This window comes from Rhinopithecus roxellana, chromosome 1, assembly GCF_007565055.1.
Source record: "Rhinopithecus roxellana isolate Shanxi Qingling chromosome 1, ASM756505v1, whole genome shotgun sequence".
Classification (NCBI taxonomy): domain Eukaryota; kingdom Metazoa; phylum Chordata; class Mammalia; order Primates; family Cercopithecidae; genus Rhinopithecus; species Rhinopithecus roxellana.
In genome coordinates this window covers 35,094,054-36,247,486 of record NC_044549.1, presented here as the reverse complement: position 1 = coordinate 36,247,486, position 1,153,433 = coordinate 35,094,054, and the positions used below count along the sequence as shown (strand labels likewise).

General features: G+C 37.1%; 3 protein-coding genes, 2 long non-coding RNA genes and 3 pseudogenes across 15 annotated transcripts; 3 read left to right on the top strand and 5 right to left on the bottom strand.

Moving 5' to 3' along the window:
- Positions 1-53,762: 53,762 nt before the first annotated feature.
- Positions 53,763-54,696, bottom strand: LOC104682110 (annotated as a pseudogene).
- A 143,644-nt stretch (positions 54,697-198,340) lies between these two features.
- ZBTB20 (zinc finger and BTB domain containing 20) lies at positions 198,341-1,029,999 on the top strand. 7 transcript variants are annotated; one of them, XM_030941352.1, is made up of 13 exons: positions 245,929-246,043; positions 371,029-371,079; positions 448,531-448,572; positions 449,873-450,019; positions 452,705-452,745; positions 551,504-551,577; positions 654,570-654,617; positions 857,192-857,231; positions 972,246-972,346; positions 980,769-980,932; positions 981,304-981,491; positions 1,009,866-1,011,470; positions 1,022,603-1,029,982. In XM_030941352.1, the coding sequence occupies exons 10-13, from the start codon at positions 980,922-980,924 to the stop codon at positions 1,023,022-1,023,024; spliced, it is 2,226 nt and encodes a 741-aa protein (XP_030797212.1). In that variant the 5' UTR covers positions 245,929-246,043; positions 371,029-371,079; positions 448,531-448,572; positions 449,873-450,019; positions 452,705-452,745; positions 551,504-551,577; positions 654,570-654,617; positions 857,192-857,231; positions 972,246-972,346; positions 980,769-980,921; the 3' UTR covers positions 1,023,025-1,029,982. The 7 variants fall into 7 exon arrangements, with proteins under 7 accessions (XP_030797209.1, XP_030797221.1, XP_030797212.1 ...); XM_030941349.1 differs by lacking the exons at positions 245,929-246,043; positions 448,531-448,572; positions 449,873-450,019 and adding an exon at positions 198,341-198,405; XM_030941361.1 differs by lacking the exons at positions 245,929-246,043; positions 448,531-448,572; positions 449,873-450,019; positions 980,769-980,932 and adding an exon at positions 198,341-198,405.
- Positions 233,387-417,417, bottom strand: LOC104675125 (annotated as a pseudogene).
- On the top strand, positions 426,843-429,253 carry LOC115900469 (serine/threonine-protein kinase ULK3). Its single transcript, XM_030941370.1, has one exon. It carries the CDS (start codon positions 426,873-426,875, stop codon positions 428,289-428,291), a length of 1,419 nt encoding a protein of 472 aa, XP_030797230.1. The 5' UTR covers positions 426,843-426,872; the 3' UTR covers positions 428,292-429,253.
- LOC104675124 lies at positions 476,211-479,762 on the bottom strand. The gene is made up of 3 exons (XR_749729.2): positions 479,599-479,762; positions 478,673-478,885; positions 476,211-476,379 (listed from the first exon to the last, which is right to left on the bottom strand). It is a non-coding gene; the product is annotated as an uncharacterized LOC104675124 (long non-coding RNA).
- LOC104680814 lies at positions 972,374-1,009,933 on the bottom strand. Its single transcript, XR_750510.2, has 9 exons — positions 1,009,789-1,009,933; positions 1,005,542-1,005,670; positions 1,004,497-1,004,555; positions 1,002,224-1,002,384; positions 994,826-995,009; positions 994,482-994,736; positions 985,890-985,932; positions 973,784-973,939; positions 972,374-972,967 (listed from the first exon to the last, which is right to left on the bottom strand). It is a non-coding gene; the product is annotated as an uncharacterized LOC104680814 (long non-coding RNA).
- A 21,983-nt stretch (positions 1,030,000-1,051,982) lies between the features above and the next one.
- On the bottom strand, positions 1,051,983-1,071,027 carry TIGIT (T cell immunoreceptor with Ig and ITIM domains). Of its 5 annotated transcripts, none has more exons than XM_030941338.1 (6): positions 1,070,794-1,071,027; positions 1,067,968-1,068,116; positions 1,066,215-1,066,544; positions 1,062,412-1,062,518; positions 1,054,141-1,054,372; positions 1,051,983-1,052,246 (listed from the first exon to the last, which is right to left on the bottom strand). In XM_030941338.1, the coding sequence occupies exons 2-6, from the start codon at positions 1,068,026-1,068,028 to the stop codon at positions 1,052,161-1,052,163; spliced, it is 816 nt and encodes a 271-aa protein (XP_030797198.1). In that variant the 5' UTR covers positions 1,068,029-1,068,116; positions 1,070,794-1,071,027; the 3' UTR covers positions 1,051,983-1,052,160. The 5 variants fall into 5 exon arrangements, with proteins under 5 accessions (XP_030797198.1, XP_030797202.1, XP_030797194.1 ...); XM_030941342.1 differs by having other exon boundaries at positions 1,070,857-1,071,027; XM_030941334.1 differs by lacking the exon at positions 1,070,794-1,071,027 and having other exon boundaries at positions 1,054,141-1,054,369; positions 1,067,968-1,070,377.
- Positions 1,071,028-1,125,964: 54,937 nt separating this feature from the next.
- LOC104660604 lies at positions 1,125,965-1,127,566 on the top strand (annotated as a pseudogene).
- Positions 1,127,567-1,153,433: the final 25,867 nt, after the last annotated feature.

Genomic DNA, 1,153,433 nt, shown 5'->3' with positions numbered 1-1,153,433 from the left:
GCCAAAAGATGGAAAAACCCCAAATGTCCATCAACTGATGAAAGGGTAAATAAAATGATAGTATGTCCATATGCTGGAATATCATTTAACAATAAAGACATGTTAAATTCCAATACTAATGAACCTTGAACACGTCATGTTGAGTGAAAGAAGCCAGTCACAAGAGACATTTTGGCAATTATAAAAAATGCTGCCATGGACATATATATATGAGTTTTATATGAATATGTTTTTATTTCTCTTGGGTATATACCTGGGAGCAAAATTTCTCAGTCATATGATAACTCTATGTTTAACACTTTGAGGACCATTGAAACTGTTTTCCTAATGTACCATTTTACATTTTCACATGTACAAGGGTTCCCATTTCTCCATATCCAGCAGAATCTCTTCTTCCATCTTATACATCTTCCAGCTTAGTAAAGGGGCATTTCACACAAACATAAAACCCAGGAAATGTTTTCCAAAGGTAAATTTGTGTTGCTGTTGAATTTTCTAGAATGTAAAAGGGAAAGGTAAAGAAGAGTTCATTGAAGGTAAAGAAGAGTTCATTGTAGCTGGTATTTGGGCTGTCTGCATCCTGGTCTCTTGGCTTGGAGAACACCAATCTGAGGTTCTTTCTCAGTTCCAGAAGATAACCAACTAGAAGTGCCTATTTCAATGAATTTCATGCATCTATCAATACATATGGTTTCCTTTTGTATAGAAAAGGACATTAGTTCTGGTTCCCAGGCTAAGTGTGATCACAACAACCAAGTGTAGAGTGCTTCATTCAGGGACTGGCACATAGAAAATGTTCAAAATGTACATAATTATTACAGTCATTAGTATTTTTTACTGATACACAAAATACACCAAAAACTGTTGGTCATTTACAATGCTGGAAGGTTGTTTTTCTTTCGTTATGTAACCAAAAGATGGCCTTCCTATAAGTTTTCTGAAATTCTGAAATTTCAAACAATGATCTATACATTTTCCTACAAAAACAAACCAGCAAAAATCTCCAAAAACTGCGATATTTTTTGTATATTCTAAGGCTGTGTAATCTCTAAAACTTTGACTTGAATTTTTTTAATTTAGATGATACAGCATATTCCATGGAGCCTAGCAATGTGCTAAATACACATTAGGAACTTAGGAATTACTTACTCAATGAAGGAAAAAGGGAATGAATAAAAAAGGAAAGGAAAGGAAAGGAAAAAGGAGGAAGAGATAAAGGAAAGTTAATTAGAATATTTAAAAATGCTCCTTGGATATAGAAGAGTAGGTATTCATTAGAGTATAAGAATATGTAGAAAGCCAGGATCTGCATAAATTAAGTACCTCCAAAGTGTGTTGTGTAATATCATAATATGTAAGGCTTTGTCAATATTTGCCTACTTATGACTAGAGATGATTGTAGCTGAGCTTAAGTAAACTGGTAGATAGATGTCTCAATGACTAGATAGAAACTTGGATTCTAAAAGAATGATGTATTATTGTTTGATCTACCGGGAAAACTTACAGAAGACTGGGCACCAAAATTAAACAGATGAGTCTAAGAAGGTTGTTAATGCCAAATGGATTTAAAAAGACAATGTTCTAAAAATTGCAGCCCCTGATATTTGGTTGAAAAATATTACATTGCCAACTAAATTAAAATTCCCAGAGATTAATCTGAGAGGTTTCAACAGCCATCACCTTCAGTCTTCAGAAAGCACTCACCATTAAGTTTAGGCTGTGTAAAGAGAAAAATATACATAAAGGCACAATGAATAAGGGGTTAAGAGACATAAGAGTAGAAGCTGGTTATCTTAAACACTGAAACTACAAAGCAGATACCATGTGATAATGGGTGTAGCAGAAAAAGCTTTTCCCAAAAATACCAGATGCCCATACCTTTTTAGCCAGTCTTCTCTTCTACCAACTTTCCTTCATCTAGAGTTCAGACTGGAAACAGTTTATCAGCCAATCTGTATTAGGTGTTACATTTACCCCCAAGTGTATTTGCATTCTATTTAGGGCTAGAACCTTCTGGCCGAAATAAATGATGTTCTATTGTCAGTGGCAGTCAGACAAGGAGATATATTTTGGGTAGATGGGGGAAGAAGCATGAAGGAGACAGAGAGGACCTCAATAGTACCTCAGAGCATACACCATAGTTAGTTACCTCCACCATCACTTTCTAAGCAATTCATACACATCTGATTAGGAAGGGAAAAAAGATACATATTAAGCTTGTATTAAAGCTATCAATTCATTGTATTTTGGAGACATGGCCTACTTTTGAAGGACTAAGGAAAATTTAGGAAGAATAGAGTACAGATACATAGTCCAGAAGAATACATGATGTAAATTAGTTTCTGGAGATAGGCATAGAAAACATAGAATTGAGTCCAAATGTGCCACAAAGTTTGTATAATTCATTTTCTCTTCTTCTTTGTTTTATCATCTATAGTGTTAAAACTGTTTTAAAAGGAAAGATCATGTTATTCATGCCTATATAAAATAAAAATTGGCTCAGAATTTTAATGAAGGAATCAATATGAACAACCAGTTGCACAGAGAGCTCAATGTGTTCCACATTGTAGTTAGATAAGGAACGTAGAATTTACCAATGCAAAACTAGTAAAATTGACCTATATCCAGAGTGATAATCCATTTTATTTTACTGGATGCATTTCTGTGAACAGGAATTATTATCAAAGACAAGAGCTAGTTAGGGCACTATTAGGAAAAACTCAAACCATTTTTCCCCTGCTCTCATACCCACAAAATAATAGTCAACACAGAAGACTTCTATGACCCCAAAGTATTAAGGGATTTCTCCCCACCATCAAGGGAGCAATCATCTCTGTAGCAGACACAAACTGGGTGTCCTCCAATTTAATTTTGACACTACCTACCTGGTGATAGTGTCAGATCCCACAGGTTGAGGGCCCAGTCCCCAAGATTATCTCCTCTCCCCGGCTTCAGACACCAGGTGCAAGTCCAGACCTCCAGAACTTCTGACCAACCAGCTTCAAGTAGAGGTTCCCATGACTCCCAGTTGGGTTTGATTAATTTGCTACAGTGGCTCACAGAACTCAAGGAAACACTTACAGTTTATTATAAAAGATTTTACAAAGAGTACAGATGAAGAGATGTATGTGAGTAGGGGCATGGAGCTTTCATGCCCTCCCCAGCCATGCCACTCTACAGGAACCCCCATTTTTGTCAGCTATCTAGAAGCCCTCTAAACTCAGCCCTTTTGGAGTTTTATGGAAGCTGTAGGCATGACTGATTAAACCACTGGCCATTGGTGATCAACTTAACTTTTACCCCCCTCCCCTGAAGGAGGAGTTGCAGAAAGCCGCAACTCTCTAATCCTGCCTTGGTCTTTCTGGGTACCAGCCCCTACCCTGAAGCTGCTAGGGACTGCCAGCCACCAGTGAATCATTAGTATACAAAAAGACATCACTTTGAAGATTCTAAGGATGTTAGAAGTTTTATGTCAGGAAACAGGATTGAAGAAAAATATATATTTCATAATACCATAGGCACCCACCAATTTTTTGTCCTTCACAATTTTTCTTTATAAAATATTGGATGATCTCTTAGTCTCCTTCCAACTCTTATATTCCATTAGTTTCCACAATCAATAAAGGGAAAAGCAGAAAGAAGAAAAAAGGATTAGAGATACAATGAATTGAAAAGTCTGAAAAAAACCTTACACACTGGTAATCTAGTCTTGTCACCAATAACCTTCCTTCTGTCTCACATTCCAGAATTGTGTGCTTATTATTAATAGATACCATACCAGTTTAAACAGAATGAGGGAAAAACATAAATCACAAAAGACTCTAAATTTATTATACCCGTGGATAAATGGCAAAGCCTTCATTGTACATTCACTGGATGCCAATGAAATACCATGATCCTTGGTTGAAGTAAAATTTGTTCTTGGTTAGACTGACAAGGGTAATTAATGCTTCTATAGAAAAACCCTGATCCCAGTTACTTTATGTCATATGAAAGAAAATTCCCCTATCTACTCCTCCCTCATCTGTGGTTAATATTGAGTTATGAATCACACAATGACAGCCCTGCAGAGACAGGCAAGGAGGGGGCTGAGCTAACCCTGGAACACAAAACACACAGCCAGGACTGCAGGAAATAGCACATTTACCCTCCCAGAGCAGAGCTAAGCAGGACTTCCTTCATAGGCTATGGCTCAAGAGAAGGATACTCAGGGCTCTTCTCAGGCTATTAGTTATATTAGTATCTATGCTATTTAGTCAGGTATATGCCCTCTCCTCCATGTATACACAACAACTTTTTTCACTCTCTCATGGGGAAAAGTAATTTAGAAGCAAGCCACACCACTAGCACTATGGCTGAAAAGAACAACCATATGGAGCACATACAGGAGTTATTTAAATTAGCATTTTTAAATTTATTAACATTTATTGAACACTTTTTCTATGTCAGACACATTACATTCATTATCTTACTTAATCCACCCAACAAGGCCATGAGGTAGGCTCTGATATTATTCCATCTTGTAGGTGAAGATGAATTAAGTAATTGGCCTAAATTCCCATAGTTAAAAATAGCGAAGTCAGGACTTGAACCTGGATCTGTTTGATACCAGACTCCACACTCTTAAGCATTGTGCACATAGCCTCAACTCAACAGTCCTCCCAACTGACCCCTAATTATACTCTCAGGCGGTAAAGAGTGGTTCTGCTTCCCTCAGAAAGATGAAAGATAGACTTTTTAATACTTCCCCATGCTGAGCATGACCAGACCCTCTCTCCAGGCTGTGGTAAGTTTAGATCCGAAGGATATATGAGTGCAGGGAGAAAACAAAAGACTTCAAGACTGCATAGAAGAGGTGCTTCTGTACCTCTAGCTCACTGCTACTTTGTTTTTTCCTCAATGAGCCCTCCCTAATGAAGTGAGGGAAGCAGAATTTGCTTATTACCAAAGCTTGCTCTGGGCAGTAGGGTTTCCCTGAACATAATAAGTAAACACGATCTGATCTGAGAGTTCTTTTCAAGACCTCTCAACCCTCATCTATTAGAGTTCCATTAATCCCATTATTAGAATTTCTCTCTATAAAAATTATTTGCTCAATGACAAGCATTACCAGGAAATGAAATTAGATCAGAATTGTGAGAAAGACAAATCTCACTGACATCGTTTACTAATTGGTTAAGTTCCTGACCTCCTTTGAGCCCACTTCCTCACCTGTGAAAGGATAACCCCATGCTCAGGAACAGTTGGTTGATTAAACTTCAAGTTTTCAATGCAAACTCACCCCAAATCACCACCGTTTTATTGTGATTTTATTCACAAAATAATCTTTCTCTTCAATAGACCTTGGAAAAATGGTTGTGCTGGAAACAAAAGGAAAGAAAGGAAAGAAAGGAAGGAAGGAAGGAAGAAAGAAGGAAAGAGGAAGAAAGAAAGAAAGAAGAAAGAAGAAAGAAAGAAAGAAAGAAAGAAAGAAAGAAAGAAAGAAAGAAAGAAAGAAAGAAAGAAAGAAAGAAAGAAGAAAGTAAAGGAAGGAAGGAAGGAAGGAAGGAGGAAAGGAAGGAAGGAGGGAAGGAAGGAAGGAGGGAGGGAAGGAAGGAAGGAAGGAAGGAAGGAAGGAAGGAAGGAAGGAAGGAAGGAGAAAGTAAAGGAAGGAAGGAAGGAGGGAAGGAAGGAAGGAGGGAAGGAAGGAAGGAGGGAGGGAAGGAAGGAGGGAAGGAAGGAAGGAGGGAGGGAAGGAAGGAAGGTAGGAAGGAAGGAAGGAAGGAAGGAAGGAAGGAAGGAAGGCCGGCCAAAAACTAAAATACTAAGCACTAAAAAGAGGGCAAGAAAAGGACCAAAGACACAGTTTCACTAAATCACAAACTCATCTCAAGATGGGAATCCTTTTCTTTAAAATCTACATCACAGGTGGTAAAGACAGAAGTGTGGGAAATGACATTAATACAAAGGATTTGACAATGTGGAAGGACACTAAAGCAATACGTTTATTGCCTGGGCAAAAATCTTTTCTCTGATGGTGCAATATTGCCTTAAGGCTTTATATACATCTTAAATTCAATGGACTTTCAGGAGCACACAGAGCCCTAGGGCAACATTATGTTTAAGTAGTCATTACTGTATCTATAAACTGTACAAAATGGAGATACTGCATTCATATTTTATTTGTTTCTCACTCACAGAAAACAACCCCTGCCCCATCAACCAACTAGAAGAAGAACATGGCTGTGAGTCAACAGGCTAACCACTAGCTCATAAGATTGTTTAAGGCTAAACAAGGACTATAGGAACAGTTATGTACTATTGACCTTTCCACCCCTCCTTGTCACCAACACCACTCCCACACACACATACTCATGTCCAGTATTTTTGGTTTAACTTAACAAAGGAGTAGAAAATATAACCACCCCTCCTTGTCACCAACACCACTCCCACACACACATACTCATGTCCAGTATTTTTGGTTTAACTTAACAAAGGAGTAGAAAATATAACCAAACTATGTGTACAATTGTATACCATTCACTTCTCTGTTAATTAAGGCTGGTGTCTTGCATTGTAGGACCCACAGGGATTCCCCCAAGGCCCAACCTGTCACTAGCTCTTCATCACTTCTCTTCTACTGCTCAGTATCTTTTCTCCCTAATGCCCATATTGGAAATAAATTTAAGAATAATTATAATGGATGAGTCTATTTTGGTTGTGCTTCAAAGTCTATGGAACAAAGCCCATAGAGAAAGAACATTACTAGGATGATCCACATTTAACTGAGAGATCTATGGACTCCCAATTGAGAAAACTAGGCTAAACATCACAATGAATATTTATTTAGAGCTCACAGGTATGTTAATGTGGGCTTTTGTTATTTTCCTCAGCAGTCACACTTCAGACAGACACAAAGGCATCTCTTTTTTTTTTTTTTTCCTTGTGAGGAAAAAGATGCAGGAGTAGAAGTCAAAAAGACAAGAATTCTGCTCCAGAATCTGATACATTCTGTTTGAACCTCCTTTGAGTTCCTTTCTCTGAACAAGGTTTACCCTAATGCTTCAAAGCATTATGGTGAGAATCAAGAGAGATCATATATAGAAAAGTACATTATAACCTAACTATTATGTGAATGTTAAACTATACATAAAGGCATTATATTATAAAATAAATACATTCTGGGACTTTAATGAATCAAGGTTAATATCACTATTGCAATTAATTCCTCCTACCTTATAAAATCTGCAACAGCATTAAGTAACAATAACAGAAGTAAGGACAAAATGAACGTTTAAACAAAGCTTTCACAATCTGTGTGGTCAACTATGCTCACTCACCAACAGTGTCTCACCACTACCCATCAACCTCTCAGTATACATGACTCAAATTCATGCTTCAGCAAAAGCACAACAAATATAATTTTTCAGTATTGTTTATTAACATCAGAAACTAATGTCAAATCCCTCTGTGTCAAACAGCTAAAGTATGATGGCAGAGAGGGTGTTCCAATGACAGGTATAATTAACACAAAATGCCAAAACTTTTTCCAAATTACTTTCTCCTGGCCTGTCAATTTTTGTCCATCTCACAAGTGTGGCATAGTATAAGAGTACTTGGAGAACAGGGAATATCTCCTACCTACATCCAAATTTCCAAGGTGGGAAGGGTAAATATCCTATTATCAGAAACATGTTAAATCTATTGAAAGTAAATAAAACTATATAGGTTGTGTGTAAATGTATTTAAATGGGGATATTTGAATGTAAAATAAAAATAAAATAGATATATTAATTAAAATTTTTAAGAAAGCTAGTGAAAATAGAAAAAAAAAACGTAAAATTTTAGTCTGTTAATTTAACAACTGACAACAATGCTTTAATGACTCCATTTCCACCTCTCTGATATTTCTCATACTGTCTCTATACAATTGTTGATGCTTGCCAACATCTCTTCATTTTGCCTCACATGTGACATAGACTCATCTTAAGGTATCTGGACATTTCACAATAATAACAATTTCTCTGATAACTAGAACCAATATTGGCATGGATCATAAGTTATGTCTACAGTCTGAGAGTCTTCCCTCAGTTGTATTTGATTGATTCAAGGTGGATACCTATTCTTAAATTCTCTCCCAGAAAAAAAAAAATGTATTTTTGAACTGAGAGACACAAATTACTTTAAGCCAAGCATTGGTGCTGTGGAAAAATGTTCTATTAATTGATGTCTCTAGAGTTTCTCCAGAATTTACTCTTCCCAAAGGCTAGTTTTTCAATTTTTCCTGGGAATCTATAAGATAGTCTAGCATATGTCCAATGAGTTCCTTTTTAATTTGTTATTTGTGATTGACCAAGCCACTCGCAATCAAAATAATTTTAAAATGGAAATTCTTACACAAGTTTCTTTTTCCTTTGCTCATTGTAGTAGACAGAATTCTAAAATGACCCCCAAGATTCTACCCCTTAATGTGCACAACCTATATAATTCCTTCCCCTTGAGTGGAGGAAGAACCTGTGAATATAAAGGAATATCACCTCTATGATTAGGTTACTAATCAGTTGACTTCAAATTAATAAAAAAGATTGTTTGGGTGGGCCTAACTCAATTAGGTGAGCTCCTAAAGATGACTAGATCCTTCTTGAAGTTATAAAGATTTGGAGAACCATGTGACGAGGAACTGTGGGCAGCCCCTATAATCTGAGAGTAGTCCCTGGCTAGGAGCCAGCAGGAGTGTGGGGACCTCAGTCCTAAACTATAAGAACAGAGTTCTGCCAACAACCACCTGATCTTGATAGAAGACTCCAGGCTCTAGGAAGGAAAGCAATTCAGTTAACACATTGGTTTATACCTCATGAGACCCTGAAAAAAGACCCAACTAACCTGTGCCTACATTCTTGACTTATGAAAACTATGATAACAACCTTGTGTTGTTTTAAGCCACCCAGTTTGTGGAAGTTTGTTATGCAGAGATGGAAAATTGATAGAGTTATCTAACATTTTGTCTGAGATTACTTATGGCTTTCCCCCCAATCTTTGCAATTATTTGCAAATTGTCATAGCTCTTAGTGGTTATTTCACTGGAAAAAATCTTACTCCCAGCTCCCTACCTTCTTTCCCTTTCTCCCATTTCTCCTATCAACATCTCTGCCCAAACCTGGTTCAACATTCCAGAGAGTTTGGACAAATAGGCAAGGACAGGAGAACCAACCAACTGTAGTTCAGAACCTCGGACAGCAGTTATCACCACACTGCCTAGTGATTGCTCCCTCCACACCTGTGCTCTCCACCATGACTATCTTGACAATGTACCCTTGACCACATGAATTCAATTATTTTGTCTGTCATTCTTCCTGTTTTGGGCTCTATTTCCTGAGTACCTAGAGTCAGTAACCAGTGGAGGAATAAAAATTCTACACAGGTCGATGTTTGCTTCTATCCCGCATTTATATCCCCTTTTTCTAAGAAGTTGTCTATACTATTCCAGACTGCCTAATTCCTCTAACATACAATGTTTTACAGTATTTGTATATGCTTCACACAGCTCATATAGATTACCTAACTCCCCTCTTCCTATCTAATGTTCTTTCTTTCTAAGATGATTATGATTAACTCCTTAAGTGAAGGAATTATATTTTGTACATTAGTACAGCAGTAAGTATGGATCAAAACATTTGCATTGGTTGAAGAGGCCATGCAAAATATCATCAACTTTAGTTTTGGAGAAAAATACTTTAAAAATTGATGAGAATAGATTTTCACCCTCTGGTGCATACTACCCATATAAGAATCCTCTACACCTGAACATGAGCAGAACCTGGGAATACAATAAAAATTAAAACACCAAACTGATTTTATGGCAAATTCATTTATTAAATTTTATCTTAGACCAGGTCTAAAAAGATGAAGCCTAGATTTGAGGAAATAAGGGGATGAAACTCATGGACAGTAACGAGTTCTACGCCCAAGCTTTCTCAAAAATCAAAATGATATGAGAACTATGGAGACAAAGGTTTATATCAGAGACAACAAAGCTACTGAGGACCCTTTCTGTTTCTCAGGGGACAAAGCTCCTGAGGACCCTCCTATATTAGAGTAGTGTGTTGGCCAGCAGTCAGCATAGGGAAAGGAACCAACAGATCACAGTATCCAAAACGAGAGTCTCCAAAGATTTTATCTACTGCCATGTAGGAAGGGCCACATAAGTGCCTAGAAATAACTGATGCTTCCATGTAGGGCAGTAATTATGCTTCTTGGCAAGGAGCATTATACAGACTCATTGCAAGGGTTCTGGGCACCGAAAGTCTTGCTTATGTGATTCCTTTATTTCAGATTGTGCAGCTTTTAAAAAAACGTCTAAACTTGCACTGCAGGAACTACGGATTTTCTATTTCCATCAATTTAGGGGTTTTTGAAGGGCAGTGGTGACCACACTCTACTATACGTTTAAAGAAGTCAATTCTTTTGTGACTGTATAATCTTCTGGGCATTGACCAAAAGAAAATAAATAGAAAATTGTCTTTGAAAGAAAGTGATATATGTAAACATATAATAACAATAAAACATGAGAAAGTGACACAATAAAAATATGAACAAATTGCTTTGGTAGAACAGAGAAAAGGGAACTAACTCTCCCTGGGGAAAGTTTTAAGTTGGAAGATAAATGCCAGAACAAATTGGAAAGTCATGCAAACAGAAGTTAAAACATTTAGATCATTGTACAAATAAAACAAAAACTAAAAATTTCTGAACTGAGGCATTTAATGTGGGGGAAGAACTCAGAGCTCACTAAAAAGACTTTCTGTGCCAAGTAACTCATGAAGAACACTGAGGGTAAAGAGTCATTGGTACTGAGTTTGGAGTCACATGGCATTGCCTCTTTTTCCCCAGATCTTTTTCCATGTTTCATGCTTTATGGGATCAACTTTGAGTGGTGCTTTGTTTACATGTTAGCTTCGGATAGCATTGATCCAAGCAGACACCAACACAGAATTATAGAGGGAGCCACACTGAGTCAGCACTGGGAAATAAGGACTAACAAAGGCACAATGGAAGTCATTATGTGTAGGAAGCATATGGGCATAGGTGTGTGGTGAAATATATCAACATGGCGTATCAATGCCTGGGGACAGTATGGACACAGAGAAGGTGGGTATATGCACAGAGAAGACAGAGGAAAAGGGACCAGTGTGAAAATGAATGGAAGAGAGACAAACTGAAGTGCAGATGCTAAGTTACAGAATACAGAAGGAGAAAGAGCAATAAACAGAATCCAAGAAGTAGATGTTAGCAGAGGCTCAAAAACAGAGAAAGAGGTAAGGATACCAGGCAGAGATTAACAGATTATTCACAATGCCAGCTCAGTAGAGTAGAACTTCACTGTTTGCCTTTGAGTTTCATAAGACTGTCCATTCAGTATATTCTATGGAATGCCATGCCCTAGAAAATTTTTTTCAGGCAAAGAAAAAACTGCTATCCTTCCTTCTACCTCACCTTTCCAATGTGAGGTTTCAGCAATACTCCTCTGTATCTTGAAAGTATATACATAATAAGTAACCTATTATGATCATTCCAATATATTTTAAGAATTTCATTATTTTCTGACAAGGAAATTGAGAATTGTAGAGGAAAATATTTAGCCAATTATTTAAAGGCAACATGCCAACTGGTAAGACAGGCACATTAATTATACTCCCGTGATCAAGCAACAATCCCTATTAAAATAGCCGAGAGCTGGGCAGGCAGTATCCGTGGCTACATTTAGCTAATAGCCCATTTCTACTTTACATTTCCAGCCCAGTCTCTAAAGCCAACAAGAAATGTAACAGTAGCAGCAGCAGGACTCCTGAAAGCTGCCACAGCATACTGCCGTGGTCAAACCTAAGAGTCCTTTCTGGTCTTTGAAGACCTGCCACCAGGGAAGTGGAGACCAAGAAGCATGACTTCTTGCTAACAAGAAGAAACTTACTCCAGTATAAAGAGAGAGGGACAACAGAAAAATAACATTTTCCCCTTCTTATTGCGATTTCTGTAGTCACCTCCTCTCCCAAGCCCTTATTGGGAAAGTTTGTCTGCTTTCTCCAAATACTATAAAGTCATAGTCTTCCAATTATATGAACCTATCTACAAGGGCAGTTTGGCCTCAGATCCTACTTACAGTGAAAGCTAATCAAATAGAAAAGAAAAATACGCCCATTGACATAAAGAAAAAAATGATATTCCTTCATTTGGTCATTAGATTTATGGTAACATATATGCTAATTCTTCCAGATGAGTGGTTTTACTCTGGGTGAGTAAAACAGACCCAAGAGATCTCTGAAAAAAATCACATCCCATTGTGAAACTAAAGCTTACAGCCAAACTAAACCTTAATCTCAAGGAGGTAGGAAGAGAGGCACACATAAGAGAGGAAGCAACAGGAAAAAGAAAGTAGGGTCCATCCTAGGATACTTCCTGGGTACAAGAGGGGGATTCATGGCCTTCCTGCAGAGCTCATCGTCCTCATCCACCTGAGCAGAGGGAGATCTAAGAGCAAGGCTATGTGGCACCACATCCCTGACCAGTAATTTTCTAGACATTGCTGAAGTTCTTGCAATGGTCAAAACCTCACAACTTTACTAGGCAACCCATTTCAATGCTGGACATCTTCAGTTACCAGAAAAGATGATCACAAGACCTGATTCAGGAAGTTCTACCTTCTCTCTATCACTCCGCTAATCTTTCTGCCACAGCAGACCTCACCTGTACTTTATATTCTTTTTCCTTCGGCCCAAGCCCTTTGTATTATTCTTGGTTTCACTTTTTTAAGTGCACTCCTGCCGGACTTTTGCTGTCCTTGACTGTTTTTCCAGGTGCCTGACATTCTTTTTATATTCATTTTTGATGCTCTTCTTGCTGTCTTCAGTGTGGTTCTATTCAAAACTGAGTTTCTGGGTTCTCCCTGTGCAGCCACTTTAGTTTCTAACTAGATCCCTATTTTTCTTCTTTTCTAATTGTGAATACACAATTGCATTTGGAATTACATTTATTTTTCAAATGTTCCAACTTTTTGAGCCACAGAATAGCATTTTATTAGAGTGTTTATTGTGGAAGCAAGGATAACATTATATCACAGTGAAAAGATACACTATGGATCCTGAGGTGCACAGAGGGAGTGGATTGATGGCCAAATGAGTACTACAATAGACATCCCCTTTTAGGTACCCCTTCAGGAGAGTTATTGCATAAAACAGGAGAACAACAGCACCACATGAGAAGCAGATGCTGAGCTGGGCCCACTCACTGGCTAAGTGGTTTGTTTCTGCTGACCAGGCTTTCCAGATGAGTGATTCTAATTATTGCTTCAACAAAATCACAAATCTCAATGAGTCATGGATATCTGGGTGGCTTTAGAGTAGTTAAAATCCCAGATGTCAAATTCACAAATGTTAAAAGCCAACAGCAGGGATCAAAACACAAATGTTTATGGGAGCCAGGCAGGAAATGAGTAATTCAAGATGGATGCAAGACAATAGAGAGTTGTGAAGACTACATTTAATTGGGAAGAGATAATAATCACCAGCAGAGCAAACATTGATATAGCACCTATTTTGTACTAGGCCTGGTTTGAGGAGATTTAGAGATATTTATTTATTTAATCCACAAAAAAAGTATGACACAGTTCCCTTATTATCCTCTAATTTAAAAGTAGAAAAACTGAAACACAATGAATTCAAATTATGAGCACATCCCTCATATAAATGAAGCATCTACTACTCAAGTCCAACTAATTGTTGTCATTAAGATCAGGGATCCAATGTTGTCAAATCTTCTGATTTTACAGAGAAGCTAGGAATTCAAATTTGTGTTTTAAATCTTAGTTTAAGATTATGACTTGTAATCTTTAAATATATTAGCCATACGTAGTCAAACATTTCCTATACTAAGCCCAGGACACTAGTTTGTGTTTCTGGTATACAGTTCACCTTTATAGGGATCTTCCACAAGAATGATATCTTTGCAGTTAACAGTTTCTGCATATCCTTTCTGGAAAACTCAGGAATAACAAGATAAAGGGTTCCTTAGGGATAAAAAAACAAATTAATGGAATTTCTGGCCCATAAGTCCTTTGAGTAGATGCACACACCCTACTGTTGCTATATAAGACCACAGTTTCTGAATTCCAGAATGGCAGAAAAAAACTATGTGTAGAGCAGGTAAAAGTAAATCAGTAGATTAAAAGCATCCTCTACAACTAAGCTTTTCAAATTCCTTTCTGAATCACCTACAACCCAAGTCATTACAACAAACTCTACCTTCTTTCTCTCCTCTGATCAACTCCCAAATAAGTGGTGCTGAAGCTACAGAACTGCATTTGAAGGTACCTACAGTTCCAGTCCACTCAATTACCACACACCAAAAAACTCTCCAACTATCCCAGGATTATAGTTATACTCCAAAAACCCCTTCTGGATATCTCCACATTTCCAGAGAAGTGATTATTCCTCTTAGAAAGAACATACAATGCAAGCACAGAAAAGGTCATAGAGTTCAGATCCTTTGTTTTAAGGTTAAGATAACTAAGGCTTAGTAAGATAAAGCAATTTGTGGAAGGGTTTATTCTACCAAGCAATCTGTGAGCTTCATTCCAGTGTTCTATCAGTTGACTAGTTGGTTTACTATTTTGGACACTTCAAAGAGAATTTTAGTGCACCACAAAGGCAAATAAATGCAAAATCCCGGTAGTTTTTAGTCAATTGACTTAATGCTTTTCCCCAATAGTGATTTCCCCCTTTTTTTTCTCCTGATTAACCACTACAAATTATTCAAAGACAAACCGCTGCTCCTTCCATGAAGCTTTCCAAGACACTCTTTCTTCACATTATGTTCAACTGAGATGTATTTCCCTTGTGCATTCTACACCTACTTTTATCATCTTTTTCATCATACTGTACTACAATGACCCTCTAGCTGTTGGCTCTGGTCCCCTCAACTCCTGCCTTTTAAAGACAATGAATGGACCTTCTTATTGTAACCTAGGGCCCAGCAAGTTACTGACAGATACATAGTGAGCTGTCATAAAAAAAAAAAGTTAGTTTAATGAATAAATGAGTACATCACTCTCTGTCCTATTTGGGAGACATAAGAGACAGCTGATATCTCTAATAAGATGCAGAAAATATGAGACTGAACACTGCCACATAGGAAAGAAAGGTAAAAGTAAATCAATAGATTAAAGAAGGTCACTTCCTAAGTGACCTTCTTCTTGGAGGGTTGTAGAAAGTGACTCTCTGTTCCCAGACAATTTCTTTCTATGATAATGGACTCTTAATGGAAGTACAATTGTTTTACCAAGAACGGCTCATCAAACATCTGCAATGCTCATTATTTTTTATAGATTATCTATTTTGTTTGGAGGTGAACTCTGGTACAAGGGCATAAGAGGAAAGAAAAAAAAAAAAAAGAATTTCCTGGGTTTGACCCTTGTATAGGGTAGGCCCTTGTACTGGGCTTGCTTGCCTGCTAAGAATTAGTTATTCTGACAGGGGGTCAGAATCTTGTAATATGTTTGACCAATAGTGTTTTGAGGCATTTTGTGCACGTTTTATTTTCTTATTTCTCTTTTGTTTTTCTCTGGGTTCTTTAGCAAAGTTTATTTTCTAAAATTCACCTGGTTTCAGCTTTATAAAGGCAAAGAGAATAATTTCCCTAATACTTGTGTCATAAAGAAAGGGAGAGCAGCAGCACCAAAAGAAATAAAAATAAAAGAACCTCAAGGCCTGTATACCTATCCTTTGAAAACCAAGAAAAGACAGGTTAAAGAAGATAGAAATAAGATGTGTCATATACCTCCTCAATATGTTTTGTATTTAGTACTTTCTTTAAGTCTTCATGCTCACAACCTCAATTCAGAACCTTATCTTTTCCAATTTGAGTCATTTCATTATCTCCTCACTGGTCTCCCAGACTCCAAGTCTCACCTGCATTTTCTAATCCATTCACCATGCTTTGGAATGATCTTGCTGAAAAATTATTTTACCGCTGACCAAGTTAAGCTTCAGCAGCGTTGTCTTACTTAAAATATTTAATGTTAAAACAGCAACTCAAACACTATCAAAACAATCTTTGAACATTTGCTATGAGGCCAATATTACCCTGATATCAAAACCAGGCAAATATATCACAAGAAATGAAAGCACAGATCAATATCCCTCATAAATATAGATGCAAACATCACCTGTAACAAAATATTATTAGCAAACTGAGTCCAACAACATGTAAACAGGATTATACACCATAATATGGGTTTACCCCAGAAGAAAGGTTGCTTCCACATATAAAAAGCAATCAATACAGCACATGAATCAAATAATGGACAAAAACCATAAAGGCAAAGAGAATAATTTCCCTAATACTTGTGTCATAAAGAAAGGGAGAGCAGCAGCACCAAAAGAAATAAAAATAAAAGAACTTCAAGGACCTATATAACTATCCTTTGAAAGCCAAGAAAAGACAGGTTAAAGAAGATAGGAATAAGATGTGTCATATACCTCCTCAATATGTTTTGTATTTAGTACTTTCTTTAAGTCTTCATGCTCAATAGAGCATGTCTATTATCTCAATAGACAACGAAAAAGCATGTGTCAAAGTTCAACAACTTTGCATAATAAAAACACTTAAACTAGGAATAGAAGAGAACTTCAACTTGATAAAGGACACCTCTGAAACACTCACAGCTAATATCATATCTGATGGTGAAAGACTGAATGTCTTACTCTAATATAAGGAAGACAGGGTTACACACTCTTGCTACTCCTATTCAACATTGTATTGGAGATTTTAGCAAGGGAAACTAGGCATGAAAAGGAAGAGGCATCCAGATTGGAAAGAAAGAAGTTAAACCATGTTTTTAGATGACATGTTCTTGTATATAGAACATTCTAAGGAATCCATCAAAAACTATGTAAGATAAATATGTAAAAATTAAGTGTATATTCATACACTAGCAATGAGAAATCTGAAAAGAAATAAGAGAATCAGTTTTGAAATGGCATCAAAAAATAAAATACTTGGGAATAAATTTAACAAAAGAAGTACAGGACTTCTACACTGAAAACTACAAAACATTGCGAAAAAAATTAAAGAAAAACTAAATATATGTGTAGATAGCCAATGGATCAAAAGACTCGATATTGTTAAAATGGCAATAAAGTTTCCAAACTGATCCACAGATTCAACATAATACCTATAAAAATTCAGCTGTCTTTTATGCATAAATTGACACATGGGTCCTAAAATTCATATTGAAATGCAAGTAACAATTTTTAAAATGAACAATTAGAGGACTCACACTTCCAATTTCAAAACTTACTATAAAGTTATAATAAACAAGACAATGTGCTATTGAAATAATGTGAGATATATAGATCAATGGAATTGAATTCAGATTTCATATTAGAAAGCCTTTAATTTATGGCCAAATGATTTTCAATAAGGGTGCAAAGATCATTCAATGGCAGAAGAATAGCCTTCAACAAATAGTATTGGAACAACTGAATATCTAATTGTAAAAGAATGAAGTTGAAACCCTACCTCGTTCCATCTACAAAATTAATTCAAAATGAGTGAAAGACCTAAATGTAAAATCTAAAACTACTCTTAGAAGAAAACATAGGAGTAACTCTTTGTGACCTTGGGTTAGGCAATGATTTCATGGATATGACACTTAAAGTACAAGTGGTAAAAGAAAAAACAGATAAATTGGACTTCATCAGAATTTAAATCTTTTCTGTTTCAAAGGACACCCTCAAGAAAGCAAAAGATCAACTGATGAAATGGGAGAAAATATCTGTAAATTCATACATCTGATAAGGGACTTGCATCCAGAATACGTAATTATTCTACAACTCTGGAATTAAAATGACATATAAGCCAGGCATGGTGGCTCACGCCTGTAATCCCAGCACTTTGGGAGGTCAAGGTGGGCAGAACGCGTGAGCTCAGGAATTTAAGACCATCCTGGGCAATATAGCAAAACCGCATTGCTATAAAAAATACAAAATTAACTGGGTATGTGGTGGCTCACACCTGTAGTCCCAGCTACTTGGTAGACTGAGGTGGGAGGATTGTCTGAGCTCAGGGAGGTCAAGGCTGCAGTGAGCCATGATTGCATCACTGCACTCCAGCCACTGCAGCCTGCGTGACAGAGTGAGACTTTGCCTCAAAAAAAAAAAAAAATGACATATAACTCCATTAAAAATTGTGTTATGGACCAAATTGTGTACCCCCCTATTTTATATTCTGAAGCCTGAATGTCTTATGTCATTTTATTTGGAGATATGTAGCATAATTAAATAATTAAGGTTAAATGATCTCATAAGGGTGGAGTCCTAATCCAATATCGTTTCCTTACAGGAAGAGCTTTGAGGTGCATGCACAGAGGCTAAATGAGGGCCCATGGTGACAGGCAGTTATCCATAAGCCAAAGAGAAAGGTCTCAGGAGAAACAAAACCTGCCAATACCTCAATCTTGGACTTCCAGCATCCAGAACAGTGAGAAGATAAATTTCTGTTAGTTAAGCCACCCAGTCTGTGTTTTTTTATGATGTATCTGGCTGACTAACACAAATGAATTTGAATAAACACACAAATGACATACAAATGACCAATAAGTATGTAAAAATCTCAAGATCAATAATCAGGGGAGCACAAATCACAACCACAATAAAATACCACTTCACACTCACTGGGATAGTTGAAATAAAAAATAGACACTAACATGTGTTTCTAAAAATATGGAGAAATTGGAACCCTCATGTATTGCTGGTGGAAACATAAAATAGTGCAGCCTCTTTGAAAACCAGTGTGGCAGTTCCTCAAAAAATTAAACATAAAGTTACCCATACAACCCAGTAATTCCTCTTCTAGCTATATACCCAAAAGAAATATAAATGTAGGCTCACACAAAACTTGTACACAGATGTTCATAACAGAAGAATTCATAATAGTCAAAAAGCCAAACTCAAATATCCAGCAATTGATAAAATTTAAAAGATGTAGTACATCCATAAAATGTAATATTATTCAGCAATAAAAGAAATGAAGTGCTGATACATGCTACAACATGGATGAACCTTGAAAACATTATGTTGAGTAAAAGAAGCTAGCCACAAAATCTCATATATTGTAAAATTCCATTTACATAAAACATAGTGAATATGTTCCATACAGATAGAAGTAGATTGGTGATGGCTAGGGGATGGGGAGGGGGTAAATGATTGGCAACTATTAATGGGTACAGAGTGTTTTGGGGGGACATAATAAAAATATTCTGAAATCACATTGTGGTGACCATTGCATAACTCTGTGAATACAGTAAAAACCACTGAATGAGCACTAAAGATTAATTATCAATAAATCGCAATTTACTTTTAAAAGATGAAGCATCTCCCTTTTGCATGCAGAGTTAAGTCCAGGCTTCTTACTTGGACCTCTTTAATCTAATTACTTATTTTTCCAACCCTGTTCCCCACCACTTCAATATTCTCATCTATTTTCTTTTAATAGAAGGTATTCCTTTTCTTACCTTCCTGGAAGTTCATGCTCGTTCTTTCATACCAAGCTCAGGGGTCAATTCCTGTCGACTTTACCAATCAGCACTTTTGATTATTCTCCAATTTGTGCCCCTGGTGTATATTTCACATAATTCTGAGCACTTAGGTTTTTCCTAAGAACACTAGGAAATATTTCTCATGGTAGTAAAACAAATATTGGCATTAAAAAAAATGTATTCGAAGTCCACCATTTAAAAAATAATGACATGTTTAAAATGAAATGAAATGCCATGGTGTTTGGCATTTATTGATAGTGGGCTACAGATGATCATTTCATGATACAATGGTACCTTACCTCCATAATAAGAACAGGGGGAATGAGCTTTAATGGAGGGAATGGACATAAATTTGTCAGAGACTACTTGATTTTATGAAAACATCATACACTCCATGGAGAAAGGGCATATGCCACTGAGCGGAGAGAATTGTGTATACGCTGAAAGAAGTGTTGGAAAGCTAGGACATAAAAAATTGGCAAATGACATGTATTTTCACAAGATTTGTTCCATCACTCTCTTTTGGTTCCTGCAGATGCTGATGGAACAACTCCTGATCACATGTTGCTCTGCCATAACCTTAAGTTCAAATAAATGGGTATTTCTATGCTTCCATATCATACAAAATTTAATGCACTTCTTTAGTGTTGCATTAAGCTTGCTGCATCTTTCAGGAAAAGGATGTATACTATATACATTTTTGGTATGACAGCTGATAATGTAAAACTCATTGCTTTTGTGTCACTGCATTTTTATATTCATATGTCATTTTTTCCCAATTTTAAGTAAATGATGAGGGATAACATATTAACACATATTTCAACTGACTTAAATGAAAATCTTTCAAGATATAAATAATAAAGTCTTTATGAGTAGTTGGGTATACGGAAAATAAGGTATTGATTAATATAGGAGAAATCAAAATTAAGAATAGTAATAACATTAATTTTTCTTGTTTTTATTTTAAAATAAGAATTTGATAATTGTTTTTTATACCAACTATTAAAAAGAATGGATATAAGGAAACTCAACTACTCCTTCTCTTCAAAAGTCATTTTGGCAGTGGGAATATAACCAAGCCATGACAGGGACATTGTGAATTCTGTATATTAGGCCCAAAGGCAGGTACAATTTATAAGGTCTGATAATGTCAAGGTAAGCACTATGATGATAACACATTTATATTGAACTTGCAAGTTAAGAAGTCATTTTCACATACATTACCTCACTTCATTCTCATAACATCCTCTGGAGTAATGAAGTGAGGTTTTATCCCCACCCTACAGGTGAAAAAGCTAAAACCAGAGAGATTAGATAAATTTTACAAGATTAAAAACTCACTCACAGAACCGGAACTCAAGTTTCCTCACTCTTTCCTTGGAGCTTTTTTTAGTTTTTCTTTTCCATTGTTGAGCTGCAGAACTGTGTAAAATGGAAGGGATGCCAAACTGCTAGAACATTAGGATTGAAAAACAAAACCTAGAGATTACATTTAGGTACAGGGTATAGAGCCCCCATGATTCATTAGGCTCTGTGCTGGGTGCTAGGAAAACCACAAAAATATGCTTTTAGGTTTCCTTATATGACTTAATATGTGTTATGACAGAAGTAAGGAGGCCGTGGACTCGATGACAAGTAACATTAACATATACAGAATATTCAAAGAGTAGTTAAGAAACAAAAGATAAGCCAATTAAATATGCGTAGAAAGACTATTTTTGTGCAAGACAGAGAGAGATAAAGTACCTTACACCTAACCACTTTGTGGAAGGACAGAATTTCCATTCCTGACCTACCACTACAAAAAGAACTATAAACTTTAAACTCTATTGATGTTCTACCTACTAACAACATATGACTTTGTTTTTCATGGTGTACTATTAAACTTGCTTCTTTTAGATTCAAATTCTGCTTTCTTGGACTTTTGAGTTTTATAATATTGCTACATTTCTGTGACATATTAGAAGCTATTATTTATTTAAACTTACCATTTCAAGTTTAAAAGATACTCTCTTAGTCTGCAAGGGTTGTCATAACAAAATACCACAGACAGGATGGCTTAAACAACAGAAATTTATTTTCTTATAGTTCTGGAGGCTAGAAGTCCATGGTCAAGAGGCCAGCAAATTCAGCGTCTGGTGGTGGTGCTTTTCCTGGTTTGAAAAAGCTAGCTAGCTTTTCTCTTTGTCCTCACATGGTCTTTCCTTGGTTCATGCATTGAGGGAGAGAGGGAGGGACAATAGAGTGCATGGGAGAGAACACTCTGGTGTCTCCTCTTTATTTATTCTTTATTACTATTATACTTTAAGTTCTAGGGTACATGTGCATAACATGCAGGTTTGTTACATATGTATACTTGTGCCATGTTGGTGTATTGCACCCATCAACTCGTCAGCACCCATCAACTCGTCATTTACATCAGGTATAACTCCCAATGCAATCCTTCCCCCCTCCCCCCTCCCCATGATAGGCCCCGATGTGTGATGTTCCCCTTCCTGAGTTCAAGTGATCTCATTGTTCAGTTCCCACGTATGAGTGAGAACATGCGGTGTTTGGTTTTCTCTTCTTGTGATCGTTTGCTAAGAATGATGGTTTCCAGCTGCATCCATGTCCCTACAAAGGACACAAACTCATCCTTTTTTATGGCTGCATAGTATTCCATGGTGTATATGTGCCACATTTTCTTAATCCAGTCTGGCACTGATGGACATTTGGGTTGATTCCAAGTCTTTGCTGTTGTGAATAGTGCCGCAATAAACATATGTGTGCATGTGTCTTTATAGCAGCATGATTTATAATCCTTTGGGTATGTACCCAGTAATGGGATGGCTGGGTCATATGGTACATCTTGTTCTAGATCCTTGAGGAAATGCCATACTGTTTTCCATAATGGTTGAACTAGTTTACAATCCCACCAACAGTGTAAAAGTGTTCCTATTTCTCCACATGCTCTCCAGCACCTGTTGTTTCCTGACTTTTTAATGATTGCCATTCTAACTGGTGTGAGATGGTATCTCATTGTGGTTTTGATTTGCATTTCTCTGATGGCCAGTGATGATGAGCATTTTTTCATGTGTCTGTTGGCTGTATGAATGTCTTCTTTTGAGAAATGTTTGTTCATATCCTTTCCCCACTTTTTGATGGGGTTGTTTGTTTTTTTCTTGTAAATTTGTTTGAGTTCTTTGTAGGTTCTGGATATTAGCCCTTTGTCAGATGAGTAGATTGCAAAAATTTTCTCCCATTCTGTAGGTTGCCTGTTCACTCTGATGGTAGTTTCTTTTGCTGTGCAGAAGCTCTTTAGTTTAATTAGATCCCATTTGTCAATTTTGGCTTTTGCTGCCATTGCTTTTGGTGTTTTAGACATGAAGTCCTTGCCCATGCCTATGTCCTGAATGGTACTACCTAGGTTTTTTTCTAGGGTTTTTATGGTATTAGGTCTAACATTTAAGTCTCTAATCCATCTTGAATTAATTTTCATATAAGGAGTAAGGAAAGGATCCAGTTTCAGCTTTCTACTTATGGCTAGCCAATTTTCCCAGCACCATTTATTAAATAGGGAATCCTTTCCCCATTTCCTGTTTTTGTCAGGTTTGTCAAAGATCAGATGGCTGTAGATGTGTGGTATTATTTCTGAGGACTCTGTTCTGTTCCATTGGTCTATAGCTCTGTTTTGGTACCAGTACCATGCTGTTTTGGTTACTGTAGCCTTGTAGTATGGTTTGAAGTCAGGTACCGTGACGCCTCCAGCTTTGTCCTTTTGACTTAGGATTGTCTTGGCAATGCGGGCTCTTTTTTGGTTCCATATGAACTTTAAAGCAGTTTTTTCCAATTCTGTGAAGAAACTCATTGGCAGCTTGATGGGGATGGCATTGAATCTATAAACAACCTTGGGCAGTATGGCCATTTTCACAATATTGATTCTTCCTATCCATGAGCATGGTATGTTCTTCCATTTGTTTGTGTCCTCTTTGATTTCACTGAGCAGTGGTTTGTAGTTCTCCTTGAAGAGGTCCTTTACATCCCTTGTAAGTTGGATTCCTAGGTATTTTATTCTCTTTGAGGCAATTGTGAATGGAAGTTCATTCATGATTTGGCTCTCTGTTTGTCTGTTACTGGTGTATAAGAATGCTTGTGATTTTTGCACATTGATTTTGTATCCTGAGACTTTGCTGAAGTTGCTTATCAGCTTAAGGAGATTTTGGGCTGAGACAATGGGGTTTTCTAAATGTACAATCATGTCATCTGCAAACAGGGACAATTTGACTACTTCTTTTCCTAACTGAATACCCTTGATTTCTTTCTCTTGCCTGATTGCCCTAGCCAGAACTTCCAACACTATGTTGAATAGGAGTGGTGACAGAGGGCATCCCTGTCTTGTGCCAGTTTTCAAAGGGAATTTTTCCAGTTTTTGCCCATTCAGTATGATGCTGGCTGTGGGTTTGTCATAAATAGCTCTTATTATTTTGAGGTACGTTCCATCAATACCGAATTTATTGAGCGTTTTTAGCATGAAGGGCTGTTGAATTTTGTCAAAGGCCTTTTCTGCATCTATTGAGATAATCATGTGGTTCTTGTCTTTGTTTCTGTTTATATGCTGGATTACGTTTATTGATTTGCGAATGTTGAACCAGCCTTGCATCCCAGGGATGAAGCCCACTTGATCATGGGGCTATTGGTCTATTGGTCTATTCAGGGATTCAACTTCTTCCTGGTTTAGTCTTGGGAGAGTGTAAGTGTCCAGGAAATTATCCATTTCCTCTAGATTTTCTAGTTGATTTGCGTAGAGGTGTTTATAGTATTCTCTGATGGTAGTTTGTATTTCTGTGGGGTCGGTGGTGATATCCCCTTTATCATTTTTTATTGCGTTTATTGGATTCTTCTCTCTTTTCTTCTTTATTAGTCTTGCTAGCGGTCTGTCAATTTTGTTGATCTTTTCAAATAACCAACTCCTGGATTCATTGATTTTTTGGAGGGTTTTTTGTGTCTCTATCTCCTTCAGTTCTGCTCTGATCTTAGTTATTTCTTGCCTTCTGCTAGCTTTTGAATGTGTTTGCTCTTGCTTATCTAGTTCTTTTAATTGTGATGTTAGAGTGTCCATTTTAGATCTTTCCAGCTTTCTCTTGTGGGCATTTAGTGCTATAAATTTCCCTCTACGCACTGCTTTAAATGTGTCCCAGAGATTCTGGTATGTTGTATCTTTGCTCTCATTGGTTTCAAAGAACATCTTTATTTCTGCTTTCATTTCGTTATACACCCAGTAGTCATTCAGGAGCAGGTTGTTCAGTTTCCATGTAGTTGAGTGGTTTTGATTGAATTTCTTAGTCCTGAGTTCTAGTTTGATTGCACTGTGGTCTGAGAGACAGTTTGTTATAATTTCTGTTCTTGTACATTTGCTGAGGAGTGCTTTACTTCCAATTATGTGGTCAATTTTGGAATAAGTGTGATGTGGTGCTGAGAAAAATGTATATTCTGTTGATTTGGGATGGAGAGTTCTATAAATGTCTATTAGGTCCGCTTGCTGCAGAGATGAGTTCAATTCCTGGATATCCTTGTTAACTTTCTGTCTCATTGATCTGTCTAATGTTGACAGTGGGGTGTTGAAGTCTCCCATTATTATTGTATGGGAGTCTAAGTCTCTTTGTAAGTCTCTAAGGACTTGCTTTATGAATCTGGGGGCTCCTGTATTGGGTGGATATATATTTAGGATAGTTAGCTCTTCCTGTTGGATTGATCCCTTTACCATTATGTAATGGCCTTCTTTGTCTCTTTTGGTCTTTGATGGTTTAAAGTCTGTTTTATCAGAGACTAGGATTGCAACCCCTGCTTTTTTTTGTTCTCCATTTGCTTGGTAGATCTTCCTCCACCCCTTTATTTTCAGCCTATGTATGTCTCTGCATGTGAGATGGGTCTCCTGAATACAGCAGACTGATGGGTCTTGACTCTTTATCCAGTTTGCCAGTCTGTGTCTTTTAATTGGACCATTTAGTCCATTTACATTTAAGGTTAATATTGTTATGTGTGAACTTGATCCTGCCATTATGATATTAACTGGTTATTTTGCTCTTTAGTTGATGCAGTTTCTTCCTGGCCTCGATGGTCTTTACATTTTGGCATGTTTTTGCAATGGCTGGTACCGGTTGTTCCTTTCCATGTTTAGTGCTTCCTTCAGGGTCTCTTGTAAGGCAGGCCTGGTGGTGAGAAAATCTCTAAGCATTTGCTTATCTGTAAAGGATTTTATTTCTCCTTCACTTATGAAACTTAGTTTGGCTGGATATGAAATTCTGGGTTGAAAATTCTTTTCTTTAAAAATGTTGAATGTTGGCCCCAACTCTCTTCTGGCTTGGAGAGTTTCTGCCGAGAGGTCTGCTGTTAGTCTGATGGGCTTCCCTTTGTGGGTAACCCGACCTTTCTCTCTGGCTGCCCTTAAGATTTTTTCCTTCATTTCAACTTTGGTGAATCTGGCAATTATGTGTCTTGGAGTTGCTCTTCTCGAGGAGTATCTTTGTGGCCTTCTCTGTATTTCCTGAATTTGAATGTTGGCCTGCCCTACTAGGTTGGGGAAGTTCTCCTGGATGATATCCTGAAGAGTGTTTTCCAACTTGGTTCCATTTTCCCCCTCACTTTCAGGCACCCCAGTCAGATGTAGATTTGGTCTTTTTACATAATCCCATACTTCTTGCAGGCTTTGTTCATTTCTTTTTCTTCTTTTTTCTTTTGGTTTCTCTTCTCGCTTCATTTCATTCATTTGATCCTCAATCGCTGATACTCTTTCTTCCAGTTGATCGAGTTGGTTACTGAAGCTTGTGCATTTGTCACGTATTTCTCGTGTCATGGTTTTCATCTCTCTCATTTCGTTTATGACCTTCTCTGCATTAATTAGTCTAGCTGTCAATTCTTCCACTCTTTTTTCAAGATTTTTAGTTTCTTTGCGGTGGGTACGTAATTCCTCCTTTAGCTCTGAGAAGTTTGATGGACTGAAGCCTTCTTCTCTCATCTCGTCAAAGTCCTTCTCCGTCCAGCTTTGATCCATTGCTGGCGATGAGCTGTGCTCCTTTGCAGGCGGAGATGCGCTCTTATTTTTTGAATTTCCAGCTTTTCTCCCCTGCTTTTTCCCCATCTTTGTGGTTTTATCTGTCTCTGGTCTTTGATGATGGTGATGTACTGATGGGGTTTTGGTGTAGGTGTCCTTCCTGTTTGATAGTTTTCCTTCTAACAGTCAGGACCCTCAGCTGTAGGTCTGTTGGAGATTGCTTGAGGTCCACTCCAGACGCTGTTTGCCTGGGTATCAGCAACAGAGGCTGCAGAAGATAGAATATTGCTGAACAGCGAGTGTACCTGTCTGATTCTTGCTTTGGAAGCTTCCTCTCAGGGGTGTACTCCACCCTGTGAGGTGTGGGGTGTCAGTCTGCCCCTAGTGGGAGATGTCTCCCAGTTAGGCTACTCAGGGGTCAGGGACCCACTTGAGCAGGCAGTCTGTCCTTCTCAGATCTCAACCTTCCATGTTGGGAGATCCACTGCTCTCTTCAAAGCTGTCAGACAGCGTCATTTGTGTCTGCAGAGGTGTCTGCTGCTTTTTGTTGTTGTTGTTGTTGTTTAGCTGTGCCCTGTCCCCAGAGGTGGAGTCTACAGAGACAGGCAGGCTTCCTTGAGCTGCTGTGAGCTCCACCCAGTTCGAGCTTCCCAGTGGCTTTGTTTACCTACTTAAGCCTCAGCAATGGCGGGCGCCCCTCCCCTAGCCTCGCTGCTGCCTTGCGGTTAGATGGCAGACTGCTGTGCTAGCAATGAGGGAGGCTCCGTGGGCGTGGGACCCTCCCGGCCAGGTGTGGGATATAATCTCCTGGTGTGCCCGTTTGCTTAAAGCGCAGTATTGGGGTGGGAGTTACCCGATTTTCCAGGTGTTGTGTGTCTCAGTTCCCCGGCTAGGAAAAGGGATTCCCTTCCCCCTTGCGCTTCCCAGGTGAGGCGATGCCTTGCCCTGCTTCAGCTCTCGCTGGTCGGGCTGCAGCAGCTGACCAGCACCGATTGTCCGGCACTCCCTAGTGAGATGACCCCAGTACCTCAGTTGAAAATGCAGAAATCACCAGTCTTCTGTGTCGCTCGCACTGGGAGTTGGAGACTGCAGCTGTTCCTATTCCTGGTGTCTCCTCTTATAAGGATACTAATCCTGTCAGCTCAGGGCCCCACCCTTATAACCTCTTTTAACCTTAATTATTTCCTTAGAGGCCCCATCTCCAAATACAGCCACCCTGGGAGTTATGGCTTCAAGATATGGATTTTGGTGGGACACAAACATTCAGCTCATAACACACATTTCCTCTTAAAATATTAAATCTTGGAGAGAAAGTATATGTACATCTACTTCTGTTCTTCAAATTTTAAAGCCTTTTATCTTATTTCAGATTTATCATCTTTCCAAGGAGAAGTCCCAAGATTTATCATCATCCCAAGTCCTTTTGATCAATTCAGCATCCCTTCTCTAGACTTACTGAGTTTTTTAAAGTCAACTTCATTAAGATACAATTGGCATATAATAAAATGCATCAATTTTAAGTGTCTAGTCATGAATGTCATCAAATACAACAACCACCACAATCAAGAAATAGAACATTTCTATGACCCAGAAAATTCCTTGTGCCCTTTAACGTGAATTACCACACTCATGGTACCAGAGAGCCATTGATCTGCTTTTGTTCACTATGAATGAGATATGCCTACTCTAAGTTATCCCACAAAGGAAATAATACAGTATGTGCTTTGCTACCCAGCCTCTTTCATGCAATGTTTTTGAGATTGACCCACATTGGCGTGTACATCAGTAGCTCCATCCATTTCGTTACTGCATAGTAGTGTTCCATTGTTTGTGTGCATGTGTGTACCATTAACTTATCTATTGACATCTTCATAAATGTTGAATTGTTTCCAGCTTTGTGCCATTACAAATAAGGCTACTCTGTGTATAAATCTGTGTGAATGTTTGTATATAAATCTTTGTGTGGACATATGTTTTCATTCTCTTGGGTAAATATCTAGGAGTAGAATTGCTAAGTTGCATTGTAAGTGTATCCACAAGTTTATAAGAAACTAGCACATTGTTTTTGCAAGTTGGTTGTAGCATTTTATATTCCCACTAACATCAATTTGAGTTCCAGTTGCTACATTCCCCACAGCACTTGTTACTGCCACTCTTAAAATTTTTGGCCATGCTAATGTATATGTAGTAGTTTCAATTTGCGTTTCCTGATGGCAAATGATATTAAACATTTCACATGTTTAAAGATTCACATATCTTCTTCTGTGAAATATCTGTGGAACTCATTCTTAATATATATAATGCACATTTAATTTATGTAAATATTTTCTGCCACTCTGTGGCTTGACTCTTTAATTTTTTATTAAAAGCAGGAATTTTTAATTTTGGTTATGTCCAATTATCACTCTTTTGGTTCATGCTGTCATGCCCTAAGAAGTCTTTGTACACTGTCATGTCATGAAGATTTTCTTTTATATTTTAGTAGTGTTACAGATTTATGTGTTCTAGAAGTTTTATGGGTTTGTCTTTATATTTAGATCCCTGATCAATTTGTATTATTTTTTGTGTATTGTCTGAGGTGAGAATCAATTTTATTTCCAAATGAATATCCAGTTTTTCCAGCACAATTTGTTTAGAAGTGTCCTTTCTTCAAGTGAACTGCTTCACCATCTTTGTGGAAAATCTATTGAGCATATATATGTGGGTCTGTTTCTAGTTTTCTAATCTATATATTCATCTGCACACAATACCACACAGTGTTAATTACTGTTGCTTGATCTTAAGTTTTTTATTGAAATCAAAAAGTGAAAGCCCTGTCACTTTGTCTCTTTTTTTTAAGACTTTTTCCCAGTTTAATTAGGGTTTTTAAAAAATCATGTCTACATGTTGAATTTTTTCAGATTATTTTTCTGTAACTATTATAAACATGTGTTTTTCTAAGTTATTTAGTTTACAGGGTGAATTACATTGATGGATTTTTCAAATGCTAAACAAATTTGCATTCCTGAGATAAACTCTCTCTGGTCATAAAGCATATTATACTTGTATATGTGACATTTTCTGCATCTGCAATCATGAGAAATATTGTCATGTAATTATTTTCTTATAATATGATTATGGTATCAGAAAAGTGTTCTCAATTTTCTGAATTTTTTTTTGGAATTGGCATTATTTCTTTCTTAAATTTTTGGTAGAATGTACCAGCAAATCCATTTGGATTTGTGTTTTCTGTATGGGAAGGTTTTTAACTATAAATTCAATCTATGTAAAAGACATATCTTGATTTAGTTCGTTTATTCTTGAGTGAGTTTTCACAGCTTGTATCTTACATGGAATTTGTCTACTTCATCTAAAATGTAGAATTTTTGGTATAAATTTGTTCATATTATTCCCTTGTTATTGTTTTACTCTCTAAGGAATCCAAGTGATATTCCTTCACTCATTCTCAATACTGGTGATTTTGCTTCAGTCTGACTCAAAGTTAATTAATTTTTTTTTTTTTTCAGATAGAGTCTCACTGTGTCGCCCAGGCTGGAGTGCAGTGGCACAATCTCGGCTCACTGCAAGCTCTGCCTCCCAGGTTCACACCATTCTCCTGCATTAGCCTCCCAAGTAGCTGGGACTACAGGAGCCCACCACCACGCCCGGCTAATTTTTTGTATTTTCAGTAGAGACAGATTTCACTATGTTAGCCAGCACGGTCTCGATCTCCTGACCTCGTGATCTGCCCGCCTCAGCCTCCTAGAGTGCTGGGATTACCGCGCCTGGCCTCAAAGTTTATTAATTTTTAAATAGTTTCAAGGAATAAGCTTTTGGTCTCATTGATTTTCAATTGTCTTCCATTTTATTTATTTCTTTATTGTTTATTATTGTCTTCCTTCTGCTTGCTTTGGGCTTAATTTGTTCTTTTTCTCATATCTAAAGGTGGAGCTTTAGATGACTGATTTAAAACATTTCTTCTGTCTAATACAAATATTTCACACTCTAAGTACCTCAATACATTCTCTTTACTTGCCTTTCACACATATTTTTGTTCAGAGACTGTCTCTCTTTGTCACCCAGGCTGGAATGCAGTGGTGTTATCACTGCTCACTGCAATCTCCAACTCCTGGGCTCAAGCAGTCCTCCACCTCAGCCTCCCAAGCTACTGGTGTACACCACCACTCCTGGCTAACTTTTTTTTTTAGACATAGGGTCTTGCTATGTTGCCCAGATTCTAGATCTCAAGTGATCCTCTTACCTTGGCCTCCCAAAGTTCTGGGATTAGAGGAGTCAGCCACCATGACCCACCCCTTTCACACATTTCTATTTGCTGTTTTAATTTTTATTTCATTAAAATTAGTTTCTAATTCACCTTAAGGTTTATTGTATAACCCACACATCATTTAGAAAATGATTGCTTAATTTCCAAATATTTGAGAATTTTCTAGATACCTTCCTGTTGTCGAATGTTATGGTCCAGAAATATGTCTTGTATAATGTGAAGCCTTTTAAATTGGTTCAGATTTGTTTTACAGCCTCAAATATGATTTATCTTGGCAAATGTTCCAGGTGCACATAAAAACATTGTGATTCTGCTACTGTTATTCCATAAATGTCATTTAGTTCAAATTGGTTGACAGTGTTGTCCTGGTCTTTCACATCCTCATTGATTTTCTGTCTACATGCTCTATCATTGTGAATTTGTACATTTCTTCTTTCAGTTCTATCAGTTTTCCCCTGAAGTATTTTGAAGCATGGTTGTTTATACATACACATTTAGAATTGTTTTTATGAATTAATTACTTTATTATTGTGGAGTGTCCATTTTTATCCCTGGTAACATTTCTTGTTCCAAAGTGCACTTTGTTTTTTATTAATACAGCTACTCCACCCTCTTTTCATTAGGGTTTCCATGGTATATATTTTTTCATCTTTTTACTTTTAACCTAATCATGGCTGTATATTTAAAGCAGATTCTTTGCATACAACCTATAATAGTGTCTTGCTTTTTTATTGGAGTTTTAAAACCATTTTCATTTAATGTACTTATTGATATGTTGCATTTGAATCTATAATCTTTCTGTTTTCCACTTGTTCCATCTACTCTTCCTTTCTTTATTGCTCTTTCATTGCCTTCTTTTGGATCAATTATGTATTCTTTTTATAGGATATTATCTCCTCTATTGACTTATCTTTTGACCAACCTGCAGAAATATGATGGACACCCAACCAAAAGTTGTTTCAGATGTCAAGACTAACAGTGGCACACAGACACCAAAAAGGTAAGAAAAGATTATTATTCATATTTAAGGCTATCTGCAGAGAGCAGGGAAGTTCCCCAGAAAGTCTGAAAGTGGCATTAAAGAGCAGAGAAAGGAGATTAGCTTGGAGTTTTTGTGGTGGTTAGGTGGTGGTGTCGGGATAATGGTTCCTGCACAGTGGGCAGGGCTTGTGTGGTTTGAACTTCGCAAAGTGCCAAAGGAAGGAGCACCTAGAATTTCTTATTAGCTTGCCCAGAAGTGGGCAGAAGAGGAAGATGAGGGAATGAGGCTTAAAATCTGTCAACAAATATTTTAAAATGGAGTTAGATGCTTTATTTCAGCTTAACTTCTCTGTTTACTTTTTATGGTTGCTCTGAGATTTACATGACACATCTTTTATTTATCATAATCTACTTTCAAATACTATGATAACATTTCACGTATAGAGTGAGAAACTTAAAACAATGTAACTCCATTTCCTCTCTTCCAGACTTTATATTATTGCTGTCATTCAATTCATTTCTACATCATAGAAGTCTCAGAATACATTGTTACTATTTTTATTTAGACATTCATCTTTTAAAGTTCTTATAAACTAAGGAACATTTTCTTTTGTTTATTATCAGTTTTACAATTTCCAGGGCTCTTCTATTTTTGTATAGATTCAGCTTTCCATCTGGTATCATACTCTTTCTGTATAAAGAAATTTCTCTAATATTTCTTGGTGCACAGGTCTGCTGACAATAAATTTTCACTTTTTTTTTGTTTTTACTCTAAACATATTTTTATTTAACATTATTTTTTAAACATGTATTCTCTGGGGCCAGGCACAGTGACTAACACCTGTAATCTCAACACTTTGAGAGGCCAAGGTAGGAGAAGCCTGGGCAACATGGCAAGATCCTGCTTCTACAAAAAATTTAAAAATTGGCCAGGCACAGTGGCACACACCTGTAGTCCCAGCTGCTGATGTGGGTGACGTGGGAGGATCGCTGCAGCCCAGTCTGCAGTGAGCTGTGATCATGCCACTGCATTCCAGCCTGGGCAACAGAGTGAAACCTCAACTCAAAAAAAAAAAAAATTTTTTTCCCTCTGGACATAGAATTCTATTGATCAGTTTTTTCCTTTTGGTACTTCTATTATGTCTCTCCATCGTCTTTCGGTTTGCATATTTGTTATGAGAAGTGTGTTGAAATTCTTGTCTTTGTTCCTCTAAATGCACTGTTAGTGGCCTCTCTGCCTGTCTTTAAGATTTCTCTTTATGTTTCATTCTCATTATTTTTACTGTGATGAGTCTAGGTGTAGGGGTGTGTGTGTGCGCATCTGTGTGTGTGTGTGACAGAGAGAGAGAGAGAGAGAGAGAGAGAGAGAGAGAGAGAGAGAGAGAGAGATTTGTTGTTGTTTTATCCTTATTGGTATTCACTGAGCCCCTTCATCTGTAATATATTGCCTTTCATTATTTTGGGAAAATTCTCAGCCATTATTATTTTCTCCTTCTTTACTCTTTCTCTCCTCTCTGTGGAAATCAGATCACATGAACATTAGACCATTTGATATTATCCAATTCTTGGATAATCTATTCTTTCTTTTCACATTTTTTTTCTGTTTATGCTTCACTTCAGATAATTTTAGTTGTCCTATTTTTAAGTTTACCCATTACTTTATCTTCTGTGTCAAGTCTTTTGATAAACTTCTGTAATAAAAAATTTTGGGCCAGGAGCAGTGGCTCACACCTGTAATCCCAGCACCTTGGGAGGCTGAGGCAGGTGGATTGCTTGAGCCCAGGAGTACAAGACCAGCCTGGGCAAAAAAAGTTACTAATTAATCAGGCATGGTGGTACTTGCCTGTAGTCCCAGGTACTCGGGAGGCTGAGGTAGGAGGATCATCTGAGCCTGGGAGGCCAAGGCTGCAATGAGCCATGATCACATCACTGTACTCCAGTGTGGGTGACAGAGAGACCCCTATCTTGAAAACAAAAACAAAAACAACATACTCTATTTTTTTGATGTTTGCTTGTTGACAACTTTTGAGCTTCATACCTTCCTTTTCCTTCTGCCCCACATCTGTGCAGGCTGAGAGGAAAGCTCAAGCGCTCTTTCCTTTGGTGCTGATGGGAGGTTCATGTATAACACACAAGCCACAGCCCAAGGGCAGAAACCATCACGTTGCTCCTGCCACTTATCCAACATAAAATAAACTTATTGTTACAAAGTAAAAACTACCATAAAATAAAATCCATCATGAAAACTTACTCACCATAAATCCTTCTCATTGTGTAAGTAATAAACATTTTATGCTCTCTTTGCATGTGCATGGTATCATCAGTCAGGACATCCAAACGAAATTTTGGATAGGGATCCACGGGCTTCTAATACAATACCTTTTATCTGATTTTTTTTTTTTATTTCGAGCATCTTATTTAACTCCTCTTTGTACTCTGTCTCTCTGCTGAAATTCCCCATCATGCATGTTGCTTACCTTTTCTACTATATGTTTTAATATATTAGTTATAGTTATTTTAAAGTTGCTGTATAATAACAGAAACATCTGAGCCATCTCTGAGTCTGGTTCTGTTGATTGCTTTATGTGTTGACAGTTTTGTTTATTTCATAATTTGAATGGCATCCATCACATGTAGAAGAAAAACAGACTGCGTAAATTAGTATTTAACCTGGAAATGGGCATGTTTCTTTTTTGTCAGGCCTTTAGTCTGGGGTTAATCAGGCACTGGGCTGAATTTTCAATTCTTTCTCATTGTTGGAGACACCTTCAGTAAAACACAGACTTCAAATTCCTCCAACAAAGAGTGATGTTACTTAGTGCTTAATGTGGGATCTAAGGTGCTCAAGGGTTTTTCTCAGTGTTCCTGCTTCATATCAACTTTTGGTAGTCCCAGTTCACCTGAACAACACAGGGGTCTCTTTCAAAGCCCTTGCTTCAACCCCAGAATTAGAAACCTATTGCTCATTACTCAGTATTGGACTTGTATTAAAGGCAGGAATTTTTTTCTCCATTACCAGAGTCCAGACTATGTCTTAGGTAGGCTTTGCTTGCCTGGGACTATGATGTCAAACTTTCTCTGCTATCTTCATGCAAACTCTAATTTGTATCTTTAAGAGTGTTTTCTATTGATCCCCCTGTGATATCAGTGTAGAATCATGTGGCTAGGAACTTTTGTTCCTATGCCTCCTTCACAAGCAGTGTCTACCTGAGTCCAGGGTGAAAGAATTTTCTACCCTCCCCCAGAGCAGGCAGTCTTGTCATGTACACTCCCCACCAGAAACAGTGGATCTTTACCTGGTCCCTTGGAGAAGGGCAGTTTTCTGCTCCTCACCAAGCAGCCTTTGCTTCATAAAAGAGAAAGGTCCAGGCAAATGGGTGGGTTTTATATATAAAGGATCTCTCTCTGCTCACCTGCCTTGCTCCCAGTGTTTTCCATGAGAATCCAGTGCAGGCCCATGGGAAAGAGCTTGTAAACGTGTACAGACTTCTCTTGTATCTGTGGCTTTCAGTTAATCGAAATTATCATTCTAGTCCAGATTTGACCTTTAATTTTTTTTTTATTTCAGCATCTTTTTTCTAAACGATGTGTATGTCCTTTCTTCACTCCCCAATTGTCTGTTTGATTACAGTGTGAAGGCAAGTCTGAAATCAGTTTCTCTGGCATGGCACAGACAGGTGTTTCTTCAATTTGCTATTATTTTTTAAATGTACATAGAGTAATGTGGCATTGATTGATTAATATAGTGAGATGGAACGTCCTTATTAAAAGTCATTCTTTTCTAGACTATACCCAGAACACTTTTGAAATCACTGCCAGATTTAGAAAATCATGAAAATTTCTTCAAGAAACTGTAGTTCATATTTTACTTCTTAAAGCTAGAATTTATTTCAAATTCTTCACAAAATGGAATGATCCAAAAGGGGTTAAACTGTGACTTTCTTACAGTGGGTAAGGAGAAAAAAAAAAACTTCAAAAATCACTAGTAAAGTCTCCCTTTGAAGGATAAAGCATTTTTGACTCTCTGACAATGGCCACCTTCAGAACCATTGCTATGTTTTGAATGTTTTTCCTCTCCAAAACTCAGGTTGAAACTTAATCCTCAACATGGCAATAGTGAGATGTAGGGCCTTTAAGAGATGACGAAGTGGTGTGAGGGCTCTGCCCTCATGAATGGATTAATCAGTTCATGGATTAATGGGTTAATGAATTAATGGGTTACCATAGAGTGGGCTGGTAGCTTTACAAAATGTGGAAGATAGACCTGAGCTAGCATGCTCAATCCTTTCACCATGTGATGCCCTATCCCACTTCAAGACTCTCCAGCGTTCCTCCCAGCAAGAAGGACCTCACCAAATGCAGCCACTCAACCTTGGACTTCTCAGCCTACATAACTATAAGAAATACATTTGTTTTCTTTACAAATTATTAGTTTCAGGTATTTTACTATAAGCAACAGCAAAAGGACTAAGACAACCATAGAGTCATTAAGAACAGCCTCGCTGAGGACGGTTAAATAACCCTGCTATTAAGTGGAAAATTGATATAAAATCACTTAATTTGAAATATTTAGAAAGAAAAGCATTCTGATCCACTGATAAGTAACAGAAAGGGAATTCCAGCACCAGGCAATCCCTGGAATATAACTTTAAGCTGAGTGCTAAGGCTGAAGCCTCAGAGCCTCAAGCATGGGACTCCCTACTCTGAGCATTGGATAAGCATAGCCAGACAGCCTTCATCTGCGCCTCCATTTAGCAGCAAGAACCCACAATAGACATAAATTAACCAGACTCCAGTTCTCTTTCCACAGGAGAATGCTGTGCAAATCCCTCTGTGGGATTGTGTAACTAGATTATAACAGTAAGTCTTGTGATTCTTCAGGAAGTCTTGATTTGCTGCTAATAACAGAAGTAGAGGCTCCAGTGGTTAATTCAAAATATAAAATTATATGGCCATATTTGTGTACCACAACTACAGCACATATCATATTACCCATAGACTTGAGTAGTTTTAATGAGGATGTCATAAGGAAAGAGTTTCTCTAGTGCATTTTTACCTACTTAAAAAAAATCACCTGACCACAGTGATTCATGCCTGTAATCCCAGAACTTTGGGAGACCAAGGCAGGATAATTGCTTAAAACCAAGAGTTTGAGACATGCCTGGGCAGCATGGCAAGTTAATACAAAAAAATTAGCTGGGCATGATGGTGCAGGCCTGTAGTCCCAGCTGTGGGAGGCTGAAGCAGGAGGACCTCTTGAGGTCAAGAGTTCGAGGCTGCAGTGAGCTAGGGTCAGGCCATGGCAATCCAGCCTCAGTGACAGAGTTAGACCTTGCCTCAAAAAAAAAAAAAAAAAAAAAAAAAAAAAAAAAAAAAAAAATCATTCAGTGTACACACAAATTCTATATGATCTTTAGTAGTTCACTACAGAAAGTTATTAAGAGTTAGCTTTCTGAAATATCTAACTTTCTAAAGTAAAAAATATATATAATTACATGCAGTACAATGATGCTTATCATGGTATCCTACTTTTTAATTTCTGTGGTTATTTTAGCAATGGGTCTGTCTGTACTCCCTGCTCATTTTTTTCTTTAAAAATGCTGCTAAAACTTAATGCTCAGATCCCTGTCAACTTTAGTGAGAAAAAGCTACCTAGCGTGGATAGATTTTCTCACATTTCACTTGTGTGTAAATGACTTCATTGAGCATCACAGTTTTTAAAGGATGAATGGAAAAAGGGATTCAATGATGTTTTGTATAATCTTAATTTGGCAAAAGAGTGTTGCAAAAATGGCACAGAACCGTAATACTGTTTTAAAATAAGGCTCTGATCAATAAAATTAGCATCAGTATATTAGATACTCAGAAGAAAAATGTAAATCAGATTTCCAACATTTACCCTGTTTCAACTCTGTGCTTATTATTTTCAAATGTTTGTCTCCTGTCTCAATATCTTCCCTGAGTTTCAAATTTATATGTTCATATGCCTACTTGGTATGAGTACTTAGGTATCTAACAGAGACCCTGAATTTAATGTATCCAAAATGAAACTCTCAGTTTCTACTCCTGCTCACACTAACTCAATTGGTTTCTCCAACAGTCTCCTCCATGGCCCCTACTTGCCCAAGCTAAAAATCTAAGAGTAATCTCTCAACTTCATAGTGGACACAATTTAACATAAAATTATTCTCTGCAGCATGTTTGGCACTCAGTTGCCTCATTTTTTAACCCTAAAAATGTTCAAATCCAATTTGAATTCTTTATTGAAGTGTAACAACAGAGTGAGTCCTCTTCTAATAATGAGGAGATGATTTCCCATTTTCAAGACCACAGTCAGGTTTAAAGGCTCTTGTCCCCCATTAATTCTATTAAACTCCCTTAGCTAAGTCAAGGCATTATTTTAGTAGCACAAACTTGGTGGCTTAAACAATAGAAATATAGCCCAGAAGTCTAAAATAAGTTTTACTGAGCCAAAATCCACATGTCACCAAGGCCACCCTCTCTTCAGATGCTCTAGCGGGAAACCTGTTTCTTGCCTCCTCCAGCTTCTGGGAGTTGCAGGTGTTCTTTGGCCTGTAAATGCTTCACATTTGGAGTGAATGCTTCATTGTAGTCTCTGCCTCTATTGTTACCATTGCTTTCCCCTCATCTGTCTGTGTCAAATCTCCCACTGGATGAAAGTGTTTCTTTATGCCCTTTTATAAGGATACTTGTGATTGCATCTAGTGCCCACTCAGATAATCCAAAACAATCTCTGCATCTCAAAATCCTTACTTTAATCACACCCACAAAATGCCATATAATGTAACACTTATCTGTTCCAGGTATTAGGATGTGGACATCTTCAGCCTACCAAAATCACACAGTATGTATTTCAGACAATGACTTTAAATGTATCACTGATTGGATGAAGAGACATAGGACGTGATTACAAATCCAACTCCAGTCATTTATTTGCACATCTAGAAGTTGAACTGATGCCATCTTCTCCTAAATAGTAAATAAGAATAAAATCCTTACAATTTTTTTCCCAACCTGTCATCACTATCTATTATTACCTACAAGACAGTTACAAATAATTAGTGCCTATATTAATACCTACAAATAATTTATTCTTTCTGGATTATTCCAAAACTTGGATTATTCCAAGACTTGTGAGCTGCTTGTCACTGAAGGCATGCATTTGACAGTTTCACCCAATGAGTTAAAAATCATATTTGTCTTTTCAAAGGAATGTCTCACAGTTGATCTTTTTTGCTGACTTGTACTTCAGATATGGTTTCTTATACCACCTTTCTTTTATGATATTCAGGGAACTATAGTGGTTTATTTTTATTTCTAGTCATTTTGTGACCAGATTTTTCAGATGTCCATATTGAAAGACAACAGTTGAAAAGAGGCTCTTTTTAAGACCTGATCATTAGGTTTAATGTCATGGATTGAGAAAGTTCAGTTTAATGAAAAGATCCCAAAATTTGTAATTATAGAAAGGGGGTTTCTGTTCTGACTCTGTCATTCTCTCAGCTCAAGGCCTTTATCTGCAAAATGGGAGTTGTTATAATAAAACCCACAAAACAAAGTTGTTAATACAATTAAAATAAATAAATATATTTTTGGAACTGTAAAATACCATTCAAGTTATAATTATGGTCATCTGAGATGCTCCTCATAGATTTTTTGAAACAGGGTGTTATTTCAAATGTCTCTGTTTATTAATTTATACTTAATCATTCATTTAACATCTACAGAGTAGCTACTATATATCAGATGCTTTTCTTTGCGCTAGGGTAACACAATAATGAATAAAGCAACTAAGTAATTGCCTTAATGGCACCTATGTTCTAGTACAGACCACTAAGTGCTAAAGTCCTATCTTTAGAGGCTATTGCTAAGAAACTTACCCTTTCAGATGTCTGTTCTATTCTGGTTTATGGGGAAGTCCTACATGCACTCATTTGTTTAATTCACTCAACAAATCATTGTGCATCTACAATGTGTCAGGATTGTTATAAAGGCATTTATCAAAATGACAGTCCCTTAAATGGTTTAAACCAGCAGGTGAAACAATAAACTGGCAATGATACCAGAAAGAGAACAGAAAGAGTCCAGCATTCTATAGGAGCTCCTCAAGACAGCATCCAGCCCAAGGCAGGAAGCCTTGTCTTCTCAGAGTTAATAACATCTAAGCTGAGTCTTAATAACTAACAAGATTTGTGAGGGACAGGTCAGAGAGACATTGGGGCAGATAACTATCAAGATCAGCAGTTAATGTGGGCTTCAGGGCAGTCCCAGGTGAGAACACGGTGGCTTGTGTCTATCAATTGCAGGGCATTCAAATAATATCCGCTACAAATTTTAAAAGGATTCTCTTGCCCATCCTCCCCGATAATAAAGTACAGTTGTCCCCTCAGTATCCACGGGGTTCCAGGATCCCTGCAGATACCAAATCTGTGGATGCTCATCTTATATCAAATATATTTGCATATAATCTATGCACATTTTCCCATATACTTTAAATTATCTCTAGATTGCTTATAATACCTAATACAATGCCTACACATCACTTCATTTGCTTGGATTCAAAGTAGTTCTTCATGCATAGCAAATTCAAATTTTGGTTTTTGGAAATTTGTGGAATTTTAAAAAATATTTTTGATACCCAGTTGGTTGAATCCACAGATGCAGAACCCACATCTACAGAGGGCTGACTGTGCTTAGTGGTCTCTTTTTTACGTTCCATATTATCAGTATTTGATCACTGTTTGTTGGCATGCAAAGGAAACGCCCTCTTTATATTCTAATTGGAGCACTGAATGGGGAGTAAAAAAAAAAATCTCAATTGGCTAGGTTGGAAAGGCCTTTTTGAAACTATCTTTGCTTGGTAAGATCAGGCAAGTTTTTCACAACAGAACTGGCTTTGACATTTGTCTTGATACATGCTTCTAAGTAACTGGCCTATAGTTTCTAATAATTCCCTTGACTAATAGTAGAAACCTAACTAGGGCAGAGCTAAGAATGCTGATGGAGACTAAATAGATTCGGCCATGAGTTTTGGCAGCCATAGGGACTAGGCCTCAAACTGGCTAATTCTGATGCTGTTGGCTGATCAGGTATTTTTTATTTCCAATTTAGCCACTTCATCCTATTACTTGGAAAGCTGCTGACTGGGCTTGTATCCTTGGTGCTATTAATTGAGCTGAATATTTATTTGGGTAAAATATTAATACTACTTTTGTATCTTTGCCCCGAACTTATTTTTGAATACTTTGAAAAAACCATTGGATGATTCTTCAACTTATCATACCTTTCATGTTGCAAAAAGCCAGACATTGTTGTAAAATTGTCTGTACAGTGACTAAATTTCTATATAACCAAAGTTTATTTTGCATTATGTCTGGGTTTTATGTTATATGGTGGTCTTCCAAATTAAATATTTTTTTATGATGGTGTGTGGTTCTATCGCCCTTTCATGAGCAGTTTATGTTGTATTGAGAATTCTCGAGAGTGTGGTGTTGGTAGAAATCTGACAGTTTTATTCCCTTGCTCACAAAGAGGGCATTATCTCCTTTTTTATGGGAACATGGGTGGTGATTACCCACTGGCTTTCTGTCTGAATGTAAAACATGCCTTTATTATGACTTCTGGCTTTTGTGAAGGTGTCATCTTTTGATTCAGATTTGAAGGGCTGGACCAAGGTAGTTAAACTTGACAATGAATTTTTGAAATTACTAACTACATAAAGTATTCAATGATGGAGGTGGTTCTACAACAGGACACTCCCCTTTTCTTCTCTGTGGAGATGACTGTTATCCCTTCATTTGAAGTATTAAAAATGGCCTTGGTTGTTTGGGTGATTCATCATGAAAAGAATTGGTTCTTAGTGTTCCTTCCATTACCTCTCCTCTATCATCCACTGGCTCGACACATCACATTTTACTGATAAAATTTTCTCCATCCAGACTTCCCCTGAAATCACTCTGATTGGGTTTCTTTTTCAACTGAGTGCCTTATTTTCCCAAGGGGATTTAAAATTTTCCTCCTATTGACATAGCGCACCAAGAACTATGGTGCCAGAGCACAGGGCTCTTAGCACAATTTTTTTAAATGCAGAACATATTTGTACTGGGGAGACAGAGAGCTACAAAACCCTATAGGTAGTTCTAGCATTTGGAGGAAACAAATCCTTTGGCAAAAACCATCTGATGAAATGCCAACACTGAAAAGCTGTATTTCCACCAAGTAAAATTTAGCATAGTGCCAGTAATAAGGGCACTGACGCAAGAATCGGCTATGCCATGGTAGAACAAAATGGAACAAGAGCAACATAAGATATGTAGAGGTGGGTTTAAGCTAGAGGACAGTTCTTTTAGCCCTACTAGTTAATGGTTATCACCTGTTCCCCTCTGAGGAGAAACTGGAAATTTATATCAGCTCTTATCATATGTCCTTTAGTTTTTTGTATATGGGTATGTTCGTTTCCATTTGAAGCTGTCATAAATTACCACAAACTGGATTGCTTAAAACAACATAACTTTGTTGTGGAACAGTTCTGGAGATTGAAAGTCCATGGCTTTGTTCCTTCTAGAAACTGTGGGAAGGACTCCCCTTCCTGTTCAATTGTAGCTTCTGGAGGCTGCCCACATTCCCCCAACCTCTGTTTCACTCTCCACATCTTCCTGTCTGATTATGACTCTCCTGGGTCTCTCTTATAAGAATGCTTGGGATTACACTGGGTACACCCAGATAGTGCAGGATAATTTCCCCATCTCAAGGTGCTTAACGTAGTCACATCTGCAAAGTGCCTTTTCCATGTAAGGTAACAAACTCACAGGTTCCAAGGATTCAGATGTAGATATCTTTGAGGGGCTGTTATTCAGCCTAACATGGGGTTAAACTCTCAGCAGTTCTTTTCACCAATTGAGTGTTAGGAATAGTCCACAAATCCTTCATGTCCTCTTTATAGTTTAGTGTGTCTCTACCTGACTCAGACTCATCTGTGGCACCCAGGAGTCAAATCTGAGTAAGCAACATCCTACACAAAATTGTCTAAGGGGGATTTCGTTTTATATATAACCCATGTGTGCTACATAGTACACAATATATTCCTTCATTCAAGTCACTAGTATAAATTTCGAACTGGATAATGTCAAAGATACAGCCATTTCCTAGTAAAATGAAGACTTCCCTCCTTAAATATTGAACAGCAACTGTTAGACTACAAGTTATTAATTCACTTACTAATCTATGAAGTGTTTTACCATTATACTCTAAATAACATCAAAAAATTATCAAACCCTTTGCTGAAATCAAGAGGTGCTAAGGCAATTACTCTTTCCTGAATTACCACCAGTCAATCACTATTTTAAAGTGATATGAAGTCAATATGGCTTCACTAGTTCTTGGTGAATGTATATTGATTGCTAGTAATCATCGCATTCTTTTCCAAAGGTTCACAAGCCTTCTATTTAAAAAATCCAATCTCAAATGCTGATGAGCATTAAAATTGTTTAGTTCACATTTTCTGGCATTACCATCATCTCCCTTAAAGGATTGAAATATCATCTGTAAGTCTTGTGTTTTCCTGCACCTTTCTTAGAAGCCACAAACCTACAATTTCTTCTTATTCTACATAGTTAAAATAATCATTTTTGTCATCCTTTTTTTTCTCTCTCTCTATAGCTTACCTCATTTGCCTCACTTGTGCTTTAATCTTCTTGGTGTTTTTCTCATATTCCTGTCACATTTTTATATTTTTCTTTCATTATATGTCGCTCTTTATATCTTTTGTAAAAGTCTTTTATGAACCTGGACTTAGAATGAAATACCTATGCAACCACATTATTTTCCTTAGATGTCTTTCTTTTGCCCTTCTCATTGAACTATTCAAAATATTTGTACAGTCAGAATTATACTTACAGAACTTTCCACCCTTCATCATCTATTTCCCTTCTAGAGTCTCAGGGAAAGTTTTTAGCAACTGACTGCCAAAGTCTATGGCACAAGAATAAACAAACCAGCATTCTCTTTCTTTATATTAAACATTTACTGTTTCCTTAATAATCAGTTTTTCCTTCTTAGTTAAAATCGAGTCCAGGATGGTATTTGCATATGGGGAAATGTTACAAGAAAGAAGGAAACCAACACATTGATTCCAACTATGTGAAATGAATACATATAAATTAACAGCCATTAGAAGATCATTTGGAGAAAGTAAACAGTTGTATCTTCAATAGCAGTTTGAGGTATCAAGAAATCAGGATTTTAAAACTGCAACTAAGTAACTAAGTAGTCCATATTATATTTATATATGTACACAGAGACAACTTTATCCAATTGAAGTCTACTTCAGTGTCATCAATAGCTCAGCCATATGTAATAGCTGAATCCCTGAGACTCATGTAAAGCAGACTAAGATCAAAGGAAAGGAAAAAGATAATTCATGTGCTATTTTTAGTCTCATCAATATATATCCAGAAATATCAAATATTTTAATTGGGGGTTTCATGAGCTCCTATGTTTCTCAAAATGCAACTAAAACTAATCTGCATCTAGCATTTTTGTTAAACATGCATTTTTCTGGTCCTTACAAAAGCTTATTCCAATTACAAGAACTAAAGCCTGAAGCCTGACACTCTAAAGGAATCCTAAATTTTAAGAACTATAGCAGGTTGGGCATGGTGACTCAGGCCTGTAATCCCAACACTTTGGGAGGCTGAGGCAGGCAGATCACCCAAGGTCAGGAGTTCGAGACCAGCCTGGCCAACATGGTGAAACCCAGTCTCCACTAAAAATACAAAAATTAGCCGGGCATTGTAGTGCGCCCCTATAGACCTAGCTACTCAGGAGACTGAGGCAGGAGAATCACTTGAACCTGGGAGGCGGAGGCTGCAGTGAGCCAAGATAGCGCCATTGCACTCCAGGCTGGGTGAGAAGAGCGAGACTCCATCTCAGAAAAAAAAAAAGAAGAAGAAGAACTATAGCATTCTTATGAAATACTTTAAGAGATCCATGAATCCCCAAATCCTGAATTTATGAGAGTTTTTCTGGGAAAAGCATTCATGGCTGTCATGAGATTCTTCACGGGTTCATGACTCCCAAAAAGCCAATGGAACCAGAAATTTTAAATGGTTCTCCCATGAACGTACTTTCCCACCATTGATGTAGACAATACAGGAAGTTCTGAATGATCCAACATGCTTTGGTTTATTTGGTTAAAAACTAAACCCCTCTTCTTAACTTTTCTTGAATAGCTAGCTAGCTTTTTAACAGCTAGCTTTCAATGTATACTTAGCAAACAATTCTTTTTTAATTTTTGGCTCAAATAAGATTTATTCATGGAATAAACTATCTGAAAGAGCTAATTGCCACACCAATTAATCAAATTCACAACTTTATTTGACATTAGCAGGCCTGGGATTTTCTATAATGTAAGCCCTGGGGTGTTTAATAATGTAAGATGTGAGTCTTTACAGCAGATCTAAAAATGTTTCCTTGATAGGTATCTTCAAATATAAAAGTCACCCAGAAAAATCAGTCATATTCTATACAGAAACTAGGCAGTACCTTTTGTCACTGAGGACATCAGAAGAGTTTTTATCTTAAGAATGGCACTTCTTAGATGGCAGATGTCTTTGGTACAACCATATCTATAGCAAAGGAAACAATCAAGTTCTATTCTAAGCTACATTGAGATTGTGGACTTTAAACTTGATCGTTGTGCGGTAATGGGAGTAACTCTGCAGCTGGGTGAGAGGACATATTTTGCATTTGAAAACCAGAGAACAGATGGTGATAGACTGAAAAAATTGAACCACAATATTTTACAGTTCTTACCATTAAGTGATAGTTTATTTTCCCCCACCCCTTGGATCTTAGTAGTCTAATAATTTGCTTTGACTGACAGAATGTAGCCAATTCTGGAGTCTGGGCCACAGTTTCCAGATTCATCACCTCTTGGAACACTACTGCTGCCATGTAAAAAAGCAGCTAAACTACTGAATGAGAGGTAACATGGAGAGATAGAGAGAGACCGGATCAACGGCCAGCATTAAGGACCAAGACATATAAATAAGGCCATCTTAGACTCTCTATCCATGACTAAGAGGGATCAGGACTACAACTATGTGAATGGTCTCTGGCAAGACCAACAGAAGAATTACTCAGTTGATTGCAGCCAACACAGAAAATCATGAGAAATACTAAATTATTACCACTGTAAGACACTAAATGTTGGAGTGTTTTATTACATAGCAATAAGTAATACATGTTGAAACTTGGCCAGAGATTTTATAGAAGTAGGAATAAAGACATAGAAATCACTAGACTATATTTTGTAGGTAACATCTTATTGTGGTAGACAAGAAGATGTGCTACCTAGACCTCCTTCAAGTAATGACTTGTTTGCCCAGCTATGGAGAATGCAGCTAACACACAGCCTCAACTGTTAGCTCCTTTAGGTTTTATATCTCGGGTGCCAAGAATTGCCTCTCCCAAGATCGTGCCATATTTAGTGACTAAGTGAGGTGAGGATAGAGAGTCCCAGCAATTTCAGTCCAAATGGTGACATGCTTATGTGCAATTCTTGCTCAAGAGCTCTCCACTAGGTTGGTCAAGCCTTCTTAATAAATTAATAGGAATGGTTGTGCTAGGGACAGTTTCCTTGGGGTTGTAGATTACGATGGGAAGCATTAGCCCATGTAAATAAGCTGTCCTAGGCAAACTTCTAGGTTCATTCTGATGAAGATTCCCATCATTATGTTTCCTGAAGACTGTTACTGTCAGTTATGGGGAAGTAATGAGCTATGTCTGTTATCAGTCAGTGACTCTACCATGTTCCTGATGGTCAAGCTAAGTCTGTGCTCACCATTTACCTAGCCTCTTTGGACTTTTTAACTTCTTATAAAAGTACAGGATAGACATTATAACAAATCAGACCCTGTCTTGACACTTCCATTGATTTGTTTTAAAAACTAGATTAGTTCATCTTATTATTATAATGATATTAAACTACATACCCAATGTTTTTCAAATAATGTAATGTTCACAATGACTCATCAAGATGAATATAATATCCCAGGTTAAAAAAAAAAAAAAACAACTGAAGTTTAGTTACTCAAGGTCATGTAGGTAGTAAATGGATGATTTAATCCTAAATCTTGAAGACTCTTAAGCTCATGTTTTTTCTGCGGGTTCACTGTCTCTTATGGAGCTAAGCATTGACTGAAATAGAAGGGAATAAAACACAATTGTTTGAAGGGTCATGGTCTAAATTCCTACCATGCATAATTTTGTTTGACGCAACTAAGTAAGAAAGAGAGTATGCCAGAAATTAAAGGGGAAAAAAGAAATAATCAAAATAATCAACTCCACGGAGGAAGAAGGAAGGAGTGGTGACCACATAAAAGGCTGGATAGAAGCCCAGGAAGTCATAAAATTTGAAGAGAATGAACAAGAGGTTCTCAAAACTCTGACACGTAAGAATTTGCCTCCACCTCCCAAAACTTCAAAGGGGTTAATTTTAAGAGTAAGAATTTTAAAAATAAGAAGTATGATTTTCACACTATTGAGTGAATTTAAAGAACTCATTATCCCATAGAGATAGTACTCGCTAAAAACACAAAGGGTTATAAGAAATTTGTAAATTGTTTCATCAGCACCAGACCCTTAATGGTTTGCTGAGAAAACCAAGAAAATTTGGGGTTGGGGTGGAAAGAATAACCCATGATGCTGAGATCCCAAAGCCCTTCTGTGGTCCTCTGCCAGGCGCAGAGTTCTAGGTGGGCTGACTCTCACCCTACCCTAGTTTAACACTTCTTATATGCATTTGCTTGCTTCTCGGAGAAAGAAGATGCTGCACTGGCAAAATCTGTCTGAAAAAGGCTTTGGATTCAGTTTCCCAAAACTGAACATAATCCACCTTATTTCTCCCTTAAAGACAAAGCTTGTGTCTTTGTCTCGAGGTCACCTGAATGGTGTGGAGTGGGGTAGTGGTATGCCAGGGGCAGCTGAGCCCCTTGTCTCCTAGAGCAGATTCGCTGTAAACCCAGAGGTGCCTCTTACTTGGGCCTAACCCCCAGATTTCTTGAATACAAACCTCATCTCTGTCCCTAAATTGTTCCTGTGGTAAAGGGGGTTAAATTTTTCATTTCACTCTATCATTGGTAGTTCAATACATTTTTACCCTCTCTTCTCTCCTGCCCGTTCCCTCTAGGGCTAAAGGCTTGAAGTTTAAGTCTCTCTTGAAGAAACGGCCATGCTTCATTTAATCCTGCTGCAGCCAGACTGCTGTGGATGTCATGCTTCTGATGAGACATTAAATCAAGGTAAACATTAATCCCCCAGGCTGGAGCATCTATGAAGAGAAGAAAAATGTGTCTTCACCTCACAGGAAACACTGCAGCCAATCTAGGCCCTCTATGTTGCCTCCAGACCTCACACACTTGCAGATAATTACAAAATTCTCCCTCTGGAATATATTATAAGCTGTGTTTAATTTGGTGGAGAAAATATTCTCACAAATCTTGCCTGAATACAAATGCTTCTGAGGAGTAAAAAATAAGAAAACATAAATAAATTTGTGCATCAAAGCAAAGTACTTCTGCTTTCAACAAAGAAGGCCAACATAATCTATATTTCTGCATGACCTAGGTGCAATACATTAAGATGCAGATTATATGAGCAATAATGTAATCCAGTTAAATCACCCCAAAAGAGCAAAGTAATTTGAGAAAAGATCAAGAAGGCGCCAGCTCAATATCTCCATTTCAGACTATCTGCCCCTAAATGTTTTCTTTTTTTTCATTTTTCAGACTTAAATCTAATTCACCTGGAATTTTGATGTTAGGTGGTAAGGATATAATTTCATTTTCTTTTAAACTAATTTTACCAACAAAATTTATTGCGTAATTCTTTTTTTAAGCACATATATAAAACATATATGTTACCTGCATCTAGGCTGTTCTTGTTGATCCCTGCATCAGGACTGCACTGATTTGATTATTGTAGGTTACTTTATGTTTTAATATCTTACAGGACCAGTGTCTTTATTCCTATTAGTTTTTAAAATATTCATGTTATTCTTTCCCCTATATTATTCCAGTTACAAATTCACTTTGTTAAGGTCAAGCAAATAAATCACAATGAGGTTTCCATTGAAATTAAATCAACTTGGGGAGGAATTGACATACCCTTTAGAAATACATCTACACTAGGCAGTCCTTTCTTAAAATGTTTCTCATTCAACGTATATGAAGGACTCCATCTATATGAGTCAAAACTCATTGGTTACCAGGAACAGAAACCCAATTTAAATGATCTTTAAAAGAAGGAAGCGCTGTGTACAAGAATTAACTCCAAATTGATCATGATTCTACATGTGAAATCTAAAACTATAAAGAAAAAAATTTTAATTCTATGTCCTTGAATTTAGCAAAGATTTTTTAGAAAGATAGGACACAAAAACCAAAACCTATAAAATAAGATAAATAGGACTTCAAAATTAAAAACTTCTGCTCTCAAGATCGCGCCACTGTACTCCAGCCAGGGGGATAGAGCGAGACTCTGTCTCAAAAAAAAAAAAAAAAAAAAAAAAAAAACTTCTGCTCTTTGAAAGACACTGCTAAGAAAATGAAAAGACAAGTCACAGACTGAGAGCAAATATTTGCAAAACATAAATTCTATAAAAGACTTGTGTCCAGAATATGTAAAGTATTCTCACAATGTAATAATGGGAAAGAAAACACACAATAAAGAACTAGCAAAAGATTTGATCAGACACATCAGTAAAGATATGTGGATGGCAAATAAGCATATGAAAAGATGTTTAACACCATTTTTCATTGAAACCAAAATAAGATATCATTGCACACCTATTAGAATTATTCATTGTTTAAAAACATGAAACCACCAAATACTGGTGAGAAAGAAGAGCAATGGGAATTACTGCTGGCAAAAATGCAAAATGGTACAGCCACTTTGGGATACAGTTTGGAAGTTTCTTATAACATTAAAAGTATGTTTACTGTATAACCCAGCAATCCTACTCTTAGATATTTACCCAAGGGAAACGGAAATATGACCACACAAAAATCTGTATGCAATTATTTATGGTGGTTTTCTTCATAACTACCAAAATCTGGAAACAATACAAATGCCCATGAATTGGTGAATGCATAAATACACTGTGGTATAGCCACGCAATGAAATATGACTTAGCAATAAAAAGGAACAAAATACTGATACTAGTAACAACACAGATAGATCTCAAATGCATTATGCTAAGTGATAAAAGTGATACACTCCAAAGGGTATATACTTTGTGTTTCCATTTACACAACATTCAGTAAAAGGCAAAATTACAGGAACAGAAAAACAGATCAGTGTTTGCCAGTGGATAGAGCAGGAGAAGGGGACAAATAACAGAGGGCCATGAGGGAACTTTCTGGGATGAGAGAAGTAACCCATGTCTTGATTAAGGTAGTAGTTATGCAACCTTTATGCACTGATCAAAATTCACAGGACTAATCACCTTAACGGAGTAAATTTTACTGCGTGTAAATAGATCTCAAAAAAACCCAAAAAAAAACAAAAACAAAAATCCTACAAGGGGGAGAGGTATATATTGGCTCATCTGTTTGAAAACTTTGGGTATTTTCTGGTTTCAGGCACATCTGAGGCAGAGTACATAAACACATTCTTAGTCACATGTTCTACTCTTGCCCTTTTATTCTTCATATTGGCTTATTCTTTCCAGGTAATGGTGTCCATCATTACTTCCTCCTTGCAATGATCTTTACAGTTCATAAACTCAGAAAAAGATCTTCTCTTTCTTCATGCAACAATAGCAGTTTCCCTCAAAGGGCATTGATAAACCCTGCTTAGATCTCATACCTCCCTCTACACAATCAATATCCGGGCCCTGGAGAAAGAGATACTCTGACTGGCCACCTTGAGTCTTTTGCCCAGGCCGGTGGCAGGAGGGACGGTCACATCGGAATCACTTGGTGCAGTAGAGAAGCAAATTCCAAACGGAAGGAGAGCCAAGCAGACAAAATAACAGATGTCCTGACATCCTCATTCTTGATTACTGCATATCATGGTCTGTCTGCTGCTCTTGTTGCTCAACAATATCCAGCCAGGGCTCTTCCTTCAATCTGTGTTCCAAGGAATCTTTACAGCATGTTTTCCAGATTTCCATCTTGCAATTTTACGCTTTCACTTAAATATAGCAGCTTCTATGGATACTTCTCTTAACCTCCTGTTTTTTCCACAGGAGCCCAACCCAGTGTGTTTGGGTTGAATCAACTCTCCCATGCTGAGAGACTGGAATGCATTTGACTCTTCAGTGGATGATTTCATCTGCCTCTTTGGTGATACTAGTCCTAGGAAGTAACACTGCTGCCCACATTTGCCTGGTTCTTAGTTGACTCCCTCAGTAGGTGCCCTGACACAGCAGCAAGAGGACAGGACAAACAAGTGAGCTAGACTGACTTGAATTATTAATCTCTGCTTACCAGCCTAACCCATGTACAATGCTGCTATAGCTCTCATTGAATTGCAGAGACTGATCACACTGTCTGAAGTTTTTAGTCCCCTCAGGAAGCAAACACTTGTATTTTTTAGATGAATCCTAAGAACCTATCTAGCAAACAGTTTAATTTTACAAATAAAATAACAGAAGCCCTGAAAGCTTTTGGCCCAAGAGCTGAAACTAAAACCTTAGCCTCTTATCTACTTACTGGTGCCCTTGACACTGTTTTCTGATGCTTCTCTTTTTCTCAGATTTCCTTCTGGTTAGTGATTTGTCTATAAATATTTCTACCACTAATGAGTGTAAGTGTTTCTGGAATGCAAGTAAGTCAAGGTCACCATCTATTTGGTAGTAGATTATTGTCAGAGACGATAGAGAGTTTAGTGAGGTTTGGATTCAGAAAGGTTCAAATTTGAGTCCTGGTTTCAAAAGTATTAGCTGGGTGACCTTGGCAACTTACTCAGAATTTCCTCACCTATTAAATGTGGATAATAATAGTATCTCTTTCAGAGGGATATTGTGCAGAATAAATCAGATTTTGAAAACATTTAGCAAAATAGCTAGTAGTCTTTACTCAGCAAAGACAGCTAGTAGTCTTGTCTTAGCTGTTTTACTAGGTTGCCTCTTTGGTCTATGCTTTTGCAGTAGTCAAAAGAAAGGATTTAGGAAAGGAAACCAGAACAGAGAACTTTGCAAACAGAAGAACCAGCAGTATTGAAAGAGGGATTTCATTTAATGCTGCTTAAGAAAATATATATATTTTTTTAATGAAAATACCCCATATCGCTGTAAAGGACTTTAAGAACAAGGAGGCCGGGCGCGGTGGCTCAAGCCTGTAATCCCAGCACTTTGGGAGGCCGAGGCGGGCAGATCACGAGGTCAGGAGATCGAGACCATCTTGGCTAACCTGGTGAAACCCGTTTCTACTAAAAAATACAGAAAAAAAAAAAAAAAAAAAAAAAAAACTAGCCGGGCGAGGTGGCGGGCGCCTGTGGTCCCAGCTACTCGGGAGGCTGAGGCAGGAGAATGGCGTGTACCCGGGAGGCGGAGCTTGCAGTGAGCTGAGATCTGGCCACTGCAGTCCAGCCTGGGCGACAGAGCGAGACTCTGTCTCAAAAAAAAAAAAAAAAAAAAAAAGAACAAGGAAAGGAGGATGGTAGTTTCAGGATAAGAAAAGCAACCTTTGAGATTTTGCAAGCTAATGTTGAAATTTGCATCAGTATCTTGATCTCTTAAAACGCTGTGTGGAAAGGAGGTTGTTAGATTTGGGGCAGCAAAAGGATAGGGTAGAACAGGAAAGACTCATTAAAATGAGACTGTAGTAGAAGGAATAGAAATGTACTTAGATAAGGTAAGAAAAAGGAATTGTGAAAGCATCCTGGGTTCAGGCAGGGAAAGGATCAAGTTTAGGAGATCAGCTGGACAGTTGATATAGTTCAAGACAATACAGGGTCCAGTTGCAATAATGAGTAGTAAGGATCGGGAAATACTTTAGGAATCTGAATCCTACTCTAAGGAGATGCGACAATAAGACATTGGATCATAAATGGGAAATACTGGCAAGGGGCTTATCTTCTAAGAAATGAATTCACCATTGCCACTGAGGCAAGGATTTCACACATTTCCTGTACAGGACTAGGACTGAAGCCAGAGTACTGCAAAGTTCACAGCAGGACTGCGCCGTGAGATTTTAGGCCAGAATGAGGAAACAGCACCCTGTTTGTGAAGGAGGCTCTTCACAGTCTTTACAGGCTTTCACAATCCATATAACTTGAAACATACACAGAAAAAAAGGGAAACATGAGTGCAGAATTTACAGAGATATTTTGGTACATGTGCCCAGAGGCATTTAAAAATACAGCCTTGGTTTTCAAAATCAAGAAAATAAACAGAATACATTAAAGATAAAGATGGTATCATATTGAAAACCTAGCTGATATATTTGTAATTTTTTTTCAAAATTACTCTAAGGCCCCTTAGTTGCAGGTTTCATCAAATAGGAAGTATATTTTCAAGTAACTTCAGTTATTCTATGGAATTTAGAGCTAGAAAGTTCTACAGTCAAATACTGTGGGAATTTAAAATTTGTAAGGATGAAAAAGTCTTCTGAAAGGGATGTCTTGGTTTCTTGATACAGCAGAGCATCCATGTGGCGGGCAGGGAGTGGGGAGTGGGTAGAAGCATGTAGACAATGTTAGGGTGTGGGAACAACTAAAGGAATGTTGAGGGACCAAGTTTAATCAGTAAGGCCCATCAGTAGTTGCAGAAATCATCTAGTGGTTTCCTAACTGTGATTTATACAGATCCCCAAAACTCTGGAGTCCAAGAAAGCTTAGTCAGAAGCCTCTATATTCATTTCAACCAAAGTGACTCTGCATTTCTTCTCTTTTTTTTTTTAAATTTAGCACCATTTATTGAGCAATCTCAGCTGTTGTTGTAGCTGCTCTGTGTCAGCCTGTTCTTAAAACATAAAATGCTCTTTTAATTATCTTATCCAGGACAGAAGGATTTTCTAGGTAGCACACCAACAGAACAAGAGACTCTAATGACACCAGCTTCAAGGATAGTGCCATCCAGAGAGGGAGAGGGTCATGGCACATTCAACCACATCTTCCAGAGGTTTTGAAAAGGAGCCTTTGGGGACCCAGCCTGCCTGGCATTTTGATGCTGTCAATGTGAGCTTTGTATTTCATAACGGTGTTGGGAGATAGGTTAAGCACTCGCCAAAGTGTATCCCGGATTTGGGCTGTGGTTGCTTGGTCACTGGCAGTCTTTTCCATATTGAAATCATGTCCTCTTGAAAGTGAAGAGAGACCACAGCCCCACAGATCTCCTCCCCAACCATGAACTGTTCCCCTAACATGGCCAAATGAGAGTCTCCCAGCAATGGGAGATCAAGCCCTTCGGCAGCCAAATAATCCTTTTGTCACCATTTTTATTTGCATTATCCTCCCACATGGGTTTAATTCCTTCTTTGAAGAGATGGAAGTCGCTGTGGCCTGTCAGATCCTTTGGACACACCATGTGGCTATAAAACCTCCAGAACTGCTCCACAGAGGCAAAGGCGCCAATCTGTTTGATAATTCTGTTCATAACTCTGTGAGCTGGTGGGACAGCCAGAGGTTCTCCTGGAGTACCAGAAAGTGTAGTTGTACTCGAGGGGATGCTCTGCCCGTCCAGGGACAACAGCCTTCCTCTTGTTACTGCTCTTATTCTTGTCCCATTCTGTTTTCTTCTTTCTCAGTATCTTTCTATGTGCTGCTTTCTTCATTCTGATCATGGTCCCCATTGTCATCATCTTTCAAAGCATCAAACTTGTTGTTCATCCTCTTGCCACTACTATCGCCACTGCCTCACTTCTGCTTTTCCTACGGGCTATAAATTGAGATTCCATAGAACATTCTGTTTGAGACAAAGGACTCCAATATTTATGTCAGAAAAACTGAAAAGGATATTGAAATGGACAAAAATAGATTACTTGCCATTCTGTAAAGCACCTCTTTCCACTTATTTCATTCAGAGAAGTCCACACCTTTTATTGCCTTTAAGGTATTTTACAATTCTGTAAGTAATGCAAATGATTCTTGTCCATAGAAAAGCAAATGATTTTTACTTCTGGTAAAATTTTGCCTAATGGATATTGACCAGTTTGCATGTGTTCGTAAACTTACTTCTTATTACCTAGATATGTGTGGTGTTTAAATCATTTTGGGAACTGGTTGTCACATCTTACTGGTTTTCTCATTTATTAATTAGTTAAAAAAAAGCCTTTTCCAAAAGAATGAAACCGCACACTTATCTCTTGCTATATACAAAAATCAAACCAGAATGGTGTAGAGACTTAAATCTAAGACCTCAAACTATTAAACTACTAAAAGTAAGCACTGGGGAAACTCTCTAGGATATTGCAGTGGGCAAAGATTTCTTGAATAATACCCTATGATCACAGGCAACCAATGCAAAAGTGGACAAATGGGATCATATCAAGTTTAAAAAGCTTCTGCACAGCAAATGAAACAATCAAGGTGAAGAGACAACCTACAGAATAGGGGAAATGGAAGTGAAGAGAAAAGTCACAGAATGGGAGAAAATATTTGCAAACTACCCATCTGACAAGGGATTAATAGGCAGAATATATAAGGACCTCAAACAACTCTATAGGAAAAACAACTAATAATCTGATTTAAAGGGGGCAAAAGATTTGAATAGACACTTGTCAAAAGAAGACAAACAAATGGCAAACAGGTACATGAAAAGGTGTTCCATATCAATGTTCATCAGAGAAATGCAAATTAAAACTACAATGAAGTATCATCTCACTCAAGTTAAAATGGTTTTTATCCAAAAGTCAGGCAATGACAAATGCTGGCGAGGATGTGGAGAAAAGTGAACACTTGTACATTGTTGGTGGGAATATAAATTAATACAGCCACTATGGAGAACAGTTTGGAGGTTCTACAGAAAATTAAAAATAAAACTACTATAAGACCCAGCAATCTCACTCCTAGGTATGTACCCAAAAGAAAGAAAATCAGTATATCAAAGAGATATCTGCACTCCCACATTTATTGAAGGACTATTCACAATAGCCAAGATTTAGAAGCAATCTAAGTGTCTATCAACAGATGAATGTCTAAAGAAAACATGGTACATATGCACAATGGAGTACTTTTTAGCCATCAAAAAGAATGAGATCCTGTCATTTGCAACAACATGGATGAAACTGCAGGTCACTATGTTAAGTGAAATAAACCAGGCATAGAAAGACAAACGTTGCATGTTCTCATTTATTTGTGGTAGCTAAAAGTTAAAATAATTGAATTCATGCAGATAACAGGTAGAAAGATGGTTACCAGAGGCTGGGAAGGGTAGTGGGGGTGGGGAGGTAGTGGGGATGCTTAATGGGCACAAAAAAATAGAAAGAGTGAATAAGACCTAGTATTTGCTGGCACAACAGGATGACTACAGTCAAAAATAATTTAATTGTCCATTTAAAAATAATTATAAGTGTATAACTGGATTATTTATAACACAAAAGATAAACACTTGAGGGGATGAATACCCCATTTACCCTGATGTGATTATTATGTATTGCATGCCTGTATCAAAATGTCTTATGTACCCCATAAATACATACAACTATTATGTACCCACAAAAATTAAAAATTAAAGGCTGCCTCACAGCCCTTAGAACCAACCCTGCTGACTTTGTGATCTTGAATATCTATAGCCTTCAGAACTATGAGACAATAAATTTCTGCTGTTTATACCTCCCATTTTGTGGTACTTTGTTACAGCAGCCTTAAGAAACAAATATAATTCTGAGGCAGTTGCAGTTGTCCTCAAGGAGATGGGCCCATGTCTGTGTATCAGGTAAGATGGCTCTCTCTGCTAAGAGCCTAAATATTGAAGAGAATTAGGGGTTACAGGGCCAGCATGGAACCAGTAGCTAGACAGCAATGGTCAATTAGTGTCAATTCAATGGAAAAGGAGAATAATCAGATATTTTTCATGTGTATCCAAAGCACATTAAAATAATAAGAGGGTTGCCAACTGCTTCTAGGGTTCAGAATTATATTTCTGACAGTGGGAGGTCATTCAAGGTGGAATATGAGATAAGCCCTAAAAATCAGGCTCATCCAGCAGCCTCGTTCTCTTTAAGTCTAAAATGCTCTCAATAACGTGAGTTCCTGAAGTTTGAATGGTAATTCTCTGTATACAAGAAAACAAAATTAAAATGCATGGTTTTTTTTAACTGTTCACTCTGAAAATGTGATCAAGTTTAGCTAAGTTTTCATGTGTAATGAATGAAGAGTTACCATGTTTGCTCTCACAGAACCAATGTCCTTTACACACCCATATATAAATCCTCCTCACACACCTTTCAAACAGAGAGAAGAGACAATGGAATTATTGAAATTACAGATTTTTTAAAAAATCAAGCGTGTATAAAAGTCCATGACATACAAAGAGCATACAATGATTTCTAAAGCTAGAAAATATTAAAAATAAGACAGGAAGACTTCAGATTGAAGCAATGAAAAATGTATTCAATCATCAAAAGTATATGTATCAAGAAAGTACAAGAACCCTTTTATACATGTGAATAAAATGAACTGGGAAATGTTCCATCAGATTGTTAGCCAGATTGACTACACTAAACTATTATATTGTTATATGAAAACTTCACACCATCCCTCTGGTCATCCCAGAATCTTGCTTTCCCATAGCAGTTCTCTACTATCAATAAGATGTGGCTACAACTGCCTTACATCAACCATGGTTAGTAGCACTGTGAAGGCAGCCATAAGGAGCATGCTATTCTGCCTTGTAAGTGAATATGAGGTGACTTTCTTGACTGTCCATTGCCATAACTGTGATTGCCAAATCTGTGTCACAATTCCACTATGCGACATTCTTTTTTCCTTAAAAAAAAAAAAAAAAAAAAAAAAAAAAAGACACTCTAATGTTAACATCCTTTATCCATGGCTGAATAAATAATTGAGGTAGATATGTCTTTTGAAGGCAGGGGGTCAAGTTTCTTCTTGGTATCTTTAAACATTCATAGTCCTATCCACATCTTTAAAAAAATAATTAAACATACTTACTTGCCCATTTCTACCTCCTTTATCTTCCCTTATTCTTACTACTCAGTCAATAATGTTGTCAAAAGAGCATGAGACTGGGAATCAAAAACTCTGGATATAAGTCCAAACTCTTAAATGTTCTTGCTATTTGGAAGGCAAGTCTAAGAAAATTCTTTAACATTTTAGCATTCTTGCCTATGAAATGGAATGATTATCATCAACCCTGACTACCATACAAAGTTATTATGATAGGAGATTGCTAGAAAAATGCCTGATTGGACTTCAGTTAGAAAAACAAATGTATGATTGAGACATTAAATGTTTTACAATCCTGCCTGAGAGGAGTCTGTGAACAGGAGATAGGTGAACTGAACCTAATCTAAAAGGATCAGAAGCAGTCCAGGTAAGATTATAATGAGCAGAAAGTGCTGTCAGATTTTGAAATGTTAACATTTATGAGAATAAGATTGTGAGAATAAGATTGTAAGAGTAAGATTATCTGAGGATAGTTTGAGGAGGATGCCATTTGCTCAGAACAAATAAAAGCTTTTGCCTGTGCCCCTGTCCCTTTCTATTTCCCCAAGTCTCTCCTATTGAGCCAAACTCTCTAGCTTTCTCTGATAATTTCGGACAAAATGACCTCACCTTTTCCCAACTGCCCAGAGCACAAACAATCTGTATCATTTATATAGGTCCCTAATTAACAGGTAATCGCATACTGTCTTGATTTCTATGCATTTTTATGTGTTAATATTCAATGGCTTCTTAGTTAAAGGTGATCTATTCAAATCCATAGGGCTAGGGACAGTGTTAGACATGTTAAGTGTTATTTCATCCATCTGCCTTTGCAGCTTATCCTACAATCCTTTCAGATTTACGCTCTTTCCTAAAGGTAGTCTTGTATTTTCTAAGAAAAGTCAATTTTCAGCCAGGCACAGTGGCTCACACCTGTAATCCCAGCACTTTGGGAGGCCAAGGTGGGCAGATCACAAGGTCTGGAGTTCGAGACCAGACTGACCAACATGGTGAAACACCATCTCTACTAAAAATACAAAAATTAGCCAGGCATGGTGGCATGTGCCTGTAATCCCAGCTACTCAGGAGGCTGAGGCAGGAGAATCGCTTGAACCCAGGAGGTGGAGGTTGCAGTGAACTGAGATTGTGCCATTGCACTCCAGCCTTGGCAACAGATTGAGACTCTGTCTCAAAAAAAAAAAAAAAAAAAAAAAAAAAAAAAAAAGTCAATTTTCTAAAATTTTCTTCTGAATGTTACTAAATTATTTTCAAAGGTATGCCTCTCTTTTAAGACTTCAAAGTATTGTCATTTCCTTTGTGCTGAATATTCCTCCAGAGTCACCATGTTGCCTCCCACTCCCTGTACTTAAGCAGTGGCTGAATCCTCTTCTCAAATATACAACTGATTTGGGTTGATGTCTGCAACTGTTTTACTTGGATTTCTATGAACTTCTACTGTGCTAAAATGGCCCATTCCTGGCTTTCTGACACTCTGAATAGATGGAGTTCATATACACTATAGCCAGCACTCTACTCACACTGCCTCTTTTCTCAACCACATTTCATTTGTAGAGACTACACTTACAATTCCCCTCCCACCTCCTCATTACTTCCACCTTCTTTTCTTGTGTTACAAGTTTTTAACCAGGTATAATAAGTGGGAGCTGAACAACGAGAACACATGGATACAGGGAGAGAAACAATACACACTGGGGCCTGTACGGGGTGGGGTGGGGAGGGAGAGCATTAGGAAAAATAGCTCATCCATGCTGGGCTTAATACCTAGGTGATGGGTTGATAGGTGCAGGAAACTACCATGGCACAAGTTTACCTCTAACAAACCTACACATCCTGCACATGTACCCCAGAACTTAAAAATAAAAATTAGAAATAAAGAGAGGAGTCTTCACAACAATGTGAATATATTTGACACTACTAAAATGTACACTTAAAAGTGTTTCAGATGGTAAATTTATGTTACGTGTTTTAAACGACAATTTTTTTAAAAAAATATTTTTCAAAAAGAGACTGGTATTGGTTGGGAAAAAGGAAAGAGAAAAGAGGAGAAGACAGAATGATGGCTACCATAAAAAAGCAACAAATAGGTGTTGAAGGGGTCACCCAATTTTTTATCTGAAACAGAGCTAGCTTTTATGAATCAAGGGAAAGACCATGAGAACTGAAAGTAAAGAAAAGGAAGATCTTCCTGGCCGGGCGCAGTGGCTCATGCCTGTAATCCCAGCACTTTGGGAGGCCAAGGCAGGCAGATCATGAGGTCAGGAGATTGAGACCAACCTGGCTAACACGGTGAAACCCCATCTCTACTAAAAATACAAAAAAATTAGCCAGGCGTGGTAGTGAGTACCTGTGGTCTCAGCTACTCAGGAGGCTGAGGCAGGAGAATGCTGTGAACCCAAGAGGATGAGCTTGCAGTGAGCCGAGATCGCGCCACTGCACTCCAGCCTGGGTGACAGAGCAAGACTCAAAAAAAAAAAAAAAAAAAGAAAAGAAAAGAAAAGAAAAGAAAAGAAAAGGAAGGTGTTCCTAAATACTTGTAGTTGAGGATAACAGAGGTAAATCATTAGTGATGTCTTTCAATCTAGTTCCAAAGACCTGGTGGCTAAAGGAAAGTCCCTCGGATTCCAGCAGTAAATTGATTACCAGTCATCAATGTCAGTGTCACTGTGAATCTTCATCTTTTTCTCACCTTCATAGGTATTTTTGTAGGGAGACATAACAGAACTTTATTAGAAACCACTAACAAGGTGTTGTTTTAGAAGACCATTTAAAGGGAAGCTCATTAAATAAATATATTTAAAGTCAATTTTCCATTTATGTTGAAAAGTTTTTACCTAGAGAGGAGAAAAGAAAAGAAAGGAAGTAGCAGCTTAATGCCAAGTCCCTGAATATTTCAGAAACTGATTAGAAAGGGAGAAGAAGCCATGAAATATCAAGATGGGAAGTGAGAGGTTCCAGGCATTTTCAAACATTTAAAGCACAGCTTAATAACATGGGAAAAGAAGACATTATGAAAAGCCATCCGGTAAGCTGGTTACAAAAAAAATGTTTTTACTTAAGGAAATAACTGTCTTAGTACTGGCCTAATGAGGGATAGATTGTTCATTAGCATATAGCCACCATTCTGGCACAGTTTCTAGCTGTGCAGGAAACACAAAGAAGAGAGAAAGCTGAGCCTATTCTCTGGAATCATCAATTGGGCATAAAGCTTATAGATTCCAGAAAAAAAAATCCCTCATTCCACAAATATTTCCTATATACATAGAACCTGGTCAAGTCCCTTAGATGAACTGAACAAGCAACTGCATTTATGTGGTATGATAACAGAGAATTTCAAAGCTTCATATATTACTCAAAGGTCTTCCCTACCCCAAAGACAGTGCTCCCATTAATGCCAATCTTCCCCATTAGCACTGTGCTTTTCTCACATTAACTAGGTGCTAGCTTCAGAAGCAGGAAGAAGGAATCCAATGTAAAGGTAAATTGCAGTAGGAGGAAACATTTAAATTATATTTATTTTATTTAACTTGGTTTTGTTCTTACTATATGAAACCACCATGCTAGGCACTATGAAATGGGCAAAGAACAGGTACTGTTATAGCCCTCAAGAAAGCTTTATAGTGGAGGGGATAATATCTTAGACCAATAGCCTAAGGTAGAAAACAAAAATAAGGGGCAGTTGAGAGTGAACTAAATATGGGAGAAGCCAATCTCAGAGTTTAGCCAGTGTTCCTATCCCATCACTTTGAACCATTGTTTCAGCAGGGAGGACATTCTCAGAGACTTGTTCTAATCTGCTAACTACAGAAAGGGCTACACAAAGGGGCTGCATTTAAATTCAATTCCAGGGGTTTCACACATCTGAATGAAAGTTCGAGGGTTCTGAGAAGGTCATATCTTGGATAGTTCACACTGGAAAGAGGGAATAGTCCCTGACATAAGAAAATTGCATCAATTTATCCATTTTTCAGGAACACAGATCTGCTTAACACACTTGCCTTTAAGTGCAAAAGAATGTAGCAAAGGTCTTAAAATGATGCCAAGTTATATGAATGGTCTTGGGGACAAATAAACACTACTATCCATTACCTGATAAATTGATTCATTGGGGAGTTTCTGCATGACAACCATTACTTTGAGAACTGGGGCCAGGCGCAGTGGCTCACGCCTGTAATCCCAGCACTTTGGGAGGCTGAGGCGGGCAGATCACGAGGTCAGGAGATCGAGACCATCCTGGCTGACATGGTGAAACCCCTGTCTCTACTAAAAATACAAAAAAATTAGCCAGGCACGGTGGCGGGCGCCTGTAGTCCCAGCTACTTGAGAGGCTGAGGCAGGAGAATGGAGTGAACCCGGGAGGCGGAGCTTGCAGTGAGCAGAGATCGTGCCACTGCACTCCAGCCTGGGTGACAGAGCGAGACGCCGTCTCAAAAAAAAAAAGAAAAAATTTAAAAAAAAAGAGAAAGAGCTGGGTATACATGTAAAATGGTATGCAAGCATTCAATCTAGACGACCAAACTCCAACCATTCCAAAAGACCTTCAAAATGCTTTGTCAGCCATGTGCCTTGTCCTTATAGGGATGCATTAAAGCTAAAACTGTCTACATCTCAATGATTCGGCCCTATTCAGTCATTGACCTTTAGTTTTTTTTGTATTGGCAGTGACATTAAGGATTCTTCAAGATATTCACTTGAGGCTACCTGTGTTATTAGAAACCATCACAGTCAGAAAATTAGAATTCATTAACAGGAAGATAATGTGCTTGCTACTATGATATATGGGACTATATTTATCCTGTACAGTGTAACATATCTGTTTCATCAGTGCAGGAACAGGATGATCTTTCATCTGGATGAAATAGCCTTGAAAGCTTCGTCACCGCAGTGCAGCAAGAAGCTACTAAAATGGTTCTTCCTAGCCTCTTTCTGCTGATTAAAAAAAAAAAAAAAAAAAAAAAAAGACCGCACCACCTCCCAAGGGCTTCAATGCAGTTGCTATGGCAACACTATATCTGAGTCAGAACTATTAACAATCACCATGGCAACAAGTGTCTCACTTGCCATTTCCAGAAACTCATTGCGTTTGGACTAGAATCATCACACCATGAAAAAAGAGGTGGAGTTTTCTTCTCACTTGGAAACAGAAATACTTTCTCGAAATAACTTATCCCAAAAATGTTCTAAATAAAATTAAATTAAAGGACTTCTAAAGGAATCATGCTGTCATAAGTTGATTAATCCTTTTTCCTGAAATATTAAGTTTGATGAAAAAAATGACAAAATGTGAATTGATATGGTAGATTTATTTTTTCCCAATATGATAAAATCTTTGGTACGAATAACATTATCTCCTATTTTATAAATTCCAATAACTGTATGTTTTATTTGTCTTGCCTGGCCCTTTTTTTTCCTCTGCTTAATTTTCCTTCTTTCACTCTGTCAGACACCTTCCTGAATATTTAGCAGAACAGAATTCTTTAGAGATTTGCGAATCACACTTGTCAAGTTAGATGTAACGGAAAGCATCACACATATTTCTGGAATTGTACTAATAATGGGGTGTGTGGTACTCTGTGGGAAGTAGTCATGGTGGAGCTTGAGGGCCCATTTTATTTCCCTTCTTCCTTAAACACAAGATGGTAGAAATGGACAGTGTCCAGATTTTCATCCAGATTGTGACTTCCCCAAAGGACTGTACACTGGAGCAGAATTAAGACACCGCACCACCAGTCTCTAAGACCTACCAGCTCATCTTTGCTCTTGTGTCATCCTCCCTCCCTAGATGTCCCAAAGCACCTCTGCATCCCTTGATTCTAGCGCCCTCATCATACCATGTCTTGTCACACAGTGACCTTTTCTTGAGATTTTTCTCCTGGATCAGAGTTTCTAGGGCCAAGTAAGTTTGCCTAATAGTTTTCAGAATAGGTTCTCACATGCATTGACAATAAAAAGGTGCAAAAAGAAAACAAACCTTCATGGAACAAAAGCCAAGTTAAATCAAAGTGCAGATTTATCTCTTTTTCTTTTCTAAGTATCTTGTTAGTGAAAACCAAGATTCTGTGTTCTTAAATGTCCTTTCTTCTGCCAGAGCTCACCCCTAGCAGCATGAAGGCAGGCTCCAGAACAAGCAAACTTCAGGGCAGAGAACACCACTTCAGCAGTAATGGGAGAAGGGAAATATAGATGACCTTTCATTTCACTGTGAACCTAGGTTATTGGACTCTTCCTGTCCAGTATTTATTTCAAATAGAAGTAGGTGATGGGGAGAAGTGGACACAATTAATGTGTCTCACTGATCCAGTGTAAAAAGAAGTCCTTACGGAAAGGCTCTCCAACTTGCTATTGAGAGATAAAAATGATTCCAATGTCAGGATGATATTATACAGAGATCTGGGGGCTCTCCTGTAGGCCAAGGCAAACAGTCATTCAGAAAAAAAGAAAACATGGGAGGGATCTCATTTTATAAAGAACCCAAGTCTGAGTCTCCCACAGTGCTGCCCTGTCCCTGAACTACCCAAGAAAATGTGAACTACATTTTCTCCAGAAGCTGGAAGTGACATTGAAATGCTCACTTTTATAAAGTTTTCCCTGAAATTCTATAATTTATCTACAGGCTGCTTATTTGTTGACTTTTCAGTAAATGTTTTTCCATGTCTTGAATGAAATCAAACTGATGGATTTCATTTTTCCAGAGGTCCCTCTGGGGAGAAGAAAAACTGGGGGCTTCATGACATGATGTGGATAGTCCAGGTAAAGTGTATACCTACTTAGTAATCAATGTAAAGCACTTCAGCTGAGACCCTCATGCTCTGATGGGCATTTGCCATGGCTATTTGTGTACCAAACTGTAAGTAAATAGCAGCAGCAGTAGGTTTGGATTCAAATCCTAAACCCTCCCTTTACTAGCTGTGAGACAATAAGTAAGTGAATTGATCACACTGTACCACATATTTTCATCTGTGAGATAGCACTAACAATAATACTTAGTTCATAGACTTATTTTGATGATTACATCAACTAGTATATATGAAGCACCTAGAACAGTGCCTGACACTCAGAAAACACTATTATTACATTACTGTTGGATTCAATTTGGCTATATGCTTCTTACCTGCTACTCAGAGAGATATAAAAGATTTTTTGTTTTAATGATTGCGTATTAATTTTATACGTTCATCTCTTCACTCATTCGGCAAACATTTAACTCTGAAAAGCAGAGACAAGGCATAGTCCTTGCCTCATAGCAGTTATAATTTACTAATGTTAAAAGGACTAGCAAGGAAGGGAAAGCATTGCAAATGATATTTCAGTTTGAAAACCAAAAAAGAGATTTTTCCCAAATGGGTTCAGTGACCAGGCATTTATTTTCTAGTGTGATCTGCTCTCCTTCTCTAACACCACTTTTAATAGGTAAATATACCCAGAGGCTTTTGTATTCCATTTGTGAAGCAATAGTATAGATTGTCCCAATACTGCCATTAAAATTGCCTCGTATAAAGTGTGTGTTACTCTTGGCTATAAAAATAAAAGTTCCCTATAGACTGGAACTCAGCAAACATTGTTTGATTAAGTTGGGCTTTTTATTTTATGCTCAGAGGAGGGCAACATGCCCTAGTGAATCAAGCTGTTTTGAAGCTGGATGAGACTTCCCATTCCAACTCTGACTTTAAGAGATATATGTGGAAGGTTCGTTGGTTTCTCCCCATTTGAAAACAAAGGAGAGTAGTTTGTCTCCTATATTTTATTATGATGAAGGTAGTAAAAGGTTTAAATGTTATCATGAACCCTACCTTTTTTATTTTTTGCCTTTATTTTATTTTTTATTTCCAACTTTTATTTTAAGTGCATGTGCAGGGTGTGCAGGTTTGTTACATAGAAAAATGTGTGTTATGATGGTATGCTGCACAGATCATCCCATCACCCAGGTATTAAGCCCAGCATCCATTAGCTATTCTTCCTGATCCTCTCCTTCCTCCCACACCCCTGACAGTTTCCAGTGTGTGTTGCTCCCCTTCTGTGTCCATGTGTTTGCATCATTTAGTTCCCACTTTTAAGTGAGAATATGCTGTGTTTGGTTTGCTGTGTCTGCATTAGTTTGCTAAGGATAATGGCCTCCAGCTCCATGTTCCTGCAAAGAACATGATCTCCTTCCTTTTTATGGCTGCATAATATTCCATGGTGTATTTGTACCACATGTTCTTTATCCAGTCTGTCATTGATGGGCATTTAGGTTGATACCATGTCTTTGCTATTGTGAATAGTGCTGCAATGAACCATACATGTGCATGTGTCTTTATAATAGAATGATTTATATTTCTTTGCATATATACCCAGTAATGGGATTTTTGTGTCAAATGGTATTTCTGTCTCTAGGTCTTTGAGAAATCACCACACTTCCACAATGATTGAACTAATATATACTTCCACTAACAGGGTGAAGGCTTTCCTTTTTCTCCACAACCTTGCCGGCATCTGGAATTTTTTGACATTTTAATAATTGCCGTTCTGACTTGTGTGACATGGTATCTCATACTGGTTTTATTTCTCTAATGTTGAGCTTTTCTCATAAATTTCTTGGCCATATGTATGTCTTCTTTTGAGAAATGTCTGTTCATGTCCTTTGTCCACTTTTTAATGTTTTTTTCTTGTAAATGTATTTAAGTTCCTTATAGATGTTGGATGTTAGACCTTTGTCAGATGCATAGATTGCAAAAACTTTCTCCCATTCTATATGTTGTCTGTTTACTCTGTTGATAGTTTCTTTTGCTGTGCAGAAGCTTTTTAGTTTAATTAGATCCCATTTGTCAACTTTTACTTTTGTTGCAATTGCTTTCAGCATCTCCATCACGAAATCTTTGCCATGCCTATGTCCTGAATGGTACTGCCTGGATTTTCTTCCAGTGTTTTTATAGTTTTAGGTTTTAAATTTAAGTCTTTGATCTACCTTGAGTTAATTTTTGTGTAAGTGTCAGGGAGGGGTCCAGTTTCAGTTTTATGTGCATGGCTAGCCAGTTCTCCCAGCGTCATTTATTAAACAGGAAATCTTTCCCCATTGCTTTTGTCAGGTTTGTTGAAAATCAGATGGTTGTAGGTGTACAGTCTTATTTCTGGGTTCTCTATTCTGAATCCTAATTCTTTCTCATGCTGTCTCAGAATGTTAACCTGGAAAAATACCGGTTTTACTGCTTTCTTATTCCACAGAATAAGAGCAAGCAAATATAATTAATTTAGCTGATTTAGCCACGTGCAAATAGATCTAGTAAATATCAGAGATTAGACTTTTCAGCAAATGGCCCTTCTAAAAGGATTCAGACATGCTGGGCCACAAGAAAGAACAAGTGAACAGAGAGGAGTGCTCCTCTCCTGAGCTCCAGTTCAAACATTTTGTTTTGTTATTTGTATATCACTATCAATTTTTCACAAATTTCCTCCTCACGGCAATTTACAACTTTAGGAAGGAAATTGCTTTGTGATACACTTGACTTCCATTGCTGCTTTCAAGAAAACTAATAGAAAACAGCACACAGATGTTTCTCTTCTCTTTGCCACTCCCCTGCATGCACACACACACACACACACACACACACACACACACACACACACACCCCTATGGCTAAAGTCAGCCCAAGTCTGCTTTGGCAGAGGCCATCCTGGATAAAATCAGCTGGACCACTGGCCTTAAGAAGCAGTGACACCATCTAGGTCTAGCCTGAGCTGTGAAATCAGCTGCTTACTGAAAGTGAAGAGTAATTCTCAAAGAAAACAATTCTATTTTCTCTAAAAAGTCTTCTCATCCATCTTCTTTTTTTTTTTTTTTTTTTTTTTAAGAGGGTGTCTCACTCTGTTGCTGAGGCAAGGGTGCAGTGGTACAATCTTGGCTTACTACAGCCTCAACTTCCTGTGCTCAACTGATCTCCCCACCTCAGCCTCCCAGGTAGCTGGGAGATAGCACTGTGAGCTATCCACAAGCATGTTCCACCATACCAGGAACTTCTTGGTAGAGATGGGTCTTGCTATGTTGCCCAGGCTGGTACCGAACTCCTAGGCTCAAGTGACCCTCTCACCTTGGCCTCCCAAAGTGCTGGATTACAGGCATGAGCCACCACATCCAGCCCTTATCTTCTTTCTCATAGAACTTTCTAGTTAGTCTGGCAATCTCTTCAAAGAAGTTATGTGCTTCTCTAGGCAGAAACAGTACCTTATGTTTGATTCCCTATAGCAGCTAAGACAAAAAATTTGTAAATCCTAGTTAAGAAATATTTTGATATTAGAGTTCTGTAAAGACAAAAATAATTTAAAAACACAATTACTTTTGCACCAGCCTAACTCCCTGGTTGCTGCTTGGATATTGACAAGGAAAACCATTCTCCCTGGGCACAGTAGGTGCAGTTTTCTTTGCAAACTTCCCTGATTATAGATTACATTTTGGGTATACATTAAATCAAGATTCCATTAGTGAGTTTATCTTATGTATTGGACCTTGTTTAGGCCAAAAAGTACAGATGGTTCAACTCCATCCTAATTAATCAAACTGTGAGAAGATGAAGTAGAGAAAGACCTAGAAACTTGGGCAGAAACTATTTTGAGGTCTTAAGATTATCCATATGACTCTCACAGTCTGAATATTATAATTCTATATTCCAATTGACCTTCTTACCACCAAAGATCTACCCCAAACATGGTGGTTTCTCTGACCCTCTGCTCTGGTGATAAGTAGTTATTTGCAGCATTTTAGGTAGAATTTAAAAACTGTATTAATTAAGGTTCTTTGGTTGCTAGCAACAGAAGCAAGCCTACTTAATTTGAGCAAGAATCATATTATTAGGAAGCTATGGGACAATGTACATGATCATAAAGAAGACTGAAGAAACCATCAAAAACCAGGTAGCTGCCAAAGTCTCAGCAGTATCTCCATGGACATCCTCTTCTAGAATGATTGGACTCTGCCTTTTGTTTTGTTTGTTTTCTAGGAGAGTGATTAGCTAAGTTTAGGGCACATGCTCATTGCTTGCCTGTCATGGAGCAGTAAGAAAGATAATCTGACAGAAAGAACCCCAGGGAAGCCCATACTTCCAAAGAGATGAGACAGGTACCTGAATTTGCCAAAACCAAGACTGTACTCAATGCAGGGAGAAGATCCACTCCCTCCTACCCCCAAAATAGCAAAAAGCTTCAAGAAATTTGGAAAACGATATTGAGTGCCTACAAAAAATAAATATTTACTACCACCATCACTCTCCTTTACCTTCTGCTGTAGAGGCATTATTGATTTATTCTCTCCAAGTCTGTTAACCCTTAATTTTAAAAGTGGGGAAATTATGTGTGTCTGCTGTTTAGAATCTTGCTAATAAACTTATCCCATCAGTTAGCCTAATTTTCCCAGGATATTGCACCCATAAAAGTTTCTAAAATAAAATTTCTGCCTATTCTTCTCTGTCTCTGAGCAGCACAGCATGTAATCCAGGTACTCAGTTTAGCAACATTTTGCAACATTGATACTATCCCCACCTGATTTGATGAGAAGATGAATATAAGCAAAATGACATTTGTGGCTTTTCTTATTTTCCCAGCTTAACAAAGGAAGGATTCTGTAAAATTAACATACATTTGGATTGGAATAAGCAGCTAAAGCAACTGGCTGTGAAAGGTTTATAATGTCTGAACTCCCACCAAGCTGCTATCATCTCTCCATATGTCTCCTGGTCATTGGGAGCCAAGTTTGGGATTTATAAAAACTCAGGGCAATGCCTTTTCTGGTCATGGTACCTGTAAGTGAGAAAATGATTAAGATGACCTACTACTTACTAAATCAACATGTTTAGTAGCTGTCATCCAAAAAACATGCCAGAGCCAAGATAGTACTTGTGTTCATACAAGGCCTTAAAAGAAAGATTCTGCATGTCCATGTTCTGCTATTCCTCTCCAATATTTACACATTATACTATGACAACATAATGTATATTTACTCTGATTACTAGGTCATTTTCACTTCCCAGCTATTTGGCTGATAATTGCTATTCACTGTGTTCCTAAATGCTAAATGACGAACACGCTGGTGCTGATGGAAGTTTTATGTGCCATTTTAGCACTGTGCCAGGAAAAGAAGCTGGGCATAGGGTGCCAACTGCAAAGCCTTACATTGTACTGACCAAAGCATAGGCCCTCATTTATCCATTCAACATTTCAGAAGTTGTAGCTGCAGTTATCTATTTAAATCATTGAAATAATAATTTTTGTGATTTATTATACTGTTGGTTAGCCAACAAAGTCCAAAAAGTACCGAATTATCTATGTTTTAATTGCTTCCCTACAATGAATATGGAATTCTGATCATTGCCCACTCCTTCTTCTTGGTTTTAAATTTATAAGCCAAAAATGTGGTTATCATTCATGTTGGTTTTAAATTACTTCAGACATCTGTACCAGCTATAGGAACACACTGCTACCCTTTAGGATATGGCATTTCCTGCCCAGTAAAAACCCTTTGAAAAACTATGCCTCCTAAACTCCAATTTTAGATGCATCCTATCTGCAACTTTCCAGGCCTAAGCAAAAAAAGGAAGAACATAAAAGCTGAGGATATCATGCCTGGCTTTGTTTCCTGAGGTTTGAGGTGAAGATCAGTAAGAGCGCTGGCATTACCTAATGAGTTTCATCCGTTCCGGTTTCAGGAGAATGTAAGTTCAGACATAGGTTTGCAGAGTCATGTGGAATAAAGAAGTCAGAGACTAAGGAGTTGAAGCAGAGATATGAAATCAGGTTATTTGTTAATAAGGCTCTATGCTCACTTGGTTTGCTATAGCCTTCATTTCCATTCAGAGTGTTTTACGGACAAGAGGACCAGCACATAAAGGCAGGCAGGAGAGAGGGGACCACAGCCAGGCTTGGTGTTCTGAAAGTTTGTTCAAGGTAGGCTACAGAATGAAAAATTAGACCCAGAGCTTGTCCCAGGGGTTTATAATTTAAATTAGGCAATCATTGCTGGGAGTTAATTACAGGTGTCCCATCAAAACCTACAGCGAAGTTTGGGAGTTTCTGATTACGGATATAGAGATACCTTGGAAGCAAGGAAAATATAAAATTTTTTAAAGGCACAGGAGAAATGAGAGACAGTAAATAATTGTTTTAAAAGAATGTAACGAATTCAAGAATAAGTATTATGTTACCGATATATTTCGAAAAGTTAAAAAACAAGGAATGCCACTGCTAGTGACAACAACAACAAAAGCTATTGTACAGCACTATTTTTACAACTTCCTCATTTTGCCCATGCTTTCCACTTTCAAGTTAATTCTTTCAACAGGATTGTCTTATTTTAACATACAGATTACAATTACAAGATAGCACCCACCACCATTCACTCTGTTTTGGACTCCAAATATTTCTGGTGAGTTTGAGTTTAACCCTTTGTTCATCTTTCTTGTTACTGGTTTGTCAGTTTAAAACATCATGGAAAGATAACTGGGCTTGAGTAAGAACACAGGATTTCCATTCTTTTCTTACAAACTAACGCGACATTAACCCCCTTGGGCCTTAGCCTCTTCATTTGTAGGATAACATCCACCATAGCTAGTTTAGGATTATTTCAGGAATCAAAATAGATGAATATAAAATATACTTTTGCAAAGCATAGGTTCAATGGGAGTTGATACTTTTTAATATATTTTTCTGATTTTATACAATTTGGACTGGCAGCTGTAAGTCATGGCTAAAAAGCCCAATTCCTCATTTCTGTGTAGCTGTTTGCTTGAGACAACTTCCCTCCACTGAGGTGCCAGCACCTCCCACATTCTTCTCTTGATTTATGATTTCCTAAATCTAGAAAATACATGGGAAATTGCTGAGTATATTCCCAGCATATACTGCTACCAAGATTCTTTCTATCCTCCTGTAAGGATTACATCTTCCAAGATGGAATGTGCCACATTAGTCTATAGACACAAATACCTCCTATTCTGAAGTTTCATTGATTTCTGGATGCTATCTCAGAATGGCTGTGGAAGGACTGCTAAGAAATTGTGACGTCAATCAAAACACCACAAAAAGCAGCATGCTGTCATGGATACAATACCTTCGATGTATGGCAGGCACAGATTCTGGTAATTGATGAGTATTTTTCTTCAGGACTTCTCTTGTCTGGTTCAGCCATCATGCTGTTGGTTGGTTGGTTGGTTGGTTGGTTGGTTTTTTTCAATCTGGCTCCATCTGATAAGTCATAGAGAGTGTTCCCAGACATAAGTATTAGTTTATTAGTCTCAGTGTGTGTTTGTGTCTTCACCCTTTCCTGTGCACTCAGTATTTTATCATCAAATTAGGAGATGTGATATTTTAATTAATAAGCAAAAGTCTTGCATATTGACCCAGAAGTGTATTTTATCCATTGATTTTCATTCTAACATAATTGGATCTGTAATGCCACAGCCTCTTTGTCCATGAACATCCTACATGATACCTGGACAGTATAGCTAAAGACACACTTGGAGTGGTAGATAAAAGAGTAGAGCAAACATGGGATTCTTAGCAACTGCCCAAAAACCCCTAATGCAGCACCCTGTGCTAAACTCCTGGCTTATATTCCAGAATGAGCCAGTCAGAGTGCCCTCTGACTGGAATACCTGGCTCCATTTTTCACATGTATCTTATCTACCAGATTTTCTGGTCTGAAAGAGGAATTTCAGAGTAATAAAAGCAGTGAATGGTGAAAGGCCTAATAATTATGCAGAAGACAGGATGGATGGTGGCAGAGAGCCAGCACAGGATGAGCCCTTGTGAGCACTTCTATCTTTCCCTGAGTAGCGGAAAGAGTTCAATCGCATTCATCAAAGATTAAAGTGCTTTGAGCTGCCCCTCCAGAGCACTTGGAAAGAGTCGTTGCCTTCTTCTCTCTCATCTAGAAACAGATTAAGGTTTTCCATCCATCTATTAATTTTCTACATCTGGTACAGTTTTTACAACTTTCCACCAGAGTTTCCTCTTTAAAAAGCATTGGTCATTCTGAGACAACCATTTATCTTTCTCTGAAGAAGCTTTGGGAGGCTTTAGGGTGAGAAAGAGGAGAGGATAGAGTCCATGTGTGAAAAATGTGAAGATAAGTTTTGTTTTCATAATCCCTATTTCCTGTTCATATATCTGTAGAACTGTTCTGAAAATTAAATAGAATGAGTTGTGGGAGCAAACCTGAGTCATTCAACCCTGAGAGAAAGTGTGAGTCTGGATCAAGTTCAACTCAATTCAACAAGTATTGATTGACAGCCCATGATGTGCTATCACAGGGTTATCAGGCTGAAAAGCAGAAAACCTACAGAGAGGAAACTGATAAAGCCTCTTTTGTCTGTTGTACTTGTTGTTATCTGTTATACCTGAATCTTGACTAACAACTTAACTCATGAATTAGAGGAAGTTTTTGTGAGTTTTACTTTACAGTATCCATTCCCCCTATCCCTTCTAATAGGATACTGCTTTTCCTCAAGAAACATCCCCTCACGTTCCACCCATGACATCCAGATAAATTAGATTCCATCTCCAGTAACAAAGGAAGGTGTGTACCCAGGCTAAGGTGATCGATGTAACATCCTCCTCTCGCTACAGTGAATGGTTCCAGGAAGAGCACATAATGATACTAGAGTTGATCTAAGCTAATCCTGAGAATACATTCCAGAGTCACCAAAAGAGACGCATGCACTCTATGCTAGAGTTTCTGAAAGTATAGATTAAGGGCCTGAAGCTGCTGGCAACCATACTGACACCAAAAGGAAGAGTCTTCCTGAGAAAAGACTTAATGTAGAGACAAGCAAAGTCAAGTACCAAAAGACAAAATTGTAAAGACAGTTTTAGCCCCCAACTTTTCTTTTTGTATTTTTTTTTGGAAGGCAGAAAGAGGCTTTTTAAAATTATTTATTTATTTATTTAATGTTACTTTAAGTTCCAGGATACATATGCAGAACGTGCAGGTTGGTTACATAGGTATGTGTGTGCCATAGTGTTTTGCTGCATCTATTGACACATCCTCTAACTTTCCTCCCCTCACCACCTCACCTCCAACAGGCCCTGGAGTGTGTTATTCCCCTCCCCGTGTCCATGTGTTCTCATTGTTCAACTCCCACTTATGAGTGAGAACATGCAGTATTTGGTTTTCTGTTCCTGTGTTAGTTTGTTGAGAATGATGGCTTACAGCTTCATCCATGTCCCTGCAAAGGACATGATCTCATTCCTTTTTATGACTGTATAGCATTCCACGGTATCTATGTACCACATTTTCTTTATCCAGTCTATCACTGATGGGCATTTGGGTTGGTTCAATTACTTTGCTATTATAAATAGTGTTGCAATAGTCATATGTATGCATGTGTCTTTATAATGGAATGATTTATATTCATTTGGGTATATAGCCAGTAATGGAATTGCTGGGTCAAATGGTATTTCTGGTTCTAGATCCTTGAGGAATTGCCATACTGTCTTCCACAATGGTTGAACTAATTTACATTCCCATCAACAGTGTAAAAGCATTCATATTTCTCCACAGCCTTGCCAGCATCTATTGTTTCTTGACTTTTTAATAATTGCCATTCTGACTGGCATGAGATGGTATCTCATTGTTATTTTGATTTGCATTTCTCTAATGATCAGTAATGTTGAGCTTTTTTTCATATGTTTGTTGGTCACATGTAAGTTTTCTTTTGAGAAGTGTCTGTTCATATCCTTCACCCACTTTTTGATGGGGTTGCTTTTTTCTTGTAAATTTGTTTAAGGTCCTTGTAGATTCTGGATATCAGACCTTTGTCAGGTGGGTAAGATTGCAAAAAGTTTCTCCCATTCTGTAGGTTGCCTGTTCACTCTGATGATAGTTTCTTTTGCTGTGCAGAAGCTCTTTAGTTTAATTAGCTCCCATTTCTCAATTTTGTCTATTGTTACAATTACTTTTGGCATTTTCTTCATGAAGTCTTTGCCCATGACTCTGTCCTGAATGGTATTCTCCAGGTTTTCTCCTAGGTTTTTACGGTTTTAGGTTTCACATTTAAGTTTTTATTCCACCTTGAGTTACTTTTGCATAAGATGTAAGGAAAGGGTCCAGTTTCAGTTTTCTGCATATTGCTAGTCAGTTTTCCCAGCACCATGTGTTAAATAGGAGATCCATTCCCCATTGCTCGTTTTTGTCAGGTTTGTCAAATATCAGATGGTTGTGGATGGTGCTATTATTTCTGAGATCTCTGTTCTGTTCCATTGGTCTATATGTCTGTTTTGGTAACAGTAACATGCTGCTTTTGCTATTGTAGCCTTGTAGTATAGTTTGAAGTCAGGTAGCATGACGCCTCCAGTTTTGTTCTTTTTGCTTAGGAGTGTCTTGGCTATCCAGGGTCTTCTTCGATTCCACATGAGATTTAAAGTAGTTTTTTTCTAATTCCGTGAAGAATATCAGTGGTAACTTGATGGGAATAGCATTGAATCTATAAATTACTTTGGGCAGTATGGCCATTTTCACGATATTGATTCTTCGTACCCATGAGGATGGAATGTTTTCCCATTGGTTTGTGTCCTCTCTTATTTCCTTGAGCAGTGATTTGTAATTCTCCTTGAAAAGGTCCTTCACATCCCTTGTTAGCTGTATTTCTAGGTATTTTATTCTCTTTATAGCAATTGTGAATGGGAGTTCATTCATGATTTGGCTCTCTGCTTGTCTATTGTTGGTGTAAAGGAATGCTTGTGATTTTTGCACATTGACTTTGTATCCTGAGACTTTGCTGAAGTTGCTTATCAGCTTAAGATGTTTTGGGGCTGAGATGATGGAATTCTCTAAATATAAAATCATGTCATCGGCAAACAGAGGCAATTTAATTTCCTCTTTTCCTATTTGAATACCCTTTATTTCTTTCTCAGGCCTGATTGCCTTGGCCAGAACTTCCAATACTATGTTAAACAGGAGTGGTTAAAGGGCATTCTTGTCTTGTACTGGTTTACTAGGGGAATGCTTCTGCCTTTTGCCCATTCAATATGATATTGGCTATGGGTTTGTCATAAATAGCTCCTATTATTTTGAGATATGTTCCATCAATACCTAGTTTATTGAGAGGGTTTGTTTTCTGTTTGTTTGTTTTTTGAGATGGAGTATCATTCTGTGGCCCAGGCTGGAGTACAGTGGCGCAATCTCAGCTCACTGCAGCCTCCACCTCCTGAGTTCAAGCAATTCTCCTGCCTCAGCTCCAGAGTAGCTGAGGTTACAGGCATGCACCACCACGCCTAGATAATTTTTGTATTTTTAGTAGAGAGAGGGTTTCACTACATTTGCCAAGCTGGTGTCAAAATCCTGACCTCAAGTTATCCACCAGTCTCAGCCTCCCAAAGTGCTGTAATTACAGGTGTGAGCCACCACACCTGCCTAATTGAGAGTTTTTAACATGAAGCGATGTTGAATTTTATCAAAGGCCTTTTCTGCATCTGTTGAGATAATCATGTGATTTTTGCCTTTGGTTCTGTTTATGTGATTGATTACATTTATTGATTTGCGTATGTTGAACCAGCCTTGCATCACAGGGATGAAACCAACTCGATCGTGCTGGATAAGATTTTTTGATGTGCTGCTGGTTCGGTTTGCCAGTATTTTATTGAGGATTTTTGCATTGATTTTCATCAGGGATACTGGCCTGAAGATTTCTTTTTTTGTTATGTCTCTGCCCGGTTGTGGTATCAGGATAATGTCAGCTTCATAAAATGAGCTAGGGATGAGACCCTCCTTTTCATTTGTTTGGAACAGTTTCAGAGGAAGGAACTTCTCTTTGTACCTCTGTAGAATCTGGCTGTGCATCCATCTGGTCCTGGACTTTTTTTGGTTGGAATTTATCTATTTCTTCTAGATTTTCTAGTTTATTTGCATAGAGGTATTTACAGTATTCTCTGATAGTAGTTCGTATTTCATTGGGGTCAGTGGTGATATTCCATTTATCATTTTTTATTGCATCTATTTGAATCTTCTCTCTTTTCTTCTTCATTAGTCTAGCTAGTGGTATGTGTATTCTGTTAAGTTTTTCAAAAAACCAGCTCTTGGATTCACTGATTTTTTGGAGGAGTTTTTGTGTCTCTACCTCCTTCAATTCTGCTCTGATCTTAGTTATTTCTTGTCTTCTGCTAGTTTTGGGATTAGTTTGCTCTTGCCTGTCTAGCTCTTTTAATTGTGATGTTAGGTTGTTGATTTGAGATCTTTCTAGCTTTCTGGTGTGGGCATTTAGTGCTATACATTTCCCTCTTAACATTGCTTTAGCTGTGTCCCAGAAATTCTGGTACATTGTGTATTTGTTCTCACTGGTTTCAAAGAACTTCTTGATTTCTGCCTTAATTTATTTACCTCAGCGTCATTCAGGAGCAGGTTGTTCAAGTTTCATGTAATTGTGTGGTTTTGAGTGAGTTTCTTAATCCTGAGTACAAATTTGATTGCACTGTAGTCTAAGAGACTGTTTGTTATGATTTCAGTTTTTTTGCATTTGCTGAGGAGTGTTTTACTTCCAATTATGTGGTCAATTTTAGAATAAATGCCACATGGCACTGAGAAGAATGTATATGCTGTTGATTTGGGGTGGAGAGTTCTGTAGATGTCTATTAGGTCCATTTGATCCAGAGCTGAGTTCAAGTCCTGAATGTCCTTGTTAATTTTCTGTCTCATTGATTTGTCTAATATTGACAGTGGGGTGTTAAAGTCTTCCACTATTATTGTGTGAGAGTTTAAGTCTCCTTGTAGGTCTCTAAGAACTTGTCTTATGAATCTGGGTGCTCCTGTATTGGGTTCATATATATTTAGAATAGTTAATTCTTTTTGTTGCATTGTTGCCTTTACCATTATGTAATGCCCTTCTTCGTCTTTATGATCTCTGTTGGTTTAAAGTCTGTTTTGTCAGAGACTAGGATTGCAACTCCTGCTTTTTTTTTTCTTAGTATTTGCTTGGTAAATATTTTATTTTGAGCCTATGTGTGTCTTTGCAGGTTATATGGGTCTCCTGAATACAGCCCACTGATGGGTCTTGACTGTCCAATTTGACAGCCTGCATATTTTAATTGAGACATTTAGTCCATTTACATTTAAGGTTAGTATTGTTATGTGTGAATTTGATCCTGTCATCATGATGGTAGCTGGTTATTTTGCACACTAGTTGATGCAGTTTCTTCATAGTGTCATTGGTCTTTACATTTTGGTGTATTTTTGCAGTGGCTGGTACTGTTGTTTTTGTTTTGCTTTGTTTATTCGGTTTTCTTTGTTTTTTTGTTTTTGTTTTTTCTATATTTAGTGCTTCTTTCAGGAGTTCTTACAAGGCAGACCTGGTGGTAACAAAATCCCTCAACAATTGCTTCTCTGGAAATAATTTTATTTCTCCTTTGCTAATGAAGCTTAGTTTAGCTGGATATTAAATACTGGGTTGAAAATTCTTTTCTTTAAGAATGCTGAATATTGGCCCCCAATCTCTTCTGGCTTGTAGATTTTCTGCTGAGAGGTCCTCTGTTAGTCTGATGGGCTTTGTAGGTGACCAGGTCTTTCTCTCTGGCTGCCCTTAATATTTTTTTTTCCTTCATTTGGACCTTGCAGAATCTGAAAATTACATGTCTTGGGGTCGATCTTCTTGTGGAGTATCTTAGTGGTGGTCTCTGTATTTCCTGAATTTGCACGTTGGCCTGTCTTGATAGGTTGGAGAAGTCTTCCTGGATAATATACTGAAGTGTGGTTTTCAGCTTGTTTCTATTCTCCCCGACTCCTTCAGTTACTCCAGCCAATCACAGATTCACTCTTTTTATGAAGTCCCATATTTCTTGGAGGCTTTATTCGTTCCTTTTCATTCCTTTGTCTCTAATCTTGTCTGCATGCTTTATTTCAGCAAGGTGATCTTCAAACTCTGACATCCTTTCTCCTGCTTGGTCTATTTGGCTGTTGATAGTTGTGTATACTTCACAAAGTTTTTGTACTATGTTTTTCAGCTTCATCAGTTTATTCATGCTCCTCTCTAAGCTGGTTATTCTAGTTAGCAGCTTCTCTAACCTTTTATCAATGTTCTTAGCTTCTTTGCTGAACATGCTCCTTTAGCTCAGCAGAGTTTTTTATTACCCATCTTCCGAAGACTACTTCTGTCAGTTTGTCCATCTCATCCTCTGTCCAGTTCTGTGCCCTTGCTGGAGAGGCATTGGGATCATTTGGAGGAGAAGAGGCATTCTGGCCTTTTGGGTTTTCCGCATTTTTTCGTTGATTCTTTCTCATCTTTGTGAGTTTGTCTAGTTTCGATCTTTGAGGCTGCTGACCCTTAGATGGAGTTTTTGGGAGAATTTATTTTGTTGTTGATGCTGTTGTTGTTGTTGCTGCTTGTTTGTTTGTTTTTCTTTCAATGGTCAGGTCCCTCTTCTGTAGGGCTGCTGAGGTTTGCTGAGGGTTCACTTCAGGCCTTATTCATCTGTTTCACTCCTGAGCCTGGAGACGTCAGTCAAGGAGGCTGGAGAACGGCAAAGATGGGTGGTGTGCTCCTTCTCGGATCTCTGACCTCGAGGGGCACCAACCTGATGCCAGTATAATCGCTCCTGTATAGCGTGTCTGACAACCCCTGTGGGAGAGTCTCACCAAGTTGGGTGGCACAGGGAATGGGACCTTTTTAAGGAAGTACTTTGTCCCTTGGTGGAGGGGGTGTGCTTCACTGGGGGGAAACCCACTCATCTGGTCTGCCCTGATTCCTCAGAACTGCCAAGAGGAAAGGCTAAGTCTGCTGGTCTGCAGAGACTATGGCCACTCCTCCCCCTAGGGGCTCTGGCCCAGGGAGATCTGCGTCCTGTCCCTGAGCCTCTGGCTGGAGTTGCTGGAGTTCCTGCAGGGAAGTCCCACCCAGGGAGGAAGGATGTGTCAGGGTCAGGCCTGAAGAGGCGCTCTGCCCCCCCTGCAGCAGTCTGCCACAGCCAGTGTGTTGAGCTGTGGAGGACACCTCGTGAGGTACCAAACGGTCCAGCCTCCCTGGCTCCAGCAGGGGAAAAGCGCAGCCTGGAGCTATAGAGATGGATACCGCCCCTCCCCACCAATCCCCCTGCGTGTTAGGCAGTTATGAGTCCCAGTGCTGGCTGCTGCCCCTCCCACAAGGAGCTCAAAGAGCTTAGACAGCAGGCAGCTCCAGCTGTGGTGCTGGTCGCCCCTCCCCCTGGGAGCTCCGCAGACTTAGGCAGATTCTAGCTGAGAGGCTGTTGAGAATCTGCACGGCTTTGGCGGCTTTGGCGTTGGGACCCCAGACCCTGGTGGCATGGGTTTGCGAGTGGGATCTTTCGCTCTGTGGGGTGCACCGCTCCCTGGAAAAAGCACGCCTGCTGGGTAGCACGCCTACCTTGGCTGCGGGGTGGGGACTCCTCTACCCCGTGTGGCTTTCAGGAGGGCCGCCATATCACATTGCTCTTCCTTTCTCTCCATGATCACGTCACCCGCCTAGTCAGTTCTGACGAGAGAACCTGGATACCTTGTTGCAGGTGAAGGATTCAGATGCTAATTATGGTTCTTTTCGATTCCCACTGACCACTGCTGTTTCTAGTTGGCCATCTTGGCCCCACCCCTCCAGACCCAGCTTTTCCTGAAGTCATTTCCCTTGGAATTCCCAGTTGAGCCAGTAAGTTCCCCCATTCTGAAATTGAATTTATTGTCTCTTGCAACTCAAAGATACCTGGAAAAGTTATCCTATTTGGTGAATTATCTCAAAGGATACTAACTTTCCTTTTTAACCTTAACTGACAGAAATTGTAATAATTAAGAAATCACATTTATGACTTTTATATGTGATTTTATGAGCATATAATTTATCTCAATATGCTTTACTATTGGGAAGAAACCCACAAGTAGATAATGTGTGGATTCATTTGTTAATTTAGAGTGAAAGGAACACTATGTGTAAAACTGTTGATAAGAGTTCATGGGGAATAAGAATGAACATTAAGGTATGTTTATTAATTAGCACATTTGCCAATGGTTTTTTTCAACCCCTTTTACCTGACATCTCCTTAGAATACAAACACATGTGAGTACTCACCTCCCCCCAGGTGTATGCAGTAAGGGATTAATCAGATTCCAAAAGAGATCAGTAATTCTATTCATCTGGTCTAAAAGATCCTGGGACACTATCAATCTCCTTTTGTAGTAGCATAAAGCCCACCATCTCAATAAATCTACTGTTCATTACAGAGTGTTTTCTATGTGCCAGCCACCATGCTGAGAGCTTGATATGCCAAACATTTCACTGAAACCTCACAAGACCCTATTATGAATCTTATTTATTACAGGTTAGGCAACTGAGCTTCCTGCAAATTAAGCATTTTGCCAAGGTCAGCTAGAAATAGAGACCTGGATTTTTAATCATGCCCGTATGACTTCAAAATCTGTGATCTTAGCCACTATATTATTTTTCAGTTCATCATTTTCTCACAATCCCATCCCTTGTCCACCATCGTGATTACCAATTGAGCTCAACAGACTTCGGAGCCAACTAACTCAATTCAATTTCCTGAGGTTCTGGCCCTGTTCTTCCCCACACTGCCCTCTTTCCTCACCTCAGTGCCAGGATTCCCCAACTTCCCAGGTCTCCAGGATTCATCTCAGGAAGCAACTACCCAGGGAGATAAAGCCTCAGTGTGGGAAAAGGAAAAGAGAGCATACAAGGAATCCTCAAGTTCTTTTTAACTGATATGTCCTAAAACACATTCTTTAAACCATCTTCCTCTTTAAACCAACTTTTCCTCCAAAACAGGTAGCAAATCTCAAGTTACTGGGACAGCTTCCTCAAATGTGGTATCCAATGAATTGCTAACTTCTTCAGATTCCTCCTGCAAGATTATTCCTTTCTAATTCTACTTACAATATTTATTGTATTACCTTCTCTCCTTATTGTAAGTTCTTCCTACCCTGTTTCTCTGTATCTGATTTCTCACTCTCTGATGCCCCTTGGAGAGTAAGCTAAAAGCTCCTTTTTATCCCATTACTTACCAGCTCAGAAATTTTATCTGCTCCTATTATTTGCTGAGTAGGCTCAAAAATTTTAACATAGCTTATAAGGACTTGCATAAACTGGTCTCTGCCTACATTTCCCTCCCTTTATCCTTCCACTTTCTACATGTGCTATTCTAAAGTATCCTGGTTGCTGGTCCCTGAACTCAGCTTGCTTTCTCAACTTCATGATCCTGTTCACATTGCTTCCTCAGCGTGAGATGTATTTTCACTTGTCTTTGCCCACAGTGATCCTATTTTATTCTTAGAGACCCAGATCACGTTCCATTTGTTCTGAAACCCCAAGGAGAAATTGCTCCTCTTCTTCTGAACACCTGAGGAGCTTACTGACATCACTCTATCCTTGATATGTATCCTATATTGCCTTGCACTGCAGCTATGGGGTGGGTGTTTCATTCCTTTCACCAGGTATTAAATTTTAAAGAGCAGGACTTATAACTTACATATCTTTATGCCCCACACAACACCTGGCCTAGTGCATTGGGTTTAAGTGATACTGACAGATGTACTAACTGAGTAAATGAAATATATAAATAGGTAAAAATGCTATGGTAGTAAGCATCTAAGATGGCCCCAAGGATTCTAGCCTCCTGATATTCATGTTTTTATATAGTCTCCTTCCATACAGAATAACCAATAAAATATTGCAAAAATGATAGAATGTGACTTCCAAGGTGAAGTCATTAAAGATACTGTAGCATTCCAATCTTATGGAGTGGTTCACATGGTGGGAAACTGAGGCCTCCCACCAACAGCCAGCACCAACTTGGTTACCTGAAGGAGCCATCGCAGAAGTGGATCCTTCATTCTCAGGCAAATCTTCAGATGGCTGCAACAACAGATGACATTTTACTACAGTCTTTTGAGAGACCCTGAGCCAGAATCACTCAGCTAGAAGTTGCCAGAGATAATGTATGTCTGTTACTATTTTAAGAATCTAAATTTTAGGGTAATTTGTTACACAGCAGTCAACAACTAATACAGAAGCCCATTGTAATAGCTATAACCATAAGCACTAAAAAGTCCAGAAAACTTCCGTTGGGTTTGAGGGAAAAAAATATAAACAAAAATGAGACATTATAAAGAAATAAAATACTTCAAAAAATTGAATGCCCAAGTTGTGCATTTAAGGTATTCCTGTTGCTAGAAGACTACGAAAGATTGTTTTCAGTCTCCAGGTCTCTGCATGTTTCTGATGTGTGAGTCATAATCTCTAGGTATGTTTGTAATTTTAATGATCAAGCATACAATAAGTATTAATAATTATCATTTCCTTAGCATTCCTATGTGCTAGAAACTGTTCTAAGACCTTTCCAACAACCCTACAATACTGGTACTCCTATTATTCCCATTTTACAGAAAAGGTTACTGAAGCCTACAGCAATTAATTAACTTGCTCAAGGTTTCAGAGGTGGTAGTTGGTGGACTGATTTTGCATGCACACAGCCTGGATTTACAGCCCACACTCTGAATCACTATGCTACATGAAACATCAGGCTTCCTTTAAGAATTGACATTATATCCAACATTTCACTGAAATCATTTAAAGTATCAAAAAATAAAATCATTGTAATAGCTATTTAAAATCAGTGAATATAACTAATTCATAGATCGGCCCCAGCAACACTTACTTGGTTAAAAGATGTTTTTACCTTACTTCTTTTGATAGTTAAAACCGCGAAGTAATGCTGAAAGCTGAGAGGCTGTCTTATTCTGTACACTGTCAAGAGACACTCTTAAAATCTTGAGTATATTTACCTCCAGCCTAGTGGGATTTGAAGCATCTTTTTGACTCAAGTTGGGTGCATCAAACAGTGATGTTTGAATCCAGACTACAATTGTGGATTTTCCAAGTATGATAAAATCCATTTCACTTTTTTTTGAAGTCTAGAAGGAACATGGCAAATAAAAAGAAAAGTATAATTTAAGAGATATTTTCATTCAGACTGTTTTCAAGAGATGCTGTTCAAAATCTTGAGGAAGACATGAAAATACATAAGACCCTGTCCCCAAGAAAGTATACTTCCCTCCCCTTCCCTCCATCCCTACTCTCCTAAGCTAACCAGTTTATGTCTCTTTCCATATTTTCCCTATGTCCACACAAATATTTGCAAACAGAAGTACTATATATATATATACACACACACATACATACACACACACAGAGTGTTTTGTGGTGACTGTCATTATTTGTTTTATAAAAATGAGATCTCAAACACTATATATTACCTTTCAACTGAATATTTATCCTTACTAATATATTTTATAGACATTCCATTAGATCAATAGATAAAAGAGTTAACTCAGTCCTGATAAAAACTGCGGAATGGTACACAACTATACGTTAGTTTATTCTACCATTATTCTATTAATGATCATTCAACTTTTCTGTAGAAACTTTTCCAACTACAAAAAGCACCAGAGTTAAACATACATATGACCTACATTCTACTTTTCTTTCTGCAGGATGAATCTCACTAATAGAGTCATTAGGTCATGGATATGTGTTTTTAAATTGTAATAGAAATTTATAGATTATTTTTTATAGCAAGATTATAATACTTCACATTGTCAAACACCAAAGCAATCCATGAGGATGTCAGCTTCCCTACATCCTTGCTAGGACTAGATCTTCAATTCTGTAGTTTTTGCTACTCTGATGAATAAAAAATTATATCTTCTTGTTTTAATTTTATTTTCCTATTAATATGGCAAAGCATTTTTGTGCATGTTTACAGACCACTTAGATTTTTATCTCCTCATAATTACTTAATAATATCATTGCTCCATTTTTCTTTCTTTTAGGCCTTTTTCTATCAATATATACAATGAAATTGAATTAGCTTTCTGTCGGTCATTTGGGCTGCAAATAATTATGTCCAGTTAATCTTTTGGTTTTTATTTAGCTTATGTTGTCTATCTAATACCAGCCAAACACTTTTATTTTTGTGAGTCAAATGTATCCTTTTTTTTTCACTTATGGTTTCTGAGTTTAATTTCTGAGAGAAGGTCCTGTAAACTCAAGATTATACAATAGTTTTCTAAATATTTCATCATTTTGCTTGGGTCACATTCCTTCTTTTTTCAGTATGATGGAGAGAAATCTTGTTCTACTATATTTTGGAATCCAGCATTGGGGATGAGAAGTTTCATGCTAGTTTTATTTTTCTTTACAAATAAAATAGAGGTGTGTTTGTCTGTTTGTGTGGAGGTGATTGTTTTTTAACTACACTACCTGAAAATGTGAAAAATTTTTTATTTATTTTAGTAATTCAATAATTCCACCAATGTATATCTAGGTTTATATCTATTTTCATTAATCCTACCTGGCCTTCAATGCCTTTTAAATTTATAGACTTTATTTTTAAAATGTATTAATTTTAAAATTTTCAATTCTCCTTCATAAGTTTGTTCTCCTCCTTCCCATTGGTTACATGTTGACCTTCTGGTTGTTCACTCCACGTTTCTGAGCTTTGCATTCATGATTTCTCTCTGTTTTCACTCTCTTGAGAGAGATGTCCTTCATTGGCTCTTCCAAGTCACAAATTCACTTTTAATAAGTAACTATTTTCTTGTTTTGTCAACAATTTTTTAAATATTTTAATTTCATAAAGCATTATTTGTAACCTTGTCACATCTCTTTGAGTTTTATTATCTTTGTTTTCAAAAGCATCTGTGAACTCTTTCATCCACTTTAGTGGAAGTCATCTGTCACAGAGCTTACCTAGGAATCTTTCTGTGAGTGACTTCTAGTGAAGATTATTTTTGTTTTTGTTTTTTCTTGCTTAATGGTTTCATGCCTCTTTAGCAGCCACACAGATCTAGCTGTCCAGGTGTCTTAACCAGGGACAGACCACCAAGTGGGAGCTTGATTTAGATTCGGAGACAAACAAACACCACTCATTACAGAATCATTTAAAAGATGACCTCTTCTGGCTCGTTTTCTTTCCAAAAAGAAGTATATTACAAATAATTTTAAGGTTTAAAGGCAATTTATCATGATTTCAATGCGGTTTGGGGACTCATGAGTTCTAAAATTATATAAATGGTGATAAGAGAGTTACATTTAGTATGTAGCTATTACTCAGGAGAAGGTAGCAAGACTAGCTGAGTCACTATGGCTCATGTACACAATGAATTAATGTCACTAGCTCAGGATATTGCTCAAACTGACCCTTTTCACTTATTAAATACTTCTAACCAAATGAGAAAAAAGTTAAAAGCAACCTGATGACATTTTGAAAAAAAGAAAAGGAATTATCAACTTTTATCTTCACTGTGTGTTTTTAGGGAAGAATTTTATTTCTTTTTTAAAGTGCCCTCTAACCCTGTCTCTACTAAAAATGCAAAAAATTAGCCAGGCATGGAGATGTGCACCTCTAGTCCCAGCTACTTGGGAGGCTGAGGCAGGGGAATTGCTTGAACCTGAGAGGCGGAGGTTGCAGTGAGCTGAGATCACACCACTACACTGCAGCCTGGGTGACAGAGCAAGACTCCATCTCAATAAATAAATAAATAAATAAAGTGCCCTCTAATAGCTAATGATAGATTGGTATTCAAAAGTAAAGGACACAATGAAGAAAAATATCTCAACCTGGAAAAATTTGCCAGTCCCTGCCGTAGAGGAAATCGTAGCCTGGCATTGGTCTGTGTGATCATTCCAGTTCCAATAGACTGTATTGTGCCTTATCTCCCAGTATGCTAAGAAACCAATTATAGTAAATAATATTGCCTTAAGGGATTTTTCAGAGCCCCTGAAAAAAGATCAGTGCAATAACCTAGGACCTTAAAGGTCAATATTTAGTTGTAGGAAGTATACAATGTTCAAAAACATAGTTTTATTTAATATTACTTTTTCAAAACATATTAAACAATTAACATTTTATAACATTTTTTTGTGATCCTTTGGTGAAGAGCAGTTGAAGAATACAGCAAGATAAGCAATAAAATAAAAATACCAAATATTTACTAAAATAATATTTCAAGAAAAACATAACGCTCTTATATCAATCCAAATAGACTCATTTAACCGATAACTTTTAATGTAACTATCAATCAGATGGGTTGGATATTCAGTTCTTCCATTTCCCACACACTGCAAAAAGCTACACATTTCTCTGACTTGCATAAATAATAAATTGTCCTTTGCACAGAGATGAACCTTTATTGTTCGATCCCTCAATCAAAATGGAAAACCATATCCCCAGGCAAGAGCCGCACTTCAGGAGATATGGGATTTAAAACAAAATTAATGTTGCAAAATAAGAAAGACAAGATTGAAATATATATCAGGACAATCATATCTAAATAACTTTAGCAAGGGATCCTGTAAAAAAAAAAAAAAAAAAAAAGCTATTTAAAACATATGTGCAGAATTTCCTCAAAGAACGGGGAAAAGCTTGATCTAGAAAGGGCACTAACCCTAATGGTGAAAGCTCTGGACTCTGTTTCACATCATGCCACTGAAATTGCTGTGAAGATCTGAGCCACACACTGTGTCTGTTGTTGGGTCCTAAATATTTGTCCTTCAAGCCTTCTCAATATTCATCCATAGAATCTATGTCATAATGAGCCCAGAAGCATAAACACTTCAATAGGAGAGTTACCAATAGAGGATATCCAACAGATAGAGCCTATTTCTTAAATTTTCATTATGCCAAGAACAACAGAAGGTTTCTGGAAAGCATGAGGTAACTATTGGCCTATTTAAGAAGCTTCTCGGTTGATGGAAACATGGATAGTCCTTCTCTGCTTGTCTTCTTCATTGCCTGCTTTCCTCTGCAGCTTAAATAGGAAATGGGCTGAAAAAATTGGTAAATCAGAGTACACGCATGGCTTCATTTCCAAGAGTTGGACATTTTGGAAGCAATTAGGAAAGGCTTTCAGGTTTGCTCTTGGACAGGTATTGTTCCAGGATTTTGAAGATATATAAGATACAACTCACATATCCACACCCTCATCCATTTTACTTTGGCATCGAGACAAAGGGCTTATGACATTGCATTTCCTCTAATTCTCAATGGTGTGTGAGGCCAAAGTTGTAATATCAAAGCCCAGGTTTCAGTTGGAAGGTGAAAATGAAGTGAGTGAGCTTTTTAGCCTCTTTGGTTTTAGGCCATTCAATATACTTTGTTGAAGTGAAAAACTTCTCTTAAATTTATAAGACAATGTACATCCAGCCAAATCTGTCTTTGGAGTTTGTGTTCAAAGCTCCAGCAATAACAATATGTTACTTATCCTTGATTTGTCTCCTCTGTGGAAAAGTTTTTGGGGACTTTCTAGGTGAGAATGGCCAGTAAAGATCTGGATGTAGAAAATCTTGGTCTCTTGTCCAAATACTGTCATAATGCTGGTCTTAGTAGCATAAAGGCATAGCCACTTGCTTATCATTTTGATCTGACTCTGCTGCCACAAAAAGTACAAACTACACTGTCAACATCTGAGCAATATAAATCCTCTATGAGTTGTGGGTTGAGTCTACTATTGTCTTTGCAGTGAAACTAGTGGGTATGTATTAAGTAGTTTCTACCTGAATGGAGAATCACTCTGTCTCCGCACCTTTTGCAGAGTGGGTAGACTTCCGGGGGTGATGTTTTTTGACTAAGTCAATGAGGCTTAAAACCTTGAAACCTTAAAAAAAAATTCCAGCATTCAGTTTAGAAAAGGGCCAGGCTCAAGAGGTCAATATTAGTGTCAAAGTCAGAATTCACTCCTCACAAGTTCTGGAGAGCCAATGACCGCTACCAACCTAAGTTGATTCCAATATGACCTTGTAAGATCTAGTTAGAATAAGGATTTTCAGATCCTCAAAGTAATGTGAACTCTTTAAGGTAACCTCCAACCTTTATCTTTTGAGGATGAGTGACTCATGGACAACTTGAGCCAGGAGAATCTTCCGGATTAGTTGTGGGTTCTATGTGCATTACCCATACCCGGCCCTGCCAACTACCACCACCAACTCTGCAGACCATGCCTTATGTCTGGAGCCATGAAATTTTATCTTCTGGGGGTTAATGAAGCCTCTGTAACTTTTGCATCACAGTATATTTTTAACTAAAACTACGGTGGAAAATCCTGCACCTTTTTAAGTTGTACAGAATATATGATAGCCTTCTTATTTATTTATTTATTATTATTGTATTTATTTATTTATTTATTTATTTATTTATTTAGACAGAGTTCCGCTCTGTTACCCAGGCTGGAGTGCAGTGGCGCGATCTCAGCTCATTGCAACCTCCGCTCCCCAGGTTCAAGCGATTCCCCTGCCTCAGCTTCCCAAGTAGCTGGGATTACAGGCGACTGCCACCACGCCTGGCTAATTTTTTCTATTTTTAGTACAGATGGGGTTTCATCAGTTAGCCAGGCTGGTCACAAACTCCTGACCTCAGATGATCCACCCACCTCGATCTCCCAAAGTGCTGGGATTACAGCCGTGAGCCACCATGCCCAACCATATAATAGCCTTCTTGACAACAGTAGGACCCCCTAAGAAAATGGTCACATTAGCTAACAATATTCCCACAATCAACTTAACCTTTTCTAGAAAATCATATAATTGCCAATATCTTTCTCGTACCACTTTCTCCACCTGTAATTTTTTTTTTTTTTTTTTATTTTAGATGCAGTGGATACATGTGCAGTCTTCTTATATGGGTATATTTTGTGATGCTGAAGTTTGGGCTTCTATTGATCCCACCACCCAAATAATGAACATAGTGCCCCATAGGTGCTTTTTAAACCATTGTGTCTTCCCGCTTTTGTAGTCCCCACCATCTGTGATTTCCATCTTTATGCCCATGTGTACCTACTATTTAGCTTCCACTTATACATTAGAGCATGCAGTATTTGGCTTTCTGTTTCTGCATTAATTCACTTAGGATAACAACCTCCAGCTGCACCCATGTTGCTGCAAAGAATCCAATTTCATTATTTTTCATGGCTGCATAATGTTCCTTGGTATACATGTACCATATTTTATTTTCCCAATCCACTGTTGATGGGCATCTAGATTGCTTTTTACATTTGCTTTTCACAATAGTTTTTACATTTGCTTTTTACAATAGCAATAGTCTTTGCTTTATAACCCTCTGTGGTCAACAGAGATACAGCCAACACTGCTTTTAACTATCTTTATCTCTATTCTGCATTTCAAACTCAAGAAGTTTTTAAGAACCCCATATTCTTCTTTTACATCTGATCTGATTTAACATCTATTCTATGGCAGCAGAACTATGTAGGAGTTGTCTTCACTAGATGTGATTATCTGAAGAAAAATAACTATGGCTCCATTAAAAGAAATGTAGGCATGACTCCCAGTCATCCCCAAACAAAATCTCAGAAGAAGAATTTACCAAACAGTTATGAAAATCGTCCCCACATAGCTTCTAAATTATTCCTTTGTATCTCAGGCTGGGTAGTCAGGTTGACCCCCAAAGGGAGAGAGTGGCAGTGTTGTTCTCTCCACTGGTGATAAGGGATGATATTTTCTCTCTATGGGTTAATAAAACAGTGCTAACCACATACTCTCAACCAAAGTAATAATCTGTCTCAAGAAAAATGAGTTCATGCCTCTTCATCCTTTCTACTTCCTTCCTAGAGAGTGCTGTAGCAGCATATCATGTCAAATAAGTCATCTCAAAAGGGACCCATAACAACTTTTGGGCAGGTCCTTCTGGAAGTGAAAGAAGAAAATATGAGGGGACTTTTATAGCAGTCATGACCCAGGGACTATTATGATGGCAACTCTTCAGGAACATATACATATTCCCCTGAAATATTCTAGAGGACTCTAAGAGCCAGTTTGAGAATCACTAGTCTAGTATCTACAGATTATCACTTTCATCAACATCATCATCATCACCATTATCATCAATCAAACATCACCATTAAACATTGTGTGAATCTCAATCTCTCTGTATTAGGAATTGTGATTGGAGACAGAGAGATAGAATAATTCCTTACCAAGTCATTTCAAAGCAAAGAAAATGAAATGAAAATTTGTTCTACATATCTCAACATCTGCCTTCAAAATTTAAGATGCCTTCTAGGAATATGCTAACATCCTTTCCTCTCTCTTATCAACTTACTTATTATCTCATAGCAAGAACTTGGAGTTCTTTATGTCATTCCACATATAATTCTATAGAAGTCACCCCTCTCTTTTCATGTTCTTCCCTCCTATTTCCTCCAACACCATCTGTATTGTACAATCAGTAGCCTATAGATTGATCTGAAACACACCTTTCTGTTTCTGTACTGTTCAAGCTATACCAATAACAACCAATACACATAGATTCCAATATGCTTCACAATCTGTCATACATATGCCATTTTACTAACATGCAGAGTAAATTGAAGCATAAGAGGTACTTTTTAGCACTGAGTACAGGGTAACAAAAATTTTTGTCCTTTTGTTCCTTGTGTTATGGCTGACACAAGACATAGATAAATTAGTACTTCTCAGAGTGACAAGACACGTTGGGGTCATTCTGGAGACAATACAACCATGTCAGTTCACTGTACCTCTTTCATTGCTATTAAACACTAAGCCTTTGGAAGCAGAAGGGTTTTGTTTTGTTTTGTTTACTATTTTGATGTACACTCCTTTCTGATTTAACTGTCCTAGCCTAATCATTCTAATAAGGTGTTCCATTGGACAAGAGACTTATGAAATCAGTAACTTCACTAACACCACAATTGTTATTGTATCCAGTCTTTTACTCATTATCCCTTAAAGTCAATTGATAAATAATCAATTCCATAAAATACATGAGAATCTATATATTAATGCTCATTCTTACAAATGTACAGGCTTTTTGTATTATTCACCCAAGGAGCAATTATTGAGCATTTATCATGCACCCCTTCTCTCGTACCAAGCAATATACTCTGCTAGAATACAGAAATGCTATATTTATTTGGTAATACCAAAGCAGTCTCATCAGACCTATATCAGGCTCTTTTGTTCAGCTCCTTTTCAGTTCAGTTACATCTGACCAGTTCAGTAGATGATACCTGAAGAGAAAATAAAGAACATAAAATTTCTTTGTTTGAATTGTTCTCCTAGTTGGGCTTATGTAACATAAAAAGTAATGATCCTAAATAATGTGTATTTTAATGTACTATGATGTTGAAAGGCTCGATTCTATGCTGAGACACATAGGACTAGAATATAAAGTGTTTCCGGTAGAAAAATGAAGAGAGAGACAGAACATTGTTTTGCTGCTTTTAAATAAGCCACACAAATAGCTCAGTCTAAAGGCTATGTGTGTGTCAGTGTGAGATAATCCTGCCCTCTCCTTTCCTCTCTCCCGCTTCTCCAGGGAAATGAGTCACACCTGCTCACTGCCCTTGATATGATGTTTGATATTCTGAATTCCCATCAGCCCTGCACAGCTAGGATGATGTCAGCACAGTTGACATTGTTAGATCCCCGCTCTGCGTACATCAACTCCCTGTCGCTCAGGCGTCAGCTGAGTGTGGTGAAGGGGAGGAGGCATCATCATCTTAGCAACCAAGCCCACGTATCCAGGATCCAGAAATGGCATCTGGCACTTTGCTTTGGGGATTTCCAGCACTTCCCAGAATTTCAGCCAGATTAGAACACTTGCTCTGAATTAAAAAGAAATTACTCATCCTCTTCCCATCAGGATGTGTGTGCCTTTACAAAATTTTATATCAAAATGTTTGTCACCAAAGTATGCTTTATCGAAGTCCTCATCCCATTTTTCCTCAATTCCTCTGGGATATCCTTTATTGACTTTTTAGAAATAATCTTGCTTCTATTTAAAAACAGAAAAGGTTAAATGAGACCTTTTTGTCATCCTTCTACCTCAAGTCAAAAATATGTGTAATATGAACAATCACATTGTATGGAAAGTAGATAATTATGCTGATAATAATAATCTTCTGAGATGACTCCAGATAAAGTATGGCAGTATTTCTAGGTCGTGTTTTCTTATACCCATTTAACAAAAAATACAATAACAAAATGAACTGAGACAGTTGCAATTCACATAGACATTTAATCATCTATTGATTATCTGGGAAAAAGGAAAGAGGGAGAATTTAGGGAAAAAAAACCTAAAAGGGTATTTTGGAAAGTGTTAGAGTAGAAGAACTGTGGTAGTACCATGCCACCATGCCACAGCTGTCAGAAGCCCCAACAATGCAACAATGAAGACTTAATGTCTACTTTTCCAGAGCCGTTTCTCCAAGTTACTGTGAGTATCTTGGCTGCTTCATATAAATGGTCCCAGTTGTTTTATAGCTGTGTTACTGCTCTACTTACTTATTCCCAGAAATATTTCTGAGAATCCCTGCCTCCATTACACATAGAGTGAAGTGGGAGATTTAGGTATGTGCTGTGGTCAGAATATGTCCTCCAAAATTAATGTGTTGGAAGTTTAATTTCCAATGCAACAGTGTTGGGAAGTTGGCCTTTTGGGAAGTGTTTAGGTGGTGAGGGCTTCTCCATCATGAATAGATCAAAGCCCTTATAAAAGAGACTTCAGAAGGTGTTCAGCTAACTTGCTTTCTTGCCCTTTCGCTTTCTGCCATGGAGGACGCAGCAAGAAGGTCCTCACCAGACACCAAATGTTGGTGCCTTGATGTTGAACTTAATCAGGCTCCAGACTTGTGAGAAAATTATTTTCTGTTCTATATAAATTACCCAGTCTCAGGTATTCTGTTATAACAGCACAAAACACACTAACACAGTAAGTAACCAGACAATGACAGTACAGGGTGATAAGTGCTTCTGTAAGAAATGAACCTAGGGTGCTGAGAGCAGGGAGAACCAGAGCCCAACTCAGCCTGGAGTTCAGACATGAGAAGTTCTCAGGGATGGCTTCCTTGAGTCTTCGTAATTCTTTTCTCAATTATAATGCAAATGCTTTTTATAAATCCTGACACTTTGTCCATCAAACACTACTAAAAATTTTAATAAGCAGCTCTACTCAGTCCAGGCAGTTTATTTCTTTCCTGACATGCCTAAGGTATCCTGAAGATCCACATCCCACAAAATGAGAAACAGATATTTCATTTGGCTTCTTGTAACAGTGAAAATGAGAAGAGTTCAGAGAGCTCTGTCTTTCAATCTCAAGATCGAAATAGGTGAGGGCTGGTGGCTATATACAACACTTTGTGGTTCCCCTTTCCCCAATGAATTACTTTCCATGCTGTACTGTAACTGCTTATTTGCTTGTCCTTGAAGGTGAAGCTTCAAGAAACCAAGCTTTTTGAAAGTATAATTATTTATCTTATTTACCCCACAGTATCTCCCAGCTATCCCCAGTCAGACCTAGATCCTAGAACAGAGTAACCATTCATTAGATTTTTCTGTTGAATAAATATTTTATGCTTTTGCATCTCTTACAGATTTTAATCCTAACTTTGCCCCTATAGTTCAGAGCAGCATTTCCTAGCCTTTTTCATATATTAGCCCATATGGAAAATGAAAGTATTTGTAAGGCACACTTGGGTAAATGGGGGAGACTGCTCCAGGCTGCAAACTGTAAGCCCCAGTCCCTGCCTGATACCCTCAGAGCCCACCTTCCATACCACACTCATACCTTCCACAAAGCATAGGGGATCCATAGAAGGACATATCTGAAAAATCATTCAGTACTCATCACTTAAGAAGCTCTTCTGGTTTAGATACATTAAAAGGTAAGAATGAAACAGGTTAACTTTCTTTCACTTAGCTTTCTGTAACCTAGCTCTCCTTCCCAATATTTTTCAGTGGTTTTACTATTAACTTTCAGTTTTTAAAATATCTTTTTTGGAACGCTTGTGCATTGCTAATGGAAATGTAAAATAGAGTAGCCCATGTGGAAAACAGCATGGCAGTTCCTTAAAATATTAAACATAGAATTATCATGTGATCCAACAATTCCACTACTAGATATACACCCAAAACAAGTAAACATAGAGACTTGAGCAAATATTTGTACACCTATGTTCTTAGCAGTATTATTCACAACAGCCAAAAGGTGGAAGTAACCCAAATGTCTATCGATGAATAAATAGATAAATAAAATGTAGCAAATATGTACAGTGGAATAGTATTCAGCCTTACCAAAAAGAAATTTTGATACATGCTACAATATAAATAAAACTTGAAGAAATTATGCTAAATGAAATAAGCCAGTTACCAAAGGACAAATTTTGTATTATTCTGTTTACATGAGATGGCTAGTTAAATAGTGGTTTCCAGGGACTGGAAGGAATGGGCAATTAGGAAGTTATTGTGTAGTAATATGAGAAGTTTCAGTTCAGGAAGATGTAAGAATTCTGAAGATGGATAGTGGTGATGGCAGCAGAACAATGTGAATATGCTTAATGTCACATCTGCAAGTATAAAAATGGTTAAAATGATAAATTTTATCTTATATGTTCGTTACCACAATAAAAGAAATATATCTTTTAAATGGCATTACTAAAACATTTAAAATGATAATAATTATTACTATATCTATTTGTGGAATGATTAATGGAAAGCTGGGATGCACTGTTATACGGCCAGACATCATGGAAAGACGCTTTGTTTCTCATCTTGCAAAGCAGAGATTTGTCAATAAATGTTTATTTGTCCCACCCCGAACCCCGGCTCATCATTACCACGACCAGTGTCTGTTGTCCAGATGGCTCTCTGACATTTCACACATTATGCAATTCTCAAGTCATTTCAAAATGGATCTCAGCTTGACTTCTTTTTCATAAGCACAGACTTATACACTTTTTTCCATTCTCACTGTTGCCTTAAATTTTTAATAAATTGTGATTGATTAACATTTAAATGCAAATGCAAAAGCCTTGATCGACTTGCACTTACACTGATCAATGCTTCCAAGAAATGCAAAGCTCTAGTCTCTTGAAGACGGAGCATAGTTTTGAACTGACAGATTTTCATACTATGCCTAGCATTAGATTAGCACTTTTCTCATGATGTGTTTACACAGCACAGCACAGAATTTCACATGACTTGATTGGCCTGTTCTTTTGCTCATTTCACGCCCAGCCTTTCCAATGTAAAAATTACACATTGTTTTTTTTTCTCACCCAGTTTCTATGCTTTCTTTCTCACCTTCATCTTAGATGCTTGATTTAGAGCCCCATTTCTCATTCTTTGATAAGAATATCATATTGCTGACAAATTAAAAATGTAGTCTTTTGGGAGTGAACAGAGGCAATTTTACAGTCAAAAAGAATGGTACAGTCAACCCATGAGAAACTGTCAGGAGCATGAGTATCGTAAGCCTAAAAACTATGTTTAGCATTGTAATCTTTCTAAGACAACATACATAATTGTAGCAAGGTAATTTGGAGCTTATACATACTTCAATTCTCTCACCATTGTAGCTTCAACCCCTGTCAAACTGCCTGGCACACAGTAGGCCTTCAATTCCACTCCACAGCACTATCGTCTAAATCAGTAAATGATCAGGTGCTTAGCACCCAGAAATAAGGTGCATAGTAGAAAGGAATGTAAATAAGTAAGAAGCTGATTACAATATTTTCTACTTCACTGAGACCTGGCCCTCAGGTGTTAGGAACAGTCCTAGGAAGAATTAACATCCACATTGAAAAACAGTAATAATGATAAGTGGAAGAGGATAAAGAAAGTTTGAGCTTTGTCCTGGGGTAATGAGAAGCTAGTAAAAGATTTTAAGTAGGAAAGAGATATGATTATATTTGTATGGAAAGATCTGCAGATCGGAGATGAGATCGGACCAGAGAGAGAGAGACATTTTTGAATCTAGCTGTTTTTTTGAGTAAAGTTTTGGAGGATAAAATTTTGGCTATAGAGAATTCCTAAAGGTTCACTGTATTCTGAATTGAATTGTGATCTATCTCTGACCATAAATGACTTTAAACCATAAATGACACCAAACTAGACTTGGCCTGCATCTAATGTATTGAATCAGTTCCTAGAGGGACTCTGCTTTCTAGCTCCTCCTGGGAATTCCTTCCTGTACGTTCCACAGATGCCTCAAACTCAACATGCCCAAAACCCACAGCCTTTTTCTGTCCCCTTTCCCTCCTTGGCCACTGCTATGCATCCTATATTCTTTATTTTTAGTAAATGACATTTCTTCTCTACCATGCCTTAAAAGCTAGGAAATTTTAGTCTCATGGATTTCTCTTTTTCCTTTACCATCTACATGAATGCACCATACCATTTCACCTCCTATATACTTCCTAAAATCCTTCCCTCTTCTCTGACCTCATTGATTATGCCATAGTCCAGGCCCCGTCATCCTTTACTTTGACTATTATAATAGCTGCTGCCAGGCCTCATTCTGTCCAGTCTCTCCACTTGAAATTCCTTGCCATTTACTGTTGCTCCATTGAACTTTCTCCTATGAAAATCTGATCATATCATTGCCCAGTTTAAAGCCCTGCAAAAATTGTAGCAAATTAAAACCAAATTTCTTCATGTGGCTCTTGACCTCCTACCACCATCTCTTCTCACACCCATCTTTGGCATGCAGCCCTAATCACCATCGCTGATTGACAATCTCTTAAGCAAAATGTCCAACACCATTTTCAATGTCATTTTCCCTGTTACTGGGCAAAATTAGCCACTGTCTTGCTCTGTGCTCCAATAGCACTTGGTGTATGTTTGGCTCTAACAATATTGCTTTGGATGGTAATTATTTACACACCTGCTTTTCCTCCAAATCTTGGGTCTTAACTCTGGTTGTATTGGCTTCAGGATGAGTTTTGTGGGTTTCAAAACTCACATTGCATGCAAAATTCTGTGTGCAAGTGTGGGTGTGCACATGCAGGCAGTTTTCATCCACACTCAAAGGGGTCCATGACCCCAAAAAAGTTAAGTGCCGCTACTGCCCTAGACTGTGAACTTTTTAGGGCATAGAACATGTTGTGTTCTTCTTTGTATAGCCAGCTTATTGAAGAGTCTGATCTCAGTAGGCCATAAACATGAAACAGTTTTATTTTTCTCTAATCCTTACTTTGAACTAGATTCTGTCAAATCTGCCTTTCCTGCTCTTTAATGATATCACAGACAGATCTTATAACTTTCTAGCCTCTTTCAGTTATTAAAAAGACCAGTTCACATGTTTGGCTCCTGATTCAAACAAACCAATTCTAAGAAGACACTTTGAAACAATCAGGGCATTTGAACATGGACTAGTATGAAAGAATATCATGAAATTAATGTTAATATTATTTGGTATAATAATGAAACTGTGGTTATATCTTTTTTAAGTGCCAAAGCATTAGAGATGTGTGCTTAAGTATTTTAAGATAAAAACTAGAAAATATTTGAAGTTCAGTTTACAATACTTCAAAAAAACAGTGGGAGCAACAGATTAAGCAAGATTGGCAAAATGTCAATGAGTATTGAAGATGAGGAAACAGTACATGGGTATCCTTAACGAAATTATTTCTATTTTGTGTATATTTGAATTTCTAATAAGCATTTTTTTCTAAACTCAGTTCAGTCAAATTTAAAACTCCACTCTTATTCATATTCAATGGTGTGCTGGTAAATGTTTATCAACCAGCTCTATAGAAAAAAAGGAAAAGAAAGTCCTGATTTGTAGCATTTGCCAATTTCTGTGGCTTTAATACTTCTACAATGGTCAATTTCAAGCTGCCAGTATAATGCCACTGAATGAAGAGTTGGAAGGAGATGAGCAGTAGCATACTATTTTGCAGTATTTCCACCACTTATAGCAACAGTAGATATAAATAATAGCATAAAGTAAAATGTAGTAAAAAATTAAGAAGTGATGAGCTTTGAGTATGTATTGCCTTTGTTTTAATATTATTTATTTAAGTGTATACGAATATAATTTATTTTATTTTATTTTTGTTTTTGTAGAGACAGGGTCTCACTGTGTTGCCCAGGCTGATCTCAAACTCCTGTTCTCAAAGCAGTACTCCTGCCTTAGCCTCCCAAAGTGCTGGGACTGCAGGCATGAGCTTCTGTACCCATCCTATTTTTTAATAAATGACTGTTTAATAACTGACTCACAAGATTCCTGAAAATTTAACCATCTGCTCTCAGGAACCGGTACAAGCCAGATTTAGAACATCTCTGTAGCATCCTTCCCTTTCTCAATGCTGAATGCATAAAACGTTGAGGACCACTGCTCTAATGTTAATTGGCACAGTCCCATTCCTTACTCATTACTGTGAGCATGCCCAGCTCCTCTTAATCAGGCATAACCAGCCAGGAAAAGGGAGAAGCAAATGAATTACCCCCTTTCCTTCTACCCCTCTCCACTCATGCTTCTTTGAATCCTTGCTTCAGGATTGCCCCTGGAATTACACATCAATGTATTTCCTATCATTTTAAACTCTGTTTGCTTCAAAATAGTTATGCACGTAACTCTACAATGTTTCATAAGTGCTTCCATCTCTCTTAAAAGAATCACTTGATTTTTCATGGATTATATTGTAAAGCAAGAGGGTGAGAGGAACTTTTTTATTCCTAATAAATACTGTTAGAGTATTGATGCCTTAAACTACTGGGTGAGCACCCTCTTGGCTTAAGCTTAAGTACAATATATCCATCCATTATGTATAACCATTTAAAAGTTTTAAGTAGTCCAATCCATGGTGTTACTTACACTTATCTTTTCTGTATTCTAAATCATGTGGCTTCAGTTTAATAATGAGAAATATAATATGTATTTTCATATCTCAGTTGAGAACACTAAATTTTTACCACTTTTACATATACTTTACATAGAAGGAACAATCACAACAGAGTAATTCCAGCACAGAATTTTATCATAATCAAAAAAAAAATTGCTTAACAATATATACTGCACTTCCTCTAATCTTTACTCAACCTAAAAGCACAAATTTACATGGATTTTCAAGGTAAAGATCAATTCTGAGACTGCACCCCTAAGCCACTTGACTTATATAACAGATGACTCCTTTCTGTAAATAATAGGTTATACTGCCATAGTCACAGAATAATAATGCTGGAAGGAAATTAGACAGTATATTATCTAGCCTACCTCTTAATGCCCAGAGAATTTGAAAGTTGACACATGCATGCACGTGCACACTCACACACACACACAATCACCCAGCTAGTTAATAACCAAAAAAGTAACTAGGCTGAGCGCAGTGGCTCATGCCTGTAATCCCAGCACTTTGGGAGGCCGAGGTAGCAAATCACTTGAGGTCAGAAGTTTGAGACCAGCTTGGCCATCATGGTGGGTGAAACTTTGTCTCTACTAAAAATACAGAAATTAGCGTGTGGTCCCACACGCCTGTAATCCCAGCTACTTGGGAAGCTGAGCCACGAGAATAACTTGAACTTGGGAGGTGGAGGTTGCAGTGAGCCGAGATCACGCCACTGCGCTCCAGCCTGGTTGACAGAGCACGACTCCATCTCAAAAAAAAAAAAAAGAAAAAGAAAGAAAAAAAAAACCCTAATATTTGTTGTACTAATATAGCACTTAAGTACTAGACCTATTTGTGTAAATCTCATTTAATTTATACTTAATAGAATTATAAATTCTACCAATACTTGTTTTGCAGATGAGGAAATCAAAATTCAGAATGTTTAAGAAATGTGGTCATCCAGCTAGGAAGTCAGAAAGCCTGGATGCAAATAGAATCTGTCTGATCCCAAAGCCTGTGGTCTTGGGCCAAAATCACATACTCTTTCCAATCTGGAACTCTACTCTTCTCCGCTGACCCTAATGATCTTTCCACCACAGCCCAGCCCCATCTCAAAATCCACAGTTAAACTACATTTTAAAATTTATTGGTGCATATCCTCAAGGAGAAAGAAATAAGCCCTGATGCCCATAAAAATATGATGCCAATAAAATCTCAATCTTTTCCGTCTCCTAGGCTCTCTCTCATATACCAGTGTAAAATTGGAGACAAAAAAAAAAAAAGCAACAAGATGTTTTGATTCTGGGGTGTCCTGCCTGTAAATGTTACCACATGACTAAATGTATCTTTATACTTATCTATGCAATATAGGGGTAGGGGAGGAGAAAAATCTTTTCCTCAACTGTCCTATGTTCATGCCTAAGGCCCCTATAACAAAAGATGGATTAATAAAAGCACACAGGCCGGGCACGGTAGCTCACACCTGTAATCCCAGCACTTTGGGAGGCCAAGGAAGGTGGATCACCTGAGGTTGGGAGTTCGAGACCAGCCTGGCCAACATGGCAAAACCCTATCTCTTCTAAAAATACAAAAAATTAGCCAGTGGTGGTGGCACACACTTGTAATCCTAGCTACTCAGATGGCTGAGGCAGCAGAATTGCTTGAAGCCGGGAGGCAGGGGTTGCAGTGAGCCAAGATGACACCCCTGCACAAAGTCACAGTCTGTCTCAATAAAATAAAAATAAAAGCACACAAATTTATTTAATGTAAGTTTTACATGAGAACCTTTGTAAGAAAAAAAGACCCAAAGAAATGGGTAAACCTTTGTTTTCGTTGTGCTAGGTTTGAGGAAGAATGGACAGTTTGGGAGAACTATTATTATTGGACAAAGGGAATATGATCTAATGGTGATAAACTGGGAGAAACTTAACAAAGCCTATTTGTTCAGATTCTTTCCTGTGTCCCTGTGTCTCCGGTTCATTTCCTTCAAATATAGGGAGGGAACTGTTCACATAAGGATTTTTGTTTTGCTTAGGGGAAATTCAGAAAATACTTCCCAGATCAAGACCATCCTGGCTAACACAGCAAACCCCCATCTCTACTAAAAATACCAAAAAAAAAATTAGCCAGGCGTGGTGGTGGGCACCTGTAGTTCCAGCTACTTGGGAAGCTGAGGCAGGAGAATGGCGTGAACCCAGGAGGCGGAGCTTGCAGTGAGCCGAGATCGCGCCACTGCACTCCAGCCTGGGTGACAGAGCGAGACTCCGTCTCAAAAAAAAAAAAAAACAAAAAGAAAAGAAAATACGTCCTATGTTTCATAACCTGCCTCAAAGGAGAAGGGCAGAAAGGAAGACGAGAGTGACTTTCCTGCTTCTGCTGCTTTCTCAACTGCCAAAGTACCATATTTTGGGGTAGCATATCCTGACCCTATCACAGGTTAGGATAATCTGTTAGCATTTCCAGCCACCATGCTTTATCTCTCTGATTCGCTACTGAAGATCCAGCACCTATAACAGTGTCCAGACCATAGTAGGAGCTCAAGAAATACGTTGACTGTGTAGAGCTACTTCAGATGGATGGGATTTCGAACAGGGCAAGCCATGAAATATGATTTGGCAATGTCCCCACCCAAATCTCCTCTTGAATTCTCACATGTTGTGGGAGGTCCCTGTGGGAGGTAATTGAATCATGAGGGCAAGTCTTTGTGTGCTGTTCTCATGATAGTGAATAAGTCTTGCGAGATCTGATGGTTTTAGAAAGAGGAGTTTCCCTGCATGAGTTCTCTTCTCTTGTCTGCTACCATGTGAGATATGCCTTTCACCTTCCTCCATGATTGTGAGGCCTCCCCAGCCACATGGAATTGTAAGGCCATTAAACTTTTTCCTTTTGTAAATTGCCCAGTCTCAGGTGTGTCTTTATCAGCAACGTGAAAGCAGACTTATACAGTAAATATGTACCAGTAGAGTGGGGCACGTCCAAAAAGACACCCGATAATGTGGAAGCGACTTTGGAACTGGGTAACACGCAGAGGTTGGAACAGCTGGAGGGCTCAGAAGAAGACAGGAAAATGTGGGAAAGTTAGGAACTCCCTAGAAACTTGTTGAATGGCTTTGAGTAAAATGCTGATAATGATATGGACAATGAAATCCAGGCTGAGGTGGTCTCAGATGGAGATAAGGAACTTGTTGGGAACTGGAGCAAATGTGACTCTTGTTATGTTTTGGCAAAGAGGCTGTTGGCATTTTGTCCCTGCCCTAGAGATTTGTGGAATTTGAACTTGAGAGAGATGATTTAGGGTATCTGGCAGAAGAAATTTCTAAGCAAAGCATTCAAGAGGTGACTTGGGTGCTGTTAACGGCATTCAGTTTTAAAAGGGAAACAGCATAAAAGTTTGGAAAATTTGCAGCTTGACAATGCAATAGAAAAGAAAATCCCATTTTCTGAGGAGAAATTCAAGCCAGCTGCAGAAATTTGCATAATAAGGAGCCAAATATTAATCACCAAGACAAAGGGAAAAATGTCTCCAGGGCATGTCAGAGACCTTTGTGGCAGCCCCTCCCATCATGAGTCTGGAGATTTAGGAGAAAAAATGGTTTCATGGGCCGGGCCCAGGGTCCCTCTGCTGTGTGAAGTCTAGGGACTTAGTGCCCTGTGTCCCAGCCACTCCAGCCATGACTAAAAGGGGCCAAGGTACAGCTTGGGCTGTTGTTTCAGAGGGTGGAAGCCCCAGGCCTTGGCAGCTACAAAGTGGTGTTGAGCCTGTGGATGCACAGAATTCAAGAATTGAGGTTTGGGAAACTCTGCCAAGATTTCAGAGATGTATAGAAATGCCTGGATGCCCAGGCAGAATTTTGCTGCAGTGGGGGGCCCTTAGGGAGAACCTCTGCTAGGGCAGTGAGGAAGGGAAATGTGGGGTCAGAGCCCCTACACAAAGTCCCTACTGGAGCACCGCCTGGTGGTGCTGTGAGAAGAGCGCCACTGTCCTCCAGACCCCAGAATGGTCGATCTACCAACAGCTTGCACCATGAACCTGGAAAAGCCACAGACATTCAATGCCAGCCCGTGAAGGCAGCCAGGAGGGTCACTATACCCTGCATAGTCACAAGGGCAGAGCTGCCCAAAACTATGGGAACCTACCTCTTGCATCAGTATGACCCGGATGTGAGACATGGAGTCAAAGATCATTTTGGAGCTTTAAGATATGACTGCTGCACTGGATTCTGAACTTGCATGCATCCTGTAGCCCCTTTGTTTTGACCAATTTCTCCCACTTAGAATGGTTGTATTTACCCAACACCTGTACCCGCATTGTATCTAGGAAATAACTAACTTGCTTTTCATTTTACAGTCTCATAAGCAGAAGGAACTTGCCTTGTCTCAGATGAGACTTTAGACTATGGACTTTTGAGTTAATTCTGAAATGAATTAAGACTTTAGGAGACTGTTGGGAAGGCATGATTGGTTTTGAAATGTGAAGACATGAGATTTGGGAGGGGCCAGGGCAGAATGATATAGTTTGACTGTGTCCCTACCCAAATCTCATCTTGAATTCCTATATGTTGTGGGAGGGACCTGGTAGGAGGTAATTGAATCATGGGGGCAAGTCTTTCCTGTGCTGTTCTCATAATCATTAATAAGTCTCATGAGAGCTGATGGTTTTATAAAGAGGAGTTTCCCTACACAAGCTCTCTTCTCTTGTCTGCTGTCATGTGAGATGTGCCTTTCACCTTTTTCCATGATTGTGAGGCCTCCACAGCCACGTGGAACGGTAAGTCCATTAAATCTCTTTGTTTTGTAAGTTGCCCAGTCTCAGGTAGGTTTTTATCAGCAGTGTGAAAACAAAGTAATACATCATCTTAGTGCAAGATCCACAACTCCTCTTTGATTCTCCCTTGTACTGATTTTAAAAATAATAAAAGAAACATTCCTTCACAAAAGAGAGAGTAGACATGCACTAAATGGATGCACTGCATTACAGAAGTGAAGGCTCAGAGTTTCAACTGAAAAACACACCAAAGTAGAAATGGCTTTCCTTCTTACAATTGTTTCTTTTGTGGGAGGACATTTAGGCTGAGACTATTTAAAATATTACTGAAGAATGCAGCTAGGCTTCTATGAGATAGACATACATTCATTGAGAATTCCCCAGAGGCTTCTAAACAAGCATGTACAGCAAGTTTTGTTTTATTTTGTTAGCTGTTTATTTTTGATGGAGGCTTTCAAAATGTGTGCCTTTTCCTCAGTTGTTTAATTAGCATATCTGTGACATCTGAGTAGGACAATTGCTACAGCTGTTTGTTATGGCTGCCTCATCGACACAAAAGATCTGAGACATTGAGCTTAAGAGAGAACCTGTACAGCCTCTAGGAAAATAAATGACCCTGACTGAATGCCAGGTTGTGGGTTGTGGGCAGTTCTGCCACAGAAGATGGTGGTGTGAATCAAAAAAAAATACACCTAGGAAAATACTCTGGTGACTGGGAAATGACTCAAAAAAGGAGAAATTGTTATTGAGGTTTAATAATGGTGTCAAATTAATGCATTTGCCACCATCATTTGTATCATTAAAATAACAAAAAAAATCACAGACTAAAATGAAAACTTGGGCTAATGGTCCAAGGAAAGGGATACTAGGCTCATCTCCAAGTTGGTACATGAAACTGTGCATGGAGCAGCAGGCAGCTGTTCACCTTTACAGGATGGCCATGACGTTGCTAATAAATTGATAATCACAGTGCAATTTGTCTCTTCCTGTTTCAATAGCACCTCACTTATCAGGAGCATGCTATCAGTTAATTTTCACCTAATTGAAATAAGATTGGTGTGCACAGGGGTAAGAAGAGTAGCCAAAGTCAGAGTCACCAAATCCTGTGAGCTAGGGCACTCATTTATCTACCTACCTGTGATGGTTAATACCGAGTGTCAACTTGATCGGATTGAAGGACACAAAGTGTTGATCCTGGGTGTGTCTGTAAGGGTGTTGCCAAAGGGGAGTAACATTTGAGTGAGTGTGCTGGGAAAGGCAGACCCACCCTTAATCTGGTGAGCACCATCTAATCAGCTACCAGCCAATATAAAGCAGACAGAAAAATGTGAAAAGGTGAGACTGGCCTAGCCTCCCAGCCTACATCTTTCTCCCATGCTGCATGCTTCCTGACCTGGAACATTGGACTCCAAGTTCTTCAGTTTTGAGGCTTGGACTGGCTCTCCTTGCTCCTCAAGCTTGCAGACAACCTATCATGGGACCTAGTGATCATGTAAGTTAATACTTAATAAACTCCCATATATATGGATCATTTTGGAGCTTTATCACTTATTTTAGTTCTGAATCACTGAAACTTATAAAGTTCTACATCTTCTACATCTAACTCCCATATATATATGGGAGTTTATTAAATACATATGTATGTCTCCTATTAGTTCTGTCCCTCTAATACACTACCCAGTCAGAGAACCCTGACTAATACATTACCCAATCAGAACTTAATCACTCTCACTTTATGTACACTTCTAACACCTTGTCTTTATGGGTTCCAAGACCACAGCAGACTATAAGCAACATAATTTTATTAGGGAGAGGACCTACTTAAATCAATATACTATACATTGATAGTATAAAAATGAAAAAAGTTATTGTATGGAATACAATTGTTATTGTATGTTATTGTATGAATTCCAATTGTATGGAATGCCTGCAATATGAAAGACAATTAACGGTGGATACAAACACAAGAATCATAGCAGTATAGGATAAATCATGTAGAAGTAAGCAGCCTTGTATTTCCTGATGGCTCTTGAGTGCATCATTGCTTTACAAAATAATCATCAACGTGCATAATGATGACCTTGAGTCATCAAAAACAGGTTAGATGTTTAGCTGTCTCTAATTAAGAGGGCAGCAAAGTGTGCAATCAATTTTAGAAATATTTCCTTATTTCTAAATGCCTAAAATCTTCAATAAATTTTAAGCAAACCATCTGTTATCTAAAATTACTTATTTTAGTTCTGAATCACTGAAACATACAAATTCTCCATCTTATTCTTCAATCTCCCTTACTCTATTTATATAAAGCCATAAGGGTGAGGTCCTCATGATTGGATTACTGCCCTGTAATAACAGACCAGAGATCTTCCTTCCCTCTCCCAGCCCACCATTGGAGGATATAGCAAGAAGGTTGCCATCTGCAATCCATGAAAAGAGCCCTCACTAAAACCCAACCATGCTGACAATCTGATCTTGAACTTCCAAGCCTCCAGAGCCATGTGAAATAATGTACTGTTATTTAAATCACCCAGTATGATATTTTTTAATGGAAGCCTGAGTAGACTAAGACACAGATATTTCCCAGTACCACCCCCAGCAACTATTGTTCACCATTTTCTGTTATTCCCTTAGGAAAGGGTTTCAGGTTTTCACCTTTCTACCCTTAGGACAGCATGAGAAGAAAACCATCTCCCCTGGGAGGAAGAAGGACAGAAGAATGAATGATGAAATTGGTCATTCCATATTTATTTTATTTTCATCAACTCCTTGCTCCAGAAGTATTTTGCTCTGCTATGACATTTTCTCTGCAGACACTATCACTAGCAGCCTGAGCCCCTGCAGTAAAAAGGCTGGTAATAATTATTTCTAAATATCTTAAGAAAGAGGAAAGAACAAAAATCATAGACAGAGATAGACAAATACTAGTGTTGTTGATAATAAGGCAAATTTCCACCAAGGATATCAGTCTTTTCAAATATGATCAGATAATCCTAAAAAGGGTTTTTTACTCCTAGAAGGAAAAACAAGTTAACATTGGCAGAGCACAATGAAAAGAAACCAAAGTTCAACCCAATATGTGACTTAGCTCAGAATTAGGTCATAGAGCACTCAGGGGGAGGCTCTAAGGGTCACAAGGGAATGGCTGTGTCCAAGTCAAAACTGAAAATTAAGGAGTCCTCATTTTGATTGGATCTCATTGGGGCCCAAGATTGTTGAATGCTGGCTCTGAAAAATATCCAAAATATTACCAAAACAATCTGTTGATAAGAAAACTCAACTGTGGTAAAGGAGGATGCTGTCTCTCTTTAGAGACACTGTCTCTTGACAGTTCTAGTAGCTTCTCAGAAGGGAAAGGAAAAAGTTGGGATATCTATTGAGATTTTAGAGTCTGGTTTAAAGTGGATCTTTCAATGTAAGGACTTGGTTACAATTCAGAGAGAGGCTTCATGTGATCATTGGTAACCACAGCAAAACAGGTATTTTGAAGTGAGTAGTTCTGAGGATCTTGGGGTACAAACTGTCTTTAATACTTTCCATTATAGAGTTGACATGTGATATAGTTTGGACGCTTGCTCCCTCCAAATCTCATGTTGAAATTAATCCCCAATGTTGGAGATGGAGGGCCTGGTGGGGAGTGTTTGGGTCATAGGGACAGATCCCTCAGGAATGGCTTGGTGTTGTCCTCACGATAGTGAGTTCTTGCACGATCTAGTTGTTTAAAGGAGTATGGCATTTCCTCTTCTTCCTTCCACTCTTCTGTGACACCTACTCCCCCTTCACCTTCTGCTATGATTGTAAGATTCCTGAGGCCCTCACCAGAAGCAGATGCTTATACAGCCATGCTTGCACAGCCTGCAGAGCTCTGAGTCAATTATTTTCTTTGTAAATTACCCAGTCTCAGGTATTTCTTTACTGCATCACAAAAACAGCCTAATACAATGGGTCTTCCAGAAAGTTTCTTAAATGAACAATAAAGTTATTTGTAACTTTTATCTTCTAGGACAAGAGCATTCTGGAATGGTAATGTTATATTGATGACAACAGTGAAAGTTGTATTAGTTTGTTTTCCCACTGCTATAAAGAACTACCGGAGACTGGGTAATTTAGAAGAAAAGAGGTTTAATTGACTCACAGTTCCCCAGGTGTAACAGGAAGCATGGCTGGGAGGCCTCAGCAAACTTACAATCTCATGGCAGAAGGTGAAGAGTAAACAAACACGTCTTACTGCGGCAGAGCAGGAGAGCGAGAGAGAGCACGAGGGGAGGAAATGACACACTTTAAAACCATCAGATCTTGTGAGAATTCACTCACTATCATGAGAACAGCAAGAGGAAAGTTCACCCCCATGATTCAATTACCTCCTGCCATGCCCCTCCTCTGACTTGTGGGTATTACAGTTCCAGAGGGATTTGGGTGGGGACACAGAATCAAACCATATCAGTAGTAAAATAGGCATAAGCCATATAGATGGTTTTCATTCTCCTTCCATGATGCCCTTGATTGTATTCAGGTATATATAAGTCTATCCTCTTCACCCCCACCTTCCCCAACAATGTGTAAACCCTTTCAGAGCAGAGCTTATATCTGCTCCTGAAATACTGCTTGTTGTCTTTTCTGTCCTACACATTGTCTAGTTTCAAAATCACCATCATCTCTAAGATATATATATCTTCTATAAGTTTCTATTATAATTTTCAACACTTCTATAGATAAAAAGCTGCTAAACCAGGTAATGAGGAACACCAGTTGTGGGTTTTTCTACATGAAAAATTAAGAAAACTAAAATCGTTTTAGAGTTCCAGAGTCTTTTCAATGTAATTCATTCTGAGCATGCATGTTTTGAACTAATTTTAGCATGGATTGATTGTTAAGCCTTTTCAATGGTTTGCAAAACAGTGCTAAAATAAGATAGCTTGGGTATGTAAAAGTGTACTGTACTTTTTCCACAATATTAAGTTTTTTAAGAATCACAATTGTAAAAATTCCATTTCAGTGTGTCTTTGTTTTTATTACACCAGTTTGTCATCAACAAAAAACAGTGAATTTCCTGAGGAGAGAAGAGTTCCTCAGCATTTGAAAGGTCTCAGAAAGAAATGTTTTTAATTATTACTGGTATTATTTCAGATCCTATGTTAGTCACCAATGCCACCATTGATGACCTTCCCCATGAAATTGCTTTTATGTCTTATAAAACACTTTTCTCTTTTAGAAGCCATGTTGCTCTTCTTTTACTCAGTTTCCTTGCATTTTATGTGTCATTTCATTAAATATTATAAGGAAGGGAATTTGAGGTAAATTATAACTTAAAAAAAAGTTTCTTAGAGACATTACTTGAAGCTACAATAAGAAAGCTCTATGAAGACAGAGATGACACAACAGTGGTCATACCTTTTGACTGCTGTATTTACCACACCCAGCATTGTACTGGGCATACTGGGCATTTTTTCAATTATTTCCAAAGTTCGTTTCACCTTCTAGATTCAAAAATGAGACCCCCGGGTGACTGTGCAGATGAGAATGTGAATTCTTCTACTTCACATTATCACTCACTGACCCCTCATTTCCTTAGGTAAATATGTTTGGGTCTCTTTTGTGGGGAGTCTCAGGCACAGTGGTAAGCCAAATGAGAAACTGCTCTCCACAGCTGTCAGGTGATGGATTCTACTGTCTCTGGAAGGCAGCAGAATACTGTTATATGGAAACGTGTAAATCCAAATTGACCAAAACATGCCCCTGGCTCTTAACATTTTCTTTTGTTTTCAGATCATGATCTGCACCTTTATAAGTGTTCAGGGAAAAGACTAAGAAATGCAACCTCAAGAGATACTAGAGACAAGAATGCCTTTTATCCTGCTATTAAAATCTTGAACGGTTTAACTATAGTTAGGCAGATAAATGCCTACAACTGTATTTGCCAAAATGTTGTAGATACTAGTCAATACATGTGTAAAAAGAGTAACTTCTTTACATACATTTGAGAAAGCTGGATTAAACAAAATTAAATAGATTTGTTGACTGCAAGATTTCTAGTCCCTTTACTAAGTTCTGAGATAATACAGTATACAATGCTTTCCCATTTAATATGTAAAACAGAATACTTTTTCACAGAGTATTTATCAGGATGAATATTCAAGGAAAATCCATTGGGAAATTCAGGGCTATAGAATTAATATCAACTAACAAATGATTCCAGCCAGTTTTCATCCATCTCTTCTTATCAAAAGCAGATACAATTTATCTTCTCTTATTGATAATTCCCACCAAATTCATGGGACTAAATCCAAATGTATAAAATGAGCTATATACCTGTCCCTCACCATTTGCTAACCAAGGGAAAAAAAGGATACACCTGTTAGATAGCCCAGGACACACGCTTATCCCTAATATCACCACCTCTGGTAGGGTGGGAAAGGCAGTGGGGTCAGGCCCTCCACATGGACTAAGTGGAAAATAATTGGCTACTACATTGACATAATAATACCTACTTTATATGATTGTCAGGATTAAATAAGATAATGTATTTGAAGTACTTTAGTACAATGCCTGGCTCATAAGGAGTGGGGAAAGTGGTAACTGCTATAATCATAACAACATCAATATCATTACACCCTTTCTGTCTATGTAGGACATAGTCATCTGCAGACCTTCTAATCTAATGTAACAGATTCCCAACTGACCTATTTCAAGAAGCCTCTCTGATAATTCCTCAGATTGCATTGAAAATATCTTTCAGAAATTCTTATCTGAGTACGCCACTCCCCTGCTATTTATAAAACTCTTTATAAAATGAAGTTAAAATGTTGAGCACAGAAAGGATCTCTTTATTATCTAGTAAAAGTCTACCTTTCTAAGTCCATCTTCCACCACTTACCTGGTTTGATGGTCTCTTCACTTTTTAGGTCCACTGCACCTCTTATCCCTGAAGACATCACATACTGTCATCCATGCATCCATTTATTCCTGTCCTCTGCAATGTGCTCTCAAATGTGTTTTCTCAAGCTAGGATATGCTTCCCCAGACTCTAGTGCAGAAAGTCTCTGAGGCCAACTCAATTACTGCCTAGATCCCAGTCAGACTTAATCACATTCAGCTGTCTGCTTCCACACCATTTTTACTGCTCTTACAGCACTTCTCACACAACCGTGTATACAGTTACTTGTGCAAGTGCCTATTTCCATGCATTACTCAGGACTGTCTGTCACAGGTGATAGAAACATTATTTGAACTTGCATGAGGAAAAGTATAGAGATTACATTTAAAAGATCCTGAATGACTCAGGTAATGCATAGAATATATCCAGGTAGCCCTCTTCCACGGTTTATCAAAAGCAGATAAAATTATCATTTTTTAAATAACTAAACTCCAAAAGTTCAGAGAGAAACCCGGATTTCCGGAAAAAAAAATCACAACCAGAGGAAAAAACACCACCAGAATTTCATTTCAAAGACAAACCCACATTGGTTTCTCTCTTTAAGTGGGATTTTCTTTTGTTTCTGAGGCATATCAAGGGTAATCTACATATAGGAAAATATATCCTTTCTCATGTACCAATCTATTAGTTATGTGGCAAACACATATAGTCATGTAACCATCATAAACAAGATAAAAAATTATAAACACATATAGTCATGTAACCATCATAAACAAGATATAAAATAATTCTATCACCCTTCAAAACTCTCCTATGCCCCTTTATAGCAAAATTCTACTTGCAGCTCCAGGCCCTGGCAACCACTAATCTACTTTCTTTCCCCATAGTTTTAACTTTTTCAGAATGTCATATGCAGTCCTACAGTATGCATCCTGTTGAGTCTGACGTCTTTCACTGAGCATAATACATTTGAGATTTATTCACTCTATTCCATGCATCCAGAATTTATTGTTTTTGTCTTACTCTACTAATCAGGATCTCTTGTATAATGTTGAATGGGAGTGATGCAAGTGGACATCATTGCTTTTGTCCCAATCCCAGGAAAACAGTATTCATTATTCATTATTAAGTATGATATTAGCTGTAATGCTTTTCATAAATGACCTTTATCAGGTTGATGAAGTCTCACTGTATTCATAGTTCACTGAGAATTTTTGCTAATGTTGCTATTGTTTTAAACCATGAATGAAAATTGAATTTTGTAAAATGCTTTTTTAAAATCCATTGTGAAAATTATATGATTTTTCTCCATTAGTCTGCTGATTTGATGAATTACACTGATGGATTTTTAAATGTTACAACAGTTTTGCATTTCCAGGATAAACCCCACTTGGTCATAACATATTATCCTTTTTACATATTGTTGGATTCTATTTTCTAATATTTTCTTGATTATTTGAGCATCTGTTCATGAGGGATATTGACTTTTGGTTTTATTTATTTGTTATATTTTTCTCTGGTGTTGTTATCAAGTTAAAATAAGTTAAGTGTTCTCTCTTCTATTTTCTGAAAGAGTTTGTGTAGACTTGCTATTTCTTTTCTAAATGCTTAATAGAAAGGTTTTTAACTATAAATTTTGTTTCTCTAATAGGTACAGGACTGTTAAGGTTACCTATTTATTTTTGTGTTAGCTTCACTAGTTTCTGTCGTTCAAGGAGCTTACCTATATCATCTAAATTATCAAATACATGGGAATATATAGAGTTGTTTGTAATAATCCCTTGTCTTTTTAATGTTTATAGAATTAATAGTAATGTTCCTTCTTTCATTTCTGATATTCATAATTTCGTGTTTTCTTTTTTTGTCCCGTGCTCATTCTGGGAAGAGGTTTATCAATTTTATTGATCTTAAGAAATAATCTATTTTCGGTTTCATTGATTTTCTCTATTTTTCTCTGGTTTTTAATTTTTTCGATTTCTACTTTTATCTTTATTTTTTTTCTTTTCTTTGTTTACTTTGAGACTTAATTTAATCCTCTTTTACTAGATTCTTAACATCTACATCATGGATTTCATATCTTTCTTCTTTCTTAATGTAAGTGTTTAATTCTATAAATTACACATGTAGTACTTCATTAGATGCATCCCATGTTTGATACATTGGGTTCTTGTTTTCATTCAACTTAAAATATTTCTTAAGCTGAGCACAGTGTCACATGCCTGTAGTCCCAGCTACTCAGTAGGCTGAAGTGGGAGGGTCACTTGAGCCTAGGAGTTCAAGACCAGCCTGGACAACCTGAGGAGATGCCATTTCTTTAACAACAACAACAAAAAGTATATCTACTTACACATATATTTTTCTCTCTAATTGCCCTTGTGACTTCCTCTTTAACCTATGGATTATTTAGAGATGTATTGTTTACCTTCCAAAATATGTGTTGATTTTCTACATATCTTTCAGTTATGGATTTTTTTTTTTTTCTTAATTCCATTATGGTTAGAGAATACACTCTGTATGATTTCAAATCTTTTAAATCTCTTTAAATTTTTTATAGCCAAGAATATGATATACCTTTATGAATGTTCCATGTATATTTAAACAGTATATATATTCTTCTATTGTTGGGTGAAGTGTTCTATAATGTCAATTCATTTAAGTTGGTTGATAGTGTTGTTCATGTCTTTTATATCTTTACTAATTTTATATCTCTTTGTTCTCTCAATTATTGAGAGAGTATTGAGTTCTCTGGCTATGATTGTGGATTTATATATTTCTGCTTCTATTTCTATCAATTTTGCTTCATGTAATTTGAAACTCTATTGTTTAGAGTTTATCAGGCATATATACATTTGGAATTGTTATGACTCCTTAGTTATTGAATTCCTTTTTCAGTTTGTAATGTGCATGGGTAGGTTTTGAGTTCCATCGAGGCCTCCTCACTCACAGAGATAATAAGCAATGCCAGATCCTGACTTTCACATTTTGGCTTCTATCAACAGATTGACTGTCTTTCCCAGGGAAATTTAAAAACTGATTCAAACTGACCATTTATGTTTTTACTCAACCCTGGAGCAATATTGTGACAAGGTTTTAGGTTGGTGCAAAAGTAATTGTGGTTTTTGCCAATAGTAAAGTCTATAAGAACACAGCATCAAATGGCACCGTTTGAATGAAGGAAGGAGCAATTCACAGGGGAGGGACACTGGGAAGATAGTACATAGTTTTCCACCATACTCTCTGTTAAATTATAACATGCTGAAATCATGTTTATCCTAAAAACAATCTAGCAAAATATTCAACATAGAAAGTTTGGCTGATTGCTTACAGCCAACTTCTCTCTTTGCCCAATCCTGTTTCTTCTTTCCCTTCTCCAATAGATGTTAACCCTAAGAGTGTTTTATTCTGTGTAATGTGTACTTCCTGCACATTAATTTCCATCTCAGAGTCTGCTTCCCAGTAACCTGACTTGCAACTCAATCCCTTTCAAGAACCTAATAAAAGATATGGCTAGAAAAAATTACCATATAAACATTCAATTTTATATAAATTTAGGACATCCACAACACCCTTTTTCTCACGATGGATCATAAGAGGACAGTTTAGCTATCTCATTTTGTAAATAAAGAAAGTAATTCCCAGCGATACTTGTAATTTGCCTAATGTCACACAATGACTCAATAGAACAACTAAGACTACATTCTATTCTCTAGTCACATACATTTTTCACCATCTTGAGAAGTTTGGGGCATCTGACTATTTCTAAATTTTTAATTATTCAAATTAACCTAATAATTGTGGAAAATATATCATGTTCCAGATATCATGCTTAATGTCCATCCTCGTTATTTCACTAAATTTCAGAGGAAACTTTTGAAGCTGGCACAATACCATTTTGTAAATGGCAAAACTGAGGCTTACAGGTGTAACTTTTCAGAGATAGTATAAGAGCCAAGATTTGGATTCAGTAGTCTTTTTATAGAATTTGTTTTCCTAACAGAATACTGTACACACACAGAAATGTTTTGGGGTATAATACATTTTATTGATTTTGCCACATATTACAGATCTATACAACAGAATCTGAAAACTTGAACTCATTTCAAATGATTGGTTCATTAGTTCAACAAACAACACTTATCAAGTGCTTACTATGTACCAGGAGCTTCAACAATGACCAAAAAAGGCATGGTCTCTGACTGTAAGAAATTTATAGTGGCTGGGCATGGTGGCTCACGCCTGTAATCCCAGCACTTTGGGAGGCTGAGGCGGGCAGATCACGAGGTCAGGAGATGTAGACCATCCTGGCTAACACGGTGAAACCCCATCTCAACTAAAAAATACAAAAAAATTAGCCAGGCATGGTGGCGGGCATCTGTAGTCCCAGCTACCCAGGAGACTGAGGCAGGAGAATGGTGTGAACCAGGGAGGTGAAGCTTGCAGTGAGCCGAGATCGCACCACTGCACTCCAGCCTGGGTGACAGAGTGAGACTCTGCCTCAAAAAAATAAATAAATTTATAGTCTAGCAGGGATACAGACATTAAATTATTATAAGTGTAATTTAGTTTAATTCATGCCAAGTTTCATTTTCGTATCACATTATGATAAAGTATACAGTGTTTTAAAGGCATTTAATAGGGCGACCTAAAATAGAATCAGGAGGTTAGAGAAGACTTTCTTTAGGGAACAGCATTCAGGCTGAGAATTAAAGATGAGTTCAGTGGATTGAGATAGGATAATACATTCAGTAGACAAAATAGAAATAACAGAGATAGGTCTATTTTTTAATGAAGAATAACCACATACCTGGGTTCTTAGTAGTTTTGACGACCCTTGCCTCCATCTATTCTGCTTTGAGTATGTTTTATCTTGTTTGTACTATGTTTTTAACCATGTTTGCTCTCTCTTCTTCAGTTCTGTAATTATTCTCTTTAATGAATAAAAATGAAGTCTTATTAGTAGTAGTTCTCATTTTCTTTCTGGTATAAGCAACCATCTCTGTGGAATAATTTGAGGAAAACACTGAAAGCAGTCTATATAGTACTTCACCATTTAACTCTTCCTTCAGTGTCCTGCCCACCCCAACACACGCAGCTATAAAACACCTCTCACTCGGCCTCTTCATTCATTTAAGTACTTATTACTTTCCATGGTCCTTATTTTGAAAGGCAAATCCTTCTAGGAGTCATTACAAATAAAGCCCCCAAATCAGGCTGAATTATTTAATCACATTTTCTGTTTTCCTTAGGACCCAGAAGAACAGGTGTCAGCAACCTGCCCACATATTTGAAACGCTGTGAATCCCTGACATGCTCAAGTCTCAGAACCCAGTTGCTATGATCTGCACATTTGTGTCCCCCCGAAATTCATAAGTTAAAACCTAACTCCTAAGTTGATGATATTAGGAGGTGGGGCCATTGGGAGGTGATTAGGATATGATGGCAGAGCCCTCAATGAATGGGATTAGTGCCCTTATAAAAGAGGTCCCAGAGTGCTAGCTAGTTCCTTCCACAATTTGAGGACATGTAGAAGGTGCCATCCATGAACCAGCATGGGGACCCTCACCTGAGTCAGCAGATGTCCTGATCTGAACTTCTCAGCCTCAGAGCTGTGAGGAATAAATTTCTGTTGTTTATAAGCCACCCAGTATATGGTATTTTGTTACAGCTGCCAGAGCAGACTGAGATGCCCATTTCCCCCTGTGTGCCTTCTCTCTTTGGTACTTTGCAGTGTCACTCAGAAAGTTGCAGAACAGTGTTCAAACTATTGATAGAGGCATTCTCTGCTCTCCTGGAAGACAGCCAGGCATTCCCATAGTCAGCCAAGTGACCTTCAGATCTGAGAAGGACAGCCACTCTTGGAGTCACTTAACCCCATGCTTACCCCCTAGGCCCACCTAATAAGGGCCATTTGCATGATCCTGTGGTCTAAGTTTAATACATGACCTGAGAAACTAGGAAAAGAAAAGACATTGACAAGAATTAGGGAGAAAAACAATCCTGCTGGGATCTTATGATTTCCATAATCTTTATTTTCTTCAGCTGCAAGATAAGATAATTGGGCAACATAGCCAAAAAGATCTCTTCCAGCTAGGGTGACCAACTTTTTCCAGTTTGCCTAAGATAGTCTCAATTTTAAAATTGAAAGTGTCACATCCTGGAGACCTTCTCAGTCCCTAGCAACCCAGGATAGTTGGTCATCCAATTTTCCTCTCCAGTCCATGATGAAGTCCTAACTCATCATTTGATTGATATACACATATTTAGATTCATTGTTTGGTTTTAAAAGTAATAAGTTTCTACTTCATCATTCTTAATTTCAGCAGAAATGTAAATAATTCTGTCTTATCTCTCACATGGGCTTTAGATTTTATATGTTGCACAAAGTTGGCTAATTCAGGCAAATGAATGCTAAAAGGTAGAAAGTTGACATTTCTTTACTTTGTGAATGTTTTGGCTATGCCCCACTGTGTGTTTTGAGCTAGTGTGTGGCATGGCAGCTGTGTTGTGGCCTCAGAGGACAGTGACATGATGTCATCAGAGGTCTCCTGGAGAGCTGCTCTCCCAGCATCATGTACCTGACAGAGAAAAACACTGCACAAGGCCTAAAACCAAGGGTCACAATATCTGTAAATGCTACACAAATTATCACTTGTTATTTGCTATTCATATTAATGTAATTATTTCTGTGATTGTTCCAAATTATTTCATTTTACAGTTTCTGTTTAGAAAGAAAGCAATGACTTCATCTTTACTACTATTCTGAAATCAGCCATAGTGACTACAATCCCTTGTTTTCTTCACAAAAGGCAGAAATCAGATGACCTTTGCTCTGACCTTTGACTTGATATTTACAAAACCTAATTATAGGGTGGGCCAACTTCCCTTTATCATTCAGAGACATTTGGTAAAGCTGTACTCTCCAATTTTTTTTAAGTCGCTTAGAGGGCAATTGAGGGCTGTATACAGTATGATTAAATCTAGAAAGAAATAATTAATTTGGAATTTTGACCATCAACATTGATTTTCTCAAAACCAATCAAGTATAACATGGAAGCTGTATAAGTCAGCAATTAAAATCAGTGTTTCACTAACAAAATGAAATCAGTTATCTGCTGGTCTGGTGGTTAGAGGTCATAGACATAGAGATACACAGTCTGAGACTTTCAGCATTAAACCTCTCTCAGTTTTCCCCACCACTCCCTCTACTACTGTGTCAGCAAGAAAAGGACTGCAGCAACTGTGTAGTACTTAAACTGTAAAGGTTACTTGGCTAATAAAGAGATGAATGCCCCCAAGATAGAGCACAGTCATACATCCCTGTAGTGCATGTAACTTATTTGCCTTTCGCATAATTGTTATGCTTATAAATGGAAGTTTAAAAAGGATAAAAATTCAGAAGAGAAAAAACGCATTAGGTAGTCAAAACAATGATGCAACCACTCAGCATTGCGCTTTCTCCCCAAGCTTCTCCTGGCAATCTTTTTCTCAGGCTAAGAGTAAAGGTCTGATTCCTTTTGTTCATTTCAGCCACCGCCCTTTAGCAATCTGAGTCTCAGCAAGACTGCCACGCCCAGTCAAGGGACAAAGGCAGAAATAAGGGAAACTCTGGGCACAGAGACAGCCTGACTTCATTTATACCTGGGCAATATGTTGGGCTCAGTGACATGAAGGTGGAAATCAGTTGCTATCTCTATAAACAAACAATTAAAACAGGGGGCTTAAAATATATATCTATGTTCTGAAACGCTGTCTGGTAAAAGTATTCTTTTCCTAGAAAGAAAGAGATGTGGCCAAAGTGGTCTCTTATTTTCAGAAAAAGGGTGAATGCTGCCCCCTTTTGACTGAGCGCAATATATACTGTGTATCCATAAACCTGAAACATAATGCAATGCACAGTGAGAATGAAGATGCTATTTCTGTAATGAGAAATCTTATTAAATATTGGAAAATGGGAAGTATAAAGGGGCTCAAAGTTTATCTAGTAAAAGTCTCAAGGGGCCTTTTCTAGCTTCCTGGAAGATTGGTCATCCTTCATCCAGGCTTCTATATCATTTTAGTTGTGTCTCTTTTGTAGATTCTCAGTTTTGTCTGGAATGATCACATAAGTTTACTGCACTTTTTCTCCCACTAGTGAGACTCCTTGAAAGACTGAGCTACATCTTTTTATTTTGCCTATGTAACTGTCCAGTGCCTACGAAGACTTGTGCATAGTAGGTTCTCATAAATAAATGTTTATTAAATACAAATATCTAGATGAGGTCATCATAGTCTGTAGTTGTGAATAGTTATCTCTTTAACAAGCTAATGAGTCTATCTGGGGTTTAAAGTCGACATTCACACAAATGATGCCATACTTGAACCCAATAACTGCAAACTTTTATGCACACATCCCTGGCTTATTTATAAATTATATGCATCTATTACTGAACTTTTATATAAGTTAAAACATAAAAATTAAACAAGAAGAAAAAAACTTAGTCACACTATGTAAAGACATAACATTGAGTGAAAGCAACTAGGCACAAAAGAGAACATACTGTATGATTCCATTGACGTAACACTCAAAAACAAGCAAAACTAATGCATAGGCATACCTCAGAAATATTGTGGGTTTAATTCCAAACCACCACAATAAATAAAATATTGCAATAAGATGAATATTGCAATAAAGCAATCACATGAATTTTTTTGTTTCCCAGTGCATATAAAAGTTCATATTTACACTGCCGGGCATGGTGGCTCACTCCTGTATTCCCAGAACTTTGGAAGGCAAAGGTGAGAAGATTGCTTGAGCCCAGGAATTCAAGACCAGACTGAGCAATATAACAAAACCCCGTCTCTACAAAAAACACAAAAATTAGCTGGGCATGGTGGTGTGCACCTGTGGTCCTCGCTACTCAAGAGGCTGAGGTAGGAGGATGGCATGAGCCTAGGAGGCAAAGGTTGCTGTGAGCCAAGATCATTCCACCACATTCCAGGGCTGGGTAGCAGAGTGAGACCCCATCTCAAAAAAACAGTTTAGTTTACAATATGCTACAGCCTATTAAGTGTACAATGGAATTACATCTAAAAAACAATCTACATACCTTAACTAAAAAATGCTAGTGATCATCTGAGTTGTAATCTTTTTGCTGGTGGAGGATCTTGTCCTGATGTTAATGACTGCTGACTGATCAGGGTGGTGATTGTTGAGGGTTGGGGTGGCTGTGGTAATTTCCTAAAATAAGACAACAGTGGTGGGAGTATAAATTAGTCCAAACATTGTGGAAGACAGTGTGGTGATTCCTCAAGGATCTAGAAATAGAAACACCATTTGACCCAGTGATCCCATTACTGGGTATATACCCAAAAGATTATAAATCATGCTACTGTAAAGACACATACACAGACAGGTATGTTTATTGCAGCACTATTCACAATAGCAAAGACTTGGAACCAACCCAAATGTCCATCAATGATAGAATGATTAAGAAAATGTGGCACATACACAACATAGAATACTATGCAGCCATAAAAAAGGATGAATTCATGTCCTTTGCAGGGACATGGATGAAGCTGGAAACCATCATTCTCAGCAAACAATCACATGGACAGAAAACCAAGCACCCCATGTTCTCACTCATAGGTGGGAATTGAACAATGAGAACACATGGACACAGGGTGGGGAACATCACACACTGGGGCCTGTCATGGGGTCGGGGGCTGGGGGAAGGACAGCATTAGGAGAAATACCTAATGTAAATGACAAGTTGATGGGTGCAGCAAACCAACATGGCACATGTATACCTGTGTAACAAACCTGCACGTTGTGCACATGTACCCTAGAACTTAAAGTGTAATACAAAAAAAAAAAAAGACAACAATGGCATTTGCCACACTGATTAACTCTTCCTTTCACAAAAGATTTCTCTACAGCATGAGATAAGGTTTCATAGCATTTTACCCACAGTAGAACTTCTTTGAAAATTGGAGTTAATCCTTTAAAACCCTACCACTTCTTGATTAAGTTGATGTAATATTCTAAGTCTTCTATTGTCATTTCAACAGTGTTCACACCATCATCACCAGGAGTATATTTTATCTCAGGAAACCACTTTCTCTATTCATCCATAAGAAGCAATTGCTCATACATTCAAGTTTGATCATGAGATTACAGCAAATCTGGCTGAAATATCTTCAGGTTCTACTTTTAATTCTATTTTTTCTTGCTGTTTCCGCCAAATCTGCAGCTACTTCCTCCACTGAAGTCTTGAACTCCTCAAAGTCATCTATGAGGACAGGAATCAACTTCTTCCAAACTCCGGTTAATGTTGATATTTTGACCTCTTCCCATGAACCATGAAGGTTCTTAATGACATCTAGAATGGTAAATCCTTTCCAGAAGGTTTTCAGTGTAGTTCACCCAGATCCATCAATAGAATCACTATCTGTGGTAGTGATATCCTTAAAACTGTGTTTCTTAGATAATTAAGACTTGAAAGTCAAAATCACTATTTTATCCATGGGCTGCAGAAAGCATGCTGTTTTAGTCAGCATTAAAAGAACATTAATCTCCTTCTACATCTCCATCAGGGCTCTTGGGTCTGAGTTAGGTGTATTGTCAGTGAGCAGTAATATTTTAAAAGAATTTTTTTTTCCTGAACAGTAGGTTTCAATGGTATGCTTAAGATACTCAGTAAACCTTGGTATAAACAGGTGTGCCATCATCCAGGCTTTGTTGTTCCATTTGTAGAGCACAGACATAGTAGATCTGGCATAATTATTAAGAGTCTTAGGATTTTCAGAACAATAAATGAACACTGACTTCAACTTAAAGTTATCAGTTGCATTAGCCTCTAACCAGAGAGTCAGCCTATTCTTTGAAGCTTTGAAGTCAGGCATTAATTTCTCCTCTCTAGTTATGAAATCCTAGATGGCTCATCCACTATAAGTCTGTTTCATCTACACTGAAAGTCTGTTGTTTAGTGTAGCCACCATCATCAACTATCTTAGCTAGATATTCTGGATAACATGCTGTAGCTTCTTTATCAGCATTTTCTGTTTCACCTTGTACTTTTAGGTTATGGGGACAGCTTCTTTCCTTAAACTTCATGAAACAACTCCTACTAGTTTCAAACTTTTTTTCTGCAGCTTCTTCACCTCTCTCAACCTTCAAAGAATTGCATCCAGGGCCTTGCTCTAGATTATGCTTTGGCTTACAGGAATGTTATGGCTGGTTTGATCTTTGATACAGACCACTCAAACTTTCTCCGTATCAGCAATAAGGCTGTTTCACTCCTTTCTTTTTTTTTAAATCCTTTTTGTGTTCACTGGTGTAGCACTTTTAATTCCTTCAAATAATTTTCTTTGCATGCACATCTTTGTTGACTGTTTGGCTCAAGAGACCTACCGTTGGGCCTCTCTCAACTTTCAACATGACTCCCTCATTAAGTCTAATCATCTCTAGCATTTGATTTAAAATCAGAGTTGTACAACTCTTCCTTCCTTTTTTTTATTTTTTTGGTTGGACACTTAGAGGCCATTGTAGACATTGTAGGGTTATTATTGATTTGATTTCAACATTGTTGTGTATCAGGGAATGGGAAGGTTCAAAGAGAGGGAGAAAGACAGGAATGACCTGTTGGTGGAGCAGTCAGAACACACACAATATTTATTAATTAAGCTTGACATCTGATATGGGCATGGTTTGTGGTGCCTCAAAACAATTACAATAGTGTTAGTTTGGTGCAAAAGTAATTGGGGTCTTTGCCATTAAAAGTAATGGTGAAACCGTGATTACTTTTGCTCCAACCTAGTAACATCAAAGATCACTGATCACAGATCACCATAATAGATATAATAATGGAAAAGTTTGAAATACTGCCAGAATTACCAAAGTGTGACATAGAGACACAAAGTGAGCACAGTACATGTTGTTAGGTAAATGGTTCCAACAGACTTGCTCTATGTAGGGTGGCCACAAACCTTCAATTGGCAAAAAACACATTATCTGTGATGTGTGATAAAGTGAAGTGTGATAAAACAAGGTATGCCTGTGTAGAGTTAGGAGTCAGAACAGTGATTAACTTTGAGAATATTGATTAGAAAGAAGAACAAGCATGACTTCTATAATGCTACTAAGGTTTTATTTCTTGATATTGATGTTGGCTGCACAGGTATGTGCAGTTTGTGAAAACTTATTAAGCTATACACTTATGTGCACTTGCCTGTATACGTTATACTTCTCTAAAAATGTGGGCCAGGCGCAGTGGCTCACACCTGTAATCCTAGCACTTAGGGAAGCTGAGGCCTCAGGCAATCACCTGAGGTCAGGAGTCTGAGACCAATCTGAGACCAATCTGAGACCAATCTGGCCAACATCATGAAACCCCACCTCTACTAAAAATAGAAAAATTAGCCAGGCATGGTGATATGAGCCCGTAGTCTCAGCTACTTGAGAGGCTGAGGCACGAGAATTGCTTGAACCCAGGAGGTTGAGGTTCCAGTGAGCCGAGATGGTACCACTGCCCTCCAATCTGGGTGACCGAACAAGGCTCTGTTTCAAAAAAAAAAAAATTACACAATTTTTTTTTTCAGTGTAGGGGACAAAGAACAGGCAACCTAGAAGACTGAACTGCATATTTCCTGGGGTGCATGCTTCCCATTTTAGATACCTCTGTTTTAATTAACAAAGCTAACCAAACTCTTTCAGCTTCTGGTCAGACAGGAAGACACCTTCAATATGTGAAAATGTTCTAGCAGGAATGCCTTACATCAGTTCCCAGTTGCTATAGCAACTACAGGGCACCTATTCTTCTTGAAAAGAAGTATGTTCCTCTTTCTGCCCCCTCAGGTCCCTAATACATCAATGCTTACTTTGGAAAGTGATTTCATGCACGTGAACCTAACTTCTGGGATAAAAGAGAGCACTTTCACAATGATAAAATTAATGTTTGCCTCCCTCAGCCTCAGATTTCTTATCTGTAGAACGGCCTTGTAAAGTCTTGTGAGGAAGATTTGCCACATTAAAATTTGATAAAGACAGGGTCTGACAACTGTTGATCTTTGAGAAATTTCAATTCTTAGAGAAAATGTCCTGCTCTCAGAGTCAGAAGATCCACATTTTAGCCCAGATTCAGCCAGTCACTATGGTGAAAACTTAAGAATGTCACTAAATCTTTTTGCGTCTTCATTACCGCAACTGTAAAATGACCAGGTGGCTTTCAAGTTACAAAGGTATGCACTTAGATGTAAATAAAGACAAAAAGAACAATACAAAACTCTGCCAGCTGGTGAGTAAAGGTTCAATTTATCCCAGCTGCATGATTAGAATTTTATGACTTGCTGGACACTTGCTTCCTTGGCTTTTCACTTTATTCCAACAATTTCCTGTAATAGTATAATTTCCTGTTTTGTTCCTTGCCTTCCTTTTACCTTGCTTTACCACACTGTGTTGTGGGACCATGAAGTTTTTTTTAAAAAAAGGACTCGAAGGAGCCCCTAAGTCCTTTGTAGCCTGTTAGCTCTGCTAACAGGACATATCCTCTGACACACTGAATGAAAATTATGGGAGTAAGAGCAAACAAAAATGGGTTGGCCTGTGTTGAAAGGTGAAGCATGGAGAGGATATTTTAGAAAGAAGGACGCCAGTTATTACATTTGCAGAAGCAAAGTAGAACAATACAAACCAATTGCTATTAAAAAATGAAGTGGAGATGATGCTATTTAAGAAAAATCTGGAATAGTTTAAGCAGAAAAAGGCTAGTCAGAACAGCAGGAGATTAGACCTTAAGTATAAATCTCCCTTTAGAGAATACTTAAGACTTCAAAGCGAGGAGGAACACTATAGAGATAGATGGGCACAACTCCAAAAAATATATTGATGCCTATACTTAAATATTTAGTAATAATGCATATATGAAAAGACTTACATAAAAGGTATTGGAAGATATATAAAGATTCTATGCACTTTTCAAGACTCTGGGATGATTGAATAGAACTAAAGAAACAAAAGACTATGAAATTGTTGATATGCAGCCTTTCATACTTATCCCATTAATATTATTGAGACAAGAGCTGAGATTAGACTACGTTATAGACAGAGTGATGGATGAATATAATTGCAAAGAAGAAATATGAGACAGAGAAGAAAATGGGAAATTAGAGTTAGCTTTCAAAGACAATAAAAGTAACAAAGAGAAGCAGCCCAAGATAAGTGTCCTTGTGGAGAATAGGTAACAAAAACGCAGTTATCTTCATCTGGGGAAGGCTGAAAGGCCAATGCAAATGTTAGAACTGTCCACAGAAAAAATCAGGGGTGGGATGAGCTGGCCTTATTCAGTCTGCGAGTTGTTGTTTTAAGCTTATTTTGGATCATCCACCATATGAATACTACCCAATTCAGGTGCAGAAGTTGCTTTAACAAATGATAAAGATTGTTTTCAGAGAAATTAACTTTGTCATGTAAAGCAAGGATTTTGGGGCTGGTGGGAAAAGCTTATGAACTCCTAAAGCTGTATACTCCACCAAAGTACACATGTGAGACACTGGCAAGGGGTTTCTGAATGTCCTGAATGCAATAGAACTATTAGATGAAATAGTTCCCAGATCCACGCTTCTCAAACTGTATTGCAAATATGAAGCAGCTTGGGGTTTTTTCTTAAATGCAGATTCTGATTCACTACGTCTAAGAGCCCAAGATTCTGCGTTTGTAAGAAGCTCTTAGGTGACACCAATACCCAGGTAATGTCTATATCTGGATGATAACACACTTTTTGTATCAAAGTAAACATGCACATTTTAAAAGGGAAAAGAAACATAAACAGCATGAAATATATACCAAATCATCATTAATTTTAGTTAGAGATTAAATTGTTCATTTAATTAAAAAAAAAATAACTGAATGTAATTCCAGACCTCCAGAATTTCACCATCTACTTGAAGACACATTACATTGTAGCTGTCCACATGACTGAGTACTACAATAGAAGTATGATTATGGTGCTTTGGAGCACAGAGACAGGGTGAGCCAGCAATACAGGGGAAGAAGAAAGAAATAGCACAGAGGCCAGGCAGGTAGTTTAGTATTGCTTAAGTGCAGAATTTATTTAGAAGAGGCAAGAAGATAAGGTTGGAGAGGTAGATAGAGGCCACTAAAGTTCTGGTTCTCTATCCTAGAGCCACTTGAACATTATCTTATCAGCAATGTTAAGCCATTGAAGTGAACAAAGATGACATAATTGGATTTGTGTGCATAAACAGCCATTCTTACCTATGGGGTGTAGGGTATGAGCTATGAGTGTGGTTGGGCCCAGAGATGGGTAAAGTATTTTACTAGTCCCATCAAAAAATAAGAAGGCTTGAAGTAAATCAGTGACCATCAAAATAAAGAGGGAGGTGAGACTAAGGAACATGTGTTTAAGCCAGCTGCTGGAGTACAAACCAAGGGTCCAAATGAAGTACTCCACAAAGAAACCTTCAAATAAAGAAAGGAGATTGTTTCCATGCTTATTCTCCAGAAATCAAGTTAACAGAAGTTCATATATTTTAACTTAAGTCTATAATATAATGATCTGTTTTGAGCAAGAGGGTGATAATAACAGAAAAATACATAAAATGAACTAGAATTTTAACATAAAAGAGCTAGAAATATCACATGCTATCTTGGCATCCGAAATGAAGGGATGGAAAGAAGCCTCCATTTTTTTTCTGCAGTCTAAACCAAAAAAAGCTTTGTCCTAAATATGCAAAGAAGGTGAAAGCCTACTTAAGCACTAACTATGGCACTTGGAGAAATAGTGAAAGCCTGAATTAACCATCAAACAATGAACAATTTGGAGATGGATTTAGAAAAATGTATTACTACATAAAGATGCTGCCCCAGGCTCCATTGATCTGAAAAGATATTTTTTAAAAAGCTTAAGGTCATGGCAGCAAACAAAAACTGTTTTCTGTATCAGGCCCTTATTAATATCATACCATGGAAGAGGCTCTTTTCAATTTCCCCCGAGAGAGGCTCAAAAGTAGCTTCTGAACAACTAACATCATTAAATTTACCATTTGTGGATATGGGCCATGCAGCAGCTTCATGTCCTGGCCTCTCCTGTTACTGGCTGCTTACCTCTCTGTTAATACTATCTCCCTCGGTATTAACTTGCAGTTACATTCATCCCTCCACTGGCATCCCAGCTACTCTCCTAGAAGTCAGCCCTTCTTCCAATCGCTTTTAGACATTGCTGTTCTCCCTGCCATTCCTTTGAGACCCCAGAACAGACCTACTAGCCTCAACTAGGTAAAAGGTGGGCGGATTCCCTGCTTTCTAGCACATGTGGGCCTTTGTATACTCTTCTGACACAGGACTTTGCTCCCACTTGCATAGTCTTCATTTGCTTCCCATCCTGACTCCCACAGAAGATTTGCCTCTACTTTTATCTATGTTTTCCTGCCCTCTGTTACCAGATTCAGTTCTGACTCCTACCTTTGAACCTTACCTGCATAGCAAAATCCCATTCAAAACTCTTCTTATTAGAACTGATAGTGCTACTTTCGATTGAGAAAAGACTCAATACTCAACTGAAATTATTTAAATGTATTGGAAAATATAAATGCTATATATAAGAAATGAGTAACATCAGGCTAAGTTTGCTGGGTATCATACTTCAAATGCAAGCTGTATAAGCCATATGGCTACTAGAAGAAGCCCTAGTCCTAAGTACCTTACTCATTAAGAAGGAGGAACTACTTTATCAAAAGGCAATGATGATGGGACATGGTGGCTCACTCCTGTAATCCTAGCACATTGGGAGGCCAAGGCAAAATGATTGCTTGGTCCCAGGAGTTTGAGACCAACCTGGACAACATAGTGAGACCTTGTCTCTATAAAAAATAAAAAATTACCAGGGCATGATGGTGCATCCATGCCTGTAGTCCCACCTACTTGGGATGTTGAGGGTGGGAAGAGTACTTGAAACCAGGAGGTGGAGACAGCAGTGAGGCGTGATTGCACCACTGCTCTATGGTCTGGGTGACAGAGTGAGACCCTGTCTCATTAAAAAAAAAAAAAAGTAAATGACGTCTTAACTGAAAAGTACGAAGTATATCTTTTCTTTCTGCTTTGGCTTTTGTGATACTAGGCTCTTACAGTTTTATTTCTGTGTGTTAGTTTTCTATTGCTGCCATAACAAATTATCACAAATTTAGAAGGCTAAACACCCAGTTACTATCTCACCATGAGTGGGTCAGAAGTCTGGGAAGAGAATAGCTCAGCTGGATCCTCTGCTAAGCGCCTTACAAGGCAGGAATCAGGGCGTCAGCTTGGCTCTTATCTGGGGTTCTGGGGAAGATTCTGCTTCCAAACCCATTGCAGTGTTGATAGAATTCAGTTCCTTATTTTCCTGTTTCTTTGACATATGATCCTCTTAGTCTCTAAGTCAAGGAGGACAGTTCTAATCTTTCTTAGGCTTCAAATATCTGACTTCTCTTTTACCATCAGGCAGAAAATGAGCTCTGCTTTCCAGAGCTTATATGAGTAGATTAGGTCCACCTAGACAATCCAGAGAAGCTCCCTATTTTAAAATCAGCTGATTAGCAACCTAAATTACATCTTCAAAGACCTTTTGACATATTCATAGGAGTAACCCCAGGAATGAAGACCATGAAGGCCAGCATTTTGCCTAACAGATTCTATATCACTGCAAGTCTTCCTTGGACTCCATTGTTAGCCCATCTCTATCTGTGCTAAGGTTTTCAACCCTGACTGCTTAGTATGATTATCTGGAGAGTAATTAAAAAAATGGATGCCCAGTCCTTGAGATCAACTAAAGCAGAATCTTTTGGGTGGGGCTGCCTCAGTGGTTTTCAAAAACTCTCCAGGTGATCCTAATGGTAGCCTAAACTGAGAACCATTGATCATCACTGTTTTCCTGAATCAGCTTATTAACTGATGGACGTGATTTTAATCATCATCTCTGTAATAATAATTCTCCAGTCTGCATCTCTATCTCTGACCTCTCTTGCTGTATTCCAGACTCAAATTTCCAAAATGCCTACTGATGAGGAAATCAGTCCTTCCATGGTCATTAGATAGATCTTCGTGTCACATGTTCTAAAAATTTAAATCACAGCTAAAAAATGTCTTTAATATTTTACTCTCCTAGGAAACTACTGCAACTCCTTTATATAAACAAAATATTTATTATTTATATGTGACCACTTTTGAATGTTTGACAAAAGTCTTTTCAAAAAGACTTTTGAACTTTGTTCACGCATAACAAAGTCCTTTTCCCCTTCCTTGTTGCGTTCTCACTTGTTTTCCTATTTCTCACCTAAATATGGGTCACTAGGCCTTTCCTGCCTCTGGCCACAAAGCAATTCTCAGAGAAGTTTTAGGATATATTTTTGTATATTAAAAAAAACGGTAAGTGTGATGTTCTAAGGGACCAGGATATGCTAGTCCCCAGGTATGGCTATGAATACCCCATTCCTTCCTTGCTACAATGCCAGCCTTATGAACAATAATAGTTTCATTTTAATCCTGAATATGTGTTTTCCTCCATAACAACCTAGAACAATTCAATATAGATGTCCTGTAATGGCTTCAAATTCGACATATCTGAAACAAATTCACCAACTAATGATGGATTGCTCAATTGTCAATGCAGCCTTAATGACTAAAAGTTTTCGCCAGAGTGTAACCTTGCACAGAGCTCTCAGCTGAGCCAAATGTTATTTGGAAAAACATACATATACACATATATATACACGTACACACATATATATATACATATATAATATACGTGTGTGTGTATATATATGTGTGTGTGTATATATATATGAACTACAAATACGTATATTTGGAAAATACTTACTCTGTAGCCAAAAATAATGAGTCTCCTAGAAGGAAGCCAAGAAAAGGCAAGATAGAATATGGCGCATTGGTCTATGTAGTTCTTTAGTCTACAATTCAATAAAATCATCCCATTTAAAATTAATCTGCTTTTTATTTTTGGCACCACCTGTGGTAGAAAGATAATGTCTATATGATTTCTCATGCACATATCAGACTCTCTTTTTTAGCTTTTGATTATGCTTAAAACATAAACTTCTTATCACAACCACAAGGCTCTGAAAAGATAGGGTCCCTGCCTACCTCTGCAATGGTATTTAGAGCCATTATCACCCTAACTCTCTGTCCTAACTATATGAACCTTCAGTTCCCCAAACACGCTATCTTCTCTCTCCACCTCAGAGCTTTCACCTAGGCTGCTCTTTCTGCCTGTATTCCTTATGCTGCTTTCTCTTTGTCCTGTTAACATATGTATCCCTCAGGTCCTTGCTTAAATAACTATTTTTTCTTCAAAGAGGTTTTCATTGGCTCCCTCTACTCATAAAATCAAGTTAAGAGTATCACATTGCTTTTCAAATAGACTCTATTGTCTTGACCCTCATAGCACTAGTCACAGTTTTAATTATTATAATTATTATTTTATTGTGTTCTATGCACCACTAGATTATAATCAGTAAACTGTCAGGAACCATTTTGTTTTCCTCTGTGTATAGTGCCTTACACAATTTCTAGTATTAGGTACTCTACTTGTTGAATGAATAAATACATGAATGGAAGAACACACTTCTTAAAACATTTTTTGACTATCGAAGGTCATGTAGCTTGATAAGAGTATCATTCTTTTTGTGCTCATGTCTACTTTCTGATAATGCAGGGAGAAAATCTTAGTCATAGTACAGTGTACCTTTTGACCTAAATACCATAAAATGTTATTATCCAATCTATATAAATACAATATTCTAGGGATAGATACTCTTCTGGTCAGTAACCAGATTACATATTTCCATCTTTTCTGTTTTGTAACTAACACTTCTGTAAAGTGTTGGTCATAGTCACCTGATCAGAACTGTGGGAACTATTGTGGAAAAAAATCTATTATACACTAATCTATGATTCCTTTTCCCCATCTCCCACTTGTTCTTATTCCAAAGAGTACACATAACCTTCAAATCTGCTCTTAATTCTTTCAAGAGCAGTGATAGATACTTCCCGATGACAGTGATTTCTTGAAATCCAGTATTAAAATATCATTTCCTCTATGGAGAATATTGTAATCGTTCTATCAAAATTGGAAAAGCGCATTCCCTAGAACCAAGCAACTCCCCTGAGGAATACTGTAATGTCTTAACCAATTATTTTCATTGGTGTTATTAAACTTACCTGTTGCTGATGTCCTAATGCATGTCTCATAAGAATTCTGGAATTGCCTATGTGGGAATTCAATCTGCAGTCTGTTTCTACAAAAAATTAAAATTAAAAATTAAAAATGGCCTAGCCTTATCCTTATCCTTGCCCTCTCTCTTTATCAGTTCGTGTATGCTAATGTTGACAGTAAATGAGTCAGGCTAGGTTCACTGGAGGAGGATTCCATTCCTATCATCTCCAAGAGAGAAAAGTCTTAAGTAGAGGACATAAAGAATTTACTAGATTCAAAGTTTTTTATTAATCCTAAACTGGATATTAATAGTAATCATCCATCTATGAATACCAGAGTTTTTAACTCCAAGAGACAAAACTTGGTTTTATTTCAACTACAGAATTTATAGCCCTTCCATAAATCAGCATTACTATTCTACACATTTGAGAATGGAGATCCAACTCTATTGTGACTGTCCTAGTTGTAGGAAACCAACAGCAAATAACATGGACTCATGAGTCCTCAACAGAGCCATATGTAACTTTTACTTCCATCAATGTCCTGCCTTCTTCCCAGGACACAGAATTATGTAACAAGTTAAACCCCATGACACAGTGGAATTCACAACTATCCTCATTATTTCCTGCTCTCAGACCTCCAGGAATGTGTCCCAATACATGCGGACCCTGTACTCGGACATGTTATGCTGTCAATAGTAGAAAAAAGGAATGGAAGAGTCAGCCAGAACCAGCAAAATTGGGGCTAAGGAAATTAACTTGGCAGTCGGTCTGGTCTTCAAAGAGGAGTATAAATAGTCCAGACTTATGCTGATATTCAGGGGATTCTACCTAAGAAAGCAGAGCACTATAGGAAGAGTCTCTGGATAGTAGCTATACTTCTTACTGGGCACACTTTTGTCTGCAATTAAGTTAGTCCAGTTTGAAAGTGGCCCAAAAGAAAGTTCAGTCCCCAGAGAAAGCAGATTTACAGAAAAAAAGAAAGAGGATTAGAGTATTAGGTCAATGATGAGGAGGTTAAATCAAGGCTATGGTCAGAGCGGGAAGTTTGATTGCACACCAGACAAGAAGCAGAAACCATGCACGTGGACTAGTTACATATGTTGAACATTGCTGGGCAGATTGCCCCTTACTGCAGAAGCAGGTGGCAAAGGGCTTTGCCCAGGACACTAAAATCCAGCGTGGAGGCCACAGACCATTTCCAGACTCTATTCACTTACAAATTTGAACAATTAAAGTACTGACAAGTTTGGTTTCCACTGGTTCAGGGAGTTGCAGAATTTAACCTATAGGAGAAAGGTTGTTGGTGCTGGTGTTTGGACAAGACTGGGAAAAAGCAAGAACTAAGTAACATATATCTGTAAGAAAATGAGGGCTAAGGAACTAGGAGACACTTGAATGGCTTTAGAATAGGAATAATCATAGACACTGTTCCATAGAAAGTGGAATACCTTCTTTCTGTGGCAGAGGTGTGTTGGTGATCTTTTAAATCTCTACTTACTGTTTATTCCTTTGTCCTTGTGAGCACAGTCATATCGTTATTTTTAGTCATAAGATTTCCAAGCCACAATTATCTTATACAAAGCTTTTGTGAATATTTTGTGCCATTTTCTTTCTGGGAGAGCAGGCTTAAGAATGAATAACAATCAATTTATTTGGTTAATCGATATATTGCAAGATATCTACTTTATTTTCTTCCTAAAGCTACAGAAACTATCCATAGCAACTCTCTACAGTAATAGCAACATATCACCTGCTTTGTTGCCTACCTTAGCATCTCTCTACTACTCCCAGATAGGGTCATTTGAAGGCCACTTACATGCTATACTCTTCTGATTGGGAAAAATGAGAAGCTTAGATGACGGCCATTTTACCCAATCTACCTTACTGCTAGCCTTGCTCTAAGTTTATTGGAACAAGCCTTGAACTTCAAAATTAAAGGCAATATCACATATGGGTGATTAGTGGTATAAATGGTTAGTAGTATAAACAGTTAGTAGTAAAAACCTAGGTCTCATCTCCTGTGACCAATCCCCACTTCCTGCCAGAGTCCCAGTGACTGGGTCTGTCTATTTACTGTTGCCTAATTGATTGCACATTCTTCATTCAATCATTTAAGAACTATTAAGTGACATCTATTTTGTGACAGGCATTATTCTAGGTAGGAGGAATACAACAGTAAGTAACAGACAAAAATCTCTGCCCTTAGAACTTTCATTCCAGTTGAAGAGGCAGGCCAGCATAGCTGGAGCAGGGAGTGCCAGGGGGAGAGCAGCACAAGACTGTATATTTCTTTACAAGAAGTAAAGAGGTTTAGTAAAGCAATGATTACATAAGCTCTGCAAACCATGGTAGGGAGTTTGGATTGTATTTTCAGTGGGATAAGAAGCTACTCAACAGCTTTGAGCATAAAAGTAACATGATCTTGTTTACATTTTAAAAGAATTTCTTAGGCTGCCATGTGGAAAAGCTAGAGTGGGAGCGAAAAGCAGAACTAGAAGGCTTTTGTAGTTGTGTAAGGTAGACATGAATATAGTTTAGACTAGGACAAGCAGTTGAGATGGCAAGTGGTTGATTTTTGCTAGATGTTTACAGCAGAACTGATAGAACTTGCTAATGGATTGAACTTAGGGAGGGGAAAATAGAAATCAAGGATGATTCTTAGGTTTTTACCTGAGCAACTGTGTAAAAAGAGTGTCGTTTGCTATAGAAACATCAACTTTGGAAGGTTCAATTTTGGATTTGGGATATGTTAAGTCTGAGATGACTATTAGATATTCAAACAGAAGTATCAAATTGGAAGTTGGATAGAGCCAGGAAGATGAGGAAGAAGATCATGCTGGAGAAAGGCATTTGTGAGTCACCCGTGGATTTGTGTAAGCTTTTAAGGAAATATATTTATCTGCTATGTTCTGAGGAAAGAAGAATTTATTCCCTTGTGATACAACTATAGTATATTTCTTTGCCACCAAAATATACCCTGTATAGGTTATATTATGTTGACTGCAAGCAACAGAAACCATGTCTGAATAACTCAGGCAAAAAAAAGGAAAAAGGAAAAATAACATTTATTAAAAGTAATCTTTCAGTTCTCACACTGAATGAAATAAAAAGTTGAAAACCTCAACTCAGGAAAGGTAGCAACCAAGGCCTCACCAGAGACTTCAGTGGTAAGAGTTTGAGAAACGGATATTAATAACATTCAGTTCCAATGACTTCAAGTCTGCCCAAGACATGATGATGCCCTAAAAAACCAAGTGAAGCATGGACTGTCCCGCATCTGTTAAGCAAAGGAGTAGAAATAAATCCTTGCTGCTCAACGTGTGGTCCTTGGGTGGACCAACAGCTTGTTTGGAATGCAGAATCTCAGATTGTACACTCTGGACCATCAATCAGAATTTTCATTTTAACAAGATCCCCAAGTGATTTATATGCACATTAAAGTTTGAGAAACATGGCCAGGTGCAGTGGCTCACAACCTGTAATCCCAGCACTTTGGGAAACTAAAGCAAAAGGATCAATTGACCCCAGGAATTCAAAACCAGCCTGGGCAACATGGCAAGACCCAGTCTCTATAAAATAATTGAAATATTAGCCAGGCATGGTGGTTTATGCCTGTGGTCCCAGATAGGAGACTGAGGCAGGAGGACTGCTTAAGCCCAGGTGGTGGAGGCTGCAATGAGCCAGATTGTGCCACTGCACTCCAACCCGAGTTACAGAAAGAGCAAGACCCTGTCTCAAAAATAAACAAATATATTGAAAAACAAAGCTTGAGATATTCATAACTAAATGGATTTCCAGCCAAAAAAACACTCTGATTATCTGAATTGAGCAGGTATTTTCATGCCTCAATAAATCAACTACATTATGGAAGGCTGTTCGGATTTCTTTCCATAAACTTTATTTAAATCAGAATTATAAGCAGTTTTTAAATCAAATGATCACAAAATGTTAAATTGTTTACTTAGTGTATACAATTTAGTGATTACTTGCTTATAATAATATACTATGGCAACATATAGATTTCTTGCACCTCTGATGACCTTTTTTTCAAGGAAGTTCAGAGTTGCTTTTGCAGCAAACCTACTCTGGTGACTGACAGATTTATTGTAATTCATTTAGTCACTTAAGATTCATAGATTTGATAGTCTGATTATGTCAAATTGCTCTAAAGTAGTCTTTGATTTATACTACATAGCTGCTTTCATTGATCAGAATTCTACATTTGTAGCGCTCTCTTTTTCATATTCTTTTCCTCACTTTTATGGCCAGGTTCTTGGGAATTCACACTATCTACCCAATACTATAAAATTATAAGTATGAGAGAACATCTATAAATATTATTGTTTGAGGAAAAGGAGTGCCAATTTTTAGTTGATGGAAGTAAACACTGGCAGCTCATTAAAATTTTGGCTCAGAATTGTGGTCCAGAAAACCAATCGGTCTTGAAATGGAATGTAGACCCACCTATGAACTCATAATCCCCCTACATAATTTCCATGATTTCTTAAATAAGCTTGTCTAAAGAATCCTCCTAGAAATATATCCAGTAGATATGCTTTAAGGGAAATCTGTCAAATTCTTAAAGTAGATTAGCTATTATAATTACCCATTAACATCATTTCGTGAAACGTAGCCCTTAAACCTCTTATATTAGAATCACTTTGGAAGCTTATTAAAATATAGATTCTATGCCCATCCCAGCCTACCAAATTCGAGCCTCAGGGGGTGAGGTCCAGGAATCTGCATTTAAAAATAGTTCTTTAGGTAAGTCTTATGCACATTAAAGTTATAGAATCACTGTACTAAACATTACATTTTCAAGTTTAGTTTTCCACTGACATTAGCATCAATTTCCAATGACTGAGCAAAGCATTCACCTTTATTGTTTCACGTTGTATTTACTCAGACTCTCTGAGCTTCACATGGGAATGACATTTTGACAAGTACATGGCTTAATTTTTTTTCTATTTTTCCAAAGGCTTTAAACAAATATTGTTTCTTGACAACTCATTAAGACAATATGTACCAAGGCATAACATTTCCAGAACACCTAAGAAAATTGCCTTGGTCAGGATGGGGAATCAATTTTTACAGAGCATCACAGATCCCTCACATGTGGGGGATGGGGGAAAAGAAAAGGAAAACTATGAAAAGTGATCAATTTAATTTAAGATTTCAAAATAAAAAATACATCTGCTTTAAAGTTTAACAACAGAAAACTTTCCAAAATTGATGCAACTGTATTATTTTTCATAACACTTGCTTATTAACTCCATAATAGAGAGAAGGTGGAAGTTCTTTCATTATCTTACACCCCATATAAAACAATATGGATATCTCTATAGCGGCTCTAGCATACTTACCACATAGTACATGTAGAAAATACATATTATTTGAATGAATAAATGGCATATACAATATGTGCATTGTACACACCTTTTGTAATCTGATTTTTTTTCCTTTATCAATAGACCACAGAACTTTTCTGTAACAATAGATTATAATATTCTATTACATAGATGTACCATCCTTCATTTAACCTATCCTCTGTTGGTGGACGTTTACTTTCAATTTTATACTACAAAGGCAATTCTGAAATAAACAGTTATACAATTATCTGGTTATTTGGGGGAAAATTCCTAAAGAAGAATTGCTGAGTCAAAGCTAATGTATATTTAAAGTTTTGATTCATGTTGTCCTCTTGAAATGTTGTTCAATGCCATTATAATGTTCCAATGACTTCAAGTCTGCCCAAGACATGATGATGCCCTAAAAAACCAAGTGAAGCATGGACTGTCCCTCATCTATTAAGCAAAGGAGTAGAAATAAATCCTTGTACATTTGATGTGGCCTGGGAACTAGCATATCCTGGTCCCTTAGAACATCACACTTACCGTTTTTTTAATATACAAAAATATATCCTAAAACTTCTCTGAGAATTGCTTTGTGGCCACAGGCAGGAAAGGCCTAGTGACCCATATTTAGGTGAGAAATAGGAAAACAAGTGAGAATTATAATGTATAATTCACTATTTTCCCACACATATATTTTTATCAATCTAATAGTCAACAAATGTAACTTCGTTATTTTACTCATCTGTATTTAACTTCTATTAAGATCATGTCTGTTTTTTAATATTTATTACCACACTTACAATTTTTCTATGAATTGCCTTTTATGATTTTAACTCATTTTTCTAATGAAATAAAACAGAAAACTTTATTTTTAAATTTTTTTCAGAGCTGACTTATTTCTTATTTATTTTTTAATTGATAAGTAGAAATTGTATATATTTATGATGTACAACATAGTGTTTTGCTACATAAAACAGGAAACTTTAAATTTTAATTAGTAACTATAACACTACAGCAAAACTTCAATGTTATAACCACAAAATAAGGAAGACATACATAGAGAACTGAAATCAAATAAAAATTGAGAAAGATATATATATAAAATGAGACAGAGATAGTGAAAGATAGTGAGGGAGGCCAGAACAAAGTCACATAAGCAGAGGGATACATCAAAATGGACACAGAAATAGAGAACACAAAGCACATACACATCTACACAGGAAGAGAGAGAGACAGACACAAAGACACACAGGAATATTCATTGATAAAGGCATAGACAGAGATCAAAATAAACAGAGACACCCAAATAAAAATAGATTGAGCACAGTTGAAAAAGCACACATACAAGAAGAACACAGGAAATGACATATAATCAGATGTGTATACACAGTTTTATAGAGTGAGAAAGTCACATTTTTAAAATACAGCCCAAACACGTAAAGAAAAAAATACCAAAGAGAGAGATGCAAGAAAAGATGTGCAGAAAGACTTAGCAACATGGGATAAAAAACTCAGAGAGAAGACACCTTTCATAAATTACAATTCTTAAAATATGGTTTGTAAACATACACATACTAAAGATTTTTAAATTATGTAGCATTGCCACCCCCAGAAGCAAAAGTTAAGGTAATAATTCTTGCTCTTCCTCTGCAGATCAGATAAGCCAAAATCAAGACCCAAATATAATCACAGACCTAAATTTATCTCTTTATTCTGGAAAAAATACTAAAAATTGAGCCCTACTAATAAAATGCTCACTGCTCCCCCGCACTATGCCCCCCCTCCCTGGCCAAAAAAAGCACAAAGTTTGATTTGGCTAGTCAACATACATGCACCAACAATTTATCTATTGTCTTTTTTCATTTAGACATAGTCATGGAATATGAAAAATAACTTTAAATAAGGTGTAAGCCCTATATAGAGAACCACAGGTCTCACTAAAGCTACATCTATCACCAAATACTAATGTCAAAATGATACCAACAACTGTTAATTTCTGAGTTACCATTGAGAAGGAGAAAAAGGAAAAAGTGAGACAACAGCTAAATTAACTTACATTCCCATCAACAGTGTATAAGTGTTTCCTTTTCTCTTCTGTTTCATCAGCATGTGTTGTTTTTTGACTTTTTAACAATAGCCATTCCAACTGGTATGAGATGGTTGGAAAGCAGTCTGGAGATTTTTCAAAGAATTTAAAACAGAGCTATCTTAGACCCAACAATCCTATTACTGGGTATATACACAAAAGAAAGTAAATCATTCTACCAAAAAGATACATGCACTCATCTGTTCATTGCTGTGCTATTCCCAATACCAGAGACAAGGAATCAACCCGACTGCCCATCAATGATAGACTGGATAAAGAAAATATGATGTATATACATCAAAAAGTACCATGCAGCCATAAAAAAAGTATGAAATCATGTCTTCTGTAGCAACATGGATAGAGCTGGAGGCCACATCCTAAGCAAATAAATGCAGGAATAGAAAACCAAATACCACATGTTCTCACTTATAAGTCGGACATAATATGGGAACAGTAGAAGCTGTGTACTACTAGAGGGTGGGCAAGGAGGTTAAAAAACTACCTATCAAGTACTATGCTCACTACCAAGGTGACAGGATATGTACTCCAAACCTCAGCATCAAACAATATTACCATATACCAAATCTGCACATATATCCCCTGTATCTAACATAAAAGCTGAAAATTTTTTGAAAAAGTGAATACTGAAAAAAAGCAGCAAAATAGCAACTGAAAATCAAGCATCTGACAGGATTACAGTAAAGTTAATCTAATTTGTTTCAGTTCAAGTCTCTGAGAAGAAAGTTCAAAAACCTCTGGTTGTTATAACCACCTTATTACTGAGTTTATCTACAGTGTGGAAATTCTATCAAACACTCATCGATCAACTATTATTAATGGCCAAAAACAAGCAAAAAAAAAAGAGGTAACTAGAAAATCATCAATTCAGCCTTACCATACAAGATGCCACCAAAGTATTGCAAGGATGCGTAAATATTTTGAAATATGTTTAAATAATGTGTCCTGACTGCCAATAAAAATTTTTTCCAAGAAAATGTTATTAAAAAATGTTTGAGCTATCCATGAATGTTTTCACAAGCATTCCTACCAGGCAACTACTGAAACCTCAGAAAAAACTCTGGCCGACAGAAGAACTCTTAAGAAAGAAGCACTGAATAGAAGGTGATCTAAGGAAATGTAGACAGGAATATTTGAGCTATTAAGATGGGCCAGGAGTAAATGCATGTTTCATGAAAGCATTTGAAACAAATAATTCTGGCCGAAAAAAAATCAAACACATTTAGACAGTGAGGACGCACCCAACAAAAATGTTTGTTTGTTGATGCTAACATTTTATTTTGTGTGTACTTGCCAGAGCAGGAATTGACCAAAATAAGATAAATACAAACATCTCACAGAAGGAAAAATTATAGTAAATTTGTAAGTGTAAAAAAGATGAGAAAATTTGCTTCCTGAACATAGAGCAAAAATCAGATATTTATTACTTATTTAAAGTAATAACTTTACCAGCATAAGACCAGAAGCACAAAAAGTACTTAAATATCAATTATATTATACATTACTATAGATTTTACATTCATAAAATGCTGTATCATTCCTTCAGTTAACTCACATAACACTTCTCTGAGACAAGCTGATAAGGAAGATTATTATCCCCATTTTACAGATGAAATTATATTTGCTGGATAAGCCTGTTCTTAGTCTCTTACATCATGTTTGCCTCTTGGCATTATAAAATATACTTTTAAAACATGATTTTTGTTATTTTAGAAAAAAAGCTTTATGGCATACAATATTGACAAGTATTAAGAAAATAACTTGTAGGAAAATATGAAAGCTTATTTATTAATGCATTTCTTTAACTACAATTGTTAGAATGCCTGCCGTCCACACTTTATTTCTTTTTTTTTCTTTTGAAATGGAGTCTCATTCTGTCACCAGGCTGGAGTGCAGTGGCATGATCTCAGCTCACTGCAACCTCCACCTCCCAGGTTCAATTCTTCTGCCTCAGCCTCCGAGTAGCTGGGACTACAGGCCTGTGCCACCATGCCCAGCTACTTTTCGTATTTTTAGTAGAGATGGGTTTCACCATATTGGCCAGGATGATTTAGATCTCTTGACCTGTGATCCGCTGCCTTGACCTCCCAAAGTGGTCGGATTACAGGCATGAGCCACTGCTCCCGGCCCATACTTTTATTTTCATCCTATATCATAATCATCATCATAAGCCCTAAAATACATAAAGCCCTATTTATTTTTCCAATTTTCTTTCTTAATTTCTTTATATAAGCCGGACTTAAATCATAAATGTCATATAAGGAAGTTCACACTTGAAAGAATTTTCTCTTATTTGACTTGCCTAAGTTTCCTGATCTCCTTTCACATTTGCTTTTTCTTTTTTCCCTCCCACCCCTCAAATGCTGTCAGTTCATAGGTTCTGGCATCAGTTTGTCCTTCCACACCATTTTGCTAACGCCAGGCACTTACTTGCAGGGCTTCCACTGATCCCACTAAAAGGCCATGGTGGGTTGACAGCAGAAGGAGCATACCTTTATTTCTGGCCCCACTTGTCTCCCAGCTCCAGTCCTAAATTTCCAAGTGTATGATAGACGTCTCCACCTGTTCCTCATTAGTACATCAAGCTCAAAATATCTAGAATAATATTCAGCAACTTTTCACCAATAAACCTAACTTTCTAATTTCCATGATGACAATATTCTTCTTCTAATCACCTCTTTAAAAAAATCTCCCCAACTCCTGTGTCTCTACGTCCAATTGTTAAATCCTATTGATTTTTACCTACTCAATATCTATAAAACTTGTATTAGTCCATTCTTGCACTGCTATAAAGCAGTACCTGAGGCTGGGTAATTTGTAAATAAAAGAAGTTTAATTGGCTCACAGTTCCACAGGTTGTGCAGGAAGCATGATTCTGGCATCTGCTAGGATTCTGGAGAGGCCTCAGGAAACTTACAATCATGGTGGAAGGCAAAAGAGAAGCAGACATGTCTTATGGGACCAGAGCAGGAAGAAGAGAGACAGGTAGAAAGTGCCATACACTTTTAAACAACCATATCTTGTGAGAACTCATTCATTACACAGTACCAAGGGGGTATGAACCCCAAATATCTAAGACAGGTCTCAGTCAATTCAGGAAGTTTATTTTGCCAAATTTAAGGACACATGCCCATACAGCCTCACAAGGTCCTGGTCCTGACAACACGTGCCCAAGGGGGTTGGGGGCACAGCTTAGTTTTATACATTTTATGGGGGACATGAGACATCAATCAATGCATGTAAGATGTACATTGGTTTAGTCCAGAAAGGCAGGACAACTCAAAGCAGGAAGGGTGCTTCCAGGTCATAGGTAGATAAGAGAAAAACCAAATGGTTGCATTCTTCTGAGTTTCTGATTAGCCTTTCCAAAGGAAGCAGTCAGATATACATTTATCTTAGTGAGAAGAGGGATGACTTTGGAAAGAATGGGAGGCAGGTTTGCCCTAAGCAGTTCGATCTTGACTTTTTCCTTTAGCTTAGTGATTTGAGGGTCCCAAGATTTATTTTCCTTTCACATTTTACCCCTTTTATTTTTAAAATCATTTGGAGAAATCATTTTAGAAGAAAACGAGTCTCTGGTCTCAGGTTTCATCTGATCTCTCATGGCTAAGATGGTTTATTTCTACAAGGGTAGGTCCTGCATTATTAGAAAAGCTCATTTTTAGAAGGTTGTGACGTCTCATATCCTTCTATTAGAAAATAGGGGGAGGAAGGGAGAAAAAACAACAACAAAAAAGAACAATCCTAAAAAATCAATATAGGTCATATTACTCTGAAGTCCATATATCAGTAGGCAGTTGTGAAAGTGGCTTATGTATGTAAATAGGTTGCTGTTATTTTCTTCTGAAGTTTAAGTTGTCTACCTTTAGTTCACAGGACTTTAAGAAAAGCACAGCTTAGTTTCTAGTTATTTCAAATTAGGAAAAATAGGAGAAAAAAGCAAAATAAAGAAAAAAATTGAAAACATTATTTTGGAGACTTACCACCAGGAAAAATTTTAGAATTCAGTCCAACTGTAGAAAATAATAAAAATTGAAAAACATTAGGCAAGTCTAAAATCTAATGACAGGTGCACTATACTTTTTGAAACACAATTTTTCTCTCTTCAGGTTCCTATTTTTACTAAAGCAAATCATGGTAGGACTGATTTACTTTTTTTTACACTTGGCCTATTTGTATAAAATACAGCAAGAATGATTATTTTTCACATAGGCTTTTTTATGGAACTTTGTTTCATAGAAGGAATCTCAGATAAGACTTTTTTAAAGTCAAGCTCAGCCATGGCTTTGTACCATCAAATGCCTGTGAGCTGGGTAAATTCCTCTCCTCTTGAGATCCCAAGATAATTTGGGTCTCCTGGACCTATCAGAAAGTGACATTCTTTACTTACCACAGGTCAGGAACCCTACACAGGGACTGTGTAGACAAAGTATGAGACCATTGTTCCCAAGGGGCTTTTATTGGCTCTATTTAAGTCAAGATTGATTCTTTAAAGGAAATCACACCATTCCAGTAAAATCACCAGTTTCTCCAATAGTGTCCTGTTGCAAAATAAAACATTCTTATTGCACTTATGCAAATAACCATATTGCCATAAGTTAAGAATACTCACAAATAGTTTCCACATTCTAGAGAAATCAGGTTGAGAGACAGAAATCCTAATTTGTTCACAGGAGCATACTTTACTCAATCGCGACAAGCTGTAAATAACTCAAAAGCAAAGTTTTCTTGACTCTGGAAAAGAAAACAAAGAATCATCAATGTTTTAAGCTTTTTTAAAATGATTACTTCACTCTTCTGAAGTATTCGGTCTTTACATCTCTCTTTACATCAGTCTGTTATTATATTTGGGTCTTGATTTTGGTTTATCTTGATTTGGAAAATAAATAGGGCTTCAGTCTTCTATTAGTTCAGTCCATGCAGTTAACTCCTGTTCTGCTTGACATTCATGAATATTCCATCTCTCCATGAGAGTCCTGAAAGTTTTCCTACATTCTAATGTCACAGTCTCCAAAGTTATCAGAGCCCTGCATTAAAGAACAACTTTTAGAGCTATAAAAGCTGATTATAAAACCACTTTCTAAAGAGGACCAAAACAAGAAAACAATTGTCCATGGATGACAAAAAGCTTTAGTGCACCCACAGTCAAAGACACAACTGACAAGGAAATTTATTACTTCTGTGGCACACAATAACTTAACATAACAGTTGTAATTATTACTAATAACATACACTAAGTCATATCAGAAATATAGGAGTTTCCCACAACTTTAAAACACATACCAATAACATATTTATATGAATACAGTCTAAGGAAAGCCAAACACTATCATTTCATATTTGACAGTACTTCCTGTAGGATTTTTATATCAAATAAATCATATATGTCATTTTTGGACTTTAGGGAACCTAATATCTTAAAGGAACAATTAGGTCAGAAAAAGACATAATTTATAATGTGATTTTAGAAAGTTTGTCAAATATCAAAGGTTTAAAATGCTTGATATCACAAAATAGGGTCGCAGGTCATTGTAAAATAAGTCATTAACTTAACCAAAGTGATAATTCAAAGATTACAAAAACAAGGTGAAAACTGTTATTCTTTGAGACAGGAGACTTAATTTTCCAAATAATAATCCCAAATAAAAACAGCATGAGGCCAATTAAATTTAGTTTTCAAATTTTTATAAACAATCTATAAAATTTTAATCATCTTGACCATAAGATATAATTTCTATAAGCCTTTTATAACCTTTATAACCTTTATTAAGGAGTGGATTAATGCTTCAAGGAAACTTTGTTAATATGACATAGGGGCCCATATACTGGTCTTGCATCAGTGTGCCTTTGACGTTAATGGTTAATTTATAGAGAAACTGAACTTATTTTATGTTTTAAAATCAGCCCTTACAATATCACCCACCTCTTCCACGATAGTCCCTGATCCTTAGGAGTTTAATATCTTTAATTTCTGGCCTTGTGTCTCACAAACCAGATTAATTTTATTGGCATCTTCTACTGGGTCTGAAGATGACGCTTTAACTACTGTCAGTGTTAAGATTTAGAAGGACTCGGTGTCCTTTTTAGACCCAGGAGTCAAAGCCCTGTAACGTAATGGCACAAGGATTTTAAAAGCACATACAGAAAGTTACGCAGATGTAATAATCTTAATTTTAAGAAGAATTTTTAATCTCAGTTTTTTCTAAGCAAACCAAACTTAGTAATAATGGCATAGGAATTATTTTGATAAAGTGTAAGATCTAATTATTAGGACAGTTACTCAAGGGCAAAATAAAAGACCTTCTGCAGTGCAACTGCTGCTCCCTATGGGGAATATTATGTTGGAAGAAAACATTTCCTTTAGACTTCTAAGATAAAACTTTTTCTTCTTTCTTTCTTTCTTTCTTCTTCTTTTTTTTTTTTTTTTTTTTTTTTTTTTTTTTTTTTTTTTGCATCAGGTCACAACAGTTAGAAACTGAAGGAAAAAAAAAACTTACAGGAACTGGAAATAAGTTAAAAGAGAGAGTTTGATTTCAGGTCTTTTAAAAGAGGAGAGAAAGCTGAAAACAGCAAGATGCAATAGATCTTAAAATTTGCATTAAAAATTATAATGTTTTTTAATTTATTAAGAGTTGAGCAATGCCTTAAGAAAATGTCATAGTTTGAACCAATCCTTTCATGTATAAGTCTGTTTTTTTAATCAAAACTCAATCTCTAGAAAGACCATTATAATTTTCCTCTAATTATAGACAGCTTGGTCACATAAAAGTTTTTTTCTTTTTTAATAAATCCTCTTATTACGACTTACATTGACCATTCATGACATGCTTGGATGTTCTGGTTTGTCCTGAACATCCCTAATTTTTAAAACAACCAGTTATTTTATTCTAGGACAAAATTTACCATATAAGCTTCTTTCGCATATAAAGTTATTTTTCTTTAAGCTTTCTTACCAAAAATATCTTTTTAATTATATTAATGTAACTTTCTTTACACCCCTCTTATTTCCTGGTTTCTTTTTCGTTGTTGTATACATAACCTTTAAAGAGGCTTTGAATTAGACAAAAATTATTCACCTTTTAAAAAGGACACACTTTTTTGGAAAGAATGTTTTCTTACAATTTTTTTTGAAAATACCCAATTGATGAAATATCTGTTACTTAATTTAGACTCTAAATTATGACAAGTTTGTCTACAAATATTTATCCCATTACATTTACCTAATTATTTTAATAGTTTACCTAGATTATTTATGAAACCTGCAATAGTCATCATTTAAAGTTATGAAACTATCACTGCAAAATTATAACTGGGACAATGAAAAAGATCTGACCCAACCTACTCCATCTAGCTTTTAACCCCCAAGCTTTCCTCAATCCTTTCTGGGCATTGGATGAACTAACTTTGGGAGTAACTTAGTTTATAGTTTAGTTTTGAAACAAAGATGATAACAGTCCTTCACTAAACAAACCCCCTTCCTGCCTGGGGACTTGACTGCCTAAAGCTATAGACTAGAAGTTATGGCTATTTCACTAAATAATTCAATATTTAGCTATTTTCATTAAATCAATATCAGCCTCTTATTTATCAAAAATTATACAAGCAGAGGGGCAGTTCCAAGATGGCTGAATAGGAAGAGCTCCAGTCTATAGCTCCCAGTGTGAGCTACACAGAAGATGGGTGATTTCTGCATTTCCAACTGAGGTACTGGGATCATCTTACTGGGACTTGTTGGACAGTGAGTGCAGGACAGGGGGTGCAGCGCACCGAGTGGGAGCCAAAGCAGGGTGAGGCATCGCCTCACCTGGGAAGCACAAGGAGTCAGGGAATTCCCTTTCCTAGCTACGCGAAGCTGTGACAGACAGCACCTGGAAACTTGGGTCACTCCCACCCTAATACTGCGCTTTTCCAATGGTCTTAGCAAACTACACACCAGGAGATTATATCCCACGCCTGGCTTGGAGGGTCCCATGCCCATGGAGCCTCACTCATTGCTAGCACAGCAGTCTGAGATCGAACTGCAAGTCAGCTGAGGCTTGAGTAGGTAAACAAAGTGGCTGGGAAGCTCGAACTGGGGGAAGCCCGCTGCAGCTCAAGGAGACCTGCCTGCCTCTATAGATTCCACCTCTGGGGGCAGGGCATAGCCAAACAAAAGGTAGCAGAAACTTTTGCAGACTTAAATGTCCCTGTATGACAGCTTTGAAGACAGTAGTGGCTCTCCCAGCATGGAGTTTGAGATCTGAGAACGGACAGACTGCATCCTCAAGTGGGTCCCTGACCCCTGAGTAGCCTAACTAGTAGGCACCCTCCAGTAGGGGCAGACTGACACCTCACATGGCCGGGTATCCCTCTGAGACAAAACTTCCAGAGGAATGATCAGGCAGCAACATTTGCTGTTCAGCAATATTCGCTGTTCTGCAGCCTCCGCTGCTGATACCCAGGCAAACAGGGTCTGGAATGGACTTCCAGCAAACGCCAACAGACCTGCAGCTGAGGATCCTGACTGTTAGAAGGAAAACTAACAAACAGAAAGAACATCCACACCAAAACCCCATCTGTATATCACTATCATCAAAGACCAAAGATAGATAAAACCATAAAGATGGGGAAAAAACAGAGCAGAAAAGCTGAAAATTCTAAAAATCAGAGCATCTCTCCCCCTCCAAAGGAACACAGCTCTTCACCAGCAATGGAACAAAGTTAGACAGAGATTGACTTTGACGAGTTGAGAGAAGAAGGCTTCAGACAATCAAACTTCTCCGAGCGAAAGGAGGAAGTTTGAACCCAGCACAAAGAAGCTAAACACCTTGAAAAAAGATTAGACGAATGACTAACTAGAATAACCAGTGTAGAGAAGTCCTTAAATGCCCTGATGGAGCTGCAAACCATGGCACAAGAACTATGTGACAAATGCACAAGCTTCAGTAGCCAATTCGATCAACAGGAAGAAAGGGTATAAGTGATTGAAGATCAAATGAATAAAATGAAGCAAGAAGAGAAGTTTAGAGAAAAAAGTATTAAGAGAAACACACAAAGCCTCCAACAAATATGGAATTATGTGAAAAGACCAAATCTACATCTGATTGGTGTACTGGAAAGTGACAGGGAGAATGGAACCAAGTTGGAAAACACTCTGCAGGATATTATCAAGGAGAACTTCCCCAACCTAGCAAGGCAGGCCAACATTCAAATTCAGGAAATACAGATAATGTCACAAAGATACTCCTGGAGAAGAGCAACTCCAAGACACATAATTGTCAGATTCACCAAAGTTGAAATGAAGGAAAAAATGTTAAGGGCAGCCAGAGAGAAAGGTCGGGTTACCCACAAAGGGAAGCCCATCAGACTAACAGTGGATCTCTCAGCAGAAACTCTACAAGCCAGAAGAGAGTGGGGGCCAATATTCAACATTCTTAAAGACAAGAATTTTCAACCCAGAATTTCATATCCAGTCAAACAAAGCTTCATAAGTGAAGGAGAAATAAAATCCTTTACAGACAAGCAAATGCTTACAGATTTTGTCACCACCAGGTTTTCCCTACAAGAGCTCCTGAAGGAAGCACTAAACATGGAAAGGAAGAACCAGTAGCAGCCACCACAAAAACATGCCAAATTGTAAAGACTATATGCTAGGAAGAAACTGTATCAACTAACGAGCAAAATAACCAGCTAACATCATAATGACAGGATCAAATTCACACATAACAATATTAACTTTAAACGTAAATGGGCCAAATGCTCCAATAAAAAGACACAGACTGGCAAATTGGATAAAGAGTCAAGACCCATCAGTGTATTGTATTCAGGAGACCCATCTCACATGCAGAGACACACATAGGCTGAAAATAAAGGGATGGAGGAAGATCTACTAAGCAAATGGAAAACCAAAAAAAAGGCAAGGGTTGCAATCTTAGTCTCTGATAAAATAGACTTTAAACCAACAAAGATCAAAAGAGACAAAGAAGGCCATTACATAATGGTAAAGTGATCAATTCAACAAGAAGAGCTAACTATCCTAAATACATATGCACCCAATCAGGAGCACCCAGATTCAAAAAGCAAGTCTTTAGAGACCTACAAAGAGACTTAGACTCCCATGCAATAATAATGGGAGACTTTAACACCCCACTGTCAACATTAGACAGATCAATGAGACAGAAAGTTAACAAGGATATCCAGGAATTGAACTCAGTTCTGCACCAAGCAGACCTACTAGATATCTACAGAACTCTTCACGCCAAATCAACAGAATATATACATTTTTTTCAGCACCACATCTCACTTATTCCAAAATTGACCACATAGTTGAAAGTAAAGCACTCCTCAGCAAATGTAAAATAACAGAAATTATAACAAACTGTCTCTCAGACCATAGTGCAATCAAATTAGAACTCAGGATAAAGAAACTCACTCAAAACCACTCAACTACATGGAAACTGAACAACCTGCTCCTGAATGAATTGTGGGTACAAAATGAAAAGAAGGCAAAAATAAAGATGTTCTTTGAAACCAATGAGAACAAAGACACAACATACCAGAATCTTTGGAACACATTTAAAGCAGTGTGTAGAGGGAAATTTATAGCAGTTAATGCCCACAAGAGAAAGCAGGAAAGATCTAAAATTGACACCCTAACATCACAATTAAAAGAACTAGAGAAGCAAGAGCAATCACATTCAAAAGCTAGCAGAAGGCAAGAAATAACTAAGATCAGAGCAGAACTGAAGGAGATAGAGACACAAAAAACCCTTCAAAAAAATCAATGAATCCAGGAGCCAGTTTTTTGAAAAGATCAACCAAATTGATAGACTTCTAGCAAGACTAGTACAGAAGAAAAGAGAGAAGATTCAAATAGATGCAATAAAAAATGATAAAGGGGATATTACCACTGATCTCACAGAAATGCAAACTACCATCAGAGAATACTATAAACACCTCTATGCAAATAAATTAGAAATGGATAATTTACTGGACACATACACCCTCCCAAGACTAAACCAGGAAGAAGTTGAATCCCTGAATAGACCAATAACAGGCTCTGAAATTGAGACAATAATTAATAGCCTACCAACCAAAAAAAGTCCAGGACCAGACAGATTCACAGGTGAATTCTACCAGCGGTACAAAGAGGAGCTGGTGCCATTCCTTCTGAAACTATTCCAATCAACAGAAAAAGAGGGAATCCTCCCTAACTCATTTTATGAGGCCAACATCACCCTGATACCAAAGCCTAGCAGAGACACAGCAAAAAAAGAGAATTTTAGACCAATATCCCTGATGAACATCAATGCAAAAATCCTCAATAAAATACTGGCAAACCGAATCCAGCAGCACATCAAAAAGCTTATCCACCATGATCAAGTGGGCTTCATCCCTGAGATGCAAGGCTGGTTCAACATACTCAAATCAATAAACGTAATCCAGCATAGAAACAGAACCAAAAACAAAAACCACATGATTATCTCAATAGATGCAGAAAAGGCTTTTGACAAAATTCAACAGGTTTCATGCTGAAAACTCTCAATAAATTAGGTAGTGATGGGACATATCTCAAAATAGTAAGAGCTATTTATGACAAACCCACAGCCAATATCATACTGAATGGGCAAAAACTGGAAAAATTCCCTTTGAAAACTGGCACAAGACAGAGATGGCCTCTCTCACCACTCCTATTCAACATAGTGTTGGAAGTTCTGGCCAGGGCAATCAGGCAGGAGAAAGAAATAAAGGGTATTCAATTAGGAAAAGAGGAAGTCAAACTGTCCCTGTTTGCAGATGACATGATTGTATATCTAGAAAATCCAATCATCTCAGCCCAAAATCTCCTTAAGCTGATAAGCAACTTCAGCAAAGTCTCAGGATACAAAATCAATGTGCAAAAATCACAGGCATTCTTATACACCAATAACAGACAAACAGAGAGTCAAATCATCTGTGAACTCCCATTCACAATTGCTTCAAAGAGAATAAAATACCTAGGAATCCAACTTACAAGGGATGTGAAGAACCTCTTCAAGGAGAACTACAAACTGCTGCTCAACAAAATAAAAGAGGACACAAACAAATGGAAGAACATTCCATGCTCATGGATCGGAAGAACCAATATCGTGAAAATGGCCATACTGCCCAAGGTAATTTACAGATTCAATGCCATCCCCATCAAGCTACCAATGACTTTCTTCACAGAATTGGAAAAAACTACCTTAAAGTTCATATGGAACCAAAAAAGAGCCTGCATTGCCAAGTCAATTCTAAACCAAAAGAACAAAGCTGGAGGCATCATGCTACCTGACTTCAAACTATACTACAAGCCTACAGTAACCAAAACAGCATGGTACTGGTACCAAACCAGAGATATAGACCAGTGGAACAGAACAGAGCCCTCAGAAATAATACCACACATCTACAACCATCTGATCTTTGACAAACCTGACAAAAACAAGAAATGGGGAAAGGATTCCCTATTTAATAAATGGTGCTGGGAAAACTGGCTAGCCATAAGTAGAAAGCTGAAACTGGATCCCTTCCTTATACCTTATACAAAAATTAATTCAAGATAGATTAAAGACTTAAATGTTAGACCTAAAACCATAAAAACCCTAGAAGAAAACCTAGGCAATACCATTCAGGACACAGGCATGGGCAAGGAGTTTATGTCTAAAACACCAAAAGCAATGGCAAACAAAGGCAAAATTGACAAATGAGATTTAATTAAACTAAAGAGCTTCTGCACAGCAAAAGAAACTACCATCAGAGTGAAAAGGCAACCTACAGAATAGGAGAAAATTTTTGCAATCTACTCATCTGGCAAAGGGCTAATATCCAGAATCTACAAAGAACTTAAACAAATTTACAAGAAAAAACAAACAACCCCATCAAAAAGTGGGCAAAGGATATGAACAGACACTTCTCAAAAGAAGACATTTATGCAGCCAACAGAAACATGAAAAAATGCTCATCATCACTGGCCATCAGAGAAATGCAAATCAAAACCACAATGAGACACCATCTCACACCAGTTAGAATGGCAGTCATTAAAAAATCAGGAAACAACAGGTGCTGGAGAGGATGTAGAGAAATAACAATACTTTTACACTGTTGGTGGGACTGTAAACTAGTTCAACCATTGTAGAAGACAGTGTGGCATTTCCTCAAGGATCTAGAACTAGAAATACCATTTGACCCAGTCATCCCATTACTGGGTATATACCCAAAGGATTATAAATCATGCTGCTATAAAGACAAATGCACATGTATGTTTATTGCAGCACTATTTACAATAGCAAAGACTTGGAACCAACCCAAATGTCCATCAATGATAGACTGGATTAAGAAAATGTGGTACATACACACCATGGAATACTACGCAGTCATAAAACAGGATGAGTTCATGTCCTTTGTAGGGACATGGATGAAGCTGGAAACCATCATTCTCAGCAAACTACCGCAAGGACAAAACACCAAACACCGCATGTTGTCACTCATAGGTGGGAATTGAACAATGAGAACACTTGGACACAGGAAGGGGAACATCACACACGGGCCTGTTGTGGGGTGTGCGGATGGGGGAGGGATAGCATTAGGAGATATACCTAATGTAAATGAGTTAATGAGTGCAGAACAGCAACATGGCACATGTATACATATGTAACAAACCTGCACGTTGTGCACTTGTACCCTAGAACTTAAAAGTATAATAAAAAAAAAAGCTAAACCAAAAAAAAAAAAATTACACAAGCAAAGATAATTCTATTTGGGGGTGGGTTTATAGTTTTGTATCCTTTATGCCAAATTTTGACATCTATTAAGTATAAAATTGCTTGATCAATAAATGAAAACAAATATGCGTGCTGAAAATTCTTAAGACATTTATACTGTTTTTTACCAATAATTTTAAAGCTAGCTTATTCAACAGCTTACTTAAGTCACATTAACTTGAAAAGCATTGGGGTTCATTATTTAATTTATGAGTAATCATTAAGCCAATTTGGTACCTTGTGGCCAAAGCACAGCAAAATACATGTATGTACACATAAACACACACATACATTTTCTTTTTTTTTTTTTTTTTTTTTGAGACGGAGTTTCGCTCTGTTGCCCAGGCTGGAGTGCAGTGGCCAGATCTCAGTTCACTGCAAGCTCCGCCTCTCGGGTTTACGCCATTCTCCTGCCATTCTCAGCTCAGGCTGAGGCCATTCTCCTGCCTCAGCCTCCCGAGTAGCTGGGACTACAGGCACCTGCCACCTTGCCCGGCTAGTTTTTTTTTGTATTTTTTAGTAGAGACGGGGTTTCACCAGTTTAGCCAGGATGGTCTCTATCTCCTGACCTCGTGATCCACCCGTCTCGGCCTCCCAAAGTGCTGGGATTACAGGCTTGAGCCACCGCGCCCGGCCTACACATACATTTTCATACACTAAAGATCCTATAGCTGTTACTTCAGAACTCTAGCCATGATATATTAATACAAACTTATCGGTCTACAAAAACAGTAATGAAAAGGAATGGTTGGATTCTAACAGTGGATTTTATCTTGGTCAAAATGTAATAGCAGCTTTAAAGCAGGAAGAAAAGAAAATAGAGAAAAAGAGAACTTAAGAACTCTGTAGTTTGAAGGTCGATCTTAGGGCCCCTTTTCTTTCATGTAAATGTGCACAAAGAGCATAATATTTCCATTTTACACAAACTCTAACAAGTAGAGGTGCCATAAAACCAATGGAGCTCCCAAAAGGGGGTCATTCTCCTTGTTTTATCCTCATTTTTAGATTATTAATTGCCCACTTTTCTTTTCCTTTTGGTTCTTAAAAGGAGGAACTGAGCTATGGTCTAGGGTTTTTGTGGTGTGTGCTGATTGTGAGTGGGACTCCATAGTGTGTTACCACTGAGTTGTTGCCACCCTCTTTCATGTCTCAGTTTCATTCTCTGGAGGTCTAGCACCTCCAGGAGTGCTCCAAGCTCAGTGACCAGCTCCCATACGTGTTTCCTGGATGAGCCCGTTTTTAAACAAGTTTGATGGGGATTCTCAAACTTGTTTAAAAGCTTGTTGATGGGGCTGCTGCAAATCACAGGTGGTCAACCCTCTCTACACTTCCACGAGGCCCCTGGTCACCCACGGGTGCCTTTCAGCTGGGTGGAGCAAAATGTTCGTTCTCTTTGAAGCTGAGGAAACTAAATCTCTCATTTACCTATGAACACAGCAGTTCAGTTTCTCACACAAATGCGCACGTATAAGCCAAACTGATATTAATTCTGGGAGAAAAAAGCAATGGAGAAGACCCTTTAGAATGCCTCTCTGAATTAGAAGTAGAATCCTTAAACAACAACTTCCTCGGAGAGAAAGAAAAAAAAAAATCAGCCAAAACCACTTCCTGTAAACCACCTTCAACCACCCCTAACTTTGCAGTTCTTGCCTACCATTACACACATCAAGGTCAAATCTTCTCACAGTACAAGTTAATCTCTGGTAGCCCCAAAGCCAAAGAGGTCAGGTCATGCAATACAGGAGAGCAGAGCTTTAGACCCAAGAAGAAAGTGCTCATGACTCTTGAAACTCCACAGAGAAAACAGAACACCCCAAAAGGGGTGAATGGTGCCTTTGTTCTGAGTTCTCTGAAGAGTTTGAGTCATTAGAAGCGTTCTCTCTAGATTTTTATTGGTACTGAAGATGGCAAAGGGGGAAGGAGGTATGGGGTGGAAGAAAGGTAAACAAAAGGATAATTGTTGTTTTGTTTCTTTTTTTGTTTTTTTTGTTTTCTTTTGTTTTTTAAAATTGCTTTTATTAAACTTTTTATTTTGAGATAATTGTGGATTGAGATTCAGTTATAAGACATAATAGAGATATCCCATGTACCTTTTACCCAGTTTTCCTCCCAAATGTTGCAAAATTACTGTCTATTATGACAGCCAGGGCATTGACAATGATATATAATCAAGATATAGAATACTTCTATCACCACAGGATCCCTTTTGTTGGCCTTTTATGACTATACTCAACTCCCTCCTATTCCTTTTTTTTTTTTTTTTTTTTAATACTTTAAGTTCTTTTTTTTTTTTAGACAGGAAGCAGAGAAACCAAATACGTGGTTTTGGGTTTTTGTTTTTTGTTTTGTCCTCTTTTACAGCTGTGAGGAATTTTAGCCAATTCAGAGAGGCCTTGTTACCCATACTTTGAAATTCTCATTAAGATTTGACCAAGTCAGGTAGGGTTGGTCAAATCTGAAAGGAGAAGGACCAGAACAAACAACAACAACAAACCAACAATATGATTACTGAGCACTCTAATGGGAAGGAGAAATTAAGATCAGCTGGTTGTTCATCTTTAACTCTAGCCAAGACAAAACCCCAATTCACCTACTTATCTAGGAATGGGTCTCATACTGAAGACTGTTCTCTTCCACCCTGGAAACAGGAAAAAACTCAAACTCACCTTCCCTTCTGGAAGCAAACTCAAACTCTAGAAAAGAGTGACCTCCTTTTCATCATCGTGGAAGCAGGAAAAGTTGCCTCCTTTGTTGGAAGCAAGTAAAACTCCCCCTCCCCTGAACCAAGAAAAAGGAGTTTTACAGCAGAATAAACTTTAGATTTGATCTAAATCAAATTTGGAGGGATCAGGGATTTTCTGAAGGCGATGCTTCTAAGCCTCAGCAAATTATTCCATTGGTTTGAGCCATAAAGATAGCTCAAACTGGTACTAAGCAGCAACAGGAGATAAGTCAAAGGTCACGGGAACCTCCACTCAGAATCCCTTTGTGATTGCCAAATGTGAACTCCTAATATCTGAGACAAGTCTCTGTCAATTCAGGAAGTTTATTTTGCCAAAGTTAAGGACACGTGCTCATGATACAGCCTCACAAGGTCCTGACTACATGTGTCCAATGTGGTCCAGGCACAGCTTGGTTTTATACATTTTTTAGGGAGATATTAGACATCAATTTATGTAAGATGTACATTGGTTTGGCACAAAAAGGCAGGACAACTCGAAGAGGCGGTGGCGGCGGCTTCCAGGTCATAGGTAGATAAGACACAAACCAAACTGCTGCATTCTTTTGAGTTTCTGATTAGCCTTTCCAAAGGAAACAATAAGATATACATTTATCTCAGTGAGCAGAGGGATGACTTTAAATAGAATGGGAGGCAGGTTTGCCCTAAGCAGTTCCCATCTTGACTTTTCCCTTTAGCTTAGTGATTTTGAGGTCCCAAGATTTATTTTCCTTTCACAAGGAGATGGTGCTAAACCATTAGAAAATGCCCCCATTATCTAATCATCCCCTATCAGGCCCCACCTCCAACATTGGAGATTATAATTCAACATGAGATTTGGACCGGGACACAACCAAACCATATCATTCCGCCCCCTCCTCCAAATTTCATGTCCTTTTCACATTGCAAAATACAATCATGCCTTCCCAACAGTCCCCCAAAGTTTTAACTCATTCCAGCATTAACTCAAGAGTCCAGAGTCCAAAATCCCATCCGAGACAAGGCTAGTCCCTTCTTTTTTTTTTTTTTTTTTTTTTTTTTTTTTTGAGACGGAGTCTCGCTCTGTCAAGTGGCGCAATCTCAGCTCACTGCAAGCTCCGCCTTCCGGGTTCATGTCATTCTCCTGCCTCAGCCTCCCAGCTAGTCGCTTCTTTCTATGAGCCTGGAAACTCAAAAACAAGTTAGTTACTTCCAAGATACAATGGGGGTATCTGACTGTTACTTTACCCACTGTATTCTTTTTGTTTTCATTTTGTAAATGTTTAACAGACTTTATTTTTTGAGCAGTTTTAGGTTTGCAGCATAATTGAGAAGAAATTACAGAAATTTCCATAAACCCTCTACTCTGCTCACGAGTAGCCTCTCCCATTATAAACATCCCCCACTAAAGCAACACACTTGTTACAATTCATGCTCTTACACTGACATATCATTATCACCCAAAGTCCATAGCTCACATTAGGGTTCATTTTTGTACAATCTGGGTTTAGACAAATGTCTAATGAAATGTTTTCACTATTTTAGTATCATATAAATTAATTTTACTGCCTTTAAATCCTCAGTGCTCTTCTTGTTCATCTCTGTCTCCCCCCAACTTTTGGCATATACTGATCTTTTTACTATATCCATAGTTTTGCCTTTTCCAAAATGTCACATAGTTGGAATCATGCAGTATGTAGTCTTTTTTGATTGGCTTGTTTCACTTGGTAATATGCATTTAAGTTTCCTCTGTGTTTTTTCCAGGCTCAATAGCTCATTTCTTTTTAGCACTGAATAATATTCCATTGTCTGTTCCACAGACAATCAACAAACTGTTCCACAGTTTATCCATTCACCTACTGAGGGACATTTTGGTTGCTTCTAAGTTTTGGCGATTATGAATAAAGCTGCTATAAACATTGGTATGCAGGTTTTTGTGTGGACATTTTTCAACTCCATCGTGTAAACACCAAGGAGTGCAATTGCTGGATTGCATAAAAGTCTATTTAGTTTTGTAAGAAACTGCCAAACTGTCTTTCAAAGTGGCTATAACCTTTTGCATTCCCACCAGCAATGAATGAGAGTTCTTTGTTCCTCCACATTCTCACCAGCATTTGGTGTTGTGTTTTATGTTTTGGCTATTCTAGTTGGTATGTTGTGGTATCTCATTGTTTTATTTTGTATTTCCCTAATGATGTGGAGGATCTTTTCATGTTTATTTATCATCTGTATTTCCCTGATGACACATGATACACAGCATCTTTTCATATGTTTATTTGCCATCTGTATATCTATAAGTGAGAACACACAGTATTAGGTTTTCTGTTTCTGCATTATTTTGCTTAGGATAATAACCTTCAGCTCCATCCATGTTGCTGAAAGGACATGATTTCATTCTTTTTTATGGCTATGTAGTATTCCATGGTGTCTATGTATCACATTTCCTTTATCAAATCTACTGTTGATGGGCATCTTCATTGATTATGTTGTTTGTTTTCTTGTTGGTTTTAAGTGTTCTTTGTACGTCTTGGATAATACTCATTTATCAGATATATCTTTCACAATATTTCCTCCCAGTGTTTTTTTTTCTCTTGACAATGTCTTTCACAGAGTAGAAATTTTTACTTTTAATGAAGTTCAACTTACTAATTCTTTCTTTTATGAATCGTGCCTTTGGTGTTTATCTAAAAAGTGATTGCAAAGCCCAAGGTAATCTAGGTATTCATCAATGTTAACTTTTAGGAGTCTAAGAGTTTTGCATTTTAGTTAGTTCTTTGAGCCATTTTGAGTTAACTTTTGCAAAGGATGTAAAGTTTGCATCTAGATTCTTTTTTATATATATGTAGATGTCCAATTGCTCTAGCACCATTTGTTGAAGAGACTGTCCTTGCTCCATTGTATTGCTTTTCCTCTTTAATCAGAGATGAGCAGTCTGTATTTACGTGGGTCTATCCCTGAGCTTCCTATTCTATTCTATTGATCTATTTGTCTGTTCTTTTGCCAATACCACACTGTCTTGACTAGTATAGCTTTATAATAATGCTTGAAGTTGGGTAGTGTCAGTCCTTGACCTTTGTTCTTCAGTATTGTGTTGGCAATTCTGGGCCTTTTGCCTTTCCTTATAAACAAGGACCTTATCCACAAAATTACTTGATGGGATTTTGATCGGGTATATTAGTCAAGGTTCTCTAGAGGGACAGAGCTAATAGGACAGATGTATTTATAAAGGGGAGTTTCTTAAGGAGTATTGACTCACATGATCACAAGGTGACGTCCTACAATAGGCCATCTGCAAGCTGAGGAGCAAGGGAACCAGTCTGAGTCCCAAAGCTGAAGAACTTGGATTCTGATGTTCAAGGGCAGGATGCATGCAGCACAGGAGAAAGATGTAGGCTGGGAGACTAAGCCAGTCTAGTACTTTAACATTCTTCTCCCTGCTTTTACTCTGGCCATGCTGGCAGCTGATTAAATTGTGCTTGCCCAGATTGAGGGTGGGTCTGCCTTTCCCAGTCCACTGACCAAATATGAACCTCTTTTGTCAACACTCTCACAGACACACCCAGGAACAATACTTTGTATCCTTCAGTCCAATCAAGTTGACACTTAATATTAACTATCACATTGGGGTTGCCTTGAATCTATAGATCAAGTCAGGAAGAATTAATGTTGGAACAAACTTGTGGCCTCCTATCCATGAAATAAAATCTCTCTCCACTTATTTAGTTCCTTAATTTCTTTCATCAGATTTATATAGTTTTCCTCATATAGATCTTGTACATTTTTTATATTTATGCCTAAGTGTTTCATTTTTCAGGGTGCAAATATAATGGCACTGTGTTTTAAATTTCAAATTCTACTTGTTCCTTGCTGGCATATAGGAAAATGACTGACTTTTTAATACTAATTTTGTATCCTGCAACCTTGCTTTAATTGCTGTTAGTTCCAGGGGTTTTACCAATACTTTCAAATTTTCTACATAGATATCATATCATCAGTGAACAAAAACAGTTTTTTATTTATTTCCCAACCTATATAACTTCTTTTTATTTTTAAACTTTTTTAGTGAGGACTTCCAGTATGGTGTTGAAAAGCAATTGCAAGAAGGAAGATTTTTGCTTTATTTATAATCTTAATGGGAAAGCTTTGAGTTTCTCACCATTGAGTATAACATTAACTGTAGAGTTTTTTGTAGACATTCTTTCTCAAGTTGAAGAAGTTTCCCTCTACATCTAGTTTGCTGAGGTTTTTAATCATAAATGGGTATTGGAATTTGTCAAATGCTTTTCTGCATCTATTGATGTGATCATGTTATTTTTCTTCTTTAGCCTGTTGGTGTGATGTATTACATTAATTGATTTTCAAATGGTGAATTAGCCTCACATATCTAGGATAAATCCCACTTGGATGTGGTATATAATAATTTTTATATATTGTTGGGTTTAATTGGTTAAATTTTGTTGATGATTTTGGCATCTATGTTCATGAGAGAAATTGGTTTATTGGTTGTTGTTGTTGTTGTTTTCCTTATAGTGTCTTTGCCTGGTTTTGGTAGTGTGTGTAAAGCTGGCCTTATGCAATGAGTTACCAAGTATTCCCTCTCATTCTGTCTTCTGAAAGAGATTGTAAAGAACTGGTAACAGGCTGGGCGCGATGGCTCAAGCCTGTAATCCCAGCACTTTGGGAGGCCGAGACGGGCGGATCACGTGGTCAGGAGATCGACACCATCCTGGCTAACACGGTGAAACCCCGTCTCTACTAAAAAATACAAAAAAAGAAGGGGGCGGAGCAAGATGGCCGAATAGGAACAACTCCAGTCTCCAACTCCCAGCGCGAGCGACACAGAAGACCGGTGATTTCTGCATTTTCAACTGAGGTACTGGGGTCATCTCACTAGGGAGTGCCGGACAATCGGTGCTGGTCAGCTGCTGCAGCCTGACCAGCGAGAGCTGAAGCAGGGCGAGGCATCGCCTCACCTGGAAGCGCAAGGGGGAAGGGGATCCGTTTTCCTAGCCAGGGGAACTGAGACACACAACACCTGGAAAATCGGGTAACTCCCACCCCAATACTGCGCTGTAAGCATACAGGCATTCCAGGAGAATATATCCCACACCTGGCCGGGAGGGTCCCACGCCCACGAAGCCTCCCTCACTGCTAACACAGCAGTCTGCCGCGATCTATCCGCAAGGCAGCAGCGAGGCTGGGGGAGGGGCGCCCGCCATTGCTGAGGCTTAAGTAGGTAAACAAAGCCGCTGGGAAGCTCGAACTGGGTGGAGCTCACAGCAGCTCAAGGAAGCCTGCCTGTCTCTGTAGTCTCCACCTCTGGGGACAGCGCACAGCTGAAGACCAACAGGGGAAGTAGCGGGAGCCGGTGCAGACGCGAACGACTCTGTCTGACAGCTTTGGGGAGAGCCGCGGATCTCCCAACGCGGAGGTTGAGATCTGAGAACGGACAGACTGCCTGCTCAGGTGTGTCCCTGACCCCTGAGTAGCCTAGCTGGGAGAAATCCCCCACTAGGGGCAGTCTGACACCCCACACCTCACAGGGTGGAGTACACCCCTGAGAGGACACTTCCAAAGGAAGAATCAGACAGGTACACTCGCTGTTCAGCAATATTCTATCTTCGGCAACCTCTGCTGCTGATACCCAGGCAAACAGGGTCTGGAGTGGACCTCAAGCAATCTCCAACAGACCAACAGAGTCCTTCTGACTGTCAGAAGGAAAACTATCAAACAGGAAGGACACCTATACCAAAACCCCATCAGTTCGTCACCACCATCAAAGACCAGAGACAGATAAAACCACAAAGATGGGGAAGAAGCAGGGCAGAAAAGCTGGAAATTCAAAAAATAAGAGCGCATCTCCCCCTGCAAAGGAGCGCAGCCCATCACCAGCAACGGATCAAAGCTGGTCAGAGAATGACTTGGACGAGAGGAGAGAAGAAGGCTTCAGTCCATCAAACTTATCAGAGCTAAAGGAGGAATTACGTACCCAGCGCAAAGAAACTAAAAATCTTGAAAAAAGAGTGGAAGAATTGACAGCTAGACTCATTAATGCAGAGAAGATCATAAACGAAATGACAGAGATGAAAACCATGACACGAGAAATACGTGACAAATGCACAAGCTTCAGTAACCGACTCGATCAACTGGAAGAAAGAGTATCAGCGATTGAAGATCAAATGAATGAAATGAAGCGAGAAGAGAAACCAAAAGAAAAAAGAAGAAAAAGAAATGAGCAAAGCCTGCAAGAAGTATGGGATTACGTAAAAAGACCAAATCTACGTCTGATTGGGGTGCCTGAAAGTGAGGGGGAAAATGGAACCAAGTTGGAAAACACTCTTCAGGATATCATCCAGGAGAACTTCCCCAACCTAGTAGGGCAGGCCAACATTCAAATTCAGGAAATACAGAGAACGCCACAAAGATACTCCTCCAGAAGAGCAACTCCAAGACACATAATTGCCAGATTCACCAAAGTTGAAATGAAGGAAAAAATCTTAAGGGCAGCCAGAGAGAAAGGTCGGGTCACCCACAAAGGGAAGCCCATCAGACTAACAGCAGATCTCTCGGCAGAAACTCTACAAGCCAGAAGAGAGTGGGGGCCAATATTCAACGTTCTTAAAGAAAAGAATTTTCAACCCAGAATTTCATATCCAGCCAAACTAAGTTTCATCAGTGAAGGAGAAATAAAATCCTTTACAGATAAGCAAATGCTTAGAGATTTTGTCACCACCAGGCCTGCCTTACAAGAGACCCTGAAGGAAGCCCTAAACATGGAAAGGAACAACCGGTACCAGCCATCGCAAAAACTTGGCAAAATGTAAAGACCATCGAGGCTAGGAAGAAACTGCATCAACTAACGAGCAAAATAACCAGTTAATATCATAATGGCAGGATCAAGTTCACACATAACAATATTAACCTTAAATGTTAATGGACTAAATGCTCCAATTAAAAGACACAGACTGGCAAACTGGATAAAGAGTCAAGACCCATCAGTCTGCTGTATTCAGGAGACCCATCTCACATGCAGAGACATACATAGGCTCAAAATAAAGGGATGGAGGAAGATCTACCAAGCAAATGGAGAACAAAAAAAAGCAGGGGTTGCAATCCTAGTCTCTGATAAAACAGACTTTAAACCATCAAAGATCAAAAGAGACAAAGAAGGCCATTACATAATGGTAAAGGGATCAATTCAACAGGAAGAGCTAACTCTCCTAAATATATATGCACCCAATACAGGAGCACCCAGATTCATAAAGCAAGTCCTTAGAGACTTACAAAGAGACTTAGACTCCCATACAATAATAATGGGAGACTTCAACACTCCGCTGTCAACATTAGACAGATCAACGAGACAGAAAGTTAACAAGGATATCCAGGAATTGAACTCATCTCTGCACCAAGCGGACCTAATAGACATCTATAGAACTCTCCACCCCAAATCAACAGAATATACATTCTTCTCAGCACCACATCGCACTTATTCCAAAATTGACCACATAATTGGAAGTAAAGTACTCCTCAGCAAATGTAAAAGAACAGAAATTATAACAAACTGTCTCTCAGACCACAGTGCAATCAAACTAGAACTCAGGACTAAGAAACTCAATCAAAACCGCTCAACTACATGGAAACTGAACAACCTGCTCCTGAATGACTACTGGGTACATAACGAAATGAAAGCGGAAATAAAGATGTTCTTTGAAACCAATGAGAACAAAGATACAACATACCAGAATCTCTGGGACACATTTAAAGCAGTGTGTAGAGGGAAATTTATAGCACTAAATGCCCACAAGAGAAAGCAGGAAAGATCTAAAATTGACACTCTAACATCACAATTAAAAGAACTAGAGAGGCAAGAGCAATCACATTCAAAAGCTAGCAGAAGGCAAGAAATAACTAAGATCAGAGCAGAACTGAAGGAGATAGAGACACAAAAAACCCTCCAAAAAATCAATGAATCCAGGAGTTGGTTTTTTGAAAAGATCAACAAAATTGACAGACCGCTAGCAAGGCTAATAAAGAAAAAAAGAGAGAGGAATCAAATAGATGCAATAAAAAATGATAAAGGGGATATCACCACTGACCCCACAGAAATACAAACTACCATCAGAGAATACTATAAACGCCTCTACGCAAATCAACTAGAAAATCTAGAAGAAATGGATAATTTCCTGGACACTTACACTCTCCCAAGGCTAAACCAGGAAGAAGTTGAATCCCTGAATAGACCAATAGCAGGCTCTGAAATTGAGGCAACAATTAATAGCCTACCCACCAAAAAAAGTCCAGGACCAGATGGATTCACAGCTGAATTCTACCAGAGGTACAAGGAGGAGCTGGTACCATTCCTTCTGAAACTATTCCAATCAATAGAAAAAGAGGGAATCCTCCCTAACTCATTTTATGAGGCCAACATCATCCTGATACCAAAGCCTGGCAGAGACACAACAAAAAAAGAGAATTTTAGACCAATATCCCTGATGAACATTGATGCAAAAATCCTCAATAAAATACTGGCAAACCGGATTCAGCAGCACATCAAAAAGCTTATCCACCATGATCAAGTGGGCTTCATCCCTGGGATGCAAGGCTGGTTCAACATTCGCAAATCAATAAACGTAATCCAGCATATAAACAGAACCAAAGACAAGAACCACATGATTGTCTCAATAGATGCAGAAAAGGCTTTTGACAAAATTCAACAGCCCTTCATGCTAAAAACGCTCAATAAATTCGGTATTGATGGAACGTACCTCAAAATAATAAGAGCTATTTATGACAAACCCACAGCTAATATCATACTGAATGGGCAAAAACTGGAAAAATTCCCTTTGAAAACTGGCACAAGACAGGGATGCCCTCTCTCACCACTCCTATTCAACATAGTGTTGGAAGTTCTGGCTAGGGCAATCAGGCAAGAGAAAGAAATCAAGGGTATCCAGTTAGGAAAAGAAGAAGTCAAATTGTCCCTGTTTGCAGATGACATGATTGTATATTTAGAAAACCCCATCGTCTCAGCCCAAAATCTCCTTAAGCTGATAAGCAACTTCAGCAAAGTCTCAGGATACAAAATTAATGTGCAAAAATCACAAGCATTCTTATACACCAGCAACAGACAAGCAGAGAGCCAAATCAGGAATGAACTTCCATTCACAATTGCTTCAAAGAGAATAAAATACCTAGGAATCCAGCTTACAAGGGATGTAAAGGACCTCTTCAAGGAGAACTACAAACCACTGCTCAGTGAAATCAAAGAGGACACAAACAAATGGAAGAACATACCATGCTCATGGATAGGAAGAATCAATATCGTGAAAATGGCCATACTCCCCAAGGTTATTTATAGATTCAATGCCATCCCCATCAAGCTACCAATGACTTTCTTCACAGAATTGGAAAAAACTGCTTTAAAGTTCATATGGAACCAAAAAAGAGCCCGCATTGCCAAGACAATCCTAAGTCAAAAGGACAAAGCTGGAGGCGTCACGCTACCTGACTTCAAACTATACTACAAGGCTACAGTAACCAAAACAGCATGGTACTGGTACCAAAACAGAGATATAGACCAATGGAACAGAACAGAGTCCTCAGAAATAATACCGCACATCTACAGCCATCTGATCTTTGACAAACCTGAGAGAAACAAGAAATGGGGAAAGGATTCCCTATTTAATAAATGGTGCTGGGAAAATTGGCTAGCCATAAGTAGAAAGCTGAAACTGGATCCTTTCCTTACCCCTTATACGAAGATTAATTCAAGATGGATTAGAGACTTAAATGTTAGACCTAATACCATAAAAACCCTAGAAGAAAATCTAGGTAGTACCATTCAGGACATAGGCATGGGCAAGGACTTCATGTCTAAAACACCAAAAGCAACGGCAGCAAAAGCCAAAATTGACAAATGGGATCTAATTAAACTAAAGAGCTTTTGCACAGCAAAAGAAACTACCATCAGAGTGAACAGGCAACCTACAGAATGGGAGAAAATTTTTGCAACCTACTCATCTGACAAAGGGCTAATATCCAGAATCTACAAAGAACTCAAACAAATATACGAGAAAAAAACAAACAACCCCATCAAAAAGTGGGGAAAGGATATGAACAGACATTTCTCAAAAGAAGATATTCATACAGCCAACAGACACATGAAAAAATGCTCATCATCACTGGCCATCAGAGAAATGCAAATCAAAACCACAATGAGATACCATCTCACACCAGTTAGAATGGCAATCATTAAGAAGTCAGGAAACAACAGGTGTTGGAGAGGATGTGGAGAAATAGGAACACTTTTACACTGTTGGTGGGATTGTAAACTAGTTCAACCATTATGGAAAACAGTATGGCAATTCCTCAAGGATCTAGAACTAGATGTACCATATGACCCAGCCATCCCACTACTGGGTATATACCCAAAGGATTATAAATTAGTCTACTACAAAGACACATGTACACGTATGTTTATTGCGGCACTATTCACAATAGCAAAGACTTGGAATCAACCCAAATGTCCATCTGTGACAGACTGGATTAAGAAAATGTGGCACATATACACCATGGAATACTATGCAGCCATAAAAAAGGATGAGTTTGCGTCCTTTGTAGGGACATGGATGCCATCATTCTTAGCAAACTATCACAAGAAGAGAAAACCAAACACCGCATGTTCTCACTCATAGGTGGGAACTGAACAATGAGATCACTTGGACTCGGGAAGGGGAACATCACACACTGGGGTCTATCATGGGGAGGGGGGAGGGGGGAGGAGGGAGGGATTGCATTGGGGAGTTATACATGATATAAATGATGAATTGATGGGTGCTGACGAGTTGATGGGTGCAGCACACCAACATGGCATAAGTTTACATATGTAACAAACCTGCACGTTATGCACATGTACCCTAGAACTTAAAGTATAATAATAAAAAAAAAAAAAAAAAAAAAAAAAAAAAAAAAAAAACTGAGGTAAGCAGAAAAAAAAAAAAAAAAAAAAAAAAAAAAAAAATACAAAAAAAACTAGCCAGGCGAGGTGGTGGGCGCCTGTAGTCCCAGCTACTCCGGAGGCTGAGGCAGGAGAATGGCGTAAACCCGAGAGGCGGAGCTTGCAGTGAGCTGAGATCTGGCCACTGCACTCCACCTGGGCGACAGAGCCAGACTCCGTCTCAAAAAAAAAAAAAAAAAAAAAAAAAATCCTTAAAAAAAAAAAGAACTGGTAACAGTGGCTGGCAAGATGGTCAAATAGGAAGAGCTCTGGTTTGCAGTTCCCAGTAAGATCAATGCAGAGGTGGGTGATTTCTGCATTTCCAACTGAGGTACCCAGCTCATCTCATTGGGACTGGTTAGACAGTGGGTATAGCCCATGGAGGGTGAGCTGAAGCAGGGTGGGGTACTATATTACCCAGGAAACTCAAGGGGTCAGGCAACTCCCTCCCCTAGCCAAGGGAAGTTGTGAGGGACTGTGCCGTGAATGGTGCATTCTGGCCCAGAAACTATGCTATTCCCATGGTCTTCACAACCTGTAGACCAGGAGATTCCCTCAGGTGCCTATACCACCAGGGCCCTGGGTTTCAAGCACAAAACTGGGCACCCATTTGGGCAGACACTGAGCTAGCTGCAGGAGTTTTTGTTTTTTTTTTTCATATCCCAGTGACACCTGGAATGCCAGCAAGACAGAACTATTTACTCCCCTGCAAAGGGGGCTGAAGCCAGGGAGCTAAGTGGTCTAGCTCAGTGGATCCCAACCCCACAGAGCCCAGTAAGCTAAGATCCACTGGCTTGAAATTCTCGCTGCCAGTACACATTCTGTAGTCAACCTGGGATGCTGGAGCTTGGTGGGGAGAGCGGCATCTGCCATTACTGAGGCTTGAGTAGGTAGTTTTCCCCTCACAGTGTAAACAAAGCCACAGGGAAGTTCGAACTGGGTGGAGCACACCACAGCTCAGCACAACTGCTGTAGCCAGACTGCCTCTCTAGAGTCCTCCTCTCCGGGCAGGGCATCTCTGAAAGAAAGGCAGCAGCCCCACTCAGGGGATTATAGATACAACTCCCATCTCCCTCAGACAGAGCACCTGGGGGTAGGGGTGGCTGTGGGGGCAGATTCAGCAGACTTGAACGTTCCTGTCTCCTGGCTCTGAAGAGAGCAGTGGATCTCCCAGCACAGTGCTCTAGCTCTGCTAAGGGACAGACTGCCTCCTCAAGTGGGTCCCTGACCCCGTGCCTCCTGACTGGGAGACACCTCCCAGCAGGGGTTGACAGACAACTCATACAGGAGAGCTCCGGCTTTTATCTGGCAAGTGCTCCTCTGGGATCAAGCTTCCAGAGGAAGGAACAGGCAGCAATCTTTGCTATTCTGCAGCCTCCACTGGTGATACCCAGGCAAACAGGGTCTGGAGTGGACCTCCAGCAAACTCCAGCAGACCTGTAGCAGAGGGGCCTCACTATTAGAAGAAAAACTAACAAACAGAAAGGAATAGCATCAACATCAATAAAAAGGATGTTCACACCAAAACGCCATTCAAAGGTCACCAGCATCAAGGACCAAAGGTAGATAAATCCACGAAGATGAGGAAAAACCAGCGCAAAAAGGCTGAACATTCCAAAAACCAGAACGCCTCTTCTCCTCCAAAGGATCACAACTCCTTGCCAGCAAGGGAACAAAACTTGATGGAGAATGAATTTGATGAACTGACAGAAGTAGGCTTCAGAAGGTGGGTAATAACAAACTCCTCTGAACTAAAGGAGCATGTTCTAACCCAATGCAAGGAAACTAAGAACCCTGAAAAAAGGTTAGAGGAATTGCTAACTAGAAGATCCAGTTTAGAGAAAAGCATAAATGACCCGATGGAGTTGAAAAACACAGCACGAGAACTTCATGAAGCAAACACAAGTATCAATAGCCGAATTGATCGAGTGGAAGAGAGGATATCAGAGATTGAAGATCAACTTAATGAAATGAAGCATGAAGACAAGATTAGAGAACAAAGAATGAAAACGGAATGAACAAAGCCTCCAAGTAATAGGGGACTATGTGAAAAGACCAAACCTATGTTTGATTGGTGTACCTGAAAGTGATAGAGACAATGTAACCAAGTTGGAAAACACTCCTCAGCATATTAGCCAGAAGAACTTCCCCAACCTAGAAAGACAGGCTAATATTCAAATTCAGGAAATACAGAGAACACCACAAAGATACTCCTTGAGAAGAGCAACCCCAAGACACATAATCATCAGATTCACCAAGGATGAAATGAAGAGAAAAAATGTTAAGGGCAGCCAGAGAGAAAGGTTTGGTTACCCACAAAGGGAAGCCCATCAGACTAATAGCAGATATCTCTGCAGAAACCCTACAAGCCAGAAAAGAGTGGGGGCCAATATTCAACATTTTTAAAGAAAAGAATTTTCAACCCAGAATTTCATATCCAGCCAAACTAAGTTTCATAAGCAAAGGAGAAATAAAATCCTTTACTGACAAGCAAATGCTGAGAGATTTGGTCACCATCAGATCTGCCTTACAAGAGCTCCTGAAAGAAGCACTAAATATGGAAAGGAACAACTGGTACCAGCCACTGCAAAAACATGCCAAATTGTAAAGACCATCAACACTACGAAGAAACTGCCTCAACTAATGGGAAAAATAACCAGCTAATTTGATAATGACAGTATCAAATTCACATGTAAGAATATTAACCTTAAATGTAAACAGGCTAATGCCCCAATTAAAATACACAGAGTGGAAAATTGGATAAAGAGTCAAGAACCATCCTGCCGTACTCAGGAGACCCATCTCACATGCAAAGACACACAGAGGCTCAAAATAAAGAGATGGAGGAATATTCACCAAGCAAATGGAAAGAAAAAAAAAAAAAAGCAGGGGTTGCAATCCTAGTCTGATAAAATACACTTTAAACCAACAAAGATCAAAAAAGACAATGAAGGGCATTACATAATGGTAAAGGGATCAATTCAATAAGAAGAGCCTACTACTCTAAATATATATGCACCCAATACAGGAGTACATAGATTCATAAAGCAAGTTCTTAGAGACCTACGAAGAGATTTAGGCTCCCACACAATAATAGTGGCAGACTTTAACACCACACCATCAATATTAAACAAATCAATGAGACAGAAAATTAACAAGGATATTCAGGACTTGAACTCAGCTCTGCACCAACTGGACTTAATAGACATCTACAGTACTCCCCACCCCAAATCAACAGAATATACATTATTCTCAGCACCACATCGCACTTACTCTAAATTTGACCACATAAATGGAAGTAAAACACTCCGCAGCAAATGCAAAAGAACAGAATTCATAACAGTCTCTCAGACCACAGTGCAATCAAATTAGAATTCAGTATTAAGAAACTCACTCAAAACCACACAACTACATGGAAACTAAACAACTTGTTCCTGAGTGACTACTGGGAAAATAATGAAATTAAGGCAGAAATAAATAAGTTATTTGAAACCAATGAGAAAAAAGTCACAATGTACAGAATCTCTGGGACACAGCTAAAGCAGTGTTTAGATGGAAATTTATAGCACTAAATGCCCACAGGACAAAGCAGGAAAGATCTAAAATCGACACCCTAAATCACAATTAAAAGAACTAGAGAAGCAAGAGAAAACAAATTCAAAAGCTAGCGGAAGACAAGAAATAACTAACATCAGAGCAAAACTGAAGGAGATAAAGACATGAAAAACCTTTCAAAAAAATCAGTGAATCCAGGAGCTGGTTTTTTGAGAAGATTAACCAAATACATAGACCACTAGCCAGACTAATAAAGAAGAAAAGAGAGAAGAATCAAATAGACACAATAAAAATGATAAAGGGGATATCACCACTGATCCCACAGAAATACAAACTACCATCAGAGAATACTATAAACACCTCTATGCAAATAAACTAGAAAATCTAGAAGAAATGGATAAATTCCTGGACACATCCACCCTCCTAAGACTAAACCAGGAACAAGTCAAATCCCTGAATAACCCAATAACAAGTTCTGAAATTGAGGCAGTAATTAATAGCCTAGCAACCAAAAAAAGTCCAAGACCAGAGGGATTCACACCAAATTCTGCCAGAGGTACAAACAGGAGCTGGTCCTATTCCCTATGAAACTATTCCAAACAATAGAAAAAGAAGGACTCCCTAACTCATTTTGTATGAGGCCAGCATCAAATACCAAAACCTGGCAGAGACGCGTATGAAAAACCAAAAATTTCAGGCCAATATCCCCAATGAACATTGATGCAAATATCCTCACTAAAATACTGACAAACTGAATCCAGCAGCACATCAAAAAGCTTATCAACTATGATCAAGTCGGCTTCATTCCTGGATTGCAAGGTTGGTTCAACATATGCAAATCAATAAATGTAATCCATCACATAAACAGAACCAATGAGAAAAAACACATGATTATCTCAACAGATGCAGAAAGGCCTTCAATAAAATTCAACACCCCTTCATGCTAAAAGCTCTCAGTAAACTAGGTAATGATGGAACGTATCTCAAAATAATAAGAGCTATTATATCATACTGAATGGGCAAAAGCTGGAAGCATTCCCTTTGAAAACCGGCACAAGACAAGGATGCCCTCTCTCACCACTCCTATTCAACATAGTATTGGAAGTTCAGGTCAGGGCAATCAGCAAGAGAAAGAAATAAAGGGTATTCAAATATAAAAAGAGGAAGTTAAATTGTCTCTGTTTGCTGATAACATGATTTTCTATTTAGAAAACCCCATCATCTCAGCCCAAAAACGTCTTCAGCAAACTCTCAGGATACAAAATCAATGAGCAAAAATCACAAGCATTCCTATACACCAATAATAGTCAATCAGAGAGCCAAATTATGAGTGAACTCCCATTCACAATTGCTACAAAGAGAATAAAATACCTAGGAATACAACTTACAAGGGATGTTAAGGACCTCTTCAACAAGAACTGCAAATCACTGCTCAAGGAAATAAGAGATTTCCTTGAAACGTAAAAACATTCCATCCCATGGATAGAAAGACTCAGTATTGTGAAAATGGCCATACTGTCCAAAGTAATTTATAGATTCAATGCTATCTGCATCAAGCTACCATTGACCTTCTTTACAGAATTAGAAAAAACTATTTTAAATTTCAGATGGAACCAAAAAAGAACGCACATAGCCAAGATAATCCTAAGCAAAAAGAACAAAACTGGAGGCATCATGCTACCTGACTTCAAACTATACTACAAGGCTACAGTAACCAAAACATCATGGTACTGGTACCAAAACAGATACATAGGCCAAAGGAACAGAACAGAGGCCCCAGAAATAATGCCACACATTTACAACCATCTGATCTTTGACAAACCTGACAAAAACAAGCAATGGGAAAAGGATTCCCTATTTAATAAATGGTGTTGGGAAAACTGGCTAGCCATATGCAGAAAACTGAAACTGGACCCCTTTCTTACAACTTACACAAAAATTAACTCAAGATGCATTAGAGATTTATATGTAAGACCTAAAATCATAAAAACCCTAGAAGAAAACCTAGGCAATACCATTCAGGACACAGGCATGGGCAAAGACTTCATGACTAAAACACCAAAAGCAATAGCAACAAAAGCCAAAATTGACAAGTGGGATTTAATTAAACTAAAGAGCTTCTGCACAGCAAAAGAAACTATCATCAGAGTGAAAAGGCAACCTACAGAATGGGAGAAAATTTTTGCAATCTAGCCTATCTGACTAATATCTAGAATCTACAAGGAACTTAAACAAATTTACAAGAAAAAAACAACCCCATCAAAAAGTGACTGAAAGATATGAACAGACACTTCTCAAAAGAAGACATTTATGTGGCCAACACACATATGAAAAAAAGCTCATCATCACTGGTCATCAGAGAAATGCAAATCAAAACCCCAATGATATACCATCTCACGCCAGTTAGAATGGCAATCATTAAAAAGTCAGGAAACAACAGATGCTGGAGAAGATGTGGAGAAATAGGCATGCTTTCACACTGTTGGTGGGAGTGTAAATTAGTTCAACCGTTGTGGAAGACAGTGTGGCGATTCCTCAAGGATCTAGAACCAGAAATACCATTTGACCCAGCCATCCCATTACAGGGTATATACCCAAAAGATTATAAATCATTCTACTATAAAGACACATGCACATGTATGTTTACTGTATGTTTACTGCAGCACTGTTCACAATAGTAAAGACTTGGAACCAACCCAAATGCCCATCAATGATAAACCAGATAAAGAAAATGTGGCGCATATACACCATGGAATACTATGCAGCCATAAAAAAGGATGGGTTGATGTCCTTTTCAGAGACATGGATGAAGCTGGAAACCATAATTCTCAGCAAACTAACACAGGAACAGAAAACCAAACACCGTATGTTCTCACTCATAAGTGGGAGTTGAACAATGAGAACACATGGACATGGGGAGGGGAATATCACACACTGGGGCCTGTTGGGGGGGGGGGTGGGGACTAGGGGAGGGATAGCATTAGGAGAAACACTGAATGTAGATGATGTGTTGATGGATGCAGCAAACCACCATGGCACGTGTATACCCATGTAACAAAACTGCACGTTCTGCATGTGTATTCCAGAACTTAAAGTATAATACAAAAAGAAAAAAAAAAAGAACTTGTATCCTTTTTCCTAAATGTTTGGTAGAATTAATCAGTGAACCCTCTGGGCGTGATACTTTCCATTTTGGGAGGTAATTAATTATTGATTTGATTTTTTTTAAACCAGATATAGGCTTATGCAGATTATCTATTTCTTCTTGCCTGAGTTTTGGCTAACTATCTCTCAAGGAATTGGTCCATTTCATCTATATCATCAAATTTGTGGGCATAGATCTATTCATAGTGTTCCTTTAATATCTTTTTAATCTCCACGGGATCTGTCACGATGTTTCTTCTTTCATTTCTAATATTAGTAGTTCGTGCCTTTTTTTTTTTTTTTTTTTTTTTTTTCAGTTAGCCTGGCTAGAGGTTTGTTGATTTTGCTTTTGTTTTCATTGATTTTCTCTATTATTTCCTGTTTTCAATTTCATTGATTTCTGGTGTAATTTTTATTTCTCTTCTGCTCACTTTAATTTGCTCTTCTTTTTCTAATTTCCTAAAGTAGAAGCTTAAATGTTTTAGACTTTTCCTCTTTTCTTACATATGCATTCAATGCTATAAATTTCCCTGTAAGCACTGCTTTTACAGTATCTGTGAATTTTAATAAGTTGTTTTCATTTTATTTTCTTTAAAATAGTTTTAATACCTCTTGAGATTTCCTCTTGACCAATTTGTTATTAAGAAGTGTGTTGTTTAATTTCCAAGTATTAATGGGTTTTCCAGCTATCTTTCTGTTATTGGCTTCTAGTTTAATTCTATCATGGTCTGGGAGTAGACACTGTATGATTTCTATTTTGAATTTGTTATAGTGTGTCTCATAGCCCAGAATGTGATCTTTAGTGAATGTTCCAGGTTAGTTTGGGAAGAATTAATATTCTGTTGCTGGATGAAGTAGTCTATAGATGTCCATTATATTCAGCTGATTGATGGTATTGTCGAGTTCACCTATATCCTTCCTGATTTTATGTTTTCTAAGTCAGTCAATTTCTGACAAAGCAGAGTTGAAATATCCAATTATAACAGTGAATTAATCTTTTCTCCTCGGAATTGTATCAGTTTTTACGCATGTGTTTTGATTTTGTGTTGTTAGATGCAGATGCATTAAAGATTGTTATGTCTTCTTTGGAGAATTGACCCCTTAATCATTATGTAATGACCCTTTTCATACCTGATAACTCTCCTTGCTCTAAAGTTTCCTCTGTCTGAAATTAATATAGCTACTCTCACTATGTTTTGACTAGTTTTACCATGGCATATCTTTCTCCATTCATTGACATTTAAATCATATGTGTTTTTATATTTAAAGTGAGTTTCCTAGAGACTACATATATTGGGTCTTGTTTTTTCAGCCACTCTATCTTTGTATTTTAATTGGTATATTTAGGCCATTAACATTGAAAGCAATTGTGAATACAGCTAGATTAATATCTACTATATTTGCTACTGTTTTCATTTCATTGAACTTGTCCTTTGTTCTGATTTTGCTCTTCCAGTCTTTTTCTGCTTTTTGTGGTTTTAATTAAGCATTTTCTAGATTTCAATTTTCTCTTATTTCTTAACCTCTCAGCTATATTTCTTTAAAGAAATTCTGGGGGTTGCCCCAGAGTTTACAATCTACATTTACAACTAATCTAAGTCCATTTTTCATCACACTATATAATTTCACGCATAGTGTGGGTACCTTGTAATAAAATAATCCTAATTCTTCCCTTTCATCCCTTGTATTATTGCTTGTATCATTCATTTCACTTATACGTAAGCATACATAATTACATAACTGAATACATTGTTGATATTCTTATTTTGAACAAACTGTTATATTTAAGATCAATAAAGAAAAAATAAAAGCTTTCATTTTACTTTCTGTTATTCTGTTTCTTTTCTGGGGGATGAGGAGCTGTGGGGATGAAGTCTCACTCTATCACCTAGGCTGGAGTGCAATGGCATGATCTTGGCTCACTGCAACTTCCATCTTCACCTCCCGGGGTTCAAGAGATTCTCCTGTCTCAGCCTCCTGAGTAGCTGGGACTACAGGAGTGTGCCACCAGGTCGGGTTCATTTTTTGTATTTTTAGTAGAGAGAGGATTTCTCCATGCTGCCCAGGCTGGTCTTGAACTCCTGGACTCAAACAATCCACCCACCTTAGCCTCCCAGAGTGCTAGGATTACAGGTGTGAGTCACCACAACCGGCCAAATGTACCATAATGATGTAAAATATTAATAATAAAGAAAAGTGGGCCAGGAGCAGTGGCTCACACCTGTAATCCCAGCACTTTGGGAGGCTGAGGGCGGGTGAATCACCTGAGGTCAGGAGAGTGAGACCAGACTGGTCAACGTGGTGAAACCTTGCCTCTACTAAAAATACAAAACAATTAGCTAGGCATGGTGGTGCATGCCTGTAATCCCAGCTACTTGGGAGGCTGAGGCAGGAGAATGACTTGAACCCGGGAGATGGAGGTTGCAGTGAGCCAAGATTGCACCACTGCACACCAACCTAGGAGACAGAGCAAGACCCTGTATCAAAAACAAACAACAAACAACAACAACAACAACAAAACATTATGGTGCATTTGTCACAATTAATGAACCAATACTAATATATTATCATTGATTGATGTCAATACTTTATTCAGATTTCCTTAGTTTCTACCTAATGTCTTTTTTTCTGTTCCAAGATCACATCCAGGATACCACATTATATTCAGTAGTCACGTCTCCTTAGGCTCCTCTTGGTTGTGGTAGTTTTTCAAACCATCCTTGGTTTTGATGACCTTAGCAGTTTTGAAGATTACTGTTCAGGTATTTTGCACAATTTTTCTTGATTGAGATTTGCCTATTTTTTTTAAACAATTAGACTGGGCTAATATTTTTTGGAAGGAAGACCACAGAAGAAATGTGGTATTATCATCACATCACATCACATCAAGGCTACGTACTATCAAATATGGTTTATCACTATTGATGTTAACCTCAATCACCTGGCTTAAGGTCATATTTGTCAGGTTTCTCCACTGTCAAGTTACATTTTTGGTCTCTTTTTCCAACACTCTAGTTTTTGCAAGAGTTTTTCCTTACATTTTTAACTGATTATTTTCTATATAAGTGAAGCTTATTGATTTTAGTATTTACATATTATTTAAAGTAACACTAAATTATAAAGAGTAGACAGTCATCAAAACATTTGCCAATTACAAAATATCAATGAGAAATTAGAGTACTACTATTAATAATGCACAAGAAAATATATTTTTCCAATCTCATCTTAAAAAAAATACTTTCTTTGCTATTCAGAGCAAATGCCAGGTTACGAGACACACAGAAAGCCACCTTGATTAAAATGTGATTCATTTAGAAGTGCTGATGTATGGTAAGCAATATCCTGTTCAGCTCCATACCTATTATCGTGGATTATTTTTCACTCTTTGCTAAATATTTTAGTTACTCTCTGTATTTGTTGTATATTACTGCACAAAAAATTACCCCTACAGTTTAGTGGTTTACACATCAAGCATGAATTATCTCACAGTTTCTGTGGATCAGGAATGTGGACATGGCTTAACTGGGTCCTCAGCTTCAGGATCTCTCACAAGGCCACAGTCACGGTGTCAGCCAGGGCTATCATCATTTCATGCTTCAACTGAGGAAGAATCTGCTTCCAAGCTCACTTTGTTTGTTTGCAGGCTTCCGTTCCTTGTGGGCTATTGAACTCAATAGGAGAGCCTCAGTCCCTTGCTGGGAATTGGCTGGGAACTGGCTGGGGTTCACCTTCAGTTCCTAGCCATATGAGTTTCTCCAAAATTGTAGCTTGCTTCATCAATGTGAGCAACCCAAAAAGGCAAGATGGAATGAGAGAATGCCCGCAAGAAAGAGAAAGCTAGCAAGACTGAAGTAGTAGTCTTTCCTAACTTAATTATAGAAATGACGGTCCATCAGTTTTACTGAATTCTATCTATTCTGGAAGAGAGTGATTAAGTCCACACCATACTCAAGGGAAAGGGATGACACCGAGGTGTGACACTGGAAACTATGTCATAAACTGCCTACCACTTTATCCCTATGATGTTCCTTCCTATGGAAGGATTCTATATCTCTTTCTATTGAAGAAAGGAATGACTATGTGACTTGCTTTAAGCTCATGAACTCTGGACAAAAATGACACATTTTATAATGTTTTAAAGTTTTCAAATGCCCCTATTATAAAAATTACCTCAGAGAGGCTGAGACTTCTGGAATGGTGGAGTGAAGAGATTGGCAAATCTCCCCAAAAAGCAAAAATAAAATCGGACACTTGAAAAAAACTCCCAACTATCAAAATCAACCAAAGGCTTACAAATAACTCAAAAACTTATATTTAAGACAACTACTGAACCTTGGGTAAGAATGGTGTTATTTAATGGCATTTTAGCCCACACCACCTTAGGACAGGATGGACCAGGAAAACCATCATCTTTACTGCCAAAGTGGACTGACTTCTTTGGAGTAGAGTCAGAAGTCCCCATGTCCAGGACATTGTCAAAAACAACAGTGATCTTGGTGACAAATAACTGGGGAGGGATGATATCACAGCTAGCCTTAGGGTGTGATTAAGCTTAGAGCAAGCAACAGATTAGCAGATTATCCAGAAATTTAATGGGAAAAAATGAAGAATGAGACAGCTTTCCTTATACTAAACACAAAAATTAACTCAAAATGGATCATAAACCCAAACATAAGAATGAAAACTATAAAACTTCTAGGGAAATATGTAATAGAAAATCTTCACGGCCCTAGAATTTCTTGGGTTGGGCAAAGATTTCTTAGATATAACATCAAAGGCATAATGCATAAAATAAAAAAATGATAAATTGGATTTCACAAAAATTAAAAAATTCTTGTCCCTCAAAAGACACTTAAGAAAAATGAAAAGACAAGCCACAGACTGGGAGAAGATATCTGCCAATCATAGACTTAATAAAAATGTTATCCAGAATATATAAAGAACTCTTATAATTAAATAAGAAGATAACATACAAAAGAGGCAAATAATTTGAATAGACATTTCACCAAAGACATGGCTGATAAGTACATGAAAAGAGGCTCAATCACATTAAGTCATTTGAATTAGAAAATGCAAATTAAAACTGTAATGAGAAACCACTTCCTACCTATTAAAATGGCTATAAAAAAAAGACAAATAAAAATTAGTGTTGGTGAAGATATGGAAAAACTGTAACCCACATATGTTGCTGGTAGGAATATAAAATGACTTGTCACTTTGTAAATGTTTAACAGTTTCTTAAAAAGTCATAAAAACTACTGACATGCTACAGCACAGATGAACCTCAAAAACATGCTAAGTGAAAGAAGTCAGACATAAAAGATTACATATATGTTTTCATTCATATGGAATATCTATACAATTTTTAGACAAAAAGCAGATTAATTATTTTCTAGGGCTGGGTGTAGCAATGAAGATTCACTGCAAATGGACTCAGGAGATGTTTTGGGGGTGATAGACATGTTCTAAAAGTGGACTGTGGTGGTCAGTTGCACAATTCTGTAAATTTACTAACAAACATTGAATTGTACACTAAGAATGGCTAAATGTATGGAAATTATACTTCAATAAAACTGTTATTAAAAAGGAAAACACCTATGTATAGTTTGCCACATCTCTCTCTCTGTGTCAGGACGATCAGTTATGTTTCAGATAGGAGGTGTTTCAACAGCCTGGGTCCCAGAATGAACACACATAAGGAGGACAGTGCAGGAAACTCATGATGGATGTGAACAAGAAAATAACATTTGTCGTTGTAAGTCACTGAGATTGAGATTTGGGAATCATTTTTTACTCTAGCATGACATAGTTTATCCTGACTGCTAGACTTATCTTTCTGAGAAATAAAATGTATCATTACATATTGATGTTAAATTCTTCAATGGAGAACTCTATTTAAGAAGTAAAATTATTATAAGTGCATTTTCTATAATTTTATAACATAACTTTATGGTTCCTTGAGTTAAAATATAAACTTTCTGTTACATCTTTTTAGGTTTCATGCAACTCTGAGTCATATGACAAAATTATTTACATATATTTGCATAGCACTTTACCAAGAGTTGGGAATATATTAATGAATAATATAGACATGGCCCCTACCTTCACAAAGCTTATAGTTAAAAAAAAAAAAAGAAAATGTTTATTATCTGTTTGCTTTATATAATCTATTTTAAAACAACTATATATTTATTTTCATGTTCCATGATAGTTTTTAAAATAAAGGAAGTAGATGATTGTTCTTTCAATTTAAACTTCTGTGACTATCACTTCTCATTTGCCAGATAATTTTTACAATGCATATTTTAATTTGTATTCATTTTTTATTTCTACCAGCAGATGGAACCCTTTAGATTTATTTTGTCTCCAACAGCACTATATAAACTTTTGTGATTTATTCTAATTTTTAAGAATTCTTTTTTCTTTGATTTAATATTTATTTCTACAACACAAATTAATGATAATAGGCAAAGATAGTCATTCTACATTCCAAAAAAGCACCTCCACATTAATAAAATTTGTATCAGCATATTCAATTAAAGAATATTCAATTAAATATTCACCTATTCACCCTATCTCACTCCCCTAAATCCCCACATTCACACATACACACAAAAAATTGCAAGTCATATGGCCTCAGGGAAAACACTGCATTCTTTCAGGTGTTATGGTACTTTGCAGAAACATTTGTATGCATCTCTGCAAAGGTGTAGAGCAAACGACCTATTCTAGGAGCAAAATCACACCAGAATGTGGCACTCCAAAGAATGGTCAAAAAGCAGCTCTCCAGCTTTGTGGTAGCTTCTCCCTTTGCACACAGCACCACTTGAGTTAAACCATGGTTGCTGGTTTCAGGCAAAACAGCACAGGAAAAAAGATGACTTCTATAAGAAGCCACAGGCTGGACATGGTGGCTCATGCCTGTAATCCCAGCACTTTGGGAGGCCGAGGTGGGCAGATCACTCAAGATCAGGAGTTCGAGACTAGGCTGGTCAACATGGAGAAACCCTGTCTCTACTCAAAATACAAGAAAAAATTAGTCCGGCATGGTGGTGCATGCCTGTAGTCCCAGCTACTAGGGAGGCTGACGCAGAAGAATAGCTTGAACCTGGGAGGTGGAGGTTGCAGTGAGCAGAGATTGCGCCACTCTACTCCAGCCTGGGTGACAGAGTGAGACTCTGTCTCAAAAAAAAAAAAAAAAAAAAAAAGGAAGCCACAGATAAGCTTCTGTGGCTATTTCACTTAATACCTCCTTAGGGAATCCTCTCCCTTAAGACCTAGTCTAAGCTCTAAATGCTAAAAGAGACTATCTGTTTCTCAGGGTTCTTAGGGCTCATATCAGACACTGAAGAGTAATTCCACACTATTAGGTATTAGCTAATGTTTGTTGAAGAGACCTGCTTAGCCTGGATGAGGATGGGCATGCAAATGAAACCTGGAGTTGGAATGGTCACATGGTATGTCTAAAGAGATTGGCCTGAGGCTTTTTCAGAATTCTCCCTTATGTCAGTTCCAGCATTATGTAGGAGGTAGTAGGTTAACGCTAACACACATGATATGGTTAGTCTTTGTGTCCCCACACAAATCTCATCTTGAATTGTAATCCTCATAATCCCCATGTGTCAAGAGAAGAATCAGGTGGGAGGTGATTGGATCATGGGACAGTTTCCTCCATGCTGTTCTTGTGATAGTGAGTGAATTCTTATGAGATCTTATGGTTTCATAAAGCAGTTTTCCCTGCTGTTGCCGGCTCTCTCTTTCTTGCCACCACATGAAGAAAGTCTTTGCTTCCTCTTCACTTCAACCATGATTGTAAGTTTCCTTGATTGTTACCATGATTGTAAGCCTCATCAGCCATGCAGAACTGTGAGTCAATTAAACCTCTTTTCTTTATAAACTACTCAGTCTTGGGTAGTACCTTTATAGCAGTGTGAAAATGAACTAATACAATGCCTAAGTAAAGCATGCAAATGAAGAGTTCAACTAAACTTGGCAAGTCTCCTGAGAGTGCATGGTGCAAGAATAACACAAATAAATACAATATCTGAGATTGGCACTGGAATAAGTTTATGGAGAAAACTTGAAAGAATATAATTGTCAGGAAAAATAGAAACTCAGAAGTGTTTTGTGTGGATAGACAACTAAAGATCAGATGAGACAAAAGCTGTCTCTGAAGATGCCAGGGCTGACACATGACAACCTATGCCAAATTCCTCCTCCATCCCTATTCCCCATTTCTTGGCATTTTACAAGTCTCATGGTCACTGGATCTGCACTGGGAAAACACAGCTGTAACTCCAAAATGATTGAGTTTCCAACACTCAGCAGAATGGTGTCTCATAATCAAAATTAAGTTCAGTTGAGAAACATGATAATAGTTATATTTCTTGCAAGCTGCCTGTGTTGACTGACACTCAAGCCCAAATTCCCATAACTTTCTGATACCCCACTATTAGGTATGACACCAATCACTACAACCTCCAGCCCCCATGAAAAATATATTCAGAATTGATGGGAAAATTTGAGGTTAAAAACATGTCTACACAGTATTAATGTTTCCAAATAGTTGTTCTATTGATGGAAATAATTTTGCATCATGTGTTTTAGTTGGTAGTAAAAGGAAGCCCAAATAGTTGATCCATAAGCTCTCTATGGTCACATCCTCATCAGATTGACCAAATTTATAGGCAGAATAGCAGCAGACCCAAGTTTCTGTATTTATATTTCTTACTTGAACTTCATGATGAAAAACATAAAACTGTTCTGAGTTATTTTAACATTAAACACATTCATCCTTGGAATTGGAAAATGCTAATGCTTTCCTACGCCCATATGCTGAATAAAATTGAAAGTAAACAGAGCTAGCATATTTTGGGAATTGCTACTATAGTCATCAAAGCAATTAAAAACTCATTTCAAGGTGGTTATTATAGTAGTATTTGTTGTTATTTATATGTCTCAAGTAGGGGCACTTCTGTAGTAGTATATTATACCACATATATTACTAATGTAAAAACCAAGAAAACTTATCCATTTCATAAATATCAGGATTAGTCCTTAAGGCCTAAAATTTTCAGCTCCAACATCTTAAGGATGAAGTCTTTCCTGTACTATCACAAGTTTAGTATTTTGAAATAAAATTGCATTTATGGTCATAAAAGTATAATAGATTAAGAATAATGATGTTTGATTATTTGACTCATACCTACATGAATTTCCATTCCATTTATTTGATTAGATTGCCATAACCTTCTCATAAATTAAAAGTCTTTGAAAGAATTAATAGTACAATTTGTCCCAGACTATAACATTGCTTACTGTCTGATATATTTGTTTACCAATGTACAAAGAGGAAAAAATAAGCTCTGTTGTAAGAATCTTATTTCCATTATGCTAAATATCATCTTAAAATTCTTAATAGAATAAGACTTTGCTATAAAGTTTCTCAGTAGGTTAATGTTTTCCCACACTTACATAATTGTTTTTATATGAGAATTTGTCTCTTCAACCACGGGGTAAACACATGAAGGACAGAGAAAAAATGTTGTACACTATTGTTTATACCTCTAGGTATCATACACTTTTGTAGGTCTGAACTATACTTTATGCCTGGGAAAATCTTATTCTATAGCTCAAGGAGCTTTATGCGTACTCCTCTCTTTTCCTTGCTAACATGTGATCCATAGAGTGCCAACAGAAAGTGCTATTTACATAAAATTGAGCCAAAATTATTGAAGAGCTTGTGATAGGCAAATCACAAAAGTGGCTGACATCCTTACAAATGCCCTAAGCATCTTCATGGTGACCATTCATTTCCTGTGAAAGAATGAAAGTCTCTGTATAGTCTAAACCTACTCCAGAAAATAACAGCTACACTGACATTTCCAACCAACCTCATAAGGCCAAGATTCTTCCCCAAAAGGAGTCCTGATCTTGGATCCTGGGTTTTGACTTGGGTCACACCTCATACTCTGTGTGTATTTCCTGATTCTGTGAAATAGATATGTTGTCCTACATTTTCCACAGCTTTTCATGAATGCTGCCTGATATTATGGAAACACATTAGAAGGTCTCAGCTACCAATAAATAGACTTGCCCTTCTAATAGATGCCTGGGCTTCTTTCCTTGTGGTTTTAACCCCTGGTTTTCTATTTGATTGGATTTATCAGCTAAACTCAGAGTCTAGAGCAACAGGGATTGAATTTTTTTGCATATGTACTTACATAAAAATATACCATCTCCTTCATCAGAGGTTTTGGTCTGATGAGCCTTGTGGGTTGTTTACAGTCTGTCTTGCGCTTTGAGGGAATCACCTGTTTGCTGGAGTGAAGTCTGTGGCAGCTTGAGGGCTTGTTATGGCCACATCCCCATTCTGGCTAAAGCTAACAAATCTACAGACTCATTCTGAGCAAATCTGCCTATGTCAGTTAACTCTTGCTATGTGACAAAGGACCCCTAAATCTCGGTATTTATTGAGCTCATACATCAGTTGGTTCACTAGAGGTTAGCTGATCTAGAGTGGGCCCAGAGGGGTGATCCAGCTGAAACACTTATGTATACCCTACATGTCTCTCATTCTTTTCCTGGCCCAGAAAGCTGGTACAGGCGTGTTTTTCCCTTGGCAATGGCAGAAATGCACAAAGATAAGGAGAAACATACAAGTCCTCTTCACTGAGACTCTATACTGGCATGTTACCACTTCTGTGTCATTCTTTTGGCCAAAATAAGTCACATGACCAAGCACAAAACTTAATCAAATAATGAGAAAATATATTCTGCCTCTTCAGCAGGAAGAATGCAAAGTCCCATGGCAAATGGCACAGATACAGAATGAGTAAATAACTCCATTAATGCAAATTACCACACTGCCACAGCTTTTCCTTGCTGTGAACCACAGGATTACACTCCTTCATACCACTGACTGAGTCAGGAATCAGTATCTGATCCAAGAGCAACCTTCTACTGTGGCTATCAACTTATGAGGTAGCCCAATACAAGAGTTCTGTCCAATAAGAGAACTTGGTTTCCACCTAGGTGCTTAGAATAACCAAATCATGGAAGTGCAAAGCTGTTGGTGAATATGGCTTCTACCAGCAGACAGAGAAGCAAAGGATATTAATATGTACCTTTCCTGCAGTGGTAAGAAACTGTACTTCTTAACTCTTCTCTTTGCTAGGGAGCTTCCTGTCTAATTTCTGTGAGGAAGGAAGTGGCCAAAAGTCAGTTTACGTTAATCTCTACCCTGAGACATATCTTTGCGTAAAGACCCACTCAGTGGTGAGAAAAAACTGCTCCTGGCCTCACCTCCAGAAAAAGAAAATTAGTTCTACTCAGATTAATTAAATGCTATGAGTGTTTTTGGGCTCCCAATCAAATTTTTAAAAGTTATATTAAAAAATGGGTAAAGATAAGGCCTGCTTGTAGTTATTATCCAGGCCAATACTTTTTTATTAGATTCTCTCCTCCCTACTCTTTTAAATTAGATTATTGTTGATCATTCAGGACATGGTGCCAATCCCTCCTTGGTGTGAAGTCTCATTAGGTTATCAATTCCACATCAAATATTTTCTTCTTTGATCTCCCAGAGAATTTACTAGCTATATGCTTACTGAAATTTCTGTGTTGGTTATGGGGCCCCTGCCACACACTAACACACAGCACTGTGGAAGGGGCATCCCAAGGGAGTTGTGATCAGAGATCACATTCCACTATCCCCAACTCTGAGAAACACCCCTGGCCACAGATAAGGAAGTCAAGAATGGTCACCTGACACAACACTGGCTAATCCACCCATTAGGCAATGGCTGGGTGAGAAAGCTCAGCCTAAATGAGATTTGAATAATTAGCTATGTCAAACAGATTTAGCCTCAGAAATTTGAACTTGAACTCTAGAACGGGAGTAGGGGGTAGAAGACAGAGAGAAAAATAACCTCAGAGAGTAGCCACAGTATGTCAATGGTAGACCACTGGTGCAGGGATCCTTCAAGCTCCCTTGAATCCAGAACAAGCCTCCAGCTCCTATCTTCCTATTCATGTGTGGCAAGAACTTTTACCCTGGAGCTCCATGATATCCCATCTCTCTTATCACTAAATGAATTCTAATAAAAAGGTCCAGTAAGTCCATTACTGAAAATTAAAATAACTAACAAAACAACCATTGATTACATGCTCTATTGTATCTTTTGTTGCATGTTGTATGCCTGTCTTCCTATTTAGTGAGACTATTTGCTCCTTATCAGTAGAAATATATATCTTCTCCAGGAAGCTAACACAGACATCTAACGCATTGAGATCCTCAGGAAGAACATAAATTGGATTGACAGCAGTCCCAAAATTCTCTCTAAAATCAGTTTTAAAATTATACCAAAATGTATTTGTTATGTGCTATTTTCAAAAATTACAGTTGAATTCTTTCTTTCAGGTGTGGGATGACCTACATAATGGCTTCCCCGACAGCAGAAAGAACAGAATAATTTAACTAACTTATTATTTTCCCCAGCATTTGACTTACCTCCACTAGAGCAGAGTCTAGGCCAGTAACTTCCTTAGACCACTTCTATGTCTGCTGGCAAAACGTTTCATCCCTCAGTTCTTTGCACAAATAAAAATCATACCTGGAGGTGAAATGAACAACAACAACAAAAAAACCTACAAAGAGTCACTGTGAGAAATGAGGGTGAACTAGAAAATATCAGGCAAGCATACTGTCAGCTGTATGAACTCCCCTCCACTAGCCACACCCACTCTGGGAAGCTGAAGCAGAAGAGGTGGGATATTATCTCTCAGCCTTCATCTGCACACTGCATTCTGCCAGCACGCTAGAAGCTTGTTATAGGTAAGTATACAGAGTAACTCTACAAGGCTTAAATTTTTCTCAAGTCTGTGCTATTTTGACATTTCAAGCTATAAATCTTTAATAGAAAAGATAAATCAAAGGCAGGTTACCTTGGAAGTATTTTATTTAGCAATATCCTTAAATTCCATCTTACAACTTTGATCCTTCTCTGGAAGTCTATACTTGAATCTGAAACATTTACAATCTTTTAAAAATTCAACTTTAACTTAAAAAATATTCAATACAGAAACAAGAAAGGCAACAATATGTTTTACAAATGTATTCAGGATCAAAATACTTGCTATTTTTTTCTAATTAAAAAATTTTGCCTAAATATCCTTCCTAATCTCAGAGACTCTCCTGCGTGTCTTTCTTATTAGATTGAAGTCCATATATCAGTCATCACTGCATTTCTGTCCTTTGAAAGCCATGCTAAATCTTACATCTTATGAAACAATTGAGAGAAACTGTTTTTTACCAATTTCTTTCAAAACATGATTTATTCTATTGTACCTTTCATTTCTGGAAAAACAGATATTGTTTCATTCTCTGTAAGAAACGCCTTTTCTAGAAACATCCAATTTTCCCTTCCATTAGAAAATATTATCTAATCATTTCATATTCTAAATAAAAGTTCAACTGTTACTGTTCAAGAATTCTGAAATGTAATTTTTCTAGTCTCTGTGTCCATGGCAGTAGACAAGATTTTTCACCAAGGATATAAAATAGGGCAAGTGGAGATGTGGTCTACAAGCATATTGTCACACACAAATATTGTTTGGCTTGCTCCCAAAACTATTCTCTGCCTATGGAGACTCACTCACTCTGCTTTTAGTTCAATTGGACCTAGATGAGCTTGAGGCTTGAATCAACCAGTGGGAACTTCCCCAATGGGAAGCGCATCCAGGACTTTTGCTGAAACAATAGAGAAATATGCATTCTATCTTTCTGGGATCATAAGTAATACATTATCCAGTATCCATCTCACTTGTCACTCATTATATGGCAGCCATTTGACTTAGTAGAACAGACACAACTCTCAAGTCCAGAGGTGGCTTATCCTGTTTAGTATAAGCCAATCTGTCAAGAAAGCTCTTATCCCTCTTTCCCTAGATATTGAGTCCAGGATGGGCAATGACCTAAACTGGTCCCCACAAAATGAAATACAGGACTTCTGTGAATAACTGAGGGGAAAGATTTGTTTCTTGCTCTGATTGATGCGGTATGCATCTGTGATGACTAGAAGCATTACAGCTACAGCTGACACATAAAGAAAAGCTAAGAGAATCCCAGAGAGTTACATCAAACCACATCCAAAGCTTCACTACATCTGGATACTTAGCAGTTATGTGAACCAATACATTTATTATTTAAAGCAGTTTGTGCTGAAGATCATGTAATGTATGCCTAAAGTTTTCATTAACATCTTTGCCATTACGTGGCGAGCGCTCACCTGAGAATAAAGTCGAAGTGAAGAAAAGCAGCACGGGGAAAGAAAGCAGGATAGATTGATTGCTGGTGACATCACTTGAGGTCCCTTCTTCATTGTTAATTAATGCAGCATCCTTTCTTATTTAAATTAATCTGAGTTGGGTTTCTTCTACTTGCAAATGTGGAGTACCGACTAATTCAATAGTGTTTCTGGTTTGCACAATTTAGTGTCTCTGAAATGATTATCTGATTATTTTTTCAGTAAAAGGGACCACCATGGGAACTTGATTTGAAAATAAAACAAAGAAATAAATATAATGGTCTTTCAGAACTAAATTAAGTATAATATAGCCACTGGTCAGAAAAACTGAATTTAAGTTGTTTTTCAGTCCAAATCACCAATTCACTATTTTAAATGATAGTATTGACTAAAAAATACAGAAAAAGTTTGGAAATGGCTTAAATAAATTCTATCACCCTTAATACCTGGTTAATGCCTATACTATATGCTCCCATAGGATGATTATTATTTGTACTACATTGCAGGCTTCAAAGGAGGTCTTAGGCTTCCTCTTTCACCAAAACCATGAAATGAAGAAAGATTATGTAGATAAAGGCTAAAAGCATTGCTGGGTTCCAATGTTAAGGGCTAAAACTTCCAATATGGCAAAGGGGTTTGACATCCCTGTGGCTTCATTTTTTACCTTATAGTAATTGTTTTAAGAAATCTCCTCTCTTTGGATACTTTCTTCATGGGAGGATCCTGCTTTAGGCTTTCTGCTTCTTCTTGAACACTTTGCCACTTAGAAATTTCTTCTGCCAGATACCCTAAATCATCTCTGTCAAGTTCAAATTTCCACAGATCTCCAGGGCGGGGCAAAAGACTACCAGTCTCTTTGCTAAAGCATAGCAAGAGTCACCTTCCTCCAGTTCCCAACAAGTTCCTCATCTCCATCAGAGACCACCTCAGCCTGGACTTTATTGTCTGTATCACTATCAGCATTTTGGTCAAAGCTATTTAACAAGTCTCCAGGAAATTCCAAACTTTCCCACATCTTCCTGTCTTCTGAACCCTCTACGTCTCTAGGAAGTTCCAAACTTTCCCACATTTTCCTGTCTTCTGAGCCCTGCAAACTCTTCCAACCTCTGCCTGTTATGCAGTTTCAAAGTCACTTCCACATTTTTGGGTATCTTTATAGCAGCACCCCATTACCTCGGTACAAATTTACTGTATTCATTCATTCTCATGCTGCTAATAAAGACATACCTGTGACTGGGTAATTTATAAAGGAAAGAGGTTAACACACAGTTCCATGTGGCTGGCGAGGGCTGAGGAAACTCAGAATCATGGCAGAAGGCACCTCTTCACAGGGCAGCAGGAGAGTGAAGTGCCAAGCAAAGGGGGAAGAGCCCCTTATAAAACCAACAGATCTCATGAGAACTCACTATCACAAGAACAGCATGGGGGTAACCGGCCCAATGATTCAATTACCTTCCACTGGATCCCTCCCATGACATAAGGGGTTTACGGGAACTAAAATTCAAGGTGAGATTTAGGAGGCGACACAGACAAACCATATCACCTGTCTTACACTACTGATGGGGGACACTAAAATGTTTCAGGACTGAAAAGAAGTAGAACAGGCAGGAAGGGCTCTGATTATTTATATACTCCTGAATCTGTTTTTTGTAAGGAACCACTCCTTTGCTTTCCCCTCAGATCAAAATCATCCCAATTTTCTAAAAATATAACTGTCAGAAGCTTTTGAACCAGAGCAGCTCCATCTTGAATCGGGGCTGGGTACAATGAGGCTGAGACGTGCTGGGCTGCATTCCCAGCAGGTTAGGCATTCTTAGTCACAGGATGAGATAGGAGGCCGGCACATGATACAGGTCGCAAAGACCACATTGATGAAACAGGATGCAGTAAAGAAGCCAGCCAAAACCCACCAAATCCAAGATGATAATGAAAGTGATCTCCGGTCATCCTCACTGATCATTATGTTAATTATAATGTATTAGCATGCTAAAAGACACTCTGGCCAGCACCATGACACTTTACAAATGTCATGGTAATGTCTGAAAGATATGATATATATTCTAACCCTCAGTTCCAGGAAATCCCTGCCCCTTTCCTGGGAAACTCATAAATAATCCACCCCTTGTTTAGCATATAATAAAGAAATAACCATAAAAATAGCCACCAGTAGCCCCTGGGGATGTTCTATGAAGCAGCCCTTCTTTTATTCCTTTTTTTTCTTAATACACTTCCTTTCACTTATGTGAACTCAAATGAATCCTTTCTTGCATAAAATCCAATAACCCTCTCTTGGGTCTGGATCATGACACCTTTCTGGTAAAATAACCAGTACAAGTGCTTGCTTCTTACATGCTTTCTTACTTACATACTTATTACTTCTTACATACTTTCAATAATATTAGTTTTTCAATAAAATTCTTGGACATTTTTAAAGCTCTGGGCTCCAAAACCAGTCTTCCGCCTTATAATTAATCAGTACTGGCCATAATAACAAATGTGTATGGATCCAGTGAATATTTTTCATTCAAAATGACAGCACTGCAGCCTGACAATTTTGAATATTATTTGCAAAGTGTATAACCTATGAAGGCTTGGAGGAAATAGCAAAATTAGAAGGCAAGGAAAATATTTTTCATGGTGAACTTGTTTTAAAACTGGAAGGAAATCTTTTTTCAATTTTGGGGGGTTTATGATCTCTCTAAATATGCCAATAAAACCAAGTTAAACATAATATACTTGTATATTCTTAAACAAACAAATTTATTGTATAGCTGCAAAAGGTGTCATAAATAGGCATCATGTATATTTTCTCAAAATGTCCAATCCTCAAACTTAAAAGTTTATTATTATTTTCCTTTGTAGCTTCAGTATTTCCCAAAGATTTTTATGATGATAGTTATTTAAATTGGGATCTCAGAAAGGCAACCTGTTTTGAAACTTTCAGTGTCCTTGGCATTTAGAATATCATTCACTCAGGTGCATTTCACAAACCTGGAAACATTGAAATTCTAAGATGTTGAAAAAATATTGGAGTTACGAAAAGAGATTTTAAACAGATCTTCTCTGGAGGTTTAATACAGAGCAGATTAATTTTCTGCACACATCATCTTGGGTATACAATTTGCAAAAAGAAACTAGTCTCTTAAATTTCCTTTATGCTTTCCCCTACCAGGTGGTGATGTTTAGTATCTCTTTACCTAGAGGCATGATCTGCTTTTGACATGGCTTACAAAGTTAGTGACCTCTGTCATAATGTAAATCCACAAGCTTAAAAACAAAACGAGTTAGCAAAGATCTTTTTGCTCCTTTCTGCCAATTACAAATAAACAAAAATAAATAAATCAATAAAATAACTCTTTGTTAGAGAAACGGCTTACTGCAGGGAGACAAAGAAGGACCTTGATGGAGTTCATTGCTTTTCCTCTAACCCTAGCTTCCTGGCTGAAATTTTTGATCAGAATTTTCCATTCATGTGCTAGAAATACGTAATAAATCTTTGATAAATGGAGCTCTTTTCACACTGAAACTTGTAGCATGACTTTGAAAAATTGTGGCCTGTTTTCTTAAAAATATATAGTAATGTACAAATACTATTTGCCATCCCTGCTTCATCCACACCAACCCTCAAAGACATAAACATTAAGAAAGAGTCCAGAAATCCTTCAGTTACAGAAATTCAGTAGTTCAGTTTTTGGGTTATAGAATTGCAGTATAAGAAAGATATACCCAAGGAGAGTTGTTAAGACATAGGGACTTGTGTCTAGAAAATTAAGTCCAATTTAAAAAATGATGGCCCAATATTCCTTGTGCTTTTTGAGAGTATAATAATAATAATAAGAGTGGTAAGAGGCCTTCTGTGGTAGGCTGAATAATTGCCCTCTCCCTCAAAAGATGTCAACATTTGAATCCCTGGAACCTGTGAAACTGTTACATGGTAAAAGGGACTGTGCAGATGTGAATAAGGATCCTGAAATGGGGGAAATATCCTGGATTATCCAGGTAGGCCTAGTCTAATCACAAGGATCTTCATAATACGGAAGCAGGAGGGTTAGAGTCAAAGAAATGGATGAACTAACACACCAGACAGTTAAGCACTTTTCCTGGGTAAGCTGAATTTTTCAACTACTTTTTTTTCTCTGGGAGTATCTGTTGAGTCTGTGCAGGGACTGAGGGTAAGGCTTACCACAAACAGAGGGACTCCAATAGCATAAAAGGAACAAATGAAACTTTGATGCTTGTGTGATCTGGAACAAAGGCTCAAATTTGTAAGTGACAAGAGTAGAAAGACCACTCAGCTGAACCTAGCCCAAACTACTAACTTAGATAATCAAGAACATATAAAATGGCTGCTGTTTTGGAGTGGTTTGGAGTGCAGCAATAGATAAGGTATAAAATTTGAAAATTCCCCAAATGTAAGAAGAGGATTTAGATGCACGTAGCTAAAACATTAAAAGCCAAACAACATAAAATTGTTGCAAATACAATTATATAAACAAATACAAAAATAAAATAATCTGCTCACAAGGAAATAAAAATAGTACTGTGATAGACACCAATTATGGCCACTTTTTAAAAAGTGTTTTAAAACTAAAATAATACTATGTAAATTTTATATAAATAAATTTGACAATCTAGAAAAAAAGGACTACTTTTCTAAGAAAAATTAAATGATTAAAAGAACTCAGAAAGAGACTGAAAATTACAGTGCCCAAAAACTATAGAATTGAGAAGACATATCCTAAAAAAAAAAAAAAAAAAGCCCACTGACCAAGATGGTTTTACAGATGAGCTTTATCATCTTGAGAGCATTGTACAAGACAATATTCTCCTGACTAATTCTATGAGGCTAGCCTAATACAAATCCAAAACCTGGATGAAGATTGCACAGGTCTATCCCACTTAGGAATCTCAATCTCATTTATAAAGTCAGCAAATTCCAAAATAAAAATATTAGTAAATTAAACACATACACATTAAAATAGTAATAAAATTAAAGAGTTTTATCAAGGAATGGAAGGATGGTTCATCATTAAATCTATCATTATAATTCAGTTTATTAACAGAATAAATAATAATTATGTTTATTTTATATATTTATAAAAAGTATTTGGTAAAATTTAATATTTATTGGTAATTTTTTAAATACAATGCAAGCTGTGAATATATAGAAACTTTTAATCAAATTTTCAGCAAAAAAACTACTTAAAGATGTGATATCAAAAATTCAGAAACAAGACAAAGATGTATACTCCCGTAAGTACTAGTCAATACTTTGCTGGCAGTTCTGGCCAACTGTATTAGTCTGTTTCCACGCTGCTGATAAAGACACACCCAAGACTGTGCAATTTACAAAAGAAAAAGGTTTAATGAGACTTACAGTTCTACATGGCTGGGGAGGCCTCACAATCATGGTGGAAGGCAAGGAGGAGTAAGTAACATCTTACATGGATGGCAGCAGGCAAAAAGAGAGCTTGTGCAGAGAAACTCCCGTTTTTGAAACCATCAGATCTCGTGAGACCCATTCACTATCATGAGAATAGCATGGAAAAGACCCGCCCCATTGATTCAATCATCTCCCACCAGGTTCCTCCCATAACACGCGGGCACTATGGGAGTTACTAGATGAGATTCGAGTGGGGACAGACAGCTAAACCATGTCACCAACAAAATGGAAAGGAAACAACAGGTAACAAACACTGAAAAGAGAGAAAAAAACTATCACTATTAGGAGAGGATACGGATGTCAACATAACAAAACCAAGAGAATCAACTAATAAATGGTAAGTAATAAAAGTTCATAAAGATGTATGGATAAAAAGTTGTTATGTAAAAATAAGTAGTTTTCTCATACAGGAGCAATAAGAGAAAATGTAATGGAAAAAATTTCCTTTTTACAACTGTGTAAAAAAACGGTAAAAAATTTATAATGATTTTGAAACACTGTGCATCCATGTAAATAAACTGTAAAATTATTTTTAGACATCAACTAAGACTTACAAATGTCAAATTCCAAGTAATAAAAACCCAGTTTAAACAATCTTAACCAATTGAAAGAAATGTCATAGGCTTGTGGTAATAGGAATGACAGGAGTTACAGCTGGTCTTTAGGCACAACTGAGTCTAGGGACTCAAGAAAGTAAATAGGCCTTTGTTATACTGGACATTGGTTTTATTTATCCTGTGCTCCTTTCATGGACTGCTCCTCCCCAAATCCACTTAGGTAATTCCAGTAGAACTTCCAATTACAGTTCCCACCTTATATTTACAGAGTGAACACATAATCTAGTTCCTAAAGTACCTAAAATTGATTTGTGTGTGCTGTATAAAGTAGAGATCCAAGTTCTTTGTTCTTCCATTTTCCCAATACCACGTATTGAATAGTCTTTTTTCTCCCAGTAATCTGTGTTGCCAATCTGTAACATAATCAAACTGACATTTATGCATGAGCTGATTTCTGGGTTCTATTCTGTTTCCATGTTCAGTTCATCTAATCAGCATACCTCACCATTAATAAATTTCATCTTTTCTTTTTCCTTTTCTCCTATTCTCCTTTCTATAACAACCCATTCTTCAGTCAATTCCATTATATTCTCATTATGTGAGTGAGGGTTTGGTTGAAACTAATCTTGGTTCTGATGTGACTTTCCCATGTAAATCAATGGCTTGGTGTAGAAGAGAAAACTGAATGGAAATGAAAATGTAGGTGTACAAAAAACCAGGAAAGCATAAGCCCCTGCAAATCCAGTGAAATAAGGGCCTCAGATTTCTACCATATTGTGGATTTTGAGGTCAAAGGCAAATTTTATATACGTTTCCAGGTGCAAAATAACTTGTTTCACATCTGTATTACACAAGGATTTATAGAAACCTCTTTTAAGTTGCTTTGGATGTAAAATGTCTAATCTTAATTATTTGCACATTTTTCTGACAAATTTTGATGTTTAAATTTTCTTTCATTATGAAAAAAAGACTTTTTCCTTTAATATTGTTTTATTGGCTGTTATCTGCTTAGGTTATTAATGAGCTCATGTATAGAAAAGTAGCACCTGTTTTTAGGCAAATGGCAAAAAATATGAAGTGACATGTATTTCATATGTGGTTGTGTGTGTGTATGGATGGAAAATTCTCTAACAGATACAGAAAAAAGCATCTCAAAAGTTACTGCTTCCCTGATTTTGTACTTCCATTCCTCAAAGTGTACTATTTATTCTACTATTCTTTCCATTTGGCTAGTGTGGGTGTGTATATATATATGTGTATATATATAATTCTTGCCCTTATTAAAATCTAAGTCCCTGGGCAGCAAGATCTGATTTGATTAACTTTTGAATTCAGTATAGTGATAAGTTCAGTGTGTTACAAATATTTTCAACTTCTTAAGCGTTAGGCATTCTCTGCTATGTATTCCCGTGTTGTATACGCCATATGTGTACACAGCATAATTCATTCCTTTATTTCTCTCTTCCAAGACACAGTGAAGTCTTTGGAGAAAAATGCCAATTCTTATGCTTAGTTTCTAAGTTCCTAGCATCTTAAATGTCCAATAATTATAGTTAGTATGAATATACACACTTAGTACTTGTTGAATGAGTAAATAGTATAGTGGAAAGAGGCAGACAGACTTGAGTTTAAAAACAAGCTCTGCTACTTGTGACACTGGATAAAGTATTCGAAGTCTGTGTCATTAGTAACATAAATAGATTATATTTGTTACTAGTTTGGCCTCTTTTGAAGCCTTGGGAACTGTAAACTATTTATAATCTGTGAAGGCAATAGACTAATAGACTAAAAGAAGTATAAAAGTCCGTTAAAAGTCTTCTCTAAGGAGTCACTTGTATTTTCATTTTCTATCAATCTTGCCTTCAACATCTCCCTTCCTTTCTGTGTGTTTTTTTTGTTTTGTTTTTTTGAGACAGAGTTTCGCTCTGTCGCCAGGCTGGAGGCAGTGGCACAATCTCGGCTCACTGCAACCTCCAGCTCCCGGGTTCAAAAGATCCTCCTGCTTCAGCCTACCGAGTAGCTGGGACTACAGGTGCGCATCATCACACCCAGCTATTTTTTGGTATTATCTTCCCTTCCTCTCTTACCATATCTTGCTTGTTTTATTCTTTTTCTCAATTCTGCTATTTGCTAACAAAGAAAACATCTCTCTTGACGCTTGACATAATTATGGAATTCTTGGTACATCTTTTGGGGTGTTTGTATCTGTGTGATCAAGGTACGTAGACGTGTAATGTAAATATGAAAATTGAGGGATTTCTTAGAGACAGAAAGATTATAATTCCAGTTTCTCCCCAAATCCTCCCCAGGGATTTTCTAAAAGTTCTATTGATAAACACACTTGCACAAACATATGCTAGGCACACACACAAACTATAAACATTAGTGAAAAACAATATGGCGTGTATCACAAGAACAGGACACAACCACCACCTTAAATAGGGGCAGTAATCCCTAGGGCTTCACCTTATCATTATTATTGGAATTAGAATATTTTGCACTGCTTTCCTAGCGTGCCCTATCATAATCTTAACTCTCACGCCAATATGTTGAATAATATCTTTAAAAATTTGTTGAAAACAACGAGTTTTAAGAATGACTTGGAAGGAGTGGCCACTGCTCCTTGGAGAAGTTACAGGAGTAACTGTTTGAACACCAGTGTTAAATTTTATTGATTTTTCTCATCTGCTGCTGATTGTTCTGTATGGAACACTTATTGTTCTTACTAAATCACTTTCCTTTTCCTTTTCTTTTTCTTTCTTTTTTTTTTTTTTTTGAGACAGAGTCTTGCTCTGTCACCAGGCTGGAGTGCAGTGGCGTGATCTCGGCTCACAACAACCTTTGCCTCGAGTCCAAGCTATTTTTCCTGCCTCAGTCTTCCTAGTAGCCAGGATTACAGATGTGCACCACCACACCCGGCTAATTTTTGTATTTTTTATTAGAGACGGGGTTTCACCAGGTTGGCCACGCTAGTCTCAAACTACTGACCTCAAGTGATCCGCCCATCTCGGCCTCCTAAAGTGTTGGGATTACAGGTGTGAGCCGCCGCGCCCGGTCAATATCACTTTTTAGATATGATTTATATATGTTTAAAAGCGTTTTGGTTTCCAAACTCACTAGCAATTCCCAGACTTCAAATTTGTCAACAAACACAATAATTTTCTGGATTCTCAGAGCCTCATACATATAATCCTCATAAGATAGTTTTAATAGTATTAATGAAGTCAAGGCCCTTAAATTTATTTTTTTCACCAGGGCCAATTTATTTTGCTTAGTTTCTGTCAAAGACCTCTAACCAGGCATCTTATGTGAAAGCATGCTGTACGTTCCAAAGCAGCCTAGGTTAAAATCCAGAGGACTTACGTCTATTGGAAACCATACATCAAATCCATGTCTCAGAAACAATGTCATTTTCAAATCCCAAGTATAGTATATTCTTTGCATGCACGGTACTTTTGATTTTGTGAGAAATTATTGCTATATCAGCTCCCTAAAAAAGTGCAACTTACTTTGGCAGTATTTTTTTTTCTTTGTATAGTGAAAAGCGATTTCCCCAACCCTCCCATCTTGGCCCTTGTAAGAAATCCTTTTTAGGAATCTATCCTGGGCTTCCTGCTGGACTTCAGCCTCATTTTTTTCTCCAATGCTTGAGTACTGGACCAATATTTGGTAAGAATTTGGCTCTGGGGAGTGGTATGTTGAGTGACAAACGGCTAAGGACGAAGGTTTTATTGAAGCATTTGAATCACACTTAATTTTCCGTGTTACTTTATTTGTTCCTTCTACTACCCAGGATACTGAATTCTGTGGGCTCTGGTTGGGTCATTGGTACTTCAGGCGTTCAGAAGTAAGAAACATAATCTGCTTTTTCCGGCAGGATAATAAATCTCATTTATATTGAGGGAGGCTTAGTCCAAACTGTTTTACATAGTATTTTTCTAAATCTTCAGCATGAACAAATTCTTCCCTGAGCCCTAGCACTGTTCAGGCGGCCCCTGGGGACCCGGTCTGGTAACCTGCGCCCCATTCCGCGGGAATCAGGCGTGACCCGGTGCGGCCTTGCGCGCCGCCGCCAGCCAGACCCTCCCTCCGGCTTTCCCACCCACCGCCCGAGATCCAGCCTCCATCCCGCTGCCACAGCCGTCCACGACAGCGACACCCCCTCTCCGCTCCTGCGGCTCCCCCCGCGCGGCTCGCCGCGCCAGACAGCGGGTAACCGCCGCCTCCGCTGGGGCATCCCGGCTCCATAGGCCCGGCGCGCTCCAGACACCTGCCTCTCACTGGCCACCGCCGCTGCCCCTCACCCCGCAGCCCTCTCGGCAATTGGCCCCAGGCCGCCGCTCGTCATCCTCAGCCTTCTCCTAGAGTACCGCCTCCATCGCCGGGTCATTTAAGTTTATCACAAATAAATAAATAAAGGAGGAAATAGAAATGCGTAGAAAGTAAAAGCAGTAGGGGGGTAGGGGGGCGGGGGCGTGGAGGAAAAAGGAGGGAGGAGCGGAGGAGTAAGCAACCGAACATGATTGCGCCTGTGTCGACCAATCACGGCTCACTCCAGTCCGGTCTGACGGGCTCCCTGAACCAATAGCCTTCCACCTCCCGGATCATTGAACAACGAGAAACGATTGACCTCCTTAGAGTGGGTGAAGGTGCGGCGGGGGGAGGGGGCGTGGGGGTGGGCGAAGTGAAAGGACCGTCGACCAATCGCCTGTTAATACTGCTCTGAGCGAAGTTTTTGCGTCCCAATGGATGTTTGCGATAGCGGATTAGACGTCTTTTAGCCCAATCGAAGGTGACAGAGATGAGGGAAGAGGAAGAAAGGGGCGGGGACGGGGGCGGAGGGAAGAAGGAAGAGTGTATTTTGTTTATGGGCGGCAACCTCACGAGGGGCGTCCCATTCTCATTGGCTCACTGAAGCCAAGAGTGGCGTGAGAGCAATCCTATAGCGGGGAGCGATAGAGGGTTCGCGGAGTGAGGCGTCCAATGTATGCCTTCTGCTGAAGAAGTAGGGGCGGGGGAAGTTTAGGAGTTGAGGAAAGAAGATTAAAGAGCGCGAGGAGGTAACGCCAAAAACTCTAATTTGTTGTGGGGCGGGCGGGAGGGAGGGAGGAGTGTGTGCGTGCCGAGGGGGATGAGGCGTCTGCGAGGCGCCTGGAGTGGGGGGCGGCGGGACTGAGAAGGAGGGGAGCGGGGTGGGGTTGGGGGAGCGAGTTACAGAGCGGCCAGCCAGCGGGCCCTGAGCTGGCTGAGAGCGCGCGCCCTCGCGCCCCGCCCCGCCCGCGCCCCCCCCCCCCCCCCCCCCCCCCGGCGCCCCTCCTAGAGCCCGGCGGCTGCCTCGCCCGACCCGGCGGGGAGGCGGGAGGGAGGAGCGGGAGGGTCGGCGGGTGGCGGGGCGGGCGGGACGTCCCGCAGCTGGAAACGTGTCTTCTGCCTTCTTCTCTCTACTCCCTGCGCCTGGAGCCGCTGCTTCCAAGAAGAGGAGCTGAGGGGGACTAGCCGGGGCTCAGGAGCTGCTAGAGGCGCCCGCTTGTCTTCTGCCCCCTCCCTCCTCGCCCTCCCCTGCTTGCCGTGGCTCTCGCGGTCTCTGGAGCGTTTTCAGAGAACTGGGGGGCAGGAGGTGTCCTGGCCCCACAGCCGCTGGATGCCTCTCCAGACGCCGGAGCTCCCGGCCCCCGCCTGCTTCGCTTCTACGACTAGAGAGGAGGGGGCTTGGAAAGGGAAGACACACCTTTCCTTCTTTCTCTTTTCCTTTGGGCCACTTTGGAAACATTAAAACATGTTAACACTTTCTGATACCTGAGATAAAAATGGTTGGAAGGTTCTTGAAAGTTTAAAACGAATGCCGTCTCTCGTACATTGTTTAATGCATTCCTGTCTGTGTGGCTTTTGGGTCCTCCCCCTACCCCCCGCCCCCAGCTGTTATCCTTTTTAAGGATGCTGAAGAGGCATGAGGCATGGATTTTCTAAAAGTTCTATTGATAAACACACTTGCACAAACATATGCTAAGCACACAAAGTATAAACATTAGCGAAAAACACAATATGGCGTACAGCTACGCTACCTAGCGCGGTAATCCTCTGATCTCTCACTCCGAACCGGGTTGAATGAGGTCAGTAGCAGGATGACAGCTCTCCAATAAAAATCTGAATGAATCAGGAAGTAGTTTGGAAGCTTGCGGGTGTAGTACTGTCCTTAGAATCAGCATTGGCCAAACCTAAGTTGAACATGTTACCTTTCTAGACATGTGAAAATCTTCTCCACTGTTTTTTCTATTAAAAATACCAAAATGGTGCTAAAGTCAAGTTTTCTCACTGCGTGGCCGTGTATAAATTTCAGCAAAAAAAAAATAGAGGCCGTTCACCCAGTGTTTTCAAGTGAACGCGATTCTGATGTTACTGTTGTAACTTGTTGCCATTGAAAGTTTTAAAACACAATCACCATTTTATAAATAAATTATATAGCTAGAGACACCAAATTTAAGTGATAACCCGTCGTCCTTAATTTTATAATGGTTTGTTTTCATTTCTGTTCCTGCTCCCAATCCCAAGTACCCTTTGCATCTTGTGGGAATATTTATATAGATCCCCCGCCACCCCCAGTTACATACAGTCAGCCCTTCCTGTCCCTGGGTTCTACATCTGTGGATTTAACCAACTGCAGAGCAAAAATATTTTGGGTGTGGGGGAATAGATGGAGTAGAATATATATAGACGTTTTTTCTTGCCACAATTCCATAAACAATACAGTATAACAACGATTTATTAATACATAACATTTACTTGTGTTAGGTATTATAAGTAACCTAGAGATGATTTAAAGTATATGGGAGAATGTGCTTAGGTTAAATGCAAATACTACAGGATTTTATGTAAGGGATTTGAGCATCTGTGGATTTTGGTTTCCTAGAGAGGTCCCAGAACCAATCTCCCATGGATACTGAGGGTCAGCTGTAAGTTTGCCTAGTCAAGATGTGGCTACTTTCTGCGTTTTTGCTTTAAAATAAAGAATCTGTATTTTTCTAGTGAAAGAAAAAAAATTTACATTGATTTTCCTGCCTTTGTTCTTTGTGATTCTTAGAATATAAACAAAGTTGTTGCACACATAGTGCATGGTGATATCCCTGTGCCATCATTCCGATAGTCTCCTAGGAAAGCTTTTGGAATTGCCCTTGAAGAATTGCTGATGTAGCTGTTCAGTACTCAAGGCTTAATTTTCAACATTGGGGTTGTGATTTTTATGGAGCTCAATTTTGGAGGGCCTTAGGTTTGGGGACACATGGTGTTGAAGTAAACAAGTGAGAAGAAGAAAAGTGAGATTTCTAGAACTGTATTAGCTGCTCAGTGAATTGGGCAATTGGATATTTTTGGTTTTATGATTTCAGATTTTATAGACCAGTGAAATACAGGTCTTGTGCGTATGAAGATCAGGTGACAAGTTTGCTGGCTACCAGCCGCCACAGCAATATGTCCTTTCATGGTGAGGTCCTAATTTTAACAAGCTAAAGAAAGTATCAGATTAAAAATTGTCAAATTTTATCCATTTCCAGGAAGAAGTCTTTATGCTTACCCAGCTAGGCCCGTGTTTTAAGATTACTACAAAACCAAGAAAATGCACATATAGGTCGTGTACATTGACTAGCTACTAAAATAAAGTATGAGATTAAATGGAATACTAGAGGAAAGAGAAACTTTCATGTGTGGGTTATAATTGGGGAAGGGGGTGTTTAGAACTACCAGTTGATATCATGGCAGTTTCTTATAAAGTTACATCAGAAAGTTTTTGAGACCTGCAAATATCTAATTCCTCTTGTTGTCCTGTTAATAAGAATTTGACTACTTGGTATAGGAAGAAAACCTAAGGAAAAAATATTTTAAGTGCATTATTTTTGTTTCATTAGTGAAAGTCTTCAAAAGACTTTTCAGACAAATTGGACTTTCTAGTAAAAAGGCTAGTCTGAATAATTAGGTAAATTGGACTTTCTAGAAAAAAAGGCAAGTCTGAATAATTCGGTCATTTTGGAAGGGCAATAAAAGCTACAACTAAGTTCCTGCAATCTATAATTTCTAAAATAATTACATATTATTCTGAATAACTTCAGAGAGTTAGTGGCAAGCAGAGACTTCTTTAAAACATTTGGAATACAGAAGTAGAGATTGATGTGCTTTGCTTTAGTCTCTGAAATAATCATATTTTTCTGAAATGGATGGTTAAATTTATCATATTGTTCTACACACTTGGAGTATAATAATGAACAAGAGGGAAAATTGCCTGCCCTTGTGGAGCTTATGTTCTAATGTCACATATACTTTGTGCATTTTAGATTGTTAGGGGAGGAGATTTTTGAATGAAACTTAAAACCTAGCTGCTTTCTTGTTTTAGGAACTGCAATTTGAGAGAGCTTAACAGAAGTTTGAGAGGGAGGAAGGTGTTTACCAGTTGGCAGTGATAGGAAAGGAAGATTAGTTTATTTCTTATTTGTACTTTTTGTTACTGTCATGAAACTTTCTCCATATATTTCAGTTGGTAATTTTAACAGATAGGGATTTTTTTTTTCATGATTTCAATAATGTCTTTGAAATAAATAAAATGTTGCTTTATATTAAAAAAATCTTGTGTCTTGAAATTTACTGTAAAATTTCTACATAGTATTACCTTGTTAGCAAAGTGTGGTAAAACAAAAGCTAGAATATCTTGTTAATTTTTGGTTAGGATTTATTTTTAGGAAGATATCTGAAAAATCTTTTTCAGTTCTGGATTTCTTTTTAGTTTTTTGAGATGGTAATCTCCTTTTATTGCCCAGGCTGTACTTTAACTCCTGGGCTCAAGTGATCCGCTCTCCTGCCTCAGCCTCCCAGTAGCTGGGACTACAGGTGCATGCCAGCATGCCTAGTTTCAGTTGTGATTTTATCAAGAGAAGGTGAAAATTTGTTGTAATTAGTTTATAGGCGACATTAAAGAAAAGAAGAGAGACCTGCAAAAAATGCTTTGTTATTTAAACCATTTTTTCAAAAGCATTTGATTGGCACTTTTCTGCTTTAATAGACTTATTTGCAATGCAAGAGGAACGTTACAGAAGATTTTAGCAATACTTTAATCATTTAGTCTGTAGGTGTAAAAATCCTGGGTTTCTAACAGAAGGAAAGTTGGTACCTGGTTAAATGAGTATATGATTTAATGCTGAGTTTGTGACTTCAAGTAGTGGGTGTCTCACCTTTCCAAAACCTAGTTCATAGTTCTCAAATAACAGTTCTTCTTTTTAATTTTTTTTCCCCTCTGTCATGGTGAGTCTTACTTTGTTAGCCAAATACAAGTTTACTTCTTAAGTGGAATAACTTTTTTTTTAATACAATTCTCCCTCCCCCAGTCCTCCCATCCTCTGCTGAGGGTTTATCGTGCTATACCTACATTAGATCTCTATCTATGCTAATGTGGAACATAATCAGGCTCTTCCAGAAAGGGTACGTATTAATGCACTTTAGAGCAGTTTGTGATTGCCTCTGGCTATTTGTATACAGACTTACCAGCATCTGAAAGCTATAAATAGGGAGATTTAGGAGGAAACAGACTTTATAACTAATGGAATACATTGTTTCAGTTGAATTTTGTTGTTGTTGTTGTTGTTGGAGTCTTGCTTTGTCACCAGGCTGGAGTGCAGTGGCACAATCTTGGCTCACTGCAGCCTCCGCCTCCCACATTCAAGCAATTCTCCTGCCTCAGCCTCCTGAGTAGCTGGGACTACAAGCACGTGCAGCCACACCGTGCTAATTTTTTTTGTATTTTTAGTAGAGATGGGATTTCACCATGTTGGCCAGGATGGTCTTGATTTCCTGACCTCGTGATCTGTCCGCTTTGGCCTTCCAAAGAGCTGGGATTATAGGCGTGAGCCCCGGCGCCCGACCTCAGTTGAATTTTTTTAGAGAGCAAAATGGAAGAATGGCGAATAGAATGTTAAAAAGTAAGACTGTTTCCTGTTTTCTGGTAAGGATGGTTGATCAATGTGTGTTTGCATGTGTGTGTGAGTATATATTTATAAATGAGCAGTTTTTGAATAAAGATATATCAATACTGGATAAATAATTTCAGTCCTGCCTTGCGGTCCTTGACATGGAGTGTATTCAGGGTTCCCTGGTGATTTTGTTTAAGGCACTTTGTTACTAAAACTTTACTGTGGATAGCATAGAAACACAAGCTAATTAAATTTCTATAAATTTTGTAATATTTTTGGGATGAAATGTTATTTTGGAAGTATTTTTTTTAAGCATGATTACCAGCCAACCTGTAAAATGAATGAAATCTGAAGTGCAGAGTTCATAGAACCTTAATCCACCTAAGATAGTTGAGTTTCAAGAAGGTATTCATAACGGCAGAAGGTGAAATCTTGACATCTGTCAAATTTTTATAGTAATAAAGTAAGCATGACTAAGTTTATTAATATTCATATTTGTAAGGTAAGTCTAAGCAAGTGTACAGTGCATTTTAAGTCAAAATTTGGGGTGTTATTGGCTAGACACAGTCATTTCTTTGCCAGCGATACTAGGCTGTGTGAAGGCTAACCATCTGTCAAGTGATAGAGACAAAGAAAGGTTTTAATATACTAGTCTAAAATTTCCACAAACTTGTTTTGAATTGTATTGTCATTTTCTTTTGGCCTTCATACTCTGTGTTGAATATGCACTGGGTTAGTCACCCTACTTTGTTTATGAACAAACTATTCAAGGTCCAGATAAGGTTATTGTCACAGCTGGTGTGATCTAGAGGCAAGATAAAATATGTTTTGATTTTGCTTTCATATAATGAAAAACTCACAGTGGGCCACCCACTAGTAGTTACACAAATGGTTTCAAGTGTACTTGTTTTCACCCACCCATTCTAAATTTTGGGTGTCTTAATTATTTTGCTTTATATATTCAAGCCTTGTATTTCAAACCCATTCCTGAGCTGTTTGGGGGAAGAAAAAGTAGCAACAGGAATCCAGATTGCCTGTTTTAGGTACAATATGGTATGATGTGAAATTGAAACAGCAGATTGGTGAGAAACTTTAGTTTCAAACAAATATAAACTAGTTTGTTTAGTGAAGTCATACACAAAACAGTAGTCTCTATTGACAGGGCAATGTTTTTTTCAGTGAATCCCATATCATGAGGTCAATTTTGTTCTTTGGGCCAACAGTCTATTTTCAAGGTGTCATATAAGAAAAAGAAGCGCTAAATACTGCTGATTGTAATGATATACTTACATATGGCAGCCCAAGAAATTATTTATAGCAGTGCTAATTATATCAATAAAAATAGCAGTATTAATACTGTGTCAAAATCCATTCTTGACAGTATGAGGTAAACAACTATAGTCAAACAAAGCAGCCAGCCTGTCTTTACTGTCAGCTCGTGGATATGCACTTTAAGATAAATATACACACAGTTTAGAGAGTTGAGTGTACCAATTTAATCTCTTTTCAATTACTTTTGGCTTTTAAAAAGATGTTCTAATTCAACATAAAAAGATTCTGATTTTTAGTTTTGAAACTCTTGGTACCTATTTTCTTACTGTCACCAGTAAGTTTGTAGAAATTTATTTGTATTTCACTGCTTTATAAATTATCCAAAATTCATTTTAGTGTGCCCTCATTTTGGAACACAGATTATCATTGCAAAAGGAAACTATTAATAGAACAATCTCTAGCAATATACAAAACAAAACAAAACAGAAGACCCCTAACACTACCACACACACATACACACTCTCTCTCACTCACACACATTTTCAATAAATCTCAGGCTTTCTTTAGACATAAGAAAATGTTTGAAATACAAGGCTTGAATATATAAAGCCTTTTCCATGGTTTTGATTTAAGATAAAGCATAAATTTTGTTTGTAATTTTCATTACTTCTAACCAGTTTTTACAATTTTACGGTATTTTAAATGTGTTGTCTTAGGAATATAAAATTAAGTAAGTAGAAGTAATTACATCCAAAGATTTTTAACTTGGGGACAATATCTACCTTTTCAATCTCTCATATATTAAATTTAACTCTTACTTTATTATGCATTGTCAAAAATCTCAGATGTGGAGTTAGTAGAGGTTGTTCTAGGTCTACTGCTGCCGGTAATTGGTTATATGATCTATGGCATGTTGCATAATCTATGTGGATCTCCACTTTAGCATCTTAAGAGTTTTCATTTTTAGGGTCATTTTCAGTTCTAATAATCTGACTTTGTTTCCTTCAACGATTGAATTGTTATTTTAGCTTCTGGTAATGTTACTGAAACTGATGCTTAGGACACCTAGAAAGAGTATATGTAAAATACCTGACTTTGCTTTCTGCTTTTAGTCCTTCATAAAAGTTTAATTTTAATGATACTTGCTTTCTAACATAGCACACTAGTAAGGTATAGATATATGATACTAAGTACTTACAATCTTTCATAGTGGGTAAGTATAATAAATCTATTAGTTTACATAAATACTTTGCCAACTCATCTTAACTCAGAAAGGTATATTGGTAATAGAATTTGTAAACTTGACTCTGCATTTCATGCAGCATAAAGTTGTTAAATTGAGGATGCAGGTAACAACAGAATGAATCAACTCACATTTTCTATTTCTATAAAATCTATAGATAGATAGATACATTTATTCAAAGATAAAAGATAAATTTGGTCTTGTGATTCTCTTCTCTAAGCAAAAAATAGGTATACGTTGAGTAATCAGGAACCACTCATGCAGATCTTATAAAATTGGTAATTTTTAACTACTGCATTTAGTTTTTGATCCTATATTATATCCGTGCACAGATAGATTTACATAGGAAGGAAGATAAGATAGGCAAAGAAATTTGACTATTTTGATGTTTCATAGCGGAAATAATCTGTTAGAAAATACTTTGCAAATATTGTCCTGTTATCTATGGAAAGAAAGAACTATATACAATTTATGTGTGCCTACTTGATCTTTAATAACCTCAAAGTTCTAATTTTAAATTTCACTCTCAGTTTCTGTTTAATTGACTCATCCTTTTTGCTAGTATAAATGGTAGTGAGAGGCTTAAAGCTATCTAACATTACCTATTCACAGATGGAAACAACAGTTTGCAGGAAGCTATGCTGTCCTGTATCCTCTCATTTCCTCATATCTACCCACAGCTCCAGATGTTCTTGGTACTGATCATATAATATTTTCTAAATCACCTCCTAGCCAAAATACACTCTCTAATTTGTTAGATAATGCTATTTTAGCTTACTAAACATCTAGCCAATCAGGAGAAATTGTAAGAAGAATTTTAGATAAATTGTTGGACACAAAAGGTGGAATGAATGCTTCAGTGCATGCAAATAATAGAAAAGATATTCTAAATGTGCTTAAGGGAAGCTGGTTTTAGTGTTAACTGAAACCCAGTATACGTATTGAAGAATCACTGTAACTCTTCTAGAGCCATCAGTACCAAAAAGACTAGCAAAATTATTAGTGGGAAGCACAGTGAAAATTAAATGCATTCTATCCTTGTATTAAACAGTAATACTAATTATACCACCAACACCAATAGTAGCCAACATTTATTGAGATCTTACTTTGTTGCAGTCATTGGTTATATCTGCATTTTTTCAGTTAATTCCACAATCCCATGAAACATGTACCTTTATTATCCCAATTTTAAAGCTATGCGAAGGCCCAGAAAGGGTAAGTTGTTCAAAGTCACACAGCTAAGTATAAAACACATGGGAAATTAAATTCAAGTACAGCTCTGGAGAACCTAAGCTCTTAATCACCACCGCATCAGACTTCTATTCTGGGACCATTTTAACTCAGTGCCTGCCCAGATTAATAATGGCAATTTTATTTCAGAAAGGCATAGATTTGGAGAAGGTTCTAGAGAAGGGTACAAGGTGAAAGAGTTGTAAGTAGGAACAATGGTTGCTATGATAGAGTCTTTTTAAAATATAACTCTTCAATCTAGAATTAAAAATGATGATAGAGAATTTGTCTAAAGGTTGTACAGTGAATGAACTTTAACTGCTGCCTGATTTAGTTCTGTTTGCAACAGTGGAGCTGGGTACCATGTTAAAGCAGGCCTTGGAAATCATGGGTAGGAGCAGGACAAAGGAAGCATTACTGGAAATTCTGGTCAGGTAGAGGTCAAAAAGGAAAACTAAATTAAACCCAAGTGAATAACCGAGAACCAGGTATCATACAGAAATAGGGGTGAGAGAGACCAGAAACAATATATTCAAAGGGTAGCAGATCCTATGACTTTGGAAGGCTTTTGTGTTTGTTCTTTGTGCCCTGAACATTTGTTTCAGAAACCAATAGCTGGCTTAAATATGGGTCACTGAGAGTTTGGAATACAAAGACTGCTATGCTTTAGGCACAAAAACATGATCATCAGTCCTAACCTAGAATTAGGCAGTAAGTTTATTTAAGTGCATGACAAAGATATGTAATTTAGCACAGTCTATGTGGTAAGCCATTTATTGAATGCCTACTGTGTGCCACCCAATTTGGAAATCACTGTTCTAGGAGCATTTATAATCTACATTGTTGTTTGCTGTCCAATTTTCAAAAACAAGAAAACATCTGTTAACTTTCTTGAGGATGTGATGGATATGAGGGGTAAAATATTATATAACCTTAATTTTGTTTTATTTATTATGGAATTTAGCCTTTGTCTCCTTCTTCCCATATTCATGGAATTTTAAAACAGCCTCTACTATGCTTTGAATGGAATACAGTCTAGACTTTTATTATGTACTTTAACTTTTCCTTGATTTGTCACTGTACTGAAAGAAAGATTTAATTTTATCTGATAGTATAAATGCATTTCTATCAGAGTAGTAGTCTCAAATCAGTTCAGGTAAAATCAATGTACATGACTTTGGATTATATTTAGTATAGTCAGCATACATGAATTAAAAGGAATTATAGTAACCTTTAAAGTAAATTTTTATTTCAAATAGTTTAAATGACCTCCAACCAAGTACGTGTGTCATGTATACATACATACTCATATAACCTTTGTATACAAGGTATTAAAAACTTAAAAAGTTTTCAAAAAATAATGTTCATTGTTAAGCTGTATTACATATATGAGCTGTATCATCTGAATGCAGTCAAAGAATAGTGAAATTGCTATCCATCCCTTATGTGTCTTTACTGTTCTTCATGAGAATATCTGATATTTTCTTTATTCTCTTATTTCTAGTACATTAAGAAGTATAGTATAATGATTATTTTATATAATTCAAATGGATACATCACTGAAAAATGTATTTTAAAGTTAGAAAAATTATCAACATACAGTTTGTGCATGGCACCTTTCTCCTGAAGTTCATCATCAGTGGTATTCTATTGTTCTTGTAATTTTGATAGCCTGTGGTACCCAGTGTTCTTAACAGCTATGTTGTTTGTATCTCACTGTCCTTTTTACATCTGACCCTCAGAGAAATACCTTTGAACACTCATGCTTTTAATAATCTTTATTGTTTTAGAAAGGGGTTGAGAACAACGCAATACTATGTTAAAGGGGTATGCTATGAAAAGCAGTATGGGAAAAATGAACAAAATTCTAGGCTCTTCTGATTCAAATATTCTACATTACAGTCTCAACATTTGTTGTTAAGTGAATTACCAAAGTGTATAAGGGCCAAAAATAAATGGTGGTTTCTGTCCTTTGGGGTATGCATAACTCTGTTTCTGTCTTATGTGTGTAATGATGAGTTTTATTATGCAAAAATGGGCACATCTGGTGTAAAGTGAATTTGATTCAGTGTGATGTTTTATATGCAGTTTAACTTATAACTTAAATTCTTTGATCTTTATCACTTAGGAAAGGTAACATTTAGAATTCTAGTACACTTAACTGCAGTTCCTTAATGACAGGTACTATGCTTTATTTATCTTTATAGCCTTAGTGCTTAGCCTAATATCTGGCACACAGGAGGGATTCAATAAATTTTTGATCAGGCTTTTTTGTACTTATCCTAGGAAAATTATTTTTTCCTTACTAGGCTATCCATTTACTTATTGGAGTTCAAATTTAGCATTGTTAAAATTGTTATTATTACCTATTATAGACTTTCCCTGTACTTTTCCAAGACCCAAGGTGTTTGTACATGCTCACAGTTTTCTATCCTTTTAGGTACTTAATGAAATTCTATCATGGCAGAAGTTCCAATAAAATTACATTTACCGTGATTCAGAAAAGAAATATGTCAGGTATCTCCCATCAGTGGTAAAGCAAATCTGCTACAATCAATTCAGGATATTGTGTTGAATAGAGTACACAGAATTATATTATCTGCTGATTTAAGGATGAAACCCATATTTCATATCCTATATGATTCCTATCTGGATAGGGGGACAAATAAAGCACAGTATGCTTTGTAATTCATAGATTGCAATTGAGATTTTGAACTTTTTATATGAGCTTTCTAATTCTTAAGGAATGTTCATAAAATTTCACACAATTAAAAAAGTTTTAATTATTTTACCTAATATTCTGAGTTATTTAGAAGTCTCATCCAGTTAAACCCTGTAATATTAGTGATAATATAATATAATTACTTAGCTCTTCTAGAAAGCAAAAAAGGTAATTGGGTTGTGAACAATACAGAGGGTAACATCATATAAACCATATGTGGGACACATATAATTCCTGCATAAATAACTGACATACTTTTTCGTATTTATAAAACTTGTTAGACATTGGGAAACTTGATGGGCTAAAGTCATAATTTGTCTTTCTAACTGAAACTACAGCAAATTGATTTGAAGTTGTTTTCAAAACAAAAGATAATTAAGTCCTGGAATAATTAAAACTGGGATTGCATTAAAGCTTACTTAAAGTGATTAATAGCTGGAGTGTATTTCAGGATCTCTATCTAAGAGCATGCAGAAGAACATATTGTCATTTTATATATTCAGGAATATGCTTTCTGAGGAAACTATTGATTCTTAGGAATAAGTATAATGCAGTCCAGACATACCTCACACCCACATACCCCACTCCACTCCAGGCTTTTTTAAAAATTAAAGACTTTGAAAACGAAGTAGCTATATATGGTTATCTTCTTCCAATTCCAAGCTGCCTGCCTTTCTGAAGCAAATGGCTGCTGTGACCTATAAACAACTGTCCTGACACCTTGGACAGAGAAATACTGCTTTGAAACTTTTCTGCCTTCAGTTGGGCAAGCAACTGGAGAATGGTACTGGAGTCCATGGGTAAATATGAGAAAGCAACAGATATTGGGAGGAAGAACTTGGACTTTAGAAGTTTGTGAACTCCTGTAAGAGAAGATCAGTATTTACCCATTTTAAGTACCAAAGTGTCTCCAACTAGCTAAAAAGCTAAAGTAGCTGAATGTCCTGGTGGAGTCCTCTCTGTCTTTTGAGGCGAAAAAGAAATAGAGATAGGACAGCAGAGCTCTTCTTTCTCCATGTGCCTTTGCAGGGAACTGACAGGCTGTTTACCTTTGCTTGTCACCACCTGTGATATTTCTGCTATTTAGGATAATCTGGCAACCAAATCTGAGCTCCAGTGAGTTAGCGAAAAATAGCAATTCATTTAAGAAGAGCCATAGCAAGTGAGAGAGAAAGATCAGAGTACAAACTCCAGATAACTAGGACTACTGGCAACAGCATGAAAACTGAATTTGAAAACAAAAATTGGGAGCACTTAAGGAAATTCGAAGAACAGAAAATAATTTTGGATATTAAATATATCTCATTTGAACAACTCAGGATTTGTGGGAGAGCATAGTCACTGTTGAAACACGAGTTAGTGAATGAAAAGACCAAATGCAAGAAATGTATCCAAGCATATAAAAAAACCCATGGTGAAATATTGAATAAAAAAGATGAGATTTGGAGGATAAATCTAGACATCAAAACGTGAATGATAGGAATTACAGTGGGAAAAATTAGTATAGATAACTAAGAGGTAAAATTTTGTTTATTTATTTATTTTTGAGACGGAGTCTCGCTCTGTCACCCAGGCTGGAGTGCAGTGGCATGATCTCAGCTCACTGCAACCTCGGCCTTCCAGCTTCAAGCTGTTCTTCTACTTCAGCCTCCCGAGTAGCTGAGACTACAGGTGCGTGCCACCATGCTTGGCTTTTTGTATTTTCAGTGGAGATGGGTTTCACCGTGTTAGCCAGGATGGTCTCAATATCCTGACCTTGTGAACCGCCCGCCTTGGCCTCCTGAAGTAAAAATTTTTACAAACTAGCAAAATTTACCAGATATTAAGAAAGATTGGAGTCTGTGGATTAAAGGGTTTACTGATTTATTGTCTTGATTGAAAGAAAAGACACATTTAAGTATATCCTAATAAAAGTTCTGAAATCTAAAAATTGAGACAAAAGTAGAAAAAACGAATTCCTATAAAGGGGAAAATATCAAAGTATCATAACGACTTCACATTTACATATCTGTAACACTGGAAGTTACAAGATAGTGGAATGATATTTGTAGACTGCTAAAAGAAAATGACTGTAGTTCAAGAATCTGCATGCCCAGAAAGTTATTTGCAAGCCAAGGTGAGAAAGAAATACATTTAAGAATATGCAATAATTCATTGTATATAGTGATTATATCCCCTCTGAGAAAATGCCAGTCTGGATTATAAGCAAACAACAAATGAACTAGAACAAAGACTTTAAGATGAGGAAGATGAAGAGGAAAGAAAATGGTAGGAATAATGAGCATTTATATACAATTGTGTGTGTATGTATTAATTTTATCTAACAGAGATAAGTGGCTACCAATATGAAATACATTAGGTAATTTGAGGCTCTTGAAATAAAAGGATATTTCTTTAGGAAATTTTAAAATGTACTAAGCTGTCTCTTTGGAACATGGGAGATAGAGAAGGTGGGCAGCTGGAAAGTAAAAGAGGAGGAAAATGGGTGGTGGGAGATGAGAGGAAAGGAGGAAGAGGAGGGAGGGAAGTGAATATATTCTAAAGATCTCGTTTATTTAAGAAAAGGGGAGAGGGAATAGAATCTCTTGGTGGTGGAGGGGAAGTGTCTTTTACATATATTAATCTGTTTATTAGAGTACAGAAAGGGAAGATAATCTTTAATGCAATGAAATAGCACGTAGAACTTACATGTTAACAAGGAAACAATAGACTGCATAGCCACTTGATGAAACAAAATAGAGAAGGGAATGAGGAAACAATAATATAAAATAAGAATATAAAGTAACTGAAAAATATACCGTTAAGCACATCAATTACTACATTGAGTGTATATGGACTAAATTCTCCCATTGAAAGACAGTTAATATCAGACTACACTAAAAAACATAAGCCAGCTAAATTATATTACTAGAAAAATAAGACCAAGTTATGAAGAAGAGTTATTTGTAAAATGAGGGGCATGAAGATATCAGGCAAATGCAAACAAGAAAAATAGCAAAATATGAATGACAACATTTATTAAATAAGATAGAATTTAAGGTTAAAAGTATTAGAAAGAAGGGATACTGTAATAAAAGGCACAGTTTATAAATAAAATAACCACATAAAATCTGTATATGGCAGGTTTATTTATAGTAATTACATAGATACAAATTATTGGAAAGGTCTAGACAGTTCTGTTACACACAAACAATGAATAAGATAAATGGAGTAATTCATAAACTTGATTTGATATACATGTAGAATCTGACATTCTTTAAATATTTTGAACATCTCTGCGCTTGGCTGCTAAGAAAACTGAGTTTTAGAGAGCAGAGATTTTGCAGGCACTTTCTATGACTATAAACTAACATATATCACATTTTAACAGTTTTTCTAAAAGGTTAAAAAAACTACATAGAAATTGAAACATTCCTAGATATCTTTTGAATAAAGAGGAAATCACCTAGAAAGCAATGAAAAGGAAAACATTTTCTGTAAAAGCCAGTGAAAACTAGCTAAAATAGTTGTCAGAGGAAAACTGATAGCCTTAAAGGCCTTTGTTATTAAGGAAGATAGAAAATGAAGATAACCTAATGTTAAGAAGTTAGTATGAAGAATAATACAAGATAGAAGATGAGGGGATTGTTAGAAAGTTGGAAGTAATGAAATAGAAAAACCATATAGTAAAACCCAAAAGAACCCAAAGAACCCAAAAAGGCAGGTTCTTTTCCAAAGAACCCAAAAAGGCTGGTTCTTTGGAAAGATCAATGTGATACATAAACTCCTTGTGAAGATGATAAAGCAAAAAAGAAAATGAGCCTATCAATTCCACTCTGAGGTATATACTCAATATACTCGTATACTCAAGAGAACTGATAGCATATGTTCACATAAAATTTATACTCAAATATTCATGGCAGCATTATTCATAGTAGCCAAAAAGCAGAAGCAACTCACATCCATTAACTGCTGAATGAATAAAAATTATTCATCTATGATGTATCTATACAATATAATATTAGCCATAAAAAATAATGAAGTACTGATACATACTGTAACATGGATGAACCTTGAAAACATGCTGAGTGAAAGATGATGCACTCAAAAGGCTACATATTGTGTGATTTCATTTATATGAAGTGTCCAGAGTAGGCATATAGGTGGAACCAGAAAGGAGATTAGTGGTTGCCAGGGGCTGGGAGAAGGAAAAATGGGGAATGACTGCTTAATGGATATAGGGTTTCCTTTTGGAGTGATGAGAATGTTCTGGAGGTAGTTGGTGATATTTATACAACCTTGTGAATGCCACTGAATTATATACTTTAATACAATTAAAATGGTGAGTTTATGTTATATGAATTTTAATTCAATAATAAAACTTTAGGAAAAAGAATGACAAAAATAGATAATTGGAAATGAAAAAGAAAAAACTGGAGGATGAAAAGAGTGTTAAAATAAATAAGAATGTAGCTATGTGACAAATTTAAAACCCATGAGAAATAAAAGGTCTTTTAGTCAAATACAAATTATAAAAATTGACCTAAGAAGATGTAGAAAGCAGATACTACTTTGCGTAGAAAAGATTAGAAATTTGACCAAATGTTGTCACTTAAACATAAGGAATACATAATTTTGATGTAAATTAAATCATTCTAGGCCATGGAAAAATATTAAAATATTCCATAATTTTATTTAATATCTAATTGTTAAAGATTATATAGTAAAAAATGTATAATTTCACTTATGAAATAAATTTATAAATACTAAGGAAAATATTAGCAAATATTAACAGTGAATCAAAATAACAACTCACTAGGAGCTATTTTAAAATATATTTTTAAGTAGGAATGTAAGCATGATTCAATAATAGGAAATATACCAATTTAATTTATTACATCATCAAAAGAGAAAAACCATGTTTATCTCAATAAATAGCAAAAAGTATTCTCAATTTTGAGTTTTTTTTTTTTTTTTTTTGTCTTTTATTTTGAGACAGGGTCTCACTTTGTTGCCCAGGCTGGAGTGCAGTGACACGATCAGAGATCACTGCAGCCTTGACCTCCTGGGTTCAAGTGATCCTGCCACCTCAGCCTCCAATCAAAGTGCTAGGATTACAGGCATGAGTCACTGCACATGGCCAAATCTGTTAAATCCTAAAAATATTTTAATTAACAACAGAAACTAGACGAGGAACCATCACAATTATTTAACATTATTTTAGAGGCTTTATCATATACAGTAGGTAAATGATATAACATTAACATTTGTAGAGAAGACTGTGAAGTGTCTCTTGCTGATGATATATGATCTAAACGTTTTAGAAACTTGAATTTTAAAATCTAGAAAAATGAGTAAGAAAAATTGATAAGGTAGTTGGATAAAAGATAAGATGAAAACAACTCTACTCTGGAGGAATTTGGGCATCTCTGAGAGTTTTTTCCCAATGGGAAAATATTATTCCACTTTCCATAGAAACACAAATTACAAAATGCCTATTAATAAGTTTTTCAAGAAAGGTACAGGAACTGTATGAAAGCAAAGATATTAAAATGCATAAAACAGGATCTGATTCAGAGAACAACAAACTGGTTTAGGATGGGAAAACAATAACAAAAATATTCTTTCAACGTTAATAAATTATATAATGCAATTCCAATTAGAATCTCGGGGGATTTATTTTTCTTTTTTGAAGTCAACAGTGTTATTTTAAAACCACTTGGAAGATTAAATGATAACGAGTAAATATGAAAAAGCAATGAGGAGGGACTTGCGGTACACATACCAGAACATATTACAAAGTCAGCTAATTAAAACAACATGGTGATGGCCTAGTCATACATAATAGATCAGTGGAAATGATTGGCAAATTCTGAAAAAGATGACAACTTAGTTGGAAAATGATGGATTTTTAAAATTAATGGGACTGGCATAACTGATGATCTCCGTGTGAAAAAATGAAAGTATATTCCCATTTTCTACCTTAACAGTGAGGTTTTGCCTCTTAGCATTTAAAAGTTGTGTTAGTCTTATGGGTTTAACATTTATTGCTAGTTGTAATATGGGGAAAAGCAACTTATTTGTTACTGGTGGAAATGTGATATATTCTACCTGTTATAAAATTCAGTCTTGTAAGGCTAACAAAAACCTATTAAAATTATAATTTGCATATAGTTTGCAAATACTTTAACCTGGCAGTCTCATTTTGGGGAATATATTCCATAGAAATATAGGTAGCAATATTTTAAGAACATGTGTATTTTTTGGTTTCCAGGTTGTTGTAGCTTTATTGTAGTGGTAAAACTGCAGAAAACAGTAATCCCATTAACAAGGTAATGCTAGTAAATAATGGAAACCCAACCATGGGATATTATGCTGTCATTAAATGATGTGAATTAAAGCTATCTCAGATCTTCTGGAAGAATTTTCAGGAGTTTTTTGTGAGTGAGAAGAGCAAGGTATAGAAAAGTGTCTATAATATTCAACCTTTAAAAAATAATGACAAAAATCCTTGACTATGTATAGGTAATACCTGCATATGTATACATCTACCCTTATAGTAGGGTTATTTTTAAAGGAAGACTATAGCAGGATGCATACTAAGTTATAAAAATGGATAACTGAGAGGAGCAGAGAGCCAAAAAACAAAGGAAAAGAAAAATTGTGCAAAAAACATGTTCAAAACCCCACTTACGTATTTTATTAAAATTAGGTATATTTGAATATATATACATAAAGAAATTAAAATAATTGGCCGGGCATGGTGGCTCACTCCTGTAATCCCAGCACTTTGGGAGGCCGAGGCAGGCGGATCACCTGAGATCGGGAGTTCAAGACCAGCCTGACCAACATGGAGAAACACCGTCTCTACTAAAAATTCAAAATAAGCCATTCATGGTGGTGCATGCCTGTAATCCCAGCTACTTGGGAGGCTGAGGCAGTAGAATCGCTTGAACCTGGGAAGCAGAGGTTGTGGTGAGCCGAGATGGTGCCATTACACTCCAGCCTGGGCAACAAGAGTGAAACTGTCTCAAAAAACAAACAAAAAAAGAAATTAAAATAATTTAAAATATTATGGCTACTTCTGGTAGTGATTAGTTCATATTTCTGAATCTTGGCACCCAAGGAGGTTTTTTTCCTTTATATTTGCATTTTATTTAAGTTAATTTTGGACCATGTGTTACGAGTTTTCTACGTGTTCTCTTAAATCTTTAGATACTCTTCTAGCATTTCAGGCCAAATAAACATGTATAAATGATTTGTAGTTTGTGATTAAATCAGACTCTATTGGTCATGCCCATATCAGAGCTGACGTGCAGTTGATATCCCTTGGTAAAACTTAGAGGGTATGTTTCACTTTGTTCAGTGTTCAGTTTCTTTAGTTGGTACCTTTTGTGTCAGTTGTTCAATAATTTTAATATTACCCCTGTTGATGTCACAAATAAGTTAATAATGCCAATTATGCATGAATTGAGTCCTTACATATATACGTTGATTGATAAATATTTGCTGATTTGACCTAATAGATTACAGGTACAATAATGATTTCAACAATGTAACAGAATGCAGAAATGAAAGAATATAAAGATATCAGATGAAAAAAAACCCTAGAAGTCAGCATAGAATTTGATTGTAGGCAAATCACTTGGCTTTTGTATCTCAGTATCTTTATCTTTAAAATAGGGACATTTTCCTCAGTTACACAATCTTTGTGAGAGTCAAGTAAAATAATAAATGTTGAAGTGCTTTAAAAAGCATGATGCGTTGTGGATACAATGATGATAATGAAAATCTGAAGGCATTTTTTACACTTAGTGGACATTTATATATATATTTGAAGCTGCATGTGTGATATTAAGCCTTTTGATATGTCAGCAATAGAACATATTACTGATGAAGCTATATAAACCTCAGACAGATAAAATGGTGGAATGCATGGAAGGTGTGAATACATTTAATTGTTTAAAGTCTAAGATAGGTCTCTAAAATTTCTTCGATTATTTTTCTGGTCATTGAGGGGAGATTTTATTCAGGTACACCTCCTGATGATGTCTTATTCTAGTATAGAGATAGGAATATTTAGTGGGAAGTCTGGACCTTTGTCACATCTGGACATAGTGATAGTGCTGCATTATGTTTTGACTTATTGAATGGCCACAGACAGCTAAATACAGCTTTGTAATCTGTTATATTTCATTGGAAATTATCTCCTTGTAATTTATAGCTGTAGTTAAAAGTGACTCTAGCATAAATGTTTTGAAATAGTAAAATCTTTATCATCTGTTAGTTACCAGACACCTAATTTGCCACTGGCCCATTTTTTGGTTGTGAGAGTGTTAGGAAATACCTGCATTAGTTGGTTGATAACACCACTAGAAAAGGCTAAAAACTTAGACGTTCTTTTATAATAAGAAATGTAAGTGTCATCTTAATACACTGGAGTCTGTACTGTACTGTACTATTAAAGATACCTAGAAAATTGGATGAATGTGTCTAAGTCTAAATATATGATACCGGACTCTTTTTCCAAAGTATGTCTCCATTTTGAAATTTTCTTTCCCTAATCATTTGACTTTTACTTTTTTCATAAATATTCTTAAAAAATACGTTTAGTTTAATCTTCTTCAGTTTCTCTCTTCTTCCAGTAATGGACATGATGTTGTAAGAAAGCTGAAAGATAGATCTTTTTTTTTTTTTTTTTTTTTTGAGACGAAGTTTCTCTCTGTCCCCCAGGCTGGCATGCAGTGCTGTGATCTCGGCTCACTGCAAGCTCTGCCTCCTGGGTCCATGCCATTCTCCTGCCTCAGTCTCCCAAGTAGGTGGGACTACAGGCACCTGCCACCACGCTGGGCTAATTTTTTTATTTTTAATAGAGATGGGGTTTCACCGTGTTAGCCAGGATGGTCTCAATCTCCTGACCTCGTGATCGGCCTGCCTGGGCCTCCCAAAGTGCTGGGATTACAGGCCTGAGCCACCGCGCCCTGCCAAAGGTAAATCTTAAAAGGGACAACAATCTTTGCCCTTTCCTTTCTTTCCTTCCTCTCTCTCTGTTTTTGAGACAGACTCTTGCACTGTCACCCACGCTGGAGTGCAGTGGCGTGATCTTCATTCACCGCAACCTCCGCCTCCTGGGTTCAAGCATGTGCCACCATGCCCAACTAATTTTTATGTTTTTAGTAGAGACGAGCTTTCACCATGTTGACTAGGCTGATCTCAAACTCCTGACCTCAGAACATACACCTGCTTCAGCCTCCCAAAGTACTGGGATTATAGGCGCGAGTCACCACATGCAGCAATCTTTGCTTTTCATTTCTGTAAATAGACTTTAGGCAAGGCTAGTAGAAACAACTACCTGAATTGATTCTCTTTGATATTATGTCTTTCACGTAATGAAACCATTGTAATAAATCAAACCCATTTTCACCTTCTACTTGTGTATTGATTATCTTTATTAAATGTGAAATTAATAGCAATTGAGATAGATATATTTTTAAATATATTTCTTCACTGTTTCTCAATAGCACTAATGTTAACTCGAGTAGTAGGACCTATTAATATATGTTGTGTGCATTCTTTGATTCATATGTCATTGCCAGTTGTTTCTTAATTTGTTTTTTTCTCTCTGTTCAAGAAAATTTCTAACCACCAGTGATCACTGTCCCAATTGCTAGTTGCAGTTTTGTAAGAACATCAAGGAAATGGGAAATTAAAGTGATCTGTTTATTTTAATCCTCAAGAAACCAAACTCATCTTCTCTTAATTCTTATTATTTCAGTTTCTTATAATTTAGGAAAGAAGTGTCTTTCATTTCAACATAAACTCTGAATTCTAGTGTCTTCTATCAAGACCTGCTTCTCTTTGGAATAGACAGAAATCAAATAATTATTTCTTAGCATTGTAATAAACATTCCAAAATATGATACCTATTATCTTATTCAGTGGTCAGTTCAGTTTATTTGATTTCTCTTTCAAGTCTCTGAATTTCTTGAATCACTGATGCTCACTTTTAAAACAATGGAGGTGGTTTTGCTTTTTTCTGTTCCTTTTTAAAATTTATTTATTTTTATTTTATTATTTTTTGAGACAGAGTTTTGCTTTATTGCCCAGGCTGGAGTACAGTGGCGTGATCTCAGCTTACTGCAATCCCTGCCTTCCAGGTTCAAGTGATTTTTGTGCCTCAGCCTCCCCAGTAGCTGAGATTATAGGCATGTGCCATCATGCCTGGCTACTTTGTGTATTTTTAGTAGAGACATGGTTTCCTCATGTTGGCCAGGATGTTCTCGAGCTCTTAACCTCAAGTGATCTGCCTGCCTCAGCCTCCCAAAGTGCTGATATTACAAATGTGAGCTACCACACCTGGGCTGTTCCTTTTTTAAAAGACTAAGATTTGAGATGACCAAATAAAAATGCTTACTTGTTTAAACTTTTGCATTAACAAGGCTTGACGTTTATTGCTGCCTTGAATAGTCTCAATCTTTGTATCTTCCCCAGCACCTCATATTTGGAAATGACTAGATAGATAACATAGATTCCTTTGGACTGGCAGCATTCATATCACCTACAAACTCAAAATGCAGAATCTCAAACTCCCTTGTATTCATTTTAACAAAACTCCAAGTCATTCATATGTACAGAAAGTGTGAGAAGGTTTACTAAATCATTTATCATTTAAAAGAATTGGACTTTAAGCACACAGAATTGGTGAATCATAACATAGTTCATAGTCATTTTTCCATGCATTCTCTTTTTTTCATTCATTCATTCATTCATTATTTTAAATCAAAAGAAATACTTATGAGTCCAAGACCTAACCAAAGTATTAGAACATCAAAACCCACATTTCCTACTTACACCTATATTCCCTCGACCAGAGGTAACCACTATCCTGAAATTTGTGCTTATTGTTCCATTTTTTTCATAAATAATATATATAGCTTTACTACTTATAAACTACTTTTAATATTACACCTGTAGATGTCACAAATAATACCAATTATTAACTTATTAGCTGTAGCTCAATAACTCATTAATAATCTGCTGTATTTATCTCCTGGAGATACAGAGTTCCTTTTCACTTCTATTTAATATTTGTGTCTATACCACAGTATAATTTATCCTTTCTTCTACTAACGGACATTTGAGTTGTTTCCCTTTTATTGCGGCTGTGAATGGTGCTAGAATAAACATTCTTGCACATATTTCTTGGTGACATTTGGAAGACATTCTTTTAGGTATGTTCTGAGATTGGAATTGCTATGCTATAAGATGTATAAATGGTCTACTTTGCAAGAAATTGTCAAACTGTTTTCCTAAAATGATATTAGCCATTTACACTCCCACCAGCATTGTATAAAATATCCCTGTTGATCCATACTCTCTTTAACATGTGATATTGTCAGACTTCTTAATTTTTGCCACCTGAGTAAATAAATATCTTACAGTAGTCTTGATGGGAACTTTCTTGTTTCTCAAGAAACAAAGCTGTGAAGATGTATATGTGTCTTTTCCTTCTGTGAAATGTTGGTTCTTTTACCTATTTTTCTTCTTTTTTAAAATTTGTATGATTCTTTTTCTGTTGTTTGCGTGAGTTCTTTATATTATAGATACTAATTCTATCTCTTCTCACTTGTAGCTTGTCTTTTCACTTCTTTTAGGGCATTCTTTTTGTGTGTATGTGTGTATTATTTTAAAAAATGATTAGCTTTATTTTCTACATGTCAAAATTGAACTTATTTTTAATTGGCAAAAATTATGTACATTAACGTATAACATTATTTTAGAATACATATACATTATGAAATGGCTGAATCAAGTTTATTAACATGCATTACCTTACATTTTTGTGATGAAAACACTTAAAATCTATTCTCTTAGCAATTTTCAAGCAAACATTACATTGTTATTAATGACAGTCACCATACTGTACATCTCTTGAACTTATTTATTCTGTATAAGTGAAATTTTATATCCTTAAACCAACATCTCTCCCATCTCCCCACCCACCATCTCCTGGTAGTCACCATTCTCTCTGCCTCTATGAGTTTCATTGTTTTAGCTCCCACGAGTGAGAACATGCTGTCTTTGTCTTTCTGTGCCTGGATTATTTCACTTGGTATGGTGTTTTTCAGGTTCATCGATGTCACAATGACAGAATTTTCTTCTTTTTAAGGAAGAATAGTATTCCGTTGTGTGTGTGTATCACATTTTCTTTCTTTTTTTTTTTATTTGAGGCAGGATCTTGCTCTGTTGCCTAGGCTGCAGTGCAGTGACACAATCATGGTTCACTGCAGTCTTGACCTCCTGGGCTCAGGGGATCATCCTGTCTCAACCTCCCGAGTAGCTGGGACTACAGGCACATGCTGCCATGCTCAGTTAATTTTTTAAATTTTTCTGGAGAGGTGGGGTCTTACTCTGTTGCCCAGACTGGTCTCAGACTTTGACCTCAAACAATCCTTCTGCCTTGGTCTTCCAAAGTACTAGGATTAGAGGCATGAGCCAGCATGCCTGTCCTGTATATCACATTTTCCTTTTTTTTTTTTTTTTAAATAACTTTTAAGTTCAGGGGTACATGTGCAAGTTTGTTTATAGGTAAACTCGTGTCACAGGGTTTGTTGTGCAGATTATTTTGTCATCTTTAGGGTATGCTAATAAACATAAAAATCTTAATTTTTATGTGCTCATACAGATTTTCTTTTATGGTTCATGATTTTTAATTTTTTTAAATAAATCGTTCACTTGAGTTGATTTTTATATATTAGAGATAAAAGTTTAAATTATTTTCTAAAGAGAAACACGATTTTCCAGTTATGTTTACTGTATGTTCTTGTGTTTCCTCAGTGATTTGCCATGCCAGCTCTTGTCTAACGGGGGTCTGTATCTGCACGGGCCTGTTTATAGGCTCTGTTTTCTGTCTCTTGGTTGATTGGACTAGCTCTATACCGGTCACACATTTTACTAAGTAGTAGAGCTTTACAGTAAGTCCTTATCTATGGTTGGGCAAGTATCTTATAATTTATTTCTTGAGTTTTATCTTTTTATTAAAGGCCAGTCACCCCTCCCCAAACTAAATTTTAATTTAGAAAGTAAATGCTTCTATTTTTATATATACAACCTAGTTATCAATGCATATATGTATTTGAAAAAATGTCTTTAGGTTTCTTTAAAGCATTTCTTACAGTAACTGCTTTGTTTGGCTTACATTTGTTGGTGATGTCAACCTATGGTATAAAAAGGATAAAAGCCCCAACAAAATGTAATGGCAGCCTTATAATATTCAAACTAATTCAATTGGAATACTACAAGTTCAGTGTATTTAAGACTCTAAGTTGATATCATAATTTCTTAATTTAACAAAATATAAAACATATACTATTCACTTACATTACATTTTAGCAGCTTTGTATAAATCTAAATTACTCAATGGAATAATATCCATTCAGGTATTATTAATACCATTTTTAGTTCTTTAATATTGCTACATGCCAGACAACATTTAAGTGCTTAACGTATTTTAACTCATTTGTTACTTTCAACACCATGAGGTAGTTAACATTATTATCCTCATTTTATCGATGAGGAAACAAAGGCCAAGAGTGGTTAGGTGGCTTGGTAGCTTGTTTATGTGGGGTTTATTGGGGTAGTGCTAAGGAATGCTGCCTTGTGAAATCTTTAGTGAGTTATCCTTAAACAGAACTAACTTTTTGATAGCTTAGAAACCCCAGCCTTTCCTCAGTCCTGTACTACTGCCATGTATTTTTATTCAGGAGAATGAAGTCAAAATTAGCATCAAAGTCAGTCTTGGAATAAAGAATATAAAGTACGTAACCATTGAGAAATACGTACAAGTGCCTTGGAAATGATAGATTGGATGTGTGTTTACTGGTTTTGAGCAATAAGTTGATTGTATATGTGACATATGTCAGGTCTTAGGTCATATTTAGCTTTGGCTGAAGGAACTTCCCTCAGTCATTGCCATTTTCTCTTCTCAGGTGTCCAGAGCTTATAAAGTGGTATATTTGTCAGAGAATTGACAAGTATTCTACTCAGTGTTTCTAGTAAAGAAACACTTTTTGACAGTTTAATCTGCCTCCATTCTTAATTCTTTTGTGTTTCTAGAATGCTTACTTCTTTTGTTTTCTATTCTCTGTGTCTATTTTGATTTCTAAAATAAATTATATGATCAGATAGGTAAATAATTGTTTTAGTAATAATTCATACATTAGAACATCTTCAACTATTAATGTGCTATTCTAGATATTGTTAAATTATGTGAAGGGAAAATATTATAGGGAAAGAAGTTTTCTGGGATGGAATGAAAATAGGTGCCCACAAAAATATTAAGAGATAATGGCAAAGTGCTAATGTTTAATGAGAGCCCTAATAGTTCTCATCTTTGCTAACAAAATATCTTGGGGGAATGTAAATTTGAGAAAATAGAAAAATCTTCACTGACCTCAAGTGGATGCCATAGAAAGAAGTGTATTGTAGCATGGCACGCAGAACTAGCCTATGACAGATGATTTGGAAAAAAGAGCAATAATTAGAACTTTATGAAAAATCATGCATGTTTTTCACAGTGATTGGAGTTTCCAGGCAGTTTACTGGGTTCTGACCTTTTGATTAATACGTATTTGCCTCAAGAATGGGTGTTTGACCCTGAAAATTAGTCTGTAGACAAGGCAGAACTTGGAGGAGTGAGCAGTAGTTGGTAAATGATCTGGCTATGTCAATGTAGGCTTGTGGAAAGGTGATTGTCAGTAGGGGATGAAGATCTGTGGACACTGAGTTACTTAAAATGGGTAATCTGTAATGCATAGAAATGTATTCATCAGAATGTATAGTCATTTTAGGAATGTATGGTCAGAAAGATGAAGAATAGAATTAATATGTAGAAAATCTTCATAGACAAATGTTCAGTGGAAAGGCAGAGCTTAGACTTTCTGGAGAAGCAGGACAAATAAAGGCACTGAGGGACTGTGACACATTTTGACTGAATTAAAATTCATGGAGAAGCAAGGATCTCCTCAGAGATATAGGATTGTATGGAGACATAATTTGACTTGATTTATATGAAATGTAGGAAGTAATATTTTTGATTGAGGAACGTTTTTACATTTAAGGGAGAATGGGAAGCAGGAGACAGCTATATGCTAACATTTTGCTAAGGAAGATAGAGAAGAGAATTCGACGGTCGCTGTCCATTGGTCTTGCAATCAAAAGTCAATAGGGAGGAACCAAATATGAAAAAAAATCTTGATATCTAGATTCATGCTTTAAAACCTCAGTTAGGCCTCACTAGTTATTTCAGTTTTAACTCCTCTTCCCCCATTAGAAATTCATCTCTCATCTTTACTTGCCAAGTTTTGCCTTTTGTTTCATGACAAAAATTGAGACGGTTCAGCATAACATTATCCACATTTTCTTTTCGATCAAGATAGTTTTGATATGCTTGTATTTGCCATATTGCCCTCTTCTAATAGTCTCTGGCTAAAGTGTTTAGTCTGGAAACTGCAGTATGATTCTAAATGCTCAGAAGAATCCTTCAAGGTCTAGAAATATGTAATTTTATTAATATTACTTAAAAAAGACCACTGAACTTGACCAAAGTCACTTTAAATTTTAATTTCAAATTTCCAAATTTAAAAATGGAGAGATCTTTCTCAAGCACATAAAAATACAGACTTCTTGGGAAATAAAAATGAACTTTGAGCTTTAAGAATAAACTAAGAGTTGGTTATGTTGAAATTTTATAAATAGCACAGACTTTTCTTCCTATAGGTGCTTATTGGAATATGGTAAGTTAGTGATTATATGAATTTAAACATGATGTGATCATTATGTTCTTGAAGATAAGCCCATCTCTATAAACTATAGTATCAATAAAGCTTTACAACATTCTCTGCCATTCTTCTTTGTGTCAAACTTAAATTATTGGAAAATAATTTGTTAAAATTGCCTCCTCCATAGACAGTAGTTCCATTTATTTTGAAGTAATGCATCTAGACCGTCTCACTAATAGACTTCAGCTTCACTGTTCTTGACTTCTTGACTCTTGTCTTTTTTTTTCTTTTTGCTTCATAATCTGGAATCTTTTTTGCTAGAGTCTCAATGAATAACAGATTGAAAATTTTCCTTTCATTCTTTATTTTTCCTTCTTCATCTTAAATCAGTTCAGCTACTCCAGAAAAAAAATAGGATGAAAGTGGCAATAAGTAAAATATGAAAGGCCAAATGTGAGTTATTGAAATTGAATGATGGGTACAAGATAATTCATTGATTACGTACTCTTTTTGTATGTTTGAAAGTTTCCACAATAAAAAAGATTTTAAATGCACCCAGAAAATAAAGTAAAATACATCAGCCCAATGAACAGATGAATTTGTTGCCCATTTATAATCAGATTTGAATTCAGGAAATATTAGGCACAGTTTATAAAACTGACCTTAGCTCAACAGGTTATAATTTTGTTATTTAGTGTGGTCAGTCCAGGCATTAAAGCACTTTGAATTACTACCTTAATGACAAAAGTTCAGGCCTGAAACTACCAAATAAGGAAGTCTGTCATCATTCCTCTTGATTCTTGAAATTTAATTCCTTTTCAAATCCCATCTCTTTCTTTTTTTCCTGGTTAAAGTCATTTAGAAATTGTGGCTATTTTTTTGCCATACCATCTGTAATACTTGGGTCTAAATCAAAGACTTTACATTTTATCACTTTTTTTCTTATCTTTTTCTTCAGTGTACTTAATTTACTGCCTTGAGTCAAACATGTTCTATGGTGCCAATCTATTATAGTGGAAAGAGCGCTGGATTTAGAGTCGTGAGTTTCTAGTTCCAGCTTTCCCATGAACTAGTTTGGTGACTTTGGACAATTATTTCACTCTTTAAAACCTTCTAACCTGAAATTCTCTTCAATTTCTCATTTAGTGATTTTTAACCATTTGGTATCATTTTTAGAAATTTTTCTTTCCTAGATTAAGGCACATTGACATTCTGTAATTTGCCCCCATCTGGCTTACATTCATCCTGATGTTTTCATCCCCTTCAAGTGTTTACTTTGTGTTTTATTCCCAAAATAACTCCTATTGACTCAAAAAATTTTTTTATGTTGATTTTTAACTTAAATTGCTTGTGCTCAGAGTTAGTGTGATGTTAATTCTTTGATATTGTTGAGACTTTATACAAGATCTACTACATGATAAATTTTTTAATAGACTTTTTTTTTTTTTTAGAGCAATTGTAGGTTCACAGCAAATTTGAGTATAAGATACAGAGATTTTTAAAATACGTCTTACCCCCCACATACATAGCCTCCACTGTTAGTAACATTTTCTAGCATAGTGGTACATTTGTTACAATTGATGAACTACGTTGATACATCATTGTCACCCAGAGTCATAGTTTATGTTAGGATTCACTTTTGGTGTTATACATTTTATGAGTTTGAATAAATGCATAATAATATGTACCTGCCATTATAAGAATCATACAGAGTAATTTCTCTGCCTTAAAAATTATCTGTCCACTACCTGTTCATCCCTCTCTTCCCCAGCCCCTGGCAACCACTGATTTTTTTTAACTGTCTCCATAGTTTTTGCCTTTTCCAGAATATCATATAGTTGTAATCATGCAGTGTGTAGCCTTTGAGATTGGCTTCTTTCATTTAGTAATATGCATTAAAGTCTCCTGCATCTATTGACTTTTATTAGCTGTCATATAAGTAATTCACAGTATTACACTCTTACTTGTGTGCTTTCTTTTTCTCTCTGTTTTGGAACAATGGTGTTGGATAGGGTAAAAGCAAGGAATCGGAATCGTGAAATTGAGTATTTGAGAATTACTTTATTCAATGTAGAACTTTCAAATAAATTGGCATTTAGATAAAATAGAAATAAACACAAACTAAAATTTATTGAATGTTTTCTATGTGCCAGGCATTGAGCTTCCCATACACCTAACATCTAAGTGTTTGTACTGTAGAATTAGTGTGCTGGATTTAAATCATGGTTCTGGTGTGTGAGTTGTGGCACCTTGGATCTCACATTTCTCATCTATAAGATATGTTATACAGGGTTTTGCGAATATTAAATGAAATAATATATGTAAAATATTTAGCACAGTGTCTGAATATGGTAAAATGCCTGATAAATTTTAGCAACTTTTATTACCAGTACTTGAATTATCTTATTTAATCATCACCGAAACTCTGTAATATAGTTCCTTTTATTTCCCTCATTTTAATGATGAGTACAAAAGGGTTAATAATGTTAAGGAATTCATGTAAAAGTAAAGCCAAGATTTCAACTTAAGCAGTCTGAATCCAGAACCCACATACCTTTAACTTTTATGCTCTGTTTCCTTCTAATTAGTAAGAAACATATTCAAGAGAAGGTAAAGGCTCAATAAATGATTTTTAAAGTGTGGTCTTAAGAGGTGGCCCTAGGATAATCTAAGTGATTAACCAACTATTCTCTCAGAATTGGTTAGGTTAAGTGGGGATCTTGTTTTGATGGACCACCTGAAATTTTAGACATTATCTATTTTTTCAACATCGTTTTCAAATAAATAAATTGTATTGAGGAAATTTAATGTGTTACTAAAGAATAGAAAACATACTAAATTTTACTTGAGGGTCATTCCCCTTCTCAAATAATCATTATAGCTATTAAAAGTTTTCGTGTAAGCATATATTCTTTAATTTGTTTCATAAGCTATTTTGTAGGAAAGTGTTACAAAAACATTTTTACCCAGTAAAGTTTTAGGTCCTAGAACCACTAGTAATATTTATGTGAATATGTCCTTATTTGGACCTAGCCAAATAGTTTAATAATATTTATTATCATTAGATATCATTTTCTTAATTTAAACTGTTAGTTCTGGGGAGAACTTTTTTTTTTAAATTGGGGAGCAGGCTTCATGGAATGCTGAGTGCACTGAATGGCCTAGGTTAAAGTCTGATTACAGAGTGACAGTGAGGATTTAATTCAACAGTTTATGTGAAGAAATTTTATAACTTATGTGATAGAGAAGTATCAGTTATTGATGTGGATCATTAGTAGTTAGAAGAGATCTATAATACAAACCAGGCACAGAGGCACACACCTGTTGTTCCAGCCACTCTGCAGAGGCTGAGGTGGGAGGATTGCTTGAGCACAGGAGTTTAAGTCTGCAGTAAGTTATTACCACACAACTGCACTCCAGCATGGGCAACAGAGTGAGACTCCATCTCTAAAAAATAAAAATAAAAAAAGAACAGATCTACAGTACAACAAACTTTGAGAATTTTATGGTTTGGGAAGAAAGGTAAAAATTGGATTATTATGTAATGAATGTTTCCTAAGGGTTAAACACTTTATTATGTTCTCATTTAATAATTTTGCCTTCTCTTTGCTATGAGGAAACTGAAATTCTGGAAAAATAGTAACTTGTTTAAGGTCACAAGTAGTGAATATGGAAGCTTCTTTCAAATCCAGGCTTTTACTTTAAGGCCCACATTCTTTCTACCGAAGCACTCTGCTTCCCATACACCTAGAGATAGAGTGTATGGCCCATGAGTAATTAAGAGTAAGATGAAAAGCTAATCTTTCAGTTTCTTATTGAGACACAGTGATAACCTTGTATTTATTATTCCTCCTTTTACTATATTTAAACATTTCACAATAATTTATTTATCTTTTTAAAAAAGAAGAGCAGTATGAATTTGACAGGAAAACTTGTGAGATATCAGATGGATTACATAACTAAATATTGTATATCACAAGCTAGGTTTTCTCTACCTCCTGTTTCTTAACTGAAAAAAAAAGAGTTGTGGAGGACATTAATGGTTTGTAATACACAAAGGAATAAAATAATTTATTAAAAATAAAAATTCCTAATTGTGAAGCAGATGACATTTTTTATATTTCTGTTGATTTTTTAAATAATACCTACACAAACTTGATTTCAGATTTATTGATGAGAATTCCCTGCTTTATACACAAAATATTCCTGTAGAAACCAACATTTAGATAATCTGATAAGGTCTGGGAAAAGGTGAGTTCTTTGTAATTGGAGTAATCAAAGTGGTATACGTTACACAGGGGTATTAGGGAAAAAGATAAGAGAAACCAATTTGTGTTAAACTTTTTTCTAAGTCAGCTTTTCATACTCTAGTTTTGTTGTTCAAAGTACATTCATTTTTATAGAATATTAGGTATGCCAATGCTTAGATATAAATATGAAAACACATTTCAAAACCCAAACAAATTATTTTTGGATTATCCATACCTTATGTCCCATCTGTTAGTACAAATAATCAAAGAGTATTGTATTTTCAAAAGCTCTGGAGGGTGTTACCCTTTCTGCAACGGTATAATAGAATTTGGCAAAAACAATAGCATGTTTTGCAATGGTTGTGCAGTTAATGGAACATCCTGTCAATGCTGGATTTGCTGTAATTTTTACGGATAATAAACAGCAAGCTATGGTGTCACCCTATGTATATTCACTTAACAATATTTGGATGACTACAGCATGATTAGAAGCCTTGAGGTTTTGTGCAAGAGATAGGCATGTAACAACCAACTTTATTCGCCCTAATCAATATTGCTTATTTTGAACAGTTAATCTCTTTCTCTCGCTCTCTCTTTCTCTCTCTTTCCTGGGGAAGAAAACTAATATTTATCAAATGCTCATTGTGTATAGACACTGTACTCAAGAATTAATAAATTTCATGTGCTTTGACTAGAGCCTTGTACTTTGTATGTTCACAAAAAATGTTATCTCTTATTATCAATCTAATGTAATTATCAAACAGTTCTGTGATATAGTTATTCTTATTCTCATTTTATAGATGAGCTATATGAGATTCATGGATAAGTAACCTGCCTTAGGTATACATAGCCAATAAATATTTTTAAAATCTGAGTCCAAAGCCCATACTGTAGAATAGTGGCCTCAAAAATAAAGTCCGTCCATTCCAAGAAATATGCAAGATGATACATTAGGGTTTGAGAAGCAATAAAAATTGTTATTTGTGTTTTTTATTTAAAAAAATCTAAGAAGTTAAAGTTTACCAGTAGTTAATATGCCCAGATAGAGCTGGGCAATATCAGAGCATTATTTACATGCATTGCAGCTTAAACGGAACATCCTGATGGGAGAGAGTGGAGTTCATTAAAGAGTGGGAGCTACTAAATTTTATCTGTGCCTTGTTATGTGGAGTCACAGATTAGTGACAGATTAGATTAACTAAAACTAACTCTAACAAAACAGACAACTGACTGAAAAAAAGCATAGAAAAGATAATACTAATAATCCAAGCCCATTTGAACAAGAGCATCCCTAAAACATATTATGAACACTCGGTAAACTACATTATGAGGTAAGAACAATGATGATTTAGCAATATTTGAAAATTGATCAACCAAAAATAATCAAGAAGTCTATTTGAAATGTGGATTTATATTCACTGCCATTGAAAAAGAATGTCACCCTCAGTGTATGGTGTGTGATGGTGGAAGACCATTTCATTGGTAAGGCATTAAAATCTATCTAGATCATGAATCAAGCAGTGTTTAATGTCACATGAGTCTCAGTATAGACTTTACAAAATCATTAAATCAGTATTTAGAAGACTTTTGGGGATTAAAAAAACTTAATATTAAAATACAAACATATTTACCATTGGAAACACTGTTCTTCAAGAGCAATAATGGCTGCAATAATGTATGAAAAATAATATAGCAACAAACAATATCACATTTGTCAGCAAATACTGCTAGAATATATATAGAAAACTGCTGAAGATTTGCAAAAGCAAGTATTTGAACGAATTATGCAGTGTGGAATGTTTACTGTATAGTTAAATGAAAGTACCAATATTTCTAATATTTCATCCAATGATATTTGCTAGGCTCAACTGAAATAATTCGAAGAACTATGTTGTTATAAATCACTAAAATAATCACTGGAGAAGATTGTGACTAAACAGCAAAATACTCTCCTACAGTAAAACAGTGTGTTCTTGAAAATCTATGTTATCTATAGTTACATAGTTTTAGAACATTGGAGTGGTTGGTTGGAATGGAATAGAAAAAGGCTTGCTGAGTCAGGTTACAGAACTACTTCTACACATGAAATCCCTTCAGTCTTTTATAGACAAGCTATTTTAGCAAATAAATTGGGTCAGAAGTACACACAAGTGCTGTAGGACATCATTGATATGGTCACTTTGTTTTCATTTTTTAATTTAAAGCTTTAAAATGTAGTAAAAAATAACATTACCAAATGTGAAAGAATCCTAAAATTTTAGTGGAACCTTTATGATACTTTGTAATAAGATGGAGAATGGTCCATGAATATCATTTGCACCACTTGAGGTTCACTGGTTATCCAGAGGTAGAGTATTGAAGAGTAATAAGAAATTTATGGCAGTTGTGCATTTTTCTTTTACAGAATGACAAGGGTTCTAATTTTGCTCACCTTTTCTGTTATGACAGGTGACTGTCAATACTATGCTCTCTAACATATATTTTTGAAAAGTAACATATTCGATCTGTCTTTTTAAAGTAGAGTACTAATAATGACTGGGAAGGTAACTGCTTTTTGAAGGACCTGTGGTTATGGAGAAAACATTTCATATTGAATGTTTGTAATTCTTTTCATTACAATGTGATTTTCTTGCCAAAACCAATGTAATTGTAAAACTAGTTTCTATATACATTGAAAATTGTACAAAAATGTATTGGCATATTTTTAAAACTTGGAACATAATGTTATAACTTATTTTAAGATCTTTCAAATGCAATCTTTAAATTGATTTTAAAATACTTTTGTTAAAAAATAAAATGCTACACCTCTTAGTTTATAGGAATGACTTACTACATCTGTGAAGATGGAAATTTACTAGTCAAACCTCAACAAAGTATTTTACATAACTGGTCGTTAGTTTTAAAAATTGATTATTGTGATGTAGTAAGCAAAGCCATTGATACTCTTCTTCCATTTGGATGTACTATTTTGTGAGGTTTTCTCCCTTAACTTACCACCACCCCTCCTCTGCACCCATGACAACCATTATATCTAAGTAACCTGAAAATAGTACTGTATTTTCAAATGACTGTTTTACAAAGTGTAAAACCAAGCCAAGACATAGAGAATGACACATATTTACTCAAATTTTTTGTTTTAATGTTTTTCAGTAAGAACATCAAGAGCAGTTTGCTCTTCAGTAAGAGCAAAATGTTTTTAAATTGTTTATAAATAGAGCCCCAAATTTAGAATGTTTACTTCTTGTTTACCTCAGTCTTTTAAAATGTCTATTGCTGCATATTCTGTAATGTATGTATTGTAGTAATGTATGTATATTATAAATAATTATGCATATATTGGAGTATGGGCTTATATTAATCAATGCCCAGACAAACAGAAATGACTCAGAACAGAGGAACTTCAATCCAGGGAATTGATTACAAAAGTGTTGGAAAGTCTGGTGGAGCAAACAGAAGGTGGCAATATTATTTAGTAACAAATTCCTTCAGAAAGCAAGGGATGGTTTTGTTATCCAGAGCTTACAAGTATTACGCTGCCGCTGCTGCTGCTTCCACATTTTGCTGTGGTTGTTGGAATCACCAATCTCACTGCATTGTAGGAAGCCAGGTGTCCACACTCCTATGGACACTTCAAAAATCCAGGATAATATGTAGTTTCTTGAATTCTGTTGGGCTTGTCACAGCTGCTAGAGCTTCCAGTCACTTGTGGTGGCTGTTGTTCTGCACTTGCATAACCAGTGTTGCAATCAGCAGTCCAGAGCCCAGATCCCGAGTTCTGTGCTGCAGAGCCTGTTGGAGCACCATTGCTGAGGTTTTCAGTGCCAAAAGCAGGAGAGGGGAAGAAGTCTGTCTTTGCCTTTGATCTTATACCAATGCTTTGTATTCTGGCAAAGCCATCTGAGAATTGTAGTTTTTAACTTCTACTATAGAAAGAGTGCCTGGAAGGGGAATTTACCCAGCATTTATATGCAAACTATTTTAGTGAATAAATTGAAGTCAATAGACACATAACTGCTGTAGGATGTTATTGTTGTTGTTTTTTAAAATTAAACCTTTTAAACATAGCAGAAAATATTTGCAAACTATTCATCTGACAGAGGACTAATAACCAGAATATATAAGGAACTCAAACAACTCAACAGTGAAAACAATTCATTACATTGAAAAGTGGGCAAAGGAAATGAATAGACATTTCTCAAAAGAAGACATACAAATGGCCAATAGGTATAGGAAAAATGCTCAACATCACTAATCATCAGAGAAATGCAAATCAAAACCCACAATGAGATAACATCTTACACCGGTCAGAATGGCTACTATTAAAAAGACAAAATAACAGATGCTGGAAAGGATGCAGAGAAAAGGGAACTCTTACACACTGTTGATGGGAATGTATATTAGTACAGCCACTATGAAAAACAATATGGACATTTCTCAAAAAATGAAAAACAGATCATCTTGCAATCTCTCTATTGAGTATCCCCCTCAAAAAGAAATCAGTATATCAAAGGAACACCTGCATTCCCATGTTTATTGCAGCACTATCCATAGTAGCAAAGATATGAAATTAAACCTACGTGTCCATCAATGGATGAATGGATAAAGAAAATGTGGCATATATACACACAATGAAATACTATTTGGCCATAAGATAGAAGGAAATGCCATTTGCAGCAACGTGAATAGAGCTGGAGGTCAGTCATTATGTTAAGTGAAATAAGCCAAGCACAGAAATACAAATATCTCATGTTCTCACTCGTGGGAGCTAAAATGTTGATCTCATGGAGGCAGAAAGTAATGATAGATAATAGAGGCTGGGAGGATTGAGTGGGTTGGGGATGAAGAAAGATTGGTTAATGGGTACAAATGTTCAGTTAGACAAACGAAGTTCTAATGTTCAATAGCGGAGTAGGGTGACTGTTGTTAATAAGAATATTCTGGCCGGGTGCAGTGGCTCACGCCTGTAATCCCAGCACTTTGGGAGGCTGAAGCGGGTGGATCACGAGGTCAGGAAATCGAGACCGTCCTGGCTAACACGGTGAAACCCCGTCTCTACTAAAAAAATACAAAAAAATTAGCCAGGCGTGGTGGCGGGCTCCTGTAGTCCCAGCTACTCGGGAGGCTGAGGCAGGAGAATGGCGTGGACCGGGAGGCGGAGCTTGCAGTGAGCCAAGATCGCACCACTGCACTCCAGACTCCAGCCTGGGCGACAGAGCAAGACTGCGTCTCAAAAAAAAAAAAAAAAAAAAAAATTCTATATTGCAAAATAGCTAGAAGAGTGTACTCAAAAACAAAAAAAAAAAGCCACATAGAAATTATAAATACTCAGGGTGATGGACAACCTAAGTACCCTGACGTTGTCATTACACATTTTATGCATGTAACAAAATATCACATATACCCCATAAATTTGTATAAATACTATATGTCAATTAAAAAATAAAAGGTAAATCTAAACACAAAAAAAGTAATAGAAAATACACACCCAAATATGGAAGAGCCTTAAAATTTTAGTAATAATCTAAAATTTAGATAGGAATGGAGTTGAGAACAGACAGTGATCTGTGTAGATTTTTAAATATTTTTTACTGATGGAGCGTATACTTTTTAATTATTGGAGAATCAATTTCTTGAGAGTACGGGAAGGAACTTAGTGGTAAAACTACATATAACTTTTCTTGATTTGCTTTAAGAGATGGATTTTGATTTGACACCTAAAGCTAGGGTTGATATTCAGGGAATACACACTGTATTTAAAGCCAGCATCTGTTTTGATTAGTCATTGTAACATTTCTTCTGTGCCCATTCCTTATGAGCTATAAATATTTTGACTGCTACTCACCACTACCTAAAACTTCTCTAATTTATTATTTATTTCTGTATACTTATTAAGGTAACTTAAAATAATGGTAATAGTAAAAATGTAGTGCCTGGAAAAGTTCAGAATTTAATTATCTAATTATTTTATGTTATTAAATATTCTGTAATATCTACCACGCCCACCTAACTTTTTTCTATTTTTAGTAGAGATGGGGTTTCACCATGTTGGCCAGGCTGGTCGTGAACTCTTGACCTCAGGTGATCTGCCCGTCTCGGCCTCCCAAAGTGCTGGGATTACAGGCGTGAGCTACCGTGCCCTGCCTAATGTTTCCAACTCTTTTTTTTTTTTTTTTTTGAGATGGAGTCTTGCTCTGTGGCCCAGGCTGGAGTGCAGTGGCCGGATCTCAGCTCACTGCAAGCTCCGCCTCCCGGGTTTATGCCATTCTCCTGCCTCAGCCCTCCGAGTAGCTGGGACTATAGACCCCCACAACCACACCTGGCTAGTTTTTTGTATTTTTAGTAGAGACGGGGTTTCAGCGTGTTAGCCAGGATGGTCTCGATCTCCTGACCTCGTGATCCGCCCATCTCAGCCTCCCAAAGTGCTGGGATTACAGGCTTGAGCCACCGCGCCCGGCCTGTTTCCAACTCTTTAATCAAACTGGTTCATGGTATGTTTTCTTTCGTTGCTTTTGAAATTTATTTTTTAATATACTAGTCTTTTCCATTATCCTTTCTTTAAATTTTACTTTGAGATACCTAATATACTTTTCCTCAAACAAATATAAAATTTAAGTTTTGAAATTATCTAGGGAACATATATCCTTTCAAATCTGTTCCCCATCATTAGTCTTCTTTTTCTACCTAATATTACCAGTGTATTATTCTAGATAATTTTCAGAGTAATTTTATAAATTCCCTCCTTCTATTCCTCACACATTCCATTTGGATAGATGTTAGGCCCGACCTTTGCTGCTTATTAGGTATATGTCTTTGGGCCTCTTTTTGTTTATGTATAATCTGAAAATGAGATTTCTTACAATGCTGTTGGGGGATTAAATGAGAAAGTGTATGTTGGGCTGAGTTTCTGACACATGTAGTAGAGATAACTTTTAAGAAAGCATTCTTATTAATAGTAGCAATTTTTGTATATTGGAAAGATATGAAGACTATTGAGTTTTTGAGTATAGCCTCACCAGGCCAAACAGTAGGGATCTCACCAACCTGCTTGACAAACGTTTATGGCAATTAAGATGCATCTTTTATATCTTTTATTTTTCCTATAGAAAATGAAAGTGACTTTTATTTTTCCTATAGAATGCACTCTGTAGTTTCTCTTTCTTTTCCTTTTGTATTAAATATAAACTGTACATATAAGTAAATTACGTAGATGTGGAAACTTTCAAGATAGTTGCTGGCGTTGTTGTAGATTGTTTAGTAGAGAGGATTGAGCAGTCAGCAGGAAGAGTTCATATGGTATATGTGTCTAATACGTTTTTCTGGAGCCAGGGAGTTATTACCAATAACATTTTTATGTTTTGTAATCCATTGATTTAGCATTTATTGATTGTGTCACAAAAGTACCCTCTTCTAAATTTCTAAAGATATTCATATCATTTAAGATCAGCTTATAGGAGTAGTAACAACAGCTATAATAGCATAATAATCTTACTCAGATATTAAACTCCATGCCACTTTTCCCCATGGTCATATTTCTCCTTTATAATTGTGGAAAAGGGTGAATGACTCATATCCGCATATCGATATGAGTCATTCTATATTAAAGATACTTTTGATTTTCTACTCTTTGCTATTTACTATTCACTGGCCACTGTTCACTCTACCACTGGTCACTCCGAGGAACTGTGGGAATATTTTCTGGCTTATTAGGAAACTGCCGTGATTATAAAGGCTACAGTATATGGGTGAATGTGAGGCAATAACTTCATTTTTTCATTCTTTGATTGTTCATTCTACTACTATATAAGACTGTAGAATATATATTTTCTTTTCCTGAAAGTTTGGAGAGAAGGAGAGTATTTGCATCACAAAACATAAGCTTCACAGAATTTATTATTAGGCATTACTTAAAATAAATCTGTCCATGTTTACATTGGGAATTCCCATTACTCCTCTTCTTCCTCCCTCTCATCTCTGTGCTCCCCTCACTTCAAATTATTACTCATTTTTTATGTAGTACAGTTTAACCCCACAAGAATTATTCATGCCTCACTCTCTGACTCCAGCAGCTTATCAAGATGTTTTCCTCAAAGAGGACAATTCCATTCCTATGAAGTACTCTGAAGCCAACTTCAGGTTTTTACGAACAGTTATGTTATAGATGTGAAGAAATAATAGATAAATGAAATGTGAAGGGAAGCTGAATTTTCTTCTCAGAAATAATGTTTATTGAAATTCTGCTAGTTGTATGGGAATATCTTTTTTTTTTTTTTTAAGTTCCAGGATACATGTGCAGAACCTCTACATTTGTTACGTAGGTATATGTGTGCCATTGTGGTTTGCTGCATCTATCAACCCATCATCTACGTTTTAAGCCCCACATGCATTAGCTATTTGTCCTGATGCTCTCCCTCCTCTTGCCCCCCCACCCTCCTACAGGCCCTGGTGTGTGTTGCTCCCCTCCCTGTGTCCATGTGTTCTCATTGTTCAGCTCCCACGTGTGAGTGAGAACGTGCGGTGTTTTCTATTCCTGTGTTAGTTTGCTGAGGATGATGTCTTCCAGATTCATCCATGTCCCTGCAAAGCACATGATCTCATTCCTTTTAATGGCTGCATAGTATTCCATGATGTATATGTATGACATTTTCTTTATCCAGTCTATTATTGGTGGGCATTTTGGTTGGTTCCATGTCTTTGCTATTGTAAATAGTGCTGCAGTAAACATACGTGTGCATGTATCTTTATAGTAGAATGATTTATATTCCTTTGGGTATATACCCAGTAATGGGATTGTGGGGTCAGAGGGCATTTCTGGTTCTAGATCCTTGAGGAATCACCACACTGTTTTCCAAAATGGTTGAACTAATTTACATTCCCGCCAACAGTGTAAAAGCATTCCTATTTCTCCACAGCCTCGCCAGCATCTGTTGTTTCTTGACTTTTTAATAATCCCCATTCTGAGTGGTGTGAGATATGACTACCTTTTTTATCAAACTTTTTTTTTTTTTTTTGACACAGTCTGACTCTGTCACCCAGGTTGGAGTGCAGTGGTGCAACTATAGCTCACTGCTGCTTTGACCTCCTGGGCTCAAGAAATCCTCTCACCTCAGCCTCCCAAGTAGCTAGGACTACAGGTGCATGCCATCACACACGGCTGATTTTTTTATAGACATGCGATCTCAGTATATTGTCCAGGCTGGTCTCTAACTCCTAGATTCAAGTGACCCTTCTATCTTGGCCTCCCAAAGTGCTGAGATTACAGGCGTGAGCCACTGCAACCAGCCTTATCAAACTTTTTATTGTGAAATTCTTTCAAACATACAGCAAAGTTGAAGATTACTTTTTCTATTTTTGTCACAAGATCTTAAGATAAGGATATGTTTAATATGTGACTTAATACATTTTTCAAAGCGCTCTTTACTTGTTTATATCATCCTTATATCTCAGATTTATTGGTTTTCAATTAACCAAGGTTTATAAACGCTATGTACTATTGTTTGTTTAGTCATTCATTCATTCAAGAAAACTTTTTTGAGCTTCAGTTATATTACAGGTGTACTGCCAGATGCTAGACCAACAAAGCTTAATAAGTAGGGCCTCTGTTCTGGGGGGCAGAGGGGAAGAAGGTGGCGATGGTGGGGAGGGAGTCTCTTAGTCTAGTAGGGAGGAGAGGCATATAAAATCCTCCAGCCATAATAACTGTACTTCCAGTTACATAGTTTACATGTAATACTTTATTTTAGTTTTAAATTTAAACATTTGTTGATTAGAATTTAAATTAGATATACATCTCTTCCCATTTAAGGATGGTACTCCTGGCCTACTGTTGTCCTTGGGCCCGATGGGATACAATTTTAAAACAGATGACCAAGGTTAAGTATTATTGCCTAATGGGCCGGGTGCGGTGACTCATGCCTGTAATCCCAGCAATTTGGGAGGCCGAGGCGGGCAGATCACTAGGTCAGGAGATCCAGACCATCCTGGCTAACACGGTGAAACCCCGTTTCTACTAAAAATACAAAAAATTAGCTGGGCGTGGTAACGGGCGCCTGTAGTCCCAGCTACTTGGGAGGCTGAGGCAGGAGAATGGCGTGAACCTGGGAGGCGGAGCTTGCAGTGAGCCGAGATCGCGCCACTGCAGTCCAACCTGGGCCATAGAGTGAGACTTGGTCTAAAAAAAAAGAAGAAGAAAAAAAAGAACTATTGTCTAATTACGCCACATACAATTAACTTTATGGTGGTGTCCTCAATGGCAAAGTCATTTACTTAGTGTAGCACTTACTCATTTTGACCCACTAATCCCAGACTTTTCCTCTCTGGGTGTGGTGGCTCACGCCTGTAATCCCAGCGCTTTGGGAGGCTGAGGCGAGTGGATCACGAGGTCAGGAGTTTGAGACCAGCCTGACCAACATGGTGAAATCCCGTCTCTACTAAAAACACAAAAATTAGCCGGGCATGATGGCGTGCGCCTGTAATTCCAGCTAGTCAGGAGACTGAGGCAGAAGAATCGCTTGAACTGGGGAGGCAAAGATTGCAGTGAGCCGAGATTGCACCACTGCACTCTTGCCTGGGCGACAGAGCGAGACTTTGTCTCAAAAAATAAACATACAAACGAAACCCATAGAATACACCAATCCTTTACAATTGAATTCTTGCTTTTTTCATTCCTTTCTCAGCCTATAGAAAATAGGACACGTTTTATTGTGTTTATTATTTAGTTCTTTAAACAATTATTTGCATTACTATTAGATATTTGAATCTTGAACTATGCAACCTTTAAGAATGCATGATAGAGTATGTATTTTAGATGGAGTTGCTGTACCATTAAACCAAATGTATTGAGAGCTATGGATATTGAACAGCAAATTTTCACTATTCTGTGTTAGTAAGCCAGATGGAATAAGAAATCATCAGGACTTATTGGATTTGACTCACAACCACAGAATCTTATGGCTGGATGGGGCCTTAACTATCTTAAGGTATTGGGTAAAACAGTATGGTATAGGGATTAAGCACATAAACTCTAAGCTAGACAGGCTGGGTTCAAATCCTATTATTATTATTATGCTATGTGATCTCAGCGAGTCACTTAATCTCTCTTTTTCTTCGTCTTGAAAATGAGACTAAAAATAATTCCTACATCATAGGGTAATTGTTAGGCTTTAAAGAGTTAAGAAATAAAAAGTACTTAGAACAGTTCCTGGCACATAGTAAGCACTTAAGCACTGGCTATAATAACTATTATTATGATACGCTGTTCAATTCCATCCTGTTAAATTTATTATTTTTAGCATAGGAAGAAACTGAAACTCAGGATGGTTGCATGACGTGCCCAGGTATGCAAGCTATTTGTGGCAATGCTGGGACCAGAACCAATTTTCTTTTGATTTATTGTTTAATAGACTTTATTTTTTTAGAGTAATTTTAGTTTCATAGTAAAATTGATGGGGAGATACAGAGATTTCTCATATACCCGCTGCCTTCACACATGCACAGCCTCCCCTGTCATCAATATCCCCCACCAGAGTCGTATATTTGTTACATATGATAAGCCATCTTCGACATATTAATACTCCAGGCCCATAGTTTACATTAAGGTTCACTCTTGGGGTGTTGTGCCTTTTGTGGGTTTGAAAATAATGACGTGTATCTGTCACTATTGTATTATACAAAGTAGTTTCACTGCCTTGAAAATCCTGTGTTCTTCTGTTCATCCCTCTCTGTACCCTAAACTCTTGCAAACAGTGAGTTTTTGCTGTCTCCGTGGTTTTGCCTTTTCAGAATGTCATATAGTTGAAATCATACAGTGTATAGATACATACAGTGTATAGAAGGCAATCTTTTCAGATTGACTTCTTTCACTTAGTAATATGTATTTAAGTTTCCTACATGTCTTTTCATGGCTTGATATCTCATTTCTTTTTAGCACTAAATAATATTTCACTGCCTGGATGTACCATAATTTATCCAATCATCTACTAATGGGTATATTAATTTCTTCCAAGTATTGGCAATTATGAATAAAGTTACTATAAACATCTGTGTGTAGGTTTTTGTGTGGGCATAAGTTTTCAATTCCTTTGCATAAATACCAACCAGTGCAATTGCTGGATTGTATATGTGTTTAGTTTTGTAAGAAATTGCCAAACTGTCTTCCAAAGTGACTGGACCATTTTTCATTCCTACCAATAATGATGAGAGTTCCTGTTGCTCCACATCCTCCTCATCATTTGATGTTGTCATTGCTGTGAGTTTGGGCCATTCTATTACGTGTATAGTGGGATGTCGCTGTTATTTTTAATGTGCATTTCCCCAATGACATATAATATGGAGCCTCTTTCATATATTTATTTGCCATCTGTATATCTTCTTTGGTGAGGTGACTGTTAAAGTCTTTGACCAATTTTTAATCAGGTTATAATATTTTCTTATTGTTGAGTTTTAAGAATTCTTTGCATGTTTTAGATAACAGTCCTTTATGAGATACATCTTTTGCAAATATTTTCTTCCAGTCTGTGGCTTGTCTTTTCATTACCTTTACAGTATCTTTTGCAGAGCACAACTTTTAAATTTTAATGAAATCCAGCTTATCAATTATTGCTTTCATGGATTGTGTCTTTGGTGTTGTATCTAAAATAGTCATTGTGAAACTCAGAGTTATCCAGATTTTTTCCTATTTAGGAGTCTTAGAGTTTTGCATTTTACATTTAGGTTTATGATCCATCCATTTTGAGTTAATTTTTGTGAAGAGTGTTAAGTCTGTGTCTAGATTTATTTATTTTTCATGTAGATATCCATTCGTTCCATCACCACTTGTTGGAAATACTGTCTTTGCTCCGTTGTATTGCCTTTCCTTTTAAGTCAAAGATCAGTTGACTATACATATGTGGGCCTTCTTCTGGGCTATTTTGTTCCATTGATCTGCTGTGTCTATTCTTTTGCCAGTACCATGCATTCTTGATTACTGTAGCTTTACAGTAAGTCCTGAAGTTTGGTAGTTTCATTTGTCCAACTTTGCTCTTCTCTTTCAATATTATGTTGGTTATTTTGAGTCTTTTGCCTCTCCATATAAATTTTAGAATCAGTGAGTTCTTATCCACAAAATAATTTTCTGGAATTTTGATTGGGATTGAATTGAATCTAGTTAGGATAGAACCAGTTTTTAACTTTCACTTTAGGATCTTTCTACAGAACCAAATTGCCCCATGACATATCAACAAATGAAGCAATTTAATTTAATAACTTTATAACTTCTATAGTATGGTAGTCAATTACAATGATTTCTTCAGTTCTTATTGTCTCCAGTCCCAACTAGGGAAAGTATATCTTGAATTCCAGTAAGTACTAACAATGTACCACTTGTTGTGCTTTGAATCTAGTAAAATGTACAGACATGGGAAAAGTTTTGAGGTGTTGTACATTTTTCTTCTTCCTCTTCCTCTTCTTCTTCTTCTTTCTTTCTTTCTTTCTTTCTTTTTTTTTTTTTTTTGAGACAGAGTCTTGCTCTGTTGCCCAGACTGGAGTACAGTGGCGTGATCTTGGCTCACTGCAGCCTCCACCTCCTGGATTCAGGCTATTCTCCTGCCTCAGTCTCCCGAGTACCTGGGACTAGAGGCACGCGCTACCACCCCCAGCTAATTTTTGTATTTTTAGTAGAGACAGGGTTTCACCATGTTGGCCAGTCTGGTCTCGAACTCCTAACCTTGTGATCTGCCTGCCTTGGCCTCCCAAAGTGCTGGGATTACAGGTGTGAGCCACTGTGCCCAGTCTCATTTTTCACTAAGGGAAAAGATTTGTTTTCCTTTTAAATTTAGCTCTCAGGTTGTTTTTTAGAAAAGAGCCTTCATGGTCCTTTATATTCCTTTTGATTCCTGCTGGTAGAAATCAAATACTGTCTTCTTCTTTAATGAGAACAAAATGAAACAAAATAAAATACCTAGAACCTTATTTTAAAAATTCAGAAAATACAAATATCTAATTCAAATCCATCTGTCAAACTCTGAGGTTTATGTGTTTTTTAATTGACATTTTTCTTAATACGTTTTAATAAATCTTCGGAGAAACAATAGGGCAATAGTAGAAAAGCAGAGCTGCCAGGCCAAATAGTGAGGAGGAGATACATGCTGGTACCTTGGGCACACTAAATATATTTTGGAAAAGTTTCTCTACAGACAAGTGCCCTGAAGTCGGGGACTGTTAAATCATTTTTAGGGTGTGTCTGTCTCCGCTTAATCATCCACCCTTGGGAGGGTAATATACTACTGCAGCACTAGAGAGGTTGAATTGGTAGATTACAATGAGGCTAGAGTGGTCTGGACTCTTAGTTTCTTACTAGAAATTTTTCCAGGATAGTTTGTATAATGTATTGCATTCTAATGTCTGTGCTGTAGGTTATCCACCCTGAAAATAGCTAAAGCAATATTGATCTGTATTCTAAACATGACCCAAAATTTATTTGACATTCTTAAAGATTTTTGTGAATAAGGTGAAGATACAGTTGATCTATAAGTTATGTATTGAAAGAATTATTTGATTTTTAATTGAAAACTGATTATTTTTTAAACAAAGGAATTGAAGCTTTTGTTTCAAGGTAGTTTTGTTTATGCAGAGAGACATATTCTAATTTTTGAAGCTTGTTAATACACAAAACCACATACAAAGGATGATTTTTACAATTAATATACTTAGGATTATTGTTACCGAAATGCAGGGTTTGAATAAGTCAAATGCACTTATATTTTTTATTTGTGTGTAAATATTCTTTAGAAAATTTTACCTCTATTATAATGTTGTTAAGTCCCATCTAAATCACACATAGCCAAACTGTATAGAAATATATTAAGGGAGATGGGTGTCTAGATAGATATAGTGCTAGAAGGAGATATGACTCATCAAGTAGAGTCTAGTTTTTAAAAATTGGGGGACGAGAAGAGTGGCTTAAAACTAGTTCTGTTTTCTGATGTTTGTAATTCTATAGCTGCAAATATATCACTTACAGGAGAAAGGGCACCTGGGAATGGGGAAAGTGGGTGGGAAGCATGTGATGGGGTGAGGAGTATAATAACAGCATAATTTTGGAACTAGAATATAAGAAAAATCTGGTTAGAAGTATCAGACAAAGAAAAACTGTTTTTTTTTTTTTTAATCTTTTAAGGCAAGTTTATTTAGGAGCATCGATTATTTTTATTTTTCCCTCCTAATAAAAGATTAAGGGTAACTGCTGTAGTTTCAGTCCTATATTCTATGAAATCTTGTCCTGATTGTGATGGTAGCTTCTTATGGGATTTATTTCTGTCGTTGTACCACTATGTACTATACACATTGCACCTGTTCACACAGAGTACATTGCATTGTGATGTTTGTACAGCTAGATGCTTCAAATGAGAAGCCAATCTCCCTTCTTCTAGGGTCCTAGCCTATTAGTTACTTAATTAAGCTTAATTCTGTTTTGGTCTGTAATTTTGTAAGTCTGCAATTTTGTATATGGTTTTGATTTATTAACTGAGCCATGATTTCTTCTTTGCAGTTATCAGTTTCGTCTGAGATTAGTTTTCCTATTGTATGAAGTCTGTTTCTTACAGAGCCTCCTTTAAGACTGCTCTGACTTTAAAATCATTACTAGGCTTTTGTCAGAGCTGATTTGTTCACATTCTTCTCACATTAAAAAATAAATTTAAAAGATTGCATAAATAAACTGTGCATTTCACTATTTCTTGCTTATATGCAAAAAATGTATTTATGATAATTACATGTACTGCTAGAACTGAAACAATACATTCCTCATAATGGAGCATAAATAAAGAAGGTGGAGCCAGCTGCTCTTAAACTGTTTATTTGCAAGCAATAATGATATAGAGAATATACCTTTTTCACTCTGTTAGTCTGGCAATACTGAACCTGTTGCTGCATTAGACGAGTTGCCTTTTGCTGGATAGGGGAAGGAGAGCTGTCTGCTGTCTGGTAGGAGGGCTTTGTCTGTGCCTTTCTCTCTGTTTCTTTCTGTTTTTCTTTCTCTCTCTCTCTCTCCTCTTCTCTCTCTCTTACTCGCTTGCTCTGTCTCTGTCTCTCTCTCCCTCTCTTCCCCCCTCCCTCCTCTCTCTTGCTCTCTCTCTCTCTTCCCGTCTCTGTGGTTTGTAAGGTAGGTTGCAGTGTGTGTATATACACAACATCAAGAGCAGGAAAATGGACTCATTAGGGAGGCAGGCAGTCATTACCACTCACACTGTACTTCCAGGGAGACACCGATTATAAGAAGAGAAACTCAGCGCTGGGGAAGAAGGTAGGGCAGACAACTTTCTTAAAAAAAAAAAAAAAAATCCTGCTTCCTCAATGCCCCCTCTGTCATCTCCTTTAGCCCCCAATGCCTTTATTCTTTCCTCCTTGAATTTTAATTTGCAGATTTAAGTTTGACAGAGCTAGTGCTAGCTTAAAATTTAGAACATCTGTAGGAGGCCTACCTTTTACTAATTTTCTTCCTACTTACTTAGGGGTGTGCCCTTGTGATTCAGTTTTGTTACTTTAAAAATAATTACAAACAAATCTATTTTTCTCACTAAAGTACCAAATAAATCAGAATCTTTCACTCTTTTAAAACAGACCCTTCCGTATGTTTGTCTCTTTGCTTTTCTTGTCTGTTTATGCAGTTCCATCTGTCTGTCTATATATCATGTTGTCCTTATTTATTGCTAACTCGGTTTTGTTAGTTATTTGCCAATGAGTTTTAGCTGCATTGCCAGTGTGGGTATTACTAAAGTGAGACTCTTGTTCTTTGTTTTATGTTGAAGTTTAAAGTCCATATTTACAGTTTAAATCCTTGAAGCAGGTTGAATACTTTTTGCCAGCATGTTTATTTAATGCCATTGGACATAAGGTGAGGGGTAGTTGCTGAGGGTGGGTAAGAATTGAGTAATTATTTTTGTCATCACACACATAGAAACATTGCATCTGGGGGATGTATTTTTAAACAAATAAGGTATTCTGTTTTCTAACTTTTATTTTGCAGATGGGCTTTTACATTTATAGGAATATCACTTTGGTTAGTAAGAATGCGAACTTTCCTAACAACCAGTTTTTATCCTAGGACAGTTTCCTTTTAGTATGTTACTGTTTATTTATGCTTGGGGAGGGTGGAGTGAGGGGCTGGCCATCTTTTTACAAAGTGGAAGCTATGAAGTATATCAGGCCATCTTGCACAACAACTGTAAGTATTCATTTAACATTTTGGGGAGCATAAATAATATATTTTTTATTTCAAATACAGTTTTGTGGTGCTTTCTTTTCCTTTATTTCTTTTTTTCCTTTTATAGTGGGAAAAGTTACATTTCAAACTAGTAGACATTGTTGAAGAGTTTTCCCAGAATAGTGTTCTTCAAAATTGAAAGGATTATTTTAATAAGATCCATTTGAAATGGACTTCTTATTGGAATTTTATTTCAGATTTGTCAAAGTAAAACTGCTATTCATTTGATAAAATTTGAGCCACATAGACACGCAAATGTTTCGGCATATACAGAGCAATGTTAGAAAATGGATGCTGATCTGTAGAGATCTTTGATAATAACAATCATCTTTTTGTAATAAATTATTTATTTAATAGAAGTGGCAGACTTTTTCCCCCCTTAATTCCATTAGGCCTCTCTGACAACACAAAGAAGTCCATAAAGCAATATTCTTAACCCACCTGGGACGCTAGAGCAGATTCCCAAACACATTCTCAAGGTTCAAACCTAGTAAAATGTTTATTAAAAATCCACTATTTCAGGAAGGTGATGAACTTTTGTGCTGAAAGACTTTTTTACCTCTTCTTTTAAAAAATTTATTCTGAGACTTTCATTTTGCTTATCTTGCCTGAACTGTTTTTTTAAACTGGATAGGCTGGCTTTGGCCAAGAGTAGTACAAATACTAAGTACGCTCAATCAGGTCTCGTCAGATTTTTTTTCCCTAAGGTCTAAGGGGAACTTTAGGGGAGTCTTTTATGTTAATATGGTACACAATAATTTTGTTTATCAAATACAATTTTATATATACTTCATGCCATTTCCAACTGTGACCCAAAAATTTGTTTCAAAACTAATACTGTATGTTAAAACTGTGCATGTCTCATGCACCTGTCATTTTCTATGTTAGCTTTGTAAGGACCATATAAAATTCTACTGTTTTTATCAATAGAAATCTTTTATCTATGTCTTGATCAGTCATTCTCTTTTTCTCTACACACATATATGTGGCGATATCTGTGCATACGTGTACATGTATGACATGAAGGCATACATGTATGGATAAATACATCACAGCTTCTTTTCAGATACAATATTTTTAAAAATTTCACTTTATGTATATGTTAACCACAAGCAAACAAAAAATGGAGAGAGTTTCAAGAGAAAATGAAAATTTCCTTTAACCTTCTAGCAAGAATAAAAGCAAGTAATAATGTAGTCATTTTTATGTTTGGTTTAATTTTTAGAATGTGTCTATATTTTCTTTTGCATTATAATTCTTAACCTTCAGTAGATCTAAAATATTTTTAGTATGAAAAATAATCTTGGCCTTTTCTGGAAGGGACTGTCACAATCTAAATACAGAAGGACATTATAAAATGTACATAAATAAACTTAAAACCACTGTACTCTGCTGTATAGGGATTTGGAAAGCTGAAAGGCTTGCGTCACAGGAGCGCTACAGAGTGCCAGAAAAATTCATTAATCAGCCTTACTGGTTAGAGTGGGCTCTTCCTATCAGCACATGATATCTGCCTATTTAGATCCCCAAAATCTTGGCCAGGTCACAGTGTGTTTCATTTTAATGTTGGAGCAGACAGTTATCTAACACACCCACATGAGGAAGTGCTCTAAAGAAGTTATTTCATGCTTTGCCATGCCCTGTAGCTAAAACAATTTGGTACTGAGTGACGTGTGTGTGCTTTTTAACTCCTATCTGATGAAAATCAGCTTTGACTCTTTGAAAAGGACCAAACAGTAGATTAAAAAAAAAAAAAAAAAAAAAAGGGCACTTTGGGAGGCCGAGGTGGGCAGATCACGAAGTCAGGAGATCGAGACTATCCTGGCCGACATGGTGAAAACCCATCTCTAGTAAAACATGGTGAAACCCCATCTTTAGTAAAGAAAATACAAAAATTACCTGGGCGTGGTAGCACACCCCTGTAGTCCTAGCTACTTGGGAGGCTGAGGCAGGAGAATCCCTTGAACCTGGGAGGTGGAGTGAGCCAAGATCGTGCCACTGTACTCCAGCCTGGTGACAGAGCAAGACTCTGTCTCAGAAAAAGAAAAAAAAAAAAAAAAAGGAATACCAGACCATATAATTCAAATGCTAAGCATTGCCAGTTTAAACTTTTTCTTTTTTTTTTTAACTTAAATCACTATGATTATTTTTACTGTAAATGCTATATAGTGATTTATTGAATTTTACTCATTAGGGTTTCAAAAATTGCAGATATTTTTTATTCTGCACATTTTTATCTCCAGAAGCCTATATTCATCAAAAGGATAGCAGCTGCATACTTTCCCCATGAAATGTTAACAAATAAATGGCATTCCTGTTTATTTATCTATTTTTGAATTTTAATGATTAGTCCTTGTGCTAATTAACAAATTCTTGTATTCATAAAATCTGGCACTACATAAATATCTAATTGTGTGATTATCTACACATGTTCTGGCTTTCTATAAATATAGAAATTATCACTGGATGTGTTCATGGACTTGCCCACCTCTTAGTAGTGGCCGGTCATGCCGCCACATAGGAAGCCAAATTTGGGCCCTGAGCAAACGTGTTACCCCAACATCTGGCAAGATATGTTGAAGCAGCAGCACCTGGCTAATATTGCTAACTAGTGATCTTTTCTGGCAAAAGAATAACTGGTGTTGATATTCTTTGAATGCTGCTAGCTCCCGGGTTCTTCAGCTTCAAGGGTGGCCTCTAAAGTCTAAATGTTGAAAATGGACGTTAAACCTGGCTTATCTTGGAGATCACTTTATAAATATATTTTAACAGACTACATTTTTCGTGGGAAACATGTTTTACTGTACAACATAAGTAAAATAGTATCCTCATCCCTTACTTTCTTAACCAGTGAAGATCTAAGTTACCATGAGAAGTCACAAAGCACTGAAAAGAAACTCTAAATATTTTCATTTGCATGGCTATGTAACTATTTCAGGGACATTATAAAAATCAAGTATTACCTATATAGAAACAGTTTACCCTCCATCAAGGACAATAAACACTAGCAATTGGACAAGTGTGTACCTGCTAGAGTTATTATTAAATTAGAAACCAAACCTTTAAAATAGTTTTTTTTTTTCATACTGTGTAAGCCATTTTTGTTATTTTATACAATTACTATGGATTATTTACAATGCTAATACAGTCAGCATTTACATTTGATACTTTACACCAAGCTTTCAAGTCATATATCGGTGTGTAGGTATTTTACAAAACTTGAAACTTGTAATTCTCTTGAAAAACACATTTCATATATTTCCATTGCTTAAATAAATTCTAGCGTTTTGCATAATCGCCAGGAACTACAGCCAATGTCAAATAAACTAGCAAGATCAATTTTATTCTTTACCAAAAGCCTGAAGGCAATACACATATCCTAGATATTTTTGAGAATGCCTGAATTCATATGTTTTTCTATTACGTAGATATTATACATTAATCATCAAATAATGTTGATGACAATTATGTTTAATATATCAAAATATCCTTGAGCTCCCTTAGTTCTCATTCAGCATAGGGAAGCTGATGAGGCTATGGGAAGAAATATGCTATCTATAATTACTATCATGTATGTAGTAACCACTACAGCCTATGTTAGAAACAGTATTCAAGGGCTTATAAGAAAAAGGGCTTTTTTTTTTTTTTTTTTTCGCCACTCTAGCTGTTCAACTGTAATAATGAATAAGTGGCATGCTATTTCTGTACTAAACTGTGGAAAAATTATGCTTGACTTTGGCTTCATAACGTCTCTCATACTCCAGGATCAAGCCTTTTGGTAATTCTATAGTTCATTTGAAAGTAATCAGCTTGAGGACACGGAGCTTGCCTTTCTGGAATCTTTTGACACTCAGTTGAAACTCTAGCCCTGGTGTTTTGTAGTTCAGTTAACCAGTGCAACCTTTGTAATTGTCTTAACTTGGGGAAAGCTGGCTACTGATTTTCAAGTAAGAATACTGAGACAAGGAATAAGAACTATGAGTTCATTGATTCATCTAGTTTCCAGAGGGAAGAAGAACATATTGTTATTAATTCTGAATATTCAGTCTTACCTTTGAAACTCTGATAGAAAATGTGGTAATTATAGCATAATATGTTTGCCTTCTTGATATTGGAAGTAATTTTGGCACTGAATACTTCTGTGTCTTGAGATATGATGAATTTAATGTTCATATTATGCATTTAAAAGTTCAATCTATTTGAAAGTTTTTATATTACATTACTAATGTAAGGATTTACATTCAATAAATATAAAATTATGGTACTGAGGTTGGAATTTTGGGATATCAAAAAGATGCCCAATTGGTTGTAACTAAAAATGTAGAAATGGCAATAATTATGAATCTTATACATAGTAGTACTATTTTGTTATGGGGAAAATTCTTAATTTAAACTTTTTAAAATCAAACATTTAAAATTATTTAAATTTTAATTTTCTCTAATTTTTAGAAGGCTTTACTTTTTTGTTTTTTACTGAATTAGCTTAGATATTTGCCATTTTTACCTTTTCAAAAATTTTCTGTGAATTACTATTGTAAATAAATTGTGATTTGTTATTGTCATTCCTTTTATAGTATGAGCTTCTTTCCTATAAATGGAACGTAATTGAGAGAAAATTAATGTTGTCAGTTTGTTCAGGTAGCAACTTAAAACTTTGTAAAAAAAGAAGAAAAAAAAGCTATTACTAGCAGAAAACTAGAAATGTTCCAGGCTATGTAATTTTTCTGGTTGATATATATATATGTGTATGTGAAAACTATGTGGCTGTCATTTTAAATAAACAAAAATACCTTATTTAGGAACATTTAAACAGTGAAAAAATGTTCCTTTCTTTTATTATTTAAATAGACTAGGCAAATATGTTTTAAGGGTGACTTTATAAAATTTTTGTTTCTTTTTCTTCTTAAATACTTAAAATTAAAATTCTTCTTGGCCCAATAAATATACTCTGGTTCTGAACATATTTACTAATTTCTCCATCTTCTTGGTGACTTTTACCTATTAGCTTTAGGTAAGGCAAAAATAACTTACTTTTTATATTAGTCCTTACTTTCTCTAGTTCTCCAGATCAACAATGATCTTTATCCCCTCACCTCATTTCTAGAAGGGAGACGACTAAAGATGATTAGGAAACAAGTAGAGATAAGTTGAGATAATGTAAAGGGATAAAGCTGAGGGTACAGGGGTAAAGCTGAGGGTAGCTGAGGGGTTGGTGCTTTTGAAGCTTCTAAACTTAGAAGTATAATGAAATAAAAATACTTTTTCCCTAACTCCCGTTAAAAGGCATTTGACTTATCTGTACAGCATTGGTTTTTGCATCTCTCTAAAACATATCTATCTAAATTCCCTCTGCTCTCCAAGGCAGATTCCAGTGGTACCACCAAAGAAGATCATAGAAGAGAAAGTCAAAACATCTCACATTTCTAGCACATCCACTGCCAAGTTTCCTTCATACCTTTTGCCCTTTAATTCTTGGGTTCGGAGTTGTGAGAAGATTTTTATAGTTGGTGGACAGATTTCATTTGTTCTGATAAGAAGCTTTACCAACAAAGCATTTCCAAAACATGCCCCCAAACTGCATCACATGCTGAATTAAAATAGATGAAGTGATTAGCTGAATAAATGTACATGTGTTTCCTTTTTAAAAACAAAATAAAGTCAAACAATTTATATGAAACAAAACAAAAAACAACTCTTCTAGGAGTCTGAATGGATTCAGGTTTTGTTTCACGTAATGGCTTTCTGAAACCATTTTTTGTATAGTAATTTTGACCAGCACATTCCACCTATTCCCTACCCCACTTGCTTTTTTGCTTTCTAAATGTTGAATGAATATAATTCCTTAATATAAAAATAACAGTGTTCTTATAACACATTCAAAATATACCTATGGATATGAAGATGTGATAGGGCCTATACACAATAGTTTCACTCATATCACCTTAGCCTGAAAATACATGAATAAAAAACATTTTAAGAAATTATTTTCCTGGTATGTTGAAAGAAACTTTATGGTGTGGTATAAAAAGCATTTCCTGGGAATCAGGAGGTATTACTCAATACCAAAAAGGATTTAAAGTGGTTAAATCTGAAGGTCTGGTTTTTTGTTCTGACTTTGTGACTTTGAGTAAATCACCATCTCTCTGTCCCTCAGTTTCCTTCTTGTAAAATGAGGGGAAAAGCTTTTTAAAATATTTTTTCATCTTAAAGACCATGTGATTTTAAGTAGTTATATATGTAGATAATCTTGCTTGCATTTTCTGTCTAAAAGTCACAAATAAATGGAGAAAAGTTAGAGTGGGTAATAAGGGAAGAATAACAGACATTTATGTGGCTTGAGAGAGCACAGGCACTTTAATTTTGTGATGATTTTTCTTAGCTTAAACTACATGTCATAATGTATTATTGAATGTGTTTAATGATTGAATGAATGCCGTAAACCAAAAATTGTCGTTTGTCAGACAAGCGGACTTAATTGCCTATGGGTGATTTGGTAAAAGGGCTGTTTTTGATGGAATGAAGTGCAATATGATTACTATGGCTCCATTCCTCTCCACTGGCCACTAGATGGAGAGGCGATCCGCGTCCACTGCCTTGCCAATAACAAGCAGCTCGCTTCTGACTTACTAATGGCAAAGCTGCACTCTATGCCTTTGGACATTTCTATGAATACACACATGACATTTTGGGGAAGTCATCAGAGAATATGTCCTATTTCTATATAGGCATGATACGATATTCATGAAACGCAAAATACTCTCTTTAGGCCAGTGTTAATGTTAGTAGACCCAGAAGGCGACCAGTATTACAACTCGTGTTAGTTGTCACAATAGGGTCTATTTTGCCTCTTACAAATTTGTCCATTTAGAAAGGGCCCTGAAATGAATGTCAGCACGACAGTGCCACCTTGTGTCCCTGTTGCTGTGCAAGTAACTGATGCATGAGTCAGTGAAAAAAAAAAAAAAAAAGAACAGGACATTTGCAAAAAATTGGCAAATTGTTTCAGACCCTGATTTCGTAGTAGCTGTACCAAAATTCTATAATATGTTTTAGTTTTCCAAAATTGTTATTACTCAAGGAAAAGTTAGGATGTGTGCACTTTACTACTTTTCTCCTACCAGGGTATATAAAAAATTCTTTAACAATTCTAGGCATAAACAGGGATGTATTTAATTTAGAATTGGAAATGGAGAAGACAGGGATTGTCAGAGATACTCACTTAAGCTCAGTCATTTCAGACACTGAGGTGCTCCTTCTTTCACATTCCCACAGCAACGTTTATATGCATAACTTGGCAATATCAGCTCTCACATTGTATTGCCATTGTTTGTAAGCACATCTTCCAACTAAACCTTGAGCTTCTTGAGGATAGCGTCTGTGTCTTATTCATCCTCCAGAACCTTCTATTGGCATTCAGCACAGAGCTATACAGATATTTGAGGTCTAAACAAATGATTATGTCTAGCTGGTTTATAACATTCTCATGTATATATGTGTGTGTTTTATATGTATATATATTATATATATATATATATATATATATATATATATATATATATATATAAACACATTTGTTTGTTGTAAATAAATTTGGAGCCTTTTTACTTTGGAAAAACAGCTTCTGATACCACTTCCTGCCTAAACATCCCTTTATAAATTACCTTCTTCCTTTTGTATTAAAATGACCATTTTCTCTTTTTGATGATGAAAACAAGGCATTGCCTATTCACAAGTGTGTATTGTAATTGACTTTGATGTAAAGATAATTTAAATTCTAGCTTTACAACAAATTTGCTGTTATTTGGGGTAGCATACAGTTTTTTTTTTAGGTCTACTTCCTATGTGTAAAATGAGTGGACTGGACTAGTTGATTTGACAGGATTTTTGTAGGGACTGGGCAAATGTCAGTATTATTCTAGCTGTATATTTAGTTGTACTTTTTAAAGTACCATCATAGCTGAGAAGGAAATTGCTAGCCTTTGAAAGTACTATTTGATATTTCATGTTTTAGAAGAGGAAACTGAGGCAAAGGTACTTATAGGGGATTGAATTGCAAGTAGGCAGGGTAAATAGTATTATAATGGAAGAGTATTCCAATTTTTTATTTGTTTTTCACTTTTTTGTTCATTTGTTTTTGGTTAATTGAGCTCCACTCTCCTTCTATTCTTTAACTATATAATAAATAAAGTACAATGAACTTATATAGTAAGATGAACCCACAGGTTGGTAGCGGACTGTGGCCTACTTGCAGTTTAGAGACTCTCATGCTATTTTGAGTTTGATTCACAACACTTAAAAATGAATCCTAAGTTTTAAATTTCACACAGTTTTGCATGAAATTTACATCTAGAGGTTTCAGTCCACATATCACCAGAAATACCAGCAAACTTAGGATTGGGAAAGTTGCATAAACTTTTTAAGAGTTTTCTTATTGATGGAAATGTGATAATATATATTACCTTTCCTATCTACCTCACAAGGTTATTGTAAGGATTAAGTTAATATATATAAAGTTTCTTTATAAATAGTAAAGTAGTATACAAATATTATGTATTGGCATTACTGCTCTAATTAAAGAAGGAATGGATAATAAAAAACGAAGTCAAAGGAAAACACACACATTTAAGAAACACTGAAACGCGTGGCATTTCCTAGGTGAAATACTTTTCTCTGCTGGTAGACCCTCTGTAGATGACTTAAAATGTTATCTCTATTTCCCGTTTTGATTTTGAAACCTGTAATAATAATGATAATACTTACCCTAAAACTAATATTTTCTTTAGATAAAATTTTTACCCATCATTCATAAATTTTGACAGTAATGTTCATTTAAAAATAGAGGGAAAATGTTTAAATAACCAAATATGAAACAAATCCTTTTCAATATTGTTTTACTATATTCTAGTCCAGTGGTTCTCAAACTTTAGTTTACACAAGATATTCTTCAGATTTTTGTTAAAATTCAAATTTCTGAGCTCCATTATTAATGGGTATGGAATGGAACTCAGGTGTCCTGAGTTGTAGCTGGCCCACATACTTCAGAAAACTCGACTTTAGTTGATTATTGTATGTCGTAATCAGCCAAGGGCTTTTAAGATACACAGATTCCTAGGTTCTACTCCCACATATCTAAAATTGGAGTCTCTAGACTGGTATTTGGGCAACTACATTTTGCAAAAACTACCCCAAAGATCCTAATAATATTGCAAGGTTTGAGAATCATTACTCTTGTTTCTAGGGTATATTGTTAAAATATATTTACTGTCACACCTGAATTTATCCTCATCTCTCACATCATGCCTTAACTAAATATAATCTTACTTTATGTAGGAGGCCAGAGTTGATACTGCTATATAAGAATAAAGTTTAGGCTTGAAAACCAATTAGAACTCTTGTCCTATAATGCCAAAATGAAGGAAGTGAGATATTACTAAGCACCTTTCACACAAACTGTTTAATTTAATCTTTGCATACAACAACTTTGTTGCATACACTGCTTTTCTGCCTATTTTTTAGATGAAAAAACTGAAGCTTACAGAAAAAATTGCCAAATTCACACAGCTGCTAAGAGTCAAAGCCAAGATTTAGTCTCTGTTCTTTCTATTACATCCTATTATATTTTTTCCTCATTCAGTAAATCTTTACCAGGTTCCCATTGTGTTAAATGATAATGTCTAACTTTGGGCACCACATTAGCCCCTGACATGCTATCAAAATTGTTGCTTAGACCATGTAAATTGAGTTTTGAAAAAATTTTTCTATTGAAGAATGGTTTTTAGCTGGATGTAGAATTCATGTGTTCTCAATGGTCAGAAGGGTCTAAATTGTAGTGATAATCATAGTTAATGAATTGTTAACTATGGGATCTCTTTTAACCACCATGCCTTTGCTATGAGGTATTTCTTAACCCTATTTAAAGATGAGGAAAGAAAGATTTAGAACGGTTAAGTGGTTTACCCAAGATTGCAGACCTAGTAAGTGGCAGAGCTGGGATTGAATTCTGGTTCACTCTAATTTTCACAGCAAAGTTAACCAGTATTATATAAAATTTCTGACTCTGCTTTGCAGTTACTCTTCAGAATCAGGCTGTTCCTCCATTTGTTGAGCCACTAAATGCTAATTAAACTTTGTGGGATTTAAGTTTGTTTCCTTTGTAGGGAACAAACCATTTTGCCACACTTAATCAATCCAGTAATTTCTTAAATCTTGTAAAGTTTGGAATTAATAATGCATAATACTCTAGGGAAATCAGTTGAAGTGAATAATCTTTTGTTTATGTTTTTATTTGAGAGTTACAACCCTTGGATGGGACAGATTATTTGAAGGAAAATTCCAGTTTTACCTATTATGACACACTGTGAAACACAACAATTTCGTGGCGTATCCATTGTTATTGGTCTTGAAATATTTGGTTTGCATTTTAATTTCAATGAAAGTGTTAACAGCATCAATGCCTCAGTGCTTCATAAAATCTAAAAACTGACTCCTGAACATTCCTGATGTTCTTGTCTGAAAAAAATGCCTCATAGTATAAAAAGACAGCACGTGTATGCCATATAGTATACAAACTTGTACAGTTTCTCACTTATCCTGTATGAATAGCTAAAAATGTAATTTTTATATATTTTCATACATTTAATAATATGCAAATCATTAACATGCAATAAAATGCTGTAAGGGCAGTCACAATTTAAAGGAGCACTGAAATATATCCTTCAGGTGTGAAAATAGTGATTTTATAAATTTAGATATGTGTACACTTTTGGGATATTCTTAACAACTCTCTATGTATTAAAAGATTCATTTTTAAAAAAAGAAGACCCACAAAATCACCAACTGGGGATATAGTCTTGTCTTTAGCAGACTTTCAAGTTTATTGGAAATTTGGGGTTATATTTCAATTTTCTTCTCTAAGAGTAGTCTTTTCTCAAATGGCATTCTTTCAGAATACTATCAGAGAAGAGAGAAGAATGGAAACCCAAAGTGAAGAACTTTACCTATACTCCTTTTTCAGATGTAGAAATTAAAACATGATTTTGCAGAAAGTCCCATTTAGCAGCAGAGCATGAATTGGAAAATTTGGTCAGTGATTTATTTAGGCTCCACAGGGAAAATCCTGTAGGGCATTTTTTGAATATCCTAAATTTATTTTGATTTGAGACCAGCTTACAGGGCATGTCTATCTTAAAACAGTCCTCCATTTTCCTGAGAAAAATTCCAGTGGAGCTAGTTGTGGGAGGTAGTATCCCAACAATGAACCTTTTGGGGCCAAATAAGCGCTTTAACACAACTTACTCCATCCCTTTCCTTAAACCAAAGTCTGCCTTGCCCACTGGGCATGTTTAACTTTGACTGCTAATTTTATTTCCCTGCAGAGGCAAAGGAGACAGGAAAAAGGAGGGAAAATAACTGATGCCATGTGGGTGAGGTTTTGGCCAGGAAATAATTTTTAAAAGATCCTAGCCAGTATAGGGATGCAGGAAGCAGTTGGTGCTTTAAGCTGCATTACGCTTGCATCACAGATTAAGAAGTAGAAGCCAGTTGAAGTTAAATAACTTGCCTATGGTTACACAGCAGTTTTCAGTGTTGGGCTTGTTACTGGGAACTAGGTTATTCATTGTTCCAGTGAGGAAATTGGACAATCCAGCTTTTTTTGTTGATAAATATGCTCCCCTAATATCCCTACTCACCTCTTCTTTCCTCCTCTTCTTTGGCTACTGTCTTTTAACATCTAAAAAAGTATTCTGCTGATAATCTCAGGTGTAGAGGCTAGTTGTTAAATATATTTAAACTATTAAAACCATTTAGAATTAGTTGAGCTAAGCTGTAAGGACAGTGTGCATCATGTTAAGCCTTTTTTCTCTATTTTATTTGGATCATGTAAGTAATGAAGATAGAACTGGAAAAAGGAAATGTCATTGAATAAGTAATTCTGAGCTCATGGCAGAGCTCTAAACGTGAAAAATGTGATGGACACCTATGTAAAGATAGGCCATTTTTATTTTTGCCTCCTAATTATGGTTATCTGAGGTATTTGAAATGAACATAAGCTAAATTTTAATACCTTTTCCTCCTAAATTGATATCATTAGATGGATTTAGGTTGGAAAGGAGGACCATGGTAGAAATATGAATCAGAATTTTAGACTTCCATAAAGTTTATAACTGTCCCAGTTAGCCTCTGTGCTTGAACACCAGGGGAAAGTTGCTATTTGGCCCTAGTATCACTCTGTCTAAGTTGTGAATATGTTTTGGACCAACTTCTCACTGATATGATAAATAGTTGACTTAAAAATTACTGAAAACTTTTTAATGTGGTATCTGTTGAATATTACCATTTACCCCTTAGTGTCCTTAGTCAGGTTCTAGACACCAAACAAGTTTTACTAGAATGTGAGTTTTACTTGGTTACCAGCAGCTAACTAAATATGCAACAGAACTTAGAAGTGATGCCATCACATGAGACATAGTAAAAACACAGACCAGTGCTCTAACAGATCCTCTAAATTTTGATTTGGAAATATATGAATTATTCAGAGATCTAAAACCCCAATGAAAATCAGGTAGAGATCCTTCGTATAGACATACCCATAGCCTGTATTCCATTCTAAGAATTGCAGTTTGAACCAATAGAAGCCAGAAGCAGCTACACACATTTGATTTAAAACTGTGTCCTGTGTACTTGCAAATAGCAGCTAGTTTCCTTTCAGGGTTGGCTGACAACGGTGGTGTTTTTTTTTTTTATGTATTATTAAAAGTCAATGGCAGCAGCACATGCAGGCTAATTGTTAGAATATAAACCTTTGTTGGAGGTGGAACATAGGGTTCTAGTAATACTCTTAAATTCACACCAATTGACACAAAATAAATATGGTTCTCTAAGAAATATAGAAGGCTTAAACTAGAAATGACTGAAAAATACCATTTTCACAAGCACTTAGCTATCTCCATCTACAAAAAGTACTTATTGCTTTATCTATATCTTCATAAGCCTTTAAGGTGTAAGATGAATGACAGCAACAAAATGACAGTGACCTAAAAGTGTAAAATTGTAGTTAGTTTAGGTAAACCTGGGGACAAATATAATCCAGGATATTTATTAATGAGATAAAAGGGGAAAGAAATGCTGTAGTTTCATCATACTGTAAATAAAATGCTTAATTAAAATGCCCTACCAAAGTAAACAACTTATTTCTAAGAAATTACTGCTGAAGAAATTAAGACTAAAAAAAAGAGAAAGAAATACAAAGCCCGTTTTTGTACATTTTTCTTATATTTAGGTGCTTTTAAAAATTGTTTTTATGAACTCCTAAATTTGAGAGCAAGGGAGATGGGATTACATTAATTGCCATTTAAATACTCACCTTCATGTTTGTAGGCATCTTTCTGAACCAGAACAAAAAGACCATAAAAAAATTTCTAGTGTGGAAATCATATTTCATGTGGTGAAATAAAAACTCAAGATATTTCCTGATATAATAAGCTGAGAGTGACTACCAAAGAAACAAAAGTTTCTTATCACTCGGCCTGAGGCAAATGTGGCATATTAAGCTTAAAATGAATTCTGTTTTCCTGAATGCACACAACTCTTATTAATATCTTGGAAATTATGCCCAAATAAGGTTTTCTGGATACATCTGAAAAAGCATCAATTGGGGTATAGGGACTATTTTACGTCTGTGGACATTTTAGTGTTTAACTAGCCACGAATTAGTTTTTGCTCTTTACCTCTTTCTTAGGTTTAACTTTAGATGAAATGACTTGTTTTTATCTTAAAAGAGGCCTTTCCTTTAGTGAGAGTTAGGTTTCCTGGTGGCCTGAAAGAGTTAATGCAGTTTCCAAGAGTGTCCAACTTACTTCCAGGGAGTAGTGTGTGCATGTGAGAGAGTCTGGCTCCAGGATATTTGTTCACATCCCAAAACCAATTTGGCACAACTTAAAATGTCTGCTAGGCAGAGGATTCAGTGTTGTTAGGCCACGCAATTAGTGCTTTATTTCATGAGCACCAAATTCACCCAATAGTGTTTTGATTTAAGGAAGAGCTTGAAATTCACAATAACGGGTTTCATTTATCAGAGCCATATGGGACTCAACATCTTTGGATATATTTGTAAGGCTTTCACAAAGAAGACTTTTTAGACATCTCAGATTTCACCGATTGGAGGACAATCTGGATGAGTATCTTTTTTGGAAATGACGAACTATCGTTTTCACATGTAGTATTCCTTGAGAAGCTCAAAACAACAACAACAACAACAACAACAACAACAGCAACAAAACAAAACAGGAAAGAGTTAAGTAAGTCTCAGCTTATTAGCTTTTACTGGAAAATAAAGACCATGATTCTTAGATCTGGTTCAAAATGCCAAGTGAATCTTTTATGTTGAAATTTGGCCACCTAATCTTTGCAGTTTGTGATGGGGCATTTATGAAAGAGAAGGTGGGTTCTGAGTCTCAACGTATTTGTGCACTTTTTGCTAGTTCTATCCTGGCCATATGTCAGTGGATTGTTGGGACGCTTTCTGCAGCATAGCTGACTGATTAACATGATGATACTTTTTATATTTACTCAAGATTGTTTCTTTGTTCACTCCTGATTTTCCATAATTTTCTGATCATTAGGGATCTATTTTAATGCAATGCATTCTTGAAAATGTTAATATAAATTGATCTTTTAAAAAAACAAGTCCCATATTTTTTCCACTGATCTGTTAATTTAGATATTAAAAATGGATTGACCTTCATTTGGCAATTGTTGTTAATACTTTAATTTTTGATTCCAAGATTTTGTTTAGTGGGCTATAAATGGCCTATAAACAAATATTTCAGTGTTTACTAATTAAAAATCAATATTTTTTAAAGCATAGAGTGCTATTGTATTATGATACAGGTAACCACTAATTCTATTAGGTTTTCAACTTTTTATTTTCTTAGTTCTCCAGGCCTTTTTTTTTCTTTTTTTGTTTTAGGGCACTCTTCATGCAGTATGCTAAGCCTGGTTAAGTCAGAATGTTTACAAGTAGTAAATATTATTACTGTGACGGTTGCTACTTACCTATACAAAGTCTATGTAAACATCATAAGGATGATAACTTTAATATGTAAATTGTTATGGTAAACTGGAAATTACTTGAAATAACTCTTGCTCATCTTTAAATACCATTTTATTGCATCTAGCATTATTTTACTATCCTTTATTAAAATTTTTAACACTTTATTAGCTAATAGTCCTTATATTACCAAGTTTTAGTTTTCACAGACAATATCCACTAAACTTTGTTCAGTTATGAGCACGTTGAATAATACAAAATTAAAACAAAATGCAATATATTCTTGGTTACCATTTGCATTTTATATTAATACCAATGTCAAATATTTTAATACTGTTTCAAAAATATTTAGAAACCCTCTCTCTACTCCCTACCATTTCTTCTCCAATATATATCCTACTCTACAGAGAGAGCACTTAGGCTTTTGTTATGTATCCCATCTCTATGATGCATACCTATACTGCTATGGGTCATTGACCTCTGTCCTATAGGCCAGTGAGCCTGCTGGACAATAGGTAGAAAATTGGAATTATAGCATAAGCTATAATTATAGCTTAACTGCATAAATCAACTTAACATGAATTGTGCTGGATGGCTGAATATATCATATTCTTTCTATATTTATTTTGTAGTCAAATGTTCTAAAATAATGTAATAAGTATAACACTCTTAGGTTTAAGTTTTATTATTCGCTTTTGTTTACAAACATAGGTATCGTAATCCATTGAGGTTAAGTGTTTTCCTCACTGAAAATTTCATTATGGAATACAGACTTTTTTGGTATTTTCTTTGTGAAACAGTATAGTTTGATGGCAACAAAGAAATTAAAGATGGCAGAAAGGCTATATAGATACAGTGGTATCTAATAGGACTTTGGATTTGTATACTCTAGGCTGTGAGGAGAAGATAGGCACATGGATTGAAAAAGAAAATGTGAATGTGATGATCAATGGTTATTCTTTAATAATATTCCTAATGAAGGACATAATGATGAGGCAAAGAAGGACACAAATTGATGGAGTATATGTATGAATGATAAAATAGTTGTATGCTGAGAGAAGGAGATTGTGAAGCAAAGAGGTAAGAATTATATGTAGCTTTGTGGCTTATAACTGCCTAGGTTTTTGCATTTACTTTGAGTTTCCATTGTAGGTATTAATGGCTCCTGTATATAGTGTTCTTAGTATAAGTAGAATCCAGAAAGCATTTGGTTTGAGCAGGAATATTTATTTGCTTGTGAGGGTAGACCTGTTTGACTTTGAAATGTAGTGTGCTATTACCTTATGGTCAGAGTAAAGTTTATATTGTTTTTATTCAAATTACAATATGAGTATATTTAAGAGGAGCAGGTATGTGTGTGTTTGTGCATGTGTGTGCATGTACACATGTAAAGAAGGACATTTTCATTTCTGTGTATTTCTCCTGTGTTTTCTGCTGTTAGCTTGCCAGTTTTTCTTTGTCTCTATCATTTTATCACTGAACTCATCTGTGTAGAAAATAGAATGCTTGGTTTCATCGTTTTAAATTATTTTCTGTTTTTGTTATTTTGTCCTCCCAACTTGTTTTCACCTTAAGAATTCAGGCTCAAGTACAAGGCATTTTAGTTTTCACATTCAAGAGGTGTTTCTGCTTTCTTTCCCGTCCGTTTGTCCATATGTTTACTGGTTTCTGATAGGCTGTGCAGTGAGACAGCAGTTTACTATCTGTGTGTGTGTGAAATTAGCTAATTGGTGTTAGCAGAAATATTTTCACATGTTTTATAAGCAAAGTGCAGCAAGGTATATAAATGTAGATATGATCCAGACCCGCGCACACTCACGACTGTCACTGCTCATGCATAGGCGCTCAGAAGTAATTAATGTTAATAAGATTTTAATGTGCTTGTGAGATCATAATGAGGAGAAATGAATGCTCTGATTAGGAAAAGGTAACTGTGTGTGTGTGTTTTGGCTTAGAACAAGATTTCAATTTTTATAAACCGCAATTTTAGAACTTGTTTGTGATTGCATCAATTGGTTTTTATTTTCAAATTAGAGGTCTGTTTAGCCATTTGAATGATTAACCAAATAAATGGGTGAAACCCTGATCATAAGGAATAGTACAGGGTTTTCATTTGCAAGGCAATGTTAGTATACAGCAAGGCTGTGATGTCTTTTGCCAATGTGCCATTTTAATGTTGCTTTTTAAAAGAAGCTTTTCCAGAAGCCACTTGTGAATATAGTACTTATTTTTATAAATGTAAATGCTATCTATATGTTCCAGAGACACCGATCAGACACCGTAACTATTGTGTCTGAGATACATTCCTGCCAGTCAGTGATGGTGTATTCCGTGTCTAAAGAATCTGTATCATGCTTCTCAAAGTGTTTATTTGGAAATAATGTAGCACTACCAATATTTTTATTCCTAAATATAATCTTTACAAATTTTAGAAACTTGATATATTTTATGGTGAAGTCAAACATTTCAAGGTAAGTAAAGATTTGTCTGATAATAGACTTGAAGGCAATGCAGTCAACAGCTATATTATAGACTGGCTTAAATCCAGCTGGACACCAGGGGTCCTTCTCCACAACAAATTTTCTGAAAATATTGTTTATAGAGCTTTGACATACATTTGTATTATTATTATTATTTTTTAATTATAGGATAAATCTAAGTATCTATTAAGGGCCCTTGCCCTCTAGCACATATAAATTGCTTATGCATTTTTTAATATAAATTATGGATTGAGATATTCAAGGATTGTAATCCCTCTTAAAACATAAGCATCATCATACTGAAATGCAAGGAAAAGTCTTAGATATGAATTGGATGTAGGATAATGTAGTTTATTTCCAATCAAACCCTACAGATGTGTGTTTTAGGCTCTTTCAGGTTTTGGTGATATTACTATGATCTTTCTGCTGGGGTTTAAAAATGATGATGAAGGAAGAGAAACTGTTAAAGTTTGTTCTACTCAACAATTTTGAGATTTATGTGATTCCCAGGGGTGTTTTAGATATTACTTTACATAGAATCGAGAGAATGATGTTTATTTGATAAAAAGGTATTTGCCTTTAATATGCGGTTATTTAGTTGACTTTCTTGGATATTATCACATTGAAGCATAATTAGAAACAGTTTTCCCAATCTCAGTTTGTAAGGGAATTCATCAATGTTTCTTCTAGTACTTGCATGATATACTGTAGTAAGGTTTTCTATACAATCAGACATATTTCTATATTCTTCTATTCTGTGCCATTGACCTGTCTATGCGTGTGAAAATTATCACATTATTTTAATTATAGAAGCTTTATAACGTGTTTTTATATCTGAAATGTTAGCTTCCCTCCCTGCTCCTACCATTACTCTTTTTCAGTGTTTTCTGGCTTTTCTTGCTTATTTGTTATTCCAAGTGAACTTTATAATCAACTAGCAGATCTTGAGGAAAAAGAAAATCCCTGATGACATTTTTATTGAAATTTTAAGGAATTTATGAATTAACATCACAACAATTAATGTTCTTCTGAGGGTGAATCTTTTTATCCAAGAATGTGTTTTTTATTTCCATTTGCTCGGTAACTGTTGTGTCTTGCTGAAATGTTTTAATTTTTGTTTTGGCTTTAGGTTTAAACATTTATTATTAAGTCTACCTTTTGGTATTGTATTCACTTATTTAGGTACTTGCTTACTTTCTTACAGCCTTACTATACTAAACAGGCTCTTTTCTTCTGTATTTTCTAACTGGCATTTGTTTCTGTGTAGGAAGGCTGTTGATTTTTGTATGTTAACTTTATAGTCTCCTACTCTGCAAAATTTTCTTATTGTTTGTGGTAGCCCGAGGTGGATTTGAGTTCCTGTTCTAGTACAATGCTTGATCTTTGTAAGACCCTGGATAGCTTATTCTGAGTGTCTCAGTCAGTTTGGGCTGCTGTAACCTCACAGTTCTGGAGGCTGGAAGTCCAAGATCAGAGTGCCAGCACGGTTGAGTTCTGGTGAAGACCCTCTTCTGGGCTGCAGACTGCTAACTCTTCATTGTGGTTCTGGTAGAAAGACAGCAAGCTAGCAAAGAGCACTAATCCCGTAAACCTCATGACTTTGTCTAATCCCAGTTACCTCTCAAAAGCCCCATCTGCTAGTGGCATTACATTGGGAGTATGGTTTCAACATATACATTTGGGCACAAACATTCAGTTTGTAACACTGAGCTGTTTTCCTTATCTGTAAAATGCAGATAAGAAAGCCAAACTAGAATGATGGAGAATAAATAAGATCATATAGTAAACAACTAATATTTTCCCCAGCACATAGTAGGCACTCTATTACTAGTAGTATCCATTAATAATGTAATGTCATGTCATATCATGTCATGTGATATGTCACTTCAGCATTTTTTAAAGTATGGATAATATGCAATTGAATAATTGAAGGTTTAGCATATCAGAGTTTTTACGAAGAATGGAGTAAATTAAATTAATGAACAAAACTTAAACTTCTTGATAAACATTTGTGATTTAAGACTCTACAGGCAGGGCACGGTGGCTCACACTTGTAAACCCAGCACTTTAGGAGGCCAAGGTGGGTAGATCACTTGAGGTCAGGAGTTCAAGACCAGCCTGGATTGGCCAACTTGGTGAAACCCCATCTCTACCAATAAAACAAAAATTAGTGGGGCATGCTGGCAGGCAACTATAATTCCAGCTACTCAGGAGGCTGAGGCAGGAGAATCGCTTGAACCCAGGAGGAAGAGGATGCAGTGAGCTGAGATTGCACCACTGCACTCCAGCCGGGGTGACAGAGGGAGACTCCATCTCAAAAAAGAAAAAATAATAATAATAAATAAATAAAAAATAAAAAAGACTTGAGGGACTGAAGATTAATTCTGAGATTATGGTATTTTGTAGCTATGTGCACATTTTTCCATTACTTCTGTTTTAATTATGATTATTGCATGTAATACTACTCATTAGCCCTGGAGAGTAAGTGGAAACTTCTCGAACACCTAGAGGATTATTCAAGGCAATTCATACAGTGCATTGATTCTAGCACTTGTTATCATGCCCTACCTCAAGAATCTGACAACTTTACCATATTTTCTTAGTGAACAGTGTACTAACTTGTGAATAAGTTTATGTGGAATAAATATTAATCATATGTGAACTCATGACAGTATCAGTATAAACAGAATAATAGTGATTGTCAGCCCTTTATATGACTTTTTTTATAAAGTTAGTGAAAGCACTAATTGAAAAAAATGTAGTTCATGTATTATAGCCGTCCAATGACTTTTAAGCTTCTACTCTAATTTAATAAAACGGTTATTCACGTTGCAAATACATTCTTTTAATTCACTTGCTACAATCTATTGTTAAAGAAAAGGAATATCAAAATTTCAGGGTTCAACTTATTTTTACCTCATGGTTGTTGTGAGGACTAGGTGAGATGATGAACTTAAAAGACCTAGTAAGGTGCCTAGCTATTGGTAGGTGTTTGAGAAAATGTTAGTTGTTTTTATTTCTATTATCTTGTTATTAGCATTCCTGGTTTCTTCATTCCCAACTACCTCAACCCCCATATCATCTACCCTGCTCTCTATCTCAGTCTTCATATATATATGTATATATACACACACACAGACACACACATTGTTACTGATAATGTCCTATATGTAGACTAAAATGTATGAAATATGTGTCTTAATAGTCATTAAAAATAGGTATAAAATAATTGTCTATGATTTTCCAATATTGAAATTAGCTAAGAGTGAAGATCCTATCAGTGAAACATGTGAAAACTTTAGTTACTTGTGGATAAAATTTCTGAGCAGTTGTGAGGATGAAAAACAATTTCTCATAAAGAATTTTCGGCACATTTTATATATAGTTTATGGTTTACCAGAGTTCTGGCTTAGCACTCAGTGTGATTATTCCTCCATAGCTTCATATTGCTCTTTTCTTCATTCATTCATATCAAAAACAGCATAGAATAGCTATTAGCAATAACACATTGTTCTAGATAGTATGAGATATACACATAACAAGATTAGTTATATGAATTGTCTCTATATTTAATAAGTCTATTAGGTGATTCAGGTAGGGAAACAACGAGATTATGTGCATGGACTTTGGAACCAGATTTTCTGTTTTGAATTCCTGCTCTGAAACTCACTAGTTATTTCACTTTAGGCAAGTTATTTAGCCTGGGTTTCAGTTTCCTTATCTACAAATTGAAGCTAAAAGTAGTACCTATTGGGTTGTCCTGAGGATTAAATGATTTGCTACAAGTGCAGCATTTAGAGAAATGTCGTGGTAAGCTGTTTTCAAGATACTAATTTTAGTTTCTTTTGATAAATACCTAAAAGTAAGAATTCTGAATTGTGTAACAGTTCTATTTTTAATTTTTTGAGGAAACTTCAGACTATCTTCCATAGTGGCTTCACCATTTTGCATTCCTACCAACAGTGTACAAGGATTCAAATTTCTCTACATCCTCGCCAATATTTGCCTTTTGTTTTATTAACAACAGCCCTGACAGGTGTGAGACAATGCCTCATTGTGGTTGTAATTTGAATTACTCTGATGATGATAAGTGATGTGAAATATTTTTAAATATATATCTTGGCCATTTGTATGTCTACTTTGAAGAAATCTTTATTCAAGTCTCTCTTAGTCTGGGCTGCTCTAAGAAAATACTGGGTAATTTATGAACATCAGAGATTTATTACTCATGGTTCTGGAGGCTGGAAAGTCCAAGGTCAAGGCACTGGCAGTTTCTGTATCTTGTGAGGGCCTATTCTTCATAGAGGGTGCCTTCTTTGCCCACACATTGTGGAAGGGCAAACAGCTCATCATCCCTTTTTAAAATTACTAGTCCCATTCATGAGTGATCTGCCTTCATGCTTTAATCACCTCCTAAAAGCCCTACTTCTTAATACTACCACATTGCAATTAAGTTTCCACATATGAATTTGGTGGAGGGGTAATATTCAGACCTTAGCAAATTCCTTAGCCCATTATTAAATGTTGGATTATTAGTTTTTTTTTTCTTTTTGCTCTTAAATTATAGGAGTTCTTTATGTATTTTGGATATTAACCCCTATCAGACATATCAGGAGTTTTCCTCCCCGCCTGCCGCACCCCGGGCTGCAGACCAATAATGGTCCTTGGCCTGTTAGGAACTGGACTGCCCAGCAGGAGGTGAGTGTCCGGCCAGTGAGTATTACCGCCTGAGCTCTGCATCCTGTCAGATTAGCAGTGGCATTAGATTCTCATGGGAGTGTGAACCCTATTGCGAACTGTGCACGCAAGGGATTTAGATTGTGCACTTCTTATGAGACTCTAACTAAAGCTTGAGGATCTGAGATGGAACAGTTTCATCCCAAAACCACCCTCCTGTCCTTGGAAAAATTGTCTTCCACAAAACCAGTTCCTGGTGCCAAAAAGCTTGGGAATCACTGAGGTATATGGTTTGTAGATATTTTCTCCTATTCCATAGGTTGCCTTTTCACTATGCTGTTTGCTGTGCAAATTGTTTTTAGTTTGATGTATAGTCTTAACTGTTTATTTTTATTTTTGTTGCCTGTACTTTTGATGTTGCAGCCATGAAATCATTACTATGATGAATGTTATGAAACTTTTCTTGTATGTTTTATTCTAAAAGATTTAGAATTTCAGGTTTTATATTTAAGTCTTTAATCGATGTTGAGTTCATTTTTGTGTATGTTGTAAGATAAAGATCCAGTTTTATTATTTTGCTATTTTTCCTAGCACCATTTGTTGACGAGACTATCCTTTTCCCATTGTGTATTCTTGGCACCCTTGTAAAAAATTTGTTGACCATTTATGTGTAGATTTATTTCTTGGCTCTATATTTTGTTTCATTGGTATATATATCTATCTTTATGCCAGCATCATATTGTTTTGATTATTTTGTTTTGTAATATATTTTGAAGCAATAAAATGTGATGCCTCAATCTTTGTTTTTTTCCTCAAGATCAATTTGGCTATTCATCGTATTTGTGGTTCCATGTGAATTACAGAAATGTAGAATTGACTTTATAGATCACTTTGGGTATGGACATTTTAACAATATTAAAGTCTTCCAATCCGTGAACACAGGATATCTTCTATCTTGAATTTCTTTCATCAATGTTTTGTAGTTTTCAGTATATAATCTTTAATATCTTTAATTGTCTTCCTAAGTATTTTATACTTCTTGGTGCTATTTTAGATGGGAATATTTTTCTAATTTTTTTTCAGATGGTTCCTTGTTGCTATATAGAAATGCAGCTGATTTTGTATGTTGATTTTGTGTCCTGCAATTCTACTGAATTCATTTATTAGTTCTATCAGTTTTTTAATGGAGTCTTTAGGATTTTTTATGCATAAAATCATAGACTCTACCAACTAGACAGTTTTACTTTTTCCTTTACAATTTGAATGCCTTTTGTTTCTTTTTCTTGGCTTATTGCCCTGGGTAAGACTTCCAGTACTATGTAGAATAGAAGTGGCAAGAGTGAACATCCTTGCCGTGTTGCTGATCTTAGAGGAATAGCTTTCAGTTTTTTTTCCATTGAAAACTGGTATGTAGCCTTTTCATATATGTCCTTATCATGTTGATGTACTTCACTTCTATTGATACTTTGCTGTTTATCCAGAGGAATTGAAATCAGGATCTGAAAAAGATTAGCAATGACCAAGATGTGGAAACAACCTAAATGTTCTTCTATGGATGAATGGATAAGGAAAATGGTATATACACACAGTGGAATATTATTCAGTCTTTAAAAAAGAGGAAATACTGCAATGAGACAACATGACTAAAACTTGAGGACACTGTACTAATTGAAATGAGCCAGTCATAGAAAGACAGATACTACATGATTCCACTTACATGAAGTATCTAAAATAATTAAATTCATAGAATCAAGGAATAGAATGGTGGTGGTTGCCAAGGGCTGAAGGAAAGGGAAAATGGGAAGTTGCTAATTAATGGACATAAAGTTTCGGTTAAGCAAGATGAATAAGTTCTAGAGATCTGCTGTACAGCATTGTACCTGTAGTCAACAATACTGCACACTTAAAAATATTGTACTCTTACAATTTGCTAAGAGGGTAGATCTCATTTTAAGTGTTCTTACCAACGTAAAATAATGTAGTAAGGCTTCAATAAATGTTAGTTCACATTAAAATTATTATTAAATATAGCAGGAAAGTTAATGTTATATAACAGTAAACACAAAGTAATACGGTATTTAGAGGATGGTAATATTTTTATTGTGACTGGGGACAGTTGGGATTGGGGAAATTCACTGAATGAATTAGTGTTTAAATTTTGAAGTATGATTTCTATAGTGTAAAAGAAAAAATAGAAAGGTAGAGGTGAGTAAAAATTAAAACTTCTGGGGACTTTGCAGTTAGAAAGATTCCTATCAGAGGCCCAGCTCCATTCCCAGCTATTAGTGTGGCCCTGGATAAAGCAGTCTCTGTTAGGATTCTACCTCCCTGAGTCATGGTCTGATAACTTTCTCAAGATAGTATGCGACAGCAATAACGGGAATAACCTCGTTAATTTCCTTTTCTCAGCAATTGCTGTGCTGTGCGTGTTGTACAGTGTCTGCAAGCAAATATTTTATATATTTTGTTTAGATTTTTAGCTGTTTAAGGCAGGAGGTGTATGCTGTTTCTATTACTTCATCATTTTCAGAAGCAGAAAACCAACATATTTCTATTTTACCTTTCTCCTCAATAAGTTGGAACTTACCATCTAATTCTAGTAGCACAGTGTAGTTACTTACCTTTTTTTGTACTCACTAAAGGGCATTACAAGTTTTAGTTTACTTATCTGCTTCCCTACTAAACTGGCTTCTTTGAGAATAGGTACTGTGTTGAGCTCATCTTTGTCACCATTACCAACCCACTATCAAGTTTGGAGTGTGGAACCTATCAGGCAGTTAATGAATACCTTTTACATTTATTTAATTACTGTTAATTGTAGTTCTGTGCCACACTGTGAAAGACTGAATGCTATGCTTAGTGATACATTTTATTCTGTAAACAATTTAAGGTTTTTGAGGAGGTGAGGGAAATTCCTTGAGCCTTTCTTTTTAATGGAAGGTAATTCTTGAAGCATAAATATGGATGAAAGAGGTAAGAGGTTGGAAATAATTAGATTATTTAGGATTCTAGGCTATAATAGTGGAAACAAAGAGTTGACAGGAGCTAGTGATTGCTTGGATGGGCATTGCTGAAAGGAAAGGTGAGAAAAATGACTTAGATTTTCACTGATTATGGACCAATTCTTTTAGAATGAAATAGTAAGGTTTTCTTTTTTTTTGTCTTTAGAACTTAAATGGAAGATTAGCATAAAATTTTGGGAGCAAAGTTTCATAATACAAAGAAGTAATTAATGATAGGGATTTATGTAAATTCTTGGTTTATTTACTAGTATTGTTTGAATTTAAAATATTATATAATTCTTAGGGAAAGGTTTATTATTAGTTAAATTTTATTGTATAGGGTTAATTTTAAATTATATTATAAATATTATCTCTTTATGTACACTTTTTTCTCATTATCATCTCTTATCTTTGTTTATACTTATAGATATTTTTTATTTCCCTGTGCTTTCTTTAGTCTTTAGAATTCATTGGTAATGGACTTAGGGCTAAAAGTTAATTTTGTGCCATTGAATGGTACAGCACCTGTAGCATGACCTAGAGTGAGAGTCATTTTTTCTCAAATATATTTTAACATTGCTTTTGTTGTGTTGGTTTTCATTGAAATTATTTTCTCTCTTTGAGAGAGGTTGCAAGAGCTTCTGAGCAAGTGGATGGTAGGAATGGGGAATCAGAAATATCAGAACAATTAGGGAAACCCTCCAATGCCAAAGATTTATCTATAAAACATTGTATTTTAGTAGCCATTTGAGAAGTTAAAACACTTTTAACAAGAACTTGTTTACAGTAGTTTGAAGGAGATTAATTAGAACGAACAAATTGGGCCGGGCGCGGTGGCTCAAGCCTGTAATCCCAGCACTTTGGGAGGCTGAGACGGGCGGATCACGAGGTCAGGAGATCGAGACCATCCTGGCTAACACGCTGAAACCCCGTCTCTACTAAAAAATACAAAAAAGTAGCAGGGCGAGGTGGCGGGCGCCTGTAGTCCCAGCTACTCAGGAGGCTGAGGCAGGAGAATGGCGTAAACCCGGGAGGCAGAGCTTGCAGTGAGCTGAGAACTGGCCACTGCACTCCAGCCTGGGCGACAGAGCGAGACTCCGTCTCAAAAAAAAAAAAAAAGAACGAACAAATTGAATGCATGGAAAAGAAATATTTCTCCCAATTAGTTATTTTCACTTTGACATAATCTTTTGAGGAAGCGATGCTTTTCTTAAACTGTGTTTTAACCTGAAATAAATGACAGAATGTTTGAACCAATAATAGTATCTTGACAGGATAGGGGAATATTTTGGATATTGTGTTCCAGTTCTCATTTCAGTTTCTTACATGAACTATTTGTTACTCCTGTTATAGAAAATGACACTGATAATGACTGACATTTATTGAATCACCCTTTGTGCTTATAACTAAACTGTGAGGTAAATATTATCTTATTATTCTTCACAACAGTCTCATAAGACAGATATTATTTTCATTTGACCAATGAGGAATCTAAGGCTAAATGAGATTAAATAACGTCCAGAAAGTCACGCATCTGGTTATGCAGAGTTCATATGAGTCAGTGATATAATTGGTAGAAATGATTGCTAAGTCTATTGTGTGTACCATTAAGGGCAATGCAAGGAGCCTCTCACATTTATCCTGTAAACAGAAGAAGGTGAGCTTTTTGGAACAGTAGTGGAGAAGGGCCAGGGAGGGAGAGCCAGTGTTCTTTTTAGACTGCTATGAATGAGTGAACTTAATCAGAAAAGGCCGATTCCCCAGTGCAACATTGTCTTTCAAAACTTTAGGTGCTGCTTTTGACACTCTTTAAACATGGATATCCAAGGTAGCTTAAGAGCTGGATTATGCCTTGCTGTGACCAATTGAGGGGCCAAGAGCAATGACAGCTGTAGGGCAGGTTCTTATGACTCTTAATTCTATTTGGAGCACTTCCTGTGGGCAAACTCTTACCTGGCACAGCTATTTGGGATCCTTAGAGCCCATGAGACCTGATGCCATGCAATGAGTATTCCCTTAGTTTCATCACTGAGACCTCAAAGTCTGTGGTCTTAACCAGCATGCTACTTTGTATAACAAGCATATTTATTATTCATTGTATCTACATCAATTACAGAAAAGTCCAACACATATTCTTCCATGCAGTTTTAAACTCTGGAGTGATATTGAGCTCCAACCCAGAGGAAAAAATAATCAATTATATAATATGATCTCTTATTATAAATGGGAAATCCTCAAAAATGTATAACCAATTAGGAATTATTGAAGTTTCTTTTACTCACAAGAATGTTTAAATGTGGGTGAATTGCAGAGATAAAAAAAATAAATAAACCCTGACTTTCTCAAGTTCTGCCATAAAGAAGTCTAGTTTATTGCCTTAGTTTCAAAAGAATAGTTTTCTAAGTATTTCAAAATGTCCGGCTGGCTGCCCCTACCATTCTCTTTGGAAGCTTCTTTGTCATCCTCGTGGCACATCCCTCTGGCATGCATGACCAGCTGCAAGCTAAACCCTGTAGAATAAGAATTCTTTCATCCCTTTGTGTGATGTGTTTCATTTTCAGAGTTTGGATGATCCTCTTCGGCGGCAGCAGCAGGCATTGTTAGTTTCAATAGGCGGCCTGGATGCACAAGAACAGTCATCATAGAGAGACAGGCTCTCAGGGTCCGTCCCTTCATGTCATGGTGCTGTGTTAGATCACTTTCCTCTGCTGGATTAATGACCAGAGAAAAAGGGAAACAAACTGTACCCAAAGGAATCCAATTAAAGCACTTGAACTTCACTGACGTCTATCCTATTGTTTTCCTAACTTCCTAACCTATGGTTAATTATACTGACCAGTGGAAAGAAACAGCATAAACATGGGAATTATCTTAAATTCCCTATTTTGTTTAGTTTGTAAAGGCATCAAAATTTTCCTGTGCAGGATGGAATACTTACTTGGTATGGCTGAAATTTTTTTGACTAATTTTTCTATTTCTTCTCTACTATCCTCACCAAAGGATATCCTCACTGCCAGGACTTACTGTACGATACTCCTTGGCTTCTGGAATTTTATCTCTGCTCACAGTCTACATTACAGTATTAGTTCATTCTGGGCACTTTAGCTTCCTTGAATCTCCAGTTGATCTCATACTCGTGCCTATGATATTCTTTTCCTGGTTAATCAAGAATTCTCTATTTCTGCTCTGTCATCCATGCCACTGTAAGTAGGAAAGTAATTTAGGCTTTTGAAGCACAGCCTTGTCATTTGTGAAATGACCTCCCTTGACTCTGAAATTCTCTGTCAAAAATATAAGTTAGGATTTCCAGTAATAACAATTTATATGTATAAGATGATAGATAGTTTGCAGAGTGTCTTTATATATTTTATTTTATATAATTCTGACTATAGTTTTGTGAGAAGGAGAGAACCATTATTATTTTCTCTTTTTTTTTTTTTTTAGTAAAGGATATAGCTCAGAGAGGTGAAGTGATTTACCCCATCAAATAAGTAGTAACTGCCTGAACCTGAACTTTAAATTCAGAGTTTTCCCCACCAAGAGGTGATGGTTTTCTCTAGTAGGGAGAAAATTTCTTTCATAAAACCTTAATTTCTTTATTAATTTAAAATTTGTTTTTCTTTTTGTATGTGAGTGTATGTATTTATGCTTTGGGTAGGAGTCTTATGCTGAATTGAGTTTGGGGTGGAATTTTGTGCTCTTAGTTTTTGTCAGTGAAGAAGTCTCCTACAATTTCTAATTAAAGAAAGATAAGAAGGAATGTATTACTTTTCTAGTGTAGAATTTTGGTATCATTGTGAACCTCTTTGCTAAATTTGTTTGTATTTTTCCATTGTAAATCCATTCTTCCAGAAAGCTAATATACCTATTAAATAGTATTATTTATAATTAGGAAATGATAGGTATACAGTAGGCTTCCTTTTAGGTTATTCCTGCTTCTGGCCAACAGAATACTCTGAAAAAATGGTATGTTTCTGTTCATCTGTTTACCTGCTGCTCTGCTTATCTAGCGTCATTTGTGTTTGGTTTTCAAATTTGTTTATGCCAAATAAATGTGCAATTGTAATTTAATTATGCAAACTGATGAAATATGAGTTCAAAAATATGAAGAGTTGTTGATTTTATAAAATTTAAGTTGGTGCTTTGGAAAGACTTTTTAAAGGTGAGTTACTAAAACAAATTGCAGTTTAAATAGGTGTGGGCTAGACAACTGTGAAAGATTGCCTGAGGTAGGGGTGAAAAAATGTAAAAAGCCTGGAAGGATCCCTCGTTCAGTTTGCTTTCCAAGTACCTTTAAGCTGTCACTGAGTTTAAGTAATCCAAAACAGGAAATCATAGGTGATACATCGTGGTGTAGTTTAAGCAAGAAGAAAAACGTGAAACTTTACATAGCAGATCAAGAGGCAGTGACAGCCATTGGCCCTACATCAAAAGGTTGGTAAATAATTTCATGTTTTAACTTTAAATAAGTTAAATATGTTAAAATCAATTAAACCAGTTTCTTTCCGTATCTCAATGTCCTTTTGTGTAAAATGAAGATGAAAATAACTTTACCCAACAAGAATTTGTGTGTGTGTGTGTGTGTGTGTGTGTGTGTGTATGAGGATTAAATGAGATGTATAGTACCTAGAGCAATGCTTGGTACAAGTAACATACTAAAAAAAATTAGCCGTCATCATTATCAATGACAATCTGAGATCACCTGTTGTAGGGTTTATGTATACTTATATTACAAATATAATATTATGGATCAGTGCTGCCAGCTATTGGAATATTTTAGCAGCAATACACACTAGTTCTGTTTAGGTTAGCAGAGAAGTTCTGTCCATTTTCTACCTCCACCCTCCCCTTTTTTCTCAGGATTTATGAGAAGAGCAAGTTTGATGGTAACTATGTATGTCAGTACATTCTGAGACCTGAGATCATATGTGTAACATAAGTAAAAGCACTATGTGTAGTCTCAGCTGAATCCTATCAGAAAGCTTGGGATATGGAGAGTTCACGGCATATTGGTGGAGGTGTGTGGAATGCTTACGCAGTACTCACCCACACTGAACCTAGATCTAGCCAGTGTGTTTCTGACTTAAATGAACACTCAGCTGCACACAGTTCTCTCCCAATTGAAAACAGAGGAAACAAAGGAAAAAGAAACAAAAGTCTTGAAAAAAAAAAGACTGTTAGCTAAGCTGCAATAGTTGGATGGTAGTAGAACACTGATTCTAATAGTTGGCATCGTACTGTACGCCTTCCATTCCTAAATGCTTCTGCTAACTGCTAGGTTGTAAGTTTTCATTAATGAATCCACATTTAGAAACTGCTTTTATTTGGAGGAGAATTAAACTTTTACCTGCTTTCTTTCTGAATGCTAGCACATACATTTTTGTATAATTTCATATCCTGTTTTCCTCCCAAAACATGTGCTCTTCATAAAAAAGAGACTCACACTTCAGAGTAGGAGACAGCATCAATACTGCTGAAAGTTTCCTCTTGGTTTGAATGTTATAATGGCTGATTCGGTGCTGGTGGCATAAGAATGAATGCACTATCAAACTATCAACTTTTTTTTTCAAACATGCAATGCAATGCTCTCTACAGTGATTTACATGACATTTCTCTAATTTTTAAAAAAATAAAGCCAGTAGGCAGCAAAGTGGAAGTTGAAACATTTTCCCAAGTTGAAAAAAATTTAAATGGTATAATCTAAAGTTAAGTGTTCATTTGCTTTCTTAAATATTACAAGTATCACTATTGGTCACTTTCTGGGCCTGTAATGGAATTTAGGTCTATTTGTTCTTCAGATTATAGTCTATCTTTACCCATCATGAAGCTGTTAGATAAAAGAAATACAGTCGTTCTACATCATGCCTTATCATGGCATTGGAATCCTCATAGTTCATTCCTATCTATAACTATTGTTGAAGTTTTTCTCTACTCTTTCTTGTGCTTTTATTACAGTCATTACGTATTTTATCAATTTCAACTGTCCTCAGCCTTTTGCCCTCAGATGTGTATTCTTCATATATTTTCTTTATTTTGCTGTGTGTCATCATATTGTTAACATGTATCCTTCTTTTTGACCTATACTGTTTATCCTCAGTTTGTTGAATTAAATTTCACCCATTTTGTTTCCTTAGATACACCATTTCCATATAGTTACTTTACATGAAGACAACAGTAAAACATAAAAAGTAGGCAGCAGCCTAGAAAATCACAGCCTTTACATACTATACTATGTGTACTATTTATATAATGGGTTAGGTATTCAGGCTTCTATCCAGTAGGGATCTACACATCATACACTTCTGTTAAACCTGATATTTTTAAGGAGGTAAGATTTGAGAGGATTTCCTTCTTTATATGACATACCTGTCAGTCAACATGATATTCAGAACCCATTGTTAAGTACCTTTCTAGGCAGGGAAAAGAACCAGTTTCAGTTTGGATATGTTTGAAGTACTCTGTTCTTGACTCATATTCCTGTATTGACCCAGCTCCTTGATATTTTACATTTTAAGTTGTGGATTAATGCATATCTGTAACTGGTCCAGGATGTATTGCTAACTTGAGGTGACGGGTTAATCCACCACCATTGTTTTGCTGCAACGATAAAATTGCAGCAGGCAAGCAGGTTAGCTTTAGTGCATATTAATGGTGAGCATATCATGGTACATGAAGTTGGTACGATAGAAGAAGTGTACAATTCAAGTGCATGTGCATGTGCAATATTTCTGTTCTAGTTTGCTTAGAAGGCAGTTTGAATATCATTATAGTGGTATAAAAGGCAGTAACTTGATCAAAGTTCTAGGTGAGAAAGTTTTTATTTCTCTGTATCAGAGGGATGTGCTGTGGAGGACAATCTGAAGATAAGAATACCAACAATAGAATCATCTTTTTTTTGTTTTTACTGATTTTTCAAATAGCATATGTCTTTCTGTTATGTTGAAAATTTTCACTATGTTATCCATTGAATGATTTAACATATACCCAAATAAAGATTAGATTGATGTTCCATATGAAGATCTGCTGAAAAATGTGTGTATATATATAAATTTTTTAATAGGTACTCATGACATTTGACTAAATCAATCAACTAATAAGTATCATTGAATTATTGGCCTCATCAAGTAGTAGACAAGCAATTGCTTCCTGGGTTTGTGGGTGTGATATTATTTATAATTTTATTTAATCATTTACTAATTCACTGTGCACCTATTATGCTGGGGATAGTATTTGGCATAGTAGGGAATGTAAAGATGATTAAGACAGTCATGTCTACTAAAAATGTGTAGTCTAGTGGTATAGTATAGTAAATTTCTTAGATTTGACCCTTACTATAATATGTTAATTCCTTAATTATTTCACATGATAAAATTCTAATTATTATCATTATGATCACATATTTAATTTACATCTTCAGTGTTCTGAATACTGAATTTAATGTACTACCAATATATTAAACAGACTATAATCCCTGAAAGATAAAGATAAAATATTATAAATATAAATATAAAATATTATGGTAAAAGCACTTTCATAATTTTAAATGGTTTTAACTGGTTTTTAATCTTTTCACTCTCTTTTGTTGGATTCCTTTATTTGGGAGAAGACAGGGGAAGGGACCGTTGGCATGTTGGCATTTGGTGTTGAAAATCCAGTGTGAATATAAACCCTATTGCAGGAAGTCAGGGACCCCAAACAGAGGGACCAGCTGAAGCTGCGGCAGAAGAACGTAAATTGTGAAGATTTCATGGACATTTATTAGTTCCCCAAATTAATACTTTTATAATTTCTTATGCCTGTCTTTACTGCTGTCTCTGAATATAAATTGTGAAGATTTCATGGACACTAATCACTTCCCCAATCAATACCCTTGTGATTTCCTATGCTTGTCTTTACTTTAATCTCTTAATCCCATCATCTTCATAAGCTGAGGAGGATGTATGTCGCCTCAGGACTCTGTGATGATTGCATTAACTGCACAAATTGTAGAGCACGTGTGTTTGAACAATATGCAATCTGGGCATCTTGAAAAAAGAACAGGATAACAGCAATGTTCAGGGAACAAGAGAGAGAAGACTTCTGGCTGCTGGTGAGCTAGACGGAACAGAGCCGTATTTCTCTTCTTTCAAATGCAAATAGGAGAAATATCGCTGAATTCTTTTTCTCAGTAAGGAACATCCCTGAGAAAGAGAATGCACCCTAAGGGTAGGTCTATAGACGGCCCCCTGAGGGTGACAGCCTTTTACGGTTGAAGCTGAAGGGATGAAATAAGCCCCGGTCTCCTGTAGTGCTCCCATGCTTATTAGGATGAGGAAATTCTCGCCTAGTAAATTTTGGTCAGACAGGTTGTCTGCTTTCAAACCCTGTTTCCTGGTAAGATGTTATCAATGACAATGCGTGCCCAAAACTTCGTTAGCAATTTTAATTTCGCCCTGTCCTGTGGTCCTGTGATCTTGCCCTGCGTCCACTTGCTTTGTGATATTTTATTACCTTGTGAAGTGTGTGATCTCTGTGTTGGTACCAGAAACTGAGGCAATTGCAGGAGTCGCTGATGGCCTCACGAATCTTAACCCTGTCACTTGGGTTAAGACCATCGGAAGTGCTATTATTGTAAATTTCGTATTAATCCTTATGTGCCTGTTCTGTCTGTTGTTAGTCTGCATGTATACCCAGAAGTTCCAAAGAGACAGCGACCATCGAGAATGAGCCATGATGACGATGGTGGTTTTGTCAAAAAGAAAACCAGGAAATGTGGGGAAAAGAAAGAGAGATCAGACTGTTACTGTGTCTATGTAGAAACAAGTAGACATAAGATACTCCATTTTGTTCTGTACTAAGAAAAATTCTTCTGCCTTGAGACACTGTTAATCTCTAACCCCACCCCCAACCCTGTCCTTACAAGAGACATGTGCTGTAGTGACTCAAGGTTTGATGGATTTGGGGCTGTGCAGGAAGTGCTTTGTTAAACAAGTGCCTGAAGGCAGTATGCTTGTTAAAAATCATCACCATTCTCTTAATCTCAAGTACCCAGGGACACATACACTGTGGAAGGTTGCAGGGACCTCTGCCTGGGAAAGCTAGGTGTTGTCCAAGGTTTCTCCCTGTGTGATAGTCTGAAATATGGCCTTGTGGGAAGGGAAAGACCTTATTGTCCCCCAGCCTGACACCCATGAAGGGTCTGTGCTGAGGAATTAGTAAAAGAGGAAAGAAGGCCTCTTGGCAGTTGAGATAGAGAAAGGCATCTGTCTCCTGCCCATCCCTGGGCAATAGAACGTCTTGGTGTAAAACCCGATTGTATGTTCTATTTACTGAGATAGGAGCAAACTGCTGGAGGTGGGACGTGCTAGTAGCAATGCTGCTCTTTATGCACTGAAAATGTTTATGGAAGTATTTGCATATGTACATCAAGGCACAGCACTTTTCCTTAAACTTACTCATGTCACAGAGATCTTTATTCATATGTCTTTCTGCTGACCTTCTCCCTACTGTAACCCTATTATCCTGCCGCTTCCCCTTTTTCTAAAAGATGGTAAAGATAATTATCAATAAATACTGAGAGAACTCAGAGACCGGTGCCGGCATGGGTCCTCTGTATGCTGAGCCCACATTGGGTGCCAGATGAAGGGGTGACCTGCCCCTCCACACCTGTGGGCGTTTCTCATCAGGTGGAATGAGAGACTTGAGAAAAGAAGGAGACACAGAGACAAAGTATAGAGAAAGGAAAGTGGGCCCAGGGCACTGGTGCTCAGCATACAGGGTTTTACACCAAGACGTTCTATTGCCCAGGGATGGGCAGGAGACAGATGCCTTTCTCTATCTCAACTGCCAAGAGGCCTTCTTTCCTCTTTTACTAATTCCTCAGCACAGACCCTTCACGAGTGTCGGGCTTGGGGACAATCAGGTCTTTCTCTTCCCACGAGGCCATATTTCAGACTGTCACATGGGTAGAAACCTTGGACAAGGACAACACCTAGCTTTCCTAGGCAGAGGTCCCTGCGACCTTCCACAGTGTATGTGTCCCCGGGTACTTGAGATTAAGAGAATGGTGATGACTTTTAACAAGCATACTGCCTTCAGGCACTTGTTTAACAAAGCACATCCTGCACAGCCCCAAATCCGTCAAACCTTGAGTCACCACAGCACATGTCTCTTGCAAGGACAGGGTTGGGGGTAGGGTTAGAGATTAACAGTGTCTCGAGGCAGAATAATTTTTCTTAATACAGAACAAAATGGAGTATCTTATGTCTACTTGTTTCTACATAGACACAGTAACAGTCTGATCTCTCTTTCTTTTCCCCACAAAACCCAAGAGGAGACTTTGGATTTTCTGATTTCTAGTTCCATAACATGCAAGGTGAAGAGCCACAGGAGACGAAGGTGGAGGGATAAGTAGGTGCCTATCATGAAGTGCCTTATATATGCCATACTAAGAAGCCAGAAATGAAGTGGGATCCTCTGAAGGGTTTTAAGTGAGGAAATGACTTCTTAATTCTATTGAGAAAAAGCACTTCAGCAATTGAGTCTGGAAGAAGGGGTATAAAGAAAGCAGACCAGAGCCTGTGAGACTGTTAGAAGACAATTAATGGAAATCAGGGTGAAGTATAGTGAGGGCATGAACTGAAACAGCGACTGTGAAGCTATGAGGAACGTAAGAGGAATAGATTCAAGAGATTTTTAGGAAGTAGAATTGGTAAGATTTGGGTACTCTATCGGTGGAGGGTGGAAGTTGGGTGCTGTTAAAGAAAAAGAGAAGTTTAGGATGACTCTCAAGATATTTTTCTTGATTACCTGGGTGGTGCCATTTGCAGAAAAAAAAGGACTATTTTAGGAGTAGGAGTTTGGTGGCCAGCAAGAGGTCAGGAAGGAAGTGAGGGTAGAAACTTAGGAAAGATATAAAAGATTCATTTGAATTTCAAACACAAATTTATCTTGCTTTGAGAAAACATGATGTGATTCTGTAACCTGAAAGAGTAAAAGTTAGAATAAGTGTGTTATGCTGAAGCTGAATAAGGGGAATGAGTTTCATGGTAGAGTATTGATTAGGGAATTTCTGCTAATAGAAAATAGGATGTCCAGAGTCAAATATTTATTTTTGGAGACATTGTTTCCCAGATTTTCTTTAATGACAGCTTTCCTCCATTTCATATCCAAAAGCTAGACTGGCTTATTCAAATGTGTTAACCTTAGAATGTGTCTGGGAGTCTTTGGTGAGTCACTACTTTAAAGGGCTATCTATTTGAGGAGGCACTATGGTAATGAAAGCAAGTCAAATACCAAATGTATGGATTGCTATTTAAATAACCTTGCACAAACCACTTAACCTCTTTGGGTTTCCATTTTCCCACTTTTAAAATAAGAGGGTTGAATCAGATGATCTCTGATAACCTTTTTATAGTAAGAGCCCTATGATTTTATGACCCTGTGAATAGCATGATTATAGCTGTAGGATTAACATCTTCAGGAAATTTAACAGCAGACTTCCAGTTAAACTTGGTGATTGAACACATGTTTTTCCTTGTTCCTTCCTAGTAAGGGAGTAAAAATTTGAGCAAAAGACTAAAAAATATATAAATCCACAGGCATAAGGAAGAGGAAGCAACATATTAAAGAGACCCAACTTTTGCAAGATGTAAAGGAGGAATTGGCAGAACTGGGAAAGCTGAATACATGTGACTGGAGAGTGTTGTGTCAATGAGAAACAAGACAGTTCATACTCCAGAGCCTGTTTAAGAATTAGAGGCAGTATGTCCTGTGGAAAACAGTAGCTGAAGTAAAAATAAAGTATAATTAATATACTCGGAGAGATAGCAGAAGATACTGCTTCTATGAAACATGACAAGATTGTATAAAAAGAAGAAATAACTAGAGAATAAGCACTCTTATAATAACTGAAATAATAGCTTTTATATGATTGAAATTTTCCTGAAAATAGAGCAAAAAAAGTCAAATAAATGGAAAATAGGATAGTAAAGATAAAATCAGACAAATGATTCAACAAATCTGATTAATGGGAAATTCAGAAGGCAGGCGAGAGCAAAGAAAATGATAGGGAGGAAACTGTTATAAAAGTATATGGTAAAATTTTTCAGCTCTAAAGGACATGAGGTTCCAGTTTGGAAGGGTCTTCTGAGTGCCCATAAAAATGTGAAAGCAAATCCATGCCAAGATACATAATTGGAAAATTTCAGAATAGCAGTAATCAATAGATGATAATAGAAAGTTCCAGGGAGAAAATATAGGCCCCATACATTGGACTCAAGAACCAGAATGGTATTTGATTTCTTAATGACAACATTCAAAGCTAGAAGATGTGGTTTTAAAATTCTGAGAGAAGGCTGGGCACGGTGGCTCACGCCTGTATTCCCAACACTTTGGGAGGCTGAGGCAGGTGGATTACCTGAGGTCAGGAGCTCGAGACCAGCCTGACCAACATGGTGAAACCCCATCTCTAAAAAATTTAAAATTAGCTGGGTGTGGTGGCACATGCCTGTAATCCTAGCTACTTGGGAGGCTGAGGCGGGAGAATCACTTGAACCTGGGAGGTGGAGGTTGCAGTGAGCCAAGATTTTGCCCTTGCACTCCAGCCTGGGAAACGAGAGCGAAACTCTGTCTCATTAAAAATTAAATAAATAAATAAATAAATAATTATGAGAGAAAATTACTCTTAACTTCGAATTCCTCACCCAAACTACCAATTAGGTATAAGGGTAGAAAAAACATTTTTATTTTTAGACGCATTGCTCTCCAAATATACCCCCCACATTTGCTTTCTCGGGAATTGTTTCAAGGATATGCTACATCCAAATGAGGAAAAACTGAGGAGGAAAGACCAAGATAGAGGGTTCAGGAAACATGTGATTAAAATGAGATGAGAAACGTGAAGGGAAGTTCCTGGATAACTTCGGTGCATTGATCTTAAAAATAAGCAGTCTTTCTTTACTTGAGCTAGATGATGGAGAGCTCCAGAAAGGGATGTCTTCAGGGGAAAGAATTAGAATGGGATTCTTCCATGTGTAAGAGTGTGAAATATTATATTTGTAGAGGTTTTACATTTCTGTTGCAAACATTGGGAATGGGGGGGGCAAAATGACAATATTAACTCTAGGAAGGAAATATTGTTACTACTCAAGGTACCAAATGTATTCAAAAATACTACTTCACTGATTACTGGGAGGATGAAAGAAAGGGAAATGAGGTAGTGTCAAAGAACTAAGTCTTCTGCCATGATAGGAAGTTAATATGTCTGAAATTTATAAATAAACATAACAGTATAAGCATATTATTTAGAAATGAGGCAAACACTAAAATGAGTTTTGGCAGAGGGTCAAAGTTTTGGATATGGGATGCTATATTTTGTATAAACTTTGTGGTCCTATTTAACTGGTAAACTATGTGTGTGTGTGTGTGTGTGTGTGTGTGTGTGTGTGTGTGTGTGTGTGTGTTGCTTTGACAATAATGAGAAACGATAACTAAAAATTCTAACAGATTTCTAAATGCTATGAGCTGAATGTTTGTGTCACCTCAAAATTCATATATTTAAAACCTAATCTTTAATGTGATGGCATTTATACATGGGACCTTTGGTAGATAATTAGGCCATGAAGGTGAGGCCGTCAAGATGGGAATAGTGCCCTTATAGAAGCTTGCTTCCATTCTGTCTCTTGGCCCTCCATCATGTGAGGACACAGTGAGAAGACTACTATATGCAAACCAGGACAAGGGCATTCAACAGAACCTGGTCATGCTGGCATTCTAATCTCAGACTCCTCAGCCTTCAGAACTGTGAGAAATACATTTTTGTTGTTAAACTCTGTTGTTTAACCAAGTGTGTGATAATTTGTTATTATTGCAGCTTGAACTAAGATACCAAGTATTTTGGACTTTGATTTTTCAGGTAGTAGATTAACTCATGATGAACTGTATATATTTTCATTATTTGCAGGAATTAGAGTTATACCTTGACATTATATTTGAAGGGGTTTTCGTATGCCGTTTGAATGGTAAAAGCAATGATGAAGAATCTAAAAGTTGTTGCTACAATTCTGAGACCTTAAATATATGTTACAAAATTTAAAAAGGCATTAACTATTGATGGCTAAGGAGAAATAGAAAATGACAGATAAACTTTCATTTGGTTTGGTATAATCATAAGACAAATTAAACATAGTTGCTTTGTTAAACAAAGAATAGTTTCCCTTCATTCTAAGTAGTTTTTAAATACTTAATATATTTCTCCCCTCAAAAACTTTGCATGGCTAGTGCATCTATGCTCACAGAATGTTTTAACTGTTTGCTGACTCATTAGCTATTCATCTGTAGCTAATATGAGGCACTTTTGTTGTGGTTTACAAAAATATGGAGGTTATGTGATTTGGTGCATGCATTTCAGAATTTAGATTGTCTTTTAATAATCAAAAACATGCTTTGCCAAAAATCTAGTATAAGTGTGCTCAAAATATCAAGTGACTTTTGAATTTTTAAAATAAAAACATTCCAACAATAAAAACCCAACAGCAAACAAACAAAAAACCCTAGAACTTGTCTTGTAAACAAAAGTGTTTAGCAGACATCCTTAAACCTCCTTGAGAGAAATTTTAGAACATAAGAGAGGCAGAGGCAGAGACCAAGATAGAAAGGGGGGAAATTTCTCCTTGAATTTTTCTTTGAACCAAGGACATTTGGTTTTGGGAGGAAAAGAAGGAGAGAAGAAATGAAGAAAGAAAGAACATGATTTGTCTCAAAGATTTATTTTGTAATTGATTGTAGCTTATAAAGGTTTTCATTGATAGTGTATGGGAGAGAGAATTGTAAGTTTCAGTGCCGACACTTTGAAGAGTTGCCCTGTTATTGCAGCTGCTTGGGCAGCCTTGCTCAAACATCAATGGTGCATTGTGGCAGTTTGCTCTGCTTCCCTGTTTCTGATGGACGTTCTCCAGGCAGTGAAGGGCAAAGGGGCTGGCAATGCTGGTAACTGGCATAATAGGAGTTGTTGGATCAGTTTTGAGTGTATGTGTGTGAACTGAACATTTAATGACAAATTCTGTGTTATGGTTAGTCTAAGCTGAGTATCAGAATGTACTTTATGTTCAATTAATGTAGACTGGAATATATTTTTATATTGTCATTTTATAGCATAGAGTGTATAATGTGTAGGGTGCATAATTTGTAGTGGTTGGTAAAAAGGACCAATGCTTGCAGCCTGAACAAAAAAAAATTCAAGATGCACTCAGATATAATCACACTGAAATATTTCCTTCATAAAATAAATAATTGACTTTTACTGTTCATAATATTGTATTTTTTTAAGGATACCCATATTAAATAGTATCAGCTGTTTGTGAAAATCTGTTCTGATTTTTTTTTTTACCCTCTTTTGTGTGTGTACAAGAACACTCTAATTTACTCTTTTAGAATCATAAACTTTTAGAAGAGATTTGAAAAGTCACCCCAGACTGAATAGATAGAGGCATTACTTAGGAGAATATGACATAATGTTCAGAGATGACACAGAGAAGGCAGAGATGATGAGCAAATATTTTGCCTATATTTTTCTTTGCCAAGAAGAATAATCTTCAAATTAGAAGAAATGAATGGAAATCAATAAATTGATTAATAGGAGACTATTTTGGCAAATTTACAATCAAAGTCCATAGTTTGGTAACTTTTCTTCAAGAATGATATTGACCATAATTTTTTTAAAAACTTGCATATTTATATAATGTGTGTTTTTCAAAGCATCACAATGTATGTATTCACTGAATCCTTATCGGAATCCTGAAAAGTAAACAGGGATGACTATTTGCGTTTTACAGGTGAGGAAACCAAAAGGAAGCAACTAGCAAGTTTTAAGCAGTAGGCAGTAGGTCATACATTTTCACTTATTCTCATTTAGTAATCACCATATCCCAAGAAAATATTGTGTCAACTGAAAGTAAATATTTTTTTTTTTCAAGCCACACTGCTGTCTGTCAGAGCAACTGGAATCCAAACCTATGGACTTTTGCTCCAAAGTCTATACTTTTTTTTAGCTGAACATAACTTCCAGAAATGATCACATTTGGATAATTGGAAGATATAAAATAATAGACACAAGCAAATATATAAAATATTAAAGATAAAATAAAGATGAATTCTCTAACCTATAGAGTTAACTTTATCTCCTGCAAAATTCTGAAATATTGAATAGATTATTTGTGAGCATGTAGAAACCAAAGTGTTATTTTACCAAGAACAAGTCATGTCATACTAATCTCATTTCTCCTTTTCTGATAAAGTTAACTAGGTTGTTAGCTAAGAAAATTTTGCAAACATATATATCTTGGTGTAAACAAGGAATTTGACAAAATGATGGCAGTTGATTTAGGGAGATTCATAAGTTATTTGAAAAACTTCACCCATATAGTCTTGTTTAATTTTCTTTTCTGAGGCAAGTATTTGTGAATAGCCTACTACATACGAAGCAATTTACTATCCACTGTGGGATACCTTTTTTGAAAAAGAGAGAGTAAAACATGGAAGCTCCTTTCAAGAACTTAATTGCTTAGTATAGAAGCTAAGAAGAAAAATATAAATCACATAAATGCCCTGTGATGAATATCTTAAGAAAGAATCCTCTCAGCATGGATCTGGGGAAAGCCTTCCTGTAGAGGTGGCATTTTAACTGAAATTGAATTATGGATAGGGTTTGCATATAAAGAAATAGGGGGAAAGTTTGTAAGTGATAACATTAGCTCACATTCATTGACTATATATTGTTTCCTTTATTCTTCATAACAATCATTTTGAGGTAGATTCTATATTATTATTTCTACATAGACATAGTAATATGAAGTCAAAGATGCTTTAAGTATAACTTGCTTTATAAACTAGTTGGATCAGGATTTGAACTTAAGACAGTTTACCCTAGATCTCATTCTCTTAAAAATAGAATCAAGAAAATGGCTGTTAAAAAGGTTGTTTGAGTAACGATACAAAATTCAACATGGCTAGAATATAGGTATGCCCAAAAGAAGATAGTAAGTGACCTTGTTTGATCTTGTTGTCTTAAATAGTATTTTATATATCAGTGGTTTGGGTGAGAAAATAAGAAAATGCTATACAATTTTCAGGTTGTTCAAAGATAAAGCACTGAATAAATATAATTCCTGTATTTTATTTCAAAATATTAACAACATAACTAGATACCATATAAAAGACATGGTTGTCTTTTATATATATATAAAATATGTATATTATATGGCATATATTTATATACCATATAAATATGATATATATTTATATTTATACCATATAAAAGACATAAACCCTGAAATTTGTATGACATAATAGGGAGAGGTATACACTTAAAAATAATGTCTTCTGTTGCATAGAAAAAATTTTAGCTTGGATATACTTTCCTGATCATAATGTACAGAAGGGAAACCTAAACAGAGCACAGTGATCACACTGAGATTAGGATATAGAAATTTAAATTCAGGGAGATGAGGCAGTAGAATTTGCAGGTAGAATACTGGAGGAAGGGAGATATATAGACAAGGAGCTTCAGAAATCTGCAAAAGGATTGCCTTGAGCCTACTGAATGCTGAATATTAAACTGTGCATACTTTGGGTAAACCTCCAGAAGGCCGGCAAAGAACAACCAGAAAGCTGAAGACGTGAACCGCTCCTAGAGCTTTCGGGGATTGGAAGTGTTTGAGTTTTTTTCAGCCAAAGCAGAGAGACTTTGTTAATAGCCAGGGAAAAGAGATCCCAAAAAGGATAATTCTTTTTCAGTAGGGCCTAACAAGCCTGCCCTAATAGAACTTAAGAATAAGACTCAAAAGAACCAAACTGATCTACAAGCTATTAACCAGCCTGCCAGAAAAATGTCTAATAGTCTAATACTTTGTAAAGGAATTTAACAAAATTCAGCAGTCCAACAACAAAAAGTTTATGATGAATGACATCAAAATAAAATGTACGTTAAATGATAAAGCTGAAAAATGTGATACGTAACTGGGAAAAAAATTACCAATGAAAAAACATTCAAAAATGACAGAGATGATGGAATTAGAAGAAAAATATTTTGTAACAGCTATTATAAATATCAAGGATTTAAAGGAAAACTTGACTATGATGAAGAGAAAAATGAGTGACATAAAAGGGAACTAAATGGAACTTTTAGAGATGAAAAATATATTTGGAATGAAAAAGTTTATTACATTGGTGTAACAGGATATTAGATACTACAGAAAAAGGATTAGTGAATGTGAAGACATAGCAATAGAAACTATCCAATCTGAAGCACACACACAATCTGAGAAAAAAGATTGAAACAGACACACAAATATAACCTCAGAGATTTATGGGACACTGTGAAGCAGTTTAACACGTATGTTAGTCCTAAAAAGGAGGTGGGGAAGGAAGGCAGAAAAATTACTTGGACAATGAAAGGCTTTAATATATATATATATATATATATATATATATATATATATATATATATATTTGTGCATATAGTATATATATTATATGTAGTATATAATATATAGTGTGTATATATAGTAAATAAATAAAAATATATATAGTAAATAAATAAATATGTGTGTGTGTATATATATGAAGTCTTGCTCTGTTGCCCAGGCTGGAGTGCAGTGGCGCATCTTGGCTCACTGCAACCTCTGCCACCTGAGTTCAAGCAATTCTCCTGCCTCAGCCTCCTGAGTACTTGGGACTACAGGCAAACCCCACCTTGCCTGGCTAATTTTTGTATTTTTTTTTTTTTTTTTTTTTTTTTTTTGAGACGGAGTCTCGCTCTGTCGCCCAGGCTGGAGTGCAGTGGCCGGATCTCAGCTCACTGCAAGCTCCGCCTCCTGGGTTTACGCCATTCTCCTGCCTCAGCCTCCCAAGTAGCTGGGACTACAGGCGCCCACCACCTCGCCCAGCTAGTTTTTTGTATTTTTAATAGAGACAGGGTTTTGCCATGTTGGCCAGGCTGATGTCAAACTCCTGACCTCAAGTGATCTGCCTGCCTCAGCTTCCCAAAGTGCTGAGATTAGAGGCATGACCCACCATGCCTGGCCACTGAAAATATTTCAGATTCAACTAAAACTATATTTACAAAGATCTAGAGATTTCAACTGAAAGTAAGAGGAGAAAAATGAAGGAAATTGCATCAAGACACATGATACTAAAATTGTTGAAAACAATTGATAACAAGAAAATCCCAAAAAGAGACAGGAAATGGAGGCATTGCATACAGGAGGAAGACACAAATATTAAATACTTCTTGTTAGAAACAATACAAACTAGAAGACTTAGAATTTCATTGGTATGGTTTGGTTATGTCCCCACCCAAATCTCATCATGAATTGTAGTTCCCATAATCCCCGTGTTGTGGGAGGGACCCATAGGAGGTAATGTAATCATGGGAGTGGTTTCCTCATGCTGTTCTCATGATAATGAGTGATCTCTGATGGTTTATAAGGGGCTTTCCCCCTTTTTGCTCAGCACTTCTTGCTGCTGCCATGTGAAGAAGGATGTGTTTGCCTCCTCTTCCGTCATCATTGTAAGTTTCCTGAGGCCACCCCAGTTGTGTTGAACTGTGAGTCAATTAAACTTCTTGCCTTTATAAATTACCCAGTCTTGCGTATATCTTTATTAGCAGTGTGAGAATGGACTAATATAGACATTTTAAAAATGCTGAAAGATAAAAAGTCAACCTAGAATTCTATAAAATAAAGATTTTTGGGGACATAAGAGTTGAAAGAGAAATCATCACCCACAGACAAGCACTACAAGATGTGTTAATGGAAGTTCTTCAGGAAGAAGAAAAATGAAACCAAATAAGATGGAAATTTATAATAACACAAAGAGGAGTACCAGAAATGGTAAATACATGAGTAAATATAACATACTTTTTTCTTTTAAAATTTTATTTAAAAGATAACTCTTTGCAGCAAAATAATTAACAATGTATTGTGGGTTATATAGTAGATGTTTGACATAAATTACATAAATAATTGGAGCAGGGAAATAGAAATGTGTTGTTGAAATGATCTGATATTATATATGAAGTGGTATATTATTATTTCAAGGTAGCCTTGATAAGTTAAAGTTACATATTGTAAACCTTACAATAGTCATTACAAAATAAAGAGATATAACAGTAAGGTCAAAATAGAGATAAAATGGAACATTGGATACTCAACTAATTCAAAAAAAGGCAGACCAAGAGAAAAAAAAAAAAAAAAAAAACAAAGAACACATGAGACAGAAAAGAAATAGGAAGTTAAAGTTAATGGATTTAAACTTACTCATATCAATAAATGCAATGACAAAAATTGCAGTCAGTAATTGCAACGACAGTTGCAATAGCAGCTCATCCACCAGGGGTGCTGGAGAAGACAGAAGGATGATGAAATGGTGTTGACTGTTTTGACTCTATAATAATTTTGAAAAATATGTTTAAGTAATTAGAATATGTAGATTATTTTTATTCTAAACAGAGCATTTATACAAGCACATATATTCTGGAATAGATAAGCTCAAAGTATGCTGCAACAGAATGACTCCAACTCCTTGAGGCTCTCATTAGACACAAACCTGTTATTGTTAAGTAGCTATGTCTCAATCCAAATTTTCTGGCTAAGTAAAAGAGAATAAATTCTTTCTTATTCTACTTCTTTGCTCCTCCTTTTCTCATATTAAGCCCAAGCACCCTATAATGAAATATGGATAACCACTTACGTAAATGGTATAGCAAAATTGAGATGGTAAGATTTGGCTACTAAAGATCTAGGTAGCTTTATGATTTATTATTTTCTGGATGTAAACAGAAGATCTTCCTGATGCTATCCACATACCCTCAGGCAACCATTAGTATAGTTCGGTATTTTAAAAATGACTTTTGAAGAGAAGATACTTTTTAAAATGCAAAAATGGCAACATATAATAAATATTATTCTATAAGCTAACTTTTTAAAATGCGAAAATATGAAAGATGCTTGTTTTTCAGGTATTTATGTGTATCAGTGCCCATGACTCTTTGCAAATCATGCGTGACTTGTATGATTATTTCTTTAGGATAAAATCATTGTCAGGTTGCAGGGGCATGAGTGAGCACATATAGGGTTATGATACATATTGCCAGAATACTCTTCAGAAATTCTTTACCTCTCACAGGATTGTGTTAGTTTCTCTACCCTTTCATTGATACTAAACATTTTCAGTCTAAGCCAAGGTAAAAAGTGATACCCATGACCTTTTCATTTTGTATTTCCTGTATTTTTTGAGTATCTCTTTATACGTTTACTAGTCATTTGAACTACTGTGAAATTTCTATTCACTTACTCGCATGTTTTTTATTCTGCTGTAAAAATGTTTTACATACTCCCATACATGCTTATATGTATCTCATTATTTTGTAAGACTGTATTTTAAAGATATTCCCTTTTTGACATATATAAAATATTTTCACCCTTTGGCATTTTACTTCTAACTTTTATATGGAATTATTGACTCTAAAGATGTTTTCAATTTTTATGTAGTCATATCTCTCAACTTTTTGAGGGTTTCTTTACCTTGGATTATGCTAAGGAACATTTTTCTACCCCAAAGCTATGAAAATATTCTTAGTGTTTTCTTATAATACATTTATTGTATTGTTTTCTATAATTAATTTCAATGCTCTGTATTTATTTTAGTGTATAAATTTCACTTGCTTAGCTAATGAAGTAAACATGAGCCAGCAAAATATTATGAAACGTAGTAAACTTCTGTGATTGATAATGATAAAGTTATAATATTAATAGCAAAATAAAAAATGACATTCATTGAGCTTTTATTGTCTTCTAGGGACAGTGTTTTTTAAATTCTTTATCTTTACAACAATGCGATATGTTAGATATTCGTATCTCTATTATCTCATTGTAACGGTGAAGAAACAGATTGAGTAGCTAGCCCTGATTTTTCATACTGGGTGTTTGCTATCTATTGTCATCTAACAAATTACCAGATACTTAGCAGCTTAAAACAACAAACATTAATCTCACTATTTCTGTAGGTCAGGAATTTGGGGGCTGCTTTACTGGGTGTTCTAACTCAGAGCCTCTTATAGGTTGCAGTGAAGATATTGGCCAGGTCAGTGGTCGTCTAACAAATAGAGAAATTTGTTTCCAAAATGGCCTAATCCTCTGGTTCTCGGTAGGAAGTCTCAGTTTCTGACCACAAAGTCCTCTCTGTAAGGCTGCTTGAATGTCCTTATGACATGACAGTTGGTTTCTCCCAAGGCTAGTGGTCAGTGAGAGAGAGAGGTTACCAGGAGGGAGCAAAATATTGTAAGTTAGGGGGAGCAAAAATTTGTAAGTTAAAATTACTCTGTGGCTATATATATTAGTGATAGGAGAAAGAAGTCCAACAAACTGGGACCTGCATTGTGTACATGGCTTTGTCTCAAGGAGCTCCTGGAATGTTTGTCTGCTGTCAGGAGAACATGGACTCCTATAAAAGTTTTGATTTCTGTAAGAACTCAGACCTGAGATTGAAGACCTTCTACATGAATTAGCAGGAGAATTGAGGCAAGTCCTAACCCTTCTTATAATTAATTTCTGCATTTTCCTGATGCCTGTAAGTCACTCTAAGAGTAAAATACTGAGTGTGAAAAGCATAAAGAGCTAAGAAAAATCAAAATTATTGTGTTACTTTTATGAATACGTGTAGGGATATTAATAATCCCACTATGGACCAACCTGGGAGCCATTCCTAGTTTTTTATTTGTTTTATGATTTATAATAATCAGAGTGTCAAATCAGTTGATTTTGTATTATCTAAGTAATTGTTGCTTGCACGATAATGGTTAACCTTAAATATTCCTCCTGTTTGGCAAATTATTAATTATGCATTATTAATTTTCACTGAACTATGTAGTCTTAGCCTAGAGAGACTCAAAATAGAACATGCTGTAGTGTTCTAATGGAATACTTGACTGGGAAAATATTTGAGTTGGGGTTCTAATGCTGCTACTGAGTAAGTGCAAAAATGTGAGATAATTCATACCATCTATCTAAACCTAAGTTCTTCATTTTTAATATTAAGACGTTAGTTGAGAAGCTTACAAACTTGCTATGATTCAAATTGTTGAACTTAAATTAAAAAAGTTTAAAGAATAATTAAACTGGATGACTATTGGTTATTTCAGTGCTTTCCTGGAAATACAAATGAAAAAGAACAACTGGCCGGGCGCGGTGGCTCAAGCCTGTAATCCCAGCACTTTGGGAGGCCAAGATGGGCGGATCACGAGGTCAGGAGAGCAAGACCATCCTGGCTAACACGGTGAAACCCCGTCTCTACTAAAAAATACAAAAAAATTAGCCGGGCGTGGTGGCGGGCGCCTGTAGTCCCAGCTACTCGGGAGGCTGAGGCAGGAGAATGGCGTGAACCCAGGAGGTGGAGCTTGCAGTGAGCTGAGATCCACCCACTGCACTCCAGCCTGGGCGACAGAGCGAGACTCCGTCTCAAAAATAAAAAATAAAAAAGAAAGAAAAAGAACAACCTATGTTGAAAGTTGACATGGTGGCTTTTATTGCTCCCTATAAACAGATCATTTGATATTTTTATCATAATAAGTATTTTTTCACAGCTATTTCTCTATAGTTTGTTTCTTCATAAGTTGAGTCATAGGCTTTCTGTCTTGGGTGTGTGAAAAGCATTGTGTATTTCAATGCCTCACATGTTAAAATTTGGAATATTTAATTTTACAAAGCAGATATTGATTAATGGGAGATAATCGGCTACGATTATGCCTACAGAGTAAAGAACTAATTTAAACAATTTAACATGAAAGCCCAATTTAATTGAAATTGCAATCATTAGTAGTTTATGGGACAGTTTTTTGCAATGTAGTGATTAACCAACCACAAACTAAACCCAATAAAAATCTTTGCAACGTGTCCTAATACCAATACATTCTGTTGTTTTCATCATTTCTTCCTCTTTATTTTTCTGGATATTATCATCTTCATCTCTTAGAAGTTTCATTCAGAATTTAAGTATCAGACTGGTTTATAGGGCATTCAAATAATATAAGCAGAGAATAAATTATTTGCAGGTTTCAATATGGAAATTCTTAAATTATAGAATGTATGTGTATTCTAATGAAAGAATGAAATACAGTAGAATCTCTTCAATAAATATAAGTTAATATACACATATTTAATTTACACAAATTTAACTATGTGCATTCATTTAAAAAAGAAATTTATATCAAATTATTGAGCAAGTACTCTCACTGTTCCACTTAAATAAGCTTTTGCTGATTAGTGAACTCACCGCTCTGAGAGAGATTGGAGTTATGGTTGGCTTCCATCCCTGTTTACTTCTCAGGATGTGGGCATCTTGCCATTCTGAATGGTTCTAATATTTGATGACACCAAAAAATACATACCTTTGACCTAAAACCAATTCAGTTACTTTATATGGTTTTGAACTGAAATAAAAGCAAAACAAACAAACAAACAAGAAACAGTTCCAACGATGAAGGAAAAGAAAAGCTCTGTTGGATTTATAGGGAGAAGATTTATAGTCTCCAATGTGTTATATCTTTTAAAGGGATAGATCAAATATTTTAAAGTCACTATTTCTCGTTTGGATTTCACAGGAAAACAACATAGGCTTTGTTTTGTACTTCTTTATCTGTGGTTAACAATATTTAGTTCAGGGTGAATTGCTATTCTTGAAAGGGGAGCTAAAATGGCTAAACCACAGCAGAGAGAATTATAGGCAGTGATGTCAGCATTCAGATTAGCCTTTACTGGGGGTTTTAGTGAAGAGTACAAAAAACTGAAGAGTACAAAAAACTGAATGACCATAGAGATTGATTAGCTTAAAGATTTTTGAAATTAATAAAAAATTCAATTAAAGAAAATTATTAATAAAAACAATTCAAACATCAAAATGTTTACAGTGCTCATTTTACAGTGATGGGATTCTGAATAATTTTATTTTCTGAAATTTCTAGCTTTTTGCATTTTCTGAGTTTCCTATAATAGCTTTTATGGTTTATAGTGAAAATTAGATATACCTCAAACATGATAACAAAACTCTCAGTAATTTAAATTTATGATTTCTTAAATTAGCTCACTTTTGTGTGTGTGTGTGTGTGTGTGTGTTTGTAGGATAATCAGTGATAGGAATGAAAACTTGACAAGCTTCTTCCTGAACGAGGTATTTGTCTTCTAGTTAAACTTTGCAGGAAGGTGATGAATTTCCATTTATTATTACAGCATAATTATAATCTCATCTCTTTAACTCCATATTTCTTTATTTTATTTTTATTTTTATTTTTTGAGATGGAGTCTCGCTCTGCCGCCCAGGCTGGAGTGCAGTGGCCAGATCTCAGCTCACTGCAAGCTCCGCCTCCCGGGTTCACGCCATTCTCCTGCCTCAGCCAGCCTCCGGAGTAGCTGGGACTACAGGCGCCCGCCACCTCGCCCTGCTACTTTTTGTATTTTTTTAGTAGAGACGGGGTTTCACTGTATTAGCCAGGATGGTCTCGATCTCCTGACCTCGTGATCCGCCCGCCTCGGCCTCCCAAAGTGCTGGGATTACAGGCTTGAGCCACCGCGCCCGGCCCATATTTCTTTAGTAGACAAGATAGTACTGTGGTCTAGTCACTTTTTGTTTTGTTTTGTTTTTTTGTTTTTTTGTTTTTTTTGAGAAAGAGTCTCGCTCTGTCATCTAGGCTGTAGTGCGCTGGCCCAATTTCGGCTCACTGCAACCTCCGACTCCCTGGTTCTAGCGATTCTCCTGCCTCAGCCTCCCGAGTAGCTGGGATTACAGGCATGTGCCACCATGCCCAGCTAATTTTTGTATTTTTATTAGAGATAGGGTTTCACCATGTTGGCCAGGATTGTCTGGACGGACCTCGTGATCTGCCCACCTCGGCCTCCCAAAGTGCTGGGATTACAGGCGTGAGCCACCCTGCCTAACCATACTTTTATCTTTAGAAAGTTTTACATATCATTAAATTGTGGCTAAAGTCTCATCAATTAGGATTTCACTGGTATCGTTGGCTCTGTGTCCCCACCCAAATCTCATGTTGTATTGTAATCCCTAATGTTGGGGGAGGGAGTTGGTGGGAGGTGATAAGATCGTGGGTGCAAATTTCCCCCTTGCTGTTTTCATGATAGTGAGTGAGTTCTCACCGAGATCTGGTTGGTTAAAAGTGTGTGCACTTCCCTCTTCACTTTCTCTCTCCTGCTCCTCCATGGTAAGCCATGCTTGCTCCCCCTTCACCTTCTGCCATGATTGTAAGTTTTCTGAGGCCTCCCAGCCATGCTTCCTGTACAGCCTGTGGAACTGTTAAGTCAGTTAATCCTCTTTTCTTCATAAATTACCCAATTGGAGGTAGGTCTTCATAGCAGTGTGAAACTAGATGAGGACAGAAAATATAATTCTAAATGTATGATAATTCTTTGGAGAAAGAACTTGCTGAAATTTATCTTACAAAAGACAGGTTTGTCAAACACAAAGATATTATGGCCAGCATTTCTAGAATGATTTCTCGCCAATTTAGGAGAGCAAATTATTTTGAAGGTATGACAGTAACAACATTAATTCCTGTCCCAACAATTTACTAATCAACAGCTCTTACTACCTATGAATATCTATGTATTCATTTAAAAAAGAACCTCTTAATATTAATCCTGGCCCCTATTAGCTTTAATTTGTTGGTCTGTAAACTCCTACCCATCTGTCATATCAGGTTAAGCATCACTTTCTCAGTGAAATCTTCTCAAGTATGTCCATTTTTTTTCCCTCAGATGCTATCATGGAATCTCATTTTTCTCTCCAAAATCTATTTATAATTATATAATAATTTTATGATTATTGATTAATGTCTGTTTCCCACAAGGCATTAGTAATATGAAAACAGAATTGTGTCTGCTTTTTACTTCTCATTGTCACCATAGGAACTAACATACTACCCCAAATATTATAGGATCTTAATAGTCATTTAATTATTATCTAAATGTCTGAATGAATTATTGAATGAATGTACCTAGCAAAAATATTTAGCCAAGATACCTTAAGCTTTAAGTTTTAGTATTGGGGTAAAATTTCTGTTAAATCATTAATAATTTAAATAACAGCATTTTGGAATTTCTGAGTATTGGAATTGAAGCTTATACCTGAAATTGAAGACTGTGCTCAAAAATGATAGATCATTATTTTAAAAACAAAAATTTATAATTTTGTCTTCTTATGATTTTGGATTGACTTTGTTTTTCTATTGTTTCTAATAGAGTTGTAGAGTAGCTTTCATCTTATTACCATCCTTTTATTGTTACCCTTTTCTGTAGGGAAAACTACACAGTGATATTTTAACCATATGTCCATATCAGTGGACATATTGATCATAGCCTTTAATCAGAACTGTCATATGCACATAAAAGTTTTGGTAAAAAGTTCCCTATATTTACATGCCAGTTAGCCTGTATGCGTGAGATGGTGTGTGACTGCATATTTATGGTAGGGATTATAGAAAGTGAAATAAAAGTTAAGAAATGATTGAGAGATTCAGAGGACCCATAGGAATGCATATATTCTTAAAGTATCATAATTTATAAAATATATTAAAATTGTTTTTATATAAACAAACATAAAAGTGATAATATAATTCTAGTTTTGATTTCTAAGATGAAGAGAGCTTAATTCATTCACTTAGTCATATATTTATCAAATGTCATACATGCCCCCAAATAATGTAAATCTAAGTTAATGAATTTCATATTTTATCATAAAAAACCCTTTTGAAGGGAACTTTAGATATGAGAGACAAATATTTACTTATAATTTCATAAAATATGCATAATTTTAACTAGTCATATAAAATATTTTAATTTACTAATATTAATTTTCAATCCTAACTTTATGAAAGTTTTATTCATATTCTTCACATACATTTATAAAATTAGTACCTTTTCAGTGTTTTCTGAACCACATCATTTTTGGTTTTACCTAAGTTATTTTAGTTATAACATGTTTGAAATTCATCTTTGATACTGTCACTTAAAATTTCATCAGAAGACACAAATACCATTTCCATAGGTCTATGGGAATTTTTTCAACACTTGTTCCTTAAGCATATATTTATGATCTCTACTATGTAACGATATAATCTTTTGGCTATTTTCTATGATGTTTGCGAGGCATATTTAAATCAGCATCTAACATTTGCAATTGTGAAAAAAGATTCCAGAAATAAAAACTAAACTTATATTACATTTTATTCTGCCTCTATTTTTAACTATTCTAGCCGATTGACCTGTAAAGCCGTGACAAACCAATACCAATTGAGGTCATTTCTTGCTAATAAATCTTTCCTAAATACTGCTTTGTTGTTTATAAGAAAGTAATTGAGGCCGGGCGCGGTGGCTCAAGCCTGTAATCCCAGCACTTTGGGAGGCCGAGACGGGCGGATCAGGAGGTCAGGAGATTGAGACCATCCTGGCTAACATGGTGAAACCCCATCTCTACTAAAAATACAAAAAACTAGCCGGGCGAGGTGGCGGGCGCCTGTAGTCCCAGCTACTCGGGAGGCTAAGGCAGGAGAATGGCGTGAACTCGGGAGGCAGAGCTTGCAGTGAGCCGAGATTGCGCCACTGCACTCCAGTCTGGGCGACAGAGCGAGACTCCGCCTAAAAAAAAAAAAAGGAAAGTAATTGAAAGTGTGGCCCATAATATGAGAGTCTTTCTTCTGAGAAATAACATTGACTAAATAGTTTGCCTTATACCGGTTGAGCATCCATAATCTGAAAATCTGAAATAACCTACTCCAAAACCCAAAACTTTTTGAGCACTGCCATGATTCCAGAAGTAGAAAATTTCACACTTAACTTCACTTGAGAGGTGCACAAAATCATTATAAAATATTGTACAAAATTACCTTCAGGCTACATATATAAGGTATATGTGAAACATAAATTTTGTGTTTAGACTTGGGTTCTATTGTAAGAATATTTCATTATGTGTATGCAAATATTCTAAAATCTGAAAACATCTGAAATATGAAACACTTTGGATAAGGAATACCCAACTTGTATTCTGAAATATATTTAGTCAATACTTGTTATTTGTCTAGATGCTAGAAATACAAAAGTAACCACCAGATACTCCTTTTCTTTGAGAATATATGGTATAGTGGGAGAGACAGGCAGGGCATTGGACATTTTCAATATCCTATAATAATTGCTGTTGAGTGATAATTTCTCTCTATATATACCAGAGAGGTATAGAGTCACAAGAAGGGCCACTTAACCCAAGTCTGGGAAGACTTCTTACAGGACATGATGGCTAACAGAGCACTGAAAAGCTGAGTAGGAATTAGCCAGAATTACAAGTACTAAGTGTCTTATAAGAAGAGAAACAGCTTATTCATAAGCTTAGCATTTAAAAAAAAGTATATGACAGGTTCACGGGTTTGCATATAGTTCACATAGTTCAGTATGAATGGAGTAAGTTTGGAGGTTCAAGTATGTGTACCTGTGAAAGGTGAGGTTGTAGAAGTAAGCTAATACGTGCATGGATTGCTATAAATCCTTTTTTACATAGAAGCCTTTAATACTGTTTATATATCATCCAAAAATTACTGTTTTAAGACAAGTGCTAAATAAATGCTCAATTTAAATATAAATAACAGTTTAAAAATAGTCACATCTTTATAAACAAAGGGCAAATTGTTGGTTTCACTTCCTATTTGTGTGAGAAAAGACTCATGGATGACCTTTCACAATAGTCCTTAATACATAAACTTTGTGAGAGTAGCGACTGTGAATTTGATTCATTTTGTGAAGCTTATGGTTGCTTTGAAATGTACATAGTAATAATCACCTCAACATTTGTTTTAATTTAGTCAAGATTATTTATCTTACCTGAAATGACAGACATTTCTGTTGGGATATTATTATGATTATCATTATGATTTATCAGTATAAATCATATAAACCCAAGGCCCTGACTTTGACATCGGCTTTAAACTACATTAGATAGGCAGACCTTGAAATGGTCTCAAAATGAGTTGTTGCATAGGCTTGTGTGGGAACTTTTCTATCTGAGTCAAACCAGGTCAGGAATATAAAGCTAACTGAATTGAGATAGAAATAGTAGATTTGTGTGTATGTGAAGATGTGATCCAATTAAGAAAATATTTAGGATTTAATTTAGAAAATTTTGTTAGCTTTTTTTTTTTTTTTTTTTTTTTTTTTTTTTTTGAGACGGAGTCTCGCTCTGTCGCCCAGGCTGGAGTGCAGTGGCGCGATCTCGGCTCAGGCTCACTACAGGCTCCGCCTCCCGGGTTCACGCCATTCTCCTCCCTTAGCCTCCCGAGTAGCTGGGACTACAGGTGCCCACCGTCATGCCCGGCTGATTTTTTGTGTGTTTTTAGTAGAGACAGGGTTTCACCGTCTTAGCCAGGATGGTCTGGATCTCCTGACCTCGTGTTCTGCCTGCCTCAGCCTCCCAAAGTGGTGGGATTACAGACGTGAGCCACCGCGCCCGGCCAGAAAATTTTCTTGGCTCTTAGTAATTATTAGTTTTGTTTATTACAAAATCATGAAAATAGCATCTCTGAGACTGAGGAATTGTCACAATTCCAGGTCATTGTGTGGAATGCAGGCCTTGTAAACAATTTCATGATGCATAAAGTTAACTTTAGTATAGTGAAAGCTGTTCACCACCAAATTAGATCCTGAAACTGATTTGCTTGTGTTTATGTCAACCAACAGTCATTTAACAGGATACAGTATATAATATGTCTGGGTTAATATGTTTTACATAAATTGCAGATTGTTTACATTTATTAAATTTTGCATTTTTCATTGTTACTTTTCTATTTCCAGTTCACAAAAATGTATAGGTAGTTTAAAGTAGATTCATTAAAATAAAAAATATGAAAATTCTAACAATAATTTACAATAATGATTATAAGTATAAATAGTGAATAGTTTTCTGGAGCAATAAAATGTACATTCAATAAGTGCTGGGAAAAGTGAACATGCAGGTGTAAGGATTTCGTACAATCGGCTTAAGAAGCACAAATAGAAAGCCCAGTGACAAATACCAGCAGTCCTTTTTCTTCCTGGTTCCTCGGGTTCCAAGTATGTTGTCTTTTCTCAAACATTGTCAAATAATCAAAGGAAGCTATTGAAACTTTTTGTTTTTGCCATTTTACTGTTTTCTGATACAAAATAGATGACTTTTATTACTAAAGGTGAAAAGGTCAAAACTACAAAGACTTCATTCAGAACTGTACTCATAGCAAAAACAGTTACAAGTAATGTGCAGGATTGCTTCAAAACTGGTAAATCAGCCTCAAAGATGATGACAAATATGTTCAGAGGGAAAGCAGAGGAAATATAAAATTCCTTTATCATACCAAATTGTTGGATTTTGCATTATATCAACATATTACTGTATTGTGGAAAAACAGATACTATCTAACGTATGTGGTAGCAGATAATTAAATTTTAAGTTGGAAGGTCTAAATAAGCTCTTGGCATTTGTTCTGTGAATATGTGAAGAAATGCTTGATGACATTTGTTTTCCTTATCACTGAAAACCCATACTCTATAATAGATATTTGTGTGTGTTTGTTTTTAATAATTATTTCCTGAGCTGTGATGTTGATTGAGAACGTGTCATTGTGACAGTATGAAGAACCAGACTTGCCCATAGGAAAGAGGGGGGGGTTTCTACATGAATGGAAATGTTGTTTTTAAAAGTTATTTCATAACCTACATTTTGCAACTATGAATGAAAAAATATTTCTTCATAATACTTGTTAATCCTATAAAAACTATTCCTATAGCTTCAAGTAGTTTTATTAAGTCATACATATCAATCCTTAAGTAGCCTTGACCTATTAATTTAAGATCAACAAGATTTTTAGTTGAGGACAAGATAGCAGAATTTCTTTAGAATATAAATTTTGGTACCTATGGCTCAATGATCACTGAGAACATGACTCTTACCCAACATTTGATGTGTTTACTCATTTGGGGGGGAAATAATTGATGCCACATTATTAAGCCCATTTAAAAATAATTTCCAGGTGCAAAACATGAAGAAATACTTTTTTTTCTAACAACTTTATAGGACTGAGTGCTGTCAAAAGATGGACTAAGAATCAATTTTTCTCCATCTTCCAAGTTAAAACCTTCAACGTTTTAGGTTTGTGTGTAATAGAATTTTTGACTTATCATCTGTTACATATTGAAAGTAGTCTTCAGTGAGAAACCTTTTCGTAACCTCTGGGTTGATGCTTATTGCAAATTATCTAGAACTACCTGACAGAGCCATCTCGAATTCAGTATTAATGTCAGTGACCTCGAAGTATGTCATGATTTTCTGATTCAGTAAAAAAGAGATTTTAAAATTATTTTTCTGTATAAAAATTTCACCTGATCTATGGCTCACACAATTTATCACTGAGCCAGTTAGAGGTACCTTGATGAAAGATTGTAAACAATGGCATTCTTCCAACTAAAACTGGTGGTCCACATGCTTGTTGAACCCTCATCAAGTGATCTAGCAGGTGCCAACAGTTTGAGAACAGTCTTATAATCTTAAAATATGAGGAGAAAAAAGAAGTAGAGAAAAAGATTTGGATCAGAATTAGAATTTAGGGAAAGAATATGTCAGTAGTATAATGAAAGAAATAATCTATTCTGAAAATATTTACTTTTTGAAAGGGAGGGCTAAATAATTTATTTATATTCTCTTTCTCTTATTTGGTTTTTCCTTTCCTATTATAAAACTCTTGCATGTTAGTGATGTTCTGAAGAACTTTATAACACCATGAATGTGACTGGATTGATTGCATTTTACTGTTTGCCATTTTGTTTTCTTTAAGGAGTCTTAAGGTTAATGCAGACAATAACAATATCTGTAAACAAACTTCTAATAAATTCATTGAAGAAAGGTGGAGTGTCTTCATAGTTTTAAATATATATGACTTTTTATTTGCTTAATTAAAATGAAATCAGCTATGTAATCTTACTTATAAAAATGATGTATGCTTATTGTAGGAAATTCGGCCACTACAGGAAAATTATATAGACAAAAAATTACCTGTTTTTTAATGTTTCATATATATGTAAAAATACGTATTTGTGTTTACATGCATATATAAATAGGAACATATACTACATGTTTTGTAGTTTATTGGCATTAGATATAGAGAAATTGAATAAGAATGTTCAGTGTGACTAACTTAATGAATGGGATTCACGAGTTATTACAGGAAATTGTATGTTGGGTCCCACAGAGGCTTTTGTGGTCCTGCGTATGGGCATGAAGATACTTCATTAAGGTTAACATCTATCACAGGAATGCTAAGTATGATTTGCTGCTGTATATCCTATGTCTCATGGGTATAGCACATTGCTGGCTGCGATTGACGTTTAAAGAGTGTTCTTCCTTTTCCTTATTCATAGGCATACCATTTCCTTTCTGTAACACCTACCGGTTTTACCAGTGCAGAGCAGCAGGAGCTCTAATGGCAATACCACTTACAAATGAGTGCATACTGTGAGCCAGTCATTGTTCTGGATTCTTAAGCATTATTTCATTTAATTCTCACAGTATCCACATAATGTAGTTATTCTGCCCATTTTGGGGATGCGGAAAATGAAGTTCAGATTGAAAGTAGCTTGTGTTCTTGAGAACTTTGTTAAACAGTCTTAGCAAAATACTATCTCAGGTATGTTTTAAACTGGGCACTGCCAAATATGATTTAATTGGAGTAAGGCAGGTCTTTGGCATTGGTATGTTTTAAAAGGTTCCCAAGCGATTCTTACAGTAGCTGCCATTGGAAATCACTGATACAGATAATAACCAATTTCATTTTTTGCAAAAGTTTAATAAGTAGTCATTAAAGTTTACAAACAACATCATCTGGTTTAGCTGTCTTTTATTTCTTTACCGTCACTTATTTTGCCTTTCAAACTAGCCAGGTAATAAGACCGAGTCACATTAAGCTTTGCCTTCTCATTGGAGGTCTGAAGCTTGGAAAACAGTATGCCTGATACTTATAAATAAAATGAATGTATCTATAAATCAAAATCAGCTGTCTGAATTTAGTGTTTTTTTTTTTTTTTTTTTTTTTTTTTCTTCTCACTGCAAAGTAAAAGAGGGTGAACCTACACTGGTTGGCTGGCAGTAAGAATACCAACATTTAGTCTTATGTGATTTGAAACTTCTTGAAGAGTGTGTTAGGCCATTCTTGTATTGCCATAAAGAAATACCTGAAACAGGTTAATTTATAAAGAAAAGAGGCTTAATTGGCTCATAGTTCTACAGGCTGTACAGGAAGCATGGTGCTGGCATCTGCTTGGTTTCTGGGGAGGCCTAAGGAATCTTACAGTAATGGCAGAAGGCAAAGGAGAAGCAGGTACTTCACAGGCAAAAGCAGGAGCAAGGAGGTGAGGAGGTGCCATATGCATTCAAGCAACCAGATCTCATGTGAACTCAGAGTGAGAGCTCAGTTATTACCAAGGAGATGGTGCCAAGCCATTCATGAGGTGTCTACCCCCATGATCCAAATACCTCCCGCCAGGCCCTCCTCCGACACTGGAGACCACATTTCAACATGAGATTTGGAGGGGACACATATTAAAACCATAATAGACAATAAATTCTGAAAATAAGGGCTTATGAATGCAAGGAATAGTGGGGGAATATTAGTGACAAAGAAAATGTGGAGTAAAACTTTGTATCTCAAAATTCTACTCCTATATGTTAGATGCTCTCTTTTTTTCTGGTTTCAACTACTTTCATTTATTTTATTATTTTATTTCTTCTGAGACCAGAGTCTTGCTCTGTTGCCCAGGCTGGAGTGTAGTGGTGCAATCTCAGCTCACTGCAACCTCCGCCTCTGGGTTCAGGTGAGTCTCTTGCCTCAGCCTCCCGAGTAGCTGGGATTACAGGCGGCTGCCACCACACCTGGCTAATTTTTTTTTTTTTTTTTTTTTTTTTAATTTTTAGTAGAGACGGGTTTTCACCATGTTGGCCAGGCTGGTTTCAAACTCCTGACCTCAAATGAGCAGTCTACCTCGGCCTCCCAAAGTGCTGGGATTACAGGTGTGAGCCACCATGCCTGGCCTTCAACTGCTTTTTAAACAAACGATTAAAAGAAGTTGTAAACTCTTAGACTATGTTTTCAATGTTAAAACATGAAATAGGCTCATTAATTCTGATATAGAAAATTTATAATTCAATATTTAAAGCATTGTCAACATGACTTTATGGGTAGAAGCAATATTTTCAGAGCTAAGGTTAGGAAAAGGACATGCATTTCTAGAAAGCTGCAACCAAAAGCTGGAAAGGCCAGAAATTATAGAGATAGAAGTTAATGAAAATTTTTACTAATGACATCTTCAGTTAATTATTTTCTCCCTTTGTATTAATAAGGCCCCAAATCTTAGATTTAATTTAGGATATCAATACTTATGATCAAAGATAATAGTCCTCTTTCTCTTTGTGTACTTTTGTATTTGGTTTAAAAAATGGAGTATGATCGTAACGCATGGAAAAGATGTAGCTTATTGGTGAAGATCTCATGGACAATTTTCAAATTTGGAAGAAGTAAGTTTATATTTCTCTTTCTTGATTTAATTGGGTCTTACCTAACAAATTAACTTTCACTGTAAAATAAAATTTTAGTTTTTAATCCAAAAAGGGAAACCTGAATGCATTTTGTATGAGTGTGGGTATATATGCTGAATTTGACCAGTTTGTAAATCAGTAAGTGGGTAATTCAAGGTCAAATGAAAACTATTCAGTTGGGGAAAAGGGTGGGGTAAGAGAATTTAATTGTTTTGGAATGTACTCAATAAAAATATTTCTTTTTTTAACTCTAGGAAAATATACTGGATACTTTGTTTCTAAACTCATTGTTGCACAAATAAATAAAGATGTTTTAAAATGAGCTCTATTCTTTTTCAAGACCTAAATGGAAGTTTCCTCTGCGTTTGAGCAGACTTCAGCTACTAATTTGCAGATGAACTGATCTGTTGGAAAGATTTTACATATGGACCTTAACTTGTTTTACCTTTTATAAAAAAGTGAACATAATGTTTTAAAACTGGCATTTTTCTTCACTGACGGCATAGAGTATATTGTGATAGGGTTTTAAGTAGTTGGAACACTAAATTGAGCTTTGAAAGAGAATGCTCCTCTCAGCTCCTCTTTTTTCAATTCCTCTGTACATCTCAAATTCCTGTATTGCTTTGCTTATGACTTTTGCTTTCTTTCTTGTTTCATAATGCTAAAATGGCATGATCTCAGTCTGGTTTAGTTTGTCTTGGTGGAGAGTATCAACAACAACAAGAAAAACGAGGACAGCTGTTAAGGGATTGGATTCTTAGCTGGGGATGGAGTGGCAAGAGAGGAAGGCAGAAATAAAAGTTACCCCCTACCTCTTAGAATAAACTCTTTAAAAAAGGAAAACCTTATTCTCATAATTCAAGCAGACTCATTGTAGCCGCTTTCCCTCAGGAAATAGACAGAGGGAGACCTTCCACACTACTAAATAAACAATTCTACTGTTGAGTATTCAAACTTTTGTGTCTAATTTTAAAGGCGCCATAACATGGGGCAAACAGAACTGGCTTCTCCATAAGGAATTTATAGTTATTTGGAATGTTTTACATCCTAAGTTACAAACTATTTTTGTGTTTCTTACTAATCATCTTAACATATTATCAACCAAACATTAAATATATAGAGAGCTTCTCCAATGTAAATTCCTTGGTATAACTAAATATTGGTCATAATTTTCTTTGACATGCAAATTCTTCCAAAATAATTATCAGAAACCATGGGCTTAATGAATATACAATCCAATTTATAGCATTTGCATTCTCTTCCTCTCTGTTTATCACAGAATGGCATTAGAATCATTTGGTTCTATCATTTCCTTGTCTTAATCTTGTCCTGGTTCTCAATTGTTTTTCAGTTGTGAAACATGACAAAGTGAACCAAAGACTGGATTTGTAATCCAAAAACTAGAGTTTTGGTTTTGGTACTATTATTTATTAACTGTACCATATAAATTGGGAAAATAATTTACATGAGCCCCAGTTTCATTCCTTGTAAAATGTGAATTGTAATGTTTGTCCATATTGTAATGGTGGTAATTGAAGAAGAGGAGAGATGGTGAATATAAAATTACTTTATGAATTTTAGGTGTTTTACATATATATGTATTATTATTATTTAAAAACAAATGGCAACTTCTGAAAGAGAAATTTAAGATTCCATTGAACTCAAGGTTGTATTTTTAATTTTCTCCAAATATTTTTATAATCCTCAACTGCCTTTTCCATCATGCACCAACATGGGCTTTACCTCTTTTAAAAAATGCATGTTCCCCTTACAGTAGTCTTATTACTTCATGCCAATCAGTCTAAATAGTGCATATTCATTTAATGGGATTTTTGAATAAAGGAATTATTTAAGTCAAAAATACAGGCTCAGAAATAGTAACTGATGTTATGAAGAATTGGGCACTCTATGTCGCCATCTAGTGCCCATTAATTTACCCTTGGCTGGTGCCAGTAACTTGAGGATTCCACTCTCCCTGAAATGTTTCAAGGCAAAAACTAGTATTTATAGAAATGAGTTTCTCACACATGATGCACATATGTTGTCTAAAATGCAAATGTGACCATGTCACCTTTCTACTTGAAAACATTTCTTTGTGCGCAAGGTTAAACCCAAACACCTTAGCATGGCTTATATTGACCCCAGATATTTAGTCATGATCTACTTTGTCAATCTTCTTTTCATTCTTTCCATACTGTATGCCTCACATTTCAGCTTTACCAAATTTCTTGCCTTTTTCACTAACCACACCATGTACTTTCATGCCTCTGAGTACATAATGCTTCTTCTGCCTGAAATATCATTCCATTCCCTTACGGTCTAGTGAAATCCTGTTAATCTTTTAAAGCCCAGCTCAAATATCACCTCCTCAGTGAAGTCTTCCTTGATTCTCCTGGGAAAGTTAAATGCCATTCCAGTGTGCTCCCACAGCACAGGCTTCTAGAATAAGATCTTACACTTTGGAAATGATTATTTTTGGGTGTCTGCTTACCCTGACATATTATAAGCATAGGCTTTGTCTTATTCTCTCTTTTTGTATGCCACTTTGCAGTCTTTGGCACATACCAGGCTCTGAATAAATATTTGTTGAATGAATGACAGTGAATCGATCAGTCAGTGAGTCATTCAGAATTATATAAAGCCATACCACTTGAAATAAAAAAATGTACATAACTTTATTATTTTTAATTGATAAATGAAATTGTATATATTTATGGTGAGCAAAGTGATGTTTTAACATGTATATACACTCAGTGTGAAATAATCAAGCTAATTAACATCTGTCATCTCACATACTTATCATTTGTGTGTGTGTGTGTATGTGTGTTTATGGTGATAACATTTAAAATCTACTCTCAGCAGTTTTCAGGTGTGTAGTGCATTATTTATTACCAACTATATGTTATCATGCTGTAAAATAGATCGCCATAATTTATGTCTCCTGTCTAACAAATTTTGTACCCTTTGACCAACATGTCCCCATTCTCCACACCCCCCAAGCCCCAACCTTTGGTTACCACTATTCAAAAAATAACTTTTGAAAAGCAATGTCCAGTGCATAAACTTCTTAAATTGGGAAAATGAAAAACTTTTTAATACTTTGCTAATAAAAATCAGACAATTGTAGGTTGATAACTGCAGATTCCAGGCCACATTGGAAAAACATCCACCACTCAACATTATTAAGTATTTTAATTCTGAGCTTTGAGAAGACTGATAGAATCATATTGTAAAACTGCTTTTAAGGGTAATCTAGGCCAACTCCCCACTTTTGGCATAAACACCTCCAGTCTCTTTATGTTGACTAATATTTCAAGCAACACATCATCTGCGAGCAATTCTGATGTTGAGAGGTTCTTACTTACTTTGAGTTGAAACCTGTATCTAGTATTCTCAACCCATCATTTTATTAAGCGTATATCCCTTGGGAACACACAGAGTAGTCTCATTTAAGTTTTCAAACATTTGAAATGTTTTCTATCCCCATTGTTTTCCTAATCGCACAGTCAACATGTAATACCCTTGATTCTTCCTGCCATTCCAAATATGTTATGATGCTGGTCTTTCACCCTTCCTTTTCCCCCTTCGTAGAATATTATTGTGCTTCTGGGTCATCTGTATCACAGTATTGATCATGCCATCTGACCATTGCTGATGAGAGTGGGAATGTCGTCTCCCTCATTCTAGATACTGTTATTCTGTCAGGTCAGTTTAACATTTAATTGGATTTTTTCAGTACCCATACCACATGGTTGACTCATATCTGACCTTACTGGAGATGCTATCTCCTCTTATCCAAGGATACAGTAACAGGTCATTGAGATATTATCTAGTTATGATGTCAGAGAAGAAGGCAATAATCTCCAGTAAAGGGAGAGAGTGTAAAAAATAATAATAAAAGGGTAAAAAATTGCATAACTTAGATGTAATACAATGGCTAAAAGGTGGTGAAAATATTTTAAAATGTTAAATCTTTAGACGCTACCACTTTGATATTGCAGATGTGTGAAGCAAATGTTGATAGTAGTATAGTTTTTAGAATTAAAATTTTAATTTTAACATTTCCTTTGAATATAATGATGTTAATAGTTTACCAGCAACAGATTTTTAAAAGTTGATGATTTCTATAATGTTGGATGCATTGTTTATATTTAGGAACAAACTTGTTTAGGGAAAATTTAGCTTTGGTTTTACAATAAAAATTCAAGGAAAAATATTTTCAGGAAACTTCACTGGGATGAGTTTAGTCCATTCAACAAATATTCTATGTTATTTTTATTGCTTATTTTTTGAGTATTTACTGCATAAGTGTATGAAGTATGTTTATCAATGTACTGATTGTATTTACACCTATTTATTTATGATATTTACGCTTTCTAGTTAGATTGTAAATCTGTATGGCCAAGTCAGCTTTCACTGTGTTTTGTATGTGCTTGTAGAGAGTTCTGTGACATTATTACATATAAAAAGGGACAAGCTTTGTTATTGGAAATTGTTAATTGGGTTTATGAGTATCTTCAAAATGAAGGGTGTGTAGTACTTGCTTTGTTCCTAATAAATGCATTTTGGATTAACCAGTATGTACTGGTTAACCCACCTTAGAGCTAACATAGATTTTCCCTGTAGGTTTTGACCCTGTGACATTTATCATCATGAATAGGCTTGAGATTGGAAGTTTAACCCGGAAAAGCTGTTATTTATTTTTAATTTTAATTTTATTTTAATTAATTAATTAATTAATTAATTTGGAGAAGGAGTCTCACTCTGTCACCCAGGCTAGAGGGCAGTGGTGCAACGGCTCACTGCAAGCTCCGCCTCCCAGGTTCACGCTATTCTGCTGCCTCAGCCTCCGGAGTAGCTGGGACTACAGGCGCCTGCCACCACACCCAGCTAATTTTTTGTATTTTTAGTAGAGACGGGGTTTCACCGTGTTAGCCAGGATGGTCTCGATCCTCTGACCTCGTGATCCACCTGTCTTAGTCTACCAATGTTATTTCTTTAAAAACCTGTGACTATAACTTTGTAATGTGTGACAGTGTAGGAGGTGGCATCACCCGTGTGAAACTTCATTGTTTGAATAGTAAGGATAATGGAGTTAATTATTTAATCATGTTTTAGACCTCATTTGTGGTATTTGGAAATTAAAATATTATTCTGTGTACTAAAACCTCAAACAATAAATGTTTTCTAGCATATTTATTTATTTAAAAATAACACTCAAGGCAAGATTTAAAGGAATAGCAATTTATAGGTACAGTTATGTGTTTCCTGATTTTTGTGCTCATCTTCACCTGTCAATTACTGCTTAAACCACATTCCTCCCCCTAGATTAATTCTTAGAATGTATTTATACTTCTCCTTATAGACTACTAACTTGTTTACAGCTCCAGTTGTGCTTTGGAACATTTTAGCTTCAGATATTCTTGCAAGAGGATTTTTATTTTAAATTACCAACTCTGTCCCAGTTTTGAAAGTCCAAATTATCTAGTTAAAAATTCCTTACTTGGGGCCGACCATGGTGGCTCACGCCTGTAATCCCAGCACTTTGGGAGGTCGAGGCTGGTGGATCATTTGAGGTCAGGAGTTCGAGACCAGCCTGGCTAACACGGTGAAACCCTGCCTCTACTAAAAACGAATGCAAAAAGATCAGCTGGGCATGGTGGCGCATGCCTGTAATCCTAGCTGCTCAGTAGTCTGAGACAGGAGAATCGCTTGAACCTGGGAGACGGAGGTTGCACTAAGCCGAGATTGTGCCACTGCACTCCGACTTGGGTGACGGAGTGAGACTCCGTTTCCACCTCCTCCCTCCGCCCGCCCCCCACCAAAAAATATTTCTTTACTTTGGATTCAGATAGATATGGGTTTAACACCTTACTGTGCTTGTTACTTTGGTCAGTTTTCTTAATCTCAGGATCTTTGTTTCTGAAATAGGTGGGCCTTATCAGATTGTTAAGCAAAATGATTATGACATTTAATGAGGAATGCTCAAGATTATCCTCATTATTAGTAAAAGCTCAATAAACAGTAATGATCATAAATATATTATTATTTAATCAGATTTCTCTGTTGTCCATTTGAATCAGCAAATCATTCTCCTGAACCTTAAAGACTGTAGCTCCAGTTTCACTGTAAGCGTCCTCTGTGAAGAAACTAAATTATATTTTAGAATGCTTTCTGCTAATGCTAGGAGGAACGTTCTTGGTTTACTTTGTGGGCATTCATCGTAAGTTCTATATAGGTTAGAGTCCCTACAGATATATATTTTTTTCAGTCTCAGGGCCAAATTAGGAAAAAACAGTTAATGATGTCTGTTCAAGCCCAGTGATTACCATGAAAAGTTCCCTATACATGTATTTTTTGGGTGGGGCAGGTCACATTTAAAAAAATCACAAAGTGGCCGGGTGCGGTGGCACACAGCTGTAATCCCAGCACTTTGGGAGGCTGAGGCGGGCAGATCACAAGATCGAGAGATCGAGACCATCCTGGCCAACATGGTGAAATGCCGTCTCTACTAAAAATACAAAAACTAGCTGGGCGTGGTGGCACCCGCCTGTAGTCCCAGCTACTCGGGAGGCTGAGGCAAGATAATCGCTGGAACCTTGGAGGCGGAAGTTGCAGTGAGCCGAGATCGCACAACTGCACTCCAGCCTGGAGACAGAGCAAGACGGTAGTCCCAGCTAGTCGGGAGGCTGAGGCAGGAGAGTCACTTGAACCCGGGAAGCGGAAGTTACAGTGGGCCGAGATCGCGACACTACACTTCAGCCTGGCGACAGAGCGAGACTCCTTCTCGAAAAAAGAAAAAAAGAAAAACAAATCAAAAAGCTTTTCTCCCATTTTTTCAACTTTTTTATTGTAGTAAAATACACATAACAAAATTCACCACCTTATTCAATTTTAACTGTACCGTTTGGTGACATTAAGTACTTTCATATTATTGTGAAATCAATACCACCAAGTATCTCCAGAATTATTTCATCTTGCAAACTTAAAGCCTGTACACATAAAAGAATAACTCCTCATTTTTCCTCCCCACCAGCATCCTGGCAACCACCTTTGTGCTTTCGGTCTCTATGATTTTAATTTCCCTAAGTACCTCATATAAGCTGGATCATACAGTATTTGTCTTTTTGTGTTTGGCTTTATTTCATTTAGCATAATGTCCTCAAAGTTGATTCATGTTGTAGCATATGTCACAATTTCCTTACTTTTTAAGACTGAATAATATTCCATTGTGTATATATATCACAATTTGTGTATCCATTTTTCCATCCAATAGACACTTGGATTGCTTCTACATTTTAGTAGTTGTGAATATGGGTGTTGTGAATATGGCTGCTGTGAACATATGAACAAATATCTCTTCACGACCCTGCTGTCAATTCTTTTGAATACATACCCAGAGGTGGAATTGCTCTGTCATATGGTAGTTCTATTTTTAATTTTTTGAGAAACTGCCATGCTGTTTTTCACATTTCTATCAAAGGCATAAAATAGTTCCAACTTCTCCACATCCTCACTAAAACTTGCGTATGTGTGTGTTTGATAGAAGCAATTCTAATTGGTGTGAGATTCCATTTCATTGTAGCTTTGATTTACATTTCCCAAATGATTAGTCATGTTGAACATCTTTTCATGTGCTTGTTTGCCATTTGTATATCTTTCTTGGAAATATGTCTGTTCAAGTTCTTTGCACAGTTTTGATTCAAGTTTTTGTTTTTGTTGTTGTTGTGTTTTTAGGAGTTCTCTGTATATTTTGGAATATTAACCCCTTATTCAATATGAAACTTGCAAATATGTTCCCTCATTCAGTGGTTTGCATTTTTACTCTGTTGATGGTGACTTTCGATGTGCATTTAACTTTTAATTTTTATGAAGCCCAATTTGTGTTTTTCGTTGTCATTGCCTATGACCTGTTGTCATACTCAAATAAAAAACGTAATTTTACTTATTTCTTTCTGATTTAGGTGCCTTTCATTTCTTTTTTTCCTATTGACTGCTCTGACTGGGACTTTTCAGTACTATGTGGAATAGTACTTGCCTTGTTGCTGATCTCAGAGGAAGAGCTTTCAGTATTTTACCCTTGAGTATTATTTTAGCTGTGGGGTTTTAATATATGGATTTTATTATGTTGAGGTTGTTTATTTTTATTCCTAGTTTTTGAGGATTTTTATTATAAAAGGATGTCGGATTTTGTCAAGTAGTTTTTCTGCATTAATCAAGATTATTGTTTTTTCCCTTTATTTTGTTAATGTGGTATATTATGTTGATGGGTTTACATCTGTTAAAAATCCTTGCATTTCAACAACAAATCCTACTTGGTCATAGGGTAAAATCCTTTTAATATGCTACTGAATTTGGTTTGCTACATTTTGTTAAGGATTTTCAATTCTTGTCAGTGCTCATAGAGGTATTGGTCTGTTGTTTTTATTTATTGTGTTTTTGTCTGGTTTTGGCATTAGGGTAATACAGGCCTCATAGAATCAACCAGGGAGTGTTTCCTTCTCTGACTCTTTTGGAAAAGTTTGAGAGGGATTCTTTTTTATAACTGAATAGCATTTCATTATGTATATATGCCACATCTTCTTTATCTATTCATCTGTTGGTGGACACTTCCAAATCTTAGCTATTGTAAACAGTGCTGCAACAAACATAAGAGTGCAGATATCTCTTTGATATACTGATTTCCTTTCTTTCTGCTGGTGTGTACATACCCAGCAGTGGGATTGCTGGATCATGTGGTAGCTCAATTTTTAGTTTTTTTGAGGAACCTCTAGTTGATTTTAGCCCTTTTATAAATAATTGGTAGAACTCACCAGTGAAGCCGTCAGGTCCAGGACTTTTCTTTATTGGGAGATTTTTGAATATTGATTCAATCTCCTTACAAGTTATAGATCTATTCAGATTTTCTATTTCTTTGTGGTTTAGTTATAGTAGGTTTTGTTTTTCTAGGAATTTCTACATTTCAACTAGGTTTTCCAATTTCTTGGCCTAGCAATTGCTCATAGTGCTCTTTTATAATCATTTTTATTTCTGTAGAATAGTAGTAGTGTTTCCGCTCTCATTTCTGATTTTTGTAATTTGAGTCTTCTCTTTTTTTGTTAGTATATATATACAAAGGTTTGTCAATCTTGTTAATATTTTTGAAGAACCAACTTTTGGTTTTATTGGTTTTATCTTATTTTTCTATTCTGTATTTTTCATCTGCTCTAATATGTATTTCTTTCCTCCTCCTAGCTGTGGGTTTAATTTCTTTTTTTTTTCTAGTTCCTTAGGTTGTAAAGTTAGGTTGCTGATTTGAGATCTTGTTTGTTTTTTAGTGTAAGCATTTATAATTATAAACTTTCCCCTTAGCACTCCTTTTGCTGTGTTTCCTAAGTTTTGATATGGGATAACACTTTTTCATTCATCTCTAGATGTTTTCTAATTTCTCTTGTGATTTCTTTTTTGATCCTTTGTTTAAGAGTATGTTGCCTAACTATTTTCCTTTTGTTACTGATTTCTAACTTTATCCCTTTGTGGTCAGAAAGGATACTTTGTATGATGTTTGTCTATTTAAATATATGGAGACTTAATTTGTGGCCTAACATGTGGTCTATCCTGGACACTGGTAATTGCCTTGTGTACACTTGAGAAGATTGTGTATTCTGTTGTTGTTGGGTGGAGTGTTCCCAGTATGTCTGTTTTATTGTTATTGTTCCTTGTATTACTAAGTAACAAATTAGTTTTACAGTTTTCTGTACCTTGCAACCCCCTATTTCTGTTCCCAGAAAATATCTATAATATTTTATTCGATTTGTTCTTGTAGTGACTGTGTAATGTAACTTTTCCTGTCTTTTCTCCTTCCTTGGGTCTCCTGCAGTGACACACTTCTCTTTCCTCATTACTCAGGTTTAAAAACATAGGTTTCTTAAAAGATCAATAAAGTGGTTACTTCATTATATATACTCATATCACTCCCTAATACAATATAATTTATTGTGTGCTTACTGTCAAAGCCATTTTATAGAGAAAGCTCAATCTGGATCATATTAAATGAAATACATGCTGTTATATTGCCTTTCATTTCATGCCAAAAATTCTAGAAAAAATTATATTTTTAAAGGATTAGGACCACCAGATAAATCTAAGAAGTCATGGTTCTTACCACTGGCTAATTTAGCTCATTTAAACAATTTGAATTTTCCCACCTCCCTTGAAAGCCCAAAGGAAGACAATTTTGTCATGATAATATGACACTAACTTATCTTTTGATAAGGGTATTAAGAGCAAGCAGTCTGATGTACTCAGGGTTGGATAGCATGCCCCAATTTTTGTTGACTAGTGACCTCTAAAACTTATTACATTTGAGCCCACTTAATATCAAGTCACCTAATGGAAGCACATTTTTTCCACCAAATCATTTTGTACTAATTCAGTACAATTTTACCCATTTAATATCAATTGACACTAAACGATTTCCTGTGCAATGTCAATTGAAAATCACTGATTTCCTTCTAATACAGCACTTAGTGTCAATTTCTGTGTGTAGCAAAAGCATTTTTTCAATTAACTACACCATATAATTTTTTGTTTTTAGTTGTTTGCATGGACTGTCGGATAATAGTTTTGTGAAACAAAGACATAAGAAGGAGAAAAGGATGACTTTCCTTTTTGGCATTGAATAATTTAAATCTCATGATTTTATTTTCAGTCTATAGGAGATCAAATAGTTCCTTGCAAAACTTTGAATTATATCAAGCAATGTGTTGGTAAATCAACATTAGCAGTAAATAGAATTCTGTATTTTGGCACGTTGTATATACTAGGCTATATATAGAAAATGTTTTGACTAATAAAAAACATCATAAGTTCCTTCTTTCATGATTTAGTTCAAGAAGATGTACTGTTGAATAATGATTAATGATAATTATTCTTTCCTTTGTTAGAGGGATGAGCTCACTTAAATATCCTTATGCACTCTTACTAGAAAAGTGGTTTAACATTACCTCCACTAATTCATGAAAACTGGGAAAGCTGTGTGGACTAGCACAGCTAGGAGAAGCACAGCTGAAGCTATTCTTTTGATTAGATATCAGGTTTACTCAGCAAATGCAAATATTTTCTTAATATATACATCTCTTCATCATTCTGGATGATGATGGGCAATGAGGAAATTGGAATAGACCCTGATTTTCTTAGAAAATTATGAAGGGGTGTATGTAAATAAAAACAGAAAATTACTTAAAGTTATATAGAAATTTTGTGCATATTGAATTTTTATTAAAGTACTAGGGTACTTAGCCAAACACTTTGTAGGATATCTGCCTAGATAAGGCATGACCTCTTCACATAACAGAGATCAACATCTAATGAGAGAAAAGACTCATAAATGAGAAATCATTTAAAAACAATAAACTTTAAGTGATAAATTGTGGGACACAGTTTGTATATGGTACATGTGTTTAGATTTTTAGGAATATCAATATATACCTAGAATACTCTAGGATGACTCATTGAGCTGTACCCTGAAGGAAGCTTGTGGTGTAAGGAGGACAGAATGATCTCTCATTACGTTATGTCTTTTTTTTCTTTCAGACTTCTTACACAGTTTGATGCCTCTTGTGTTGTTTGTCTCCCTATTGACGTTAGCTTCATTTTGGAATTATCTTAATTAGAAGATATTTTAGCAATAATTCAAACTAATATTTTCGAATATGTACTGATTGACAGATATAATACTAGGAAATGAGCAAGCAGAAAGAGGTAAAATATTACCCTTTCTCTTGAGGAACTTTAATCATAGGGGTGGAGTAATACATGTAAACAGATAATATTAAATAGTATTAATTTGATGGTGTGCAACAATATACTATGGGCAAACAAAGGAAGGGCACATATTCCAGCCGGATAATTCAAAGAAGACTTCTTGTTGTCTAAAGGGATGTCGGAAATGATCCTTGAAAGATGAACAGGAGATGTATAGACAGGGAGGGAAGGAGAATCTCTTCAGTCAAAGGGGACTATATGTATAAAAGCATGGAAATTATAAACATGGTGTATGTGGGAAGTCATTATACCCAAATGTATGTGTATTTTACAAAGTTCCTATAATAATGTATGTACTCTTTTATAACAGTTTCTCTGTTTAACACTATATACTAGTTGTTTTTCCCAGGTCCTTAATTATTTTTCATAGGACATTGTTTTCAGCTAGTGTATGATACTCTGTCATATGTTGCAAATAGTTTTTTCTAAATTTATTGTTTGCCTTTTTGTTTCGTTTGTTTTTGCTACACAGACCTTTTATTTTTATGTGTTCAAATATTCTATTTTTAAAAAATATATTACATTTTTTATGGCTTCTGCCTTTGCTTTTATGCTTAGGAAGACCTTCTCCAACCCAAGATAAGATTAAAAATTCTTCTATATTTGCTTCTAGTTCTTTTATGGTTTTATTGTTTACATATAACTTTTCAAACCATCTGGAATTTTATTTTGATATACAGTGTGAGATAGGCTCTAAATTTACTCTGTTCTAAATATTTAACCAGTTGTCTCAGCACCATCAATTGAAAAAAATCTATGTTTTTCCCACTGATTTAAAATGCATTATTTATCATATGCTAAATACTTAATTTACAAATGGGCTTGTTTCTTGCCTTTCTATTTGATTTCCAGCCTATTTTTTCTCTTCAGTTCTATCAGTTTCTATATGGTTTACTGGGACTATGCTATTTATTGTGGTTTTTACAATATGGTTTAAACCTGCTAATGAAAGTTTCTTTTTAGTATTTTTCATTTTAAAAGGTTAGTCGCTATTCTTAACGAATTTTTTATAAGAGCTTTAGAATTATTTAATCAAGGCCTCTCTACCACTGCCCTCCCCACTTCAATTTTATTGGACTTCTGAGAATGGTTGCATCAAATTTATGAACTGTTTTGGGGAAAATTGACATAGAGGTTTCTCATCTGTAAGATGTCTTAATATATTCAAGATATTTTTAACATTATTTAGAAAAACAGTTTTTCCATATAAGTCTGACATTTTTCTTGTAGTGTTACTTTCCATGTAGTTTTTATTTTTTATCATTGGTAATAAGAGATTGTTCTTTCTATTGCATTTTTAAATGGCTGTTTTTGGTGTGTGTGTGTGTGTATAGTAAATAAGCAGCTTACTGATTTATAAGTTCTAATTATGTCTTAATTTTTTTTATTTGACTCCTTTCTCATATTTATAGTTCATGTTAAGTGGTATTGCTGGAGCTTCCAAATTATAATAATAAGGGCTAGCAAGAGTTTGTTTTTCTCTTGGCTTCAGTGGGAATACCACTAATGTTTTCCACCATTAGATGTAGTGTCAACCATTTTATAGGTAGATATTCTTCATTATATTAAAGAGTTTCATCATAGTTTATTAAGAGTTTTAAAGTTAAGAATTGTGATTGATTTTTATTACATGCATTTTCAGCACTATCAAAATTACTGTTTTTTTATCATACTTATATTTATTACCTAATTTATCATATGATATATTAGTAGATATTCTATTTCAACTTTCTTGGTCATCACAAATTATTTTTGATATATTGTTATATGTTAACTTGCTGAGTTTTATATCCTTATAAGCAAAATTATCTATATTAATACTAATAGGAATACAATGTGAGCCATATATGCAATTTAAAATTTTCTTGTGACTACATTTTTAAAAAGTAAAAAGAAACAGATGAAATTAGTTTTAATAATGTATTTTATTTAAAATGATAGAGCCAAGATATTACCATTTTAATATGTAATATGAAAAATGGTAATGAGTTATTTTAGAGGTTTTTTTTTAGTGAATTCTAAAAATCTGATGCTTTACACTTGCATCCGATCCTAATTCAATAGAGTCAAATAACAGTGTTCAGTAGCCTCCTTTGCTGTACTGTGAAGTCACATTTTTAGGCTTTTGCTAGCCTCAGAAAATGAATTTGGAAATATTTTGTTTTTGTTACTATGCTATGGGTTTATTTTGATCCTTGGAAACTTAATGAAATTCAATTTTCTGTTAAAACTGGTGTTTAAGGAGATACTGGTCAAATGATATGACATTTCAATTAGATAGGTGGAATAAGTTTAAGAGATCTATTGTACAACATGATGACTATAGTTAATAACATATGTATTCTTGAAAAATGATGAGTGGATGTTTACTCAAAAATAACTATGCGAGGTAATACATGTGTTAATTAGCTAAATTTAGTTGTTCTACAAGGTATATATACTTAAAAACATCATGGTATACCTGGAAAACACACAGAATTTTATCTATCCATTTTTGAAAAAGGAAATTAAATAGAATTTTCTCTTGAACCACCTGTTTCTGGAACTTTTCTGTAATTAGTTTTTAAATTTATTGACCTGTTAAAATTTTCCATTTATAGAGTCAATTTTGAAAATTTATATTCTCTTAGAAGGTTATGTCCTGAGATTTTCAATTTTATTAGTATATGTCTGTAATAGTATTTCAACATATTTTAATTCTTTTTGAATATTTGTACTACATTTCTTATTCTTTATTTTGTGTATTTGTGCATTGTCTTCCATATTACTTGATTAACAAAATTGGGTAATTACTTACAGAATATTTTGTGAAATAAGAATACTTTACTTTTATTAATGCAGAATCCAAAGGACTGCATTATACACCATAGGATATAGTCAAGAAACCTTTGGACATGGGAGTTTCAAGCTCAAAGGAGAATTCATACCTGAAGAGAAATTTGGAAGCTATCAATACATTGGTAGTTGATAAGGTCATGAAAAGAGATTGCCAAAGGAAAATGTGTTGAATAGGAAGAGACAGAATATCCATAAGAGTGCCTGATTCAGTAGCACTGATTTCTTTTCTTTACTTGCCTTGTCAGTAACACAGTATTTTTAGTATAAATTTAAATGGACAAATTTCCCTTAATATAAGAATAAATACGGGCCGGGCGCGGTGGCTCAAGCCTGTAATCCCAGCACTTTGGGAGGCCGAGACGGGCGGATCACGAGGTCAGGAGATCGAGACCATCCTGGCTAACACGGTGAAACCTCGTCTCTACTAAAAAATACAAAAACTAGCTGGGCGAGGTGGCGGGCGCCTGTAGTCCCAGCTACTCGGGAGGCTGAGGCAGGAGAATGGCGGGAACCAGGGAGGCGGAGCTTGCAGTGAGCTGAGATCCGGCCACTGCACTCCAGCCGGGGGGACAGAGCCAGACTCCGTCTCAAAAAAAAAAAAAAAAAAATATATATATATATATAAATATATAAATATATATATATGTATAAGAATAAATACTTTAAGCTTGTGTCAGAAAGATAAAAGCTAATTACCTTCATGTAATAGGAAAATTGAGAAATATTTATGCAAATGCTTCACATATGTATAAAGCCTGGAAGCAGGAAAGTGGAGTTTATTCTTTTTTAAACCCTTCATTTTACAGGGGAGGAATCCCAGGTCCACAGATATCAATTTTTTTCCTGAAGACATTATATTAAATAAAGCTTTCCTCAATTTGTATAATTTTTATTTTGTGATCCTATGAATCATTTTTTTCTTGATATATGTAAATATTTCTTATATTTTATTACTTTTATTGTGGGGATCATGCTTTTCCAACTAGAAAACCATTCCTTGCTATTTCAGGTATCTGAAGTGAATCTTCATAATAATATCAAAGAATATACTCGAAGGAATATAAGTCATTCTGTTATAAAGACACATGCATGTGTATGTTCATGGCAGCACTATTCACAATAGCAAAGACATGGATTCAACCTAAATGCCCATCAATGATAGACTGGTTAAAGAAAATGTGGTACATATACACCATGGAGTACTATGCAGCCATAAAAAGAATGCGATCATGTTCTTCTCAGGGACATGGATGGATAGGGCTGTAAGCCGTTATCCTTAGCGAACTAACAGAGGAACAAAAAACCAAATACCACATGTTCTCACTTATAAGTGGGAGTTAAATGATGAGAACACATGGACACATAGAAGGGAACAATACACACTGGGGCCTATCAGAGGATGGAATGTGGAAAGAGGGAGAGGATCAGGAAAAATAACTAATGGATACTTTACTTAATACCCGGTTGATGAAATAATCTGTACAACAAGCCCCCATACACAAATTTACCTTTGTAACCAACATGTACTTGTAACCCTGAACTTAAAATGAAAGTTAAAAAAAGAATAAGGCAAATGTTATAATTTTAAATTGATATATAATTTCTATTTTAGTAACAGTAGTTACCAGTGGTAACTACTACTACTAACAATAATTAAATTCAATTGTATTTTCTTAGTGAATGTGTAGCTGCTATGTTGTTTAAATAATAATAGTGTTAGGGCATCTAAAGGGAAGTTTTATGTGGTACAGTTAACCCCTCTCTGTTGTGATTGAAGTGTATGAGGAAAGTCTTACTTTTCTAATGGCCTACTGTACAGTTCTTGAAATTCCCATCACTAGCAACCAGTTCTTTTCAAATGGAGTGACTTGTTAAAATGCAAGAGGGATGTGAGGTATATGCTTTACTCTTTTAATATCCAGTGTGAGTTAATTTGTGAGATTATTTTCCCAAAGCACCTATCCAAAAGGGGTGCCTTAAGGGAAAATGAGATCCAATAACAGGTAAGTTTTAATGAGGAGGATAAAAAGGTGGGTTGCAAGTATGGGGAAAATCCAAGGAATAAAGTAGAGGTCTCTGAGTACCAGATGTATGATCAGGATAGTAGCCTGTTCTTAGTCCCATTATGGGCCTTATCAATTTATATTGCAGTTATGTTTTTCCCTCTACACCTAGGTTGTAAGCTCTTCCATGTCAAAGAATGACTAATTCATCTATCAATAGCACTTACCATAGTTCCTGGAAAATAGTTAGGATTCAGTAAATATTTATTGGATAAATAAAGGAAAAAATTGAATCTAGGAGTTAGGGGTTATTACAAGGAAGAAAAAGGGAGGGTCTAAAGAAAACACTGTCGGTCCTATTTTTGGCCTTGACCAACTTTGCTTTCTGCCAACAGTAGTCCTCTCATTTAGTCTTGCAAGAAGAGGTAAACTACAAAAACTTTCCATATGTTATACATTAGACCATGTAGTTTAGTTATGAAATGAGATATAGACATCAAATATAAATATCCAGTTTCAAAAATTATACAGTAAAACACATTTAACTTCGAAGTACTAGGCATTTAATATTTGACACAAATAGAGATAAAGAGATACAAGTTGGAATCATTAAAATCTTAATTGAATTTTTATGATTAAACTAGTTATGCTTGGAAGTACTGGTTAATAATATTCTGATTGTAAAGAACATTTTCTTTATTTTAGCATCATTTTTTCCCTCTGAGTACACCAGTAGTGTAATGTAAGAATCAAAAAGCAGAGAAAGAAAAGGGAGAAAAGTGGGGGAGGGAGAATACAAAATTTGGACAGATTACAAAGAAATTAAGTGAAAGGAAGGAAAAAAGTACAAAGAGTAAGGATTTGTTGAAAACTCCATAGTGTAAGAGTTTACTCAAGTTTGGATTTGTCTAAGAGAAGTACAGTGTATTTTCAATTCCTTATGACAATCAAGATGGGAAGATGACTATGAGAGGGATAGCAGAGATAAGGAATGTAGAAGAAAAGAAGGTGATGCAGAACTGAAAAAGACACAGACATGAGAGCTGAGAAAAAACACATGGGGCACAGGCATAGAAAGACAGAATGAAAAACAAAACAAAAAAGAGAGTTTATGGGATTCAACAGAATTGAATCTAGGCATGTCGTGTAGTGCCGGCACAGTTGAAACAAGCACAGTTTTACTGTGTAAGCTATGAATAGAAAGTAAACTGTCCAAATTTTTTTTTTTTTAAATAGAAACCCTATTCTACGTTGAACAACTTACTTCCTCTTCCTAGTTTTTTCTTCCATTTCAACCTGTTAAGGTTTCAATCTCTGTCCTTCTAGGTACAATTTAACTGTCATGCTCCAGGTAAAATGAATTTTTCCCTCTCTGTATTTATATAGTGCTTTCTAACTCCAAGAGAACACTTAAATCTGTCTCGCAGTAGTCATTGAAGGTTATCTCCTTACCTCACTATTTGTTCATGAGTCAGGGCTGGTCTCATTGTTTCTTCATCTCCATCTCCATAGATTCAAATCTTTTGAACAAATGTTTCTTAACTTTTTCTTCAAAATTGTTAATAAAGTGTCTTAAAAAGGCCAAAATGTTGCTGGTATTCAGAATAATTCTTCAAAATGAAGGGATTCCTAAAATTATTATGCTACGGAGTAAATTAAATATTTATCTTACCTGGAATAGCCACTTTCAAAATGTCTCCAAGTTTTTTTAAAATTTATTTTTAACTAAGAAGAGCATTCTCAGTGGAAATGTATAAAATATTTTAACATAATATTTAGTTTGACAAATATACAAATATTTCCATTGTTAGACTCCACATATTTTAAGTAATGATGACTTATTTTGAGTGTGGAAGAGAGTAGATTGTTTGAATTGTAAAAGTAGAATTTCTTGGTAGCAGAAGAAAAAGGATCCTTTTTACAGAACTCAGTTTATATAGCATAACACATGCAAATATGTTCATTTGAGAAAATATTCATGTTTGAAGAGTGACTCAAGTTTGCATTCATTATATAAAAATTTTTAAATAAAACTTTTACAATGTAGGACATCATTGAAAAGAACAGCTTCATTACACATAAATATTTAACAATATTTCTAATGTTGCATATGTGTAGTTTTTTTTACAAACGTTCTTAACTTCATGTGTGTATGTGTACACACAGATACTATATATATGTATCTATGGAAATATACATACTACCCCCATCTTTACAGTAAGCTTGTTATAGAAAGACAATGCGTTTTCAGTAAGTAAGCTTGATTTTGTTTTTGCTGCTGAACTTCATATGTTTAAGCCTGATTTCAGTGAAAAATCAAGTTGACTAAATCCAAAATTCAAACATAAAGTTCTTTGTATTCATGCAAGCTATTATCCAGGAAAAGAACAATTAAGACTTTTACTTAGAAAACACTCTAAATTAAAAATGGCATTCCAAAAATATGAGGAAAGACTCAAGTGGTACATAAAATTAGACTAGATGAAACTTGTCCATTAATGTAAAGTAAAAATAAAAGAAGTAACTAAAGGATAAAAAACCTATGGTCCATGGCTGTATCCTGCCTTTTGCTCCATCTAACAGCCTGTAAAAATTTAAATTAACTCACAGATCCAGCCAGTAGGACATTCGATCTTACAAAGTTATACCATAGCAATAATGTTCTGCCTCATAGTGGTATTAAAAGAAAGTTTCATTTAATAGAAGGGAAGTCTTTCATTTATAATAAAGCTCTTCAATGTAAAGTCAATCCAACAAAAATATTTCAATAAATGTTTAAAAGACTTACAATGTAAGCATAAATGAAGGAGAATAGGTATTATATGTGTGTGTGTATAGAGAGAGTATATGTACAATATGTTTATTTAAAGTAGAGATGAATAAACATGAAGAAGCAAACTGGATTTACATATGAGGCAGGGGAGAGAATATAATGAGTACAGTACAATAAAGTCTCTAGATTTTGTCTTTTGTCATCCTCGAAAAAGACAATTAAATATTTTAAAAAGGAAAAGAAAGAAAATGTTTCTTCCTTGAACTGCTTTTAAGATTCCTTTACTCAAAGTTAAAAACTGTAGCTGCCATAACTAGTTGGGTCATTAGTTTATCTAAACCTGTCTAGACCTGACTGTAGTGTTTCCCGTTATATGCCTCTGAATTAATTATCCTTTGCAAAGATCTGAAACCTTTGTCACTGAAGCTACTTTCATGGGATTTAACAAAACATTTTGAATTGTTGTGAAAATACTGAGGCTAAACTGTTGGTTGGCTGCTATTGGTATTATTTTTGGTAATCTATAGGTATAGCATAACCATGCTCACACATATATCAATTTAAACATATAATTTGTCTTTTTTGAATAAGCAATAAAACACTAAAGCCTGTATTGCATAAGAGTCTGGGTACTTCTGGTAGCTCAAGACATTTGGGTGTCAGCTTTTTGCTTGAAAATACATTTGAGGAAGTGCAACTAATCCTAGGCAGAGTTGTACTGCCCAGGAATGTCTTGTCCTTCCAGTCTTAGAGGAAAGAGCAAATACTTCATTTCCAATCATGCTGTCTGCTTCTTGCATACACAGTTCAAAAATCCTTTTCTGTTAGCTGGACTGTTCTGCATTTATCTTCTGAATTTTTGTTGTTCTTATTTTTGTGGAAGCATTTTATTTCTTCTCTAATTATTTCTAACTCTTCTCTGCATGTGTCTTACCTAGTTTGCTCAGTTTTTCCTTTTACTACCTCTTCGGAGTTCTCTGTCCAACCAAGATTTTCTTTGCCGTTTTATGTAACCATGTTGACTCTTACTTTGGTTTTGGATATGTGTACCTTAGGAAGAGACTGCACTTTATTGTCATTAATGTTCCTCAGACATCTTCCACCTGCATTCAGTATATATCCAGACTTTATTTCACATTCTTTCAAATTCTCTTTCCACCCTTAGTCCATTAATTTTGTAATATAACTTTTATATGAAACAAATGTTCCTAGGTACAGCAAAGACTAAAAGAACAAATAAAGTACTCAGATGTCTGCTAATTTTTCATGAGTCTAATGTTAACATTGAGACCATTTCAGTATGTATTAAGTCTAAAACGTCCTTTTTAATTGTATATACATAATATTTGCTGCTTGAAGCACTAAAACATAGGACATGCACTAAATTCTTCAGGGAGTCCTGTATTACATAATTTTGTTCACTAAATCCCAGGTAATTATAAACCTCATTTTGTTTAAAATACCATGATTTCACTTGATATAATTCATTCAATGCGATTTTCTTTTTACCCCAAAACAACCCCTGAATATGATCATAAATTATTTGTCAATGAATTATGTAGGTTCATAATTAATCCGTCTAAAATTTTTTCTCTGTCAAGATGAAGGGTAAATTTAAACTGCTATATAAATAGAGAGGGGTAACAACAACATCAGGAAAAATTAGATTTTTCTTTTCTTGTGGCAGCACTTACAAAATATTTAGTCAGGGTAGGTAAAGTATAACTGAGCAAATTGCTGAATTTCAAACTATAATTTGATGTCGGGTACAAAGGACAAAAAAGCACAAAATCTGGAGGGGAGAAAAGTTAACACTGTGTTAAAATTGTCAAGCAGCTTCTAAAGTAGATCAACTGCCTTCATAATATTCTCAGAACAAAATGTTCTCCAAGAGAAGATCTGATATGAAGAGCCAAAAAAATGGAAAACATTCACTAGCAATTTACTGCAGTCACCCATAAACTATTACAAGAACATTATGTATTAGGGTTCAAGCCAGCTAGCTATTAAAGCAGACTGCCCTGGTATCTTTTCATTTTACTTTAATGCTACCGAAGCATTAATAACTCTTCAAGGAATTGGACTTATGTTGAAATTATCGTATCATATAATCAATTTTTCAAAGGTTCCAAGTCTTTTAAGGTGAGCTTTGCTTCTTTGTTTCTTGTTGATCAGTGTTGTTCCACTTTCACAAGTGCGATCATCATTTTTTGTTTGTCTAGTCCAATTCTTACTTTCATCTTGGAGACATATCAATCTAAATGGTGCTAATTGCCATAGTTAATGAATGCCAAGACATCTCGCACCCTTGGCCCCATTGCCATTTTATGTGTCTCTGCTCATGTGGAGATCAAAGAACAAAAGATGGAAAGAATCATATTTAAAAAATTAAGTAGATGTCACACATACACCTTTTTTGGTTTGTTGTTTTTGCAACTTTGATTGGGAGAGTAAATAATCCTGCTGAAATTACTTTCCTTTATAGTCTGTGTTTAATTTTATCTTGTTAACAAATTTTCTAACTAAACCTTTTTTTTTAAATTTATTTAAAGGATAGCAATGATACTATGGCAGAGCATTAACCCAATGATCTAACTCTTTAAACACACTAATCACTGTTCTTCCTTGGTGGCATAAATTCCAGGCAACCAAGACATCTTTCAGTCTTCTTTACTAATGGAAAATATTAGCACATATAAACTTTGTACAAAATTAGAAGTCCTGGTAACTTCATACATACAAATCAGCAGTGATTCAATGTGTGATTGAAACTTTAAGAGATTAAAGAAACAACAACAAAAATCCTTAGGCATAAACAGGATTAAATTTGGAAGAAGTCATTGAAATATAAATTTCAAGGAACTGGATATTTCTTGCCAGCACAGAAATAACCACAATTTAGTAACATTATCTGAAGCAAATATTCATATATTTGTGTGATTATTTAGTATGTGCATGTGTGTTGTATATATGTATGTGTGTTTGTATTTCTACCTCAATTAGACTGTAAGATCCATGATCCATCCTTCATTTCATTACCATTGTATCTCCAATTCCAGCACAATGTCTGAAACATAACATTTACTCAACACATATTTGATAAAGAAATTATAGCAGTGATACAAATGAAATTGTACATATTTGACTTTTTAAAATCCTTAATATGAAAGAAATTGTGAGAAAGCCTTAATGATAGCATACTTCCTCAATAGGTAGTTCAATTCACATCTCTCTGTGACAGCACTTTTTTTCTTGACCTATCTAAATAAAAATTGCCATCTTTAAACTATTAATTTATACTATAAATTTTTCTTAAAAAGATTTACCAATGATAGTTTAATGGAAATAATGCTAAATCTATAAATTACTTTGGGCAGTATGGTCATTTTCATGATATTAATTCTTTCTATCCATGAGCATGGAATGTTTTTCCTTTTGTGTCCTTTCTAGTTTCCACAAGGAGTGGTTTGTAGTTCTCCTTGAAAAGGTCCTTCACTTCCCTTGTCAGCTATATTCCTAGGTATCTCATTCTTTTTGTAGCAGTTGTGAATGGGAGTTCATTTGTGATTTTACTTTCTGCTTTCCTGTTGTTGGTGTATAGGAATGCTAGTGACTTTTGCACAATTGCTTATGTATCCTGAGACTGCCGAAGTTGCTTATCAGCTTAAGAAGGTTTTGGACTGAGATGATGGGCTTTTCTAGACATGGGATCTTGTTATCTGCAAACAAAGATAATTTAACTTCCTCTCTCCCTATTTGAATACGTTTATTTCTTTCTTTTGCTCAATTACCCTGGCCAGAACTTCCAACACTATATTGAGTAGGAGTGGTGAGAGATGGCATCTTTGTCTTGTGCCGGTTTTGAAGGAGAATGCTTCCAGCTTTTGTCCATTCTGTATGATATTGGCTGTGGGTATGTCATATATGGCTCTTACTATTTTGAGGTATGTTCCTTCAATACCTAGTTTATTGAGAGTTTTCAACGTGAAGGGATGTTGAATTTTAAAATTCATATGAAACTCAAAAAGAGCCCAAATAGCCAAGACAATCCTAAGCAAAAAGAACAAAGCTGCAGGCATCATACTACTGAACTTCAAACTACATTACAAGGCTACAGTAACCAAAACAGCATGGTACTGGTAAAAACAGGCACATAGGCCCATGGAACAGAATAGAGAACTCAGAAATGAGACTACAAGCCTACAACCATCTGATCTTCAACAAACCTGACAAAAACAAGCAATGGGGAAAGGATTCCCTCTAATAAATGGTACTGGGAGAACTGGCTACCCATATGCAGAAAATTGAAACTGAACCCCTTCCTGACACCTTATACAAAAATTAACCCAAGGTGGATTAAGGACTTAAATGTAAAATCCCAAACTATAAAAACCATAGAAGAAAATCTAGCCAATACCAGTCAGGACGTAGGCATGGAGAAGGATTTCATGACAAAAATGCTAAAAAGACTTGCAACAAAAGCAAAATGACAAATGGGATCTAATTAAACTGAAGCGCTTCTGCTTAGCAAAAGAAACTATCATCAGAGTGAACAGCCTACAGAATGAGAGAAAATTTTTCCTTTCTACCCATCTGACAAAAGTCTAATATCCAGAGTCGACAAGGAACTTAAACAAATTTGCAAGAAAAACCAAACAACCCCATTAAAAAGTGGGCAAAGCACATGAACAGACAGTTCTCAAAGGAAGACATTTATGCAGCCAACAAACATGAAAAAAACCTCAACATCAGTGATCATTAGAGAAATGCAAATCAGAACTACAATGGGATACTATCTCATGCCAGTCAGAATGGCAATTATTAAACAGTTCAGAAACAACAGATGCTGGTGAGGTTGCAGAGAAAAAGGAATGCTTTTGCACTGTTGGTGGGAGTGTAAATTAGTTCAACCATTGTGGAAGACAGTGGGGCAATTCTTCAGAGATCTAGAGGCAGAAATACCATTTGACCCAGCAATCCCATTACTGGGTATATACTCAAAGGAATATAAATCATTTTATTACAAAGATACATGAACATGTATGCCCATTGCAGCAGTATTCACAGTAGCAGAGACATGGAATCAACCCAAATGCCCATCAGTGATAAACTGGATAAAGAAAATGTGGTAAATATACATCATGGAATACTATGCAGCCATAAAAAGGAATGAGATCATGTCCTTTTCAGGGACATGGATGGAGCTGGAAGCTATTATCCTCAGCAAGCTAATAGAGGAACAGAGAACCAAACATCACATGTTCTTACTTATAAGTGGGAGCTGAACAATGAGAACACATGGACACATGGGGAGGGGGAACAACACATACTGGGGCCTCTCAGGGGTTTAGGTTGGGGGAAGTGAGAGCATCAGGAAGAATAGTTAATGGATGCTGGATTTAATACCTAGGTGGTGAGTTGATCTGTGCAGCAAACCACCATGGCACACATTTACCCATGTAACAAAGCTGCACATGCTGCAAATGTACCCTGGAAATTTTAAAAGTTGAAAAAAATATTTATCAGTCCAAAATAACTTTATTTACCTATCTTATTACTATAAATAAAGAAACAATATGTTTCTTTATTTGTGCACAGAACATATCTTATTGTATATCATATTGCTCATCTTAATTAGCTGATCTAGAATATGTTTTTTTGTATAACTATTATGTAATCAGTCGCATTCCAGTCAATGTTACATTAAAATAATAAGCAATGATTTCTACTTGCATAGCATGTAGGGCATCTGAGACCCATCACACAGCAGGCAAGACATCACAACTGTTGCTAAACTTCTCCTCACTCCTTCCATGATTTATTACCTCATAACAGAACTACAAATGTGATGTCATTAAGACAGCCAATAAGGTTTTCAACGAAATAGCTTTTCTTAGGCTTCTATAAAGTGACACCCACTTTATAAGTTTATGGGTGAGGCAATGCAATGAAAAGCTTGTTTTGTTGTCTTTTGTATTGTCTTGCAGTACTCCTTGACATGTTGCTTAAGCTAGTGTTTTAATAAGAAAAGTACTCAAATGAAAAACAAGCAATAAGGAAACAAAAAACAAAAAAGACACTGAGAATCACAGATGCTTTGATAAACAGACACTTTGAAATTTAGAGCAACCCTTCTACGTTAACTAGTATACCCTAAGATCCATAAGAACACTTTTTGATTCATTGCTACATCTCCTAGCAGACTAAGAGCCTAGGAGATCGTATAATTCACAGAAAAAATATTTATGTATGAATATTTATTTATTATTTTTATTTTTAATATTTGTGGGTACTTAGTAGGTATATATATATTAATGGGGTACATGAGGTATTTTGATAGAGGCATACAATGAGTAATAATCACATAAGAGTAAAGGGAGTATCCACCACCTCAAGCATTTATCCTTTGTATTACAAACAATCCAATTGTACACTTTTAGTTTTTTTAAATTTATAATTAAATTATTTTTGACTATAGCCATCCCATTGTGCTAGCAAATACTAGGTATTATTCAATCTTTCTAGCTATTTTTAACCCATTAACCATCCCCACTTTTCCCACTACCCCAAACAACTATTTGTCCCAACCTCTGGTAGCCATCCTTCTACTCTTTATCTCTATGGTTCAATTATTTTAATTTTTAGCTCCCACAAATAAGTTTAAGCATGTGAAGTTTGTCTTTCTGTGCCTAGCTTATTTCACTTAACCTAATAATCTCCAGTTTGTCGATGTTGTTTTAAATGACAGGATCTCATTCTGTTTTGTGGCTGAATAGTACTCCATTCTGTTTAAATACCACATTTTCTTTAGCCATCTGTTGATGCTATTGTAAATATCACTGCAATAAACATGGGAGTGCAGATATATCTTGAGTATACTGATTTCCTTTCTTTTTAGTGTGTGTGTGTGTATATACATCTATACATGCACACATATATATGTGTGTGTATATATATATACATATATACCCCTATATATATATAGGGATTGCTGGATCTTATGGTAGATGTTTTTAGTTTTTTAAGGAACTTCCAAACTCTTCTCCATAGCGGTTGTACTAATATACATTTCCACCAACAGTGTACAAGGGTTCCCTTTTCTCCATGTCCTCACCAGCATTTGTTACTGTCTTTTGGATCAAAGCCATTTGATTCAAAATATGTCTTTGTTGTGCCCTTTTCTGATTTGAATATTAGGGTAATACTGTCAAACATAGAATGAGTTTGAATGTATTTCCTCCTCCTCTGTTTTTCAGAGTATTTGAGTAGGACTGGTGTTCTTTAAAGGTTTGGTAAAATTCAGCAGTGAAGCCATCAGGTAGTGGGCTTTTATTTGCTAAGAGACTTCCTATTATGGTTTTGATCTCATTACTTGTTATTGGTCTGCTCAGATTTCGCATATGTTCCTGGTTCAATTTTCGTAGCTTGCATGCGTCTAGCAATTTATCCATTTCTTCCAGATTTTTCTATTTCTTTCTATATAACCATTTATAGTAGCCACTAATGATCCTTTAAATTCTGCAGTGTCAGTTGTGATGTCTCCTTTTACATCTCTGATTTTACTTATTTGGATCTAAAAGTTTGTCAATTTTGTTTACCTTTTTTTAAAAAACAATTTTTCGTTTAGCGATCTTTTGTATTATTTTCTTCATTTTATACTCATTTATCTCTAATCTTTATTACTTATTTTCTTCTACTAATTTTGTGTTTGAATTGCTCTTGCTTTTGATGTTCTTTAATATGCATCACTGGGTTGTTTATTTGAAGTTTTTCTATTTTTTCATGTAAGCGCTTAAAGCTGTAAACTTCCCTCTTAGTACTGCTTTTGCTGTATCCCATAGATTTTGGTGTGTTGTGTTTTTACTATCATTTGTTTCAAGAAATCTTTAAATTTCCTTCTTAATTTACTCATTTACCACTTGTCATTCTGGAACATATTGTTTAATTTCCATGTGTTTGTGTAGTTTCCAAAGTTCCTCTTGGTATTAATTTCTGGCTTTATTCCACTGTGGTCAGAAAAGGTGCTTTATAATATTTCAGTTTTTTGAATGTCTTAAGACTTGTTTTGTGACCCAACATATGGTCTGTCCTTGAGTATGAACTATGTGCTGAGGAAAAGAATGTTTATTCTGCAGCTGTTGGGTGAAATGCTCTGTAAATATCTATTAGATCCATTTGGTCTATAGCACAGATTAAATCTGATGTTTCTTTATTGATTTTCTGACTGGAAGATCTGTCCAGTGCTGAAAGTGGGGTGTAAAGTCTCCAACTATTATAGTATTGGGGTCTATATCTCTCTTTAGCTATAAAAATTTTTACTTTATAAATCTGGATACTCCAGTGTTGGTACCTATATTACAGTTGTTATATCCTTGTGCTCAATCAACCCCTTTATCATTATTTTGTGACCTTCTTTGTTTCTTCTTATAGTTTTCATCTTGGAATCTATTTTGCCTAGTCTAAGTATAGCAACTCCTGCTCTTTTTTAGTTTCCATTGGCATGAAATATCTTTTCCCATTCTTTTATTTTCAGTCTGTGTGTGTCTTTATAGGTATTGTGTGTTCTTATAGGCAACAGATCATTGGATCTTTTTTGTTTGTTCATTCATCCACTTTGTGTCTTTTGATTGGAGAGTTTAATTCATTTACCTTCAATGTATTATTGATAAGTAAGAACTTACTGCTGCCGTTTTGTTTTTTGTTTCCTGGTTATTTTGTGGTCTTTTCTTCCTTCTTTCCTTTCTTCTTCTTTTCTTTTAGTGAAGATGATTTTCTCTGGTGATATGATTAATTTCTTGCTTTTTACATTTTGTGTATTCATTGTATTTTTTTAAATGTTAAGTTACCACAAAGCTTGCAACTACTATCTTGTAACTCATTATTTTAAGGTGACAACAACTTAACACTGTTTGCATGAACAAACAAACAAACAGGCAAAAAGAAAACTAAGAAAAACTCTACACATTAACCTTGTCCACTGGCTTTTAAACTTTTTATTGTTTGTACTTATATGTTACTGTACTATGTCTCAAAAAGTTGTATTTATTTTTTTTTTCGTTCATTTACTCTTTGTACTTAAGAGACAGCAGTTTATACACTACAGTTACGGTATTATTATGTTCTGTGTTGTTCTGTGTATTTACTATTACTAGTGAGTTTTGTACTGTCAGATGATTTTTTTTATTGCTTATTAACATCCTTTTTTTATTTGATTGAAGTACTCTCTTTAACATTTCTTGTAGAACAGGTCTGGTGTTGATGAAATTCCTCAGCTTTTGTTTGTCTGATAAAGTCTTCGTTTCTCCTTCATGTTTGAAGGATATTTTCACCAGATGTACTATTCTAGGGAAAAATATTTTTTCCTTCAGTACTTTAAATATTACCTGCCACTCTCTCCTGGCCTATAAGGTTTCCAATGAAAAGTCTGCTGCCAGATGTGTTGGAGCTCTATTGTATGTTATTTGTTACACTTCTTTTGATGCTTTTAAGATCCTTTTTTATCCTTGATCTTTGGGAGTTTGATTATTAAATGTTCTGAGGTAGTCTTCTTTGGGTTAAATCTGCTTGCCGTTCTATAACCTTCTTGTATTTGGAATATTGATATATTTCTCTAGGGTTGGGAAATTCTCTGTTATTATTCCTTTGGATAAACTTTCTACCCCTGTCTCTTTCTCTACCTCCTCTTTAAGGCCAATAATCCTGTTTGAGGCTATTTTTAGATCCTGTAGGTGTGCTTCATTGGTTTTTATTCTTTTTTCTTTTGTCTCATCTGATTGTATATTCTCAAATAGCCTTTCTTCAAATTCAGTGATTCTTTCTTCTGCTTGATCCATTCTGCTGTTAAAGTACTCTGAGACATTCTTTAGTATGCCAATTGTATGTTACAGCTCCAGAATTTCTGCTTACCTCTTTTTAATTACTTTAATCTCTTTGTTAAATGTATCTGATAAAATTCTGAATTCCTTCTCTGTGTTATCTTGAAATTAATTGAGTTTCCTCAACACAGATATTTTGAATTATCTGTCTGAAAGTTCACATATCTTTGCTTCTCCAGCATTGGTCCCTGGTGCCTTATTTAGTTCATTTGGGGATGTCATGTCATTTTCCTGGATGGTGTTGATGCTTACAGATGTTTGTCCAGGCATTGAAGAGTTATGTGTTTATTGTAGTCTTCACCTTCTGGGTTTATTTGTAGCCGCCCTTCTTGGAAAGATGTTACAGATATTTGAAAAGACCCGAGTGTTGTGGTCTAAGCAATATCTACTTTAGGGGCATCCCATGCCTAATAACACTGTGGTTCTTGCTGATTTATAGAGGTATCAGCTTTATGGTCTTGGCTAAGATCTGGGAGAATTCTCTTGATTACCAGGCAGAGACTCTTGTTCTCTTTCCTTATTTTCTCTGAAGCATGCAGAGTCCTTCTTTCTCTGCTGTAAGCTATGCAAAGCTCAGAGTGACCCAAGCTCTCTTGTGGCCATCACCACTAAGACTGTGTTGGGTCAGACCTGAAGCCGCACAGCAGTGGGTTTCACCTAAGGCCTGATGTAACCACTCCCTGGCTACTGCCTTTATTTGCTCAATGCCTGAGATTCTACAGTCAGTAAGTGGAAAAGCCAGCCAGGCCTGTGTACTTCTCTTCAGGACAGCAAGGACCCCCAGGTTCCACATGGACCCAGAAGTACCATCCAGGAATCAGGGGTTAGAGTCAAAAACCTTAGACATCTATTTTGCATTCTATTGTATTGTGAACTGAGCGAGGGTTCAAACCACAAGACACTGCTCTTTCCACTCTTCCCTCCTGATTCCCCTCTGGCTAGTGCTGCTTTAAATGTTCCCTCCATGGGTGAGTATCAGCTGAATTTGGTCTGGTTTTCCATTCTACCCTAACAGTACAGCACTGAGTTCACTGCCTCACAATTGCTGTGTTCTCCCTCCTTCAGTGCCCAGAGACGTTCTCGGCACCACACCACTACTGCCATGGCTGGGGAAGACTGGTGTTGGTGATTCAGGACTATTATTTCTATATCTACAGTGCTGCTTTCAGTGATATGAAGTTAAAACCACGTACTATGAGTGGTCACTTGAGGTTTGTTTCTCTTGAAGGTGTTTTTTTTTGTGTAGATAGTTGTTAATTTGGTGGCCTTGCAGAGGGGATGATTGATGGAACTTAAAATTCTGCCATCTTGCTCCTATCCTAGCGTTGGTTTAAATATTTTTTCCGTGGGTTGGGATCAGCTGAGTTCAGCCTGATTTTGCTTTCTCCTATGGCAGTGCAGCACTGAGTTCAATACTATCTTTCACAATCCCTGTGCACTCCCTCTGCCAAATACAGATTCCCTCTTCACACAGTCACTACCAGGGGTTAGGGAGGAGTGGTGTTGGTGATTCAAGACTGTCTTTCCTACCTTCTTGCAGTTTTTCTTTCAGTGATATGAAGTTAAAACCAGGTACTGTGCCTACTCACCTGATGACTGGTTCTCATGAAGTGCTTTTCTGTGTTTAGATAATTGTGAAATTGGTGTCCTTAGAGGGTGGATGATTGGTGTAGCCTTCTATTCTGCCTTCTTACTCTGCCCCTCTCTCAGTAAATACTTTTGACAGAATTTTTCTCATGCATCCCCCAAAACTTGCCAACAATAATTAGCAAAAGGAAGGAACACAGCTTTCTTCCATAACTTTGAAAAGTGGCAACCAGAGAAAGAGAGAGACAACTAATATAACTTAATTTTTAACATTGTTTCCCACCAGAAAGTTTTTTTTTTATTTATTCGATAAAATCCTAAAAAAAAAAAAAGCAACTTTAATCCCAATTTAGAGAAACATTACTGAGAAGTGTGACAACTTTAGTATGGGAGTAGCAGTATTTTTACAGAGTACTAGAAAACCTTCCATACTCCCTTACCAGAGAAAGGTAAAGGTCAATGCTCATTGTTTTGTTCTTTGCTTAGTGGCAGAAAAGTAGGAAAGGAAAGACAAAACTTTGATAATTAACCAAAACTAATTACCTTTTTGAATAAGTAGGCAATTAGTAAAATGTAAAACAAAAGAAAAAATAAATACTACTGTCTTAGTTTATTTTGTGTTGCCATAACAGAATACCAAAGACTGGGTAATGTATAAAGAAAAATTTATTGCTCACAGTTCTCGAGGCTGTGAAGTCCTATAAAAGGGTGTTGGGCATCTGGTGAGGGACTTTTTTCTGTATCCCAACGTGGTAGAAGGCATCACATGTTGAAAGAGCTCATCAAATGGGGAGCAAGAAAGAGCCAAACTTTCATTTATAACAAAGCTACTGCTGTGATAAGAACATTAATCCATTCAAGAGGGTGGAGCCCTCATGACCTAATCATCTCTCAAAGGTCCCACCTTTCAACACTGTTGCATTGGAGATTGAGTTTCCAACACATGAACTTTGAGGGATACATTCAAATCATAGCAAATACCCAGTCCTCTCAGGAAGAGGAAGCTGGTGTAGAGGCACATGCACATGTACATATGTAACCTCTACTTGCCAACTCTGGACTACTATTGTGATAGAACGTAATTATTTTACCGGATTTATTCTCACTGCCTGAAAGGGGATGCAAAAGCATTGTTGGGAGAATAGGTATGTAAGAGAACGTAAGCACCTGGGCTTATTGGCTCTGTTAAAGCAAAATTTTAGTCCTGGAATAAAAGCTCAGAGGATAAGTCAATCTGAATTCAGATTGTGGCGGGGGGCGGGGGGGGAGTGGCAAAGAGTTTTTACTCACACAATTTTTAACCATATAGATTAAGGGCTATATAGTGATTGTACATTTCAAATGAGATGACATAACTGTAAAAATAATACAGAACAAAAATATATACCATTAAAAAAAGTCTGAAGAATATATTCCAGAAGAAAACCTTATCCAAGAAACAGAAGAAAATTCAAGAACAAGAAATATAAATAACCCAATAGAAAATGTTCAAAGGATATAAAAACATAATTCATAAAAATATGTGTCCAATAACATATAAAAATATTCAATCTTATATACACACCTACTAAGTTTCTTTGTCAGATTGACAAGGTTTTACAAATTAGATAATATTCATGGTTTGTGAGCATACAAGAAATATACAGGATTGGTGGGAGCATAAATAGTATAAGTTATTTAGACAGCAGCTGAGAAACAACTCTCACTTTTTAAAATGTAGGGTACATTCTGCTAGCAGAAATTTATATTACAGATATACTCTGTTTAAATCTTGCTTTCTATGTTTGTATGACCTGATTTATCTCCTACCAAGGAAAATGTTTGCCATTACATAGATCAGGGACAGGGAGGAGTCAGTTACTTCTAATACCAAGGAAATACAAAAATTACAGAAGTGGATCTAGATTTTAGTCCACACTTTTTCATTAACTTACTTTTATATTGGACATTTATCTTTCCTGTCTAGGACTATTTTTTTAATATGTAAAATTATGTTTAGAATTTTTAGATTGTTGAATGATCCTTCTACCTCTCAAACATTGTTCATGGTTACTTACAAAAAGATGTTCTTTATGTTTTAGCTGCTTATTATCAGGAGCATTTTTGTGGTTATTTTTCTAATACCAGTTGAATATTGATGATACATCTCATCTAATAGAAACATATTTTCTCCTAGCCCTGCCTTTAACCCTCAGCATACAGATTACAGGGCAACTGTAGGGAGACAAAGGAATGGGCTTGAACTCAAGGTTCTTCCAAACACCCTTGGTGGATGACAGTACCATTAACAGAGATGAGAAGAACAGAAAAATATCACTTTGGAGTGAAGATTGAAAAACTGCAGTTTGATATGTCGTAAGTTGAAGTATCTATGGGACATTCAGCTAAAGATACTCCATAGTCAGCAGTATGTATCCAACTGGAGAGATATAGAAGAGCTGTGATAAGGGCAGGAGCTACAGACCTGAGAGTCATCAAAATAAAGATGATGTTTGAAGTTGAAGATGTGAATATAATAACTCAAGGAAGAGGATGATATGAGAGCAAGAGACTGTTGGGAAGCAGAAGAAGAACCCGTATATAGGGTCAGGATCAGGAAGAAGCAGAAGAGCCTGCAAAGGAAGAGAGAAGGGCAGGAGAAAAGCCTAAAAGTATGAAGCCAGTGAGAGGACAGTGTTTTCGAAAGAAAGGAGTTGTCAAGAATGTCAAAACATCTGAGATATAAAGTAAGGTCAAGTCAAAATGTATTCAATTGGATTTGACAGTCTTGTGATTTGTGATCATGGTGGGAATAATTAAATTATATTTTAATGGCAGAAGTCAGTTTTCAGTGGACTGTAAACAGGATGAGAGGTAAAGAAGTAAAAACTCTCTTCAAAGATTTGACTAGAAATAAGAGAAGAAAGTGGTAACAGAGCAAATCTTCAAAAAAGGATTTTCTTTCTTTTTTATCGTATGCTTATTTTTGTGTATATTTGATCGGAGATGATCCTGCATGTTTATATGCTAAGAAGAAAGGGCTTATAATGAAAAAGTTGAGCCTATAGGTGAGAAAAAGGGATAAGTAATAGAACACAGAGCAATTGTTAAATAAGTATTCATTGAACAGCTCATTATGAGTTAGTAAAGTCCTGAAGAATGAGTTTGATGACATTTAAAAAACACACAGAACACATTGTTTAAAATATTCTCTAATTTCCTTTTTTCCTCTTTCTCTTTCTTTTTTTATTTCAGAAAATGGTATTTCCTCCTTATTCAAAAGGAGTAGACATAATTGGTAAATTAAGTGATAAAATATATAGAAGACAAGAATTTCTAGAAGTTGAAGTCATAAAGGATATTTCACTTGATTTTATCAATACTTACATATTTTTTAGAAGCCTCAAGAAAAAGTAAACGAATCTCAGAATTTTACTTAAAACATACTGACTATAATGTAATTACAGTGTCTTAATGAAAGAACGGACTTGGCACAATGAGAAGTAGGAAGAAATATAGATAAAAGTATTTTGCAGAAAAATAACAAATACTCCTATTCTGATCATTAAGTTTACTAACAATCTGAAAGACTAAACCCAAAAAGGATTTTCTGGTATTGCTACATTAAATCAGAAAAGAAGCTACCTCGAGTTTTTTTTTTTTTTTTTTTTTAATAAAAAGAAACAACAAAATCGGGTTAAACTAAAAAGATTTCAAATGAATATCAAAGGGAACAAATAGTGAAAAGTCAGTGGACAGTAGAAACTTGGAATGTCTTAGTACCAAAACTCTAAACATAAATATTAGGCTATTAAAATACACTAAGAATTAGATGTGTTGCCTGAAACGGTACTTAGTTCTTCCAGCCTCGTATGTCTCAGTGGCCACTTGGTGCTGTAGAAGAGGCTCAGGTGCCAGGGGCACGATAGGGGTAGGTGGGCTCTGAGGTGTCCTTCAGCTCCATTATGCTATGGTTATATGATGCTTTGAGATACTTTACTAAAACATAAAGGCACGGTATATTTTTGCCAGGGAGGAAGATAATGTTCTGACCAAGAAATAATATTCAGGGGAAAAAAAGAAGTGCCATCATTTCACATATTTCAAGCTTTACTAAGGACAAATGGATATATATATATCTCCAAGTGAGTAAACTTTATGAGTATATTTAATTAATATGAGCACATTTTAGAGTGGAGAAAGCAAAGACTTCATTCATCCAGCAAATATTTATTCAGTACCTGAAGTGCTAGGAACTATATGAGGGTAGTAAATAAAACAGAATATTCTTGTCCTCATAGAGATATCAGTATACTATGGGGAGGAAGTGGAGGAATAGATGATAAACAAACAAACAAGCAAACTAGTTCGTTGCAAATAAAGAAGTCATTTTTCTCTGACAGAAACTAACAAAGGTCTGGGCATGAAGCAGAGGGTGACCGTTTTAAGAGGTGGTGTTTCTGTTGAGACTGAAATGATAAGAAGGATCAAGTGATGCAGAAATCCAGGGCAAGGAATAGTATGTTTGAAGCCTCCATAGAAGAAAAGCATTTTATAGTAGATCAGAAAGCAGTAACAAAAAAGAAAAAAGAAAATGAAAATTTGGCAATGTCTAGGAACAAAAGGGACATTAATGTGGGTAGAATGCTGTGAGCTGAAAAGATAGTAGATTGAAATGAAGTTAAAGAGAAATGGAGAGACAGACCTTATAGAATTTTGCCCTAAATGAAATGGGAAGCCAGGGAATTATGACACAGTCCCATAATAAACCTGCTTCTGTTGCAGAATGGATTGGAATTATCAGGGCAGTTGGTGAGGAATCCAGTTAGAAGATGAATACAGTGGTCCAGTGGTCCAGGATGGAAATTACAGTGACCTCACCCAAGAAGGCAGCAGTGGAGGTAGAGAGAAGTTGATAGATTTGTCAGTTAAGTCCTGAATCACCTTGGTTGTTACCCGGTCTCTCTCTCTGTTTCTTAATTTTGTCTTCTGTAAACTGGGGTTAATTATATTAATACAAAGAGATGTTCAGAACGTGATTTGAGACAAGACATGAGTACCTGACATAAGGTAGGATGCAGTAAATCTCAGTTCTTTACAAATAACTTATTTAAAAATAAGTCCATTCCAAGTTCAAAATAGTAATAGTAACTAAACATCTAGTCAGATATAAACTGTTTGGTTTTCAAACGTGTGTATGATTTCCTAGATAAAGGAAAACATTTAAATGTTTTCATGATATATTTGGGGTTATGAAAAATTTATACAAATAAATACAAATACAGATACAATAAATACAAATACATATAAAATGTATACAGGTAAATGCAATGACCGATTAATTAAAACAAAAAATATAAAGCCAAGAGGTGGAAATTTTTATTTAAATTAGGTTCAGCCACATTCTATTAAACCTTTTCTAAATGTATTAATTTAAAAGTGAAGAATTGAAAACAAATTTTCAGGGTAAAAATCCCTCTCCTTTGAAATGGGGTTGTTGGCTTGAGTACAATGACTGCCCACTTTCCCTCTGTCTCTGCTTCTCCTTCATAAACAGGCCCACACACACACATACACACACTCATACACACACATAACTTTTAGAAACTCTGTTTAACATTTGGAAAGAAATGGCTGACATGCAGAAGGGGGATAAGTAAATAAGTTGCATGAACTGTGTATAAATGAACATACTTAAAATTCTTTAAACAGAAATTTCAGTACCATAGAGATCCTTGAAATGAAGACAGATAAATCTGACTAATTATAGCCAAATATCTCTTGCTAAAAATTTAGAGAAACTTTCTGTGAAATGATTTGTAAATAAAAATCTTAATCCAAAATTATATTATAAATATGTCTTCCTCAGTTAAAGAAATATTATGCCCTTTAAAATAGAGCAAAAGAAAAACTGGCCGAGTGTTCTGTGTGAGTAGAATACACTGAATATTCATCTGTGAACAAGAAAGGGAACTGTGGAAAAATGAAAAGACCCTCTTGTTTTTTGTCTTTCCTTTATACATGTATAAAACTGAACAAAGAAAAGAGACACAAACCCTAGTGTGTTTTCTACGGAAGAAAAACTTGTTTCTGAGAGTTGTCCAGATTTTCTAAGTCCCCAAATAGCTATCCTCTAAGGAAAAAAAAATATTTTGTTTTAAAGGCAAAGACTCTTGGTTACAGAATACTTCCATATAATGTAATCTTCAGTCTTGCATATAGAGATTATAGGCAACGCATCTTTTTGGTCATTTTAAACAATAGCAGTGCAGATTTTATAGGCACGTTTCTGTGCTCTTTGAGGACAAAATGTGCATATTTTCAAGGCAGGAGACCTTGAAAGTTGGGGGATAGTTTTGGGCAGTAGCACAGAGTTAATTTCTTTGCAGACCAACTAGAGATTGAAACCATGAGCAGATCTAGTGAAATCCCAAGTTCTCATGACAATATAGGCCCAAATTCTGCAGAGATCTCAAGTGCTAGAATAAGTTGTTTGAAAAGTTTCGGAGCTCCCTGCCTTCATCCTGACAGTAGCATTAATTTTAAAATGACTATATTCCTAGATAAAAACACACATTTTAAAAATTTTATAAATAACCTTAATCCTTTTGTTCTGACAATATAATAATGAAGACATAATATTGATAAATACAAGTTAATGTTTTTTTGGAGCTTTTTAAAATCCATATTGATTTCCAAAACATTTGTTTCTACTGTTGAAAAGAGAAATTCAAACCACCTGATTGTTCACATTAAGTAAAATTCAGCTACATATTTATCTCTGATTTCACTAGACAGGTAGTATTGAAAAAAATGAAACATGCCTGTCACCTGACACTTGAAAACATAATATTTGTGAAACTTGGTGTTTTTGTTGTTGTTTTGTTTTGTTTTTTAGTAGGGGCGTGCTCACTGTGTTTCCTAGGCTCACCTTAAACTTTTGAGCTCAAGCAATTTTCCCATCTCAGCCTCCCAAGTTGCTGGGATTACAGGCTCCTATCACCACACTCAGCTTCTTAAACTTAGTTGTTTTATGCTTCCTGTTTTTAATGTTAGAAATAAATGGATTTAACTAAAACAGTAGCCTTTATTTATTGTAGCAGTTTTAGGTTTAAAAAAAAGAAAAAAGAAAAAAAAAAACCTGGGGAGAAAGTAGAGTTCCTATATGCCCATTCACCCTTCTCCTCCCTGCTTTTCCTTATTATTAACTATGGTGGTACATTTGCTACAACTAATGAACCAATATTGATACATTATTATAACTATAGTACGTTAGGGTTCACTGGGTGTACATTTAATGGATTTTGACAAATGCATGATGTTATGTGCCCACCATCGTAGTATCATACAAATTACTTTCACTGCCATCCAAATCCTCTGTACTCTACCTCTTTATCCCTCCCCATTTCCAAATCCTGGCATCTTGTTTACTGTATCTATAGTTTTGCCTTTTCCAGAATGTTGTATAGTTGGAATCATACACAATATAGCTGTTTGGACTGGTTTATTTCATTTAACAGTATGCACTTACGGTTTCCCTGTATAGTTTCATGATTAATAGCTCACTTCTCTTTAGCGCTGGATAATCTTCCATTGTATGGATGTACAAGTTTGTTTATGCATTCACCTACTTAAAGACATCTTCGTTGCCTCCAAATTTTTTGCAATTGTAAATTGGGCTGCTATAAACATTTATGTGAAGGATTTTGTGAAACATAATTTTCAACAAAATACGTACGATTACTAGATCATATGGTAAGTGTATGTTTAATTTTGTAAGAAACTGCCAAATAGCATTTTGCATTCCCGCCAGCAATGAGTGAGAGTTTGTATTCTCTACATCCTTGACAGCATTTGTTGTTGCCAGTGTTTTGAGTTTTAGCCATTCTAATAGGTGTTTAGTGGTATCTCATTGTTTTAATTTGCACTTCTCTAATGGCATGTTATGTTGATCTGTTTCTATGCAGGTTTTTCATCTGCATTTCTTTGGTGAAATGTCTGTTCAGATCTTTTGCTCACATTTTATTCAAGTTGTTTTTATTCTTGAGTTTTAAGACTTTTTGGTGTATTTTGGATAATTGTCAATAATCAGAAATGTGTTTAGCAAATGTTCTCTTCTATTCTGTGATTTGTCTTTCACAAATATGGAAGTTTTAATTTTAACAAAGTCTAACATCAATTATTTCTTTCATAAATCTGGTTTGTGGTGTTATATCTAAGAACTTATTGCCAAACCCAAGATCAACTAGATGTTCTCCTATTTTCTTCTGAAAGTTTTACAGTTTTGCATTGTACATTTAGGTCTATGATTTATTTTGAGTTAATTTTTGTGAATTTAATGTCAATGTCTAGATTTTTTTTCATGTGGATGTTCAGTTATTAGACTGTTTGTGGAAAAGACTTTTGCTCCATTGTATTGCCTTTACTTCTTTGTCAAAGAACAGTTGACTGTACTTATGTGGGTCTATTTCCAGCCTCTCTCTTCTGTTCCATTGATCTAGTTATGTGTTTGCAAATACCACACTACCTTGACTCATGTAGCTATATAGTAAGTCTTGGGGTTGGGTAGTGTCAGCATTCTGACTCTTTCTTCAATTCTGTGTTTTCTATTCTAGATTTTTGCTTCTCCATATAAACTTAAGAATCTGTTTGTGAATATCCACAAAATAGCTTCGTGGGATTTTGATTGGGATTATGAATTTAAAAATTAAATTGGGAAGAAGTAATATTTTGATAGTATTGAGTGTTACTATCCATGAACATGGAATATCTCTCAATTTATTTAGTTCTTTTTTGATATCTTTGATCAGAGTTTTGTAGTTTTCTTCATATAGATCTTATACATATTTTGTTAGATTTTATATGAAGAATTTATTTAATTTTTTGGTCTTAGTGTAGGTGTTATGCTTTCAATTTTAAATTTCAATATTTAATTGGTAATATATTGAAACACAAATTTTGTATACCTTTACTGCCTGACTCCCAATTTCTGTTTAAAAAAATCCCTAAACTTGTGTATGTATATTAAATTGCTCTTTGCTTCCATATGGTTCCCAATTCTTCTTTTTAATATGTGATTTTTAAAAAGCTCCCCATTATCAATTTATAATACTGCTATTGGTCAACAGCTCATATTTTTATTTGAAGTTTATTCTGGAATGTTTATTATATTTGGTGTGGTGTGTTTCCAACCATCTTATAAGTCCAATTCATGTATTCCATTGGATATAAAAGAGTAGTCTGACTTTTTTGTCTTGTAAGAGTAGAGTGCTAGAATATATCTTTTGATGCTTTTTTTTTCCTGTTTTTAAAGTGCTTATTTTAACAAACCTGGAAAACACTGAAGAATATAATAAAATTGTTCAGAAGCCTAGAATACAGGTAATAGTTTGTAATATAGGCTCCTTTTTTTTAACTTTTGAGAGATTTCCTTTTTTGATTTGTGGGAAATTCATCAGGTTTAGAATATGCCACAGCAGATACAATTTTTTTTCCTTCTAATGATCAAGAATTTAGTACATATCAGATGAAAGATTTTGCTAGTTCACCTAAATGTAGACATAAGTATGTCCTTGCTAGTAGTATTAATGGTATTCTGTTATTGCAAGAAGTTGATAGTGTTTTCCTGTGCCAGAGCTTTTGGGACTGAAGTCATAGGACTTGTTATATATTCTCAGAATTCTCTGCTGACCTAGTAGTGGGGACCGTATTTTTTTAAAAAAATATATAATGAGGTTTTTTGTTTGTTTGCTTTTGGAGAACAATTTATTCAGGGATATAGCATTTGGAACCTGGAAAATTACTTTTGGCAGCATGAGGCTGAGTAACACTGAGTTAAATGATTATGAGTCGCACATAAGTTAAAGTAGCTGAAGTGTTAAGTTCTCTTTGGTCTTGTCCACAACATCAATACTGAGAGGTCCTGATAGGCCAATGTTTCTTTTGAATATACCCAACCTATGGAGAGAAAAATCTGTTAAGTGTTTCTAGGGTTTGGGAAATGTGAAAGGATATTGGTAAGTCATGGTGAACTGGTCTCAAAGTATTACTGGAAAAGAAAACAGGCCACAAAACTAACAGGAAAATGTTACTTTAAATCCTTTATTTTAAAATCATAATATTTCCCTTAAAGTTTATGTTTTAGGACTTCTAGCGGTGGGGTGGGAGAATACAAAATATTTAATCTGATAAAAGAAATATTCTGCTAATTTACAAATAATTTGAAAATGAATTAGTTAATATTTAAAATATTAAATAATGTGCCATAATCAACATTTAAAATCATCTACATTCAGATTTTTTATCCTAAAGTTATCAGTAATATAATATGCCTTAGAAGAAAAACCAGAAGAATTTGCCTCTTATAAGCACTTTAGAGCAACTATTTGATAACTGTGCCTTCAAAGTTAAATATTAGATGGTATTGCCAGATGGATCTCATATGGTAAATAGCACTCTATAAGATGGCATTTTATTTTGCTATTTTTTTAAAAAATGAAAGTCCAACACAAAATAGTCTAGGTCATTAAATGAATTCAGAATTATGCCTTAAACAAATACAAGATTGCAACATAAATTAACAAAGGCCAATGAATTCAAAGTTGATGCTGACTTTTTCCATTTTATTTAAATTATGCAATAGCTTCCGTTATCATTGAGAATTGTTTTATTATTTTTATTGTTGTTGCTAACATATCTTTTGACCAAAATATCTCCGAATATTTGACTGCATATTGCAGAGGCAGTTAAAAAACAATGATAGCTGAAATGCTTGGAGAGGTGGTAGTATAAACAAAACTTAAATGTAGCTTAGAACTCTTTTTTCTTTATGGGAAAGAGAACACTTCATTCAACTATATTTTTCCTGACATAACAAATATATAGCACTGTTTTCAAGCTAGTTACCACAGTTCTTGGGCCAAGAAAGTAGAGATGTTTCATTCTAGAAAAAATACTGGGATCGAATATAAATATTTGAGGAAATTCCTTCTAAGAATAAAGAACTTTTTGATGGAAAAACAGTAAGTAAAAAAAAATGTAGAAAAAAATTTCTTTCTTTAAGAAAGAAAAGCTGATAAGTTTGCATTAAGTTTTATATAGCACAAATTATGTGTAATGATTACATGATATTTGAAGTTTTTACATGTACCCTCAATTTGTGCAAGTTCCTTCCTTCCTCTCTGCCATCCTTCTGTCCTTCCATTCTTTCTGTTTTCCCCTGAAATTTTCCCTCCCCCTTTCATTTCCCTCCCCCTTCCTTTCCTTTCATTTTCCTCCTCCTTTCCTTTCCTTTCATTTTCCTCCTCCTTTCCTTTCCTTTCCTTCTGCCTTTCATTTCCTTCTCCCTTTCCCTCTCCCTTTCCCTTTCCCTCTCCCATTTCCCTTTCTCTTTCACTTCCCTTTCCTTTCCCTCCTCCTTTGATTTTCCTCTTCCTTTCCTTTCCCTGCTCCTCTCCTCTCTTTTCCCCTCCTTTTCCCTTCCCCTCCCCTCCTTTCCCATCCATCCTTTTCTCTCCCCCTCCTCATTCTTTTCTCTTGACTTTGATGATACCATATTCTGATTGATCTTACCCATTTTTATGGCTTCCATTACTATATATGGATTGATAACAGCCCCATCTTTATCTTCAACAAGATTCTCTTCCTGAACCTCAGACTCCAATACCAGTTACCTTCTAGACATCTTCATTTGAATAACCCGTAAGTAATTTAACATATAAAGAAACAAACTTAGCACATCCAAGCCACTTCCCTCATGATTCACATCTCTGTGAATGATATCACCACCAACCCAGATACCCAAGTCAGATAAGCTCAACTTGATCCCTTCCTGACTACTATATTCAGTTAACTACCAGATTCTTTTGAATCTACATCTTTGAAATTATCCAGTCTTCTGCATATCTAGAGTCACTATTCTATTCTGCATCATCATGCTTTACCTTAGTTATTGAAATAATATTCTAATGCCTCTTCTTTCTTCAGTTATGCACCCCTGTTTTTATTTGAGATAAAGGGAAACATGAAACAGTCTGCCATGTGACTTTATCACTTAATACTCTTCGGTAGTTTCCCATTACTCTTATGATTAAGTCTGGTTATTTTCAGAGGTTTCAGAAGGTCAGGCATATAAAGAGGTCACAAATTCTTTTATGATGGCACAACAGCTCTGTTGATTTTGTTGGTGGTTATATGAATATATGTGATACAAAGACATACAAAAAATGAGTGCATGCACAAACTGATGAAATACAAATAAAATTTGTTGTTTATTTTATTGTGCTAAGTCAACTTCCTCATTTTCATAATGTATATGGTTATGTAAGATGGTGCCAATGTGGAAAGCTGGGTAATGGGTAAATTTGACCTGTCTATACTAATTTGCAACTTCATGTGTGTATATAATCAATTCAAAATAAAAAGATGTTAATTTGCTTGACTGTAGTAATCATTTCACTATTTATAGTTATATCAAAACATGCTGAACACCTTAAATATATCCTAGAAAAATAAATGGTTTTAAGAATAAAATCTATCAGTTTCTAGCTGGCTAATGTTGAACAAATTATTTGCCCTTTCTACCTTTGCTCCTTCTTTTTCCCAGAAGATTACATCATCATCTAGCCAAAAAAAAGTAGACACCTTCATCTAAATACATGCTTAACATCCCAAGATAAAATCCGTAAATATCCTGGGTCAGCTGAGAGGGACTAGCTAGTGGTTTCCTCTTTTCATGAAGTTTTGTAAAAAGAAATTAACGTACCACTTAAAAAGACTAATCTGTCTATGTTCTGAACCCTAATTCTACTTTTTTAGAAATTTTGTACTACTGATTAATTTTATCTTTTCTATGTCTTCATGCTTTGTCTCTTTGTAAACTCCATGTTATCAGCATTAAAACTTGTTCAAGCTCTTCACTATTTTTTTAAAAAAAGAAAAGAAAAAGAAAACTCTTTCCTAACATTTCAATCTGCCTTGAAAAATTACTTCAATTCTTTGGAAACCATTGTTTTTATTGTTTGCTTTTTGACTTTTCATGTATTATTTGGATTATACTAATCATGTTACTGAATCTAATGGACACTTAAAAATTTGTTTTACACATACCATAAAATTTCACCCATTTCAAGAATAGAGTTTAGCATATTCACAATGTGTACAAACATTACCACTATCTAATTCCAGTACATTTTAATCACCCCAAAGATTCTACCCTGTGGATCTAGCAATCATTCCTGGAGATCCATGCTCTTGTCTTCCAGTGATTTGTAACTACCTGATTATCTCTCTACCTAATACTCTACCAAAAACATGGTGATACTGGAGATTTCTCTCTTTGTCTTCTGTTTTCCAAGTTAACCCTCCCTAGTTGCCTTTCCAAGTTAACCCTCCCTAGTTGCCTCAACTGCCCCTACTGTTTAAGATTTCTCACCATTCTTGAGGAATCGCCACACTGTCTTCCACAACGGTTGAACTAATTTACACTCCCACCAACAGGGTAAAAGCATTCCTATTTCTCCACATCCTCTCCAGCATCTGTTGTTTCCTGACTTTTTAATAATCTCCATTCTAACTGGTGTGAGATGGCATCTTACTGTGGTTTTGATTTGCATTTCTCTAATGACCAGTGATGATGAGCTTCTTTTTTTGCATGTTTGTTGGCTGCATAAATGTCTTCTTTTGAGAAGTGTCTGTTCATATCCTTCACCCACTTTTTGATAGGGTTGTTTGTTTTTAACTTGTATCTAGAACTAGAAATACCACTTGATCTAGGAATCCCATTACTGGGTATATACCCAAAGGATTATAAATCATTCTACTATAAAGATACATGTCCATGTATGTTTATTGTGGCACTGTTCACAATAGCAAAGACTTGGAACCAACCCAAATAAATGCCCATCAATGATAGACTGGATAAAGAAAATGTGGCACATACACACCATGGAATACTATGCAGCCATAAAAAGGGATGAGTTCATGTCCTTTGCAGGGACATGGATGAAGCTGGAAACCACCATTCTCAGCAAACTAACACAAGAACAGAAAACCAGACACCACATGTTCTCACTCATAAGTGGGATTTAAACAATGAGAACACATGGACACAGGGAGGGGGATATCACACACTGGGGCCTGTTGGGGGCTGGGAGGCCAGGGGAGGGATAGCATCAGGAGAAATACCTCATGTAGATGACAGGTTGATGGGTGCAGCAAACCACCATGGCACGTGTATACCTATGTAACAAACCTGCACATTCTGCACATGTGCCCCAGAACTTAAAGCATAATAATTTAAAAAAAGAAAAGAAAAAAAAGATTTCTCACCACTCTACATGTTTTTCTCTTTAGGCTTTTTGATGAGACAGTGTCCTCATAATATAAGACACATGCCATGATCTGGCCAGTTCAGAGTAAGGTGGGATAATTGCTATTTTCTTTAATTTATTATTATAACTCATGTTATTATCATGGAACTTCTTTGATCCTTGATTGATACATGGAACTTCTGACATTTGCTGACATTCCCTCTATAGTTTCCTGCTTCTAATGAATAATATTAATTTTATTTTTAAAAATTGGGGTTGGGAGAAGGTAAAAGGGAGATGGATGTGAGAAACTGGGATACATGACTAACACCAACTTAATGTGCATCTGGCATAATCATCAGTTAATTCAATTTAGTTTCATTTTTGACTTGGTTAGTATCCTACAAAATAAATAATTAATACTAAATTTGAGAATAAGTATATTTCTTGCAATTAACCAGAGATTTCTGGGGTTTTTGATAGCACTAAATGAATACATGTTATGTTCTATAATACTGTGGTATTATTTTCAATAACTGAAATGAGAAAATAAGTGTATTTTGAAGAAGTGAATAGAAAGCACTTGTATCTGATTTCTGCTGAGATGTTTTCAAAGTTACTAAATAAAAGCAGCATTTGTGACTTAGGGTGAAGCTTAGGAAATAGGGGTCTTTATATGATTTTTTTTCTTTAAATGTTAAGACTACTCTCAATGGATAGTTTAATGATTCTAAATGGAAACTAGAAAAGCAGGTTTAACAGTAACCAGATGTCCTGGGATTTAGAATGGCATGCTAAAAGTAGCAGCCTATATGAAGCTTTTGAAAACTCACGATGCTTGTCATTTCTTATTTTCTTTTATGAACTATTTCAAAAATATAATAAGGAACAAAACTAATGTAATAAATACCAAATATCCATCACCCATATTTTAAAAAAATTAGCATTTGCCATATTTGCTTGAATTTTGTTTTTATAGAAATTAATCACTGCAGAAATAGTTGAAGTTCCCTCGTGTTTACAGTTCCACCTTTTGTCCCTAGAGGTAACCACTCTTCTGAAGTTAATGCATATGCTTTTAGTTCATATTTTTACTATTTTTATATTTTCAGTTCATGCATGCACATGTGCATACACTTATCAATGAACATTCGGTGCAGTTTTGTGTACTTAAAAATTTACATAAATCATTTCTCACCATAATGCCATAGTTTGCAATCTCTATTCCAAGGCACTCCTGTAGGGCCACAGTGAACTCACAGGTGGGCCATGAACTATTTAAAATTTTTAAGAGAAACGTAGCAATATTCAACATCTGTCAGACACCAGGTCAGACACTAGGTCAGACACCAGGTCAGACACTAGCTTGAATAGTTCAGTTTTAGCATGGGATTTCAGTAAATTCATCCTGATGGTGTCATGTCTTTGTGAAGCTTGGTTTTTGGTGGTTGCTGTCATAGAAAGCAGGTACTGCATGAAAATCAGTATAGAACAGGAAATAAGTGTTGCAGTGTCCAATCAGATTTCAAGGTTTGAAAAGTTGTGCAGTGCCTGATAGGCACACATATCCCAATAATAATAAACTTAAAGATGGCTATATAAGAATGAAGTAAAAATAATTTTTAAAAATTTATGTTTATTATTTCTATAGGGCTGTATTGCTGGGACAAAAATACTTATTGAGTTGTTTAGACCTAATGACTAAATTAATGGATCTGTTACATACTTTTAAGCTGTTTGTTGTGAAAATATTTCTAAGACACTAAGTACTCTGAAAAAAAAGTAAGAAGACAATGAAGTTTGGATATTTATTTTTCTTTCTGTAATAGTTTATAAAAGGCTGCAATTATCCATTCCTTAAAGGCTTGGCAGGATTCAACTGTTAAACCATGTGAGATGTAACTTGTCAGGAGATTATTTTTTCTCTCAATTATTGATCATAAATGTATTCAGGTTTTCTATTTCTAATTACATAGTCTTCTTATGTTACACTTTTCTAGGAAACTGCCTATTTCATTTGAGTTTGTAAACTCAAACTTATAAATTGATTGCCATTTAGTTGTTTAGTTGTTTAGTATATTATCAGGTTATTTTAAATCTTTTCTGTATTTTTCGAGATACGTTCTCTTCATTCCTAAAGTTTCTAATTAGTGTCTCTATTTCTTTCTTAAATATTTAATGATTAATATTTTTTGATCAGCATAAGTTTTACTATGGGTTGAATACTAAATAGGATTTGGCCTAATGTATTACACCTCTTCTTAAAGAACAAAATTTTGGTTTTGTTGATTCTCTCTATTGTACATTTATTTCATGTTATTAATTTTTGTTCTAATCATTATTGTCTTTCCTTTTACATGGATTTATTCTGCTATTATTTTTTAACTTGCTAAATTAGATCCTTAACTAATTAATTTTACATATTTTAAAAATCTAATATATGCATTTAAAGCCATAAATTTTCCACTAAGAACCACTTTAGCTGCATCCCACAGGTTTTGATATGTAGTCCCTTTATTGTGTTCATTTTAAATAATTAATATTTCAATTATGATTTCTTCTTTGACTCATGGAATATTTATGAATTTTTTTTAGTTTCTAAATATATAGGGCTTTTTAATCTATCTTTTTGTCTTAATTTCTTATTTTATTCCATTGCAGTCAGATACCTTATTTTGTGATACCAATTCTTTGGTATTTGTTTAACACCTCTTTTTAGATCATAATGGCTGAATTTTATAAATATTACACATTAGTTGGAAAGAATGTACAATGTTCGATGGGGGAAATTTTTATACATCAGTTAATTCCAAATGATGTAGTTTAAACCTTCTGTCTTTTCTAATTTTATTCTTTCCTGTTGATGTATCTTCTGCTTCATGACTCATTCCTTTACTTTGTTCAGGGTTCTGCTCAAATATCACCTTCTTAGAGTGTTTCCATAAATATTTTTTCTACATATCTGTTTCTCCATCTCTTCATCTATTTTCTTTTGTACTACTTTTCTCTTGTGGCATTTATTGGTACTGAACATTATATTTTATATTTCTGTATTCATTGTCTTCCTCGTGAGAATATAAACTTGCTGAGAACAGGAATTATGTTTTATTCACTAATGTATCTTTAGGGTCTAAAATAGTATCTGCCTAAAAACGCATTTAATAGATAGATGTTGAATTGAACAAAAGAGTATCAGTTTTTGATCCTATGGTTAGCTCATTCTCAGCTGAAGAAGGTTGTTTTCTCTGTGAGTTCTATGGGTCCTTCCAAAGTAATTTAGTATTTCCTTCTATTGTGTAACCCAAGATGTGTGCCTATAGTGGTCTATGGAAAACCTCATTGGTTTTGTGTTAATTTTTGGCTTTCAGTTTTCTCTCCCAATTAGTGCAGTGCTGATTACTAAGGCATCCATGGCACGTGTCTGGGTTTCATTTTCTATGTGTCTTTTTATTTATTTATTTATTTATATATTTATTTATTTATTACCCAGATCCCTAAGAAGACTTCTAGCTTTATTACTTTGTCTCTAGGCTAGTCTATAGACTTTTCTAGTGTAAATCTTACAGATGCAGGAGGGGACATCCATTAATAAGTGTGAGTCTCAGTTTCTGTTCCACTCCTCTCATTGGCTTCAGGCTTTGTCTGTTTCCCCACACTGCAGACAAATATATGGATATATGTGGCTGCGGTGCTCTAGGGGGACACCAAGAGTTCAGCCCCACCTCCTGCTCTAGCTTTGAGTTCTTTCTTTTTGTCTGACACCCAGAGATTTCCCTTTATAGCTTTCATTCTAACTTGTTTCACTTCTTAATTAGCAAAATCATACTGAATATCTCTTTATATGAAAAGAAAGAGAGATACAACTATGTCAGCCGAATCTGCCTGTTTTGACTTTTAATAGGTTTTTTAGGATATTTATGCTAATCTTTATGATTGCTTGTAGCCTAATAAGTGTTCTACAGTAATGCATAGTATGTATATGATTAATGTATTTAGCCCTTGATTTAGATCATGTTGCCCTAATTTTTCAGTGGCTGACATATTTACTCCTGTACTGTCACATCAATAATCATATCTGATTGGTAAAATTAAATCTCCTTTAAGTTAGCAGTTAGCATCATACAGTGAGTATTTGTGTGTGTGTGAGAGAGAGAGTGTGTGTATGTCTAGTGGAGGGAGTAAAAAAGAAAGAGAGAAGTTGAGAAGTTTAGGTGAAGAGAGAGATTATTACAAAAAAAAAGATAGTTTGGGAGAGAAAGAGAGATAAGAAGACCACAGGGAGTAGGTGAGATGGCATTGATAAGACAGTTTGTACCTAGACAAGACTTATCTTTGGCAAGGTTGGTTTAATTCTTTTCAGTGATGCAGATTAATTAGCAGAGGCAGATATATTATTTCAATTCCAATCTTCCCTCCTCTTCAACATATTGTACCTGACTTCTTTTACATGTAGCTAAACAGGTAATTTTGCTGATACCTGAGTGATGTTGAAGGGTTTGCACATACACTCAACTTTTGGCACTTTATTATTTGTTCTGTATTCATGTCTGTAGGGAAAAATTGGTCCCTCTGAATACAGAGCAAGTGACTGTCAGCTTGCTTGTGTTTGAAAGCTCCTGTCCTATCATGTGATATTATCAGGAACCAAGGATTAGCAAACCTATGTTACTTTGGAAATACTTTTCTTCAGCATGCTGAACACATAGCAAGAGCATAGGTAATAAAGCTATTGAAACCTCACAAGTGAAATGTGAGCACTTGATCCTCTTTTGAAAATATTGCAGTGTTTTGTGATTTCTCCTTCATATGAGGAAAGAGAAATAATCTTTCCAATTATTTCTTTAATGAATCAGTTACTTTGTGGAGCTTTTGAAAATGTTATTTTTCAGATAGATTCAACAATCTTACCCCTATTGTGTAACTTAGTAGTAAGCTTTCTGCATTCATTGTACCTGGGAAGGTCAAGCATTTTATGACCTCAAAAGCCTGATTCTTGTTTTATACAGACAATTACCTAAAAGTTCCCATTATTTAAAATGGATATTTCAACCATCTCAAGGTTTACTTTTACTAGGATTCTCAAGTGGTTTTATTTATTGAATACTGAATCAAATTGAAGCAGACTTTATCATGTTATCTAAAATCTTACTTTTTGTATTTTTTCATTTTATTTTAAAAATCATGGTTGTATGACATGCTGATATAATTTACTGGTAAACTTTACATTTAGATTTTATAGTTTTAGCATTTTTGTCAAACCCTAGTTGAAGCTACAAAAATATTTTGACACTATAGACTTTAGAGATTTATGTAGCCAGAATAGATAAAGCAGAATTGGATGTCAGAATCATAGAGTACAATTTATTGGTTATCATGATTAGAGGGGCTGATATCTTAATGAAAGCTGATTGACAGTAGAATTTATTACAGAAACTATAAGATAGAGAGTAGAAAATGATAACATTACTAATTAATATGTAATGTATCTTGTGACTGTGTAAATCAATGTGTTATCATTTAGAATCTTTACTAAATCTTAGTTTAATCGTGTGGCTGTTTTAGTGTTAAAACACAATTTTAAAAAACATATAATGTGTTTAAAATACCTTTTGAAAATAGCTATCAACCAGAAACAGGTAAAATTGTGTTTATTATACTTTGGATAAAGGTATATTCCAATTGGGAAATTTAGAAGACCTAAAAGATTGTGAGGGAGAAAGAATTGTTACAGTAGATGTAAATGTAATGTTAAATGGCCTGCAGGGTATCTGACAACATTCTCATAAAACACTGTAAGAGAAATCAGTAAACATCTTGAAGACAAAGGAATCATGAGTGATGAAAAAGATGAGTTTATTATAAACAAATCATGCCTGACAAAATTAGTAATGTTTAAAATAGAATGCAGAATTAGCATGGTTAAAGGGAATGTATATTTTGAACTTCAACCAAGTGTTTGTTGTAGCTTTTCAAAAATAATTGTAAAATTACGATATAAATAATCTGATGGATAAAGTCTGCAGAGAAAGCTGATGAATCTGTAGAAGGCCAAAATGTAATGCCAAGAACACCCTCAAATGGATTGCAGGATTAGGTGGCAGTGACAAGAGTGACCTGAGGGGTTCAGGTTTCCTGTAATCTTTTCCAACCCACCCCATACACATATATTTCATATAAAAGCAAAATGTGTATTATGGAAAAGTAGATTCTAACACAAGTCCTCCCAACACACTTTCTGATCAAATTTTCTTGCTAAATCTCCGCATATATAAATTTTGGAGCCTTCACTGATGGGTTAGATCAGGGTTTGCCAAATGCATCCCACCCCCTTCTGTAAACAAAGTTTTATTGGAGTACAGCCATGGTCATTTGTTTATGTATTTATTGCCTATGACTGCTTTTAGACTATAGTAGCAGAATTGAGTAGTTGAGACAGAAACTGTATGACCTGCAAAGGCTAAAATATTTATTATTTGGCACTTTATAGATAAAGGTCCTTGTTTAAATAAATGAATGTTTTCACCTGTAGAGACATTAGAATTGTTGTCAAGGCTAGGTATAGTCTGAATATTTGTACATTGCATGAATGTGGGAGGGAGTGAACATGTAAAGATTCAGGGTTTTGTCTCACCCTGAATATTCCCATGTTTCGTCAGGAATGACCCATCTATTTTGGCAGTAAAGGTCCCAAATTGGATATGTGTCATGGTAACTACTTTCATTCAGTTCCCTTCAATTGTTCTTGACATCATAAAAGGACATAATGACATATCAAAAGTTTAGTGGGGAAATGTGAAGGAAACAATAGCTGAGAAGGACAATGTTGTTAATCTTATGTATTAAGACATTTTAGGTCTAATGGGGTAGCAATATATTTTGTTTAGAACTTTTTCCAAATAAGTATCATCCACTTGATCTTGGACCCATCTCTCAAATGGACTTACCGTGCCCCATTAATGCTGAAGGACAGAGCATTTTTCAGCCTAAGATTCAACTGAAAAAAAAAAAAAATACCTTGCACATTGTAAGCACTTGAAAAATATTTATGGCCAATGATTTTTGTAAATTCATTTATTCGTTATTCAGATCTCTCAATGCTTACTATCTGCCAGGCATGACACCTAGGGGCAAGTGATTTGGCAGAGAATAAGACAGATAGCCTCTCTAATGTAGGAAAATCGACAATGAATCAGCTTATAAATAAGTCAAATAGTTGCAGATAGTGATATCCTGTGAAGAAAAGAAATCTGGGTAGTGGGATCAAGGTGACTTGGGTCAGATAGGGTGGGATGAACAGTAACAAGGTGCCATTTGAGTTGAGGACTGAATGATGAGAAGGGGAAGCCATCATGAAATGATCTGGGAGAAGAGCCTTGTAGAAGAGGATGTTCAAAAGCCCCAAACAAGTGTGGCCTGATGAAGGAAGACAAAAAAGGTAGTGTGGCTGGATTTTAGGAAAACAGTTTGGGTGTAGGGAAGTATGAGTGTGTGTTTTTGTGTCTGTGTGAGAGTGCGCTTGGGAACAGGACATAAAATTAGCTCCTTGTTTGTTTTCTAAGGTACTCAATTGATTAGTATTTTCTAAACATAAATGTATGTTTCATATCTAAAATGAGAGTTATTGAATTGATTGTATTTGAATCAACCATTGTTCAATGAAAGAGAAGGCCATTCATAGGTGTCTTGATAGGAATAAAAGTGAGAAGAGAGAATACACTGAGATAGTGAAAGTTTGGGAGAAACTGGGAATTAGTACTTGGTTCTTTGGCTCTAAGACCAAAAAGAAGCTTATTTGGAATGTCAGTACATGGGTCTGGGTAGTTCTTGTGCATCCTGATGGAGCAGAGACTTGTTCACAGAAAATGGTAACTGAGCAGGGACATTTAAAGAAAGCTGCCTCCTGTTGTTGGAGGGAGGATTTGAGAAAAGGACAAAGCTTTTAAAAATATATAATTGATTTTTAACAAGAAAAAGATTAGGACTGTGAATGGGCCAGGCTGAATGACTGAAAAGAGATATCCTAAACCCCATGATCTCCATCATCAATGCCAGCCTCACAGAAGAAAAATAGGTTGTTGGTAGATGGACTGGATTATGATTGGGAGGATGGCATGTTCGAATTGCACCAGGAAATGGAAGGAGTATGTACCATATCAATACACCTTTGGGGAGAAGAAAGAAAAAAGTAAATTCAGAGAGCAAAACTGGCTTTGGATAAGAAAGTCAAGTGGGCAGTAATATAGCAAAGGAAATAGTTTCGTTTTAAAAAGTATTACTGTAATGCTTATTGAAGCAATTGTGAAAAACCTGAAAACCGTGAGTTTATGCAAAGAGACATTTTTGAAACTAGAAAATAACAAGAGGTCTATAACAAAAGTGTGGAAAATTTGTAAGCATTTAAAATCTATAATTGAAAATTCAGTTAATTTAGTTTAACAAAATACTTAAAATTTAAACTCTCTTGGCTGTATTTTGGCTTAAATGTAAAAATTCCTAGTCTATAGCTGCTAATATATTCTATATCACAGATAGGTAAAAGTCTATGCTTTAATCGAAAGGGTGAAGCCTTTCATATCAGTCTGAAGCCAAAAGTTATACACAAACTTCTTTCCTTTTTTGACTTGCTTGGATCAGATACTGATCAGGTGCTTTGCTTGGGTAACAGACTTGTGAGTTTTACTATTAGCTTTCATCAGCTTTTTCAATGTTGACCTTTGACCATGAAATATGAAGACAAGAACGGCCTTGAGAAACAATGCTGCTCAGGTTCTATTTCTGGTTCCTCAGTGCAATTATATATCATACTTTAATTTCTCTAACTGGCATTTCTCGAGTTAAAATTAATTTGGGTTCACTATGAATTTAACAGAAATTGACAGAGTAGAGACGAGTACCTCATGCTGAACTATACAGGAAGGACATCATGAAGGACATGTTGAGGGCATAGGAAAAGCCTGATATATATGTGAGAATATTTCAGCTACATGAACATTGCATGACACATTGTAGACCCAATAATTGTTTGCTGAAACAATGTATATTTATTTAAAATCTTATCTCATTGGGTGAGACAGTATAGTTTCTGCATTATTTGGAAGTGAGGTTATATAATGGAACCAGGTTATGGAGGAATTTGAAAACCAAGTATATAAGACTTGATACTGTAAATGATTAGGAACTATTACAGGAAATAACTAGATGATTTTCAAGTATTTGTTCTATTGTAGTGTATAGGATGCTATAGAGATAGATAGAGGCAAAGGATGATATTTTATTCCAGGCATACTTTTATATTAACCAGGTTCTCATTCCCAGCCTACCTTGGCTGCATTGAAATGAGTTTCTTCATAAAAGTTTATAGGTCTAATGTTAAAAAAAAAAACCAACTGCCTTAATTATCAAGCTTCTTCCTTATGTTATCTTGTCTTTGTATTTCCATTTGCCTTGAATTGTATCTTCTTTTCTGTATACCTGCTCTTTAACCATATTTGAGGACTTTGAACATTCTGCTTTATTTCGCCCTTTTATACTTGTGTCTCACTGGTACCTGCCTGTTTGCATTTATTTTTAGGGAGTAATTCAATAAAAATTAAATTGAATGAATTTATATCTAGAGCCTTTGCTCTTCATGGAATTACTCAATGTATAAAGATTGGTATACTAAAAGCAAATCCTGCATTACAAATTGGTTGCTGTCTTTGATAACAATCTGCCAAGAGGATATTTCAAGAAAATATTCATACTGCAATGTTGGCCACTTGCTGGCCCTCACTAAGTATGCATTTTACTTTGACAGGCTATTTCATAGAAATAATTTAGGACTAGAAAGTAAAAATTGTATCAACTGGTGTACCTCTCATCAGACAAATTAGGAATAGCAGACAATCCTACCTTTGAGAAGTTATTATGATAATATTGCCCATTTATACTGTTGTCTTGGTTGCCTTTAGAATATATAATCATTCACGTATTTATCCCATGAAAACTGTTTCCAAAAAGGAAATGAGAGGTCAGCTTTCATTGTATAATTCCACATTTATTGAACTGGTGGTATCTTATTTTTTCAATTTTGGGCATTGACTCTGGGAAATTTACTATGGTATAAAACTGCCAGCTGCACAGAGGTGGGGCCAGTTTTGTCAGCATCTTATGAACAATTCACCAAATGAGTTTTTCTGGGAAAACCATTATGAAAGTTCCTTGCATGGTAGTGAAGAGGTAGACTTGTGTTAAATATAATAACACACAAGAAAAACTATCAACTAATGAAAGATTGAAGAACTCATGAAAGATTGTAGCTGGAAATGGAACATGGTCTGTAGGAGTGGAACATGGTCTGTAGCAATCAAAACTCTGCAGCCAGATTGACGGGGGCATAAATCCTGGTTCTGCCACTCAGTAAAAAGGTGTCCTTTTGCAAATTACTTACTCCCTCTGTTCCTTAGTTTACACATCGATAAAGTGGATATAATGATATTACCTACCTCCTAGAGTTTTTGTGAGGTTTAAATAAGTAAATACAAATAAAAGCGCTTTGAACAGAACCTGAATATGGGGACTGCTCATATATTTGCTATTATCTGTTAATCTTTAGAAGTAAAGATGAAAATTAAATAGCTTTCTCTTCGACTCTGCCTTCTATTTTTACAAAAATATAGGAAGAAAATTTTTGTCACTTCTAAAATGTGGAATGATTTTAAAGCAGCACTGTTTTGCTTCAAAGCTCAAATACCTTGTAATGCAATTGTCCTTAAAGGAAACATATTTAACCTTTAACCAAGACTGAATTATCCAGAATTGTTTTCACACACCCCTTTTAGAAGAAAGGATACAAATCATAACAGAATAGCTCATTGTTAGGCATGTCTTCAGAAGGAACTTCAAACATTCTCCTTTGGTCCTGGGGGTTACTGTATGGGTGCAATCTCATATGTTTAAGTACTTAGAATTCTGTAAAATTAGAAGGCAAGGGGTTTTTATGTGGGTCTCTGGACCCCTGGAAATTTTATACAAAATTTCGTGATCATATGCACTTTTATAGAGAAAAAAGATTCTTGTTTTTTTTAATCATCATCCCAGAGCCCCTTCTGACTTCCCAAAAGTTCAAGAACCAGCCTCTAAGGCAACATAATTTTTTCATTTGAAGTGAAAGATAAAATTATAATTCCCTATTTACTAAGGCAGAGAAATCTACTAGAACATCTTAACTGTTTTGTTAAAACTACTTAAAAACAAAAACACTTTCCCCCCGGTGAACCCTTAGCTAACCGGAACATTTAACTAACCAATATTTCAGATAATCAATGATTACTTGCATCAAGCAGCAATCATTCTTCAGTGATTAGCTATGCTGGTGAAAATAGTCCAGTCTTATCTAGAAAATGATGATTTTGAATTTTTTCATTCTTTTTATCTTGAAGTTTCAAAATTATTAATATTTTTATAGTTTCATAATTATACATTTCTTATGGTATGCTCAGGAATAAGAGTATTCTATAAATGCTTACTTCAAAACTATTACCATATCAATCTAATATAATTTAGTACTGAATATGTCTGCTCATGGTGGAGTAAAATATTTGACAGAAGACTAGGGAAAGCTGGAAGAAAAATAATTTTACTGACCTGTGAAATTTTTAAAAAGTCTTCTGTTTTTTATGAACTTATGTAAATGTTTAAGTGCATATTTACTTTGGTATTTTAAAATTGCTTTTACTAAAATGGCTTAATAGAAGATTTTTAAATAATTGTTTTATGGATCCTTAGAAAGGATATACATTTCAAGCCCAAAAACTTTAAAGCTTTTAGTTGAAGGGGATTAAGTAAATAATTTAGAAGTGCATTCTATTTACCTGTTAATAATTAAGCAGGTTAGATTGTGTACTTTTTATAGTCATTGAGTTTTAATTTATTTATTTGTTGGTGTGTTGGTTTTTAGAATTTATTTAAGGCATTCTGCTCTTGGGAAATAAAAATAAACAGAGTGAAGCTTCACATAATAAAAGGAAAGGCTTGGGTTACTTTTAAATAGAAAGTAAAGAAAAAAATTGATTGTATTTTAGAGTTAAAAACAGTATTTAGTACCTAATCTTTCTGTACTTTTCCCCTCTATTTAGAAGGGAACCTGAAATACCTAAGAGCAAGTATAACCGAGTCAGTGAATGGTCTTTTGTTGTTGCTCTCGCGCTCCAGCTCCATGGAATTTGACTTTATTTCAGATGGTTTTAGTATGGGGTTTAGCCAGACCAATCTTATGAAGGGTTCTTTGAGAATATACCATAGAACTTACCAGATTTCCCTGGTGTTTTAAAAACTCTAATAAGATATCCAAATCCAAAATGAATACCTCCACCTTAGGATGCATGATTATGGATGAACTGAAATTAAGGCTTTTCCAGTCTTTGAAGGAATGTATCTTGTCTTCTTGACAATGGAACTGTACAGGTTCTTTATGATCTTTCAGGATCATCAATTGGCTTTCATTTGCCTTTTAAAATAAAATACAACTAAACCTCATGTTTAAATTTCTATTTAATGAAGACTTGTTTGCTATAATTATTGATAGAGAATGGTCTTTAACAGTTTCTATTCATTTTGTACTCATTGGGAGGGCCTTATACAAAATAATGTCCAGTGAAACAACTAACCAGAAGTCACAGTTCATATATTGTAGGGTCATATGTTTTGAATAACATGTTAAGGACTATGAATTGAAAAGCATTACTTATATGGGAATGAACATGATTTTATAGCTACTTAAAATTTGCTTACTTTAAACTTTTACTTAATTGAAATTTATACTACTCCTACTTCCAAAACTGATTTGGAGCATCTGATGTTCTCATGGCATATTTTGCCTCTCTTTATACAGTAGTCCTATCATTGAAATCAATGAACATTTTATCTATTTTCTCTTGTAAAAGTATATTTACAGTATAAATGTAACCTCCAACTTAAGTTTTCTACATTCCAGTCTGTGCTTTTCTTTGAAAATTTAATTAGAGATATTACCAGTTAAAATTTGGTTGCTAGGAACCTAATAGATACCATTATGGGTTGTTGCTGTTATCTTTATAAATCTTATTTTTCTTTCTTTGTTGTTCTCTTTCTTCCCTTCCTCACAACACCTGCCCTTTCTCCTTTCCTTCCTTACATTTTTTTCTTTTAAAAAATCTATGCAGTTAAAAACGTTTCACCAAAAATGACAGACATTTTCAAATGTCTTTCTTAACATTCAAGAATTCTAATAATATAACATTAAATTTTTCTTTCCTGAAACATAAACTAGGTGCCTTCTTTTAGTGCTTTTAATGTTTATAAAAATAATTTGTTTTTATTATAGAAAATTTGGAAATAAATTTTAAGAAGAAAAAAATCTGTCATAATCTTAAGATAAATTCAAAGAATAATGTAGTTTAAGTTTTTTACAGTCACATACATGCTTTTTCTAATACACATACAAACACACACACACAAACACACACACACCTGGTACATACAGATCTATACTTGTATATGCATATGACCAAAAGTTGTGTATAGTCTGTATTTATATTATATAGAGAAAAATTATTAAATATTGGTATGTTATCATTATTACCATTTTATAACCTGTTTTCTAAGCTTAATGATGTATTATATATTTTTCACTTGCCTAATGAACACTTAATATCTTATTACATATAATTTATCTAACCAGTTCACTATGCTGGAATATTTTAGTTTTTAATTTGCTTTTCTTTCATTGCTATTGCAGATTAATATTATTACATATGTATTTTAGCTTCTAATTTCACCTTATTACTTATAGGTATTATTTAGAATTAATAGTATTATTCAGTATTAATAAATAGTAATAAGTATTACTATTTTATATATAGTTTAAAATATATTTTATATATGTTAAAATATATTTATAAATGTATTCCATAGTTTAGAAGAGAATCCACAATTCTATTGTGAATTGCCTATTCATGTATTTTGCTCATTTTAAAAAGTAGAATAAGGCCGGGCGCGGTGGCTCAAGCCTGTAATCCCAGCACTTTGGGAGGCCGAGACGGGCGGATCACGAGGTCAGGAGATCGAGACCATCCTGGCTAACACGGTGAAACCCCGTCTCTACTAAAAATACAAAAAACTAGCCGGGCGAGGTGGCGGGCGCCTGTAGTCCCAGCTACTCCGGAGGCTGAGGCAGGAGAATAGCGTGAACCCGGGAGGCGGAGCTTGCAGTGAGCTGAGATCCGGCCACTGCACTCCAGCCCGGGCGACAGAGCAAGACTCCGTCTCAAAAAAAAAAAAAAAAGGTAGAATAATATGTTTATTTATTTATAAAGACTCTTAGCCCAATGAACATTATACACTTTAAAAATATTTATTTTTTGTTGGCCTCTTAATTTTGAATTTTGTTGAAGATATTTTTTGCCTTACACATTTTTTTTTTTTTTAAGACTGGGTCTTGTTCTCTTGCCCAAACCAGAGTACAGTGGCAGGATCATGGCTCACTGTAGCCTTGACCTCTCCAGGCTCAGGTGATCCTCCCATCTCAGCCTCCTGAGTAGCTGGGACTACAGTTGTGCATCACAATGCCCAACTAATTTTTGTACTTTTTGTGGAGATAGAGTTTCACCATGTTGCCCAGGCTAAAATTTTTAATTTTAAGTAGTAAAAATCATAAATCTTTATGCTTATATTATATACCACTGTGTATGTACTTAAAAAGTCCTTCCCATGTTGGAGTTCAGAAAATTATCCATATGTATTTTCTTAGAGGTCCTTGATTGTTTTATATATTATATTGAGTTTTATTGACCTGATTTATATTTTAGTGCTGATAAGAATTAGAGAACAGAATTTATTTTTCCACATGTAATCAGTCAGCTATCTTAACATTGTTCATGGAAATGTTACTTGTAATATTTACCTCATACCTGAGTCCCCCTGTCATCTTCTACTGATCTGTTTCTTCCAATGCCAATATCACACTGTCACTTATATTTCACTCTTTGGAAAGAACCTACCTTGTTCTCTGCCCCTTTGCTACAGGACTCAAACCTAATGCTTGATGTTTTCTCTGTATAAATTTGTTTTTTAAGTTTTTCAGTCCCCTGGTTTGTTGTTATTGTTTTGAGCTAGCTTTAAAGCATCAAAACTACTAAAAATCATTTTAGTTCATTTCAGTACAACGAAGATTTTTTTGAATGTTTGTTATATAACAAGGCTTGTGCCTGCATTAGGAATACATAAATGAATCAGATATCTGTGTGGCAATGTCCCTGCACTGGAAAAATGTGTTAATCTCATGGAGTCAGACAGCATGGAAATGGTAAAGAGAGTGACCTCATGTTAATAACTTAATTTTCTTCTGATTCTTTCTTACTCTTTTGTTATCTATGACTTCTTGGGCCTAGCCATTTTATACATCCCCCCCCCTTTTTTTGTTTTAATTTAGGAAAGATGAAATATTTTGTGAAAATGATTTAACAGAGTTAGATTGACTCAGGCATATGAAAGATGGTGACTTTTTCATATTTGTGTAGTCTGTTTATTTTCTAATTAATGAACTGAAAATTGTATCTTTCTATTTTTGTTCTCTAAATGTTTATTGAGCTCTTGCTAGGCACTATTTAAGGAACTTTAAGGGAAATAACAGTAAATGCCTTTGACAAAGTAATCTAGTGGGGAAATTCACAATTTATAAAAATACTAGCAATATAATAAAAAATATTGAGTGCTCTGTTTGGTATATGCTGGCTATTATACTAGGCAAGGAAATACGTGTTATTGAATCCTAAAACAATTCAGATGGTCCTTCTTTTTTTTTTTTTTTTTTTGAGATGGAGTTTTGCTCTTGTCACCCAGGCTGAGGTGCAGTGGTGCAATCTTGGCTCATTGCAACCTCCACCTCTTGGGAATCAAGCGATTCTCCTGCCTCAGCCTCCCGACTAGCTGCGATTACAGGCACCCGCCACCACGCCTGGCTAATTTTTTGTATTTTAGTAGAGATGTGGTTTTGCCATGCCGAGCAGGCTGGTCTCGAACTCCTGACCTCAGGTGATCCACCCGCCTTGGCTTCCCGAAGTGCTCGGATTACAGGCGTGAGCCACCGCACCTGGCCAGTCCTTCAGATTTTTTTGTTTTGACTGTTTTCTTTATTTGATTCAGATTACTTGTATTCTTACCTCCTTTGAGAAGCTTCCCTGTCCAAATCTAACTAAAATATCAGGTCATGTAACTCTCAGTGCCATTATCTTGTTTTATCTGAATTCATAGTACTGATTATATGACATTATAAATCTAACAATTTATTTGCTTATTGCCTGTTTCTCCTATTGCTAGAATGAATATTGAATGAAGGAATAAACAATGCATTGTAGGAGTTTGTAGTTTAATTTGGTATATGTGATGTAATTTCTTTAAGCCTGATTTTTTCATCTGTGAATAGATACGGAGTTAGTGCCTGTTTTATTGGTTAGGCTGTTCATTCACTCATTGAGTACATACTCATTGATTTCCTAGTATATGGCAGTCACTATTCAAGAAAATGATGTTACAGTGAAAAAGACAAAGTGCCTGCCCTTATATTACTTCCATTCTAGAGGAAGAGACAGATAATCAATTAACAAAAATAACTTTGGTAATATATCATGTAGTGGCCAAATTAATTTTCTCAAAGGTGTCCTCCACCTTATCTCTATGATCAGAACATTTTTTCTTTTCTGTTCCTAATCATCCTATGTCTTCATCATTAATTCTTCTGGTCTCACTCCTCCTAGCAGTTACTAACTTTTAGCATCTCTCCTAGTTTGCAGATGCAGAATAACTGTAATAATGCTGATGTACCCCAAATATAACGAGACTGTCAGATTCCTTTTCTGGAACGTATTTGTCTATTAGTGCAGCCAAACCTTAGGTGTGTTTTGGTTTACTAGTGTGGTTTGTTGTTTGCAAAAATATTGTGCATGCATATTAATGATATAGTCAATTAAAATCCTCAGATTTTAAAAATTCTAATGGACATTTTACTGTAGATGTACTAGATTATAGAATCAGCATATGTTTATGTATTGCATTTCCATTATTACAACTGCTTTTGAAACTTTGAATTGCCAAATCTCTGTGGAGATTATTAGTAAATATGGCATCAAGGTCATCATTGAGATGTCATAGCAAATTTAGAGAGATCATTTTCTAATGGGAACACAACATCAAATTCAGTTTTTAATAGGGGAGCTGTTTTTAGTCTTTCGATAGTCAAAGTCACCAAATTGGCTTTAAAATAACCTCAACCTGCCTGTTCCCTGTCCAGCTTCAATTCTATACTAAAGAAATTTAAAAGCAACCCATCCATTTGTTTGGCATCCTTGCATCTAAATATGAGTAGGACCCTACTATTAACCTTTCTGCTAAGACAGGAAATATTAAGCCATGTTTTAATGTCAATGCCTTGGGTACTAAACTGTACTGAACGTGTTACCCTTTGCATCTTTATTTCTTTCCACCCATTTTCTTTTTATTTTCTTTGGGTTATCTGTGTTTATGCAAATGTCTCTAACCTTACCTACTATTTTGAGAATAGGGCTTGTGTTTTATCTTTGCATACTTTTAAACTCACCAGTGATAACCGGTACATTATACATCATGGATCTTGGCAAACTCTCTGTTAATAAGAATGAGCAAGTAAATAGGTTAAAAGCAATTTGGGATTTGCTTTTATTAAAAGAAAATATGAAAATAAAAATGCAAATATCCTTATGAGTTAAGATAAATTCTTACGATACTATAGCAGACACCATGCTATCCCTTCTCAAAAATGTATATGCAGTGTATATTTGGGCCATGTTTTACTGAGTACTTGTACACATATGAATGTGTTAGCTTTCAGTTTTCTTTTTAAAACTAGATGTTAGTTGGCATACACAAATTCAGCTACGTGAGTCATAAAGATATTATAGAAATGCAGATGTTTTCCTTGGAAGATTTCTAATTTTAAGTATTCTTTTTTTTTACAGACAAATAAAAAGAAGTGTCAAGAATTGCCTTTGGAACTCTGAAGGCTGAAGGTAATGTCCAATAATATTTTCCTGAATGGGCTTTAACTTCTTTAATTGTCTTATGATATTTAAGGTCTTGGATTTGCTACCTCAAATTTTCTTTTATTTTATTGTTTTTCTTTTATTGTCCTTAAGCACATTAAATATCTTTTTCTATGTATACCTAAAAATAATATGAAATTGTAAGTAAAAGATGTATAAATTTTATACTTTCTGAATATTTCAGTCTAATTAAGTGTTGCTATAACTCTTCTTCATTCTATTTCATTATGTATTATATCCCTCTGTCCTCCTTTTTTTTTTTTTTTTTTTTTTTTTTACTGATTTGGAACTCAAATTTTAAACTGTGTTCTTTCGTTAAATAGACAAATGACTTTAAGTCAAAATGTCAGTAACAATTTCTCCTGAGGAAGAGCTTTACAACTAACTATAAGAAATAAAACTGTATTTGTTGGGGACAATGAAACTGTTTAGATGATGTTTAGTGGCTGCTGATAGTCAGAAGTCCAGAATTTCAGGCAAGAAGTTTACAATAGACTCGTGTGGCTGCATTGTGTATTAAGAGCTCATAGGGATTGAAGGAGGTTTCTTAGACAAGAGGGGGCTGTAATTACTTTGCTTCTTACATGCATGGTTAGATTTTCCAGAGAGACTAACATGGTAGGGTAATTTATTATAGAAGAGTAAATCACAGATTACATTGGAGGGGGATGGGGTAGTGCGATCCAACCATCAGTTCTGTGAATACATACACTTAAGCATGTGTGATAGCTTGTTTTTTATTTCTTTACACCAGTGCACACCTCAAACATTCCGTTTAGCAGTGGGATATGCAAATTGTTCCAAATGCAGCAGCAGTACTTTCACCTGAATGTCAAAACTGTCAGAGAGCTTTAAATCAAATCTTTATAACATTTTTTAAAAACCAGCCAACCCCAAGATCAAGGCACCAAACTCACTGAAAAAAACTTCATTCTCATACTTCCAAAAAGCTCCTGTATGTCAATAGGGTAATGTCAAAGTTCTAATTCACCTGCTTTCTAATTTTAACCTTTTAAGGATTTTATTTTATTTGGCTTAATTACGATATTTTCTACAAATTAATGATAAATGCCTTGATTAATAAAACCAAATGTCAGAGAAAATGACAACTTGATGAAAAATTAATACTCGGCAATATTTTAAGGTACAGAAGTACTAAAGATGTACTCTTAAACCTCATGTTTCATTAGCTCTTTCTGAAGGTAGTTAACTAGAATTCTCTTTGCACCTAAGTTTTCACAGCCACATGTACAGATACATTTTAGCAATATAATTTTTAGTAATTTTCTGCTGTTCTTTTTATTATTAGCTCTTATAGTTAGAAATATACTTCTAATTTTTATCCCTGCCTTGCCCCATAAGATTATTTATTTTTATTCACAAAATCAAAGTAGACTATATTTTGGAGTGGTTATAGAGATTAAGTTACCATACTAAGAATCAAGTTAGCAACCTGTGTGTGTGAATGTGTGTGTGTGTGTATGTGTGTGTGTGTGTCTATGAGAGAGAGAGAGATTAAAGAAACCTCATGGTGCAAAATTAATATTTGGTGATTGGATATCTGCTAGATGATTTATTTGGTTATGAACATTTCAGCTTTTATATTTAAAATTATCTGAGAGGGAGAGAGAATATAGCCTTTCAAAGTGAAATAGATTTTAACATGATAATTAATTTCCTTTTTTGTTCAATATATTTTTTTCCTGAGATTACATTAAAAGACCTGAAGACAAATAAAGAGTGGTAACTTCCTTTTTTTCTTGTATATTAGTTTTTTGGCTAGCTCAAAAAAACAAATAATATGAAATACGATTATTTTTCTACTTTTACTGGAGATCATGAAGTTGAAAGTTAAAAATATCTCATGTGTTTTTCCATCTTCACAAATATCAGGATTTCTGAATATGAATAAAATATTTGATTAAATCTTATGCAGAAATGGTGCTATGCAGGTACCAATGGTACATGCAGGATTGTAGTCCATGTTAGTTTTTTATTTTCATATTTTACAGATAAAGCTGCCAACCAAATGAGGGAGGGCAAAATGACCTCTTGTGTGTTTGTTTTGTTTGGTTGTTCAGAATAAAAAGACCCACAATATGTACTGTCAATGAAATGGACTCACTTTAACCATCTGTTCATGTAATGACCTGATGGTCATACCTATCAACAAAAAGTTTTGCCAATTAATGTTAGAATCTCCTTTTTCTGTAATATAATGAGAATTTCCAAGTAGGTATTTTAAGCATATTGCTTTGCATAGTAAGATAAATAGAGGTAAGTGTTGGTCAACATTCTATAACTACAGTGTATGCCAATCCCAAGGGAAAACATTCTTCAGTGTAGATTTCCAGTAATATTTAAAATTTGGAGATGGACTGCATTGAATCTCCCTTAGCTGGCTCTAGGTTTTATTGTTTTTGTGTCTTTCCTGGTTCCAGGCATCCAGTCTGTACTGGCAAAGCTGCTTGATGAGGAGAGGCCTCCAACATTGCTGCTCCAATTGCTTACATACCTGCCATGAATAATAGCTTTGTCCACTAGTTAATCATTGCATTGTAACTGTCTCTGTTCCATCTTAGCTGATCACTGCCCAGAGGAGGTTAAGTTCCACTGTTAACACAAAGCTCCTATTTCCTTGCTGTACCTGCATTTATGTGGCTGTAAAAGCATGCATTCTTCTCATACACCAGTTAAATAAGACATGTCCCACTTTTTTTAAACAGTTTCTAAATTACATATTTAACAATGTGTCTTTTCCTCCTTGTTTATTCTGTTCATCCTTTCATCAGCTTACTTCTGCCTATAAATTAGTGTTTTTTCATTAGTTACAAGGTTTGATTAAGGAATTATTAACACCTATTTTACGGTCCCCACTTTTATACATTTTCAGTTGAGATTTTAGTTATTTGGGGTAAGTACTATAAGAAAATATTGTCCTTTCCCTAACATGTCTATGGACAAAGGAGAAAGACTGGACCCCCCAAAATCTCTAAGAGACCTTTGTCTGGTCTTACATGGTTTGATTCTAGAATGAGGGCAACTGGCCCAACCTTACACAGAATCTTTAGTTTTAGGGAGTTAAGATTATTTAAACTCAATGCTTGAATTAACACACATAACAATCAGCTGATACACTTTGAATAATCTGAATCTTGTGGAAAAATAAACAGCATTAGAATATCTCTCATCCAACAAAAGAAAAAAAGTAAATATATTTTATGGAAGGCTTAAAATATATAAATTCCCAGTTTTGATACTCATAATTGTACCATATATTCTCTCTAAATGACTTGGTAGCACCTTTGGAAATTGCATTATCTTTGTTTTTTTGAGATGGAGTCTTGCTCTGTCGCTCAGGTTGGAGTGCGGTGGCATGATCTCGGCTCACTGCAAGCTTCGCCTCCCGGGTTCATGCCATTCTCCTGCCTCAGCCTCCCAAGTAGCTGGGACTACAGGTGCCTGCCACCACACCCGGCTAGTTTTTTGTATTTTTAGTAGAGACAGGGTTTCACCGTGTTAGCCAGGATGGTCTCGAACTCCTGACCTTGTGATCTGCCCGCCTTGGCCTCCCAAAGCACTGAGATTACAGGCTTGAGCCACCACGCCTGGCTGCATTATCTCTTTTAAGCCTGTATTTTATTCTGCTATCTCAAGTAATTGATTGAGACCTTATTGGCTTGAAAAGATTAATGCAGCTTCCAGAGTTGGCTAATGCATGTCTTAAGTACCAGTAGAATGGTAAGTTTTTGAAAATAGGAATCATTTACCTTATTTGCTTTCTTTGGAAACCTGTTTTAAATTGAATAAAATGTTTTCATGAAACACACTAATAAATGAAGCAATCAGAAGGTATTAAGAAAAAGCATGAACGTTGTCCAAGATATATAGGTGATTTGTGTTTCTTGCCTCAATGCTGCATTCATGCTTTCTCTCTGTCTACCATTCCCTAAAATACCCAAGTCTCTTTTTGTATCCTTTAGTGATGATAAGATGTTTTTTATTCCTCTAATGAAGTGGGAAGTAAATTAACACACTTCTTTTTGGGAATTAGATTACTCATTGTAGTACCACTCAACATACCTTTGTAATACTAACCCGTACCCACAACTAATTAGTGAATTTCAGAATTAAGGAAAATCTTAGTTGTATGGTGGCTGTATATTTACCAGTGATCAAGGAAGTGTTACTAATACACTCGTCAGTATTAAAAAAGAATTAAGTACACAAAGGGCCAGATGGTTGAGCCCAGGACCTATCAAGAGCCCAGTATGTGTGGGTTGGCCCAACGGAATGACAGAAACACTTACCAGGCTAAGTGGAATCAGAGTTAAGCTTTCGCTTACAAGAAAATGCTTTTCAAATGTGTTTTCTTATCATATTGTGATTTACATGTGCCAGTCTCATTTGTACTGGTAACATTTGAGACCATATATTTCCCTGTGTATCAAGAACTATACATATTTACATGTATCCGAAAAATCTCTTGGTACATGAAGTATTGGGATCATAGTTCAGCAGTTACCATGTAAACATTTCTGCTGGTTCAGAGAATGCTACTTTTCTCTCCTACAAAAATCTATAATTTTACTGTTATAACATACATATTACACTTTCTTGTAACTGAATATTTGTCTCATCCAACAGATTGCCTGGCTCATGATATAAGGTACCTGGTTATAGAGTATTTGCCATAGTAATGGTTAGACAAGGAACTAGTAAATATTTACTTAGTGTTTATAACACTATTATGATAGTAGTTATAATAAGGTTAAATTGGAGAAATTAAAAAGCAAATTCCTTCTCTTTCCGGTGATTTAGCTGACTTTACCGGTATGCATATAGAAATGTCCTGTTCCCCGCTATACTTTGTATCCCTTTCATTTTTCATCTGTTTTAATTTATTTTATTATATAATTGTATACTTTTGGAAGCCATTTTAAATTTTTTTGGTTTCAAGGATAGATGTATCAGTGAATTGTTGGATGGGTACATTGATTAAATACATTGTACATTTTTAGGGATTTTTCTCTCCACAATTGCACAAATAATACTAGAGGAGATTAGCTAACTTCAGGCCTCCCTCCTTTCTTCTGTCAATCCCTTCTTTCCATTTTCCAGCAAATATTTATGGAATGTCAGCTCTGTGCCAGAAACTTTGTAGATGTTATAGATAACTTGAACAAAAGAGACTTTGTCTATATCCTTGTGGAGCTTATAGTCTAATAGGGAGGTACAATAAGCACATAAATAAATATTAGAGACATAGATGTGTTAAAAAATGACTTATTTTGCTAATCTTCTCAATTCTAGCTTGGGTTAGGGAACTGAGTCTACAGTGGAGAAAATTATCTTCAATGATCTGCCTTCTTAATAGTGGATTACTTGTAGATTAAAAATTGTGGAGAGGCCAAACTATTTCAGATTATGTTTTAAGGAGCAAGTGGCTTTGAGGTGAAGCTAGGTGTGGCAATATTTGCATGCAAGATAAGTTGTAAACAGTTTTGTAAACCTGGATTACTTTATATGATATAGAAGATTTCTGTAGACATTTGAAAATCCCAGATTGAAATATTATAGAAATTTCTAGTATTTTTAAATTATAAAAATCATTTCTTTTGATGATTATTTATCAATAGCCCAGAGTTCATTCGTGAATTGGGGTATAGTAATGATTAAAAAAGAGAAGGTGATGGAAGTGTGTTTCTTTTTTTTCTCATTGGAAGTGTATGTGGAGTATTTTTGTCTTCTGATCAGATTGTTCATTATGCTCCCTTTTGGATGTGTGTACTGTTTGGCCTTCCAGCCTGCATGCTCATTCAAAGGCATTCCAAGTCATTATGCTGGACTTCAGCCTTGTTCAGTAAAAGACCATTTCCTCCATCAGCTGTCCACTTGGACATACATTCTTTTTACTCTCAAAAATATTTTATATGCATTCAGTTTATATTAGATGCATTTGTCAAATTACTTACAAATAATCAGTTTTTTAAAGTTATAATTTGAGCTATGACCTCTCAAACTGTAAATTATAAGGTTTGACCTTTTGGTTCACAGTTTGACATAACAGCCATTAATTACAGTTTTTAAAGAACATTTCTTTTAGAATTTGTATTTTGAAAACAGTTTAAGTATTTTCTCTGTAAGTTTTCAGAATAAATGTGGAAATGTAAATGCATATGTATCTAGTGTAATACATACATTCAAATATACTAAATAGATAGCATGTATATGCATGCTATATTCAAATGTGTTTATGCATAGCACATTGGTATACATACATATAAAGATTTTTATATAATATCTTGTGAGTTACCATAAGCTCTTACTTATTTTATACAACTCTAGCACATCAGAATGAGAGCAACTTTTTTTTTTTCTTTTTGAGACAGAGTCTCACTCTGTCACCAAGATTGGAGTGCAATGGCGTGATCTTGGCTCACTGCAACCTCAGCCTGCTGGGTTCAAGCAATTCTCGTGCCTCAGCCTCCTGAGTAACTGGGATTATAGGTGCCCGCCACCACGCCTGGCTAATTTTTGTATTTTTAGTAGAGATGTAGTTTCACCATGTTGGCCAGGCTGGTCTTCAACTCCTGACCTTGGGTGATCAGCCCGCTTCGGCCTCCCAAAGTGCTGAGATTACAGGCGTGAGCCACTGTGCCCAGCCGAGATCAACTTTTTAAATGTATTTATCAGGGTGAAAGAGACTTTATGACCATTTGAATCTAGGCTTTTCCCTTTTTTTCCCCTTGAGCAGGAATGCAAAAGTATGTGCCTACAAAATGCCCAGTGTCTGACAGTAATTTGAAAGTCTTGAAGACCATTTGAAGTAGCATGGTGTGGGAAAATGTAAACTGTTCAAGTAGTTTTTGCAAATGTACACTGAAGGTACTGAGATAGAAAGTACAGTAACATACCAGAAAGGTCAGTTTAGGTAAACACAGAAAGATATCCAGATGTGTGAACACTTTGCTGATATCATCAGTATTTGAAATGGAGGAATTTAGTATGTTTTTTATTGGATAAAAATAAGATATTTATATAGCTGAAAATAACACCAAGTATATCGTTTTCTGCTGCTATTTAATAAAATCTATTAATATTTTGATGATTTCTTCACTTCTGAACAGGTTTTCTCATTTTGTGCTAAACTGTGTTCTCTGTTGCTAAATTCACAAAATTAAATCTAAAATACTATGAAGAGATGAATGCTTATAAACATCTGAATAATTATCTTAAAGGTACACAACCACCTCTTTGTATTTTAAGTATTTTGGAAATGGTTAACTTGGTTTTGTTCAAATTATTCTCTAGGTTAAAACTAGCGTGATGTGTTTCATAACAGAAAGTTAATTTAGGCAACAGCACTGAAAGCAAAGAACTCTTCAGGAAAGTGTCTCTTTTCTTACAGAATAGATAGTATTATCCTAAAATGTTTCCCATGAAAATATTTTTCCAGTATGTCTGAGTGTACTTTTTAAAGATTTTTTTTAAAATATTTAACTTTATGTAAGTATTTTCATTCTAATTTCAGAATTATGTTATACCTTAGTTAACTCTAGAGCTTTGAGTGGCTGATGTTTTTAACAGACTGATGTAATTTTGGAATTCCTTATTGATAGGTATATGTGAACTTTTGTTTATTTAACCTGTATGTTTTGTACTTCCTATACTGGAAATACCATTTTATTTTCCATTGGATTTGAGATTCAGTCTTGGCTGAACTATTTACTGAAAGTTGGGCAAATTACTTTAGTTCTCTGGGTTTAAGCCTACACACCGATAAAAGAAAATGGAAAAAATAACATCTATCTATTGGGATTATAATTGGGATTGGACATATTATTAATAAATTGATGAATTCAATGCCTAGCACATAGAGATGTTAAATAACTGATGATTATTTAAACTGGAGAAATGTTCACCATATTTAGAAAATATTGAAACTTTTTTAAACAATTTCAATCTTTCTGATAAATTTGCTACATTTTTCTTCATTCACCTCGTGTGCTTCTTTATTATTTTTTTTTTTTTTGCATGTTCTCTATTTTTATCTACCTAATTTCCCCATGTTTATCTTTGAACCTGGAGTTACCATCTCACCAATACTATCTGGAAGGGAAAGAGATTATGCCTTAAAAGGAAATCAGTATACTGTTACAAAGAAGTAATTGGTGTTCCAAAAAGAGGCGAGTATTTATCATAGGCCATGTGTTTAGACATTTCTAAAATACTACAAAAACAGGATCTAAGCTTTAGAAAGTCTTTTTCTGATTATGTTGTTTGGATGGCATTCTTTTCTTTTAAAACTATGGATTTAAAACTTTTCTTTTAAAATTATGGATTTTAAGGAAATGTTTGCTTCTTTTTTTTTATTTTTTAAAAGCAAAAGTAAAAGCAAACAATTAACCGAGTAAAGACACAACCTAAGGAATGGAAGAGTATGATACCTGATAAGGGGTTAATATCCAAAATATATAAGGAACTCAAACAACTCAATAGTAAGGAAACAAATAACCCAACTGAAAAATAGGCAAAGGGCCTGAACAGACATATCTCAAAAGAAGATATACAAATGGGCAATGGGTATATGAAAAAATGCTCAACATCACTAATCATCAGAGAAATGCAAATTAAAACCACAGTGAGTATCACCTCACACCTGTCAGAATGGATGTTATCATGTAACCATCAATGGAGGAATGGATAATATACATAAACATGATGAAATGTAAGTCATCTTTAAAAAAGAAAATGCTGTTGTTTGTGACAACATGGATAAACCTGGAGGACGTTAAGTGAAATAAGCCAGGTACAGAAAGACAAATACTTGCATGATCTCACTTATATGTGGAATCTAAAGAAGTCAAGCTCATAGAAATGGAGAGTAGAGTGGTGATTACCAGAGGCTGGGATGGAAGACCAGGGAGCTGCTGGTCAAGGGGTACAAAATTTCACTTAGGAGGAATAAGTTGAAGAAATACATTGTATATCATGTAAATAAAAATATACTTTATACTTAAAAATTGCTATGAGAGTACACCTTAAGTCTTCTCACTACAAAAATATGTGGAGTAATGCATGCGTTAAAATAGCATGTCGTATATCATAAATATATACAACTTTTACTTGTCAATTAAAATTTAAAAAGCAAAAACAATGTCATGATATATTAACTAAGGGAGAATTTTCAAAAGGCAGAAAATTTCTGAAATTAATTATAAGCAGATTTTTATGTCACGAAGTACATTTTATTATTTGCAGATTTCTCAGGATTCCCTGGGAATCCTAAACCTAACAGCTTCTCTTTCTACTAGCTTCCATTAATACGTTATCATCCCATCTTTCAGATAGACACATTTTGGGAATTTTTTCCCCGTGGCACAAACTAATTATTTGATCTAAATGCAAGGGCTTCCAAATTACATTATGGGAGGTTGAAATTTGAAAATGTTTTTCAAAGATCAGTAAGCTTAGAAGAATTCAGTTTAATTTGAACGAATTTATTCAGACCTTATCCTTGTTTAGTAGTGATACCTCTTTACCTTTTCCTATCCCTCATATTACATAAAAGCTAACACAAGATGACACTGAAAATTCTTAATTCGGTCTCAGTCCACTCTTTGAACCCCTAACTTCTAAACTCCCATCTCTCTTCCCATCACCCCCACCTCCTCCACCCAGGCACATAGTTCTTTCCATACACACTTCACTGTTTGCTGTCTTTTAAATACACTGTGGCTGCCATGCTTTCTGCCTTTGCTCTTACTGTTCATTTAGCCTGCTATAGTCTGCACATGACCCAGAAAAAACTGCTATTTCACCAGCAGAGGCCTTATTTATCCTCTACAGATCAACTGATCTTTTCTGTGTCTCCTTAATACATGAGTATGATTTACCATATTGTAGCATAGTGTTTTTGGGTTTTGTTTGTTTGTTTGCTTTTTGAGACAGAGTCGCACTCTGTTGCCCAGGTTGGAGTGCAGTGGCCTAATCTCGGTTCCCTGCAACTTCTGCCTCCTGGGTTCAAGCAATTCTGCCTCAGGTTCCCAAGTAGCTGGAATTACAGGCGTGTGCCACCACACCTGGCTAATTTTTGTATTTTTGGTAGAGATGGGGTTGCACCATGTTCACTAGGCTGGTTTTGAACTCCTGACCTCAGGTGATCCACCCACCTTGGCCTCCCAAAGTACTGAGATTACAGGTGTAAGCCACTGCACCCAGCCTATTAAAGTTTTTAACTCATGCCTGGCTCCTTTCTAGATGGTAAACTTCTTGAGAGAAGGGAGTATGTCATGTTCATTTTTGTGCTTAAAGTATGTACTGAATAAATGTTTGCTAAAATTGATTAGCCTATGAATGGACTTAAAGAAACTGCATTGTCAGTTGTATACAGAATTTATCCATAACAAAAATATAGCAAAAAGGGGTTCTTTAAAAATTTGTGTACTAAATTTCCCTCGGCTTACTATCTGATTTCCTTGAGGCCAGGGTGTTTGAGTTTGATGCTTATTTCTATAGTTTCAGTAAGGAAACAAAAGTTTTGTCTTATACACAGCAACAAAATTAAATATAATTTTAAGACAAAAAACATTTTCAAGGCAAAAAAAAAACTACTTGTCAAAGTAGTTTTCAATTATAGTACTTGGAATGAAAACATTGAAGGATTAATACAGAAAGTCTTAGAAGTGTTTACTACTCCATAGTTTTAAAATACTCATCATTGATTATTGTACTTAGTTTGAAACATTTTTTTAATATGTATAGACTTAACCTAGGATCTTGAATTTAGGCAGCAATTAGCCTTTTACATGAATCTGTTTGGAAAGCATTATAAAATAATAGCACCCTTCCCAAAGAAAGATGTGGTTGCGGTAAAACTGCACTCACTTGTTTAATAATGTTTCTACTGAAACAGGTGCCTTACTTGCTTTGTTCTCCAGAAGCAGCTTTATAGATTTAAGCACTGAGTATACAGTACACAGTGGCACTATTAACAAATCAGAATGAGGCCAAGGGAAAATTCATCTAGGATCCACACACCTAAATGCAGTTAGTAAACAGAGACACCAACTCTCATTAAGCATAATTAAACCTAATATTGACTGTAAACTGTTACTTACCTTAAACTTCTCTATAGAGAGTGTGGAAAGGGATTAACCTAGCAGATTGGGACATTAATTACTACCTCTTTCACATTAGAGTTACCATCAAGAAGGGCTATATTCATAAATAAAACATAGGAGGGATTGAGAGACTGAAAATATGTAAATTTATTTTATAAAAAGGAACGAAAAGTCTAAATTGAAAAAAAATAGTGAGCTGTGAGTGATGCCAGCTCCAGCAAAATGGAGCTCTGGCTAATTACTACAAAAAAATAGGCTTAAATAATTACAGAAATGTACCCTTGCCTTCTGACTGACAGAACCTGTTTCACAAGAGACTCCAGCTCAACTAAGTATACTCTTTTTCATGCATAGCTTCCTCCACTTTCTTAAACTAATATGGAGTTTAAGAGAGGATGAAGAGACTTGGGAGAAATATAATTTTTCCCTTTTTTTCTCAGTCATTAATAGCCTTTTATTTATGAAATTGATTATAATGACTATATAAATGTTTTTTGGCTTGTCAACAAAGAAGGCACAGTGCTGTTTTTTGTTCAGTCAAAATGGTCCACTGACTGGTCTCCTGCTGCTATTTAATAATCTCCTTCTTGGGTAGAATCTAAAAAGTATGTTTTGAAGGATATAAAAATGTCAGCTAAATTTAAGATCGACTGTTAAACTTTTATATTATACTGCTGCCCCAAGGGGGAATACCAGGATCTAGGAGATAAGAATTTAAAGAGAAAAGCAAAATAATGACAATACAAACTTATCTACCAGCCTTAGAATTTTCTTCAAAATCTATCAGGCTGTCCGTCTCCAGTGAGTATACACTATTATCTTATTACTTGTTTTCTATTTCCTTTCCAATAAGGGACCAGATACTCACATCTGGATGGGGTTTCTTATTACTTCACCAGGGCGGGGTTCTAATGTTTGGGACCAAATCCCATATACAATCTTGTGTATGGTTGTTGTATTAAACCACAGCTTAGGTATAATATACTAGGCTCTTACCTAGATTTTAGTGCTATCATGCCAAGTATTATCTTTCATGTGCTCATGAGCACCAGAGGAATATAGCAATTGTGCATGTGGAAAAGGGAGCATAGAAAGTAAGCCTGGAGCATGTATTCATTTTTGTAGTGGATGTGGAGTTCAGTTTTAAAATAAAACCCCTAATTTTTCCCTGAATTTAATGCTCATTTCACAATTTATGAGATTAACTTATGCAGCAGAAGTAATTAATGGACAAAAATCTATCCTTCATTTTCCCATTGAACAGAAATTTGCAAACTGGTTGGATGACAGAGGATGAACGAAAACAGTAAGAGTAAGATTACTTTTATCCTCTGTTCTTGTAACAATCGTGACATTACGAAATAACCATAACAATGGCATTCTTATTAATCAGACATATTTATACAGAATTAGTGTTGGCTTCTGCTCTATACTACCTTTAGTTTTACATGAACTTTTATTATCTGTGCATATCAAAAGAGACATGGTGAATGAACAAAGAAACCCTGTTATGAGACAAGTATTATTTGACATTTTGGGAAGCTCTTATTATAGGGTTTCCTCTTAGGCAAGAACAACGGGAAGGTTGTCATTAGTTGCACTATTACAGATACTCTGGATTTTTAAAAACAGAAATGGAGCCCACTTTTTTCCTTGAAGAAGATTCATCAATTAGAACAATTAGAGTGATCTGAGACTTCCAACCGAGACTTGTCCTCCTAATGTTCTTGTTTTATCATGTGAAACAATGACCTCATAAGGCATCTTTTAAGATAATTGATTTTTCCTTGGATTACAGAGCTAGCTAGCTGTATGGTACCCTTATTTTTTCAAAGATGAATAATTATTTTTAGACTTCTGGAAAATCTCTGATTAAACCAAAATGCAGAAGTCTTGCAAGGTCTACAACCCTACTGCAAACCAGATGCCTTTTATTTTTTGTACTAAAGGAGGATAGTTCTAAGTTCTTTTGAGAGCCTTTTCCTGGGCTTATGACATATTTGACTAGAAATTATGGTTAAAAAAAAAAAGTATGATGGTGGGTACTACTGAATCTCCTCTTAAAACCACTGGGCCCACACTTTCAGGGATTGACAGTTATCATGTATATATTGTTTTTTTACCTGCAGAAGGACACTCACATTTCTTCAAAGAATTGTTTCTACTCACTATTTCCATTTCTTCACCAATCCATTCAGCAATTCACCTTGTCTGCTTCAGAGACCTCCATCACTTCTCCAAATTAGCTCTCACTGGGACCTCAGTGAGCATTTGACCTTGCTGACCACTCCTTCCTTATTGCAATGCTTTCTTCCCTTATTTTTCATGGCATCATGCTTTCTTGATTTTCTTACTATACTCCTTGTCATTTCCTCACTGTGTCCTTTGCAGGCATTTTTTTCTGATATCCAGCTATTAAATGTTGGATCTCCCTAAGACTGATGCATAGCACTTCTGACGATGTCTAGAATTTTGGATATCTTTCTAACCAGAACACATTGAAATGTTTTCAGGGAATGTATTATAATTCTTTTAAGGTTCTTGTTTAGGGATCATGTTTTAAAGGCCATATTTATGTGAACAGTTTTGTATTCTTTATCACTAGTGAAATATAATACTCAACACATCCCCATAGGGGAGCTTATGTGGTACTTTTTGTTTAAATTTGTAAATGTTATAAAATCTTCTTGATGTCTGTATGCTTTAACCTGGGGCAATTATTAATCCTCTGTGTCTCAGTTTCTTAATCTGTAGTACATAGGGAGTCATCCCAGCTCTTTAGGATTCCATGATGCTGTGGTTTGATATTTTACTATTTGAAAAGGATAGTGAAATATAAACATGTACAGTTGACACTTTGAATTCCACAGTCAAAATTTATAAAAGCATTTTCTCATCATTTCCACTTCACATTTTCTTCCTATATCTAACATAGTTTTGTGCTTGTGAAAATATGTATTTCTAATTCCATGTTTACCCAAAATTTATTTGCACAGTTTTTGCTATGAAACTTTCTGAAAAGCCTTTTGAAAATCTGAATAGATTATATATTCTAGTTACTGCATTTGCAGATGCTTATTTAATGCCACAAGAAGCCTAGATAGAGAGACTCAATTCACCAAGTGGGCAAAAGCTTTTTGTGGATCTTCCTGTTTTATACATATTCCCACCGTTTGCCTTTGGTTACAAAGGCTGCTTCTAAACCCCTTTTTTGGGGGAGATTTGGCCACATTGCCAATCTTTCAGTACTTTGTGAAAATGGCCATTTTAAGAACAGGTTAGTTTTTCTGAGCACAGTTTTATTTTGATTGGTACCTGTTTGCTGCTAGTTACTTATTTGCAGCTAGCTGTTTAATTAAGAAAGACTTTTGTATTTGCCATTGTTTTAAATATAGACCCTCTAAATTTGTATGCTTCAAAATATATTTGAGGCATGAGAGTCTCCAAGTGTGTGTGTGTATGTGTGTGTGTATATATAAATATAGATATGTATGTGTGTGTGTGTGGTGTGTGTAGATATATATGTTTTGGTTTTGACCTACAGCAACTACTGTTTGAGTTTCCTTACTTGTTACTAGCTGACTGATTCTCTTTGGTATACAGACAAAAACAACCAAAACAAAAACCGCATTTGGTGTTGGTGTCCCTTGCAAATTTGTCGTCATTTTTCTTATTTACTGACTTTCTCACCTTTCCCAATATCTAATGTCTTTTCTTTCTTCCTTTGGATATTTTTTAACTGAATACTCCAGTGGGCAATCCACCCGGATTTTCCCTCAGACATTCCACTATGTGATCTGCCTTCTCTCATTTAAGCGATCTTTTCATTTTAAAAATGGTATTTTCTCTCATGTTTGTTCATTTTGTCATTTAAAAGTAAAGGAGGATATTCTTCATTCCGATTCTCTTTTCCCTTATGTCAATTTTTTTTTTGTTTATTAACGTTTTATTGAGGGAAATGTTTGAAGATAAGCCTTAAGCAACCTGTGTGGTATTCTGTTTTAAAAACACTATTTTAAGTGTGTTTAAGGTTAGCTGTTCATCTCTAATTGTCATTATTGCTCATTAGGAGAAGTGAGAAATCACTTCAGTTTTTCTTGGGTTTCTGGAAGGAAAGTAGTTGAGATATTCAGAGTATTTGTGAATTTTAATTTTTGGTCACCTTAAAACTTGGTTATGCATAGTTTGGTCCCATGCTATCCAGGAATAGGAAAATTTATATGTGAAAAATCTAAGTACAGTGTTATCACTTCTGGGTAATTTACGAATTCTATTTCTCTTTTTTTCCTGATGTCTTCAAAATGCCTATTACAGCTTTCCTTTTTTTTTTTTTTTTTTTTTTTTTTGAGACAGAGTCTCACTCTATTGCCCAGGCTGGAGTGCAGTGGTGCAATCTCGGCTCATGGCAACTTCCGCCTCCTAGGTTCAAGTGATTCTCCTGCCTCAGCCTCCTGAGTAACTAGAATTACAGGTGTGTGCCACCACCCTGGCTAATTTTTTGTATTTTTAGTAGAGATGGGGTTTCACCATGTTGGCCAGGCTGATCTCGAACTCCAGACCTCAAGTGATCTGCCCACCTTGGCCTCCCAAAGTGCTGGTATTACAGTCATGAGCCACTGCGCCCAGCCCAAAATGTCTATTATTTCAAGCTAAGGAAAGATAACTAACTTTTTTAAATCCATAAGATAAAGATTGTATTCTGCTCTGAGTAAGAAAAACTCACCCACTCCACTGCAAGTGTTAATTTTGTGCTCCAGTAGAAAGTCACCAGCTGATTTTTGTCTTCATTAAAAAATTTTTAAATGTTGAACTGTTCCTAGATTTTATGGATGAGGATAGTAGATGGAGCATTATGAACTGTTTATTACTGTCACACAAAGTAAGTTACAGGAAGTAAGAAAAAATATAACAAAATAAATTCTTTAGACGGAAATCATGATTTCTCCTTATTGGATTTTGTCTGCAGAATAGCAGATCCGCCAAAGAGTAAATAATCAACATAAATTGATAGTGAAAATTCCTGAAGTTTTTCCCTGAAAAGGGAGCTTGACAAAGCAAATGCCTTTACAGCTTTAAGGAAAATGTCACTTCTGAAATGCTATGTATTAATAAACACAGATATTTGTGTAGAGACACTCAAATAGAGATGAGTTCATTTTTAGTACAATGTGTGGGGAGTGACATACATGGAATTCCATTAATAGCAATGTATGTTGTGTTCTTTTCATTTCATTTTGCTAATGAATTTAGTATTAGATTGATGGGTGCTAGGAAAGGAAGACTTAATTTGCAGAATAAGTAGCTGGAACAGTGTACACATCCCAGATAAGAGCTATCAAAGCTGACCTCCATTCATCTTGGAGGACAAACTCTAGATACAAAAGGATACTTGGAAACACTTGCTTCTCATCAGATATGAGTTGAACTAGCACCCTTTTGTCTATGGATTCATATTTATCTCTAGACGGTGATAACTCCTCCTAGGTAGCATTTAAAGCATGTGGTTGTCATGATGAAAAAGAAGCACTACTGGAATTCAGTGGATAGGAGAAAGAGATGACGTTAAATCCTGCCATGAATAGCTGAAATTACTTAGAAAAGAGACTTGCCCAGTCACAAAGCCAGTAGTATTTCTGTAGAGAAATGCTATTAGGGCAATAAGATAGATGTTCTTTATGGCAGTGGTTTCCATACATTTTCCTAATAATCCACAGAGATAAATGCATTTAAATCATGACACCGTCTACATGCAGTCATATAATTAAAACAAAATTTCGTAAGACAATATTTACCTTTCCTATGTGTTGCATTTTCCATTCTGTCCTCTAGTATCTCATCCCATCCCATCCTATCTTAGCTTATCCTATCCTATTTTATCTTATCCTAACTTTTCTTTAAAGTCTACAGCCTACTATCTTAATTTCAAGAGCACTGACACTGTGACCTACAGTTTGAGAAAAACTGTTTTAGAGCTCTTTAAATTTCCTGGTGAAGATAGGATAAAAGAGAAAATAACTGAAGAGTTGCCTGCAGTATGATTTGGTTTCCTTATAACCTAAGCAGAGCCCAAAATTTTCATGTGTAACTATTGTCCAAATTTTGTTTTGGAAGAGATGTGGACCTGTATGCCAGCACTCCAGGCATAAAGCCTAACTGCCACCTTTGCCCTCTGTTGCCATGATAATGAGGGAAGTGAGACAGAAAACTCTAGCCCAGCTCACTCACAGAATTTGGATCCAAAAGCTCAAATCTGCCTCTATGTTGCTGGAACAGTGTACATTGTTGCATGTTAGAAACCGTGTGGCATTATGTCAATATGAACAGGGTTCACTGAGATGACAGTGAAACACTTCACTCTTCCTGTCAAAGTGAGTCATACTTAAGATGTTCGATGGTGATTTGGTATATTAGGCCTCTCCCTTCCATGTTGTTGATTGAGGAAAATGCAGAGTCAAGTAGCCTTTTGGTGTAGTGCCCAATTTATCATAGTTTTATAAAGTTAACCAAGATTCTTGGATCCTCAGGATATTTCCAGATATAGCTTGTCAGAATGTTTGTAGAAGCATACTTGCTGATGGGAAGCCTGCCATTATACCTTAATTTTCTTCAGGTCATCCACCTACTTCAAACTGAAGTGATTATACAAATTAAATATAATCTTTGTCTCAGCTAAGGGAGGGAAAGGTTATGTTGAAAAAAGCTTCCCTAGTGATTTCAGTATATCTTCCTAGCTGAAGATTATTATTGGCCTATTTCCAGGATGTCTACCTTGCTGTCTTAGTCTGAGTCATCAGAAGACCTGCAGAACAGGGTTTGGTCACAAAGGGGTGAACTGAATATAGGGGATTTTCTGTTGTCATCTTCCTTGTTTATGGTTTATTGTCTTGAGTGTTTGTCCACTAGTTTGACTGAAAAGGCCAGGGTTTAAGTTTGTCCCCTGCTGTTGTTGTGTTGTCCCAGTGACAACTGGAAAATAACTTGAGTAGTGAATTGGAAGTATATTTTGGGGGAACAAGATCATTCCATTCAGCTCCTGCTCCTATGACCTGAGTTTGATTAGCATTTTTTACATACTTTTGTCCATATAGCATGTGTTTATCTTGTTGTTAGAGACCTTGGTATTATTTTCAGTAGTAGAACACATTTAGTACTAAATCTTTAGCATGATGTATGGGTGTTTCAGATCTCTCTATTAATTAAAACCAACACTATTTGGCATCAAACTTTAGATTTAAACAATTACTAGACCTAGTATGTCACAAAATTTGCCTTTTCCTTGTCCATTTTCACTAAAACCCTCTCCTGGTTATTTTCCACTTACATCGCTCTATCTATGAAAAGAGGTCAGTTCTTTAAAAACAAAACAGAATAAAATATACCCCCCACCTCCATTTTTTTTTGTTTGTTTGTTGGTTTAACTTTACCCAGAAGAACTGATTCCCTAGAAAGCCGGAGTCAGAGAGGTGATGGAGTGACAGTTGTTTTTCCTTTTCCTCTTTGGAGCTATCATTTCTATTTGAAGACGATGACTTACCAGTGCCCTAACTTTCCCTTATAGTGAGAAATATCTTGCATGGAAGACATCTCTATGGATGGTTTCAAGGTTAAGTACTAGAGCTAAGATGATGAGAACTTGGCCCACTTGTGTTGGGCAGGGTGAAAAGAAACTGTGATTTTTGTCAGTCTTTAGAGAGTGGTTGTTATTAAGTCAGTAAAGCAAGATCAGAAGACTTGCACGGTAGTCTTCCGTAGTGCAACTAACAAGTGAATTCAATTCAGTCGTTAGGAATGATGCAAAACAATGTGGAGAGAAAAAGAAAGACAATTTTGTGTGTGCTCTGTAAACAGAACTCAGGCAACTGTGTTTTGTTTATATTGATCCTCAACCACTTAGTGCATGGATAGATATATCTGACTTTCAGCTAGAGTGTTCAGGTATACAGCTGAAGGTGCAGCTATCCTGTCTCTGTCTACTGCCATTTAGTAACTTGTCTAAGGGTCTCTGGAGCTGGAGTTATCAGAATTCTTTCATAGTTATAGGAGGGCTAATTGTGCTGGTTTACCCTGAGTTGGTGAAGGGCTCAAAGCCTGATCTCCACCTTTCAGGTAACCATAGGGGCAGTAGTGTCCTTCACCTCAGGGTTCACCTGCTCTTTATGGGATAATTGTATGGGATGACACAGAACTTCAGACTTCTACTTGGCAGACAAGAAGGTTCCTTTAGAATTACTATTCACCACTCTGTGGGTAGATGAGTTTTGTCAGCAGCAATGGCAACTGCAAGTGAAGACACCTTTGTTTACCTTTGTTCCTTGGTATCACCTAGGGCAACATGGTATCTACCTAGCTTCATAAGATGTTGTTCTAGCCAGAACTCAATGAAATTTTATGTTCCTCTGATACTTCCCTTGGAAGATGAGTGGCCTCTAACAGTATTTGCAGTTGAGTGCACTTTAGGTGCCCCAAACCTTATCTTAACTTGGAAGAGACCAGTGACAATTCAACTTTCACTTATTCTCAGTGTTCTCATTGAAGCATTCTGGCACCGGCACTGACACTTAAACTCACACTGCTTAGTCGAATCCTTCTTAAAGTGTGTGTGTAATTAAAATAGAAACAAGAAGGACACATTAAACTTATTTCAGACTCATTACCTGATTTCTTTTAAGGATTAATACGTAGTAAAAATATACATATTTTTATAGCTACCTACCAACCACCTTACTGATTTTACAAGAAAATATTGGTTTTCTGTTTGTTAAATCATTTCACATTATTAAAATTGCCACTTTCTGATTTTTGATTATTTTCCTAAGCAGAAACCACCTACCTTTTATATAACAGTCTAAAGAATTGATTAATGGGGTTTAAAAACAAATATTTAAAGCAAATATTCAACTTAACTGAAGTCAAAACTATTTGGATTACACAAATATTTAAACAAAGTAGCAAGCCTGTTTCATAAAAGTATGAAAACTGCACTTTCACAGTGAGATTAGCAGAAATTCATTTCTGTATAACTTTATTTTCAATTTACATCTTACAAAGATTTGACCTCCCCCATTCTCAGCTTTCTGCTGATACGACTTCTCTCTAGAGAACTAACCATTACTCTTACCAAAACTGTAGTTGGCTATATAAAAAAACCTTACTCATGTTGAGCTAAAAATTTGGTAAGGAATATAATCTCTTAAATGCTATTTAGTTTTTGAATGATCATGTGCTCTTTCTTATGAAGCTAATTTTTTGAGTTCTATGTTTTTACTAATTATTGACTAGTCTATTACTGAGAAAAGGGTGTTGATATCTCCAAATATAATTGTAGATTTTTCCATTTCACCTTTCAGTTCTGTCAGTTTTTATGTCTTCATGTATTTTGAAACTCTGTTGTTAGGGCATACAGATTTAGAATTATTATATATTACTGCCTGATTAACTCTTTAACATTATATGATGCACCTTGTATCACTAGCAGTTTTGTTCACTTTGAGATCTACTTTGTTCAATATTAATATAGCCATTCCAGCTTTATTATAATTAAGAGTTTGCAGCACATATACTTTTCTTCAAACCTATCTTTTTCATTATATTTGAAGTAAATTTGTTGAAAACTGTGTAATTGGGTCATTTAAAAAAATCCATTCTGATAATCTCTGTCTTTAATTGATGTATTTATGCCATTTACATTTAATGTAATTATTGTTACATTTCAATTTATGTCTTTCATTTTATATTTTGATTTGTTTGTTTCTTCTGTTTTCCTTTGTTTTTCATTTTCTGTTTTGTTTTGGGTTATTTGAACATTTTTTAGCATTCAATTCAAATTTATCTATTGTTCTTCTGATGATATTTCTTTGTATAGTTGTTTTTAGAGGTTGTTCTAAAGTTGTTCAATATAGATATCTTTTTATACTCTTCTTAGAATCAGTATTTTATAGATTTAAATAGAATGTAGAAATATTAAAACCATATAAGTCCTTTTACTCTCTCAGTTTTACATTATTGTTGTGTCATATATTATATCTACATACATTGGAAGCCCTATCAGATAATGTTGTAATTTTGCATTAAATTGTCAAACATGTTTTAAAGAACCCAAGATAATAATCGTTTCTTATATTTACTCATAGGTTTATCACTTTTTTTCCTCTTCCTTCGTTCCTGTTGTTCAATGTTTATATCAATGGCAATGTTGTATATAATTTGCCTTCTTTCTGGAGAACTTCCTTTTAGCAAATGTTTTAGAGCGAGTATTTTTATACAGGATATAGAATTCTCTGTGCTGTGTCAGTGCTTTAAAAAAGGGGTGCCATTTCCTTCAAGTTTTCATGGTTTCTGATTAGACTTCCACAGTCATTTGAATCCTGTTTCCCTATAGATAATATGTGATTTTCTCTGAATGCTTTCAAGACAGTTTTCCCTGTCTTCAGTCTCCAGCAGTTCTGTTTTAATGTGTCCAGAGACTGATTGTTTTTGTTTTTCTTTCTGTTTGGGGTTTGCTATACTTCTTGACTCTGTGGGTTTATGTATTTCCCAGAATTTGAGAATTTTCTAGCCATTTTTTGTCAAATGCCTTTTCAGAGTTATAATCTTGGTTAATTTTCTGCTGCTATAAAAGAATACCACAAATTGGATAATTGATACAGAACAGACATAATTATTTGACTCACAGTTCTAAAAGCTGAGAAGTCTGAGATCATGACACTAGCATCTGACAAGGGTGATCTCATGATGGAAGACATCATATGGCAAGAAAGCACATGACAGGGAGGAAACTGGGCGGAACTTATTCTTTTTATCAACAACTCACTCCTGTGATAACTAATAAACTCCCACATTAATGACATTAGTCTGTCTTACTCACCTCCTAAAGGTCCTGACCCTCAACACTGTTACAATGGCAATTAAATTTCAACATGAGATTTGGAGAGGGCATTCAACACATAGCATACTCTTTCTTTTCTGCTTCTGTTAATATAATGGCATGAATGCTAGACTTCTTGTTATTGTCCCACAGGTTTCTGAGCCACTTTTTTTTTTCTTTATTGCTCACATTGGATAATTTCAGTTGATCTATCTTAAAGTTTATTGACTAACTTCTGTATTATCTTTATTTTGTTGGAGGCCATACAGTAATATTTTGTTGTATTTTTAAAATTTTTTATTTTTCAGTTTTAAGCCTGTTTCTCATTGCTTGTTTCAGCATTTTTAGAATAGTAAATTTAAAGTTTTTGTCAAACAGTTCCAACATCTTTGTCATTTTAGGTTTTATGTCCATTGATTATGTTTTCTCATGTGAGTTGACATGTTCCTAGTTCTTCATGTGCCTGCTGATTTTGGATTATTTCTTAGACATTCTTAATATCATGTTATGAGATTCTGAGTCATATTTAAATTCTGTGGGGAAGGTTGACATTTTTGTTTTAACAGGCAATTGACCTGGTTAGGTTCAGGTTGTAAGATACAAGATTCCTTCTGTGGTTTCAATGTCAGTTTTGTTTACAGTGCTTTTCAGGTCTGTCTTGTGTGTATACCAGTGAACAATCTTGGATGCAGGCATTGGTCTGTCTGTTAATTTCATTCTCAATTTTATTCATATGCTGATTAAAATCAGATCCATGCATGTACAGCTAAAGATGAGCCCAGAATTTTATAACCCTATAAGGTCACTTTCTGCAGTCCCTTTTTCTCTGTACTCTTTCACTAGTATTTTTTAGTTTTCCTGGAGCTCCCCTTTATGTCCTCCAGCCAGCAAGCTGGGGCTTTATTTACCTCATATGCACATTTCTGTGACTATGCCCGTATTTAAAGCTAAGTCGCAGAAAAACAGAGAAAAAAATAAAAGCAATGGAAATTCTTATGGCTGCAACTGTTTTTAAAGATAATTTTTAAACAAAGTATTTTAGTGCAGGAAAACATAGTTACAAATTCAGAAATTATAAAAATATAGATAAGTGAATTTTCACAAAGTGAACATATTCATATAAGCAGCACCAGACCAATAAAAAAAAAATGAGCAGACCACAAAGATCCCTTTATCCATCTTTCCAGTCTCTACTTCCTCAGGATAACCACTATCATGACTTCTAATATTAGTTTATTTTTGAAAAATACAGAAATAGAATCATGTGATTATATATTCTTCTGTATATGGCTTCTAATGCTCACATTTCTGAGATTCATTTATATTATGTTACATTTACATGTGCTTGCAGATTTTAAAACTATTTTATTGCTTTATAACATTTCCATGTATTAATATAATCACAATTTTATTATTATTATTTTCTGCTCTTCTACTATAAATGGGCATTTGGCTTATTTCCAGTTTGAAGCCATTATGAATTGTGGTGGTCACATGCATATTCTACTACACGTCTTGTTTTACATATTTAAGCATTCTTATTGGGTGTATGCTGAGGAGTGATGTTGCTGGTATGCTTATGTTCAGCTTTAGTAGATAGTGCCAAATAATTTTCAGTGTTATTGTACCAATTTACATTATCAGTAGCAGCACAGGAATGCCCTCCCCTCCACTTGATTCATGATTTCAGTTTCCACCGTTTCAGTTATCCATATTCAGCTGCAGCCCAAATTTTATCATCCCATATCATCACAAGAAGGGCTCACCCTTAAGTACAAAAAGATGTTTTGAGAGGGAAATAGAGAGAGAAGAGAAGGGAGGAGACCACATTCATATAACGAGTATAGTGCTATAATTGTTCTATTTTATGATTATGTTGTTAATCTCATACTGTTCCTAATTTATACATTAAATCTTAGCATAAGTATTTATGTATAGGAAAAAAAACATAGTATATGTAGGATTGGGTGCTATTTGTAGTTTCAGGCATCCACTAAGGGATTTGGAGTGTATTCCCCATGGATAAAGGGGGACTGCCGTATAAGAGAGGTCCTATTCTACTTGTTGAAAACACTTAGTATTATCTGTCTTTATTCATTTTAGCTTTTCAGGCATGTGTGACATGGTAGCCTGTGGTGGCTTTGGTTTGCATTTCTCTAATGATTAGTGAAATTAAGCATCTTCTCATATGTTTATTTTCCACTTGGGTATCCTCTTTTGTGATTTGCATGTTGAAAGGTATTGCCCATTCTCCAGCTGGGTTTGTTAACTGTTTTTATTATTAAGTTATTGGGATTTCATTTTATATTCTGATACATACTTCTTTGTCAGATATACTTATTACAGATATCTACTTTTATTCTGAGGCTTATGTTTTTACTCTCTTATAATTGTCTTTTTTTCTTTTTTCAGACAGAGTTTTACTCTGTTGCCCAGGCTGGAGTGCAGTGGTGCGATCTTGGCTCACTGAAACCTTTGCCTCCTGGGTTCGAGTGATTCTCCTGCCTCAGCTTCCTGAGTCGCTGGGATTACAGGCGCCCACCACCATGCCCAGCTAATTTTTGTATTTTTAGTAGAGATGGGGTTTTATCATGTTGGCCAGGCTGGTCTCAAACTCCCGACCTCAGGTGATCTGGCCACCTTGGCCTCCCAAAGTGCTGGGATTACAAGCATGAGCCACCACGCCTGGACTTATAGTTGTCTTTTGGTAACAAAAGTTTTCTATTTTAATGTACTTCAATGATCAATTTCTTCTTTTGGAGTTAGTGTTTTATATCCTGTTTAAAACCAAAACAAAAAAATGGAAAAGCCTTTGCCTACAATATCATAAAGACATTTTCCTTTGTTATATTCTAGAATCTTTATTGTTTGCCATTAAAATTTAGGTCTGCATTTTACCTGAAATTCATTTTTTTGTGTTAAGTGTGAGATGGGGACAAGGATGGACAGGATTCATTTTTTCTTTTAAAAAATTGATCAAGTGCCATTTGTTGAAAAGGTTGTCCTTTCCCTGAGTACGTCAGCAATAACTTTATTATAAATGTAGTGCCTACATATTCATGGATATATTTCTGGACTCTTATTCCATGAATCTGTTTATTTACTCTTGCATCAATGATGCATGACTGAATAGTGAACATTTAGAAGAAATCTTAATATCTGGTAGTGTAAATCTTTTAGCTATGCTCATCTTTTTAGATTCTTTTTAGTTAGTCTTGTTCCTTTTTATTTCCATAAAAATGTTAGAATCTGCTTGTTAATCTCTACAAAATGTAATTTGCTAGGATTTTGATTGAGATGGTATTTTGGGAATACTGATATCTAATCTATAAATGCATTATAATTCCCACTTATTTTATTCTTCTTTAATTTCTTCAGTAATATTTTATAGTTTTCTGCATAGTGGGCTTGCATATTTTTTGTTAGGTTCATTTCTACAATTAGATTTTTTAATGCTCTTGCAATTGGTATCATTTTAAGTTTTATTTTCTAAATGTGTATTGCGTATTATTACTATATAGGAAAACAATTCATATCTATCTACCTACCTACCTACTTATCTTTCTATGACACACACACACACACACACACACACACACACACACACACACACACAGAGTGGGGGGAGAGAGAGAGAGAGAGAGAGAGAGAGAGAGAGAGAGAGAGAGAGAGAGAGAGAGAGAGAGATTCACCTATTCACCTTGGCCAGGAAACTTGCTAAATTTACTTATTAATTATATTAGACTTTGTGGGTTCTTTTGAATTTTTTATAACACAGTCATGTTTTCTGTGAATAACTACAGTTTTATTTCTACCTTTTCATTGAAAAATATTTAACTTACAAATATTTTTGACTTGTTGCACTAGCTAGGACCACTGTGTGCACAGCTAGGACCACTAGTGTAACATTTGTTCTATATTTGGGTTTTGCTTTTTTGAAAATTGTAAATTTCCTTTATCCACTAGAGAACTTCTCTTCAACTCGTGAGTTTGCTGAGTTGATCTTGTTGTTTTATATATGTGTTTCTGTGTTGTCTATTTTGTGTTGTTTTTTAAATCACAAGGAATATTCACATACATTTCTGGATCTATTGAGATCATAGGATTTTTGTTATCTTAACATGTTTACCTGGTAAATTTAATTAATTTATTTTTGAATGTTAATCCACCCTTGCATTCTTAGAATAAACCCTACTTGATGTTATATTATCCTTTTCATAGAGAATTTGATTTTCTTAATATTTTCTTTAAGATATTTCTATTTGCATTCAAAAGAGAGATTAGCCTGTAATTTTACCTTCTCTTAATGTTCTTTTCAGGTTTTCTTTGCATAGTTATATTATTCTCATAAAATGAGTTGGGAAGTATTCCCTCTATTTCTACCCTTGGAAGAGTTGTACATGATTGTTGCAATTTTTTTTCATCAAATTTTTGAAATAATTTACTGTGAAACTATTTGACTCAGAAAGTTTTGTGGAAAGATTTTTTTAGTTTATCTTTTATTTGTGTAAAGTTATGGTGTACAATTGTAATTTTGTTACATAGATATATTGCATAGTGGTGAATTCAGAACTTTCAGTGATTCATAATCTGAATAACACACATAGTACCCATTAAATAATTTCTCATATCCAGCCCCTTCCTCCTCACCCTTTCCAGTCTCCACTGTTTATCATTCCACTCTCTATGTCAGTGTGCACACATTAGGTAGCTCCCACTTATAAGTGAGAACATAGGACATTTGTCTCTCTGTTTTTGAGTTATTTCACTTATAATAATGGCCTCCACTTCTATTCTTATTGCTGCAAAAGACGTGATTCCATTCTTTTTTATGGCTGGATAGTATTCTATTGCATACATATTTCACATTTTTAATCCAATCATCCATTGATGGACATTTAAGTTGATTCCATATCTTTGCTATTGTGACTAGATCTATGATAAACATATGAGTATAGGTATATTTTTGGTATAATAATTTCTTTTGGGGGGTAGATACCAAATGGTGGGATTGTTGGATTAAATAGTAGATCTATTTTTGGTTCTTTTAGAAATCTCCATATTGTTTTCCATAGTGACTGTAGTAATTTACATTCCCACCAACAGTGTATAAACATTTCCTTTTCTGCACTTCTTTGACAAGATCTGCTATTTTTGGTCTTTTTAAGTAATAGCTGTTCTGACTAGTCTAAGATGATCTTTCATCGTGATTTTAATTTGCATTTCTTTGATTAGTGATGTTGAGCCTTTTTTCACATGTTTCTTGGCCATTTGTCTGACTTCTTTTGAAAAATGGCTATTCATGTCTTTTGCCCACATTTTGATAGGATTATTTGTTTTGTTGTTGTTGTTGAGTTGTTTGAGTTCCTTGTAAGTTCTAGATATTAGTCCTCTATCTGACTGATAGTCTGTACATATTTTCTCCCATTCTGCAGGTCGTCTGTTCACTCTTGATTATTTCTATTTCTGGGCAGAAGCTTTTTAGTTTAATTAAGTACCATTTGTCTGTTTTTGTTTTGGTTTCTTGTGCTTTTGGGGTCTTACTAATGAATTCTTTCTCTAGACCAGTGTCCAGAAGAGTTTTCCAAATCAAATATTCATGTCTTTTAAAAGATGTAGTACTATGAGGGATTTCCATTTCTTCTTGTGTTCATTTTGGTAATATGTGTTTTTCAAGGGATTTATATGTTTCATCAAATTTTTCAAGTTTATTGATGTAAGTAAACTTGTTCACCAGATCTTATTGTCTTTGTACTATGTCTATAGCATCTGTAAGAATACTCTATTTTTTCATTCCTGTTAAGGTTATTTGTCCTTTTGCATCTTTAAAATTTGTGTTTCTAGAGGACTACTACTTATATTTGTCTTTCTTTACAAAAAGACACCATTTTTGACTTTTATCAAGTTAATCTATTGCTTTGTTTGAAAGTATTTGATGTATTTTATAATCATTTGTTATTAATTTTGAGCTTAATTCAATTATGGTCAGATAAGATATTCTATATTATATAAATACTTTGAAATTTACTGAGGCTTGCTATATGACTCAGTTTAAGGATACTTTTGGTACACGTTCTATGTGCACGTGCAAATATGTGTATTTTGTAGCTGTTGGGTGCATGATTCTGTACATATAAATTAGATCAAATTTGCTAAATCTTGGTGTTCAAAACCTTTATCTACCAAATTTTTACCAAGTTCTATCATTTACTGAGAGAAATATGTCAAAAATTTCTAACATGATTGTATATTTGTTTATTTCACCTTTTAGTTTGGTCAATTTTTACATTTTAAGCTTATGTTGTTGGTTTGTACAAATTTGGAACTGTGATATCTTCCTACTAGATTAACTAGTATTATGTAATGCTCTTCTTGTACTATTTCTTTTCATTCTATTTAGACTGATACTATAATGTATAGTAATATTAGCCTTCTTTTGGTTGGTGTTTGGTAAATTTTTTTTAGTACTTTTCCTTTCACATTTTCTGTATACTTATTTTTAAGGTATGTGTCCTACAAATAGCATATTATTAATGGTGATTTTTAATTCAAAGTCCAACATTGTCTTTCAATGCAACTTTTAAATTTACATTAACTGCACTTGCTAATATTGTTTTTTAAATTCTATCATCTTACCGTACTTTCTATTTTTTCTACCACTTTTATGTTTCCCATTTCTTTTCTCTTAACTTCTTTTTATTAATCAACCTTTTTATTTCGTTTCCCCCTCTTTTAACTTGCTAATTATATATTTTTAATTTTTCTTAGTGGTTACCCTAATGAGCTCTTCTGTAACTTACACCTTTTATCTCTTTTCGATGAAGAATTTTATTTGTCCCTCTCTCATTTTTTGTCTTATCATTGTCCTGAATTATAATTCTTCAAGTGCTCTAATTCCTAAAACATTATTTTTATTATTTTTCTATATTTGTACACATACTAACCTTGTCTGTGTACTTTATTTTGCATTTCTATATCATTGAGATGCTTTTCCTTTTACTTGAAAGATGCCTATTAGTGTTCTTTTGTAGTATGAATCTTTCAGTGAAATATTTCCGCAGTTTTGTTTTTCTGAAAATATTTTTATTTTGACTTTTTAAAAGAATACTTTCATTGGTTAGAGAATTCTAGGTTGGTATTTACTTTTTTGTGTACATAATGTGTTTTGCTTTATTTTTATTTTACTTTTGATTGACAAGTAATTATACATATTTATGAGGTACAATGTGATGTTCAATATATGTTTGCATTGTAGAATTAATAAATCAAGCTAATTAACATTCATCACCTCAAATACTTATGTTTTTATGGTAAGAACATTTAAAGTATACTTTCAGCAGTTTTAAAGTATATAATACACTATTATAAATTATAGTGATCATGCTGTGCAATAGATGTCTAAAACTTATTCTTCTTGTCTAGCTGAAACTTTGTGCTTTTTGAATAACATATCCCCTTTCTTCATCATCATCCAACACTCAGCCTCTAGTAGCCACCATTTTGCTCTCTGTATCTGTGGCCTTTTTGGATTTCACACTTAAGTGAGATCATGCAGTATTTGTCTTTCTGTGTCTGGCTTATTTCACATAACATACTATCTTTCAGGTCCACATATGTTGTTGTAAATGACAGGATTTCTTTATTTTCTAAGGCTGAATATTATTCTGTTGTGTGTATTTAACACATTTTCTTTATCTATTTGTGTGTTGATGCCACTTAGGTTGCTTCCGTATCTTAGATATTGTGAATAATGCTATGATGAATTTGGGAGAACAGATATCTCTTCAACATACTCATGTCAGTTCCTTAGGATATATGTCCTGAAGTCAAATTACTGGATCATATGGTAATTATATTTGTAGTTTTTGAAGAGTCTTCATATTGTTTTTCATAATGGCTGTACCAAATTTGTATTCCTACCAACAATGTATGAGAGTTTAATTTTCTCCAAATTCTTGCCAACCCTTGCTATCTTTTAACTTTTTGAAGGTAGCCTAACAGGTGCGAGGTGATCTCATTGTGGTTCTGATTTGCTTTTCCTTAATGATTAGTAATGTTGAGCATTTTTTCATATATCTGTTGGCCATTTTTATGTCTTCTTCTGAGAAATGTCTATTCAGATCTTTTACTCATTTTTTAATCAGGTTATTTAGTTTTTTGTTGTTGTTTGGTTGTCTTAGGTTGATAGTTACTTTTTAAAAGCATTTTAAAGATATCATGACTTTGTTCTCTGGCTTCAGTTGTTTGTCATGAGCAATCAGTTATCCAACTTACTAATCCTTACAAAGTAATGCATTTTTATTTTTCTGGCTATTTTGAGATTGCCTTTTTGATTATTGTTTATTTTTAAATAGTTTTACAAACAGGCTTTTTTTTTTTTTTTTGGAGTTGGTTTCTTTGTGTTTATCCTGCTTGGGGTTCGTAGACATCCTTGAATTTGTGGCTTGATGCTTTTGCCAGTTTTGGAATATTCTTGGCCATTATTGCTTTGAATTTTGTTTCTGCGTATTCTCCTTACCCTTTCCTTCTGGGACTGGAGATATTTGTATGTTAAACATTTTTAACCTGTTCCTATATATCTCTACTGCTTCTTCTTTTGTTATCATCCTTATTTCTCTCTTTGTTTTATTCTGGATATTTTCTATTAAGCTATTTTCAGGTTCACAAATCGGATCTTCTGTTGTGTCTAACTGGCTGTGATTGAGTTATTAATTTTGTTTTATTGTTAGTTCTAGAATAATCTTTGGGTTTTTAATATAAATCCCAGTTCTCTGATTATTCTCACTCTTTTTCCTCTACCACTGAAACCATATTTATCACTGTTTTCTTTTAAAAGACTGTATCTGATAATTCTTTAATCTGTATCATTTTTGAATTTATGTTTTTGTCTATTATTTTTTCTCTGTTTGGTTCTTTGATCCTAATTCCTAGCGTGTTTGATGATTTTTACATATTAAAAATTTAGAGTGTTTTGTATGGTATTGTATGTTTCCATGGAGATTTAATTTTCTCCTCACAGATTTTTAGAATAAAGGTAATTTACCTTAATCTAATCAGGGATTAAGACAATTTGAAGTTGGATTTCCATCTTTGTGATGGCTACTCTAGTTATGGTTTTCCCTTAGTTTTATAAATAGTCATTTAGAGGTTCAAATAAAATTCTGGGGTGCTTTTCAAGTTGTCACTAAAATCCAGTTTTTTGCTTCATTGGTATAAGACTACTGAATATTCTTTTTAATATCCTAGTATTCAGGTTGCTGTTTTCTGCTTGTTTGTCTTTTGATTTTCTCACTCCAAGAAAGGGGAACTGGAAATATTTTAGGGGTTAAAAGTGGAAAAAGAATACAGGCCTCACCTCATTGCATTTACATTTTTTTCAGGATCTCGATTCCTCATGTCTTGGCTGTGTTGACAGCTCCAAAGTGTAATTTGTGCCCTCCTCTCTTTACAAGACTTCTTAATGTTCTAATCTGGAGCTTTGTACACTATCTCGCATCCTGTTCTACTTAGAAAACAGCAACTGCCTTGAATTTGAAAAGTAGTAAACAACATAGAGCTTACTTTAATGCGTTTACTTCCTTTATGGACTACTGAGTTTTAAGTTGAAATTACTTTGGTTGGTGCCTGGTGCCTTCAAACAGTTTTTAAAATAATTTCATTTTATTCAGCTCTAATAGTTTTTCTCAATGAGAGGGGTGATTTGATATAAGCTACTCTATCATAATAGAACTGGAGTTCTTCTTATGATGCTAATTTGATTGACATGATATTTGAGGGAGGGTGGTAGTTAACCACTATGTTTCTTTACAAAGTAACTTCTGCAGACATACCTCTTTTTCCATATGTATTTTATATTCCCCTCTATATGAATTTCTTACAAATATTTGAATGTATATATTATTCTTTCAGTATTTAAGTGTACAAAAAGAAGTTTATTTGCCTTATATAAATTGATTAATCTCTATTTGAATGCTTATAGTAATTTCCCTAGCTAAAACTATACTGTTCTGATATTGAGAAATCACCAAAAATAACATTATTTATAAAAGAAAGTTGGTTATCCCTGGTACAAAGGAAATTTTCTAATTTAGGTAATTACATGCATTCTGAGAATCCAAATAATAATGATAGACTAGGAGGCTATAACTAAATTATTTATTAAACTGTGACTAATGCTTAACTGTGTCATAATGGTGCTAGGTTCCTTTCACAATAGTAAAGGAATTTATAAGGGAAAGTCAGTATCATTTAAAAACTGATTTATGTATATCTTGTGATAGTAGTGAATAACTAGGCATAGACAGTACTTTTGTACATGGGATATAAACAGTTTTCAAAGTTATTTTGATTTGTTAATTTTTTTCCTGAAATATTGTCACCTCCCTGGGTAATGTGATAAACCGTGCATAATGTAATATTTGGTTAGCAAAACAATCATCAGCAGATAAATATCAGTGTTTGTCTTAGGAGATGCAATACTGGGAACCTGGTTAAAATGAAACAGTTTTAATAAAACTTGAACAGTGTGGACCTGGATAAGCACACCTATTTGGACAGCGTGGAGATTTATTTATTGTTACTAATAATCTATTATATTTTACAGTGGTGATAGTATCAAAAGTTAAACACTTTCTGAAACAACAAATGAAAAATAAAACTACCAATTTATTATTCCAGAAGCTATAGTCTTTAGGTACCTTTTGACTTACATTCACTTTGCCCTGCTCATCAGAGACATATCTTTCTTTCTGACATCTCAGTTGTTTATCACATGCCTGCTTACCAGTTGCCTGTTATGGTTGATGAAAATTTATGGTTCTAAGTGTGTTTTTACAGAATTTGGGAAAACATTGCAAATCATGAATTCTATTGATTTGAAAGGATTTTAAAAACCTGAAGTAGGAGTCTAACTCCAGTTAAATGTTATCGTCAGGTCAGTCTCTTCTTTGTACTCTAATTTTCTCTTTCACAAAATGAGACTTGTAAAACATTTGTTAGTTACTCAAAGTCATTATAAGAACCAAATGAAGAGATGTATGTGAAAATCTTTTCCCAAAGTAAAAACTGTTATGTAAATGTAGCAGATTATTATTGTTATCCCTGTCATTATTAGTGCTGATGATAGCAGATGACTTTAGCACTGCACAGATGCATAAAACAGTTTCGACGAAACTTTTCTCTAGTTTGCCAGGTGATAAATATGAGATATGCCCTCCTATCTGTAACTTACTGACATCCTTTGTATTTTTATTTTTTTTTATTTTACTTCTTTTTAAAAATGACACCAAATTCACTCTATGGATTTTAGGAGATCAATTTGGTAATAGGCTTGGATTAATTCCTTCATCAGTAACAATGAGTTATAAATTCAGTGAATTTAACAAACTGGGAAAGGATTCCATCTTATTAAGAAAAGGTCCCCTAAGGTCCCTGAATGCATTTCATTCATTGTTGAGTAGAGGAGCAATAGGCTCCTTTGGAACAAACTTACTGAATAACAAAGAGGAAGTGGTTTATCCTTGAACCATTATGAAATTCAGGCAATGGATGATATTTACCCAAGGCCAATATCGTAACATAAACAGAAAATACTAACTCCTTTAAAGCAATGTGCATTATTTTAATTCATGTAATCATTAAATTAATTACTTAAAGATCACAGATCATTTATTGATGGATTTTAAAGGAAAATAAATATGCATAAGCTGAATAAGAAGATTAAGAAGATAGGTATGCATTACATCAGAATGTCCTTCAAATAGACCTGGAAAACACATTTGTCTAATTAGGGTGCATGACAGCAGTCTATGAAACTAGTTCTTTTAAGCAAATAGAGGTTTACCCCGAGAGGGTTTGGCAGACTATAGTAGGACTCAGGATACTTTCCAAAAAAAAAAAAATCAGAAATGAATGAATAACTCCTCCTTTCTTAGTTTATATGAATTAATCAAATTGCAATTACATTGTCACTAATGTGCATAGTGAAGAGAGTCTGAAAAGGCAATGAAATGCACTGTATTTAATGGACAGGTATCTTTAGGATATGGGACATATGGGCTTAAATTATGCACTTTCTATAAACAATTCTAGAATAGAGGGCCAAAACATACCCTTTCTCATTTTACACTGTGACCTTTGATTTGCTTGCACAGTACCTGGCAAATGGTTACTCTCAAACTGTTCAATCGCCTGTTGAAAAATGAATACACTAATGAACACACATACCTACATATACAGAAGATACTCCTTACAATGACGGTGAAACACCTATACTGAATAGTCATAGAAGAGCATATGAAACATCAGTTTTCATTTAGAAACCCAATACAACAATTAAAATAAAACCATTCCTTTTTCCTTTCCCATCTTTGGCTTTGTTCAGTGTTATGTTGGAGCCATGAAGCTGTTTTCCAGAATTTGTTTTTAGAGACTGGGTCTTGGTGTGTCACCCAGTCTGGAGTGCAGTGGCATGATAATCACTCACTATGGCCTTGAACTCCTGGGCTCATCAAGTAATCCTCCTGCCTGGGCCTCCCAAAGTGATGGTATTGTAAGAGTGAGCCACCACACCTAGTCCCATAATTATTAAGACAGTATTCTTCAGATTTTTAAAAAATTATTATTATACTTTTAAGTTCTTTGTTTTCTCTTCTATAGCTTCGTATTTCCCTGCTTACTTCGACTCTAAATCATTTTAACTATTTTGCTTTTTCACCTTTTTATTTTGAATGCTTCCTTCCCTCAGCTAATGGTCATACATTTTAATAAAGAAAATTTGGAAAATTCAAAAATGCAAAGAAAAACTTCCTATTACTACCATATTGGTTTACTTTCTGCCAGTCTTAAAATATGTATCTTTTCAAAGCCTTGAATTTTAAAAGTTATACCATATTTTATCTCTATTTTCAATTTTACTTAAAATATAAGTATTTTTCCATTGTAATAACCACAGCATTTTTGGTAAAGTAGACATACTATAGCTACTTAACCAATCCTTATGCTTGGACATTTAAATTGTTTCTACCTTTCAATTATGTTTTAAAAGACTGTGATGAGCATCTTTGTTGATAAAGCTTTTTATCATTATTATTTTGGTATTTAGATTGCTTCCTTGAGATAGATTCCTAGAACTGGAATAAAGTCATATGTAGTGGTCATGCAGGTGTCTTTCTCAGCTCTGTTTTCAAGAGGAGCTTTTGTAGAGAGCATAATTGACAGCCTCCAGCTGCTATACCTGTGGATCCACCACAACATTCACACCGAAACCATCCTTCTTTGGAGCTGCTTCCACCCAGTGACTGAACTGGTCAGGAATACCAGATCCAGGACATTTCTGCCCAACACTAGATTCTTCTAATGGGTAACTCTGGTTCAGGGACTCCCTACCAACCTAGCTGAAACTTTTTTTTTTTGTATTGTTTAAGGAATCATGAGAAAAAAAAAAAGTCTGTACATATTCAATACAGATGCAACTTTTTTTCTAGAATATATTTTTTTATTATACTTTAAGTTCTGGGATATATGTGCAGAACATGCAGGTTTGTTACATAGGTATACACGTGCCATGGTGGTTTGCCACACGCATCAACCTGTCATCTACATTAGGTATTTCTCCTAATGCTATCCCTCCCATACCCCCACCACCACCAAACAGGCCCCAGGGTGTGATGTTCCCCTCCCTGTGTCCATGTGTTCTCATTGTTCAACTCCCACTTATAAGTGAGAACATGCATTGTTTGGTTTTCTGTTCCTGTGTTAGTTCACTGAGAATGATAGTTTCCAGCTTCATCCATGTCCCTGCAAAGGAGATGAACTCATCCTTTTTATGGCTGCATAGTATTCTATGGTGTATATGTGCCACATTTTGTTTATCAAGTCTATCATTGATGGGCATTAAAGACTTAAACGTAAGACCTAAAACCATAAAAACCCTAGAAGAAAACCTAGGCAATACCATTCAGGACATAAGTATGGGCAAAGACTTCATGACTAAAACACCAAAAGCGATGGCAACAAAAGCCAAAATGACAAATGGGATCTAATTAAACTAAAGAGTTTCTGCACAGCAAAAGAAACGGTCATCAGAGTGAACAGACAACCTACAGAATGGGAAAAAATTTTGCAATCTATCCATCTGATGAAGGGCTAATATCCAGAATCTATACAGAACTTTAAACAAATTTTTTATTTTATTTAATTTTTAATTTTAATTTTAATTTTTTTTTTTTTTTGAGACGGAGTCTCACTCTGTGCCCAGGCTGGAGTGCAGTGGCACATTCTCGGCTCACTGCAAGCTCCGCCTCCCAGGTTCGTGCCATTCTATCTATTAAAATTTATTCGTTTTACTAATTTATTCATTCATTAAAAAACTTTACTTATAATTGATAGTTATAATACTTTTTTTGTGGCATTTTTGACAGTGTATTTGAATGAGGGTCTCATTCAATACTTACGTACCAGTTTTTTGAGTAAAGTATGTATGTGGAAGAAATATAATGACTATTCATTTACTCAGGCTAAACTAAAATCATAGATGGTATTTATGATTTGCCAGCAGCAGTAGTGGTAGAATCCACCATCTCCTGACTCTCAGGAAAGACAAATAGTTTTAACATTTCTGTGATTATATTGCATATGTGTGTGTGCACATGCATGTGTGCATGCATCAGTGTGAGTGTGTATGAGTTTGTGTATGAGTTTGCAGTGTTTTTCGGATGAGAGGTAAAGCTTAAAATACCTTAAGTTGTATTTTATTAATTTCTTTTAACAATTTTGTTTTTTCTTTTGTTTTTCCTCCACTGTCGTTTTTCCACCTTTATTTCCAAGGTGTCCCTTATCATCTGATTCCTATCAGGTAGTTAAATTATGCAGGTGCCAATCTCTGTGTCCCCAAACACACATAGCTAATCAAGAATAAAGTCATTTATTGTAAATTTACCTCTAGAATGAGCCCTCCTTTCTCTGATTTTGAGGATGGATAGATGCTCATTATGATCTGGTAGACAATTATAACATGCACATTTAGAGTGTAGGTGGATAGAAGAGTACTCTGCGTTAGGTGTTAAGACTTTTATTTTACTCATTTAAAGACAAAGATTTAAATGTGCTTGTTTAAATTCAACAAGCCCTTAGAGCCATGAGGCCTTGGGGGTAAGAGGTGCTTAAAACCAAATAGCACAGGAGCTGAAGAAGTAATTATATACCAGATTGAAGATGGAGCTGAACAAAGACTGAGCTGATCTGGGAACAGGGGATGGCAAACTGAATTATGTCCCAGGTATCTACAGTCCGAGAAAGCAGACTGGAAAACATGCTGCTTACTGGAAAACATGCTGCTTCATACATTTTACCAAAGTTTACAAAAGGCAATAATTTTCAGATGGTTTACTAATCTTATTTACCCTTCTTTTCTGCATTTTTGCTTTAACATAATTTTTTTAAAAAAGAAAATTTTAATTGGAAGGATGTTTTGAGTCAAGAATATAACACTTCATAATGTAACATGTATTCTGGATTCAAGGTGGCAGGAAATAAAAAATAATTGGAGTGGAATTTCAATGTCTTTATTTCCCTGAAGACCAGCCTTTAAGAGCTTCCTCAAGTGTGTCTCCTCTTCCTAAAGGTAACGTGGTGGGGAAGGGAGAAGGTAGGAATTACTTTGACAAGATTTTAGTTATTCTAAATCAGTGTGATTAATTTTATCTTAAAGACTTAAAATGTCCCACATTCCCTAGTTGCCAAGAACATGGTAGGGAGGAGACAAAGTATACGTTCTTTGTTTCAAAGTCTTTCGCAGAGAGTCTGGTCTTTAAGAACAAATTCTAGGACTATGTAGTAGGGCTTAGAAATTACCATGACCCAAATTGATTTTTTCTTTTCTCTTAAAGTTGATGGCTCATTTTTTGATGAAAGTAGAAACCATATCTATAAAAACTAATTTTTATAGGCATATCAAATCTGACCATAAAACAGAAAGCTGTTTTACATTTCTACAAACATATTATTAAATAAGCTCACTGTGAGTATACAAGTACTATATGCATTTTTGCCTATGAAAATCTTCTTAAAACTGAAGAAATGTTGAAACTTTGGTGATGATAATTAACAATTATATGTTAAAAGCCAATATGGAAGCCTATTTTGTCATAACATTGTAACAAGGCAACAAGTTTTAACTGAACAATGGATTTCTGAGCTTCTAAGCAAATGTATTTTGACCTGTTATTTTTCACTATATGCAAATTTAGAAGAGACTCAGTTTATCATGACCTGTATGATACCTCTTAGAATGTTAAAAAGAAAAAAGAGGATAGAAAGAGGAAGGGCCACAGTACACATAAATCTTGCCTGCAGCTTCCATTAAAGTTACTCCGGAAAGTAACTTAAGGAAAAGAGATGATTGATTTATTTATTCAAATTTGGTGCTATTTGTTAATCCCCAAGTATGTTCTAGGCATAGATACTATGGTTAAAAAATATATAAGGCAAATACCTGATTTGGAGGAGCTTATTTTCAGTGGGAGGCAAAGGAGGAGGAAAAGGATATCAGAAAAAGGAATGAGCAATTTCAGAAAAGAGCAAAGTGCTGTGGCAGAGGTAAGCATAGATTTGAGGAATGGTGGGCAGCAAAGTAAAGAAGGCTTTCCTGAAGAGGTCGCAGCTAAGTTGAGATCTAAAAGATGAAGAGGACTCTGCCAGGGAAGAGTCTAGAAATGGGAAAGTTGGGAAAGGGTACATTTTAGGCAGTAGGAACAGTGCTTGGTGCAAAGACCCATAGGTGTAGGATTTCAACAGATCAATAACTCGATGAGATTCATGCATTAGGGACATAAGAAAGACAGAAAAAGGCAAGTATATAAGGGGTTCTTGTATTCTAAGGTGGGGTGTTCCAGAGATGGAGAGGTGCCAGATTAATGCTGCATTTACCTTGACCCTTTCCTGTGCTATTAGTAGGGAAGGAAGGAAGGATGGTTATGAATGCAGTGCAAGTCAGGTAGCCAAAAAATTGATCTGATGATCTTTATTTTCTCATTGGGATAGAGAGCAGATTGCTTTGCTGATACTGAAGGGGACGGGTTAGGTGGAATAGGAGATTTAATAAAAGTGGGAAAATTTGAAATAGATGTAAAATATGCTAAAGTAAACAGATAATTAGGGAAACATGGAAGGATTATTAAGCAACATTTGGGGCCCAGCTAAGCTTAGAAGCTATAGATATGTAGTGGTTATAATCTGTGAGTGTATGTGACCCAGTTTAGCTGCTGCATTTCTAGGAATGGGGAAAGCAGATAGCTGGACTGCTCTAGGCCTGGGTTTTCACCTATGTTGATGCTCTTCCTGTTACCTTCCACCACTCACCTCTTGTCACAGAAGACTGCTTATTGCTGATACTGTGACTGTCTGGCTGAAGGCATTTTTTGTGTGTGGCTGCTGAGCAGGGTTGGCTCACAGTGTTGGACAGGCTTTAAGTACCAAATAGTAACTGTCACTAGAAGAAGACTTAAGCAAATAACTGTTAGCAAGTTAGTGGATTACACTAGCATCCTTGCCCTTCACATAGAATAACTGTGAAGCATGTTCTATACTGTTTTCCAAAGTATCCCAGTAGGACTAAACTCATTTCCCATAGCAGTAACTTGCTTAGTAATTGCACCCTTTTTTGGCTTTGTCCCCATTTCATTTATGGCAATGTAACAAACTACCCCAAAACAAAGGGGCTTAAAACAACAAAGATATGTTATTTTTTTACCAATCTTTGGTGTGCCCAGGCTTAGATTAGTAATAGCTTGGGTCACTCATGTAGTTGCACTTGACTGGAAGCCTGCCTGTCTGGATCAGGAATGACTATGATGGCTTTACTTATGGGTTTTGGGCCTCAGTGCAATGTGTAGAATGTCTGGGGTCTGTCTGGGCCTCTCTCTTCCCATTGGTTCTCATCATTCACTAATCTATCCTGAGCTTCTTTACATGGATCTGCATCCAAGGAAAGCAAAAGAAGAGGCTGCCAGGACTCTTATAGCCTTGGCTTAGAACTAGCATAACATCATTTCTGCTGCAGTCTATTGTTCAAAAAAGGGCGCATGGTCAGTGCAGATTCAAGAGTGCAGGAAACAAACTCTGCCTCTTGATGGGAAGAGCAGCATGCTAGAGCAAGGCTTTGAGGAACTATTGATGGTTATCTTTGCAAACATTCTATCTTATTTCCCTTTTCCACCTTACATCCTTTCTTCCTTACCAGTGTTCCACGCGGTTGTTCCCCAAATAACTTATTTGTACTAAAATTCTCATCTTAGATCTGTACTAAGAGAGCTTGGTAAGTGAGATAGGAAAACCAATAAGTGAACTGAAAGTATTTCCAAGAGAATAGAGTGATGGCTTCTGTATGGGTTCTGTGCTGGGTGACAAAAACAATGTAAAAGGAGTTGCAAGAGAAGAAAGCTAGAGAAGCCTAGGGATTGATAATATCTATGATGTCAAATAATTAGATATGATAAGTTTGGCAGGGTGAGAAGGCTGGCAGGAAAGGAGACTATGATTCTAGGTCTGGCAGTGGCAGAATGTACCTTGGGAGACTCCAAGGAGCAGAAACCATGGATCAAAGACAAAATTGTGTTGATCAGCCTGTGGATGGGCTGCTGCTATCACCTTAGTGAAGCTCACCATTTTTGAAATAAATTCTGTGGGTTGGATATTAGGCAAATACTCCTTCAGCTTGTTGTACAGGTTACAGGTGGTTACAGGTGATCCATAACCCTAGATCTGGAGAGGAGGCGGCCATTAACACAATCAGCGCAAAGGCCCTGACAAAGTCAAGTTGCCCAGAAACAGCTTCAGCAGAATTTCCTGCCTACCAGAGCTTTATTCCTAAAAAAAATTTATACTTTAAATATCTAGGACTTCAACAAAAATAAGATGTCTGGGAATGAAGAAAAGCTTCAGAGTCAGATTGCAATCAAGTTGCGCTACCAGTTAGGTGACACATGGCATCACAAAAGGAACTTGGAATTTTCGAACCTCACTTCTTTTTTGTATTATATGGTGTTAACATCCCATTTGATTTAATTTAAATTTTTAAATTATTATTTAAGACTTTTATTAATGGATGCTTGCAGTTGGTTGACATTTTTGAAAAATCAAGTTGTAAACTTTTATTACAAATTGAAAATGAAGTGCTTAAAATCTCAACTTGAGAACATATGAACCAATTTCAAAGCTTTTAAAGGCATGTTGAGAAAAACCAACCAAACAAACAACAACAACAACAACAACAACAACAACAACAACAACTTTTGTTATTAACAAAAAGACATGTCTTTAGGTAAAAATAATTTTTAAAACCCCATACTTGATAGATAATGCAGGTAGTTCTGGTTATCTGATCAGTGGGCAAAAAACAAACACGCAAGCACTTAAGGTCTTCAGTTCCAATCTTTCCTGCATTCCTTATTGCTGTAATTTCATATTCATTTCTTCTTGTTGGATGACTAAACTGGATGATGGTGGAGATAGTAGACCAGCATTTACTCAACCTTCTGCCTTGGGCACAGAATTCTTTTTTTTTTTTTTTTCTTTTTGAGACAGAGTCTCGCTCTGTTGCCCAGGCTGGAGTGCAGTGGCGCGATCTCGGTTCACTGCAAGCTCCGCCTCCCGGGTTCACGCCATTCTCCTGCCTCAGCCTCCTGAGTAGTTGGGACTACAGGCGCCTGCCACCTCGCCCGGCTAGTTTTTTTTTTTTTTTTTTTTTTTTTTTTTTTTTGTATTTTTTAGTAGAGACGGGGTTTCACCGTGTTAGCCAGGATGGTCCTGATCTCCTGACCTCGTGATCCGCCCGTCTCGGCCTCCCAAAGTGCTGGGATTACAGGCTTGAGCCACCGCGCCCGGCCGGGCACAGAATTCTTGACTGTTGGACCGGCTGCTGTTGTCTCTTTGCCATGTTGTGGTTTAGGGTTTTCTGGGCGTCTACATATATAACTGGGGTTTTAGCAGCACCAATGTTGAGGTTGCTGCTGATACTGGGTCTCATCTTGATTTTTTTTACCCTCTTCACTGCCGTCCTCTCTAGGCTGGCTTTGGCGAGGAGGTTCCCTGAAGGATCATGGTCTATAAACCATACACATATCCTGCCTCACTGGCCTACCTTGTGCTCTTGCACCCCGGTTGATAGCACCCTCCGTTGCTGCTCCCTGCAAGGGAGGGTTAGAATATGGTGGCCGATTTCCGTAGGGTCTCCGCGTGTAGTAAGGCAGGAACCTTCGCCTGCAGCAGGGCCGTCATTGTTGGGCCGAGCCTAAGGGAGCACTCTCCCATCCCTCATTCTTTTCTCCACTCTCACTATTCTGGTAATTCTGCCGGTAATTGCTTGAGGACCACATGGATAGCGTCTATGATGGTTACGGTCAGCTGCATTATATACCGCTATGAACTGGACTCCACAGGAGCCTGTAACATTTGCTGCCTCTGCACCCTTTTCTGCTGCAACATCATCAGACTCCACAGTCTCTCCGTGTCCTACACTGCTAAGGTACTTTCTGGGGTTATTCTTCTGTATGGCATTCTGCTGTACAACTGCATCTTCCTTGGTGCCATTCCCATAGATGAAACCATTTATTTCTTACGTTGAACCATTTTACTGTTCCCCGAATCTTCCTTGCAATGATCTTATCCCCACCAGCAGGCGCCGCTTGTGAGGTCGCCCTTGCCACTGTTCCCTGCGCCCCTGCAGGTGGTGCCGGCTTGGGGTTGGCTGCCTGGGCATCTTTGCTCAGGGTTGTGGTTGCTGTAATGGTGACCTGCTGGCACAGGGTTGTGACTCCTTCTGGGGTGAGGGTAACTAGGCCGGGGGCGGTGATGGAGCTGCTCAGGGCTCTCTGGGTTCCGCTCTCTGCTCCTGCTAACGATTCAACTCAAGTTTCAATTAAATGATAAAACGTTGTCTAAGTGCCTAGCACAAAATAGGATATAACGGACTATGGTTTCCCTTTCTTCCATTCTTTTTTCTCCTTTATAAAGTAAGATTTATAAACAAGATATAAGGTACCTTGTCTTTCTGCTGTTGTAGCTTGTTTCTGAAGAAGCGCAGCACATGTTTTTCAGTGTACGGTGCCCTGGTGACCTAAAGTTCACTCCGTTTCCCTTAGCTCTTACTCACTACTTAGTAGTCACTTAGTAGTGATTGCCCAATCTTAGGAAATTTGGTGTTTTGTTTGTTGTTTGTTTATTTGTTTGTTTAAATGGAGGGCAGGATTTATTTGTGCTTGGAAGGTATTTGGCATTCATACGGATTTTGGCAAGAAACGAGCTTCATCTGAACTCTGTTGTACTCTTATTCATTTTGTTAAAACTGATATTCAAATGATTAGAGTTATATTCAAGTAAGAATAAGGGAAACTTCTACTATGTAATTTATGTTTGTAGATTTTTGTGAATCGTAAATTAAACTTGGAAGCTCTTGGCTAAAGGATGTGTCTTTTCATTTCAAAGGAAGGAGTTAAAATTCTTATTTTGTTATTAGCATGATTATAGATTAATTCATTCATATTGCCTTTTCAAAACAAAATGAAGACCAGTGATACCCAATTCCAAACATTTCACATTTAAATAAAACGATTTAGAAAGGATGCAACTCAGTTTGCACATATGAACTATGTAAGTACCCCTTTATGTGACAGAAGTTGTAAGTAGGAACTGGAATATAATTTTGTGCTTATCTTCAGGTTTAATTTAGCCTGCCAGAATCTGTAGACTGGTAGAAATTATTATATTTTGTTTTGTCATGATCATGAGATGGGAAACTAGAAGAAATTCAGAATTCCTTCATCTATGGTTATGCTCTTGGTGTGTTGTCATCTTGGAATACCCTTCTTCCCACAACAGAATACTCACTTCCTTTCTCTCCTTTCTCACCTCCCCCAGTTGCACAGAATCACCCTTGGGTCCTAGCCTTCTGCCCAGTAATTGGACCCTATTTTCCAGGTAGGCACATATTGACCTTCAACTGACTTGCTAGTTTTCTAGGTCCACCTCTCTGCTTCTGTTTTTTCAGGCTCTCTTAACCACGTAGTAGTCTTTTCTTCCCTGGATAGTACTGATGCACTGCATGCTGTGTGGTTGGCCACCTCTTGCAGTGTGATTCAAAATAGCTTAGTGCCCTGCAGGGAGTAAAACCTGAGGCACAGGACTTTCTGTGTCCCTCTGTCGTAGTACTTACCTCTTATTGCAATGCATTATATTATTTATGTATATATGCCTTTTAGCATGTATTTATTCTGGCATATTACAAACTCACTAAAGCAGATACAAAATTATTTTCTATGTGTATGTGTCGCATAGAGGACAGTACACCTGGTACCAATTAGGTGCTTAATAAATGTTTTTCTGAGTGAATGTAATTCCAGCAAGTTGGAAAGAGCATTGTATTGTTTATCCTGGTTTTTGTTTATTTCTTTGTTTCTAAGCAGAAGTTTTTATAAGAAGATAGATCTAAAGTTCTCAGAATCCTAAACAATATTGCACCATCTTTTTCTTGAAATTTACAGCACATTTCTCATTGCTTAATCCTCAAATTTGAAATTATTTTTAACATACCATTCACAAAATTATCACACTCACCTGAAGTACAGATGTAAACAAGCTTCTTATCTCTGTAGGTAAGACAGCATCAGATGTCAGTTGATGATTTGCTTGAGATTGTATGTGGGAGTCTACATTTTTAATTTTTTTGCACTTGTGTGAAAGGCATAATATATCTCTCCTGAAATATTTTCTTTGGGCCTGAGATCTGAGGAATTTGCCAAATCTATTTTTTAGAAATTGTACAAGAATCTTTCAATTATTCAAGAGCCTAGAAATAAGGTTATGTAGTTTTAGAATTTTGCATCTGGAAAGCAGAAACCATCTGTTCTAGCCTCACATTTCACATGAGTAAACTGAAGCCTAGATAGGTGAAGGGACCTGTCCAAAGTCTCATAGTTGCTTAATGGTGGAACCATACTTTTTGATAGTTAATTGAGGGTGTTTTTCACTATAACCTAATAGTGTTACATCCAGGGGTATACCAAAGGAAAAAACAGTTTAATGAAATTATTTAAAATGATAGATTTCTTGCACAGATTATATTCTTACTGAGTTTTAAATAAGATTTTTTCCTTGCTGTTTGAGGTTACCATGTCCTATAATGCATCAAGTCTGAAAATGCATTTATAAAATAGAGAGATGGACTCCACTTTTTCTATAAGGTGAATGTGCTTTAGCTTCAGGGTTTTTTTTTTTAAATTTTATATTTGGGTGTGTGCTTATTTTTAATTTAGAAAATATAATTTGGTTGGAAACTTAATTATTGCCAGTTTTTGAGAGAGTTCTTCAGTCTTTGAGATGTGGTATGCATTAGTGTAAATCTTGGCATAACTGCAGACATAAATTCTTCAATTGTTTTTTCCTTCTTTGGTTCTGGGATCTGATGAAGAGTGTTGGTTTTGAAACTTTTGAGGCCAGGCATGGTGGCTCATGCCTGTTGCAAAAATCTGAGACAGGTCTCAGTCAATTTAGGAACTTTATTTTGTCAAAGTTAAGGACGCCTGCCCGTGACACAGTCTCAGGAGGTCCTGATAACATGTGCCCAAGATGGTCGGAGCATAACTTGGTTTTACACATTTTAGGCAGGCATGAGACATCAATCAACATATGTAAGATGAACATTGGTTTGGTTCGTAAAGGCAGGACAACTCGAAGCAAAAGCAGGACAACTCCAAGTGGGAGGGAGCTTCCAGGCCATTGGTAGATTAGAGACAGATTGGTTGCATACTTGAGTTTCTGATTAGCCTTGCCAAAGAGGCAATGAGATACGCATTTATCTTAGTGAGCAGAGGGATGACTTTGAATAGAATGGGAGGCAGGTTTGCCCTAAGCAGTTCCCAGCTTGAGTTTTCCCTTTAACTTAGTGATTTTGGACCCCAAGATTTATTTTCCTTTCACACTATAATCCCAGCACTTTGGGAGGCCAAGCAGGGAGGATTGATTGAGCCCCCAGAAGTTCAAGACCAGTCTGGGCAACATAGTGAAACCCTGTGTCTACAAAAAACAAAATAGAAAATTAGCCAGGTGTGGTGGTATATGCCTGTAGTCCCAGCTGCTCAGGAGGCTAGCGTTTGAAATTGCAGTGAGCTATGATCATGTCACTGCACTCCAGCCTGGGTGACAAAGCCTGGGTGACAGATTGATTGTTAGACAATACGAACTATTTACTAACATTTTTTCTACTTCTAAAACTTTTTGTTATATATAAATTTTGCTTGCATTCTTACCTATTTGATGGTACATATTTCTGTAAATGTACTTATTACCTACTTTATTGCCTCTTTATCTGCCTTTGTTCAGCCCTCTCCTAGAAGCCAGGGACATGTTTGTCGTTTTTTTTTTTGTTGTTGTTTGTTTGTTTTTTGTTTTTTTTTTTTTTAATTCAAGTTTTATTTGTATCTCTTGGTACTTTTTTAGAGCCTTCTGTTATCTGTTTCTTTGTAACCTTCTGTTTCTTTGTAACCTTCTGTTCTTAGGATTAATAATGATACAAGAATTTTGCTTCTTGTGTGGAGAAATAAACATCCAATCAAACAACCAGCCTGCAAATAGTAGCTATAAACTCTGAACAAAAACAAAAAATAAAAGCAAAGCATAACAAAACACAATACAGCTATTTAAAGGTTTTGGAGAATGGATGAGACTAGAGAAATAGTTCAAAATAGGTTCAAACTTTGTATTAAGCAAATGTCATGAGGTGAAGTGAGTTTCACATTTCTGAGGCTTTTTCTGAGGGCATCTCCAATTATAGTGGCAACATGGGACAGTTAAACTCCAAGAGAAAGCCCATTGCTTTCTCTGTAGTCTATAGGAACTCTGGGAAGGATCAGGGATGTCAGAGAATGAGGAAGAACATAGGAAAGTAAAGAGACAGAGATGAGAAATTGTGTGTATAAATTCTGGCTTAAGTCTTTGGCTGACCCCTGAACTACACATGCACAGGGCAGACTGAAATCAATCCAAACTGAGATCCAAAAAGCACAAATTTTTCAATATGAGATTAGCCAAATTAATGTCCCATGAAAACAACGATAGTAGCACTCTTTGGGTCAATGTGACACTATCTGGAGTATCCACAATTAACATTGATGATGTCTAAGTTAAAACCCATAATTGGCTGGGTGCGATGGCTCACGCCTGTAATCCCAGCACTTTGGGAGGCCAAGGTGGGTGGATCACGAGGTCAGGAGATCGAGATCATCCTGGCTAACATGGTGAAACCCTGTCTCTACTAAAAATACAAAAATTTAGCCGGATGTGGTGGCGGGCATCTTGAGTTCCAGCTACTCGGGAGGCTGAGGCAGGAGAATTGTGTGAACCCAGGAGGCAGAGGTTACAGTGAACCAAGATTGTGCCACTGCACTCCAGCCTGGCAACAGAGCAAGACTCCATCTTAAAACAAAACAAAAACAAACAAACAAAAAAACCCATAATTACTTCAACCCAGTAAAATGTTACCCTTTCTTAAGGATAAAGAAAATCAACAGATGGCAATCTTAAAATCACCCACATGTTGGAATCACTAGGCAAGAAAATTAAAGCAGGTATTAAAACTGCGCTTTAAGAGATGAAAGGGAATATGGTTGAAATGAACAAAAAGACAAGAAATCTCAGCAGAGAAATAAGAAATTATTAAAAGAACCAAATGGGCCAGGCACAGTGACTCACACCTGTAATCTCAGCACTTTGGGAGGCCGAGGGGGCGGATCACAAGGTCAAGAGATTGAGACCATCCTGGCTAACATGTTGAAACCCCATCTCTACTAAAAACACAAAAATTAGCCGGGTGTGGTGGCGGGCACCTGTAGTCTCAGCTACTGGGGAGGCTGAGGCAGGAGAATTGCTTGAACCCAGGAGGCAGAGGTTGCAGTGAGTCGAGACGGTGCCACTGCACTTTAGCCTGGCGACAGAACGAGACTCTGTATCAAAAAAGAAAAAAAAGGAATTTTAAAACAGAGAAATGTATTATATTAAATAAATAAATTAGTAGGATTAACAGTATAATGGAAGAGGGGTTTAATCTAAAAGGGAGTGAGAAAAAAGAGTGGATAAAAAATAAGCAGAATCTCAGAAACCAGAGGTACAATTTTATTTATTTTTTACTTAAAAATTTTTAATTGACAAAGGTTGTATATAGTGAAAGTGTGCATTGTGATTTTTTATGCATACATTTCTTAGTGATTATCACAATCAAATTAATTCACACATTCTTCACCACCCATTCTGTACATTAGATCCCTGGAACTTATTCAACTTATAACTGAAAGGTTGCACCCTTGAATCAATGTCTCCTTATTTTCTCCACCACCATCCCCTGGCAGTCATCACTCTTTCTGTTGCAATGAGATTCACCTTTGTATATGATTTTATATAAGTGAGATCACAGACTATCTGCCTTTTTATATCTTGCTTATTTTACTTAGTATAATGTCTTACAGGTTAATCCATGTTGTTGAAAATGACAGGTTTGTTTGTTTTTTTATGGCAGAATAATATTTCATTATGTATATGTACCACATTTTCTTTATTCATTTATCCAATTTACCCATTGATGGATACTTAGGTAGTTTCCATCTTTTGGATATTATAAATAATGCTGCAATAAGTATGAGGGTACAGATATCTCTTAAAGATACTGATTTCATTTCCTTTGGATATAAACCCAGAAGTGGGCTTGCTGGATCATATGATTATTCTATTTTGAATTTTTTTAGGAAACTCCATACTATTCTCCATAATGGCAAAACCAATTTACATTCCCACCTACAATGGACAAGTGTTTTCTTTTCTCCACATTCTTTCAGATATTTATCTCTTAGCCCTTCTGACACGCATGATGTGATATCTCACTGTAGTTTTGATGTGCATTTCCCTGATGATTATTGATGTTGAGCACTTTTTAATATACTTCTTGACCATTTGTTTGTATGCCTTCTTTGGAAAAATGTCTGTTCAGGCCTTTTTCCCATTTTTAAATTGAGTTATTGTTATTATTTTTTTGCCATTGAGTTGTGTGAGTTCTACATACATTTTGAATATCAACCCTTCATCAGATATATAGTTGCAAATATTTTCTCCCATTCAGTAGGTTGCCTTCTCAGTTTTTGTTTCCTTTGCTGTGCAAAAGGTTTTTAGTTTGTTGTAGTTAACTACTTTTTTAATTTTTGCTTTTGTTACCTGTGCTTTTCGTGTCAATATCCAAAACCTCTTTGCCAAAACCAATGTCAAGAAGCTTTGTTTTACAGTTTTGGATCTTACATTTAAATCTTTAATTCATTTTGAGTTAATTTTTGTGTACAGTGCAAGACAAAGATCCAGTTTTATTCTTTTGTATTTGAGTATCCAGTTTCCCAAAAACCACTTATTGAAGAGAATTTCCTTTCCTTATGGTGTATAGTTGGAGCCCTTGCCAAAGATTAGTTAACCGTAGATGTGTGCATTTATTTCTGGGCTTTCTGTTCTATTCCATTGACCTAGGTGTCTGTTTTTATGCCAGTACCAAACTATTTTGATTACTATAGTTCATAAGACAAATTGAAATCACGGAGTGTGATACCTCCCGCTTTGTTCCTTTTCAAGATTGCTACATCTATCTGTGATCTCCTGTGGCTACCAAATTTCAGAATTTTATCTATTTCTGTAAAAAATAGCATTTTAATATTGATAGATTGCATTGAATCTGAAAATGCTTTAGGTAGCGTGGGCATTTTAAAAACAGCAGTTCTTTCAGTTCACGAACATGCAATATTTTTACACTTGTTTTTGTCTTCAGTTTCTTTCATCAGTGTCTTAGAGTTTTCGGTGTATAAATCTTTCATCAACTTGGTTAAATTTATTTCTTAGTATTTTATTCTATTTGATACTATTGTAAGTGGAATTGTTTTATAATTTGGATATCTGACCCCACAAACCTCATGTTGAAATTTGATCCCAGTGTTAGCGGTCAGGCCTAATGGGAGGTGTTTGATCGTGGGAGTAGTTTCCTCATAAGTGATTTGGTGTCCTCCTTGATGTATTGAGTGATTTCTTGCTCTGTTAGTTCCCATGAGAGCTGATTGTTAAAAAGAGCCTGTCAGCTCCCTCTTCTTTCTCTCTTGCCTTGTAATCTCTACACACTGGCTTCACTTTACCTTCTGCCGTGAGTGGAAGCAGCCTGAGCTCTCACCAGGAGCTGGTGCCATGCTTCTTGTACAGCCAGAAAAGCTATGAGCCAAATAAATTTTTTCTCTTTATAAATTACCTAGCCTTAGGTATTCTTTTATAGCAATGCCCACAGACTAAGATGGATAGTTTTCTTAATTTCTTAGAGAGTTCTTTGTTAATACATGGAACTGCAACTGGTTTTTGAATGTTTACATTCTATCCTGAAACTATTGGGTTCATATATCAGTTTTAAAAGTTTTTTTTTTTTTTTTTTTTTTTTTTTTCCTGGAGTCTTTAGGGTTTTTCTACATATAAGATTATGTCATCTATAAACAGAGACAATTTAACTTCTTCCTTTCCCATTTTTTTCTTGCCTAATTGCTCTGGCTAAGAGTTCCAATACTATGTTTAATAGAAATAGTGAGAGTGAGTACGCTTTCTCATTCCCAATCTTAGAGGAAATGCTTTCAGCTTTTCAGCACTGAGTATGATGTTATCTATGGGATTGTCATATATGATCTTTATTATGTTGAGGTACGTTCCTTCTGTACCAAATTTGTTGAGGCTTTTTATCAGGAAAGCATTGATTTTTGTCAAGCGCTTTTTCCACACTGTTGAGATGATCGTCATATGATTTTTATCCTTCGTTTTGTTAATATGATGTATCACATTTATTGATTTGTATATGTTGAATCATCTTTGCATCCCAGGGATAAATCCCACCTGATCATGGTGTATGATCCTTTTAATGTGCTATTGAATTTGATTTGGTGGTATTTTGTTGAAGACTTTTGTATCTATATTCATCTGAGATATTGCTCTGTAATTTTCTTGTAGCACTCTTGTCCAGCTTTGGTATGAGGGCAATGCTGGCCTTGACATGAGTTAGAGAGCGTGTCATTCTTGTAAACATTTTGGAACTGTTTGAGAGGGATGGGCATTAATTTTTTAAAGCTTGGTAGAATCTGTTCATCAAGACATCTAGTTCTTTTGCCAGGCACAGTGGCTCACGCCTGTAAGCCCAGCAATCTGGGAGGCCTAGATAAGGAGATCACTTGAATTCTGGAGGTCAAGACCAGCCTGGCCAACACAGTGAAACCCCATCTCTACTAAAAATACAAAAACTAACTGGGTGTAGTGGTGAGTGCCTGTAATCCCAGCTACTTGGGAAGCTGAGGCAGGAGAATCACTTGAACTCAGGAGATGGAGGTTGCCATGAGCCAAGGACACTATGGCACTGCAGCCTGGGTGACAGAGCAATACTTTGTCTCCAAAAATAAGACATTTAGTCCTGGGCTTTTCTTTGATGGGAGCAGATTTTATTACTGATTCAATCTCCTTACTTGCTATTGATCTATTCAGAATTTTATTTTTTATGATGCAGTCTTGGCATCTTGTATGTTTCTAGGAACTTATTTTTTTACTAAGCTATCTAATCTGTTGGAATATAATTGTTCAATATAGTCTTTTTATAATTCCATGTGTTTCTGTTCTATCATTTTAATGTGTCCATTTTCCATTATAAAATTTTAAATTTGAGTCTTCTTTCTTTTTTTTCTTGGGTAATCTAGCTAAAGATTTATCTATCTTCAAAAAGATGAACTCTTAGGTTTACTGATCTTTTCTATTATTTTTCTATTTTCTATTTCATTTATTTCTGGTCTAATTTTTAATATAGCCTTATTGCTGATGACTTTGTGCACTTTATTTGTTTTTTTTTTAATTTTTGAGGTGAGAAGTTAAGTTGTTTGAAATTTTTCTTCTTTTATTAACGTAGGTATTCATTGTTATGTACTTCCCTCTTATTGTGTGCCCATTTTCATTTGTTTAAAGAAATTCAAGATTTTGGTTTTGATTTCTTCTTTTACACATTGGCTATTAAGGAGTGTATTATTTAATTGCCACATATTTGTGATTTTTTTCACTTTTATTTTTTCATTTTTAATTTCTTCTTTTATTGATTTCTAATTTTATATTGTAGTCAGAAAAGATACTTGAGATAATTTTAGTTTTTTCTAAATTTGTTAAGATTTGTTCTGTGGCCCAACATCTGATCTATTTGGAGACTGTTCCATGTGCACTTGAGAAAAATGTATATTCTACTGCTGTTAGATGGAATGTTCTATATATGTCTGTTAGGTCTATTTGGTCTGTACTACTTTTAAAGACCACTGTTTCCCTAGTGATTTGCTGTCTATATGATCTATCCATTTTTGAAAGTGGGATATTGAAGTCTTTTAATATTATTGTACTGCTGTCTATTTTTCCCTTCTGTTCTGTTAACATTTAATTTATATATTTAGATTCTCTAATGTTGAGTGCATGTATTATGTGCAATTTTTTATATCCTCTTAATGAATTGACCACTTTATTATCATTTAATGACCTTCTTCATGTCTTCTGATAGATTTTGACGGAGTCTATTTTGTCTGATGTAACTATAGCCACTCTTGTTCTCTTTTGGTTATTTGAATGGATTATCTTTTCTCATGTCTTCACTTTTTGGGTATGTATCCTTTTGGCTAAAGTGAGCCTCTTATAGACAGCATATTGTTGGATTTTACATATTTTTTTTCTGTTGAACCAGTCTTTGTATTTTGATTGGAGAATTTAATCCATTAACATTTAAAATAATTACTGACAAATACTGACTATTTTGTAGTTCTTTTTTTTTTTTTTTTTTTTTTTTGAGATGGAGTCTTACTCTGTTACCCAGGCTGGAGTGCAATGGCACGATCTTGGCTCACTGCAACCTCCACCTTCCGAGTTCAAGCAATTCTCCTGCCTCAGCCTCCCAAGTAGCTGGGATTATAGGCGCCTGCCACCACGCCCGGCTAATTTTGTATTTTTAGTAGAGATGGGATTTCACCATCTTGGCCAGGATGATCTCGAACTCTTGACCTCATATTGCACTCACCTCGGCCTCCCAAAGTGCTGGGATTACAGGCGTGCACCACCATGCCTGGCCTGTTTTGTAGTTCTTTTGTTTCTTTCTTCCAATCTTGCTGTCTTCTTTTGTATTTTATTGAATTTTTGCTTTGATTCATGTTTTTTGTGTCTACTAGAAGTTTTTTCCTTGTGGTTACCTTGAGGCATATATAACACGTCTTATAGTGACAACCATCAAATTTAAACTGATAACTTAATTTCCATTGCATACAAAACCTCTATAGTTTGCTTTTCCCCCAGCCCCCCCACTTTATTTATATAACATTTTATACATTTTTATATTGTGTATCCATTAATAAATATGCTAGCTGTAGTTGTTTTTGATACTTTTTGTATTTTATCTTTTATACTAGACTTAAAAGTGATTTATAGGAGAGAAATTGTCCATCCCAGTGGTTGGAACTCAGGAATCCACAAACTTCACCACTATGGGCTAAAATTCTCTGGGGTCCTAAATAAACTTTAAGGCAGTCTGAGCCACAAGGACTGCAACTCCTAGGCAAGTCCTAGTGCTCTGCTAGGCTTGGAGCCAGTGGATGTGAGGGTCATATGACCTAGTGAGACACAAGACATGGTAGCCAAGGGAGGGCTTCTGCAACCCCTCCTCTGACCCCAAGCAATGCAACTGGTAGCTCTGAAAGAGACTCCTTTCTTCTACTTGAGGAGAGGAGTGAAGAGTAAACAGGACTTTGTCTTGCAACTTGGATCCCACTCAGCCACAGTAGGATAGGGCACAAAGTAGAGTCTTTAAGCACCTATTTTAGGCACTAGCTCCCAGATAACATTTCTAGACATACCCTGGGCTAGAATGGAATGTGTTGCCTTGAAGAGAAGGACTTAGCCCTGGCAGGATTCATCACCTGCTGACTAAAGAGCCTCTGGGCCTTGCCTAATCAGCAGCAATATCCAGGCAGTACCTGTCATGGGCATTGAGTGAGACTCTGAAACATGCTGGCTTCAGGTGTGATCCAGCACATTCCCAGCTGTGGTGGCTACAGGGAGACACTACTTCTGCTTGAGAAAAACAGATGGGAGAGAAAAGGGGACTTTGTCTTGCAGCTTAGACACTAGCTTGGCCATAGTGTTGTAGAGCAGGAAGTGGGCTCTTGGGGTCCCCGAATCCAGGACTTGATTCTTGAATGGCATTTTGGGACTTTCCCTAGGCTAGAGGGGAGCTCACCACCTGGATGGGTCCCAGGCCTGGCAGCATTCACCACAAGCTGACTGAAGAACCTTTGGGTCTTGAATGAACATTGACAGTAGCCTGTTAGTACTCCCCATGGGCCTGTGCAGTGGTGTCCAAGGGAAGAGACTTCTATGCTTGTGGAAAAGACTTGTCTTGTGGCTTGGGTGCCAGCTCAGCTGCAGTAGAATAGAGCACCAAGTAGATTCTTAAAGGTTCTTACTCCAGGCCCTGAATCTTAGAGGGCACCTCTGGAACCATCTGGGGCTGGGGGAATTCGGTGCCATGAAAAAAAGGACACAGGCCTGGCTAGTGTTGGTAACTGATAACTGTAGAACCCCAGGGCCTTGAGTGAATGTAGGTAGCAGCCAAATAGTGGTTATAGCGGGCCTTCTGCAACACCCAGTGCTGTGCTGGCCTCAGGTCAGACCCAGCAAAGTCTCAGTGGTGATGGCCACAGGGGAACTTGTATTATGTCTCCCCCAGCCCAGCACCAGGCAGCTAAGCACACACACACACACAGAGACTCTGTTTGGGAGAAAGTAATGGAAGAGAACAAAAATCTCTGCCTAGTAATCCAGAGAATTCTTCCAGATCTTGTACAAGGCCACCAATGTGGTAATTCTATGAGTCTGTAAGATCCTCAGTGTAACTGACCCTGGAGTGCCCCCATTGTAGACATAGCTGCATTGACCAAAAATTTAGTCACAATAAACAAGTCCCTTAGAATACCTAGAACACCTTCCCAAGAAGGATGAGTACAAACAAGCCCAGACCACGAAGAATACAATAAATACCTACTTCTTCAATGTCTAGACATTAATGGACATCCACAAGCATTAAGACCATCCAGGAAACATGACCTCATCAAGCAATCTAAATAAGGCACCAAGGATCAATCTCAGAGAGACAGAGATAATGTGACCTTTTAGACAGAATTATTGAGGAAACTCAGTAAAATTCAAGATAACATAGAGAAGGAATTTGAATCCTATCAGATGAATTTAACAAATAGATTGACACAATTTTTAAGAATCAAGCAGAAATTCTGAAGGTGGAAAATGCAGTTGACACACTGAAGAATGCAGCAGCCTCTTAACAGGAGAATTGATCAAACAGAAGAAAGAATTAGTGAGTTTGAAGATGGGCTGTTTGAAAACATATTTAGGAGACAGGACAGAATAAAAAAGAATGAAGCATGCCTACAAGATACTCAAAAGGGCAACAGTTATTTGTCTTAAAATTGAGGCAAAGAGAGAGATAAAGGTAGACAGTTTGTTCTGAGGACAATATCGGAGAACTTCACAAACCTAGAGAAAGATATAATTATTCAAGCACACAGAAGGTTAAAGAACACCAAGCACATTTAATCTAAAGAAGACTATCTCGAGGAAGCGCCTGCGCGGGCGCGGGCAGCCGGGATATGGCGGGGCCCGGTTGGGGCCCCCCGCGCCTGGACGGCTTCATCCTCACCGAGCGCCTGGGCAGCGGCAAGTACGCCACGGTGTACAAGGCCTACGCCAAGAAGGACACTCGGGAGGTGGTAGCCATAAAGTGTGTAGCCAAGAAAAGTCTGAACAAGGCATCGGTGGAGAACCTCCTGACAGAGATTGAGATCCTCAAGGGCATTCGACACCCCCACATTGTGCAGCTGAAAGACTTTCAGTGGGACAGTGACAATATCTACCTCATCATGGAGTTCTGCGCAGGGGGTGACCTGTCTCGCTTCATCCGTACCCGCAGGATTCTGCCTGAGAAGGTGGCGCGTGTCTTCATGCAGCAGTTAGCTAGCGCCCTGCAGTTCCTGCATGAACGCAATATCTCTCATCTGGATCTGAAGCCACAGAACATTCTGCTGAGCTCCTTGGAGAAGCCCCACCTAAAACTGGCAGACTTTGGTTTTGCACAGCACATGTCCCCGTGGGATGAGAAGCATGTGCTCCGTGGCTCCCCACTCTACATGGCCCCCGAGATGGTGTGCCAGCGGCAGTATGACGCCCGCGTAGACCTCTGGTCCGTCGGGGTCATCCTGTATGAAGCCCTCTTCGGGCAGCCCCCCTTTGCCTCCAGGTCGTTCTTGGAGCTGGAAGAGAAGATCCGTAGCAACCGGGTCATCGAGCTCCCCCCGCGGCCCCTGCTCTCACGAGACTGCCGGGACCTACTGCAGCGGCTCCTGGAGCGGGACCCCAGCCGTCGCATCTCCTTCCAGGACTTCTTTGCGCACCCCTGGGTGGACCTGGAGCACATGCCCAGTAGGGAGAGTCTGGATCGAGCAACCACCCTGGTGGTGCAGGCTGTGAAGAAAGACCAGGAGGGGGATGCAGCAGCCGCCTTATCGCTCTACTGCAAGGCTCTGGACTTCTTCGTACCTGCCCTGCACTATGAGGCGGATGCCCAGCGGAAGGAGGCAATTAAGGCAAAGGTGGGGCAGTACATGGCCAGGGCCGAGGAGCTCAAGGCCATCGTCTCCTCCTCCAATCAGGCCCTGCTGAGGCAGGGGACCTCTGCCCGAGATCTGCTCAGAGAGATGGCCCGGGACAAGCCACGCCTCCTAGCTGCCCTGGAAGTGGCTTCAGCTGCCATGGCCAAGGAGGAGGCCGCTGGTGGGGAGCAGGATGCCCTGGACCTGTACCAGCATAGTCTGGGGGAGCTGCTGCTGCTGCTGGCAGCGGAGCCCCCGGGCCGGAGGCGGGAGCTGCTTCACACTGAGGTTCAGAACCTCATGGCCCGAGCTGAATACCTGAAGGAGCAGGTCAAGATGAGGGAATCTCGCTGGGAAGCTGATACCCTGGACAAAGAGGGACTGTCGGAATCTGTTCGTAGCTCTTGTACCCTACAGTGACCCCAGAAGAATGACTGGACAGACGTGAGCCATCTGGAGCAGAGGGACACTAACCTAGGCTGACGCCAAGAATGAAGTGGCCCACTGCAGCCCTGGCGAGCAGGCTTCTTGGGTAGACAGTGCTGAGACCCCCACATTCCAGAGTCCCCAGACTCCCTCGGGTTACTCTGCACCCGACAGACAGTTTGATGGCTGTGCTGTGTGCTGGAGGGGAGGGCAGGACTCTGGGAGAACAGCACTTCTTTCATGAGACCTTTGTTATTCAGTGGTTACTGGGTCCTGTGCCTGTCAGTTTTGGAGCATGCAGCCGTCTATCATTTTTTTGCTCTGAGAAGAGGGCAAGGGGCCCCTGCAGGGCACTTCTGTGCTTGCCCTCGCCCTGCCAGCAGGCAGCTGTGCCCCTGGCCTGCCCTTCCCGGGACCCCTTATTCCGACTCAGCTCCTCCTTGCACTGGAATGGGGCACTCCAGCACCCCTCAGGGACCACCCACCCCACAGTATGCACTCAGCCCCACAGAACCCACCAGTCTTTCTGGGAACTCACACCTGCCCACCATCTCGGTACTTCAAATTAATCCTTCAAGCATGAAAGTTGTATCTTTCGGGGTGGGGCAAATTTAAGAAACCCATTTCTTGTTCCTGCCCTGGCCTAGGGAGCACTCAGGAAGGTTCCTTGGTCCTCATCTCTCCCACCTCCGTTCCTCTTTGGGCCCCACACTAGCCACAGCGCGGGCCTTGTGCTGGAGTTTGAGCCTGGGAGAGGGAGACGGTCTGACCCAATGCACCCCAGGCTACCCACTTCTAGGCCTGCTCTGCCACTGGAGCCCTGGGCAAACCCCTTCCCCTTTGTGGGCCGGGGTCTCCCCATCTCTTCAATGGGGCTGATAACGCCACAGCCCACAGCATGGGCACTTATGAGGACAAAGTGAATTTAACCTGGAAAAAAAAAAAAAAAAAAAAAAAGAAGACTATCTCAAAGCATTTAAAAGTCAAATTCCCAAAAGCAAATATAAGGAAAGAACCCTAAAACCAGAAAGAGAAAAGAAACAAATAACATACAACAGAGCATTTGGCATCAGACTTTTCAGTGGAAACCTTACAGCCCAGGAAAAAGTAGCATTACATATTTAAAGTGCTGAAGGAATAAACTCTTACCCTATAACAGTATACCTGGTGAAAATATCCTTCAGACATGAGGGAGAAATAAAGACTTACCCAGACAAATAAAAGCTGAGGGATTTCATCAATATCAGACCTGTTCTACAAGAAATGCTAAAGGGAGTACTTCAATTAGAAAGGAAGGGATGTTAATAAGCAAAAAGAAATCATCTGAAGGTACAAAACTCGCAGTAAAGGTAATAATATTATTGCATAATAGTACTAGCACTATGTACATAATATGTACATAGAAAAACAGAACATTATAATAATGTAATCATATTTGTAAGTATACTTGAAATATACTGATATCATACAATACAGATTTCAAGACTAAAACTATAAGAAGAGATAAAGAAGGTCACTATATAATTATAAAGGGGTCAATTTAGCAAAAGGATATAACAACTGTAAGTAAATATACACCCAACACTGAAGCACCCAGATATATAAAGCAAATATTATCAGAGCTAAATAGAGAGATAGACCCCAGTACAATAATAGCTGAAAACTTCAACATCCCACTTTCAGCAATGAATAGATCGTCCATACAGAGAATCAGCAAAGAAACATTGGATTTAATCCACACTATAGACTGAATGAACCTAATATATATTTACAGAATATTTCATCCAACGGCTGCAAAACACACATTTTTCTCCTTAGCACATGGATCATTCTCAAGGATAGATCATACCTAAGACTACAAAATAAGCCTTAAAATATTCAAAAATTTGAAATAATATCAGATATCTTCTCTGATCACCATGAAATAAAACTAGAAATTAAAAATGAAGAATTGAGGAAACTATACAGATACATGGAGATTAAACAGTATACTCCTGAATGATCAGTTGGTCAATTAAGAAATTATGAAGGAAATTTTAAAAGTTTTTTGAAATAAATGATAATGGAAGCAGAACATATCAAAACTGGGAGGGAAGTTTGTAGTGGTAAGTGCCTACATCAAGAAAGTAGAAAAACTTTCAATAAAAAACCCAACAATTCATCTTAGAGAACTAGAGAAGCAAGAGCAAACCAAACCCAAAATCAGTAGAAGAAAAGAAATAATAAAAATCAGTGCTGAAATAAATGCAATGGAGATGAAGAAAATAATACAAAAGAACAATGAAATAAAAAGTTGGTTTTTTGAAAAGATAAACTCGACAGACATTTAGCAAGACTAAGAAAAAAAGATAGAAAACCCAAAGAAATAAAATCAAAATTGAAAAAGGTTACCTTACAATTGATACTGCAGAAATTCAAGAGACCTTTAGAAGCTACTATAAGCAGCTATTAATACATGTAAATAAATTGGAAAACCTAGAAAAAAATGAATAAATTCCTAGACATATACAACCTACCAGAATTGAACCATGATTCCAATACCAGCACAGACCAGTAACAAGTAATGAGATGGTAGTTGTAATAAAAAGTCCTTCAGCAAAGGAAACCCTGGGACCTGATGGCTTTACTGCTGAATTTTACCAAACATTTAAAGAACTAATGCCAATTCCACTCAATCTATTCTGAAAAATAGAAGACGAAGGAATGTGTCCACCTTCTGTGAGGCCAGTATCATACTGATAGCAAAACCACAGACACATTAAAAAAACAAAAACAAACAAAAAAAGAGAAAAGAAAAACACAGGCCCATGTCTTTGATGAACATTGATGTAAAAATCCACAACAAAATGCTAGTAACCCAAATTCAACAACACATTAAAAAGATCATCATGACCAAGTGGGATTTATCCCAGACCTCAAGGATCATTCAGCACATGCAAATCAATCAATATAATACCGCATATCAACAGAATGAAGGACAAGAACCATACGATTGTTTCAAATGATGCTAGAAAAAAAAACATTTGTTAAGATTCAATATCCCCTCATGATAAAAAAAAAAAAAAACCCTCAAAAAACTGGGTATAAAAGTGACGTATCTCAACATAATAAATGCCACATACAACAGACCCACAGCTAGTACTGTGCTGAGTGGGGAAAAACTGAAAGTCTTTACCCTAAGTTCTGGAACATGACAAGGATGCTCACTTTCATCACTGTTATTCAACATAGTACTAGAAGTCATAGCTAGTACAATTAGAGAAGAGAAAGAAATAATGTTCATCCGGCCGGGCGCGGCGGCTCAAGCCTGTAATCCCAGCACTTTGGGAGGCCGAGACGGGCGGATCACGAGGTCAGGAGATCAAGTCCATCCTGGCTAACACGGTGAAACCCCGTCTCTACTAAAAAATACAAAAAACTAGCCGGGCGATGTGGCGGGCGCCTGTAGTCCCAGCTACGTGGGAGGCTGAGGCAGGAGAATGGCGTGAACCCAGGAGGTGGAGCTTGCAGTAAGCTGAGATCCGGCCACTGCACTCCAGCCTGGGCGGCAGAGCGAGACTCCGTCTCAAAAAAAAAAAAAAAAAAAAAAAAAATGTTCATCCAAATTGGAAAGCAATAAGTCCAATTTTCCTTGTTGGCAGACGAGATGATCTTATATTTGAAGACTTCAACAGAAAACTATTAGAACTGATCAATAAATTCAGTAAATTTGCAGGATACAAAATCAACATACAAAAATCAGTAACATTTTTATGTGCCAATAGTGAAAATCTGAAAAAGAAATTTAAATTCAGTTTATAGTAGTTACAGATAAAATTAAATACCTAGGAAATAACCGAATAAGAGAAAGATCTCTACAATAAACTATAAAAGATTGTTGCAAGACATTGAAAGGGACACACAAAAAAATGGAAAGATATTCCATGTTCATGGATTGGAAGCATCAATATTGTTAAAATGCCCATACTACCAAAAGCAGTCTACAGATTCAGTGTAATCTCTATCAAAATACCAATTACATTCTTCACAGAAATAGAAAACACAATTATAAAATTTATGGGAGGGGGCGGAGCAAGATGGCCGAATAGGAACAGCTCCAGTCTCCAACTCCCGGCGCGAGCGACACAGAAGACTGGTGATTTCTGCATTTTCAACTGAGGTACTAGGGTCATCTCACTAGGGAGTGCCGGACAATCGGTGCTGGTCAGCTGCTGCAGCCTGACCAGCGAGAGCTGAAGCAGAGCGAGGCATCGCCTCACCTGGGAAGCGCAAGGGGGAAGGGAATCCCTTTTCCTAGCCAGGGGAACTGAGACACACAACACCTGGAAAATCGGGTGGCTCCCACCCCAATACTGCGCTTTAAGCAAACGGGCACACCAGGAGAATATATCCCACACCTGGCCGGGAGGGTCCCACGCCCACGGAGGCTCCCTCATTGCTAACACAGCAGTCTGCGATCTAACCGCAAGGCAGCAGCGAGGCTTGGGGAGGGGCGCCCACCATTGCTGAGGCTTAAGTAGGTAAACAAAGCCGCTGGGAAGGTCGAACTGGGTGGAGCTCACAGCAGCTCAAGGAAACCTGCCTGTCTCTGTAGACTCCACATCTGGGGACAGGGCACAGTTAACAACAACAACAACAAAAGCAGCAGGAACCTCTGCAGATGCAAACGACTCTGTCTGACAGCTTTGAAGAGAGCAGTGGATCTCCCAACACGGAGGTTGATATCTGAGAAGGGACAGACTGCCTGCTCAAGTGGGTCCCTGACCCCTGAGTAGCCTAACTGGGAGACATCCCCCACTAGGGGCAGTCTGACACCCCACACCTCACAGGGTGGAGTACACCCCTGAGAGGAAGCTTCCAAAGTAAGAATCAGACAGGTACACTCGCAGTTCAGCAATATTCTATCTTCTGTAACATCTGCTGCTGATACCCAGGCAAACAGGGTCTGGAGTGGACCTCAAGCAATCTCCAACAGACCTACAGCTGAGGGTCCTGACTGTTAGAAGGAAAACTATCAAACAGGAAGGACACCTATACCAAAACCCCATCAGTACATCACCATCATCAAAGACCAGAAGCAGATGAAACCACAAAGATGGGGAAAAAGCAGGGCAGAAAAGCTGGAAATTCAAAAAATAAGAGCGCATCTCCCCCCTGCAAAGGAGCGCAGCCCATCGCCAGCAACGGATCAAAGCTGGTCAGAGAATGGCTTTGACGAGATGAGAGAAGAAGGCTTCAGTCCATCAAACTTCTCAGAGCTAAAGGAGGAATTATGTACCCAGCGCAAACAAATTAAAAGTCTTGAAAAAAGAGTGGAAGAATTGACAGCTAGACTAATTAATGCAGAGAAGGTCATAAACGAAATGAGAGAGATGAAAACCATGACACGAGAAATACGTGACAAATGCACAAGCTTCAGTAACCGACTCGATCAACTGGAAGAAAGAGTATCAGTGATTGAGGATCAAATGAATGAAATGAAGCGAGAAGAGAAACCAAAAGAAAAAAGAAGAAAAAGAAATGAAGAAAGCCTGCAAGAAGTATGGGATTATGTAAAAAGACCAAATCTACGTCTGATTGGGGTGCCTGAAAGTGAGGGGGAAAATGGAACCAAGTTGGAAAACACTCTTCAGGATATCATCCAGGAGAACTTCCCCAACCTAGTAGGGCAGGCCAACATTCAAATTCAGAAAATACAGAGAACACCACAAAGATACTCCTCGAGAAGAGCAACTCCAAGACACATAATTGCCAGATTCACCAAAGTTGAAATGAAGGAAAAAATCTTAAGGGCAGCCAGAGAGAAAGGTCGGGTTACCCACAAAGGGAAGCCCATCAGACTAACAGCAGATCTCTCGGCAGAAACTCTACAAGCCAGAAGAGAGTGGGGGCCACTATTCAACGTTCTTAAAGAAAAGAATTTTAAACCCAGAATTTCATATCCAGCCAAACTAAGTTTCATAAGTGAAGGAGAAATAAAATCCTTTACAGATAAGCAAATGCTTAGAGATTTTGTCACCACCAGGCCTGCCTTACAAGAGACCCTGAAGGAAGCACTAAACATGGAAAGGAACAACCGGTACCAGCCATTGCAAAAACATGCCAAAATGTAAAGACCATCGAGGCGAGGAAGAAACTGCATCAACTAACGAGCAGAATAACCAGTTAATATCATAATGGCAGGATCAAGTTCACACATAACAATATTAACCTTAAATGTTAATGGACTAAATGCTCCAATTAAAAGACACAGACTGGCAAACTGGATAAAGAGTCAAGACCCATCAGTCTGCTGTATTCAGGAGACCCATCTCACATGCAGAGACATACATAGGCTCAAAATAAAGGGATGGAGGAAGATCTACCAAGCAAATGGAGAACAAAAAAAAGCAGGGGTTGCAATTCTAGTCTCTGATAAAACAGACTTTAAACCATCAAAGATCAAAAGAGACAAAGAAGGCCATTACATAATGGTAAAGGGATCAATTCAAGAGGAAGAGCTAACTTTCCTAAATATATATGCACCCAATACAGGAGCACCCAGATTCATAAAGCAAGTCCTTAGAGACTTACAAAGAGACTTAGACTCCCATACAATAATAATGGGAGACTTCAACACTCCACTGTCAACATTAGACAGATCAACGAGACAGAAAGTTAACAAGGATATCCAGGAATTGAACTCATCTCTGCACCAAGCGGACCTAATAGATATCTATAGAACTCTCCACCCCAAATCAACAGAATATACATTCTTCTCAGCACCACATTCCACTTATTCCAAAATTGACCACATAATTGGAAGTAAAGCACTCCTCAGCAAATGTAAAAGAACAGAAATTATAACAAACTGTCTCTCAGACCACAGTGCAATCAAACTAGAACTCAGGACTAAGAAACTCAATCAAAACCGCTCAACTACATGGAAACTGAACAACCTGCTCCTGAATGACTACTGGGTACATAATGAAATTAAGGCAGAAATAAAGATGTTCTTTGAAACCAATGAGAACAAAGATACAATATACCAGAATCTCTGGGACACATTTAAAGCAGTTGTAGAGGGAAATTTATAGCACTAAATGCCCACAAGAGAAAGCGGGAAAGATCTAAAATTGACATTCTAACATCACAATTAAAAGAACTAGAGAGGCAAGAGCAAACACATTCAAAAGCTAGCAGAAGGCAAGAAATAACTAAGATCAGAGCAGAACTGAAGGAGATAGAGACACAAAAAACCCTCCAAAAAAATCAATGAATCCAGGAGTTGGTTTTTTGAAAAGATCAACAAAATTGACAGACCTCTAGCAAGACTAATAAAGAAGAAAAGAGAGAGGAATCAAATAGATGCAATAAAAAATGATAAAGGGGATATCACCACTGACCCCACAGAAATACAAACTACCGTCAGAGAATACTATAAACACCTCTACGCAAATCAACTAGAAAATCTAGAAGAAATGGATAATTTCCTGGACACTTACACTCTCCCAAGACTAAACCAGGAAGAAGTTGAATCCCTGAATAGACCAATAGCAGGCTCTGAAATTGAGGCAATAATTAATAGCCTACCCACCAAAAAAAGTCCAGGACCAGATGGATTCACAGCTGAATTCTACCAGAGGTACAAGGAGGAGCTGGTGCCATTCCTTCTGAAACTATTCCAATCAATAGAAAAAGAGGGAATCCTCCCTAACTCATTTTATGAGGCCAACATCATCCTGATACCAAAGCCTGGCAGAGACACAACAAAAAAAGAGAATTTTAGACCAATATCCCTGATGAACAGCGATGCAAAAATCCTCAATAAAATACTGGCAAATCGGAGTCAGCAGCACATCAAAAAGCTTATCCACCATGATCAAGTGGGCTTCATCCCTGGGATGCAAGGCTGGTTCAACATTCGCAAATCAATAAACGTAATCCAGCATATAAACAGAACCAAAGACAAGAACCACATGATTATCTCCATAGATGCAGAAAAGGCTTTTGACAAAATTCAACAGCCCTTCATGCTAAAAACGCTCAATAAATTCGGTATTGATGGAACGTACCTCAAAATAATAAGAGCTATTTATGACAAACCCACAGCTAATATCATACTGAATGGGCAAAAACTGGAAAAATTCCCTTTGAAAACTGGCACAAAACAGGGATGCCCTCTCTCACCACTCCTATTCAACATAGTGTTGGAAGTTCTGGCTAGGGCAATCAGGCAAGAGAAAGAAATCAAGGGTATTCAGTTAGGAAAGGAAGAAGTCAAATTGTCCCTATTTGCAGATGACATGATTGTATATTTAGAAAACCCCATCATCTCAGCCCAAAATCTCCTTAAGCTGATAAGCAACTTCAGCAAAGTCTCAGGATACAAAATTAATGTGCAAAAATCACAAGCATTCTTATACACCAGTAACAGACAAACAGAGAGCCAAATTATGAATGAACTTCCATTCACAATTGCCTCAAAGAGAATAAAATACCTAGGAATCCAACTTACAAGGGATGTAAAGGACCTCTTCAAGGAGAACTACAAACCACTGCTCAGTGAAATAAAAGAGGACACAAACAAATGGAAGAACATACCATGCTCATGGATAGGAAGAATCAATATCGTGAAAATGGCCGTACTGCCCAAGGTTATTTATAGATTCAATGCCTTCCCCATCAAGCTACCGATGAGTTTCTTCACAGAATTGGAAAAAACTGCTTTAAAGTTCATATGGAACCAAAAAAGAGCCCACATTGCCAAGACAATCCTAAGTCAAAAGGACAATGCTGGAGGCATCATGCTACCTGACTTCAAACTATACTACAAGGCTACAGTAACCAAAACAGCATGGTACTGGTACCAAAACAGAGATATAGACCAGTGGAACAGAACAGAGTCCTCAGAAATAATACCACACATCTACAGCCATCTGATCTTTGACAAATCTGAGAGAAACAAGAAATGGGGAAAGGATTCCCTATTTAATAAATGGTCCTGGGAAAATTGGCTAGCCATAAGTAGAAAGCTGAAACTGGATCCTTTCCTTACTCCTTATACGAAGATTAATTCAAGATGGATTAGAGACTTAAATGTTAGACCTAATACCATAAAAACCCTAGAAGAAAACCTTGGTAATACCATTCAGGACATGGGCATGGGCAAGGACTTCATGTCTAAAACACCAAAAGCAACGGCAGCAAAAGCCAAAATTGACAAATGGGATCTAATTAAACTAAGGAGCTTCTGCACAGCAAAAGAAACTACCATCAGAGTGAACAGGCAACCTACAGAATGGGAGAAAATTTTTGCAATCTACTCATCTGATAAAGGGCTAATATCCAGAATCTGCAACGAACTCAAACAAATATACAAGAAAAAAACAAACAACCCCATCAAAAAGTGGGGAAAGGATATGAACAGACATTTCTCAAAAGAAGACATTCATACAGCCAACAGACACATGAAAAAATGCTCATCATCACTTGCCATCAGAGAAATGCAAATCAAAACCACAATGAGATACCATCTCACACCAGTTAGAATGGCAATCATTAAAAAGTCAGGAAACAACAGGTGTTGGAGAGGATGTGGAGAAATAGGAACACTTTTACACTGTTGGTGGGATTGTAAACTAGTTCAACCATTATGGAAAACAGTATGGCGTTTCCTGAAGGATCTAGAACTAGATGTACCATATGACCCAGCCATCCCACTACTGGGTATATACCCAAAGTTTTATAAATCATGCTGCTATAAAGACACATGCACACGTATGTTTATTGCGGCACTATTCACAATAGCAAAGACTTGGAATCAACCCAAATGTCCATCTGTGACAGACTGGATTAAGAAAATGTGGCACATATACACCATGGAATACTATGCAGCCATAAAAAAGGATGAGTTTGCGTCCTTTGTAGGGACATGGATGCAGCTGGAAACCATCATTCTTAGCAAACTATCACAAGAAGAGAAAACCAAACACCGCATGTTCTCACTCATAGGTGGGAACTGAACAACGAGATCACTTGGACTCGGGAAGGGGAACATCACACACCGGGGCCTATCATGAGGAGGGGGGAGGGGGGAGGGATTGCAATGGGAGTTATACCTGATATAAATGATGAACTGATGGGTGCTGACGAGTTGACGGGTGCAGCACACCAACATGGCATAAGTATACATATGTAACAAACCTGCATGTTATGCACATGTACCGTAGAACTTAAAGTATAATAAAAAAAAAATTAAAAAAATTTAAAAAAATAAAATAAAATAAAATAAAATTTATGGGAAACCACAAAAGACCCACAATAGCCAAAGCTATCCTGAGCAAAAAGAACAAAACTAGGAATATCACCTGAGTTCAAATTATACTACATGGCTATAGTAACCAAAAGAGTATGGTACTGGCATACAAACAGTGCATATAGCAATGGAACAGAATAGAGAACCCAGTAGCAAATTCATACATTTACAGTGAACTCATTTTCAACACAGGTGGCAAGAACATACATTGGGGAAAGGGCAGTCTCATCAAGAAATGGTTCTGGGAAAACTGAGTTCCCATATGCAGAAGACTGAAACTAGACCCTTCTCTCTCATTATACACAAAAATCAAGTCAACGTGAATTAAAGACTTAAGTCTAATACTTCAAACTATGAAACTGCTGGGAAACAAAAAAAAAAAAAAAAAACCAAAAAGAAACAAAAAAAAAAAACAACAACAACACCAAGGAAACTTTCCAAGACATTTGACTGGGCAAATATTTCTTGATTAATACTCCATAAGCGCAAGCAGCCAAAGCAACAATGGACATACGGGATCACATCAAACTAAAAAGCTTCTGCACAGCAAAGGAAACCATCAACAAAGTGAAGAGACAACCCACAGAATGAGAGAAAGTGTTTGCGAACTATCCATCTGACAATGATTAACAACCAGAATATATAAGGAGTTCAGACAACTATATACAAAATAATCCAATAATGCAAATATAAAATACAAAAAAGATTTGAATAGACTCTTCTCACAAGAAGACACACAAATCATAAACTGGTATATGATAAAGTGCTCGATATCATTGATCATCAGAGAAATGCAAATCAAAATTACATTGAGATATCATCTAACCCCCATTAAAATGACTTGCATCCAAAAGACAAGCAATAATGGATGATGTTAAGGATATGGAGAAAAGAGAATCTTGGTACACTGTTGGTGGAAATGTAAATGACATAGGTACTATGGAGAACAGCCAGGAGGTTCTTCAGAAAACTAAAAACAGATCTACCATATGGTTCAGCAATGTGACTGCTAGATACATACCCAAAACAAAGGAAATCAGTTTATTGAAGATATATATGCACTTTCATGTTTATTGCAGCACAAGTTATAATAGCTAAGATTTGGTAGCAACCTAAGTGTTCATTAACAGAAGAATGGATAAAGAAAATATGGCCCATATATGCAATGGAGTACTATTCAGCCATAAAAAAGAATGAGGTTCTGTCATTTGTAACAACAGACCAGGCACCGAAAGACAAACTTGTCACATATTTCTGGGAGCTAAAAATTAAAACAATTGAGCCCACAGAGATAGAGAGTAGAATGACAGTTGCCAGAGGTTGGGAAGGGTAATTGGGGAGTAGGAGCTGGAGAAGTGGGGATGGTTAAAGAGTACAAAATGATAGCTAGAAAGCATGAATAAGATCTAGTACTTGATCACCCAACAGCGTGACTAGTCAAAAATAATTTAATTGCATATTTTAAAATAACTAAAAGAGTGTAGTTGGATTGTTTGTAACACAAAGCATAAATGCTTGAGGTGATGGATACTCCATTTGCCTTTATGTGATTATTAGGCATTATATGCCTATATCAAAATATCTCATGTACCCCGTAAATATATATACTTACTATGTATCCAAAAATATTAAAATAAAAAGTTTTAAAATATGCCTAATAACAAATAATAAAGAGATAAATAATGCAATTAAAAAGTGATGTGCATACCACCATTTCAGTATTAGAATATTCTGAATTTGACTATATATTTATTTTTACCAGTAAGTTTTATTGTTTCATATAATTTTATTTTATCATCTAGTATCCTTTTATTTCCACTCCAAGAGCTTTCTTTAGCATTTCTTCTAAGTCTTGTGATGATGACCTCCCTCAGTTTTCGTTTGTCTGGTTATGTCATTATCCCTCCTTCATTTGTGAAGGACAGCTTTTGTGGATATACTGTTTTTATTTGGCAGGTGTTTTTCTTTTAGCATTTTGAATCTATTATTCCATTCCCTCCTGGCTTACAAGGTTTTTGTTGAGAAATCCACTGATTGTCTTTTGGATGTTCACTTACATGGGACAAGGCTCTTTTCTTTCACTACTTTCAAGATCGCTCTTTGTCTTTCACTTTTAACAATTTGGTTATAGTATGTCTTAGAGCATTGTTGGAAGCCTTTATGCTGCTCGAATCTGAATGTCCCTATGCCTCCCACAATTTGGAAGCTTTTCTGCTATTATTTCTTTATATTAGTTTTTGTCCTCTTACTCTGTCTTTCTTCTCTGGGAATTCCTAATTCATATGTTTGTACACGTGTTATTGTCCCATTGGTTCCTCATACTTTCATCACTCTTTTTCAGTCTTTTTCTTGTTTTTGTTCCTCTAGGTCGGTAATTTTAAATTACCTGTCATCATGTTCACCAATTCTTTTTCTGTATGATTGAGTCTGCTGTTGAAGCCCTGTATTGAATTTTTCACTTCTGTCTTCATACTTTTCAGCTATAGGATATCTGTTTAGTCCTTTTTTTTTTTTTTACGGAATATACTATTTAAACTAAACTAATTTTTTAATGAATTGTTTTCCTAATTCTATTTTGTGGTTTATTTGTGTTTTCTACATCTCATTGGACTTATTGAAAATGATTATTTTGAATTTTTTCCCTGCGCTGGCAGGACTGCTCTGAGAGAGCATCCAAGAGGAACTGGAACTAAGTGGCAGCTCCCTTTTAGGATCCTCTGCCAAGACAAGTGACTGTCACCTGAGGCATTAGTGTGCATGACTTCTTCCAGGCCCCTTTGTAGATGTTTTTGATAGCAGGAGAATGGAGCCGTTTCCAAGTCTGGAGCTGGGACCATCATTGGCAAGTCTGTCATGTGGGCTTGATTCTGCCCTCTCAAAATGGCCTTCTTAGGTCTTGGGTGTCACTAGTGTTCCCAACCCCCTACTTGAGTCCCAAAGTTTCAACTATGGCACTTTTTTTTCTTGGATAGCTAGAAAATTATTATTGCTGTGGGGGTATATGTCTGAGGGACTGCCTATTCTCTCATGTAGGGTATTGAAGAACAAGAATAGGACAATATAACAAGAATAGAACAAGAGAAAATATTTAAAGACTTTAAGAAGAAAGATTAAAAATTCCCAAATTTTGTGAAAGACATGAAGCTTAGTGAACTCTAAATACAATAAATTTGAAGGAAACAATACTTGGAAACATCATAGCAAAGCTGCTAAAAACCAAAAATTATACTTTATTTAAAATTGGGTGAAGTGTTAGGGAGACAGCATAATGTCCTATATGAACATAATTAAGAAAGATGAGTCAGTAGTGGAAGGTAGTGTTTACGTACATGGGCTTTAGAGTCTCCCTCTATCAACCACTGCTGCTTGTTAATTTTATGAGTTTGAGTCCATTTATTTTCTTTGAGCATCCTTTTATTTCTTTATACAATTGTGATAATAAAGAAAATAAAACTACTTATATGGCTGATATACAAATTAAATAATATATGCAAAACTCTTACCAAACACTTAGTAGTAGCTAAATAAGTAATAGCTATTGTTACTTTTCTTTTTCTGAGTGTCTTTTGGCTAGCTTGTACCTCTTCTAAATCCTAACCATTGTAAATAATTTTTCTTTCTCATAATGCCTTTATCTGGGTTTGATATCAGTGTTCAAGGGCCTTCTACAAGAGTTGAGGTGCTTTCCTGTTTTCTGTGGTCCAATTTTTATAACATAGACCTCAACAGAGTTTTAAAGGTTTATTACATTTTATATTTAAATGTATTTGGGCCTGGTAATGTGTGTGTGTGTGTGTGTGTGAACGTGTGTGTGTGTGTGTGTGTGTGTGTGTTTATATAAATTTCTAACCATATATCTGATATCTTTATTTATAATTGTCGAATCAGAGTTTCTAGTTCTTCTCAGGCAAGTTATATTTTTCTACAAAATTGTTGATATTATCTCACTTGTAAAATAACTTGAATATTTAAGTCAAATTAGCATAAAGTATTTCATAGTATTCAATAATCACTTTAAATGTCCAAATAGATTTGTTTTTTCTTTTTCATTGTGTTTATTTATATCTTCTTTTTTTATTCAACTTTATTAGTCATTAAAAAAAAAGCAACATTTAATTTTGTTGACTGTCTTTACATTTTTGTTTTTCATTTCCCTTATGCTCGGTGTTATTGTTGTGTTTCAGCTTTCACATTTTTTGGTTTTACTTTTTTGTAACTTTTCTAACTTCTTGATAGTTTTAGTCTTGTCTTTTCTTTTTAGCATATTAACTTAAAGTTGTACTTTGCTCCCTAAAACTGTTTAGCTGCATCGCATGAGTTTTGGTATGTAGTCATGCATCTCATAATGACAGGGATACGTTCTGAGAAATACATTGTTAGGTGATTTCATCATTGTGTGGGCCTCACAGAGTGTACTTGGATAAACGTGGATGGTATGGCCTATTATACACTTATGCTGTATGGTATAGTCTTTTGCTCCTATGTTATAATTAATACAGTGAATGGAGCTTGAAAGACTGGAAGTTGCTCTGAGCAAGTTAGTGAGTGAGTGGTTAATGAATGTGAAGGCCTAGGACATTACTGTATGCTACTGTAGACTTTATAAACACTGTACACTTAGGCTACACTAAATTTATAAAAGTTTTATATTTTTTCAATAATAAATTAACCCTAGCTTACTGTCAAGTGTTTTACTTTATAAACATATTTTTTAACTTTTTGAATTTTTTGTAATAACACTTAGCCTGAAGCTCACATACGTTGTATAGCTGTACAAAATATTTTTTCCATACGTCTGTATTCTATATTTTTTCCATTTAATTTTTTTTTTTTTTACTTTTTAAACTTTGCTAAAAACTAACAAAAATGTGCACATTAGCTAAGGTCTACACAGGGTCAGGATCATCAATATCACTGTCCTCCACCTCTACATCTTGTCCCACTGGAAGGTCTTCTGGCATAATAACATGCATTGAGCTGTCATCTCCTATAACAATGCCTTCTTCTGGAATATTCCCTGAAGGACCTACTTGATGCTGTTTTACAGTTGTCTCAGGTTTTATCAGTTCTGGAAAAGATTCATCATCATTTCAGATATTGCCTTTTTGTCTTTATTTTTTCATTTTCAAATGCTTATTAGCAATGTGTGAGAGTTTTTTATTTTGTCCTTTATATCTCCTAATCTTTTTAAAAAAATATTTTCTATCTCTGTTTTGTGTTGGGTAAATTCCTTGGAATTACCTTTCAGTTCAGTAATCCGTCCTTTAGCTCCATTTAATATGATGCATTCTCACTTCAGGTATTAATTTTAATGACAATTTTATTTCTATAAATCTCTGTATTTTTATCAAAACTGCCTTTTTCATAGTTTCTTTTTTTTAATTTTGGCCCTTAGATTAGTTCCCTGATACTATGCCCTATTTTAAACTTAATGCTTATATTTCATTTACAGATTTTCATCTGCTGACTCATTTATGGATGAACTTTTCTTTGGGTTTGATATTTTTGATATATGAACTCTTTTTCACTGGTCTTTGCTTTCTCTGTGAGACTCCCACATGACCTGAGTTGTTGAAGGTGTCCTGCTAAAGTGGATTTGTTTCTTCTAGGTATTCCAGATATATTAGTAGGTTACCATTCTCAGTGATTACAGTTATTGCAAACTTTATTTGTACCCCTAAATTTCTCAAGTTATTACTAAGTTGGATAATTCCCGTAGGGGCTTGTGGTAGAATCATAGTAATGCCAAATACCCTAGCTCTATCTTCTTGATTTCTAAATTCCTTTCCTATAAAACATTTTAAAACTTTTATGTATATGGTGTTTATGTATTCACACAGAAATGTTTCTATAGGACCTTTATATTTTAATAGAAACATTTCTGTGTGAATATAGCCTGACATTTTAAAGAAAACTCTTTCCTATTTCTTTGACTTGAATGCCTTTCCTATACCTTTATATTTTAATAAAAACATTTCTATGTGAATATAGCCTGGCATTTTAAAGGAAACTCATTCCTATTCCTTTGACTTGAATGCCTTTTCTCCAAGGCATTTCTGGCTAACTCCCTCCTTCATTTCTTTTGGATCTTCACTTGAATGTGATCTTTCCATAATTTCCTTGCTGGTCCCCCTACCTAAAATTTCAACCTCAACTCCCAATCCCATCATTTACTTTCCCCTTTCCCTGCTTTATTTTAATTCCTTAGCACAGATAATTGTCTGTCATTCTATATATTGATTATCAGGGATCCACAACAAATATAATCCCCAGGAGATCAGAAATTTCCATCTATTTTGTTCATTTCTAAATCACCACCACTTGGGACAATGCCTGTCACAGTAAGTACTCAATAAACATTTTAGAATAAATGAATGAAGTATCCAATGGTTGTATATTGTGTGCCTTGTCCTGAACTTGGTGGTGATGACACAAAAGAAAGAAAATAAACCAGATTCTAGCCCTCATGAAGACAATGGTCTTGTAGGGAACACAGACTATTAAAATCACAGTTTATCACCTGTGATTGACAAAGGGTATGAATTCAAATGAACTCTTGATGAGCTTATGGGTACCAGGTAGATATTCCCTGAGAAGTATGGGGATAGGGTGATTACTTTTGATATGCAGTGCATCTCATACTTGTTCTATCTGAATATTGACCAAATAATACACATACACACATATATGTACACAGAAAAGATAATGATTTAGACAGAAAACAATTTTAATGAGGGAGCTGACGTAAGTTTGACCAAATTAGTAAGAATACTGAAAGCAACTAAGTATGAAAATAGAATTTCCAGTGAAGTATTTTTGGTACCAGGTTTTTCTTCCAGAGTTGATAGCCCCTGTCTGATGAGCACAAAATGCAAAGAATTGGCCTAACTGTACATTCTGCTGCCTTGTAATTGTACCTAAAAAGCAAGAACACATTTGCGTTTTATACTTCTGCAAGTAGTACATAGAAAAGGATATGCTGTTACTTTATTATAGTAAATAATAAGGTTCATGGCTATATTTACAAAGGTTGAGTTTTCAGCATGTGAAATGATGTGAAGAATGTTAAATCTCTAATATGTGTTTAATGTACATTTCAGTTGATTTTTCTCCAACTATAATAGTAGCAATTATTTTATTTATATGAGGGGAAGACTACGTCACCTAAGGGAAAAGCTAATAGATTTCTTGGCAGTTTTTGTATCATGTTGAAATCTTTTTCCATTTCTAACTGCTGTGAAATTCTCGCTACTCTGTCTTACACATTTATTTTTTAATTTATTAACCCTAATACCTACTTACTTTTCTTCTGCATTTAATCCCTTATTTCATCTATGTTTTCCTACCTAAAATGTACTATCCTGGTTACTTGATGAAGTTATAACTCGATCTTGGTGCAGACACTGACTGGCCAAGGTAAAGGAACTAATTGATATTGAGCCCCTTCTCCTAAATGCCATAAATAATGCTGATTGCTACTTGTATGCATATAATCCCATTCAGTCATCATAAAAACATAAAATTTTATGTAATATAAAAATATAATATATATTTTTATATTTTTATGTAATATAAAAATATAATATATATTTTTATATTTTATGTAATATAAAAATATAATATATATTTTTATATTTTTATGTAATATAAAAATATAATATATATTTTTATATTTTATGTAATATAAAAATATAATATATATTTTTATATTTTTATGTAATATAAAATATTATATTATGTAAAATCCCCTTATTTTAAATATGATTAAGCTGAATATTAGAGATGGTATGTAAGTTTACCTAGGACACATACCTAGTAAGCTTTACTTCAAACCCAAAACTTCCAATTGAAAGTGGTTGCTGTTGTTGTGATTCCACTGCTTTTTCTAGATATTATACCTTCATCCTACCTAGAATTGCTTTTGAAGTTTTTCTACCTTGCCTTTGATTGAATGGAATTTACACTACAAGATTTTCTACATCATCAAGGCTTCCACAGAGTTGAAATGAAAACACCTTAATTTAGGGGTAGCTGTTAGCTGCCTACTTTTATAGTCTCTTTTGATTGAAAACTCCTGCTCTAAATTTACTGCTTATATTTTTGAACTCATATTTGTCTTATACATCTGAGAAATACTATTAAGTATTGACTGTGTGTCAGGCACTAAACTAGACCCTGGGTAGAGAGTAGTGAATAAAGTAGTGTGGCCTCTATGTAGTATACAATCTAGTGGGAAAGAAAGAGATAATAAACACTTAAGCCAATAATCACACCAATAATTTAAACTGTCATATATGCCGTGAAAGAATAAAATAGTGGAGGTATCTGTCTCAGGAACTATAGTTAGAGGAAGTTTTTTAGAGAAAGTATAAGAACCACATAATTGGTTAGGAACTGCAGAACTCTTTCAACGAACTCTGTGTATCAGCTTCTCCCATACCGAGTGTCTGTTAACAGGTAGGATTTGGATGACTCACTCTTGTCCACTGTGGGGCCAAACTAACCAGGCTTTCTAACCTGGTGTTACCATTTGAGACTCAAATTCTCATGTTTTAAGTTTGTACTGATTAAGAGGAAAACTAGGTGGAAAAAGTACAAGATAATAGATTAGAAGATTAGTCCTTTAAATATTGGAAATAACTTGTTTACAAATGAGATTCCTTAATTTTTTATGCAGTATGAATTTTCTTAATAATCAATAATGCAGGCTAACACAATTCATGCAACATTCCTTTAGCCAATATTTAAGGCATATTTACTACATATCATGTACTGTGCTAAGTAAAAACTACAGATGTAATGGTGAATAAGACACAAATGCTTGTCCCCAAGTTTACAGCCTTATGTAAAAGACAATTACGGTGCAATAAAATGATTATTATGACAGGATTAGACACAGGATATCAGATTCTGGAAGAGATAATATCTAAACTAAGACCCCAAGGATGTATACAAGCAGGCCAGTAAATTTTTCATATTTTCCGAGAATAAATCATTGATTTCAATAGCCATAACTTCAAGTTGAGAATATTTTGAAAATATAATTTTTAATATTTTCTAAATTTTAGGTTCTTAAATACATTTTTTAATTAGCTCTTAAACTTTTATTTTAAAAGTTAAGTTTAAATAAAGTCATAAAAACCCAACAACTGTTTTCTCTAGAATATGCTGTGAAGTGTGGATTATAGGACAAATAGAATTATCAACACTTAGTGTATTGTAGATCAGGTTTCTACTTGAGAGTTCAAATTCATCATGTTTGTACATGAAATTTGATATTAAATTGTTTCATTTTTAAGTGGTAGCCATTAATACTAGAAAATTCCAATTTGGCAGTTTTTGTAAATAAGCTTTAGTTTTTCATGGATTTTGTAGCTTTATTACAGCTGATCTGACCTAAGGTCTAGACAGATCAACTGTGCCCTTGGGTTAATGGTGTTTATCATATGATTTCCTTTTCCTTCCTTATTGCACTTTATCTGTTTCCAGTTCACAGTGTTGATAAATAGATAACTGTGCTCCTCATACTTCCTCTTTCTTGTAGGCAGATAGCTTTTCAAAATGAAGGGCCAGACCTAGCTCAATAATTTACAAAATAAGCATAAGTTTTTCAAATTCTTACTTGACAATTTATAGTTCTTACTCTTCATAGGACTTTCTGTTGAGAGAAACCACAGAAGCCAGCCACCTCAATTTTCAAAAGTAAAATTGGCTTTATTGAGGAGAAAATTGTACATTTTATAATAACTGTATAATAATGATACAACATCCATCTCTGTAGTGGGTCGAGGAGAACTAAATACATATTAAATAAAATAAAATTATTTTGGATTACATAGTCTTCTCTCAAAATATCAAATTTAAATGTAAAGCATGTAAAATAGTCCTGTGGATGCTTCCTCAGTCATGGGTGAAATTCTTTTTGTTTAAATTTAGGTTTAGAGCTCTTTTATGGAGTCACTGTACCCCCAGGCCCAGGTGAGACCCTTTTTATTACTCTAAGTGAATTAGCTAGTAGATTTATTAATGGCTTTAGGAGCATCTCCAGCCAGTCCCAACTAGTATGAAGGGAAAATGAAATATTTCTGTATTCTGTAACATAGAATTGGACCTATCCCACTGGAGAACACAGATGTGCCATTCACAAAGTAAAAAGACCTTAAAAATTAAAAAAAATAGTGAAAAAAAATCCAAACACTCTATAGTATATCTGCATCTGGAATACTGCTAATAGTAACTTCACCCAAGGTGACTGAAACAACTCTAGCAAGTACATGATCTGTGTGGGAATCTGAAGACACACCACTTAACAACTCAAGATCTATGCTGTCCTTTAAAACAAAACACAAATAAGGACTAGAACAATATCAGTATGCATCCATTTCTGTCTTCCCAGCCACAAGGAAAAAACTGACTGTAACATTTTTTTAACTTAGAGTTGCAAACCTCATATATAAGGCTCTGGTCATCAGCAGGATCTTCTTAGAATACATAAAAAGGTAATAAGTGCATACATGTGATTGCTAAGACCATCACACGGCACCTTGGTCCAATTCCAGTTGAGTAATTGCATTCATTTTGTCCTTATTTTCCTTTTCCTGATTGTTTCAGTTAAATGTGGAAAAATGATCCTTCATTTTTCACCCAGAGAAGTTCGGCAGTATTGCTGCATGTATTATTTAGACTCTACTGCCTTCCTTTTCGGTCATAGGAATGGGGCTTAAAAGTGCTGGTTAGAATTGTTATTGTGGCTATTACTATTGTTGCAGCGTTTCCTGATTCAGAGATGTTCTGTGAACATCGAGCACATGACTGACTTTTGGATGAGCTGCTGGACTGTAGGGTGATGTCTTGAACAAGCCTCCTTTATCTCCTTACTCCCTGCCTAGCTTAGTCCGTTCGCTTAGACATGCTTTCCCTTTTCATACAACTGTGATAGCACTAATAGTTCCCTTTTATCAAATGCTTACTCCGTGGCTGGCACTGTGCTAGTTCCTTTATATGGCTATAACATATAACCTGCATAGATGACCTCATAGGGTGAGTAACACGATCACCATTTTACAGACAGAAAATTTAAATTGCATAGGATCCCAAAACTAAAGACAGGGAGCTGGAATTTGATTCCAGGTTTGTCTGATGGCAAAAGCTAAGCACTTAACTACCACCCTACCTCATAACTCTATTGGTTCCCAGAACTCTGAGCCCCAGTCTATGGATCATTGATCACACAAATAGCTTCTTAGCTTCTCTTACTGTTTGTCACTACTTCACACAGGCTGACCACACTGACCTCAACGTTGGAATCATCCTGCAGCACTGGTCTCAGAAGGGCAATGCTGATCATGTTTACAGGCCACCAGGAAACTGAACTGCCATTGAGAGAATCTCTATGCTGAATCATTTTATCTGCATAACAAAAGTGGTTTGCTCTGTCTTCTTTTCTTTCCCTGGTGGTGTTGTCATAACAGTGTCTTTTAGCAGGATTAACCAGTAACTAACTTATTTGCTTTGGTTTCCAATAAATAACTGCAGCCTGTTAATAATTGTGCATGTGTTTTATGTGGCCTCAGATAAACTGAGACAATCTTACACATCTGCATTCCAGATTGGGTCACTATTCCTTCATACTCAATCTCCTATTATGTAACTGTCCATTAACAAAAAATAGATCACACAAGGAAAAAACTTAAATATTTGATTTGCTAGTGCATTAATAAGTGACACTAATACACATGACTTTTTATTGTTACCTAAAGATAAGTGTTTGCTCAGAAATATAAAAGAATAAACCTAGTGTATGTTTTCTTGCTTTCAAGTATACCAAATCTGTCACAAATGCCTTGTGTATTGTATTTACATCTTTACGTGAGCTCTGTCTAGACATTTTTTAGTGTTTTTAAATTGTTAGCTCAGTGAGGGTAAGGTGTGTCCTAGTTTATCTTTTAGCATGTTGCAATGCCAAACACAGCACCGTGAAGGTAGTATATGCTCACTGAATGTTATTGAATTAGTGAATACGTTAGGCTGTACTAGATTGAAGAGATTTGTAGTCCTAAATTATTCTTGCCATCATTTCACTCTGCATAATAAGAAGTTTTACTAAGATGATTAAAAATGTGTTATCGAATTACTTGTGTAAATTCCAAAGCAGTGGGATAAAAGACCCTGGCTATGCCCCTTTGAGGAAGCAGTGAGGGTGTTTCTCACTGTAGGCACAGTTAGTGGGTTTTATTTGTGACTGAATTTATTTCTGTTAGGAAGGTTACATTTATGAATTCCATATAGCATTTTATAACTTTTTCCTTTTACCCCTACCCTGCCTACTGTTATCTTCTCCTGTTATAAAAGTAATGCTTATTGTAGAGAATTTAACTATATACGAAAGTAAAAAGAAAAAATCACCCAAAGTCTTATTATCCAGATATAATCACTCTTAATACTGTGTTTTGTTCTTTGCTTTTTCTTATTCATGTAATTTCATATTATTCATGTAATTGGCACCACATGTTTATATAATATTTTAGCATCGTAATACTATAAATTTGCATTTTTCCATAAAATTTAAAATATTCTTTAAAGCACTTTGTTAAATTTTGCCAAATATTCCTTTATATAGATGTGCTATGCTTTCTTTAATTATTCTTCTATTAGATATTTAGGTTGCTTATAGTTTTTTACTATCATAAAAATTATCTTTTTTACATAAATTTCTGTTGGTTTTCTGTTATGTTTGATTCCTGGGACTAAAAGTACAGAGTAAAAATAATGAACCTTGAGTTCTTGATACATAGTAGTCATTGGGTTTCTAGGAACCCTTTTGTAATCCACATTTCCATCAGAAGTATATGAAGATGCTATTTTATTGAGCCATCATCAAAATTATTACCTCTATATACTTTTAAGCAAGTATTATAAAGTAGACTTACTGACTATAATGTGTTGCTGTCATCAGCTGTGCTCAGAAAAACTATATAAATTAAACATGTCAGTTTGCTTTCAAAAAGAATTTTTTTTTGAGATGGAGCCTTGCTCTTGTCTCCCAGGCTTGAGTGCAATAGCATAATCTCGTGTCACTGCAACCTCTGCCCCCAGGGTTCAAGCGATTCTCCTGCCTCAGCCTCCTGAGTAGCTGGAATTACAGGCTGGGGTTACAGCCCACCACCACACTCAGCTAATTTTTGCATTTTTAGTAGAGATGAGGTTTCACCATGCTGGCCAGGCTTGTCTCAAACTCCTGACCTCAGGTGATCAGCCCACCTCAGCCTCCCATAGTGCTGGGATTACAGGAGTGAGCCACCACACCTGGCTAGAATTAGGAAATATTTTTAAGGGTACTAGTGGTTCCAAAGCTGCACGTTTCAATACAGTTTCCACCTAAATCCAAATGTTTTTCAGGTCTAATTGTAAACTACTACTTTTGTTTAATGTGGACTTACATAGTCTTCTGTATCAATACCTACTTCACTGGCAGTTTTGTCAAAGTGTGTTGGGTTGAGGCATTTTGCATTATATCTGATGTGGTGTTAGCATTCCTTCTTGTAGCAATCAATTTCATTTCTATTTGCTGTTGTAACTTAAAGTTAATGAACATTCAAAGTTTACTTTTATTTATTCATGCATTTTTTTGTGGACTGCTCTACAAAAGCACCTTTCTTCCTCACCAACATTCTATCCAAACTGAGTGCAGATGAATCTGAGTAGTTTCATTTTAGAGAGCAGCAGTCATATTTGTATTAGGAAGGCAATAGTCTTGGAAGAATACCAAAAAAAAAAAAAAAAAAAAAAAAAAAATCATTTTAAAGTGTTTGCCTCGTCCTCTAGTGAAAGCATTTGCGTTTCAGAGGCCATGGTGAGTCAGAGTCCCTTGCTGGTGCTTATGATACACTGCTAAGGGACTCTGCATGTGTGTGTGTATGTGTGTGTGTGTGTGTGTGTGTGTGTGTATTCACATATATGAAATATCCTATGGGGAAAATATTGATAAAAAATAATTTGCCTCTTTATGCACTGAAACTTTTCCTACTTCTCTGCAGGAATTGTTGCAACATAAATACTGGTTCCAACTTAGTAAATTAATTTTTACTTATATATTTCTTTTACATTTCAGAATACCTGATAAATTGCAAGTTTGTGCCCTACAGCTGCACGGTATGTATATGAATTACCTATAACTATGTAAATATATATATTAACTAAGAAGTTATAATATTTTTATGTATTAAAATTGCTTATAGATTTCATAATGTAAACATGTTAATTCTTGATTACTTACAGATAATGACAGCTTCAAAGGATAGTACATTTTATACATGTATTTTATTTTATTCTATTGTGAGAATCAGGTAAACATTTCTAAGATTTGATGAGGCAGAATAATTTTAATTACAAAGCATTCATCTGGTGAAGAGATTATTTTATGGAATTGTACTATTAAAGTGAATGGTGATGTGGAGTCAGACCATTGCAAAACCACAGTTTTGTCACTATTGTTTTATTCAAACTTTTTTTTTTTTTTTGCGAGTTTATTTTCTGTGATGGTTGCTTTAGGTATGGAGTGGTTGCAGATGTACTGTCTGCTGCACTGTCTCAAGCACTAGACGAATGGGAAAAAAATGTTTGCACCTGTTTAAAATCTCAACCATGCGGTGTTGTGATTCCTGGGCAACAGACAGGAATTCTCAAAAGCTTGGTTGCACCTGCTCAATTGTTGCTTGCAGCTGTGTCATATGAGTGAGAGCACAGAGAAGCTTGTTAGCAGCGTGCTTGTGCTCTTACGTATTTTGTGTACTCTGACTCTGAAAGATTCTTACTTGATGTAGACCTTGAACTGTTACATTGGTTTATTCTAAAACTCACCGGTTTTAGCTTCTAAATATTTTCTTTAAATCCTCTGTTTTATGACTCAAAATATATTTTTTTAGTAGCTGTTGACTGCCCTAGATAATGTGTATGCCAACTTCTCTAAAGAATACCTGGGAGAGTATATCTCTTCAGATAACTGGGTTGATAATAATTTTTGTCCTGGTAGAGACATTTTGTGTTTGGCTCAATTTCACCGTGTTGGCAGCCCCACTATGTGAGGCTGGATGTAGTTATTGATCCATTTAGCTGAACAGATTTGAAAGCATTTGGCTATTAGTGGACACATGGGGCATATTCAGAAAATTTAAGGGTATATTGTAAGATAATTTCTTAATTCGTGCATGTGTTTCTGTTTCTGTTGGGGTAAAAGTGAGAGAGAAAAAAAGTGAAGATTAAATAGTAATTCTAAAAGAGGGGCTAAAATCCAGATGTACATTTTATGGAATATTATTCTTTAATTTAACAAATGCTAGATGCTTGGTATTTTTCATAAATGTTACTGATAATGGTATTAAATTTATTATAGTTATGGCTTTGTATGTTTTCTGACAGATATCTCTATTTTTGATATAGATAGGCTATTATAGTTTGTATATTTTACTAGTAGGTTAAGTTCTATAAATGCAATAGGAAGCCGCAACTCAATATTAAAGATATTTAATTTATTCAGTAGGCTGAAATTTCTAATATTGAAAACATTCAAATGACTTGCATTACTCTCCTTAATGTATTCTTTTAAATGCTGAGGAGTGTCCGTCGGTATTTAGTAACATAAATCTGAAGTCTTAGAGTTGGTGTATCTTTTCCTTTTATTGGCCCATTTGGAATCCTTTTTTGTATTTTTAACAAATCAGTTTGGTATGAATTTAACTATCCTCTTTGGAAGTAGGAAACACAGTACAAAGGTAAGTAGAGGATTGCCACAGCCTCTTATACAATGCCTTATACATAGTAATTGATCAGTAAATGTTGAATGAATGCATTTATGAATAAAACATTTCTGGAGCTAGAAATAGAGGGATTGTGTCCTAAAATCTTATTACTTGTTATACAGTTTGGATGAGTCTTGATGGACTTACTTTAGTTCTCATACAGCCAGTTATACAGAGATGAGAATACTGATAAATTCTGTCCTTAAAATGGGAAATTAATGTATAAGAATTGATCCTCTTTGACTATTTTAATGAAGAATTGAAATAACACTATTTGCAATATGCTTTAAACTAAGTTTTACTTACAACAAGAAGTCTGTATATTATTCCCATTATACATATAAGGCTGGGGCATTCATGGCTAAGTTACTTGTCACCTTGGAAATACTTTGCAGCACATAAATAAACAAATCATCTATGTTATGTGGTTAATGCCTCGTCTTTCCTGAGCACTGGCTTGTGCTCTCTCTCTCCCTCCCTATCTCTATCTCACTAAAACACAAAAATAAAATGTGTGTTTAATTCCTTTGGGTCAGTTAAGATCAGAATATTAAAAATCTGTAATTATTTTTCTAAGCAAAAGTAATGGACCCTGTGTTTACTGTATACATATTTATAATTATGGTCTCTATGACTCACTAAATTTTAACTGTAAATAGAGGTAAAGCCAAGCAAGAGTAGAGTCAAAATAGAGCAGTTAAGACTTGCTTTAGATAGATCATTCTAGTGTTCCATTTTGTGTGGCATAAGCCCTTCACATAAGATTGGCACAGTTTACATAATATGCCAGTATCTATTGCATTAAAACCTTTTGTTTAGGCTTCTCAAATTTTAGTACCACTGGTTTATGACATATGGACTTTTAGGCTTGGAACTACCTTTCCTCTGGGAACAGTTTTTCTTTTACCTCAGTTCACACCAGTAGGCAAGAGTCCAATATCAAGGACATCATTTTTTTCCAGTGAACCTTAGTATGGTAGATTAAACTCTATCTCTCTGTTAGTCTCAATATTAGAAATGAAGAGATGAGCCAAGAATATATATTTGCTAGAATATTAATCATTAAACTAGACAGATAGTAGCAGCTTTTTGAGGGTCCTGTGTCAGGAATTAGCCTGGAATCTCAAAGAGGGAGAAATCCCTAGGATTCCTGAGCATTACTGCAGGTTCCCCTGTGATTTCAGGGTTAAGGAAATAAAGAAAGAAAATCCACATTTATTGAGAACATAGCATGCCTAGATATAATTTCTTTTTTTCTCCCTTCTTTCCTTCTCTCCTTTCCTCATTTCATTTTATTTTGCATGGTGAATGGATGTCTGCTGTTTGCTAGAAATTGTGCTAGGCTAGATGAATACAACAAAATCTTTGTTCTCAAGAGCATACAGGCTAGTGAGAGACAAAGATATATCAATAGAGTTCTTTTTGACTTCACCACTTATTATTAGTATGGTCTCAATCAAGTTACCTAATCTTTCTGTTCCTTTGTTTCCTCATTTGTAAAACTGGGAAGATAATAGTATCTGTTGTCTGAGAGTTAATAACACACTACATGTAAGATTCTTAGTACACTGGTTGGCACATATCAAGTACTGAAGAAATCTTAGCTATACTACTGTCATTTCTATAACTCCCAGTTCCACCACCATCACCACTACTGGAATTCAGACTGTGAAAAAAGAACACCTAATTGCCTGAGAGCAGGAATCCTGGTCTGGGCATTATCACATAGATTGTACTCAAAAGTTCTATACAAAGTTACCTCTGCTTCCCTGGCCTTAGAAGATATTATAAACATCATGAAGCAGTGTACTGAATCTAAAAGACTTTCATGTGATATTTTTATTATTTTTCCCCAATTTTTGTATTGGGGAAAAATACACATAACATGAAATTTACTATCTTAACTATTTTTTGGTGTACAGTTCAATGGTATTAAATACATTTATAATGCTTGCACAGCCATCACCACAATACATCTCTATATAACACTTTCATATTGTAAAACTAAAATACTATACCCATTAAAATATAACTTCCCATTTCCTTCTGCACTCTCACCCCCAGCCCCTGGCAGCCACCATTCTAGTGTCTGTCTCTGTCATTTTGACTTCTCTGTGTAGTCATATAAGTGGAATCATATAGTATTTCTGTTCTCGTGTTTGGCTTATTTCACTTAGCATAATGTCCTCAGCATTCATCCATGTGGTAGTACATGTCAGGATTTCTTTCTTTTTTATGGCTGAATAATAATTAATAGCATTTATATACCACATTTTGCCTGTCCATTCATTCGTCAGTGGACCCTTGGGTTGCTTACATGTTTTCATTATTATGAACAATCCTGCTATGAATATAGGTGTACAACTATCTCTTTGAGAACCTGCTTTCAGTGCTTTTGAGTATATACCCAGAAGTGGAATTGCTAGATTGTATTGTAATTCCATTTTCATGTGTTCTTATAATAAGATTAATTTCATTTAAATTGAATAAAGCCTTTTAGATTGTGTTTGTGAATAGCATTGATTTCCTCATAAGGAGAATAAGTTGAGTTAGGTTTATCGAGAACACATCTACTGCTTATGTGAGTTCAGATGCTTTCAACAAGCCTGTGACTACTTTAAATAAATCAGCATCTTGGAACCCAATGATGCACTTAGGATATCTGGATTGTAAATCTCATGCTTGAGTTTGAATTTAGGAGCTTTGAATTCCTTCCCACTGACCTTTACCAAAAGTCTAGCTCCATTATTCAGCAGCTGTGTGACCTCGTCGAGGTCGGCTAAGCTTACTAAGCCTCAAGCTTTCCCATGTACAGTATGGTGGTAACAACACCTACCTTTTTAATGGTGACTATGTGGATTAAAGTAAGTCAGGGATACAAAATACTTTATTTTGTGCACCACTACCACCTATATATTATTGCATAGTAGTCTCTATATATTATTTTTTCTTCTTTCCTCCTGTCAAAATATAAAAAGTGTTATAATGAGTAGTATAGGAATTTCAAGAAAGTGTGGGACACTTACATTAAGAAAGTTAACTTTGGTCAAGTTATGGCTCTGGTGATATCTGTTGATTGTCTCAGTTCAACATAATTAGACTCATAATTTCTAACTATATATGCTGCATTTCTGTAGAAGGCTAAGGCTGTTTAAAGAAAACCAAGATGGGGATGCTCACATTCACTTCAATGTCTGTTGATTATAGAGATGTATCTTGCAATAGAAAGCCCGTTGACACAACCCAGACAACTCTCATCCCTCTTCTGAAAGTCAGATACTCTTAAAAGCAGTCTCTTGCAAACGATGAAGAACCTATGCTTGATGAGTTACTTTCACATGCATCAAAGTGACTTAAAAGTGGTGCTGTTGGTAATCTAAGCAGCCTCAGGTTTAGTGAGCATAGTTGTCATGTATAAATGGCTGTGTAAGGTTTTATTTTTTCTTGAGAAGGAAATTAGTGTGGTACGATTTTCTGATTTCTTTCTATGCAAACTCAACAGTAGAAAAGCGGATTTGTACATTTATATGTATGATGTTCCCTTAATTATCTTTAATAAAAACTAGATGATCTTAATTATAGTAAACCATTTTCCTCTGCCAGGCTGTTTATATTGCAGCAATATCTTCTTGAACAGCAATCAGAAAAGGATTCTTTTAAAATAATGGAAAAATCACTAGATAATGTATAGAATTGATTATTACTTACCACAGGTAATACAGACCTGCCTAACATCAAATGTATAGTTTTGACCATGATGAATCAAGGTAAATATTGATGATTAATGATTTTTATTTAGTTGTGCATATTACAAAGGACCACAAAGTTGGTGGTTTAAACAGAAATTTGTTTTCTCACAGTTAGAAGTCTGAAATCAAGGTTTATTAGTCAGGTTGGTTCTTGCGAGGGCTGTGAGGGAAGGATCTGTTCCAGCCTTTCTCCTTGACGTATAGATGGCCATCTCCTTCCTATGTCTCTCCATGTTGTCTTCCCTCTATAAGTGTCTGTCTCTGTCCCCAGGTTTCTCTCCTTTTATAAGGACATCAGTCATATTGAATTCAGGCCCACCCTAATGGCCTTATTTTAACTCAGTTACCTCTTTAGAGACCCTATGTCCAAGTAAGATCACCTTTGGAAGTACTCGGGGTTAGAACTCCAACACATGTTTTGTTTTGGAGGGGTTGGGTAACAAAATTTAGTTCATCATAATTGGATTAATAATAGTTAACATTTATTGAGTGACTTTCATGTTCCAGATTTTATATATATATATATATATATATATGCACATTTATGTGAGTGTGTATATATATATGCATGTATGTATATATAGATATGTACATATCCAATATATGTGTGTGTATATATGTTTTATGATCCTTGCAACAGCCCTATGAGGAAGATGTTATTTCCCCCATTTTGCAGGTGAGAAAACAAAAAGTCAGAGAGGATAAGCAATTTGTCCAAAGTCATATAGCGTGTAAATATTCAATGCTGGTATTTGAACCTAGCATCCCATGCTGCTTTTTAAATGGATAAACCTGATAACAACTCAGTCAAAAGCCCAAAGATACTTTGAACATTTGAGATTTTTTTGTTTTTTTTGTTGTTGTTGTCATTAGAACTTGTGCCAAGGGACATTTTATCTGTCAAAAATGGCGCATAAATGCCTAATCATTGACTGCCGACGTGTTTACTCTTGAGTGTTTTACTGACAATTGTCTTTGAAGGCTTAGTGTTTTAGCACTCCTGAACTTGATAAAGCTTTTGGACAGGGTGGAATCTGAGCATAGACTACAAGGGTTGATTCTGGCCCCCATTTGTATGGATGACACTGAGAGACAAGTCATGCCCAGAGTCGGCTACTCAGCACATGTGCTTTCTACTGTCCTTTTCTCTCTCTCTCATTCCCCTTCCTCATCTTTGTTTTTTCACTATTTACCAGGTAGCTTGTGATTTTTTTCTTTTATCCAATCTTTGCCATAAGTGATAAACACTGAAAGGGGATGGAGTGAAGAGTCACAAAATGGGCAACATTTCTGCTTACATGAAAGCCAGCTCACTTGTAGGTGTGTACTACACCCTGGCCGCAGGCTTGTTGTTATTCACGCTAAAGAGCCAGGCACATTGTGTACCTTATATAAGTTTTCCATCTTACCAATGAAAACAGTTTGTTTCTCGCTTTGAAGTTTTAAAGCAGAACTTGTTCATGACCCAATTTCACTAATAATTCTCTTAAGTAACCCTTGTACTCATTTAAAGATTTTTTTTCCACCCACTGTCTGTCTAGCCTGGTTTAAAATTTTTATATATGTACTTTTAAAAAATTGATTAGCTGGAGAGCTGCCCATTCCTCTGTGCTGTATAATAAGGATTTTAAAACTGCACACTGAATTCTGTATAGTGTAATTAAAACTGACCCACATTTGGACCTGAGTACACCAGGACTTAGCCAAACTTGCCATGAGCTGAGTTCTGGTGGCAGATGGGAACTAATGAGGACACACTCCACTCCAGAATTTCCCAGCTGCTTGGCCCCTTTTTGTACAAACAAGGTTTGGAGCGAAGTCCGGATCCCAAGAGCATGTTCTGTAAATGTGCTGTACCCAATGATTTGGGAAATGTTCTCACAAAATTGGGCTGTTTCAAGGTATCCATAAGGCCTCAGTGACTTTCAGATTTAAATTCAAAGGGGCCTTTTGTGCTTTCTACAACCAATTTTTAATTTTAAAGTGAATAAAACATCGCATTCCCCCGTCTTTTCTCTCATGCCTGGTGATGGAATGATCACTTTATATCACAACCTGGAAATTTGCAGGTGATTATCTCAGAGACAGTTGTACATCAGGTAGACAAAGTCTCCTTGCAACCTATGGATCTCTTCAACTGGTTTGATGTCCTGGGACTATTCAGGCAGATGTAATTGAATCAGTCTGAAGCAGCTGTAGCTGGCATGTGGTCTCTCAGATTGCTAGCACCTGCTTGTTTTTTTGCAACTCACTAGAGTGAGAGAAGTGCCAAAACCAGCACTGGTCTTGGAGCAGATAAAGCACTCCAGATCTTATATCCCATTCCCCTTCCAACCTAGCCACATCATCACTGGTGCCGAAATTAATAAAATCCCTTTTCATGATTAGGTCTGAGGTATACTTTTACTTCTCATTCTTCTCCGTATTCAGATCCTGACAGTACTGACCATGCAAATCCAAAAAAATAAGGGAGTATAATGGTGATCAGGTGGCTTTGGGGCTCTCTTATCATTAGACAACTGGGTAGCCTGTGGTTTGCAGAATCATTTAAATGAATGCACCAAATTCATTTGCTGTTCCAGCACAGTCTTATTGGCACAGAGAATAAGCAGTTAATGTATAACAAACTGTGAGCTGTTATGGAATATGATGAATACACTTCCTTAGCAAGAGGGAATGTAAAATGGAGCTATCTCTCTAATATAAGGTCTAAACTAACCGCCGTGGATTTCTTCAACACTTACTATGTGCAGGAAAATGAAGTATACTAAAAAGATAAAAAATTTTTGGACATAATAAGTATGTAAAATATATTTTGAAATACACAGACTTGGATTTTTTTGGAGATGGAGTCTTGCTCTGTCGCCCAGGCTGGAGTGCAGTGGCGCAATCTCAGCTCACTGCAACCTCCACTTCCTGGCTTCAAACAATTCTCCAGCCTCAGCCTCCTGAATAGCTGGGACTACAGGCACATGCCACCACACCCGGCTAATTTTTTGTATTTTAGTAGAGACAGGGTTTCACCGTGTTGCCCAGGCTGGTCTCAAACTCCTGAGCTCAGGCAGTCCACCCGCCTGGGTCTCCCAAAATGCTAGGATTACAGGCGTGAGCCACCACTCTGACTGGATTTTTAAAAAATGTTTGAACTTATTTAAAAAGTAGTTGTTTATCTTCTCTTTGTTTCATTTTATTATTTGGCAGGCATATATTTAATCGTTAAGTGTTATCAATATCCTAATGTTTAATTTGAATCCAGTCATAATAAAGACAACATATTTACTTACATTTTATAGCTTATGTTGCAAAGCTTTTATAAAATGGGTTTAATATTGATAATATTTTGAGAGAAGCTATGACGTAAATGGAGTTCACAAATAATGGTAATAAGAGTGAATTCTAAAATGGTAATTTATTGTCATCAGCAGATGCCTGTGTTGCAAGGCATGACTACATGCTGTGAGCACAGAGAAGTATCTATGGTACTGACTGCAAGACTCTTATGATATTTGAGGAGATATGATACAGGTTTTTAAAAAAATAAAATAAGGCGCTCTCAGTGTCAAATTGCATGCTTGAGACCTGGATTTGTTGTAAAATGAATGCTACAGACTTTTTTTTTTTAAGTTAGGCAGTCTAGTTGTGAAGTCAATGTTCTAAATTCAGCATCCCCTGTCTCTCCTTCACTGTCCATGAGACAACACTAATCCGTTATGGCTGTCTCTGTCTCTACACCAAAACTTGACCTCAGAGTCCCTCTGAAGACAATACTTTAGACAACCATTACCAATTGTTGGAAGTTTCATGTAATAGGAAACCCATTTGCCATTGTTGAAAAAATATCATTAAGTGCTAAACATATTTAGTGGAGGCAGAGATCTCTGTGAACTGCTGGGAAGAGACTGAACTTAAGCTGGGCCTTGAAAAAAGCATGAAACATAGGACATGAGGAAATAAGAAAGGAGAACATCAAGCATTGCCAAACTGAGTAATGTGTACAAATGAGTTAAGACTGGGATTATATGGCATAGTCAAAGATAAAGAGTAGACCTCAGGTATACACAAATAAGTGGTCATATAATTATTAGTTTAATGTTTTTCTCCTCTGCTAGACTGTAAACTGTGAAATGTAATATTTTTTTCTTCTTTTTTTAAATTATACTTTAAGTTCTAGGGTACATGTGCACAACGTGCAGGTTTGTTACATATATATATATATATGTTCCATATTGGTGTGCTGCACCTGTTAACTTATCATTTACATTAGGTGTATCTCCTAATGCTATCCCTCCCCCCTTCCCCCACCCCACGACAGGCCCCAGTGTGTGATGTTCCATTTCCTGTGTCCAAGTGTTCTCATTGTTCATTTCCCACCTGTGAGTCAGAACATGCGGTGTTTGGTTTTCTGTCCTTGTGATGGTTTGCTCAGAATGATGGTTTCTAACTTCATCCATGTCCCTACGCTACTCAGACCATCCTATCTGAATTTGATCTCCCAGGTGTTTCTGTAGGTTCTTATTGTTTTCATTCATATACACAATTTACTGCACAATTTTGGGTGCAGATTATCACTGCCAAAATTCTGTATGAGGAATATAGGGGAACTCAAAGAAGTTTTTATTCTTTTTAAATTTATATAAGAAAATGAAAGAACAATAATTTTTAAGAAGCTGATTTTTATTTTTATAAATACTGTGGTGCTTTCAAAACTGGCTTGGAGGAATTTCTATTTTAACTGTAGTATTTAAGAATTATACTGTTAATACATATCTCTGGTTTCAGGGAATAAAGATACAATATAATAGAGTAGAAAGAGTACAGGGTTTAGAAATAGAAGAGAAGGATTTAAGTTTCTCCATTATCACTTATTGGCTGTGAGATATAGGCAGCCCTTCATGTGCTTTTGTGCTGTTTCCTCATCTGTAAATTAGAGGTGACAACGTATCAAAGCACTTTAAAATTTAAAACATCTCTTCTTCTTCCTCCTCTCATTAGTCATCATAATCATAATGCTATTCTGAAACCATGTTTCAGATAAATATGATCTTCTGTATAGGTCCTTTTTTTCCTACCACTTATTATTTGCTCTAGCTATTGCAGATTTACTTTACACCTTGAGTAGAGCATTATAGTAATCTAAAAAGAAGCAAGAATTCCAGAAACACCCTATAACCTAGTCATGGCTAATATTTACTGTTGAGCTATTTGTACCTCAATAACAATTCTCTGTCATTTGTAATATAACTGCTTAATATAAATAATTTATGTATTAAAAGTCAATGTTTTATACCAACCCCAAAACAGTGCCTTTTTATGATTTATTTTTTATTCTTTCATTCATTTAATTCAAATTATTGTAGCTACTGGCACAAATGCATTCACTTTCTACCTGATTATATAGGAATACCCTAATTATCTATATTCACATCTCACTGAACTTATAAAGTGTTAGGAGACCAGTGTCTGAGAAAAAAAGTCAAATATAAATAGATTCATCTCTGAGTTGTAAGAACCTTTTGTCCCCACCTTTAGAATATTTGGTGACTAATTAATTAAGTAATGAATGCACACCTCTTAAGTTAAAAAACCAAAAGAAAAAAATTTGATATTGCAGTTTCCTAGGAAGTTAATGTTTTCATTCTTTCCTCTTTTAAGCATGTAATATCTAATAGTTAATATCTGCATGTATCATCCTTATGGTTTTGAGAGTCTTTAAGGGAAATTATGAATACAATTTCTATTTTTCTAAACAAAAAGATTCCTCTACATTTAGGGTAAAAATGTGTGAATAGATATTTCACACATTCATATTTGTGTGAAATATATTTTCAAAATATATTTCTTAAACTATTTAAAAATAAATTTGTAAAAGTATTTGAACTTTTTACACTATATTTCATTCTTATATTTTGTAAAGCATATCAAAAGAGGATTATACCACAGTTTATGACTTTTTAACGATAAAAAATTAAATAAGGTAGGACTATCTGAAATTTAAGATTTAAGTGTAACTACATAATGATATGCACAGAAAATAGAGATAATGAAAATTAACTAAAATGTTGCTTTTATAATGGCTTATATTTGTGTAGCAAATAGGATAGCTGAGTTTAGTATTACTTAAGAAATGGTTAATTCTGTATATCAGGAGACAATTCAAACATAATCTTTAATCATGCTGGTCTGATGCCTTAAGCCATGCTCTGTATACTTATTAGGGTCTTTGCCAAGTGTCATGATAGCAATACACTCCAGACAGAAAGAAAATTGATTTTCCTCTGTGTAAATTTGTTATTGATATTATATTTAAATTTCTATTGATAAAAAGTTAGTATATATACTATCTGAATCAAGTTCTTCAGAAACATAAATAATTTTTTATTTGTGAACTGATTTATGTCCAATTAAGTAATGTCCAGGATACTTTTGCTATTGAGCACATATCATTGTCAAATATTAATTATTTATATCAATATACCGCTTGAATTTTTAAAAATATAAAGGCCTCACTTTATCACCCAGGCTGGAGTGCAGTGGCATGATCATGGCTCACTGCAGTCTCAACCTCCCAGGCTCAAGCAATCCTCCCATCTCAGCTTCCCCAGTAGCTGGGACTACAGGTGTGTACCACCATGCTCAGCAGATTTTTAAATTTTTTTGTAGAAATGGGAGTCTCACTATGTTGCCCATGCTGGTCTCAAACTCCTGGGCTCCAGCAGTCCTCCTGCCTCAGCCTCCTAAAGTGCCGGATTTACAGGCAGGAGCCACTGCACCCAGCCTATTAATTTTCTTTTCTTTTCTTTTCTTTTTTTTAATGACCAATTCCACTTTAAGATCAGTTTCTGGCTTGCTTGAAAGGATTGGATTAGAAGATGTATCACTTTTGGAGGACATCTGCATTGGATTTAAGAGGGAACAACTCCAAATAGAGGACAGTACATTTCGTTTGAGGCTTGCTACTACCAGAAACCATCACTGCAACCTCTAAGTTTTCTCACTGATTTTTATTTGTCCTTATGTGCTGCTATCAACTGGGGGCTTTGAGATCACTATTTACGCTTGTAAAACAGCTGTACCTCTTCCTCTGTTTTAGTCCTAGAGAGTACAGGGAAAGTGTACTACTTACCTATGGCTGCTGTAGTAAATTATGTTAAACTGGGTGACTTAAAAACAACAGAAATTTATTCTCTCATAGTTCTGGAGGCTAGAAATCAGAAATCAAAACATAGCAGGGCCACATTCCCTCTGAAGGCTCGCCGTGAAAATCTTTCCCTGGCTCTTCCAACTTCTGATGGTCCCAGGTATTCTTTGGCTTTTGGCACTATCACATCAAACTCTGCCTTCATCTTTACAGGACCTTCCCCTCTGTATGTATCTCTCTGTGTCCTCTCCTCCTATTAAAAGCATATCAGTTATTGGATTTAGGGCCCACCTTAAATCCAGGGTAATTTTATCTGATGATTCTTATTAGTTGCATCTGCAAGAACCTTATCTCCCAAGAATGTTACATTCTGAGGTTCCAGGTGAACAGGACATTTTGGGGACTCTAGTCAAAATTCAACCTACTATAGAGAGTAATTTTATTTTTCTGTAGTAAATATCTTTGGAAGGCTTATTTACACACTGCTATGGTTTGAATATTTGTCCCCTCCAAAGCTCATGTTGAAAGTTAAGCCCCAGTGTGGCACTATTGAAAGCTGGGGCCTTTAAGAGGTGGGTCATGAGGGCCCATGAATGGATGAGTCTTTTCTTGAGTTAATGAATTAATGGGTTATCATGGGAGTGGGACTGGTAGCTTTATAGGAGGATAAAGAGAGACCTGCGGTAGCACAGTCTGCCCCCTTGCCATGTGATGTCCTGCGTTATCTCAGGACTCTCTAGAGAGTTGTCACAGCAAGAAGGCTTTCACCAGTTTTGCCCCCTCAACCTTGGACTTCCCAGCCTCCAACTATAAGAAATAAATTTCCTTTCTTATAAATTGCTGAGTTTCAAATATTCTGTTATAAGCAACAGAAAAGAGACTAAGACATATGCTAACATGTTAATTATTTTTCCCCTCGGTAGTTGACAAAGTTTATTCTGTCCTCTGTTTTTAGAATACTTGTTGCGTTAGCACCTTAGTATATTTTATGAATTTCATGGAATTATGAATCATTTTCTGTCATACTTTTTTTAACTACTGAAACTTCTCACTATAGATGACAAAGTTGAGGTATAGAATAAGTAACCAACAGTCACTAACTCTGCAGATGGACTGCAGAACGAAAAACTGACATTGGTATCATCCATCTTTTCTGTGAATCCATGTGTGTTGAGATTGCAAATACACTTTTATAGTCCATGGCACTTTCACATAACATTACTTGTGACCTAAATAAATCATGAGTTGCAGAAAATGTTTTTCATAATGATCTCTAGATTCTATAAGTCAAGTATACAATTGAAATTTTGTGTCATAGATGGACAAAAATCATGCTAGATGATTGCATGTTGAGACCACGAGGTAATCCATCTAATTTCTGTACTTAGCATCGGCCAGGTCTTTATTAGAGAACTATGGATATGGCCACACATACAAATACACATCCATTAAATGAACACTGGAATCATGAATATCCAGGTCTAGATTAAAACAGCAAGGCCAAGGCTCAGAAGGTTAATTTTTAACTTTAAATAACCAGTAAGTGGCTGAGACAGGACTAAACTCAGCTCTGCTCAACTCAGACACCTGTTTTTTCTACTTCTCCCAAGTTGATTCTCAAACTGCAGGAAATCTTTGTGTTTTTCCCCTTGTAAGTAAGGAGCAGACCACTTTTATGGTGAGTGGGTAGAGGTAGCAGAAGGTGAAGTAAACCATTCCTAAAAGAATTGGGATATAATTGGAAGCATTTGTTGACCCTTTCCACCTCATGGTTTTGGGATATTACAAGTACGTTTTCTTTAAGAATGCTCAATAAGCCAACCATTTGAATTTTAAACATAGATAATTAATAGAGTGATTATATGAATTAATCAGAACCAGTATTATAGGTCTCATCTACTGAACAGTTTCTCTAACTTTCAGCCCTTTTGGTGCACTTCTGTTCTGGATAAAATATAATTGTATGCTCATAGGACAGAAAAATTTTACAAATGAGCTTAGGCTTCCCTGCCAGAAAAGAAAGGATGAAATATAAATGAAAATGAAAAGTAAGTAATCCCTGAAATGGTAATATAGTTAAATGTAAAAATATGCCTTTGATAATACCAGACTGGGATTTGCACCCAAAACACATTAATTGAATTAACCTATTTTAGTTTGTCTTGTATCTGTTGCCAAAAATAACAAAGAGAAGAAACTATTCTTTTGTTAGATAGCAGATTTCTTTCTGGTGTGGATTACTCTTCTATCATGAGTAAACGATTACAGTTCAGTTGATCCCAGGCACTAGAGACAGAGCTCTGAACTAGAAGACCCAGAGAGAGACACTAAACAAATTAACAAATGCATAAATAAGATCCATTCAAGAAGTGGTAAGTGCTATTCATGAAGCACAACTACAACAAAAAGGATAAAGAATGACTGGTAATCCGGGGGCAGGGTGTAGGTGGCCTTTTTGAGGAAATAAAGTTTGAATTCTAAGACTTGAATAACGTGAAGGAGTCATTCAAGGGAAGATCTCGCTTACAAGAAATGCAATCTCTAAATCATTACAGGTTATGCAGGGTTGTGCATCTAAGGTGTGTGTGTGTGTGAGAGAGAGTGTGTGTGAGAGAGTAACTGTGACAAGGGAGGAGTGTTCTGTCAACTATTAACAATGTACAATTGGGAAGTCTGCATCTTCAGGGGCAACCAGTTGATCCTCCTCTTTATCCTGGTATTAAATATAGCCATAGTAAGAATTTGGGAATGGATTAAAAATGCTTAACCTTATCTCCTTAAACTTTGCCATATCCCATACATTTTAACCATATCACCTAAAATTTTGTTATTTCTGAAATCTGTACTAAGTTTGGCCACAAAGGGAGGAATTGAATTCATTGCTACTCTTAGCTCTCCCTAGCAATTTCATTGTCTGCTCTGGTACCAGGGTTTGTTAGAGAAGCTAGAGGGATTTTTGAGTCATCATTTCTCCCTTTGGTAAATCACTTCTTCAAGTAGTAATATCAGCCCTTTTCCTCCTTTTCCATATATCAAGAGTGAAACTGAAAATAAAGGGTTAAACTGATTTCTTTTGATTAGTTTCATAGGAGCCCAAGATTTAACATAGAACTTTTTCGGAATATATAGTTATCTCTCCACTTGAGGTGAGCACGGGAAATCTATTTTTCTCATTTCAACTTTCATCTTGAAACCGAAATTTCACCAAAAGCTTCATTCAAAATTTTTTTATTCATAACTAAGCAAAGATGTATGGTAGTAAATCATTGAAACGGATTATCTTTGATTGAATTTTCCTGAGTTTAATGTGTCTAATCAACTTTTCATTCACCACATTATTTTCCCATTGCTTGATGTTATACCAGATAATAGTATTACCATGACCCAGGCTGATACTATGTGAAAAAATGCACAAGGAAGTACTCTGAACATTTGAAAAACACAGTCAGGTAATAGTTTCAGAAATTGTTAGATTTTTCTGTATGAGAGTCTAACTTTTTTTCACTACAGATACTAAAAATTTATCAATATACTTTTTAGTAGGCTTTAGCCACATCCTAATTTACAAACAAAACTATTCTTGCCAGTTATACCCTTGAATCCTACCAAGGAAATTCCCATGGTTCTATCCTTATCGCAATGGAACCCAGAAATGGAGAAATGGACTACTTACTTTCTTAGAAATACCACAGTGCACACTTTCCTATATCTAACTGATATGACCATATAATTTGTCATCTCAATAATGATTGAGAGATTTTTGCTTTAAAAATATGTATCCAAATGATAGGAATATTAAGTCACAGTGGAAGAAGGCCATTAATATACTGAAGCCTCAAGTGCCACAAATTTAAAAAAAGATAGGTATTACTATTTTAACTGTGAGCATGCACTTTCATCAAAAACATATTAAGAGTGCTTGTGGCAATATATATCTGAATTATAAATGAATTTTGATATTTTGACATTTTGTTTATATGAGAGCGTATGTCAAGGATAGATTCAACGAATCAGCTTGGTGGCTGCAGCTTTAAGTTGGCAGTAAAGTATGTAAGTAATACATTTCTGATCAGTCTTGTTTGATAGTCTTGTTTTAACACCTTGACAGAACTAAACCATTGACACCCAGAGGTACTTGTGCATGGGGATAGTCTTTAAGATAATATTTAGTTTATTCAATGAGCCAGAATGTTCAGTGTGTATATTGTTTGCTTTTGTTATAAAGACATGGCTACAGTCTACATACAAAATACCAAGTAGAGATTTGTTTATTGTAGTAGGCATAGGTGCTCAAAATGGATATTTAAGTCTCAAACATATTTTTCCACCATTCTGTATTGGATTATTAACACACAAAAGTATGTACTGTTAAAACTATAAGGTAACTTATGGATTATTCTTTGAACTAATGTAGTTATTATTTTACAAATGAGGAAATGGAAACCCAGTGAAGTTGAATGATTTACTGTGGGACTAGACAAGTCTAGAATGAGAAATTTAACAGTCCAGTACTCTTTATTTCCATGTATATACCTTTCACCATTTACCATTACACTGAACAATCTTTGTGCTATTTGTATTTTTAAAATGTACTCACAGGGTCAAAAAAAAGTTTGAATGGTACACAAGGATATAAAATGAAAAGTATGTCTTTACCAACTGATAGTACTATTCACCAGAGATAAAAAGTTTCAACTGTATTTGTGTAGAGAAATGTATCTATATACCTTTAATTTAAAAACAGAAAGGGAATCATACTGTTCAAATACATTTGTACTTTTTTCTTAATGCCATGTCTTAGAGATTTTATATATTCTAGATATAGTGTTTATATTTTGGTATATTATACTTTATCTTTTCCACTTTTTAAACAGCTACTTAATATTTCCATTTTATGGATGTCACAAAATGTATTTAACCACTGCCTATTTATGGAAATTTGGTTATTTACAGTTTCTTTGCTGTTTAAAAATATTATAAAACAGCTTTCTAAATATATCCTTGTTTTTATTTTAATATCCACATAGCATACTTTCTTAGATATGTTTATATAATTAAAATTTTGATGCCTGTTAAAAATTTGCCTTCAAAACATTTTTCTGACACATACATGTAACAACATCATATGAGAATTCCTGCTTTCTCACAGCCTCATCAGTACTGGGCTTTAGCAAATTTTTCTAATCAGAAAAGTAAAAATGATATTTCACCATTGTTTTGATTTACATTTCTTTACTTATGAGTTAGAGTAAACAACATATTAAAATTTCACTGGCCATTTACACTTTTTTTACTTTTTTTGTGAATTGGCTGTAATACTTTTCTATATTTTTCTACTGACTTTTTAAAAATACTTTATTGGTTTGTATAGCCTCTGTATATTATGAAAAATAAATTTCCTGTAGTATGTGTTAAACATATTTCTTGCTTATTAATTTGCTTTTTGAGTTTTGTATGTGTAGAAAATTGTTTTATGTAGTTTCATTTTTCAGTCATTTCCAGTTTTAGTATATGTGCTGCTGAAGTGACCACTCATTTTTCAATCATTTCCTTTATGGCTTAGAAAAATTCTTACACCAAAAAAATTACTCAGATTTTCTTCTAGCACATTTATGATTTAGCCTCATAATATTTACATCTTTGATTCAACCAAAACTTATTTTTGAGAGTGAAAATAAAGTTTAATTTTATCACTTGAAATAAGAGCATCAATTTTTTAATTCTTTGAATTCTTGTGAATTTTAGATTTTTCTGAAACTTTGTGAACTTTTTAGGAAGGCAGTGATCATCACTAAGGTAAAAAGAAAGTGTATTAGACCGAGAAATGTAATTTAAAATTTGACATTTTTTATTACTTATCAATCCCTGGTGTCTATTCTTGGTGATATAGGAAAATCCCAAAAAAAATCTTGTTTATAAAAATATATAATTATATTTTGCTAATTTAAGCAATGATTAAATCAGTAAAACATCATAGAATAAATCAAACCCCTAGTGAGATACTTTTAACAGCAAATCCAGTTCATATGGTAATATTAATTTTACTTACTTAGCAAAGCACTTACTTATCAGTAAGACCCTGTATCTGTACAAATGAAATCAAAATGTGAAAGTTGTAATTTAAGCGGGACACAATAGCTTAGTGATAAATAGATTTATTTGTACCTTGAAAAGTTCACTTGAAGTAATCATTGTTATTAAAAGGCAATTATTTCACATGGTTTTTGTAAGCATAAAAAGCATATTGGAGACTCTTTCTAAGGGTTGTAAATAAGTGAAAGATCCATTGAGCTAGAAAAGTTGAGTATTCAGCAATAAAAAAGCATTGTCCAGTTTAACATGTATTATATTTATATCTGTAGTTGACAAGGAGAGAAGTAAGTATAGGTGAAATGTGAAATATAACTAGGAGAGAGGGATTAGGAAATGTCATTTAACTTTTTTCCTACTCTTCCTTTTATTTTTAATATAATAATTATATTTCTCTTCTAAAAGTAGTACACTATCAATGTAAAACTATTTGGTAAACACAAAAGGACAGAAAGCAGACAAGAAAATTGCCGTTGATATTACTATTACCACTTAAAGAAAAAGTTATTAGTATTTTGGTGTATATATGTATGTATGCATGTAACAACATAGGATTATGCAAGGTTATGATTCTGATTTTTCAACTAGCAATATATTATGAATATTTGTTTCTGTCAATATTTTTTGTGACATGACTTTTTTTATTGATTATATAGTATTCCATACAATGGATGTGTTATAATTTACCTAGCCAATCTCTTATTTTTGTACATGCTTCCAATTTTTCTCTAGTAAACATAAATTACGATGAATATTATTGTGACAATATTTTTTATAAACATCCCTGATTATGTCATCAGGTAAATACTTAAGTATAATAATTGAGTCAAAGATATATGTATTTTAGAGGTTTTGATACATTTAGCTATACCATTTACACATTGCTGTGTCTGTCCCAGCAGTATCTGAAAGTATCTATTTGTTCATATCCTCATCAGTTCTTGGCATAAAACTTAATATGGTTCAAAGAAAAACTCTCAGTGGTCTGGCAAGAATGAATACACAAAGGTGGGAAGAGGTCAAGCAGAGGTAAGTGATGTTTTTGTCTAAGAGATGTTGCAGGCTGCCTCAGGCTATGGAGAACAGCTTTCTCCAAAGCAAACTTGCATTTTCAAAGGCGGCCCAGACTCTGCGTGCTAACTTGGCACAGTTGAGATGTCCTTGTTTGCTTTAAGGCAGTGGCCTGACCCTTCAATCACATTCAGTGATCGAGACCACTTACTCATACTAATCATTGCACACAGAAAATACATGAAAGATTTGTATTCATCACTCAATATATTTTGCCTCTCAAGTGTCATGAAACATTCAGGGTACATTAACTGGCAAATGCACACCTGGAGTATGTTACTTAGCTTTAGAAACTGCTAATTTTTTAAAAATCAAATATTTCATTTTGAGGAAAAAAATCAGTTTTGGATTTTGAGCATATATATCATCTTTCATTTTGGCCCAATTAACCCAGCAGGTGTGTGTAAATTAGGTCACTACTTTGTCACCGTGGTAACATGCATTGGGGAGGTGGATCTTAACCACCTCCAGCACAGGTGATGTTGGCTGAGTTGGTATTAAGAGGTGCTTTAGAAACAAACAAGGCAGAATTTAATATGTTAGAGTGTAGAAAATAGGTCTGATGTCGGATACCAACAGATAATTCTATCACACGAAAACAAGTACTATCTCAAATCTGTATAAAGAAGAAAGATCTAATGAGCCTTAGAAACAGGAATTGTGTTGTAAAACTTACTAACAGTCTCTGAAAGAACAGACACTACAGCACTCAGGAGACGGTAGTCTCATTTCCTCATGGAGCAAGGGATTTGAAGGTCAGGGTCAGGTTCTCTGCAATTTAAGGCTGTTTTTAGAACTAAGCCATGGTTTTTGGAGGATCAACAACCTCCTGACTACTCATTCTAGTGACTAGATTTTAGTCACTACTGAGGGTTTTTTTAAAGTGCAGTGTCTAATTATTTCTTTTAAGTGCTCTTTTGATCATTATTCATAATTGTTTATGGGTTAACAAGTTGGCAGAGTTGGTCTATGCCAGCACTCCAGCACTCATACGGTCCCGATAACTCAGGCTTCTTCTCACCAGGTGGAAAATCAGACATGCTTCAAGATCGCTAGTTGAGATTGTGCAATCTGTTTGGCTGCTAAAGGTTCCAAATTATGTGGGCATTCTGCAGCCCCACAGAGTGGTAGAATTTCTTCACTTATCACTGACAAGTTCACACTTCTTTGGGTCACTAAAATTGTAAATATGCATTATCAGATGCAGAAAATAGGCCAAATTAATAATGTTAATTATATGTCCAAGGAAATGCATCTCCCATGACCATTTGCAGCACCCACATATGGATGGTAATTCTATCGAGCCTTTGGTGCCAATTCGTACCTGGCTTTAAAATTTTCAGTTTGCCCTTATGTCCTATTTTACATTTGTATAACTTGTTATAATCTTGAAGCATTTTTGTATACCATACTTCTTTTTTGTGTGATATTTTAGACGTGGCATTTCAGAAACTTGAATGTACCTAGTGTTTATTTTCAGTTGGTTGTGACCGCAGCTTTATTAGTTATTTTGTGTGTTTTCAATAGTTAATATTTACAAAACGCTGAACAAACCTCTTCAAGATTGCTTTCCATAATCTCCTTTTCCATGTGTCAAGGATGAGAGCTACAGAGAGAAGAGTCATAGTGACTCACCCTGTGTCACAGAGTATGTGAATTTACTTTCAAAGGAGAGTCAAGGGTCCCTGGTTTTCAGTTCTTTTTTTTTTTTTTTTTATTCTCCAAGAGTCATGCAGGTTTGGAGACTTACAAAGGGATAGCATTGCTGAGTGGAGAAACATTTGACTCAAGTACTCTTTTACCCCTAACATCTCTTTTACCATTTCCCTCCCTATATTCAAGTCTTCTTTTCCATCATCTCTCCAGTAGATGCTGAAAACCATTTCTTTTTGAAGAGCTGGTTCATATGATAAAGACCCAAAGTCTCAATAAAATCTATTAACCTGTTAAGGGTAAGTGTATGCATTGTTCACTGGAGAGCATGATGCCATATTCTACCCTGCCTGCTTGGGGACAAGGCCGATGGCAGCACAAATTAGCATCAGAACAGAGCTTTATCACAGTGGAATCTCAGGTTGTTTTAGGAATGAGACACGAAACAAAAATAGATAAAGGGATTAAATCTATCAAATATAATAGAGGAAATTGTAGTAGATTCAGGGAACTTGGACCCCTGAATTGTAGTAACTAAGCTGGAGAGGAAATGGACAGTTAAACAAAGTAGGGCTGTTTCTTTTTTTCATTGTTTGATGAAATAATTTTTGCCCCTTTTAAATGGTATGTTAAAAGAGAGAGAGGGAGCCTGGTATATCTGAAACAAAGAGCCTACACAGTCACCAAGCTGGTTGGTTTTTATACCTTCCTTTACTGAGTATTGTCCTTCAGTACAATACAGAGCCATTTCTTTGTTCTCACAAGCTAGCAGTTAAATTGTATGTAAATGTATGCAAATTAGATGCTGTCTAATAAAGAGAGTCATTAGATGGAAGAAATATTTAGTTTAGGGAAAAAAAGCAGGTGTATTGTGTAAAAGAAAATGTAAGGCTACAAAAAAGCCCAAACTTTTGTGGACAGTTATAGAAAAATTTATTAAAATAGATTTTTAAAAGACTTACGTCTTCCTGACCTTTCCTTTGTGCTTATATATGTGTGTGTGTTTTAAAAATATTTACATATAAAACTAGGAGATTGGCTTCTTTCCCAGAATTACTGGAAGCACCTTCACCAGGAACATTTGGACTTGAATAATCTCCACAGCAGCATTTTCCTTCTTGAATTAAATGAATTGTAAAATGAATGATTTGCCGAAGAACACTGACTGCTTATTTGGGTTCCTATCCCGTAGGTTGATAGAGGCTTAGTGGCTCCGTGGTGTGTATCTTGCTATTTTAAGGTTTCCTTTCCACACTATTCCACTCCAGTCTCTCTAATATGAGCTTCTTAAAAGATACCTAGACTATAAGCTCCTTGAGAGGAACCAACAGTTCCTTTTAAACCTTATCAATGCTGTATTCAGTGTTTAGCACAATGCCTAGTGTTTACTAGCACTCATATCTATTTTTAATAAGTGAATGATTGGTTTTAATGGTTAAGTAGTTATGGGTATGTCAAACACCTTTCTATTCTTTAGCATATAGTTATTGAAACAATTTCTCAGGCTTACATTTAACAATTATACGGTAAATGCCTGGTGAAAAAAATATTTTACCATCCAGTTTCCTTAAGTCAACTGTAACAAAGGTGTTGAGTGTTCAACACTACATTATTTATTGTGGCAGCTATTTCTGGGGCAAAGATGAATAGGCAGCATAGTTTCTTTAGGAGCAGCTAATCTACTAAAGGTATCAGATAAATATAAATATACACATATTTAATACATAGTACACTGTACTATGGAAGCATGAGATAAAATATTATGGAAGAATGAGAGAGAAAGAATTTCCAACCTATGAGTATCATACATGGTTTCTTGGAGGAAAGTGGAACTGAACTAAGCCTCAAAGTTGGTAAGGAACAGATGGTTGGCTATGGTGGGGTGGAGAAAAGCAGAGTTGCAGAATTCTCTATGTTGTAGTCCCAAATTAATAGTAATGTACTAGATTTTCTTCTACTCTCTTGTGAATTTCCAGCAACAGCTTGATTTTAACCTCCGCAGAAACACAAATGAGAGCTGTGATGGAAACAATAATTACTAGAGTCCAGTTTTAACTCCAAGTCAAAATTTTAGTCACATTCAGCCCTGAATAAGACGTAAGGCAAAGCATGCAACAGGACTTTATAACTTTTTAATTGTAATGCATTATAAATACAATTTTTATTTTATCTTATTTTTTTAGAGATGGGGTGTTGCTCTGTTGCCCAGACAGGAGTGTGGTGGCACCTTCTTAGCTTACTGCAACCTTGAACTGTTAGGCTCAAGCGATCCTTCTGCCTCAGCCTGCTGAGTATGAGGATGCAAAGGCATAAGAATGACACAATGGACTTTGGGGACTCAGGGGGAAAGGATGTGAGGGATAAAAGACTACAAATTGTGTGCGGTGTATACTGCTCAAGTGATGGGTGCACCAAAATCTCACAAATCACCACTAAAGAATTTACTCATGTAACCAAACACCACCTGTTCCCCAATGACTTATGAGAAGTAAAAAATTTAGAAAAGAAACAAACTACAGGTGGATGCCAACAAACCCCGCTAATTTTTAAAAAAATTTTGTAGAGATGGGGAACTCGTTATTTTGCCCAGGCTGGTCTTGAACTCCTGACCTCAAGTGATCTTCCTGCTTTGGCCTCCCAAAGTGCTGGGGTTACAGGTATGAGCCACTGCACCAAGCCTAAAATTTATTATTCATAGTGTATAATATTGTCCATGGTGTGAAATAAAATTTGGGGGTTAGGAGATTTAGAGACCTAGAATGGAATACCTCATGTATGTAAAGTGTCTTACAGTTCACAAAGCACCTTCCTAAATTATTATTTTAATTACAACTATTGAGGTAGCAGAATTGGTGTTATTATTTTAATTTTGCAGATGAGGGAACTGAGGTTCCAAAAAGTGAAATCACTTAGCCATTAAATGTCATAGCCAGGTTTTCCTGATAGATTGTCCAGTTCTTTCCATGTGCCTCATTGTCACCCAGAAGCAACACAAGAGAGAGTTATATAGAACTATATACTATACAGTTATAGTTCTATATATATATATAGTTCTATATATAGTTATAATTCTATAGTATATAGTTCTATATAACTCTCTATATGCTTCTATAAGCATCATATATCTTGTTTTCTAATTTTATTCTAAATATTTTTTATTGATTTGGTTTTATATGCCAATTTTCTCCATTTTAACATGGGTAAAATATGTAAGACCCAAACTGAGGGAGATGTGTATGGATAAGAAACTGATTATTTTGGTAACTGGTATGGATATGAAAACCATAATGAGTCTGTGGATTGCAAGTATTTTAATTTATTTTCTTGACTTTTGAGTTAAAGAAAAGATTTCAATGTGAAGGTGCAAAATATGCTGCACTGAACTAATCTTGGAGGTAACCAAAGGGCTGTGGGACTAACAGCTTTTGATATTACTTAGTGCTTATTATTGTTATTATTATTATTTCTTTTTAATTATGCAAAGTGCTAATCAGTTTGATTATGCACAGTGCTAATCAGGTTAATTATGCAAAGTGCTAATCAGTTCTTCTTGAAGCACATGAGGAGAGCAGAGGTGCTGGCGGTGAATGGCATAGCTAGATGGGGGTAGTCACGGCAGTCATTCCTTATTAAGATAGGAGTAGACAAGATAGCAAGGGGGATTTATCCATAAAAATAAATAGGAAAAGAAAGAGGACTGGGAGCACATGAAAGACTGTAGTTTGGGCAGGACATTGCTTACACATAGAAAGCTCTTCTCCCTTGTAGCATAGTTTGGTTGGATAGTTTCTGCTATATTTTGAAGGCACTCATTTGAAGCCAAAAAGACTGCAGAGGGAAAGAAACAGAGTATTGTATAGCTAGACAAGTTGTCAAAACAACTTATTGTAGTTGGCATGCACCAATTCCTGGGAGGACAGTAAAGGAAGTCGAATCTAATAGACCTATACATGAAAAAGGACATCAATAAAGAGAATTGAAAAATTAAGGGAGTGCCATTCTGATAAAATAAACAGGGCCATCTCACTGCTGCATTGTTATTGGGACGGTCGTCTGTGTAGCCTGTTTCCTGAGGTGAACTGAGAGTTGGCTTCTTGGTGCTGGCAGTGGTCTCTATTGAGAGTGCTGATGACGAATATGACAATAAGGGTTTTATGTAATAGCTCCTAGTTGGATCAGCTTTGCTGCTGCTGAAATCAAAGTGAATTTTAATATTAACTTGCAGGTCTGTGCTTATTAAGCTGGGTGACTTCCTGTGAAGATGAGTTTATAGCAATATGTTCATATGTTTTTACAGAACAATCATGATGGTGCTCCCTTAAGAATGCCCTTTGTATTCTGTCCTCCTGTTCTATTCTGTGGTTTGATAAGCTATCAATGAAATGCTGTGATACCTACTTGTTTGAATGTATTCAGAGAGCAGAAAGCATTTCAGGATTGCTTAGTGAATATTCATTTTTTAAAAAATGTTTTCAGTCCATGAGACTTTTCCTTTACTCTGGAGTTTAAGCAAATGTATACGTTATTTATAAAAGGGAGGGTCTGCTTCCCCCATATAACCTGACAGAGTATTTATTTACCTTTTCTTTTTAAGCCTATGTCTAAGCACAGCTCATCTTCACAAATGCCTGAAGTGATCTTGATTTCTGGAAATGTCCAATTAATGGTAAGAGTGCTACAGAGGCAAAGGCATTGATGATACCTCCAGAATAGGGTGTATTCATAAATTATTTGTCCAGGCGGTGTTGGTTCTTGGATAAAGACAGGCTTTCAGTTTTCATAATTTCTTTAACCTGGAACAATTTCATTTTAAAATATGAAGAGAATGACATAAATCTTTGGTTTCCAAGGAGAGTCTGGAAAGAAATAGATTGTTAGAGGACAGCGCCCACAAATTGAGAAAGCCTGTTGGGGGCCCTTTGGGAATTTGGCTGGAAAATTATGTTATAAGCAGTCCTTCTGCTCAGCTTCATGGGAACATGGTTTTAGAAATGAAATATTGCTTCTCTGTTCCCCACCCCCCGAAACTAAGATAAGGATGAAATATTCATATTATCCTTTATTTTCAGAATCTTTTGAGTTATTTCTCAATATGTTTAAAAACTTCCCTTAATTCCTTAATGATTCTGCCCAAAGGGTACTTTGTAAATTCTATTCATTGATAGTATACTAAACTCTTAATTCCTAGTGAAGGCATTTGAAGACAAAGACCTTGCTACATAAAACATTTATAATGTCATTGGAATGTTTAAAGGAGAAAATCATGTGATCCAAATGGCAAATAAAAATAAATTTAGTAACATCTAACTAAATATGACCAGTTTTCCATTTAATTGCATGCTTGCACCCACTTTACACACATTTCCATGTATGAACCCATTAATTCCTTCACTAAGCCGTGTTATTTGAGCACCTTTTTTTTTTAAGTGTTCACTATGTGCTAGTTATAGTACCATAAACTCTCCTAGGTACTGAGATACTATTGACCAAAAAAGAGACAAGATACCTGGCATCGTGGAGCTCACTCACACAGGACAACATGATAGTTTCTCATGATATTCAGCCTTAGAAACCAAGCTTTTGTATTTCATTTCTTCCCAGAACTTCTTTTAACAATCTATATGATTCAACTGCTGGGCCTCAGTGTTTTCAATTAGTCTCAAAATAAGAGGTAGGACTTGATGGTTCCCAAGGCACCTTCATGTCATTCATATTTGCTGTCCTAAAGTCGATTAGTTGATTAGACTATAAAGTGAAATTTATCCACTATTACCATATGAGCAGCCTTGGGATCATACAGAGTTTTTTGGGACTTTGATCCTTTAGGAAATAAGTAATTTCTAGCTAATTCTGTGGACACTACCTCCTTGGATTTAGGCCAAAATTGAATGTAGAAAGGGCGGACTTTGAAATATTCCACAGTTTGAATTTTGGCACTTGCAGTTACTAGCTGAGCAAGTCATAACCAACCGCTTTGATCCTCTGATTCCTCTTAGTTTCTACTTCAAACAGCGAGTATGAGTATTTAATAAATACTCCATAATCAGTCCTTTTTTTTTTCATTTCTGGCAACTGTAACCTTCATGACTCTTGTTACCAAAAATGTCTTCAACTAATTCAACTTCCTTTCCTCAAACATCTTCTTTCTGCATTAAGCCAATACTTCAGTTAACTCAGTATCTTCTCTCCCATTCCATCTTTACAGTTTTATTTCTTCCTGTTCTCTTTTGTATGTGCTTTTACTTCTCTAGTCAACCTGAGTCAACTTTTGGTTACTTAAATTATTCATCATATGTAACATAATCTTGGTTACAACACAAAATTTGTGCAACTGTAATTCAAGTCAATTAAATAGAAATATGTTTTCTACATCAGACCTGTACCATAATTGTTTATATTTTTTACTTACTAGTGTACTAGAAACCTCTTGAGTACAAGGGTTGTGGTTTTAATCCTTGTGTTCCCAGTATCTAGCATGGATTCTGCCAGTAAGCATCTCGCAATCTAGCAAGGAGAAAGAATTTGAAAGCAGTAGGATATATGATCTCTCAGTGGAATTTTAAAGCAACAGGATATATGATCTGTTAGTAGGAAAGTGGAGATGTTGGAAAAGGCTTATGGAATAGATATTGGGAAGGCTTTATGGAGCAAATAATATTTGAGTTTGCTTATTTAAAAAGGGTACTTATTTTTTTTTCCTGGCAGGAAGTGAAAACAAACTCTAGGAAGAGAGAAGATCATGAAAAGACTCAGGCATACATAAAGTCGGGAGGAAGTGGGACCAGGAGACAGACAGGAAGACAAGAAGGGAAGATTAGGAGCATATTATGAAGGGCCTATGTGTTGTTTAGTCTTACATGAATAATCTTAGCTTTCTAAAGTAAGTATATATAGTTGTAGTATAGAGAGTATGGTGTTGCAATAATATGATCATTAGCTTTTTTTATGAAGAAGAAATAGATTTAGCAACCAATGAATACAAGAAAAAAGATAATGAGAGATCATGTCAGAAAGAATGTCTGGATCTGGGTTGCAACTCTACTCCACACTTGATTTGTGACCTTAAATAGTGAACTTCATCTTCCTAAACCATATATCTTTTTTTTTTTTTTTTTTTTTTGAGACGGAGTCTCGCTCTGTCACCCAGGCTGGAGTGCAGTGGCTGGATCTCAGCTCACTGCAAGCTCCGCCTCCTGGGTTCACGCCATTCTCCTGCCTCAGCCTCCCGAGCAGCTGGGACTACAGGCGCCCGCCACTACGCCCAGCTAGTTTTTTGTATTTTTTAGTAGAGACGGGGTTTCACTGTGTTAGCCAGGATGGTCTCGATCTCCTGACCTCGTGATCCGCCCATCTCGGCCTCCCAAAGTGCTGGGATTACAGGCTTGAGCCACCGCGCCCGGCCTAAAATCTCTGGCATCTTTTTTTTTTTTTTTTGAGATGGAGTCTCGCTCTGTCGCCCAGGCTGGGGTGCAGTGGCCGGATCTCAGCTCACTGCAAGCTCTGCCTCCCAGGTTGACACCATTCTCCTGCCTCAGCCTCCCGAGTAGCTGGGACTACAGGCGCCCGCCACCTCGCCTGGCTAGTTTTTTGTATTTTTTAGTAGAGACGGGGTTTCACCGTGTTAGCAGGATGGTCTCGATCTCCTGACCTCGTGATCCGCCCGTCTCGGCCTCCCAAAGTGCTGGGATTACAGGCTTGAGCCACCGCGCCCGGCCTAACCACATATCTTTTAAGATTACTCACTCACTGATTATTATTGAAGAGGGCCCCTATTCCATATGCTTTGGATCCTGGAGCTTGAGAATAATTGGTGTTTTTTAAGGAAAAAGATACATTTTATACCAGTAGCACATTTAGCCTAAGCTGGTGTTAGGGCATTTGGGAAGATAAAAAGGAAGACATATAAGAAAAATATTGTTCTGGCCAGAAAAAGGCAAAAGGGGCCTCTAAAAGTAGAAGTAGAGTTATAACTTAGACTATCTTAGAAGGCAGAGATACTGAAAGATGTATTTGGCAGAGCTCTGCATTTGGGGGTGAACACTGATCCATGGACCTAAAGAGATCATAGATTGCCCTGATTTGTCTACCCTGTATTTTGGAAGTTAACTCCTATGATGGGTAACTAACCAAAAAATTAAATGAAAGGGGAGATAGGGCAGGGTAGATAATAAGAGGGTATTTGCCAGTGGTTTACAAAGCTTTGAGGTGTACATGTCTGTGGTTGGGACAAGATTAATTTCATGTCAATAATCATAGCCTTCTCCTTTCTTTTATCACAGAAGAGACTTCTTCTTCTCATTCTCTTGCATTTCTTCTAAGAACTCTCTTCATGCCAGCTAGATGTCAAAACTTGGGTAGTGTGGAATCAGGGGAATGAAAAATAGAACTGGAAAAGTGATCATAGGGGAGGGGGACTCAAAAGTGACAAAATTTTACTTGGGTAAAAGCAGGGGGCTAGAGATAGAAGGAAAAATGGGGAGGGAGGAAAGAAAAGTACCCATAAGGGATAGAGGGGATGGAGAAAAGACTTAGAGGTGAAAGTAAGGGTAGAGAGAGATTTTTGATTGTCCATGTGGAGAATAAAGTGGCCAAGACTAAGAACAGAGATTTTCTCTCTTACTCTTCTTGGTATTTTCTTGAGAAACTGAAAGAAAATCTGAATTTTTAATATATATTGGTGTGTGTGTGTGTGTGTGTGTGTGTGTGTGTGTCTGTCTGTCTGTTTCTGTTTGGCTGCTATTTCTTTGGATCAACTAGGGATTACCTGTGCTGCAACTTTGTTCACACATTCCCAGCACCATCACCAATACAACACAGTGATGAAGCAAGGCTCAGAATTTTCAGTTCTTTATAGTCAGTAGACTTCTGTGATTAATGCTCCATTAATCACTTGTTCTTGGTATTAAGTATAACCCCATAAAATATGGGAGTGGAGGGAGAATGGCCAACTAGTATGTGATTCATACCAGACAAAGTCCTCTCAAGATGGCCCTAATTTCTTGTGCATTTCACCTACACGCTGATCTTAGTTCATGCGTTTTTACTTGTTAGGGGTCAGATGAACAAAGTAATTTCATATTAACTATGACAAATTTGTGCATAGGTGAGAGAAAAGACTTCTACTTTTCAGGCATTATTATTTTCTGGACTAATCTTTGGGGATTAGGTAGCCAATTAATCAAGATCCCCATAAGAAATGTTAGCAAGTAAGACAATATCCAGTAAAACACTATTAGCCAACATTGTTATTCAGGAATTAAAGTTCAGGTAGGATAGCTTTGGCATCATGAAATTATTCTCTGTGAGACTGACCTATCGCCAATGACATATATGTACACGCTTTAATTGATGTGTGGGAACTTTGTACCACCCTACTTCTGAGATTTCAAGGATGTGTGAAGATTTTGTGACAGTAATTACACACTTTTTATCAGATAGATTTTATGTATTGTCACATGTCCATTTTAGAAATTTTCCTGTTTTAATTTTTGGCATTAAAAAAGGAATGTATACTTCATAAACTTACATTTCTGCTATTTGTTTGTAAGAAAGGAATTCCAAGTGGGTTATGTAACATTAAGCATATGGCTACACAAAGATTAGAAAAGCTGTGGCCATCAGGAATAAATATTGGTGATAGCACTGATGGTATTTCACACATATAGTTTATTGTGAGAAAATCAGAAAGACTTGCACAGAACTTAGATAAGGAAATAGGCTTGTTTTTTGGTGAAAATATAAAAGTAAGTATTTGTTATTAACATGGTAGGCTTTGAAATTTGGCTTTCTATTTCTACTTAAGAGGAAACACCTTAAGTCTGATGAATTTTTTCCTATGGTATTTGACAGTACTTAATCTAGTATTACTAGATTAACCCCCTTAGTAATCACACATTTTAAATGAATAAAATATCTCTGAATAGCCAAATGTACCACTGCTCCAGATTCTTCCATGATGTCAAAAACATAGAAGCAACAAATGTAGACCTGACTTAGTAGTCAAGGAAAAATATGATGTGAAGGAGAATTAATAAAAGACTATTTTAATATTGGAATAAAAAACTACCACAAATCTTAAGGGTATACATTAGCAGAACTTGGTTTGGGTTGAGTAGACTTCAAGCAAGATTTTGAGCTAGCTTCTAAGCAGTTTTAAGGATCAATTTTTTTCTATCATGAATTTATGCTATATAACAAATGCAGAAATTGGAGAAATGTAAATCTATCATTTCTTTTGACATTTATGTAGCTTCAGGAACCTTCTAAGTTGTGATCATTAGAGATTTTTAGAACATGGACACCTCTAGAAAAAATGAGGAGGTGCCAGTAGCTCCTCAGAAGCAGCTTAGCTTCACATTGAAGGAAGATTCATAAGGCCTTTATAGAGCAAAGATACTTGATCAGAACAAACATTCTTATCATATGGAACCTTTTTCCTGCAAACAAAAAATGACTGTTAGGGTAATTAAACTGGTTATTTGCAGCTTCTCTCCTTTCCCCTCTTCCCTCTTCCACCTGCACAGTATTATTATATTGAGTTGCCATGATAAGAGTAAAAAATAATCAAACCAACCTATACACATTTTATTATGAACAAAAATACTTTGAAGGATTCTATTGATACAAGGTAATGCAAGATGATAATTTTTTTATTCAAAAGTGTTTTGAATGTCCTCTTCCATTGATCATGTGCAACTGGTATAAACAAAGATCCTGTGTGTGGTAGAGAGCTTATATTTGCATTTCTTTGTATATTTAAGCATTTTTAGCAGACTTACATTTCTGTTTATTGACAGTACTCCTTAGACATTTGTGCAATCATATGTATACATGAGCACCAGACATTTGAGTAGGTAGTGAAGGTAAGTTCTATAGTCAGTGTAACTAGCAGATTATATAAATTAATTATATTAGTTTTGATGCTTTGGGTAAAATCAGTGTGCTGCAGGAACCTCCAATTACACAGGAAAATATACTGTGCTCAGAAGACATGAAGGGAGACTCAGCGTACAGAAAAGCTATTGGTTTTGTTTGGGGAGTTCCTGGCTTTTTATCTGCTTGGGGAAGGAGCAGGTCTTATTGTCAGTTGCCAAGTGCTCTGATGCTGAGAAGAGTGTCAGCTGTGGTTACTTTAGGGATTTTGGCAATGATAAGCATTTTTCCTTGAGAAAAATCAGCATAGATACCACACATTGGAATTGGACAAATTGCTTTTATTTTCTATTTTCTTTAAAAATCAAATTGGCTTTTCCTTCTTGTCCCAGCTGTTGCAGCTTCCTTGTTTTTTAACTTAGATTATGGGAGAAACACATGTTCCCTGAGATCCCGAGTAAAGCTCACTTATTTTCTTCCTGTACAAACTACGTGAAGTTACGATACTGGCCCCAAACCTAACTAAACAAAGTTATTCAGAAGAGATTTGACAGAGAGGGTGTCTAATAGATGATGAGTTGGGGTAATTGAATGGGTATTTCAAAGATATTAATGTAACTCGCATATATTAGCAAACCTTAATTGCCATCTTCAGCATGTTTAGACCTGAAAACTTCAGGGACCTAACCTGTTCCATAGAGAAGTCTTTTTATCCCCCTATGGTTTATAGCTGGAAACAAAGTATATATGTAAGAGTTCGATTGGGGCCAGGTTTGGTGGCTCACGCCTGTAATCCCAGCACTTTGAGAGGCTGAGGCAAGTGGATCACTTGAGGCCAGGAGTTTGAGACCAGCCTGGCCAGCATTGTGAGACCCCATCTCTACTAAAAATACAAAGTTAGCCAGGCGTGGTGGCATGCGTCTGTAACCCCAGCTACTCGGGAGGCTGAGTCATGAGAATCACTTGAATCTGGGAGGTGGAGGTTGCAGTGAGACAAGATTGTGCCAGTGCACTCCAACCTGGGTGATAAGAGTTGAATTGGCTGAAGTAGTACACAGTAAGGCACTAAACAAAATTGACCTTTTCTATAAATTTCTTCACTTTCCCCGTAACCTGTTACTTTTCAAAAGGAAAGATCACATCTGTATTTCTAGTCAGCTTGCTACCATGGTAAGGAACCAAGATTCCCTTCCAGTTAGAGTAGTGGAAGATGAAAGTGGCTTTTCTTCTTGATATCTGGATCAACCTGGTTTTCCTACCATCTCTTATTTCACATAAACAAGATTATCATCTGACCTAGCTGCAGATTGTTTTTCAAAATTCGCCCCTACCGCTGCTCCTCTCTTAAGAGCCCAGTGCCCACAGAACATTATCCTCCTCATCTGGACCTATCTTTGCTCTTAATGAAGGGGGCTTTTTCATCTTATGATTCTTTTTTTGTTGGCTTTTCTTGGGAAAGCAGTTTAAGAAACATTCATTAACTATTTCTGGGTGTCAGAAACTATGTACTATGTTTCCAGAGAAATGGAACTAATAAAATGTATACCTGTATAGAAGAGATGTTTTATAAGGAATTGACTTACGTGACTGTAGAGGCTCACAAGTCCCCAGATCTGCAGTCAGCAAGGTGGAGGCCCCAGAGAGCCAATTCCATAGCCCCAGTATTAGTCCAAAGGCTTGAGGCCTGGGAAAGCTAATGGTATAGTTCTCGTCTGAACTTCCTTAGGCCAGAGACCTGCAGAGAGCTGATGTTTCAGTTGAGTCTGAAGACTGGAAAAAAAATAATAATGTTCCAGCTCAAAGGCTGTCAAGCAGGAGAAATTCCGTGTTATCTGTGGGAGAGTCAGCCTTTTTGTTCTGTTCCAGCCTCCAACTGTTTGAAGGTGAGGGAGGCCAATCTGCTTTACTCAGTTACTGGTTTAAATGTTAATCTCATCCAGAAACATTCTCACCAACGTACACCAAATAATGTTTGACCAAATGTCTGAGCACCCTGTGGCTCAGTCATGTTGACCTATGAAATCAGCCATTGCACCTGAATTACCTAATTTAATCCTGACCAAAACACAACCCCAAACCCCATGAAGTAGACACTATTGGTTATTATCACCAAATTTAATGCCTAAGACTATGGTTTCTAGAGTGAGATTGCCCTTATTAGAATTCTGTCTTCACCCCTTACTATATAACAGTAGGCAAATTACTTAACCTTAGTTTCTTCATCTTTAAATCTGGGATGATGACACTACATACTTTGTTGAGTTGTTATGATAATTAAATGGAATAATGCATGTAAAACATTTAGCATCAATAACTGGAACATAGCTTAGTACTCAGTGAAGAACAGCTATTATTTAAATACATTAGGAAATAAAGCTTCATAGTGGTTAAGATCTTTGCCCAAGACCACGTAGCTGGTAAGTGGTGAAACTGGGATTTGAACTTAAGCTTTTTGCCTCCAAAATTATGCATTTAATTCCTCTCTATTAATCTCAACACAGAAGTAGAATAATATAGTGGTTAAGCTTCTGGAGTTGGACTCCTTGGTTCGAATCTTGGCTATCCCATTCACCAGAAGGCTTTAGGCAAGTTAGTTAACTTATCTGTACTTTAGTTTCTTCATCTCTAAAACAGAAATGAAATAGTATCTTTCCTGGAGTCACATAGAATCAGATCATTTCTAGGGATGCTACCTTCATCCATGAATTTTAAATGATATAATTTAAGACACAAGATTTCTCCATTTTCCTTCAAATTGTATTGGTTGTTATTGATAAGGGTAAGATTTATGAAATCTAGTAAAGTACTAAAAATATGCTAACATATTAATAATGTTACAGATAGCATGGCTTTGCAACAAATTACTTCAGAAACTTTTCTGAGAGGGAGAATAAAAATGATAGTTTTGATTCAGAATAATTGTAAGTGTCTTCAAAATTAAGTTCAAATCAACGGATAGGAGGTGTAAGGAAGCCAAGAAGGAATCCATTATAAGGCGAAAGCCGTAAGTCCTCTTTTTGTGACTCTGTCTTGCCCATTTAATAGAAGTGATATGAGTAAGATCTGCCACCTAGGACCAAGTATTTCTTTCTCTAGAATTAAGACAAGAAGACTCAGAATTTCAGAATACTGTATGTGGGTTCTCATCTGTCAACCAAAAGCAGCTGAAAAGGCGAGAGCCCTGGAGAACTGTTTCCTACATATGTATTTGTTTTTAGACAAATGTGTTTGTTTAAAATTCTAAAAACCATGGAAATGGATACCATGGAAATGCATAGTTGAGGGGTAGAAGCCCTAGAAGTGTTGACTCAATTCTTGATCCTTCTGTGTGATGGATTAAATGCCACATGCTTCAGTTTGCTGTGTGTGGGGTCTTTCAGCACTGTTTATAATAGATGACAATCCTGTATGAAGGACATAAGAAACTTTCTGATTTGTTTTTCAAGAGATTAATGAGAAGTTGCTTGTCATCTGACTGTTGCTTATGGGAAGAAAACTCCAGAGAAAATCATAATGTATATATTACTCTTCCTTCCAAAAAAATTTCATATGAGGTTAAAATTAATATTAAGGGCAGCCATAAAGGGGAAACATCAAATCCATATGCAGATTGAAGAAGTGTGGCAATGAAGGGGCAAAAGTTGGAGTTACCCTCTTGCCTCAAGTGATTGGATAAATTGTAAGCCAATTGTATGTATATCAGTCTTAACACTTTTGTATACTTCTCAATTTCTTTTAAAATTTAACTCCTGAAGTCATAGTTAGAAATTTGTCGTCTTTACCAGTTTCCTCCATGCATTACCTATCGCCCATCTACCTCCTACAATTTGGTGTCTTCTCAAAGCAGGCAATATTTGTAGATAGTATTATATGAAAATGTTGGAATCCAATGAAAATTTTTATGGTAAACATAGATGGAAATGTCCTCTTTGCTGTAAGATAATAGCTATTACTATTATCTTAAAGTAGCTATTACTTTAAGTATTTTTTCCTTTGAATAATGTTGTTCATGTCAATTGCAAAAAAAAAAAAAAAAAATCCTTGTAATTGTATGAAAATAAAACGTAAAAAATACTTAAGAAATAGGAGACCAGGAGGGAAAATATAATTGAGTCCAGAAACCATTTTTTTAACCTTGGCTAAATAAATAAGAAATGATAAGAGGTACAATACACTAAGAAATGAGAGATACTGAGCTTCAAGCAGACTGCTTTATTTAACTCCATTTAATTTTATTGGATTGAATTTGATGGAGACAATGTCAATGGACATATACATGAAGATTGGTAGTGGAATGCCTCGGGCTGTTTTATCATTGTCATGAACATGTACAAACAGAAAGGGAATGCTAAGTAATTCTGAATATACTAGTGATTTTTAGATAACAAATTTCAGTTTTACAAATTCACTGAGCCAGCAGGTGGAAGCAGATCTGTCACCTGTATCTAGTTCTTGATTTCAATATACTAGAAAAGCAAATACATCAATATCACATTTTTTTTTTCTTTTCTTCCTTTGCCAAGATGTATTTAGGATGTTTTCTCAGCATTACGGAACTCTCAGCTCGAAGATATGTTTCAGCTTCATTTTTAGGGGAAAAAGAAAATGTAAGTGGGCTGCTAGCAATGTTTAATTGCTTATAGCAAGTAAACACCAAACTTAAGGTCCCTTGGCCTCTTTGGTTTTCTTATAGAGTGAGGTTTATGTACTGTATCTGAAGAATTAGTTTACAAGCAGAAATACTTGCAAAAACTGCATTTTGTTTCCTGCAAGTGAAGCCAAAAGAAATGACATTGTCCTCAAGTAACATAACCTCTCAGGCAGATTATCAGAGTAAAAGAAATTCAGATATGTATACTCCTCAACAAGCTGTACTTTGGTAAGTTATGTTTTGACAGAATTTGTTTAGTGGACAGAGGTAGCCCATGTTATTGTCCCACAGGGTAACCTCACATGAGGTCATTAGCCCTGGAAGCAATGATTTTCACTTAGCCCATATGTGATAGAGTTGCAAACTCTTACCAAAGAGTTTATTAATCTCTAGATAATTTATCTTCTAATACTTTGTGCACTTCTTTCTTTTTTATTGAAGTGGCATTATTCTTGAATTTATCCATTAAGAGTTGTAACTAGGTTCCAATTTGAAGAAGCCCAGATGAAGCTTCAGATTGTGTTTGTATAGAACAAGTTAAGAATTAGCAATATGAATAACTAATATAGATAACTCAGACATTTCAGAACTAATCATTTGACCTTAATTAATTTATTAGATATTGGTCAGGTTCTCTAGTGATTTTCAGATATCCCCTCCACTTTATGGATATATGTTGTAATCAATCAGTATACTTACTTTTTGCTATAATTTTCTTCTGGCTCCTCAGAATAAAACCAAGTAGTTGAAGCCTTAGTAAATTAGGAGGGTAACATGGTAAAAACAAACAGAAATCACTAGTTTACAGAAAAATCTTACCTCATAGCTGCACTGTATGTGAAGATATTTTCCTCTTATACCCATAAAAAGTAATTTAAGTTCTGAAACAAGGACCTTGTCTTTATTCCTAGAACCTCTTCCAAGAGGTTCAGAATTGTGCCTGGCACATAGTATGTATTCAATAAATAATTGTTGAATAAATGAACTTTATTGTAAAGAGGATCACTATTATCCTAGATTTAGTTATACATTGAGTCAAACAAAATCTCTTCCCTTCTCCTGTGCTTCCAAAAGAAAATGTTTAAAATGATGTCCCCAACTTACAAATAGGTTGTATTTCAAAATTCAGACAGTTTAGTTTTCTGGAACCAAGAAACTTCCCTTATTTATACATTTATTGCAACAAATATCAACTCAACCCTCACTACTGTCCAGGTATGTTCTAGGCTCGGAGCATACGGTAGTGAATAAGACACAAAGTCCTTGTTCGCATGGACTCGTACACTTTCCCTCCTAGAACTAGATCTCTTAGAACTCTGCCTGGCACAAGGTGCACACTTAATAATTGATAACTACTATTTTTAAAGAATAACCCTACTATTTTCAAGGATGTTTATTCCGAGTTTTGAACTGAGCTATCAGCTTGCTTCATGTCCCAAAACAAAATTTCAATGGAAGCACTAGGTAAAAAAAAAAAAAAAAAAAACAGATGCCATTTTAGATATGTTCTTATCCTATTTTATTAATCTTCCCTGGGCATCCGCTTTCAAAACAGAGGCATCTTACCACTTAAAAAAAAATTATTTGCCATGTGTCCCTGGCAAGTCATAGCTATGTGACTCTCACCTAAAAATAATGAAGATATGATAATATTCTAATTCACAAATAGAACACAGCAGAACTTAGTAAATTAATGTTTGCACAGTGCTTAGAAATCTGAAGTTGTAATTGCTAAAAGAAATGTACAGAACTATTATTGCTACTAAAATTATGATAGACACTTTTTTCCTACCCAAAAATACCTCAGTGAATTGCTGTTTATATTTTTTAAGTTGTATGCCACATTAAAGAAAATGTTCTATGTGTATCTAAAGGAAAAACAAATAAAAATCATGTCCTTTTATTATTATGTGGTATAACATTGCAAGGGACTCGCTATTTTGGGGAAAGTAAATAGTATTTAAGACCTTATGATTCACCAGTTTGGACAGATGGATGATTGCATCTTCTTACGTAAGTGACAGGTGGCAGCTCTAGTGAAATGGCTTCCAAAGTTCTTCTGATTTTTGCTTCTCTTTCTTATCTGTTCTTTGGCTTGGAGCAAAGTAGCAATGCACTCCAATTGCAAGAGTAAGGAGAGTTTTGGACGGGTGAGGTTCCATTTTTTGGTGTGTGTGTGTGTGTGTGTGTGTGTGTGTGTGTCTTGTCAGCATTTTGGTTAACTCCATGTATTCAGTAATCTAGCTAAATGGTAGGTAGTAAATGCCCTATACCAACAGGCTGTGATTTCAAACCAGGTCTGAACACATTCTTCCTGGAATAGTTCCTCTTCCATATAGACTTCATTAATTGTCTGGAATGTGAAGGGTCATTGTAGGTGATACCTCCTCTTATCAGCAGAAAATAAAATGAAGCTTAAACTGTACAATTTAAAGGAGAGTAAATTAATTTTAAGTTTTGTTTATTTGACAAATGTATAGTGAGCACCTACCATATATTAGGCACAGTACTGGATACTAGCGATAAACTAAGGAATAAGACAAAGTATTTGGTTCAGAGAAGTTAAATTTTATTAGAGGAGACAGATAATAAGCAGTACATAATTTTAGGAAAAAATAAATACTATGAAAAAAAGTGAGATAGGTAAAGTTGGCAACCTATTTCAGATGTGATGGTCAATGTAAGTCTCCTGAAGAGTTGACATTTGAGGAGAAACCAGAATAAAGAGAGAAGCATGCTAAACCCTAGAGAAAGATCTTTCCTGTCATGGGTAACAAAAGGTCTTAAGGCCCTGAGGTGGGACTTGGCTTGGTGTGTAACAGCAAAGAAGTACTTGATGAGCTTTGAAAGTCTTTAAAATACTGAAGAACTAGATAGAGAGGGTTCCATTCAATCTACACATACTTGCCTTATACAACCTGTAGGGCTGGAAGACATGCTCACGAGACAATTCCCAGTTTCAGATCTTAAGATGTTTTCATGATACCCTTGATTTTAGTGAAACCATAAAAAGGAGTAAAGTGCTTTCCGTCAAGTGGCACAGGACTATGTCTATTCTGATAAAACCTGAAGTTTAGTCCCTGAAGATGCTTTTGAAAGAGAATGCCACAAGACAGTTAAAGCACACCAGTAAAATCTCCAGGATGACTGTGAGGGCAGGAAGTAAAATGAAAGCACAGCACTGCAGGTGCTTTATTTTCACCTTTCTTCCACTTGGAAAGCAACTGTTCTCACTATTATCCTATAGTGCCTCCTACCCTTTGGTTTAACTGACCATGTAAGATGCATTGAGTATGAGGGCTATCTGTTATAATGACGTAATCTCAAATGTTCTTCTGCCTATGGAAATCTCAGATTGTTCTGATAATGCTGACACTTCTTACATTATGGCAACCATTCTTGAAGAGTTTTATGAATATTAAAAAAATATTAAACCACAGTGTTTGATATACTAGGGATTGCCATCTCCCCCATGAAGGCCTATGGCAAATCATCTTGTAAAACACATATTAAAATCCTAATTTTGTTGTAATTTCAGAATTTGTTGTTGTTGTTGTTGTTGTTGTTGTTTTTGTTTTTGGAGTCTTGCTCTGTTGCCAGGCTGGAGTGCAGAGGTGTGATCTTGGCTCACTGCAACTGCCACCTCCCGGGTTCAAGCGATTCCAATGCCTCAGCCTCCTGAGTACAGGCGCACACCAACAAGCCCGACTAATTTTTTGTATTTTAGTAGAGATGGGGTTTCACCCTGTTGGCCAGAATGGTCTCGATCTTCTGACCTCGTGATCCGCCCACCTTGGCCTCCCAAAGTGCTGAGATTACAGGTGTTAGCCACTGCGCCCAGCCATAATTTCAGAATTATATATATTGAATGTCCATAGTGACAAACACCTATAAAATAGAAAACTCTCCAGTCCCGTTTTTGGAACCTGAAAGATTGGGTTAGTCCTTTATTCTGTTTTATTGTTAAAACATTGTTTTAAGCCTCAGATTTCAACCTAGATATATAGAACAGCAGAGAGGGGATGATGTCTATTAGTGACATTGTAGTTGTAAAACTGCAGTTTGAATCTTTGCTTTATTTATGCACATACTGTACTGTCATTTGCTCTGTGCCTTTATAAAAGTAATTGAAAAAAGTATTTATTCACTAGCCATTGCAGTCTTTTATAAAAGACTACCTTTGCTTAAGGCATGCTATATATTGCAGTGTGGAGTATTGGAGGCCATTAATAGAATGTTTGGAAATAGCTTGACCCCTGAAAGGTATCTATAGACTCAAAAAAAAAAAAAAAGCCATAAGAAGTTATCTAAATTTCTCCCTAAATCAGCATGATGAATAGTAAAAGCATGTGGATTCTGAAACAATAATGTTATTTTCTTACTCAAATTTTAGCACCTCCTCCACCAAATTAAAGGAAGGAAGGAAAGAAGAGAGAAAGTAAGGGAGGGAAACATGAGAAAAGGAAGAAGGAAGGAAAGAAGATGAAGAGAGGGAGAGAGAGGAAAAAGGAAAGAAGGAAAAGAAAGGAAAGGAAAGGAGGAAGGAAGGAAGGAAGGAAAGAAGGAAGGGAGGGAGGGAGGGAGGGAGGGAGGGAGGAAGGAAGGAAAGCAGCAGAAGGGAGAGAGGAAGAATTCTCTTGTCATGTGAAATGCTCTTATGAAATTTTTCAAACTTTTTTTTTTTAAATTTCTCATCATACAACCTTGAAAGTTGACTGGTTTACTGTAAGATGCATTAACTAAATGCAATTTCTATTTTTAATAATGATAGCTCAAACGAAGTGAGATCACACCAGTCATACAATGTAATTCAGTTTATGGTTTTCTTATGTACTTCAAATACTTGCGATATGTAGTTAATAGTACTTTTTTAGATAAGTACTAGGACATCACAACAGTGATGTTACAGCGGGCTGGTGTATGTCAGTAAAGTAGATTTCACTAAAAAATGGAAAATACACGATATTTTGGTGTAATTTATCTAAAAATATTCATGACAAAGAGGTCTGTTTTACTTTAATGTACGGTGTTCATTAAAGTGCACTGCACGGGTGTTCCTAGAGGGCTCAAATACAACTTTATGGTAGGAAATGTGCACTTAAGATTAGACTAGTAGCTCCTAAAGCAAATATGATGTCCATGATTTCTTTCAACATCACACACACACACACACACACACACACACATGAATACACACACAAGTAGAAACTGCAGGTGCTTCCTTTTTATCACACTATGTAAAGAGAAAATGTAAAATGGACAAGCTTTCGACAATCATTTTCTCTTCATCAAGCTGTTATTGTTATTTTAGTGAGTCCACTAAAAAGAATTATCTAGAGCTTCTTGTTTTTACTTCTTTGTGTTGTTGATGAATATGTTTACCATTTTTACCTCCTGTATTTAAACCCCTCTGCCATAATCCCATATTCTGCCTAAAAGCTATGTCTGTGGGAGCTTGTTCCATGCAATAGGTTTTAGGGATATGACTACATTTAAGCAGGTGCAGTAAATGCAGTTTTGGCCATTTTTACGTTGTATCCAAGTGCAAAATGCCTAATATAATTAAGCTGAGATTAATAGAGACTATTAGTAAAAATAAGCTTGTTTTATGAATGAAGACCTCACACTAATTCAACATAGCCTTTCTTTGACAAATGCACTGTATTCACTTATGTACCACAACATTGTATGCCTGAAAAGTGAATAAACATTTATGAGGCTACTTTCCAGAATTTTCCATTAATCGTCTTCTAATTCTTTTCCTGTGGCCAGCAAGAGGAATCTGATTTTATTTTTAAGTGGAACAAAGGGACTGGCCGAACACCACAAGGGATACTGATTGTTAGAAGCACAAGATATCTTTAGTTAATTTTGTTCCTGAATTGTTCTTGGTTCTTTTTCTCACTTTTAGAATTTAAAGCATCCTATTCAAAATGGCCACCATACAGGGGAGGTGGGAGAGAAGGAAAATAATAAAGAACAGTGGCAACTGAGTTGATTCTGAATAAATAAGCACATTTGCTGCATCTCTGTTCTGCGGTTTTTATGTCCCACTGATGAGAGAACTGGTTTGAGATGTAAATTGCTTTCCTTTGATTGAACCAGGGAGGAGATGTCATGTAACTCATCTCATCAGCATAGAGCATTGTGTGCCTTTGGTGAATTACAGTATAACGGAGCTAGTAAGAATTCCTTAACCTCTCTCCACAGCCCTGTTCCAGTGCTTAATAACCACCAAGGGGAAGTACTTCCCTACAGTTCACCTGACTACCTTCTGTGGTGTTAGCTTATTTATTCATATCCTGCGCTTAAATATTTTGTAAAGGATCACTGGAAAGTGCCAGTGTTTTACCTTGCCAGATACACCCTGCACATTAAAATACAAAATTGTGAGGAGGTTTAGTGTTTGTTTGTTTTAGGTAAAGAGCACTTAGAAGGTGGCTTTGGAAAGATGAGAAAGGTGATGAAGACGTGATCTCAAAGCAATATTTACCATAGTATATCTCACTTGTCAAGATTTAGGATAAACCTGTAGAAGCAGCTATGCATGAAAATGGAGGATGGGGTGGGAGTAGAGGTAGAAGTGGGGGTAGGAGCTCCCTGTGATATACACGAGATTATTTGCTGTATGAGAAAAGAATCAGGAAGTGGAATGTGAAACAAAAGAACTGGAAATAGGCCTGTAATCAATCTAGCTTGGTATCTCAACAAACCAGTGACTTTTTTTTTTTTAATATGTAAGAAATTCAGGGCAGATATTACAGCCCTATCATGACAGCACGGCCTTTTCTTCCTCCTCTTCTATTAAATCTACATTTTGAAGGTGGATGGTGCTGACTCATAAATTAAATTGGAGTAATACATACAGTGTATATATATTTCTGTCACTTTGTCTCAAATTAAACACGAACCTTCTCCCCTGACAAGATGATAGAAAAGTTAATTGCTCGCCCTGGCTTTAAATTGGAATTTGAATTTGCAAAATGCTAAAGGTTTATGAGATCTAAATCATGAGGAGCTTAAATTACATTCCTGTGATAAAATATTAATAAATCAATTAAAACATAAGCCGAGTATAATATTACTTTTTTTGTAAGAACCTTGAACACAATAATTCATTAGGGTGTAGTGCAGTAACAATTATTGTATCTTTTTTTAATTTTCTTTTTATTAGTTTTTTTTGATAAATACATCATCAGATAACATTCCACATGGTGCAATATCATTACCCCAGTGCAGCTTCCAGAAATTCTGTTGTACCCCTAAACAAGAGCTCACAGGCTGAATTGTCTGCTCTCACTTATCCTTGTTAGCATCAGCTGCTTCTTTTACTGAAGGGGTATTTGCCTCTTGGGAACATCTGTTCAATGCCAACTCTGCCATTTTGTGGTTTCTGAATCTCTCTTCTAAAAATGGGCATAATCATAATAATACTACCTCAGAACTGGCATGAAGATCAAATTAGATAATGTATGTGGAAATCATTTGTACGTGGTAAAGGACCATCAAATGTTAATTATTATTATCATAGATTGGGGAATTTTTATCTCTAGAAGGGCTCTTAGACATTACTTAGTAATCAACCCCCTCATTTTAAATATGAAGGATCAGAGAGGTTAAGCCACTTGTCTAATACCACACAGCTAGAAAGTGAAACTGCTGAAACTAAAATTAAGACTTGTAAATCACACCTCAGGGTGTTTTTCACTCTTTATACCCTAATGCCTCCTTAAAATAATGGTAGGAAGGTCACATTAAGTTTGGGTTATTTACTCTCTCCACAAAACTTTCTCTTTGAAGCTGGTATTTTTCTGTTGTTGTTGTTGTTGCTTTGACTGACTAAACATTAGTTATTTTAGAGATAATTTTCTAAGGGGCCTGGTGGCACAAACACATATCCCCACAGCTCTCAGGAAGGGTTCATTTGGCTAAGGAGGCACTGCCTTCTCCTGCTGCTCCCCAAATGAAGACTCAGCAGTGTATCTTCCTCTCCTACAGGGTTCTGGAGGAAGCCTCAGATGAGGAGAGATAGTAGCTTTCCTTTTTAAATACTTCTGTCATGTAGTGATGGATGAGGATTCACCCACCACGAATTGGATCTCCTTTACCTCCTTCTTGCTTTCTGGCCCTAGCCTTTGGTTTACCTTCCCCTTTCTCCCAAGTTCCAGGAATCACTCGGATGTTTTATTTATTTTGAACATAAAGAGAACCATCTCCATAATACCTTTTCCAAAAAAATAATAATTGGAAATGAATAGATGTTTCTTCCTTTCATGCTAGGAAAATGCTAGCTCAACACAATGTCAACAGATCAGAGAATCAGACTGAGTACTAATCCTGTTTTTCCTGGTGACATGGGATATATCTCACAAGTTTTCATCATTCCTTCTTTGTTTTCCCTTCCCAACAATAGAAACAACAAAATCAATCTATACTAGTAGTTTGAAGACCTCCATTAAATAATTATGAAAGGTTCACAAATGATAAAGAGTTATACAAATGCTATATGATAGTAATCTGTGATCTTCTAAGAATAAGCTAAGGCAGAGTGGATAAGTTCTATGAGATCTATAACATTCACATACATAATTATTGCTTAATAGTGATGTAGTTTTTACAGAATATTCGATGCATTATGACCGAAGAAGATACGGTCTCTGTTGTAAAAAATGAAATTAGGATAAATTATTTTACAAGAGAAAACAGAAGAAGTTTAGACAAAAGGAAGCTGATTGAAGCAGAGAACCTATTGGAACTATAAGATTAGTCAAGAAAATTAACAAAAAGTAGATTTTAAGGAAACTAGATTCTATGGTGACATTTAGAAAAAAAGTGAAATGATTCATTGAATAAAATATTTATTGATCACAGTGCAGCAATATATCCATTGTCAAATGTCATAACGCTTCAATTAAAAACATAGAAATAAGCAAAATATACTTTTAAGAAGGCAAATGAGATTTGATGAAATCCAAGAACTTCACATGTTAGATAGCCCTGCAGGGTATCAGTGATTAAATTCATTTTATGGATAAGGAAACAGATTCAGGGACGTTAAATGGTGAGCACAAAGACAGAGTCAGGATTCAAACCAGGTCTGTCTGACTCCAAAGCTGCTTTCTCTTTTCATTACTCTATGCAGTCTTTTGCAGCCAATTTAAAGCCACAGAAAACATACCAAAGAAACTATACAAATGTACTGGAGAAGAGGAGATGGGAAAACAAAAAGTGTTTTTTCTAGAGGCAGACTCACTGATGGCAATGAGAACTGAAATAGAAGTCAGTACCTTGGCTAAACAACTAGGAAAAAACATACAAAAGAATAGAAAGTATTTGTATACTTGCCCTGTGAGCTTCTATTATCTTTGATAGTAGTGTAATATTCTGTTTGGATTATCTTTGAATATTAAGGCTTTTATCATTTTCTAGTTGTTAGTATACAAAGTATTTTGACACGTATTATGTCATTTTCCACTCACTGAAAACTTATATTGCAGGAAAGGAAGTATTGCTATTCCTATTTTATAGATGGGAGAACTGACTCTTGGGTAGGCTAAATGATTTGTCGAAGCTTTATTAATAATAACTAACAGAAAGAGCTTAAGAATCCAGAACTACTCACTCCAGTACATTTTTACTTGTCAAGTCACTTATTTGTTTCAGAAAATAGGAACTCATTGTAAAGATTTTCATCTTAAAGTTTAAAAGTAAACTACTTAAACAGGTGACTAGAAAATGTACTTACAACAAATGCCTCCTTTTCCTATTACTCTTCTATTATAGAAAACAATGAGGCATTGCAGAAGCTAATTTTAAAGATTAAAGCAACTCAAACATAACTTTATTACTCACATGAGGTCATTTTACAGACACTAATTGGGTCCTCTAACTTCTTTTCCACATATACCATGTTATTTGTCATTCCACAATCAAAGTTTTAATTTATAACTGCATCTGGTAGTCTAAAGTTTAGTTTAGATTTTTAAAATCTCCTATTTAAATGCAAATATGCTTATGAGGGGAAATATAAATGGTCAATGAATGTGAATGCTGTAGTTGACACCTTACAAGGGATTAGTCCGGGTTTAAGGACAAGGATGGGCAAGGACTTGATTGAGAGAAGGATTGGAGAGGAGCTAATAAGTGAAGTTTTATTTTTGCCAATTAGTAGGCCATGGATGAAAAAGCAATGTAATACTGGCCCATATGTTCCTGTTAAACAAAACAAACAAAAAATGAGATGCATATAAAAAGCCTTTACTTATAGAAAGCAGGCATAATCTCAAATCAGAAACTATGGGTTATTATGAAATTTAGAACAGAGACAATGTTTAGAATATTTTAAATATAGGCAGGAGGCAGAACATCCAAAAGTTGATAGAATGACCCTGAGGGACACATGCTCCAGTTCCTTACATGCAACAGGAAAGTGTGAGGCTATAGGTGGTCTGCGGAAGAGTTGCTAAGGCTTGTTCTACAACAGAGGATAACAGAGGAGGTAGCAGTGAATAAGGAATGACACCAGCCTGCCACATGTGCCAAAAGTAGGATGCATGAGTGGCAAGGTGGAGATGATAAACCACACCAGCTTTTGCCACTGTTGATCACCTTCAGGAGAAGAGAAATAAAGAAATATTGGATCATGACTTGGAAAATGTATAACAGGTAGGACTTTGTGCAAGCCCTTCGGAACTCCAGCTAATCTAAATGGGGAAAACAGGACACTGAGAACACTAAGCAGAGCCATATCTCTTGAACAATGTGCACATCGAGTTGGTGAGAAAGGTAAAACATAGCAGGAAATATGGCACCAAAATGAAACTCCCTGACGTCCTCAGTTTACTTTGCCAGCCTCTTTCCTGCAGCAAACAGCTGATAGAATTAACTAGGTGAAAAATGAAAAATAATCAGAAAGGAACCTATATTGGACCCATACTTAGCGATGAGCTAAGCAAAGGTAATAGCTTTAAACAAAAACAAAAGTAATGCAAAGAAACCAGATCAAAACATATACCAGAAGAATTTTACAAGAAAATAATATCTATTTTCCATACTAGCAAATAAATAGAAGACATTATGGCCTCTTTAAAATAAAAGGTCAAGGCCAGGCACGGTGACTCACACCTGTAATCCCAGCAGTTTGAGAGGCTGTGGTGGGTGAATCACCTGAGGTCAGGAGTTCGAGACCAGCCTGGCCAACATGGTGAAACCCCGTCTCTACTAAAAATACAAAAATTAGCCGGGCATGGTGGCAGGCGCCTGTAATCCCAGCCACTCGGGAAGCTGAGGCAGGAGAATCGCTTGAAGCTGAGAGGTGGTGGTTGCAGTGAGCCAAGATCGCACCACTGCACTCCAGCTAGGGCAACGGAGCAAGACTCTGTCTCAGAAAATAAAATAAAATAAAATAAAATGTCAAAAACTAGATAAACAGGATCAAATAAGTGATAAGACAAATACGGAGAAATAAAATTGTCTGTGAGAGAGCAAGAAGGAAATGGAAAAAGAAAATAAAACTGTAATGGGACCAAAAGCCGTATAGGAAGCAAAAAGTTGGGAGAGGAAGGAGAAGAACTTCTACTGATATTACCAGAATTGTGAATAAGAAAATTCAAGCAAATAAAAAATTTAAAAACAGTTTTTATATGATATGAAAAAGTGATCATTTTGATTGGCAACTCATATCTCAGACAAAAATAGTATCTCCAAAAAGTAAGAGCTCATGAGAATTGATAAGAAAAAAGACCAACAACTTTTTAAATTAATTTTTTACTTCAGAGGCATTACAGAATTTACAGAAAATAAGTATGTATAGATATAGATAAAACAGTGTTCAGAGGAATATCCATATCTTTAAACACGACTATTACAGGAAAGAAAATAATTATAAACGTATTACCATTCATCTCATGAAGTTGGTTAAAAGAACAAAAAACAAATCTGCAAAGTAGAAAGAAGGAATTGATAAAAAAAAAAAAAAGTCAGGAGTTAAGGAATTAGAAAATAAAAAAGAGACACACTAATAAATCAAAGAGTTGGTTTTTTCAAAGAGAATAACAGAACAATAAACAAACCAATATCACATGATTTAATTACTAAATGAGAAATCCCACAAATGTACAAAATTACAAATACAATGGGGAAATAACCAGAGAAATGGAGGAAATTAAAATGATTATAATGAATACCATATATATACATATATATATATATATATGTATATATATGGGAAAAATTTGAACATAAGGGATAAATTTTAGGTAAATATAACTTACAAGAAAAGACTCAAGGGAAATACAAAAGAAATTCAGAAAGCTTATGGGCTATCACTAAAATAAATAAATTGTGTGTGTGTGTGTGTGTGTGTATATACCTGTGTGTGTATTTGCTAAATGAATAAATCAGTCAACTTTGTAAAGAGACAATTTTATTTCTTCTTACCTCTTAAATATGTTCCCAACTTTTTTCCATTAGCATTGAATAGTCAAGAAAACATCACACTAGAGTTTCTGTTCTTTCTTCCATCAGTAGCTATCTTGTCTCAGTGATTTGCTTTACTGAGTCACGTGGAGCCAAGTAGAGATACAGGCTCCCTCGGCATCCCTCACACAGACTTCTTCTGCCTTTAGGGGAGCCACCTAAGAGAGTTTGGGTAGACAGGATAATGAAAACAGCCCTGATTTCTGGGCTTCGTTCTTCTTATATTGCTCCCTTAAAATATGCAGCATTTACAGCCATTGCTTTGTGGCCTCATTTTTTTTGATCTCTCAACTGAGACATTTGGACTAGATCACTGGTTCATTTCTTTTCCCTGATAAGTATGCCTATCCACAGAATTTCGAGGCTACACCGTCTTCCCAAACATCCTCTCTCCACCTGGATCTTTAGGTCATGGGTTAGATCATTTTAAATTTCTTCAGCTCTAACGTTCAACAACCTCAGGGAATATACAGTTTTAAATTGAACACAAGCCTCAGAAAGAATGATCATTATTATGAGAAGCAGAACATAGTGATTACACTTTGACTCTGGAGCCAGACCACCTTAGTTCAAATTTTAGCCCCTTTATTTACATAATGCAGGACCTTGGGCAAGTTACTTAACCACTCTGTGCTTTAGTTTCCTCATCTGTAAAATGGAGAAAAAAATAGTAATCACTGTAAATAGTAGTCACTAAAAAATAAAGGTTGTTATGAAGGTTAAATGTGTGTATACATATTAAGCGCTTACAGCATACCTCTTAATGAATGTGAGCTATTACTATGTTTCTTACTAGTTATGATGAAGTATCTCAGCACAGAGATGAACACACCACCTATCTTTTATCTACTCTCTATGAAAAATCCCGTTTATATTTTGGTCATGGTTGAAATACCAACTTTTTCCATGTGAACCTATAATCGGGTCCATTATTCTGCCATAAAGTAGCAGTTATGAATGTTGCTATATATAGGATGTTTGGGGAAAGATTTCCTGATTTTGGCTGGGCGTGGTGGCTCACACCTGTAATCCCAGCATTTTGGGAGGCTGAGGCAGGCAGATCACTTGAGGTCAGGAATTCAACACCAGCCTGGCAAACATGTTGAAACCTCATCTCTACTAAAAATACAAAAATTAGCCAGGCGTGGTGGCAGGCACCTGTAGTCCCAGCTACTCAGGAGGCTGAGGCAGGAAAACAGCTTGAATCCAGGAGGCGGAGGTTGTAGTGAGCTGAGATCGCGCCACTTCACTTCAACCTGGGCAGCAGAGCAAGTCTCCGTCTCAAAAAAAAAAAAAAAAAAAAAGATTTCCTGATTCTACTGCTTTAATTTGGGGCTGTTTATTAAGCATCTCTTATCAGATCCTCAGTAGAGGAGATGATTAAAATAAACTAGGGGTTAACTTGATCCGAGCTAAGCAATTATTTTTTCGTATTTTCCTTGTAAAGTTTTTTTGCTATGTATGTGTATATAATCTGTGACCTAGGGACAACTACTTTCTTTGAAAACCATAATAACATGGAAAGTATAAAATTATGTATTTACTTAACAGTACAAAGCATATATCATTTTCCTTTAGTGGCAAAGTTGAGGATTTAATTAAAAACAAATCGTATTTTAATAATTTAGCATATAAATATCAACTGTCAATTAGAAAACAAAACACAAAACAATCACTGCATACAGTTTCAGGTAAGACTTATAGTTTGCTATGCCTTTATTCTCATTGGTAGAAAGCATTTTAATGATTTACTCATGGTCACAGAGGAAGTGTATCCAAGGTACAGTTAAATTTCAAAATATTGAACTAGCTTATATAGAGCCAATTTTATCTTGAATTTATAAACAGTTGTATTGTATAGAGTCACATAAAGTATCAAAGATTGCCTTGCTTGTATATGGAAGATAAAAGCCAGGTTCTTACACTTAAAAAGAAATGTTGATTTATGTTGAATTTCAAAAGAAATGATTAGATTATCCCTGTTGCCTAGTTAGCACAATTGTCTTATGTGCTCTGACCTTGGTTTATTAAAAAAAAAGAAAAAAGAAAAGAAAACATTGCTTTCCTAGGGAACCAGGGACTCTCTCAATACTTACCGTGTTTATATTTTTACATGAAATTTAATATTTTGAAAATGTATGAACCCAACATGACTACTTTCTCTACAGGTTTTACGTTGGGCTGTTGCCATCTGTGATTGTGAAGCCAAGTGTTCTGCTGGGGCAGAATAATCAAATCAAAGTTAATGGGGTGACCATCTAAGCAGGGCTCTTTGTCATTAAGGTCCACTCTTGTGATAGTAGCACATTATCCTGCTGATTGGATTTGTAGGAAGGCATCCACCTGTGGCCCACATTGGCAGAGAAGAGACTTACTGCAGAGGCAGCCCTGGCGAAGGAGAAGCAGGAGGTAGCCGTCCTGGGCAGCAGATTCTTTTGCTGAAAAGCCAAAGCGTGCAGGACAGCATAAGCAATATCAGTAGATGGGTGATTGACATATTATTTGGTTGATTTAGGTCCCAAAGTAAAGTAACCAAAGGCAGAGGATTAGAAACTGTATCATTAGAGAGGAATGACTTGTCTTGAGCAGGGAAAAAGCAACTACATGTAGAGACACTGAGCCAGCTGATCAGACAAAATTTAAGCTTGTGGGGCCCTTTACCTCCATCTCAGGAGTGATTTTTCTCTGTTTGGACGAGAGCTATTGTAAGAATTTCCATGTCTGTTGGGGGCACAGAGGTTCTCACAGACTATGGTAAACACGATTTGGCTCACACGCTCTCATAATCAGGCTGACTTGCACTGAAACAGAGAGTGCTCTATGGCGGTGCCAGGCCTCTAGCAGTACCAACTGTTAAATAATAAACAGGCCCTGTTTGTTGGCAGCCTCTTCTCCTCCTGCCAACATGGAGTGCCCATTTTCTGGGTTTACCTGCCCGCATGTGTTCAGACACTCAGAACAGTGTGTGTGTTGTGTGAGTTGGTGGTGGCATGCAGGCATCAGTCTACATCTAATCTGCTTAGTTTATTATTCTCCCGGGACCTCGGGTGAGCTAGCAAACACGCAGGGCTCTGGCAGCACGAACAATGGCTATGCTGTCATTCTAGATAATATTACAGGCTTTGCAGAGTGCATCAGCTAATTGTTTTTCTTATGTTCGTTTTCGCTTCTTCATATTCTCTCTCTTCCTTTGATTTGGTTTGGAGGAAGTGGGGATTAGGAAGCATAAGAGTGGTTTTGTCAATTAGATGCATTACTTCCGGAGAGCTAGAAAGTATTTGGGTTGTTTGATTTTAATGCAATATGTATATAGTTAATTCATATTGATAGTGAGCCACATATTCAGTCAATCAACAAGTACTTACTGAAGGCCCACAGGGTGCAAAGAACCCTGGACTAGGTGCTTAAACTTCACTCCATGTACCTTACTGTGTTATTGCACAAGTGCTGGGGTAAGGTTGGAGTTTTCCCAGATTCCAGGTACCGAATGACTACAGTAGATCATGAAAGAGCAGTTCAGGTGAGAGTCAAGCCAGAAACACACACATGCAAACCTCAGAAGAAAAAAGGATTCCTTAAAGTCCTCTATTTTGTCATGGAGACTTTTTTCTCCATTTCACTTGTCCCACGAAAAGGCCCTTGATAATCTCAGTTTTATATTGCATTTTTGGCCAAAGGAATTTCATATGTTTCACAGATGCAATAATTAAAAATAGACTCTCTTAATTCCTGTAAACCGTCTTCATCCCCCACCCTCCCAGCAAAGCCCGGGATAAATAGGCCATAATACCAATCTCCAGGAGGAGGCTTTTGGTTGATCAGTGTAAATGAGGAATATTCAAAGTTGGTAATCAGGGATATGTGGTATTAGGTGGGGAGGGTAACTGTGAAGCATAAAGTGTTTTTTTTTCCTCATGAACCAATTCTAAAGGTAAGGTCCCAACTCTGAAGTAATGACAGTATCCCTGGAGTAACTTTCTTCCAAGGTGACCATTGTGAAAAATAGCCCTTGTTAGAAGGCTGTAGATTTGTTTAAAAAATTAATCCCATTCCTTTATAATCATAGCTCCCACATGATGAAGCTATTAATTGGTTGGGGTACTAAAACCATTTGCTTGAGTGAAATGAAACTTCTCCTTTCTCAGATCACTAAATATACTTTAACTGTGGAGTAATCATTCAGTTTCTTGGACTAAGATATTTTTAGATCAAGAGTAAATATTTGAATTAAGAACTCTGGTGACAGCGCCGGGAGTGTTTCAGAAAGTGAGGATGGTAATCTCATATTCAGTCTAATTTTCCCTGAATTCATGCCTCAACAGTGTGTAATGAATACGCTTTTGGTGGAGTCATTTTCCTTTTATGAGAAATGCAAGGCCCCATCTTCTTATTATCTTTTAAAAAAGATTTGTCTGGTTTGTAGTGTCAGAAGTGGTTTTAAAAATCCAGGCAGTATTGAATTCACACAGAATGGTTCAGAAAAGCCTGGTAGTAAAATTCATAGAGAAACAATTGTTTAAAAAGCAATTAGCATTGTATAGCAAAATAATGAATTTGTATTCTCTACTAGTCTCCTGTTGGATCCATATCCCCTTGTCATTGAGTTCGCAAAGGTTTAATCCAAAAGAACTAGGCTCAGATTGATTACTCTTCATCCAAGCAATTTTGCCTGTTTGCTCTAGGCCTCCTCCTAACTAGCAGGTCTCAGTGCCCTCACCAGTACACTCCCCAGACTGGCTCTAGTAGAGTTCTCATTTCTCCCAAGTCAGGCTGCTTCCAGCTAGCATCAAACACAAGCTCACCTATGCTCTCGAGTTTTCAGCATTTAGTCTGTTGTGGATGGAAAAGTAGATATTCAAACTCTTTAGAATTGTGTCTAAAAAGAATAAAGAGGCTTTGAGTGAGGACCTGAGGAGCATGCTCTCTGAGGAGGCAAGCTCATCAGTGTGGCGAATTCTTTCAGCTGCTTGACTGCTTTGTCTGTCTTCAGTGTTCAGTGAATTGCATTTTGATTTCATACACATGCATACAAATACACACTCACACACACACATTATATAGGTATATGTAGGTGTGTGTACAACCCTATTATACTCTAATATGTGTGTCTCTCACATACATATCTCTTGTGTGTTTATCTAACCACCTATCTATATCTCTGGTAATTGTCATTGTTCCCAGTGATTCAGAGGTTAAAATCTATGAAAATAAGCAGCACCTTTTGAGTACCTATTTAAGCACCCACATACCTGGAAGTCCTCAAGGTGCTTATAATTTTCCACTAGACTCTTAATTCACATGGTCAAGACAAGTGCAGTTGAGGACCAATGTAGCATATTACCTTATTACTCATTAGCAAAACTTTCACTGCCCAATTTAGCGTTTTGCATAATATAAGAATGTATTTGTTGTATTTAACAGAAAATATGTATATAGTTACAGTAGACATTGGTTGTTGGTAAAATGGGATTGCTGGAATAGCGCTTAAACAAAAGAAATAGTACTGACCTATTAGAAAAGTTAATTATAAAAGAAAAATAATGGATTATAGTTGCAGATAATGGTTTTGGGGACACTGCTGGTTGAAATTCATCCTGAGGCTTATTTACAGTTGCACAATTAGAGCTTTTGAGAATTCAGCAGCCTTGATTTGTTTACAGGGGTTCATACAGCATTTGAGTCAGGGGTGAGGTGAGGCACAGAGGTGGGTAGGGGACTTATTGCTTTACATTTAAGTTCTATGGAATTTCACATTTCTGTTTTGGGGAAGAAAGAATTGTCTCGAGAGAGAGAGCATCAGGTTCTTTAACAAGATTTAATAAATTTGGGACTTTGTATTGATCAAACTTCATACTAGATCAGATAACAAAAAATTGAATATGGCTTTCAACTAGAGGCTATTTTATTTTCTATGCTGCCAATGAACTAAGTTTCTATAATTTTCCTATCACTACTTGAAATTTTAATTTATCCATCAGATGTTTATTGATACCTACTGTGTATTCAGTACTTTACTAGCCACTTGGGATTCATCAATGAAAAGATAAGTAACTCATGTAGTATGTTAGGAGATGATTGGTGCACAATTCATTTATGAATGACCCATAAAAGAATAAGTTGATAAATTCGATTTCATGAAAATTAAAAACTTCTGCTGTTTGAAAACATTATTAAGAAAATGAAAAGGTAAGCCACAGACTGTAAGAAAATATTTGCAAAGAATATATCTGATAAAGAACTTATATCCAGAAAATATAAAGAACTTTGAAAACTCCATAATATACAACATATTATTTAAATGGGCAAAAGATTTGATCAGGCACTTCACCAAAAAAAAAAAGATAAAGATGGTATATGCGCACCTGAAATGATGCTCAATATCAATAATCGTTAGGGGAAGGCAAATTAAAAGCATGAGACAGTATTACACATCCTTTAGAATGACTGACATTTAAAAGACTGAACATAGCAAGATTTTTGAGGATATGGAGAAACTGGAAGCCTCATAAGTTGCTGGCAGTAAAGTAAAATGGTACAGCCACTTTGGAGACAGTCTGACAGTTTTTAAAAAGTTAAACGTGGGCCGGGCGCGGTGGCTCAAGCCTGTAATCCCAGCACTTGGGGAGGCCGAGACGGGCGGATCACGAGGTCAGGAGATCGAGACCATCCTGGCTAACATGGTGAAACCCCGTCTCTACTAAAAAATACAAAAAACTAGCCGGGCGAGGTGGCGGGCACCTGTAGTCCCAGCTACTCGGAGGCTGAGGCAAGAGAATGGCATAAACCCAGGAGGCAGAGTTTGCAGTGAGGTGAGAACCGGCTACTGCACTCCAGCCCGGGCGACAGAGCGAGACTCCATCTCAAAAAAAAAAAATTAAAAAAAATAAAAAAAAAAAGTTAAACGTGTGTTTACCATGTTATCCAGCCATTTCATGCCTACATGTTTACACAAGAGAAATGAAAACTTTTTTTTTTTTTTTTTTTTTGAGGCAGGAACTTACTCTGTCAACTAGCCTGGAGTGCAGTGGCATGATCATAGCTCACTGTAACCTCAAACTCCTGGGCTCAAGTGATCCTCCTGCCTCAGACTTCCCAGTAGCTGGGACTATAGGTATGCACTACCACTCCCAGCTTATATATATATATATTTACCCAGTAGTTTTCTTATGCAACCATAGATCTATTTTCTGTCACTACACAGTAGCTTACATTTCCTAGAATTTTATAAAAATTTGAATTCTATTATAAAAATACAATCTTCTGTACTTGTTTTGTCTTTCTCTCACTCAGTATATTGATTTTGAGATCCATTTATGTTGTAGCACGTATCAATAATTCACCATTTTTATTGCTGTATAGTATTCCACTGTATAGATATACTGTAATTTGTTTATTCATTCACTTAAGGATGGGCATTTAGACAGTTTACAATTTTTGACAATACAAATAAAGTAGCAATGAGCATCTGTGCACAAGGCTTTATAAAAACATGGCGGGGCGCAGTGGCTCACGCCTGTAATCCCAGCACTTTGGGAGGCTGAGGGGGGTGGATCATCTGAGGTCAGGAGTTCAAGACCAGCCTGGCTAACACGGTGAAACCCTGTCTCTACTCAAAATACAAAACAAAAATTAGCTGAGTGTGATGGCGGGCACCTGTAGTCCCAGCCACTCAGGAGGCTGAGGCAGGAGAATCGCTTGAACCTGGGAGGCGGAAGTTGCAGTCAGCCAAGATTGCACCACTGCACTCCAGCGTGGGTGACAGAGTGACACTCCTTCTCAAAACAAACAAACAACAACAAAAATAAAAACATCTGCTTGGCTGGCCATGGGGACTTACGCCTTATAATCCTAGAGCTTTAGGAGGCTGAGGTGGGAGGATCACTTAAGCCAGGAGTTCGAGGCCAACCTGGGCAGCATAGTGAAACACCATCTGTGTGTGTGTATATATATGTATTCAAGGTAGAATAAATAGATGCTTTGGAGCTAATTGACCACAATGAAGATCTAGTTCCAAGATTTACTGGCTTGAAATCTTGGGCAGATTTGTGTAATTTTTCAGATGATTTTTCTCTACTGTATAATGGAGATAATATAACTTAGAGTCCTGAAAAATAAATAAGACAAGGTACTTAGAGTTCTTTCCTTGCCTTCAAATCAGGAGGAGAGAGATTAAGGGCCTGCCTACATGGTATGAGTTGAGATAGGTGAGAGTAATGTTCTCTCTTATACTTGGATAGTACTTGTATTAGTCTGTTTTCACACTGCTATAAAGAACTACCTGAGACTGGGCAATTTGTAAAGAAAAGAGGCTTAATTGACTCACAGTTCTTCACAGCTGAGGAGGCCTCAGGAAACATATAATCATGGCAGAAGGGTAAGCAAGGCACGTCTTACATGGTGGCAGGAGGACAGAAAAGAGAGAGAGAAGAGAGAAGAGAGAGACTGCCAAATACTTTTAAAGCATCAGATCTTATAAGAACTCACTCACTATCACCAGAAGACCATGGGGAAAATCACACCCCTGCTCCAATCACCTTCTACCAGGTCCCTGGGATTACAATTCAAGCTAAGATTTGGTTGGGGACACAGAGCCCAAACCGTATCAGTACTAGTGCAGGAATTCCACAGTTTGAGGAGATACATTCTTTTTGTATCAAGTGTTGCAAATTCTGGGATTTCTTTTTTGAAAAATACAAAAGGATGGCACACTAACCTATATGTTTCCATTACAATTTTCTAAATTCATTGGTTAAATCAGTTTTTCTCCTTGCAACAGTGACCAAGACAGTCAACTTCAACCATTTTTTAGATCTTGGTTGAAATATTACTTATTCTAAGAAGTATTCCTTACCCTCTTCAGTGTAGGTTAGGTATGCCCTTGGTGTCTTCTGGTTCCACACTCCCCTCTTTCTTAACTTTTAGTGCATTGGTTGTTATGTTTGCCATTCTACTGTTGTGTAAGCTCCGTGAAGGTAGAGATTTGTTTATTTCCATATCCACAAATTATCTTAAGAACTAATTATTGAGTAAATGAACAAAAGTTTTTAAAGAAGGGTAAGGTAGAGATGAGGGAGGTTGGAAGCTCTAAGAAACAGTTCTCCCACTCTCGAGTTTTGCCTCAGATTAGCCCTTCTGTCCTTTCATCAGTTCCAGATGGAGAAATTTTTAATACAATATAATGCAAAAAAGCTTCACCCCTCTAAAATGACACCTAGGCAACAGTCCAGGCTAACAACAAAGAAGAAGCTATAAGGAACTAGTCCTTGGGAGTAGAGTAATGGTATGGAAAGAAAACTAATCTGGAAATAAAGAGATCCATGACCTCAAGCCTAACCTCTTGAAGCCTAGATTATTTTTATCTGCAAGAAGTCCTGTTGCCCACCCTGCTTATCTTACAATTTTGTTTAAGAGTCAAAAGAGAGAAGAGAAGTGTGAGTCCTTAATTGCTATAGAAAGTAAGACCTTATTATGAAGGGGATTGTATAAAGTCTCATTAGAGGTAGCCTTGCTAGTCTTACTTAACCTTTGCAGTACTAAAGTTGATGTTCTCTGAACTCTCTCTTAGGCTCTCTCCTCACTTTGGACAGTCCTCCCAGGCAATCTCATTTTCTCCCATAGGTTTCGTTAGCATCTGCATCTGCATGACCACCACATCTTTCTCCAGCTCAGGTTTCTCTCTGAGCACTGCCTTCTAGACCTCTTTTCTTGGATGTCTCACAGACACCTCATACTCAACATGTTCTAAACTCAGCTCTTTGCCCCAAACATGCTCTCACCTCCAGTATTGGTACATAATTGCTGACATTAGAAACCTGGCATTACCTTTTCCACATCCTCTGCTGTTCCACATGCAGTAAATCACCTGGTACTTTTGATCTTCCTCCTAAGAATGTCCTTAATCTGTTTAGTCTTCTTCATATCAGAACTACTACTCTCATCCGGGGTACCATCTTATCTCACCTAAATTATTGCAATAGTGTTCTGACTTCCTTAATATTAATCTTACAGCCTGGCTCCTGTCTCATTTTCTGGACTGATTCATGCCCCTTTCCCCCTAGCATTCTATGCTCCAATCATACTAAGTGTGTTTTTCATGCCTTCAGTGCACCATACTCACTCTCATTTCTGGTCTTTGCATATGTTCTACTCTTTGTTTTAAATACTCTTCATTACTTTTTTCTTCCCCCATTTTCTCACCTCCACTGACATAAAACCAATCTTGCAAGTCTCAATTTAAAGCTTATTTTCTATGGAATGCCTGCCCTGATTCCCTAATTATAATTGCCTTATGTTGCATTCCTGTGATGTGCACTTTGTTATCATTGATTGTTTTGCCTAAATCATCCTTAAGGTAGGGAATAGTATGTCTTATTCAAGGCTGTGTCTTTAGTGCCTAACACAATGCCTGACATTGACTAGGCATTTAATAAATGCTTGTTGAGTGAATGAATAAAAAATAAATTACAATAGCTACAAATGACATTATAGCTAATTTATTACATATTTTACTTTTTAAAATTTTTAATTTTTTTCAAAAGTTTGTCCCTAGAAAAGTAAGAAAGATCAGTTCTTGAAAATTTATTTTACTTTTGTTTATGCATTTTGAATAGCTCTCACTAGAGTCTCAATTTAGTATTAAGGAGTTATTCCAGAATAGGCAATACCTAAACTGCATTATTCCTATATTCTTCCTCTATAAAATTATTGTGAGAACTACTTCTTTCGTCTACTTTAATGTCAGGAATAGGAAAGTATCAATGGTGGGTATGAATTTGACTACTCTGTCCTAGAAATTATTATGCCCTTGTCAATTTTCTGAGACTAACATTTAGGAGAATTCTGTAATCACAATTTTGACTCTATATTTGACTTAAGCCCAAGCTTGATGCAGATGTTTTCTACTAATACTCTGGCTTTTTCATTATTTCTCTGTTAGAAATTATGGAAGATATTTAGGATGAGGCAGTAGAAGAACAGACTGAATATGGTTCTGCTGACAACCAGGAAAGTTATTTAAAATGACATGAATAGTCAGGTTGTAATAAAGGTTTGTTAAAACATTTGGTATTGCACAACTAATTTCCACATTAATCAATCCCATATGCTCTAATTAATACCTTGCTAAAATGTATGTTGATTTTCAAGGAAAACAACAGTTTTTAACGTCTGTAGACATGTTGCACATGTGTGAATTTATCATTAACAGGTTAATTGAGTACTGAATATTGAGCAGAAATAATATATCACACAGTGACCCTACAAGGGGGGCTTACCATCGTTTTACTAAAGAGCAACCTGAAGATAGAGATATAAAGTAACTTGTTCAAAGGTACACAATTAGTATAGAGAAACCCCAGCTCTAAACCTAAATCTGTCTCACTCAAAATGTTCTTTTTACTACATTGCATTACCTCTCTGGAAAACATAATTACTTGTTCTGGGTGTATTAATTTACTAGGGTTGCCATTAGAAATTAGCACAAACTTGATGGCCTAAAACAGCTTAAATTTATTCTTTTCCAGAATTGGAAGCCAAAAGTCTGAAATCAAGGTGTTGGTAGGGCTATAATTTCTCAGAAGACTCTAAGTAAGGGGGAATCATTCCTTGCTTTTCCAACTTCTGGTGGCTCCAAGAGGTTCCTTGGCTTGTGGCCATGTAACTCCAGTTTGTGCCTCTGCCTTCACATGGCCTTCTGCTCTCTCTGTCTTCTCCTCTTCTGTCTCTTACAAGAAAATGTTATTGGATTTACAGCTCCCCTGGATAATCCAGGATTACCTCATCTAGAAATCCTTAACCTCATTACATCTGCACAGATCCTTTTTCCAAATAAGGTCACATTCTCAGGTTTCAGGGGTTGGAATGTGGGCGTTTCTTTTGGAAGGTCACCATTAGATCCGCCACACTGGATATTGCAGAAATTGTTTTGAGAGATTCCTCTATTATAGATGTATCTGAGATTTTCTTTCTCTCTCTCTTTCTTTCTTTCTTTCTTTCTTTCTTTCTTTCTTTCTTTCTTTCTTTCTTTCTTTCTCTCTCTCTCTCTCTCTCTCTCCTCTCTCTCTCTCTCTCTCTCTCTCTCTCTCTCTCTCTCTCTCTCTCTCTCTCTCTCTCTCTCCTCTCTCTCTCTCTGTCACCCAGGCTGCAGGCTGGAGTGCAGTGGTGTGATCTCAGCTCACTGGAGCCTTGACCTCCTACACTCAAGTGATCCTCCCACTTCAGCCTCCCAAGTAGCTGGGACCACAGGACCACAGGCACACACCAACACACCAAGCACATTTTTGTATTTTTTGTCAAAATGGGGTTTTGGCACATTGCCGAAGCTGGTCTTGAACTCTTGAGCTCAAACAATCTGCCCACTTTGGCCCCCCAAAGTGCTGGAATTATAGGCCTGAGCCAGCCAGCCAAGCCTATCTTTGAACTATTTAATAGTCAAAGCTTTGCTAATGTATATACAGGGAGGAAAATGGCTGGTTCATGCTGATTATCCATCAGGGCTATCAGTAAAAGAGTGAGTGACACTGTAATTAATAGAACAGGAATGATAACATCTTATGGGGTGCTGTTCATGCTTTTGGAGTGGCTTCTTTAAATCTGGGATGCATCTGCCCCTTTTGGTTGTAAATGGAAACATCAGTAAATAAGTTTAAAGACATCCTTGTTTGCCTCTCTGATGGCAACCTCCAATCCATATATCCACTACAGTCTATATTGGTATCTCCAACTTCTTACTTTTTTCTACCTTCCAAGGCAGTCATTAAAAAAATATGGAATAGTGCTTTATTACCTGACCCTAATTGTACTTTTCTGAATATGAAGTTTGACCTCTAGTATTACTATTCTAGGATTTCATGAACAATTCTATGATTACCCTCTGCCTAAATTTCATAACTCCATTACATATTAGATCAGGGTTCAGTGCCCTGTCTTCTTTTAACTTTTCAGAGACTTTCGCCCCCAGTCACACTGTGGATCTTCCAATTCCAGGGCTCTACACATCTCTCTCCATTTAGGCCCTCGTGATTGTGGAGATTGCAAATGCATCATTATGTCCATTCGAAGATGTCAAAACTTTACATAAATATATGAAAAGCTTTCTAGCCTATTTTCAGTACAGTTGATGAGTTCCAAAATTTTATTAGTCTGTTTGGTTATGGGCTCATATTTAAGCTAATATAAATAGGAAACAATTGAAAGTGGTTCATAAATTCTTTTTTGAGTTATACCTGATGTATCAAATACCATCATCGTAAAAACGTGATTTGTGTTATTTTCCCCAAAAATGCTTCCCTTGCATTTGTACTTATTAAGAATAAATAATAGCTAACATCTATCCACTGCCTTTGATTCGTGAGGCCCTCACAAATTGCCTCATTAGGTCTCTGACAGTATGGTACAACTACTGTTTATATTTTACAGATGAAGAAACTGAGGCTGTACTGCTACTTTCTGCTTATACAACCTAATGAAACCTTCCTACTGGGGTGATCCCTTTTGGTTTGAATGTCACTACTTGAGTGAGATTTTATTCACTACCTTTTCTTGATCACTGGAAAAATGTCGAATGGGACTAATTCATGAGAGAGTCTTTTTTTTTTCGTTAATTTGTTTACTGAAAGCCAGAAATTATTCTGAACACTAAGAATGTACTGGTAAGCAATTGTAACAGGCAGCTTCTAAGATGGCCCCACATGATCTCCACATCCTCTATTTTCACCTGCTTATATAATTTCCTATCTTTTAGTATTGGCTGGACTTAGTGACTCATTTCTGATAAAGGACAGGAGTGATAGGATGTCACTTCCAAGGTTAAGTTTTTAAAAAGTTTGTGGTTTTCCTCTTGAGTCCCTCTATCACTCTCTCCTGGATTGCTCTCCCTGAGAAAAAGCAAAGGTCAAGTCATAAAGTAGCCCTGTGTGAAGACCCCTGTGTGAAGAGACCTTCACGTGTGAAGACCCCCACATGGCAGATCTCCTCCTCTTCAGTCGAGAGTTCAGATGAAACCACAGCTCTAGCTGACAGTTTGATCACAACCTCATGAGAAACTTTGACCCAGAGGCACCTACCTATACTGAGCCCAGATTCCTGACCCACAGAAACTATGGAATGGTGTTTGCTTTTTTAAGTTACTAAGTTTGGGGGTAAGTTGTTATGCTGTAATAGATAACTAACACATCCAAGAACCTCATCCTCATGGAATTTATACTGTAATAGAGATTATGAACATATACATACACGTGCACACTCAAATACATACAGGATGTAAATAAGGAAGATACTAGTAATTAGTTCTAAGAGAAAAGTAAAACAGGGTAGAATGAATTGGGAATGCTTTGGATATCTTGACCACACAAGGAAAGACCTTTCTGTGGTGATAATATTTGAGCTACGAGTGAAGAAATCAGCCACGCAGAAATGTAGCAACAGAGCAGTCTGGGCAGAGGCAATAGAGCTAGACCAGGGCTAATAGGAATAAGGTTGGCTTGTTTGAGAGACAGAATAGACAAAGAAGCACTGTGAACAAAGGAAAAATGTTAGAAGATGAGAACAGAAAGATGGTTATGAACAGATAATGGAGAGACTTACTGGTCATGGTTTTGAATTTTAATTTCATTCTTATTGTACTCTATATAACTTGTAGAATTTTAGCAAAGGAATGATACCATCTTTCCTGCATTTCAAGAATTCTAGCTTCTGTTTAGGTAATAGATTATAAGGTACAACAGTGGAAGCAGAGAAATCAATTAGGAGACCAGATAAGAGACAATTGTGATTTTGGTTGGTGATAGCAGAGATAGTGAGGAATGGTTGGGTTTAGATGTACTTTTGTGTTTGGGTTAATGGAGCTTATTGATGGATTAGATGTGGTGGGTGAAGCAGAAAGAGTTGCTGATGTTTGGCCTGATCAACTGGTTGGGTAGATGGTGTCACCTTTCACTGAGATGAGAGAAGTACAGTTAGGTTAGAGGAGGAAGTGGCAACATGGGTAATATGGAATCCAGAGTTTTGTTTGGGGCATAAGTTAGTTTACAGTATGTACAACTAACAAGAAAGGTGCTCATTATTGCTATTCTATGTTTTAAGACAGTTCTTGCTTTGGAAAACCACTTCCAACATCTTGTGGAATCTTGTTCCCATGCACTTTCATTTTTTAAAAATCTTTGTAGTGGAATTTTTTCAGAGGCTATTTGAGAATTTGTGAGTAATATATACTGACTCCCACTTTTCAATATAGCAAGTTAATCAGACAAAATGTCTCTTATAGAATGCTAGAAAATCCATTGAGGAAAAAAAATCAGTGTAGTATTGTGATTATAATTTATTAAAACACAATATCAAATACAAGGTAACCTTTGACCTTTCCTTGATTCAGACTGTGTTATAGCTTCTAATCATGTCTTGGCCTATTCATTAATAGCTCATTCATTTCCCTTATTCCACCTCACTCACCTTAAAATTTAAGTTTTAGCAGCTTTGCTATAAGTCCTGTAAGTGCAGTGGGGCACTTGAATGGATCATTGCTTCCCTTCTTCTAGAAGCTCTTTAGTGAGAATAAGTAGTAGGAATAATTATGGTTACATAGGTGCATTTGTTCCCTAAAACAAAGTGATCAGAGAACTGCAGAGGAAATGCAATTAATACCAATATTGTTTTGTAATGAAAGGGTTAACAGCTGTCAAACTCAATGTCTTAAAGATTTAAAAAAAGAAAAAAAAATGTCATCTAGGCTAGGCAAACATCAGTGCCTGGCATGAGGAATCAGCAAAAAGGTCTTTAGGTATCTGTGGACTACCAAATATGCATGATTCTCTAGCCCACTAGAAAATTTAGAACTAATTTTCAGATACGAAAATACGAAACTGAGGGGCTTATACTTCATCTGCTAATTCTGAACCAATGTATTGCAACTACTGTGCATTTTGAGACACTAGTATGAACTGGCATATTATAAAATTAAATTGTATTGTATAGTTCATTGTATTGTTCCATCAGATTTTGATATCCTCACTTTAAATAATTCATGGGAAGAAATGATCACTGCATAATGCCACAAACTCACAGCAGGCAAAACTAATTTTACACAATATGAAAACAGATTTTATTTATTTAAAAGGAATATTAAAAAAAACAACAACTTTTTTGACACTAGCTGCTGGGAAATAAATAGGATACTTTATGACAAAAAAAAAAAAAAATCCAAATCTATAAAAGCTCTTCCTGGGGGATCTAGTTGAGAATTGTAAAGATACATTTAAATGCCCTGGTCAATGCTATAAGCCTTATTTTGAGGGAAAAAGAACTCTCCCATCTGCTTACTCTCCATGGGGATAAAGCGCTACTGGGAGAAAATTGACTTTACAAAAGCCCTCCTGAAACCTACGACATAATGCCAATGAAGTGGCAAGCTTTAGGTATCACTTCAGAGAACCCCTGTTGGTATAAATAACATCAGTAGGTAAACAGTAGCCGGCGTCCTTAAATACAAAATAGAAATTATTGTTTAGCTTTGTCCAAACCTGATCTTGATTAGAAGTGGAAAATAATACTTTGGGGTGACCACAACAACTTTCTTTTCACTGTGGCTTTAAGAATGGAATGAGAAAATAAGGTGAAAATATAATGAAACTATTTTCTTTGGGAGAGTTTATTAGATGGATATTTTAATACAAATATAACGTATTTTTAATACCAAAGATGAAAAAAAAAAATCGGGGCTTTCTTTTCAATGTGATGACAACTCCATATCTAACTCAATCAGACACTTGCTTCAGACAAAGAATGGGACTCCTGCCATGGGCGGGTCTGGGTTTAATCTCAGGAGCGTGAGGGTCCAGGCATCCAGATAGTTTGCAGCCCTCTTCCCTGAGGCTTCAGGGAGAGAGAGAACAAGGGTGGAAAGTAGCAAGGATTGGAGCGAAGCAGCTAAGAGATGAATGGAAAAGAGAAAAAAGAATAGTCTAAAATAAAATATTTTAGCACCAAAGCAATGAAAACACATTTTGTGGATAATATAAATGCTATTTATTGAATATTTAATTTTCAAAAATGTTTAACTTAAAAATTCTTGCTGACAGTGGGAATGTAAATCTAAGAGTGAGAGACTGACTTACCAGAAGAAGTTTATTATTGTCTGATAACAGCTGAATTCCGGTCTTCTTTGTGTACTGTAAAATGGGGCAGATTTGTGTATCTATGATGTCATAGGCACCGTTGGAAGGGCTTGTCTCTGGTTTTGTCATAGTTTCCTACTTGAGCAGTTATAAGTCATTAATTAGAAATTCATTTTAGATTTTGAAGAGTTACAAATTTGGAAGGATCTAAGTTAGGCTCTATTATTCTTTAACTTTTTAAGATGTAAAATGTTAATACAGTGTAGCAGAGATTCAAAATTTTTAATAGGTATTACCAAACTGTTTCATAGCATTGGTCTTTTCAGTAGCTATTTTCTAAGGTATTTGCAGTAGCTGTTTTCTAAGACAATGGCATATACACAGAATATGGGTTTTCTTTGTCCTTACTACGTCAGTGCAATCTAATATGTACATTAGTTAGTGAGGTTGCGTTGGGAAAAATAGAGCATTAAGATTCTAAAACAGTCCCAATCTACTGACTTTATTTTTTTTTCTTTTTTTTTTTCTTTTTTATTATACTTTAAGTTCTAGGGTACATGTGCATAACGTGCAGGTTTGTTACATATGTATATTTGTGCCATGTTGGTGTGCTGCACCCATCAAAAAAAAAAAAAAAAAAGATTCTAAAACAGGATATCTAAGTTCAAAGTCTGGCTGAATTTTGCTTACTACTTGTTGAACTTGTACAATTTATTTTAACCTTTCTGTGCCTTATTTTAAAATTTTGCAAAATGGTGTTAATAATACCTATCTATAAGACTCTCGGCCAGGTGCTGCGGCTCATGCCTGTAATCACAGTACTTGGGAGACCAAGGAGAGGATTTCTTGAGCTCAGGAGTTTAAGACCAGTCTGGCAACATAGTGAGAACCTGTATCTCAAAAAGAAAAAAAAAAAAATAGCTAGGTGTAGTGGTACGCACCTGTGGTCCCAGCTACTCAGGAGGCTGGGGCAGGAAGATTACTTGAGTCCAGGAGGTAGAGACTGTAGTGTACCAAGATCACACCATTGCATTCCAGCCTAGGTGATAGGGTGAAAGAAACCGTATCTAAAAAAATATATAAACAATTAAAAAAAATTCTTTTGTTACTGAGTGAAATAATGGAAAAGTTTCTGGAATAAGCTTAGAGAGCCATAAAAATATTGATTTAATCATATTAATAAATAGTATATAAATTATGTTCTTCAAAGGCATTTGTATTTCAAACTATTTAAAGTGTTGCAGTTGTATTGTTGCATTTTAAGGGACGATTGTACATATGCCATGTAATATGTGTAAAAGTGACTCTCTTTCTTCTGAGTGTTTTGCTGTAATACCACCCGAGTTACAGTGCAAACATTTACCGAAACAAAGGTGATATAGCAATGTTAGGATTGGGCAACCTGAGTTGTATTGTAATAACTTCTCAATAAATCCATATATGTGAACCAGACTATTTTCTTATGTATAGAAGAGATATGTTATTTTAGAATCCTATTTAAAATATATGAATCAGAAACTTCCAAAATTTTAATTTATTTGGTTTTTCTAGGATTTCTACCTTGTAGAATATAAAGCTTTTATTCTTTTTACTGAAATCTTAGCTTTACTTCAGCATGAAGCTGCTTCATGTCGCAAGGGCTAACAGTTAAAATGAGAGTTAAATATCATTTAAACAGAATTATTTAAAGGCCATGTTACTGTTATGAAATTGTACATGTTCCAGAATAAGTCTAGTCACCTTTACATCTACTTAGACTGATTCTGTAAGTCAATCATCAAACACAAAATTTTGGCCTAAAATATTTATTAATTTTTATGTAATAACAGGAATGTTCACATCTAAGCGGGAGAAGCCAGGTTCATTCAGTTCACAAATTTAGTATCTAAGATTTGAAATATCATAGCTTTTTGTGCATTTAAAAAAATTAGACTTACATATTGACTTTGAGCCTAGAGAATTTTAGAAATAGAAAATATAACGTTGCATAGCTTTTAGATTTACAAGGAGATCATTTTTATTTGTAGAATAATGCATTGTGCTTAATTACAAAATGCCAAAGTTTTTGTCGTTAGTGAATTTAGGGTGGCTGTTCCCTTGTTCCCTTGTGGAATTTACTTTGTTAGAATAGATTGCCACATTCTTTGAAGACAGTTGCCTTGATATTGATACCAGTCACCATGCCTTCACTAGATCTGGAGATGGACAATAAAGTATATGAGGAGTACTGGCATACTAAGTCATAATAAAATTAGCTGAATGTTATATATATCAAAGAATGAGGTGAGTTTGGTAGGTAAAAGGTAGTCCAATCTGCACTTTTATTGAAAAAAAATGACAGTTGTATCAACCTGGCATTCCATCCAAACCTGAATTTGCGTTTATCCAAAGGGCTGCACTGAAATTCAGCAAGATAGCATGGACTGGGCCAGGTGTTGCAGACAGAAGACAGGATTTTACTGGCTTGGCAGAGTAGGACTTTAGGTTATTTCCTCCAAAGTGACATGAAATTCCTCTCTGTGCTATCACAACACCTTTTGTTTTTTCAGACCTGTCTATAGACTCTCAGAGGCTTATTCTGTTTCATGAAAACAATGAAGATAAGCTGATTGAAATGTCAACAGATATAATATAAACATGCAGATGAAATGTTAGTATGTAATGGTAGTTTTCAACCATAATGAATAATGAAATTTAAGCAGAGTCCAGGTTGAATAGGGTCCTAAAATCCTAGAATAAAAACATATCATTTTAGATGCAGAGGTAGAGTCCCATTCCTCTATTTAAAAAGATGAGGTAGATAAAGTCCAAGATCTTTCAGTTGGAGTGTTTGAAAGAGTTGGGACTAGAAGCACATCTCTGGTCTCTAGTCAAGTGCCTTTTCTAGTTGAATTTGACTTCTTTATATCTGGATAATAAAATCAATCTCATACAATGATATAGGTTATATTTTTCCAAGGCGGTTAAGTATTCATTCACTCCTTTACCATCAATAATAATGACAAACATTTATGTAGTGCTTACAACCTAGGCAATACCCTAATTGCTGCCTAGCAGGCTGTAAGCACTATATGAATATTGCTGTATGAATGTTGCCTGATGTGAAGAGTTAGACACTGTAGAGTAATTTTCCCTATATTGCCTTTTGCTTATTATTACCCCTCTTTTAAATCTTCATAAGAGCCACATTAATTAGGTACTGTTGTCCTCATTTCATAGTTGAAGGAGGAAACTGAGGCACAGAGACCTTAAATATATTCACCAAGGAAATCGAGCCATTAATTGGTAAAGCTTGGATTTGAAAACAGGCAGTCTGGGTTTCTGAGCTTGTGCCCTTATCTACTATGGTGTGTATTGTTCCAATAATTTTTAGTTGCATAAATGCTTAGAAATAGCATTCATAAGTTCTCTGTGCTCCAGAAGAACCAGTTTCAAGAAAGAATAAAATATATGTAAACAGCAGACAAACCCATCATATTTTAAAAAGGTTGGAGGCACTGGATGCTAAAAAAAAAAAAAAAAAAAAAAAAAAAAAAAAAAAAAAAAAAGGAAACCATAAGAGAAATATGAAAGGTATAGGGAGAAGGGATTTTCATTGTTCTCAATGACTATACAGCAAAGTTAGAGACAATGGGTAGGAATTACAGGAGATAAATCTGGGCTTAATATAGCAGTGCAGTGACCAGAATAGGCAACCTTCTTAGTGAGCCCCCTATCTTTCTGTATTCAGGCTGTGTGACTGGTCCCTATTGCTATAGACAGGATTGCTGCCCGGGAATAGTACATTTGGAGCACAATTTTGCTTAGTTAGGTCAGAGGTAAGAGATGTCATTAAATTTCATCTGAAATTGTATTGTAAAATATGTAAGGGCAAGAGCTCCAGACAGATCTGACTTTGAATCCTGGCACAATCACTTATTTGCTGCAAGAATTTAGTCAAGTTACTTTAACTTCTCTGAGTCCCAGTTTCCTCATCCATGATTGGGATAATTGTACTAATCTCCTAGAGTTGTGGTGAGGAGTAAATGAGATCATTATCTAAAATGCCTAGCACTGTGCCAGGCACATAGCAAGTGCTCAGTGTATATTACATTTTTCAGGAGTGAGAGACTCTTTAATTTTTCAAAAATGAACTACAGTGCTAATTCTTCTCTTATTTTGGAAAGGAAGCTTGGCTTAGCAGGTAATAGGACTATGCTCACCAATCTCTCATTGCTTTTGGATAAGGAACCATGAACCCTGGATGGTAAAGGAAGCTTCCTTGTAAAGGAAGCTTTGTAAATCAACTTATTTAAAATGCAATAGCGCAGCTTAGGATTTAAAAGCATCCTGTGGTGAATCCTTTTAAAATGTGAATAATCACCCCCTAATTTGTCTGTTTGGTAAGTTCAGAATTTGGCTTATTGTGTCTTCTTAAAGCAAAGAGTACACCTGCACTCTTATTTCAGTATTTTCATGCTGGGCGGACTTTCAGAGAAATACAGGGTGCCTCTTGGATTCAGGATGGCATAGGCTAGGTAACTGATGAAACATGCAAAGTCCCTAAAGTCAATGAGAACATTAATTGTACTTTGTGATGCATACGTTTTAATGAGTATGAAAACTCATGGAGATCAGTTGACCCAGACTATATCAAGGATCATTGCACATAGGAATGCTGTCTGACTTGAAGAGTTAGACAATGAAGAGTAATTTTTCTTATACTACCTTCTTTTTCTCTGAAATTTCAAGGAAAGTCAATATGAAATTTTGACATGATACATAGATCCTTTATGAAAAACCAAACAGCATTGGAAACTTGTGCAGTAGAAAGAACTCTAGATTAGGAACTGGGGACTCTGAGTAAGACCTGCTATACACTAACTGCATGGCATGGGATAGCATGCCACTTTTATTCTTTCTTTGTCTTCGTGTTCTAATTGTAAAATAATCAAGTTATACTTGCATCTCCTGTGTAACTTCTACCTAGAATCTTTAGTGATCTGATACATAAAACCAGATGTGAAATTATTTTGTTTCATTCTCTCCAATAGAAACATTGGAACAGGAAATAGTAGAAACAGTACTTAAGAGGTTGTTTTCTATTGACAATACTTGTTACTTTGCCTCAGCTTGAACTCTCTTTTGCCTATATGAAGATTTATGAAACATTTTATTTAGCTATGATATAGAGATTAATATAAACGTGGGAAACTCAGACTAAATGTTTTCTTTTTTCCTATCAGCTGGCAAACATGGACCTGTGTTTGAAGAAACTCGAATATATTTGAGAGAAAATAACCTCTCCCACAAATTAATTAAATTTGAAACTAAAATAATTATATCTCTTCATTGATTCCCTTTATTTTCACAGTATCCATGGGAATTTTGCCAATTCTTCATAGAGTGGTTTAAGCTTATTGACAACCCAGTTGGATGAAATACAGTTTGAATATATGCTTGTGACTCTGTCCTTTGCAAGTTGAATTGAGGAATAACATGCATCAGATGAGATACTTAAGGAGCCCTTTTTGAGAAGCACCATATAGTTTAAGAGCTCAGGTGACTGCTTTATAAGAGATCTGAGACCACTTTAGTTTTCCCCAACTTTTCACACTGGTTGCAATCCATGCAGGATGTTGAAAGGAGCTGGAATTCATAAGTGACCAGGCTTATGTTTTTATCAAATGTGCATTTAAAACACATTTTTATGCAGATTCATATATTGTATGCTACTATTCAGGTCCCAAATTTCTTATTTGTCAAAAGCATCAAGCTGATTTTAAGAGAAACGTAAACTTAATTCAATTAAGGAATAATGAAACTGTAAGTTTAGACAAATTGGAAATGCAGTCAAAGACTTAGCATTCCATAGTCAACCTCAGAATTTTACTGTCAACCCTAAAGATGCTAAAGCTATTGAGTTTTCAAGTATGTGTGATAAGAATGTCACCAAGCATAATGGCTAGTGGTTATAATTCTTTACATCCTGAAAGTGAAGAAGAATTTTACTTAGTCACTCATTGCAATTCTTAAGAAAATCACTATGCATTGATATATGCCATTGCCAATATTTTAATGTAGAAACAAATAACTTTCTTAATCTTCTAATAAACAAATGGAAACATTAAAAAGTTAATCACATAACAAAACAATTTCCATGTTTCATTTTCTCTTAAAAATGTAGCAAAAATGGGAAGTATGTAAAAAGCAGCTCTATCATTAGAAATAAACAGAATACATCATTAAATGTGAATTCCAGAAAGGTGAAACTGCATTTATAGAAAAAATTTCAAACATATGGTGTAGAGATTAAAATTTAATTATATGTCATCTTGTTGGAACATGGTATAAAAATATGTATGTGCAATAAAGGGTCAAGAAACATTTATTAAGTACTTATTCGGTGTTCAGTATTTGATGTTATGAGACATATGAATAATACATGTATAAATAATTGAAATTTATTTTATTTGGCAATCAGACTCTCTCTACGTATCTTATGGAATAATAAAAATTCTTCCCATAGATATATAAATTATGAACCTATTATAAGATTAAAATGTTTGCAAAATATATATTTGCAAAAATAGCTTTATCAGTTAATCCCCATTTAATCTTACTTTGATGTATTAGGAAGTTTCTGTGGTGGTTTAATAGATTGTAGACTTTTGAAGACCTCATAAGATCTCTTATGTGTCTTAAATTTGTGAAACTCACAAGTATACTATCAGTAGAAACAAGGAAATTACACAGGGAAATAAAAAACCAGGCCCAGGGCCTGCTTGAGTTATCTTTAACTCTGTATTGAAGTGTTGGATATGGGATCCATGATGGAGTACAAGTTATGCTAGGCAGAATATATTATCTAAGCAATCCTTGTTTCTTAGTGAAGAATTGAGAAGTCATAAAAGCCCAAGAGCACCCTCTAGTGAAATTTCTAGAGTAGGCTTAAGGGGCTTGCTCTTGACCTTAACTCTCCCCCTCACATGACCTTTGATCTCCCAAAAGATAGCAGTTATATTTCTAGTATTTGGCTTTATCATCAAATCATTTCCAGATCACAAAGAAGGTGGGTTGCTTGTCAAATATTACTACTAGTAGATACGCTTAAACACTAAGACCTGCTATTTCATTGTTCTCATGATTTTTGTTTTTGCTTTCAGTATCAGCCTACCACATATGACCTCCACTACTGTCATGTGTTAAAATAGTTTCTGCAACTAATACAGCTAAAGCACTAATGGGAAGCATTACAAGTGTGTAGCTGAATTGCAGTAACTTTGTCCCTGCCTTTACCTTTCTTGTGCCTCTGACTCTTGACTTAAGTACACTATTTACAGAAACTGTATTAATACTTGCAATATTTGAGGTCAAGGGTAGCAGGTGAGATTTCAAATAGAGGTCAAAAATTACAGGAGGAGTAAAGAAGTCTTAGTATTTATGGACTTCTGAGTTTTTAGAGAGATGTTTACAAAGCAAGCCTGATCTAAGTTAGTTAAATCTGTGAGTGTAATACTATTCATTTTGATTAGCAACTATTACATAATAAATAAATCAAGGCAAATTATTAATTGACTTTATAGATAGTTTGCTCTAAAATTATATTGTTGGTAAGGAATTTAGAGACCTAAATCCTCCCACTGTAGGGAAAAAAACCCTTACACACCTAAATGTTAAGTCGCTTGCTCAATATGACACAACTACATCATCAGGACTACAACATATATGCCTTGTTCAATATCCTACAAGAACCTGCTTATTAAGGAGGTGTCAATATTGTTTCACAATTTTATTCTTACTAGTTTTTGTTTTTTATGGTTCTAATAACTTATGGACATGTCTTCATACTTACAGGAAAAGAAAGTGTGTAACTTCCAGGGTCATCTTTTTTCTATCTCTGCTTTCATGTATGGAGGAATAAGTCACTCTTGTGATTACTATTAAGATGAAGTAAAAAACATAATGCTTTGATATACATCAAACATTAATTCTGGAAACACTGTGCCACATAGTGTTCACGCTGTGCACTGAAAAAAAGCGGAGGGACCCATATGTCAGACTGATATTCTAGAATTACTGATAACCACCTCTGAGATTCTGTACTTCAAAACTGTTTCTGCTTTTATTAGTACCTACTTCCTAGTGTTCATGGAAGGATTAGGTGAATGAATGCTAATAAAGCATATGGAACATTGTTGGCATTGATTAATTGTTATATTGAATGCTGATGTCTAGTTTGAAAAAGGAACAAGACATTTTGGGGATTATCCAGTAGGGGTATGAGCTATGAACTGTATTAAATTTTGTGGGGGGAGATTACAACCTGATGTCTTGGGGGAAAAAATCCGCTAAGATATTCAAGTTGTTGTTTTTCATTGAAAACGAATGTATAAAATGACAATTTGGGAAGGCATATTACATATTAGGTCAGAAGTATATGATTCTTTCATTCCTCAGTTCATTACTATACTCTCAGTCTTGGCTTTAATCTCAACCATACCACCTATGACCTTAGTATACAACTGTTCCTTCATTCATATTATTGTTGATATTCAGAAGGTGAAGTGGTTGCTTATGGCAATAAATATTGTTGGTGTTCAGAAGGTGAGGTGGTTGTTTATGGCAACTAAAGGCAAAATTACATAATTTTGATTTTGTTGGAAAGTTAATAATTCAGTGATATTTTTATTCCCAGTTCTTTTCCTACTTTGCTATTCCTCAACATACAGTGTTGGTATTTAGAATCTTAAACTAGAAAACATTAATGCTAGAAGTGATCATAGATATTGACAAGTCTGATTCATTTATCTTACAGATGAAAAAATTAAGACCCCAGCAAAGAAGAAAACTGGCCAAGTTCAATTCTACATACTGACTTTCAGTGATAGGTCACATTTCCTTATTTTTCTAAAAATAATTGACTCTGGAGAAACAATTGATTGCTTAAATATTGCACTGATATGCTGAACCAATAGATTTACAAATGTAAATCAATGTTATCTATGAATAGACAGTACACAGTATTTTAAACCTATCTGTTCAGTAGTACAGTACACCGTGTATGCCTGTCAGCCTTTTAATTCCTATCGCTTTGCAATGATGCTCAAGCTCACACTGAAACTCTTAAGTGATTATCTTTAAGGATTTTCTTCTCCAGCTATGAGTCTAAACAGTCTGAGTAAAGAGACTGCATGGTCTCCCCATGGCCTACTAAATGTTTTTAGGAAGTGGAACCCCCTTCTGGAGTTAGGAGAGAAACATCACTTCTAAAATGCCTTTAAAAATGCTCCAGCATAAACATTACACTGGAACATTTCATTAGCTTTTTGAGAACAGTAAAGAAATGTGGAGCATAATAGGCTAATATGTTTAAGTGGCTTTGGTAGAACCCTACTTAACTCAGTGGGATTTTCTGCAGCATGCAGAGGTGGAAAACTATTCCTTACATATTTATTGTGTAGGACTACCTCCTTCTTTATTGCATGCAATTTATATCAAAGAGAAGTGACTTTCCACCTGTAATTCTAAAATCAAGCAAGTCTCAAAATACACGTTTTAGAAGAATCAATATTTAGGTATGATGATCAGCAACCAGCAGTGCTGACTTTTGGCACTCTGGATTTCTGTCAGTAAAGATGGTGGAGGAGCCAACTTGATTCTCAGTATTTCCTGGCCTTTTAGGACTTAAATTTTCATCAGGGGATTAAGATCTATGAAGTATCTGAGTTGCTAAAGAATACGCATGACCAGTTAAACCTCACTGGTCACAAATTACAAAAATTAATTCAATTAATAAAAGTTATTCTGTTCCTAGCAATAAAACTAGCAAGAAAACTTTTCTGCAAAATATTTTGAATTAAGTAAAAATATAAGCTAATCAAAACTATAAAGTGGTAGTTTTTATGGTTTTATTAGGATTCAAGTGAATATACTTAGTCTATTGCTATTCTTGCAGTATAATATTCTGCCAGTACTCTTTAGCTCTCTGAGTTTATTTTCTCTGGTGTAAATTGGGACCCCTTAGTCTTAGGGACACTGTGATCATTGTGATTTGTTTGAGCTTTTAGGAAAAAATGTGTAAATTAGGCCCACAATTACAATATTTTAAGCAAGTTCAAACAAACATACATGATGACAAAATAAAAGTTTCCACATATATATTAGTTTCCTTTCTGCCGACAAGTTGTCACCAAACTTTATTGAAAAGACCGAATTCCTATTTGTGTGGCATTGAATTATTGATATTAAAAAAAGCCTCTTGAATGACAGCTGGAGTGGCTGAAGTGGCATATTTAAAACATTATGTTTGTTTGTTTCACTTACTGTCAAACTCTGTCTTAGAAATGCTATCAACTGGTTATATTGATAGATAGAAGCTGTCTTTTAGTTTCAGGATATGTTTTGTATCAAAGTTTCTCTTCATTGGTTTTTGGGATCTATATGCAAAATAACATATAAACACAAATGTAAAACCCAGCTGTAATCGTTTCTTAGCATTTGGTGACATCATAAATTCCTTAAGATTTATGCTCATGTTGTATTGTAAATATCACCAGAACCACTTAGTATGAGGGTGAAAATGCTTAACAAAACTTATTGAAAGTAATGCATATACTTATTTTTCACTTTGAGGAGCGTTTCCTAGCTACCCTATTTACCCCAGTGGAATTTCACAAAAATGTCCCTGGCACTCAAAGTTTGTCTAACAATGAATCAAGTGGGCTTATTTTAAAATTCACCCCTAAATATGTTTGCCGGTTTTGAAATTCTGATTTTGTGCTTATGTAATTCAAAAACAGCTTTGGTTTAAAAACAAAATTTGGCAAAAATACTAGTGCATTATGTGTTTTAATCACGTATGGTGTTTTGAAAAAAATAGACTCAAAATTGACAAAATTGTTTTATTGGCACTACAGTTCAAATGCATGGATTTTCTTCCTCACAAGTTGCATAAAATAAAAATAAAATCAGCAGATATTTCTTAAGTGAGTAGTATGTGAACTTAATTGATTTTTATAATATATAGTACAACAACTGCACTACAGACATAAATTTTCACGCTATGTTTTTGCATCCTTTATTTTACAGATTTCATTATGTTTTATTTTATGGTCAAGTCTATAGTGTGCTTTAGCATAAATTTTAAAATGCATGGAGCTCTCAAAAAAGTTTCCTCTAGTGATATGGATAGTACATAAAATCTAGTATCAGTGGCCCAGCGTTTCTCTTTCATAGAGCTCTTTGATTTTTTCTTGTATTCTTATAAGTCCTTTCTTTCGAAAATATATGAACTTAGAAACAGAAGTTTCCCTGGCTCATATTATGCCCATGAGACAATGATAATGCTGAAGTCCTTTTCATAATCAGGACCTTAATAGAGATTGTCCAGGTATTCTTAGCCAAAATATCCCTCTCATTGTACACTACTCCAGGGCAACATGTGGTGTGCCAGCTGGATGCCCTCCCTACATGCCTCAGGTGGCCACATTTCAATGGTGCCTATAGAGCACAGGCCAAATTCTCATTCTCTGTGTTAATCAGTGGGAGAATTCCCATAGAAAATGGGATGTGAGCATATTTCAGGAAAACTCAAAGAGATTAGCCAGATGATTAGGCCAGGACATTGTAAGTTCAAGTTTTATGTAGGATTTCTATAGCATTATCTTAGTTGACCGAAGAATGCTATAAAATTTGGAGATATTTTGAAATTAAAAATAATCATGCTTTTCATTTTACTGTGATTTCTCCAAAGAGAAATTCAACAATATTTTTTCTTTTGATATAATAGGATCTCATCTTGATTCATAACATCAAAGACAATGGATGTACCTAGTCATATAATTTGACTGAAACTTTTTCCCATGGTATTAAAAGGATCTGATTCTACTTGTAGAAGTCTCATTATACTTCTCTTTTCAATTAAATTCTAGTCAATTCTACAAACATTTAGTAAATGCTTACTATGTACAAAGCACTTTATTAGATGCTGTGAATAATTCTGTGTATGGTGCTTTACAGTATGTAACATATTTTCACATTCATTTTCTCATTTGGTAAAGATTCACTTTATTATTATTACTTAAATTGTCTAGAGTTTCAGATGATGTTGTTTCCTTGGTAGAATGTTGTTGTGTTTTTGCTTTTTCTATTTTTGGTGTGTCCAGAGACCATGCTAGGAATATATTTAGCTTTCCTTGAAGGAAAAATAAGGTCTTATCATTGTATGATCATATTAAATTGAGTTGGATTGGAACTAGTGGCATTTCCTGAAATTTCTGTTTGTTTCAGTCTTAAGTGTTTTTTTAATGACCTAATTGAAATGGTTTGTCAACATGTTCAAAAAAAACATAATTTTATTTACTACTTTTGTGACAATACTGATTTATCATGTTTCATGTAATATCTTTTTTAAGGCAAAAACAATTAGATTTCTCCAGAAACTATTTATATCTCATACTTAATATTATATTAAATTTTACTGCTCTACCTTGAAATTGCAAGTGCCATACAACTCCTGTAGAGTAGGTATGAAAGCTATTATTCCCATTTAGCTCATGCAATATGCTCTAATATTGTTGCATCTAATGCAGAATGAAATAATATGCTTCTATATTAATGTTACAATGTCAAGTCATATTTCTACATATTTCTGAGTTTTTTCAAGTCTTTCTCTCAAACCTGCTTTGTAAATACGTTAGAATAGCCCCAGTTTTATTTTTATTCATTCGTTTTATTTCCCTTACCTATAGTGTTGAAATGGAATTTATCAATACTTTAGCATTGTAAGATTTTCAAATAATTTAAAAGAAAAATTATCTTCACTTTAAGCATCGGATGTATCTCTTTTTTTCCATAAACCTGAAACTCAAAACCTGCAGGAATGCCTTCATTTGCTTTATTTCTGACATTAAATCTGCAAAAAGGCACTTTCCAGGTAACCCATCAGCTATGTCACCCTGGGTATTTGGCCAGAGGGCAGTCATGTTGACCCCATCTGCAAAGGCTGGCTAAACTAGAATCTTGGACTATTAGAATCTCATTCATCAAGGTCCACATAAAGTATGGTAGGTGGGAAGCAGGAGGACAGATGGTAGGGTCGGGCGCAAGAAACTTGTTTGTTGACATTGATATAGACCCTTCTTCTTGCCAGAGTGACTCCATGCACTTATTTTGGCATAGAAGACTAGGCTAAAGCTATCATCTTAATAGAAGGTGAGCTGCAGGCAAACTAGAGAGATCCATGCACAGTAGGTATTTAGAGTTGGCTTAGATTTTATCTATCAGCTTGACTGTCATACATACTTGATTGATGTGCAGCAGGGCTTGAAAGTGCTGCATTGATGTTGAGGACTGTGTCATAAGGTTCCTGATATGGTGCACATGTCTGAATGGAGTTGGACATTGGCTGTCTTTGCCCATGCCAAACAACACCAGACTTCAGTGCATTATTCTGCAGTTGAGTAGCAGATGGTGAGTGCAGACGTTTGGAGGGGGTGTGCCTTCAAACACAATATGGAGCCAGCAAACTTACTTAGAAGGTTATTGCATGTCTTGACTTTGGCAGCTATTTTTTAAGCACTGTTGTTGAAAATCTAAGTTCCATCCATTGTTATTTGCAAAATACTAGGCAAGGTTGGTATTCCAGGGAAAAGAAATGTGAAAACGCAAATACACTGTTCACAATGCTGGTTACAGTTACTTGGGGGTGTCTTCCTTGGTGTTGTCTAAATGGGCCGAGTAAACATTCTCAGATTGATTATTCCTGAAATTGATACCAAAACAATTATTAATATTAGCAATATAGGTAAATTTTATCAATAAGTCAACAAGGGGAAAGGCCATCAGAGCACTGGGTGAACGCTGTTGTCAAATATGGTATTTATGAGTGACTTTATTTTCTTTGGGTTTTAATTCAGGAAAATTATTGTGTTTTTCAGCACTAAAAAAAAAACAAGTACCTCAATATCTCAATAGATGTTCTTTATGCACAAAAGTATGGAGGTTCACAGATTAAAGAGCACAGTAATTCCACATGTATATGAAAAGTTATTTTTATCGGTATCTGGTTTTTTTTTTCCCTTAAGTGAAATTCTAACCCATATAAATTCATCTTAGGCTTAAAATCACTTTTTTGGTCCAGATTAAAAGGCAATGTATACTTATTGAAAGGATGTATCAAAATAAAAAATATATATAGCGAATAAATTTAAATCACTTGACACCACCAATCATGGATAAACAATTCTAAGTATTTGCTCTGCTTCTTTCCAGGTATATGGACATTTCTAAAGTGTACAGGTGTTTATATATATGTGTTTGTATATTTCTAAATAACATTTTGTATTGTATAGTCTGTATAGTGATCTCTTCACTTAGCCTAATTTTATTTTATGAAAACGAGTCATAAAATACTTGTTTTCAATAGCTGTGTAATATTGTATCTTAATTATATACCCCAAAGTTTTAATTAACTCCTTCATGTTTGACATTTAGGTCATTTTCCACTATTATTTCTCCTACTCTGAGGATCATTTTTATATATAAATTTTTATCTGCGTCTTGGATTGTGTTTATAGCTTACATCCTTAGAAGGTTGATTTCTGGGCTAGAGGATATAAAATTCTCAAGGTTCCTTTGAGAATTCTTCTCCAATTGTATGTAAAAGTGCTTTTCTAACTACATTCTTAACTGTTTTGAATAGTAGCATTTTATAAATATATGACAAATTGTAGGCAAAATAACTGGTCTACATTGTTTTAATTTGCATTGATTTGATTAATAAGGAAATAGAATGTTTTTTACATGTTTGTTTGTCATTATTTTCTTATTTTTATAAATTGTTTGCTTATGGCCTTTACTCATGTTGTTTTACTGATTTGTAAGATTTTATGTGAGAAAATGTTAAATATTTGTATGGCCAATTTCATTTATTTTTTTCCTCTGTGAGTGTGTCCATGACTTTTATCTTCTTTTTTAAATAGCTTGAAATTTAGTAAATATTCACCATTTTTTTCTAGTATGATCATGGTTCTGTTTTATATTTTTAATTGTCTGTCTCTCCCAGAATTTATTTTAGCATGTTATGATGTAAACATCTTACTTACTTTTGTTCTTAATGGTTAATCAATTGTTCCGGAATCATTTCCCCACCGATTTTGATATCATCTTGATTGCCTCCTAATTTTTATCAACATTGGGATCTAGTTCTGGACTATCTGCTTTTTCAGTTCTTTCACCGGTTCCGTATTGCTTCCACTGCAGCTTCAAAATAAGTTTGTGTATCTTTTAGGTCAAATCCTTCCTTATCTTTCTTTTTACAAAAATGCTTTGGCTTTCTTCACCTACTTATTAGTCAGGATTCGTTTAGTTTCTTGAGTTCATAAAAATGTTTCATTGGAATATTTGTTGGAATTGTATTAAACCTATAAATTAGTATTAGTATCTTCGCAATATTCAGTCTTCCCATTCAGAAGCATAGTTTGTTTTCATACATAAATAGATTGTGTCTCTTTATTCATATAGATCCCCAAATTCCTTAGTATATTTAGATATAGGCATACTATGTTCTTGTTAGTGTCCTTGATTGCCTGTATTTCATTTATAATTTTTTGGTAGAAAAGTCACTTCCTATTTATAATCCATATGATCCTCAACTTACGTGGGGTTCCATTCTGATAAACCCCTTGTAAAACTGGAAAATCCTAAGCTGAACCACTGTAAGTTGGAAACTATCTGTATTTATTATCTAGCTATTTTATTCAGCTCTCTTAATAGTTTTAATAATTTCTTTTAAGTTCTTTTGGGGTTTCAAAGTCATTAAATTATCTCCTAACAAAGATGACTGTCTATTTCCCTTCTTATTTCTGTTTAATATCCTATTTCATTGGCTATAATTTCCAAAACAGTTAAGTAATCATTGTGATAGAGGGCACATTTCTTGTTCTTTATTATTTGGCATTTTCTCTAATTTTTTTTCCATATTTAAGGCAAATATTAGTTGTTGATTTAAGACAGATATTATTTAATATATTGGTAAAATGGATTAAAATACTATTTTCTGAATCCTTATTTGATTATTAGGAATGGGTGTTAACTTTTATTAATTTTTTTTTCTGGTAAATATTGTCCAGTTGTAATTCATGGACATAGACTTTTCTTGAGATGTATTTTTCAACTCAAATTAATTCATCATACATTTTATTCAGCACTTACTATATGCCAGAAATTGTTCACTAGTCATTGGGAGTAAGAGGCATATCCCTTTCCCTTTAAAACATTATAGAATAATTTGAAATGTGACACTTCAGCAATAGCATAATTGATTTCCCACTATCAAATTGCTCTTGCATAACTAGAAAAAAACTTTATGACCTCATTAAGAAAACTTTCAGAGTTTTTTAAATAACCTAATGGTATTCCATGTCACAATGTGAATTTTTAAAATTGTTTAAATGTAAAATGGTGATTCACAATTGAAATTACGAGTTTTATATTGAAACACCATCGTGTTCAGATTCTAATCAAAAATGTCCGTAAAAGTTTATAATGCCTCAGAAAATTCATAGACTTCTATAATATAGATTGTTTATATTCTGTGTGATTAGGAAATTGGAATTTCTCATCACACCTTACCACTCCCTGTACAGCATGACAGAAATGATATGTGATATTGGGGTAACTCGTTTTCATGATGCTGTCATTGCGGTTTCATTTCTCTGGAGTCCGAATCATCTGTAGGATTTCAGCATGTATTTACATAGCTTTATTTTCAGTTGAAGGGTTTTTTTTGGTATTAATTTTATTGGCTCAGTGTAGTGTAGCATAATCTAACTTTCTTTCCCCATATAATGATATCATTTGTCTTATTTTTGGAAATTTTTTAATGTTGTTCTTTTACATAGTATGCATGAAATGAAGTTAGATTTTTTATATTTCACACAAATATTTATTGAGAACCAATTTTCTGCTCAGAATCATGCTAGTTATTATCAGTTACAACACAGAAAAAGTAAGTCATACTTTCAAGGAACTTACTTTCTAGTTCATAGATAGATACAAATAAGCAAATTGCAAAACTCCTAATGAAATATTTATTTTTATAGAGGCATATATGTATGGCTCTGTGTGTGTATATATAGAGAGATATTTATTTATTTATTTATTTATTTTATTTTGAGACAGAGTTTCGCTCTTGTTGCCCAGGCTGGAGTGCAATAGCATAATCTCAGCTTACTGCAACCTCTGCCTCCCAGGTTCTAGTGATTCTCCTGCCTCAGCTTCCCGAGTAGCTGGGATTACAGGCATGTGCCACCATGCCCGGCTAATTTTATATTTTTAGTAGAGACGGGGTTTCTCCGTGTTGGTCAGGCTGGTCTCAAACTCCCGACCTCAGGTGATCCGCCTGCCTCAGCCTCCCAAAGTGCTGGGATTATAGGCGTGAGCTACTATGCCAGGCCTGATTTATTATGTGTGCGTGTGTGTGTGTGTATAGATATATATATATAATGTATATATATGTTGTATAAATGTATTTCATATAGACATATATAGAGAGATTTACACACACACACACACGGAGTCATATTCTTGTTCTTTTAGCAAATGTGTCAGTTCTTACAAGATTCCTTTTGTATATTTACCTCACCCTGGCCTCTTCATGCTTTTCCTATCATTATTGTACTTTTACAATTGTTTCTTTACTGGCAGCTTAAATAATTTTACTTTTGCAAGATTTTTTTTTATTGTCTTGGAAACTACACTGGATAGACAAATGTCATGCACATTAATCTGTAAGATATTACCAGTGATAATTTGTCTCAAACAAAGGGGACCCTGCTCAGAGTTTGGAAATAGGAATAGTGCAGGCTACTATAGCTGTAGACTGAAAATCATTGCTTTCCGAATCTCCTATTTCATTAAAGTACATACTTGTCTTGATTTTTAGAACTATTCAAAAAGAATTAACATGCATAGTAGGAAAAACCCAAAATGTGAACAGTGAAGTTATCATCTCTATTAAATGGGGATTTTAGCGGTAAGCTTTGGTGTATTAAGGAAGAAAACTCCCATACTTTGAGTTTTCATGAGATTTTTATTTCATAGGCCGATCCATTTTAACATTTAGCATTTGGCATATATTCTAAGGTTTAGTCTTAAAAATTTATCAACTTTGAAAATTTATATCTCCCCTAAATTTTTAATGTCTGCATTGAATAATGTTTGTCACAGACCACAATACCTGTCCCTGTGGAATGGTTATTCTATCTTAATTCAAAAGTAATACTATTGATTAGATAATACTTACAGCTTCCAAACTTCAAGGCATTTTTTAGCCACCATTTCTCCTTAACCTAACTCTGAGCTTCCTGTGTGGTATCATTTGTTTGAGGTCTTATTAAAATGTAAATAAATTGCACCCAGCACACTTCCTCTATTTGCCCAGCTTGTTACTATATCGAAACAACTGTCTTAATGAAACACATATTGATGTATTGTGTATTTCCGTATTAAACAAAGTGAAGAGGAAGTTATATGAATATATAACAGAGCCCACTTCATAACAGTTTTTGTTAAAGCATTTTATAAATTGGAGATAATCTGAGCCATGGGAGGTGATGTAATTCTACATGACAGAGTTCACAGAAAGAGGATAGCTCCTCAGACAGAATAAGATTAGACTCTTGAGAGAGATGCATTGGGGCTTTTATGGCACTTTACCTTTATAGGCATAGCTGACTCACAGTTCTCCATATTAATATTGTAGTGTTGTAGCAAAGATAGTAAAAATAAAGAAAAAAGAGTATTTTCTCAACTAATGTATCTTTGGCATTGATATGAAATTTTTGACTTTTAAGCATCAAACTTACCATTTTATTTTGTTCATCTAAAAGCTACTTCTAACCTCCATATTATTTCAGAGAAATGGCTTAATACTTACTTAGTAGCAGGTTGTGTGTGTGTGTGTTTTGTGTGTGTGTGCGTGTGTGTATAAAATCTCCGTAAGACATGGTTGTATAAAACCAAATTCATGAAAGAATAAGCAATAACAATGAGTAGTATCATGAATAATGATCAATAGCAGGGCTATTAAATATAATAGTACTTGATCAATTACTAAGTAATTTGATAGAAAACAATTGTTATAGAAATACTTGAAATATTTCAGTTGCTTAAGCACAATACCAAATAGTAAAAATAGGAGGCTACTCATTGTGTGCAAGGGAAAATGGGTAAGCCAAATTGGGATTAAAATGTGTCACATTGGAATGAAATCCTGAAGGTCCAGTAGTGGTTTATTGTCTCTGTGTCATCAGACTATCGATGCTCGTAATTTTTTCATTATACTTTCTGTATTTTCAGTGTACTGTTTTGTTTATTTTGTTTTTGCCATGGGCATGTATTAGTGTCATAGTCACAAAAAGTTAATGTAAAAATGTGTTATGTATAGCCTACCTGTAGATAATTCATTAAGACGTAACTACTAATATATAAAATCTGCCTGAAGGAATGGGAGCCAGAAGCTAAATTTAAAGGAAAAGTATTTTATTGTACAAATAATCCATTGTCTCAGAACTTAACATTCTATTTTTGAAACATTCTTTAGTGCAAGTCATGTAGACCTAAGCTCATGAGGTTAGTCATTACTAGGAGGTTACCTGAATATTTATGTTACATGTAACAGCTAGAGAGCCAGCTAATATTAATAAGATTATTTATATTCTGCTAGAGGTACTATAGAAACATATTATAGAGGGCCTCTCTTATCTTATATAGAGGTTTAATACAACTTAGAAAAAAGCTGCCTGTTTGGACACCTTTGTGCAAATTATTAAAAGAAACCCTTTACTCAAGCAGATGCAGCTTGGGCTAGGGACCATGGGTTATTGAGTGGAACACACTCCTGGACTAGGTGCCTTGGGCAGGGTACAAACTATATAATCAGTTGGGTCTGCTCTATGTTATATGCCTTATTAGTTATTTGAAAATGGTTGGTGTTGTTCCATAGGTCCCAAATTATTTTATTCTTGCACAGAAAGGCAAGAATCATCTTCAGGTGACTTAGCAAAGAGGTGGTTAGCTAAGCTTTAAATTAATATTGAGCTCTGATGATACAAATCTGTTACTTTGTCTCAGACAAATTTAAGGCAGATTTGAAGCTATTCTGATTTGAATAGCTTTGAAGGTAGAAGAAAACTAAAGTCACCAAAAAAACATAGATGAGTTTATAGAAGATCTAAAGTTGATATTTTCAAATTGCATCTGAAATGTTGGGATATCATATAGTAAATTTAGATGAATTGTTACATGGAAGGGTAGACAGACAAATATACAGTAGAGGCAGACATCTCTTTGTTACAAAAAGAAATTGAGATAGCTTAAATGATACATCTATGAACAATTTAAATATATTTATATAGAAATATATTTGTATAAATATAAATGAAAGTAAATGAAAGATATAATATAAATTAAGTAAATAAAAAATAAAATGGGTAAACAGTGGAAAAACATGAGAAGGGTGCAAGAATTTGACCTACATTTGAAAAGCATCCTATAAAGAATCTTATGTACATTTACAGATTGGGCTCTGATTATATATTTTAAAGAAATACAATGCTGATACTAAGAAAAACAAATCTTCCTAGGATGCTCTTCAGTATGTATAGGGATCACTGTATTATAATGTAAATATCAAGATAAATATTAACTTTCATTAGCAACAAAGGATATTTTATAGAAATTCTACTTTGTAGTCCTCAATGTAGACTGACAACATCTTATTACTGTGAACTTTAGTATTCCCATTCTTAAAAGATTTGGACCAAATAGACAACACTTCTCATAGATATAATTCATTGAATGACAGTGAAGTCTAGATTATCTAGATTATATTAGATTAGATTATCTGGATAGTATTACTTGAAATACAACTATTTTTGTTATTATTATTATTTGAGATGGGGTTTCACTCTGTCACCCAGGCTGGAGTGCAGTGGTGCCACCTTGATTCACTGCAACCTCCGCCTCCCAGGCTCAAGCGATCCTCCTGCCTCAGCTTCCCAAATAGCTGGGACTATGAGCATGTGCCACCATGCCCAGCTAATTTTTGCATTTTTTGTAGAGACGGGATTTTGCTGTGTTGCCCAGCCTGCTCTCAAACTCCTGGACTCATGTGATCTGCCCATCTCAACCTCCCAAAATGCTAGGATTACAGATGGGAGCCACCATGCCCAGCCTATTTTTTGTTATTATTGTTAATTAATAGCAGAAATAGTAATCAAGTTGGGATAGGGTTGATATCCTTTTATAGAAATTGCAAAGCCTAATAAAAACAATCGCTGGAGAGGTTTGCTGGAAAAATACCATTCCACAGGAACAGAAATCTGTTTAAATATTTGTTTTGAATCCACTCGAATGTATACACAATAGGAGTTTGAGGCTTCAAGTTTCTTTTGCATTGCAGCCTGGATATTGCCCTATTGATAACCTTATACAACAAGGTGATGGAGTTTCATCACATTCTCCATCATCAGACTTACATCTTTAAGCAATGTGTGTGATGTTTCAAGGTTTTGTTTCATGGATTAGATTTCTTGTTTTCCCAACAGAAACAGTAGTCTTTACTATTACATGTTCCTAGATTAAAGGTTTTGACACTTTAATGAGATGAAGTTTGGTGAATACTTTGATTTCCTCAACATTTTGTAAAAGTGAAGTATTATGTTGATCCAAAAATATCAGTAAGATATTCATAATTAATGCTTTATACATTCTTAATTTCTCCTGAACAAAGTTTGCTGATTTTTTTTCTTCTATTTCAGTCTCTGAAGAAAAATGAAAGCTTAGATAATTCATAGAAGCAGATATTATATGTTTATCTCTTTTCATGTGATAGGAGTTATTTTGTAAATCTGTACATAATTTAAATGCTCTAGGGAAGTCTATTCTCAAGGGGACTTTATTGTGGATCATCATGTAAAGGAAAAATTATTTTATAGTAAATATTATTCTCTATATCTATATGGGAACTTTCTGATTTACAAGTTATTTGAGTTCCAAAAGGAGCTTATTCCCTTTGTATGTTCCCAAGGAAGTATAACCTGAGTGAGCACAGGAATCTGTGAGAAAATAAGCTGGCAAATACTAACCTGATCCAAGTAAGTATTTGGACCTACTTAGATCTCTGAGCTATTATTGTTTTGTATAAGATTAAGTCTAAATGACATATTCTTTACAATTGCTTAGAATAGATTTATTCCAACTCAGTCCAGCTCCAAAGTTCATAGCAACTCATTATTAACCAAAGTAATTCTAGTCCTTCTTGCTGAGTGGTTTCTCCAAACTCTATAAAGTGAGGCGAAATTATTTATCTCCCATGGGAGAATTTTGATAACCTTATATCTATATCCCATACACTTCCCTAGAAATCCTTAATCCCCCACGCCCCTGCAAACCTTTAAACCTTCTAGAGATGTAGTAGGAGGGGCAGTTGAAGATTTTCTGTACACATGTAATTATTATGAAAATGTTCATTCAATGGCAGTTAGACTCCCTCCACCCCCACCCCACATGCATGCCTACCTGCAGCTAGGCCCCTGATTCCTGCATTACTAAGAAAAGAGTTAGACAATGGTCATTCGCTGAAGAAATGGCATAAGTCGTTTATGCCCATTATAGATTAAAAGGTCATAAATCATATCACAGAAGCTGGATACTTTTGGGAGCTAAAGGGGCCAAATTAAAAGTTACGTTGGGACAACTAGCACAATTAGGAACCCACAGTGTTTTAGCCAGGACTGCTTCCTCCAATTACCCCTCCCCACAGTTCCGTTGGATCAAAAGTTCTGCCAGGGCAGGACAAGTCATGAAAACCCACAACTTCACTGCTGAAAGTGGTTGATTTGATAATTTGATGGAGCAGAACATGGAAAAACCCCATGCCCTTAGGTGTGGTCAAAACAGTGACAATCTCAGGGGCAAACAAGCAAGGAGAATAAACATCATATGTAGCCTGAAGTTACAGTTCAGAGTAGAAAAGAACTGGCAGATTGGTCAGAAATTTAGCAGGGAGAATTGGAAAAGGATACTATCATAGTGAACCTTGGTAAACTACCACATATTCCTAGAGGTCTGAAAGGCTACACACATACTTTGGGGAAGACCAGAGGAGGACCAAGATGTCCACTTATCCTTAGCTGAACCTAAGGCTTTGGGCACACAGAGAGAGGATAAGAGAGAACAAATGGAAAGTAAAAATTTAAAAAAAGACTTCTAAACTGCCTGAATTTTGAGTGCATTCTCCACCCCACACACACATATATATCAACTAGAGGTGTTAGTTAGCATAATGGCCATAGGTGTTTAAGTACAACCTGTGACTGATCGTTGGCTGACCACTAAACTGTTAACACAGGGGAAAGTCCTAGCTTAAAAACAAAAATGGAAATTACACAAACTGAGCAGAAACATCAACCGTGGCACAGCATGGGGAAGACAGGCTGCACAGAGTTACGTTAGGTAAGTCCTAAATAAACAAACACGGCAATAGCAGCAACAACCCTCAACAGGGAAAAGTCAGAAGCCAGAGTTGCTGTAATATAGTATATAAGATGTCAATTTTCAAGAAAAAAATGAGACATGTAATAAACAGGAGTGTGACTCATACCCAATGTAAAAAGCGATTAAAAGCAAGTGTCTGAAGAAAAATTAGAGATTGTATCTGGGTTGAAGTGGAGACAGCAGATGTTAAACTTAGCAAACAAAGAGTTGAAAGCACTATTAGAAATATGTTCAAATAACAGGAAATCATGTTAAATAAAGTATTACTGTAATTACTCTTTAGAGAGTATCAATATAAAGATAAGTTATTTTAAAAGGAACAAAAATTCTGGAGTTAAAAAATATAATAATGGAAATAAAAAATTTACAAGAGAGTCTCAACAGAATATTTGAGATGGCAGAATGAACAAACAATGAGATTGAAGATCAATTAATAGAAATGATCTGATTTGAAGAGAAGAAAAAAAACAATGAAAAAAATGAGCAGAGCTTTGGAGACCTGTGAGATACCATCAAGTACACTAACATATCTCTAATGGTAGAGAAGAGGAGGAAAGAAAGAAAGGGCTCAAAAATATTTGAAGAAATAATAGCCAAAAACTTCCGAAATGTGATGAATAACATTAATCTACACATTTGAGAAGCACAAAAACTCTATGTTGGATAAACACAAAAAGGATCTGTAAATAGACACATTATAGTCAAACCTTTGAAAGAAAAAGAGAAAATTTTGACAGTAACAAGAAAAAAAAAGACTATTAGATACAGGAAAACAACACTACGATTAACAGCTTACTTCTCATTAGAAACAAAGCCAGAAGGCAGAGGGATAACGTATTCAGTGTGCAGAAGGAAAAAAAAAGGGAAAATGTCATTTAGGAATTTTATATTTAGCAAAAGTGTTCTTCATACAGAAATATAAAATAAGGATATCCCAAATAAACCAAGACTGAGACAATTCGCTGCTAGTAGACCTGCCTTACAAGAAATACTGAAGGAAATCCTTTAAGTGGAAATGAAATGACAAAAACATATCTAAAATTCACCTAAACAAAAGGACCTCATCATGTCATTATGTAGTTAAGTATAGACATAATATAAACATAAAACTAAATTCTATTTAAACAGAAGGAAGGAAATAACAAAGATAAGAACAAAAATTAATGAAATAGATAATGAAAATAATAGAGAAAATTAATGAAACCAAAAGTTAGTTTTTTGAAAAGATAACCAAAACAGTTTTTCTTTTGCTAGACTGATCAAGGAAAAAGGAGAGAAGATGACAGATTACCAAAATGAGGAATCAGAGAGAAGGTATCACCACCAGTCCCATAGAAATGAAAAGGATTATGAAGTATAATTATAGTTTATACTATACTATAAACAAATAGTATAACCTCATAATCATTCTCATTTCTATAGGGTTGGTGGTGATACCTTCTCTCTCATTCCTGATCTCATACTATACTGTGAACAAATATTATAACCTCATAATCCTTTTCATTGCTTGATAGAAATACAACCTGTGACTGATCATTTGTTGACCTCAGTTGTCATTGCTTGACAATTAGACAATTGTTAGCAACTGGACAGTTGTTAGCAGTTAGCTGGATAAAATCTTAAAAATGTACACATTACCAAAACTGACTCAAGAGGAAATAGAAAATATGAACAGACTCATAATAGTTAAGAGATACAATATATAGTTAGGAGAAAATCCTAGGTGTAGATGGCTCCACTGGTGAATTCTATCCATTACCAATCTTTCACAAACTTTTCTAGAAATAGAGCAAGAAATGTCATTTTTCAGTTATTTCTACAATATTACACTGAGAGCAAAGCCAGACAAAGACATCACAATGAAAGAAAACTGCAGACCAGATTCCCTCATGAATATAGACACCAAAACTCAACAAAATATTCACTAACCAAATGTGGCAAAGTAGAAATGCATTATACAGTCTGACCACAGAGGATTTATCCCAGGAATGCGAGTTTCACTTCACATCCAATAATTAATTAATGCAGTATACCAGATTAATAGAAAAAAGAAAAAAAAAAAAAACCACATGACCATTTCAATAGATAAACAGAAACATTTGAGAAAATCCAGTATCCACTTGTGATATAAACTTTCAAAAAAGGAATAGAAGAGAACTTCTGTAACCTGACAAAGGACATCTATGAAGAACTTATAACTAATGTATGTAATGATGAAAACCTGACCGATATACTCATAGGATTGGAAAAGAGGCAAGGTTGTCAGTTTTTATGTCTTCTATTCAACATTGAACAAGAGATTCAATCCAGTCCAGAATGATAAATACAAGAAAGAAAGAGAGAGAGAAACAAATTAGAGGGAAAAAGAAGAAGAAGAAGGAGGAGGAGGAGGAGGAGGAGGAGGAGGAGGAAGGAGGAGGAGGAGGAGGAGGAGGAGGAGGAAGAAGAAGAAGGAAGAAGAAGGAGGAGGAGGAGGAGGAGGAGAAGGAGAAGGAGAAGGAGGAGAAGAAGGAGAAGGAGGGGGAGCAGAAGGGAAAGAAAAGGGTAGACAGACCAGCAGAAAGAAACAATCAATGGCATACAGATTGGAAAGTAAAAAGTAAAACTAATTCTTTGCCGACAATATAATCCTGTACGTAGAAAGTTCTAAACAATGTATGTACACCTCCCCCACCACACACACATGAACTAATAAAGGAATTCAACAAGTTAACTGGATATAAAAAGAGATATTGTACAGAAATCAATTATATTTCTGTATACTAGCAACAAACAATGAAATTAAGAAAACAGTTCAATTCACAATCCTGTGAAAAAGAATAAAGGTGTTTTTACAGAAATTGACAAGCTAATCCTAAAATTTACATGAAGATGCAAAAGACCCAAAATAGTGAAAATAATTTTGAAAAAGGAAAACAAAATTAGATAATGTACAATTTCTGCTTTTAAAACTTACTATATAGAATATGATATTGGCATACAGATCAACGGAATGGAATTGAAAGTTCAGAGAATTAACCATTATATTTTTCATCAATTAAATTTGACAAAGGTGCCAAGGCAATTTGTCAGGGGAAGGGATAGTCTTTTCAATAAGTAGTGCTTTTGTAATTGATGCTAGGATTATATACAATATAAATAAATATTCATGAACCTAGGACTGTAAAAAACATAGATTCTTATTTCATATCGTGCATAAAAATTAAATCATGGGCCTAAATGTAAGAGCTAAAATTATAAAATTTCTAGAAGAAAACAGGAGAAAATCTTCATGACTTTGAGTTAGAAAAAGTTCTTAGCTATCATACCAAAAGCTTGATTCAATAAAATTCTTGGTGATTAGGATGTCAACAAAATTTAAAACTTTTGCACTTCAAAAGACCCATTAAAGAAATGAAATGACAAACCAAAGACAGGGGGAAAATATATGCAAGACTGTGATTTGCAAATCATAATCTGATAAAAATTTTTATGCATAATATATAAAGAATTCTTCAATAATAAAAAGACAAGCAACCCAGCTAAAAATTGGGCAAAATATTTGACAATTCACCAAAGTGATTCACCAAAGAAGATGAAGTCATGCCTAATAAACACTTGAAAACATGGCCAACATTATTATTTCCAGGGAAAAGTAAATTAAAGCCATAAGATACTACTTCACAACCACTAGCTATAATAAAGACAGATAGTAAAAAGTGTTGGAAGATGAAGACAAATTAGAAGCCTCCTATATTATTACCAGGGGAAATGTAAGAGTATAATCACTTTGGAAAATGGTTTGGAAGTTTCTTAAAAGTTAAAATAAACTTACCCTTATGATCCAGCAATACCACTTTAAGGTATCTAAGAGGGAAAAAAAATGTGTCCACACAGAGACGCATTTTATGTGAATGCTCTGGCAGCATTATTCATAACAGTAAAAAACTGGAAACAATTCAGATGTCCATTGGCTGATGAATGGATAAAACAAATGTGTTACATCCATACAATGGAATGGTATCCATCAACAAAAGGTAATAGACTACTGCTACATGCCACAACACAAATGAATCTTAAAAATGAATTGTGATAAGTGAAAAAGCTACATGAAAGAGATCACATATTATTTGATTGCATTAATAAAAATATCCAGAAAGGGCAAATTTATAGAGACAGAAAATATTTGTTGTCTGGGTCTAGGGACTGACTGCCTAAGGGTATGAAGGATCGTTGTAGGGTGACAATAATATTCTAAAAATGAATAGTGGCGATGGTTATACAACTCTAAATTTACTTAATGTCATTGAGTTGTACACATAACAAGAGTGGATTGTATGTTATATAATTTATATCTCAATAAACTGTTAACAAATGAAATTATGCTTATTAAAACTAAGAGAAGTATAGAGAAATCTGGCAGACATTCTCTTAAGCAAGTGACCAAAGTTAACATACCCAGAGATATCATATACTTTGATATTATGTTATAAGAAGGGCACATCACCTCTTTTGTATTCTTCTCTAAACCTATAATCCTAATCTAGTAATGGACAAATCAAAGTTCTAAAAGATTTCACAAAATATCTGACCACTAGTCTTCACAATTATCAGTCATGAAAAACATGGAATGACTCAGAAACTATCACGGATCAGAAGAGACTAAGGAGACATGGCAATTAAAATGCAGTATGGTATCCTGGATTGGATTTTTGGAACAGATAAAAAAAACATATTAATGGAAAAATTGATGACATCTGAATAAAGTCTGTAGTTTAGTTAATAGTATTGTATCAATATTAATTACTTAATTTTGTCAAATTTACCATGGTTATGTAAGATATTAACATTAGGAGAAACTAGTGAAGGAAATATGGGAACTCTCTGTACTATCGTTGCAACTTTTCCATAATTCTAAAATTGTTCCAAAATACAAAGTTAAAATTTTAAAAAGCGAATGGAGAATTTATAGATTAAAGGATAATTATCATTCAAATATAATGTGTAGATCTTATTTAGATCCTGATTCAAACTAACCAGCTATGAAAAGTAAAGACCATTTAAAAGTCAATCATTTAACATGGACAGGATATTTAATGACATTAAAGAATTACTATTATTTTCGATGTGGAATGATATTAGTTATGATTGTCATCTTTCAGTAACACATAGTAAAGTATTCATGCCTAAAATAATAAGCTATGTGGGATTGTCTTTTAGATCTGGTGGAAGAAAAAGTAGTGAGAGTATAATTGGAAAAACAATTGACTATGGGTGATGGGTACTAGAGAGTTCATTTTGCTATGTTCTGTACTCTTGCATATATTTGAGTTTTTTTATAATAAAAAGTTTTTAAATACTGAAAAGAAACAAATACTAAAATAAATAATTAAAGTATTATAATTAGCCTTCTATGCTGACCACACACAGGGCTGTCTCTTAAAAATCAAATCTGTACAATGTCTGAATAAATAAATCATAGAGATGAGTGAACTCTCAAAAGCACTCGGAGCAAGATACAATCAGTACTGAATAGTTGGAAGAGCAATAAGAGAAGTGCCTGAATTAACACAGACCTCCTAGGCTGGAATGCTTTGTTGTTCTTTCCTTGAAGTTCTGTGACCTGGTGATACCTAAAACTCCTTCTGTGTGAGGATTTTAAAAAGTAGAATGTGGTCAGAAGCAGCCCTTTGTTTGTAGCCAGTGGTAAGATCTATAGTTCTCACCCCCCTTCAGTTTTTTTTTTATTGACTGGGGACTTTGTTTGTGGCCTTGTGACTTACAAGATAGGTTACTGTAATATAATGCATTTGCTATTTCTCTGGAAAGCCATTCAAAATCTTTAAGGAGTGCAGAATGTACAACTCTTTTGCTAAAGGGTCTCTGCCAGAGAAGCATTCTTCCGGATTTTGTAATTTGCATTGATTACTGAGCTGTTGCTCAGTGCATCATTGGATGGTGACTGTAATCTATAAAGCCTTACATAGTTTTGTTCTGATTAAAGAAGTCTGACACTGGTTGTCAATTTTAATAATGACTGAGATTGATCTATGTGACTTAAAATGTTAACAGATTTTGGAACCTGAAATGCGAGAAGCAAGTTTTCTTATTGATGACACATACTCAGTAAATCTATTTTAAAGGTGGGTTCAGTGTACAGTAGTGAATTTGAATTAAAAAATACAGAAAGTTGAAAACAGACAAAAGTGCCAAAAATAAGGTATTTGTTCTGACTTTCTGTTCCTTCATCTCACCTGACATTCCCTCAGAATATTTTACATCCTTGATGACCAGTCTTTTAAGCAATTCTACCTGATAACCCCACTATATAGTGACAGAGTTACTGATTTGTTCATGAGGAGATAAGAAGAGGAGCACTATTCATATCAAAGACAACTGGTCCCACTTCCAGGTCCATCTTTGGGCCAAGATATGTAGTCGCCAACAGTGAGTTGGCGACTATATTTTTTGAGTCCTGGCGCAAAGTAAGATCCATCTGTTTTGCCCAGCCGTTTGCCTGAGTGCCACAAAATGGTCCTGTTATTAGTCTTATTTGTGGTCCTATTTGAGGTTAGGTATAATGTAAATAAATTTCAGTTCTCCTCATGATGAATACAGCATGGGAATAAAGGGGTGGTATTGGTAGTTGTAAGTGATGTTGAGTCTCTATTTTTTCAACTGCTCTGTTTTCTTTGGATTGGGAAACAGACATTTAAGAATGAGTTTGTCATCTGGAAGGATAGTTGTGACCAAGTTTCCCTCAACAGGATACAAGATGTTATTTTTGAGCCTCATTACCCTCACCAAGAGAAAAAAAGAAAGAAAGAAAAAGGAATAAGAAAGAAAGTGAAAGTAGAGAAGAAACATGCAGAAATAGGAGAAAAAGATCAAAGAGGAGAAGGAGAAATGGCATGGAGGAGGGGGAAAATGAAAATTGGTACACTGACCATCTATTCATATAATTGATTTAATTATTTTGAGCTGATAGTTCAATTCATTCAACATCTGGCAAATTGAGGAAAAGGAAAACTGACTGATTGAATTGAATTACTAGTTGTCAGTTAAATGTTTATATATAAATATTCAGCCTAGTTTCTATCACCTTTTCATGTCTAAACTAGAAAGTGAATTCGTTTCACTAACCATATTTTGTTGGTGAGTAGAACAATGCCAGTTGGTGGTTCAGATTTATCCAGAGGTGGGCAGTTTTTACATTTCTGAATCATTTTTCAGAGATTATTGTTATTCAATATATTTATATTGTATAATTGTATAATTTCTGAGCACAAGTTATTTTTGTCAGTTTCTTTTATGAATGTTTTGCTGCCTTAAAAGGAAATATGTGCACTCCCCTCCTCTCATTCAGTTGTCCCTGGTGACGCCTCCATAATTTCTGCCTTTACGCTGGTTCATTTTTAGCCTAATTCAGGCATGTGAGAGGAGGGGGAAAAGTTTAGTAGTCAATGTCAGTGATTTTTTCTTTTAAATCTGATCTCATTCATGAGTGAATTTAGCATGAACCTGAGCATGTTTACACTTAAAATCTATGTACATCAAATAGACCAATTACCCAAAATATTCCTCTATACATTTCAAGAGAAAAAGAAAACAGGAATCACAAGTAAGAACTACATATGCTTTCTAATAATAGTACAGTTTCAGGGGTGATTTGTGATTATGCTCTCCTATGGGGAAATATTAAAATATTACCTTGCACTAATGTGAAATTGGACATAAACATATGACATTTAGTGTTACAAATATATAGAAAGTATTCTGCCATGCTATGAAATGAAAGAAAGCTAGTTATATTACCTCATTTATATTTTAAAAACTAAATTTTTCTAAATCCCATTGTATCAGTTTTTCAAAGCTAAAAGTAAGGATGGTTTAATTCTACTGTGTGATTTTTTTAATTTAAAAAATACTATTATTTATAGATGGTGTTGTTTGAAGAAAGAAATGATTAAAAAATAGTATAATATTTTAAGCCCAATATTTATTATACACTTGGAGCTCTTAATGCCTGGATTCTCACTTAATTTAGAATTAAAAATACGTATTTAAAAAATAAGCAATGTGGTTACAGTTATTTAAACCAGGGAGTCTTGTTCAGACTCTCTTGATCTTCCTGTGCTGCTTCAAACAGCAGTGGCTGCATGTGACAAGATGTACAATATGATGTGAAATGGGGCACGCTAAACCCATAATACAGTACATTTCAATGGCCATTTTGTGTTGTTAAATATGTTCATTTAGCCCTACTTCACCATCTATCTCACCAGCAATTCAGTCACTGGAAAGTAGCAGATCTAGCATTTTTTACAATTCTATTTGAAATCATAATTTCTCTTTAATATGGGTATTCAGATACATAGATTTTCTTCTTTATTCCCTGAACTTAATATTTTCTGTAATCTTTAGGCTGTAAAAATTGTTTAGGAGTTTTTTTTTTTTTATCAGAATATAGCTAAAATTCAGAAACATTGAGTTTCTAGTCATATCATTATGAAGTCCTTAACATGGAGGCATATTTTGTTTTTCAAAATTGCTTTTTTTTCTCCTCTTTAGATCCTTTTCTTTTCATTAAAAAACTACTCCGGGAAGAGGGATTTTTTTTTTTTTTTTTTTTTTTAACAGAAAAAAAAAAAAGAAAAAAAGAAAAGCCACGCTTGACTGATAATGCATTGCTTTGGATGGTGAAACATTATGAAAGTTTAATTTTTAATTAAATCTGAAATACCAATTATAACTGAAAGAGATTTTAACCTGTTTCTTTTCAGACTGCCTGAAGTTACATTTAGAGACTGAAATCACTGCACCTTAAAAACAAAAGATTGAGCTGCACTGTATTCCTGTAAGTCAAAGCTTCCTGTACCTTCTTCTGTGTTTCTGTGACCAACCCAAAAAAGGACAAAAACATTGGCAACATAGTAACCAGACACGAGTAAAAATGTGATTGTCCCTGAAGAAATATATGTTTAAATGATTTTCTTCTTAAAAAAAAAAAAAAAAAGTTGTTGGTCTCAATATTCAGGATGTCTTTTTTATCCAACCTAAATTGTGAATCCTTTCTTTTGGCTGGTTTGAATTTCATTAGAGAGGGTGTCACCCACTGTGCATGAGCACAGTGACACACACCCTGTCTGGAAAGATTCTTGCATTTTTTTTTTTTAAAACCACTCTCACTGAAGGTAAAAGATTTCTTACGGAATCAAAGTAGATTTCTTTTTCCTTTGTGATGTCATTAGAAGTTTTTAGCCTTTGTGTCAATGGAAATGGAGAGAAATAAAGTTCATGATGACATCACAAGATTCTGTTGCCTTGAGGACTTTGGGCAAAACTAAGTAAAATGCATAATTCCCTTGTGTGCGTGTGTTCCCCATTCTGCTACGAAGCAGTCAAAATAGCACATCTTATGTCTTCCCGTGAGCTACAAGGCTGTCTCTCAGAGCCCCATTGTTCCATAAATGCATGTCAGAGTCTACCACAGTCTGGTCTACCCTTATTTAGCTGCTGTTTTGTCAATGTACTTGGAAGAACAATTAACATTTGGGATTTCAACGTCTGAATAACAGGCAGTGAATAGAACCCAAGCATATAAAAGATTCAGACGCCCAGGGTAAGAAAACAGAAGCTTATAGTTGGTGAAGAAAAAAAGAAAAGCATTTTTAATGCTGCACTCAAAGGTTGTGAAATACTACAAGGAAAGTCAATCTGTTTTTATTTTTAATTTTAGATCAAAATGTACATTTTGGTAATAAAATCCAGAAGCTTATGATGTCTTCCTCAGTTTTACAGTTTAATGTATTGCAAGTTTTTTCACTAAGAGTCTTAAAACACTTAATCTTCCATTGTTGGAATGCCAGATGTGGAGTCTACTGCATCATGGTTTTTAGAGTGTCACAGCCCCCAATCAACAGAGTACACTAAAGGTGATTCAGACAATGGCTTCCATTTTTCACTCTAGTTCACTGCATTTTTGTTGACTGTAGTTCTTGTGTGTTGAGAGTAGACAGTTCTGGAATTGCTTACATGTCTCTGCCTGTGGTGTGAATTCCTGCTAAGTTCATTTTTGTTAAGAGATGATGCATTGACAGAGCAAGGTCACCTCACTGTCATTGCATCTGGTGAAACGAAGGAGAGTTTGGCAGTTTGTGTATGTCGTCCACTGAGCATGATGCCTGGCTGATATCAGTGAATAAATGATGATTATTGTTATTGTTGTCATAACTACAACAGTTCAAACCCACAGACAGTAAGGTCTCTAAGAGCAGGGGCTCTTTCTTACTCATTTTTGTAATTCCTAACCCTTGATACAATAATATGTAATCATGAAACAGCTGTTATTAGTTTAATTTCAAAACTTTTTAAAAGTCAGAAATCCAGGGTTCATGCTATCAGAGAATATTTATTGTAAACACAGGTCGAATACAGTTTTTGACAGTCAGGAAGAAGATGGTCAAGGAATTTGCCAAACACAACCTTTCTGCTTATCATATCATATGAGGCATCCATCTCCCAGCCCCTTACCTCATTGACTTTACATTTTTTTTTCCTGACCAAAGTGAGAATTGCCCATTCATACCACATCCTTTTCACCCATGAAATGGTCTTCAGCAGTTTTCCACTTAAGTTGTGTGTTTTATATTCCACACAGTAGAGTTGACTCCACAGATAAATGTGCCCAATTCCAGGGTAGATGATGCTCTGATACCTCAGTTTGCCTTATTGCCATATGATAGATTTTGTTTCAGGGAAACGGGACAAGTGGTACAATAAATATTGGGTCAAGAGACCAGGGATTTGGGAAGGAACCATTAGCAGAATGTACTTTTAGTGCATAAAATGCTAGGACCAACTTTTCAACACTAATATGACCACAGTATTCTTTAGAACTCAGAACCATTTGACACCTTCTAAGTTCAGTTTCCTGTTTGTTTGTTTGTTTGTTTGTTTGTTTTCTTTTTTACATACATTTCTCTGTCCCTCTTCCCCACCATCACTTTTTAAAATTTATTTCCAAAAGGGATTCTTTCATTTTTATTAAATGAGCTTCTGGTGATGCAAATTAAGGCTCTCATAAAACTTGACCTCTGAGGCAATACTAAAATGATGTTCAATAACATTTAATGACATAGAAGAATTTTATAAAAACATTTTATATATTTTAAGATTAAAAAGTTTAGGCAAATGTAAGGGCAGAGCATTGCCAAACATTATAGTGGGAAAGGATGTAAGAAACAAAGTCTAATCACTTCATTTTTAAATAAGTAAATTGAGGCACAGGGTAGGGCACAAACGTTACACAAAGCATATTGACCACCATCACGGGTCATCCTTAGAGACCTAGACATGGTAGTCTATCTGAATTTACAATCTGAGGCTTCAACCTTTCCTCTACAGTCAGGGTCTGAGAAATGTTTCCTGAGGAACAAATTCCCTTGGGTTCATTTATTGAGACTTGTTGAACTGTAGTCCCTTTCATCAAAATCTCAAATTCATATATAAAGGAATATCCTGAAAACATTGGTTGTTATCAAAAGGGGTTTTTGTTTGTTTGTTTGTTTTTGTTTTTGTTTTTTAAATTTTGTTCCTGGTATCATGCCTTTGGTTGAGCAACGAGTCCTGTAGAGGCAAATTTATTTGGTAGACTTATTATTCTTTATGATGATTTACAAAGTGGACATAAGACCACTAGAAACTCCAGTAGTTTAATTGGGCTTACAGGCATGATGAAACCAGTAATCTGAACAGAGCCATTGTGACGTGGAATTCAAACTTCCCAAGGATGTGCACCTTGCATGGTGTCAGAGTGTCACTGTTGCCAGGGTCATTTCCGTCACAGGCACGTTTTCCAGAGTCGGAAAAAAAAAAGAAATAAGCTTTAATATTTTAAAATGAGTTACTTGCTCTGGTCATTTGTTTCACATTGCTTTCATTGGATTCTGTCATTTACCGACCCAAGGAGGCTATGGTAAAAACCTTTCTGTTATTTTACCCAAAGCTAAATTCTGTACATTTTCTAGTTTCTTCCATTATTTTAATTAACCCATCCAGGCCTTCCCTCTCTCTGCCATATACTGAAAGTCAGTGGCCTGAGTCTTTATGCCTCAAAGAGAAAGAGACAATAGTTCTGCCCTTTAAAAATTCCATGGAAGCTTTGGCATATAGAGAAGAAGGAGGAATTGAGACATGGCGATACCAGAGCAGGGTCCTAGATGTAGATGTCCGACAAAGTTCTCTCTTCAAACCTCTTCTCCCTTTTCTTTATAATAATGAATTAATATTCTGTGCCTCCTATGAACAAAATATTTTACCAAGAAACACAGATAAATAACACGTATTTTCTGTTATTAAGGAATTCATAATTTATCTGGGAAAAACACATCTTTCTTATAGACAAAACGTTATATGGTATAGCAGAGGAAGTAAATGGTTATCATTTTTTTCTGGACCGTGAAAGAATAATGTGATACTATCAAGAAGCCTATAAATGAAAGTCAAGAGAACATTGAATAGTATTGGTGTGATTTCAGAATGCTTGTTGGGGCCAGTGACTAGAGGAGGAATTGGATGAGAACCATAATGTATGGGAGGATCAGTTTTCCAAAGTGTGGGTTGTAACTCATTACTAGGCCATGAAAGTTTAAAAGATCACATGTACTAGAATCACAGGAAAATAAATATTTTTTAAAGCACATCACGTATTTTTAAGATACTAGATGGCAAAATAAGTGTATTTCTTATTGAGAATTATGCCCCAAAATATAAAAGCAGCTTAAACATGACAGAGCTTTTAAGTATTTAACTCATGTAATCCTAATTAAGGGATAAAATTATTTTCTTCCTTATATATGAGAAAATGATGAAGTTAAGCAATTTGCCCCAGGTTATACAACAGGTAAATAGTAGACACAGAATGTGATCACCTCTGTCCTACTCCACATTCATACTCTTCTCATGACTTGACACAGCTTCTCAGAATTACACGACTGCAATTATTTCACTATGGATAACTCAGAAATTTATACCTCCAGTCCTGATATGTCTTCAAAACTTCAGTCCTATATTTCCAACATCCTTATTTAAATCTTCAACTAGAAATCACTCTAGTTTCTCTGAGTCAGTATATCAAAGCTAAATTTATTCCTCTACCTAAAAACCATCCTCCTTTTGACTATCCTAGCTTTTCTAACTCCAATTCTCTAGGACATCTTTATTCAAAATATATCATTCTTTCCTCTTCTTCCTCCTAGATGTCCAGTAAGTGGCCAAGTCTCATTCTCTTTCTTTGATATCTCTGTTCTAGTCAGGATTTTATCTTCTCTTGCTTGCAAAAATCTCCTAATTGGAAGAGATGCAGCAGGGAGATCAGTTTATCCTAAACACTGCTGCCCCATTAACTTTTCTAAAACAGGAGCACTAAGATTATGTCGCCTTTGTTCAGACAAAACTTTCAATAATTCTATGTATAACAATCCCTGATCGATATACATGGCATCGTAAAATCTAACTATAATCCCATTTCTTAGTTAATTGTCACCTACCCGGTTATATGTACTGCATACTCAGGCCAAGTTCTCTCACTTACCTTTATTCATATTGTTCCAGCATCTGGAATGTCCATCATTCAATTTTTTCATATGCAAACCCAACCCATCCTACCAAGTTCATTTCCAATGTTATTAATTTCATGAATCCTTCTTTCTTTGACCTGGACAGAAACAATCCACTCTCCCCTAAACACCAAATTTACTTACCACCTGTAGTGACCTTGCTGACAACTTGATTTTGGACTTATAGCCTCCAAAACTGTTAAATTTTGTTCTTGGTATCATGCCTTTGACAGTACCCAATATAATAAATACATAATAAATATAACAAATTTGTGGTACTTGTCACAGCAGCTCTAAGAAACTAATACAATACTCATCTACACTTTTATTGAGACACGAATTACTTTCTACATTTTATAGCACTTTATCTGTATGCCTTATTCCCTTACTAGAAAATAAAATTTTAAGGGAGTAGTCCATATTTAATTAATATTTCTTAGCCCTACTGAATCTACCACAATAGAATCATTAACTCATTATTCAACTATGCTTAATACTAGAAATATAGAAATGATCCCTTACACCTTCATCATGAAATTGATAGTCTCCTAAGGAAATTAGACGTGAAATAAATGCAAACATTGTTACAGCATTACAAACTGTGGTCCCCGTAAAGAGTTATGTATGCAAGACAACACTGAGTGGGGGAAATCTCTTATACTGTCCTTTGGGTGCTCAGGACAGAATTCTCAGAGAGAGTGTCCTTTGAGTTCAGCATTGAAGGACAGAAATTAATATCAGCCAGGTGAAGAATTTGGGGTAGGGAAGGGAATATGGGAGGGGAGAAAGCTCCAGATAGAAACTGCATATACAAAATCCTGTATTCAAATGCAAAGCTTTGAATACAGACTTTCTGTATTCAAATAACTAAAAGGACTTCAGAGTGGCCAGAGCAAAGTGAGCAAAGCAGGAGAATGGCTGGAGCTGTGGTCAGAGAAATGCCAGAGTGAGGAATTTAAATTTTATTCCTAATGCAGTGGGAAAGCACATAGTGGATACACACAAAAATACCAATTGAAGGATAGCTCAAGAATAGGACAAGATCAAAATTAATTCAAAGGTAAATAATATACACATGCTAATAAAATCCATACATTTATTTTAAATCCTTCCTGAAGGTTTACCTCTGAGTTTGAGGAGAACTTGGACTTCTGAAATTGAGGTCTTATACTTCAAAACATATTTTTCACTTGCATAAACTGAGTAGATATCCGACAACCTTCTAAGATAAGGTCAAGTTAATTTTATTTTCTTTCTAGTTAATAATTATTAAAATTCTGTTGTTGGTTAACGGATTTATTTTTGTTTATTTTTTAAGTGGCTGTTGTGTAATGTAGAGATGCATACCAAAAATGTGTTTTCTTCCTAGACTGTATTTTTTATCTGTTAAACCTTAATCTCATTTTTAATTTTGGTGTATTTTATCATGTGCAATGACCGGGGACCTGGAGGCATAGAAAACTTTGAAAATAAATCATCATTATTCTCATTATTACTACCTACAACAGTACTAGATTTCTGGATTGAAGAACAATCCAGGCTTTTTTTTTTTAAGTATGATGCATTAATAACCTGGTATGCCACTAAGCCAGAATAGAGATATTGGTTTGTTTGCAAAGTAATGGAAATTATCCCCTTTTGCAATTAAAGAAGAAATAGAGTAGATGGAATGTGGAAATTAAACCATAGAGAAGTAGCGTAAGCTCTAAAGATATGAGGATTTATCTGCTATAGCTCAGTAAAAAGACCCTGGAACCAGAAAATATTATAGCAACATGAAATCTTAGGAATTATTTATTCTAGCCTCTTCATTTTGGAGACGAACAAAATTCAGGCCTAGAATTCCTATCCAAGTCATAGTTAAATAGTTAATGGCAGGGCTGGTACTGTAATCCCAATACTCAGGAGCTAAGTTACCACAGCCAAACCAGCTAATATGTGATCAAAGCCCCTGTCATAACCCTTTCAAGGTCTTGGGTAGAAAAAGAAATATTAAGTACAGGAGATGAGTCTATGTACAGACCTTAATTAATAAAAAATCTGAACAATATATATTACAATACTTTTACCTAATATACCAGATACTTTATAAGAGTTGTCTGTAATCCTTGCTACCACACTCAGCAACTACCCAGCAAAGTAGGAACCATTCCCATTTTATAATGAAGAAACTGAGCCCCAGAATGATTAAGTAGCATCTAAAATTGCAAAGCCAGTAAGTGAGGTGTGTATTACTATTAGACCTAACTGATTCAAACTCTGTGCTATCTCCTGCTTGGTGTTTTTTTTTTTTTTTTTTTTTTTTTTTTTTTTTTTTTTTTTTTTTTTTTTTTGAGGCGGAGTCTCGCTCTGTCACCCGGACTGGAGCGCAGTGGCCGGATCTCAGCTCACTGCAAGCTCCGCCTCCCGGGTTTACGCCATTCTCCTGCCTCAGCCTCCCGAGTAGCTGGGACTACAGGCGCCCGCCACCTCGCCCGGCTAGTTTTTGTATTTTTAGTAGAGACGGGGTTTCACCGTGTTAGCCAGGATGGTCTCGATCTCCTGACCTTGTGATCCGCCCGTCTCGGCCTCCCAAAGTGCTGGGATTACAGGCTTGAGCCACCGCGCCTGGCCCTGCTTGGTGTTTTTAAAACTGTTGCATTTAGTTATTGCCTGAGCTAGTGTGGTCACAGAGGTCATCAGTTCTCTAATAGCCCAAATGTCTAAAAGACTGAAAAAATTTAGGAGGGTAAGAAAAATAGTTACATTTAGCAGATGCCCTCTCCATAAAATTCTTCACATTTAATTCTTACAGCATTGACTGTAGATTGATGTCATAATCCTTAGTTCACAGTATCAGAAACTGAGGCTCAGTGAGATTACATTGCTGTATACATTTTAGTAGAAAAAGGCCTAAGCCTGCATTCATACTCTGATCTATCTGACTGTAAGTGTTCCTCCTATTATTCTACCCACATCCAAGTCTGTTCTTCTCTTGGATGCTAGTTTTCTATGGTTTACACACCTCATCTGGCAAAGTAGAATTGTAATACCTGCTGTCATAGACTTCCCAAAAAAGAGAGAGTGTGTTGAGAAGTTGGCTTTATAATTATATCATCGTGGCTGGAAATAAATATAATGTCCTCTATATGTTTCCTCCTTTGAAAAATGGGGATGTGGGAAGATTGGTAAAATCTTTAGCATTAGACTTTCATTTCTGCATCATCTTGATTTACTGTGTGTCTGTGCCCAACACCCCATCATATCACATATAATAGTTCCAATGACCTAGATCATACTGAAAAAAAACCTTTGAAAAATGAATGAGAAGTAAAAAATTGTAATTATTAGACCAATAAGAAGGAATAATTTCAATGTTTAATAATTGGGGTTTGGTTTACATTTTTCTTCTTAAGACTAACTTAATTAAAGCCTTATAAGTGTGATCAGAGGTAAAGGCCTATGAAGGTACTCAGCCTTATTGCTACTGTAAAAAATGTAAAACTTTGAGGCCAGGCGTGGTGGCTCATGTCTGTAATCCCGTCACTTTGGGAGGCCGAAGCGTGTGGATCACCTGAGGTTAGGAATTCGAGACCAACCTGACCAACATGGTGAAACTCCATCTCTACTAAAAAATACAAATAAAATTAGCCGGGGATGGTGGCGGACACCTGAAATCCCAGCTACTCAAGAGGCTGAGGTAGGAGAATCACTTAAACCTGGGAGGCAGAGGTTGCAGTGAGCCGAAATTGCACCATTGCACTCCAGCCTGGGCAACAAAATAAGACTCCATCTCAAAAAAAAAAAGCAAAACTTTGAAAATTCAAACATGCTTATGAATTGCTAGCACTATTTTCTAAAGACAACTGAGGACTACATTGAAAATGAATGTACATATGTAACAAACCTGCACGTACTGCACAGCACATGTACCCTAGAACTTACAGTATAATAATAAAAAAAAAATACAGGACAGAGAGATGGACTGGGATTGAAACATTGCTGATGACGGGTGCCACTGCAAACATAACCCTGAATTACCTTCCATGTGTGCCAACTTCAGGAGCACTGCATGTAAACACCCCCATTTCTGAAGAGGTCATTTTCTATTACTGACACACTCAAACAAGTGTTCTAAAGCCAACTCTCACTGTAGAATAATAATCTGAGTCTGGGAATGGGATGTGGGGCATCAGTATACATAACAATTTTACGGTAATTAGAGGCAATGCTACCTGTTAGGGTCCTCCAGTAGTTGTTTCTTCCCCCTGCTTCTTGAGCTTTGACTTTTGAGATTATCTGTGTGAAAGCCCTTAGCAGTCCATTCAAGTCTTCTAAAGTAAGCCAGTTAAAAAATATCTTTCCTGCTTAGCAGAAGGGACTTTGTTCTTTGTCACCACCTTGCTCTTTGCAATATGTTGCTAGTAGTCCTAAATCAGAATGTGCATTAATATATCTTTTGAATTGCTGGGTCTCCTCAGGAGAAAAAAGATGTTTTCAACAATCTTATAATATTTTGTTAAAAATCCAATTCTGGTTCAATGTTTTGTTCTCAAAGGAATTTTGAATGAAGAAAAAGCTTTTGTAAGAGGGAGGAAGCTTATCTAATCTCTTCAAGACTGATGAGAAGCAATCAGGAGCTTGTGACTCTTTGAAACAGTAAATTTCTAGGGAATTAGGCACACGTTTCTCAGGAACAATAAAGAGTGTTACACTTCAGGTTGGCTCTAAATGCACCCCTTCATGTATCCCAAAAGACAATTTGAAAGCACCATTCTCTGAGTCAACTGGAAAAGGGAGGAGGCCATGCTGAGCTGAGTTTCTTTCAGGGGGTCAGGAGACGCTGAATACAGAATGAAGATCACTCTTCTGATTAGTGTCGAATGCTCAGTTATAACCTTTTATAATAAAATGTCTTCAAAGATGTAGGAAAATAAATTGGCTCGGACAAGAGAGTTACTGGATATTAGAAGATTCAGATTTTTGACAAGGTCTTCTACTTGTTTGCAAATGTACTATCTTGACCGTATAAAATTTGCCTAACCTTTGCTAAAATTTCACTGAATTGTTCTTTGCTTACATTACTTGATATTTTAAGACTTTGTTAGATAATCAACAAGTGATAGATGTGTAGCATTGTTACTGTTGCCATTGTTACCGTCAGTGTTCTCTTCCCTGCTCTAGGTTAGGGTTGGCAGGTACAGCTATGAACCTGGGTTACACAACTAACCCCATATTTGCTCATCTTCTTGTAACATTGGAAAGTCTGAGGGGCCTGACTAGACTCTGGCTGCTCAGTAGTTAACTTACGCTCATCTCACCTAAAAAAACTTGTCAGTGAAGTTTTAGTCACCAGCCTTTTAGGACATAGAAAAACAGTTTGCATGGAAAGCTCTCATTTTTAAATAAAAACTGATTATATCAAGCTAAGTGAGACTCTCTAATTGATGACATAACACCATCTACATTATAATTGCACTTACCACTAGTGAGGCAGCAAGTATAATTGAAAGGGAAGAGTATAGGGCTAGCTGGAGACTTGATTCAGGTGTTGTCAGTTTTGTCTTAAGATCATTTTCCTTATCTGTAGGGGACGTTTTCTCCTATCTTAAAGACATATGCAAAAAAGTCAAATGATATATATGGAGTATTAAATATTTAGAGTTCCATGGAATAAGGCTAGTTTATAAATATCATATATTACAATAGAAGTACTAGTGAAAATGTAAATCACTTTGAGGTCTCAAGAGTAAGGTCCTTTATCTGAGCTCTTAGTGGTTGGAAATTTGTTTTTGAGTCATCATCTAGGGAGGTCTTCTGTTGTTACTAAGTACTGATCATACGTTGGAAACAATCAAGAATGAATTGCTAGTGATATATTACTTATTTTAAACAGTTGCTTTGAAAGCATTTGTTACTATAAATTCTCTGAGAAGGTTCTCTCAAATTAAAAAAATAAACTTACTGTTATGTCTCTCTTATTATAGTCGGTGACTTTCTGGAGGGCAAAAAAACAGGAGTACCTCACTAATTTTCTTTCTCAGTCACCAAAGCTGGTACCAGATAGGTCTTCAGCATTTTTTGAGCATCCTGTATAAAAATATAGTAAACTTTTGGTAAAATTTGTAAGAAAAAAAAAAAGTATAATGATTTCATGAATTTGACTACATGCGTATCATATGATATGGACAGATGATACATCCATGTTATTGAAGATAATGCAACTATTAGGACAAGAATGAATTATATCTATAGCTATTAACCTGGAAGAATGACCATAATTTTCATGGTAATGAGTATTTATGAATAAATATATTGTGTATGTTTATATGAACATGAAGAAAGCTATAGAAAATAATTCATACAATATTTTTCACATTGGTTATTTCACAGAGTTGGAAACAAAAAAATGAATCAGGAAAGATTATTTATTTTTTCTTTAAACAGTTTTTGTTGTTTCACTAGTTACAATGAACATCTATTATTAAAGAAGTTTGCAAATTAATAAATAAAATTATTTTTAAAATTCTTTAATTCTCAGATAAGCAGACTGAGAAAATCAATCAGCACACAGAAGTTTTATTTTCATTTCTATTGCCTCAACTTCTGTAGCACAAAAGAAAATGCATACTCTAAGTAGACTGATTCATTTAATCAACAAATATTTCCTGAGCTCTAGTTGGTACTAGTTCTTGTTAATGAAAATGTCGGGGTGTGTGTGTGTGTGTGTGTGTGTGTGTGTGTGTGTATTCACCATGCTTTTGTATATAAGATAAATGTTTACTTAGGTGATAAATTACAACATGTTTCACTTATAAACCTCAGGACAAGTGTTTAAATTGAACAAAAAATATACACAATCAAGAGACTTGATGACATTTTCAGAACTCTATAATCTGCTTAAATATTTCCCTGTTGATCTTATTCTCACCTCATGACTTCTGCAGACCATTTTCATGACTTTTGTTCTAGTATAAGTTTTATAATAGCAGATCCTTATAATCTAGATATTAATTATCCTTATAACTGATGCCTCTTCTACTTCTAACTCTAAAAGGATACTTAATCTTTTCTAGCTTGAGTGGATCTTTTGCTATTTATAATTCTAAATTTCTCTTCCCTTCATCTCAGTATGCTCCAGACCCTAACCGACTTTTAAAATTACCTTCACTTGTTTACTCTTAGCTCCCCCAACTCAGGATCATTTTATCTCAGAACTTCCTAATTCTAGCTGCATGTTAAAACTTATAAAGTTTTTTTTAAATGTTAATGCATTGTACCCACCCAGATGTTCTGTTTTGGTTGGTAAAAGATGGAGTCTAGTTGCACACTAACCCCTTATAGGAACCCATCTCCTATTTCATCTTAAAATTTTCAATTCAGTGAAATCAAATTAACATGCTGCTTCACATTGGAAAACCATTTTTCTGGATAATGACTGCTTCTCTAATCAGACAATAGTAAAGCTTTAACATTATGCATAATATAGCTCTATGTATCATCACACAGACATGCATGTGACATGCATACAAACACATATGTTAAGCTAATGACCAAATTTAAACACATAAGTTGATAAATATACAATTGCTCTTTAGATCCTATGCATGAAAATAATTAATTAGACCTTGTGACCAAACTTAAAAAGTCCTCTGATATGGTTTGACTCTGTCCCTACCCAAATCTCATCTTGAAGTGTAGCTCCCATAATCTTCATGTATTGTGTGAAGCACCCAAGGGGAGGTACTTGAATCATGGGGGCAGTTTTTCCTGTGCTGTTCTCATGATAATGAGTAAGTCTCATGAGATCTGATGATTTTATAAAGGGGTAGTTCCCCTACACACACTACCTTGCCTGCCTCCATATAAGACATGCCTTTGCTCCTCCTTCACCTTCTGCCATGGTTGTGAGGCCTCACCAGCCATGTGGAATTGTGAGTCCATTAAGCCTCTTTTTAAAATAATTACCAGTGTTGGGTATATCTTTATTCGTCGTGTGAGAGCAAACTAATACATCCTGTTTAAACCTGACTATTGTAAATGAAATGTCCTTTATTCCTGAAGAGTGTCAGAATATGACTTGAGTCTGACTAGTGAGGAAAAAACTGGTGGCTGACAATAATGTCAAAAGGAATGCACAGTTGATAGCCAAAAGGTGAAAACAATCCAAATGTCCATCAGTGGACAAGTGGATTAACAAAATGTGGTCCATACGTAGAATGGAATATTATTCATCCTTCAAAAGAAATCAAATTCTGACATATGCTATAGCATGGATAAAACTTTAATACATTATGTTAAGTAAGTACCTAGAATAGTCAAATTCCTAAAGACAGAAAGTAGAATAGAGGTTACCAGGGGCTAGGAGGAAGGGGAAATAGGATTATTATTTAATGGTTACAGGGTTTGAATATGGAAAAGTTAAAATATTATAGAGATGGAGATGGTTGTGATAGTTGCATAACAGTGTGAGTATACATAATGCCACTGAACTGTACACTTAAAAATGGTTAAAATGGTAAATTTTTAATATATATTTTGCCACAACAAAAAATGTACCTTTGAAAACTTGTTAAAAATATCAGTGAAAATACATTGCAGTTACAGGGTTTAGAAGAAAAATTGAACTACATAGTCTGTTCACAGAATCATTAGAGTTTTATGAAATATAGTAATTTATTGGCTTAAGTAACAGTCTTTACCTTGCTATCATACTTATAAAATTCACATACTGGTATTATCCTTGATTCAGAGGCAGTAATGACTATAATGAACTATTAGAGACTATATTTTAAACAAACAGAATTATTTAAATTTGTAGCTATGTTAGACATTCTCATTTTGGTCAACTAATGGCAGAGAGGTAGAACTGCAGGTTTCTTTTTCATCAACAGTGTTATCTCTTACCAAATTATCTTCTTGGTAGGAGAAACCATGGCTTTACTTGAGCCTGTATTTTCCAATGATTCAATATGTAATCAGTTGCTCCCTTTTTTTCCTCTGAAAATGTTGAATAGTTTTACTGACATTAATAAATTTCTTGGTATACAGTTCTGTGAATTTTCACATATATATAGATTTATGTAACAAGCACCACCACCACTATCAGAATATGAAAGAGTTCCATCACACTGAAGAACTTCTTCTTTTATCCATCCTCGCACCACTAATAGGGCAACCACAGATCTCTTTATCATTATAGTTTTGTCTTTCCAAGAGTTGTCATTTAAATGGAGAAATATATATATATATATATATATATATATATATATATATAGCCTTTTAAGACTGACTTATTTCACTCAGCTTGATGCATTAAGACTCATTCATGGCCGGGTATGGTTAGCTGATGCCTGCAGTTCCAGCACTTTGGGAGGCCAAGGAGGAATGCTTGAGCCCAGGAATTTGAAATCAGCCTGGGCAACACAGAGAGACCCTATCTCTAAAAAAAAAAAAAAATTTTTTTTTAATTGACTAGGCATGGTGATGTGCACCTGTGGTTCCAGCTACTTGGGAGGCTGAGGTAGGAGGATCACTTCAGCCTGGGAGGTTGAGCCTGCAGTGAACCATGATCACGCTACTGCACTTTAGTCTGGGCAATAGAGTGAGACCCTGCCTTTAAAAAAAATAAAATAAAATACTCTTTTATGTCATTGCATGTTTCATGATTTGTTTCTTTTTTATTGCTAAGTAGTGTTCCTTTGTATGGATATACAGAAGATCATTTACCATTAATTCACTGAAAGACATTTCGGTAATTTCCAGTTTTGCTTTCCCACTAGCAATGGATAAGAGTTTCAGTAGTTCCATATCCTTGTCAGTATCCTTGTCAATACTTGATATTGTTAGTATTTCTTTATTCTTGTCATTATAAAAGGTATGTAATGGAAGTACATTTTTTCTTTTAGCCACATTTTTTTTTCTTCAAACTGTAGAAGATAATGTGATTCTGGAGCCATAATCTTTTCTGATTCTCCTTTTTAATACATTCTATTTCCATGTACTATTTTCCACAGGAAAAAGATCTATTATTATTACATTTCTGATACTATTATTTTCCCCCACTCCTATTGGAAATTCTGTTTCTTCCTATGACAGTATATTAATTCAATTTTTTAGTTTTTCTAAAATTCCTTTCTTGTGTGATTTCACTTTTATGTGGAATCTTTTTAAAAAGAAGCTGAAAACCATCATTCTCAGCAAACTAACACAAGAACGGAAAACCAAACACCACATGTTCCCACTTATAAGTACGAGTTTAACAATGAGAACACGTGGATACAGGGAGGGGAACATCACACACTGGGGCCTGTCAGGGAGTGGGGGACTAGGGGAGGGATAGCATTAGGAGAAATACCTAATGTAGATGATGGGTTGATGGCTGCAGCAAGCCACCATGGCACGTGTATACCTATGTAACAAACCGTCAAGTTCTGCGCATGTATCCCAGAACTTAAAGTATAATAATAATTTTAAAAGAAAAAAAGTAGAAATGCTGTTTCTCACTACTATGGCTTGTGATGTATTGAAAACATGGCTCTTCACTACCATGGCACACATTTACCTATTAACAAACCTTCACGTCCTGTACATGTATCCCAGAACTTTAAATTAAATTAAGAAAAAAAAAAATGGATTTCAAAAATGTAGGGAATAAAATGGTGATTGCCAGGAGGGGGACAGGGATATCAGGAGAAGTTCGTCAAAGGGTACACACTTTCAGTTATAAGATGAATAACTTATGGTGGTCAAATATGCAGCATAGTGACTATAGTTAAGAATACTGAATAGCATCCATTAAATTTGCTCAGAGGGTAAGATCTTAGGTGTTCTCAACACACACACACACACACACACACACACACACACACACAATGGTAACTATATGAAGTGATGGATATGTTAATACTCTTGACTGTGGTAATGTGTATTTGATAACCATCACATTGTACATATTAAATATGTAAAATTTTTGTCAGTTTTACCTCAATAAAACCAGGAGAAAATACTGAAAACACAAAGTAAAATATAATAATAATATATTATTATATTTTTATATAATTTTTATATAATATATATTTTATATATTTTATATATATATTATATTTTTATATTTTATATGTATAAAATAATATATTATTATATTATATAATAATAATAATAAATCACAATCAGTTCCACTACTTAAAAAATTAATTTTAACTAGAAGTGAAAAAACTTCTGTCTGTCCCTAAAATCTTCTTCTATCACCCCTAAGATAACCACTGATAACACTCAACATCTGATGTGCTAATCTCAAATAATTTTATTTCAGCTACCACGTTCTTAATATAATTTGTCTCCACATTAGAAGTACAAAGAGAACTATAATTTAATAGTTTGAAGATTATCCTTTCCTGTTGTATTATGTACTTTTCATCTAACTGGCTGAGATACAGCAAGTTTTCTCTCCAATTATATCATTACCTAAACAACATGACATCTCTGATTTTGCCTCTTGACCCACAAAGCCTAAAATATTTAAGATTTTTGCCCTTTATGGAAAAGGTTTGTCAATTGCTATTTCAGCTGAAGGATCTAAAGCCCAGAAAAGTTAGATGATGTTCCCAAGGTATTGGTTAGATCCCTTTTTTTTTTTTTTTTTTTTTGTCTTTTCAGGTCAGACTATTCTAATATTGTATGGATTCCGGAGTATGTCTGGTTTGAATCCTACATCCATCTGTTACTACCCCTTCATCTAGAGCAAATGAGTTCCCTTTGCCTCAGTTTCCTTATTTATAATATAGTATTGTTTTGAGCATTACATGAGATAATATATGTGAAATGATTACAAAGTGCTTCGCACATGGTTAGTACTCAAGTAACTGTTAACTATTGTAATAATTAGCGTCAATGTGTTGAATTCATAGACTATCCTAAAGAGAAGGGATAAATGTTCACATCTGATCCAGTCTCATTTTCTTAAAATAGGAGCGATGTTATCTCATCTGTAATCTGAGGAAAAACTGGCATTTATTCACATTCTCATTTTTGTAGTATGGTTTTTTCATCATTCTTTACAAAAGCTTTACAAGTTAATAGAAATTATGAACTTCTAAAATACATGCATAATTTATAATATTGATTAACTTAAACACAGCACACTCAAATGATAGCCACATAGCACACCTTCCCTGAGTCCAGCAGATGAGAGTGAAAACTCTTTATTCTTTCAAGCTGTGTATCTTGAGGACATTTTCACTATATTTAAGACTACTTGAACCGATTACACTTCTTTTATGATTGGGCAGTGGATCAGTGGCTGGGTTTTTAAAAATCATATTTAATTGTATTTTGTGCAATGGTGAAGTGTTATATTTCTCTTCACTCTTTTGTTATTCACACAAAACATTACTTGCCCAATTTATTGTTTCTGTTCATCTACTGCTTAGACTACAAAGCCATGATGTTGAGCTAGATGAAATCCAGTTAGATAAATGCAGTATATATTGGATCATTTAGTATTTTACTCCGTTGGTCCTCTTGCCTATGGCAACTCTAGTTAACTACATTTTTTATGGAAAGAAAAGAAAAAGTTCTATTCCTCCAAAAGAATTAAAATGAAGGAGAACAGCACATTTTCTGCTTTAAAAAATCTAGAATTTTGGTTTCTAAAGAAAATCCACTGTGTGGTTGATAATTTCTAAAGAAAAAATTTGTTATGGGCTATAGGTTATACCTTGAATTTAAGAACCACAACAAAAAGACCAACTTTAACTTTGCCTCATTAAAATGATAAGAATTGGTATAGACTATAATTGCTTCCACTGTGACTCCTATGTGGTTTTTGTTCAATATACTAGTCCAAACAAGATTTTACTCTTCTCAGCCCTGTAGATCTAATCTCACAAAAGGAAGCATATTTTTTTCTGTTTCATGCATCATCACCATCATCTTCCTGAGGTTACTGTCATTTATAATAAAAGATATATCTTAACAGAAAAGAAACACTGGACTAGGAAAAATGCTACCATCTTTAGTCTCAAGGAATTTAAGTAAATAAATTGATTTGTGCTTTATGAATCCATAATTAAATAGGTAGTTCAAGAGGCAAGATTTTGAATAGCAAACAGTATAAGTAAGACCCAGATGTGGCAATCTACTCTGTAGGTAAAAAGGACCAAATCAGAAGGAATTCAAGGTCAATAAAAACCAACAGCACTTTATATTTATCCAGATATAGTTCTGCCATATTTCTGTAATGAGTTTAAGTATAAACTGCTTATAATTACATATTTCCATAACATTTAGTACTTTACCTAACATAATATGTATTGCATTATAATTATTAATTTAATTGTCTGAACCTACTTCTTGTGCAGAGACTTTAGTCTGTCTTGACCACCACGGTTTCCAGTGTACTCAGCACACAGTTTGGAATTTGATGTTCAGTAGATTATCACATTAGGTTGAAAGAGTGAATGGATGAATGAATATTCATGAATAAATGAATTTTTTAAAGGACATTATTATTATTTTATTTACTGGGCTGATTGCCATACAGGGATATATGCATCAAATAATAGCCAATTTTTCAAGTATATTGGGAATTAGGAATACCTTTGATGTTTATGTCACCCATTCACAGAACTTTGCACTTATTTCTGCTTATCAGCCAATTTCTACATTAAGGATATAAGTTCTATTTTCACAGATTTACATTTAGTATTTGCATCAAGATCCTGCTCACATATTACCTTCTCTACTACAATTACCTTAATTCCACCATGTATAATTAATTGCTTATTCTGTCCTCTCCCACAACACATTATCTAGGACTCTTTTTATTGAATTTATTTTCAGGCTTTTTCCATGGCTTATTAGGCAGATTATATTTGCACCCAGCATTGCACTTAGTTACTCAAATATTCATGCATTTTTAAAAAAGAAAGTTATTATGGTTAAAGGGGAAAAAAAACTTACACATGTATAAACTTCAAAAATATTTCATGCTCACTTAGAGCATTTATCCCCAGCACAGAGATCAGAGACCCATTGTCAGTACCATGATAGCTCATTACTTCTACCTCAACACGCCCCTCCATGGGATAGAACCTGTGAGTCTTAGCTCTCGCTTTAAAATCAATCGCCTCCCCCATTGTAGTAGCTGTTATTAATTAACTAAGTCATTCAATCCATAAATATACCACTGTGCAACTACTGAGCAAAAGCGAATGGGACAGTTTTTGTCTTCAAGTAGAAGACCATATAATAACAAAAGAAAATGTATATATAAACAAATCACTACAAGCAGCAGGTTAAAGGCTTTGAGTCATGTATAAGATACTGTGGGAGCACATAGGTGGAGTATTTGCTTGCTGAAGAGTCAGCACCTCCACTTTCCTCTGTGAGTGCTTTCATGTTCTCCACATCAGGGGATGTATGCATCCTGCTAAGCCTCTTCTACTCGCCCATTTTCTCCTTTACCTTGTGTATTAGTCTGTACTCACAATGAAGACATATGCAAGACTGGGTAATTTATAAAGAAAAAAAGGTTTAATGGAGTCACAGTTTCACGTGGCTGGGGAGACCTCACAATCATGGCAGAAGGTGAAAGGCACATCTTACATGGCAGCAGGGAAGAGAGAATGAAAGAGCCAAGCAAAAGGGGAAACCCCTTATAAAATCACCAGATCTCATGAGACTTATTCACTACCATGAGAACGGTATGGGGAAAACTGCCCCCATGATTCAGTTATCTCCCACTGGGTTCCTCCCACAACACATGGGAATTATAGAAGCTACAATTCACGATGAGATCTGGGTGGGGACACAGCTAAACCGTATCATCTTGTGAGAGTCACTTCTCAGTTACTTTAAGCCAGGAATGGGTGTAATATTTTAGGTTACTCCCCTCAAAAGGATGAGAATCCCTGTCTCAAACACGTCTAAACAAACCAAACTAAGGCTTTTCCTCATACTATTTCATTAATCCTACTGAAATAAAATATTGATATGAATTAAGTTAGGGAGACATTTGAAAGACAAAATGCCTTAACAAGTCCCATTAAGGAGAGACACCTTATCTCCCCCCTGCAAAATGTTTAACAGACTTGTACATATTAGAAGTAACAGCTAACATTTATTAATTACTATGTGCCTGTCCCTGTTCTAAAAGATTTATATGTAAGTTTATGGCATTCCATCCTCACAACAACTCTTGTAAATAGTCACTATTGTTATCCTAATTTTACTGGTGAGGAAACTGAGGCACAGAGAGGAAAAGTTTGCCCAAGGTCAAGGATGGGGCAGAAATCAAGATTGAGTCCCAGGGAGTCTGATTCCACAGCCTACATTTAAAAAATTAGTTTTTAACTTTTGTGAATATATATTAGGTATATATATTTATTCCTTTGTATCAAATCTTCAAATTAAAATTTGTCTTTATATGACTCTTAAAAATATTCATGTTTTTTCTGTATTTATTGAATAATATTTATTTTAAAATAGAGTTTAACAATGGTTATTATGTTTCCTTCAACTTGCATATGCTGGGGAAGTGACAGGTAATATACAGTGTAAATGAATGAACAGTTAGCATGTTGGTAATACAGAATATGTTTGTTTATTTATGGTAAGTCATGTGATTCCCTAGAGGTAAACCTGTCTAAATTGTTTATATGTTTATAATCTAAGTGATTCTTTTAAAAATGGATGCTACAGGCCAGGCGTTGGTGGCTCACGCCTGTAATCCCTAATCCCAGCACTTTGGGAGGCCAAGGTGGGCTGATCATGAAATCAGGAGATCAGGACCAGCCTGGCCAACATGGTGAAACAAAAATTAGCTTGGTGTGGTGGCGCATGCCTGTAGTCCCAACTACTCGGGAGACTGAGGCAGGAGAGAATCACTTGAACCTCGGAAGCGGAGGTTGCAGTGAGCCGAGATTGCGCCACTGTACTGCGGCCTGCGGCCTGGCAACAGAGCAAGACTCTGTCTCAAAAAAAAAAAAAAAAAAAAAAAAAAAAGGACGCTACCAACTTTGTACTATATTTAAGCTAGTCTCCAGTAATGACATAGATATATATTAGAGAATGCATCTCTACTTAGTGCTCTGCACCAGTGAAAAAGCCTTTCTGTTTTTCCTCCCTCTTCACTTCCAACTTTCTACTGTTAATTCTTTTTCTCCTTTTTTCTTCATACAACAACCATTTTTGTCTTAATGCAAAACTTACAGTAGGCTTTATTAAAACACTCACATATTGTTTCTTCATCTGTAAAATGAAGGATTGGATTACATGATCTTAAAAGTCCCTGTGGGAAGACTCCATGATCTACGAGTTTGATGGAGATACCATTTTATTAAGAAAAAACATTATGCAATAATCTATTACCAAGACACATATCATGACAATCATTGATACAGAACATTTTTATTGAGGATTTAAAGTCTGGTTTTATTCATTACAGATTTTTAAAAATTCACTAAACTACTTCAAAGAAAAAAAATAACTTCATAATTTTTGTGTATGTAATTTGCCTGTGTAGAGGGGACTGTATAAATCTACCCACTTTGAAGACCTATGTGTATAATCAAGATGTGTTTTTTGGAAAATTTATATTAAGTAACTGATAACCTTGAATTTTGATTAATTTGTGTCTTAGAAACATTATGACTAAGAAACTAGAGACGAGTCCTTGTTCAATTGTAAGATTCCTAAGTACATCTTATATCTTTCCAAATGTCCTTGACTCTTGATTTTAAAGTCCCATTTATCTCAACGATTTCTCCATCACAGCAAACTTTATCGTACTAAATTCATCCTCCTATATTTGTTATAGCACAGTACAGATTATTAGCTTTCAGAATCATAATCTGTGCCAAAAGTGTTAAGGTAGTTTTGTATTAAGATTTTAAAAAATCATTTTATATTTTATCTCTATAGCACTCAATAATTTATCACAAAGGTTACAAACCCAAATGAACCAATCTGCACTGATGCTGGCCACCCATTCTTCTGTGCCATGAGTTCTATGTCAACTAGTTACTACTTAACTTCTTACCAGGTGTGGTAGAATTAAGAGAAGATAGTAACAGGAAAAGAATGTTCTCAACCCTCTAGGAACTCAGAAATAGGTGAGATAGTGATAAATGGGAATGCTAACAATTGCCTCTTGAAGGGTTCATAAACAAGTAAAGAGTATCTGTAATTATATGGCACTAGGAAAATCTGCATAGTTTTTTTTTACAGAAAGGATATGCATCCTGTCCTTCTACAGGTAAGTTAGGTGTACATAGTGTTAAATCAAATAGAATAAGGAGACAAGGAGAGTATGAAGTTGGAATTCATGTCGACTGCTCAGCACCTCAGATAGTGGAACTCAGTGGCCTCTGAAGTCCTGAGATTTGAACTGCCTTGGGTCCCCCTGGTATTATTAGGAAATTGAAAAGACAACACATTGAGATTCTCATTTTTCCCGTTTATTGAAATGAAGGTGGATGGGGATAACTATTAGAATATCATTAGCCTGCTAGTACTTTGAATGACTTATGATATCTTTCTTTTGGTACAGTAGTTATGTTAATCATCAGTTAATTTTTTAAATTTTATTTAAAAATAGACTATTCTTCCTGTTTTTAAACCTACTGCCAAATGAATACTCTGTGTTAATATGAAAGGAGCAAAAAATAAATGACTCTGTTCATCTTTTACATGTTCTGTCATTGGACTATTTTCTCCAAAAGAAGGATTCTATCTCTAGTAGTTTTTCAAAGGTACTAGAGAATGCAGCCAGCATTTCTACTTCATTTTCTCAGTTCTTCTCATTTGCTGATGGATCTAGAATCTCTTTAAGCTTTCCATAACTTTATTTCTTCATCTTTATCTGTGGTCTACATCTATTAGCTTCATGGTAATTATGAAGATTAATGGTTTGGTTGTTGAAAAGTAAAATAGCTAAGAAGAATGATGGAGTTCAGGTGTGTATTTTCAGTTCTTTATTAATAATGCCACTACCAAATGTTTTTAATGATGAACTAGAGAAAGGAATAAACTAGGTGGGTTGGTCACAATAATTTTGCTATTGGATTTTTCCAGATTTAAGTTATTGGGTTTTTGGGAGGTTTTTTGTTATTGTTATTGTTGTTGTTTTGTTTTGAGATGGAGTTTAGCTCTTGTTGTCCAGGCTGGAGTGCAATGGTGTGATCTTGACTCACCACAACCTCTGCCTCCCGGGTTCAAGAGATTCTCCTGCCTCAGCCTCCTGAGTAGCTGGTATTATAGGCATGCACCACCATGTCCGGCTAGTTCTGTGTTTTTAGTAGAGACGGTATTTCTGCATGTTAGTCAGGCTGGTCTCGAAGTTCTGGCCTCCCTCAGCCTCCCAAAGTGCTGGGATTATAGGCATGAGCCACCACGCCCAGCCAAGTTATTGTTTTAATATATCTATTTAAGAATTCCTGGGTTTAGGTACCATATTATCTTTGGGCTAAACCTTAAAAATAGATTTTTCTTTGAATAGTTAAAGGAAAGTTACCTCAAGTGCAGATAGATGATCTTTATTTTTATAATACAGTATATATATGCTAAATATAGTTTATATTTGCCAAATCAAATGTCACTAAAGTTAATGATACTGATAATTGATTTAGGGGAAAAATGACTGGTAATACATTATATGTAAACATTAACTTAAATGGAAAATATGATAGATTTGTCCTACTTCATAAAAAATGCAAACCAGCATTAGAAAATTAGAACGTTTACATTCATAATCTGTATAATCTTCTGTTGAATGCCCTTGTGCACTCTCTTTGCCCTGTTTTAGTTCCCTACTTGCTATAGATTATAAGTGCCCTTAATATCTCCAGTATCTCCACGGAGAATTTTGTATTCAAGCCTTGGCATACTGTTTTACACTGTGCCTTCAACCTGAGATTTCAGTGATTCCACAAATGCTCTGAACAATGGAGTTTTGAAATAGTTCACATCTGTATGAGTTTCCTGTGGCTGCTATAACAAACTACCACAAGCCTGGTTACTTAAAACATCACGAATCTATTCTCTCACAGTTCTGGAAGCCAAAAGTCCAAAGTTGGTATCACTGGGCCAAAAGCAAGATGTCAGCAGGGCTGCATTCCTTCTGGATGCTCTAGGGGAGAATCCTTTTCTTTGCCTTTTCCAGCTTCTGCTGACCACCACTGTTTTTTGGCTTGTGGCCACATCACTGCAATCTCAGCTTGTGGTCACATTAACTTGGCCTCTTCTGTCTATGTGGAATCTTCCTGTTACAAGCATACATAGAATTGTAGTTAGGGCCCATCTAGATAATCCAGGATAAGCTCTATGTGTCAAAATCCTTAATTTAATTATATCTGCAAAGTCTTTTTTTTCATTTAGATTAATATTCAGACTCCAAGAGTTAGAACATGGACATATTTTGAGATGTCATTATTCAGCCCATCACACCATGTTTATCTTTGTACCTGCTCTGCATTCCTCCCTTGTTCTCCCTTCTCCTTTCCACTAGCACTGTCAGCCAAGCCAAGAAAAAACAAGAGATGTCCAATGGCTTCACTTTCCTGTCCGCACTTTGTACTTTAGGTTAAAAAAAAAAAAAAATTGGAGGAGTAACATAGCAGATCCAGGCATCAAGACTTTACAGGGTTGGAGAAAACTAGGTCCGTGATCAATGGTCTGTAGATTTGTAGATTTTACATAATTTCTTTGGCCTGGTTCACATAATTTGCATCCTAATCCTAAAGACACTGTACCTGAACAGACCCAGTTCTACTTTCCTCAGTTTTAACCTTCCTCCATCATTGTGCCTAAGGCAAGAAGAACCCAACAGCTCAATCAAATGTCAACTCCCTGTCACACTACATTCAGGAAAACTGTATACCATAGCAGTGGGTCTTGAGTATTTATTCTTATGCTACATAATGAAGAGGGACATTGCAGAAAGGTGGCTGTGGGGAAAACATCTGGAAGAAATAAATTTCCTAGGATCAAAGGGCTCCCTATGCAGCCCAGAGGGTCCTCAGGGTGCTCCTCAGAGCAAACAAACAGTTCTCTTGATGAGTCACTGCAATTTTTTTCTGCCAAAAGCCCACATATATTGCACGATCTCAAGGAAAAGAGGTGGAATAAGGAGAAAGAACAAAAATTAAAGAAGGCAACAGAAATGATTTTTAAGAATTTTAACCACATGAATACAAGAAATCTCAACATGATACAATCTTTTAATATATCCACCATCCTCAACATTCTGTCACGTATATTGCCCCAAAGTAAAGTAAAGTATAAGATAAAATATGTTTAAAAACACAAAAAACAAGTGGGGCAAAGGAAGGATCTTGGGGAAGAGTACACACTCTGATACAACATATTTTTTTTTTTGTTCTAACATATGAAAATTGGCAAAGGATAGTGAAGCCCAGGACTGTGTCCCGAACCCTAGCCAGTGGCATTTTACTGAGGAAAAAAAAAAGTTACTTATGAATCAGTACAGCCATGCTTTGTTCTGCATGAGTGTTTTAATAGAGCGAGTGTAATATGAGGATCAGGTGGGCTCGTGGGAATGGAACAAAAGGTTTTGTAAAATTAAAGCAAAATAATTATAGCTCTAGGTGCAAAGCAAGCATACTCCAGCAGTTGATAGCAAGGACCTGCTCAGAATAGAGAAGGAAGGGAGCATGCTGGAAGTTTTTTCTTTTCTTTTCTTTTCTTTTTTTTTTTTTTATTCAATAACAAAGGGTTTTAATAGGTAACAGTTGTAAAGCATCTTTGAGAGTAATTAATGCACCCACACAAAAATTTATTAAAATGAAAATTTAAGGAATTGTCTAAAATGAATTAATTAACAAAAAAAGAACATCATGCCTTTCTTATTTTTTAAAGAAGGAGAGAAGGTTAAGCAAAGCAGATTTTTGTGAGATTGTATTTTTAAATGTTCCTGGTTTATTTAGTATCTGAATAGCACTTAAAAAGAGAGTTGGCGGGATTTATTATCCACCCCCTTTAGAAATATCAAATGGGGACAGACATAAAATGGGTATTAATTTGCTATAAATGAGCCTCAAAGCCCCTGGAAATTATGGTATCTCCTTACAAAATGACTGAAGTTTTTAATAAGTTTACCGGGACCTCTAGGAAGCAGAATGTGATATTCAAAAGAAAGGAACATGTGTACATTATCTCGCATTGCCATTTCTACCCTGCAGTGCTCTTACCCAGGTCATTGGAGCTGTCCTTCCATGTGTGGCCTCCATGGAAGACAAAAGGGAAGATTCAAAGTGTGGTATTAGTAATTTTTAGCTCCGTATATTTTCTATCTCAACAGAAATATAAAATTAACTTCATTTATCTTGTTTCTAAAAGAATTTCAAATAGCTATATTGTTTTTTCCCCTTATTTTCTTTCATATTGTTTCATACTGTGATATAATTATGAAGTAGAATACGTGCAACCTGCTGAGAATTTACCTTTTACTGTGAAAATTATTTCTAGTTGATTGCAAAAGTATTTGTTTTCAGCATGTTGTTGGTAGTTATATGCCTCCAAAAGTTTTAGGTTCTGAAGTTGAGTAAATTTTCAAAGGTTAAGTTTTCTAAACCTTCCATGCTGAAAATCATTGGAAATAACTGCCTTTCTCCCAATATTCCTTTGTTCAGTGAAGACCAGAAGCTAGCTGTGTAAAAAATATGAATAAGAAATAAAATTCATTTTGGAAAATACATTTTAAAAACTAGCTTTGGTAATGACATATAAAAATAAATAATCATAATTTTTGAAGATAAATTCCTTTAAATGTATGATTATTAGAAAACTTGTAGAGTAGGAAAAACATACCCCAGTAGGCATATGATGTGTGAATTTTGGGTACATTTGCCTGGGCTTTTTTTCTCTTCTTTTCATTGTTTCTTAAATGTTCATTATCTTCATGCCTGTATAATCTTTTAAGCTCTTTTCAGATTTTTCCTATTGAAGAGAGTAGATTTAGTTGGTTTGAGTAATGTTGCACTGTTAGTATAGTATTCTTGCCTGTGAGGAAGAGCACATTTGTGAAGTTCCTTGGTGAGGACAATTTGCACTTAAGTAGATATACACTCCCCGTGTTCTTTTTCCTGTAGTCCCGTGGTATTTCGCTTTCTCTGAGGATATGACTAAAAGAAGGAATATCAGGGAAAATATATTTATAGTGTTAAGAACTTTCTGTTTTAATAATAGTGGTTCCTGCCCTAATTCTTTACTCTGTGATTTTAAACTATGTGTCTATTGGCCTTTAGACTGGGATAGTATGTTGGATAATCTATTTGTTTTCTATTACTGTTGTACCAACCACAAACTTAGCAGCTTATGACAATACAAATTTATTATTTCACAGTTCTGCAGATCAGAAGTTTAGATTGGCTCCACCAGTTTCTCTGCTATAGGCTTTACAAGGCCAAAATCAAAGTGTCGGATGGATTCCTAACTGGAGGAGACTCTGAAAAAAATCCACTTTCATGCTCATTCAGTTCCTCATGGTTGTGGGACTAAGATCTCCATTTCTTGCTATCAGCTGGGAGCCATCTTTAGCTCCTTGCATATCTGCTATCCCTATATCAGAGCCAGCAACAGCACCTGGAATCGTTATCACACTTGACATCTTTCAAATTTCCCCTACTACCACACCTCTTTTCCAAATTCCAGCCAAGAAAAGTTCTCTGCTTTTAAGGTGATTAGACTGGGCCAGCTTAGATAATCTAGGATACTCTCCCTGTTTTAGTGTTAGCAGCCTTCATTACATTCACGGAGTCCCTTTTCCATGTAACATAACATTTTGCCATGTACCACAGGTTCTGGGCTTTAGGCAGTGGGCATTTTGGGGTGCAATTATTTTGCCTCCCACAGATGAATTCTAAAAGAATGAGTCACCTACCTCCATTATAAATTTCTAGAGTACTCTGAGTATTCTAGTGCTTTTGGTCTAGAAGTAGAAGATTCAGTATGAATACTCACCTTCTAAATGCTATTAGCAGATTTTAAAAATATATATCTTATGGAACTTGGTAAAGAGTATTTATTTTCTGTTTGATAAACAGAATAACTAGGGGTCAGGGAAAACCAAGTTGACCATTAGGGCCTGAGGTAGACTGGAAATTTTTTGGTTTATGGCAGTGGTTTTATTTATCCTAACCATTTTAATCACTACAAAGCATACTAGAACCATAGAGGGAGCCCAACTGGGAAAAGGAAGAAAGCCCAGATCAAGTGAATCAGAAATGAGATTACTAATTTTTTTTTATTTTTTATTTTGTTTTATTTTTTTGAGATGGAGTCTCACTCTGTCGCCCAAGCTGGGGTGCAGTGACCTGATCTCCGCCTCCCAAGTTCAAGGGTTTATCCTGCCTCAGCCTCCCAGGTAGCTGGGACTGCAGGTGTATGCCACCATACCCGGTTAATTTTTTGTATTTTTAGTAGAGACGGGGTTTCACCATGTTGGCCAGGCTGGTCACGAACTCCTGACCTCAGGCGATCTGCCCACCTCAGCCTCCGAAAGTGGGGATTACTACAAATTTAACACAGGTGACTCACATGGAGGGCTGAGATAAATGCAGGAAACAGAAAAATATTTCATTGGTATCGAAGAGAGTGTGACCTGTTACGTGAGAGCAGGATGCAAGACATTATTAAGTTGGTCAGATAGATGGCAACATTTCAATTCATGGGTTGGCAATATGGGCTAAGGATGCAATAGTTAGGAATACAAGTTAAATAAAGACTTCAGTTTAAGCTGAAATTGAAGAGGAAAGTTCTAACGCTTTCTAACACCAGAAATAACATCTTTAGATAAGGTCAAAGGAAGGGCCAAGAAGGTCAAAAGGAAACATGGACAAAGAGGGGATAAGGAAGAGGAACTGGAGGTAAATTTCATCTACACTTTGGAATTCTGTTCAAGGTTGGTTCTGGTATTTGGGATGGAAGGATTGCTTTGGATATTAAGAGAGAAATATGGTACAGGTAAATCCACTAGATTATAATTTCTATTATATCATTTCCTTAAGGAAGAAATGAGCTCACCCTGGCAATCTACCATCTTGTATATTTTCATATTAGACTATGTATTTCAGAGATAAAAACAGGAAGTAAAATTTTTGAGTAAAAAGGATAATTTCCCAAGTAAAAATAGGAAAGATAAGGGCAATAAGATTATAAATCTTTAACTACTTTTATACTCTAATTACAACAGAAACCTGAATATATGCTTATAAATTTGTAAGTCAGTTTTTAGTTATTTAATAAATTTAATTAAGTAATTACAAATCAACTAACAAAGAAGATAGTTGAAGTCAGATATATGTGTGTTTATATTTTTTTCTCGAAGTGTGTTCTACTATGCTATTCATGAAGCATTTTGGGTTTTTTTTGAGTATTTAAATCAACTAATTTTTTATTTAAGTTTCTTTTGTCATTTATTTGCACTTTAACAAAAATTGAATCTTCTATTTCTCAGTTAACATTTAAGTAATATAAATGAAAAAAATAGAAGAGTTCTGAGAAATATGTAATTGCTTAACAGAAGTCATATGTGGGCTGACTCATAATTGCAAAACAAAATCTCTGCAAAAATCCTTAACAAGTGCATGTCTTTCATATTTAAAGTACAGGCTGAGCATCCCTAATCTGAAAATCTGGAATCTGAAATGCTCCAGAATCCGAAATGTTTTGAACACTGACATGATGCCCAAAGGAAATGCTCATTGGAGTATTTCAGATTTCAGACTCTCAGACTGGGGGCACTCAACTGGTAAGTATATAATGAAAATATTCCAAAATCCGAAAAATGTCTAAACTCCTAAATACTTCTGCTCCCAAATATTTCAAACAAAGAATATTCAAGCTATAATTAAAATGTTATGCATAATTTCCAAAATTCATCACTGTATGATACAACACACTTTCCTGCTTGCCTTTTGTGAAAATGAAGGTAACATACAGATAAGAAGGAATTACAAATTTCTAAAAGATGGTGCTTTTTTCTACTCAGTTGACAACCAAAAGTTGCCAGGCAAGAGCACAAAAATTGGCATTTACTAAGTGCTTATCGTATATTACTACATGAAGTGGATTTTTTTTTCCATAAGTTATTGGGGTACAGGTGGTATTTGGGCACGAGTAAGTTCCTTTCTTTTTTTTTTTTAAGATGGAGTTTTGCTCTTGTTGCCCAGGTTGGAGTGCAATGGCACATTCTCAGCTCACTGCAACCACCACCTCCTGGGTTCAGGCGATTCACCTGTCTCAGCCTCCCAAGTAGGTGAGATTACAGGTGCCCACCATCATATCCAGCTAATTTTTTGTATTTTTAGTAGAGACAGGGTTTCACCATGTTGGCCAGGCTGGTCTTGAGCTCCTGACCTCAGGTGATCTACACGAGTAAGTTCTTTACTGGTGATTTGTGAGATTTTGGTGTACCCATCGCCCGAACAGTATACACTGCACCATATTTGTAGTCTTCTATCTTTTGCCCACTTCCCGCTCTTTCCTCCAAGACCCCAAAGTCCATTGCATCATTCTTGTTTTTTTGAGATGGAGTATTGCTCTATTGCCTAGGCTGGAGTGCAGTGTCATGATCTCAGCTCACTGCAGCCGCCACCTCCCAGGTTAAAGTGATTCTCCTGCCTCAGCCTCTGGAGCAGCTAGGATTACAGGTGCAGACCACCACGCCCAGCTAATTTTTGTATTTTTATTAGAGACAGGGTTTCACCATGCTGGCCAGGCTGGTCTCAAACTCCTGACCTCAAGTGATCCACCTGCCTCATCCTCCCAAAGTGCTGGGATTACAGGTCTGAGCCACCGCACCTGGCCCATTGAATCATTCCTATGCCTTTGCACCCTCATAGCTTAGCTCCCACGTATCAGTGAGAATACACAATGTTTGGTTTTCTGTTCTGGAGTTACTTCACTTAGAATAATAGTCTCCAATCTCATCCAGGTCACTGCAAATGCTGTTAATTCATTCCTTTTTATGGCTGCGTAGTATTCTAACATATATATGTGTGTGTGTGTGTGTGTATTTGCATGTATATGTGTATATATGCATATATATGCTGGAATAGTATACATATAGTATATATGATAGTGTGTATATAATATATATGTGTGTATTTATATATATTGTACACACACACACACCACAGTTTCTTTATCCACTCATTGATTGATGGACATTTGGGTTGGTGCCATGATTTTGCAATTGTGAATTGTGCTGCTATAATATGTAGCAATTATAAGTGATTTGTCAACTTGTGCTGTTACTAAATGCATGATTAACAATAAAACACAGGCTTAACTCAACAGTATTGTTTTTCTAACAAAATTCTAACAAAATGAGTAAACATACACTAATCCCCATACATGGACACATACTACATGCAAACATCATCCATAACATATGCAGCACACGTTCAAATATATCTATTTACACCTCTTAAATAGCTAGTATACTTGCTGTTTTACTGTGTGCCAAAATAAAATTTTATTGTGAATAAATAAATGCTATGGGCATAAACTCATTTGAGTATATATGCTATTGTCCTAATTTCCAAAGTAAGACAACACAGGTGCCTCAACAAGCTATGTGTAATGAATATTTTTTGAGTACTGTGTAGCATAGTAGCAAAATTACTGGGTATCAGAACCTGTGAGTTCTAGCCTTTGCTCTGCCACATGTTAGATTTGTGATATGAAGAATGTCATTTAATAGCTTGTAGCCTCTGTTCCCTCACTTATGAAAAAAGGATAAAGATATCTCTCCTATTTACTTTCCAGAGTTGATATTCACATCAGATGAGCTAAATATACTTTAAGGCATTCGAAGATTATGAATTACTATGCAAAACAATATTATATTTTAAACAAATATAGACAATTCCCATTAGTACAGTTAAGGCAAGGTCTGTGTCCTCTTATATATAATCGTTAAAACTTTGAAATTAGTTTATTATTGTTTATTTGCTTTGTTGTATCTGTTGCAGAGTCTCCTTGTAATTTCCTATATGTCTGATGAGTTGCTAATCACAATATTAAGTGGTGTTGGATTTCAATGTTATTGTATGTATGAGAGCTAATGTTCAAAATCAGGGCAGTATTAGATATTAGTGCACTATCAAAGACAGTTAACAGGGAGGAATGTAGAATTAATGATTAAAAACATGAAGAATTGCTATAATATTATATATCTTGCTGTATAATTTTATGTTTTTATTAATTAAATAATTATTGGTTAAATCATACTTTTTCTTGATCTAAATTCCAGAAGCAATGAAGAGCCAGAAGCTTAAGGGTTGACTTGGAGAGAAGGAATACCTTTTTATTTTTAATGTGTGTGTGTTTTTGGTTGGTTTGTTTTGTATCTCATTTCCGTTTCTCCAAATCCCTATCCCCACCCATTTATTATGGCTTGGTCCAGATTCTAGAGCCAATGGTTTTTCATATTAAGCTAATGGATAATTAGATGGTGCAGAGATGAATCTCAGAGTTTATATAAGCCCTTTAAAAATGTATGCAAATATACTTTGTATTTTATCTAAATGTATACTTTATTTGTATTTGTAAATATGCTTTTTCTTTCTCCCCACCCCTTCCTTGGAGAGAAGGTTGATAAGTTTCATTTATTCTCAAAGGACCACATGAGATTAAAAACACTTGGAACTGTTGAGTTAGAGCTATTGGTACCAAAGTGAGCATCAGCTGGAGAAAGAAATTTTCCTTTTTTCCCCTTTTTCCCAACTATCCCACTTGTGTCCCAGACATTTGGGTTGGGGTAGGAAGCAGAGAAGGAAGATTAGAGGGCCAGCCAGTGGGTCTATAATGGCTTTACCTTTTTTTTTCCCTTTCCTTCTTTCTTGCTTTTTTACTCACTGTTTTTCTCCTTTCTCCCTCCCTCCTCCCTTGGTTTCCTTCCTCCCTTCCTTCCTTTCTCCCTCACTTCCTTTCTTCTGTCCTTCCAACTTTTCTCCCTTCATCTCTCCTTCTTCCTTTTTCTTTTTCTTTTCAATATTTCTCTTCATAAGGTAAAATTTAAGCAAGCGTTCTTTAAATTAAGGACCCATTTTATTTTAGTGCTGTGCCATATTCCTTTACTCATCTGCTTCTCATCACTTGATGCTGATTGTATTCATTTTATCACCATCCTGGTTTTGAGAATATCCTACTATGTTCTGCAGAAATACTAGTGCTCCGCAGAAGTTATTTCTGTAATAGAAAATCCATAGAAATCAGTGGGAAAAAATGTAGTGTCTATTCCTTGTCTTTGTTTTTAACATTTTGGGTCCCTACTTGAATATCATCACCTAAGACACAATTTTTCCAATGAATAAAATAAAATGACTAATTAATTTATGAATTATTTAAGACAGAAAATGGGTGAAATTAAGCTGTAATTCTTATATTTACTGATATAATTCAGTTACTGTAGATATGTGGACAAGGCCATCTCCAAATTCTATAAAAAATCGAAAAATAAAATGATCTTGTTTACTAATTGTTCAAGATTTTACTTACTGATATAGGAAAATCAGAGTTCCCTTTTGGGTACTATAAGATGTGAAATTGAAGTCCACAGTACTTACGTTTTTGTGTGATTTTTACAGTGTCTGTTAGACTTACATCATTCAGTAAACATAATACTAGAGTAGAATTTAGTTGAAATCAAATGTTGTGAGTGGCTAAGGTAATGTGCACATCCAGTTCTTAGCAGGTGGTTCTAAGCAGGATGTGGGGCCTGCACCCCCAGCTGCTAACCTATCAAGGGTAGCCCACGTGGTTCTCAGGGCACCATGCCGATGAGCACCCACTGTGGTTCTGATTTTGGCAGCCATGGCTGAATCGGGTCTTTGATCTTTGGAGTGGCTTCTGCCACAGTGAGCATATCTGTTTGTTTTGCTCCTCCCTTTGGTCATTATTCCAACCTGGCAGTATAAGGCAAAAAAAAAAAAAAAAAAGAGAGAGAGAGAGAGAGAGAGAGAGAGAGAGAGAGAGAGAGACGTGGGAGGGTGTTGTTAGAGGATACTTCAGGAACACGACTGTACCAAGTATGAAAAAGCTGCTTAAAAATTCTGGCTCTAAAAGCTCATGCGGAACATTTTTTGCTGACTCATTAATGAATACATTTTATTTTATGTGTCATTCAACAGCCTGCTAAAAATCACTTTTTCTGATTCTGTTTTCTCATTACTGGGGTTTTGAATTCATCACAGAATGCAGCCAGCCACACAAAGAAAAGGCAGTCCTGCTCCCTGTCTTTTAATAGTTTTCCTTCATAAGTAGCTAAATATGCTTGAAAACATTTACTTCTTACGCTTTGATATTTTAAAATCAATTCCTCTAATATATTTGAAAATCAGCTTCAGAGGTTTGATTACATTTTAATTTTTATTTATTTATTTTTAATTGAAAAATAATTATATATTTTTATGGGGTACAGTGTGATATTTTGATCTGTGTATACATTATAGAAATATTTAATCAAGCCAATTAATATATTCATCACCTCACTTGCGTGTATGACATTTTGTTGAAATCTTTCAACAGATTTTGTAATAATCTCTATTTATTCCAATATACTATTTGATGGAAAATGTAAAGATGACTATACCCATTTTATAGCTGAAAAAGTGGAGATACTGAGGTGCTAAATATGCTATTGAAGGTTGTAGAGGTGTTAGTGTCATTCTAAAATTCAAGTTGTCATTCTGATATTTGGGGATTTAGGGCTTTAGCATATGTTCTATGCAATGATCAAAATACTTGATCCACATTATCTTAATAATATCATTGAGATATCATAGATAAAAAGTAACCTGAGACATAGAAAGGCATTAAATTACTTGTAGCAAATCTCATAGCAAGGTCACAGAGAAGCTGACACACTCTTGGACTTCTTCATATGGACTAGCCATGACTAGTTTTCTGACAAGAAACATTTTTCTCCTTTTGAGAATGTGAAGGTCGAAGATTTCTCCCAGGTCGAGAAAGCAATGCCTTAAAGAACTCTGAGAAAATTTTTTATTTTTAACTCTCAAACAAATATACAGCCCATTGTATTGATCCTCACTTAACAAGTTTAAAATACGTGAGTTTTAAAATTCTTGTTTAGAAAAACTGGGATTAAGTCACCTTTTCATTCCTTCATTATCTAGGTCTCACTAAAACATTTTAAGGTGTTAGGTATTTATATAATGTATGTGAAAATACATAAGTTCAGAAATTGGAATGTATGTGGAATTTATTTTGGAATAATAGCACCTATTTTGAAATGTGTCTGTCATAACTTCTGTTTGTGATCATTTTCAATTAGAAGACAAGGTTTCCCTATATAAGACTAGAGACTCAGATAGCTAGGAAGGAAGGAGGGACCAAACAGGCTAAAATTTTACTAAGTTGTAACCAATCCAGGTATCATAAAGAAAGAGTACGTGAAGTTGTCTTCTATACTTTTAACTTCTATGAATTAAGATTTTCAATTGAGAAATAAACAGATTCTAGAAAGCCCTGGCTTCCCAGGAGGTGCCACTGGGTTAGTATGGCTCAGACGGATGCTCATGAACTCATCTGCTGGTTTTCCCATACAAAACATCTCAGCCAATATCCACAGAATAAAGACCAATAATGGAGTCCTTTATCCCAAAGAAGAAACTTTACTTACACACACAAGCAAATGAAAAGAGCCTCCTTGTAGCCCCTCCATAAAGAAATACCACCATTTCATCTAGAACCAGCTTTATCACCATAACTAAATGTTGTGTTCCATGGATATTTGCACCATATTTTAGGTCAAGAATTAGAGTTGGCTGGATTTAGTCAATGTCAAGAGAGAAGAAAGAATGTGGAGAGGGCGTCAGAGTGCTCGGAGTTGGCAAATGCTGGCAATTAGCCGTAAAGTTAGCAGCATGAGGTTATCTGAAAAGAGCATATGATTATACTGAGTGGTGGCTTCCCCAGTGAGTCCCAAATAAGCTTTTTCATCTACATTAAATACAATGTAATATTGTATTAATCACTTGGAAAAACAAGAATTTTTTCTATTATTAACTGGTAAGTTCCTGTGTCGTCTATCTGTATTTTGTCCGTCAGCTCTGTTTTCTTAAACACAACCAGTTCAACTATATTATTAACATCTTCAAAGGAAAACCTACCAGACTATCAAGGCTAATTTGCTTTAGCTAAGATTTATTTACATTTATTGTCTAAGATAGGCTTCAATAATATATGGTCATTTGGTCCAGAAACAGTAAGTCTTAGTTGTATGTGGTAACTTTTAACTCTGAATACTTCAAATGCCATATATTTTACCCCTATTCTGGGCTAGATTTTGTGCTATGCACGTAAAACATATCATCGTCTTTTCTTTCTTTCTTTCTTTTTTTTTTTTTTTTGAGTTGGAGTCTAGCTCTGTCACCCAGGCTGGAGTGCAATGGCGTGATCTCGGCTCACTGGAACCTCCATCTCTCGGGTTCAGGCGATTCTCCTGCCTCAGTCCCCCAAGTAGATGGGATTACGGGTTTCTGCCACCATGCCCAGCTAATTTTTTGTATTTTCAGTAGAGACAGGATTTCACCGTGCTGGCCAGGCTTGTCTTGAACTCCTGATCTCAGGTGATCCACCCAACTCAGCCTCCCAAAGTGCTGGGATTACAGTCGTGAGCCACCGCGCCCAGACTCATTTTCTTTAATTTTCACAACGTAAACATTATGTGTGACTATGTAACTATAAAGTAATAAATCTGATTCTAGTTGGACATTAGTTGCCCTGGTCTCATTGGGTAGAATGAATTCACGTTGTGTATATATAGCTTCTCAACTTGTGAGTTTCATAATACATTAAATGGAGATGGTAATAGTACCTACCTCACAATGTTACTGTGAGAATTAAATGAGATATTATATGTAGAGTCTTTAGATTAGTCCCTAGCATATAGTTAACACTCAGCTAATGTTAACTATTATTATGTATAAGCATTGTGGGAATAAAAATCAAACATTTACTGATAAGTGCTCAGTATATAGTAGGAGCTCAACTCATACATATTTAATGAATTAGTAAACTGTAAGTTCTTTAAATGGCTAGATGTTACTGATCTATGGTAAATGTAGTATTCTGGCTATTGCCTTATACTGTTAAATATACTATAAAGCAAAATGTTAAATAACACCAAGATTTCTATATAGTTTTCATGAATATTTACTAGCTATGAAAGAGCTTTTTGGGGGTTTAGGAGTATTGTTTCCTTTCTCATTTAACATTTGCACCCTTAGTCCCATATAGCATGTGCTATCTGACTAGAGGTATATGTGTGGCCAAAAAATGGACATAGATTTTCCCCTTCCTTTAACAGTCATGCAGATAGATTTATCTTATGGTGCGGTGAAAACAGAAGCAGTACAAGCCTGCCCATAGTAAAAGAAGATAAATGGGCAAGAAAACACAGAAAGGCAGTGTGTGTCAAGCATGCTTCATATTTGCCTGAGAGAACTGAAACACACAAAGTGAGAAAGACGTGTATGTTACTATGTGCCAGTGCTGGAGATACTGCTTGCTTTTTTGATGATATCAAGACGTTATAGTTTTGGGGGACATTTGTTTCTTAATAAATTTATTTTTAAACCCTGCAATATTTACCATCTGAAACGTTTATCTGAAATTGTCACGTATTAAATCCCATCTTTTCTAGAACTGGTGTTCTGCTTCTAGTAACAGTTTGAGAAAGGGTTCAAAGGTTTGACTCTCCCTAGAATGTTCTTACCACTGGTACTTCTACTCAACCTTTACAAATAGTTGATGCATCACTTCTAGGAGGCCCATCCTATATGTTTATATATATTTGTGTCATTGCTCTGGCTATATTGTATTACAGTTTTCAGTTGAGATGTGTGTTTTCTCTTTTAGAGTCTGGTGACTAAATTGTGAGCTTCTTGAATGACGAGGCTGTGCTTTACTTATCTCCAATATTATTCAGTTCCTGAAATAGAGTAGATGCTCAATAAATACGTATCCAATAAATTAATAAATTTGCAGTCTCACACACAGGCATATATTCTTATAAAAGATTAGGGACATTAACACAATTTTTTTCTTTGCATGTTCCTAAAGCAATTGTGAATCTTTGGAAATTGTTTATGAACATATTAATATGTTTCTTAGTGCTCTAGTCACTTTGAGGGAAATTTTTTAATCTTTGAAAAAAGTTATATTTTAATCTCTGCATATTCTTTTTTACCCCGAGCATGACTTTTGCACAATGGACTCAAGTGTGTTGTCAATTACTGATTATTTGGTTTAGCCACACAGAAACTGTTAGGAATCCTTATTTTTATTTGCACACTATCTGTTTGGTGGCTTTGTCCAAGCCCATGGATTATGCCAGTTAAATGGAAAAGTCTTACTTTCAAGCAAAATTCTCAGCATTTAGTACAGTGTGTGGCATATATTTGGGAGTCAATAAATGTTCATGGAATGCATGAACAAATCAGTCATTGTTGCAAACTGTTTTGAGGATGAGGTATGAGATTTTTTTTTTAAGGCTACATGAAATGCCCAGTATCACACAGCAGGATAAGAGAAAATCTCACACTCATAACGCATACTTCTGTGTTTCCAGACTGTTACACAAGCTCACTGAGAAGTGCAGTATATGTCTGATTTCTCAACTTCACCCTGCAGTAAACTTTTGCTATCCGGAGGCTAGAGACCTCTTTTGTAAATGTTGTCTGCCCAATGACTGTGTTGGCACCAGGGAGGCCCTAGCAGATAAAGTGGTGGAACATATGGTTTCCATCTGAATACAAATTGGTGGACATAACGTGGTAATTCAACTGAGATGTCCTCTATATTGTAAACTGAAAGAGTATGATTAGAGGTGTTTATAAACGGCGTCTGAATTCCCCCACACCCCTCCCCATCCCCTTTCCACTGTAGTTTTATCTGTCTGAATCAGAACGATCTAGCCTCCCAGCCTAACTGCATTATTTGTGAAAATGGCCAGTGTGAGGAATTATTAATTAAAGCTAACAAATCACCCTGACGAGCTGTGCCCTGGCATGGCTGAAGGTTGATTGGCGAAAGTGTTCTCCTTTGGAGAAAAGACTTTTTGTGCTCGTGACGCAGTCAGGGACGGATTATTGAATATGCAAGTTAGAAGAAAAATCACAGGACAAGCAAATTGAGTATTTACTGGCAAATAATTGCTCTCTTAAGCTGTGGCTCTCTTCCTAAATTCTTAACATTCCCGAGGGTTAGAAAGAAACACAGAAAAATGCATCGGTACAGAGTACATTTCAAAAAAAATACATAGACTGATGTTTCAGACTTGTGCAGGTAAGTGTGATTGTGTGTGTATGGAAAGTGAAAGAACAAGGGAAAGCAAAGGAAAGATAGGGGAAAAAGCATAACTGTTAATCTGGTGAGTTTTTAAAATCAACTTGTTTATTGGAGCTCAGCGTATTTCTAAGTTGGGAATTTAGTTTCAGTGCTGCATTTATTGTGAAAGTTAGAGACGTGAGAATGAGAGAGGATTTTCTCAAAGTTGTTTGTCTTTATTAGCAGAAGAATATGTTAATGTTTTGTCCCAATAGTAATTATAAATTTTGTTCAGGTATTTGTGGATATATGTATAAAATTATCAGTTGATTTGAAGATCTTTAGTTATTTTCAACATTGTTGATTATGACACGTCATACAGTGTTTCGAACATATTTGGGTACAACTATTGCATTTATTTTTAAAACTAAACACTGTTTTCATTAGGACCAAGCTAGTCCTTGTTGAGAATTCCTAAAGGGACATTATAGTTTGGAAATACTTAAACTTCAGACTTCTATAATAACTAAAGTGTCCTTATTGTCAATTGTGTGGTCTTTTTATCTGTAATGTTAATCAGATGCTAAGTTTTGTGGACATTGTAAGACAGGAGAGACTAGTTTAGAGGTTTTTCAGGACTAAATTTAAATACATAGAAATATAAGTGTGCAAATGAAGGTTAATTGCATGTATAAAATATAGACATTAAGAAACAGAGATACTCTTACAAGTACAGCTAGGTTATGGGAGCAACATTACCAGAATATATATCCATTGAAGATGAATTGCATATTCTGTGATAACCTGGAAAATGCACTTTCATCGACAACAAACTGTTTTTGAAATGAAAATAAGTGACTGGAAAAATGGTGCTTTTGGCTTTTAATAACTATGAAAAACATTGATTTAAAACAAAGGCATAATCATAATTTAGACTAAATTAACTAATTAATAATTACCAGATGCTTTAACAATATAACATCTACATGATACTAGTAATAGGAATAATAATAAAAATGGAAAATCTGGTAATCACAAAGAAATTAAATCAGATGACTCTCATGTTTTAGAAAATCAGAATTTTAAAATATAAATAAATAAAACATATGTTGCCTTCTAATCTATTCCTTGAACCATTTAATATTGTATTGGTTAGGATTTTTCTCTTGCTATTTCCTATTTTATTTAAAAATGTGATCCTTAGTATAGGGAATGGAGCTCATAAGAAAGTTCAGAAAATATATTTTTTAAAGGTTTAATTCCCACTGGATCACATTCTGTCCTCAGATTTCAAGAGGCAGCCTCCTTAAAGTTTCTTGTGACTATTTGAGGGCAAAATTTGGTCCATTATTTAGAAATAGCAAAGGGGGCATTTAAAGCATATGTTCAGAGACTTAACCATCTGCTTGCTTTATTATGAATACCGCAGAGTTATGAGAAATTGGAAAGACTCAAAAATTGAACCAGAGTTCTATGCAAAATTTTAAAAATACAGCACTCTGATTTTTAAAAATATGTTTTGCAACCACCTACTTTTGCTAAGTATATCTTATTAGTCCTCTATGTGAGAATAGTATTATTCCACCTTTATGACGTATGGGAAATAAATGGCAAAGTATAGCTGAGTGACATGAACCTATAGAAAGTTAATCGTAATCTTTTCTCTCTGATTTAACCCACTAAATATGAATACCTTGTGGAGTTTTAGACTTGTCATCAGTGAAACTCACAGTGACTTAGAGAAACATTATAAGATGGTGACTGCTGGAACAAAAATGAAGTCCAGCTGCTAGTTTCTGGACTGTCTACAAATGAGTTGCAAGAGATATGCGGAGGCCAGACTAAAGAGAACTTCTGTAATCCAACTGTGATGTAATGAAAGTATGAATCAGCTATTGGTTGCCCATGCTGAGGGGGAAAAGCAACAAAATATTTTTTTAAGTGCAAATTGGCATTATTCCCAGGTGGTACTATATTTCTTTGGTATCTGAAAGGATATGACATTCAGAAATTAATAAAAGAACAAAAATCATCTTTAAGTCCCAGGCATAGTAATATTTCACCTAGATTGGTCGTATAAGGACTTATCAATATGAACATAATTGTTAAAATGTCTAATGCTCAATTAGAGTTCTTCTACATTACCTGAGTTTTACTAGAATCAGACTGAGACTGGCTGGATCATTCTCAGAGGAGAATATAGAGAGTAGACTAAATTTAGCCTGAATATAAGTTTTTGTTGTTGAGATGACTATTACTCTTTGTTGCTTAATGAAAAGCATTTACTTAAAAGAAAATAATAATGGAAGCAAAGGACTGAAATATTTGGTTTGAAGACGCCAAGTAAAAAATGTATGTGTATGTATCATGTATACTTCTATATTTGTTTAAATAAAAAATGTTTTCAGAAATATACACTTTATTAGGCTGATTAAGCCAAAACTTTTTTGTGTGTGTAATCTAAAGACTGAACACAAAATTTTAAAACAGAACTGAAAAATGTCAGTCAGAACTGAATTAATGACCTGGAGCTGAAAATACCTATGTCAAATTTCATTTGGATTTTTTCATGGTGGGATTTTAATTTTATGTCTCCCTAAATGGAAGTGCTGCAGTCAAGCGAATCTATAGCCCAAAGAATAATGAAATATGTCAATTATTTTAGGAGGTTAGTTTTTATTTTTTATTTTGAGTACATGTGATGTAAATACCAAATACATATACACAATATTTTTTTTTTGTTTATTTGTCTTATTTACTATTTATTGCTCTAATAAGGGAATTAAAATGGCTGACAATGAAAAAATAAACACAAATACATGACTGCAGCAAAATACATGAATTAGAAGTAGGTAAGAAAAATGAAACAATAAAGGAAAGGATATAAAGATGGAGTTAGAAGTGAGGTCAGCATGCAAACTATATTCAGTGAAGTGCTATACATTTGCCTTTAAACTTCCTTGCAGCAAAAGTTGAAGAGAAAAGCTTATTACACAGTTTGTAACATCCGTAAGCATACGAAAATAATTTTCATTTTTTGTCTTGAAAATGGCTCTTGAAAAGAGCTCTTAGTTTTCAAAGAAGTCAATGCTAAAGCAGCTGCCACTGTAAAGAATTTAAGGCTGCAGATACCTAAAGGTCAGGTTGGAAGCAGAAGCAGTACCTTCCCTGGGACATGGATATGGAAGTAGACCAAAGTAATCCCCTTTTAATCCCTGGGTATGTGTTTCGAGAGAGAGAAAAGAAAAGACACGATTAATGCAGTAATGTTGGTAAGCTAACAATTTGTGGAAAGTAGGGAGTTAAAGGGGGAATTTTAAAAAATTATTTCATGTAAATAAATATGCATATATTTTTAGTAGCAAATCAAAGATTTAGAAGGCATTCACTTTTATAATAACCATTAAAACATGTTATCAAATAAACCTCTTAAATCAACATTGCTTTCCTAAGTTGTTCATAAAACACTGCTGTACTGCTGCCATTCTTCTTCGACTTTTACTTTAAGCAGATTGTCAGTCTCTCTGAAGTTTTAAAAAGAGTCATTTCTGGCTTGAAATTTAATATTTCTTGCCCTTATGTCCTCCCTTGGTTCATTTTGAGAAGTCTTAGCAAATTGCCTATTCTTTTCACAGGTAATTTTGATAGTTAAGTCACATTTAATAGGCTAGTCTTCTCTTCACATTGAAAAGGTGAACTATATAGATTTATTATTATATTATCTTGTAGCCTAGTCTCTAAGTAGTCCGAGGACCAACTGTATCAGGATTACCCAGGGATTACCTATATCAGGATTATCTAGAGCACCTGTTAAAATGGAGATTCCTGAACCCCATTCCAGAGTTTCTAAATAAAAAGCTCTGAGAATGTAGCCTGGATCTGCAGTTTAGGAAACTGCCCAAGTTATAATAAAGTTGTTATATAAGTTGTGCATAATAAAGTTTGAAGTTCACTGTTTTAAAATTGTGACTTTAAACATTTCTAGTATATGAGCATAAAATAGTAGGATTTCTCTACAACCATCAGTGAAGGTTTATTATGCTTTATTAACACTAACTAAAACTAACTAATACATAAAACTAACTAATACAAAATAGTTAACACTAACACTAACTAATACATAATACTCAATAATATGTGATTGCCTGCTCATAAATCTAGAAACACCTAGACAAAAACTCTGAATTTGTTTGAACACCCTTAAGCCATCTCTCACCACTTTAAAAAATATTATTTAATTTTTAAGTTATCATGTATTAAGAACTACTATATACTAAGTCATATGTTGAGTCTTGTTGTTGAGTCCTTGATGCATTTGTAAAATCCTCCAGAGAATAGACCAGTAAATTCAAGACACTTCTTGTAGGAAACTTCTTTCCATGGGGACCTGCACATGATGTAAGGGGAGAAACAAGTCATCTGTAAATACCAAGAGTGTGCATTGTCAACCCTAAAATAATTTTTTTTCATTTTTTGGGCTTGTTCTGGTGTATGTGTGTTCTGGGTTATTTCATTGAATTGAGTGCTAGGCACTCAAGATGCTTAGAGCTCTAAGAGGTAGATAAGTAATGGGGTCAATCTTCAAGGGACTTTACATAAAGCAGAGAAGACTGATCATTAACAATAGTATATGGCCTTCATAAGGTTCTGAGGCAGACAGAGTAAAGAGTACTGTCCTTCAAAAGGTCAGAGAGTAGAGCAACAGGAAAGGCTTCCCAGCAGGAGTTATGTTTTTACTGTGACTAACAACCTAATTGTAAAACAAAACAAAAACATTCTTTAAGTAAAGTTCTGAATTTCCCCTTGATCACCTAAGTAATGTGTCCATGTTGAAAATATTTCAGACGTAGGAAAAAGTATTTTTTAAAGAAAGTAAAATCACCACTTAAAGAAACCATTGTTAACATTCTTCAGATACTTTTTTGAGCATGTATTATGTCCTAAGGTTATGCCAACCGGCTACAGCTTCTTAGAAGCGAGCATTTTAATTGGCAGATAGTGTGAATAGCACGAACTCAAACCTTAACTCATTTCAGCTGTCTTCGGATTTGGCTTACAGACCAAATGGGCCCCAACCCTAATGATGTAGATAAAACTGCACAAATGCAGTACTCTCTTGAACAAACACCATAGTACCTGCTATAACCCCCACCTAGAGTAGATATGAGAATCAGATTCCTTGGGTTCCAATCCAGACTTGTACCTCTTTTCTGTCTGTGTGATCTTGACCAAATTTTTGGATTTCTATATCTCAATGTGCTTTTCTGTTAAATTGAATTTATGGTACTTACCTCATGTAATATTTTGAGAAATGAATAAGATAATACATGTAAAGTGCTAATCACAATACTTGGCACATAGTAGAGTTCAATAAATGCTATCTATTTATTGGTGATTACTAGTATTATTACTACTATTACAGTTATTTTTATTACCAGAGAAACTTGCTGAAAATATATTTTATCTAGTACAACTCCATTATTATTACTGACAAAACAATTCAAGACACATTTCTTACTGAGAGTGGGTCAGATATATTATATTTGCAACACATATTAAGAATCTGGATTTAATAGATGAAAATTATAATATGATTTAGCTCAGTAGATAAATGACATTATGTGGACTAAATTTCTGTTTCTAGATAGAAATAATGTCTAAAAGTGACTTAAATGCCTTTCATGTCACATATCTTGTTTCAACAATTTGTGATTAACTTGGTTTGTTTTATTAAAAGAAAATTGTAAATCCAGCACTCTAATGTTTTCCAGATAGTGCCACCTTTCTTTATTCAATCAGTGATGGAAAATGATAAGAAATACAGTTTTACCTAAAGAGGGTATCTTCAGGAAGGAAGAGATTCTAATGGTCAGATCTGTGATTTAGCATAATAGCAAACAAAGATAACTATCCTAGCAGCTGCCACATAGTAGGTGACTAAAGAATCTTTATTGAAGTATATTTTATAAGAAAAAGCATACATTAATCCAGGTGTTATGTGGAAGTGGAAGTGATTTTAAGAGAATGCACAAATTATATGCTCATGGACAAGTTACTTTTTGTGACTGAATCTTCAAATGGAAAATAAACCAATAATATCTTCATTACATGGTGAGTGTGTCTAGTCCTTGGTAGAATTCTTGGAACATAATAGATATTTAATAAATAATACCTGCTAACAACAGAAATAACCACAACAATAATAACACATGAAAGTCCTGTGTATAATGGCTATAAGCTCATTAATATATAATGCATATGATTTGTATGCATTGATACATAAATAATAACATTTTAAATTGCTTTGCTAATGTTTGACACGCAGTAGGAACTTGGTGTAAATTTGATCTATTTAAATACCTTCATTAAAAGATTGCTTTAGTTATTTTAGTTAAATGAAAACACATTTCAAAAATCTAAAACTAACTTAATCCTTTGGAAAATGACAATAAAAGCAAAGGCTATCTAAGGATTTGTTACTGAAATGGTCAAATAATTTGGGCTTAATGCAAATAAATAGCAGGCATACCACTCTACTTCAAAGCGTAGACAAAGAGAATTAACTTGGAAGACTCTTAGGTGACCCCTAATTTGAATCTTATTAATTGGAAACATTTTAATGCTCAAAAGGCTGTTATTGCTAGTTACAGTGGTAGCTACATATGGAAAATGGCTGCAGAGATTCACAATACAAAAATAGTCCATTGCTAAATTCAAAATTCTGTTAATGTCACAAACAGTGGGATGTGAAACACAAATGAATTGTGATGACAGTTGAGTACCAAGCCGCCTATTTTTTCCCCCCCAGAGCTGCCCATATTTGGCTTTATATTTTCCTCAGTCCTGATTTAACCCATAAATATTTGTATTTTCTGCAGCTAGCCTCACCTTGGAAACTACTACTTAAGCATTTTATTCCTAAGTGTTTCTCAATTCCTAGGAATTCTGCTTTATTGCTTTTCTTCCTACAGATATGCATTTTAAAATATTTCTTTACCTCTTGCTTTAGAGTCAGATTTTGAATCTTTTTTCACCTATAGTCTGATGAGGCTCAATGTTGCTCTTTACTCTCCCATTTCTCCTCAGTGTTTACAGTGTCATCTGCAGGCTAGGGCCTGTTTCTTCTCCATGTTGATTTGACTTGGGGTACTTGCTGTCATCCTGATCATCTGCATTTATTGGCTACCATCGTTTTTTAAAAACTGGTTTTTTAAATGTCAGTCTTACCCTTTATGATAGAAGGTCTTTATGATCCTGGATTTGGGGAGCAAGACTTATTTTATGAACCTACTAAAGCTCTCTTACAAATGCAGCAGTTCCACATAACCATAAGCTAGCTTGACCTTTGGGAAATGTCATTAAAAAATCTCTAAAGAGTATTGCTAAAATGACCAAATTATTTAGGCTTAATGGATTTTGTAGCATGGATACCAGACCTACTCACAGAGCAACAGTCCTGGCTGAATATATTTTATCTGGGTTTTACTGCATGTGGTGACTTGGCTGCCATTTATTGAGTGACCTCTCTGTGCCAAGCATTTTACATTTAATTCTTAAAACAATTTTGTGAGATGGGTACCATTATCTTCATTTAATAGGTAAGAAAATCTTGACCTAGAGAGGCTAAATGACTTGTTGAAAGGTGGAAATGGGATACAAACCAAAGTTTCTAAGACTAACATTCATCCTTTCTCCATTTCCTCATGCTTGTGCCTGGTTGTATATTTACATTATTGGTAACGGGAAAGAAGTTTATAGTATAATTCAGTTGGAGGCGTAGCCAATTCCTTCTTTCCTTTTCTTCTTTCCTTCTTTCCTTCCTTCCTTCCTTCCTTCCTTCCTTCCTTCCTTCCTTCCTTCCTTCCTTCCTTCCTTCCTTCCTTCCTTCCTTCCTTCCTTCTTTTCTTTCTTTTCTTTCTTTTCTTTCTTTCTCTGAGTCTCGGACTGTCACCTGGGTTGGAGTGCAGTGGTGCCATCTCGGCTCACTGCAAGCTCCGCCTCCCGGGTTCAAGTGATTCTCCTGCCTCTGCCTCCCAAGTAGCCGGGATTACAGGCACCCACTGCCACGCTTAGCTAATTTTTTTGTATTTTTAGTAGCATGGGGTTTCACTATGTTGATCAGGCTGGTCTCAAATTCCTGACCTCGTGATCCGCCCACCTGGGCCTCCCAGGTGCTTGGATTACAGGCTTGAGCCACCGCACCCAGCTGCCAATTTATTTAAAACAAAGTGATGGTGAGATTTTGCTATGTTATCATGTTATAGAAATACAAATCCAAGGCTATGGATTCACTAGATCTCCAGTAGCAAAAGGTACATAAGTATGGGCGACATCCTTTGATTTTCCTTTTGGTTTTGGAGGACATGTTACTGTCAATTTTGAAGAAACTAAAGGACTTAAAATGTGTGGCCTATGTACTAGGCATTTCCGACTTCTCGTCGAGTGCCTCCTGTGACTTGTCCTACCTTTTCCTCCAAAACTAAAATCTAATTATTCTTAGCAAACATATCCTATAGACCTTTTTCCCACCAAATTTCCTGAAGAATTGTTTTTGTTTTATAATTATTTAGTGCTTTTTTACAGTGGGCAATTAAAGCATTTTAAATGCATCCATCATCAATCTATATGTTTATCTTATGAGGCATTAACACCACTTTACTTTTATACAGCACTTTGCAGTTTACAGCTTGGAACATGTATACCCCCAAAATAGCACATTGCCTTTTCATCAGAATAGGGATATCTAATTTAACAATAGTCGCCACATCCAGTGAAGCAGTGGGAAGACTGGCCTTCAAACCAGTAACCCGCATTTTCTAGGGAAGTTCAAGCCTGGCTTTCCTCTTTGCCTTTATGCAATTGGACCTTTGAGTTCACCAGATTGCACCCCAAACTCCATTATTTTGCTTTAAACAAAGACTGAGAGTTAGTGTAGACTAGTTTGTAACTTTGCCACAATAGGATTTGTGTCAGAACCTCTAAAAGGAGCTCTTGAAAATTTCCTGAAATTTCGAGTGAATTTTTAGCTAGAGAGAGAGAGAGAGAGAGAGAGAGAGAGAGAGAAAGCTACAATAAAAACCCAAGGAAGGAAGGAAGGAAGGAAGGGAGGGAGGGAGGGAGGGAGGGAGGAAGGAAGGAAGGGGAGAGACAGGGAGGGAGGGGAGGGAGGGAGGGAGGAACAGAGGGAGACAAAAACCCCAGAACCATCTTTTTTCAAATATTGCCTTGAAAAGAAAACTATAAAAAGTTTATGTTAAGATTCTGGGTCTTTGGATTACTCATGATGAGTGCTTTTCCTGGGCAGCATCTCCCATTTTCACCCTTCCTCTGGTCACATTGCATGTTCAATTTCCTTTTCTCACTCTGACAGTTACCAATGTTGGTATGTCTTCATTATTATTTATTACCTTAAATTTAAAGCAGAGTAGTTTTTTCTCACTTTTTGAAAATTAAATAAGTTTTATTGTGTCTGTATCAAAAGTCACTATATAGGTCTGCTCCCAATCTTGTTTTTTAAACATATGAATATTGCTATATTTTAAAAATACGAATCTTTTTATTTTATTTTATTTTATTTTATTTTATTTTATTTTATTTTATTTTATTTTATTTTTTTGAGGCAGAGTCTTGCTCTGTCACCCAGGCTGGAGTACAGTGGCACAGTCTTGGCTCACTGCAACCTCCATCTCCTGGGTTCAAGCGATTCTCCTGCCTCAACCTCCTGAGCTGGGATTACAAGTGTACGCCACCACGCCTGGCTAATTTTTTATAATTTTAGTAGAGACAGGGTTTCACATGTTGGCCAAGCTGGTCTCGAACTCTTGACCTCAGGTGATCTGCCCGCCTCGGCCTCCCAAAGTGCTGGGACTACAGGCATGAGCCACTGTGCCTGGCCAAAAATATGAATATATTTGGCTATTTGTACCCTTTCTCTTAATCCCAAGGATCTTCAACTTTTATTATTCTCTTTAAAATATTGAGTCCTGGAAATATAAGTGAACATGAACAGTTCTAAAAGATTAGTATTTTAAAAATTATAGTTTGCTATTCTCAGGTTTATTCAAAATTGACTTTCTGACATACTATATTGTTTTCACAAATGTAAGCTTTACCTAGGTAGTAAGACATATTCACAGATAGTTATTATCAAAAATATAGAGAAAAAATTCACATATATATATATGTCCCATTCCCTTCCCACTCCTTCCTGAGTTGTTGACATAAGAAAATATTTCCAACAATGGGATATCATTTGCTTGTGAATTTTAACATTTGCATGAGATGAGATGGTGTTCATGTTTGTGAAAAATACTGAAGACTTCTGACCTCTTTCTTTTTAGCTGCACATGGCTCAATCTAATAAATTTTCAATATAGATTCCAATATGGTTATAATCCCAATTATACCACATTTAAAAATTCTATTGCTGACTGTGTTTCTCTGCTAGCATCACGCCACAAAGAAAATGAAACCAACCCAAACAAAACCCTCCTTATAACAGAAAGTAAAATGAAGCTTGTAACAACTGTTTTGAAAAATGGTTTGAACAGTGAGGAACAACCAATTTTTCAAACTCTGTTGTAGCCATTTCAAGCTGTAGTGTGGAAAGTGTATGCAAGAAATCAATAAAGGGAAAAGATCTCTATCTGACACAGATGAAACCTAAAAATACTGTTAAGACCAATTCTCTCTCCATGCATCTGTTACCACATTCTACTAAAAGGTGTTGGAAAAAAAATCAGCCAAATTCTACTAGAACGAAGTGTCCAGACAAGTGAGTCTGTAAATAATTAAAAAAAAAAAAAAAAAACTACAGTAGAAAAAGGGGAATGGGGGAGAAAAGATTAAGCACTTAACATGTTGACTATATACCCAAAGCAGAAAACTCAGTGAGGGAAAAACTTGTCCTTCAAAAGAAGATACTTTCTATCCTCCACCAGCAACACAGAATTGATAGTCTGATAATAGAAACCTTTTAGGTAGGGGTGATGGGAAGAACACTGTCTTCCCAAAGGCTTCAGTAGATATTCAATTGCCCAGGGCAATCTGATCAGCAAGTCCTCGTTTCTAGAATTGAGTAAGCCAAATCAGGATGAACCGCACATGGTTTAATAGTTAACTTTTAGAACAAGGGGCAGGGAGATGCTTTTATGCCATAGGCCCAGTGTTCATTCCAATCTCATTACTAAAGTCTGTTCTGAGAGCATTTACAGCTTTCCGGAGAGTCTGAGTTTGGCTGAATCCTGAAGGTGGAAATGTAGCTTAATGTCCTCCTTATCCTGGAGTCTCCCTTAATACAGGTGAATTTTTGTGATAAATCATTCTCTAGAATCCAAAGTGTTGTATTAATATCATCATTATTACTATTATTATTATTAGCCCTTTCTTATGTTGTTAGTTATCTCTCCATTTTCCTATTCTAGGAATAGGTGAAAGTTTTGTGAATATGCAGTTGCTTTCTCTGAGTTTCTTTGAAACAGTTTATGTCTTCTTTCAAGTTGGAAATGTGAGATATTTTGAATTGTAGTTGGATGTGCAAGTCCAGTCCTGTTTTTAGAGATCAGGAACAGAAAAGGTTCTACAAACAATCCTTTATTTGACTAAGAGACAGAACAAAGGAAGGGAGAGAATTGTATCTTTGGGTGATTCAGTCTTAGGTGCTCAATATTGATTGACTAGTGGTCTTTTTATCCTGGCCTCTGTTTTCTCAGATTCCTAAAAAGACTCTTCCCTTATGTGTAAGAGAAACTCCCTCTTAGCATCTTCTCAGTCTCTTCCAAAGGAGAGTAACCATGGACGAGGATTTAGCATACCTAACGAATGGGCATTGGGCTATGAATAAGTAGTAAGGGAAAATAACAACAAGAAAATTGAGGGCAGATTCATGGTAAGCATTGTTTGTGGAACTGTTGGAAGGATCTGGTGTGTAGTTGATGTTGTTGTTCTAAACTGAGCAGCAACACTAACAACAAACAACAAAATCATACTTCCCACTCTCTTCTTCCTTTCCATTCCAAAACAACCATCACTGTCACAGTAGCCCAGTAGACAAAATAAAAGCATGTCTATATTTTTGGTATATTACTGTATATCTTTTTTTTTTTTTTTTTTTTTTTTTGAGACGGAGTCTCGCTCTATCGCCCAGGCTGGAGTGCAGTGGCCGGATCTCAGCTCACTGCAAGCTCCGCCTCCCGGGTTTACGCCATTCTCCTGCCTCAGCCTCCCGAGTAGCTGGGACTACAGGCGCCCGCCACCTCGCCCGGCTAGTTTTTTGTATTTTTTTTAGTAGAGACGGGGTTTCACCGTGTTCGCCAGGATGGTCTCGATCTCCTGACCTTGTGATCCGCCCGTCTCGGCCTCCCAAAGTGCTGGGATTACAGGCTTGAGCCACCGCGCCCGGCCATTACTGTATATCTTAATTGTAGTTTCTCTGCCACACATTAACAGAGTTATCTATCCCTCATGTTTTTCAAAGATCACCTTTGCGCATGTCTGCATAGCTGTTCTAATAGTGTTACTATTGTCTCTTCTTCATTATCTCCTTTATTTGAGTTCTTTTTTTCATGTATGCAAAGAGACTCTTTTTCTAGGCTCTTTGCACACATTCACCATTGCACTAGGACAGATGGGTGTTTTTCTGTATAAAGCCTTTTAAAGTGAGAAGACAACAAGAATAGATTTTGAACAATATTTTACCAGTATTATTGAAAAATTAGCTACTGTATATTCTATATACACACACAGCAGCTGCATAAAATGCAAATTCTATTCATGTCTGATCTCTTCTGCATTTATATGGTGACTATTGCTGTAGCACCTAAGCACTTTATGTTATTTCCTCTTATTTTTATTTACCACCTGATCATTCCAGAGTGCTTTTTACAATCAGAGAATTTCATTAACAGCCCATTCCCTCGCTCTTTGTTTTTCAGCAACCTTGCATGTAAAAGTATCAAGCATCTTGGTAGCTATATCAGATAAATTACAGTAAAAAGATAGAGTGCTTCTGACAGGAGGGCGGGGATAAAAACACCCTAAAGCATCTCCTAAAATTTGGTTTGTGTTTTACGGTATCCAAATAATGTTATGCAAGTCTGTAATTTAAGTGAAAACCAAACCACTAGATAAGTGCTTTTATTTATCATGGTTTCCACCATTGCAGTAATCGAAAGTGTGGGGTGAGGAAGAGGAATTCTGTCTGCACTTCATAGATAGAGAGGACTGGGCAATTGCACTTTCTTCTCACTGTGGAAAGCTTGTGATTCTTATTGACTCTTGAGCTGCCTTTAGCCCAGAGGTATAGAAGTCAATCTGTTTTAAAATCCAAAAAGCTACTGTTATATTTTTTAAGCTAAGAGGATAGAAACATGTTTATTAAAAGGTTCTTTGTGATTATAGATGAAAGTGCGTGGTTGGTACCTTAACAGTTTGATTGAATAAAAATCAAGTTCACACTGGGGTTTCCTTCTCAGCTCTACTCCTTGCTTTCTCTTTGACTCCAAGCTAATTGCATAACCTCTGGTTGACTTGTGCCTCGTCTACACATTCAAAGTGAAATTCAGAAATGAGGTTATTATCTAACTACTGTAGGCTGTAACATTATTTCTCTAAAATATCTCTGTGAGAGAATTTGAAATTTCTGATTTAAGTAGATAATAATAAAAACTGACAATTGTGTGGACCATCTCCTTTTATCCTTAGACAAAAACCCCATGGAGGTGGATACATCAGAGTCAGCTGGAGGTGATCAGAATCATTTGCAATGTTTGTTAAGACACAGATTTCTGCCCCTTCACCGTTTCTGATTCAGAATCTAGGTTAGGGACTGATAATTTCACTTCTGATATGTTTCTAGATGATGCTGATGGGGACCAAATTTTTTGGATCCCTGCCCTAAGGATGGCTTAAGTACATATAGAAAAGGAAATCAAGGCTCAAGTCATGGCAGTAAATTTGTGTCTATACTCTGCCACTTTACTTTTGGCCTCAAGTCATTGCAGTAAAGTGGCAGAGTATAGACACAAATTTAGGCCTTCTGACTCCAAATTTTACTGTCTTCCTACTACAGACATTTTCTTTTCACTTCTACTAGAGATATTTTCACTTTACTTTTATGTTTTGAATGACTGTCAGTTGTCTTGAGATCCTAAGTGAAAAAGCATTGTAAAGAGTGGTAATTGGATCTTTTCTGCTTAGATCCTGTAGCTACCCTATTGCATTTGTGAAAGGAGAGGAGGAAGCCACTCCAAATTTTAGTGATTAGCTTTGGTATGAACAGCTTTTAAGGGCAGCTTTATACTTCCCTTTTGGGGATGAGAGTAATAAATGTAAGTCTTCTTTGTATTCATTCATCATAACCTGTACGTGCGTATGAACAGGTTTCTGTTTGATGGACTTATGACCATATTCTGCTGTGACAATGCTTTGTAAAAAAGTTTTCACACGTATATTACTTCTCCAAATAGTCATAATAAAAAAAAAGTGTCAAAGTGAACATGATGGGGCAAGGGAAAAATCACTGCAGAGAGACTGAGGACACTTGAGTCTTGTGCTGCTTCACATATTGGCACAGATCTGCTGGCCTCCATGGGAAACACAAAACAATTCTTCTCTACCCAAGCTGTATGTTACAGTCACTCGGAAAAGGTTTGAAGCAAACATCCACATCAGGGCCCAGGTACAAGAAACTCTGATTTAATTGTTTTGGGGTAGGGTCTGAGTCTCAGTAGGATTTAAAAGCTTGTCAGGTGATTCTAATGTGCAATCGGGGTTAAAAAACCACTGGCCTAGTGTTTAAGGGCCTGGGTTTTGAAATCAGACAGATCTGAGTTCATATCTTGGCTCTTTCGCTTAGTTACTATGCAACCTTGGACAAGGTATTTAATCTCTGTCAGCTTTAGTTTTCTCATATGTAAAATGAAAATAATAGCACTTGTCTTGTAGGAGATCTGTGAAAATTAAATTAAATGATACATTTAAATGTTTAACATAGTACTTGACTTGTGGTATGGATCTACTACACATTAACTGCTGTTGCTATTATAATGCACCTCAGTTTCCTTATCTGTAAAGCAAAGGAGAGGCACTTTAATTTATGAAATGGAGAATAAATATCTTGGGATTTCGTATAGATACATGTCTGTCACCATATCCACAGTATCCTACACGGCTTCATTTTTGCCTTTCTTACTTGCTACACATATTTTTGTTAGGTACAGTCTTTGACAGGCTCAACCTTTATTATGATATTTTACCAATAGATACTTATCTGCCCTCCCTGTTCCCACCAAGATTAAAAACTTGAAACATACAACAAATCCACTTCTTATATGGGGTAATGCAGGTATGATGGGTGGTTGACCTATAGGTTTAAGAAATAGAAGGCAGAGCTTTGTAAACATGTCTAAAAGCTAACATGCGCCTATTTTTGATTGCTATTTTTTCTGCCATCACTCACTCTAAGAGTTCAGTTGCTGGTAGCTTTCATCCTTGAAAAGGAAAATTGTTCATACTCTACTTCTTAAAGATTGTTGCAATTTGTTAATTCCCTTCATTTTCCCATTTTCCCTGATTTCCTTCTGTATGTCTTTTTTTTTTTTTTTCTTTTTTTGTGAGACAGAGACTTGCTCCATTACCCAGGCTGGAGTGCAGTGGTACAATCTCGGCTCACTGCAGCCTCTACCTCCCAGGTTCAAGCAATTATCTGCCTCAGCCTCTGGAGTAGCTGGGATTACAGGTGCCCGCCACCACGTCTGGCTAATTTTTTTTTTTTTTTGTATTTTCAGTAGAGACGGGGTTTCACCATCTTGGCCAGGCTGATCTTGAACTCCTGACCTCATGATCCAGCTGCCTCAGCCTCCCGAAATGCTGGGATTATAGGCGTGAGCCACCACACCCAGTGTCTTCTGTATGTCTTAAGCCTTAGTACACAATGAGTAGGTAACAAATTTTTAAAGCAATAATGATTTCATAAGCCCATCTGCTTATCTCCACCAGTGTTTAATAGGTTATATTTTTCATGTCTTTTTATATCTCTGATTTTAAAAATTAGACTTTTTAAAAGTCTCCTTGTATCTCTCTTAACATAGAAATTATGTTTTTGGGTGGACAGAAAGAAATTATTTGACTGTCCAATAAAAGTACAGATGGTTCCGTTTTTCTTGACTCATCTCGCAGCACATATTAGTCAGGTCACATGCCTATTTGGGAATTTTTGTAGTACTAGGTCACTTGCCCAGCTTTGGGGCACATAAAAGAATATTTTCCTGGCTTTTAAGTTTGTGAATCTTACACTGTGCCTGGCATGGAGATAGGAAGGACATTTTTTTCCATTAAGCTTTTTCACTGTGTTTTGACAGGAAAAGTTGAAACAGAGTCCCTACTGAGATTTTAACATGTTCCATGGTGGTAACCATAGGAAATAGGGAAACAGGAAATTTTTGGACAGAAGGAAGCCAAGGAGTCCATCTCAGCCTGTCCTCACCTCAAAGATACCAGTTGGATTCTATAATATTATTTTTATCTGCATGTCTATCTAAAGTTTTGTATTTCTATAGTTTTCTTCCTGATAGTAGGGAAACAGTGCTGCCAATTATCATGAAAAAGATTGCACTCTAAACAGTACTCAGTTCCTTCTTCTGGACAAATCAATGAATGTATTCATTCAGATGTTAATACAGCAGAATTGTGGGAGACTTCATTTGGAAAAATGCGTTTTGTGTTTAAAGAGATTCTCAAAAGATATCATGATAAAATCCATGTAAACTCCAGTGATAGAGAAAAGTACTTGTTTCACACAAAAATATATAAACACAGAATAATGACATTTTTGTTCATTAAATTCAACGCGCTTAAAGTTGCCCATATGCACACATATACATGTATATCTTCCATTTACTCTACTTTTCCTCTACCACCCACTGTCCCAACCTTTGGGAACCAAAATACTGAAATATAAATCAACCCTCATTTCTGAAAAGTCTATAATGCCATTTAAGTGAAAGTCCTTCACCAACATATATTGGTATTTTTCCGTAAAAACTTAATTATGGATATTTTGATGCAAGTGTGTGTTTGTGACATTTTTCCTACCCACAGGAAACATTTTTCAAACAATCCGGTCAGATAGAGCTCTATTGAAAATTTACCGTTCATTAGCATCATACCTATGCTAATAGTTTCTATTGTCTTTCATTATGTAACAGTTATTATGAATGAGATCCTCGACACATCATTTTCCATTATTTTATTTAAATTGTGAAATACAGTTGACCAAATAGTAGTCATGGCTACTAGCAACTTTTTGATATACATGTGGCATGGCAACAGTTATATTTTATTTCTCTTGTCTATATTAATACCAAACCTTAAAATGGATTATGAAAATAAAAAATAAGTTGTTAAAAAAAAACTGCTCTTTCCAGATCAGAAACAGTACCTCACAGGACTGGAATTAACATATATTATCATTGCCATTTTAAACATAATCACCCCAGATTACATAATCTTTTACTAACATGTTTGTAAAATTAGTCTTTTTCATAGTCCAGCTTTGAAAGATAAACACCATGTGTACATAAGCATACGTAAAATATCTCATAGATACAGAGCCCATAAAATGGGCATATTCTTATAAATGTAGGGAAAGGTTTGCTCAAGGAGCAAGCTGATAAGCAGAGTGGTGGAATGTCAAAATGCTTAGGCTCTGTAGTTCAGCCTCTACCACTGAATGAGTTTACCCTAGTTAAAGGATTTAACTTCACTGTGAATCAGTTCCTACATCTGACTCAATGTTGACTTAAACCCCCCCACACACATTGTAATAACAAAATAATTAAGATCTAAAATTGTTTTGAAGTGTTTGATATTATATACAGATACAGCTGTCATAATTCTCAAGCTTAAAATAGGAATTGGGACCAAATTGTTAGAAAAAGTTCTCTTGTTCCAGATGTTGGAGACTGACTAGGCGATGTCACAGCCTCAAAGATTTGCACAGGTTGACCACAAAGGCAGAGCCTGAGAGGAGGAGCTGGCTTAAGCAGGGCCCAGTGATGGTGGACTATGTTTTTTAAACTAATGGAGGAAATGGGAGACACTGAAATCTGTGAGGAAGCATGTAACATGATCACATTTGTTATGTCTCTTGAATTATCTAAGGTTTGACACAAAGGGTGGATTGAAAGGGCCTGACAGTTGGAAGCTCTGGTGAGATAGAAAGGTTTTGCCATAAGACTGTAGTTCTCAAATTGAATTGCACCTCGGGAACTGGCTCCAAATGCAGATTCTAGGGCCATATCCCTACAGGTTCTGATTCCACAGTAGTTCTTGGGTGAGTCTATGATTCTTCTATATGCTGCTATAATATAGCAGCACCTCTTAAAACCACCCAGGTATGGCCCATTCTCTGCTCAGCATTAGTTCTTTCCACTTCAATAAGTTGGCACCATGGCCAGGCATGATGGCTCACACCTGTAATCCCAGCATTTTGGGAGGCCAAGGCAGGTGGATCACCTGAGCCCAGGATCGCTGATGCCCTTGAGATCAAACTGTGAATTTTTTGTCATAACTAGTCAGTGCTCTAGTATCCAGCTTATGTGGTTTCTGGTTATGAACAGTACTGAAAAGATTATTTAATGTTCTATTAAGTCCTACAGACAGAACATTTGATTTTTTCAATGGAAATTCTGTATCTTTGAAACATTCTCTGTTTGTTCCTATTACATTTGCCTATTTTAGTTTTTAGGAAAGAATACAAATACATCTGTTTGGTCAGAATTTTTACTTAATTGACACTATGGGATTTATCAGAATAGGGAGTCTTTTACAAATTTTGATATTCTTTTGTCCTGTTTTTTATGCATGTGCCTAGAGGTCTTCACAAAACTAAAATGAATTTTTTTAAAATGAACAGTCTATTTAATGCACTTACCACATGTTATATGAGAAGTATGACATTTGATCTAACCTCTCTGAAACCTTTGAATCTATAAGGGTAAGCAAGAAGCATCCCCATTACTAAGAAATTTTTGTCATATGAAAGGAAATCTATCTTATTTCACATATTCAATTCCCTTGTCATTTTACATTATAAATAAATAACAAACCAATTTGGCACATGCCCACCGATTAAAAATAAAAGTTGTCAGAGAGGAGAAAGACAAAAATATGAATTATTAATTATAATATTAAGCAGCACAAAAAGCCTAACATGAAATGATATCACTTAAAAATATTTTATCAAAATAAAAATTGGGCAATGATAAAGTCTTTATTCAATTCAATTGTTGTCATTTTAAGTCATTAAATATGTTTACCATATCTAGTATATTTATATCAAATTTGATGAAAATATATTTTAATCATAGCAAATAAGTTATTTATAGAATAGTAGCATAAAAGGAAAGCTCAATGTTAAAGTCTCACATTAAATTATCATATTGACCTAGTGGCTATATTCACTGTAAGATCATACTCTTGCATATTGTTATTTTTCAAATCCCCATTACTAGAAAAAAGCAAGAACATTTAATTAGCAGAAACGGTGATGTTTTTCTTTTCATGATGATTTTAGAAGTTTACACAGTTCATACTAAATTGGGAATGAATGTGAGATATTTTTCCTACATAGAGATTTGAAACAATATACATTTAATACTGATTTATAAATAACTGAATATAGGTTTCCAGCAGAGTAGAGTGATTTCATCTCAAAAAGGGAAGATGATCAGGGCTTTGATGAAAATATTTCTACTTATGTCTTCCTAAAACAGAGTTGCCCAACATTTGTGACTAACTTCTTCTCCTAAGGAGGCTAGCCTTTTGGTTACTTAAATGTTTTATTTCTGATAAAGTTTCATATGTTTCATGAAATGTATTAAATTCCATTTGGAAACAAAGAAAAATTCTGGAAAAAATTCCACATTTGGAATAATCTCATAGAAGTTATCCATGTAGATTCTGAGGAAAATTCTTCATTTTCTATTCCCATGAATAGCAGTTTTGGTTCTGTTTAGTCATATTTTCATTTTACCACTATAGAGAGCTTCCTTGACTTGTGTTAATCTTGCTTGTTCCATTTCAGCTGGGTTTGTTCATGCTGTCTTGATAGTTTATTCTATCAGGCATGATGTTACTTTACCATCTCAATCTCCTTGGCAGTATTTTTGTTTTAAGTTTTTAACTTAATTTAATGCTCATGAAAGTGGAGAGGTAGGTCCATATCTAGAAAAAAGGCAAAAAGTTAGATATCTGCATTCATCTTTACAGTAAACCACATTTTCAAAAAAAAGTTTCTCTACATTAAATATATTTCAAACAACTAAGTGTTTAGAGTTCTATTTAAATAAAAACACAAACTTTCGTGTCACAGACTACCTGGGCTCTAAATCTCTCAACATGGGCTCTAATTTTGATTCATCTTGTCCATAGGTTTCTAACTTTGGCTCTTAAAATATATTCTCTTGTAACTATTGCAATAATCACCAACCATTTGGTAAGTTTATTTATAGTGGTATACCCAGAGATAGTGTCCCCTCAGTGCAGGTGATACAATAAAGAAATCAAACTCAGTAAAGATTTTCATTTTATTTCTCATTCTTTTCTTACCTGTAGCTCCCATTTGATCAGGGAACATAACTCCTTTCAGTATTGCTGTCTTATCCAAATTTTCATCCAGAAGTGACTTTCTTGGCCTCTGTAGTCTTCAGAGGCTGTTCATAAAGCTTGGGCTTGCCTTGTAAATCATGTAAGTTTCATGGCCCTCCAGTGTTTTTTGTTTGTTTTCTTTGGGGCTCACTGATTCCCACCATGTACATCCATTTCACAACTGCTGTCATCAGCTGTTCTCCCTCTGTGTGATTTATTTTTAATAACATCCTTTTACGCCCAATTTTGATAACCATTAGTCCCAGTAAATTCTCTTATGTTTAGTCCTTCCTTGAATTTTACTTTTTAAACCACTGAGTAAGAACAAGAAAATAGCATAAACAGTGACAGAAAACCAAATGCAGAACTACCAAAATGAACGCCTGCAATCCTATCTGATGAATGAGGCAGAAATGAAGAGATTGCTCAGAGAACATTCTGGAATAAAAGAAAAAGAAACCTCAATAGAACGTCATTCCAGAAGGGAAGAAAATATAGTCAGTAAGTTATGAATAAAATCAAGTCATATTTAAAAAAAAGACAGCAACTGGCCTTTAGATATTTTTTAATTACAGTTAATATTTACTGAGAGCTTTTTATGTGCTGGGCAACATGCTAAACAACATTCATTCATCACTTCATTTATTCATTGATTTCTTGCTAGAAATTCATGACAATGGAACCTCTACTGTTTCCTTCATTTTACAGAAGTGAAAACTGAAGTTTAGTTTAACTAAATTATCCAAGGTCACACAGCCAGGAATGTGGAGTCAGAATGGAAACTCAGATGCATCCTTTACCTTTATACTGTGATAACTTTCAAATGAGAGCCTTTAAAAATACACGAATACATAAATAATTCTGGTTTGACTACTGTATATAAAGATCATGAAAGGCCTCCTTCAATCAAGTCTTGACTTACACTTAAGTATTATAAATGCTGGAAACGTTACCATCATAGAGTGTAGTTCAGATTTTGGAAAATGGATCTTTCTTCAGGTTTGCTAGTTTTATTCTCTATAGTGGTGAAAATCCTTTTTGGCTCACTCTGTTCCTAACTATAGGTAATGTTGATTAATATTAGGAAAAAAAATCTTCTGAAGTCTTTTAATATAATGTATTTTGAGTGAAAAATAAATGAGTATGTATCTGTAAGTTATACAATTATTATAAGCAAGATGTGCAGCTTAGATAATTAAAGAGGTTTCCATTCATTTATTTCTTGGTTATCACTGGTTATATTTTAAACTAATATATTAAATTCTGACAATCTGGAACTTTGAGGGTGATAAAGTTCATATACTGGATAAGTGTAAGGCAACGTGACTTCTTTTGATGTATGATGGTTTCATAATAAATAAGCTATTCCTCAGTATAAAAATACTGTTCTTAAGCCTGGAGGAATAGTGGCCCATATATAAAATCTAGTTTGGGCCCAATACATCTGCTGTATACAGTGGTCTAAGCCAGCAAGTTGATAAATTCAGAAACTGAGCAGCCTGGAGCCATATGAGACTCTTACTGCCTTAAGTTACAAGATACATATATATTATTTGATCCAGACATTTTTCATATTTCTTTTAAACAAGCAGAATCCTCTTTTCAAACTAAATCTTATTAGAAACTTAACATATGGAAAAATGAGTAATGTTTAATTAAGATAAACTTATTTTTAAATTCAGATTATCATATTGAATATTATAAAGTCATCCAGTAAGAATATAATGGCAAATATACAAAGAAATAAAAACTCAGCATTGCATTATTGTATTGGCTCAAAAATCAATGTATTCTTGTATGGGGAATGTAGCAGATACTCACATAACATGGTGTCATAATGCTGATGGGAAGAAAAAAAAAAGAACTATTCCCAGTGAGCCACTGTGTGTGTGGAACTTACACTTTCTCCCCATATCTGCATAGGTTTTCTCTGGGTACTGGGTTTTCTCCCAAATCCCGAAGATGTGCATATTAGGCTCATTGGTGTGTCTGAGTGAATGTGGCTGTGTGTGAGTGCCCCCTAAGATGGAATGGCATCCTGTCTAGGCTTGGTTCCCACCTTACTCCCTGAGCTGCTGAGATAGGCTCCATCCACTCATGACCCTGAACTGGAATTATTGAGTAAATAATTATCTTACTTACTTTTATTAATCTTCTTTAAATGTATGTACAGCTCACATTTATTTCAATGTTTAATATCAAAAGTGTTTTGGTCTTTATTTAGAAGCTTGATGATGTTTCTGTGACCAGAAATATGCCATAAGAACTTAACTCCTATTTATATCAATTAGTCTATGGTAAAATTGCTTTCATTACATGTTGTTTCACTTAAAATCATAGTTTCCAAGAATCTATGGATGGCATTAAGTGAAGACTTTCTGTACTATACTTTATGGTATCAAAAAAAACATGAGACTGATAAGTAGTTGCATATTGTAACAGTTTTTTTTTTTTTTTAACAGCTTGTATTCCAATCTGAGAGCCTTAATTGGAGGCCTGCATGAAAGCTGCTTATTCTTATTGTACATAATTAACTTGTAATAACACATCGGTCTCCAGTGTTTTTTTAATTTATATAATACATTTAAATTTGTATGTCATTTTCATCACAATTGGAAATTGATATATATATAATATATATATGTATTTACCACAGGTTATTATATATGTATTTATTTCTTTTTATTTATTTACATATTATTTATATCTATTTGATAATCTTTTTGTAATCATCTCTTTGTAAGACTGGAGACCATGAAGCATAGTTTGAAACTCACAAATTTGGTTCAAACAATTTTTAGGAAATAACTTTCTTTTCTTTCTCTGATCCTCTATTAGGTAAGAGACAATTTAACTTTTTGGGGATACCGTATCTTGTGGGTTTTGGTATATGTGAATCATTTGTTCTACTAAAGCTAAAGCTCCTGAAGGACAAGGACTTTGTTTTTATTTTTGTTTTGATTTGTTTTCTCCAGGAGCCTAAAATTCCATATGTACATACGCAGTCCAGGCCATCTAGTTATTATATGTATACATCAGAAAATTTGAAAGAGGGATCCAAGTCTCAGTCTTAGTCCTTTCTTCTATCCTTCCATGCGTCTATTGCTACCTCTACTTGATGCCATTGATAGCAAAAGCAATCCAATGTATATCAAAATGTCTTGTTTATCCTTCCTATATACAATTTTTATAAAGCAACCTAGTTAATTCTCTTGGCTTCTAGTTTCTGAAACTCCCAAGATGAAGGAGGGAGAGAGGGCATAGAGGTCGAAAAGAGGTAGAAAAGTGTAATTAAATGCTAGTGTAGACAGGACAGAAAGAAGCAAGGTAGTCCTGGCACCACAAGTGCCTTCTCTAGAAAACTTTCAAGTCTATAAAAGAATGACCAAAAATCAGAATCGACTGTCTGGGCCACAAATGAAAAATCAGATCAAATAGAGAATGTGGTATTAGCTGTGACACCAACCAAATCACATTAGAACAATCAGAACTAGAAAAAGTTGTGCAGAAGCAGGAACACTCTGCAATTTTTCAGCCTTCTATCAGGCGTTGAGTATCCAGGTAGGCTTAGGCATTGGAGAACTACCTGCTATGAAAGTCAAGCCTTATTGAGACTCCTGCATGATGAGCCAGTGAGGAAATGAGAGCAAATATAGTATGCTGTGAATTCATAGAACCCGTAAGTCTGTTTTTATAAATGGGTAACATTTCCTACTAACTTATTTGGAAAAATCATTTTTGTAATATATGTGTTTACATAAAACCAATAAAAAGTCTTATGTATGTTGGAACATTTTGCTTTTATGTCTGGTAGACCATTTACCTCCTCTTCAGTGTCTGTTGGAACATTTATTTTATATTCTCTGTTTCATTCCTGTTGGAGCATTTATGTATGATTTGTTTGTTACTTTTATCTGTTGATCTTGCCCTCCCCATATGCTCGTGGCTGACTGGCCTAGTTTCCCACATTCACTATGTGATCTCTAGCCCTTCTTAAATATTAATTAGTGTAATTGAATTCCCTCCAGTATTTCTAACCTCAGGCACCTGAATCTCAGTGTTTTTATTAGAACTGATTTGTGCATTTAAAGTCCAACCTGCTTCCCCATCCCCCACTGCCCAAACAACTTTTGATTAGGTAAAGGTCGTGGCTATGTGCTTGCCTCAGAGAAAGCCTTCGTGGGAAAATAAAGGCATTATATATCACAACCTTTCTCAGTGAAAGACTGAAAAATACAAAGCTGTCTTGAATCTTTGGCAAAGGAAGTCATCTAGAGTGAATAGGAAAAGGATGTAGCCCTCCCCAGGAGTACTGCCAGAAGTGAAATAGAAAAGCCATGCAGAGCCCTGTGTGGAGATGAGAGCAAAGCCTCACCTAATCATAGCACATTTGCCTCTACCAGCACAGTCAGGGACTCTAGGACAACACTTTATTTAAATCTTCTCAACTGTTCCAGTTTGCAGGTCTATCTGTGACCAACATACTATTCATGATTAAATGTGAGTGGCTCTTTCCTTGGAAGATAACAGAAAAAAAGGAAAAGGGGAAGAACCTAAAATAGGGATATAGAACCATATACTCATGAGAGAATTTGTCAATGAGATCATCAATTACTACCATCCATGTTTGAGGAGAAGAGAAAAAATGTTAGATAACTAGAGATGTGGAAATCTTCTGATTTTCAGAAAGTATAAAAAGGCAGTTTATGATGATGAAACAACTTGCTGTTAGTCCTGAGCAGGAGTCTAGAATGGATTATTACAGCAATGAAGCATAAAATAATGTATAATGATCTGCTGAAAGAAGTGGTGCTTGCTAGACACTCGAACGACTTCAGTAAAAGGATGTCTACAATATGTGATCTGATCTCTCCTGAGTTAGATATATAGACAGATTAGTAACTAATCTAGGTACAGCTAGATTAGTAACTGTTTGACCACACTATTAGGTACAAACAAATGGCTCAATATCAAAATGTAGGGGATTCCTCTGTTGTATTGCAAGGATATTTTTGGCCTTATCTTGGTCACAAGTTTTTTTCAATGACTGGAATGAAAACATATTCATTAGATTTCCAGATGACATGAGTCCAGATACATAGAAAAGTTGTTGAATGAAGTAATCAAGTTCCAAAGACATTGAAAGACTGAAATTATGGGCTACACCTAACAGATGAAATTTTCTAAATGGATAAATGCAAGATATTGCCTTTATATTTTAAAAAGACTAGTCATGAATGACATAGCAGAGATATAACTTTCCAACCCAGTACAAGAAATTTAAATAGATAGGGACATCTTCAGGTATAAGTGGCCAGAATGGTAGGGAACTGAAATGTGTGATATGAGCAATGGTTAAGGGAACTGAGATTAACTGGAAATTCAGGAGGAAGGAAAGTAATAACTATCTTCAAGTATATGAATAACAGTCATCTAAAAGATAAATCATGTTGCTTTCTGTTTATCCAACAAGACGGCCATGAGCCAGTGATGAAACCTACAAGAATAAAATACTCAGGTCAATATGAAACACTAACTTTGTAACAGCCTTCTGTGCTCAAAGGTAAAAAATAGGAGGGTAAAAAATAATATGGAGGATAGACCGAGATTAAATCTCAGTTATGCCACTTATTGAATCCTTGTCTCCTGGGACATTTCTTGAACGCTCCATAGTCTGCTTCTATACCTATCAATTGACTTTAAGCAATTCCTACCTTGCAGGTTGTGGTGAGATAGGCACCATATAGGCACCGATACAGGCACCATATCAGTCTGTAGGCCTATCATAGCAAAATACTACAAGGTGGGTGGGCTAACAAACAGAAATTGGTTTCTCACAACTCTGGAGGCTAGAAGTCCAGTATTGAGGTGTCATCAGGTTTGGTTTTTCATGAGTCCTCTCTATTTGACTGCAGATAGCCTTCTGCTGTTGTGTCCTTCACAGCCTTTTCTTTGTGAATACAAGAGAACCTCTGATGTCTCTTCCTGCCCTTATAAGGACATCAGTCCTAGTGGATTAGACTGCCAACCTTATGACCTCATTAAACCTTAATTACTTCTTCAAAGGCCCTATCTCCAAATATAGTTATGTAGGAGCTTAGGGCTTCACCCTATGTATTTTAGGGGACACAATCAGCCCATAACATTGCCTAATATCCACAAATCTTAGCTTCCTAAAACCAAGATGTTTAAGCATAGAAAACTACCTTACAGGGGTATTTTGAGGATATTGAAACCATAACCCATTTATGCCTGGTGTTCCACTATTGGAATGTTAAGCTTGTGGCAGTTATGTATATCCTGTTGCTCAAGGTCATCACCAAGGTCGGATTTTTCACACACACACACACACACACACAAAATTGCAAACTTTGGCATAAATGGGTTAAACAGATGATTGTCATATATAATTTTAATGGACTCTGCTAACACTGATATTCTGTCATTATAAAAATAAAATCTTTGGGGTCAGACACAGTAGCTCACACCTGTAATCCCAGTACCTTGGGAGGCAAAGGAGGGAGGATCACTTGAAGACAGGAGTTTGAGACCAGCCTGGGCCACCAAGCAAAACCCTGTCCAAAAAAAAAAAAAAAATTAGCCAGCTGTGCGATCCCAGCTACTCATGAGGCTGAGATAGGAGGATTGTTTGAGCGTAGGAGTTCAAGGCTGCAGTGAGCTATGGTCATGCCATTGCACTCCAGCCTGGGTGACAGAGTGAGACCCTGTCTCTAAAAAAAAAAATTAAAAGAAAAGAAAATCCTCCATATAGCATCAACTCTGAAATTCTGCAATTCTCTGAAAATCCTCAATAGCAAGGTAGTTGTTAAAGATATAAAGCAATTTTCTTTCAATAAATATTTTCCTTTAGTATTCAAAAATTTAATATTATTGCTCTAATATTTACTTACGTACTAGACCTCCCTTGATTTCTGCAACCCAAATTCCCAAGATGGCTTCTAGGTGAAACCTCTGTCTCTTGTGGGAAGACACTGCTTTGCCAAACCTTTAAATGCCTCAGAAGATATATGTATAAAAGTAGAGGGAGAATATAATTATCTTAAAAACAAATTTAAGAAAACATAGCAACACCAACTACACAAGTAAATGCATGCATAAAGTAAAAATAAAAAGAGATATGTTAATTTATTCAAGAGGTTTCAAAGTCTCAAGACTTTTTAGTTCACAATAATTAATGGAAAATGTATTTTGTTAATACATCCATTGATGTTATTCTCTATTTTATTATGCATATGTATTGCCACTTATTTAGAAACTAATAGTTTAAGGTGAGACTATGCCAGAATCTAGCCATTGATGTTGAATAGTCTTTTAGTTTATCTTTCTTGCAAAGAGTATGTCGGTGAAAAATGGGACTGTGTTGTCTATTTTGGTGAAAAATGGGACCGTGTTGTCTCTTGTGTCCATGGGTAGCTAGAGTCAGTTTTGTTATTTTTTTTTTTTTTTTTTTTAATTTTAAGTTCTGGGGCACATGTGCAGGATGTGCAGGTTTGTTACAGAGGTAAACATGTACCATGGTGGTTTGCTGCACCTATCAACCCATCACCTAGGTATTAAGCTCCGCATGCATTATCTATTTTTCTTGATTCTCTCTGCCCCCACATCGTCCTCCCCTGAGGACATGAAAAGACACTTCTCAAAAGAAAAGAAGACATGCACACAGCCAACAAATGTAAGAGAAAAAGCTCAACATCACTGATCATTAGAGAAATTGGGTGACTTTTAAAAGTCAGTATTCTACATGAATGAAATAATACATTCTCTTATTCTTTTGACAGACTAAGTCATGTTAAAAAGATGCACATCTTCTCAAGGAGTATGTGCTTTTTTTCAGGCTAACTAAAAACAAAAACCCTGAACACTATTCGCGGTTTTATTTCTCGGCTATGGAATAGTCTCCTCTTGAAAGGGGAAGTTACTGTAAGTAGATGATGTTTACAATTGAGAGTTTAGTCTATGGGTTTGATAGAAAGAGCATGACATCTTGAGCTGCATTATCTGCATTCAAGTTATAGCTCTTCCTTTTTTTTTTTACTTTGGGTAGTTAACAAATTCTCCAAGCCTTTTCATGTTATGTAAAACTATATTTGGGCTTCTTTTCAGGTCTGCACAGTTTGACCCAATGTAGATATTTAATAAAGATTAATTTGTGTCTTTTTTCTCTGATCCTTAATTCTTTCACCTTCTAATGGATATACTATTAATACTTTCTCTACTTACCTACCCCACAGGATTTTTGAGACAATTAAATAATATGTTTGTGAGAATAATTTATAAACTGCAAAGCACCATACAAATGCATTTCTCCTTCTTATGAGTGTTATGAGTGAATGGGGATGCTTAACTAGAAATTGAATCGGGACCAGCTAGGAATTTACGTTGAAACTGTTTCCTAAGAGACATTAGAAGCCTCATGTTGTTGTCTATTTAAATCGCCTGACCTAATCTGTACAATGAAGATATTTAACAACAGGTATTAAATTTTATTGTCTATTTTTCTGTGGTATTTTCCAGGGAGCACAAGAAAGATTATTTCCTTCCCATTTTTTTTCTTGTATTATCGGGCTGCTGTCTGTTCTCAAATATACTGAGACAAATTCTTATCCTTTGTAACTATGGGAATATGGGCCCGTGGTGCTTACTATCATTATTTCTGTTGTGTTTGTGGTAATTGTTTTTATTATTATTAATTATACTTTGTAATTATATAACTTCTTATTTTAAGGAAAGAGAAATTGCTAGGAAATAAACAAGCTCCTATTCTTTAGAGATTTTTGGAGTTTTGAACATTTTAAATCCAGTTTTGACCTTTTTTCATGAAGATTTCTACATGAATCTTCAAACACAACTTTTTTTTTTTTTTGGTCTGCCGTCAAAAATACTGACTTATGAGATACTGCCCTTGAAGTTATGCATGAGAAAATAGTCTCTCAGAGCATTTCATTTCCTCTTTCTGCCTTTTAAATTATTTCTTACAGTATAGTTACTACGTAGTGGAAGTTTGTTTTGGAGAAAGATTTTGAAGCAGGAGGTGGAGCTGCTTGAACAGTGGCCCACGCCTAGATAGAAAGGTCTCATTGCCCCTGCTCACTTCTGACTGCCTTTTGAAGAAAAGAAAAAGGTGAACTAAGGTGAGATGACAATAGTTTGTGGATTGAGGGTCTGGCAGTTAAGTGTAGCCCAAGTACAAAATGTTCAACACGAATTGATAGAAGCTTTTTGGAATAAAAATTCCACCTTCTTTCTTTAGTCTCTTGGCTCTGTTATTTTGAATTCTTGAATATCCTTAATAGTAAGTAAGTTGTCTTCAAGTTTCCAGGCTGGTGGGCCTGGGCTCTTTTGATCATTGGTCTCCTCATTCCCACAGTTAAGGACCTGAACCCAATAAAGGGATTAGAAGGCCAAAGAAGAATTTTGATCCCTAGGTAATCTCCACGTAGGTTCCTCTATGAGTTGGTGTGAAAGGGAGGATGAAATTTTATAGGAAATAAAGAGGGCTATTCCATTATATGGTGACTTTAGGAAATAATCATCCAGCTCTTTCTTATCCATGAAACTCTTCATCCAACTCTTATCTTATCTCACTGAGTTTTTGTTGTTGTTGTTGTTGTTGTTTGAGATGGAGTCTGTCTCTGTTGCCCAGGCTGGAGTGCAGTGGTACAATCTCGGCTCACTGCAACGTCTGCCTCCCAGGTTCAAGCAGTTCTCCTGCCTCAGCCTCACGAGTAGCTGGGACTACAGGTGCATGCCACCATGCTCAGCTAATTTTTTGTATTTTTAGTAGAGATGGGGTTTCACTGTGTTAGCCAGGATGATCATGATCTCCTGACCTCGTGATCCACCCGCCCACCTCAGCCTCCCAAAGTGCTGGGATTACAGGCGTGAGCCACTGCGCACGGCTTATCTCACTGTCTTCTAAAGCAGTGGTTCTCCAAGTGACCAGCAGCATTAGCATTACCTAGGAATATGTTAGAAATGCAGATTCTTAGGCCTCACTTCACCCTTCTGAATAAGAAACTTTGAGGTGGAACACAGCAGTTTGTATTTGAACAAGCCCTTCAGGTAATTCTGATGCATACTAAAATTTAAGAACCACTGATCTAAAGAGATACTGAATTCCACTGAGAAAATATTTTGACAATTTAAAATTCTGCCAGAAACTACAAGTGATTTTTGGAATCCAGAACCCTCTGTTGTTCTGCTTCAAATTTATCTTTACGGCTTCATCCTAAACTGTTTATTTAATAGTCCTTAAACAGTTTTTAACTTTGACCTGCAATTCATATCAAAACACCCCACCCTGTCTGAAATGATCTTTGTTCCTCTGTCTAGCCAAATCCTCTCTATCCTGCATTATCCATTCAAATGCCTCTTCTTTACAAAACCCTTACCAGTCATGCCAGCATTCTCTCAGTTTTGGCTTCCTGTAACTCTCAGTGCCTGTACCATTAAAGTCTTACCTGTTACATAGTCTTATCTGTGATATATCTTGTGTTACTAAAATAAACTGTCAACTGTTACAATAAATAATAGGTTACATTTATTCATTACCCACTGTGGTCACCACAACCCCCTCAGTGAATTACTGTGCCTGACTTCTGCAGATCTTTGGTAGCTTACCCTGCCTCACACAGTGTGTACTGAAAAGAAGATTCTCCTTCAACCTCACGCTGGGCCACTAACCTATATTGTCTTATAATGCTGATAAACTTTTCTCATGTTGATGCCTTATTTTCTCCCCAGATCCATTTTATATTCAACTGCAATTAGAGACCATAATTCTCCTGTTATTTCTTACACAGTAACTTTTAGAATATAGAGAGTTAATGCACATTTGTTGGCGTATTGTATTAGAAACTCTAAACACATTTCTGGGATTTTGCTGATTGAGAATGAAAATGTTTAAATTTCTCCTTAGATCCAGAACAGTCTCCATTTGTAAGTTGAGTATATTCATTTTAGTGAATTAATCAATTGCATTTAATATATTCAACTCATAATTATATATTGACTTTCATTATCAATTTTGATTAATGCATTTTGAAAATACTTTATTCTACAATGCATTTAAAGGAGGAAATAACTGCTTTTGTTTATTCAAGGAATTTGCCAATTTTTATAAATCCTGTTTATTATTTTGTAAGAAGAAAAAGGATGAGTCGATAGCAAATCTGACCCTTGCCTGTATACTTACATGTGCCCACTAGTGATGAAAAGAAATGAAGATAATGTTAGTGGCTAAATGATCATTGTTGAGAAGGCATGTTTAAAGAGAAATAGATTTTTTTAACTCCGTGTGCGTAAACATTCTCTATAAACGTTTTGTATTTGCACATGGTTTACATTCATCTAACCGAATTCTGACCTAAGGAATAGAAAGCATGGTCTCTTCCAAGTCAAGCCACACTGTAGTTATTTGGCGGATAAATGCTTGGCTAGTTTCTGTTCCTTTATAACTGTCTTTATTAAAGTGAAGACCCTTGACCCTGAGTCAGAATCACCTGGATGGTTCCTGGATTCCACTCATACAAACTGAATCAGAATCTCTGGGATTGGAGCCCAGACATTTGCATTTTTAGTGATCATTTTCAGGTGATCATTAAAATAAAATTTATTTAATAAAATGTATTTTATTTTATGGCTCAATTAAATGTGAAAGCCATTCCTATTTGGACTCATTCTCTTTTTCTTTGGCGAATCAAATCCTCCAGAAAACTGATCTGTGAGTCACCAAACTGATAGTTGTTAAGCATAGAGTCTCAGTGACAACCTTAAAAGTGACTATTGCAGTTTCCTTCAATAAACTTAATTTATTGAGTTCTGATACTTTTGTGTGCCAGGCATTCTAGTTAATTATCTAAATTAATTAATATAAAACTTAAATAGCTCTTTGAGATACATATTCTGGGCCGCATTTTAAAGAAGGGATAATTAAGGCTTAGAGAAGTAAATACCTAAGGCCACCCAACTAGTAGCTGAATTCAGTTTGACTCTAGAATGTGTATTCTTAAACTCTGAAATAGAACTGAAAACAGAATTCGAAATAAAGTCTTCTAAATTCTGCCTCTCTTTCTAAAAAGGCAGCTGAATAGAGAAAGGGTTAAAATAGATGACAGCTAATTCCAAGTTTGTGTCCAAACTCTGAGATTCTATGATGTTAGTCAACCGTCATCTTAAATTATATGGTTGGTAGCTGTAGTGTTACCATGTGATAAGCTCAGTCAGTAAGCCATCACCTTCAGTGTTATCAGAGAGAACAATGGAAGCCCCATCAACACTTACCTGTCTGTTTTTACAGTCTTCCTTTTCTTCTGCTTCCCTTAAGAAACCCAAGTATATATTTTTCCATGCAAAGGGCTACTGGAATAAGCTTTTTATTATTTTATTGAGCGATCTCCCACAATAATGTGAGGCCTAATTTCCCTGAACAATGGCTTGTTTTAATAAATACTTTGCAAATACAGCTAATACACTGTGTAGTTGACTCAGTGATTCTCAACTCTAGCTGCACACTCAAATCACTTATGGAGTTTAAGAATATATAAAATCTTGTGTCTAAATCCTAGAGATTCTGATCTGTGAGTGTGGCCTGGAGTGGAGGCTGGAGATTGATTGTTTACAAAGCTTCACAGGTTGAGAATCAGTGATCCAATTCATAATTCTTAAAGAATTTGGTGATATCATATGCATTAAAAGAGTGATTGAATGAGGCAAAATATCTATATAAGTCCCACAATGAGTCCTTTAAAATAAAAGTAGAACCTTTGAGCCTCTGAAAAGCTGTCGCTTGGGCCATCCAAATATTCGTATTGAGTCTCAGATAATGACAAGTCACAAAATTAGAAGCCATTAGAGCATGGTGTTAAGTCGAATTATGGAAAACCATTTGCAAAATGCTATGGGGTTTGGAAGGACTTGATTTTTTTCACAGACATTTTTGTAATAGAAAACAAGGTAGTGGAAATGGCAGCATATTTGAATCTATTTGCATTTCCTTATCAAAAAAGAAGTAAAATAAAAGGGAAGGGTATAACCTTGCAAATGTATCTTGATCTGATATCACTTTTGCAAGTTAGACAGATTTGGGGCCACCAGTCAGCCTGACTCAGGGCTAGCTATCAAATCAGTGCTCACTCTTCAAATTCCAGCATTAATCGGAATGATAAAGAGCTACCTTTTGATTAATCCTGCCCTGGACTTTAGACGAAAGAAACTGCAGTTTAATTACTGAGTGAAATTCACTTAATCTGATCTGCCTGTCTTTGCTATAATGTCATAATATAATCAGCATCACCCCCATCTGAAACAGAGCTGTGAAGTCCACGGACCTGTTTGATTGGAAGAAATAAAATGATGCCCAAGCAACAACCAGCCACAGTGCAGTAATGACTCAAACCTTGTTTTCATCTGTATGTCATTCTCCCATTGGCTTGTCATGACAGCAACTGAGAAAAGGATGGAAGAGAGTGTGATCGAAAAGGAGGCTGACCCAATGGAATCATACTAAGTGTGGGAGGGAAGAGTCAAGCTGTATAAAATCTTAAAGCTAATTAAACTTGGCTTTTTCTTTAATATGTGTACCACTGGCTGCTACTGATTTTTCAACTCCAAGTTAAACCATTCAACTGATGTATCTCCCTGCAATTAAAATATCTTCTTCAATTGAAACTATAGTTTTTACTTTCAAAATAATTTATTTTCCTTTTGTAACTGAAATTTATTTGGCAGATTTTTTTTCTTAGATCTTCATGTGGTTTTGTAAGTTAAAGAAAGACAAAGGGGTTGCAGATTTTCTTCTGTCAGAGATAACAGCCTTTGGGAGCATTCCTTTCTAGGTTTACAAACACCCATTGCCTTTATATAGAAGTCCTGAATCCAGTAAGGTAGCTAGCTTTCCTACAAATAATTACCCCATATTACACAAAATGTTTAAAGTAACTTTCCATATGTCATGTAGTTAGAAAGGGGCCTGAGCCAGGATTTGAACCAGTATTTGTCTGACTCTGGGTCATACTCTTTACTTTTCCACTCTCCACCCCCTTATTCTCACTTACTTACAATTAATACTTCTCCAGTTGACTCATTCATCATGTTATTGTTGGGCATCCCCTCTATGCCAAGAACTATGCTATACTCCAGATATACATTAGTGAAACTAGAAAGAAGAATCATTTTCAAAGAGCTTTCAGGTTTGGTGGTTCAGTTGCTTCTGTGACTTTTATTGTAAATTGATACTTTAAGTCCAAAAGGCAATTGGACTGCTGGGAACAAATGTACAATGTGAAGTCAAGAAGATCTTCTTTATTTCCTTCTTTTATTCATAACATCACCCAAAAATCTCAGAATTGAGAATCCCAAGAATCTCAGGAATTTATTGCTCATATGTAGTCAGTCATCAAATTATATCAAATCTTGTCATATATAATCCATCAAAAAGATCCCTTATACCTAGGACAAACAGTAAGTAAAGGGGTTAGGAGAACAGGCTCTCGAGTCAGATTACCTTGGTTTGAATCCAGACTTCACGACTTACTAACTGTATAACCTTGAAAAAGTTGCTTAATCCTTACATGTAAAATGGAAACAATAAAGTTACTTACCTCTTAGGGTTAGCATGGAGATTAATGGGTTAATCTACACAAAGCACATAGCTCAGTGCCTGGCACAGAGTAGAACTTTAGTAAATATTGTTATTTTTTCCTCCACAGTGTCTCTAGAACATGTTATTTACTGTACAATTCTGCTGACACTACCGAAGTCAGATATTTATCACATAGTACCTGGGTTGTTGCAGTGGATCACTTATTCTGTAGCTCTCACAAGCTCGCACTCTCTCTCTCTTTCTCTCTCATTACCTTTATGCTCTCCTTGTTTCAGTTTTTTCTGCCCATCATTCCCAATTACTTATTTTCTAGAATATCACTGCGACCATGCCAGTGTCCTACTTTACAAGCCTTTAATAGACCTCTTGTGTTCACAGAATAAAGTGGACTACTCAGCCCATTATTCAAGGACCCCTTTTCACATTCCACACTCAGCCCATCTTTTCCAGCATTATTACCTATTACAGTTCAAACTAACTTGTTTATTTGCTGCTCCCAAATACATATATCAATTTTCTGCTTCCATGCTTTCTCTCATGCCCTTCTCACAACTTGAATTGTCTTATCACCTCCCAAAGTCTTATATGTTTTTCAAAGCCTAACTAGATTTGTTCATCATATTGAAGCTTTCCTTTGTCAGCCTACATATAAGTGATGATTTTCTCTCTAAACCCCTATTCTGAACATTTGAATGTTATTGCATAATAATTACTTCTGGGCATTATCACAACAAATAGATATTAAATGCATCAGGCACAGGTCAGTATCTCCATACACATCATTATTTGCCCAATAGCATCTATCAGAGAAAATCAAACATAGATATACAATTAGTATATGCCAAATGAATACATGGTCTGAATTGGGAGTTTTTTCCTTGCTCCAACCATTTTTTTCCAAAAAAGTTACTCCAAATTTAGCCCTTTATTTCTACTGATTTTCTAAACTTCCTTCTAAAATTCCTTTTGAATTATTTTGATGTCTCCCTTCTTAATCCTCTCCAACAATCACTATTATAATGCCTTTCCATTTCCATAGTCATCATGCTGCTTTCTTACTTGGCATGTGGATATAGATAACCAGGCTGCTAATGGGTTCTACTTCCTCTATTCAAGTTTATTCTGCACCAGTTACATCAATGGTAGAGTAATACTTGCATGTCCATAGAACAGAAATTATAGAACCCGCCCTTTTTACTTTTTGTGGTTGTCAGGAAAGCAAAAGATATTTTATGCAAAAATATTTTATAAACTTCAAAAAGCTTTACAAGTACGAGGTGTCATCTGTATTTAGATAATATATTTAGATATATATTTAAATAATATATTTAGATAATATAGACTACATCTTGTACTTGTACTTTTCCAGTAAGCATGTGTTCATGTACTAGATGTATAAGAAAAATATCAAAAGTAATATATGATAAGCTATATCATATTTCTTGAATATAAACAATATATACATAATATATATATACATTATATATTATATATGTAAGAATTATTTCTCCTACATTTGCATATCTTCCCTTTTTTTCATTCAGTCCTACACCTCTCTTGAGAAACTTGCATTATTTGGCCTCATTATTTCTTTAGATCTGCAGGGCAAATGGGAGTCTTCCTTGAAAGCTACTCACTGGGAAGATTTTTTTAATGACTTCTTTAAAAATCAGCAAGCAGGACTGATCTGATATTTGACATACTGACAGGAGGAATCTTAACAGTTTCTAACCTTCCTAAAACAGCATTAAAATAAATCAACTTTACCCTACATCTCAGATATCAAGATTGTGCAAATTCTCTGACCTTGTGGATTTTCTTGACATTTTTCAGTCAAAATCCTAACCAGAGAACAATATTTATAGTTCAGCAATTCCAGTACAGAAAAGCCTTTCTGACTTGGTCTGCTGCCTAGTTCCAACTTTTTCTTACGTGATATGGTTCTGTTAATCAGGGAGAGAATTGATGGACAGTTAGATAAAGGCTTAGAACTTGCAATCGGTGTTCCTAGTAACCCAGTACTGGAGGGAGACACTTCAGCCTTGTTTTATTGTTAGGAAACAGAAACAGGACAGGCAGATCAGCCTTCATCCCATTATTTCTAGTGGGAGAGTGACCCCAGAATGTTCCTTGTAATGTTCAGTGGCAGGCAGTCAGCTCCAGCAAGCCTTGTGTTGGATCTTTAGCTATATCCATATTATTGAGGCTCAAACCTTTATTGCACCTGAACCCCTATGGCCATTATCAATGGATTTATAGCTCCATGAATTTTCTTTTCCATGGGGTCTCACCTCATTGTTTTATGTTTTGATATTATGATAAGCGGCAGGTGTCCTCCAGTCTCCCTTCTTGCTTCTATTTCCCCCCTGCACAACCCCCTGGACTTCCTCCACATTATCCAGCTACCACCAAAATGCCCACTTTCCTGACTGTGTTCCTCCTAAGGCAGCTAATCTTTACTTCTTCTTCCTGGCCTTTTGGCTCCTTCTGCTTGTGTGGAGTTTTGAGTTAAATTTTTCGAGTTAATATTTAACCTGTGAGATAACTGTTTACAAAATTGTTAGTTGATAATCAGGGATTTTTTTCCTGGATTAATATGGTTAAAGTTTAACTTGGTGGAACAGCTCACACACATACAAAATAATAAATACATATGTATATAATTAAAGTATTAACTCTGGGAATTTTGCTGCTATGTTCTCATGACCCAAAATGGAATATTTGTTATAGTCTAGATAAAAGAAAAACCTTGGTTAAGAGTCTGGCAAGCTGACTCTGTGGAAGAATTTAAGCAGAAAAGGGAGCCAGAGTCTACTCCTAAGTGGCAAGTAGCAGGCAAGTGATAGAAACATTCCTTTTTTTTCTTAAGAAAGTGATCTTTATTCATATTATTTTTATTATCACATTCAAAAGAAGTTATTGGGATTCTCTCCAAAAGTGGGTTTGGATATTTTTTGGCTTTGATTATCCTTTTAATATCTTGCAATATTTTCTCGTGTCAGTGACTTTTTTATATGTTACAGCGTGGTTGTATCTTAGAGCCAGATGTGAGGAAAGCAATCCCTGTGTTCAGGTACTTCCCTCCACTCATGTTTGTAAGTCAGGAACGACTGTTTTTTCTCTTGAGATGAAAGTGAACTTTAGCTCCATCTGACATCAGAAGACAGAGTACTGGTAGACCTAGAATATATCTTGTATTCTTAAAGGAAGTCTTCATGCTTTTGCTGTGGGTAAGGGGAGTAACCTAACACAGAAAACATATTCAGGTTACTTTAGTTCACTTGGAAATGGATTTCATATTTACTTCTTTCCATGTAGACCTCAAAGAACTATGGTTTGAAGAAACTGGGTGGAGCAATTAAGTGGATCTAGGTAAATGATCACTTATGAATTTTCAAAAGTAGTTAATAAATTTTGCCATGAGATATGTGGAATAAAAAAGCTTCAAGCCAAACCAAGAATAAAATTTTCTACTCTTTTTTGTATATCGAAGTCATAAAATCAGACCATCAAAACCTGGATATCTCACAAGCACCTTCTGAGAGTCCATTGTTTTTCCAGATATACTGTGTTTATTCCAATTCAGAAATAAGAATGAATTACTAGTGACAGATTTCAAATTTGATGAGACTGAAATAGGCTTAAGTGCCCTGTAAGATAGTAGAGAAAATTGAAAAGAGGGGTATCCCAAAAGATATTACAGTTTCAAGAAGGAAAAGAAGTGGTTATCTGTGTTAAATTGTTGCCAAGAAGTTGAGTCAGATGAAAATTAAAATGTGACCATTGCATTTGGCAACAGTAGATATGGTAGAGTGGAAAGGATAAAAGCCTGATTGGAGTAGGTTGAGAAAAGAATAGAAAGTGAAGATATGGTAATAACCAATATGGACAATTTTTCTAATAAAGTTTGTTATGAAAGGAAGAATCAAAATGGGGGTAAACTGGAGAGAGACTTGGGATCAAAAGAATCGCATATAAATATACACAAACATGGTAGGTTTTGTTTCTGTTTTTGTTTTTGTTTTCTTATTTGGCATTTTGTTTATCTGCCTCCCCAGTGGAAAAGCAACATGGACAAGAATCAAAGCCTCAAATCTCTAGTAGAAAGAGACATGGAAAAGGCAAAATCCATCTGGTAAAATGTAAAAGGGACTGGCTCAGATTCAGCAGATCTTGGTCTACTTAAAGTTCTACTAGCCACTGGTAATGTGAACCTAAATAACCTTTCTGTGGCTACCAGTTTGCTTATTTATTGATAACATCTAAAGTTCCTTTATGGTATTCCATATCTGTGAAAAAGGAAAAAAGCAGACACATTTCATAAACCTCTCTCTAGTAGAAATAAGTTTATATCATTCATCATTTTATTATTTAGAAAACATACACATCTTGTTAGTTAACCCTCACGAGAATGCTATGAGGTAGGTGATTATATTGTTTTATTTTAGCGGAAAAGGAAACCAAGGCTCTTCAAGGGTAGGTAACTGGCAAAATCACACAGTGTGCAGGCAGCAGAGGCAGAGGTCAACCTCAAGTTTTCAGAATCTGGCCGGGCGCGGTGGCTCAAGCCTGTAATCCCAGCACTTTGGGAGGCCGAGATGGGCGGATCACGAGGTCAGGAGATCGAGACCATCCTGGCTAACACGGTGAAACCCCGTCTCTACTAAAAACTACAAAAAACTAGCTGGGCGACGTGGCGGCGCCTGTAGTCCCAGCTACTCAGGAGGCTGAGACAGGAGAATGGCGTGAACCCGGGAGGCGGAGCTTGCAGTGAGCTGAGATCCGGCCACAGCACTCCAGCCTGGGTGACAGAGCGAGACTCCGTCTCAAAAAAAAAAAAAAAAAAAAAAAAAAAAAAAAAAAAAAAAAAGTTTTCAGAATCTAAGTAGAATATTCTTCCTACCATGTTCTACTCTACATACACCTCTCCTCCCCTGTAGCCTTTTGTTTTGTTTTGTTTATTCTCCTGGATCTTCAGTGAATACCCCCACCACACACACTTTTTTTCATCTCTGGGCTAGATTTCCATTACTTTCCTTTCTGTCCATTCCACTTTCCTCAGAACTTTCAGGTATGGCCACCACTTTAAATATTTGCATTTCTTCGTAATACAGAATCAAGTGCATAAGAGTTGAAGGTCTATATTAAGTTCATAGGAAAAACAATCCCACGCCAAAACATTTTGCCAGACTAGTAAAATTGCATTTCAAACAACCCATGAAAAATCAACTCTGTAACCACAATGGCCAGTGTTAGCAGTGGAAACCTCTTCATAATATCTTGTCATTTGGACTTACAAGCTTTTAAAGCCAGAGAATGAAAAGGGAAAAGCAAAAAGGTAGGAGGCGAATATGGCAAATGGCAAGTGGGAGAAGAGATGGCACAGGAGGGGTACAAGTGTTGCTTAGTGTAGGCCCTGCAGACCAAAAATTATTGTGTTTCTAGCACTATTGATTTTTTTCAGCAGCTGATATTTCAATCTGGGTGCAGTGTGTCTGTGAGTCTACGCACACTGTCAAGAAGAAATATGATAGTGTCTTAAAAGATTAATAATATCGCTGGTCCTCTGGAGGCCTGTCTTAATTCACTGGCCTGTTCCCTGGCATGTACTGTAATTTATCTAGTCTGATTTGAATAGCAAATGGCAATCGGCTGCCATTAGGGAAATGGGCATCATTCTTATTGATCCAGCATGGGCTGGATTTTATTTAAGGAGAACTGCAAAATGTTATTACCTTCAGGAGCAGAAACTGAAAAGGGAGCTTTTCCCGTGTGTATTTTGGAAATGTTCTACCTTAAAAAGGGGGGAATGGATCGTGGATTTAGGAGAACAGAGAGAGATTATCATCCTATTGTGTGAAAAGGGACATGTACTGGCTATTTACAGCATAATTGTTTATCAGCAGGAAAGAATGCTCATGATTATGAGAAAGAGGCCACGGGCCTCAGAGGTTAGAACATTAGAAAGATAATCTGACCTGTTCCAGTCCAACTTTGTGTAAAGCCTCTAGTTGCTCAGAATCCATTTGTCAGTCTGTAAAATGGGCTAAAAGAATCTGCTAGCAATGCGTAAGGTTTGTTTAGCATTTGTTTCACATCCTGGGAGTCTTGGATAAAGGATGTCATAGAATTAAAAATACACACAGACACAAAGATCTTATTTAATATTGTGCATGTTGGGGGGTAGCGTTCAGTATTTATTATTGCTCTTCATTCAGCATTCTGGAAGGAACAAGTTATGTGCTGAATGAAGCAAGACGAACTAGCCTCATAATTCTCATTAACCATTACTATATCCAGGTCAACATTGCATATATTGACTTTAATGTTCACCTGTTAGGGACAGCTCTAAGCCTGCACTTTTACCTTGTTTTACTGAATAAAGGAAAGCTGCCAGTGTTATGGTAGCAAATGTGGGAGACAGACTTGGGTCTTTCTGCCTACCCCACACTCTCTTTGCTGCAAGAATAGGAGCTGAATGTACCATTTCTCTCAGAGCTTGATGGACATTTCCTGTCAAGGAGCACACATATACCTTATCCCTAACCTTCCTTAAAAGCCCCCAGGAGGGGAAAAAGATATGACAAAGGTGGCTAGAGGAAGGGGCTCATTGCTACTGAAATTCTTCTTCATTCCACCTCGGGTTGTTATGGAAAGAAACGATAATGTGCTACAGGAAATGGCCAAGTATAAAAGCAATAAAATAAATTGAAAATGACTTTGTTTTTTTGAGCGGCAGTAATTGCTATATGTTGTGATGTTTGCATAAGGAATTAGTTAATGTGTAGCAGAATGGCATGTGATACTTTTTATTTGCTTGATGACTATAGTCTCTGAGTGAATGACTTATTAAGGTTAATAAAGAAAAATTTGCTTGTGACTTGTAATGATCCAATTGCTAGAATTTAGCATCCCCTTATGCCTTGTTGCCTAAAGGGGAGAAGGAAAAAAACCTACACACATTAATGGCCGACTGGCTATGATTTTTTATAGTGGTGTGAGAACAAACAATGTCTTCTAAATTGTTGGTCTGTCTATCTTTCTGCCTGCCTGGGCAGGAACGTTATGGCTTTCTTAATTCTCCTGTGTGATTTATCATCCTAAATTCATTGTTTTGCATAACTCTGCTCAAAATGAAGAAATGTCATTATTTTGCAGCGAAAAAGTTGTCATTTGCATAATGCCTGCCATTAATTATTGTGAGACTAATGCAGTTGTTGATATTTTTAGGGCACAGTGGTACAGCCTGCACCTTGTATAATGTCATTCTGAAAACATTGGTAGTTAATAGGTGCCACAACATTGCACAAATGGAAAAGAAGATGATGAAGAAGAAGGGGACACAATGGAACAGGCTGTGATCTTTATTTAGCTTTTTTTTTTTTTTTTTTTTTTCCTGAAATGCTTGGTGAGAGAAGACTATAAAAGGAAGCGAACAGAGCAGGAAGCTGTGACATCCAAGAGAACAAAGGGATTGAAAAGCAGAGGTTTTCTATTTAGGCTGAAATAGTGTAACCTGGGCTCCAGCCAGTTTAATGGAGGAAGTCATGTCTCCTCTGTTTTGGCTTACCTACGTAACCAAAGCCTTGAGCAGAATGTAGAGTTGGGCTTTATAAAACCATCAATTAAAATAAGGTTTTGCTCTGAAACATGTTCAACTCATGGAAGAATTATCTTAGCGGGGCACTTGGCCAAAGTTAAGAGGACACACCATGGTTTCATGGAAGAGAAAGCTGAAGACTATGATTTTCAGATTTTGATTAATCACTCATCTGTACTTCACTTATTTCAGTGTTTCTGTCTAGGATGATAGCTTTCCTTTCCTGCAAAAAGCAGAGGAATATAGTAGTAGTATATTAGAGTGACATTTTCTCTCCATTCTTTGCAGTAGGTCTAACTTTTGCATCGGATTCTTTAGGGAAAACACCTACCAAGGCTTCCTATTACCTATTTCACAGGTAAGTGAAAGTCAGTTATAAAAATTCGATCAGAGATGAAACTCATTACACTGAGTCTGGGAGGCATAAATATTACAAATGTAGGTAACTGTTGATCTTTTTAGTCATGGGAGCTTAAAAAAATAGACACACATCAAATAGAATTTTTCTCCTAATTTCACTGTTTCATGTATATTATAAATTTAGATATTTCTTTTTTATCATTAAATTTAAAAGACAGAAATGGAGCCTCAAAAGTAGGTCTAGTTACTGAGACTGACCAGAGATATTTAGAAAGCAGATATTACCCTTCAATGTTCAAAGCCTGGCATTGTAATCTCTTTGGAAAATGCAGTATTTTTCAGACTCTAATCCAGATTCCAATGGCTCTTCTGTGCCCAAAGACCAATTACTATTTTGAAGTTCTCTTAAAGCCAGATGACGCTTTGAGGGGGCCATCAGGACCGTAAGGAGACCACAGGGGACTGTCTCAGTTTGTCTTATAAAAAGTATCTAGGCAGAATTAGGGCTGGGATAGTTCTGTAGATCTTGCCTTACTTTTGGAGTTCAATCTTCATGTGTTCAGTTCTGGAATATGTAAAAAGCCGGCATTTTCAGTTAGGAAAATTTTAATTTCTGTGTTAGGAAATTAAATTTAATTCTGTGGGGAATTACCACACTTAGGGTTGTGAAAAACAGATGAGCTCGTGCGTCAATTGAGACCCATCTCCATTGCTGCTACTCACTTTCCCTTTTCTTCTGAAGGAAAAGAAATTGTCCTAACACCCCAAATTAATGTATTTGACTATAATAAAATCAATATAAGTATACAATTTAAAAACATAAGAAGTCCAACATTGGGAGGGGAAATGAAGAGAAAATGAAACAAGGGATTTGCACTTCATATGGTATACTAGTACAGACTAATTCTTAATCATCTTATAACCTAGCAATGCCTAGTTATCTATGATATATTCTACATGTACCTGTAGACCTGACATGTAAATAAATCGGAATAACTGATATTCAACTTAGCAGGTTATACCATTATTAGGGTGACCAACTTGTCCTGACTAGCCTGGAGCTTTCTCTGTTTGAACACGGAAAAGCTCACATCCATCCTCAGTCTTGGACAAACCAAGGCAATTAGTACTATAACCATGATGGATACTTGCAAGGCATATTGATTTAATAGTTACATTATATATTTTGTCATCTCTGTTGCTTCTTATATTTGAAAAGGCTTTGATTTCATGAGCAAACTGTTGTATCATTTTATTTAGTGAACAAATTGAGCCCTTTAGTGAACAAACTGAACTCTTTTTTTTTTTTTTTTTTCCTTGAGATGGAGTTTCACTCTTGTTGCTCAGGCTAGAGTACAATGGCGTGATCTCAGCTCACCGCAGCCTCTGCCTCCTGGGTTCAAGGGATTCTCCTGCCTCAGCTTCCCGAGTAGCTGGGATTACAGGCATGTGTCACCACACTTGGCTGATTTTTTTGAATTTTTAGTAGAGACGAGGTTTCTCTGTGTTGGTCAGGCTGGTCTCGAACTCCCAACCTCAGGTAATCAGCCCGCCTCAGCCTCCCAAGGTGCTGGGATTACAGGTGTGAGCCACTGCGCCTGGCCTGAACTCTTTTTTATAGCATTAATTTGCTAAGGAATTTTATATAAGAGAGGTTGAGTAAAGAAGTGTAGATTTTCATGCATTAAGTTTCTAGCACTTTGATCTTGTATACTCTGGAAAGTAGCAGTTTCATAGTAAATAATCACCTTCAACTCTGATCCCCTGTGTTCGGGAACTAATTTTAGAGCTCAAGTCTTTCACAGAAACAGAGTAGAAATCCATATGTTAGCTGGCATGATTTTCATCACTTAACATCTGATAATCACATCAGACCGGCATTCTTTAATACTCACTGATTGCTGCCAGGACATCTAACTTCTCTATCCTTTGCTTTGGAGTTTTTCTTCCTTTTACATCCAGCACCGTACTAAGAACTTGGGATACAAGATGGATAAGACATGGTCCTTCACAATGAGTTTTTCAATCTAATCTATGAAGGAAAATTGCAAGAATGAATTTTATATAGCATATGTCATCAAAGCTTAGACATAGAAGAATAGCACTTAGAATGTTACTTACTTCATGGATTAGTTTGTTCGTCTGTTGAATAAACATTTATTGAAGCTCTACTGTCTGCTCAGCAATGTTCTTAACATTATGGGTACAAAGATAACTATACTTGGAATTTTCACAAAATGAATAGTATAAAAGTATAGCTCACTCTTCTCCAGATTGACCGTTCACCAAGTACAAGATTGCCATGTCAGCATTTGATACCAGTCTAACTTACCAGGACCAGTTGGGCTGGGAAAACATCTCCTTTATAAACTCAGTGATATCATTTTTAGTTAACTATCTAATTTGACTTACTCCTCCCAAGAAGCATATTATAAGATGTGAGCTATTGCATGTAGGTGGTTTCCCAGACTGGCCTGTGCAGTCAGATGGAAAGAATAGAGGCCTCTGGGACAATCCAGAGGAGCCTCTGCACCATGCAGAATGAAGATTTTCTATTTAAAGTTTATGTGACTGGGATGAGATTTATAAGTACTGGAATACTTTATTCATCTACTTATTCATTCAGTCATTTAATAGCTATCAAGCACCTATAATGTTTCAGACATTGTTCTAATTACTGGGGATATAGTAAGAAATTAAACAAACTTTCCTACGAAACTTGTTTTATAGTGGAAGGAGAGACAGCCAATAATTATGTAAACAAAAAAATTCATTTTAAATGATAATCAGATCTAGGAAGAAAATAATGCATAATAAGGAGGTAGAAAATAGGGATATATAATTTAGAAAGTGTTATTTGAAATAGGGTAGGTAGGAAAGGTCTCACTGAGCAGAAGATATTTGAGCAAATATTTAAATAATGAGAAGAACCTAAGCATGTGGTGATGAGCAGGAAGAACATTTTAGGGAAAGGGGATGGATATTATAAAGACTTTGAAGTAAGAACAACTTGGAATTTTCCAGGAAGAGCAAGAAGAAATGTGTGGCTCAAGTGGACCTAAGTCAGAATGATCATGTAGATAAGTAGGGACCAGCTCACGTAGGCCATGGTAAAGACTGACAGAAAGTTATAGAGGATTTTTTAAAGCATGTATGATCTCATTTACATATTAAAAGAGTTCCAGGGCTACACTGTGGAGAATAGTCTAACAGGGCCAGGGTGATAGAGGAAGAGCATGTAGTAGTTATTGTAGTAGCCCAGTTATACGAAGGGCAATGGCGGTCAGGAGGGAATGAAAAGTGGTTCAACTCTGCATAACTTGAAGGTAGGGCTGACAAAAGCTGCTGAGGATCTCAATGTGGTTTTACATGAGAGAGACATGAGGTGTGATGAATTTCAGGTATTTCACCTCAGTCACTGGATAAATGGCCATATCCCATGGAGTTGGGAGCTATAGGGGATTTGGAGACATGAGCAGATTTGGGAAAGAGATAATTATGAGTTAGTATGGGAGCATGTTGAATTTGAAATTCTTTTCCAAATAAAGAGATGTAGTAGGCAGTTGGATACATGAGACAGGAGTTCGCAGGAAGGATTAGGACTGGAGATTCAAACTCTGTTTTTATTTCTGCATATGTATTTTCTTTACAGCATAAGCCTACAGGGTATGAGGAATGAACTCTGAGAAATTTTGGAGGCAAATATACATGTTCCATATTATTTGATGATGAACATGCAAGTACTGTTGTCAATTCAGTCTGCTATTTTTTTTTAATTCCCTGATATACCTTGCAAAGAGGTACCAGCAAAACCATATGAACTCTTTCTAAGGACACATATGGTTTATGATCGTATTGAGATGTAAGACAAACATAAATTATTGCTTCATAATGATATAACAGTAGAAGTGGGGGAAGACACAGATTCTGTAGTTTAATGTGGGGAAAAATCAGTGTGAATTAGTAGGGAGGTAAAACTCTAACCCATTGTTGGAATTAGTGAACATTTGAACAGGTAGTAAGGAGCAGTCAGGGCTTTCAAGATATAAAGTCATAAGTAGATTGTACAAAGACATAAACTAGCTTTCTCTTTATGACGGAGCAAGGTTAGAGAATAGCATGAGCAGAGTGTATGTGTTTGTGAAGTTAAGGGAGATGAGTTTATAAAAGTTGGCTAGAGCTAAGGGATTTGAACTTCCCCAGTAGCCCATTTATTCTCACCTCTAGTATACTTCAGAATCACATTTGGAGCTTAAAATTAAGATGCCTGGATATTACTTCTGGAAGTCCTGATTATAGGCTATGGAAAGGCTCTAGCACTTGTATTTTCCACAGGGAGCCTGTTCCAGAACAATTTGCCCCTCCTAAAGCTGTGGTGATTTACTAGAATTAATAGTCCTATGTGAGTAGCATGTACTGGATTGATAGGTAGAGTTGTCTCTCCCTGCACCAGGAGCTCCTGGATTTTTACTCCAGTTCACTGTTAAGTATTATGGCTCGGATTTTCTCCACAATTCTGCCTAAATTTTCCTTTAGTACTAACAAACAGCCTTTCCCTGTTTTATAACTTGGAACTACCTTGGCCTTTTAAGGCTTCCTTCATTTTCTTTCTACTTTATGATCTCTTGCACAATTACCTATGGTCAAGTGTGGGTGTAGGGATGAGTAAGAACCATGAGAGGGGTGGCGCCTCTTACAAAGAACTGTGAGAATGAGAAGTACCATGAAAGTGTTATGCTGCAGGCCTAAGTAATGTAACTAATTAATACTGTGGAGGCTGAATTGAAAGCAAAATATAGGACTTAAAGAGAAATTGGTATTTTTTCTAAGGAGGAACCTAAGATTAAAACCACAGAGCTAATAAGATTTTTCATTTGTTTAAGAGGTAGGGTATCTTTTATAATTACATAGTCCCAAATACTTAAGATTTTAGAATGCAACACATACATCTATAAAAACAGGAGAAGGAAGACTTCTAGAGACAAAAAAGTGCCTACAGAGAGTCACTTTTACGCCTTTAGAGAAGGAAGGTTGGTATAGATGAATATTTTAAGTAATATTTTACTATAAAATAAATGTGCTTTTATTATGGAAAAGCTCAAATAAACAAAAATTATTTATAATTTCTCTACCCAGAAACAAGCACTTCTAGTTTTTTCTGGTCTTTTTCCACCTTGCGTGTACACAACTATCACTTCTTGAACAATATTTAAGTTAACAATATTTAACTTAGCAATATTTGCTTAAACGATATATTTTCCTGTACATATATTGTTGGTTATATGCCTTTTCACTTAACAGTATTCCAAAACTATTTCTTCATATAATTAAGTGGTATAGAAAATATGATTTCTTAAACTGCATAGTATTTAAGTCTAGGAATGTACTATCATTTATTTAATCAACTCTCTATTGTCAGACAAGGTTACCAGTCTTTCACAATTATGAATAATGCCATGATAAATATTCTTGCTTCTAAATCTTTGTGTAGATCTTTGAATATTTCCTTTAGATACATTCCTAGAGTTGAGCTTTCTGGGTCAACAGTCTTCATATATTTTTAAGTTTTTGATGCATATTGCTAAGATGCCCTCCAAAGCATTTTGCCAGTTTTATTTTTTCGGTGGTAACATCTTAAAGTTTTCTTCCAAAAGTGACTTGATTCAAAGCCATGCTGTTGCTTTTCTCTGAGTCCTTTCTGGTCCACCAGTTGTAGTGGACTTAATTTAACTCTTACCTTAAGGTTTACACTTAGAGTAACCGAAACATTTTTGTAGACATTTATGCTGCAAATGAGACAGTTTACAGAATATAAATTGACAGTGAGATTAGATTGCATTCTTTCTTATGCATGTTCTGTACAAGCATTCTGCTTATCCTGGATAACAAACAAATAGAAAAAAACCTTACCTCTCTTACTTGTCCTAACTGAACACTCACAATGCATTAGGCGTTTAACTGAACATGGAGGAGATGTGATTCCTGCTTTCTGAGACTTTACAGTTCCAAGAACCATGATTGATAAGGTACAATATAAATAGTGGGCTTTAGGACAATGCCCTGTGGTTAAAAGTAATTAAGTTATATGATGCAGGCAGACTACAGGATACCTGTGATCCACATGTGCAGGTGGATTGCGTGCATCAGTCTTGATATCTGTGGAATCTGAGAGACGGGAAAGGCATACTTGTTTTAACTCCAGAATAACGTAGAGAACTCAAATTCCTGCCCAGGCAAATAGGGATAAGTTGTAGACTGCAAATAGGAGATGGATTGTGGAGAGGAAAAAAAAAATCTACTAGTTCCCACTTCTTCCACTGTGTCCTCTCCAGGGGACATTCATAGGTCAGGGTCCTTCATGTGGTAGCTTCAAGTTCCTGACATTTTCAAAACTGCTCTAGGGAAAGGGTCTGGCATGTATATGAAGACTGTTTTCTTATGAGGACAATGGGAGAATATTTGAAATTGGGACTCTTGTGAAAAATCAGAAAGGTTGCCAGGGTACCTGACCTTCCTATTGTCTTGAAGTACTGTGGTGGACTTCGTCATGCTTAAAGGTGTGATTGGGGATAGGGAATGCTTGACTGAGAATTAAAGAATGAGAGCTCCTGTCCCATAGCTTAAACTGAAAAGGATTTCTAACACATATTTGGTTAGCAAAAATGGTTGTGAGTTAGTGGGACAACTGTAGCACTGATATAAAAATTTCAGATAGTCCTTCTGAATAGATATACACACATTTAGAAAATGCATTATAAATGACACATAGCAAAAATGTAAACAAGCCATTTAATAACATTGTAATGCTTGATTCTGATCTCTTAATTAAAATGTGCATAAAAGAAAACAATGGTGGAACATCTGTGTGTGTTATTGGGATAGCAGGATTTATGCTGCACCCTGGGCTTTTTGTTTGCTTCTCAGTGTGTGTGAATGTGGGTGGGTTTCCTCTTTGAGCCACAGTTACCCATGTGAGCCCCACAGGGTCTGTATTCCCACCCACCTTCTCTTGGCTGTAGTTGCACCCCCCTTTTTCCCCTCTTACTTAAAATACTGTATGTCTTGTTCTTTCCTTAAATTAAACTGCTCTCATCATTTGATCTGAAAGCCGCTCTTCACCCCACCCCTCTAACCTGAAACCGTGACCTAACCCTGACTCACCCTTGTTATCTCAGCAGATGTACACAGCATTACCTAATGTTTTGACCTCAGTGAATAATCTTGAAGAGCTTTGGGGAAAGTGTGGCCCTTTGTATCTGTGACTTTGCAGCAGTTATTCCTTAGCTGGACACTGTGGGATTTAGATGTTGAAAACAGGCATTCTACTAACCCCTGCTGGTGATTTCTTTATTATTATTATTGATTTGGAGGATGTATCCCTGAACCCCATTTTGCCCAACTGTTAAATGAGGATGCCAGCAATCACAAAAAGTCAAGGGTTATTAAGTGCTTTAAAATCGTCCACTGAAAATGTTACACTGTGATATGATTTATTTACACTTTTACATGGAACACATGTGATCACCAAAAAGTTTGTCTTTGATTAAAACAGCATAAAAAGTACCTCACATCTTCTGTTACTCCCAGATTTATGTATCATTTATATAAGAGAAAGTCACATACAAATAGCCTTCTTAAACATATAATAATTAATATTTAATGCCCCCTTTTTATGAGGGGGATTTTGTGCTGGGATGTCTCCAGTCCTCACAATGTTCCTGCAAAATAGATGATTTTATTCTTTATTCCACAGGTGATGAAAATGAGGTTTCAGAACCGTTTAAGTGATATGCCTAAAGCTTTATTGTTAATAAATGGAAAACCTGGGATTCAAACTCAAGTCTGTCTCTCTCTCTCCTTCTCCACATCATATTCTTCCTATAATATCGTGACCTATGTGGGAGTATGGTAGCTCCCACTTCCTATAGACCATGGCTAGATGGTGTTACGAAAGAGTTAAGTAAAAGGTGCCATTTGTGACAAATGTCTGAAACTTGTTTTTATAACTAGGATTTAATTCACAAATGAAGAGTAATTATCAATATGTCACAGATGAAGAGCTGCATGTATGGATCAGTATAATTTCTGTTCTTTGGCTTATGGATGCAGTATGCCCCAGGGAGTTTCACAAATCCACATGACATCTCCCTGTGCTGAGTTCTGGGTTGGCCGGCCAAAGTGTAAAATCTGTGCTGGGATGGCTCACAACTGGTTACTATCTGAAGATATTTGTATAAAACTACCTACCTTATGTAGACTTGGTTTCTTTTCTGAATTTGTCTCTGACACATGAGTGGGGGAAAATACCAAATTTTGATACTGGCTTTGTTGTTTTTAATGGGTGTTTGCTTTTGGAAGTGTTGTGCCGAGAGAGGAAGAAGTAGGTGTGGGTCTTTCTTCCTTTTGCTATTCTCCCTTTGCCTTCTTATGGTCCTATTTCTGATCTGATTCAGTATTATCAGTTTGCCACAATCCTTTGCAAAAGACATAAAATGTTCATAAACTGTAAGTTATTAAGGCTTTAAATCACATCACACTATCACTGGAATAATTTTTTGGGGGGAATTTTGCATATTTCAGTTCTCTAGTATAGGGCATGTGCTGCATACTAGGGATGTACCTTCTACCTGCTCTACTTCCCTTTATTTTTTTTTTCCTCAGGCTGACAGAACCTCTGCTTTAAACTTGTCATGTGTTCTGAAATGATCAAATATTAGATTTCTGAGACTATCAGGCTGTGATGGTGAGGGAAGGGTTAGTATTACATTCAAATATGTATTAAGGAAGGCATCATAGTTAAGTGGGAAAAACATGGGTCTTGAGTATTATGGGAGCTCAGCCCTTTTCCTTACTAGCTGTGTAGCTTTGAATGAGTTATTTAATTCACTAAACTAAGATTTTGAATAATAATACCTACTATATAGAGATATTATACAGATTAAATGATATAGTCCATATAGAATATTTAGAACAGTGCCTGACCCTCAGTGAATGTTGGTTGTTTACATTTCACACAGCAAGAAAAGGGAAGAATGGGAAAGAGTGGCAATTAGAAAATAATGATATTGAGTTTGAAAAAATTGTTTTCATCCTTTCAATTAAGCATAGTAGTAGAGAGAAGAGCATTTGTCTAGCAGGCAGACTTGGGTAAAACTTCCAGCTCTGCCTCCAGAAAGCTGTAAAATCTTTGCTCTTCACCTTAGTATCTCAAACTCCTCATTGTGAAAATGAGTGAGTTAGAATGCATTATCTTGATTTAGTTATATAATTTGCCTTCAGAAGATTTTTCTCCATCTCAGAGTAATCTATGACATATCATTCAACAGTGTGTAAGTCTAAAAGGCCAACAGCCAAGTATGGCAGACAGGGCTGTTGTTAAGATATTCTTTTTCCTGTATAACTATGTTTACGTGTGCATTTATGTTCTTTGTATATTTGTCATGTGCCTGAATATTTATACACCTGCATGGTTGTTGAGGTAAGCACACTAGCATACATTCATACATTTTTGTGGGTATGTGTGTTTATATATAACCTATATATATACAGTATGTGTGTATATATATAAATATATGTCTGTGTGTATGAGAAACAGATGCACTGTAGGCAGATAAAGCAGATAAATATAGATCCAAATAGAAGCATAAGCATATAAATATAGATGTTATATAGAGTGAAAGCAAGCAGATCAGCACCATTTCATTATTGCTTGAAATCTTTGTAATAAAAGAGTTGGAAATCAGTAACTGACATTGAAATTATTGACTGAGTGACACTGTCATATCAGAAGGCACAGTGTAAGGTAAGAAAATAACCTTTCTTTCAACTTTGAGGAGAAATTAGCAGGAAGATTTATTACTGTTAATTATTTGATTTAGGAAAGTTTTTAGGTGCTGTGTAGTGTTGTGTTTTTCAAAGTACAGAAATGTCACCTCTCCTGAAAATACTGCCATACAACAAAAAATAAGTAAGAAAAGCTATTCCAGTCTTGCAAAAAGATTTGGCAAATGTGACACCTGGATCCCTTTTGTCCACAGGCTGTGATTTGCAACTCTCACCTATTTCTAGGTATAGACAGATGAGTTGGTTTCATTCTACAGTATTTTCTACAAGCCCCTCTGAAGTCTTTAAGGAAACTCACCTAAAGGAGATATCTCAGGCTAAAGTGACCATTGTTAAGTTATTGTCCTGGGGATGCTTGCAATTGTCTTTAGTGAGTGTGTTGTGTGAGTAAAACTGGGCTTCCATCTGTTACTTTCATATCACTGTCTGTTTTTACCAGTCAAAATAATTGGTTGTGAGTTTTTGCTTTATTTTATTTTGTTTTAGTGAGAAGGGTATTGTGAGTTATTTTTAGCTAGCTAATTTACTTTTTAATGTTGCAAGTTATATCTTGCTCATGTGTTTGAATGCTATTTGGAAAAAAAAAAAAAAAAAAAAGTAGTGCCTCCTTTTTCCCTCTCTAAACCTCATCTATTTCCCTAAGAGATCTTATCTCCTCCTCAACTTTGTTGTAGGAACATTCAAAGAAGCTAAAATTTGAAGAAATTCCTTGAAATGTACAAATACAAAGCCTGCTTTTTCCCAGTACCACAAAACTGCCAAAGTTGTTGCAATTGCTTTTTCTGTCATTAGTCTACTATTAGTCTACCATTGGTTTTCCTTACAGGGATGAGAGAAGAGGGTCCAGAATATGTGTTCCTCGTAACTTCTGCTCCAAATCAGAGTTTAGACTGGAGGAAAAAAAGGAAGGAAGGGCAAAGTAATAAAGACTTATTGAATGTTAAGGAATGTATTGGTGCTTCCTGAAGAACTGTTCATTCTTCTTCTCTCAAATCTGGCTTCAGTTACTTTGTTGTTAAGTTCTTCTCCAAATTATGGTTTTAAAATATTTTTAAAGACTGCCTTAGTGGTCTTGAGGATCACACACACACACTCTCTCTCTCTCTCTAACACACATACACACACACACAAACTTGTGTAAGATTCATTTAAAAAACTGCATTTTGTGAATAAAATGGAGTACTTTTCAATTTATAAATTATTTTGAACAAATGATGTAATGTGTAAAGTTGGCACACTTTACAGTGTTTCAGACTACAGATTTTTTAAAATTCTGTTATTTACCTGATAAGCTCTAATGTTAACTTGAACAAGTGTTTATTTATTCAAGGGTATTATAATATATCTACATAAAACGATTCAGCAAAGATTTTAGAAAAATAATCACTTTCCAAAATAACATATTAAAACTCCTTTATCTTTACACACATACACACACACACACACACACACACACACAATTTAGACTAAAGCACTATGTCCCATTTAGCTTAAAAAATGTCTTAGGGTTAGATTTCTGGGGGAAGTATTTACATACCCGTACTCCTCTTTTCTTGTTCTTTGTTTCCTTTTCTCCTGGTGTAGCATATTTACTGTTTAGCTTTTGTCAAGTACTTTATAATAATTACCAGAAATTTTGGCAAAGACAAAAAAATTTGTGTATGTGTATATTTGTATGTTTATATGCACATAGACAAACACACACACACACAAACACACACATCCAGATTGAAGTGTTAATGTATGAATCATCTGATTTTGGGGGTGGGGGGTTTGAGACAGGGTCTCATTCTCTCGCTCAGACTGGAGTGCAGTAGCATGATCATGGCTCACTGCAGCCTCGGTCTCCTGGGCTAAATCAATCCTCAGCCTCAGCCTCAGCCTCCAGAGTAGCTGGGACTACAGTCACATGCCACCGTGCTTGCTAATTTTTTTTTTTTTTTTTGCTGTGTTTTGTAGAGGTGGGGTTCCACCATGTTGTCTAGGCTAGTCTGGAACTCCTGGGCTCAAGCCATGCACCCACCTCAGCCTCCCAAAGTGACTCCCATGGTGACTATAGTCACCATGCCTAACCAATCATCTGATTGTTTTATGCATTATGTTTTAAAACTTTCTCCTAATATAAATCTTTAAAGGAATTTTTGTAAACATTCAAATGTCTGGTCTCATTTAAAGGTTTCTAGGAGATTGTGCATTTTCTTATCTAAGACAAAACATTTTCCAAATATGCATTTGGATATTTGCATATGAATAAACAGGGATTTATCAGAGCCAAGAGCAAAGCAAGAATCTCTTTTTAGGAGTCGTTTACCCTTTCTACCTCCTACTTGGAATATGAGGTAGCTCTCTCATCATTGGCATGGAGAATTTTGTTTTTCAGTTAGTTGGTTTCATATTCTGTTTCTGGTGTTGAAGTGCATTGCAGTGCATATGGGCCTGGGAGTCAAACAGATCTTAATTCAAACCTCACTTCGCCACTTTTTTAATTAGCTCTGTTTCCTTACACAGGTTAGCTAACAGCTTTTTAACTGTGTTGCTAATCTATAAAACATGGGCCACAGCTACTTCACCACAGGTTTGTATTAAATGACATAATATTAATGGAATATATGTCATATAGTATGTATTCAATAAATAACAGTTTCCTCTGGCCTGTTAATTTTAATGTATAGCCATGATTTCCTCCCCAATCCCTCCACACCATGGTGGCATATAGCATTATACTGTAACTATCAGATATTGTAGACAATGCTAAAGAAACAGGAGCAAGGGATTTTAGAAATTATTGATTATCCAATAGTGACTCTGAGAATGAGCTTAGGAGGAAAGAAATCTAAGGAAACCATCAGAAATTCCTGTCTCCTGTAATTGTAATGTTTCCTCCAATATTAAGTTAACAAAGAGAAGTGGGAGACTTTTCAACAAAGTGTTGCTGAAAGCCTGTTCACATCAATACAGTGGAATGGAGTGGTGTACATTAAGCCTTATGAAATAATAGGAAATCCTCTTATTGCCCATTCATATGCCAGGTTAATGTGCTTCATTCCACAGTGGATGTTGCTCACCTTGGCTCACTCTAGATTAAGCTCATTGATTAACTACCCTTTGTAGGGGAAGGGTCAGAATACCACTCTCATTGAAATTATTAAATAGTTGCTGTGTGTTTTCTTTTTTAAGGAATAGGAGGGGAGAAACACCTCCCACTCTAAGATACTTGGAGCTGCATTTCAGCCTACAGCTGATCATTTTAACTGAATTACAAACCCCATAAGCATAAGGTTTATAATGGAAACAATGACCCAATCTTAATTACAATGATTTTGGCAGCAATGTCCCTGCTATCCATAGACTACTTTCTCATGTCAGAAGACTCTTTTAACCTCCTCAGAGTTCGTTTTCTGTGTAAGTACAATTTTAGTGTGCAGGTCTTTCTGACTTTTGTTTGGAATTGAGAGAGTTTGACCACATTAAGCCACTGAGATTTCTCTGGATCTCCTCCTGCTGTGCCGTAATCAGTCTCAAATATTTGTAATGTAGAACGGAAAGGAAGAAAAGGGAAACGAAAGGTGTCCTGGTGTAGTAGGAAATGAGTGGTCTGGAGATCATGAGCCTTTGCTCTCTGTCTTTGATGAGATACTTTGAAATGCTATCCCCTATATTGATAATATGGAGGTCTAGACAGCTGTAACTTTCTATAGGGAAGCCTATAGCTTTAGTTTACTCTGTTTGTCAATATCTTACTGCAGTTTTGTTTTAAATGTAAATCAAAGGCCTATTCATTGTAATAATACTAAATTTACACTTTTTCTTCCTTTATAATTTCTGAGGATATCACATTAACAAGGAAATCATTTCTGTGAGGAACAAGAATAAATAAAAGTTTGATAAACAGATTAAAAGAGAGAAAGAAGGAAGAAAATAAAGTCAGGAAGGGCCATATATGAACTAGACACAGAGTAGAAGTGAGAGGACAGGAGGCAAAGACTCTGAAGAGTCAAAAATTAAGACAAGGAAAAGGAGAAGCAACAATTTGAATAGCAGGCTCACATTTAAGATTAAAAAAAAGTATAAGATAGCTTTGAGGTGAACATTTTACATAATGTAAGAATTCCTTGTCTTATAAAAGAATCCTTTGAAATCTTCCCCTATGGCATTTAAAATAAGATTGAATTTATACAACTTTGATTTAGTCTGTGCTATGAAAAAAACGAACTGTGAGCTTTAGATACTAGTCCCAGCTCTGCCTCAAAATATATGCCTTTGAGGAAATTAATTCTGAGCCTCAGAATCTTCATATATAAAATGAAGAAGGACAGGCAAGTTCTCATCCACTTTTAAGAATCATGAAATGAAAGAGCACATGGAATGATCTTGTTGACATACTGCCAGGATGCTTGTTGAAGGAAGTTGCTGATTCTGATTACATTAAATAGATGACCAAAGTTAGAGAGAGAGAGAAAAAAAAAAGCTCCCTGAAGGTTTTGACTAAGATCTACGTGCTTAGTCCTACAGAATTAACAAGATGGTAGCCCCGTTTTTTAAAAGAATATGGCTACTATTGCTAAACATGCTTTAAGTTGAATCTTCCACTGGAATTTTTGAGAAATTGTAGTTGCAATTATTTTTCTAAAGGTCTTATTCTCCAATTAACTGAAAGATGGCATTTCTGATTTTCTAAGCCAGAATTTTTTTTTCTAAAAAAAAAAAAAAAAAAGCTGTTTAACCAAGAAAATGGAAATCAGTACATTCTTGGTTGTCCTTCTAGTAATTTAAATTTGTGTAACCTAATCAAAACTCAACCTGCCTTGCCCTTAAACAAAAAGCCATATTCTCGTCCATTACTAAATGGCTATATTTGTCTCAATATTTTTTAAAAGATGAATTACGTTGATATCCCATGACTTTCTTTAGAATGTGTCCATGGAAATTAAAGTGGACTTTTCTGTGCCCAAGACTGAAATGAAAGACAGCCCAAAAGGGCTGGTGGAAATGAACACAAAACTTTGCTGATGTTATCAGTATTATAATTTTTGTTAAGCTTTTTCCTAATAAAATGGAACTGAAGTCAGCTGACCCCTAAATAACAGCCTGATATTTCTTTTACAGTATTATTTTGTCTGCAGATTAATGATAGAGCAATATAGCCTAAGATTTCTTGTAAAACATTGGAATATATTTTTCTGAGGCCTTTCTAGTGCACTCTTTCTACAGAGATATTTCTCCCATAATCATTTTTCAGTTTCAATAAATATTTGCTGAGTATAGAAAATGTGCCAAGCACCATGGTAAGTGCTGGGTATACAACTGTGTGCATACCACCATTGGTCATTAAAGCATCTTTGAGAAGTGGATAGAGTAGGCATCGGTTTAATATTTTCTAAGCTCAGATGGCTTAGAAAAGAGAAGACAACTGGATGACTAGAAACCCCAACTCTTGTTCTTTCCTTTGGATAACCTCCTGTGATTTTTCCCGGTCATTATTTGCAAACACACATTGATGGAGAAACCAAGTTCCCTGCCCAGCTTTTCAGCTGATTACTAAAGAGAGCTTCTCTTTCTCTTTCTCACCTTAGTGGCTGTTCTCAGCCATAGGAGGGCACTCAGGTACAGGAAGGACCTGTACCTAGCAGCAGAAACAACTGCACCCTTTCTTTCTGGTCCAAGCTTTGGGAATTCATTATATGGCATGGGAAGCATTGAGCAGCATTCAAAGACTGAGAATGCCTGTAATCCACCCAAGCAAAAGTTAAAGGCTCTCCATAGGCATAAGAAATTATTTAAATTTCTTTATGAATATTGTTCCTCAGTTTAGTGTTCTTCCTCATTTTGCCTATTTCTCTTTTATTGTCCTATATTGGGCTGTTTTGTTCAGCCAAACAATTTGTGGCATGTCTGTTTTCAAAGTAAAATAGTGATCTATTTAAAGATTTCTAAATATGTTATTTATGTATTTTTAAAGGAGATGGGTAAAATAGAATGTATTTCTCTTTGCCCTGATGATATTCCTGTGGTATATTTCAAATAATATTTTTGATTGGGTAAGCCAGTAGGACCAAAGCAATGGTGATCACAGATACAGATTCAGAAATGCATAGAGGGAATCATAAATAGATGCATATGGAGGAGTCTGACAGTTTAGTGAAATGGTTTTCAAGTAATTTGACACATTAGAACTTTCAGACATTCACCTGCCACTAATCCTTATTAGAAATAGGATTGGAATATTGAGGTCATCAGCCCAAGACCATTTTTTGTGAGAGCTGAACAATAACCAAAAGTCAGAGCTAAAGGAAATAAAAATGAACCTATTCCAGTCATTAGAACTGTTTCTCTGAATAAGCTCTTTCTTCCTCTCCTTCCTTCTTTTTTTTTTCCTCTCCCTATTTCTCCCTTTCTCTTTCTCCTCCCTCCCTCTCCTGCTCCTTTCTTTTTAGTGTTCTGAATTCATTAGATGGCATAGTGTAAATCAATAGTAAACGCTAACCGCCTACTCTGTACTCAGTTACGCAACATCACTTAACCGGTACACAGAGACAAAAAGGGAAAAAGCACACACAGCCTTTACATTCAAAAGCTCTTGCATAATTTTACTTTTCCACAGCCAAAAAGAAAAAAAGGAAATAACAGATGGGGAAACTTACAGTTTTTTTTTTCCCTTTTCTCAGACTGTTTAGAAGGGAGTTAGTTAACATCCATGGCCCTTTCTAGTTGCCCTAGGCTGCAGCAAAATGTCCCATAATTGTCAGCACCTTAACTGGCTTTAAACAAGACATTGTGACCTGTATGGTGGGTTAATTTTCCAGGTGATATAAGGCAACTTATTTTGAGATGTTTTGACTTCGTTTTTACTTATTTTGTGAAAAACCAACAACATTTAAAGTATGAAATGAATTTTAAAATAGAAAGAGTATAAGGAAGACGGGTGTGTGTGTGTTTGTGTGTTTTCACTTGAAATGTATCCTGATGTAATATTTATGTAAAAAAGCCAGTTATATAAACCCATCTTTCTCTTGCTTTTTACTTTGGGAACTATATAAAGCTCTAATGCTTTTTGTTTTTTTTTTTTTTTTCTTTTTTTCTTTCTTTCTTTTTTTTTTTTTTTTTTGGACAAAGTACATTCAAACCCCAAAGTCTTAATGAAAGAGAAAACATCTAGATGCTACAACAGAGACAGTTAATTCAGACTTTCTATAGAATTCATCATCTAAACAACAGTTTTATTTACGAAGGAATAGTTTCTGTAATTCTCATTTAGAACTTTCTGTCACATTTCTCCCTGGAACACCCTTGGTTTCACTGTACTGCCTTCTTAATGTCTTTCTCTCCCTTTCTCTCTCGCTCTTTCTGTAGCCCTTCACCCCTTCCCACAACCCCCCCCCCCCATTTCTTTCATTGGAATAACTCCCTTTCCAGCTTAAGTGGGAGCACAGTGAGATTTGTATGCAATTTATCAGTCCTTCTTCCCTGTTATAATATTTGGTTTTGCTTAACTGATTGATGTCCTCTGGGAACTAGGCATTCGTCTGATAAGGGAGGTTGGAGGGATTTTTTGTTTTGTTTTGGTCTTCCTTTTTAGTTTCTGCCTATCAAGTGGTCATAAAATGGATATAAAGTGGTAGTACAGCCCTAGGCACTGTTAGGCACCTCTTAGAAGAAATTAAGTTCAGGTGTGTGAAAGGTAGTTTTGCTTGTTTTTAATACAACCAGAAAACGTGGGAGGTGGGTGGGGAGAGGATGGATGCTATCTTTAGTGTGTGAGGAGGAACTATTGAAGCGCTTGATCTCCTTGTATCTCGGATCAACATCATTCTTTAAGATCATACGTTACTTCTGGATATTAAAGCCATAAGAAATTGGTTCATTTCATTTTACTCAAGAATTATTTTAACACTGTCTTATATGTTAACTATTGCAATTTAGAATTCCTTTGTATGGAAAAATCCTGTGCACAAGATAAAAATCAAAAGTTTTATTGCCCACATGTGTGGTTCTCTATTTTAATAACTGGGTGATCAAGATTATTGATTGGTATTGGCCGGGCGCAGTGGCTCAAGCCTGTAATCCCAGCACTTTGGGAGGCCGAGATGGGCGGATCACGAGGTCAAGAGATCGAGACCATCCTGGCTAACACGGTGAACCCCAGTCTCTACTAAAAAAAATACAAAAAACTAGCCAGGCGAGGTGGCAGGCGCCTGTAGTCCCAGCTACTCGGGAGGCTGAGGCTGGAGAATGGCGTAAACCTGGGAGGCGGAGCTTGCAGTGAGCTGAGATCCAGCCACTGCACTCCAGCCTGGGCGACAGAGCGAGACTCCGTCTCAAAAAAAAAGAAAAGATTATTGGTATTATCCCATCTCTATTTATGATGACTTGTGGAAATCTTTTCTGATCTTAATATGAGTAATGACTAAGCTAGTATATATATTTAATGTATTTTATCAATACATTTCCGTTTAGCTTTATTTTCTTAACAGGATCTATAGCTCAGATAAATTTATTGCAGAGAAATAATGAAAATTGGTCAGAATATTCTCGTCTCTGACTGGGAAATCATATTCCCACATGCATTTTTTTAAGGGTTCCTCTACATGTATTATAGTTGAGTTTGGATTCCAATATGCAATTTTGCATGTAGGTGCCTGATTGTCAAAAGAAAAAAACATAAAACATTTGCACCAAGTAAAGTGCATTGTTTGTGATGTAATTTTAATATGATTAACAATCTGCACAAAGCTTTTTTAAATGTGTAGTTCTGTATACAAGAAGTTATTCTGAGTACCCTAATTTTCAGATGGGTTGCTTAGATTAAAAAAAAAAAAAAAAAACTTATAACACAAAAGTGAGGGAGATTTGCATTTTATTGGTTGTCAAAAATAGTTGAAGGTATCTCATTATAAAAGAAGCAGAGGAAAATTCTTTGAACTTTCTCCCTGCCTCCTGTTGTCAGAATAGCTTCCATTTTCATCTTGGTGGGTTTTCACGCTCTCTGAACCATGCTAGGGCAGGACTGACCTTTCAAAGCTCGATGTGTGCCAATGTAGACTTTTCGGCTCTCATTTTCTGTTGTAACCAAGGCCTTGGGAACACTTTAGCTGTTTCTCATTTTTCTACTTGTTTATTTTTTTAATATGGGATCCAGGCTTAGGACAGGTGGCTGGCCTAAGTTTTCTGTTCCATGGACATGCAAGAAAAGAAGCTAGGGAGAATTTTAAACAGTTCAAATTTTTCATAAGTCTTTAACAACTCTTTCATCCTAGCTTTTCTTATTGCTGTTGGCAGTAGGGATAGATTTTTTCTTTTAATGTGGCAACAAGAACCTCAGGTTACTGACTTACCTTTTCAAGCAGAATCAGTCCAGTTATGTCTGGCACATAATAGTACCATCAAAAATATTTTCCATGTTTCAGTGAACTGGTAAGGGACCTGCTATGGCCATCCCTTCAGAGTGCTGGTGCAGGTAAGCAGTAAGCCATGCAAGTAATAAAGGGTAAGAAGAAATCTGATACAGAACTCTTCAGGCTCTAGTAGTGGACAGATCACTTCATTTTATGAGAAAACCCTTGTTATCCTTTCTGCCTTTATAAAAGAAGCAAATTTCAGAAGACAATTTTATGTCTTTCCTAGAGGTTCTTTTAGGGGTCGGTGCTGCATAGACTGTTGGCTCATTTAACAAACATAATTTTTGGCAAGCTACTTTGGTGATCCTCATTAAGTTTCATATGCAAATGTGTTAGGTGCTTATGATTCTAGCTATCGAATATGCTCCTCATGCTCTCTGCCACAGGGTCCTTTGAATCTTGGCTTTTCTTATTTTCTCTGGACAATTGTTTTTGGACTTCTTTTGTTTATGTAGGTCTGACGATGGTAACTATTAAAAAACTTCTATAGGGTTCTTCTTTTATATAGTGTTACATTACTTTTAGCTACATGATATTCCTGATTTTTCTAAATCCATTTTGGCTTAAAGTAATCATGCTGGCCATTTTCAAGGCTTTCATTGCCGTAGTGGTATTGGGGGTGCTGGGTGATATGTGGGAAAACCACCTGTAGCTTCTAAATGTTAAAGGCATTGAAAAGCTTGTAGAATGATTGATAGACTGCTGCCTGTTAGACGAGCAATTTTTTAAATGCGGATTATATAATATTTAAAGACTTTGTTGCTTCACAGTAGAAGCTTTTTAAATGTTAATTTGGGTTTTGTTTTGTTGTTCTATGACTTCGCATAAAAGATTTTGGATCTAAAAGGCTTCAGTTCACTCGTTCCATTTGTCTTACGGGACTTGGAATATAATACTATACATTTATTTATAATCATAAAGGAGGATAAGGCCAATAACTCACAACTCATGAAACCAAGGGTAAATAATCCATAGCTTATTCTCCCACCATTGCCACAATATTTATAACACAAATAACAAACAACTAAAAACAAAGAGAAACCAGTTTGTTTTTGTTGACAAAATGTTTGATCAAAATTACAGTAAAGTTCAAATGGAGCTGCAAATCCTAGTGGTTTACAATGGTTTGATTTATTTTTTTAAACAGACCGTGGATAATTAACCATAAAATATAACCTTCTCAGCACAAGTTACAGTGAATTACAGAAATGGGCAACAAGTCATTCATAACTGGTTGCAACTGGTTAGAGACCTTAAAGTAAAACGTGCAGGCAGTTACAAAAGCTACTTTCTTAGTGCACAATTCTATTTCCATTGCCAAAGGGAAACATCCTTTACTTTTTGTATACTACCACTAAGTCAGTATCCCAAAGTGAGGAATAAATGGGTTATTTTCTATGATTACCATGTTGTCATACATTTATTAAAATAAATACCTAGTACTTACCCATACTCTTTTTATTTCAGAATGTTTCATCATTACTAACAGGATATTCCTCATGATATTGCTGTCTGGTAAGTAACTCTCATTATCTGTAAATGGCAGTCCAAAATATTGAGGTGCAAAGAAGTCAAATATATTTCCATGAACCTCAGAAAATATGAGATCCAAAGGCTGTGGTGAGTCTTTGGGTCTAAACTTTAGCAATACTAAAGTTTCACAGAACATATTTTGACATTAGTAAAGGATAGATCTTTAATATCCTATTTGTTTATTTGTTCATTTGAAATACCAGCATTTAGAAGAATAAGAAACATGACCTCCCGAACCTATTATCACAGATTTTGGCAAATATTTTAGAATGACTCTGCTAAACAAGATGGAAGTACTCAAAGGACTTGTTTGGAAGACCCTCCATAGAGATACATTTCCAAAGGAGACTCCTGAGTGGACAGAAGGGGTGATAGGGTGAAGTTGAGCACTGATGTTTCCTGTGTGGAACACTGTATGTTTTGAAAAAAAACCTCAAAACCCTCCAAACACATTTGGTGATTCTTTGAACTACCCATTAGTATTCTGTGGTATTCTGTACATTTGAAATGCATTGGCTTCATTTGGATCAATCTTAAGATCAGACATGATTGCTCTTGTACTTACCGACAAGCCTAAAGGGAAAATACCCTTTAGAGACATGAATATGACTATCCTCTTTTACCAGTTAAGTAAGAGGACCAAGACCAGGGCTACAGGTGAGCATAGGCTTGAAGATTTTTCTAGGTGTCTTTTAGTGAAAATTTGTAAAGTTTGTAAAGTTTCGAAAAGATTGGTATTGTGGCCTTCTAGAGTTCTTGATATTTCCATGACTGGGAGAAGAGTGCAGGTCAAGACTAGGGGTGTATGGATAAAGTATTATCCAATCAGAGCTTGAAACAGCTGACTTTACTAGAGGCTGACCTGCACTGAAATACACTGGCAAATATACTGGAGAGGGAGGAGGAGGAAAAGGGTGACTTGCCTGGCATCTAACTGTGTTCTGCCTGGCTCCATCTAGGCCTATTTAGTCATGAACATCATATTCATCCAAATCTTTAAAAGTTACACTCTTGACTTCGCTTTATATGAATGTGCATAAAATGAGGGAAATAATCTCTCGTGGTAATAAAGATAGTTTTCTAAAGAGACTTTCCATATCTATTGTGCATAATCCATAGTTATCACTGTGTTGTTGTTTCTGATTCTGTTGCACATCTATCTCTGTCTCTCTGAGCATATCTATCTCACCAGTGAAGGCCAGGAGCCTTCAGGATTGTAGCTCCACCTCCCTCCCCACTCCCATGCTTTACTTGCTATGCTACCCCAAAAGAAACTCATATTAGTGTAAGCCTCAGGAGCTCAAGGGAAAGTCTTATTTGGTAACTTTAATTTGTCGCTCCTTTTGCATTTATCACAAAATGATCTCATCACAAAAAGGCCTGAATTTCACACTTTTGCTGGCTTGCAAACAAGCTAGTTTCTTCCCTATTTCTATCCAACACAGAGAAAGCTCTTTATGTTTCTATGATCAGATAAAATCTGTATTGATGTTTCTTTTCCTGTGGGTGTATTTCCCTTCTAGGTATGAAGACTTAAGCTATCAGGGCAATGCTGTGTGTTTGCAGTTTCTCTGTTTCAATAAATGAAAAGCTCCTTGGGAAAGGACAACACATCTTTTCCACTAATGAATAAATATTTATTTTCATTTTAAAATGATACATGCTCATTAAAAATAATTTAGAAAAACACATAGGAGTAAAATGAAGAAAAATTAAAGTAATTATTTCTATAATTTAAATCCAATCATTAATAACCATTTGATATATTTCCTTACTCTCATTTTCCCCTGAGGATATATTTTTAAAACATGATGTTATCATACTTTCTATATAATTTTGTGTCCTGCTTTCAAAATTTAACCTAAGAAATATGTAATTACATAGGCTTTGTAAACATTTAAAATAAATATATAATATTGCTGCAGAGGAATAGCTCATTTAACCTAAATGCCCAACAAGAACATCATCATTATTATTATTATTATTTATTTTTTATATCTCCATAATACCTTGCATAAACAGTAAATGAATCAGTCAACAAATAATAAATGAATAAAAGTTCAAATCAGTATATGTTTTTAAATTTTTTATCATAAAAAATCTTAAATTCACGAATATAGACAAATTACTATAATGAACTCCAATGTACTCATCACCAGCTTGCACAATGATGGCCTGTTATTTTCTCACTATATCGCAATGTTATTTTGAAGCAAACCCCAGACATCGTAGCATTTAGTACATCATTATTTCAGATCCATCAGGATGTTTTTTACATGTTAATGTTAAAACAATTCAGTAAATAGTTCTTACTATTGTATATAGTAGTGTTTTTCTTCATAGTATCCTGACATCGTATTTTCTAACATGTAACAATTGATTGTACAATCTCATCAGTGAGTTCCCTAATATTCTTAGACACATCTTTAAGCCAGAGGGCAATTTGGTTGCCTAGAGAAATATTTCACAGATTTGGCTAGGTTTCTTGGGGGAACTATTTTCTTTTGGTCCTTTTTTTACTTGACTCAAATTTAGGATGATAATTTGCATGCCAGATCTATACAGCATTAATTATACTTATTATTGAGTTTAAGCGTGTGTTGAATACAATTCCTTACCTGCGGTGAAAGGAAAGCATAGTCTCCTGATCACTTAGAACTCCAGTCTGGCTGTAGCCAACCAATATCAGATAAATATGGCAAGTCTACTTAAATCAAATGTAACACTGGCTTTAAAAGTTTATAATTTTTAATTAAGGTTATTGACAGACATGGAAAACATGTGATGGGTATGTGAGGCATTTAGAAATATGTAAAAGGGGGACTTGTATAATAAAAATCTGAATCCTATTTTTAAACACCACGTTTGGGGGGAAAGAAATTATGCATTGTATGACAAAGAGTACTCTCTGTGCTTGTATTATTGCTCTAGTTTATTCTAAAAATATTTTAGAGAACCCTCTATGAGCCAGCTTTCCATAGCTAGCCTAGATCCTTTACATACAGAGTTCCACAGATGAGGAATGCTCTGTACAAATCAGGCTGTCTGTAGAGAACCTGTATCTGGAGACTTGGGCTGTTTCACTGTCTTCGAATTGTAGGTCAGTGACTATTCAGTAGTGATGTGTTGTCCAACAGGTGTATTACACTCATCAGAAATTCAGGCTATAACTATACAACATACTGCATCAGTATAAACTGAATTTATGTGTTACTCAGGTCTATTTAATCTTAGGAGCACATTTTCCATTGGCCTCGAAAGTGAGTAGCTTGAATATTGATGTGCCTAAGACTTGGGGAAGAAAAAAAGTTTCTCCACCACACTAAATCTCTAGAAAAATATGAGGGTTTACAGTATGGACATATACAAAATATTTTCAGCCAAAACTGGTAGAGCAAAGCATATGGAAAAAAAAAAAGAGAGAAAGTCATAACATTAGCAATAAACTATCCCAAGCAAACAGAGAGCATATGTCAAATTTGTCAGATTAGATGGTATAAACAATACAAACTCTTTTTTTTTCCGCTTCTTTTTACCCTCTGAATCTTCTGATTATTTTGTCTCCTTTACTCTGAGCCTGTCATCATCATCATTAAAATATCAGAAAAGGTTAGAACTATATCGGTGGCTTGGCTAAGGCAGGTGTAACAAGAAAAGACCAGTAGGAACTAGCCACTATAGTATTTTAAAGCTACAACTCTTCTCCACTTCTTTCAGCATCCTGCTCTTACATGTGGTATTAAATTATGTGTCTCATATCACATAAACCTAGAATGTAAACTGCCTTTTAAAACGAGCCATAAGTTTACCCATGGTTCTTTCTAGCTTATGTATTATATATTTCACCCAAGTGAACCATCAATGCCTCATCATTCTAATAGCTGTAATAACAATAATTATTATTAATGATAGCATTTGCTTCTTGGTATATGTACACGTACACCTTTTTCTCTTGCTTCAGGTTTCCTTATCCTTGGCCTCTTTGGCTATTGGTGCTAGTTCAATTGTTGTTACATTTGTGACCTCACATATCCTCAAGCTATAAAACATTTCTTAGAACAAACTAGTACAATATACCTTCCACCTCCTTCCCCCGAGTTAAGCTCAAAATTGTGGTTAGCTGTTTCTGCTTATGTAAGGCAGGGAATCCTTTGCAAATAGCCCCATCAACCAAGATTTTCATTTTAGACCTAAGGATACCAATACATGTCACAAAAGCAAGATAAGTGATTTGTTCAGATCATCAGATCCCTATTTAATGAAGCTGACATATTTTCTGAATAAACTTTATTGGATGTATAACACAGGATCATGCACAACTGCCATAAGATGGGATTTATGGCATTACCATAATGAGATAACTTTGGTGATTCTGCTCTACCTAGGGTGGTGAGGGAAGAATAAAAACCCCACTCAAGACAAAAATATTCAAGAAAATGGTTCTGTAGTCAGCTCATTCCTTTCATGGTGGAAGTGTTAAAGAGAGAAATCTTCACTTTTTTCTTCCTCTTACCTAGAGAATACTTTGTTCTTACCTAGAGTCTGTGATATGAAGAATATGCTCTGTAGATGGTCTTATCTTATGTGGATTGGTTCACGGGAGACTACGCTAGGCTCCATAGAGAACTGGTTCTGTATGTTCTGTCCCCCTCTATGAAAACATTCCTAACCGTACTGTTGATGTATACATTTTGGTCAAAAGTAATTTGCTTTCTGGGTATTTGATGGCCACTCTGTGAATCAACCTAATGTATTTGTGGTATGGAAATCTGTAACCTCTGAATACTAAGTTTAAAGACTCTTATAATTAATTATTGAAAGGCACTTTAGCCCTTAACTATTTCTCTCTTTGGAGAAACAAGTTGATTGGTTAATCATGTCTTTGTTTATTTTTATTGTTGTTGCTGTACACATTGCACATAAAACAGGAAAGAGGAAAGGCTGTTTGTAAGAGGTAATTACAATGGCAAAATTGTATTTTCTCTAACTGTTCTCATTTTCTCATGTCTGATTATATCAAGACCTGCACTCTAGAAGTGTGTTTCAGTTTTGCTAAGAAAATGATAGAGGAGAAGAATAAATTCATTTCTATAAAGTGATGTCAAACACAACTTGACACAATTACAAATTTGTTTTTTTTTCTTTTTTCAACTTTTATTTTAGATTCAGAGGGTACATGTGTAGGCTTGTTACTTGTGTATATTGTATGATGCTGAGGTTTGGGGTATGAATGATCCCATCACCCAAGTACTGAGCATGTACTGAACAGTTAGTTTTTTGTTGTTGTTGTTCTGTTGTTTTTTTGAGATGGAGTCTCACTTTGTCACCCAGGCTGGCTTGCAGTAGTGCAATCTTGGCTCACTGCAACCTTCGTCCCCTGGGTTCAAGTGATTCTCGTGCCTCAGCCTCCCAAGTAGCTGGGATTACAGACATGCGCCATTACACCCAGCTAATTTTTGTATTTTTAGTAGAAACAGGGTTTCACCATGTTGTCCAGGCTGGTCTCAAACTCCTGGCCTCAAGTAATCCGCCTGCCTTGGCCTCCCAAACTGCTAGGATTACAGGTGTTAGCCACCACGCCCAACCACTGGGAAGACTTTTATTTCTGGTCCCATCTTTTGATAATAAGGATCCAGAGCCAAAGAAGAAACAGAAACTACTTTTAAGACCTTTGGAGATCCAAACCTAGTGGACTCTTAAGAGCCTGTATTATTTCTTGGATGACTTACCAGCCCTTTGTAGAATCAGAACTCTCACAATTTTCTTTAAATCAAATAAAACCCAAGGGGCTAAGTGGATCTTTAAAATTATTTCCAGGTCATTCTTTCAACAAGTATTTATTGGTTTATTTGTTATTATTTCAACAAACTATGTGACAGGCAAACGTGAACTCATTTTTGTTTTTTGTTTTTTTGTTGTTGTTGTTGTTGTTTTGTTTTTACCTTTCAACTCCTTTTATTTATTTACCTATTTATTTTCCTTAAGCAAGTAAATCTCCTTATGGATTGTTAAGGGCCCTGTGCATATTTGCATGTAGCCAAAGATTCAGTCTCTTGCAGGAACTCTGGTTGTCAACTGGTGATCTTGCCTTTGTCTTTTCTCATAGTTCTGCCTGTGGCGCCTGTCACTAGCAGTCAAATAAGGACAATTTTACCATTCTTTCCTGCTGCTCTAATTTTTTTTTAGTGCCGGTACATGAATTTGTTATTCTTTATAATTCCCTTTGAAGTTGGAAATCCAAGGGGAATCTAAAACCGACCAGATGTTTCTGCTGCTGGAAAGGAAAGAGAGTAAGGATTAAGTTTAACAAAAACTTAGTCTCCAGGAAAAAAAAAAAAAAAATCATTTCAGCTGGAAATCATCTTTAAATGCATTCATTTGCTACATATCTGTTAGTTAATTTACATTTACTGGTCCTTCGTAGGCAATATCCTCTATCAATGTACTCTGGGGAAAAATCATACATTTTGTGAACAAATAGACCCATGTTGTGGTTTGCTCAGGCCCATTTCCCTTATGGAGTTTTAGTTCTATTACTCTGCGTATTTTTCTCACATGCCTTATACTGAAGTTATTCTGTTGCTCCTGTTATTGTTATTGTTGTTGTTGTTGTTGAAGGTTCACTATCATATCACATAAAGTCTGGAGACCATTTCTGCAAACTGATCCAAGAGGGTGAGGTCAATACAGCCTGTGGTTAGGGAGGGAAGGAAGGAAGTTCTGCCAAACTGCTTAGCCTTTATGGAGAACTTCATTCTCGTTAGAGATATGTAGATCAAAACAAGAACAAGAGTGATGAAGGCCTTCAGGGGGAATAAAGAGAAAGTCTTGTGGTTTTTCAAGGATTCAGATGACGTTGTAGACAGTGTGAATAAACAGGTTGGGAAATGAAAAATGATAGAGAAAGGTATATTAGAAAACAAAAGAGAAAGGGGCATATGTGAGACACATTTATAGGACCTCTCAGAATAGGTGCCCAAGGCTTCAGGCTCAATACACAAAGGCTTCGAAGAGCAATTAAAAAATAAAATTAGAGAAGAGTCTTAAAAATCAATCAGAATGTTTTGGCGGTTTGCTTAATACCTCACAAAAGCATTGGATTGAAGAGATGGATATTTTATTTGCTTGTTTCCTGCACAGCATCTCTCATACTATCCTCCTCAGTTGTTCTCTGGATTTCCTAGGCTTCCCTAGGTTTGCAGAAGGGCCGAAAATTCTGTAAATAACGGCTTCTCAGTCCTTACCTTGCTCAGTGGATTTAAACATTTAGAAACATTTCCTACACCTCACTGTCACAAGGGATGAATACTCACCACTCAGAGTTTCTATTACCCTACCATCTCTTATTTTTAAATAGAAAGTCTGAGTCCTCAGTAATTATATTAAGCTTCTTAAGCTGCACATATCAATTGCATATACCATTTTAAGCATTTTTCAGTCTTTTTAAAGAGAGAGTAGAGGAAAAGACAGAGAGAAATCACTTAGCAGCTGATTCACTTATTTTAAGCAGCTTTCTTCATTTTAAAATATAAAAAATTCAGGTTCTGGAACATTGGGTGATTTGAATGTTCTATAAAGATTTGAAAAAAAGATTTTTTTTTTAAATTATATGTTCTACATTCAGGGACCTGGGTTTTCAGTTTAGTCCTTAAAAAAACAGGTTTGTGAAGTAAAGAAGTTTTCAATCTAAACACTTTTCTTCTTCCTTTTCATTTATTTATTATTATTATTACTATTCTCTTTTGTCAAAGCATATGGTATGAAAAGCATTTATGTTGGTCTCACTACTGACAGAGCTTAACCTAATAATCCAAGACTTGGAACTTGGTATTTCAATAAAGGAAACACTGTTTGAGGTATTTTCCATTCAAACCAGCATCAAAAGTTTTTAATTAACACCATCAGAAATTAATGGACTGAATGAATGCAAGACACGGTTCCTACATACCCCTTTACTGGGAACAAGACAGCAAGTGGGATCCATTGTGTATGTTTGTATTTTATAATGTATTTTTATTTACTTATTGAAGCAGAGTCCCAGCTGCACGTTGCGTAGCAGAGCTACAAGAGTGAAACCTGCCGAGGGCTGCTTCACTCCAGCAGTTTCATTTTGCTCACTGATTGTTGTCCTGAGTTCTTTGTGATTGTAATTGGTTAGAAAGTTTGAAATTAGCAAGTCCTTGTCAGCTCATGAAAGCTTTGAAATCATGAGGCTTGATACAGCTATCAAGCCTGCTGATGCCTAATCACTTTTCGGGCTAAGAACCTCCAGTGCGGTGAACATTCTCAGTCCCCAGGCTTTACCTCAATCACCAATTCACCACCCTCTGGAGCTCCTTGTCTTGGATGGTGGCTTTGTTTGGGGCCCTTTCTTTTCCATCACTGAAGCCTATACCGGGATGAACAGATTTTGGACTGACTAATGGGGATGGGGGTTGTTAGGAAATGAGAGCAAATGGGAAAACAGAATGATGTAGGGGATCAAGGGAATAGGGAGGAAGGAAAAGGGGTAGAAAGAGCATAAAAGAAAAAGGAAGCGGGATATAAGATGGAAAGAGCTTTGTAAATATTGACATTTAGATTCTGTGCAACTGGATTTGATATCTCAGGATAGAACTCACTGATAGAACCTAAATGGTCCCCAGGGCTCTTTATTTTTTCAGACCTTTTTTTTAAAAGCTTGCCCACTCATTGTCAAAGGGAAGACATGTGTGTTCATATAACCTACTTACCCTGCCACCACCCCATTTGTGAGGACCAGGAATACAATATTTTCCTTTATACATTATGTTAGAGGAATGAGGGGTTTATCAATTCCTCTCCTGTAACAATAAAAGTATCCATTGTTTATCCTTATGCTCGGAGTCCCCAAACCAATTTTCTCCGGAAAACTCTTTCACAGCTTGGTACATTTTTAAATAACCCCACCTTCATCCTTGTAGCAAAGAAGGAGCTGCTCAGGCAGGGTGAACTAAAGTAGATAGATATTGTCAGCAATGATGAAATGTTTCCAAATGCTTAAAGGTCTTAATAACTTTCTGTATATCTAACTCATTTATGTTCAAAGACCTCAAGCTTCATACATTTAGGTGCAACTCTTAACCTTTCCCAATTTCTCCTATACTTTAATAAAAACAAAAGTAAATGCAAACCAGATACAAAAACAACAACACAAATCTTAATGCCATGAATTCAGAATGTCAGAAAAATTTTCAATAGGCCCCATTATGGCAAAACGCTGCAAAAATGCATCAGCATGTTGGGAAAAGCTCCCTAAAGTCGTTCAACCATTTCTTCCCTGAAATATGGGAAGATGAATATATATTAGACTCCTAGAAGAAAATAATTGGTGAATGAGTGTCAGGATTTTCATAAGCACTGCTAAAAATCTGATCTTGCCATCATAACAAGAGAATCAGTTAAGCCTATTAACAACACGTCATTTTTCTTAGGTGGACAGTGTAGGATTTACTGTCCCAAAGTTTGACTTCATGCAGGAGTTAGAGGAGACACTTTGTTTGGAATATCGTTTAGTAAAGAAGATGCAGCCTAACCTTCCCCAGACCATACATTAAAGGATGCAATATCAGACTACACAGTATATTATACACCACCCCTCCCCCACCCCAAGTCTTTACAGGCTTCTGTAGCAGATATGTCTGTCAAAATCCTGTCATGGTCCCTCAGAGATGTCAGGCAGTACTGCCATGGTCCCTTCAGCTGCACCTGAAGCCGTCCTCTGCTAACCTGGACTCCCACCTCAAGTATGCTTTTCCTTCTGCCCCAGGACCTTTTCCAATGCTGGAAGATCTCAAAAAGTCTAGGATGGGGAGAGTGGGGCTTACAGAAGTCGAACTTAATGCCCTGGGGAACCTCTCAACTAAAGGAGGAATAGAACCGGAAAAAGAGATGTTCCAGCCTCTATTTCTTTATAATGTCTACCTCTGTAGCCATTCTGTACAAATCTCAGAGATCCTGGCCATTCCTTGTTATTGTCTTGCCCTCTGAGATTACCTTCTAAGTTACTGCCTGTACCCAAGCCTTTGGAGAGAACCTTAAATGAGTCAGGTACTCAGGTTGGTTTGTTTGTATTAATCAATTTGCAGCAACTTCTTCTCTACTGTTGACTGCCCCCCATGATTTATTGTCCATTCATAGCCTGATTCCCAAAGCTAGATAGAAGCCCAATTGCTCACCTCAATATATTATTAAAACATGAAGGGAGAGACATTGTTTTATTCACTTGTGGCCTCCTGAATCTAGCACAGCCCAGAAACATAGCTGGTGCTTAATTGATGTTTGTTGAATGAACTAATAAATGCATAGTTTACACCAATAAGTTTTGCCAATAATAAGAGATATTAGGTTTGTTTCAATTAAGTGTGAAGTGTGTTACAATAAATGTTACTAATAAATTTCTGAAAAAAATATATATATATTTATTTATTTATTTATTTATTTTGAGATTGTGTCTCACTCTTTCGCCCAGGCTCGAGTGAGGTGGTGCGATCTCAGCTCACTGCATCCTCCGCCTCCCAGGTTCAAGTGATTCTCCTGCTTCAGCCTCCTGAGTAGCTGGGATTACAGGCGCAGGCCACCATGCCCAGCTAATTTTTATATTTTTAGTAGAGACGGGGTTCCTCCATGTTGGCCAGGCTGGTCTCGAACTCCTGACCCCAAGTGAACCGCCCACCTCGGCCTCCCAAAGTGCTGGGATTACAGGCGTGGGCCACTGTGCCTGACCTGAAGTATAGGTATATGGTTTACTCTTTTAAAATTTTAATTAAAACAAACACAAGATTATTCCTATGAAAAAGTCACACTTCTACACTTAAGTTTTCTAATATTATTAAGTGGGAGAAAACAGATGACGTTTTAGTTTGTACTCCAAAAAATTGCAAATAACCCTTGGTTAAACCCAGGGGAATATAAACCCGGGTGGCAGTATGTACCACCATTTGAAGTATCTGCACAAGGTCAACAGGCTTTTTTTTTTTTTTTAACGGAGTCTTGCTCTGTCGCCCAGGCTGGAGTGCAGTGGCCGGATCTCTGCTCACTGCAAGCTCCGCCTCCCGGGTTCACGCCATTCTCCTGCTTCAGACTCCCGAGTAGCTCGGACTACAGGCACCCGCCACCGCGCCCAGCTAATTTTTTGTATTTTTAGTAGACCGTGGTCTCGATCTCCAGGTCAACAGGCTTTTAAGTGACACTTTTTGGAGGATATTTGTTGCTGTGATAATACGAAGCCAGCCTAGAATGAGAAATAGTGAAGTCCTGCTGGTGCCTGTTTTCTAGACAGAAATGTAAGACCCACTCTATCCACAGAGTACTGGTGACAAGTCCACCTTCCATGAGACAGATTAATAAGGCTCCCCAACACAAATGACAATGGAATGGAGAGTTCAGAACTGTCTTTCTGTACCTCAGTGTCCAAGACATGGATATGTAAAGATTTTTTTCTGGGGTATGGTGACCAAGATGATCACCTTAACATCACAAGCCTACTCCTCTTTAACCAAATGTCCCCGTCTGGACTGAAGAAACTAAAGAATGAGGAATAGTCCAGCAAAAGGTACGTTAATTTTCCTAGTAGTTTACTTTGGCTCCAGGTAAGTACAAAAGGACATGATATTCCATGTTAGCTATATTTCTCTCTGAAAAAAAAGAAAAAAATTCCTACTTTTAGAAAAGTTTATCAAGCATTTAATCTAGGAAGATAAACTGTTGACAACTACGGAATTTGTTCCCCCAGAAAATACCTAAAGCCTCTGCTCATTTCATGTTTACTAATATTTCATTAGTCAAAGCAAGTCACTTAACCAAGCTCAAAGCCAAGGGACAGAGATATGTATCCCATCTCCCACATTAACACATACTCTACTGAGAGTTACGTTAAAGTCTTATGGTAAAGTTTATGGATGGAAAGTTCTATCATAGAGAGGGAGTGAAGAATTAGACAAAGTAATCCAGTCTGTCACGTGTATTATTGGTTTGGACTCAGAAACAAATGGCTTGAATAAAAAACTTAAGAAGCCTGATGAGGTATAAGGGACTTTTGTGTTAGTGGTTGATACCACATTTACAATCACAGTCTCTCTAATCACCTTCAGGGGCTTTCATCATAGATTACTTTTGAATACATCAATTATGGTAAGCACTGAATAGACAATAACGGTCAGATAAAACACAGTAGGATAGAGATGAACAGCATGGATTCTATTCCAGCTCTATCACTGAGGGTGAAATCTCGCACATTTCTACTGATTTTTGCCCCCTCAGTATTATGATCTCGAAAAAGGAATACTACTCTTCTTTTTTATTTTTTCTTAGTATAGAAAGCATACAAAAGCCAGTGTAGAATTCTGTGCGTAGCACAAATTACAAGAGGACAATTAAATCACCTACAATCATCTAGAAGTAATTTGTTTTCAAACTTTGAGGATATACCTTTATAATCATTTTTTTTTTTTCCTGTGTATATATACCCTTTTTGTTTTTGGTAAAACACTGAACACTGTTCCTACTTTTGTCTCTTAAATCTGTGTTGTGAGTAACATTCTTTGCCTTCTATGCCTTTAAATAATCTTCAGTGTCATTTTAGTGAAGATTTAGTCTACATTCACCATAGTTTTTTTGTGAAATTTAAATCAGATGTCATAAAGTCTTTAGAAAGCAGAATATACCTTGAAAATAAAGGTATTATTATTATCATTACAGAATTTTAGAGATTGAAGGAAAAAAAGAAGCTAACATTTCATGAAGACCTACTCTGTGCCATGCCATGTGCCTAGAACTTTGTTTAACCCATTTCATTTAATAACCTTTCAACCTAATGAAGCAATATAGCATGATGGTTAAACTCTGTGGGCTATAGGCTGTCTAGTTCAGCTGCACAGCTGCTAACTAGCTTTATGACTTTTCAAACGTTTATCTTCTTTTTGGCTTAGTTTCTCTGTTGCAAAATGGCAATAATAATAATAGCACTCACCTCCAAAAGATTGTTGTAGGATTAAATGATCGGATAGGTTCAAAATGTTAGGAACAGTAGTATTCAATAAACATTAGTTATTATTTGCTATCTTCCCCACTACTCCATAAACCCTTCTATTAAAATACAAATCCACATTGATTTTAACTTCTTTGGTGTAGAAGTGTGTTCTAAGAAGAGGCAATGTAAAATAAATGGAAAAGCCAAGGACTTTATGATTTTTAACCCTGGCTCCCAGCCTTCTAATAATTTTGCCTCTGGGAATTTAGTTAAGGTTTACAGGCTAGACACGGTGGCTCACACCTGTAATCCCAGCACTTTGGGAGGCCAAGGCAGGTGGATCACCTGAGGTCAGGAGTTTGAGACCAGCCTGGCCAACATGGCAAAACCCCGATTCTACTGACAATACAAAAATTAGCTGGGCTTGGTGGTACACGCCCATAGTCCCAGCTACTTGGGAGGCTGAGGCAAAAGAATCCCTTAAACCCAGGAGACAGAGGTTGCCGTGAGCCAAGATTGCACCACACACTCCAGTCTGGGTGACAAAGTGAGACTCCGTCTCAAAAAAAGTGAAAATAAAAATAAAAAATAAAATAAAATAAAAATTGTACACTCAGTTATGTTTTTATTTAAAATGGGTAAATACTAACAATCTAAGGGTTTTTAAATGAGAATTTAAATGAGATAATATGTGTTTAGAATCTACTATCTTGCCTAAATAAGAAATGGCTTTGTAAATGTTAGTCTTTCTTCTCTTGCATTGCCATTAAATAGTTGTATTTGTTTTAACAATTAGGATCTCTGGGCAGGTAAATTTATATACTTTTACCATTACCACAGGCACTCATGCATTAGTGTGAGACAGTCAATAATTAACTAAAGACTGTATGGAGGCAGTGGTGCTAAGTAGTAAGCTGGTATATTTCTTGGCTTTCTGCAGTTTATCACCAGTTTTCCCTGACTCTAGCATGATCTGTACCCTGCAGATGTCCCCACTATTTTTTGATTCAGTAACAATCATTGTCAAACAATAGATTTCTCTTTTGTATCTAGTTGATGTGCAAAGGTTTTTATTCAAATTAACAGAAAACATTTTCATAAAGCAGCTTTTAATTTCTTCAACAAGCATACAAGATTACTAAATGAATGAAACAGGCAGAGAGAATGATTGAATGAATGACTATCTTATTCATCTAATAGTTACTGAGCACTGGTTATGACATTGTAGCATTTTGACATCATTACTTGGCCAAGTATATCAATGCAGTGTGCGTCTTTTTTTGTTTGTAAAACTTAGACAAGAGTCAAGGTCAATGCCCTCAGGCTGTTAACTGTTTAGATTCTAGAAAGAAACTTGGAGATCAATAGCTTCAATATAAAATAGAGTGAAGTAGATACTGTTATAGAAGAATAGCCAAGGCACTGTGGTTAATTCTTTTTTTTTTTTTTAATCACATCTTTAAAAAAATTTTTTTGACGTTATACTTTAAGTTCTGGGGTACATGTACAGAACACACAGGTTTATTACATAGGTATACACATGCCATGGTGGTTTACTGCACCCATCAACCCATCATCTACATTAGGTATTTCTCCTAATGCTATCCCTCTCCTAACCCCAGACCCCCAGATAGGCCCCGGTGTGTGATGTTCCCCTCCCTGTGTCCATGTGTTCTCATTGTTCAGCTCCCACTTATGAGTGAGAACATGCGGTGTTTGGTTTTCTGCTCCTGTGTTAATGATGGTTTCCAGCTTCATCCATGTCCCTGCAAAGGACATGAAGTCATCCTTTTTTATGACTGCATAGTATTCCATGGTATATATGTGCCACGTTTTCTTTATCCAGTCTATCATTGATGGGCATTTGGGTCGGTTCCAAGTTTTTGCTATTGTGACTAGCACTGCAATAAACATACGTGTGCATGTGTCTTTATAGTAGAATGATTTATAATTCTTTTGGGTATATACCCAGTAATGGGATTGCTGGGTCAAATGGTATTTCTGATTCTAGATCCTTGAGGAATCACCACATTATCTTCCACAATCGTTGAACTATATTTACACTCCCACAAACAGTGTTAAAGCGTTGCTATTTCTCCACATCCTTTCCAGCATCTGTTGTTTCCTGACTTTTTAATGATTGCCATTCTAACTGGTGTGAGATGGTATCTCATTGTGGTTTTGATTTGCATTTCTCTGATGGCGAGTGATGATGAGCATTTTTTCATGTGTCTGTTGGCTATATGAATGTCTTCTTTTGAGAAGTGTCTGTTCATATCCTTTGCCCACTTTTTGATGGGGTTGTTTTATTCTTGTAAGTTTGTTTAAGTTCCTTGTAGATTCTAGATATTAGCCCTTTGTCAGATGGACAGATTGCAAAAATTTTCTCCCATTTTGTAGGTTGCCTGTTTATTCTGATGATCATTTCTTTTGCTGTGCAGAAGCTCTTTAGTTTAATTAGATCCCATTTGTCGATTTTGGGTTTTTGTTGCCATTTTTGGTGTTTTAGTCATGAAGTATTTGCCCATGCCTGTGTCCTGAATGGTATTGCCTAGGTTTTCTTCTAGGGTTTTTATGGTTTTACGTCTTACGTTTAGGTTTTTAATCCATCTTGAGTTAATTTTTGTATAAGGTGTAAGGAAGGGGTCCAGTTTCAGTTTTCTGCATATGACTAGCCAGTTTTCCCACAACCACCCATGAGACAAAGATTATGATACCTATCTTGCAGGGCTTGTTCATATTAAGCACCTAGGACCTTACCTCAATGCATGATATGCCCTCGGCTCATGGCAGTTACAATTATAATCACTTTATTTTCTCACCTCTGTTCTCTCTTACTAGTCCCATCTTCCCTAACCTTTACTGCTTTTCAGACCGTGTTTGTTGTTCTTTGCATTTTTGTTGTCTATTATAAGGCCTAGCACATAATAAATGCACTAGAAATGTATCTTTAATGAAATAATATACTAACTTTCTGAGGTCATTCTTATGCTCATGCATTCCAGATAAATACAAAATACCTTTCTTTGGCATTACATTTTAAGTAATTCTGCATATTTAAACCATTTAATGACCAAATTTCAGGAATTTTCTTTCATTGAAAGTCTCTCTTTTTGAAATTATCAACTTAATACAACTTAAAGTCATACATAAGATGCAATGATTCTGCGATGTATACCTGAAAACCACTGACTTTGAAGTTACTCACTTCAAATCTTTAAATATATATTTTTCAAAAGCATAGTCAAAATGGTACCTACATCTTCAGTGTGGAGGTGAAGGCAGTATTAACAGGATCCTATAGTTGACTAAAGAGTTGGTTACAGCAAAGCTCTCCATTGCCCTTAAATTTTCTGTCTCCTTAATACAGTAGGATCAATTTTAAGTGCATTTTATGTGTACATTTTAAAACTCTTTTTTTAAAAAAAGAATGGAAATGGTTTTCAGAGTGATGCTGACATTGGTTGATGATGCCAAGGAACCAATGGAGAGCGTATTTTTTAAATTGAATATGTTCTTATTTTCTTATTTGTTGATTTTTAGAGTGAATCCAAATGTGAAGGGGGAAAAAATCAAATTCTGCCAATTTGAAAAGAACAAAACCAGCTAAAACTTTCTTTTAAAATTTCTAAGCTATTATGAGAAAACTACAGACAAAAGATTGTATATGCAAGTTTTTTATAAAGAATCAGATTGCTTTGCCTTTCTTTAGTCATTTCAAAAGTCTTTGTCAGGTATGAAAAAGAAATATACTCAAAATGAAGAGTAAATATAATTAAAATGGTTCCTTGCCTTAACATATAAGCTTCTTATGGGCAAAAATCTGTATAAGGTTAATACTGTAAAACTTTGATTTAAAAGAAGAAATAAGAAAGAGTAGGCAGAGAGAGGAAAGGGAGAGGAAGAAGTTTGATTTTTATAAGAGTAAACATAGAATATTATAGTAAATGAAATGACATTAAATCATTAGCTACTTTTAATGAGACAGTTTTAGATCCTTAATATATATATTATATATATATATATATATATTTTTTTTTTTCCAATTTTCCAGTATTTGGCATGTACCTGACACACAGTCATCTCTTTTCAACAGTTAACAGAATGAATGATATTGTCTGGGCCAGCAGCCCCCAACGTTTTTGCCACCAGGGACTGTTTTCATGGAAGACAACGTTTCCATGGACTGTAGGGGCGGGGATGGTTTCAGGATGAAACTGTTTCACCTCAGATCATCAGGCATTAGATTCTCATAAGGAGTGTGCAGCCTCAGTCCCTCACATGCACAGTTCACAATAGGGTTTGTGCTCCAATGAGAATCTAATGCTGCTGCTGATCTGAAAGGAGGCAGAGTTCAGGCAGTAATGCTCACTTGTCCACTGTTCATCTCCTCCTGTACAGCTAAGTTCCTAACAGGTACCAGTGTCTGAGGCCTGGGTGTTGGTGACTGCTGGTTAAGGCCACATTAGTTTGTTATAAGTGCAAGGTTTCTGGTAACAGAAATTGATTATCATCAAGACCAAATATGTATACTAAAGACCTACCTTAAATTCATTTTTTTAGCAGGTAGTATGACATTGTGGGTAAGAATTTACATTTGTGAACATTTACTAGCTGATGACCTAGGTGAGCTTCTGTTTCCTCATGTATAAACTTGAGATTATAAAAATCCCCTAGTTGCCTGGGCACAGTGGCTCACACCTGTAATCCCAGCACTTTGGAAGGCCGAGGTGGGCGAATCACGAGGTCAGGAGATCAAGACCATCTTGGCCAACAGGGTGAAACCCTGTCTCTACTAAAAATACAAAAAATAGCTGGGTGTGGTGTCACACACCTGTAAACCCAGCTACTCAGGAGGCTGAGGCAGGAGAATCGCTTGAACCAGGGAGTCGGACATTGCAGTGAGCCAAGATGGTGCCATTGCACTCCAGCCTGGTGACAGAGCGACATTCCATCTCCAAAAAAGAAAAAAAAATTCCCTAGTTCAGAGGCTTAGAGGGAGAATAAGATAATGCCATAATGCACTTGTCCAGTGAGTAAGTTCTCACTAAATTTTAGACATTATTATATCATTTGTAATATTATGGGTAAATATAAGTATTACCTGACAGAGTTTTATGAAAGTTAATACACATGATTTCAGTGGTACTTAGGACATCTAAGAGTTCAACATATTGAACATTTGGGAACCCCTACACAAGACAAAAAAGATTCATTTTCACAATTTTTCTGAAAAACAATCTAATTGGAAAAAGGGATTCTGTTTATTAAGAGATAAAAATCAATAATAATGAACTTAGTGTTTATAAAACATTGACCTTCCGTTGAGCTCTAACATACATTATCTCATTTAACTCTCACAACAACTACATGAAATTGCTGTTATTATTACTACTTTACACAGAAGGAAACTGAGGCACAGAAAAGTTAAGCACTACTGATATGTGGCAGTAAACCCTCATATTAGACTCCAGAGCCTGAGTTTTTAACTACTGTGTTATTCAAAATGGATGGTATGCAAATGAATGTGTAAGTGTTGAGAAGATAAAATGAATGCTGCAAGCTGATCAGTTGGGGAAGAGGATCAGAAGTAAGGAAGATGGGGCCTTTAGGAACCAAAATATTCATCCTGTGACAGAGTCTGGCTTCCTAGGTTTGAATCCTGACTCCTCTACTTACTGATTGTGTGATCTTGGGTAAGTTTCTAATCTCTCTGTGCCTCTATTTCCTCACCAATAAAATTGGAGTAATAACGGTACTATCTGGTAGAGTTGTTGTGAAGATTTGGCGTGTTAATACATGTGATTACAATGGCACCCAGTATATCTAAGAGTTAAATAAATGTTAGCTGATATTAATGTTATTGTTATTGTTACTGCTGTTGTTATTGGTGACTGAAGTACTCTGAATTTGTTTCTTTCTTATTGAGTTAGCATCTAGAAATTTAAGCGAAGTGAATATGTGAAAGGTGTGGGTCATTAGAACACTAAAGCACAGTTTTTCTGCTTTCAGCCCAAGAACTTTGCTGGAGTGTAATATGATGGGAAAAGAAAACATACAATTCAGAGCATTCCATTGTACATTTAGGTGGAAGAAATTGAGTAACAGAATACGTTTGGTAGCCTCATATGATTTCTTTCTCTTTATGCCCACCCATTGATTTTTCTGTTAGCCGCCTTCAGAAAATAGTAATGTCAAGTAAAATATCATTGTGATTTTACTTCTTCTGAACACATGAAGAAATATTATTTTTAAAGATATGCACACAAAAACTTTAAAACAGAATGTTGGGAATACTAACCCTACAGCTCGCATTGTCACGTTTAGTCCATTCCACAAACAGAATGGTAATGTGCTTAGTAGCTAAATATGTAGAAATCCACACCCACCCCCCAGCAAAAAAAATACAGTAACATTATCCATGAGAAAAATATGATAATATTCATTGACAGGGGAACTACAAGGGGCAATTTTCCCAAGCTGTGTCTTTCAGACAATGCTGTCAGTTTTTCCACTTTGATGAGTATAGTTGGGCTTGTGATGCAAGGACAAGAAATTCCAGTATGGCTAGAAGACCAGGGCATTGGCTATGCTGTTAGCTATACAGAAAATAAAATTAAAAATTAAAAATTATATATATATATATATATATATATATATATATAAACACACACATGAACGATAGATTTTTTAAATGTTTGTAATAGAGATTATTTTGGGCAGCACTTGCCTAGATTTGCTCTCTACTAGTGACCTCGGCAAAAACAGTTCATAGGATACTTTTTCTTCTGTGTTTTCCAGAGACCCTTTGAAGGCAGAAAGCTATGCCAGAACACCCATATTTTGACTTGTGTGTGTATGTGTGTGTGTTTCTCTATGTATATATTTAAACAAATACCACATTTGAAATGTTTTTCAGTGTTGTGTAGCATGTACCCAAGGCCAGTTTTATATAAATCAAAAGATATTTCTAATATTAATATTTACTACTTCATGCAAAGAAAATCAGTTACAACTCTATATCTTTGATTTTTTACTTCACTCATTCATTTATTCATCACTCTCCCACATAGACAAGTTAAAACTTAATTTCACATTTTACAAAATAATTTGAGTTATACTGATTGACTTTATTTTTTAGTACTCATTCATTGTAGTTTACATGTGTTTTTACTAAATGGAAATCTTTGAGGCTGTAAGTTAATAATTAAAAATAGAGCAAGGTACCACAGGCTTATTCCTCCCTTGTTTTCTTTTCTTTGATTTTCAAAATACTCATCTGCAAACTTTATTGCATGTAAGTACAGTACCTCTTTACATATGCACCACAACTATTTTGTATGAGCTATAAAACAACTAGAATTAAAACTTGTCCAAGGCCCCAAAGCCCGTTCTTCACAAAGGAACCTTTCTTGCCTGATTGTTAGAAAGTGTTTTGAATGATGCATAACTAAGTAGAGTAACTAAACAATTGCTTTTGAGCATCTGGAGCTTGCCCATTAAGATTTCTATAGCCCTTTATTTTCCTTTCTGTGGTTTAAGAAGTGATTCACATTCAATATATGAAAGTTCTGGGTTCAGCCCCTTGAGCTTTTGGTAGAAGAATCTTCATGAATCTAATAAATAAATAAAACAAATAATGTAAGAGCTGAAGACAGTTGAGCTCATGTGAGTTTATGTACCAAAGCACTTTCTTCCTGGGAAGAAAAGGTATCTCCTATACTTTTGATTTCCTAAATTTAGATCTAGAAATGCACCATTGTTTTCTTAGAGTGTATTTCTTAGGGTGTGTATGTGGGGAGTCGGATTGTAAACAACCGATTCAAAATTTACCTGGAACATTATAGAATAATATCAATACTTTGTAGGTAGAAAAATCATTACCTACAAATGGGGGATACATTATGAACATATTTCAACTAAGCAAAAGCATAGTCAAGTGCCTTCAGAATGCTAAATTTTAGATGTTGCACTGATGAGATATTTTCCCTACAAATAAAAGACCAAAGTGTATAAAACCTCAGGACATGTGGCTGAGTTAGAATGACAATGCAGCTGTCATTTTTGCATTTCCTGGCTTTCATGAATCATTACTAGTGATCCTCTGTCATTTAAATCAGTTGAGAACATGGATTTATCTTAATTTTCACCCTTTGTTTCCCTTTTTTGTGATAACAGTTATGAGATATGATGATGTAAAGTGTTTCTACTTATAATGGTTTCAGCCTCGTCCCTTGGCAGCCTAAATCTTCTGGCTAATTCACTGATCAGTTAAATAGTCGAGGTTATTATTATTATAATAATTATTTTACATTTATATAGCACTTTCCTCCAAGGGGCTCAAGGCATTTTACACACAGTAAATTACCAAATAGGAATTAATCCTTATATCACCCTGTGGGGTAGGTACAGTCACATAAATGAAATTCTGCAGAAGTACTGCCTGTGTCACAGCACTGAGCTCTACCCCAACCCCCAGTGAACCTACCCTGCCTACCTGAAGATAAAGAAGAATGCTGTTGGCATGGCAGGGAAAAGCTGGAAGAAAGATCTTGGGAAAATGGCCCTGTGTCCTTACTTTGGTGCTTTGGGCTATCTGGAAAATGACACTATTGAGAGCAGCTAAGCATGTCTTGATATGCAATTTACAGATAAGTTTCACCTATATGGTTTTATTTAATCCTGACACAAGACAAGGTGGGATGTGGTTCCCAAACTTTTGTGTGTATAGAAATCACTTGGGAGCGAGTTTAAAATTCAGATTCCAAGACTTTCTAGCTCATGGAGATTCAAATATAATAAGTCAAGAAGGGGCCGTTAACATCTGGATTTTTACCTCAGCTGATTTTGAGTCACATGATGCTTACCCATATTTTATGACATTTGAGCTGATTAAGGAATTGTTAGTCCCATTCTACATATCAGAAAATGATGGCTCAAGCAGGTAACATGTCACAGTATTTGGCAGAGGCTGGACTATAAACCAAGTTTTGAAATACCAAAACTCATACTCTTTTAATTAAGCTACAGTGCTTCCAGGAAAGGGAAAGCACAGAAGCAGGATTCAATGTAAAGGAAAGGAGAGAACAGTTAGATATGCATGTGAGATACTTTATGCTAAGGTGGGCTGGCATCTACTGGCCCTCTTGGAACCTCGAGTTGATTTGTGCTGCCTGGATGGAGAAGACCATCATCTTTTGGGCAGGGCTGGACTGTTCCTTGGCAGCTTGTTCCTTGGTTTCAGAACTACCTTGTTCCCTGTAGCCAACAAGTCAGTCAACTAACTCTAATCCAGCAAGTACCTGATGGATTTGCAATGTTTAATTTTTCATCCTGCCCACAAAATGAGTCTCCTGCTTAATAGATGCTGCCACCAAAATAAAAACTGGATTTTGCCAGGAAACCAAGAAAATCTCTTTTAATAAGCTTCCTGTTTACGTGAGTGGGCCCTTTATGGGATGGGATGGGTTTTACGTTTTTTATTTGGAGCATTCTTACTCCATTTCTAAAAGAGAAAAAAAAGTTAACAGGAAATGGTTATGAACGATTTGACTATTATTTTTCAATTTAATATTCCATTTGGGGTAATTTCATTCATTTTTTTCTTGAGTTAATTTTTATTCAGTTTTCTTCAAAAACTGGGACAAGGCATTATAGGAAAAACTGTAGACAGACATACTGCATCCAAAGCTTTTATTCTGTGCTGAACTTCTTACTCAGAAGTGTGAGAATTCCATGGTGGAGTTTAGAGGTGCTTGTGGGATTTATTTGGGGTTTTCAGAAACCAGAAAAACAGACACGTGGTGTTACTGGTGGTAAAAATTCCCACACTCTGTGTAAACTCACCACACTTTTCAGTAGGTACTACTGTAAATTGTACTGAGAGACTTTCCATGCCCTTCCTTTTCTCAAATGCATGTACTCCTTAGTTATGGATAATAATTATTGCTGTTTTAATGAAACATTTTGTGAGTCTCTCTAAGATATCTTTTCATTGTTGGAAATTATCTTCTGCCTCTGAATTTTTCATCTTTTTTTAACACTCTGGTTATTCCCAGTCACTGAACAGACCAATCTTATTTAAAAAGGTCTAATAACCTTTTAACAGTGAGGTTAAAAAAATGGCATTTATTTATTGGCAGGAAAGCTGGGGGCAACAACAGTAAGAGAGATACATTTGGAAAATATAATTGATATCATATCCTTGTAAAAGCACATTTTTTATCTTTCTCAGCATTGGCCTTTTAGAACTATCAATTTGGATCCCTTCAAGATTATTTTATATCTAGGCTAGATCAAGATTTTGCCAGAAGCTTAAACTATTTGGGGGATCCTCTTGAAGAAAAAGAATACAAAATTATGATTACAAAATTAAGTACAGGACCTTGGAATGGGGGCTGTGCAAGTGAAGGTCCCTGAGGTTTAAGCTCCATTAAATATGCAGTAAATCTGCCTCTGCAGATCCCCTTTTTGGGCTTTACAAAAGCACTTTTAATAAATATTACTGTTTCATATAACAACAAGATTACTTACAGATAATACCCTACTTTAAATGCCTAGTCTTTAGGTTAAAAATAATAAAACATGGTAAAAATAATGCACGCCTACTTACAAACAATCTAACTAACTGATTCCATGTAGCATTCCTCTCCATTTATTCAGGCTAACCCTAACATAATGTAGGTCAACAAATACCATTAGAGCAGACATCTCTGCATGTAGCCTGGTATTTCAAGCAATACTTGAGACAATAAACTCCAGGGCAGCAAAAAATGTCAACAGTTCCTTCAAGTTCTTTGTAATGGGATTATAGCTGTATAATGAAACTAATATCAGAGACTAGAGTAGGCTGCATTTGACCCATTGTCTCTTTTCTCTGTGTTGGAAAGATGTAAGACACATGGCTGCCCCAGAGCATTTTGCTTCTACCACCCATTTTTACACTTAATTATACTGTTTCTTATTGTTCTTCAGTTATTTTAAGAGAGTTTATGTTTTCCTCTAGAACAAGATAGTAAGCATTTTAAGAACAGAAATTAGATTTTTTTCCCCAAATACTTTACAGTACCAGAACATTGCTGCTTTCTACCTTTTATTTTTCTCCTTTTTAAAAACTTCTCCCTGTGCCTTGTTCTAGAAATACATTTTAGTAGTGGTCTCTTGGTAGGAGGTACTTGGCAGTTTTTAATTGAACTGCTGTGAAAACCTGAAACTATCTCTATCCTCTCTATCTCCATCTCCCTGACACTAGAACTTCACTTAAAGTAGAAAAAGGCAAGTGTTTTGAAGGTAAATCTAGAAATTTAAATTGAGAAAAAGAGGACAAAAGATACTGCCAACTCAGAAATTACTGAGTTTTCATTCTTTGTGTGGCTAATCCAGTTATTCCACCTCTTATTTCCTCCTCAGTAAGATGTGATTCCCTAGTATCTGCCTAGGAAGCAACTTTTTGGGGTTCTACGTGTAAAGAAATAAAGCCAACTTTTCTGAAGCTCTCAGTACAGTTTAATGCTTGCTACCACTAACCAAAGTAGAATTCAAACACAAGAGGGTAATTGCAGAGATAAGTAAATCTGTACAACTTCACATTGGTAGTATCCAAATGCTCTTATGAATGTCAACTTCAGGCATCCTCTTTCATTCGAAAAAATATGTGTTGTCTTTGACAGAGAAACCCTTAAAAAAAGAAGATGTCACATATTTGAGTTTTAGCTATATTCATAATAATTCTCACGAAGAAAAATTTTCTTGATTTTCAAATTTCCTTTGTATCTGTTCTTCCTTTCATATATAATTGTCATTCTTTAACAGCTGAGTGGTGCTAGGTTAAATGTTTGCAGAATAATTGTGACTTATTTAGAAAATAAATTTTACTCTACCTTAGGGCTCATGTTGTGCTAAAAATGACTCATACAGAAATGGTTCTGAAACTCTTAGCGTTAGCCTGATTAGTCTTCAGAGAGGAGTTGTATTAGAAGTGTGGTGCTATGTTCCACACAAATGAATGTTTGTGGTACATACGGAAAATACTATGCACAGAAAAAAAAACTGGTTCTAGAAAAAATGACTTTAACTTTGCATAACTCATTTGAGCTAGTTTTTTTTTTTTAATGTGTTCACTGCTTTTGTAAACCATTTCAGAATGTCTCCATAACAGAATAATGTTGCATAGTCCATGACCATATTTTCATACCCCCTGTAATTGAAAGGGAATATTAGCTGGTTGGTTCAGTAATCTAAAATTATTGGTTTATAATAATGGGCATAATAAGCTTTCAAACAAATACCTGTTTTACCAGTTTTCTCCTTAGTATCGTATCCAGATGTCAGTTTATATATTTTTCAAGTAGTTCCCTCTAACGTGTCTTCCTTAACTGTTAGACCATCCCATAGGCTGAGTGTCTTACGTGTTGATGTGGCTGATGGTTTAAGGCCAGTGGCTCTCAGATGTTAGTTTAGTACAGGGTTTTTCAACAGTGGCACTATGATACTTTGGAGTAGATAACTCTTTGCTAGGATGCAGGGTAGATGTCTGTTCTGTGCACTGTAGGATGTTTAGTGGTATTTCTGACCTCTCCCCATTGGAGCACCCCTCAGTTATTATTATCAAAATTGTCTCCAGACATTGCCAGTTCTCCCCTGGTGGGGAAGGGGGTGGCAAAATTGTCCCCCAGTTAAAAACCACTGAATTGGTAGTATATATTACTGGAGTGAACCACAACTACAGTTTTGTTGTTGTTGTTCACTTGTTTGCTTTTGTTGTTGTTGTTTATAATGGAGTATAGAAAAATCTGATCCAATCTGAAGAAAGCTGGAAGTTCTCAACTGAGAATTTCTTCGATAGAACTATGATGTGTGTAAATGTTGAATCACATAGGCAGACCTCAGAGCTTCCTTTAATGACTTATGTGTTAGAGAAAGGGTTCTAAGATTCTGCATAGATGTATATTTTATACTTTTTATTTATTTATTGGTCTCATTATTACTATGGTGATCTTTCTGAAAGTCAAAATAAGCTGGCACACTGCTATTGACTTAACAATTAAATTCCCCTTTCAACATTTACCTGCTTCAAATAGTTTAATAGTTGATATTTTACCCTTAGAAGCACCTAGCTAAAGAGAGACCTAGTGAAAACGAAAACCAACAGGTAAATTCATCTTGGCTTTGGGGCAGGAAGATGGCAGTTACACAAAGTTTTATTCCACTGATTTTAGGGGATCAGAACCTGGAAATGAAAATTGGAGATTACTTGTCAAACAAAGGGACCAAAGCTCTGCTTAATTTAAGTAACCTGATTTCGAGTACTTCAAAGACCCAGAAAGGCAACTTATTATTGACAGTATGAAACCCACTAATCCTCATAGTAACCATAGGAGCTAGGTACTATTATTGTGCTGTTCTCACTGATGATGAAACTGAAGTACTGAGAAGTTAAGTAGCTTGCCCAGCGTCATACAGTCTGTAAGAGACAGAGGCAAGTTCCAAATCAGGCAGTACTCCACAGTCATCTTTTAAGGTCCTTTAAAATATGCTAGAATTTAAAGAGAAATTGATGGGCTGGATTTCAGGCATCTATGAACAGCATATTTATCCAAAAGAATAAATCAAGAAAATAATATACCCTTTAGATTTAAGGAAGAAGAATAATCTGAAAGAAAGGATTACATATTTGTTACTCAACTATGTTATGATCATAGTACACAATTTTTTAAATACGTAACATAAAATTTTCATGGAATTTCTCAGAAATGTTGACAAAGTCTCAAAGCATTTTAAAATCCCCATTTCCATTTGAGGATTGAGAGAATATTATTTTGCTTGTGAGCATATGGGCCTGTAACAGATGATTTCTACTCTCCATTAACTATCAGATAATGCTACCTCTCATTAATACGTTTTTTCCCAGAAAACACAAGAACTTAGATAATAAATAAAACAGACTTTATTATTTTCTTTTCAAAAAAGTATACATTTCTTAGCACTCTTATGCTATATCCCCTACAAAATTCCTACATCTGGAATATAGTTGTTGAAAGAGCATCTTGACGTTTATAATTTTCTAAGCATCATGATTACCTAACACATAAATGCCTTTAGTTATTAGTTTATACCCTAATAATAGCCACTAAATGTTTTGTGTCATGTTTTTTGATTACCCATAATTTTTTTTAAAAACCCAAAATGATGTCTTACCCAATTCTCTAACTTGTTGGCTGGAGGTTAGGCTGCCATAAATCTGTAGCATAAGAAGAACAGAAGGGTGGGCAGTTTGGAAAGCATAGTATGGATCCATTTCTTTTAAAATGTGTTAATCATTGCCGCCTGCAATGAGAGATCACATTGCAGTTCATATCAGAATAAGTTGATTCAATTCACTGGCTATCTTTAAGTCTAATAACACTTGTGTTTCTAGAAGTAATAAAATTATATATGTAGACACTTTTTTATTATTATTATACTTTAAGTTCTAGGGTACATGTGCACAACGTGTAGGTTTGTTACATATGTATACATGTGCCATTTGGTGTGCTGCACCCATTAACGCGTCATTTACATTAGGTATATCTCCTAATGCTATCCCTCTGCCCCACCCTCACAATAGGACCTAGTGTGTGATGTTCCCCTTCCTGTGTCCAAGTGATCTCATCGTTCAATTCCCACCTATGAGTGAGAACATGCGGTATTTGATTTTCTGTTCTTGTGATAGTTTGCTGAGAATGATGGCTTCCAGCTGCATCCATATCCCTACAAAGGACACGAACTCATCCTTTTTTATGGCTGCATAGTATTCCATGGTGTATATGTGCCACATTTTCTTAATCCAGTCTGTCACTGATGGACATTTGGGTTGATTCCAAGTCTTTGCTACTGTGAATAGTGCCGCAATGAACATATGTGTGCATGTGTCTTTATAGCAGTATGATTTGTAATCCTTTGGGTATATCCCCAGTAATGGGATGGCTGGGTCAAATGGTATTTCTAGTTCTAGATCCTTGAGGAATCGCCACACTGTTTTCCACAATGGTGGAACTAGTTTACAGTCCCACCAACAGTGTAAAAGTGTTCCTATTTCTCCACATCCTCTCCAGCACCAGTTGTTTTCTGATTTTTTAATGATTCCCATTTTAACTGATGTGAGATGGTATATCATTGTGGTTTTGATTTGCATTTCTCTGATGGCCAGTGATGATGAGCATTTTTCATGTGTCTGTTGGCTGTATGAATGTCTTCTTTTGAGAAATGTCTGTTCATATCCTTTGCCCACTTTTTGATGGGGTTGTTTGTTTTTTTCTTGTAAATTTGATTGAGTTCTTTATAAGTTCTGGATATTAGCCCTTTGTCAGATGAGTAGATTGCAAAAATTTTCTCCCATTCTGTAGGTTGCCTGTTCATTCTGATGGTAGTTTCTTTTGCTGTGCAGAAGCTCTTTAGTTTAATTAGATCCCATTTGTCAATTTTGGCTTTTGCTGCCATTGCTTTTGGTGTTTTAGACATGAAGTCCTTGCCCATGCCTATGTCCTGAATGGTATTACCTAGGTTTTCCTCTAGGGTTTTTATGGTTTTAGGTCTAACATTTAAGTCTCTAATCCATCTTGAATTAATTTTCGTATAAGGAGTAAGGAAAGGATCCAGTTTCAGCTTTCTACTTATGGCTAGCCAATTTTCCCAGCACAGTTTATTAAATAGGGAATCCTTTCCCCATTTCTTGTTTTTGTCAGGTTTGTCAAAGACCAGATGGCTGTAGATGTGTGGTATTCTTTCTGAGGGCTCTGTTCTGTTCCATTGGTCTATATCTCTGTTTTGGTACCAGTACCATGCGGTTTTGGTTACTGTAGCCTTGTAGTATAGTTTGAAGTCAGGTAGCATGATGCCTCCAGCTTTGTTCTTTTGGCTTAGGATTGTCTTGGCAATGCGGGCTCCTTTTTGGTTCCATATGAACTTTAAAGCAGTTTTTTCCAATTCTGTGAAGAAAGTCATTGGTAGCTTAATGGGGATGGCATTGAATCTATAAATTACCTTGGGTAGTATGGCCATTTTCACAATATTGATTCTTCCTATCCATGTACATGGTATGTTCTTCCATTTGTTTGTGTCCTCTTTGATTTCACTGAGTAATGGTTTGTAGTTCTCCATGAAGAGGTCCTTTACATGTCATGTAAGTTAGATTCCTAGGTATTTTATTCTCTTTGAAGCTATTGTGAATGGGAGTTCATTCATGGTTTGGCTCTCTGTTTGTCTGTTACTGGTGTATAAGAATGCTTGTGATTTTTGCACATTGACTTTGTATCCTGAAACTTTGCTAAAGTTGCTTATCAGCTTAAGGAGATTTTGGGCTGAGACAATAGGATTTTCTAAATATACAATCATGTCATCTGCAAACAGAGACAATTTGACTTCTTCTTTTCCTAACTGAATACCCTTTATTTCTTTTTCTTGCCTGATTGCCCTAGCCAGAACTTCCAACACGATGTTGAATAGGAGTGGTGAGAGAGGGCATCCCTGTCTTGTGCCAGTTTTCAAAGGGAATGCTTCCAGGTTTTCCCCATTCAGTATGATATTGGCTGTGGGTTTGTCATAAATAACTCTTATTATTTTGAGATAAGTTCCATCAATACCGAATTTATTGAGAGTTTTTAGCATGAAGGGCTATTGAATTTTGTCAAAGGCCTTTTCTGCATCTGTTGAGATAATCATGTGCTTTTTGTCTTTGGTTCTGTTTCTATGCTGGATTATGTTTATTGATTTGTGTATGTTGAACCAGCCTTGTATCCCAGGGATGAGACCCACTTGATCATGGTGGGTAAGCTTTTTGATGTGCTGCTGGATTCAGTTTGCCAGTATTTTATTGAGGATTTTTGCATCTATGTTCATCACAGATATTGGTCTAAAATTCTCTCTCTTTTTTGTTTTTTGGTTTTTTTTTTTTTTTTTTTTTTTTTTTTTGTATCTCTGTCAGGCTTTGGTATCAGGATGATGTTGGCCTTGTAAAATGAGTTAGGGAGAATTCCCTCTTTTTCTATTGATTGGAATAGTTTCAGAAGGAATGGTACCAACTCCTCCTTGTACCTCTGGTAGAATTCGGCTGTGAATTCGTCTGGTCCTGGAGTTTTTTTGGTTGGTAGGCTATTAATTATTGCCTCAATTTCAGAGCCTGCTATTGGTCTGTTCAGGGATTCAACTTCTTCCTGGTTTAGTCTTGGGAGTAGACACATATTTTAAAAGTTATTTTGTTTACAGTTGTGCTCTGTTTATCATGAACCTAGCAATTTATGTTTTAGCGCATTTATGCTTAGTGTTCCATTATTGGAACGCTAAGCATGTAGAAGTTATTTATATCCTACTGTTCAAGGTCATACCATGGTCTGATTGCAAAAATTCAAAAAATTGCAACTTCAGGCATAGATGGGTTGAGGGGCACGATTACAGTGTAGGAAAGAAATTTTGATGCAGCTTGTAAAAGTGGGGAACTTTTCATTTTACCTTTTTACACATTTCATATGTAATCTAGAATATCACCAAAGCTTTTATTGCCTTCTATCTATTTTTAAAATAATCTTGTCCAGCCCATATCTGTTTTTAGTATTTGCATCTCACAGGAAAAGGAACTGGTGGTATGACTCGTTGCAAAGCATTGTTCTGTGGAATTTCTACCCATAGAAATGAGACACCACGTTCTCTGTGGTCTATCCGATCTCTAAAGAGAACCTCATGGACAGTTTTAAAACAGAAAGTGAACAGTTTATCACACATTCCATTTACTCTAATACCTCTTTTAATATACTCCCTGGTTCTTTGCAAATGAAGAGAACAATGCTTCCTCTCTTATTTAAGAAGTCTTCAGCAGTTTACCAATCCCTAGCATGTGCAAAATCACAAGACTGTATAGGATCACTGTTCTTAGATTCTGAATTTGGAATTCCTGATAACTGAACCATGATTTTCAAATAAAAAGAAGGGTTTTGAAGTCTATCACCACTTACCAGAAGTTATTATTGGCAAAGAAAGATCACACTTCTTTCTGTCTGCATACAAAAAGAAATAGCTGATCTCCTTTGTTGCCAGGTGAATTAACTGTATTCAGAGGAAATAGGCAAACTTGTAGAAGAAAGTCTAAAAGATTGTTTAGAATTCCTTCCTGATATGATAGAAATATTATGGTTTATATCAGGCGAACCACTGTTAACTTGTAAAATTTCTACTGAGGCAAGGAAATCAAATCATTTCTTGATTGTAGAAAGTGTGTCATAACACTAGTGCTGTTGGATATCAACTCTAGACAGCACTACTACCGCTACTGAGAACTACACAGCCTCTTGGCTCCTCACAGGGAAATAGACACAGAGAAAAGTGAAATAAATCAGGAAAAACAGATGAGAAAGGAGATAGGATTAGAGATATGGATGTAAAGCCATGATAGATAACCCCCAGTGAAAAGCAGAGAATGCAAGGGACAAAGGAAGCATGGGGTCCGTTTAGGATAGTGACAATAGCTAAAGGATTCCATTTGATCTTACCAGACTGGCACAGCTGGAGGAGGCACTCAATAAAACTTCGTCCAATAAATAAACAAAGGTAAACACCCCAAGCTACAATATTGCTAGCTTATAAACGCAGAACGTGGGAAAAATTAGACTTATCGGGAAGCTTCCATGGCAGCCAGTCACTAAGAAATGTCAGTGTGATGTCTGTTAAGTAACATTTATTAACAAGCATGTTTGTTTGCTTTTTCTCATGTTCAATGAATTGTTCTAATACTGCAAAATAATTTGTTCTCTACTAATGCAGATTATTTTAATCTGCCTTAAATTATTTAATGACTGTCCTGTGTAAGACACCCTGAGTTGTTATGTTACAGGAACATGGCATTCAAAGTACAGATAGTTTCGCATAATTTCAGAGGGTTTAATATAAGGGAATTATAAACTTTATTTTCATTACTTTACTTAATGAGTGCCAAAATTTTGAAGGCCTTTTTGCCTGAAAGAGATCATGGCCTTCAAGTTCCTTTCCTAGGTAAGACTTACAATTAAACTTTTCATATATAATCATGCATCACTTGATGATGGGGATACAATCTGAGAAATGCATCCTTAGGCAATTTCATCATCATGGAAACATCATAGAGTGTACTTAACCAAACCTAGATGGTATATACTACTAACACATAGGCTATATAGTATAACTTATTGCTCCTAGGTTATAAACCTTATAAACCTGTACAGTATATTACTGAACTGAATAGGCAATTGTGTAACAGAGTAGATGGTAAGTATTTACATATGTAAACATATCTAAACATAGAAAAGGTACAGCAAAAATACAGTATTATAGTCTTATGGGACCACCATGGTATATATATATGTGGTGCATTGTTGACCAAAATGTCATTACATGGCACATGACTGTATTTGAATATTTTGTTTTTCTATATTTGCACTGGCATCTTTCTGCACACCTGGACAAATATTGTGTTCCTTCAGTTTAGCTTTTCCTTGCTCAGAAAAGTTTCACTCCATCAACATTTTTGGCTAATTTATTTTACATTCCCTGTTCCAGATTATTCATTCAGCAAAAATTAATTGAGCTTCTGCTATGTATATGCAAGACCCTGGAGTGAGTAAGTCATTTTGATAGATGTTAAACAAGTTTAGTCCTATTACCAGTTCCTAGGGAATCCTAACTTGTTCTGTATATGTACCACTGCCCATTTACCTTTAACTTTCTCTAAGCCTGTTTTTGTTTTCTTTTCTTTGTAATATTACACAAAAACCATGAGTACCCCAGTTTTCTCACTTTCATCCTATGCTGCATATATAAAGCAGCTGCTCAGTGACTCACAGATGCAAACTTACCACAGTAGATACAGGCCTAGTCTAGTATGTGGGGGTGTCTGTGTGTGTAGTGTGTAGTGTGTGTGTGTGTGTGTGTGTGTGTGTGTGTGTGTTGGAGAGATGGATGAATAATCGACCTATAAGACCTGTTCCCTACAGATGCAATTCATTTAGTGCTTCAGAAGATTTATACACAAAAATACTTTTATGTTTTTCTGCCGCCATCCTTTGGTTAGTTTTATTGTAATGACTGGCTGCATAGTGACTGGTTGATACAGTACTACTTTTGTTTCTAAACTCCAATATTGTTTAATCCTGTTCTCCTTCTTAAGCCAGTTATATTTACAGGCTCTTAGTTCCTTGGTTACCAGCATTAATCCTAATGTTCTGTCTAAAGTATAGTAGTGATTTTCTTATACTCCAGTTCACTACAATGTTTGTGTGGTAGTTGCCGTAAGTAATGATTTTGCTTTACTCCTTACCAGGGCAACCACAAACTTGACAGTGGTTCAAAATCTCAGGGTTTGCAAGAGATTGTGAGAGATTATATGTAGCCTCAGGGAAGTGTTAAAATGCTCAGATTAATTGTCTAGATACAAGTTCATGAGTCTCATGAACATTTACTTTAGATTTAGAAGGAACTCTGAAATCACTAAATTACTATTAAATGCCAGAGTAAACCAGTCGGTTTTACTGGAGAAAAATGACATCTACTTAAGAAGCAAAATCCTAATATCAGAGATACAGTTAATGTAGAATGGCACATGCAAGGGCTGAATCCATGAAACTAGTGAAAATAATTTTGGCTTCTGTAGAGTTTGTTTCATGTAGTTGCTCTTTCCTTTCCCAGATTCACATTATAGGCAAGTTTTTATTTATTCACATGAGTAGACAAACTCATGAAATGGTTTCAAGCAGCAAATGGTTTTGGAAGCCAGGCAGAGTAAACTAATTTTTGGTTTATAAATGTGCTGTGATGCTACAGAATGGCTGCATTAACAATCAACTTTAATAAGGAATCAGGGATTTGAGGATAAGAAGCCAAAATGGGTGAAGGAGAACAACAGTGCTAAGAGCAAATGACATGTTTGAAAAGTAAACTTCTTCATTTGAGGGAAGATTATGCAAAATCCAGCTTGAAAATAATGAATGAGAAATCCAACTTGGTATGTTTAACAGAGGTGGTTGATAGAAGGTCTTGAATTGGCTCTGAAAAGGCTATTACAAAATGTGGGGAGAACGGGATTCACATCCCCAAAAATCACATCTTTCAATTTTTATTTATGCCCAGCAAAGATAGCAAGAAGGTACGTTTTTCTCCCTCATTACCAAAGCTTGTTTTCTTTCTTACCCTTTTTTTGTGTGCCCGGACTATGAATCTGTTAACTAGGCAGGGTCATTTTCGTGAGCTTTCCTAATGCCAAGAGACACCAAATGTTGAGGTAGATCAAAGGGACAAAGAATTACAGAGACACTGAGCCACTTTTCTTAGGACCCTGAGTACAATGTGAACAGTCTACTTAGCTCCAGGCCCCAAACCAAGTATTCTGCAGCAGACCCAGTCTGGATTTCTTGGGAAGTGCTCCCTGTTGCTTTTCATAGTTTAGATAATCCACATGAACAATCCTGATTAAATCAGTTGCCCCTAGGCAATGGAGAAAAGCATAAATGGCTTTTTGGAGAGACAGGTCCAAAAGCTCCTCTCTCTTAACTTGCTCTCTCTCTCCATCCCCCACCCACCCGCCCCATCTATTTATCTAGTTCCTTGTGTTTTCATTTATTCATTTTCTTCTCCAAAATTATCTCCATCCAATGCAATTAAGTAAGAAGAGGGTACTATTGAAAAAAATGCTGATCCCTATTCATTAAATGATTCAGGTTTTAATTTTGAATCACATGACCTGTCTTCTTGTGCTGATTATGAACAGTTTTTGAAAGGCTGTTATCCAGGGGGTGGTTATCCAGCAATATTATGGAAGGTCACTAGGCATTTGTTTTTTATGTCTGATTCTTTTTTAACCAGGCAATTACTCTATCATTTAATAATCCTTACCTCAAAGTTCACTTGAAAGAAAACTCATAAGATTCAAAGGGGAAAAAATCCCTAAAAATAAAAGTTAGGCTAGGCTAGGCCAGGGTGGGAAATTCCATTGTGGCTAGAAGCCCATGGCAGGTAGAGTGGAATTTAATGAAGGAAACTGCTGTGTTTTTGTGTCTTTCTGTATGTTTTTCCTTTAAAACCAAGAGCTGGGCAGGCATCCCATGCGACCTGACGTGACCCAAGCAAATTGCTTCTTATATAAAAACAACTGCAGACTTTGAGAATGTGAAAATGCACTGTATCCTTCTCCAACCGAGGGAAACGAAAGCCTGAGAAACAGGACGGCCCTGTCAATACTCGTTGAGCAGAACTATCATTCAAACTTGATAAAGGGAGATTAGAACAGACTCCCTAATGCCCGAGGTATTCATTATAAGTTGGACTTCTTTATTTATTTTTTATTTTCTTAAACAAGCACAAGTGGTCAATGGAAAATACATTTTTTAAGGCAGATTTTCCTGCAGGAAACAATAGTATGCACAATTTTTCAAAGTCTTTTCATGGAACTGGAATTTTAAAAAAATTTTAATAATAATATTAAATAAGAAAAGACAAAGAGAATCATTTCCCTTTTCTACCACAGTCTTGGACAAGCAAAGGAGAAGAGATTCAGGGTGTGTCCACTGATATTGCATTCAGATGTGTTGTCTTGGCTTGTGTACTGACAGATTTATTTAAAAAACAAAGTTTTAAAAATGCATTGTGTGCTAGTGAAGTCACTTCATAAATCTTTTCCTTTATGAATTATTTTGATCACAAGGCTCGTTGTTTAAATCATTGAAGGACTATTCTTCCTAAAAGAAAAATGCCTTCATTTTCAAACTGCCAGTGCAAAAGCCAGTAACTTCCCCTGAACAGCATGCGGGGATCCCGAGGGCAAAGAACAAGGGACCACCTAAGTTCTGACTCCAGCATAAGGCATAATCCAGTTTAGATTTGGCATGGTTCACAGAAGAGGCATGTTTTAAAAATTTGGACCCAGAGTTCTTGCTTTTCTCATAGATTACTTAGTTTGAAATGGTGATTCTGCTTCAGGAAAAAAACAAACAGGGGAACAGCCTTTGATGCAGCTGGTCTGTCAGAGGGCGGAAAGTTAGAATTAGAATATTCTTCAAGCTGTTGCTGAATAATGAAGGGTAGGGCTTCCTAGTTGGGCTGTTACCACAGCCCCTCTGGGAGTTCAGAGAACAAATATTACCTAATGTGTACAAAGACTTTAAAAGTTAAGTTGATTACAAGCTGAGTGAGAAAGGTTAGATAAGGCAGTGAGCACTGAGTTCCACCAGAGGGACCTGATCTTCAGGAACATTGCCAGGAGCCACAGGGCTCCATTCGACCCTCCAGAGTTAAAGGATTGGGTACCAACAGGAAGTTAGTTAAGTTCATGAAGTGAATAGTCTGTGTGAAATTACTACAAGGAAGAAAGAAAAGCAAAACAACATATTGGAATATATGCATACATAGAGGTTGACGAGATAACTTGGATGAAGATTGTGACTGTGAGATGGGTCGAAATTTCCCAACCAAAATGTAATGTGCTTGTAACCAGAAGACCTTGTGTTGCTCTTCATTTGTTTTTGGCACAGCACCTAGAATGTTGTTAAGATATACAAGCAAATAATTAATACTGGTCTATTACATTAATTTGCCAGGGTAATTGGTCTGGTGGAAGGGTAGGTGGTTCCAGATTAAACATGGGAAGAGATGAATGTCTAGAAGAGATTAATTTGAAACTGAGTTCTAAAGGACAAGAATGATGGACAGAAGTGAACAGGCTGTTTCAGGTTCATTGATTCCAGAGATGCTTCTTGGCTATTCACTGCTTCAGTTGTTCTCCATTTTATGGCTGCGCCATGAAATGAACAAGAAAGGCATGGAGATGATAGAGAGCAAGTTTACATGACAGAGGAAGAAAGTTGTTAACATGGGAGATGGGAAAGAACATTAATAGGTGATATATATTCTTAGAAAAAATAATGACTACTGTGGATGAGTTTGATCTCAGTTCTGAGCAGGTAGTTAGAGGGAATGGTTGGAATTTAACTCTGGAGTCTGATGGCCTGGGATACTTTGTAGTTTTGTCATCTACAAAATAATGTCACAATACTATTTTTAAAAATTGTTATGAAAATTATATAAGTTCATATATATAAACTACTTAGCAAATGCCTCTCTTAGAATAAGACTTAAAAAGTAATGAAGATAAGAGTTATCCATTTTCCCTACACAACTGTACCACATGTTCAACCTCTCTATCATAATTAGAAATATCACATACCACTAATCTCCCAAGCAAGTTCCTTAAGGTAGTTTTCTTTATGTATAGCTCTGTTTCATTTTATTCACATAGATTATTCAGCTAAATTTAATTATAGAAATATTCATTGGGCCAGGCGCGGTGGCTCAAGCCTGTAATCCCAGCACTTTGGGAGGCCGAGACGGGCGGATCACGAGGTCAGGAGATCGAGACCATCCTGGCTAACATGGTGAAACCCCGTCTCTACTAAAAAAAAATACAAAAAAAAAAAAAAAAAAGAAATATTCATTGACCATATTTAGAAATTGAGTGGAATGTCTAGCACTTCCCTAGGCACTATACTGATTTTTTAAGGTTAAAAAATAGTCTTGTCTCAATTTTAAAAATACTGAATATTGAGAGAGGAAGAGGGCTTCGATTCTAATGCAGTTTTTCATATCAGTTCAAGTACTATCTAACATAAAACCACAATTTTGGTACTTCTGATTTTGGTAATAGAGAGTAACTTGTACTGTTTCAGGACAAATATTTCCACAGATAACTGTTCCAAACCATGGTTAAGGGTTAAAAATAAAACTAAACTCCAATTAAAAACTTTAAAAAAACACGCACCACAATTATTTGAAGGCACTGGAGAGTGACCAAAAGCAGTCAGAATCTGGAGTGAACTGTGCCGGGTGAAATTCACATTTGTTACAGCTTCTTCCCTCAAGGAACTTCCCGATCTGTATGGTATAGAGAAGTTAGAATTCAAGCAGAAAACCACAATCTTACTGGTTTGTGATGTTAGAGAATGGAGCTGGCATTGGCAGAGTAGCTGAAACTGAGGAAGGAAGTGTTAGAAAGGATGGAGCCATCGAGGGAAGGCTCCCATAAATCTACCTGTAAGTTACCCTAACATTTTGGCTGATATAAACTGTGCATGTATGTGGGAGCCTATAAGTGCCTGGAGAAAAGGAACAACTAGAAGGCCAAAAGAGCTGAATAGATATGTTAGATGAAGAGGAGACAAAGTTAGGAGTTTGAGTTTACAAAGTTAGAAGGGTTTGGTAAATGTCTCAGGCTTTATGAATCCCAGAAGGATCAAATGTTAGAAATAGAGATGATGACTAAGAACTAAGAAATTAGTTCTAGAATGGAGAGACAAAACTGAAGCGTTGAAAGTTTCTAGCAAATCATAAAATCAGTCCTCTTCAAATCAAAGTGATCAACCAGTAATTTAATAACCTGCTAGAATAAAAATGCATTGCATTAGAGAAAGATAACCAAACCCAGAGTTTATATAACATATCATACACAATGTTCAACTGTAATTCAAAAATTCCTAGTGATGGATACAGAAAAATGTGACATGTACTTTTTTTAAAAGTCCATAGAAATAGATCCCTCGATGAGTCAGAAGTTGTAGACAAGGATTTTAAAGCAGAAATTATAAATATATTCAGGATTTAAAAAAAAATTTCAGGCCCGGAGCAGTAGCTCACACCTATAATCCCAGCACTTTGGGAGGCCAAGGAGGGCAGACCACTTGAGGTCAGGAGTTGAAAACTAGCCTAGACAACATGGCAAAACCCTGTCTCTACTAAAAATACAAAAATTAGCCAGGTGTGGTGGCGTATGCTTGTAATCCCAGCTACCCGGAAGGCTGAGGCATGAGAATCACTTGAACCCAGGAGGTGGAGGTTGCAGTGAGCAGAGATTGCTCCACTGCACTCCAGCCTGGGCAATGGAGCGAGATAAAAATATATGTCTATATGTTGTCATAATGAGGGAACAGATGAGAAAATAAGCAGAGAAATGAAAATTATTAAAAATAAGTAAAAAGTTAAGGTGTAATACCTGAAATTTTTTTAAAGAGTCATTGACGTGGCTTAACAATAGATTGTAGATGGCAGAAGAGAGTGTCAGTAAACTTGAATACAGGTCAATAGAAATTATTAATATAAAGAACACAGAGTAAAAAGGATTCAAAAATGTGCAGAGTGATCTGTACAACAGTATCAACCAGTCCACTATACTTTGCATGTCTCAGAAGAAGAAAAAAGAAATGAAATTACTAAAAAGAACCAAAGGTTAAAGTACAGAATCTGAAATAAAAAATGATTTGTTGGAGAATCTTAACAGCAGATTGTGGGTGGCAGATGAGAAAATGGGACAGAAATGGTATTTGAGGAAATCATAGCTGAAAATGTCCAAAATTTGCTGAGAAAAACACAAAAATATGCAAGGAAAATCACATGTAGGCACTGTATTCAAACTTCTGTACACCAGAGATACAAAGAAAAATCTCAAAGGCAGCCATAAGGGTGGAAACAATAGATCACCTACAGGGGAACAATTAAACATCAATTCATTCCTCATACTAAATGTAATGCCATTTCTTAATGATCGAAAAGAAAAACAACTGCAAAACCAGAATTCTATAGAGAGCAAAGTGATCTTGCAATAATGAAGAAACAAAGCATTTTCTGGTGTCGGTAGAACTCCTATAAGTAATGTGAAAGGTAGTGAGTGCTTCAGGGTGAAGGGAAATGACACTTGGTTTTACAGAATAGAAATAGAAACTTGGTTTTACAGAAAATTTTCACTAATAATTTTAAAGTATCTATTTACATGTAAAAGAATATCCTTTTATTCTTTAATTTCTTTAAAAGAAAAACTGACTAATGCATAAATTATAATATTTTCTGATGAATCTATAGTACCTGCAGATATAAAGTATGTAAGAATACTACAAAGTACTAGGTGGCAGTAAATGAAATTATACTTATAAGATTCTCACATTTGCATAAAGTGGTAAAATATTAACTCTGTGTAAACAGTGATAGTTAAAGAGGCATATTGTAATCCATAGAGCAACTGCTAAAAAAATAACACAGAAAGGTACAGCTAAAAAGCCAGTTGTGCAGTTAAATGGAAAAATAATTGATCAGTTTAATCCATTAAAAAAGGAAAGGAAAAAACTCGAAAGCATATAATAAAATAAATGGTAGACCTAAACTTAATGATAGCAATAATTCCATTCACTGTAAATGGTCTAAATACTACAATTAAAAGACAGAGAGTATTAGGTTGAATAGAAAGGCAAGAGTCAACTATATGCTGTCTACAGGAATACACTTTAAATATAATAACATGGATATCTTGAGAGTGAAAAGCTAGAAAGACATATACAATGCAAACAATAAGCATGAGAAAGCTAGGTTGGCTTTATTAATATTACATAGAATAGACTTTATGCCAAGGAGTACTATTAGAGATAAAGAGGGATATTTCCTAATCATATGTGTGAAATTATCATGAACGCATAAGTCATAAACATGTAGACACAAACTGACAGAAAACTAGAGAGAAATACTGAAATCTACAGTAACAACTGGAGATTTTAACATCCTTGTTCCAGAACTTGATAGAACAAATAGACAGAAAATCAGTAAGAATACACAAGAAATTAAAAACACCATCAACTGCCTTGACCTATTTGACATTGACAGAACACTATTCCCACTTGGAGAATGTGTTCTTTTCCCAACTGGTGAAGGTGTGTTTTAAAGAACACACATTCACCAGGTGGAAATAGTGTCCTATATGTATGTTCTACATTGTTTATTAAAGTAGACCCTAATCTGGTTCATCAAATGAGTTTTAAACATTTTCAAATGATTGAGATACTACAAAATATGCTTCTTGGTTGTAATTAATTAAATTAGAAATAAAACAAGAAAACAATAAAATATCTAGAAAAGGCCAGTTGGAAACTACACAACAAACTTAATACCTCATGGTTGAAAAGTCATGAAATTTTAAAATAGTTAAGTTATGCAATATATTGAAAGCTATGAAATTGATTAAATGAAAATACAATATATTGAAATGTGTAATATGAGCCAAAGAGGGGCTTAGCAGAAATTTTGAGCTTTTAATCCCAAATTAGAAGGAAGAAGAAAGGTTTAAGATCAATAGCATAGGTTTCCACTTTAAGAAAGTGGGAAAGTATAATAATTTTAAACCGAAAAGTAGTAACAAAAAGGAAGCAAATAGCAAAGGCAGAAAACAGTGAAATAAAAACAAACTACAAAGAAGATTAATGAAAGCAAAACATGAGTATTTGAAAACATTAACAAAATTTATAAACCTATAACAGAAAAGATCAAGAAAAAAGATTATACAAATTATGAATATCAGTAATGAGAGACTATCATTACATATGATGGCAATATTAAAGGATAACAAGGGAATATTATGAAAACTTCATGTCAATAATTTCAACAACTTTGACAAAATAGGTAAATTTATTTAAAAATATTACCAAAACTGGCATAGTAAACACAAAGAAGTCAAATATTACTTTATTGATTAAAGAAATTGAATTTGTTGTCAAAAGCATTCCTAAAAAAAGAAGCTCAGGTTTAGATAGTCTCCCTGGAGAATCCTATAAAACATTTAAGGAGGAAATAATATTAATCCTTCATGCCCTCTTTCAGAAAATATAGGAGGTAAAAACAAAACACTTCCTGATTTATGAGCCAGGCATAATCCCAACAACAAAACCTGACAGATGTTACAGGAAAATTAAAGTATAGGCCAATATTCCTCATGGTTCTAGGCACAATAATCTTTAACAAAATATTAGCAAAGTTCAACAATAAAAAGTAAAAAGTGTAATTCCTCATGATCAAGTAGGATTTATCTCAGAAATGCAACTTTAGTTTAACGTTTGAAAATAAATCACTGTAAGTTCATCATAATAAGAGGAAAATGTGATCTCAATAGATGCAGAAAAAGCAATTGAAAAAATTTGACAGGCGTTCATAGTAAAAACTCTCAGAAAATTAGAATAGATTGAAGCTTCCTCAATCTGATGAAGGGCCTCTATGAAAACATATAATTAATGCCATCCTTAATGATAAAATCTGAATGCTTTCCTCCTAGGATATACTAGAAGGCAAAGATATATGTTCTTACTGCTTCTGTTCAGCATTGTTGTAAGATCCTAGCCAGAGCAATAAGACGAGGAAACTAAATTAAAGGTATAAGCATAGGAAAGGAAGAAGTAACATTGTGTTTATTCACAAATACCATGATTGTTTACATTAGAAACTCTTAGGGGATATACAAAACAACTAATAGAGCTAACAGTGCATTTAGGAAGGTCACAGGATCGATACACAAAAATTGATTGCATTTTTATATAGTACTGGCAAATAATTTGAAAATGAAGTTTTAAAATCAATTTACAGTAGCCTAGAAATATAAAATATTTTGATAAAAGTTTAACAAAGGAATGTAAGATTCCCCACTCAAATTTTTAAAAGGCCTTAGAGAAAAATCCATTATAGATGAATACTCAGTATTTCTAAGGTGTCATTTTCTCCCAAATTATCTGTAGATTCAATGCAATCACCGTCAAAATACCAACAGATTGTTTTTCTAATATTAAGATAAATTGTCAAATTTATTTTAAAATGTATATGAGATTGCAGAAAACTTAGAAAAAGAATAAATTTGAAAGACTCACATCCCTAATTTCAAGACTTTCTGTAAATATATAGTTCTACTTTGGAACATTGGATCAATATCTTCTAAGATTAAGCATATGCCTACCATATTATTTGGTAATTACATTCCTAGTTATTTACCAAAAAACAATGAAAACAATGCCCTCAAAAAGATTTGTACAGGCAAGTTTATGGTGACTTTATTTATAATTGCCTAAAATTGGAAACACCCAAATATGGAAAGTGGATATACAAATTGTGGTATATTCATATAATGAAATACTAATAAGCAAATAAAACAAAACAAAACAGAGTATGATACAACAATGTAGATGAATTTCAGAAACGTGGTATACAAAAGAGCCAGAACACAAGAGTACACATAAGTTATGTGAAGGCAAATATAAATCAGAATGTTGATTGTTTATGGGAGGTGGAAATTAACTAGAAGGGGCCACAAAGGAACTTTCTATGTCTCTGTTATGGTAGTAAATATATACACATAGGTGTATAAATTTATCAGAACTCTTTCTGTGTACATTTTGACGTCCATGAATTTTGCTGAATATAAATTATACCTCAACTCTGAAAAATTTCATGTTGACCCTAACCACCTCTCTCCTGAAGTGCTTCATCTATTTTCCTAATGGCTGCCCTGGTACCTGTCCTAATTAACCTTCAAAGCTGTTTTAAAACTTTTCTCTTCTGCCTGTTGCTCTGATTCCAAGAGATGTGGTAGAACGTAAATTGTCAAGATTTGGAAATCTGGGAAATGTTCAAGGTTAAAGAAAGAAATATCTAATTAACAAGCCCAGATACGGCCTTGGACAGTCGAATGCTTGGGCAAGCGTTTACTGCTCATGTTCACTTTTCTCTTTTGTGAATGATACTGCTTTCTAAATATATTTTATTTCTTGAGCAAGAGGGAGAAAAGAGGAGTCCTTCACATTTACTTTTTGTTTAGTTGCGTATTGCAAAGTTAATAGCAAACTCTAGCTTTAAAACTTCAAAGAATGTCAGGACTTTTTCGTTTTTCTTTTTTTTTTTTTTTTTTTTTTAACTATCCAACCATTGGTTTTACTTATTCCCTGGATTTCTCTATACTTTTAAATTGTCAAAGCCAAAGAAAAGAATAATTAAAATATTCAAAGCTGAAAATAGGCAAGATTTCAGTTTATTTTCAAATATAAGCTTACCACTTCCCTGCATTTAACTGTGATGCTAGTGTTCTGGCAATATTACCATATGATTGAGAATTCTGTTTACCTAAACCACTTTTTTGTTGTTGTTTTTAGCTTCCTTAAGTGCCATCAGGTCTTGTCTTCTTTCATTTCTTTCTCCCTGTCCCCAACAAATACTGCCCAAGTCTGACTGTAATGCAGCCTTTCTTTCATAGTGAATATTTATTAAAGCACTTAATACCTGAATCATGAAATGTAGACAAGTGCACATTAACCTGGCTGAGTTATTTCCTTTCTTGTTCTTTTTTAACACATATTCTAGCCCAGTCTATCAATGCCAGATGGCAACTACATTTTGATACACTGAATATTTACCAAGTCATGTGCTACGCTTTTGAAGTATTTTTTAAACCCTTTCTATCAAACGAGCTGACTCATCTCTCATTCATTTATTCCTGCTTTTAACAAGTTGTATTTTTAGAAACTTTACCTCAGCTTTATCAAAATGATAAATGATATTTTAAAATGATGCATCCGAAGTTCTACAGACCTGACTACACTTTACATCCTACAGCTATCATGTATATTTTTCAGTGTTTAAAATGTTTATAATGTACCAATTTTCTTATTTTCATGAAACTTGACTCCAACTAGATTATTGTGTTAGCATAGAGAAATATAATGGGAGAATACTTATACTTAGACAGCTTTAAGATATTCAGGAAATTAAAAGCATTTATGGTTGAAATAATTTTAATTGGCCATGAAAATAGCAACTTAACAACTGATATTTATGTCCAACACCTTTAAAAAGCCTACTGGTAATAGGCAGTAGGCCTAATAATAATAGTAGGAACAGGAGGAACAAGACTAAAAGGCTATCAGAATACTGACTGTCTGTTATGTTTTTTGTTTTCTTGGTCTTCATGGGAATATGCTTTTGTGGGGGCAACTGTTAGGACATTTTTTGTAAACAGATGTTAATATTTCTTAATCTAGGAATATGAAAAATAACAGGAGAAAGTATTGACAGACAAAAGTGCATGGCATTGAAAACAGTTAGTAAAGGCCAATGCATATTCTAAGAACTCTTCCTGGCCTATTGATCTCTAAAGACTATTTTCAATTTTTTAAGTTTTTATGGCTACTTTTCAATGATTTTTCAGAAATAGTAGATGACATTATGCATGTTATGAAGTTAAGAATGAATGCTTTACATAAATGAGTGGAAGTTTTCTTTGCGAATAATTTTTTCAGAATTTTTACAGTGATTTTCTTTTAAAAAGCAGACAATAGGGATATTTGGAGAGATTAAAACCGAGAAATATGAAAGGATCTATTCAGTTTTACAAAAAATCTTTCATGATACTCTTATCCATTTTATTTTCTAGCTCTCTTTGTAATTAAAATTGTTTCTCTCTTGTGTGTATGGCAGAGTTTGTGTAGTGCCTAGTCTGGAGTAGCTTCTCAAAAGCACTGATTGCCTTAATAATATTAGTGTATATAAACTTGAAGCATGGTGCCCAAAACATAGTGTATATTTTTGTTATATTATTATTGCTGTTATTCTTATGACTGCTTTTAAAAGGAAATCTATCAGGCTTTTGATGTTATCTCATTTAGCTTATGCTTTTATAAAAGATTTGGGAAATATATAATTTACCTAGTGTAAATTTAAAGCAATATGAGTTGGTGAAAAGACATTCTAGAGGCAAACCAACAACAACAGTACTGAATTCATTAAAGTTTGGATTAGAATTTGTTTTTTTACTATATATAGAAAGCTTGAGATCAAATAAATTCTATTCCTATGACACATGTGGAATTTCTCTCTCTGAAGATGTTGTCAGCTTATTCACCTATATGACCCCCTAAAAGAGGAAGTACATCCTGATGAAGTACACCCATGAGTCACAAAGCAGAGACTTGAGTCCATTATGCACTCTTTTAGGATTTGTAGATCTGCAACACTGTTAGTGGTTTCTTTAGAAAAGAATTCCATGGAACTCTATATTCTTTTAGTAAATGAGTCCGGAAGATTTTCTACTTACCCTTTCACTTTTAATAGCCCTTTTGTGTGTAATCAGCTTCTCAAGAACTGGAATTTTTAGAGTATATCTTCTTTATTTTATGAGTTTCACTTGAATGTTTCTCACTTCATGGAGACTCGTCTGATTGAATGGTAACATTTTGTATTCAGGCAGCAAGGGATTTAGTAGTGAAAACATTGTGGTGGACATCCAAAAAATAAGATTTCTGATACAGTTTATAGTATATTTTTCTCCTTAAAGTTAACAGTAAAGGAATGGTTTATCTTTTTGGCTCCTCTGTCAAATTAAACTGTGGGGTAATTAAATCATCGTATTATTTGGGAAGAAAGAAAATGGATGGTCATAGATTAAATTTGTAAATGGTAAGCTACTTCAAATACAACAAGGATCATTTTATTTAGTAACATATAGGTCGACTGCTTAAAATTATATTATTTTTAAGCCTTTAAATATTTAATTTCTGGGTCAACTGATTAGTCAAAAGAGTAGAAGCTAGAATAAATAATATTTGCCTTAGTTTCATTTTAGGAAACACTACTTTCCATATCTGCATAGCTTGAGTTAGTTGCCTTTGGGTTGAAATTTAATGATAATACTCTGACAATGTCAATGATCTTCCTCTACTATATTTTGAACCTTGAAATACATTGAGACAAATTCCAGTAGGGCTAACATATTTTGTTTTTCTTAATTTTCTCTGTATTTCAGGATCAAATTTCACTCCTCTGTTGTGCTCTTTTTCTTCTAGATTTTTATGTACAATTTATTAAATGCTATCCTTTAGCGGGTAGCCTTTCAATCTTGTGTAATATAATATTATTATTGCAGATAACACAAATTAGTAGTTAACAGTACACTTTTATGAATGACACTTTCTAAATTTAAGATACCATCATTCTGTTCTATCAGTGCTTTGGAAGATTGTGTGGATATGGCAAGTTTTCCTTTAATAAAGAAAGATTATTATGTCTTCTCCTTTATCTAGTGACACTTAGCTCATTAAATCTTTGAAATTATTAACTTTAAGAATGTATATAAAATGCTTAGCAAAATGTATTACACCGTAAGCACTCCTCAAATGGTTTATATTATTATTATGTATAACATGTTTATAGCTATTAATGATATTTAAAATACCAATAATAGTGTAATTAGTACAATGCCTACTAGTAATAAATAATAAATATTAATTATAATAATTGTTTTTTCAGCAAATTTTTTATTAACAAGTAATAAGGGGATAATGGAAGGAATGTTATAATACATTCTATACTACAGTAAAATCAACTAATCAAAACATAGCACAAAATACATTTAATGTGAAATAATTTAGTTAAAATTTACATACCATATGATTGTGGAAAATGTCTAAAAGGTTAACTTTAATAATCTAGAAAAGTTTTATGTTTTTTATGGCTCTGATCTTTACTTATTTTCCAATGATAGAAGTTAGAGATTAATCATTTTTCTTCTACTCCTAATGTTTTCTCAATTGGAAAATTAAAGAGATGTCAACAAAGTATCACTCGATTAAGTATCAGATGATTGTTACAGAGACTGAGTGCCCTCAGGATTAAATATCTTTTCTTTCTCTCCCACAACTATCATGATTACTAGCCAAATCCAAGTTAGAGAGATACTAAAGAAGTACTGAGTATTTACTGAGTACTTACACATTGTATATGTAATACAGGTTTCATAGATAATCATCCTTTTAGAAATGACTGGAATTTAAAGAGGTTGGCTAATGTATTCAAGATCACACCAATAATAAATAGTGGAGTTTGATTTTAAATTGATGGCTGACTGACTCTAAACTCATGCTTTTTCACATTGCTTCTTTCACTCGACCTAAGGAAATTGCCAAAAGTTTTGGTCATAAGCTTAACCTCGCTTTGGATTTTTGAGAACTCCAAGCTGCCACCCATGGCTTCCTATTTTTAGTTATTTAAATATTTGAGGAAGAGCTCTAGAGATAGAGAGAGGAAAGAAAGGAAGAATATAAGGGGGAAATAGTGAACATTTCTCCCCAGTTTCCTCTCCATGATAATTTTACCTTTATTCCCAAGAGGAACAATGTGAAAGTTCTACTTTCTTGGGAAGTATAAAACTGCCTTGATTAAGTACCTTCAAATCAGTGATTAACTAGCAGCTCTAACCCTGAATTCTGAATCTTTTATTTTTCCTTCAAAAGGTAACTCTTAAACCATCACCTCTACTTAATCTGCATATTGTACTGAGGTTATTTATCTTCCAACGTTTGCAAGTTCCCTTAGGAATACCCTAAGCAACTGCCTTTCCATACAAACTGCCTGGGAAAGTTTAAGGGGATCAAATCCCTTGTAACTAAACAAAATAGCGCTTTTGAATAGAAATTTAATAGCAAATTAGATTGGCATCATTACAGGAGGATGAATGAAACTTTTGTTTACTTTACATTTACAGTAGAAAAGTCAACTAACTCTCCAATATACAATGGGCTGGAAGAAAGATTTTTTTTGGCTTATTTTACAATGTATCTTGCTTTCACCACATTCTATCAACTTCCAGAAAAAATGTAACCTCCAAAACAAATCTTAAACCTGGTCTTTCTCACCCATTGCTGCTCCATTTTTCCTAATGGAGTTTTCTCTTGACAGGAGTTTTCATCAGAAGAAAGGAGTCTCCTCCTTCTCCAATACAAACTCCACTACACCGGAGAAAAATGTGTCTATCGTTCTCTGTAAACTAGGGCTTCTACTTTTTTTCATCTCTACATAAAAGTTTTTCAAACATCTTCCATCCACCAGTCCTACTGAGAGAGGGCATCAAGGACAGGGTTTGCAATGGTAACCTCCTGTTTCACCCACAGACCCCTACTTTCCTCCCATTTAGCTGCTTTTCACATAACGCTTTTTTTCCACAAAAAAAATTGAGAAAAAATTATATCTAAAATGTTTATGCTCTATTTTTAATAAAGGGCCTCAGTCAATGAGTAAGGACAAAAAGTTGACTTTTCTTTATCAGTGCTTCCTATCACAATAATTCTGCGAAACTGCTGCATTCTTTTCTGACCTTCTCTGTGCTTCGGACTTTATGCCATAGTTGACGGCTGTATTTCATCAATATTTCTTTTCCCTCTATTCCTCGAATCTACATAATTTGTTTGGCAAAATACTAAGAATGAAATATCTCCTGCTTTATAGATAGATTTTATACAACATCCTTTGTAATTGTGTAAAGTCTGAGAATGGTGTTGTGTCTAACGAGGATATCTGATAAAGCCAAATGGTAAATAAATTCTCATTTAATTGATAAAATTAATTTGGCTTCTCCATGATAAAAGTATACTTGTATTAGAAGTCTACTTAGTTTAAGGAGTTACATTACATCTCCATGACTCAACATCCCCCTTTGAGGCACTGGGGGAAAAATCCAATAATAATACCAAAATAAAATAACTTTGACCTTCAACAATACTCTCCATTGTAAACTGATGCCACCCAGAAAGATATAAGGAAACAGCTGGCTGAAACCACAGTTGAAACATCTCTGGAATTAACAAATAAAGCCAATTTCTGGATAACAAGACAAATGGATATAGTCAGTCTTTGAGTGATTGGGAAGAAGGTGAAAGATGAGGTTAAGAGATCCTTACCATTTGCCTACATAATTAATTACATTTGCCAGTAATGCTTTTGGTGATATTCATAAAGGTTTGAGGTAAATATTAAGTAATCACATATAGTAATTATTTATTAGTGCATGGGTTTGAGAACAGTTGGTAGTAAAGAAAATTTCTGTAAATAAGTATAATTTACACAAAAATATATGAACTCTTAAACAAAATATGATCTTTTGTATTAACTCACCAATATAGTCTCCTACAATTGGTCCTTCCAAATACTAATATTTTATTTTCATATGGATAGCTCTTGCTGTAATTTCATAGGTCTTTAAACTTTGTAATATTCAGTTCAATGAACATCGTGGAGCTCACAGTGTGTATGTGTGTGCAATAAACTATATTAACAATAAATGTATATGATTTATTATAATATGCTGTTGAATGTTCATTATCCTTAGGGACTATTCATTATCCTTAGGGAGAGAAAAAAATTTTAATTTCTAGATTAGTTTTCTGTTTATTCTTTCATCTCCACAGCTGGTGAACTCATTTAAATTATATCCTAAATATTCTTTATCCTGACTACCCACAACTACATAATTCTGTGATATAAGGGATTAGTTCCATCTTTATTAAAATTTCAAATTTTATTTTAGATACAGGGGGTACATATGTAGATTTAGCCAATAGGAATATTGTGTGATGCTGAGGTTTGGAATAGGAATCCCACCCTAATTACTATGGTAATGAGCACAGTACCTAATAGGTAGGACTAATTTACATTCCCACCAACAATGTGTAAGCATTCCCTTTCCTGCACAACCATGCCAGACCAGCACCTGTTGTCTTTTGATTTTTTAACAACAGCTCTTCTGACTGGTATGAGATGGTATTTCACTGTGGTTTTGACTTGCGTTTCTCTGATAATTAGTAATGCTGAGCATTTATTGACAACAGTGGCAACATCAATAATTAGACACAAAATGAATGAACTGCGGTGATGGCAGTGATATGAATGAACCATAACATAACCTGTAATTCTTAAATTCCAAACATCTCTCTCTATTCTGCCTTTGGTGGCATTGGCAAATTTATTCTTCTCTCTAAAGCAGAAAGAAGTAAATTCCTGCTTTTGATGTAATAATACCAATAGATTTCTGATTTCTTTCCATTTAATTTTTTACAATAATGTATTAGCTTCTTTCCACATACATGTGCTTTCAGTTGTATTGAGTCATTTGGTTTGGTTTGGTTTTTTATGATTCTAAAATTTCTCATTTTTAATCTTCTAGGCTTTATCCTTCCTAAATATCCTTGGAATTGTTACTTATTTTGTTACTATCATGGCTTTTTTCCCAAAGATATAGACTTATTAATTTGCATAATTAAGGTTTTTTAATGGTTCACTTTATAATATTTGTCCAAATGGTCATTTGTGCACTCAAAAAATAGTTAAAGAGAACCTATAATGTACCAGAACAGTAGAATCTCACTGTCAAGGAGCAGTTGAAAGGATTACTGGTAAAAATATGTAGGGAAAAAGGGAAGAATGTTACAAGGAGAGGTACGGGCAAAATGTAAAGTTAGAAATTGAATTAAAGAGTTAGAATTCTCATTCGTTCTAAAGTACTCTTCTATTTGAAAAAACTGTACTTCAGTCATGTCAATTTAATAGTTGACTGTTACACTCAAAGATCAACTGAGAATCATACACCAAAACTCCAAGAAGAGGTTTAGTGAAATTTCAATACCTCTGGGGAAGTTTTTCACTCTTCCTTATGGGTTAGATACCTTAAAATGGTGATTCACCAATCAAACTGTGTAGATTTATGTTTTATAGTAAGGAAAACATGTCTAGTACTTTCTGAGTAACTGAAGATTAGCCACACAAACAATCCTCTTCCCACTATTGCTTCACTCTTTGCCAAAATGCATTCAGGTGAATAAACTACAAAGGGATCATTTGATTGAAGAACATGCAACACAGCATTTGCTGTTCACCTGTGTCCTATATCAGTTCCCAGTCCATTCTACAAGAAAGGGATTTTCATCAGAGGGTTTCTTTGTTCCTTATTAGAACTCATTTCATTAACAATAGAAAAGGAAGAAAATTATTTAGAACAAGAAGTCATCAGCACAACAAAGTAGCACATGGAGCAACTAAGGAAAATTTTGCAGCCTCAAAAGAGGAACACTCATGAAGGAGTAAGCATGTTCCAACCATATGTTTTCATGTAATAGTTCACAAATGTATCCAACTACATAAAAACTAAAATTAGCCATGTTGGCAGGAAAGATGACCCCCTTTCTTAACAGTGAAGAGTTTAGCATATTTATTTTTTATATAAAAGGAGGGGTGATTAATAATGTTACAAGAGGCCATAAAATATTTTTTCCTTGAATTTCTGCCTAGCTAAGATGTGTCGCTTAAGTCAACTGAAGTCTAATTCAAATTTTGCAAACTTTTGATATATCAGGTCAAGTGACATTTACTAAGACACATAGATAAATACTGCATCCTATGTATTCTTCTGAAATTGCTTACAGTATGTTCTAGGATTGCATTCCAAAATCTCTGAAGTAAATGAGTAGGGAGACAGTAAAAAAGGACTAGGCCATATTCACTTTTTTTCCTTGGAATTCATTTATCAGTTGAATTTTAAACCTGGAAGGTTGAAACAAATGAGTCTTAGAACTCAAGGTCACCGAGTTGTAGAGCTATTATGAATTAACTTAAAAGGTTTTTAGAAAATAGCAAGCTTGATTAGCTTGTTACGGCTAAATATTTAAAACTTAGGTTTGCAGGCTTCCAGACTTTTTCTGATCTCAACTAGACATCGGCAATCAGGAAAAGTGCTCGTTTTGTGGTACCCTAACTACTGCCATTCTCCTAGACAAAACTTCAGAATATCAGTATGCTCTATTTCTCACAAATGAAATTCTCACACTACCACCTACAGCCCCACTCCACCAAAATTTTCCTTTTTTCACCCTGAACAATTAGTTCATTCCTAGATTGCCAATATCAGTTAAGTGTTGATCATATTCTAGAACATCAAAGTAATTAACAATAAGGTGTGAAGGAGGTTTACAGGTTCACAAGGCAAATTTACATTTTAAAAGAGGGGCTTGTTAAACACAAATGAAGTTCTAATAGGCAGAATGTGTGAAAGATATTTTTTTCTCCAAGAGATTGGAGAAGATTTCTAATGCTCTTTTGCAGCCCTGAGATATTAAGTACCACCTTCTTGGGAATCCTTTTCCCTCTTTAGTCTCTTGCCAGCCACTCCTCTTTTTACCCTACCACCTTTGCAGGTAGAATATACTTAAAATAAAGGATCATCAGTGAGACAAAGAATTAGTTGATAGAAGCTTGTGCATACCTGAAAATCTTGAGGCCTCAAACTAAGTAATACAGACTTAATTCTCAGAGTAGTCAATTTAAACAAACAAAAATGGCATGCATAACAGGATTAGCCCTTTCTACCAGTTAATTTGGAGGGATAATTTATGAGAGCATTTTCTATAACTACTTCAAAGTTTTAAAGAAATGTCTTTTAGACAATGAAAAACAGTGAGTCTTTTTAAAAAAATAAAATTATTTGATTACATTCATATAAGTAAAAAACTAAAGACACCCTCCATATACTTTTTGATGTCAGGTAAACTAAGAGAATTGCATCGGAACACCATTTTTTTTTTCTAATCAAATTAAGATTTCAGAAAAGAAATAGGAAAACATCGGCAAAAAGAAAGGGGAACATGTCTATAGAGATCTAGGAATCTCTTTTTAAAATTTAGCTAGTAAAAATAAGTAAAATAAAGTAAAATAAAATCTACCTAGTAATTAGAAAATCTTTCTGCCTTACAAACTAGTCTTTCTACTCCAGCCACTTTTCCCCTCACGTTTCCCCTTCCTTCCAAGGAAGCATTATCTATATAAGAAACCCTATTTTGTATCTATATAAGAAAAATTATTCTTATATCTATACAAGAAAAATTATCTATATCTATATAAGTAGTATGTGTGATACCACTAACAAAACTGTTCACAAGAATTTTGTGCTTTAAATTTCAGCCTTTTAGTCTTTGGCCTTGGTGTACAAGATCTACAGTCTTTCTTCTCTAGATCTTTTAGGCCATCAGTGTCCATGCAGAGATATCACCCAGAAATATTGTGGATCTGTGTCAAAGGTGATTATAGTGAAGGACCCCTGCTACCACATGCTTGGCCAAGTTTTTCTACAGTCTGTAAAAGTGTCATAGAAGTTGAAAAGGGAAAAACTATCATTATTTATAAAAAGAAATAATAGTAACTGTTAATAACTTACAGCTTGTCACAGCATATGTAGTTCTTCCCTTCTGGTTTTTAAAATATTTTTAAACACATTTTAGAAAGGGTTAATAATAATGTTCACAGAAATTATTTAAATTTGCACACTGAGTAAACAGTAGAATTAGAATTCAAACCTAAGATTCAAAGAACTTTATTTCAGATGTTGTACTTCTTTCTCCACCACAAATTTTAAGGTCATATGTGCTTGCTTGTATAAAATAAGGCTTAAAAAATGACCTAAAATTAGAAATCCGAAATAATTCATAGAAATTTTGTTGTCATCGTAAAATAAACTTTTTAGATAGCAGGGTCTTTCTGATTAAAGCTCTGAGATTAAATTAACAATGTTTTAGTTTATCTCTTTCTTTTTATAGAAGTTGGCCAATAGAGTCTATTTTAATTTGTCCTAAATAGAATGATTATCACTGTAAATGGTGTTATGAATAACTTTTTCAAAGCTTATATACAGAGTAACCTCATAATTTATCATCCAAACTAGGACACTTTTGAGAGTGAAAGTGAACACTACTAATAATTGTGCCTGGGTCATTGGAACTGAAATTGGAACTATCCTGAGTAGACTGAGAGGCATGGTTATCCATAATTCTGAGTCTGACAGTGATGCTGTTTTGAATGAAAAAGTCCAGCAGAATGAAAATCCATGTTTGTTACCTATAACTTGCCTTCATTCCACAGTTCCCTTGAAGTTGGTTCTTAAGCGCTATAAGCATTATTGAATGATTCAATCTCACACACCACCCAAGAGATAGCAGAATGCTGGTGCATTCATTCAAGACCAAATTAGAAGGAAGAGTACCACCTGCTGAGAATCAATTCCCCCACCCTGTCCCTGTAGTTTTTGAATAACTTGGTAGTTGGGAGCTTCCATGCAAATTTAGACTATTCACAGCCCAGACTGTTGGACCAAAAGACATGGTCTATGCAATATCCTCCAGTAAACCTTAGTCAACCTTCATAGAAGTCTAAGTGATAAGCATTAAACCAACATTTGAAATGTTAAATGAGAAAATCCATTTGGCAGCTAAACTATTTTTATAACTGACCAAAATAATGTTGTAAAATGAAAGCCTGTTAAGTTAGTAATTGATTAAAAAAAAAAGTAAACTACTAAAAAAATAGAGTTTTGTACATCAAAGCTAAATTTGACAGTATTAGGACTGTAATTAATCTTAGAATATCTTCATAATGGGCAACAAAATAAATAATCTTTTGAAAACAGATACTATTTATGAGAACATATTGCTATGTGCCATCCATGTGACATGCTGTCTTCCAATTCTGCCTGTGAAATGCTCCATTGAAAGGTGACCCAAAAGTGTTACATGTGTAAACAGACTAACACTATCAGAAAATGATAGAGACAGAGAGGGAGAGAGATATGAACTAGTATTGCTAGCTATTGCTAAATTATTGGGAAATTCTTCAAATAAGGTTACTTATCATCCACCTAACTCCAAAAACATTTTCCCAGTTGTTATAAAGTTCAAATTAATTTGATTTGTTCCCGAAAAAAAATGTCAGTTTGCTTACGATTTAAACTTTTATTTAAGGTAGAAAGTTTCCCTTCTGAGCAACAATTTGCACACTGGAAGTGGTAAAATCTCTAGGAGAGAAAAAAAACTAATGAAACTTTGTTGTGGAATAGTTCACAAAGACATACAAGATGCGTTACATAATGCAGCCCTTTGTTTGTGGAGCCTCTGACAGAATCCTGCAGTTTTAGCTCAAGCTGAAAGCTGCCACCAAAGTCCTCCCTAACTCCAGACAGCTCTGAGTCTTTTTCCCCACCTCCTGCCATAATTACTCTGGCTTCTGATTAAATCACGCCTTATGTTTAAGGTCACTAACCTAAAACGACCCAAAGCTATTCATTTCTCTCCTCAACAGTTCCCTACTACTTACTTGTAATATTTGGAAGGCTTAAAAATAGCTTCTGTCCCAACTTATGTAGTCTTTTCTCCAAAAGCAAATGATATAATAGTTTCCTAAGTCATGGATTCAAACCTCAGGTGAAAGATTTTAGAAATAATTAGTATGCTAATGAGCCTGTAGCATTGGGGCGAATCACAGTCATACAACCTTAAGGACAGAGAAGGAGTCTTATTGCTAGTAGTATTTGACAAACGCTAGTTCCTCACTTAGTTTCAATAGAGGTAGAACTGCATAGTATTGTCTTCATGTTTAATAGAAGACTTGTTTATATCATCTCCTCTTTAAAACATTTATTGTTTGGGGGCTTATTCTACTGTCTTATTTCTTACTTAAAATATGTTGCTATTAATTTTGAAAAATATTTAAAAGTTTTCTTTTATTGTATATAATTGAGCTATAATTATATATAATATGTATATAATAATTATACATTGTGTATAATTGAACTACATTGTAACAAATTCTTGTCATATAATTTTTTGTTATAGACTCAAATTTTCCTTTTTTTGATCTGGTTTAATCCTCTTTTCTGATACTAATCCAAATTCCCCCCTTCCTTTCTGTGTGAGAATTTCATTACATATAAAAGTCTAGCATATTTAATCAAGATGTGAAGCAAATGAATGTTTAAGTGCTAAGAATGTGACCAATGTCTGTTATCTAGTTAGGAAGAACAATTTGGTGAACTCAAATTATGAATGTTATTATTATTACTTTGGTTAGAAATGTGTTCAGCAGCAGGTAGCAAATCCTGACTTGAGTGGTTTAAACAAATAGAGATTCAGTTTTCTCACCTAATAGGAAGTCCAAAAGTTGAGAGGTAGGGAATTCCTGGTATGTGATAAAGTCTGGTGCTGACATCTCTGGGATTTTTTTTGTCTTTCTTTTTTGCTTATTGCTTTATGATCACAAAATAGCTGCCACAACTCCAAGCATCATGTCTATGTTCAAAGAGGGAAGGAGGAGGAAACAGAAGGATTGCCTTTTACCTTCCTCTTTGTAACGAAAAAAAAGCTTTCTCAGAAACTTGCCTCTCAAGTGGATTGCCACATAGATCTTATTGGCTATAATTGAATCCCTAGGCCACCCTTCTTTGCTAGGGAAGCAAGCAAATTAGAGAATACACTTGTCATAATTGGCTTATAAATTTCAAAACTCATCATCCAGCACTGAGCACATTGCCAGTCTGCACAAAATAGAGGTCTGTAGCTAGGAAGAATGAGGGAATGGAGTTTGGATAGGGAGTAGTGTCCACTTCCACTGTAATAGTTGGGGGGAAAGGAAAATTAGCATGGGCTATAAAAAGTAAAAATTAATTTATGGAAGAAGCAGAACATAAGCTGGACTATAAGATAATAAAGGAATTTAATCAATAAAATAATGGTAGGACACTTTAATTATAGAAAGAATAAAAGCTTAAAAGCAGGAACACATGTTATACATGGTAAGTGGCCACTATATTGTGAATTCCATTATTCTTTGAAGATAGGAAATAAGTCTTATTTGTATTTTATTCCTACTGTCTCACACATAGAAGATGCTTATTGAATCATAGTAAATAAATGAATAATATTCTAATCCAGAAGTCTAGACATAATTTAAGAAATCATGGAGATGTTAGAATAGAAAATTTAAAATTAGGTCTCCTGTGGGAATACCAAAATAAAGGAAAACACTAACATAGTCTGCATATACCACAGAACACTTGTTGGGAAGTACTGGAACCTAGGATGCCTAAGCAAGACAGGGCAAGTAATGGAGGCTGAAATACTAAGTTAATAATTTGAATTTGATCTGTGAAACCCCAATTATGTTTCTAGAATCATGTTTTTTTTTAATACACAAACAATAATCTTTAGCTATCCAGCCATTTAAAGCGTCAAGCCTACTGCTGTCTCTTGCTCACTTTTTCTCCATGTTCAGTTCTCTGTGATCTCCAGGAAAACGTTGGAAAAATAAAAAGTAGTGTATTGGAGATCTCTACTGCAGAATAATAGTTTACAGTTATTCAGTTTTTGTTCTACTCCAGTCAAGAGGATTCCAATCAAAAGGATCCTAATCAAGGGGATTATTATATCATTTTAATGAATTAATCCCTTTCTTGTTATAGAATGACCTTCTCTGTCTCTTGTGACAGTTTTTGGCTGAAAGTCTATTTTGTATGATATAAGAATAGCCACTCTTACTAGCTTCGGGTTATCATTTGCTTGGAGTATATTTTTCCCACCTTTTACTTTGAGTCTATGTTTGTCCCTAAAGCTAAAGTGTGTTCTTGTTTTGTTTTGTTTTGTTTTGTTTTGTTTTGTTTTGTTTTGTTTTAGCAGCATATGGTTAGTCTTCTTCTTAATCTGTATCTATTCAGTCAGTTTGTATCTTTTGATTGGGGAAGCTAATCCGTTTACACTTAATTATTAATAGGTGAGGACTTATTACTGCCATTTTAAAATTATTGTCTGTTTGTTTTGTAGTTCCTTTGTCCCTCTGTTGCTGTCTTTTTTGTGATTTGATTATCTTTTGTAGCAATATGCTTTGATTCCTTTCTCTTTATCTTTTATATATCTACTACAGTTGTTTTGCTTGTATTTACCATAAGACTTCCATAAAACAACTTATAATCATCTATTTTAAGGTGATAGCAACTTAAATTTGATCACATACAAAATCTCTACTCTTTTATTTCTCCTATATACACACTTCATGTTATTGGTGTCACAATTTACATCTTTTTATACTGTGTATCTATTAACAAATCATGTTATTATTTTTATAGTTTTGTCTTTTAATGTTTATACCAGAGTTGAAAGTGATTTACACACTATCATTAGAGCACTAGAGCTTTCTAGTATTTGACTATATACTTAATTTTTTTGGTAAGTTTTATACTTTCATCTTTTCATGCTGCTGATCAGCATCCTTTCGTTTCAGCTTAAAGAACTTTCTATAGCATCTCATGCAAAGCAGGTATAGTGATGATGAACACCCCTCAACATGTCTGTCTAGGAAAGTCTTTACCTCTTCTTTATTTCTGAAGGATAGCTTTTTTGAGTATAGTGTTCTTGGTTGACAGGTTGTTGTTGTTTTTTGATCTTCAGTACTTTGAATATGTCATCTTACTTTCTCTTTGCCTGTGAGGATTCTGATGAGAAATTTGCTGACAGTCTTATGGGGACTCCCTTGAATGTGATGAGTTGCTTCGCTCTTGTTGCTCTCAAAATTCTCTGTCTTTGACTTTTGACAATTGGATTATAATTTAATTTAATGTAGATCTTTGGAGTTCTTTGGACTTCATGAATCTGGATGTTGATTTCTCTTCCCTGATTTGAGAAATTCCTTGCCATTATTTCTTTCAATAGGCTTTCTACCCCTTTCCCTCTCTTCTCCCAAGAATTCCCTAATGTGTTGATTGATTCACTTGTTGGAGTCCCATAAGACACTTAGGCCTTCCTCACTTTTCATCGTTCTTTTTTCTTTGTGTTCCTGACTGCATAATTTCAAATGATCGGTCTTTGTGTTCACTGTTTCTTTCTTCTGCTTGATTAGGTCTGCTTTTGAACTCCTCTAGTGAATCTTTGTGTTCAGTTTTTGTGTTCTCCAGCTTCAGTAATTCTATTGGGTTCTTTTTTATTGTCTCTATCTCTTTATTTAACTTCTCATTTTCTTCTGGTATCTTTTTCCTAATTTTATTTAGCTGTCTCTCAGTGTTCTCTTGTAACTCACTGGGCTTCTTTAAGACATCTATTTTGCGTTGTCAGTTAATTCAGGGATCTCTTTTGCTTTCAGGATGGTTATTGGAGATGACTCTTTGTGTTCTTTGTAGATTTTCTTTGTGATCCATACATTTGAAGTAGCAGCTATCTTCCCAGTCTTTATAGACTAGTTTTGATGAGTAGAGACCTTTACCAGTTCATGGTGCTTAATATGAGACAAGATAGAGACAAACACCTTGGAGAGCACAGTCTAAGACTGGGGGCAAGCCCTTTACACTTCTTTCCTGGCCTTCTCAAGGAAAAGGCTCAGTTCTGTGCTTTTTTCTTATTATACAGAGCAGTGCCAGCTGCAAAAGGATGCCTGCTCCTTTTATTTTTTGCTAACTAGCCCTCAGAACCAAGTTCTAATGGTCGTACAAGGCTCAGTACAAGGTGAAATGGAAACTGGCTTCACAGAAGGCACTCTGAAATGCTGAGAATAAGGCCCCCTTCATTCCCTTTCCTCCCTTGTCGAAGAATAACCTCAGTTCTGCCCCTATTCCTAGTCTTGCAAGGCAGCTCCAACTGTAAGGAGTTACCTTCCTCATTTCTTTGTTCCTACCCACCCCTGGGAACGAAGTTCTACAGGTGCATCAGTACTCAGTATGAGGTAATATAGGAACTGACCCAACAGAGGGTTCTCTCAGAGGCCAGAGACCAGGAAGCCAGATGCACACTCCAATCCCACTTTCTGCGGCACAGGAGAAATCATGAGCTGAAGCAATCCTCTCAGTGTTGAGTTAAGCCAGTCTGGGGGAAGTAGTGACATGACATTCTAAAGTGAAATTGCACTTTTAACCCATGCAAATGCAACTGCTTTTAGTTTGGGATCCTCTAGGGTACCTCTACTTCTCAGCTACAATCTGAATATATTTTCAAGGTATTTTGGTTCCAACATTGTTTTATCAGTATTTCTGTGGAAGAATGAAAGGTAGAGTTTTCCACTCTGCCATTTTGCTGACTTCACCCCTATAAATTGTTAAGACATTAATTTTACTTGAAAAAAATATGCCATTTGGACTGGCTGATAGACAAAGTGTTAAGATATGCACCCCTCAGTAACCTGGCATTTCTAACATGCCTATGGGTCTATAGCTATTTGATTACGTTTACTTGTTACTTTAGGCTTCAGCCTTCTTGATTAGGTTAGGATACATCAGATTATTTGAGCTGAATAGTGCTGCTTATTTTGACAGAAGAATATCTATTTTGTTTTAATTCAGTGATGTATTTTCAGTGGCAGATCTTTAAAATAACACTTCTAAAACTTGTTATATTTTTAGTATTGGACTTAGATAAGTCACTTATCTGGGCCTCAGTTGTATCATCTGCAAAATGAGGCAACAGGATTTAACATGGTCTCTAGTTAATTTGAGCTCTAAACTTGTGCAATCTCATTTTTCATTTCAATTCAACATTTGTTAATGAATGGAATACTTACATAATGTAAATCAATGAGGTAGAACCTGAGTGGATACAGAGATGAATGTGATTTCTTCATGCAAATAGCTTATAATTTGATGCCTTCAAAATTGAGATGTGTATTCCCCAACACATCCTAGCTCCTTATGTTTGACAGGTCATTTATAAATAAGGGTATATTATTTATTTTTTGAAGTGGAAGATTATTTCTTTGTTACTATTTTCATCTCTAGATTTGGAGAAACAAAAATGGGGTCTAAACTATCATTTTAATAATATTGTGCATTTGTATTTCACCTTCATTGCCAAACGTTTAGAAGATTCCAGAATCATTTTCTTATCCATTCCCTAAAGTAGCCCAGTGCGAGTAGAAAAGGACAGTTATTCCCCTTTTAGTGATTAGAAAACTGGACCTGATTTTTCTGGAGTTATATAATATGCCACTGAATGAGAACAGGTAAAAACCCAGGAACTCTCAAGACTGCCCAGCCAGGTTCCTTTGTATGTTACAGTTTCTTTTAGTAAGTTCTGCAGAGCCTGATTCCTAAATCATCTTTGAAACCAGATTCTTTCTTATTCCCTGTCCAAACAGCAGCATAGCCATTGATGATTTCAGATATATCAACAGGAAAAAAAATTGTGGTGAAAGAATGGAATGTATGCAGCAAGAAGTGTGCTATGCAAGCTATGATACAGTGTACAATGTTTCAGTCTTTAGTTGGAATTAAAATTAGAAGTTGAAAACACTTGGGGACTCCTCCATCAATCTAATCTAGAAACGTTTGACTGTAGGCCCAGCAGTCCATAATGAAACCTGCCCTTTTGCTAGCTGAGAACATCATTCTGAACATGCCACCTTGGAAACTTTGCATCAGTTCTTGGTATCACTAGAATTTTCCTATCCTGCTTTTTAGAAGAGTCAGTGTGAGAACAAATATACTTCTTTTTACAAATCTTGAAAGTAGATCCTTAGAAATAGGTGATTACATTTCCTTCATAACCTAAATCTTCCTATGTAGTAAAAAAAAAACATATTCATGTTTGGTCTCATAGTTTCCTTAGTCAAAAAATTTGCATCTAAAAGCCTAGGAAAATGTTTGGCCTGCACAGATGAATGTTTAAACAGGTGCGCACTGCACTGGTCTGGCTGAAGAAAGGTAGTCTCCTCCACTTGGAAACCCTGACATTAAGAGAATGATTCTTGTGCCAGCTCTCAGGAAAGCTTGTGAAGAAAAATTTCAGGTGATTCTTAAGTCTTATTACCTGATTATCAGCCCATGTGCCTCCCTTCCATTCTGTATTCTCATGAAGAAACTGATTTAATAGATTCGAGATATTATTAAATACATTCTGCATTAATATTATATGTCCTCTTTGAATCCAACTGGCAATACAATAGAATTTCATTTTATAAATAACACCTTTCAAGCTAACACCACAGGGCACAGTACAAAAGAATCAAAATAGAACACAAATGCTGTAATCAAATGCAGACCCCAGGAAGGCTGATTAAAAAGGCATGTTGCTAGTAAGAACAGCCGACAGGGTAAGTATAGTGGGTCATAGCAGAAAAGCCAACAGAACAGAAGGGCAAACTAAAATAAAATGGACTTGCCTGCCTGACAAGGACTTATGACACTCCTTTGTCATCATCTGTTTTTGAACTCAGGAATTGCAGAGGAGAGGGGGGTGTGTATGTGTGTTGGAGGAGAGAACTAAACATAGGGTCATTAATTTATCCTCAGTACCACACATAACACAAACAAAAGGAAATCATAAGGATAACCACCTGCAGCTGGCAGAGATGCCTACCATGTGATTGTGAGACAACCCAACATGGCTTGCTTTGCGGATACCACTGGCTTTCAGAAAACACAACTGTGAGGTAACAAGTAGACCCCTTCCATAGTAGTGAGAACAGATAGTACTGCTGATGGCCAGGCATAGGTAAAAATGGATGAATGGTGAGAAGGGTGTTCTGTGGTCTTGACCTCAGTACAGTCTACTCTCCATAGAACTCTCCTCACCCAATTAGCTTTTCTGCTGTCAGCCTCTTACAGCCATACTCCTTGCTAATGTCAGGTGTTTGTGGTTTTAAACCCTACCTCTAATTATAGAGCAAAGGCACCTGTTCCCTTCTTAAGGGAATTAAGCAAAAGTAGGGGAGGTATTTTGGAATATACTCTCTCCCTATATGTAAAACTAGTTCTAACAATGATCACAATGTCATAGTTTACCAAATTGGTCATTTATTGATGCTTCTCTATTTAATATTAAGAGTAGAACAATATAGGACAAGAATCATAAGAAAAATTTCTAAATATGTATTTTTCTGAAAAACAGTAACCTATATTTGGCCAGGCATGTGGGTAATGCCTGTAATCCCAGCACTTTGGGAGGCCGAGGCAGGCGGATCACGAGGTCAGGAGTTCAAGACCAGCCTGACCAATATGGTGAAACCCCGTCTCTACTAAAAATACAAAAATTAGCCGGGCGTGTTGGCACGTGCCTGTAATCCCAGCTACTTGGGAGGCTGAGGCCGGAGAATCGCTTGAACCCGGGAGATAGAAGTTGCCGTGAGCCAAGATTGCACCACTGTACTCCAGCCTGAGCAACAGAGCAAGACTCCATCTCAAAAAAAAAAAAAAAAAAAAAGCACCCTATATTTAAGAGCCACCCCTCCACAAAATTGTCATAGAAGCAGCAAATATGAGTTCTAGAGTTAATTAAAAATAAAAGGAAAGAGAAAGGAAAAATGATAATTGAGGCAATTTTTACCTCAAAGCTTTTGGTTGTTTGTAATGATTCTCCTGATTACCCACTTAGTTGAGATTCTGGCATGAGATCACTGATGCATAAATTTAGGTCAATAGCTTAGTACTTCTGTACATTTTTTTCTTAAGTAAATTATAAACATGTAATTAAAATGTATGTGGGCAGCACTTGGGGGAAAAGGTTATTGTACATATACTGGTACTGTAACTTTTTAAAATATTCTATTATAGGCATTTATTTACTGGCCTCTTATTTTTCTTAATTCTGACAGTATTTGCTTAACTATGCACAGGGAGTTGGTTTATTAGTAAACGTGAACAGTAGTGCAATCAGTTGAAAATATTGAATTATAATCTCTAATGTGAGTTATTTCATGAAGTGTGTGAGCAAATAATAATGTCTGTGCCAGTTACCAATGTATTACCTCCCATTGCCTCCTTCCAAATATAGTCCTCCTTGCCTGCTCTGCAAAAATGTATCTGGATTCTTTAAATATTTTTTCTTTGCTAGCTGGTATGAGGGTGCTTTGTCAGTAGAGAAGGTAGAGAGACATTGCAGAAAGAAGAAATTTTCCTTCCTGGTTGTCATGCACTACTTTGGCAGCCTCCTGCAATGCGCACGATTTCTCCAGAGCCTGGCTTCTACAATGTAACCAACTTTTACAGCATCTAGCTCCTGCAGCAAATGCAGCTAACCCGGTACCCAGCAGCTGAAGCACAGATAACTTCTCTAGTACCTGGCAGGTAGCAGCTACCCCTGGCACCCACCATACACACACGTGTACACACACACTGGGCAATTTATAGCAGAGTGCCTCAGATGAGATACCTCCCTGTAAATAGCTTTCACTGGCACCCTAGAGTGCAGGTTCTACTGATGCAGCTCCCCAGCAACTTCTCTGCCATTCAATGAGTTATGACTGTGCATTGTCTAACAAGGTCTGGATCCTGGTCCAGGGGTCCAGAAGATTTTTGTCTTGAGTCCTACATCTAGATCTCAGCCCAGGGATAGAGGAGACTCTTCCTTGGGTATGCTATCTTAGCCCTACAAATAATGGCTGTTCCTTACATTTGTTATTCTTCTGTTCTTTTTTATTTTTTGAGATAAGGTCTTGCTTTGTCACCCAGGCTGGAATGCAGTGGCATGCACACAGCTCACTGTAGCCTCAACCTCCTGGAATCAAGCGATCCTCTCACCTTAGCCCCACAAGTAGCTGGGACTGCAGGCATACACCATCATGCTCGACTAATATTTTGTAGAAACAGCATTTCACCATTTTGCCCAAACTAGTCTTCAGCTCGTAGACTGAAGACCTACCTCGGCCCTAAATGCTGGGATTACAGGCATGAGCCCCTGCGCCTGGCCCATGTTATTCTTACATTCTTTAAAGTATTCTTTACGTCTTACTAGCTACTCTCATTACTTTAATCCCCTGTTATTATTAATAATTTAAACTAAATTTTTCTATTCAAATTGTTGTATGGTCTCTCTCTACAAACAGGCCCTGACTGACACACACCCAAAGAATATTAAAATAATCTATATTCTTTGGGAGTAGGAGAAGGTAAATATTGTAAGTCATCTTTTTATAGAAAAGATTAGTATTGGTACAATGTGCATTATCTAGGGCTGGCTATTAGATGGACAAAAAGTTTTGAGAATTTGTTGCTTCACTGGAAAGTGCTACAATAATATGGTACTATATATTAGTCTAACTGTACATACAGTTTAAAGATCAAATTTTTAAATATTTTACATGATTTTGCTGAGACTTTTTAAAAATGTAAGCTATAATGAAGCAAACAACAAAGGCTGGACTAAAAAATAATTTGTTGACCCTGAAAAGATGTTGCAAAATAATAACTCTATAATGTAAATTTGTATATTATTAATGCTAGGAAAATGATAACCATCCTTTATTGAGAACTCAGAAAGTCCTCAGTACTTTATATTAATTTATTGGATCCTCATATTAATTAATAGAAGTGGATATTATTATCATCCCTATTTTACAAATGGGAAAAGAAAGACTTGGTAAGGTTAAGGAACTGGCCTGAGGTGTACATATAATAATTTCAGAGCCAAAATTTGAACCTAGATCTGCCTATGAGCCCTGAATCTTAACCACTGCCCCTGCTTCCAGAATACTGACACTGAAGCAAATGGCAAGTCATTTGTGAAAACAAACGCAGGATACTTGTTTTTGTTGGTTTTCATCAAAGATCCAGAAAAAGAAACTCTGACATATCCGTAGGATGTATATAGCACACCCTAAGATATTTCTGAGTTAGCTAACCTATTACTTTTTCTTAACAAAATATGGACAAACTGGATGAACATGGTGATCAAATCCCCAGAACCAAAGTGTTAACAGTGTATCAAAACCCAGCAGCCTTTATTCAGAGCTGAATTGAAGGCAGATGAAATATTAACAGCAGTTCTAGCAGCATAAAATGAAATATGAGATCCTGTATCCGAAATTATTAGTAACCTGTTAAAAGAAATGCTGAAAAATGGCAGTTACCAAATTAACACTGGGAAACAGAGCCCAAATGGGAAATTTCAAAAAGTTTGGAGGAAAATAAATGACAGATTGTCCTCTTGGCTCTTATTACTATGCCATCCTAAATCCTACTTGGCAATGGATGGTGGAGGTGAAATAAGAACTGCATTGCTGCCAGTGCTGGTCCTCAGATTTGTAGTCCTAAGTGTCTGTGATGGTGTCTGGGATTGATTGGAAAAGTAGTTGGAAGTCCGTAGCATTTTAGCTTTATCTAAGTTAAAGAGTCTGGATACTCTTATTATGAAAGGCTTTCTCTCATTTGTGAATTGGCCCCTTTGCTCCACTTTTGGATGGCTGGCTTCCTCCATGCCCAGCTACACTAAATATTCTACATGGGAAAGCTATTTTCCTTAAACGCCTTCATATTTAAAGCCATCTATTTGGATATGTTGGTGTTTATGACTCAAAATATCTAGCATCAAATAAAAAAAGAGAGATTACAAATACAAAATACCAAGTAGTAAATGAAGGACATATTTTTCCATTAGTAACTGAGAGCATAGAAATTACTATAAGCAGAGTTGTTGAGCAGTTGATGCCAAAGGGAGAAAAAAAAGGAAATGAGCTATAGAACCATAGAATCTTAGTGCTGGCAGAGACTATGGAGTTTATGCAGTCCTACCCTATCATTTTTCAATGAAGAGACTGAGACATGGGGAGTTAAGGGACTTGACTTGCCCAAGACACATAGTTGTTTACTGACAGTCAGGCCAAAAACATTTCCCAACTCCAAGCCCGGAACTCTACAGTTCAGCATGCTACTGCCGTCCTCTACTGAAAATTAACACTAACTCAGCCTGGAACATAGAAGAATTCAGCATCTGTGGGGAGTGAAAGAAAAGATGAATTTAGAGCTGGAAATCAGTCTGGGAAAAGAAAAGAGGAAACGGATGATTTGTCATTGTGACTTGGTTGGTCAAGATTGTATAAAATGTTTTGTGTCAGTTACTCCCCTGTGCATTCCCACAAAATACAGTGAAATTATTTGGTTCTAATTCCGCAGGGTTTATATTTATATGTACAGGTTTTATTTGCTTGGCGAATTCTCCATGCACAAGTCATCTCCAGGTGTAGATTGGTTTGTGGATGGCATTGCTATTGAACCTTGTCATTTACATGGGTCTGACTTTCTTTCTCTAGCAGTAAAGTATGCTCCAGGGGAATTTTCTTCATGGGATACTCCTAACTGAGGGTCAGAAGTAGGCTTACGATGTAAGAATTATCTTCTATTAACCCTTGTATTGTTAACCTCATGGAAAACTTGGGCCATATGTGGGACTTTTAATCAGGCTAATGAGATAGGTGAAATAATTTTCTTTATTTGGAAACGCAGAGCAATTTGAAGTAAACCAGTAGCAAATAAGATACAATAAAAATGTCCCAATAGGATCCCCTGTGAAATAGCATTGTAGCAGTATAGGTCTTCTAGTTTAGTCAAATATTTTTCAGAACAGAGCAACCAGAAATGAGAGAATCAGATAATATGAAAACTACAGATGGAATGCTTTGCATGAAAAGTGATTATATACAAGAGAGGGCTTAGGAGTGGGTAGGAGTAGAGTTGGAAAAGAGTGGGTAACTGAAATAAGAGAAGATAATGCTTGACCAGGTCTAGTAAAATATTCCCTGCCACAACCGCTATTCCATGAGGAGATTGAGCCAAGAGGCCTGAATAAACTAACCTTAAGTTCAGAGTTGCCATTATTGTGGGAGGCATCAGGGAGAGCACATCCGGATTTGTGTTACACAGTAATCACTGCTGGGTGTCAGCATTCATCAGCCAGATGGTCAGACCTACAATTAATCAATTAGGCTGCGATGATCAACTGGACTACGTTTTCCCCTTTGGTAAAAAGCCCTCATCATGCGGTTAAGGCCAATAACACTTTTATCCTGTTGCTTTTGGAGAAGCTTCTAAAAATTCCTCTTTTCTTTTTTGGGCCTCTAGTTACTGGACAACTGTTAGGCTCCAAGTTGCTTTGACAACATAGATACCCAAATTCAAGGATTTCACATAATAGATTTCCAACATCCTGTGTCTTCAAGTATAATGTTTAACATACCCAGACAGAAATAATCTTTTTAAAGCAGCATTGTCAGCAGTGTTACTCAACTGATTTTACTAAAGTCTTCATATTGATTCCACTCAATCCAGTGGAACAATGCTGGAGGGGATTCTTTCACTGGGTACTTATACAGATGATATGATATGATAATCAAATAATATGAATAATAAGCAATTTATTGAATGTTCGCCATATGACAGGTACTGCTGTGATAAGGGTTTATGAACATTGATTCAATGCTTACAATGATTCCATGAGGATGATAATATTATTCAAAGAGGGAGAAACTGAGACTAGAAAGTTCATTTGCCCAAGGTTAAACAGGTAGTAAATATGTGTTGAGATGACTTAGTACCCTCTGAAATGAAAGCTGAAAGTTTATTTTACATTTTCTTACCCATATACATCTGTGCATCTCTAAGGGACAACATTTAGGAACTATGTGGTGGGTCCTCATTATTCCTCTTAAAAGGGCTTTAAAGAAATATTTTAGTTGTGTTCCCCAAGTCTGTTGCTCTCCTTCTGTTTTCCATGCTGTTTTATTCTACATCATGTGACTTGAGATTGCTTTCTGCCTTCTTTATGCCATTACTATCATTTCCTGACAATTACCAGTCTCCACCTTGGTATCTTCATCTAGATGTGGTTTCTCTAAGTCTGTTCAGATACCAAGACTTTTTTTTATCAGTTGACTTATAGAGCAATTTGCCTCCTCTGAAACAAAATGTCTCTCACTATTTTTTTTATGTTGAACCTTGTTTTTCTGTCTATTTTATTTTCCCTCTCCCTTTGCTATATTGCAATACTACTGCAGAGGGAGAGGTGTTCGAAGTCCTATTAGTGGGAACATCACGTCTTGATGGAGGTTTAATGGAGGTCTATGCTAGCCCCATTGAGTAGAAATATGGTCACAGTGTCATAGTTCCCGTGTGTTTTATCATTAACTGGTATCTCTCTTTTCTTTAAGCTCTTCTCTGTCCCCTCCCAAGCTCAATTTAAAGAGTACTCCTCTTTAACCATTTCATACAGGCTATATACAGATACTGTTAACCCTAATGTACTTGAGGTATCAGACTCATAATTGTATTATTTTATGAAATATGAGGCTTTTCTTGCTATTTAACTACAGGGCTTTGCATTTTATTTGTTTTGCTACTTACTGAATTGGGAAAACAGTGCGAAAATACTAGGATAGTATATAGGAAATCACCATTTCTTAATTCATGTTTGGGAGCATGTGGAAGAAAAGATATTTCAGAATCCTTAATGAGCATCTTTTATCCTCCAGGGCTCTACTAGCGCCCTCTTTTTCTGCCTGTGGCACTCTGTTTTGTCCTTGCTATGTTTGGTAAGCAGCTTTTTTTTCTCTTGATGCTTCTTTTCTTACAGTCCTACAATCTTCACCCCAGAGCTGATGAGGCGCTTTCATTTTGACCTGCAGTATTTCTGATATTGCAGAACAGAGCCCTGCCATCTAGACTGCCTTTCTGCTTCATTTTGCTCCTGACCTAAACCCCCCTGCTATTCCAGGCCTGGCCTCTCATGACCAGAGACTGCTGACTCATCCTGGCCTGTGCCAAGCTGTGCAGTCGCTTAGTGATGTGGACAGGAGTCGAAGGACTAGAATGAGATCACTGAACTCATTTCACTTGTTGCTTACGGTACAGTCCAGCATGAGCTGGAAATGTAGGAACCTCAGCCTCCCGAGCAGAAAGAGTAAGTAGATAAAACACACCGCATCACCAAGTCCTCAACAAGCAGTAGTCGGGTGGCGGGTGGGGGCTCGCTGTATCATGGCCGTGGCTAGGGCATTCTGGTTCATCAGGAGTTTTCCTTTGTCCTCTCTTCTTCCTCTTCTCCACAGTCGTACCCTTCCCCCCTTCCCTGAACTTCCCTTCTGAAAATGTCTGGATGGTACAGCAGTGATCTGGGCAGAAATGAAATTTGGCTAATAAGCAGCCTCTGCACAAAATTCTGGAACAGTGACACTGTTGAAATTGCTTAGTTTAGTTTGTCTACTGGGAACTCACATGAACTTCCCAACAGAATTCAAGGGGATGAAATCTTTTTTGTTCTGTTTTGTTCTCCTTTCCTTTTTGATTCTCTTTTTCTTTCTGTTTTGAGGGAGGTAGTTTCAGGAGACATGGCTGCATTCTGGTGTGGTGTAAAGTTTTCCGTCGGGAGACAATAATGTACATTCCTCTGGCAGGACGGGATGGGTTTTTTTTGTTTCTCTTACTGTTGTTTATTTATAAGACATTTCCTCCCAGTTAGTGGAAGTTAGATCGTAAGAGGCTCCAGTGATTTTCCTTCCACCTCCCCTCCCTAATTTCTGTGCTTCAGCACTCTGGAACACTGTGAACTCGACAAACTAATCAGAGCAGGGAGCTTAACAGCCAGGCCTGGACACCCTCAAGAGACTGTGTGCTGATTCTCAGTCGTCACTCCTTGGATCAGGAACCACAGTCCTGGTGAGTGGTGAGGTTCCAGAATTTGATGTGTCAAGGATTTTATTCTTGGTGTCTCTAAGGCAAGCAGGAAATAAAGGGTGTTTTTAAAACAAACAAGCAAAAAATACAATTAAAGAAATAGTACCAAACAGTCAAATGGAATGATGAAGATTTTTAGCGGGCACAACTGAGAGCACTCTACGGACAATGGCAGAGCCTTGAGACTATGCTCAGGAGCAGCCTGCCGGCATAGGTTTCATACTGCCACCAATGGATGTCAGCCTTGACATGCCTAGCAAACATGCTTGTGGGGGGAGGAAGATAGGTGAGTGGGGGCAGGGAGGTAGTATTCAGGGAGGTAGATGGGGGAAGTGAAAGTGGGATTAATTGTTCATTTGGAGTTTCACTCCACCAGCTTTCCATGCATTTCTGTTCTGAGTATTTACATTATGCTCACAGTACTTACATACCCAGCTAAGCAGGAAAGAATATCTATACTGGATGTAGAGCAAACATTCTTGCTAATACTGTTCTAAAGATCACTTTGCTAACTGGTTGCTTTTAAATGTTAGGGAACCTCCCCACACTCGACCTTTGGAAAATATGATTTGTCACACCCTCTTCTTTATTCTTCTGCATTCATAGTATCAAGCAGAAGAATGCAATGAGAATCCTTATTTGGTTCCGGGGAAATTTATCATCCTGCCACAGGAAAACTAAATGACTGTCCTCACAGTATTAAACCCAAATATAGTGTTGTCCTCAATATAAGGGACACTGATTGAGAGTGCTCTGGGAAGCTGTCGAAGGAATGGAGTGGGGGTGGTTGCATCCTGTCTGATGTGAGACTAGCAGAGGAGTCCACAGACCAGCTTTCATAGCCAAAATGTGCCTTCCATATCCTTCTTAATAACTCACACTCTCCCTAAAAGTAGAATTCCTATTGGAATGTGTTTTTATCCTTTACCATCAGGTCCCTGCTTGGTTTCTTTTCTAGAGGTATTCCATCTTACTGAGTTTTCTCATATTCTTTCTAATTTCAAGAATCTGGCATGTTCTAAAATATTAAGTGTGGGAAAAAAAACAAAAGAAGAAACAAAAACCAGAAAAAAAAAAAAAACATGGTGGCCATAAAAGCATTTGACTATGTGGCAGCATCTGAAGTGAATTGCTTTTTGGAAAGAGGGGGAGTCTTTGATGTCCCCAATATGGTTCTCATAGGCTGAAACTTCCAGGAATCACAGCCCAGCCTAAGGGGCACTTACTCGATGTTCTTAAATTTTAGGAGAGAGATGCTATTTTATTGTTTTGGTTGTCCTTGCTATTAACACATTGTCAGTAGATTTCTCCTAGAAGTTTAAAATACTTCAGCAATGGATGATTTTACATTTAACCAGATGTGTATTGTATGTGCCTGTTGCATGTACTCTTGTCCAAGCTGGTACAGTGATCTAGCATATTACATTGGTACCCAGCTTTGGAATTTTGTCTGCTATACTAAGTGATTCAGATTCTTAACCATAAAACTCATACATGCTCGCATATCCCAAGTTTCCTTTAGAGACTGACCTCTGCTACAGCCCTATCAGGTTTGTCAGTGGCCTCTAGGACAGAATCAGCTTCCTATCACAATTCCTATAGTTTGTGAGGCACATGAAATTCCTCAGCTGTCATTGTGATAGGAAATAGTCTCAGAGTTTTATTAGGGCTAGTATGGTAAAAGTTTAATGTTGTATTAATAGTAAAGTTTGCCTATTGTAGTTAGCTCATGTTAGTTAGTACTACACTATTTATGTGAATTTCTTGGGTAATTTTCATTAGTTATCTTGTTTTCTAAAGAAAAAAAGTTTAAAGGGAAATGGTGTTAAATTTTTACAATATGGTATAAAAAATGTAACTAGCTCTTAGGCCATAACCACCAAGACCTACATAGGAGGTTAACAATCCTCAGTTAATATTCAAACTGTTCAGACTCCCAGGAAAACTGTCTCATAGTCTCTGGTAGGGATGTCTATTAGAACTGCACTGAGGGCAAGCTAGATCTCTAACACTTTGAAAACATGTTATTATTGACTGCATAGGAAATTATATAAGCAACTTTAAGCAGAGAATAGGTGAAAACACATATTTAAGAGTATTCCCAAGACATGACATTTTAAAAAAATATAATATGCCAGAGAGGTTTCTCTTATAGTTGCTGAGATCTGGAGTTCCAAGTGGCCGTGGAAGAATTTCATGACTAAATTGAAATATATAAGAAGTCAGAATTTGATTAGTATACCTGCGATACAAAGGCAAGACAATGATGTATTTCTTTGTGCTTCAATGGCTGTATTAATATTACCTATTTTTTCAATACCTTGATTATAAGCCTTCACAATGTACTATCAATAACTCAATTTCCTAGTACTAACCTGGAAATTCTAATTTCATTAAATTAGTAAGGATGCATGTTGTGAAATGTATATTTCCTTGCATGCATATTTTAGCTGTAAGTACTTCCTATACGCTATATTCATTTAATTAGGCAGTCGCAAATATACGCAAATGAAATTGCTAAATAACAGAATCGTCATTACCCCAATAAGAAATTGTTCTTTCTTACTTGTATACAAATGGTTTTTAGTATTTTTGTGATTCCCCTAAGAAAGACATATATTTTAAAAACTTAAAAAGGAGTTGATTGCTTGTATCATATGATTGTATATGTATGTTAGCTTATAAATGCCTACATATATGCACAACCATATATCTATGTTCAACTATTAAATATATGGCCAAATTCTAGCCAGGCTTACTTGCCTTTGATTTCAGTCAAATGTTTTCATCATAATGACTATAAATGAAGTGTAGTTGACTTTTTGTCATACTGACAACACCGAAAGTTTACACAAATATTTATGAACAGTATTTGCAAAAAGAAAGATGTAGCTAGCTGATAAGTTTGGTAATTATCCTTCAGCAAATATACACGTTAGCTTATCAACCTAAATTCTATTATGTACAACTTCAAAATATTAATTGCTGTATATATAAAGCAGTTTAAAATTAAGTAGAAAGAAATTAATTGATATTATCTTAAAATTGAGCATATATTTAATGAATTCATTTTATTTTATAAAACTGAGTACATATACAAATGATCCCATTTATTCTATTTTCTCAGCTATTTTACTGTATGTTAAATATTTTGATGCTGTATTTACATATTAACATCAGCAACCATAATTTTTCTGATACCTTTTCAAGATCAGCCAAATCATATCCTTGACAAGTCACACTCTTTCTCTGAAATTTTCTATAAAACCCAAAATAAAAGTGATCTGACATTAGTAGCATTTTACAAATCTATCTTCATTTAGCATTTATATATGTTTTTAATTTGAAGTTTTTTCTATGTATGAAACTGCAGGTGGTTAGAGGGCAGGTTTTGTGTTTTAGGTTTGTTAATTTCTCTCTCAAACAATGTCAGATTGCCTCAGTCTGAGTGGAGAATCAATGAATAGGTGATGAACGAATGGATGCACTGACAGTGAATACATCTTGCTTATCATAATGAAAGAAACGGCCGGACACAGTGGCTCATGCCTGTAATCCCAGCACTTTGGGAGGCTGAGGTGGGCAGATCACCTGAGGTCTGGAGTCGAGACAAGCCTGACAAACACGGAGAAACCCCCTCTCTACTAAAAATACAAAATTAGCTGGGCATGGTGGCGCATGCCTCTAATCCCAGCTGCTCAGGAGGCTGAGGCAGGAGAATCGCTTGAACCTAGGAGGTGGAGGTTGCAGTGAACCAAAATCACACCATTCTACTCCAGCCTGGGAAACAAGAGCGAAACTCTGTCTCAAAAAAAAAAAAAAAAAAAAAAAAAAAAAAAAAAAAAAAAAAAACAGGTCCATGTCTAGAACACAAATTGGTAGAGTCTTCTATATCTGAGCCTCCCTAACTCCCATGTTAGATCTTCCAACTATCTGACAGCATTTCCAACCATTTGCTAAGGTTACTTCTCTAATCCCCACAATGCTTGGGTAATTTCTAATGGAACATGGGATCTTGAATTTGCAGTAGTTCCATTAATTTTCCTGGACTTATGAGAGTGACTAAATATCCAGCTTGGTCAGCTCATGTAGTCAGAAAGTACCAGACCTACCTATAATGCATCATATTAACCAACAGTCTCTCCAGCTTGTCAATACTTGCTTATAGTTACTCACTGGTTCTTCCTTTCCTCAGACTCCACATCTGTGGAGGTCAGGCTGATGTCAGTTATGGAAAGGCATGAAGACTGGCTATGGATGCCCTGTGAACTAGACAGGAGAGAGGCGGGGCAGACATACAGCACAATAAAGAGCAGGGGCAAGAAGACTGGCAGCCAAATCATTTGCACTGTCTTAACAAGCACTAATTAAATGCCCTGTTTGAGGTAAATAATAGCTGAAAATAGCCTAGTGCAGTTGTTTCTCATCAATGAGTAGAGAAATTGGTGGAATCGCTTAGTGCTGTTTCATTCATTAAGCTGCAGCACACTAAGCCTTCTTCAGAGGAGAGGGGCATCAAGTCGAGCTAGCCTCTAAAGTACCATTTGCTAAATTCCCATTCTAGCACCCTAGATGGTATTCTGCTGACAAAAATCACATCCAGAGAATAACTGTATATACTACAAACTGACCCTAATAAACAATTTAAAAACCCCAAAATATTGTGTATAATAAAGCATGCTTTAATCTTACCCATTTTCAATTGTCAATCAACTTAGCAATCCCCAAACTACATCTAATTCTGTCCCCAAACCAATTTTTTTCCTGGAGTTTATATATAGAGAATATTACTTTTCATCTCTTTATTTTCCCTACTCACTCTGGTAAACTGAATTCCTAGATGTAAGCAGCCATAGAAAGAAAAGTGATTCACATAATGGATAATTAACCCTTGAACAATGGAAAGTTAACTCTCCATAGAAATGCCAAAAACTGAAATGTTTTGTTATTGAATTTATTCTCCTTTGGGAGTTAACACTAATGGAGAACATCTCCATAAGTACAAACCTGGCACCAAACAACCTGTTCATCCTTAAGCTATGAATGCTGCACTCACGTTCCAGTTCATTCTGGCAGGATTTGTAATACGACGTCCTCTTGGGTAGTCATGTACAAACCACTCTGAGGGACAAAATTATATGAGTGCCTAATCCACTCGTGAAAATGAAAGAAAGGGGATCTTTTTATGAAAAACACCTAATATGGAAGGACATAAATTGTAATAAAAAGTGTTAGCACCTTGCACCTCCTGCTAATTGCATTCCTAGTCAAGAGGAAGCAAAATTGTATAACAAATGTTAGAGGTACATCATGAACAAAGTGCAAAGAATTGTCTGTTCCTTTCAATAGTGAATTGAAAAAGAGTAGCAAACCTGTTTAAGCTATGTATAGTCGCTTTAATTTTGGCTTCTAACCTTTCTGGGACTCATCTATTTCATTTGTCTAATGAGGATAATAGTAACCTATTAAACTTATTGTACATAGACTGTACTGTACACAGACTGTTTCTCCATTATATTCATTAAACATGAATTTAACATTAATTCATTAATTCATAAACATTCACCTATTTATTTTTTAGTTTAAGAAATATTTTTGGGCCAGATGCAGTGGCTCGCACCTATAATCCCAGCACTTTGAAAGGCCGAGGCAGGAGGATCCCTTGAGCCCAGAAGTTTTAGACCAGTCGGGGTAACATAGCAAGATCTCATCTCTACTAAAATTTTTTAAAAGTAGCCAGGCATGATGGCACATGCCTGTAGTCCCAGCTACTGAGGAGGCTGAGATGGGAGGATCCCTTATCCCTTGAGCCCAGGAGTTTGAGCTTGCACTGGGCTATGATTGCACCACCATACTCCAGCCTGGGCAACAGAGCAAGACTGTGTATCAGAAAAAAGAAGAAGAAGAAGAAGAAGAAGAAAAGAAAGAAACATTTTTGAATCCCTACTCTGTGTCAGTTATTATTCTAGAAGCTAAAGATTAATTTATTAATAAATATTTATTGAGGCATTCATATTATATACAATACTATTCCAGGGACTGGGGATACTGCAGTCGATTTTTTAAAAAACAAATATTTGTTCTCCTAGTACTTCCTTTCTAGATAGGAGAGACAGAAGATAAAATATATTTATGTAAAATATGTGGCATTTTATCATAAATGCTATGGAGAAAATTTAAAGAGGAGAAAGAATGTGTACATGTATGTTGGTGTCAGGGATAAGTTTGCAATTTTAAATAGGATGGAGAGGTAGAGAGGGAAGTCTTCACTGAGGGGACAGCATTTGAGAAAAGACCTCGATGAAAGTGAAGAAGCAAGTTTTGTGGATATCTAAGCAAAAGCATTTTCAGCAGTGGAACCATCAAGTGCAAAGGACTTGGACATGAATGTATCTGGAAAATTTGAGTGATAACAAGGAAGTCTGTGTGGCAGACTCTGAGTGGGTAAGCAGGAGACTAGTAGGAGATGAAGTAAGGGAGATAAGGGTGTCTGATCACATGGACCCTAATATGCTGTTGTGAAGGCATTGGCTTTGTCATTTATGATACAAAGATGAATACAACATGGTCTCAAGTTGCTCACTAGAGGAGAGACAGATAGGGAAACAAGTTGGGATAATTCCATTATGCTAAGTGCCATAACTGAAGGATGTTCAAGGAACCATGGAGGCACAAAATAGTGAGTGTTCAGCTGAACATATCTTGGAGTAGGGGATCAGAGAAAGTTTCACGGAAGAGCTGATAAATCCATGCTGGGACTTGAAGGATTTTCCCAGATGGTCAGAGGGAGGAAGAGCATTCAGTAAGGGGGCCAGCAGGGGCAAAGGCAGTTAACTAGAAATAGCATGGTAGAGCTGGGGAACACTATCACTGATGTGTAGTAGGGGAGTACAGACAAACGATGCTGTAGATGCAGGCAGGGAACAATCATGTTGGACCCTGATTGCCATGCAAAGAAGTTTTAACTTCATCTTGTGGCATTTGGGGAGCCATTAAAATGTTTTAAGTAGAGAAGGTTAATGATGAAATTGTGTGATACAAGATCACCCTGGCAGCAGGGTAGAGGATAGATTATAGGAATGGGAGAATAGAGGCAAGAAAATGAGTTAGGAGGCAACTGAAAGTGTTCAGACAGGAAACAATGAAGCCCTGAACTAGGACAATAACTGTGGGAATAGACAGAGAGGAGGAGACATGTTCAAGAGATAGGCAAAATTGACACAATTTAATAACCCTTGGGCTGGGCATGGAGAGAAGGAATTTTGGATTGCTCCCAGGTTTCTACCTCATACAACTAAGCAAGAAAAGCTATGAGGAGGAAGAGCAGATTTTGGAGGATGGAGGAAGATTACCAACTTGCTTTTGAATGTGTTTAATTTGGGGGTGTTAGGGGAGCATCCAGAGTGGCTATTAGATTTAGTCAGAATGCTGGAGATAAGTCAGGGACAGAGTTTGGCAGTCATCTGAATCATTCGAATCATGGTAATAGTTAAAATTATGGAGTGGACATTTCTCAGGAAAAATATATCGAAAGATAACAAAAGGGAGAAGGTCCTTTATATACAGTGCATTTCTGGAATGGAGAGAGGAAGAGGAGCCTGCAGAGAAGATTATCATGAGCAACTATTATGTGCCAGTCATTGTGCTAGATAGTGGGAGAACCAAGATGACTGGCACCCAGATCCTGCTGCAGAAGTGTCCATAGCTTGTCCAAATATAAGAGGTTCTTATTACTATCATCACCAACCATAGGATAATGCTAACAGAGGCAATGCCCAAACTTAACTAGGAAAATCGTGCAAAATATTTGGTCGGCACCAAGGGAGATGATTATAAAGGCAAAATCCTGGAAAGTTTGCTGCATGCATTTTTGCTATACAGCTCATTTCTGATCTTTCTAAAGCTTGTATGTGTATGTTCCAGTGTTAGCATGGGTTCAAGCTATTGGCAAAACAAGCCAGGTGTAAATTATGGTAGAATTGAAATCGATAGCGCTTTGAAGCACTGGAGTGCCCAGTTCACATCAGGGCGTGCGTCTGTGTTCACTGAAACATGGCTATCAAGTGCACCCCGAGTCATTAGATGTGTTATCCAGTGAATAACAGCATAATGATATTTTAGCAGAGCAGCCTTATGATAAATTCTGCTTTAGTGAAACTCCATATACAGAGCAATTTCTCCTGGCCGTGTACATTGCATGGCAAAGAAAGGATATCCTGCTGCGTATCAGAAGGCTGTAATTTCATTTAGGGGTTCTATTGACATCGTAAACTGCAAGAGCAGAGCTCAAGTGGCTATTTAAGTCATAGGAGCTTCAAGCTAAAATTACTGCCTAGTCCTAATCGCCACCTCCAGGGGACTCCTGCCTATACATATGTGCTTTATGTTTCTATCTTTGTGTCTATAAATACTCAATCACTCCAGAGGCTGAGGTGATAAGCTGTTCTAAAATATGACAGGTATCTGTCACGTTTGCAGCTGGTACAGGCTTAAGGGCTAAAAGCAGTTATATTATTCATTGACGGTCAAATGCTAAAAGGGGCCAGAACTCCCCAACAAAGTTCAGAGTACAGGTGTTCTTGTTTCTCTGCTTTAAGACATTCTCTACTCAGTTTAAGGTGAGGATCGTCCAGCATATTGAGGCTAGAAAAAAGGAACTTTTACATTTACCTGTACAGCAAGGTTAACAGCCTATGTAGTCTTACCCCGACTTGCCCTTCTTTGCCTTGACCCATGCTTATTTGTGAAAATAATAGTACTGTAGTCTTGGTATTTAGTAAGGTATTATACAGTGTCCCCTAAAAGTGATTTCCTAAATATCTTACAGGTACATTCTCTCTTGGTGTATAACAAACCGAAAATAGGAAACCATCATATTGGAGTTGAATGCTTATACTCTAGGGAAAATACATTTATATAAATTTGCAAATTGTCAAATAGTATTTATTAAGTGATACTTTAAAATTGACTCCAGTAAACCAATAGGAAAGATTCAAAGTTAAGGATGTTTCTCCTTAGTTTGTAATTAAATTTTCATGTTCATGCTCCCACACGAACAATCAACTTTGTCAAAAGTGTGCACTATAGGCCGGGCATGGTGGCTCATGCCTGTTATCCCAAGCACTCTGGGCACTTTGGGAGGCAGAGGCAGGCAGATCACCTGAGGTCAGGAGTTCAAGACCAGCCTGGCCAACACAGTGAAACCCCGTCTCTACTAAAAATATAAAAATTAGCTGGGTGTGATGGCGCACACCTGTAATCCTAGCTACTTGGGAGGCTGAGGCAGGAGAGTCACTTGAAACTGGGAGGTGGAGGTTGCAGTGAGCTGAGATCACACCACTGCACACTGCAGCCTGGGCAACAGAGCAAGTCTCCGTCTCAAAACAAACAAACAAACAAGCAAACAAAATACAATCTAACTTTCTTCAGTCATTATGCTACTTAGGTTTTATTTGTTCACTCTTTTCTGGGCTTGGGATTAATCCGTCTACATGCTGTTTAATACCAGATCCTGGCAGAATTATCATGGTTCAGAAAATCCCAGCAGAATTATCAGGATTCGGAAAATCTCAGTAATAATGGAATTTTTCATTCTTCATAAGGTAACTGTATTTTACAGTCATCTTATTAACCCTTATGTCACCCTGTTCAGAAAGGAAACTTGAAGAAATAGAGAGCCACACTTACCAGGCTGAGACTAAACTTTTTATTTTCCATATTACCTTTTCCATTGTTCCAGTGCTTCCTCACAATACTTAATTTTTCTCTTAAATAGTATAATTAAGAATTAAAATCTGTAAGAGCCAAATCTCTGATATCTGTTACCCCGATACTCTCATTATATGTCTAAACAATATAATACACCATTGTGGTAATTTTGAGAATGGCTACTGCTCTGGTAAGAATATCCTTAAATCACTTCTCATTTATGAGAATGTAAATAATAGATATTCTGTAGACATATATAAGCTCCAAGATGAGGCAGAGCAACTCTTTTGTTGGTTGCCTGAATTTAGGCAGTAGAGCAGTGTGATTAAGAGTGAAGACTATGCAGATTCTACAACACTGTAACCTTAGGAAAACTAATTCTCATGCCTCGGTTTCTTCATCTGTAAATTAAGGATGAGGAGAAGGAGGAGGGGGACCATAAATTTATTTTTATTATAAAATTACTGTGGGGAGTAGCTAATCTAATAAATGTAAAATATTTAAACCAATACCTGGTATATAATAAGCACTCAATAAACAGCTGCTGTTATCATCACTATTATCATTCTTCTCATCATCACTTATTCTTATGCTATAGGATCGTGGTTTATACTTGTTAGGAAAAAAACCTACATGCACAGACACCATCACACATGAGCACACTCACCCGACCTAGGAATGCTTGCTCGTCCTAGCTGTGTAAGCTCTACCTACAGGTTGATCTTAATATTATCCCAAACAGAGAACATATAAGGAATCCATGCTTTGGATGAAGTGAGCTTGGTACTGAGTTTACTTTCATCACTGGTTTCAAGTAGCTGATATAAGATCACTTCTTTGGTGGGCCTCACTCCTATTATGTACTCATTGTCTCTGGCCGCTCTCATCTTATTACTTAAGTCTTTCATGTCTGTTTTCCCTCCAAACTGTAAATTCTGTTAAGCATGGTCTAGTCTAGGTCTGTTGATCAGTCCACTGGTTTAGGTCTATAGATCAGTCTACTACTATTATTCATTAAATAAATGTAAGGTCAGAGAATGAATAAATGAGTTTCCTTCTATTTCCAGCTTCTTGGTTAGGTCCTAGTCCTGGCTACCTGATGTGCTAAATGCTGACCTCATTGTACACCTAGGCCACCCTATTCACTATCCCCGGTTATCATTCCCAGTCTTCCAGTCCAAACTCTCCTAATTGTTTTTGTCTTCTTGCCTAATACAAAACCCTTAATACCAGTACCCAGTCCATACAGTAGGCCCACCTTCCTATCTGCTTCATCTTTTCCTTCATGGAACTGTGAACACCACCCTAGAACCATGTTTTTATGCTTTTGCCAATGCTTTCTTTCCATTTAGAATTAGAACTTTAATCTTACAGGTGATTAATTATTCATCTGCATTTTAATCTGATGCCCTTGGCCCTAATCTTGATTCTAATCTTCATATTATGTTATTCACAAACCCTTTCTATCTTTATTGTATTTTAAGAAAATACACATATATCAATAACAAATGAGTAAAAGCTGATATCAAGTTCTGTCTACAAAAATCAGCATTAAAAATATTCGGCATACTATATGGTGTACCATTTGTTTTGTCTTTCATTATGCTTCTTATCTTAGCTCCTTGATGAATATCAGAGATCTTATACCCTGAACTTGGTCTCATTGGCCCTATGCCTACCCTATCCCTAGGCTAGTGCTGACAACATCCAAAGCTTAATTACTGTCGATTTTAACTGGAAAATGTTGGCATTAGTGTAGTAGTATGTGTAATAGTGAAAATCATGTAAAAAAGAAAGGAGCTAACAGCAAAACGCAACATTATTGTCGCAGGAAAAGACCACTGACCATTACACATGGATATATATTTATTGTGATCCTGTTATTGTCATCTTCTTTTGGACTTTTTAAAAATGAAACGATGCAGAAAATATTGTTAGAAGTGGTACAATTTAAATTTAGAAACAAATATGATGCTAAACTTAATTCGCAGTTATCACAACAGTTAGTAATGTTACTATCAGAAACATGATACCTGCTCATAGAGAGCTTATGGTTTTTATACTGTTATTGCAGAGACTAGTAATTAGATCATAAAACTAACTGGAAATTACCAGTCTACCATTAGGCATCAACATGAGCAATAATGAAAGGTAGTAAGTACTACAAGAATCTGCATTATGGGGGCCAAGAAAGGAGTATAGAAGGCTTGATTAGTAGTAGAGGGAGAACTTTAGCTGTAGATGTAAAAGCTAGACATTGAAAGACAATGGAATGAAAGGTCCTTTGGAAAAAAGCAAAGATGGTAGCCAATGGTGTGATATGGGAAAACAGAGAAGTAGGGAGGATGAATAAAAATATTGGCCAATGGAAATAAAGTTGGTGTATACAGGAAGTAGTGAAATTAGAAATGAGAGCCATGTTATTGAAGACGAGGATGTAAATTTCAAAAGGCAGGCAGAGTTCAGATTTATTTTTTGTGGGTGATTAAAACAATAGCTATCATGCAGTTAGAATGCAATAAGGATTTGCTGAATAACTGAAACACTTAGAGAGACAAGCAAAAATAATGAATGGAGTGTTTTAGAAGTTAACCTGGCTATAGTGTGCAGTGTAGATTGAGAGGGTTGAAATTAGAGATGCCAACTGAGGGGCAATGACAGTAATTTAAGTATAGAGCAATCAAGACTCAAATACTCTCATGACTATGGGGATCAAAAAGGGACATTTCAAAAAACATTTAACAGCACTTTCCATGTCTACTTCCCCACTGACTCTAATCCTAGTCTCACCTAGGATTGGGTAATTGTAACTATAAAATACCTCCTAAATGCCCGATTTCCTTTGCCTTTTGATTTGATATTAGCAAAGTCCATTACTCCTTATGGTGTAAGTCCAGGTTGGGAAGTGAGCCCTCAGGTTCACTGAAGCCTTCAACCTGTGAGAGCTTTGTTACAGTATATTCCTGAACAACATAAAATTTCTCTTGATGTTTGCCAGCTTGAGCATAAACTCAGGGACACACAGACTCTTCTGTGTTCCTGTTTGCGAGTTTATGATATGCAAGACTCTGTGAAATCTCATATACCATAGAGTGTTGATCTGCACAAGGGGATTCTGGAGGAGCATTTGTTCTAGGTTCTTAACTATACCACCAATATAATTAGGACTGCCTCCTGAAAATGGAGAACCCTTCTTCTATGTGTTCTCCCTTTCTTCTTCAGTTCAAGCAAATCAGCACCAAAAAGAAACCTCAGGGCAGAGCATATGCTAGCAGAGATTTCAAAACCATCCCAGACTCTGTTATATGTTTGAGATAGTCCCTGAGATCCCAAGAATATTCTGGGACTTGGTTGTTAGAAACAGTGCTCGTTAACTTGCTTTCATTGTACGCCTAATCCACCCATCATTACCTAGCATGTATCCTGTTGGCCTTTCTTTGGACAATTCCAACATTTTTCGAAGGACAAAAATTTGGCTAATATATTACTTATATCTTCAACTTCCTGGTTAACCAAGAATTGTGTGTACACATTGCTATGTTCCTCTCTTACAGCAAGTGCCTCATTTTATATTATGATATTTAAGTGTCTTTCACTGCTTACATACCCAGAGCTCTTTCTAGATAGAACCAAGCCTTACTTTTCTCTTCATCTTCTCGTTTCAGCAAAATGTATATGCCCCACAGTAGACCACCAGTACACATCTTTGGACTCTCCTGATTTCATGGATTTTGAATAGGGACAACCCTTTATGAGTTTTCTATCTTGAGTTCTGAGTTTCTAATGTGGAAAATACCTCTTAAATGCCAACCTCTCCTCCCTTGCCAACCAGTCAACCCCAGTTGCATACAAAGTCTGATTTTGCCCTGCAGTTGGGATACAAAATGTGAAATTGACAACTCTGCTTGTCAAACCTGTCTGTCTGTGCTACACAGCTCAGAGTAGCACCATTTAGAGAAAGGGTGTTTGGAAAATTAAACAAGGACTGTGTGAATAGGAGACCTATCGGCCTGCAATGGAATGACAGGTTTCTGCCCACAAACTGGGGTTAAGACCTGCATATTGATGCTTCTTTTCACCCATTTGTGAGTAATGGGTCTCACCCCATTAGTGGGTGCATTTGTTATACCACTAGAAGCTGTTATGCATTCCCTGTAAGTCTGTGTGAGGGAGCTGTAGATATACATAAATATGTACTGCCGACAGATCTCTGTATTTATCTGCCTGTCAGTGGGAGCAGACAGGGCACAGCTCTTTGATGGGCAAGAACTGCGGGTCAAAACCATGTTCTTGCTGCTGCTGTTGCTGCTTCGGCTGGTGCTGTTGCTGCTTCTGCTGCTGCTGCTGTGATTGCCATGGCTTTGTCATTTAAGTCCTGAAGGAGGCTGGGGCAGCTTGTTAGTTCTCGTTCTCACTTAACCTGGGAGGCTAGCTGTGGTCACTGACATAATTAAACAGACCTTGCAAATGTTGACTGCCAATATTCCTGTGGCCAGCAGAGATGGACTCTCAAAACCATGCTCACCTACAATGTGTAATCTTTCAGCGTTCCTTGACAGTCCACATATCTCTGCTATCTTCAAACACTTTGTTTAATGCTGTCCTGATGCTGTCTGATCCTGGTGGATTCTGCCATCAGGTGTATTTCCTGCTGTGTTTCACTGTCTTTCAGGCCCTACCCCATTCAGGATACACATTGTCTCCCAGCAGGAAAAAATTATTGTACTCCAAGCTACTAAGGGAAATAGTCTGCTAAACCAAATGCTTATTTTAGCAGCAGTTATATCCCTACAACTCTCTACAGCATTGACTTTGGTCTTCATCATCTCAATATGCAATATGCCTTATGAGGAAAAAGAGTTTTTTTTCCCCCAAAGTAAAACCATACTAATGATAATAAACTGAATTTAAGATTACTTTGTGTATAACAGAGCAAAACAAGCAGAACAGGCTTGTGTTTTTAATCTAGGCCTGTTTACCAGTTTAATTTGATAGTGGGAATTAATTGTGCAATTTGTAACATAACTACAGTACAACCACAATTAACGAATATTCTTTATAGTCATTGCTCCTCCGTCTCATGCTTATAAGATGGCATGACCATTCTTTTCTTCAAAATTCAATTTTCCTCAAGTTTGTTGAATTGTTGCAAAAGAAGTGACAGGAATAGTTTTGTTTCTTGGTTAGCTTTCTTGGTATCCATTTAATAGAAGTCTAACTGAAAGACACCCAGAAGTGAGCTCATCTTCGGTGGTGTTCTTGACTGTGCCTTTCTAAATGGTAAATGGAAGAACAGAAGAGTTTTATCTCAAACCAAATTTGTAAGGAAATAGACTGATTTATCAGAGAGATGAGATGATGTGAAAGGTCTTATTTCTACCTGTCAAAAAGGTATAAGACAGATGTTTCAGTAGGCAGGACAAAGACTGGACTGAAATATAGCGGTTTCTTTTCCTGTTTGTTTATGTTTGGTTTACTTTTTAAAAATCATTATTATTGTTAATATATCTGTAATGCAAACAGGGCAGACATATTTTCTAAAGATCACTTCTAGTAGAGTAGAAATTAGTAATCTGATCAACCAGATTGACAGACAACGAAATAAAAGTAAAAAAAGAAACCCTCTGTTACATGACTTAGTATATGCTTTTATTTTTTAACACATTAGAATTGATACTTGGGAATTACAGTTTGGTGCTTCTGTGGGAATGGACTAGTTAACAGCCCTATTTGACTTTTTGCTAATCCTGAAAAGTCAGTAAATGTATCTTAAGCTATTTTAAAGGAACATAGGAGTTTATGGTTTGCTGTGAGAGTCTGCACCTGCTTAAGACACACCACGGAAACATTAAAATGGGATGATTCATTAGGAATGAAGAAATGTTTTAGCTATTGTACAAAGGTTTCACCACAACAGTGTTTCCCAAACATCCCTGAGCTAAGAATCATCAGGGTCACCCTTGAAATATGCACATTCCTGAGTCTACCATAAACCTAGAGAATAAGAAATTTGCCTGAAGGGGCCTTGGCATTTGGATCTGAAACAAGAAACTAGTCAATTGGTATGACTAGGGAAGTTTGGGAAATATTGTTCTAAAAGATTTCTTAGAGCACGTAGGGGAAATGATTTATCAATTTACTCACATAAAAGTGATCCTATAGTTACATTTCTTCCTATGCTCTTCCCAGGAATTCAGAGCCATTTCAAATGAGTAAAGAAGAGTCTTCTTTTAGACTGGTGTTTTTGTTTTTTAAAAGCATCCTTGTTTCTCTGTATCAATTACCTTATGCTTTTTACTCTCATTCATTCTGGTAAATGGTCATCACATAAAAGTTCCTAGATTAAAAATATGGGCCTTGAGTTCTAGTTTTGGCTAGATCACAGAGCTGTGTTACCTTATATCAGTATGTATCTTCTCATCACTTCAGTTGTACTTTTAAAGAGTTATGAGGTTGCACAAAATGTAATTCTACTAGCTGTACACTGTTACAAATGTTAAATTCTTCTGCAACCTTGTTTGGGGGCTGTAACCATATATGATGATTTTTGTGCTTAATGAGAACGTATGTTCAGGTTTAGATATATCCATGAGTATTTACAGAGTGTTCCCTATTTGTAAAATCAACTTGAGTCATAGTTTAGTCTAAGATAATCAACTCTTTGGAAAAATTATTTTCTGGTTCTGGGTTGCCAGAAGCATCTTCCAGGAGAATTATTGAAAAGGGTTTGTCATATTGCAGATACAGGTTTGTCACATGATACATACTGATTTATTAAAAGAGTAAGAGAATGTGGCTGGGCGCGTTGGCTCATGCCTGTAATCCCAGCATTTTGGGAGGCTGAGGCAGGCGGATCACCTGAGGTCGGGAGTTTGAGACCAGCCTGACAAATATGGAGAAACACTGTCTGTACTAAAAATACAAAATTAACCAGGCTTGGGGGTGCATGCCTGTAATCCCAGCTACACGGGAGCCTGAGGCAGGAGAATCGCTTGAACTCGGGAGGCAGAGGTTGCGGCGAGCCGAGATCATGCCATTGCACTCCAACCTGGGCAACAAGAATGAAACTCTGTCTCAAAAAAAAAAAGAGTAAGAGAATGAATGAATGAACAATCTTTTGCTTTTTCTAGTTATTAACACTTTGAAGTCATAGAGGTAAGAATTATAACCTTCAGCTAAATGTTGGGGCACTAGTAGCAAAAAGAATTTATTTTATTTATTTATTTATTTATTTATTTATTTATTTATTTATTTATTTATTTGAAATTGAGTCTCACTATGTCACCCAGGCTGGAGTACAGTAGAGTGATCTTGGCTCACTGCAACCCGTGCCTCCTGGGTTCAAGCTATTCTCCTGCCTCAGCTTCCCAAGTAACTGGGACTACAGGTGCCCACCATCACGCCCAGTTAATTTTTGTATTTTTTTAGTACAGACGGGATTTCACCACGTTGGCAAGGCTGACCTCGAACTCCTGACCTCAAGTGATCCACCCGCCTCAACCTCCTAAAGTGCTGGGATTACAAGAGTGAGGCACAGTGCCTGGCCACAAAAATGTTTTTTTAAGTATACAAAAATAGTCATGGCTTGCAGTTGCTATAAAGCTATATGGTAACTCCTTCACTGGGCACAACAGAAGAAATAGGAAAGAGAGAAAGTGCTGCTCCAGAGGTTCAAAGGTGAAGATAGAGCAGTGTAGTGGTGGGGATTGACGTTTCCTAATCTCCCTTGTCAGCCCAGCATGTCTTCAGTATAAATACACAAGTGGCAGTGGCCTGTGCACTCATTCACACTTCAGGGAAGCCTATGGTTTCCTTTTCTCCTCCATTTTAGCAGTGGGCAGCCTGCAACCTTTTGATCAAGCTGACTTTGTATGTTACATGACTGAACTCAGCTATGCCAGACATCCTTAAGGAAGTTGACATTTGTGTACTTTGAAAGAAAAAAAAAAGAAAAGTGAATCCCAACTGCTTCCTCCTGCCCTTTTGATTAAAAGAACGGTAAGTCAGCAGGAGAGGTGCTGCTTTTAACAAGCAGGGGTGTGCAGCTACTGATTGGTATCTTTCTTTGAAAAAAAGTAGAAAAGATTGATGTTAAACAACACTAATCAGAGCTGATTACAGGGACTGAATGAATTCATTGATGGGAAAGAACCATGCTTCCAGAGACAACAAAAGAGATGAGATAATTGTCAGGGGAAGAGTATTTGGAATAGTTCTGCTCATCTCTGACAACCAAGAATCAGTTCCCCTAGCTCTTTAACCATTCCTTAAAATAGGCATATACGTGCAATAAGTGCAGTTCTCTGCTGGGAATACTGTTCTCTCCAAGCCCCTCATGGTTGACCCTTTATGTTCATTCAGATCTCCACCTTCCCTTATCACCTTATCTAAAGTAGTGCTTCCGTCACAATCTGGATGGGCCTGAAAAGTCCTTTCCTGGCATTCCCAATCATCACTCTATTCTCTGTCTGGAACCACCTGCAGTTCATGAATGGATCATACTCTGTCTTGCTCTGTACTTTTTTTTTTTTTTTTTTTTTTTTCTGTTACCTATACCTAGAATCCCTTTCCATCTTCTCAAATCTTTGGCTTGTTAACTTCTTCCATCCTTTAAGTTTCAGCTAAGGCACCAACTCCTCAAAACTTGTTATTGAGCCTCCTCCTTAAAAGTCAGAGTCCCACACCTCTGTTCTCTCACAGCCATGCTTAACTCAGTTACGGCAGGTTATCACCCTTTATTGTAATTAGTTGGGTATTTACTTTCCTTTCTCCCCACTAGACTCAAATATTTGGGGACAAAAATTATGTCTTTTTTCTCTGCATTTCTAATGTTAGCAAAACACACAGAACATACTTGGTGTTTAATTAATACAAATGAATAATTGAATGAATACTCCCTACTTACCTACCTCCATGTTTTAAAATCGTTGCCTAAAATACGTAACAGAACCCAGAGGAAGAAATTCTTATACAAAATGGGTAATTTCACTGATTATGTTTTTACAAACTGTCATGGCACAAAGGAAATGGGAAATTGGGAGCATTCACCCCTGCTCTTGTCTGTAGCTTCTAGATTGTTCTAGACAGCACTCTCAGTACAAATATGAGAAAGCAGCTTATTGAATTGAAGCTATGATTTCTGACTAGTGGAAAAATGTGTGCTTATTTTACAAAAAAATATACGATTACATTTATTATTAATTATAATGTACTGTCTTTCTAGGCTTCTCCTTTAGGAACTTCTAAGTACTCAACATACATCATCTGCCTAATGCTGTATTCTGCCTCCTGTTAAGAATTTTATGCATACTGACTACATCACCTAAGTATTATAGAAGATTGATAAATAGTAAATAATTAATAGATTTTACTTATTTTTTAAAATAATTTTACACTTTAAATTGCTCAAGAAATGTGTTTTCTTCTTATTACATAGCAACAAGCGAACATCCAGGTCTTCTCTACTCAACACATGGAAATCATCCTAGCCTTTTAAAGGGGATTCATCTCAACTAGTTCACAGCTGCAACACTGTAATGTCATTTTACATTTTACTGGTAACTCGATTGAGCTTAGAAAGGAATAACTGTTTAATAACATCTTAAGAATGCTACAAAGTCAAAGGGAAGAACCTGAATCATTTTATGCTCCAAGGATGCCATTTGGACCAAACTGCCAAGTTGTTTTACCACATTTACCCAAATATTGGCTGCACTGGTATCTAAAAGTTGGGAGAAATTTATGGAGCTCAAGAACCATTTTTATCATTGCCATGCCATTCTCATTTTTACTTTAATATGAGATTATCTTTTATTTAGTTTTTAAATATATTTGTTCAGTCGAAGAGGCAGGCTATGTATTTCCAGGTTCAAAAATGAAAACTATGTAAAAACGTCTTCACTTCTCCCCATCTACCTTCTTCTCTTTCTATTCCCATTAGTAACCACTTTTATTTATTAATTTTTTGTGTAACTTTCCAGTGGTCTTTTTATGCAAAAAAAGCGAATATATATTCCCTCCTTCCACCTTCTTACACAAAAGTTGAACCACTTTATACACTGTTCTCAATCTTGTATTCTCCAGTATCTCTTGGAGGTCTTTTGCTGTTGATACATAGAGAACTACCTTAATCTCTTTTATAGTTTTGCAGTATTCCATTATGTAAATGCCTCATGGTTTATTCAGTCCCGATTGATAAACTATTTTTTTCATTTCAAACAATATTACAGTGAACAACCTTGTATACAAATCATTTCATAGATGTGCAAGGTTATCTGCAGGATAAATTCTCAGAAATAAAATGATTGATCAAAGGGTTATATGCATCTTGAATTTTGAAAAATTTTGCCAAATTGATCTCGACAGGGTTTCGATCAATTAGCAGCTCCATTAGCATATACAAAAGTACCCTTTTGCTGAAGCCTCAACAAAATAGTGCTTGGTTAAGCTTTTGGATTTTTGCCAATTATATTGGTAGAAGATGGTATCTCGGTATAGTTTTAGTTTGCATTTTCAAAATTATAAGTGATGTCAACCATCTTTTAAAAACATGTTTAATGGCATTACCATTTATTTTTCTATAGGGTGTCTGTTCATCTCCTTTGCCTTTTCTTTCTATTGGGTTGTTAGTCTTTCTCTTATGTATTTCTTGCTATTTATACATTAAGATGATAATCCTTTTACCTATCTGAGCTGCATAAATTTTTTCCACTTATTTTATTACTTTTCTTATGGATTTTTTGGCCATACTGAAGTTTGTTTTTAAATATAATCAGATTTACTAATCTTTTCTATGTGGCTTCTAGATAATGAGTTATAGGTAAAAAGTCCTTTCTTATGCCAAGATTATAAAGAAATTTACCAATGTTTTCTTTTAGTACTTTTATAATTTCGTTGTTTACATTGAAAGATGTGATTCATTGAATGAGAATTTTAATCCAGAAGGTATTTTAAGGGTAAAAGAGGATCAGAGGAAAACAGAACCCATGCTGTTCTCAGAACTTGATAAGCTGTGGTGGGCCTACTATAATTTGCATAGTACACTAAATCTCATGTCTCTCTGCCAGCAGAATACAATACAATTACAATGAAAATGAACAATCTGGATTTTAAAAATAACAACAACAATGTTCACCCCTTTAAGTTATTCACCTTTCCTCTTTCTGTGTTGCTCTTTATTGATTTGTTTGCTTATTTCTGTGAGAAGGCCATGTGCTAGCAGAAAGAGCGTAAGCTAATAACATTATTTATTTGTTCAAATTCTAGGACTCTATTCAATTCAGCACTTAAATCTCACTGATTGTAAAATACAAACTAACATTAAATAGTGCATAGAATATAGATGGCCCTTGGAGTCAGAAGCTCTGAATTCATCTCCTGTACTCTAGAGTATCTCTCTCTCTCTCATGATTTCCATTTGTATAAAATGGAGAGAATGAGATGTTACTTCAGTAACAGGAAGAAAAAAAGTAGATACTTTTAATTTAAAAGTGCTTTGAGTTTTATAGCAAATTCATCCATGACATAATTAGCTGATGATATTTTCAAATTATGTAGTATATGAGTTTTGGGGAGGAGTTTTATCAAAAGCCTTTTTCTCCCCCATATACCAGTTAATATGTGCTTACCTTCCTCTACATTTTGTCTTCAGTTTCGAAAGCAGTCTTTCAATAGGTATCTGTTCTAGGTGCTGGAGATACAACAGTGAGCAAAACAGATACATTCAAATAATCCTTGTTTTCAAAGACCTAACATTTGGAGAGAAGAGGCAGAAAGTAAACAAATACATACATAAAAACAAAGCATATCAGAAGTCAGTAAATCCAATAGAGAACAATAAAGAGGGAGCATAATAGCAGGTGCTGGGAAAGCACCTTCTGTCAAAGAATCCTAAGCAGTTAGGAGTGAGCCTTAAAAGATGTGTAAGGAGATCTCAGAGTTCCACGTATACTACAATGACTTTCTGTATCATAGGGAGAACCTGAACTAGACATATATAAGTAACCAATCACTTGTGAACATGTTGGCTTTATTCAAAATCAAATGACAGCTTATGTCAAACTTTTTGACAGACATCTCACATGTGCTTGGGATACTCACCTCTCTCGTCTCAGCCAGCCTCCGTGTCAGCCTTTAGGTAACTCTGTAGAACTTGTTATTGAGAATGAAGGACCAGTGCTAGTGTGATTCGGAGCTAGTGAAATTCTTGTTCAAATCATGTGAGATGATTCAATACATGCATCTTGATAATCTCAGCTGGAGGAGGACTCATTAGATATGAGGACCTTTTCTCTACCACTGATCTAACATATCCCCTGTGGAGCCTAAAGACCAGAGGTTTGGTGGATTATAATACTCATTACTGAAATTATGAAAGCAAGAGAGTTGTTGACTGTGCTTTCTTCAAACCTAGATTATTGGCAGAGTACTATTTCTTGGTTGGCACTCGAACTCTCCTGTGATCTAACCCTAATTTACCTTCCCAGTTTTATTTTTACTACTCTCTTTCACAAACCAAATGATCTGCTTTTCCCAATGTGTGATGACCTTTTTGTTCATGCAGTTTATTCTGCTTGAAATGATTTCTCCTTGCTCTCTATACTTTGAAATCCCAAGTATCCTTCAATACCTAGTTTAAAACATCCTCAATATGGAATCTTCTTCCTTAGCCATTTCTTCAGGTCGTAACTCATCTCTGTTTTAGCTAGCTATTTATCTATTATCTGTCTGTATATTTAGCTATCTATTAATCATCTATCATCTATTTATTGGCCCTTTTCTGTGATACTTAATATTTATTGTATAATGAATACATGAATAAATTAGATTTCTTATCTTTAGAAATTCAAGAAAGATATAAGCTGAGAAATAGAGGACAGATAAGGGAATATGGGCAAACAGTAAAATAGAGATAGTTTTGAGTAGATTGTATTGTCTGCTTATAGCAAAATATTAAATATAATGTAAATGCACCTTGTTTGAATTGTTCTAATTGTTCTAGAACTAGAGAGTTTTGTCTTGAGGCTTCCCAGGCTGCTGCCATGTGTGAGATAATCTGGAAGAAGGTCTCTTTTTAGAATTTATGAAGAATGCTTCTGAGCTGATGTGTTTAAGCTACATCATAAGGGTGTAGACTGTGCTGACCTGTCTCACTTGACACCTGTTGGCATGCTGAGGTCAGATATTACTTCCTACCTGAGCTCTAAAGATAAGAAAGCTAATACAGTTAATAAGGCTTTTGTGCCCCTGATTAGTTGAATCTGGTATTTTCAAACATAACTGTTTTTCTTGAGGTCTGCGCAGCAGATGGCTTATTTTAAAAATTCCATTCTTTCTGAATATTTTCCATAAGTAAAAGGATGTCCCTAGAGAAAAAAAAAACTAAGGCATTAATTTAAGAATAAGTCCCAGTACCTCAAGAAAAGGCAAGCAGCAAAATGAAGCAGGTTGTTAGTATGAAGTGAATTGTGTAAGTATATAGCTTGGCATCAGTTGGTAACATGATATACTTATATCTGATGAGACTGGAGGGAGAAAATAGCACTTTAAGCCCAGAGTCGGGTTTAGTTATGAGTTGAAGGTGAAGTTAGCACTATTTAAAGTTTCATTTTATTTATAGGTCTCACTAGTGAGTGTAGGGTTTCCAAGAAAGTAGAATACATGTTTTCTAACTCAGAGCTTTTCAATGTAATGAATATGATGAAGTTAATGCAAGTATTATTAATAATATGACTGAAACCTGTAACCAAACATCCAGAGTAAATAGAGCACAATGAATCTACCTGATTGAGAATCTCACATTAAAGGAGTTTCTAACTATTATATATCACAATGTGTGGGATAGGGCCTTCAAGTGAAGTATTGTCATTGCATATAAATTCCACTAGACTTTGTAACCAGATAAAAGAAAAAGAAAGCAGTCATCTCTGGAAACTGCTGTAGTACACTCAGGAGTTTTCAGACCAAGGAGCCTTAGGAGAGAGAAGCAAGAGGATCTAGAACGTGTTACCAACCCACAGACTGCTCCCAGTAAATCTCCTGTAGACCCAGCCTCCACCTGAACCCCTGCCTTACATTAGGTCTTCATCCCAATCTGTTGGGAATCCTTCTCTGAGATTTTATAATGTAATTGCCCTTTGATTTGATAACAGAAGTTAAGCCATACCTTTTCATAATCACCTTATCCAGAACACATCCATTTTGCAAAGGAAGGAAACTTGTAGGGCAATAATGGTGTTTTATTTTAGTTGTACTAGATGCTTTCACTTATATTATCTCACTTGGTCCTCAAGATAAACCTCTGTGGTGGGTGCTGTCCATTTTGGAGGTGAGGAAAATGAAGTCTTAGATAAATTTTATAACATTTTATTTGGAATCTTGTGTGCTCACTCTCTTTCTCCTCCCAGTCCCCTTCACCCCCCATAGTATTAGAAAAATAAGAAAGCTCTGGACATGGTTTGGACCTCTCAGTACAGTCGTGTAACCCTAATCTAGATAATAATCTTAAGGAAGATTTGGAATGAGTCTGGTGTAGATTTCTTCATCTACTTCTTAGTAGATTTGTGACATTGGGCAAGTTTTTCAACATTTCTATGCCTGGGTTTTCTCATCTATAAAATGGGAATAACAGCAACAATAATAATAGAGCTATTTTTTGAATTAAATAGAAATAATATAAGTAAACTGCCCAACCTATAGAAAGCAACCAATAAGAGTTAGCCATAAAATTATTATTGTCATTATTATCTTCTTTTCAATAACAGCAACAACAAAGGTAGGAAAATTCTTAAATTTGCCAGAAGGCAAATAAGATACTTAAAAGATAAACAGTTATACCAAGGTATTTTGCATGAAAGAGAGGGTTCATACCCTTCTTCAGAAAATGATCCTCAGCAAAGAAAATATTAAAAGGTATTATAATTACTAGGTCAGTTGCTTAAAATATCACACCAAGTATATCACCTTTCTGTGTTTTTCCTTCAACTTTGTTAGCCTTTGAAGAAGTTCTAAGGCAGAGCTCCTTACAGGGAAGCATCTCTATGTATTCAGAAGAGAAGAACATAGAAATTTCTGAGTCCTCCAGAAACTATTTCAGTATGTGTATTATAATAATTATGGAGCATGAGGCCACTGTTGCTTTCAACTCCATGGCTTCCATCATGAAATGCCATGTACTGTTATGAAATAGCACAGAGATCATGTTTTTCAGGGGACAACAGCAGATTAATACTGTGTAATTTAGGGAAGTGTCACATATAGCCCATGCTATTTCAACAATGTCCTGGCAACTAAAAACAGTGTAGTGGTGAAGGTGTCTAAGAAGGTATATAGCAGAACAAATGACACATAAAGCTGTTTTGGGTCCCCCTCCTTAAGGGAATGTAAAGGATCTTTCTTACTTACAATGTACAAAGGAGAAGAGACTTTGCAAACTGGATACAACCCAGCAAAAATTCAACAGTGGTTATTGTTGGGTCAGAGAGTTACAAGGCTTTTTGTTGATATACTTCATGCTTTTTTAGTGTTTTCAAGTTTCTTGTAACTAACATGAATTACTATTACATAATTATTTTGAAGGTGCTTCCTTTTTGAAACATCATATATTAAATTTTACAATATAGAGAAAAATATTCCTCATAATCTTGCCACTCAGATATCCCTATTGGCATTATATTTTAAACATATGTTTGAAGAATTCAAACAGAATAGAAAAATATATAATTAGAAGTAAAATTCTCCATCTTATTTTCCCCAAGTACATCAAAAGTATCTTACATATACTTCCAGAAGAAAATGTTTGTGTATATGCCTATCTATCATAAATATGTGTATATATGTATACTAATTTTCTTTATACAAGAGGGATTTCGCTTATATAATGTCATATCCTGTCATATAGCACATTTAAGTCTACTTTTTTTTTTTAGCAACTATACAGTTTTCTCTGTAGGGTGTATAACACAGTTTGTGTTAACCAATCACTGAATATTGGAACACTATTACTTATATAATGAAGGAAATTTTAATAATCTTTATTAAGTGTCTTCTACACTTATATCTAAAGTAAGCCAAAACCTCTCTGCTTATTATATGGTTACAGGGGAAAATCATGGTATTTATGTGTATGTACGTGAAAGAGATTTCCTTGAACCTTAATTTTACAGAATAAAAATTTTACAGTCTAAAATGGCAGAATGGCCACAGGCAAAGTGGATAATGTCTCTTTGTGATCCTGGCTGAAATGTGGCCTCACATGGAAGTTGGCTTACTTCTTGAGAGTTTTAATGCAGTCACTGATTACAGTGTCTGAGATTTTACTGCAATTTCCATTTGAGTTAAAACTGATTTTGTCTTCAAAATAAAAGCCTTTAAAGGCAGAGAAAATAATTATTTTTCCCATGGCAGGAAATCTAAATCCTTTCATTTTATCTCCTAACATAAAAAAGAAAAGTACTACGAAATTACTGAAAAGTTGATGCAAAAACAAAACCTCTATTGAACATTTGAGCTGTGGAACTTTTTTCTCCAAGTATATACCTGCTAATGTCCCATGTATCCAAAACAGAGAGAGCCAGATGTAGAAAAATAACTTACACCAAGGCTTTTTGTGATGCTAGTAAAAAGGCAGCTAGGGCTTTGTGAAACCATGTTGCTGCAGATTAAAAACCAAAACAAAAAACTTACCCATGTGCTTTTGAATTGGAGGAAGAATTTTGTCAGTGGGCCTTGGCATGATCGCTTTATGTAAAACGTGGAGATTGCACAACTCTAATATAGAACAGTAAATGCACAAACAAGCCATATTTGAACCTTGAAAGTGTGACTGCTTTCAATGGCACAGTGTATCAAGGTCAAGAGAAGCTGCCCTCAGCAGATGGAAAACTTTCAAAGTAAAAAAGCTTCCTTTACATTTAAAATATATTGAGTTACACATGATTTCTAAGGAATACTTGGTCGTTCTAGTTATAACCATGGCTCACTTTTGTTATCATGTGTCAAGTAACTGACTCGTATACTTTCCTGGCAGATGTTTTCTGTGGAAAGGCAGGAAAAGAGAGGGGAAGGAAGAAGGCATCCCTCAATATCGTGCAATAAACCCACTAGGGGTCATTACTTTCAGTAGGACTGTGGAGAAGAAAATGTCAGAGGACACATTTTTTGTCTTGGCAAAAAATAGATTTCATGACACCTTGACTTTTCACCTTCTATGCATATGGAGAACTGCTTAGGAGGCTTCAATACTTATCTGTGCCTGTGGGCCTTTATATATATATATTTTTTTATTTTGAATTTGCTTTAGGATTGAGTTGGGCAGTATTTATGTTTGAACTATATTTTGCTCCGAAATAGTTTGTTGAAGCTATTCTGTAACATGTATCTCCTTTAACTTTTAAAATACCATGCAATGAAATGATTAAATGTGCTTGAGTGCTTTGGTAATGCAATGCATTCAGCAGGCTTGATCTCACATCCTGTGTAAGGAGTTACGATTGAGCTTTAGAGATGAGATGCCACATGCTTTCATGTCAGTCTTATGGAAGTGATTTTCTTCTTTCTTGTTTCTTTCCTGCCTCTCATTCTGTGTTCTTTCTCTCCTCTTGCTCTTCCTTTCTCTCTCTCTCTCTCAGTTTCATGAAAATTCATTTATCTGTGACATTTAAAGACTCTGTCTGAGAGGTGTCTGGAGCTGTGGCCGGCTGTGTACATCAATAGTTTCTTAGAATCTGGCACTCTGTCAATATTTGGGGGCCTCGATAACCACACTTAAATGCAGAGCCTGCCAGCCATCATGCTCTTAGTGTCTCCGTAATGTCTCTGAATGAATGGATATTAGCATGTCAAATCCTTTCACAACTGGCAACACTGGGCAGACAATATATAGGCACCTTGCATTTGCCTTCTACACCTTTCTGTTTTCCTGCCTCATTTATATGATGTCATGTTTCCCATTACATATAAAAATAAGAATCTTCAAAAAGCAGTATTATAAAAATTGAAGCAAATGGCATCATTGTGCAATCTAAGTTTGGTGGGTTTTATACCATACATGGTGATGTCTTATAGGCAGTACTTTTTAAAATTATATTCTAGGTAGTTTTCGTCTGTTTGATTTTGTTTGTATTTTTGCTTAGATTATATTTAGGCCAAAATTGTTGTTGCTGTTTTATGGTAGAAATATATATGGCTCTAAGGCCATTGAGACCTTCTAGGTGAAGTCTCCATAGCTTCTGTGTGAGCCTAGCGTTAGAGAAATTTGGCTACATAAAGAAGAAATATACTGTGTTGGGGAGATAAGGTTGTTCTCTGAAACAAAAACTGTTTACATTTTCAAGCGTTTCTCATTTGTCCTCCCTACTCTATCAGTTAAATGTCCCATTTATAAATTGAATAATTGAAGCATTATTATGTCAACTTTCCCATGAACTGCCCTAGAAGATAGCATATTGGACTTTCAAGGTCTACAGGGGAGACCAGTATTACAGCAACATGTTTGTTATTGAACTACTGTGAACTCTTAACCCATGTGTAACCTTGACCATATCTTGTGACAAGAATACGTCAGGAATCTGAACTCGAAAGAAAGGAATGGGAAAGATGAGAGCTTACCAAATACCAGTCTTATCTTAGAGATCTGTGTCCAACCTAGGATAAATATGCAAGACTTTGCCCAGTTTTTAGTCGTGCTCAGATCAAGTAACCCAGGTTTCCAGATGTCCAAGGGAATACCCTGGAGCTCTTAATGCTCCTTGGAGGAATCATTAAATGGCCTCTTCCTTGGACTCATTGAACCAGCAGGAACTCCTAAGTTGGATGGATCTCAATCTTGATTTCAATTCAGATCTCTAACATTTGAGTACTTGCTTTTCATGTACGGTGCTCAAGATCTGCTATATACCATAGATTTTAAGGTGACTTGTTGAGACTCAGAAATGTTTAACGAACAGTATTAGTGCAGTCTTAATACAACTCAGGACCTACAGTTTCTCGTCAGAAAGGGAAATTTACATGTTATTGCCTCATAATTATGAGCCTTTTGTAGGGCTAACAGTGCATTTGACCAGCTATAAATGTGGCCTCCAGATATTATGTCATATTTATAGAAGTTATTTTTTTAAATCCAGTCCGTCATTGCCTTTGGTAGAAGGATGTTCCCCTTGGAGTGTTGTACCAAACTAGGCAACATGAATGGACAAATGAATTTCCCAAGGGCTTCAACTACCAGAAATCATCTGGTAACATGAGGGCTGACCCCTAAGTTTTTTAAATGAAGAAAGAAGCATGAAGGTTGAAATAATAAGAAAAAGGAAAATATTATATAACTATAAATGGATTTATGACATGGCCTGCATCAAGGGATTTGGTATTGTTTTCCTAATTCTTATACATTAGACTAACATGCACAGCTTCTAATGAAGAAACACAAATGCTCTCCTACCCCTATCTATAGTTAGATCCATTTTTGTGGTCCCAGAGTGAAGCCAAATAAAACATAACATACACAGCATTAGCCATAATTTTTTATACCACCAAAACTTCACCTCAAGATATAATAGAGAACATTTTTGGTATTTTCCATGGGTGGCTTAGAAACATGCCTTTATTACTGTCGATAAGACTTACCTGCTAGACTAAGACCTTACCCTATTTTTGCTGTGGATTCAGAATTTTATGAGTATGTATTATCTGTTCTTTATTATATACTGTTTGTTTTATGCTAGACACTAATCCTTTCTGGAACAGAGGAAGAAACAGGAATGAGATGAGAACATAGAATTAGCCTGCAGAATATATTTTAAGAATATATTGGGAGGCCGAGGCAGGCGGATTACAAGGTCAGGAGATCGAGACCATCTTGGCCAACATGGTGAAACCCCGTCTCTACTAAAATACAAAAAATTAGCCGGGTGTAGTGACACGTGCCTGTAATCCCAGCCACTTGAGAGACTGAGGCAGAGGAATCCCTTGAACCCAGACGGTGGAGGTTGCAGTGAGCTGAGATCGTACCACTGCACTCCAGCCTGGTGACAGAGCAAGACTCTGTCTCAAAAAAAAAAAAAAAAAGAATATGAGAAATTGTATTTGCTTGTAGATCACTATAGACACACTTTGGAACTACATTTGGTTTTATGGGTTGCAATTTAACTATCTTTTCAATTAATACTAGAGTGTTTTTTCCTAAAGTAGGCAAGATTTGGATTCTTCTTCTTTAGAAATCCTAGCAACTTCCTCAGCTCTTTCTTCTTTAGTATATACTTTGTCTACTGATCACAGAGTAAAGTGAGAGAAATGAGAACAGTGGGACATATGTGTTGATGGAATATGCCTGATTCTACCTCAGCAAGGAAGGCACATGTATTGACTTTAGCCTTGACTACTCCTGCTAAAAAAGAAATAGCTGTCTGACTGTCTGGCTGGAAATCAACAGAACACTTGAAGGAGTTGTTTAAAAGGTCTACCTTAACATGATGTAAAATCTACTATATTATGGAGATGAGTTTTGTTGATGTTGCTGTGATGCCTTATGATAGGCACCACTCAACAGAGACCCACACCCTTGCTCCAAAAGACACTAGAGGTAAACAGACTATCTATGACCAGTTCTATGTTTTTAGTCACAGGGACACCTTTATTCCAAAATCTCCTAGGCCAGGTGCAGTGGTTCATGCCTGTAATCCGAGCACTTTGGGAGGCCAAGGTGGATGGATCACCTGAGGTAGAGAGATCGAGACCAGCCAGACCAACATGGACAAATCCTGTCTCTACTAAAAATACAAAATTAGCCATGCATGGTGGCGCATGCCTGTAATCCCAGCTACCCAAGAGGCTGAGGCAGGAGAATCGCTTAAACCCGGGAGGCAGAGATTGCAGTGAGCCAAGATCACACCATTGCACTCCAGCCTGGGCAACAAGAGTGAAGCTCCATCTCAAAAAAAAAAAAAAGACAAAGACAAAAGAAATCTTCCCCATCCCCTATTTTGGGGCCAACAGATTGTCATTCTTCTTTTTAGTTTATGAATTTATAGTGATTCCCACCCCTGCCTTACTGAAAAATCTACTTGCCAACTTTCAACTCAAAAGGACCCCAAGTACAAGGTGTTATCACTAATAAAAGAATGCTTTTTAATACCTCAAAATATCTACCTTTTTAGAAGAGGTTGATACTGAATTTTCAATGCACATATCCCAGAATGGGGACATTGCCATTGTACCTTTTGGAAAAATAAGCCTTTGAGATAGTTGTACATGTCTCCATAATGAAAATCCTCTTTTCCTCAATAATTATAAAACATACACTTTTCAGTTTTTGCTTATATCGCAGTGGCCTGGAAGCTACCTATTTAACCAGCAGTCATGGACCCAGCAACCATTTATATGCCCAGAAGTAATGAATGTTGATTTATGTATGTGAATCTGTTCAAATTATATACTAAGAGTAGAATAGATTGTGAATGTATAAGAATAGATAAGGCAGGTAGAAAATGTATAATATAGATTTTTATAGAATAAAATATTATAAAAACAAAACACTGGGCAAAAATGGAGAAAAGATTGGACAAAAGAATAGATTAGAATAAGTAATCTCTTTAGTGGAAGGTTCTCTATAAACTTAATAGATAAGCTGCTTATTAAAAACATTGTTATGTTTAAAAATAAGTTAGTATAGAAATTCAGACTCTTGCACAAATGGTGCTCTATGGCAGATCACACAGGAAGGTTGCTATTATACTTGAGTTCAGCATACTAGTTTGTGGTTGATGATACTCTCACATTTACCTTCATTGTCTCTTTTCTGCCAAAAGGAAACTCACTATCTGGGAAAATGCACTTAAATACAACCATTTTTAATAATTCTGTCCTGCAAATTATAGACATGGAACTCTAACATTTATTCAATGAAATATCCTAGGAGAGACCTGGTAAAATTGATTTGCCCATTGTTTGATGATACCAGGACACAATGCCTTGATAATATATTGTCTTCTTTCTCAGCCCAATGAAAGTTTTGCTGAACTAAGGCAAAGCTAGTATTATGATATAACTCCACATAACCAGCAGAGCCTTTAATTCTGTCTCAAATGACCAAAAAATAAAAAATTCTAACCTATTTATTTTGTGGCAAGCACTTCAGAATTCTCAGGAAATGATTAGTAGGGGATGAGACTCAGTATTGAGAGATATAGAAGTGACATGCTATTGAGGTCAGTCCTGGATTCTGTCTTGATAATCTAGACTAGATACATATTTTCCAATATTGGCAAATTCAATGTATTCTAAATTATTGTTAGAGACATTTCAAAGTCTCATAATGAAATTAATTTTCATTTAAAATTATGTTTTAAGGAATAGACAGGGAAGAGTGATGCAAAAATCACATTAACAACAGGATACCAGAACTTCTAAATGGTTGCAAATCATTATTTTAGATGTTGAGGACAAGGAATGCATGCTTTCAAAATGCAATGCTTTTATGTACAGTGTCCAAATAACAACAATTTGAGAGATAAGTATAACTAACCACTTCAGAGGGAGGACTGAAATGAACACTCAGTAAAACTGGGAATAAACAAAATGTTGTTAAATAAAAGTTATTGTTACTTTTCTTCAGGAGAGAAAGCAGACCTCAAAGGTGGCATTTCATCCACTGCTTCTTTATCACTTGTATAGTGAATTCCATATAGCTGTATTAGTTTGCCTGTACTAATAGCTGGTGAGCTAGCACCAAACACCTGAGCATGCTTATCCATGTTTCTTCTTTTGTGTGAGATTGTCTTCTTTTTTCCACATATTTAAGACTCTGAAATAATAGACATGTAACTTTGTTTCTTTTGAATCTTATAAGTCTTATATTTTTCATTATCCATGATGGTTTGGTAAATGTCATTGATGGACTGAAAATAAAGAATGACTTCCTCTGTGGGAAAAATAGCATCTAGAAGTAGATTATAGAAAGTTAATCAAGAGTGTGAAATGTCAAACTGAAATTTTAAATAGCTATAATAGTGGAATGTATAAGAAGCATGCAGAATATAGATATTTCTCTTATTTCTTATGAGCATAGATTAGATACTTAATCATGCTTGTTCTGATTTCAGATAAAACTGAATACAAACATCTTAGAGAGACAGACTTTTCAAACCCCTCCAAACAAATTTATATTTAACATTTTGAAAAAAATTCTTAAGGAAGAGTCAAAAACATTGACTTTTTTATCTTGGAAAAAGGAATGTTAAAGTAGAGAGCTAATAGTAGCTGTTAAGCAAGTAAGGAGAAGTGGGAAACAAGGCTTTCTCTCTTTTCTTCACTGAGGTCTGATAATGAAAAAATATGCTGCAACAGAAAATCTTAAGGTTTGATAATGAGATAGGTTCTCAATAGTGTGTGCTAAACACTGAAAGGGAAGTTGTGAGATTATCCTCTACGAAGCTCTTTAACCAGTGTAGAGTCACATCTTTCTGGAGTGGTCTGCATGTGTCAGCGAGAAGGGAAGAAATGACTTCTCTAAGTGGTTCACATTTTCCAGGCACTTTCTCCTTACCTTTCTTTTTTTTAAAACCACTGTTACTCAGAAGCAAAAAACTGCCAGAAGTTAGCAGGACTTCCAAATGTGCTTGACCAGGGTGAAAGCAATAGAAATGCCACCAATATTTTAGTGGAGATTAAAGGAGCACTCTTAAGTTAACATCATTTCCTATAATAATTGATTTTACTACAAACTTGAAATTGTGGGTACAGCTGCTGAAATTTTTTTTTTTTATTTTTATTTTTTGAGATGGAGTCTCAGTCTGTCACCCAGACTGCAGGCTAGATGGAGTGCAGTGGCACCATCTCGGATTCACTGCAACCTCCACCTCCCAAGTTCAAGCGATTCACATGCCTCAGCCTCCTGCTGGGATTACAGGTACCCACCATCACGCCCAGCTAATTTTTGTTTTTTGTTTTTTGTTTTTTTGTAATACTTTAAGTTCTAGGGTACATGTGCATAACGTGCAGGTTTGTTACATATGTATACTTGTGCCATGTTGGTGTGCTGCACCCATCAACTCATCATTTGCATCAGGTATAACTCCCAATGCAATCCCTCCCCGCTACCCTCTCCCCGTGATAGGCCCCGGTGTGTGATGTTCCCCTTCCCGAGTCCAAGTGATCTCATTGTTCAGTTCCCACCTATGAGTGAGAACATGCGGTGTTTGGTTTTCTGTTCTTGCGATAGTTTGCTCAGAATGATGGTTTCCAGCTGCATCCATGTCCCTACAAAGGACTCAAACTCATCATTTTTTATGGCTGCATATGTGCCACATTTTCTTAATCCAGTCTGTCACTGATGGACATTTGGGTTGATTCCAAGTCTTTGCTATTGTGAATAGTGCCGCAATAAACATACGTGTGCATGTGTCTTTATAGCAGGAAACAACAGGTGCTGGAGAGGATGTGGAGAAATAGGAACACTTTTACACTGTTGGTGGGATTGTAAACTAGTTCAACCATTATGGAAAACAGTATGGCGATTCCTTAAGGATCTAGAACTAGAAGTACCATAAGACCCAGCCATCCCATTACTGGGTATATACCCAAAGGATTACAAATCATGCTGCTATAATTTTTGTATTTTTAATAGAGACGGGGTTTCACCATGTTGGCCATTCTTGGTCTCAAAATCTGCCCGCCTCGGCCTCCCAAAATGCTGGGATTACAAGCATGAGCCACCGTGCATGGCCTGAAACAATTTATAATACCTGTGAAGAAAGGGATTAGAGCTTATTGTTCAGTGCTTTGTTAAAAAAATGTGCAGTAGACTTTTAGTGGAAAATTTATCACATTTCACTTTCTGTTTGTTGCTGTCAATATTAAAAGCAAACCCATTACCAATATACTCAAACCATTTTCTTCCTATGGCTTTAAATGAAATATTTTTGATTCATCTCCAGAAATAAGAAGTTAACATGTGTTGGTGGTATTTGCCATGAAATAAGGGGAGAGAGCCACAGAATGTAATTATTGAAAAATACACCATCAGTTTTAACACATACACATGCATATATGCATATGCATGTGCATCAGTACATATTTACCCCCAGGTCTTTATACTTGTAAGTACTTTTCTAGGAACTGAAGCTATATAGATAAAGTTGCTGTTGCTAAAGAGTACTCACAGGTTGGTGGGAAAAACAGACATGAAAATTTTTATGCAAAAAGATGGGTATTGAAGTAAAAGTATATGCAAGGGTTATGTAAGTTTGCCTGGGACAGTTGAGGTTTAAGCCTGTAGTCTTGGTATAATTATTTATAAGGCCCTTTCACCATCAAAAATGTCCCTGTTTAGACAATAAATTAAATAGTCAATTTATAAATAGCCATATCAATCAAAGATACCTGAGGTTGTCAGGGAAGATTTTTCCACAGAATAGGACAGAAAATCAAAGAGATTAAGAATGCTTTGCCATATGTATTACCTACATCCAAATGGAAGTGAGAAATGGGTGTGACTAGCTTTTATTTCTCCCTGGCTTGTCAGAGGGGTGGAGTGGGAATTTAAATCATGTTGGGTGAGGAGAAAGGGACAAGGCAGGACAATCTAAACCCAGTTGTTGGTATGTGATACGCACAAGGGTTGTCATTAAATGAGCCATTAAACTAATAATTTTCTGAAGCTCTGAACTGAAAGTTAGGGTGAGAAATAACTAGATGCACTAGGGGGGATTTTAGAAAGATAGATTATGATATGGTTTGGTTGTGTCCTCACCCAAATCTCACCTGGAATTGTAGTTCCCATACTCTTCGTGTGTCGTGGGAGGGACCTGGTGAGAAGTAAGTGAATCATGGAAGCAATTACTCCCATGATTTTCTCATGATAGTGAGTGAGTTCTCATGAGATCTGATGGTTTTATAAGGGGCTTTTCCCCCTTTGCTCAGCACTCATTCTCTCTCCTGTTACCCTGTGAAGAGGTGCCTTCCGCCACGATTGTAAGTTTCCCGAGGCTTCCCCAGCCATGTGAAACTGAGTCATATAAACTTCTTTTATTTATAAATTACCCAGTCTTGGATATTTCTTCATAGCAACATGAGAACGGACTAATACAGATTATATTTCTTCATAGCAGCATGAGAATGGACTAATACAGATTAAGATTCAACATAATGAAGAACAGATCAGACTAAAGTATCTTACAGTGGAGAGTTCCGTGCCCTGGTGGTATGCAGCAGAGACTGAATGATCACTGTGAGCACCAGATTAAGACCCAGACCATGGGTTATTTAATGTTCTTTATCATATTCTTGCCCTGGGATCTTAGGATTCTTCAGGCATGGGGATTTTTCAGTAGCCATTAAGAATTCTGTGTTTTGGAGACCCCAGGAAGTTAAAAAAAAATGTGGAACTACTATAAGAAAAATTTTACCTAAGCTAAAACCAGTCTTGTGATACACTCTGAACACACACTAAAAAGCGACCTGGGAATATAATGCAGATCTCACTGAGTTTATTCTTTGCCACCCATCAAGGAAAGCAGCCATCCCACACATAATGTTCAGGAGACATTACTCACTCAGGTTTCCACTGGTTGGACACATATTCATTTTAAGATTGAGTAACTGCAAATGCTTGCTTACCAGCTTGATTTGCATAGCTCTGAGTTACATACGAATGGGACTCATGGCAAAGCTATCATTAAAGAGAAACAAAGCAGAAGACCGAACAAAGGATACATTCTGTGCAAAGTTTGAAGTTGAGACTGTTTCAGTGATCCTTGTCATGGTAAGAAAGCTGTCCGCCCCTTCCCCCACCTAAAAAAGAATAGCAGACAAGTGACAAAGAAGGCCCCCTGGAAGTAATATGGGAGCAAAGAGTAGGATGAACTAAAGGCTATACACATGAAGAGAGAGAAAGGAATTGGCATGGACACAAGGAGATGCCGCCAAACACCCTCCATTCATAGCACAGAGATACGTGATTAGGTTAGAATCACCTCTTCCCTAGTGCATTAAAGTAGGAATAGGTCAGGCTTGGAGAAAGGAATGACATCTTGATGAAACTCAGCTTTCTCAGAGGCCTAACAAGGATGGCAACACAGATAAAACTGGAATCTTCTCACTGGCCCCTTTGTATCAAATTAATGAATTCCTACATTTACAGACTGAAATGTTTTCCAGTAAGCAAGAGAGAGAAGACTTCTGAAGGCAGTGGAAATGACTTTTGTTCTTTTGTGGTTAAGAGTATATGGGCTTTGGAATATGGGAAAACTAGTTTCAAATCTCTGCAGCTTACATGTTTATGGTGTCAAGTACTTAAATCCCTACATTTTAGTTCTCACATCTGAAAAAATATTGAGCATGCATATCCCATAGAATTGTTGTAATGATTAAATTGCACATGTAAATTGTATAATACATATAGTGTCTGGCAAAGGGTCATTCACAATACAATTTTTATTCAATGAGTACTATTATTGCTTTCTGTAACATTCTCTAGTAGCCCTTTCTAAGCTCTGCTTCACTTTACATCATTACTTTTATCTAGTCCTTGACATTCCCCCAGTTCCGGCTTTGACTTGCTTCGCCAGATAGTGTACATCTGTGTCTGCTTCAAAGCCTCATTCTGTTACGTTCTTTAAGAGTTATACCTAGAGTTGGGCCAGGCACGGTGGTTCACGCCTGTAATCCCAGCACTTTGGGAGGCCAAGGTGGGCAGATCGCCTGAGGTCAGGAGTTCGAGACCAGTCTGTCCAACATGGTAAAACCCTGTCTCTACTAAAAATACAAAAATTAGCTGGGTGTGGTGGTGGGCGCCTGCAGTCCCAGCTACTCAGGAGGCTGAGGCAGAAGAATCTCTTGAACCCGGGAGATGGAGGTTGCCGTGAGCCTAGATCACAACATTGTACTCCAGCCTGGGCGACAAGAGTGAGATTTCATCTCAAAAATATATAAATAAATAAATAAATAAATAAATAAATAAATAAATAAATGTTATACCTAGAGTTATGTATAAATTCAGTACCAACAATGGGCAAAAATGTAAAATTGTAGAAAGAATAAATGATGTTTAGAGAGTATCATTCTTGTTCTTGAGTTCTGAAGGCACTCTTCATCTTTTGTAATACTGACCCTGAGACCATTTATGTCAGATGGAAAAGGCACATGTGCTGTTATTTTCTACCTTCCTCCCAAGAGGTTAAAATAACTTGAAGAAACTCAGCAACTTCAGGTGAAGAATCTAATGAGAGGATCTTGAATTCTTGATCTCCACTCCACCAGGGTCTCCATTCACTATTAAAAAGTCAGCCTAGTGAGGATGACCCTAGTTATTAATTTGATTTTATGTTACTTTATTTTATCACAGTTAAAATGTTCTCTGGATTAGTAATGACCCTGTAGTTACCCACAAAGTATGGAGAGAAGTCAGTGTAAATTCTCTTCTCAGCAGCCAACGTGGTCCTTGTCACCAAAACAATCATATGCTAGATCACATGTCAGTGTGTGACATCGCCAGGCCTTAGCTTCTCAGGATCTACTTGTTACAAGTGACTTTATGTGCCTTGAAGCATATGGCCTTGATATATGATCCCTGAGCAAAAGGGCAAGGTATTTCAAGCTGGCCATAATTTTATTGACTCTCACAGGCTTGCTTTGTAGTCATTCCAATAAACTAGATGGGAAATTTTTGATGCTCCAAGCTATCCAGTCTTCAGGACTTCATTTCATGATTCAGAATCCAACTAAACAACTCAAGAGTGCTTTTGTGTGACACTGACCACAGGAACAAATAATTGCTTAGTAATTCTCTTTGAGGTAGAAAATTCTAAACATGGAGGAACCATTTCCCCTTAATGGGAGCCAGAAATCCTCTAAGTGCTTGAAATGGCATTCACAAGTCTGAATGGTAAACAGATAAAAACAGGAGCGCACCAGTTGCACAAATGACTTGCTTGTCACAAACTTGTCATTGCAATAATCTAACGTTTCTTTCACAGAGCCCGATGGAAAGTATGGAACAAACAGGCCCTGCTGACGTTTTGGCTCTGCTAAGCCTTCCTCTGAGCTAAAGCATCTGCAGCATCTTCCTGTTCTAGACCCTTTATCTGCTGAAGTTAGCTGATACTGTACATGTCAGAGAAATGTTTGACTATTGCATTAACAAGTTGATGACAAGCAAGTTATTCCTGCAACTGAAATACTGCTGCTTTTAGCAGGCTGCCATTTTGACCTTCATTTTATTATGCAGAAGAACCCTAACAGAGCAGCAGAGCACTGGGGAGAAACCCGTGTGGTTGCCCCAGGCCTATACAAAGACCACCTGCCTCGGGCTTAGGTGTAGTGGTATAGGGGCCATACCAGGCAGGTTCATCAGAATTATGGATAGGATTCCTTGTGAAACATAAGTGTCGTGAATACATTAGACTGTTTCAAAGGTTGTTCTTGCAGGGGTAAAATGAACTGCAGAGAAATAGATTTCTTCCTGCACCCTCTGTACCCCACACACATGTGCACATGCAGCTGTGTATGCTTTATGGAATGATACTAGATAGGAAACTTAAGTGAAAGTTGTATATACCAGCTCTACACATAGCTTTTGTCAGTTGTTGGAGTTCCTGTCATCGGTAGCTTCCCTTAACCTCCTCCTCACTTAGCATAATATCTGGAGTTATCTAAACCTAATCAGACTCATGCTCTTGTCCCCTCAAAAGCACTGTATCTCCATTAGCCTCCTCACAGAAAATTTAGGCAGCCCTCTCTAGGACATCACCAGTTCATTTCCAACCTCAGCTGCCAGCAGGGAGTACTCCTACGCTGTGTAACTTCGGCCTCTCGCCATTCTGTTTGAGGAAACTTCCTCCCCTCAGGGACCCACCCTTGGGGTTCCTTGACTGTGTAGTCCAGAGGGTCCCAGCCTTTAATAGGAGCCTTGCCTGTAATAGAAGCCTTGCCTATTGCCCCCCACAGTGTTTTGCCTTTGTTGATGCCATAGGTATATCAGCACTTGGAACAATAGAGAGTTTGCCCTAAGACTTTGGCCTTTTCATAAAACTGAGCTGCTCTTATTCACCAAGGTGTCAGCTGCCTTGTATTATTTCTAGACACTTCAGGTCTGTTAAGGGTGCACTGATAGTGTTTTGTCTGCTCTAAATATTGACGTGAAAAACTTGCATTCTCGGACTTATTTTCTGGCTGGTGATCAGGTACTTTCATTTTCAAAAGTTTTGTGTAAAAATGATAATCATTGTCCATCCATGAGAACCAGATTTCTTGCCAAAGTGGTGATGAAGCTTAACTTTCTTTTAGACTTGGCAAATTGAACACAGTACTGTCTCCAGGGTGAAATGTTTTACTCCTATCCCAAATATCTCTTGCTGTAATCTATACCTTAGCTTTGTGGAACAACTGCCTCAGAGGACAGGTGGGAAGGGTGTGAGAAGACAGCCTTGTTTTTTTTTTTTTTTGCAGAGTTAGGGATATTGTCCCTGGAAAAAGAGGTGAAGATTGTTTGAGGCAGCATTTAAAGTTTCTGCAAAAGAAAATGCGTGAATGAACAATTTGAATTGTAAATGGAATTTCATCAGCTTTTTCTTTCTAAAGTTCCTAATAGGATTTCCATAATGATTTTGTGTTTTCTTTCTTAATAGAACTTAAATGGCAAACAAATGGTATGCTATTTTTGATTTAGAAAAAATAAAAATCTTTTTGTGGGAGCTCTCTTTTTAAATACACATTAGGGAATAGATAATGGCAAACAAAAAAAAAAGTCTTTTTTCCTATTCAGAGGGATAGCTATCAGTGTGTTTATGTGTTTTTAATATTTATTTATTTGCTTATTTGATCATTTATTTGTCCATTTAACGTAAGGAAATTAACAAAGGAAAGAAGAAAAACACCTCATGATAAATTAATCTCATTAGATTCATAGAATTGTAGGGCTAGAAAGGAGTTTGATGATCAAGCTATGACTTTATGTCATACTCACTTTAGAAATGTGAATGTATGTGAATGTTGAGACCCAAAGATGTTTAATCAGATGAACGAAGATGCACAATAGGATTGTGGCAGAGCTAGGCCTAAAACTTTCATTTTAGGCAATACTCCCTCAGAGATTACATTACATTTTTGAAAGCTTTCTTTTAAACAAAGGCAGTCTCATTTTAATAATTTGTACTGAGGTGCTTAAATCTAATAGGACATTTGCTATTACAGTAACTGAGACCTCACATTGGTTACACCAACTAAGGAATATACATTCCAATAGTTTGAAGACATTTCTTTGTAAGCCATTTCTTATTTGCTTAGGGTAAGGAACCTTATTTAGTTCAATTAATTTTTATCTTTTGTAAGATTTCAAAGAAACACTTGCACCATTCCTATTTACCTAAAAATATGTTTTTTAAATGAATCTGTTGCTTTAATAAGTATTCACTTAAGTAGGTCATACTGTAACGTTCTTGGAGATTAAGAAAAAGTCTTTTATCAGATTAAAAGAAATCTTATTTTTATTCCCACTTTTAGCCATGTTTGAGTTGGTCCTTGTAATTGCTGGTTTCAACAAAACACTAAGTCAAAAAATCAATGTCTGTGTTTATTTTTGTTTAACACAGAAGAAAAAAGTCCATTGATCTTTTTGCAGTTATAATACATAAATACTGTATTTTTCATTTATGCAAAACTTAATTTTTGAGGGTTTCCTTTTTGTTTCATTTCTCTGTTTTCATATTTTTCAAACATCTGTACTGTGGTTAGTGGCGAGAGTAGCAGTGGCTGGCACTTTTCTCTCACATTGTGAGAGAAAGAAAAGTGACTGGAATAAAATCTTGCTTTTCATATGGTTGACTTGAAATGCAGCATTGAAAAGGTATCATCTCTTTCTTTTCTGAAACCAGAGGTGAAACCTGCCAGCCAATAGCAGTATTGATACAAAGTCACCTGTTGGTTCTGTTAATTCATGTAAGTAAAGCCTTTAGCAATGCATGCCTCACTTCCTCAACTGAAAATCCTAAATGGATGATTTTTGTGCATTGGCAGCATCTGTCTGTATCAACAATATATCCCTCTGGTCACTCACTTAAGGAAACCTGAGATTCTACAGTCAGTCAAGAAATGAATGAAAACTTTTGCTTTTGATTCAACAAAATGATCAGTTTGTCGGCATGTTTGGCTGTGAAGTGCTTATTAATATTGGGCTCTATTATCAGAGATAATGAAGAGAAGATGACACTAGTGCTTTCCTTTACCTCGATTAATTCTAGTTAGGAAGATCTGTGGTGTTTGCCTTATACACTTTCTAATGTAAAATATTTAAAACATAAGCTGGGCATGGTGCCTCACGCCTATAATCCTGGCACTTTAGGAGGCCAAGGTGGGAGGATCACTTGAGGTTAGGAGTTCGAGACCAGCCTGGCCAACATGGCAAAACCCTGTCTCTACTAAAAATACAAAAATTAGCCACACATGATGGCACGTACCTGTAATCTACTCAGGAGGCTGAGGCAGGAGAATCGCTTGTACTCAGGAAGCGGAGGTTGTAGTGGGCTGAGATGGCACCACTGCACTCCAGCCTGGTGGACAGAGTGAGACTCTGTCTCAAAAAAAAAAAAAAAAAATGAAATCACATAAAAGTATAAAGGGTAATATGAAGTACAAGAATCCAGAACCCAGGTTAAACAAAGTTTAATAATTTGGAACATTTGTTTCTGAACCTATTTTTTATTATTTTATTATAGGTTATGTACAGTAAACTAGACAAATTAAGTATTTACCTTGATGAGTATACATGTGACAACACCCAACCCAAGATACAGAATATTTATAATACCTAGGAAGAGTCCTTTGTATGTGCCCCTTGAAGGTGAAATTTTCCAAAGTTTTAACAAAGGTAAAAAACAAGCAAAACCACTGTCACCTCTATCATCATGAATTAGTTTTACATAAGCCATATATTTTGGTTTATATGAAATGTATTCTTCTGTATGTATTACTAAAATTTATTTATCAATTCTCTCATTGTTGGACATTATTTTAATGTTTCCCAATCACAAACAAGACCACAGTTAACATTTTTATAGATGTATATACATAGAAGTAGAATTGCTAAACTTTAAGAAATAGGCATTTTGAACTTTACTAGGTATTGTAAAATCTCTCTCAATGTGTTTGTACCAGTTTATATTCTCAGTAACAATCTATGAGCACTTCTCCACATGCTTCACAACATTTTTGATAGTCAGACTTTTTAAAATTTTTGTCAGTCTGATCGGAATTAAATAATATTTCATTAATTTTTTTTTTTTCTTACTTGCAAGCCATTGGGATTTTGTCCATCTTTCTGTTGGGTTATTTGTTGTGCTGTTATTATTTTGGAAGAGTTTTGTTTTGTTTGACTTGATTTGGTTTTTGGTATTAGTTGTTGCTGTTGTTGTAACATTCTAGATTTTCATATTTTGGGCCACAGAGATTACAAAGATTTTTTTCCCAATTTGTAGGTTCCCTTTTAACTGTGGCTTCAGTAGTATTTGTTTTTATAAAGCTTTTAATATTAACTCAGTTCGGCTTATTGATATTTTCCTTTATAATTTGTGCTTTTATGTCATTTAAGAAATCCTTTCACATGCCAAGGTTATTTACCTTTGTGTATTTTCTTCTAACAGTTTTAAAGGTTTCCCTTTTACATTTAAATCTCTAATGCTTCTGGAATTGTTTTTGGTTATGGTACCTTATATGCACCCTATTTTATTCTTTTTCCATAGGGGTAACCCAATTATCCCAGCATTATCTAAAAAATTAGTCATTCTTTATTGACTAATTTGTAATGCCATCTTTTGCCTATATCAAATCTGTTTTTATGATCTTTATTTGATCCAATGCACTGTTTTTCTATCCTTGTACTAACACCATAACCCTTAATTACCATAGCTTTATAATATTCTTTCTACTTGGTAAGGTAAGTCTCTCTACCTTGTTCCTCTTTAAAATTCTTTTAGCTCTGTTGGTCTTTTGCTATTTAATATGAATTTTAGGGCTAGTTGATCAAGTTTAGCAAAAGTCTTGCTGAATTTTATTTGTAATTACATTAACATTAGAAAATAATCTGGGGAGAATTGACATTTTTATAATGTGTCTTGCTGCCCAGTGACATACTATATCCCTCTATTTGTGATCATCTTCATATCATTTCATAATGTTTCAAAATTTCATAATTTTCATAATTTTCATAATCATAAATTTCTTGAACCTATTTTGTAAATTTTTTCCTCATATAACTTAGATTCTTATACTATTATATTCATATCTGTTTTCCATTTCATTGTTTATTGGTTATTATTGGTATATATTCAGCAACTTTGCTTAGCTCTCTTAGTACTTTAAATAACTAAACTGGTAAATTCTCAAGTTTTCTACATCAACATGTATGTCAGCAGTAAATAATGACAGGCATTCTCTTAAACTCTAATTCTTAACTGTTCAATTTTTTCCTGTCATATTGCATTACTAAACCTCTGTATAGTGGTCATAGGATAGTCATATTAAGAATATCTATTCTGTTTCTTATTTTAGTGGAAATGTTTTAGAAACGTAACATTTGCTTGGGGTTTTGAGAAATTGAAATTATTGTATTAAGGAAGTTCTTAATATATTCCTAAACTATTTATAGTTTGCTAAGTGTTTTTAATCAGAAATACCAGGTAAATTTTATCTAACGCATTTTCTGCATCAATACTATGATAAAATTTTCCACTATGTTAATATTTTATATGATATTAATATATTTACTGATACTAAACATTTCTTATATTCTTGGAAAAAATATTCTTGCTCTTGGTGTATTTTTTAATCTACTATTTAATTTACTGATATGTAGTATGCTTACATGGGAAGGTCAATCTTTAATTTTTATTTTTTTAATTGTTACTGTAGAGTTTTGCTGTGACAGTGATACTAGCCTCACAAAATAAGTTGAGTAACATTTCATTTTTTCTATATCTTAAACAGTTTTCATATTATTGGGATTATTTATTCTGAGTGTTTGGTTAAACTTGCATCTAAAATCATCTGAACTTGGTAATTTTCATCAGTAGGTTGTAAGGTAGGCAGACTTGAATATCAGAATATCTAAATAAACCAATAACCATAGAGGAAATTTCCGATTCTTCTCTAGTCAATTTTGGGAAGTTATTTTTTTAAGTACAGTTCACAGTTTATTCTTCAATTTATTTGTATAAAGTTATTTATATATTCTTATGATTTTTAATTTTTTGTCCTTAGTTATGTTCTCCTCTTATTCCTAATATTATTTATTTGACACTTCTGTCTTTTCTTTTATTAGACCCTAGACATTTTTCTGTTTCATTTACATTTGTACAAGAACTGAATTTTGATTTCTGCTTATCTACTTTATTATTTATTTGTAGCCTAAGTCATTACTTTCTGCTTTTATCAGCATTAGCATTATTTCCTTCCTTCTATTTTTTTATATTTTTAGGCCATTTTTCTTTTTCTAGATTCTTGAATTGAATTATTACCCTTTTACTTTCAGTAATTTTTATTATCTTTAAAAATGAATTTCAGACTCTAAATTTTTCTCCTGGTTTCTCATTAGCTGCATACCATGTTTTGATATGTCGTTTTGTTCAATTTTAAATATTTCATAATATCTTTTATTTTTAACCCTTGAGGTATTTAGAAGGGTATGTTTTTACTTTGTAAACATATTTGCTCTATTTTTATTATTTCTGAATTTAAATGCATTAAAATAAAATGATGTGTTTTATATGGTTTTAATTGAAAAATTTTTTTAGTTAATTTTGTGATTTTATCTGGTACATGGATTTTACTTCTGGCTTGAAATCTGTAGGTGGTTTATCTGTTTCTTTAGCACTAATTCTAAAATTCTTTTGTGTATACTGAACTATATATTTTTCTAAGAAAATATGAAATCGACCTTTTAGTATTTCTGACCTTCTTCTTAGTATAAAAAAGGTGGTTAGCATAGCATCTTTTAATTACCTATTAGGTATCAATCTTGTTACTATAATTGTGTAATGAAGTTTTAGTTTTACCTATTTGTTTTTAACCATATTCAAAAGTGGTGATCACTATTTTCTATACTCAATGCTTAATTTTATTTACTAATATTTTTTGGATATTACTATGCCTACCGTTATTCTTAGATCCTGTGGCTTCCTTTCTGGGTTCACTTTTCTTATTACATTTTTTTAGTAATTATTTAGTGAGAATCTTGGGTAATACATATATTTTATGTATCTAAAAATGTCTTCATTTTGTCTTTTATCTTAAATAGCAATTTATCTGGGTATTTTTGTTGAATATTTTAAGATATTACTCCATTATATCTTAGACTACTGTTCTGTCAACTATTCTTAATTAAGAGAAATCTATCAATCTGTTTTTATCTCTTTATAAGTAATCTGCTTTTTCTCCTGGTAGCTTTTGAAAGTTATTCTATATCCTTAATGTCTTGTAGTTTCTCTGAAATGTGTCTGGATGTGGATTTATTTTGAATTATTAGTCATGAACTCAGGATGTACTTATTAATCTCAGGACTCCAATTTTGGAAAATTCTCAGCTATTATCCTTTTCTTTATTGTTCCTTTGTCATTACCTCCATTTTCTTCTTCTGGAATTTGTATAAGATATACATTGGTATTTCCTAATCAGTTTACTGATTAGTATCTCAATTGCTATTTCATTTTCAGAAAATTAATTCTTCTCGCTACAGTTTTTTTCTGAGTGAATTCCTTAACATTACCTTCCAATTCACTTAATTCTCTCCTTGAAATTGCCTTATTTCATTTATTGTACTTTTATATTAATGAACATTTTTAATTTTTTAAGATTTCTGATTAATTTTTACTCTTATTCACCTATTCTTATTTTATTTCTATCTGTCTTTAATCATGTTCTTTTTTAGGTATGAGTACTTTATCACTAAGCATCTCAAGCATATTCATGTTGAGGTCATTGTCAGATAATTTTATAAAATCAGATTTATCTGGAGTGAATGTTGCAATTATTGATTGATTTTCTTACCATTAGGTTACTTGCTTATGTTTTAGAATTTTGTTTTACAAGTTTTGTTTTGTTTGTTTTGTTTTGTTCACATGTCCCTAACTAGTGCTTTTACAGTTGCCTTTATCCGGATCTTCTCAGTCACAATCCAGATCTTACAATGGTAGCTTTCAGCTTCATTCTTATATGAATATTTTATCATAATGCTGTATCTTTATTCTTCCACCTCTCAGGTCCTGCAGCCCTATATAAGCTGTTTCCCCAGGCAGCAGTTGGCCAAATTTTTGCAGCCTTGTGATAAAGTAGTAAGCCAGGTTCAGGTCCACCATTTAAAATGGAGCCTTTTTGACCTTCATTACTCTAAAGAGCTAGAATTCTAGGTATCTCGATGTGATTTTGGATCCAGATTTCAGCAGGCCTATGGCTTCAGCACCATGGGCTGCTTTTAGTAGCTTTCTGTAAATAATCATCTTCTTTTTAAGTCTGACTGTGTTTCTATGATTTTCACATTTTATATTTCATGGAATTTTTAAGGTAACAATATATCTTGGACAATACTCCTTTGATTCTTATCTCTCTTTATTATGTTTTTTATATTATTTTTATTGTGCTTTGCTTTATTGCACTTCGCAGATACTGAGTTTTTTCACAAATTGAAGGCTTGTGGCAACTCTGCATTGAGACAATCTATCAGCACCATTTTTCTATTTTTTTAACTTGTATGGGTGCATAGTTAGATACATCATTTAAAACACATAATATTACAAATTACAGTTATTGAATGTTTAGTTGTGCTGGTCACTAAGCATTACATACTATTTTTTCCCAATACTTTCTACATTCAGTTATTCCTATTTCCATTTTTTAGAGCAGAAAGTTGAGGTAAATAGACTAAATAAATACACCAATAGGAAAGAGATTATAACAAGTTAATGGCAGAATAATATTTGAATCCTGTTCTTGCTACCAAAACTAGTGTCCTTAAACTGCTATCCTATGGTTAAATTATGTTTTTTTATCTTTTATAATTATTATGGTTATTAATTTAATGTTAATTAAATTAACTAATATTCCTTTTGTAAAAAATATATCTAGTCCTATCTCAGAAATCTTTTTTATTTTTTCCATGTTTTTATGCTTGCTTGGTCTATTCTCACTCACTTTCTTACTCTCTCTTTCTCTCTCTTTTGATATATGATTACCTTTTTAGCTTTTATCAATCTAGCAATTTGAAGTTTTAAAGTATAGTTTATTCTTTTAGTAATCATCACTTATTTTTCTGAAAAACATTCAAGACTGTTTAATTATTGTCATTAATGAAGTAATATACTACATGAAATGAGAAATTTAGGATGCTATTTCATCTGTCTCCTCTTATCACTCAATTTATTGTTTTTGTTATAACACCTTATATCAGGTATAAATTATTATTAATTTTTATTCTACAGTAGTCCAGAATAGTCGAGTATTCTGTAACAGAATAACAGGGTTACTTATTTTGGGTAGTAGAGGGCTTCTAGCACAAAGCAGATGCTTAATAAATATTGGTTGAGTGTTAAGTGAACAGTGGACCTGTTTGGTTACACACGTGCGCACACGGAGAAAGAAAACATAGCTGAGCTCTCATTGCTGCTGATGAACTACCGTTTTGTTTAAACCTTGTATTTTATAAACAGTTGAATCACCTTATGATTTAATAAATACCTTTTCTGTCAATTATTTTGTTAGGCAAACACATGCTTTGTTAATCAGCCCTTGGAAATCAATGAGTTTCTATCAAAGTTAGGTCCATTCATGGCTATTTCCACGTTTACCTCTTCTGTCCTACCCCTCTTCCACAAATAATAAATATATTTGGTAACTCTCGTTTCTAAACCAGTGACTACCGTCAAGTTTTCATTTGGCAAATACAGTGGGATTCTTGAATATAAATAGCAATAATCATACCATATTAAATGGATGACAGCCCACATTCTTCCACAATAGTTCGTGTTGTTTACTATTTAAATAGAGGCATTTTGAAGTAGTTCCTATTTTTGTTTTTATTTTATAAGGGTAGTTCTTCAAATCCCTAACTATAGTCAAAAGAAATCTTCTATATGAATTTTCTGGGAAAATTGAATTTTTTATTGATATTATTAAGAAACTTAGTGAATATCTGCAATACGCTAGGATAAAAAATACTGTGCTTTTATTGTAGCAAAGCAGATTAAATAAAACAATATAGATTAGCAAGGAAATAAGCAAAGTATAAATAAACTAGGTCATTTGCTGATGTACAAATTTTGATGGAAATTCTAATGACACATTTGATCGATTTATAAGAAGTACATATTATTCATGTTGAAAGAACACTCAAGCCTTCTATGTGGCATGATTTTAACAATCTTTTATACATAACAACAGATTGAAATTAAACTGCCTTCCTAGCTGTTTCTATTTTTTAAATTGTAAAAATGACTTTTATTATTCTCTATCTAAAAGTCACTAAACGAGAATAACGAAACTTAGTTTCTAGTCCTAGTTCTGTCATTTAATTGACTCCATGACCATGGGTAATTCATTAAACTCTGTAGGCCAATTTTTTTTATTTATGAATGTGGACAGTTGGTTTCGATGTACTTTAAAGCCCCTTCCAGTTCTTGTGTTCTAGTACTCCGCATTGTGTCTCTCTGTCTTTATATGGAAATACCCACTTATAAAAACATAAGTGCATATAGGGTCCATATAGCAATAACCTAAATTATTCAACAGAACTCATAAGGGAGTATCCAAGAATGGTATGAATTTTCCCCTGAACAAGGCAGGTGAATGTAGCTGATAGGTAAATAACCAGGAGTTGTCATAGGTTCTTGGTCAGGACTGACATGATGAAAGTATATTTTCAAAGTAACTGTTGGGCATCAGTGTGCAGAATAAATCAGAATGGAAGAAACCTGGAATACAGACCAGGCAGACATGATACCATCATTCAGAGCAAGGTAAGGAGAGCTCAGACTATGGTGATACAATCAGAGATGAAGTTGAAGCAACATATATGAAGATATTGAGATATATGTTCAATCAAATAGAATGGCAAAAAATATATAAATATAAAAATTATGAAAGGAAATACAAATATCTAATAAACATGAAAAAGTATAATTCACTAGGATTCAAAGTCATGATTTGTGAAAAATAGTAATTCTCAATGCTGGTAATGGTACAGTAAAATAGACACTCATAGTGATAGTGGAGATCTATATATTGACACAAAATTCTGCAAAGTAATACAGCATTATAGTATCAAGAACCTTGCTTTAAAAATATATCCTCTGACCCATTAATTTTACTTCTAGGCATCTATGTAGAGGAAATAGAATCTCAGGCAAAGATTTAGGTACAGAGATGTTTATCACAATGTCATTTATAAAAGAGAAAAAAGATTTTAAAATCTTAAATTACAAAAGTCAAGAAATTATTAAATTACAGAATAGCCAGATGTATCACCACATATATATGCAAATTAGATAGTTCTTAAACTTATTTTAAACAATATTTTATTCGAAAAAGTTTATAAAATAACATATCCAAAAGATACAAATAAATTCATATACCTAAAACAATCCCAAATATAAAAATGAAAGTATTTGATAATGATGTTAGAGAGTACATTCAAATGTAAAGAGCAGTTATCTCTGTATGGTGGAATTACTTGATATTTCTATTTCCTTTTTCTTGAACTTTCTTAATGCTTGAAAAATACTCTAATAATTTGAAAAATAAAAGTTTTAAGCAAGCAGTAAATAATCTAAGCACTGAATCTCAAATTTATGAATTCAACTTAGAAAAGAATACATGTCTGATTCCAATTTATTCAGCTACTGAAATATGGGATATATAGATTTTCAGTTTCCCCAAACTGAATCATATCATATTTCATAATTTCTTTTTCTATTTTGGATCCTTGTACCTTTGCCATAAGTGATTAGCCTAAACTTCGACATTCCAGCACCTCATTTTCTTTTTTCTTTTCTTTTCTTTCTTTTCTTTTTTCTTTTCTTTTCTTTTTTCTTTTTTCCTCTTTCTTTTCCTTTTCTCTTTCTCTCTCTTACTCTTTCTTTTCTTTCTTTCATCTTTCTTTCTCTTTCATCTTTCTCTTTCATCTTTCTTTCTTTCTCTTTTTTTTTTTTTTTTTTTTGACAGAGTCTCCCTCTGTAGCCCAAGCTGGAATGCAGTGTCATGATCTCGGCTCACTGCAACCTATACCTCCCAGGTTCAAGCAATTCTTGTGCCTCAGCTTCCTGAGTAGCTGGGAGTATAGGTGCGTGCCACCAAGCCTGGCTACTTTTCTGTATTTTAGTAGAGATGGGGTTTCACCATATTGCCTAGGGTGGTCTCGAACTCCTGAGCCCAGGGGATCCACCCGCCTTGACCTCCCAAAGTGCTGGAATTACAGGCATGAGCCACCATGCCCGGCCCTCATTTTCTTTAGAATCTTGTTTTCTTCATTCATTTCTGACATTAACATACTCAAACCACATTTACATGTATATGAGATCATCCTCTCTTATCACAAAGGAAAGAATCTAGATTGTTCTTTATGTTTTCAATTGTTTTTAATTTCTGAATTTCTCTTATAAAAATATGCCAATCTAATAATAGCATTCTGAGTAATTGAAACAAATGAAAATAAAAGACACAGTCAGTATGTCACTGAAGAGCCACTTTTATTGGGTGGAATAAAGTACTACTGATAAAATTTATTAGGCACTCATTACAGGAATAGAATCTTAGCTGCTCTGTGTAAGAATGAATAAACATAACAACTTACTTGGCTCTGTACCTTGAAATTTACCCAAAAATAAAAACCAGTTTGGTGCCAGAGAGAATGAACCAGATAAAGTTTTATTGGCTCAAAATATACAAGTAACTTAGTCTGCCCCTTTTGTAACAAAACTGTACAAGTAAAAATATAATCTTCTTTAAAATCTAAATTCCTTACATTAGCCAATAGCACAGTGCTGAAGTAACTAAAACTTTACAGACCTCACCCTCTTTTCCTTCTGCAGAATGAACTGCTCTCTCTCCTTCAGGCCTCCACTGACTATATAAGCTAACCCAGAACCATTTGTACACAAGCTTGTCTCTTTCTCAGAACTGTAAGTGAAGGCAGAGACTGTGTCCTGTTTATCTTTGTATACCTCAGTTTCTAGCAAAGTGCATAATTGTTGAACGAACTAATGAAGTATTCTTAGCCTAGTTTTCGAGAGTTTAAGTGCATATGCCAGTCTAAGGAAAAGTTCCTTGGATAGAAATGCTTACACCTTGTGTGTTATTCCATAATCTATCTTACTAGCATCTAGTCAAGTTTCTTTGGAATGATGATATCACCAAATTATGAACACCTTTGGAAGTAAACATCTTTCAATATTTTTCTGCAGGGCTAAGAGTTAAAGTACAGTAGTATAGTTCTTAAGAGCTCTTTCAGTTATTATTTTGGCACCCACAATGACTTACTAAGTCTTTCTGAATTTCACTTTTCTCATCTGAAAGATGAGAATAGTAATCATCTTTATCTCATAGTTTGCTGTGGGGATTGGATGAGATACTGCATGTCAAATAGTATCATGCCTAGCTAATCCCTTGGGCCTTTATTATTAGCATTAATGCCTCCCAGGACAAGTAGTTGGACTTGCACATACCTCTTGACGACTGGGACAGAGCGTACAGGTGTAGCAGCAGGGCTCTCGCTGGACATAGAATTAGAGAGAGCTTAAGTGCATATGCCAGTGCTTTCAGTCTTCAGTAGCGTAAGAACCACTTGGGGAGCCTATTTAAAATGGAGATCTGAGTTCCACCTCAAGAGACGCTAATTCAGTTGGTTTGCTCTGGAGTGAGACCCTGAAATGTGTCTTTTTAACATGCTCAGCAGGTGGTCCTGATGCAGCTGGTCCTAGACCAAGCACTAAGTAAGCCTGGCATCATGACTCCATCTCAGCCTTGATCACAAACCACTCTAACCCCATGGCATCATTCCTCAAGATTGGCCCTGCTTAATGCTATGTGGCTTGACTACCAAAATCCTTGCTGCTTCCATTCTGTGGCTTTGCTAACAAAAGCTTTCCTTCCTCTACATCCTCACCCCACCCCACTGAAGTCAGAAAAAAACAAATAGGGAAGGCAGAGTCAACTGGGGAAACCTGAGTAGTTACAGTAAATTATGTTATTTTGTGTTATTTGACCTAATGATCTGCATTAGTCCAAAAGTGGGTTGACTTGAGAGGTAAGCTTGAATTTTAGAACAATAGCTTTCCCCCAATAACTTTGGAACAGCTGGCTATATCTCTTGCTTCTTATAGAATTGCTATCCATAGAACTTAGATGAATAAGCACAATTGAAGTGCAAAGTGTTAAACGCATGCTTCGATTTAGTCGATGCATTTGCACATTGAAGTAATTAGGATTATTTAAAAGCATTCCGCTTCTAATACTTTGTTCTCCATTTCCTACAAATCAAATTAGTGAGCGGTAGATTTGGTTTTGACATCATTTTGAAAATATTTTCTTTCTTTTTTTAATTTCCTTAGTATTACATTTTTACAAAGTTCAAAACACAACCAACTGTGACTAAATTCATAAAAACAAAACAAAAAGTCCAAAGTGCAAGAAAATGAAAAACAGCACCGAGTGATATGCAGGAGAACAACGTAAACCATACCTTGCAAATAGAGTTGTAATAACACACCTTATCTGTGTCTGATCAATTAATAATACTTATTCAGATAGCAAATTGCTTATTCTTTTACTTGATTGAGAGCCCAAATTTAATTATCTTAGTCTAAATCAATATGAAAAGGCAACCAGATCCACACTGAAAAAATCTTAACCATTTCCTATTTTCATTGTACTATATGTAATGCAATGAATGAATGTGAAGAAACAGTATAAAGTGTGCTTTCCTTACTTGCTAACAAAGCATTCAAGCAAGATTATTCATTTTTAAAATAAAGTTAGATTCAGCAGAACCAAGAAATGGTTATGTAGCCATATTGCCTAGACAAATACATACCTGAGTTTAAATTCCAACTCTGCACACGGTCTGAATTACTTTTGACAAGTTACTTCACCTCTCTGACCCACAGTTTTCGTGTCTGTTAGAGTAATAATATCTATATTGCAGAGTTGCTTTAATAGCATATTGTATTTAATATTTATAATATATTATATCTTATTGTATTATACAATATATTAATATACTGTATTTAATATTGTATTTATAAAAATAATGTATTTGAAGTGGATGGAATTTAATATTTACCCAATAAGTGGCAGTTATTATTTTTAAGTCAGGAAATAAAATTTGGAGGGATAAGAACCCAAAATCCTTAGAGGAAAAACAAAAACTAAACAAAAATATTCTATGATCTCACTTTCCCAGAGGTTATTTACACAAGTCACAGATTTTATCCTAGGACTTTATCAGGATTCTACAGAAGGGAATGTTTTACCTTTATAATCTTCTTTCCCCCAAATTGTTACCCTTATTGCAAATTACTGACCTCAAAATACATGTTGAGAAATACCCTTCATACTATTGAAGTGCATAATTGAGTGCATATATTTTGCCAACACAAATTATTATCATATTCCTTTGTTTAAAATAAACAGTATTTCAGACTGGCTCAGATAAGTCGAATTCCTCTTATTTTTTTCTATACTACTTTTATAGTTCTAGAAGTATATCTGTTTATGCATAAAAATGAAGGTAGGGGGAGAGAGAGAGAGAGAGAGAGAGAGAGAGGACAAGAATAATAAAATCATCTGTGCAACAGAGATGGTGCCCTGTTCAATCCTGTCCTTAGTGATTGATTCTGTTTCATGTATAGAAAGTGCTCATTAAATGTCTGCTGAATTAAGTAAATGAGGGAAAACAAAATGCTAAGAAATACTGTATAGCATAAAGGAGCCAACTCAAAAGTAATGTGTTCAGGTTGTAGGCAAACAGATAAAACTCACCGATGGACATCAACACCTCTTTACTTAGGTTGGCTCAGTGTGGAATGACCGCCATCTTCATTCAGAACCATTAGTTCTTAACTGGAGGTGTTAGCTGATCCAGGAGAGCTGACCGACCTGCAGTCAGAGAGTCATAGAATATAAGAGCGAGAAAGGATCATGGAGAGTTTCTGATCTCCATGAGATCCATGGAGGCCTGCCTCATTTCTCAGGTTAAGAAACTGAATGTCTGCCAAACACTTCGTGGCAAAGTTTGTTGGTCCTAAAACTTGAGTTTCCTGATTCTGTTCCAGTTCATTTTGTATTGTGTCATGCTGCCTTTGTATCCCCAAACTTCCTGTCCACCTGGGAGTTCCCATATATCCACAGGCTCCTTTTCATATGCCCAGAAAAGTGCAATGGAGCATCCATCAATGCTTCTGATTAGAATCATCTCACCTATTATGGCATTTTCCATAGAGCCTAAAAGACCACAATAAAGAGATTCTTCATTTGACTCTTAAAATCAATGTTTTCATTAAGAAATAAACTTTGTTAAATTATTATTAACCATTAACAACTCATCCAAATCAACTTCTTTTCAAGTGATGTAGCTGGAACTAAAGGGATGGAGAACAAGCACCTGTTATAATTCGATTGGGGGAAAATGTAAAGGAAGAGCTCTGTCTTCAGGGTGTTACCCAGGGGAAAGCAAGGCCAGGTGGGCTATGGAAGGGAGTCCAGAGTACCCAGGAACTCACCCAAGGATTTGAATCTTGGAGAAATGAAGAGAGATAAGAATATGTGAAGACAGCAAAAGTGGAGGTTAAAAAGGGAAGATACAAGTAGATTTAATGATTTGGTCTTTTGGTTCATTATTTACTGTTATTATTGTAACTTCTTCACTCAGTGGAAAAGCCTTGCATTCAGCTCATTTATGTCCTGTTAACAGCTTATATTTCTACTCTCTAAGTAATAACTCAAATTCCTCGAATCAAGTATTGATAACATCCATGAGAGAAGAAATAAAGCATTTGGTAGGTAAATGTCTTCCTTATCCACTTAAAGAATGAAGTGTTGATAGGCTGTTGATGGTGAGTTAAACTGGCATACCAGGAATTTTTATAAATGGTTTTCCCATGCTCCATTGAATATGTGGCTGAGACTTTAGTTGTATACCAGCTGTGCATGCAAAATCTCATAATTACTCTTACTGTATTAAGCATTTTATAGCAATTTTAGCTCTAAAATGCTATGCGATAGTTTTTATGCAAGTGTACCAGACATGTAAGCTGTTCCAATGAAAACATTTTCTTTCTTTTAGACACATGGTTTTAGGTTTCCAAACTTAGCTCTTTGCATTGATGGAAGAATCTTTAGGACAAACATCAGGTTTTTCGTGCGGGGAGAGGGACAGTGGATTTTCTTGCACATACTTCAAGCAGCCTTATCAGTAAAGGGGAATTTTACTAATTAATTGTATAATACGGATACTACCAAGTACTGCTGCTGAGCACTAGTTCCTCCTCAGCCTGTTCTGTTGAGAAAGGCAGCAAAGAGAAAGCTAGGGTTATCTCTGCATCTCTCTGGGGTGTAATGACAAACAGGCAGAAGGACTTGGACTTAACCTCTCTGCGGAAGGCTGACACCTTTAACACTGCAGCACATGCTGCTGCCCCCTGCAGTAGCAAGTCTTGGGCCTGAGCCCAAAGCTGGTGTGGAGTTTGAACCCTTGGCATTCTGGCCCAGAGCCAAGTGCTATCAATGGAACCCCACTGACACCTTTAGTTATTCTTCCTAGATTAGGATAGTAATTTACTTGTCTCTTTGATTTCAAGTGTCTGGTTTTGTTTCCAGATGCCTCCCAGCTCATCTGTATTCCAGGGGTTTCAAAAGATTTTAATCTCATTGGTTGTTTCCTTTGTCAGTTCCATTTGGTGAACACAGGAGGGATACAGAGAGACTAGAGAGAGGGAGGCAAGCAAGGGGGTTTTGTATGTGTGATGTAGGGGGCATATGGGGAGGACTTGGTGAGACTGAAGGAATAAATGAAAGGCATATTCACTTTTAGAGTATCAGCTATTATGCCAGGATAAGTCAGAATGGAGTATAAGAGATGATGTGTAGGACAATGTAGCAAAAAGTATTATTACATAGATTCATGTGTAAAAGCCCTCCAACCAGCAGTAATCTCAGCTTCCCCCAAAAGATTGCAATATATGAAGGAGATGGAGAGACCACAGAAATTTTATCCCAATGCCAATAACGTAACAGAATTTGGATTTTAACATGCTATAGTAGGAAACGGCATTTAGGCATGGTGTCATTTCATATTTACAAGGGCCTGTCTAGCACTGTTTATTGATTTTACTGCAATTTTTTTTCCTGAGGATCCTGTAGATAGATAATTGCTAGAAATGTCCATCATTAGCACAGCAATGAGTGCAACCATCACACTAAGAAAAAGATACACATAGGACCCTGCGAGCAAGCATCAAATAGAGAGAAAAGTCACACAATAACATGTGCAGCTATAACTCCAGGCAAACACACATATAACACCCTGTGTAGCCATTGCACTGAGAAAATACACACAGCCCCCTGTGCAGCCATCACACATCAGGAAAATACACACATGACACCCCTATGCAACCATCACACCAGGCAAAAGCACAGACATAAAATGCTAAGTCAATAGGAATGCACAGCTCATAAAAGCCTACTGGAATAGATCACATCACAGCCAGGTACATCTGTTCTCAGCACTAACTATTATCGTTAGCTTAAAATGCTTAAAATCACTGTGCATCCTCAGGTCTAGGGACAGATTATTCCAAGAAGATTCTGCTAAATAGATTTGGCAATGCAGTGAAGGGGACCTCTACTACATTAAAGTGATGCATTTTGCATCTCAAAGGCTGTCAACTGTATTTAGAGGAACTGTGTGATTGAAGAACAATGTGCTAGGATAGGATAGCAATTTTTCTGGCCCTTCTAAATCTGGAGGTGATTTTTACCCCGACATGAGCTAAGTGTACAATTGAATGGGCAGCTCTCAGATTGGGAGGTGACTAATAAAAGCAGAAATGGAAATAGCTTTCAACTTGTGCTGCAAAGGAAGCTGCTACATCCTGTTTTAAACTGGAACTCTCAGGTGGTATGTCATCTAAAGGTCTTAGTGAGGTCAGACTTCAAGCCATCAACTTGAGATAAATAAGTAGCAACTACAGTCCTTGCTTCATAGGGTTGACTGCCCAACTGGGAGGAATAAAGGAACCACCCACCTCTTCTTTAGCCAGTGCCTTCTCTTTATGCTCTTGCCTTGGTCTGTGATGTTATCCTAGCTGTGTGACACAGGGGTTACCGCACTGTGAGGGAAACTCGGCATGTCCTTCTGAAGAGTGGCCCAAAAGAACTGGTTAGAAAGAGTTTCAAGCTTCCGTGTTTCAATTACAGTGGCATTTTGTGTTTCTACTGAGTGAGAGAAGTTTCAAGTTAGCTTGTTAAGAATGATTTACACCATAATTCTAGGAAAAACAAATGTGAGTGACTGAAATTTGAAAGGAAAGAGTATAGGGGGGAAGTGCCAGACTAAACGAATCCTAAGTAAATAGGGTGTTTCTTTCAGGGCGGAGCTGGGGTGATTGGTTTCTTTTATGAAAAAACAAAAGAAAAAATGTATGTATTGTTGGTAATTACTTCTCTTACCTGGAAAGAGTGAAGCAGGAAAACAACAACAACAACAAAAAAAGAAAAACCAGAATTTCTCCATTTACTCCCTGTAAAAGCAAATTTTCAGGAGAAGACAGGTGTTTCCCTTAAATTTGTGTAACAATATCTTACTGGGAATGAACAGTACTGGAAATAAGAACTAAGAATTTCACTTCTTTATTTTTCCTCTAAATGTGGCAGAAAAGGTTTTATTGGGGTGAGATAAGCTTTTTCCATAAAACAATGCAGTAGCGACATTAGGTAATTACATGGTGACTGGGACACACCGTATGGTATACTGGAGAAATTGCATGATACCTACATGATAACTATAGTAACTTTAGTTATCACTACCATATTATCTCCTGATAACTATATAATTAGTTTGTGTCATCAAAGCACCCTAAACGTATGCCTGTTCCAGCTCCTCTGGTAGAAAAAAAAAATAAACTTTTTTGCAAGGGGGAAAAAAGCTAATGAAGAAAGTTGCCAAGAACAGATATTTTGTAATCTGTGCTAAATCTCTGCTGGAAAACATGAACAGTAACGAAGCTGAGAAGACAGTAAAAGAAATTCGGGGCAAGGTGCCAGACGCCCAGACGGAAGGAGAATGTGGACCAAAAGATTGCGACAATCGGGTAATTATGGTTTATGAATTTCAGCTTTAATCTGTAGTTCAGTGAGTCCTGATTAAATATCTGTTAAACACAATTAAAGTTTGTTTTTGTATTTCACCGTCTTGATCAGAATAATTAGAGACTGCGTGTTTCATGTCAAAAGTAGCAAGAGGAATTTTAGTGAATGAACATCGTTTTTAAAAGCCATTTGTAGCACCAGCTGTTGGCATTATTTTATATTTTAGTGTTATCAGCATAAAGATGGTCCTCTGGATGCTGAATAGCTTCCAGCAGGACAAGGATGTTATGCTGTTATGATGGGCATGTGCTGATGAAGCTTCAGTGTTTAAGGGCTAGTGTTCATTGGAAACAATGGACAAGGGAGATGTAGGTCAGGCAAGCAGATATTTTAGGTAAGAGAAGGAAGACATTTGAGTTAACTTTACCCATGCAAGGAGCGACATAAGGGAATTTCTCATGGTATAGTCATTGGTGTTAACACCTGCAATGCTGATGTTACTTGTTTACTGAGATGTCAACGTAGTGCCTGAAGGAAGGGCGCAAGAAAGGTGTAATGAGAAGTGCTAGAATTCTGTACTGGTTGGTTCTCAGCTAAACACATGTGCCTTTTATTCCTAGAGTTAGGAGAAAGAAGTGCAGGAAGCACTTGCTGTACTAATAATTCTTTGGCTAAGCATAGCAGTATGAATGCTCAAAAAGGACAAATTTAAATATAAATGGGATTAACTAAAACTGGGTAAAGGAGTAAAATCTGGTTCTACAAACCAAAGCTAAGACCATGATTTCCATACACTTGTGCCAAAAGAAAGACTGGATAGTTGTAAATCACAATCTCTTTAAATAATGATGAGGGTATATGTAAAAATGTCTTTGCAGCTTACCATGCTATGAGGTTTAAAGAAATAAGATACCATCTTGCTTGCTATTTGAAATTTGGCTACCTAGAAGATTTTGGTCTCTGTGACAGACAGATTAATGCCCCCCTCCCTACCCCACCAAAGATGTTCACATCCTAATCCTCAGAACCTGTGAATATGTTGCTTCAGATGGCAAAGAGACTTTACAGATGTGACTAAACTAAGGATTTTTGAGATGGGAAGATTATACCAGATTATCTGGATGGGCCTAATATGATTGTAAGAGCCTTTTAAAGGCAAGAGGCAGGCAGGACGATCACAGGGGAGATGTGGTGATGGAAGCTGTGGTGATGGAAGCAGAGGTCAGAGAGAGAGAGATTTAAAGATGCTGCATTGATGGTTTTGAAGAGGGAGGAATAGACCATGAGCCAATGAATAACTGGAAAACTCAAGGAAAAGGATTTTCTCTTAAAGAGTCCAGAAAAATACAACTCTGCTGATACCTTGATTTTAGGTCTTTCTGACCTCCAGAACTATAAGTTTGTGCTAATTTGTTACAGCAGCAATAGGAAACTAATACAGGTCCCATGAACCTGCTTCATGAACTTGATTTCTATTGAAAAGTTATCTAGTTAAAAGTACATTCAGGTATAGGAAAAATAATAAGGCTTTATTAACTTAATCTTCTAAGGCCCATTTTCTAGGCTGTCTTTGTGGTATCATTTGGAGGTATATCTGCTATGATATGAATTTTAAAAGCCTATATATGGGGGGCGGAGCAAGATGGCCGAATAGGAACAGCTCCAGGCTCCAACTCCCAGCGCGAGCGACACAGAAGACCGGTGATTTCTGCATTTTCAACTGAGGAACTGGGGTCATCTCACTAGGGAGTGCCGGACAATCGGTGCTGGTCAGCTGCTGCAGCCTGACCAGCGAGAGCTGAAGCAGGGCGAGGCATCGCATCACCTGGGAAGCGCAAGGGGGAAGGGAATCACTTTTCCTAGCCAGGGGAACTGAGACACACAACACCTGGAAAATCGGGTAACTCCCACCCCAATACCGCGCTTTAAGCAAACGGGCACACCAGAAGAATATATCCCTCACCTGGCCGGGAGGGTCCCACGCCCACGGAGCCTCCCTCATTGCTAACACAGCAGTCTGCGGCGATCTAACCGCAAGGCAGCAGCGAGGCTGGGGGAGGGGCGCCCACCATTGCTGAGGCTTAAGTAGGTAAACAAAGCTGCTGGGAAGCTCGAACTGGGTGGAGCTCACAGCAGCTCAAGGAAACCTGCCTGTCTCTATAGACTCCACCTCTGGGGACAGGGCACAGCTAAAAAATCAACAGGGGAAGCACCAGAGGCCTGAGCAGATGCGAACGACTCTGTCTGACAGCTTTGAAGAGAGCAGTGGATCTCCCAACATGGAGGTTGAGATCTGAGAACGGACAGACTGCTCAAGTGGGTCCCTGACCCTTGAGTAGCCTAACTGGGAGACATCCCCCACTAGGGGCAGTCTGACACCCCACACCTCACAGGGTGGAGTACACCCCTGAGAGGAAGCTTCCAAAGTAAGAATCAGACAGGTACACTCGCTGTTCAGCAATATTCTATCTTCTGAAACCTCTGCTGCTGATACCCAGGCAAACAGGGTCTGGAGTGGACCTCAAGCAATCTCCAACAGACCTATAGCTGAGGGTCCTGACTGTCAGAAGGAAAACTATCAAACAGGAAGGACACCTATACCAAAACCCCATCAGTACGTCACCATCATCAAAGACCAGAGACAGATAAAACCACGAAGATGGGGAAGAAGCAGGGCAGAAAAGCTGGAAATTCAAAAAATAAGAGCGCATCTCCCCCTGCAAAGGAGCGCAGCCCATTGCCAGCAACGGATCGAAGCTGGTCAGAGAATGACTTGGACGAGATGAGAGAAGAAGGCTTCAGTCCATCAAACTTCTCAGAGCTAAAGGAGGAATTACGTACCCAGCGCAAAGAAACTAAAAATCTTGAAAAAAGAGTGGAAGAATTGACAGCTAAACTAATTAATGCAGAGAAGGTCATAAACGAAATGACAGAGATGAAAACCATGACACGAGAAATACGTGACAAATGCACAAGCTTCAGTAACCAACTCGATCAACTGGAAGAAAGAGTATCAGCGATTGAGGATCAAATGAATGAAATGAAGTGAGAAGAGAAACCAACAGAAAAAAGAAGAAAAAGAAATGAACAAAGCCTGCAAGAAGTATGGGATTATGTAAAAAGACCAAATCTACGTCTGATTGGGGTGCCTGAAAGTGAGGGGGAAAATGGAACCAAGTTGGAAAACACTCTTCAGGATATCATCCAGGAGAACTTCCCCAACCTACAAGGGCAGACCAACATTCAAATTCAGGAAATACAGAGAACGACACAAAGATACTCCTCGAGAAGAGCAACTCCAAGACACATAATTGCCAGATTCACCAAAGTTGAAATGAAGGAAAAAATCTTAAGGGCAGCCAGAGAGAAAGGTCGGGTTACACACAAAGGGAAGCCCATCAGACTAACAGCAGATCTCTCGGCAGAAACTCTACAAGCCAGAAGAGAGTGGGGGCCAATATTCAACGTTCTTAAAGAAAAGAATTTTCAACCCAGAATTTCATATCCAGCCAAACTAAGTTTCATAAGTGAAGGAGAAATAAAATCCTTTACAGATAAGCAAATGCTTAGAGATTTTGTCACCACCAGGCCTGCCTTACAAGAGACCCTGAAGGAAGCACTAAACATGGAAAGGAACAACCGGTACCAGCCATTGCAAAAACATGCCAAAATGTAAAGACCATCGAGGCGAGGAAGAAACTGCATCAACTAACGAGCAGAATAACCAGTTAATATCATAATGGCAGGATCAAGTTCACACATAACAATATTAACCTTAAATGTTAATGGACTAAATGCTCCAATTAAAAGACACAGACTGGCAAACTGGATAAAGAGTCAAGACCCATCAGTCTGCTGTATTCAGGAGACCCATCTCACATGCAGAGACATACATAGGCTCAAAATAAAGGGATGGAGGAAGATCTACCAAGCAAATGGAGAACAAAAAAAAGCAGGGGTTGCAATCCTAGTCTCTGATAAAACAGACTTTAAACCATCAAAGATCACAAGAGACAAAGAAGGCCATTACATAATGGTAAAGGGATCAATTCAAAGGGAAGAGCTAACTATCCTAAATATATATGCACCCAATACAGGAGCACCCAGATTCATAAAGCAAGTCCTTAGAGACTTACAAAGAGACTTAGACTCCCATACAATAATAATGGGAGACTTCAACACTCCACTGTCAACATTAGACAGATCAACAAGACAGAAAGTTAACAAGGATATCCAGGAATTGAACTCATCTCTGCACCAAGTGGACCTAATAGACATCTATAGAACTCTCCACCCCAAATCAACAGAATATACATTCTTCTCAGCACCACATCGCACTTATTCCAAAATTGACCACATAATTGGAAGTAAAGCACTCCTCAGCAAATGTAAAAGAACAGAAATTATAACAAACTGTCTCTCAGACCACAGTGCAATCAAACTAGAACTCAGGACTAAGAAACTCAATCAAAACCGCTCAACTACATGGAAACTGAACAACCTGCTCCTGAATGACTACTGGGTACATAACGAAATGAAAGCAGAAATAAAGATGTTCTTTGAAACCAATGAGAACAAAGATACAACATACCAGAATCTCTGGGACACATTTAAAGCAGTGTGTAGAGGGAAATTTATAGCACTAAATGCCCACAAGAGAAAGCAGGAAAGATCTAAAATGGACACTCTAACATCACAATTAAAAGAACTAGAGAGGCAAGAGCAAACACATTCAAAAGCTAGCAGAAGGCAAGAAATAACTAAGATCAGAGCAGAACTGAAGGAGATAGAGACACAAAAAACCCTCCAAAAAATCAATGAATCCAGGAGTTGGTTTTTTGAAAAGATCAACAAAATTGACAGACTGCTAGCAAGACTAATAAAGAAGAAAAGAGAGAGGAATCAAATAGATGCAATAAAAAATGATAAAGGGGATATCACCACTGACCCCACAGAAATACAAACTACCATCAGAGAATACTATAAACACCTCTACACAAATCAACTAGAAAATCTAGAAGAAATGGATAATTTCCTGGACACTTATACACTCTCCCAAGACTAAACCAGGAAGAAGTTGAATCCCTGAATAGACCAATAGCAGGCTCTGAAATTGAGGCAACAATTAATAGCCTACTCACCAAAAAAAGTCCAGGACCAGATGGATTCACAGCTGAATTCTACCAGAGGTACAAGGAGGAGCTGGTACCATTCCTTCTGAAACTATTCCAATCAATAGAAAAAGAGGGAATCCTCCCTAACTCATTTTATGAGGCCAACATCATCCTGATACCAAAGCCTGGCAGAGACACAACAAAAAAAGAGAATTTTAGACCAATATCCCTGATGAACATCGATGCAAAAATCCTCAATAAAATACTGGCAAACCGGATTCAGCAGCACATCAAAAAGCTTATCCACCATGATCAAGTGGGCTTCATCCCTGGGATGCAAGGCTGGTTCAACATTCGCAAATCAATAAACGTAATCCAGCATATAAACAGAACCAAAGACAAGAACCACATGATTATCTCAATAGATGCAGAAAAGGCTTTTGACAAAATTCAACAGCCTTCATGCTAAAAACGCTCAATAAATTCGGTATTGATGGAACGTACCTCAAAATAATAAGAGCTATTTATAACAAACCCACAGCTAATATCATACTGAATGGGCAAAAACTGGAAAAATTCCCTTTGAAAACTGGCACAAGACAGGGATGCCCTCTCTCACCACTCCTATTCAACATAGTCTTGGAAGTTCTGGCTAGGGCAATCAGGCAAGAGAAAGAAATCAAGGGTATTCAGTTAGGAAAAGAAGAAGTCAAATTGTCCCTGTTTGCAGATGACATGATTGTATATTTAGAAAACCCCATCGTCTCAGCCCAAAATCTCCTTAAGCTGATAAGCAACTTCAGCAAAGTCTCAGGATACAAAATTAATGTGCAAAAATCACAAGCATTCTTATACACCAGTAACAGACAAGCAGAGAGCCAAATCAGGAATGAACTTCCATTCACAATTGCTTCAAAGAGAATAAAATACCTAGGAATCCAACTTACAAGGGATGTAAAGGACCTCTTCAAGGAGAACTACAAACCACTGCTCAGTGAAATCAAAGAGGACACAAGCAAATGGAAGAACATACCATGCTCATGGATAGGAAGAATCAATATCGTGAAAATGACCATACTGCCCAAGGTTATTTATAGATTCAATGCCATCCCCATCAAGCTACCAATGAGTTTCTTCACAGAATTGGAAAAAACTGCTTTAAAGTTCATATGGAACCAAAAAAGAGCCCGCATTGCCAAGACAATCCTAAGTCAAAAGGACAAAGCTGGAGGCGTCACGCTACCTGACTTCAAACTATACTACAAGGCTACAGTAACCAAAACAGCATGGTACTGGTACCAAAACAGAGATATAGACCAATGGAACAGAACAGAGTCCTCAGAAATAATACCACACATCTACAGCCATCTGATCTTTGACAAACCTGAGAGAAACAAGAAATGGGGAAAGGATTCCCTATTTAATAAATGGTGCTGGGAAAATTGGCTAGCCATAAGTAGAAAGCTGAAACTGGATCCTTTCCTTACTCCTTATACGAAGATTAATTCAAGATGGATTAGAGACTTAAATGTTAGACCTAATACCATAAAAACCCTAGAAGAAAATCTAGGTAGTACCATTCAGGACATAGGCATGGGCAAGGACTTCATGTCTAAAACACCAAAAGCAATGGCAGCAAAAGCCAAAATTGACAAATGGGATCTAATTAAACTAAAGAGCTTCTGCACAGCAAAAGAAACTACCATCAGTGAACAGGCAACTGACAGAATGGGAGAAAATTTTTGCAATCTACTCATCTGACAAAGGGCTAATATCCAGAATCTACAAAGAACTCAAACAAATATACAAGAAAAAAACAAACAACCCCATCAAAAAGTGGGGAAAGGATATGAACAGACATTTTTCAAAAGAAGACATTCATACAGCCAACAGACACATGAAAAAATGCTCATCATCACTCGCCATCAGAGAAATGCAAATCAAAACCACAATGAGATACCATCTCACGCCAGTTAGAATGGCAATCATTAAAAAATCAGGAAACAACAGGTGTTGGAGAGGATGTGGAGAAATAGGAACACTTTTACACTGTTGGTGGGATTGTAAACTAGTTCAACCATTATGGAAAACAGTATGACAATTCCTCAAGGATCTAGAACTAGATGTACCATATGACCCAGCCATCCCACTACTGGGTATATACCCAAAGGATTATAAATTATTCTACTACAAAGACATGCACACGTATGTTTATTACAGCACTATTCACAATGGCAAAGACTTGGAATCAACCCAAATGTCCATCTGTGACAGACTGGATTAAGAAAATGTGGCACATATACACCATGGAATGCTCTGCAGCCATAAAAAAGGATGAGTTTGCGTCCTTTGTAGGGACATGGATGCAGCTGGAAACCATCATTCTTAGCAAACTATCACAGGAAGAGAAAACCAAACACCGCATGTTCTCACTCATAGGTGGGAACTGAACAATGAGATCACTTGGACTCGGGAAGGGGAACATCACACACTGGGGCCTATCATGGGGAGGGGGTAGGGGGGAGGGATTGCACTGGTGAGTTATACATGATATAAATGATGAATTGATGGGTGCTGACGAGTTGATGGGTGCAGCACACCAACATGGCACAAATATACATATGTAACAAACCTGCACGTTATGTACATGTACCCTAGAACTTAAAGTATAATAAAAATAAAAAAATTAAAATTAAAAAAAAAAGCCTATGTATTACAAATTAAAATTATGAGCAAGTTCAACCCTCTCTCCATTGTACCAGTTATCAGCAGTACATTCCAAACTAGGAAAGTTTTCAGGGAGGGAGGATTGTAGGGTGAGAATAATTTATCTTAACAACAAACAATAGTGATTAACATTTGAGTACTGACCTTAGGTTTAACCACTTGACTATGGCAACAATTGACCATTTTTAAGCTACAGAAATGGCAATTTCATAATGTTTAATATACCCAGTGTTATCTCATTTAAACATTCTAAGTACTTCATGAGGATTCTAAAACTAAGATTAAAATTTTTACCCAAGATTAATACATTTTAGAGTTATGCAAAATTCAGGCTAATAATGTACTTTATTTTCATCAAGTTCAGTTAAAAATGGGATTCCATTCCAACTGGCCAAAAGAGTCTTTGGAGATTTGAGGGTACAAGTGTGTGTCTCATCTACTATTCAAAAAAGTTGACAATATAAAAGTCATGGGAAAGTTGTAGGGGAAAGTGAGCATAACCCAAACAGACAAAGACAGTGGTAGAAATTGGCTACCTAGCATCTTTGTATTGAAAAGAGGATATAGAAGCATACCTCTTTGTATTGCACTTTACTTTATTGCACTTCCCAGACACTACGTGTTTTGCAAATTGAAAGTCTGTGGCAACCCTGCACTGAGTGAGTCTATTGGCACCATTTTTTTTTTTTTTTTTTTTTTTTTTTTTTTTTTTTTTTTTTTGAGACAGAGTCTCGCTCTGTCGCCCAGGCTGGAGTGCAGTGGCCAGATCTCAGCTCACTGCAAGCTCCGCCTCCTGGGTTCATGCCATTCTCCTGCCTCAGCCTCCCAAGTAGCTGGGACTACAGGCGCCCGCCACCTCGCCCGGCTAGTTTTTTGTATTTTTTAGTAGAGACGGGGTTTCACCGTATTGGCCAGGATGGTCTCGATCTCCTGACCTCGTGATCCACCCGTCTCGGCCTCCCAAAGTGCTGGGATTACAGGCTTGAGCCACCGCGCCCGGCCTGGCACCATTTTTTCCAACAGCATGTGCTCACTTCATGTCTCTGTGTCACATTTTGCTGGTTCTTGGCCATATTTTAAACTTTTTAATCATTATTATATTTGTTTGAGGGATCTGTGATTAGCAGTCTTTGATGTTTCTATTCTGATTGTTTTGAGGTACCACAAACCACACCCATATAAGATGACAAATTTAATCAGTAAATGTTTTATGTGTTCTGACAGCCTTACCAACTAGCTGTTCCCTCATCTCTCTCCATCTCCTGGGACTTCCCTGTTCCCTGAGACACAATATTGAAATAAGACCAGTTAATAACCCTACAATGACCTCTAAGTGTTCAAGTGAAAGGAACAGTCACATTATCTCTCACTTTAAATCAAAAGCCAGAAATGATTAAGCTTAGTGAGGAGGGCCCAGATAGGCTGAAAGCTAAGCCCCTTGCACTAAACAGTAAGGAAGTTGTAAATGCAAAGAAAATGTTCTTTAAGGGAATTAAAAGTGCTACTCTAGGTAAAACACTAATGATAAGAAGGCAACACAAGCTTATTATTGATATGGAGAAAGTTTTAGTGGTGCAGATAAAAGATCAAACCAGGCCGGGCACAGTGGCTCACACCTGTAATCCTAGCACTTTGGGAGGCCGAGGCAGGCGGATCATGACGTCAAGAAATCGAGACCATCCTGACCAACATGGTGAAACCCTGTCTCTACTGAAAATACAAAAATTAGCTGGGTGCGGTGGCTCACGTCTGTAGTTCCAGCTACTCAGGAAACTGGGGCAGGACAATTGCTTGAACCCAGGAGGTGGAGGTTGCAGTGAGCTGAGATGGCACCACTGCACTCCAGCCTGACGACAGAGCCAGACTCCATCTCAAAAAAAAAAAAAAAAAAAAAAATCAAACCAGCCACAACATTCCCTTAAGACAAAGTCTAATCCAAAGCAAGGCACTGACTTCAATTCTATGAAGACTGAGAGAGGTGAGGAAGCTTTAGAAGCAAAGTTTGAAGCCGGGGGAGATTGATTCATGAAGTTTAATTAAAGAAGCCATCTCTGTAATATAAAAATGCAAAGTGAAGTATCAAGTGCTGATAGAGAAGCAAGTTATCTGGATGATCTAGCTAAGATAATTGATGAGGGTGGCTGACCTAAACAGCAGATTCTCAATATAGGTCAAATAGCCTTCTACTTGGAAGGAAATGCCGTTTAGGGCTTTTATAGCTATTGAGGAGAAGTCAATGCCTGGTTTCAAAGAATCAAAGGATAGGCTGACTGTCTTGTAACTTTAACTGGAAGCCAATGTTTATTTACCATTTAGAAAATCCTAGGGCTCTTGGGAATTATGTTAAATCTACTCTGCCTGAGCTCTACAAATGGAATAACAAAGCCCGAACAAGAGCATATCTGTTTATAGCATGGTTTACTGAATATTTTAAGCCCACCGTTGAGACCTACCACTCAGAAAAAAGGAGATTTCTTTCAAAATACTACTGCTCATTGACAATACCTGGTCACCGAAAAACTCTGATGGAGATGTACAAATACATTAATGTTGTTTCAATGCCTGCTAACACAACATCTATTAGCAGCCCTTGGATCAAGGGGTAATTTTGATTTACAGGTCTTATATTTAAGAAATAAATTTCATAAGGCTATAGCTACCATAGTTAGTTATTTCTGTCATCAATGTAGGCAAAGTAAATTAAAAACCTTCTGGAACGTATCCACCCCATTCTAGATGTCATAAAGAACATTTGTCATTCATGGAACAAGGTCAAAATATAAATATTGACAGGCATTTGGAAGAAGTTGATTCCAACCCTCGTGGATGAATTTCAGGCACTTAAGACTTCAGTAGAAGAAGTAACTGTACATAGTGTGATGAAAATAACAAGAGAACTAGAATTAGAAGTGAAGCCTGAACACATAACTGAATTCTTGTACTTTCATTATCAAACTTGAACAGGTAAAGAGTAGTGTCGTATGGATGAGCAAAATAGTGAGTTTCTTGAGATGGAATCTACTCCTGGTAAAGATTCTGTGAATGTTTTTGAAATGAAGACCAAAATATTTAGAATGTTTTATAAACTCAATTGATAATGCAATGGCAGAGTTTGAGAGGATTGACTCCAATTTTGAAAGAAGTTCTACTGTGGGTAAAATGCTATCAAAACAGCATCACATACTACAGAGAAATCATTTGTGAAAAGAAGAGTCAATCATGTGGCAAACTTCATTGTTGTCTTATTTTAAGAAATTACCACAGCCACCCTGATCAGTCAGCAGCCATCAACATCAAAGCGAGACCCTCCACCAGCAGAAAGATTACCACTCAGATGGTAATCCTGAAAGCTCAGAGGGTGGTGAGCACTTTTCAGCAATAAAGTATTTTTAATTAAGATATGTTACATCTCCAGAGTATCCCTGCACTACAACAGAGGGAGACAGGAAAGCATAGTGGTGAAAGACTTGGGCATGGCATCAGACAGGTGGGATATGGATCTTGGTTTTACCCCTCATTACCAAGTTAAATAACCCCTCATCTTACTTTCCTGATCTCTAAGAATAAATAATAATAATACCTAATTCATGGACATAGTTGCCGGGAGGATTAAGTGAAGTAATACATGTAAAGCACTTAGAGCAGGACCTGGTACATAATAAGCAACAAATGTTAGCTGCTGTTGCTGTCATCATCATCATCATCATCATCATCATCTACTGAAAAGTAACAGACTCAAGAGAAACCTTAACAGGAAAAATGTGCCTTATTTATTGTTAAGTCTTCAGTCTAGAAAAACTTGGTAAACTTAATATTCTTACTTACTATAGCAATATAGTATTTCCCATGGCAAAATTCACTCTTTACTCTGCTTTGATAGTATGTGGAAAAATATACCCTGTTTCTTAATCACTGTATTAGAAGATTATTGCATTCACTGTTTTTCATAAAACAAAAACAAATTTAAGAACAGACCACAACACTACATCAATGCTGATAAATATAAAATTTGACTTACATTTAGAATTATATATTTTTTTCATATTGTCTGTCTGGTGCCTAAGAATTGGTTTTTCTTATCATTATCTAATCTTCACAGCTACAATAACATCCCTGAAATTAAGCTAAGAATGCTACAAACACAAACTAAGAGCACAGTGAGCTTTCCACATGATTAGAATGATACTTCCCTTCTCATCTTCATTGAACCAGACATCTTTTTCCCATGAACTCCAAGAAGGGTTAGCCAGCCTGTGAGGCCCACCATGCCCCAGAGTTGGTGCTGGAAAGGAGAATATGTCTAGTCAGCCAGTGATAGGTTTTTCACAGGTGTTCCTTCTCTAACAGAAAATGTTGAAGCCAGCAGCCTTCCAATCTACCTAGGGAGGATTCAGAATAATTTGTTTTAGAATGGTATTGCTTAAAGAGATTCCCAGCCTCTTTTAGTCTATGGCTTCCATTGATAATATGATGAAAGCTATGGATCCTCTTCCCAAAAGAACATGCAATACCTTTTCAAAGGATTCACAAACCCCTCAAGCCTATCGGGGGACCTCAGATTAATTATCCCTGGTTCACAATTGTGTTCTAAGAAAATCACTGCAGGACTGACTGGGCTGACAAGATTTGAGACCAGAATTATGCAATACATATTTACCATATGATCTTGGACCAGTCATTAATGTAAATTGAGGTCCTAGCTTTTAATTAGTAAAATGAGTACTTTTAATCCTAATGTGCAGGGAAAGCACATTTTTATTTTTACAGCATTTTGAGGTACATTTAAATAACTACTGTAATAAAGAGCATTGATATTGGCCTTGTTTACTACTTATTTATTCACCATTTGGTCATTAATTTATTTATTCATTCAGCAAGTATTTGTTGAGCACCTACTATTCCAGACACTGGAAATATAGTAGTGATCAGAACTCATTAAGCCCTCCTTCCTTCCGGAACATTCTAGTTAGGGAAGATAGTTAATAAATATGTAAACTTATTAACACACAATGAAGAATGAAATGAAGAAAATAAGAGTAAAACCTCATACAGATGGCATGTAAGGAGATGGCATTTGGTTGAGACCTGAATGATGTTAGAAACTAGCCATATGAAGATGTGAAGGAAAATCATTTCAGGCAAATTGGAATAGCAGCTTCAAAGGCCTTGAGGCTCAAGTGAGCTAGGCATGGGAATTATGACAGGTCAGTGAATTAGGAAAAGTATATTGGCGATGTGTTTAGACAAGGAATCAGGAACCAGACTATATAGACTGCAGAGTGAGAAGTTTGAATTTTGTTCTAGTTATAGTAAGCAGCCACTGGTGATTTACATAGTAGAATCTAATGTCACATTGAAAGAAATCACTATAGTTTCTGTATAGAGAATGGGTTGTAGAGGAGCAAAAATGAAGTAATCCCAGTTAATAGTTAAGAAATGCCCAAAGCTGAAGACAGAAAGTAATCTCATGGCAGTGTAATACATTGCCTCATGGAGAATTTGAAATGTCTTTTGTTGAACAGCCAAGAGGACAGAAACTGATTCATGAGGTATAGCATGTCCTATGTCTTTGGCCATTTGTAGGACTATTTAGGGGCCTAAAAGTGTTCTTTCTGAAAGGAAGGGGAAAAGGAATTGTGAGTACAGTCCAGTATTGTTCACAAATGAGGTACTGTTATTAGCGGGGAGGGAGGATTGTTGAAGTAACTGATAAAGCCCTTAGCAACCAGGAATCTTAATAGGTAAGATTATTAAGATCCCTTAATAGGTAAGGGAATTATTGGGCCAGTTTTACTAAGGTTCATCACGAGTGTGCTTCCTCTGTTTCCTGAAAGCTGCCTAAGATCACAGGTGACCAAAACTCTTCTTCTGTCCCTTTTAAATATAGGTTTAAATGTCCTGCTTCTTTACCACCATCCACCCCTCAAGGTAGTTCCCAGAAATTACTACACTGAATGGTGGAAATAGGTAATGTAATTTGAATGAACATCAGAAAAGGAAAAAATTCTGTTGTGTTTATACGTGTTTCCCAATAGAATTAAAAGATCAAGTCTGAGGGAATGTATTAATATTAGGGCTGTAGGGAGTCACCAGTATTGCTTGAAGGAAGTTTAGTGCTATTATTCCTTGTCAACCAATTGAAATACTTTAGTAAATGGTAAATCATAATAAATACAACTAGGAATAATGCCATGTGTAAAAATAATAATTTATTTTAGCTTGTGTACCACTTATTTTCACTAATAAACTAAACAATTATCTTAATCATTTCTCAATGGCATTCATATATAATGCAAATTTGGTGTAGTATGCAATTACAGATGAAAATATATTTAGACAGTCACTCAGAAGGCAAGGAGTGGGAGCCTTTTCCAAAAGGGCATTTCTATAAGACCATAGGTTATAGCTCCAGGGTAAGTATGAAGAGACAAGAAACTGCATTAGAGTTCAGGGTAACTGACTTAAAGTGATGTTGAATTTCATAATCAGAGTTCCTAGAATGACCTTGCAAATTATATTTCCCGGGAAACATGAACATAATAATATAGTATCATGGAATAGCCTTATTCTGTGTACCAAAAACAATTAGGTACTATATATGAAAAACATACTGCAAATACTAAATGTACTGAGCTTATTCAAATAAAGGTTTAACAACTGGTTATTGTTGATTGTATTTTTTTAAATCGGAGTTGAAAAATTCTATAATAGAATTTCTGACCCTTCTGTTACCCCAGGTCCTTGTGCTGTTTTAAACACTTCCCCTCCCTTTCATTCCCAAAGTGCCTTTTCTCTGGAGAAAAGAATATAAATTATCCTATCTAAATTTCAAGGATGACTATTCCCGCATGAGAGCATATCAAAGCTGAAAAGAGAATACAGAACTCATAACAACCAGTACCATTCACACCAGCTCATCTGCTACTTCCTAATAAAACTGGTTGTTAATCTTCCCTAATTTGTCTACATCATTCAGGTAATAAAAGTGTCTAAACCATAATGCATCCTTCCAGAGAAGATAATCAGGTAACTTAATACCTCTCAGCTCAAAGACACTATGTCCCTTTGTATGCAGTCTTGAATTGGATTGACATTTCTAGCTGACACTTCACATCAAAGGTCATTTTGCTCTGTTCACAATCTGATCTTTTTTATTGTCTTCTAGAACATTCCAAATTGTCAAAAAGATTCCTTCATCCTCAGCAGTATACTGAGAGCTTCCAATTTCATTATCTCATTAATTTTATTAATTATTAAGGTGTATCTAATTGTAAATTTCTCTTCTCAGGAAAATGTCTAAGTCCCATCTTCGGAGATACAAATAATCACAATATTGTGAATACCAAAAGTATAGTTAAGTTGGGCATAACTCAACTGCCGGGGGAACAGAGATCTCTCAAGTAGAAAAGATGCTCATAACTGTTATGATTTCATAGGAGCCATTCATTACTTAGTATATTTTCTTAATATGGAATGAATCACTGTGAGTAAAAGATTTTATTTTCTTCATTTATTTAGTTGAGCCATTCAATTCATATAGGTTGGAAAACAATTTCCACAGAAAGATCAGCTGGTATTTTGTGACTTCATATGGATGCTACATCCTGAAGGGTATCTTCAGGATGTCTGAGCACTGAGGAATAGATATGTTTTAGATGAAACTTTCATAGCGATAGAGCGTTTACTGAGATGTAAACAGTTTGTAGAGGGCAAGTGATCCCATTTTCTAAGGCAATTTGATAGAAAATTTAGATGAGATTGGGAAGGTAGGGAGGACTTCAAGGAAATCGTCAATGAGGAAATAGGCCCATTGGGAGGTACTTGAAAATCATGAATTCATACCACATAACTGTTCATCTTTGTTCTGCTTTGTAGAAACAATATATGAACAGATCCAGATCCAGATTTTCTTCTGGGTGAAGGGAAGCTTATAAGAAGGAAACAAATAGTTAACTTTTCACTGGCATGCTTACTCTGTTTAGTTTTTAATCACTAATGGTGGATGGTGGGATGTTGTTATCTTCCATTGATAGAGAGGGTTTTTTAAAAGGCAAAAAAGTGGAAGGTAACAATACCTATGTTATCTCCCAATGTATTTTTGAATGACTCTGATCCAATTTCCAGTTTCAAGCTGCTTAAGTCCATTTCAAAGGCAGGTCCAAATGCAGTACTCACATGTTTGGGTCTATTAAAGACAGCAGGGTCTGTGACTTCCTAACCTAGATTTTGTTGTATAAGGGGTAAACAGCCACTTGCAATTTAGTGAGTAAGAGCAGGTCTTTCATGATGCACATACCATCCCCACTGAAAACCGATCAATTTCTATACTTGGCAGTGGCATTCGTAAGGCCCCTATGGAGCATTATCCCATGCCTGAGGGTCATTACTCTTCCACAGAGGCACTGACAGTTGTGATAAATGGTGGTACCTTGGAAGAGGAGTGTTTGGATGTTTAAACAGATTACATTTTCCATTAGATCACATCTTAGAATGTCTACTCATGTGGACAGTGAGGATGGAATCAGGACAAATCATATGTGAACTAGTGAGATTCAGGTGTACCAACCGTCATTTCTATGGGGGAAATATTGTGCATCCTGTCACAATATTATATGTGCTTCAAAGCAATGGATGATAACCATATATAGCTGCTGAGATGCTGGGATGTCGACAGGCGTGAGATTCTGTCCATCACTATTATCTACAACAAGACTCATTACCTGCCAGCCAGTAAATATCCCATTTACACCATCTGCAATGAATTAAAAAGTGACGAAAAGAATCAAGATCAGTTTGAGTTGCAACGTGATTGTCAAGTTCATTTTCATCTCTAGAAGCCCTTTACTTCTCTGAGAGACTTTAGGGAAAAATATATGATGAAGAAATTGAGGAATAGCCTTGCAGTGGCAGATCTGATAATAGTCAGGTTTTTAACGAGAAATTTACAAATACAATTAGCATCTTCAAGTATAAGAAAAGTCCAGTCCTTTGTCAATTCCCTTTGTCTGCACTTCTGTCTCTAGTTTTCTGGTGTGCTGGAACTGGGAATCAGTGTTTGATACTCCTAAATTGATGCTGACTACAGTGAGAAATATTTCATAAAAATGTATATTTCAACATAAACTATAAGGCAAAGCTGCCACTGTAACCAGAGAGGAAGTGATGATTAGTTTCTAATTTACACGTGCAGTGATTTCTTTGGCAAGTGTGAATTCCATGTCCTTTGGTAAGGTTCTTTGTAACTGTTCCTACTTGAAGCAGTTTGGGGGATATTAAAAAGATACAGAGGTCTGCTGAAACTTGAGGCTATTTAATTTATATGTAAGCAAACTAGCTGCCTATCCAGATTACACATGTGGGTCATCTAGTGGTAGAAACTGCAGAGCCAAAGATCAAATAGAAGTCTTGTGTACAAGCCACGTGAGAAATAGTAGAAGGATTTGACATTTATTCATATGCATCAGCTTTTATGAGAATAATTTATTGTTTTTTGTCTCCCTTTTTCTTCATCAGATATTCCATCAATGAGGAAATAACTTTTGTTCTTACCTTAGAGATGGGAGTTCTCAGTGTTGCCCAAGGTATTGCTCTGAGCAAAGAGACCAATTCTGAAATGAGGATATTGAAGATGAGCCCTTCTGAAAATAGCCCTTGCTATGCAGTTGGATTTCACTCCCAGAAATCCATCTCTCCCTCCCACAGATTGCCCTTGTGGTAGTAACATGGGAAGATTATATATTACCTCATCTCCTTACAAAGAAAAGGACACGTGCTATGGGAAAGCTTTGTTTCTTTTAATCATTTTTCCGGCCTCCCCTGCCTTCAATATTTCACTGAAGTGGTCCTTGGTTGCCTTTAGAAAGATACTCTAGTGAGAGAGGAAGAAACAGAGTAATGAAAATGATGACTTCATCTGGAAAGACTTTCTAACCAAAAAGGATAAAGGGACAAGCTGTGACCCTATCCATGAATACGTGAGGCTGACAAGGATAGATAGGTATATGAAGTTTTGACTGCTTCTTCAATACTTTGCCTGGTAACTGGTCTATCTGATATTACAGTTTAGCAGGAGACATCATCTCTTTATCACAAGCTCATCTGTACATTTTTAAGGGGAAAGAGGCAAACCTTTATGTAGGAGATTTTTAGGTTACTGATTTTAAATGTGCTATAATAAGGAAGATAAATATCACATTATGGGAATATGGAAGCTATTCTACAGAACCTAGCATGGGAGTGAATGAGTTTCATTGTTCCTTCCTCTTCTCATCTACTCAATCCTGAACTTGAACACTATATTAATTCTACCGGGACAAAGTTAATTGCTGATGGGTTCACAGAATTATAGAAGTGTAGACTTTACTTCTCTAGAAATAAAATCTGATTATGTTTGAGTCATTTCAGTCCTGGATGGCACATTTTCAAACTACAATAGAAGGAATGTACCAGATAAGTTATACTGTAAATTTATGATGTTCATTTTAACTAATATAAACTGGACCTGGCCAATAATAAGATTGAGTTAGGAAAGCTATAGTTCATCTCTATAGCATCAGAAAAGGAAAGCCCAGTATACTTGTAGTAAAAGTACATATAATCAAACACAAAATTCCAGTGTTTCAGATTTTTCACTGATTTTCCAAGGACCAAAGAAATGCTTGGTGGAGGATGGTATGAAGAGATTAAGTGTTTGGGGAGTGGAAGCTAAATTATACTTTCAATTATTATATTTTTTCTACAAAATTGCTTAATATACATTGCTAGAAATTGGTATAAACAGAGCTACTATGCTCATGAAGTATTGATTAATACTTTATGTACCACATCATACATTTATATAGAGTATAAAATGGTGGAGTTCTTAAGGTCCTTATATGTCACTAATATCCAATTGCTGTGGAAGTCTTGGATTGGATTGCTTCTCAAATCTAAAAGCCCAGTTAAACATAAAGCATTGCTCCCAGTTGCTTTCTTGGTAAAACATCATATAACTGTCTCAAGAAATAAATGTGGATTTGGAGAGAAAAGGGTAAATTTGTGAAGCTATATTGAGGATACTTCTTGGAGTGACCCAGCATCACTAGTTTAGCTTGGACTTATTTTTGTGCGTTTATATCAAATAGAATGATTGAAAACAGTAATTCTGAAGGCAAAAATGTAACACAAAGTAACAGACACATTCTTCACATGTATCACAAATTTGAAGCTTCTACCTTTGTCATGAATGAGCAAATAGAGAGAGACCTGGCCTTTGTGTCTAGCTTCCTCTTAAAAGCCTCTTAATCCAACATAAGAGAGTTTTATGTATTTTTTTAACAACAACAAACATGAATCAAATTGCCTGGTATAGCAGCCAGTGGCCACATCTGCAGCAAAGACTTTTTTGTGGGAGCTCCCAAAGCTCATAACCATGGAGTGAACCATAATTATATTGTTTAGAAATCCATGTCAGAGAAAAAGCTTTTTTGACTTTAACCATTTCCCATTAATTTTGGGTGGTTTGGAAATAGGCCAGAGAAACATTTTACCAAGTTTCTGTAACTTTTCTATTATTTTAATGGTTCTAAAGGAGAACTGATTAGTGAATGACAAAGGGAAGTAAAAAAAAAAAAAAAAAAAAAAAAACCCAGGAAGAGTCAAGTAAAAAGCTCAAAAAGGTGTTACTGTCCTTGATTTTGTGATCTTTTTGGGGTACATTTCCTAATCTTTGATGTCTTCTCTCTTCACGACCATTCCAGAGAACTTCAGCTAGAGACAAAATAATAAGGAAATACAGTTAAGCTATATGATAGTGAAGAAATACCTGGATATCTAGAATTTCCAAGTTTTGTTTGGTTTTGTTTAGAGACAGGGTCTCACTCCGTCACCCAGGCTGGAGTGCAGTGACAAATCATGGCTCACTGCAGCCTCCACCTTCTGGGCTTAAATGATCCTCCCACCTCACCCCCTGAGTAGCTGGGACAACAGACATAAGCCACCATGCCCAAATAATTTTTTAAAATAATATTTTGTAGAGAAGGAGTCTTACTATGCTGTCCAGGCTGATCTCACACTCCTGGCCTCAAGTGATCCTCCCACATTGGCTTCCCAGAGTGCTGGGATTATAGACGTGAGCCGCCACTATATTTTTAGCTGAAGATGAGTTTCCATTTATTTATAGACATGTAAGTGTTCTCAGTAAAAGTTCTGTGAGCTTTATTTCTTTGGAAACCATACTGAGAAGTTTACAAAAACATCTGGGGCACAATTGGGACACATCTACTCTCTGTTTCACCTCTACTCACATCCTTTCTGACTTCAAAAGTAATGTTTCTTATAGGCAAGGAAAATACTTCATATTGAGCATATGATAAGTGGCAACTTTGCCAAGACTAATTTATAAGAATAGAAGCTGAAATATTATCCATGGTTTCCAAAGAAAAGCATTTTTTTCCTGAATAGCCCACTTCCAATCTATCATTCTTTTCTTCACTTTGTTGTTTATGTGTATCTCTATCTTCATTTCCATATGTCAAATATTATCTGTCCTCAAAGGCTTATCCCAACTGCCTCTACCTTTATGAGGCCCTTCTTGGTTACTTCTCTTTACCTCTCCCATGCAAGGAAAATCATTGACTTCTCCTATATACCACCCACCCACAATAAACTTTTGTGTACTTCTTTTATAAAGCTTATTACTTAATTTGCATAATTGTCTATAAATTTGTCTAATCCCTCTGCTAGGTGTGAACTGTTTAAGTGGAAGAACTTTAATACTGTGTCTTAGGACAGGACACAGTAGGTACACAGTAAATATCATTATACAAATTGAATCTCTTTTATTGTGAACAGGAATTTTTTTTCCAGAATTTTTCATACTACTTACAGAATGATAGACTGATAAATGCATCACTATATTCAAAATGAGAAAGACAATTGAAATAATTTTTAATTGTTGTGAGTCTACAAACCCCCTTGTTTCAGATGCTCAGTATCCTCTTTAAAAAAATTTATTTTGGCCAGTTGTAGTGTATAATTCCAGCACTTTGGGAGGCTGAGCTGGGCCGATTCCATGTGGCCAGGAGTTCGAGACCAGCCTGGCCAACATGGCAAAACCCCATCTCCACTGAAAATACAAAAATTAGATGGGCATGGTGGTGCATATCTGTAATCACAGCTACCCAGGAGGCTGAGGCACGAGAATCGCTTGAACCCAGGAGGCAGAGGTTGCAGTGAGCAGAGATCACGCCACTGCACTCCAGTATGGGTGACAGAGTAAGACTCTGTCTCAAAAAACAAACAAACTGTATCTTGGGATGTGTAAAATAACTCATAAGTTATGAGTTTTTAAAAGTAGAGCAAATCCACAAGCTGAAAGAAAATAAAGAGATCAAGAATGGAACCAGAAAATAAGAAATTATAACTTTCTTTATAAAAAATAAATGAGAACCTTTAAAGACAACCCCCAAAAAGCATTATTTACAGAGTTAAAACAATGCACTTATTAACTTGCATTTTCAAGGCTTCCTTCATAAGTAAAGAGGAAATACCACTGAAGAATTAAAATATTGTCTGGCATCAGGCTTACTCAAAGCTGTTGACAAATCAGCTTGCAATTTGGACTTCAGCCTATCCGCAGTGAATGTGGATCAGTTTGGCTAGTGTATGTACTCTATGAACATCATCAACCAAACTATGGAAAAAGTGATGTAAATATGATGGACTGCTGACCCAAAATGTACTGAGGACATATTTTAATTGCATAAGAAAAATGAGATGGAATTTGATAAGGAAAGAAAAAATAAATAAAGAAGTTATAGACTGGGCATGGTGGCTCACGCCTGTAATTCCAGCACTTTGGGAGGCCAAGGCAGGTGGATCACAAGGTCAGGAGATCGAGACCATCCTGGCTAAGACGGTGAAACCCCATCTCTACTAAAAATACAAAAAAATTAGCTGGGCGAGGTGGCGGGCGCCTGTAGTCCCAGCTACCTGGGAAGCTGAGGCAGGAGAATGGTGTGAACCTGAGAGGTGGAGCTTGCAGTGAGCCGAGATCGCACCACTGTACTCCAGCCTGGGCGACAGAGTGAGACTCCGTCTCAAAAAAAGAAAAAAGAAGTTATATAGAAGTAGAAAAAATATTTTATGGAAGGAAAATTGAGGAAACAGAAAAGCAAAATATTAAAAATGAGTTAGTTGGGGCCAGTTGCTCAAGCAAGAAGAATGTCAGGTACAAGGTATACCTCTTAACTGATAGAGTCACCAAACGTCTCTTAACACCATCAGTTTAAAAAAAAAAAAAAAAAAAAAAAAAAAAAAAAGTCAACTTGTAACCCATTGTGAAATCAACTCTGCCCATACCTTTCTAGAAAAAAATTCTTAGTGTGATGATTAGAGAAATGAAAAAAGAGAGAGGCTCAAAGAAGGACAGTAGTAAACTGTTTATGTCCTAAATTGGACATCATTAGCACTTGTATAGTTTGGTGGAAATTGCTGTGTTAAAGCCAAATTTCTGTTTACAGAAAGAAAATGATGCTAGTAGAGAATGAATTGTACTGCATAGATTCAAGATATGAAGAGTCACTGTGGTACCAGTATTATTATCATGCTGAAAAAAATTAGCAGTGAAGATATACATTGAATATTTAACAGGATTTTGCTATTACTTTGATAATATCTTAGTAAAGAACATAGAAACACAGGGCTGATAGAAGAAGTGTTATATGTAATTATCCCACTCTACTAAGTCATATAGTACAAAAATAACACTGAATCCATCTTAAAGAAAGTATTTTATCATAAATAATATGCAAGGTGGCCTGCTTAATAACTCATTTAAAGTTATAAGGACAAGTGAATGAGACTGTCTGAAATGAGCACATAAAATACTCTTTGATTACATATTTAGTGAAATGTCATAAAAGGATTTTGTTTCCTGGAATAAGAAGAGCATCTGGCGTTATATAGAATAGCTATAGAATTGTCATCTTTCACATTTTCTCAGTAGCCAAAGGTCAGAAATAAATATAGTAATACCTTAATATATTAAGAGGCTTTCATATGTTTGTTTACTTCTTTCAGTACCTTTTTTCTTTAACCACTGTGAAGAACTTATTTTCTTATTCATGACTAGTTTTCTTCAATGTAGGTTTTCAGTTCTTAATAATTATGAAGGAATGAACTTCCTACATCCATTGTTTATGCAACCTTTGCTTTATATTAATGTTAAGAAATAGTCCAGTCATAGGCCAAGTGTAGTGGCTCACACATATAATCCCAGCACTTTAGGAGGCCAAGGCAGGCGAATCACTTGAAGCCAGCCTGGCCAATATGGTGAAACCCCATCTCTATAAAAATACAAAAATTAGCTGGGCATGGTGATGCACACCTGTAATCACAGCTACTTGGGAAACTGAGGCAGAAGAATCACTTGAACCCAGGAGGCAGAGGTTGCAGTGAGCTGAGATCACGCCACTGCATTCCAGCCTGGGCGACACAGTGAGACTCTGTCTCAAAAAAAAAAAAAGAAAAGAAAAAGAAAAACAAACAAAAGAAATAGTACAGTCATGTTTTTAAAACTTGATATCCTTTTGGCACACCTGTAGATGAACTTAATTCTGAGACTAATTGATCTCTTAGGTCTCTTGTGATCCTTAGACAGAAGTTACATGAGAGAAATGAGATAATGTAAAAAGTCAGTACTGAAGGTCAACTCCCTGCAGGTTTTCATCACACCTGAATTGAGGATGAACAGAGCCCACTTCAGCTGGATGTCTACATGGTGCTTTGTTCAAAATAAGTGTGACTTTTCCTTTCTCCTCTCACTGACAAACAAGAAAGAATCCACAATATAACTATTTGCAGTTCTGATACCATGGTCATTAAGGCTAATCTGAGTGAGGCAGAGAATATGCAGATGCACATGTGTCCCTTACAGAGAACCACATGGCCTTCTATCCAGACTGATCTGAGTAGAAATTTAAACCAAAAGCCATCTTATTCACTGGCTTCATCCAAATGCATAACCACTGTTTAGGAAAAAGAAGATATCCAAGTACACTAAGAAAAATTATTGATTTTTAAATTGTGTCAAGGTGGCATATCTAGCACTAATGAAAGCACTGTTATGTCAGTGGCCTATTACAAATAATAGAAAATTAATATAAAAATGAAAATACGCTCTTTAAATAAAATGTTGCAGTAAAGTTTAAACTAGTTTCTGTTCAGTAATAGAACTTTTTTATGTTTCGTTATTGTAAACCTTGCACATAGTCTTATTGTAAACTTTATACCTAGTAGGCACTTAATAAATACTTGAAATAAAGATTTCAGTTGAAAGAAAATTGTAAGCTGTTAAGTAACATTAGGGCAAAGAAGGTATTACCCCTAAATCTGTGTGCCTATAGTAACACACATGCATTCACATGCATACAACCCCTAATCATTTGGATGCTCTACAACCGGCCAGTTTTCTTTTTCAGTTACTGTCCATGGGATCCTTTCCTGAGGCCCCAGCACTAGGATCATTTTTTAAATCTTTTCTTCTTTTCCCCTTCATTACCAGTCAGTCAGTCACTAAACTCTGCCAGTTCTCACGCAATAATGTCTCTTCATTCGGCCCCTTTTATTTATTTTCAAGGGCTCACAGTGAACCAAGTGGCCCCTATCTCCTTCCTGAACCACTGGAATAGGCCACCCTTCCTTCAGACTATCTTCACAAAACAATTTTTTTAAGTATCTAGGATACCTGCTCCCACACATAATTTTCTATGTCTCATTTCTTGGCCTTGGATTTTATACTGCTGCTTTTCTACCTGAAGACTAGAATCCAAATTCCTCATCTGGCTGTAAAGCCACTCTACTATTGGTTATCCTTCTTGGCCTCCTCTTCTTTCCCAGCTCCAAGGTCTCCATCAACTTCTGTTTTCCTGGAATGGAATGAACAAGAGCTTTGGCTTAGCACTGGTAATCTTTACGAACTGGTTCCTCATGCAGCCCCATGCCTCGGTAGTTACCCCCCACTCTATGGCTCTGCTTTCTCTATGTTAGCCAAGTCGGTGGGCTTTCCACTTCCCATTTCCATGCCTCTGTTTATGCTTTCTCCACTCTATGGTATTTGTCTCTCTCACCTTGGAAAATATATATCCATTACTTTCTTCCAAATTCTTTTTTAATCCTATTTGTCATGCTTAAGTCTTTGTACACTGTGTGTACACATTTTTGTGTTGGTCTATAAGTACTGTGCAGTTTTGCCTGTATAGGTTTTGTTTTTCCCTTATTCCCAGCAAGAATTATAAACATCTTCAGGGAGTGGAGGGCATCTCCTTAATTATGATACAGAATTCTCCACATACAACTTTTTCAGTAAATGTTTGCTGACTTCTTCATGCCATAGGTGACCACTAGATATTAACAAGGCATTTGAATTCTCCAGTCTGGATTTTAAAAAAACCAGGTGTATGCTGCAAAAGGAAGGACTCATTGCATATCCATATATCCATAACCCACTAGTCCAGACTAGGAGCTTCAGAATGCTTGAAGAACAGGTAAAGCACTCAGGACTCCTCCTGCATGTTCGATTGGAAGGTCTCAGATGTGTTCTACCATGTAAAGAAAGTCAAAGGACCTATGTTGCCTGGCCAGGCAATAGTTTTCAGAGGCAGCGGGCCAGGTCCACCATTCGGTACAGGAAGTTTGCCAAATGTTGTTACAATATTCAAATGGGTTTATCCTTAAATGAACACATTTGATAAGCATGCCCACCCAGGCTGCTTGCTGAAGATGTAAATGGGCAACAAAGCACAAGTGTGACTCAATCCGCTGCCGGAGACTGGCTGGCTCTAAAAACATCTACACCCACCACTTTCCACTGTGTAAGATGTACCGATTTACTCTAGTTGTGCCAGCCCAGTGTTTGAGAATTATCAATGAATCAGTAAGGGAGAAAGACCATCAAATTTTTTCCTGTACATATGGATCTCCAGAATTCTTCATTAAAAAGAATTTTTAAACTGACTGTCTCAAGTGTCTGTAGGGACAGCTATTATGTAAAGAAATTTCCTTCTGACTCTATTTTAGCCCACCTAATAAAATCTGATGGCAGCACATGGATTGCTTCAGGGAAAATAGTTTCAGGGTTAAAAAAAGACTTAGAATTAAACTTTATGTCTTGCTCCAAAAGAACTCTGTCTCTGAGAGTATATGGAAAGGCTGTTTTTGGCCATGAATTAAAGAACTGTTTTATGAAGATGGTTCAGATCTAACATTTGAAGAGGCCATTACTTTAACTAGAAGCTTGTAATATGTACTCATAAGTAACTGTGAAGAGCCCCTCCTTCAGCCTTATGAAGAGAAACAGACTATTGAGAAGTCCTTGGTGTCCCTACTATGGGTTATTAATCATAATAACACCTTAACTACCCTATTGCTAATCTCTACCTTATTGCAAGGTGGATATTGTTATCCCTAATTTACAAATGAGAAAGTTGTTGCTTAAAGTGATCAGGTGGCTCACACAACGTTGTACCACTAGTAAGTAGCTTTGGTAAACACTGATATCTCTGGTATCAAGCCAGTGTTCTTGATCCTCGCACCCTGCTGCCTTTTAACTAAATTACACAATACATGTGAAAGCATTTTGCAACCTAAAAAGTGCTATACAGATGGTAGTTTATATGAGAGACAGAAAGTCCTGGGAAAGGTAATTTCCAGATCACCCTGAAGAAGGAAAAAAGAAAGAATGAATACTCTAAAAGTACTAGCAGCTCTTTTAGTCATATACAGAACTCCATAAATTATTCTTCTGTGGTATTTAGAAGCATTCAGAGATAAAAGAGTTCATATTCCTTTTTGATTAGACTACCCAGAAGCATATATATCCAAAGCAGGTTTTCCCTCCTTCGTATACAGAAATGATGCTCATGGATAATACACCCAGGAAGAAAGAAGAGGTATGAGCAGAATTCTTACATTTTCATATATACATCAACTTCATGAGCCATTTCATTTTAGTTTTCTGACAGAGTTTTTTCATAATAACGACATGAAATAGGTACTCATTCTTCTAGATTTATTGTTGGAGTAAAATTAGTTCTTAGAGATACTATCTTCCATGTTTTGGTATTACATACAGACTGAATGAATGACTCATAGGATTTTTGACATAGCTGAGAGATACCCCCACACATTTGAATACCTAGTTTTTGGACCATTTGTTGTGGTGCACACCTGTAATTCCAGCACTTCGGGAGGCTAAGGCAGGTGGATTGCTTGAGCTCAGGAGTTTGAGACCACCCTGGTTAACATGGCAAAATCCCATCTCCACAAAAAAATACAAAAATTAGGCAGGAGTGGTGGCATATGCCTGTAGTTCCAGCTACTTGGCAGGCTGACGTAGGATAATCGCTTGGGCTCAGGAGGCAGAGGCTGCAGTGACCCCAGATGATGCCACTGCACTCCAGCCTGGGCAACAGAGTGAGACCCTCTCTCAAAAAAAGAAAAAAAAGAAATCTACTTTTTAAGAGTACTACAGGTAATTTTATTGGTGTTAGGTTATGTGCCTTTTTATATTAAATAGATTTGTTCTTCAAATCATTGTATTTTTTATTGATTTCTTTTCATAATTTCATGGTTGGCAATTCTTGGCATTTTAGAAAGAAGGTAAAAATTTGTAAACAAATACTTAAATGATTTAAATAAGCTATTGTTTCAAAATTTCTCTAATATAATTAAACTGAAATGGTTACTGCTTTATATTTAATTTATCTTTATGACCAAATCCAGTAAGTCTGACGACAGCTAGTCTTTCCTTAAGGGTTACAGGAGATAAGAATGTTGTTCTCAATGTTAAAGCAGAGTTGTTCACTGCCTACCACAATGCCAGAGAATAGTAGGTGCTCAATGAATAGTTGTGGAATAAATCATCTGTACTTTGTCATTTGGTTTAATGTTTCCTGGAGTGAAAAGGGAGGCATTTAAATTAACAATACTTACCTACTTCCTGAGATTTTTTCATGCTTACTCTCAAAGGTAATTTTCGTTTGAAAAATCTTTGAAGAAAAAGACTTAGAAAGTTCTTGAGTTAAGCTATTATAAAAGAGAACTTTTTCACTACTCAGAAAATAGCCAATGCCTTCTTCATTTTTATGACCATTAAAATCTTAACTTTTTGCTTGATTTTAAAAATATAAACTGTATTGTAATAAATATACGCTAGTGTCGTTAAGAAACTTGAGAAATATAAGTCTTTGAGTATAGAAAGCTAGAGTCCTTGGCTCATGCTGGAAGCAGCCCATTTTCTAATAGAGTTTATATTAGCCAAGGGTTTTATAGTCAATTTACTAGTTGTTGTTAAGAAACGGAAGTACCAGGAAGAAAGGCAACTTGGTGAATATCACAGGAAGTCAGAGATGGGGGCTAAGGCTTGAATCAGTTGATATAGTCCTGATAACTCTAAATGATAACGCAGCTTATTGGTCCAGCTTCTCCCCTCTGTTCAGAGAAATCTCATCTACACCATTGATTTAACATAGGGAGAGACAAAAGGACTCAGAAATTATTATACAGTCAGCCCTCAGTATCTATGGGTTCTACATTTGTAGATTTAATCAACCACACATCAAAAATATTTGGAAAAAAAAACAATAAAAAGTAACAATACACCAAAAAAAGACAAATTAAAAATACCCTATAACAACTATTTATCTAGCGTTTATTGTATTAGATATTATAGGTAACCTAAAGATGGCGAGAAGTATAAGGGAAGGATGTGCATAGGTTATATGTAAATACTGTGCCACTTTATAAGAGGGACTTGAGCATCTGCAAGTCTTAGTATCTGCAGTGGGATCCTGGAACCAATCCCTCGCGGATACCAAGGGACAACTGTATGTTTTTCTGGATATTATATGTGTATGAGATTTTTTTGCTTTCAGTAATTGTGATTCATAGTTTCAGTATAGATCTTTCCAGCTTTCATTTAAACCCATGTGCTGCGTTGTATTGTAGTACTCCCGGGAACAAATTTTGGTTGTGAATGTGCCAGGAACAGTGCAATAAGTTATCGAAGAAAGCTATTAAAGAATAGGTATTTAAACCTTTGGAAAGGAATTTGGCTATGTTATTCTGAATGGCTCTGATTCACCTGAACCCTTCTTGTGTACCTCACTGCCAAAGGAGAAAAACCAAGTAGGTAGAACACATGTATCTTTTGTGTACCAGTCTGCTAGACCTCAAATAAGATTACTGTTGAGAGGAAAAAACAAATTTCCTTTTCATTCCACAAGGTAACTTAGCTGCTTTCAAATGCAAAAACGCTTTCTCCCACAACCTCCATTCTCCCTTCCCCAGCCCCTCCTCTTTAATTCCTGTCTGGAATGGATTCCTCCCAAATGAGGATAATCCTGCCTTAGCTGTTTACTCACTTGGTTACCTTCCGGGGCTCTGCACCGTCCACAACAGGCTTTGCCATTTTTTATTTATTCCTGCCAGAATGCACTTAGGAGTTTTTATTATAGTTATGGTTGAGGTGGCACTTTAGCTCTAAGCTCTTATATTTATGATTTATAACTTTCTCTTTAAATTGCATGTTGGGCTAGAATTTCTCAAGCACATTTTCTATTTAGACACAAATGTTTCATAAAATTTGAAGAAAATATTGGGCATGGCAGCCCAATATCCAAGAATTCATTTAACTCACCTGCCTTCAGAGTTAGCTGATGCAGCTCAGTGCATCATGTATTAAATGTTATCTGGGCATTCCATAGTAGGCTATAAACAAATACCTACCTTAAGGAAACTATTGTGAAAAAAGTAATTCTAGGTATCTTTCCATAAAGTGAATTTTAAATTATCATTGTTTCATATTTCCAAAATACCTGTAGACATCCAGATGATCATTAAATTATGATTATTCATTCTTTAACAGTAATAGTTGATCTATTACTATAAACTCCAAGAAAGTTTTACAGAGCATGTGTTACATATATTACTTCACTCATTCTTCATAATAATCCTACAAGCAGGTATTCTTACTCTGATAATAAGATTCAGAGAGGTTTAATAATTTGATGAAAGTTTCCTTAGCTAGTGAATAGCATTAATAGGATTCCAGTCCCTGTTCACCTTTACTTGTTCTGCTAGATGCACCCATAAACCGAAATATTCTGAGTTACTCTTTCAGCATTAATCCCACGTGAATATGCTTTGTCATATGTTGAAGAAAAGGTCTGTAGGTACTATCACAGTTCACAGGTTGTTTGGTTTGTTTGTTACATAAATGCTCTTTCCTTCTCCAGGGGATGGCTAGTGTGTAATCAGAAGTGAAGATTCAAGGATTTATAGAGGAAATGGGCAAATTTGTAAACAGGAGTATGGTAATCACTCAAATAGGGCATTATAGTTTAAAAAAGAATCACACTTTTCCAGTAATATTGATTATGTAAAACTAGGCATCCACAAGTTGAATCCTGATCTATTGTGCTTTATGTTCTTTCACGGGAACTCTACAACACACACACATTTAAATGAAACATATCTTGTAGAAATTCCATTGGAATTCTACAAAATTCCATTGGAGGAATGTTGTAGAAATGACAGAGAGCAGCGCTAGAAACCTTAATTTTAAATTTCATGACTTTTGTGCAATTAGAAGCTCAACCTTAACATTGCATTAACTTAGAATTTTTGCATTTAATTATAGATACTGGGTTAAAGCTATTGGAGTTAATATTTTAAGCCTCCATTAATGGTTGTAATCAATTTTTTGTATTATTTTTTGCTAAAATAATCAAAAGGGCATTTAACCTGGACAAGAAGTAAATCTGGGATTCTAGAGATTAATATTAAATCTGCTAATGTATGGTCCTACTGTTCCCTGGAAGCCTAGGTAATCTGATCCTATATGCAAGAGTTTACAGGTAACAAGAATCTCAGGAAAAAGTCAGAGGGTTCAGTATTTCTCTTTAAATCGTCATAGTAGCATTTTTTTTTTTAGCTTCTCAGTGGGATGAATTTTAAGCAAATGGAGGGTGGGGATACAAGGATAAAAGGAATTGACATAAAAACTAAAGGAATTGCTTAATTTGTAAATTTAACCCTGTACCATGATCTTCATTAGGGATATTTGCTATACTGATTCAGTGCCAAGCACAGGGGGCAAATGGGACAGAAAGGACACTAACTATATTGAAGATGACACTAGAAATTTGGAGGGCTCTTAATAATTAGGTACTTAAGCTCACCTAGAGAAGTGATTAGCGTTTAGAAGTGGAGACATGGCTACAGGAACACAGATAAATTAGAATGGAACAAAATGTCCGGTTTGCCACAGTTCTTTTAAGCAATTGTAGCCTGCACTGGGGATATGCGAATACTGTCCATGCTGCTTACACAGCCTCCCACAAGAGCCAGTCTGTTTGGTTCCAGTACCTTGGACTTTGGTGTTGCAGATGTAGCCTAGGTAGGAGGAGCCCAGGGTTTGTTTCATACCTCTTTCACTAACAAACCAGATACTCTCAAATAAATCACTCACTCTCCTTATTTTTCCACCCTTCTACTTATGGAAGTAATACCTTCCTCTCAGATAATACTAATATTTACAATATAAACTTAAAAATTATGGGTTGATTTTCTAGTTTATGTGCACAGAGGTGTTGATAATATTCTCTGATGGTTGTATTTCTGTGGGGTCAGCAGTAATATTATCCTTTGCAAACTAACACAGCAACCAAAGAAAACCACAAAAAACCAAATACCGCATGTTCTCACTTATAAGTGGGAGCTAAATGATGAAAATACATGGACACATAGAGGGGGACAATACAAACTGGGGCCTTTTGGAGCATGGAGGATGGGAAGAGGGAGAGAATCAGGAAAAATAACTAATAACTTCATTGATAAAATAATCTGTAAAACCCCCATGACACAAGTTTACCTATATAACAAGCCTGCACTTATACCTCTGAACTTAAAATAAAAGTTTAAAGAAAAAAAAAAAAAAACATGGGTTGAAAGCAATTTACAACTAAGAGAAGATGAACATTTATAGCACAAGAGACACTTGGCAAAAATGTTGTGGGATCTTACTTGGGTCTAGAGATACAAAGATGGATGAATCATTTTTCTCAAGCAGCTCAGAATCTATTGAGGGCAGTGGGGAACTGGAAGGATGAGTATAACCTTACTAAAGAGATAAAAACAGAATATGACACGAGTGATAATAGACTGGTACAGTAGATGGGATGACATCTGGATATTTGAAAAGCAGTAAGTATGTAGGTGTAAGTAAACATTAGTAATGATATGATGCAATGGAAAGAACACTAGTACAGGGGCTCGTTCTGTCCTCAAGAGTTACCATGTGTGATCCAAAGTAATACTCTGTTCCTGTGTGTCTTTATCTGTAAAATGGGTATAACACCTCATTGCTTATGTCATAAGGTATACCGAGAAGCAAATAAGAGCTGTGTATGTGAAGGCACTTTAAAAACTTTACACTGCTATACAAATGTCTCACATTATTACTATTGTATCACCAAAATTAGTGGAGAATCAGCATAACAAAATGCGTGATTCAGAACTAAACTCATTTCACCAAAAATGTCAAATAATTATGAAAGAAGTAAACTATGAGACTTAAAATGTATGAATGACGCATCTGACTAAAATTTTGTTATATACAATTGATATGTTCTGGCCACCAACTAGCAGAATAATTGTGACTTTCCAAAATTATAATCTTTTAAAGCTAGGAAAGAGAAACTTAAAATTGGAAGGAGCCTGGACACTTATACATTAAAAATGACAGGATGAAAAAGAAGGAGGATTGTGCTTTTCCAAATGTCAAAATTTAAAATGCTAATAAAATCCAATAAACAGGATATTTACCATGACTACAACAACTAGCAAAGGTTAACTTGGACGAGGACTGGAAACCATTGAAGGTACAGAAGGACAACAATCAATGAGAATGCCAGCCCCGGATGAGTTCTAATCTCATTGGCATGTACTCAAGTCATGGAGCTACTCCTTTCACAGACTGAATGCGACTCTAATCATTATTTATGAGATTTTTTAATGCACATATTATTTCATAACTGTGCTTTTTTGCATAGCAGAAGTTACTTTTGAATCAAAGTGAGAAAACAGTTCTTAGGTGATTTAACTCCAATAGTTTGAATAAGATGACAGAATGCTCAGACACAAACAGGACCTGTCTCTACACATCTTAGACAGAGAGCAGAATATTCAAACATGTGTATCTTGCACTTAATTTAAACTGCGTGGTTGGTTACCTATCTCTCTGGCAATTCAGTATAAAGTTTTATTACTGTGAAATAGAATAGGGTAGGGATTTATGTCACACAAAAATGAATTTCCATGGATGGGAACACACATGAAATAATTTAGGTAAGCAGTATGTCAAATGAAAATTTAAGATGTTAGAGCTGGTGGTGCAAAGGGAGAAAGCAAAAGAGGAGGTTTGAGGAATAGATGATAAATATATCACACTGGGGAAAGAAAAAGGACCACAGATACTATATAGTAAGTTAAATGTAGAAGAATTGTGGAAAACATTGAAGAATGATTTTTAGGGCAAAGAAATCAAAGCAGCTAATTAGACGAGAAGAAAGTCTAATTTCAATGTCAATGAAAAATGTAACACTTAAAATAAATTTGAGCCTTTGTAATTATACCCAGAAAAGAATAGAAGCCACAGGCCTAGCTAGAGTTTCTATAGGTTTAGCCATTAGGGTCATTTCTTTAAATTATTATTATACTTTAAGTTCTGGGATATATGTGCAGAATGTGCAGGTTTATTATATAGGTATACATGTGCTGTGGTGGTTTGCTGCACATATCAACCTGCCATCTACATTAGGTATTTCTCCTAATGCTATCCCTCCCCTAGCCCCTCAGCCCCCGAAAGGCCCCAGTGTGTGACATTTCCCTCCCTGTGTCCATGTGTTCTTATTGTTCAACTCTCACTTATGAGTGAGAACATGCCGTGTTTGGTTTCCTGTTCTTATGTTAGTTTACTGAGAATGATGGTTTCCAGCTTCATCCATGTCCCTGCAAAGGAAATAAATTCATCCTTTTTTAATGGCTGCATAGTATTCTATGGTGTATATATTCCACATTTTCTTTATCCAGTCTATCATTGATGGGCATTTGGGTTGGTTCCAAGCCTTTGCCATTGTGAATAGTGCTGCAGTAAACATACATGTGCATGTGTCTTTATAACAGGATGATTTCTGATCCTTTGGGTATATACCCAGTAATGGGATCGCTGGGTCAAATGGTATTTTTGGTTCTAGATCCTTGAGGAATCACCATGCTCTCTCCCAGAATGGTTGAACTAATTTACACTCCCACCAACAGTGTAAAAGTGTTCCTATTTCTCCACATCCTCTCCAGCATCTGTTGTTTCCTGACTTTTTAATGATAGCCATTCTAACTGGTGTGAGATGGTATCTCATTGTGATTTTGATTTGCATTTCTCTAATGATTAGTGATGATGAGCTTTTTTTCATATGTGTATTGACCACATAAATATCTTCTTTTAAGAAGTGTCTGTTCATATCCTTCATTCACTTTTTGATGGGGTTGTTTGTTTGTTTCTTGTAAATTTGTTTAAATTCCTTGTAGATTCTGGATATTAGCCCTTTGCCAGATGAGTAGATTGCAAAAATTTTCTCCCATTCTGTAGGTTGCCTGTTCACTCTGATGATAGTTTCTTTTGCTGTGCAGAAGCTCTTTAGTTTAATTAGATCCCATTTGTCTATTTTGGGTTTTTGTTGCCATTGCTTTTGGTGTTTTAGTCGTAAAGTCTTTGCCCATACCTATGTCCTGAATGGTATTGCCTTGATTTTCTTATAGGGTTTTTATGGTTTTAGGTCTTACATTTAGGTCTTCAATCCATCTCGGGTTAATTTTTGTATAAGGTGTAAGGAAGGGGTCCAGTTTCAGTTTTCTGCATATGGCTAGCCAGTTTTCCCAACACCGTTTATTAAATAGAGAATCCTTTCCCCATTTCTTGTTTTTGTCAGGTTTGTCAAAGATCAGATGGTTATAGATGTGTGGCATTATTTTGGAGGCCTCTTTCTATTCCATTGGTCTATATATCTGTTTTGGTACCAGTACCATGCTGTTTTGGTAACTGTAGCCTTGTAGTATAGTTTGAAGTCAGGTAGCGTGATGCCTCCAGTTTTGTTCTTTTTGCTTAGGATTGTCTTGGCTGTACAGGCTCTTTTTTGGTTCTATATGAAATTTAAAGTTGTTTTTTTCTAATTCTGTGAAGAAAATCAATGATAGCTTGATGGGGATAGCATTGAATGTATAAATTACTTTGGGCAGAATGGCCATTTTCACAATATTGATTCTTCCTATCCATGAGCATGGAATGCTTTTCCATTTGTTTGTGTCCTCTCTTATTTCCTTGAGAAGTGGTTTGTAGTTCTCCTTGAAGAGGTCTTCACATCCCTTGTAAGTTGTATTCCTAGGTATTTTATTCTCTTTGTAGCCATTGTGAATGAGAGTTCACTCATGATTTGGCTCTCTGTTGTCTATTATTGGTGTATAGGAATGCTTGTGATTTTTGCACATTGATTTTGTATCCTGAGACTTTGCTGAAGTTACTTATTAGCTTAAGGAGATTTTGAGCTGAAATGTTGGAGTTCTCTAAATATACAATCATATCATCTGCAAACAGAGACAATTTGACTTCCTCTTTTCCTATTTGAATATTCTTTATTTCTTTCTCTTGTCTGATTGCCCTGGCCAGAACTTCCAATACTATGTTGGAATAGGAGTGGTGAGAGAAGGCATCCTTGTCTTGTGCTGGTTTTCAAAGGGAATGCTTCCAGCATTTGCCCATTCAGTATGATATTGGCTGTGGGTTTGTCATGAATAGCTCTTACTATTTTGAGATATGTTCCATCAATACCTAGTTTATTGAGAGTTTTTAGCATAAAGGGTGTTGAATCTTATCAAAGGCCTTTTTTGCATCTATTGAGATAATCATGTGGCTTTTGTCATTGGTTCTAAACTGTTTATGTGATGGATTACATTTATTGATTTGTGTATGTTAAACCAGCATTGCATCCCAAGTATGAAGCCAACTTGATCATGGTGGATAAGCTTTTTGCTGTGTTGCTGGATTTGGTTTGCCAATATTTTATTGAGGATTTTCACGTCGATGTTCATCAGGGATATTGGCCTGAAATTCTCTTTTTTTGTTGTGACTCTGCCAGGTTTTGGTATCAGAATGATGCTGGACTCATAAAATGAGTTAGGGAGGAGTCCCTCTTTTTCTATGGTTTGGAATAGTTTCAGAAGGAATAGTACCAGCACCTCTTTGTATCTCCGGTAGAATTCAGCTGTGAATTCGTCTGGTCCTGGGCTTTTTTTGGTTGGTAGGCTATTAATTACTGCCTCAATTTCAGAACTTGTTATGGGTCTATTCAGGGATTCTACTTACTCCTGGTTTAGTCTTGGAAGAGTGTATGTGTCCAGGAATTTATCCATTTCTTCTAGCTTTTCTAGTTTACTTGCATAGAGGTGTTTATAGTATTCTCTGATGGTAGTTTGTATTTCTGTGGGATCAGTGGTGATATCCCCTTTATCATTTTTATTGTGTCTATTTGATTCTTTTTTCTTCTTGATTAGTCTGGCTAGTGGTCTGTTTTGTTAATCTTTTCAAAAAATCAGCTCCTAGATTCATCAGTTTTTTGAAGGATTTTTCATGTGTCTGTCTCCTTCAGTTCTGCTCTGATCTTAGTTATTTCTTCTCTTCTGCTAGCTTTTGAATTTGTTTGCTCTTGCTTCTCTAGTTCTTTTAATTGTGATGTTAGAGTGTCAATTTTAGATCTTTCCTGCTTTCTCCTGTGGGCATTTAGTGCTATAAATTTCCCTCTAAACATTAATTTAGCTGTGTCCCAGAGATTCTGGTACATTGTGTCTTCTCATTGATTTCAAACAACTTATTTATTTCTGCCTTAATTTTGCTATTTTCCCAGGAGTCATTCAGGAGCAAGTTGTTCCATTTCCATGTAGTTGTGCAGTTTTGAGTGAGTTTCTTAATCCTGACTTCTGATTTGATTGCACTGTGGTCTGAGAGACTGTTTGTTATGGTTTCCATTCTTTTTGCATTTGCTAAGGAGTGTTTTGCTTCCAATTATGTGGTCGATTTTAGAGTAAGTGCGATGTGGTGCTGAGAAGAAAGTATATTCTGTTGATTTGGGGTGGAGAGTTCTGTAAATGTCTATTTGGTCCACTTGGTCACAGGGCTGAGTTTAAGTCCTGAATATCCTTGTTAATTTTCTGTCTCATTGATCTGTCTAACATTGATAGTGAGGTGTTAAAGTTGCCCACTATTATTGTGTGGGAGTCTAAGTCTCTTTGTAGGTCTCTAAGAACTTGCTTTATGAATCTGAGTGCCCCTTTATTGGGTACATATATATTTAGGATAGTTGGCTCTTCTTGTTGCATTGATTCCTTTACCATTATGTAATGCCCTTTGTTGTCTTTTTTGATCTTTGTTGGTTTAAAGTCTGTTTTATCAGAGACTAGGATTGCAACCCCTGCTTTTATTTTACTTTCCATTTGCTTGGAAAATATTCCTCCATTCTTTTATTTTGAGCCTATGTGTGTCTTTGTACATGAGGTAGGTCTCCTGAATACAGCACACTGATGGGTCTTGACTCTTTATCTAATGTGCTGTGTGTGTGGGTTTTTTTGTTTTTTGTTTTTTGTTTTTGTTTTTTTTTTTAAGGAGTCTCACTCTTTCGCCCAGGCTTGAGTGCAGTGGCACGATCTTGGCTCACTGCAAGCTCTGCCTCCCAGGTTCACACCATTCTCCCACCTCAGCCTCCCGAGCAGCTGGGACTACAGGCGCCCGCCACGACGCCCGGCTAATTTTTTGTATTTTTAGTAGAGACAGGGTTTCACTGTGTTAGCCAGGATGGTCTCGACCTCCTGACCTTGTGATCTGCCAGCCTCGGCCTCCCACAGTGCTGGGATTACAGGCGTGAGCCACCACACCAGGCCCAGTCTGTGTCTTTTAATTGGGGCATTTAGCCCATTTACATTTAAGATTAATACTGTTATGTGTGAATTTGATCCTGTCATTATGATGCTAGCTGGTAATGTTGCCCATTAGTTGATGCAGTTTCTTCATAGTGTCAATGGTCTTTACAATTTGGTATATTTTTGCAGTGGCTGGTACCAGTTTTTCCTTTCCATATTTAGTGCTTCCTTCAGAAGCTGTTATAAGGCAGGCCTAGTGGTGACAACATCTCTCAGCATTTTCTTGTCCATCAAGGATTTTAATTCTCCTTTGCTTATGAAGCTTAGTTTCACTGGATATGAAATTCTGTGTTGAAAATTCTTTTCTTTAAGAAGGTTGAATATTGGCCCCCACTGTCTTCTGGCTTGTAGGGTTTCTGCAGAGAGATCTGCTGTTAGTCTGATGGGTTTCCCTTTGTGGGTAACCCGACCTTTCTCTCTGGCTGTCCTTAACATTTTTTCCTTCGTTTCAATCTTGGTGGATCTGACGATTATGTGTCTTGGGGTTGCTCTTCTCGAGGAATATCTTTGTAGTGTTCTCTGTATTTCCTGAATTTGAATATTGGCCTGTCTTGCTAGGTTGGGGAAGCTCTCCTGGATAATATCCTGAAGAATTTTCTGACTTGGTTCCGTTCTTCCCATCACTTTCAGGTACACCAAAGAAACATAGGTTTCTTCTTTTCACATAGTCCCATATTTCTTGGAGGTTTGTTAATTCCTTTTCATTCTTTTTTCTCTAACCTTGTCTTCATGCTTTATTTCATTAAGTTGATCTTCATCTCTGATATCCTTTTTTCTGCTTGATTGATTCAGCTATTGGTACTTGTGTATGCTTCATGAACTTCTCATGCTGTGTTTTTCAGTTCCATCAGGTAATTTATATTCTTCTCTAAACTGGTTATTCTAGTTAACAATTCTGACCTTTTTTCAAGCTTCTTAGCTTCCTTGTGTTGGGTTAGAACATGCTCCTTTAGCTCAGAGGAGTTTGTTATCACTCACCTTGTGAAGCCTACTTCTGTCAATTCATCAGACTCATTCTCCATCTAGTTTTGTTCCCTTGCTGGTGAGGAGAAAAGGCATTCTCGTTTTTGGAATTTCAGCCTTTTTACGCTGGTTTTTCCTCATCTTTGTGGATTTATCTACCTTTGGTCTTTGATGCTCGTGACCTTCAGATGGGGTTTTTGTGTGGACATCCTTTTTGTGGATGTTGATGCTATTCCTTTCTGTTTGTTAGTTTTCCTTCTAACAGGCCTCTCTGTTGCAGGGCTGCTGGAGTTTGCTGGAGGTCCACTCCAGACCCTGTTTGCCTATAGAGGCTATAGAACAGCAAACAATGCTACCTCTTCCTTCTTCTGGAAGCGTCGTCCCAGAGGGGCCCCCACCAGATGCCAGCCAGAGCTCTCCTGTATGAGGTGTCTGTTGACCCCTGCTGGGAGGTGTCTCCCAGTGAGGAGGCACAGGGGTCAGGGACCCACTTGAGGAGGCAATCTGTCCCTTAGCAGAGCTTGAGCTCTGTGCTGGGAGATCCGCTGCTCTTTTCAGAGCTGGCAGGCAGGAATGTTCAAGTCTGCTGAAGCTGCGCCCACAGCCACCCCTTCCCCCAGGCGCTCTGTCCCAGGGAGATGGGAGTTTTATCCATAAGCACCTGACTGGGGCTGCTGATTTTCTTTCAGAGGTGCCCTGCTCAGAGAGGAGGATTCTAGAGAGGCAGTCTGTCTACAGTGGCTTTGCCAACTGCAGTGGGCTCCACCCAGTTCGAACTCCCTGGCAGCTTTGTTTTCACTGTGAGAGGAAAACTGCCTACTCAAGCCTCAGTAATGGTGACACCCCTCCCCCCACGAAGCTTGAGTGTCCCAGGTCGACCTCAGACTGCTGTGCTGGCAGCGAGAATTTCAAGCCGGTGGATCTTAGCTTGCTTGTCCATGGGAGTGGGATCCGCTGAGCTAGACCACTTGGTTCCCTGGCTTCAGCCCCCTTTCCAGGGGAGCGAGCAGTTCTGTCTCACTAGCATTCCAGGTGCCACTGGGGGATGAAAAATAACTCCTGCAGCTAGCTCGGTGTCTGCCCAAACAGCTGCCCAGTTTTGTTATTGAAACCCAGGGCCCCGGTGGTGTAGGCACCTGAGGGAATCTCCTGGTCTGCGGGTTGTGAAGACCATGAAAAAAGCATAGTGTCTGGGCTGGAGTGCACCATACCTCATGGCACAGTCCTCACAGCTTCCTTTGGCTAAGGGAGGGAATTCCCCAACCCCTCGCGCTTCCCAGGTGAGGCAACGGCTCACCCTGCTTTGGCTTGCCCTCTGTGGGCTGCACTCACTGTCTAACCAGTCCCAGTGAGATGAGTCAGGTACCTCTGTTGGAAAGGCAGCCATCACCAGCCTTCTGGAGCTGCAGACGGGAGCTGTTCCTATTCAGCCATCTTGCCAGCCAGGGTCATATTTTAAACTTTTCTTTTGCAGAGGTTACCAAAGGACTGGCAGCAAACAAAGCTTCTCTCCCCTCTCCAAAAATCTTTCTTTCCATTGATTGTATTTTGTTTCAAACTGGTCCTGATTGTGAGAAAACTCCCTCTCAGGACAGCTATCCTGGTTCTCTTCAGACTGATAATGGAACTCTGGTATGATGGAAGAGTATGAAAGTCTTTTTGTAAATGCTGTATGGCTTGCCTTTTTTACATATTTGTGTAAAGAAATTTGTAGTAGTAATTCTCTGACACACAGTTAAAAGAAGTCCTATTTTTCATCTGTCTTCACTTATGTAGTCCTCAAACTTAGGCTAAAATCTCAAATGAACTATAAAAACACTATAGGATTTAGAACTTAATTAGATGATTTAGATAAGGGACACGAAAGAAAGAAAAGGAGAGTTTAATGTTTCTAAATTGATGTCATCTACCAAGAGCCAGAACACAGGAGGAAGAATGTTTGCCTTGCAAGGAGTGCTTTTGGTTTGGGACTTGAATTTAAGGTGGCACAAAATATTTAGATTTTCTAAAAATGCCCAGGATACTATAGGCAATACAGGTTTGAAGCTCCAAAGAAAGGTCTGCACTAAAGGTCAAGAGTCGGGAGTTATTTGTGAGAAAGTAGTTGGTGAAGCTGTAAGACTAGATGAGATGACTCAAGGAAAAATTATGAGAGAAAGAAAAACTCAGAGCAGAACACTAGGGAATTCTAATACTTAAAGAATAGATGAGAAAGAGGAGCCAAACAAACGAGGAGAGAAAACTAGAGATAGAGAATAGGGAAATTAGGCCAGTATTATTAAGGAAACCAGGGGTGAAGTATTTCAGGGAGGGGCAGTGATGAGGAGAATTAAAAAATGAAACTGAAAATGTCCAATAAACTTGACTCAAAAGAGGTCAACCATGACACTGAGAGTAAAGTATCAAAAGGGCGGTGATCATTTTGAGATAGAAGTTAATACCTGTAATTCCATAGGTGGTAATGATGTTAGAAACCCTATGTAACTAAAAGCGCTTTTTAAAACTTACCTAGTTCTTAGATTTCTCAAGTTGGCTCTTCACTTGTCCCTTCCTTTAGTATTAACTTTTCAAAATGTAGTCACACATTGCTCAACAAAGGGAATACATTCTGAAAAATGCATCATTAGGCAATTTCATCATTGTTTGAACAATATAGAGTGTACTTACACAAAACTAGATGATAGAGCTTACTACACACCTAGGCTGTATGATGTAGCCTGTTGCTTTTAGGCTTCAAACCTATACAACATGTTACTGTACTGAATACTGTAAGTAATTATAACAGAATGGTAAGTCTTCACGTATCTAAACATATCTAAACATAGAAAAGGTATAGTACAAACAAAGCATAAAAGATCAAAAGTGTGCACCTTTATAGAGCACTTACAATGAATGGATCTTGCAGATAGAAGTTACTCTGGGTGAGTGAATGAGTGAGTGATCAGTGAATGTGAACACCTAGGACATTACTGTATACTACTGTAGACTTTATAAGCACTGTACATTTAGGCTACACTACATTTATGTTTTAAAAAGTGATTGTGCTATTATGTTATGATGGCTATGACATCACTAGGCATTAGGAATTTTTCAGTTCTCTTACAATCTTACAGGACTACAGTCAGACATGTGGTCCACTGTTGACTAAAACGTCATTATATAGCACATAATTGTGTTTAGCTTACACATTATTTGGAAAACATGTTTATTGGGGATGTAGTACACAAAATATATCAAAAGGCTATGGTTGTCACAATACATTTCCAAACTAACAAAACCCCAACCCATCATCCCTACCTTCTACCAAAATATTATAGGATAAAACACAAAGCTAGAATTTTTAAAAATCAAACTGCTTTTACTACCTTCTGTACCTTCTATAATTTCCAAACTAGCTATGTTCTATTCTGAATTCATTCAACTACCTAGAGTTCTGTGGGGACACTAGTGAAACAAATGTACTATCCTCAAGCAGCTTACATATCAGTAAATAAATTATTAAGGGTGGAAAATGTGGTAAAAGAAACATAATGTCTTGGAGGGAGAACAAATTTCTGGTTTAGGAAACATTCGTAGTTAAGGTAACATTAGTTTTTATAATATGCACATTTCCAAATCTCAGTGTTTCAACATAAGTTTCTCTCTTGCTTATGTAAAGACTGGTCAGGGACCCAGGTTGACCCAGTACATAGCTTCCAAGGTTGCTGTGGGTGTGACATCCAGCCAGAAATCTGGTGAAGAAAGAGCAATGATTACACAGGAACTTTTAATAGACCAGGCTTGGGGCAGCATATGTCACTTCCACCGACATCCCACTCACCAGAATTTGGTCACAGGGCCATAGCTATCTGCAGAGAAGTCTGGGAAATGGAGCTTAGCTATGTGCTCAAGAGGAAAAGTAAAACAGTTATCAAATAATTAGCAATAACTAGCAAGTAACTACCTAGGGGTCACAGAGGACCTCTCAGGTAGAATTTAGACTTAAAGACGATGGGGGAGTACATGGAAGAGTGGTGCAGAATAGGGAAAAGGGGGATTGAAGGAAGAACCAGTTCTAGCTTCACCTGCATGGGTAGAGCCTACAGTGTTGGCAGGGACATGTTAGCTTTCAACATCAGCTTCTTAACAATATTATTCTTTCTTATGAGGAAATTAGTATATTTCTGAGGAAAAGAAAAACCTGCAATACGTAGCAGTTTGCTTACTTGGATATTGAATGTTAAAGCAGAGAGAGACTTTGTCCTCAAAACCCTCCCATTTCAGAAGTGAGGAGCCTGGGGAGGTCATGCTCTCTGGATCTCACACAGTGAGTCACTGTCAAAGTCAGAATAGAACCCAGACCTCTCAGTTTCCCATTTCAGTGCTCTTTCTGTGAAGAAAGTATAAGTTTGAGCATTTTTAATCCTTAAATACGTAGAAATAACCATGATATTTTATCATAAATTATTTCAGTCATCTCATTTTAAATTTTACTTCAAACTAAAGGAAAACAGTACTGATTTAAAACATCTTCTATCATAATTCAATATAGCCCATATTTCTTCTTTAGGAAAATTTTTTTTGTTTTTTATCTTGAAGACCAGTGCCCTCTTCTTCCTGTGTCTCATGTAGACATTTCACAGTCCAAATATACAGAGCAAGAATAGATGAAATTAACATGTTTACCATTATTCTATCTAAATTTTCAAAGAAAAAGGGAACAAAAGGTGAGTGATGACTGAGTTGCGTGGCTATAATTGAGTTTTTGTTGCTTTTATTGTTATAATATTTTAATTGGCATAGATGCTTAAATGTATATCAAAATGCATGTCACAGCTTTTGTACAAAAATAAATTTGACTCTAGAACACATTTTCTTTAGTGAGAATGATAAATTATCTCAGAGCTTATGATTCTCTACTTTTAAAAATCATAAGGTCAGTTCTTTAATTAAAAGATAAAGAAAAGTACACAGTGTCCATGTAGTTAAATCACTTTTATCAGGATAATCTAGTAACCAAAATAAAAAAAATTATGAAGGGAAAGACACAATCTATCTTCAGAATAATTGGTCCAAGAATGACTTATAGTCTTATAAGACCCACTTCTAGAAGTCTCCCATCACAGTAAAAGAAAATGAAAACTCTACTGTGTACAACAAATAATTTGTTCTAAATTTACTCATTTCATTTTTAATCATAGGCCTTAGTTATTTTATTCTATTAAATAATAAGTCTCTTATATATCAACATTCTCTTTTTCAAAACATGAATATATGGTCAACCTCCAGTATAGGAAATACACATATTTAACATGAAGTTGCAATTACTGGTAACTATATGTTGTTAAATACAGTACAGCTATATGTACCCTTACCCTAGCCTGACAGCATCCTTCATTTGTTTCCATGGAGGCAGATTAGACAACTACCTTTTACACTCCTGAGATTATGTCTCACTATTGCACAGACCATTAGATAATGGAATACAGCTGAACATATATAAAAACCAGCTCCTAGAATGTCTGTGGACAGAAGTCCAAAGATGTAGCAGTATCTGGATGTGTGAGTATGTGATGACAATACTCTACAAACCTAGATACTAAAGGGCTTCCTGCCCCCTTCAGTCCTGTGAAATAACGTGGATATTGTCTTACCCACCTGATATTTTAGCAAACTGCCAAGGCTTATTGATGAACCAACGCTGGATTGAGTGCCAGAAACATTCTGCTTCCTAAAATTTGCCCTCCTGTGAGGCTCCAATTAGATTTTTTGGACCTGCCATCTAGTGGCCACTGCAGTAACAAGACAGTCATTACATTTTGGCCTTCTTTTATTTTTTAAATTTAAAAAAAAAATTTTTTAAAGTTAAATGTGGCTCATTTGCAGCTAAATATGGAGGTGCTCCACCCATTAAACTATAGTTCCCACCCTCCCTCGTTAGATACACTGCCGTTTTCATAGAGCAGCTTCAATCAGACCATTTGTTATGTTCAAAGAAAAACAGATTTTTCACGCAAAATGATACACTTCCCACCTGGATTTGAAAAAAGAAAGTAAGTCTTCTTCCATTATTGAAAAACTGTCTGGAGGGGGGTGAAGGGGGAGCTGGAGAGCAGGCATATATTCTGTCAAGTAGTTCTACTTGTGAGACTAATTCTTCCAAACTGTGCACCCAACAGAGTAAACCTCTTATTTTGCTGCTTTTGCACTGATCCCCCACATAGCTGTAATGTTCTAGTTGTTTTCCCTGTCCTGTAAACCACGTAGGCATTTGCTATTATACATAATGTTGGCAAAGGAACAATTTACAAATGACTTAAGTAGGTAATTATTTGTTAGAATATAGGTCTATGGAAGTATATGTTAACTGTAGCAAAACCTGGTAAGAAGTTAGTTTTGTTTCTGTGTTTCTATTATAATCCCTGGTTGTTAGTTTTTCTTTTTCCAGGGATTTATGAGTGGAATGTAAAAATGCACAGTGGGCTATTATTATTAATTATTATTTGTCAAAGGAACATGAATATACAGAGCAAAGGCCGTTTTGTGAACTATGCCAGACAGTTCCCCATCCAAAAGACCTCACAATACAACTCTGAAGCAGGTCCTAAAAAATGCAGGACAGAATGAAAGCAGATGGGTGAATGATACGTATTCAATATCTTAAATATAGAACTCACTAGTGCAGGTGCATCTTCAGATGTTATTTGAAAGAAGAGACAGAATATCTTGGCATTGTGTCATTTATTCATAAATATTATAAATTTTATATTATTTGAGAAAATATTCTAAATATGCAAGGTAGTTTAAAAGAAGATGTGAAAGCTGATACCCTCAAATGAGACAAAGGGCAAATCGAGTGACTGAACATAAGAAAGTGGAGAAGAACCAGGCCAAGGATGGAGCCAAGGAAAAACAAATCCCACAGGAACACTTAAAGTTTGATGGGAAAAAATGCAGGGATTTAAAAAAATAAAGAATTAAAACAATCAAGGAGGATGATGATCTTGGCAGCTATGCCTTGAATATGCTAAAATTGCCAAGAGAATCCAGGAACAATAATGGCTATGACAACGATTTAGCTGTGGGAATTGCAGTGCAAGGGTGTAGAATTCTGTGTAGTGGACATAGGGGTTGGTTCTGGTCTCGAAGACAGTATCAGTAGAGTAGGAAGAACAGTTAGATTTAGCTAACAGCAGGATAAAAGGTAGAAAATGTTTGTTGAGGAAGATGGAAGTCTATGGAGCTATCCAAGGAGGTCATAGTATTTTTTGAATACCTGTTATCTGCCCTACCCTATGTTAGTTTTTACTGAGTATACTGTCGATGTAAGTCAGGATCCTCAGGCCAAAAAAATCTATATTAAAGTGAAAAGGTAAGAATAACCTACATGAAACAATTAGAAAATATAAAGCAGCTGATGTTATTAGGGATAGTAGGACTTTAGAGGCAGGAGAAATCAGCAGGCCTCTTGGTAATCATGGAAAAACCATCCGACAAGTAAGACCTAAGCTGGGACTCAAAGAATTGGTATGTGGGGAATAGACATGAACAAGGGAGAAATATGATGAAATTATCTGGATAGAAATCAACATGGTGTTTTGGGGGAGTAGTGAAATGACTTTACTGGGTGAAATGGATGGTTTGAGCAGGAAAGGAGGGAGAAGCTGGTAGGACAGTAAAGCAAAGCTATTGTGTGAACCTGAGAACATAAGGATTCATCAGCATGTTATGGGGGGTATTTATTAATTCATCCTGAAAGTATTTATTGAGGGCATATTATGTTCCAGGAACAAATTAAACAAAACTTTTCCCCTTATGACATTTATATTTAATGAGGGGAAAACAGACACCTCCCCCCCAACAGAAAAGCAAACAAATAAATGAACAAGTTAAGTTTAGAGAGCAATTAGTGTCATGAAGAACATTAATCTGAGTGATAAAATAATGACAGGCTAGAGTAGAGATGGCCCCAAAGGGGGAGAGTGGAGAGTATTCAAAATTGGAGGCCAGGCGCAGTGGCTCATGCCTGTAATCCCAACACTTTGGGAGGCCGAGGCAGGCGTATTGTTTGAGGTCAGGAGTTTGAGACCAGCCTAACCAACATAGTGAAACCTCATCTCTACTAAAATACAAAAATTAGCCAAGTGTGACAGTGGTGCATGCCTGTAATCTCAGCTACTTAGGAGGCTGCGGCAGGAGAATTGCTGGAACCCGAGAGGTGGAAGTTGTAGTGAGCCGAGATGGCATGACTGCACTCCAGCCTGGGCAACAGAGTGAGACTCCATCTCAGAAGAAAAAAAAAAAAAAAAAAAAAAAATTGGAAATTCTTAAGACTTGGAGATAGTTTGGATAGGGAGGAGAAAGGGAAGATATAGGTGATGTGTAGTTATCTAGTCTAAGAAATTAAAGTTTGTAATGCCAGTCATATGCTGGAAAGATGGAGAGAGAGGAAACATTGAGGAAGGAGTAGAAAAGCTCGGTGTTCCCATAACTCCCCCTTGATGCAGTTGTCTACCAGGAAAGTTTCCCAATTCCTTGAAAATGTTAGCCCCTAACTCACTAACACTTTTTCCATTTCTACCCCATTACAATTATTGGTCATTCACTGTGTAAATACACACTCCCTCTAATACCTCCTCTCAATTTTTTGAACTTCTCATGATCGATACACCACTCTGCCATAGCTGCTCATTCCCATGGCTACATTTTTTATCTTTTAATTACTAATAATTATAATCTTCCACAACCTCAATTTCAAGCATTCCATTTTCCAACCACAGCCTAATGTCTTGATAGTTCAATCCCTTTGTTACCTCTAATACACCAATTCCTTAAGCCCACTAGGACCCCTAATTCATTGGTTTTACCCATAGCTTCTCATATGCTGACTTCGTTATACAGCGTAGATTCCATGGACAATGATTTTAATCATTTCCTTGCATGCGCCTTTAACACCGTTGACCTTCTCTGGCTTCACTCTGCTCTCCTGACAAATCTCAACTGTACTGATCATATGCAACTCCCCATCTATTTCATGCCTGTGTGCCAGCTGTATGTGGCTGCAGAAAAACACAAGCAAATGTATGACTCTCAATTTAAATTCATGATCCCTCAAGGAGGCCCTTAACGCTGCCCAGCAAATATAATGTTTCCTTGTCATTTACTCTTCCATATCTGTACAGAAATATTTCATATTTTCCCTCTCTCAAATTTCTAACACCTCCTCCCCATGCTTGCGCTCAACTTAGAATCTTTCTTTCTACCTCACTGAAAAGATAGAAACCATCAAAAGAGAACTTCACAAATACTTGCTGTCCAGCACCCCTACCCTCCCATTTTTATCTGTACCCATGTATTTTGCCTTCTCTCCTACAACTATGGATAACCTCTGTGTACTCTTGGCTCAGCCCATCCCTCATTGTGCATTAGAATCTGTCTCCTCTTGCACATGCGTAAGTGGTGCTCCTGAAAAAGCTCACATCTTTCTTCTGCCTTATCAAATTTTCTCTTTCTATCAAATCTTTCCTATCAGTATACAAACGCATTGTAATTTATCTCATCCTAAAAATACCTTTATAAACCCTACTTCCTAGCAGCTCCTGTCCCATTTCTTTGATTTCCATTACAGCAAAACTTCTCAAGAAATGCCTAGACTCACTGTAGACACTCTCCAATCCCATGCTCTAGTTCTCTTTTGCCCCTCTAGTTAGCTTTTGCGCCTACCAGTCTAGTAAAACTGTTGATGCTAAGGTCACCAATGACTTCCATCTTGCTAAATCCATTAACCAATTAGCAGTCTTTGTCTTTCCTGATCTCTCAGAATCGTTTGATGTGGCCCATTATTCATTCTCCATTAAAACACTTTCTTCACTTGGTGTTTCAGTCTATCACAGTCTCCTGATTTTTTTCCTATCTCATAGTCTACTCCTCCTCAGTCTCTTTTGCTAGCTCCTTAGTCTCTTTTGCTAGCATATTCTCATTTTCCAAGCAGGTAAACATTAGAGTGCCCTAGAGCTCAATCTTTGAAGCTCTTCTCTTCAGCTCCATTCACTCTCTTAATATTTGCACCCAAGCTTACGGTGCAAGCTTGTATCTCTAGTCCAGGCCTTTACCCAGAATTCTAGGCTCACATATTTAGCAGCCTATTCAACATCTCCACTGTCTGTCTAATGAGCATCTGAAACTTGACATATCAGAAATGGAATTCCTTATTTTACCAAGCAAATACATAGCCTCCCCAATATTGGTAAATAACACTCCACCTTTAGGGTTGCTCAAATCAAAAATTTATTTCTCTCCCAGACCTGTATTTCTCTCACAAACCCAACCATTGAACAATTCCTGCAGCTATACCTTCAGAATAAATCCAGAATCTTACCACTCCTCATCCTCATCACCACTACTACCCTGATCCAAGCAACTATCATTTCTTACCCGGATTATTGCAATAGCCTCCTAATTATCTTCCCTGCTTCTGGCCTTACCACTTACAGTGTACTCTCAAAATGATAGCCAGAGTGATGCTTTGCAATATGTGTAATGTAATTTCAGTCAGACCACATCACTTCTCTGCTCAGAACTCTCTAATGGCTCAACATCTCACTTGGAAGAAAAGCCTTTGCAGTAGTTCACAAGACCTTCCATATTCAATTTCTGCATTACCTCTCTGTCTTCATTTAGCACTCCACCCTAGCTCACTCCCCTCAACCTTCATTGACTCCTTCCTAACCTCAAACCTACCATGCATGATTTCACCTTTGCACTTGCTTTTCTGGCCGCCTTAAATATTTTCCCCAGATAAGGCTTGTTTGCTTATCATCTTCAGGTCTTTGCTCAATTTTCACTTCTAAGTAAGACCTTTCATAACCACTGTATTTAACATTTAACCCTACACCCCATTTGGTTCGTAGCATCTACTGCCTTCAGACACAATATATATTTTATTTACACATTTATTTCCCCTTTCATGGAATATAAGCCCCATGATTGTAAGGTTTTTTTGTTTTTTTGGTTTTTTGGTTTTGTTTGTTTTTTGCCTGTTCTGTGCTCTAAGAAATCCTCAGTGCCTAGTACACAGCCTGGCACATAGAGAGTGTTCAGTAAATATTCGTTGTATGAATTGAAGGAAATAATAACTGATTATTTCCCTGGATTTGGAGGTGTTTTATTAAATGCAAAACATGATGTTGTGGCATGGGCTCCATGATTCTCCATGGCAAAATTTTATTATTCTTCAAAATTAATTTTGAAAGTAAGATTGCTTTATGCAGGCTTATCCAGAATATTAGATAGGCCACTATTTCTGTTCAGCACCCAAAGCAGCAACATCCAAAGCATTTATTAACTTTTTTTTCATTCAGTAAATATTTATCAGGGAATATGGGTGTTCTAGACACAGGTAGTGACATGTGCAAAGACTCAGAAACTTAAGAAAACATAGTACAATGTACTGTTGCAATATTACAAGTGACAGATAATGATGCGCTGAGCTAATGTGGTGCAGTGGGGATGAGAGAGGTAGAAATGTGAAAAACGTTACGAAGTGAAAGGGCACTAGAGTCAAGAAATCTGGTTAGTAGAGACACAAAATACTGTCTACCTTTCTCAGGCTATAAAGTGGAAAGTGATTATAAAAGAGTTAGATAAGAATGAAACTTAAACATAGAGGACATGGATTGTAAAATTTCCTTTGTAGGGTATAGACTTAAAATTTCTCACTGTCAGAGTGACTATAAAAATACTCAATGTGTCTACTGGTGACCTTGGCAAAATCATTTGAAAGGTGTTCCCAGATCAGACCCTAACTCTCATTCTTTTAACATTCTGACTGACAGTTGAAATAGTTTGAGGTCCCAAATTTTTTGTCTAGTAATCTCACCCTTCCTGAAAGTAATTTTTCTATTTTATGCAAAAATTGCTATATGAAGATGTAGAAAAATATATGTATGTGTTTTCACAGGTAAAAGTATAAAGAAAACTAGCCTTTTAAAATTTGTAAGTTTAATAAATTAATATTAGTTCGAAACCCAATTAACTGTAAATATTGCTTTCTATTCAAAAAAGGCCTCCTTTGCTTATTAGAATTACACATCTATATGCACGGATGATTATTTGAAGGTGAGATAAAAGCAACCATGACTCCTAGGTATAGCACTTGGGCAGATGGGTGAATGGTAATACTATTAATATTTACTCACATAGGAAACATAGGAGGAAGAGAAAGTTTGAAGGAAAAGATGAGTTCAGCTTTGGACATGTTGAATTTAGGATGCTTTTGAAATATCTAATTGTAATTGTCTAGTAGTTCATTTGATATAAAGCATTAGAGATCAAGAGAGAAGTAATGGCTCAAGATATAGATTTGAAAGGTATTTAAAAACAGGGAGATATGAATGTCCAGTAGGCAATGGACATATTAGTCTGAAATATGTCTAGTAAAGCATTACAGGATACAGACCTGAGTATCAAAGAACTTACAAACACTTATGTGATATTCTCCTAGACTGATTTTCTCTTAAATCCATTCCCACTCATCCCTCAAACCAACACACATCCTATCCTCAGCCTTCCCTTAAAATGCCTACGATTTACCCTTTACATTGCAGGTATGCCTTGATTTCTGTAGTAATTGTATACCTCAAAATTGCATGCCGAGCAAAATTATGTACATGAGATCACATAGTCAGTTGACTCATTACTGTAAGAAACTATGGAATGAGGCAGTTTGCATTGTTAATGATGTCCCCCTATTTATCACCACCTTTAAGTGTTTTTGTCCAATTTTTGTGGGGGGTACATCATATTCAACTGATAAAATGTCAAATGATTGAGATATTTAAAGAGACTCCTGTAAAACAATGAGAGAGAAGTCATCTTTATTCTTTCTATTTCCATCTTTATTCTTTTTTTCTTTTTCTTTTCCATAGAGAAGGAAGGAGAGGTACTCAGAACTTAAATAATTTCCCAAAGGTCAGCCTTTCTGTAAGTCAGCCATCCTACAGAAATGTAACTTTAAATTTTAGCGCTCTCTGATATTCTTTTTTTTTTCTAGCATTGAATCATTTTAAAATTTTTTTGTGCCATTTCCCTTTTGTCACCCCTATACCTCAGTAGGTTTACTTGCTTACCTTTTTATTCTAGAATATCTTGTGTCTGTTCTGTCTGCCTATACTTGAAATTTTCCTGACAGGCAGCCACTGAGTGAACAGTTTATGTTGGTTTTATAGTAGTAGTTGTAATCTCTGTTATCCCAATTTTCTAGAATGTATGGTTGTTTGGGACTTCTCTGTGCTCTGCCTCTTTATTGGCAGTCTCACTTTCTTTCTTGTGTCTTACCTTTATCTCTCCAGAAAAGCTTCTGCAAAATGTGTCTTTCCCACCAATCACAATGCTGCACTCTTAGTGTATGCAGTCTCTATGGTAACTGGGACACATGCCACAACACCAAGATTACTGGAGCAACCATCAGAGTGGGGAAATCAGTGCATGCCCTCCTCTGGCACCACAGAAGTTGCCCCATTGAAACTGGGATCAGATACTTGTATTTTAATACACAGGGCAAGGAAGGTGGCAGAGGAAATGCTATAAACCCAGTCTCTCTAAAGGCACATTATTGGGGTTTGATGGAATTCTTGAAGTTGATCTTATTTATCATGAATAAAACTAGATTCATGTACTGATCCTGAGCAGACATGGATGAACTGGTTGAACTTGAGATTTTTTTTTTTTCCTGCAGATACATGACTAGTTCGTAAACAAGAGAATTTTACTAAATTAGTATATATGCTTAGGTAAGCTCAGGGAAATTACCAATGTAAAGTAAAAATTATTCACTTGCATTGTAGAGACAGACTGTCAGATGATTTCCCCAGCAATTGCATTGTTGACCCAGGGAGGACAAAAGGCAAAATTGGCTCTCTCTGAGCCTGCTTTTGAGTGGAGGCAGTTCTATTAGGTCTTGAAGAGAATGAGGATTAAGCAATGAGGCTCTTCTGGGGTGCTTCCTTAAGGACTGAACTTCATTCTAAATATGCAAAGGATCTGACTCCCAGGTACAGCCCAATAGAAACAAAGGGCGTAAATCAGAGTTTTATAACTTTGGCCCTGTTAACCTTTGGGGCCAGATAAATCTTTGTGGAACAGGGCTGTCCTATGCACTGTAAGATGTTTAGCAGCATCCCTGGCATCTACCCTCTAAATGCCAGTAGGAACTTTTCTAACTGTGACAGCAAAAAATACAAATGTCCCCTGATTGGGGGCAAAAAGTAGCCCCAGGTTGAGAACCACTGGCCTAAAGCAAGATGCAGCTTGGGTAAGAAAAGAGAGTTGGAGAATCCCTTAAAAGGCCCAGAATATTCAGTAGTTGATCATTCAGCAGGTATTTATTGAGCCCCTGTTATCTTCCAGGCACTCTTCTATTTATCAGTGATACCACTGTGAAGAGTCATGATCTCGTGGAGCTTACCTTCTAGTAGATGTATGCCACATGTTCCTAACTAGCAGGTTCCCTTTCCCTCCACACAGCATAACAGCAAATGCTTCAAGCCAACTGAGGGCCAAGAAAAGGAAAACACAAGTTCATATTTGAAGATTCTTTTTTCATTTTATGAACCTCAAAATGGCTTTGATTTAAAAATGAAACTTGGCAAGTGATTAGTTCATATGTTTTAGTTTATAATATGTTTTAATCATTTTGGGTGTTTTCAAAACAAATGGTGAGATTAGGGTTTTTTTTTTTTCTCTCTTCTATTTTTGGCCCCTTTCCTCTGGAGAGTCCTCCTCTTGTGTTTAGTTCTTGGTGTTCTTAGTATATTTGAAGAGTGCTTTTTAAGTATTTGAAATGTGTGTACATGGTTGAAAGGGGATGAGGAAGAAGAAACCTAAGATTTCATGACCCTGCTCAAACAAATACCCACACCCCAGCCCTAAAGCAGTGTCTGGGCACCACATCTTCAAGGAAGGCCCCTTGGGAACCTCTCATGGGCCAGTCCTCTGACCCAGGTGATCTCCTAACCCCCTTTACGTATTCTTATGACGATATGTGATAAAGAACAGACTGTGAGATTTGTTGTTCAGATTTTTCCCCTTAGAATGTGAGCTCAGTGGGTATTAGTACCATGTTGGCTCTGTCCACAGTTCTACTGTCTTCAGCATAGGGCCTGGTACACAGTAAGTGCTTAAGAAATACGTGTCGAATGGCTGGGCGCAGTGGCTCACACCTGTAATCCCAGCACTTTGGGAGGCTGAGGCGGGTGGATCACGAGGTCAGGAATTCAAGACCAGCCTGGCCAAGATGGTGAAATCCTGTCTCTACTAAAAATACAAAAATTAGCCGGACATGGTGGCGGGTGCCTGTAATCCCAGCTACTAGGGAGGCTGAGGCAGAGAATTGCTTGAGCCCAGGAGGCAGAGGTTGCAGTGAGCCGAGATTGTGTCACAGCACTCCAGCCTGGGCGACAGAGAGATATTTGATCTCAAAAAAAAAAAAGAAAAAAGAAATATGTGTTGAATGACTGACAAACTGACTGAGAAACCTAGCTTTTGGGGTGTCCTTCCCAAACACTTTAAGCCTGTGCATTGCCTGTGGATTAACGTGCCTCTAGTGTGAGACCTCATTGTGTTCCTCATTACTCTGTAAACTGTGAAGTAATATGTTCGTTATCTAGTTCCAACCTTTGTTCAGTGACGTAGAGGATCAATGCCTATGACTCTCAGTGTGGGGCACAGAGTAAAATTACATATCTTATTTACTTGTTTTCTTGTTTAATGTATGTTTCCTCTACTGGAATTTAAACTATATAAGGTGGAGAACTTGATCTACCAATAATGTTATCCTCTGTGCCTAGAATGATGTCTGACACATAGTAGATATTCAACAAATATTTGCTGAAAAAATAAATGATAGGCATTTCATCTATTAATAAATTGATTGATAGATTACTTATTAGTGAACAAAAAATGCAATAACGTGATGAAATTCTTCACGTTAGGGCAGTGCCTAGCATATAGTAGGTACTCAATAAGTACTTAATGAGTGAAAGAACTGATTCCAATATACTGAAGAACTCTTTTACTGAGTATATTAGTTTTCTAGGACTTTGTAACAAACTACCACAAACTGAGTGGCTTAAACAACAGAAATCTTTGTCTCACAGTTACAGAAGCTAGATGTTCAAGAGTAAAGTATCAGCAGGGTTGGCTCCTTGTAAGGCTGTGAGAATCTCTTCCATGACTCTCACCCAGCTTCTGATGGTTTCCTGGCAATCTTTGGTGTTCCTTGGCTTATAGAAGCATCAGCCCCAATCTCCGCCGTCATCGTTACCTGATGTTCTCCCTGTGTGCGTGTCTGTGTTTAAGTTTCTTCTTTTTATAAGTACACTAGTCATATTGGATTACAGGCCCACTCTACAGCATGACCCCATCTTAATCACATCTTCAGTGACCCTATTCACAAATATATTCATATTCTGAAGAATCGGGGGCCAGAATGTCAACATATGAATTTTAAGGGAACATAATCAACCCATAATATTAAAATAATAGAAATCTTCAGGTAGTAACATTTTGATGGATGACTTCTATTTGGAAAACATCAGCTTCTCAAAATAACATCTAGATTTATGATTCTATATGGAAATTGATGGGGTAATATTAAATAGCATTTACTGGGTTATACCAAGACATATATGTTTATAGAGAGGAAACATAAAGAAAGTCCAAGGAGCATGAAGGTATATGGCATATACTCTTGAATGCTGAGTAGTGTGGTGTCACCAGACAATGGGTTATGTGGGGAAGACTGCTGAGAGGTGCCAAAGGGATTTGTATATGAAGCAAAGGGGCTTGGGGTTTGGACTTCATTATACAGGCCTCCAGCATATAAGGCAAAACTTATTGAATGGTAAATGAGTATAGCAAGGATGAATTTTATTGTATGTAAATTATACCCCAGTGAACCTGACCTTTAAAAGAATGAAAACAGTGAGTTTGAAGGATGGATTTTGGAGGCTAGCAATTCAGAAGTGTTTGGTGACTTTGGCCAAAAAAAAATGGTTTAATTAGAAACACAGCTAGAGAAACCAGATTATAATGGTTTGAGGAATAAATGGGAGCTTAGGAAGCTTGAAGGTGGCACAAAAGAGGGAAAGATAAGGTCTTCAAAAGATGGTTTGTTGTTTGTTAGTTTATTATCATTGTTATTGTTGTTACTTTAAATGAAGATAGCTAAAGCATGTTGGCAGGCAGTAGGAAAATTGAAAACACAAAAGAAAGGAAAAGTAACTGATATAATAAGATCCTGGAGGAGGTTATCAGTACTAGGCAGAAGGATCTTTGAAATGTTACAGGTGGATTCATTGGTGGCAGAGGTTGAGAGATGGGAAGTGCCATTTGATGGCCTCTGTTTTCTCTATGTAAAAGGAGGCAAGGTTAGTAGCTGAGAGTGAAAAGTAGCGTATGGGTTATAACTAGTTAAATAGAATAATGAATGAAACTGGGGAGTGAAAAAGGAAACTGACTAGGAGCAAATTTTAAAATTGAAAAAGAATTCTGAAACCCGAACTTATGCTGGAAACCGTAATTCTGCAGGAGCATCAAGCTGTACAGTCTTGTGCTTTTTCTCCAGCAAGGATCAGCAGCCTGGAAGCTGAGGAGAACATGCATGTGGGTTCATCTGAGCTCCAGAACTAGGTAAATACAGTTGAGAACTGTAGATGAGGGATTTGATGGAGCTGGTGGACATCTCTAAAGTTAACAACAATGGGCGTCCTGACTGGTAGAGAAGAAACTGGAAAATAATAATCTGGGAAAAAAGAGGAAAAAACAAGAAAACCAAAAAGTCAGGGTAAGAAAGTAGAGTACTTGTTTTCTGGAGTCATATGTGTCCCCATAAGGAGCCCGGCCCTACAATACAAGTCTTATGCCACAGGTCTCAGAGAAACTGCAGAAAGTAGAATGAACACATTATAGGGCATAGACTGGATCCAAAAACATAGCCTGGTGGTCAGTGTTTCATTCCTAACTCGCCATTAATTTAAGGCAGCTATCATTACCACCATTATCACAGAATGCTAATCCTTAGGAAAAGAATGTAAGACTAGAAGAAATACCTGTGCATGTAAGAGCAGAATAAATAGGAACCTCCCATGGGGCAATGGCAATACACTTGACAAGAGGTAAATTGTTTTATTTTTTGCCTTGGATTCCAAAAGTTACTGAGGTTTCCCTCAAGGCATGCTCTTTTACTTTTCTTAAGATGATCGATTTATTCTGTTAGAGAGTCTACAGAGGTGACACTCTTCTTTTGGTCCTCGCTCTCCCTTTCTTTGTTTTCTCTTTCTCCTCATTTCCTCCTATCTTTATGGATTGAATGTTGTCATATGTCTCAGCAACCATCCCCAACCCAGTGACCAAATAAAGTATTCCCATTACTTATTATTGGATTTTTTTTAATCCCCGGGAAGACTGGGCTAAGAAGTTAGTTCTTGGTTAGAAAATACTTTTAGGTACTTTGCAGATAACACTGTACCACTAATCCCTCATGCCCTATACATTTAGATGAACCTGGGTGTCTCTCTCTGGTATTCATAAGAAAATCCCTGCTTCTATGGGCCCTGTCTCCATATGTCAGCCTAGCAAAATAACCAACCATGTTATGCACTGTGAGATACCATGCTCTAGTTATCCTTTACTTGCTTGAGTGGACTGGATGAACATAATACACAAGGTTTAGTAGTTCCTAAACCCTATGAGAATTCCTAAGCTCCTTCTCTTGAGGTTGTTGATATATAAGTTCAAAAAACAGCTTTGGGGGAATTTCAATAAACAACTCTAAATAAGTCCTCTTTCCTTTGCAAATATAAATCCTTTGTAAAATTTTATTTTTTCCTTTTGTTTTCTATTCCTGATTCTATTATTGCTCTAGCAATGCTAAAAACCAGCTGGTTTGGAGATTAATATGACCAGACATACAATAAATTTTTTAAATCTCAAAAATCCCAGTTTATCCTTCTTGGTAAATTGAATATATGTTATATATACACACATACATACATGCATAAATATGCAGTATGTTATTATGTCTTCTCTAAGTTCTTCCTTTTTGGTCTCACTGTCTCCTAAAATTCTTCCTAAATGCTTTTTTGTTATAATAAAGAGGTAGGAGGAAAAAATCCTGAAGGAATGGAGGAGAAAAGTATATGAAGTGATAGAAGATGGAAAGAGAAAGTACACTATGGAATAAGGGAAACCAATGAGGAGATTGAAAAAGTAGTGATTTTTTTTTCCCTAGTTCCCCTAGACTGCTTTTAGGTATGGTTTTGATATTTCTCTCACTAATGCCCCCAAATGACCTCTTCCTAGCAATTTCTTCTACAAAAAATATTCCTTTTACTGCCAGAAAATATCTCTAACCTGCCAAGCAGGTTAAAATATCCTGCCCCAGCATCTGAACATCCTCTTTAACCTGCCAAACCCCTAACCACCTGACCCAGGGGACTTGGACCATTGCCGTTGTTAGTTTTACACACCCCCTACTCCATGCCAGCATGGAGAGTGTTAATGGGTGATATAAGTGTGAAAAAACTTAAGCAATAATTTGGTTTTGCTTTATTAACATTCAAAATATAAATAGGTAAACTACATGTTGAATTCATTAAATTCTTCCTTCACTGTTTAGAAATACGAAAACTGCATTTTTAGAAAAGGGATTGATTGGTGTCATGTACGTATTTGTTCACTTCTGTTGATGCAAGATAATAAGAGTATTAACATAGAGGTGGAATAATGGTATTTATAATTTCATCACCACTGTTTATATAAGATAAAAATGTCTGAAAAGCAACAGAGAGAACATTTGCTGCTCTGTACATACATTAAATTCTCCCATTTTTGTTTATAAAGCATATGAGGAGGAAAAACAAGTTTAACAAATTGGTGAAGAGTTAGTGTTCTTTTTACCATGTCCACTGACATTTACTTAAGGTAGCCAGGTTCAGAAAATAGCAAAATATAGTGAAGACGGTAACTCCTTATAAAGGAATATAGGGACCAGAAACATGCACTTGGTTAACTGTTCTCTGAGATTGAGATTACTTGAGTGAGATTATGGTCCTCTGTTCAGTGCAGAAATTGTTCTACCCCAGAGAGGAGCGAGTACTAAGTCTGGGAGACCAGTGACTTGTATGTAATTTGCCTGTAACTTTAGATATGTATCTTAGGGGCTGAGGCTGCATTCCCTCTTTCAAAAAAGAAAGGGGAAAAAATGGTAGTTCAGATCAGATAGTAAGGACTCATTTCAAAAACTTAAATAATTCTGGGTAGACTTTTATATTTTCATGGCTGTTTGAGAAAGAAAAGGTAGTTGGGAGTGGAGAAGGGGTTCCTTATCTATATAAAAATTAGCTGAGTTGATAATATAGGTCACAAAGGGTCAAGTCATTCATGAAAGGTTAATGGTGATACTACAGGGCAAATGAATAAAAACAAATAAGGAATGAGGAGAGGAATCATCATGGGCAGGTGGTTATATTTATAACTTGTCTAAAGTAGGCTAATAACGTGTCAGTGATAATAGAGACAGAAACTCTCCAAAACATACATTAGAGTGGAAGGTCCTTGAGGGCAGGAGTAGAATCCAATTGGCAGAGTAATCAATAATAGACTCTGAAAAACTATTTGTTGAATTAATGAATGAATACGTAGTATTGGAAATACTTTGTATATTCTCCCCTATCTTAACCTACTCTCAAGATAAGTTCAGAAATTTTATTAGGCTGTCATGAAAGAGTTGATATTTAACAAGGTCACAAAGCAACTAATTTTTATTAATTAGTTACTTTTATTCCCCATTCACATTCCTATTCCTGTCTACACCCATAGGTAAGCATATTTTATTGTCTATTGGACCAATTTTGCATGAAAATGTTAGGAGATGAAGTCAGAGAAGTAGTAAGGGACATAATGTATTGTTCTAACAAACCATAGTAAAGGCTTTAGAATCCCAAGCATCAGTGAGCCTGAAAAAGTCTAATGGGTAGGAGAGTCTTTGAAATCACAACAACCACCCTATTTTTTTCAGAATGACCAGATGAGACACTTCAGCCAAAGGCTGGAAGCCTAGATATAAGAGCTGGATTTAGGCTATTTGTTAACTGTGATATTTCTGACCAGTATAAATAAAAAGAAACTGTGCTTAACTGGACCTTTGTTTTTTGCCTATTGAGCCAGCTTTACCCATCAATTTACCCCAATTGGCAGCCTTACCTAAGAGAAGCTTAGGGACTAGTAGCAAATGTGTTTTTCAGCACACTGAAGACCTTATAGAACATATCTATAAGGTCTCCATTTCCAAAATGTAGGATTTAAGACACTAAACAAAAATTTTAAATATTACATAGATTTTCCCTTGTACTAACTGTTCACTGAACTAAGAATTATAGAATTCCTGTGTATTTAATAGCATATGCATAAATCACTTTGCAAGGGAAAGAGATGTTAAAAGTTCACATAAGACATATATGATCTCTAACCAAGTCCTTCCAAGGTGAACCAATTTGCTACACTTGTGAGAATGAGAGAAGTCTGATAGTTTGCCTAAAAGATGGGATATTCAGAAAAAGTCATTTTCTTGTCCGTTTGTGTCTAAGTATTTAAAACTCTGAAGCCACGTTACTAGTAGAACCGAGGGAAATAGCCTAGAATTTTTCTTGTCACTTACAGAGATGACAGACTTACAATATGATGATTCTTTTGAAAACTTCTTACAAAACCTAGAACTTGTCTGGCTCCATTTATCTGGCCAGGATTTATCTGGCCAGGATGTATTTCTATGATTTATCCAATGAGATTCTTAGCAGAGCCTTACATTTACTGCATAAGACAATTATATTTATTTTCTCTGCCATGACAAAAACCACTCTATACTGTAAACATAACATTAAAGACGTTAAAGGTTGCTTTTTTTTTTTAGCATGTGGACAGAGTCTGTAAAAGCTTTTTTCAGTTTCATCATGTTGACAAGCTGATTCCATTAAATCACCCACTATCATCATGTTCACTTTTTTTTTTCTTTTTTGAAAAGTTAGAAAACAGTGATCATCTTAGAGTTTTCAAGGCATTCCCTTTGGAAAAAAAAAATCTGGAAAAACATGAGTCTGTTCCTTCAAATGGAAAAGAGGCCCTTCTCTTGAAGCTATTCAGGATAGGGAAGGAGCTCTCGGTCTTTTACCCCCGGTAAGACCGGATGTTTTAAACATTCTGAGTATAGATCAAACTTCTCTACCCCAGTGTTTATTATGTATTATTTGCTATTTCAAATGGACACTGCAAGAAGTTAAATGAATGACATGAAAGAGATTTGTTCGAGGATTTTTTAGTACTTTGCACCCTCAGATGCAATGCAATTAGATAATATTTTAGGATCACACTGCTGTTTTGAATTAGGGCAGATATACCCTGCTCCTCCCAACACCATGCTTTCCTCACTGAGGGGAAAAAATCGTATGATCATACTGCTGCTGGGTCATTTAAAGCATTGAGTGGATGTGTGAAATGAGGAAAAAAAAAAAAAAAAGCTCAGTATGGGGTTAATTAGCTCTGTGGCGTGGTGGGTGGGTCACTTCCTCAGAACCAAATCATGCAGGAGGAACCATGCATGTGCAGACTGACAAAATTAAAAGAAAGCCCATGAACCTTCAGACTCTAGGACAAAAATTGATTGCCTTTGGAAACAGGAAAGGAACCCTTTCATGCAGTGAGTACTTTGGGCTTCACTGGTCAGAGACGAAGGGACTTCCCTTGAAGTGTCGGCTCAGGCCACTGTCGTGTACTGAAAATGAATCTATGGTTTGAGAGGGACCTGGCAAATCTGGTACTTTTAAAAATTTACCTCTGCTGACACTTTTTAATATCATGTCTTTCTCAATTAGTATACTAGCCTTATTTTTGAGGTCTCATCTTGGAAACAACATAATTTCTTCCCCAAAGTATGGGTGAATCCTTCATATTTTCGTAATTGTGTTTCACGGTATTTCACAGACTGCTGCGGGTTCCCTGCCTGCTGAGATTCGTTCAGCTGTGGTTTGGCCTGAAGGGTTCCCACTAGGTTGTTTACAATCTAATCCTTGAAGTGGGAGGTTAAGGAGCAGATAGAAAACATCCTCGATCCCTGGATCATTAATAGGTGAATACAAGAATGCAGATATTTACAAGGAAATCTCACAGGCCAGGATTTCTAGGGCAGAAAGATATTGTGAAAGGCTCCTGGAGCATATGCTGACAAGGAGCCAGGAACCAATGGAAATTATCCATGAGGAAAACACTGACAAATATGTTAATAAAATTTCAGTGCAAACCATTTGGGGTTTCTTATGTTTCTGCCTAAATTACTCTGACTTTAGTAGTAACAGCACTTCATGGAGTATACATAGAGTCACCAAATGTTTATGACTTTTGAGAAGAAGAATGTGTGTGTATAATGTATGCATTTATAGGTGTATATCTTTGTTTGAAGTAAAACTATATACGCACAATTGGCTTCTTGAGGTGGGGAGCAAATGACCCCTTTTAGCAGTATACTTGGAAAACTCAAAGCATCTAGGACAAAATTTGCCACCACCACACACACACACACACACACACACGCCAAATACTTTGCTTATTACCTGTGATAAAAACTGAATTTGGATCTTGTATCAACAGTTAAGAAAATGCATATTCCCCTAAGTAGAGGTATTAAAACAATTAAATGAATATATTTTTAGCAAACTGAGAGCAAGGGTGGGGAGATGGAGAGCTCACTAAGAGTATCCCCAAAGAAGCAGTCCCAGCCACATTTCTTTCTGTTTCTTCAACTGCCTGATGATAGGAATGTGGATGTGGAAATAAATAGGACTAGAAGGTGGGGGAAGCAGAGAGTAAATTTTGCCAATTCTAACAACCTATGTTATCAGCTTATTCCACAGCTTTTCAAAATTCAAGTTGCTGGTTAACTTGACACCTTTGCTGTTCCATTCATTCCGTTCCTTATGAAACAGCATAAGCAATGGCTATATGCACTAACCATTATCCTAGTTAGGTTGTCAAACTTAGCTTAATGCCGACTTTATTTTCTGTAGTGACACTGAACAAAACGTTTCTTTTGAAAGGTCTTAGTTAGACCTCTGCCCTCCCAACTCCTGATCACAGTAGTAACTAACCTCAAGAAGTCATTAGTGAAGACTGGAACAATATCCTGTAACAAGTCAGCTATAAAGAAATTGGCATAGTTTGTCTCTTTGATTCATGTTCTTATGGAAATAATGGGTTGCAAAATAAAACTACATTTCTTTCTCTCTCAAATTCATTTTTTCACTGGATCTTCTTTGCAAGTTACATTGGAATGAAGATTTTGTTTTTGTTTTTCTTAACAAAGTTCGAATAACACTCAAAGGCTTTAAAAGCCAAAGTCCATCTTTAGATATAGCTTTCTTCTATAATGTACTGCCAGTTTCTTATGTATGTGTATTTTTACCTTCCTGATGCCTTCGCCTGTTGATTGGTACATGTTAGTGCTTTGCTTATAAGAGTTGGGCAATAGTTCAGTGATCCAGTCCAAATCTGGGCCATAGATAGAATGGACTCATCTTCTATTTAAGAAAAGTGGCAAACTGCTTTAAATGAATTTGGTTCAGACAAGGTCATTGGAGCTGTTCATCTAACCCTGTGCTGTATGTAATGGACGCTTCTGCTGAGCTCCAAAGCTACAAGGTAAACAGACAAAGAAAGCCACTAACTTGCCACCCCTGTTAGACCTTATCTGTGAGTTTGTTATTAGATTTACATTTTTAATCATATGGGGCACATTTTGGTCATTTAAAGGAATTATTTATTGATTCTCCTGTTGTCTTTGAAGATAGTCCAGGAAATAATAATAGTGAGTTCATATATTACTTTGCGGACCTTTAAAAAACTTTTTATTTAATTGGAAATTGAGTTTATATACATATTCAATATGAAGTTTATGAAATATTCAGCAAATTTCTTAGACATTGAAGGATTGTTAGACTGTTTTACTCTAGCTAATCACTATGTTAAAACTTTAGTAAATTCGGGTACATTTTTCCCAATTTTATTTGTGTTATATGCAGTTGGCAAATTGAATCAAAAGTGTAAGAACCATATATTACTATTTTGAATTTAATAACTTACCAACTCTCTATATTGCTTATTTATCTTTAAACTGTAGAATGTATTTTACTCAACTGTATGGTGATTCTATATAATTTTTAGGGTTAACATTTTATAGAATTTTATGGAATCATACAGAGTTAAACAAGACTAGAAAAGTTATTGAATTCATTCTCCTGACTGGAGGCAGAGCTGCATTTATTTTATCCAAAATAGACGAAGATTTTTCCTATTTTAAGAGAGTCAGGAAGAAAGAAATTTCAGAACTGCTCTTAGCAATCTATTTGATTATTTACCACTTGCATATTTAGAACGTTCATCTTTAAGTCTAAAATTCTGCACTGGACGGTTTAATGTCATTTTGCCCTAGGACAACAATGCTGATCATTATCCTCTTTGTAACAACTTTTCTTATAGTCAAAAAACTATAAAGACACACCTCAGCTCTTTCTTCCCTAAGCTAAATTATCCCAGTTTTTTAAACATTTACTTTTGTTTTTATAGCTCTTTCTATACCTGAGTGGCAAAGGGGACTATTTTTAAAAGCTCTGTCATATATGATGCCTCTTAGAGAGGCACTGCATATTTTAATTTCACTGTGCTGATGTGGAAATAGCCACAACTTTTTCATTATATGCTGATGGACAGGGCATTTGTGTTCATTTAACCTTGAGGTTTAAACTTGTTCCTGAAAAAGTAACTGACTCATAGTATTGGCCAGACCCAGGAATAAAGAGCATCAGTTTTCCTAATCTTCAAGCTCATCTTGCCCCCACTCCTAAAATGCACTAAAATTAACTTTTCCTTGACCTCTCTCTGGTGCTATTTATTTACTGATTTAACAACTTTCTTCTGTCATCTCTGCCTCCTAAAATAGATGGACAGCATTTATTCAACAAACATTGGAGTGTCGTGCTGTGTTTCACACACTATGCTAGGCTTGGGAGATTCCAGTGTGAACTGTTAGCTGACTCAGGAACATAAATGTCCCAGGCCATGTTCAGAGAGGAGCAAATAGTCTGTCACCATATATAAAGAAGTAATGGTGGGAAAATTTTTCTTAAGACTAGAGAGGTGGGCCCGAGCCAGATTGTGAAAGGTCTTGGAGGCTCTTAAACAAATAGTTGGTAGTGACAAGTCTAAATGATTAGACCACATGATAGCAGTGCCAAACCTTTCCAGCATCCCTTAAGGAGATAAGCTTACTGTAAGTTAAAGGTCCTGGTACATCAATCCATTTGGAATTTATGGAGCTGCAATTTCAGTAGTTTAAGATATAGAAGAGAAGGTTCTTTGGAATCAGATTGTAAAGGATTCCTGAATGTCATCATGCTAAGGAATTGTATCTATTTTAGCAGCAATAAAAAACCATCCTAAATGTATTAAACAAATTTGGTCCTTGCCACCCCTCCCAGCACTACTGCTTTCATTTCATTCTAGTCTCTCAGACCCTATCCCCAAAAGCATCAAGAAGGAACAGGGAGACTCACATGGGGTGGGATGGAGTGTTACATTGTATCTTGGCAATGTCTCAGGCACAGAAGCAGTCCCAGACCTAATTGCTGAACTTTAAAATCTTCTCTCTTTATTGATTATAACCTTATTTCATCATCAAAATTTTGAAGACAGGCCATTTTTTAGGATTGTTATCATAGCATCTTAAGAAAAAGAGACCTCAGTATCATTCTCTTATTGTTCTTCTTGAGATGGATCCAAAATAATATGGGTTTTGGAAAGCAGACCCCAAGATATGTATGACCATTTATGGCATTTATAGTCTCCTTCTTCCTGACCAAAAGCAATGAAAATACATCAAGAATCTGGCCTACAGGAAACCCCAAAGTATCTAGAGAGTGATGGCACAGGTTCTGTATGCACATATAAATACCCTTGCATCTGGCTTTATCTTGTAAACCTTTTGCCAAATAGAAAATAGAGAATTAAAAACTCCAAATTCAGAATGCATGAAATGTCATTAAATCTAGTACAAATTTTTTTGAATCTGTCAGATAAAGGAAATCATGTATCCAGAGTAGAGATGGAATATCAGTTGACAGGCACTTAATTTTGAAAGACATGTAAATCTAAAAATCTAATAGTGCCTCATCCTTTGAAAACACTGGAAACCAGAAAGGTATTAGGAAAATCAATAAGGTAAAAATCATCATCCTACTATTTGGAATGACTCCCACATAAGAATTAATTAATGCAATACTTCTAGAACATTAAAGGGATGTTAAAACATTATCTCTACACATAGAAAACAAACATATAAACCCATCTAACTTTTAGACAGAGTAGTTAAAGAAAAAAGATTAGAAATATTAATTAAGATTGGAAATAAGAGGTCATTTCTGTCCTGTTGTCACACCATTTACCCTCTTCAGCTAGAAGGGTAAGTGTTGAACTTCAGTTCATCCAAATTCCTCAGCTCTGTCATCAATGCAGTGACACATTCTAATTTTCTGACTCATTTGTGATGAATAATCTCTCCTTTTTCTATTCACAATGCTGAAAGTAACCAATTTTTGTGTGAGTTATGATTACTTATTTTCCCTTTTTTTATTGCACTATTATTGTTTTCTCTTAGCAGAATTTGTCTCACTCCTTATCACCCAGTGTGAATCTCATGTTCAGAAAAGCCCATGGACAGTAATAGTGCCTAGGCTTGGAGTTAGTCAAGAGGAATGAGAGTCTGACGACCCAGATTCCGTTTTTAACCCAGCCAGATACCTCAGCTGGCAAGTGGTTCAGCTTCCTCACCATAAAATGGGTATAATAATAGCTTTCCCTTACCACTGTGAAATATTTAGAATGCAAATCAAGCCAAACCTGTCTCCTTCCAAAGAGAAGCTTAAACTAGCCTGTGTAATCCTGAATGAGCCCAGATTCAAGGGGAAACATAAAGTGGGAAACACCTAAAGGTAGTGTAATTTAGTGGTTAAAAATATGTAGACTTTGGAATGGCACACACTTATTCAGATGCCAGCAGCTGTATGATCTGAGCTAAGTTTCCTGATTTCTCAGATTTCCCTCTTTTCTCTAGTAAATTGGAAGTAACAGTATTTTCTCTTGTAGTGGGGATTAAATGATATGCTGTTAACCATGCTTCTCAAACTGTTCCACTTGGGTGATCCTCAAATTAGAGTGAGTGATTCAATACTAAGAGTGCCCGCCAGGACATTGCTTGAAGTCGTCTGCCACAAACAAGACTTTTCAGTGAAGTCTCAGGTTTCACCCAAAAGATATATATACAAATTTTGCTTTTAGTGCCTCAATATATTCTTGTTTGTTTCACTCAACCAGAAGTTCCATGAGGACAAGAACAGTATCTGTTTTCTTGTTTGTATAACATCGAATAAATAGTTATTGGATAAATGAATATGTGTGCAAATAAGAGTTTAAATTACTTGCCCACAAGGAATACTGACCCTCCAGGAAGACAGCTATATATTTATTATTTATTTTGTGGCTTTTTCTACTCCCGTTACACTGCTCACATTCCTGGGTATACTCATATCCAAATTTGAGAAGGATTTATTTTTCAAAGTATCTGAAGGACTCAGTAAATAGTGACTCTTATTATCATTATCATCTCTGCTCAGTACTCCTCTACTCCATTGTTGCCAAGGCTTTGTAGACTTTTTTAAAAAAGAAATTATAAAGGACTAGGAAGGTAGGAGTCTGGCAGGCCTCCAAAGAAGCCTGTGTGGCTCTAACCACATACCCTTACCCACTTAGAACTCTCTTTTTTATACATTTTCTTTGTCCTGGCTTTAGTTTATAGTGTTTCATTAAAACTCTCTAGAGATGAGTAGCTATGGGATTGAAAGAGGGTTTTCTCCCCTCTCTGCCTGGGCCAGTGGTTCCTAACCTGGGATTCATGAATGGCCTTCATGGAGTCTAGGAGTTCCTTGAAACTTGGTGTTTTTGAGAAGTTATCTGGAGGAAGATTTTCATAGGGATCTGTATCACTTCAAAATGTTGAAAACCACTGCTGTAGAACTTTATGTAAACTACACTAGAATTGACTTCAAAGTTACAATTAATAATATTTTTGATTCTTCGAGATTGACACCATATAATAATTTCAACTCATAAATTATATGACGAAGATTAAACTTCACCCCTCATCATCTCCCTCTCTCTGCTCATCCCCCACCCTCCACCCTGATGTTTTAATGTCCTGAATTACTTGGGCTTTACAGTTTTATACTCTGCTAGATATATTTATGCTTTGAACCAAGTGTGCTTAATGCAAATATTTTTAATCCTCTGTGAAACCATTATAGATAATTCTTTACGTTTCAGATAAAAACAACTTATAGACATATAAGGTGAAGATCACTTAAGTGGAAAGAGCATGTATCAATGAAATAGCAATTTGAATTGAGCAAATATAAATCTATGTAGATTAATACATATTCTCAGAATTACGTAGCAGATTATAATTCAGTCAAGAAGTAGGCATCTTTTGATGCTCATGAACATTTATGAATTGTGTAAGAACTCAGATTAAATCTTTAGCCATAGTGTTAAGTTTGGGATCAATATTATTTTATATTAACATATAAGTACAACAATTATATCCAATAAAAACTTTCCATTTAACTTGGCTTTAATTTGCTTTAGACTGTGACATACACACTGTGATTTTTCTCTCCATTTTGGATTCTTATCATTGACAGCCAGCCTGTGTATCATTTGACATCCAGGAAAGATAGTTTTTCACTCCAGACCTTGGATGTATTAGCCAATTTGGGTACAATTTACAATGATCTCTTTTGAGCACATCAAAAATTTAATTTTGACTAATTTTATTAATAAATGCTCCTTGAAATTTAGAAAATAAAGTTATGTGCTTAGATATAAGAACATAAACACTAGGTATAGTTTTAAAAGAGCATATTGTTGAGAGTTATTGGGTTTATAACATGCAACAGAAAAATGACCATTGAACATATTTCATAGAAAATTGCTAATAATATTTTCTTCTTCTCCCCAAAGGTTAGAAAAGACAGCAAGTCCAAAAAAGGGAGAGGGAAAGAAAGAAAGAGAGAGGAATATGGGAAAGGAGGGAGGGAAGGGAAGGAAGAAGGGAGAGAGGGAGGGAGGAAAATGGCAAGAAAATAGGTCCCAGTGCCATAGTCTAATATCCTGGCTTGTAGAGAAGACTAGAATATAGCAAAACTTAGAGCTTTAAAATCTTTGAAGACTAGTCAGTCTTTTATATATATATTTCAAATTTGTATGTACTTTCAATGAATCATACATAATCTAATTATCTTGCTTAAAATTTTCATTAAACTCATCAATTTTGTGAAACAATTTGAAAGCACTGGAGATCTCCAACCTCTCTTGTGTTAGCATGTATAATGATCCAGGCTGGAGAATTTCATCTTAGCTCGTCTTGTCACCATCCTTCACACCTGCATGTACTTGAACGAGGTTTCACATTGACCACAAAGGGAAATCATTTCTTTGAAGAAATCTCTACAATAGTGCAATTGTCACAAAAACTTTCCAGGAAGGGAGATGTCTTTAATTGCTGGTTTTCTGCTTTAGCCTTTTCAGTGCAAAGATACTTAATCATGTCCTTCTACTTGATCTCCTTTAGTGAAGTTTGTTTTGCATATTTCTGGAGGCCTTATGTGAAGTTGTTAAAATCTTGGTGTCAGACAGGCAAGATTGAATCAGCCTGTATTAAATCCTTGATATGTTTTAGTGGGCTCGAGGTAGAGGGACCTGCTTTGTTTTCTCAGAATCTTTTTTTGGTTTATTAATTTCTCATGGGTCTCCCCCTACTTCAGTTTTATCCTTCTAAGAGAAGTTATCAAAACACTGATGGGTCCGGGTGCGGCGGCTCACGCCTGAAATTCCAGCACTTTGGGAGGCCAAGGTGGGTGGATCACCTGAGTTCAGGAGTTCGAGACCAGCCTGGTCAATATGGCAAACCCCATTTCTACTAAAAATACATGGGCATGGTGGCACGCGCCCATAGTTCCAGCTACTCGGGAGGCTGAAGCAGGAGAATCACTTAAACTCAGGAGGCAGAGGTTGCAGTGAGCTGAGATCGTGCCACTGCACTCCAGCCTGGGTAACAGAGGGCAAGCCCGTCTCCAACGACAACAACAAAAAAAGCACAATGATGGGCAGACCGGTCCTATAATAGCTTTTTTTGGCCTGTGAATTTTTTTTGTTTGTTTGTTTTTACGGAGTCTTGTTCTTGTCACCCAGGCTGGAGTGCAGTGGCACAATCTGGGCTCACTGCAACCTCCACCTCCCAGGTTCAAGCAATTCTTCTGCCTCAGCCTTCCAAGTAGCTGGGATTACAGGCACCTGCCACCACGCCCAGCTAATTTTTGTAGTTTTAGTAGAAACAGGGTTTCACCATGTTGGCCAGGCTGGTCTCGAACTTCTGACCTCAAGTGATCCACCCCCCTGGCCTCCCAAAGTGCTGGGATTTACAGGCACGAGCCACCGTGCCTGGCCTAGCTTGTGATTTAAAGAGTGAAATATCATATTTTAAACATAGAACAATAAAACTGTTAGGGTCAGCTCCTCCAAAATCTGAAATTTTCATCACCAAACAGTGATGTGTTTGGTGGGACAGGTGCTTTGTTTAAAATCACTTTACAGATTATTTTCCACCATAGAGGGGACTTTCTAGGCTGGTAAGAAGGAGTAGAGGCAGTTTTAGAAGGCAAGCCCAGGGCAAACTTAGGACTGAGTTCTTAGCAACACACGAATGTATTGTATTTCTTCATAGGAACTTCTGGACATTAAACATACTAAATATATCTTAAAAGAGACAAAGTTCATCAGGGTTTGACTCATCTTTGTCAAAATTAGCTAAAATTGATCATGTACTATGTAGTAAAGCTTTTACCTATTCTAATCAGTGCTGCCCAATAGAAATTTCTACAATAATAGAAATATTTTCTATCTCTGCTATCCAGTAAGGCAGTCACCAGCCACATGTGGGTATCGAGCACTTGAAATGCAGCTGCCAAGACTGAGGAACTAAATGTTTAGCTTTTTATTAATTGTTAAATAATTTAAATTTAAAAAGACAAATGTGGCTAGTGGCTAGTGGCTATTGTATTATATGGTAACATAGCTCTACCAAATCCTGTTGAGAGGTGACAATGTGCTAGCAGCCCTCACTCTCAGCGCCTCCTCGGCCTCGGCATCCACGGGGGGGCGCTTGAGGAGCCCTTCAGCCCGCCACAGCACCGTGGGAGCCCCTCTCTGGGCTGGCTGAGGCCAGAGCCGCCTCCTTCTGCTTGCGGGGAGGCGTGGAGGGAGAGGCGCCGGCGGGAACCGGGGCTGCGCGTGGCGCTCGAGGGACAGTGTGAGTTCCGGCGGGCGCGGGCTCGGGCTCGGGCTCGGGCTCGGGCTCGGCGAGCCTAGCACACTGAGCGGCTGGCCGACGCCGCCGGCCCAGAGCAGTGAGGGGCTTAGCACCAGGGCCAGCAGCTGCGGAGGTTACGCAGGGTCCCCCAGCAGTGCCGGCCCGCGGGCGCTGCACTCAAATTCTCACCCGGTTTAGCTGCCTCCCTGCGGGGCAGGGCTGGGATCTGCAGCCCGCCATATCTGAGCTCCTCCTCTGCCGTGGGCTCCCGCCGGGCCTGAGGCTCCCGGATGGGCGCCGACCCCCGCTCCGTGGCGCCCGGTCCCATCGACAGCCCAAGGTCTGAGAAGGGCTCGGGACTGGCGGGCAGCTCCGCCTGCAGCCCTGGTGCAGGATCCACTGGGTGAAGCCAGCTGGGCTCCTGAACTGGATGGGGACTTGGAGAACTTTTATATCTAGCCAGAGGATCGTATGTGCACCAGTCAGCACTCTGTATCTAGCTAACCTAGTGGGGACTTGGAGAACTTTTCCGTGTAGCATTCTGTGTCTAGCGCAAGGATTGTAAATGCACCAATCAGCACCGTGTCTAGCTCAGGGTTTGTGAATACACCAATTGGTACTCTGTATGTAGCTAACCTAGTGGGGACTTGGAGAATTTTTCCGTCTAGCACTCTGTGTCTAGCTCAAGGATTGTAAACACACCAATCAGCACTCTGTCAAAACGGACCAATCAGCTCTCTGTAAAATAGACCAATCAGCAGGATGTGGGTGGGGTCAGATAAGGGAATAAAAGCAGGCTGCCTGAGCCAGCAGTGGAAACCCGTTAAGAGTGTGCTTACGTGTTGAGGAACCTTTGTTCTTTCGCGCTTTGCAATAAATCTTGCTGCTGCTTACTGTTTGGGTCCACGCTGCCTTTAAGAGCTGTAACACTCACCGCGAGGGTCCTCGGGTTCATTCTTGAGGTCAGTGATACTGAGAACCCACGAATTCCAGACACACTGTATGATAATTAGAATAAAATTGACAAAGAAAGGTCTTTGCACTCCTTGTGCTGGGAAGTACTGTCTTGGTCATTGTAGCTGGGGGTGTTTTATAAAGTTTTTGTGAAGCTGGATCTCCTTTATTTTAAGGCTAGAAGTGACAAAATAGGCTCCTTTAGGAACAACCAGTCTCATCTATACCTAGATTTACTTACTTTCTTCCCGCTATATCATTTTGCTTTTATATATCGATTTTGCATAATATATAGATTTGCTTTTAATTCCTTTTTTTTTTTTTTTTGGTTTTCAGATCTTTGACCATCAGTCTGTGACTTGCCCCTTCTCTTTACGTAAGTAAAAGTGATTTATTTACCTTTAAAAAAAAAAGTGTTGGGTTTAGAAAATTGTGGTCTTCATTGGCATATTTCCTAGTTGATTTTGTTGTGGTTTCTGGTGCTTTTGTAGTGTGTATTAGTTTCTTTTGCGTTTGGAGTCTATGCTGTTGGTGGTTGCTAACCATGAGGGTGCAGAAAATACCAGCAGCCCAGACACCGTACTTCTATAAAGGCTGCCCTTTACTTGGCTGCAGCTGCTGTTTGCAAAAGTCACTGCTCTTTTAAAGTATAGCTTGTATTATTCAGCCAAATACCAGCAACAGTTGGGCTTTTGCTCCCCTGTCAATCATTGAGCAATTATGTATTCTTCAGTTATGTACCCATCCCTACGTCCAGTAGTTTTTAATTTTAACTTCTAGATCAGAGCTTTCATTTATTGACAAAATCTCTAATATCCCTTTACTAAGAAGTACAAGACTGTAAAGTAAATAGGCTAAACTTTTGTGCAAAATTTTGAAGTCTACAGGAGAAAAAAAACAGAAATCCCAGGTTCACATGTGCCAGAAGGTTTATAAAGGTACCACTCTTTTTTAGAAAAGATGGAAAGGCATTTGGGGGAAAAAAAGACCACTTGATTTTATGTAGAAAAAAGGGAACATTAATTATTTAAAGTTCAAGCCAGGCTGCGCTGAATGGGTTTAAATAAATTTCATTTTGAACTGCTTGAAAGAGATTCTAGGCCAGTGAACGGAAATAATCAAAGTCACTTATAAGAGACACCACCCAAGAGATCCTACAGGTAGTGATAGTCACCTAAATAGTTATCGGTATCCTCTGGCTGCTTCCCACTCTCAGGTGAGCACTGTCCCTTATTCACATTATATATTGCTTCACTGACTCCTCACTCCAAGGTACTTCTTGTATTACAATCATTTGCACAGAATGGAGGTTCCCATGGCTATTTTGTTTGTGCATGCCTTCCACTAACATTCCTAGAAGATAGTGGCAAATATATTTAGGGAGGCAGAATCCTCCAAAGGATGCTAAGGCTAAAGTGTAATGTGACAGTTTATTTGACAGAGAAAGGCGATTGATTAAACTCCCCAAAGACTGGAGCTGTGTATAATGCATTTATACAACAGGGGTGGGTCCTACCTGCCCCTGACAAGTCTTGTTATTCTCTATTTCAGTGTTGATAGAGTGGGTCTGTTAATGCTTTGGAGGATGTCAATATGCGTGCTTATGGTTACCACTTTATATCTGCACAGCCCTCCCCTCAGTTACCTAGCACTGCATATTTCTAGTCCTCTGACTGGCAAATCATTTTTGTTACAGTTCTTTTGTGTAAAAACAGTTCACATAATAGCTCTGTGTTAGACAAGGCATTAATCCTCACATCACCGGGATGAGTCAGCACAGTGCACTCCTGCCCGCACGGCTCAGCTATTGTGACGTCAGTGCTATAGGGCGAGCCTCAGACACAAGCAGTACAAGGGACCTGTGTCACCAATTAGGAATCAAGGGGGAGACTTTTGAGATAAAAAGTGTTGTTGAAAGCCTGTCTCTGGCTCATAGGAAAATGCAAATCTGATTCTATGCTACATCAATCATCAGTCGCGTAGCTTCTAGAAATATACTGTTTTTTAACTACACATAAGGCTGGGGGAGTGACCTGTAATGAGCAGATAATCCGTTCGTATACCCATGACCTTGTCCCATCCCTGGACCAGGCTTCATGTTTGCTTGGCTTGTTCCAAATCTTGAAGCTGCTGTCATATCAGCAGGGTGACCGGGCTTATGACAGTCCTACTGTCCTCAAGTACCCCACAGACACAGTTGATGGTTGATGGCTCCAGGGTGGTGCCCCAGAGGCCCAACAAAAGGAAAAAAAATGTCCAATGTCCCTTGAGAACAGATCAGAACATTATCTCCCCAGTGCTTTGACTCCAAGTGCCTCTTCAATGGCCTCCTCTAAACAGGTACAGAATTCTGCTTGTTCGATCTTCTCTTCTTAGCAGTGCATTTAGTCCAGTATCACAATCTGTATTTGACCTGGATTTCAATAGGAACTGAAAAGCTGTCAGATGCTCTCCCAAGAATTTTCCATTCCGTTACTGTTCAGCAGAAACAAAGAGGAACCCTCCATAATCTGCCATGCTACCTTGAAGCAGGTAGCACAGACTTACCTTATTTGGGAAACCTGGATCTTATGAGTTAGGTCTGTCTACGATTCAGATTCAGATGTATTCTCAGGGCAATATATTTCTGTATTGAATATTAAGTCTTGAAAAGTGTGTTAATTTACAGCCTTAGTGGCATTCTCTGTTAAAAAGACCTTCCTCCATCACAGAATTTATCCCTCACTCTTACTGTCACCTCAGCCAGTCACCAGCCCCTGCCATGCCCATCAGAAAGTGCCTTACTGCTGGGATCTTCTGCCTTCATTAGATTGCTAATGGGCTCCTACTATGCTTATAAAAGCTAACACTACTACTTGGCTTCGTTTTGATTAATTATCATGCACAGCTTTTTATTTAGTTTTCATTCAACAAACATTTATGGAAAGTTAGTCACTATGCTTGGTTGTGGAAACTCTGAGATAAATAAGAAATGCTTTCTTTTGTTAGAAATCTCAGTCTGATAGGGGAAATAAATAAGTGAATAAAGACTATAGCATATGATAGACACTGAAATGCAGGTGTATACAAGACATAGTAAGAGGAATGAAGAAGGAGTGCCTATTTGCATGTGGTAAGGTGCCCAGGCTGGGTCTTCAAGTCAGAAGAGTAAATTGCACTTTACCAGGTAGATATGAAAGAGCAAAAAGAAAAGGGGATCATAATCAAGAAAAATGTAAGAGCATTTACAAAATCAGGAGGCGTTAAGTAACAACAAGATCCAGAGGAGTGAATAGTTCGGTGTGGTTGAAACATGGTAGTTGAAAGAGTAGTATGAGATTGGGCTGGAAAGTAGGCAGGGGACCTTGCCTACCATACGGAGGACCTCGTATGGCATGCATAGGAATTTGGACTTGATCCTACAGGCTCAAGGAGGCTTTGAAGAATTGTAAACAGATGTATGTTTTAGAAAGAGCACTTGGTGAAAGTGGAGAGGCTGGCTCAGAATAGGGAGACCAGGTCAAAGGTAAAAGCCAAAGGCCTGAACTGTGCTGTAGGGGTAGGATGGAGGGGAGAGGCTATTTGGTAGTGTCGAAATAGACATTAACCTTTGTGTAATTCTAGCATATCTTGGCCTATTACATAATCTTTGCCTTCTAGGAGAAAGGCTGATACATTGTGTGGAGTCAAATTTCAGACCAAAATACAGCCTTATGGGATCTTCAGCAAAGACCTCAATTTGAATATGACCTCACTTTGAGCTACTGCCCGCTGGTCGCCAGGCTTGCGTACCTCCTACTGCCCATAGTGGGTGTGGGGGAAGAGCAGGCAGATAAGGATAAGACATTCCCAGTGTCCTGTTTTTCTCTTCTTTCACCTGGAAATGAAACAGTTTCTAAATAATGCCCCCCTAAAGTCAATCAATGCCCCAATTTCCTATCATTTTCTCATTGCTCCCTTTTTCTAAGCAAAATTTCCAAACCATTGAACTGAATTGCAACTTATGCACAGCCGGGTGTTGAAACAATTCAGTGTATTCATTCCTTCTCTCTGAATTAGAGTTCACCATAAGTGTGCTTTTCTCTTGTTCACTTTGGGCTGCCAGGACAATTTAAAGGAAATTTTCAACAGCTTATGTTTCATGTACTATGTTCTCTTTTGCAAATGGGAGGATATGTGTGGGTGTGTTTAAGCCTTCTCTATATTGCTTTCTGGAGAAAGGTTTGGGAAGATGAACAAGACGAGGAGTGGGGACCTATTGAAAGCCCAGGTCCCCCAGTGACCTGAGTGCAGAACGTAGGCTGGTGATCAGATGGTCAATTATGTGTTTGTCAAAACACAGTGGGCTGCATTCCAGGCTGCCAGCTTTGGAAGCCCAGCTTCTGCCAACCAAATGTCATCTGGGAACATGCAACACTGGGCACTGTGAAGGAGTTTGAAATAGACCATGCCACAGCCAACCTACTGCCAGTCTTATAGCACCAATATGGCATGCACAGCCGGGCCCCATGTTTCAGAGCTCAGGAATTCACTGTACTAAATTCAAGAGGTCAGATGGGTTCATGTTTTCAAAGCCTATGTTCTCTGCTTTGAACACTGTGACTTGCTCCTCAGCAATTTCCAAGGGATTTTTCCAGTCACATCTCTGTGGAAACCATTCTTTTTGTGATGGTTATAAGATCCTTGTAAATGTCCCAGAGGATAGGAAAAAAATAAAATAAACTTGCTCTGACAATGACTGTGATTTCGACAGAGGGATTCCAACTCTTAGGAAACTACATTAAAGGTGCATAGCTTTTAAAATATCAGGAACCACCTTGGCAACTTATAAAAAGCAGAAGGGCTTTGCCTATTTTATAAAGTGATTTGCATATACCTGCATAAATAATGTCCCCACCTGTACTTTTATGCATTTAGGTTGAATAAATTAAATTTTGTGATCTTTAAAATATTCCCTGTCTTAAATTGCTCAGACACCATTTTCAGGACCCTTCCTCCTCATTTCTTTTCCTAGTGATAAGAGTGGCTATTTTTTTTTCAATTTTTTTGACTCATTCAGAGAATCAAAGCACTCTGAACACCAATCAACCATAGCCAGGAATATTACCTCCCTCTGGTTGCATTTCTCTTAGCCTTTCTACCTATCAGATTGTGAGTTCCATGTATTTTTAATAAGAGAAATAAAGTTGAATATTACTAAGGTGAAAACAAAGCACAAGACAGAATTAAGTTCTATTTACATATATATGTTAGACAGAGTGTGTGTGTGTGTGTGTCTATACACAGACTTGCACTGATACACACCTCAGGGACATACCCATAGTAACCTTTTCTTTCTTTCACCACTGCACTGCCACAGCCTCTTCAGGAACCATCCAGCTACTAAGCCATTTCCATTGTACCTTGGCCTTCAAATCAAAGCCTGGTCAGTAGGCCACCCTCCCCCACATTCACCCTGTAAGATATTATTAAACACTTAACTATGTACAAAGCATAATGTTTATTGGATAGTTAAAGCATAAACATAGCATAAATACATGATCCTTTCTTGCTTTTGCAGAATTTAAAATTGAGTTAGGAAAAGCAGTTACATTGTTGAGCGTTGTGTATGCACCTAAGATAATAAATGAGTAAGTTCCAGAAGGAATGATACAGTCCAGGAAGTACCATAGGGTTTCGTTCATGAAAGAGTCTTGCAGGCTAGAAAGTTTCATGTAAAACTGATTCAGCTGAGTCTTGAAAACTGGCTAAAATGTAAAAAAGATGAAGAGAAAAAGAATCATATTCCAAGCAAATCATATACCAAAGTGTTGGAATCTTCGAGGGGGCCCATAAATAGCGTCACTCTTCCCCACTCAAATTCTAAACCTATTGAAAAATAAGACAAAAGAACTGATAGCTAGGGAACCAGCATTTTTATAAAGGTTGGTTGAAGAGCATAGCTTAGTGTAAAGAGGAAATGGGTTTGCTGACTCTCTTCCCTTCAATCAAACCTTGCAAAAGCCCTCTCACAGGCAATTGTGGATCTGCATATGAGCAACACTTTTCCAGGTCATCACCTCCCGCTAGTCTAAGTAGAAAAGGAAGGACAAAGAGGCTAAATTCCTGTGCCTACAAATTTGGGTAGATCAGTTCTACCTAGTTGAGAAATATAGACCAAGGGCTGCCCCACCAATGGGATACTTTGCCTCCATAGGGAAGTATAAGGAATGAGACAAGAGGAAAGCAGTGTTTAGAAAACATCTGGAAACCAGGAGTAGGGAAGAGGCATTCTTACCCACACTGACATCCATAGACTGGAAAACAAGAGGAGGAGGTACTGAATGAGATGAAAATGGGAACCAGAACCATGAGGCTAAACAAGGCTCTCATCTGTCTATACCTGGGGTAAGAACCAGTAGTCCTACTGGTTATTCAAGATCTTAACTAAGGGCCCCTTTTCAGAGTCTGAAAAGTTAGAAGAATCAGAACCTGAGGGAACAGGCAAGTAATGAAGATAATGAACAAAAGCCTAGTTAGGAAAAAAAATACAAAAACTCTAGTTTCTTGTTCAACTAACAGTAACAATAAGAAATAACTATTGAGTGCTTGCCTTGCTTTAGATACTGGACTAAATACTTTTGATGGCTATCTGATTTAACCTTCAAAACTACCCTATTAAGTAGATGCTATTATAATCACAATTGTGCAGATCAGAAGACAAATTTAGCATGTTTGAGTTGTTTTATAAGAACACCTAATAAATGGTAGAGATAGAATTTGATTCCAGGACTATGTCTTAAAAGCCTCAGCCAAATTTTACTAGACACAAAGTTGAGTGTCTACTAAATGCTAAAGGTATAATGGTGAGGAATATTAACATAACCTCTCTCCTTCCGGAGCTTATAATCTGGGGAATGTAAGACAGATACTAAGCAAATGGTCTCACAGTATAACTTGTAATTACAAGTTGTGCTTACCACTACATAATAAAAGTACGATGTGCTCTAAGAGCAAATAAAAGAAGAGGATTTAAGTGAGTCTGGAAATTCAGGAGAAGCTGCTCTGAAAAAGTGACATTTGAGATAGCTGAAGGTTAAAAACAAAAAGTAAGGATGGGTGGTGGAAGAGGATTCCAGGCAGAGGAAACAGCATGGATGAAGTCCCTGAAGATAGCTGCATAGAGAGAAAGAGGTGACGAGCAGCCCATGTTGAGGTTGAAGAGATACGTAGGGCCCGACGACACCAGGTCCTTCATCTTAAGGATTTTTATGTTTATCCTGAGGACAGTAGAGGAGCAAATTTAAGAAGGAGTGTGGCATGATCAATGTTGTTTTTTAAAAGGGTAAACTTTGGGGCATTTATCCCAGAGAGATGGAAACAACTGTACAACACCTGTATGTTATGTTATACCAATGTACATAGCAGCTTTATTTGTAATAGCCCAAAACTGGAAACAATCCAGATTATCTTCAGTGGGTCAGTGGTTAAGCAAACTGTTATATCTATACCGTGGAATACCTCTCAACACTAAACAGAATACATTATTGATACGTACAATGACTAGTTTTAATCACAAGGGTATATTGAGTAAAAAAGCTAATCTCAAGATGGTGTACTGTTATGATTCTTATTTATATAGCACTCTTGAAATGAAAAAAAAATATGTAAGGATTGAGAACATACTTGTGGCTGACAAAGTTAGAGAGTTGGGGTAGAAATGGAGGTGAGCGTTGCTATAAAAGGGTAACGCAAGGGATCTTTTGTGATGGAACTATCCTGTAGCTTCACTGTGGAAGCTCTGTAGTTTAATTAATTAGATTCATGAGAGTATGCATGTAGTAAAATTGCATAGAACTAAATTACACACACATACTCATGTGCATATAAAACTGATGAAACCTGAGTAAGGCAGATGGACTGCACCAATTTTTTATTATTATTATTATACTTTAAGTTCTGGGGTACATGTGCACAACGTGCAGGTTTGTTACATATGTATACATGTGCCATGTTGGTGTGCTGCACCCTTTAACTCATCATTTACACTAAGTATATCTCCTAATGCTATCCCTCCCCCTTCCCCCGTCCCCACAATAGGCCCTGGTGTGTGATGGTCCCCTTCCTGTGTCCAAGTGATCTCATTGTTCAATTCCCACCTATGAGTGAGAACATGCGGTGTTTGGTTTTCTGTTCTTGTAATAGTTTTCTGGAAATGATGGTTTCCAGCTGCATCCATGTCCCTACAAAGGACACAAACTCATCCTTTTTTATGGCTGCATAGTATTCCATGGTGTATATGTGCCACATTTTCTTAATCCAATCTGTCACTGATACACATTTGGGTTGATTCCAAGTCTTTACTATTGTGAATAGTGCCGCAATAAACATACATGTGCATGTGTCTTTATTTTTTTTTTTTTTTTTTTTTTTTTTGAGACGGAGTCTCGCTCTGTCGCCCAGGCTGGAGTGCAGTGGCTGGACCTCAGCTCACTGCAAGCTCCGCCTCCCGGGTTTATGCCATTCTCCTGCCTCAGCCTCCCGAGTAGCTGGGACTACAGGCGCCCGCCACCTCGCCCAGCTAGTTTTTTGTATTTTTTTAGTAGAGACGGGGTTTCACCATGTTAGCCAGGATGGTCTCGATCTCCTGACCTCGTGATCCGCCCGCCTCGGCCTCCCAAAGTGCTGGGATTACAGGCTTGAGCCACCGCGCCCGGCCGCATGTGTCTTTATAGCAGTATGATTTATAATCCTTTGGGTATATCCCCAGTAATGGGATGGCTGGGTCAAATGTTATTTCTAGTTCTAGATGCTTGAGGAATCGCCACATTGTTTTCCGCAATGGTTGAACTAGTTTACAGTCCCACCAACAGTGTAAAAGTGTTCCTATTTCTCCACATCCTCTCCAGCACCAGTTGTTTCCTGATTTTTTAATGATTGCCGTTCTAACTGGTGTGAGATGGTATCTCATTGTGGTTTTGATTTGCATTTCTCTGATGGCCAGTGATGATGAGTTCATGTGTCTGTTTGCTATATGAATGTCTTCTTTTGAGAAGTGTTCATTCATATCCTTTGCCCACTTTTTGATGGGGTTTTTTTTTCTTGTAAATTTGTTTGAATTCTTTGTAGGTTCTGGATATTAGCCCTTTGTCAGAAGAGTAGATTGCAAAACTTTTCTCCCATTCTGTAGGTTGCCTGTTCACTCTGATGGTAGTTTCTTTTGCTGTGCAGAAGCTCTTTAGTTTAATTAGATCCCATTTGTCAATTTTGGCTTTTGTTGCCGTTGCTTTTGGTGTTTTAGACATGAAGTTCTTGCCCATGCCTATGTCCTGAATGGTATTACCTAGGTTTTCTTCTAGGGTTTTTATGGTTTTAGGTCTAACATTAAGTCTCTAATTCATCTTGAATTAATTTTTGTATAAGGTGTAAGGAAAGGATCCAGTTTCAGCTTTCTATTTATGGCTAGCCAATTTTCCCAGCACCATTTATTAAATAGGGAATCCTTTCCCCATTTCTTGTTTTTGTCAGGTTTGTCAAAGATCAGATGGCTGTAGATGTGTGGTATTATTTCTGAGGGCTCTGTTCTGTTCCATTGGTCTATATATCTGTTTTGGTACCAGTACCATGCTGTTTTGGTTACTGTAGCCTTGTAGTATAGTTTGAAGTCAGGTAGTGTGATGCCTCCAGCCTTGTTCTTTTTGCTTAGGATTGTCTTGGCAATGCAGGGTCTTTTTTGGTTCCATATGAACTTTAAAGCAGTTTTTTCCAATTCTGGGATTGCACCAATGTTAATTTCTTGATTGTGATATTGTAGTATAGTTATATAAGATGTTACCTTTGGGCAAAATTGGGTAAAAAGAATAACAAATCTCTCTATATTATCTCTTACAACTGTATGTTAATCTGAAGTTATCTTGAAATTAAAAATTTAAAAATATATATCAAGGTTGCTTAACTTTGGTAAATAATTTGGAAGAAATCAAAAATGGATATGAGGAAATCAGTGAGGGAGCTATTCCAGTAGACCACACAAGAGGTAGACTAGGGTAGTGACAGTGGAAATAGGGGGAAACAGATGAAACTGAGAGATACTTCAGAAGTAAAATATTCTTGGACTTTTTCATGGTTGGTTATGTGAAATAAAAGAGAGAAGTGGCAACAATGACTCCTGGTTTGGTGCTTATCAAACTATATGAAGGATAATGTCATTCACAGTTACATAAAAACACCAAAGGAGGACTGGACTGGAGAGAAGTTTGTAAGTTCTGTTTTTGAGATGTTGAGTGTGAGGTGCTTTTGACAGATATATAGTGAGCATATTGCAAGGTATTTATATACATAAAACTGGAATTCAGAAGTAACATGAAGGCTGGAGATATGAATTCAGGGTAAGCAACATATAGTGGTGAATGAATCTGTTGGCATGAAGAATATTGCCCAAGGACAGGGTTATATTGAGAAGAAGACCTAAACTGAGACTTGAAGAGCTCTTAATATTTAATCCGCTAGTAGAAAAAAGTGAGGCCATAAAATACCCTCAGAAGGAGCCACTAAGAAAGTGGCAGGAAAATCAGAAAACATAGGCACAGAAGCTAAGAGAGTGCCTCAAAGGTGGTGGTCAGTGATGTGAAGTGTTACTGAGCAATCAAGTAGGTTAAAGACTAACAAATATATATTGCATATATTAATTTTGAGCTTATTGTTGACCTCAACAAAAGCTGTCTTGTTGAAGTGGTCAAAACAATAATGTGTTTGTAATGGGATGAGGAGAGAGTGAGAAGTGAAGAAACAGCAAATGTGGGCCACTCAGAAGTTTTGCTATGAAGGAAAGGAAAATGAGCTAGTGTAATATCTTGAGAGGACGGAAGTGAGGTCAAAAGAAGGTTTGAAAAACATGGAAATATTAGTTTTTTGTTTTGTTTTTTGTTGTTGTTGTTTGTATTTTCATGGGAAGAATACAGTAGAGAGGAGAGATCCAATGTGCAGGAGAGAGAAGAGCATAGGATGACTGGTAGTATAAGATTACTGATAAGGCTAGACAGATGGAATCCTGAGTATAAGTGGAAAAATGGAAGGAGGGACACCTCTTCTATTTTTGTAAGAAAGGAGGAGTAAAGGAAAGGAGCCAGATGCAAGCCCGCATGTAGATTTGGTACTGAAAGGTTAAGAGGTTTCCTAAATGATGGGCACTAAGGGGCAAGGTCCTGCTAAGAATAAGAGGGGAAGAGATTTAAGGACAGTAGAGATTTGAAATCATTCTCGAGACAAATGGGACAGCAAGTTGACCAGAGAAATACAGAAGGACTCTCCTTGGCAGTGTGGAAGGTGCAGGTGAGTCTGGTGGGTTGATGTTGATACCTATCTGGCCTGTCATGACATCTTCTCCAGCAGTTTGGGGACCAAGGTGCAAAATCAGAAGAAATGAGTTTTAATTAGGATAGGGTTTCACCTAGTGTTTGTGGCATTAGGAGTTTTAGCTTCTTGTTTTGATTCTAGCTGAGGCCAGTAAGGAAGGGCAGTGAAAGGACTTAGTTAAATTCTCTAAGCATCTGTTGAGTATATTGTATCAGGCACTGTGTTTAGTATAGAAAATACAGAGGTGAGTAAGACACCATCTGTGCCTTCAAATAGCTCAGAGTCCAAGGTGGTTTGTAGGCTGACATCTGGTCCAAAACACCAGGAACAGGCAATTGAATAACCTTTGCAAGGACCAGGAGACCCGTGTCATTCCTTTTCTTTCTTATGCCTGCTCCTTCCCTCTGCCCTGTCCTCACAATACCCAGGTTTTTTTGTGTGTTTTGTTTTGTTTTGTTTTGTTTTTTTACTTTCTCAAAAACATATCTACTCTCTGCCTTATTACCACCCTCTAATATGTATCATACATATGTGAGAGACAACTCTGATTTCTCCCATTATCTTTTTGCTAAAATATGATCATTTAGAAAAAATTAGATCACCTACTTGAAGTGTGGTGTTGGTATAGTGTGAATTGTTTCTAAATGTTAAGAGCTGGCATCTAACTCTTCAGAAAAGTTGTTTATTTAAGAGGGAGGGAGACAGGAAGTGTAGATAGGTCAGAGAGGGAACAAGGGAAGAAAGAAGGGAGGGATGGAAAAGAGAGGAAGGAAGCGGGCCGGGTGCTGGGGCTCACGCCTGTAATCCCAACACTTTGGGAGGCTGAGGCAGGCAGATCACGAGGTCAAGAGTTCGAGACCAGCCTGACCAACACAGTGAAACCCTGTCTTTACTAAAAATACAAAAAATTAGCCAGGCATCATGGCAGGCACCTGTAACCTAGCTACTCGAGAGGATGAGGCAGGAGAATCTCTTGAACCTGGGAGGCAGAGGTTGCAGCAAGCTGAGATCGCACCACTGCACACCAGCTTAGGCAACAGTGTGAGACTCCATCTCAAAAAAACAAAAAATAAATAAATATAAATATAAGAAGGGGAAGAAAGCATATTAACTACACAAGATCTTATGTAGCAACTCATCCTTGTTTATTATTCAAGGGAACTCCCATTTAAAATGAATAAATAATCCTCCATCCCTAATGGTGATCTACACCATCAGCCTCCAAAAACAGTTTCCAGACCTAGAAACGTACCAGGGTACTATAGATTAATTATAAATTTAAGGTGCTGATGATGCAAGAGAAGATATGGAAAGGGTCTGAAGGAGGTGGAAGTTTCTAACTTCCAATAGAAGAAAGATCCCTTACTCAGATTTATTTTAAGCATTATAAAATGATAGCTTAGAAAGAGTTGGTGGCCGTCATGGCTTATCTTTATTTGGGCACATTCCATTCTGTGAGATTCCCTTTAGGAAATGATGTTAGGGTCATTTGACTAAAAGCTAAATTGCAGATACATCTGGGGTAAAATTTGGCAGCTGTTGAGCAAAAACAGCTATTTTTTTAATATTTACTTTTTTCATGATTATATAATTCACACTTATTGTGAAATATTAAGAAAGTATAGAGTAAGGGGAAAGCATCCATCATTCCACTACACAGAAACAACAATTATTAACAATTTTTTAGATCACCTTCTAGTGTCTTCTCTAGATTTTAACATACTTGAGCATACGTTGCATGTATACAGTTGTATCCCATTTTAATTCAATATTATATAATAAATACTTCCTGGTATAATTAAAAACTTTTTATAAATATCGATATAACATCTGAATAATATCCTATCACATATAACCCCCAGAATTTACCTAACCATGCCCTAGATAAAAATATTTGGATTATATTCACTAGTTGAAATTTTATATTTTAAAATTCTTTAAAGGAAGAACTGTGATGTACATCTCAATTGTCAAACTTGGAGGAAACTTGAGGCACACATTGATGTCACCCTATTAAGACAGCTAGTTAGTGATTGCTGATGACTGTGAAAATCATATTGGAATTTTTAAGTACTTATTGCAGGTTTTAGGTAAACTCTTTTTCCCCCAAAAGTAAAAGTTCTAATTTTTAATTCTAAAAAGTATACATTTAGTTTTGCTTGAATTTGTTGCATTGATAGTATTTATAAAAAACAAGGTTAAATTCCTTTAAAATCTCACAGCCCAGAGATAATCACTATTAATAACTTAGGAAATACTATATTTCCACTATATTTCCATAAGGTCCTGTTTATCTTTCTCTTTTTCTTTCTGTTTCCATACTGAAAGGAAAAGTTACTTGCTGTTTTGTATTCTACTCTTTTCACTTAACATTGTAATAGGCATTTACCATGTTAATAAATAGAGATCTACATTATCTTTTGACAGTGACATTGCACTTTAATATGTAGATAATTTATTGACTCAATCACTTATTGATGGACAGTTGGGAATTTGGAACTTTCTTCTTACTAAACAATGCCACAATAACTATCTTTATATGCATATGCATGTGTACACATGTTTGTACACTTACATGATTATTTCCTTGGGATCAATTAATTATAGTGGAACTGCAAAAGTAAAATGCATATATTACTAAACTATCCTCTAGATCCTCAGTTAATATCTTCACCAACAAAAAAAGACACTGCCCATTTCTCTGCATCCTCACTAATTCTGTAATTTTCAATGATAATTTTTGCCATATACATGAATATTTTCATACTGGAGGTATGAGATTCATTTTCCAGGCATAAAACCAAAGCCTGAAAACTTAAAATTTAAAATTTTTTTTATTACATGAAAATAAAAATTACTATGGTAGAAAATCATTTTTTAAACTAGGAAAAATATTTGTGATATATCCCTAATATTTTAAGGATAGCTATAAATCAATGATGAAAGGATGAATAACACAATAAAAAATTGGAAAAGACAGATGAGCAGTCTAACAAGTTTGCTTGCTTAGTCTCATTCTTTACTGCAAAGGCAGTGCTCCCTGAAGTCCTCCAAGGCCACGTCAAGCTCTGCTGCTTGTGCTCTGATGGCAACACCTACCCTCACCGCCCTTGAGGGGAGTGTTGTGGGAAGCAAAGCACCATCAGAGACTGATGACATTTCCGGATTGGGGGGTGGTAAGTATTCACCTGGCTACATACATTTATGTTTATATGGCATCACCAGCCCTCAAAGGGCCAGGCTGACTCACAGGAATGTAAAAATTATCATCAGCGCTATGCCTTAGACTCCAGAATCAGTAAATTAGTGGGAAGGGAAACATGCACACTGGCAGCCTTGCCTGATCCATGTCTCCAGGGCAGGATTGACACTACCAGATGTAGATGGAGATTTCTGGATGTTCTCATAAATAAAATGCTAGAGGCCATGTCACCAACGTCCTCCATCTTCCCCCACTCTCTGATTCCCATGTGTATTACTACATACTTAATGAAATGGAATATTTTTCAGCAACTTCAGGGAAAGTGAAAGACGCTAGAGAATTGGAAATGCCACACTGACAGCATCACCTCCGCCTCTGCAGTGCGAACTGTGATGACAGGGCGTATTCCCTGTGTTCTGGGACAGGGAGCATCTGGGTTCTGGGAGTGAGTTCCTCGAGTCTTCCCAAGGGTCAGGAGTAGTACAAAGCTATTCTGGGTGGTAATTGGAGAGCATTCCTTGACCACAGAAGTTCATTTGCAAATGGTAAGGGATGACGTGCTCTGGGGCATTTTTCCCCCTCTTTGGCAGAAAATAATGGACACATGTGTCTTAGATCCTTAGACAGTGTCCAGAAAGGAAGTAAAAGAGAGGCAAACATGTTAAAGAGTCTAGGAAGTCCCTTCAGACCAACTGCAAGCTAAGGAGAATGGTAGGAACCAGGTCTAGGAAATGGCTTGTTCTCTACCTGAACAAACAAACACATCTTGAGGTGTGCACATATGGTTATGAGCCGGGCTTTAGTGCTGCCAGCAGTGCCCTTGGAGACCATGTCATTGACTCAGTGTACTTAGGGTTCAGAGTGCCAAATGTCTCACCTTCTTAATGATGCTCCTAGAAGACTTCACATATTATCCACATGCTTCTGTAACATAGTTTATACTCAGAAGCTGGGGTTTGAGGGAGATTTTTACATAAGAGAGATATATATATCATTTAAATATATATATAATTTAAATATATATCATTTAAGTATCCTTTAAAAATATTTATATATTTATATATGATATGTATATTATATATTTATATATGTATATTATATATATTAAATATATAGTATATTAAATATATTTGTGTGTAATGTATATTATGTAATGTATAATATATTATATAATTATTACATTATATTACATTACATTATAATATACATTACACACAAATATATTTAATATATTATATATTAAATATATACTATAAATATAATATATATTATATATTTATATATCTTCCACATACACACAGCCTACTTGTTTAAGAAGTCATTCTACTAGGAAACTTATAAAATTAAAAGTTTTTTTCTTTTATCAGGGTTCTTCTTTTACATGGTCTCTTTCTGTAGTCTCTATATTATTATTCGTTTCTTCTAATGTGTGGGTATTGAGAACAGATCAGGCATGCTCCAGAGAATCATTTCAAGATATTTATCTAAACAGGTCACTTTAGCTCTCACACTCTGATAGGCTAAAATGAGTTCTACCTGTAATCCCTTGTAAATTTCTAGGGTTTTTGATACATAGAGAATAATTCTCACCTCTAATTTAAAATTAACCTTGTACTTTGAGTGAGAGAACTGTGTGTCTCATGAAAGAACATGAGTGAAAAGTACACCTAAATCTTTTAATAGTAACCTTCAGCCTGGTCCTTATAAGCTACTCAAGGACACATAAGAAAAGTAATGAAAAGTTTTCAATCAAAATAATTTTCTGGGATTTTTTTCTATGCTTTTATCCATCACCACCATGCTTGAATAATCTTCACTACATTGGTTCTTCACCAGTAGCTTTCACACACTCCTCTACCAGTTTTATAACAGTACCTTTCAGTAAAGGTTAGGAAGAATCCTAACACTGTTTAGCTACCTCAGTAACCATGCACTATCTGTTGACAGGGTGTCTGTACACTATCTATTTACTTAAAAAGAACCAATTTATTTATCATTATATTATCACCACTCATTAACATTACTCATCTAGAATGGGTACAGAGGCAAGCCACCTCCTAGCAACCTATGAGAGAGATTTACCCCTCCATCCCAAATCTCTGATACACTTAGAAAAAACTTTTAGACATATAGGATAACATTCCAGAAAACAGTTTCAAAGATCTGAATCTTAGTGCAGGAATTCATACACACACACACACACACACACACACACACACACACACAAAATCTTACGGACCACCATTATTTGAATTTTTTAAATTTAATCAACAAAGAACTACAGCTAAAACACTTTGAAGTATTCCTTTTGAAACATTTTGATGTTGGATTCTGACTTATTCCTTCTTAGAAAATGAGGGATTACCTTTAAATGTCAAATAAATGCTTGTACTCAATCTCTTAGTCCATTTTTGCTGCTATAACAAAATACCTGAGACTGGGTAATTTATAAACAACAGAAATTTATTTTTCATAGTTATGGAGACTAGGAAATTCAAGATTGAGGCATCTGCAAATTTGGTGTCTGGCGAAGGCCTCTCTGCTTCCAAGATGGCGCCTCTTGCTGTTTCTTCATATAGCAAACAGTGGAAGAGAAAAAGGGAGAGAGACAACTCCTTCACAACTTTTATGTAAGGGCACAAATCCATTCATGAGGGCTCTGCTCTCATGATTTAATCACCTCCTAAAGACTCCACCTCTTAATACTATCACATGGGCAATTTAGTAAGTTTCAACATATGAATTGGGGGGTGGTGAACATTCAGAGCATATCATCTAGTAAGAAACGAATGCATAATTTTTGACTGTCCTAATAAAATAATATTTTGTTAAGTTCAGCATCACTCATCTCTACTCAAGTAGTGACCAAAAGATGGAGATGTTCTTCAGAGAGGAGACAGAAGCTCTCTATGGGTAACCCCCAATATGGATGCAGATTTGGAAACAGGAAAGCATGCAAGTAAAAGCACCAGAAAAACAACCAAGAGATGTCTGCACGTTAACTGCACCAGCCACCCTAAAATGAGTTAGGCTTTACTTAAGAAGGAATAAAAAACATGCACTCTAGACAGTAATCCATTTCTAGGATTGTGAAGGGTTTTAGTTTCCTCTCATTTCTTAGAAAAATTATTTTTGTAAAAATAACTTGGTCTAAGAAAAAAAGATTTCTCCATACCACAGTTGGATTATTTCATGGGAACAGTATACCCCTTTGGCATACTGCATTGACTTTCAGACCAGCATGCAGATCCAGGGACAATAGACTGAGTGACCCCAGGAGGGGCAGAGTCAGGACCGGCTGTATGCAGGAGTCCTTACCATCTTCAAAAAGCTGCCAAATCAGTCACTTATTTCCTGTCTCAACAATCAGCATTGGCAAATTTAAAAGATCAAAGTTCCTTTTAAGGCCTGAGCTATTATATTATTATATAGGGATTACTTCTAGATCAGCTACAGTTACCTTTGTCTGTGGCCCAGGGCCTCAAAGCACTTCTATATGCGTGTGCGCGTGCACTCATGCACACGCACACTCTCACACACATACACTCTATTGATACGAGCTTTTCTCCTGCCTATTAGATGCATTACAAATCTGCCTATAATGGGGCCTCTCTGCATTCCAATAAAAATATTTCTGGAGCTCTCCTGGCTCCCACAACATTTGCTGGGTGCACATTTAATATGTTTTAGCTTTACTGCCTGAAGATGGAATCAGGGACATCTACCTGCACATGACAGTGCTTTGGCTCTTGCAGTTGCAGAACTTAATGTATGTATCAGTAATGAAAATCTTAATTAAGAAAGCTGCATCATTGTCCATGAACACTCATTTTTCTCCCCCTGCAAAGCCCTTTGTGTATTGCAGTATATACCTGGTCCAGACAGACAGAGCCCTCGAAGAGCTTGTCTGGCAGATCTTCTCTTGATTATTAACAGCTAGCGAATGACAAAGTCTCGCTCTCTTTTTGTCTTGAAACTGAGGCTTGGAACAGCAGAGCACACAATGTACTGTAGGGTTTGTTTGTGTTTTTTTAAACTTGCTTTTATTACGTTGGTGGGTTTAAAAATCCGACAGTGTTGATCAAAACTAATTTAGGTAACTTAGAGTTGCCAAAACACTAGCAGATGCATATTTACACATATACTCTCAGAAAAATGTAATTTTCCATATAGAAACAATGCACAAACATAAGAAGGGAAAATTTTAATCTGTCTGCCCATGTTTCTGGTACCTTTGGCCTCCAGTACTTCAAGGCTGTAATGTCCTCACATATGTGACCTTAGTAGTTACTTCTTTTCCTGTGCCATTGTGCATGTGCCAATTTGTCATTTGTGCAGAGAGTAAGAAGCTTTGGAAAATGAAATGACTTTTTGCAGACAACTAACTGTACCCATAAAAATTACAAGAGTTACTAAGAAGGTCCTTTGAACTAAGGTTCAAAGGACCTTCTTAGTAACTCTTGCAATTTTTGAAAAGGTGGCCTATAATTATGTTTATGAAACAATGCCAAATTGTGATATTTTAATAAAGCCCACATCATAATTCCCCAAATAAAAAGTTAATCAACTTAAAATTCTCTTAAAAGCCTCAAAGCATTTCACTTTTCAAAAGTAGCAACTCCTACCAATTAAGTCTATGACCTCAACCTATGTCCTACATGATGAGGGGAGAGACTCATGTTCTCAATCACTTACGTATCATTCAGTCTTCTACATTTTCTAAATTTCTGGTCTCTACTGTTAACCATTTACTGGTAGAGCCATGTAAATAACTGAATTGAATTCAGGCCATATACTTATATGATACTTTCTACTGGAATAGGATATATTTACTTAAAGAAAGTCTGGTAGTAAATACTTATGATCTGTCTTCTTCTTGCTATACCTGTACTGTCCTCACCAAGTGGGGAGCAGCCATGCTGTCTCAGATGGTAATGGTGTGCTGCTTATTTACTCTCCTTATAAGTTCACATGCTTTAGTTCATTTATTTTCAAAATCACTATAAATAATGGTCAGTTTTCTGCATATTCAAAGCAAGAAAATATTTGTATAAATATTCTCTTTGTGTATCATGAAAGATATGAGGAAGACATCATTATGGGAAAATTTTTTTCAAATAGTCTAATTTATTAAAATCTCATGATTGCACTCATAGCTTGTTTAATTAAGGTTAAATATGAAAAGTAAAAATAGACTTATGTTACTAAACTAGAACCACAATGAGAAAGTAAAAGAGATACTGTCAAGACTCTTCACTGCTAGATAGGAAATGTTGTGAACAGGTTGTTTTCCTCTGAAAACTTTCCCTTTTTAGGAACCATCTGACCAATACTGCCATAAATCCTAAAGCAACTATGAAGTAATGGGCCTATATATGTGCTGCAGGTCTATAGTATAAGGCATACAGTAAGTTCTCAATAAATGTTTGGAGAATGAATAAATAATTATGAATGAATAAGGTAAAGAATGAATTGCATTGGCATTTCAAAGACTAAATCAGAAAATCAGGTAATGTTCTTAATTTTTTAAAGTCCTTGATTAGAAGTTAGAGGTCTGCTGAATTTCTAAACCTTGGTCTATAACTTTCCAAACAATAAACTACCTAAAGAATTATGAATAATCTTAATATTTAAAATTGGAGCAGATTGGTTACTTTCTACCTCCGGAACACACACACATCCATGTATGTGTGTAAACAGTTACTAGATCACAATATAAAATGTACTTTTTACTGTGAGTCATGAATAAAAATATTTGGAACCCTGCCAAAAACCAAAAAAAAAATGTGTAGATTGAGATAATATCTTCTATTCAGTAAGTCTACAGTTTGCTTAAAATTTAAGAGTGACAAGACCCATTAAAAATGACAGGCGTTCTTTCCGTATCTATGAGGTAACTCAGATTTGGCCTCCATTCTGCTAGGTGGTCTCCTCTCCCCTTCCTTGGAGTGCCATCCAAATGCAATATGAAAGTGAGGGTGGACAGCAGTTCGATACAGTCTACTCACTATGGTGTCTGGTCTCAGTGTTGTCTTCTGAGCTCAAATTCACTGAGATGTCTGAGAGCCCACCTCATCTTTAGTTTCCTGTCCATGTAGATCCTGCTGTGTCTTCCTTGTCCCAGCTCCAAGGCCTCCTCAAGTCTTCAGGCTCCTTTGTCATGTCTTCCTTGCTCTGGGCCCTTCTGGGTCGTGCTGGGGCATGATGACCCTGTGAGGCTATCTTAGGTCCGTAGTCCCTAGACACCCCCCTGCAAAGACATCTTCCTGCTCCCGTATCATGGATGTGTTTACCCTTAGACCCAAGCTTCATCCTCCCCTTCCTCTACGACAGTGGTTGACCCATTCCAAGTTGACCCATTCCAAGATTCCAAGTTGGATATGGTGCTTGTGAGACATTTGTGAGTGGCGAGAGGGTCAGTAGAAGGCATAGGCCAGAGTTTTCCCCCACGGTTCATTGCGTCATCATCATCACCAGCCACATTTCCTTTGTGGTTTACTCCCTCTGAACAAGCCTGCTGTGACTCCAGCTTCCCTGGTGACCCAGGCCTCTGGGCATCAATAGCACCATCTCTTTCCATTGTCCTTTCAGCATAGGGACATAGAGACACAGTCCTTAAGAGTCCACTGACCATTAGGGAAGGATGAACACATAACACAGATACCTGTAATGCAGCAAGAAACAGGCAACAGATTATATTAAAGGATGCATTGGGACTGGAGATGCGCATACAGTCATTCCGATACTCGCCTGCAAAATAGAGTTTCTCAGAGAAGACCTATCAGTCAGGTGGTATTTGATCTGAATCTTCAGGAATGAATAGGGATTTAGCAAGCAAATCGGGGAGGGATTCTTACCTCTGTTATTTCTCTATATCCTTCCCAATGCACTGATTTTCAAGAGAAGCTTGTACATTCCTTATGTAGAAACATAACAGATCTCTCAGGGTTTATCCTCATTTGGATTAGTAAATGGAGCAGCACTAGAGTGGTAGGATGCGTGTGACCTGAGTTTCAACTCTGTTGAGTAGTATCAGCAGCTTACAGGAAATGAGGTTTTTTGGTTTTTTTTAATGTATCCTTTTGTAGATTTGATGGGGCCGTTTCTAGAGTTCAGTCTTGACCTAAAGACTTGGAACTCAAGGTATTCAAACAGTCTTACAAAATGTGCAATCCACAAAAAATATATACTTAAGCCATCTAAAATATATTCTCTCTATATTGGCCAAACTTCTATAATGAAACAGATTTCAGATTATCCTGTAACACTGCAATTTTTCAGGACTTTCCTCAGAATACTGTATTTTGCTATTTTTTTAAACAGAGAAGTAAGACTATTGATTTACAAATAACTTCACCTATTAGTATGCTAGAAACAATATTCCTAAACTTGCCCTTTATGATCTAATAATTCTAAAATGAAACTAATCGTTGTTCTTTCCCTTGCTTGCAAAACGGAAAATGATAATATTACGGAAAACAGTAAAGACATTGAACTGTTAAAGAAATAATAATAACCGGCCTTCCGATGACTTACCATCATCTTTGCCTCTTTGCTGACATCCCTATGTGTTCCTCATCATTTTTGTGCTTGAAATATATATCGTGTCAGCTTTAGTCCAGCCAACAGGTTAAGTAATCCAGCAACTTTAGGACAAAGAAGTGTGTTGCAACTGAGGTGAAAGGTCTTTTAAAAGCATATTAGCTGACTATATGGATGTTCTTCAGTTCAAACCTGACCACCCTTTGCTCCCCCATGGAAATACATCCTCTACCAGTGTTATAAGTAATCCTATGAGCAAACGTGTGCATCAGTGGTCCTCCAGAATGTTGTATTTACATCAGGGCTTAATAGGACATTCATAAAGCAACATGCAGTTTGTTGTATTTCAATACATGTGACCTCCTTATTTCAAAAGCAAGTATTTTAAAACATAGTAATAGCATTTCTCTATATGCAAACCTCTGTACATAAAAAGGTTTACATTTTAAAACAAACATGTTTTTGAGTTTTATCCAAATTCAAAAAAAGCATCTGAAAAATTTAACAGCTGAAAAACACTTTCTCCTTGCTGGGAAAACTTAAACCTTGCTAGGTTTTATGCAACTTAAAAAAAAAAAAAAAAGCCGGGCGCGGTGGCTCAAGCCTGTAATCCCAGCACTTTGGGAGGCCGAGACGGGCGGATCACGAGGTCAGGAGATCGAGACCATCCTGGCTAACACGGTGAAACCCCGTCTCTACTAAAAAATACAAAAAAAATTAGCCGGGTGAGGTGGCGGGCGCCTGTAGTCCCAGCTACTCGGGAGGCTGAGGCAGGAGAATGGCGTTAACCCGGGAGGCAGAGCTTGCAGTGAGCTGAGATCTGGCCACAGCACTCCAGCCTGGGTGGCAGAGCGAGACTCCGTCTCAAAAAAAAAAAAAAAAAAAAAAAAAAAAAATCACTGCTGTGCTGAGAACTAGCACGAGAAATCTCAGCATGAAAGGTTGTTGGATTTTTTTTTCTTCGTAAAACTAAGCCCAATTGTTGGTTTTAAGAGTGATGCCACAATATACATAAGCTTTGTTAGGAACAAATATAATCTAATTTCAAGGTCATCTTCAACAAAAATTAGGGGGGAAAGAAAAAGGCTACTTAAGCAGTGATCCAGTGTCTGAAAGCAAAGGTTGAGAACATCATTGTACCATCAAGGTCTAGAAACGCTGCTAACCCTGGGCGGGTTGTTACTGTTTGAAAAGCCTATGAGGATTTGTTTTATTATTGTCTCACTCAATTCTTACTTAGCTGAGAACATCTCACAAGGGAAGCACTGCCCTGTGATGGTGTCCTGGACTTTGTTTTCTGCTTGTTTCAGCACTTCAATAAATGGTCTGTTACCTGCCATTATGACCTTGCATGCATTTGCTGAGCAGTTTTTCAAAACAAAACAAATTATGTGGCTGTATTTCTAGAACGCTGAGCCATTTTCAAGATAGTATGGAATTAGAAACACACATAGACATGTCCACACAATTGTATGTTTATACTGAACACATATGTTGGGGCATATTCAGGAAAATAGGAAAAGGGAAAATAGGTTGGACAATACAAATATGGAAATACAGCTTGTTCAATCATTTAGAGCCCATACTCCCCTAACAGTGTACATATGTAGACGTGACTTTGTAAAGAAGACCCACGTGTGTGTGTACACTCAGGCATCTTTCTCTTAATACTCTACTGGGGATAAAGGACACAAAGTAATTTTTGAAGTATCATGCTGGCTACTTTTAGAGTATATTAATGTGGGTAGTTGACTTAAGAGGTCAGGTTTAAGAGAAGTAGCAACATACTTCTATTATTTACATGGTGATTTTGTTTTATAAGTCCTTCCTTGAAGACAGACTTAGATATTTCAAGACCTCCTTAGAAAAATTTTTCAGCACCTTCTGTGCTCCAAATTGAGTCAGTTTGCATCATGTTTCAGTGTAACTGAGTAACAGGCTAGCAAATTCTCTGCTTTCTTATTCACCAAAATCCAAAATAGAACTCACAAAAACTCCTTCCTTCTTCCCCCCATCTTGAAAAAACACCCCACTGTGGCCCCCCCCATGGAGGAACAGACCAGAAAAAAAAAAAAGTAAACAGAGCCAGCTGTAACTATAGCACTTTGCTCAGTACTGTGAGCTTGCTAGAGCTGGCACATTTTTTATAATACAGATGCATAAATGTACTGTCTGAGGCAGAGGAATTGCAGCATCCCCGTTAGTATTTCTTGACTGCCTTGGTCTAAAGTATGTTGCACAGGAGAAGCCTCCCTAAACCCAGGATAAAAGACTTAATTTGGTATCTATTTTTTAAAATTGTGACCTTCCGTGACTTAATTTTTCATAAGATTTGTAGAAAACCACCTTCTTCAGACTTTCACAAGATTTTTCCAAATTCAGACTTGCAGGGTCTATGTCTTCCTCTCACACATACACGTATGCATACACATTTCAGGTTACATATTTAAAGTAAAATATGTAAATATGGACTGTTTTAAAGTTATTAAATGTGTGTATGTGTTTGTGTGATAACGAATTGTTTAATAATGAATTGTTTCACAGTGGACATAAGATAATCAAACCAATGGAAAATTATTGTTTAAAACCATGATAGGCTAGGCACAGTGGCTCATGCCTGTAATCTCAGCACTTTGGGAGGCTGAGACAGGTGGATCACGAGGTCAGGAGATCGCGACCATCATGGCTAACACGGTGAAACCCCTTCTCTACTAAAAATACAAAAAATTAGTTGGGCATGGTGGCGGGTGCCTGTAGTCCCAGCTACTCAGGAGGCTGAGGCAGGAGAATGGCATGAACCCAGGAGGTGAAGCTTGCAGTGAGATGAGGTCGCACCACTGCACTCCAGCCTGGGTGACAGAGCGAGGCTCCGTCTACAAAAAAAAAAAGAAAACCCATGATAGCTATTAGTTTTTCCAGAATGCAATGTGCATTTTTAAGGTCAGCTTGTTAATTGAGTACTGCTTTTTCTTCTCTAAAATTATTTGCTGCAGTAAAATTTGTTAAATAAATAATACTGATTAAAGTGAATGGAAAGGAAAAATGTACTTTACCCAAAGGTCCAGTTAAACATCCAAAATTGGACCAAAACTTTGTTCAAAATTCATATCTGCCTGTGAGGAATAAAGATTAGAAACACTGAAGTCTAGGCCGGGTGCGGTGGCTCACGCCTGTAATCCCAGCACTTTCGGAGACTGAGGCGGGTGGATCACCTGAGGTCAGGAGTTCGAGACCGGCCTGACCAACATGGAGAAACCCTGTCTCTACTAAGAATACAAAATTAGCCAGGCATGGTGGTGCATGCCTGTAATCCCAGCTATTCACTATGGAGGCTGAGGCAGGAGAATCGCTTGAACCCGGGAGGCAGAGGTTGCAGTGAGCCGAGATCACACCATTGCATTCCATTTTGGGCAACAAGAGTGAAACTGTGCCAAAAAAAAAAAAAAAAAAAAGGAAGAAAGAGAGTGAGAGAGAAATTAAGAAAGAGAAAGAAAGAGAGAGAGAGAGAGAGAAAGAAAGACTGAGGTCTATGCCAAAGAGTGCAGGGTATGGACCAGGCGTGGTGGCTCACGCCTGTAATCTCAGCACTTTGGGAGGCTGAGGTGGGCGGATCACCTGAGGTCAGGAGTTCAAGACCAGCCTGACCAACATGGAGGAACCCCGGCTCTACTAAAAATACAAAATTAGCTGGGCGTGGTGGCGGGCGCCTGTAATCCCAGCTACTCGGGAGGCTGAGGCAGGAGAATTACTTGAACCTGGCAGGCAGAAGTTGCAGTGAGCTGAGATCATGCCATTGCACTCCAGCCTGGGCAACAGGAGCAAAACTCCCTCTCAAAAAAAAAAAAAAAAGAAAGAGTGCAGGGTACAGAGGTCATTTTCAGAAGCTTAGAGATGAATTCCAGAGTTTCCGTCCTGTGTTCGAAAACACCCTGTGTCCTTTTGGGCACATTAATTCACCTTTAAGCATCAGGTTCTTTGTCTATAATCAGAAAACTCTTGTGACGATTAAATGAGATAATACACATCAAACATGTAGCCCAATAAGGCCAGTATCAACCACATAGAAAATGCTTCATAATGGTAATTATGGATCTAAATTATTTTAGCAATGGTAGTATTGAAATAAGTATTTAGCCTGGAGATAGAAGTGATGCACATTTAAGCGTGTTATTTCATGCATGTTTTTCAGTTTATATGTGATGTTTCTTTATAAGAACAACACATAATTATGCAACTAGTATTTTGCTTTTTCGAGGTAACATTTATTGCACACTAGCAGTGTCCTAGGTACTGTGGAAGGGATTAGAAGCACATATTCTCTTATGATCCTTAGAACAGCCCCTACAAGTTACAATTATACCCATTTTTCAGATGAGAAAAACTGAAGCTGAGAAAGCATCAGCAGCTTGCCCACAGTTAGATAACTAGGTAATGATGGGGTAAGACTTTGAACCAGGCAGTCTAGCCATAAACTGCAACCTAAGAAAATAATCACAAGTAAACAAAAACCATTATACGCAAGATATTTATCATATGGCTGTGACTTGAGTGTGTCCCCAAAAGTTCTTGTGTTGGACACTTAATGTCTGATGAAACAGTGTTGAAAGATGAGGCCTAATAAGAGGTGATTAGGTCATGAGAGCTCTGCCTTCATGACTGAATTAATGTCACCACTGCAGGAGTGTGTGCGTTAGTTATGAGAGTGCGTTTATTATAAAAGTGAATTTGGCTCCTTCTTGCTCTCTGGCTCTTGTGCTCTCTTGCCCTCTGCCTTCCACCATGCGATGATCTAGCAAGAAGGCCCTCGCCAGATGCCAGTACCTTGTTATTAGACTTCCCAACCTCCAGAACTGTGAGAAATATTTTTTTCTTTTTAAATTAGCCAATTTATAATATTCTGTTACAGCAACACAAATGAATTAAGACATAAATATGCATTTTTACCTTTTTGTTTAGATATTTCAAACATATATAAAAGTAGGAAGAATATCATAGTGAACTCTCATGAGTTCCTCACTCTGCTTCAACAGTTATCAGCTCATGGTAAATCTTATTATAATACAAATTTTTATTTGTATTATAAAACTGGAAATAAGCTAGATGTTCAACTCTAGGGTACTAGTTAAGTATAGTGTGACATATCTATTGGATAGAATTTTGAGCCACTAAATGTTTATGAAGAACCTATAATAGTATGAACTATTTATACTATACATTAAGTTAAAAGGCAGAATACATAGTAATACATATGGTATAATCACACCTTTTTAATAGCAGATTGTGAATCTTGGAAATACAGGATTTTTAAGATTTTTTGTTCTTTTACTTTATTTTCTAAACTATATCATGAACATATCTTATTAGGGAAAAATTAATACTTCTCTAATATTCAGAAAAATATGAATCTATTCATTAATAAAGACAGCTTATTTACCTAGCCTCACAGAGTGAGACTCCATCTCAAAAAAGAAGAATGTACTTACCACAATTCAAACTTTTCTAAGTGATTCAGAGTTATTATCTTGAACTACAATTCAAATTTGTTTCTATTGATGAGGGTGTGGAAGTATAAAAATAATGCTACATATTTGAATATTATTTTATGGTTTCCAAACTTCTCAATTAACCATTTGGTCCTTATTCTATAAGATTATTTGCTTTTGTGTTTATTTACCCTCTGACTGCTATATCTTTAGTTCTCATGCCTTCTTTTCATAGTTTTTATTTTTCTTCTTTCGCTATCAAGTTACCTTTTGTTGTGCAAGTCTCTAAGATCCTCATTCCTTCTCTGATGCATTATTTCTAATCTTCTTTAGACAACAAAACAAAAAAAAACATGTTTTGATTGTGTGTAAAGTACGTGCATGAACTCATTCACTTGACAAATATTGTGAGTCGTGCACTTGTATACTCAGCACTTGAGAGGATAAACAGATAAAACATATCTTGCCCTAGAAGTTTTCATCTAGCAGCAGAGCTGAGACATGTGTCTACTTTGCTAGAATTAATAGTGAAAAGTAAAATGCTCTGTAAAAGTAGTAGAGATATGGTATTCTTGGAGTTCAGAGGAGAGCTAACTGAGGGCTTCATCAGAAGAGATGACACTGGATTTGGGCTTTGAAAAACAAGGAGGATTTGAGCATACAAAGATAGAAGGAAAGAACATTATTCTGTCATGAGAAAAGCATGGAAGAATCAAAGGGTAAAGATTCTGCAAAGAAGTAATTGAGTTTAACTTGAGCATGGAGTATGTGAAGGTGAGTAGTGGGAAATAAAGTGGTAGAAGTATACTGGGACCAGAAAGTGAAAGGACTTGATTATTAAGGCAAGGAATTTGTACTTCATTCAGGAGACAGCGGGGAGCTATTGAAAGTTTTTAGTAGGAGAGTAACATAATCAGAGCTGTGCCTCAGGAAGATTAATCTGGCAACAGTGAGTAAAATGGATTGGAGTAGGGAGAGACCAGAGGACACAGGATCAGATAGGAGACGATTACAACAGTCCAGGTGAAAGGCAATGAAGGCCCTAACTAGGGCAGGGGCAGAGGGAATGAACAGAGATGGCAGACTGATTTATGAGACGTGGCAGGAGAATTAATCCATTATATTTGGGGGAGTAAGGGAGAGGTAGACACCAAACACATCTCCATGATTTTGAACCTGAGTAGAGTCATAAACAGAAACAGGGCTGCAAAGCAGGAGCAGGGTTGGGAGGGGAAAGCACACGTTTAATTTTGAAAACACTGAGTGAAGGTGCTGACTGGGTATGTGAGCGGTCCACTAGGCTTTTGGAGACATGAGACTACAGTGCAGCAGAAGGGCCAGGCTTCGAGATAAAGATTTTGAGTCACCTATGCCTCACTGGATAGAGAAGCAAGAGAAGAGGTTTTTAAAAAGACTTGGAGGGTTTATGTGTGATCTCTTTAATACCAATTTTGGCTGCTTGCAGGTCTTTTTCACTTTCTTTGTTCTTAACCTTATTTGGAATGCCACATAAATGGTGTGCAGATATGTGAAGCATTGCTATATGCATACAAACACACAAAATAGATTCTAAAATAATGAACTAGTTTGGAATATAGCTAATGGGGTCAATTTTACAGTATCCATAGACTATCTTCACTTGTGATATATTCCTGTGTGATATGGTTTGGCTGTGTCCCCATCCAAACCTCATCTTGAATTGTATCTCCCACAATTCCCACATGTGGGAGGGACCCAGTGGGAGGTAATTGAATCTGGGGGGCCTATCTTTCCTGTGCTATTGTCATGATAGTGAATAAGTCTCAAGAGATCTGATGGTTTTAAAAAGGGGAGTTTCCCTACACAAGCTCTCTTCTCTGCCACCATGTAAGATGTGACTTGCTCCTTCTTGCTCTCTGCCATGATTGTGAGGCCTCTCCAGCCACATGGAATTGTAAGTCCATTAAACCTCTTTTTCTTCCCAATCTTGGGTATGTCTTTATCAGCAGTGCGAAAACAGACTAATACACTGTGTAACCTTAGAGAAATCACTGTACCTCTTACTTCTCTGAGTCTCAGATTCCTCATCAGATAGATGAAGAGATTGATCAAGATCTCTCCGTAACTGGCTGCAAGCAGGCAAAACTGACATAGAAGTAGAATCACCTGGGGAAGGCAGGGGAAGGACAAGGCTCAGGTATCTGTGATTTGTATTTTTTACCTTTTTTTTTTTTATTTTTTAGAGACAGGGGTCTCGCCATGTTGCCCCAGGCTGGCCTCAAACTCTGGGGTTCCAGTGATCCTCCTGCTTCAGCCTTCCTTCCCAGTCACCAGGACTACAGGCACATTCCACTGTGCCTGACTGGGAATCTGAAACTTCTCTGTGATTCTGAGACACATCCTGGGTTGGAAATCGCTGGGCTACAAAACCTCTTAGGTTCACTCCAGCTCTTACATTCTAAAGCTTTATCAATATTTAGACAAAATATACATTTTTCATGACTCACTCATAAGGGAGGAAACATCAAAAATGCAAACCTACTGTCAGATTAGGTTCATCAGCCAAATACTCCACCTCTCTTCTTTCTATTAGGAGGACAATATATTTTTTAAAGTATTTGAAAGGCACGATGATTTAGAAATCTCCTGTGATTTTATAAAATATGAAAGACATGTAGTGGGTGCTGAAGGGGTAGGATGGAAGGGAAGAAAACCAGAAAGTCTGAGAAATAGCACATATAAAGCATGCTGTTCACCAGCCATACCTGGGGACTGTCTGCATACCCACAGTTGAAGTATGTCTGTGCTCTGCAGTTGATTTCAGTGCTCTGGCTATTCTTGTTGAGGCACGCAGTCCTTGTGCTGTTTCTGATTGTACCTGTCAGGTTGTATATATAAGCATTTCAGAAGTCCCTCTGTGCAGACTCAGCACAGGTTTAGAGTGGAATAAAAGAGCCAGTTGAGATTCCAGTCCAACAGGTGAGCTCTTTCCTTCCTTAATGGGCTCATCTTTAACATACCTCTTTGGTTTGGTTTCCATTATACACAGAAGGGAAGGAGAGCACTGAGGTATCAATTCTTTTTTTTTTTTTTTGAGACGGAGTTTCGCTCTTGTTGTCCAGACTGGAGTGCAATGATGCGATCTCGGCTCACTGCAACCTCCGCCTCCCGGGTTCAAGTGATTCTCCTGCCTCAGCCTTCGAAGTAGCTGGGATTACAGGCCTGCGCCACCACACCCCGCTAATTTTTTATGTTTGGTAGAGACGGGGTTTCACCATGTTGGTCAGGCTGATCTCGAACTCCTGACCTCAGGTGATCCACCTGTCTCGGCCTTCCAAAGTGCTGAGATTAAAGGCATGAGCCACTGCGCCCAGCTGAGGTATCAATTCTTTATTCACTTCCTATGTCCTCTTTCTTCCTTTTTCCCAGGGAGGACTCAGATGAACTTGATAGGTTAGACGGGATTAACCTAGACTGTAAAAACAGGTTGGAATTAGGAAAATCTGAAAGTTCCAACTTCCAAGCAAAATTTTGATGTCCCATTTTGCTCAACAAGTATGTTTTGAGGAGTTACTCTAATTAGGGAATTCTGCTCAGCTTGTAAATCAGAAATTAGCAACCAATTTTAGTGATTTTGATTGTACACTGGCTACTACCAAAATTCTAGACATAAGTACAGAGTAGAACTAATGATAATGATGACGTTAGTACTTTACATTTATTTAGTCCTGAACTGTCTTTTCATAAAATTCTCTTTGGTGCCCTTCTAGTCCCCTAAGGAAATCCTTGTTATCCTTGTTTGTATCACTGTCATCCCCTTCTCCCACCCTTTAATTCCACAGTTACCCATTTCCTTTCCCCACTCAAACTGCAGCTTCTTGACTTTAATTACACTCAGTTTGGTGATCTGGTAACCTCATTAAAGTAATTTACTCCAAGGTGTGAATGAGGTTTAACCCTCTTGGAGAAATATGTATTTTAAAAAATACCTTGTTAGACCACTGAGTTTCTTTCCCCTATTCAGTTAATGGCATGTGAAGCGAGATGTTTTTTGAGTAGAGCCCTCAGTTATATCCCCTTGGCCCTCTAACCTGCAACACACAGTGTTTTATTTACATTTGTAAAAGAAAAACATGAAATCAGCCAAGCAGTCCTATATCTGTCACCCTTTACGTATTCTCTCTCTCAGTCAGTTCTACCTCCCTAATGTAACTGTACTTTCAATGTGACATGACACCCCTATATATCAGACATTTACTGGCTTCAACCATGCAACCATGCTGGACCCACCACCTTGTTTCCTAATCTGTTCCCACTCCAATCCCTGATTCCTGGCTGCATCTTGTATTTATCATCTTAATATTGATCTTTGAATTTACCTCTTTAGATTTTGTTCCCATATTCTGGGAGAGAGTTTAGTAAACAAAGTATAAGTTCTGGGGTAAAAGGCCACTAGTCATGTGACCTTGAACCAGTTATTTACCATCTCTAAGCCTCTATTTTCTCATATGCAAAATGGGAGTAGTGTAAAAATTAGTATAGATAAGATGAAGAATATTAAGAGTTCAATGCATGGAGTTATTATTGTTAATATTATTTATTATCTTTACTCCCCTCAACAACTTCAATTGGGATTCACCTTTGATTCTACCTTAGAGAACCTTTCTTGAGTGTTGTATGCTGGTCAGGACTAGTTTCCTGGATGTGACCTTTTTAGCATTGTATACACAAAATAATGTCAGACACTACATATTTTCTGAACAAAGACTTAGGACAATTTTATAAATACATGCATATTTATGGGGATAATAAAAGACAAGATTTGAAACCAGATCTGCTCCAGGAAATCAGAGACTTACAGCTCCTATACCTAACCTTAGGATGTGAATTCTATACACTAGACAGAGATGAATTTTAGAATCGTAAGGTTAATACTAATGGTAATTAAGAATATGATAGCTCTGATAACCGATTGTATTAAGAAAGGATGGTCAATTACACAAGGAAAAGATGTTAGTATTTCAGGAAGGTGTTTTTTTCTCCTAAAGGAGAAAGCAGAGTCTTTGGAGTCATATTTGTGTTTGCATGCAAATTCTACCACTTCAAATTCATGGACAAAAAGACACTAACTAAATCACCTTGGTCAAATTATTAAATTTACCTGAGTTTCAGTGTCCTTATCAGTAACAGATTAATGACATCCAACTTGTAGACTTATTATGAAGATTAGAAATGATGTATAAAAGTCTGGCATATTGTTGGGTCTAAATAAATATATTTCCTGGAAATTGAGAGCCAGGTTTCTCTTCAAGATGAAAAAGGAGCTGAAATTATGCCTGTCTTCCACATATAACCAAGATCTATATTTAAAAGCAAACAAAAAACTAACTACTATGGAACATGGAAATAAACATTTTCCACATTTACATTTTTAACCCTAATTTTTCCAGTAAATATATTCAGATAGGCAGGTTAAATAATAAATTAAGTACTTTTTCAACATCAGTTTCTAAAACAGAAACTTTCAAAGGATTCCTAATGTGCGTTAGTAGTGTAGAAATGTCTTTTGTTATTATATAAGGGAAACATACGGTAATCTGAGACTTTGTCATTTTTAAAAAACCATTAAGAAATGATCGTCTAACATTTTATGGAGAGATACTAGAGGTATTTAGTGAAATCTCACTAAAAAGAGACTCCATATTTCTGTATCTTTAATGCTTAATTTCCAAGAGGAAATATTGTTTTTATCTAAATCTTGAGCATTTTAGATAAGTTGAGAAATAGTGTGGTGAGTGGTTTTTGTTTTTTATTTCTAATGAATCAGTAATTTTGACCTTCGTTCCATATGCCTCTTTAATTTACGGTGAATAAGTAATACTGATTTTTCAAAAATTAATACACAATCTCAAGCCCCCAAGTTTTTAAATTATGATATTTCCAATGGCAAATGAAATAACATGCTGTCCATGCAGTTAGTGATTTGAGGCAATTTGAACATCATGATAAGAGAGGGAGGGAATTACAAGCAGTGTTATAATTAAAGGTCTGTTGATTCTTCAGTTTAAATGCCATTGTTGAAAGATTTTTCACTCAGATGTCAAAGTCTGTGGCCAGCCAAAACTTGGCATGCTAGAACTCAGCCCAGGGAAACATTGTGTTCTACAGATTTAAAAACCAAAATCTGTTAAGAACAGAAATGTTGGGCTTGGGCTGATTTCTCATGAATCAGAACCAGAACATAGCCAAATACCACCTCCTCTTTATGAAAGGAAGTAGTGCAGGTGGATGTTAATGGGAAATGTTTGTTCTGATGGGAAATGAAGGGAAATTATCATTAGATATCGTCATACAGTAGTACACTGGGTTAGAGTTTTATATCATTAAAGCATGTTTCTTTGGGAAATTAAAAACATTTTAGAAGCCTCTTGTATTTAATTCTTCATAGGTGTTAAGTGAGGAGCAGTATTTACCCATCTTTCAAGATTTACACGTTGAGGTTCAGTTTCTCCACATTACATTCCTTGTGACTAGGAAAACTTGAAGTAAAACTTTATTTGCTTAACTCTCTACCTAGAAATATATTTCCAAACACCATCTTGCCCTTTCTTTAATTAGAAAGTTACAAATCTGTGGCCTGTGAGCTGCATCTAGCTAGCAGATAGAATTTTTTTAAATGTATGTTTGGTCCATAGAATATTTTAAATAATTTGAGCCAAACTTTAAGGTTAAAGAGATTTCACACCAAAAAAAAATCTAGATTTTTTTTTCTTGCTTCTCTTGAAAAATTGGAGATCTAACAACATTAGATCTGCATCCACATGTGGCACCAATATCTGGAACTGAGTAGCAGCTTCTCGCTTCAGACAAACCATGTTCTCTCCCGTTTGACAAAGTCCCTATCACCCCACATTTTATGCCACACCTACTTCACTCATTTACTCTTCCACCCTGGCTCCTTGAGGCATTTGACTTTTCTTTCATTGCTTGTGGTAGTTGTATTAAATTTCCTTGCTTGTGGTATTACCTGTTAAAGTTTCCTAAAATTTCTTTTCATTAAATAATGAATTGCAAAGACTATGCCCAATGATACTGGACAGAGAATTATTGAAAAGAATAAAAGTCAGAATGCAACCAAAATGTCCAAAAATAAGTGATTGTTTAAATTGTATTTTATGCTGATATATCCTTAGAATAGAATACCGTGTAGGATTAAAATGTTTATCTTGAAAGAATGAATGCAGATTGCTAAACAATGTATACATCAAGATTCTTTTGTTGTAGGAGAATATTCATACATACAGAAAAAGAGCTAAAGCGATATGTCACAGAAGTATCAAAAAAATATACATATACAAAAAATATATTGGGGCCGGGCGCGGTGGCTCAAGCCTGTAATCCCAGCACTTTGGGAGGCCGAGACAGGCGGATCACGAGGTCAGGAGATCGAGACCATCCTGGCTAACACAGTGAAACCCCGTCTCTAAAACAAATATAAAAAATTAGCCGGGCGAGGTGGTGGGTGCCTGTAGTCCCAGCTACTTGGGAGGCTGAGGCAGGAGAATGGCGTGAACCCAGGAGGCGGAGCTTGCAGTGAGCTGAGATCCGGTCACTGCACTCCAGCCTGGGCGACAGAGCAAGACTCCGTCTCAACAACAACAACAACAAAATATATATATATATAAACAAATAAGTGAATAAGTAGTGCCAAGGGCAGCTTTTGTGGGTCCCCTTCTACAGGGCTTTGTTACTCCATTTTGACCTAATGGTTCGAACATATGCTAAAGCTATTTTTTAATTCTCTATCAAAAGCCGACTTTCCTTCTTACCTTTATTCTTTAGAGAATACAATGAAGAATAAGATTTCTGTAGTTGTTTTAAATACTTGAGAAAAGTGTTCTTACTTGCTGACATGCTACACTGCCACTTTGGCAAAGCAAGAGAATTAGTTTCTGTGTTGGCTTTGAGTTAGTTTATTCTTCTAAAGCACCTTTTGATGACACACACAAAAATTCAAAGCTTTTAAAAATTATCTTGCAACAGAAAAAATACAGATAAACATTGCACTTAATAACTTGACCACAAAAACCCTTAGAGGCTAGGACTGAAATTCATCATCACAAAGGTGTCAGCTTTTTGCCAACCATAGGAAGGAGTGCTCCCAGGTAAAAGCCATCCAAGCATCTATGAAAATTTTTCTGATCCCAGCATTTAGCACAAGACCTTGCAGTTAGGAAATGCTCAAAAATACTTCCAGAATAAAATAAAAATAAAGTCACATTCCCACCAAGGAATAATTAACCTGCATATAAAAATTCAGTTATCTTTTGAATTAAAATCAAACCATAAAGTTTGGATCTTGCTAACTACTCTAAAAACTTCCAGATATAGTTTGCTTCAGAGTTAATAATGCCAACATTTTTCCTAGAAAATAAATGTTTATGTGTGTGATTGTATGCATGCATGAGTTTAGGGAAAGGGTAGAAAGCAATAAGAGGTGGTCCTTTCGAAGATGAGTACAGCGATGAAGACTCCAGCTCTTAAATATACGTCTTCCTCACAGCAATCCTAGGTATCCTGTTTATGATTTGATTCTTTTTACCATCTATCTCTAATTCTTAAAGCATTTGAAGCCTTCTTCACCTTTACACTCCGTAGCATCTGTTTTTATGGTTCTCCTATTCATCTGAATGATCTTTCATCCATCCTCCCTTTGCCCACAAAATATAAGTTTGTCTTTCTTTCTCCCCTCACTGCATTCTTGGAATCTGTGGACAGCTTCATGAAATCCACGTAGCTGCAGCTAGATATTTGGATCACTCCCCTAGAGATCTAAGTATCTAGTCCTGGCCTGTAGACTCTGGTACTGCAGATGTGGGTTTCCTGCTGCTCAATGGACATTTCCACATGTTTCACCCACAGCTTCTCAAACTCCTACTGCTATCCTTTGAGTATTCTAGAAGCTAATCAAATTGACCCCAAACACACTTTGTGCTTTCCTATCCCTTGCTTTGATTCTTTCTGTTTCCCTTGCCTAAAACCTATCTCTCCAATTTCTGATTGTTGGAATTTTTCTCATATTCCAAAGTCCATCTCAAACACTACCTGCTTCAGGTAACTTTGTCAGTGTCCACCACTGAATATCAAATGATATTCCTCAGGTCACTGAAACCTACAGAATTTTGTTAGCAACCTTTATGGTGTTATCTTATTTGCATTGTGTTTTAGTTATGTGGTATTTCTTTTCTCCCATGTTCTAAATACTAGGATTATTGCTTCTAATCTTTGTAGCTACTTTCTAGAGCTTACGTCCTAGCAGAGTCCCTTGCTCACAGCAGGTGCTTATTAAATATATATTGAATGAAATTGGATTTATGTATTGATGGTTGCGCATTGAGCGTGTGTTGTGATTTGGGAGACCCAAAACATCCACCTGCCCAAACTCTCTCTTTCATTTTCCAGGCCATAATGTCTTGCTTTGGGACTTTCTCTTGTACAAATGTGAGGAATTTCCACAAATTTAGTCTTTTGTTCCCTAGCTAAGTACACTATTGGCTGGGTAACATGTGAGTTCTGCTACTAGATAAACTACACTTGTTATCTCCTAAGAGGGAGCAAAGTCTTAAAAAAGAATAGGCCAAAGGTCAGATATGTTCTCATGGAGGCAACAAATAGGAAAAGGTCCATGAAAAAGACAGGATCACAGATGGGAACTTGGACTGTGCCACTTACTAGTTGTGTGCCTTGCTTGTCTCATCTGTAAAACTAGACGATAATAATAATGATACCTACCTTAGACGTTATGAGAACAAAGTAAGGAGGTGTAAAGTGCTTACAATAATATTAGGCACATTGTGTTAGTGAGGGTTGACTATTATTATTTACATATGGCATACATATATGGGATATATATAGTGTATATATACTCATATATTAAGTATACTCTTTCTCCCCTCATTGCATTCTTGAAATCTGTGGATAGTTTCATGAAATCTACATAGCTGCAACTAGGTATTTGGATCACTTCCCTAGAAATCTAAGTATCTAGTCCTAGCCTGTGGACTGTGGTACTGCAGATGTGGGTTTCCTGCACACACACACACACACACACATATATATATATATATATATATATGCTGAAAACATAATGCACACACACAAATGTACATATATATATTTGTGAATTATTGTCACAAAGGAAATCCTGGATAGTCAGAGACTTTAAATGTCTGAAGACTAGGAATGTATAAGAGAAGAGATGAGGCTTTGTCACACAGACCTGAGGTAAAGCTCAGCGCTACTACAGGAAATACTTGTCTTTTTATATTAGTTTTAAAGATTAAATGGCCTTGTTATCAGCATAATCATCCTAACATTGGACATTGGACCTCCTCCTTTTGGTGATTCCTAGCCCTTTTTTTTCTTTTCTTTTTCTTTTTTTTTTTTTTTTGTTTTTGTTTTTGTTTTTGAGACAGAATCTCACTCTGTCACCCAGGCTGGAGTGCAATGGTGCGATCTTGGCTCACTGCAACCTCCAGTTCCTGGGTTCAAGCGAGTCTCCTGCTTCAGACTCCTGAGTAGCTGGGATTACAGGCGTGTGCCACCATGCCTGGCTAATTATTGTATTTTTAGTAGAAACGGGGTTTGATCATGTTGGCCAGACTGGTCTCAAGTTCCTGACCTCAAGTGATCCACCTGCCTTGGCCTCCCAAAGTGCTGGGATTACAGGCATGAGCCACCGAACCTGGCCACTATCTTTTTCCTGAACTACACATTTGTTTTTTTGACAAATCAGATTTCAGACTTTTGTTCTGGACCAAACTTAGAAGAAACAGGTGGTACTGTTTCAGAAAAATGGTGTCAGTACAAGCTAATGATTTCAAATTGTTAATAATTTAATACAGTAGTGAAATGTTAAAATATGTACCAATTAATATGCACCAAGCCTAATAGAGAACAGACACTCACCAAACTGTAGCTAAATTCCTAATCTAGAACAAACTTACCAGTCAGACCAGGTTTTATAAAAAATAAAATATCTCCTACCTATGGAAATAATTACATTACAGATTTTACAACTGGCGTGTTTTTGTTTTTGTTTTTGTTTGTTTTTTTGTTTTTTTTAAAGTACAAGAATTTAGGTTTTTACCTAAAAAACAACAGTCCTTTCCACTTAGTTCTATTTGAAGGGAGTGTGTGGGGATTGGGGGAGAAGGAAAAGCGAAGGGGAAAAAACGGTCTTGAGAACATCTACAAACTCCTGGATATTTAGAGCTGAAAGAAAAAGAACCTTGTAATGTACCTTCTCGCATTTAGTCCTGTTATTGTAGTGCTGTGATGTGGCACTTAATGCTCTAGGGGACCTAGAGCAAGTGTTACAAATGCAACCAAAAGTCTTATGAAAATGAGCCTCTTAACAGTGTGTGAGCTGGTCTGCAATGGCCTCAGGAAATCCCCCCAGCTATTCACGTCCTTTTTATCCACTACATTCTCTGACTCAAAGGGAAACCTCCCTTCACCTCCTTGACCAGAATTGAGCAGACATTGATTTGGTTACCTAGAGCTTTATTTATTCATTTATTAGTCTTCGTCATTTGTATTCCACTAGAACAAAAGAATATATCTTTTCTTTGCATTAATCTAAGTTTAAAGATGTGCAAATGTGTTTGTGGGAGAATGCATATTTATGTTTATGTAATTTTTTGGGTAACTAGCTTTAATTTAAAATATTTTCTGTCAAAACTGTAGTACATAGAGCCTCCCCATCACCACCATCATGCAGAATGACTATACTTGACACATGAGCTGAATTCCTAAAATGGTTTCACATAAAGTGTGCCTTTTAAAAGAGAATCATGTTTTTCTATTCACTTCTATGATTAGGTTAAGTATCACATAGGAAAAATAAGTGGCCCAATGCATATGGTTTTTTAAAAAAAATTAAGAATCACAACTTTCACCTCAGTGATAATGATGCATTTATCTATGGACACTTTATGTGCATAAATTGCCCCCCAAGAAAAGCCAATAAAAAATGAATATAATTAAACAGCAGATAGTTTGAAAGCAAGTGCTACTTGTAAACCACTGTACTGAAGGCAGCGGGAAATTTGGAGACGTGTAAATCAGGAATTGTCCTCAGGGAGCATATAGTCTAGTTAAGGATGCATAGCAGAAAAGATAGAATTGTATACACAAGTAAAGATTCAAATAGCAATTCAATATATTCAGAGATATTCTTTCCACAATTATATTAATGATTTATGTTGAAATTATACCACATAGTTAATTTCCCTTCCATTTTAGAGGACTTACTGAGTACCACATACTATGACAACTATCTAAATAGCAGCAATGCAGTATGAGCTCTTCACTGAATTCAACTTAAGCGAAATTCAATTTTGTTTAAACAAAGTTTGGGCAATTCAAGCAATAATACTTTGTTTTGTGGTAGACTACATGTTCCTGTTCTTTTAAATGTTGATGTGCAGTAGCTTTGTTACAGATTTCCTTCAGGAATGCTTGTTGAACTACTGGACATTTCTAAGTAGATTTTTTATATTAGGCAATCAAGAAATAGCCTTTGAAGATATTTTCACTCCCTCAACACCAGCTTTGGATGCTGTGTTTTTTCCAGTTTTATAGTACTTAATTTGTTCTTACTCAGGGAATATGTTCAAAGTTGAGTTGGCCAGAATGGAAACATTGTAAATTCTACAGCAGTGTGTATTTCATGTATAAACTAATCATGATCAAAATGGAGATCCTGTAGGGACCTAAAGGAAATTAACATCGTTAGTTACCACCTTAGCTGTAACCTGACAAAGGGATGTAAGTTCAGAGGGAAACCTTGGAGGCATGTACAACTTAGATGTCTAAAAATATTCAAGCTACCATACCCAATATATCTGTATATATCTTTACTCTCCTGCTAAAGAGTAAATAATAACATCAGTAACACCAACCAAATGAGATTATTAGTTTACAAAGCATTTTGGATACATCATCCATTTTGATCTTCAGAATAATTTGTAAGATTGATAAGGCACATATTATTCATATTTTACAAATGAAGAAATCTATGAAATTTTAAAGGACAGATGACTTGCTTAAGGACACAGAGCTCTTAAAAGGTACAGCTGCATCTCCTGATGCACCAGTGTGACTGGCTCAGAGGAAACAGCAACCCAAACAGAATCTTTGCTACACAACTGTCCTGCAAGGCACAGGGGGGTTGCCAAAAGGTGATGTGCAGACATGAGTCTTCAGAGGAAGGATGAGCCCTCAGGCCAAAAGTCATATATCAGTATGATTTCACCAAAGAAGGAAAAGAGATTGTTCTCTTTGATGAGGTGGTTTTCTCCACATATATAGAGCTGTTGAGAAATACTGCAAATTTTCATTACTCAGAGTTTAGATAAAATTCTGATGATTTTCCATGAAAATCATAGTTGTGTCTAATCTGGTTGCATCTGAGTTGTTTTCAACCTACTCAGAGTTTAGACTTGAACATCTACAAAGATCTCAGTCCAGATCAGGACCATCCTTCCCACCTACCAGGATATAAATATTTTCTATTGAAAAAATACATGACTATAATCAATTGTTGAGTGAGCTCCCTGGAGCTTCTTACTTATTTGAGAATATGGTATGGAAATGAAAGAGATCATGGGCCACTTTACACTGAGTGTCAGTGGAAACTGATAAAGAATTGTGGTTCTGAATCCCACAAGCCATAGACTTTCACTGGCATACAGAATTCAAAGCTGTCACTAAATTCTGCTGCCTGATAAATAGAAAGGTAGATTTTCAAATCAAGAAATTTAGCACTTGGTTCTAGAGACTAATAATGCCAGCAGATCCTCCATTCAGTATCACACCCTTTAAACATCTACAGACTTCCAGCCTTTAGTTTAGCCTGGAGAATGGGACATCTGGAGCTTCTTGAACTTTTTTTCCATATTACTACCTGGGAGCCCTAGTTAATATTAAATATCAAGGCAATATCACCAACAATGTCATCCCAGGATCCTTGCAATCCAAATTGATATTTCTTCTATAATAATAACCCTGAGGCTGTAAAGTGTTTTCATATGCATGATCTTGTTAACGCCTACATTAACTTTTCGCATATAGCAATTTCTTATTATTAATTATTATTATTTCCGTCTTACAGATGAGGAGACAAATAGACTAAGAACATAACCTGAAGTCACATAGCTGGCAAATGACAGAGTCACCATGGCACCTGGATTAGCAGGTGATCTCACTCAGAGTCCAATGTGTTTTTTCATTAGCCTTGATGAACCTCACAGATTTGTCCTATGACAGTTGTTCTCAGCTAGGCTTTAGAATTACCTGAAGGGCTTGTTAAAATATACACACTCAGACATCCACCTCTGAGCATCTGATTCAGTAGGTCTAGAATAAGACACAAGAAGTTACGTTTCTAACAAGTTTCTAGGCAGTGCTGATGTTGCTGGCCCAAGGACTACTCTTTTAGGAGCACTATCCTATAGAATGTATGCAGTAACTGAATGGCAATGACACACTAAAGCAAAAGAGTCTTATTAGAATAAAGTTTGAATAGGGGCTGGGTGCAGTGGCTCACACTTGTAATCTAGCACTTTGGGAGGCCCAAGTGGGAAGATCATTTGAGGTCAGGAGTTTGAGACCAGCCTGAGCAACATAGCAAAACCTCATCTCTACAAAAATGTAAAAATTAGCCTGCCATGGTGGCACACACCTGTGGTCACACCCAGGTACTCAAGATGCTGAGGCTGGAGGATCCCTTGAGCCCAGGTGGTTGAGGTTGCAGTGAGCTGTGATCACACCACTGCACTCCAGCCTCGGTGACAGAGCAAGACCCTGTCTCCAAAAAAAAAAAAGCAGGGGGAGGTTGTTTTTGTTTTTTTGCCTAGGCTGCCTCATGCTTCTTTTTTGTGACCTCTGTTAAGAAAGCTTAGAAAAAAGTGTGGGGTGGGGGTCTAGCAAGAGCACACTCACTTCTGAATGAGTTTAGGTCTCTGGCACTCAAGAAATGGGCACTGAAACCCGTCTCTTTGCTTCTAACTAGAGCTACTGTTGTAGATTAACTTGGAGATACAATTGCCAAACCACCAGTAAAGAGTTACTATAATACAGGACGTAGGCAAATGTGATTAGATGGATCTGCAGCCAACTGATCAATTAACCAACAAACATTAGATTGATTGGTTTACGTCAACTTAGAAGGAAGCTCTTAGTGTCAGGAGAAAAGACTCTCCTTGACTTATCCTAGTCAATATTTTTCTGAAGACTGGTAAGGGTTCTTGTATCACAAGCTCAGTTTGAACCAGTAAGGTAATATATCTGCTAAAATAATTCTTTTAAAGGGCTAAGAAATACTTCAGCTGTGTTGAAAGATTATGTCCAGATCAAGGTAGCTGACGGTCCCTATGTTAATTTCTTATGGCTGTTATAACAAATTATCACAAGCTTGGTGGTTTAAAACAATGCAAATGTATTCTCTTACAGTTCTGAAACCAGAAGTCTCAAATCAGTTTCACTGTACTAAAGTAAAGGTGTTGGGAGGGCTGGTTCCTTTTAGCGGCTATAAAGGATAATCCATTTCTTTGCCTTTTCTATCTTTTGGAGGACCCTGCACTCCTTGGTGCATGACCCCTTCTTCAAATAACTCCAACCTCTTGTTTCTGTCATCACATCTCCTACTACTACTCTGATCCTCCTGCCTCTCTCTTATACGAACTTTTGTGATTACAGTTAGAGTCCACCTAGAAAATCCAGGATAATCTCCTCATTTTAATAGCCTTAATTTAATCATATTTGCAAGACCCCTTTGCCATGTAAGGTACCATTCAAAGGTTCTGGGGATTAGGACATGGATATCTTTTGGGGGGGCCATTCTTCAACCTACTATAGTTCCTTTGTGGTGTGTTTATCAGACTACATTAGGAATATTGTACCCCTTTCTCAGCACCAGGATTTAAGAGTGCCTTCACTAAAATATGTCCAAAAGAGAGGGAATCTGGAGTCAAGAGTATAAAAACCATCTTTCAAAGTATGAGTGAGAAGAGTGTGGAACCAGGGACAGACAGACTGGGTTCCAGCACTAGTTCACTGCTACCAAGTTTTTTACCTTAAGCTTGTCAGATAAAATCTCTCTGCCACTCAGCTCTTCTCTGTAAACTGAGAGAACCAGAGAGTTTCCTAAATACCTTCTGCATCTATAAAATCTGTCAGGCTGTTTCTAAATGGCATGTAAAAACCAAGTGCTTACTATCTCTAATATTCAAGATAAATCTTGTCCACTTTTCTTTTGAATTCAAAATTCACTTAAAATTTGAATTTAGAACGTGTTTTCTAAGTACTTCTTGCTATAAAAATAGTGGCGATACTATGAAAATAACCAAAACAAGTGCTTTTCACTAGCTAATTCTTAAATACTATACCCTCAGATATTATTTTCCAAACATCGAATCACTAATCTTAGGATAAAGTATGCCCCTTTTACGTGTTGAAAACTTGACACACAGGAAAATTTGTATTTACACACGAAGAACAAAGAGATTAAAATTTGTTGCTTCCAGCTTTTCTGGGAGATCATCTACCACCATGGCAGGTGTGGTGCTGGACAATACATTAAATATACCAGGTAGAATGGAAAGACCTTGGCTTGGAAGAGCTCAGTCTCAAGGAGTGAGTAACTAACTGGAGGGTAGTCACTGAGAGACTGCTATCATTATTACAGGGGTCCAAAAGGTGAGAAAGGGCTGTTTTATATATTTGCTGTGGCTTGTTCTCAGATAAGAGCATGGGACTTGACCACTGGTTCTGAAAAGGAAATACGGACTAGTTGGATACAAATCTCTCTATAGCTTGAGAGTCATCTTATGAACACCAGCTTTAAATGATATTTTACAGAGGGCTACAAAAAATAATTTGGAGAAAGTTTATAAGGAGGAAGTGTTCGAGAGCTGAATCAGAAAAGATGCTTGAAAGTAAATCAAATTATGAGATATATTGAAATATGCCTTTTATTATTATGTGCAGAGTATGCATGGAATTTTGAACTAAAAACTGAAGAAGCAAAGATCTAGAAACCTTCATGCATAGTAAATAAATTAACCCTTTATTCTCTTATTTTCTGTACTCCCTATATTTGATGACTTATGCATACAAATGTACACTAAAAAGACCTAATAAACTATGCTCTACCATGGTTGCATTTACCTGTTTGTGCACATGTTTTAAGCGTATTTTTCTGGGAGTGTTTCTTTAGTATCATGTAGAAACAGTATTTCAAAGGCCAAGAATTCTTTGGAAAAAGGAGAGGGGGCTGTGTCTGTTTATGACCGTCCAACTTTCCTAAGCTTATTAAATTAGGATGTGTTGTCCCTTTCTTCTATATTTGAAGATTATTCTAGTAATATGTTTGGAGATTAAAAAAAAAAGCTGCCAAATAAGGCAGGGCTAATAAATGGGTTAATAACTCATTGAAAACCCATACGTTCAGTATGCTCTACCACTCAGGACTTAGTCTCATTTTCTACTCCAAAATATCAGAGTTTTCATTGGTATTTTTTTTATATTGGAAACTACATAGTATAAGAAAATCAGCTTATCATGAGCAGGTCATCAGCTCTGGAAATATCTGCCCATGAGAAAAAAATGTAATTGGAATTCTGTCACCAAGGAAATGTTTTAAAAATCTGTTTATTTCATTGCCAAACAAAAAGCTTCAAAGAGTTATCTTTGTTTTGCAATGACTTTAATTCTTTTGCCCATTCATTTATTAGATAGCTACTATACACTGATCATTTAGAAAAAAAAAAAAAGCACCCTCAATGATTATGCAAACCTTAAATATAACTATATGTTTGTGTATATTCATATGCTTTTTTAAAGAGCACATTTGTGACAGGAAGTGAAGAATGGCATAGTCAGGGGAAAATTAAAGAGACACGATGTAATTATCCGAACTGGAATTAAGCCAATTAATAACCCTTGTGCTAACACTACCCTCAAAGTGCTGAAAATGCCGTCAGATATTTAAATGCCCTGGGTGGTCATGGTCAGCAATCTTCCCTTCATCCATTTTCAACACCGTGCAGGGACATGGCTCACCCTGGTTTCTGACAAAGGACTACACCTGAAGTGAGCTACAGAAGAAGGACAGATTCTATAATTCGAAAACAAGATTCTCTCAAGTGGTTGTGCACAGATTATTACTGATCTCCAATGAAATAAAAATTCTAGTGTTTTTTTCATCTGCTCATTCATTCAACACACATTGACTGAATACCTACTGTGTGCCAGTATAGTACTGTGGCTGAGAATGCAGGCTTTAAAGTCATATTGCCTGGATTTAATTCCCAGCTCCTCACTTACTAGGCATGTGATCTTGAGGAAGTTATACAATCTTTCTATACCTCAGCTTTCTTATCTATGAAATGCAGATATTGGTAGTACCTCATTCATAGGGTTCTTGTGATGCTAAAGTATGATTTTAAAATGTAAAGTGCTTAGCAGAGTGCTTAGAGCAGACCAATTAGTAATATGTTGGCCATCATTATTATTATGAGCCAGGAAATATAGTAAAATCTGGGAACAAAGAAATAACACAACCCCAGATGACCTAACATCCTTGAAGTTTAGATTTTAGGAATTTAGTTCTAAACTTTATCATCTCTACTGCCAGTACTTTCTAGTAGAGGTCTATATATTAGATCCTTGCTTTGCTATATGCTTTCATGTCGTGAACCTACATGCTTTGAATATAGCACACTCAGCACATCCATAATAACAGTTTTGTTTACACCCTCAAGATACGCCTTCCTCCATGATAACTACCATGTAATGACTAGCTGTGTACTTTATATATGTTTGCTCATTTCATCCTTAAGACAACCCTATGGAACCAATATCATCACCTTTTACAGAAAGGAAAACTGAGGCTCTCAGAGTAGCTGTGACTTTTGCAGTGTTGTATATAAATGTGTGTTTGCTCCAACGCTCTTGTTCTTTTTTCTCCCTTCACCAACGCACATTTACTAAGCACTCCACGGCTTTCTTCTGGGCTCTTGCCTATCAGGTACTTTGGGGCTTGCCAAAGGATCTGCCATTATCAAAATCACTGATTCCTTCCCCCTTTCCACATCAATCGACTGTAGGCCATGTGTTTTAGGCATGGCATAGCAGCCATTGTCGAAGAGGTTGGTGTGCAAATAAATTTAAATTACTCTGGCTATGACTTCTCAGATTACTTGTCTCTGAGTGGGCTCCCAGGTGCCTGACATTTCTTTCGGTTTTCTTCTTTCTCCCTAATGTTGCTGAAGCATGACTGAGAAATAGTTTTCGCTTTCATACACACCCTGAGTCTTGTTTTAGGGCAAGAAACTTAATCTCTCCAGTAACATCTGATGGCACTGTTCTCTTCATAAACACCTCTTTCGCCATTTAAAAACTAGACCTTCAGTTACCCATTGTCGAAAGGGAATCCTTACTGAACATGATCATATGTGTCCTCAAAAAGATACCATCACTTTCGTGGGCAGGAAAGATAGTTTCCCCTTTTTAATAGCTCATTTTCAATTGAAATATATCGGAAGAGTTGTACACACCTAATTCTCCAGGTGGAAAATCTCATCAGTGCTTTAACTGATGAGATGCTTAACGACGTAGTATGCTGAAAGACTCAATCTCTTTCACCCACAATGTGCCTGTGTTTTAGAAGTGAGGTGTATGAGAAAAACCACATCTTCTCACATGGTGATATATAGCAGATGATGTTCATAGAGCGAATTGTAAATTCAGGGTGAGGTCTTTGTAGATCAATCCACTAGCCTTCATTAGCTTGAAAATGTGATACAAGTTATATCTTGCTGAGACGAGGCCTCTACAATATTATATTTTTCTGCTTTTCTCCAAGAATGAATTAAAGACTTAAATCCCTTTTTCCTAGCGTTCAAAATGGTCTCTCTCTCTCTATGTGTGTGTGTGTATATATATACGTGTGTGTATATATACACACACATACAGAAACACACATATATAAAGTGGAAATATATTTATGTATGTAATTATATTTCCATTTGGCTATTTAAACATTTTGAAAAATTAGAGGTTTGTGCACTAACTATATATATAGGTGGAGTAATCTTATTTGGGAGGCAAGGGTGATTTTCATACCTGTTGGGCCAGATCTTCAAAGAATACTCTAGGTTAGCTGGCCTGGTGGGCTCCTGGAGTCCTGGTGTCTAGTGTCGACTCTTGGGCCTCAGTTTCCTCTCTGCTAAATTAGGAGGGGCAGAGATTGATCTCTGGGGCTTTTTCTAGCTCTGTATTCTCTGGGTCTGCAAATCGCCCTCAGTGTCTGCCATAGTCTGCCTTGCCAGCTCTGTTTGTCACAAAGATTAATCCATTTTAACTGTACCTTGGAGTGCACCCGGGAGAGGAGGATGGATGGATTGTTTTGCACCTAATATTGCATCAGAACTTTTGCCTTTTTAGATGAGATCGTGCCGTGCCTAAAATCTGTCTGCCTGTCTGCCCACTGACTTTGTCTGTGCTGATCTCTTGCCACGGTGCCTCTTCTTCCAGCATCCATCTCCCTCCAAGATCTAGATTCGGCATCCGACTGTACCTGTCTTGTTCTCTGCAGCATCTGTCTGCTACACTCCTAGACCATCGTTAATAAACTTTAATACATTACACGAAAACCCCTAATATGCTGGCACCTGCACATAAATATCTATGGTTCATAAAACTAGGGGAGAAAACTCCATTTTTTAAAGACCTCTATCTAGTGCCATTTGTATTTGCACTTTTTGTTTAGTTGTAAGTTTTAATAGTTCCCCCTTTGAGGATTTGTCAGTACGAGCAGTATTGCTTATCAGAACACACCAACAGTCTTTTTGTAATATTCGCTTTTCCCCTTTGGTTCAGCCGAGCCTGCTGACAGATCATTCAAATTCAATTGTTTTATGTCTAAGCCGAACAGCTAATTAAAGTAGGGATGATTAACCTGACTGGCAGTGCCGCTCTCCCTCTCGCGCTCTCTCTCCTTCTCCTTTTCTCTCTCTCTCCCTCCTGTTCCAATCAGTCTTTTTCTCACACACTCTCTCTCTCCCCGTCTCTCCTCTCTCTCCCTCTCTCTCTCCCTCTCTCTCTCTCTCTTCCCCCTCTCTCTTCCCCTCTCTCTCTCAGTCTCTCTCTCCCTCCCTCGGTTGGTGTCTCTCTCTCTCTCTCTCTCTCTCTCTCTCTCTCTGTCTCTTGCTCTACTGTTTTTTTTTCCTCTCTCTCTCTCCTAAACGTGGTCTGCTTGCTGATGGCAGAATGGCACTCGGAGATTTGTGCATTGTGTCTGGTTTCCTACGGGCAGGCTGACCCAGTGCCTCCAGGGACTTATCAATAGACCACTCAGAAGAGACACAGACAGGAGAGAGGAGGAGGGGTGGGGGGAGAGAGAGAGAATCAATATCAAGAATAGAAGGAGCTCCGAAGCCATTTTTTTTTTAAAGAAGTATCGGGACTTGGGAGAGGGTGACAAAGAAGGTTTTTCAAAGAGGCAGTGGAGGAGGTTCTAATAAATTTGGAAGGAAACAGTTCCCTGTCTTGGGAAAAGGAGAACTCCTGACTGATTAGCATTCACACCAGGTATGAGATGTTCGCTACCCCTTATCACTGTGTCGCAACGGAGATGGAAAAGCCTTTTTTTTTTTTAGGAGACCGAGGGAGCATGTATTTTGCTGTGTTTGTTGTTGGGGGGTAAGAGGGGCGGCGTGAGAAGCTGTGGGCATTTGTGTATGAGAGCAGAAAGAATGGAAGCAGTACAACGGGGGGTGGGAAAGAGTATGGAGTATGTTACCGTCTTCCCTGTCTTTGTGCACCCCTGGGGGGTTACCCAAGTTCATTTCTAGCAGGTGGATTTAGATGGGAGTTACTTAACGCTTGACCGCCAGTTTTGAAAAAAAAAGAAAAAGAAAAAAACGCTGCTTCCTATGTCTATTAAAGGAAGCTCCAATTTCTCTCTCTCTCTCTCTCTCTCTCTCTCTCTCTCTCTCTCTCTCTCTCTCTCTCTCTCTCTCCCCCTTCTCTTTTCCTCTCTCTTCCTCTCTCTCTTCCTCTCTCTCTGCCCCCCCCATTCCCTCTTCCCCTCTCTCCCTCTCCCTCTCTCTTCTTTTTTTCCTCTTCTAACCAGACAGCGGGAGGGTTTCTGGCTCCCAGCCAGCCCAAAAGCCTCTAAGTGTTTTGCACTTGTTTCAGGGAGTAGCTGCCCGGGGATTTTTCAGCATTTTCACTAGAGAACAAAGAGTTCTTTACAAAGGGAAGGGTGCGGGGGGGGGGGCGGGGGGGAGGAGTGAGCTTAATGTCTGATATATGTTTTTCTATTTTTATTAGTTTTTCGCCTAAAAAGAAAGAGACAGGAACAGAACATTCACTCTATAAAGACACAAAGACATTCAAAAGAAATCCAGTTATCTTTTCTCCCCATCATCCATATATATATATATATATATATATATATATATATATATATATATATATATGTTCCTGAAAAAATTAAAAAGAAAAAGACTAATTAAGTTGCATATGTTGCTCTTTTCTTCTCTTTTAATCTTTCCAAATCCAACTGTTCTTATGCTCACTTTATGCTATTTTTTTTTCTACTCACAATAAAAGTTGTTCAGGATGCATCTTCTGTTATCATCTCTTTACCCTTTCTGAGTCGCCAAAATCTTGTGGAAGAAAGAACCAAAGTCCATCAAATAATCCATTTGGTGACTAGAACATCTTCTACTTTTGCCACTTGGGTAAAAAGTTAATTATGGAATTTGGGTTCCCAAAATACCAATGGGGTACATCAGTTCATTCGATCTCACAAGTTTTTGCATCCATCTGTTTAAAAGGGTACCACTTGTGTGACTTGTCAGTTATTAAGAAAAGGTAGTAAGGGAGCAGATATTTGTATTTTATTCTTGTTTCTAATTATGTAAATGACAAAACCCCCAGAGAGATTACTTGCCCCATCTATGATACAGTAGTTCAAGCAAAATATAGTCTAGATGGAGATTTTGTCAACGATTCTGATTGCCACGTAGCTTTGTGTTCTCCATTTCAATTTTTGCCTATGCATGTATATTTTTACCATGAATTTGTGTTGTAGCAAACATTTCAGAATGCTTATCATTTTCAAATTAATGCTCCAACAAAAGAAAAAAGAAATCATATGTGAACTGTGTGTAAAATGTAGTAAACAATTTTATCTTTTATTTATGCTGTACATTTATATCTTTATGCTAATATCCTGGATTTATAAACCCAGGATAATGTTTTCTTTCTGAAAGTTCTCCTCGTAATGCATTTATATGTTGATTGTCACTTAGAAATCTTTTTAAGGTACATTATAGATACAAAACTAAACAAGGGGAACAATTCTCAAGGTGTACAAAAACCCTTAAATATATATTATGTACCGTTCCTAACTACAGATAACTGTTTTTGCTAAGTGGAAAACAGCTACAACAGTTGTTTCAAGAATCAGAAACTCTTTTCTTTTTTTTTCTATTAACTGAAAATAAAATCTATTCATATCCCTGGGGAGGGAAAATGTAGGGGAAAATATAGATATATACATTTTCCATAATTATAGAATGCATTTATGTAACTGCTTCTTAAGGATGTAATACATATCAGGGCAGAGTTTGATGCTTCATCAAAACCCTCCTGGCCGGGAGGTGTGAGTGCCTTATGTTTGGAGTAACTTGATAACAAGGAGTCTTTTCGGGAAACCTTACTATGTATGTGTTGCCTCAATCATGACCCTCAGAGAAAAAACAAGTACTAGGTGGCCAGTGTTAGCACTTGAACTCGCTGAAAGATATTAGAACTAAGGGAACTTTTGGCAAATCCAGAATTTTCCAGAGTAACTCACTTCTTACAGTTACATGTTTTCTTTAGGAAAATTCTTGAATTGCTTTCAGACTTTTCTGTATTTTTGTAGAATTTTTTAATGCTTTTAATAGTTCCTAAGGAAAAAAAATACTTTTAAAAAGAATGTCATCCAGATAAGAGAAACTCAGTCTTTAAAAAGTTTTATATTGAAGGCAAGAGTTGTTTTGTTTTTGTTTTTGTTTTTTTTTTCCTTTTTGCTTGTGTTTAATTTTTTTCCCCCGAATTCTTTTGTTGCTGTGGGCTGTTGTCCCTGCATTTTTAATTTTTCATTTGGTTCCCCCCACCCCGCCGCTTTTTTTTCTTTTTTCTTTTTCCTTTTGGTCTGTTTTTGATGTGACCAAGGGAGTCTTTGAAAGGAGCAGAGGGACTAGGAGAAGAGGCTGTTACTGAAAGCTGCACTAGCTCTTCTTGATCCCAACTCAGGCAGCTCCTATCAGCTAGTTGTGCCGCCAAGAGTACAGTGACAGGTGATAGCTGTCATTCTGGGATTCTTCGTGGATCTGACCTGAGAGTAACACATTCACAGTCGAGGAGAAAAGGGGAAAAAAATAGAGGAGGAGGAAAGAAAAGCTCTTTGAGCTGGAATACACTGGCCCTTTCTTCCTGTAGGCAATCCGCTCCAGTTCTTGGCGACGTGTCCTGCACTATCAGATATCATATGACTTTTTATTTAGATTCCTTTTCGGAGAATGGCCTGTTAGGACTCTGTTTGTTTTCTTTTATTTAATTTCCTTCTCCCCTCACCCACTAGTTTTGCGTATCTGTGTGTGTCAGAGCGTGTGTGCGCGCATGCATATGTGTGTGCAATTTTTATCTTTGTTTTTGTTCTGTTGATCTGATGCTTTATTTAAAGACAAAGCTTTAATTATTTCAGTATACTGGTTTAATTATTTGCCAAAAAGAAACCTCATTCTAGGCTTTTTGGGGGGTCCATTTTTAAACACATCCATTAACACATGAGGCTGGAGATCCTAAATGCTTGTTGGTCTGCGCTTGGCCCACTCCCTCACCTTAATTTAACCCTCCCCTTCATCAGCATGCACAGCAGTATAAGTTAGGAAACACCTGTGCTGAGTTGAGAGAGAAATAAAAGTAGAAGCAACTTCTTCAAATTTGCAATCCTAGTTTCACTTTAATAAACTTTTTTTAATCGTTGATTTTTTTTTTTTTTTTTTTTTTTTTTTTTTTTTTTTTTTGGCACCCTCTGTTAGGCTTGAAAGCATCAGAGATAGTGAACGATGTGTCTGTGGAGCTTTTGTGAGGCCAGCTGAGCACCCTTGGAAAGTAGAGCAGGAGCTGAAATTCATTCAGAGACTTAAGAATTAAGTACGAGATTTAAATAAGATCTGTGAGATCTGCGAGCTGTTCAGGGTTTGGTGATAGATGGTAAAATGGAATGCTTAGGCATATTCAAGGAGGAGAAAGAAATTTCCAACCAGGAACGAAACAAACAGGCATTTCTACTGCAATTCATACTTTAAAAACCTTGTTTTATCAAATTTTTATTTTATATATCTCAAAATTTAATCAATTGTTATGACTGCCTTCTTTTCCATGCTTGCTATGAAAAACAGATGAATTGTGCTGATATTATTACTGGGTTTCTCCTAAATTTCTGTTATATTTCTTTTTCAGTTTTAAAGAGTTCTGATTTTACTTAGCAAAAGAAAAATAAAACTTCTCTAGGTATGCATATGGTTGTATACACATTATTCTTATCTATACATAATATATCCTGTTTATATCAGGATATAAATTTTGTATAGTTACATGCAAGACTGCCTTGAAAGTTCAGATGACCATTACATTCTTTAAACCCATAGTTTTTAGTTTCTTGTTAGTTTCTCTAAAATTGTTTTTTACAGACCTGAAATTTGCAATGCCTTATCATAGCCAGAGGTGAATTTTGTTGAAACTTGGAGAAACATTTATTCCACCTCTTTAAGCATACCCAAAAGGGAAGAGAGAACTATTTTTCGTTCAACAAAAAATTTTAAAAGCCTTTTTTCCTTCAGCGGAAAACTCCAAAACAGCTTTGTCTCAGAACGTTAAACTTGGCATGGATAAAAAAATGTGAGTTTTGCTTTGTTTGAGGAAATTTGTTTTTGAAACAACAATGTTATAAATATTTTTAAATTGCCTGCTGAGCATGCGCTGTATCTGACTTTATTCATAGTTTTAAACACACACCAAAGTGCAGTCTTCTGAATGGCCACAGGTAAGGCTGTTGATTTCTGTGATCTTTCGCAGAGGCACTTTCTGTGGGTCTGTTCAGTTTTCCAGAAGGGAAAAAGGCGAGAGCTGAGTTTAGACCTGGACACCTTTCTAAATATCATAGGCAAAAGCAAATTGCCCCATTAAGGCTTGCACATTACACTTAGGGTAAGTACTATTCAACTTTCCTTTTTATAGGAGTTGCCTGCCTTAACTTTTCAGCTTAATACTGGCAGCGTAAATTAAGAAAAAAAATGAACTCAATGAAGTATTTCACTGAAATAGAAAATTTGCAGATTTTAAAGGGTATCTATTGTGCATAAATTTGGGGATACGAGAATTTGCCAGTGAAATGATAGCAGCTCTGTGCTTACAGAGCAAAGATGTGCTAGTCTGAACATGCCTGATCTCATCTGGAATCGAAAGCTAAATCTAGGTGGGCCTGTAATAATAACAGAAAATGAACACATGTATCTTTTGTGCAACCTTTTTTTTTTTTTTTTTTTTTTTTAAAGCTAGTCTTCCAAAGGGAATGGCAAAGAAGCAGGTTCTCCTCTTGCTTAATAAGTAGTCATACTTTGCCTCTGGAGATATGTATTTCCAGTTGTTTTAGTTGTTTTGTTTTGTTGTTGTCATCACTATCGAAGAATATTCTTTCCTGTCAGTGATTATTAACACTTTCCGTTTTTCAGAATGCTTTAACTCTGTTTGATGTTTCCTCACTTGGTTACCTTTCTCAAGTCTGCGATGACCCTCTCAGGCTTTGCAATTCTTATCGATTCTTACCAGAATATACTTACTCATTAGCTGTTTTGTTATAGTTGTGGAGGAGATAATCTTGTTTTTCAGGCCTTTATAACTACCCAAACCAATTACCTTTTGAGGTGAAATTTCTCATAGTTATCCTTGACACAGAACTGAACTTGTCTTGAAAAGGCTTGAAGAAAATCCAATTAGCCGTTTTTTGAAAACTGAATATTCTAATAAATGCAAATGAATTATTTTACAAAATACTTATTGATGTGCAATGCTTTTCTAATCTGTTTTGCTTTTCGTGCTTTAAAACAGAACCTGAAAATGTGTTAAAAAGAAAGAAAGAAAAAGAAAACTGCCAGGTTAATAATTTTAAATACCCAATTTAAAATAATTCTCAAAGTTTGAATTTCTTTGCAACATATTACCTTTCAGTGTCAGTCAGTAATACCTGTGCAGGTATATATATATACATTCACACCCACAGGGAAACATGAGTCCACTTTACACTTACATTAATTCTATTTTAATCTACAAGAGAAAAGGTTAGCGTTACTGTAAAACTTTTGTTAATTCATTTTATTTTATTTTTCTATAATAAAAAAATTCACTGAACTATTGCTTTTATCCAGTTATATATATACTTAACACCTATTTATAGTCAAATATTTTATCTTAATTTATGAAGTATTTTTGTAAGTCTTATAACGCTGCTGAATTTTATGCACCTGTGTGAACGTTTAAGTTTTTTCTGATACAATTTGCTTTGTTCCAAATCTGTTAACTGTGTCAGAAGTTTTTTTCTTTCCCAATCTAGAAAGAGTATGGCCACCTTTTCCTATATATGATATCTATACGTCTTCAGCATTCTGAAGAAGAGACTTTTTAACCTGCAATCTCTTGGAAAGCTTTCAAACAAGTGGGAGAAGTACTTTACTTTGCTTCTCCTTGATCCATCTGTTTGCCCTCACTGTACCGCCCGTCACTACCAGCAACCCTGAAAAAAAAAACAATAATAAATATGATATGATAATTTTTCTGATCACAGAACCAGGAAATACCAAAGAAAATTGTGGCATATGTAGGAAAATGCCAAGAGCTTCTCCAGTAAGATCAGCTGTTTTTATACTTTTTTTTCCCTTGAATTTTGTTTGTGACTTTTTTGGCTTGCTGAAGCACATCCCCACAATCTTACGAAGCCGCAGCAAATCCCCAATGCCACAGCAATACTGTGCAGCCGGGGAGAGGCCAGAAGAGCTGATCCTGGGTGGCTGCAGGCTTCCCCAGCAGCGGTGCAAGGCAGGAGGAGTAAGTAGGCTACTCTTCTTTTCACTTCTTACCTAGGCTGCCCAACCTGCCAGGTAGAGATTTTCTTTCTGTAGCTTTCTCTTCAATTGTCTGAGGCATTTCCTTCAACAACCAATGACTTTCTACCTCCAAGAGATGGTTCATGTACCAAAACATCCATTTTTATTTTATATTGCAACATGGAAAGCTTTGAAAATCGGAGGGGCAAAGGAAAGGGGCTCAGGGTATCTGAGAAATATCCAAAATGGCATTAGGCTCAAAGCTGTTTTTTGTGGTTGCTCAGGTCTATAACTTTTCTGTTCTCTCCAGAGCCTCTAAGTGGTTGAAAGTAGTGAATGGGATAACTATAGGGTACACACTATGATCTAACTGATTCAGTAGATGGAGCTCTTCTCCTTAAGTCTGTATTTAAATTAACGTCCCACTCTAGTTTGTGGGGCTCTCTTTTAAGGTGTGTCATACTACACACATAAAATTGAGGCCTGTGTAGCTAGAGAAGAGATTTCCTGGCGCTTTTCGAGAGACATGAAGCATTTGTTCTGAAATGCAAACAGTGCAGAGGAGCACAAGGGTGGGGTGGGAAGGGAAATGGAGTTTACCTATCTAAATTTCTCCCTGTGTTTGTTGATATTCTTAAGTGTGAAATTAAATCCTAGCAGTTATTGTGGAATACACTTATTCATTAGCTAATTTGTAAATGTAGAAAAATATATTGCACATGCAGGATTTTGGTGATATTTATTGCAAATCTTCCACGCTATCCGAACTGTGCAGATCTCCTTTCATTTGATTCTGCAAAAGCATCTTAATACTGTAATGCAGTTGTTTCATCTAATTAGTCCAGAGAACCTGAATAAAATGTTACAAGTTCTGAATTGTGACAGCCCAATGGAGGGCAAAGTAGGTGTGTTAGTAAGGTGCCTTTGTGGAAGCCAAAATATTTTCAGCAATAACTGAAATTAGATTTCCAGTATCTGTTTTAATGGGGGAAGAGCTACTTGTTTATTTCTTTTTAAATTAATTGAAATGAATAATTGCCACAAAATTTTTGTCAGTGTTACATTGTTTTCAGTACCAATAGAATAAGTTTGATCATGTCTCTTCCTGGTACCAAGTGCAGAAATATATGTAAACTGTATGTAATAAATTATCTTCCTTACTGGAATGTCTTCTCACAGATTGGAGATATTACTGAACATCTCTTGTTAAATCTTGATAAGATCATTTGGCCAAAGTAGAAATGGTCTTGGCTTTAGTACTAAAAGAAATAGCATTTTTAAAAGACTTGGATTTCCTTTGCATACCACGTGTCTGAGTTTGATACAGTCCAGGAAAATAGAGAGGATGAGATGAAATTATTCCTAAGCAGCCGCCGTAGGCCAAATACTGAAACAGTGCCAACCTGGACCAATCAGGCCGGCTTCTCAGAAGATGCATGCTTTTGTCAAACACTTACATGAAGAAAGAGAGAGAGGAAGTTCGTGAAACTGTATTCGTATGAATATTCTTCACTGATTTCAATAAAGTCCATGGTAATAAATGCAATGATTTTTATTCTTTTGTAAAGCAGAAAATCTGAGTTTTTCTGGGCAGCTAAGGATCTCTAAATGTTGTACTGTGACATCTTTTAAACAAAACTATTCTTTCAAATTTAAGCAAGTGAAAAACTTCTCACAAAGAGCAAAGAGTAAAATTGATGGAAACTGAGAATCAATTCCAAACCCATTTCTGGCATGATGAGAATAACATTTGTGCTGTGTTTAAAGTAGTTTAAAACAAGAAAATGATAAAATGATCAATATACTTAAAGCCAAAAATAACCAGGAGAGAACAATCTGTAATCCATTCTCAGTCCTGAAACCCTACACTACTTATTGAACATGAAAATAAACAACTATATCTTTTATAAGGTGGCACTGCAAACCTTATAACATATAAACAGCAATGATGAGATGCCAAGCTTTCAACCCTTTATTTAAGCTATGTGTTTAGAATTTAGTTGGGCAAAAATTCCTGGACTTAAACTATTATGCATTTATTTATTTGTACATACCGTGACCATAAAAACAACAAACATTAAGGAATGTACAGATTGTCACAGTGAACTACATCGCCACCTGACAGTTTACGTACTCTGTTTGTTTTAAAAAGAGAAAAGGTTTTAACTACAACAAAAGAATATTTAAGGTTAGAAAGTCAGTTAATTGCTCAGTGTGGAACAGATTTAATATTTCTTTAAAAATACCTTGACTCCTGACTAATTTATTAAATTCAACACAGACATAAATAGAAATCATACATATTTTATGCTTATTGCTTTAATGGATTGTTTTAAAAGACTAAGTTGACACTAATAAATTTTGAACCTGTGGATTCAAGGTCAGTGAAATGCTGCTGTCCAAGTTTACAGAATTCTCTCTAGACTTAAGATTTTGCTCTAATAAATAATTTTCTTACCAATTTTTCAGAGTCACTTGACTGGGTAGGTATTTATTGGTCAGATAAAATAAAACTGTCCATCTAGATTTTTTAAATTCTAGCTGAAGAACTTAAAATAACAACAAATTGCACAGGCAAACAGTTTCATTGAACTGAGGTGCTGTAGGAATGATGATAATTCTAATGAGCACTGTGACGAATGTAACTACAATGAAGCACGTTTGATTACATCAGTAAGATTGAACTCAATGGGCAAGGTCAGAAGGGTGAGACAGAAGTCATGACAGAGTGGGGGCTAATGATTAAAGTTATGGGAGCTATTTAAAGCCTATAGCTGGGTGCAAAATTAACTGATATGGAAAGTAAGAGTCAATCAATTCTAAAAATGGACAGTACTTTTTCCTATAGCATATAATTAACTGTAGAATTTACTGTTGCAGGGATTTATAACAACATCATAAGCTTTGGTTGCCCAGTGTGATAGTAGTTGTAAAGAGCTGTTATGCACATCTGCTTAAAGATTTATATAAGTGTAATTGTGACAGCAACTTGTTATGCTATTGTTTGAAGTTGAAAAGCTCTGCTTTAAGTGTCGACAAAGCAAATGTCAGCATCATAGAATCATAATCACTGTATCTTGGAGCTTGAAGGAGCTTTAGATATCTCAATATGGGTGAGTGGGTTAACCAACTCTTCAGAAAGGAATATTGGAATATCTGGTCAAGGACCATGTAGAATTTGAAAATACATATGTATTACAATGGTTTATATTTAGAAAACAAAATTTACAAGAAAAACTTAACAAAATAGAGAAAGTAAATCTCTACAAAATTATCTGGACTAATGGTACTATATATTGTATTCTGTGAACGAGGAATTTTAAATAGGGAAGAGTAGCAAGATCTATATTAAAACGAGGTTTTATTTTTATCAAAAACATTGGTGAGGGAGTTGTCCAACAGATTAAGAAATGATATTCAGGCTTAAACTACTCATTTTGCCAATAAGAAAACTTAAGAGAGAACTTAAGAAAACTTAGAAGAGAGAAAATGTTTTCAAGATGAGCAAGGCAAAACTGGGACCAGAACTCAAGTTTTCTAGCTCACGTTTTCTTGATGTACTCCTATGCCAAAAGACAGACCACTAAAACTAATTTATAAAAATAAAAAGTAAGTGATATCCCACTTTGAAGAAGTGGAAGAAACCAGACCCTTAGGGTTTCTATTTCTGTGCCAGTAACCTCACCTCAGATGTGGCAGGGACAAATATGTGTGATGAGGACAAGGCATTCTGCGGAATGAAACAGAATGCACCCAGATGCATGGACTCCCTGGAGACTCTGGCCTTAACGCTGCTGCCCAGACCTCCATAGTCTTGTATCTCACTTTTTTTCTCCCTCTATCCCCACCAAAAAATAAATAACAAGAAAATAAAACTTTTGAGAAATTGTAGTCAGATCTTTTGGAAAGAAGCATTTCTTTGTAGAAATCTTCCTGTACAGATTGGTATATTTTACTATGTTATCAAAGGATGAGTTCTAATGAGACATTGATGATTCAACAGGTTTATGAACATTACAAACTGGACTAATCCTTGTTTCCTAAGCACACGCGTTTTCCCATCCATATTCTTTTTCCTCTAGTATTCCCAAATAGAAACACATTCTGCCTTCTTTATTTCTACAACACTTTGTATCTTTTAATGACCCCTGTCATATTTCATTTTATATGCAAGCCATTTATGTATTTATTTGTAATGTAAGGAACAGGTCTACATAATTTAGGCAATGTACTGAATTTTATGGGGCCTCACTTTCCACATCTGTAAGGAGAAAAATGACATCTGCCTTCCTGGGATACTGTAAGAGTTCCATGAAATGTAGTATGTAAAGTGCTGAGCAGAATGACTGGTACAAGGTTATCACTCAGCATTGCTGTTAGTGTTCCTGCTGCTATTACTTACTAATATTCCCCTGCCTCTGGTTCCTTCCCATTTATGTACTTCTCAAGGTCATAGATTGACCTAATTCATTATCTCCTCAAGCAATGAACACAATGATTTTTACATAACAGGAACCTAATATAAATATATTGAATCTTTTTATAAAACTCCATATTGGACCTATTATTTCCCTACAAAGATCCTTACAATCCTGTCCTGGAAGTTTAAAATAGTGGTGGTCATGGCCATTGCCTGACCCATGTACATTGTAAAATACAATAGTGTTGCTTGCTGTGGACTGTTGGAGCCACATGATTTTTCAGGTTCCCCACAGACCCCCTACCGCTTAAGGTTGCTCTTTGCAGCATCTCCAGAAGTGTCAGCTTATTTTTCTGGTTCATGTGATTAATGAGCTTGTTATACCTCTGTCTGTAGCCTAAACTAGAAACTTTCACTTGGGAGAGCAGGTCAAGATATCGAATTTAATTTTGGTTGCATCTGTTATAAGCCAATTGTGTATTCATTACATTTATAGATTCCCTCTTCAGCCATATATTTTCATGACTGTTGAGAGCACCTGAATCTGTGTTGAATGTCCTTAGATTTTACTTTGGAGATCTGAAAATGAGACAGTGAGATCTTTTTGATAGCTAGCTGTCATCTTTGGCATTTTCTTCCCTTTAGTGTGTAATCTGGTCTAAATTTGGAGAAGGGGGCAAGTATAGCATTTTTATCTAGCTTGAATATGGCATGGTAATTCTATATTAATGAGGTCAATGGTAAATGCAGTTCAGCTACACATTTCTGTTTTTCCAGACATACAAACACATTCTGTGGAAATAGAAAATGTCTAAAAAATGGAAATGATAAAATAACTTGAGACATGAAAGGGTAGAGATATAGCATTAAATGTATGGGTTTAGCTCTTAGCAGAGCAACATACAAAGTGGACTCTGAGTGTGTATGGATCTTGCCAGTCCTTCAAGGTTTCAGTGAATAGCAAGAAAACGAAAAAGAGGTAGATCACATGAACATGGCAGAGGAGAAACTGACAGCAGGGTGTGCTCAAGTCAGGAGGAATGTTGCATTTTAAGCAGCCAGAAGTTCCGTTTATTTGAGAATGAGCTGGTATTTGTGAGGGGAACAAGGTCACATTTAGTAGAACTGGTAATTCAATAAAGGATTTTGACTTTGCCAGAGTAATGGTGTTGGCATCAAGAGAAGAAAGTTTTGCAGATTTCTGTGTGTGCACTTGCTGTTACTGGTGTTCCTGGTGGGTGGCTGAATCATCCTGATGGCATTCAACAGGAACCAGCTGCTGAGAATATTAAAATGCAAGCATTTATTCCTCTAGAGAGACAGTAGCATCTGCAAAGTTTTCCTATCTTGATAGTACAGATAATCCCAGGGAGCATTCTCTAGTAGTTTTCACTCTCTATTCATTTATACATTTCCTTTTTATCATTAGCATTAGTATCTCAAGTTCTAAATGAAGAGAAGAGTGCCTGAGTCCTGAGTTCACAACAGGCTGTAGAGATGGATAGTTAACACTTGGCCAAGAACTTGGTATTGCCTCTTGGGTTATACCTTAAATTGTTATCTAAAAAGGGGAAACTGACATTTCCCTCCCTTGGCCTGTCTTCAAAGTAAAGAGTCATCCATACTCCTAGTCTTCAGCGAGCTCCATCAGTGTCAATCCTGCCCTCCACAACCCCCACCAAACACAGGCTTTGGAGCTTTTCACTTTACTTATAAAATTTGTAAATTTGTTGTTTTCCTTGTGTGTTTGTATTTTATTTGTTTGTTTGATTTATTTTGTTTTGTTGGTGGTGTTTTTTTGTTTTGGTTTTGGTTTGGATTTTTTGAGCTACCATCAACAGGGGAAAAGGAGTTACAAAAAGGAGGTTCGGACTCAGTAATCTTCCAGGTCTTTCCATCTCTAATATTTATGAATAATGTATTGAACTGATGGAAAAAACGTTGAATATGTTCATTATGAATTATATTCACCAGTGTGTTGCCTAGAATATAAAAGAGCAAAGCAGTTGCCACGTAAGTAGTTCCTTACAATAAATGTAGTGGTACAACAGAGCTCTGTATCCCTTCCCATTCCACTGCGCGTCATCCCCAAACACACGCGTTACATGTCTGAGTGGCAACTGCAGACGGGGTGCTTGATGGGATGACAGCCAGCCAAGGTTCTGACGGGTACAGGGACATTCGTAGTGCAGTGGGTCTTAAACAGAAGCAGCCTTGATGAAGGTTTTGATAGTGCAGTTTCCTTTAGGAGAAATCACCGAAGCCAGTTTCACATAGCAAACATTACTCAAGTGTTATCATGCTGCAGGGGTTACAGCTCCTATCAGGAGAAATGAAACTTATAATTTGGCCCCTGATTTTTTAAAAAAACAACATGAATAACTAATTTGTCAGTAATGTTACATTCTAAGTGAGCCAGAGTGGCAGAAAATTCAGAACTATTTATTATATTTAGCTTCAAAATTCATTATACGCTTGTCTCTGTTGGTTTTTCTTCATAATTATGTTTTGTTTAGAATTTATCAAAATAAAATTGTATTTTCTAAGCATTTACCAGATGACATTGGGAAACAGTAACCAGAAGCATGACAAGAGGCAAGAAATCTTTTTAGTCACACAAATAATCGACAAAAGAGATAATAAAGAGTTAAAATAATAGCAAAATAGTTTTCCCCTGGCCAAAAAACACTGAGGCCCATTTTTTATCAAATATGTCACCATAAGTGATAAGCAAATATGTGCCAAAATAGAGAAAGACCATCTAATGTCAAGGACTCACAGGGGACAGCCCTAATGTTGAGGATAGTTCCAAGTTAAAGCAGTTCAACAGGAAGGTGCACAGAAAGCTCTGGCTTTTGTCTGAGATCCCAGGAGAATAGCAGGGTGTTGATGAGCAGGTTCTGCCTCCAAAAAGCTCTTCCTTCCTGTGGTATCGCTTCAGAGCCTTTGGACTAGGTCTTGCGAGAGGAGGGTCCAAGACATCACTCGTACCAGTATCAACTTTATAGTGACATTAATTCAAATAAACTGTCCCAGCGTTATCTATCCTTTTGCCTTTCAGAAATGAGCTTTTTTTCTCCCCTTGTGCTCTCTTTAGGAGCTGAAACCCATCAAAGCCCATGAAGAGCAAGTGTAAATTTAGAGCAACCACATTTATCAATAGTTTATAATAATCTCAGAGGAGAAGCAGAGAGAGGAAGATAGTAAGAGGGAATGAGAGAAATAGTGAAATTTTTTTCAGGAAGATTACATTACCCATTATTTAGATCAAGTCACTCAAAAACAATAAAGGATACCCAATTCTATAGTGGTATAATGTAAGAGCGGATGTGGCAGGATTTTTTTCCCCTGGCTCCACCCTTCCTTACAGGACAAATCGCTTAACCTATCTGTGTAATAGTGTATTTGTCAAATAAATAGAAAACCATCTATCCTCATCTACTTCACAGCAGTATTGCTAAGGTTGATTGTCCACACATATATTAATATATATATTGTAGCCATCTATTTACAGCAGGGGAAAATGATTTTAAAATAAATGAATCCGAGTTTTATGTGTGCATCTGTTGTGAAGGTCAGTCACTTTAAAAAAAAAAAAAAAAGTAAGACCTTTTCTGCTAATTACCATTTGTTAAACCACTTGAAAATGATGACTGAGCCTACGTCACCTCTGTGAAATGGAAGGCTTTTGAAATCTAAGCATGATTATAGAGATTCAAACACATTTCCATCTACTTATGGACCCTAATGGCCTTATTCAGAGCAGTACAAACCTATTACGCCAAATAAAAGATTAGCTTTGCCAATAGATATCTTTTTTAAAAATCCTAAATCAAGGATATAGCAATTGGTCTAGTGTCAAAGTATAATTCTGGCTGTAGGAGTGAACTGGTTCTCTATATTAGAGATTTTTCTTTAATGGGACAAAGATAACTAGAAAGGACAGAATTAAGTTTCAACCTGTACAAACCTCCCAGGCATCTGCCAAGCTACTGGTCTATCCACTCAAGAAGTAGGCTAAGTATATATAAAGTCCCTAAGATCATTGGAAAAGAGGCTACATTCATTTCACTTTGGACTGCTGTTATTATTTTGATGTTGGTCTGAGCTCTTTAAATCTCTCCTTTCTTCATACATACATACATTTTTTAGACATGATGTTACTCTCCAATAGCTTTTCCCCAGGCCCATTCCAAGCATCCAGTAAAGAGAAACTTAGCTTCCATGGAGAGTGAAGTCATCGATTCAACTTAGCATAATAAGAAAGGGAGCAAGCATACTGTTAGTGAAATGAGGGAGTTTCTGCTGGACTATGACCAGATTCTCCTGTTTCCGCTATTTTTTCTCAAACTGAAAAGAGTTATTGTGGTAATTCACCTGCACTTCTGAACCTGTGTGCATACACCCAAGACCTACTCAAGGTAAAGCCAGAAAGAGATTAAGAGCAGACTTTCATCCAGGGGACCCAGCTTCTTTTTAGTGACTTCTGCTTGTTTTGTTGTTGTTTTTAAATAAATTTGTGTTTTTAGAAAATATGTTTGAATTCCCAGACATTGATATCCTGGGCATCCTTAGGTTGTGACAGAAGCAGGGATTAGTGACTGTGACAAATGTCGCAGAAGCCAGTGCAGTTGCAATCTATCAAATATGTTGGCAGACCCCAGGATTTTCCGATCCTTATTGCAGAATTCAGTTGTGTCCTTACCATAGGGAGACAGGGTTAACTGAGAGTTTTGAGAGTTGTGGTGCATGCTTTTCCATTTGGGTCTTGGTAGCTCTGGGACTGGAATACCTTGGTAAAAACAATAACTAAAACTAGGGCCAGCTTCATGGGTATACAACCTGTGCACTTGCGCAAGGTCCCATGTTTGGATGGGCCCTTTGCGTGGCTTAATGTACTTCTGTTGCTGTCCTGAAATTCTTAATGATTTTTGAATAAGGAGCCCTACATTTTTTTATTTGGCCTTGAGCCCCAGAAATTATAGAGCTAGTCTTGCCTAGAATTTATCTTTCCCTAGCATACCAGTTGACCATATCGGTCATTTTTTCTCTTACTGAAAATGATCCCTTTTTCAATTCCTCAAAAGTTAATTCCTCCATTGAACTCTTGGAAGATTTCTGTCCACATAATGTGGTTCAAAAGAACTCATCTCTCCTTCTTTCCTCCAAGCACCTTGAGATCAAAGTGATCAAAGTGATCTTGTTTTGTAATCAAAAACGCTATAGCTGTCTCAGTCAAGTTTTTTTCTAATTTTTATTTATTTATTTATTTATTTTGCAAGAAGTGAATACTTGGGAAAAATAGTTGTATCATAGTACTGAGGGCTTTGGCCTTTATTGGATCATTAAAATAGACTTCAGTCATTAAATTGAGATTTTAAAGTGAGCACCTAACGTTAAGATTATCTTAGCCTAAGTACCTCCCAACCATCCTGTGATCAAACACATCCGTGTGTGCTAAAAACAAGCTGATTTCTCAGCTATGGCCCTGGACTTCTGCCTCTCTCAGACCCCCACCAATGCCACTGCTAGCTATGTGTTCTGTGGCCTTCCCCTCATCTTCCCTTCTGCTTTCAGTTCAGATCAATCCTTTTATTCTTCTTACTCAAAACACAACTGGCATTAGCAGGAGGCAGTTCCTCACTTCAGTCTACATATAGCATCTAAGGAGACTACTTCTTGCTGAGTTTTGCACATATACACTATTGCCCGCCACCGCCTTGATGAGTGAGAATTACAGGATTGTAAGGCCTGGAGCAGACCCCAAAGATGGACGGGCCTGTCCACGGTGACAGTTTGTTAGGACCAAGCCTTAATCCCAAACATGTAGGCCTCCTAGTCAGGTATGCGTTGGATAACTCAAGGGATGTTCAACGTTCCTGAAAGATAAATTCCACATGACTGGCTCCTAAACCTGTTTTCAAGCACCCATTAGTAAAAGGAGGAGGCGAAGACAAAGAAATATATACATATAAATACGTATGTTATAGGAGCTGAGAAAAGAGTGCTGTGTAACAAGGAGCCTGACTGGCTACCTTGAGCTCTAGTTAGCCGCTTCAAACCTATAAAATATTTCCTGTTACTAATACTATCTTCAGGGCTGTTGGAAGGATCTAGAGAGATGCTTACCTAACACAAAGCCTAACTCACTTGGAAGCTGAGGAAGGGTTAATTTCTTCTACCTCTTCCTCCTCCTCCTTCTTTGCCCTTACTTTCACACATTTCTTCCTCCCTCCTCTAGGAAAGGAATGAAAACAGAAGGGATCTGATGGAGAGATAGTCTTTGTGAGTTTAAATTATAGGAGATCAAGCTACCCTCACCTCAACCAAGTAGGCTGTAGTTTGCTGACCTCCTGGTGAGCAACAGTGCAACCATGGAGCAACAGAAGAGCCAAAGGCATTTTTGATAAACTATGGCATGTCTCAAGGGATTTTTTTAGTGGTTTACCAGCTCCAGACAAGGCCCTGGGCAAAAACTGCAATACAGACTGGGTTCTTTTCAGTCCTTGTCAGTCACTTCATCTTCTCCTCTGCCAGCAGAGCGTAGGGTCCTTGTGTTTGTTAATCTGATTCCTTCCTTCAGCTTCCCCTGTTCCAGAATTATCCCTATCCCTCCCTCCAGCTCCAGTCCAAAACTGCTTTCCACTGAGATAACCCTCTTGGTGTTGAAGTGGTTACAGCATGAAGGCATGAATGGCTTAACCCCTCTGTGGCATGTTTGCATCTCAGAAGAAGTGTTGGAAAACTTTTTTTTAACAAGGGGACTTTTCTTCTTGCAGGCTCAGAATCAGCTATGTTCCCAGTGTGGCTATACCCACCCCACCTCTTTCTTTTTTTTTTTAAGGGTTGAAGTCTGGCTCAGTCACCCAGGCTGGAGTATAGTGCCATAATCATGTCTCACTGCAGCCTCAAACTTCTGTCCTTGCTGTAATCACACGTGTGATGTGAACTCAGAGAAGCAACCTTTCTTCCTGGGGGAAAGAGAGGGAGGGAATATAGGTTTACATAGTAAATAAACCCACTGTGATAGCAAAGGGTCTCTCTTATGAAAATATGACACAGTATTACTTTTTTTGTATGAAAATAAGTTTCTATCTTGGATAGCCAAGGCCCTAACAGGTAACATTATAAAAGTACTATAAGCAAATTTAAAACCCAAATGTTTTGTGGTAAGTCAGGGCTTCTACCTCCTGTGAACTCTGGGCATTTTACAAATTTGAATAATCAGTCATCTCGAGTCTCCTATTTTTACAGATGAGAATATTGAGGCTCAGATGGGACACAGGTTTTCTTCTAGGTCACCAAACTCAACAGCAAAACTGAGTTTGGGGCCTTTGGGCCTCTAGGGAGATCTAGCTTTTCAGTCTGATAGTTAGGGGAACTCCTAAGAGCACCTCCATCCACCCCAGCCAGCTTTCCTTTCTTCTGGTCATTTCTCTTTAACAGTTGTTGCTCCTACAATCATCGGGAAAAAAAATGTTAGCACGAGAATCAAAGAGAGGCTATGGGGCATTAAAGGAATATTAGCAACTATTGAAAAGACATTTTGACCTATTTCTGTAGTTATCAATTTAAGAGTATTTGTTGCCTGGAAATGCACCGATGGCGGGTGGGAAGTTGGATTGCACCAGCAGCCTGTTCTCAGAGGCCCTCCAGTTACAGGAGGTGGTAATTCCAGTTAATAAAAGGGTGAACTTCAAACACATTTTAACCAAATCAAATTGTAGCGGGAAATATCATATTACTGATGTTCAAGCTGACTCACAGCTGGTAACATTAGTCAGTATATAGGCCCCAAATTCTGACTTTTCAGCATTTTCAGATGAGTTTCTGGCAGTGAGAGAGTTCCCCAGGCACATTGTTATGTAGGAATAGGAGATTTTTAGCTAACATAGGAGCTAGCATAAATGAAGAATTTTTTTATTCTCGTTAGACTTTTTATAAGATTGTCAGATATTCAAATAATATGTAACCAAGCCAAACTTCAGGTTGATAGGAAATCTAGAGCCAGGAGTTTTAATTTTTTTGTTGTTTTGTTTTTTTCTGTGACATGTTGGCAAATGATAAAAGCAATTCACTCTGCTAACCAGAGATGCTGGGCAGAATTCCCCCAACACTGATTTCATGCCATGAAAAGCACATGAAGTCTGGCCTGGCAAGGCATGGTGAGGAGCACAGGCTTTGTGTCCTACTGCTCCAATTTGAATTCCAGCTTAGTCCCTACTAACTGTGTGACCAGAGGATATTCACGTAACTTCTCTGAACCTTAGGATTCTCGTACCAAAAAAAAATGTGCAAAATATCAATCATTCATAGTTGGTATGAAGATCAAATAGATAACATATGTAAAGAAATCCTTGCATAAAGAAAAACAGTGCCAAGCGTGTACCAGGTGTTCAGAAGTGATCATTGTTATCTTCCTCCCTTTTGCTGCTTTGGTGTGCAACTTTTTTTTTTTTTTAAGAGACAATTGTTTTCCAATAAAATGCACAGCTTTTAATATGATAATAAAAGGAAACGCTGCTGGATACTCCACAGATTAGTCTGGTCAGTCTTCTTGGAGTGAATAGCTGTTTGCCACCTCATTTTAGTCCCAGTTAAGCTTAGATTTCCCTTTATTAGCCTCTTTCCGGATCATACATACAATAGGAGAAATGGGCTACATGATAAATAAAATGGCCCCCTGATAACACAGCCCCCAGTTGTGTGAGCCTTGGTGAGACGGGATCATATGAATAGCTAGAACCCTTCATCCCTCTTCCGTACCTGTCCTACTCCACCTCACTTCGAATCAGGAGAGATGCCAGACACCTTTCTATGGGATTACCTCCCACCTGGATTTTTTCCTGAACTTTTTCTATGTGCCTGAGTCTCCATTTTCGGAGATTAATTCTGATTTGGTTCGCCTACACTTTTGATGCTCTAAAACCTTTTTATTGTGGGCAGATTGTCTCAAATACTGTATGTGAGAATGGAAAAAGAAAACACTGCCCAAATGTAAGCACCATTGAATCAAAGAAACAGTATTTTTTCAATTGCATTATTTGAGGATCCAGACAACCTTGAATCCTTTACAAAAGCACATCAGTAAGGCTATCCTCTCTCTTAGAAAAGATACACACATACATACACACACGCACACCAGCAGAAGGCTCCTCTTCATGACGTAAAGGACTAGAGTGTCCAAGAGGAATACAAAATGAAAAAGATGTTTCTGTAGGAAGAACCCAGACCTAGAAGCCAGGACATTCAAATTCTATTTCCCACTACCGTGGGAACCTTTCTTCTTATATGGATCCTAGCATACCTGCCTCTCCCCAACTCCATTGTCACATCTAGAGAACATGGATTCCAACTCATACTCCTTAGGGGCTATCAGGAAATGTATTTGTTGCGGGTTTTTTTTTTTTTTGTTTTTTGTTTGTTTGTTTGTTTGAGATGGAGTCTTGCTCTGTCACCCAGGCTGGGGTGCAGTGGTGCAATTTCCGCTCACTGCAAGCTCCGCCTCCGGGGTTCACGCCATTCTCCTGCCTCAGCCTCCCGAGTGACTGGGACTACAGGCGCCTGCCACCACGCCCGGTAACTCTTTTTTTTTTTTTTTTTTTTTGGTAGAGACGAGGTTTCACCGTGTTAGCTAGGATGGTCTGAATCTCCTGACCTCGTGATCCACCTGCCTCGGCCTCCCAAAGTGCTGGGATTACAGCGTGAGCCACCACACCCGGCCTTTGTTGCTGTTTTGAAAGACATTTTGATACCCATACCAAGAGCATTTTGCACAGGCCAAGTATTTCTCTCATTTGGAAGGATGAAGCCCTGAATTATACTTCCCATCACTCTGGAATTGGTAAAAAACTTAACTTTTTACACTAGTATGGGAAGAAAATGATGTTCTTAGAATGCCAACTTCTAGCAGGGTGTTAATAATCTTCTAAAATATCTAGAACTAATGCAGACCCCTTGACCTGGTGTGTCATTCAGTTGACTTCACTTTAACCGTGCATGTTTTTGATAAACATTAATTATGGAGTAACCCAGTGTGAGAGGAGCTGGGGACACAGTGAGCGCATCCCTCTCCTCACAGCTAACCCTCCAATCCCATAATGCACATCGATTGTAAGCTGACTTACCATTGTACAGATCCTTCCTTTCTGTGCATTGAGTCATTTCAGTATGTTATAGAGGGGTGCTTCTATAGCCAGGAGGGCCAGGAGGCCTTGCTTCTTCTGAACTGCTAAAGCACTTATTTGTATGTCTCCTGTGGCACCAATTACTTACTGTCTTATAGTAGAGCATGTTTATATGTCTCATTCCTCCTGCCACTGCACAGTAAGCTTAATAAATACAGAGACTGTACTTACACAGTTGTATCCCCCTCAACACCTAGAATGTGCCATCAGAAATAAAAGGTATAGTAGTAAATGTTGTGATTTGAATGAGTGAAATTAACAATAGCATGTGTGTATTTGGAAAGAAATCACCTTTTCTGAATCCATAAATTTCTACTCAGAAGCAGAGAACATCACTCAGTTACATCAGAAAAGCTTAAGGATTTTTTTTTTCCAGTTTATTACTTATGGAGTTCATTCTTCCCCACTCTTGACATTTGCACATAGTAGGTTTTTAATAAATTGTTATTGATGTATTAATTAAAGATATAGAATAAAGTAGAGGTGTCCCACTTCTGTCTTCTAAAATAGTAATTTTGATTCTCATCTACTTCTTTATCTTCAGACCTTGTCTATTCCTACAATAGAGATATACTGAGATTTCATTCCAAGTGGTTCCTGACTTGAGCTTAGACGTGGTCATGACTTTTAACTTGGCCTCTTTATCAGGCTTCTTACAGGGCAGAAGGAAAATCTTTTTTTTTTTTTATTCCGTTTTCTCCTCTTCCTCATAGGACTGTTGTGTAGTTGAAAAGGACCTATATCTATGTAAAAATATTTTAATTCCTAGAATAACGTATCAGATTCATAATGTCAGATTGGAGAAACTTTGGCATCCCAGCACACCAAATAGTTTTGTACACCCTGTTTCAAGCTTATCCATGGACCTGAGGGTTGAGGAGTTTATTACTCTAAGCTTTTAGGTTAGGTTCATATGATCTGTACCAGCTACATTAACTGTGACCTCAGTCCAAATGAGGTAGCTGATTTAATACGTCCTCTTCAGTCACAGAAAAGCTTCACCATTACTTTCCGACCTGATTAGATGCTAAATTTCATCCACACAAAATGATCTGGAACCAGTCACCTTGGTGTTAGGTCACAGGAAGTGATAGCAAAGAATTCCAAAATAAATATATTATTCCAGTTTTCCTTTGGTTCTTCCTCAAAAAGTCTGTCTCACCGCAGGCTCAGAGAGCCAGTCCCTCCTCAGCTAGACATTCTGTTGAGTCATGTTTACTGTCCCCCTCAGAAAGGTTCCAAAAGCAAATGCAAGAGGTTGCCGAATGCAGGGACATGTGGCGTGCATGCTACTGAAGTGAGAGGCATAGCACACACCTGCTTTTTGGCTGTGGCAGGCCATCTTGACTGTGCCATGCCACAAGTTAGCATTTTGGATGAGCAATTGCCATTCTGTTGTTTTCTTCTCAACACATGGTGTTCAAAAACAGTTAAAAGAAAACTGTACCCATTTGCTCATCCCAGAAATCTAAAATTTCAAAGAAGCATGCCAAATTAATTTTCACATAATATTTTCCAAGCTTTTTCTTTGCACTGAGAAATGATATTTCACTTTTTGAATTCTTGGTGTCCTGGCCTGAGGTAAATGGGTACAGTTTCTCTTTAAATGGCATTAAACATATCAAAGCAGGATTATATCTGTCACCGTCTTTTTTTTTTTTTTTTTCTAATGGAATCAAAATCCTTCAGGGAGTGTCCCAAATCCACATTAATGTCTTTGAGTGCTAATGTTTCCACTGGGACTTTTACATTAGCAAAATATAAGTGTGTGGTTTCTCCCCCTCTCTCTGCTGTCTGTATAAGAAAGAGACAACTGCACATCCGTTATTCTCCATGGCCTTCAGCTAACCCATGTCAAGGTGGTAAACGATGACTAGAGATTTTTGGTGCTAATGATTCCTTTTCTCCCTTTCACTCCTTTGTACCGCTTGACCGGAAAGCTACTGTGAATGCTGCTTCCAACATGGACAACTCTTTGGAATCCCAGCCATGAATCTTTGGAATCCCAGCATTTGGTCTGTTAAACAGAGTAAACTGCAGTAGCCATCAATGCTGTTTTTACCTTTGGTTCTGATAGTGGAAAAATTAGACAAATACCCAGAACTTAGGATCTCACTATAGATATTTTTGTAATTAATATTGGGATATGAGTCGTGTGTCCTTTTTTATTGCTGGTGGATACACTTTCTGTGTACCTTAATCCCTCTTTTTTGTTCTTTAGCAAAGCAGTTCAAATGGTATTTTGTCAACTCTTGAATATCAAGTGTCAGTGGAAAACTACAATGTCATAGATAGAAAATAATTATAAATAAATAACTTTAACATAATGAATAATTAGCTGTCATAGTACAGTTAATCTTAAAATGCACCTTTTATTTGCATTTGAACATGCTCTGGAAAATTACACTATTTCTTGAATAATCGTTTTTATACGTATATAGAAGGGACTAGAAAGCTCTGCAATATCTGTCTCTGACTCCCTCCCAGAGTTTTTCTTCTTTTAGCACCATCCTGTCTGCTGAGGGCTTTAGTTCTGGAGCTGATGGAGAGAACCATCCGTGGAGAGCAGAGACGTGCCTTGCTCTTGAAGCTCACCCTTTTCATCGTTTCACTTTCTGGAGCACTTCGGAGGACTGCACTACTTCCTTAGGCCCTCTTCTATCCTTCCTCCTTCTTCTTCTTCTGTACTTTTTCTTGCTTTTTCTGTTTTTCCTTTTCTTATCCCGTGTGAAACTAGAACATGAACTAGGGTGTGTGTTTGTGTGGATGGAGAGGCACAGGGAGGAGGGGACTCTCCAAATGCCCCAGCTTACCACGAGGAGAGAAACTCCATGTTTTCATTTAAACAACTTTTCCCGACACCTAGCCCTTCATATATGAAAGAAAAATTCATTTGTTTTCCTTTCCACACTTAAAAGAAAACAAGGTAAGTAGAGGCAGTGAGAATGCCAACCCTGGAGTAAAAATGAAGCAGACTATGTGCTCACCTTTAAATATTGTTAAGGATAAAACCCTATCTACTGGCAATTAACAGGAAATTGACTGTGCCAGGTTTTTGTAGGAGCAGTGCATGATGTTTTCCTGGCACTGAAAGAGTTTAGGGGGAATTTTTTTACGTTTTTAGCATTAATTTTTGCATGATAACTTTGCAACATCAGGTAAATTGTCTTCCTTTTTTTTTTTTAAATACATGAGTGATTTGAATTTTCTACATTAATATTCTATTTGGTGAATCCAAATGTTAGTTTGCTCATACTCGTATATTTAAACATCAAGATGACAGAAAATGTGTGTTTATATTTGAATTAATTCTGCACATAACTTAGCACCATATACTAGATATTCGTTGAAAAGACTGCCAGCGGCATTCATTGTTGTTTCATTTTTGGGTTTCTCCCTTAGCAGGCTTCTAAGCTTTGTAGATGGACAAACTTGGATCCAAATACGAGTGCCATAAATTACTTTCTAGCTTTGTGTGTCTGGTCAAAGCACAATCTTGCTGTGCCTCAGTTTCTTTGCCAGAAGAAATGGAAACATAATCTCTGCTCTAGAAGATGTTTATGAGGATTAAATGAGATAGTTTGTGTAAGGAACCTAGCATAGTACTGAAATGTGGTAGGCACTCACATGTTATTTTTCTCCTTTCTTCTTTTTAAGAGAAATGCTTGGGTAATATGATCACTTCTTTAGTCTTAAGCTATTACTACTAGTGATTTTTCTCCATAACCAGATTACTTAAACTAATTGTATTCATTACATTTTAGCTACTCAATTTTTGTTCATCTCAAAGGAAATCATTGTGCTTTGCCATATACTAAAATATAGTTGTAAGGGAAATGACTTGGAGATTAAGTACAGTCATCCCTTGATATCCAGTAGCAGGGCATTGGTTCCAGGACACCCCATCCCACCCCACCCCACCCCACAGATACCAAAATCAACAAATGCTCAAGTCCCTAATATAAAATGGGATAGTGTTTGCATGTTACCCATGCACATCCTTCCATATACTTTAAATAATCTCTAAATTACTTATAATACCTAATGCAACGTAAAGTCTATGTAAATAGCTGTTATACTGCATTGTTTCTTTGTGTTATTTTTCATTGTTGTATCTTTTTTTTATTGGAATTTTTTCCAAATATTTTCAGTTTGCGGATATAGAACCCATGGATACGGAGGGCCAGGGAGCCGACTACAAATGTGTTAGATCTGAAAGAAGCATTACTTAGCAAAGTTCTCTGCCTTACTCCTAGTTTCATCCCATCCTCGACCTGAATACCCTCTCAAGACTGGGCAGAAGGAGAACAGCAATGCCTAGAGAGTTCTGTTTCTGAGCTACTGAGTTAGGGCATTGAGTTTAGGATGGATTCTAAAAGGGAAAAAAACATCCAAAAGCACAGAATAGCTGAAATCCAATCTTTAGGTGTGGAGTACCAGAAACATTCCAGATTATTTCCAGTGTCTAACTAAAATATAATGCAGGGTTTATGCCTTCTCTCAAGATCAAAATTAATGATTGATTTGTATTATTCCAATGGGAATTAGTTTGACCACTTGATTATTTAAGAGGTTGTATTGCAGATGTAAAACAACTATATTGTTAACTCTTTTTGAAATAGCACAAACTATGTCTAATCTTACATTTTTTACTTTTATAATACTTGCACAGAGAGTTCAGTAAACATTTGTTCACTGAACAAATGAATCTAGTCAGTGGCTTCTTGACCATGGTAGTGAAAATGCTACAACACTGGGTCCTATTTTTACTACCCAGCAATATATTATATACATACTAATCTATATCTATAGATATCTCCCCCCATATCTTTTTTGTGTGTATATATAGATATATATAATTGTTTAAATAAAAGGCCTTGAAGGACCCAATTCCACTAGATTCCTCATAGCCCCAAATCTATCTGTAAATTCATTACTGCTAGAATTGCAACTACACAATTAACTTCTGTAACCATTGGCAAGTCCTCAGTTTCCTCCTTTACAAAATGACTAAAAGATCACTAAGGTAAAAAACACTTCCCACTCCAGAATTTGATTCTTTCTCTCGAGTGAGAAGTCGTATCTTTTTGAGAGGTATCCTATTGTTTGAACTTAGCACAAGTTTTTTCCCTAATGCAAGAATCACAAATGAAATTATTAGTATTCTACTAGGGGGTTGGGGACTTGTACTTGCTCTTAAAACTCTTTCAGGACAACCATTGAGATAAGTGTCTTTTCATTTCTATTACTCACTTAGACACTGGGACTCAACATGGTGGGTCTAGCCAGACCTCCAGAGGAGCCTGTCAGGTTTCTGTCATTCCCCTCCCCCCACCAAAAAAAAAAATAACAGAAAAAGACTAAAATCTGCCCAGTTTCCCACTTCTGGGCCCCTTCAGGGCACTTCCTCTTTGGTGCAAATGAGGCCTGTCCCTCCCAGTCTAGGTCCATAGATGCTTTTCTGGTGTGCTTGATTTTAATGACATAGTCTGCTTTCATCAGCCTTACCATTTCCCGAGTAAGGTATTTCTTGCTAGTTTGCATCTTTTTCTTTTAATACCTGCATATTTAATGTTATGTCTGATAGCGTCTGATTGTCCCCATGGTGAACGTGGTTTTTATGTCATTAATGTGTGGATTTGGTTTGTAAAAGTGAGAGTAAACTGCCAGTATGGTACATACTTTGTTGGAGGGGCGGAGAGATTCCCTCTGTTTTCTCTTCTTTTTACAAGAAGAAAAAGGCTCCAAATTGAGCCCTTTGGATTATCTTGTTCTCTTTTTACATTTGAATTTCAAAATCCCCTTTAAATGAACAAATCTGAAGGTTTCCATTACGACAGCTGCCTTTGGGCGTGCCCCCCACCCCACCCCCACCCCCCAGTCCCCATGACTTTATGGCTGTGGGCACTTCTTCCTTTCAGCTCTTTGTGACTATTCTGTGTCCCTGGCCCTCTCTCAGAGTCACATTGACATTCAAACAATAACCTCTCCCTTAGTTGGTGCTCCTTGATTGCCAAAACGAGCGCTCTGCCTCTATTGCTTTACCTCTGTTAACAATCATTCTCCACGTTTCTGAAGAAAAATAAAGTCTTAACATTTAATTTCTTATTACACGATAAGTTTTGATGAACACCCAAGTATTAGATGTTGATGAGTGCTGAGGGGAAGACCCAGACAGCAGACACCAAATCTTATTTTTGGAGACTATTTACAGTATAAATGTGTAGCACTTGGGGGTGGGTGAGTCTTGCACATTTGAATAAAAGAGGAACGGAGTTGTTGCCTCATCTGTGTCAGGACCTTCTCCTCTTTGGTCTGCAATGCAGTCCTGCTTTGGCTTAATTAATCCATTAAGCTCTATCTTAACCCTAGTCAGTAATGATCAAGGGGCTCACTGGAGCCATCTAGAATGGGAGAAATTAGATGGATAATGATTTTTGTGCTGATGATGTGTTCTGTCTTTTTATATAGTTGATCCCGTGAGGGACATATTTCTTTGGTGTATTCCTGCTGATGTTCTCAAGACAGATATATTACAGAGAAATAAATCAGACTGTGAGACTTTGCTAGTGTCTACTTCTTGATGTGTAAATTTAATGTTTTAAAATCAAAGCTGTTTTTAAAAATACAGTTTTATGAATATAATATTAAACAATCGAGAGAGAGAAATTTGGGGAACTCTCATTTTAGTATTATTTCTGACTACACTCAGATGCTGCTATGGAATGTTTATGTTCCTAGTCTTCTGATTCCTTCCTCTATGAGTAAACTGTTTTAAGATGGTTCTTCCTCAATCCAATTCAACAGGTGTTTAGTGATACCTATCATGTGCATAGCGGTTGACAGTTCTCAAAAAGCATGAGACTTAAATGACTTTCTGTATCTTAAAGTAACAAAACAGGACTTTTTTTGTTTTTGTTTTTTATACCAATTTGAAATCAAGACTTAAAAGTTGCAAGGTGATAAATAATCAAACTGTATTAAATACCATAATTTGCTGCCATCAAAATAATTTATAAACAACTACAATACACAATTTAAAATACTTTTTTTTCTGAAATATGTGGAAAGGTGGGTGGAGTGGTTCTTACCTTGTTTTAGAGGGTTAACAGTTGGCTGGTAATCATCTTAGAAATCTCTCTGGCATAAGTAAGGTGTAAGTTATCATTTGAATGAAGGAAAGATGTTCTTCAGTGCATGAGGGATTATTCCATAGATACAGGCTTATGTGGAAAAAGTTCAGAGATGGAGAAGGGTGTATTCTCAGTGGAAAGAAGCCAGAAGACAAAAGCGAGTTGGTGTGTGGATTAAGGTGGGCCTTAGTGGCACCGGATGCTGACAGGTTAGACAAGCAAACCTACTTGGGGCTTTCAGTGCTGGGAGTCTAGAATTCACAACTGATCTGAAGTAGGGTAGAAATTCACTGGAGGACTAAAGAGGGAGCTGTGACAGTCAAACCATTGAGAATATGTTTGGAGTGAGGAGGCAGTTTTCATATCCTAGGTACAATGTGATTAGGAGCTGGCCAAGAATATTAGTGAAAAAAGGTTTATTTGAGTTAACATAATAAGAAAATTTCTAGATTTGATAAGTGGCTCTATATGAGAAGCAATATATTAAAATGTGAATGTTTCGCAGAAGATTGGGGCATTGGATATGTTAGACTGTGGTTATATAGAATTTGTATAGCAGAATGTTTTAAAAGGAAAGAGAGAATGCTTTTTATTATATGGGTTTTGAGGGGCTAGCAGCCATCTAATTAGAGATGTTCTGAAGAGAAAGTGTTATCTAAGTTAACTAACTTAGTTAACCCTAACTAAAAGAGGAAGATTATGAGAAAAGATGGATGAGTGCATCAACCCCTCAGATGCATGAGGAGTATAAGAAGAAAAATCTGTGGCCTTAAGATGGTTCTTTGAGGGACAGCATATTTAGGAGATACAAAAGAAAACATTGAGGAAAGAAATAAAGGGAGAAGATCGAGCAAAGATTATAAATTATGGAAACCAAAGACAGAGAAAGAAGTCATTTTGAGCTTTTTAGGGTAAAAAAACAAAAAAGGACTAGACGGAACCCTGCAGGATCATCTCAGCCAATATTCAAATTTTGTGTATTGGGAAAAGGAGACCTAGAAGACAGACGTGGTCAAAGTAAGCAAAGACAATGTGTAGAAGAAATAGGACTTTAAGTGCCCCTTCACGTCGGCTATGCTGCCTCAGTGGGGGAATTGTCCAATCATCTCTTGCAAATGTTACGAGTTAAGCAAAGAACAGCTGAATTTGTAGAGGGCCAGGCTGACACAAACTGGCTTTTGTAAATCCACTGCCAAGAGTAAGGGAGAAAGTGATATTAAAATCTCTATCACTGCTTCAGCTGTAAACAGGGTGGAAGGCTGAAGAATTAGTGGTTTTGCGAATTTCAGAGCAACACCTTATTGCCTGCTAAGTATCAGAATCACATGCGTAAGAGGGCATTCAGATAGACAGCTACACAATTATGTAATGGTTTTCAGCTTGGTCCTTAATATGGAGGGGAAACTCTAGGGGTATCTGCCAAATTAAAATAATTAAAATTGAACCTTGACTTAATTGATTAAAAAAAAAAAATAAAGACAAACTGAAGAATCCTTCACTCTGTCCTAAACTGAGAGGCCGGTTTGCTTTGCACCCTGACCAGCTTTCTCAGAATGACAGTAAAAGGACTTGGTCAGTGCCATGGTACAAAAGATGTGTCATGCCTTGCTCACTAGATATTTTTTAATTTGCTGCTTTTCTTTAGGAAGACCTCCTAAGTTTCACCTAAGTAAAGACCATAAACTTGAGTCCATGCTGACTACAACTGTAAGATCGTGCAGGGGATGGAGGTTCTGTGCAATTGTGACATGTTGAACGGGGCTCCCCTGCATAATGTGATCCCTGTCTTTAGGAATAGCGCTTTGCTCCCATGTTAATACATTCTGGAAATTGCTCAAGAGGCAGCTTTGGCATTAGAATAGCAACTTTCAAAGCAGTGAACGTCAGCACTTCTATTTCTCCTTCTTTTTGGCGTGCATTACATGAAGCTGGAAGGACTAATTGGCTAAATGAAGGGACTCAGTGTCGCAGAGTTGAAATCCTGGCATGTAAATGGAGAGGTGGGGAGAGACTTTGCATGCATATCTATATGGCCTGCCTTTGTGAATTATCGTAATAGAAATGGTTCTGCCCCTTCTCTAGTTTCCCTGTGAGATGAGTTGGGGTGTGAAGTGCATGGCACAGAAATTCACCATGCTTTGTATCTATGATTACTTGTCTCTGTGTGCATCTTTTCCACTCCTAAATTGCATGTTTACCCAAAGTTGCTGAATAATACATTGTGTCAAAAGATGTGTCCCTGAATTAAGGTTGTTATATGACAATTATAATATGACCATGTACAGCTAACAACTGTAAAGAAAAATAAAATCAGTAAATGGCATTTTCAAAAGCAAACAAGGAAGTCACTTATTTGTTTTCTAGGTGTTAGATTTACTTCCTTGACCTCTGCCAAGCATTGATAAAGACTGGTCAATAATGAGATCAAACAGTTCACATGAGGTTGGTTCCCTATGACAGTAGTCAACTTAGCATGTGGGATGTCTCAGTCATTGTATCATACATATACTACATGTACTTTCTGTGAAAGAGTATTTCAAGATAAGCTCTACAGTTCATTTTTAACTTTTTTTTTTTTTTTTTTTTTTTTTTTGAGACGGAGTCTCGCTTTGTCGCCCAGGCTGGAGTGCAGTGGCCAGATCTCAGCTCACTGCAAGCTCCGCCTCCCGGGTTGACGCCATTCTCCTGCCTCAGCCTCCGGAGTAGCTGGGACTACAGGCGCCCGCCACCTCGCCCGGCTAGTTTTTTGTAGTTTTTTAGTAGAGACAGGGTTTCACCGTGTTAGCCAGGATGGTCTCGATCTCTTCTGACCTCGTGATCCGCCCGTCTCGGCCTCCCAAAGTGCTGGGATTACAAGCTTGAGCCACCGCGCCCGGCCCATTTTTAACTTTTATGAAAAGCCAAAGCCTAGAACTCTTCTGGTTCACCTGTCCTGCCTTCTAGTAGCATGTTAACTAAATTGTCACAGATAAATAGGTATCAAATGTATTTCATAAAACTTACACTGGGACATCAGAGTATTTCATATGAGGATTTAACATCTCCTAAAGTATGTAAGAATTTATAACTAAACCCAATCCCTCATACTTCATAAACCCCCTTTTTAAGTGTTTAATCTGAGTGATAGATAAGGAACATCTATTAACACATCATCTTACTAACAACTATTATCAAATTATCTCTTAATATTTTGGGCAAACAAGGAAGGAAGGTTCTTTGGCCTTTGCTCTGAACCCTCGCTAAGCTCTTCCCATTTCCATTAACTATGGAACTTTGAATTCCAAGGTTGATATAAAACACAGGGTGAATGTAAGTCATCTACTTCTTTGTTAACTTTTATAAGCATTTTATTTGTAAAGCACATTTTATGCTTAGTTAAGTCTGTGAGAGCTGAACCTGACACACCAGAGTGATGTTCTGCAGTATAAACACTTTACAGACTAATTGTTGATCAGTGAGAAAATCATTTGAGCTCACTAGGTACCATTGTACAAACTTGTGTGGTTAAAGAGTGTTGCGTGGAAGCTTGACAGTGAAAGAGGGAGTTAGTGGCTCAACTGAAAGCTCAGTGAAGTTTAGACGTTGGTTAAACCAAATTTGAGAATGCCATATTTGATTTAAAGATTAAATATTAAAATGTTGCCCTTTGATTGTGGGAGAAAAGGGCTTACCTGGAGAAGAACATTGGTAGAGCTAGGCCCTTACTGCCAAATGATGGAAAATATCCTTTCCATGTTGCCTTCTACCCAGGAAGGATGAGGTACACTTTAACTAGTTTGCCAATCATTAGTCATGCTGCAGTAAAAGTAAAGATGACTGACCCAAAATATATATAACACCATTTTTTTCACTAGCTTATGATATAATTTCATCTCATCAATCAATAAATAAGAACACACAGGTGTCATTCTCCCCAAATGAGAAATGGAAAAATTGAGGCTTTGTAAGGTTCAGTACCTTGCTTAGTGTTGCCTAAATAATCAGTGGTCACATCAAAACCAGAACTAAGTTTGATGTCTAGAAGCTACAGAATGTAATTTTCAGGACTAAGTGGAACAAGTTATGTTCACTTTGATTTTAATGCATTTCATACTCTGGACAACATCTTACAAATTGTCGGATTATATCCTATTTTTTCTGTAGATTTCTAGAAAGGGAATTACAATTGGGGGTGATGGGTAAATCTATTTTCTGACAGTGCTATGCCTTTGCTCTTACAATCTCATCAGCTGAATTGAGAGAAAATTCATATTCCATGTCAAATTCATGTAAGCTGGGTAATGTCCGGTTGCAATATATTCACAAAATATACTTTCTTGCTGTATGTTCATAAAGTCCTACTTCACAGCCACAAGGTTTGTAGATCTTTGACACGAGAAGTGGCAGCAACAACTCCAAAGGGGACTCTGTCCTTTGTTGTCTAAGAGTGGCTTCTAGGTGAGCTTTGAATCCCATTGTGAGAATTCCAGGAGTGTGGAACAAAATAGGAAAGTCATAGACTGAGCAGACGATGTAGTGGTCTAAGTAAAATGTAGTCAGTCTTTCATTTCTCTTCTTTGTTACCCTCTGTCATGCCTGAGTGAGACAGAAGAGCTGATTTAAATAGTGTGAGAATTCTTCTAAACTTCGTCTACTTGTGTGTTCAACAGGGCTGGAGGGAGGCTATAAAAGAAAGTCATGGAACAGAGCTATACTTGTGCTTGGTTCATGCCTTGTAGCAGATGAGTCTTTGGGGCCATTCCATGGGAGATTGCACTAAGATACGGCCAGAAACAAAGTGAGGTTGAGGGAGAGGGAGAGACAGGGTGATGTCAACCAGATGAGGGACACTGGAGGAGAGGGAATATTTTCCCTGAAATGCTCACCACCCACGGAGAGTTAAAAAAAACAAAAAATCTGTAGTCTTAAAATGACTTTAATGTCTTATTTTTTCCTTTACCAGAAAATTAACATTCGGACAGTTATGTTTTTGAATGTGTCCTGATGTATGTCTAAATTAGGAGTACATTTTTATGGCTAGGTTATAAACTCATCGTAATAGTGAGGGGTTAAAATGGAATGCCTTCAAAAGATAACCTATACCTACTGCAGGCTTGAAACTCGATTAGCCCAGCTATTAAAACCAGGAGGACAAACTGTTTCTTCCCTGGATTCAAAAGCTGTTAGGCTACGGCATGACCCAGTACAAAAGTTTTCTGAATCTCTCTCCACTTTACAAAACGTCGGCTCATTGCTGCTGTCTGCAGTGAAGCTGTTTACAGCTCTGTGCTAAGTGGAAAGTTCAAATCAATTATTGTCCATTAGAGTTTAGGTATAACTGATGAAATATCCCCAGAGGAGTATTGTAAATGTATCAAGACGTCCTTCCCCATTATAGAAATGGGAACGCATAGTGAATTACTTACCTTCTCTCTTACCCTTAATGCCTCTGAAAGGCTGCTGGGCAGACAGAGCTCATCTTGTCTTGCTGGGCTTTACAGTGAGAACTTTACCATTTGGTGAACATGCGTAGTGAGCTGGCAAAAAGTAAATTTCAACTCTCTAGACTCTCCTGTGAACATAAAGGTCTAAGAAACAAAAGATAGGAAAAACACTCAGAATTGATTAAAGCTGAAACCCACAAGTTCCCTGGTAATCAAGTTCTTTTAGAAATATAAGGTTCTTATTAACAATCAAATGAGGAAAGATTTGACTACAAGTCTTTAGCAAATGATACTATGGTTTAATGCCAAATAATTTGTGCTAGGGTGCTTTCTTTCGTAAAACTGGTTCTCTACAGTTGTCTATATCTGGCTTCAGCAGGACAGAAAAGGAGACCCCCACACTGCTCAAGAGCAAGAGAGATAGTTCTAATTTTCCAGAATCTGTTATTCAGTTATGGAATCTAATAGTGACTTCCACCCCATAAAGGCCAGAGCTGAGAGGAAGAAGAGGGTCTTCTTTGCAATCTTCTATAATATTAGATGGAATAGAAGGCGTTTTACTTCCTTTTAGAGTTGTCTTTACTTATTCCCTTTCCCTAGTTGTGCCCCAGAGCAATAGAGACCCTAAGGCTGAAATGCAGAGGGACTTGTCTTGACATGGGAAAGACTGGATAGTATTCTTCAGAATGCTATGATTTTTCAAAAACCAGAGAAGTGTCAGACAAAGGTCAAGAAGACATCATTCTCCTGTATCAACCTTTTCTTCCTGTGTGTGCACAGGTGGGCAAGACACCTTTTTATTCGTTCAGCTCCAATGGGTGCCCTACAGGGAAGCAGTGCAACATAATTCCAACCCAGACTGCCAGTCACAATGGGGATAAGAAGCGTCTTTAAAATGCAACACTGATTTCTTTGTGTTTCTTTAACACCAAGGATAACTCCAAGGATGTTTCTTTCTGCTGACAGCTCTGTCCGTGGTGCTAAGTAGGAAATTGGCTGTATTTCCTCCTTGTGGCCCATACTGGTTACCCCCAGCTCTCCTGGGCTTCCCTGTATCTATCTATAGATATGCTAATTACTATACAGTAAATCTAGTTGAGATGAAAACAATGCTCCCAGGATATTTATCAACTTAGATTTTCTTTAGATCACTCGGGTAATGAGAGTTTTCATGTTGCTTTGTACCTCTATCTAGATAAGTATGTTGCTTTTTTTTTTTTTTTTTTTTTTTTAAGTTTACCAGGAGAAGTCCATTGGGACCTATCTTTGATTACTAAACCAATACTTTTTAACCAAATTATGTACTGTAAAAACTGTCACTAACTCAAAGAGACCAATCTGGGCCATGCCACCCAGTTCCCCTCCCCTCAAGTGTACATCTACTCACATATCACCAGCTTCTAACAATTTACGATATTTAAAGATTATCCAATTGATTTCCCACATTCCTAGTAAGGGCCATTGCCCTGGTGCACTCAGCATGCACACGGTATGTTTCTCTACTTTCGGATTTCATTTATTCTCTTTGGTATATCAGTTGTTTTGGCAACATAGATTGTATAATTGTTTTCTCTTGGTGTGAGACTAAAACTTAGTGATTAAAGTCTAAATCCTGTAAAATAATTAAAATTATGCAAAGAGAATGGCCTTCAAATTTGTTCTGTGTCTTAATGACAAAATGCCACAGAACTGTACAAGTCCCTATCTTTCTTCATTGGGAGTGCAGCATCTGGGTTCTACACTTGAAAAGCAGCCTCAATGTGATAGCATTAAATATATACCCACAGTACCAAATGTGTGTTTAGAGTTATTTTCCTGCCCCATTACTATGTGTTTAGTCAGTCCTTTCTCAAATCTGCTTCCCTGTTCTGAAACCCATTTTGTTTGCCCTTTTCTGACTACCAGCCAGCACACCCATAGACTGCTAATATGCTTGCTCAAATTTAAGGAGCAGTCCTGGTTTTCAAGTTTCTTGTCGCCATTATTTGTGTTCTAAATTATCTTACTGTGTCTGTATTAATGTTCTGTTTCTTAAAGTAAACTCCATGTATTTCAAGGCAGCACAGTTTCTTTTTTATATTTTCCAGGGGACTGGTGTTTTTAATGTCATGTGAGGACAACATTACACAATGGATCTTTGGCAGGGATACACAGAAATGAATACCGTGTGCGAACAAACATTAAATGGCAGTCTTAATTACAGAGTTTGATTCTGTTGTTTTTAATGCCCTTCAATTTTATAATTTGATGGAAAATGCATCAACACAGCTATTTTCTTTCTACCCTAAATGATTAAAGATTGATATACCCCCAAACCAGTAGCTTGTTAGATCTGGTTAATCAGGTAGGTCTTACATTTCATCCACTAGAGGGCAGTAGGGATACACATCCACACCAACCAATATGTGCAACATATGGTCGATGTGGAAACATAGTAGCCATAGCTTTCCTGTGTATGAAAAATTCCCATTACAGTGTTGCTTCACTTATAATTATATTGAAAGTAAACACTAATTCACAGACGGACTACGCATATTTTATTTCACCATACCCCACTAGTGTTTTGTCTATTCTACTTTAAAATGCCCTGAGTAATGAAACTTCTACTACTTCCCTTGGGAAACTGTATCAAAACCCAACTGTTCTCTCTGCTTGATTTTTTTTTTTTTTTAATATACTCAAGATCTATTAGTCTTTCTTCTAGTTCATTTAGAACTCTATTGAAATCTGTTCCATTTTTTTCTTATAATAAGGCTAGTTTCATTCTGAAAAGCAAATGTTTATTGCGAGCCTATTGTGTGTAAGACATCACTAAGTGAATGTCTGGCCACAACTGACAAGGGTTGCAATACAGAATTTGAATAAATTTGCATGACTCAGAAAGCTGAAGGAGAAACTCCTCCAGGTCAAATGTCAGAAGAAAAGTTGGTCTCAGTTCTAAAATGAGTAATAACCATAAGGCTGTCACAGCTTGGGGAAATGTTTAGTTGTACTTAGATTTCTGTATTGAAATTCAAAGGGTATCAGGAATGCATGGTAACATCAGATAACACCTAAAGAATTGTTAGGTATGTAGCTAACACATCAGTGGGTTCCTGCCAAGCAAATGACCTGGAAATTTACTAATCAAGGTTGATCCGTCTTCCTTTCACAGCTGATGGTCAGATTACCCTACAAGTTTCAGACTCTATACTGAGAATCATTATATGCATTTATGAAGGATAAGAAATGGGTTTGTAAATTTCCCAAGGTAGGCGTACCTTGATTATGTGGCAGTCTATTTTCTATCATCGACTTTTTGGGTCCAATCTTGGTCACTACACACACTACACAATGGGAAAGCGATCCAAGTTCATGTGCAATACTCTGGTTTGCATCATTAGTTTCTTGGCATCTACTTTGATTATTAAGTATCTGAAGGGGAGGGTAGAAGAAATTCAAGCCAAGAAAGTTCCTTTAAGGCTAGAACTCACAATTACACAGTTGTTTAAAAGTCCTTTTTTCCTTTACATTAAAGACAGAGCAAGATTTTTTGCTCTATTGAGTATATTCATCTGGAAGGATTTCCATAAGGCTGTCCTGATCACTAAGAGCAATTCCCAGATAGACGTGTATGCAAACAAGAACTGTTCAGAATCCAAGAGCAAAAATTGAACACTGCAGAAATTCCAGAAATGATACTGCCTTTTATATTAACATCCTTTGAGCCTCTGTAGGAAGTAACTTATTCTCCAGAGTTTTTGAAATAAAGCACTTTCTTTTGCCAATTAAGAGCGCAAGAGTGTGGTTTCGTAGACTGTGGTTTCATTTTCTTGAGGAAAATACTAGGGATGGTTACAGAATCTTCATGGAAGTCTACACAATACCATAACCCAGGCTTTCTATCACAAAGCTTAGATTTGAAATTTATGTTACCTGTAATAAAGTCCACACAAGTATTTTATGTGGAAGTAATTAAGTGCAAATGTGCAACAGCCATTTTTGTGTTTTTGTTTGTTTCAAAATACCAGAGGTGATTAGGCCATGTTATGAACTAATTACTTACTTAATTTATTTAAGTTGAAACGAGTTTTTGAGTTATACAAGGGCCAGAAACAAGAACTCGTTAATCCATTCTGCACATCACTGAAAGGAACAAAACAAAGAAGTTAATGCCTTTATTTTATTATGTTACAACACACTAATATTTTGAACACTGATGAGAACCCAAGTGGTCAAAACATCTGTATTTGGTAAGAAAATAAAACAAACGTTTTTTTTTCACCACTATTTGGTCCTTTCAGTGGTGTGCTGAAATTCAGAATGAATCACCCGAGGTATTAAAATGGTGTGTCCTTTTTAGTCCATTTTCCTATGAAGTTTAAAAGATTCTTCAAACATATTTGAAAATAGTAAATAAATAACCTACAAAACTCAATATTTTCTTAAATTTGGAAGTAAACCACATTCATTCCTGGACTTGGGACTCTATACACCAAGTTTCGAACCAGAGCATATTTTGGTATTTTGATGGTTGAGTTATGACCTCCTGAAAAAAGGGACTGATTATGTGCAGTAAGGACAGCTGCCCATGGAGCTGCAACTGAGCCGCTAAAATAAAGCTAGTGTTTACCTGTCGCTGCTGACCAGGAGATGTGAGACGCGGTAGATCTGTTCTGTAGGCCCTAAGAGAAACTCTGTCAGCACTCTGCGATTGAGTTTCACCATCTGCGTCTATACTTAGCCAGCTTCTAGAAGGGGAGAGACTGGGGGATACAATACACTCATGGAAGCAAAACCAAAACAAAACAAAACTCTGTATGTTGCAAGCAAATTGAAAATGTCAGAGAATATTTATGATCCAAGGTTACTTGTTCTAATGTTTGATTCTTTATCTTCCAGGTTCTAATCTCTCTGTTTAGTTAGTTTTTTTTTGTTTTTTTTTTTTAAGTATTGCTAAGGAATTGAAATTATCATGTGTCTGACCACAATGATCAGGTGGTTGATATTATTAAGTGTCTCAATTTATATTTTCATGTGTTCTTTTATGACATGATTCTCATTATCTAAAGCAAAATTCTGACATGTGATTGCCATCTAAATCACTGGGTATACCACACGTGGGCAAATTCTATGCTCAACTATAATATTTACAAAGAGGTAGTGGCTCAATCTGTAATACTGGTTAAGTCATTTCCCACCCCTGTAGGAGATGGGGTGACTGCAATGGAAGCAGACTTCTGTTTTTCCATGTGAAAAGTGGAGAGGAAACAATATCTGTAGTTTTCATATCCCAACTGAATGTTGTAAGGATTTGATGAGCTATGTATGCAATCTTAAAATCAGGGAGTTCTCTCAGGATTGGTTATCTCTTTTGGGAACAGGCTACTGGCAAGAACACTCTCAGGTGATTCCAAAAGTCTGAATAGTAAGATTGTTCTTGTAGCACAATCACTATACAGTGATAGCAGTCAGTGAGACCCATGTTTTAAGTTATTTCGCCCAGGAGTTCAGATGCATTGCTATCAAGCCCTATGCTCTCTCTTGGCCCCACTCCATTTAAACCTAAGTTAGAATCCTTGACTATGAAATAGAGTTTTTCTCTATTCTGAGACATTTATTCATTGAACAAATATTTATTGAGCAAGTACTATGTGCAAAGTATTATACCAGGCCATCTGATTTATATGAGAACTGAATCTATAATGTTAACCCTATGAAACATATGTTCTAACCGAGTAAGCCAGCCAAACAAGACTCACAAAATCAGAACTTTAGATTTGAAAGGAGTTCCTCACTTTCAGGTGAAGGCATTTTAGGCCTAGACAGTGTAGTGATTTTGCACCACTCAACACATCAAGTTTGTATCGAGCTAGAACCACAGTTCAAAACTGCTGGTCATCACTCGAAGATGTCTTCCATCCCTATATGCCCCTTCATCAAGTTTTTCTTTGAATCTAGACAGTCATTTCTGACATTTTTCTCTTATTCTCTTTCTTCTTTGGCACTGATAGTTCCTTTAGTTCAGTTAAACAATGACACAGATTTGCCAGGTTCAGCAGTGCCACATCCCAATGCCTTGTTTGCAGTGAGATTGTCACATTGGTGTTGAGGGAACGTAAGGAAATTCTGCTTAGAGGATTATTTTGACCTTGTCCTAATGATATCAAACCACATTGATTTTTCATTAGCCAGTGAGAGTCACTATTTGGTCACTATTTGGGTGGTCCCTAGCCAATTCCCTTTTGCAACATTTGCAAAAGCTATGAGTTGCCAGTATTACAGAAACCCATTACATCTGTGGCTAAAATCCTGGGCAGGGGCAGGGGGATGGGTGGCAGAGAAAGGGGAGCAAAAATATACAAAACGAAAGGGAAGAGAACCCCAGAGAAAGGACTATACATGACTTTACTTTTACCTAGACTTTTTATAAAACTCATAAATGGCTCCTATTCACATGTAAACATATATAATAATTTTATATAAAATATATAGTATTTTATATACTATCATAGCATTTTCTATTTTATATATTTTATAATTATATTTTATATAATTTTATATAAAATGTATAGTATTTTATGTATTTGTTATTTCATATAAAAATAACTGTTCCCATTTTACAAGGACAGAAATTAAGATGCAGGTATTTTATATTATGTTTCAAGGCCACAAATAATTTTGAAAAGTTTGTTACTTTTGTTATGAGGGACACAGAGCTCCTAAGATATATTATCACAGGCTTTAGGCTAGCAACACTCTTGCATTACACAATCTCCTATTACTAAACTTAAATTTTCTTCAAAATGTGGAAAAACAAAGCTCCTTCAGATTAAATCAGAGTCTGGGAAAGTAAACTCTGGATTCTTCTCTAATGTTTCTTCTCATTGTGCTCTCTCCCAACCCAGCTATTTCTTGTGTTTCTCAACTTTCATTTTGATATCCCATTCAACATTAGAGTTACCGAAGCAAGGAAGTTGTTGGAATTCATCATATTCATTCACTTCTTAGATACTACTTCTATTATAGTACATGAGTTTAGATTAGGAAAACTAAGAATGAGTAGTTGGTAGAGAAGAGTTTCTGTTAATGTACATTATAGTCTGAGGTTCTCTATGATAATCCGTGGCAGCATATGTAAAAGCCATATGCCATTTACCTTCTCATGATCTGTTTGCTTCTTTCGTTCCCTCTTAATGAGAGCTGGAGACATCTTTAATGTAAAGCCATAGATGTGCACATGATTTGATGACAAGCTACTGCACACATAGTTTAGATATCAAGGGAAATTAAGAGCAAGACTTCATATCGCTTTAACCGGTTAAATTAGTCATCTTAAGCTGTTAATACATCAGGCTACTGGGCAGAAAACAGCAGCAGTGTGGTAGCAGAGCTTTGGAATCAGATAATCCTAAATTCAAATCCCAAATCCGCCATTTACCAGCTGTGTGACCTTTGTTAATTTACTTTTCGTCTCTGAACTTCTCTGATGCTTACTTCTCTCATCTGTAATATGGAGATGATAACAGTTGCTGTAGAGAAGGAGTGGCATAATGCAACTTAGGTAATGTGACATGTGTGACTGCAGGTTCAAGAATTAGTACACATTCTCGCCCCAGCAGGCTTAATATCAGCACTGTAGTTAGTCCCTACTTTCTTACAAGCATATGATTATAAGAAAAGCCCCTCTGGTTCAGGCCCATGGTCCTTTCAGCTCAGCATTCATTTTCTGATCACAGGGACAGGAAACTGTTATGTAAGACACAATTGTCCTTGTTGCTAACTTCAAGAATTAGAGTTATTTTCCTCCAGATAGCCTAGTTTCTCTGAATAACCCACTATGGACTTATTATCCATGAATTCAGCTAAACCTTTGTGATACTATTTATGTCATCGACCTTTAATGAATTTTATAAGTTGATTGCCTACTGTGTAAAGTAGTTCTTTAGTTTGTCATAAATTGTTTCTTTTGAAAAGTAGTAAGATGACTTCCAGTTCATATATACTAGAATTTGAAAAAGAAATCCATAGTCACTTTCCTAGGCCTTTTGTTTCTTTATAGACATTTACCATATCCTTGCCTGGATTTTATCATTATAAATAGAAATCTTAATCTTATATCATGATTATTTTAATTAATACTGAACTTTCTCCTTTTTATTTATTTTTTGAAGTACTTTAGAAAGTGTCCCACACGTGGGTTGCCGTTATCTTTTACTAGAACTCATCGTAATTTAACTCTCCCCTTCCTCTGTCCGAATTACACTCTGCTCTGGGCTCAAAACAGAATGATCTTAATGTGACTGCAATTGTATTTAAGCCAAAGTTCAGCTTAGAAACAGCTGGCAAGATGTTCAACAAACTGGACCAAAGAGGAAGAATCATAACAAAAAAGATGTGATTCCGTTTGTAGCAAAGTGAGAAACTTGTCTTAAGAAAAAACTAGAGACTGAAGTTCTTGCTCATTTTGGAGATCCTAAAGAAGAAGTAGAAGGCGATGTTTTCCGAGCCAATTTGTTCCACTAAAAGTGACCAGAACTAAGTCTAGGTTGGGCTGGCTGCCCTAGGTTGCAGTTAGAGGTTGGGGCTACTATTTTGACAATGGCAGCAGAAATCTGTGACCAAAAAAAGCCTAAAACTGCTTGCCTCTGTGTTAGCATTGCTAGCATGAAGTAAGATTTGAACTTTAAATGACTCATTATGAGTGGGTGACAACCTACTGTGGAGGCAGTCTATGAACCCAAGGTCAGCATCCCGGTGAGAAATCCCTTCAGGTATGAGTGAATGATATACCCAGTCACACTGAGCTGGGAGATCCTTGTCCTCTTCAGCTTTGTCAGAGCATTCCCTGCTTTGTTTCCAATCCTATTTCTGAGGATATTTGGCACACTGCTTGGCCCGCACGTGGCACCACTGTCTTCAGAAAATAAATGTCTTACATTTGTACAGTGCTTTATAGAACACTTTTGCATAGATTATCTCAATTGATCCTCACAACTCTATGGTAACTGTTCATGTTCCCATTTTATGGATGAGGAAAACTGATTGAATTACTTGTGCAAATGGTGTTAGTAAGTTGTAGAGCAGGGACTGGCCTTATGATGCTAAGTCTATGTGCTTTCCATGTCACCACCACAAAGATACACAGGCCATTTCTGGACATCTTCCTAAAAATATACCTTCTTTCATTTTTCCCTGAACGTATTGCATTATACTTGCTTGTACTGAAGTTGCTCTGACCTCTTGTGGATGACAGCAAGCCTCATGAGATCATCTGGCAGACTTCGCCTTTTAATACCCCAAATACTAATAACACAATGTTCTACAACTTCCATATCATGTGGAGAATGTTCCGTAAGCCTAGCACCAACCTTGTATCTGGACATTCAGTCTGAGAAGACGTCATTTATCCCCAACTTTTCTTCTTTTTATAAACTTTCTTTCCATATAAAAATCATCCTTCCACTCCTTAATTTAAATGTGCTTCAATATTATTTTAACAAACTCAGTAGCGTCTCTGTACCTTACATCTTTCTGTACCCTTCCCTCCCTCCTGAGGGAAGAATCCCTGAATGATCCTAGTAAGTTCTGAAAAGCCTTAGCAGGGTAGATAATGGGTAAAGATCATTGTATTTCAGCTCCCTGATCCATTACACCCCTGCCTTTCACCAGCATGCAGAGCGTTGTGTTTTTTTCTAACAGAATAAATTAAATATGAAAGAGAAGGACTAATGTAATTCAAATAAACATGTTAATGACCCCATTTTTCCATTTGGTAACTAGACCGGATGTGGTGGAATGCCAGTTTTTTACTGAGCCTGTAATTTAAAACTTTCAACAAGGACACTTTTTTTCTCTTTTATTTCCATCCTCCATTCCCACCCGCTTTTATTCTTACAGACACTCCTTACTGTCCAATTAGTTTTGGAACATGAAAACTGTCCTCACTGCTGCCTGGAGCTATGGGGGACCTGGGATGGTTTCTCTCTGTGGGATGGCTTGTGAGACTCCAGTTTTACTGGTGATGACCCTGCCAGAGCTCTGTGCCGTTGAAGGGTGTGGGGAAGGAAGTGACTGGTGCATCCTGCACCTCCTCTGCACCCCGACTTTGTGTATTTTTGGTGTTTTGCATGTACATGTTTGCTGTTCTAGGCAGCACTTCAGCATGCAGATTTGGGAATAGAAGAGCTCTTCGTTTGCTTTTTACCCTGTAAGTAGCCATCCATCCCAGCTACATTTTTTATGAGTCAAAGCCATGTTTTAAGAGCTTGTTATCATCCAAACTAAAACCCTCACTAACTCGATGTGGCCCCAGATGACCCCCTAGTTTATTTCTTCCCTTCCCTCCACTAAGTCAGTTGTCTCCCTATGCACCCCGGGAGTAGCCGTTTTCCACAGCAGCCCCCACCCCTCCTCCAGAAAATGGGCGGCCCCAAATGGAGCCCTTCCTCTCCTCCAGACCTCAAATCTGCCACCTGTCTGCTCCATTCATCATTAGTTAGCTATGGAGCCTGATTTTTCTCCAAACTGTATGTATTTAATCCCTGATTTCTTCCTCACCCCCACGATGTGACATCCTTTCAGCATTTTACCAGCTGGAACCAGCACTCTCTTGTATCTTTTACTGTGGTCACTTGCTAGAGTTTGACGGAAAACTTTTTGATGTGAACACATTTCAGTTTTTTTCCAATTTACACTGGAGAGAGGAATGAAGGGGAGAGGGGACTCTGGCCCTGTTACTTCCTGTTTGTTTTTGTTCTGGAGAATGCAGACCATCTGTGTCTCTCAGAAGCTATTCTTCCACAGCCACCGTGCTGAGGCTGATATTTAATTTCTTAGTTTTTCCCTCGTTTCTCTCTAATTTCCTTTTCCTCACCCAAAAACTCCTAAGCCCCTCATTAAATCTTTCTTCCTGAATTTTCTTATCTTAATAGTACCTCTGGATACGGTTCTGTCCCCATTAAAGCCAGAATTTCAAATTAAGTAAATGATAGTTGGAGAGAGAAAACAGGAGAGAATGGAACAAGGAATTAGTAAGCAAACGGAAAAAAAAAGTGGGTTGACTTTTTAAACATGGAGTTTGCTGATTCTCAGAGCCAGTTCCCATGTCCTGGCATCCATTGTTCAGCCGATGTCTCACCTGTTAGATGGACCTTGTCTTTTTCAGAAGAAACATCTGCCAGATGTTGGATCTCTCTCTGAGTTGCCTGAGAAAGTCCCTCCCTAATTTATTTTTCCTGCCACACAGACTTTGATAAAGGTTATACTTTCTCATAATAATCAAGATGGTTATTTTCCAGAACTAGTAGAGGTATTCTCCCTCTTCTGTGAGCTGCCCGATTAATCCCAACATATAGTCACCCTATATAAAAGTCCTATATTCTTTCTGTTTCTTTTACATGCAATTTCACTAAACAAAGTCTCTAAACAACTAGATCCTCTTTCAGGAGATAACTCTCTATAACTTATGAAATTTTAAGTTTTTCATAAGAAGCATCTTTCTGAGACGCATCTTCATTTCAGATGTCATTGCAATTTAGGACAGAATATTTTCCTCATTTGTGTTTTTTGAAAAACATAGCTTTGATTTGTTTTAAAATTTATTCTTAAGGTCAGAATTAAAAAGCTAAATGAATTCCAGGCTTCACACTCCCAGAATTATATTTCAGCTGGTTCAAGCCTAAAATGTACTTTATCAACTGTTTACAGGGGAAGTGCCGAGTAGTTGTGGCCTTCGTGGAGTGCTTTTTGGGGCTCTTGCCTGTCCCCCACCCGCTTCCTTCAGCCGCTTCTGTTTGTTCCTGCTGTAGTGCCTTCAGCCATGAACATACCGTTTAATCAGTGGTGTATTAAAATGGACCTGGTGCAGTCAGCAATAGCTAGGCCAAAATCGATTGGCTATTTTTAAAAGGAAAAAAAGAAGATAGAAAATTGCTCTTTTAATCTAGGTAAATCAAATCGTGCCTGCTTGCTTTCCACCTGTAGCTAAGGGTAGGCAAGAGCATTCTGATTGATGACAGTGTTTCTTTGTACTTCTTTATTCATGCTTATCCACTTGGGGTGAAAGCACCAGGGTATCTTCAGAACTGAGTTTTCACATTCACGTGAGAAAGCTTGTGCTCTTTTTCTCCCAGAAAAAAAAAAAAATCTTCCCTTTTGCCCCCTCTTAGAAGATTTGAATAAAAGCAGAATACGTTCAACCTTTTCTGCCTTTTTGGTTTTTTCCTGCCGTGAAATCATATCTGACTGTGACATCACAGTGTGTTGCTTTGGGCAGCTTTGTGATGTATGAAGGCGAGGACCTTAATTGGGTTAACAGAGCACACCAGGAGCGGCCGGCACACGAGCGCTGCTCTCCCACTAGGCAGTTCTCTGCTCCAGGCAGTGTGAAAGAATCAGAGACCAGCTAGAGAGGAGCTCCTTCTCCCAGGGATTTTTAACTCTGAGGCTTTGTCTTCTTCTAGTGTACTACTAACCAATGAAAGTAATTTTTAAAAGAAAAAGTATATAAATGTGCTTTGTTTTTAAACTGCAAAACATTGGGGGTGGGGGTGGAATGTGCTGGCAGGTTTGTTGTATAGCATTGATTTGTGACCAACAAAGGAAATGTCTACTTGTGAGACACAAATCAATGCAACCAGACTGCGAAAGTACAAACAGAGATGTGAGAAAATTATTCAATCGTTAGTCTTCTATGGAATTTAAAAACATTGAATCTTTCGATTGTTCCAATACAAAAAAAAAAAGTGAATCACTAGAAGAAAGGAAGGGAGGGTATAAGGACTGGTTCTAATTTCGTCAAAGGTTTTCTCGTGATTGTGGAAAGGTCCGGCAAGGCTATAAGATTCCTAAAACGTTAGCAATGTTGTGAATGATTTTCAGAAGTCATTAACCATGTCCTCAGATGCTGCTGATAGCAAAGTTGTGGAAAACTGGTAGAAGACAAGTTTATACCCGAACTTCTGCTTTAGTCTGCAGCAACGTTGGCTGCTGTAAAGCTGAAGTTTTTTGCAAACTCTCTGTATCCAGAAATAATCCATAACAAGTAAACTCAGTACTTACATAGTATTTTTTTATCATATAAGCATACTACAGAAATTAACAAAAAATTACATGAGTAAAAATGTAACTCTAGAAAGCTAAAGGTGTTTATTTTGTAAAACTTCTTCAGTTCAAATAAACTGGGAGACAGACAACTAGAATGAGCTGAAAACGTGATCATGGAATATTTCCATGTAGTTTGAACTGAGATTTCTAAGTTTTAACAAGCAGAGTTTCATCAGCACTTACTTCAAAATAAATAAGAATTGTCAGTAACTTATCAGATGTGTGTATGTTAAAGTAGTTAAAGACGTTTTCCCCCCCTCATATGGGTTACATCTGGTTTCCCCCATCCTTCCTCCCAACAGTTTTAAGGTTATTAGTTTGCTTAGAAATCCTATTTTCAGAGCTAATAAAAAGGTAAATTTCAACACAATCCTTATCCTATCACAGATTGTGAATTATTCTGACTTCTTCTTTTGGAGAAAAGGAAAAAAGATGATCAGACATTACTTCTGTGAACACTGAAAATTAACGTAAATAGCTTCACAGTTGTTAATGTTTTCCCAGTGTCTAGTCAGGCCAGAGTTCCCATTAGCAGTCCAGGGACATTTTCTAACTTGACTGTATATTTTTGCCTCCATCACTATGATGAAGTCAGTTACCAAGACTCTCTCACCTTATCCTAAAACTCTGCTATTTCTTTACTTCCCAATTGTCATCATGTTAGTTACATTGCCGGAGGAAATCAAGGGAGTGAAATACAATGGATCAGAGACCTATCAAGTAAAGTAATCAAGAATGGATTTCTGGACAATCTCGTTTAAAATAAGAACCCTTGCAATAAAAGTGCATAAATGTCTCACTCTGTGTTACACAATAATACCTCAAAGTCCATTTCTGGTAGTTCAGATCTCTGAATTACAACTCTGAACAAAGAAGTAACTGAAGACCTTCAAGTGTCCAAATGAGTTTCCCCCAAGTCTCCTACCAAACCCTGCGTTCAAGCAGTACTGTCTCTATAGCTTTTAGTTATTTGATTTTCTAATCCAAAGCACATTAGAAAATACATTTAGCATAGAGGATTTAGAGGTTATGGGTCTGAAAAACTGGGACAGTGACGCCAGTCGGCTATGGCAGTGGATAGTAGGCTATAGCTCAGTCTGTGGCCGTTAGGCTGAGCCAAGGGACGAGGCTGGTTCTCACCACAAGTAGGAAAAGTGTATGACTGAAAAACAGGAACAATGAATGTTCACAAGGATGACCCTGTATCATAGAAAAAAAATAAATTATATCAACTTACCGTGTTTAAGAAAACAAAGATATATAAAAGTTTTCTATGAAAAACATGTTTAGAATATATTTTATTGCTTAAAGAGGCAAGTTTATGTCATTTAAAAAAATTTTTAAATATATGGAACATTTTATTCCTCAGTATAGCTTGCTTTTTTTTAATCCTTTTTCAGTTTGAAAAAAATGTAGGGATTGTTTTGTAGTACTGACTCTGAAAACCTGTCTAGCCAAAACTACTCAGTACGAACACCTTAGAAGGAAGGATGTTTATTCTTGAATATTTTGAGTCCAGGTCTCTTAAAATAAAGATGTTCTTTTTCATTGATCTTAGTTATATAATGTATGTTGTCATCTGGAGTAAGGCGCAGTTGCTCATATTTAGCTGGTTTACTTTGTAATGCGTCATTATAAGTGACCAAAAACATGGTACAGGAAGTTGTTTGTGTGTTTTTTCATTACTTATGCAACTTCCAAGCAGAAAATGTTCTTGAGACCAGATGGTAAAGAACAGTCAATTGCAAGTTCTATTCTCCAGATGTATTGATGTTTCATGTCTTCCTGAAGCCAGTTCAAATACACTTCTAAATTCAAGTCTTAATTTCAGTAACTCTTTCACTTCTGCTAGATCCTACTTCAAATGATAAAGCAATAGGCTAGAATATTTAATAACAGGATCTCTGAAGCCTGCTGTACTATAGAGTGGCAGTGCCATGGTCATATAATTCAGTCAGATAAAAGTTCATTACATCTGCTTTTGGACATATTTGGTCACTGTGCTACAATGACAGCTAAGTGTTTACAGTACCAAACGTCTTTTCAACTTCATCCTTTCCAAGAGTGCACTTTGTTAAGACAATTTTAAAAAATAACATTTACCCAGTGTTTCTACTTGGCATGTAGGATTTTTTTTTTTTTTTTAATCTGCTCAGCAATTTGGAAGTTTGCTTGGAACACAGATGAGTTAAGATAAAAAGCTGTTTTTTTAAAAAAATGCCTCTAGTAAGTAAAAATGAAGATACTATATCTGAATGAATGTGAAAAGTTGTCCCTTTGTATATTTTTAAAGCTTCCTAAACTATCCCCAGTTCTCAGCCAAATGCAGCCTACCCAGATTGTCTTTAGGAAAGTAGCAATTCACAGAGATTTGCAGTTAGCCATGTATCAAACTGCACTCTCTTTAGTCCCTGCTTACAGCTCCACCATTTTAGAATATGGTGAGATATGCCAGAGCCCTACCATCTGTTTAATGGGCTAATTATGTTTACCACATGCCTACTTCACAGGAATACCATGAGCGAGGTTGCCAAACATCATACAAATATATATGTTTGTATATATTGATATATAAATATACACGTAAATAAAATTGTATACATATATAAAAGCATTCAGCATTTCTGAGTTTCACTCCATCTTTTACTCTCAAGAGACATCATGGCCCATCCCTTAAACCCAGCCAGGTGTTGTCAGAGTTTGTGAGGCTGTCGATGATAGAACCGTCAGACTGAGAGGGATGCTCTAACTGAGAGTTTTGGAGGAAGTGAAACTCAAATTGTATACACATTCCTATGTCTTTGCCTATTTATCTATGCCCCATGTTCTCTGTACTAAAATTTAGACATTTTAGCTTCATAATTAATGCAGTTAAACTTTATGATACTATATGTTGCTATATCCAGTGACTAAACTTCAAGAACAGGATCTCTTCTCCTTTATTGAAAAAAAAAAAAAAAAAAAGAAGTCAGACTGTTTTAACCCAATTCCCACAATTCCTCTTGTACATGGCTACAACTTTTCTTTTCCATACCACAGCTTCTATATGGGGCTTGTTCTTAAAGCTAGGATTTTTTTTCCTCCTATGAGGACACTGCAACCCTTGACAGTCTTTTCTCTGGTATTCTCTGAGTGCTTCCTAGATACCTGATCTCAGTGACTCCAGTTACCACAAGGAACTAATTTTCACTTGCCATCCATGAAAATTATCGCTGGGTCAAACTAAGTTGAGTCAAACTAAGTTGCTTCTTGAAAATGGGGTTTATGCTACTTGTGAGTTGTGTCCAGAGGGAATTCTGAGCAGTAAAGGGAGGCAAACTGAGGGCATTCTAGGTGAAGGGAATTAAACCAGCAAAGAATCAGGGCACAGATGGAAAAGAGCGAGTCATGGGTAACCAGAGTGCCTAGTCAGGATATGATATAAGCTCTGGGTATTGGGTTTTCTGTGTAGCTCCTTTGTTTATGTAAAGCTAGCTCGGCAGGCTCTGGGCCTTCTTGGCTTTGAGGATGCACTGACCTGAGAGCTATGGGGAAAAGTAGCCATGTCTGTACACCAGACTATAAAGCCAATATGTAGCATTGTCTTTGAAAATGAAAAGCAATAACATGTGAAACTATCATTGATATAAGATTTTATTTAGTCTTTTCTAAGATACCAGGATATTTTTAAAACCTGTTTTCTTCCCCTCAGCATTAGGATGTTTTCTTATACTGCTTCAACTGAAGTAAATTATTCAAACAGAGCTGTTTTGTTTTATTTGTTTGTTTTTGTTTTTGCAGCTTTATGCTTACCAGGGACTTCATAAACAAGTTGGAAGAGAAAAAATAGCCAGGACATAAATATAGAAATAACCTAATCACATAAGCTTTCATGAGCATGGGTGAGGGCCTTGTGGGAAGGATGAAGAAAAATCTTTATTAGCACCAGAATGATCGTGATTACCTTAGGCATAAGTCTGATTTGAGAAGAGACATTGATATACAAAGAAAGGAAGGATTATTTCCCTATGATTTGTCCATGTGTACAAGGAAAAATAGCTTCAGTATTTACTATTTGACTTCTTGAGTCCAGAAACCTAATACTGCGAACTGCATCGGCATGGAGCAAGAGAAAGCAAGGATTTACCAAAACAAGAGGAAAGAGGAATTATTCTTTCATCTCCTCTTACTTTAGAATCATCAAATGTTATTACTTGAAAGAATCTTAAAAACCATCTAATCCAATACTCCCACATTATGTATAAGAAAAATGAGACTCGGGAGAAGTTTCACGGTTTGCCCAAGATCACACAACAGATTACAAACATGCCTGGGGACCCACGTATGACAGATACATGCCCTTCTTCAGTTTCACCATAATCATTTTAGAGAATTATTTGACTTATCCCACCAATGTTGCTTTGTATATCTTGATTATCAACTGGCTTCTCAATTTTTTTGAAGTGAACTTTACTTTTTAATAACTGCCAGATTCTATAGCTGATTCTAAAAATTAAAATGTGTTCTCAGATATATCCTGAGTGTTGTACAAATACGGAGAAGCTCACTAGATCAACATGTATGCCTCCTTATTTTATATGAATCCTTTAATACCTATAAACGTGGCCTGATCATATGAGACTCTTGAAGTTTCTAGAGTTCCAGATACTTGTTGGAGCATATAAATAGGTGAGAGCAGATTTACTCATTTACCCACTCTGAGTCCCTGAGACGTTCCTAAACTGCTGTGCCAGTTATTCCCACTGCCATCGATATCACCAGTTCCAACTATTACCAATGTGGCCCATTTCTACAGACTGATTTCTTATTAGGTTCAAAACCAGCTGTACGTGGTGTTTCACTGATATTTTGTTCAGTGTTAGAGGAGAAAGAACATGGTGAGACTCTGGCATAGCCCAGCTCCCTTCTGTGAAGAAAGAGTCCCTCACTGACAATAGATAGTCAATAAGTGGTTGTCTAAAGGGGTCGAAAAAAGCATCCACCATTTCTCTATTTCAAAAAAAAAAAAAAATGAATCATTTGAAAATATTAACTACAAGCTTCTGATGCAATGTTGTGTGGTTCGTTGTGCCACATATGGTTATGATGATCTACATGTCGGCTACAATCCAGAAATACTCTCATTGTTACAATGCAAAATAATATAATCATCCGCTTTTACATTTTAAATGTGTCTGGCCCGCCAAGTCCTTGCTTAGGTGCCAAACACCACTGTGAAGGAACTGTCTGGCATAGTACCCTGAAATTTCAGGTGAGTATAATCATCTCCCAGATGCATAGAAGAAGCCTGGTTTTTGAGGCAAAGAGAAGAGGCAAACCTCCTGCTCTTCCAGAAGTCAGAACCATTCAGCAATATATTCACAGTAGCTAGGGGGAAAAGCCTTTGTGAAGAAAACTGTTGTGTCTCATGGCTGTTTTTATTAAAACATTTAGTCCACCAGTTTTCTAAGAACAATTTAATTCACAAAGCACGTGAAATAAGCAGAAGAATCTAGTCCCAACAGCCATGTTCCACCTCTGTGATCCTTGTTGTGAGTTAGGGTAATTTAGTCATCAAGATCCCTGCTGTTCTGTGTTTGTATATTTGTGAGGAAAACCTAGAATTCATCCCCTTTAGAAGCTGTGTCCATATGGTATGCAGCAAAGACCATTAGAGACCAGTAGTAGGAGTTTTGTTATCAAATCCAGCCAGATTTGCAGATAGGAATAATGGGAAATTAGTATTTTTCCTTCCTCTTCCTCTTTCTTTTCCTTTTTAGTCTTTTTCTTTCTCCTGTTTGCTTCTTCAATTCAATTCTCCTTTGTTTATGGATTTGGAGAGTACACCAAAAGCAAATAGGCCAAGCAAATACTGTTTGGAGGAAGCACAGCCATTTTGACATGTAACCATCTCATCATTCCTTTTTATATGCTTAAACAATTGAAGAGCATGTAGAATAGCCAGGTGCTGGTCCTCAAAGCGGGTGTGCCCTAAGACATTCTTTGGTTTGAACTGGTCTAGTCCACTGTTTCATGTTACTGAACAATCAAAACAGAAAAGAAAGTTTTTCTTATCTGGTTCTAGACCAAATGACTGGCAGGATGTAATCGCCATCTGTAATTTTCTGTGAAGTCCTTCCCCAGTCCAATTTACATGACATGTACAGCTACTTCGCTCTGAGAATGCACACTCAAAACATACAGCCTTTAAGTGATTTTTCCTAGGATGGGCAAGGTAAAGCAGTAAGGAAATGGACGTATATATGTTATACATTTATATTATTTTTCCTCATAAACTTTTAAACTTACTATCCAGCATTTATATTTTTTCTCAAATTGGTAGTTTCTCAAATTTTTTCTCAAACTTTTCTCAAATTGGTAGTTTAAAGAAAAACCTACCTTTGTGATTTTTCAAAAGTCATTTTTCAGCCTCTCCTATTATATTTTTTTTCAGTAGTCACCTTAGTGGGTAGCTGAGTGGGGATCAGGTATAAAAAGACCTCATCATGTATTACAAGCCAGAGAGTGTACTCATGGGAAAAATGTAAGTCCTCAGATGGAAAGTCATCTCCATCAAAGAAAGTGGCTCGGGCAACAGTGCCTGACATTACATAGTCTGCGTGGTGGAACATTGCAGCCATGTTTTCAGTTGCTTTTCACTCTCTGGAATTTTATGCAATGATTGCAGCCAAAAACCTTTGGAATATCATTCTCTGGTCAAACAAAAAAGAGAGGGAAAAAAAAACCTTTGAGAATTGAAGCTAGTTGATGCAAGCTAGTAGACAATCCAGTGAAATTTTTACCCCACTCTGTTTTTAGGGCTTGGGGTTTTTATGCAATATAAGAGTGTTAGAGAAGGTGTCTGTCTGGTGTGGTTTGGGATACTTTGCTATTTCAAATACTTTAAAGAAGAATTCTTGTTTTCTACAGTTTATTAAACTAGCTCAGTTAAATATATTGGTTATCAGATCCCATGATGCATTGATTATTCAATATATTTTAAAATACAAAAAATTCAATTGTGCTGTCCCCTTTCTCATTCTGTCTCCTCCCTGTCTGTCTCTCTGCTGTGAAGCACTAGGAGTAGTGTGTGTGTGTGTGTGTGTGTGTGTGTGTGTGTGTGTGTGTGTGTGTGTGTCTGGGAGGTAGACTGATTCCCTACCTGGAAATGGCTTGCTATTATTAGACGTTCAGTTACCAGGGGTTATGTAAGACAATTGAAGCTCTGTTTTTTAACAGAGACATGATTCATGCTGCTTGTAGTAACAGTAACCACCTCCAAACGAGACAGAAACCAGACACAGACAAAGGCTGGAGAAATCAATGCCGACTCGGTACAGCCATTCTCCTGATACCCTCTGCCTTTCAATCAGAGCACTTAGGTTATCGGGAGAGGAGGCTCCTGCTAATTCTGGATCTTTTTTTGTCTCTTGGGGCTGCCAGGTGAAATCATGTGGGCCGGAGCTGTGTACAGGAGAAAATGGGTCCTCAGGAGCAGTGACGTCTGACCTCCTTCCCTAGGGTCCCCCAGTGTTTCAGACACACCTGGAGGAACAGTGGTTGTCACCTGTGCTATGGCTCAGAACTCACTGTGGCTTCTACTCAGAAAGGTTGGAACTTGAGCATTTGGCTCACCCACTCAAGTAACTTTCCTCAAGTGATTCTCTGCAGCGTGCTGGGAGAGGAGAGAATGGAGTGGGATTTGAGCTGCTGCCAGTGCTTTATTATAGCTTCTCCTAAAACCTGAATGGAAGTGGACTGGCTGTCAGTTCCCACACACATTCGGGACCCTTTCCTAAATCTTCCAGACGACATTGATTCAATACTCCACACTATACAAAGCACTTCCACATGGATCAGCTTATTTTAGCCTCACAACTTTATAAGATAGGCAAAGCATACGTTATTGTCAATACCATTTTGCAAGAGAGAGATTTTACAGCTTACAAGTATCATGCCATTCATTGATTCCTTGCTCATGACTTTATAAGTGAGAACATTAACATTCACAAAAGTTAGTGACTTGACCGTGGTCACACGGCTAGTTCTTACCAGATCCAGGAGGACAAGGCAGATCTTCTGATTCTCCATCTAGTGCTCTACCCCCAATTTGCTACAAAACTTGGCAACCATGGCATTTTGGAGGGGAAAAAAGCATTTTCTGCTGAAAACCTTGGTTTTAGATTAAGTTCTACTACTCATTAGCTAGCCAGCTTAAACTGCCTTTTCCTTCCTCTTCACCCCATCCACCTCAATCTCCTCATCTATGCAACTCATGATAGGGAGAACTCATTTTTAGAGTGTTCATGATAGTACCACATAATCTTTAACATGTCTAAGTCGATATATATAAAGCATTGCCAATAGTATCTCCCTGCCCCCACCAAGAGTGAAATCCAGCAAAGAGATCCAGAGATCTCAGACTTCACCCAGAACATAAAAGTAAACTATTTATTTTTACTACAAAAAGAAGAAACTCAGATACTTTATTGCAGAAACCAGAAACTGCCCATGGCTCTCTGAAAACAGCAGTCTTACCCCAGTGACCTGTTACACACCCAATAGGCAGGCCACCCTTCATTTTCACTCTCAAATGTGTAAATTGCCCAGAAAGACAATTCTTAAGTATTGACATGACAGGAAAACATCTAGGCCATTTAGCTTCACCCACCCAATAATCTCCTGCAATAAAAATTGCAATTTAAAAATACTTATTGATTACTACTAATAATCAACACTCTGATACACTGTTATGAATTTTAACTAAAGACTGACACAGAATTTTCTGTTTATGAAGTTTTGCCATTATCCTGCTATTTCACATGTTACACAGTACAATCTATACCTATTTTAAGATAAACATAAGTAAACATTCTTATTTATAAAATAGTTTTTTATTAAATTTTTTGTTTGTATGCCACTTTATATCCAGGAAGGTAGCAAAATACTCCACAGGTTATACTCTAATAAAATGTATTTTCTCTTCTGCTAAAATATGAAAGTCATTCGTTCCTGCAGTTTTAAGAAAGAAAGCTATACTTTTTTCTCTCACATAATAAAACTCCCCGACTAAGCATCAAGAGACCAAATTTCTAGTCCTAGACCCACTAAAAATTCACTATTAGGAAACTTGCTAAGTCCCAACCTCAGATAACATCTAATCTGAAAAACTCAGAGCCCCTTAACATCTAGTTATTACACACTAGCCTGAGACAACCTGCTCTGTGCTGTTGTGTGTGGTGTCAATAAAAGAGCTTTATGGGAAAGATGGAATTCATTGTTTGGGGTTTTATGTTGTGCCAGTCGTTGCCAAGCTGCCTTGAATTCACCAATGTAATGTGTCTCCAGACTGATTCAAAGAGGTAGAATTTGGAATATGACTAGAAGGCAGCAGCAGATTCTGTAAATAGTTGCTACACATTCTGTATACCAGGCACAACAGTACACAGTGGAACCTTAGACAGTACTTACCCTGACTTCCTTATGTAGGAAGATATCCTTTTTCTTTTCATCAAGTTACCAGGATTTAATGATTATGAATGGTAATTCTACCATTGGCATGTTCCAGTGATTCCTTTCATGGATCTCTTAATGTTCCTAGATTATTTTAACCTTATCCCCATTTGGTGTTAACTAATGCAAATTCTTACTTTCACCTAAGAACAGAGCTCTCTTTGCTCTTCTATATCTAGCCTTTATCCAAATCCTTAGACACACATGGTATCATCTGCAGGGCAATGGCAGTGATGGTGGGTGGTGTTTCTTCCCAATAATGTGATGAAACATTTTGCCTGGGCTGTTAGCATCTTAAACTATCCCAATAGCTACAGAAATTGGGTTTTAAACCATCATGCTTTAATGCCATCTATTTCTGTTTATGTTAACCGATAACATGGTTATAACATCCTACTATGATCAAAAACTACACTATATGCTGAGGTCTCTGTAGTGTATAAAGCAAGGTTCCTGCCCAAGAGGATTTATACCCTCACTAATAATATAGCAAACAGTCAGTAAATCACAACCATTTATTGAAGTACTTAAAAAGTGGCAGAAAACATTATGGGCTGAGGCAGTCTTCACAAGGGAAAATGTCATAAAGGATATATTTTTATATTTGGACCTTGAAGGAGAAGAAAGTCCTATATAATTTTTTGAAAGGTGATAAAGGTATTCCAAGCAATCAAACTGGTATATACAGTAGCTCAGAGATACAAATATGCTTAGTCTTTCTGACACCCTATAAGTTGACTAATTCAGACTATGTGGAGTATTGATGGAAAGGAAATCTGAGAGGACTCATTTGATAGGGAGTCAGTGAATTTCCGAGCCCAGGCTTAAGAGTTTGGAACCAGGGGAAATCCCTTAAAACATCTTTTCCCTAAGCATATTCTGAGGTTAAGTAAGTGTTCCATTAAAAAGGGGGATGGGGCAGTCTGTAATACAGTAAGCCTGGACAAAGATTAGGCTTCCAGCACCTTTAATATGCTATGTACACTTGCGAGTTTGAAAATAGAATATATAGGATTCAGTGTTTCCTAAACTTATTTGAGCAAGGAACTTTTTTTTGAGATGCATCTTGAAGTTCCAATATGAAACACACTTTAAGATACACCATCTGAAAATATTTTTGAAGGACAGGAGTTGAATGCAGGACAAAAAAAACTATGTTGTGATGATTAATCTAGTACTGTTAGAAATGGATATGCTATCAGCTACAGAGAAAGTATCCCTGATGAAACCAAAGGAAGATAAACAGAAGTAGAAGGAATAACCTTCAAGATATGAAGGGAACATGGGAAAAGATATATCCTGAGGAAATAAAATAATGAAAATTCAGAGATATTAGAGGAGATGAGAGCTAATACACTTACTACACTGCATGCTGTAGATCCCTTCATTAAAGTAGGATGCTAGCTCATCAACTGAAAAAGAGAATGGAGAATGGGACTTCATAAAAGTAGAACAAACTAAGAAAAACTGCCATAGGTTGTACCTGGAAACAGTGGGCAGAAGCATAGATCCAGGTGGCATGCATATGTAGCCTTTTGTTCTGAGAATGGGATGATATGGATTCATGGTTGATGAATGTAAAAGGAGGCACTGCACATAGAAGGTTAGGGAAGAAAGGATATCTGCAGGGTTACTGAGGGCAGTGTTGAAATGGTTGATCATGGGGCCAGTTTGTCCAGATCAGACTGGACAAATACATCTGATAGGGCCAACTGGGGCCTACTAATGAACCAGCTGAAAACGTAGGTTCCTTGGGCTTCTGGGAAAGTGAGTTCACTAGCTGGGTGTGAAACATTTGACGTCAAATGTGAGGCTTCAAAGGAATACTTTAGAAGGAGTATGAGAGCTAAGAAAATGGGTGGTTAAGTCTTGAAAAGAAGTAGTAATGAGTTTTTGGATTAAAGTATTAATATAGGGAGGGAAAACATAAATCAAGTGTAGAAGGTTTTGAGAAATTTCAAAAAACATTCAAGAAGCCATGAGAGGGCCATGAAGAAGAACCTAGCCTAAGCCAATGGTGAGGACCACAAATGAAGAGGAGTGGAGCGAAGGCAGATCCGTGGTTTCGTAATTGTGAGCCCAGTGTAGGTTAAGCTGTAGAACATGTGGTTAGAACCTGGCCCTTAACTCTACTTTGCTACCCTCTGCCTTCATGACTGATGGCCAATAACTGTACCTTTCCTGAGTATCAGTTTCACCACCTTCGTCTATAAAATAGAAATATAATCCCCAACTTCAAAGAGTAATTGTAAGAAAATAAAGTTATCTGTGAAAAGGCACAATGCCTGCCACACAGTAAGCATTTAGTCAATAATAGCCAAAGTTACTATTGAAGTGATGGGAGCAGGAAAAGGGAAATGATGTTCACTTTGGGAACAGTGACAGAGTGTGTTATCTGGAGTAATGCCACTGTGATGTTTCTCTGTACCTTTTTTCCATTTACCACAAACTATAATGGTTAATCCAGAACACATACTTACTGCAAGAGGTAAGGTATAGGAAACTCTGATAATACCAAATAAAATACTGTGTCATAAATCATGCTCATGTTAGAATTCTCATTACAGAGTTTAAAACGATCTTATTGACATGACCTGTGGCAGGCTTTCTGGACAAGAAGGTTCCAGCATCCAGTGACAGAGGGGTTCCCATCACCAGGCCAGATTCATTAAAACCAGAAATTCATGATTGTGTGTGTGTGTGTGTGTACATGTACTCTGATCCAAAAGATCTCTTATTTTAAACAAGAATCAACTGTATCTGATAATGCTAAGGCTCATGGCATGGGATATGCAACTTATATTAACAGAGTTTATGAACTGTCAAAGAGGAATCAAGAGGTCTCTACGGGGAAAATTAACATAGATTTAATGTGACAAACAGTGGGATTGTGATTCCATCTTGTGTTGGCAGGGCTATCCCAGGGGTCTTCAAGCCATCAGAGGTATTTCTTATGGACATGGGTATTAACTAGTGATTAATTAAGGAACTAAAATCTAAATAGTAAAATAGTTATCACAGCATCAGTAAGCTGAAGATGGTGTTCCTGATTAGTTTATCTGGCCATGATGTCTTTGGTGCCTTATTCATTAAATGGTTTTCTCACCAGTTTCCAGAGAGGTGGCATTGGTGATGTAGACTTGGAAATTTGTTTCAGGTAATTAGTTAAAAAGTTAAAAGTCAAATAGACTTCCTTAACAGGTGTAATGGTTTAACAGGTTGATGAGCTACTTAATTCCCACATCTTCCTTCTCAGGGGACTATTAGAGTTTTAAGGGACCTTAAAAATCATAAAACCAACCTCCTCTTTTTACAGATAGAAAAGCTGAGCCACCTAGAGGTTAAATGTCCCATCTGAGGTCATCAGCTAGTCCTGATTTCACTTTCTGTTTTCTTATCTTACACTTTATAACTCTTCCTTTTTTTTCTAACATTGTATCCCCCACAGTGACCTCTCTGCTAATTATTTCTTAGATGTATCCTTTTTATGAAATTTGCTGTGCCTCAAATTATGATAGTGGGCCTTTGCCAGTTAGTAACCCATCCCCACTAACTCACCACTACATTTGGGGCAAAGAAACGAGGGAAGTGGAACAATTTTAAATTTACTATGATCTTTGAGACAGCTTTATCTTCACCTGGGAATTGCTGTTAGACAATTAAGGTTAGTAAAGCTCATTGAATTTCTCAGAGGGAAGGTGTTATTTGAATTATTACCAGATAATTATTGTTAAAAATAACAATAATGTAAAAAAATAGGAACTTTGCATGTTAGAGACGTTATCATTTTGAATTTCCAGAGAGAGGGGAAGCCCCTTGGGAATCTAAAAACAATTTTTTGACAATGTGCTCTATGCTAGAAACTCCTTGAATTCTGTGTAATGCCTGATGACCTGACAAACTGGCCCAGAATCAGAAGCCAGTCAGCTGGCTATGTGAACTGTTAGCCAAGTTATTTGACTTGAACTGCTCCTTTGAAAACAACCCTAGTAGAAAGCGGAGTGTCAGGCCTAAGACCTGCGATCCCAGACCAGTAGCATCAGCATCACCTGGGAGCTTGTCAGAAATGCAGGATCGCAAGCTCCATGCCAGATATGCTGAATCAGAAGTCCTGGGTGATTCATTTGTTCATTTGAGTTTGAGAAGACTGATAGAAGACATTCTCATCTTCAATTAGAAAGCGGGGGGGAAGGGACTATACTTATTGATAGTTTTCTGAATTATTTCCTTCTCCTGGAGTCTGTGCTCCCAGATATTTCCAGTGGCTCTGAACCATCATGAAAATAAGCATCTTCCTTGTGCTGTGATCACAGTGGGAACTAGAAATGTGTCCCGTGTCCAAGCTGCATTGGAACAGTTGTTATATAGTGAAAAGAGCACAGATTTAGGGCCGGGTGCAGTGGCTCAAGCCTGTAATCCCAGCACTTTGGGAGGCCGAGACGGGTGGATCACGAGGTCAGGAGATCAAGACCATCCTGGCTAATACGGTGAAACCCCGTCTCTACTAAAAAATACAAAAAAAAAAAAAAACCTAGCCAGGCGAGGTGGCGGGCGCCTGTAGTCCCAGCTACTCGGGAGGCTGAGGCAGGAGAATGGCGTAAACCCGGGAGGCGGAGCTTGCAGTGAGCTGAGATCCGGCCACTGCACTCCAGCCTGGGCGACAGAGCGAGACTCGGTCTCAAAAAAAAAAAAAAAAAAAAAAAAAGCACAGATTTAGAATCAGAGAGATCTGGGTTTGGATTCTGGTCTCACTATCCAGTAGCTTTTTAAACTTGGACCTGTTACATAAACTCATTAAATCTCACTTTTTATTATCTGTAAAATGGGTATACTAAAACATACACCATGGCATTGCTATGAGGGTTAAACAAGAACATATTCATTTATAAAAATGCCTGGTGTAGTCCCTAATAAAATGTAGACATCCAATAAATGCTAGTTGTTATTGTTACTATTACCTTTCTTGTAAACTTTAATCATGGACTTCCCATCTATAATTTTAGAATGACTTGGTGTGATTTCCTAGGAATGGGACAGGCCATACTCAAAGTTGACATCTGCAGAAAGTTCCTAACAGTGATATGTGGCAGTGTATTTCATAACAGCTCTGCTCTCTAAGGGCTTTCAAGACAGATCTGCAGAAACGTCAACAATGAAACGGGCTGAAGAGAAGTGACCTACTGTCTGTTCGCCTCTGACACCGTCAAGAAACTTGCCAGCTGGGTTCCAAGAGCAGATTCTTTATTACAGTGATGATGTAAGAAGCAGAGACAACAGCTGGATTTTCACGTTCTAGGGAGAATTTGTGGCATCAGCAGCCCCTCAAAATTATCTTTTGACTTAAAAACCGAGTACACTGGATGTGAAAGTCATTAAAAGAGAATAAATGTGAAACCCCATGAAGTCATTCTCACTGAGTCTTTTTTAGAGTGTAACCACCCTTTAAGCAATGAAACATGACACACCATGCAGTGGTTCTGATTAATAGACGCTCAGGTGTGTACTAAGGCAAAAGGGGAAAAAAGAGGGAGCTAGGTGACAATTTGCCAAAAAATGAAAGTAAGATTATAGCAGCAGGAAGTGGGGCTGAGAAAGAAGGATTTAATTAAAGGACAGACATATTATGGTTGTATTAATTATAAAATGCACAATTTAAATCAAATGTTACATATATTTAAAATGTACATTTATGTAATTACACAAAGGATTTGTAAATTTGCCAGATAATTTTTCACTGCAATGTACTATTGATGAGTGATTTCCTTTATCATTTTAATGTAGTTGCCAGGGGGCAAAAGTAGAAGGAAGTTCTATCTGGTGAAGTGTCGATAATCTGTCCAGCCTTATGACGGGTTAGAAAGAACAATGAAGAGCTCTTGAGCCCATTTTGCTGTTTGTGTGGCTGCTGGGGTGATGCTACTTAATGGATGTCTCAATGCATAGCATGGCTCCACCATACTGGCCAAAAAGAGTTTGATTAATACTACCGAGGTTTTCCTCTGGTGAGTAACAGTGAGTCAAGCGCTCACCTGGGAGATGCAGATGAAGTCTTGTAGTATTGGAGCTAACATTTAAAAGCTGAGCTTTTCTGGCCAAGTAATAATTACTGAGATTCCCTGGAAAAGTCTGTTTTCCTCACCTAGGTAAACACTATTATCCCCACAGCATGTTTTGTTGGGCTTTTCATCTTTGGGTGAGAGAAAATGATTCTGTTTGAGGATAAGGATAGAGAAGAGAAACAACTAATGTTTCTTCTACTACAAGAGAACAAGGCAAGAAAATTTGAACAGACTCGGAGGCAATTGTCTATGCATTTCTGTAAGTAAAGTAGTAATATAAGGAAAAACAAGTAAACATGTAAACAAACCTGGAGAATGAGTACTAGGCTAAGCTAGGTGGAAAAAGAAGTGTTAATGTGGCATAACAGCAGATTGCCGATAGTTTGTTTCTATAAAGTCATGAATTTAACCATAGAATGACTGCATGTTTTCACCAAGAACTCCAGCTGAACCCACAGCTTTTCCAAAGTGTGAGAAATGTCTTTATTCTTATTTTCAGCCTGCGTTTATCACCCCAGTGGTATTTTTAACATTTTATTTGTTTTTCATTTTTGTGGGTACATAGTAGGTGTATATACTTCCGGGGTACATGAGATGTTTTGATAGAGGTACGCATGTGAACTAATCACATCATGGAGAATGGGGTATCCATCCTCTTAAGCATTTGTCTTTTGTGTTACAAACAATCCAATTACCCTCTGGTAGTTATTTAAAAATGTACGATTAAGTTATTATTGACTATAGTCACTCTGTTGTGCTATCAAATAGTAGGTCATATGCATTCTTTCTATTTTTTGTACCCATTAACCATCCACACCCCCTCCCCAGTGGTGTTGACTATATTGTCATTATTATTTCTGCTAGTAATGTTAGAAAAGTTTGCTTCCTTGTTTTTTAAATCCACCATCATTTTTTAGACATTATTTCACTATAAAAGATATTTATTAGTTCGGTTTGTTGAAGCAAATAAATGAAGCAAGTTTGTTATTTTTTGGAACACAATGTATTTTTGCAGGTTACACACCCCAACCTCCCTCTCTCTGGTCTTGTCATTATTGATGATCTGCTGGGCCTATTGGTGCCAAGTAAGCACTGATAAATATTAGTCTGTGGCCTTTTATGTCTGTTATCCTTGCCCAGCCACTAACAAGGATGTGACCTTGAACAAGTCAATTCCCTTAATCTCTTCATCTGAAAAATGAGGGGGTTGAAGTAGATGAGTTTTGAGGTCTTTTCAATTTAGTTCCCATTTCTATGACTCAAGGCAAGAGTGTTTATTCTTTTTAAATTCGTTTCAGCAGATTATCAGCCTAGTGCAAACTTAACGTGCAAGAAATCATGGCCCACTATAGGGTACTCGGAGTAAAAATTGCCTCAGCTTTCAAAGAGCTTATGAAGAGGGAAGACAAATTACACAAATAACCTTTCGAATTGGTAGAATATGCAAAGGGAGTAGTACAGAATGTGCTCATAATATTTAAGAAAGGCAATCTCCGTTGTGAAATGCTTCGTAAGTGAGGTGGCATTTGGATGGCCCTTGAAGAAGCTACATGTAGACCTTGAAAGAAGGGAAGAAATACTATGAACATGGTGAGGAAGAGTAGGACTACTGGAGTGTAGAATGGAGTGTAGAGATAAGAGTAAGAAACTGGATTGGGCTACACTGTAGCAGCTTTGAATACCAAACTGAGAAGTTTGAATTTAATCCAATAAGCAAGGAGGACTGTAAGCAAAGAAGTGATATGTTTAGAAGGGCACTTTAGAAAAATTAATGTAATGTTTGTGTGAAGGATGGATAAGAGGTAAAGAAAAACTGGAAAAAGTGAAACCAGTCAGGAGTCTTTCATAGATTTCCTCACGGTAGGTAGCAAAGGGAGAAATAGGGGTTGGTATAGAAAACAGGTATTGATTCAGGAATCACAATCAGAGTAAAATCCACAGGATTTGGCAGCTAATTGGATATGGGAAGAAAAAAGAAAACAGAAGAATTAAAGATGACTCCCCAGCTGTAGGCCCACGTAACTGGATGAAGAGAATACCAATGGCAGGAAATGGGACATCTAGAGAAGAAACAGATTTTAAAGGAAAGACAATGAATTCAGTTCTAAACTTTCTGAATTAGAAAAGCCTGTGTAGTATTTGATGGAGATGTGAGCTTCTCAAAGTTAGAGACCCTGTTTTACTCATCCCGGTGCCTCCCAGATACTATCTAAACACTGAATGAATGGACAAAGGAACAAATGAACCAATAACCAGCTGTTATTTAGAATGTGGGTGTGCAGCTCTGTAGAAAAGCTAGAACTGAAGATGGCAGTGTGGATGCTCTCCATGGAGAAGTGATTGTTGAGGTCAGGGAGGGCTGGGGAAGACAAAGCCTGAGGAGAGAATCTAGAGGAATGTCTACATTTAGAGAACAGAAGGAAGAAAAGAAGCCAGTGAAGAACGTAGAATAGCAGACTGAGGTGTAGGAAAAAAATTAGGGTAATTCAGTGTCCTCAGGGTCAGAGGCTATGGAAGAAAATGGAGCATTTGCAGTGAAGGACAGAGGGAATGTTCAGAACATGCCCAGAACAATGGGTGTCACTACAATAGGTTAAGAACTAAGCAATAAAGAGAGACTGAAGTGGAATCAAGAATATCAGAAATGTGGTAAAAGTGTACAGTGGAACACTATGCAGCCTTCAAAAAGAAGGAAATCTTGTCATTTGCAAGAACATGGATGAATCTAGAGGTCGTCCATGATATCTGGGGAAAAAATATGCTCTTTTTGTACTAGAAAAGCCAGGCACAGAAAAACAAATACTCAATTATATGGGGAATCTAAAAAAGCTTAATTTATAGAAGCAAAGATTAGAATGGTGGCTGCCAGAGGCTGAGGAGACATCAACCAAAGGACACAAAATTTCAGTTAGGAGGAATAACTCCAGAGATGTACTGTACATCATCATGACTATCATTAATAAGAATGTAGTATATATTACCGAGAGTAGGTTTTGAAGTGTTCTCACTGTGAAAAAATGGTAAATATGTGAGGTAATTCTTTTTTTTTTTTTTTTAGACGGAGTCTTGCTCTGTTGTCAGGCTAGAGTGCAGTGGCGTGATCTCGGGTCACTGCAACCTCCGCCTCCCAGGTTTAAGTGATTCCCCTGCCTCAGCCTCCTGAGTAGCTGGGACTACAGGCATGCACCATCACGCCTGGCTAATTTTTTGTATTTTAGTGGAGACGGGGTTTCACCATGTTGGCCGGGATGGTCTTGATCTCCTGATCTCGTGATCCACCCACCTCGGCCTCCCAAAGTGCTGGGATTACAGGCCTGAGCCAGCACACCCAGCCGGTAATGCATATTTTAATTAGTTTGATTTAGCCATTCCACAGTGTATACATGTATCAAAACATCATGTTTTATACCATAAATATATACAATTTTTATGTGTGAATAAAAAATAAATATAGTAAATGAAAAAAAAGAAAAGGATACTAGAAGAATCAACTGTGACAAGGTTGAAGGACACTGTTTCTACTTCCTTCCCCCACTTTCACCCACAACTCAGCTTCTAAGTCAGAACCACAAAATCAGCTCCGCCCACACTGACAGGGTACTGTTGATGTCCCACGCTGCACAGGCAGTTAGGTGAAAGCACCTGAAAATGGAGCCTGGACAACATCCTCTCCATTCTCCCTTCCCTAACTTGCCATTTTCTGGTACAAAGATGTAGAACCAACCAACCAACCAACCAACCTCTCACTGAAGTCCCAAAGTTCTTTCTTATCAAAATAAATAATTGCCATCACCATCACCTGTTCATTTAACTACCGTATTTTTGTTTTTTGTCTGATCTAGATGCAGCCGCTCTCTGTTCCCTGCCCCAATGAACATCTGCACTAGGCCCAAGCCTTGGAGTAATTTACCTGAAGAGTGACACCATTTATTTTGAAACTACTGTGAGTACATTATGTCTCCAATAAAACGCTTCTTAGTTTACTTTGTTTAATTAAACACACACACACACACACACACACACAGAAAATTGTGAAAACAGGCAGAATTTTAGATGGCTTCATTTCTTGGATCAGCAGGGTAACCAGACTCAGTCCTGAGGTGCCCACAGCGGTTCTCAACTTCCCGGCTGCAATGCACACCATATGCAGCATCATTCCCTCCTGGCCAGATGGCTGTGCCAAGCTGTATCTAAGCACACCTTGCAGGGACTGGTGCTGTTCTGCTTGGTCATCTGTGCCTCTACCTACGGTGGCGGCAGCTCCTCCTAATCTGTTTGCTTCTCATCATCCTTCTGTGCCACTGTCGTATCTCACGGTAGCTTGTCATTTCATGCCACCCTGGTCGAATCTGTGACCAACAGCTTTGCTTGCTTTGATTTACCTGTTGTTTGAGCTGCAACCCATACTGTTGTCTCCTTGTTGCCCTTCCCTTGGAGCTCTGGGCTCCTTCCACCACATCTCTAAGCTGCTGTATCCAGCTTACCTCTGCTCTCTGGATGTATGGGTCTGTGTAGCTGATTTAGTTCCTGCTATGCAAGGCATTTATGTAGGAGAAGTACAGACCTTGCAAGGAAAGGTACAGAAATAATTTGGGGTAGGAGATACGATACCTATGGGAAAATACTAATGAAAGATCGATACCAAGTATTCATTCATCATTGCTAAAATAACAGATGAATATATGCTATTTTCCACTAGAAAAGCCAGACATTTGAATTATTTAGAAGTTCTGCATGCAAAATAACTTAATTATACATTTTAAAACAATATCTAGTTGTTATATTCACAAGTTTTCCTATATGTTATGAGGCAGGTAATGGGATGGTGTTTTACAGATTTCTATGTTACTGGAAAATGCTAAACCTGGGAGACTAACATCCCTCTTAGGCTTCAGGTAGGATATTTACATTTGTCTTTCTATGTCTTTAGCTATTCTGGCATAAATCGAACCCAAAGGGATGAAGCCAGAGTTTTGTTTTCTTTTGTGTTGCTCTTTTACCTTTAATGCTTCCAGTCAACTGAATCATAATTGATGGTAGCTGATGTGTAGGTGATAGACAGGCCTGCCTTTCCAGGAGGGGAATGTGTTCTGTAGTACTAATAGGACTGAGGTACTGGGGACTAAAGACATAACAGAAGATCAAACGTAGTTTCTTCAGTCCACACCCACACAAGGAACTTACTTATATATACCTTCATTCATCCTTAAGTTCAAGTGCAAGGAATACCTGAGAAATTCCCACATCTGGATAGTTTTCTGAGTTTTTCTTCATCACAGAGTAACTATGCTGATACAGATAACACAGCCTTACTGTGATGCAGAACGGTTTCAAAGTTCCTGTATCCTTTAAGAGGGAAAAGAGTTCTTATCACTCTTACCTTCCTGTGCTACAGAGAACCCAGATCCAGACCTAGAAATCAGGACCTGATGTTGCCTACAAATTACAGAGAAGTCTACAAGTGAGCATTTTATTTCTGTCATAGGAAGTATTTCATCTGCAGAATGCCAGTGCCTGCTTTTACTTCTCATGGGCCCTAGGGAATGGGCAGATTGGGTTATAATCTTTGCAGTCTTTGCTATTCAGAAACTTGGCTTTCTAATGTATAAAAGAGAAATAATAATAAAACTTGCAGAGACTTGCTAGGTGCAAAAATCAATAAAGAGGATAAAAAATTAAAATGTGAACCATTTGCAGAAGCATATCTCTTCTGGTGGGTTGACAATGCTTTGGGCCTAGTCTGAAGGCTTGGAAGTGGGTTGGGGAGGCATATATTAAATTTTAATACCTACCGACCCCCCATACCACCTGCACAATAATGCTTAGTGGCCCTGCCTACTTAACCAGATCATTGTGATAATTCAATGACATGGTGTCTATATATAAAGTCTGTCATGGCAGAGGTGGGTATGTTTACTCAGTCATCTAAAATTTGCTGAGCATATACTATGTGCCAGACACTGTTCTAGGAACTAGGGATATGGCAGCAAGCAAAACAAACAGAAATCCCTGCTCAGCTGAGCTTACATTCCCTTTTCTTGCTCTATGAATGACAGTTCAACATAATAGGTACATGTAAGCTAAGAGAGAACTGATTTTATTTTGTTCTATCCTTCTTCCAGAAAGTATAATTGAAAGTATAAGAGACAACACATACGTTGATTAGTCTTGTCACCCCATTCTACCCCCCCAAAAAAAACGCAGAACCATTCGTTGCCCCGATATGTGACCAAGAAGACTGGCCTTCTGGAGTCCATTACTCAGGCCCTCTTGTCCTTGGACTTCCCTTTGAATTTGGCCAGAAGGCAACATCAGCAGGAGATGTGAAAGTGGGAGAAGAGACAGGTCAGGGAATGTATTAGTTCAGCCCTCCTTCCCAACTCCAATTCTGGCTGGACTCAGAATTCATCACCATTTTACTTGCCCCTTCAGTTTAAATGGTTTAAAGCTTTCCACTACTGCTAGTACCTAGCAGTCTCCACTATTGCTAGTACCTGGTGCTATCTCCCTTGAGGTCCCTGAACCTCATCTTCACCTCCAAATACAGTTTTTTCATTAAACCCTCTTTAGCAAAAAACTTTGCATGTGCCATCTGTTTTGCCAGGATCCTGACTGATACAGTTAGGAGGAAATTATACTGAAAAAAATTATAAATCAGCCCTGCCAAGGTTAAAAAAAAAGATTGAGAAAATAAAATGTGTTTAATCACAAAAATATCTTAAATTGATGTGTGGACATCAGACCAGGTAGAGAAATGATAAATTGTAAGAAAACATGATAAGCCAGAGTCCCATAGGTTGGTCTCAATGAATAGACCATAGTGCTCAGGCTTGATGGGCTTCTATAGGCTAAGTATAGCTTGCTCAACCCTCAGCTTCAAGGAGCTCATGGTATGGCGTAGCCACAGCAATGACAAACGTGTGCAGAAAGGAGATGTCAGGAGGTATACAGTGAGATCAAAGTGTTGAGGAAGAGATTGCTTGTCCTAACATTGTTTCTGCCTTTGCTGCAATAGCAATCCATTTGCCCCTGCCCAAAATCTAGATGTCTAAACAGATTACTGAAAAGAGGGAAGGAAATATCTTCTTTTTTTTTTCTTTTTTTTTTTTTGTTCTGTCACCAGGCTGGAATGCAGTGCCACGCTCTCGGCTCACTGCAACCTCTGCACTCCCGGATTCATGTAATTCTCCTGCCTCAGCCTCCTGAGTAATTGGGACTACAGGCACATGCCACCATGCACAGATAATTTTTGTATTTTTAGTAGAGACGGGGTTTCACGATATTGGCCAGGATGGCCTCAATCACTTGACCTCATGATCTGCCCGCCTCGACTTCCCAAAGTGCTGGGATTACAGGCATGAGCTACCACGCCCGGCCCGGAAATGTCTTCTTAAAACTAACATTATGAAAGTCACAGAACTAACAATCCCTATGAGAGGAACTACCATTACTGAGCCCTTACCATGTGCCAGCACAAGGCAAATCACTTTACATGGCTTATCTCATTTGTTCCTCACAATAACCCTAAGTGGTAGGTATTGTTATTCCCATCTTACAGATGAGAAAAATGAGGCTCAGAGATGCGGAGTAATCTACCTAGGGCATACAGCTAATAGATAGTGGAGCACAGTTCTGCTACCACACTTGTTGGGGTGGTTTGTTGCCACCTACCCTTTCTCTCCTGCCCAGATACTAAGCCTATTTAATGCATTGCTGGGGAAAAGAGTAGGGAAATCGTTACGACTCCAGCAAGATTGGGGGAGGCATCACTGGTCTAAATTATCATGAGCCAATAGGAGGTTCCAACTAATTTTTTCCTATCTGATAAGTAACAGACACATTACTTATCAGATAGGAAAAGACCAAGCTGATAAGTAAAAGACACATTAACGTGCAAGAAAGGGTGGGAGCCCAGTGAAGAGAGAAAATTGGGATAGGGTGAAAGAAGAGAGCACTCTCCTCTCAACACCCTGGAGACTGCTAAGAGCTCACACAGATAAAATATTTATTTTTCCATATGTTGCAGAAAGCATTGCCATCACTGTATGTGTGCAATATGTGCAAAAGAGTGTGAAATATATACATCAAATGCCGCCGATCTGGTTAATTTCCATGCATTTAACATGCTTAATACCTACCATATCATCAATATGTTTTAATGCATATTTCTTTCCACATACAATATGGTCTAGTTAGGAAAGAGCCAACATCCTCCACAGCCTTACTCACTGCTATGTTTCAGCCTAAAACTTCTTACTGGGGCCAGCACAATGAGAGTTAAAAACCAGAAGGCTCTGCTGGCTAACTCAGCCGCCACTCTCCTTAGAACACACTCCCAGTTCTTGAAGCAGCCTTTTCTCATAACAGAAATGTTTGCAGTGAGGAGATGAAAATGTTTTTGTTCTCCTTGGACAATTGAGAGATGTTCAGTCAGAATGTCAGAACTGACCGTTGAAAGGCGGGTGCCTGCGGCCACGCTTTTTTTTTTTTTTTTCTTTTTTTGAATGCAGAGCTCCACCAGTGTGGCGGGAGGAAGTGCACAATGATTGGTCTGTTTCTCTGTGGAAGTGTTCAGGGTACACCCAGTTTTACTTTGCATATATTTACGAAACATCTGCCCTTTTCTTATTCTTAAGTCCTTCCCTGCCACCAGCCCCCTTTCCCTTTTTCCCTGGTTTCTTTCTTTGTTGTTGTTGGCTTGTCTAACTTTTTCATTGGAGCTTTCATTTTCCGGTTGAAGGGCGACTTCATCAGAGTGTATAATTTTAATAGAGAGAGAGAGAGGAGGAAGGGGGTGGGGGTGGGGGAGAGAGAGAGAGAGACAGAAAGAGAGAGAGAGAGAGAGAGAGAGAGAGAGAGAGAGAGAGAGAGAGAGAGAGAGAACGAGAACTGAAAAAGAGAGACTGAGAGGCCAGAGTCTGGCAAATCAACCTTTGGCATGGTGACCAGGAGGAAGGTTCTGGTCGGGAGTTTGCCTCTCTGAAATCCGCTGGAGTCAGCCAGTGTGCTGCTGCCCTCTAAAGGCTCCAGGGAATAGTGCATCGCCACAGAGACTTGAAAAGACTTGCCCTCAGATGTGCCATGTTTATAATTCTTTTTACAGAGCCTCAAAATGTATTTTCAACTAATTATGACAGGACTTATTCTTTCCTCCTATATAAACTATGAACTGCAAAAATGGGGTCAGGTCACAGCACCTGTGCATGTCTAGGCATAAACGAGTGCTATGTTTTAGAGTTTCTCAGCTCCAGAAAAAGGAGTCCAAAGAACCATTAGAAAGGGTGAGATAGGACATGAATTGCTTCTGAGGATGGTGAGCAGTTCCCTGTTATCTGGACAGTTGGGAAACAGCCCAGTGGTATAAGGGTAGGTAAAGTGATATAAGACAAATAATGGGGTAAGCCAAAAAGGTTGAGTTTTTAACATTTCCTGTTTATAGAGGTAGCTCCAATGCCTCTGTGCTATGAATATTCTCCCAAAGTGATCATTGAGGCAACAGGAGGACGTGTTACAAGATGTCAGTCAGGAAGCAAGAGCGAATCTAGGGAAGGAAACAAGGGCATTGATATGAAGAACAATATAATTTTTGCAGTGTTACAAATAAAAGAGTAATATATTGGTGGTTTTGCTATGTCTTTATGTTTGAAAGAAATCTTTCTTAATTTTCTGAAGTACACATCTGAAAGTATCCTAGGCCCTATCTACGAATATCAAAAAAAAAAACATTTTTTTCTGCTAGGTGACATATGTCATTACTGTTTTGTCGCTATATTTAAATAAATCGTGAGGGCCAGCCTAGCCTTACTGAGCAAAATAGTCCTGCTCTTATTAAATGCCCCTCATAGACTTAAAGCAAAAGCAGCCAGTCAGGTAGTTTTGCTACCTTGCTGCATGAAAAGTAGGAAACTTCACTGGGATTCAGACTATGACTGTTCTTAAAATACACTTTAATTTCAGCTTCCTTTCATTCTGTCCACAATCAATTATTGAATGACAGCTTTGTCTAAGCTACACTGCCTAATAGTATAGACAAGGCAGTAAACTCTGGGAGGGGAGGAACCAGGCCTGTTTTATTATTCTTTAGCCCATGTTGGCACATCATGGGGACATCGTAAATATTTGTAAAATGAATATGTAAATGAATGACAGGAGAGAAGGAAGAAGAAAAGAATAAATGAACACACGGAATACAAAAATAACTAAGACATTTCCTTACCTTGAGAGAGCTTACAGTCTCACAAGAGGGATATGCACGTAAACAGCCATGATTGAAATAAAATTGAGTGAGTGAAATAAGATTAAGGAAAAAAAAAGAGCATAGGCATTTCAGAGAAAGACCTAGGGAGGAATTCAGTGTGGGGAATGAAGTCCTATCTCGCAGAGAGGAATCAAGACAGTTATAAGATGAAGACACCATTTAATAAGTATGAAGGATAGGCCGGGCGCGGTGGCTCAAGCCTGTAATCCCAGCACTTTGGGAGGCCGAGACGGGCGGATCACAAGGTCAGGAGATCAAGACCATCCTGGCTAACCCGGTGAAACCCCGTCTCTACTAAAAAATACAAAAAACTAGCCGGGCGACGTAGCGGGCACCTGTAGTCCCAGCTACTCGGGAGGCTGAGGCAGGAGAATGGCGTAAACCCGGGAGACGGAGCTTGCAGTGAGCTGAGATCCGGCCACTGCACTCCAGCCTGGGCGACAGAGCGAGACTCCGTCTCAAAAAAAAAAAAAAAAAAAAAAAAGTATGAAGGATAATAAGTATGATTTCAACAGGGCAGCGATGAAATACGGGATATTCAAAGCAAGAGAAAACTTGAGCAAAGATGTAGACCCCAGAATGTAGACTCCCAGGATGTTCTAGAGGATATTCAAGAAATCTGAGGGTCCAGTATGGCCAATATATAGGACACATGAGAAAAGTTAGAGGAGATATGGAACCAACCTTGAGTGTCAGGCTAATGTAGTCATCTTAGATTTAGTGAATGCAAAGAAACAGGACTAGAGGAGTGAAGGAGGATGGAGAGCCAGTTAGTAAACAATCGGCTAGATAAATAGCAGTAAGGTGATTGCATTGAAATTGGAATGGAAACACAGATGTGAAAAAAAAAATACGAAGGAAGCAGAACTATAAGAACTTATTGATGAATTGACTTTAAGGCAGAAGAAGGTGTATAGTGATGCTGAGGTTTCCAACCTGGTGGTAGACAACAGGGATAGAGATACGGACCTCAGAGAAAGCATTGGTTATAGTAAAGGAGTTGGGCTTTAGCAACTTCGATCTTGGCTACATCTGTAGACTGAAAACCAGAATACCAGCTCCTTCAGGGTCCATGTAGACACTCAAGATTTGGGGGTTACTCCCATAGTCATCATTCAAAAAACAATGGATAAGGTCTTATAATTTGTTGCTTCTCTTCTATTGGCTTCCTCCATACTGAAAAAGATGTCTGAAAGCCTCTTCTCTATTCTAATCTTTATCATGCCATCTCTGCCTCCTGCCCTCTGAAGAAACAGATTTTATTTCACAACCTGTTGGACTGAAAACACAGCATACTAATCATAACACCATATTCTGCGAGGGCAGATTTAACTACCCAGCACAACAAATTTAAATACAAAATATTCTGCATAACAAGTCCATTACCATGCTCATAGAAACAAGGGAAACATGGAAACAAATCTACTTACAACAAATTCTGTACCACACATAGTCTTCTACAAATAAAAGAAATGCTTTTTCTGGTCACTGTCCACATAATGATAGAAAAAGACACAAATCCAAGGGAATTGGAGAAATGTTCAGAAGCTATTAATAATAATCCAGTTTGGCTGTGGTCTAGGGTACGAGTAGTAAAAGCTAAGTATTTGTTAGTTTCATATCAGTTGCATTGTCCTGGGGAGAGGAGACCTGAGCTGACTGATAGCTGTGCTGTTTTACTTCCTATTCCTGACCCCATATAACAATTAGTAACAATTACTTTCTAATTCTCTTCACCCTTCTCTTCCTCGTGTCCCAAACACACAGTCATACGCTAAACTCCAGGACGATGCACCAAATCAAAAACCTTAGACGTAGGATAAATAAAGAGTTGGAGTAGAAAAATCTCTGCATGACACCTTCCCTCTTCAGCTACTAGAATCTAAGCTCTTCTTTTCACTTTTCACTTGCTACTCTAACAGAAACCTCCCATCACTACCCCCTCATCTGTACAGGCTGCAAATTTAAGTTGTGATTTGAAATTTATTTAAGATAAAATCTAAGTAAGAGCAAGAAAGTTGAATGTTCCATAATGTATTCCATGAGTAGAAATTTAAAGTTGGAAGGAACCTTTAAGGCCTTCTAATCCAAGCCCTTTATTTTACAGATGAGGAAACTGAAGCCCAGAGAGGTGAAGTGAGGTGCCCAAGGCCACACAGCAAGTTAGAGGCACAGCTAGTACCGTAGCTCAAGTCTCCTGACTCCCAGTCCAGTGCTCCTCCCATTACTCCACGAGTCCTGTCTCTAAGCTTCCTGACAAATGCTAGAACGGTAAAACTTCCACTAGTATTTTTCCAGACCATGTTAAAACTCCTAAGGGGGGAAGAGGGATGCTTTCTTGGATAATGTCAGCCATACGTAGCTCAAGCTGTCTAAAGTTCTGGGACAGGGTCTTTTTATGCAGCCAACAGAGTCCAAATGTGGTGCTGTTTGCTTGGCCCATATGCTTTCATGTGTTCCCAGTTAGGCCATTACTGGAGGGAAAAAAAACAAGAATCAGCTTGTTTTAAAACAAGGGACATACTGGACTCCCTCCCATCCCCCTTCAGAAAAAAAAATCAAGTTATCTTTAACAGATTCTAAAAATGCCTTTTCCCAAATATGCAGTCAGTTCCTTCAAAGGGCCCTTTGTTTATTTTCAGGAAGAAACCCAAGACAGCTGAAAACCAGAAGGCATCTGAGGAGAATGAGATTACTCAGCCGGGTGGATCCAGCGCCAAGCCGGGCCTTCCCTGCCTGAACTTTGAAGCTGTTTTGTCTCCAGACCCAGCCCTCATCCACTCAACACATTCACTGACAAACTCTCACGCTCACACCGGGTCATCTGATTGTGAGTACACCACTAAGGTGATGGTGTCTTCGCAGTGCGGAGTAGTGCTTCTCCCCTGGGTTCTGGCTTTTTTACTTTCAGAGCAAGCCGTTTGCATTTGGTCTTCTCAGGCAGCCAAAAGTAACGTGCCACCATTTTCATTCAGCCAACATCTCTATGTTTTCAAAGCTAGAGTATATTTAAAAGCCAGGTGACATGCCATTTGGCCTTAAAAGGCTAATTAATGACATAAACCACGTTCTTTTCGTAGCACTAACTTAGAAAAAGAAGTTTTGTTGCTGGTATTCATTTATTCTTGATCTGGATCGTGGCACTTCCATAATTACTAAATTGAACAACCAAACATGGACCTCAGAAGGCCAGTTAGACACAAGGAAACATCCATTTTGAAATTACATAACACAAGTCAGATTTGCATTAGTTATTGGAGTCTCATGTAGCTTGGCTGAATTTCTGTCTTTCCAGTTTTTAATTTATTTTGAAGTGGTTAAAGGATAGCATAAATTTACAGAAGAAAAGAGAATGGCTTCCAAGAATTCAGAAGCCACCCAGACTTCACACAGCCAATGAGAATCCAGGTTAAAAATATTTTTTAATTAAAAAAACTGCCTAAGGGCTAAATTTGGAAATGGGCAGCTTAATGAGATCGTCGCTATTGAAATCACTTCTTTGCTGTTTATTTTTGCCATCTTCCCACTAATCTGGGAGTCACTTCTTCTAGTTCTATTTTAAGCAAGTTGATAAATCACGTTTAGGAGATTTTTTTCTTTTTCTGAAATGTAACCCAATACTTCAGAGAAAAAGAAACGTGTTGACAATGGAAAGGAATGAAATAACTTTGGAGTCGAATCCAAAAGAATATTCCTTTTAGTCTTAAGATACCCAACAACTCCTGTGAACTGATCTCCATAAAGGATGTCTGGTAACATGCAAGTAACTGGCATATTCTTAAAATGAGTAACATAAGACCCACAGAGTTTTATTTCAAAAATAAAATTTTGTCCACAAAGACAAAAATTATTAGGAAATGAGTTTCCAAATCTTTTATTGTTATTTTTCTGACAGAACAAATGTAACATTCTGCAAAGAAGGCAAGAGACAGATTGGTCCAGGAGATTCCATTCTCCACTTGCTTCATCATGATAATCTCTAAAGAGAGGGAAATGACCTGGGGGCAGTGTTGGGGTGAAGAGAGCTTGTTCTACTTAAGGTTAGGCTAAGACCATATTCTAACTGTCACTAGAAAATGAAAAGGGAAGTAACATGAGCTAAATCTCTGTGGCCTATGTGATTTGAACAGTCGAAGTTGCGGCTTTTGTAGAGAAACCAGGGGGCAGAAGCAGGGACTGTGTCCTGAGGACCGTCCTAATCGTCACATCCTTGGACCTTCTTGCCTGGCAATCTCCAGCGTAATAGTCATGACAGAAAGAATTGGAAAGTACCATGGCACAGTGCCCAATAGGCATGTGCACAGTGTCCCTTCCCACCAGGAAAATCGCCTGTTCCTGTGGTGAAGGGCCTGGAGTTTCTCCACGCAAGTCTTCATTTACCTGGCTTTCTGCCGCACCTTATGGGTGTGGATTACATAGAATTGCCTTAAGGCCCAGAAATCTTCTGTTGCAGCAAAAATGAATGTTTTGCTGAATAGAAAAAGCACTGGGCTTCACTTACGGTGCTGTATCATAAGCATCCTCTGGCCAGGCCTTAGCATTGGCCTGAAGTAAGTTTAAGGAACAGCAAGAGTGTGGTGTCACCATACATCTACTTGGTGGCCCTGGGGAAGCCAATGGATGTGAGCTCAGTTGGAAGAACAAACCAGGAGGAGAAACCTGATCTCCAGCTGTTTTTAGACAGTTTGATTTTGCCATTAAGATGTGTAAGTCTTCTCTGTTCCAACCTGTTGTTTAAATTGATTATACTTTGCTCCAAATATATTTGGATTGTAGTTTGTCCTGATTTGAGCCTACACTTAGAAGAAAATTGTTTTTAGGAAAGATTCACAGAAATCTGTCCATTTGGAGATTGCTTGAGAGAAGACAGGAAAAAGGTTTATTTTAAGCTGTTAAAATTTTTGGATGCTCTTCTTGCATTCAAGAGTATTTTTTTTTTTTTTTTTTTTTTTTTTTTTTTTTTTTTTTTTTACTTTCAAATGTCATTCTTACCATAGATTAATTTAAAAGCCTAATTTCTTTAAGGTAAAATATTCAGTTCCTATTTAGAACTAACAGATTTTGGGGCATTTAAAAATAGTGCCCTTGACTTGTTAGTCTCTTTAACTTCAGAAACATTCCACCAGTGTGTAGTGTTCCAAGCTTTCACAAGTGCCTGAATTTTTATAGCACCTTTTTATTTGTCATGTGTTTAGCAAAATTATTCTTAGTCATGTTTTAATGCCCATTTCCTGTCAGTATGATCCTTCCCAATTTACAGATGAGAAAACTGAGAAAATTGACACCCAGGTAGATGAAAGACTCGCTTGTGGTTAACTCATTTGAGTACCGAGGGGTGTTTATGGATTTACTCTCATTGTGAGAGCATTTCTTATTGGAATTCTCTGTTCTGAGCCCAAAGATGGCATTCCTGGCTCTGAACATGCATCTTGAAAATGTGCAACTACTCATATTGGTGACTGGGTTGTAAAACATGATGGATAAAGCATCCCCACAAAAGAAAAGTCAGCTCTGCATATGAACTGACATGGTTGGGTAATCCACCATCTTTTTTGCATATGAAGGACACGGGCTGTGTTTTCCAGCAAAGATGACAAGTCTGACCCCCTAAATTCTCAGTTGGCTATTTCACTTCCTGAGCCTCTTCAAATTTGGCAAAAGATCCCAGTAGTATTCAAAACAAGAAGAAATATAGTTGAGATATGCTTTCTGTTTTGAGATGATGAGGTTAATAATGCTGCTAAAATGTATGTTGCTTTGCAGTGCACCTACTAACACAATTTCCTTTTAACAGTATTCCCCCATTACCCCCTAGCTTATCATCTCTTCACCATTGCTAAAAATCTAATGGTAAGCAAATTCACATGGTGATAATGGAAGGCATTAAGATGAGTTATGGAATCGGAAGGGTAAAAAACACCCTAGGTGTTTGATAGAGCAGTTCCCTACTAAACAGGCTGAGTATGAGCTGAGCCAAGTGCTCCCTTTAAATGCTTAAGCAGAACTAAACCAAGTCAGTAAAGCAGACGAAGCTCTCCATATGAAAAACCTTTCTTGACAGCTATCAAGCTGTAGCACATCACAGTCATATACATGTGATAGACGCGACCAGAACTTTTACTTGCATATTTCTTCCATTTTGTTTTCCCCCAAATAAGGCTCCCATTGAAAGAAGTGATTTTCCTCCCTGTGGCTGTCCTCCCTACTTCTGCTATAGATCCACCTATTCTGATGTCTTTCTTTTGTTGCAAGCTGATATCCGTGGTGACTCACCTTCCCATGTTTTACACTGGCCTCATCAGACTATCTCATTTTTTGTGTCCTTGCCAAGATGCACTTACGCTTGAACAGTTTTTATTTATTTTTCATTGAACCTTTACACATTTCCAAACTGTTGTGTGGGTGGGTTTAACTTTAGCTCTGTAGCATCACTCTGCTGGGGCTGGCCACTCACAGAGGCCAGTGGGCTCTTCCTTTTCCAACTCTTGCCATCCGCCTTCCTTGGCCTCCCCCTCCCAACCATTTGCTTCACCCACCCAAGTCTCTGAGATTAAAATTTTTAGTACATTTGGCTCATTTTGAACTTTTAAGCAATTTTTTAGAGAACAAAACAGAGGATTTTTATGGCAAACTCCGTTAATGCCACATTAAGGCTGACATTTTAATTACCCCAAAGTCAGGAAATGCAAAGTTCAGGTTCCCACAGCAACAGAAACTGTCCCCTTGAGTGCTGGCATCACAGCAGATTCTTTCATTCCCTGATTACACAACACTGGGTGTGGGGACATTGTTTTTATCCACGTATGTGGAAAGGAGCACAGCTTTTATCCTTTGATTTTTTCCTGTAACTACAGTTGAGGATATGGGTCTTTAGCTTCCCTCCCAAAACCATCTATACGTATTATCCTGAAACGGAAGACTATTATAGCTCTACATGTGCACACGGACAGAATTAAAGTTGCTGTGGGAACATTAGCTCTGATTTCCGGACTTCCGTGCCAGTCACATTTAAACCATAATGTTGTAATTTTTGGCATGTAATAAATGTGCATTTCATGTACACAGACAGAAAGAAGCATAAAATGTATTTTAAAGAGCAATTAATTACTAACTTTGTGATTAAAAAACATTTGGTGCATGTTCCTTCCCATTTAGCATCAGCTGCTGGTCTTAGCCAGGCCTAATAGATGACATACTGTGTCTCATCCTGTAACTCAGATGTACTTACTGTATGTTCCCGTTCTTCCAGATAATTAATTCCCTTAGTAAAGCTGTAGGGGGGAAAACAAAATGGAAGGAATATGCGAGCATGTAAATAGGGTAAGGGATATTTTGAAGGAAATTATTCATTTCTGCGAATAAACCTTTTATTCCCTGATAACGAGCCAGAAATCTGCTAAGTGGGTGTAGACAAAGGTTTCTGGCCACCTTACAGCATCTGGTTCGGGGCCATAAGAACAACTTGAAAGCAGATTTCCTCTTGAATTCCAGGCATGGCCACTGGGGGAGTGATTTTACTCTGTAAATCTTATAGGCATAAGGCTTAAAAAGTTGTTTTACTCTGTAACAACTTTTTAGTCTATGCTGTATTCAAACTGGAAAGTAAAAGTTATAGGAAATCAGGTAAGATGAGGACTTTGCTAAAGAACCTCTGACTTAAAGAGTAATTTTGTTTCTTCCTTTACATTTAAATCTGGTTTACCCATTTGTGTTAGAGAAGAAAGTGTTTCAAAATAACTGTTTGAACGGGTTTGTGAGTGAAAGGAGTTAGTAGCAATACTCTATGGTGCCGTGTTTAAAAATGCAAATGCTTGAGTATATATTTGAAACCAAATGAGATTAGAAAACTTTTCTGAAAGGATGTATAGCTTAAACTCTAGGTAAGGCTTTAAGGGAGACATGCTCAATGAAGAACCTCTTGCTATCTGTCCATTCTGTCTCCTGCTGTGTATTTCTTTTTGTTCAGTTTGGTTGCATATGATATTTAACCTTTTAGAAACATACTTCAGTTTTACAGGGCTCTGATTTGCTTTTACTTGGGCTGTCTCTATGTGTGAATGTATGTCTGTATGAGTGAAAATTGCTCAAGCAAGTTTGAAGGTCTCTGGCAAATTTGACTGCATGTTCAGAAAGTTTCCAATCGGAAAGCTGATTCAGTGTAAAACCTTCCAGAAACTTCCTGAGGCACCTGTTCACATGAAAAGATTGGATTTCTGTTGGAGGTGCTCAGAAGGCAGTGTTTATAACTGAAGATCTCTGTTTGGTGTGCCAAAAAATGAAAAACATTTTGGCCCCAGAAAACCTCCATAAATGTTCAAAATGTATAATCAAACAAAAGCTTCATTTGGATTCAAATGCATGTATCTCAGCAGATGTGTCTAAACTAACTGGAATCCCACAGGAGCAGCTGAACTGGATTTTGGTATGTCTTGATAACTGAAAGAGTTATTCTTAGACTTTGGAAGGACAAAAATGGTCCATCTGTGAAGAACCGTAATAGAGACATGGCAAAAAACAGCATCCTCTGAAAGAGTTTATTTATGGAATTTAGGACAAGTTGGACAATCCTGAAAACATTTTAGGGTCACACTAATTTGCAGAGAAAATATAGCCAAAATGGAATGGAATAACAACCACAGACAGTCACTATCCAATGGCTTGTTATTAATTTTCTAATAAATTCCATATCAGTTAAGCAGTGATAGAGCATCTTTGGTATAACTAAGTGCTCTCGTTGCCCCCAGAGTGTTCTGCATTCTGCTTTATTCTATGTCCTGTAAGGAATTGTAGATTTATCTTTTCATTTAAACTGTTTTTCTGCCATTTCATTGCCAAGTAATCTGTTAAATGTGGATTTCATGTCATCAAAGATAGTCTTTCCCTTTTTAAAAAGTCACCTTTCTGCCTCTTAGTTCGTTGATATATAATCTCTTCGGAATGTTTTCGCTACCTTTTATACCCTTTATTTAGAGATTTTAGTGCTTAGTTCAGCACTTACACATTGGAAGGCCAGTTCGTTTTTTTTATTTGCTCTAATTTCCCAGAGTTTCCACTTTGTATATTTGGGGACACACTTATTTTTAAAAAGCACAGGTCTTGAAACTTTGTATCTAAATCTACCTCTATCTTTAAAATTTGCCCTCTTTTTACAAAATTTGTTATTTCCCTACAATACCAATTTAATTGGATTTCTCCCATAGTCACTTAATGCAGTAATTTCTGGTAGTCATTCATTCATTCCTTTAGTCATTAATTCAGTCATTGATCAAACGTTATCAGATCCTCCTTCTGCACCAAGTCCTCAGCTAAGATTAGGGATAAAGATAGGAATAAGACCCCATCCCCACACTTTGGAACATAATGGGGTAAATACAAATGCAGAATTAAAGTGTTCCAGTATGCACAAAATGCTACAGAGCCCCCGAGGAAAGAGCCTGTTGCAGTGGAAAGAGCTCCACACCAAAAATGACATTAAACTGGATCATAAAAGAGTGGGCATTTGTAAAGTAGAAGGCAGAAGTAATGGCATTCCAGGCAGAAGGAACAGAAAGAAGCAAAACCATAGAGGCACAAAGAGAGCGCAGAGTTTTCAGAAAACAGAACAGTTCAGTTATAACACTGAGGCCTTCTTATTCTTTGCCTCATATTAATCATGGGAAAATTTGTTTTTGGGTAACATTGTCTGTTGTTATAATTCAGCTCAGCTAAATCCTATGTCCATTTTAGAGACATTTGCTTTCCAAATATATAATAAAGCAAGACACTTACTTATTTTCTAATAGGCAAAAGCACCCTTCCTTCCACATAGCCAGTCGAAGTAAGAAAGTATTCCAAGGGGGCCGGGCGTGGTGGCTCACACCTGTAATCCCTGCACTTTGGGAGACAAGGTGGGCAGATCATGAGGTCGAGAGATCGAGACCATCCTGACCAAATGGTGAAACCCTGTCTCTACTAAAAATAGAAAAATTAGCTTGGTGTGGTAGCACATGCCTCTAGTCCCAGCTACTTGGGAGGCTAAGGTAGAACTGCTTGAACCCGGGAGGTGGAGGTTGCAGTGAGCTGAGATCGCACCACTGCACTCTAGCCTGATGACAGAGCAAGACTCCGTCTCAAGAAAAAAAAAGTATTCTGAAGGTCCTAATGATGATTTTGATCAGTAAATCACAAAATAAATTTTCTTTTTCTTTTTCTTTTTCTTTTTTGTTTAAACAGGGTCTGGCTCTGTTGCCCAGGCTGGAGTACAGTGGTGCAATCTCAGCTCACTGCCACTTCTACCTCCCGGGCTCAAGCAATCCTCCCACCCAGCCTCCTGAGTAGCTGGGAACACAGATGCGTGCCACCACATCCAGCTAGTTTTTTGGGGTTTGTTTGTTTGTTTTGTAGAGATGAGGTTTTATCGTGTTGCCCAGGTTGCTCTCGAATCCTGAGCTCAAGCGATCCATCTGCCTCGGCCTGCCAAAGTGCTGGGATTACAGGCATGAGCCACCACACCTGGCTCAGAATAACTAATTATTGAGAGAAGTTCATTCATGGAGCCAGAGTTACCTACAGGTGTCATGCTGGAACTGTGTCATCGACTTGTGGCCCCTCCAGACTCTAACAGTCTGTCCTCTTATGAAATCCTCCCAGGTCCCTTGGCAAGTCTGGTCTCAATGCCCATTGGCTCAAGTTACACTGTGTCATATTGCTCTCCCAAACAGTGCATAGATATGATTGTCTACATGTAATTGTTAGGGCCCATTGCTGATTTTCAGGGTTCTGTTCTTCATCTTGCCATCTCATCCCATGCAGCAATGCATCTTTAATTCTTATCTACAGCTGCTAGTGACAGTTTCGTGTGTGCTTCCTCTGCTCATGGCAAATTTCATTATATAAAATTAGTGCTTCTCCATATCTGTGAAGACTTCTCACATCCTTAGTTACAATAAAAGAGGCCACATGCACTACTGCCCTTAGAGTTGGAATATTTAGGATTGACTGAGAGCAGGCGTGAGGATTCTTTAAGGACTTCTTGCTTTAAGGAAATTTCAAGTCGGATCTTTCCACCAGTCACCTCACACTGGGCACCATAATCACACACCCTATTACTTCATCAGCAGAATTTTTTTTTTATGGGGGGCAGTTTCTTTTTTGCTTTTCTTCTGCCTCTGAATCATTTGTTCTCGCTGAGGAATGTGTACCAGTTGTAACTTTTTATCAGCGCTGCAAGATTAAAGGTTACCTGGTCTGTACCCACTATTGTACACATGAGAAAACTGAGGCCCAAATAATGCAAGTGTCATAACAAAAGTTTCCCAGCATAATGAGTGACAGAGTCAGAAACAGAACCCTGCTCTTTCTCCCACCATTTATGCTGCCTGTTACTAAGTCTGCTTCTGGAAAAACTTATGTTTTCTGAACAGAAGAGAGTCGGCACTGTTCATCCATCAATATAGTGGATGTTTTCAATGTGGAGGACCACAGGCTAAGTATTGTGCAGGATGCAGTTTCATAAACTGGAGCCCTAGGCTCCGAGACTTAGAGTCTTGTAGAGAAGATCAAATAACATTCACAACTTCCATGCAGAGTGGTTAAAGATATGTCCCCATACATACAGACCCACCAGAGCATGGATTCACTCACTCAGTGAGTATGTATAGAATATATCTTTTGTGCCTGTCACTACAGTGAGTTCTGTGAGGACACAAAGGTGGAGAAAAACAGACACCGCCACCAAGAATCTTAAAACAATACATGTCCTCACATCACGAGCATCTGAGAATTTAGAAAGTTTGTAAAGTCTATTTTAATCTAGGTAACAGTAATATCTAGTTAGGTTTATTAGAGATGGCTCCTTTTGAGCTCTTTTGAAAGACTGGAAATGAAGCATTAGGACTAGGTATGAGGGGTTTGCACTCTGCTGCAGAGCTGTGGAAGGGTATTAAGTGGGGCCTGCCATGAGCAAGACTTTGGGAAGATCTAATTTGGCAGCCTGGATGTGAGAAGGAGCAACTGGAGGAAGGAGAGGGTCCAGACAGCACTGTCAGTGTTTCATACTATTGGTGACCTGAAGGGGGCGGTAACAGGAGGAATGGGGAGGATCCAGGTGCAACAGATTTTGTGGATGAGGGTAGACAGTTCTGGGAGCTGAGTGTTAGTTACAACAAAGGCAGTTATCAAAGATAACTCCAAGATATCAAGGAAAGATGAAAAGCATTTAAAGGAATTGAATAGAGTTCCATTTTATATAGTGCTGAGTATGAGCTACCACAGGTGTTCCCAGTGGAGACAACTAACACTGAGTTACAAACAGAGTCCTGGGGCACAGCAGGAATGCTTGAGATTAGGACTAGCAAACCCTTTGGCTAAAAGGCCACACTATAAGCCATAGATATGGGAGTAAACTTCAAAAGGTCTTTGTTGAGAGAAAAAGGGAAAGCAAAACCTTGGGAAATATTTACATGAGTGATAAGCAAGAGAATGAAGAATGCATAAATAGAGGAAAAGAAAAGAGGGGTCTAAGAGATAGGAGACAAACCAGGATAGTGCAGAGAGACCATCAGAGAGAGGAAGGGTCAGCGGTCAGTATCAGGTGCCACAGACACCAACGAGGGGGAGAGACCTAGGAAAAGATTACGTTGGGTTTTGGGATTACTAGCCTGATTGTTGTCAAGAAAGCAGAATCAGATGTGTCACAAAAAATACCATAAAGAGGGGTTCAAGAGCAAACATAGGATAAATGGGAAAGCAACTATTACAAAGTACTTTTTTTAAAAGTTTTAATGTTTTAAAAAGAAATAATGAATAAGTAACTCAAAAGTGGAGTAATGACTATTTTTATGATACAAGAATTCCTAGCCCATTATAGACTGAGAAAAACCAGTGTTAAGGGAGACTCTGCAATTAAATAGGCAAGGTGAGAGGGAATTAGATCTTCCATTTCACAGGGCAATTGGAATGGTAAATATATGCAAAAGGAATTTGAAGGCACTACCCAAGCCCAATGCAGCAGTAATTATACTGGTTCTTTCTCTACTTCTCAACATTGCTTTCTCTTCTTTTTATTGAGAAACAATGTTTTGCAAGAATTATTACTTCACAAATATTCACTCAGTTCCTTACCCTCAGTAATCTCTGCACACTAAACAGAGGATAGGTGTCATATACTTTGAACATTTAAATTATCCTAACAATTTTTAAAACAATTTTTAAAAGCAATGGTTTTTAAAATGACAAAGCATAATTCTTTAAAAGCCATGTTCTGTGTACTTCTTTCATGATATGCCTAATTCCGATAACTCTGTAATTACTCATAACAAACCTATGTGTTGTTCTCAAGTCCTCCTTCACTGTCATGAGACATCCTCAAATTCATTATTTGTAGGAGGGTGGGTTTCAATTTGTTTACTTAGAGTATGCTGCTTTCTGTGATGGTCCAAGACATTCCAAAGACCAATCCCACCTGTTCACAAAGTATCTGATATACTTTTACTTTAGGATGGTGATCTGGAACCAACTGAATCAAATGATACTTTGTTCTACTATTAAATTACCTGTAAAACTAAATAAAGAGATTATTTTGTCACTACTGAAAATTATATAAACAACCACATGGAAGAATTTTGCACATGAGTCTTTATAATTTCACAAGGCCAAATGAATTTATAGTTGATGTCAAAATCAACCTTGAGGAGTTTTTTCCTTTCCTCTCCAGTTCTAAAAATGAGTTTCCTCCTACTTATTTATTCTCACTAGTTTTAGCTTGGTTAGGTTATCAGTTTTATACAAAGATATTAGACCAAAGAGTACAGAATTTTTAAGAAAGCTTAGTGTGGCATGTAGAATACTACACAAAGAATTTCAAGAAGCAATAATTGAATTAACTTTGTCATTAAATTCTTTGCTGTAATCACTTTCTTTCCTATATAATCACTGATTATCTCTTTGCCTCATATCTTAACTAGATATTTAGATGTAAAGGAGATAATGAAAGAAAAGTGCATATAAGTTTGAACTACAAGAGATAACTCTGTGTCTAATGGAAAAGACACATACAAATTCTGAACTAAAACTTTTAAAAGTTAACCCCAGGGGAAAGGATACATGTCATTTTCTCAGGGAAATACTATAGGTCTTTACATGTAGGCCTGAATGGAATTTTTCCAGTTTTTAGAAAACGCTCAGAAATCTAGCCCATTCCATTTTATTCCTGACCTAAAGGTCCCAGATGGGTGACTAGATCCTGGGATTCCTGAAGTGGCCTAAGTAATCCTGGGTTGACATGCTAACAGGCACTGCAAAGCAGGCCTGGTTTCACTGGGCAGTGATACGGGCAAAGCGTGCCCCCACTCCCAGCCCTGCTCCAGAGCAGGAGTTCTTGACCTGAAGGTCTTGGACTCCACTGGTACCATGACTAGGCCTTTCTTTTAGAGCTTCATATTCTTTCCTGTGTGTTGTTCTGGGACACAGGTTTAAAGATTTTGTTACACTGGGGTCAGAGAACTAAAAGAAGGAAAAAGCCACTTCCCCAGGACCTATCCTAATCAGAATCTGCATCCTGGCCCCCCAGAGTGAACTAAGAAGCAAGGAGGAGAGGTCCCTGTGAACAACCCAAAGCAGAATGGCTCCTGATGGCCTCCCACATGCCTTCAGGGCAGGGGCAGGTATGATAACAGACTGCTAAAGCTATTTCTTGAACATGTTGATAATGGACTAAGATTGGGGCTATGTGTTATTTTCCAATATTCAGAAAATATTTTCTCACCCCCATGGTCTAGTTATTTGCTCTTTTTAACGTGAACTTCAGCCTATGAATACATTTTATGTGCCTTTAATTAACCTCCCTATGTTTCCATTTCCTCATGTGCATAATTGCATAATGAGAATAAAAATAGTATCCATCTCATAGGGTTATTAGAAGGATTCGATGGAAAACTATATGTAAAGCCCTTAAAGCAGCACCAGAAAAACAGCCAGCACTTCAGGAATTTGAGTGTCAGCTACAGTTTTAAGTGTTTGAAAATAGTAATATGAACTAAAATTGATGCAGCCTAAGTGAGAGTTGTTGCAAGTCCCTATCCTTTCCCCCTGAGAGTGACTGACGCTGAAAAGCCCTAGTTCTGTGGGAGGAGACTGTCTGTAGAACAATTACCTCCTTCACTTCAAGAAAAGCCAGTGCCCCTTTTCTTGTCCCTTCTTGGATTCAGGCCTGAGTAGACTGGGACGCTTCTCCATTATCTTTTTGCCTTCTTTTATTCCCCCATTTGTATTTTTTTTTTTCTAAAAATGAAAGAGGACTAATATGCATAATCTTATTCTTACGAAACACCCCATTTACAGACAAGGAAACTGGGGCTGAAAGAAGTGTCAAATCTCTCTGAATGTGGTCCTCTTGATATAGGGAAGGATTAGAGTATTATTAACATTATAGCATTACATTCTACTGTTAACCTATTAAGTTCCTTCTTGTCTTCAAGTGCATTCTAGTCAATGAGAGATTTTCAGGCTGTGCATGTTGGCTCACACCTGTAATCCCAACACTTTGGGAGGCCAATGTGGATTTATTGCTTGAGCCCAGGAGTTCGAGACCAGCCTCAGCAACATAGTGAAACCCCATCTCTACAAAACAATTAGCGGGGCATATTGGTGTACACTTGTAGTCCAGCTACTTCGGAGGTTGAGGTGGGAGAATCACCTGAGCCCAGCAAGTCAAGGCTACAGTGAGCCATGATCATCCCACTGCATTCCACTCTGGGTGACAGAGTGAGACCCTGTCTCAAAAAAAATAAAAAAAGAAGAGAGATTTTCAAATTATAGGGAATGGATTTGTGTGCTGTCTTACCTCAGAATACATTATAGGATCTGCACATTTTCCTATGTGCACCCATCTGCAATCTGTCCATTCACCTTAGGTGCCCTTTCACCGTAGCTCCTTCCAGCCGGGATGCCTAAAGAGGGCAAAACATCAGATCCTTAGAATGTGCAAACTTCTGTGCTACCGTATCAGAGAGCCCTTTGCAAAGACAAATACTTAGAAGTAAAGAAATGCATCTTTTATTTTTTTGAAAGTCAGTCGGCTTGATGGCTTGAGAGTTGTCTGAAATAATTTTAAATAGAGGTAAACTTAGAAGAGTAAATGAGTTTCACTTCTGAGGAGGATTGCTTGTAATCACCCTGCTTACTTACCTTCTTCTATTCTGAAGCAGTCTGCAGTAGTTGGGAAAAGTATAATCTTAAGAAATTCAGTAACAGTCACTGGCTCATTATACCTGGTAAGTTTTCCCCATCCCGTGGTGCCCACAGTTTTTGGTACTGCGTGGAGATAATTTCGGACGTTTGCTTCTCTTAACTCCTGAGCACTTGTGCTTCACTGTAGAATTCCAGAGACACATGGATGTGGAACTTGATCTACAAGCCCACCTAGTAATAGTTGCAGATTAGATTGAAAGCCAAACTAGACTGTACACAAGTCTGTATAAATCCCAAAATAGAGCTTTAAAATAATAACTTACTGAGTCATGATTTCTGCATCTCATATGCAGTATTCCTTAAATCACATGTTGATGGCTAATCAACAAAATCCAAAGACGCAAATTAGATGGTACAATATTTACAGAGAAAATATATGTGTAGTTTGAAAAGCAAGGATTCTCAGGGTTACAGTCCCACCCCCATTCCCCCCAGAAATGATAGCAGTTGCAATCTGAACTCTCAACATTGTAGCCAAGAAAGGAATGAATATAACAATGGAAAGAGAAAGATTTAAGATAGAACTTCTTAGTTAAAGGAGTCTGGACCTTCAAGAAATACGTTTAAGAAAGATTCAGAAGAAATACTAGGTAAGATGAATTATTCCTTTTCCTCAAATAACATTCTAGCAGTGTACTTGTTAAATGTTTTGGCCAGGTGACAGAATTCAGGAGGGCAGAATCTTGTTTACCTTGTCCGCTGCTGAATCCCTAGCACCCAGCAAAGTGCTTACACAGAGTAGGGGTAGGTGCTTAGCAAATGTTTGTTGAATGAATACGTGAATGTGGTAGAGAGAATGAAGCGAAAAGAATGGTGTAGTGCATTTGGAAGTATTTTGTCCGTTTGTGAAAATATAGGTACTAATTTTTTACTGGATGATTTTTTTCATTTAGCAGACCTACAAAACACAGTGTATCACAAATACCCTCTGCTTTTTATGCTGGGGAAACAGAAAAGCTTTCTTTTGAATGTAGGCTGCTACATGTTTTAATTCTAATAGCAATATGGCAGGTCAACTTTGTGGTATAATCTGGTGCCTGTTTTTGATAGATAACATGGAAATAGATACTTATTTTCAAGATGCTCAAACAGATGATTAGCCAAAAGCTCTAGCAAACCTTGAAACAACAAAAAGGAAAGGTTTTCCCACTCCCACCTCCCGTTGCTGTAACATCCTGCACAGTTTTCTGCAACCCCACATCCTCCTCCTCGTTTCATCCTTTTCCTGGGTCTAATCTTTGTCTAGGGAATACAGCATGTGACTGTCAGTCTAGCAAGGAGACAGTTCTTGAGAAATCCACCCCCCACACACTGTGTTCCCAAGCTCCTCTTATGGGAATGGCATGATTTGATCAGCAGCAGGCAGAGCTGGCCCAGGGAAACAAGAGCTTGGCATAGGAATCTTAGTGCCCTCCTGCTGGAAGGGCCCTCAAGAGAGTTGCTTCATGCCCACCCTCCCTCAACTGGCTGGACAGTAGAAGGATGTGTAGGAAAACAAATTCCTGGCTGAATGAATAGAGGATTAAATGAATGAGAGATGAGTTCACTCCTCCAGAAGTCCCCGCCATCCCACTTGAATAGAAAGCCTAACTTTGAAGCCACTCTGTTCTCCATGGCACTATTTTGTGTATACTCAGCTTTGGAATATGGTTGCCATCTGCTCCCAGTGCTTAGGACTAAGGAAGTTTTGGGGTGGGTAGGAGGAGGCTGGGAGGGAAGAAAGGAGACACTTAAAATGAGCTAATGATCTCCTTTGTGTTAGAGTCTAGGTTTCAGAACATCAATCCTGTACTTCAAGAACAAAACACCAGTGTGTCTTAGACCACACCAGGCGCCAGCACATCAGATAAAGCCTGTGCTGTGTGGTGTTCAGCCACCGAGCCTGGAGAAGTTCTAAAAGTGAAATTGCAGGTGCACACTGATGAAACTAAAAGAAGAAAAGGCCAAGGGTAAAAATGCAATCAGGAGGGCTCTGCAGATACGTATCTGTGGGGTTACAGTCGTTGAAAAATGAGTCTACTAATTAATGAGTTGGATAATACTATAAAGGCAAGGAATTTAAGGATCTTTAGAAGAAATGAGACACGTTTCCATACACTCTGAGTATATTGTGAGCCTTTAGTATAATCTCAGGGTGAAAGTGACCTGGCTATTGTGTATTGCTGTAGATTTAACTGTTGATTAAGTGCTAGAGATTGTTGTACTAGAGGCATGCATGGTGGTCCTTTAAAAACAGAAAAGGCTGTTAAGGTTGGCTAGTAAGACAATCAAACATCTCTGAAAGGCAGCGAATAACTCATAGAGCTTCCTAGCTTCCCTGGTATTGTTTGTATAAATTGTTGGGAGTTTTTTGTTTGTTTGTTTGAGACAGACTCTCACTGTGTTGCCTAGGCTGGAGTGCAGTGACATGATCTCAGCTCACTGCAACCTTCGCCTCCAAGGTTCAAGTGATTCTTCTGCCTCAGCCTCCTGAGTAGCTCGAATTACAGGCATGCGCCACCATGCCCAGCTAATTTTGTATTTTAGAAGAGACGAGGTTTCACCATGTTGGCTAGGCTGGTCTCAAGCTCCTGTACTTAAGTGATTCACCTACCTCAGCCTCCCAAAGTGCTGGGATTACAGGTGTGAGCCACCATGCCTGGTCAAATTGTTGGTTTTAACACAAAATCATATTGATAATTTATGTACTGAAATAACATGCCAGAGAATAATTATTAAGCTGGGGATGTATGCTAGTGAAAAAAATATTACAGTGAAGTTTATTTTGGGAAAGGATTAGCTAATTGGCTAGGTATGACATTTGAAGGCCTTGTATTATTATATATTCAATAGTAGGCCTGTATCTTGAATTGGAGGAAGGCAGAAATACTTTTTGCCATGCAAGGGAAGAACCTCGTCAATGATGTATATAAGTATAAATTTAAGAGACAATGACAATCCTAGAAATGCAAAATACCACTTTAGGGAGCTCTAAGTGATTGCTGAGCAGTGTGTCACACTCAGTGCCTGCGAGCAGCAAATCAGTACATATTTGTTGGCTGTGTGAGCTCTGGCCTTGACTCCTGTCTTCCAGCAGGAACAAGTCATACACAACGGTGACTCAGCCACAATTAGGATATTAGTAGTGCCCTAAATCTATCTCATGTACAGTTTCTCTTCCTAGAAACCTTATGTGCCTCATATTCTATTTGTCCCTACAACATCCCTGTGAAGCATACACACCTTCACTTTACAGGTGGGATAACAGGTTCACAAAGGAATAATTTAATTCTTTGTCTTCAAATGTGAAATGTTTGATAATCAGTATACTGACCCAGCTCATTGTAATGTTTTTCACATTATTTCAGGTTTCCTAGGCAAAGGACATATTTTATCTTTCTCATTATTATTTTTAATTAGTTTTCAGAAAAGGTGAGATAAAAACAGAATCTAACAAATATCCCATGGAGATATTTGGTGTTCTCTTTTCTTTCAAGAATAAATTAAGACCTTCTCTGCTCCTCTCTGCTGGCTCTCTCGGCAGATAGTCAAAATCCCATGCCAATTTTCAAATGAATAAGGGCTCATTCTAATAGCTGATCACAGTCCCCTCTGTTGAGGAAACAGCCTTTTAAATTCATGTGTGGACCCTGAATAAGTTACTCTTGGTTATAAACTTTAACAGTTTGACCTGAAGGTTTTTAAACTGTACTAATATATAACCTGGTTGTGAGTTCACCAATAAATTTATCCCCAGTATGTGAAGGGCCAAAAAGAAAACTAGTGTCTTTTATTCTCTCCAGTGACCTTCACTAAATATTGCATATTTACTTTGTAAATGAGGACACCCAGTGGCCACCAAGAGAAAATATTCTAAACAATCCTTGACACTACTGTTATTGTACATATAAATACCCTGTTATCAATGCTGATTGGTAGGTATTTCTGTAACATCTGTTTCCAAGCAGGTTAGCTTCCCTAACTTAGGCAAAAGTGATCGGAGTTTGGCCTGATCATTTTTCTATCACATCATAGATTGGTTATCTCTTCTTATTTTTTGTTACAAAGTATGGCTTAGCTTTGGGTTCTGAATCCTCTGTTGACAGGGGGACCCAGTGAGCTGTCTCTCTGGGGAAATGGAATCAAGGAGATAGAGACAGCATGGCATGTGTCAGAAATCATAAATGAATGAGCAGAGTTTGTGGGCAATTCAGTGAACACATAAAACAATTGCTTGGACTTTAAATTCATGTTGAAAATAGAACTGTGGGTAGGTAGGGAAATAAAGGACAAGAAGAAGAGCATTACACAGAACTTCAGGGGTGGGAAAGCCCTCTTGGGACCATACCACATAGACATATCTCAGAGTAAATCTGCAGCCTGAGATTCCCACTTATCGTCAATATGTTTGTGAAGTGTAGTGAAGAGCTGACCAAACAAGCACTCACATAGAACCCACACATTATAAAGAAACATGCTGGGCACAATGAGGAATCCAGTTATATATTTGTAGTTGTCATTGTAGTTGTGGTTATAACAAGACAAGATACTAGCCTTTGGGAGGTTTGGAGTCTTAGAGAGATGAGACAGACAAAAATGAAAAAAGAAAGAGAAGAGACAATAATATATTGGTAAGAACTAACTTAGGTGCTACATGTATAGGAAGTTCGGGTGAACTTCCCCAACACTCCTCAACATTCAGGTACAAAAAACTCCCTTATTTTTCTAAAGAAAATTAAACCTGAGGTCCCTGTCACCAAATTAGCAAGAAATACAGCCAAGTTTTGGGGCTCCCTTCTCATCCCTAGATTGGTACAAGACTCATGAAATCTAATTCCTTAGTCCATGATGGTCTGCATCATTGACATTGCTTGACTACCCCACAAAGATGCCATTGAGCCTGGTCCTTCTGACTGCCAGCACTACTGCACTAGCTGGGTTTACAGATGCCCTCCACAGTGGTCCTTGCTGTTGACCATTGGCCCAGCCCTCAGATGATCACTGCTCCTCTCAAAGCAGTGCCTGTTTATGTCCAGCCTCCAGAAGTATGCCAAGCAGTTACCCCAACTGGAGCTGTATGCAAGTAGAGACCTTGCTACCTTCCCCATTTGAGGGAAAGTTGATTGTTTTTCTCTCCAGTAGTGCTATCCAATTCTCTAACTCCAAAGCATCAATCAACCTCACTCTCCTTACCCCAGAAGGGGCCCAGGTTAATAATTCATTTTAGAGAACAGAGATTAGTAAAGAAAACTCTTCAAGGTTTCTTCTTTAGGGCTTAATGGGCTCTGAAACCACAACTCCCTCTGGCAAAGGAGCCTATAAAGTATACAAAAACCTGGCGTTCTTTCCTAAAGGTGGAGAAAGGGGGAGCTACCTTCTCATTAGGAAACTTTTCTTATTCGGTAAGAATAAGCCAAAAATTAATGTCTCAGTTTATTACCTCACCAACCAGTGGAAACCAAGAAAAGAGAATTCAGGATGAACTCTAGTAATCACAGAAGGCTTCACAGAGAAGGAGGAAGTTTGAATAAGGTTCATGGAAATGATAAGACTTGGTGAGGAGAGAAACCACAATAACTGAAGAACTGCGGAAAAATTCAGAAGAGAAGTAAAAATGAATGTAATCCACATACAGGAAAACAAAATGGCCAACCTTTTGGATTAGCACAGAGATTTTATTTTAGAGAAAATCAAATCCAACCAAATCAGTGAAGTGAGATCAGATAATTTGAATGTTAACTATAGCTATAGGAGACCTCTATAGCTCAATGACTTTTTTGATAATATGTAAATAATATAATAAATATTATACAAAAGAATATATAAAGATATAATAAAGATAAAATGCCTACTTGTGATTAAAATAATTACAAAGTATGCCTTCTACTTTACTTATTTACCAGAACCACCCAAGGTTTTGAGTTCTATCTGACAGCACTTATTCTTCATCTCAGTGTAAGCTAAAAAGGAACTTATGTCCTATTCTTTCTTTTTAAGGATTTCCTGTGCCTGGTTCTATAATGGATCACCCGAGGTACGCAGATGAATTTCAGCTACTCTCTGAACCTAGCCCACACAAATCACTTCAGTGCTTCCATTTTAACCAGTCATCCAACAAAACAGATTTACCTTTTTCCTTGGCTTTTCCCTGTTGCTTTGGGATAGAAGGTCTTTACTCCTCAGTAAAATTACCTGTCATGGCTCAAGTCCATAGAGAAATCGGCCAGGTGGTGTGACTCATGCCTGTAATCCCAGCACTTTGGGAGGCCGAAGCAGGCGGATCACGAGATAAGGAGTTTGAGACCAGCCTGACCAAAATAGTGAAACCCCGTCTCTACTAAAAAAAAAAAAAAAAGCCAGGCGTGGTAGTGTGCACCTGTAATCCCAGCTACTCAAGAGGCTGAAGCAGGAGACTCGCTTGAACCTGGGAGGCAGAGGTTGCACTGATCTGAGATTGTGCCACTGCACTCCAGCCTAGGGGACAGAAGAAGACTCTGTCTCAAAAAAAAAAAAGAGAGAGAGAGAGAGAGAGAAATCTTGCATTCCCCTCCTACCAACAAACAGAGATACTCTTGAAAACAGTGGTCTCATTGGAAGCAACTTTTTTTATTTTTCAGAAAGACCCAAGCAAAGAGAACATTTGAGCATGAATTTGAAGACCTGCTTCAAAAGTAGTTTCAGAATGCCACAGCAACAGAGGACTAAAGGAAGTTCTATGAATTGGGAACTTGATGATATTTTTTGTCAGAAAACTTTTTTTTTTAATGACACTATTGAGTTCTGTTTTCTCACTCATTTAAGTCCAGACAAAAGTTTTCCCAAAGTCAAAAAATTAGTTTCTTACCTAACTATAATTCATCAGTGTGTGATGATATTCTTTAAAGAAATGCCATACTTGGGAGTTATACTGAATCTTTGAACTCACTGAATTTACAAATCTGGTTTTTTCTATAAAATAAGTATATGATGATGTAGAGACCACAAGAACAGATTATTAAGTAAGAAGATGCTGGTTTTCATATATTCAATTTTTAAATTTATGATTTCTTTTTAAGCAAAAGACCTAACTTATTAACTGTACAATTTAATATACAGATCCTTCTTTAAGGTCTATTCAATGCCAAGTTCAAACAGCACAACTTTGTGAATGTAAGTAGATCCCTTGCTTCATTTTTGTATCCCACCACGGATGTAGCATCTCTGTATTTTTGTTCCCCAGATTTAGTGAACAAAGGAAAAGGTTACAATAGGGCAGTAGCTAAATTTGTAAGAAAAGCGCTTTAGAGATAGAAAAAATGAAACTCCTAAAAGGTATCTCAAAAGGTTTACAATATAAGAGGATTTAAAGGCATCAACCTCAGATTTCATTGACTTTTCTCCTTAGTCCCAGCAGGTCTTCTCCCCCTCATTTCATTTCAACTTTGGAATGAGGGCATAAGTGTCTTTCAGAATGTTGTCTGGAATTACCTATCCAATTTCTTTATTCACAGAGTAAAACTTAATTTTCACCAACTGTACTGTAATGTAAACTTCAACAGTTTACCTCATTACAATCATTGGAATTGGATGCTCAAAGTATAAAAATTCATAAAGCATATAGCCTGATAATACTGAAGCATATAGCCTGATAAGACTGAAGTTTTAACTTATGGTTGGAATTGGTTTCCATAAAGTGGATGCTCAATTACTTGTTGATTGATTGATTATGCCCTCACCTCACAAGTAAGGGATTTAAAGTGGCTTAAAATAATATTCAATTGTTAATAAATATGTAGGAAATATATTTCTATATAACTACAAAAAAAAGAAATCAGAGTAGAGGTAAAATAAAGAATTGATAATATAATGAGGGTGGTGAAAATTTTACATAGAAAAGCATACCATGAGGTCCTACATAGTTGCTAAAAGGGGGCCTAAATTTTTATTCTGAGCTCCCTAGTAAACAGAGCCAAGAGGGAAATGTGATCAGTTATGATATTCACAGGTTCCACAAAGAAAAGCAAAACACAGCTTTTCGTGAGCACTGAGATCTGGGAGAAGTTAATTGATTAATATATGTTTCCAACATCAAAGATCCTTATGGATAAATTTCTTCCATTGATTTAGATTTCACATCATTTGTATCCTTATGGTTCCATTTACAGTGGGGTATTCTCAGTAAATATTTCACTAATGAATTGGTGAAAATTCAAGTGACCCCAAAAGCAACTTCATTCATAAGTCGGTTGTATTTACAGTTTTACAATATGGACAGGCATGCCCTCATCCTTTCTTAGAGATAACAGCAGACTTAACATAAAAAGGCAAGCCAAAGACCTGGGCTAACCAAGGGAAACTGTGAGACCTCTAAGGCCAAATAAAAAGACTTTGCTGGAATTACTTTCTCCTTTGGACCTGTAAAATCCCACTAGTAATGTAAATCTATTCTCAGCCTTAGATAAAGTACAAAGCTCTTATTTTTTGATGGAGTGAAGAGAGGAAAAAGAAGTCAGGAATGGGAGATAAGTCAAGATTTAGGGATGGGCCTGAAAAATCACAGGGCAGATGTTGTTCTAGTTCTCAATTTTGCCTCCTTGTTCCCCATACTTCAGGCTTAGTAAAACCTAGTGGTATAAGAGCAAAAAGGAAGAAAGGGAAGGAGGAAAGAAGTCTTGCAAGTAAACTATTTTTTTGGTTGATTAGATGTGTATATTGAGTTTATATTTATTTTTTATTCAAATTATACCACAATATCTAATTTTTAACAGTCAAAAAATGTTAAAGGGTGTTTTCTAATTCTTCTGTGGATTTGTCTTAACTGCCAAAAGGTATCTACACTGAGTAAAACAAAGTTTACTAAATAATAGTTAGCTACAACAGTTGTAAACAATATGGCTGCCATAATCCAGATTTCTGCTAGTATTAGTAGTTATCTATATTTCTGTCTTCCCTTTCAATCTTTTTAAAAAATCTTTCTCTTCTGAAAAGTAACTTATCTCATTTTAGCTAAGATTGTTTGCTTTCTCACACAAAATAGCATCAGCTCAACTTAAGTAAATGGAAAATACTAGTTCAACAGACCTTATGCATCAGAGAGTAATGCAATCACAAAGTTTGCATCAGTTTTAGAAGCTTTGACTATGGAAAGTAGTTACAAGTATTTTCAAGAGGAATGCCTGAATCTCAATCCATAGCTCTTAATTTGGGGAAAACACAGACCCCTTTGAGATTTTGATGAAAGCCACTGATCTTATTCCTGTAAAAGTATAAACATGTCCATTCATGAAAACTATACATACCCCCTAAAACCCAAACATAAAACCAAGGACCTTTAAATACTTTTAAGTATTCTCTAGAAATGTTCTATGAATGAATAAAAATTCAGGTAATATTAAAGACATACCCAATTACAGTATTGGGATCATAAATAGAATGGTGTTGTAAATACTGTAAACAAGTTAGCAATTTTTAATATCTTTGTCTAGATAAAATAATAAGTAGTGACTAAAAAAGCACATCCAGCTAGTCCCCAACTTTCATAGGTAGCCATTCCTGCAAATATGTTTGAAAGTCAAATTTCTGCAAGTGTAAAGTCAAATTTCTTCTAACTTCAACAACTGATGTATGTTTTATGTGAAGAATTCTATTACCAATGGCTAAAAAATGTGCTGAAATCCTTGATGGGTCCTCCAGACTGGGCTTAGACAATCTGGAAGATAGAGGAGAACCCTCATTGGGAGATAGCCCAAAACATCCGCCTTTTCACCCAAGAATGGGTCAGTAAAACTGTACAGCTCTCCCTCCCCTAGGCTGATAACCCTCCCTAGTCTCACTACTGAGGTAATAACAGCTGGGATATGCCAGGTATATGGAGCCAGTGTAGGAGAAAGAGATCTTGTCTGCTTGCCACCTTCCACATGCGTGTGTGATTTCTCCAGTGCTCCCAGCCACCGTCCCAAGACTGTGATGATACTAGTGAGATAGAAAGAGAGAGCAGGGTGGTTCCGGGTCATTTGCTCTGGATGGAACCTGTGAGCGAGAAACTACGATAGCTCCTCTAGTGCAGGGATTCAGCAGGATTCCCTTGGCATATATGAGGAGGTAAAGTAGATGTAACTGAGGTCTTACACCAGGCAGGGGGTTTGGAGAATAAGGGAGCTCAGTCACCAAAATACATCCCCCCTTTCTCCAGAGATGACTAACTCTTTCCTAGTGTGACTAAGTTGGCAAGCTGCACCCTGTTTCATATGCGGACCCACCAGCCTCATCTGGTGCCCCAAATTGAAAGCTCAAAGGCTTTCTGGCCCTGCCACTTGACTTAGGCTTATTAACTGGACCGAAATTTATATTGGTTTTCATTTGAGAGATGGTGTTTCCTTCCAAGTCCAGAGATTTCAAATCCCCATCCCCCTCTATAGCATCTTACCCTTGCACTAGTCTCATTTTATATATCCTTTTGCTCTCCTGATTGAGAAAGGACTGGATTTCACACCTAATTAAAAGAGATTGTATTGCCTGCTGTTTCCTTTCTTGCTCATTTTCTCTTGTGAGCAGGCAGCTTTTTATTCTCATGCTAAGTCCTATCCCTGGACCCCTGCAGCTTAAGGGACAGGCAGGAGCAAGGTTCCTGCAAAACAGAGAGTCAGGCCCTCTATCCCCAATTCCCCACAGGCAGATTTTCCCTTCGGTACTCACCCCTGCTTTAGCCCCGGCTGTGTTGTGCTCTCGCAGAACAGTCACTTAGAATACATGATGACGTTCATTACTGCAATTCCGTCCATGTTTCTAGGGAATGCCATCACAGGCTAACTCTATATTTTTACTCTAGTGAAAAGGAGGTAAGTTATTATTTTAAAACAGAGAACTATTTTTATCACTTTTTCATTTTGCCATCGGTTTTGTGTTCATAACACTGTGCATTTTTTACTTCAGGTGGGGAAGAATCCCCAAATACACATAATCACATAATCTATGTAAAGTTTTGTGGTTTTGTACAGTGTTGATGGGGTTGGGGTTTGGGTGTTGGTTTTTTTTTTTTTTTTTTTTTTTTTTTTTTTTTTTTTTTGAATAGCCCAAATGCCTATTCAGTGCCAATCTAAGAAAGAATAGAGTTAGCATTTTCACACCATTCCTTCCTATACACTCCCTGAATAACCATCTAATCAAGATTTGTTTTCAATGGGGGACAAATCTTCTACAGTAGATAGAGTATTTCAGATTTATTCCATTGGAATCTATACATTAATGTCCATTGGATGAAAAGGACATGCTCACAAAAGCCTGGACTTTGCCTTGCTGTGGCAGAAACTTTTTCCCACTGTATTAGTGTTAAAAATAAAAGAAAGCCTGGGAAAGGAATTGCCTCAGCATTGTGTGCTGGAGGAATGAGGAGCGCTTGAATGGAGAGGCAGGGTCCCCCTTCGCATCTGTACTCATATCAGCAAAAACGATTCAGCTTTTCATGACTGTTCACTGCAGTGTGGGGCCAGTGTACTCAGGGAGATATTTAAGAATTGTGTCTATAAAATTCAGCCAGGCATGTCACGTCAGGTTGTGAACGTGTGCAGGTTTAGGTTTGTCTCTGTGGTTTTTAATGAAGTTGGTGGCAATATTATCGCAGAAGTCTTAACTCAGACTATTTAGTAGATAACTTGATTGTTTAGATGAACTAAATTTGCAATCCAGTCCGGTCACTTTGCATTTTTCTCATGAAATTGTGTGTGTGTGTGATTATGTGTGTTCATTTCTCATCTCTGAAGGCAACCTTCATCATTACTTTCAGAGTCTTTTTTTTCTGCTAAGAATTAAGGTAACTCTCGATCTTTGGGCACTTCAAGTTTCATTCCTTAGTGATCCACTGTTATGCAGTGGAAAAAACATTAAGAGGCATAGGATCTAATCCCAACACTGCCATGTGCTACTGTGTAAAACTTTGGGCAAGTCATGTAGACATTTTGAGAGCCTCAACTTTCTCTTATATGAAATAGTAATAATAAGACTTGTCCTGAAGGGCTGGGCACAGTGGCTCATGCTTGTACAATCCCAGCACTTTCGGAGGGTGAGGCAGGCAGATCACCTGAGGTCAGGAGTTCGAGACCAGCCTGGCCAACATGGTGAAAACCCATCTACTAAAAATACAAAAATTAGCTGGGTGTTGTGGTGGCACACCCCTGTAATCCCAGCTACTCGAGAGGCTGAGGCACAAGAATCGCTTAAACCCGGGTGTTGAAGGTTGCAGTGAGCTGAGATTGTGCCACTGCACTCCAGCCTGGGCAACAGAGCAAGACTCTGTCAAAAAAAAAAAAAAAAAAAAAAAAAAAAAAAAAAAAAAAAAAAAAAAAAAACCTGTCCGAACACATATAGGCTTGCTGTAAGGGGTAAATGAGATGTTACGTGTAAAAGAGTTGTATACACTGTCAGATACTACGTGGATACTAATGATTGTGATAATTGTGATAGAGCTACTTCCCAGAATTATCTGAAAGAAAACTCTGTCATATATGACATCTCTAGTGTTATTGTTGTAACCAGTGCTGTCAGCAAATGTGTGTTTAAAGAGTGTTTTCACTTGTATAGAAAAAATGTAATAAATCTATCCTACACAGAGATGATCACAGACACAACCAGTTTTACTGCCTATTGTTTTAATTAAATGAAAGAGACCTTGGTTATAGTAAAATTGTATACAGAAAATTCTACATCATAGTGCCAGTTAGTTAGTTGTCTTTCTTCTTGCACTGTGACGTCTAAAAAAATAAGTTATTTAAGTTAGACAACTGAGGCTATGTCGAAGCGTGACAGCCTAGAAACATGAAAGCCATGGTAAATCACGGATAGGTATAGAAGCAGCTGGAGGTAGTGGTGGACAAAGCCTTTCATACAGCTTTACAACAGCTGTATGAAACAGCTGGATCCCTAAGGGCCAGACCTCAGTCAGGGGCAAACTATGCAATATAAGGAAGCAGTGAAGAGGGTGAACTCTAGAGCCAGACAGCCTGGGTTTAAATGCCAGTCTACCAGCAATTGCCTGTGCGTACTTGAGCAAGTTTCTTAGTTTCTCTGGCCTCAGTTTCCTCATCTGTAAAATGGGAATAATATCATCTACTCCCCATGGTTGCTGTAAGATGAAATGAAATCATATACATAAAGCAGTTAGAACCGTAACCCCTAAAAAATGTTCTCTTGTGATTACTATCGTGGTATGTATGTATATTGAACTCAGCAAGAACTTGAAATTTGGTCTGCTGCTGATTGAATTCCTGAACAGACCTTCCTGGGTTATTTGTGCCCTTCTTTGGGGCCATATTTTGTATTAACATGGTTAGAAGGGATTCACCTTAATTCTTTAATCTGGCAAAGAGAACTTGTCTTACATAAATAAAAACGATGGAATCTGTAGCCTAATACAATATTTTAGGCACGTTAACAGACCTGATAGAGTCAGAACAAGAAAGAATGCTCTTAACACAAATTAGTGCAAATTGTATTATTGAACATTTATTAAGTTAAGCTCATACCATGTGAGGGTGATTGAGTGAAGCAAGGTAGAAAAGCTCATTGAACTGAGTTTCCTGAACAAGTCTTCTATCAGAGTTTGAGGAGGTAGGCCTTCTTCCTGTCTGCAGGCTATTACCCCTCAGGTGGCTTCTCACAAGATGGAGAGACTTGGGTCACAAGCCAACAATCAGTGCTTGGGCCATTTGGTTTTGAAAGCCCACTCACTTCACTTTCTCAAGCTGATTGTTCAGTTGTAAAGGCCAGAGTGGGGAATCAGATTGAAGAATTATTTGCAGGGGAATTCTCTAGAGCCGTTTGAGAGGTGAACTAGAAAAATAGAAAAGCCCTAAGATCTGCTGTAGCCACCTGTTTTCTTTCTCATTCTGAATCCAAATCTTATCAATATTATCCCTTGTCATACAGCCTATGTTATAAGGGTGGCACTGGGTCAGGCTATCTGCAGCCTCCACATAGCTGTTGCCTTCCTCCTGGGAGCTGTTTAATACTTCCCTGTGGCAAGTACATAAAGCACCCTATTACCCAAGGAGATCATATATCCCACTTCTGGTTTACTCCTGCTATCCTGGCCTAATTATTCACAATGCTCCCTTTCACTCTTGAAAGTGCCCTGCTCGAATAATAAATATGATCGCCAATGTACTCTAGTCTCCTGGGTCAGAACTGCCATCTCTGACCTTTTTAACATTCCTTCTTCATTAAGCCTCAGAAAATTCAGAAAACCTTCCATATCACATGCAACCACCCTAGAAAGTGCTCAAACAGGTTGTCAGAGATGACAAGAAGAATGAGTAGATGCAGAAAGCAGCCATGGAGTGCCCCTTTAGCAAGCAGATTGCTTTCTGTAGCCCATCCATCATCCGGAAAGCATGGTCATGACTGTTTGGTAGACGTCTTAGTCTGGGTTGAATTTTCCACGAATTTTTGCATACATGGTGTGGGTTTTGATAATATGCCATATGACTTAATAGGAAGGGGGTTTATTTGTTAACTATGAATATGGTCACTGTGTATGAATAAAATAAGGGACTTTGATAAGTTGAGGGAAATGTAAACTTTCCCAAAGAATCTGGGCTTAGGCCTGTCTAAAGTGAAGGCAAAGTAAATAAATGCATAGATAAAAATAAAGTGGAGGTATAGTGTGCCATAAGAACAAGTCTTCCATTTGCCTTTCAGTTCTTTGTGGAAGCTATAGGAATAACAGGCAAATAAACCATCTGGTTATTAGGCCACTGTAACTCAGCCGAAGCTCTGGGCAATTAACATGGATACCCAAAATGGCTGCGGCGCTAAGGCCGGAATTGGAGCAAAATTCAAGGTCCTTTTCCCTCAGGCCATCGTACCTACAGCTTGTATGCCGCAGCCTGTCCATCTCCCTGCTTGCGTATGTAAGGGCAGTGCTTCTAGGAGCCATGAGCATTACTCACCTGAAACCTAGGTGTTACGAATGCAGCCAGCTAGATCTGACCCATGCCTATTTTGTGTCTGCGTTGACATGCTGCAGGTGACATCAGTTGCAAGGGGATGACCGAGCGCATTCACAGCATCAACCTTCACAACTTCAGCAATTCCGTGCTCGAGACCCTCAACGAGCAGCGCAACCGTGGCCACTTCTGTGACGTAACGGTGCGCATCCACGGGAGCATGCTGCGCGCACACCGCTGCGTGCTGGCAGCCGGCAGCCCTTTCTTCCAGGACAAACTGCTGCTTGGCTACAGCGACATCGAGATCCCGTCAGTGGTGTCAGTGCAGTCAGTGCAAAAGCTCATTGACTTCATGTACAGCGGCGTGCTACGGGTCTCGCAGTCGGAAGCTCTGCAGATCCTCACGGCCGCCAGCATCCTGCAGATCAAAACAGTCATCGACGAGTGCACGCGCATCGTGTCACAGAACGTGGGCGATGTGTTCCCGGGGATCCAAGACTCGGGCCAGGACACGCCGCGGGGAACTCCCGAGTCAGGCACGTCAGGGCAAAGCAGCGACACGGAGTCGGGCTACCTGCAGAGCCACCCACAGCACAGCGTGGACAGGATCTACTCGGCACTCTACGCTTGCTCCATGCAGAATGGCAGCGGGGAGCGCTCTTTTTACAGCGGTGCAGTGGTCAGCCACCACGAGACTGCACTCGGCCTGCCCCGCGACCACCACATGGAAGACCCCAGCTGGATCACCCGCATCCATGAGCGCTCGCAGCAGATGGAGCGCTACCTGTCCACCACCCCCGAGACCACGCATTGCCGCAAGCAGCCCCGGCCTGTGCGCATCCAGACCCTAGTGGGCAACATCCACATAAAGCAGGAGATGGAGGACGATTACGACTACTACGGGCAGCAAAGGGTGCAGATCCTGGAGCGCAACGAATCCGAGGAGTGCACGGAAGACACAGACCAGGCAGAGGGCACCGAGAGTGAGCCCAAAGGTGAAAGCTTCGACTCGGGCGTCAGCTCCTCCATAGGCACCGAGCCTGACTCGGTGGAGCAGCAGTTTGGGCCTGGGGCGGCGCGGGACGGCCAGGCTGAACCCGCCCAACCTGAGCAGGCTACGGAAGCCCCTGCCGAGGGTGGTCCGCAGCCAAACCAGCTAGAAACAGGTGCTTCCTCCCCGGAGAGAAGCAATGAAGTGGAGATGGACAACACTGTTATCACTGTCAGCAACAGCTCTGACAAGAGCGTCCTGCAACAGCCTTCGGTCAACACGTCCATCGGGCAGCCATTGCCAAGTACCCAGCTCTACTTACGCCAGACAGAAACCCTCACCAGCAACCTGAGGATGCCTCTGACCTTGACCAGCAACACACAGGTCATTGGCACAGCTGGCAACACCTACCTGCCAGCCCTCTTCACTACCCAGCCCGCGGGCAGTGGCCCCAAGCCTTTCCTCTTCAGCCTGCCACAGCCCTTGGCAGGCCAGCAGACCCAGTTTGTGACAGTGTCCCAGCCCGGCCTGTCGACCTTTACTGCACAGCTGCCAGCGCCACAGCCCCTGGCCTCATCCGCAGGCCACAGCACAGCCAGTGGGCAAGGCGAAAAAAAGCCTTACGAGTGCACTCTCTGCAACAAGACTTTCACCGCCAAACAGAACTACGTCAAGCACATGTTCGTACACACAGGTGAGTGCCACCCCACCTGGAGGCCTGGCAGCAGGGGCTGAGGGGGGCTGTGGGAAGGCAAAGTAAGAGAGCAGGTAGAAGGGAAGGTTTGGGATCATCTTTCAGATTTTAAACAGACCCCACCACAAGCCTCTTCTAGAAGCCCCAACTGTGTTCCTCCCATCATAAGAACAAAGCACCCTGCCACCAAGGGACATCATCACAGAAATCCTTTATGGAGAAGGGATATCCTAGGGATATCCAGATGGCAGAAGAGAAGACTCGGGGCATCATATAAGCCATATTCAAGTATTTGTGTTTCAGAGGCAGCATATTGTAGTCAGGAAGAGTTGGAGCTCCAGAGCCAGATGGCCTGTCTTTAAATTCAGCCATAGCCACTACTAAACCTTGTCACCTTGGAAAAATTACTTAACTTTTCTGTACTTCAGTTTCCTTGCATATAAAATAAGAATAAGCATCATACACCTTCCTTATAGTGCTGTTTTGAGAATAAATTACTACATGTGAAATCTTCAGGGTAGTTCCTAGCACATAATAAGTGCTCTGTAAGTGGTAGCTATTATTAAGATGGTTAAGAGGAGCAGACGTCCAGTTTGTATAGTTTGGCTCCAAAAGGTAGAACTAGACCAGTGATTAGATGCTATCAGGAGATTCTTTCCACAAAACAAAAGAAAAATTTTGTTAACAATCAGACCTGTTCTAATATCGGATAGACTGCCTTTATATGGAGTGAGTTTCTGTAATTAGAGGCATTCAAGGAGAGAATGGATGAACATTTTTAGGGATTTTGTGCACAGGATTCAGTCATCAAGATGGGCAACATTGTGTTTCATCCCTGGATTCTGTGATTCCAGAGCTAAGATCTCCTGATCTCTCAGCCAGTCCTTTTTCTTAGCTCCATAATGGGACAGAGATATGGAATTCACATAGAATTGGGCATTCCATGGATGTGCCTCCATATAAGTGAGTACCTAAACGATTGTGATTTCACCTAGATTCTCTTGGACCTAAGAATACCTGCAACACTGATGATCATTATATTTGAAAATCTTTTTTTTTTTTTGTGAGACAAGGTCTCGCTCTGTCACCCAGGCTGGAGTGCAGTAGCATGATCTCAGATCACTGCAGCCTCAACCTCCCGGACTGAGGCAGTCCTCCCACTTCAGCCTCCCAAGTAGCTGGGTCTACAGGCACATGCCACCACGGCCGTTTACCTTTTGTATTTTTTGTAGAGACAGGGTTTCACCATGTTGCCCAAGCTGGTCTCAAACTCCTGAGCTCAAGCCATCTGCCTGCCTCAGCCTCCCAAAGTTCTGAGATTACAGGCACGAGCCACTGTGCCTGACCTCAGAATACCCTTATTAAATGACACATAATTTACCAGGGAAAAGTTACATACTCGAATTCTGATACATGAAAACAAATTAGTTTCTCAAAACAACCTTGTTTCTCAGGTCAACTAGTAGGAATCCAAGAGACAGGACATAAAACAGCAAAGTTTAGATTGGGGACTGAAGGGAAAGAAAGCAACAGAGATGGAGACAAGGCATCAAACATGGAATTGTACAACTCAAATAGAACATTACTTACGATCAATTTTGCCTTCTTTGCAGTGTAAGTCAGGACATTATGTAAACTAATGTGCGTACTTTTATGAGAATCAGTTTTTAAAGATCACAGTATTCACACTTGCAAATAAACAAAGTGACTCACTACTGAATTTAGGAAGAAATTTGAGTAGTGGTAAGTCGCTATGTTTATTTATAGGGATAAATGTGAATGTACGAATGACCTGAGGTCAATCACAATAAATTTTCCATATGGTTTAGGTATCACCATTATTAGGTGAAGTAATCAAATAGTAATCTTTTTATTTTGTAGCAACTTATTATTTATAGAGTGTTATCACATAGTGTATATCCTTTCCTCCCCCGGATAGCTGATTTATAAGCCATTAAATTAAGGAACTTGTGGGGAGGGGTATAGGAAGGACCATTTGAAAGTATCTCCTTAGCCAAACTTGACTTTGCTGGTCTTGGATCCATAAACATATCTACTCTCCCCTCTGTACATCTCTTCAAGTGGACCTATCAGATACAAAGTTCACACATCCCGTTAGATCACATACTAAGGTAAGTCTTTAAATTTGCAACATAAAATTTTCAGTGTACTACCAAAAAATATCTTCTTGATGTATAAATACATTTCTCCAATGGATTCACCAAAGATTCTGTGGTTAACTGTGATAACTAGATTTGGACATGAAAAAACCAACAAAGGATTTGTGCACTCAGACATTATAGATGCAAAAGCTATAGGTAGAGTCATTTTATTAATCTGAGTTATGCTGAAAGTGTGAACTTCAGTTTTCTAGTAAATTATGAACATCCTCAGTAAATTATGAATGTTATTGTAATGGTGTGTATAATATAGCCCCATCTGAAAGTAATAATGTGCATATATCAATCAGGCCCCTAATTTAGAAGAAGTAATGCTCTTCCCTTTCATTCCAGAATTATTTGGCAGTGGCAGTTTGGAAATCCTATCGGTCTTTCAAGACTTTTGTCTAACTGAAGGATCCCCTAACCTAACAAAGTTTTAGAACAATTGGTCTAGATTTTCAAAAAGCAAGACAGCCGGAACATGTGGAAATAATTCAAGACCTGGGTTCGTTGTAGCTCACATTTCCAAACAAAGTTCTTTTCAATTTCTGGGGAAAACATAAAAAAATGGAACCTCAAAACTTTACAAGAGCCCAGTGGAAGTGATAAAAATTCAAAGCAAAAAGTCCAAATATTAGTATTAAAAGGTTCTAGGGAGCATGGGGATACTCGTAAGAGTAGGGTTGGACTCTGTGTTCCCACCCATACTCTAAAAAGAATCCTAAAAAGAAAGAATCGCTTGAAAAGTTAAAAAGAAAGACATTTGGGTTCTCTCCATCACAGCTACTATGCAAACCAATAGACCTGCAGAGTAACTGTCTTAGCAATTCAGTAACTGCAAAGTTTAATATAGATGGTAGTTGCTTTCAACAACTGCAGAGATAAATTGTGTGTGATGGTACACACCAATAGTCCCAGATACTCAGGAGGCTGAGGCGGGAAGATTGCTTGAGCCCAGGAGTTTCTAGGCCAACCTGGGTACCCATCTCTTAAAAAAAAAAACAAAAAAAAAAAAACTGAAGAGAATCAATTCTAAGATTCAGATTCCAGTTAAAATCTTGTACTGCTCTATGTGAATGATCCACATTCATGAAAGAGTGTTTGGGGCCAGGCATGGTGGCTCACGCCTGTAATCCCAGCAGTTTGAGAGGTAAAGGTGGGAGGATCATTTGAGCCCAGGAGTTTGAGACCAGCCTGGACAACTTGGAAAGACGCCAGCTCTACAAAAACTTTAAAAATTAGCCAGGCATGGTACTGCATACCTATAGTTCCAGCTACTTGGGAGGCTGAAGTAGGAAGATCACTTGAGCCCAGGAGGCAGAGGTTGCAGTGAGCAGAGATCACACCACTGCACTCCACCCCGGGCAACATAACAGGACTCTGTCTCAAAAAAAAAAAAAAAAAATGTGTTTGAGACAAAGAAGTAGTCCGTCATATTGACTTTGGAGCTAAGCTCTACCTTTAACAATCAAGGAAGCTTTAGTTGTAAACCATATTTCATTGTGATTATAACACAAAAATTTAAAGTAGAGGCATAACTGAAAGACGATTGTACTGGAATTAGATGATTTGGATCCAGTTTTGTTTCCTCTAAATGGCTGTGTGTCCTTCAACAAGTCAGTTAATTTCACAACCCTCTGTTTCTTTGAGTTTAAAATAAAAATGATTTTTTCCTGCCTTTTGATGTAAACGTATGATGCATGTGAGAGCTTTTCAGAAGAGGCAAAGTGTTACTTAATTAGAAAAATAAAAAATCCTCATCAATTATTACTTTTCGCCCCTACTACCCGGGAGACACTGAGTTGCTTTGCTCTATTTCCTGTCTCTGAATAATACACGCTTGACATGTATCCTTCCTCTTTTTAAACACTGGAACTGTTTTATACTCCTTAGATTGCTCTTGAATGTTCTTCATAAAAGAATTTTCTTATTCCTTAACAATTTTTGTAACAGTAAAAATGAAAATTCCTCACCTAACCAGTCTTTATCCACTGCTAAAAAAACCACGGAGGACTTCCTTATCTCTAGGAGTTTCTTTCATTCACTTACTGCAGCTGCATAAAAGTTGTGAGAAAGGAAACTAAGAGTTAAGGGCATGTTTGAAAGCAACAGAATTAGAGGGAAAAAACAAAGATAATACAAACCATCCTGTCAGGGAACAAAGCAGTGCTCACCTCTACCCCCTTCCATCAAGAGAAAAAAGCAGAAGTCAAAGGAATGGAAATGAAAGGGAAAGACAGAGAATATAAGAAGGATAAGCCTTGGTGTCAACGTGGATATGGAAGGCAAGCAATAGGGAAAATTCAAAGATAACCCTGGAGCAGCGTGATCCCCACACTAGCAGCATGCAAATTATGTTCCCCCACCCTTCACCCCCGCCCCAGACATCCTGAATCAGAAACTCAGGCGATGGAGCCCAGCAATCTGTGTAACAAGCCCTGGTTCATGCTGAAGTTGAGAATCAGTCCCCTAGAGAGGTGAGCCTGGGTAATTAGAAGAATGGCATCAGGTTGCTTTTGTTACATAACATTATTTTTAAAAATTCCACTGCTAAGAATCTGTTTAGAAAAAAGTAAATCAAAATTGTAGATCAAAGCTTGATTTTGTGGTGGATAAATTATGTCACAGAAAGTAATCACATATAAGAGGTAAGTTGAGTTTTCCAAATTACATAGGTCACAGGGCAAATGTATCCCTTCTGGTATTTAGCAGTACTGACTTGTATTATTTATATCTTCATGTATTAGCTTAACACTTTCCCCTTAGAATGTAAGCTCTGTGACAGCAGAAACACACACACACAGAGATGTACATTTCACACACGTATATATACATGTATATCACACTTTCGTATGCCCATTCATTTCGGAAATTTGCACATTCACCAAAACCACCTGGTCTCCAAAAACTATTGAAATAAAATAAATAAAAGAAAATTTTAAAATGTGAACATGCTTTCCAGAAGAATTTAATTCAAGGGACTTATACACAGATACATTCTTTTCATAGCAAGACTTTTAAATTTCTTTTTTTCTCTTTTTTATTTGCTAGAGAATACATTGTACACATATCTGTCTTCACACTTTTGTGGGTTTTTTTTACCCATAAAAGATAAGTGTTTTGGCGTTTTCTGAATCATATTATCAACAGCCCATTCATTGGTGACTATTTTTAGCCTATTGATATCCTTTGCACATAGGGTAATTTTGCTTATTACTTTGAGAAAGTCAGCTATTTCAGCCATGAATTCAATGTAAATGGACATTGTAACAATAGTAGCATAACAATATTGGTGACTGGGCCATAATAGTCATACAAAGATAATGTGTTAATCCTCATATGGAGCTTGAACTATTAGTTATATCAAGCCAGTGGGTGTAAAGGAACAAGTATAAGGTTTGGAGTGAGAAAGCCATGATATTACCACTTTCTGACTGAGTGACTTTGGGTAAGTTCCATAACCAACCTGAGCCTCAGTTTTTCAGATCTGTAGTACTTACTTTACATGATTGCTCTGTGAATTGAATAACATAATTTATGAGAAAACAATTATGAATGCTGTAAAACTATCAAAGCCATTAATATGTGTTATAGTAGCATCATACATTTTGCAGCATAATCCAGAGAACAAAGAATTGTTAACAGGGGAGAGGAAGATAATCTGGTTGGGCTAGTATTTTATACTGTCAGGTGTTACTGACTTCTTAGGTGACCTTCAAGATGTTAGTACAACTCTCTAATTGGAGATGCTATTTTCTAGGGATGTTAATATCCACTGTATTCACAAAATTGTAAGAAAAGTCAAGTAACATGAATGAAACTCTCCAAAGTTCTGCTTAAAACTAAAATATCTTAGTTGTCACTGAAGCCACAGATATTTTGTCAATGCAGCATGTTCCCAATAGGCAGTCCTTCTTAACCTCACAGTCCAAGCTGGCAACAGGATCACATCCCAGGGAATGAACAGAAAGGCTGGCAGGCAATCACACCACTGATATCTCAGGTGTGTGGGCACCCCATTTTTTTGAGACAGAGTCTCACTCTGTCCCCCAGGCTGGAGTGCTGTGATGCCATCTCTGCTCACTGAAACCTCCACCTCCCGGATTCAAGTGATTCTCCTGCCTCAGCCTCCTGAGTAGCTGGGAGGGATTACAGGCGCCCACTACCACACCCAGCTAATTTTTTTGTATTTTTAGTAGAGATGGGGTTTCACCATGTTGGTCAGGCTGGTCTCAGCCTCCTGACCTCAGGTGATCCACCTGCCTCAGCCTCCCAAAGTACGGGGATTACAGGCGTGAGCCACGGCACCCGGCCATGTGGGTCCTCTTTTAAACAGACGTCTCTTGGTGGAGACTACACTCTGCAGCCAGTGAAAGCTCCATATGATTCCATCTGAATGTTCTTCCATTGTTAATATGGAACCTTCCCCATTTTCTGGTCCAGTCTCGATGTTCCCCATTCAGAGGACCTGCACTTTCAAGTATTCCTTCTGCTCTCCTCACCACTGGCCACCTTCCGCTACCCACCTTCTCCTCTTTCTCCTCCTTCCTTGCTGCCTGCTGTCTCATCAAGTACCCTGTCCTGGTTTTTTGACCTGTCACTATACCCACGAAAGAGGAAGGCATTGTACTAGGGCAAATGATGGGGAGGCAGAGAGAACAGGAGAGTTAGGTAGGAACAGTGCTTCTGAAAAATCTCCTGATAACAGCATTCATTGTCCTTTTCACAGCTCAGGAGAAGCCTTGGTTAAAATGAGGGGGAAAAAATCAGTAGAATAAGTGGGTTCTTGTTGAGCCCCCAGTGCAAGAGGTTCCTATTCAAAGTTGGGTGTCTTTACCCATTAGGATGGCTTTTACCTGAACTTTCTGAGCTTCTGGCAGAACCCTCTGCATCTTCTAACCTAAGCAGTATCGTTCTTCCTCTTTTTTTTCACTTTTCAGTCATGGTAGATTAAGTGTCAGAGCTGGTTCATGAGAAGAAGGTGATGAGCAGGCATTGAAAAATTGAGAAAAATGTATATTTTTACCATGCCCAACACCCTTAGCAAAGCAGTAAAGGGCACTGCCTCTCCCTCAATTTCCTCCCTTGCTGTTTGGTTTCTGTGCCTCCAGTGCTCCGTTGCAGCTATCCTAGGAAATCCTCTGTCTGTGCTGTGTGCTGACATTGTATCCATAGGCCACTTCTTGCCATTCACATATGTAATTGAGAGAGTCGACTATACCCCAAACTCTGAATTACGTAGCTGCAATATAATCACTTGTTTTATTGATTATCTGAAACAAATTTTTAAAAATTCAGGATTGACTTCCATATGCCATGCAAGTCATTTCGCAGTTGGTTTCATTTATCCTTGGTTGCTTTGTGATAAATGGAACAGTTTAATTTTTCTTAAAATGACCACATGCTCTGTACTAAGTGCTTTATCTCTTCCATTTTCAAAACACCTTCACAAAACAGATACTTACTAGATTATTCTCGAGTTATAGATAAGAAAACTGAGGCTTATAGAGGTTAAATGACATGCCCAAGTTACTCAGCCAAGGAAATGGAATTCATATCTGACTCCTACATCTGTATAGGCCCAAATAGATCATTTTAAAGTGAAGGAACTTATATGACCTTCCCCTTGATGTTATAATTCAAGTATCCACTTTTTGCTCTGTGTCCCCTTCTGACAAATCAGACTTGGCATTCCTAACCATAGGCTTAAACCTGGGAAGCCATCTCTGACCATTTATCTTCATTTTTGTTTTTTTACTTGGAGAGCAACAATCAACAGACCTCATCCATTTATTGTATAATATCAAAAACCATTTTGGGATTGCTGTAAGTAATACACAAGAAAATCATGGGGAAAATTTTTTCTTAAAACACAATCATTCATTCCTGCTGAGTGACTGTGTTTCAAATTCATACAGAAGTGAAGGTTGTGAGCACCTCACTAATCTGAAAATACACCCCATTTAGTAAGACAGTTTCTGAAATACCTACACTCCACCATCATAGCACCTCAGTAATTATAGACAGCACCTTCCTCTAAGGAGCTCCCAAGTGCTTTGCAAACATTTCTCTTTATTAAGTAACATACCATTGTTCTGTGGCAGGGAAGGGAACAGCATACTTTGTCGTATTTAAAATGTAGGGCTGGTAATGCATTCAGTGACTAAGCAGGTTGCCCTCAGGTCATTCACTGACAAGGCCAGGACTAGAGTCCTCAGGGTTTGTGGTCCACCATGGACTGAGGACTGCTAAATCCACAAAGGACCATGTGGCAAGTGCCTGGTCCAACTCTTCACATACGGAAAATGAAACAAACCCAGAGAGATGAAAACACTTAAAAAGCCCAGGGTCGGCCGGGCGCGGTGGCTCAAGCCTGTAATCCCAGCACTTTGGGAGGCCGAGACGGGCGGATCACGAGGTCAGGAGATCGAGACCATCCTGGCTAACACGGTGAAACCCCGTCTCTACTAAAAAATACAAAAAATTAGCCGGGCGAGATGGCGGGCGCCTGTAGTCCCAGCTACTCGGGAGGCTGAGGCAGGAGAATGGCGTGAACCCGGGAGGCGGAGCTTGTAGTGAGCTGAGATCCGGCCACTGCACTCCAGCCTGGGCGACAGAGCGAGACTCCGTCTCAAAAAAAAATAAAATAAAATAAAAAAAATAAAAAGCCCAGGGTCACATGGGTAATTAATGGTAGAGCCAATACTACAGGCACACAAACAACATACCTATATATGCTATGGAGAGAAACATGACAACTGTGAAGAATCAATTTATAGACACATTAGAAGAGTGTGAAAATAAAAAGGCTTCATCAGTGACCTTGCCTCGAGGAAAAACACACAGAAGGTGAAAGTTTCAAACAGCAGAGCATTTTAACATAGGTGAAGTTTCAACTTCCTAGCAGCCAAAATACCATCTGGAATTTAAGGCACGTTTCCCGTAAAAGGTGACAGGTGGGCACATTTTAAATGATACTTGGCCAGCCCATCATAGCCTCTATAAATTGTCTGAAAGCAGGAGGATAGCAAAGACCAGTTGAGTTCCAGGCATGTTTACAGCTGACAGAAATGTTTCGGCTAAAAACATGCATGACTGTCTCTCTTAGGGAATGTCTTACTTCAAAAAAAAAAAGTACCAATGTAAACACGTGCATAGACTGAAGTCTTCAGCAAATTGAGATTATTAGCAATGAGGCTTCCCTAAACTTTCCTGTTTTAATCTAAAAGTAAAATTCTCTTCTAACTCTGTGATATTATGCATCATACTGTCTGGTCAGTGTGCTTCAAAACATATCTGTTTATGTTTGAAATCAACAACAACAACAAAAATTCCTGATGAGAGAAAGTTTAGTAAAATGGATCATGAACATGCAGCACTTAATAGCAACCCTGCTACATAGTCAGCACTCAATACATGGCGATTGTTTTCGTTGCTGCTATTACCATGATTCATCAAAGCTCTTCTGTTTCTTAATGGGAAAAAAGGAAAAACAGTCAAGGCATGTATTTTAAATGGAAGTTAGCTCAAATTTTAAAAGATTTCTTACCTTGATGCATAGTTCAAATGTTGCAGTATTACCCTAAGGAGTTTCAGAGGCTTTGGGTTTTAGTTTGGATCATGAAAGAGTATGTGGAAGAAGGACTTTTTTCTCTGAGGTGAGGGCCTATACTGCGCAATCAGTAATGAAGTGAGAGATTGACCAAATACGCAGTTCATCTCACCTGTCAGGAGCAGAGCTGAGACCAAATAGCACAAAGAAAATAAGTCTTTAAGTAATTATCTTAAAGAGATGCCACAGGCCCATGGACTTTAAGAATACCTCATGTAGTCATTAAGTTACTGAGTATTATTACTTACCTTACTGTTTGTAACAAACTTGATCATTTGGTTTCTAAGCCAAACCAAGGCAGTAAACTGAGGAGAAACAAGGGTTTCTGCCAACAGGCTGAGAGCAAAGGAGGATGCAGGAAAACTATTTTAAAAATTGACCCAAGAGTTCAAAATGCATATGGAAGCATTTAATGGGGGTGGGAGGTATCCTTGTAATAAGAATACCATGCATGTATTCCCACACTGCTCTTGGTGGTCTGCAAAGTGATTTCATATGTATTTTATGTCAACACCAGCACAATGAGGTAAGTAGGACTATATATCTCAGAGGCATTTGGTGATTTGTCAGAGTGGTGTATAGTGTGTTGGTGCCCAGATTTGAATAGGACCATTTGAGTCTGATATCATCATGTTGCCCACTGCCTACTCAGCCTCTACACCCGATGAGGCCAATCTGCAGCTCAGTACAGTCAATAGAGAACAGGCAATTAACCCTTAAGTTACATGTTAGGAAGATTTCTGTCTAAAGCAGATAAACTTGAAAGTATAACTCTTCAAAATGACTTGTTCCTATGTTGGCATATATTTTCAAAACTCACAATCAACACGTAGATGTATTTATAAGACAGACTACTAGAAGTGGGGACTTTCCCCAAGGAACCAAGCTATAGTGACCAATATTCTTAGTTCTCAAGGATTCTAGAGCACCCCATGTCTCCAAAGATCTTTCTTCTCTCTTATTTCTTATTTTTGTTTGATAATGTTAATGGGAAACACTAAAATCCCCTAATCAGGACACTGAAAGTGACCCCCTTGAAAAGTAGCCCTCCGTTTTCCACAGAGTGACTTGGAAGACTTTTAGTGGGGAATATCTGGTAGCTTTCCAAGAAAGCCATTTTGGCATAGGGAAATGGAAAGCAAAACTATCCCGGCATCACCATAAAGCAAAATTTCTCTGCACGTGAGAGGCTAGGAGGGCCTGGACTTTTCAATCAAGAATGATCCATTGAGCAATCAGATTTTATTTTTTTAATTGTTTTGTTTTTCTTTTTTGTTGTCTTGTTTTTCTCTCCTTCATTCTCCATCCCTTGCTATATCTCGCTCTTTCCTGCTTGCTGTCTCTTCCTACATCAACAGGTGAGAAGCCCCACCAATGCAGCATCTGTTGGCGCTCCTTCTCCTTAAAGGATTACCTTATCAAGCACATGGTGACACACACAGGAGTGAGGGCATACCAGTGTAGTATCTGCAACAAGCGCTTCACCCAGAAGAGCTCCCTCAACGTGCACATGCGCCTCCACAGGGGAGAGAAGTCCTACGAGTGCTACATCTGCAAAAAGAAGTTCTCTCACAAGACCCTCCTGGAGCGACACGTGGCCCTGCACAGTGCCAGCAATGGGACTCCCCCTGCAGGCACACCCCCAGGTGCCCGCGCTGGCCCCCCAGGTGTGGTGGCCTGCACGGAGGGGACCACTTACGTCTGCTCCGTCTGCCCAGCAAAGTTTGACCAAATCGAGCAGTTCAACGACCACATGAGGATGCATGTGTCTGACGGATAAGTAGTATCTTTCTCTCTTTCTTATGAACAAAACAAAACAACAACAAAAAACAAACAAACAAAAAAGCTATGGCACTAGAATTTAAGAAATGTTTTGGTTTCATTTTTACTTTCTGTTTTTGTTTTTGTTTCGTTTCCTTTTGTACTACATGAAGAACTGTTTTTTGCCTGCTGGTACATTACATTTCCGGAGGCTTGGGTGAATAATAGTTTTCCCAGTCTCCCTCGGATGGTGGCCTTAAGGCCTGGTAGTGCTTCAGGAGGTCCACTGGTTGGATCTCTAGCTACTGGCCTCTAAATACAACCCTTCTTTACAAAAAAATCTTTTAAAAAAAAAGTAAAAAAAAAAAAAAAAATTTCCACTTGTGAAGAGCACTACAAAAATTATATAACAAAATCTAAAAGGCCTACTGTCTTTAAGTACACCGCTTGCAGTGTTTCAGTGGACATTTTCACAATTCTGGCCGCTTGGACTTCACAGTAACCAGTTAAAACTGTGGAATATCACTTCTGGTTGAAAACCCAGAGGAAAGGCCCTGCTGTTTTCCACCTACCACGTTGTCTGATTTCATAAAAGGGCTGTGGGGGTGGGAAGGGCAGTGGGTTCGGTGGTGTGGGAAAGAAAGACGAATGGCAGGCTTCTCCCCCAGATTCTGCCCGGGTCCACACACCCTGGCCCACCTTTTCCATATCCCCCTCTTGCAGCAGAAGCCAGGAAGACTTGGACAAGCAACAAGCAACAGTGGCTATCGTATTTATTCAGTGTCTTCGCTGAGCCACAGCCTCAGCACAATCAAGAGGGACTTTCATGAAAGGCAGGAATGCGGATAAAACAAAGATATCAGAAATGTGCACCTATGTTTCTAGGTACAAGAGAAGGATTATTTCCAACAATCTTTGCAAAAAAAAAAAAAAAAGTGTCAGGATATATTCTTGTGGAAGAGAAAAAGAAAGAGAAATGGAGGGTGGGGGGAACAATAAAAAGTTCTTGAGGCTTTTTTAATTCAAAATTTTATAGAGGGGCAAAAGTGACGTTTACCAGATAGAATGCTGATTTTTTTAATATATTTACAACAGTATTTGTGTAAAAAAAAAACAAAAAAAGTGAAATTGTTAAAAGTAATTTTTTTTCATTTTGGTTTTGCATACACTGCCACCAATTCCTTCTCTTTTATTTTATTTCACACACATATATATATTTTTTGGTAAGTCAAGACTGTTAAGGTTAGCGATACTGCTTCCAGATAGAAAGAATAAAAGGCAACTATAGTTATATTTGAAAGAGAGGAAGGATATTTTCTTCATATTTTTTTTAATTTTTCTTAATTTTTATTATTTTAAGTATTGCCTGGGTTGATGAGGGCCTCTGTGGCCAGCCCATCCCTGCTGTAATTTGAATTGCTGCTTTGTATTTTGATATGTAGTTCTTTGACTTTAGCAAGCTTAAGTTGCCCCACTGAATAATTTTTTTCAACTGATCCATCTAGAATTCTGTTCTTTTTCATGGAAGAGACTTTATCTTTCAGAGATTGCTTGCTTCTCCAAAATTTCATTGAGATCTTACAATTCTAGAATTTCTATTGACTCTACTTTTTTTCTTGGTGAAACACTAGTAGTCTAGAAGTCTTGATAAATGGGGTCTTTTCTTTTGTGATCAGCCAGGAAGAGGAGTTCATAAAACTCTGCCATAGCTCCTCACCCTTCCCAACTGCAAAGAGCATCATTATGAGAAGCCTGTTACAGATCAAGATGCATTGATGCCAAAATTACTTTTTTCCTTTCAAGTATCACCTTCTGACTATTTCCACCATGGTTAAGAGGGCTAAATAAGATGATCATTCTTTAGATGACTAATTAATGCTTGCTTCCTAGAGAGGTTTTAGGGAAATTAAAAAATTCCCAGATGCCAACATCCACTATTCAAAAGACCACCAATCTATTGCATCATACCAGATGCCACTCTCTCTTCCTAGTTGGGATTTCTCTCCTCGGTCCTGATCAAGGTATTATAATAGAGATATTTTCATTATAGACAGTGTCCTGAAGGGATTCCAGCTCAAATATAGGATTTCTTAAACCTAGCTAAAACTCCCAAAGTGATTTCATTGCTGGGCATATTTTAACACACTTAGGGGAAAGCAAACCTTTAAACAAAGCAAAACACCAAACTACAGTTTTAAAAAGAAGAAAGGAGAGAGTATTTTAGTTTCAAAATTACATTACATTTTAATTTAATTTTCCTTCTAATTTTCCTGTCAGCATTTTATTTACAAAAACTGTGCAGCAAACGAGGGAAAATCTTCCAACACAAACAACTCTGTAATGACTAAATTGGTTTTATTCATATATTTCAGACATTTGGTTAACTTGGATCTTTTTCATAAGTTCTTTGTGACGCTTAGTAAGGTTAGTGTAACTGAAGTGTTTGTGAGTTTGATTTGGTCCCACAGTGCTTAATTCAGTGGATATTTTGCTAGAAGTTTTAATGTACACTTGGGTGGTTAACTGACTATTGAGTATAACCTATTGTGATTTTTAAGAGGAGTCCTACCAAGAACTGTGTGTCCAAAACTGACCTGTTTTAACAGCTAGTGAGGAACAGCTTCCAAAATAAAGTAAGTTCATTTTTCTATTGCTAATTTTGCTTTTTAAAATATCAGTGTTGTAAAACTAATATTTCCACTTACCACCAATAGAGGGAGCATTAGTTAATTAACTATGTCATGGAATTGTTTTGGTATTTTGGAAAACAAGTGATTCCACCCATAAAATAAAAAGAGAAGATTGACCTTAAGAAAAAAACTCTTAAAGCTAGAAGATAATGACATGAAATCACTCAATACATGTTACAAAGGAAAGAAGGCCAAAAACCACTTTGAAATATGTTTAACTGTTTAACAGTAGTAGACTTGAAAGTGTCTTTGTTCAAATTTAGCAAAGTAGGAAGAATTTTCACTAATACCTCCTGAAAAGTTGATCTTAGGTGCCATTATGGGCCACATGTAGCTTTCTGTTTCTCAAATCTGAGATAGACCCATTTGCCTTAATGCTGATTTGCCATGTAAAATGCTAAGCAATTGGGTTAGAATCCACCTTTTCTTTTGGTAGAACATGTAGAGAAAAAGCTGCAGGTGACTTGAAACCCTGAGGAGTCTTATCATCCTTTCCCTGTAAAGGAAGTGTCTCTTTAAAAAAAGTGGAGGGGAGAGGGGGTGGAGGATCCCTAAAGAATTCTTAATGAGGTGATATAATCATTGTAGTCCATGACAAAATGGACTAGCCAGGTTCGCATAGCAGTAGACATATTTCTACTGTATGTTTATCCTTCCCAAACATGTCACATTCTAAAATAGTTGACAAATTATTTTGTGGAAAGAGGAAGAAGCTGGATTAGAGTGGCAGATCTAATCTGGAGGAGCAAAGAGGTAGTTGTTTATTGCTATGTTCCTGGCCCATCAAATGGCCACTTTCCAAACTGACGTTTTAGGAAATAAACCAATCTGGACCTGTTTCAAAAGGATGGAGATGCTTTTAGATTGTCGGTTCTCACTTTTAAATTAAACAATCACAAATATCTTTAGAAATAGGGAAAGACATTTGCTTCAAAATGAGAGAATGAGTGTGGATATTTTTAATTTTTTTGTTTCAAGTCCTACAGTCATCTTACATTTGGAACTTCATGGTAGGGTGATATCAGTGCAAAAAAAAAAATTCTTTCTAGTAGCCAGGAAACAGATAGATAAGATAAAAGCAAATGTTCCAGATTTAAGACTTCTTAGGATGAGTACAAGGAAGAAGAACTAGTATGGAAAGGACACTTTTTAGCAATTTATAATTTTATAATGGAATTTGCCAAACAAGGGAAAGGAAAAAAAGTGAAAGGGGAATTTTTATCTCAAGATATTTAGATATGGTTATAAAAAATAATATTTTCTAGCACTAAAAACATTGGTATTATCTCAGCATCATGGGCAATTTTTCCTTATTAAATGCCAACATTTGTACAAAAAAGGCCCCCAAATGTGTGAAATATGATCCTGAAAAAGAAAATAATTAGAATACATGGATCTGATAGAACTCTACACAGGGGGAAAAACTGAGAAACAAGCTAAGCAAAAAAAAAAAAAAAAAAAAAAAAAAAATCTGAAATGAAAATCTCTGTATCAAAATGGTTTCCTGTATATTTTAATTGAGTGGTAAACTTTAGCTCCCAATAACAGTCTTAAAGACTATAAACTGTTCTCTTCCCAAATTCCTAATGCTTTGAATCTATTTGTGCCATGATTAAGTGTGCTGGATAGTTTCCTGCTCATATTCTAGCCGCAATTCATTCCTAGTCATCTTAGAGATCACAGTAGCTCTTAGCCTTAGAAAGACTTGGGTTTGCTGTATTTAAAAGTCATAAGGGTTTTATTTTGCATCACCAAAATATTCTGTAAGTTCCAAAAATACTCTTTTTCAACCCATGAACAGTAAGAATTTGTGAATTCTGCAAATGAAAAGAGAAAATTTTCCTCCAGGTATGTTTGTTTCATATTCAGTCCTAAAGCCTTGAGCTATATGTACTTCCCTCGCACAAGCACACCAGCTGTCTGTGCTCTGCCCATGCCCAAAACTCAATGTTTTCTCTCAGCACAGAAGTCAGAAATGCCGTATGCCCCTTATAAAACCCCTTCGATTCCTGAGAAAACATAGTAAAAGCTTATGTCGCTTCCTTGTTGGGGCTCCTCCATAATGCTCCAACACCTGTGACCCCTAGGAAAACAGGGAGCAAGGTAGATCTGGCCAGGAGTCACAGGATATACACCCATTCTAGAGCTTTCCTCTGTTGTTCTAGAAGATGTTATTTGGTTAGTTGGGGCTGGGAGCAGGGGATACATGTTTCTGCAGAAAAGGTATCAGATAATCAAATCAGGTCTGCCTCTGCTATAGCCAGTGTGCTGCTGCATCAAAAGGGAACAAAAGGAAGGTGCACCTAAGAGCAGACACAACCCAAGATGCCCTTGAGATTTAGGAGAACAGGAGGGTGCCCTTTCTGTTGTGACCTGACTCTTAAAAGAAATCTTCTAAAAGAATTCTTTAATTTGGTAATGAGTTGAAGTCCAGGGTAATGGAAGCTCTAGGGCAGAGAACAAAAGAATTGCAAAATGTATTCAGCACCAAACAATGCTAAACCAAGAAACATCCAATCACAAAACTAGGAAGTTTGGCAAGAAGTGGTTAGAGAAATCTCTGGGCTTTTCCATGGGTAGGGTCGACAGACTCTCTTTTGAGTGATTTCTGGCTCTGAGAAACCTCTTTACTCACTGGAAAAGAACTTTATTTAAATGGCCAATTTTGTTCCTCAGAAAAAGAAATTAAAAAAAAAAATAGGACACTGAAGACAGAACCATGTGACTTGGTGACAAACAAAAGGAAGGGTGCACTAGAATTTCAATAGGCTCCCTAATTCCATAGAAAAAGCAAAGAACCCAATGCCTCCTGAGCCTGCAGTGCATGAAGAGAGTGCTTGAGCTGACCCAGCCACCAGGCTTTCTGGGGCTAGACATAACTTCCTACTGGAGCAGCAGCAGCCTCTTTCCCCTCTTTGTGTTTTCATGAAGAAAATGGCTGTTCTCTTAGGTACCCAGGAAACAGATTACATGGGGCAAACTTTCAAAAGCAATCTCTACCTTGGTACTCAGGCTACATATAGAGGCAGAAAAGGGGCATGGAAGAGCCCTTGCTCTTGAGAGAGAATATTTTCATATTCCCAAGGGCTTTCTGTGTAGAGTTTCTATTTCTGATATCACTTAAACCTTTATAAGAGAAAAGGCTGTGGTGACTCAGTGTTCCTGTAAACTCAGAATGTGGAAATTACTAATCCAAAGCATCATTTCTAGCACTGAGTATCAAGATGATCTAGCCTGACCAAAATATTCCAAAGACTTTTTTAAGTCTCTGAAGATTTTTTTTTTGTCCTTTAACACTGAGTCTATAGCAGTTAGCAGTGTACCTTAGCAGATCCCCAGGAATGGTTCTAGAATAGTAGGGTTTGTTTCCATCCTTTTTAGAGTGAAGAGGTAGAAAATTAGGGCTACGTAGTGTGGGTTCTTTTTCAGAACTATGTGTTTTCTCCTCACTGCATGAGGGGTAAAAATGCCGTGGGTTGAAACAAGAAACATCATCTTTTTACACCACTGACTAAAACACCTGCCATTCCAGTGGTTTCTTCAGGCCCCACCTTTTGCTCCATAAACTGTAGACTTTCAGACTGAAATCTAATCTTAAGTGACCTCAATTAAGGTATTTTCACAAGAGGCTACTTATAGTATAGCATTATTGCCTTAAATCAGAAAGCCCTGGGAAGAGGACAAGAGATACAGAAATGAGAAAGCTCTGAAGTTATAGGCATTTCTTGCTGTTTAATAGTTACAGTATCACAAAAATAAGCCCTATTCGTGATGGAGGACTATGGAAATAGTGACTTCTTGGGGAGGCACCAAACTTCTCTAGAACTGACTACTCTCAGATAGTGGCTGCTATTTCCTATTCTATTTCAGTGACATAGGTCAGGGCTGAATGTAAAATGGACATCATAGTACTAAATAGAATCCTAGAAAATGCAATCACAGGTGCCTGGGAGTACTAGGTTTATAAACATTTCCTTAACACGGAGAACAATCCCAGCAAAACGCTTTCTTTATCTATAGCATATATCTCTAAACTTTTTTTTCCCTCAGTTTTAGAGAGCATCTCTTTTATCTGGTGGTTCTTTGTTTAAATGCAAACTCGTAACTTTCAAGTCTTCGGTGCAAGAGCATAATCTGCAGATCATAGGCAAAAATCTAGCCACAGTCCTGAGAGTCCCAGCTTCTGGGATGCCCAATGAGGGTATAAAAGTCCCTACTAACCCTCTTTCAAATTCAGAGGTTTCTTTGGTTTAGAATGCCTCAATGAGATTTTGATACCTCCAAGAGAGAAAAAAAAAAAAAAAGAGAAAACCTTGGGGGCATCTGTTTCTACTAGTGTTGCAACAGTTGTTATTACCCAGCAAAATCATTGCAGTTTATATGTAGATTCAAGTAATGAAACAGTCTTAACCCATCCAGTATGTCACCACTGCTGTCCAAAATGTCTATAAGTGAGTATACATTATTTATACATGTGCACACACAGTGTGAGCTTCGCTCAGCACAAAACTTTCACATTCATATTGCCCAGTGACAAGATACATTTTCGAACTTCTGGTTAGGAGTCAAAGCTCTGACATATCTCACATATCTGCTTCTGCTTTGTTGCCTTAGTTGAGTGCATCAGTATCTGTGATGAGACTTTAGGGCATTCTGAAGGAGCCCAACCATCAGTAATTTCTATGTATCCCTTTCATGAGAAACTTGAATATGCTTATGTGGAGTACAGTGCATTTAACAGACTCTACAGTTCTATTGGATTTATTGACATGTGTGTGCACATGTGTGTTTGTGTATATACTTATTGTCATCTGAAAGTGTGTGTGTCCCCCAAATGAAGCACACACAGGCAGAGGTCCTTGTGCATAGATACAGTTGCCTCTTCCCAACATTGTGCTTAAGACTTGTGGCTCCCTTCCCAGGAAGCAGTCACCTGCCCACTCTGTTGCTTTTTGTAATGTTTCAGAATTGGGAGAAACAAATGCAGCTTGTTGAATCCACAGCAAACCCACAGGGACAGGCTGTTTTCCTCCATAATAAGGTATAACAGAAGTCTTCAACTGGTGAGCAGACAAAAAGGAGCAGCAGTCCAGGGCATCTCCCCAGGTCTCCTGGAGGAGGAGGGGGGTGGGGGGCACCAACGCCAGGCAGGCAAAGCCCACACAGACTTTGGCCTGAGCCATCCCATAGCTCAAAGGTCTTCATTCCTTTCCTCTATGCAACCCAGTGCGCATGCGCACGCACGTGCACACACACACACACACACACACACACACACACACACACAAATTTTGTTTTCAAACTAAAGCTTCCTAATTCTGCCTGTACTCGCAGGATATCATCATAGTTCACAAACTGTGTCTCCTGAAACCAATGTGGCCTTTGCCAAAGTCTTTCCAGGAGTGGGTTGTTTACCATGTCTAGCAAACGGATAGACTATTGGGGGGAATATTTTTTGGTAATCTCTAGGAATTGATAGCTCTTGCCCATCTCAAACATTGAAGCAGAATGCCACTCTAGTATAAAGTACTGAATGAATGGACTCTGAAGGCTTGTTGGCCTGGAATTCAGGATTCAGTTTTCTCACTTCCATGCCCTTCTTTTACTAGATTGTTTGTTATTTTTTATGACTTATAGATTATTTCTGCTTTACAGAAGTCAGAGGACATTTTCTTTCCTCTTCTATTCTGGTGACTTTTCCCCTCCCTCTGTTAAGTAAGGCTACTTACAGTTGCCACTTTTTTGTCGTTATTACTTTTTAAAATGTATATTGTCTTTGTGTATCCAAAAGAAGTCTGTGACTGTAACCATAGGTATTTCTTTTTACTGGAAAAAAAAAAATCGTTGTTTTGGTTTTTGTTCTTTTAATTAACAGTACTAGTGACTTTGAAAGAATATGAGTTACTATTTAGGTATGCTTACTTAAGTACAATACACTACATTGCAGTATTTCTGAAACCTAGGACATACACATTATATATAACAACTCTATATTGAAATATATATTACATTATATTCATTTTAACTTTTGAATCTGCCTATGATCATGAGTTGATTGAAATATTATGTCTTTGCATATATCACCCATCACCAAACTGCTGCAGTTAATCTGGTGCATTTAATAATAATCATTACTGCTCTAATTTGCTTTTTATATTATCAGCTTCAGTATTGTCTTTAGAGGATTTTAGGATTTCTTAAAGCTCAGACTTAGCAAATGTTGGAAAGTGAAAACTTTTTTTGAAACTTTTTTGTTGGTGTGACTAATACAAAGGAGGTTCACATTCAAAGTGATCTTGTTTAGCTGACCCACTCAATATCTGAAGAACAAAAGAGGTGCATATGAATGTATCTGATTTTCCCCTGTAGGACTGTCACTGTCTATATTTGCTTTTAAAAGTATGACCAAGGGGCTACTTAAGTGCCACATGATCTGACCAAAAATAACAGGCTGCGTTTCAAAGGGCCAGTCTTCTGAAAAGCATAAGACAGTGAATTACCTAGTTGTCCCCACTGTATTCTCAAACATTCATTTTAATACTGGTTCTTTCTACTTTCTTTTTTCAATACGCTTAGAATTATTTTAACTAGTCTGCAGCCTTGCCCTGGAGGCAGCTTGGAAATACAGTGTTCATTTTCCTGGGAGTTTTTTTTTTTTTTTTTTTTTTTCCAAAAAAACTAAAACAAGAGTTTCAGAAACTCTTTATCCACAGAGGCTAATAGAAATAGAACTTGGAAATATCTATCTGAGACATTTTTAAATCTGAAGAGTCCATAAAATGGTGGCTCTTGGGTATCCAGCCCTCAGGATCTCCATTTACCTGTTAAAGTGAGGATTTGATGCCTTTCTTCTTTAGTTGGGCCATCAAGGAAACTTCAGAAATCAGGCATCCTGTCTTCCTATACAATAAATATTTTCAGATCATATTTTCAGATAAAAGAGTTTCTTCAGCTTCCCTCAACTATTCAACCCAACGTATGGAAAACCTCAGTTGAATAAACTTTCCACCATCCTGGGTGCCTGAAACTAGTGTCCTTCTTTACTTCTACATTCAGGACAAAAGGAAGTCAGCTTTTTAAAACCTCAGTATAAAAGACCTGCTCGCTCTGGTCCAATATGAAGCCTTCTCAGTGTGAACACTGGAGAATTCCTTCGTTTCATCTTTCCTAATAGACTGTTGTTTTCTAATCCCATCCCATTCTGCTGTGCCTCTCCAGCAACCTTAGCCAGGCTTTTCACCTTAGCCAGGCTCCCTGCAGTGCTCTCCAGTTGTGAAGCCTTTGTATTCACTAAGGAACTACGTACTCTTAGTCTGCTTTGAAAGGGCTAATGTCTAGTATAATGGCAAAATCACCAATCTGTTCTCCAAAGTGTTCAAGCAAATATATTTCTACTAGACACACATAATTGTGAATTGACTGTTAGTGAGGCTGTTTCTTCTCTAATGATCACATAATATCCAAATTATATCAGCTTCATTATTTCCCTGTTTCCTTTTCCTAGCCCTTTCCCTTTATTTCTTCTTTCTCTTGAAGACTACTTCAAATTACCTATTCGTCTTCATCACTGCCCCCAAAACTCTAATAATAATGACCCCTAGCTGTTCATTTCTCTTCCTTTGTCTACCCCATTCTGAACATCCTTCTTTAAGCTTTATTTAATGAAAGAACACTAAAGTGAGTGAGTTCATAAACTCGAGACTCATAGGCAGAGTGAAGCATGTCTTCATTTCTGCTTCAGAGTTTAAAATGTATCAATATTCTTTGGAGAGTGGGAGGACCTGAGTCACAGTTTTAAATGTCAGCTGTACTAGCTGAGGTCATTAATTCCCCTTACCTTCACATTTGGCCAAAGATGAAGAGAAAAATATTTTCTGTTTTTTTTTAAATACCACAGTGTTGAAGTTCTTGATATGAGTAAACCACTTATGATGGAGAAAAAAAAATCATGAATGTTGACTGTTTCCACTAGTCAAATTACTTACCAGACTTTAGATTATAGGAATCTAAAGAAAAGAATAACATTTCAAAGTAATTTTGGTAACTGTTCAAGCCTTAGTGAGCTCTTCTCAAACAAGAAAAGCCACATCCACTTGAACACATTGTAGGAAAAATTAGGAAGAATTTTTTTATTTAATACCTTTTGGAAAAAAATCATTGACTGGTTTATAACTTTGAGCAGTAACTTACTAATGGATGAAAAGATTCATAAGGTTTTTAAAGTGTCTGTTTTTGCAACCAGAGATTGCCTAAATATAAACTTAATATATGCTTAAATAAAATAATAACAGGGCTAAATGGATACCTAAAGAGCCATGCAGTGCACTCTCCAGCACCTAAATACTCACCATGTAATTTGGTTGTCATGCTAGATCTCACTGCAATGGATTACAACTGTCTGGTCACCAGAGCATTGCCCAAAAGACTGACTGATACCATTCTGGGTATATCCCTTTCAGGATGCTTATGTCACATTCACAACAACTTTGTAACATGGTCTTTCCTGACTTCTGGTCCAGTGTTCTTGCCATGATATCACATCGCCTCTCAGCTTTAATGAAGACAAGTCCTATGACATTTCGTGTACTATGTGGTTTTGAGTGCATAGGCGGGAAGCTTTCAGTTCTTGCTTTACCCTTTAACAAAAACAATCAACATTGAATACCAGAAATGTATTTTTATGTGACTTGAGACTTGACCCAGCTTTTATCTTAAACCAGTTTATAACATCAACTCACACCATGGAGAACAATGAAATAAATAGCAGCTTTGAAAGCCTTTATGAGGCATGCATCTAGTAGGAAAACAACATCTCTTAAAGGCAATATTTACATTGCTTAGGACTGTGATCTTCACTTGGAATGTTCTCCCAATCAATCCTGTATCCTTTTTCTTTGTCCATTCTAACTCCTGGTATTTTTTTTTTCTTAAAGTACTCTTTATCTAAAGTACTCCTCTCCTTAGGCACTGGCTTACAAAGGAAGAAAGACCTTTAAATACTAAAATGCTATCATTTAACGTATAATCCGGAGGAGGAGAGGCTCTGGTTCTGATAGATCTTACTTGGTCCTGTTAATCTGGGATGCCTTCTTGACGCTCTTCTTTCTAGTTCCCCAAGAAGTATTCCAACCCCAAGACCCAGAATTTCTCATCACAACCTCTGTGTTAGTCTCAGATTAATGTCTAAATCCTGTTTGATATTCTAGAGACTCCAGGGTGTGAATTTATTATTGCTTATGAGCCTCCTGTCTTTCCAAGCTGACACCTGTCAGGAGCATCAATAGCCTTAACAGTAACTAATGTATCAAAATAATAGACAGAAACACTATAGTATATATTTGTGAGGATAGGCAGAGATTTTTTTCTTCTTTTCTCCATAAAAAGCTTGCTTTGCTCCCCCCTCCCTCCCCAACACACACACACACACACACACACACACAATGCATTTTGGAACATCTGCATCTTATTTTACAGATATGTAGCTCTAGAATTTACAAATATAGCTTAGGAAATGTTCTGAGATTGAGGCTGGTAGCAAACAAGTTTATTTTCTGCACTGGACTTCAGGATAAGTGTGCATAGATGCAATTCCTTCAAAGAAAGTGAAACATGGTGAAGTAAAGGGATAATACTTTCACACATTCAAACAGTTGTTTGCTATCTGTAAACCTTGATTTAAGCATAATTGTTACTTTTTAGAAATCTGAAACTGGAGGAATGTGTATTTTAGTAAAGTTTGTTTGTTGATTTGTTTCCCTTTCTCTCTCTCTTCTCAAGATAGTGAAGGATTTTTATTTCTTAATTTGATATTGTCCATGGACAGTCAAATAACTGCTCACCCTTACTGTATTATTTTCCCCTTAGAAAGAAAATCCTTCCATCCTACCATGAAGGAACTTTTCCTCCACAAAAATTTTATCTTCCATTTGAAATAGCACTCATGAACTTTTAAGAGAGAAATTCTCTCTTTACTTTGAGGATAGAATAGTTAAAACAAAAACCTGTTCCTTGAGAAAGAAACCCCATTTACTTAAACTAACATGTCTGGGGCCAAAGAATAGATATTTTATTGATTGCAGGTGAAGACCATGCATTTTTGTACTACAATCCTTATTGCCTCCTCAAATCCTTTTTGGAATAAGGCTGGGAATAAATTAGTTTAATTAAATTCTTTGGGTATTTCTAATTAATATCTACTGCAAGATACCCAGGAAAGAAAAAGAAGGGGTGCTGCTAAAATGCCAAAATCAATTGATCAGTTGATTTTTATCATTGTAGTTGTTGCTTTTCTAGCCATTTCAAGACTGTATGTGTTCATGAAGTCTTAAGTAGAGAAACATCTGTTTCCCCATTGCTTCTCTCTCCTTCCCCACACCCCTGCACCTGCCCTGACCCCAGGCACTAGAGGGAACAGTAACAGAGGGAGATTGGCACTGCATTGCCAGTACTTCACCCATCTATACCCCTCCATCACAAAAGAAGGAAAAAACAAATTAGAAACTTTTTTTAAAAAAAAGGAAATTGTAGTACTTCATTTGAAAGCATACTGTTTTCAACTCAACTCAATTAACAGATAGCCTGACAATGTTTTTGTAACCTGTCTTTTGTGCTGTAATTGACATTCTTGGCTCAATCTTTAAAATAATTGCAATTTCAATTAAGTGAACAGAGGAAAACAAAGAGGGAACAGGACAATGTGATGGGACCAAATTTCATACAGGTCTGGATTCCTAAAGCCAATTGTCAAGGTTACCAGAGAAAGTTAGCACTACTCACCCCTTGTCGTTCTTGCCTGTCTCTCATTATTACAATTCAAAGAATTAGTGAGGTAACTATACTTCTTTGTGATTAAAGATTTCTCTTCATGCTGCCAAACACATCTAGAGAAATTGTAGAAACTCCTGACTTCTATACCTAATGTGCTCTCCGGGCACAAGAGGAGTGTACAGAGAGATCACTGAAAGTAAAATAACAGTTTAGATTTCAGATAATATTTTCCTGTAGTTCAAAGTGCTTTATGCATGTTCACAACTAGGGGAATCTTTGGAAACAAAGGCTAGTTACTCTGCTCTTGCTCTCCTTGGGACAAACTTTAATTTGGAACCAGCTGTAGATTTGTAGGAGAAAATTCTCAAAGGTATTTTCAGCCGCTAAACTTCTTCCTTGGGCCCATTGATTCGAACCTCAGTTTTCTTGAGGAGCATATTGAGATATAAATTAAGGGTGATTTGCATATATCTAATTAAAATTGTTCCTGCACTACTGTTGAAAGAATTACGGTTTTCAGAGTAGGTGAAAGCAAGGTGTCTTAGTAATCTTCATCATGGCAAACAAAGGTGAGAAGCTGATGTGATAGAGAAAATCTATGGTAACTTGATATTTTAGGGTAATTTGAGTGTGCTGACCCCACTATGCTTAATTCCTTTGTTCCCACAATCTATTTTAAACTACACTTTGATTCTCTTGAGATTTACAGCGTGCATGTGTGGGTATGAGCAGACAAGCAGACTTACTTTGGAGGGTGAAGACCCAGACAAACTGAAGAGACAGATTCCTGAGGATGATCAAATACAAATCATTTTTGTAGAATCACTCAATATTGCCACATCCCAAACTAATTCTAGACTAATCTTAGGAAAGAAGTAAGCTCCTTAAGAAATCCTACTATGAATGTTTTTTTCTTCTTATGGAATAACACAAGAGGTACAATGCAGACTCTCACTTTTATATTTAATCATTGTACTTCTGTGTGAGTGTATCACTGAGCTATTTGTACCAATTTTCAATTGATCATTCTGAGAGGGGCCTTGAGAATTTCTGTGTATGTGTATGTATATCTGTATTTATGTGTAGTCAGAAAAAAAAAGAGAATAGGAGACTAATGAGGTGAGGGAAAAAGTGATCAATGTACAAAAGTGAGTGCTCCTAGTGTACCTATTTATGTTATGTAAGGTGGCTGCTGCCTGTAGCCCTTGAGGAATAGCTGATTGCACTATTCAAAAATAAAAGCCCAGCACTGTTAAATTTAGGACTGTGTTTCACGAAACAGGAAAGCTTTCTCTTTTTCTGTACCCATTCCCCTTAGCATCAGAGCCAACTGACATGATAAAAACTATTAAGTAAAAACCACTACTGACCTTTACATTAAATGGCTGTTTTTCTCTTCTAAATAATACCCTTGATTTTAACTAGACTACTTCCTTTTATTTTCTGCCTATTGGCTTAATGTTTTACAGAAAAATACATAACGTGCATGCTAGTTTCTCTACTTGGAGCTGAAACAAACAGGAGCAACAAAAGATGACTCACATAAGTGTGAGACAGACTGAATTTCCCACTTTTGTAGCACTGGTAACCTTTGTAAGAGCTGTTTAGAGTTGAGCTTTGGGTCTATAATAGGGCTTTTTTTGCACTAAATATGACTGCACTGCATTGCACTACTGAAATGTATTTACTTGTGCTCGGAGAGAGTGTGTTATGTACAGGAAAGAAAAAGGCAAGTTATGAAAGTAGGAGCATCACTAAAATGCAGAGTTATTTTCATCATGCTTGATCTTAGCAGGGTTGGTGAGAATCTGTGGAATTTCTCTCAACTCTTGATCAGGCCTAGGAACCGCCATGCTGATAGGATCTGTTTTCTTATTGTAAAGAAGCTGAGTTAGTACAGCAAATTAAGAACATTTAAGAAAAAGTTTACCCAGTCTGGTTTCCGACTGAGCTCTCAGTGAGAGTTTTAATAGTGAAGAAGCTGAGTGGTATGATGTAGAAGTCTTTGCCTTGGCCTACTCCACAAAGCCCCTTGCTGGTGCACATTTTGCTGTGGCAGAGGGCAGTAGGATGTGCTCCTTTCAAAAACACATAGCCTTGTCCATATTGGAATTACCCTTTCAGCCTGAGTATGCTTCTCCATCCCTGGGTGAAAACTAGATCAGGCTAACCAAAGAGGAAGGCCATGCATGTGGTGAAGTCCTTTAAGATGACAGATAGGGAACAGTGCAATAAACACTGAAAACCAGTGAAGTGAAAGGTTTATTTTGAAACAAGCTAGGCCAACTGGTACATTGGAGGAAGGATTGGAGGATGGATTAGACCATGCTAGCTGCTCCATCATAGACTATCCTTACTAAGCAGAAGACCTTAATAGTGCCTAAAAGTTTAATTTTGAAATTGGTTTTTTCCTAACTTTTCTTTGTTAAATTTATTTTTATTGTCTTTTTTAATCTTAAAAGTAATCAGAGTTTGACAGCTCTTTAGTAACTGTTAATAAAAGAATATTGCATCACAGGATAAGCAATAGATTGTGTGGGAAATAATAACACAAGAGTAAAGATGCTGAAGGACTCTTTCAGAATCCAAAGTGACAGTTTTGAAGGTTCTGGCACCGTAGGAAAGGATCACAACCCATATAAATTGCTAATGTTGAATTTCTCTGAACACTATCACATGTGGGGCATCGATTTGGAAAACTCTCAGTTGAGGCCTCTTTCCTAAGATTACAACATTGATAACCTTTTTCTCTCTCTTCTCTACTATCCGTCCAAGTCTACTATTCCAAGTTTAAACATTGTTCAGAAAGTTGTCAGCCTTGTTAGTTAGAAAAACTCCATTTAGAGCCATCCAAACTAGCATAAGAAATCCCTTAAGCCCTCAAAGCATTATCTCTGTTTTAAATAAGAAACTAAATCCAGAGCGTTTAACAGGTACTTAGAAATAAGTATTGGGTAATCACTAAGAGGACATTGACTGCACCAAACCAAAGCTATAGAAAGAAATGGTTGACTTTTTAAAATATATTCACATTGACTGTCCTAGGATACTTCTCATGAGGCTTTGGGAAACTTCTTCCTTGAAATGTGCATATCCACTCCAGTTCTGTCACCAAAGATTTTAATCTTCAGAGCCCAATTTCCTCTCTCCCAGACAAAAGTACTACAACAGGCTCAAGGGATATGCTTTGGTGGTCAAGGGATTACACTTTGGTTTTCCTTCTGTTCACAATGGTATTTACAGGAGACCTTGTCATCAGAGGATGTACTGAACTATATGACTTTGGATTTGATCAGAGGTTTAAAAAAATAGAAAAAAAAAAAAAAAGCAACACTACTTGACACTGTAAATTATCTAATAGAGTCATAGTCATGACCTGGAGACTGATGGAGAGAAAGAAACTTCCATGGAAGAGAGTGAGCTAAATCATTTAGAACCAAACAAAGGTCACTGGTGAAACATAGGGCAGCATGTACACAGTGCAGATCAGCATTCTGTGTGGCCAGAGCCAACAGCAGTGACTGGTGGGAGAGTCAGACAACTGGCCAATGAATTCAAGTATTGAAAAAGTCACAGTCTGGATTTTGTTATGATTGCTGGAGTGGTTGAAATGCCCATGCCCATGGCAAGGAAAATGCTTGGAGGCTGATCTGTTGTGATAGTGCCTTTCTTGTCGTAGTGAGTACTAGATTAATAATTTATTCAGTTACACTTTTCTGGACCATTGCCTCCAGTCTTCTGAGGAGGTTTGAAGGGATAGTATCCACTTAAGATGAAGGGACAGGATATTGCTCTGGAATGCTGTGATTTGATGATATTTGCACTAGATTCTAAACTCTCCTTTAAACTGGAGCAACTGACTGAGAGAAAAACCAAGGACAGCTCAAAGTTAAAAGAAACCAAAAGCAGTATTTTCTGACAGATATCATTTCTTTTTCTTCTTCTTTTTGTTTTTTTATCCTGGAAGAAAACGTCACACTTGTTGGCTACCGAGCTCAACTCTTACCAGTTCTTTTTCTTTATTTTTTGTTTCCATATGGAACCATCTGTGTGAATTAGTCATCAGTTAGATATAGTTAATGTAAAGAGCCCCCGCCATTGAAACTTTGCACACCTTCTCTGCTTTATTGAAGGCAAGGGCCAGTGGGCAGTGGTAGCAGGGGAGGGACCCTCCAGAGCCACACAGCCTTCCAGGAGGCCAATAAGCATGGATATCATGTCAGGAGCTGAGCTGACATATATTTACTCAGAGGACATTGGGGTCTGTAGTTAATCCTAAAGAATGCTCCACAACAGAAGTAAACCAATGCATTGTAGAAAACAAAGGGAAATGGTGCCTGAAGTCTGCCTGTTTCTCTTCTCTTTTCTTTCCAACCTCACCACCATGTCCTCTCTTACAGAATTATATTTCATCTCATATATTATATGTTACTAGAAAAGTCATTTGGTTCCTTGGTTTCTCTCTTTATCAGTGGGCTGGAAATTCCTCTAAATTAAATACGAATACCATTAGCAGCTCCCCCGTGTCCAGCCAGTTTCTCAAATGCTGTCCACCTGGTCTTGCTGTCCACCTAACATAACTTGGAGGCTTTAGCTCGCTCAACCACCTGTTCACTTTATTTTGTTTCCATTTCCATTTGAACTTGAAGTGAGGCTATGGAAAGGTGGAAATCATGGGCAAGGTTTGGAAGCTGCAATTCTAGGGCATAGCTTGTCAGGAATTTATATTATCTAAAATATATCTTTCTACACCCCTTTTCATTTTAATCTGTTCCCCTGATTATAATTTCTTTATATTTGTGGTTATTTTTATAAGAATAGAGTCCATTTGCTATGTCTATTTGAGTACTTTTTTTCTATTGTCCCCACATGGATGCAGTACCAACCTGTTAATGAAATATCTTTTTATTATATTATTAATATGTAATTCTACTGTAGACCAAAAATATAAAAACAAATTTGTTCATTTTAAAGATATAAAGAACTAGGGAGTAAAATATTAAAAATTGAAGGAAAAGACAGAAGAGCAGTGGTTAACTATGTCGAGTTAGAAATCTAAGAGTAGCCTTACCTGTTTTTTAACCAGTGCTTGCCAATCATACCATAGTTGGGATTATGTAATCTTGGCTCCTTCATGCTTATGTTCTATAATTCTTGTTTGTCTGTTTGTTTTCTTTGATGTAATTAAGGTTGCACATCATGCTATTTTTGGCAATGCCTGATTCTATTATATTGTACTTTTGTTAGTCATTTCCTTTAGAAAGATGGGGGGAAACGTTTATTTCTTCTTTTAATTTAAAATTTGTTTAATGCACTGGAAATAAAATTGGACACATTTCACTGTTTAAAAAATCAGAAACAAAACAAAGCAAAAACCATGAGGGAAAAAACCAGCAAATAGGCAACAGGGGAAAGAAGCTATGAAAAAAATATATTTGTACTGAAAACACAAACTACATCCCAAATGAAAGATTAATATCATCAAGTAAGAAAAATACATAGTTTAAACAACAACGCTGAAAATGTAAAAGGAACCTGGTAGTTCAGTGGGGGTAGAGAAAACAGAGCATTCCTCTGAGATCAGAGATCTTGTCATTATTGCAATTAATGCCCAAACAGGTTAAATGTGGAAGAAAGTATGGAGGAAATAACCCCAGCCTTCCTCATACCACTGGATTTCCACATTACCTTTTAACCTATGCTTGAGCTCCATTTTGAGAAAAAATATTTAAAAACAAATTTGCTATGTAACAAATATGTGTGTGTGTGTGTGTGTACATATATATATATGCTTGAGAAAGTGGTTTGTCAAGATGTATGTGTACAGTACACACATGGACACACTTCAGTCCTCTGACTTCCCATGTGCCACCTCATGTGTTTCTCTTCTCATGAGAATTTGCAATGGATAGTCGTACAACCTGGGGACTGTCAGTGACTCATTGGTATCAGCATATGCTAAAGAAGCTCTTGAATGCAGTCTTGAAACCTGATCTCTCTTCTTCAACATTCCCCAATACCAAACTGGCCTGTTTACCCATACAAATGCACAGTAAAGAGAAGAACAGCGATATTTTTCCTAGCCAACTGACTCTATCATTTGTTTAATGTTTGCTGGTTTTTTTCTGGTTTTGTTTTGTTTTAGAGCAGGGGTGGGAGTGGATGTAACTTCACAATCCTAATACAGTAAATGTTTTGCATCTTCCATGTTTTATGCAAAAACAGACATTTAAATCAATAAATAATTGTGCCCTAGACTGAAAGTTAATGTTTAGGAGAGGAAAAAAAATTGTTGGAATTTTTTCTACATTTTTTTGTGAAGAATCTTTTTTGGAAAGGAAGGATACATATTTTTGTTGTGTAATATTTTCTATTTTTGAATGCATTTTATTGGTACAAGACTGTTTTTTTGGTGAAGACATTATTTAAAAAAAAAAAAAGAAAAAAACTAATCGAAAAGTTTGCCCTTAAGGATATGCTGCAGTTTTGAGGTTAAAAAAAATAACTGATTCAAGATGCGTGTTAAAAGTTGGGATTATATTGTTGTTTTTTGTAATTGTTACAAGAAGAAGTTTGTACCCACTGCTGTTTATTTTGTTTCAGATGAGTAAGTAAAGGGATTGTTCTTGTTTTATTCTTTTTTTAGAGAAAAAAAAGCTATTTATGAAATGTCAAAAACACTGGACTGTGAGTTTAAGTGTGGAAGCATTTTACCACCCTGTGTCTTCAACCAATTATGGGAAACCCCTTTTCTCTTCCCCCCACCCCCGCCTTAGCCTTGCCAAATGAGAAAAATATAACAGCTGTCAGATGACCGAAGCCACCGAAACCCTGCTTTAATTTTTATGGTTTGAAAACGTTGGAAAAACCAAAGTTAAATTTGTTTCTGAAATCCTGCTGTGCGTTGCCCTTTTTTTGTATGACACAGCCGGGCTCTGCCTCTTTATCTCAGATCATTGCCTTCTTAGGGTCTGGGGGCCAACCTGATGCAAAGAGAGGCATAAAGGTGGTGAGCCTGAGAGTTGAGGTCTCATGAAGTAAAATGTGAGTGGGACTTCATCCTCTCAGTAGGCAACCACGCTTTCCCATCCCAAGGTGAGGCTGCCAAGAGAGCGCACTGCTAACACTGCCTGAGGAGAGCACGCCTCTGTCTCCTTCACCCTCTGCTTCGGAGACCCTCCTATTACTCTTATCATCGTTCTCTAGCATGGCTCTGCCTTTCTCAGCAGCCCACATTCCATGGATAGGAGCGGTGGGGGGGCAGGGACCCAAAGGAGGGAAATGGCTGTGGGTGGTGTGAAGGCCCCCCAGCCCTCAGGAAGGTGGGGCAAGGGACCACTGAGCACAAGGGATCTTGCCTGCCTCCTCTTTGACTCTGTGGATTGTCCATCCATCTGCTCACTGTGAAGATGGAGAGGCAGTGCCCTAAGGCTGTTCAATAGCTTTTCCATATTTTTTCAACATTGAAAAAATAATTTTTTAAAACTGTGATTTTTTTAAAAAAAAAAATCATTTGGCTGGAGGGAAGGGAAAAGGGAAACACCAAAAGCTGTACCATGAGGAACTGGAGATATTTAACTGGGGCACTTTCTAGACCAAGACAAACAAATTCCTTTCTGGACTCTAAAGCAGCCGAATATTGAGACTGTCAATGACAGAAAGCTGAAGAGAGGCCTCTATTTCTTCCTTTCTCCTTTCTTCTGTCTAAAAACTCTCTCTTGTTCCCCTTTTCCAGCTTCTCTTGGACTACCGCCCCAATGGCCCCTTGGACTCCCATTTCATGTATGCGAGCACACACGCAAACTTGCAAAATACAATTTTTCTTAAGGATTGTGGGACCGAATAATATCACGTGCCTTCATCTTTTCCTTTTATAGTTAGATGAACCTCTTCCTCTTTACAATTTTTTTTAAAAATGATAGGGGAGGTTGATGTGTTAGTGGAAGATTTGGGCATCGTTTGACAAGTAACTTTTGTTTAGCACATTCCCCCTAAACATTCAACACAAACATTTCAACCCCTTCATGACACTCTTTAGACATTTAAAGCATTGAGTAACCATGTACATGACAGCCTAAATCCATTTGATTTCAGAGTACTTCCTGAACATTCTATTTCATCGACTTCTTTGATCTTATCAAAAATGAGGTGAGCAATGGCAAGCAGCCTTGTTCTCCCAATTTGGTGCTTTTGCTTGTGGTGTGGGGTGGGCATGGGGGTTGAGGGGGTGTGGGTGTGTTTAGAAAAAAGGTGCATTCCTAAAGATCTCTGGTGCTGAAGGGCCTCGAGTTCCTTTCAGAGACTGTGTTTGATACACTTTAGGTACACACAAACGAATGGTATCACATGCAATATTTTAATGGAGCAATGGGAGAGGCTCTTTGAAATGGGGTTTGCATCTTTTTGTAACATTTTGATTTCTCTGGTGCCTTATTCCTACTTGATGCTGGCACTCACCCACAGGAAGCTGACACAGAAATCAGCCTTAGGCGTGGGGACATATGGGTGATGTTTGAGCATGCAGGGGCCATGGGGAGTTTGGTGTCAGTTGGTGGGGAAGGGGCTAGATGGCATCTCTTAGCCGAGGCCAACAGAGACTGCACAAATCCATTATAGTCAAAGTTAGCAACTTTGATACGTAAACACAATACTTCATTCTTCCTCATCTGAGCTTTCCTTCCTTCTTCCTTTTCTATCTCCACCTTCTCATAAAGGTGCTGCTGCTGCTGCTAAGGTGCCCGGAGTCCAGAATGTCCAGTAATCACTCAGGCACAAGCCTGGCACTGCCACGTCAGCCCCCCGCATGACAAAACCCAGGTTTCTCTTGCTTAGGGCTGAGAACTGTCAGATTTTTCTCATCAAAAATGTTTTCCAAGGAATCAGTGGATTACAGTTTTTCTGCATTGAAAATGCACTTTAAAAAATATTAAAGCTCCAGACTGTTTAAAATATACAGAGGGAGCAGGGGAAAGTTAAGCATGTGCTAGTGTCTGAACCCAGTTCAGTTTATCTCCAGTTGAAACAATATACACTATATTATGTATAAATGTATACACACTTCCTATATGTATCCACATATATATAGTGTATATATTATACATGTATAGGTGTGTATATGTGCATATATACACACATGCACATAACAGAATCAGATGCTCATTACAAATCCAGATGCTCATTACAAAACCAGATGCTACACAAACAGCAGCAGAGGAAACAAGGTTGGACTCTTGCAACAGATCACAAAAAAGAAAAACAGCTACTTGCAGTGACTTTGGTCATTTTTGTATGTTCATAAAGAATGGATTGTAACAAGGAAAAAAAGGAACAGCGTTAGTGAAAGAGGAAAAATGGGCGAAACCATCTTGATCCAATGCGAATGCAGTAATGTTCTATACCATTTCATCAGTTATTTCTTTTAGTCATGTTGATTTGATTTCAGTTTCTGGCTATTAAAAACACTTTTAAACTCAAGTGGCCCACAACAAACTGAACAAAACTACTACAGTGAAAGCCCTTTTCAGTGAAAGATGTCAGAAACCTCAGAACCCTTGGCCTGACTCAGAACTACCATGTGAAAATCAGTACTCTCTTAATGTTTGAAGTAAAAACTAAAAAAAAAAAAAAAAAAAAAAAAAAAAAAAAACTTTTTTGAAGCACCTTAACGTGGCCATCCATTTGAGAAGTGGGTGCCACTTTTTTCTTTGAGCACCTTATTGATGTGTTTGCTATCTGCTGTCTTTCTGTTACCTGTTGGCTGAATGGCTAGCTGTTAACATATACATGTGCACAGAAGAGATATCTGGGCATGTATGTTCTCAATGAAGTTTACTGTGGTGACTGCTGAAAGGTGAACCCATTTCCTGATTTTCCCGCCACAGTGTTGTGATAAGATTCGAAGAAACCTTTTTCCCTGCACAGAAATGTTTCTTATCACATTGTATCTTAGTATGGAAAGGAATATGGTCCCTTTTTTGCAATTGCTACTGTGTACACACACACACACACACACACAGTATATTTAGATCTAAAATACACACACATACATATCCATTCATTCATTCAAGTGGTATTTCCAGTGTCTCTGTGTCACTGTTGATGCAGTTTCCATTTCCCAGTGAATTATGAGTGGAGGGCAACTTTTCTAACCAGATCGTCCTTTCAGAACAAAGGCCTGGAAATTGAGGAAGAGTTTGGAAAGAGGGAGAGGCGAGGAAAGAGAGCTTTAAATTGAAAGATTAATGTCCCAAGAGGAACCTGAGCTGAATGACTACAGTGCTATACCCTCCAGTCTTTGCAGGTGGGCATGGAACACTGCTTGTATCACTCTCTGCATGGTATAAATCCATATATCCACAAATACACACATCCATCTGTCAACATATACATGGTTTGGGATGAGCAGGTCAATAGTTTTGAGAGGGAGTTTGTTCCTTTTTTTTTTCTCATTATACTCTTAAATTGTTGTCAGTTATCAAACAAACAAACAGAAAAATTGTTTGGAAAAACCTTGCATACGCCTTTTCTATCAAGTGCTTTAAAATATAGACTAAATACACACATCCTGCCAGTTTTTTCTTACAGTGACAGTATCCTTACCTGCCATTTAATATTAGCCTCGTATTTTTCTCACGTATATTTACCTGTGACTTGTATTTGTTATTTAAACAGGAAAAAAACATTCAAAAAAAGAAAAATTAACTGTAGCGCTTCATTATACTATTATATTATTATTATTATTGTGACATTTTGGAATACTGTGAAGTTTTATCTCTTGCATATACTTTATACGGAAGTATTACGCCTTAAAAATACGAAAATAAATTTTACAAGGTTTCTGTTTTGTGTGGAAGAGTAATTGATGTTGCTAAGAATGATGTTTGTTTTTTGGGGTTTTCGTTGTTTTTTTTTTAAATGTTACCAGCACTTTTTTTGTAAGTTTCACTTTCCGAGGTATTGTACAAGTTCACACTGTTTGTGAAGTTTGAATATGAAGGAATAATTAAAAAAAAAAAAAAACTCTTCTCTTGGTTTCCTATTGTGTCTTCTTTATACTGTAGTTTCGGTTTTAGGCAGTTCTCCACATTCTTTCGCACGTTGTATTCTTTGTCTAATCTGAGATTATTTATCCAAACTGAGGACTGTACCTACAAGGCCAGAAATATTCTGAGTATATTAGTCCTCTCAATACAAGAAGTAGGAACGACAGACAGGATTGGTGATGTTGAAGTCACTTTGAGGAACTATAAAGCAAATTGGTGTATTATCCTATACATGTTCAAACCTCAGAAATAACAAGGCTTACTTACAGCTCTACAAATTGATTCACATTTTTTCCTTTTCCACATGAAATTACTGCCTGCCTGCTGTGGAAATAATCCCATATTATAACACTATGCCCACCTATTCTTGTTTCTGCCCACTCTGTTATCCATGAATTGATTACTGAGTCTCCTTTTTAACTCTTGGGTTTCTTAGCTCTATATGCAAAAACGGAAAGTTCATGGCACAAAACGTGCCCCTCTTTAATGACTTTGGAGACTCATAAAGGACTCCTATTTGACCCATAGATTATTTCTTATAGTGACCCTGGCCATAAGAGCTCTCTGATCTCATCATTCTTACAGAAATTGCTAATATGGTGAAGAAAACTTACATCTTGTTTGTCCTTGGTGAAGTCAACACAAATTAAATTCACAACGTCTTCTGTATTTCAGTCAGCACTGTCCAATGTATGAATAAAAGACAGGAAATTATTTCAGCCATGAGAAGGCTTAAAATCTAACAACTAGACATGAAGAGAGGTTTGTATAAAATCAAGAGCTAGATTGTGCCATTCAGACTCTCAATGCCAAGGGAGTTTCTAAACTAACAGGAAGTTGATAATGGCTAGTGTGAGTCAAGAAACGGTCCAAAGAATAAGCAGTATAGTTCGGGGACTCACAAGAACACTAAGCTTTGAGTTGGAAAAGCTGAGCGTGGATAGACATTTCCACCAGTGTGAGGAGCACAAAAATATCCAGGTCTGAGCTTTGGATGGGAAGAGTCTTCAAGAGACCTCTAGACTGAAAGGATGTCAATAAATTCCTGAGATTTCAATATTACCTCTATGAATTTAAATATTTCTTGCAACTCAATCACTGAACTTCTAAGTCAACCTGATTGATATTCTAGAAGTATAAAGAGGAAGAAAATATTTTCATGATACACAGTTTGTCCCTATAAGAGTTCTGTGAACCAACATCTTAACAATGCCAGCCAGCTTCACCCAAAGTCTTGGATCTTTCTTTGCACCATCCATACACTCTTGAGTTTTCTTCTGTACCGGTTAAAAACATTGTGGTACAATTTATATACAGGCTGTAATAATTGTAAATGACACATATGCTTCTCATATGGTACTTCACAGTTTACGAAGTTTCTCCTTAATATCCTTCATCTTCACAGTTACACTGTGAATACTGTGATGTAGCTATGATTGCACTAATTTATAAAAACAGAGGTTCAGAAATACGTGTTTTTCCAATAAAAAACAATAAACTAGTGCCTGAGGTCAGGTTTTCTGAAATCCAATAATATTTATACCATACCAGTATTTTCAAACTTGAGTAATGTATATGCTGATATGAAGGAAAAAAATACTTTCACAGACCTCCTCAATGGGAGAGAGTCTGTGATTATTCTTAACATCTAGTAATAAATTTAAAATATGCAAAATTATTTTATTATAGACATTCTTAAATAGGCTCAAACACAATGACAGGTGAACTCACTATGCTTATACCCCTCGTAGAATTATAAAACTAAAAGTTACTGATTAAATACAAGTAAAACTATAAAATTAATAATGTCTACAATAACAATGAGTGCATAGGATGATGCTTTGCTGAATCTAAGTCGTGGCTCACAGAGTTAAGTGTACTGCACACATCCTTCTGAATACAACATCCCTACACTACAGTGTGCAAAGGAAAGATAATTATCACTTCACTTTCCTATTAGTTCAACTACTGCAAAGTCTTCCACTGCTCCGCCCATCTGGGAGTAAATGAATCATTTATAAATTAAGCTTCTGTGCCTTTAAATAAACTTGATTATAAATACAAACATAGAGGCTAAAACCAATGACAACACTCTGTTATAAGAAGGCTATCAATATCCAGATATATTTGACTTCTTTAAAGATTATCATTTCACTTAAAACACACAATGTTTAAATGCTTACAGAGAACTTGTGGACCCCAAGGCTGTATCTGCAACTCTTAGCTTTCCTCGTATCTCAGTTTTTAAGAACATTGATAGATAATTTCAGATACCTCGGTTGCTGCCAGCCAGTTTTGTTGCCTCCATGAAAACTTCTGTGGCATCATTAGCACTGCCTGGTGCACATGCTCCTGGGGCAGAACACAGTAATATTAACCCAGCATCTTGCAGCTCACAAAGCAGTCAGCCACATTCCTGCCTCGTCTTCTTAAGAATCTTAGAAAGATAGTATATTACCATTTTACAAATGAGGAAATATTTGTAAGTCTTTGCTAGGTTAAATGGCTTATCCAAAGTCATGAAACTAATTGCAGAGCTCAGCACTTGGACCAAGTTTCTCAATTCCCAGTCCACTACAGTCCATAATTACTTTTTTTTTTAATCTCTGTGAAGTCCATCAGAGTTTTAGTCCCAGAGAAGGTGCTCTTAACAGCCTACACGAAGTCAGAATGAATATAGTCCAAGGTAAGTCCTGTGATTAAAGTCTATTTCTACGTAATCCCTATGAGTCGTAAACTTCCTGACAGTTTTGGCCCTATTTAAGTGAACTGGGTGGGCCACTTAGCTACCTCCGATTTTTTTTTTTTTTTTTTTTTTTTTTTTTTTTGAGACGGAGTCTCGCTCTGTCACCCAGACTGCAGCGCAGTGGTGCAATCTCGGCTCACTGCAAGCTCTGCCTCCCGGGTTCACGCCATTCTCCTGCCTCAGCCTCCTGAGTAGCTAGCTGGGACTACAGGTGCCTGCCACCACTCCCGGCTAATTTTTTGTGTTCTTAGTAGAGACGGGTTTCACTGTGTTAGCCAGGATGGTCTCGATCTCCTGACCTCGTGATCTGCCCGCCTCGGCCTCCCAAAGTGCTGGGATTACAGGTGTGAGCCACTGCGCCCGGCCACCTCCGATTTTTTTTATGGGAAAAACCTGAAATAAATAAATGTATAGGCTGCTTTGACCTCATGGTTTGTCTTGATCAGAGGATGGATACAGGAGAATAGAGGAGAACCTTCAAGTTTCTTCCTGGTGGTAGCCATTTCAAATGCATAACAACTGGAGAGCCATCCAATGTCCTATAAACACAGCTCTGTGTTTTCTCTATATGCAAGGCAGTTACTAGAATTGTGATGTCCAGTATACTAGCTACCAGTCACATGTTGCTATTTACATTTAAATGTGTTAATTAAAATAAAATACAATTTAAAATTCAGTTTATTTGTCACATTAGCCAAATTTCAAGTGCTCAACAGCCGCATGCAGCTAGTGGCTACCTCACTGGATGGGACAGACAGAGAGCATTTCCATAATTGCAGAACGTTCTATTGGATAGCATTGTCCTACACTACCTTATGCAAATAAATTATCTCAAATATTGAGTATACCGTTGTGACTTCCAGAAAGCTCAGGCTCTTTTCACACAAAAAGCTCCTCTGTACCTCTTGACAGGTGTGACTTGGAGTAGGTGTGGGAAACTACCAATTACAGCCATGAAGCAGCACCTGAAAGAATCAAGAGACTAAACAAAACTCACACCCCACAAATAACAGCCACAACCACACTGCCCATTGCCCCCTCTCTGTGGGGTATGGTGTGCCCACCAGAATGCTGTCATTGGTGGACAGCACACCCAGCCTTCCTGCCTGTCCAGCTCAGCACTGATGGAATCTGAATGAACCTGAGTGTATGACGACTCACTTCCAGGACTCACAGGGGTGAGAAGGGAAAAGGCATGACAAAAACTGCATAGTGAGGTCCTGTTCACTCATGAAGACCATCTGTCTCAAAGCTCCATGACTCAAAGTTTCTCACATTTTTTTAGTATAATTCTCAGGATTATGGATCAGACTTGTATGCCCAGGCTCAGAATGTGGTCAGGGAATCAGTAATGTATTCCTCCTTGAATGCTCATTCATAGATTTGTCTATTCGCTCCTCCTGTTAGGGAATCCACGAGGGGACCCAGAAAAGCCTGGCATAGCTTCCTGTCAGCACTGAGTGTTCCCCTTCCTCAATCTTCTCTGTGATGCTTCCCTACATATTTCCCAAAAGACATCATAAGCAGGAAAATCTTCCTCAAACACTATTTTGAATGAAAGAAAAAGAAATGGAGACCAATAGACATAGATAGACACCCTCCCCGGGTATCAGCTTGGCTTGGGTTTAGCTACTAGAGCGGCACAGTCCCATAGAAATGTGAGAGCCACATATGCAATTTTAGACTCTCCAGTAGCCACGTTAAAAAGATAAAAAGAAACAAGAAATTAATGTTAATATTTTATTTCACCTGATACATTCAAATATTATCATTTTTGACACACAATATACCAAAATTACTGAAAAATCTACAAAATCTAGTGTGATTTTATACTTATACCAATTATAATAGCACATCTTGATTTAAACTAACCCCATCTTAAGTGGTTGATGGCCACATGTGGAAAGTGGCTACGTGTGGACAGCGCATGTCTCCAGGAATCCAGGTATGAGATGGTCTTCTCTGGTCCTCAGAGGAGAATCTAGTTCAGTGAGTTCTATTTAAAAAAAAATGCTTTTTCAAATTGAATCCCATTTTAGTAACCTGACCCATTTCTAACATCTGTAGGCCCTTTTGTATTTTATCACCATCCTAATGGTATTTATAAATGTTTCCCAATTACCATAATTATGTTAAATAACACCTAACTCTCAGTCCAACCTCTGCTGAATATACACCTCCTCCAAATCAAAACACTACTCCCTTTTCGTGATTACATTTTAGTTCACTTCCAATTTGTGAATTGTGTTCTATTTCCAACAGATTTGCACTAATTTTGCAAGAAAAATGCTGTAAACTGCCACAGCAAACAAACAACATTTTTACATTCATCTGTCTTTCTTCCAAAGGACTTGGAGCTCTGGACAGATTTCAGTTCATTCTTCCTAACTACGTAACCCATTTGGTAGAAAAGTGAAAAAATAATAATAAAAAAAAAAATCCAAGGAGAAATAGGAGTTGAATTGTCTTGTTGCTAAGACAATTGTCAACCCCAGTCTAAGTCTTAGGAAGCAGGGCAATGCTTTATTTTTAATCATGGGCAAAACACAGCCTTGCTTCACATTCTCTTTCAGTTCCTGGGCCCATGAAAGAAAATCAGTCACCAGTAAATCCAACCTCCTTGCTCATTCCTCTGAGAGAGATGGTGGAAGAATAAAAGTCTTCTAAGATCCAGCCTGAATGCAGTTAAACAGAAATAAGCAGTTCAGTTATCCCAACCCCAGCACAAAGATGTCAGGGTGTGAATAAAAGAGTTTGAAGAAGTTAGTTTGAGTGTATTTATTTTTTGAACCCTCTATCACCCCAGCCCCCCTTTCTCCTCTAGGAAGAGTCTCTATTTTAAAAATCCACATTTTCTTTTCAGTAGGAAACATTCCCTTTTCAAAGGCTCAAGAGTGTATTGATGCAGAAAAGGTAGATCAAGGCCCAAATGCTGAGACTTGGCTCCCTGTGTGGGCATGTGCATTTCCTGGGGCTTCCCCAGCACACATGGCCGGAAGAGCCTAGAGTGCTCTGTATCAGGCTGTCTAATGGATGAGTACATCACAGCAAAAGGAAACTTGAAATGCCTGCCCAGAGAATAAAATCTGAAGTTTGCTGACTCCCTTGGTGCCAGGGCCTTCTTTGTGGGACTTTCAGCTCCAAGAAGTCCCTATAAGTTCCCTAGACAAAACTCCTGCTCCTCCCAGACCAGCCTCAACATCCCCTTGGTGCTCCCAGGCCACTTCAGCACAGAAAAGCCTATGCCAACTACCTCACCCCAAACTGTCATCTCTTCCTGAAGGCCTGTGTGTCTCCTTCTCTCCTTACTATAATACCTTTTCATGACAATGTTGTCTCCCCATTTAACTATAGGTTCTTGAGGGCAGATACCAAGATTTAGTCACTCTCAAATCTCCCCATAGAGGCTGATAACAGGACTTATTTATGACATGCCTTTGAATGAGCGAATGTTACTGAAAATGACAGTCAAAACAATGAGATGAGGATGGCTCTGCAGTCATGCCATCCTCATCATCAACCACAAAACCTTGTAGCCCAAAATGCTGGCCAATGCCATTAAGAGGAATGTGTCTCTCAGAGACATAGGATCTGCTCAAACTGCCAGATTTAAAATCAGGTCAAGATGTTTTGCCAATTTTGCATTTATGATCAAGATCCATGTTACTCACCCTAGGCCTGCCATAATGCATAATGGAATAGAACGAAAAGGCCAAGGAAATGAAGATAGAGAAGAGGATGACATTTATTCACTCAACCGAACACACACACACACACGCGCGCGTGCGCACGCGCACTGATGGAGAATACAGCTGCTTATATATTAGTCAAGACATCTATAATAGTCAAGACAAAAGTATATCTTCCAGAATATGCCTCTGTTTGCTAACCAGTCTCTGTGAAGAAGCTGCAGCTCCCCAGGCTTCTGTAACTCAGGACATTGAAGTAGTCATGCAGCTCGGCACAGTCATCTCCCCGCTGCTCTCCACAGAGCCCAGCAGGTGCAGCTTCTGCCTGGACACAGCTTCCTGGGGGTGAGGGAGCACTGGGAATCCGTTCTTCCTGTCCAGTTGATTTTCTCCTGAGGCCACTTTCCACAGAATGGATTCTGAGGGATTTCTTCTAAAAGCAAACAAACTACAAAGTGAGTATGTGGCAATGTTATTCAAAAGTTACTCCCCAGTATGACATATATTGAGAGTTACTGTGATCTCTCTCATCCTTTCTTACACACATGCACACTGGCAAACTTGTGTTCTTACCAACACCAGTTCCTTAACCCTTAATTTCTCAACTGCATTACAGCTAGATTTCAATGCTAACTAGTCCACGGAAACTGCACTTACTACGTATACCACGTGCCACACACCTTGTTACTTCCTGTTCACTAAGCTTAGTGAAGCAGCTTTCCGTTCTCTATTTTCTTTTGCTCTTTACTGCACTTGACTCTGTTGACCTCTTCCTTTCTGAAATGCTCTCTTTCTCTGGCTCCTATGGCATCACTCTCTCCTGATTCTCTTCTCCTCCTTTAAACCCCCACCTTCGTCTTCAGCCAGGCCTGCCCCTTTTCTCTTTGCACATCAGCTCCCCAAACCATGGGGTTCCCCCAGGGTTCTGCTCTCTGCTTTCTCTCACACTAAACATGCTGAGTTACTTCATGAGCATCTACTTTCTTATATCTACAACCACCATCTGTCCTCTGAAGATGCCCAAATCTCTATCTAAACTGGCCCAGGCTTCTGCCCTGAGCTCCAGACGCAGGTATCCACCTGGTCACTGGGCATCATCACCTGACAACCCACAGTAAGCTCAGACTCAACTTGTCTCAAAAGAAACCATCACATTCCTGCCCCAACAAACCATGCCTGCTCCTATATTCACTGCCCTGGTTTATGGCACCAGCTGATCAGAAATATGGAGGCTAATGTTCAACTCGATTTATCTATAAAACCTCATCCAATTTTAATCCCAGGCAGTTCTGAAATCTACTCCCTCTTTTCCATCTCTATATCCATGTCTTCTCTCTCACCTGGGCTTCATCCTCACTGTCTCTGGACTCCCTCTTACTTCTAGTCCAACTCCGCATGGTCACCAGCGGAGTGATTTTCAAAACCAACAGTTGGGTCAGTCCATATTTCTGCCTAAAACTCTTCAATGGCTCCCACTGTGTATAGGAGGGTGCTTAACCTGAGATGCACAGCTGGATTTCAGGAGACTTGTAAATTGGATAGAAAATTTTGCCTAAAGGGACATTCTTTCTGAGAAAATCCATAATTCCACTACACACCCCACAAGAAACTATGACGATCCCCAAAACATCCCTTGTGATGATCCCAAAAACATCCCTTCTGCTGGTCCCACTCACTTTCCAGCTTACATGCTAGGAAAAATGCTAAGTGCCTTACATTAATTATTATTTGACTGAAGTTTTCTCATGACCTTATGAAGGTAATGCCATAATTATCAGCATTTTACAGATGAGAAAACTGAGCTTCATCAAAGTTAGGTAGTAACCACTCAAGTGGTTGAGTCAGGACTCAAACCTAGGACTGCCTGATTCCAAAGACCATGCTCCTAAATAACACAGTCTATGGGCTCTCAAGGTCTGCAGCAAATGCTGTTGTGCCTTTCATAGGTAATTTGACGTATCAGCTTAACCAGATTAAGGGACCTGAGGGAGCTGGTAAAGCCCATTTGGAGTGTGTCTGTGAGGGTGTTTCCAAAGGAGATTGGCATGTCAGTCTGAGTGAAGTGAGTGGGTAAGAGCCACCCTAAATGTAGCCAGGCACTATCCCGTCACCTGGGGGCCTGGTCTCCCAAAACAGAAGAGAGGCAAAAGTGGTCTTTCTCTCTCTGGAGTTGGGACACACTCTTCTCCTCCTGTCCTTGGACATCAGGCCCCAGGGCTGCCTGGCTTTCGGACTCCAGGACTTAAAACAGTGCCCCCGGCCCTGTGTTTTCAGGTCTTTAGCCGTGGACTGAGAATTACACCAATAGCCTTGGTGGTTCTGAGGCTGTTGGACTTGAACTGAGCCATGCTACCAGCATCCCAAGGTCTCCAGCTTGCAGACAGCCTGTGGTGAGACTTCTCAGCCTTTACAATCACACGAACAAATTCCCCTAATAAATCCCTCCTCATCTATCTATCTATCTGTCTGTCTATCTATCTATCTATCTATCTATCTATCTATCTATCTATCTATCTATCTATCTATCTAATCTATCCACCATTCATCCATCCATCTCTCCTATTGGCTCTGCCCCTCCGGAGACCCATAACTAATGTACAGTTCCTGCTCAGATCTCTTTACCTGACCAGCACTCCCATTTTCCTTCTAGTCTTCCCTCTTACTTCTAGTAAGATGCTGGGACTGTAGGCTGTGAGCTCACAGCAGCCCCTTCTCTACAAAATTGTTCCTGGGCCCTCCCTGGTGAGCAGCCAGAGGTAATGATTGACCTAGGTGGATTTCCAAAAGGCCAGCTCTCTGCCTAAAGGTTCAGCCAACTCTGTGTACAATTCTTGCTTCAGCCAAGTCTCCAGCTGAGACCATATCCATGCTAAGCTTTCTTCCCTTAGCCCTCCCTATACTGCTTCCTTCACTTCCTTTCATCTGAGAGCTGTCCCAATAAGTCACTCTCACCAGAGTTTGCATGTCAGGCTCTATTTCCAGGGACCTGATCTAAAACAGTTGCTGCTGGGAACAGTCCTAGAAGGCAGCCTGTAAGAACAGGATTGCGGAATGGGATCACTCGCCTGCTAGATGGCAACACAAACCCCATGACTGGTGGTGAAATGAGAGGGACACAGATGGATGGGAACTATGAGCTGGTACAATGACTCTAATATTTGAGATACATAGGGTAAATAGTTAGTGTTAGAACTCTGGAATTGGATAAATAGTATAGGGTAAATAGTTACTATTAGGACTCAAAATTGACTTTTGCTAAATTGCACTGATGAACTGAAGTGAGAAAATGACAGCCTCAGATCTATCAGCAACTCCAAGTGTGAGAGTTAAAGCTCCTCCTTGGCAGCATTTAAGAGACACTCCTCTCTCCACAGCTGAAGATCAGGTACATAAGCTAATGGTAAGAAGGACAGGACTTTAAAGACGGCTGGATTCTAAGCCCAGGTAAATTTTCTGTGCCAAAGCTAGCATCTTGATAGTAGAGGAGAAGTCTCCTGAAACTTGGAATGAGGATCTCTGGAAAGATGCATTTGAGAGCTGGGAACCACCTGCTTCTCTTATACCGTCTGGGCTACAGAAGTGGCCCACTTCCCCTTGATGGAAGAAAATCCCTGCTGGGCCCTGCCTCTGCCTCCCCTACTGGCCATCAGACCTGTAATTAGGGTAAAATCTCAGCCCACGCTAATGGAGGAAGTGCTGGGTCTGCTAAGAGAAGAAAAAGGTTATATACTAAAGGACCCGGCTAATATATACTGGCAGGGACTGAGAGAAGATGCCTAGGCATGAATTCTGAAGGTGATGGATTGTGGTATAAGGTAGAACGTAAGACTGGATGAGGGATAACCTCACAAGGGCCCAGGAGATGATTCTGACATACTGCTGTCAATAGAGATGGCAATACTGCTTTGGCAAACTATGGAAAAGGGAAACAAAAGGCTCAGAGAAGCAAGAATGCTAGAATAAACCTACTAAATCAGAAATTGGCAAACTCAGTTTTGTGGGTCAAATATGGCCCACTGCTGGTTTTTGTACAGCCCTTGAACAAAGATGGCTTTTATATTTTAAGTGTTTTTTCAAAGCAAAAAAAAAGTTTTTAAAAGTAATATCTTCTGCACAGCAAAAGAAATAATCAGCAGAGTAAACAGACAGCCCACAGAGTGGGAGAAAATATTTGTAAACTATATATCCAACAAAGGACTGATACCCAGAATCTACAAGGAACTCAAACAAATCAGCTAAAAAAAAAAAAAAAAAAATCCCATCAAAAAATGGGCTAAGGACATAAACAGACAATTCTCAGAAAAGGATATGCAAATGGCCAATAAACATATGCAAAAATGTTCAACATCACTATCAGGGAAACGCAAATCAAAACGCAATGCCATCTTAGTCTTGTAAGAATGGCCTTAATCAAAACATAAAAAAAACAGATGTTGGCATGGATGTGGTGAAAGAGGAACACTTTTACACTGCTTGTGGGAATGTAAACTAGTACAACGACTATGGAAAACAGTGTGGAGGTTCCTTAAAGAACTAGAAGTAGAACTACCATTGAATCCAGTAATGCCACTACTGGGTATCTACCCAGAGGAAAAGAAGTCACTATACAAAAAGCAGCACAATTTGCACTTGCAAAAATATGGAACCAGCCCAAATGCCCATCAATCAATGAGTGGATAAAGAAATTGTAGTGTGTGTGTGTGCGCACGTGTGTATGAATATATATATATATTCATATATACATGCACACACACACACATATATACACACACATACACCGAGGAATACTACTCAGCCATGAAAGGAACAAAATAATGGCATTTCCAGAAGCCTGGATGGAATTGGAAACCACTGCTATAAGTGAAGTAACTCAGGAATGAAAAACCAAACATCATATGTTCTCACTCATAAGTGGGAGCTAAACTATGAGGACGTAAAAGCGTAAGAATGATACAATGGACTAATGGACTTCGGGGACTCAGGGGAAAGAGTGGGAGAGGGGTGAGAGATAAAGGACTACACACTGGGTACAGTGTACACTGTTCGGGTGATGGGTGCACCAAAATCTCAGAAATCACCACTAAAGGACTTATTCCCCAAAAAACCTATTGAAATAACAAAATTAAAAAATAAAAATTTATAGAATGAAAAAGTAATATTTTATTATACATAAAATTATATGAAATTAACATTTTAGTGCTTATAAAGGTTTGTTGAAACAAAGCCATATTCATTCATTTATATACAATCTATAGCACTTTCACACTACAATGGCAGAGTTGAATTGTTGCAACAGAGACCATATGACCTACAGACCCAAAAAGATATACTATCTGTCCCTTTACAGAGAAACTTTGCCAATCCCTGTACTGAATAATTTCCAAAATCCAATAGCTGATTATGTTGGCTCTTCTAGGGAAGATCCAGAGAACATCCCTTATGATAATAACAACAATAAGGGGGGAAAGGAAAAAGAAAAAGAATGTCCCTTTTACTAAGCTGTAAAAGAATGTGCTAGGGGAGCTCCAGCATCATTGAGAAGTTTGGTGGTATCTCTCCTTTATAGGCTAGGGCTAAAGTAGGAGATGCTTTTACAGAACTGGATCCCTAGTAGCAAAGAGGATGAGGAGATCCCAAAATAGTACAGGACAGATAGCAGCACTTAAGAAACAAAATGGATGTAATTACTGCAATGGGAGCCAAGAAAGCCTGATCCATGGGGATATTAAAATGGTTAATAGAGCACAGTGTGCCCAGGAGAAATACAGCTGGGCAGCCAAGAAGGGTATTGCTTACATACATAATCAAAAGAGATCAAGACTACAAGAGAGAAGGCTGAAGCCAGCCAACCCCAGGGAAAGTCAAGATCCTTTGTCCAGCTTTCATGTCTATGAGCACTGCTGGTATGGATACCATCCATTTGCCTCTTGGCTCTACTCTCTAATCTTCTCCACCCTCTTCTGTGCCCTATGAAGACTGTACTAAATGTACTATATCAGTGAGTCCCCTTGTCCTCCAACTTAGGTTTGAGGTCAGCCAATGCAGAGCAACAGTAGGGGAATGGAGAGAGGAATGAGATGAGGGTATGTGGTGCCCTTTGTTCTCTCAGAAGGGTGACCTTGGACTGGTTGTGACCCTCCAGCAAAGACTATGGCACTTCTGAAGGAGACCCCTCCACATACCTCTCTCCTTCCAGGCTCCAATAATTAGCCCCTCCCCCTTCATCCCCTTTGAAGAACTAGGAATGGTTACAACACCTTGCTATTCCTCCTTGTGGTGTCCTTACATCCTAGCAGACTTCTGGAAATCCTACTATTAAACTGTCTTCAAACAACCCAGTTTGAAAGTACTACGTGTTCCCTGCTGGAACCCTGAACAATGCAAGTATAAAATGCTTTGAGCAAGGAGAGAGAGAGAGAGAAGACTGGCAACCATAGCCAAAGTACAGGAAAGATGCAGAGAGGACCCGCACTATACAGTAAGCAGTGGAAATGTTAGAGAGGGCTGGGAAATCAAACACTGTAGAAGGGGGGCAACAGGACTTAATAGATCCCTTCCCCTTTTTCTCTTTCTCCACCCTCCAGATGACCAAAGTTAGTCCAGGTGCCCAGAATGAAAATTAACCAGTCTTGAATCTTCAACAGGAAAAATTGTTCAGCTCCTTCTAAAGGGCCTTTGATTCTTTTATTCCAGACCATCAGGACACTGCTAACAGCAGAGAACCTGTTCACCAACCACTATAGCCATTCCATTCCCAGCTAAGAGATCAACTTTCATCTTCTTCACCTCCTCCCTCTATTTAATCATTTCTCTTGTCCTCACCTTCCCCTAGAGGGTTCATTTCCTCATTATGTCTGCTGTGATAGCCTACACATAAATGAAAATATTATAGATCATTGACCTTCCCAATAGCACCAGCCATATATCTCAGCCACTGCAGTTCAACCAGGCTGCAGAATTGAGTTGTTAATTGAATGGAATTAGAGTTGGAGGAAAAGTGGGTTAGGATCTCAGGAGGTGGGTCTAGGGTAAAGGTAGAAATTACAAACTTGTGTTTCCCAAAATATTTATGTGGTGACTTGAATTAAGGTGACCTGGGCTGAGCTGACTTAAATGACCTGAGAGAGCAGACAAAACAAGGAGTGGAAATTCTTTCACTCCTCCCAATCAATATCAGCAGCTGATGACACAAATTTCGCTGATATAATTCTTCATTTTTTATAAAGATTTTACATGAAATATGCCACTTATTCATCACAACTCTATGATATAGAGCAAGCCGAATTATAATACGGCTATGGTTTCAATGTGTCCCCCAAAAGTCCATGTGTTGGAAACTTAATTACCATTGTAATAGTATTAAGTGGTAATGCTTTTAAGAGGTGATTAGGACATGAAGGATCTGCCCTCATGAAGGGATTAACGCCATTATCTCAGGAGTGGGTTAGGTATCATGGGAGTAAGTTCCTAATTAAAAGGATGAGTTTGGCCTCATTTCTCTCTCTCTCTCATATGCACTCACTCATCACATGCCTTCTGCCAGGGGATGAACCCTGCCAAATGCACCGTGCTCCTGGACTTCCCAGCCTCCAGAAACATGAGCCAAATAAACTTTTTTTCTTTATAAATTTCCCAATATATTGTATTCTGTTACAGCAGCAGAAAATAGACTAAGACAAATCTCCATTTTATATATAAGGAAATGAAGACCTTGAAAGATTAAGTAACTTTCTAAAAGCATATACTCAGTGCCAAAACTAGAAACTAGATCTTTCGATTCCCCATTCATTACTCTTTCAGCCACATAAACTCTTAAGCTAAACAGAGGATTTACAACCTGCTGATCTTGCCATGCCCACTTTACCGCCAATTTTTTTTTTTTTTTAAGAGATGGAGTCTTGCTCTGTTGCCCACACTGGAGTGCAGTCATAGCTCACTGCAGCCTTAAACTCCTAGGGTTAAGTGATCCTCCTGCCACAGTCTCCCAAGTGGTGGAATTACAGGTGTGAGCCACAGCTCCTGGCCTAGCCCTACATTTTCGGAGTGTTTATTTCTCATTCTACAGACATGCTGGGTAGCCTAGTACTACCAGAGAGTTGTAAACATCAAAAGAGCTAATGTGCAGAAAACTCTAGCATATATAGATGCCCAGAATGCATCAAAATCATAGTAGATAAATTAAACTCTCAGAGCAGTGGCTGAAGGGATAAGCAGAAACCAGGAGTTACAGATGACAGCAAGATGGGTAGGAAACAGGTCCAGCTGTCCAGGAGGTCCCTCCCTATGAGAGGGACAAGGGAAGAGCATAAATAACTGCACTAATAGGCAGAACAAGTGCCAGGAAAAAAAAGGCACAAAGAGCACTGGGGAAGATCACATCCAGGTCTCTCTCTGGGTGGAAAGAGAACTTGAAGGACCAGGGTGGCAGCTGTAGGGGTGCCCATGACTGAGATGTGCAGCCAGAGCCATTACCTTTCTAGCCAACACGACCACCACGATGACTGCTATGCAGATGACCACCAGCATCATGGCCGTGGCTCCAAGCAGTGGAATCTGGAACCTGGCACTGTGCTCAGCCACTAGAGGGAGGACAAAACAGAGATGAGTGGCAGAAGCTGGAAGTGAAGCTGATTTCCCCAGGGCAGCCTGAGCTTCACGGCAGAGAAGTAAGTTTTGGCCAGGCCCTTTGTGTAACCATGGGACTAGAGCTTTTAAGCCCAACGGCAGAGTATCCATCTGGCCCATCATGAAATCAACGACTGATCTTTTGAGCAGTGGTGTACCTTGTATATTTGACACCAGAGCAGGTCATTTCAACACTCCTTTCCTCTGTTTGACAAAATCATTTTTGGTAATCATGAAATGAAACAAATAGTAGTTCCAGGAAAAAACTCAGAAAGTGAATATTTTCTTTTATTGAACTTCAAATATGAAATCCTATCAATAAAAATATTTAATTCAAAATTAAAATAAAGTTAACATTAAATTACAAAAATGAAAAAAAGCATGTAACCTTTTCCCTTAAGCTTATAACACTTATTTCCAGCTACACTTATTTCCAGCTAGGCTTGAAACCCTGGAGGACAGGAGGCTCTGGAGTCTTATCCTTTGCTGTTTTCTCAGCATCTGACACATAGTGAACACTCAGTAAATATTCGTGGCATAAATGAAATCATGAACTAGTGAATTTCATTAAGAGACAACATGTAAGTGGAAGCAAGAAGATGCAGGAGGGGAGTTTTGAAGAGATGAGTAAGATCTGATCCCAGAAGAGCATGAGAAAAAGAACACCATCACCCCCATGCACGCCGTGCTGAAGGTGGGTTTCCAGGCTGCCCCAGGAGCTCAGGCAGCACTCAGGTATCCAGGGGAGTCTTCAAAGGAGTAGGGTGCAGCAGAAGCCTGACATCTCGTCCCTCTAACTAAGGGTTTGGGTTGCTAAAAGGTGGCTTAGGAATCTGCAGAATTCAAATTCCCCAGAACATGTTCCTCCTACCTCGAAGGACTCAGTCACAGTGGGCCAGGACAGCTCCTGGTTAGCCACAGTCATGCAGTTAGCTCTGGAGGAAACAGGGCAGATGGAAAGAAAAGGGGTCATAGAGAACACACTGTAACAGGTAAGAGGGGCTACAGAGGGTTATCCATAAAACCAGGAAAGGATATATGATCAGTTAGGGAACAGAGCCAGATTGGAGCCAGTGTTAGGCCTGGGTTCTCTTACACCTTGCGGATAGATGAAGATAGATGGAGTTAAAAGCATGTCGAGGTTTAGGGAAGATTATGATAATGAGTTTGGTTAGGTTTAAGGATAAGTTCGAGATACAATTAGGACAAGAGTGGAATTTGGGATATTAGGAATATCAATTTCATTCGGAATTTTTGGTTTGAAATAAAAGCACCAATGTCTCCATTCACAGTTATGGTCATAGAACAAAGACATCAAGGTCTTTGAAACAGAAGCAGCCCTGAGTAAGCTGCACTACATGCAGGGTGGGGGAGGGGCAGACTTTGTATAAGGGTTACTTAAACCTTCTGCCTATTAACCAGGTTAAGTTTGGGGTTAAGTACAATTTTAGCATTAAGGTTAGGAATAGCTTAAATATTACAGATAGTATTAGGATAGTGACTTGGACTAAGGTTTGAGATTAGGTTCAAAAAGAAGCCAGGGTTGGCGCTAATGCAAGTAATTAAGGAGAGTCAGCATTCCATGTAAGCAACTGACCCCTTGGGAAACAAGAGGGAAGAGCCAAGTGACCAATGGTGCTCCCTGGAGTCTGCAATGGCAAAAGAGTGGAAACATACAGGCTTTGTGGGGAGGCTGCACAGGGGTCCAACAGAACATCTTCTGACCTCTCTCCACAGGGCTCCATGAGCCACAGAGAAGAAATTTGCACCTTCATTTCCCTAGGTTCATGCTGGGAAATAGCCATGCCACTGTGGCCTTGGGGAGGAGCGTGCATGTCAGGACCACTGAGCCATGAATGACCTGGCCTGGAGATTAGCAATCAGACATAGCTCCCATGTGGTCTTCAGTTGCTGGGACCACCACTCCACAGGAGCCTTCTGCCTGAACTTCCTCCCTGTTCCTGGTCCTGCCATCTGGTGATGGGTCCTCTGGCGTGTAACACTGGGGTAAAGAGCCCAGAATGGTCAAGGCCATCACTTGGTTACTTTGCCAGAATCCGGGTCCCCTGCGCTGCTTATTGTCCCAGGCCTCCTCTAACCATGAACCAATAAATAGCATAAAAACTAGCCCTTATTAAGTTAAGCTTATTACCTGTCTAGCACTGTTGTAAGACCTTACTTGTATCAACTCATGAAATTATTTGCCACATTTTATCGGCAAGAAAACTGAGAAAAAAAGTACATAATTTACCCAGATTTTGTGAACAGCAATAGTCAACCCCGGACAGTGCAATTCCAGAGCCTCCGCTCTTAACCGGTTTTTGTTTGGCCTATGTGAAACCAGTTAAGAAGTAACACTTTGGGAGGCCGAGGTGGGCAGATCACCCGAGGTGGGGAGTTCGAGTCCAGCCTGACCAACGTGAAGAAACTCCGTCTCTACTAAAAACACAAAAGTAGCTGGGCATGATGGCACATGCCTGTAGTCCCAGCTACTCAGAAGGCTGAGGCAGGAGAGAATCACTTGAACCCAGGAGGCAGAGGTTGCAGCAAGCTGAGATTGTGCCATTGCACTCCAGCCTGGGCAACAAGAGCAAAACTCCGTCTCGGGAAAAAAAAAAAAAAAAAAAAAAAAAAGAAGTAATGTTTGAAAGGAAACTTGAAGGTAACCTTTTATCTTCTCAGTTTACACATATTTTGCAAATCATATAACTTAATCTCCAACATAACTGATAGCAGTAAATAGGAGTTCTGAGGATGCAGTTTAGCAGAACAAAAACGTGTCAAAATGAGCTTTACCACTCTGAGCAAAACTCCAAGTCCCAGCTTCCACCTGCGTCAAACAAATGAGAATCATACAAACAGCTAACACTTACACAGCGCTTACCATGTTCCAGGCACTGTTCTAAGGACATTTTCTTGTAGTAGGCAATTTAATCCTACATTAGCATCGCATAAGGTCTTATATTCATCCTTCTTTCACAGATGAGAAAACTGATACACAGAGAAGCTAAGAAATCCTGTCTGAGGGCAACAGCAGAGCCAGGATTTGCACCCAGACTGCCTGGGGTCAGAGTCTGAGCTTTTAACCATGGTGCTATACTGTCTCTCAGACAAGAACCCTTTTCTAACCTCTGGGAATTGGTTTAAATGTGCAGGTGGATAACGAATATGAGGGCATTTTGGAAACTTGGAAGTACCGCACAAATGTAAATCATTGTACAATTAAACTTAGCACAGGCTGTGCTTTGTTTTTAACCAGCTCTAATCTTTACATACTTAGGGGTTAATTCTAATTTGCACAACTGATACTAAACCAGTAAATGAGAACTTTTGCATATGACCTCATCAACTGGTCTTCCTAGGAAATATAGGCAAGATGTGCTTCTTGTGTAAGAACAGTGGTTCTCAGTATTGGCTGTCTATTAGAATCACCTGGAAATGCTTTTAGAGCCTACCCCTGTTTGGCTCTGCTATTAGGGATTCTGATTGAATTGGTCTGGGTGGGGCCTCGGCATCAGTATGATTTAAAATCACCTCAGGTGATTCAAATGTGATCCCAAATTGAGAAGCCCTGCTGTGCAGTGATGCGGGATTGCATTTTCTATGCTAGAGGGAGAGGTTTATCCGCCAACTTGCTCCAGCAGGAATACCTGAGCTTTCTAGGACCTCCAGGAAGATTTTCCCTGTGTAAGTCCCATCAGGGTAGGTGTGATAGATGCAGAAGTACTCCCCTGTATCATTCATGGTCAGCGACTGGAGGGTGAGGTCCAGGCCAGGACCCGGGGCCACTCGATCCTTGAAGGCTGGGGAGATGTGCCACCCCAAGTCAGCATTACAAATGGCCAGAAGCTGGTCCTGCTGCTCCCAGCTGACCTGGGTCACTTGGGCCATGGTGGAGGAGAGGTGACATTGTAAGAGGACAGAGCCACCTTTCTTTGCAGAAATGTTCCCCGTTGTTTCTATTGTGCCTGTCATCATTCCTAGGGAAGAGGACAAAGCACATGTGAGTCCTGGGTCAGCAGCTGGCCTTCAACCTTCCTAGAAAAACTCTAAGGGGCTTTGAGGCCACAACTGGGTTTTGGAATGATAATTTCTCTAGTCCATCCTGTTGCTCCCCAATAGAGGCTGTAATTATTTCCTGTTTCTTGCATTTCAACAGATGCTCCTCTCCATGCCTGTTATTGAAGGCTCCCAGTCCCCTCCAGGTTGTCTTTCCAGTCTTCTCATCCTTCTCCACACATCTCTACTCCAGCCCAGCCCAGTCCATCTCCTCCCCACCCACTGCCCTATGCTTCCAGAGCCGACTTCTGCCCCACTTGACGCCCCACCCACAGGAAGGCTTGTCAAGGCTGAACTCCCTCCCCGCCTCCTAGAAGACCCCAGCCCATCTCAATCTCCCTTTTCCTTTCACGTTCACTGCCTGTATTGTACAATTAGCATCTTACTAAATGTCTGGCTTATGACTACACAACTTAGCCGTTGCCCCCTCAGCATATTCTGCTGTGTAGTTTCATGGCTAGCTTGTTATTTTCATAGGCCTATTTTGTCTACCCACTTAGAATATAAGCCCTTGTCAGCCAACACCACCTCTTCCGTTTTTGTTTTATTTTGTTTTGTTTTTATGTTTCTTCCTGCAGCCTAGTTCTGTGCTGGATGCATTATCCTTTGAAATAAAACCTTGCCGTTTGGCTGATTGTCACTTGCAGTGCCTGAAAAAACCTTCAAGAAAGCCAAGAAATCCAATAGAAAAGGAAGCTTAGCAGGAAACCCTGCTTCTCCCAGGCATAACCACCCTCTCAGCACTTAACCTCTCCCCAGCACCCCTGGGCACATCGCCATCCTCAGATAGTTCAGAAAGCAACATAAAAACTAATTTATACCACAGTTTTTAAATATTTGTGTTCCCCTCCCTCAGAAATAGTTGACTCCGATTTTTAATATAGAAGAAATGAATTTAACAAAAAATGGGTCTCTAGTGGTAGAATCTCTGGAATCTGTGAAAAAGACATTTTCAATTCACAGAGAACTTATAGTGTTTTCCTGGAAAGTTCCTCAAAGGCAACAGAAAAGAAGCTGGAGCAGGAATGAGCTTCTGAAAGCAAACTGGCAATGCCTCCTGCCCAGCCTTCCTTCTTCTCCTGCTCCTTGTGCTGGCCAGTCAGGCTCCCCCAACCCCGAGAGTCTACAAAGTCCTTCATCTGCCACCAAAAACAGAACCGCACCTCATTCTCAGAGATTGTCCTTTCTTACATGAGCGTACACAGGACCCTAAAAGCTGCAATTTCTTTCTCTCAAGTAGCTGTGGCATGCTCTTGGAGTCTTCCCTACACAAGCACCCAAGTCTCCACACCAAGCTTAGCCTTGTGTTTCCTCCCCGCTGCTCTGCTGGGTTTCAGGCCTTACCTGAGGCGAGGGGAGCCTGCCTCAGCCCCTGGGCCCAGATCAGGAAGAGACACCACCGCATGCTTCTGCCCAGAGGGCCTACAGGAAGCAGATGTGGCCTCTTCTGCCACCGAAAGTAGCCGACTGCAGATAGGACGGTAAAACTGAGCCTATGAGAAAAGACGGTCTCAGAAAAACCTAGTTTGGCAGAAACCATGTTAAAAACACATAAAGTTTTCAACAAATACACAAACTGCATAGGGGGAGCCACAAGAAAGGCCATGAAGGAAACATTTAAAAATAAATGAAAATTGTGGTTAGAGGTACACTCGTCTTTGGACTGTAATTAGTCAATCTATTGTTTTTAAGTTCTATCTTAATGTATTTTCTAAAAATCAACCTGTATTCAAAGAGCTCAAGGGCATCTGTGTAGTGCCCAAGTTCTGAAGAATCTGCTACTGATGAGGAACTGTTGGCTGAGCTCCTCCGGCATCCTCCTAATGAAGAATGTGCAATGATAAGAGAAACTTGTAATTGTAGGGACTTATAGGCCAGGGACTGCACTTGAAATCTAATGAACAGGTGAACAAGAAGCATTTACTTGAGGGATGATACATGGATGTGACAAAGGTCTTGGACAAACACAGCAACTTTCCCTTGAAGGAGATCTTCTCCTGGAATCTTATTTCTTTTGTCTTGTTTATCTAGACTGAGACTTCATTGAATTCTGGCTTAGTTTCTCTGGTGCAGTAGGATCAGAGGAGATTAGAGAAGTGAGCTTTCCTGTGCACACTGACCTCATGAGAGCTGGAAATGCAAAGAAGGGTGAGCCCCTGGGGGCTGACCCAGGAGAGGGATTGGTTGACATTTGCCTGGAGCTCCCATCCCATCATCAGATCCTACCATGAACCCATCCTTCTTTCCTCCCTCCCTCCCTTCATTCATTTGAAAGTCCCTGAGTGCCTACAAAGCACCAACCTCAACACCAGGCTCTGAAGATATGAGAGTAAATAATCACAGCCCCTACCCTCAAAGAGTTTACAAAGCTTGTTCTCTGGTGAACTCAGTCAGGAGAGGGGGTAGAGGATCCACATTCACCTGCCTCGCAGGCTCTCAACACAGTTACCTTGCGGATGCTCCATGTTGTACATCCTGAAAATCTGCATCTGCAACCAGAAGCATCTGAAGCCTGGTGCCCTGCCCCCTGCATTCCAGCCATGCATCTCTAGCATTTCACACCATCCAGGCTCCTGCCCTCCTCCCTTGCAAGGTTTTCTATCTCAGGCCAGTCTTCTCCCCTCTCTGGGTTCTGCCTATTCCCAACTCTATGACTTGTATACCCCTTATACCCCACCTTCAGACCCTTAGACAATATATGCCTTACCAATTTCTCTCTGCCTACCCAATTCAACCTGTCCTTCAAGGCTCACATCAAGAGATGCCTTGCCTTTCAATAGCTACAATGTCTTCAACTGAAGGAGCAATAATACCTAATATGTATATAAGGGAAGGTGCTGAGGTTGAACTGGAGGGATGCTTCCCAAACTCACTAAGGCCAGGGAGCCAGGAGTGGCAGGGCCAAGAGCAACTAGTGGGACTAGAGCACAGAAAGTGGCGGACACTAGTATTTGGGTTATAAAAATTTACAACCTGTGTCTCCATAGTGGGGGTGGGTGGGAGCCAAAGAGGTGAGACCTGTCTTATGAAATGAGATATCCAAAGAAACTTAGAGTTGGTTTTAAACAACCGCTAAATAATTTTTCTGTTTGTTGCTAAGTAACCAGTCCAAAGAGGAACATGGTCAAGTCCCTTTTGATCAACGGTGCTCTCAAGGGGGATAATTAACAGACTGGGTCCAAAGTCATCCTATTTGGTGACCTTGGAAAACTTTCTCAACCTCCTGAAGCCTCAGTTTCCCCATATGCATATAGGAATAAGAGAACCTCTTTCATAGGGTTGTGAGGATTTAATGAACTAGTGTTTGGTGAAGTATTCAGCACAGTGCCTGGAACATGGCAGGGATTCAAGACATCAATAATAGTATTGATAACAATATTAATTAAGGAAGTGAAAGGAAAATCGGAGGACAATATCCCTGTCTATATAATGTGCTTTGCCAGGAGTAAAATCCTTGTCTCCAGACTCCAAAGCCAGGGTTCCACCCAACCTCTTCATTCTGCCCTCCTTATCCGATAGAACAGGAGGACAGGATGTTTCTGCGGGAAAGTGACCACTTGCCAGCTAGACTCTGAGGCTGCCTTGGAGGAAAGCAAATGACAGAAGTCTCTTTCCTGGGAATCTACCCCAGACCCTCCAGAGCCTCCTGCAGAGACTCCCCGGGGAACCTGGCTGGTTCCCACCCACTCAACACCAGCCCCCAACACTGAGCGGCTCAGCTGTGAGAAGCAGGCCTGCTCTGAGAGCGCCCGGGGCCACCCTGAGCTTTCAGGGCTAGTCAGCAGCCCCCGCGGCATAGCAGGGATATGTGAGGTCAGTCAGGTGCTGACTCACATTTCTATTTTAAAAATGCTAAAATCAGCCACTGTGTTTTATTCTCCCCTGACTTTTGGGGCTGTGAGTTGGACAAGTGTGGTCCGCCTTGATGCAACTGGGTGAGTACAGGTGCTGAAAAGGAATGTCACGTTTGCCTGTGAAAGGGGAAGAAGTGCTGGCCTAGACTGTAAAACCCCCTTATTAGTTCACAGCTGGGCCTTCCCCCAGCCCGCCCTGAGCCCTGTGAAAGTCCCGGGCCAGAAGCACTTGAGTCCACACCCTCCAACCACAGGCACAATCCCGAAAACCTGTGGCCCTCAGCCCTCAGCCAAGCGGGGCTGGGAGCGGTGGTACCTTCCAGAAGACCCGTGACTTGTACACGGGAAACACAACCTAGGGTTCTCCCAGAGCACAGACCAATCTCCCAGCCGTGTCTTTGGGCTTCTGCTTCTGCAAAGTCTTCCCTCTGGCTCAGATGTGGTAGGAGAGCTCCATGGCTGTCACAGCTGTCTGAGGCCTCCTGTCTCTGCCTGGAACAAGGGCAACATCCTGCAGCAGCAGGGGGTCGCGCTCTCTCCTCCAAGCTCCCCACTCTCCGCTCTGTAGAGCAGCGCCTCCTGGTGGCAGGTTGTATTATGGCGGGGGACGAGAAGGCCCTGCCTCCTGCTTTAGATTAAGAGAAGGGCGAGGAAGCACCGGAGCCCTGACACAGGGGAGACAAGGGGACCTGGCCGCCCGGGGCACCAGGAAGGGCTCGTCCTGTGTCCCATCACACCCAACTGCCTCGCAGCCTTAGCCAAGCTTCCTCACAGTGGGACGGTCTGAGTAATGGAGTTCCAAAGCCACTTGTGGAGAGAGCTGCCTCAGAAAATCAGACTCCTCGAAAGGACTGCCCAAGATCTGAGGCTTATTAAGCCGTGGGACTTGGCTGACACTGGAAAATACAAATGAGGAGAACTTTGGGTGGGACCGCTGACTTCTGTTTGTCAAAGCTCCCTCCCGTGGGGTGACTCTGAGGATCTATCTCCTCCATCCTCCAAGGCTGCCAAGAAGTTCAACCGACTATAGGAAATTTCTTTCTTCTTTCCAGCTGTGAAAATAGGACAGAGACCCCTAGGATAGGATGGAATGCAGAGTCAGAAGAAAAATCTTTGGAAAGAGGCAGCTGATCCTCTCAGCTTAGGCCTCTCCTGCCGCCTCTCTTCACAGCCCTCCTACCCACCCACATTGCTTCCCCCTTTCTCCTCCTCCATCCTAGATGGAATTAAACTATTGTATAATTAGAAACTTGTTAAAGCAATGATACTTGTTAAGCGTTCTTGACACTTGTTAAGCAATGACGCTTGTTAAAGGTAAGGCAGCCTTTATTCAGTACCATCCACAGTAGGTATAGAGACCAAGGCAATGGGATTTTGCAGTGGGAGAGAGACTGGGCTCAATTCTGAGTACAGCATGGGCAGTGGGAATTTATCACCAAGAAGCAGGGTGGAGGTCAGTGGATGGAAAAGTGCTATGAGGAAACATCATGGGTAAAGAAGATTCTGGCTAAACTGACCTAATAGGATTCTTGCTAAAGACAGGCCAGGGTAGATCAGACATAACCTGAGAAATGGTGGAGGATGAGAAACCTGATAAGATATCAAGGGTGATCAGATATAGGGGGACAGGGATTCTTGAGAAACTGACTTATCCTTGTTCTTGGCTAAAAATGGATTTTACAAGGAAGTGCATGGATGGGCCTAGGAAAAGGTTCAGGAGCCTGACAAAGATTGGTCAAGCAAAGAATCATTGTCACTCTCAGTCCTTTATACTATCAATCCACCCCAGCCCCATTTGCCTTGGGAAAGGTAGCCTCTACCCCTAGACACTTCCTTCCTTCTTTCTCCTACCTAGAGCCCTCAGTCATCCAAGACAACTAGGACTGGGATAGAAGTACACATGAACATATCATTCCAAGACTTCCTCAAGCATCAAGAGCTCCTCCTGCCCCCAACAAATGAATGCCATACCTAAAAGATTTCACAGAGACTATAATAAACTTCTGAAGAGCAGATAATTTCAATGTTACTTAAAATATACAGACATAGAACAGAAAGATTTCATAATTAGTTTTATGATATGAATTCAAAATTTATATAAAAGTGATTAAGATTGCACACAATTAAAGAACGCCAGATTTGAATCTCACTTCCAAATATTGAGGAAAAAATTCTAAATAAAATTTTGTTACACAGAGTCCAATAATATATTAAGCAAAATACATAATTACCAGATAGGGTTTATTACAGGGTAGCAAGAATGATTCAATGCTGCAAAATTCATTAATTAACAAATGTAAGATCTATATTTTTCGAAGTCTATAATCATTTCCTTTGATTCTGATAAGCAGTCTGACAAAATCAATCCTCATGATCTTTTTTTTTTTTTTTTTTTTTGAGACAGAGTTTCTTGTTGCCCAGGCTGGAGTGCAATGGCACTGTCTCGGCTCACTGCAACCTCCGTCTCCCGGGTTCAAGCAATTCTCCTGCCTCAGCCTCCCAAGTAGCTGGGATTACAGGCATGTACCACCACGCCTGGCTAATTTTTTGTATTTAGTAGAGCTGGGGTTTCACCATATTGGTGAGGCTGGTCTCAAACTCCTGACCTCAAGTGATCCATCCATCTTGGCCTCCCAAAGTGCTGGGATTACAGGAATGAGCCACAACGCCCAGCCTGACGGATTTTTTTTTTAATTCAGTAAAAGAAGAATCTAAATTATTTTTTCACACAATTGTACACACACATGTAAAATTAGCCCCTAACTAGCATCTCTTTTGATGGAGAAATGCTAGAGGTATTTCTACTAAAGTCAGGAATAAGACAAGGGCACCCATTATTAATGGGACTGGTTAACAACTTACTGGAAATATTAACCAATTTAATTAAGTAAGAGAAGCATTTAGAGGTATAAGAATTATAAATAAGGAGATAAAACTATTTCTAGTTATAGATTATTATATATGTGTAGAAAACCCAAAGGAATCAATGGGGGAAATATCATAAACAATAAAAGAATTCTGAAAATTAGCAAGATATAAAATTCATACACATGAACAGTCTTTCTATAGTCACAGCAATAATTAATCTGAAAGTGTTTTGAAAGACAGCCTCCATCTATAATCACAGCAAAAAGTAGAATACTTAGGAATAAGTTTAATAGGAAATGCACAAAAGCCATAAGAAGAAAATTTGAATGAATCAGCTGTCCTTTATGTATTTAAATGAAATTCTACAAATACTAAAAGAAAACATGACATAAGTGAATTCCTTTAAAATCTGAAAGTAGAGGGTCTTTTAACTGTCACTCAAAATCTTGAATCAATACTTAAAATTTTGTGTTGATTTGATTACATGAAGTGTTTTAAAAAGGCTTTTGCATTCATATAACGTTATAAAAGTCAAAAGACAAGTGACAAACTAGAAAAGATTCTTTGGGACTTATTTCACAGCCAAATGATTAAGCTTTTTAACATAAATAGTTCCTAGAAATCAAGAAGAAAAAGACCAACAATTCTGAACATATCCAACGACCTGAACTGAGAGGTCATAGAAAACGAAATAAAAATGTTCCTTAAACAAATGGAAAGCTCCTCAACTTCAGTCATAGAGAGATGAGCATCAAGACTACACCGTGATACTTCCCCACCAAATAGGCAAAAATCAAAATTTTGACAATATATTCTATTGGTAAGGCTGCAGATAAACAAGTACTGCCATATATTGTTGTTAGGAATGCAAAATGATACAACTCCCTCGGAGAAGAGTATGTCAATATCTATCAAGATCACAGCTGTGTTTATTCTTTGGCCCAGAAATCCCACTTCTAGATATCTAAGGATATAACTGCACCAATGCAACATGACACATGCACAAAGTTATTCATGAGGCATATTTGTACTAGGAAAACAAAAAGGAAACAGCTGAAATGTTCTGCAATAGAGGAATGGTTCAATAAACTGTGGTACCACCACATGATGGAGAATTAGGTATCCATAAAAATAATGAGGATAATCTCAATGCATTTGTATGAAATGATCCCTAGAAGATATTGTTAGGTGAAATAGCAAGATGCTGAAATGTGTGTATTGTGTGCTACCTTTGTGGGAAAGAGTGAAGGGGTGTAAGACTGTGACTACAAATTTACTTATATTTGTAATAAGAATAACTGTAAGAATTAACCAGAAATTAATTTTAATAATTGGTTACATTTAGGTAAAAGGCAAGCAGATGAGGAGAGAGGTGACTGGGAAGAAAGAGGAATTTCTTAATTATAACTTTTAACTTCTAAAACATGTGATGCCTTTACATATTTCAAAAAATACATATTGGTATGGTCTGAATGTGTTCCTCTAAAATTCACATGTTGAAATCTAATTCCCAATGTTCCGATATTAAGAGTTGCGGCCTTTGGGAAAATAATTTAGTAATGAGGATAGAGCCCTCATGAATAGAATTAGTGCCCTTATTAAAGAAACCTCCAGGATCTTGTTAGCCCCTTCCACCATGTGAAAACACAGCTAAAAGACACAATCCATGAGGAACCAGCCCCCATCAGGCACTGAATCTGCTGGTGGCTTGATCTTGGACTTGTCAACCTCCAGAACCATGAGCAATATAATTCTGTTGTTTATAAATTACCCAATCTAAGATATTTTGTTACAGCAGTCAAAATGGACTGAGATATATGTGTGTATATGTAGCATAAAAAAGGAAAAGAAAAGCCATTCCTAAAATTAAAGGAAAAAAGAAATTAATCATATATAAAATTAATAACAATCATACAGTAAAAAATAATTATGTCAACTGAGTTTGAAACTTAGCACTATGTATTTCTTTGGTGGGCTATAATCTGGGATTAAAAAATAAAAATATATATAATCAATTCATTCAGCTGTGTTGTTATTTTGAAATAACAATACAAAATAACTCAAACAATACAAAATAATAATACAAAAATAACTCAAATAATTAAGTAAAACTCTCTGTAATGCTAAATTTGAATTCAAACTATCATTACAAAGTCATGATTTTAAAGAATACATAGACAAGCATGTCTCATTTTGTTGCTCTTCACTTTATTGCACTTTGTGGATATTGTGTTTTTCACAAATGGAAAGTTTGTGAGTTTGTGGCCGCCCTGCATAGAGGAAGTTAATCAGCACCATTTTTCCAGCCACATGTGCTCACTTCATGTCTCTGTGTCAAATTTTGGTAATTTTCACAATATTTCAAACTTTTTCATTATTATTGTATCTGTTAAGGTTATCTGTAATTAGTGATCTTTGACATTGCTATTCTGATTGTTTTGGGGTGCCACAAACCAGGTCCATATAAGACAGCAAACTTAAATAAAAGTATGTGTTCCAACTGCTTCACCAGCTGGCCATTTCCCAATCTCTCTCCTCAAGCCTCCCTATTCCCTGAGGCACAACAATATTGAGATTAGGTCAATTAATAACCCTACAGTGGCCTCTAAATGTTCAAGTGAAAAGAAGAGCCATGGATCTCTCACGTTAAATCGAAAGTTAGATATGATTAAGCTGAGTGAAGAAGGCACATTGAAAGTTAAGATAAGCCGAAAGCCTGGCCTCTTGTACCAGTTAGCCAGGTTGTGAATGCAAAGGAAAATTTCTTGAAGGAAATTAAAAGTGTTATTCTAGTGAATTAACATACAAATGATAAGAAAGTGAAACAGTCTTACTGTTACTATAGAGAAAGTTTTAGTGGTCTGAATAGCTAGCTGATCCAACAAGCCACAACACTCCCTTAAGCTAAAGCCTAATCTAGACCAAGGTGCTCACTCTCTTCAATTCTGTCAAGGCTGAGAGAGGTGAGGAAACTTCAGAAGAAATGTTTGAAGCCAGCAGAGACTGGTTCATGAGGTTTAAGGAAAAAAGCTGTCCCATAACATAAAAGTATAAGGTGAAGCAGCAAGTGCTGATGTAGAAGCTGCAGCAAGTTATCCAGAAGGTTTAGCTCAGACCATTGATGAAGGTGGGTACACAAAATAACAGATTTTCTGGAGGAAGGTGCCATCTAGGACTTTCAGAGCTAAAGAGGAGAAGTCAATACTTGACTTGAACTTCAGAAGACAGGCTGATTCTCTTATTAGGGGCTAATGCAGCTGGTGACTTTAAGTGGAAGCTAATGCTCATTTACCATTCTGAAAATCCTAGGACCCTAAATCTACTCTTCCTGAGTTCTATAAATGGAACAACAAAGCTTGGATGACAGCACATCTGTTTACAGTGTGGTTTACTGAATATTTTAAACTCAGTGTTGAGATCTACTGTTCAGAAAAAGAGACTCCTTTCAAAATGTTATTGTTCATTAACAATGCACCTGTTCACTCAAAAGAACTAATGGAGATATACAAGGAGATTAATGTTGTTTTCATGCCCGCTAACACACCATCCATTCTGCAGCCCTAGATCAAGGAGCAATTTTCAAGTCTTATTATTTAGGAAATATATTTCATAAGGCTATAGCTACCATAGATCGTGATTCCTCTCATAGACCTGGACAAAGTAAATTGAAAACCTTATGGATAGGATTCATCATTATTTTAGACATAATGCTATTATACACTTAATACATTACAGTATAGTGTAAACATAACTCTTATGTACACTAGGAAACCAAAAAATTATATAACTCCTTTTATTGCCATTAGGAATGTTGTATGTTCCTAATGGCAATTGTATACAATAGGAAATTGTATAACTCCCTTTATTGTCATTAGGAACATTCATGATTTATAAGAGGAGATCAAAATATCAACATTAACAGGATTTTGGAAGAGGTTGATTTCAACCCTCATTGATGACTTTAAGGAGTACAACCCTTCGGTGGAGGAAGTAACTGAAGATATGGTGAAAATAAGAAGAGAACTAGAATTAGAAGTGGACTCCACAGGTGTGACTGATTTTTGGCAATCTCATGATCAAACTTGAATGGAGGAAGAGTTGCTTTATATGAATGAGCAAGGATGGCATCTACTTCTGATGAAGATCCTGTGAACATTGTTGAAATGACAACAGATATTTAGAACCTTACATAAACTTGATAAAGCAGCAGCAGGATTCAAGAGGATTGACTCCAATTTTTAAAGAAGTAGTACTGTGGATAAAATGCTATCAAATAGCATCATGTGCTACAGAGAAGTCTTCTGTGAACATAGAAGTCAATTGATATGGCAAATTTCATTGCTATCTTATTTTAAGAAATTGCCATAGCCACCTCAGACTTCAGCAACTACCACCCTAATCAGTTAGCAGCTATAAACACTGACGCAAAGCTCTCCACCAGCAAAAAGATAACTACTCGCTGAAGGCTCAGATAATCATTAGTATTTTTTAGCAATGAAGTATTTTCAATTAAGGTATGTTTATTTTTTGTAGAAATAATGCTATTGCACACTTAATACACTACAGTATAGTGTAAACATAACTTTTACATACACTAGGAAACAAAAAAATTGTATAACTCCCTTTATTGCAATATTCACTTTATTGCAGTGTTCTGGAACCACACTTGCAATATCTCCAAGGTATGCCTGTATTGTCTAACCCTGCCCATTGAAAGAGACAAAAAAAAAAAAAAAGTAATATTCAAGTAGCAATGGGTATCCCCAGAGCCAGATTATGGTTTCTAAGTATCATTCCACATTTAAGAAACCAAGGCTTCTTAGAGAAATAACTCACCCCAGGTGTGGGGCAAAGAATATTCCAAAGCCAGTTTGGAATATCTCACTCTTGTAGGAAATAAGAGAACTCGTAAAGATCAATGGGATTATGTTAAAAAGACCAATAAATCTGAAGGGATCACAACTGGCCAACACTGGGCCAATGTGAGTATGAAAAAAATGGCAATAAGAATATATTCAAGGCCATAAATATCTAAATGATGCACAAAAATAGAAACTACAAACAAAACAAATTTCATATGTCAACATTGGAAGTGATACTTTGCCAACTTTTTTCTGAAAATTGGTAATTGAAGGTAAAAATAATCTATCCTGTCTTTCCAGTTGGAATTCTATTTAAGGGTAACTAAATAGCCCAGTTGATGACGGAAAGTGCTTCTCTGCAGAATAATTTCAGATAATAAATGTAAAATAAATTTGTAAACCCTAATGAGATAGTTGATTTAGTTAAGGATCATAAACCATTAGGTAAAACCTGATGGCAAAGCAGATGTTCCAAGGGCTAAAGCAGCCCCCATAGATTGCCTGCTGGTCACAAGAGGGAAAAATGGAATTGCTCAAGGGCAAATCAAGCTGTCACCACTTTATACCAAGGACCAATCTAAACACTTAAATGGGGACAACTAGACACACACTATGCCATCAAATGGGACCCAATGGGAAATGTACAGTATTATCTATGAAACATTCTTACCTAAAAATGTTTAACCAGAATCTAATCAGGCCTTTAGGCATAACTTCTAGTTTATAGAAAACTCAGTACAGCAAATAAATCAAGTTGAATTACCACCCATTAAGCAAAAAGAAAAATGCAAAATGTGGAGCAATCACTTTAATAAGACAATTCATGAGAAGAAAGAAGGGAGGGGGGATTATTCCATATTTAAATAAATTTAGAAGACATGATGGCCAAATGCAATTTATGGTTCTTGTTTGGCTCTTAGTTTGAACAAACAGATTTGGTGGACAATTGTAAAAAAGCAACTAGAGATTCGGTATTAAATTATATTAGTAGACTACTGTTAGTTTTGTTAAGTGTGTGTGCTATGGACTGAGTTTTATCTCTCTAAAATTCAAATGTTGAAATCTTAACTCCCAGTACGTCAGAATGTGACTATATTTCAAGATAGAGCCTTCAAGAAGGTGATTACAGTAAAAGGAAGTCTTGAGGGTGAGTCCTAAACCACACTGACTAGAGTCTTTATGGCAGAGAAAATTTGGACACAGAGACACAAAGATGGAAGGGAAACCACATAAGGACAAAGCAAAAAGTTGATCCTCTGAAGCCAAAGAGAAAGGCCTCCTTGAAGAAACCAAACCTGCCAACACCTTGACCTTGAACTTCCTGTCTCCAGAGCTGTGAGAAAATAAATTTTTGTTGTTTAAGCCCCCCAGTCTGTGGTATTTTGTTATGGCAACCCCTAGCAAACTAATACAGTGCGATAATAATATTGTTATTGTGGTGGTTATGTAGGACAATTTTTTTTTTTTTTTGAGACAGAGTCTCGCTCTGTCGCCCAGGCTGGAGGGCCCTGACTGGATCTCGGCTCACTGCAAGCTCCGCCTCCCGGGTTCACGCCATTCTCCTGCCTCAGCCTCCCGAGTAGTGGGGACTACAGGCACCCACTGCCACGCTGGGCTAATTTTTTGTATTTTTAGTAGAGACGGAGTTTCACCGAGTTAGCCAGGATGGTCTCAATCTCCTGACCTCGTGATCCACCCATCTCAGCTTCCCAAAGTGCTGGGATTACAGGCATGAGCCACCGCGCCCAGCCATGTAGGACAATTTTTAAAGAGATTTCTACTGAAGTGTTTTGGTGTGAAATGTCTATAATTTTTAAACCCTTAAAAATGGAGAAAATATGGCAAAAAAGTTAATTGTTAAGTTTAGGTGATAGTAATATGGGTATAATTCTCTTTCTTCTACTTTTCAAAACTCGTAGTAAAAAGTCAAAATGAAAATAAAGGAGATGCTCAAGTGCAGCTGAAAGAGAAAGAGCACCAGGAGGAGGGGACAGAGCAAGATGGCTGAACAGAAGTCTCCACCAGTGTCCTTCCCACAGGAGCACCAAATTCAACAACTATCCACACAAATGCCACCTTCATAAGAACCAAAAATCAGGTAAGCAGTGGAAGTACCTTGTTTTAACTTCATACTTCTGAAAGAGGCACTGAAGAGGATAGGAAAGAAGTCTTGAATTGCCAATGGCACCCCTTCACCATCCCCCAACAGTGATAACATGGTGCAGAGAGAATCTCGGTGCTTTGTGGAAGGAGTGCAGAGATTGTGAGACTTTGTATTGCAATTCAGTGCTGCCTGTCACAGTGGAAAGCAACTCTGGGGAAAACTCAAGTGGTGCCCATGGAGGGAGCATTTAGACCAGTTCTAGCCAGAGGGGAATCGTCTAGCCCAGTGGTTTGAAATTGAGTTCTGGCATGCCTTGCCACTGTGGGCAAAAGTCTTCTGGGGTCTTAAATGAACTTGAAAGGCAGTCTAGGCCACAAGTACTAAAGTTCCTGAGCAGCTCTTTGTGCTATGCTGGACTCAGAGCCAGTGGACTTGGGGGGCACATGACCTAGTAAGATACCAGCTGAGGTGGCTGAGGGAGTGCTTGTGCCTTTCCTCCCCCAACCCTAGGCAACATGGCTCACCGCTCCAGTGGAGACTTCTTCCCCTCTGCTTGTGGACAGGAGAGGGAAGAGTAAAGGGGACTTTGGCTTGCAACTTGGACACCAACTCAACCACCGTAGGATAGGGCACTGTGCTTCCAGGCCCCAGCTTCTGGATGACATTTCTAGACACATCTTGTGCCAGAAGAGAACCTGCTGCCTTGAAGGGAAGGTCCCAGTCCTGGCAAGATTCATCACCTGCTAACCAAAGAGCCCTTGGGCCCTGAATAATCAGTAGCAGTACCCAGGCAGTACTCACTGTGGGCCTTGGGTGAGGCTCTGAGTCATGCTGGCTTCAGGTGTGACCCAGCACATTTGCAGCTGTGGTGCCTATGGGAAGAGAAGCTTTCTGCTTGAGAAAAGCAGAGGAAAGAGTAAAAGGGACTTTGTCTTGCAGCTTAGGTACCAGCTCAGCCACAGTGGGGTAGAGCAACAAGCAGGCTCTTAGGGTCCCCACTTCCAGGACTTGGCTCTTGGAAAGCATTTCCAGACCAGGCTTGAGCCAGAAGGGAGCCCACTGCCCCGAAGGGAGAGTCTCAGGGCTGGCAACATTCACCACAAACTGACTGAAGGACCCTTGGGCCTTGAATGAACATCAGTGGTAGTACTTGCTGTGGGCCTGGGGCCATGGGGGCCATGGGAACAGACTCCTCTGCCTGTGGAAAGGGGAGGGAAGAGTGGGAAGGAATTTGACTTGCAGCTTGGATGCCAGATCAGCTGCAGTAGAGCGCTAGATAGATTCCTAAGGTTTCTGACTCCGGGGCCTGGCTCCCAAACAGCATCTCTGAACCTGGGACTAGGAGAAATGTGCTGCTTTGAAAGGACAAACACAAGCCTAGTTGGATTCACTACCTGCTGATTGTAGAGCCTTGAGTGAACATAGGCAGTAGCCAGAGTGAACATAGGCAGTACCCAGACAGTAGTTAACATGGGCCTTGGGCAAGATGCAGTGCTGTGCTGGCTTCAGGTCTGACACAGAGCAAGTACCAGGGGTAGTATCCAGAGGGGCACTTGTGTCTCCCACCCCCAGCTCCAGGAAGCTCAGCACAGAGAGAGAGAGAGATTTCATTTTTTCAGGAGAAAGTAAGGGAAGAGAACAAGAGTCTGTGCCTGATAATCCAGATAATTCTTCTGGATCTTATCCAAGACCACCAAGACAGTACCTCTGAGTCTGCAAGAGCCACAGCATTACTGGGCTTGGGGTGCCTCCTAACGCAGATACAGCTGCAGTGACCAAAATGTAGATCACAATACCCAAGTCCCTTTGAATATCTGGAAAGCCTTCCCAAGAAAGAAAGGTGCAAACAAATCTAGACTGCAAAGACAACAATAAATACCTAACTTTCAATGCCCAGGCACTACTGAACATCCACAAGCATCAGGACCATCCAGGAAAATGACCTCACCAAATGAACTAAATAAGACACCAGTGACCAATTATGGAGAGGCAGAGATATGTCACAGAGAACTTAAAATAGCTGTTTTGGGGAAACTTAATGAAATTCAAGACAACATGGAGAAAGAATGCAGAACCCCATCAGATAAATTTAACAAAGAGATTGAAACAATTAAAAAGAATCAAACAGCAATTCTGAAGTTGAAAAATGCAATTGACATAAGAATGCATGAGAGTCTCTTATGAACAGAATGAATCAAGCAGAAGAAAGAATTAGTGAGCTTAGAGACAGGCTATTTGAAAATACACAGAGGAGATGAAAGAAAAAAGAATAAAAAAAGATGAAGCATGCCTATAAGATCTAGAAAATAGCCTCAGAGGGCAAATCTAAGAGTTATTGGCCTTAAAGAGTAGGTAGAGAGAGAGAGACAGGGGTAGAAAGTTTATTCAAAAGGATAATAAGAGAGAACTTCCCAAACCTAGAGAAAGATATCAATATTAAAGTACAAAAAGGTTCTAGAACACCAAGCAGATTTAACCCAAATGATATGGTTTGGCTGTGTCCCCACCCAAATCTCATCTTGAATTCCCATGTATTGTGAGAGGGACCCAGTAGGAGGTAATTGAATCATGAGACATTGTCTTTCTTGTACTGTTCTCACGATACTGAATAAGTCTCACAAGATCCGATGGCTTTAAAAAGGGGAGTTTCCCTGCACAAGCTCTCATTCTGTCTTGCTGCCACCATGTGAGATGTGCCTTTCACCTTCAGCCATGATTGTGAGGCCTCCCCAGCCACGTGGAACTGTGAGTCCACTAAACCTATTTTTCTTCGCAGCCTTGTGTACGTCTTTATCAGCAGCATAAAAACGAAGCAATACAGTAAGTTGGTATCAGTAGAGTGGGGTGCTGTTGAAAATATACTAAAAAATGTGGAAACGACTTTGGAACTGTGTAACAGGCAGAGGTTGGAACAGTTTGGAGGGCTCAGAAGAAGACAGGGAAATGTGGGAAACTTTGGAACTCCCTGGAGACTTGTTGAATGGCTTTGTCAAAAATGCTGATAATTATATAGACAATGAAATCCAGGCTGAGGTAGTCTCAGATGAAGATGAGGAACTTGTTGGAAACTAGAGCAAAGGTGATTCTTGTTATGTTTTAGCAAAGAGACTGGTGACATTTTGCTTCTGCCCTAGAGATTTGTGGAACTTTGAACTTAAGAAAGATGATTTAGGGTGTCTGGCAGAATAAATTTCTAAGCAGCAAACCATTCAAGATGTGACTTGGGTGCTGTTAAAGGCATTCAGTTTTCAAAGGGAAACAGAGCATTAAAATTTGAAAAATTTGTAGCCTGATGATGCGATAGAAAAGAAAATCCCATTTTCTGAGGAGAAATCCAAGCTGGCTGCAGAAATTTGCATAAGTAATGAGGAGCTAAATGTTAATCCCCATGAAAATGGGGAAAATATCTCCAGGACATGTCAGAGGTCTTCACAGCTGCCCCTCCCATCACAGGCCCAGAGACCTAGGAGGAAAAAGTGGTTTCATGGGCTGCGTCCAGGGTTCCCCATGCTGTGTGGGGTTAGGGATTTGGTGCCCTGAGTCCCAACTGCTCCAGCCATGGCTGAAAGAGACGAACATAAAGCTCAGGCCATGGCTTCAGAGGCTGCAAGCCCCAAGCCTTGGCAACTTCCATGTGGTGTTTAGCCTGCAAGTGCACGGAAGTCAAGAATTGAAGTTTGGGAACCTCTGCCTAGATTTCAGAAGATGTATGGAAATGTCTGGATGCCCAGGCAGAAGTTTGCTGCAGGCGTGGGGCCCTTATGGAGAACTTCTGCTAAGGCAGTGTGAAAGGGAAATGTGGGGTGGGAGCCCTCAAACAGAGTCCCTTCTGGAACACCACCTAGTGGAGCTGTGAGAAAAAGGGCCACAGCCGTCTAGACCCCAGAATGGCAGATCCACCGAGAGCTTGCACTGTGCACCTGGAAATGCCGTAGGCATTCAATGCCAGCCTGTGAAAGCAGCTTGAAGAGAGGCTGTACCTTGCAAAGCCACAGAGGCAGACTTGCCAAGACCATGGGAACCCACTTCTTCATCAGAATGACATTGATGCAAGACATGGAGTCAAAAGAGATAATTTTGGAGCTCTAAGATTTGACTGTCCTGCTAGATTTTGGACTTGTGTGGTGCCTGTAGCCCATTTGTTTTGGCCAATTTATCCCATTTGGAATGGCTATATTTACCCAATGCCTGTACCCCCATTGTATCTAGGAAGTAACTAACTTGCTTTTGATTTTACAGGCTCATAGGCAGAAGGGACTTGCCTTGTCTCAGATGAGACTTTGGAATGTGGACATTTGAGTTAATGCTGAAATCAGTTAAGACTTTGAGGGACTGTTGAGTAGGCATGATTGGTTTCGTGAGGACGGGAAATGTGAGGATGGGACATTTGGGAGAGGCCAGGGGTGGAACGATATGGTTTAGCTGTGTTCCCACCCAAATCTCATCTGGAATTCCCATGTGTTGTGGGAGGGACCTGGTGGGAGGTAATTGAATCGTGGGGGCAAGTCTTTCCTGTGTTGTTCTCATGAGAGTGAATAAGTCTCATGAAATCTGATGGTTTTAAAAAGGGGAGTTTCCCTGCACAAGCTCTCATTCTCTCTTGGTGCTGCCATGTAAGAAGTGCCTTTCACCTTCTGTCATGATTGTGAGTCCTCCCCAGCCACATGAAACTATAAGTCCTTAAATCTGTTTTTCTTCTCAGTCTCAGGTATGTCTTTATCAGCAGCATGAAAACAGACTAATACACAAAGCAAGATGACTTCAAGACATTTAATAATCAAACTCTCAAAAGTAAAAAAAACAGAATCCTAAAAGCAGTAAGACAAAAGAAACAAAATACATTTCTAATCAGACTTCTCAGTGGAAACCTTACAGGCCAGAAGAGACTAGCAGAACATATTTAAAGTGCTGAAGGAAAACAACATATCCTATAATGTCCTAGAATAGTATATCCAGCAAAAATATTCTTCAGATCTGAAGGAGAAATACTTTCCTAGACAAGCAAAAGCTGAGAAATTTTATTAACACTTGACCTGTTCTACAAGAAATGCTAAAGAGAGTTCTTCAATCTGAAAGAAAAGGATGTTAATAAGGAAAAAGAAATCATCTGAAGATACAAAACTCACTGCTAATAGTAAATACACAGAAAAATGCACAATATTGTAACACTGTAATTGTGGTATGTAAATTACTCATATCTTGAGTAGAAAAATGAAAAGTCAATCAAAAATAATAACTACAACTTTTTAAGACATAGTCAGTACATTAAGATACAAATAGAAACAAAAAAATTTAAGAATGAGAGAAAGAAATTAAAGTGTAGATTTTTTAATTAGTTTTCTTTTTTCTTGTTTGTTCATGCAATGTCATAAATAAACATAAACAAAGGGACATAAACAAAGGGTTATCATCAGTTTAAAATAATAGGTTAGAGCAGTAAAACTGAAAGCTCTCAGAAAAAAAAATGGCAGATAGGAGGCAGGACTAACTTGCAGCTCCCACTCAGATGGACAGAACAGCATATGAAAACTCATGCTGTGAACTTTTGCTCCAAGAACCACTGCAGGAACATACCAAGATAAACGAAAGGATTCACAGACCCTTTGAAAGAAGTGGCTTTCCACTGCAAGCTCTGTGAGTCAGCCAACAATCTGTCAGTTCCAAAAGTGTGAAGGGGGAAAGCCTGCCTCTGAACACACATCCTCACTGGGGAACCTGAAAATCGAGATCATAGGAGAAGGATTTATCTTTACCTAAAGCTTAAATAAATGTAGAGAGCCAAGCAAAATATAAAAGTAGAAGTAGCAGCAGGAAGAGCCCTGTAGGCAGTCCCAGTCCTCAGGGAAGCCATTTCTGATTTTATCTCATAGGGGTCTTGGGCAGGGCAGCCAGTGGAATTGGGGAAGGATCACAGGGAAAAAGAGGCTTCCAAAGGAACTTTGTAATAGTTTTGACTGAGCATGAATTTTCCTGGGCAAAACAGTTGGGTTAAGAGGGTGAACAAGAAGTACAGATACAAGCACAGAAGCTGCAGCAGGCAGGGAGGGGCAAGAGCTGAAAATCTTGCTTGCTTTCTCAGTGGGGAGGCTTGTAGACTGAGTTAGGATCTCAACCCTATGCACCAGAAGCCTGGATATAAATTCAGCTCTGTTGGCTGTTGGGAGAGCCGGTGGGAGTCAGACTGACATTGCCGGCTGCATGGGAGCTGGGTGAGGCCTGTTGTGTTAGTCTGTTTTCACACTGCTGATAAAGATACACCCAACACTGGGAAGAAAAAGAGGTTTAATTGGACGTACAGTTCCACATGGCTGGGGAGGCCTCAGCATCATGGTGGGAGGCAAAAGGCACTTCTTATATGGCAGCAGCAAGAGGAAAAAATGAAGAAGATGCAAAAGCGGAAATCCCTGATAAACTGTCAGATCACGTGAGACTTATTCACTACATGAGAACATTATGGGGGAACTACTCCCATGATCCTAATTATCTCCCACTGGGTCCCTCACACAACATGCGTGAATTATGGGAGTACAATTCAGGATGAGATATGGGTGGAGACACACAGCCAAACCATAGCACCTGTCACTGCTGGCTTTCCCTGATTTCCCTGGCAATGTGTATGAAGCAGCAGAGGTAGCCATAATCACCCTTGGATCATAGCTCCCTTGGCCTGAGAACTTCTCCCCTATCCCACACAGTGCCCACAGCAATCACAACCCAAGAAGAGCCTGAGCTCAGACATGTCTAACCCTGCCCCAACCTGATGGTTTTTCTCTACCTGCCCTGGTAGCCAAAGACAAAAAGACATAAGCTTATAGGAGCTCTATGGTCCAACCCATTGCCTGAGAAATCTGAATACTTATCCAGGTGACCTTACGGCAATCTTGTATACTACTAATATATTACTTGTATACTACTACTACTATACTACTGCAGCTGATGCTGTCTTGAAAATGCTACTTCCTGGTTGAAGGTCAACCAACTTAAGCCATTACAGCAACTTATAACAGAACAATCCTGTTCCAAGGAAGGAGAAAACAACAGCTAATTCCACTATCTGTAATATCCTGACTAATCAGAGGCCCTGAGTCTGTCCACAGGAAAACTTCATTGCTAGCATAATCAACATTTGAGAAAACAAGTGCACTAAACAACACTACAGCCAAGGACTCTCACAGAGTCCACTTCACTCCCCAGCTACCTCCACCAAAGCAGGTACTGGTATCCATTGCTGAGAGACCTGAAGATGGATAACATCACAGGACTCTTAACAGACACTCCCCAGTACCAATCTAGAGTCTGGTAGCTCCACTGGATGGCTAGACCCAGAAAAGCAATGACAATCATGGCAGTAAAGCTCTCAGGAAGCCCTATCCCTAGGGCAAGGGGGAGAATACCACACCAAGGGATCACCCCATGGGAAAAAAAGAATCCAAACGGCGACCCTTGAGTCCCAGATTTTCCCTGATATAGTCTGCCCAACTGAGAAGAAACCAGAAAAAACACTTCTGGTAATATGACAAAACAAGGGTCTAGAACACTGCCAGAAGATCACACTAGCTCACCAGCAATGGATTCAAACCACAAAAACATCTCTGAATTGCCAGAAAAAAAAATTCAGAAGGTTGATTATTAAGCTACTCAAGGAGGCACCAAAGAAACGTGAAAAACAATTTCAAGAAATTTTTTTAAAAATGCAGGATGTGGGTGAAAAAAATCTCCAGATGCATAGATGTTATCATAAAAAACAATCACAACTTCTGGAAAGGAAAGACACACTTAGAGAAATGAAAAATACACTGGAAAGTTTCAACAACAGAATTGAACAAGTAGAAGAAAGAAATTTGGAGCTTGAAAATGAAGCTTTCAAATTAACCCAATCTGACAAAGACCAAATAAATAAATAAATAAGTAAACAATGCTTCCAAGAAGTTTGGAAGTATGTTAAATGACCTAATCTAGGAATAATTGCTGTTCCTGAGGAAGAAGATAAATCTAAAAGTTTGGAAAACTTATTTGAGGGAATAATCAAAGAAAACTTCCCTGGCCTTGCTAGAGATCTAGACATCCAAATACTAGAAGCTCAAAGAACACCTGGGAAACGCATTGCAAAAAGATAATCACCTAGGTAAATAGCCATCAGGTTATCTAAAGTCAAGCCAAAGGAAAGAATCTTAAGAGCTGTAAGGCAAAAACATCAGGTAACTTATAAAGGAAAACCTATCAGATTAACAGCAGATTTCTAAGTAGAAACCCTACAAGCTATTAGGGATTGGGGTCCTATCTTTAGCCTCCTTAAGCAAACTAATTATCAGCCAAGAATTTTGTATCCAGCAAAACTAAGCTCTATAAATGAAGGAAAGATAAAGTCTTTTTCAGACTAACAAATGCTGACAGAGTTCACCACTACTATGCCAGCACTATAAGAATTGCTAAAAGGAGTTCTAAATCTTGAAAGAAAACCTCAAAATACACCAAAATAGAACCTCTTTAAAACATAAATGTTATAGGGCCTATAACACAATAATACAATTTTTAAAAGCCAAGGTATTCAGACAACAACTAGCATGATGAATAGAATAGCATTAATACCTCACATGTCAATACTAATGTTGAATGCAAATGGCCTAAATGCTCCACTTAAAAGATATAGAATTGCACAATGGATAAGAATTCACCAACTAAGTATCTACTGTCTTTAAGAGACTCACCTAACGCATAAGGACTCACATAAACTTAAGGTAAAAGATTGGAAAAAGATGTTCCATGCAAATGGACACCAAACTGAGCAGGAGTACCTAATCTTATATTAGACAAAACAGACTTTAAGGCAATAACAGTTTTAAAAAGTCATTATTGAGGGCGGAGCAAGATGGCCGAATAGGAACAGCTCCAGTCTCCAACTCCCAGCACGAGCGACACAGAAGACCAGTGATTTCTGCATTTTCAACTGAGGTACTGGGATCATCTCACTGGGGAGTGCCGGACAGTCGGTGCTGGTCAGCTGCAGCAGCCCGACCAGCGAGAGCTGAAGCAGGGCAAGGCATTGCCTCACCTGGGAAGTGCAAGTGGGAAGGGAATCCCTTTTCCTAGCCAGGCGAACTGAGACACACAACACCTGGAAAATCGGGTAATTCCCACCCCAATACTGCGCTTTAAGCAAACGGACACACCAGGAGATTATACCCACACCTGGCCGGGAGGGTCCCACGGCCACGGAGCCTCCCTTATTGCTAGCACAGCAGTCTGTGATCTAACCTCAAGGCAGCAGCGAGGCTGGGGGAGGGGCACCCGCCATTGCTGAGGCTTAAGTAGGTAAACAAAGCCGCTGGGAAGCTCGAACTGGGTGGAGCTCACAGCAGCTCAAGGAAACCTTCCTGTCTCTGTAGACTCCACCTCTGGGGACGGGGCACAGCTAAAAAACAACAGGGGAAGCAACAGAGGTCTGTGCAGACGCGAACGACTCTGTCTGACAGCTTTGAAGAGAGCAGTGGATCTCCCAACACGGAGGTTGAGATCTGAGAATGGACAGACTGCCTGCTCAAGTGGGTCCCTGACCCCTGAGTAGCCTCACTGGGAGACATCCCCCACTAGGGGCAGTCTGACACCCCACACCTCACAGGGTGGAGTACACCCCTGAGAGGAAGCTTCCAAAGTAAGAATCAGACAGGTACACTCGCTGTTCAGCAATATTCTATCTTCTGCAACCTCTGCTGCTGATACCCAGGCAAACAGGGTCTGGAGTGGACCTCAAGCAATCTCCAACAGACCTACAGCTGAGGGTCCTGACTATTAGAAGGAAAACTATCAAACAGGAAGAACACCTATACCAAAACCCCATCAGTATGTCACCATCATCAAAGACCAGAGGCAGATAAAACCACAAAGATGGGGAAGAAGCAGGACAGAAAAGCTGGAAATTCAAAAAATAAGAGCACATCTCCCCCTGCAAAGGAGCGCAGCTCATCGCCAGCAACGGATCAAAGCTGGTCAGAGAATGACTTTGACGAGATGAGAGAAGAAGGCTTCAGTCCATCAAACTTCTCAGAGCTAAAGGAGGAATTACGTACCCAGCGCAAAGAAACTAAAAATCTTGAAAAAAGAGTGGAAGAATTGATAGCTAGAATAATTAATGCAGAGAAGGTCATAAATGAAATGACAGAGATGAAAACCATGACATGAGAAATACGTGACAAATCCACAAGCTTCAGTAACCGACTTGATCAACTGGAAGAAAGAGTATCAGCGATTGAGGATCAAATGAATGAAATGAAGCGAGAAGAGAAACCAAAAGAAAAAAGAAGAAAAAGAAATGAACAAAGCCTTCAAGAAGTATGGGATTATGTAAAAAGACCAAATCTACGTCTGATTGGGGTGCCTGAAAGTGAGGGAGAAAATGGAACCAAGTTGGAAAACACTCTTCAGGATATCATCCAGGAAAACTTCCCCAACCTAGTAGGGCAGACCAACATTCAAATTCAGGAAATACAGAGAACACCACAAAGATACTCCTCGAGAAGAGCAACTCCGAGACACATAATTGCCAGATTCACCAAAGTTGAAATGAAGGAAAAAATCTTAAGGGCAGCCAGAGAGAAAGGTCGGGTTACCCACAAAGGGAAGCCCATCAGACTAACAGCAGACCTCTCGGCAGAAACTCTACAAGCCAGAAGAGAGTGGGAGCCAATATTCAACGTTCTTAAAGAAAAGAATTTTCAACCCAGAATTTCATATCCAGCCAAACTAAGTTTCATCAGTGAAGGAGAAATAAAATCCTTTACAGATAAGCAAATGCTTAGAGATTTTGTCACCACCAGGCCTGCCTTACAAGAGACCCTGAAGGAAGCCCTAAACATGGAAAGGAACAACCAGTACCAGCCATTGCAAAAACATGCCAAAATGTAAAGACCATCGAGGCTAGGAAGAAACTGCATCAACTAACGAGCAAAATAACCAGTTAATATCATAATGGCAGGATCAAGTTCACACATAACAATATTAACCTTAAATGTTAATGGACTAAATGCTCCAATTAAAAGACACAGACTGGCAAACTGGATAAAGAGTCAAGACCCATCAGTCTGCTGTATTCAGGAGACCCATCTCACATGCAGAGACATACATAGGCTCAAAATAAAGGGATGGAGGAAGATCTACCAAGCAAATGGAGAACAAAAAAAAGCAGGGGTTGCAATCCTAGTCTCTGATAAAACAGACTTTAAACCATCAAAGATCAAAAGAGACAAAGAAGGCCATTATATAATGGTAAAGGGATCAATTCATCAGGAAAAGCTAACTATCCTAAATATATATGCACCCAATACAGGAGCACCCAGATTCATAAAGCAAGTCCTTAGAGACTTACAAAGAGACTTAGACTCCCATACAATAATAATGGGAGACTTCAACACCCCACTGTCAACATTAGACAGATCAACGAGACAGAAAGTTAACAAGGATATCCAGGAATTGAACTCAGCTCTGTACCAAGTGGACCTAATAGACATCTACAGAACTCTCCACTCCAAATCAACAGAACACACATTCTTCTCAGCACCACATCGCACTTATTCCAAAATTGACCACATAGTTGGAAGTAAAGCACACCTCAGCCAATGTAAAAGAACAGAAATTATAACAAACTGTCTCTCAGACCACAGTGCAATCAAACTAGAACTCAGGACTAAGAAACTCAATCAAAACCGCTCAACTACATGGAAACTGAACAACCTGCTCCTGAATGACTACTGGGTACATAACGAAATGAAGGCAGAAATAAAGATGTTCTTTGAAACCAATGAGAACAAAGATACAACATACCAGAATCTCTAGGACACATTTAAAGCAGTGTGTAGAGGGAAATTTATAGCACTAAATGCCCACAAGAGAAAGCTGGAAACATCTAAAATTGACACTATAACATCACAATTAAAAGAACTGGAGAAGCAAGAGCAAACACATTCAAAAGTTAGCAGAAGGCAAGAAATAACTAAGATCAGAGCAGAACTGAAGGAGATAGAGACACAAAAAACTCTCCAAAAAATCAATGAATCCAGGAGTTGGTTTTTTGAAAAAATCAACAAAATTGACAGACCGCTAGCAAGACTAATAAAGAAGAAAAGAGAGAAGAATCAAATAGACGCAATAAAAAATGATAAAGGGGATATCACCACGGACCCCACAGAAATACAAACTACCATCAAAGAGAATACTATAAACACCTCTACGCAAATCAACTAGAAAATCTAGAAGAAATGGATAATTTCCTGGACACTTACACTCTCCCAAGACTAAACCAGGAAGAAGTTGAATCCCTGAATCGACCAATAGCAGGCTCTGAAATTGAGGCAATAGTTAATAGCCTACCAACCAAAAAAAGTCCAGGACCAGACGGATTCACAGCTGAATTCTACCAGAGGTACAAGGAGGAGCTGGTACCATTCCTTCTGAAACTATTCCAATCAACATAAAAAAAGGGAATCCTCCCTAACTCATTTTATGAGGTCAACATCATCCTGACACCAAAGCCTGGCAGAGACATTAAGAAAAGAGAATTTTAGACCAATATCCCTGATGACCATAAATGCAAAAATCCTCAATAAATTACTGGCAAACCGCATCCAGCAGCACATCAAAACGTTTATCCACCATGATCAAGTGGGCTTCATCCCTGGGATGCAAGGCTGGTTCAACATACACAAATCAATAAATATAATTCAGCATATAAACAGAACAAAAGGCAAAAACCACATGTTTATCTCAATAGATAGAAAAGGCCTTTGACAAAATTCAACAGCCCTTCATGTTAAAAACTGTCAGTAATTAGGTATTGATGGAACTTATCTCAAAATAATAAGAGCTATTTATGACAAACCCACAGCCAATATCATACTGAATGGGCAAAAACTGGAAAAATTCCCTTTGAAAACTGGCACAAGACAGGGATGCCCTCTCTCACCACTCCTATTCAACATAGTGTTGGAAGTTCTGGCTAGGGCAATCAGGCAAGAGAAAGAAATATAGCGTATTCAGTTAGGAAAAGAAGAAGTCAAATTGTCCCTATTTGCAGATGACATGATTGTATATTTAGAAAACCCCATTGTCTCAGCCCAAAATCTCCTTAAGCTGGTAAGCAACTTCAGCAAAGTCTCAGTATACAAAATCAATATGCAAAAATCACAAGCATTCTTGTACACCAGTAACAGACAAACAGAGAGCCAAATCATGAATGAACTTCCATTCACAATTGCTTCAAAGAGAATAAAATACCTAGGAATCCAACTTACAAGGGATGTAAAGGACCTCTTCAAGGAGAACTACAAACCACTGCTCAGTGAAATCAAAGAGGACACAAACAAATGGAAGAACATACCATGCTCATGGATAGGAAGAATCAATATCATGAAAATGGCCATACTGCCCAAGGTTATTTATAGATTCAATGCCATCCCCATCAAGCTACCAATGAGTTTCTTCACAGAATTGGAAAAAACGGCTTTAAATTTCATATGGAACCAAAAAAGAGCCCACGTTGCCAAGACAATCCTAAGTCAAAAGAACAAAGCTGGAGGCATCACGCTACCTGACTTCAAACTATACTACAAGGCTACAGTAACCAAAACAGCATGGTACTGGTACCAAAACAGAGATATAGACCAATGGAACAGAACAGAGTCCTCAGAAATAATACCACACATCTACAGCCATCTGATCTTTGACAAACCTGAGAGAAACAAGAAATGGGGAAAGGACTCCCTATTTAATAAATGGTGCTGGGAATATTGGCTAGCCATAAGTAGAAAGCTGAAACTGGATCCTTTCCTTACTTCTTATATGAAAATTAATTCAAGATGGATTAGAAACTTAAATGTTAGACCTAATACCATAAAAACCCTAGAAGAAAACCTAGGTAATACCATTCAGGACATAGGCATGGATAAGGGATGGGGCTGTTTGTTTTTTTCTTGTAAATTTGTTTTAGTTCTTTGTAGATTCTGGATATTAGCCCTTTGTCAGATGAGTAGATTGCAAAAATTTTCTCCCATTCTGTAGGTTGCCTGTTCACTCTGATGGTAGTTTCTTTTGCTGTGCAGAAGCTCTTTAGTTTAATCACATCCCATTTGTCAATTTTGACTTTTGTTGCCATTGCTTTTGGTGTTTTAGACATGAAGTCCTTGCCCATGCCTATGTCCTGAATGCTATTACCTAGGTTTTCTTCTAGGGTTTTTATTCTAGGGTTTTGTTGTTGTTGTTGTTTTCCATTTGCTTGGTAGATCTTCCTCCATCCCTTTATTTTGAGCCTGTGTGTGTCTCTGCATGTGAGATGGGTCTCCTGAATACAGCAAACTGATGGGTCTTGACTCTTTATCCAATTTGCCAGTCTGTGTCTTTTAATTGCACCATTTAGTCTATTTACATTTAAGGTTAATATTGTTATGAGTGAACTTGATGCTGTCATTATGATATTAGCTGATTATTTTGCTCGTTAGTTGATGCAGTTTCTTCCTAGTATCGATGGACTTTATATTTTGGCATGTTTTTGCAATGTCTGGTACTGGTTGTTCCTTTCCATGTGTAGGGCTTCCTTCAGGATCTCTTGTAGGGCAGGCCTGGTGGTGACAAAATCTCTAAGCATTTGCTTTTCTGTAAAGGATTTTATTTCTCCTTCACTTATGAAACTTAGTTTGGCTGGATATGAAATTCTCGGTTGAAAATTCTTTTCTTTAAGAATGTTGATTTGGGAGGCTGAGACAAGCGGATCATGAGGTCAGGGGATCGAGACCATCCTGGCTAACATGGTGAAACCCCATCTCTACTAAAAATACAAAAATTAGCCAGGCGCAGTGGCGGGCACCTGTAGTCCCAGCTACATGGGAGGCTGAGGCAGGAGAATGGTGTGAACCCAGGAGGCAGAGCTTGCAGTGAGTGGAGATCGCACCACTGCACTCCAGCCTGGGTGAGAGAGCGAGACTGTCTCAAAAAAAAAAAAAAAAAAAGAATGTTGAATATTGGCCCCCACTCTCTTCTGGCTTACAAAATTTCTGCCAAGAGATCTGCTGTTAGTCTGATGGACTTCCCTTTGTGTGTAACCCGACTTTTCTCTCTGGCTGCCCTTAACATCTTTTCCCTCATTTCAACTTTGATGAATCTGACAATTAAATGTCTTGGAGTTGCTCTTCTCGAGAAGTATCTTTGTGGCATTCTCTGTACTTCCTGAATTTGAATGTTGGCCTGCCTTACTAGGTTGGAAAGTTCTCCTGGATGATATCCTGCAGAGTGTTTTCCAACTTGGTTCCATTTTCCCCATCACTTTCAGGCACACCAATCAGATGTAGACCAATCACATCAATCATTCTTTTCACATAATCCCGTATTTCTTGGAGGCTTTGTTCATTTCTTTTTACTGTTTTTTCTCTACACTTCTCTTCTCACTTCATTTCATTCATTTGATCTTCAATCACTGCCACTCTTTCTTCCAGTTGATCGAGCTTGTTACTGAAGCTTGTGCATTTGTCATGTAGTTCTCATGTCATAGTTTTCATCTCTATCAGTTCTTTTAAGGTCTTCTCTGCATTGATTATTCTAGTTATCCATTCATCCATTCTTTTTTCAAGGTTTTTAGTTTCTTTGCGCTGGTGACATAGTTCCTCCTTTAGCTCTGAGAAGTTTGATCCACTGAAGCCTTCTTCTCTCAACTCGTCAAAGTCATTCTCCATCCAGCTTTGTTCCATTGCTGGCAATGAGCTGCGTTCCTTTGTGGGGGAGATGCTGTCTGATTTTTTGAATTTCCATTTCTGACCTGCTTTTTCCCCATTTTTGTGGTTTTATCTGCCTTTGGTCTTTGATGATGGTGATGTTCTGATGGGGTTTTGGTGTGGGTGTCCTTTCTGTTTGTTAGTTTTCCTTCTAACAGTCAGGACCCTCAGCTACAAGTCTGTTGGAGTTTGCTTGAGGTCCACTCCAGACCTTGTTTGCCTGGGTATCAGCAGTGGATGCTGCAGTGCCGGGGTCCAGCCCTAGCGTGTCCAAGGTACCCCAAAGGGGACAGGCAAGGTGGCGAGAGACAATAAAGACACCAGACACAACATGCAAGAGGACACAGACAAGACTGCAGCCCAGCAAAGGGCTGACAGCCCCGAATGATTTTTACTACAAGCTTATATAGTATCTTATAGCACAATTGTCAATTAGTAGAGCATCAGGCGATTACATAATTATAGAACAATTGTCAATCAGCAGAGCATCAGGTGATTACATAATTATATATAGATTATTAGGATAGTCTCAGAAGTACATCAAGAACAGTTCTCTTCATGGATGGTCAGTTTGTTCTTCTTTCCTTGGTTACCCTTTTGGGGAATAAGCAAGCTTAATAGTTAACATAACAAAGTCTTATATTAGACTTAGTGGCTCTTGCGGTTACAGGTGCTAGAAGGGACCATTGTGTGGTCTTTGAGGAAATGGTCATAGGGACAATTATAGCAGCACAATTGGTTATAGGCTTAGAACTGGCACAGCAGTCTCTATTAAGTGCAAGGTTATACTTTAACATTGATTATATAACTATGTATAACAATTTTTCTTTTTTCTAATTTTAGTATTTTACTTTTATTTTTGTTTAGGGCACCAAATTTAATATCCTTGTCGTCTTACTGTGTCCCACAAACTTAAATCTTTTCATAGAATTAACCTCCCATCTATCCACACCATTTTTTCACCATTTATATAATCCCCAGAATATGAAATAAGTTAGGAACTTAACCATGACAAATTTTGCATAGAATTTTTGCCTTTAGGGAAATACCATATTTCCTTTTTTCCCTTATGTGTTCCCATCACATACCCCCACTGGCCATTAACCCATATTGTAGGGACAGGCCCAGGGCCAAATTTTCCGAGGGTAATGTGGTAAGATTTTTCTTCTATCTTTCCAGCTCATGGGTATTGCCCCATTTTCCAAGATCTGGAGTGGGGGTGGGCAATACTATTACCGAATGAGTAACACTCCCCAGACCTCACCGTGAATCCCCTCCAATAGTTATCTGCATATATATGATCAACCAAATGCAAAGCAAAATAGCATAGATTATTCCAGCGATACAGAAGAGCCCACCAGCGCCACCTGCTGCACAGGCCTTGGAAGTGGCCTTGCCAACATCCAGAGGGCTCTGAGCCTTGCTCCAGAGCAGCCTTATGCGATCAGGGTCCGGGCCGTCCCTCTCCTGCATGGCCTGCGCCACTGCAGAAGATAGAATATTGCTGAACAGCGAGTGTTGCTGTCTGATTCTTGCACTGGAATCTTCGTCTCAGGGGTGTACCCAGCCATGTGAGGTGTGAGGTGTCGGTCTGCACCTCAGTTGAAAATGCAGAAATCACCTGTCTTCTGCGTCGCTCACACTGGGAGCTGGAGGCTGGAGCTGTTCCTAATCGGCCATCTTGGGTGCCGATTGGAGATTCGGCACCATGGGGGCATGACTGGAGATTTCAACATTGCAATTTTAGAATTGGACAGATTATCCAGACAGAAAATTAGCAAATAAACAGATAACTTAATCTGAAGTGTAGACCAAATGGACTAATAATTATCCACAGAACACTTCATCCAATGGCTGCAGAGTACACACTCCTCTCCTCAGCACACGGATCATTCTCAAGGAAAGACCACTTATTGGACCACAAAACAAGTCTTAAAAATTTCAAAAAAATTGAAATAATATCAAGCATCTTCTCTGACCACAATGTAATAAAAGTAGAAATCAATAACAAAAGAAATTTTGGAAACTATACAAACACATGGAAATTAATCAATATGTTATTGAATGACCAGTGGGTCAATGAAGAAATTGAGAAGAAAATTGGAAAATTTCTTGAAACAAATGAAAATGGAAATGCAACACACCAAAACCTGTTAGACATAGCAAAAGCAGTACTAAGAGCAAAGTTTATAGCAATAAGTGCCTACATTGAAAAAGCAGAAAAACTTCAAAGTAAGCCAAAACCAAAATTAGTAGAAGAAAAGAAATAATAAAGATCAGGTTTCTCTGCCTATGGAGTAGCCATTCTTTTATTCTTTTTTTGAGACGAAGTCCACCTCTGTGGCCCAGGCTAGTGGTACAGTGGCACCATCTCTGCTCACTGCAACCTCCACCTCTCAGGTTCAAGTGATTTTCCTGCCTCAGCTTCCCAGTTAGTGGGATTACAGGTGTGTGCCACCATGCCCAGCTAATTTTTGTGTTTTTAGTATAGACAGGGTTTCACTATGTTGGCCAGGCAGGTCTCAAACTCCTGGCCTCAAGTGATCCACCCGCCTTGGCCTCCCAAAGTGCTGGGATTACAGGTGTGAGCCACTGTGCCCAGTTCCTTTACTTTCTTCATAAACTTGCTCTGTGGACTTGCCCTGAATTCTTTCTTGCACAAGATCCAAGAATCTTCTCTTGGGGTCTGGATCAGGACCCCTTTCCAGTAACATCTTTTTGTTGAACCCCAAAGGGATGATACTGAGGAGACCTCTGACCCAAAGGAAATAGACTGCAGCACTGATTGGCTGACTTTGAGTAAGTGGGGGTGTTCATCCAGGTAAAGGATGGGATTGGGTTAGAGGCCCAAGTTAGGGTACTTAAAATCTCTCCTAAGACAGAGAGGATTAAAGGTCCTTAATAAACACTTGATTTTATTTTAATCAAGAACACTTGATTAAACTAGGGTTCAAAGAGCAACTTAGGAAGGTTAAAGTCCTTCCTAAGATTTAGGGCGTTAGAGGCCTCTCTCAGTAAAGTCCCTCTCAGCTAAGAATGGGTTTGACACTACAGTATGTTAACTGTTACTCTCTTTGGATTAATCTGCCTTGTGTTCTTTGCTGACAGCTATGGGTGACAGCATTAGGCATGTATAGCACTGAGGGACATGGGGAGCTTCTTCCTCCCTAAAGGGGAAAACTTGAGAGCTGATGAGACTGCTAGAAAAGATCCATTCGCAACCGACAAGTGGCTGCCCGAACTTTTAATACAACGTCATGGCAATGGGTGGGTCTTTCACTGGCTTCCCTGAGTTCTTCACCTCCCCCATCCTGCCTCAGGCAATGCTTTTCTCTCTCTCTCTCTCTGCATGTGTGTGTGTGTGTGTGTGTGTGTGTATGCAAGCTGGTTGTGGAAATGGTAAACATAACTATATTTTGCAAAGTTTTAATCAATGGGGACAAGAATTCATGAGGATAGTCTTAAGTTGTAGCCAATTTGGTGCGCTTTGTGTGTCTTTCTGTATTCTATAATGGACAGGGGTACCTTAGGATAGAACACAGGCTTAGGACCCCATAAGCCTGCTGTTCAAGATGGCCCAGCAGACTGTTCAGTTATAAACTTTGCTGTGGGTTCTCAAAAAAAAAAAAAAAAAACTGAATAAAGTTTCCCTCTCATCTTATTTCATGTCCTTGGGAGCTTGACCCTGTAACCATCTGGCAGTACTTTCTCTTGGTCTCCACCATCCAATGGCAGCCTGGGTTCAGGGTTCAGTTCCTGACTTAGGGAATGAGTTCTTTATCTGTCTGTGTATTTATATGTGTTGTGTATGTGATATGAAAGAGCTTTGATTAATTGGTTTAAAAATAGTAAGAGCTGAAATCAAATATTTTGTAGAAAAGTAAAAAGTGAAATGCCTTTTAGTTCACATGTCTTAAGTAATCTTTGGGAAATAAAACTAGTTTTTCATGCAAAGTGTGTAATAAAAATGAAATATGTTTTGGGTGAAATCCTACAAAAAGTCATAGGAGTGTGGACTTTTTTGCCTAGATTAAAGGGTTAAAGGATTGTTTTAAGTGAGACAGGGAAAATCTAAAGGTTTGAACAAGATGTGGAAGGTTTATTTAAAAAATTAATTGTAAAAGAAATTCTGTGTGTGAACATATTGGCTAAAGTTAAAGGGGTAATATACAGTTTTTCTGTAAATTGAACATTGGAATAAAAGCACAGCAGGTTTGGCTTAGAACACTGATCTGCTCTTTAACAAAAATTTGTAAAGGGCTATAAAAGGTTCATAAGAATCTTACCTCATGGTCAAACTGATAAAGATTGGATAGATTTGTCTACAAAGTTTTATTATGAATTGGGTTTAACAGTAATGATACACTAATGTAAAGATGAAATTTGGCTTATTTGGTATAAAAATCATACAGAAAGCATTGTCAAATATAAAATACTGTTTTGCTTTCTTTGGTCTGTATTCGTATAAATATGTTATTGGTGTGTGTTCCAAAATTATGGGAAACTCCTATAATTCGGATATGACTTAGTGTATATTATTAACAATCATAATTGTTATGCAAAATTGTTGTATGCCACAGAAGGAATCAAAATTTCCTAGTCAATTGTCACTTTAATAATGGCTGTCCTAACTAAAACTTTTTGTCATCCACAGACAATTGTCTTGTTTGAATCCTCTTTGAAAGGTGGCTTTTAATAAGCTATAGGACTTTGACAGGTGCTCTTGAATGTAGATTTCTGATAACTTTGGAGATTATGATATTAGAATAGAGGAAAAACTTTCAAAACTCTCATAGAGAGCTGGAATGTTAATAAATATCAAGCAGAACAGGAGTTAACTGCATGGACTGAACTAACAAAAAACTGAAGTAATTTTTTTTTTTTACTTTTTGCTCAAAATGTTGCTGATCCTTTGTTTTTCAGAGTCAAGGAAACATTTCAGCTATTTACAGCTTTTAACAATTGAGTAAAGTATACTCTCATGGACAAAATTTGGAGCATATTTGTTTCTCTCTACCTGATTTCTCCAGAATTTGGAGACTATTTGTGAGTATTGCATAAGTGCAATAAGAATCTGTTTTGATTTATAACAGGACACAATTGAAGAAACTGGTTATTTTACCAAGGCTTTGACTGGAATGATGTGCTTTCCTTTAATGAATCAAACTTGACTTATAGAGCCAGTAAAAGCCCCTTGGGAAAACTGGCCTCATACCTTGTCCACACAGTCCCTGTACAGGGTTCCTGACCTGTGTTAAGTAAAGAATGTCACTTTCTGACAGCCCAGCAGCCCCAAGTTATATTGGTCCCTCAAGAGGAGAGTAATTTACCCAACTCATATTTATTTGATGGCACAAACCCACGACTGGGGCTCAGCTCTAAAAAATAGTCTTATCTAAGATTTCTTTTATGGAACAAAGTTCCATCAAAGCCAACTTAAAAGCCTATATAAATAAAAACTAAATAAATATAAAATAAAATACATTTAAAAAATAAAATAAATAAAAAAAATAAAAAATAATTATTCTTGATGCACTTTATACAAATAATCAGGCCAAGTATAAGACTAAAACTTATTTTTACAAACAAATCGGTCCTATTATGATTTGTATTTAGTACAAATGGGCAACTGGAGAGACAAAATATATTTCAAACACTACACTTGTTATTAGATTCTAGTCTCATTAGTTGTTTTTAAGGTTTTTTTCTGCAATTTATACTAACCCTGCTTATTTCTATGAATCAACCAGTGATCTCTGGCTGCTGCTCAGAAGAAACAAGAGGAATGGGTAATGTACAAACTCTGGATCAATATTCTAATTAATTCTGGGCACATGTTAGAATCAGCTAGCAACCCCGTATCACCTTGGTTCCAACAGTTGCCCAGTTCATAGAAAACCTTCTTATTTAGTTTACTTGAAATAATTTTGCTTTAGGGTTGTAGAATATATTGCTGTTGTACTCTTTGTGTAGGCATGCAGAATAAGTTTACTCAACATTTTCTTAAATACTTATTAATCTTTCAGATATCACATTTTGTTGGAACTTAAGAGTTATGAATGGCCCTTGCCATATCAACACTTTCTGATAGAGCTACTCTGAACCCTGAATGCAAGATACCCAATAGTTAGGCAGGAATATCATCACCCCTAATCAGCCTGAAGAAGTTACAGAAGATGGATCTTCAACTACCTACAACCCTTAGGATTACAATTCTCTTATATAAGGGAGGAGGGAAACATAAGAGACATTTGAACCAGAGCAACTCCATCTTCCTGAGGCAGAAGAATCGCTTGAACCTAGGATGTGGAGGTTGCAGTAAGCCAAGATCACACCACTGCACTCCAGCCTGGGTGACAGAGTGAGACTGTCTCAAAAAAAAAAAAAAAAAAAAGAAAAGAAAAGAAAAGAAAGAAAGAAAGAAAAGAAAAATCAGTAGCATTTCTATATCCCAACAGCAAACAATATGAAAAAGAAATCAGGAAAGTAATCCCATTTACAACAGCTACAAATAAAATGAAATACCCAGGAATTAACTTTATCAAATAAGTGAAAGATCTCTACAATGAATGCTGCAAAACATTGATGAAAAAATTGAAGAGGACACAAAGAAAGGAAATATATTCTATGTTCATGGAATGGAAGAATCAATATTGTTGAAATGTTCATACTATCCAAAGCAATCTACAGATTCAAAATACCAATCTCTATCAAAATACCAATGACATTCTTTGCGGAGATTGAAAAAAATAATAAAATTTATATGGAACCACAAAAGACCCAGAATAACCAGAGCCATCCTAAGAAAAAGGAACAAAACTGGAGGAATCTCATTACCTGACATCAAATTATACTACAGAGCTATAGTAACCAAAACAGCATGGCAATGGCATAAAAACAGACACATAAACCAATGGAAGAGAAAAGATAACCCAGAAACAAATCCACACACCTACAATGAATTCATTTTTTTAAAATTATTATACTTTAAGTTCTAGGGTACATGTGCACAATGTGCAGGTTTGTTACATATGTATATATGTACCATGTTGGTGTGCTGCACCTGTCAACTCATCATTTACGTTAAGTATATCTCCCAATGCTATCCCTCCCCCTTCCCCCCACCCCATGACATGCCCTGGTGTGTGATGTTCCCCACCCTGTGTCCAAGTGTTCTCATTGCTCAATTCCCATCTATGAGTGAGAGCATGTGGTGTTTGGTTTTCTGTCCTTGCAATAGTTTGCTCAGAATGGTTTCCAGCTTCATCCGTGTCCCTACAAAGGACATGAACTCATCTTTTTTATGGCTGCATAGTATTCCATGGCATATATGTGCCACATTTTCTTAATCCAGTCTATCATTGATGGACATTTGGGTTGGTTCCAAGTCTTTGTTATTGTGAATAGTGCTGCAATAAACATACGTGTGCACATGTCTTTATAGCAGCATGATTTATGATCCTTTGGGTATATGCCCAGTAATGGAATGGCTGGGTCAAATGGTATTTCTAGTTCTAGATCCTTGAGGAATCACCACACTGTCTTCCACAATGGTTGAACTAGCTTACAGTCCCACCAACAGTGTAAAAGCGAATGAAGTCATTTTCAACAAAGGTGCCAAGAGCATATATTGGGGAAAGAACAGTCTCTTCAATAAATAGGATGGGAAAACTGGATATCCATATGCAAAAGAATGAATCTAGACCCCTATCTCTTGCCATATACAAAAATAAAATCAAAAAGAATGAATGACTTAAACCTAAGACCTAAAACTATGAAACTACTAAAAGCAAACACTGGGGAGGCCAGCAGCCATGAGTAGGGGTTAGAGTGGTCTGTGCACTAGCTGGTCAAAAAAAGAGAGAGAGAGAGAGACAGGAGAAGATATTGGAGAAACTCTCCAGGAAATTGCTGTGGGCAAAGATTTCTTTTTTTTTTTTTTTTTTTTTTTTGAGACGGAGTCTCGCTCTGTCACCCAGGCTGGAGTGCAGTGGCCGGATCTCAGCTCACTGCAAGCTCCGCCTCCTGGGTTCACGCCATTCTCCTGCCTCAGCCTCCCAAGTAGCTGGGACTACAGGCGCCCCCCACCTTGCCCGGCTAGTTTTTTGTATTTTTTTAGTAGAGACGGAGTTTCACCTGGTTAGCCAGGATGGTCTTGATCTCCTGACCTCGTGATCCGCCCGCCTTGGCCTCCCAAAGTGCTGAGATTACAGGCTTGAGCCACCGCGCCCGGCCGGCAAAGATTTCTTGAGTAATAACCCACAAGCACAGGCAACCCACGCAAAAATGGACAAATGGGATCACATCAAGTTAAAAAGCTTCTGCACAGAAAAAGAAACAAGCAACAAAGTGAAGAGACAATCCACAGAATGAGCGAAAATATTTGCAAACTATCCATCTGACAAAGGATTAATAACCAAAATTCATAAGGAGCTGAAACAACTCTATAGGGGAAAAATCTAATAATCTAATTCTAAAAAATCAATTTTATAAAAAATCTAAAAATCTCGGGGCAAGAGTTCTGAGTAGACATTTCTCAAAATAAGACGTACAAATGGCAAACAGGTATATGAAAAGGTGCTCAACTTCACTGAACATCAAAGAAATGCAATTCAAAACTGCAATGAGATATCATCTCACCCCAGTTAAAATGGATTTTATCCAAAAGTTAGACAACAACAATTCCCGAGGAAGATGTGGAGAAAAGGAAACCCTCATACACTGTCGGCAGGAATGTAAATTAGTACACCCACTATGAAGAACAGTTTGGAGGTTCCTCGAAAAACTAAAAACAGAGCTACCATAAAATCCAGCAATCCCACTGTTAGTTACATGCCCCCCAAAAAAGGAAATTAGTGTATCAAAAAGATATCTGTACTTCCATGTTTTTTGCAGCACTATTCACCATAGCCAAGATTTAGAAGTAACCTAAGTGTCCATCAACAGATGAGTGAATAAGTAAAATATGGTACATATACACAATGGAATAATATTTAGCCACAAAAAAGAATGAGATCTTGTCATTTGCAAGAACATGGATGGAACAACATGTATGGATCATTATGCTAAGTGAAATAAGCCAGGCACAGAAAGACAAATATCGCATGTTCTGACTTATTTGTGAGAGCTAAAAATTAAAACAATTGAACTCATGGAAACAGTACAAAGATGGTTACCAGAGGCTAGGAAGAGTAGTGAGGGGGTGAGAGGGAAGTGGGAATGGTTAATGGGTACCAAAAAAATAGTTAGAAAGAATGAGTAAGACCTAGTATTTGCTAGCACAACACCGTAGCTATAGTCAAAAATAATTTAATTGTACATTTTTAAATAGCCGAAATAATATAATTGGATTGTTGGTAACACAAAAAATGATTGTTGAAGTGATGGATACCCCATTTACCCTGATGTGATTATCATGCATTGCATGCCTGTATCAAATATCTTATGTAACCCACAAATATATACACCTACTATGTACCCACAATATTTTAAAAACTTTTTAAATTAGTATAACCACTATGGAGAATGGATTGGAGATTTTAAAAAACTGAAAATAGAACTTTCATACGATCCAGCAATCCCACTGCTAGGTTATACTCAAAAGAAAGGAAATCAGGATATCAAAGAGATATCTGCACTCCTATGTTTATTGTAGCACTATTCACAATAGCCAAGATTTGGAAGCAACCTTAGTGTCTATCAACAGACAGATGGATAAAGCAAATGTGGGGCTAAGGCTAGGGGATCACTTGAGCCCAGGAGTTCAAGACTAGCCCTGGCAACATAGCACAACCTTGTCACTACAAAAAAAATTGAAAAAATTAGTCAGTCATAGTAGTATGCACCTCTAGTCCCATCTACTCAAGATGCTGAGGAGGGAGGAACACCTGAGCCCAGGAGGTCAAGACTGCAGTAGTCCTTTATCACACCACTGCACTCCAGCCTGGGGGAGAGAGAAAGACCCTGTCAAAAAAAAAAAAAGGAAAAGAAAATGTAGTGTATATATACATATTTTAAAAATGGGGTACAATTCAGCCATTAAAAAATAAATGAGATTCTGTCATTTGCAACAACATGGATGGAACTGAAAGTCATTATGTTAAATGAAACAAGCCAGGCATAGAAAAACAAATTTTGCATATTCTCACTGATTTGTGGGAGCTAAAAATTAAACCAATTGAATTTATGAAGACAGAGAGTAGAACAATGGTTACCAGAGGCTGGGAAGGGTAGCTGCAGGTCGGGGGAGGAAATGGGGATGGTTAATGGGTACAAAAATATAATTAGATAGAATGAATAAGATCTAATATTTGATAGCACAACAGAGCGACTACAGTCAACAATTTATTGTACATTTAAAAATAACAAAGAGTATAATTGAATTGTTTATAACACAAAGAAAGGATAAATACTCAAGGTGATGGACACCTCATTTACCCTGATGTGATTATTATACATTGTATGCCTGTATCAAAATATCTCATGTACCCTGTAAATATATATACCCACTATGTACCCATAAAAATTAAAAATTAAAAAAAAGGGGAGAGAACACCAGGTGGGATGCACAGCCATGGTGATAGAGCACAAGGACTCAGGGCTCAGGAGGAAGAGCTCCTGAAAAGGAAATTCCTGCCTGTTTCAGGGTTAAATTCAAGGCCTCTGCCATTTAATGCATCTCACATGATATAGGGTGATTATAATTAAACTGCACATTGCATCAAAGGAATTGCCAATGGTAAGGTTGTGAGAAGACCAAAATTAACGATGAATTTGGTTTGGCTGTAAAACACTAATGTTTTAGTGACTAATTTCAGTCACTTACATAAACTACTAAACATTTAAGTATAAATACTGTTTAGCATAACAATAATTATGCACACAACTGGAAAATACACTTGGAAATATATAATTAATTTAAAATGTCATAATAACTAAAGGAGCTTTTCAGTATTTAGCCAAATTCCTTATACTGGATAGGCAGTTACTAGTCTGAGCTAAGTCTGCTTGATTCTCTGTCATAACAAATTTAACAACCCTAACACATTTCTTCATGTCAATCAATCAACAAACACTGAGAACTTCCTTTGCAAAATGGCTATGCTAGGCATTATCGTTGATATAAAGAAGAAAGTTTACTTATGGAGTTTACGATCTGGCTAGATGTTATATACTTAAACAAAAATAATATAAAATAGAAAGAAAGCTGTAAGAGTGAATAACAGGTACAGACAAGCAAAGACATATTTATAGGATTGTCATTTGTACCAGGTAAACAGAGAAACAGGTAGTTTTATGGATGAAGCAAGGATGTCTAATCTCAGAGCAAGCAGATGTGTCTAAATAATATAAAAGTAAATGTCGAGGTAGTAACAACCATTGGCATGCAGCCAATCCCTGTGCAGAGTCATGATGGCAGTGTTAATCCACATATTCAGACTCGCGTGCTCCTAGATGACACCTCAGAAGCATGATGGGACATTCAGGCATGCCTAAACTGAATGTTTGAAAACGCATTACAAAAAAAAAAGGATGTAAATTGTGTTGTGGCTCAAGGGAAGCCACAATAAAATCTCAGTAAAAGACTTGTAACTTTCTCCCTAGTCAAGAAGAAGATCACGTCCATAGCTTACCAACTTGGTCAGGCAGAGACAAGTGGTAAGCACAAATATTTGATCCTCCTATCAAAGTGATTAAGGAGACCATGACTCCTCTCATGGGTTGGCTAGAGGGCAAAGGGAAGTGTCAGGCTCTTGTCCCACAATTACCCTGTCTGAAAACAGAATCTTTGCCTTACAGAATTGAAGTTACCCTTCCAGAGAATCTGAGAAAAGTCTTCAGAAAGGAAAGTGAGGCACGATGTGAGGTATGAATAACTAAGAGCATGTGGAATTCTACAAGGCGGAAAGGAGTCAAAATACAGATGTGACCTCCAGGGCTCTGTTTGACTCTTATTAAGACATTGCCCGCTCTCTTCTACTAACCCAAACCACCTCCTGCCTCACCACTACAGTCTGCAGGGATAAGCCCAGCTTAGCCTCTATTTCTTTGTTTATATGAACCAGCACCAGAAGTACAAGCTCCCTAAGTCAATGTTCAACACCTCGACCCCTCTTCCTTTATGGCTCTAATCTGACCCAATTTCCCACCCTCTCAGCTCTCTACTACTCCAAATTCTCTCTATTCCGCCCTTTGAGTCTCAAGGCTTGCAATCAGCAAAGTCTCTTTTATCTTTAAACTTTTCTTTGAATCTCTGGTTTTCAAAGTGTGGGCTGGATCAACAGCATCACATCATTTGAGAATTTGTTACCTCTCCCTTCACTACCATCTGGAGTTATTTTATGTCAATTTGTTTAGAAATAAAAAACAATATAGAAAAAAAGTCATAGAGTCATCCAGAGAAGTGAGTGATTACTTATCTAAGGAACACCACGTCATTGTCATCTGTGAACTTTACACCATTTCTACTCCAAATGGAGTCATGAACCAGTGCCAGTACCCAAGCTATCTGTTACTAGTCTACAGGAAGACAAGTATGGAAATTGAAAATAAAGGTTTAGCAACACATAGCAAATTGACTGTGATTTTAAGTCTTATTAATACAATAATAATTTTTAATGAAGCCTGAAAAAAAAATGGAGGGCAAATTCTCAGGTCCCATCTCCAACCTACTGAACATGAATCTCTGTGAAGAGGGGCACAGTGATCAACATTGTAACAAGCCCTCCAGGAGATTCATTAGTTGACGAAGGGCATCTGCAAGGATTCTCCTTCCAAGACCTTCAAGGAGCAGCGTATGCTCCTGCCTTGATCACTACAGTGACCACCTCCCTTCTTGGACAGCAAGTAAAATACCCCCCGATAAAAAATAATAAAATAAAATAACCCATCCTAAAATAGCAAAACAACCACCTTTTCTGACTTTTATCTTCACCTCTCACTTCTAATACCCACCCCCTTCTCTCTCTCTCTTTCTCTCTCTCTCTCTCTCTCACACACACACACACACACACACACACAACCCCTGAATTATTCAGTCTGAATTTCTTAGAACTAATTCTCTTTCTTTTACCCTAAAACAATGATCTCCATATCTTTTTTTAGTTCACATTTCATAAGTTAAAAAAAATTAAACAGAGACTTGTCAAATATGTATATTTATATGAAGTATGCACATATATGGCTGTAATAATATACTCTATATATTCTAAAACAAAAACTAAGAATAGAAAAAATAAAATATTTGGTAAAAAAATTGTTAAATAAAAAATGAGGAATCATTATGCATCCCAATGATTCATATCGTGCAAATAACTTCAGGGACATTAGCTTTGAAGGAATCAAGAAATTGCAGGATCAGGCCAGGTGCAGTGGCTCACGCCTATAATCCCAGCACTTTAGGATGCCGAGGCGGGTAGATCACCTGAGGTCAGAAGTTCAAGACCAGTCTAGCCAACATGGTGAAACCCCTCTACTAAAAATACAAAAATTAGCTGGGCATGGTGGCGAGTGCCTGTAATCCCAGCTACTTGGGAGGCTGAGACAGCAGAATCACTTGAACCTGGGCAGCAGAGGTTGCAGTGAGCTGAGACCACGCCATTGCACTCCAGCCTGGGCAACAAGAGTGAAATTCTGTCTTAAAAAAAAAAAAAGAAGAAAAGAAAAGAAATTGTAGGGTCAGGTTTCCACTACAAGTTTCTAGACCTACGACAAGGGCAGCACCAGAGATACAGGGGTCCTCTGACTAGGTGTCCAAGTAAATATTTAATGACCAAATCACTGAGAAAAATTCCTGGCTTGAAACATTAGTGAATGTTGGTGGTGTAAACACTCCCACTGTGGCTGCTTTCAAGCTGCCAACCTGATGCTGCTGAACTTAGGAAGAGATGTGCATGACCGTCTCTCACATGCCAGCGCAAGCCAGTTCCAGCACTGGATTCTTGTGCCCACACTTTCTTGATTAAGGCCTATTTTTCATTTAATTTCCTTTTTTCTAGGGAACTGGTTTTCTAATTAACCATTTTCTAATTAACTTGCTCTTTCTTAATTTCTCAAAGTCCCTGCTATAGTGGGGTGGATCCTTAGTCTCTCTGGCTTCAGCAGGGGTCTCCACGTCTGACAGGACAGCTGGCCAGGTTTGGGAGCCAGACGTTCACCTGGGATTTGTCCACCGGTCAGGGGAGAGGAGAGAGATGGAGAGAGAAGCAGTGACAGCAGTACCTTGAAAATCCTCATCATCTGGGCCTGTGTCAATGGCAGGGGATAATGCAAACGCACCCAACCTATACAAAGCGGAGCTGGGATTTAGGTCCCTCCAAAGCCCAGGTTCTTTAACTCCAGCAGCATCTGCCTACCCACCTCCCTGTCCCCCTCCCCACATGCAAATCCCAAACCTGACAGTAGTGAGTATGTAGGAGCCCTTTAACTTTTAGAGCTAAGTCAATCTAAAAAAATATTAGTTAACATGACCCACTAATATGAATTGAGCAATTGCTAGGTAACAGGCACAGTTCCGAGCGCTTTGCAAAGTGCATGCTATGAACATTCCCATTTTGCAGATGACGAAATTGGTTTGGAAAGGTTAGACAATTTGCTCTAGGTGACAGAGCTAGTGAGAGGCAAAATTTGGATTTGAACCCACCTAGGCTGACTCTAGAACCCATGTTCCTCATGTCTCATGTTCCACTGCCTGTCTCTACTATCTGATGTCTTCAGGGTGTCTGGTACCAAGGTGGGCTCCATCTGGAGTGGAAAACCCCAGAGAAGCATGTCCCTGTCCTCAAGATGCTTCCAGAAAGCTTACAGGCTCCTTAGGAAAACAAGACTAATGCAAATGAAGTAATTAGAAAATCTTAGCAGAGAGCCTGTAATTAGCTGTAATGTAATATCCCCCATGGCTAAGAAAAGTGCTTCCTAGTGAAGGCCATGAGACCTAACCCCTGCCTCCAGAGCTATAATCACTCTTCTAGAAAATCAGAATCTAGGTCAGACAGGGCCCTCGGCTTGCAATCTGGTACTGCAATTCTCTCTCCCAAGGAATCCCCCCTGACCAAATGGCACATCCACAAAATAGCTATATAAAATGCATCATATGCAGTTTTTATCCAGTATTCTTTTTCAAACTAATGAGAAAATATTTTTAAACCTGTTTTTAAAATTCTGGTTCTCAAGTACCACAAAAACCCTAAGTGTGGGCTCTGGTCTTTCACCCCACCTTCTCTGTTGAGTGGTATCAATTATTTGAGTTTGCCCACTGCAGTCCATTCTAAACCAACAAGGTGATGGAAAACTAGATCCATAGAGCAAGAGAAACTTCAGAGTTCCAAACTCGTTCCCACTCCTGTCTCTGTGGAACAAACTACCCAAAAATGTAGTGACTTAAAACAGTAACCGTTTTACTCTTTATTATCTTTCAGGATTCCTGTGAGTGACAAGTTCTTAGCTGGGTGAGTGCATTAGTTTGCTAGGGCTGTGTAACAAAGTATTACAGGTTACAAAGTAAAGTAACATAAACAGAAATATTTTTTTCTTATAGTTCTGGAGGCCAGAAGTCCAAGACCAAGTTGGCAGCAGGGTTGATTTCTTCTGAGGCCTCTCTCCTTGGCTTGCGGGTGGCCACTTTTCCATGTGCCTCCACATGCCCTCTGTGTGTGCCTGTGTGCTAACCTCCTCTTCTTACAAGTACACCAGTCATATTGAATTTGGGCCCACCCATATGACCTAATTTTACCTTAATGATATCTTTAAAGCTCTGTCTTCAAATAGTCACATTCTGAGGTGTTAGGGGCTAGGATTTCAACATATCAATTTTGGGGAGGATACAATTTGACTCATAATAGTGAGATTTTTGCTCCTTGTGGCATCCACTGATGCCATTCAGTGGGACTCAGTTGGCAGATGGACTAGTCTGGAGGGTCCAAAATGGCTTCAGTCACATCTGTACCTTGGTGGGGATGGCTGGAAGCCTGAACTCAGCTGCAGCTGTTGACTAGAGAGTCTTTGCATGGCCTCTCCATCCTGGGCAACTTAAAGTAGTCAGATAGTTTACACAGGAGTTTATGTCCCAAGAAAACTGGGCATGACCTTTTATGACCTAACCTCAGAAATCACATAGCACCACTTCACATAGCACCATGCTTGATTGTTCCAGGTAATCACAGATCTTCTCAGATTCAAGGTGAGGAAACATGGACCACACCTCTCAACGGAAGGAGTCTTAAAAACTTTTCAGTCATATTTTAGATTGACACAGCTGTTTACAGTTTAACCATATCATCTATGATTTTCCTGCCACTCAGTTAACTCAACCCAGATGAAAAGGCCTCAATGAACACTACACTTGTTCTCAAACCTCTGCGTTCCTCTCTGCTTCTTGAGGGCTAGTGGAAGTGGCTCACGTTTATAAGAATCAAATGGTCATTTTCAGGCTTCAACTGCAGTCTGACCTCATAAATCCTTCAGATTCTTTCCTAGTGGTCCAAACACTCCTACTTTGTCATTGTGGGTTCTTCCCCACTAATTTGGCTGCTATAAGTCATTCTGAACACATTGTTTTATCTCCACCACTATCTCCAACATCCAGTTACCAAGGCCTTAAATTGGAATCTTTCCTTTCCCCCACAAGTCCAATGTTCTAGGCCAAATGGAAGATTTCACAATATCTCGGAACTGCAATTGCCTCCCTGTAACACTTGGGGTGATTCACCTAAAAATCAAATCTGAACCTGTTGTTAGTCACTTAAGCCATGTCTATAGTTTCCCTAAATCCACAATGTAGAGTCCAAATAGTCTTGGTGCTCTATCTAGTACTTAAGGACCTGCATACACATAGGCTCTACCCATATCTTTAGTCTCATCTCTTTTCATTCACTCTTGTGCTTTATACATTTGTCACCATAAATTGGTCATATTTTTCTTTTGGTATTTGGTTGAAGCAAGCCAGGTGTTACCAAAAATTTTCTGTTCTATTAAGTTGCTGTTTTCCCAGTCGTTGGCTAAATATATAATTTTCTTGGAGCTTCTTTTGTCTCTGCCTATTGGTGATTCCAGGTTACAGGTTTCTCTAACACCCTGCAGTTCAGGAAAGATTAGAGGCCAAAAGAAAACCTAAGGAGCTCTCTACTGTGTTGTTCCTCAAGCCCTGAAGTTCTAAGGCAGTTCACATTTTTCCATCTGCCTCTGACAGTCTTCCTGTGTTTACTGTGTTATATCTGGAATTTTTTATTTGTAAGAGGCAGAACTAGTAAGAAATGGGGCTACTTGATCTTGACCAGAACTGGAATATATCAATTAAGCTTTAATTAATAAATGAAAGAGCTGTTTGAGAAATACAGGACCAGACCAGTTGAGTATTTTTGAAGAATGTATACTCCTGTTACAGAGAACGTTAAAGAGGGAGTTTCTTAGTGAAGCTCTGCTCTGGAGTTACAGGATAGACTCTGAATGTCAGAGTGATGAAGAGTTATTCTCTATCAGCTCTGGAGAAGGAGTTTCAAATTGTGAAACACAATAAAAACCTATAGAATTGGACACTGTTTTATGAAGAGTCTGTGGAGAGAGAGTGGGTTGGTATATTAGTCCATTCTTGCACTTCTGTAAAGAAATTCCTGAGACTGGGTAATTTATTATTTTATTTATTTATTTATTTTGAGGTGAGTTACACTCTGTCATCCAGGTTGGAGTGTAGTGGTGTGATCTTGGCTCACTGAAAACTCCACCTCCTGGGTTCAAGCAATCCTCCCACCTCAGCCTCCCAAGTAGCTAGAATTACAAACATGCACCACCATGCCCAGCTAATTTTTTTAGTATTTTTAGTAGAGACAGGGTTTCACCATGGTGGCCTGGCTGGTCTCAAACTCCTGACCTCAAGTGATCTGCCTTAGCCTCCCAAAGTGCTGAAATTACAGACATGAGTCACTAAATCTGGCCATGGGTAATTTATTTTTAAAAGAGGTTTGATTGGCTCACATTTCCACAAGTTATACAGGAAGCATGGCAGCATCTGCCTCTGGGGAGGTGTCAGGGAGCATTTACTCATGGCAGAAGGCAAAGCTGTAGCAGCCATCTTCACGTGAGCAAAACAGGAGAAACAGAGAGTGAGAAGGGAGGTGCCACACACTTTTAAACAACCAGATCTTGTGAAAACTCTATCATGAGAATAGCACCAAATGGATGGTGCTAAACCATCCATGAAGGATCTACTCCCATGATCCAATCACCTCCCCCAGACTCCTCCTCCAACACTGGGCATTACAATTGAACATGAGATATGGGTGCACAGATCCAAACCATATCATTCTGCCCCTGGTTCCTCCCAATCTTATGTCCTCACATTGTAAAATACAATCATCCTTTCTCAACAGTCTCCAAAGTCTTAACTCATTTCAGCATTAACGCAAAAGTCCAAAGTCTTATCTGAGACAAGGCTAGTCCCTTCTGCCTATGAGCCTGTAGAATTAAAAACAAGTTAGTTACTTCCAAGATACAAGCATTGGGTAAGTACTCTCATTACAAAAGGGAGAAATTGGTCAAAAGAAAGGGCATATAATTTCCACGCAAGTCTGAAACCCAGCAGGACAGTCATTAAGTCTTAAAGCTCCAAAATAATCTCCATTGACTCCATGTCTCACTTCCAGGGCCCACTGATGCAAACGTGGGTTCCCAAGGACTTGGACAACTCTGCCCCTTAGGCTTTGCAGGATACAGCACCCTGGCTGATTTCATGGGCTGGTGTTGAGTCCCTGCAGCTTTTCTAGGCACACAGTGCAAGCTGTCATTGTATCTACCATTCCAGGGTCTGGAAGACAGTGGTGCTCTTCTCATACATACATTAGGCAGTCCCCAGTGTGGATTCTGTGTGGAGGCTCCAATTCCACATTTCCTCTTCACATTACCCTAGCAGAGGTTCTCCATGAGGGCTCCACCCCTGCAACAGGTTTCTGCCTGGACAGCTTTTCCATACTTCCTGTGAAATCTAGACAGAAGATCCCAAGCCTCAACTCTTGCACTCTGTGCACCTGCAAGCTTAACACTATGTGGAAACCACCAAGGCCTGTGGCTTGTGTCCTCTGAAGCAGCAGCCCAAGCTGTACCTGGGCTCCTTTGAGTCACAGCTAGAGCTAGAGTAGCTGGGATGCAAGGAGCAGTGTCTCAAGGCTGCACAGGGAAGTAGGGCCCTGGGCCTGGCTCATGAAACCATTTTTCCCTCCTATGTCTCTGGGCCTATGATGGGAGAGGCTGCCTCAAAGGTCTCTGTAATGCCTTGGAGGCCTTTTTCCCATTGTCTTGGCTATTAACATTTTGCTCTTCTTTACTTATGCAAATTTCTGCAGCCAGCTTGAATTCCTCCCCAGAAAATGGGTTTTTCTTTTGTACCACATGGCCAGGCTGCAAATTTTCCAAACTTTTACGCTCTGCATTCCTTTTAAATATAAGTCATTTATTTGCTTATGCATATGAGTTTGAGCTGTTAGAAGCAGCCAGGTTATTTATTAAACACTTTGCTGCATAGAAATTTTTTCTGTTAAATACCCTAAATCATCACTCTCAAGTTCAAAGTTCCACAGACCCCTAGAACAGGGGCACAATGCTGCCAGGTTCTTTGCTAATGCATAACAAATGTGACTTTTGTTCAAATTCCCAATAAGTTCCTCATTTCCATCTGAGACTTTCTCAGCCTGGATATCATTATCCATATCACTATCAGCATTTTGGTCACAACAACTTAACAAGTCTCTAGAAAGTTCCAAATTTTTTCTCATCTTCCTGTCTTCTTCTGAGCCTTCCACACTCCTCCAACCTTTGCCCATTACCCAGATGCAAAGTCGCTTCCAAATTTCCAGATATCTTTATAGCAATGCCCCACACCTCAATACCAATTTTCTATCTCAGTCCATTCTTATCTTGCTATACAGAAATGCCTGAGACTGGGTAATTTACAAACAAAAGAGGTTAAATTGGCTTATGGTTCCACAGGCTGTACAGGAAGCACGGCAGCATCTGCTTCTGGGGGAGGTATCAGGGAGCTTTTACTCATGGTGGAAGGCAAAGCTGGAGCAGACATCTTCACGTGGCCAGAGCAGGGGAAAAGAAAGAGTGAGAAGGGAGGTGCCACAAACTTCTAAACAAGTAGATCTCATGAGAACTCTATCAGGAGAACAGCACCAAAAGGATAGTGCTAGGCCATTCACAAAGGATCTACCACCATGATCAAATCACCTCCTACTGGGCCCCATCTCCAACACTGGATATTACAAATGAACATGAGATTTGAGTGGGGATACAAATCCAAACCATATCAGCTGGGATAAATCAAGCTGTCTTATATAAGGCAAATTCCAGAAAGCAGCACCACAGTAATCAGTCTTAACTCTACCCGAGATGAAAAGATACTAGGATATCCCCCAGATGAGCTCCGTTTATTCCCCTTGTGGAAAAAAGGCCAAAAAGTCTTCAGAGGGACAGCTGAAGTTCTCAAATAGTAACAGCCACACCTGTCTAGACATTAATAGAAGAATCTTCAAATTGACCACTCTGAACAGCAACACGGAGGACACGTTAATTAGATAAGAAAACAAGAAGAAGCTATGGAAAGGGCTAGGACACCCAGAATGGGAAGGCATGACTTGGGAAATCCCCTACTTAGACTTTCATGTGGACTGTGTTTATTGTTCCTTATTCCACATCTTAATCCATGCTCTATGGCTGGAGTGGCTTATTAGGAAGGATGGCAATGAGAGGAGTTAGTTAATGAGCTCTTAGAGGCAGCATGATCATCCATTTCTAGATAATCAAAGACTGATAAGACTGGACCTGACATTTTAGCAAAGGACCTAAGAGTTTTGAGGTGGAGAATCCTAAGATATATTGAATTAAAACAGAATATGTTGGTTAATCTGAAATTTGCCCATTAAATCTCAAACTGAAGTTATAAATATAACGGCTCTGTGAATTCACAAATTCTGCTTCTGACAACATGTTCTCTTTACTACTCCTCGTCTACCCTGAGATTTATTAATTTATCATACCTGGGCCTCTCTCCTATAGTCTTACTGCAGACTAATTGAGACCTAAATGTGGCAAGGAGAAAATTCCTAGATGTGGAGAATCTGGTCTTATCCTTCATTTTCCATTACTTATCCCTTCAAAGGTGAAGTAATTTTCCCAAGGTTATTCAACAAGTAAGTCCCATCTTAAGCCTAAGCTTCTCCACCTTGAATTTACCAACCCTTCTAGATTAAGAAACAATAAATATTTCTGTTTCCTATTTCTGAAGCTTTTTAGTGGGATGTTACAGCATGAGATGGTGACATTTCATAACAACGTTTGAAGGATTTGCTATTAGTCTGGTAATGGAAAACATGCTAATGAATATATATATACACACACACACATATATAATTGAGAACTCAGCAACTTCTCAGCAAATGGTAAACAAGTAGAACAGACAAGATGCACATGGGAAACCTCCAGTCATAAAGAGTATTTTCTGAGCAAAACAGAAACTCATTCTTCCCCACAGCAACCACCATGGGGAGAGAACTTCAGAATCCACCTGGGCATCCAAGAGGCAGCTGTTGAGCTTATCTACGGTGGCTCTATGACCCTAGGGCATCTCACACAAGCAGAAAGGAGGAGAAACAGGTCCTAAAACTGTGGCTGCAGTAACAGTTTGCTTTTGCATTTGAAGTGGACTGCTCCCTTACCAGGCAGAAACAGAGCTGTCTCACACAAAGAAAGAGTTGGTTCACAAAATAGATAATTAATAAATGAGCTGTGCTGGGTTTTGTGTTTTGATTGTCGTTTCTTGGACTTAATACTGTTTGAAGCAATAAGCAATGGTGAAAGAATTCTATGTGGACAGGTCATTCTCATCTTTGGCCACACTCCTCTTCATTGGTTGAAGGGTATAAAACACATTTTTCTGAGGGTTATAAAAGGAATCAAATTAGGCAAAACATGGATTTGCTCATTGGCCACATGCAAGGCACAGTATTTCTTGCTCTGAGAGATATAAAGATGAGTTCAATGGGAATTCTGCTCTTGAGAACTTACAGTTTGATGAGAGAGTCAGGCTGCACAAATAGCTGTATCACCAGGAAGAAAGTGATGGCATGAAGTAAAGGATAAAGGACTAGGGAGATACAAGGGAGAATATATTTCTAACATAAAGAATCACGGACAGGCACGGTGGCTCATGCCTGTCATCCCAGCACTTTGGGAGGCTGAGGCGGGTAGATCACCTGAGGTCAGGAGTTTAAGACCAGCCTGACCAACATGGTGAAACCCCATCTCTACTAAAAATACAAAAACTAACTGGGTGTGGTGGCATGTACCTGTAGTCTCAGCTACTCAGGAGGCTGAGAGAGGAGAATCACTTGAACCCAAGAGGCAGAGGTTGCAGTGAACCGAGATCACACCACTGCACTATAGCCTGGGTGACAGAGAGAGACTTCATCTCAAAAAATAAAAAAAAAAAAGAATCAAGGAGAATCCATATTTTTAGAGGCAAGGACATTTTAGTTGGGCCTATCCTAATGACCTCATTTTAACTTGATTGTCTGAAAAGATTCTGTTTCCAAATAAGGTCACATGCTCATGTACTGGAGGTTAGGACTTCATCTTTTTGGGGGGATCTATTCAAACCAAAATGGTAAGTATGTATATCTTGTAGAAATGTGACACTATGTTCTAAAGGGATATACTATTGGAGTCATAGGGTAAGGCCACAATTGTGTGAATGAAGGTGGATTCTCCACTGAAGGAAGAAGATAATACACTGATTAGGCATTTTTGTAAAAGATGGAAACAGAAAATGGGGAATATAGGCCTGGATTGGGGTTAGTTCCTCTGTCTGGACTTTGACTTGGGCCTAGACACTGTGGAATTGAGGCATGTGTGAGGTGTTTCTGGGTGTTCAAGAAAACCTGGCCTCTTCCTAAAATATTGGTGAAGAGAATGGGCTCTGAGCAGAAGGCAGCTTTATGGAGGCCAGGTGAATGGACTGGGAACTGAGGACTCCAAGAACAGCCCTATCTAGTAGCCAGTTGTTATTCTTTATGTGAAAGTCCCTCTGAGATCCCCAGTTCTAGGAGAAGTCTTGTTAAAGCCACAGTCTGGTCTAACGCTAGAGAGATTATGTTCACACCTGGATTACAGTGATAAGGGGGAGGTCCATAGATGTGTCCAAGGACCAAAAATTGCAGGTGATAGTCTATAGTCACATTGGTTAAGTCATTCACAGAAGCCCGTGTGAGAAACCCCCTGAGAATTTCCAGAGAGCAGAATCTGGGCATTGTTATTGATATGACCTAATTTGTACCAACTTTTTGCTGAGATATTCACATTACTTACAAGCTTTGCTACTGACAGCTCAAATGAGAGAAATTTTTTATCATTTTTAGGAGCCGTTTTATATCATTAAAACTGAATGCTGAAAGACAAATTCATTAAAGAAAAAAAAATAGACATTTCCAAGAAACAAAACTAACTCATTTTGTAACCTCCCACATGATCATGGTTAGATCACATGTATTTAGTGATCAGCCTTTCTTTAACTCTTTTTTTTTTTCTCAAGACAGAGTCTTGCTCTGTTGCCCAGGCTGGAGTGCAGTGGCACCATCTTGGCTCACTGCAACCTCTGCCTCCCCAATTCAAGCAATTCTCCTGCCTCAGCCTCCTGAATAGCTGGGATTACAGGCACACACCACCATGTCCAGCCAATTTTTGTATTTTTAGTAGAGACTGGGTTTCACCATGTTGGCCAGGCTGGTCTCAAACTCCTGATCTCGTGATCCGCCCTCCTTGGCCTCCCAAAGTGCTGGAATTACAGGTGTGAGCCACCGTGCCCAGCTCTTTAACTCTTAAAAATGAACAAAACAGAGACCAGGAATGACACTGTGAGAATCATTGCTGGAGAGAACTTCACCATCAAATGTGCAGCGTCCTGAAATTGATGGGGACACTGTCCCTGGTAAGATAGTTCAGAACCTATTCAGAAGAGCTCATGCATAGCTGCCTAAGTCATTGCCATCCACTATTGCCTCCCATCTTGGGGAGAGTCTTGCTGTCTGGACAACACAGCTGAGCCTTCTGCCTTGTATTGTGACTGTACTGACTTGTTCCAAATACTTTGGGTGAGAAAACTCTGTTGGATTTTCCAGTTAGCATGTCTGCCTGCTCTTTTATTTCTCTGGCCCCAATATTTACATCTTATAAAAGTAATCAAGTTGGTGATACCAGCAAAATTTCACACTACACACATTCTTAGTTATGAAACATAAGAAGAATTTTTTTAATCAGCAAAATGAAAATGGCATTTGATAGCACCTCTTCTTTTCAATATAGTACATAGAGTTTCTGGCCAGCACAGAAGAAAGAAAAATAAAACAAAGTATAAGTATTCGCTAAAAGTCAACCTGCCAGGCCACTTCCCTGGGAGAACTGCAATATCAGTGTCTTTGGGTCTCTCCTCTTGAGCTAATTAGATTCTGAGAGAGGAACATTCCAAACAGCTGCTAGGAAGAGCAAAGGGGTGGAGTGAGGGGTCCAGATGTCAGTGACCATCAGTTCTCTTCTTCAGTACTCGCCAGAACCTTCCAATTTGTCTCTCATTCCCTGGTTCCACGATCCTCTCTTCACTTTAAAAACCAGCTGCATTTTGGGAAGGGGAGGGCGTGGATCAGGGTTTTGCTCAAAGCTCAAGTCACTGCCACCAATCTCCATATGATGGCTTCCACTCCTCACCAGCTCCAGAGCGATTTAGTACTGTTGCACCCTTCATTTCTGAGGATTCTGCAACATAAACTGTGATGCTTCCCTGGCTCCCCGGGGAGCAGTACTGGACGGCAGCAGTCCCAGGCGGCTGAACAGTGTTGTATTCCGTGTAGTGGCCATCCTCTTTCCTGAACTCTCTCCAGGTGTTTGTTAATGTGAGCATTCTGGAACACATTTCCTGGTACATCTTGGAAAGCTTTGTTTTGGAAAGACCTTTGGGAGATAGGCCCAAACTTTTCCAAAGTGATTTTACTAATTACAGAACCCTCCACAACATAAAAGAGACCCTGAATTTCCATGTCTTCTCCACACTATTTCGACTGAATTGACTTTAATGTCCAGCCCCTCGGTACAGTTTATCATGGGGTCAGCGGGTAAAACTAAGTGATAAGTAGGACACACTCCCTCCACACCCTGCATGAACAAGCTTCTTACATGCATGTTCTCATGTGCATGTTTATGCGCAAGCTCACAGGTCCTCCCTGACACAACTGGCATCAGCTTCAATTTAGAATAATTGAGGGTTAAATTCCCAGGAATTAAAAAATGAAACTAAAGCCTCTGAGACTTGTAGCTCCGCTGGCGGAGGCCGCACACGGCTCTCTGGTATCTGTAGTCGGAAGTACTCTCTGCGCATGCGGATGCGGGTGTCACGTGGACCTTTTGTCTTGCCCCATTGCAGCAACATCTGAGGCAGTGGTGAAGGACATGTCCATGATCTTAACCTGTAAGAAGTGGGAGCAGCTGGACTCGCCCCAGAGGACCCTGTACTAGGAGGTGGCACCAGAGACCTGCAGACCCCTCGTCACTGGGGCATGCCAACCGGAGTTGACCTACCAGCTGAAGCAGCGATAAAAGAGCAGAAGACACCTTTGCCAAAGCTGCTGTCCAGGTGACAAAGTAAAAACCAAGGCCAGCCAGCCTTGTCCTAGGGAGCCTTGCTCCTGGAAAGACTAACTCAGGGAGCCAGCAGTTCCTCCAGGTTGAGGTGAGTGTGGGAAAGACTGGTTGGAAATGCGGAAGGGGCGCTTGAGTCTGGCTACCGTCTCCCACACGGAGACTTTCCGGAGGAAGATTAGTCCTAAACGCGATGGTCTGGGGCAGGTGATGGTCTGCACTCAGGGGTTTTACAGGAGCCGGTCTCCACAGGAGACAATCCCCGTGAATGTGACTCCCAGAGAACAAGTAAAGACACTTTGGTTCGTGAGGGGAAGACCTACAAATGCAAGGAATGTGGGAAAGTGTTTAACAAGAACAGCCTCCTTGTTGGAAATCATCAGATTCATGCTGGGGTGAAGCCTTATGAATACCAGGAGTGTGGAAAAGCCTTTCGTGAAAAGGTCGACTTCGTTCGACACATGAGGATTCACACAGGGGAGAAGCCCTGTAAGTGCGTGGAGTGCGTGGAGTACGGGAAGGTCTTCAACCGCAGGTCGCACCTCCTGTGCCACCACCGGATTCACAGTGGAGAGAAGCCCTATGAGTGCAGCGAGTGTGGAAAGACCTTCAGCTATCACTCTGTCTTCATCCAGCATCGTATGACCCACACTGGAGAAAAACTCTTCGGGTGCAAAGAATGTGGGAAAACCTTTTACTGCAACTCTTCCTTAACCCGGCACATGAAGATTCACACCGGAGAGGAGTCCTGCAAAGTGCAGTGAGTGCGGGAAGACCTTCACCTACCACTCTATTTTCTTCTGACATAGTATGGCCCACCCTGCAGGAAAGCCCTATGAGTGTAAAGAATGTGGGAAAGGTTTTTACTATGGCTATTCCCTCACTCGACACACAAGGAGCCACGCTGGAGAGAAACCTTACGAGTGCCTTGAACGTACAAAGGCCTTTGGCTACCACTCTGCTTTTGCCCAACTTAGTAAGATCCACTCTGGAGGAAAAAGCCTTTGAGTGCAAATGATGTGGGCATTTGTGGGTTTTCTTTCTTTCTTTTTTTTTTTTCTTTGATACATAAGGAGCCACACTGAAGAGAAGCACTCTGAATTCAGCGACAGTAGGAAAGCTGTGACCTGCAGCTCATCCTCACTTGGCATTGAAGAATTCATTCCAGAGATAAACTCTATAAGATATGTGGGAAGGACTTTTGCAAGTGGGCCCACATCAGTCAACGTCAGAGAACTTAAACTGGGAAAAGACATTGTGACAAAAACTAGTGAAGAAAATCTTTTGGCCACAGGAAATATCTTCCTCAGCATCTGAGAATTTTTCCAGGAGGGAGACTATTGGTTTTTGTGCACTTAAAAGAACCACCCACATCTCTCTCCATAGTTTATATCACTAAGCCACCTCAGGATTTTTTTTTTTTTTAAGTAAGAAGGGAACTGTAAAAGAGAAAAAAAGAAATTCATGCACAGCTTCTGTCGGACTTCTCTGAAAGCCATGCCTATCAAAATTTGAATTCAGGTCTTCATTTTGCAGATGCCTGAAAGGTACAAGGGCCTTGCCTCATTATTTGTCCTTTATATGTATTCACTCCTGTCTACAGGAGAATTGTCCTCTGTAAAGATTGACTCTGTAAAGATTTATTGAGTGCATTCTTTGTTCTAAAACATTGTACTCCTGAGGAACATAAGTCTTTGTGAGAAATATGAATGCTTAAGTAATGGAATATGTAAAACTTGTAAGAATGTAGAATATAAAAATACTGCCATATAAAATCATTTCATATCTAAGGAGATAAGTATCCACATTGAATTGGCATATTTTGCTGCATCATTTAAGACTATTTGAGGTTTTAAGTTAAAAATAATTCTTCATGTGGTTTTGAACACCCAGCACTCGATATACTTGTTTGTTTTGATTTAATTTTCTCAGGGACGAGAGAGTGATGGTGAAGCTGTGTTGCTTTCCCAGGTGAGCCTTGATTATTTCCTCCGTGCTTTCTCAGCTTCTTTGGCCTTCTGTAAGAGGGGCTTCTCCAAGAGCATGTCACTAGTTTTCTAGAGGTTCAACAAGAGCTAAGACAAGCAAAACAAAACACAGCTTATCTAATCTAATGAGAAACCCAGAAAAAAATGTTTTGATGAATACAATGTGTTAAAATATAAAATATGTAGCTCCTTCGACATGTTAATTCAATTCTAGAAATCTTCGGAAATATTCTTATATTATGCAGAAATGTGCGTGCGAAGACTAATCGCTGCAGTTTTGTTTTTATGTGTGAAACATTGAGAACAATCTAAATGTTTATCAGTAGGAAGTAAGTTATGGTACATCTGTTCTATGAAATACTATGAGGCAATAAGGTACCTCTGTATGTACTGATATCAAAACATCTCTAAGATACAGTATTTAGTAAAAGAGAAACTTTCAGGAAATAAAACTACATCTAGAAGTATAAGCCTAAAACTGTTGATAGTGGTTTTCTGCAGGAAATGGGATGGACCGGGGTTTTATGCAATGTTCAGTTTTTACTTTTATACTTAAGTATTGTTTACATTTGAAAAATAAAAAGCATTTATTGTTTTTGCAATAAATGCTTACAGTATTTCTATAAAGATAGCGTGTTGGAATAAAAGTAACTTCTATTATTTCTTAAAAATCGTACATTTTACAGGGTGTTTTTTTTAAAGTCCTGGTCTTATTATGCCTTTAAAAAATAACAGACCAAGGATCCAGAGATACCTAATCACATTTAATAAATGATAATATAGTTTTTGTTTTGTTTTGTTTTGAGATGGAGTCTTACTCTGTCACCCAGGCTGGAGTGCAGTGGCGCATCTTGGCTCACTGCAACCTCTGCCTCTGGGTTCAAGTGATTCTCTTACCTCTGCTTCCCAAGTAGCTGGGACTACAGGCAGGTGCCACCATGCCCAGCTAAAATTTTTGTATTTTTAGTAGAGACAGGGTTTCACCATGTTAGCCAAGATGGTCTCAATCTCCTGACCGCGTGATCCGCCCGCCTCGGCCTCCCAAAGTGCTGGGATTACAGGCGTGAGTCACTGCACCCAGTCATTAATAGTTTTAAAATGATGAGCCAGCATATATGTAGTTGAATACATGTAAAAATGAGAGTTCAGCATAGGCTACTCCTCAGTGAACATTCATTTCCTTTAAATTGCTGGTAACATAAATGCTCTTTTGCAAGTGGTTAGGTTTTAGATGGCTAGTTTCTATTTCCCTGGATTTGATCACAAGAAAGCACCAGACTGATGTTGATGTCAGTGTATTTTGCACACACATTTGCTAGCCACAGCTGATTTGTGTTTGCTACTGAATGAATGTGATCTGGTTAGCTTTGTGATATACATTTATATTCCAAATGAAGAGAACTATAGCTGCATTTTTTCCCAACATAATCGTACCAGGCAGTCAGACCTGTTTTCCAGTAAAGAAAATGAGTTTGATATCTGCAGATCATATCTTACAATTTGTTGTGTTCTCCCTCACAAAATTTGTGAACATTTGTTAGCATAATTTCATTTAGGAATCATATACTATCAGAAATATTTTCTCTATTAGGAATAAACAGGGAGGGCAATTTTCATATGAACTAAACTGTAACCCACTGGTAAAACCCTGTTCATGCTTTTCAGTTGTAGCACTTGGCCAAAAACAGTTGCACCACCATCTGGGGCAATTTTGTGAGCGTTATTCTCTTCTTTAGCAAGAGAAGTGTCATGATATAAGTAGATTTTGTCCATCTGGGGTCAGTTCCTGGAAGTGGACTGTGAGTGAGATGACCTTATTGGCTTTGGAGGAGAAAATATCTCCTTGGGAAGATCTCTTTTCTGTGAGAGTCATTGAGTAGTCTCTAGTGTAAGTCTAGGCTGAGCAGGCTTCACTGCCCTGGGAGAGGTGAATGCAAGACCTTTGTTGTTTGCTGTGGTTTTAAAACTCTGCCTCTACTACCACCTCCTCAAGTGCAATGGGACCCACAGAACTACAGGGTCCTGCTGAGCCCAGGAGCTGCATGGAATGGTGGCAGTCACCCTTGCCAGTGCAGTGGGCATGTATCAGACTGCAAGCTAGGGGAAGGAACAAGGCATCAGTTGGGAAGGGGGATGCATGGCTAGACTTGAGCCCTCTTCATCCGGATGTCCCCAGACTCCCCAGCACGGGCCAAGCATAAAGGCCATGTGGGGGTGACCCCCCTGACCCCAGGGGGGCTTCATGTGCTACATGCAGGCAGAGCTGTCTCCATCCTCAGAGCCAGAGGCTGGCCCTTCACAGACTCCAGTCAGGCAGGGAGCCCTCCGGGGTGGCCTGTTCATGGGCTACAGCCCAGCAAGTGGAGGGCGGGGAGCAACAACATCCCCCACGGTCTACCAGGTATCCCTCCAGCTGGTGCCTCTGAGCCTCACAGGGCCCAGAAGCGACCAACCTCTCCCACTGAGGGTCCCCAGGTACTGGAGAGAGGCCCTGGGCTGGGGGCCAGAGAGGGACTACCCCTTGAAGAACCATCTCCTGTGGGGCTCTTGGGCCCAGGGGGACTGGGGCTGGGAGCAGGTGTGGCCAGCCACCATTTCTCCCACTGTGACCTCTGTCTTGTGGAACAGGGAAGTAGCTACCTCTTAGTGAACTTCAGGGGCCTGGAGTACCCCCTGGCCCCAATCACATGCTTCCTGAAATGCTTTGCACACCAGAGACGCCTTCCCCAGATCCAGGAGGACAGGGGTCCCTGGGGGAGTCCCCAGGGCCAGCCCTCTGGGCCAGCTGCACACACTCGACACTGTTTTGCAGTCTTGCACAAATAAGGGGTAATTGCCCAGTAGGTGGGCAATGGGGGGAGCCTCTGGCCTAGGGAGTCCCCTGGCATTGACAGTGGGCACAGTCCCAAACACACACCCCCAGTCCTGGACCTCCAGGCCCCTGCCCCACCAAGCAAAGGCTGCTTCCTGCTGGTGAAGCCCCACATGTCAGTTCCAAGGAAGAGGGGCCAGCCCTTTGGAGGTGCCAGGGAACCCTGGGCCACCCCACTGCTGCCAACAGTTCTGATGCCCAAACCACACCCTTCTGGAGCCACGTGCTGCCTGGGCCCAAGGAGCCTGTTTTGGACCCAACAGACTGCAGTCCCATGGGGCGGAGGCTGAGAGGTGCCCATCACCCGAAACTGAGCCCACTTTGAAGCCTCTGGAAGGGGCCAGGCCTACTGAGCCCCCCTAGTGCCTCCCCTGTTCCCACCCCTGCTGTCAGCTGTACCCTCCTGGTCAACTTTGAGGAATCATTGCTGCAAGGATGCTTTGCACCATCTGGCCACATTGAGGGCTTCAAAGCAGAGACTGGAGCTAGTGGGTCCTACTGCCCCCACCATGTCACACTGTCTGTCACTATCACCTTCTTTGAGGTTTCTGAGCAAAATGTCCCCACCACCTTCCTGGGCTTCATGGATCTGAACCCCCTGGAGAGGAAGAGTTACAGCGTGCCCAAAGTGGACACCATGCAAGTAACATTTAACCGCAACCAGACTATGGTGAAGATGTTCCTGGTGACCTTTGACTTCTTGGACATGGCTGCTGCCACATGCCCTTCCTGTGCCATTGCCTCTTTTTGGTGCCTGTGAGTGAGGAGAAAAATGCTAACCCCACCTACTGCCTCCTCTGCTACTTGCTGCACCTTGGGTTCTGTAGCTCCCACTCAGGCCTCTTAAGCCGGAATGGAGATCTCTGCCTGCTTTTTTCCTGCGGGCGCCTGGAGCTGGACGCAGGGCTCCCCTACGAACTTCAGGCTGTGACTGAGGCCCCTCTTAACTCACGTTATTCACCTTTGCCCTGATTGCCAGCACTCTGAACCAATGTGGGTTCAACTGCCCATCTTGCCCATCCCATAGATGGAGAGATGGCAAGAGACCCTTCAGGCTCGAGTTAAAGCCCTCACCATGCTCATGCGCAGATTGATTATTTGGGTGTTTGAAGCTTCTGATCCTTACTACACCCTGCCCTACCTCGGGTCCTCCATGTGCCTGTCCCCTCCCTTGGGTCTCCCAGGCCAGGTTAGGTAGTAGGGAGGAACCGGAGCCACCCTGAGGTTATCCCAAGGTCCCAGGCAAGTCATGCCAGCGTTGTCTCCCTGTCCTGAAAAAGGACCACTTATTATTTTATTTATTTTTAATTCATAATTTATTCAAATTGGATTGACTTAGTACCTCCCACACCTGATCATTGGCATCACCCCCCTCCTTTCCCACTCTCAGGTATTGCTCCAACCTCAGGAGTGGGAGAGTCTTATGTAGGGGGAGTAGGAGAACTGCTCTCCCTCAGCTGAGGGAAGAGGGCTTATTTCAGAGGGACTGAGTCAGTAGCCAGAGCCTCAGCTTGCCCTGTCCTTCCCCTAGTCCCTTCACTTCCCCTACACTCTGACCTAGCTCTGAAAGTCAAATTATACATATGCATATGTGCACAAGCTTGTCTTTGTGTGGTATGTGTGAGAGAGAGAGAGAGTGCATGTATGCACACACACAGAGGTTAACCACCCCTCACCTATGGTTCCAGACTCCAGTTGTCCCTTTCCTCCTACCTGTGTCTCCTTGCTTTGGGGTGTGACTGAGGAAAGTGTCCAGGGAGCAGAGTCAAGTCCAAGCACTGGGGTGCCTCGTCTCACCTGCCCAGACTCTGACCCACCTACCTCATCCAGGATAAGTGGCAACTCTCAAACTCAGTCATATGGTTTCCAACTGTCCCATTCCCCACTCCAGGCTCTGACCCAGCCTCAGTCCTGACTCCTGGGGCTGGGCTGAGGGGAACAAGCATTTGCTGAAACTCAAAAAAACAAAAACAGGAAAATATTTTACCTGGTACTATTTTTTAGGAAAAAAAAAGATTTTAAAAGAAAGATTAAATTCTTGTTTGGAAACTTGAGAAAAAAAAAAGAAAACTTGCCTCTACTAAGACATTGGGACAGTACTTCTGCATCTGGGGGTAGTGGAGGTAGTTGATGTGACCCACAGCTTCCTAGAAAGTTATAATTGTCACTCAAGAAAGTTATGAATTAAGAGACCCCCAGTGGGATCTCACTGTGATTATGCAATGATCTGGATTTGTTAGAGTGCCCTTGTAGTAAACAAATATCCATGGAATTTTTCAAGGCAGAATGCAACTGCAATACACATGGCAGTGAAAAAGTAACTGCACTGCGTGGTATAAACTGACTAAATTTCATCTCCCTCTACATCTCATATTGGAAGGAGACCAACCTGCTTTGGAGTAAGTGTTCAGTGTTCTTGGACAATTCAATTAAAGGGCATGGGAACTCTCATAAGAAGATGCTGAGCTTCAGGATAAGGAGGCATAGGAGAGCTCTTATGTAGTTAACTGGAAAAATAGGGAAAATGTCCATATTTAAATTCCAAGTTTGTGGGGCAATTCATTCCAGTTACAGGTGAAAAGGTGTTTTCCTAAAGCTAATAAAACATAGGCATTTGGGGCATGTAATTCTTTAGCTATGACATTTGGCTTGCTAAATATTTTCCAATGAAGGATTTTGAATGTATATCTCTCCTTTAATTTTCATTAATGATGTTGAGAAGTAAGCTATCAGTTTATTGTTATTTCTTTATAGGTAATTTTTCTTTTCTCTAGCTTCTTTTACAATCTATTTATCTTTCATATTCTATAATTTCAATATGATGTGTCTAAGTGTGATTTTCTAATTTATCCTGCTTGGTGTTAATAAGGATTTCTGAATCTCAAGATTTCTTTATTTCTCCAATTCTGAAAACTTTTCATACATGATAATTTTGAATATGAGTCTCTCCCATTATCTCTGTTATTACTGCCTGTAGATGTGCATTACACCCTCTCATTTTATCTTCCCTTTCTCTTACCTTCCATGTTTTCAATCTCTTTGTTCCTCTATGCATTCAGAGTAATTACTTCATATCTACCTTCTAGTTCATTAACTCTCTTTTCACCTGTGTAACTGAAATTTTTTAATGCCAGTGGTTGTATTTTTTATTTCTACAGATTCTAATTGGTTCTTTTTTAAAAATCTGCTTGATAGGTTCTTATACTTTCAATACCTCTTTTATATTTTATATTCAACATCACTAATACCTGAAGTTTCTACAGGCCTGATTCTTGATGTTTCTTTTGATTCCCACACCCCATGACATCTTGTTTCCTCCTTTATTTTGTGATTTTTATTTTTGAGCAAATGTTAACTGAAATTATACCTTAGGAATTTTTTTGAGACTTGGAATCAAAGTGCATGCCTTCAGAAGAGTTTGTGTTTGCCCTTACCGGGCACCTGGAGACACAATGCAACCCAGAATATTTTGAATTATCAAATTAGGATTTCTCAGCTCTTATAAGCAATGGGAATTCTAGACTTAAATCCAGTGGGAGTGACTCACTGTTATGAATCTTTCAGGAGAAATTTATCCTTCCCAGCATCCCAAGGGTAATTGTATTTACGGGACTCCTCTTGAGGGGCACTTTAGTCTCTATTTCTTTTTTTCACAGAAGATGTCACCTTTTAGGAGAGCCAGCTTTCTTCGAATCTTTAATCCTATTTCCCACCTTGCTTAGAAGCTGAGATTTGTCTACTCTGTCCCCAAGATGGCTTTCTCTGTATTTGTGCTTTCTTGTCATTTTTGGCCTCTAAAAATTTTCCTTTCTTGCCAATAAAACTATGCATTTTTTAAAATATATAATTTTTTCCAACTTCACTTTCTTTTTTAGGTGCTTTGCACCAGAAGGATTTTTTTAATATCTAGTATTCATATTGCCAGAAACAGAGCTTCTATTTTTCATTTAGTTAGCTATATCAAGTTTCCCTAGCCTTTTGAATTAAACCAAATGTGAAACTTTAACAGGAAAGGATTGACAGAGAGGTTTGCCAACTTTTTATTTCATAAAATAACAATAACCCAAAAAAAAGCAAAAAAAAAGCAAAAAAAAAAAAAAAAAAAAAAACCCTCCTACTTTTACCATCATTCCATAATGGAATGTTGAGAAGACATAAGAGAAGTAGCCTTTAATTTAAATTTACTTTATTCCAAATGCTAAGATTGGTGACAACTATCATTGGTCCAGGAACTGGCATTTGGGAACCGCTGAGCTATGTCACATGCCATAAAAGTCAGTCTATCTGATAGTATACTCACTATAGGATCTATTAGCTAGAGATGCCAACCACCATCATCAAGCCAACGGCCAGATGAGCTAATGCCATTACATTTACTTGTCTGCAATTGAACAAATAACTTCCAATTTACAAAAGAAAGAAATAAAGCATGGGAGGTAAAGTCAAAATCCTGACTCTCACCTTTATTTGGGAAATTCATTCAACTTCTTACCCTCAGTTTCTTCATCTGGGATAGCAATACATTACCCATATGGATATTTTGAGGACTAATAGGAAAGTTCATTGGGGTTAATAACTTCTCTATTATTCCCCTCCCTGACAGAATACAAACTAAATTTCCTCCAAAAGGAATAAGCTCCAAACCATTTACAGTAGGGCTTTCTTTTCTATATGACTCTAGAACAGGCAATGTACCCAACTGGCTCCTGTGTTTCCTACCATGGAGGAACAAACTTTGGCCAGCTAAGAACTCTGGGAGAATAAATTTTGCTGGCAAGAGAGATAACCTCACCAAAATTTAAACTCCATGGAAGCTGGAACTTTGTTCATAGCTGAGTTCTCAGTACTATTACAGTGCTTGGCACATTTAAATGTTCCATAGATGAATGAGGAATAAGAAAATAAATCAGAGCCCTAGAACAAAATGAATCACAATAAAACTGCTATCAAAATTACCCAACAGGAGTGGGAACCCTGTGTTCCACTTCACAATCTTCACCCTCTTCAATCCTCTTCTCCCCACCTCCCAATTTCCCCTGCCATGCAATGCTTCTCCAACAAGTTCTGCACAGTCCCAGAGGCAGAACCTGGCTTTGGGAGAAAACAGGCAAAATTAAATTCAATATGCAGAACCATCTTTTCAGGGTCCTTGCAATCTGTGCACAAGTCTGTCATGCTGCAACTGCTTGTACGGTGCTCACTGGTGGCTCTGAAGACCTTCGGGAGCATCAATCAACTGTATAGAGGATGGTCAGCTACGAGCTATGAATAACAAGACTAATTAACATTCATTGAGCATTTTCATTGTGCCAGGCTCTATATCTGTTTTATATGTATTATCTCACTTCATTCTCAGTGAAACCCAAGGTAGTTGCTATTTTCATCCCCATTTTCTAGATGGTGAATCTGTGGCATAGAAAGGTGAAATAGTTTGTCCAAGGTCACAAAGCTGATTCTCTGCAAAATCCGTGCTCTTAACTATGGCACTATATAAAATACAGATTTTATAGCACTTCCAAGTCTTTGGCATGGGTTGTATGTAAGCATATTCATATTGTGATGTGAATTTTCTTAAATAAATCTCATTCCTTTTGATTTTCTTATACTGGGATATAAGTTGAAAAGATAAATATGAAAAAAGAAAACCAAGTCTAAAAGCAAAAGTAGAGTTTGAAGTGACTAGAGTGAAAAGAACAACACTGTTCTTCCTCCTTCAATTGTCTTCTTCCTCCTCTGTATACCTCAGTCCTGCCTCTTTACCACCATCACCCCTGTCTGATATAATATCATTTCTTACCTTCACTACTACTGCAAAGTCTTCCTAACTGATCTGCCTCCACCCACTTTCACCCACCTCGACTGCCCCCCACACCTGCCACCCCATCCTATCAATACTTCAAGAAAGCAAGCAAGCACAGGATGTTTTAAAAATCACCAGAGCAGTTTTTAAACACAGCCCTCATTATGGCCATCCTTCTGCCTAACACCTTTTTCAATTGCTTTCTTTTACATTCAGGAGAAAAGCAAAAGTCCTTAACAGGGCCAACAAGGCCTTTCCTGTCCAGGCCCTGCCTCAAGCCTCCAGCCACATGGCCTCTGCCCCTTGTTTCCGGCCACATGGCTCCTGCCCCTTGTTACTTCTACTTCAGCCCCAGGGCTTGTGTGCTTCCTGTTCTCTCTGCCTGACCAGCTCTGCCATCACTTCTCCACCTAAGGGAGTCTTTCCTATCTTCCAGGCTGCTTACCATGACCTTGCCTACACAGAGCACCCATGTGCCTGCTGCATGACAGCGGCTCAGTAGATGTGGTTAAGTGAACGAATAAAGGAATGAATTTCTGGTAGTCCACATATCAGGTCTGTGGGCACCTAGTTTTAATATTATATCCTTCTGAATGATGAGGCTGGAATTCTTTCACTTTTGGCCTCCGCCATGATTGGCTCTGGATATAGGTCCAACCTGGGCCTGCAGATGGGTCTCATGACCCAATCCTATCAGGGAAGACAAAAGCCAGGCCTACTCAGAAGGAAAGCTATTCAATGAGATAGATAATCAAATGGAGTGATCTGTGTCTCAGTTAAAATCAGTAAGTGACCAGGAAGCCAGGAAGACAGTGGATGATGTACATGTGTCCTCCTGATTAATGCAGCAGCAGGCCAACATCATGACTTCTAGCAGAATTAATTGGAACAACCAGGTGGCCATTCCTGAGTTCCTGCTCTTGAAAGGTCAATTGCTTTCTCTGGACACTGAAACTCAGCTGCTTGTCTGAACTCCATATGCCCATTACACTTCTCACATCTCCCAATGTACTACTCATACTCTCTGCCTGACCCTTCCGATCACATCCTCATGCACACCATGGCTGTCCTTCTCCAGCTCCCACAACCTTTGAAGAAGTACCCAAGTTCCCTTAAGTCACCAACTCTCAGGGGGCCAGCAGGATCCAATATTCCATCCCCAAGCCTCTCATCATATTAACTAAAAGAGTGGCGGTTAAGTATGTTTTTTGGGGTTCAAATATGGTTAGAATCTAAAAAGGATATGGTCCTGTGGCAGATACTATGACTGACTTGCTTCAAATTTATTATAACCTCATTCTCATGTTTTCCTGTGCTGAAGAGGCCAGGAAGCCCAAAACTATGTTTCCCAGACTCCCTTGCAGCTAGGATTCCAGAAAGACTCTCCAGTATGCTCAAAGGAGATTTGAATTCAAAACTGAATTAATAGAAAGGGAACACAGAACCCATATCTGGCATGAACTGAGGCAGAAGCAGCATGTTCTGCAGTCAGCAGCTTCTAATTCAGTGATCTCCTGCAGCAGAAATGTAACTTTTCTGATTATGGATGAGGCTGTATATCTCTGAAGGCTGGGAGTTCCTGGATGCTCATCCTAGAGCCAGCTCTTCCAACACCCCAGATAATTTTGTAACCACTTAATGTTTGCTAATAAATCCTGTTCTGCTTAAATTAGCTAGAGTGGTTTCTGTTGTATGAAGTTGAATCCATCGGTACAAGCCCCAAAGAGTGACCTGTAGGCCTTTGGGACACTAGACATACACTTGCTCAGTCTTTTTGGAGACCTTGCCCCAGGGCCAGGTCATTTCTCATCTGTGACAATTAGACCCTGGGCACTACCTTTAAGATATCACAACTCAGCAAACTGATGTCCAGCTTTTAGCAACACCAGGTTAAAGGATCATTCCCAGGAAGAGTGAGTCAATTCACCCAGGAGCCAGTCCCTGTGTTGTTGCCTCTAATTGCCTCTTGCTTTCCTTATTTACTGGCTTTGCACTTCCTTTCTTATTTGTCCATGAGTCAGCAAATGGACTTCCAAGGAACTCCTCATTCCTACTTGTAGGGCTATGAACCAAAGTTATAGGCTGCTTTTACCAATCACATCAAATATAAATAGTTACCCCTCTATATGCTCTGTTGCCCTCTGTATACACTCCAGTGTAAAGCTTGTCACATTATATTATCATGATGTGCTTGCTACTACTAGACTATGTCTACATGAAGGTCAGGTCAGGGTCTATTTTATGGAGTATTGACTTCCTAGTGCTTAGTACTATGCTTTGCATGCAGTAGGTACTCAACAAATAGTTCTAGAGTTTTTTAATGAATACATAAATGTATGATAAAAATGTGGTGTTTCTTGCAAAATTTCAGAGACTTTTTCTAACTCCTCTAACTAATCAACAAAACACTACTACAGAGAGAAAGAAAACTGCCAGAAGACTACCAACTGAACAAACAGACTATTCTAGAATTGATAACTCACATAAAAAATTGTATAATCTCATGCTGCCTCTGGGGAATGTTAAAATTCTACAAAGTTATTGTATAACTCTATGAAGCTCTGTCCCCATATTATGATTTTCTTGGGCTTAGAATTGAATATATCTCAATATTGTATATTAAGGTATAATTATAATGAGATATTTGAAATCCAAAATAAAATTCTTTGACCATATCAAAGTCCTCCTTGGCAGTTCCTTCTCTCGAAGATTGACATTCACAGATCTCCAGTTACACCCATGCTCCTGCTCACAGTTAGCAACACACAAATGAATAGCAAATGGTGTCAGAAAAACAATCCTGAACACCTGTGTGTGTTTGTTTGCTTTTGGCATTTCATTCAACTGCTAGCTATAAATTAATTATCATAGTCAAAATTAATTTATTTCCCCCTCCTCTATTTCCCAGTAGTACTTTCTTTATTCCGCAATTATGGCACCTAGCACATTTTCCCATGTATTGCAAAACTAATGTCTGCTCAGAACTCTACAATTTATAAAGCATTTATTACATATATTTAAGTCATCTTATTCTCACTACAGTCCTATGACTTAGATAGAGCCAGTATTAATAAGAAATGAGGAATAGAAACCTGAAACTCAGAAAGGGAAATCCTGGTCTAAGTAGGTAGCTAACAAATACCAAAGTCAGTTTGAGCTCAGGCCTTTTGGTTCAGAGCCTATATGCTTCACACACACTTCACGGAACAGGAAGTGACTATAATAGGTTCCTCATGGAAAGTCACAATGTGCACAGCTCTTTGTAAGCTCTGATAAATGCTACATTAAGAAAACATATTTAGTTTTAACGTTTTCTGTGACTCACCTATCAACATACTGTCGCATTGAGTTGCCCCGCATACTGGTTTAGGAATTGCTACACCATTTATTCAAAGATTGATAGAGAGCCACAACTATTATTGAAATGAGGGTCCTAGGTGATTAATTAGCTTAACTCACTAGCCAGCTGACTGGTTCTCATATACTAGGCTCAAAGCACTTGGATTCAAATTTATGCCACAGCATTTTATAAATGATATTTATTATATTAATACAAGCTGTGAATCTACTACACTGTTACCCAAAGAATGTGTCTGTAACCAGCTGAATCAGAATCATGCAGGGTTATTATTAATAATTCATGAAGATTCCCAGCCTCTGTGGTAGAGATACCAGATCAGAGGTCTCATCTTGGGGAGGAGACACAATAACATAAGATGCTGAGACCCAGTCTAGTTAGTAGCCCACTATTTTCCCAATCCTAGGTGGAATAGTAGCCCCCTATTTTTCCAATTCTAGGTGAAACTGTAGTCCACTATTTTCCCAATCCTAGGTGGAATAGTGGTCCATTATTTTCCCAATCCTAGGTGGAATAGTAGTGCACTATTTTCTCAATCCTCGGCCTGCACATCATAGGTGTTTAACAGATTCTTATTGATTCTGCTGCTTTTAACTTTTTATGCCCACAAAAGTTTGAGGACTACTGGTCACCTATATAGCAAACCACAATAAGAGAAAAGAGTATAGATAATAAATAAATGGTAAAAGAAAATAAGAGAGGTAAGTATGAACAGTGTTAGGAGGGACCAAGGTAAAGGTAATCAATTCTGCATAGAAGACCCTAGAAAGACATTACAGAGCATATTATAGTTGAATTGGGTCATGCAGAATGTTTTGTAATTAGCCAATCAGAAAAGCAATATAAAAGCACCATCCGTGGGAGAGCAGGCACTGGCTTGGAGAGGCAAACATATCTTAGATATCAGACATGAGCAAGTCTCCCATGAGTGCTTAGGGGCGGGGAGCAGAGGGCAAAGGTGAGGGGAACAGAAATATGTGGGAGGTGAAGCTATCTGTCATGATTGAGGCCACAGCATCTTGGATGTGGCCAAGATGCGCTGAAGCATCTTGGATAATGACAATGCGTGTGTGTCTGCACCTGAATTCTTAGAGCGGTGATTGATCTCAAAAGCAAATTGGCATAGCTGCCGTCTAAGCTAACATGAGGGGGCGCTGCCCTCAGACAGGAAGCTCCCATAATGCTCAGTTGTTTTTCAGTGTATAGTTGTCTTTATATGACCAACAGGTGACTCTTTTTACCTATTTCAGGCCTTTTCTGGTACATTAACCAGTCAAGTCATAGGGCCTAAACATGCTGAGACCCTGAATCAGCCACTGTGGCTTTCAAACACACTGGATTGTCTGGCCTGTGATTTATCTGAAAAGGAGTCACAAATGGAGCCATGAGTCATTTTTAGCAACCGAGGCTTTAGAGTCAAACAGTAAATTCTGAGAAACCAGTTTCCGCTGTGGGCAGAACCCAGCTCTTGGTATCTAATCATTTGTCCAAGCCTCAGAATGGAGGAAGCTGATAAAATACTGTGATGGGTTCAGCCTGGACAGGATTTGCTAAGGGGATTTCAAAACTTGGAAGAAAAGTGGAATCCCTTTTTCCTGCCTCTCAGTGGAAAGGGGTGAGGACAGGCCCTCTGCACACACACTCAGTCTCCATTCCCAGAGAATTGGGCAGGAGTAAGGCCTGCAGAAGAGAGGAAAAGGCTGCTGGACCACAAGAAAGGTGGGCAGTCACCAAAACAAAAGGTCATTCCAGGCCTTCTCCCTGTGGGTCTCTCTCCTGCTCTCTATTGAGAGAAGAAAAGCAACCTAAGCAAGTCCGGCCTCTACTCTCCTCTGCATCAGCTTGTTTCTGCCTCCAGTTGGGCTCTTTCTCTGCAATCTCAGAGGAAGACAAGGAAAGCATAGCTCTTTGCTCACATCAACCTGTCTACCTGTGCCCCTGAGCTTGATTTTTCCACATCCAATAATAATGGCCCTGACTACACCCTTTACACAAAGGGTCTCATGCAATACTCCCAACAGTCTTGTGGACTGGAATACTGTTAGTACCTCCATGTTACAGATGAGGAAACTATGGCACACAGAGGCAAAGTCATTCACCCACAATTACCATCCCCTGCATAGATATAGAGCTGGAATGTGAAACCAGGTATTCTGACTTCAGAACGCATAGGCTTAGCCTCTACACCGCACTGCTTCGCAGGCAGAAATGAAGCTTAATCATACAAGCTTCAGGGCCGGGCACGGTGGCTCAAGCCTGTAATCCCAGCACTTTGGGAGGCCGAGACGGGCGGATCACGAGGTCAGGAGATCGAGACCATCCTGGCTAACACAGTGAAACTCCGTCTCTACTAAAAATACAAAAAAAAAAAAAAAATCATACAAGCTTCATTTAGAGAACACAGGTTTCTCTACAGGAAATTTGGGAAAACATGAAGAAGGCACAAAAAATAAATAAGTAAAAATCACCCACAATCCCACCTCTTCTACCTTTTTGGGAAGGGTATAAATTAAAGAGTGAAAATCCTTTCTTATTTCTGACTTCAGCTCTCAAAGGTATCCACTGTCCTCTCAGACTGTTTTCCTCCGTTTATACAATTACCTACAGGCATATGCACGCAAGTACAGTGTTTCTTAATAAGACTGCACGCTGTACAACAAGAATTTTTGCACATTCCTTTTTTCACTTAATATAACACATCTGTTCAAACCTTGTGAAATGATTGGTTGTAAACCACTGCTGCCGAACTCTAATTTATTCAACAAGTGCCATAATAAATAGATTTGTCCCTATATCTTTACATACCCGTGCTAGTAGTTCTGTAAGATACATTCCAACAAGTGACTGGTAAGATGTGCATTTTCATTTTGCTAATTGTCAAATTGCACAGGGAATCTTAAACTCTTTATGATGGCAAAAAAAAGAGAGAGTCATTGATAATACAAATCTATATTGTGATGAATACTACACATAGTTTAAGCATTATTGCACACAAGACTGAATCAGTGATATAAAAGGGGTTTCTCATGTACATTTCGAACCGTTCCTCACTGAGAAACTGGAGAAACACTTTCGCTTATTGTGGATGAGAAAATGTTGTGGATAAGAAAATGTGTCTCCTTCTGGCCCTTCTGGAGTTCTCCTACTGTGACATCCTTTTTCTCTCCACCAGATGGGTGCCCTTCTTGCCCACATTCGTTCACATTGTCTCTTTCTTGTATAGGTGACTTTATTTTATTTACCATTTTTTTGAAAATGTACATTCTCAGCACCTGCACTTGTTCAAAAATACTTCAAATGCCAAATCCTTACCAACAACTCTCCTCAGATGGCTGCTCCCTCCAGCACAGTCCGTCAGGGAAATACTTGCTGCTGATTTTTCTGTTCGCTCGCCTAACCCTGCACCTCTGCTCTCTAACTTGCAAATCTGAGGGCTCTGTGTTATGTAGTCAGCAAAGAAGAGGGGAACGTCACTCCTTTTTTCAGGAACAGAACATTCCAGATTGAGCTGAGATTCAAAACAGATCACTTGATTCTTCCTGGTCAAAGTCTTCAACTTTCCACCTGCGTCTGACCGCCATCCCTCCCAGAGGGATTTCCGCGTTAGCCTGCTAGCACACTCTCTGCCCTGTCAGCCAAACACACATCTCCTCAGGGACCCTGCACTTGTCCTTCACTCACTGTGGTCAGATGAGCCCAGGAGCCCCACTCTTCACACCTTGAACGAGCATCTCTGTGCATTAATGATTACCCCTGCCTGAGACGCAGTGTAACCTAATGCAGAGCATGTGGGGCTTTGGAACCAGAAAGTTTGAAGTTCAAATCCTGACGCTTAGCCCTGTTGGCTGTGTGATCTTAGGCAAGGCATTTGACCTACCTCTTCTTCAATTTCCTCAATTATTAAATAGGGATAATTAAAAAATGAACTCACAGGAAGGTTGAAACACCTGGTATATACTGTCTGACACACGCAGACTTGTAACACTTTATAGCTAATATTAATATCATTCCACAGCCAAATTTCTCAGATGAGGCGTTATTGGTAACGTCATGTAAAATTTTAGGATTGTTTCAAATTTGGGAATTCTATCAAGTTTCTTTCATACTTGAGCCTTGAAAGAGGCTCCGAATCTTAAAGCTTCATTAGCTTCAGAGTAAACACACCCCCTGCAGGTGGTATGTGATGAACTGGGACACTTATGCATGACTGGAGGTAGTGTGACTAATACAGCCCTTGCACAGAGGGTCGCATCTCCAGGAAGGGGACAGCCAGGATCTACAATCTTTAAATACTTGTTCAGTCTCGGGAGACTGCTCTGCCAGCCTTCCCCATTCTCAGACTGGGACGAGGGAGTGGCTCAGATGAGGCCAGGTAGCTGGTCAGCCAGCTGGTGTGCAGTCACATTTGCAGAGAGGTCTATTTGCACATGCCAGGTGTGTTGTCACTCATACTAAGGTTTTCAACCTGGGCAAGTTATGAAATGTGTAGAGAGTTTTTGTTATCACAGTGCCTGTGGATGGGAGACTCTATCAACATGTAATGGGCAGAGGCAACAGGTGTTCTATAACCCTGCACTGCCTGGGGCAGTCCCACCTGGTAAAGAATTGTTCCTCCCAAAATGCCAATAATGCTCTTTTGGGAAACCATCTGTAGGGCTTAGACTTCAACAAGCCTTGAGTATTGCTTCCCATCTTGGCGAGCTGGGCTAGAGCATGGGATAAGCTGTTGGGACTCCTTTCGTCCCTCAGCTTGGAAGCTTGGTTACAATCATAGATGCCCCCTCCTGCCTCCTTCCCTGGACCCATTCTCCGTTCCCGTTTGACTTCCAGTGCAGAGGGAGTGGAAGGCAAATCGATACTGTTCAATCTACAAAGCTTTGACTTCAAACCCCTACGTAATACCCTTGAAGGTGAGCTGCGATTTGGTATCTTGCCTCCAGGCTTATACAAAAGAGAAGCCAAGCCACTGAACCTTGGGATTCCTCAAGGGAATACAGCTCACCAGCACCATTGCCCAAATGCCACTGATTCTCCCCCAATCCTGATCCCATCCCCAGGGCTTGGAGTATGCCAAATATAGGAGGCCCCCTAGGTCTTATCAGAGGAACCCAAGAAAATAATAATTCATGGGTCAACACTTTCTGAGTGCTCACTGTGAGCCAGACTCTGTGCTATTTTATATATAGTATGTTACTTAGTCCCAAGTGACATAAAAATAAAGCTCACATTAGAAAAAGACAAGACCATTTGTGCTAGTGCTGTCCCTTGGCATTTGTGGTTGAGGATCTCTTGAACTGGGGTGAGGCTGTGCCCTGGGCCTTCCACACTCTCAGAATCCCTTGGGTATCTAAGAGGCTTGGGAAGGCAAAGCTGTCTCATTCATGATGTGGAGGCCCACACAGGGAGGATTTATCTTTCACATGTCTTCTGCCATTAACAGAGATAAATCCAGGTATTGTCATGACAGTAAGGGCCTCTGTGACTAAGAGGAGCTAAACAGAAAGTCAGTGAATGTCAAATATCTTGGAAAATCTATTCACCATGAAGTCACTTTGTAATGTGCTCTCAGGAAACAATAACATCCATTTTCACCTCAGATAGTACTCTCCATGGTAAATAATATCACTAGGTGATTGTACGCTGTAAGTCCCCAGAAATTGTTTCTAATTATTGTCAGAGGCACATCAATTACCAATAGAGCCTACAGGCAACCATCCTCATAGCTCTGATTAGAAACATGTTTTACTTCCACTTCTTCTGTCAAGCCTCTCAACTTCCTACATGTTTAATTGTTCTGTCTTGGCTGTGGGCCTGTTTTCCTTACCCTCCTCTCTGAACTGCGCCTCTCATGGCTAAATCAGCATCTGTGCTCACCCTCCTTGAGAAGCTCCTCAGCACCTGCCAAGAGCTCATTCTGTCCCTTCAGAAATACTGGGGCTCTGGTGACCTAGATAGCTAATCAACTGCTTCAATTAAAAATCTATCCATACTTACTCTGCACCAGGTACTGTGATAAGTGCATTTCAGACATTGCCTCACTGAATCCTCAGAACAACCCTGTGAGGGAGGTACAATTATTATCTTCATTTTGCATTTGGGAAAACTGAGGCATAGAGAGGTTAAATAATTTTCTGAGTCACATAATTAACAAATGGAGTCTCTGCAACCATTTAAATGTCTTCTCCTCTTTCCTTTGGAGCCCTAGGTTGGGAGGTAAGTTGAGTGTCTTCCTTTCTGTTCATCACCACTTTTAAGCCATTGTCCCTCCTGGGTCCTTAGTGCAGTCATCTCCTGACCTCGCTTTCCTCTGACCCATTGCTTGAAAATGTCAGTTTGGCTGAACTCCTTCCAAAGCTACTTATATTGTAATGCTTGGTGCTTTCAACATCCTTTTAGACTTCACGGAGCTGGGCTCCAGCAGGGCATTACTCACATAAAAGACAACAAGAAAACTGCTCCCAGAGATGTACCGGACCTGGAGGGAGATGCTCCTCCCAGGGTGCTGGCCCCCAACTATTTCACCTCCTCTTCCCTAGTGATTCTGGTTCTACTCTCCCTTCACTAGCATCCCAAGTTCATGCCCCTGCCTAGTCATCATCAACAACTACAACTGCAGCTGCACCATGTTTCACCATCTCCCTCTCGGACCTCCACCTCCTCTTACCAGCTCACCTTCTCTAGTCTGCCAACTCCAACAATTCGTGGACCACTCAGAGACCTACAAATCATTGTTCCTGGAACCTTTTTATTGTCTTCACTCCCTTCATTTCCTACTTCTCTTCCCACCTAGTTTAGATTTCATGGACCATGGTGTGTTATTCACAGCACACACCTTCAACTGTCTCAACCCTCTCTTCCTTTGTCACACTCAGCTGACAAAACCCTTGGCCAGCTCTCCACTTCCCCACTTCCCCATGCCTGTACCTAAGCAGCCAAACATGCCCAAAGAAAACAACCACGCTGACTGGTCTCACTTTAAAGTTATCATCACAAACCACAAGTGAGCCATTAGTGTAGCCTGGCAGACTACTGTATTTCCCTAGTCAACTCACTTTTCTAGGACTATTTCACATATTCCTCTCTCTCTTCAAATCTCCAACACATTCTTTTCCTCCATACTCTCAGCTGATAACTTTGCTTCCTACTTCACTGAGAAAATCGGAGCATTTAGAAAAAGAACTCACGTAAGTTTCTACCCTCACATCTCTCTACACTATGTCCATGTGTTTACCTTCACTCCTGCTGCTCTGGATGAACTGTATATTTTCTACCTAAAGCCAACACCTCCACTTTGCACCAGATCCCAACCCCTCATGCCACAAGTACATTGCTTTAGCATCATCTATTTTCCTTCTCTACTGAATCATAACTAGAATAATGTGAGAATAATTAATAATATGAATCAGAATAACATCAGAATAATGTGATGCTATTTCTTCAATCAAAACCACAAACAACAACAGCAACAACAAATTTCCTTGGATTCCACTTCTAAGTCAAACTACTCCACTTCTTTCCCCCTTGCAGCAAACTTCTTAAGATGGTTGTTCTTACTCTCTCTCTCATTCTTCTTGTTTTCTCTTGAAGACATCTCAAGTAGACTTTTGTTCCCTCCACAGCATCTCTCTAATATTCTATCTGGAATATTATACATTTACTTGTTTATTTATTTGCATTTCTACATCTTCCCTAGAACCAAAATTACAGGAGAACTTGGAATGGCTCTTTCCTCAGCATCTGGAACAATGTCAGTTTCACAGTAGGCACTCCCTTAAATACATTTTGAGAGAAGGAATGAGTTTGGGATTTGAACCCATGCAGTGTGGCTCCAGTGTCATTAAGTCAGAATGGCGGAAGAGGGGCATCCTTCTCACCAGGGACTCCAAGAACTATTTGAGAATCGGTAAGGTTGGAAGTCTCCCCTAGTAAGGGCAGAGCCAAAAAAACAAAAGCTATTTATTATAACCCTATCTTGCCTCATCTCTGATAGGCTGAGAAGCCCATGTTGTATGTCTGTGTTAATGTGAGAGCTGTAAAACATCCCTGTATCCTGAGAAGATGTGGCTTAACTTGGCATGTAACTGCGTCCGCAGATACTATAGGGTACTTACGAGTCTTGTGTTGGTTTGTTGTTGTTTTTTTTAACTCACTAAATTCTATTTTAACGACCATGTGCTCACCCCACCTCCTGCCCTAAGGTATTTTCCTTATCTGAGCACACCTGTGCTTGTTCACAGGTCAGTCTGGGCTCATGCAGAGTACTGTCTTGCACTGCTTAGTTGGTAAAGGTGTCTGTAGCACCACTGTCGTCACAACTGCCATCTGAGCAGGCAGAGCCAGATGGAATCAGACCACTCGTTGGTCTACTAAAGTAAGGATGGGCTTTTCAGCTCTGCTCTCTCTTAGAAACAAAAACAAACAAATCAAAAGACTAACTTTTTTTTTTTTGCATTCACCTAGACTATTATGCCAGAACTTGCATGAGAAAAACACTTCTTTCTGACCCCTGTAGTGATCAACTGATGCCTTCAAGCAGGAAACCTGATTGCCCTCATCTCAGGCTGAGTCTGTTTTATCAATCACAAAATGACTCAACCCTTTTTGAAAAGCCAGCTGTGACCACTGACTCTGTGACCTCCTGTGGTGGTGAATTCAGTTTAAAAAATAATAATGATAAAATAACAAAGCTTGTTGAAGCTATTATGCTTCAGTGCTCCACCCTTTGGGGGCTGAAGGAAATAAAGCAAGTTGGCCAGACCTGAGGAGTTGATGATACACATTTTCCTCCCCCAGAAGCATCTTGTAACTTGTCCCACACCAGCAGTGACTTCCCAGTATGGCATTTCTCCCCGCTGCTCCCCATCAGCAAGAGCGTGCTGACACACGGGCTGATGAGCAGTGCCGAGACTTATGGAGTGTGTCCTTCCTGCCTCGAACCTCACAGCCTGTCATCCTCTGTTGTCACAAGCTCTTGCTCATTCGCTCACTGCTCACACTAATCTAGAAGATGATCAAAGAAAAACTCCACTGACTCACCCCTGCCTGGACCAGTGCAGGAACTGGTCAAGCGTGCACATTAAATATTACCAGATTCTAATTTATTATTTTCACCCGCTCGCTTGCTCACTCACTCGCACTCTCTCACTTCCTCTCTCTCATTTTTTTTTTCAAAAAATAAATAAATGAATTCTGGGTTGGCTGAAGATTTCAGCAATGTGACTGCTGTGCAGATGGATCCTGCTGAAGCTGGTGCTAACTCTCTAGGGAGTAGCATGAAATGCTGGTTTTCAAAACCTGAGCAGCGTGTAAATGGCAGCTAAAAAGGAAATGCAGATTGGTGCTGAGTGTTAATTGTCTCTTCCTCTCTTCTTCACACACTTCAGAGACTGTGTGGTGGCAGGAGACAGGAAAGCAGGCCTGCCCCCTCGTGGGGTCGGCTTTTTTTTTTTTTTTTTTTTCCCCGAGCTGGACTGAGAGAATAACAACACCTAGAGTCCAAGTCAAAACATGGAATGGTTTTTTTTTTTTTCTTTTTTCTTTTTTTTTCAAGTTTTCATCTGATGAAAGTCAGGGAGGTGGCACCGAGCTTGTAATGAAAGTAAGAGTCTGCTGAGAATGAGTCGATGAGATGTGACACAGAAAGGGGAAGCAGGATGTCTTTGTTTTATAATGACAGGCGATAAGCTATGGGGGTGCCTGGTGAGATTTTAGTCCATAACTAGGTAGCAACCTGTCAAATGCAGGCCCCTTAAATGCATCACAAGAATTCTCACTTGAGATGATTTCAATTCTAGCTCTGCGTGTTTGAGTATGTGAGTCTATGCATGCACGCATAGCAAAACATAATTGAATGCCAAAAAACATTGCCATGTCCTGTTAAGGGTACAATTGTAATCACACTGGAACGAGAGCTCTAATTCCCTCCATTGCTTTCCTTGCTTAGGCAGTGACAAGGTCATGTTTAGGACCACAGCCCAGGCTCAGAGCCATTTATTTTCATCCCTGAAGACTCATGTTAGCCTTCTCCCAAGATGTTAATCAAGCAGAATCTTGATTGACTGTCTTTTCTTTTCACGATTTTGTCTAGATGAAGTGGGGTCATTTGAATTCGTGCAGTTTTGAATAAGATGGGGGCAATAGAGAAGCAACTGGGAAAATTATCCATTGGCAAGGAGAAGAATCTGGAATGTTTTTTTAAAATCATGAAATTCCTGTGCCCCACCTGAGTCACTGTAACCTGTACCTGCTGATTCCTCATTTCTCCACGCATTTATGAAAATGCTGTGACTCCCTGCTGTTGTCTCATGGTGCCAACATCATTGTAGCTTGCCAGTTGGAGACAAAAGATAAGCAACCACAAATGAAAACATGTTATTGTCTGGATCCATTCACACCTTCATGGCCAGGAATGTGAAGGTGAGCTGGTCCCTGCCCCTGCATGTCACCAGCAAGACCAAGGAGAGTGCAGTGGACGCTCTCCAAAAACATTGCTTCCTACTACTGCTGCTTGTAATGGAAGTAAGAGTCTGCTGAGAATGCTCATCTCAGGCTGGGCCGTGTGTTTCCCATGGCAGCCTCTCTTGGCACCTGTTCCTAACCAGGATAGAAGAGGATCTCAGCCTGGGATGGGCTGGATCTTGCTCCAAAGCACAAAGTGTACTCACTCAAGCCGTGTGAGAAGAAGAGAAGGAATGTCCTTTCAAGGAATTGCCCAGAATGGCAGTTGGGGAAGGAGGCAAGTGGGGTGGACCATCCTGGCTGTCCCCACCCCATGAAAGACCTTTCCTAACTAGAAATGGGGCTCAGATATGGGGCACAGTACTGGGCAGCCAGGTCTCTCTCCTCAGAACCATCTCCTGACTCTGACTCATCACTTGCCCAGCCACCTTCTATCAATAGTCCAATTCCTCAAACCTAATTCCTTCCACAAAGGACAGTGGCCCCCACATGCACATCATCTCAACATAGTTACCATAGAGTAACTGCTAATAAAAGGGAGTAGTGGTGATTGCTATTGAAGAAGATGTTGGCTAATGGGCTCTACAGCATGACTCAGTCTTCACAAGCCTGTGTGCAGGGGAGGGTCTCTCTCCTAAGGGGAGCCCCCAGAATAGATATTTATGGGCTTATACCTGCTCTTCACAGAGCTAGAATGGGATGGAGCTGACGTCTTTTTTATGTCAACATTAACTTGATTCCATTGGTATGCTATGTGCAAGTGAACGAGAACCTCAGGCAAGATCTCAAAGCTGCTTAAATGACACTCACTACCTGTTAGAATGCAGAAGGGTGCTGTTGTCACAGAGACTCTGCCTCTGTTCAGTACAGCCGGCAGACCCATCCAACTGGCTCACATGTAGACTGGCTCCCGCCTGACCATGGCAACCAAAAGGAATGACAAAGTCACTGCTGTTCGCTTGGCCCTTCCCGCAAGTGACCGAAACAGAACTCTCTTAAACAAGTTCTCCAAATCTATGGACAGAAATCAGAAGAGAGGTTGCTGGCAGAACAGAGAGGGAGGGGTAGTTGATTGAGAAGGGATATGAAGTGATGGAAATGCTTCCAGAGTGGAAATGTTCTACATCTTGTTCAGATGTAGGTTGTATGAGTGTCTGCATTTATTAAAACTGATCAGCCTGTGCACTTCGTGGCTGTGCGTTTTACTGTAGGTCAATTATACTTTCATTATAAAAAAGCTATTCTATTTCTCATACAGGAGGCCAAGAGAAGGGCAATTCTGACACCCCCCACCTCCAACCTACGTTTCTGGTACCAAGTAAAAAGGGGCAGCCCTGAAGTTCCATTCCTGGCTGTGTGTGCAGTGGCTGATCACACCCAGAACTCAGAATCCAAATGTCTGCATCTGAAGCCCTGCCTGAGGCCCACCAAGCCTCTGACTCTCAGAAAGTTCCTTGATCTCTCTGAGCCTCTGTAAAATGGAGGGTAATGATCCTTGCCTACCCTAGAAGACCACTGCAGGAAACAAAAAAATAATAATGTTTTTATAAACAGGGAAGAGCTGCAGGAATACAGCTTGTACACCTTCTCACAAAGATCATCTGTTTAGACACATACCTGAAACTGACAAGTTCCTTGGTGTGGTGTTAAAATTGCAATTGGAAAATTTGCTATGAAAACCTCCATAAACAAGATATTACTAAATAATCATAAGCAGTGGTATGAATTTTACTCCACAGCACCCCGGTGTGAAATAATGTTATATATATTTATTTCTTTAATCATATGATCTATTCTTTTTATTATTATTATACTTTGGGGTACATATGCACAACGTGCAGGTTTGTTACATAGGTGTACATGTGCCATGCTGGTTTGCTGCACCCATCAACTCGTCATTTACATTAGGTATTTCTCCTAATGCTATCCCTCCACCAGCCCGCCACTCCTCAACAGGCCCCAGTGTGTGATGTTCCCCTCCCTGTGTTCTCATTGTTCAACTCCCACTTATGAGTGAGAACATGCGGTGTTTGGTTTTCTCTTCTTGTGTTACTTTGCTGAGAATGATGGTTTCCAGTTTCATCCATGTCCCTGCAAAGGACATGAACTCATCCTTTTTATGGCTGCATAGTATTCCATGGTGTATATGTGCCACATTTTGTTTACCCAGTCTATAATTGATGGGCATTTGGGTTGGTTCCAAGTCCTTGCCATTGTGAATAGTGCTGCAATAAGCATACATGTGCATGTGTCTTTACAGTAGAATGATTTATAATCCTTTGGGTACGTACCTAGTAATGGGATTGCTGGGTCACATGATATTTCTAGTTCTAGAGCCTTGAGGCATTGCCACACTGTCTTCCATTCAATGCTATCCCCATCAAGCTACCACTGACTTTCTTCACAGAATTGGAAAAATCATATGATCTATTCTAAGCCTCCACTGGCCTGAAAGGGAAATAGTTCATATTCAATCAGTTTGAGGGTCTCCCAATCAATTTCAAGCATAGACATTGCCATCTGATACTCTCAGATTAATTATGCTCTGCAGGACTAGAAAATACACATTCATTATTCTTCTCACCACCATCCCTGTGATGAGGATGGTAGAGTAAAGACAGTGAATGGGAAAGACATGTATGGGTGTATGGGTATAAACATAACATATACAAAACATATACACATACATACATAAACATAATGTGTAAGCATAACATTAGCAACATCTCCTTCAGATCTAGGACCCCCAACCTATAGATTACAGTACAACCGATGGGGAGAGGTAGACTTAATGGATGGGACTACTTTCAAGAACCTTGTGAGGGAGGAGAAAAACCCTCTCCATTATTGTAGACAAACAGATGCTCTCAAGTTGAGCGAGATGAGGGGGCTCAAAAACATGACATGAACAACTCTTTTTTTTTTTTCTCAGATGGAGTCTTGCTCTTATCACCCAGGCTGGAGTTCAGTGACGCCATCTTCGCTCACTGCAACCTGGGCCACCTGGGTTCAAGTGATTCTCATGCCTTAGTCTCCCGAGTAGCTGGGATTACAGGTGTCTGCCACCACGCCCTGCTAATTTTTGTATTTTTAGTATAGATGGGGTTTTTAGGCTGGTCTCAAACTCCTGACCTCAGGTGATCCACCTGCCTTGGCCTCCCAAAGTGCTGGGATTACAGACATGAGCCACCACACCCAGCCAAACAACTCTTAAAGTAACTTGAATTGAGAGCTGTTTTCAATCATTGGAACAGCTGCCAAGCAATGGAATGGGTTCTTTGCAAGGATGATAGAAGTTCTTCAACACTGAAGAGCTTCAAGAAAACTGTGATAAGATAATACAATTTGGACTAGAGTTCTTTTACCTTCATTGCTAATTGTTTATCATTTTGACACTAAAGAAGAGATTTATTTGTCAAAAAGTCTCTTCTTGGCATTATCACGTATGTATAACCGTAAATTGCCCTGAGATAGAAAAACAAAAGCACAGAGGAGCCTCACAGTGAGCCAGCAGATAGGAGTTAGACTGCTGTGGATGGACCGGTGCTCCCACTGGGAGGTTGCCTGGCCAACTCAGGCACAGTATCTTAAGAGGCTATGGTTACCTGGGCCTAAGCTGAGCTGCTGTCAGTATCCAAAGGATCCAATCTGGTAATCTAAAGAACAACAACAGGAGACTCTGGACAAGCAGAGAAGGCCCATCCCCGATCTGAGATTCAAAATAAGGGTACAGTTATAGCCAGGAGTAAGCATGCTAATAAGAAATCCAAGCAATGGTCTTTAACTGTTTTAGATTCCATACCCCTTTGGGAGTCTATGAAAGTTAGGGCCCCTCTCTGCAGGAAAAATGCACACATTTGCACAAAATACATCATTGTGCCTATAATTGCAAAGGCTTCTTTGAGCCCCATGTAGTCCATTCAAGAACTACAGGTTCAGAACACAATGTGCCATCAATACTTGTTACTTGTTACTGATGTTGATAATGATAGATTGGCTTTCTTGTATGAATGGGTGCCCAGAGACTGATAAATGAACATTGTGGTTTTAATCCAGAAAAATTCTGAAGTAGGAAGAAGTCATAACCTATTTGTCCCTCTCCCTAGTACCTTTCTGTCCAATGGAAGAACTTAGGGATTTCAGAGAAGAGGTAAGGATATCTCAAAATAGCTCTTCTGTGCTCCTAAGGGAGACTACAGTATAGGCTGAACCCCGTGACTCACAAGAACAATCCAAAAGGTCAATATACAAAATTATTTTCAATAAACTTCTCATAACCACAGTCAGGTTGGCTATTCCCATCCCAAATTTAATTCTTTCTTTAGGTTGGCCCACGTCTGCTGTGCCCAAACAGGCCCAGAGAGAGTACTTGCCCCATTATCTCCTGTTAAAATGTCTTTGCTTGGCATCTAAACCAATTTAATGTTCTTACTTAAAAAGCAGTAGACATGAAATGTTAGTTATCTATTGCTGCATAACAAATTACCTCAAAACTTAGCAGCTTAAAACAACAAATATTAATTATTTAATTATAATTTTTTTAGATCAAGAATCTGGGCACGGCTTAGCCAGATGCCTGTATCCCAAGGTCTCTCACAAGGCTATAACCAAGGTGCTGACCAGAGCTGTGTGCTGATGTGATGGTTTAACTAAGGGAGGATTGATTTCTAAGCTCCCCACATAGTTCGTAAAATTCAGTGCCTCACAGCCTTCTGGACTGAACACTTCACCTCTTCACTGGCTGTTGGCTGGCCAGAGGACTCCTTCAGTTGGTTGCCACATGGGTCTCTCTATCATGTTGCTCACAACGTGGCAACTAGCTGCCCTCAGAGCTAACAAGCAAGAGAATGAAAAAGAGCAAGCAAGATGCAAGTCACAGTCTTTCATTGCCTAATCTCAGAAGCAGCATCCCATCTCTTTTGATATATTATATCCATTAGAAATGAGTCACTCACATTCACCTCACATCCCAGGGAAAGGGATTACTCGAGGGCCTGAGTATCAGGAGGGGAGAATCATAGGGCACCCTCTTAGAGATGGCCGATCATGCCCGGCACGGTGGCTCAAGCCTGTAATCCCAGCACTTTGGGAGGCCGAGACGGGCGGATCACGAGGTCAGGAGATCGAGACCATCCTGGTGAACATGGTGAAACCCCGTCTCTACTAAAAATTACAAAAAACTAGCCGGGCGAGGTGGCGGGCGCCCATAGTCCCAGCTACTCAGGAGGTTGAGGCAGGAGAATGGAGTAAACCCGGGAGGCGGAGCTTGCAGTGAGCTGAGATCGGGCCACTGCACTCCAGCCTGGGCGACAGAGCGAGACTCCGTCTCAAAAAAAAAAAAAAAAAAAGAGATGGCCGATCATATGTGGATTCAAATCCTGGCTCTGCCACTTACTGTAGGACCTCAGACAAGTAACAGCCTCTCAGCCTTGATTTTCTCCTCTGTGAAGTTAAAGCAATAATGCCTAATTTGCAGAGTTGTGATGAAAATTAAAGATAATAAATATAACTCCTACAACTCAACAACAAAAAGATGACAACTCAATTTAAAAATGGTCAAAGCACTTGAATAAGCATTTCTCCAGAGAAGATACACAAATGGCCAATAAGCACATGACAAGATGCTCAACATCATTAGTCATTAGGGAAATGCAGATCAAAGCCACAATGAGATACCACTTCATAACTATTAGGATGACTGTTTTTTTAAAAAAGGAAATAATAAGGAATAACAAATGTTTGTGAGGATGTGGAAAAAATGGAAATTTGTGCATTGCTGGTGAGGATATAAATTGTATAGCCCTGTAGAAAACAGTTTGTCTATTCCTCAAAACGTTAAACATAGAATTACCTTATGACCCAGCAACTGCACAGATACTTATAAGCCAATGCTGATAGCAGCATTATTCACAACAGCCAAAGGTGGGGCTATGGTTTGAATGTGTCCCCCAGTGTCCATAATCCCCAGTGCAACAATGTTGAGAGGTGGGATCTTTAAGAGATGATTAGGTCATGGGGCTTGGACTTTATGAATGAATTAATGCTGTTTTGCAGAGTGAATTATCTAGAGAGTGGGTTACTGAAAAAAGAATTAAGACCCCTTTCCCTCTCTAAGTGAAATAAATCAGATGCAAAAGGACAAATATTGCATGACTTCAATTATATGAAATATCTAGAATAGACAAATTCACAGAGATTGAAAGGATATTAGAGGTTATCATGGACTGGGAGAAAGGAATAATGAGGAGTTATTTCTTAATGGACACAGAATTTCTCTTTGAGATGATGAACTGATTTTGGAAATTGTGATGTTTATATAAGATGGTGAATGTAATTAATGCCATTGAATTTTACACTTTAAAATTATGAAAATGGCAAATTTTAAATTATATATGTTTTACTACAATTTTTAAAAAATAACAAATATAGCAGGTGCTTGACAAACAATCATGCCATCAGCAGAAACCCATGAAGGCAATAGTTTGAATGCCTTGAACTCTGTGGCCTTGCCAGATATGAGATGTTAAAGAGATTGTGGAGAGGATGAGGAAGGTCAAATTTTCTTCCACCAATAGCTTCTTCCTTGGTTGACATTTCTAGGATACCACATTTTCCATAAATACCTAGCTCTAATCTGAGAAGGAACAGGGGAGAGATTACTATATTCCCTGTGATAGTTTGGGGGATATATGCTCATAGTTTCAGGTAAAACTTACACAAAAGCAAATTTTGCCTTTTTAGATCATCTCCTTTTCACCTTAGTTCCCCTCAAGCTTTGATGTGATTTCACAATGTGTTTTAAAAATGCTCAGCTGTTCTATAATGGCTAGTTTCCTATGGCACTCTAGACCAGTGGCTCTGGACTTGAAGGCAAGTACCCTGGAGCTTTGATCTCAGCTCTGAAGCTTCCTGAGAGAGTGATCATGAGCTGGTTAACCAACCTCTTTATACTTCCATTTCTTCTCTGTAAGAGAAAGATAACAATGCCTGGCTCATACGATATTGTAAGGTATAAATGAAACAATGCATATAAAGGATTTAGAAGTGGCCTGGTACATATCAAAGTGAGCAATAAATGGCTGCTAATATGATTTCAGAGCACTATCAGTCACTTGCGGAAAATTATAAATATCTGTCTGTGAGACTTTAAATAGGGAAGAATTACTTAACTTTAGTTTCCAAGTATCTGATGAATAAAATAGATCATTTTCCATTTCTTCATT

Excerpts from the sequence above, each read along its gene's own strand:
- TIGIT (XM_030941329.1), bottom strand. The coding sequence starts at position 1,068,229 with ATGGCCTTTCTTGTGGCTCCCCCTATGCAGTTTGTGTATTTGTTGAAA. Across the intron at positions 1,066,545-1,067,967 it reads GCAGGCTCCCCTCGCCTCAG|GAATGATGACAGGCACAATA; the intron begins GTAAGGCCTGAA and ends CCTCTTCCCTAG. Across the intron at positions 1,062,519-1,066,214 it reads GGAGGTCCTAGAAAGCTCAG|TGGCTGAGCACAGTGCCAGG; the intron begins GTATTCCTGCTG and ends TCCTCCCTCTAG.
- LOC115900469 (XM_030941370.1), top strand. The coding sequence starts at position 426,873 with ATGGCGGGGCCCGGTTGGGGCCCCCCGCGCCTGGACGGCTTCATCCTC.
- ZBTB20 (XM_030941349.1), top strand. Across the intron at positions 981,492-1,009,865 it reads TCACACCGGGTCATCTGATT|GTGACATCAGTTGCAAGGGG; the intron begins GTGAGTACACCA and ends GACATGCTGCAG. Across the intron at positions 1,011,471-1,022,602 it reads GCACATGTTCGTACACACAG|GTGAGAAGCCCCACCAATGC; the intron begins GTGAGTGCCACC and ends CTACATCAACAG.